The 1008065-nt window shown below is 43.0% G+C and overlaps 4 protein-coding genes and 3 long non-coding RNA genes across 19 annotated transcripts; 2 read left to right on the top strand and 5 right to left on the bottom strand.

Moving 5' to 3' along the window:
• Positions 1-103283: 103283 nt before the first annotated feature.
• Positions 103284-118349, bottom strand: LOC132250903 (uncharacterized). 2 transcript variants are annotated; one of them, XR_009462592.1, is made up of 4 exons: positions 118235-118349; positions 107565-107670; positions 107067-107473; positions 103284-104529 (listed from the first exon to the last, which is right to left on the bottom strand). It is a non-coding gene; the product is annotated as an uncharacterized LOC132250903 (long non-coding RNA). The 2 variants fall into 2 exon arrangements; XR_009462591.1 differs by having other exon boundaries at positions 107555-107670; positions 118235-118348.
• Positions 118350-278549: 160200 nt separating this feature from the next.
• Positions 278550-806826, top strand: RARB (retinoic acid receptor beta). 5 transcript variants are annotated; one of them, XM_059728848.1, is made up of 9 exons: positions 278550-278643; positions 492811-493301; positions 692377-692525; positions 720488-720629; positions 775321-775481; positions 786312-786488; positions 796505-796709; positions 800621-800779; positions 805457-806826. In XM_059728848.1, the coding sequence occupies exons 2-9, from the start codon at positions 493124-493126 to the stop codon at positions 805651-805653; spliced, it is 1368 nt and encodes a 455-aa protein (XP_059584831.1). In that variant the 5' UTR covers positions 278550-278643; positions 492811-493123; the 3' UTR covers positions 805654-806826. The 5 variants fall into 5 exon arrangements, with proteins under 5 accessions (XP_059584831.1, XP_014458596.1, XP_006264344.1 ...); XM_014603110.3 differs by lacking the exon at positions 278550-278643 and adding an exon at positions 434224-434391; XM_006264282.4 differs by lacking the exons at positions 278550-278643; positions 492811-493301 and adding an exon at positions 653628-654232.
• Positions 638108-653546, bottom strand: LOC109285788 (uncharacterized). Its single transcript, XR_002093630.2, has 2 exons — positions 653291-653546; positions 638108-641953 (listed from the first exon to the last, which is right to left on the bottom strand). It is a non-coding gene; the product is annotated as an uncharacterized LOC109285788 (long non-coding RNA).
• LOC132250902 (uncharacterized) lies at positions 800591-805459 on the bottom strand. Its single transcript, XR_009462590.1, has 2 exons — positions 803020-805459; positions 800591-801026 (listed from the first exon to the last, which is right to left on the bottom strand). It is a non-coding gene; the product is annotated as an uncharacterized LOC132250902 (long non-coding RNA).
• A 51-nt stretch (positions 806827-806877) lies between the features above and the next one.
• Positions 806878-895318, bottom strand: TOP2B (DNA topoisomerase II beta). Of its 4 annotated transcripts, XM_059728847.1 has the most exons (37): positions 895000-895318; positions 890807-890880; positions 869033-869206; positions 860661-860751; positions 857960-858023; positions 856486-856631; positions 855597-855694; positions 853437-853649; positions 853179-853352; positions 842531-842632; positions 842300-842437; positions 840203-840341; positions 835871-836028; positions 835312-835437; positions 833013-833123; positions 832826-832931; positions 832130-832239; positions 830723-830815; positions 830502-830616; positions 828418-828539; positions 827394-827542; positions 825765-825996; positions 824608-824742; positions 823912-824112; positions 822253-822448; positions 821970-822061; positions 820597-820752; positions 820394-820477; positions 817185-817382; positions 816673-816811; positions 815172-815330; positions 813724-813934; positions 811508-811590; positions 810726-810836; positions 808869-808991; positions 807584-807681; positions 806878-807362 (listed from the first exon to the last, which is right to left on the bottom strand). In XM_059728847.1, the coding sequence occupies exons 2-37, from the start codon at positions 890810-890812 to the stop codon at positions 807201-807203; spliced, it is 4815 nt and encodes a 1604-aa protein (XP_059584830.1). In that variant the 5' UTR covers positions 890813-890880; positions 895000-895318; the 3' UTR covers positions 806878-807200. The 4 variants fall into 4 exon arrangements, with proteins under 4 accessions (XP_059584830.1, XP_014458594.1, XP_006264342.2 ...); XM_014603108.3 differs by lacking the exon at positions 890807-890880; XM_006264280.4 differs by lacking the exon at positions 890807-890880 and having other exon boundaries at positions 811508-811587.
• Positions 895319-916713: 21395 nt separating this feature from the next.
• Positions 916714-975220, bottom strand: NGLY1 (N-glycanase 1). 2 transcript variants are annotated; one of them, XM_014603241.3, is made up of 12 exons: positions 975078-975220; positions 973667-973781; positions 971100-971342; positions 954999-955155; positions 948766-948985; positions 947552-947673; positions 947005-947150; positions 945865-945975; positions 944011-944175; positions 940248-940436; positions 934459-934636; positions 916714-929068 (listed from the first exon to the last, which is right to left on the bottom strand). In XM_014603241.3, exons 1-12 carry the CDS (start codon positions 975203-975205, stop codon positions 928893-928895), a joined length of 1950 nt encoding a protein of 649 aa, XP_014458727.1. In that variant the 5' UTR covers positions 975206-975220; the 3' UTR covers positions 916714-928892. The 2 variants fall into 2 exon arrangements, 1 of the variants encoding a protein (XP_014458727.1); XR_002093687.2 differs by lacking the exon at positions 916714-929068 and adding an exon at positions 937715-937835 and having other exon boundaries at positions 934548-934636.
• A 9-nt stretch (positions 975221-975229) lies between these two features.
• On the top strand, positions 975230-993954 carry OXSM (3-oxoacyl-ACP synthase, mitochondrial). 4 transcript variants are annotated; one of them, XM_019498018.2, is made up of 4 exons: positions 975230-975319; positions 977117-977249; positions 982803-983821; positions 990241-993954. In XM_019498018.2, exons 3-4 carry the CDS (start codon positions 982836-982838, stop codon positions 990641-990643), a joined length of 1389 nt encoding a protein of 462 aa, XP_019353563.1. In that variant the 5' UTR covers positions 975230-975319; positions 977117-977249; positions 982803-982835; the 3' UTR covers positions 990644-993954. The 4 variants fall into 4 exon arrangements, with proteins under 4 accessions (XP_019353563.1, XP_019353562.1, XP_006264341.2 ...); XM_006264279.4 differs by lacking the exon at positions 977117-977249 and adding an exon at positions 977317-977392 and having other exon boundaries at positions 975234-975319; XM_014603242.3 differs by lacking the exon at positions 977117-977249 and adding an exon at positions 977321-977392 and having other exon boundaries at positions 975246-975319.
• The last annotated feature ends 14111 nt before the right edge of the window (positions 993955-1008065 follow it).

The following is a 1008065-nucleotide window of genomic DNA, read 5'->3' as shown; positions in this document are numbered from 1 at the left end:
GAATTGATTCGGAAAAGATTCAGAGAGCTTCAATGATTCAGGCAGTCCCTGTCCCCGGACTCCATGCTGGTAAGTAAGGGGCAAGGGAGTGGGGCTGGAGCAGAGGGGAGGGGACCATGGGGGGACCCCTGCCAGGTCCCATCCCCTGCCTGCTCCCACAGCCCCCCTGAGCGCCGTACCGCCCCCCTCTCCCCGATGGCTGCCTGCCTGCCCCAGCTCCTAAAAAGCGCCTTGACTCACCAGTTGCTGCAGCAGCCTCAGCGCTTCTCGGGGCTCATAGGAGAGTCCCCCACACAGCATGGGGCAGCAGGAATCACCCCCTGCCTGGCAGGACCTGGTGAGTCTAGGCTTTTTTTTAAGTGTATTTATTTATTTTTTTTAAGGACTGGAAGCTTGGGCAGGCAGGGCAATGATGGGGGGGCTGGGAGAGCAGGCGGGGGTCAGGGGGCTTGTGGCAGAGCCCCCCATACAACATGGGTTAATGGGGGGCAGCAGAGATCACCCCCCCAACCTGGCAGCAGTCAATGAGTGCAGGGCTTTTTTTTTTTTTTTTTTGGAAGAGTCAGGAGCTGGGAGAGTGGGTGGGGCAGCCATTGAGAGTGGGTGGGAGATGAGACCAATTTAGAGATTCGGCCACAGCTGAATCTCCAAATCAGATTCGGCCTAATCAATTTGGGACAGGGATTTGAATCACCGAATCAAATCACTGTCCCCCAAATCAGCTGAATCCGAAGCGAATACTAGCCGCTTTGCATAGGCCTACTGTTCTGCTTCAAAGCAGCCAGGGGCCACGTGTGCCATGGGCTGCACTGTGGGGGCAGCACTAGCAGAGGTCATGGGCACTATCCCATACCATTGCACTGCACTCGCACATTCCCTCAACATAGCACCCCATCTCACCTTCAGCTCCCTGCGGGCTCCCTTGTGGCACCCTGCAACATGCATGCTTCACACTGTCAACTCCCCCTGCATCACAGGCTGTGCCACACTATACTGCCCTGCCCCCTGGAGCACGGCCATGCAGCAAAAGCCAGAGAGGAGCCCCAAACCACCCACTGATGCTGTACTTGGACTGAGAGAGGCAGCAGTGGCTGCATGAGCAACAGCCATGGGAATACACATCAGTCCTTCATGGGCTGCATGTAGGCCCATGGGACAATAGTTGAATAACCCTCAAGGATCTACCAAGCTAAAAAATGGTTCACATTTTTTAAATAGAAACCTATATGAAAATCTACAAAGAATATATTGCTGCCAGCATCAGCTTCCATCCCAAAGAACGTTAAGGTCAATGGCTCACAATAGCAAAGGCATGCTAAAAATCAACCCAATGCAGAACAGATAATAACTTATATACCAATTTTGACAAACAAAATAAGCAAAAAATGGATGCTGTGTTGAAAAAAAAACCATGAAATCAGAACACACTGAATGTATGAATGTGAGTGGTTGCAGAACTGACCTTTCCATTTTCCGTAAACATTGGCCTCAGCTCAGTCCATTTCAACTAAACAGTGCATAGATATCAACATGAAGACTCTGGGCCCAAATCTGATCTTTCTGAAGTGGGAACTTTAGTCACCAGATGTGAGAACAAGATCAGGCTTTTATCTTATTTCCTACGTTGGCATAATATATATTGCAAAACAGAAAAGCCAGATCTGATAAAATCTGGCAGTGTTTATCAGTGTCTGGTGAAAGGTGAGAACAGCACTGAGTAGTATACAAAGTGTTTCAGCCTCTAGCACTTACCAGTGCAGCTCATTAACCATCAATCAGTGTGTTCATAATTTAACATAGAAAGAAAACATAAGGCAAACATTTTTTTCCATCCCTTTCCTCAGGGCTTAATTTAAAGCTTCAATATAATGGGTTGAGAAATATACTCCCAATTAAGAAAGTAGGCTCCATCTTCTTCCTTTTTTTTTTGTTTTTAAAACCATATGATCCTCTAAGGATAGCTGCACTGAATGCATTAAACTAAGGCAAAAAAAAAAAGTGAATATGAAAAACACTTTCTTACAGAGCTTATAACCTGGTTAACTTTTCATGGCCTTCCCTGTTACATGCTAAAGCACAACCAATGTCATCAACTCAGTGATCGAACGCCCGTAAAGGGCCTCCCAATTAGGATTACAACATCAAAGACTTTTTTCAGGGCCAAACTTATCGCAACATGGGACCTACTTTGTCCTCCGTTCGTACGAAACCCAACACCTTTATGTTCTGTCAAGAGAAAAATAGAGGAGATAAAGGCATCGGGTTTCATATCAATAGAGGACAGAGTAGCATAAAACCAGAATGTCCTCTATGATGGCCACCCTAATGAGCAATCACACAGCTTTATCAGAAAGATCAGATAGTCTCTAAGTACCAGATTACTTAGGAACATTCTTTTAATTCATTTATTAGATTTTCACATGCTCAGGGTTTCTTGCAAGTAAAAAAAGATAAATTATGAAATAGGAAATTAAAATAAAATGAAAAAAATGAAACAAATATAATGAAAATTATTGCCCCAAACTTCAAAACTTAATGCCACTTGCTAAACATATGTCCAAACAAAAACATTTTGCATTTCTTCTGGAAGATGTGCAGGCCTGGGCTCCGATACACCTCAATGCAGGGAGAGAGTTGCAAAGCTGAGGAACAACTACCAAGAAAGACCTTCTATGTCTTTTTGTCATACAAACTTGATGCACAGATGGTACTTGTAGGAGGCTGCTCTCAGCTGACATTAGAGAATGTGATGGGAGATAAGGGAGGAGGCAGGCTCAGTGGGAGCCAACCTTTTTGGCAAGAGTACCACATATTACCCCTGCACATTCCCTGAACGCCACTCCAATCCTCTTCCCTTACCTGATCTGCTGTTCTGCTTCCTGCCCTAGGTACTCTGCCCAGTCTGCTGCTCTGCTTTCTGCCCCATCTGCCACTGAACTGGTTGTCCCTGCTTTGCTATGTCACATACAAAAGCTGCCAGTGCCGTTTGTGGCATGCATGCCACCTGTTGGCCACCCCTGTCTTAGGTACAGTATATGGCAATGAGGAGAACTGTACAGGACAGTACTGAAAGATCTCTCTTCGGTCACCAAACCCAATTCCCTGTGATCACAGGCAACCATGTAGTAAACATTTGTCAAAAAAACCCTCACAAGAACAACCAGTCTGGCCACTCCCACACACTACAGACATAAAGCACCCCATATTAAACTTAGGATAGTTAGTGCAAATAAAACACCTACAATGTGTCTGATGGGAAGAAAGCAGGGTGGATAAGGATAACACCGATCCTTTGGGTTCCTGCAACAGCAGGGAATTAGGCAAAATATCCTCAGGTGATCCTAAGTAAACCATGCCCTGTGCTGCAAAGGAAAACAAAAGGCCCCCAAACTCTTAGCCAATTGGACACAAAGGAAAATTCCTTTCTGACCCCAAATGCAATGGTTTGTATAATGCTGAGCATGTGAGCAAGACTCCTCGTCGGGCACCTAAATATTTTCTCAGTTCCATTAGGATGATCACCAAACCTCAATTTCCAGCAATGGTCAAAGTCCAATACTTCAGAGGAAAATGAAACAAACCTTTGAAAGCAAATAATGCATTCAAGGGGGGAAAACTCTTCCTTAACCCAAAGGCAGACACTGGAAGCCCTGAAGCATGGGATTATAATGCATATAATGATGCAACAAGAATTGCAAATATGGTAAAAATTCAAAACTCAGAAGAACAAACGAGGGAAGGAAATCTAACCCAAGGGGGCTATCGCAACTATCTACACTGACCCTGTACAGAGAAAAAAAAAATCAAAGGATTCACAACAATAAAAAAGCACATCTACAAAACACAAAAACTCTCAAATATTGCCAGCCTCCAACCCTGATGCAAAACTACTCCAATGCATGACCTTCTCCTTCTTTCTAGAGGATGCATCACACCCTAAGACCACTTTTTGTAGCTTTAACCTCTACCTCGAAATACTGCCCTCTTCAGTGACGCCAAGAAGCCCTATGTCACTGGACACATACCATGTATGCAAGCAACCTGGATTATCATTAAATTGCCTTTCAACCCTCTAGTGGGATTATATCAAACACTTGAAACTGAATATATGATGTTCTAAATACTATTCCAAGGACACCCCATATCCCACAATTCCAGTTCTTTGCCCACACCACTTTGCTGGAAAGAACTTCATTGCACTAATGGTTAGAAACCTCATCTAATTTCCAGGCTAAGGATTTTTCATGTCCAATATGTACTCATTTGTACTCCTTCAATTTAAACAGCTCTTCTCCTTCCCTTCATATGATCACTCGAACTTTTTTGCCAAGCTAAACAATTCATGATCTTTTAATCTCTTCTCATGAGACAACTTCACCATTCCTTTAATTATCCCAGGTCCCCTTTCTGCACCTCTTCCAGTTAACCAAAAAAAAAAAAAAAAAAAAAAGAATTTAAAGATAAGCAACCAGAAAGGTTCACAATAAAAGTATTAGTGCAATGGCACTAAAACTTCTCTTCCTCTTTTAAATATACCCCTCCTAATACATCCTAAAATTGTATTAGGCTTTTCACGGACACATTAATGACTACTTAAACTCATTTTACCATCAATAGGTCCCTCTCTTTTCCCTTTTGCCTTCTATCTCCACACCCCCAGCATTCAGAAGCAAAACTGAAAGAATTTATGCCCTGGGCTGCAGATTTGTATCTGACATGGTTTGTGAGCAAGGGCGCAAGGGGAAATCAGGGCTCTGGCTACATGCAGCAGAGTGCAGACAGGAGGGTGCTGTGCAGATAGGAGGCTAATGTTCCAAGCTTGTTGGTCATGTTGCTGCCAACAGCCCAGTTAACACTCCCTGAGCCCTGCAGCTGCCACAGCATTTTCTGATAAGCAACAATGCAAAACCTCCAATTCAGCAACAGCTGGAGGATGAAGGGAGGGTTAATCAGGCTGCTGGGGGCAACATCTCCTCTGGCAGCTGGGGCTTCTCTTGGGAAGGAGGGTGAGACTGACAAGGGGACACCTGCCCCCTCTCTGCACATTGTGGCCACAGCCTTGAGCCCCCTCCCGCCCCCACCCCCATCTCCATTCTGGCACCCACTCTTAGTTATGCTACTACCATCTTTTAGCAAAAGTTCTAGGTATTAATCTGTATGCGCATAACTGTGCACTTCGTGCTACTAAATTTCATGGGGATGCTACTTTTGTTATTCCAACCTACAAGACTATCCAGTTCTTCTTGTATAACAATCTAGTCTATCTCAGTATTGGAGATATCTTCTACATTTGTGTCAGCTATGAATCTTATATGCGTACATTTGCTACTTCTGCAAAAGTCAATAATGGAAACATGAAATAGGACTGGTCCAAAGACCAATCCTTGAAGAATACTACTTGCCACTTCTCCCCAACCTGAAAACTCCTCTTTTACCGTAATCCATTGTAGTCTCCCCTTCAGCCTTATCTACTGCACAATTATAGTATTAAAGATCATCTTCTCTACTTTAGCTAATAATTTTCTACGAGGTACAGTATCAAAAGCTTTGCTTAAATCAAGACAGATTAGGTTCACTGCAGTGCTCTTATCTAAGAAGTCAAAATCCCACAATGACAGGATAGATAAATTAAACATGACGCAATCCACCTTGGACAAAAATCACTGGTTCACAATTACCAGACAGGCTTTAGATCCAGGCAACCAGCTACAAACAACTTAAGAAGATTTTTGCATGAGTTAAAAGGATCAAGAGAGAGATATAGTAGTTACTGTATCATTGGATGTTACCTGGGCTTTGACACTATTGATTGGGATTTATTACAGCATGATCCAAATCTTGCACAAAGTTAACATAGAACACAAACTATTTTTTTCTTTGAAGGCAAGAAATGAACTTACTGAATGCAGTGTTTCAACTACAAGTCAGGGAAGGGGAAGAGTCTGTGGAGGAAAGAGGAAGGCAAAGACTTGGATTGAGTTCCACCACCTTCTGCCACAGTTGTCCTTTGAGATGGTAGGGAAGTTACATTATTATCCCTGTATTCAGATGTTTGGAAACCGAAGCAAAGGATAATATATATTCCTTATAGATGTTCCAAGGCTAAACTAAGTCATGTGCATGAAGGACTCCAGATCCCTAACTGGAATTTGTTGCTGCTGTTGTTCAACATCTGTCAGCAACATAAACTAGCTACACTGGAAGCCACAGACACTAAGAATTTAAGATAAGGAACACTAATGTGTGTGGCCAGCCTGGAATACTCTAGACTTATGGCAAGATCAAACACTTTTAAAGCAAAGTCAGCGATAAAAAGGTCACATCCTGAATACACTCACAGGAAAGGGTGTTTAAAAACATAACTTACTCTCTGTACTTCTAAAAGTGGAATTAAAGTTAACTATAACTCCCAGAAAAATCCTAACTCACTGAAACACAAAGTTAAACATATGCTCAGCGAACAGACTGTCACTTTATCTAATCAAGCTATTTATGAAAAGACAGGTTAAATCAAAATTATTGGGAATCACAGGTACATCCCAGTATAGGCTTCCCAGGAATCCATTCCATGTATAGATTGTTGGTCACAAGAAGCCATTCACAGAAGACCCAGCTGCTGATGAAGGAGACCCACAGCCACTCTGTGGCCTGTGTCCCTCTTCAGATGAGCCAGCTACTATCCAGATCTACGTATGAGGAGAGACTGAGGAACCTGGATCTCTTCAGCCTCCACAAGAGAAGGCTGAGAGGTGATCTTGTGGCCACCTACAAATTCATTAGGGGGGGCACAGTAAGGGATCGGAGATGGTCTGTTTACCAGGGCACCTCTTGGGGTGACAAGGAACAAGGGTCACAAACTGACAGAGACCAGATTCAGGCTAGATATCAGAAAAAACTTCTTCACGGTAAGGGCCAAAATTTGCAATGGGCTTCCAAGGGAGGTAGCAATCTCCCCTACCTTGGGGGTCTTTAAGAGAAGGCTGGTTAAGCATCTGGCTGGGGTCATCTGACCCCAGCACTCTTTCCTGCCTAGGCAGGGGGTCAGACTCGATGATCTGTTGAGGTCCCTTCTGACCCTAGCATCTATGAATCTATAGAGGGGGCTCTTCAACCCTTCAGTGCCCAAGGACTGTGGGGGTCACAGACATTTACCAGCATAACCTCTCTCTGCAGCAGGATCTGCATAGTCGTATGAACCCTCCTGTCACATGGTCCAAGGGCTCTGTCTGTGCCAGTGTCCTCACATGCCACTACATATGGTCATTTATCAAAAGCTGCATGTATTATTATGTGACAATATTATTCATGCTCTTATACCTTAATGGTCATGTTCCTTTATATGGAGGTAAAGAACTCTATACCCAGAGATATCAGATTTCCTTACAATACTCAGACAGGTCACATTTCTTTTATCAATTTAGGCTTGCTTTCTTCTAGAAGAATTCTAAGATATGTACTTTACAATCTCACCACAAGGCAGAGTGATCCTACTAAACTTATCTTAAAAGTACATTATGTACAACTGAGACAAATGAAGCCATTGACTACAGCCAGCCCCAACTAACAAAGAACCTTTATAACTTCCAGCAAGGCCTTTGGCATCATCCTTTTAATTTAAATTAGAAACATCATAAATCTTTCTAATAAATTCAGAGTTTTTGTGAATATCCCCTCACAGACCATTTTTATAAACTGTAAAATTAGTCATTAAGAAAACAATACTGAAAATTGTGTCTGTGAGTGCACTTTACTACCAATCATGTATATAAATTTTATTTAGAAAGAGTCCTAAGCTTTGCCAGTGATTCCAATGGGAACAGGAGCATGCCATAATATAATATGATAGCACAGCATTTTTAAACAACTGTTATTTATATGCAGTTGGCAGAGTAAGGATCTTGTCTTGCTGAAAAGTAATAAATCTCCAAAGAACTAGCTCTGCTAAACTGACCACTATGGCTTCTAAAGAAACTGCAGAGCAATACAATTATTTCTTGTACCAGACTTAGGGGGAGAGAAGGGAGGGAGATAACAACACAGATGACAACAACTTAATTTCATAGAGATATAAACATATGCAAGCCATATTCTTGCTCTGTGCTGCATTATTTTATGTTTATTATTCTAATATTTTATGTGGTACGTTCAAGTCTGCAAAGGTGAAGGTACAACAACATAGCCCACTATTAATCACACCATCCCATTTGCTCATATAACAATATATTCAAAGTAGCTAAAAAGAGCTTTACTCCAGTATGTTTCAGCCATGCCTATCAAACTAATGACAGCAGGTTAGTTACAAGACAAAAAGGCATCCTGGAACACTTTGCGCAATATAGCTAGTATTGCTACGTTCCAGGTCTTTGAGTCAAGTATGTGGATCAGGCCAGTATTCCTCCTCTCATCCTTAAACAAATCCCACCAATCCAATTTAAAATTCTTATTTGTTATTGTTCCTGACATGCTCCACTGTTTGTTCTCTTTCTTCTCTTATTGAACCCTCCCCATGACCTTGCCTCAATGATCTGATCAATTCTGACTGCGGGGGGGGGGGGGAGAAATAAACCTCTCAAAGTTACTAAGAGTACTTAAAAAAACAGTTTACTCTTAGTCCTTCTAGACCAGTGGTGTTCAACCTCCAACCCGCAAGCCAAATTTGGTTCATAGGGCTCTCCATGAGTCCAGAAATATGGTGGCAGGGAAGCAGTGGCAGGATGAATTGCCATGGCTTCCAGAGCTAGTACAATTAAAGTTGCCATCATTCCCCTGGTGCCAAATTCCTGGACCTGTGGGGAGTCCTTCAGGGGTGGACCTGGTGTGCAGTCTGCCCAGCAGGCAGGGTTGCTCTATGGCTGAAGCTAGCATGCAGGGCCACAATGGCATGCAAGAGCACTTACAGACTGACCCCACGGATCAACCCACACTAGATCTGGCCTGCAAATTAACCCCACACATGGCATACAGCCTGAGGACCAGCACCATGCCACTCTTTCAGCCCATGGGCCCAGAAGGTTGAGCACCTCTGTTGTAGACAGGTTCACAGTTTACTCTGGCACAAATTCTGGTATAAGACTCTGATGGTAGAAAATACACTAAGAAAGTAGCTAAGCAAAGCTGTAGAGACTCTCTTTGGCCTAAGGGATCACAGAAGCCAACACTGTCCAAAACTGGACCAACACTGGACCGAGGTAACCAACACATTCCCAGTCTGGGGGCTGAGCATGTACTGAGAGCCAAATTCATCCCTCGAGTCACTCCATTAACCCTAGAATGGTGCTGCCCACAGGCATTATGAGTGTAAGTTGAAACTCCTATCAATACCAAATTCCAATTAACTCTCACAATGCATGGGACTTTGGCAGGACACAAGCAATTTCTTTCTTTCTGCCCCTGCTTTACTGAATCATGCTCATTAGATTTCACTGTTGAGGAACAGAAGCATATGAACATACCGCAGTACCTTTACAAGTTGTGCTATGACATTTTGTGAAGTGAACAGTTCTAGGTTTAAAGACCCCAGCATGCCAAAATTCTAGATTGTAACTTGTCTTTCTCTTCTCTGAAATACACACTGCATGCCATGAAATACTCAACTCCACGTGAAAATGACTCATCCTAAATTAGTAATATATTGCTAGGCTTTATCTCTATTTGCTTGTAACAATCAAGAAATATAAGTATGTATGATGGACTGATCCTTTTATATCCTGTAGATGCATACAGTGCTAACTGCACTTTTGTATGCCAATATATGCTATTTCCAAGAAAAAGGCTAGAAGAAATTCCATTTTGGGGCTAAACAACAGTACAAGGCTATGGCTAGAAACAACAATAAATCCAACCACACCGAAAGAAGCTCATCATGGCATAGGTATGGATTAAGAACTAACTGACATTGCCAGAAAGCCAAATATGATAAATCCACCCACCCCACACACACACACACACACACAACTTGCCAAAGGCAAGAACAGCATATGGTACAAATTCTGCTGCCCATGCAGCATGAACAGACAAAGTGCTAATGTTTCAAGTTTTGCCTTTTCCCAACCAAAGATGAATCAGACCTTAAATGCACACACAGGAACAACAACATTATTGTCCTCTTTCTCAGGTCATTATTAAGCTACGTTTTTACTCTTAACAAGCTCTTTCCATTTGTTCCTTTTAGCTGTCTGTCACTGAAGACATAATTTATGTGACTTCAGGACTCCTACATTTTCTTGCTACCTAGCGTCCTGCAGGGGCCTGGGGAAGTCACTGCCCTCTACGTAAGAAGAATGTGCCACCTAGAGTGGAATAAAGATAATCACCAGTTGTGCTGTTGTACACTCCTGTGACCCCTACAGAGAGCTGAAGAACCACTGCTGTAGCTGAGCAGCCCTGTGCATGGGGGAGGAAGAATGCCCAAGACTGACTGAAAATATATTGCCCTCTAGCTTGAGCCCCCTTTAGAAGAAGTGGAGAGCTTATACTCACTAGGGCTGTGTGAAGCTTTGGGTGCTGATTCAATTTGTAGGAGATTCGGACTGATCTGGTGGCCGAAACTCCAAATCCGAATCGAATCAGGGGACCAATAAAAGAGTCCAAATAGATTCTAAGCTCTCCGAATCTTCGGATAAGATTCGGAGAGCTTCGATGATTTGGACAGTCCCCACCCACTGCAGCAGAGAGCTGCAGCTGGACTCAAGAGCTGGTAAGTAGAGGCAGGGGAGGGGGGCAGGGACCATGGGGGGACCCCTGCCAGGCCCCATCCCCTGCCTGCTCCCCCAGCCCCACCATTGCTGCCCTGCCCAGCCCAGCCCCCAGTTATTTAAAAAAAAGCCCTCGACTCACCAGGTGCTACCAGGCAGATGGGCAATCCCTGCTGCCCCCCACTTCCAACCCCAAACTTGCTCCCCCAGACCCCTCAAGGCTGCCCTGGCCACCCCAGCTCCAGCCCTTTGAAAAAAAAAAAATGAGAAAAACCCTAGGACTCAGCACTCCTGCAGCAGCCTTGGGGCCCACATGGCATGAGGCAGCAGGGATTGCCGCCGCCCCCCCCCCCCCCCCCGCCAGGCAGGAATGGTGAGTCCAGGGGTTTGGGAGTGTTTTTTTCCTTAAAGGGCCAGAGCTGGGGCAGGCAGCCATGGGGAGGGGAATGGGGGGGGGGGACAGGGGTCATGCAGAGGCCCCCATGCAGTGTGGGGCAGTGGGGATCACTCCCCACTCAGCAGCACCCAGTGAGTCAGGGCTTTTTTTTTTCAAAGTGCCGGGAGCTGGGGCAGGCAGGAGATGGGCCTGGCCTGGGTGATTCAGAGAGTTGCCAGCAGCCGAAAATCCAAATCAGATTTGGCTGAATCGATTCAGGACAGTGATTCGAATCACTGAATTGAATCACTGTCCCCCGAATCAGCCAAATCCAAATCCAAAGCAAATACTAGCTACTTTACACAAGGCTAATACTCACTGTTGCCTTTCTCATGTTATTGGTTCTTTAATTTGTTGTATGCATTAAATTATGTGATTTGTGATTTATTTTTTTCAGAGCAAAACCATGACACACACATTTTCTCCATGACAAAACAATCATTTTTTCACACTTTGCCATGACAACCAACCAACTGTAGAACAGAATCCCCTTGTCATTTTTTTCTGTCATCCTTATCTGTCCCCTCAAAGACTCTATTCAGTTTTCTCTTTGACCAGCTCCAAATCTTTCTGACACATGCACGAGGACTGTCCATTTGGTCCAATGATTTCTTCTTTCCTGCACTGTGTGGTTTCATCAGTGCATATTTAAGTACTTGCCAACACTTCCATTAGAAACCTCTACTTTTATTTATGGTTTAAAAGATATTTGGGCCACTGCAATGCATACCATACTTCCAAAGTTATTAATGCAGACTTTCTCTGCTTCATGCATTTTAATTTCTGTACAAGACGGTTTTCTTATTGCTTAAAAGAAATTTCAGGCGTAGCCAAATTTGCTTCATTTTAAAACCAAAAAACCCCCCAAACAAATCCTGTACTAAAGTAACTAGAATCTTTTAAATCCACATCAAACTGATTTATCTACTTTTGCTTGTTAATTATCTCCCTCATGGCATTAAAATGAAGTGAAATGCTCTATTCTAATGCTGAATTTTTATCAGAATTGCATGCGTGTAAGGCTTGTTCTAATGTCTTGCTGCAGTCAACTGACTTCAACAGATGTTGAATCAGGCCTTGAAAAAGAGAAGAACTGAAGCTGCTGAATTCAAATCTGAACACAAATCTTAAACTCCATGTTCAGAATTCTTTTGAGCTGGTCATTAACTTAGAAAGATTTAGGGAAATTAGCACACTTCATGTCTCCATACAGGTATGGCTTTTAAGCTCATCATTTGAAGAAATTCACATCTGAGATTCTTATCTTTAGTTAAGCATCATCTATGTGCCAATATTAACACAGCTGTGTTTAGACCTACTTGCAAACTACATTTTAGTCTACTGATGCAGTGTATCTGCTTTTTCACTGATTTCAAATCAGAGGCACAAAACAAAGTTGTCTTTATGTATTTTTAAATCATAGGAAATATATTTGCACATTTGAATATTTTTAAATCATGGTCTAAGCCCATTTGTCAGAGTTTGTGAGTGGTTTGTAAAAAAGGCGGTTTCATAGATATGTTCTATTAAATTCAACCCTGTGTACAAGATTCTCCCAGTCTGTAAGCCTGATTCTCATTTAGACAACAGGACCCTTTTCATAGGTGACACGTACCTGATGACACTTTTACAGTGATGGGCTGTTATGGGTCCCAGACTGTAGCATGGGTCCTTAGCATCTCTGTGATTTTCCTTAAAAAACGTGGGTTCCTCATTATGTTTCTTATAATGTACCCTCATGCCACTGGATCCCTCAGTATAATTGCAGCATTTTAACTCCATCATCATTTATTATATATTTATAGCTAAATACTTTTCCACCAAGTGAGAGGTGCAATATTCCATAAACCAAATAATGAAGTAACATCTATGATGCATTAGGGGCTAAAGGGGAGTCACAACAGGTCAAACCACCATCATCTGACTAAAGATACAGAAATTTCTTCTGTCTTTTTTTTTTTAAAAAAAAAGCATTTTCATTTATGGAACTTCTAAATTGTGAAGTTCACCTTTTTCGATTATGTTCCATTACACTTTGATATAGTTGGATACCATAATTACTGAACAAATATAAAGATATTAAACACATCAATTAAGTTCCCAGCTGAGTTTAGTTCAGTCCTGTGCTTCAGCAGATCTAGAGCTTCCACATAACTAGGCATTTACTCCAAGTAGTAAGGCAAATATAATTTTGGATAGATTTTATCCTATTAGACTACTTTAGTCAAGAACATTTTCCTAGAGGAGTGCAACAAAACAATAGGTAAAATGTAGTCATATTTGGTCATCACCAGCAAATGTCACTCCCATCACTCAGAATGTTACCACCACCTCCTCACAACTGTAGAAAAAAGCTAGACAGCCACAAAGGGCAATTAAACATTAAAAATGGTAATTAGAGTGAACATCATCACATAGTAAAAACTAAGGGCTGAAGGACCTGGCTGTCCTTGGAGGTTGACAGGGTATAGATAAACCTGAGGAAAAGAATTGACAAAGACATTCAGATAAGCACAAAACACACTTTTACTCTTAACTGCTTTCCAAAAAGCTTCTATATGGGTATACATATGCTATGCATTTCTCTAGAAACACCTGCCACTATTTTAGTATCCTTATTAGTCATGAACAGTTTCTCAGCAAAAGCTGCTATTTGAACTACATTTCTCCACAGGAACAACAGGGCAAAGATAATATAACTTTATTTTGGAAAAGAAAAACCTTTGAAAATCTCTACTGATCCATATATTAGAATACATTCTCTTCTCTTACTCTGCGTGTGACTGTCAAATGACAGCTGCATATTTAATTAATACATATTTTTTATATCCCAGAAACTCTCAAAATATGTTGGGCAGTGTATAAAGCTAATGAAGACACATCATCTTCCCTGATTATTCAGTCAACAGACATTTCTGCAAGGTACATAATCATGTGCATTAATCATGTAGTTAAAGCTACATGACAAAAACGAGAAAAAATATAGAAAGAAATGCAAAACACAAGCAAGATGGTGAGGGTACAGATTTCCACCTATATTTCCATATTATTCTTTTTTTATTCTGGTAAATTATGAAACCATTTTTAATTCTTTTCTCTTCTTTGTAACCAGATGAATCAATCAGAATATTTTCTATATCACCAGAGAATTTTCCTTTAATTTTGGACTGCAATCACCACGACAGCTGCATTCCACTGTGTAGGTGTTAGTGGTGTCATCCACCGTTCCAGGGAAAACACAGAAACATGAACTCAATTATTACAAAATGTATTAGAAAAAACAAACCACATGTTGCACTTATCAAAGCTAGTGGAGGCAGCCAGACCTAGAGATTTGGGATCTGACGTTCTAGGGATGACATTTTGGAAATGATAGCATGCCAAAACCTGTCATCTTTTGTTCGAAGGCCCACAAGGAAATAATGATGCTTTCTGGCCAGGGGATATCTTTCAGTGACATTTATTGCATTTTATTTCTTGAAGCTATAGAGCCATATTCATTCCTCCACTGCATAAAGGTACGAGAATATAGGAGACAAATTAAAAATCCTCGATGCATTGGGGCAAAGCTCAAAGCACCGTCTCTTACATGACACAAAGGCCTAGGAAAAAAACAAGCTTCAAGCCTTAAAATCATGAACCACACTAAAGATGGATGATATACTATAGTAATCAGCCAAAGCATGGCAGTTGAAGCCCATCTTGGCAATCAGAATGAGAGCAAAGTCCAATAGGTGGTATCACCAATCTCAATAATATAGCCTGTCAAGCAATTGCATTAAGTCAATGGCAACATATTTGTTGACTAAAGAACAAATAATTCATCAACTTAATCTATCTAGTCATGGACAGAAATGGACAGAGATGGACACTGCACCTTAGACCTTGATGCTAGGGACAGACATTACACATAAATCAGTTTAAGTGATCAGAAACTGGTTTAAACCTGTAACAGAACAGATGTTCAGTGCACATAAACCAGTTTGAAAATAGCTGAAACTGGTCTGAAATAAACCTGCTTGAATGTAGTATCAGACTTAACTGATTTGAGCCAAACTGGTGTATGCAATGTCTGTCCCAGACCCTGGTTTAACTTAAACCAGAGTCCCCCAGCATCCCAGATACTTTGCATCCCTCGGTGGGTGTCTCTGCTCCAGAGCAGGGCTGGCCCCGCCCCACTGCTCCCTGGCTGGAGCTCCGGCAGAGACTTCAGGTACAGCGGTGTCCGCCTGGCTTCCTCCTGCTTCCCCATCCCCCCACCACTGCTCCAGCAGGGATCCCACCCTTCCCCCAACACAGCACAGATTGTGGCCAGCATGTGGTATGCTAGCTAATGCTGAAACGTGTCTGTCTAAGGCAGACAGGTCAAAGACAGACAGGACACTGTCCACTTACGGCTTTTTGGAGTTAATCAATAGGTAGCTGGTAATGTCCCTCTGTTTCTTCTTTGGAAAAAGCTGTTTAAGAAAAGCTTGAACCAATGAGAAAGGCCTTTGTTTTCTGATGGGGTGCTAAATGCTATCAACTTCCTGTGTAACTCCCTACTATGTAACTAAATGCTCTATTATGAACTCCCTGCTGGCTCCCTCCTCGTCAGGAGCAGCAAGGTTGGGGGGGGGGCACAGCAGGGAACCCTCCCTAATCAGAGCGTCCTGCCAAGTTCTGGCCATGCCCCCCCTCAGCTCAGCATTGTCAAAGGGAAAGGAGGGCTACTTTAGCAACTCCTGTCTTCTAGCCTGAGCCACTGCAGGCATGTGCCTGCATTTCTTCAGTCCAGAGGGGATATCTTTATGTTTACAAATGGGTTCAGCCTAGGCAGATTAGACTAACCTGCAAAGATTGATTCAATTCAGGCTCAGGCTTTTTGAATATCTGTCCCTAGCTGGTATCTGTCCAGTCATGGACAGAGATGGCTAGTGAGCCTTAGACCCTGAAGGTGCTGAGTGACAAAACATGTTCCACCAACTAATATCCAAAGCACCAGTAGATCAACAGATGTTCTTTAATAACTGGAGACTAAATTCTTGACTGGCCAATTTGAGCCAAATAAAGGTGGGGGTGAGGGGAAGGGATCTGTGGCTAACGTAGCCAGACATCCTGATCCTGGAAACAGGTTGAGGAGCATGCTGCATTTTAGAAGTCTCCTCAGGCATAAGGTTCCCTAAGGGCCCTGGCAGATATTATGCTTATGACATGATTAATCTGTTACTGTATTTACTTGAATCCAAGACAAGCCCAACATGGGGGGAAAAAGCCCCTTGTCTTGGATTCATGTACAAGGCCAAGAGGCAGGTGGAGCATGGGGCTGCACCACATGGTTTTTGGTGTAAATGAAGAACCCATCAGGTGGTGCAGGGTGCCAGGTCTCACTATGACCTGAAATTTCAACATGCCTTGCCCTGCACATGCAGGCTCAGATTAGGCAAGCAACATGCAGGGTCACAGTGAACTGCATGGCTCACTGCAACACAGCACTTTGACACTCTTTGCCTTGTACCTCCCAAGGGAGCTTGTCTGTGCCTGGCAGGACTGCCAGTAGGGTTGCTAACCCTCCTGGATTGGCCAGGAGTCTACCGGAATCTGCATCCATCTCCTGGTGACTACTGAAAGCAATCCAGGACAGTGATATTGTGAAGGGGTTGAACAGTACAATTAATGACTAGAGGTGCACTGATACATTGGTCCCATATCAGATTGGCATTAATATAAGGAAAATTGACAATCGGCTTTTTTTGGCTGATGTGGCCAATAATGTCACTGATAAATGCCCCATGTATGCGCGCAGCCATAGCGCAGAATGCAGGCAGTCAAAAGCACAGCCTGGCAGCATGGAGAACAGCTGGGTCTGGCTGGTAACTCTGTTGCGAGGGAAGGGGCATGGGGGGGAGCAAATTGAGGCCCCAGCAGTGAGGAAGGGAGTGGGGCTATGACTGGGGCAGGTACTGCCCAGCTGGGGCGAGGCACAGGACAGAGCTGTGAGGGGTGCGGGGAGGGAGTGGCAGCTCCCACCGCTGCATGCACCTTGGGGGAGCCATGGGGGATGTGTGCCCCTGGATCTGCGCATGAGGCAAGGGTGATTGCCAGTGAGGACTGAGGCTGGGGGCAGTGCCAAGCAATTCCGGGGGCGGGGGGGAGGGGGAAATGGGTTGAGCTGAGACGGCACTCATGGTGGGTGGCAGCGGTGCTGGGAGGGGGGCTACAGTGACTTTTGGGGTGGTGCAGCCCCCGCCCCTGTAGCCTCCCTCCCAGCACTGCCATCACCCACCCTAAGTGCAGCTGTCCAGCCCCCCATCAGGAAGAGCTCAATGTTGCCCTGGCCCCAGCCTGCACTGGTAGCCCGCCCTTACCCCACGTATAGATCCGGGGTCACACACACCCCCGTGCCCTCCCAGGGTGCGCAAACCAGCAGAGGCTGCCCAGTCAATCCACTAGCAGCTCCGTCCCGCGCTCCACTGCGGCTGTGCAGTGCCTGCCCTTGCCCCCTGCTCCAGCCCCACCCTCACTTTGGGAACCTCGATCTGCTCCCTCCACACCCCATTGAACATCTGTATCAGCCCCAAAAAATCTTTATTGGTGCACCCCATTAATCACATTACATCGTGTTAGAAAAAAAAAATCTGTCAGAATAGCTTCAGTCAGAGTTGGCAACCGTAGCTGCCAGGCACAAGGGAAGGCTAAACTCCCTAGCAGAGGAAGCCCTTCAGGTCCCCTGGACACAGCCTTTGCTAAACCCAACTGGGTTGCAAGATTCCCATTAAAATAATAGGACTCCCCAATCTCAAGAGTCACATGTCTTGCCATGCATTAAATCACAAAAAGGAAGCTTATAAGAAGTGGAAGTTTAGATAAATAACCAAAGAAGAATATAAGAGCATTGCTTGGGCATGCAGGGATGAAGTCAGTAAAGCCAAAGCGCAATTGGAGTTGCAGCTAGCAAGGGATGTGAAGGGTAACAAGAAGTGTTTCTACAAGTATGTCAGTAGCAAAAGGAGGACCAGGGAAAGTGTGGGTACCTTACTGAATGGGGGAGGCAACCTTGTGATGGAGGATGCAGAAAAGGCTGACGTATTCAATGCCTTTTTTGCCTAAGTCTTCACAGGCAAGGACAGCTCCTAGACTACTGCACCGGGCAGCACAGTTTGGGAAGGACGTGAGCAGCCCTCAGTGGTAAAAGAACAGGTTAGGGACTACTTAGAAAAGCTGGATGTGTACTAGTCCATGGGGCTGGACAGGATGCATGGAAGGGTGCTGATGGAGTTGGCTGATGTGATTGCAGTCACTGGCTATCATCTTTGAAAACTCATGGCGATCAGGAGAGGTCCCGGATGACTGGAAAAGGGCAAACATAGTGCCCATATTTAAGAAAGGGAAAAAAGAGGATCCAGGGAACTACAGAACAGTCAGCCTCACTTCAGTCTTGGAAAAATCATGGAGCAGCTCCTCCAGGAATCTATTTCTAAGCACTTGAAGGAGAAGCAGCTGATTAGGAGCAGTCAGCATGGATTCACCAAGGGCAAGTCATGCTTGACCAACCTGATTGCCTTCTATGATAAGATGACTGGATCTGTGGCTGTGGAGAGACCAGTGGATATGGTATACTTTGATTTTAGCAAGACTTTTGATATTTCATAGATTTCATAGACATTAGGGCTGGAAGGGACCTCGGAAGATCATCGAGTCCAGCCCCCTGCCCAAAAGGCAGGAAGTCAGCTGGGGTCATAGGATCCCAGCAAGATAAGCATCCAGTTTCATCTTGAAGGTGTTCAATGAAGGCACTTGAACCACCTCCGGTGGCAGGCTGTTCCAGACCTTGGGGGCTCGGACAGTAAAGAAATTCTTCCTTATGTCCAGCCTGAAATGATCTTGAAGTAGTTTGTGACCATTCGACCTCGTCATCCCTTGGGGCGCTCTGGTGAACAAACGTTCCCCCAGATACTGGTGGTCACCCCTGATAAACTTGTAGGTGGCCATCAGATCACCCCTGAGCCTGAGCTTTTTCAGGCTAAAGAGCCCCAGGGCTCTCAGCCTGTCATCGTAGGGTCTGCTTCCCTGACCTCTGATCATGCGCGTGGCTCTTCTCTGGACTCTCTCAAGCTTCTCCACATCCTTTTTGAATTGTGGAGCCCAAAACTGGACACATTACTCCAGCTGAGGCCTCACTAAGGCCAAGTACAAGGGGAGAATGATGTCCCGGGATTTGCTTGAGAAGCATCTATGGATGCAAACCAGCGTTTTGGTCGCTTTACTAGCCACAGCATCGCACTGCAGGCTCATGTTCATCTTGTGGTCAATGATGACCCCCAAGTCTCTTTCTTGCATAGTGCTAGCCAACATAGCACTGCCGAGCCTATAAGGATGCTGCGGGTTTTTTTTCCGAAGGTGGAGAACATTGCATTTATCGGCGTTGAACACCATCAGATTCTCGTCCGCCCACTTCCTGAGCCTGTCCAGGTCAGCCTGGATCACCCGCCTGTCTTCTGGTGTGGATGCTTTGCCCCAAAGTTTGGTGTCATCGGCGAAATTGGCCAGTCCGCTTCTGACTCCAGTGTCCACATCATTAATGAAGATGTTGAACAGTATGGGTCCAAGGACAGAGCCTTGGGGGACCCCACTGGTCACAGGACACCACAATGAGTGACTTCCATCAATTACTACCCTCTGGGCCCGACCCCGGAGCCAATTTTCCAGCCAGTGGATCCTGGAGGACCCAAGGCGACAATTGGCCAGTTTCTCCAAGAGGCGATCATGGGACACCAGATCGAAGGCTTTTTTGAAGTCAAGATATATGACATCAATCTCTTCTCCCTTGTCCAGGTGATAGGTCACCTGGTTGTAGAAGAAAATGAGATTGGTCAAGCAAGACCTACCCGCAACAAACCCATGCTGGCTATCCCTTAAGATGTTGACATTGGCCAGTCCATTAAGGATGGCCTCTTTAATAAACTTTTCTAAGATCTTCCCCGGGATAGAAGTCAGGCTGATAAGCCTATAGTTAGCCAGATCCAGTTTCCTCCCTTTCTTGAAGATAGGCACCACATTGGCCTTCTTCCAGTCTTCAGGCTCTACACCAGAGCGCCAAGAGTTTTCAAAGATCCGTGCTAGAGGCTGGGCTATGATGCTCGCCAGCTCCTTGAGTACCCTGGGGTGAAGATTGTCAGGGCCGGCTGACTTGAAGGTATCCAGCTTCTCAAGATGTTCCTTCACAAAGTCAGCATTAATGGAGGGCAGGGGATCACCCTCACTCGGACTTCCCGGCCCTGTAGCGGGCATGGGCGTCCCATGGGGCTGATGAAAGACTGACGCAAAGTACCTATTTAATAGGTTGGCTTTTTCCTGGGCGTCATTTGTCAGTTGCCCCATCTGGTTCAGCAGGGGTCCAATGTTGCCCCTGCTTTTCCTCCAGCTCCCCACATATCTGAAAAAGGACTTTTTATTGTCCTTGATGCTCAAAGCTAGCTGGAGTTCAGTTGCAGCCTTGGCTTTCCTGGTCTGCTCCCTACAGGACCGGACCAGTGCGGAATAATCCTCCTTGGAGGTGACTCCCATCCTCCATCCTTTGTAGGCCTTTCTTTTTAGCCTCAGGAGGTCTGCTAGGTCCCTGGAGAGCCAGGGGGACTGCTGTGTCCTCTTGCTGTCTTTCCTCTGAGATGGAATAGACTTAGTTTTTGCATTGAGGATTGCTCCTTTGAGGAGCAACAACTCTTCTTGAACTCCCCTCTCCCTGTGGTCACGGTCCTTTAGGGCCTCACTGACAAGCCTCCTGAGCTTGTCAAAGTCGGCTTTCCTGAAGTCAAGGACTTGCGTGTTGCTGACCGACTTGCCAGCTTTTCGGCGGATGGTCAAGGTGATCAGCTTGTGGTCGCTGTCACCCAGCTTCCCATCGATCACTAGGTCGCCGACTAGGTCATCCCCAGTAGCCAGTACCAGGTCGAGCAGCGCTTTGCCTCTCGTCGGCCCATAGACTTCTTGAGTCAGGTAGAGGTCATCCACGCACGAGAGGAAGCTCTGCGACCGCTCAGATTTTGCTGAGCGATCCTCCCACGAGATGTCTGGGTAATTGAAGTCACCCATGACAACCATGGTCCTGGAGCAAGCTGCCTCCGCCAGTTCCTGGGCAAACTCCTGGTCAAGCTCAGGACTTTGGGTGGGAGGTCTGTAATAGACTCCCACCATTGTGTCCCCTGTGCCGTGTTCCCCACGGATTTTAACCCAGAGGGTCTCCAGCCGTCCACCCTGGTCACCAATATCGGCTTGCAGGGACGCGTAGCTTTCCTTAACATAGAGAGCTACACCCCCGCCCCTTTTCTCTACACGATCCCTCCTGTACAGGGTATAGCCATCTATACCTGTGGTCCAGTCATGGGTGGAGTCCCACCAGGTCTCCGTTACCCCTATGACATCGTAATTGTTTGCACTGAGCAGGAGGATGAGCTCCTCCTGCTTATTCCCCAAGCTCCTAGCATTAGTGTACAGGCAGGCAAGTGCCCCCTGGGGGGTTCCTTCCTTGCCCACAGATTTTACCAGGGCTGGGGCAGGGGTGGGCTCCCTGAAGCGCCGTGATCCGCTGGCTTTGCAAGGATTGCTCAGCGGGCCAGCAGTGGCGGTAGTCCCCCCATCCCACAACGGGCTTAGTTTAAAGCCCAGTGGAGTAGGTCAGCCAGTCTGGCTGAGAAGAGCCTCCTCCCTAGGGGAGAGAGGTGGAGGCCATCTCTTCCCAGCAGATATGGTCTTCTACAACATTCTCACAGACAAATTAAGGAGTATGGGCTGGATGAATGAAATGTAAGGTAGATAGAAAACTGGCTGGAGCATCAGGCTCAGAGGGTAGTAACCAACGGCTCGTTGGCAACTGGTATCAAGTGGAGTGCCCCAAGGGTCGGTCCTGGGGCCGGTTTTGTTCAGTGTCTTCATCAACAACCTGGAAGCTGGCATAGAGTGCACCCTCAGCACATTTCTGGAGTAGTGTGTTCAGTTTTTGACATCCACTACAGAAAGGATGTGGATAAATTGGAAAGAGGCAGCAGAGGGCATCAAAAATGGTGAGAGGACTAGTGAACTTGACTTACGAAGAAAAACTGAGGGAACTGGACTTATTTAGTCTACAGAAGAGATGACCGAGGGTGCATTTAATAGCAGCCTTCAACTACCTGAAGGGGGGTTCAAAAGGGGATGGAGCTAGACTGTTCTCAGTGGTGGCAGATGACAGAACAAGGAGTAACAGTCTCATGTTGTAACAAGGGAAGTTTAGGCGAGATATTAGGAAGAATTTTCTCACTAGGAGGGTAGTAAAACACAGGAACAGGTTACCCAGAGAGGTGGTGGAAGCTTCATCCTTGGAGGTTTCCAAGACCCAGCTAGACAAAACTTTGGCTGAGGTAATCTAGTTGGGGATGGTGCTGCTTTGAGCAGGGGGTTGGACTAGATGACCTCCTGAGGTCTCTTCCAAATCTAACTTTCTATGATTCTATGATGTTCATCACCCCATTATTTTAACATCTGCCAGGAGTCTAGAGACCAGTGGAAGTCAGTATAAGTTGCAGTGGTGTTGATGTTACTTTGTCAAAGGCAAAACTGGCTCCCGGCTTTTCCCAGGATCAGAAAAAGGCAAAGGCACATATGAACTTTTTAAGTTTCATCCACTCTGAATTTAAAATACATTAACTTTTTTAACCTGCTTACATTTAATATATACTAGTAGAATTTAAGAGATAAATCATCCCATAGCTCCTGACCCCAAAACTTTATTTAATTTAACAAAGCTGGTTATGATTGCTATTCTTGTAGGGACAGAAAGAATTCCACATATCTTCACTGACTGGAAATATTAAATAAAGAAGCACAAGCTAAAGTGGTAAATTTTGTATACTATTACACTGGGGTGTTCCCATGTCACACAGTCTCAGACACTTTCCATTGCTAAACCAACCAACCAACCACTTAAGAATACTAGGGTCTCATTAAGGAAATTAACTATTGGTAGAAAACTGGAATGCATTTCCCCATTTTCTTTAATGATTAATGATGCAAAAGATTAGTCTGTTTACTGTAACCAATTTTTTGCTGCCATACAGGAGCATGCTGGCATTTCAAGGTTGCCCTTGAACATTCAAAAAGAATTATTAATGCTGCATGCAACTTAAAATCCACTGGATTATTGTTTAGTGGTTTAACAAAGTAAGATTCTAAATTCATCTTGATTTTACAGGTTTCTCTCTTTATGTGTGCATTCGCTCTTATACGATGACTCTTTTCATACCAAAAATTCATTATATGCGAAGTAAATTCACTCTATCCAATTGGTGTGGTGGAAGCCCACAGCCAGCTGCTTTGTGTGGTGCATTGTGGGAGAGACATGCACCAAAATATAGTTAGCTGTGTGGATCTGTACTCCTTGCTCGTCTGCAACACGTGTTTCTGTAGTTGCCATTCCCATTATGATAGTGCCCTGTGCTTGTGCGTACTGCCTGCTGTTGGCAAATACCAAAATGACTTGTAAAAGTGGTAGAAATAGGTCTGGGGGTTAGTACAATCAAGGTCTTGAAATGTATTCCTATTTGTTACATTGTAAAGTGGGTTCCCTTTATACGAATACAAGTTATACGCCCTTTTCTAGAAACATGTACAGCATAGAGTGAGGGAAACCTGTATTTCCCTAGCTACAGTGTTGACACCCCTGGATGACTGATCACTTAGGGAAAAAGAAGAGAGAATATTTTAAATTATGACATATGTCCCTCAACAGGAAGAAGTTCCTAGACAAGGAGAAATGGATGGATACCCATAGTCCCTTGTGTGTGCCACAAGCTTGACTTATAGAAACAACACTCTAGATACAAGTCGGCCAAGAAGTAGTAATGAGGTAAGTAGAGGACTGCATGTCTCGTAGCATGGGGGAATAGTGGGACACAGAGTCCTCAAATGGGGCAGAGAAAGAAACAGAAGTGTGGTGAAAGGGACATGAAATGCATATAGAGGCTCTGGCATTGGAAAATGAGCACTTAAGCAACACTGCAATTAGTATTAGATGTTATGTAGCCCTATATGGGTGCTTATGCTTGTCTAACCTTGAGGTACAAATCATTTTGATACGAAATTCAGTGTATTTGTGCCTAAATGAATGATTATCATAATCCACAATCTTTTATAGTTCCTTTCCCAGCTTCCATCTTCAGCAAAGAACACTCTCTGGCTGGCATTTGCTATTCAGCTGTTAGAAAAAAAAATAAATTTATTTCCTGGGAATGTCAGAAGACAGCATGATGCAATTGGTTGAATAATGCGTTTAATTTGATATTTTTTAACCTGTAGTAAGTAATCCTGATACTCTCTGATAATTCAGGTAATCAGATATAGATTATCTGCAGAGCATTAAAGGACCTATTTTCCTAATCTAAGCAGAAAGCATTAATTTCAGCAAGCTCTGACACTTGGATCAGAAGTGTGCCACCTGCTGGGCAGTCAGTCATAGGTAAAATGAAAACTCATTAGGTGATGACTCATAAATCAGCACAATTAGGACAAAATGGCATGAAGAGCATCACTGTAGGTACTGAAATAGTTATGCTATAGTTATGGCTCAGGAGGTATTCTCACTCTGATGCCTAGTTTTCAGAGGCTAGTTCTGGAAAAATTGTTCTTTGAGACATTTCTTAGTTGGTTTAAATTTAATTATGGATAGCCCCTCCCCACCCCTCCACCCTAACACATGGATGTAAATTATCCAAAGGAAAATAACTAATTTCCAAGTGTTGAGGAATTTTCCAGATTTTTTTCTGCTTATATAAACTTAAACAGTTAAACATTAAAAGTGTATGTACTTGAGGCAATTCAACAGCCATTTACTGAGATGCACTTAAGTACGTATGTTGGATGATACCAAGTCACTGGGTGCATCTACACAAGGCGCTTATTGCTCATTAGCCTAATAACACTGTGCAGTAACATGTCACAGCAAAAATCATGCTAATAGCCTACTGCACAGTGGTATGAAGCTAATATGCAGTAAGTGTCACTAAACTGTGAACTGGTGCTACTGCACAGTAACTTTAGGTACTGTGCATTTAGTTTAGTACTTTAAGAAAGTACTAAACAAAATGCACAATATCTAAGGGGCATTACATGTAGACATGCCCAATAAGTATGAAGTTGTTTCACTTGCTAGAAATAAGAAAAATGTATGTGTTCATAGTTTGAATACCTACCAAGTCTTTGAACAAGTATAACTATATTAATAAACGAACATAGTGGTTTTTTAAACTCTTTTTTTTCATTTGCCCTTAGCCTGTGTTACTCTCCAAAAGGTTCTCTTAGGTTTTTGACCTAAGTGATGTCTTGTATTTCTATACTTCATTGTTTATATCTTGTGTGTTGTACTTATGCCTAAATATATTTTCATGTTTGACTCATCCAACAACATTTCGCTGGAAAAATCAGTTGAGTTTGCCTACACTAGGTTATTTTTACTGTCAGAAGTTCTGGTGGAATAAAGCCTGGGAAGGCACCAGCAGCTCAAGGGATCAAAGCAGCTGGGAGAAGGCATGGACACATCTATATATATCTGGTACCGCAAGGTGGCAGAATGCTACTTTTGCTCAGAATGCTGTTTCCTATCCAAATTGTGCATAGACAGTCATAGTTCTGCTGTCAAAACTAAGGACTATAGACCAAGCCCTAGTGTTCTCCTTTGAAAAGTGGTTTTGTAAAATGACACTAAGGAGATTCATGTTTATTGCCTCTCAGAAACTTCCCTACCACATATTTCCAATGTATAAACAAAAAGATCAGGACTTGTGGTAGAGGTGATATCTTTTATTAGGCCAACTAGACTTCTGCAAAAAAAAAATTCTTAAATTTTGCAAAAATCTAGTTGGTCTAATTAAAGATACCACCTCTACCATGAGTCCTAATTGCTTTTGCCTCTAGACCAATATGGCTACAACCTGGATACCTAAGCAAAAAGATGTTTCTTGGCTGCCAACTCTAAAAATTCTATATGGACTGAGATCTATGCTGGGTTCCTTTCCACCTTCACATTATCACCAGCAATAAAAGCTTCTGCAGGCTAAATTAGGCCTTAGGTAACACTTTTGTTAACATCATTGTTAACACCCTAAATGCAAATTATGCCTGCAGTGATAATTGTGCAACCTCATTTGTTTCAGTGCAGCAGAGATCTGGATCTTTAATTGCAAATGTTTTTTTGAACCATCAAGAGAGGGAAGGAGCTCAGAATGATGTTCCAGCTAGTATATCTCAACCTCCCTTTCTCATTTCAAGCTGAACTTACAACCTTGTATTTGGGATGAATCATATGCAAGAGTCCTAGAACTTATTTTTGTTTTCATGTTAGTATTCCTGTTCTTTGTTATTAACTAGACCAAGCCAGATTTTTAAAATATTAAAAAAAAAAAAAAAAAGCATTTTTGGAGTTTGTTTTTACCGTTCCCATCTCACCACATATATGATAGTAAAATGTCAGTTTAGATATGGAGTTCCTAAGAGTTCCATTTAGTGTCACTGGAAAACTGGAACACTAATGATGGGTGCAGAAAGGCTTTCTGATTTTAACTTTTAGTACAGTGCTGCCATTGCTTCTTTCTGTAGAAGGATTATATAATGTAATGAATGCTTCAAAAATTGAGGGGTATCACATCTGGGAACCTTTCAATTTTTTCCATGTTGATTTCATTGTCTAAAATAGTGGCAAAGACTTCTATGTCATTCTTTTTTGACATTCCTGGATGGCATTCCAGCAGCTTGGACACAAAATTCTGTGGTTTTATCCCAGATAAAAACAATCTAAATTCTAAATATGAACATATAAATCTCCAAGAGATTGTAGCCATCATCAAATTACTTCTACTAACTTCTGCTAATTTCAGAGTTGATTATTTTAGTTCTTCCTTAAATTTTCCTTGTTTCTTCACAAGCTGCAGCTGTTAGTGAACTGTCACATGTAAATCTGTCAGAGGAATATATATCTAGGGTGAAAGGTCTTCATTGTTTCTTTAAATTGCTCATTTTGTGTTTCAATGAAAATGTTACTGTCAGTGTAAAAGATGAGTGTGGCTTTCTCAGAAGGTTTACATTTCTTCCCCTCCCCTCCAAAATCTTTGTTTTCTTTGTTGAAAACAGAGGTCCAAATGAACCTAATGTTGAAGAGCTATTGTCTTAGTTCAGACATTCAGGCTATGTACAGATATTTGGGAAGGTTGCATGTAGGCTAGACCATGTTAAAAATAACTATCCAATAAGTTGGGATGGGGGACTGGCGAGCTATGGGGGAGTATTGGGGGCAGCAGGCAGAGTCCATGGGGAGGGATCAGAGGGACTGGGGGGGCAGGGTCTGTAGGGGGGTTGCTGGGGTCTGGGATGGCTTGGTGGGATCAGGGGGAGCTTGTGGAGTCTGTGGCAGGCCTTGGGAGAATGGGGACTCTCTGTTCCACCCCCCAGGACCAGGGGCTGTTTTTAGCCCCTGATCCCTCCATCCCCAGACAAACAACACCCCTGTCCCTACCCCTTCCCCCCACTTCAACTTACTTCCTCAGCTCCTGGCATCAAGGAATGCTGATAAAGCCTGCCAGGAGCAGCTTGCAGAATAGGGGGGTGGGGTGGGGTGGGGTGGGGTGGGGGGAGGGCTGGCTGGTCCATGCAGGGGTGTTGTCTGGCTGGCAGTGGGAGGGAGGAGCTGCAGAGCTAAAAATAACCCAGTGCCAGGGAGGGAGTAGGAAAAGCACAGCCCCAGCCTGGGGCCAGCAGCTGGGCTTTCCCAGCCCTGGGGCTGCACTGGGAACTGCACAGCAGTTCAGGTATATCAGTCAAACTGGACCCAAGCTACATTAGACTACCTCAGAGGTATACATAACTTGGATTGAGTTGGCCATTTTTGGACTGATCTAACTGTCCTGAACTTTTGTACAGTTTGCATGTAGCTCTACCTAAACAGTGTGAGGTCTGCATCTGAGCGGACTAAGTTAGATTGGGTAGCCATTTTTAATACAACCTAACCTCCCCCTAACCTCCTCAAATATCTGTATGCAGCCTCAGATTATCTTCATAACTATTTAGTTATGACATAGATAGCACAAAAAATATCACATTTGCAAGATCAAACTCAATGTCCCATTTTTCCATGTCGACAGATAATTTGCCATTCAATGACATATTTCATGAAACTAAACAAATCACGTTCCTGTACTTCCTAAAAAAACCTTTAAGTTTTCTGTAATTTTTGACAGGTTTTACATTTTACTTTAGAAGAATTACCTGGTTTTATTACTTCCATTCAGTCAACATATTGTTTTCTATCGTTTCCTTCAACTTTAGGCTTGATGACTCATAATAAGTCATGCACTGATATTTGTTAACCACTAAACACTAATCAAAAGCAACAGTACCAGCTTTCACATTTACTAAAGTAAAACTAAAAAACAGCCACTGATTTCAATACTGTGACCACTGAAAAATAAAATAAGCATGTTAGCCTGATATTGTATTTTATTATAAAGTGCTGCTTCCATTTTCCAGAAGCATCTGTATTCTGGCAAACTGACGTCATAACAGTATGCAATTTAACCATCAATCTATACCCACAAACAACTGATTCAACTAAGTAGCTATGTCCCCTATCTCTAGTTACCAATCACTACATATCACTTTCCTCCCTCATGCAATTGGACAATATTACAAAGTCCTACTAGTATTTAATAGGTATTAACACCAAGATTTTTCTCTCAATACTGACTTTTTAACTTTTTAAACCAATTGTGAGTTTTCTGTCACAAACTGATATTAAAGCTTCATGACTTTTAAAAAAGTAACTAGCTATATTGGATGCCCTAACTTTTTTGATGTCCAAAGTGAGACATCTCAAAAGAGATCCAGCTTTCAGGAAATACTGAGCACATGGCATCTGAAAAAAAATCAAGCCCACTTTCATGTGTTTCAGATTGTTATCAGAAACATTGTCTTCATTTAAAAAAATGTGACTGGTAATTTGCTGCGACTCTAGTTTGGGATGCACAAAAACAAATTACAAAAAAAAAAAAATTATAAACAAATGAAAAGTTCTAGTTGGCTTTTTAAAACAAATAAAAATAGCTATTTCTAACAGTACATTTCAAAGAAAGATGGCAAAAATATTAATAATAATTTGTGCTTTTTTCATATTTGACATTTCTAAAGGCCTAAAGGTTAAAAGAAGAAAAAAAGGAATTTGGTTTTCATGTTATCATATGTGAAAGATCATATTTAAATGTATAATATCTTGTACAGAAACTGGGATATACCAGAAACTTAAATTTAGGATTTTCTAAAACTTAAGAATTAAATTCCAAACTATGAAATACTTATACCCACTGCTTTCTATAGATTAAAAGTAACATACTATATGAGATCAGAATTAAGTGCTAAACATATCTTACCTATGGCAAAGAATATGAAGATTAATAACTAAATCCTGAATGTACTTAGGTCAAAACCACAGGCAAAACTGGCTGCAACAGAAGTTTTGGCTCAATAGGGACTAACTGATTTGGTTCTACATTATATTAATACTAGTAAATTATGCTTTGCATCCAGCAGTTTCTGATAGCACAATACATAATTCCATAAATCTTAAAGAAAATAATAAACAGACATTGATGGGAGACCAGAGCACTGACATGCCACACAACTTTTGCATTAGTAATTTCTAGCCAGTTATGCAAACTGACAGAAGTAGCCTTTTTGTCAGGAAAATTCAACCCACATGAAATTGTGCTAGTTTTAAATTACTGTACTGAAGACAGCAGCACAGTGGGGGGAAAAAACAAAATTGCTTTTAATAGATGATCATTTAGTGCAACTAGTACAATCTGCAGTGACATTTTCCTTCTTTCTATTATATATATATAAAACTTTGCCAATGCTTTTATCCACTGAACCACATGCCTTTAACAAAACAGCCATGTTGCCTTCTCATATCTATTTCCATTTTTATCAAATACTTCAGCAGAGGAAGGAGATAAGATTTACAGAGATTCCAGTGTTAGATGGATAGCTATGAGTACTGCACCTTGAATTAGACTGACCCATAATTAAAATACCTTTGAAGAAAGGACAGGTGAAGGCAAGATCCTTGAGGTCTTAGTGGTCATAAATAAAAAGCAGCAGTTAATTAACTAATCTATTTAGGAAGCGGAAGTCTGATCACTATTAGACTTTTATCTAAAATGCTTCCTTCCCTTGGGTCAGCTGTTACTTGTTATTACCCTTTCTAACTATCCAAGAGTCAAATCTCTATAAATATATATTGCCCGGCTATACTTGAAGACAAAAGTATGCAAAAGTAAACAAAGTCATTAAAAATATTTGCTGTGGCTCAAACCCTTCCACTACTGATTCTCAAGGGATTTACTGACCCAATGTCAAATTAAAGATTTTCCGTTGACTACAGTGGGATCAGGATTGAGCAGGAATGTGAATAAGAGTACATATGCCGTCCTCTGTTGTCACATCACAGCTTAGAAAAAACAGCTGAGTACTATGGATATGGACACATGTACATTTGGACCATTTCAAAAGGGTTGGAGAAGGAAGACGCTTGCTCTGAACCCTGCAGCAGCTGTCACAGGCTAACAGTTACATGTGGACAAGACAGCAGTGATATACTAAATGTAGCAAAATGGTTTAATACTGATCACCCGGGGTTAAAATTGGAGCAATTCTGCTACATTTGAATCACTCCCAGCTCCCCTCTTTCCTCCCATTTTAAAACGCACCAAATGTACAAAAATGCCAAACAAACAAAACAAACAAACCACTCCTTTTTGGCCAAGGCAAAAGTGGTTGACTGATTTAGCTGTGGCGTACTCTGGCAATAATACCTTGTTGTTTGTCACTTTACACGTGATTTTTAAGCACTTCTTACCAACATTTAGAATGAAAGCAAGCTTGGTGTGCAGGCACACTTGGCTATTTACTTGTGAAAAGAACATCTATATCTTGTCATGTGCATTAGATCAGGCTAGGTTCTTCAGGATCTGCTTTTTAAAATAGGTAATACTGGGCACTACTTAAATTTAATCTGATGAGCTCTTCATTCCTTTTAAAAAGGTTTCAATTTATCAATACAAAATCAAAATGTAAAGCAAAATTTAAGTCCCAAAAATAAAATATTTGTTTCAGAAACCAACTCAGGCTGCCAGCCACCTACCACTTCTAAACCCTACACCAAGAATAAATGAAGAAATTAATAATTAGAGATATTATACATCTTATATTTTCTATAGTATACATGCAATGGGTGAATTTTTTGAAAGTGCCAAGCTTTCAATATCTTACAATGGAAGTTCAGTGGCTACCTTTCTTAGGTACTTTTGGAAATTCTACCCTTTAATTCTAGGGGTGCTCAACATCTGGCCCGTGGGCCAGATTTTGCCCATGGAGCCATGGTATGCAACGGTATGCAGGGCTCCCCACAGGTCAGGAAGTTTGATGGTGGGAGAACAGTGGCCATTAATACTGCCACTGTCCCGTGGTGCTGAATTCCCAACTCCCCAGCACTGTGAAGTATGTTGGAGCTCCTTTCCCTCTGTGGGAATGAGCCACACCCCCTGCAGCTTGATCAGGCCCAGGCCAAACCCCATCTTCCTGCTGTAGGACCAGGTGGGGGCCGGGCTGCCCCCAACTTTCCCTTCCCCCATATAGCCAGATGGGGTCCTGCCATAACCACTCTAGCTGCCAGATCCAGACCACTGGCTGGAGCCAGCCTGTTGATGGACTGGACGCCACCCATTCAGCCAAAAAGTTTTTATAGCTTATTCATATTAACTATACAGAAACACATAATTTCTAGTTCTTACAATTACAAAGATAACTCTTCAAATATAAGTGGGCAAGCACTGAAGATAAACATTGAGCTTTTCCTGGGAGAGTTGGTGCTCTCCCAGGAAAAACCACTGGTGTACAGATGTTCAGGATTTTTCTCCCTGAGCAAGAATGGCCTCAAGGTAAAAAAGAACCCAGGAACAACCAGGGTTAAATCTCTCCCAGGAGTTTCTCCTGGGACAGCAAACATTTGTACATGTTCTCTTCTGAGAAAAGCCACAACACAATCCCTCCAGCATCTCAGGTTATTTCGCTTCCACCCACCTATTGAGACAGTGCCATTCACTGGACTCTGCCACTTCAGCCAAGCAGGAAACAGAACACAATCCCCTATGCCTGCAGGGAGATGCAGGCCATTTCTGCATAGCCTGGCACTGTACACTGCTGCATATCCCTGTACACAGCTGCCATTCTGTCTCTAGGCAGATTGAAAGAGCCTGCAGAGTACACAGAGATGTTTGCACAGGGAATCCCTGGCTGTGCAGCATCAGCACTGTAAGCTCTTTGCTCTTCAAAGGCTCAACATTTAAATGTCTGTTGAGGCATCTCTGGGTAAGATTTTTCTACCAGGAGAACAAGCCTAGGAGAATTCTCTCAGAATATTTGACTGTGTATATGCAGCCTTAGAGGGCCCGAATCAACACCTTTCAAAGAGGTATGAATAGATCCCAATCATTTCAATGAAGTGTTAATTCAGCAATTCAGTTATCATACTTAAAGAACCAAGTTTTCAAATGATGTGTGCAGAACTGCACAACTTATCTGTAATGTATTCATTAGAATTGCACAAATTGGAAGTTGCACATACAAATGGTCAAAAGGGAAGTCGGCCACGGTTCAAGAACAATTTATGCCCTAACTTCACAGACTTCACATTAAAAATTATATTTAAAATATTATCTATCTAAGTAGTCCTCATTATTGTAATCTTAGAGCACCTAACAGCCATTATCTTCTTTCTTTCTTTCTGGGGGATGGTTCTGGCACCCCATACTAGACCTGAGTGACCAATGCTGGTACACTTATTCTTAGAATGCATTTTGACAGATAGACATACCTCTGAGAAAGTTAACAAATCTACATGTTTGGACTCAATACTCATAGCCCTGAACATATGCTTCCATGGAACAATATAGCGCCATGCACAGATAACCAAGCTAGCCCTCATGATATTATAATAGCTCAGTATCACTGTGATGCAATCTTACTGCTTTCTAAAGCTGAAGTAGCTTGTTCGGAGTCATCTCAGGTATCTCTAAATGATACTAAATTGTGCCATATAGGCATAGCCTGAAGGATTAATGTGGGCAATTTCAGTCACCTCTATAAAGGACTGTGATAGTCAAAGTAAGTCTATAGATGGTATAGATCTGGAACACAGCATTAAAAGACTTAATCAATAGGATGTCTGAATGAGTAGGGAGTAAAGAGGTAAGCATACAGAACTGAAACCTTCAAAAACAGTGTGTTCACTAGCTACTATGATTAGGCAACACTAGAAGAATGAGACATACAGAAAACACTGCACTGTTTATATATAATGATAAACATATTTATATTTGGTTTTAAACACCTGTCTTATAACCATGTGCTCTTCCTGCCTATTGCCTTTAACACTGCTCATCTCATAGGTGGGCACATAGTAGTCCTTTGTTGGAAGCCTGTGTCAGGACAGGGAAGTAGGGCCACCACGGGTAAGTCTGCACCATGCTGCCCCCCCAGCCCACCACACAATCAAGGATGTTAGGGTGAGTAGGGGACCCCTATGGTGGGGACAGCGGGGTAGAAAACAGGGGGTCTCAACTGGGGTGCCATAAGCCCCTTTCAAGAAGGCGCTGCCATGGCCCCAGTTTGAAAGCTCCATGAACCTCCTCTGGGGGCAGATCAGAAAATAGCTGCAACTGGAGTGTGCGCTCTTGTCACAGCTCTTTCTGGTCTGACCCCATAGACTCCTAGCAGAAACAGAGGTGATCCAGGCAGGGGAGACTGTCCAGCACCCACCTGTTTCTGGGAGGAGCATGTAGCATTAAAATAAATTAGGAAGGGCTGTGGGCAAGAGCATGTGCTCTGATCACAGTCCTTTGCACTAGCTGCCAGCAAGGACTAAAAGAAAGATCCCTTCACAAAGCCTTTCCCCCTAGAAGTTTGATAACCTTTTCACAGACAAATTAGGGCTTTTACAACCCCAATCAATGCATAGATCAGTGTCAGCTGTGAGAGGGTTAAAGCAGTAGAAGGTAACAGCCTGAAGCCCCTGGGTGAACCCATGCCACTTCAGGTAAGACTCCATCCAGCTTTCTCCTATGCTCAGCAAAACCCCCTTCCACTCCCTCACTCAACCCCCTTCCCAGCTCAAGCCACAGAAATAACTGACTACATATCTGGGATGCTCAGTTACTCCTTGGTTTGGCATTAGAGATGCTTCCTTTTAAGTTATATCAGCCCTGCCAATAGTTTTTAGTTTCTCCTTCCTTTATTATAACTATATATGTGACAACACATGGACACTAGATAAAGTCCTGAACACATCATATTTTGGTCAAATGTTTGCTATATTAAAGCAGTGGTTCTCCACTAGGGTGCCACAAAATTCAGGAAAGTTAGAGGGGTGCCTTGAGCCTGAACAGGTTGAAAACCACTGTTTTAAAGCTACTGTTGCAGTTATACAGGGTGGAACCCAAAGGCATTTTTTTTGTTACTGGCAGTAAAAATGTTGCTTTATTTGAGAAAGTTTTCAAATCATCAGTAAAATTTTAAAAAATCTTGGGTTGGCAGCCCTGACTCTCGGTGATCCCCCCCCTCACAAGAAAAAATATTTTCATTGAAACTTTAAGAAGGTATTCGTTCCTACCCTATATTACCTGCATGCAGCTGTTATTTGAAACACTTTGTTTTTCATTTAAAAGTTGTATTTATCCAGTGTGAACTCTAGTCGCCAAAACACTGTGCAGAAGTTGAGAGAGAGAGAGAATAATCACGGCCTCTTATTAAGAGACTTGCATTACACAGGATACATCTCCTTCAAAGGAGTGTTGGGAGTTTTGCCCAGTGATGTAGGCCAACATATTATCCTAGGGCAGATGAAATGTATTTCACTTACCCCACATTTTTAAATGCATGCAGGAAAAGAGACATCATCACCTCAGAATTACTAATAAGCACATGACAGTAGCAGCTGAGCACAAGCTTGCCATGGTAATTGAATTACCTATAGAGAGAATGACTAAGTTGATAATTATAAACAAAACAGCATGTTGACATCCTACATGCTTATTTAATGTTGTGCAAAAGAATTTCAAATATAAGATTGTATCCATAGCACACAATTCAACTTTTAATTTCCATGATATATTAATAGGTAATTTCCTACCCCAGTGCTATGCTTACCCCCACTTTTATATATGGATGTACATATAACAGAAACTGTGGATGGAAGTGGACAAATTATACCTGTTTTATTTATACTGGTACAGTTTAATACCTATTACTGTCGGGGTGATTCTACACCAGACTGACTGAAGTTACCTGGTGTAGAAGTTTCTGTCATCTGCTCCTTTTTCATGCATTTAACTCCCAGGCTCACATCTCCTGCCCAATCCTATAATTTATGCTTAAATCATTCAAATTGAAGTTGGGCATTGTTTTCATTTTCAATAATATTTGTGAAGTTGAAAACTATAAGTACTCGATACAAATTAAATAGAAGAAAATAGGTTAATGTTTCAAAACAGGTTTGGGAAGAGAACAAATGGTTGTAGGGTAGGCCATGGAATAGGTTACATTTAACTTGTCCTACAGGTTTCTTAAACAGCCTGCTTACAAATGTCTTATATATTAATTCTCCTATTTAAACTCATGGATATCTAATCCAGAAGGCATAAAACATGCTAGCAACAAGACTGGGAACCCAGAACTCTCACCTCCTACGGGTGTGCCTCCTCACCGCACTATTGTCACGCATCTCCTCTCTTGCTTCCTTTACATTAGACATTTATAGGTTAAAACCCAGAAAGAACCTTGGCAGCGGGGACCAGAACTGTGGATTCCCCAATTCCCTTCTCACCAGTTTACACAGTCATGGTCCTCTTACATGTTTTCCTTCATGCCTTACAGATTTTACATTCTTGACTGTCCAGTTTCAACAGGAGGAGTGGAAGGAGGCCTCCATCTTGCCTACACCATAGCCTGATGGTGAGGACATTCATCTGGGAAGCAGAGACTTCAGTTTCAGTCCCTTTATCCAGGTCTACTACTCTCTGAACTAGTGCTCTATCCAGTAGGCTATTGTGCAAAAGGCAGACACAGCACCTTACTGCTGCTGTGTTCAGGAATGAACATGCTGTGCTTTATACTGAAATTAATGGAGCCATCAGTTACACATTCTGGTTCAAGCAGGTACCTCTCCTCTGAGTAGTCTGGATCCCAAGGTGATGGAAGCACCTCCCTTGATACCACGAGTCAGATGCCTAAGCTCTGAGGAGGAGCCAGAGGTTAGTCATACTTATCTATTGACTATCTACAGACTGAGCAACCAGGGTTTCTGAATCATGTTTGTGGGGCACTTTTGTCTACCTACTTGCTATACAGGAAGTCTAGACACCTAGGGCCTTTGTACACACAACAAAATTGGCCTATAGGGTGGCTTAATTGCCCTTTTGCACCAAGTTAATGGTGTTGCTATTTACACACTCGGAGGCATATTCTGTTTTAAACAACTTTGTAAAATAACAAGGTAAAACCCATCCGAGGTATTTTAGTTTGCTACCTAAGAAAGTGCAGTAGTGCATGGGGCACTGGAAGCTGATGTGCTCAGGGAAGCTCATGCTTGGCGGGTTTCCAGTGCCCCGTGCATCATCCCTGCTGCCTTCTCCTGCCACCAGCACACCCAGCCCCCCTTCTGCCACTTTACCATTCTGCCCCAGGGGCAAACCAGCCATTCCCAGGTGGTCCCAGGCAGCAGGGATGGTGCACAGGGTGCTGGAGCTTATCTGCCTCTCCTGTAGCATGGGGGAGGGGGCAAGCTGCCAGCAGGCCAAGTGGTCCCTGAGCTGCAGGGGACCCTGGTGCTTCCCCCTGCAGTGGCAGCGCCCAGTCCAGGCAGTCCCAAGGGGTGCACCACCAGCTCAGGCAGGCAGGCTCCAGGAGAAAATAAATAAAAATAAAAAAAGAACAGGCTTTTTGGCACTCCCCCCCAACCCCCCACCAGTGGAGCCTGTCTGCACAAGCTGCTGCTAGGTCACACAGCCCCTGATGATCAGGCCCCTCACCATTGTACACATGATGGGGGGGGTTTAGTTCTTAAATTGATCAGTGGGGAAAGGTTCTTAAGCCTTAGGTACTGCAACCCTAAGTGGAGATATCTATAAGGTCAATTTGGATCCAACCCTTAGGCCTCAGTATACCATTTTAAAAGTACTAGCCTTGACCACTCAAAAGTCAAGAGAATGCAAATCAAGCCTGAACAACCCTCCTAAATTTTGCATTGTAATAGAGTTTTTGAATCTGTGATCATCCTCTCTCAGAGATAAATGCATAGCTGATAAAACCTGCAGTTAGACTAGTGCAAGCTTTAAAGGGGCACCAAGCGAACACATACCTCAGCATGAACCTGACTCTAGGACAGGGGTGGGTAATTATTTTGGGCAAAGGTCCACTTACTGAGCTTTGGCAAGCCATCGAGGGCCACATGACAAGCAGCCCAGGGCAGATAAATATTAATTTTCTAAATTTTTTTTAGAGGCCCTGCAGACTGGATAGAATGGCCTGGTTGGCCACATCCAGCCCCCGGGACGCATTTTGCCCACCCCTGCTCTAGGAACTGGAACTCTAGTGTGAAATATTTGTATTATGTAACTAACACCACTTGAACACACAATTAAAAACTGCATTATAAGATATCTATATATCTATAGATATATAGATATCTCTCTCACATATGTATCTAGATACACACACACAGGCAGAAGTAGGCTTGGTCGTTCAAATATTAAAATTTCCCACTACTTGACTTTATGTAATTACCATGCAATCACTGTCCTAATAGAGAGTTCTACTTTTCTGTGGGTTAAATCAATATATTGTTAAAATGGGAAGGAATCTATCTACTGCTGGTGGCTGGATGATATTATCCTTCCATTGAAATTCAGTTTATAACAATGCACTGAATGATCATTTGAAGTTTGAAAGACATTTTATTGTAGCAAGTTCCTTATGTAAATAGAGAAAATACCAGAAATCACCTTTACACTAACAGTCTTTATTGATAAAGGAAACAATGAATAAAGAAATCTTAAAGGTTGCTGTTTACAAACAATAATACAATCCTTATATCTAGTAAAGGCCAAAATAAAATGCAGTTTATTTTAAATAACACTTCTTATATGTAATACAGGGGTGGGCAAAATACAGCCTGCAAGGCCAGTCTGTCTGACCCATGGGGCCCCTAAAAAAATTTTAAAAATTAATTTTATCTGCCCTTGGTTCCTGTAAAAAATGACAGGAACCAAGGGCAGTAGGATCCAGGGGAAGCCCGGCCCACAACAGCAGGACCCACCCAGCCCCGCCGGAAGCCCCAGCAGGGGTTTCTGGCCTGGAAGCACATGGTTGCCGCACACTGGAACCTCAGATAAGGGGGGGGACCCCAGGCAGGGAAGGAGCCTGGGGAAAACCTAAGTGCGGGCAGGCAGCAGCAGCCAACACCGCCCAGAGCAGCAAGTGCGGGGGCTGCAGCTGCTGCCGCCAACGGGCGAGCTTGGAGCCAGCGGGGTGGGTTACAAACTGGTGCTGAGTACAGGAAAAACGGCCCCTTGCTTGCCCCATGGCCGGCGCCCTGCGCTGTAGCCGCTTGCAGCCCATGTGGGGCTGCCTATGCCTGTTCCAGACAGCCTTGCGTGGGCTGCGAACACCTGCAGCAGAAAACACCGGCCATGGGGCAGGCGAGGGGCCACTTTTCCCCATGGTCAGCACCAGCTCCTTTCCTGCTGGCAAGTGTGGGGTCGGGGTTGTGCGATGGCTTGCCTGGCTCTTGCACCAGTGAATCCTTATACAGGAACAGATCCTGCATTGGGTCTGGTAATACTGACTCTTGCAACCATTTGAAGTCCCTTTTAAATCAATTAAATCTCTAAGTGATTCATACGAATGGCTCCAGATGTAGCACTGGACCCATTAAAATAACTCAGGGATTTGAAAAATCCCTAATTCTGAAACAGGTAGTTGATGAAATTACAGATGTGACCACAAAATATTTTTACAGCTCCTGATAGCAAAAATATGCGTTATAAGATAAGCTTTAAACTGAGAAAGGAGGAAAGAAGTTTGGGAAGGGATGTGTAATCTCCATGCTTGGAGATAGTACACTGGGAAGGTCACGTGAACAAGAATGCAGCACTGGATAAAAGAATAAGCAAGTAGAAGGATGAAGAAAGAAGAAAAAAAAAGTATTAATATTGATGAGAAGAGTAGTAAGGTAGCTGTTAAGGCTAAGTACAGACATTCAAGCCTGAATCGATTGAATCTTTGCAGGTTAGTCTAACCTGCACAGATTGAACCAGAAAGCAAATGAATAGACATTTACTTTTGATTCCAGAAATGCAGCAACATGCCTGAAGTGGCTCAGGCTAGAAGTTGGGGATGCTAGAGTGAGCCCTCCCTTCCCTTCCGCAGCAGCTGCAAGGCTGGAGAGAAGCTGATCAGAGGGGAGTGGGCTACTAAGTGTAACTGAGGAGGGGTTTAAAACCCCACCCTGGCCTGCAGGGTCCCTAGCTGGGGTCTGCCTGGCTTTTCCCCACCCTGCTTGCTGCTCAAGTAGCTGAGGTAGGAGAGCCTTGTGTCAGGGCTGCCAGGCATCATATGAAGAGTTGAGAGTATGGGTGTGTACAGGATGGTCTGGACAGGGATGCTTCTGCCTCAGGCAGGGGCTGGGCTAGATGTGAACCCTGCAAGTCCCTGTTCTACTGCAGAAACAAGAGGGAGAAAGGCCCGGGGCCGGTTTCCATGCTGGGACAGTCACCTCAGCATTGGGATATGCATGAGGGGCTACGTGAAGTCAAGGGTCACACATACCCTGCTCCCCCCTCCCCCCCATGAAGTAAAGCCCAATGCTGCACAGCCCCTGCTCTCTGCCTTCCCTTCCCTGTGGGCTTCCTGTAGTCACAAGCAGGAGTTGGGGCCCTTCCCCTCAGACCCTCCCCTCCCCACTGTGTATTTTATTTAAGGGACCAGAGGGAGTGAGGGGCCAGACCTGCACCCTGGACACGCAGGGAGGAAGCAGGAACTCCTTGCCACCAGACCCCCGTTTATTTGAGGGTGCCTGGCACGGGGGCAGTGGCTGCCAGATCTCTGTGATGCAACGATGGGGAGAATGCAGGGCATTTGGAAGCAGGCACCAGGCCTGGGGGCACCGGCAGAGCAGCTTCTTCTCCCACCAGAGCCATGCCCGAGCCCAGGCCCAGCACAGGACAGGTATTCCTGGGGGAGGGGAAGGTGGTGGCACCAATCATGAAACAAGTGGGGATCCCCCTCCTTTAACCCCCACTGCCAACTCTGCCCGAGTCACTCTCACCTACCTCCTGAGGAAGTTGCCAGCACTAACTTGCAGTTACCAGGCACTGTAGTTGCCCAATCACAGCCTCATCTTTCAGACCACCCGACTTGGGCAGCCTGCCCAGCTGCTGCAGGCAGTGGCAGGGCTCGGTGCAGCCAAGAGCAACAGCAGCAGCAGGTCCCCCAGGAGGAGCCAGCTAGCCCCAACAGCTCCTGGGCCAGCCTGCACCTGGCTACCAAGCAGCGATGCCACTGCTGTAGGGCTGCCCCAGCCATGCAGTATGCCCAGGTGCAACACCCAGGGCAACTGCCAAAGCACTGCAAGCAGGGAAGTAGCCCTGGGGACTCCCTGGGCCTGACCTGGCCAGGGCCGCTTCCCTGCTTGCAAAACCCTGGCTGCTGCCCCTGGGACCCATGAAGCTGCTCTGGGCATGCTGCTTGGCTGGGGCGGACACCCGCTCTGTGCCAGACCTGGGCCTGGACATGGCCAGCAGGAGAAGCAGCTACTCCATAGGTGCCCCCAGGTCCAGTGCCCACTTCTGAATGCCCTGCATTCTCTCCACTGTTGCATCACAGAGGGAGGGCTGTGCTGGGATCCCTCCAGGGGCATCTTTCCCCCTGCCCACCTCTTTCTCTGCTTGTGCCTGCATCAACACCGGCCAGGCCCCTCCCTCCCCTGCTTTGCCTCAGGCCCAGGACCAGCATCTGGCCATGGCCCCTGTTCCACCACTTGTCCCACCCCTCCACCCTCTTCTCAGCCAGCCAGAGCAGTGATAGTGTTCTGGCTAGGGAGGAGAGGAATAGGGGCCAACCCTGCTCCCCCAGCCCAGCCCAGGGCTGCAAAGCAGCCTGGGATGCTGGGGGACTTTGTGAGTCATCTTAAACCAGGAAGGGGTCTGGGACAGAAGTTCTATAAACCAGTTTGACCTAAATCAGTTAAGTCTGATACTACTGTAGCAGAAAGCCCCTTTTCCTCTTGCCTGCAGTTGCTCTCCCCTCCTTGGATATGTTTTTCCTCTTCTACCTTTTCTTCCTTCCTCTTTCTTTCACTTTAAGATAAGGAATTATGTTTTAAAGTTTGTATGTGTGCATTTTGTTTCTCCCCTTGTATTTTGGTATTTTTATCTATGTGTGCGCCATGGCATTACTTTTGTAGCTTATATTTGATACTCCTCACCTTTCAACTAAATGTGTTTAGTTTCAGAAGTAAGTTATACGTTGTAACAATGTTAACAAGGGCAGGAGTCAAACTGCTGCTTCCCTGTATCAGGCGGGCCCCTGAAAGAGTGAGTGTATCAGTAACTGAATGCGTAACACAGTAGCAGGTAGCAATTAACACCTAGGAAAACCGCAGATCAACCAATGGAAGAAATCAATAGAAGACAATGTAGCAACTGGGAAATCTCTAAATGTCACTATTAAGGGCTAGAAGCCCTGGTCTGAGTTAATCAACGCTGGGGACCAACTTTTGGGTGGAATATCTCCAGATCGGCCGCTCCCAGAGCCCTATTCAAAATTCATCAACGGACTCCCAAACCTGCACGTACATGCGGATGACCCCTGGGGCTGACAGATGCCATCTAGTAGCCACGGATGGGGAAGTCCCACGAGGGTCAACGACCTCTGGATTGGGCAAACCTGAAAACTGGGGAGTCACCAAAGTCTGCCAAGGACAGATAAAAAAGCAGTGAAACGTGACCCTCAGCGGTGCCCTCTTGATCTCCAACTTGACCAGCACCCAAACTGTCCAGCCAGAAGGACCAGCCGGCGACCCCCTTCTGGAGGATAATACCACACTGAAAGAAGCCTCGACTGGCCCTCGAAAGCAGACTCCAGCGCTTGTAGGATAGGTATACCTGACTCTTGTAGCTTGCTAGTGTGTGTGTGTGAGAGAGAGAGAGAGAAACCCCAAGGTTTATGATTTAACTTCATTACAGTGTTCCAATAATAATTCCGCCTAATAAGTTTCACCTAATAAACCAGAATTTTAAGGATCCCGAGTTGGACATTTGTAGCCAACACTACATCCAACCAGACTTATCTTAAACCGGTTTTGGCCATTTTAAAAGTAGCTTATGTGCACTGAATTTCTGTTCTGTTACAAGTTGAAACCAGTTTCTGATCATTTAAACCGATTTATGTGTAATTTGTGCCCCTAGCCTAAAAGTTAGCATAAGTAAGGTGCCTATTTTAGCAAGAGAATAGAGTGCTGTCAGTAAAGCCACTGACAGACATTTATTTATTTAAAGGTATGATAGGACCTGATCCTCAATCCCAACAATCATTATCTCCTGCCATACCACAGAAGGGGCAGGACTGTTTATTGTTGATGATCTGATAGACATATGAGGGATGGCATAAATAAAAGAGGATTTGTTTGTACTGATTTCCTTTAGGGAAGGATGGTAAGAGGTTCTACTGATATAATGCTGTAAATCTGCTCTATACCTCCAGGGGCAAATTTGGATATGGATAGAGATGTCTGTAATATCATTGAAACAGATCAATACTATGAGAATTTGTATCATGGGAGACTGATTTTCTGGATAAAGACTGGGTAAAAAAAATGTGACTAATTATAGTAAGATACCATATTCAGCACAGAAACCATATTCTGGATGTGACAACTAGCAGATTCCTCCACACAGTAATCATTGAACCAAAATACTATTTTATACTTACCTGTGATAAGCAGTGAGGACATAACAGAAGAGCTGGCTGTAATTAATAAACCAAGACTTGATTCCATTTAAATTAAATAAAAAGATAAACAGCATTTATTTCAAAATTCAAACTTGAGAAATTAAATTGGTAGAAACAACTGGACTGAAGAACTCAGAGACTTAAACATGTTGAAAGCTAAAATGTAAGCTTTCAACAAGGATGATGTAGTTGACCATGAAGACAAATGGATGGATAAGAGGAATGAGGTATGGAAACAAGGTGAAAGTAAAACTTAAAAACCACAATGCATTCAAGGCAGGGGAAAGCAGCTACTTTCTATCCCAGAATTCTGAAAATAACTAGCCCATCAAGTCACAAGTTCAGTAATATGTGTTACAATCAATCATGAAGGTAGGGATGGCATGATATTACTGGAGAAAAGCAAATGCATTAACTCTATTTAAGAGGAGGAAAAAAATGATCCAGAAAGTTGCACTCTCATTAATATGACCACAGTAGTATGCAAGGCTTTAGAACAAAGTTTGAAGGGAAAATCGTAAAAAAAAAAGATATAAAATGTAATTAAAGAGGGTAAAATACAACTAGGGATTATCAGAAGTAGAACCTGTTCTCTTTCTTTGATAAGGCAACAATTTTCTAGATATAGAAAAAGTAGTAGATCTTATCTAGTTAGACTTCATTAAAGTATTTAATGTGGTGTCACATGGGAAATTATGTAAGCTCAAGAACAGGAGGCTTAGTAAAAAAAGTGTAAGGTGGTTGAAGGAGAAATGGCAACAAGTAATATTTAAAAAAGAGAAGATAGAGCCATTTAAAAAGACAGGGCATTTGTACATCTGACAGGGGTTTAGTCCCTAAATTGAAATGGTGGATTTTTAATTGTGATGATTAAAAACCCACTGTTTCAATTTAGGGGCTTCCATCACTGTTACAAGAGGCCTGATCCTTTTCTTTTTTCCCCTTTGGGGAGGCTGCCCATGTCTCCCGTGGCCTGGGGGGAGGGCCGAGCTGCCGGCAGGTAGAACAGCCCCTGAGTTGTGGGGGAACCTACTCCACAGTACCCGCTTGGGCTGTCCAGGCAGGCTGCTAGCAGGTAGGCTTAGGGAAGAGTTGAATCTGGCGAGCACTGCCTCCGAGCTGGGACAGCCCCTGGCTCATTAGCACCCTGCCTGGGCGGCACCAGGGGGCACCACCACCGCAGCTGGATGGGTTCCCCCCACAGCCCAGGGGCTGTGTGGCCTGCAGGCAGCTCACGCGGGCAAGCTCCACAGGGAAAAAACAAAAACACAAAAAAAACCCCCAACAAACCAACAAACAAAAATGGCAAGGGGCCCGATCCTTTTTGGGTTTTGCCCTGCCAGCAGACCCTGAGCTGCAGGGAGCCCAGTCCTTCCCTCCATGGCAACAGCACCCCCCACAGCTGCTCGGGCAGATGAGTAGCAGGTAGGTGCTGCCCCAGCTCGGAAGCAGCACCCAGCCCGATCCAACTCTTCCCCGAGATCAAGCTAGGGCAGCATCCAGCCTGTTAGCTGGGCAGCCCCAGGGGGCGCCACTGCTGCGGAGGGAAGAACCAGGGCTTCCCGCAGTTCAGGGACCACTCAGCCTGCTGGTAGCTTGACTCCTGGCCACAGGAGACATGGTCAGGTTGTGCGGGCAAAAAAAAAAAAAAAAAGGTCAGGACCTTAGCCACTTCTGCTTTCAGTCCACCTCTCCTGAGACAAGAGGGGTGAACTGTCAAAAGAGTGCAATGTTACAAATAGCTAGGTTGCAAACTAAAATACATGCAGATGTGGTATTGTTTGCAAAGTAATAAACTCATTTAAATCGTAAAAAAACTTTACACATGTGCAGTGTAAGGCAATTAAACTGCAAAAATGGGCAATTCCCATCATGTGTACAAGCGCCCACTAAGGCCGATGGTGACCAAAGAATAAAATGTTATAAGCTTGCCATGAACTCCTATAGACTGAAAGTTAGAAGGTTTCTAATTGTGAGAGGAGTGGGATTCTGAAACAGTCTGTAATCACTTTCCAATCAAAACAGTACAGGTAGTCCTTTCAATCCTGTATTGTATGAACGTTTGTAATATATATTCATTGTGGCTATAGTGATATGCAGCATTAAAGGCTTTGTGCTTGTCATTATCAATGCTTTCTTTAAAAATCAGCATAAATGGGTGCAGCAAGAGATCCCAAATCAGCATTGGACCAAAACTAATGTTTGAGTTTGGTCAAACAGCACTTTAAGTATTTAAAGGTAGGCCAAGCTAGGAAAAGCAAGAGTGCAAGGAAAAGCAAAATGAGGAAATAAAATGGGAAAGAAATGGAAAAATGAAAGACCAAGAAAGGAGAAACAAAAAATAAAATAAAATTTATTTATGTGATCTAAGAGTCAGGTTCATGCCAAAATATTTCAACGTACTGCAGTGAGGAAGTTTAGCACGTGCTATATTACCATTATTGGCAGAGATGATAAACAGTCTCCAATTGTGACAAAAAAACTGGCAAAAAAACCCAGTCAAGCTAATGGGAATATTGGCAAATGCAGACATGCTTTCTGCTCCCTTTGTTTTATTGTTTTTCCTTTTTAGCTCTCATAGGAGAATTGTTTTGTTCTGTTTTTTGCTTGTTTTTCTGCAGAATTTCTTTTTTAATGAGAATTTTTTTTTATAAAATAAGAGCTCCTAGTTAAAAAATATTTAATAGTCACACAGTTCAGCTAAGTTAATCAAAACTGGCAACAGAAAGCAACCAAGTAAAATAATGCATTTTTAGTAGAAAATTATTAAATTATTTTTAATTTTACTAGAAAAATTCACCATTTTTTAATAAAAAATTTTTGCAAAAAAAAAAAATCCATTTCTTTATAATAGGTCATATTTCAAAAGGACAAAAGGTATTCAGAAATTTCAGCCACCTCCTATTATAATCTCTACATGCCTCCCCAAAACTGACCTCAAGTCCCTCAATTGCCAGTTAGTTTATAATACAGTGTTTAGTGTCCTTATTGTCTAGATGTTACAAACAGAAGAAGGAAGTGTGCAAAGCAGTCCTGTAGCCCAGTGGTTCTCAAACTTTTTTATACTGTGGACCAGCAAACTCACTCAAAGAACATTGGCGAACTGGGTATAAAAACAATCTAATTTACATAGTTAATTTTAATTTTTACATGGGAGGGGGTTGCAAGGATCGGAGGCAGTGTACGACACAAAACAAACTCAATAGGCAGAAGCACAGTGAAAAACAGAGAGATCTCTGTTGTTTTATTTAGCGATCAGAAACATGATCAATAAAGGAGATGAGACTTGGGGGCGAGGGGCTGAGCTCCCCCATAATTCAAATCCTATAGATTCATAGATTGTAGAGTTGGAATGGACCACAATGGATCATCGTGTCCGACCCCCTGCCCCTGGCAGGAAAGAGGACAGAGGTCAGATGACCCCAGCCAGGTGACTATCTAGCTTCCTCTTGAAGACCTCCAAGCTAGGTGATAGCACCACCTCTCTTGGAAGCCCATTCCAGATCCTGGCCACCCTTACTGTGAAAAATTTCTTCCTAATATCTAACTTAAATCCACTCTCAACTAGTTTACACCCGTTATTCCAAGTCACTCCCTGGGGCGCCCTAGTAAACAGCACTTCCCCTATTCCCCGTTGACTTCCCCTAATAAATTTATAGGTGGCTACAAGATCTCCCCTCAGCCGTCTCTTGTGAAGGCTGAAGAGATTCAGCTCTCTCAACCTCCCCCCATAGGGTCTATCACAAAGGCCATTAATCATGCGAGTGGCCCTCCTCTGGACCCTCTCCAGATTCCCCGCGTCCCTCTTGAAATGTGGTGCCCAAAACTGGACACAGCACTCCAACTGTGGCCTGACCAGTGCCACATAGAGGGAGAGCATCACCTCCTTTGATCTATTAGTCATGCACCTGCTAATGCACAACAAGGTGCGATTGGCATTGTTGATGGCCTCGTTACACTGCCAGCTCATTCATAGATTCATGGGTTCATAGAATGTTCATCTTGGAGTCAATTATGACTCCAAGATCCCTCTCTGCCCCCGAGCTGCTGAGAAGGACACTCCCCAACCTATAGGTGTGCTGGGAGTTCCTCCTTCCCAGGTGGAGTACCTTACATTTATCTTTATTCAATTGCATCCTATTTCTCTCTGCCCATTGATCCAACCTGTCCAGGTCAGCCTGAATCCTACAAGAAGTTGCCTTGCAAATAAAGGTGCAGCTCCAACCAGATTGGGGCACTGCAGCTGCAGGCACTTGTGGACCCTGCAGGGGAGGGGACTGCGCAGGCGGCAGCCTGGGGGACCCAGCTGGGGCTGCTCAGGAAGAAGGGGCTCTGCTGCCTTTCCCAAGAGCAAGCATCAGAGCCGCCTCCCCGCCCTCTGCCCTGGGCATTACCCTGCCCGTATGTGCCTGCTCCCAGCTGCGGGCAGGGCTGGGGGGTCCTGCCCAGCCCAACGTTGGCCCCGGTATTTTCTGTATGGGCAGCACCTCGCTGGGCATGGCCATAGCAGCAGGAACAGGATGGAGTGCACAGAGTTGGCTGCCTCCCTCCTGGGGCTGCCCTGTTGTCCAGCTTTAACCCCGCATGCAACTGCCGGCAACAGAAGCTGCTCACCCAGGTGGACAGACAGGGGTCCAAGCTGGAGCAGGCAGGCAAGAGCCCACAGCCCCCCAACTCCCCCCACAGCCCAGGGACCATTCCACCCACTGGCAGTTTGCCCTCTCCTCCCCACCACTGAAGAGGCAGGTAAGTGTGTGTATGACACAGGGGTTTAAAGGGCCCTAAATTGAAAAAGTGTTTTTAAAAACCTACCGCTTCAATTTAGGGCCCCTGTTTCATCTACACATGCCCTGTTATGCTGTAACTTAGTGTATGTAAGCCTGTAGGGATATAAGTGAAGGAAAATTACTTCAACTTTAACCCTGCTTCATCTAAGGTCAAAGCTGAGGCAGTTTAGTCCAGTCTTATTAGTACAGGCTCCTACACATTTGACAGTTATGAGAAAGTCAGAGGTCCATGGTGTTAGGAAAGCTAAGGAAATAGAACCTAGATCAGTGGTTTTCAACCTTTTTTCATTTGTGGACCCCTAAAAAAATTTCAAAATAGAGGTACAGCTCCCTTTGAATTGTAAATTCATCCTGAAATAAGGACAAATAAAGACAAATAAATTCAACAGGAACATATGCAAAGTATTGCCGTGACAACACACAAATCCAAAAAGAAAAAATAGGGAAAAACTCACTAGACTGCAGAACTACAGAAAACGACCTGGACCACAAGCTAAATATACCACATAACAGCATAATACTATTGCAAAAATGCTCAGAATAGACTGCATTAGCAGAAGTGTCATATACAAGTTACAGAAAGTGATTTTGCCATTCTATTTAGTACTCATGGGGCCTCAACTAGAATACTGATTCTACTTTTGGGCACCAAACTTCAAGAGACATGGACAGAAAGGAAAAAGTCCAGGGGAGAGTAGCAAAAATTATGAAGAGCTGTAGGAAACATGACTTATGAAAAGAGGCTGGAAGAACTGGAAATATTTAGAACTGGAGAAGGAAAGACTTTGAGGGGATTTGATAACAATCTTGAAATAGAAAAAAGGTTGTTATACAGGATAGTGATCAACTATTTCGGCATTTCCACAGGTGACAGGTCAAGCAGTAATGGCCTTAAATTGCAACAAGGGAGATTTAGATTGAATATTAGGAAGAACTTTCTAACTATAAAGATAAATAACTACTGTAACAGATTACTTAGGGAGACTGTGAAATCTCTACCATGGGAAGATTTAAAATAAAAGTTAGACAAACATTTGTCTGAAGTGGTTTAGGCAGGGGATGATTCTGCATTGAGCAAGAGGCTACACTAGGGCTAGGGACAGAAATTACACATAAACCAGTATAAGAGAGATTCAACTGGTTCAAATCTGTAACACAAAGGCTAGGGACAGACATTACACAAACTGGTATAAGTGATCAGAAACTGGTTTAAACCTGTAACAGAATATAAGTTCAGTGCACATAATCCACTGTCAAAATGGTTGAAACTGGTTTAAGATAAACCTGGATGCATGTAGTATCAGACATAACTGATTTAGGTTAAATCAGTTTATTGAATTTCTGTCCCAGATCCCCTCCAAATTCAAGTTAATGCAGTCCCCCAGCATCCCAGGATGCTTTGCACCTCCCCTATAAACATCCCCCCCCTCCCTGCACGGTGGGTAGCTAGCCTTGGCCCAAACTGTCTGCTCCAGCTGAGCAGGGAGGCATGCTCTAGTGCTCCCCTGACTTCTGGCTTGGACCACTGCAGACATGTGGCTGCATTTCCAGAATCAAAAGTGAATGTCTGTTCATTTGCTTCTTGGTTTACACTACACATCTTAGACTAATCTACAAAGATTAAAATGATTCAGCCTCAGGCTTTTTGACTGTTTGTACTTAGCCTAGATGACCCTCCCCCCACTCCCCCTTCCAGCATTATTTTCTATTATTCATTTTTTTTTCCTTTGAGAAGGTGTTAACAGGGGGCCTCCTCAGGGCCGAACTCTGTGGCCCGCCCACCTGTTCTTGGGCCAACCGCCCGCCTTCTCGCCCACCACGCCTTGATGTTAATTGATTCATTAATTGATGTCAATTAAGCGGGAGGCTGCCCATTTGGTGCCCCAATGCCAGGGGGTGCTCTCTGCGGCTCCTTTCCTCCCCAATACCGCAGCCCAAGCCTCGCAGATGGCATCTTGATGTTCACATAATCACCGGCCCCCACGCTGGGTCCCAGAATCCTCCTAACAGGACCCCTCCATGATCCCTCCAGTCAGACAGCCTCTTTGCCTTCATTCAGGCTACCTAGCCCCCCCAAAACTATTTTCCCCTCTCGGGTGTGGTCCCCCCAGGACCCCTGGCTACTAGCCCTGGCCCACCTCCAGGCCAGTCAGGACCCCAGGCCCCCGGCTCTTGGGCGTCCCTCGCGGTAGGCCCCTGGCCCTTTTGACCATCTTGGTCCTGGCCCCAGCATGGGCCAGTCAAGGGTACTCTCTTATTTGGGTCGGGTCTCTAGCCCCTCACTCTCTCCCAGGGTCCGCCCTCTAGGCCTTTCACTCAAACACTGGGGTTACCCACCCAGTGGTGGGGGCTAGGGGTTAAGGCACCCCAACCCGCCTTTCACTGGGATGGTAACTGGCCTGGCATTTCCTGGGGGCTCTCGCGCCACTGAGAGCCCCACCAGGCCACCCACTCCTAGCAGGGTGCAGTTTTAAGTCATGCCCAGGACCAGGAGCCTCCTTACCATCCCCTACAGCTCCTCCCTTACCTCCAGATTATCTCAGCAGCTCTCTGGCCAGGCAATGTTGTTGCCTGGCCTCCAGCAGCCAAACTGCCCTGTTTATATAGACAGCCCTTGACTCCAAAATGGCTGCCCTCATCAGGCACCTGGTGGCTGACAGCTCCAGGCCTTAAAGTGGCAGGTACACACAGTGCCCTGCCACAGAAGGAAATCAGTCCCAGGGAACACACAGAAAGCCCACTCCATTGTTCCCAACAGTCAGTAGAGAAAGACTTTAAATAATCATAGCACTCCACTGTAGATTATGCATAATTGTCTGCGCATCACATGATGTCCACTCCAGCCAGTCTGGGACTCATGTGTGTCATCTCGGTCAACTCTGAGACGCAGATGCAACACTAGGGACTAGATGATGGGGCTCTATGGGCCAGATCTTTGACATCACTGCTTTAGGCCTTGATGCTTACCATGGTTTGAAGCAACCTCCAGCAGTTAGGGGTCAGGAGCAGAGGGAGCAGAGCGCCGCCAGCGGCAGAGGCAGCAGGTAGCAGCAGTGGAGGCAGCAGAAGGGGCAGCAGCAGCTGATCCCCCTAAGGTAAGCGGGGCAGAGGGAGCCGGCACAGCTGAGGTGGCTCCAGGGAGAAGCCCCCCAGATCCCTCTTAACTCAGCTGGCAGGGAGCCGTGGTCCCAAGCCACGCGCAGGCAGCGCGCACAAACAGGTGCGCTCTGTAAGGGTGAGCCAACGTTTGCACCAGCGTTTGTGTAAGGCGGACACACGGCAATGGCCCAGAAGGGAGCCTCCAACAAGCGAGAGAAGTTGACTCACAGCTCCGCAGACATGGTAGGGACACGGAGCTCAGCTGCTAGGGGCTCTGCCCTGGCAGCGCCACCTGCCCTGGGCTCTTCTGTGGCCTCCACCCAGACGGAGCTCATGGTAGGGTCGGCAGCCCCTTGCCCCCTTGTCTGTGGGGGTGGCTCGGTGGGGTCCCAGCAGCTGGTGGGAGAGGATGGGGTCTGGTGGTTCCCTTGTCTGTCCCTCCTGTGCTTGACTTCGGGCTCTGGAGGAGCAGGTGAGGGAGCTCCAGGCTGAGGTAAGCAGGCTGTGGGGGATCAGGGCTGCAGAGGATGAAACTGACTCATATTTCTGTTCACTGCAGGACCAGTCATCCAGTGTACAGACCCCCTGGGAGACACGTTCAACAGAGAAGTGGCAGAAGGTATCCACCAGAACCAGGGCTGCTCAGGCTAGCTTGGTGAAGGTTCCCCAGGTACAACTGGGGAACATAAATGAGGTCCTGGCAGCCCTGGTGGAGAAGGACGAAGGGGATGCCTCCAGCGGGGACGGTGCCAGTCCATGCACGACACAGACGGCGCAGAGGGGGTGCACCACGAGGAAGAAATGCTGGGTCCTTGTCATCAGGGATTCCATCTTAAGGGGAACGGAGGGTCCCTTCTGTCGGCCTGACCCCACGGCACGGGAGGTCTGCTACATGCCGGGGGCTAGGGTACATGATATCACAGAGAGGATCCCAGCCTACATTTGACCCTCAGACCAGTACCCCATGGTTCTTATCCATGTGGGAACAAATGAGGTGGCCAGAGGCAACCCAGATTGCATCATGAAGGACTTCGAGGCCCTGGGGGCCAAGCTCAAGGAGACGGGGGCACCGGTGGTATTCTCCTCTATTCTCCCAGTGAGTAGATGTGGATGGTGACACGAGGCCTGCATTGGCGAGGTCAACCGACGGTTATAGAGTTGGTGCCGCCAGGCAGGCCTCAGGTTCCTGAATAACAACCCATACTTTCACACAGGGGCCTTACTTGCGTGGGATGGGCTACACCACTCCCCTAAAGGCAAGCGTGTCTTCTCATCCAGGTTGGCTGATCTCATGCAGTGTGCTTTAAACTAGTTTGCCCGGGTATGGGGCCACAGGAGGACTTGAGGACACCTCCCAACCAAGACAGGTGAAGTGCACAAGGAGTACCCAGGTAAGTGACAGGGGTTCGAATAATCCTGGGAATCAGGGGGTGGCACATGCACCAATTCATGGCTTTAAATGCCTCTACACCAATGCTCATAGTATGGGGAATAAGCAGGTGGAACTCGCCCTCCAGATAGGTAGTTCAAACCCGGACATAGTAGGGCTCACAGAAATCTGGTGGGATTCATCCCACAACTGCGCGGTTAAAATTAGGGGCTATAAACTATTCAGGCGGGATAGAGTAGGGAGGAAAGGCGGGGGCGTGGCACTCTACGTCAAAGAGCAATACACATCCTCAACTAGCAGGATGGGATCAGAGGAGGGGCAGGCTAAAGTGCTCTGGGTCAGAATATAGTGGGGTCATGGGGAAAGGCACTTAACAGTGGGGGTCTACTACAGACCTCCCAACAAGGGGAAGAGCTGGACCATGAATTCTCAGTCAGCTTACGGAGGCACTTACGGCAAGGGATGTAGTTGTAATGGATGATCTAAATTACCCGGACATCTGCTGGGAGGAGCAGTCAGCCAGGTTGGAACGCTCACAAAGGTTCCTCGCCGAGATACAGGACCTCCACTTAACCCAGGAGGTGCACAGTCCCTCCAGGGAAAATGCCCTGCTGGACCTGGTCCTGGCCACAGGCGACAACCTGGTGAGGGGACTCCAGGTTCTTGACCACCTGGGCGACAGTGATCATCGCCCACTGGAATTCACCATCCAGCGCAGGGTGTCAAGGGCCTGCAGCAAGGCATTAGCCCTTGACTACAAGAGGGACAGCTTCAATGAGTTGAGATTGGTAGGAGAGGCACTACGGTCCTGGAGAGTAGGGGAACTGGGTGTCCAAGATGAGTGGTCGTTCCTTAAGGAGACGATATTCAAAGCCCAAGGGGTGACAATACCAATGAGAATCAAAGGGGGCAAGAGTGCTCAAAAGCCCCCCTGGCTCACCAAGGGCATTTGGGAATGCCTGATTGCCAAAAAAGAGGTGTACACCCAGTGGAAAGGAGGAGCTATCACCAAAGAGGAGTATACCTCCATCGCTCGGGTCCGTAGGGGGGCTGTTAGGAAAGCTAAGGCAGATACAGAACTAGGGCTAGCATCAAGGACAACAAAAATTTCTTTTTTAAATTCACAGGGAGTATGAAGAAGGCACTGGGTAATGTGGGGCCCCTGCAGGATACACTAGGCAATCTGGTGGTTGCACTAGAGAAAAAAAACAGACCTTTTTAACAATTTCTTTGCCTCCATTTTCTTGTGCAAGGACCACAAAATTCGGGACGGACTCACGAGAGACTCCGCCAGGCCTAGGGTCAGGGACGACCGAGTTAGAGAACTTCTAAAGGGGCTGGACGTGTTCAAATCAGCAGGTCCAAATGCTCTCCACCCCAGGGTGCTGAGGGAGTTGGAGGGGTTATCGCGGGGCTCCTGGCATGGCTTTACGAGCACTCATGGTGCTCTGGCCAGGTACCGGGTGACTGGAAGAGGGCCAATGTGGTCCCCATCTTCAAAAAAAGGAGGAGGGAGGACCTGGGCAACTATAGGCCTGTTAGTCTTACTTTGATCCCAGGGAAGCTCTTTGAGAAGATTATCAAGGAGCACATCTGTGAAGGGCCAGCAGTGGGGATAATGCTAAGGGGCAACCAGCATGGTTTCATTAGGGGCAGGTCCTGTCAGACCAACCTGATTGCCTTCTACGATCAGGTCACAAAATCATTGGATGCAGGTGTCACAGTGGATGTAGTCTTTCTGGACTTCAGGAAGGCCTTTGGCACTGTCTCCCACCCCATTCTCATTAAAAAGCTAGGCGACTGTGGCATTGATGCCTACAATCAGATGGATAGCAAATTGACTGAGGGGCCGCACTAAGAGAGAGGTGGTGTATGGGTCATATTCGACCTGGAGGGATGTGAGCAGTGGAGTCCCCCAGGGCTTGGTCCTTGGGGCGGCACTGTTCAATTTCTTTATTAGCAACTTGGACGAGGGGGTGAAAAGCACCCTGTTTAAATTCACGGACAACACCAAGATTTGGGGTGAGGTGGGCATGCTAGAATGGAGGGACAGGATACAGCTGGACCTGGACAGGTTACAGGGGTGGGCGAATGAGAATAGGATGGGATTCAATACTGACAAGTGCAGGGTGCTTCACTTGGGCAGTAAAAGCTAGCAGCATACCTATAGGTTGGGGAACTCCCTTCTCAAAAGCACGGTGGCAGAAAGAAATCTTGGAGTCATTATCGATTCCAAGATGAACATGGGCCGCCAATGCGAGGACATGGTCAGTAAGGCTCACCACACCTTGTCGTGCACCCATAGATGCATCACAAGCAGGGCCAAGGAGGTGATCCTCCCCCCCTACGTGACACTGGTCAGGCCACAGTTGGAGTACTGTGTTCAGTTCTGGGCGCTGCACTTCAGGAGGGATGTGGACAGCATTGAGAGGGTCCAAAGGAGGGCCACTCGTGTGATCCGGGGACAGCAGGGCAGACCCTACGAGAAGAGGCTATGGGACCTTAACCTGTTCAGCCTTCACAAGAGAAGGCTGAGGGGGGACCTGGTGGCCATCTATAAACTTACTAGGGGGGACCAGCGAGGAATGGGAGAGACCTTGTTCCTCCGAGCGTCTCCCGGAGTAACAAGGAATAACGGCCATAAGTTGTTGGAGAGTAGGTAGTGCTAATGAAGGCACTACTTCACAGTCAGGGCAGCTAGGATCTGGAACCAACTTCCAAGGGAAGTGGTGCTGGCTCCTACCTTGGGGGTCTTTAAGAGGAAGCTTGATGATTACCTAGCTGGGGTCATTTGAGCCCAGTTTTCTCTCCTGCCCAGGCAGGGGGTCGGAGTAGAAGATCTGGAGGGTCCCTTCCAACCCTATATCTATGAATCTATAATAAATAGCTATTTAAAATTTTTGAATTATCATGTATCTTCTCACCCTATAAACAAAACAGAAGTACCTCATTAGAAATATGTAATTTTATTTCTAAACTATTCAGGCATTGATGCCCAGATATCACAATGAATTAAAATATAGGTTTTAGTGTCCAACATAACCAGCTGGTTGCAACACCTGCCTCCAGAAAGCTACAAAAGACTTGTTTAATTGTTGTTGTTTGTTTTTAAGCATCTGACCTATGAAAAAGAAGAAAGTATCAGACCGCAAAGGATGTGTTTAAAGTTGGACAAACATCAGGGGAGACCCCTGATAAAAGTAGAGCTAGGTAAATCTGAACTAGCAAAACAGAATCAAAACCGTGATGGCGTCTTTATATTTGGAATTTCAGAAAGTTTGGGAGAGGGACCAAAGCACTGAGCTTGGAGGAGATGGGAAGTGGAGAGAATTCCTATGGAATTTTCATGAATTATCACAAAAAGTTGGAATAATGTACTTCTTAATTTTTGTTGTAGTTGTTACAGTAAATATGTCTATATTAAACACCTTCTGCTGCATGCATCTGATCTTCTATATTCTTCCTAGATATGCATTTGTTCAATTCAATAAATCTTTATTTTCTGCTGAAATTAATTTACAAGTTATTTTTCCACATGTATATTAGATATGTGCATTATTTACTGCCACACTTCCCATTCCTACCTTGTACGATTTGATTAATTTCCTTAAAATATAAAACATAGTCATGTTAAGATATTCTGGCCTCAATTCTCCATTGCAGTGCAGCAGCTTTGTTTTGCTGTTGGCAGAATTTGGCTTCAGCCCTAGTTTAACATGAAGGACAGAACACATATTTGTTCAAAATAAAGATACTAAATTGGAGTGAGAAGCCTGGAAAAGGAAAGCAGAAGGAAATTTAAGAATAATATTAGAAAGCAGATTAGGGAATCCTTTCTAATATAGCATGCTGGCCTTTTTGCTGGTATAATTTATGGCTGCATATAAAGACATTTACATAACTGCTCAGAGAAGTTTTAGTTTCTCCCTTCTCCTTTTTGCCCTTCTTGCCTTCTTTCTATGACCCTAAAGGTTACAAGTCTTAGAGCAGAATATTCCTTTCCAGAAAAAGAAAATGAGAGAGAGTTTAGAGGAAAGATATTAGGGGGCTGAAGAGAATGACACAAAGGGAGACTACTTTAATAAGAGGGGGAGGAGACATCATAATTGTCAGCAAATACTTGAAAGCTGTAAGTGCAAAGAAGAAAGGACTTACTTTGCTGAGTAAAGACAGGAGTAAAAGAACAATGGGATGAAACTGGGAAAGGAAAAAATTAATTTGAACATCAGGAGCATCTTCCTAAAAACCAAAGCTATTAAGCTGTGAAAAGTTTCCAAAAGAAGTGATGGAAAGCATTTAAATCCAGATTTAGAAAAAAGTATCAGTAACCATAGAATATACAACGATATGGCACTGATATGGAGAAGATGTGGATACACTAGCAGGTCTTCCTTCTGTGACATCTGTTACTGTGTAAAGTGTGTTGATCTTTCACACACTGAACTTAAAACATGCCATAAACAGAAATATCTGTGGTATAATGACACTACAGTATACGAGGCATTTATACCAGAAGCCCTTTTCATATATAGAAGTCAGTTATTCGCATACAAAATACCTCTTACAAAGAAAAATAAAAATATTTTTAAAATCAACAAATACCAATAATCTAAGAAGAATATAAAAAACAGAAGAACAGCACAGGTGTTTAGTACAGAGATGTTCACTGTAACAACTCCAAAAAAATTAAAGTATGCTTAATCCCAGTTTTTGCAATAATTTGTGAGAATTTTGTAAAAGTTCCCCCCTTGCTTCACAGGCCCTACTTGATACTTCCTCCCAATTGGACACTGACCCCTTGAGGACTACTTGACCCCTTGAGTACAGTGATCCATACAGTTATGTATCCACCTATCGGGACTTTCATCTAGTCCAGAGGCTCTCAAACTGTGGTCCATGGACCACCAGTGGCCCACGAGCTCAATTCAGGTGGTCTGCAGAAAGGTTGCGGAACCATTGAGAATATCTCTACTTGTAAGGTGAGACTACTGATATTAAAATATGGAGTTGTGTGCTTTGATTTGTAGAAAAAAAAAATTAAGTGGTCTGCCGAGACCCTCAGCAATTTTCAAGTGGTCCATGAAACAAAAGTTTGAGAACCACTGATCTAGTCAATATTTTCTTAGCTTGTTAATGAGAATATCACAAGAGAGTGTGTCAAAAGCTTTGCTAAAGTCAAGGTATATCATATCTATTGCTCTATCCCATCCACAAAGCTTGTCACCTTAAATAGAAGAAAATCAGGTTGGTCAGGTATGCCTTGCTCTTGTTGACTCCATGCTGGCTCTTTCTGCTTGCTGTAAGTGCTTCACAATAGACACCTTAAGGTCCTGCTCCATGATCTTTCCAGGTATCAAGGTTAGGCTGACTGGTCTGTAGTTCCCTAGACCCTCCTTCTTCTCTTTCTTAAAAATGGGCAATCTATTTGCCCTTTTCCAGTCATCTGGGCTGGGACCTTATCCAAACTCCACAAATTCTCAGATTACCTGAAATTACCTCAGCCAATTCCTTCAGTACCCTAGAGTGAATCCCATCCAGCCACACCATCTTTAAAGCATCTAGCTTCCCTAAGAAATCCCTAACCTGTTCTTCTACTACTTTAGCCTGGAACCATAGCTTATTTTAAATATCTTTCTTGCATGAATTAATTTAGTTATAGTGCTGTGTTTGTTTAAAGCAAGCATTTTTTTTCCCCTAGCACTGTTATGCTTCCTCCTTAATAGGGAAATACAAAGGCTATTACTTTCAGGTCTGATTCTCTGGGGCGGGGAGGGAGTGCAGGGGGGAAGCACCTTTTTACATACCTAATTTACAATTCATGACTCATGGGAAAAAAGATATTGCACTTTCATGCAATAAACAATGAGACAAAACCTGATAAACTGCAGCATATTTTTAATACATTTTCTATGTCTGGCATTCAGAACATTTTGATTAAGTAAGCACTACCTCTTTAACTGTCTCCTTTCATTCAATAAAAACTGAAAAACATTTTATTATGCTGTCTAAGTTTCACTCCCTGTTACACTCAGACTAAGCCCAATGACTTCACTGGAATTACGAGAGGCTGGGCTGTTAACGTCTCCTCTGTTACAGGCTGCCCTACAAGTTGTTGACTTAGATGACGCAGGTAGAAAAGGCTGTTGGATAGATGAAACGGGTAGGCTTCACTCACAACAGAGCTTCTGAATCCTCAGCCATTAGCAGCACCGGCTAACTGTATCACTCAAGGCCAAATCACTAGACACCAACTACGTCAAGTCACGAAACACTTCACAATGACATAATTGGCTATACACAGAAAGCAGCCTTTACATTCCCTAATCATGGTTAAGCTGTTTGGTCAGGGACAAGTTGATCCTGACTGGCCACCTTGTAGAAGCATACAGCACCAGGAGGAACCCCATAAAAATGGGACTGAAACTGAATATCTGCCAGGTCTCCAACAGAAATCTGTGGTCCCCCTGTCAAACACTGTTTCCTAGGAAAAAGATACAAAAGCAACTGACAGACCATCCTTGTACATTACATAGAGAATTTCCCAGACCAGATGCAAATAATATGGTCTGGAATATCATAGGTCTGGGCAGAATGGATCACATTTGCCAACAAGAACTTTAGATAGCATAAGATTTTTTTCCATGATGTTTCTAGTGATACTGGGTGCCAATTCTTCATTTCTCAGAGCATCCCCTCTGGCAGCCCAGCCTACCTGTAATAAGGGGAGAGCACCCCTCAAAGACTGGACCTAGATTGTGGTGAGATGTAGGCTGAAAACATGATTGGATGTGTAACAGAACTTCACAGTCACCCCTTCAATGCCCAGACACTTGTTAGAGAGCAGTGGCTGAGCTGATCCTCAGGCCTTCATCCCACACTATCTAGTAAGTCTCAGTATCAGTCAGCCTGGAATACCCATGTTGAGCTGAGGAAAGGATGGTAGTCACCCCCTGACTGAAAGGATGCTGCATCTTTTTTCCTGTAGCCAACTATCTTCAAGAACCAATGCAACTCAACCTATAGCAAAGGGGGAACCAAGAAGTCTGCAAACTCAGCTGGGGCCATGTTCTCTGTTTTCCTTAGTCAGGCACCCAGCTTCAAATCCTGCTTTGCACTGGCCAATGCAGAAGCCCAATACAACACTTCCCAAATTGCACTATCCAACCCACCACATTCATCAGCACAGGCAGTGGAAGCACAGCAGCTCCCAAGGGAAGGAAGAAGAGAATTCGTAAAGAATAATCCCACCTGGATCAACCCCAAATGGGAAATCAAGAGGTTTCTCTAGGAGCAGCACAACAGATAAAATTTCTCTGAGGCGAGAAGAAACACTATCATGGCAGGCTCAATCACAGCAAGGTCACTCCCTTGACCCTAAAACTAGAGAGAAGGGTTCAGTTCAACACTATGTCTAGGAATACTGTGCTGAAGTAATACATGTTTATAAATGTGCATATGTTTATACTTAACATTCTCATTTTACTTTCTTTAACAATATGAAGATGGGGTGGGCCTCAAGAGAAATCATTTTAAACAGATAAAAAACAATCAACTATTTCTATTATAGCTTCCAAAAACCTTGCACAAAAATAAAAACAGACAGTAAAAAGAAAGGAAGAAAAATGTTTTTTTTTAAATCATGTTTATAGCAGCTTCTATACAGATTGCATTTGAATCTTTCCAAACTTGAATAAAAGTGTCAAAATTAAAACAAAGGGAGAGTGAAATGAGTCACTGAAAAAGAGATTATTTCCAGCTGAAAATTAAAACAGATGGTGAGTCAGAGCGTAAGGAAGGACACCAGAAATGGCAAGTCTTTCTTAGGAGAGTGTTCATGGTTTAAAGAGCAATAACATTATGTGGAGGGATAGGTAAATTCATTTAAATGATTAAGATCTCTGCTTAACGAATTGCATTTATTTCTGAACAAAGTCCTAAAATGATTAAAGAACTGAAAGTATTATCTTGAATTTGGAAGTAATACCACATGCCCCTGAAAAAGATACACAAGTAACTGAAGAACTGAATGCATTATCTTTAAGTTGGGAGTAATACCATATTTATTTGTATACCACGTGTCCCTGAAGAAGTTGTACATACACCTTGTTTTATAAAGGCAGAATGAAGACAAAAGATGTTCCCAAGTCTTCCTTGCCATGGCTCAGACTCATCCAGGGCTTGAGCCCTCAAGTTGCATGGAGTGGGGTAGAGTCTCATTGTCAGTGTCACTGCCCCTTACTTCAATGCTCAGCCAACAGCTACTACCAATTTGGCAACAGCTGTGGGGGAATTAAACCAGTAGCTGTTCCCCCTGCAGCAGGGGGAAGGGACAGGGACAAAGGAAGTCATACCATGCTCCATACAGCTGGACGGTGCCATCCTGGGTGAGCCAGTGCTGAGCACAGCTCTTTGCTCCCATTCCAGCATCCCCCAACCCCCATTCTGGTATAGAAATCAGTTTCTTTGCTTAAGTCATAAACCCTAAATTTGGATGCTAATTTTGGGGAAACAAATGCTTGATTTGTGCAACTAAGTACTGTAACTTCTCTATGGCTGAGAAGGTGAGCATCATATGCTCTACAGGTGCTGAAGTCTGGCTGGGATAAATAATAGAATGGATAGACAGAAGTTGCAACAGTTTAGACAAAAGGAGATACTACAGACAGTACAAAGGGTAAGGGAGAGAGGTAAGGGGACAGAACTGGAGATATATGAATTTGCAGGTAGTGAAAATATGAAAAGAAGAATAAATCATAGAATCAGGAATGGGAGACTTGAATCAAGAAGCAGGACAAAGACATTTTTAAACACGTTAAAAGATGCTGTGGCAAAGTTGGAGTGATGTTGTAGCCATGATGGTCCAAGAAATATGCAAGAGGCATAAAGGATGACCTAAAGAAGGATGCACTGTATTCAAAAAGCTTATCTAAGTCTATCCTAACCATGAAATAAGTATATCCCACTATATCCCAACCATGAATTCATGTCCAATGAAAGACAAAAACCCATGCCTCTTGAAAGATGCTGTTCTTCCCTGAAGAAACACTTCTATAAATATCTTTTATTTTTAAAAGTGCATACAGTTTTCTAGTGCATGTAATTATCTAAACTATTTTGCTTGCTTATAGTTCACACTACTGATGAAGCTCTATATCTAGTTAAAAATAATTTCCACTATCCTCAAATTATTACTTTTTCCATAGAGCCAAGACTATGCTTAAAGAATAGTACAAAGTCAAACAGAGATACTGTATACTCCATCACAAAATCTGTGGATCACAGCTCATTTGCAAATCTATTCATTTCTACAAAGTAATCCAGGCGGCACTGTAACAGCTCTAATGTTAAACCAGACACAGATTTTAACAGAACAACATAAACAGGTATTTTTATCCACATTGTTTAATCTACAGGTTTCATTTACACAACTTTATTTTACAAGGACTGTTACACTATTCTTTACTCTTAAAACAGATGGAAGCTGTACATTTTTACTATAACGTTTCCTGAACTGAATTTAATGTTCCGACTTTGTTTTCTAGATACTCACTGCATAGCCTTGACAACTGATCCCTTTATACTTCCCATGAAGAAATAATTTATTGGATTAGGTACACCTGAGGATACAGAACTGTTTTGTGTTCTAAAATAATCGGACTACTTTCATACACATTGCCTAATTATAACCCAAGTATTTGTCCTTTTGTTTTATGAGCGTAATGAATTAAAAATACTCTGGCTGGACATTAAAGGTCACCCAAGGACATACAGTAATTTCTTGAACACAATTTATTCCATTATTCCTTGGCCAATATTTTTTTTTTAAGTATGTAGCAGCCTTTTACTTTAACTTATTGCAAATGATTAGATATACCTATTATTGTAATAAAAATGCCAATCCTAATTTCTGACCATGTTCAGGGTTTCAAATGCTTCTTAGTACTATAACAACAAATTGAAAAGGATAACAAAAACTGATTTTTTCACGCATTTTTCTCTGCTCTTTTTGATCTCTATCATAAAATGTTTCAAGTAGCCCTTATGAGCAATGGAAGCTATCATATTTTTATGTTATCAATTAAATGACAAAAAATGATTTACGCACACTTCATTTATCTTATTTAAGATATCCCCTAGGGAAACTTGCAAATGGTGGCATAACGGAGTCTTGAAAAGGTGCCCAACATTAAACATTTATATAAAGTTTATATATGGTCTGCACCTTGCTCTTAAAACAAAGTTTTTCATGGCATGTTTAGTGCTGAAACAACCCAAAGAGGCCACAGTGGGTGTGTCTACATGTGCTATTACTGCATCTGAAAATTCAGGAGCATTAACCTATGCCCCTGCATACATCTGAACATGCACCTGCCAGGAGCAAATATGCTCCCTGTGGGAGCAATTCAACCTAGGGCTCCTCCTGCCCTGCTCTACCCCCCTTGCCCCCACCCCCCCTGCAGCAGCCAGGAGGAACTTCCAGGCAGCCAGAACAGCTCTCCCTGCCCTGCAGAAATTGGGACAGGTCCTGATCTCCATGTGGCTGGGAGGCAGCATCCCACCAAGCTGGGACAGCTCTCCCTGCCCCCTGTGGCCCCCTGCTCCCTAAGCTGACAGGAAACAAGTTCCTCCAGATCAGCATCCAGACATGCGCTTCAGTGTATACGTTTAATGCACCAATTTCTAGTACCTGTATCTACAGGTATTAGAAAATGGCACATTAGACTAATCTACTGAGCACTAATTGCTGTGCATGTGTAGACAGTGACACTTTACTGCCCACTAGGTTAATCTAATGTGCAATAAAGCATCTCATATAGACACATCTTAATTCAAAATACATGTACAATGATGAGTATATTTATGAAAAGTCTGAGTTTTACTAACATGGGTCCAAATATTTCTAGTAGCACATCTGTTTGTGGGATTAGGGGCTAAATGACTAGGCATACAAAAATGTATTTACTGGACTGGAAAACTGGGATAGGATAGGAAAGGGGAGGGGAGATTGTGGAAATGCACAATCAGCTTTTTTGGTTAGTCCTTAGACAGCTAATGGCAGAACACCCAACAAATAGAGGTTTCTCAAATTTGGGACCTAACTGTATCCTCCAACTCTGAGTGCAGAAGTGATACTCCATATGCAGATTGCCACATCCTGTTCAGAAAGGTAGTTGGGTATTCTAATGTCTACCCAGCTATGAGGAAGTGGCACTTGTCTAAGCAGAACAGCAGAAGCAGACAGAACCCCTCCCCCCAGCGATCCAGGACCAGCTAACAGGCCAGCAAACAGGGGAGTTTGTGTGGAAGTTTGCAAGGAAGGCTCCCCTTCGACTTTTAGTTTAAGGTATACATTTTAAGAATGTGTTTAGTTTGTCAATTAGGACAGAGTTGGATAAATAGAACCCCAGCCTCAAGGCAAGGGTGACTGAATAGGAGGGAGCTGAAGGAGGCAGAGAAGGTCATAGAGAAGGCTGTTGGGGACATTGTTGAGTAGTCCTGGGAGGTATGAAAGTCTCAGGGAAGCCAGGCATTAAGCTAGGAAGGAGGGGAACAATCTCTTAGATGGGACCTACTCTCCAGCTGATGCCATGGTATCCTCTTGCACAAAGCTTACTCCTTCAGTGCAAGGGACCTCATAAAATGGATAAATCAGGTGGTAGTAGCGGGAGATTCAGTCACTAGGCATGTAGATAGCTGAGCGTGTGACATGTGGAAGGACCACATGGTGCCTTTGCCCACCAGATGCAAAGCTAATGTATCTCATGAGATGTATAGATAAGCTGCAAGGGAATGCTAAGGAGGAGCTGGTGGTCGCAGTCTATGTGGGTACCAACAACATGGGAAGTATAGCAGAGAGGTCCTGGAAGCTAAAATTTAGGCTCCTAGGTACAAGGCTGAAGTCCAGGATTTCCACATTAGCATTCCCTAAATGCTTTCAGTGCCATGCACAGGATCAAGTAAGATAGGCAGAGCTCCAGAGTCTCAACATGAGACTGAAACAGTGTAGGGAGGGGTTTAGGTTTATTAGGAACCGGGGGATGTTCTGGGACAGGAGAAGCCTGTATTTGAGAGATGGTCTCCATCTGAATCAAAAGGGTACCAAACTGCTTGCATGCAACATTAAAAAGGTAGTACAGCAGCTATTAAACTAATAACGGGGAAAGCTGACAAGTACAGAACAGCACATGGTTCGGACTAATGCACCCTAAAGGGGTGATGCCATAAGCAATGGAGGTAAGAAACAGGTTGGGAGTACTCATCTGAATCAGAAGACCAGCATGAACAATACCTTTACTGATTAAAAGGTCACACACAAGTAGCCAAAGAGGCAACAATGAGAAGTGTAGGTACTTTTTTATCCTGTCATAAGTCTCAGATCCAAGGGGGAACTTGAGAGTGCTTAACAGTAAATGACAATATTGACATAATAGGTATCTCAGAAACATGGTGGAATGAGGAAAAAAAACAAAGGGATACTTTAAAACCAGGATACAAATTATACAGAAATGATAGAATAGGTCATACTGTTGGGGGAGAAGCACACTACATTAACTGTTACCACACACAAGAGAGATCTGGGAGTCATTGGGGACAGCTCACTAAAAACATTAGCTCAGTGCTTAGCAGCCATCAAAAAGGCCAACAAAAATATTAGGGATTATTAAGACAGGAATTGTAAACAATACAGAAAGTATCTTTATTCCTCTTTATAAATTCATAGTGCTTCCACAGCTTGAATACCATGCCCAGCTCTGGTCTCCATACTTCAAAAAGGATACAAAAGAACTAGAGAAAGTACAGAGAAGGACAACACCGCTGATTAGTGGTATGGAGGGGCTTCCATATGAGGAGACACTAGTTAGGCCTACACACTTTAGAAAGGAGACGTTTGAGGAGGGACATGATATGGGTTCACAATATACTAACTAGCAAAGAGAAAGTAAATAGGGAGTTACGATTTACTATCCCTCACAATGCAAGAACTAGGAGTCATAAAATAAAACTGGTAGGCAGTAAGTTTAAAATTAACAAAAGAAATCAGTTTCTCACACAGCGTGCAATTAAAGTATGGAACTCATTACCACAACATCTTGTGGCAGCTGACAGTTTAACCACATTCAAAAAGGGATTGGACAAATTATTGAAGGAACAATGCATCAGTAGTTATTGAACATGGGAGTTATGGGTACAGCATCGAAATAAGAACTTTAGACCTTAAATGCTGGAGGCTGCAAGTGGGAGAGAAACTGGGGGAAAAAACCCCAGGTTATGCTTTGTTCACTCTCCACCACTATGTGACACAAGATACTGGGCAAGATGGACCTATGATCTGACTCAGTAAATAGCAGTGCATGTCCTTATTTCTTCCTTTCCTCCAGATCCCTGGATAAATCCCATGAGTCCAGCATTCAGGCAAGAGGAAAGAGAGGCCAAGGGAGGAAAAAAATCTATGCATTAAAGCTCTGCCAATCCACTGAAGATCAGAATGAAAACATAGTATTTCTTTCAGTTTCCGTATCTTGGAAATCCTCCTTAAAGAACCAGGCTAGAGACCTAGAGTTAGCACCGCGGCACAGAGACTCTCCAAAGATAGCACAAGCTTGCCCTGTAAAAGAACAAATTGACTTACTACAAGCCACATTCTTCCTTTGGCAAGGAGATTCTGGCTAAAGTCCAACCATAAGTCAGGTGGCTTTCTGAAGCTCTTATGCCCTATTTTATTTCAAATAAAACAATCTTCAAGCCCTCTTGGACTAGATATAAACAACAAGAAACTTTTAAGATCTAGGTTCAAAAACTTTTCTTCTCCCCACTTTTCTTCAGGCTGGGTTTTGTACAGATACTTAAGGGGAAAAATCCTGATCATCATCATCAACAGAAATTGGTACAAAAAGAGAAAAAGTGTGAGTAGCTAACCTAAGAAAAGTATAAAAGAGAAAAAAAATCATATTCCTGACAGAGCCAGGAAGATTTTTGTATCCCAAGACCCATTACTCTTAACTTTTGTGCTGTAGTATATGTCACAACCCAAGTTGTGAGCTTTTGTTGTGTGCTTCGGCACAGCTAAATTGCTCCCCGCTAAATTGTTCCCGCCAAATTGCAGCTTCTTTGCACGGTGGAGATTTCTGCTGCAACAGAGCGCCCCGGGTGCAAAAGAAGTTCCCGCCAATGCGTAGCTTTCTTTGCAGTGTGCATTTCTAAGTTGCAGTACGGTGATGCACGTTGCAAAGAGTTCCCGCCATTTGTATTCTAATTCGAGCCCCATTATACGTTAAATTATTCACACGTGGCAGCTAGCGATTGGCCTGCTAGCCGTATAAAAGGCTTGTGTGGTTTCCGCCCTAGTTGGAGGACTCCACGAACACCAGGAGAAGGAGACTTCGTGCTGTGTGAAGATCTCCAAGCGCTGCGGATCCTCACGGACCCAACGCATTCTAAGCAGGCAACAGAGGTCTGATCAGCCTCTAGCCTCTCCCCGTCGCCATACGATCCTAGACATATCCTTCCCTGCGCGCCAAAGAGACGGATCCACAGAGCCTAGCAAACTTCGTGTGAGTGAGTCTATTCAGAGCTCTTTACCGGACAGACTTTCTCCGGTCGGTCCGACAGGCTTGCGGTTTAGAGCCTCCAACCGGATGGGCTAGAAGAGTGTTCCCGGAGGAACTCTAGTCCGCCTCTCTTCTTTTCTATCCGCAACTGTAACTCAAGCAAGTTTTTCAGCCTGCACCGCGACCATCTCGGTGTAAGTAAACAATCTTAAAATCAACTGTTACGCGTCTGTGCCTAATTCTAGCTCGGCGACCTCCCTCTCCGACCCGGCCTGCCCGGGCTGCCGGCCACAGCCCGCGTGCAGAGCGACGAAAGCGACCCGGGGTCAGACCCAGCGCACACAGTATATATTATCACTAACCAAAACAGCCTCCACTTCTCCCACCTCCTTTTTTAAGGTTTAAAGTAAATACTGGAGTATAAAAAACCCATCAAACACACAGTTCTGTAAAAAAAAGAAAAAGAATAACATCTCCCCCCAGTACATCTATCCTTATAAAACCATCAGAAACACACCTGAAAGAAACCTGTGTTCAAGGTCAATGACAATGTACTGACCTTCAGTGCATGTAGATTCCTTTCTTATTCAAAATACCGAGTTTTTTAAACAAACATACAAATCATCCTCACCTAATCATTAAAAGAGCAGAATGCCGTGTCAAAAAACAAAAACATTAGCATCAGTTACCACTGAATAAAAGAAGATTCCCACATACAAGAACTTTAAAAACAGAATAAAGTTTCGTTTTAAAATATACCTTCCCAATGCAAATAATTTCAAATAACTTAATAATTTAAAATGACTTAAAAACAATGCTGCTATTATGTGCTCAACAGTAATTCATATAGCATTTGATCCAAAGCCAACTGAAACCAAGGGAGTCTTTCTATTGACTTTAATGGGCTTTGGATCAGACCCACAGAGCTTTGAACATCAGCATTTGTTGTAGTTGAAAAGCAAATGTTTGCCCGTATGCCAGAATTACCTCCTTTCTCTTCCAAAAAGCAGCAATGGAATTTTTAAATTTCACTTAAATCATCAGGTAGTTCTTAAGCATGTCAGGGCTGGCTGGATTATTTCTTATTACTCAGCAATAGAAAATTACAGGACCACATCCAAAAGGCGACTAATTAAAATCAATCCAAAATATTAAGGACAAAATATGATCATCTCAAGAGCAATTCAGGGATCAATATGAAAAGAATAATTGACAATCTAGTCACTAGTGAAAGGGAATTCACACCACAATCTTATTGAAGTCTTTTCAATGATTACAACTCTACTGTGAGAATCTGACCTTGACTGTGTTATCTCTGCTTGCCATACATTTTTTACCATAACAAAAGATTTGTGTATGGAAACTGAGCCATCTGCTAGCAAACAGTAATTTATTTAGCTTTGCTTTACAAAAACTGAAGTAAATATTGTAATTGCAATAACACAGAAGTTCTTGAGACTACCTTTGCATCAATTCTTCCTTCCAGGTTACGGCTAACTTATCAAGAAGACATGGGACCTAACTCAAAGCCAAAACTTCAGTCCCAGGTGTAAGAGGACTCATTAACATTCCCATTAAATAGCTCTTTGGTATATAAAAAAGCATGGTGAAATCATTAGCTTTGGACATTGGTGGTGGTTTGGCATTTGGGAATTGAACCCAAGTCTCCTGTGTGGCAGACAAAGATTCTACAACCAAACCACAGGGGACTCCAGCTTTGAACATTATGTTCATTCAAAAAATTTAAAATAAAAAAAAAACACCCTGTATTTGACACATTTTAACATGTTTATTATTTCTGATCTGATTTGCCTATGTGGGAATTGAATCCAAACCTCTAGTTGCAAGAAAATATTGGTACTGACCAATATTAACAATGACAAACTCTCGTGAGAATTGCTCTTTCCCTGCTCCCCTCCATGCCACTGCATATAACAATTAATAAACCTCTTGTGTTCCGTCTTCTCTCAAAATACTTACCTGAATGCATTAGGTGCAGAGAAAGAAAGAGAAACCGTTTGCAGAAGGGCTGAGAACCATGGCAGCCTGGACAACCATGCAAAATCAGCTCAAGAGAGAAATGGTGCTGAACTGGAACAAAAGCAACACTTGCTTCGTAAAAATAAAACCCAGCCCTACTGTTATCATGGGCATGATTTCTTTTATCCCTGGTAAATCAAAGCCAAATGCATTACTGTTCACTAGCAGGTGGCTTAGTGGCCATGCGTGAATCTTTCGTTAGGTTCAAAATATATATATCATGGCAAGCAGAAATGATGCAGAATAGTTTAGCTCTGAATCTTGCGGCTGGCTTCTTTGCGGTACTGCTTCTTCCAAGGGAGTGTCTCCTTGTTGGAGAAGATAGAAACCTGCCAAGGACTTCTAGGGGATCACTGATTTCTGTCCATCATGGGACTGTTCTTGCATTTCTTTGCTCATCTCCACTCAATAATCTTAGGTTAAACATTGCCCTGGCTCCTCTCCTCATCATCCCTCCTGCCACACGTTGTCCTCCCATGACACTTGCTGTCCAGGTATGATTAAAAGCTAGTTCAGGCTGTCGCAGGGCACCTCAGTGCCTGCTCCCGGGGTAGAGACTGCCAAGGGGAGAGAGCCCTGGCAGAACATAACGAGCCCAGCTGAGGGTGGCCAGGGTAATGAGCGCAGCTGCGGGTTGCCGGAGTAACGAAGGGGAGCCAGCTGCTTGTAGGAGGCAGGGCCTGGCCCTTATAAAGCCCAGGGCTGAGGCCAGGCTGGCAGGTCCCTACCAGCAGCTGGAGAGGCAGGAGCTCCCTCAGTCAAGTTATGGATAAAAGCCTGATCGCAAGTATAGCTCACGATAGCTCTGGAGGCTTGAGCCATAATGTTAAGTTATAGCCAGGGGTTTAGGTTGTAGCCGTGTTGGCCTAAGGATATAGGCAGACAAGGTTCCTTGGGTGAATTTGATATCTTTTATTAGACCAACCCAAATGGTTGGAGAATAGTTATTAAGCAAGCTTTCGGGTTCAAAAACCCTTCGTCAGGCTAAGGACGCTGCAGCAGTTGGTGTGTGCTCTTCCTGGATGGAATGAAAAGTAAAGAAGCCAGGGGCTGGGCTGGGCTGGGGAGTCAGTTGCCAGGCAGATTGTAATGTATCAAAAATCCAATGTCTGTGTTTAGTCCCTGATCTCTAGTATTCAGGAGGTTGATGAAATGGAGCTCATAGGCTCATCTCTGGGAAGTGTTGTGTAAATTTCCCTTGAGGATCAGGACTGAGAGATTGGAGAGAGAGTGGCCCTCCTGTGAGAAATGTGCCCCCACCAGTAATTGAGTGTTTCCGTCTTTGATGGATTTCCGGTGTGCGTTCATTCTGGCGCGCAGTTGTTGTCTGGTCTCTCCTACATATCTTCCATCAGGGCATTTGGTGCATTGGATGAGGTATACTACATTCCTGGAGGTGCAGCTGTAAGATCCTGGGATGCTGATGGCTCTGTTGTGGGGTGTAGTAATAGTGGGGGTGGAGTTATAGCCAGGCGGCTTATGTTAAGTTATAGCCTAGGGGCTTGTTTTGCTTTGGTGTTGTGTATTACACCGGTGGTTTGGGAGAGGCTATTAGGGGTTGGAGGAGGCCTCATAGGGACCCCAGAGGAGTGGGGGACCCTAGTGCCTGGGAAGGGCGCAGTAGCCTTAAAGGGGCCTCACGTAGGAGCGTGAGGACCCTGACACCAGTAAGGGCATCACTTGCGGGGTGCATAGACCCCAGCCCCAGGGTGGGGCACTTTTAAGAGCCCAGCGTGGGCATAGAGAACCCCAAAAGGGGGCAGTATTATTAAGGAGCCCAGCGGGGCCCAGAAGGTCCCAGAGAGGGGACCATTGCAAGGCCCAAGTCGGGCAATGATTGAGAAGCCCTGGAGCGGGGCAGTATTGAGAAGCCCAGGATGGGCGTGGTGGACCTGGTGACAGGCCTGCACTGCAGGAGAACCCAGAAGAAGGGAGGTGCTGCGGTGACCCCAGGAAAAAGGGGGTAGTAGTGCAATAAGCCCGAGGGACAGGGTGCTGCGGTGACCCCAGGGAAAAAGGGGATAGCGGCACAGCGTCTAGGAAAGGGGAAGCAGTGCGGTGGGCCTAAAAAACCGGTGACCCGATAAGAAGTCCTAGAGTGGACAAGAGTCCTGAGGAGGGACATATTTTAGGGGAAGCCCGGAGGGGGCATATCGAGAGCCCCAAAGGAAGTAGACTAGAGAGAGAGAACCCAGAAAAGGGGTACACCAGGTGCCCCGAGTGGGGCGACGTTAGGGAAGGCCTGAGAGGGAGAGGGCAAGTATGCAGAGAAGGCCCAAGAGAGCGGGCAAGTGTTTATGTTGACAGTCCAATGTCTGGTACATTTGTGAGGCTTGGGGCGTGGTATTAGGGGTTGGTAGGAGCCACGCATAGCCCATAAGGCTAGGGTGTCTGAGGAGCACCCATCATATCGGGAGACCCCAGGAGGTCCAGAAACACACGGGGACAGAGGTCCCAGCTAACCGTGCCCAGGGAGTCATAGGCAGCCTCCCAACTTTATACTAAACAGCAAAGACGTGGTGGGCGAGAATCTAGGAAGCCTTGGGCCGACTTGGCACGGTAAAGGGGGCCACAAGGAGATCACGGCCCTCCTGAAGCACCCTGCTGCTACACAGGCTTTTAGCTAAGAAGGCCAGAGATAAGGCACGGGGGTGGGGAATGATCATCTCTTCTGCTCCTGCCCCAAATGCACTACAAGAAGGTCCCAGCCACTCAGAACCTTCCCCCTCCCAGGTCCTGAGGGCAGTGAAATCAATGGCCAGGACATTGCCAAAGGCTATAGGAAGCCACCACATTATATTGACCTCACCCTCTGTCCCAAAGCCTGCCCAGAGATGGAGAGAGGGGTTCCCAACTGCACTTATATGGGGGGAGGGGGCAGTTCAGCAGTGGGTTCAGGAGGAAGCCTCCTCACTCCTGCAGGGCTAAATGTAGTCTTGTTTCTTCCTGCTGCTGCCCTGGGAGGGAGGAAAGGAGGCAGAGACAAGCAAGATGTGGGGTACTGTTGCCAGCGGTGGCCTGAGGTGGACAGAGACAGACAGACATGTAACTTTCTTCTAACCTAAAAAGGAGCAAGGGGTCATCTGGGCTGGCTGCTGGGCTATCCAAGATGCCTCTCACCCTGACCATCTCCATAACATAGGTAGCTGGAGTTCCGCTGAGATGCAGCAGCCTGAGGACAGGCCTGCGGCAGGGAAAGAGAAGTCTCTCCTTTCCCCCTGAACTTTGGCACCTGCCTTCTGGGCAGGAAATAAACCCTGGAGAGGACATGCCTGCAGGAAAGGCAAAGCTGTGCCCCCCAGCCCTGCTCACCTCTGCTTATCATCAGTCAGATTGAGGGAAGCAAGCCCTACCAGGAAAACCTGCACCTTGCGTATGAGAAAGTCAGAAACAACTTGGGTTGGCAGACAGGAATTTTACCCCATGATCAGGTTTGTATGGACTCTGGAGGTTTTTGCTTTCCCCTGTAGCAAGGGGCATGGCCTTATACCGGGGATCTCTTGAACATATATTGAGAACATTTCATAGAAGCAGATTCCCCTGCATTACCAGTGGCAGGTTAGGGTGTCAGGCTGGGGTTGACAGTAGTCATATGTAGAGTTTAGATTATGATTTGTATAGGATGGTATGGATAGGGATGATCCTGCCTCATGCAGGGGGTTGGACTAGATGACCTCTGGAGCTCCCTTCCAGCCTTACTTCTCTATGAGAAGGCCATACTCTGGCTCTCAGTTGTGCTCAGAAGGATATGCCATGATGAAAACAACAGTACAGCCCTCATATCATCTTTCTGTACTCAGACAGCAAGGAAAGGGAAGAGTGGGGAAAAAAAGATCTAGTATCCTTTAAAACATGGGTGCTCAATGCCCAGTCCACAGGCCAGATATAGCTCCCAGTGCTCCCCATGACCTTGGGAGCTCCACAGGCTGTGGCCCTGTACACTAGATCCAGCATGCAGGGCAGCATGGGGCTCAAACCTGGTGCATGGGGCTGGGCAGAGGCAGCACAGGGGCCCCAGAGCCTAGCACAGGTGGTGCAGGGTTTCAGTGTCCCAATCCCAGTGCAAAGGCTGGGGGGGAGGAAGGAGTGGCACCAGGCCTCCAGAGCCCAGTCCCCATGCTCAGGACTGGGCTGAGGCAGCAGGGAAACCTAGAGCCCTGAACCCTGCATGTGAGACCAGATGGAGGTAGCACTGGCCCCACACAGCCTGGCAGAGGCAATGTGGGATCCTGGGGCCCCAATCCTAGTGCACAGGATCCAGTCCAGGCCCTGCACCATGTATTTGGCCTGAGTGGCTGAAAGATGAGTGCCACTGCTCTAAACAAAGACCAACTTCAGCAAGTCACATGCCATTTGAAGTAACTAGGAGGAGCTATTTAAAAAAAAAAATTGGATTGGTTTGTTTTTCCTTGAAAAACTATAGAAGTATTAAACTCTACTCGCAGTTATAAATTATTTTTCAGGCTCATGAGGATCTCTCATTTTGCCAAGAATGAGTCATGCACAAATAAAATGAAACCAACAAAGAAAAGAACTCTCATACCATGTGTATGTGGGTGATCCTTTGAAAAACTTGTAATTATTTTTTTAATTCCACAGCAGCCAACAGGATGTGTTTCTGATGAGCAAGCCAGAGCGAACCTGGATGACTGGACTGTAGGCGATAAATGCTTATTCTTTCTAGAAAAGTACATAACCAAAGAGCTCCTTTGCCTATACAGGTGTTGCTAGCTCACTGAGCACCCAGGGTCAGGTTGGAGGTACGGTGAGGGTACACTGAGCACTGTAGACTAGGGTGGCTGGACAAAGTGAAGGTCTTACCTATCTGGGCTACTGCTGCCACTGCTGTTGCTGCAGTGTCAGCTTCAGCAGCAGCCTTGTGGCCAGGCTCCCTAGGAGCAACCATAGGGCCCTTGTCACTCTCCACACCTCCCCCGACTCTGGTATTCAAGTATTAGATGCCTGCTCTGGCAAAGGCTGCCCAGGAAGGGATGGGGAAAAGCACCATTCCACTTACTCCACCCCACTCCAAACATACTGCTTGATGCAGTGCGTCACAGAGTAACCAAAAAAAATTTTTGAGATACCCTGCTCTATAGGCAGTCTGCCCAGCTCTCACTTGCCATGCCATGATGTTAGTTGATGTGCAGAGTCCAGGAGGCTGCCCTGTTCTTATTACAGTGACCACCCACATTGTGGTCCTGGCCTTATGGGTCAATTGCATGGCTCCGTACCTCCCCAACACTGTGCCTTGCAGGTGGCATCCTTACAGATGTTCTACCAATTGCTGATGCAGCCCCTCTTTGGGCCTTTTGACCCCTTGACTTCTCTCAGCCCCACTCCACGCCCTCAGACTGCTCAATCGCTCTGCACAACCCCTTCCCAGGCTGCCAGACCAGTCAGTCTCCCTCTTGGCCCCACTTGGGTTGCCAGACTCCTTGGTCTCTCCCAACCACTCCCAGGGCTACCAGACCCCTCGGTCTCTCTCCTGGCCCCTCTCCAGGCTGCCAGCCCCTTTTGGTCCCTCATCCTGCACCCTTTTAGTTCTCCACTTTCCTGGCCACTCCCCAAGCCCTCAAACCAGTCTGGTCTGATGCTCTATTCCCAGCCCTTTGCTGGGCCACTGGACCCTTCTGGTCCCACTATACTCACTGGGCCACTCTATGCCTCAGGCCCCTCGCTGGGCCTCACTATCCAGGCCCTTGGATCCATCTTGTCCTGCCCTTGTCCTTGCCTCCACAGGCCCCTCACTGGGCTGCTGGAGCGATGTGGTCCCAGTTTTCCCTGACCCCTCATTAGACCTCTGGACTCATGTGATCGTCCTTACCAAGTGCTTTTCTGTCAGGTTGGGCTCCCCTAGCCTTTCCCCTCCATGGAGTAACCCACAAGGCAGTGGGAGCCAAGGATCCCCATCCTCACCTTTCCCTAGAGTGTCCCACGCATGGCATTTCATGGAGGCTGCCCCACCACAGGCAGCCCCACCAGGCTAACCAGCCCCAGTAGGGTGCAGTTTCAGGTCTTACCCAGAACTGGTCTTCAGGCCTATCTGATCTTGCTCGTCCCTCTCTGGACTCCCGTTGGATGTCCTATGCCTCTCCTTGGCTGCTAACCACGGGGCCCCTTAGCCCTGGTTCCCTCTCTCATCCAAGTCTTTCATCTCTGGCCCCCAGCTCTCTCTTGAACCCCTTTCCTTAATCCCTAATCATCAGATGACTTAGCACCTGCCATCATCATCCCAGGCTGCTTGCTCCTTGACCCCTTCCTCTCAGTTGTAGCCACACAAGGACCTTTGACTTCTTCTAGGTCCTGCCCTGCCTAAGGCCAGACAAGAACTCCAGGCTCTCCCAGCTCTAGCAGTCTTTGCCGCGCTCTATTTTATCCATTGGCCCCTCCTGGGCCCCAGCCTTGCACAGGTCAGTTGAGATACCCAGGGTCAGTCCTCTGGCTGTCAGCCCTCTTGTCTGTGTGGGTCCACCCTCTTGGGCCACTCCATACATTGCTCCACGCTCTCTGGGCTCAGAGCCCTCCATAGGTCTTTCTACACAGCCTCTTCCTTCTCTGGGCTCACCTGGACCCTGTATTGTGCCCTGCTTACTGGGTTCACCCAGACTCTCCACCAGGTCTCTCAGCCCCTCTCCCAAGGTTCACCTGGCCTTTCACTAGGCCCTTGTGCACTCAGTCCCCTCTCTCAGGACTCTGGACCCCTACAATGGGTCCCCAGGAACCTTCTCCATCCCCTTAGTTCCTACGCAAACCTCCAGATGTTATTCTCCTTGCTGACATTCAGGAGTGGCAGCCATCCTGCTGGGTAATGTTCCTTCACCAGTTTCTAAGATGTTACTGCCCCACTCCCAGCCCTAGTTAAGCTACTGTTTTCCAAACCAAGAACCATAGCAAGACAGTCATTAATATCAAAATCAAACAAGCTAATAAATTAAAAGGAAAATCCTGTACTGTTATATGAATAAAACAAAGGCAATACAAAACAAAAATGAAACTGTGAAGTGAGTAAAATAAAAGCAACAACAAGTTAATCCATTTACTTCAAGGTTAGCTAAGGACATGAGTTAAACTTCATTCTTAACTCACACTGTCATATTCATGTGGTGCTAAACATAGAACAAAAATGCACTGGTATGATCATTATGCACTCTTCTGAAATCATGGAAACCTAAGCACAGGTGGCTGTGTCACAAAGACTGTAAGCATTACAGTAAAAGTTCCTTGCTTTTGTCAGATTAAATAAAATAAGACTAAACAAAACACTCTTCCATGGCAATCACCTGTAAGAATAGTAACTATAATCATAATCTATTATGATAAATTTTAGTGCCAGGTGTCAGCAAAAGATAAAAACAGTGACTGGCATATATGACATAATTATTGTTAAGAAACAGTCACGTACTGAGCAATCTTAACAGAGCAGCCTTCCCCATTCCTGCACTTGGCCATAATCTCTTTTGCCTCCCTTTGACAGAAGAACAAAGTAGGTCTACCTGGAGTCCTGTATGTATTGCACGTAAACAACTAGGTTCTCACACCCAGTAAAATACAATAATAATAATGGGGAAAAAAGGTCAGGAGAAGCTACAAAATCCATTATCCAATGCGGAGTCTGGTGGCTGTTCTCTTAGCATTTAAAAACTGATCTGAACAGGAAACGGTGGAATAAGAAATCATCCACAGACTGCATTGCATTAAGTATGGTCTAAACAGGGACTATGGATTCTTATCCCATTATGTGCATTAGCTTTTGCAACTCCTTTATTCCTGTTTGCCTCTCCCAAAGCTGCCTCCCCCCACATCCTTTCTGTCTTTTGTATTCAAATTTCTCTTTCCTTATATGCTACTGTGCATGCAATTTTCACAGCATTTGATGAAGTGAGTTTCAGCCCGTGAAAACTTGTGCTATACACCTACTTCGGTTAATCTACAAGGTGGAAAATCTACCCTGCTTTCTACTTGACCTTAGACTAACACTGCTAATTTCTCTCTGACCTTACATGCCCAGGTCCAAGGCTGCAGTTTGGTGACTAGCCAATTCTGATGGACCAAATTAAAGCAACCCAGAGCCTCAGGCATACCATAAAATTGATCCTTTCCAAGGCTCTTTTCTCTCCATTTGGACTGGCAAGGCCAGAGAACTACATCCTCCCCCAGACAGGCAGCAGCAGCGTGGAGTTCTGTTCTCCCTCCACTAGCAAGAACAGGGAATGCCGTTACTCTCCAGTGCAGCAAGAGAGCTCTCAAGTACTTGCATCCAACTGCAGGCATACACTCTTGGATGGTGGTTTAGATCTGCTGTACATTCCCCAAAACACTGCCACAGTCTTCTGCTGGTGAGACAACCCAGAGCAGTGGATTTTGATATTACTCTCTCATTGAGATGCATGGAAAAGTTCACCACTTTCAGAGCTGGTTTCAAGCTGTCTGCAGCCTCAGGTGGACATTGTTACCCTAGTTAACCTTATGTTTTCAAGGTCTTCCTGACAGCTGTGCCAGTCACTTAATTTATTTTTTAAACAAGCAGAGATCAAGAGCTGGGCCAGGAGTGTCTCTGACCCAAAGGAGGATCTGGGATTATTGCAATTCTTTGGGCCTAGATTTTTTCTTATAGGATAGAAACTTCTGATAAATTAACATTTTTCCCCCTGTCCACTCCAGCTCAAGAAAATCCCTTGGTATCTTGTTTCGTTTTTCTCATTCTATCATTAGGAACATCTTGTGCAATAACTCTGCCATTTTTATTTTGTTGTTTTTACAATGGGTTCACACATTCACTGACATTAATCATAGCCTTGCTGCACTTTCTCTTTGTTTATTCTGCATGGTTTCTCCTGTGAGCCCTTGGATCAGATCTGTCTATTCCAGGAGTCAGTGCTGGCACAAATGAATTTGCCTGTTCCTTAGAGATAGCACCCAACTGCTGAGTTTTGGTGTTTACTCATTTGTTTGTACTCAAGTGTGTACCACATGCCAATAAAGCAAGATCCAAGGAAGCAAGTGGGGGTCATCTGACCCAACTTCTTACTGCTTATTTTCTGAAAGGGAATAGGAACATGTAAATTTGCAAGTGCCTGCAGGTCATTGACAACAGAGTGAGTGGACAGAGCAGCTCAGTGGTGCCAAATCTCACTTTTATTTAGAGTTATGTGCACTTACTATTTCTCCCCTCTATCCTCAATGCCTAGACATTTCTGATAATATGCAAATCTTGGTTTTCACTTTTTAAAAAAATTGTTTCCATTCCTCATGCTTATAGAAAAAAAAATGAAAACTTGGACCCTGAAGGCTCAAAACAAGAAATTCCAAAAATATTGTATTTTTAAAACCTCTTGATTGACAGAATGTGGAACTGTTTATTTTTTAATGATGAAGACTGCATCCGTATGAAGGTCAGGTAGGCCATGTTGCACCATATCAAAGCCATGGATAGCCAGTCCTTGTGCAGCACTCAGTAGAGGAACCAGCCAGTACAGAAACAATGTGGATCCCTAATGAAAGTCTTTGTCACATCTGACAAGCAGTATTTACCTCAGATTAAATTCAATTTTTTGTGCTAATGAGGGCTGTGACCAATCTTCTTCTAAAAATGTGTCTGTAATAAAAGCAGACAGGCTAAACAACATGCCAAACTAAAGATATTATGCCTTACTCAAACAAAATCTTTCACTGGATTTTAAAGGACTCATCCTAAATTACAGCCTTTATGTTATTTTACTGTAATTCTTGCTGTCCTCAATTCCCATTAGCCCATACCCTGTAGTACACTGTACTTCACAGGTCTGGGGAATATAAAAATAGTATAATGCAAAAGTATTATTTGATTTTTGCACAAAGATCCAAACCTAGTCTATCATCAAAAAGTGTGCATGGGGCGAGGAGTAGTAAGTGAAACATAAGTTATAACTCTACATAAGAGAAGGGAAGCCAAAGAGAAAGAAACAAGCCTAGAGAGACAGTCTAACCTCCACGTGCATGTTGCATATCACTACACGTCAACAAATATCAATTTTTGATCTTGCATGCAAAAAGCACAGCTAGGGATTTTCAAGTCATGCAAACATACCTGTCATGCAAAGACAGTGTCTAGTCCACCAAATTAAGTGAACAAAAAACTGAAAGAGCTAACAAAATTGCTGTATAAGGACAACTTAAAGACCATCATTATATTAATTTGTGATGAAAATTTAAATCTGGTAGACAGCCTTTGCCTTCCTACTGCACTAAAGAGAGAGAGCCTTTCAAATTAAGCTTGTACAGGTTCTTGGGCTGTTGAATGTCTTTTACTGAAGTAAGAATACCTACAAAGATACTCATTCTGTTTCTGAATAGTGCTACAAGATCACTGTTTTAAATTAGGCAGCCACAAGTGATCTATTTTTGAAAGGCCCTTGACTCAAGGGTCTCATGAGAAGGACAGTGGCCCAGCAGCAAATAGCAGGAGGATCACCATGAAAGTCAATGGAGTAACGCTGGCATAGAATCAATTTAAGTGGCAGAAACACACACAACAGGTTTAAAATGTAGGTATACATTGTCAGTACAAAATATAAGCCTATATAACATACCAAGGGTTTTTTAACTTTCCAGGCTCCAGCACCCCTCACTAGCCTTAAGGTACCCATGTATAGCAATGCATGGTGAATTGTGTGGCACCCATTCACAATTGTGAATTGTGTGGCACCCATTTTCAAAAACGTATTATTACAGTGCTTTACCTCCTAGTAGACAGGTTGGGGCAGTGGGGGTGGGGGATCAGCCAGCTAGAGGCAAACCTGCATCTTCGCTTATCTCCTCACACCTCTAAATATCCTCCAAAGGATCTGATAGCACCCTGGTTGAGCACCACTCACACAGACCCAGGATTAGTTGAGACAGCGGCAAGACAGCTAGAAAACTATGGGCAAGTAACTAAAACTATGGCACCCCAAAAGAAGAAGTACCCTGTTTGAATATTAAAATTCTCTCTCCAGGAGGCTGGCTCAAAATCCATGAAGCTGGACACTGGTCAGAAAAGTCTGCCAAGTACAAAGGAAAAAAGGTTGAACTGGCCTCAAACAGAGTCCATAAGTCAGAGATGATGGCCTGTACAACACCATGGGCTTTCAGCAAACTGCCCTTCTTCCTGACAAACAGAAAAAGGGCATCCCTTAAAAAAATAAAAATAAAAAATAAATAAAATTAAAATAAATCAAAATAAGGATACGGAACAAACAACTTCTGAAAAGACAGAGGAAGAAGATTAATGCAATCCTTTAGGCTAAGTACAAACATTCAAAAATCCCAAGCCTGAACGATTCAATCTTTTCAGGTTAGTCCAACTTGCATAGATTGAACTGATTTGCAAGTGAATAGACATTCACTTTTGATTCTGGAAATTCAGGTACATGCCTGCAGTGGCTCAGGCTAGAAGCCGGGGGCCCTAGAGTGAAGCCTTCCTACCCACTGGCAGCAGCCACAAGGCTGGAGGAAAGCTGACTGGGGGGAGGCATGTGGCCAGGCCCTGGTAGGCCACTAAGTATGATTGAGGAGGGGTTTAAACTCCCACCCTGGCCTGCAGAGAACCCAGCTGGGGTGTGCCTGGAGGGGGAAGGTGAAAGCAGCCATTACCAGGTTTTTCCCCCAAGGGGGGAGGCGTGGCCAGACACCAGCCAGGGCAGTGTATCAGGCAACAGGGAGCAAGGAGGGGGTTTAAACTCCCCTCTCTCCCACAGGGACCGCAGCCGGGGTCTGCCTGGTTTTTCCCCTGCTGGCTGATCGCGCAGCAGGTGACATGGCCAGAGCTGGGCTGGGCAGCAGACTCAGGAAAGGCGGGGCAGGGAGGAGTATTAAACTCCCTTGCCTCCTCTCTCAGGCAAGGGCACAGGGACCCCAGCCGGGGTCTACCTGGATTCCCACCCTGCTGGCTGCTCACGCAGCAGGGGGCATGGCCAGAGCTGGCCAGCATGGCCCCGCCATCCGCCCAGGGCTGGCCTGCACAGCTGAGCTGGATCGGGCTGCGGGCACTGCTATGGGTGGGCACAGAGGGGCTGGCCTGGGGCAGGCTGCAGGGGCAGGGCCATTTGCAGATCGCTGCAGCTCCGTGGCAGCCCAGCCTGGCGCTCACAGGTGGTGACTGGCTGGGTAGTGGTGTGGAGGCAACAATGCTGCAGCTGCAGGTGGGGTGCTTTGGTAGCTAGACTGGCTGAGCGGGATGAATCCTTCGTACCCATGGCTGCCCAAGATGACTTGGAGGCACCGGCAGGCCTGGAGCCTGGCAGCCTCCTGCCATGTGGGCTCATGTGCCCGCAGCTGCCACCGCATCCCCTGCACAGTGCCTGCTCGTCCATCTCATGTGGCAGCTACAGACAGATAAGCAAGCACCATGCAGGGCGCGTGGCAGGGGCAGCTGTGGGCGCACAGGCCCCACGACAGGAAGCTGCTGGGCTCCAGACTTGTTGGTGCCTCCAAACCAGCCCAGGCAGCCACAGGCACAAAAGACTCATCCCATGTGGCCAGTCCAGCTGCCAAGGTGCCTGGCCACAGCTGTAGTGACATCACCTCTGTGCCACTGCCTGACCAGCTGTCACCTGTGCACAGCGGGCCAGGCTGTCACAGAGCCACAGCCAGCTGGGACCTGCAGCCCTGCCAGCCCCGCTATCCACCCAGCTCGCCCAAGGCTGAGCTGGGCCAGCTGTGGATGCTGCTGGGGGTGGGCACAGAGGGGCTGGCCCAGGCCAGGATGGGCCACAGGGGCATGGCCCTTCCCAGCAGGCTGCAGCTCCATGACAGCCTGGTCTGGCCTGGGTGCAGGGAGCCAGGAGCAATCCAGACGCACAGCTCCCACGGCACCAGCTCAAGCCACAGACAACTAGGAAGGGCCCTGCCCCCATGGCCTGGCCCTGCCACACCATCTACCCAACTGGCCCAGGTTCCGTCTGTGCCAAGCTACCCTCCCCCTGAGCCCATCCTCTAGGCATCCAGGGGCCTCTGTTTGGCAGGGGCCCCTGGGTCTGTGCCCAGCTGGCCCATGTATTAATCTGCCCATGAACAGACAGGTTCCCTTCCCTACCCAGTCCCCCCAAGTATTCTCTGCTAGCCCAAGAGCAGATGCAGGGAAGCTCCCCTGAACATTGCTGTTGTCCTCAAACAAATCTGGCTCCCCACAGCCTCCATGCAGCCCTGTCTGGAGAGGGGCAGGAGTGACTGGGACAGAAGCAGCAGGTGGATCTCCCCTTCTTGTGCCCAAAGGCTTAAGGCTGAGAGGGCAAGGGAAGGGAACTGCTGAGCATGAAGGAGAAGGGAGGGGATACAAAATAGATTCTTTCCTGGTTTGGAGACTTAAAAAAAAGTTTCCAGCTGCTGCTCCTGCTGTACGGTCTGTCCACCCTCATACGGGGAAGGCTTGAAGCAGGGAATGCAGCCGCCCATGTAGCACCAGTCCCAGCTCCCGCACCCACCTTTCTGGAAATCCTGGATCCACCTATGCCACTACACCAGTGCAGTCACATAAGCTTTATGAACATCTTCAGTGTCTGCACTAGGAGAATCCTCTTTTAGCCAGAAGTCAGGCTTTGGAGAGCCTCTGCCCAAAATAACATAGTGACTCTCTCCCAATGTGTATAAACATTCATAAAGGGAAGATAAGCTTAATAAAAGTCCTATTATTGTCTTCTAAGAGCAAATACAGAGGGCCATGGGACTGCAACAAAGTGAAGGTAACCAGACAGTGGTTGTTACAGATAACATGAACTGGGGCAGCAGAGAGGTCTGAAACAAATGTTAAATGTAAACATTTTCATTTCCAGAAGACAATTTGAATTGTGACCAGACATAAGTCACTGAAGGCTGCACTGTTTTATAATTATTTGATCATCTATACTCCACTTAAGCAAAAATTAAACCTAAGAGAGCCAACTACAACACCAAAGAGGTCAGCATGAAAACTTAAAGAATCCTGCATTGAGATGTCGAACTTTCCACTCCTTTCCTTTGACAAACGAGAAACCGGACTCGTTACAGTGGCCATCTTTTCAGACACACCTGGAACAGCAAAATGTGATCTAGCAATAATGGATGAGGTAGATAAACAGATAAGTCCAATGTACAGTAATGGTAGATCTGTATATTCCACTACCATCCTTCCAGAGGGAAGCTAACTTCTAAATATATACTTAGGTACTAAGTTAACAGATTCAGAAAAGCATATACATAGGTAAATCGATATACACATTAAATTCTTGATTTTTTTTAAGGTGAGGGGAAAAGTCAGAATAAAATTCAGTTTAAGAATTTTGAAAGTTTGGGCGGGCTCCTGGAACACTGATGGGGTACAACAGTGGTTTTGAACTTTTTAAAGGTTCAAAACCCATTCATATCACTTCTGCTGCAGAACCCCTATCCCTGGCTCCATGGCTTTGCATCAGCTCATGTAGTCCAGGAGACCTAGCTCTGTCTCCCAGCCCATTCCATCAACGTTTTTGTGGAACCCCTATGACTTTTCATGGAACCTCAAGTCTCCACAAAACACAATTTGAAAACCAATGGAGTTAAGTCCGAAAAACGTAGAGCATACAAATAAAACATAGTTTCATTTCTTTGAACTCAAAATATCTTCAAAACACATCAAGGTCAATCATCTGTCCTTGACTTCACAGAAACTTGACACTTAAGTCATTTTTCAGTAGTGTGAAAGGGAAATAAATTCTTAACTGATAAAATTTGTTGGGTTTTTGTTAAATACTCAGATGTATTTTTTTAAACCAACAAGTTTAATTCTATTAAAAATGTCACTGCAAAATAGAATAAAAGTGCTCGCTCAACCCTGACTATGGAATTGCTAGTACAACAAAATAATCATTTGTACTTTGGAAACAAACGTTTCATATCCAGCAATCGTTTAGCTACTATTATTTTAGTCCTAGTCCTATACTTCAGCATTTAACACTAAACATACATTTTATAAAACAGCACTCAAGACTTTCATAATATTTCTGTAACACAATCTTCTTTCCAGAAGTCTAATTGATCCTCCAAATGAGCTTTATTAATCATTGATGAAAAGCTGGCAAAAACTTATTGCATGCTTTGGCGACTTTTCGAAATGTCCAATTAGGTCAAATCAAGAAAGCTCTAGAAACCAATTACAACTTAAGGTCAAAGCCAAGAAACCTCCCTGCACTTTGAAGCAAATGCAACTCCACAGCAAAGAAAAGCAAAACAAACAAAAGTCATGAAAAGTTTTGTGCTTGAACATAAAAAATAGTGCCTGATATCCATTCCTGAAACATGTTAATCTTATTTAACAGAGATTTTTGTCAGTGTCAAAATGTCATTAGCCAATATATTTTGAGAAATGGAACTCACCAGTTTCTTATCTATCTAGAAAGGAAACACTGACTTCCCCACTAACATTTTCTACAGCCTCCCAAATCAATACCAAAGTAATATAAAAAAATGTATGAAGTCTCAATACTGAATTTTCTGAGCTGTTCCTCACCTGCTAATGTTTTTATATTAACAACCTTGTTGAGAACACAGTCCAAGTAATCTTGGCTCAAACATTATTAACCTTTAAATATTTAATGAGGATTTAGATTTTATATAAAATGTTTATGCAACACAACCATATAGTGTGTCATATATGCCAATTCCAATCCCAGTACCCATGGTTAAGAATTAATTAGAAAGGAGAAGAGTCAATTAGAAGCAAGAGAAACAAAAACACAAGTTAATTAATAGTAAACCAGAATTGGACTTCTATGAACTGTTTAGCATCTGTGTATTTCTGGGATTCATTGTAAGAACTCCGAATGTGACGATATCATCCCATTTCAACCCAGGCTGGATAGACCCTTAAACACATCTTCTTCTATCATATTACAGAAGATCACTTGCATGTGAACACCAACAATTAAAAGCTCAGGAAAATGATTTTTTTTAAAGTCTGAAGCCATATACCACGGACAGGAAAAAGGGAAACTAACATCTGCACTTCTCTGAAAAGAGCAGTTGAGTTTTTCCTTCAAGGACAGATGCTTCTGTGCTTTTGGGTAATGAAGGCCCTCATACTTACTTATTCTCATTTCTCTCTTTCTCCTAATCTACCTAGTGTACTAATCTGATTAAGATAACTGAAACTGATATTGGCTATTCCAGAGCTGTCTAACTTTGGTGCAGCCATGAGCTCTCCCCACCTCCTCCAGAAACACCCCCCTCCACTCCTTGGACTGCACAGGCACTCCCCCACTTCCACAGGGCTCCACTGGTGCCCCCCCACGCCAACCCCAACCCTCCCCCACTGAACATGTTAACCATTCATAGATGTGGCCTGCCGGCCACACATTGGCCTCTTGCAGCCTGCAAGGTGGACAGCCAGCCCTGTATTGTTCTCTCTCAAAGTTACTGAAGTTGCTTCAAATATTTCCTGCTTCATTTCCCTTACAGACATCACAATGATAGCTCCGTCCACCTAAAAAGCTTGGGAAGTTCATTTTATAGAACTGTTTTCTTTTTTCATTTTAAAATAATTTTTCTACTTCTTCCATCTCTATTATCTTTACTTTTTCATGACTGCACTATTTTTGTTTTTATTTTCTGCAGAAATATTTTTTTAATCATTTTCCTCTTTTATTAAACTTTTCTCTAGTAAATGGCAATACAAACGTATTGGCTTAAAGTACTGTTTCCCCTTCTGCTTCTATAGTTAGAGGATACCCAGGGGGGCTGGACCCGATGATCTCACCAGCTCCCTTCCAGCCCTAAACTTCTATAAACCTGTGTGTGAATATCCGTTCTTTGCTAATAATTACTTCTTCATCTTAAATGTTCTTGCTTTGGTCTAGAACAGGGACATCAAACATATGGCACATGGGCCAAATCCAGCCTGTGGAACTGTACCGTCTCACCCACAGGGTTCCCAGAAGAACTGAGAATCTGGAGGCAGGGCAAGTGATATCTTGGGTACTGTGCCCCACTGAGGACCTGTGTTAACCTTCGGGGCTGCTGATACTCCTCACCCCACTGCCACCAGGTCTGGATCTGGACCACAAGGAGCCCTGCAGTCTGGACCCAGCCCATGATGGGAGCTGAGTTTGACATGCCCATTCTAGAATAACCAACCCCAACTGAAAGATCGTTGAAAGGGGAAATAGATGTCAAGAGATCCTGTTATGCAACATAGCCCCATATTAGCAGACATCACTGCTGTCAATGAAGATGGAAACCAGAACAATTAGTGCAAAACCAAAAGATCCTACCACTCTGTAAAAAAAAACAAAAAACTGCTCACTTCTCCAGACAATAGTAACCAACATAGTAACTGTAAGCAACTGGTAAAGCAGGGGTTAGTAATTATTTGGGCCCAAGGGCCACATAGGGATTTTTGTGGGCTGTCATGGGCCAGGTCAGCACCCCCCACTGCACACTCCCACACCAAAACTCCCTATGTAGCCTGGGAGCAGGACAGCCAGGTGGAGCTGGGACTGGGATCACAGGGCAGTGACAGCAGAGAGCGGGGGCAGAGCTGCAATCCACTGCCCACACATCCCTGCAACAGGTGCCAGTCCTGTGGGCAAGGATGTGTGCGGAGTGGATCATGGGTCTGCCCCAAGCCCCAGCCCCACACTGTCACCACTCTGCAATCTTGGGGTCTCTATGGATACTGGCTGGGACCCACATGGGTGGGCAGGCAGACAGGATGGGGCTGCAGGTGGGCAGGGAGCTCTGCATCCAGGGGTGGAGTCAGGATCCTGGGTTAGTGACAGCGTGAGGCCAAGACCGGAGCTGAGCCATAATTAGCTCCATACATGCCCCTGCCCATAGAACCTGCATTTGTCAAGACATGTGAGCAGCAGACTGCAGCTCTGCCCTGGCCCTGTGCTGTCACCATCCTGTGATCCTGCCTGTCCTGCTCCCAAACACTGCTCCGCACCAGCCCATGGCCCCATCCCATCCAGCCAGCCATGCACCTATCAGCACAGGTCCCACCGCTGTGAGTGGGTGCAAGGCAGACAAGCTGCGATGCCCAGACAGCAAAGCCAGGTCTGCCAGCTGCAGCTGGAAAGTGAGACCGGCTGCCGTACCACTTCAGCCACGCTGTGAGCCCAGGGGCAGCAGGACCAGCCACAAGCGCCACGGCCTGGGCTGCCCGTGTCTGGGCTGGGTGGGACTGAGGGACCTGCCATGGGCTGGACAAAATCCTCTGATGGGCCAGATTCAACCCACAGGTTGCATTTTGCATACCACTGCACTGGAGCAAGGGTATCAGACTGGCACAGGACCAGTCCACGGGCCCATGGACCCCTTCTCTCTCACCCAGCATACCTAATCCAGCAGCTGCTTCAGGATCCACATCACACAAAGGAAGGAAGGAGGTCCAGGGGCCTGATCCAGTCCATGCACTGGCCTCATACCACAGGCATGCCCCATGTGGGTCTGATCAGACCCAGAGGCAGCACCAGGGGTTGGATGGCAGGGCTCCATGTAGGTTTGACTCTTCTGTACTAGAGGGTAACACAATCACTTGCACGCATGCAAGCACACAGCCTTAGTATATTATTTTAACATTAAGTCTATAGGTTTTTTCCGCAATTAGTACCTGTTTTTTTTTTTTCTCCTCACTTTGTCAGTTTAACCGTGGGTTAATTTTTCAAAAGGTTTGTACACTCCTACAAGCCAGTGTCTACCAGCCTTCACTACAGGTGATTAACCTTGGTTGGCAATACTTTCTAGAGAATCCCTTGCCAATTCTTTTTATGCTCCCTAATACGAGCTACAGCTCCATATCAGAGAGATTCTCCCTCCATCTTTTGCAACTTCTATACCTCCAGATACATTTTGCAGGGAATCAACTCCATAATTCTTTTCTAGCCCTTCTTCTAGTTGTTCTCTATAAGATTCCTCACTCTCTTTCTGTGTTTATCTTCCATTAGGTCCAGACAATGGACCCTTTTTAGGCCCAAAGTATATCTTGCCTCTTAAAGTTTTAAAGGACAGACTACAGTTCTGTATTTTCAACCTCCATCAGCTTTCTGAACATTGTGGGGGGATTGTTTCTTTTTTTGTTTTTGGAGGGGGAGGGAGGTTTGGCTCATCTGATTAGGATCAAGAGATATCAGGTATTTCCTTCTCCAAATGTCTCTCTTTCATGGGGCACGCCTGTTCTTTGGCAGTTGGCTTTTAAGATATCTCCATCATGATGGAAGAATTCTCCTTGAATTTCAGTTTTTGTCCCCAAAATTTCTTCTTCAAAGACCTTTTTATATACTCTTTTTTTTCCATGCAGATGTAACATATATAAACCATTCCTGTACAGGTCCCTTTGTTCCTTTCCACTAGTCAGCTTTCACTTACAAAAGATTTATTTTATAAACTTACAACTGTTCTTTCTATAAAAAGACATTTCTTTAATAATTCAGATCCAACAACGGTTTCTACTTCATCTTGTCCAAAATGCCATGTCAATTGTTGTGAATAATTTCAAAATGGAAATATACTGCTTCCCACTTAAGTTCACTGATATGGTGATCAAAAAAACCCCCAAAACAAAAAAAACTTAACCTTTGGAGCCCAGCATAATTCTCTGCTTTGAATTATAAACTATAGGGACAGTGAGCCTAAGTTTGCTTTTGTAAACTTGGTTCTCCCTTTTAAAGTTTCAGAATATCTTGTCGATGAGGATCATCAACAATGGAGGGTAGAAGTTGAAGGTAAACTGTTTTGCCTTCGGAGTGATTTAGTCTCTCAGTTATTCACTGTATTTTCTTTCAGCCACTGTTTCATTGGAAACAAATTTTCTTTTACTTACAATAGGGTTCTGTCTAAACATTTTACTGACCTATTCCATGTCGCCTTTCCTTTTAATCCAACAAACTTCCCAGAGGCATAATGACATGGCCAGAAACCCAGGGCAGCTGACACACAGGGCAGTTTTCCAGTTACCTCCACCCTGAACAATCACAACTGCAATCATTAGGCTGACACTTTTTTCCGTCCCTTCCACACACCCCTCCGCTTGAAGTCAGCACCTGAGAAGCTACCCCAACCCCCCTGCCCTAGTTACACCACTAACTTCCCACTTTTCACTATCAACCTCTTTATTATATACAGTCTGCTTTTTGCCATTTAACTAAATTTCCTTCTGTTACTCTGGTGCTCTCCCCAAAACACATGGGGATCAGTTGGAACCAGGAAGGCCCCACTCTCCCGGTCAGAACATATTTTTTTTTTTAATGTATTTATGCAATTTATTTTAATCGCATGATTTTTTACAGTAGCATATCATAAATCTCCTCCCCCACAACAAGATGTGTTCCCTTTGTCAACTACACAGATATCCATCTCTCAATTATTCTTAAAGAGCCCTCATAGTGCCAAAGGACTGAAGCTGCCTTTGATGCAGCCAGCATTACTCCCCCCATAACTTCACTAAAGGTCAGACCTGTCCCTAATAGCAAAAGATTAATGTTGTACTCCAAATGGAACAAAAGTCAAGAAATCTGCTCTCTCCCCTCAGATCTGCCACTAACTGTTGTAAGGCTCTGGACAAGTTTCTTCACTTTCCTGTGCCTTGAGTTTCCTTCATTAACATTCTTCTCGATTCTTAGTCTTGCATCCATTACTCAGCATTAGCAGTATACCACCCTGCTCTGACACATCTGGTTCCCCAGAGATACTGCCTTGACCACCCTGCTCACCTGGCAATCACTAGTAGATCCTTTATTTTTGCCCCCCCAATGGCAACGGCTCACCGTTCATGCCCAGAAGCAGCAGTGGCAGGCAGCGTGGTCACAGGGACCTTGTAGCCAGTAAAAGGGAAAATTCACAACTGCTGACTACTTGTGCTATCCCCTGCAGATGGGCCGACCAGGTACCCCCTAGGAGGACATAAAGGGACGTTTCCATTCAAGAGCGCGGCCCCATCACTGAGTTCGGAGCCTGCTGCGCCACGACCAAGTTTCGGGGAACTTAACAGAGCTGGCACAAATCAGTGGAAAAAAGGAACAACACCAGGAGGGCTCTCGGGAAGCAAACCTGGCTGCTCTGCCACAGCCTGCAGGAGCAAGGGCGCACCCCAAAAATAACCAGCTCTCCGCACAACCGGGCCACAAGGCAGCCGGCCTCCAAGTGGGGAGTCCTGCTGGCACGGGGGCATCAAGGAATAAAGGAAAACACTGGCAGCTGGGGAACCGCCACCCAGCCCTAGGCAGCCTGAAGGAAACCTCAAGGCTGAAGCGCTCCTTGGTGTGGGGGGGAAACACACACGGGTGGGTAGCTGCAGAAGGGGTGGCAACCACCGCCTCCCCCCATAAGGCCAGGGCAAGGCAGGGAAAAGGCAGCTTTGTTTTTAGGAGGGGGGGAGGAGAGGAGCATGTTGCTGCTTCCCCTTGCCAGGCAGGCGCTGCAATGGCCACACCAGCCCACTCCTGCCCCCGGGCCAGGCGGGGGGGTGGCGCGGGGCAGGGGCAGGGGCAGGGGCGGGGGGCAAGGTGCGCGGGGCTCTCACCTGCCCGGCGCTCGCCGAGAGCAGCGGCAGCGGCAGACGCCGAGGAGTCTCCAGCGCTTCCTCCAGCCGGGGGCGGGCGCTGTCCTGAGATGACCCGGGGAGGGCGGGGCGGGAGGCGGACGGAGGGAGCCGGCCCAGGGGAGCGAGGCGGAGCGGGGGAGCCGTCAGGCGCAGCCGGGCAGAGGGCGGCCAGCCCGCCTTCTCCCGCCCCCCGCGCCCGCACGAGGCGGGACAGTGCGCCCGCAGGCGCGCGGCTCCTCGCGCCGCCGCCATTGCCCCCCGGCGCTGGGACGCACGCTCAGCCTCCCAGCGGGGCCAGGACAAGCAGAGCAGGGCTGCACCGCTCGCCCCGGAGTGAGTGTGTACGTGCCCGGCTGGTCGCGGGCAGAGGCACAGTCCTCCGCTACCCGCTCCTGGCTGGGACCTCAAGGGGGACCATCAGGTTGCTAGGATGTTATCGGTATACATACACACAGGTTTCCCTCGCTTTGTGCTGTACACGGGTCCCTGGAAAACAGCGCATAACTCGCATTGGCATAAAGGAAACCCACCTTAACACGTAATAAATAGGGATACCTTTTCAAGATCACAACCGTACTGACCCCCAGCCCCATTTCTATCACTTCTACAGGACGCTTTTGGCACTTGCCAACAGCAGGCAGTGCGCACAAGCACAGGGCACTATCGCAGTGGGGATGGCAACTACGGAAACACGTGCCGCAGGCGAGGAGCACAGAGCCACACAGGAGACTGTATTTTGGTGAGCGTTACCCCTACAATGCGCCGCACAAAGCGGCTGACGGCGGGCTGCCACCACACTGATCACGTAAGAGTGAATGTACCTCGCATGTAATGAATTTTTGGTATGAAAAGGGTCATTGCATAAGAGCAGATCCGCACATACAGGACCCACATAAAGCGAGGGAAACCTGCATATATATCAGTGTAGGCTGCAATGTAGATGACTATGCAGTCAGGTGCGTGGCAGATTGGCTTAGGGATGGCACCCAGAGAGTGGTGATGGACAGGTTGGTATCGACCTGGAAGGCTGTGGGCAGTGGGGTCCCACAAGGCTCGGTCCTTGGACCGGTGCTATTCAACGTCTTCATCAGTGACTTGGACAAGAGCGTGGAGAGCACTCTGTCCAAGTTTGCAGATGATGCTAAATTATGGGGCAAAGAACGCACCAGAGGGTAGGGAGCTGATCCAGGCGGATCTGAACAGGTTGGAAAAATGGGCAGAATGAAATTGGATGCGGTTCAACAAAGACAAGTGCAACATGCTGCACCTGGGCAAAAAGAGCCACCAACACGCCTACAGGCTGGGGGATGACCCTCTCAGCAGCACAGCAGCAGAAAGGGATCTTGGAGTCATAGCTGACTCCAAGATGAACATAAGTCATCAATGTGACGAAGTGATCAACAAGGGTATCCAACCCTTATCATGCATTAGCAGATGCGTGACAAACAGGTCCAGGGAGGGGATGCTTCCCCTCTATCCAGCACTGGTCAGGCCACAGTTGGGAGATAATTCTCAGGTTTGGGGAGGGGACACTTGAGACTGGATTAGGCACTAGAGCAGCGGTTCTCATTTTGTGGTACGTGCACCACCAGTGGTACGCAGACAACCTGTCAGTGGTACACTTTAACAGATTTATTATAATTACTTTATATGACAAAAATTTGCTGGTGGCACTTAAGGTCATATCATTTTAAGTTGGTGGTGCGCAGTCTGTGAGAGTTTGGGAACCACTGCACTAGGGAGAAACAAGGATTGGACAGATTCTGGGAGGAGAGGGGCATCGGTAGCTATTGAGCACAGGACTTAGCAATACAGGCTCTGAATTAGAACTTGCTAGACTATCAATACTGGAGGCTGCAAGTGTGAGAGGAACAGTGTGGGGAAAAAACCCTGGTTATACCCAGTTCATTCTCCCTTTCAGAATCTACTTTCTGCCACTGTGTGAAATAAAATACTGGGCAAGTTGGACCTATGGCCTGACCCAGTAAATGGCAATTCTTGCATTCTTATCAAAGGAGGCACCAGGAGGTGCTACTGGAGCAAACAAAAGGCCTGTGACCCTGCCTTCCCTTCTAACATTTTGCCATCTCCAACCTGCCAGCAGGAAGTTTCTGCTGAAGCGATGAGAGAAGCGATCAAGAATGAGGTCATTTAAAGTGCCACCCTTACTCTTCAGAAAAAACATCTCAGTGTGACAAATAGAAGCTGCTCTGATGTTCCACAGCACCCTGTTGATTCACACATGCAATGTAGTCCTCACTGTTGAAACTCCCAGCAAACTGTTTTAAATGAAATTATGTAGAAAGTGCTGGGTTGGCCAGAGCAGTCTGACCTGTATCTTACTTTAAGTCCTGTCTGCAAATACATTTGAATTTAGAGAGGTTAAGTCTGCCTAGTAACAACCTACCTTCTAAGTGGAGGTATGTTTAAAACCCTTAATAGATGCTGATGTTTACTGTTTCTTCCAAACAGCAAAGAACTGCTTTTTTTATTACCACAACTAAAGAGCATTCATGGGAATTTCTGCATGTTCCAGAAGCTCATGTTGATCAATAAAGTATCTTCTATATAACCACTTACATCTGCCTTACAAATTGCAGGTTTTAATTAGCACTGGAGATGAGACAATTTATTTCCATTGTCACATTCATCACCAGTGATGCTATTCACGCACAGAAGAATAGCAAAAAACAAAACACAGCCTAGATCCCACAGTGATGCATGCATTAGAAATATACAAACAAGATAAATACCTACATGCCTCCTACTGGCCGATTCACTTAATTTGACTAGACAGTCTAATAATAGGCTAGTTCAGATACAAATACTGTTCAGAGACAGTCACAGAATTAAAACAACATTGCTGTTTGCATTTAAACTATTAGAACACATCACCTTTATAACATGTCTATCTTAAAAATGACCATACAAGTGCTGTATTGGAGGTTCCATGTTTATTGTGTGTCAATGATTTCTGCATCAAACGTGCTCTATTTACAAGTAAAAAATGTTTCCATTAGCTGAAAATGCACTTAGGATCTGAAAGTCAACTGGGATCTTCTCATGAAGCATCGCAGTAATCCTTTAAAAATACATTACATTGCATTTAAAGTCTGTTAAATCATAATAAAATCTAATAATTAAAAAAATCCACTATTTTTTCTTCTCTTAGGCCCATGTAATTTCTGTCTTTAAGGGACTGTTTGTGTGACCATTTTTTTTCAAAATCAGCAGAAATCATATAAGATCAGAAATATTCTACTTATTTCTGCTTAGTTAGTATTAATAAAATAGCAGATAGAGTAAAATTGTCACTGTTCTACCCCTGTACAATTGACGAATTATTTCAAAGATATGCTATACTCCTTTGCAAAGCTGATGCAATTTTTGCATTCTATTTTTCAAACAATAGTTACAGAGTTTTCCTCCTTTGAATTAAAAAGCTACCTGAAAGCTACACATATACACATTCTAGTGTTACATTGCAATTATACAGAACTATAGATCTTCTATTTATACTAAAAGCCTGCTAAAACAAGATATTTATTGAAAACAAATAGCTTAATTATGTAGGCCCTTAGATTACTACAAAAGTAATCAAATTAATTGTTACATTTTAGGCACAGGATGCATATTCAGTGTTCATTAAAATGAAGGAATAACAACAATAGCCTAAGCAAGAAATACTTTGAGCAGGTATGGTGCAAGCTTCCCTATTAAAGAAGCTTTAATCTTGACTGGCAACATCCTGGTTCTGAGTTTCTTTGAAAAGAAGACTGTGAATCTTGCCAAGTATATCTAATTAGCAACTAATTGCAATAAATAGTTGTCCAGCAAAGCTGGGATTGTTCAAATTAGTAGACAACTGGTGGTACTATGATATCAAATGATTTTATTTTAAAATAAAATATTTTACACAGAAGTAGTTAACCTTAGAGGCCCTAATCCTGATAAGGACATAATTGTGTTATGTGCTCTAAAAAACACAGCTGAAGGCAAAGTCTATGCCCTAAAGAACAAAGGTAGTCCTGTACAAAGGGCTGGGGAACTGAGTAGGGAAAAAGGAATACAATAAAATATTTGCGTTTATCATTTTTAAGTGCCAGTAATGACAAATTCAAACTAAGTGCCAAATAGCCACAGTCAGCATAGCAACAGACTTAGCAGGTAGATCCTTGGTACAAGAAGATATTTCTGTGAGAAGCCTATGAATGAAGAGCCAAGTAGGATTTTTGGTACGGCAGAGAGGAGTGAAAAAGTAAGACACAATAATGGACAAAAATGGAGGGGCAGAGTTTATGGTTCTTGGCAGTGAGGACAACAACTCTGACCTTGATATAGTGAAAAGAAGGAAGAAAATTAACAGATTCTAGTAGTAAGGTCTTATTATATGGATGGGCCAGGAAGATGAATGTAAGGAAAGAGGAGAATGTGTTAATGGCATTGTATGTCATAGGAGCTTTTCTTAACCTAGTTTAGAAAGCTCTTTCTTCCCTGATGTTTCTCCAATTACAAATCAGGTATTAGCGTACACCTCCAGCATCAAGGTGATCTATAATTTGTGCTGCTAGGAACTTACTTTCTCTACATTAAAGGTTTTTAATGGGTATAGCTGCCCAGGCGGCTGGGAACAACTGACTAGTATTTAAGCAATTTCCCAAATGAGGCCTACTGTGACAGAAAAAAAACATAATCTATGAGTGGATTTAAAGCCTGATGTGTATATCACTGAAGGAAGTTTTCATCTGTAACATGGTCCTTAGAAAAGACAAAGACACACTGTAATGTAGTAACAGAAATGGCCAGAAACTCATTATTATTATTTTGTATTTGTATTACTCTGTTACCTCTTGTGCTACAAGTACAACATCAGAAGTGTCCCTGTCTGCCTTAGCAGCTTGCATGTTTTTCATTTGCAATATTTCATAGTTCAATGACTCTGAATATTTGTACTTGTCTTCTAAAATCAAAGGCTTTTTAGAGTTTCAAAGCAGGCCTACTGGAATGAGTAGAGCAGGCTTCACTGTAAACTGCAAATCACAAAAGACGTCATGTTTCCAGGGACTGGAACCCTGAATGGGAGCTGTCTTTGGTCACAGACACTGAACCTGAACCCTTCTGGTGTCATCAGACATCACTCAGGACAGGGGTGAGCAACCTATGGTTCATACTGGGGTAGATCAGCCAGGGACACATAGGGGTTGCGTCCCAATGGCCCCAATCTCCTCATCAGCCTCTCATCCCAAGCCTCCCAACCCTATGAGAGATACTGCTGCTTTAGAGGTACGTGTCACCACCTCCAGCAGCCCAGAAGTTAACACAGTCCCCCTACTGCATCTGCTGCCTTTCTTGCTGTCAAATTTTCTGCTGCCACTGGCAATAGGATTCAGCAGCACTCAGAGATGGGAGTGAGCAGCAGTGGCTGTAATCATCTGAATACTTGGAAGGTCTCTACACCCAGAAGCTGCTACACTAACCCCAGGCCATCCTGACATCTGACCTAGGATACTAGGATGTGACCTCCATACTGCTCTGTTGGTGGCCATTAGGGTAAAAGGGCATGAAGGAAATAGCCTGGTGTGGAGGGATTTGTGGCCAGGTCACAAGCAACCGCCTGGAATTCAAAGGTTTCTGACCCATGACTTAGTACATGAAGAAGGCTTTGCTACTCCTAACTTTTCAGGATTGCTTCTTGTGCATCATCTATTTTGTTAAGTTCCATAAGTTTTCCTGTGTGGCACTTGATGGGATTCATTTGGCCACCACCTTTTAGGCCTTTCTTCATGTCTCCAATGGTATATCAGCCATGGAAGATGGTTTGGCTTAGTTTTTAAACATATATCTGCAATATTCCCATTTATTATTCTAGATAATATTAAAGATAAATTGTTATTAAACTCTATGGCAAATCTCAGCATTTGTTATATATTTATTTCATTAAATAATTTATCTGTTTTTCCAAGTTTAAGGCTTTATCTTTCCCTCTCAGGCATTTAGATTTTTTCTATACCTTTGATAGTTTTCCAGCTTTCATATCCATCTGTTAACATGAAAACAACATTTGAATTGAAGATTCACGATTTAGTCTTTAGCTTGCAGAGTCTCAGAGACCGAGTCTTATTTGAGCTGGTAGGTGCAGTTGCTGCCTTGCCAATTCATGACATTATTTCCTTCTGGATATCCCCATTGGGTTGTATGTAACTGCCAAAGTACGTACACTGACTCACCTCTTGTATTCCATTGCCTTCAAAAGTAAAACTCTTTGAAAGTTCAGAGTTGCTCAAATTCCCATTAGATGTTTATTGTTGTGGACCCCTTGGTTTTGTGATGCTGACAACATGCAAGTCAAAAGCAAAAGATATAACTTAGAAGAAAGGTGTCATCAGCAGTCTCGTGTATTGTTATCAAACTGTGTTGGTGTTGTATATCTATGCTTTTCCGTATAATTTAATTCATGCCAACGTAACCCTGGTAGCATTAATTATTTATGTTGAAACATAAACACGTTCAAACGGTAGAACACGTTGAAACAAGTGTCTACACCAAAGCATTTACCAAAGCCTGCTTTTATTTTAACTCTGCAGGCTACATTTGGACATTAAACCTTGATAAAGTTAGCTAGTTTTGCTGACATAACATAATAGTTCAAGAAGTTACAGAGTGAACTACAGCGGAGGTTGTCAAATGCCGTCTTGAAAGCAATGAATTCTATCTGTACCCTAAAAAGTTACAGTACTAGCTTATCACATGGAGTACAGGAAGAATACACTGCAGTAATTGAATAAGAATGATCCCCTCTGCCTTAACTAAAGTTGGGACAAGTATGTGTATGCTACACTGCAGCCACAGCAAAGACTATGATTTCCAAGACTGAAATCTAATCTGCTCTCCCCTTAGCTTTACACTGTTGCAAAGCAGTTATTTCAGCTATCAGTAGCAATGTTGCTGCAGCAGCACAAAGCTTGCAATAGGCTAGCTGCTGTTACTTCTCGGGCAAAGTCTGCAATATTCCAAACACCATGCTGCTGCGGCTAGACAGCTTTTGAACTGGCTGGTTTAGAGCTAGCTCAGATATGTCTACATTACACTATAATCACAAGAGTAATGACTGAAGTGCAGACTTGTATCAGTAAGTTGCAGTCTCAGCACTGATGGCCAGCACATGATCTTTAGATTTTTCCAATATTTAGATCTGATCCAAAATCCAATGGAGGGACTTTAATTAATGTCAGTGATCTTTGGACGAGACCCTTCTTGTCTTACAAAGATTTAAGTAATAATCTTCTCTCTCACACATACATTTCTTTTGAACACTCCATAGTAAAACTGAAACATTTAAGTTAATTTTAGCAAAAGCATTGGCAATGCATAGGGGGTGCATGCAGGTGCAGGTGCACCCTGTGAGCATGGTGGTGCACCCCCTACAAAAAGGCACCACCGACACTGCTGGCGGTGCCTACAGGCAGGCGCCACTCACCACTCCCCCTTGCTGTCGACACTGCTGGAGGCGTCTGCAGATGGTCCACGATCGCCGCTGGCCGCTGCCACTGCTGCCAGCAGCATCTGTGGGTCAGAGTTCTCCTCGCCACCGCCAGCGCCATGGCTGCCAGAGGGAGCTCCCCGATTGCCACCACCACTCTCCCAACGCCGACGGCACCTCAGCTGCCTGCATGAACTTGCCATGTTCCCCCAGCCTCCAGAGGCACGTGGCATTCATGAGCAAAAGCAAGCTAATTTTCATCTCTGCCATGTTACTGGTATTTGAATTAACTTAGTATGATGGTGGTTATTTATTCTTACATTCAAGGATCCTTTAAAAAATAGAATATTTTGTAATTGGAAATAGAGGGAAAGAAAACATATGATCTTTCTCTTCTGTTCCATTCTGTTCTTTCCCCACATTAAGTGACCCAAAGTGTTCAAGCAGAGAAGTATTTAGACCACATAAAATGCCTGTGAGCAAAATAAAATAATAAAATAAAAACATGCACCCAATATTAGTAAGCTCTGTGATTTGGTCATGAAAAATATCTTTGCTGAAAGTAGCATAAAGGAGGTTAAAAAAAAACACCAAACAAATGCCCTGATAACAGCAGCAAGAAGCTTTCCTAGAACAGGTTACCTCTTGTACATTATGGCTCAGGACAAACATTCAAAAAGCCCAACCCTGAATTGATTCACTCTTTGCAGGTTAGTTTAAGCTGCACACCTTAAACTGATTAATATCTGGACAGACATGCTCTGTTAAACCAGGCAGTGCAGGCACATGCCTGCAGTGGTGCAAGCCAGAAACTGGGGGGCACTAGAGCATGCCTGCCAGCCACTGCCATGGGTGAGGGAAGAGAGATGCCCTCCAAGGCTCTGATCCCTCCCTGCTGGAGCAGAGGGGACATGGCCAGGCACCATCCAAGGCTAGCACACAGGGGATGGGGGAAAAGTCCTTTTTCTGAAGCAAGGTATTGAACGCAGCAATTTGCAAAGCATACAGCAGGGAACTACTAAAAATCTTCACCTAAGCTAAGATACAACCCAGTAAAACACAGCATACACAATTTAGTTTAACTTAAAATGTAAACCAGAAAGAAAAGAGTTAGTCTTACTAATCTTGAGGGTGGAGTGTCTTGTACCATCTATTCTTTGCCCAGAGCCTGAAGAAGGGATTTTGATCCGGAAAGCTTGCAGAAAACGATAGTTTTCTTGCCATTTTCCAGTTGGTCTAATAAAAGATATCATTTTGGAACCAAGAGTTCTAGTTTTTTGTATGTCCTTACAGACAGGCGTTCAGAAAGGCTTTGTTTACATATTCTGCTTTATAGTGTAAATATAGCTCTCTGCATTCTTTGGTACAGCTTCTCTTAACTAAATCTCCAGCATGTGTGATCACTGATGAATGATTGTCAGGTCTTTGCCAACACTCCCCACCTTTCAGTCTGGTCCTGCAAGTCTTAGCTCTGGGCTCAGAGCTGCAGCAGGGCTTGGACCTGCACACAGATCTGCTTGCTTCTCTCCCCTGCTCCCGGACCACTGTGCAAGCCACACAGACTGCAGCCAAAGCCCTGGTGGTTCTGGGAAAAAGAGGGGACAGACAAAGTGATTAACTCCATCCCTGTCTGTTTGTAGGCAAGCCATGGAGGTATGGCTGGGGCTGGCAAACAGCAGTTGCAGTACCCAGGGTTTGCCAGTGGAGGGAGGGGACGGGAGAGGGAACAGAGGGAGAAAATTGCCACAGGGGCCATGGCAAGCCAGCGTCTGGCCACACTCTGCCCCTGCTCTGGCAAGAGAGCAAAGGGAGGGGCCAATTCTACTGTGGAGCAGAGAGCCCTGCCCAGCCCAAAAGCATGCTGTGATGCTGGGGGGAGTCTGATTTACTGCCAAAAGGGGAAGATGTGGGGCTAGGAAGACAAATCAGCAAATGGCTCAGTGAGATAGGCATTGCTGGGAAAAAGAGGGGGAGTCCCTGCATTCTGGTCCTTGCGTGCTATGGAGGCAAAAGGTATCCATCTGTTCCTTATCCAACGTATTTTAAAGAGATACAGGAACCTAGGCAATGGAAGTTCATACATGAAGGCCAGTTCTGGTATTCATAGACACAGTCCATCTGGGGCAGTCCTCACCATATGTAGAGCAAATCAAGTAATTATAACATTTACCCATTTGACTGCTAGACTGCTCCAAGTTCCCCTCTCACAAGCAGTCCTTTAAGGACAGACCGTCAGCCTACAGTCTTGGAGAAGATTATTTGGGATACCTCTTTCCACCACGCCAACTCAAAAGGTCCCCTCAAAGCTGCTGAAGATCCCTTCTGTGGTGTCAGCCTCTTGGAAATTGGGCCCTGCTGGGTCCCCTGGCCATCCTTGAAGTCCAAGAAAGCCTCCATAGAGTTTTCAACCTGTCTGAGGAGATGGCCTCATCCAGGCTGGATACCTGTTGCCAGTAAATGTACTTCTAGGGTCCCACTGGGAGTATGGAGCAAAACTGTTCTAAAGTTATCAGCTCTACTATTTCCAATATTGTACATGGCTTAGGCTTTAAATCAGCAGGTGCATAAGGCCTTCAGTCTTTGGGCAACTGCTCAGGGCTAAGAGTCAGGATCAAATGCCTCTAGCTTCAACCAGTGTCACTATGCTTCCTCTGTTAGGTCCTGGTAATCCAATATAGCAACCTTAAGAGTCTTATGATCCCAGACTAAAGCAGCCTGAGGCTCCAGTAGGCTGCTTGAACTTCCCTGATTAAGAAGGTAGCTATTTTAATAGTCCAGAGTTCCTGTGGTCACCGATAGGCCTCTACCATCCACTTAAAGGTCTCTATGTTGCATCTTCTTTACAAAGCAGTCTTTCCACCCAAGTGAATTAGAGGGGCATGCATTTATATCAAAAAGGATGTTTATATTGTTGCTATCTAGAAATAGAAAGGAACTATTGCCAAAAGATGAGATCTCTTTACTGCATAACAAGATACGATGTCTCAGAGAGCCTTTTAAAATAACGTTACCTGGACAGTGTCCAACACCTCCCCACCTATAACCACTTCAAAAAGTTTCTTTTTATGGCTAGATCTGCAATCTGTGCTCCCCAACCCACTTCATGCCTTGTGTGAAAGTAGCTATGGCTTTTTTGCAAAACAAGATGATCAGTGTATAAGTGTATAGCACGTGCAGTCTTTCAGAATCAAGCTAAGAGCTAGGAGACTTGCATTCTATTACCAGCTTTACCAGTAACTCAATCTGTAGCCCTGAGTAACTTATTTATTTCCTTGATGCCTCAGTTTCCCCCTTGTCAAATAGATGCTTGCCCTTGGAACAAAATGGATGAAAATCATGGAGTCTTTTCCCTGTAATAAATTTAGCTACAACTTCAGTGTGAAGATAAAAGCTAAGATGCTATAAGTAAACTAATCATCAGAACACTTTTTAAGAATGAGCTGCAATTCAAGCATGACCAAAGTACTGGAGTAAAACTGGATTTTCTAAAGTTGAAGTACATGCATAACACAGTTTAAGATGGCTAGGAGCCAGAACGCTCAAGATATGAAGCATAGAGCTGCCTGATAAAATGCCTTAAAGCAAAGCAGAGAGGGTTCTTTGGGTAAACGTGGTATTTTTTATTAGACCAACTAAACAGTTGGAAACATTGTTCTGTGCAAGCTTTTGGGCACAAACACCCTTCTTCAGGCATAGGGAGAGTCTACTGGTGTTTGTGTGCTCTCCTGGGTAGAATATAAGCGTAAGCCAATGTGCAAAATACAGGTCTGTGAAAATGCATTGATCATCTGATAACCTCAGGTAACCTCGCTACATTTTACCAGCTACATTCTATCACCAGGTCAACATTCTCCCCTTTTTCCCCACCTGTCTCACACCTATTATCTCCCATTCCCTCTGATCTTCCCTGCCATGCATTTGCATTTTCACAGACCTGTATTTTGCATATTGGCTTACGCTTATATTCCACCTAGTAGAGCACAGGACTGCTACCAGACTCTCCCTAATGCCAGAAGAAAGGTGTTTGTGTCCAAAAGCTTGCAAAGAACAATTTTTCCAACTATTTAGTTGGTCTAATAAAAGATATCACATTTACTCAAATAACTTTGTCTGCCTATGTCCTTAGACCAACACGGCTATAACCTACAACCCCTTTAAGCAAAGCATACATGAATAGTAATACACAAAACACGTATATGGCATGGAAACAGAAAAAACTCCATTGTGATTTCCAAACACAATCCTTAAAGTAGGTGTGGCTAGTTCACAATTTTAAATATTTTTTTCCTGCAAGAAAATAAAAGTTAGTGTTGGCCCCATCTATTTTCCTAACACAGAGATGACAATTCTATGTAAATTACTATGGCATTCTCTATTTCTGACACATTACACATAATAGGGAGAAGACTGCTACAGAGAAAAGAAAGGAAAGGAAGGAAGGAAAATTATATATTTATTTGTGGGGGTGCCTCTAGTAGTTGTAAACAAACCAGTGGTTTCAGCCATTCACTCCCTGTAAATAAGATTTATTTTTAACAATTTATACTTCAGTGTCTTAGTGTGTTTTCACATCGACTCTGGCCTAAATTCAGTTACAGCTTGACTGACAGCACTGGGACTGGATTTGGCCCTAAGTATCTCCCTTTGTGTCATATCTTTGTTTTCAAAATCTATTACTGCAATGTATCTTCTGATTCCTCAGACTTTACAAACAGAAATATTAATGTGATCAAATCTTGGTCCCACTGATATTTGTGGCAAAACTCCTACTGACTTTGGTAAAACCATAACTTAATCCTAAAGCCCTAAAAAGCAAACCTGTGGCTGAGTTACTTATTGGTGAAAATAAAGAAATAATAGTATTGGCTGGGGCTGGGCTTAAGGCAAGTAGACACTGTCCAAGCTTCTACATGTGATTTTACAGTCACCTTCTCCTAGCATCAAAGTGTAATGTTACCTGTCTGGTGTCACTTGAAACCTACATATTTTGAGCAGCAGGAATATGACAGAAGAGGAGGTGGGCGAGTGGGGAGCTTGCTGGTTGAAAGACAGCAAGGTGGCTAAACAAGGACAGCTGGAGGTTGGGTAATAAATGCATTGAGGGATATTACCAGGTGAGCAAGGTGAGAAGGACAGGAAGAGAACTTCTGCTTTGAACAGAACAGGCTCAGGAAACTGTCAAGAATGATGTAATTCCATTTATTTCATAGTTTCATAGTTGGTAGGTGTCAGCGTGTCCGAGTCGGGTACCCCCTAACCCCAAGATTCTCGCCTGCCATGACTTTTAACCTTTAAACAAAATTGGGGAGGGAGGAGATGTTAACCGCGCAGGTACCCACGGGAAGGACCACACTGGATTGGTGTCTGATACTGGTGCTTTATTATTCTTAGTCTAGTCTTACTCTTTCTAGGAATGCCAGGTGGAGGGGGCAGTTCATCGGACCCGCCACAGAGACCCCTGGTGTATTCGGGCGAATCCCCGCCATCTGACTCGGAAAGTAAGTACTATGAGTTCTCTCAGTAAGCAGCCGCTAATTGCCTTATTAGCGGCTGATTAACACCGACACCAGGATTCCCCGGCCGCATCTCGTGCCGGTGTGTGGAGCGCGAGTCTTTTGCAGTCCTTTTTTCTTTTTCCTCCCCACCCTCTTGTCCTCCAGTGAGGGATCGGGGTCCCGTTTCTTCAGGGCTGAGTCGGGCATTCCTCCGCCCCCTTTTCTCCCAGACAACCCCGCCACGTCTTGGCCCACAGCCGCAGCTTTTCACCGCGCCGCTGCTCCGTTCCCTGTAAATCACTACAGAAGCTGGGTTTTTCAGGTATGTAGCGATAAGAGGGGTGGATCGATCCTGTAATCCCATCGCCGTCTGTGAAGGTGAGCCCCTGCCTCTGGGCCTTCCTCGGAATCTCTTGCCTCAGGGCTCCTCGCCCGCTTCTCTCAATCTGTAGGTGCCCAAAGGCGGCTTCTCCTGGGTCTTCTCCCCTTCTTATCCCTCCTTCGTAAGCCTCATTGGCTCAAGAGGGTGTGGCACACCTTTTCCCTGCCGGGTATCAATTATCCTCAGCTGTTGACCCCTCTTAGTAACAGAGTTGCAGCCGGGACTCTGTTACACACCTCCCCCTCCAGTTACTTGGTCCTCTCCCCCTTTTCAGGCAGGGGTATTTTTTTTTCTCGTGATCCCCTGAACAGGGGGAGTGTTAACAGGGGTGGGTCCCCAAAGAAAACCCACCCCCAAAAAAGAAGGACATTAACTCCATCCAACAGCAGAGTCAAGGATTTCTCCTTAACGATTCTTGCCCCTGTTAGGAGGTCCTAACTTGATACTTGACCTTCCGGTGTCTTGCTTGGTGGGTTTTGGGCCTTTGCTAGGACCGTCTTCTGGGTGGGATAGGAAATCTACATTTCCACTTCTCCGTCCTGCTCAATGCTCCACTGCAAAACAAAAAGGTTGTAAGGCCAAGGACCACATCATAAGCCTAGTTTTGTTCAATTTAGCTGTCCTTAGCTATCGCAGGGGCACATGGTCTGTGATAAGCATGAACTTCCTGCCTAATAGATAATATTGGAATAGTTCTATCCCCCACCGTACTGCTAAACATTCCCTCTCTATGGTAGAATATCGTGTCTCCGCAGGTCTGAGCTTCCTGCTGGCGAAGGCCACTGGCCTCTCAGCTCCCTGTTCTTTCTGGAATAATATCGCGCCCAGAGCTACCACCAATGCATCTGTTTGGAGGAAAAAGGTTTTCCAAAAGTCTAGAAAGTACAGAACTGGATATTGGCCTAAGGCCTCTTTCAGTTGGTCGAAGGTTTGTAGAGCCTCTGGGTTCCAGGAAATCAGGCTGCGGCGTCCCTTTGTCAACTCTGTTAGCGGGGCGGCTTTCGCTGAGAAGTTAGGGATGAACCGCCAGTAATAGTTGGTGAACCCTAGAAAGGATCGGAGTTGTTTCAAGGTTTGTGGTAGGGGTTGCTGTTTTATGGCCGCCACTTTGTCCGTTATGGGCTTGATGGTCCCTTGACCTACCACGAACCCCAGGTATTGGGTTTTCCTCTTCCCCAGCATGCATTTTCTTGGGTTCGCCGTGAGCCCCGCCTGCCGGAGGCTCCCCAGTACCTGCCATAGATGTTCGCAATGGGTCTCCCAATTGGAGAAGATGATAATGTCATTGATGTAGGCTGCAGCATATTCTTGATGTGGCCCAAGTAGGTGTTCCATTAATTGTTGGAAGGAGGCGGCCACCCCGTGTAGCCCGAATGCCATCCTCTTGAATTGGAAGAGCCCTCGTGGGGTCCCAAACACCATTTTTTCCTTGTCTTCTTCTGCCATTGGGATCTGCCAGTACCCTTTCGTGAGGTCTAATGTGGATATAAACCAGGCCTGGCCTATCTTTTCTAGCATGTCATTGATCTGAAGCATCAGGAAGGCATCAAATCTAGCAATCTCATTTAGCTTCCAGTAATCCACACGCAACCGGATAGATCCATCCAGCTTAGGTACCACCACTATGGGGCTTCTGCAGAGACTTCGGGACTCTTCAATATTCCCTCATTCCTTCATTTGATCAATCTCTTGCCATACGGCCGGCCATAAATGGCGTGGTAACCTTCGCCAGTGATCTCTAATTATTCATCCTGGTGGAGTGATAATGCGATGGTAAACCCCCTTGACTTCCCCTGGCATTTCTTTGAATACGTCTTGAAATTCAGCGATCAGGGCTTTTACTTTGGCCTGCCAACTCAGATCTAACTGGCCGTCCACTCGGGGTGCCTCTTGGGCTCCTGTCAAGTTTTGCACTGCGGTCACATCCCCTTCTACCTCCTCCTCTGGCTGTACCAGCCATCCCTCACCCTGGCGCCATTTCCACAGGAGGTTGATATGGTAAATTTGCCTGCGCCAGGTTGGTGCTGTTTGCAACACTTCATAGTTCACAGGTCCTGTACATCAGGTTACCCAGAAGGGCCCTTGCCACTGGGCCATAAGTTTGTGGATACTATCCGGGAGTAATACCACCACCCAGTCTTCCACCTGCAGTTCTCTCTTGACAGCTCGCACGTCATACTGTTGTCTCTGCCTCTCTTGGCTCTGGCTGAGGTGCCTCTGCACTATTTCTTGTACTTTCTGCAATCATTCTTGGAACTCCCCTACCAGCTGGGGTTGAGATGAGTCCGTCTGGGTTTATGCCCATTCTTCGCCTATTAGGTCTAGTAGCCCACGGGGGCTATGCCCATAAACTAACTCAAATGGGGCGAACCCCGTTGAGGCCTGGGGGGCCTTCCTTATAGTGAATAGCAACAGTGGTAGCAGTGCGTCCCACTCCTGAGGATCCCCCCGTATACACGCCCTCAGCATCCCCTTGAGGGTACGGTTAAATCGTTCCACCGGCCCATCTCTCTGGGAGTGGTATACTGAGGTGTGTAATTGTTCTAGCTTCAGTACCTGGCAGACCCCTTTTAAAATTTTAGACATAAAATTTTTTCCCTGGTCAGTCAAGATCTCCTGTGGTATCCCCACCCAGGCTATCCATCGTAGCAATGCGGTTACTATGGCCGGAGCTGTCACGGACCTTAGTGGCACCACCTTGGGGAACCTTGTGGCATAATTGATGATCACCAGGATGAATTGATACCCCGCCTTGCTACGCGGGAAGGGCCCGGCGATGCCCAAGGTGATGCAATTGAATGGACGGGTGATCAGGGGCATGGGTATCAGAGGGACTCTGGCTGGTTTTACCCCCACCCCCCTGTCTTCTGGCATTCGGGGCATTCCGCACAGAATTTTTCTTATATATACTTGGCCAAAAGACCCGGCGTTTGAGTCTGGCCTCCGTCTTGTCGTGCCCCAGGTGTCCCCCCATGGGCAGGGTATGGGCAACCCATAACAAGCCCTCCCAGTATCTCTGGCGCACTAAGATTTGGGATCTCTCGCCTCCCTCCTCCGGATCTTCTACCATGTAGAGTAGACCTCTCCTTACCTCATAACGTAGAGTCCAAGGTGGTTTCGGGGCTGTCCCAGTTGCTCTCTCTGGTCCCTCCATCTGGGTTTTCCATATGTTCTGCAACAAGGGCTCCTGGCATTGTTCCTGGTGGAAGTTTCCTCCTTCTATTATCTGGTCAATGTTCAGACCTTCTTCCTCGTCCCCGAAGCAAAGAGCGTGGGATCTCGTTTCCTCTGCCGCGGGCCCATCTGTCAGCCACTGGTGAACAACCTCTCCTAGGTGTGGCCAATCCAACCCCAGCAGCATCGGGCAGGGTAGAGTCTTGGTTAGCCCCACCAGGATCTCTTCTGTCCGCCCTAGTACCGAGAGCTCCAGCTTCCTTCTTGGGTAGGTGTAGACTGCCCTGTGCATGCAAACCATGGAGACCGGGGTACTGGGGCTACCTAGATGTGGAGGTAACAAATCACTGCGCACCATCGACTGGGAGCATCCCATGTCTATTATTACTGGGATAATGGTATTACCTATACGGACCTCCACTATTGGCTTATTCTTCTGACCTGGGCCTTGGTGTCATCTGAAGCTGCAGTCCATTTTCTCATCATGTCTTTCTGCCATGGGACTGGAGTCACGGGTCAACCTAGGACAAAACCAGGATATATGGCTCTTTTCTCCACATTGGTAACAGACCACATCCCAGTAACCCCCTGCGCGTCCCTCATTTCAGGTAGTCTCTGCCCATCTAGGAGGGGCCAAGGTGTTTGGTTTGTGAGCGGGAGTTGGTCCACTGCCTCGCTCCCTCTTGGGTGCCTCCCCTTCCCCCTCTGCTGCGATATAGTCTTCCGCCAGGTGGAGCGCCTCTTCTACAGTTTTTGGTTGGTGTTGTCGGACCCATCTCTGGGCACTGCCCGTGAGGTTGGTGAGAAATTGTTCCAGAACTGTCATGTCAACCACCTCCTGGGTGGTATGTTCTTCTGGGCATAACCAACGTTCTGCTAGGTCCCAGAGGGTCTGCACTAGTAATCGGGGTTGACCGTATTCGGGCCTGTACCCGCCGGGCCTCGTACATCTTACCTCGGGCTTCCTTGCTCCGAGTGCTTGCTGGTACTCACCTTGCCGTTGCAGGTGGCCTTACGGGAGATCTTCACACGCGTCGCAGGCTGCCACTTCTCGCCTGCCATGACTTTGAATCTTCTAGTGGGTGGGGGTTCGTGCGACACGGTCGCCCTCATCAGTCACCTGCTTCTTTGATGTCTTCTGCGAGGCTCCTCCTCCCCTGCACCTCGCCCTTTACCCAGCCCAGCGGGTCCTGGTCGCTTCCTTGATGGTCCGTATGCATCTTAAATACTTAACAATGAGCCCGCCTCTCACTCCCTCGGTCTACCTCCACACCACCTCAGCCCCTTCTAATATGAGGAAACATAAAACACCTTTCACAACTCAAATGAGAAACCTAATAAGTACCAAGAGAGGCATAACCTTGCCCCTATTGGGCTTCCTCATGGAACACAGCTAGCCCCTCTATACCCCCACTGGTTGACAGAGTCACCTCCACATGGTCCAGCTCTGTGCTCCCACTCCGCCTATCCTGGTTCAACGCCACTCCTTCTTCAGTATCCCACCAGCGTGATCCTCTCTCTGGATCTCTTGAGAGCAGTGGCCCCTTCTCCGGGTCTCCGCAGAACTGTCGCCCTCTCTCTGGGTCTTCAATACGGAGTTGCCCTCTCTCTGGGTCCCCGCCTTGCTGCTGTCCTCTCTCTGGGTCTTCTCCAACCCGCAGCCCTCTCTCTGGATCTTCCCCAAACTGAAACCCTCTCTCGGAGTCTTGCCAGAGCAGCAGTCCTCCCTCCAGGTCCCCAGCTCGTGGCTCCCCTCTCTCTGGACCTTCCCAGCAAGGCTGCCTTCCCTCTAGGTCTTCCCAGGTCCGCTGACCTCCCCATGCCCTGGGATCTCTTACTGCCTCACCTCATGGTTTGCCTGCAGCTGTCGCTCTTACTTCAGGCGCAGGCTCACTGCCGGGCTCCTCCGCTTCACTGCAGCCAGCGCGCGCAGTTGCTCCTGGTGTCTCTTGGCCCTGGCTGACCCTACTGGCCAGACTCTCTCCCAGCACCCATGCGCCCCTGCTCTCTCTCACCGCCGGTCCTTTTATTTCCGCTGGCCGGCGGTTGTGGGTGACGTCATCTGCCAGCCGCAGGTGCCATAAGGCGTGATCAGTGTCCCGCGCAGGCTTTCCCCACCGTCCTTGCTCCTCCTCCCGGCCTGCGGTGAGTAAATTCTCTTTTTTTACATTTTTTTTTTCTGTTCCACCCCTGGCTCCTGGCCCTGGGGTTCCCCTCGTGGACTCAGGAGTCTCCCTGGTTTTTCTCTCTCTGTGACAGGGTCCCTTCTTGGCCCTGAATTTGTGCCGGTACGTTTCTGGTGAGACTTCTAATCAATACAGAATGGCTGTCTTCACCTTCTTATAGTCAAGTGCCTCTGCCCTACTGAGGGCCCGGTAGGCGGCCTAGGTTGGACTGATTAGGAGGGGCCACTACCTAGCAGCCCAACTCCCCAGGTCTCATTTTGCGGACGTCACTACCCGTTCAAATGCATCTAGGTAGGCCTCCATGTCGTCTTCCCCAGTCATCTGGGGCAACCCTGTCCTGCCCCCTTCTCTGCCCGTGGACATTTGGTGTGCCACGATCTTCTCACAGAGGTCCTGTTGCCAGGCCCACAGCTGTATCCTAGCTTCTGCCTCCTGGGTCCTTATCCTCACCATTTCCTCCAGCTGTGTCTGCTGACCCTGGAGAAGTCGCAATGTGATGCTGCGTGCCTGCTGCCAGTCCGTGGGCTCCTGTGTGTCCATGGCACCTGTCTGGTCCTCCATCTTCCTGGCCAATGCACCACTTTTTCAGCGTGTCCGAGTCGGGTACCCCCTAAGCCCGAGATTCTTGCCTGCCACGACTTTTGATCTTTAAACAAAATTGGGGAGGGAGGAGATGTTAACCACGCAGGTACCTGCAGGAAGGACCACATTGGATCAGTGTCTGATACTGGTGCTTTATTATTCTTAGTCTGGCCTTACTCTTTCTAGGAATGCCAGGAGAAGGGGGCAGTTCGTCGGACCTGCCACGGAGACCCCTCGTGTATTCGGGCAGGTCCCCGCCATCTGACTCGGACGGTAAGTACTATGAATTGTCACAGTAAGCACATGCTAATTGCCTCATTAGCAGCTGATTAACGCCAACACCGGGATTCCCCAGCGTGCAGAGCGCGGCTCTTTTGCAGTCTTTTTTTCTTTTTCCTTCCCACCCTCTCATCCTCTGGTGAGGGATCGGGATCCTGTTTCTTCAGGGGTGGGTTGAGCATTCCTCTGCCCCCTTTTCTCCTGGGCAACCATGCCGCATCTTGGCCCGGAGCCGTGGGTTTTCGCCGCGCCGCTGCTCCATTCCATGCGACTCACCACAGAAGCTGTGTTTTTCAGGTATAAGGGCTATTAACATTAATTGAGTTACTAACTGAGCATTGAGAGTGGAAAAGACTTTTAGCTAAATGAGCTATTCAGAACTCCAGCTGGAAAGTTTTCTTAATATTAATTGTTTTAAAATGTTATTGTTATTGAAAAAGATTAATCTTGGGGGGCAAAAAATAGCTATCTAAACAAATGCCAGACTCATTTATTTCCCCCCTCCAAAAAGCCACATATGGGAGAAAAAATAAATGCATAGCTGATAGATTCTGTGAACTTCCACATCGTGGTTAATTTTTCAACAGTTTCTTTTAATGGTTATGAGAGCATAACACAGTGGAATCCACTAGCAGTCAGTTTTCACTGTCAGTTGCTAATGCTATGCTTTATGAGAAATTCCCATCTGCCCTCCAGTGTTTTAATTTTTAGTTATGTTATATTTTGTTCAGCTTTTGAATAAACAGCCATTCACAGCTATTTTTAGGCTATTTATTTATTTATTGCAACAGGCTTCAAGGGTCCCTTAGAGTAGCCAAGAGGGCATTTCCTTCAACTACAATTTGTATTAGGGCTTGAACCCAAATGTGCTGATCATTCTCAATTTTAAATAATTTCAGCAGGAGTCGAAGGTGCTCAATATCTTATAGAATTAATTCCTAGTATACAAAAGACAATGATACAAATGCACCATCATTAGATTATTTCCATAGTTTACTGCATTATTATTCTAGAAAATTCAGAATGTTGGAAGGCAGCTGAAGAAAAAAGACAAGATCTTTTTTCATGAAAAGTCTCCCCAGAGCAATGGAAAGGAAAAATGCAAATTAAATATGTTGGGACATGATGTTGTAGAGAACTGGTGTTCCAAAATCTGCCACGGGCAGGCATTAAAACAATTGTGTGATTGTGATCAGAGAAACTATATTCCCTATCCCAAACATTGCACCTTCTGCCATGCCAGATGTGCATGGTAGGAAGTGTGATGTTTTGAATACACAGGGCATAAAATTCTTTTAATCTAAACTACACTACTGTGGAGCTGCCCCCAGCCCAAACCTGGCAAATTCAAAAAGCTGATTGTCAGCCCCAGTCCCAGACAGCCCGAGTCCATTTCGAGATCTCAGGTCGTCTAGAGCTGAGAACAGGACAGCTCCAGGGTTCAAGAAGCTCCCTGATCCTAGGTTCCCAGTGCCCTCAGAGGTCTAAAAATGGTGTGTGCCACCCAGCTCCCCACGGCTCACTGGAACTGGGTATTTAGAGTGCCTTGTTCTGCAACTCCCACAGGGTCTTCAAGAAAAGGCTAGAAAGGCTACTGGGCATGGAGTTGCTAGATTCCCAGTAGAGGTAGCCCCTTGACTCTTGGACTGGGGAATATTGCACCCCATTCCTCCAGCAGCTCATTTTCAGCATAGAGACTGGGGCTATCCCAGTCCTGATGCCATCCTTCATCCAAAAGCTGATGCTGACATCAGGATGGGGTTGTGCTACTCATTCAACTTATGGTACCATACAAATGACCCATAAAGTTGTTCCACACATTATGTTCCATATCTTTGTGGCTGATTTGCCACTTTATGACACAATAAATTGGCTGAATATGTAGCATTGTTTCTGTGTTATGGTGCAATAAACACCTTAATTGCACCATAACTATAAAACAGAGTAGGGACCTGCAAATAACAGTTGTCAGTATCTGCTGAGCTTTGTAAAGTTAGACCAGAAGTCTTAGTGGCCAGTTGCTTATATCATAAATGTGTCACTATATTTGTTATTAAGTAGCATTCTTTTTGGTATTCTCAAAAGACAGACTAAGGAATGAAAGAGCACAAAGGCTAGGGACAGACATTACACATAAACTGGTATAAGTGATCATAAACTGGTTTAAACCTGTAACAGAATACAAGTTCAGTGCACATAAACCAATTTCAAAATGGCTGAAACTGGTTTAAGAAAAACCTGGTTGAATGTAGTATCAGACTTAACTGATATGGGTCAAACTGGTTTATGCAATGTCTGTCCCAGACTCCTTCCTGGCTGAAGTTAAACCAGAGTCCCCCAGCATCCCAGATGCATCCCTGGGCTGGGCTAGGCTGTGCTCTCTGCTCCAGAGAACAGGCTGGCCCTGCCCCTCTTCTCCCTAGCCAGAGCTCTGAGGGAGACTGCAGGTGCAGCAGGGTCTGCCTGGCTTCCCTTACCACTCATTGCTCAAGCATAGATTCCCCCCTCCCTCCTTATCTCCCACAGCATGGACCCCAGCCCCATGGACCCTAGGCATGTGATATGCTAGCTAATGCTGAAAGGTATCCGTGTGTGTGTCTCCAATTTCACTGGGACAGGACAAAGGCAGACAGAACACTATCTGCTTAGGGCTTTTTGGAGCTAATCAACAAGTCAGCTGGTAATGTCCCTGCATTCTTTCCCTGGAAAAAGCTGTTTAAGAAGAGCTTGAAATAATGAGAGAGGTTTTTGTTTTGCTGATGGGCTGATAAACACTGGTTTTATCATCCCCCTGCTGGTTTGTAGCCCTGTCAGGTTTGCAGACAGTATGAAGAACCAGGGAGAGGGAGATTCAAAAGCTCAGTATCATCAACAGATGAATGCACTTCACCCCCCCCACCCCCTTGCCCTTGCTCTCACAGGGCTAGCAGGGGGCTGAGGGTTGGTAACCCTCCCAGCCCTTGCACAATGAGTGGGGGAAAAGCCTGAGATGGTGCAGGCCAGGGTGGGAGTTTAAACCCCTCCCTAATCAGAGCAACCTGCTGGGGTTTGACCATGCCCCCCCACCCCTACCTCAGCACTGTGGAAGGGCAGGGAAGTCTGCTGTAGTGGCCCCCAGCTTCTAGCCTGAGTCACTGCAGGCATGTGCCAGCATTTCTGGAATAAAAAGGGATTGTCTATCCACCTCCAAATCAGTTCAAGCTTTACAGCCTAGACTAACCTGCAAAGATTGAATCAATACAGGCTCAGGCTTTTTGAATGTCTGTCCCTAGCTAAAGAGGGTGGCCAGGTATGAGAACAATGATCCAAGAAAAACAATTGGATCCAACCTCCTAAATGAAGCAGATGAAAGATCCTGTGCAAGAAGGAGCAACAGGAGGAGCACAAGGAGAGACTATCTGAGTTCTCCAGTGTTCTGTGTAGCAGTGCAGTGCCCCATCAGTCCATACAAAGGCCTATGATACCTGCAGCCCTAGATCAGGGCAGAAGTATTTGGAACCATATATGCTTATTTTGGTAACAGAGATAAGTTTTTATTGCTTTTTTTCTCCTGTCAGTTCTGCATAACTGAGCTGGATTCTATTTTCGCCTTGAACAATATTAGAATTGTATACCAAGTTGCAATCCAAAGCAAATGAAGACAACATTATTACATAGGTATAACTGAGGGCATAATTTGACCTTCTGTTAAGGATGCCTCAGAGGAAATGAATCCAAGTTGGCTTTCAGATTGTAGGCTGAATTTGCAAGACTATAAATAAGGTATGGGTAGGTGGTAATACTCTTCCATTTTATTCATTAACTAAGCTCATTTTATATGAAACTAACTGAATATAATAAAGTTGGAACTCCATTGTGTCACTTTTAGAGATCACTTCTAGCAAGCTGATAGATCTACATTCCAACTCCTCTGGCAATCTAAAGGAGTCATTCCACTGACTTAAATGAAAACTAAATCAAACTGTGGAAAAACCACTCCATGAAAAGCTCAAGTCTACAAGTCCTTATTGAACTGGTAATCATTAAAATGGATTAATTTGGCTTATTCAGACTTTAGGTAAACTGGACTGGAGAACAGCTTTTGTTAGCTGTATAGATAATATAAAATAATGAAGTAACCTCAGTCTCTAAATAGGTACTATGGTGACTGTGAAGGGGGAAGAGACAGTCCACCATGATTCCCCTTATCACTCACCGCTGGAGAGCTGATGGATGCCAGCGGTGGGCTGACCCTGGCACGCCGCTTCTGGAGCGGTGTGAGCGTGCAGATTGGTGGGGGAAAAGGGGCAGGGCCTGCAAGGAGAGCCGGCCCATGAAAAGGTGGGCCGCGGAGAACTTGGTGAGAGAGAAGTCCAGGAGGCAGAGCTGGAGGGTGAACGAGTGCCGTGGGAGAGAAAAAGCAGCGGGGACAATACTCCAAGAACAGGTGGGAAGCAGGTGGCTGGAAAAAGAGGACACCAAGCCCCTCAGGCAGGGCAGAGCCCAGTGGGAGAGCCATCCAGGGAAGAGGCCTCAGGGGTCTACCTGTATAACACATACACAGTGACAGCAACTTTCACCATTTCACATTAATGGAACACTTTGAGAGTTGTTTTAGTCAGCGGTACCCTTCTACCCAAATGAAAACAGATTTTGAAAAGCAGGTGAATAACCTAAACAGTTTTTCCGATATACTGAAGTGGCTTGTTTCTTTTGTATTTTAAGAAGTCTGACCTTTTTTCCCTAAAAATATTTCTACAAGTTAAAGAACACTCCTACCTCCCCCAACACGCACACAATACCAGAATTCCTAATTGCATAAATGTCTTGCGGTTTCACTAGCTATGTTGACAGAATACTTTGCAGGATACTGCCTGCCAACATCTCAGTGTACTGAACAAACTACTTGCCACATTACTCAAAGGACAAATTTAGAAAAGATGAATAAATAGGGTAGCTGAGAAGATCTGGAAATAATTTATTTGGGAAAAATAAAGTTATGAGAATGTAAATTACAGTGTTCAGCTCTCCCAATAGATTTTTTTTTCCAACAGAAGATACCAGAATTTTGTTGGATTGAAGAAAAACATAATCCAGGATAAAACTTCAGAACAGTACATTTCTTCAAACAGAATATTTCTTTTACTTAAATCATTGGATACTTCTTGGGTTTGCTGAATTTAATAGCAAACTTAAATTAACAATAAAATGGTGGCCATTCTTGCTAATGGATTTTAAAATACAACCCTCTGAGAAGTAGACAATGTACTGATAACCATTACAATAGTTAGCATCAGAGAACATTTTGTACTGGATAGAACTGTAGTGCACAGACTAAGCTCCATATACAAAAATCTATAAAAGCAAATCACCTTGAATTGCACAATCTGAATAAAACTAAACAAACAAAACCATGTTCAATGCCTTTCTTCAAAGTTACTGCATTTCAAGTGATGAAATAAAGACAAAAGTATTTTAGTTCAGACTAAATCTGCTCAGTTTCTTTCAGTTTGAAAGATTTTGGATTTTTCACTTTAGGAAAGATTCCAATACCCATGTACAAAATGAGTCTCATTGAATTCAGTAGGGCTATTTATGGAGTTAAGCATTAATCAGGTTCAATAAAGATATTGAAATCCAACCCTTAACAGTCAGATGGCTAAAAAGACCAACACAAGAAAGACAGACAAATATATCCAGCATCTCTTGAAGTAAATGTTGTTGAAATTAAAATAATGTGCTTAAGTACCTTGTTGAATTAGATCCTAAATAGTAGTTAAGTATACTCAGTGCCCTTTGCCGTTGTTCAATTACTGTTGAGACCAAGTACTTATATGTGAGTAAGATTAAGTCAATACTTTGGGCCTAACCCTATTACTGTTCTGTGTGAAAAGTCAGTAGAAGCTCTGCCTGTGGAGAGGCAGGAATGGTTTATGAACAAAGTAAAATGTGATTCTGACTTTCCCTCTAGTGCAGAACTGTTATTAACCTTATAATAACAATCTAGCAATAAGTATTGCATATTTTTTGGTTCTTGTACTACCATTAGTATTCAGCCCAATAGTACCTTTGTATTTATACACAGGAGTGGATAAGAAGAAAGACCAAATTAATTTAACCACCAAGAAACCAAGGGAAGATATTTCAATACATGGTTTTTTCCTTTGTAGATTTAACAGCAAAAAATCCAAACAAGCTCACTATATTCAATTTTTCACAATCTTTTTACATTATTTTATCCTGTCTCCTTCTACAGCAAGAAATCTTTCTGCCACTGCAGCAATCTTGTTTCTGGGGACACAAAGAAAGACTTGGAAACATTTCAAAGAAAAAAAATACTTTTGCAAGACCCAGGTCAGTATTAATTATAAATTACAATTGTCATATAATGGCTTAGTATAGGCTATGGTAGTTATTCTCTATGCTAGTTACTCTCTCTTCTGATTTGCCCTTATTCTCTGTGGAGAATATGTGGGGGGGGGAAAAATCATCCCCCAAAACCTATTAAACAGTAAGGGCTAAATCCTATTTCACTTTACTTGCCTAAATGGCATGCCTGCGGTCACATAATTACAGGTTTTGGCACTTACATATAGGTTTCAGATGATATTTCACTCTGCAGTGAAACAGAATCACCCTGCAGGTGTACCTGCCAGAAGTGGAGGGAAAGGAAAGGGTTTAAACTGGCATCTCTTAGTAAAGGGCTCTATACAGCGAGCCATAGGTTAGGTATTAGTCATATTTCTCTCCAGCCCTCCTCTGGAAGCTGTTCCCTTGGGAAATCAAGAGAGGGAGTGTCACGGTGGGGTCCTTCAGGAGGGCCGTGATCTCCTTAAGGCCCTCTCTCCGTGCCAATTCGGGCCAAGGGCACCCTCGATTCTCGCCCGCCACGTCTTTGCTGTTTAGTATATGTTGGGAGGCTGCCTTACGACTCCCTGGGCATGGATAGCTGGGACCTCTGTCCCTGTGTGTTCCCGGACCCCCCTGGGGGTCTCCCAGTATGATGGGTGCTCCCCAGGCACCCTAGCCTTATGGGCTATGCATGGCTCCTACCAACCCCTAATACCACGCACCAAGCCTCGCAGATGTCCTAGACGTTGGTGTGTCTCTCTATACATATACGGCCCCCCTTCCCTGGGGCCTTCTCTCATAAGGCGCTCCCCTCTTCGGGGCTCGGCGTGCCCACCTTGGGCTTCCTAAAATGCTGCCCCTCTTCTCTGGGGCCTCCTCTAAAAGTTTTGTCCCACTCAGGGACCCTTGTTCACTTTGGGACTCTATATCGAGCCTCCGGTCTTTCAGGCCCACCGCGCTGCTTCCCCTTTTTCCGGGACACTGTGCTGCTATCCCCTTTCCCTGGGGACCACCGCAGCACCCTGTCCTTCTCTTGGGCACACCATGCTGCTAACCCCTTTTCCTGGGGTCCACCGCAGCACCCTGCCCTTCTCTTAGGTTTTCTGCAGCGCTAGCCAGTTACCGGGCTCGTCCTGCCCCTCCTGAGCTCCTCACATATTGCCCCTCTTGGGCTCCTCACATATTGCCCCTCTTGGGCTCCTCACATATTGCCCCTCTTGGGCTCATTGTGCCCGCCTTGGGCTTCTTAATGGTGCTGCCCCCTCTTTGGGGTTCACTGTGCCCACGCTGGGCTCCCTAATAAAATCACCCCTCTCTCTGGGACTTCTTGTGCCCACACTGGGCTTCTCTAGAGTGCGCTCCCCCTTCCTGGGCTCGCCATGCCCACGCTCGGGCTTCCTAGTAGTGCCCCCTCCTGGGGCTCGTTGTGCCCACGCTCGGGCTTCTCAAAACGCCCCTCTCTGGGGCTGGGGTCTACGCACCCCGTAAGTTGCGCCCTTACTGGTGCTGGGGTCCTCACACTCCCTTGTGAGTCCCCGATGAGGCCTCCTCCAACCCCTTATAGCCTCACCCAAACCACCGGTGTAATATCAAAGCCTGAACATAAACTTGAGCCTCCTGGCTATAACTCAAACATAAGGCACTGGGCCATAACAACATAAGCCTCCTGGCTATAACTTAACTTTGCTCAACTCTGATCGAGCAGTACCTGCTGTTAGGCTTCTCTCCTCATCCTAACTCCAGAAGCTCCTGCTCCTGCTCCTGCTCCTGCTCCTGCTCCTGCTCCTGCTCCTGCTCCTGCTCCTGCTCCTGCTCCTGCTCCTGCTCCTGCTCCTCTGGCTGCTGGCAGGGAACTACTAGCCTGGCCTTGACTCTTGGCTTTATAGAAGCCAGGCCCTGCCCCCTACAGGCAGCTGACTCTTATTAGTCGCCCTGGCAACCCACAGCTGAACTCATTATGGCTGCTAAGGCTTTTCCCCAGCAGTTTTCCCCTCTCTAGGAGTGGGGCAGTGAGGTGCGCCGCGACAGGGAGATACATTGGACCAGGAAGAAAACAAACCAGAAGGCTTGTGTCCCTCTCAATGCATCTACACATGCAATTAGCACATAGCAATAAACTCTGGTGCAAATGCTCAGTGATTCATCCGCTGTCAGAGCTGAATTACAAACTGTGCCAAAAAATTTGACTATGGCTAACCAAATCCCAATCATGTCTAATTCCTAGATGCATGAAAAATGCAACAATTGATATAGTCCATTTACAGTGTATGGAAACTTCAGTACCAAACACCAGAAAGAAAACTTCAGTGTATGTAAGATTTTACCATGCATAGAAGTTTTCTTTCTGGTGTTTGGTACTGAAGTTTCCATACACTGTAAATGGACTATATCAATTGTTGCATTTTAATACTTTAATAGCATTAATACAAGTATATCCGAGTACAGGTTTATGTCTTGATCTGGTTAAAAAATATACAGATGGATATCATTGCACAAAAGAGTAGTCCCATTGCTTCATGGGTCAAGATACATGCATAAAGCTATTCACATAAATGTTATCAAAATTAGGCATTTTTAAACATGCAAGGGCTGCAGCACTGGGCACTTTGAAAAGCACCTGGTACTGCATTGCTTGCAGTTGTATAAGCAGCAAAATGCACATCAGTGCACAGAAAATAGCAGCAGTCCACTCTTGAATTAAAATACATAGAAGGTGTTTTAGTTCAAAAGTGCACCGCCACCATTTTCTCCACACTGACACACACTTCACCGCTTATACAACTGCAAGCGATGTAGCACCATGCATGTCAGCTTGCATGCAGAGCAGACTTGATTAATCTAGTCTGCTCCAATGTGCTGGATCTCCAATGCATCTGGGCATGAAAAGGTATGTGTATAAATTCCCAAGATCTTTATTTTTATTTCAACGGAAAGACAGAATATATTTACTTTTTCCTCCATTAAATAGAAATAATAGCCCAAATTCTAACACCTTTGCTCAGTAGGAGTTTTTTTTCAATATAATAAAATAGCATCTAACTTACCAATGAAATCAGAGATTCAATACACTTTTTCTAGCATTATTATGAATCCATCCTTGTCCCAAAGGATTTCATAAAAACTACTTAAAAGGGAACAGGAACAGGACCCCTTTGATTCATAGTAGCAGAAATTTCTACAGAGCTCAGTGAATATTTTTAAGACTCATAACCTCACAAATCTATGCACATTGGGTAACATCTTCATTTTGTAGAAAGGGCTAAATTACCAAGATAACAAATGTGGAAAGGAGGATCACAGATGGATATGTGAGGGGAAAAATAAGTTGCAGTTAATCATTAAACACACTATAGTTCAGCAAAAATTACCTAAGCATGACAGAGTCTATTTGATCAATTGGATTTGGTGATATAATCAGTATTCAAAGAATACTGAAGGAATCACAGTTGCATCTCACTTAGCACCAGAATTTAGAGTCCGTATTCAGGAAAATTTCCAGGGATTTTGCTGATTTTTCCTGCAGTAATGTCAATTTCTGGTGCATCTCATAGCAGAAAATAAAATTTAAAAGCCTTCATTAAAGTCCCAGCAATAACAATGAAAAAGAAAAACTTTTCCCCCAACATGAGTTATTCTTATAAAGCTTTGTCAAATTCAATCGTAACATTAATTCCTTGATATCTGATTTGGAATGCTCTCAGAAGGCATTTGAATGGATGGAGTACTCCATTTCAGAATATTCAAACTATACAATTTTGGCCCACAAATTTTGGTGTCTGCCAAATATTTTGAAATATACAGACATATCTATTCAAAAGTGAATAGATAACGTAAATTAAATCATTTATTAATATAAGTTTATATTGCTTGGTAAGAGACATCACAAATTATTTACAAACTGTTTACAAATCATTTATAACTGTGGCAAAATAGAGTGAAATATACAGTGCCATAGCAAGGGATGGGAGGGGTGAGTAGGGTGACCGCCCTGGCCGCCAAAGCAAAGGGGCGCCAACAGGTACTGCCCAGCTGGGGTGGGGCACAGGACAGAGCTGTGAGCAGCTTGTTTAGAACAAAGACTTATAAAGGGAGGTCTGGACTTGCTAAGCATTTGATATTGTATAGCCTGTGACTTGACCTAGGTAGTTCTATCCATGAACATAGAGGGGTAGTTAACTGTGCGTTAATCTGATATCAGGCGCAAGGCAGGGTAGATATGCATTTTATAGACTAAGTAAATAACTCAAACTCACTTCATCAGATGCTGCATGTTGCATTTCATGAATCGAGGTTATGTTCATGAAAGCTTATACTCTCTCTATATATCTTATTTAGCTAGTTTATAAGGTGCATGTTGTTGGCACTGGATTTATGACCCAAATAAATACCTTGTTCCGGTTGGACCCAAACCCTCAGACTGACCACAACCTCTCCATTTGAAAATACGCAAATTTTATTGATACACAGTGATAGCAAATAAGAATAATGCAAATAATTCTATAGCTACCAGTTCTAGAGCTGCCACAGTCTACACCTAGCCAGTACGCAAGCCTCACCCTGAAGTTCTTTCTTGAATGTCAAATGTTAGCAGCCTGGAGGTCAAAGGCCACCCCCCAACCCCATCCCCTTCCACCCTCCCCCAGTGGGGTGGGTAAGGCAGGCTGGTGGTATGTTTTCTGTCCATGGTGGCCTTGGGTTCCCCTCTCAGGGACCCTTTTCTGCTCTGAAATCCCTCCTTTTGTTTTCTTTCTCCTCCTCTGATGACCCATCATCTCTGGGCATCGTTGATTGGTCTCTAGGGTTGTCATACTATCCACATTCTATCCTGTCAGTATATTCCTTTGTTTCTCAACCCCATCACATGCACACATCTTAATTTGGGCTTTTTCTAATTTGATCCATTTACCAAAACCAGAAATCCCAAGGGCTCTGCAGTGGGCACTGTGACCTGGTGCCAGTGCTGTAGAGTCCCTTAATTCTATTTGGGTACACTGTTCATGTCTTCGGTTACCCAGCCTATGCGTCTCCTTGCCTGTGTCAGACACAGTGGGCCTTGAAGGAATCTTTGTCATGAACCCTTGCCATTCCCCTGGACTATTGTTCTAATGTAGTAAAGCAAACCTCTAAATACCACTTTCTAGCCATCACATGTCTACCCTGCCTTATAGATAGTTCTGTCTGTTAAACCTAAGGTCATTAAACCTCCAAATTGTTACTCTTTCAGATTGATGGAGGTTGTGCCTCTTTTTACTGAGGCAAGCTTGGATGCTCATATAAAACAAAAATATCAAATGTTGAAGTAAAATAGGGAATTGGCATAAAGTCTCAGGGTGATATGATACTAAAACTCTGTTCAATTGCCAGCCTGAAAGCAATTATTTTTATTGACTTGAATGGAGAGGAATTGAAATCAGTCTCTTTGCCCAATAAATTTACTATAGGAGGACAGTCTTATTAAAAATGGTATAAATCAACACTTTCAAGAACTATGCTATAGGATATGGGTACACTAAAAGAGGCACTTTCCTCGTGTGTACAAGGAACCTTTGTCACATGCACAAGGGCCCTGAGTTTCAGCCCTCAACTGCCTAATCCAGCTTTCTTTGCCCTGTCCTGGGAAATATACTTGCTGAGCCTGCTTAGGCTCCTGGACCACCCTGGCCCTTGTCTCTGTTCTTTTCCTGGGCACTGAGCTAGCTCTGGCTTTGTCTGTAGGCCCTGTTCTGGGCCCCTGGCCCTGATTTCACCCTTCGAGGGCTGTCTCTGCCCTCCCTCAGGCACTGACCTCCTGGTGCTTGCCCAAGCTAGGCTTCAGTCTTTCTCTCTGGGCTTTAAAACTCCCCCTCAAGCCTAAGGCTATGGCATGCCCTGAATCAAGGACCTTAGCCAGGCTCTAAATGCTGGCATGCCCCTGGCACCTTACTGTGGGTTAAACCACCAAGCACACCTCAGGCACTCCCCTATGTCCTCTACTCACTCCCCTTTCAGCCACTCTCAAACTGCTGGTTGACACTACAACCAAAGAGTAAGCCTTCTGGCAAACACAACTGAATTTTATTAGTAGATGTTTAGAATTAGGAATCCAAAAAGATGACAAAGCCAGTAAGGAAATACAGATCGCCTGAGTGCGAGACTAACATAAGAGAGATGGGGGTGAGGAGGGGAACGCAACTAGGCTACAGATAATACAATGTTAGCCAACTAAGCCCAGGGGTAGGGGAGGAGGGGTAGGGAAAGGGAAGGGAGGGGATTCAGGATGCTGAGAGAAAAGAAGATAGATACAGACAAACCTGTACAATGGTGCACAATGGTGGAGGAAGTAGGTTGACAAAAGTTTCTCAGTCCATATAGAGTCTCATCGCGTGGGTCCTCTTTGAACTCAAACTCCCTCTGAGTCCAAACATAAGCAATGGCTACCTACCTGAATAGCAAGGCTTCCCTTAGCATTCCCCTGTGGGGCATCAGCACTTTGCTCATCTTCCTTCAAGACGGTCCCCGTGCCAGCTAGGATTGCTCCTGCATTGATCGGGAGTTGCTACCTCCAGGGCTAGACTTACCCTCCTGGCTCAGGGCCTGTGTTTATGTACCTCCCTGGCTCTGCCCCTGCTGGTCACATACCTTGCTGAGCTGCCACAGGTGTTTCCAGATTCAGCCTGCTGGCTCAGCCTCAGGGTGACTTACTGCTGCTGGTCTCTGCTGTGCTCCTGTGCAAGGCTCTACAACATGGTACTACTGCAACACAGCTAGTTCTGTGGTAAATGCCTCCATCAGGTAAGTTCCCCAGTTCCTGTTCCCTGGCAGCTCATAGTAAGCAGCTTTCCCCACCTGAGGCTCTTTGTACTGCTCCTTCACCTTTTAAGTAACAGGAACTTTTGGCTCTCTGTTACACCAACTATTACCAAAACATAGTTCATGACTGCTCATTAGCATTAGATTTCTTTATTACTGATATTGTGGTAGGTTTTTGAGACTCTGCCCCACTATGTTTCTACCCCAAGGAGCTCACCATTTAAATACAAAAAAATCAAAGGAAGGGAAAAACCTGTGCTTACATGTGGTTTTATTAGCTGAGAGTTATATACGTGGCTACAACAGAGAGAGAGCACAGAAATATAGTCATGGTTTACCAGCTGCCTAACAACTGTCAAGTTATTCATCATAGTGAAAGAGATGAATTGTAAAGAACAATTTAAAGGGGATTTCATTCAGTTGGATCATTGATACAAATAACATTAAATACATTTTAAATATGTTTATTATTGTTTTAGTTATGACCAAAAACTAGAAGTATGCCATCAACATGAAATGAATTGAGTCTAACTTTATGCGTCATACTTGCCCCCAAATCTCCCTATTCATGCCGTTTTGAAATTGCATTTTTCTCTGAATTTTTTTCTTTGCTATGGAACATAGACAAAAGAGGGACCTCACTAACTGAGCTGTATAATAGAGACATGGAAACTGACTATGAAATCCTGTCAATGCATGAAGCAAACAAGTTGAAAAAGCTGTAAAGACATTGAAAAAAAAAATTCCAGGTTGTTACAGTATGTAGAAGTGATCAGGACTGCCGTATACAAACATATTATTTACTAAGGTCACATTTTTAGTTGTGTTCACTGAATTAATTACCCCGAAAATTTGGGGACAGAATTAAAATATATAGAGTTAAATACACACAACAAATCCCTGAACAGATTCAGAATATTTGGTCCAAATAATTATAATATTGAACTTTTAAACTTTTTGCAGACAGAAGTAATTTATTCTACTGAAGAAAATACAGCTATATGCAGCAGAGGTATGTGAAATCTATAATTATATTTAGAGTAAGAGTCTGTTTTTATATGTTTGTTTTGTTAGCTGATTGTTGTTTATGTTTTTATTATAGTACTGCTTATTTGTATAATTACAAACTCTTTAAGTAAGGTACTTAAAAGAAAAAAATGAGAGTTTCATGTATTTTAAGAGACAACTTCATTTAGTATTATTCCATAATAATGTGTTCTCTTTTTATAGATAGATAAATCCATAAATGCTATGAAAACCAGCAAGGAGCCAACAGTGGAGGCTATGGACTCAGCAAGGGAGCAGATAAATCAAAGTAAAGAGGACTGCCAAACTTGTACATGACATTGAAATGGTCCTGGATGTCCTTCAGATCTTAAATCTATTTTTGTTTGCAGAAGCTCCTTGATATCAGAATAGTTCCAATACATCTCTCTCTGTGCCAAGCAGTTAATATTATTGAACAATAATAAACCTTCTGTCAGTCTGTAAAATGCTTCAGATACAAGTCTTGTAATTTTTTTCTGATGTAATTTTTCCCCTAGTGCTGAAAAAACATACCGCAAATCATAGAGGTATCATAGTCTAGATTGTCGGTAAAACATTTTCAAACAGAAGCTTGTAACGAAAGAAGAGTTCTGCTGTCTGAAGTTTCCTCGTTTATTCAAGTGTTCAGTTTGTCTTCTGAATATGACCTCAAATGAAACCCAACAGCTGAATTCAATATTCACTGTGTATTTGTACTCATCTTTTAAAAAATATGGTCTCTCTTTAAAGGCAAGATTGTCTGCCAAAGCACGTAGTTAAGTTACCTTACCACAGCGTTCAGCATTCAGTCTCAGGAATGAGGATGTTTGGTCCTCTTAGAAGTAAAGTTTGTTATGAGGCTATTTGGCAAATAGCTCTATATGCTTGCCATTTATGCCTTTCCAATTTAACTCTAGATTTACTATTAGACAGCTGTGTTAAATGAACTTACTGACATTTGGGAGTTCCAAACTTCTCCAAACATGTGAGTGCACCCTACTAAAGAATTTAAGTTTTATATATATACAAAACTTGCAAGGTACTTGCTTCCTCCTCTCAAAAACAAAACTAAAAGCATAAAAATACAAAATGTTCATTAACTGAGTAGTGTGTATTGAATTGTCCTTCTCTGCTCTGATTTACTTGGTATTAACAGAATTCCTCATCTGAATTTCCCTACCTTTTGGGGCCCTGCTCAAAGCTTCAGTATCAGCCCTTCACCCTTTACTAGACAGCGTACTAATAGTTGCCTTAAAATTGACAGCTGCAAGGTGCTTTCATGACTACTAGTGCAACTTGGATCTGTGCTGCAGTTGTACAGTTTTCACTGCCCTGATGCCGTCCCTGTTAACTCTGTAGGTGTACAACCACATACAAAACAAACAACCAGAGAAAACGTGAACAGGCACAGGTTTAAAATCCAGTTCCACCTGCATTGACATTGTTGTTAAGATTTGTGCCCCCACTATTCCGATTAAATATATACACACACACATACACACACACACACATATATAGTAAGCTGTTGATATAGCTAGTAGTAATGAATCTGTTAATGTTTTTCCAGAGAGCTCATCGCCATAACATCCAATTGCTCTTTAGCACTGTGGGTTAGAATAATCTTTGAGCAATAACACGGAGAAAAAACAAATTCACTAAGAAAACAGATCACCATGACACTGTTCTCTATGTGTAAAAAATGATATATGGTAATATTAGCAAAAAGATTTCAAATGATAATTTGTCATTTGCTTATGACAAGATTAATTTTTTATTATATAATGCCCCATTAATCATTGCAACCTTGAGATATTGTCATATCTATTACATTAGAAATAACCTAGCATAATTTTAAACATTACTGTTATTACCATAAAGTTACTGTAACCAAACATTACCATAATGTTAACACATTTTATTGATATAATTATAAAGCATTAAAATTAAAATAATGTTTCAAGTACAGTGGAATTAAGCAAGCTATGTGACCTCTCTGGCCTGTAATTGGTACTATGGTGCTTAAACATTGCCCTGTACTCCAGAGGTTTACTTCTAGCTATTTTTCAAACCACTGCATGTGAGAAAAAGAACAATGGATTTCAGATATGATCAGCCAAGAAAACAAATGCTCCATCATTCAGAATTTCTTTCTATATAATTATGCCTGATTGAATACTTTTTAGTAAATTATTTACCAAATATAAGCAATATTGCTCACTTAGTCTCTGTTAGCATTTCCTTCCCTAGTATTCAATAGGTAAAACATCTGTCTCTACAAAGACAAATGCAGTTGTCATTAAGGTGCAGAAATTAGTAAAAGAATATCATGAAAAACTATTTCATCTGGTAAGAAGATAATTTTCTCATTATCTACAGTATTTTCCAGGTCCCGTAGGCAGGTTGCTAAGCCTGCTCGCTTCTGCAAAAGGGTTCGCTTCCTAAAGAACTCCTCAGCCAGTCCTCCCAAGTAAAGCACAGCCTTGTAAACAAGCAAATAAACACATTTAAAAACCCAAATCCTACCCTGTTTCAGACACTGCCTATATACATGCCCAGGGGTGGGGAAGCGTTTTAATTAGAGCAGTTCCCAGAGAGCTGCTATACTTAAAACACCTCACCATCACATGTATTAAGCTGCCACGGGTTTAAAACTGGCTGTGTGGGTGCTATATCCAACGTCTTTGCATGAGTTGTATATGGATAGGAATCTATGATTAACAGTAAGGAATGGTATTAATCAAACAAAATTTCTATGGGAAATTGATTTAATTTATTAATGTTAACAATTCAAAATATAATGAAATTTCCCCAAAAGCCTTGACATGTAGTCAACCTTCCATTTTTTTCACAAAAATTTCTGGCAGCAGTAGAAACTCTGTACATGTAACAGAGCTAAGAATATTGTCTGTTTATACACACACACACACACACACACACACACACACACACACACAGAGTGTCTCTCTCCACTCTGGTATCTGAGCACTGTAAAGCCCATTTACTATTTCAAGAAACAACTAGAAAAGCATCAAACGGAAAAAAACCAACTTTCAGAAAATGATGTTTTCAACTCTTGTGATCTAATAGGGAATCTTACAGTATTTTGCACTCATATTTTAAAGCCCCAGTTCCTGCAATTATGTGCTTAGGTGAGCATCTCAGCTTTCTTTTTAGAAATGTAAGTTTCAGCCTGGTCACTAATACAGTCTCTAATGGCTATAACAGCAGAAAGCAAAAAAATCACAAGCTATTTTTAGAAGTCTCAGGAGGCAATCTCATGACCCAATTCAAGATTTTTGAACTCTTGGGGTAAACAATACTGTAAGCATGCACAGAGGATGCTGCTTCATGCTGAAAGCCCTTTGTTTGTATGGTAGGAGCCCAGCTTCTGCTAACCTTAATAACCACGGGATAAATCAGTTCTTTACTCTCCCCCTGAAATGCGTGGATATTTTATCCGAGTAAAGATTGATTCCGTCAAAGATTTTTTCTTCCTCCAGAGACAGATGACCAGGGTCCCCTGATGGAATTGTCTCTTTACTATTATGTTGGGCAGCAAGGTATGTGCTCTGCTATCAAACGTATAGGAGGCCTATGCTCAGGATATTGCAATCATCTAAGGAGAGCCAATGGAGACCCGCCCAAAAAACATTCTCAAGAGGGTTCTGCTGCAGGGAAAGCAAAGTAACTAACTCTCTATATTTTGTTTAGTGAAAGGGCATTCTAACTCCACCCATACACCTCTCACATTTGAACACAGGCAAAACAAGCAATTGCAGCAGCAGCAGCTGCCATTCTTCCCCACCCTTTAAATCAGCAGCTGGGTCTGGTGCCTAACTCACCCACCTACCATTACGCTACTGTATGCAGATCTTCAAACCCATAGGGCGCATCCACAAGAAGTGTGCACATGTGTCTCGCAGCACCTCAAAACCCTTTGAGATGCTGAAAGAGTTATGTGCGGGAACAAAAAAATGTTCCCTATGCTGCAGATTTGCAACACAGGGCCAAAATTAGACCCCTAGATAGCCAAAGGAAAAAAAAAACATGGGGGAAAAAAGCGGGGCAGGTCTGGGACTGTGCCCTGAGGAAGCCGGAGGCTTGGTCCTCCACAGAGATGCTCTGATATCCAGGCAGAGCATCTCTATGGCTGGCCCTCACTCCGGTGCTGAAGCATGCTGCCTGCCCATGCAGGGTAGGCAGCGTGCCAGCTGCAGGGAGTGGACCTGGACTCCTGCTGGTAAGTAGGGGGCGGGGGGGTGAAGGAGGGGGAGGGGACCATGGGGGAACTAGTGCTCTGCCTGCTCTCCCAGCCCCCTGGATCACTGTCCTGCCCAACCCCATCCCCCACCTGTCCCCCGATGCCCCCCATGCCTGCCCTACCCGGCCCCTTCCCCCCCCTTCCCCACCATCGCTACCCTGCCCGGTCCCATCCCCTGCCCGCCCTCTGAGCCCCCCACAATTGCTTCCCCACCTAGCCCCAGCATCAGCAATTTAAAAAAAAAACCCAAAACCCACACACACCAGCAGTAGCAGCTGCCATTGGGGTCACAGGGGCCATGTGGCACAGCCCCCTGCTAGTGCAGCTTGGGGCCCAGGTAACAGCTGCAGCGGTGCCAGCTGCCCAGCAGTGTATGGAGCCACACAGTGTCCTGCAGATCCTGGCCACACCCGCAGGATCAGGCAGGGTCAGTGGCAGTACGGGTGCCAGGAGGCTGGGGCCAGGTCCCGCTGCCCCCTGCTATCCTGTGCTGCATGAGGGGGCTCTGCCACGAAGCTCCACAGCCCCCCACAGCAGCTGCTACTGCCGGTAAGTATGGGGCTTTTTTTTTTGTCCTGGACTGCTGGGGCGGGGCTGGGCTGGGCTGGGCTGGGCAGGGGAGGAATCGGGGGCAGGGCTGGGTTGGGGGGGGGCGAGTGACAGAGTGACTTTGGGATTTTTTTATCAGGGATTTTTCAGTTTTCAAACAGGGAACACCAGAATTCCTGCTGGGGAGGCAAGTGGCAGGACCCAGGCAGAGGAGCCTGCTCAGAGCTGGCACTTTGGACCCAGCTGGAGGTGGCTGACCACCTGGCCAATTGGGACCAGGAGAACATGCCTTGACAGTTTAAAGCAGGCCACCACACTGGAAGTATCTTCCAGGAGATAACTGCCCTGATGGCCAGGCAGGGGCACACATGGCAGTAGTGCCACACAAAAGCCAATTCTGCAGCCACAGCCCACTGGGAGCTGGCCCAGAGGGGCAGATGCCTCTGCTGGCTGTGCAGTCCCAATCTGGGTCTGACAGGTGCACAGCAAGTCACAGCCAGGCAGCAGCCCCACTGCCAGACTGCTGCAGTAGGTAAAGGGTGCAGGGAACCCTCAGGGCTACTTCAGCAGTCCAGCTGGCACAAGGGGTAGTGTCCCCAGGTACCAGTTGGCTGGGCACCAGAAGGTTCTGAGAGTAGTCCTGAGCTACTTGCCAGGGCAATTTTTTGCATTGATGGGGACAGCACAGGTGCTGGCCCTGGGCTCTAGCTTCCCCTGGCTGCAGATCTGGGAGGAGACAGGCAGAGTTATTTTGCCCCAAGTGGCACAAATTTTCCCACATTAAAGTGCATATCCAGGCACATGCACTGAGGCAAAAAGCCCCAGCTCAAATTTGCACCGCTTCTATTTGAGCTGCTGCAAGCACACGTGCTTGTATATGTGGATGTAGAGGGCTTCCACACACACCAAGGGAATGAGGAAAATATGGAGGAGAGGTGGAACTGATGGACGTCTAAAGAATTTTCATTCTATTCACATACCAACACACAGAAGGGATGATGCCCACTTAATTAAGGACACAGGGTTTGGCCTTGTCTTGGTGACACAGCGGCAAGGTCAAGTCCCTTTGGATTATTAGGAACAATTAAGAAATGAAGATCTCATTTAAACTTCCTCTCAGGGCAAAAAGAAGAGAACAGTGCTGAGAAATGCCAATACAGAATTATGGATTATTATTATTATTTTAGGCATTCTCATATTTTTTATTTGACAGTTTCAATTAATCTGGTCTTCATAGTATCACATTGTTCTGCTGTGATCTATCTTGAGAAAGCCCTCTCAGGATACCCCTGGAGCCTAAGCCTGAGTTCTGGAGACTCAAAATTCAAGGGCAGCTTCTTTTAGAAAGCTCACTTCTTTTAATTTAACAATTCAAAAAACATGTATGTATGTTAATACTAAATTAAATATGAATATGAATTATGAAAAATCAGTTTTTGGCAAAGTGAGAGGTTTGGGATGAATAAATAACCAAGTATTTCTGACAAAATTCTCAGAAGTTAAATTGTTGGTAAGGGAGGGTTTGATTCCATGGAAAATTCCAAGGCTATAAAAGGCTCCCTTTTGTCTCAGTTATACTTGGATAGCTCCTGGTTTTACTGAAATCAAAGGCAACATTTCTGTTGACTTTAAAGGATCTATGATTTGCCTCACAATGCATATAGAATCACACATTGTTTATTCCTGGTGACTTCTGGATTTAGAATTTTTGCTCTTAATCCATATTTTGGACTTCTACACTCTTAACACTACTAGGACCTTCTTACCACAATTAAATCACTATTTTTAAGTATGCACAATTATGTGGTTCATTGTACACTAGGAAATATGTCCATAGATGTAACTACATATAAATTGCAATTAATTTGTTTCACCATGTAACAGTTGCAGTAAAATTAGTGTTACTGATGAAATGCAGTATAGACCATATTTCTAGTACAGAACATCAGGGAGATATTCAGTACAGTCTAGCTGAGTGAGTCACCCTCTGAAACACCTGGATGTAGATTTCCATTAATAGCACGCACAAAGGCAAGCATTTTTAAAGTTTAATATGCATGATAAAAAAAACAAACCAAACATGTTGACATTTAGGCTCAGGAAGCAGCTCCTAAATCCTAGAGAGGTACAGATCTTATTTCCTAGCAACAGGATCTTGAAGCTTACACACTCTATCAATAGCTTCCTGAGCTTGTTCAGGGAGTCTCAGTAGCCTGCAACCATTGAAAGAACAAAACAGAATTTTTAGCATGTTGTTTGTCCCTGATGGAGAGATTTTCAGACCTTGCCCAGGTTCTTGAAACTCACTAGGATTTTCCTGGAACTCAGCAGGATTTTTCTCCTACTTTCAAATCTGGAGAGGCATGAACAAACTGTGTTCCTGTTAACAAAAAATACTTTGTATTTCCGGCACTTGCGCACGTGAAAGAGAGAGAGAGCGTGCACCAGCCTAATTCATATTTTCTTCTGTAGTCACTCTGCTTTTGCAAATTAACCACCATTTTTCTTTATGGTTAATATGCTATTGTATCTGATGATTATGGAGAAGCAACACAACCTTCAGAGATAAGGTTAAGCAAAACTGTTTTTAAAATGTTCCCACCCAATTTTCAAAATTCTTAACAAGTATCCACAGCACTTAATCCAAGAGGGAGAAAGTCACAACGTTCTTCCTGGAAAACTTAAGACAGGAGCCAGATTGTCATCTAGTATAAAGAAATGTGGAGTTCAATGTACTACAGCAATACAAGCCATCTGAGGGCCTGGCTCCGACCATAGCAACATCCATCATCTATTCTTTTTAAAAATTTCCAAATTATTTTATTGGCTCAACACAACTCTAAAATGGCTTTATCTAGACACACTGAACTTGCTTGAACATAATTTAATTTTTGATCTTTCTGAGGAAAGTGCCTTTGGGATTTTTGGAAGGTGTGGCAGGGCACTGTTGGTGCCTGCCACTTTAAGGGCTGAGCCAAGCAGCCAGCAGATGCTTGATTGTGGTGGCCATTTTAGATCTCTGGCCACCTATATAAACACATCGCCTGGCTGCAAGGCTGAATGCAACATCCTGGAGGTAAGGGCAGGAGCTGTAGGGGATGGCTTGGAGGCTCCTGGTCCTGAGCATGGCCTAAAACTGCACCCTGCCTTGAGTGGGTGGCCTGGTGGGGCTCCCAGTGGTGCGGCAGTCCCCAGGAAATACCAAGCCAGTTACCACCCTGGTGAAAGGCAGGTCACGGTGCCTTAATAACCCCAGCTCCCACAACCAGGTGGGTTACCCCATGGTAGGGCCAAGAAGGTGGACCTAGGTTAGAGAGTGGGCTATAGACTCAGAAGCCCTACTTAGAATACCCTCGACTGCTCAATGCTGGGGCCAGGACCAGAACGGTCAAAAGGGCCAGAGGCCCACCGTGAGGGATGCCCAGAGCTGAGGGCCTGGGGTTTCTGACTGTCCTTGGAGGTAAGGCCAGGGTCTGTGTGGCCAAAGGTCTCAGGGGGGACCACACCTGAGAGAGGAAAGAGTTCAGGGAGCTAGGCAGCTCTGAATGAAGATGGAGTAGGCTGCCTGATTGGAGGGATCCGGTTGGGGTCTGGATTGGAGGATTCTGGGGCCCAGTGTGGGGCCGGTGATGATAAGAACAGTGGATACCATCTGCGAGGCTTGGGCTGCAATGTAGGGGAGGAAAAGAGTCTCAGATAGCACCCCCTGGCACTGGGGCAAGAAATGGGCAGCCTCCTGCCTAATTAATATCATAATTATAGATCATCAAGGCATGGCAGGCGAGAAGGCGGGTGGTTGGCCCAGAAATGGGTGGATGAGCCATTGGTAGACTGGCCCTGAGGAAGCCCCCTGTTACAGGAGGTTGGAGCTAGGCTGCTAAGCATTTACATGACCTTAGGAGTCCTGAAAAGAATTGTGAGGCAGAGTTTTATACCTACTTTGGACTTGTCTCCATTCCAAATAAACAATGCTCAGTACAGAAGTAAAGAGGTTTGGAAAAAATGTAGCTATATACCACTTATTTGAGATCTGCTGAAGACTCTATAGCCCCAGAGTAAGTTAAAGCTGTCACAAGCCTTTAACAGCAGCCCACAACAGACCATTTTGCAGTCAAGAACCACCAGAGCACTTCAGAACTCCAAACTATCCCCCTGCTTTGGGAGCCCTCTCATGCCAAGTTGGTTCCCCATTATCCACACTACTTCCTAGTGCTCTTGGTGTATTGAAAGAAGAAAATATAATAGGTCCAGTTTTCAGGGATTTAAATAACTACACAAAGTCAATGGTAGTGGAGAATTAGGCTTACACCCTTCAAATCATTCGATAAACATTAGTTAACCTCTACCCAATGATCTTATTTGCAAGTTGCAAGTTCAGCTCAGGAAGCTCAAACTAGTATAGCAGGATCTAATGTCAGTGATGAGTTGAAGGAAGTCATATGATGAGTATATGTGCAATTCAGCACAACCCGTCCAGATGATTTAAAAATAGATGGAATCCTATAATAAATTATAAATGTCAGGAACAGTGACTGCATCATGTAAGCTGCTGTCAGTTTCTAAAACCATATGTGCTTAGCATTTGATATATCCAAATTGCTTTTTTAAATTGCATATTCTTGATTGTATATCTTTAACTATAGTGTCTATTCAGATACTTGTGCTCATGCTTGTATTTTGAACTGTTTGTGTGTAGTTGAGAACGCACTGCTTGTTTTTCCATGCTCTGTCCCATTGTTATACTCATTCTTTATATCACCCCCAAACACTAGAGTGCAAGTATTTTGAAATTCAGATCTTATCTTTCCAGTTATGTTGTAAAGCTTGTCAACTATGTTTGCATGACTTTCTATACAAATGAGAACATTAGGTAAATTAAAAACACTCAGATTTTCAAATCTTTTTATTAATAATGCTACGAACAATTAAAGCACATTTTAAAACCAGATACAGAGTACATTTAATGTGGCATTATGCCATTTACAGTAAAGGACACTACCAAGATGTTGATAGGAAAGGGGAATCTGAATTGCTTCCAGATCATCTACTCCAGCTGCTGCTCCTTATGCAAAAGCTCCTGATGCCCAAAAAGATTCTAGTCTATGTGTAGAACCTCTGTGACTATCGCCAATGCAAACTGTCAGGCAATGGAGTAAGGAGAACATTTTGGATGTATACATGCCAAGATGCATATAATTAATTTAAATCTCCCTAGGAAGTGGAATTATGATCAGAAAAGAGCAATGTGCTGCCAGTTATTTTTTGGCACTGAAGTCTTAAAGAATTCCTAAAAAAAGACATGAGACTGGAACAAATTCATGTCCTTCATCTTTACACTGAAGTACAAAATAGGTACAGATACAGACTCAAAGACTATTAGGGGAAGTGGGCACTTGCCTTTAAATGAAAGCTAAATAAGCTTGTATGCTTTCATGGCACACCAAAGAAGTGGTACAAGGACACCCTAAAGATGCCCCTAAAGAGTTTTGGCATTGGCCCGGAGTTGTGGGAGCAAATTGCTCGTGACCGTCCATCCTGGAAGTCATCAGTCCAGAGCGGAGCACTGGCCTTTGAGCAGCAGCACACGGAAGAGGCAGTGAGGAAGCGTGTGGCCAGGAAAACAAGGACCTCTTGTGTCCAGTCCTAGTCGCTCTCCTGCCCCTGCTGCAGCAGATTGTTCAGGGCAAAGATTGGGCTTATAAATCACCTGCGTACCCACGCGACCTAGCCTCCACCTCCTCCTCTCTCTTCTTTCTCCTTTTTCCTCTTTCTCTCCCTTTCTCTTTTCTCCCTCACTTTTTCTTTCCCGCTTCCTTTCTCTCTTCTCTTCCCTCCTCCCCCTGACCCCGGATGCAATCATCTTTGCTTGCAAAGGACAAACAACAAATAATCTTGTTGAATAAAACATGCTGGCATGATTACCTGCTGCTGAAGCAACCCCTGTTCATCCCAGTTCTTGTATCTACCTGTTCTTGTATCGCCTGCTTATATCTGTTATAGTGAAGAATCCATTCAAGAACAGTTTGTTTGTGTGAAAACAGAACCCCCACAATGTACCTTGAGAAATTTGGTGATCTCTTGCCACACAACAACAACAACAGGCTTTGCATTGTGGAATAGAGGATATCAAACCACATTTCAAAAGTTGGGAAGGACAAAGACAAATTATTCTAAGCTTCCACATGGGGGGAAAGCATACAAAGCAACTAAATTCCAGTTGTGTGTTCCACACAAGAACCAATTCCCTGTTGGGCTGATGTACTTCGGAGTGTGCAGGAATGTGAATAAGGCATGGAGGAGGTAGTCCCTGCACCTCCTTCAGAGACCCGCTGTGACGATTGTAGGTGTGACTGCCGGGTCTCGAGTAGCCGGTCCCATGCTGCTTTGGCTCGTGCATGGAATGGTGTTCTACCTGTACCCTCCCCGACAAACGCCGTGCTGATGTTCCCTCCGTGGGTAGCTTTCCCCTATCTCACCTGCCACGACTTGAATGTTCCCTAGTGGCGGGGATGTGGCTATCCTGGGGTTCTCCATGGCACAGGGTCCCGATGGTCGCTAGCGGGGCTCTGCCACCCTTACACCCTGTCCTCATGCCACCTCAGTGAGTTGGTCCAATTTTTGCAGCCCTGTACCTCTTCCTCTATTTCTGTAGAGCCTTGCGATTGGACGCCCCTCTTAGGATCCCGGCTTCTGCGGCCGATGGGTTTACTCCAACTTTTAGTTGTGCTAGTCGGCCTGGCTCCTTGGGCCTATACTATCCTAGGAGAAGCTTTGCCCACACCTTAGCCCGGCAAGCCATCTTATAAATTCCTCACTGCTTCTCTTCCTCCTCTATTCCTTTTCCACCTCTCAACCCCTTCACTGGGGGAAACTCAAAAGAAAAAACCTTTCAACAGAAAGAACAAAAAAACAACTCCCTCCCCAGGTCTCTTATCTCAGAAACCCTGGGCTCCAAGCTCCCTACAACTTGGCTTGTAGTGAACCCCTACTTGGGTTTTCTTTCTCTTTTCTACTCCTTCTCTTAACTCTATAGCCTGGGCTACCTTGTTCCTCAGCCCCTGTCGTGCTCTTGTCTGGAGCCCGCTCTACTCTCCTGTAGGCGGTGGGATCTCCCTCTCACCTGGGATGTCCCCTTTCGTGCTGTGCTGTCTCTCTGGCCACCTTTGTCGTGGCTCGCTCCCCAAGCAAGGCTCCTCCTCTTCCCTCTGCCCTGCGCTACTCCCACCTGTGGAGGTAACTTCTGTGCAGCATCTGCTGTTCCCCCTTCCCTTGGAGCTTCTGTTGGCAGGCAGAGTTGCTTCCCTCTCACCTCTGGCGTTATTATCCTGCTCCCGCCCTTTGAAGATGCGGCGGGCGCCAGAAACCTCCTTCAGCTCCTCGTTCACTGTTTCTTTCTCCTGGAGATAATCCCAGAAGGGACCTGGTGTCCCCGTACTCTCCAGGTCCTTCCTCTCTCCTCCTCTCCCTCGTTCATCAGCTTCCTTTATCTCCGCCGTACAGGGCTTCCTCGTGACGTCACTGGCCGGCCCCAGCTGAATAAAGGTGCGGCTAATGAGCCGCGCGGGCTTTTCCTTTGATTCCTGTTGCATCGCGTCTCCTGTTGAAGGTAGGCAGATTTTCCTTATTTTTTCCTCCCTGTTTGTTTGTTTTTCTCTCCTGGGACAGTAGGTATTATAGGGCTTGCTAGCACTGCCCTGAACTTGTCTGCCTACAGGTGGCGACAGGGTGGACCTTGGCTCTGGATCACCTGGTCTGCCAGGAAGTGGATCTTACATTTTCTCTCCTTCCATTACTTTGATGACATATATATTCCCAGGAGGCACTGCCCATGGTGATCCTGCCTGGTCTTGATCCCTGTTTCTTCTGTGGGGCTCCAAAACCTCCCCTTTACCCCAGCCTAGCCTCTCCAGATGGTGTTCACAATATTCTTCCACAGCTAGGTCACAGTGCTGCCTGTTGCAGCCTTATTTTGGCCCCTTACCTCAGGGTGTCCTTGGGCCTCCTTTGGGTACACTCTTCCAGGGTGCCGGTCTTGGCCTGTGCTTGAGAAACACGAAAGAAACAGCAAAAAAAACCATAGAAAATCCCAGCTGTTTCTCAGCCTTCCTGTCAGGCTCCAGCAATGTCCCTTTTACTTGTGATCAGGTTCTCAACATCCCAATCACCATAATCCATGCAAAAAATCCCTTAGTCCATTCTTTGCTATGTGCTAGCCTGCCCTGCATGCCTATGAACGTTCACAGTCTCTTTGGGGTCTTCCCCATGTGCAGGAAGGCTCTACCTGTGGCTGGAGTTTTCCCTCAGGCACTCCTCCAGATCCTCTGTTGAAAAACTCCACTCCAGAGAGTCTCTCAGGCCTTGTGGACTCCCTCGCTCTGGATCCCCAGCTGCAGCTCCACTCCGGAGATTACCACCAGCCACATGTGTGCAGGCCTCCGCCTGCCTCAGGGTCACTCCCACAGTGTTCTTCAGGCACAGTTCCGCAGTTTCTGCCTGCTGAGACACTCAGCCGCTCCTCTCTCCCTGTGGCCTGCAGGGAACTGACCCCTCTCTGCCTCTCTGTGGGGCCAGAAATACCTTTGGGCAGCCTCCCTCCTCCAGTCCTGAGTAGAGGCTGTTCCAGAAGTTGTGTGGGTATTTTCCTTCCTTTCCGGTCTCCAGCTGCAGCCCTGCCAACTCTCCATGTTGTGAGTTTTGTCTCACTCCTTCACACCTGCCCACAATGGGGGAGCCTGAAGACTGAAATTTGCTGAGTGGAATTCTGGCGTGCTGCATCTTGTTCTGATCACTAGACATAGCTACTCCATAGCCAGATGCTCAGTGTCATAACCAAATGAGTTGAGTGCCCCTGTCACAATAGAACTGCCCTGAATAACCGCAGTTACTTTCAAAATTTGGTACGTTCTGCCTCATTAGCTATTCCCACCTGGCAGTCTGTTATTGGCTACTCTAAATGTATAAAAATCCGTGCAGCTTCCGCCCAAGTCGGAGAGCTCTGAGCACGTGGTAGAGTACGGAGAACTTTGCCACGTGGCAGAGAAAAGCTGGTGGACTGGCCATCCTCCAACATCTCCCCGTCACCGTCTGTTCCCGACGTATCCTTCATCCTGCATGCTCGTTACTGTCTACAAACTCGCCGGTTCGTTTTGGTCGCCAGTTACCTGTAACTACGCAACTCGTTACCTGTAACTACGTAAGCAACCTTACCACCTGCGTCGCGGCCACCAGCGGCGTAAGTAAAGTTAAAGTAAAAGTTATTTTGCAACCAATACGCTGTGTCCCGCCTCTCCATCCACCAGCCCGCCTGACGGCCGAGTAATCAGCAATCCTCCTCAAGTCGGCTCCGGCCGTCTGAGACACTCAGAATCAAGCAGCCAGGACATTGCTTTAACTTATTCCCTAAGTTTTTCCTAACACACTATTTTACTTGTGATCTGCCCATTTTGGTGAGTGCAGCAAATCTCTGACTAGGTGCAGCAATCTTCACTGGCACAGAGCAGCCTGCAACACACTCCTGCCAACACAAAGCATTCCTAAATATTGAGTAAAGCCCTGAAACATCATGTGAGTAATAAAAAATCATGAGATTTTTAAGTATATTAAACACTGAGTTTTGTTGTTTTTTTTTATGAACCTTCCAGTTTTGGAAATTTAGGCTATGTATTTTCAAAATTATTTTCATCATTGCATGAATTAGAAACATTTTGTTGTAAAAAAAAAAAAAAAGCCGATACTTTCATCTGGTTCCATGCCTTCAAGCAGTAGGACTTTAAGGAACATACACAATATAGCACTTGCTACAAAATTATGGGAGCTCATAACACCATGTACATTTTTCAGTACAAGGTGTTGGTCTGGCCCTGGAAATACAAAAAGGACTCAAAGCAGTGTTAACAAACTCAAGATGTGTGTGTAAGTAGTATTTCCTTGCTATTAAACAGTTAAATATTTATCCTAAAATATATATTTGGGCTCCACTTTTTAAAATGTAGCTGACTTGCAGGCCAGTTTCCATATCTTATTATTACAATTTGGTCTAACCTAGAAGAAGGCCTTGATTTTGGCTGCAGCTTCTGGCCCCTACTGCAAATAATACCAATAACAAGAACTATTCATTTACACATACCAGTAGCCAACATTAATTATATATTTGCATGCACAAATGGCCAGACACCCAAGTATCCATCATTTTCATATGTAAATGAATAATTTGTGTACACAGTTGAAGTCACAGAGCATGACAATATAAATATGAGCCTGCACGTGTGTTGGGTCTCTGTGTTTTAAAATCTAAGATCTTTTTATCCAGTGCTATAGTTAACATTGCTATGAGAATCTTAACTTTTGCAGTCTCTGACTGTGAGTTATCTAAGTTTGCACCCACTTCCTTGGGTTTTTATTTCATACAAAATTTTGTAATGCAAACCATAGATTCATTTTAGGGACAAGAATTTCAGTTTTACAATTTCATAATATATTTTTTCAATACATTTTTACGCTTTCCAAAATGTATATCTTCTCAGATGTAGGTTGAGATGCAAATTCTCTGACATTTCTACTGTTTCCAACTCTCCCTTAGTAAAATTCCCAGCAAATAAGATCAATTTAATTGGAACAATCTAATTCAGGATTAGCCTTAATCAAATAGCCTCCTATTATATGTAAGGACCCAAGTTATGGGCATTAGAAATGTAGAATCTTAGCCTACTGAAAGACTCATACATGTACAAGAAATTAATCCTACTTCATTTCAAGTTTTCAATTCCAAATGGGTACATTGTGTTCCTGAATTGGATCGCTTTCACTGTATGGCAGCATTACAGTAGATGCAAACAAAAACAGGAAAAGGTTAAACTGTGTACTGTAATGTACTACATTCCACTTCCAGCAAAGGGCTACTATTCAAAGATTAACTCTGTCACAGAAAACAGACATTTGGAAACAGACTTTCAAATATTTGAAATATTGCAAATTATTTGTACATGGGATTTACATGTGCAAAGGCTTCCTAGGTATGCAGCTATTTGATTTTTTTACACATGGGAAATGTTGGCAGACATATTTGGCATTTACATTTGAAAATTCCCCTGATGTAATCAAGGTAAATATAAGCTTAAGAGTGAAGAGCCATATATCATAGTGGATTAATGTTTTATACTGTGTAAGTCGTTTCCCAGAGTATAGTGGTTTGCTGATAATTTACTCACAGCAGTGTCAAAACTCTGATCTGCTAGTGCTGAAGCAATGGTGGCACTGATATTCGTCAGTGTGTTTTTTAAACCTGTCCCTACGAGAGATGATTTATCAGCTCATAAAGCTACTTCTTAAGAGCAAATGTTGTTGCTTTTGAAATGCAGTGACATCATACACAAAAACAGTTCCTGGCAATGATTAATGAAAAGTCCTCATGATGCCCCAAGATTAGACATTGGACCCTTGACAAAAGTTAGCGAACCTTTGACTTCCAACACAAGATAAATTTGAGTCTAATTTATGTAAAAATGAACTGAGTTATATATTCTACTTCCTTTCTTGCAGTCCACCTAAAACAATTTGGGTAAAATAATCCTCCCAGTTTTCCACTTGAAGCATATCTCAGTTTCTCTGAATTCATTCATTGACTTCCTTTTGCTGACTGCACTGAAATCTCTTGAACTCTTGACATCCAACACTGCAACATTTTCATCTCTAATCTAATTTTTTCCAATAATGCTTTTCCCTCAAGACTGGGAAGACAATCTAGTTTCTTACTCTCTCCACCCCTTCTTTTTTGTATTCTTACTTGTTTCTTGATGCCCCATCGGTTAAAGGAAACTCCACTATATTAAAATGAAGCGTGCGCGTGCGCGCACACACACACACATAAATTCATACACCTACACACACACACACACACACACATTAATGGTGTTTCATCTAAATCATGGAAAAATGTGGATTTGTGATTTTTTTTAAACTGAAAATTGGGGGTATTTTTAAATCAGAGAAAACCAGGATCCCTGCTCATCCCAAACAGGTCTTTTGATAAATGAAGTCTCCATACCATTCCTTCAGTAAAACTGGCTCTGTTTGCTTTTGTCTGACAGTCCTTGGGGCAATGTGTGAATTTTAGTCTATATTTTGTAAAGCACTATTAGTAATTGATAGTACTATTAATTGCCAAATGCAATAAATAATGACATACATATCTTGTTATAACAACAGTATAATTATTATTATTAAAAATTGATTATTATTAATAATCAATAATGAAACTACCTGCTGTGGAAAAACCAGGAAAATTCATCCTCTATGGCTAAGTACAGACATTTGGGGAGGCTAAATTGGGTTTTAAATGGTCATCTGATTTAAACTTAGCTCATCCTGGTGCTGACCTTATACTTACAGACCTGGTCTCAGTCTAAACCTGTAACTGTACAGAAATTCCATGCACACAAACTGGTCTAAAAATGGCAGAACCTGGTTTAAGATGAATTTAGATCTATGTAATTCCAAACTTATTTATGTCAAATGGAACTTCTGTCACTTATGTCATATTTGATTTCTGCATGGGACTTTTGTACACTTTCCCTGCGCAGCCCCAGGGTTGGGAAAACCCAGCCACTGGCCCCAATCCCAGGGCTGCTCTTTTCACCCCTCTTCCCCACAACACTGAGCTATTTTTTGCTCCCCTGGCCCCTTACACTCCCCCCCGCACCCAGCCCTCTCAACCCCCATCCCAGAAGCTGCTCAAAGTGCAGTCACTTTTATCTGGAGCGTTTGCCGCTGCCAGAGCTGAGCAAGTAAGTCCCAATGCCAGGAGGGATGGGGGTGTAGTTTTGCTATGGGGAGGGACCCCACCCCACCCACAGGTCATGCCTGCCCCCCCACTCGTGGATTGTGCAAGCCCTGCCCACCTCACCCACAGGTCATGCCTGCCCCACCCATGGGTCACACCTGCCCCCCACCCCTCATGGGTCATGCCTCCCCCCATGCCCCAGCAGCCCTGAAACTCCCCACTAGCCCCCACCATCCTGACTTACCTAATATCGGGCAGTGATTTTGAATCAATTTAACCTCACCCTAATGCCTCGAATATCTGTACTTAGCCTAAATATCAGAGCTGGATGTAGAAACTGAGCTAAAGACCAAAGATTGTGAGTTAATTAAATCTTCCTTGAGTTTCAATTTGATCATGGATTCATTGGTTGCTATTTGATAGCATAGCTAGTATGGCACTATACAAACCTTCATGTGAAAAACACAGTAAAAATTTAATTTATGCAAAACAATCATAATGGAAAATTTGAACATTTTCGATATCCTTATGTCAAAGGATTTTCCCCATAAAATTAAACTAGCACTATGCTGGCAAAAGGATGCCTGCATAGATGCCACAACTGGCATGGGCAGCCTCTGTGTGTGGTACCAGGCTGATCTGGGAGAAGACAGGCGGCACAGCAGCAGATTGGGCAGGGAGCAGAAGGCAGAGTAACAAATCAGGCAGGGAGCAGAGAGAAGGAAGCAGAAAGCAGAGCAGCAGAGCAGGCAAGGGAAGGAGATTGGAGTGGCACCTGGGGAAGGTGTGGGGCAGATTTGTGGCACTCCTGCCAAAAAGATTGGCTCCCACTGGTTAATGTATAACATTTTAAAACATATCTTGTTTCATGTTGTTCTATGTAAATGATTATGAATAAGTGTTTTAAATTAGCATTTTATTTGACCTTACATTTTCAGGGAAATGATGGCATGAACTACATATGTAACAGTTAATCCACATCTGGTATGCAGGCATCAGTCAGTTCTGACAATGTGCTTAATGCTTCATTTTATACTCAGATACTTGCCAAAGTTTCAAATGATCAACAGAAACAGTGTCTGCAAAGCAAATATATAAGTATATCAGGAAAAATGACAACAGATTACATTAAAGAGACAAGATAAACTTTGTTCTGTTGGGACTTAATTCATCATGAAGCTGAGCACTTCCTATATAGTGGTGAATTCCTTCAAGTCCTCCTGCTTCATTGGGATAGAATACTGTTCAGCACTTCACAAGAGGTATTTGGTATTTTGCAGCACAGAAAGAAGTACCCACAGAGAGAAGTGACAATGATTTTTCAAGTAGCAGGTGGTATTCATTAGAACAGATATGTAGGAAACCTTGATAAATGAAAGGCAAGAAGTTGTGGCATCTGGAAATAGACAGGGCTGTCCCTGGCGATGGGGGGCAAATCGGGGCGACAGCCTCAGGCCCCGTGCTTTGGGGGGCCTCACAAAGCCAGGCCCACTTCATGTCCAGCCTGTCACCACCCCCCACCACCGCCGCCACATCCAGGCCCCGCACAAGTTGATTTGTCCTGGGCCCCACACCCTGCTACGGTCATCTCTAGAAATAGAAAATCAGATCATTGTCCTAATTCACCACTGGCAGAAATTGGTAAAATTGTACTAGGTCTGTGCTAGCTGTAAGTCATCACTGAATTAGTACAAATACTTTGGAATCTTCCATAGAATTAAATTTAACTCTTCTGTTACCTTCAGATACTGATTTTAACCAGCAAAATCAACAGTCAAGAGGGAGAGCAGTAGGAGGGCTTTTTGTTATGAAAGTTCAAGAAAAGTATCACCCTGATATGTATAAAGGAAGGAACAAAACTTAGCCATGGCACACATGGTCTGATTATATAGCTCTTGTTAAAGGTGCCTTATAACTCATCATTATAACAGCCAGTTTTCAGTTGCTTGTAACTTTGTGAAATGTTAACCACTTGGGCTGAAATTTTAAATCTCAGTATCAGCTTTAGCCAAAATAGTTTAACCTTTTCTGAGAGTCAGGCAAGGAAGAGTCCTTTTCCGGTTCACGTTTAAAAATTCTGATTATCTTCTATCGTAGAAGGTCTAGCACCAACGTTCCTTGGAACAAAGACATGGCAAAATCTTGTGACAGGAGTATGTGACTTGCTGTGCCTATAAAAAACAGTTCAAATGTAGCCAAGTTACCAGACTGAAAAATCTGTTTACAAATGCTCGGTACAGACTTGCTAGAAGTTCATAGCTAAATTCCATGAAAAATCTGTACACAACAGGAGTGTTCCAGCCTAGGGCTACATAGGACTTTTTCTACACATACAGCTCTGGGCTGCTGAACCATGGGATGGAATTAGGCTCTTCAACTGGGACTAGGAAATCTTTCTTTTCTAAATTCTCATTTCCCACCACTGCTAGGAGTGGAAAGGAAAGAAGCCTGGTGCAAATGAGCTGAACCAACCTTAGGAAAACTGAGGGAGGGGACAAGGAGCCAGTGGATTAGGTGAGACTAAAATCAGATGGTAGATTTGGACTGGCTAGGCAAGGAGATTTGAACACAGGCCTGGGAGAGACACTGAGAAGGCCCCAGCAGGAGTGGGTGCGTCCTGTAGATCAATGCATGGCTGTGCAGGTGGGTGTCACCAGCAAGGCTTTTCCTTCTTTAACCATGAGATGTTGTTTCAAGAAGAGACAGGATCCACCTGACAAAGACAGAGAAAAGCATCTTCACAGACAGGCTCACTAACATAGTGAGGAGGGCTTTAAATTAGGTTTGCTGGGGGGGATGGACACCAAAGCCCTGAGGTAGGTGGGGAAGTGGGTGACCTGGAGGAAGAGCAAGCAAGAGGAAGCCACAGGGGAGGTGTTCTCATACTTCCTGAGAAATCAGGACAATCGATTAATTACCTAAGTGCCTATACACAAATGCAAGGAGCCTGGGAAACAAGCAGGAAGAATTGTAAGTCCTTGCACAGTCATGAAACTATGATGCGATTGGAATAACAAAGACTTGGTGGGAGCTTGCATGCCTGAAGTATTGTCATGCATGGGTATAAACTGTTCAGGAAGGACAAGCAGGGGAGAAGAGGAAAAGGAACTGCACTTTCTGTACAAGAGCCATACAATTGCTCAGAGCTCCAGTATGAAACAGGAGATAGGCCTGTTGAAAGTCTCTGGGTTAGGGTCAGAGGAGAAAGCAACAAGGATGATGTCATGGTGAGGGTCTGCTATAGACCACCAGACCAGGAGGAAGTGGTGGATGAGGCTTTCTTCAGACAATTAGTGGAAGTTTCCAGATCACAGGCCCTGGTTCTCATGGGGACTTTAATCACACTGGGAGGGCTATATAGCAGTGTGAAGGCAATCCAGGAAGTTTTTGGAGAATGCTGGAGACAACTACCTTGTGCAAATGCTGGAGTGGCCAACTAGTGGCTGTGCTCTTCTTGACCTACTGCTCACAAACAGGGAAGAATTGGTGGGGGTGTAGAAGTGGATGGTAAGTTGGGCAGCAGTGACCACAAGACGACTGAGTTCAGGATTCTGACATAAGGAAGAAAGGAGAGCAATAGAGTATGGGCCCTGGACTTCAGAAAAGCAGACTTTGAATCACTCAGAGAAGTATCAAGTGGAGTACCCCAGGGGTCAGTCCTGGGGCCCATTTTGTTTGATATCTTCATTAATGATCTTGAAGATTAAATGGATTGCACCCTCAGCAAGTTCACGGATGACATCAAGCTGAGGGGTATAGTAGATGCACTGGAGGGTAGGGTTAGGATTCAGAGTGACCTTGGAGGACTGGGCCAAAAGAAAGCTCATGACGTTCAGTAAGGACCAGAGCAAAGTCCTGCACTTAGGACAGAAGAATCCCATGCACCAGTACAAGTCAGGGGTCTGACTGGCTGGGCAGCAGCTCTGCAGAAAAGGACCTGGAGGTTACAGTAAATATAAGCTGAATATGAGCCAACAGTGTTCCTTGTTGCCAAGAAGGCTAATGACATACTGGGACACATTAGTAGGAGTGTTGCCAGTAGATCAAGGGAAGTGATTCTTTCCTTCTATTCAGCACTGGTGAGGCCACATCTGGAGTACTGTGTTCGGTTTTGGGCCCCCATTATAGAAAGGATGTGGACAAATTGGAGAGAGTCCATTGGAGGGCAACAAAAATGGTGAGGGGGCTGGGACACATGACTGATGAGAGGCCAAGGGAACTGGGTTTATTTAATCTAGAGAAGAGGAGACTGAGAGTGGATTTAATAGCAGCCTTCAACTACTTGAAGCAGGGTTTGAAAGAGGATGGAGCTAGACTCTTCTCAGTGGTGACAGATGACAGAACAAGGAGCAACAGCCTCAAGTTGCAGCAAGGGAAATTTAGGTTAGATATTAGGAAGAACTTTTTCACTCAGAGGTTAGTAAAACACTGGAACAGGTTACCCAGAGAAGTTGTGGATTCTCCATCCTCAGAGGTTTTTAAGTCCTGGCTAGACAAAGCCTTGGCTGGGATGATCTAGTTGGGAATGGTCCTGCTTTGAGCAGGGGGTTGGACTAGATGACCTCCTCAGGTCCCTTCCAGTCCTCATTTTCTATGATTTCAGGATTCTGTGAGACCATATTTATATATGCAAAGCTTGACCTCCAAACAAGAAAGTCAGAACTCCTCCCCCTGCCTTACTCTTAAAAATACCCTTTGCCCTGAAGAAAGGTACACTGGGCTGGATTCCAGGAAATCATAAGCTCTAGAGTTACCAGCTATTAGAGTATAATTCCATGAATTGCCCAGCCTTTATTGCTGACTCCTCTACTCAGCTAACTAAACATAATATTGCTAAGAAACAACATTATTTATTTTATTATATAAAAGATATCCTTCAGAAGTGCCTTACGTGATTTTTTAAATTTTCCATTTATTTTTGCTTTGCAGTATCTCTTTAATAACCTGGACTTGATTTAGATCCTGATACTAAAATAGCACTATTGCCACTTAAATACTTTTTCCCAAAAAACAAGCAAACAATAACTTAACACCTTAGTGGAATGGGGTTCTCAGTAAATGGCTCTTCAGACTCATTATTGTTATGTGTAATGTATTTAGACCAGAAACCTGGACTCAGCCATGGCCTCTGGTTTTTGAGTCAGCAATACTTTTTACCTAAATTTATAGTCAAGGCATTTGGCTAAAGAAGGTGGAAGTGGCAGGGCTGCAAATCAAGAATTTGAGTGTCAGTCAGTAGGTGTTCAGTACTGTGCACAAATCGGCCCTAAACATATGGCTCAGAGAACAGCAGAACCCAGGACCTCCTGGCTCCAGATCCTCTGGTCTGATGGCTAAATTTAAATTCCATTACACTGCTAGTAATTGTCCGAATAACATTTTTTCTTGGGTTGGCAAGCCTTCTTGACTGCAGCAATAGCCCTACACCATGGTCCCCTCCCCACTTGCCCCCTGCTCACCTCATGCCCTGATTACATCCCAGGCTACACTGCCATCTCTAGCTACTTCCCAACCTGACAGTGCTCCCCCTGTTTCAGCACAGACCACCACCCACTGCCTCTCTTCCTCCCACCCTGCCCTTCCCCCTGGCTAGCCCCATCATGGCTGTACCACTTCTGCACTTCAATGCTGCATTCATATTGTACATTTGGGCCAACTGAATTTCTGGCTTATGAAAGCAAACTTAACCTCAACTGAGTTTCCACCCAGGTCATACCCCAGTTTTATTTTGTCTCCAGACATCACAATATTGCATAACATTAACTCTGCATTTTCATCATGCTAGCAGATTTGCAAGTAGGCCAGAATTAATCTATGCATCATGTTCAAAATCCTACCAACATAGGTTTCAGGGACAGTAAATGCTTTCTCATTGGTGAAATCACAAACGGCAGTTATGAAAAAACAAAAGCATCAGGGAAATCCCAATTGGGCTTTTTTTTTTTTTTTTGGAACGTTACAGGCTTGCTGCTCCATTGTGCCTGCTACAGCACAACCAGTTACATAACACAACACAAAGAACTGACATATTAATGTAACCAGGCATATTTCCAAAACTACTTGGTGTACTGAACTACAGTTTAAAACTGGAGATCTCAGTGCCTTCACTCCCTGTAAGCTTCATTTTTATAGAGGACCCACTCAGATTTACCCTTGTTAGGAAGGCAATAATACTAATATTAAATTTGCATGAATGCAAGTTTCTTTTTTTCCCCTTCCTTATTCATCTCTGCAAAGAAATAACAACTTCATCAATGTCTATCATTTCAATATTGCTCCTGACTTTCTCTCTCCCCCTTAAGAGAGAATGTATGTAATTGGGAGATTTTATGCTACTGTAATCTATCTTCACTCTTTTTTTTTAAGTTCTTCCTTTTCACATGACCACCTTTGCTCCAGTTACAGACCCTGTTTATTATGTCATGACATGGTCAAGCAAATGACCCCATAATTCTAAAACTGGCACATAAGCCATCTGCTGTCACATGCATGACCATCCAGAAAGACTGAGGCTTTGTGGAAAGAGGCAGGAGCTAAAGAGACCAAAGAAAATGCCAGCAGGAATAGGAGGCTTTCATAGGATGCACATGCCCTGCAAAATTCTGTTCCAGTACAGCAAAGTGCTCTGCCAGAATAGAGGTCCAAATGAAATGGTTGATGAAGCTGAGCAAGTGATCTTTTGTCTGTGGACATGAGCGATACAATTGAAAATATGTCTATCAGTCAGAGTTTCTGGAAATGAGGCAATGTAGCCATCCTAGAGTGGTCTTGCACATGTGCCCCAGTGCTGCTCTTGTCCTGCTGTACTGCCATGTCCACAGACGAGGTAGTTATGTGCCTCATTTCCAGAGTTTTAAATGCACAGAGCAGAAGCAATTACACCTCCCCAGATGCAACCTCCTTTCTGGACTCTCTTATTTTAAAGACCAATGTGCACATCTACATGTGCACTTTAATGTGTTTTAGCCTATTTTAATGCACATTAAAGCACTATAAAAAAACCTGTGCTCGTTAGCTAATGCACATTAATATAGGCTAACGCACATTTTTTCCAGTACCTCATGATGGAGGGCATCTATACACAAGTGGGGAGTCTGCTCCGACACACTGGAATTCCAGCACATTGGAGCAGACTTGATTAATCAAGTCTGCTGGAGCGTGGAAATTGCCACACTCCAGCAGCCTCCTGAGTCAGGATGCTGAAGCACGAGATGTGGTGGTGCTTTAATTAGAGAAGCTCTCAGAGCTCCACAAATTAAAGCACCACCCCCACCACACACACTCTTGGAGCCCATGTAAGAAGCAAGAAAAACACCTGGAGGTACTAGATTTAATGCGCATTACCTACAGCACATTAATTGAATGTGTAGATACGCCCAATGTAAAGAACAACCATTGGAAGCCATTTACAGCACATAGCAACAACCTTTATTAGTTCTGCTAAACTTAGAAACTACATAGATGTTCTTGAATGCCACTTATTCAATTCTTGCTACTTATACATATAGGCTTGGTACAGACATTAAAAAAGCCTGCGGTGGAATTGAATTAAGTTACACAGTTTTCTGTAAGCAGAGTAATTTATATCAGTAGTGAACAGAATGCACATTCACTCTTGGGGGGGGGGGGGAATGTGCAAATCTTAGACCAAGTTCCACTATTTTTAAATCAGTCAATGTGGCTGAACTTCTGTTCTATTATGGGTATAGACCAGTTCCCAATCACTTATACCAGTAAAAGTGCAACGTTTATACTTGATCAAATAGGCATTATATCCACTGAACAGCACCCAAAGGAATTATCCATTTCCATCTGGCTGCTCCTGCTTCATAGCCCACAGAGAGCAAGTATAGCTCTGACAGAGCTAGCTTCCATGGCAACAACCCAGGGAAAGGGTTTGGATCCATTCTATACTTTAAGCTAAGCAAGCCTTCATGTTACTATTTGTTTAATTTAGACAGAGTATCATAGGAATCATAGAAAAGTAAGGCTGGAACGGACCTCATGAGGTCATCTAGTCTAGCACCCTGCTCAAGGTAGGATCATCTCTAACTAAACCATCCTAACCAAGTGTCTATCTAACCTGCTTTTGAAAATTTCCATGGATGGAGATTTAACAATTCCTTTAGGTAGCCTGTTCCGATGCTTGAACATTCTCATTGTCAGAAAGTTCCTCCTAATCTCCAACCTAAATTTCCCATGATGAAGCTTGAAGCCATTGCTCCTAGTCCTGTCCCCTGTGGCCACAGAGAATAGTCTGTCTCCAACCTCACTGTAATTACCTTTCAGGTATTTGAAGACTGTTTTCAGCTATTTGAAGACTGCTATCAAATCCCCCCTCAGTCTTCCACTCTCCACTCTAAACAACCATAGCACTTTCAACCTTTCTTCAAAATCTTGTCTCCCAGGCCACTCATAATTTTTGTTGCTCTGTGCTCTTTCTAAACTATCCATATTGGTCTTGAAGTGCAGGGCCCCAAACTGGACACAGTACTTAAGGTAAGACCTCATCAGTGCTGAATAGAGCAAAAGAAATATATCCCTTAATTTGCAAATGACACTGCTATTAATACAAATTCATATTCTGTTTATGGTCCACTGTACCCTCAGTTCCCTCTCTGCAGTACTGTAGCCTAACCAGTCATTCCTGGTCTGTATTTGCACACATAATTATTTTGCCCCAAGTGCAGGACTTCACACTTGTCCTTGTTAACCTCATCTGATTGATTGCAGGCCTTTTTTCCAGTCTATCCAGGTCATTCTGGATCCTAGCCCTACCTTTCAGAATATTTCCAACTTCACTCAACTTGTTGTCACCTGAAAATTTGCTAAGCATGCACTCAATTTGATCATTCAAATCATTAATGAAGATATTTAGCAATACCAGATCCAGGACTGACCTCTGGGGAACCCCACTTGATACCTCCTCCAAACTAGACATTGAGCCATTGAAGGCTACTCCTTAAGTAGTGATCCAATCCATTTTGTATTCACTTTACAGTATTTTCATCTAGTCTATTTCCTTAGATTGTTTATAAGAATGTTGTGAGTGTTGCTAAAGTAAGGATGTATTGCACCCACTGCTCTCTCCCCCAGCCACAGTGCCTGTCACCTTATCATAGAAGGAAATCAGGTTGGTTAGGCATGATTTCATAGATTTCTAGGGTCAGAAGGGACCTGGTAGATCATTAGGCCCAACCCCCTGCTCCAGACAGGAAAGAGTGCTGGGGTTAAGTAAGCCCAGCCACATGCCTGTGTAATTTCTTCTTGAACACTTCCAAGGAAGGGGAAAGCACCCTTGGAAGCCTATTCCATATTTTGGCAACCCTTGCCATAAAGAATTTCTTCCTTATGTTCAATCTAAATCTATTCTCCTTCAGTTTGTGGCCATTATTTCTGGTAACCCTGAGGGGCGCCCTGGTAAACAGAGTGTCCCCTATTTCCTGCTGACTCCCCTGATGAGTTTGTAGGCAGCCACAAGATCACCTCTCAGCCTTCTCTTGTGTAGGCTGAAGAGATTCAGGTCCCTCAGTCTGTCTTCATACAGTCTTACCTGTAGGACCTCAACCATATGAGTAGCCCTCCTCTGAACCCTCTCAAGGTTATCCACATCCCTCTTGAAGTGTGGCACCCAAAACTGAATGTAGTACTCCATCTGCAGCCTCACCAGTGCCACGTAGAGGAGAATCATCATTTCCCTAGACCTGCTTGAGATGCACCTGCTGATGCAAGAAAGAGCGTGGTTAGCCTTGCTTATTACCTCGTCAAAGTGGCAACTCATGGTCATTTTTGTGTCAACGAGGACTCCAAGATCTCTTTCCACCGTTGTGGTACTCAGAATGGTACCCCCCAGTCTATAGAATCTCCAACACACCTTTCTCCCTGGGTGCAGCACCTTACATTTATCTTTGTTAAATTGTATCCGATTCTGATCCACCCACTTTCCCATTTACTCTTGGTAAATCCATGCTGGCTGTTCCTGATCAACTTGTTGTTCTCTGGGTGCTTTACAATAGATTCCTTGAGGACCTGCTCCATGATCTTTCTAGGTATTGAGATTAGGCTGTCTGGTTTGTAGTTCACCAGATCCTCCTTCTTCCCCATCTTAAAGATGGGCACTAAATTTGCCCTTTTCCAGTCATCCAGGACCTTATCCAACCTCCATGACAGTGGCAACACATAGAGGGTGCACGGGGGTGCATATGCACTCCCTGAGAGCACCAGTGCCCACCCTGCAACCACCAGCCAAGGAGTGGAGCCACGGCCGCAGCAATTGGCTGCCTCATGATCAGCCATGGGGGGACCCTCCCTGGTCAGTGAGATTGGCCAAGGAGGGACCTCCCCAGTTGGTGACTGCTCACTGGGAGGGCATGTGCCCCCCACCGACTAAGGCAGCACCAGTCGCCCATGCTCCATGAGTTGTCTAAGAGGATAGCTTCTTTAGGTAATCCCTAACATGTTCGTCTATCACTCAAAGTTGTTCATCTCCTTTCCCTATCTTTGCTGCCAACTGCTCTTACTGACTGGTAGCTGCTCCCCTGTGGCCTTTAATTTCCCCTGGAAAATACTAGGCAAGTTAAAAGAAAAATGTCAGATAGAGACCATCGCTGATAAGAATTGCTGATAAGAAGATACAGAATGGCTGATAGGATGATACAAACAATGTCTTCACTGTAGAGTTAACTTGAATTATATGCAGTTTGGTTAATTCCTCATGAGTTATGGAAGGTCCAAGGAGAGCAGCCACAAAGCAATTGCATATTATGCTGACTCAAGCTGTAATCTCTGACCCTTATCCCTTAAACAGCCAGAGAGCCAATGGTAAAAGTACTGCCAGTCTTAAGTTAGGGGGGGTTGTGGGTAGAACAGACAAGTTAAGGGTAACATGTTCAAGTTAAAATTGCAGTGAAGAAAACACATACTGTTGGGAAGCTGTTGGGAAGGAGTGAGGAGGGGGGTGGCCAGTTTGGTCTGAACTGGCCAGAGAGGGATTTAATTCTCCTGTCCATGTCCCACCAGCAGGGACCCAAGCCAGGTCTGCCGCCCTCCCCCACCCCCGCATGGCCCCTGACACAGAGGAGGCAGAGGTGCCGGAGGGCCCGAAGCCTGGTAGCCACCACCACAGGGGCTGCCTGCAGCCCCATGAGCCCCCACGGCACCTCTGAGCCAGCTTGCCTGGCAACCGCTAGCCGCTCACTGGGCTCATCATCCCTGCACTCGCTGACAGGGCTCAACATCCCTGTTACTGAGCCACATCTGCCATGGTGGCCCTGACCCCAAAGCTCAGCCCAGCCAGACCTTGCGGCTGCCTCATACGGGGCTGAGCAAGGCCGGTCCGGACCATGGGGGTGGGGCCACCCTCAACAGCTGTGACTCCATTACAGCTGCTCTCCATGCCCCCACTCAGCCAGGCTGGGGTGAGGAGTTCCACACAGAGCACCCCCTCCTTGCCCCATGGGGGTGGGGGAGGAGGAGGGAGAAGAGAACCCACTAGCACTGAACAGAGTGCCTCCTCCCTGCCCCTGATGGTGGGGATGAGGGGGAGAAGAGTCCCTCCCAACACTGAACAGAGCCACCATCCCCACCCCTTGAGGGGTAGAGGGGGGAGGAGCAGGGGGAAGAGTCTCTCCCTGGGGTTGGGCAGCCTTGCAGAGCCCCCCCTCCCTACCCTGCAGTGGCAGGGAGAGGAGGAGTAGGGGAAGAGCTGTCCCACCCCCAAATACTGAATATAACTCCCCTCCCTGCCCTGTGGTGGTGGGGGGAAGTGGGGAAGAGCAGGGGAAGAGTCCCTGGGCAACTTTGCAGAGTCCCCTCTCCCCCACCCCAGGGGGGGGAAGTGGGAGGAGGAGTTGGAGTCCCCCTCCAGCCCCGCACAGAGCTCTCCTCCACCCTGGAGGGAGGAGGAGGAGCACAGAACAGAGCCCTGGCATGGCCCCATTAAGGTCAAGGCAGTAGGGAGAAGGGTTAATTCTTCCCTCCGTCCCTTCTGCCCTGCAGCCGGGGTCTGCCAGCCTCAGGGGCCACCACTGCAGCCCCCACCCATCTGCTCCCCAGCAAGCAGGCAGACCATGGCTGTGGTGGGGGAGGAGTGGAAGGAGGGAAGAAGTAACCCACTCCCTGCCCACTTTGCCTTAACGGGGCCATGTCCACCAGTGTCTCTGCTAGGGCCAGTCCCTGCTTGGCCTAGAGAGCAGGGTCAGCACTGTGGCTGGTGCACAGAGCCCTGCCCAGCCCAGGGCTCTGCCAGGATGGGATGCTGGAGGAGTCTGGTTTACCTTAAACCAGGAAGGGGTCTGGGACAGACAATGCATAAATCAGTTTGAGCCAAATCAGTTAAGTCTGATACTACATTCAACCAGGTTTATCTCATACCAGTTTGGGCCATTTTGAACTGGTTTATGTGCACTGAATGTCTGTTCTGTTACAGGCTTAACCAATTTCTAATAACTTAAACTGGTTTATGTGTACTGTCCATCCCTAGTCCTTTGAGACGCTGCAGGAAGCACATACGGGAACAAAAAAATGTCCCCCACACTGCAAATTTGCAGTGCAGGGGCAAAATTAGAGTATCTCTATGGCTGGCCCTCACCCTGGTGCTGAAGCACACTGCCTGCCCATGTAGGGCAGGCAGTGTGCCAGCCTCAGAGATCTGGACCCGGGCTCTGTGCCGGTAAGTAGGAAGTGGGGGGACAGAGGAGGGGGAAGGGGACCATGGGGAGGGTCCCTCACCCGCTCCCCAAGTCAGCAGGCTCTGCACACTGTCAGGCAGTTGTGGCCACTCAGGCTAAGCAGTGCCAGGCCCTGGGTGACAGATGCAGTGGCTCCAGCTGCTCAACAGCATACAGAGCTGCACTCATGCAATGGGCCAGTGGCAGTGTAGGTGCCAGATGATTGGGGCCAGTCCCTGCTGTCCCCCACTGCCCTGTTCTGTGGGGGGGGGGCTCTGCCAGGAGGCCCTAGTGACCCCTACAGTCACTGCTACTGTTGGTGAGTGTTGGGCATTTTTTTTTTTGCTTTTTTTTTTAAGTCCTGGGAGGCTAGGGTCAGGTGGGTCAGCCATCAGGGGGGATCTATGGGTGCAAGAGGGGGATGGGGCCAGGTAAGGCAGCTATCAGGGGGTCTGGGGGTGGAAGCAGGGGGTGGTGCCAGGTGGGGCAGCCATTGGGGGGCCTGGGGGGTGTAAGCAGGGGATGGGGTCGGGTGGGGCAGCCAACAGGGGGACTGCAGAAACTGGCGGGGGATGGGGCCAGGTATGGCAGCAATCCAGGGGGCTGGAAGAGCAAGCAGGCATGGGACACATGGGCCCTTTGGGGCAGGGGGAGTTGGGGGGCCATGTGACCCCTGTGTGGGGGCTTTAGCCATGTGGAGGCAGTCCATGAGCTGTGCGAGAGAGGACTGTGACCTGTGGGGGGGTGGCAGGGGGCCCACCCCATCTGAGCAGCTCCCAACAATCCACCCACACACACCACATCCTTCCACAGCCACCCACATCCTCCACCCCTCTTCTGCAAACCCCACATCCCCTCAGCACACAGCTGCCAGACAGGATAAGACCTGCTGGACGGGGCTGTGGCTGCAGGGGCAGCTGTCCCCACATCCTGGTTAATGAAGGGGTCAGGGGCAGCTCTAACTGCTCAAAAACCAAAGGCAAACAGCAAAACATATAGGTATTTAGAATTCATTTTATTATGATGATAGAGATACTGGGGGAAAGGGGCCAAGAGGCTTCCTTGGCTGGCCAGAGAAATCCAGAGCAGTCTACGGGCTAAAAGGGGGCCATATAAAAAGTGGAAACGGGGAGAGATTACTAAAGAGGAGTACACCTCCTCTGCTCGCGCTTGTAGGGAGGCAGTTAGACAGGCCAAAGCTACCATGGAGCTGAGGATGGCATCCCAAGTTAAGGATAATAAAAAATTGTTTTTTAGGTATATAGGGAGTAAAAGGAAGGCCCAGGAGGAATAGGACCCCTACTAGATGGGCATAATCAATTGGTGACGGACAGGGGGGACAAGGCTGAACTCCTCAATGAGTTCTTTGCCTCAGTGTTCCTAAGCGAGGGGCAAGACAAGGCTCTCACTGGGATGGTAGAGGCAGCAGCAAGATGCCAGACTACCAAGCGTAGACCCTGAGATGGTGCAGAGGCACTTGGAGGAACTGGATGCGTTCAAGTCGGTAGGCCTGGATGAGCTCCATCCGAGGGTACTGAAGGCACTGGCTGATGTCATTGTGCAGCCACTGGCGGAAATATTTGAACGCTCATGGTGCACGGGCCAGGTCCCAGGGGACTGGAAAAGGGCCAATGTGGTCCCCATTTTCAAGAAGGGGAGGAAGGAGGACCCAGGCAACTATAGGCCAGTCAGTCTCTACGAACCTGTGCTGGTTTCCCCTCAGCATAATTTTCCTGCTGGGCTCTTGCAAATGTGAACCTTGATAATTTTTTCAAAGACTTTGCCTAGGATGGAGGTGAGACTGACTGGCCTATAGTTGCCTGGGTCCTCCTTCCTCCCCTTCTTGAAAATGGGGACCACGTTGGCCCTTTTCAAGTCCTCCGGGACCTGGCCCGTGCGCCATGAGCATCCAAATATTCCTGCCAGTGTCTGCGCAATGACATGAGCCAGTGCCTTCAGTACCCTCGGATGGAGCTCATCCGGGCCTGCCGACTTAAATGCATCCAGTTCTTCCAAGTTCCTCTGCACCATCTCAGGGTCTAAGCTTGCTAGTCTGGCATCTTTCTGCTGACTCTCTACAATCCCAGTGAGAGCCTTGTCTTGGCAAATTGGCTAGAGGGTCATACCCAGAGAGTTGTAGTGGATGGGTCGGTATTGACCTGGAAGGGTGTGGGCAGTGGGGTCCCTCAGGGCTTGGTCCTTGGACCGATACTCTTCAATGTCTTCATCAGCGACTTGGACGAGGGAGTGAAGTGTACTCTGTCCAAGTGTGCAGATGACACAAAACTGTGGGGGGAAGTGGACACACCAGAGGGCAGGGAACAGCTGCAAGCAGACCTGGACAGGTTGGACATATGGGCGGAAAACAACAGAATGCAGTTCAACAAGGAGAAATGCAAAGTGCTGCACCTAGGGAGGAAAAATGTCCAGCACACCTACTGCCTAGGAAATGACCTGCTTGGTGGCATTAAAGTGGAAAGGGATCTTGGAGTCCTAGTGGACTCCAAGATGAACATGAGTCAGCAGTGTGACAAAGTCATCAGAAAAGCTAATGGCACTTTATCATGCATCAGCAGATGCATGATGAACAGAACCAAGGAGGTGATACTTCCCCTCTATCGGGCGCTGGTCAGACCGAAGTTGGAGTACTGCATGCAATTTTGGGCACCGCACTTCAAGAGGGATGCGGATAACCTGGAGAGGGTCCAGAGAAGGGCCACATGTATGGTTAAAGGCTTGCAGGCCAAGCCCTATGAGGAGAGACTAGGGCACCTGGACCTCTTCAGCCTCTGCAAGAGAAGGGTGAGAGGCGACCTTGTGGCTGCCTATAAGTTCATCACGGGGGCACAGAAGGGAATTGGTGAGGTTTTACTCACCAAGGCGCCCCTGGGGGTTACAAGAAATAATGGCCACAAGCTAGCAGAGAGCAAATTTAGATTGGACATTAGGAAGAACTTCTTCACGGTTAGAGTGGCCAAGGTCTGGAACGGGCTCCCAAGGGAGGTGGTGCTCTCCCCTACCCTGGGGGTCTTCAAGAGGAGGTTGGATATGCATCTAGCTGGGATCATCTAAACCCAGCACTCTTTCCTGACTCTGCAGGGGGTCGGACTCGATGGTCTATTGAGGTCCCTTCTGACCCTAACATCTATGAATCTATGAATTGTGGAGGAACATGGATTTCAGGGTATTTTACAGAGTGACTTTAGGATTTTTTTTATCCGGGATTTTTCAGTTTTGAAATAAGGAACACCAGAATTCCTGCTGGGGAGGCAAGTGGCAGGACCCAGGCAGAAGAGCCTGCTCAGAGCTGGCACCTTGGACCCAAATGGAGGTGGCTGAGCTCCTGGCCAATTGGGACCAGGAGAACATGTTTTGACAGTTCAAAGCAGGCCACCACACTGGGAGCATCTTCTGGGCAACAGCTGCCCAGATTGCTGGGCAGGGGCACACATGGCAGTAGAGCCACACAAATGCCAATTCTGCAGCCACAACCCACTGGCAGCTGGCCCAGAGGGGCAGATGCCTCTGCTGGCTGTGCAGTCCCCATCCGGGTCTGGCAGGTACGCAGCAGGTTACAGCCAAGCAGCAGCCCCCACTGCCAGACTGCTGCAGTAGGTAAAGGGTGCAGGGAACCCTCAGGGCTACTTCAACAGTCCAGCTGGCACAAGGGGTAGTGTCCCCAGGTACCAATTTGCTGGGCCCCAGAAACTCCTAAGAGTAGTCCTGAGCTACTTCACAAGGCAGTTTTTTGCACTGATGGGGACAGCACAGGTGCTGGTCATGGGCTCTAGCTCCAGCAGGAGCCAGGCAAGGTTATTTTGCCTCAAGTGGCACAATTTGCCCCACACCAAAATGCATGTCCAGGGATGTGCGCTGAGGCAAAAAGCCCCAGCTCAAATTTGCACTGCTTCTATTTGAACTGCTGCAAGCACACGTGCCTGCATGTGTGGACACGCCCCTGGGTTCTGTACGTGTGTGTGTGTCTGTAAGTGTGTGTGCGCATGCCTTCCCCCCCCAGAACTCAGGGCATCCAGGGCACAACCGGGCCACCAACTTTCACGTGCCCAATGAGCTCGATGCCCGCCTCTTGCGCAACTCTCTCTTCCCCAGGGTGATGGAGAGCACTAGAACACTATTAAATACATTCTTCAGCAGCCAAAAACAACTAACTCAATGCTTTGTATCCATAGCCCTTCAACTGCATTTTTTTTCCTGCACTGCCATCTGGTGGCTTCTTATGTAAATATTTGAATTGCAAACAGCACCTCTGTCCATGGTTTTCATCCTATTACATCAGTATACTTTTGCTTAATTTTTAGTGTTTTGCCAAAGGCAAACCTTTTTCTTCTTTTTAATGGTATATTAGTTTCTTATTTTTGCTGTTGTTGATGGCCCTGAGATCTGAATCTTGTAGGAGTTAGTTATTGCATACATTAAAACGTAAAATTAAATCCATTTTAATAAGGATATTTTAACTGTTTATTTTTCACCTGACAATCATTCAAGGCTATGACTCTTCCACCAAAGAGGGCTGGGGGGAACCACACAGGAGTTTGCCTGCAGTTTACATATAAGGTAAAATTCCTGTCCTGTTTGACATTTATAAGATAAAGCCAAAAGTGTTTCTTCCATAATCAGGATATTGCCCATTTAGTTTTCTTTCAGTAGAGATAGGAGAGAAAAAATTGGTCTCATGGTATAGGGAGAAGCATATCCCCTTCAGAACAATGAATGTCTTGCAAGCTGAATGGCTCTCAAGGTATCTGGCCCGCTGATTTCCACTGCAAATGTGCAGTGGTCACCACCAAGGGCCCCACTTACTAGACTTATAAGGGAAGCAAAATATTGATGCCCCCCCCCCTTTTTTTTAATACTTTACTAAACATTAAAAATACTCCAAGTAGGCCATGGACGAAGGTAGAAATAGATATTTTATCATATTAAGGAGAAAAAGGAGAAGTTTGAGAAAGTCTCCCAGACAACATATCTGTCTGCATGCTGGCACCTTCATTCTTAAATTTATGTCTTGTTTTAAATATAGGAGAAATATTGGGTCAGTGACTCTCAGTACATTTCCTAGGCCATCTGTCTGGAGAAAATTGTAGATGTCGTTTAACCATCCAAACAAGGGTTTACTTGGAAAGGGACAGGCTTCTAGAATATACTTCTTTGTGTATCTGGAAGGTATAAAATCTCATCTTTCATCCAGTAGTTTAGAATTCTTAATTGAGCTAAGGTGTCCACCTTTGTCCATTCAGTTTCAGAGCACATCACACCCCCTGGATTCCACCCCCCTCTCCCCCCCCCCCCGTCAAAAAAAGGAATTAAAAAATCTTTTTTGCTCGAGTGGACCATGAGTAGCACCCCAAAGTTCTGCTCCATACAACAAAATGGACTCTCTCAAAATAGACCTTCAGTGCTGCCAGAACTTACTATAAAGATTATGATAGAGAGGTCTTTTTAACTTGGGCTGTTCATCAGTAATTGAGTTTTTAACCTCATTTTTTAAACATTAGTAATTCCCTACAATAGAAGAATATCCTTACATTAAAGAAATTCAACATCCCTAGCTCTCTCAAAGAGAAAAAAACTGAGAATGATTCTGATACATGGATCAGGAGTTTTCAAGTTCTTCCATAAAGTAACCGAAACAATTATCAACATTCCTACTATTTTATGTAAAAACCTAGAGAGTTAAGTGGATAGATGCATACAAACTTTGCCTGAGGAAAAAGAAAATTAAAATCAACATGTGTATTCATACCTCTCATTTCAGTGCTGTATAAGTATGTATATTTAGATTAAGACTACTATATTTTGATTTATCCCAAATCACTAGTTTTGCCTATTCCACATCATGCTGTCAGTATAAGATTACAACATAGTCTCAGCCCCTCTCACCCTCTTCTGCTTGAGATCACCAAGTTACACAGGGCCTGAATGCCACCAGCCACCATCTGCCTATTATTTTAACTTTCTTTCCATTTGTACTGCTTGCTTTGCAGATCGTATTCTGAATACATTATTGTTCTTTTGCTTATATTCCTAACCTTCCAGGGGCCTACATAGTTTATAAGATAAGATATTTCATACTTCACTAGTCAAGCATAAAAGATTAGGCTAAATTCTGTTATTTTCACAAGTCTAGTAACAAGTGCTTGACAGCACCAAAAACAGAGAAGTAACACATTTACTTCTGCATTCCTGATTTAATCCTTCATGTTTATTTTTGAGGGGGAGGAAATATATGGGTTATCACTAGATATTACATTGGGGAATATGTTTTCTCATTTTAATTCCTAAATTAGGAGAAACAGTTGTTTAATTGCAGAAGAAGATACCTAAACCTTGCTAGTGTGTATACAGCACTTCCAGTTTCTCAGCAGCCCTAACACTTATCTGATCTTAAAACATTGGCCTGAGACCATAGGGGATATTTGTTCAAGCGCCCAGCAGATTTGTTTTACTGAACCTTAATTTCTTCATATGTAATCTCCTTGAGCTATTACATCAGCCTGGGGACTCAGTTGTAATGTGAGACCAATTCTCATCTGCACTGAGGCTACTTTTCATTTCTCTAGCAAGGTAAAGGAAACTTAATGTGAATGTAGTGCCATTTGCACCTATATTCCGCATATTTAACTCCCTTTATCACATAAAATTACTTTAATGCAAATGAGAATCAGGCCTTCTTGCATTTAACTTGGATGGAAGGGGAAGAAATACAAGATACAAAACTTCAAGCAAAGTAATTCTTTCCACTTACAAGAAGGGAAGCAAAACATTTGTGGCTTTTTTATACATATACTTTACTGAACATTAAGAAGCCTTTAAATAGGCTATAAATAAAAGTACAAATAGGTATTTTAGCTTTTCCTTTTTTTTAAACTTCATATAGTATTTTCTGTTTTTAGTTTTGTGTAAACTGGTAGAGTGGATAATCTTATTGTATGCTTTTAGCAAAAGTTACATAAATGTTGCTACTTCATTTTAGATTTTTATTGTTGACTTTATTGTATTGTTTTGGCAAAAGCTGTAAACTACATCTAGGTTTGTCATGTAACCTGCTGCTATATTTCTAACCACTGGTAACAGGAGTAAAAGCAATTCTAATTCCACACTTCTTTGAAAACAGGTTTTCACTTCTTAAGCCAGCTTCTGCACCCCTTCCCCTGCCCTCCCTCTCCCCTGCCTGTTAATTTTCTACTCTGTTATTGGGCATACAGGACTTTTTTATATGCTCATGTCACCGCATGCAAAGTACAGGTCACTGCATTTCCTAGTATCTGAAAAATAGTAAATGGCACCAATTAGAATAATGTCAGTGTAACATGAAACACTATGAATTCACAATTGCACATAAGGTAAGCAAAATGCAGATGATCAGCCAATATCAAAATTTTGCTCCCAGAAATACCACTTTCAGAATCAGCAGTTCCTCTACTGTGATGTCACCCAAAAAAGTGTTTAGTCTTCTCAGAGTAAAATCTGGACACACATTTATGAAATTTAAGTTCTTCTTTTAGAAAAATTCTAGTAGTCTTTTCCATGCTTTGATACATTATGTCAGTAGTTCTCAACCTTTTTATACTCGTCACCCCTAGCAAAATAGCAGCTGTTAATTTTCATTCCTTTTTTGACTATAGAAAAACAGAGCAATTTTCCTTTTGCAGAGAACTCAGAGCACAGCAGGTCAGAATGCTTTTAAACACTATGCATTCCTATTTGAAATCTCTGGGTTTATCTTCTGAATCATGTTTGCAAACCTAACAGGTGCTAACATTGCTTGGCACCTTGCAGTATCTTTGAAAGGATCTCAAGGCACTCCAGTACCCTGGTTGACAATCACCACGTGACGCTGTTCTACAGTTCTCAGAATTCTAAAAGAACAAGATTCATAAAAAACAAACAAAAAACCCCAGTCTCTGCAATTAGACCAAGGCACAGACAATGTAGACAGAACAATTGTTGGGTACCAAGAGATAAATGAGACTTTTTGTACAGCAGGGTGAAAAGATATGGCAAGATAGTGATGTTATGTGTATCCAAGACATTCATAAATAAATTAAATTACTCTGGCTGAAAGTATGGAAAAGATTGCTGCTGGACCAGCAGGCACAGAATATCTTCACAGTCTTCACATATCTTCATAGTCAAGGATGATTCTTTTCCATGATTGTTTTTGTACCTGTAAGGCTTTGTGTAGCCATTCCCGAGCGGCTCATGAGCAGTTACTTTTAGGCTGCTTCAGATTTTTCTCAGGCATCCACACTGATCGAACATCTCCTCTCCAAGGAAACCCCCTGTACTTGCCCACTACATCTAGCTGTTCTGTTTAAGGGTGGGAGGCTTCCTCCAGGATGGGACTTGATGGGAGGAGTCATCAGCAGATGTTCCTGGGGCACCACCTCCCCTACACCCCTTCCATACACCAACCAGCGGGATTCATCTGGACATTAGTCTGACCAAGCGTGTTAAGCACCGGTCTTGTGCTGAGGTTCTGATATGGACTCTATGTGTGTTACTCTGATCACAGCATCGGGCTGTAAGACGCACACTATGTTTTAATCCCTCCTCAAGGTTTGGCCTAAGTGTCCCCACCTGGGGTTCAAGGGCCCCTGTTCCTTCAGCCCTGGTGTACAACTGAAGATCTCTCTCTGGCCTCAGGGGAAAAGGAAAAAACAAAAAAAGGAAAACTCCAATGAAAGCTTCAGGGAGGCAGTGCTTCTCATCACGTATCTTGCATGCCATGTGGAAGTCTGTCTCCCAACAGCCTTCCCAGCTTGAACATCTGGTGCCATCCTGTGGTGGTGCAGATCCTTTTTCGGGACCCTGCCCCGGGTCCCTGTCTTCTTTGGGACTCCGTTTCTGGTCCTGACATGGAGGTGTGCCTGGCTGTGCTGGCTAGAACACACAGCTATCTCCCAGCTGCTGCCGCCCGGCTTCTTTCCCCACAGCCATCTTTTATTGGAGCTGGCCAGCACATCTTGGTGGCATTAATCACACTGCACAGGTTCCAGCTGCACCAATAAGTGACTGGTGAACCATGTGGGTGGTTTCCCCAGCTACTGCCATTTTCTGGCCACAGTGTCTGCAGCAGGTAAGTTTTTTCTAGTATCGAGGCTTTGGGGAGTGTTCCCTTGGGGCCGTGGCATTTTGCCACCACAGTTCCATTCCTAGGGAAGAGATCTCCATGTTTTTCGTTGCCCTGTGACAGTCTTATCTGTGGGTCTGAAGATGACTGATATGACTGATCCAGAATTGACACTCTGTTGCAATTCAGACATGTTTTTCCATATGGGGTGGGTGGCTCTGGATTCTTGACTCAGTCCATGACACACTGTTTCTGCCATTAACACTTTTCCATCTCCTGTTGTTGTTGTAAGATTTCAAAGTAGTGAGATCCTTGCAGCAGACTCTTCCTCCATTTGGGGAAGTCCTGGGCAATAGTCTTCCAGGAATTGATGTCAATATTATATTTTTTCAAGGTGGCCTTCAGGACATCCTCAAAGCACTTTCTCTGCCCTCCTCTTGAGTGTACACTTTGATCTGGGAGAATAAAACTTGCTTCAGGAGTCTGGACATCCAGATGATGTGACCTTCCATCTACTGAAAAGCTCCTCCTGGAACCTCAGTGTGGGTTTTGTCAGCTGCAGGAAAAATGCAAGAAAAACAAACCTCTCTACATGGCCTTCTTCAACCTCATGAAAGCCTTAGACTCTGCCGATCAAGAAACACTGTGGAGGATCCTTTTGAAGTACAGATGCCTACTGAAATTTGCCACCTTTTCCCTGCTCTATGATGGTATGTGAGTGGTGGTTCTCAGTAATAGATCTATCACAGATCCATTTGAGATTAAGACAGGAGTTAAGCAAGGCTGCATCATCTCTCCAATACTCTTCTTGATATTCCTTACTGCAATGCTACAGCTGACTACCAACAAGCTTCCAGTTGGAGCGGAGCTATACAACCAAACGGATGGTAAGCTATTTAATCTCAGTCAACTCCAAGTCAAAACAAAAAACACTCTGGCCTCAATCATCAAAATCCATTACAATGACGACATTGTAGTCTGTGCTCACTCACACAGAATATATTGTAAAAATAAAGTAAAACTATACATGCATTGGCATTTGCAGATTCAACAGAAAGTAACTTTAGATTCGCATGTGCAGGTTCAATATATTCATTTCTCACATAGGTGATATGTATTAACATAAATGACTATATATCATAATTACTCCTGGCACCCATCAATAATTATACCAGTTGTGTGTGCTGACATTTCACTAGTGTTCAATGCTTCCAGCTCATTAAACAGAACGTGAAAATATCCTAATGGAAATTATTTTCTAAGGATTCTGAGTAAACTATTAGAATCTCATGGATAATATGACACTTGTAGCTATGTGTACCCACCAGTAGCAAGTAAAACTGACTGCTTTGTAATCTGATCTGCCAATTCCCTGGAGAGTTGAAGACTTGCAGTTTTGTGCTCGGAAATGTCATGACCCAAAGGGTATGATTTTGCGTGTGCTTCGGCACTGCAGAATTATTTCCCACCACATGGAGCTTTCTTTGCACGGTGCAATTCTCAGTTGCATAGAGAAAACCCCGGTGCAAAGGAGTTCCCACCACCCGTATGTAAATTTGTTTCCCACTATTGGCTGTTTCTAAATTATTCCCACGTGGCGGCTAGCGATTGGCTTGCTAGCCATATAAGAGGCTTGAGCGGTTTCCGCCCAAGTTGGAGGACTTCACATCCATCTCGTGAAGAACTCTAAGCGCGCTGTGGAGCCTAACAAACTCCGCGTGTGCCTTAGAGGAGGATACAGGGTCCTGATCAACCTCTAGCCTCTCCCCGTCGCCGCACGATCCCTCAACGTACCCCACCCTGCGCGCTCATGGAGAGTCACCTTTCGGACTCTCATTTCGGACGGTCCACGGAGCCTAGCAAACTCCGTGAGTGGTATCCAGAGCTCTGTTCGTGTTCGTGTTGTGGAGCCTAGCACACTCCACGTGTGTGTGTTTTTTTTGTAACTGCAACTCAAGAAAGTTTCCTGCCTGCACCGCAACCACCTACGGTGTAAGTAAAATAATCTTTAATCGACCTCTACGCATCAGTGCCTAATTCTAGTTTGCCGTGCCGACCCTTTCCCCGGCCCACGTGCCCAGGCTGCTGGCCACAGCCCCTCGGCCCCGACAAGAAAGTATCACTTTCGGTGGCGCGGACAAAGGGGGAGTATCAAGATAGCTAATAGACCTTAGTACAAGAGTGGACAAAATACAACCAACAGCAGGTCCCTCAGGCCTACCTGACCTAGGAGTGGGAGGCACTCTGGACCATGGCACGTGCGGCCCACTGCCCCCAACCAGCGTTGCTGCTGCTGCCACTGGACCCAACCTGTACACCCTACACTAACTGCTGGGGATGTTGGACAGAGCAGGTGGGCAGGCAGGATCTTCATGGAGACCAGCCAGGATCCCTGCAGGCAGGGTGCACTCACCTGGGCAGATGAGATGGGGTTGTGGGTGGGTGAGGAATGGTGTGTGGGAGCAGGATGGGTGAGCAGGGCCAAGATTGTGGATCAGTGACGGTGAGGGGCTGAGGCCTGAAGCCCAGGTCCTAGCTGCAAGCTGCACAGCAGGGACATATGGGAAGTGGATTATGGCTCTGCCCCAGGCCCTGGCTCCCACCCCCATAATGTTACCACCCCATGATCCTGGCCCCACCCCGCATCCACTCGTCCCACTCCCATATGCTGCTCCCTCTCTTCCCACAGCCCCATCCCATCTGTTCGGCCAAGGGCAACCTGCCTGTGGGGGTCCCAGTCAGTTTCCATGAAAACCCTGCCCATCCACCCACTCCGTCCAGGGTCCCTGGCAGTGGGTGTAGGGTGGAGGGCCAGATAGGATCCAGACCAGATAGGATCAATTGCCTCCTCCCCCCCCAGCCCACAACAGCTCACCAAAATTCCTGAAGTGGGCCCTCCAGCCAAAATAATTGCATACCCCTGTCTTAGTATTACTAAGTTAAAATAACCACTTCACTGTTTAAGCTTGCTTGCTGTGACTAAAATTTAAAATAATACATGCATAAAGTTAGATTCTTAGGGCATTTGTACATGACACAGGGGTTTAATTCTCCCTAAATTGAACCAGTGTTTTTTTAAAAATACTGCTTCAATTTAGGGCGAAGTAAACCCCTGTGTCATGTACACCTGTGTCCACCTGATCCTTACCTGCTTCTCTAGTGGTGGGGAGGCGAGAGTGAGCTGCTGGCAGGCAGAGCAAGCCCTGAGCTGTGGGGTGGGGGCTGGTGCTTGCCACCACAGCAGCAGCAGACCACCCCCCCCAGCCCAACAGCACCCACCCGCAGGCACCTGGCTCAGGCAGTCCTGGGGAGCACTGCAGCTGCGGAGGGATGTACTGGGACCCCATGGAGCTCAAGCAGACAGGCAGGCAGGCTCTGGGAGAGGGGATAGTATCAGGCTTGCTGGGTTTTTTTCTTTTCTTTTCCCTTCTGTGGAGCCTTCCCTCCTGGGCTACCTGCATAGCCCTTGAGCCGCAAGGAGCCCGGCGCTTCCCTCTGCAGCTGTAGGGTAGGAAACTAAAACTCCTCAGAGGTGTTTTAGTTTGCAGCACCCCAAAGTCACATTTAAGGTGCATTATGCTGCCGAATGTGCTACAGTGGCTGGAATTAATGCGAAATACACAGATGAATGTGCAAACAGCAATGCCATTAAAGTGGTGCAAAAGGCCATTTTAAACCCACTTTAAAGTGTCATCTACAATCACCTTTAAGTTCTAATATTTGGCCATTCAGGCTGAAAAAGTTGGGGTGTTCCTTTAAAAGAAATGCAGAACTAGCAAAGATTCACAATATGGTAGTATGCATAGTGCTTGTACGTGAGGGTGGAATATAGCTAGTTAGAGTTTTATGATGCTGGGCAAGGTGTGCTGATGATGACTTGAGTCAGGGGTCAGTAACCTACATCCCATAATATGGATCTGGCCTGTGGAGCCATTTGATATGGTCTATGTACATGAGCTTCAGTGGCAGGCACACTTCTCATGACGTAGCAGGGAGAAAAAACACTGACAGGCACTTCCCCCATACCACTGCAGAGAGAAGAGGTGATGGTGGCCAGGTCCTAGCATCCACCTGTCGGCTCACCTCTGACCCAAGTTGGGCCATTCCAGACTACAACCTAAACAAGTTGCCAACCACTGCCTTAGGTGCTCCCATATGTCTTAGAATGACTCTTATGAAAGCAGTTTCACAATATTTTGAGCTGTTCCTGATGGCACTGCACAGTGTCCCAGAAGGGGAGCAGGACAAAGAGAAAAATGCAACTGAGAATTGGGAAGGAGTGGGGAGAGCAGGGAAAAAGATGAACAGAGCAGTAGCAGAAGCCATAAGGAGGGAACACAGATGCTTTTTCCTTTCCCTTCACTATTTTCACTGGACCTCAACACACAACATATATTGAAATGTTTTTTAGCTCAAGGCCTATGTGTAATTCATTTGCTGGTACGTGAAAGAAAAAGATGTAGAGCATTAATTGCTAGTACTGATAGCTTCTGTCTCTAAAACTGCTAGCAGTTCCTCAAACACATAAAAACTAGCAGTAATAAAACAAACACTCAAACACATTTTAAGAAAACACAGAAATAGCTGAGGGGAATGGGAAACTAAAACAATCAAGATGACTAGGCCACATCTTGATACCACTCTCTTTTTGGATAACGCATTTTTTAAACTGTCCCTAATTGCTTCTTAACTACGCCGATTAGTTATCAACATCTTACATTACCAAGATGCTGTGTTATTTGTTTTACTGATTTAAAGGGACAGTTTAATATAAATCAAAGGTCCACTAGAACTTCCTGTTGGGCATCTGGATATATAGATTATTCAGCTCCAGGTACTATCTTCTTTTCTTCTAAGACTGGAGGCTTGGATAGATATTCTACTTCAAAATGAGTGCCTCAAGAGCAAGAAGAATTTTATGCATAACAGATTACCTCACATCCAGATATCAAACACAATTGCTGCACAATTGGTTGCTTTGGCAAAAAATATTGGCAACTTTTTCTTATGTCACCAATGATTTATACAAGCCTTAATTTAATTGGAATAATTTTGGAGCTTCTACATGACTGACATGGATTCAAACAACAGACCTCTAGGGTTTGCTGTTTAAAATTCAGAGGTACTTGCTTAATTTCCTTGTTGTTATCAAAAAACCTCAATGAGGATTATGATTGTGAATGTGCTTCCAACTTAAATTTTAAGTATACATTTTAGGAAAACTGGCTGATACGATTCAAAGGCAGCCACACCCTGTAGTTCAGGATCGTGTTTCCAAGCAGCATATTAGCATAAGGATATTAAATATGATTATTCTTCTGTTCATGTATAATCTATTAGTCAAAAACTTTAATCCTTTTCAGGAATTCTCACACAGAAATTATCACAATGTAGTATGGAGTTGGACCCACAATACAACCTGGTACCTCAGGAAATGCGATCCATGAGCCAGATCCAGCTGGTGGTCTCGATCCAGCATGGGGTGGTCATGGCAGGACCCCATCCAGCTGCACAGAGGAGGGAAAAGGGGCATCTTGGCTCCAACCTGGTCAGGATGGGGGGGGGAGGGGGAGAGAGAGGGGGAAAGGAATGGGGCATGGCCCAGGACCACAGGGGAAAAGGGCCATAGCCCAGATGAAACACAACCCCATGAGGGGGGATATAGACCCAGCCCTGCAGGGGAGGGTGGAAGAGGGCTTCAGCCATCCCAAACCAGCCTCATGGGGAAAAAGTGGTTTTGGCCTAGCCTCATCCAGCTAGGGGGAAAGATATGGCCTGGCTTTTTCCAGCCATGGGGGGAGGGGGAGGGGGTGTGACCTGGCCCCAGCCTACTCTCTGAGTTTTAGGGTTTGGGAATTTGGCAGCGGGGGAGGGTGGCTGTATTTCTTGCCACTGCTCCTCTGCCACTAAATTTACCCATGTGTGGGGAACTCCACAGGCTGAATACCTATGACACTGTGGGCTGCATTTGTCCTGCAAGCAAGAGGTTAAGCATCCTAGACAAAGGGCCCTGCCCTACATTCAAATTGTGGCTGGTTTCTATCCAGCTTTAGAGTTGTTGCATATTTTCAACCACTAACTTTGTAGTTGGTTGACTATTTTTATAGTTGGATAGTCATTTATGGTGTGATGATTACTTTGCATGTGTGACTAGTCTAAATTTCTTGCACAGTTAACCAGCTAATTGCCTAATATATGTAACATGTAGCCGAGGTTAAGCAGTCCCCATCTGCTTCCTTATTAAAGGAGCCCAGATCTGTTTGAATCTGCCTTGCTCAACAGATCCAGCTTTCCTCTGAGTATGTGGGGAGTGGGAGAGCTCTAAGGTTCCAAGTGACCAACTGCTCAGGAACCACTGGATCTGAGCCACAAAATCTGGTTTAGCCCTACTGATGGACTTTAACCCCAGAATTCCCATGCCACCATCTGACTCAGTGGCTATGGCAGGATGACTGGTACACTAGGAGCACCATTGGTTTGTACATATTTTCTTGTAACAGCAAAGTATTATATGGAAAACCTATAGGATTTTTCTTCATCTTTTGAAAAAAAAAACCAAAAACCTTAGAAAAAGAGTTTGAATTACAACAGAGGATTTTTTGACCTTAGGTTTGTAATGTACTGGATGAAATAATTAGATTACATACTTTACAGTGCAGAAAGCTAGATAAGAGAAACAGTTGGACTCTCAAATAGCAAGGTTACATATTGAAAGGTTTAAGACATGTGTTATGCTATCTAATTAAATAAAAACCATGGGCTGTGACAAATTTTGTTTCACCTCATAGTTTTACATTAGATTCAGGTCTTTTATTTCCTATATTTGGAGCTGGCCTGTGAAGAGAGCCTAGTTAGTACCTTAAACATTTTCCCTTTAAATATACAATTAAAAATTGAATTTGCTTCAGTTGTTTTTGCTTCTCTTGGGCACTTTCCCCCTAAAATTATTTTCATATACAACATTAACTGGGAAAGATGGTCCATTTCAGATTCAAAATATGGTTTCATTTTGACCAGAAGGTTTGATTCTGAGAGTTACATTCAGCCACTCAAAACATATAAATAATAGGGCTGTGCAAAGCTTTGCTCCCTGATTCAATTCAGCAGCCAAATCTCCAAATCCAAATCAAATCAGGAGTCCTTTTAATCTCTCCGAATTGAATCAGAACCCTCTGAATCAATTCAGAGAGATTTGGAAAGATTTGGAGATTCGGCCATAGACCCAGCTTTAAATGTTTTTTCTACATACCTCGAGGTACCAGGCAGCTCGTGAATGCTGTGATGCTAGGGTGGATGGAGTGTCCCCCAGGAGCTCAGGGGGCTCTCCAGCATGCTCGGCAGCAGACTCAGAAGTACTTCCAGACCATTTCTGGGTTCGCCCCCCCACGCTCCTGTGGGATGCTCCATCTGCCCCAGCATCGCAGCATTCATGAGCCACACCTGGTATCTCGAGGTACGTGGAAAAAACATTTAAAGCTGGGTCTATGGCTGAATTGCTGATTCTCCAAATCAGTATCAAATCTTCAGCCTTGGCCCAGCTGTACGAGCATTCATGGTCATCTGGCTAGGTACTGGGGAATTAGAAACTGGCTAATGTGGTCCCAATTTTAAGGAAGGGAGGAAGGAGGACCCAAGTAACTATAGGCCTGTAAACCTCACCTCGGTGCTGGGGATGATCTTGGAGAGAATCATCAAGGAGCACATCTGTGGGGGGCCAGCAGGGGAGATCATGCTCAGGGGCAATCAGCATGGGTTTATCAAAGGCAGGTCCTGCCTGATGAACTTGATTGCCTTTTATGACCAAGTAACTAAATCCTTGGATGATGGTGTCACCGTGGACATAGTCTTTCTAGACTTTAAGAAGGCCTTTGACACTGTCTCTCATCCCATCCTCATCAATAAATTAAGCCACTGTGGCATTGATGCCTACACAGTTGGATGGGTAAAAAATTGGCTGATGGGGCGCACCCAGAGAGTAGTGGTGGACGGATTGTACTCAACCTGGTGAGATGTGAGCAGTGGGGTATCCCAGGGCTCGATCCTCAGGCCCGCACTGTTTAACATCTTCATCAGCGACTTGGTCAAGAGGGTGGAAAGCATGCTGTCCAAGTTTGCTGATGACACTAAGATGTGGGGCAAGGTGGACACACTTGTAGGGAGAGAGAGGCTGCAACTAGATTTAGGCAGACTACAAAAGTGGGCAAATGAGAATAGGATGGGGTTCAACGTAGACAAATGCAGGGTGCTGCACCTTGGGAGAAGGAATCCACAGCATACATACAGGCTGGGGAGTTCCCTTCTTGAAAGCACAGAGGCGGAAAGGGGTCTTGGAGTCATTATTGACTCCAAGATGAACATGAGCTGCCAATGCCAGACTGCAGCCAGCAAGGCCAGCCAGACCTTGTCGTGCATCCAAAGGTGCATCTCAAGCCGGGCCAGAGAGGTGATACTCCCCCTCTATGTGACTTTGGTTGGAGTACTGCGTCCAGTACTGGGCACCGCACTTCAAAAGAGATGTGGCCAGCCTGGAGAGGGTTCAGAGGAGGGCCACCCACTTGGTGAGAGGGCAGCAGGACAGGCCGTACGAGGAGAGACTGAAGGACCTAAACCTGTTCAGCCTCAGCAAGAGGAGGCTGAGGGGGGACCTGGTGGCTGCCTACAAGCTCATCAAGGGGGATCAACAGCAAATAGGCAGAGCTCTTTTCTCCCCAGTACCACCTGGGGTGACGAGAAACAATGGTAATAAGCTGATGGAGAATAGGTTTAGGTTAGAGATCAGAAGGCAATATTTTACAGTTAGGGTGGCCAAAATCTGGAACCAACTTCTCAGGGAAGTGGTCCTCGCCCCTACCTTGGGCAAATTCAAGAGGAGGTTGGACGATCACCTGTCTGGAGTCTTGTGAACCCAGCATTCATTCCTGCCTGTGGCAGGGGGTCAGGCTAGATGATCTGTTCAGATCCCTCCTGACCCTAACTAGTATGAAACTATGAAACTATGAAGATTCGGCTGAATCGAATCAGGGACAGTGATCTGAATCAACTAATTGAATCACTGTCCCAGATTTGGGGCAAATTCAAATCGAATATGGCCCGTTTTGCACACCCCTAATAAGCAATACCATAGGCCATATGTCAATCTACATTAAAAGCATTCCAATTTCAAATCTCAAAAAACTGCAGTCATTTGTACATGAATGATTGAGAGACCAAATATTAAGTCAGAAACTAACTCAGGTTCAGTTCTAAGACCTTCAGTTGTACTTACACATGCATTTGATGTACATGAAGACAACTGGATTATTCAGTGGAATCAAATTAGTAAGAGGTGGTAGAACCAAGCCCTCAGGGAAAATGTGAAATAACCAACACACTCTCAAAAAAAAAAAAAGGAGTCTAAGCTGCAAACAACACATGAACAGAAGATGACGCTAAATTTATTGAATACATCACTCACTCAGGTCTACACTTGCCAGTAAAGTTGCAGAAGGCAGAATTTTTAGTAGTGCTCTTTATACACCTTGGCATAATGCTCGTTTTAGTGTTACCTCATCCTACCCTTCTCCCTAGTGTATGCTCCAGTCATTTACCTATTATGTTCTGTCCCTGGGCTGAATCCCATCAAAATCAATGCATCTCTGTGGAGGAACAGAGGGAAGACTCTGTACGTGCTCAGCAAATTACAAGACTGAAGCCAAAAACTGGGAGTTTTTCCATTCAGGGACTGTGTTTAAATATCTGTAGACTTGGCACAAAGGGGGACCAATTCCCAGTGGAAGTCTGTAGACACTACCCCAGTACAAACACAAAGTAACAATTAGAGCATAAATAGGTATAGACTGTACAGATGTTTCTTGGCCATTTTTTGCTTTTTACTGACTCAGGAGTATTTTTAGGTTGGATTTCCGCTGTCTTTTATAATCTATTTTAACATTCATTATACGCAGTCATTCAAAGGCCTTTTAAGACTCTTAAAAATAAAGATGCATCATTATTACAGAAGTTTCAGGGTTACATGCTCACCTGTGAGTGAGCTTAGGAAATGTGAAATTTGCTCAGAAAAAAATTATGCAGAAATTTACTGAAATTCAACTACAACCCCTCAGAGAACTAAGGGATAAAGGCTTGGTAATCATGCTGTCCAGAAATAGTCTGTATAAATCTGATGGCTCATGCCAAATTGTGAGAGCTGCTTCTAGCTATAAATGGGGAAGTCTGCACATCAGACTGATTGGCACAACACATCCCCAAAGCAGCCAGGCAAAACCAAACCTTGCTGACAAATTTTGTTAAAAAAAGCAAAAAGGTAAAATGCTAATCTCTAGAAAGTATGTTAAATGTAAGCTCCACCTCATGTTACTGTTAACGACTGCCAATCAGATCCTTCCTTCTGAGGGAAGAGTGGTGGAGAAAGCAAACTAGATCCCCTCTAAATTTCTGTACATTTTATGCCTTTTGGAAGATAGCAAAGTAGCGCCTGCAATGCTGAGGACTGTATGCATACATATATATTACATACACATCTACACACAAATACAAAGACGTTCCTTACAAAGACCATGACAACTGATATGCTTCACTTTAACATTTTCTTCAGTGCTAGAAACAATGCATACATTACTTTTATGGGAAAGGGGATACTTCAATGAAGTCTTATAGGTGCGAGAGTGAAATTTGTCTAGTGGAAGACATGCTTCTAGAGTCAGCAAAATCTACAAGTGATTCTGGACCTGAAAAAAAAAGCTATATCCATTTTGACCTAAAACAATGTGATGTGAAAGAAATTAATACAACTAAAATTCCCAAGATGGAGATGGTAATGGAGACTGTGATAACTTTTTGCAGAGTGAGCCTAGTTTGTACTATCTTCATGAAGGTTGCAATGATTACACTTCTATATAATCAAAGAGCCTGCACTGTAGCAAATGTGGTGTACAAGAGTGAAACACATAGGCAAGTTTGATTCACATGCCTCAGTAAGTGCAAAAACATTTGTAACAGGGAGCCTTGCAAACAGGGCAATCACGACTAGAGAAACAGTCTTTAACCATATGAAATGAACAAGATCAAAAACCCAGTGAAAAGAAATGAGCATTCAGCCAAACCTGGATGCTGAAGAAAGCCATGCTTTCAACTCCTGAACGGGCAACAATGGAAAAGAATCAACCACTGACTATAGCTGATGTTTCCTGCAGAGCTGGCATCAGCAAAACATGCCAATAAATGCTTGAGCAGAATTAAACCACAAGAAAAAAAGCTCAAATAAAATGATTCTAAAAACCTGAGAATTTCTCAAACCATTAAATCTACTAACTTCATAGGTTTTATTACAAAAATGTCATACAAGCTGCATTAGCAATGAATATCGAGGGATAGGACTTGGGTGATAGCAGACACACTGTTCTGTGAAGCTGGAGGTACCTGTTTCATGTTGTGTTGCTCATATAGATGTATTTAATTCCATGCAGAGATGGTGGCCAAGCATGACGCATCTTGGAAACCCTCACAGTGCAACTAACATTTGACTTTGTGAAGACAGAGGTCCTCTTGTAGATTACTTGTTTTCTTATCTCAGATCTCCATACTTTCCATCCAACAATTATAGCGATGGCTTGCTTGAAAATAGAGTATAGGGACAACACCAAGGAAGTGACAAAAACAAAACAAAACAACAACTCACATTTATACAGTGGATACAGCTGACAGTTTACATCTTCCCACTTCGTATCCAAGCTGTTTAATTCCTCTCTCTGGGTGCAGTGCTTCAGTGCAACCAATTATTTTCTCATTGCCTTTAGTCTGAACGATCATCTAACCTTCTCAGGTCTTGCAGTGCAGTTTATTTTCTTTGTGTTTTTTTGCCCACCTCCAGTCTTATGTAAATTTAATGGAAGAATTTACAACAAAAAGTTGCCAGGCACAGAGAGATTTGAAACTGCTGTGAAAGAGACTTCTGCTTTTAGTGTCTTATTGTAAGTTCAGGCAGTCATAAAAACTCTTGGGAAATATTTAATTGTGTATTGCACAACTCTTCAGCAGCAGCTATTAAGTTTTCTTCACCTTTGTCACAGAAACAACACTGCTGACTAGAGACACATTGTACAGATAAGTGAATGGTCACTGGCCTAATAGAGCAGATCACTGTATGTCTCTTGAGTCCAAGGAAGAGTTGAGAGTAAGGACCTGCATGTGACTTATTCATATTTGTGACATGCTTTAGGATAAAATGTTGAAACTTTATATGAACACCTACAGATATTTGGATTAATTAAGACTATTCATCCATTTTATTTCTAAACTACTTTATAGATCCCTTAGTAATCAATACCCTTTCTAGTTCCAGCTTCTGTTTGTTTGTAATTTATGGTAATTTGTAGATAGACTGAATTTTTTTAATGATGTAACTTATGCATTAATTTGTTCTGTGTGTTAACCAGGGAGTTCTTAACTACTAGTATCTGCAAATGGAAAAGAATAACATTTGGTTTACTGCATCTTGATTGCCTGATGTTATTAGATTTCAGGGTTATACAATTACTTGGGATTAGGCTCCTCATATAACATTTTACAAAAGCAGCTTCTCCTGGGACATTGTAAGGTGTATGAAATCAGTGTTACGCTGCAAAATTTTCACCACCAGAAGATGGCACCTGTTATATGTTCTATGACTCTCAAACAATGAAGATGCAGAGTTTATTATAGGAACAGTAAAGCTAGGGATGTAAGAGACCTGCTAGATTATTGATTCCATCTCTTCTATAGTAGAGGATTTAGTGCCAGATAGAGGATAGACAAGTTACTCAAAGAGATAATATACTGGCCTCTGATTCACTTCTATAAAAGAGCAGGATTGGCCAAAAAGATTTTTTTTAAAAAGCCAAGAAATATTTCATATATACCAACACTAATTTTGCTCTGAAAACAACTGAGCAAGAAACTAACATAGGTTGAAACTTACCAGTATACTAAAAATAGATCAGCTACAAAATTCCTATTATCATAAATATATAAAATCTGAAAAAATAAGTCCTTTATGGTTGGTTTAATAGAAGCCACAATATATTCTATATTCTTAGATATGATCTCAGAGTATAGACCATTTAACTACCATTTAAAAACCTGAGTGGCAAGGAGACTCATCTTCCCCGCTGGGACTGTCCAGTCTCAAATTCTTAGCAACTGAGCCAGAACAAGAACCAAGGTCCTTGATCCTATGCATGTGTCTCCTTACCTTCCACAACCTCCTTCCCTTGCCATATTTACTGTTAAACCATACTCCTTCTCATACAATTAATGACATTTTGCATTTATACCTTCTCTCCACATTTATAACCACTATCATGATGAGTAAGTAATATTATCTTCATTTTATGGACTTGGAAATTGAAATGAATGCTGATCTGATACCTCATGAGGTCTATTAGGAATCTTGACAAGGGCTTTCGATTGGGTTTCTAATTATTTAGGCAAATCCCTGACAACTGTTTGTATGTGAACATTTGTATACATCTTACTGAACGTTTTTGGAGGCAGACCTCAGTTTCCTCCTCTTTAAGAAAAACCTGCCTCCTGCATTCCCTTGCATGCAACAAGCTCTAGCTTGTTACCACACACAACATTTAACAAGGAGGCGAATCAGAAAATTTACATGTTAATTGATTATTAAAAATGTAATTACATCTTTATTGCTAGTGTAATTGTGGGTTTCATTCTATACTAACCAGACTTACAATCTGCATATTCATAAGTCTCAGTGGGTGCTCTTTTAGAAGTCAACTGAATTTAATAAACATAACAAAAACCTGCCTTATTCAATCCTAATTAAAGCTCAAAACACATCATCTGAAGCACTACTCTGTTTTATGTTTCTGAGTTACTATATCAAGGATTATTTCCTAAAAAAGTTCATGAGAAAGATTCCTAAACAAGAATCTTGTTATATAACCTGTAAAAAGTGACAATGAATATTGCACTAGAGCTGTAATCACTCTGTTGCTTAATAGTTACATTCAGTGAAACCCTTACTTACAGACACAAAGTAGGCCAAATTTTCTTCCCAGACTATTGTGTAACTTATACTGTCATTCAGAGGTATTGTCACATCATGGGAACATCAGATCCTAATCCATCAAGCAGCATAGTAAATATTCATATTTTTTAGCTGCTCAATTAACTTAAGACAATGGAAACCGTGATGCTTTCAGAAAATTTCCATCTAAGGTATCCCATGGAGCCTTAACATTCAGAATTTTAATTTAAGTAGTTACCTCTGAATCATTGGCTAAACGCATAAAGACAATGGTAATAGTAATATACAGTTATGTTCCTTCGTACCTTTGTTTCTTACACCCACTTGTGTTAAACCTTATAACAGGGGTGGCCAGAGTTACTCCGATTCTCCACTGAAGTTCAAGAGCCAGAAAGCAAGGCGGGGGGCAGGGGAAGGAAAGAGGGGGAGCGCATGCTGTGTGACCCGGAGTGGAGGTGACCAACTCCCCTTCCCCCCACTCCCCGCACAGCTGAGCCGCTCCAGCTTTCCCCGCGGGGAGCACACCCTGGGGTAAGCAGCACAGCTACAGCCCCCATCCCTGGCAGCCCAGTGCCAGGCTTTGCGATCACCTGGAGCCACCTCAGGGAGAAGTGGGCAGGCTTCAGCCAATTTCCAGAAGGCTGCAAGTAGGGCGAGCCATGGTTTGGCCACCACGGCCTGATAACAAGATCCCCTGAGCAAGGCACTGCTCTGAGACTTTGGACACTAACAAAAAATCATGATAAGATAAATAAGCCACTGTAGCAGTAAGTTAGCCACTGTAGTGATGCATGGTCTGTTATGAGATAAAACTGCCTTCTGATCAAATAATACTTAAATATTCTACCGCCCATTTATAGCTAGGCATTCCTGCTCTACAGTGGCATACCTTTGTTCTGCTGCATTTAGCATCCTACTTGCATAGGCCACCAGTTTTTCTATGCCCTCTCTCCCTTGGCTTAACACTGCACCTATAGCTGTTTTGGAGGCGTACAGAAAAATGGTTCAGAAAAACCTAGGGTTATCACCAGCACTTCACTACAGAATAAATGGTTCAGAAAAACCTAGGGTTATCACCAGCACTTCACTACATAGAGCCCTTTTGACTGTCTCAAATGCTGAGGACATTTCCTTTGTCCAGCATATTGTACCTTTAACTTGGCCACATATGGCATCTGTCAGGGGGGCTGCTATTTCCACAAAGTGTGTTATTAACCTCCTATAATAATTAGCTAAACCTAAAAACAAGTACATCTTCCTTTTAATCTGTGGTGGCCTATATTTTTCTATCACTTCAGTCTTAGTAGCCAATTGTTGGATCACTCCTTGGCCCACCCTAAAACCTAGGAAATTGGTTTCACTCATTCCTAGGACACACTTATGAGGGTTAGCTGTCATCTCTACATCTTGTAATTCGTCTAGTACTGCTCTTAAATGTCATAAATGTTGGTCCCAAGACTCTGAATAAATGACAATGTCATCTATACAGGCAGCTGCATATGCCATATGTGGAGCTAACAGGTGGTCATGAGGCACTGAAGAGTGGTAGCTGCACCATGTAATCTGAAAAGCATTCGCATAAACTCAAAAAGCCCCCAAGGTGTCCCAAACACTGTCTTCTCCTGATCTTTTCTGGCCATTGGTATTTGCCAATACCCCTTTAACAAATCTATCATTGAAATATATCATGCTTGCCCTATTCATTCTAATAACTCTTCAACATGGGGCATTGGGAAGGCATCAAAACGGGCCGCAGCATTTACTCAATACAATACAATACAATACAATACAATACTCAATATAAAACCAATACAAATTCTTAGAGACCCATCCAATTTTGGCACAATAACCATAGGACTGCACCATGGATTTCTTGAAGGGATTGTGATTCCCTGCTCTGTCATTTTTCTTATCTCCTTAAATACTTCTGGCTGTAGGTGGTGACAATGATGGGTGATCACTCGTGAATGAGTAATATTGTCTTCCTAGGATCTTAATAGAGAGTCCATAGGTAGCTCCATAGTCCAATTCTAGATCCACATGTCTTGTAGTGAGGACAGGTGTTTCCAGGAGGGATGAGCACTGTGTAGCTGCATTGCTTGTTCTGATGTTCTTTTCGTCTATTCATCTTGTCCTCTTCTGCCTGTCGATGAGCTGTTTTAAAGTGTTGAGGTCCCTCCCAAAAAGCCTTCCTCCATTTTGGTCAGTCCTGAGCAAGGGTCTCCCAAGTGTTGATGTCAATGTTACACCTCTTCATGTTTGCCTTCAGGGTGTCTTTGAAGTGCTTTTTTTGCCCTCTGCTACTTCGCCAATCTTCTTTCAGCTGTGAGAAAAAGATTCTCTTCGGAAGGCGGGAGTCAGGCATGTAGACAACATGACCCATCCAGTGAAGTTGGTTTTGGATGATCATGGCCTCAATGCTGTTGGAATTTTCTTCAGCCAAGACGCTGATGTTTGTGTGTCTGTCCTCCCAGGTAATCTGAAGAATCTTGTGAAGGCACCTTTGGTGGTACTTTTCCAAGCTCTTGAGATGTCTTCTGTATGTGATCCAAGTTTCTGAGCCATACAGCAGAGTTTGAATGACAATGGCTCAATAAAACAAGAGCTTCATTTCAGCAAGGATGTCATGATTGAAGAAGACTCTCTTACGCAGACATCCAAAGGCTGCGCTCACACATTTCCAGTGGTGTTGTATTTCTGTGTCCATGTCTGCCTTTGATGAAAGACAGCTTCCAAGATAGGTAAAGTGATCCATGTTTTCCAGCAATTCTCCATTGATTTGAATGGAAGGGGAGTTTGTTTCTCCATTTGGAGCAGGTTAGTAAAGGACTTGCATTTCCCTGGTGTTTAGAGTTAGGCCAATACTCTCACAGACTTCTGAGAATGAATTAAGAATAGTTTAGAGGTCCATTTCAGATTGAGCAATGACAGCATTGTCATCTGCATACTGGAGCTCTATTATGGATGTTGTCATGGTCTTCGTTTTGGTCTAGAGTCTGTTGAGGATCGCCACTGTTCCCTTATAATAGTCCCCTCTGGTGTATGTATTTGGTGTACTACACCTTAGGCTCTCCTGGGCTTGTTGTTAAACACATCTCTGAAATTATTTATTACTGCAGCTAGTTCCTGTGGGGAGACCAACAATGCCTCCCCAAGGAAGCCCCCTTATCTGGGCCATGAGTCTCTCTAAAGTGGTCCGGGTACACTTCAGAGGGAGGTTTTGGACCGCCTGAAGCCAACTTGGGCAGATGGTAATAGGATGGGCTTCAATGTAGATAAGTGCAGGGTGCTACACCTGGGGAGAAGGAATCCACAGCATGCATACAAGCTGGGGAGCTTTCCCCTTGAGAGCACAGAGGCGGAAAGGGATCTTGGAGTCATTATTGACTCCAAGATAAACATGATCCGCCAATGCCAGACCGCAGCCAGCAAGGCCAACCGCACCTTGTCATGCATCCAAAGATGCATCTCAAGCCGATCCAGACAGGTGATACTCCCCCTTCTACGTGACATTGGTCCGGCCTCAATTGGAGTACTGCATTCAGTTCTGGGTACCACACTTTAAGAAGGATGTGGCCTGCCTTGAGAGGGTCCAGAGGAGGGCCACCTGCTTGGCTGGAGGGCAACAGGGCAGGCCCTATGAGGAGAAGCTGAGGGACTTGAACCTGTTCAGCCTCAGCAAACGGAGGCTGAGGGGGGATTTGGTGGCTGCCTACAAATTCGTTAGGGGAGATCAGCAGCAAATAGGAAGGGCCCTATTCCCCCCAGCAGCACCTGGGGTGACGAGGAACAATGACCAGAAGCTGCTGGAGAATAGGTTCAGGTTAGAGAGTAGGAGGCACTATTTCACTGTTAGGGTGCTTAGGATCTGGAACCAACTTCCTAGGGAAGTGGTCCTCGCTCCTACCTTGGGTAAATTCAAAAAGAGGTTGGATGAACACCTGTCTGGGGTCATGTGAATCCAGTGTGTGCTCCAGCCAGTGGCGGGGAGTCAGACTAGATGATCTATTTAAGTCCCTTCTGACCCCTAACTACTCTGAAACTATGAAACTTTACTGACTCACCAGGTGAGCTGGATTGGCTCCCCCCATGCCCCAGGAGCTATTTCCGGTGGCACACTCTGGTGGGAAGGAAAGAGAGGAGAGGAGGAGAAATGGAGCCGGCAGGCAAGATAGATTACCTAACTGCCAGTTTGAACTGAAGTCCCTGGGAATGGGGAAGCAGACCCATCAGGTTTAATGAGCTCAGACAAGCTCAAACATTGCACTTCCTCATTGACTGTCCCCCGCAGGTGGCCTATTAGGCTGGTGGAGTATCAAAAGCGACCGCAGCATTTGTGATCCCGGGCAGATCAAGAAGGGAAGCAGCGGCAGTGACTGGGTTTCCTGGTGTGCTAGGGAATAGAGAGACAGTGGACATCCTGGATCATTCTTTCCTTGTGGTGGGAAGGTATATTTATTGTTTGCTGAGTCCCTGCAATGAGCAGATGATGACCAGCGCTGGGTCTGGGGAGTCATCATCCCTCCCAAGATTAATTCATCAAGTTGTGGCAGGGAAGAACTGAGAGGCGACCTGGCCTGACTGACTGGTCAGTGTGTGTCTTAACTAGAACCGGCAGGTGGATGTCATCAGGACATAGAGGTCCGCATCCATATGCGGTGATATCCTGACAGTTCTTCCTTCTGACTACATGTCAGAACACCACCCCACTGTATCAGTTCTTCCATTTTTTTCCCCTTCATCCCTCTCAACCATCTCCGGCCCCAACTCCTCTTGCACCCCTTCTGGGGTTAGCATCCAGCCCTCTGGCTCCCTCCAAGCCTTTAACATATTAATATGGTATATCTGTTTGTCCCTTACATGTCTGGGTTTATATACCTCATAGTCCACGGGGCTGGCCCTATAAGTCACTTCAAAAGACCCCTGCCATTTCATTAACAGTTTGTTCAAGGACACAGGGAAAAGAACCAATACCTTGTCGCCTACTTTAAACCTCCCTTCTGCTACCTTCTGGTCATCATTTTTTTGGTGGTACTGTGCTATGTCTAAGTTTTCCCTTGCTATTTGCTTTGCCTTATTCAGCCTTTCAGCCAGTATAGTTTGTCTATACTGTTATTCCTCCATGCCCTTATAACCTGTGCTTTCCCAAGATTCTCCAACTACCTGTAACAGCCCTCTGGGCCTGTGTCTGAACACTAACTCAAACGGTGAAAATTGTGTTGATGCTTATGGTGTCTCAATGCAAATAACAGGGGTGTCAATAATAAATCCCACTTCCGGGGTTCTCTTTGAGTGCAATGGTATAACCTATGCTTGATTGTTCCATACTGTCTCTCTACAAGGCTACTTGTCTGGGGGTGATAGATGGATGTATGTGTTTTATCCCTAATATGAGGCACATTGCCTTCATCACCGCTGACATAAAATTGGTGCCCTGATCTATTATAATTTTGCGTGGCACACTCATTCCTGAGACCCACTTCAAAAGTTCCTCTGCTATTTTTGTAGCAGTGGTGGTCCTCAGAGGTACTGCCTCTGAGTACCTTGTAGCATAGTTGATTATTACTAGGATGTACTTATACCCCAAGCTACATTTTGCCAATGGTCCTACAATATCTAAAGCAATGCGGTCAAATGGAGTTTCAACGATAGGCATTACCTGTTGTGGTACCCATGCCAGTGCTTTTCCATCGCTCACTGGCACTACTTATGTGCCTGACATCTACACATGCAATTTCCGTGTGCACCCCCCAGCCAAAAAAACCCACCAACTTACCCCCCTTGCTAACTATATTGTCCCTACAAAGATGATTCCCATTGGCAATGCATAAGCCAATTCCCATACCATCTTTCTGAATAAATGAGGCACCAATAATTGCCACACTTCTTTGCCCTCTGTTCTCCCTTTTTTCACCTGGTACAGCAACCCATGTAGATCTCATAACATGGGTCACTTACTTGTATTTCAGGATGAACCACCTAGTCTTCCATCCTTAATACTTTCTGCTCACGGATCTCTATAAAATTCATCCTCTTTGTCTTGGGTTACTTTGAATTGAGGCCTGGTAGTCCTATCCCCGAGGGTCACTAATGGTTCATCCTCTAAGGAGGATTCTGTATTCTCCTCAGCCAACCACCCCTACACTTTGGGCCAGCCTTTTCTCACTAGCTCTGCCTGCTTTACTTCATTGAACACATCATATAGGGGTGGTCAGTTGCATCCAATTATCATTTCCCCATCTAGTTCAGGTGCCAGTCCTACCTTCATCTCTACCACTCCCTTCTCATATTGGTCAGTCCCCCATGTATGCACCTCATGTACACTGGCTAACTCCATTTAATTACTCCTTTTGGTATCAGATCAGCTCTCACTACTAAAGTTTGTGAGCAACCTGTGTCCAGTGTGGCTTGCAGGGCTTTCCCCTCTACCCAGGCTGTGACCACCAGTTTATCGCAGACCATTCTCTCCCCAACAGCCAAAGCTACAATCCATCACTTCTACATTTTCACTCTCTCTTATGTCTTCTTTGAATTCGTGGTTCACTCTCCCTATTCTCCACTTCTCGCTTCCATTCTGAGGGCGCTCTGGATATGTGCCCTGTATGCCCACATCTATAGCACAACACATCTTTTCCTGGGTTCTTCCCCAGGGCCTTGCTTTGCTCTTCCCCACAGGGTCCATTATACCCTACACCCCCATTTGGGCGTTCATCATGATGCCTAACATGTCCTGTATTTTTAGGTCACCATTCCTTCACCAATTCAATTTCAGAAGTTGCAGAAACTTCTGCTATTCTTAAAGCCTTCTCTGATGTCCTAGGGAGATGTCTATTAACCCATACTTGAGTATCTCCTTCCAAATCTCCTATAAATTGCTCCAATAAAATCTGGTCCACTAAAGCTTCCCTGTTATAAAGGGTTGGTGGTACCCACTTACCAAGGAGATCCCTTAGCAGTTGTACTAGCACCCTGGGTTTTTCTTCCTCTCGACCTTTCTTTGCCCTAAACAACCTTCTGTAGTGGTCAGGCATTATTTCCAATCTATAAAGTATGGCCACCTTAACTTTATCATAATTATAAGTATCTTCTCTTGGAAGTGCTCTATACACTGCTTGTGCTTGTTAATTAAGTAATGACCCCAACTGGCTTTCCCATAGTGCTCTATCTATAGTTGCCTGCTGAGCTATTCTTTCAAAAGATTCAATATACACTTCTGGATCATCATTTTTTTTACATTTTATGCAGTTATGCATTTAACAGCCAACCAGTTATGTCAAATCCACTCTTGTTGTTGGAGTGCCTGTTGTTGTTGCACTGTGTCATGGCGTGGGGTCCCCAGGGATGGCCATGATAACCCTAGGGCTCTGTGACCATGCCTGCTCTTCCCTGTGGCCTTCTAATCTTGCCTGCTACATCTTCTTGGTTGACATCAGTTGGGAGGCTGCCCATGAATTTGTAGTCACGGTCCTGCTGAATCCCACTAGATCCTGCTGATCTTGGATCCCTTGCCAGGTCTCACTCAAAATCAGTGTCTCTTGAGATACCCTAAGCCTTATGGCCTAGATGCATGACTCCAAAACTGCCCCTTTACCACACCCCATGCTTCATAGATTGTATGCTCTGAAAGGGCGCACTGGCATTTGCACTGGCATTCACACAAGGAGGGAGTGCAGCAGGAGCCAGGGAGGAGTATCCAGCAAGAGAGAGAGGAAGACTCACAGCTCCATGGACATGGTAAGAAAAAAGGGAGTAGCTACTAGGGATTGCACCCCGGTGGTAAGGATGCAGAGGGCAGCTGCAGGGGACTCCGCCTTGGTGGTGCCACCTACCCTGGGCTCCTCTGAGGCCTCCACCCAGATGGAGCCCATGGTAGAGTCAGTGGCCCCCTGCCCCCATCTCTGTGGGGGCTGGCTGGTGGGGACCTGGAGGCTGTGGGTGGGGGAGGGGTCTGGAGGCTCCCTTGCCTATCCCTCTTGTGCCTGACTTTGGGCCCTGGAGAAGCAGGTGAGGGAACTTCAGGCTGAGGTGAGCAGGCTACGGGAGATCAGGGCTGTGGAGGATGACACTGACATGTATTTCTATTCTCTGCAGAATCAGTCTTCCAGCAGACAGACCTCCTGGGAAGGATGCCCAGCAGAGGAATGGCAGAAGGTGACCACCAGAACCAGGGCTGCTCAGGCTAGCATGGTGGTGGCTCCCTAGGTACAACTGGGGAACAGATTTGAGGCCTTGGCAGCCTTAGAGGATAAGGTCGAAGTGGATGCCTCTGGGGTGGTGATGCCACTCTACACACGGCATGGTGTGAGCAAGAATGGAACACCATGAAGAAGAAATGCCAAGTCCTTGTGATCGGCATCCTGAGGGGAATGGAGGGTCCCATCTGCTGACCCAACCCCATGGTACATGAGGTCTGCTGCCTGCCTGGGGCTTGGATTCAGGATGTTACAGGCATGATCCCAGACCCAATTCAACCCTCGGACCAGTACCCCATGGTTCTAATCCATGTGGGAACAAATGACGCAGTGGGGAGCAGTCCAGACCACATCATGAAGGACTACGAGGCCCTGGGGGCCAAGCTCGAGGAAACAGGTGTGCAGGTGGTATTCTCCTCTATTCTCCAGTAAGTAGATGTGGATGGCGCCATGAGGCCTTCATCAGAGGGGTCAACCAGCAGCTTCAGAGTTGGTGCTACCAGGCAGGCCTCGGGTTCCTTGACACGACCCGCATTTTCATGCAGGGGACATGCTTGGGTGGGATGGGCTTCACCTCTCCCCTAAAGGCAAGCGTCTCTTCTCTTCCAGGTTGGCTGATCTCATACGGTGTGCTTTACACTAGTTTCACCAGGGGATGAGGCCACAGGGGGACACAAGAATACTTCTCAGCCAAGACAGGTGACAAGCAAAAGAAGTACCCAGGTAAGTGACAGGGGTCTGGATAGTCCTGGGATCAGGGGGAGGTGCATGCACCCATAGGAGGCCTTAAATTCCTCTACACTAATGCTCATAGTATGGGGAACAAGCAGGAGGTACTTGCCCTCCTGCTAGCTAACACAAACCCAGACATAGTGGGGCTCACTGAAACCTGGTTGGATTCAACCCATGGTTGGGTGGTAAACATCAAGGACTACAGACCGTTCAGGCAGGATAGAATGGGGAGGGAAGCTGGGGGTGCGGAGTTCTACGTCAAAGAACAATACATTTCCTCAACAAACAGCATGGGGTCAGAGGATGGGCAGACTGAAGTGGTCTGGGTTAGAATACAAGGGGTTTGGGGGGAAATGGACTTAACTGTGGGTGTCTACTATCAACCACCCAACCAGGGGGAAGAGCTGGACTGGGAATTCTCAGGTCAGCTTGCAGAGGCAGTTAAGTCAAGGGACGTGGTCATCATGGGTGACCTAAACTACCTAGACATCTGCTGGGAGGAGCAGTTGGCCAGGTCTGACTGCTTACATAGGTTCCTAGCCGAGATACAGAACCTCCACCTAACCCAAGAGGTGCACAGTCCCACTAGGGGAAATGCCTTGCTGGACCTGTCCTGGCCACAGGCGATGACCTGGTGAGGGGACTGCAGGTTCTTGACCACCTGGGCAATAGCAATCATCGCCTACTGGAATTCACCATCCAGCACAGGGTGTCAAAGGCCTGCAGCAAGGCAGCAGCCCTTGACTTAAGGGGGTCCAATTTCAATGAGTTAAGGCGATTAGTCGGGGAGGCACTGAGGTCCCAGAGGGTAGGGGAGTTGGGAGTCCAAGACGAGTGGTTGTTCCTTAAGGAAACGATCCTCTAAGCCCAAAGGGTGACAGTTCCAATGTGAATCAAAGGGGGCAAGAGGGCCTGAAAAGCCCCCTTGGCTCACCAAAGGCATTCAGGAATGTCTGAAAGCTAAAAAGGAGGTGTACACCTGATGGAAGGGAGGGACCATAACCAAAGAGGATTATACCTTCATTGCTCGAGACTGTAGTGGGGCTGTTAGGAAGGCTAAGGCGGAGACAGAACCAGGACTTGCAACCAGGATCAAAGATAACAAGAAGTCTTTTTTTAAATACATAGGGAGTAAAAAGAAAGTACCGGGTAATGTGGAGCCCCTGCAGGACACACTTGGCAATCTGGTGGTTGCACCAGACAATAAAGCTGACCTCTTTAACGAATTCTTTGTCTCTATTTTTCTGAGCAGGGACTGGGACATCCCCCTCACCGGGATTCCAGATGGACTCAGGAGAGGTACAGCTAGGCCTAGGGTCAGAGACGACCTAGTTAGGGAACTTCTGGTGGGGCTGGGCGTGCTCAAATCAGCAGGTCCAGATGACTTCCATCCCAGGGTGCTGAGGGAATTGGCAGAGGTCATTGCGGGACCCCTGGCACAGCTTTACGAGCATTCATGGTGCTCTGGCCAGGCGCCAGAGGACTGGAAAAGGGCCAATGTGGTCTCCATTTTCACAAAGAGGAAGAAGGAGGACCCAGGAAACTATAGGCTGATTAGTCTTACCACAGTCCTGGGGAAGCTCTTTGAGAAAATTATCCAGGAGCACATCTGCGAGGGACCAGCAGGGGAGGTTATGCTTATGGGCAACCAACATGGGTTCATTAGGGGCAGGTCCTGTCAGACCAACCTGGTTACCTTCTATGACCAGGTCACAAAATCTTTAGACACAGGTGTCGCGGTGGACATAGTCTTTCTGGAATTTAGGAAGGCCCTCAACACGGTCTCTCACCCCATTCTAATTAAAAAATTAGGTGACTGTGGCGTTGATGCCTACACAGTCAGATGGGTTGCATATTGGCTGGAGGGCCGCACCCAGAGAGTGGTGGTGGATGGGTCATTTTCAACCTGGAGGGACATGGGCAGTGGGGTCCCCCAGGGCTCGATCCTCGGGCCTGCACTGTTCAACATCTTCATCAGTGTTGTGGAAGAGGGGGTGAAAAGCACCTCATCCAAATTCGCGGATGACACTAAAATGTGGGGAGAAGTGGACATGCTAGAGGAGAGGGACAGGCTGCAACTAGATCTGTACAGGTTACAAGGGTGGGCGAATAACAACAGGATAGGATTCAATACTGACAAATGCAAGGTACTGCACCTTGGGAGAAAGAACCAGCAACATACCTATAGTTTGGGGAAGTCCCTTCTCATCAGCACAAAGGCAGAAAAGGATCTTGGAGTCATTATTGATTCCAAGATGAACATGGGCCACCAATGTGAGGACGCGGTCAGTAAGGCTAACTGCACCTTGTCATGCATCTACAGACGCAACACAAGCAGGTCCAAGGAGGTGATCCTCCCCCTCTATGCAACATTGGTCAGGCCACAGTTGGAGTACTGCATCCAGTTCTGGGCGCCGCACTTCAGGAAGGATGTAGACAGCATTGAGAGGCTCCAGAGGAGGGCCACTCGCATGGTAAGGGGACAGCAGGGCAGGCCCTACAAGGAGAGGCTACAGGAACTGAACCTGTTCAGCCTCCACAGGAGAAGGCTGAGAGGGGATCTGGTGGCCACTATAAACTTACCAGGGGGGACCAGCAGGGAACAGGAGAGTCCCTGTTCCCCTCAGCACTACCAGCAGCAACTAGGAATAACGGCCACAAGTTGACCGAGTAGGTTCAGGCTAGACATCAGGAAGCACTACTTCACAGTCAGGGGAGCTAGGATCTGGAACCAACTTCCAAGGGAAGTGGTGCTCGCTCCTAACCTGGGGGTCTTCAAAAGGAGGCTAGATGATCACCTAGCTTGTGTCATTTCATCCCAGCATTCTTTCCTGCCCATGGCAGGGGGTCAGACTTGATGATCTGCTCAGGTCCCTTCCAACCCTACCAACTATGAAACTACTTCAACGTTGTCCCTTTTGATGAGGCTGCAGTCTAGCTCAGCTTCCTGTTCTCACTGGGCCCTTGGCCCCAGTAGCGGTGCCCTCTGGCACTCAGGTCCCTCCACCCTCTATAGTGGTGCCCTCTGGCACTCAGGTCCCTCCACCCCGTCACAGTGCCCTCACTGATGCTGGGCTTGCTGCGGCCCTGTTTTTATGCCCTCACTGACACTAGGCTTGCTTCAAACCTAATGAGGCCTCCTCCTCCCCAAATAGCCTCATCCTGGCCCACCAGATTCAAATAACAACCTAAATACAAGCTCCTAGGCTATAACATAACAACAATAATAACATTGGAGGTCGCACTCTGCCCCTGTAAGAAGGCAAGCTTTTCCCTCAATGTGTGCCTCCTAACCCCCAGATGCTTTAGGAGCTCCTAGAGTCCATTTGTCTTACCAGCAGCAGAACAGGCAACTAAGCATCTCTGCAAGAGCTCATTCCCTCTGGCTGCTGACACAAAACTAACCTCCTGCCAGCCCCAGCCCTGGGACTTGTGTGCGCCCAGGTCCCTGCTTCCTTCCAGTCAGCTGACTGGGTGCAGGTGCCAGCTAATACCCTGATTAGCCTTCTGCCAAGGCAGCCTGCAGCTGTGGAGTCCAGCCTACCTCTCAGGACTCCCTAGCTAAGCTGCCGCTGCTCTTGAAGGAGCAGGTACACCTTAGTGCTCTGTGACACACTTCCAACATTTTTCTAATGGCCTGTAGTATTTGTCCTAATATGTCCATCTGTGCTATCATATTCTCATCTATTTCCTGATCTACCTCCAACATCTGGCCTCCTTTTCTTTCCCAGCCAATGCACCAATGTGGAAGCGCCCATGCCTATCCTGTGAGGTGCATCTCAACATTTCCATGGGATCTCTTACAGTCTCAGTTCTTTTACGAGTGGACAGTGTTGTACAACTGGGACTGGGGTAAGGGCAACCACTCTCACCTGCCACAACTTGTTCTTCTATACAACTTGAGAGGAAGATATTAATCCCAGTGGGTGCTATCCTTGAGCCAGCCCTGGCGCAGTCTTTTGGGGCTCTGCCTCCCCTGCACCCTACCTTACACCAACCTTTAAGATCTTAAGTAGATGTTTCAGGGCATACAGACTATACTTTCATATAGTGCCTTCTGAGGCAGGTAATATAAAGCAAAACAATACACAACACAAAAATCACTCTGGGGCTTAGTTCTCTCTCTCAGTCCTCTAGCCCAGAGTTGGACCACTCAGGTCCTTGTCTTGCAAGACCTTTTTGAACTTTGGTTCGCAGGGGTCATTCTTACTGCGGACCCTAATCTGGCCCACCGTACTCTCAATTTTTCTCTGTCTTCTCTTTCAGGTCCAGCGTCCCTGATCAGGTCCCAATCATCTGTCTGTGACAGCCAGGACCAACCTGTGAGTAAGTCATTCAGCTTCTCTGAGCTGCCTCAGTGGGTTTGCTGCTGTCAGACTCCTTTCCACCATTTGCCCCTCCTAGGGCTCCCAGACCTCACTCCCAGTCCTCCTGTCTCTTTGGGTCAGGCTGTTTTTAACCCGAGCATGGGATTCCTGCCTTTTAAGTGCCGATGGCAAGCACTTATAAAGTGTAACCACGCCAGCGCTTATGTTTCCCCAGTGCTCATCCTTTCGCTCGGTGCCATTTTTCATCACTGATCCGCTGCCTTGTATGAGAAAAACCTTACCTGCAGAGTTGGCACGTCTTCTACACCATCACAAGTACTTATAATTTTGTAAGCAGCTGTAAGATACTTTGAGCATGCAAGATACTACATAAACTTAAAAATGATTATACTCAATTGTTACCTAAGTCATAATCAACAAAAAGGGGAACATTAAGTAAAAAATACCAACAAATGACGAAGTCTTAATTTATCATCATGAATGCCACATTTCAAGTGTTTATCAGAGAAAATTCACATAAGACCCTCAGGAGGGCTGGCTAACATGCCTCTTCATAGTCATTTTCATAGTTTATTCATACAGAATGAAACATACAGCCATGTTAATTCAACATTTAGGATGTGTGTTTAAATACTCAAATGTTAGGAAATACCATTGTTAAAGAACAGAGAGAAAGAGGGAAACAGGATGGGAGATTATATGGGAATTAAGGGTTTAAACAGATAAGACATTTACACTGGGGCAAATCAGAGCAGTGTAAATTAAATCAGGACCCAGAGCTGGCCAATGAGCTGGTAGTCCAGTGTAGCTGCTTGCAGGAGGCACAGTTATAACACCTTGTCATTAGGTGGCAGGTTTTTGGCTCAGTTGTATCAAGTCAGGGCTGTCCAACATGTTGGTCCGAAGCCTGCGCATGGCCTGCAAGAGCTTAATTTGTGGCTTCCAGGCTCTCAACTGGTCACCACTCCTCCCTTTATTCCAACCAGGGCAGGGGGCACAGTTTCAGCTGAGGTCTCTGGGCTCCCCAGTTTTTCCTTCCTGCTGCACCCAAGGGAGTAGGGTGGCACTGCATACTACCACATGGGGGCTCCTAGGCACATGGTGCAGCAGGGTGCTCAAGGCTTATACTGGAGTAGCCCACATGGGATACAGCTCATGGACTGTGCAGCACCACCCAGGCACTTAGTTGAAAAGCCTTGTATTAAGCAAACATAGGAACATAACACAGTAGAACCCAGATCATTTGTAACCTGTTTAATTCACAGTAGGTTGCTGAGCAAAGCAGCAGCTGAACAGCTGGCCTTTAAACTTTTATTTCAAAGAGCATCTCTTCTCCACTCAGCTGGAGCATAGCTGATCGGACAAGCAGCACCTCTTTAAATAAAAGCCACAACAGACATCTGCATCACCTCAGTAGTTGAGTGCAACTGTTTGCTGCACTTCTGTATGCCTGGTTCACAAACTTTCATTTCACAGCAGGTTAGGAACCTAAGCCTGTGAAGTATCTGGGATCTACTGTAGGGGAAGGAAACTCCTGTGTCATCAAGTCCAGGCCCCTGTGCTCATAAGTCACCATTTGCCAATATCTGGCCCCTCTTGTATGCAAGAGACACAAAGGGCACTATGGGAGAGGGGAAAAAAAACCCAAACAAATCTACAACAGGTGCTTCAGGATGGAAGTGGCAAGATCATACTTTACAGCAGCATAACTTACGAGTGCAGTTTTATTCTGGTGGAAGGTTTTTGTGTATGACAATTTTATACCAGGTTCAGCTAAGTTGCATGTGTTGGCTCCTTTTTTTTTTTTTTTTAAACACAGAATTAACCAGCCTTTTAAACCAACATAAGTATGCCATCTGTCCATAGACCCTGACTCCATGAGTGTTTCAGGGCTCAAGCACCCACCAAAAAAAAGAAATACAATAAAATAAAATAAAATTAGTGAGTGCTTAGCATCCACAAGCCATGACCATTCTGGTTTTACATGATACATGTTAGAGTTCTGTTATGTTAAAAAACTTTGCCTTGAAACCAAGCTTTTACAAGCTGGTACCAGTAGGTGGCAGAAGCACGGTATATGGCTGCGCAGGAAGGAAGAATTAGTCCAGTGTTCTGCAATTCACAGTGAGGTAGTGGGTGTGAGTAGGGCCAAAGCACCCACCAGCAAAAACCAAAGTCAGCGCCTATGCATCTGCCTAAGCCAGGGGTGACCAAAAATACAGCCTGCAGCCTGTATCTAGCCCACTATCACCCAGCCTGCAGGGCTCTTCATATGTCCAGACATTTGGTCATAGGAGGAGTGACAGCTGCCATGGCTGTGTAAGATACAGCAATTAACAGTGCCACCACCAAATTCCAGCCCTACAGGCCAAGTGTCAGCTCTGCACTCTGGGATCAGCCTGTGGACCAGCCCCTTACCACTCATCCAGGCAGTGGGGCTAAATGCTTTAGAAACTGATGGCTTAGACCAGCGATGTCTAAGACTTAAAAAAAAATCTCTTTCAACTTCCAAAATACATAATTGTACATGTGATTTCCATAGCTTGGGACTATGTAGCTAAACCAGGAGTGGGCAAAATACAGCGTGCACACCATATCTGGTCCACTGCCTGCTTCTGAGAGCCTGAGGAGGGAGGACTGCACCCAGCGCTGTGTTGTTCTCAAAAGACCAAAGAGTTAAGCTTATAGAACAATAAAGCTTGTTTATTCAGAGAGCAGTACTTTGCCTGCAGTTCTGCTGTTCCCTCCTGCAATCCCCAGGCAAATATAACAACTTATATATAACACTCTTAACGGTACCTACACATCTTCCCCCTTTACATGTAACATACCCCCATATAATACTAACATTGGCAGTTTAGTTCAACCCATAGTTAAAGCACCTTTTAACAGGTCTCTATTAGTCTTTGTGTTGGCTTTTTAGCTCCAAGTGATCTCAGTTTCTCTGCATTCTCAGTCCTTATTGGTTCAGTTCTTGTTTGGTTTCCTTGTTCAGATGTCTCTACTTCTGTATGATTTTCAATTACCTCTGTTTTTTCTTGTTGCTCTGAGGTTAGTTCTGTTTCCTTTGATGAATCTCATAATGCTGCTTTTCTCCCCTTTATGAGCTGCAAGTGTCACCTGTTCCTTCTTAATACCTGTCCTTCCCATGGGTCTACTTTATAGGATATGGGAGCTTCTTGATGGGAAATTAGTGCTTTTTGTTTCCATATTTGTCCATCTGAGATAAGCACCATATTTTTGTTGTGCAGTTCTGGTAACTCCCTGGAACCTCTATCATAGTACCATTCTTGTCAAAACACTAAAAAAAATTCAGTGAACTGGAACATCTTGCTTTTCATTCTAATGAGCATCATCCATATTTGTTTGCAAACTCTTCAAACTCAAGATAGTTGAACTGAGGTCTGTTGCCTGTTCTCACAGTTTGTGGAATTCCATGTCTAGCAAAAATCAATTTGATGTGAATTATGACATGGTTTGCTGTTGTGCATTTGAGCAATACAATTTCAGAATAGTGAGAATAATAATCCAGCACTAATACATAATTTTTCCTGCATGTATGGATAAGTCAATCCCCACTTGATACCATGGAGCCATGGGCTCCTCCATGACCATTATGGGCTTTTTTCTTTGCACTGATCTCTGTACCTTAGGCATGTTGTACAAGTCTTTACAGCATCTTCTATGTCATTATTTATGTTGGGCCACTATAAAGCACCCCTTGATCTCCTTTTGCATTTTTTAATGCCTAGATGCCCCTTAAGTATTCTGTTTAGAATGTTTTTCTTTAGCATTGCTGGAACAAGTCATGACCCTTTGAACAAAATGCCATCCAGTACTGACAGCTCTTTCTTGAACTGAGAGTTGGGACTAGGTATGTGTTTTCCAGGCCAACCAGCACAAATAGCTGTTACCACTTTTTGCAATGTGATGTCCTGAGCAGTAGTGTCTGCAATTAGTGCCCACATTTTATCTGTGACAGGAATCACTCGTTTAATTAGATTAACATGCACTATGTCTGAGGCTGGAATTCTGTCATTTTCCATCGTGTCATATTCTCTGGACAATGTATCTGAAATAATTAGATGTTTTGCTGGCCTATACTAGTTCACACATTTGCAGGTGAAAGAAGTCTCTAATCTGGGTGGCATGTTTGATAACCCTTTCTTTGCTATAATTACCAGAAGTTTATGGTCAATTTCAGCTATTACAGGCTTCCCATAGATGAATATATGACATTTTTTTACAGCCAGAACATTTCTCTCTGGTATATTTCTCAGTTTGTACATATAGACTTAGAGAGTGCCCTAGATGCACATGCTATTGGTCTCCAGCTATCCCCATGTTTTTTAACCAAATCTGCTCCAATGCCTTCTTTAGAAGCATCTGTTGGCAATGTAATAGGTCTTTTAGGGTCATAGTATTTTAGTACTGGAGCTTCATTATCTTTTCCTTCAGGTTTTTAAATTCAGCTTCATCTTCATGTTCCCATATCCACTGAGCATTCTTTTATAGGAGTGATCTAAGGTATTTGATCTGCTCTGCTAAGTTAGGCAGATGCAGGCAGTCCTCAACTTACAACGTTGAATTACAACTTTTATAAACTGACACCATGTCAACTTTCTGATGTCAGTTTCAACTTTATAATGCTTGATCCGATGCCATGCCACACCAGCTAACAAGTTCGCTGCATCGCCCGTCTCCCTGGAGAACATATGTCCAAACTTCCTTGGACACTTTAAGAAAGCAGACAAGACTCCAGAAAAACCTGCAGCCAAGACTCCCAAGAAGACTCCAGCCAGGAACCCTTCAAAAAGCCCAACCAAGAGCCTTTCAAAAAGTCCAGCAGAGTCACCTCAAATAAGTCCTTCCAAATCAATGTGATTGCTATTTACAATATAAATACATTAATGTAGTTATATTACTCGTCTATAATTGATTGAGTACAAAATTCTGGGTTATTTTTGGTGAAAATAGGATATTGGGCCTTGGATCAGGAACCAACCCCTCATTTATAACATTGTTTCCTATGAAAATTGGGAAAAATTGGTTCCTAGTTACAATGTTTCAAGTTTAGATACCATTTTCAGGAATCAATTGTTGCAAGTCCAAGGGCTGCCTGTATTTCCCTACAAAACAGATCAGTCCCAGTAATCTCTGCACTCCTTCCTTATCTGTAGGGGGTGGCATGTTTGTAATGGCTTTAACCCTTGCAGGATCAATTTGAACCCCTCCCAGAGAGCTTTTCTCCCAGATACATTATTTCTTTGACCCTGAATTTGTATTTTTGTTTGTTCAGTTTCAAACCTGCTTTGTGAATTCCTTCTAGTGCCTTTCTTACCCTCAGGTCATATTCTTCCATAGTATTTCCCCAAACTAATACATCATCAATACAAACCATAGTTATGTCAAGACCTTCAAACATTTGTTGCACCTTTCTGTGAAATACTTCAGATGTAGAACACAATCCGAAAGGAAGCCTACAAAAGCAATACCTTCCAAAGGGCATAATTGATATATAACCTAGTGCTATTCTTTTCCAGGGGAACTTGCCAAAACCCAGAAGAGGCACCCAAAGTGGAGAAATATTTAGCTTCTGCCACATTGTCAAAAACCTCTAGCCTGGTAGGAATGGGAAAATGCGTTTTTTAGATGCATCTGTTCATTTGCTTAGGATCTAGACACAATCTAAAGAATCTATCTTTTTTTCATATTGTGACCACTGAGTGAATCAAAGCAGTTGGTTATTCTACTTTTTCTATTATGTTCATGTTAACTAATCTAAGTTCCTTTTTCAGTTTCTCCCTTAGTACAAAGGGAAAATTTCTTGGAGCATGTATGGTGGAAATATTTGGTTCTTAATTATATCTTGTACTCAGTTGACAGTTTCCCTATGCCTTGAAACACATCATAAAACTCTTCTATGTTCTTGCTTTCTAGTCTCTCAATGGCATCCATTCCCCTAATCAAACCTAGAGTTTTACATGTTTGCAATCCAATAATTGGCACTAGCTTTCCTGGGACTGTTACAAACTGAATGTTTACTATATTACCACTGCGTCTAACATGCAGTGCACAAACATCCTTGGTTTTAATCATGTTCTCATTATATGCTGCAAGTCTCACTTTCTTATTGTCATATTACACAGGTTAATTTTCATTTTTTGAACAATGTATTCTGGTATTGCATTGATCTGTGCCCCTGTATCTAATTTAAAAGTTACCATTAGTCCATTGGTGTCCAGGGTGATTATCCAATCCTCAGAAGAATGAACTTCTTCTTGCATTGTGTCGATGAGGAATTCTTCCTTTTCCTTGTTGCATAAAGCATGCACCTGCTGTTTCTTATGTTACACCTTGCTCCTTTCTGCAAATTCTTACAAAATGATTGAGTCTTTTGTATGTGTTACAGCACTTACCAAATGCAGGGTATTGCACGGGTCTGTAGTAACCACCACAGCATCTGCAGCTGACCATTGTTTCTTCAAGCAATTCTCTTTTGCTTGCCTGGTTCATAGTGAGGTCCTCCTTCCTGTATTGTTTGTGTGTGTTTCCTTAGGTTTTTGCAGTCTTGTAATCCTGTCTAGTTCAGCTTGGTCTGTTTGTTCCTCCAACTTCTTCAGGCTGGCATTTGTCATCTCAGCCAGTTGGCACATTCTAACTGCCTTTTCCAAATTAAGCTCAGGATCCTCTAGCAGTCTTTTTCTGATACTTGTATCCATTATACCCAATACCATTTGGTCTCTGATCATGGACTCCTTTAGGTCTCCAAAGTTGCATGTCTGGCTCAGCAGTCTGAGGTCTTTGATAAACTCCTCTATTGTCTCACATTCTTTCTGTTGTCTCATGTAGAAATTATACCATTTCAAGGTTTCATTTTGTTTGGGTACATAATTTCTCAAACTTTTTTTTTATTACTGTGGCATAAAAAACACGAGAATATGATCAAGCAAATGAAGACCATCCCAAAAATACATCTTAGGGCATTACTTTTCTGTAATTTTGAGGGTGATGTACATGAGATCCTGAAAGTTCCCATGCCTCTGCAACAACATCAAAGTGGCAGTCAGTCGCCACAGCTGAATGATTATCTACCATGAAGCTCCTTGGAGAAGCTGCCCAGCCTCAAATAATACAGATAACTATTAGTTCTGAAATGGAACTGTCAATAGAACCTAAAGGGCTGAAGAGATGGCACAATCCCATGTTAACCCCAAAACTTCACATTCAGAGGAATCACACCCACAACACACTATACAGCTGTGTTAGTCTTTAACAACCCTCTTCCCAGTGGAGACTCAGGGGCAGAATTACTGCAGTAACAGTTCTTAGGCCTTAACAGGAAGACATTGTATTGAGTCTTGAACAAGGAAAAGAGCAAGAAAAACATTTATAGGTCCCTTCTACAAAAGGCTTACTATCTGACAAAATAGACAGGAAGAAACACCACACTCTCCATAGTGGATCCAAAGTATACAAAAAGACAACACAATAAGTGATGCAGGTAAAATGTATGTGTTTAAGTTCAAAGTTGCAATTCTAAAAACCCTGCTCCATTGTAGCCTAACCCTATAGGAGCTGAAATGTCATAGGTACTTCAAAGTTGGGACACTGAAATTTGCTGGGCACTTGAAAGTTATTTTTATACACATGCAGAAGTGCTTCAGTTTTGATAAGACCAATCAGCTCAGTGTTTAAGCCTGATCAGGATCCAGAAACAAACCATTCTTCTGCCTATCATTCCCAAGGGGCTCAGGCCAGTAGGCAGAGCATGCTAAAATACCTGGACAGAATCAAGCTTCTCATGAAACAGTGGTAGGCTCCACTTATTTTAAAAAGATGTGGGTGAGTTCCCTGGCAATTTGGTAGGAAAGACTCAGGTCCTCAGTTTCCTCTTGTGTTTCTGGATTTTCACTACTATCCATTTCTCATCTCCACCTCCTGAAGGAGTGCCCATAATGCTATGGGTTATTCTGGAGACATGGGGACTTTCCAGGTCTTTTGGAAGCTATACAATGATGCAGAAAGAGTCACTATGCCGGGGACTCCATTGCTTAACTGTTAACTGCTCTACCCTTGTGCTGTATTTACCGGGGAAGCAATACATATAGCACAAGGAGAGAGCAGATGCCTACCCTAGGACACCTACCACCTCCCTCACCAAGCAACAGATCAGAGCTTTGCACTAGCTCTTACAGAGACCTTAGGTTTTGCCCACAGCCTACAGTTTCTCGGCCTTTCCTACAATTCACACTCCTCTAGGGCTCTTGGGCTTCCCTTTCACAGTCCAAGTTAGCCTCCAGTCCCTGGGCCTGACTATGGCCCCATAGAGTTCAGGCTCCTTTCTCATATAGCTTGTTGTCTTCAGCAGTCTTCTAGACAAATCTACAGTGCCTTCCCCAGGCATGCTCAGTCGCCTACTTCTACCTCTCTAGCTACTCCTAAGCCTCACAGAAGTTAAAGAAGCACCATAAACAACCATGCAATATAAGTCACTTAACTTTAGTATACAACTTTTGGGCAGGGATTCCTTCACTCCAGGGCCTGGCAAAGCTCTTTCTCTGAACCTAGCAAGGGCCCACATCTGAGGCACCATGAGTGGGTCTAGGCTTATAAGACCCTTGGCCCTTCTGCTTCTCTCCCAGTAGGTGGCCAGAGCTCTCTTTCATGGGTCTCATTAGCAGAGTCTCCAAACAAGCTGAAGTCATTATCCAATTAGTGGCCTGTTGATTATTGCCTGGAGTTATGCAGCTTCTTGGCTCAGTAGTCTGGCATCATTCCCAGTACCTGAGGTAGAAGTAGTAGTTCCCTTAAGAGTCTTGGGATTTCTAGTGGCTCCTATAATATCCTGGAGTCTAGCAGCAGTTCTTATAGCGCTCTGACTATAATATTCTTAAAGATGCTGCATCTCTCTTTAGCCCTTCCCTACTGAGTAATGGTGTCACGGCCCTGTTACAAAGTTACCTAATCACTAGGCTACAGAAATAAGGCTACCTTATGTGCTCTCTCTCTTTCTCCCCCTTCTTTGACACAATTAAATCTGGAATTCTTTTCTGCATTGATCCAACAGAAGCAGTGGACATTTTGGATCAAACTCAGTCTAACCTATAGCCTGGTTATTAGAGTACATTCCTGTTACAAGGTGTAGATTTAAATCACCTAACAGATGAAAGCTCCCTCTTTATATGTGAGTGCTCTGAGTAAGTTGTCTTATCTTACAAGGACCACAAACCTTCACTTCCAGCCATGTCTTAAAAGAAAAAGAGTTCTTAACAGTTTTTCATTTATTTCCCAACATCTGTCCTGCCTGTGTGAAAAGGTACATTTGTAATGGACTAAGTTGTGGGCAGTCTAGCCTAACATCTTGGCCACCAGAGGAAGGCCAGAGACAGAAGCAAAGTCCAAAACACAGGCCCACTCCAGGGTCAGGAATCAGATACCAAGTTACCAGATCCAAGGGCAAGGCCTGAACCATCAGTCAAGGCAAACTTCAGAAGTCAGAGGCCAAATTACCAAATCCAAGGGAAAATCCAGAAGCCAGAGTCCAGGAGCAAAGGAAGCAGGTCAGAAAACCAGAAGTACTACATTACAGAGGCTTGCCAGAGCAGACCTTTGTGCGTGCCGGGTCTGACCCCGGGTCGCTTTCGTCGCTCTGCACGCGGGCTGTGGCCAGCAGCCCGGGCAGGCCGGGTCGGAGAGGGCGGGCACCGAGCTAGAATTAGGCACAGACACGTAACGGTTGATTTTAAGATTATTTTACTTACACTGAGATGGTCGTGGTGTAGGCTGAGAACTTGCTTGAGTTGCGGTTACAACAAAAACATGAACACACGTGGAGTTTGCAAGGCTCCACGCAGGCAGAACACGAACAATCACGTGGAGGTTGCTAGGCTCCACGCAGACAAACTCCGGATGTCCAGGACAAGCGCGCATTAAACTCGTCGTTACGTCTTATAGTAGGCTCCGTTCGAAGACGGGAAGAGGTGGGCGGTGGATCAGGCCGCCAAACCCCTCTGAGCGACACACAGGGTTTCTATTACCCTGCCGCGCGCACCCAGAGTCCCCACGAGATGGATGCGGAGTCCTCTTCAGCTTGGGCGGAAACTGCTCAAGCCTCTTATATGGCTAGCAGGCCAATCGCTAGCCGCCACGTGTGAATAATTTAGAACTAGCCAATTGCGGGGCACGAATTTGCATACGACGAGCGGGAAACCTTTGCACCGTGCATTTCTGTGCTGCAAAGGAAATGCACCCTGCAAAGATCGCTGCAAAGTGGCGGGAACACTTCCCTGCACGCGGGTTCTCTGCGCAGCAGAACTCCTCCATGCAACGAAGCTGTATACCCACGGGGATAATTCTTAGTGCCGAAGCACACACAAAAAAAATCAGACCTTTGGGTCATGACAACCTTCAGCAAAAACTGCTGGCTACACTAGAATCTGTTGCTACAGCTGGAGATAAATGAGGAAGCTGCTCTCTCAGCAGCCAATCAGGAGGCCTAAACAGTGGTAGGCTGGAGTTGTATGGGTGAGGGCTGCTCGTCAAAGTCCCAGGCAGGTGTAGCCTACTAGGCAAGTAGCTCAGGCTGGGATATCTGTTAAGGCCCCCAAAAGTTTCACACCTCCTGATAGCTGGCTGGAATTACTGTTTCTTCTACATACACATGTGTGCACATGCACACACATACCCCACCACTGCCACAAATCACTTACTTTTGGGTGTGCTGTATAAAACTGGGCTACATTCTGTATACAGTACATACTGCTGCTCTATTAGTCTTGGAACATTGTAAGAATCAAATGAAGATGCTTATGATGTCACAAAGTACCCTTCATTCTCTCCCCTGAAGAAACTTCTCAACCAACCTGGCAAAGTACCCAAGTCTGCCACATGGCCACCTTCAGGTTGAGCTCTCCAAGCCAGCAGTTTTCAACCCTTTTTCATTTGCGGACCCCTACAAAATTTTTAATGGAAGTGAAGACTCCTTTGGAATTTTCAAATGGAGGTGTGGACCCCTTTGAATTGTAAATGTGGATATTCATATATTTTTGGTTGATCATAGTCATCTTTTGCAGACCCCTTAGACATAATCTATGGATCCCCAGGGGTCTGTTGAGCACAAGTTGAAAACCAATGCTCTAAGCCAGCAGGGTGGTGGGGGTGGGGGTGTTTTTAAAAGTGACAGCATTGAGCAAACTTGGAATGCAACATGCTAACAAAACTATAATTTTTGTAGTGTATCTCCTTACCAATTGTAAATCAATCATTTTAAGGGTGCTTTCCATTTTTGCTTCCCTTCAGGCGCCTCTTATTTCTCTCTGGAAAAAGAAAAGATGTGGTTTATAGCTAACTGCAGGACTGAAATGACATATATAATAGCAACAGCAGGCAACAAATGTGTCCCTAAAGTGGCAATACGGTGCCTTTTGTTTTGTTTTAAGACTTTGGAGTGAAAGGTAATTTTTCTTTTCAAGCCTCTATTTGAATAGTTATAGTGAATTTAGAAAATAATATTAGGTATGTTCAGTAATAAGAACTCCATAGCCTGATCCAGGCTGTTTGGATATATGAGCAAAATAGCAATATATGCAGGCCAAAATACTAGCTGTTTACTACTGTTACTAAATAGCATCTATCTATCTATCCATCTATCTATGGTCAACTGTGCTTTTCTTTATTTCTTTTTTGCTATCCCTTCCCTTTAATTTAAAAAAACAAAAACTAACCATTCTGCTTGACATAGAATTTTACAACAATCCACTTCAAAATGGTTTTGAATAGTTCAAACAGACCATAAACCAAAGCAATATTTGCCCTACTGTTTGCAAAACTAACCAAGTAATGGGAAAGTTTTTGCTGATAAATATAACTTTGTGTGATGTAGATCAGCTTTTCTCAATCTGTGGGTCATGACCCAGAAGTGAGTTGCAACAATATATGAAAGGGCTGCAAACAAACTTTAAAATGGATTCTCCTTTAAAGGTGAAAAATGTGGGAAACAGTGGCTTTTCCCTTGCAGGCTGGCAGACTTCTAGCCTGCGAGGGGCTGCGAGGGGCTGTCAAGAAGTCCCACTGACTTCAGGAGATTTTTCAATTTCTAGGCCAAGAAAGGAATTTACATTGATACTGGTGGGGAAGGGTGTACCAATAAATTCCACAAGCACAGCATGTTCCCCTGCCAGTGCAGAGTAGACTCTGCATCAAGTTTATATACGAAGTCCAGTTACAGAGATGTAATTAGGGGAGGAGTCATTACTGGGGTAATTAATTAGATATACACAGGTCCTATGTAGATTTCAGTAGGTCTTAAGCTTTTCAATGATAAGACAGTATAGAGTTATTTCCATCTTCTTGACCACAGTTTTGCTAAGAGAAGAACAGGCAAAGGAAATGATTGGGCAAGAGAAAGTCACAAGGTGTGAACTGTTTCAGAAAACTCAAGTAAAATGTATGGAACAAAACTTGGGTAATGGTTGCAAGGTCCCCTTCAGTACATGTGGTCTGATGATAGACAATGATAATTTTAGACAAAATAAAGCTTATATAGGGAATAAGAATAGCTCCACAGATATTAATCAGAATAGCACCTATTAGGACTGCTTTTACATTTTTCCACCTTGTTTAGTAAGTCTTTGTATATTTTAGCTAAGTGATAGAGTATCAAACCTGGGTCCACTTTGGGGGTTTTGCTCTTCCATGTGGAACTATGTTTCTTGCTGAATTATCCACTTGGAAGTGTACCTGGTTAGCACTATTTTGCAACTTAGTTTTGAAACCCAGGTAAAAAGGCCCTTTCCCTAATGGACTGGCCACTTGTTAGAGGTTTTTCTTAAGATTTATGACTTAGACATTTTAAGATGAAATTGCTTTCAAATATGAATAAGACTTTATGCCTTGAGATAAATGTGTATTTTATAAATTTTAATCAATTGCTTGATATGCCATATCTGTGCTGTTTCATCATTTATATCTTCTCTGTATTTTGTTATTGAACTTGCTATTAAAAATTAGGTAATCTTATGTTGCAAGTACTTTACTTTGTTGGGACTGGCTCCTTAAACCTTTCTTGGTTCTCAGAACCACTCTGAAGGTCAACACCCCCCCATCCCCCAGGAGGCTAACTGTAGAAATGGGCACCTCCATGTTCACCATATCCTGGTGAGAAACGAAGTGGGTCTCCTTTTCTAAAGTGGAGAATAACAATGCGATAGGAAAAACCATGTTATTTGCCTTCAATCACACAGGATACCTATGGCAGAGCAGAGAGTTGAGCCCCAGCCACAGGTATGGAGCTAGCATGGAGTCGCCAGGACCCCTCAGCACGAGAGGTATACTGCCTCCCTGGAGCAAAGATTCGGGATGTGACGGAGGTAATCCAGGCCAGGATCAAGCCCACCAATTACTACCCCATGGTCCTAGTCCATGTGGGTACTAATGATGCGGCCAGGAGAACCCCCGATCACCTGATGGCGGACTATAGTGCTCTGGGCGGCGTGCTGAAGGAGTTCGGTGCACAGGTGGTATTCTCTTCCATCCTACCAGTGACCGGACGAGGAAGACGGCATGAGAACTGCATCCGAGAAACCAACTGGCGGCTTCGGCAGTGGTGTCTCAAGGCAGGCTTCGGCTTCCTGGACAATGACCCGCACATCACGACGAGGGACATGCTCAGCTGGGATGGGCTTCACCTGTCCCCCAAAGGTAAGCGTGTGTTTTCTTCTAGGTTGGCGGATCTCCTCCGGCGGGCTTTAAACTAGGCTCGTCGGGGGGAGGGGAGTACGAGGGCAGGGGAAGCTGTGGACCACCAAACCATGTGGCACCCACAAGGACAGACCAGCCTGAAGAAAGAGAGCATTGGAAACCTGAAAGCCATGGGGAGACCAGCACTACAGAACAGGTAAGAAACAAGAAGGTAAGAAACAATGGGCCCCTTGGGACTCGGAGCGGGGGGGCAGCAAAGGCACCAGTCGCAGGGCTCAAGTGCCTATATACTAATGCTAGGAGCATGGGGAACAAGCAGGATGAACTAGCGCTCCTGCTTGCACTAAATACCTATGACTTAGTGGGGCTAACAGAAACCTGGTGGGATTCGTCCCACGACTGGGCGGTACATATTGAGGGCTATAGATTGTACAGAAAGGACAGGTCGGGGAAGAAAGGGGGGGGGTTGCACTTTATGTCAGTGAGCAATATACATCAACCCTCATCAAGATAGAATCCAAGGTTGAGGAAGTAGAAGGATTGTGGGTTAGGCTACATGGGGGGCAAGGAGAAAGGGATTTGGTGGTAGGGGTCTGCTACAGACCCCCACACCAAGGGGAAGAAATAGATGCGGGGCTCCTGAGGCAACTGTCCGAGACCATAAAAGCTAAAGAGGCGGTAGTCATGGGGGACCTAAACTACCCGGACATCTGCTGGGAGACGCAGACAGCAAAGTCCCACCGCTCACGCAGGTTTCTAACCTGTGTACAGGACCTCCACCTGACACAGGAGGTACATGGTCCCACTTGGGGGAATGCCATACTGGATCTGGTATTGGCAACAGAGGATGACATGGTAGGGGACCTCCAGATCGGTCGCCATTTGGGAGACAGTGATCACCTAATAATAGAATTCAACATAAGACGTTGAGTGGGTAAGGTAACTAGTAGGGTGAAAGTGCTAGACTTTAGGAAAGCTGATCTCAATGAACTCAGGCAATTAGTCAAGGATGCACTGCAGAGTAGGAGTTTTGAAGGGATGGGAGCCCAAGAAGGGTGGCTGTGCCTTAAGGAAACGATCCTTCAGGCACAAAGCAAGACGATCCCCGAGCAAGGCAAAAGAGGGAAAGGGGCCAGGAGGCTTCCATGGCTGACCAGAGAAATCCAGGGCAGCCTAAGGGCCAAAAGGGGAGCACATAAAAAGTAGAAACAAGGTGAGATCACTAAAGGCAAATATACCTCCTCTGCTCGTGCTTGTAGGGAGGCAGTTAGATGGGCCAAAGCTACCATGGAGCTGAGGATGGCAACCCAAGTAAAAGACAACAAGAAATTGTTTTTTAGATATATAGGGAGTAAAAGGAAGGCCCAGCAAGGAATAGGACCCCTGCTAAATGGGCAGAAACAATTGGTGACGGACAGGGGGGACAAGGCTGAACTCCTCAACGAGTTCTTTGCCGCAGTGTTCCTAAGTGAGGGACATGACAAGTCTCTCACTGGGGTTGTAGAGAGGCAGCAGCAAGGCGCCAGACTTCCATACGTAGATCCTGAGATGGTGCAGAGTCACTTGGAAGAACTGGATGCCTTTAAGTCGGCAGGCCCGGATGAGCTCCATCCGAGGGTGCTGAAGACACTGGCCGACATCATTGCAGAGCCACTGGCGGGAATATTCGAACGCTCGTGGCACATGGGCCAAGTCCCGGAGGACTGGAAAAGGGCTAACGTGGTCCACGTTAGCCGGAGGACCCGGGCAACTATAGGCCAGTCAGTCTCACCTCCATCCTTGGTAAAGTCTTTGAAAAAATTATCAAGGCTCACATTTGTGAGAGCCCAGCAGGACAAATTATGCTGAGGGGAAACCAGCACGGGTTCGTGGCAGGCAGATCGTGCCTGACCAATCTAGTCTCTTTCTATGACCAGGTTACGAAATGCCTGGACACAGGAGGAGGGGTGGATGTCGTATACTTAGACTTCAGGAAGGCCTTCGATATGGTATCCCACCCCATACTGGTGAACAAGTTAAGAGGCTGTGACGTGGATGACTATACAGTCCGGTGGGTGGCGAATTGGCTAGAGGGTTGCACCCAGAGAGTCGTGGTGGATGGGTCGGTCTCGACCTGGAAGGGTGTGGGCAGTGGGGTCCCGCAGGGCTCGGTCCTTGGACCGATACTCTTTAATGTCTTCATCAGTGACTTGGACGAGGGAGTGAAATGTACTCTGTCCAAGGTTGCAGATGACACAAAGCTATGGGGAGATGTGGACACGCCGGAGGGCAGGAAACAGCTGCAGGCAGACCTGGATAGGTTGGACAAGTGGGCAGAAAACAACAGGATGCAGTTCAACAAGGAGAAATGCAAAGTGCTGCACCTAGGGAGGAAAAATGTCCAGCACACCTACAGCCTAGGGAATGACCTGCTGGGTGGCACAGAGGTGGAAAGGGATCTTGGAGTCCTAGTGGACTCCAAGATGAACATGAGCCAGCAGTGTGACGAAGCCATCAAAAAAGCCAATGGCACTTTATCGTGCATCAGCAGATGCATGACGAATAGGTCCAAGGAGTTGATACTTCCCCTCTATCGGGCGCTGGTCAGACCGTAGTTGGAGTACTGCGTGTAATTCTGAGCGCCACACTTCAAGAAGGATGCAGATAACCTGGAGAGGGTCCAGAGAAGGGGAACTCGTATGGTCAAGGGCCTGGAGACCAAGCCCTACAAGGAGAGACTAGAGAAACTGGACCTTTTCAGCCTCCGCAAGAGAAGGTTGAGAGGTGACCTTGTGGCTGCCTTTAAGTTCATCACAGGGGCACAGAAGGGAATTGGTGAGTATTTATTCACCAAGGCGCCCCCGGGGGTTACAAGAAACAATGGCCACAAGCTAGCAGAGAGCAGATTTAGATTGGACATTAGGAAGAACTTCTTCACAGTTCGAGTGGCCGAGGTCTGGAATGGGCTCCCAAGGGAGGTGGTGCTCTCCCCTACCCTGGGGGTCTTCAAGAGGAGGTTAGATGAGTATCTAGCTGGGGTCATCTAGACCCAGCACTCTTTCCTGCTTATGCAGGGGGTCGGACTCGATGATCTATTGAGGTCCCTTCCGACCCTAACATCTATGAATCTATGAATCTTTGATAATCACTATTACAGAAATGTTGTAATCCTTTCAAAACCAAGTGTATTAAACCCAGGATATTCCAGACTAAAGAATATTAAATTTAGGGAAACCCAAACTTGTTAATGGAGTGCAGCTAGGGCATTCAAACCACAATAACTCCACCAAGAAATGACACCAAGCAGTATCATGCCATATGCTTGATTAATGCTTATTAATGGGCCCAGATTGGACTAAACTATTTTTTTTTAAAAAAGGAACAGGATTTTTTCCCCCCTTCAATGTCACTACTAACAAATTGTTACAATAGCATTTGCCTATTTCTGGTCTTTAGCCTTTGCTTTGAGGGGGTAGGGGGAGGTAGAGAGTGGGGAGGCAGCCTAGAAAACAAATTACAGATCAGCTTCTCCATTGATCACACTTCTTTGATCCATCTGGGGAGGATTCCCTTTCTGTCAGTACCTGAGGTAGGGCTGTTGGTACTGTCACTCAGGGAAAGAAGCAATCCAGGCAGTAATACATCAACTTCCTCAAGCAGAGGACAAAGAGGTTGGTCTCTTCTTTTCACCCACTCTTATGGCCTCCAAGGCAATCAGTAATGGTGGCCTACATGCTAGGTTGCCATGCTACCACCAGTTAGAGGGTAGCAGCTTAAAACACTGTCATTGTAGCCTGACATTTGTGTTTTGATAGATCACTATGTATGCTGCCATCTATCCTTTCAGGCCCACTACCCTCTCAGGAAAACCAAAGGTCTAGAACAAGCAAGACAGTAGAATTGACAATGTAACAAGTATTTCTTAAATACCACCAACATTAGCACTGGATTTTCTACAAGGTATTCCTTTACACCGTATTTCAAATTACATAGGGTAAATGCAGAGTTCATACATTCAGTATATTATTTTGAAATAAACCTTTTCATCATATGCACATAATATAAAAGGGTTTGCTAGTTGATTTAGCTTGATTTAGTTAAGATTTTTAATCAAAACTGAGTCACAGGATTTCTCTCACTTTCTCTCACAAGGTTTATCACAGGCTAAGGGTTTTTGTTTTTTTTTGTAAGATTTCTGTTGTACACTTAAATGACAGTACTGGTAGTTTACTATAGGATCATAGGAAAGTAGGGCTGGAAGAGACCTCATGAGGTCATCTAGTCCAGCCCCCACTCAGTGATGAGTGTAAATTCTAGTTATTTCTCATTATGAGTTCAGAATGTGACAAGGATAGGGCATTGTTCCATTTTCTACCTAAATGTAATAATGGGTGACTTGTCCAGTTTTCAGACTACATACGTACTGCCTCTCTTATGAGAAATCACAGAACATTAATGTATAATGTATAACTACTTCTGTACCTATTAGTGTGTTATCATGGCATTATGAAGCTTTCAATAGATGATCTTTACCATGTTCTCAGACAACATTGACCTTCAGTTCCTTGAGAGGTGAATAATATTACATCACATCTAAAGAGAACAGTGTAATCATCTTTCTATTTGGAGCACTAAGACAGTCAACAGCATTTGATACAATCAGCATGTGTCTTGATACTGAAGGCACATGGTGACAAGTCTAACTGAATGTAGTTATTCAGCTGTCATGAAATGCACCTTATGGTGATAAACTTCAGCCATAAAATTGGAAGGCTATCACATAAACATGTTTCATGAAGAAATACACTAACAGAATTCACTGGTAGTTTATTGTTGGAAAACTGCATTCTATTTATTATGCTGCATTTTCTACAGTAAGTCAGTACTCTAAAACTCATTAGATTTTACAATGAAGTAATTACTGGGTGTTGACTCCCTTCCTTCATCCAGAAAGTCTATCCAATTAGTGTACAATAAATTGAAATGCTGAGATTGGGGAAATGTGAAAGGACACACCAGAACAGGCATAAGCATTCACTTGTTACCTATGCTTACTTGAGACAGTGAAAGCATTTTCTCTTCATTACTTGTCAGAACCTTTGTCTTGTATATTGTTTCTTCTCCTTGAATACTGTAAGTGGCTGAAAATAAGACAGTGCTCATGATGCTCACTAATCTAATAAAAAAAAGAAAGCATCCATAATTTTACCTTCCGCGTAAAACAGTTAATGAGAGTTTATTTTGGCTTCTAGCCTGGCACTTTTCTGGTTGAAGGGAAATTTTTCTGAGGCACAAAGGCAGTTAAGTGCTTGCTGCCAAGCCATGGATGTTGGAGGCCTTTCTTATGTCCTTGAAAATTTCCTATAGAGCATCTGATCAGTTGTTTCAAAAGAGACTTTGGGAAGTGAGAACTCTTATCTTTTGGGCTAACTATTCTATCACTAATAGCTGTACTAACACAACAGTAGCAGAATAGCAAGTATCATGTGTGTGAGTACAACTATACAGTATTCCTTGGCAGAAATTGTTTAATTAATGTTAATGGATTAAACTTTTGTTCCCATCTCATCCCTTTAGGAAGAGGAATAAAGGAGCTGAACTGGTCTCCTGGGAATACTTCCAATGCAAGTGATTTCCTGGAACAGCTCTGTTCCAAACTCCTCTATAGCCCCTGCTGCAGTTACCATTCCAGGGTAGTTGGATAATGGGTCTCTCTATCCTCAGCAGCAAAGCAGCCCTAAGTAGTCTGTTGCAATGTAACATAAATTAATGTATGTACATATATCATGCAAGTATCACGTGTGTGAGTGCAACTATACAGTATTCCTTCATAAATTTCCTTCAAAATTCATATCATTCATAAATTTGCCAGAAGTAAGTAATGATTCTATATAAACTAGGAACAATTTGTTAAATTATTTTGGCTTAAAATATTATCCTTTTCTTAAAATTATTTAATCTTCTCAGATCCTCCTCAGGCATTCGCACCATTAAATAGATGTTCATTGATGCTGATGGTAATGACAACATCTAGCTCTTATGAAATGCTTTTCAGGCACAGATCTCAAACGGCTTGAGGTGCTGTTAAGGAAAGGACCAACATACCACATGTTTATTATAATTTTTGTTAACTCAGTGGACAACAAAATTAACTGACTGAAGTCCCAAAGAAACAGAAACATGTTTCAGAAGAGCCATTAAATTCATGCACTCCCAAAATCTAACTAGACTTCCTCAAGCTCAGCATAAATACTTAGTGTCATTAAAATGGGATTTCTCCAGTCTAAGATTTGACATTGCTGTATGATTCATAACTAAAAAGTGAGCCAAATTATCCAAATAGCTCCATCTCCAGGCACCCAGACACTTTAAAGACACTATTAAACAGCTTTCCTTTTAGTATTACATCAGGCATTTTTACAAATATGAGATTTCCCTCAGCTAGCACAGAGTGTTCATGTGGAGAATGTCATCAGGAAATGGTAAATCAACATCAAACCAGACACAATTGAGGATTACAGTCAACTCATAATTGCTGTGATCACTAATCAAAAGCTGTGGACGTTGATGGTAACCTGAGAGGGAAGAGTCCCAAGATCCAGTGCCTGCTTCTAAGACTGTTTTGCATTTTACTCCTGTTTCAGACAAGTGTTGTGCTGTGCTTCTCACAGGAATAAACAAACTGCTTCCCTCTGTCACAGGTCAGGGTCCCCAGGGTGGCCGTGATGCCCCTGGCAGCTCTGTGCCCACACCAGCTCTGCCCCAAGGGCGCCCTCATGTTTCGCCTGCCATGTCTCATGGTGAAATAATAAATTGGGAGGCTGCCCACGGGCTTTTGTGTGGCCCCGGCCCACTGAACCCCACAAGAACTCACTGGTCCCTGGGCCCTTCACCAGACCTCACTCCAGTACTGTGCCACATGAGGCACCTCAAGCCTTATGGGCTATATGCATGGTTCCAAAACCTTCCCTACACCATGCCCCATGCCTTGTGGTTGTTATGAAAATGTTGTTCCCTCTGTTGGAGCCTTGGCCTCCTCAGCCTCTGTCCCTTTAACCTAGCTAGACCTTCTCGCCTAGGCCCACTGTGTTCGACCTGGCTTTGAGGCACTAGCTCCAATCTGTCCCTTCCTGTCCCCAGACCCCTGCCTGCCAGGCTCCTGGTCCCTGTGTAGCTGCACACTCTGGTGCCAGGCCCTCTGGCTCATATGTAGCTGTGCCCCTGTCTGCTTTGTGCCTTGCACTTTCTGCCCACAACAGGCTCACTAACTACTTGAATCTTAAGCCTGCCCCTAGCAGTTTAAACAGCCATGTAAACATAAGTCCCTGGGTTATAACATAACACTAACAATGGAGACAATGCTTTGCCCCTGTAAGAGGGCAAATCTCTACCCTAGCATAGCATGCCTCCCAGCCCTGGGTACCTTTTGAACTCCTGGAGCTGCCTTATTCATGTAGGCAGCAAAACAGGCAACCAAATATCCCTGGGTATTTCCTGTGCAGGAGCTCCTTTCCCTGGCAATGGCCAGAGAGAAAAACCCTGCCAACCCCAGCCTTGGGCTTATATGCTCCCAGGGGCCCTGTTTCCCTCCAGTCACCTGACTGCCTGCAGGTGCTGTCTGATTATCTCATTAGGCTGTTGCTCAGGCAACCAGCAGATGTGGTGCCCTGCCTAGCCTGCAGGGCTCCCTGGCTAGGCTGCTTCTACTTTTACAGGAGCAGGCACATCTTAGTGCCCTGCAAAACCCTCCAACTCCAAAATATCAATGAACAACATGTGTGAAGCAAGGCTGTGATAAGATGCTAAGAAGAGAACCACCCTATGACCCTATGTCCAGTGTCTATCTTTCTAGTGGATAGGGATTGAAATGGGCCAGCTTGAAGTGATTTCGTGAGTGGCATTTTTTTGGCAAGGCTGCCAATTCATGATGTAGAATTTAAGCTATCAATAAAAAGTGTCTTAGCCCTCATAACAGTAAAGATAAATGTGTAATGAACTTACACACTGCAGATATTTTTCACCAAAATGTACCCCTAAAATAACAATGATGAGATCTCAATGTTTTTTGCATTATACAGTCATGGATCTAAGTTTGGCTAAGAGACAGAAAGCAAGCAAGATTATTAAATGGACATGTTTTATCATGGTGGGAGGTTAATAGCTGTGTGCTCCCTGGTTCTGTAGTAGGTTCCACGTTTTGTAATGATTTTATTAATGATCCAAAGAGGGAGGGTGAATAGCAAGATAACATAATTTACAAATTAAGCAAAGTTATTTAGTCTAGTTAGGACTAGAGATTCCTGTAAGGAATTTTAGACACCTAAACAAACAAGTTAAATAGGTTATATGGTAGCAAATTTCATTTAAAAAAATCAATAATGCCAGGTAATACAACTTGGAAAGAAGTTGGGGGGAGGGAGAAGGGAAAGGTAAATACCCAATAGCTCCCACCCTGGGGATTGCAGGTAACAGGTTGTCTGTAAGGACATCTGACTTTCCTTGCAGTGACGAGAAGTTAGAGATTTACAACTGGGAAGGAGAGCAAAGTATGTTGTTGCCCAAAACATGTTGCTTCCTTGTATTGCTGCCTGTGGCCCAGAGAAGACTGGGAATCACTTTTCTGAAGCAGTTTCACCTAAAAAAGGGGACCTGACTATTGGTGTAAATCAAGGGTGCTCAACCTTTTGGACCTATGAGCCAAATGATTGGTGCATGGCTGGTCCATGGCCCAAATCAGTCCCCATGCCCCAGGATTGGGCCCACAAGCCTGGATACAGACCACACTACCCTCTACCTCCAACCCTACATGCTGGGATTGGAGCCACAGGACCCATGTCACCTCCTTTCCACACCACCTTGTGCACTAGATCTAGTGCACAGGCTCATGGCCCATGGGGCTCCCAGTGGACTGTGGGGAAACCTCTGGACCAGATGACAAGGAACCCAGGGCCAGAACTGGCCCATGGGCTGGGGGTAAAGCACCCCTTCTGTAGATCAATGAAAACCTCCACACTATGTGCAACTACACTCAACAAGCAGAAGAAGATACTAGGATGTGCAAGAAATGAGATGGTGAATATGAAGCATGTTATAACTGTATTCTAGAAATCAGTGGTGCAACCTCATCTAGGACAGTGGCTAGCTAGTACTGGCTATCCAGTCTCACAAAGGATACTGCAGAAATAGAGACAGAATTTGAGAAGGTGATGAGAGGCATCACTTTCAAGGACATGGAAAATCCCTGATATAGAAGAAGAGTTGGAAGCCACCTGAAGGCTCATGCATTCCAAACACCAGCACAGAGACAGAATTCACTATACCTGATCCATCCCAGACAGATGTTTGGGTTTTTTTGAAAGCCTTTAATTAAGAAGATTCCACAGCTTCCCTTGGCAGCTTGTTCCATGCTTCTCTTCTTCTGGTCAGAAAAAGTTTCCTGCGATTGTATCTAAATTTGTTTTGCTGAATTTTAAACACATTGCCCTGTGCCATGATCCATATGACAAGGGAGAACATTGTTTGTCCATCTTTTTTTAATGGCAGCTTTTTAAATACTTGAAAACTGATCTCCTATTCTTCAAAATAAATTACTTAGTTTTCAACCTTTCTACTCTTTTATCATTTTAATCTCTTGCCTCCGTTTGAGGTGCATCTACATGTCACCTTACAGTGACATAGCGATCACACAAGTCTACACGTGATCACCAGCTACATTGCTGTAGCAGCATGCTCCCCAAGTATAGTGCACCACTACAGCAGTGTAGCAGCAAAATCTAACCATGTGCTGCATACATGGCACAGTAACCATCCATGCTGCACTGTACTTTAATACATCTAAAAGAGGAAGTACTAAAGCATGGCACCGTAGCAACATCGCCATACAGCAACATGCAGACACACCCATCCCGTAGCATCTTCAGTTCTTTGTTGAAATGCATTTTGTTGTCCGTTACTCAGTTTTCCAATTTTTCTCGCTCCTTTTGAATTGTAACTGTGTCCTCTAAAGTGTTTGCAGCCTTCCCAGTTCTGTGCATTCTGCAAACTCAATCAGCATGCTCTCTATTCCTACATCCAAGCCTTTAATAAAAATGTCATAAAGAAAGAACCCCACACGTGCCCCTGTGGAACCCACTTGAGGCTTCTTGCCAATCTGATATTCATACATTTATAGTTATTCTTTACTTAGGGTTATTCAGTCACTTATGTACTCACATAATTCTGTCTAGCCTGTTGTCTCTAGCTGTTGGAGATCAGGAAAGGACCTAATATGATAATCAGAATATCTCACATCTACCAACTGTAGTAGAGTTTTTAGGCTCTCATCCAGAGCTTCGGGTTCTAGTCACAGTTGTCAGATCTCAGTTCTGCTGTGGACTGGGAATGCTTTGTTTCTACATATTTTAAGGTAATCTCAGTTGACTTGATACTGTATTTTAGCAGCAGGATTACCGCCTACAGTCTCAGCATGATTTGTGAAGCCACATTGCCTTCTGTGTATTTTAAGTAGGGAATTAAAGAGTTTGTATCATAAGGAAAAGTTAATGAGAAAAAATACAGGCTGTGTTTAAGAGGAAAAGCAACTGAACTGTGCTGAATAACAGGACAGAAAGAGAGTGAATATATGAGCCTGAATTATGTTGTTAATGTCATGGCTGTACAAAGCAATAGGATATTTGCAAAAAAATTGTTTGTCAATAAGACTACATCAAGGTAATTTTGATTAAATTGAGAAAAAAATCCTGGAGCTTTTAGGATCTATGAGAGTTTTAGTAAGACACCCTTCTATGAGTAGTCCAATTATTTTTTTTCTAAAAAGAAAAACTCTACTTCCTCGGTTTCATTGGGTTAGTTTCAGTTATTTGAAAGGATCATCACAATTTCACTTGATACTAGGGAATGGGGAGAACAGTCCAGAGAAAAGCATAGGAGATTATAGTTTTTGATGTAAACACTGGAGCTATTTTTTGACCTAACTCAACCCAAAGTTATACAAAAACCCATCATATTTGTAAAACAATTGAACAATTAGCTTAATGTAAAGGAAACCAGAAAATAACCTAAACAGAATATTTAAACCTCTGGTAGGATACAGCTACTAATTTTGCAATTTTATGTAAAACACATATATTGTTATTTCTGGTATATTTTGTTTACTGTTGGAAAGAGAAATAAAGACTATTAAGAAGATAAAATCTATTCTTCCTGCAAAAAAACATATTTCTACTTTATGTTGGGGATAAGGATATGATAACAGCTGGGTATGTGATCCTCTTTTATAGATTTAATATAGCATAATATAATGTAATGTAATTTAATTGCAAAGAAACTCCCACACTTGTGGTGTGTATATCAATATAAACAATGAGGTCACAAATCAACAGAGCATAGGAGTGACCTGTACTCCTAATAAAAGCTATCTTTCAAATGATAATTTCTGTCAAAATTCTGGTCAAACCAATAGTTCTGATGCCAGAGTCTGAAATGTCACAAACCCAAGTTTTTCATGGGCTGCCAAAAGGCCAGATGATAATCTCTTTATTCATATGAAACCGAAAAGCCAGTAGATTCTAATTAAAACTTGAACATACCTGTTCATTGATTGACATACATTTTGGCCCACTACCTGCATGTTCCAATCCCACCTTCTTCCGTGCATCCAGGATGTACACCCAGTTGTCCTACAGTCTACGCCTACCTTCGCTCCATTCTCAATCTTCCCATCTACCCACACACCCTCTGCAGAAACAAGGTGTTCCCATCAGAAATCTGTGTGCACTCATGCATTCACTCTGCTATGTCTACGCAAACCTCACTCCTAGACAGGACAGTTTTGGGGATTTTCTCTACAACCCAGGTGGCCTGTGGGGAAATCCCCACCCAAAGAGCTCCATTTCCCCATTCATTCCTTCCCTCCCACGCAAGGGAAGAGCAATAAGTCAGAGCTGCTCCAAAGGTGAATGGAAAGCTAATCTGTAGCAGGAGCCCTAAGCCCCACCCTCACACACCTGGTAGTAGCAGCTACTGGAATAATTGCTACTGGTTGTAATTGCTTGTGCCTGACTCTTGGGGTCTAGGAGCCAAGAGTCCTGCAATTTTTTTACTTCATTATAGCAGGATATCCTAATTCACGATATTCCCCAGCACAGAACAGTTCTTCCCCAGTGCCCTCACCGTGTGGCACTGCACAGCTGCTGCTAGGTGCTTCTCCTCCTCCACTGTTGGAAGCCACCCAGGCCTCCCAGGGGTAGGCACAGACACGCCAGCCCAGCGACTTCTGCCCAAGATTCTCCTGTGGGCTGGGTTGGGAGTCACCTAGCGTGCCAATGGGTTCAAAGGCCTAGGGCAGAGGGAAGGCAGGATTTTCTGCAGAGAAGCACCATAGTTGGTCCCATTTGGATGATAAACATAAGGGAGTTTCCAGTTACTCAGACAGGCAACTCCTTAAAATCATTTGGGCTCCCCATGTGAGAGAGTGCTCATCAACCCAAACTAGGGGTTACCAGCTGGACTCGGCAGGCACACGTGTCAGCATCACTCTTCCTCCACCAAGGCTTGATGATTAGTAAAGATTATATTTAGGATAGAGAGCAGCAACCTTATCTCTCATCAGAGGCAGAACTAGCAATTTCAGCATCCTGAGCAGGGATGCCGGAGAACAGAGTAGGGCTTGAGGTGCCCAGCGCCACAGAACAGGGGTGTCTTACTTAATCTCGGAGACTTAAAGACTCTGCTGCTGCCACTGCAGGTGCCCCATCTAAATCTGCACCTAGAGCTAGTGGCCCCCTTGATTACCTCTAGTCACTGATTCTCATTACCTGCTACTGCTTCAAGATAATGATCTCCTAGATAATGGCGTGTTTAACATAAAGCAGTAACAGTTCTTATAAGCAGAGTTATTCGATTGTCACAAGTGGCCCTAAAGAATTTTTGGAGTGAATTAGATAGGGCAATTTTGTTCCCCGTTTCTGTTTATGTTGCTGCAGCTTGAGGTCTGAAAAAGGTTTCAAGTGTCACTTGGTTCAAAATAAATGTCATGTAACCACCAGAGAGGGATAAGCAATCAGTGTTTTGGGGGGCAAAGAATGTTTCTTCAATATCATGCTTTGATTTTTTGACACAGCTATCTTCAGCTATACCACTGTGTCAGAAGTGTGAAAACATCTTGTGTTCACCACTCAATAAAAGATGTGTGGCCAAATCAAGGAATGGCTGCGTAAGTAATTTTATTTTTTATGATTTGAGCCTGAAAAGGTCTTGAACTGTCAGATTTATTGTCTATCCAATTTTATGACTTTTAGTTGCATTTATTCTCTGATGTTTACCCTCAGCTGTGTCTATGTGAGCTCTGGCCTGTAGACTTCCATATTGCTAAATCATTTTTAAGCTTTAAATGTAGCTTCTGTTCAGCATCAATCCCCTGAGATGTACCATTAACATGAATCATTTTTGAAAGTACGTGGTACAATATGAACTTCTTGTTGAGTCAATCATTCATTGTGATGGTAAGAAGTGATGACCTTCACAGGAGTACCATATCACAGCTAAATATCCCAGGACAGATCTCTTCACTATTGTCAATGATGTCGACTTTTGGAGCTCATGCGGACTCAATCATACTATAAAAAAGGATAAAGATTATTTCCCTCTGTCTGGTGAAGTCAGCAGAGATTTAAATAAAGGACTGACGAGACACTCCAACTATCACTTCACAAAGTCCACTTTATTTCACATCCAGGTTATTTGTACAACAGACTTACAGGAGAACAGAAACTTCTGAGCTGTCCTTTTAATCTTCCCCTATGTCCCTTATGATGCAATCATTACATGCACAATTTAGGTAATTGGGAGGGCAAAATCATTCTTGCTTTCACTCTCTCCTCACTTCCATCTATGTGGGCAAATGAAATCACCTCATTGTCTTGCTGACCAGCTAAGGTATTCAGAAGGACTTCAAACTATGGATTTACATAGTCTTTTTTTTTTTATTTGACACCCCTGCTCTATGGAGTATTATTTACATCCAAATTTCTCAAGCCTTTTGTATCTGAACATCTCAATGGTGGAATCCAGTCCCCTGTGCCTCTGAAGGACAAAATCCTTGTGATCAGCTAATTTCAGCTGCTTCACAGATGTTGAAGTGAATAAGCAAATCTTATAATGGCTAAGGATTCACAGGCCATGGGGCAATCAAGATTTAGCACTCAACATGGTACTGGGGGAATCATTGCTATTGAAGTCAATACCACGTTGAGTGCTAAACCTTGACTGTTCCATGGCCTGTGAATCCTTAACCATTTTAAGATTTGCTTATCCATTTCAACATCTGTGAAGCAACGGAAATTAGGTGACCACAAGGATTTTAGTTCATTTGCATTAAATGTAGGTTTTTTATGTTTATTTTTTGCTATAGTGCTTGGTCATTACCTTTATACATTTTTTCTTGAGCAAGCTGAATAGGGAAAATGGGACCTTGAACAAACAACCCCACTGGTCTTATGAGACCCACAAGATTTTATAATGAACAAGTGCAGATAGATATGGGAATTTGTGAACCCTCACAGTTATGACATACCTTAAGTGTTAGTAAATATGTGCTGTACTACATACTCTACTAACAGAACACAACTCTGTAACTAAAACTTTCACTAATGGTGAAGACTGTAATTAGGTTTGCAAAAGTTTCCATTACAAACCCTGTTTCTACCTTACAGCTAGACCTAACTAAGAATTTTCCATTGAAGTGTTTCTTCAATAGAAAAAAATACAGCTTCTACAAAATAAAATTTAAAAAAAATCTGAAAGGAAAAATATATATTTCTGCTACTGTTTTTTTCAACTTTCCATTGGGGAAAATCATAATACAGCATTTCATTTCAGGCCAGGTCAACCTGAATCAAATTTTTCCTTTTAGCATTGGGTCAATATTTTCTGTTTAAACTTGAAGAGTAGTAGTAATAATACCTAGCCCTTCTGTAGTATTTTAGAACTAGTTACTCTTCTGATGTATATTTTGTTGGAAAATTGAAACTTTGCAGAGTGTTTTTCTTCACTGTCCAAGTCACCAAGAGGTGGAATAGACTCTCTCCAGAGGTGGTGCAAGTACCTACTCTGGACACCTTCAAGAAACATTTGGGTGCCTATCTTGCTGGGACCCTTTGCCCTACCTGGCTTCCTGCCCCTTGGGCAGGGGGCTGGACCCGATGATCTTACGAGGTCCCTTCAAGCCCTAATGTCTAATATATCAATTGTGATCAAAAGTAAATGGGGAATGTTTTCTCAGGTACAGAATGGAATTTTTATTTTCACAGAGGAAGACAACCACCCCATAGTGTCAACCCCAGAGGTTAGGATGCTCAGCTAGATACCTGTTTCTATACCCACTGGTATACAAGGGTTGCTTTTTGGCTTGTTAGTTCAGATAATGAGATACTCATTTACACCTCAATCAACTGGGAGCAGTCTTTGCCATGAGTCACCAGGAGCCAGGAGGGCCTCCCGCTTGGTGAGAGGGCAGCAGGACAGGCCGTACGAGGAGAGACTGAAGGACCTGAACCTGTTCAGCCTCAGCAAGAGGAGGCTGAGGGGGGGACCTAGTGGCTGCCTACAAACTCATCAGGGGGGATCAACAGCAAATAGGCAGAGCTCTTTTCTCCCCAGCACCACCTGGGGTGACGAGGAATAATGGTAATAAGCTGATGGAGAATAGGTTTAGGTTAGAGATCAGAAGGCAATATTTTACAGTTAGGGTGGCCAAAATCTGGAACCAACTTCCCAGGGAGGTGGTCCTCACCCCTACCTTGGGCAAATTCAAGAGGAGGTTGGGCGATCACCCGTCTGGGGTCTTGTGAACCCAGCATTCATTCCTACCTGTGGCAGGGGGTCAGGCTAGATGATCTGTTCAGGTCCCTCCTGACCCTAGCTACTATGAAACTATGAGTCCAGACCAGAGCTAGTTTGTACCTTCAGGTCTGTAGTGAGGCCCCTTTATATGTCTACTGTTGCACCATCCTCTCCTCCCCCTGCTCTACACAAGATATGAAAATTTGTTTGAAAAAACAAACAAACCCCACTCCAGTTGGCAAAAGAAATACAGACAATCAAACAGTTGAAAACTTAAAATTTGCTATCAAGTGGAGGCCATACACTGAACATTGTCAGGTATAACTAAGGAATTTTCACCCTGTGAACAACAGTGACCAATTGACTATGTGCATTGTGTGGCTTTTTAACTTCTTCTAAAGGCTAAACTACTGGCTACTGTTGAAGGGAGAACATTAGATTATATGGTTTGATAACCTGATCTCTTAGGGCAAATGCTGTGATTTCTGTGAAGTTTGCATTACAGCTGATGCCAACACAACTGAATTGTAGCATGGAAATAGGGGTTGAAAAGTTCACTCTTATTAGTAACTGCAGGATTCTTCAGCCACAGTAGGTTTCTTTCTGGCTTTGTACCTGTGCAAAAAGAATTCCAAATGTGGGTGTCTAGGAATTTGACTTTGATTTGTCTTAAGTCAAGCAGTATTAAGAGGATAGAAACATTGGAAATTGTCTGCTGCACCTGACTAGGGATCCTTCTATTTCAGTAAACTATTTAACTATTTAGTCAGTAGGACTAATGAAGAAGGAAATTATCAATTAACCTCCCCTAAAGAAAGTTTGCACCTAGTTTCTTCAATTGGTTATGCCCTGAAACATGAGGGCTTATATCCCTGCCACACATTTAAAACCCCTTATTAATGTAAAAGCTGGATGATTTTATTATTCATATCATTGTGTGAATTGTCCATCACTTGTGCAAAAATCATACTACTGCTAGCTTGACAAATACTGAAATATATTACAACTATGGAAATATCTTCTTGGTTAGAATACCTGATAAAGGATTGAGAGAAAATTAGAAGAAAAAAAGGTGAATTAGTTATTAAGAAAAATCACTGGTACAATGGTTTATAAAGTAACGAGTGCATATCCAATAGGAAATCTCAAACCCAAAGGTAATGATTTAGAATTCAGCTTTGCTTCTGATTTAGTAGAGCAGATCAAAGCAACTTAAAGATATGTCTTAGTGTCATGCATACTACTTATACCCAAAAGCATTTTGATTTTTTTCATAGCAGATATTAAAATGAGAGATATTCTTTCTGCATGATCACTTAGGATGGTGGCATTTAAAGGTCATCGGAGAAAGCATCTCCCTGACACCTAGTATCAACAGCAACCTCTTGGAATATTGATAGATAACGATTGTGTATTGTTAAAAACATTTTATGTCAAACAGACATGAAAGGGTTTGTCACACAGCTTTCTGTGATTTGAGTATTTATTCTACTGCTCATTTATGTGAACAGCCCTATCAAAGTTTAATCTTTACAGCAATATTTTTTATAGGTATTACAACCTCGAGTTGTGATTTTAACTACCATACAGTAAATTTTAGAGCTCATAGCCAACTACAGGGATAATAACAAAATATCCCTAAGGTTGTGTGGCACCAAAGACAAGTTTAAAAAGTAAAAAAAAAATCATGAACAAGTTATTTAAAACCACTGAAGCTAATAACAAGAATCCTGTGGTTCAAATTGACTGACAGCAGCTACTTTCAGATGAAAAGAGCAACTCTGAAAGCAAATACAGAGTAAAAGAGGAGGAATTTCATATGTTCTATATGGTAGGTCACAAAGGGCAGTCACAAATTCAGTGAAGGTAGCAGCTTTCCATTCAGACTAAATGAGGGAATAGTTAAATCCATCTTTATTTTCTAATAGCTAAACCAAAGCATGCTCTCAAATCACAGACTGACATAACAAGGCTGGAGTAAAAGGTGAGCCATGAGGATGGAGGGGTAAATGCAGAGACTGGATAATTCAGGGGCGGGCAACTATTTCGGATGGAGGGCCACTTACTGAGTTTTGGCAAGCTATCAAGGGCCGCATGACAGGCAGCCAGGGGCAGATAAATATTAATTTTCTAAATTTTGAGGTGGCCCTGTGGGCCTGATAGAATGGCCTGGCAGGCTGCATCCAGCCCATGGGCTGCATTTTGCCCACCCCTGGGATAATTGGTGCTGGTGTATCAATGAGCCAGAGGTTGCCAGAAAAGGACAGAGAAGGTACCACAAAAGTAAATAAGAGCAGCACTAGTCACAGGGCCTGAGAGAAAGTCAAGGGTGAGTTTTTTGAGCAGAGTCCTGGCTGGAACTTCCAGGCATGAAGGGAGCAGTATGAAAAAATGCACATTGGTAGGAGTGGGGAAAGGACACAAAGGGAGAAATTAGCAGAAGTTCTGTACGGGTGCTATTTTAACATCACCAAATTTTTTTTCAGCTAATTTATTTGAGGTTGTTTCTGTAATTAAAATCATTCTCTCTCTGCCTGCTATGCTCTCTTTTATTCACCATCTATCCCTGTTCATTGAATGAACCAGAGAACTAACGAAAAAATAATGTGTGTTTGTATAATTTATAACTGCATTAAGATGAGCAACCTTAATTTGGTTATTTTCTAACTTTTGAGTATATCACTTTGCAATGCCATTGCTTTTAAACCACACGCATTTTACAACTATTTAAAAATAAACCTCTTTGATCTATGAATTGAAAAAAAATAAAATGGATCAGGCATCTTGGAAGAATTTGGTGTAAGGAGCATTATGCCATGGTGCCCCTTGATGTGTTTCCCCTCTTTCTTCCCTGAAGGGGCAGAATGCCTCAAAGCCCTTCTATTCACTAGACTGATCCAGCTCTGTGCCATTACTGACACTGGTAGCTTCCACATGCCCATTTACTCTCAATGTCATCAAATTAAAAATAAATCAAACATAGTTATTGTTTTTCTGAAAGGCCTATCAGTGGAGATAAATTAATACAGAAGGCATCATTCTTTCTGAATTCACACAATGGGGGAATTTCAAGAACTGTAACACTGCCTTTCTTACCTAGGATTTGTAACCCATAATTACATTGATACATGTGCCATGTCAGCAAGAGTAGTGAAATTCACAGTATTTTTTATGTGAAATGTACTGTTTTATTGCATTAATTCACATTTAATGTGTACACAGTAATAACCGTAAAGTATGATAACCAAAGTTATATATTTTCTTCAGAACCTTCATTTAGAGAGCTTTCAAAAGAGTCCAAGGAAATTAAAATATCAGTCAGTTTACCTGCAGGATATAGAACCAAAGCAGAAAGCAGTATAATTTCTTTTACAAGCAGCCCCCTCTTCCTCACATAATGTTGCTACCTCTGACTGATAAAATACAATAGTCATAATATTGTACATATTTTTAAAACTACTGTGCACAGTGCACAAAACAAAGACTGCAGAAATGAGGAAAAATGCATCATAAGATACTGGGCTGTCGGTTTGAGGAGAGGAGAGCCACAGGGAAATTTGGAAACTTCTCTAAAATGTAGAGATAACAAAGTGATAGCTATTTTTGTAGACAACTGATTGTGAGCATGAAATAAACCAGTTTTAGAAAATGGTAAATTTTTAAGATTTTTTTTGTGGTTTATTTTTTTCTTTTCTTTTAATTTTGTGTTTCCTGAAACCTAAAAAACAGTGTCAGCAATTTGAATAGCCATGTAGCAAAAATGAAGATGATTCATATTATAGTGTACCCAAAATGAGGAAGTATTGGAGAGAAAGCCACAGAATAGTGATCACCGAAATAGGATAGATAAGAGAAATCTTGGATGATTTTCTTATGCATGATGCAAATGGATTCACTCTGAATGACAGCAACTGATAACATTTAGTGGCAGAGAGATGAGTTATCTTCAGTTACTTACATAATTAGGGCCGTTTTTTCTTTAACACTTGAGCTTGCCAGAACTTCATGTCTTGGTACAGACATTCAAAAAGCCTGAGGCAGTATCAATCTTAGTTATGCAGTAACTGTAAGTGGCATAGTTCAGATCAGTAATGAACAGAACACACATCCAACCTTGGTTGGGGACAGAGGGGCAAATCTGAGATGAGGTTCCACATTTTTAAACCAGGCTTTGCATGCCTACTTTCTGTTTTGTTACAGGTATAGATGAGTTTCCAATCACTTATACCAGTAAAAGTGTCGTGTCTGTACTTGGCCCATGGCAATGTGTGTCACAGGTCTACAATCATTTGGATTTTTCTCTATTCTACCTAAACTTTTAGTAAGATAATTACCTCCTTGCTTTCTGACTCCTGGACATCAAGACCTAAGGCAAGGCCTAAGCACAACACTAAACTGGATCTATCAAGTTATAGGAATATAGGATTATATATGAATAAAACGGGTCAAACAAGGGCCATTTAGTTCAGTAATCTGACTCAAACAGTGACCAAATCTGGGTCAGGCTATCAAGAATGTTTCTCAAAGAACTTCTATTTGCACTTATATGCAATGTTAGCACTGTTAGGTGTGCAAATATGATTCACAAGCGTGACAAGCTCACTGTTACGGGGTGGCCATGATGCCCCCTACTGGTCTTGCTGCTTCCGCCTGGCTCAAACTCTCCCTAGATTATTTTCCTGCCATGCCTTGTTCTTAATATTATAGGTTGATTCAGGGAGGCTGCCAACAGGCCTTAGAGTGAGCCCTAATCTGATAAATTCCCACTGGGTCTCTCCCGAGGCCCCACTAGCCTTGATCCAGCCCTCAGACCTGATAGGTCTCTCTCAGCCTGATTAGGCCCCTGTAGGGCACCTGTAGCCTGAGGGGCAAATTGCATAGCTCCTTCACCTTCCCTATACCACACACCAAGACTGAAGGATGTTCTCTTTCATTGATGTAACTATTTGTATACTCAGTCTCCTTGGGTCCCCTAGTCCCTTACTCAGTCTCCCCCTGTGCTCCTGGACCCCTCGTCCCACATGTGGCCCCTTGTTTGGGCTCCCGGACCCTCTAGTCTGGCTTGGCTTGCCCTGAGCTTGTGGACCCTCTGGTCCAGCTCCATCTTTCTCTGGGCTCTTGGACCTTTGGGGTTGGGTCTCAGCCTTTTCCAAGGTCCTGGGACCCAGTCTTAGTCCGTTTAACTCCTGGGTCACCAGTTCTCTAAACAGGCTTGGAGCCTGCTTCAGCAGGGCTCAAGGCTAAACAACTGATCTAGCTCAAATAATCAAGAAAATTCCGCACCCCCCTGGCAGACACCTTTCCACTCTAGGGCTTTCACATAAACAAAGGCCACTCACCTGTAAACCCAGTCTTTCTTATCCCAGGGAACTTGCCTCAGTTCCCAGGCCTGCCAGGTTGTCTAGCAATATCCAGTCCCTTCAGAAGCCCTGCAGCCAGGATCTCCTCACTTCTTGGTTGGTGGGGAGAGGCTACCTGACCAGTGAAGGCTCTGGGCTGATATAGCTCCAGCCTGAGCCCTCTTCCAGTCAGGTAAGTCCCTCATTAGCTCCCTTCTGCCACTTGCAAGTAGCATCTCATGCTTCTTGCTCTCTTCAAGGAGCAGGCACATCCCAGTATCCTGCTACAACAAGATACAGTAAATCCAGTGATTTAAAAAAGGAATCCATATTGTTAAAAACTTTTTGACCTATTTGGCCTTTCTGAGTGCTTTGCAACAGAAAAAATGCTCTTTTATTTTGCTGTAATAAAAAAAAAAAAGAGTGAAAACTAAAACTAGCATTTTCCAGAGAGTGCCTTGAGTCTAACTAAAGGTGCCTTGAGACTAAAAAGGTTGAGAATCACTTAAACAAAGGAGATAGATATATCTATAAATGGCTTTCAAATTACACAAGTAACTAAATGGTGGGGTAGCCCCAGGTTTAAATAATCATTTAATCTGGAAGAAACATCCACAGTATGTCATGTGCTTCCTCATGCTTCTATGCCTTGTTTTATCTTTTCATCATTATATACTATATTTTGTTTTAATTTTGCATAAACTGGTACAATGGATTATCTTAGTGTATGTTTTTAGCAAAAAATATAAATTACATAAATTTTATTTTATTATATAGTATTTTTTATTGCTTGCGTTAGTATATGTTTCAGTGAAAGCTGTAAATAAACGACTACTACATGCATCCATGAAATAGAATCCGCTTCTTTTTATTAAAAGTAGTTCTTGGAACTTTACCTGAATTGAAATCTCTGTCACATAATTGTGCATGGTTCAAAACCCCTCTTATACATCAGTCTGTGGCCTTCTGCTGTATATGATTATTGGATACGATATCTGGTACAATACACAAGTAAAGATTCATGTGCATTGGTGCAAAACAGCAGAAGAAGGCACTTAGTACAAGACTGCAGGGCAATGACATGGGTAAACTTCAGAGCCAAGCACTAACATCTCTGCTTCCAGAGCAAACTCTTGCCTCTCATTGGACTTTATTAGTCACCCTTGTGCTCAGCTGAATAAATTTGTTTGTAGATGTCCCATAGATTATATTGACAGATATTTCTGCTTACATGTTAAATGGCAAGAAGTTGAAAAGCATGAGTTGACATGATATGACAAATGGAAAAAATTAAATGCACCACTGTGTAGTGCTCTTACTCATCTTCCCCTCACCTCTTGGCATTTTTGTGAGTTTGTTTGAGACTAGAAGTCAAATGAACAGGATGACATTTGGTTTTACTAAGACAGCTATGTTATCTGTGATGAATAGCTGGATTTTTTCCTAAGTACACACATTAGCAGGGAAGGTGAAAGTTAGCTAGTCAGAAAATTTGTAGAGCTGCTGATTCTCAAGCATTAAGTTTATTAAAAAGTTAATCATGGAAGTCATAAATTTAAAATAACTATAAAGGAGAAAAGCAGCTGAAATAATAGGCTGTTTGAAAATGACCACGGAACACATATAACTGAAACTAGAATGAAATGTAGGATCTGTTTAGACATTTCTTCAGATTTAGGCCTGGATCTTATTTCCACTGTGGTATGAATCAAAAGTAACTGTAAAAAAGTTAAGAGTTACATTGTGTAAATGTGTTCTAAATGAGATCCTAATCAAGTCTGAGGATTCAAATACCACTGCTGACTTAACAGATAGCATAGTTAAAATACTGCATGGCGAAGAATGTTACTTTCATTTATAGTGCATGGCTAGCAAAGTATAAAATCATGGAAGTTTGTTTATTACTACTCCTTTTCTTTTAGAGATAAAAATATGTAGGCATTATACCAATAATAGACGGGCTTTAGCCTGGTTCATGCATTTACTTTCAGGAGCTTTACCACAGCGTATATACTTATTTTGGGGATAAACTAGCGATAACTAGGGACCTACCTAGTTACCACTCAATGAGATTAAGAGATTTTCTGCTCGTGGCACGGGGAGCCAATTTCACAGTCTTTTTGTGGTGAACCCCCCATCACCACTGATTGGCTGAGAGGCCAATCACTCGTCTTCAGACTGCAGCATTGCTACAGCATTACATCTGGCTTCTTAAAAAATTCCATCAAAAGCCTTTCACTTTCCTGACTGGCTCTTTCACTGAGTCTACATCCCTAGCTCAGCCTTTCAGTAGCTCTCTCTCAAGCCAAATGCTCTATGGCTGCAGGGATTGCTGCACTTTCTTTGTATTCTGGTAAACTTTTTTTCTTGTGGATGATTCCATGCAAAATCATGGGAAATGACATTTCTTGTGATTGTCACCAAAAACACCTTTTTTTGTGGTTCCTGGGAAAATTCCAAAACCACAATTTAAGTAGATCCTTGGCAATAACTTACTGTGTATTTTTTTCCTATGGTATTTGTTATGTGCCTTTAATGCTGAGTTGTGTCTCAATATTGTAAATACATATGATGGGAGTCCCTAGTCACAAATCTGCACATAGGTGGGAGTTATGTGATGGTCATGTTGAATTTACCAAGACAGAATTTCAATTCAGCAGCTATGGCCATGACTAAGCAGCTCTCTTTATGGTCCCCTCTGTTCACCCTGAATGAAGAGGGGGCTAGAAAAGGTGCCCTAAACCTAGGCTGTCTCAAACCCCCTGGCTTTATTACCACATTCAGTGGGATCACTCTACTTGCAGCCAAAACCAACAAAATAAAAATACTGAAGTTCGCCACATGGAATGTCCACATGTCATGGACTCCCCCAAATACTGAGTGTCCTGAAAGAATAGCCACCATAATAGCTAGAGAACTTGCAAGATATGACATTGGTATTGCTGCCCTAAGCAAGACCTGCTGTACAGATGAAGGCCAGCTGAAAGAAGAAGGAGACCAGGGCTCGAATTACACTTTGACTTTTGTGGGGGTATGCAAAAAAAATTAAACTGGTTCATTGGAAGGAGCAATCCAAATGGAGATCCCCCCCCAGGTTATGATTTTCAAATCTTACTGTGGGACTCTTATCTTTTGAGGGGGGCGGGGGGACGAACTCATCCCCCTCTCTCCCACAAGCTCCCCTGTAATTCACACCCTGGATATAGCTAAAACTTTTTTTGGAAAGGAAAGTCACCTGAAGAGAGGTGCATTCACCAGGTTGGCTTTGCCATCAATAACAAGATTGTCATCCAGCTTTCAGAACTCCCTGTGGGCATTAACAAACACCTTATGACTCTCCACCTCAAGCTCAGTAACAACCAGTATGCTACAGCCATCAGTGCATATGCCTCGACACTTGATGATGAAGAAATCAACAAGGAACAGTTCTACTATGCTTCTGACACAGTCCTGACTGCCACTGCCAAGGAAGACAAGCTCATCTTTGTGGGTGACTTTAATGCATGCTTTGGGTGATGCTTTGAACTCTTGAGTGGCACCACTGGGAAGGAGGGGCTGGGGAAAGTCAGATCCAATGGTATCCTCCATCTCAGAAAGCAAAGCAAGAGCATGAGTTGCTTATTATGAATACCATCTTCAGAAAGTGACAAATAAGAGCACTTAGAAACATCCATGCTCCAAACACTGGCACTTTCTTGACTATATTATTGTTAGAATCTGTGATGGTACCAATGTCCTGAGAGGGTCACCCAAGTCCTGAGAGGGTCCATGACTGCTGGATGGAACATCTTTCAGTCAGATCAATCATGGACATGCAGCTTGCACCACAGCACTAAAACAACCAAAAGAAATACATAAGAGATTGAATATCAAGACACTCCAAGACCAAGCTAGGTGTGAGGCTCTTCAGGAATACCTTACTGAGAGGCTCTCTGATCTACCCAGTGACATCAAGGACATCCAGGCACCTTGGGAGGACCTTAAAATTGTTATTCATAAGGCATGCATTGAATGAATTGGATACTCCACTTACCATCACCAAGATTGGTTTGACAACAGCAATAAGGAAACCCTACCACTTATCCATCAGAAGACAGCCACACTCTGCAGCTGGCAAAATGAACCCTCCAGCCAGCAAAAATGAGACGCTTACCATCAGCTTGAAGCTGAGGCTACAGGACATCAAGAACCAGTGGTGGCAAGAAAAGGCCATGGAGATTCAGAATTTTGCTGACCAACAAGACAGGAGAAGCTTCTTTCAAGCAATAAAAGGGCAGGTGTCGCAGAGCACTTAGGTACCCTGCTCCTTTAAAGAGGGGAAACTGCTAGGGAAAGAGACCTAGTAGTGAGTGAGGAGCCCCAGCTGCTGGTTACCCGGGCAACCAGAGTGAGCTAGTGGCCCACACCTGCCAGCGGTCAGCTGACCAGGAGGAGCAGGGCCTGGCTCACATATAAACCCCAGGGCTGAGGCCAGGAGGGGAGTTCCCTGCCAGCAGCCAAGGGGGAAGGAGCTCTCCCAGAGCAACCAAAGGGGAGAGGCCTGATTGCAGGTACAGCCCCTGAGACTGGTGAAGGATGGAGCACCCCTGGTGTGGCTTGAATAATGTTATAGGCGGGCGGCTAGAATTTGTTATAGCCCAGGGGCTTGTGTTTTGTTTGCTGTTAAGATTGGTGGCTTGGGTGAGGTTATTAGGGGAAGGAGGAGGCCTCATAGGGGACCCGCGGCAGTGTGGGGACCCCAGTGCCAGAGAGGGCGCAGCATTGGGGTGCACCAACCCCAGTGCCAGAGAGGGCACAGCACTTTGCAGGGCTGTGGAAAGCCCAGGAGCAGTGTGAGACAGGGCTGTGGAGAGACCAAGAGCCAGTGAAGGTGCAGTGTGAGACAGGGCTGCGGAGAGCCCAGGGAGGACCAGGGGGCCAAATTATAACAAGGCCCAAACCAAACAACATCAGTTTCATCTGTGAGGCTTGGGGCATGGTAAAGGGGTGGTTGGAGCCACACATAGCCCATAAGGCTAGGGTGCCCCGAAACACCCATTGCAGAACGGGACCCACAAGGGATCTAGGAGTCCATGGGGTCAGATATTACAGCAAACCATGTCCAAGAGGACATAAAGGCAGCCTCCCATATATATATTCTCCATCAAAGACATGGCGGGAGAGAATCGAGAGTGCCCATTGGGCCAATTTGGCATGGTGAGGGGGCCCTGGGGAAATCACGGCCATCCTGCAGGACCCCACGCCATGACAGCAGGCCATGTTTCAATGGCCCAACCCCCGTGCAATCCCTGGGTGGCTCTACCCTTTTCACAGGCAATGTATCCATCAAGCAATGCTGGAAGGAGCATTTCAAGATTCTACTCAACAGTGAATTTTAGGTCTCAGCTGCCACTATTGAGTCCATCCCTCAACACCCAGTAAAAGAGTCTCTTGCTGATCCCCCATCCTTCAAGGAAGGATGCTGTTTTTCAGACCAAGAACAATAAGGCACCAGGCCCAGAGGTCTTCAAAGCTGGTGGAACAGCACTAGTGCAAAAATGTCACCTTCTCCTCAAAATATGGGTTAACGAGGAAGTTCTACCTGACTTAAAGAATGACAACATTGTGACCATCTTCAAGAAAAGGGACAAGTCAGTGTGTGGGAACTACCAAGGCATTGCCTTCCTCTCTGTTGCTGGGAAGATTCTTACATCCTTCTGAAATTGCCACCTCCCCCTTGCTGAAGATGTCCTTCCAGAATCCCAGTGTGCCTTTAGACCATCTAGGGGTACCACCAACATGATTTTTATTTCACAACAGATCCAAGAGAAGTGTAGAGAGCAAAACCAAGAACTGTTTGGTTTTGCTGTCTACATGAAAGCATTCATTGATCTAACCAAGACCTTCAACTTCATCAATTATGAAGCCTTATGGAAGGTGCTGGTTAGGTTTGGTTGTCCACTGAAGTTCATCAGCATCTTCAAGCTACTTCATGATGGGATGACCACCACAGTCCTTTGCAGAGGATCAGAGACAGATCCATTTACCATCTGTATTGGTGTCAAGCAAGGCTGCGTCATTGCTCCAATGCTTTTTTCCATCTATCTTGCTGTAATTTTGATTCTCATCCATAATCACCTTCCTCCTGGAATTGGGGTTGTGTATCAAATGGGCTGTGCCCTCTCTGGCACTGGGGTTGGTGCACCCCAATGCTGCGCCCTCAAATGTATCAAATGGGCACAATGCCTGTGGCATCTTCACAGCAAAACAAAAGTTACCAAGACTGGCATTACCAACCTTCAGTACACTGTTATCCTTGTGCACATGGAGACTGATCTGCAGTCCACACTTGACCTTTTCTCAGGTGCCTATCATAGCCTGGGACTCTCCCTTAACATTGGAAAAACAAAGCTGCTCCAGCCTGCCCCAGGACAAGCTGCTCCCCTCCCCCCACAAATTACCATTGGTGGAGACCCCCTGGAAAACATTGAGCATTTCCCATACCTTGGCAGTCACCTTGCCCAGTAGGTCAGTCAGTCTTGATGTAGTATTGAACAGAGGATTGAACTGTGCCAGTGTATCCTTCAGAAAGCTGTTTCACCATGTCTTTGCTCAGTAAGATCTGCAGATGGAAACTAACATCCTGGTCTACAATGAAATGTTTATCTCCATGCTCCTCTATGGGTGTGAGACATAGGTGACATACTGAAGCCATCTAAAGCACCCTTCACATTAGATGGGAAGACCACTGCACCAATGCCAGCATCCTCAGTGCAGCTAACATAAAGAGCATTGAGGCAAAGATCATGAAACATTAACTCTGCTGAGCTGGCCACTGTGTGAATGACTGACTCTCATCTCTTGAAGGAAGTTCTCTTCTCTCATGTTAGTCATGGTAAGAGGACCTGCTGGGGACAGAGGAAGCGCTGCAAGGACACCCGGAAAGTATACCTTAAAGAAGGGTGGCATCAACCCTACAAATTGGGAAGTGCTGACTGGTAACAGGTCTCAATGGCACTGCACCATACATCAAGCTACAGCCCACTTGGAAGGGAACCGTCTTGCTCAGGAAGCTAAGAAAACAGAAGAGGAGTATCCCAGGGGAATGATAAGAAAGGGGCAGGAGACCCCTCCCCCAGCATGGGTTATGGTGGAGGTAACCTGCCACAACGCTGAGAAGAAAAGCCCCGAGAACAGGGGAACTTACTACCCGCAGGCACATCCGGGCCAGATGAACCCTGGAGGGGCGGAGCACCTGCGCAGTTCACTTGCTGCTTTTCTCTGAGGCTGGGGCTGGCACATACTGATGACATTATTAGGGAACACCAGCCAGCAGGGATAAAAGCCGGTGGCAGAAAGGCAGCAGGGTAGAATGCAGCAGTGGGGCAGCTTCAGGACTACCCCACTGGGACAGACAGAGATGCTGGACACGGCCAAGGAGGGGCAGAAGAGGGACCCAGCCAGAGGATCCAAGGCCTGATTAAAAGGGCCACATCACCCTGGATGGCAGGGGAGTTGGCCAGGAGGAGGACACCAAGGGACAACGAAGCCGGCAGACACAGGATGCTTGAGTGGGAAGTGTGCAGAGGCCCCTCCCTGAAATTTTGGTTCTTTAGTTATACTTTAATTACCTTGAAACTACCCCTCCCCTAGTGTCAGAGGAGAGACCATAGATTGTGTCGCAGAGCACTTGGGTGCCCTGCTCCTAAAGAGGGGAAACTGCTAGGGAAAGAGCCCTAGCAGTGAGTAATGAGCCCAGCTGTTGGTTACCAGGGCAACTGGAGTTCGCAAGCAACCCACATCTGCCAGCAGTCAGCTGACTGAAAGGGGCAGGGCCTGACTCCCTTATAAACCCTAGGGGCTGTGGCCAGAGGGGAGTTCCCTGCCAGCAGCCAAGGGGGAAGGAGCTGTCTCAGGGAAGAGAGGGGAAGTCTGACTATAGGAGCAGTGTCTGACTCTGCTGAGGGATAGAGTATTCCCCGGTAGGCTTGAATGATGTTTTACCCGGGCAGCTTTAATTTATGTTACAGCCCAGGGGCTTGTGTTTTGTTGCTGGTTAAAGACCGGTGGTTTGGGTGAGGCTATTAGGGGAAGGAGGAGGCCTCATAGGGGACCCACAGCAGTGTGGGGACCCCAGCACCAGTGAGGGTGCAGCGTTCTGGGTGCACTGACCCCAGCCCCAGAAAGGGGGCATTTGAGAAACCCCGGAGAGAGGGCATTGATAAGAAGACCCAGTGCGGGTGTGGTGAGCCCCAGGAGAGTGGGGCAGCCTTTTGAGAAGCCCTAGAGAGAGGGGCAGTATTATTGTGAGAAGCCCTAGAGAGAGAAGGGGCAACATTATTGTGAGAAGGCCCAGAGAGGGGGTAATCTTGGAGAAGCTCCAGGAGAGGGGGCAGTGAGGAGCCCCAGGAGAAGGGCAGCATTGGCGAGCACCAGAGAGGGCGCAGAGCAAGACAGGGCCACACAGGGCTCAGAGAGGACAACGGGGCCAGATTATAACAAGGCCCAAACTGAACAATGTCAATTCCAGCTGCGAGGCTTGGGGCATGGTAAAGGGGTGGTTGGAGCCACGCATAACTCATAAGGCTAGGGTGCCCCTGAAGCGCCCATTGCAGAGCAGGACCCACAAGCGGTCCAGGAGTCCATGGGGTCAGATATTACAACAAACTGTGTCCAAGAGGATGTAAGGCAGTCTCCCATATATCTATTCTCCATCAAAGACGTGGCGGGAGAGAAGTGAGGGTGCTCTTTGGGCCAAATTGACACGGGAAGGGGGCCTTGGGGAGATCACAGCCATCCCATAGAACCCCGCGCTGTGACAGGTAGACACCAAGGGTGAGCAGGCTGGGGCTGCTCAGAAGAGCCCAATGCGGAGAGGCTAGGCCCACCAGTAAGGCTATCACCCCACCCTGGGCAAACCTGGGTGGTGAGAAGAAAGACTATTGTGAGACCCAAGGGGCAGAGGGGGCAGAGAGGTAGGATGAAACCGCATCGAGGCAGGGCCAAATCACTCATCATTGGATGGCATCAATAGGCTGGCACATGGCTGGTGTATAGGGGATGTGGAGCCCCAGGAAAGCCCACTAGTGATGACGCCCAGTGCGTTCCCCATGACTGAAAGAAGCCCTACTACTGAACAGAACACCGAAGATGTGGCAGGAGAGTACCCGGGTATTCCCTGAGGAGAATGCAACACCACACCATGACCACCAGAGCTATTCACACAGCAGACCCCTAGCGCACGCTCCAGGGCCACATGGGAGAGGCTCCATGAAGTCAGGTGGGCACAAGGAGGAAGGAATGTGCACAACATCCTAACAAACAGCTGTGCTCCCCACAAAGCAACACTTGTCGTATCTGTGGAAAAACCTGCAGAGCACAGACTGGATTCCTCAGCCACCTTAAAACTCACCACTAATCCCGACACCCGCCCAGCAGACATCATCCTCGTACTGTATTTACTCAAATATAAGACATCCCTGAATATAAGGCAATCACCCAATAGTTAGATTCTATATATAGAAAATTGATGTTTGTTATAATCTAATTATCAGAGGTTTGCCTCGATTTTGTTCCCCTACCACTGCTACAGCAGGGAAAATCAATCTGGGGGGTCAGATAGTCCCGCTTTCCCTTTGCCCCCCCAACCCTTTTTCCTCTGCAGTCCCTGTCCCCCTTCCCCCCCCCCCCCACTTCATTCTCCACAGGCATGTGAGAATCAAATTTGAAAACACTGACCTTGAAGTAAACATAAATTTACCATATAGGCAAATTGTGAGAGGTATTCAGTGACTTGGTTTATCCAGAATTGATGCACTTTACCCATTTTGAAACTGACACAAGTTTTAGCACAGGTACTCTATAAACACATGTTTAAGCACACTTTTGTACTTACGCACAAACATGTGGGCTTTCTGGAAAATTTTTAATTGGATAATTTTCTGGAAATGTTTCAAATGCCCTAAATATAGCATGATCTGATTTAACATGTTTATTTGACTTATCTATAGTATGCAAAACTAAAAATGTACCCCCATGTTAATTTTATGTCCCAATAGTGGTTCACCAAGCCTTGAAAAAGAGTCAGTGCTGAGGGGGATTGTGTGCAATGGACACTAGCATGTATCTCATTCAGATGAGTTGAATTGAATTGAATTATCTTTGTGGTAAATTCCCATCAGCAGCATAGCTTCTCAGCCACTCCTTAGCTAAGAACCAGTGTAGTGGCCAGGCAAAGGCTCTATTTCACTGCCTCGATTGATGCCAGGAGTAGCAGCAGATAGTGATGGACTGCCGGGATGAAGGAGAAGAATTTTCAGGGCCCAGAGTTTTGGAGAGAAATTTCATATTGGAGTAGAGAAGATCATGAGGCTTTTGAAAGACATATGCAGTAGTAGGTGAGAGAAAGTAACTTAAAGGGATAATGTGTATTGCAGGAGAAAAGACAAGCGAAAGGACATCATTATTCAAATGTATACAGATATGCTTTAGATGGGGGAGATAGAAAAATAGTTGGAGAATTATGTACTAAAAAGTATGTATGTGAAGAGCATATGCAATAATTGTGGAGAACTCAAGTGGGATTGTGGGGAGCTCAAGTGGTAATTAGGGCAGATGAGAAGAGTCTTGGTGGGATAATGAACTTAACATCAGTAAGTCGAGTAGGGCCACACCAAAGATTTATGTATTTTGGACAGCATAAATTCTGTAGCAAGTGTGGGCAGGAAAGACATCACGTACACAATGTACTGCAGATGTGAAGGTAAAGGGCATAGGGTGGCAGAGTGCCAAGAAATACTGAAGTGTGTTATTTGCAGGGAAGAGGGACATCTACACAGTGATGTTGTCCATGGTCCTTCTCAAATAAAGAAAGAGCTACAGAGAAGCAGCAAAGATAGGAAAGGGAAGGTGGGGAAGATGTTGAGTCAGAATGTATGACAGGGGAGGAGACATCACAAGAAGGAAGATCTGGGGAGGAAGAGTGTGAAATTTCAGTAGTCAAAGCAGCACAGCTGGCAACAGAGAGGAAAAGAAGGAAAAAGTGAAAGTGAAAAAAGTGACTTTGAGACAGAGAAGAAAGAAGGGAAAGAGGAGAGAATGCTACAGGAAGGAGGAGTGAAGACAGAACAGGAGAAAGAAAACAGCCAAGTTGGGAAAAGAAAGAAATCGCATGCTATGACGTTTAAAAAGAAGGTGGTGCTGAAGAGAGATGGTGAGGGAGATGGGTTGACAAACTCCTTGGAACTAAGTGGTCTGGGACTAACAGAGAAGGGAAAGGGGGTGAGGAAGTGAAAAGGTGGGGGAGAGGAGAAAGGGGAACCTTCCTTGATTATCAAAGCAATAAAACAACTGGCAAAGATAACACAGATGCAAAGAGGGAGAAGATTAGAGCTGACTGTGTCAAGCAGCAACAGAGATGGCTCATAAAGTGGTAGAGGTGTGTGATTTAAATGGACAAACATGACTTTGTGTAATGCAACTATAAATGTCAGAATATATTATTGAAGAAGAGATGGGATAAGATTATGCCAATATTGAGTGGGGTCAAAGCAGATATAATATGCTTACAGGAGTGTGGAATCCCATGGGAGGGGGACTACAAGTGTTTTGTAAAGAGGTCAGGATGGGGTCTATTATGGTGGGCTCAATCAGATGTAAACAAAATGCCCGGTGTTGTGATTTTGCTCAAGGGTGCAGCAAGTGGAAGTGATTGTAGAAGGGAAAATGCAATGGTGGAGTTTGAAACAAAGGTGTTAGAGATTTTTAATACATATATGCCAGCTGAAAGAGGAGGAAGGAGGTGTTTAAGAAATTAGAGGTGGAGATAGGTGGAGGTAAGCAGCAAATTCAGGTGTGGGATTTCAATTGCACTATCAAGTTGGGAGATAAGAGAAGGGATAGAGGGAAGGGAGAGCTGGTCGGCACTCACCACCTCCTCCCTTGCCCCTCTCCCCGACAGTGCTGTGGCTGCCTGCAGGAGCTCCCCACTTCTGCAGGAGCTCACTGTGCCCCTCCAGCCTTCCTACTGCCAGGGCAGGCTCCACCACAGGAGCCCAGGTGGGGACTATGTACATTCCCAGTACAAAGGGCTTAAACCAGTTTGAGCCAAAGGGAGGGCAGCTAACCCAATGTTCCTTGCAACCTAGTGATTGTCTGCCCGTCCCCCAACAATCTCAGTTTAAAGCTTGACAGGGCTTTAAACTAAGATTGTTGTGGGGACAGGTGGACAATCACTAGCGCAAGCCCTGGAAGTGACAACCACAGAATCAGCAGCTCAGGCAATACAAGGGAACTTACTCCTACCCCAGCTCAGGGATGGGACTCTTCTAAGAGGACAGGGAAGTCCAGAGCTTCTGATGGCAGGCTTAGCTGCCTGTACACAAATGCTAGGAGCATGGGGAACTAACAGGAGAAACTAGCCCTTCTGCTAAGCAAATATGAATGCAATCTCATAGGGATAACAGAGACCTGGTGGGACCCCACCTATGACTGGACCATAGGTATTGATGGCTATACCTTGTACAGGAGGGATCATGTTGCAAGGCTGGGGCGGGGGGGGGGGGAGCGGTGTAGCTGTCTAAGTGAAGGAGCAGTACACTTCACTACAAGCAGAGATTGGCACCCAAGGAGGGCAACTTGAGACCATACGGGTTAGAATACAGGGAGAACATGGTGAAGGGAATATAACTGTAGGAGTCTATTACAGACTTCCTAACCAGGAGGAAGAGCTCAACCACGAATTTTCTAGGGAACTGTCAGAGGCTGCATGCTCTTGGTGCGTGGTCATCATGGGGAACTGGCTCTATGGTCAGATGCAGAGAGTTATAGTTCATGGAACTGAGTCAACATGGCACATGATGACTAGTGGCTTCCCCCAGGGCTCAGTACTCAGACCAGTACTCTTTAATATAATCATAAATTATCTGGATTCAGATGTCAGAAGCAGACTGGCTAAATTCACAGATTACACCAAATTATGGGGAGGTGTGGTCACTTTAGAGGATAGCCTGGCAGTTCAGGTTGACCTGGACAGGCTTGCAAGGTGGGCAGATCAAAACCTGATGATGACATTCAATATGGAGAAATGCAAGGTGCTCCACCTTGGGAGAAAAAACTTACATCATACTTATAAGCTCGGCAGTGCTACACTCACTAGCACCATAACCAAAAGAGACTTGGGGGTCATGATTGACCACAAGATGAACATGAGCCACCAATGTGATGCCACAGCTGGCATAGCAAATAAAACTCTGGCTTGCATCTACTCATGCATCTCAAGCAAGACCCAAGAAGTCATCCTCCCACTTTACTTGGCCTTGGTGAGGCTGCAGCTGGAGTACTGCATCCAGTGCTGGGTTTCACACTTTAGAAAGGATGTGGAAAAGCTCAAGAGAGTCCAGAGGAGAGCCACACACATGATTTGAGGGCAAGAGAACAGGCCTTTTATGAGGAGAGGCTGAGAGGCATGGGATTCTTCAGCCTGGAGAAGCGAAGGCTCAGGGGGTGACTTGGTGGCAACCTTTAAGTATATAAGGGGTGTGCACCAGGAACTGGGAGAATGTCTGTTCACCAGGGCACTCCAAGGAAAGACAAAGTCTAACAGTCACAAACTGCTGGAAGATCGTTTTAGACTGGACATAAGGAAATACTTCTTTATCATCCAAGTCTCCAGAGTCTGGAGTAGACTTCCCCCAGAAGTGGTGCAAGCACCTACTCTGAATACCTTTAAGAAACACTTGGATGCTTATCTTGCTGGGGTGATCTGACCCCAGCTGACTTCCTGCCCTTTGGGGAGGGGGCTTGACCTGATGATCTCGCAAGGTCCCTTTCAGCCCTAATGTCTATGAAATCTATGCAACCTGGCCTCCCCAGTGTTTTGTGGGACATGTGTCATATTGTTATGTGGGAGTTTTGGGGTAATGTACGTAGAAGGTCTTGCTTTTTATCTTGCATTGATCAACTGCGAAAAAATCCCAAGAAATATAGAACAAGGATATGGCTTTATTTCATACTACACACAGCAGCAGTATGGATGTTTCCTGCCTTGAGTTCCTTCACATGCTGTATGCACAAAACAGCTGAGCGCAGGTGATATATATGGACTCTTGTTGCTGAATCCACACTTCCATTTCCACTCCCCGATGAATACACAACTGGATGCAGTGTTGCATCAGAGTCAGAATCAAGAGGCCACAATGAGCAATAGTCTTATAGAGTTTCTAATGGAACTATGTGACATGTTCATCCATGCCACATAGTTCCATGGCATCCAATTGAAGAAAATTCAATTTTGGTTGTTACTGAGGATGATTTGCTCTGAGAGCAGCTGACTGCTGGTTCTGGATATAGGAAGAAAATTTGGGCAGTGGTAGGAAGAGGCTGTGTTATAGTCATGGAATCACGAGTAGAGGCAGGAGAAGTTAATGAGGAAGACTACATTCCTCTCAATCTCTGTCCAGCTAGCCCCAGAACTATAGAGGCAAGTTAATGAGAGTAACCCTTTCACCATGCAGAAGCAATTTCTTATAGTGATCTAGAACAGTGGTTTTCAACCTGTGGACCGCAAACCCTTGGAGGTCCGCAGACTATGTCTAAGGGGTCTGCAAAAGGTGGCTATGATCAATCAGAAGTATGTGGATACCCACCCTTACAATCCAGAGGGATCTGCACTTCCATTTAAAATTTTTTTGAGGTCCGCAAATGAAAACAGGTAGAAAACCAGTGACCTAGAACATGGCAAACTCCCATTTTTACCAGTTGGTAGTGAACTAATTTGGCATGAGAAATCCTGCCACTGAGCAAACACTGCTGCAGCCACTGTGGGTTAAGTGTACAGGGCTGAAAATATGCTGTTTGGGCCATGCTTCTTGAGGTTTATGAAACCCCAGGAGGTCATCAATAGGCTAGCATGCAGGACATTCTGCAGGTGCACAAGGATGATCAGTGGAACACACATTTCAGTAGTTTGTCTTCCCACTAGTCCTTGCAGGACCTTTACAGGAAGGTATTTTTCTCTGTATTGCAGCAGAACCTTGTGGGCCACCACAGGAGATTTATTTTATTTATTGATTTATATGTGGCCCTTCCAGCTAAAGGCTTAGGGTGGCTTACAATAAGAAAGCAGAATAAGTGAAAAACAGGAGAGTGTAGTGGGTCCAGCACTGGTGCAGCAAAGTCGCTTCCTGGCATCCACCTGGACCCTACCTTGCTTGTCCCCTCAGGCCTCTCAGGGTCCCATTCTATTTTCTTGTATGCCATGCTTTGATGTTATGATTAGACAGGGAAGCTGCCTGAGAGAGCTGGGGGTTTTGAATGTTAGGCTCTTGTCTGGGCTGAGGCCCCCTGAACTTGGCCCACTTTACTCTGGCTGGGCCCCTTTGACTGAGGTCTACTGTCTCATGACTGTAGGCTTCTGGGCCCCAGCTTCAGCCTCACCCTCATGGGCTCCGGGCCTCTCAGCCCCTGGTCTTGCCCTTGCAGGTTTTGGGTTTGCACCCTGAGTCTTTGCTGTCCAGTACCATGTTCCTTCTGCTAGCTGCAGTGCTAGATGCTTCAAAGGGTCTAGGACCTGAGGTGTCTTCTTGGTGGTCTTCTCCACCCCTACAGCAACAATCTAGTCCTCTGGTACTTAAACACAAATGAGAGGATATGCGTGGCCTCAAAATACTTACCTTTGGCTGCCTGGTGGTCAGGGGCTTCCTGCAGGTTCCCTGCAGCCTGGAGTCCCTCTTTGTCCGGTCATGCGCCAGTCCTCCCTGGAACTGTGCTTCCTTTAGCCTGGAAGACCAGGCTGCCCACCTTGCTTCAGGTCCTGGTCTTATATGTCTCTCTCTGAGTTACCTGACTCATTACTTCTGCCCCAGGCCTGTCAATCACTGGCTGCACCTGGGGCACGTGGCCATCTTATTCAAACAAGGGCCCTCTGCCCTTGTTTGTCCAGGAGGCTGGAGCCGGGCCTCTGATCCTTTGCTTTGACTGGGCTCCATCAGAGCAAGTAAGTCCAGATTCTCCCAGGATATTCTCATTATGAGGCTCTTCTGTTACTTGCATGCAACTTGTGCAGCCTGAATCAGCAGCTTTAATACTGGAATCTAGAGTCATGTTAGGTTCTTAATAACTCTTAGGATCATGCTATGCTCCTCATAATACAGACTCATATACTGAGCGCCTGACCAGCACTTTTCAGTCCTGACAGCCTTGCACCATCACTTCATGTCCTTTTTCTTCAGTCTGCAATGCTTTCTGTCCTTGTATTGGCCTCAGGCAGGACCTACACAGTGATGGTATTATTGATGTCCTTGTTATGATGGCTTTTGCTCAGGGCATCAGTGAGATATAGGCCACTGGGCTGATGACATGTTGATGAACACTGAAGGTACTAGTGAAGCTGAAGAAATTAAATATGCCCTGGGGAGGGGAGGAAGAGGCAGTTTCCCAGAGACAGTCCTGAACCCAGGCATGACCAGTCAAGTGATAGGTTTTAGCTTCTCCCCAGATTTTAAAATCATCCAGTCTGTGTGAACCTGGAACAGTTGAGTTCAGAGAGGCGACCAGAGCAGCTGTACTGAGGAGGGTGCAAAGCAATGTGGGCTATCATTTGACTAACTGACTGGCTATATTGGGAAAGGGCCACGTATTCTATACCCTATTCTAATACATACCACATCAGTATGGATTTATTGCTGATTCATCCAGGGCTAAATGTGCCACAGATTAGCTGGAACAAAACTGATTTCAGTGTGTCAACTGTCTTTGCCTTTTTTTGAATTGGTACTAAGCTACCTTCCACACCTTTCTAGAGACATTATAGAACGTTCATCCTTGGTAATCTTTAAAAGCAGATTAGATAAATGCATGTCTAAAATGGTTAGGGATGATACTGCCTTGAGCAGGCAATTGCACTGGATGACCTCCTGAGGTCCCCTCCAGTCTGACTTTTCTATGATTCTACGCCTGATGGTTTGTAGCAAGTACAGACTTGTAATAACTCTCTTTGATATCCACCAGAGCTGTGGGAGCCTAACAACCATCTGTAAACTAAAATATACTCTTCCAAATGTCAGGTAAATTGTATCAGAAGAAAAACTCCCACTTATCTCCCTATGGGTTAACTTCTTAGAGGAAAGTGTTAAGCAGGTACAAGGTATGTATCCTAGGTGAGTGAGTTAGTTTCCTGAACTAGTTTATGAACTTAGATTGCTATCATCTGGATAAGGGGGAAGAGACTGACTTGACTTTAAAAAAGCCTTTGATCTGGTATCCCATGATCACATCTTGGCAAAACTGGCAAACTGTGCCCTCGACCTCACCACGATCCACTGGCTGGGGAATTGGCTCTGTGGTAGGACCCAGAGGGTGGTGGTTGATGGAAGTCAATTGTCATGGTGCGCTGTGACTAGTGGGGTCCCTCAAGGCTCTGTCCTAGGGCCTATACTTTTTAACATCTTCATCAATGATGAAGACATTGGTGTCAGAAGTGGACTGGCCAAGTTCGCCAATAACACCAAACTCTGGGGTAAAGCATCCATACCTGAGGACAGGAGGATGATCCAGGCAGATCTTGAAAAGGCTCATGAAATGGGTGGATGAGAACCTGATGGTGTTTAACAATGGAAAATGCAAGATTCTCCACCTTGGGAGGAAAAACCCGTAGCATGCTTATAGGCTTGGCAGTGCTACACTGGTTAGGACTACAGATGAAAGAGACTTGGGGGTCATGATTGACCACAAGATGAACATGAGCCTTCAATGTGATGCTGCAGCTAGTAAAGTGACCAAAACGCTGGCTTGCATCCATAGATGATTCTGAAGCAAATCCCAGGACATCATTCTCCCATTGTACTCGGCCTTGGTGAGGCTGCAGCTGGAGTACTGCGTCCAGTTTTGGGCTCCACAATTCAAAAAGGGTGTGGAGAAGCTTGAGAGAGTGCAGAGGAGAGCCACACGCATGATCAGAGGTCAGGAAAACAGATGATGAGAGGCTGAGAGCCATGGGACTCTTCAGCCTGGAAAAGCGCAGGCTTAGGGGCGATCTGGTGGCCACCTGTAAGTTTATTAGGGGTCTTCGCCATAATCTGGGAGAACATCTGTTCACCAGAGTGCCCCAAGGGATGACAAGTTCAAATGGTCACAAACTCCTCTGTGACCAATTCAGGCTGGACATAAGGAAGAACTTCTTTACTGTCCGAGCCCCCAAGGTCTGGAATAGACTGCTGCCAGAGGCGGTTCAAGCACCCACTTTGAATGCCTTCAAGACACATTTGGATATTTATCTTGCTGGGATCGTATGATCCCTGCTGACTTCCTTCCCCTGGGGCAGGGGGCTGGACTCAATGATCCTCTGGATGAGCCCGGATGAGCTCATCCGGATTGCCTGGATGAGCTCCATCCAAGGTTGCTGAAGGCATTGGCCGACATCATTGCACAGCCACTGGCGAGAATATTTGAACGCTCGTGGTGCACGAGCCAAGTCCCAGAGGACTGGAAAAGGGCCAATGTGGTCCCCATTTTCAAGAAGGGGAGGAAGGAGGACCCGGGCAACTATAGGCCAGTCAGTCTCACCTCCATCCTTGGCAAAGTCTTTGAAAAAATTAGCAAGGCTCACATTTGTGAGAGCCCGGCAGGACAAATTATGCTGAGGGGAAACCAGCACGGGTTCATAGCAGGCAGATCGTGCCTGACTAATCTAGTCTCTTTTTTGACCAGGTTACAAAATGCCTGGACACAGCAGGAGGTGTGGATGTCATATACTTAGACTTCAGTAAGGCCTTCGATACGGTATCCCACCCCATACTGGTGAACAAGTTAAGAGGCTGTGACTTGGATGACTACACAGTCCGGTGGGTGGCGAATTGGCTAGAGGGTCACACCCAGAGAGTTGTGATGGATGGGTCGGTTTCGACCTGGAAGGGTGTGGGCAGTGGGGTCCCGCAGGGCTCGGTCCTTGGACCGATACTCTTTAATGTCTTCATCAGCGACTTGGATGAGGGAGTAAAATGTACTCTGTCCAAGTTTGCAGATGACGCAAAGCTATGGGGAGAAGTGGACACACCGGAGGGCAGGGAACAGCTGCAAGCAGACCTGGACAGGTTGGACAAGTGGGCAGAAAACAACAGAAGGCAATTCAACAAGAAGAAATGCAAAGTGCTGCACCTAGGGAGGAAAAATGTCCAGCACACCTACTGCCTAGGGAATGACCTGCTGGGTGGCACGGAAGTGGAAAGGGATCTTTGAGTCCTAGTGGACTCCAAGATGAACATGAGTCGGCAGTGTGACGAAGCCATCAGAAAAGCTAATGGCACTTTATCGTGCATCAGCAGACGCATGACGAATAGGTCCAAGGAGGTGATACTTCCCCTCTATCAGGCGCTGGTCAGACCGCAGTTGGAGTACTGCGTGCAATTCTGGGCGCCGCACTTCAAGAGGGATGCGGATAACCTGGAGAGGGTCCAGAGAAGGGCCACTCGTATGGAGAAGGGCCACTCGTATGGTTAAGGGCTTGCAGACCAAGCCCTACGAGGAGAGACTAGAGAACCTGGACCTTTTCAGCCTCCGCAAGAGAAGGTTGAGAGGTGACTTTGTGGCTGCCTATAAGTTCATCACAGGAGCACAGAAGGGAATTGGTGAGGTTTTATTCACCAAGGCGCCCCTGGGGGTTACATGAAATAATGGCCACAAGCTAGCAGAGAGCAGATTTAGACTGGACATTAGGAAGAACTTCTTCACAGTTCGAGTGGCCAAGGTCTGGAACGGGCTCCCAAGGGAGGTGGTGCTCTCCCCTACCCTGGGGGTCTTCAAGAGGAGGTTAGATAAGCATCTAGCTGGGGTCATCTAGACCCAGCACTCTTTCCTGCCTATGCAGGGGGTCGGACTCGATGATCTATTGAGGTCCCTTCCGACCCTAACATCTATGAATCTATGAATCTATGAATCCGGGGTCCCTTCCAGCCCAAATGTCTATGAAATCTATGAAATCATAAGAAGCAATTCAGCATGGTAAAATGTAAAAATCTGGTCACACTGATTCTCTTGTAGTCTTTATTTAATCTGGCTGGAGGCTGGTGTTGTGGTAGGCACTGTGATAGTTGGTTTTATAAAAGTGGTGACATGACCCTTCCATTCTATATTCTCCCTTATATTTAGGGAATGGGAAACTAATGTATAATTTAACTGTGACATGGTTTTGGGAATCAGTAGAAATTCAAAAGAACCTGTACATAAGAGCAGACAGGAAAGCTAAAACCTGTATCAGTTGGTATGAGAATAAGCACAGTTCTTCCCACTGTATCCTCAGTAAACCCTCAGGTTTCAGTGCCAGTAAGCTAGGAAGGTTAGTGTAGTCCAATTATAATTAAAAATAAGCAGTATGTAACAGCATAATACCAAAATTTTGATACCAAAATTTGGGGTGAGGTGGGCACGTTAGTAGGGAGGGAAAGACTGTAGAAAGACCTGGATAGGTTGCAGGGGTGGGCTAACAAAAACAGGATGCATTTCAATACTGACAAGTGCAGGGTGCTGCACTTGGGCAGTAGTAACCAGCAGCACACTTATAAGATGGGGAAACTCCCTTCTTGAGAGCATGAAGGCAGAAAGGGATCTTGGAGTCATCACTGACTCCAAGATGAACATGGGCCAACAATGCGAGGTCACGGTCGGCAGGGCTAACCGGATCTTATCGTGCATCCATAGGTGCATCTCAGGTAAGTCCAAGGAGGTGATCCTCCCCCTCTACGCAACACTGGTCAGGCCACAGCTGGAGTACTGTGTCCAGTTCTGGGCACCCCACTTCAAGAGGGATGTGGACAACATTGAGAGGGTCCAGAGGAGGGCCACCCGCATGATCCGGGAACAGCAGGGCAGACCCTACAATGAGAGGCAATGGGACCTGAACCTGTTCAGCCTTCACAAGAGAAGGCTGAGCGGGGACCTGGTGACCATCTATAAACTCACTAGGGGAGACCAGAAGGGTTTGGGGGAGACCTTGTTTCCCTTAGCGCTCCCCAGGATAACAAGGAATAACGGCCACAAGTTGTTGGAGAGTAGGTTTAGATTAGACATCCGTAAAAACCACTTCACAGTAAGGGCAGCTAGGATCTGGAACCAACTTCAAAGGGAAGTGGTACTGGCCTCTACCCTGGGGGTCTTTAAGAAGCGGCTTGATGCCTACCTGACTGGGGTCAATTGAGCCCAGTTTTCCTCCTGCCCAAGCAGGGGGTTGGACTTGAAGATCTACAAGGTTTCTATGATTTATGATTCTATGATAATTCTTTTCTATATATAAAACACGTTCTAAAACCTCTGCTTTAATATTGTATACTTGACAAACTCATTTTAATTCTTGCTACTCATATCAAAATACTTTCAGAAAGTATATTTGGATATTACAAAAGCCCAGCTCCATGGTCCTCCTATTTCCACATGCAAGTACCTAAATAATTATATGCCAGCCACCAGTATTGCACAAATCAAAATTGATTTACTACCAATACATGTGTCTCTTGATGAATATTTCCAATATTATGAGGTTATTGTTTATCAACTATCATTTATAAAGCATTATATGACAGTAAGCTATAAGAATGCATATGCAAACTTGTAAAATGAAACATAATGCTTGGTAATTTAAAATATATATACTCATTGTAGGTTTAATTGTTGTATAGTTATGTTGATTTATACCACAGAAGTGGGTATAAGTATGATTTAAAATGACTTTGGAGACATTGAACTTTAGTGAGTTACTAAAATCAGTTGATGGGCTTGAGTGTGAGTTTTTTTCTTGAAATGCTTTCATAAGACCTAGTCCTGCATTTCTTGCACTGTGGAAACTTGCATTGACTACAATTGTTCAAAGAACCCTCATTACTGGGTAAGACCTCACACAGTCTAGTAAGCTCTTATTGTTAATATGACAGCTCTTCGTTCAGATTCTAATGCATCTGTAAGCAAACTTGCTGTGGAGAATGTAGGTTTTTAGTTGAAAAAAAAATGTTTGTACACAAACAATTTTTCAGCTTCTGGACAAAAATTAGAAATTTTGATTCAAATACAGAGTCACAGTGTTTCAAGGGATTCACAGTTTGGTAATATCATGTTCCTATTCTGCTCTGTAGACTCTCTAGTTCAGCAATTCCCAACACGGTGCCGTGGACGACATGGCGCCCCCCAAGATTTATTCAGGTGTCCACGTGGGATTAATTGGATTGATCTAAATACTTTACTATCTATTGATCTAAATACTTTAATATTCATATTGGCCCTCGCTGATTTTTCTTTTAAATTTGAATGTACCCTTGGACACATAAACATTGGGGACCCCCATTCTAGCTGGACTATAACTGCCATGTTAGATCACAACACAGGACCCCCAAGATTCATGTTTTTCCACATCGACCAGGAAGACTGTGGTGCCTCAATAAGAGGTGTAATATAAACAAGCCCCAGACCATAGCGCATGGGAATATGCGTAACACGACATATAGCTCCTATGCATAACTGCAGCACTAGTTCCAAGGCAAAGTATTTTGTTTCCCAGCTAGGTCAAACTGGCATCCTTGTCAGATAGCCTAGCTAAGGTGCCAAAGACTATGTTCTCCTGAGAATTAACTTCCTTCTATTCCCTTCAGAACTGGGTTGAGCTACATAAGGTGTGGTTTAGAAAAGCTTCCACTATTGTTGCTTATATTGTACTTCATTTTTTTCTTTGCACAGAAAACATTAAGTCTCCAAGGCTGGCACCTTTCCTAAACACTGAATTCCAGTTAAATTAAATAAACATTTTTGCTAAAAAGTTTAAAGAGAGGGACTGTCAAGGCCAAAGTGTGCCATGCCATACTCATTGGAGTTTGAATCCTAGAAGTCTGCATGAATGTATGCTAAACTTTACAGTGTCTTTTTGGTCTCTTCTTGGAGAGATGCAGTAAAAGGAAATTTATCTGAGCTCTGACTCAGTGTGCAGGATTCCTGTAAATTTAATGTAACTGCCTGCATATAGTGTAGAGCAAATATACACGGCAAAGAAAAACATTGGTGCATATGCTTTTATCATGTGTACGCACACCTGTGATTGTAGAGGGAAATAAAAATGCACTGCTGTTTGCTTTTCTAATAAACTCACAATACAAACTTAATTTAAAATTACACCAGAAAACAAGGGAATAGTGATTTTTCAGGATATTTTATACTGAGTTTGATGTTAGCCTATCAATTTTGAGTGTTCCTCTAAGGCATAATGAAACCTTGATTAAAAAAATATATATGTAAAAATATGGCATATATTTTATGAATTGTTTGGTCATATGTCTATTCAGAAAGGTTGGGTATATATTTCTGCTTAGACACTTAAGAAATATTAACACCGTGTGCTGAAATGCAAGACAAATAATAATCAGAATAATTAAACGGATTTTTTCTTTAAGTGCGGTATATGATAGATACTTTGGCCCTGATCTCATAGGAACACTTTGTCTAGAATAATCAGAAGTACACCAGTTCAGTTATGATAATTCAATTAACCTCTATGGAACAGATGTAAAAATTATACATAATTATACATGTAGTTGACTTCAGATATATTAAACATCCCTGTAGCACTATAAAATCTCTTCTAGACCCAATTCTGCACTATGAAATTGATACCCGAAGCATCGCAAAAGAAATTCTCAGCAAAGTTCACTGACAAAAGGAGGTTTTTACCAGGCACTTAACTGTATGAACCTCAAAGCTTGGCCTTCTCTAGTTTTATAGGCTCAGAGATAGGCATGCTCATTTGCACCTCCAGTTTTAGTGTGCTGTTATTTTTAGTGGATGAAGAAGCTTGTGAAATGTACAGGAAATAAATAAAACATATCCTGGAGTGACATTCATCCCCATGTAGAAGGTCAGTGCAAGGTTGTAGTCTGAATGGTTAAGTGGTATACAGTGTTTGTAGTGGTACATTTTGCTACTAACCTAAAGGTAAAAATTGAAGGCAGGGAGCTCAGCAGCATTTATAACAGTACTTTTTTGTTTTAAAAAAGGCTTTATGTTAGGATATCTCACTACAAATGTAAGATACTTGTCAAATAGTTCTGGCAAGAGATCAGCTCCATTATCTAAGCATGACTTTGTATTTGCACTAATTTTAATTTTAGTCAATATGTACAGAAGGTAAAACAAGCATGATTTAAATGTAATTGTTATTTGCCTCAAATATTGTTTACCTTTACGATTCTCTCTTCCACATATTATCATTCACTCATTTATCTTTCCTACATGAATTTTGGTATGTAGGTCTTCTCTCTGATTCTGATGGAGAGGAATAGGTGGGTGGTAAACTCTTGTATCTCAGAATCTTTTATAGGAAGGTATCTAGTTTCCTGACGGTTCTGCTGGATCTCTACCTCTAACCGTCGGATGTTACCCAAAATTACATTTGAAATGAAAATGCTCAGTTTTGTTCTGGCATTATATAGCTTTAATTTATATTTCCATTAAAAAAAATTATTTTAAAAGAGGATTCTTCACTTGTTAATATATTAAGTCACACTGGGTGCATCTATACGAGACCTTAGCCCAATTTACTGCGCACCATAGCCCAATTTACTGCGCAGTATGGGCACGCGTCTACACACCTGTGCCCTTACTGCTCAGTAAAAATGGCTAATCACAATTGAATTTGATACCTGCAAATGCAGGTATCAAATTTAGTCATGATTAGTTAATGGGCAGTAACACACATGTAGACGCAACGCAGTACAAACTTTAGTGCCAGGTCTGCCCTGCCACAAGGGGGCCGGCCTAAGCCAAGCCCCAGGGCTCCTGGCTGAGACCCTCTCCTGGGCCAGGGCTGAGCTGCTCTCTATAAAAGCCTGTGTCCATTTTTTGCCTAGGGACATACCACAGGAGCCTAGTGGCTCCTGCACAATCCCTAGGACCACTGCAGGCCTCCTGTACCCACCTGGGCAGAACACAGGCTACCTTTGCCTGGCCTGTCCCTTCTTCAGAGCTGCTGCTTGGCCACAGATGAGTGGTGCAAAGGGCTGCAGCTTGCTGCACCCCTTGCCCAGCCCTGAGATCTCCCCAGGGCTGCTGCCTGGCTGTCTCTGGCAGCAGGTCTAGCACCTAGTCACTGCTGTTGCTCACCCCCAGCAGTGTCTCCTGTCTTTGCAGGCACTGTGATGAAGTACCTCTGCTGTGTGGATCCCAGTCCCTGGCTGTGCCCCTGAGCTGAATACTGCTAGCAGCTCCTCACTGGGTGGGGCCCTGGCCAGGTGCTGGCCCATCGTGGGCTGTGGACACCAGGTGCAGCCATTCACCTTTGCTGATGGGGAGCCTCACACCAAGTCACCAGCCTCAGCAGCCCCAGACACATGGTAAGTCCTGCACTGGGGGGCGGGCCCTCCCAGTCCCCACCCCTGCCCCTGTTCCCCATCCTGGCCCCTGCCTCTGGCCCTAGCCCCTGCCCCAGCTCTCTTCCTGGCCCACCCGCACTCCCATGGCCCTGGGTTCCCCCTCTATAGCATGCAGAGAGGCAGGACACAGTTCAGAACTTTATTGAGCAACTCATGTCCCTGCAGCTAGGTGGGCATGGGTCTCTCATACCCAGAGGAAGGCGATGATGCTTGTGGTAATGTCTTCCTCAACAGTGGGGGGCAGGGATGTGTAGCGCTGTCACAGGTAGCCCTTCAGGTGGTGGAGGAGGTTGCAGGGCAACCGAGGCTTGCTCCCTGTGCCATCATAGCTCAGGGTCCCAAAACATATGTGCAGGTGTTCCCAGGGAATCAGGAGGATCATCAGCAGCAGGGCACAGTGGCTTGGGCACCCCTCAACCTGCACAAACAGCTCATCACACACTGCCCGGGGCAAACGGAGCAGGGGCATGCTCAGGTCACAGCAGTGGCATGGCAGGAGGGTTGGCTCCAGGGCAACTCCCTGGAGAGGCTCCCAGAAGGGAAGGTGTGGGGGAAGAGGGGAAGCTACTTTCTTAGCTGTCCAGGACTCCCCAAACACCTTGAGCCCAGGTGCCATGGTGGCTAGTAGAGTGGGTGGCTTGCAGGGGAAGAGTGGGGGAGTGGGGTCTGAAATGTTGCAAACTCTCTGAAATGCTGCAGACTCTCACAAAAGGCTTCTGTCTCTTGCCTCTGCAGGGCCAGCATATGGACGTGATGGAGAGCCTACCAGCCCCAGTTGGAATGTGGACTCTGGGTCACCACCACCCAGTGCTGGAGCCATCCAGATGGGCTGGCTGTGCCAGTGGTGCTCCCTTGATAGGACCTGCTCCCATGGCTGGTGGTGGTAGCAGAAGGTGCAGGAGCAAGCCTGGCAGGCAGAGGGTATCACCCAGGAGGAGGTGCGGGACCAGATGCAGTGGGAGCACTGGGCACGGATGGAGGCCCTGGAGCTGGAGAGCATTGAGCTTCTCCAGGCCCAGGCAGTGGAGGCTGAGGACTCTGGCTGCTGGACCCTGGACACCCTCCTGGGCCTGGCAGTTGCATCCATGCCCCCCACTGCCCAGCCTCCACCCATTGCCCCTCAGGGCCCCTGGGGTAGGTCCTCCAGTGCCTCCTGCCTACCATACCCCCTGGCCTGGCCCCCACCCCAGACCTGCTGCCCCCACCTGGATCTGGGCCCACCACTCTCCCCTGCACCACATGCCTAAGGACCCAGACATGCCTCACAGGGACTCTCAGGGAGCACCATCCCAGGTGGCTGAAGCACAAGGCCACTGCCCACTGGGGTCACCATGGCCCCTGGAACCATGGGGGAATGGCCCAAGGGTGGGGTGCCCTGCCCCTGGGCTCTGCCCCCTAGCCCTACCCCCATGGCTCCCCACTCTGGGACAGAAAAACAGAGACATTGTAAACAGTTTTAACATTGTAAGTGGATTTTTTATTGTTGGTGGGTGGAGAAGGAGGGAGAGGGGACTCTATTTGTTGGGGAGGGATGGGGGTGGGTGTTGTGAGGGGAAATAAAGCTTTTTTGTTTCAAACGTGTGCCTGGCCTGAGAATGGTGCTGGGGGTCGGCAGGGGGTAGGGTGTGTATGGGCAGTGGGGCAGGCTGGCTGGAGTGGAGAGTGCAGGAGGACGGGGTCATCCAGGGCCTCCCACACCCAGTCCCCTGGCCCCCACTGACAGTTGTGTGGCTGTTCTGGGGCCTGGGCAGAGGGGGCCAGCAGGACCAGCACCATAGCCATCAGAAGCATTGGACACTGGTCATCACTGCCAAGAGCCAGGCTGAATTCGCAGGGTACTGGACATTGCTGGCAGGAACTGGACAGCCATGGCACAGGGAGGCAGGGTGGGCAAGGAGGGAGCTGCTGTATGCTGCCCTTGAGCTGGGTGCACAGTCCTGGGCAGGGAAGGGTCTGGCCAGGGATCAGAGGGTGGAGCCAAGGTGGCTACCAGGTGCTTGCAGCTTGTCTGGCTTCAACATGGCTGCCAAGTGCTGGCAGACATGTGGCTGGAGGGTGGAGCTCCCCTCATTGGCCACACAAGCACATGGCAGGGCTGGAGAGGCTTGTCACTAGATTTAGTGCCAAATCTCTGCACATGTAGACACCTGCTAAAAAATGCTTACTATGTATTAGCTTAATGCACAGTAAATGTAATTGTGACTAATTGCACATGTAGACGCACCTTATAATTATTAGTCTTTTTATAACTACAATAATGATTTAATGTGGATTTTATTTTGATGAAAGTGTTGACTGGACCCAACTTTTCTTTTATTTGTAATCATATAGGCTTCCTAATCCTCTTTTCACACCAGGTGTACACTTAAAAAAAGCTAGATGGTTGCATATACACAACATTGAGAAAATATTTAAGGTATGCATAATAAAATTTAACAGTTAGAAATATGGAAGATTTGCCATCTCTCCATGGACTAAACCACTGCTCTATTTATTTTCTCTATAATTTATACATTTACAAAATAACATCTTTGCTTTTGGCTGGATAACAGAGTAGGACACAGATACACTTCAGTCCTACTGTTAAGGAGAATAACATTTTAATTTTATGCATTAACTGTAGTTTAGACATAACACACTGTAATTCACATTTATTGTCTTCTGCTATCTGTAAGCACATATATTTACAATAAAAATGTATTTTGCAATCTTAATTCTAGCTCTGAAAGTTTTTTGTTTTTTTTTTCCAATCAGATTTCAGGGGCCAAAATTGCCATTGGAACTTTACTGCTGCCAAGGGTGTGCAAATGGGGAGAGGGTTACATGCTGCTAAATAAAAATCATAATATTTTACATTCTGTTCACACTGTTATAAATAATTACATAAAAATGCAGGACAGTAGAGGGCAACTTGTAACTGGGATTCTGTTTGTGGTATAACTGTGTATTTTATTTCTTTTGCTGAAATGGTGCCAAACCAAAAAAATAGTGACTAGAACTTACCATCTGATGAATCTTTGATAAATTAAGATAAATCCATTAGTAATCTCTGGTTAGGTGCTACTTGCATACTGGCATGGTCAGCCTGAAATGAGGCCCAGCAATGAATAGGCATGGATATGGAGTTACCTTCTCACTCAGAAAAGTCACAGCTGATGCATATTAGGCAGGCAAGCTCCAGGAATCATGTACTGTTGCCTGTCCTGTAATTCTTTATGGATACATTAATAATAGCAAACAGAAAATGTCTTTATGAGGTGCCATGTTGTAATCACAAATCCTCAAAAGACTTATACTATTTCCTAGAATCTCACAGAAATAATATATTATAATATTATAATAATCTATTATTCTGGAAATAAAAAGCAACCAGTACTCTTAGAACCATCATTTATTGGATTTAAGCTTTGCCAAGGCAGACTTTGATAAAACATGATGCCAATGAAACTGTTTTCATCATCTATTTTAAACATCAGTAATAGTAAAAATAAAGTATTTGATGTAATATTGACTAGGGACCTACTGTGCTAGGCACTGCGTTTGTGACTAGTCCCAGCAAACTTTCCTTGTCTAACTGAAAGGTAGAAAAACAAAAAATGTACAAATAATTAAAAGATAATTGGAAGTAATTTCAGATAGTATTTGACATGCCAGCAGGGAGAATTGGTGACAATTGAAATGATAGTTCATGTGAGTTGTAAACACCAATAATTTAACATTTATTATGGGCCAGAAAAAGAAAGTGTATTTGAGCTTTCAACTTAATTTATTTAAATTAAAATTTGATTCATATTTAGCTTTTTAAAATTTTTTTCTAGGATTTAGGGTTTTTTTTCTCCACACAGAAGATGTGTTCAACTATATTCTAGTAGATGGAAACTCCCATGAAAGCCATAGTACAAAACAATAAACATAAATCAATAGGACACAATGAAAAGGTGCTTATTTGGAGGTGCAGTATGAATTAAAGAGGACAATGCAGAATTTCTAATAAGAGACCAAATTAATACTTATACTAAGTAAGAACAAATGTTAAAGTCTAAAACAGAAGAGGGAGCTCTCATTGCAGCAGCCCCTGTGCACTAGGGAGAGGAAAGGAAATTTGCAGCTGTTTTTTGCAGAAGATGTAGATCTGGGGTTCTGACTGCTTTCCTTTATCTGATCCACCAGATATGATATCATAAATATTCATAGCATTCCTCACAGAAAAGTACAATAAAATGCTGGACAGCACCCCTGAGTTAAATGCAAGCAATGGATGAATCCCTGCAACATGTATAAAGTTCTGCTATTGAGGAAAATTGTCCTGGATCAGGACTGTTGAATTTAGTTCTTTAAGGACCAAATGTGTTTCTTTCTATATGTTTCATAAAGCCTAACAAATTTTGGGAGTTACCACAATGCAGATAATAACAGGCAGCAATTGTAATTGTAACAGGAAGTTGGTGAATGAAGGTAAAAACCTAAGGCCTTATCTAAAGCCTACTGAGTTCTATTGAAATACCTCTTGACTTCCTTTTTTTTAGGATTCAACAATGAGGGTTTGATCTGACGAATCTCACAGGAGTAGCTGTTTCCATGTACAGTCTGTTTTATTTTTATAAAGTGTTTCATGTGAGTTAAAACACGACGAAAGGTTAATATAGACCAGTGGCTCTTGACCTTTTTAGACTCAAGGCATCTCTCCATAACTTTTCTGAATGCAGTGGCACCCCAGTTGAGAACCAATGATGTATTGTCTCAGCTTCCTAGTTTATCAGAGTAATCTAATGCAGGCAGGAGCCTGCCCCTGCATCAGATAAACCTACTGTGGAGGCAGCAGCATTAGCCTGGCATTCTGCAGATAAGTCCATAGAACAGTAGTTCACAACCAGCTGTCTCTCTAGGCTGCTGTGCCACTGCTGCTGCTGCCAGGTGGAACTGTCCTGTGTATGAGGGCTGTGTGAAGCTTTGGGTGGTGATTTTATCTGGAGGAGATTCGGCTCAATTCAGTGACCAAATCTCTGAATCTGAATCGAATTGGGACCAATCAAAAGGTCTGAATCGATTTGATGATTAGGGCAGTCCCCAGTGGCTGCAGGAGGGAGCTGCAGCTGGATTTGGAGCTGGTAAGTCGGGGGCTGGAGGAGGGGCCCATGGGGGGACCCCTGCCAGGCCCCATCCCCTCCCTGCTCTCCCAGCCCGAACCCCCAGGCCCCCCCCCATGGCTGCCCCACCCACCCCAGCCCTTTAAGAACCGCCCCCCCAAGAAAAACCCTGGACTCACCACTTCTGCAGCAACCTTGGGGCTTCGGGGGGCTTGTGTAGAGCCCCCCATGTGGCGGGGGGCAGCATGAGACAGCGGAGATCGCCCCCTGCTGGGCAGGAATGGTGAGTCCAGGGCATTTTCTCAGGTTTTTTTCCTCCTTAAAGGGTCAGAGCTGGGGCAGGCGGGGCAGCCATGGGGGGCTGGGACAGCGGGGGAGATCACCCCCCCCGCACACACACACACACACACACACACACACACACACACACACACACACCTGGCAGCACCTGATGAGTTGGGGCTTCTTTTTTTTCAAAGTGCCAGGAGCTGGGGTGGGCAGGGCAGCCATTGCCAGGCTGGGGGAGTGAGTGGGGGATGGGCCTGGGTGATTCAGAGATTCAATAGCAGCTGAGTCGATTCAGGACAGTGATTCAAATCACCAAATCAAATCACTAACCCCCGAATCAGACAAATCCAAAGCAAATACTAGCTACTGCGCATAGGCTTACTATGTACCTCTGCTTGGGAGCAGGAGCTCCTAATGCATTAGGTTTTATCTAATGCAGGCCAGAGTACCCACAGGCAGTTTTCCCCGGTCACAGAAGTGGTGGCAGCAGCACCAGCACTTTGACATCCTTGAAAGGGTCTTGTGGTACCCTGGGGTGTCACACCACCCTGAGAACCACTGATGTAAATAAATAGCACATATTTTATTCATGATAGATAAATATATCTGACCAGATTTGAGGTATATGAAGCCTTGCTAGTTTGGAAAGAAAAGATAATATCTATGTTATGCTCCTTTCAAATAAGCATACAGAAAGAAATATTAAAGGACCAAAAGGACTGCTTGAATCATACAGACATGGCAGGCTGTATGTATAGGAAGATTTTGTACAGCAATGTCTATGAGACCATGTAAACATCCTAGGACAGATACTCAGCTGGAATAATGAAACTATGATAAATAATATCAGTTGAGGATTTGTCCTCCTACCTAGATATTTATATCTCAGTCCAAGGACACATAAAGAGACACAGCCTCTGTAGTTACTGAATTTTGTCTAAATCAGGAACCTGTTGTAAATCTCTATGGGGAAGGAGGATGGGCAAGATCAATGGATCTGTGCAAGCAATCGTCTTGGATAATCACAGATGTAACAACAAGTAACCACTGATCATTGTTTGAAAGCACTCTCTGTGCTGCCTTCAGTGCTTAAAGATCAGTTATAAGAGTTGTAATTAAAAAGTGTTTGCAAGACTGAAACTCAGTCCCAAAGGTTAACTCTGGAATTTAAAGCCATGTAAAAGTGTGGAAGAATTCAAATTAGTAGTCTTTTTGTCAAGGAAACATTTATAAAAATAAAATGATTTATTGGGACATTGTAAATACCAACTCCAACAAACTTCCAACCAAAAACTTAGGTTGAACTTAATGCTTAGTAAAATATAAAGTTTACAGCATTGCCCATTACTGTAGGTGCTTTTTCCATTTATCATTAAAACTTTCCTCCTTTTATTTAATAACAGCTTGAAGTAGTAGCAAGTCTATTGCAGTAGCTTTCAGAAATCCAGGAAGTTTATCATCCACACAGCTTTCTACATTGGTCTGCTTGCTCCAGTCCTATGTTCAGTCAAGGGAATTTTCCTTGTAGTTAGATCTAGATTATTAGTTAGGTCAGAATTGATATTTTTCAGGCCAAGGCCTGTTTGTTGTGGACAGTGTGTCCAAGGTTGTGGTTGTAATATGTAAGTCTCCAGAGGACATATGAGCAGTTTCTATCCTTACGTAGTACGTTCCATTGTGAGCTCTTCTGCATCCATCTGGGATGTTTGTTGCAACTCCACAGTGTTTGCCCTTCCTTTTTTTAACTTAATTTGTGCCCAAATTTTGGGTCACTACAATGGAACCAGCTCTTGATTTTTGTATCAGCAAGGATGAGTTGTTTGGTTTCTTAATTACTGTGTAAATTCACACCCCCCTACACCTCCCCAAGCAAAAAAAAAAAGGTACATTTGGGAGTTTTTCCTGGTAGCCTTTTTCTCTTGTGTAGCCATATCTTTTCACGTTTTTGGATGAGCGTGCCATTCTACTTTTTCCTGGCACTTTCTGCTTGGTAGGTAGAAGATGCCACCAAGTCAGTTTACTGTCTCAACATCACATCAAAGGGAAGTCTTAATCTAAAAAATTCAAACCTAATTTCAGCAGGAGAATAATCAACCTGCAAAAGTCCCATCTATTGTTATAGCAAAGAAAACAACAAATGTCTTCACATCCCAGTTCTGTTGACCTTCACTATCTAATCATGGAACCAATAGTTCAGCTCACTCTTTTTGCTTCCCCCAGGGCAAACGTTGCTCTTCATCTTGGTTATTTGGAGTTGTCAGCCCACCTCATATAACTGTGATTCAAATTCCTTTTCATAATTACTGCAGAAGCAGGTCTAAGCGCAACACTGTATGTCCACACATCCCAAAGTTGAACCCATTTATAGCTTCTAAATTCTTCATTATTTGTGGAAACACAATACTGTAATATAAGAGCAACTGTTTTTAATACTTCCTTTATTTATCTTCTGTGAATGATTCCATCAAGTCAGTAACTATCTCTTTTACTGACGGGGCAGTTTCATAACTCTTGACCTCTGCCTCTACAGAAGACATTGTACCCATGGTGTAAGATTTCACTGCTATATCACCTGGACAGTCAAATTAAGTGCTGTTACTCAAAACTCACCCTGTGGCCCGGCTGTAAACAGAGTTCTGCTAAATAGTCATTTTGACTGGATATTTGTAGCTTCAAATGTTCCTACAGCTTTATTACAACAGTCCATTTTTCTGAAAGGTATTACTGCATAATTGCCCCAGCCATGTGTCCAACAGCATAGTTTTTTGTTAAAAATAATCTGAGTTGTACCCAGACTGCATCAGAACACTTCATTTCCCTGATGCAGCTTCTCTCTACTTGGGCAAGTCTGTCTCCAGGGACCTTGGCCTTCATATTACCTACAAATATCATGTAGCCTGGGATCTACTTGGGAAATTATTTCTCTCATCTGACTCCTGAGACCCTACTAATAGCTTGCACATGGGCCTCTTCCAGGTTTTTAGCTGCTTCACTAGCAATACGTCTCAGAAGTGGTGCATTTGGTATAAAGGAATGCCTCTGAGAATTAAGAAAATGTCAAATTTTGGTTCCATATTTGTAACTTTTCATGTAATCTGATCCTAGATTTATCCAACAGACCTTCACCAACAGACCAGATAATCCTTATTAAACAATTCATAAAATGACTTTTTATAGAGGCTCTTCGGTGAGCATAGGTCCCTCTTCACCTATGCTTTTAACAATGTCATCATTTGCTTACAGTGCCCTTCTGCTGTCTACATTGAACAGGCAGGGTGATCCCTATGTATAAGAATGGATGAATGCCAATCTGACATCAGATCCAGAAAGATACAAAGGCCTGTAGCAGAACCTCCTTGGACATTCCATCATTGACCTCAGGGTGGCTCTTCTTAGCGAACCTTTAAAAACCAACTTGAACAGGGAACTGTGGAACAAGAAATCATCCACAGATTGGATTATGTTAAATACAGTTTAAACAGGGACCATAGATTCTTATCCCACTATCTGAATGAGCTTTTGTGACCCTTTTGTTCCTAAGGGCTTGTTTGCTTGTTTTCCTTTCCCAGCCTTGCCCCTATACCCACCATCTCCTTCCTTCCTTTCTGCCTTTTGTATTCAAATCACTTTATTTTTTAAGCTGCCCTATGCATGTCCTTTCACACCATCTGATTAAGTGAGCTTGAGCTCACAAAACTTATGCTATATATCTCTGATTTAATTATTCTGTAAGCTGCAGCTCTACCCTGACCTCTGCCTTCCTTATATTGCCATTTCCAGATTTGATGCAAGCCACATCCAAGCTATCAGTGATACATCAGTGAAAATCAATCTCTTCAGGGCACAATAATTTATCTAAAATGGGTATCCTTCTTGACCCTACTGGCTTGCCATTCTTTCCAGTGTTTCAAAACTGCCTTCCTAGTACGCAACCCTCCTAGTGGCTGAGTAAGTGAGCAATTGTCAGTAAAATCCATGATCTTTACTAGGAAGCTGCTGATGTCATCATTATCCAAAGACACTGCTGGGTATAGTGCTGCTTTTTTATTAGTCCTCTTTTCAAAGAGAGCAATAGCTCAAAGTCTGTCAAGTATTCATAGATTCACTCATTTCGTAGAGTCATAGAAATCAAAGGACTTGTTGGACAAATGTCAACTCTAGTACATGAAGGCAAGGACTTAACTTTCTTCAAGCCTTACTTCCTCCATCAGAGACAACAGCATAATATAAAACGAGACAATGACTACATAAAGATATGGCAGCATCTGTTATAGGTGCAGTCTGCACTGATATTTAAAAATTGTTTCTGAGACAAGAAATAAAGGCTGCCTTGAATCTAGTGAAATGTGACCTCTGAGCCTTCACTGTAGAGAATTTTCTGTCTCATTGGTAAATGAGACCTGGTCCTCAAAGAGCAGATCTTGAACAGTTTTCTGCACAGGTAAGCCAGAGATTTTCTGCTATTAAGATTTATACATGCCCTCAACAGTTTTTGCCACAATCTTAGAGGCACTGTTGCAGTCCAAAGTGTGTGTATTATATAACCTTTTGGTCCTTGGTCATAATAGATTTGAATTTTTTCTTCGTTTCCTCAAGTAGTGCTTCCCCCCAAAATCAGTTTTATCTCAAGTCAGGATAGAGCACTTTGTATAACCAAGGAATTGGCTATCCATATCTGTAAAGTAGATGATGAACAGGACTTGCTGCCCAGAAATAGTCTTCCTTCCTTCCTTTTTTCCCCCCAGTGCAGCCTGAAGGAATAGTTTGTTGTGATTTCCCATGAACTACATAGAAGACAAGGGCTCAGGGGACAGGATGCTTATAGAAAGATTCAAACCTATTGTGTGGGGACTTGAGGGACACAATAATTCCACTTGGTACAGAGATGTTCCACTGGTTCCAGAATATCTGACATTGGTATTAATGGTATCTGCCCTGTCTGAATGCTTGGTCTGAGGTGGTTTAAAAAGAAAGAATAGTGCCAGGGGTTAATAGCACAGAAAATTTTAGGAGTACAATAACTAGGAAGACTCCAATGTGGAGGTGTGAAAAAAGTCCATAAAGTCATTCACCCAAGAAAGAGAAGTAAATTTTGATGACAAGGGGTACAGGAGTAAACCTCAAATGTCAGTCCCAGTGACAGCAAGATTGAAGCCACTCTAAGCCTAATTTCTTTGAATTGGATAGAAGATAAGTGGAATGGAGAAACAAAATGTGCTCTTTACATGGAGCTGAAGAAGAAAAGGGTGAAATTCACTGGTGCCAAATTAGGTACTTAATTTGTAAGTAAGTGTTCAATTAATTTTTAAAATCAGAATTATTTCTAAAAATAATATGATCTCATCCATTGTTGGGGTGCATGGCACAGGAGAAATCAAGGTCAAGGAATCTGAATTTGGGATGGTATGTAGCAAAATGAAGAGCTAACAAATGTTGAAACACCTGAAGGCCAGTGGCAAAGACATCCTCCTTGGTGCTGCATGATTACTCAAAGTTGCCTTGATCCTGTGAAATCATAGCTTCAGCAGACTTGTACTTTTATTTCTTGTTCTTTTTCCTTACCTCTAAAGGAATTTCACAGTGCTGGGACTCCTTAGACCTAGCATACAGGCTCAGTGTCAAAGCCATATATTGCCTCATGGCAGAAGTGACCCTTTCTCATCTTCAGGAATGCATTTGGATTGCAGGATCTAAAGTAGAAGAACCACTAGTGATGGCTTGGACTGACCTCTCTTGCATACTGAATTTGTAAGAATAGGGCCTTCTTGGGCATCTAACTGACAACCATCACTACAGTCAATGTGCTGGGATCTTGACACTGAGGGTGCATCGATGCATGCAATTAATGCAACGTGATAAACTCCAGAGCAGTTTGTGCCAGAGTACACTGCTCCCAGGAGAAGCATCTACACGTGCCCAGGACAACAGCACTTTTGAGCCAAGGTGGAGCAGTCCCAGGCTGACAGCTGGGTGCGGGGGGATCTACCCTGGGCTCCAGGTGCTGGTGTCTGGTGGTGGAGGGCTGGCTGGAGCACGAGAGTGCTGAAACTGCGGAGCTGTGTGGCTGCCTCCCCTGGCCTGCTGCCAGCGCCAGGGCTGCTCCACCCCAGCTCAAAGTGCTGCTGTTCCAGTCACTGTTCACACGTGTTGTAACACAGTAAATGACTCCGCTGTAAGACAGTATTATCAGACAGAACTGTCCTTACAGCACCTTAATACCAGCACAGTAATATACCGCATCCTAATACCAGCGCTTGTGTAGACGGTCATAGTTTCCTGTGGAGCTAATTAGTCAACTCCGCAGTAAAGTATACATATAGATGCACCCTGAATCTGAGATATTTGGGCTCAGAAGACTAAGGCTCATGTGGATACCTCCAAAAGCTTTCGTGGTTTTTTCAAGCTCCATGCGAATGGTTGGCAAAAGCCCTGCATGTGAAATGCCTAACAGGACTGTGTCCTTATCCAAGGCACAAGGTATGTTTCTTTGGCAAACTTGATGCCACTGCAAGAATGGAGGAATTTTCCCTAAGAGAGGAGATCACTGGTGCAGTGATAGGTTTGTGCTCCAAATGAAATGAGTGACAGGCAAGGCTGGGCTACTTCGTATGTCTGGCTGAGCGAGGATACCAAGTGAGAGACATGGCACATCAAAAGACATTGCAACGTGAACTTTTAGCGTGAGGGCATCCACTCGTGTGAAATGAGAATCCACAAAAGGAAAACCCAGATAAGCAGTGATAGATATTTGAGTTAGTATTTCATTCACATCTTGCTACGTTTAAATAATGACCTGAAATTTAATGAGTTTGTTTTACTGCTAAAAGCCACATTTGTCTTCTGAGAAAAATCAGTTATGAAAACGTGAATGTTCTGGGTTAATAGTGGTTCATTGTATCTCTGGGATTCATACTTCTCAGGCTGATGCAGAGAAAAACTTTAATATTTTTTCTCAATACAAAAATATTAGAAAGGTTAAAGGTGCTAGTATTGGAATGATGCAGCAGAACGCTGAATGTGCTCAGTGGTAACAGTTTGATGATGGTGTATTTTTCTGAAGAACTTTTTCTTGGTCATAGTGCAAACTTCTTGCTGTGTTCAGAAAGATGACTGGCCAAATTCCTTTCAGTATCGAGCTTTCATTAAAGGTACAGTAAAAGGGACATTACAAACAGAATGCTTCTGAGTGAATGATCAAATTTTATTTTATTTATTTATTTTGTTATTACAGCCAGATGTTGCCTCAGGAAGTTGAAACAAGAAGTCAGGAACTGACAGCTTAATAATTAAATTGGGAAAGTTGGCAGGCCTCCTGCTACTTCCTCTAATACATAGCATCTATGAATGAGAGTGTACAGTATCCCAGTGGCTCTCCTTCAGAACTGGCTCATCTATTACTGGGTAATGATTTTCCGTCCAGGCAACAGCAAAGCACAAGGCCTATTACACCAGCTACATAAAGTTAAAAAGACATTATGAATAAAATGCTCACCACAGCTTTTACCAGCATCTCCACACAAGATTGCCTAATACTGACATGTTTATTACACTTAATAATGTTTCCATAATTCTTCCCTGAACTCATTATAGATGTCAAAAAATGGAATGCAGGTTTGTTTGTTTTTTGCTGTGCATGTCTCTAAAGACTTTGTAGTCACGGAGCCAAGATAAATTGCAGTGGAGAGAAGACAGAAGACCTGATGTACAGAGCTGCCAAGACGGAGTGCCAGCCACAGGATTTTACCTGGCGATCTTCAGAACCAAGGTGCTAGCTGAATGGCATTATTCCCATTATCCTTATTTTACAGCCAACCACAAGAAGAGCAAGCTGTGGGCTGGCAGAGGCTGGTCTTCACTGAAGTCCCCATCTACGTTTGGATGGAGCTCTGCAAATATACCCATTGCAATACTGTTGTTCTCCGACACCCTGACAGCAAAAGGAGCGGTGAAGGTGGTGAACCTTCTCATTTGGAAATACATTGTGTAGGAGCTTTGCAAGGTGCTACAGCAGTACCTTTTTTAGGCTGCTTTATAGTATAGGAACATGCAGTGGCACACTGCTCAGACTCTACAGGTTGCTCTTCCTAAATTCAAACATACTCCAGGCTGCTCTGTCTTACACTGAGAACAGGGACCCTGAGCTGAGCCAGAAAGATTGAGTCTTGTGTTTAGAAAACGTCAGGTTATGTACTGTGCTAGCTAATTTGTTTGGGGCCAGAATTTGCATTTTGTTAGGCAGAAGGGTCACAAAGAGTAATGCAGCTATAGCCCCGAGGAGTGATACCTAACCCTAAGTGCTCCACAGCGTGCCCGACACACCAGCAGTCCTGCTGTGGTGGTGACAGGAGAATAGTAGGGTGCTTCTCTGTGTCTGGTGAAATGAGTAGGGAAACATCATGTATCTGGGTCCATGAAGGCAGTTTTCCTTAAGCGCTCCCAGAAATAACTGTTCTTCTGGCGTTAGTACCCACTGAGATGTTGGGGCTTAAAGCCCACTGTATGGAAATGGGAGGCTCCTCCCTAGCTTGCTCCTGTGGCCACATGGCTGAGGGCAGGTACAACTTGGTGGCATCCAAACCCCTAGCCTTGGGCCTGTGCATAGGTTGCCCACCAAAAGACTCTGGAAATGTCTAAAGCTCCTGGTGGGGGTGGAGGATGTTTGCCGGTTGTAGGGCCACTTATGGTTCTGGACGGACTCATGGATTTGGCCTGCAATGTGAAAAATTTCTTTAAAAAAAAAGAAAAAAGATTAGGCTCATGCCCACCAATGGATGTGCCTTCCTAAGCTTCACCTGGCTTTAAACCCAGGGGAGCTGGGTGGATCCAGAGGAGGTGCAGCAGCAGATTGGAGCCTCCCCTCCCCCTCTGGGGGGGCTTTTCTTTAAAGTCCCCAAAGCAGGTAAGACTCCTCCTCCTTCCCCTCCCAGCTCAGATGCAGGTCCCCTCCCTTCTCCTCTCCCACCTCCTGCCACTGCTCCCCCTCCCGGGGACCGGGGACGCTTCAAAGACACCCTCACCTGCTCCGGCTGGGCTGTGCAGCGGGGCTCTGCTGGGAACAGCCACAGGGCAGAGGTGACGGGTTGCCCCTGGGGCAACACCCGTGGCCCATCTCCTGCTACCACTGTCGCTGTCCCAGAGGCCTCCTCCTCGCCCGACTGCAGCGGGAAGGGCGAGGAAAGCGGCCGCAGCAGGTGGGGAATGGGGTAGGCGGCCCGGCGGGGAGGAGGACTCTTACCTGCCTGGGGCACTTACAAAAAAGTCATCGCTGCCCACACCAGCGCGCGGGGAGGGAAGGGGGAGCGGGCTGCCCCCGCCCGGCCAGGTCCTGCGGCTTACAGCCGCGCACACGCGTCCCGGGGGCGCGGGCTTTGCAGCCCACAGGAGCCGGGGCCGCGCTAGCGCCACGTGGGCGGGGCGGGCGCGGCGGGACCCTGCTGCTGCGCTCGCCACTCAGGCGGGCGGCGGCGGCGGAGCAGGCGGCGGCGGCGGCGGCGGCGGCGGCAAGCGCGGAGGTGAGCGGGGCGCGCTGCCACCTGGCCCCGGGCCGCGCGGGGGGTGGGCGGGCCCCGTGGGGGACTCTGCCCTGCCCTGCCCTGCCCTGCCCTGCCCTGCCCGGGTGAGGCGCGCGGCTGGGGGGCAGCTGCAAAGTTGGCGGGGGGGCGCCTCTGACCGGGGCTGCCCCTCGCTCGGCCCGGGAGGGCAAACGGGTGGCACTGAAGCGCGGCGTGTGAGGGGGAGTTGCAGCTGCGTGTGTGTGTGTGTATTTATGCGTGTGCCTGTGTGCGTGTGTTCACGTGTGTGTGATTGTCTATAGGTGTGTGCCTGTGTGTGTGTGTGTGTCAGTGTTTGTGTCTGTCTGTGCGCGCGCGTGTCTCCGAGCGCACACGTGTGTGTGTAGCCGGGGCGGCCCCTCTCCCGAGGTGAGGGACGTGCGAGGCTGTCGGGGGGACGAGCCCGCCGTCCCTTGCTTTGCGGGGCCGCGGGCCGGGTGCTGAGCAGCGGCTCCCCGCGCCCGCAGCCCCGTGTCCATCCCGAGAAGCAGCGCTCCGGCCAAGTTGCTGGCGGGGGAGCCCGACATGGGATGCAGTGGGTTGCGGAGCTGCTGGGGAGCTCGTCAGGGCTATAAAATAGCTAGGGGGGGGGGGGAAAAAAAGACACCCCTCCCCCCTACTAATGGTTACAAGGAAATGAAGGAACTTAAGTAATGAACACATAACAATTGCTGGGATGATGCAGTAATTATTTTCGTATTTACACCATTAGCGATGGTAATTTAACGTTAATGCCTGGGTGTTTTATCCCTCCTCATTTGCAGACAAAAGCACATCTGAGGCATCATCCGGGAGTAATTTGATCCTATAAAGTCATGAATAGGAAACACTAAACTATGCTCACAACTCCTGACAACATAAAAAAGCGTGGGGCAAAATAACCTCATTTGCTGTTTATGACCCGGCTTTTATAATTCTGTTTACCATTGTTTGCATAAATGAATAGCGAAATGGTATACTGCCTCCCTTTTTTGGTGGGGGAAAAAAGGCTCAATGCTCCTAGATTTGTTCAAAACCTAATAGGTATTAGTGAGCTTGGCTATAAAATGCGAGGCAACGTAGGAGTGAATAATCTTGAACATACACTTTTAGAATGAAATTTCTGCGCAAATAAAGCCACAATGCAAAATTAAGTTTCCTTCAGCCATTTATTTTATCCTTCTTGGAGTTTGAGCAGTTTCTTATTTAAATACAATTAGTAAATGGCCAGGAAAACATACCAGAATGGGTTTAAGAATAATATTTTCCTACTAATTTTGCTATTACCCTAGATTGCCATTTACTTAGTTTTCTCCCTTTTGGATATTGCTCATGCTTTTATCACAGTAAATTCCCTGAATTCTCTTTCAATGGGATTGATCACTCATGTGAAGAACAACTATTCACATAAGGATCTCTAGGATTAAGCCCACTAGTTGTAACTGTATATGTAGTAAGTGATCTGTCTATCTGTCTGTCTGTCTGTTACTTAGCCTCATTTATATATACATATAAATATACATACATACATATACACTTACATATATCTATATCACTTAACCTCTTTTATATATACATATATATGTGTGTATGTATATATATATATATATATATATATAGGTATGTATATTTATATGTATATATGAGAGGCTAAGTGATATTCTTATTTTGATATTCTGTATGAGGATATAAGCATTTACATTATTAAATAGCTCAAATTGTCATTTTCTTGCAGCATGGGGACAGAAATGAAAAAAAAAATGTATATCAAATATGGTCAAAACTCCAGTTCACTTCAGTGGAATTGGGAATTCATCTATGCTTTGCCATGGTTGAAGTGCCACATGGTAGTGTGTATCTGATACAGATTGTGTTAAAAATGTATGTAATACTGAGTGTATTAAATGTGTGACGATTTAGTTTTGCCCAGTTTAGAACGTGTGAATGAATGTCACTGATTCTGAAATGAAGATATTTTTAATCAAGATTGGACAGTCCTGCTTAAGACCAGCTCAGAAGTAAACTTAATAAGCTGAAAGGAGTATGTTGGTAGGGAGTGTATCATGATAGAATAAAAACAATACTCCAAAATGAGTATAAGTTAGTAAGGTTACTGGAGTCTTAATCACATGAGGCTTTAACTGGTTGTAATTTATTCAAATACATTTGCCAATGGGACTGTTTGTGTGGGTAAAGACTACTGTGTATGGGTTTGGCTATGTGGCATAGTTTTGCTACTCTAAATTATGCTGTAAATTTAATCTGATTTAGTTTTACTGGCATAACCCACTGTGTGAATGCTCTTATTCACTTTAAAAGCATCTTTTTGGTTTATATTATTTCACTTTGAAAGGAATAAATTGAAAAAGTTGTCCTTATACTGAAATAAGAGTCTGCACATGGGGATTTACACTATTCAACTACATGGGTTTAACTACAGTGGCATGATTGTTCCAAGATAACGGATATATTTTGCCTGCTTAATGATATTAGTATCATTTGAGTAAACATGCAGTGCTGACTCTGGGGTTTATGTTAACAAGAGTCCAGCTAACAGTATATAAACTGTTGCAAATTCTAGTACAAGCCTAATCAAGTAAGGCTAGTGCCTTTTGGCATATGAACATCCAATCCTGATGTTTTTATAACAGTATGTATTGGTACCATTCATTAGGCATGACAGTCATGTTTGCAGCAGGTTACTGTTACCCAGATTCTTGTTTGAGTTTACTTTACACCACTGTGACAGTGTAAAGTGGCCAGTTACACTTCCATCCATTTCTAGGCCTATTTAGAATGTTAGTGGTATAAGGCTGCATTAATGTAAATGAGAACCAGGTCCTATATATTAAGATAAACCAGAGAAAATACCATGATTCTAGTTAGCACTGTATTACCCCTGGGTTCTGTTGGTATAATATTGACCAAGTCTACCTAGGAGGAATTCAGTGCTATGACATAGCCTTACAGCAGTGTTCCTAGTGTGGGCACAGTTAAGTTGGCAAAACTGTTTTGTATCTGAGTAATAGACCCCCTCAGACAGTTCCAGATGAAATAAATCAATAAAAGGTGGTATAACTATAGTAAGGAGCTTCAGATGGCACAGTTCTGTAATTCAGGGCTCACACCTTCACATCTCTGAGCAACATGGCTACTTTGATAGAAATCCATAATGGAATCTCTGTTGATTTCAGTGCATTTACTCAGGTGTAAAACTGGAGTAGTACAGAAGTGAATTAGGCCCAGAGTAATATTTAAATTGTTTACAGCACATACTGGTATTGCCTAGGTTAAAAGTGTTTGATTTTCCATTGTGTTGTTCCCTGGTTGACACTTAAATAATCCTCCCCCTCAAAGATGAAATGTTGCTGTTCACAAATAGGGTTTAGGAGCATTGGAAATGTGGTATCGAAGCAGACACTAGTTCATTTAGTTTGGTGTCTTAGCTCTAACAGAGCAGGGAACAGGAAACCCTATAGTGGACTATTATGGAAGATCTAGATCATAAGAAAAGTTTGTTTTAGTTAAGTTGCTGGCTAGTTTATGTCTGAAGCATAAAAGAATATGTGAATTTTCAGTCCTCTTTTGAATCCTAGTAAACTCTTATTTTCCTGCTTTACATTTTTTGCTTTAACTTTCAGTTACTGTCCCACTGCTCTTTTATTAAGAGACAGCGTAAAGAAGGAGTGTTGTATTAAGTGTGCTATTACTGTATGATTTATACATTATGTGTCTGATTTACCTAATAACAACTTCATTGTTTTAAAACTGCAATTGAAATTGGGAAAATGTTTCAATTTTTTTCAAAATGTTAAAGAGTTCTAATGAAATATTCTTTACTAACTAGAAGGCAATGCTTCAGAGTCCTAAAGGGGGGTAGCAAGATGTCAGTTAAGTTAGATCACCTTCTTTTAAAGCAGTGTTCCGTGTTCCTGTTGCATCTGTCTTGGAATCTTTAGAAACTGAAAACCCCTTTAAAGTTTTATTCATTACATTCACCACTTTAATATTCAAAATATATGGACATATTGGAGTAAAAAGCATTGGACAAGAAGAAAGGGGAGGCACATAAAAGCAAAGAGAGAATAAGGCGTATTGCACAGAATCTAACAGGTTGTGAAATGCAAGAAAGAGGAGAGAATTGGTGGATAGATAAAACATACAACTTATGTGAAAGTTACAAGTATTAATGAAAGCAAAGATAACCCTGGTTCTGAGGAATACATTTACTTTGGTAAGTGAAGTATTAGTTTTGTTTGAGTTAGATGTTTGTTGAGTTAGATGTTTTCGAAACCAAGTTAAACTCTGTACTGCTGACATAGATTCCTACTATTGGATCGTGGTGTACTGAGTTTAATATGGGTCTCTTTATAGCTATACATTTATGTATTTTTTATTATTCTTGTTTTAATGGATATGGTAATAGAATACAACTTTTATACTCCATTTCAGTGTCTTGATCAAACATTTTATTTTCCAAACTAGACACGCACGGATGCGCACACACACTTAAACAGTTATTTCTGCTCTGACTAAACCAACCCCTGGGTGCAGAAAGTCAGATTGACTGGTTCCACTGGGTCTTGAAACCCGGACTTTCTGCATGTAAGGCAAACACGATCACCTTTACACTATCAAACCAAGCCTGAATCAGAAAGTCTACAAAGATGTATGTGCATGTTTGATATTATGCAACCCATTCATACCAAGAGGTCTACCCATGGTAGTAAAATGAAACATACATGTAGTTGCTGCCGGACTGGGACCCAAGTATGTTCTTTGGCCTGTTGGGTTTATTTCATTCAGTGACTCTTAGATACCTGGGCTAGGGATGGCAAGCTACTCAATTGACCAGTCAAGTTATGTCAATTTACAGATCAGTTGGCTGCCTATTTGACCACAGTCAAAACTTATCATATATTCCACAAAGCCACAAATGGCCTTGTGTAGGACTCTTTTATTGCATCATAGTCTTGCGCAGGAAGCTGGACATGTGTGCACACACATATGTGTGTGAGCTCACTCGCATGCTTTCTCTCTCTCCCCCCTCTTCTCCCCTCACTACTTGCCCTTGCTTTAGGAATAGGAACCCCCTGCCTTGCTCTTCCCTCTCCAGTTCTTCCAGCCTTCTTTCCCTCTTCCCTCCCATTAAACCAAGGCAGGCTGCAAGAGCTACTCTGTGCTGAGAGAGGAACCAAAACCATCAGCATAGGAAAGCTTCTACTGGCCATCTATTGTGACTGGACATTTTGGAATGGAAACAACAAAATACTTGAAAAGTTGGCTTGCTTAGCTTTACTGCATTTTAAAAACTTCTATCTTTTATAGTTGCTATGTATGTTTTGTTTCTGCTTAATTTATTTTATTATTTTACAACTATTCGAGATGCCTCAAATGTTTCAGGATACAAGCCAAGAAAAAGAAGAACTGTTCAGTCTTGAATACTAGTGTTGAAGTGATGGTTCAGGAAATGTGTGAGAGGCAAGAGTTTTTGTGGGTGATATATTTTATTGGACCAGGTGTGTGGTTGGGATAGATTTAGAAAAACTTTTGGGTATCACAATACCCTTCTTCGCATCTCTGGGAGAGAAGCAGGCACAGCGGAGCTAAATAGCAGATGGAATAAAGGCTCATGTAAAACCATATATGTTTGCTGGCTACCTGATAATTTCTCTTACCTGTTTTTTTATTTACATATGCGGTTTTAAAAGAGCCCTTTTTCCATTTGCTATTTAGCTCTGTTGTCCCCACTCCTTTCCAAGAGACCTAAAGAACGGTACTGTGATACTGATAAGCTTGTCTAAATGTATCCCAACAATGAAGTTGGTCCAATAAAAGATACCATCCAGAAATACTTTTGCTTCAGTCCTGAATATCAGTAACACTTACCTAACATGGCTAGATCTAAAAATTCATTGCAGTTTTTTAGAATTTAAAGTAATTGTTTAACTGTAGCATTTAACAAACGTGTTTTTGTAATTAGTATAACTATGTATCCTAACGAAGGTTATAGTCTCTCTCTTCACAGGTCTAATAAATTAATGCTTAAAATATTGACCGTCAAAAGTGGTCACATTGACCAAGTGTTTTTTGATTGGGCAAATACCAGTCTAATCTGAGGTTGAGCTCCAGCTGGTTTATCAACCTGCAACCTGTGGCCTTTTACAGAACGTATGTTATCAGAGTTGTGAAGGTTTTTGATTTACTGAATTGCATTGGTTATATCTTTTCTACAATTGTGAATCATAAACGTATGTACCATTTTTCTCTGTTAACTGTAGGACAAGTACTGCTGGGTCTTTTTTCTTTTGAACTGGAGTGTCTTAAGTCGCCTAGATGTGTTCATGTTCTTGTGGCTCTTTAGACACTTGCTCATGTAACTCCTGAGCCAGTCAGTACTGGGTGTCTCTGATTTACTTATAAATATATTTTACAAGTAGATGGAGAGGACCTTTATGAATTTGATGTTTACATGGACATGAAAAATAGTTATAAATTAGATTAATCAGAACTAATCAAGATTGGATATTTTAAAAATATTTTAGATAGCATTAAATAAATGTCAGTATTGTTAAGTTAATGTACAGTTAAGTTAGCATCTCTCTTTACTAGCTGCTTTATGGCTGTTTCAGTGTTATATGCAATATACTTATAAAATGCTTACTGTTGCTAACTAAATTGGCCTTTGCACTGGAAGCTGTCTTTGCTGATTAGTGGGTAAAAAAGGGGAAGAAAGGAAAATCTTTGGAGAAGTAAAAAATGTCGGGCTGGAGTAGGGGTGCTTTGGTGACATTTTAAGAACTATGCTTAAAGTAAGTTCCATCTCTCATATGTGCAAAATATAACTGGCAGTTAAAAATAATTTTAACATAAACCGCTAAATATTTCTATGTTGAAGTGTGTGTGTCTGGGATATGCAAAGATTTTACCTCTATTTCACATTACTGCATACACGTGTGTTATATAGATGTAGTCTTACAGTAACTTTTCCAGTATTAGGTGAAAAACCTGTATCTGTCAGGGAAAGGGGAGTTGAACCTAAAACACATAATCCTCAGACCTGGCCAAAATACTTGTGTGCAAATGCCATGTAGTCAGAATTGTGTGTTTGAGCCATTGACTGGGTGAACATGAAAGAACTAGTCCTTGCAGCAGCAGTTCTTATTAAAGGAGTAAAAATGGCTACAGATGGAGTTAATCCTGATCATTATTCACACAAGGAGAGTGTGCTGTGAAGCCGTCTTCCTTAGCAGCTGTGTACCTGGCATTGCTAGATCACAGAAAACTGCTATTTGCTGACCCAAAATTCTCACACCAGTCCCTGTCTCTTTTCCTATTTCTCATACTCTCCTTGCTCTCCAAAAGATGCAGATGTTTGCCTTGTATTTGAGCTCCTTATAAAAGTTTTGAGTTGTTACCTTCTGTTTAGTGCTGTGTAGAGGTCACTGCCCACTGCATCAGAATAAAATTCAGCCCATCCAAGGACATACAAAACCTTAGAAATCATGGTGGATTATTTTTCTTTATGCTGGAGGGTATAATTCAACCCATAATATCTCTATGTGTAGCTATTACAATGTTAGAGACTATGGAATTTAATTAATCAAACAACAATCTTAGAAGCAGGTAATAAAAAAAGTGCTTTTCAAGTTTTCCACCCCAAGTTTAGAGAATAGTCAGAGGAAGTTACAGCTCATATATCTTTTATTTTTGTTGGAATCAAATGCAGGAAGTAGTATGATTGCATTCCAAAAACATAGAGTCATAGATTTCTAGCGTCAGAAGGGACCTGGTAGATCATCGAATCCAACCTCCTGCTCCAGACAGGAAAGAGCGCTGGGGTTAAGTAACCCCAGCCAGATGCCTGTCTAATCTACTCTTGAACACCTCCAGGGTAGGGGATAGCACCACCTCCCTTGGAAGCCCATTCCATATTTTGGCAACCCTTACTGTAAATAATTTCTTCCTTATGTCCAATCTAAATCTATTCTCCTTCAGTTTGTGGCCATTATTTCTGGTAACCCTGAGAGGTGCCCTGGTAAACAGAGTGTCTGTCCCCTATTCCCTGCTGGCCCCCCTGATGACTTTGTAGGCAGCCAGAAGATCGTCTCTTAGCTGTCTCTTGCGGAGGCTGAAGAGATTCAGATCCCTCAGTCTGTCTTCATAGGGTCTTACCTGCAGGCCCTCAACCATATGAGTAGCCCTTCTCTGAACCCTCTCAAGGTTATCCACATCCCTTGAGATGTTTATTTTCTTCAAATTCTAGATGTTTCTTCTTCCTTTCAATCATTTAAAAAGATATTTTCAATCATTTAAAAAGTGTTGTTCTAGTATGGTCAGTGTTTGGGAAGTCAGTAATACCACTTCTATGGCACTATGGTCCTTCATTGAGCCCACTGTGTTGCCCCTCCATTGGTTTTGTATGGGATCTACCCTGCAGATTTTGGGAGGAGAAATGAGTGCACCTGATGCTGCTTTCTGTAGTACTACAGGTGGTCTTAAAAGCATGATTATATGTTTGAGATGAAAAGCTTAACTTTAAAGTTTCATAAATAAGAGCAGCTACCTCCCGGCTGTCAATCTTAACTATTTCTCTTTGAAATACTTTGGAAGAAAAAATGGTTTAATGTGCACAAATTTCTTTGCAACTTAGCTTAAGATCTGCTTATGCAAAATTTATATTGATGCTGGTGGATGTTATGTGTGTTAGAGATTAAGGGATCATGGCTTTATTTATTTCTTTGTCTCGTCACAGTGAATAATATACAAGAAAATACCAACATTATTATTACATTTTATATGGTAGTGCTTAGACACCATCTAGTGCACACAAGAGTCAGTCTATCTTCGTATCTTTTCCTAGTGGGAAAGGTAGAATCTCTGCTAGCTCCCCGTCACCCTGCAGTGAAGGGAAGGGATAGTCTGAGGTACCAGCATGTGAGCACTCATGCCCTGAAAAGTGGAGAGTTGCAGTGCTGGCACTGTGTGGGGTGTGTGCGTGCGGGGGAGGAGTTACACATGTCAGCATGTTCTGCAGATCCCCTTAGTTTGTCTGGTAACAGATGGCAGCAGTGTATAGGGCACCCTGGTTGGCTGACCCAGATTGGCAATGGTCATCCTGTGTTTCCCTGCAGGACAGAGTGAAGATTGTGAAGGGAGGGCTGGACTCTGGAGTAGCAGAGTCCAGTGGGTGACACACTGTCTCCCTGGGAGGGAAGGATAAAGAGGTGGATCTTGGAGGACCATGTTCTCTTCCGAGGGAAGCCACAGCATTTACAAACATTTGCTTTCCCAGTAGAAACTCTCCAGGGAGTGATTTAACCCTGGTTGTTCCCAGATTACTTTTCTCCTGGAGTGGCCATTTTTACTTTAGAAGAAAATGCCTGAAAACCTGTACATTCACCGTTTCTCCTGAGATTCATAGATTCATAGATTGTAGAGTCAGAAGGGACCACAATGGATCATCGTGTCCAACCCCTTGCCCCTGGCAGGAAAGAGGACTGAGGTCAGGTGACCCCAGCCAGGTGACTATCTAGCCTCCTCTTGAAGACCTCCAAGCTAGGTGATAGCACCACTTCTCTTGGAAGCCCATTCCAGATCCTGGCCACCCTTACTGTGAAAAATTTCTTCCTAATATCTAACCTAAATCCACTCTCAACTAGTTTACACCCTTTATTCTTAGTCACTCCCTGGGGTGCCCTAGTAAACAGTGCATCACCCATTCCCCATTGACCTTCCCTAATAAATTTATAGGTGGCCACAAGATCTCCCCTCAGCCGTCTCTTGTGAAGGCTGAAGAGAGTCAGCTCTCTCAACCTTCTCCCGTAGGGTCTTTCCCAAAGGCCACTAATCATGTGAGTGGCCCTCCTCTGGACCCTCTCCAGATTCTCTGCATCCCTCTTGAAGTGCGGCACCCAAAACTGGACACAGTAGTCCAACTGCAGCCTGACCAGTACTGCATAGAGGGTGAGCATCATCTACTTTGATCTATTAGTCTTGCACCTGCTAATGCACGACAAGGTGCGATTGGCATTGTTGATGTCTTCGTTACACTGCTGACTCATGTTCATCTTGGAGTCGATTATGATTCCGAGCTGCTGAGAAGGACACTCCCCAACCTATCGGTGTGCTGGGGATTCCTCCTTCGCAGGTGGGGTACCTTACATTTATCTTTATTCAGTTGCATCCTATTTCTCTCTGCCCATTGATCCAACCTGTCCAGGTCGGCCTGAATCTGCTCCCTGCCCTTCGATGTACTAACTTTGCCCCATAACTTGGTATCATCTGCGAAGTTGAAGAGGGTGTTCTCCACGTCCTCGTCCAAATCGCTGATGAAGATATTAAATAATACAGGTCCGAGGACCGAACCCTGCGAGACCCCACTGCCCACCCTGCGGGACCCCACCGAGAAGGAAGCATCCACCACCACTCTCTGGGTGCGGTCCCTAAGCCAGTTGGCCACCCACCTGACCGTGTAGGTGTCCACCCCACAGTCTGCTAGCTTCCCAATGAGGATAGGGTGTGATACTGTGTGGAAGGCCTTCTCAGAGTCCAGGAAGATGACATCAGCCTCAGCTCCCGCATCCAGGCACTGTGTGACCTGGTCATAGAAGGCTACAAGTTTTGTCAGGCAGGATCTACCTGAGACAAATCTGTGCTGGTTTCCCCTCAGCATCGTTTCCCCTGCTGGGCCTGCACAAATGTGTTCTTTGATTATTTTCTCTAGCATTTTCCCAGGGATAGAGGTAAGACTGACTGGCCTGAAGTTACCCGGCTCTTCCCTTCTCCCTTTCTTGAAAATGGGCACCACATTGGCCCTTCTCCAGTCCTCAGGGACCTGGCCAGAGCACCACGAGTGTTCAAACAGCTGTGCCAGCAGCTCATTTATGACACTGGCCAATTCTTTCAGCAGCTGTGGATGGAGGTCATCTGGGCCTGCTGACTTGTACCCGTCCAGCTCCTCCAGGAGCTCCTTAACTATTTCAGAACTAACCGTAGGGGGACTGCTGCCATGTGGATATCCGTCAATGATTGAGGTGGGGGAATTGGCTTGGTTGGTACTTAGAAATACTGAAGTGAAGAAATCATTGAAGAGCTCTACTTTTTTCCTCGCGTCAACCACCAACTGTCCTGATTTGTCCTGCAGGGGCCCTATGTTGCTCTGAGCTTTCCTTTTGCCCGCTATATACCTGAAGAAGGACTTTTTATTGTCCTTGATTGTTGAAGCCAGCCTGAGCTCAAGCCCTGCCTTGGCCTGTCTAACTGATTCCCTGCAATAGCGTGCCAGGGAGATATATTCCTCCTTGGTGGCTGTCCCCTGCTTCCATTGTCTATACATCTCTTTCTTTGCCCCCAGACTCTCCTGGAGTTTCCTGTTCAGCCAAGGGGTCTTTTTTGCCCCCTTACGTCCCTTCCTACGTAATGGGATAGACTCCTTTTGAGCCCCAAGGATCACTCCCTTGAGATAGTTCCAACCCTCATGGACCCCCATTTGCTCTATATTCTTGAGTTGCATCCCCTCACTAACTAGCCTTCTCAGCTTGCTAAAGTTGGCTCTTCTAGAGAGACTGAACATCTGTACAAGGCCATAGTTTCCTACCACATTCCTGAATCCAAAGCTTAGCCAGGGTGGATTGCCAGTGTAAATGATAACTTCCTTTCAACCGCTGGAAAAATAATTCAGTTTCCAGTCTGAATTTGAAATAGCTGTGGTTTAGGAGAGAGTGTTGATTAAGGAGGCTTAAAAGAGTGATGTCTTTCAGAACCTGAGGAAGGGCACTTGATGCCTAAAAGCAAGTTCGACAGCTCTCCCAATTAAAAAATTGGTTCAGTAAAGGATAACCCCCAAATCCTAATTTTTTGGACATTTCCTGGATCATATGGCTACAGCAACATTCTAACCCTGCTACAATGAGGGGACTTTTTTTTACCATACATGACCTGTCTGTTTCACAAGACAGTAAAACAGCAGTGAATCAGATGAAATTCTGGCAATTTCTCAATTCTCTTGGCAAGTAATTTGAGACTCCTTTTTAGAGGCCTTTTCAAGTAGTTATGGTGGGCCCAGCAGCGATTAATGTTAGCTTGATTACAGTTAACTTTCCTGAAGGTGGCTTACCAGGATGCTGCCATACGCAGGACACTTACAAGGATGCTGTCACCCTGTCCTGCTCTCTCAAGAGCTGGGCAGGCATGGTTGTATGTGGCACTTGTAGAGGGCATTCTTCTGTGATGAGGAAGAAGAGGAGCCTGCCATACATTTGAGTAGTCTCTTCAGTGACCTACTTAGAACAAACTGGTTAGATTCTGTTCCTGGAACCTGGGAGTAGCACTGAACTGTATGTTTATGTGTACTCGAGATGCAGTGGAGACCATTAGAAGCACTATCACATTATAATGAAATTCTGTTCTTTAACTATTCCTTTCTAACATCTTAATTCCAGGATGTTACATTCTCCTAAGTACAAGGAGTCTGTCCTAGTAGCAAGCTATCTGTGACTTGCTTCCAGTTTCTGAATCTGAAGATCCAGTGAACAGGTAAGCTAAGATTTATTTTAAAAATTTTCTGAAAAAAAATTAGAAGTTTAATTAGTGGTCTTGCCTGCTCCTGTAGAGCCATTCTGTCCATGGCAGCAGGCTGCCAGCCAGAGACAAATGGAAAGCCAAGGACTGGGTCCACTTTGAGAATGCAGTAAAAAGTGAATGAATAGAGAGCACAGTGCAGGGAAAACACCAATACAAACGACATCATGTATGCTGCCTAAAAGCAAAAAATGATCCCCTGCTGGTTTGCAGCCCTTTTAAACATTTGCTTTTCAAAATCTAACAGGAAACACAGTTGCACTGTATATTGACAGTAGAGTGTTTTTTTGCAGATAAAAGTAAAGTTAAAATAATCCATGTTTAGCCATTGGCAGTATCACTGAAAATGAGATGTTTCTAAATGTAGGAAATAAAACACCTATTTCCTGTTACATCCTAATGACATATTTCATCTCTTGTGCCAAATGTAGAGGTCCCTACATGATGGGTAAGAGAAAAAAGTCTTGTCTCACCCACAAACCAGGTCTAGCATACAGAGGAGTCAGCTGTTCTGTCGTAGGTCAATGGTTTTGCCTCATGGTCTGCTCAGTAGAACATTTGTGGATTACCATCTTGGCCAAGCTTATCTGCAGGGATCCAGGTTTTCCATTTCCCATGGGAAAAACGGAAAAACGCAGATTTTTCTTTTTAACCTAGAAAAATGCAGATTTTTCATTTTAACAGAGAAATGCATGGATTTTCCTCCCTCCCTCCATCCCTCCTGGTGTGGCAGGACAGAGCAGGTCAGGTGGTGAAGCTCCTTGCCTCTACAGGCCTTGTGCCACCCTTGTGAAGCACCCTCTATGTACCTGGCCAAAAAAATGTTGTCAATTTTCCTTTTATCAATGCTGATCTGATATGGACTGATAGATCATTACACCTCTATAAAAAAAACCCCCAAATCAAATACCAAAATTTGTAGGTACTTAGAATTTATTTTATTATAGTGAATGAGGCACTGGTAGGCTTCCAAACTGCTTAAAAATTGTAAATATATCAATAAAACATTGTCTTCAATTGATACCTATATATATAGTGGTGTTTCATTTTAATCATGGATTTGGCTTTTTTTAAATCAGAGAATGTGTGGGTTTTATCAGAGAATTTGTGATTTTTAAACAGAGAAAACCAGAATCCCTGCTTATCTGTCATTTGCTGTGGAGTCCACTTTGTGTAGAGTATGCCCATGCACTGTAAATTATGGCAGTTTGTTTGCATTTCAAGACCCATCAGACTGGGAAGTGGGCGTAGAGGGGGACCATGATTTACCCCAATCGTTTCTCTGTGCGTCCTGATGCGTAGTGAAAAGGTAGCAGAGAACCTCTTGTTTCTTAAACAGGAAGAAGTATAGGGTTTTTCAAGAGGGAGCTAGGCATGAGGCTTGACCTGTGTGTTAACTCAAGCAACATATTATTGGAGTTTGGTTTGAGGTTAGGAGGTATGCCATGTCCTTCAGGCAGCTTAGTGAATATTCTATGTATAGCAGTTGGTAGCCAGCTGGCAGTGGATAAGGAGTGTGTGCTGATACTGCTTGTGATAGCCAAAACATGCTCCCTTGCTGTGTGCTTTCTGGCAGTCTTGTGTTGGCTATGTATTTTAAGTGCCAGTTGCACATCCTCTTTTTCTGCATTAGTGTCCCATAAGGGCATGATTGAGCTTAAATAAAATATGCATCTTTGTTTTTTGGAGGTTTTATTTCATTATTATATACAGTAACACGTGGAAAAAAACCCCTAGACCTCTTGCTTGCACTGAAAATGTTTTTAAAACATCTGTGATATGTTATTTCCCCAGTGGAAAAAAAAAATTGCTTGATAAGGATGTCTCTAAACAAAGCCATATAGTCTATGGCAAACTGGACCTAAATTCTGAAAGAACTCTGTATCTTAAGGCATGTTGGTAACCTAACCAGCTTCAGAGAGATTTTAAAAATTGAATTTTTATTGAAATAATTATGCAACTTAACATTGTAGTCAGTAAACTTTTCCCTGCATTGTCCTTCTCATATTAACTTCATTTTCATTTCCACTGTCTCCAAAATGTCAGTTTTCAGTGTGCTACAGAATTTTCTAGTTAAATAATTTGCTACAAGGTAGAAATTGTTGGGAGGAGGTGGGGGAAGTTGAAGGGGTTTGTCAGCTGGTAAGGTATATTATCCAGATACTTTCACTAAAACCATCTACAGTGAAATGGTTAAGTACAAGTATATATACTTTAATTACCATTATTAGGTTTCAGAGTTGTTTTCAGGGAGGAAATTGCCCTTCTATAATTTCTTGTTTTAGACATTCTGCAAACTCAGGAAGCCAAGACTGAAGTGTTTTACAGTATTTACAAAACTCTTTTCATAATCACAACATCTAGAAATATAATTTTCAGAATAAAGAATGATTGCTTATGTTTCCTGTCAAGGAGAATTAATTCCACCACCCATTCTACAGCTATAGAATTGTGGAAAGTCAGGGGGCCTGTTTAGAAACTGTATTTTTATTTTTAATTTTCTGTTCTTAAGAAGTTAAAATAAATTAACAAAAGAACCCCTGTGTTTAAAGTATGGAGGCCCATTTAAAGTCCAAACAAGATTTTCAAAAAGTATTTGTGCTTCTGCACAAACTTTATTTGAAGTGTGATAATGGTACTGAATTTTTGTTGATTCTAGTCCTAGAGTATCAGCATAAATCAATTTTAATGGCAGTGTAATTGTAATTACATATTAATCCACTAGAATTTAAAATTCTGAGTCTGAAGATGAAGACAGTCATTCTCTTGCAGTTTTCTGTTTTTCAGAAACTGTTGGACTGTCTGGCAGTTAACAAAAGGCTGAAATAAAATCAGTGCTGTATTTTGGATAGGTGTACTGTGTGTTTATGATCAGCCTGCCATATACTACTGAAAAAAATACAATTAAGCATGTTTTTAATAACAGATGTGACCACTGAACTTGAATACTGTAGGTACAAATTCTCAAGTATCCTCAGAAACTCAGTCTACACTGATTTATCTTCTTTTACAGTTGACAACAGTGAAATAATAAATAACAATGATCAGTGCTCATCAGTAACAGAGTCACACGCATTCATGTACAGTGTATTAAAAATTATAGGAAAGGCTTGTAATGATCCCTTTACTTCAGTTGCATAACACGGTCAAGGAGGAGTCCTATGACCACTTTTTTAGAGACAGTTTAGCACCTTCATTGTTTGTAACAAGTTTTGACATTTAATTTGGGCAATTCTCTCAGGCTAGAAGTCTTTTTTATTTTTCTTATGATAAACTCATTTACATTTGTCTAAAGAAAAGTGTTAAAAGTGCCATTGTATCCTTATGTTCCTTAGAATTTTTTTGGCAGACATTGATAATTTGACTATTCCAAAATTAGGTTCATACAGGTATGAAGGCAAAGCAACACTGAACTGAGTGGTATCAGGTGTAGATTGTTTCACCTTACCTCCCTTTCCTCAGTGCCTGAACCAGGCTTATGGCCTTGGTACTTTATTTACCTACCTCCCCTCCGGGGAATCAGAAGGGTCAGGAGCTCCACTAGTTTTAAAGGTTAGGGGAAGAAAGTGAAGTCTTTGGAACTTACCTTGAGTAGAGGTGCACCGATATATCGGTTCCATATCGGATTGGCACCGATATGAGGAAAATTGAGAGGATCAGTAATTGGCATTTTTGTCTGATGTGGCCGATAATGTGACTGATAAATGCCCCATGCATGTGCACAGTCACAGCGCAGCACACAGGCAACCAGGAGCACAGTCTGGCAGCATGGACAGCAGCCAGGTTCAGCTGGTAAGTCTGTTGTGGGGGAAGGGGCGTGGGGGGGGGAGCAGATCGAGGCCCCTGCAGTGAGAGTGGGAGTGGGGCTGAGGTTGGGGCTGGGGTAGGGGCAGTTGCTGCCCAGTCAGGGCAGGGCACCCATGGCTCATCTGGGGGCGCAGAGAGGGGAGGTGGCTCCCGTGAGCCTGGCCCAGCCCCTGCACTGAGAAGAGCCCTGTACTGCCCCGGGGGGGGGGGGGTGGCGAACAAGGCCCCTGCAGTGGGAGTGAGAGTGGGGCTGGGGCAGGAGCAGTTGCTGGCTGGCCAGGGCAGGGCAGCCAGGGCTCATCTGGGGGTGCGGAGAGGGGGTGTGGCTCCCGTGAGCCTGGCCCAGCCCCTGAGCTGAGAAGAGCCCTGTACTGCCCTGGCCCCAGCCTGCAGGGGCACATGCCCTCCCAGGTTGCGTGTAGCGTTGGGAGCTGTCCTTCCCTTCCCAATGTCCTCTGGACGAGCCGCAGCTCTGTCCTATGTCCCACCCTGGCTGGGCAGTGCCTGCCCCTACCCCAGCCCCACTCCTTCTCTCACTGTGGGGGCCTCAATCTGTACCCCCATACCCCTACCCTCTCCCCACCCCTTCTTCCACAGCAGACTTCCCAGCCGGACCTGGCTGCTCTCCATATTGTGGGGCTGCATATTGGAATTGGATCGGTATTGGCTGATATGACTTGTTAAAAATCGGCCCTCAGTATTGGCCCCAAAAATCTCTTTTGGTGCAGCCCTAACCTTGACCTTTTCCCCAGCCCAGCATTTGAAGCCAACAACTGATTATTCATTCTAGTAAGATGGTTCTTGTTCATTTTCCTGCAGATAGCTGCCCTTGTTAACTCAGTAGCTCATATAGTCTCTGCATGTGCTGTTATGTTTGATATTGAAAGCTCAAACGCTGCTGCTGTTGTATGATTACAGGGGAAAATTGTTACATTTATTTTTACATCTTTTTTGAGAAAATATAGGAAGTAATAGACACAAACTATTATAATAATGTTACTTAGGCTGTAGAGCCAAACACTAAAATTCACGTTTCAGATTTATGGTTCTCTGAACAACCTCTTCCTTATGCTTAAGTATTGTGACACAACCATTAATTACATAATCATAGTACTGTACTTCCTACAGGACTCCTGACTCTTTCATTGCACTGCATGGACGGAAAAAGGGACCAAATAAAGTTATAGAGGCAGCTGTTAATTATTTTCTAGCTTCCGAATTCTTGACTTCTGTCAATATGATTTCCTTCATCCTTAGAAGCCAACAACGTTTATTATACATGCTTAACATATATCTTTTTTATTTTTACTTTCTCATAACATTAGTATTATAGATATTTTGAGGCAATTCTTCCCTGGGACTGAGTAGGTGTGTCATATCACTGATTTCAGTAGAGTTGTGTCCATGTACCTTGGTGTTGAACGTAGCTTTTTATTTCTTCCATTTGATCTAAAAACAAATTCCTTAAGAGTTCTGTCAGAACTTTGTCTCAAAACTGCCTTCCACTTATGTCTAATAGTATTAATTCTGCTGTGTTGTAGAAACAACATTTAATTGTATATACAAGCAACGTGGATTATTTTTCCAGTTGAAAAATAAATAAAAACATACAAAAGAAAATCTCCTTGAGGGAGATCATGAGCTGTTTACTCCTATTGGTTCATGTTACTCATGCAGATAGTCACATTAGAATATACAAGTGGACTCATCTTACAATGAAAGGCAACCTTCTACTAATAAAGTGTTCATAATCTGACCTTTTGGATATTGCTAAATTTGTTTTTTAAAGAACATTACTGGGCTAGTTCATCAACATGTAAACCTTCTAACATGACCTTTTAATGCCACTAGCAATTAATGGATTAAATTCTGTGGATCTTAATAATGATACATCAAATATTAATGTTGTCCACTGTCTTTCTCCCATGGAACTCTCTGCCAATTGTGTCTGGTATAGTATACAATAGAGTTAAATTTTCCAGCATCTCCTGTCAAGCTTGCTGAAGGAGGTACTTGTCTCACTGATTTCATATTGAACACAGAATTATGCTGCTGGTGCTATTACCACACACACTTCTGTGACATTTGAACACCCATGCAAGGCATGGAACTGGAGTGATTTTAATAAGAGAAACAAATATGACATTCCTTCGTTGCCTGCAGTTAAGTTGGAGTTAAGTTAGATGGGAAGAATCAGCAGAGAGATAGGAAAGTGTCTCTTGATAGTTTCTGGAAGTGATCAAGTTCATGCTTAGATTTCTGTGGGCTCGTCTACATGAGACGCTATGATGCAGTAGCTTGTTCCTACTGTGCAGTAGTGTCATGAACAAACCATGTGGCGATGGTACTGTGCAGTAACTCCAGTTATTGAATAGTCATTTAGCACTTGCTTATACAAGTACTAAATGACTGCACAGTAACAGCTGCGTAGCCTGCTGCACATGTAGACGTGGCCTGTAACATGTAGATTCCAGAGGCAAAGGACCATTAATACAAATGCATTCTATTGGCTTGAGCTTTGAAACCTTGAACTCTGTTTTTTTGTGTGAGATCAGATTATATGGTGGGGGAAATGCTGATGTGGTCCTTGGAAAATCTGTGTCTTTTCCTGTTACGGCTATATAAAAGATAATTTCATATAGCAGTTAGCTGGTATGCTGTGCAGAAAGTAGAGCACACAATCAAGCGTGAACAAGTTGAGTTGTCCATGTGGTACAAAAGGCTGGCGTCTTCATTGAGAATGTAAGCTAGGGCTATGCAGCTGGTGGCCTGCAGGTTGCATGAGGTCGCTGAAGGGTTAACCTGGGTTAAGGTTCCCCCAAGCTCCCAGTTTGGGTGCCACTTCCCCCACTGCTCCTGCTGCTGCCAGCCTTGTCCTCCAACACCCACTTCTTGCTCCTGCTCCTGGGAATGGCGCAGGGTGGCCTGTGGGGCTGAGGACCACATATGATGTATGAACACTAGTACAGTGCAGCAGGGGAGAGAGGAGCATGTGGTGTGGTGGTGAGGGTCCCATGTGGCATGGTGCAATACAGTATATGGCTTGAGGGGCTTGCAGCCCCTGACCATTTTGAAGTTAGACATCTCAGACAGTTGGCATTTTGGAGACATGAAGCCTGTAAAGGTAGAGTGGTACTTGGTAGTAAAAGAGATGCAGACTGTTTTTTATGATAGTTGAACATAGGTATTATTTGAACATTATAAAGTTAAATAGCTTTTTCCAGTGCTGAGAAGCATGAACATATTTACAGTCTCTTCCAACAACTGCTAAATCAGTATCCCTGAATCTGGTGTTTGGAGAACAGCCACAGCAGAGGCAGAAGTAGGGCAAGCATTAAGCTGGCCTGGTTGACCACTGTTAGGGATTAGGTCTTTCTTGATATCTTAGCAGTACTGTACCTGGCTTCTCTGTGGCAGGGCTACACAGAAGAAACAGTACTGAATGGTCCTACCTGTATCAATAACGGCATGTGTTAATTTGAAAAATTAGCATGATTATTTTGTTTTCTGAGCAGGCATTGTCATGGCACTAATGGCAGTTTTTATTGTAGGTTTTTATGAGTTTTTGTAGCACCATTTTTAGTAATATTTTTTATCTCATGTTTTCTAATAATATGTGGAATTGTTCAATAGCAGCAATGCCTTCATTGCACTGATAAAAGAAGTTAAGAATTAGCCATCTTTGTGCCCTTTTGCATTGAAATCTTCAACTTTAGGAATATACTACTACTTAATAGAAGTAACAATGTCCCTATAAATGGACAGCTTTTCTAAGCCAGAAGTACTTTGTCTCATTGAATTTTTGTGTGTAAAGGGGAAAATTATTGCAGGCAGTTAGGCACCAGATCCCATTGACTTCAGTGGCTGTTTGGCATATAGTTCCCATTTGTGCCTTTGAAATATCTCTAATTTTCAGTTATTGGAAACTGTTATTCTCTGAGGAAAATAGCAAAGAAGTTAGTTTAACTTGTTTTGGTTCTGTAATTATAAATACACTGGCTTTAGTGTGAGAAACATCAAACAATAAGTCTTGATGATAGTTAATTCACTTTTAGAAGTTCAATAATTCATCTAAGAAGTGTCAGCAGCTTTCTCTTGTTAATGGTAAGCCTTTCATTTCTGTTAAATCAATTGTGAATAATAGAACCTTTCAGAGGAAAAATGATGTAGTAAGCATTGATTTCCAAATTGGGTGTCTGATCTACAGCATTAATAAAGCACAGAGCAAGCAGGCAACAAGTCCCTAATACTCTCTGATCACCTAAGTAGTAATCACAGAAAATCAATTATTTTTGTGTATGGTACTAGATCTTTTAACATTTCACCTGTCTCCATTCATCATTGTGTCTATAATTTTATTTTTATAATTGTTTTGATTTTTTGTTTTACAGTTTTCATTGAAGCAAGCAATTTACCATCAAGTTTTTGTGATACAGACATGCCTTGGCCACACTGCTGTTCAAGTTTGCTATGTATGGGTTTTACGTTTTTCTGTAGCAACCCTGAACATAATATCTATATACTTACAAATTAAATTAAATCTCTTTAGGGAGGTTCCTACTGGATTAAAGGAGAAATCTTGTTTGCATAGCTACAGGAAACTTTTAAAACTTTGAACATACATTGATATAGCACAAATATATAAATCTTTCTAGTTACGGTGGGATAGCACTGTCACAACAGGAGTCTAGTAGAGTGCCCTTAAAGGAATTAGACTGTTAATTGGTGTAATCTCCTTGGTAAACTCGTTCCATGGCTAAAGTTCCTTTACTGGGAATGTTTTCATATGCTTTGTTCTAGAATGCTGACCTGCATTGTTGCAGTGGAGCATAGCAGTCTTGCTGAGTTTCAGATCAGAGTTCTGGTAGTGCTGGATCCTGACCTACTGATGTCTGCAATTGAGGATGTCTAAAATTGAGTTGAAAACAAAAGCATCTGTGAGCCAAAGAAAGCTTGAAGCACACAAGTAATGCCCTCATGGTGGTGCGGCCCATTGAGGATATTATTTGTTGTTTTCTCCACAAGCTTGAATCCTTTACATTAGTTCTACTTTTGGCACCAAGGTCAGTGAGTCTCACTAAGTTAGTCTGAAGATGACAAATGCTTGTTACCACATCCCAGTCCAGGAGGAAAAAGGTGAAGTTTCTTATCTAGTTGAAACAGGAAATAAGAAGGCATTTTCACATCTTGCTCATCTTCACTTAATAATGAGTTGAACTTCACACCATTTTGATGACTAGGAGTATGGGTTTTTTTGATGGCCCCATGTCTTGGCTAATTCTTTGAAGTATTTGCCTTTTCTGGACAATCACTACCCGTGATTTTTGTGGTGTTTAAAACAAATCAACACTTGTAGTAGGGCCTATAGAACCAAATCTGGTTCTTATTGTAGTCTGTGAGGGTTTAGACTAAAAGAAGACTGGGATTTGGCCCATAAAGCATAGCAAGAAAATTTAACAGTTGTAATAAAACTTTTAAGGCAAATAAAGTGTTCCAGCAGGTGTTCATAAATGTGCTTTATGTTCATAGACTCTGTAAAATGTTAATACTGAAGTCCTGCAGAAACCCCATACGGTCTATCTGAAGGAAGAAAATGCCTGTTAAATGTGCTGTGCAATATTGAAGCAAAGGTGGGTGGCAGTGCAATGCCACGATACCTATTAGACTGAAATATGAAAGCTATTAGAGATTCTGCTGAATTTTCATTTTGTAAAGGAACAGTTTTCAAGAGAGAACATATCAAATAAAAAAGCCATATGTTGGGCAAAAGTAGAAGCATTGTGATCATTCGTGTATGCAGTTTTCATGGATGTATACAAAGCACATTAGAGACATCTGCTAACATACCATACTAACAATAAATTTAAAATAAGGCAATATTTTTGAAGGAGAATAATAGATGGAAAGCAAGCAGTATTTTCCATATATTTCAGTTTTCCTGGACTAATTTTCCATGCCTTAGATTAAACCTGCAGGCAAAAATTCCAAACCAGTTTTAAACAAGTTTCTGATGATAATAGCTATTTGTAGATTTTTGATTTAGCTCTGTTTTCTGCTAAATATTAATTGTCTACACCATTACACCTCTAGAATATTGAAGCACTGCATGCATAAATTAGATCAGCACAGTGAGGTCAGTAATGGTTTTCGTTGAATGTTAGTGCTTCTCTCTCTTCCCAGATTCTAGGAAGCATTTTTTAAGACTTTTAATTAAGAATTGGAGTTTTGTAGCACATCCTAAAAGCAGAAAGATTTTGTGTTAGCTTGCTTTTTTGTCATAGTTCATTTGGTAAGGATCACTCAAGCCCCCATGACTAAAACATTCAAATGCTGTATGTATTTGACCAGCTTCCTAATGATACCGTCAGTACAGTAGCAGCTGGTCTACATTCTGATCTGTGATGTTGTGATCAGTAACTCTACATCAGTTGCTATTTTGTTAATTTAATGGTCCATTTTTTGTATGGCACTCATCAGTCTTGCTTTGAGTATGAGGGCAGAATTTGGCTCAGTGTCTTTATAGTATGAGCTTGTTTTCTCTTCCTCTTGATTACTCAGTTTTTTCTGATAAAGAGAGTGTTTAAAATTTGGTAGGATATTAATCCAAATTATAAATACCAAAGTCTTAAATTAAAACTGTCCTTATATTGTAGATGTCCACAGTTTATCAGGAGGACTCTTCAACTTTGGCCACGACTTCACACTCATCCTCAAGAACATTTGTTAGATTTTGGTGTAGTTTTTACTCTGTAATGGGATCCAATAGAAATTAATCCCTTTCCCTTGTCCAGTCTCTTATATCCTCAGATCGGTTTTTAAACACAGTAGCATTGCAGTAGCAGTAATGTGCTTAAGAATTTCCAGAGATATGTAAACTTCAGAATTAACTATCAAATACATTTCATAAGGAAGTGAAAATTAATAATGCCTTTACGACTGTAGGGCCTGGCAAAAAAAGAGAGTACAGAAATTTCTTCAAATCAGGTGGAAAATATGGGGTATTTTCATTTGGTAAGTTACTGCATTTCTAAAATAGTGACATTCGGGCACTACAGCATCATTCAGGCGAACATTTAATACTTGCAATACACTCTGAATTCATTGTGTGAGAATTAAATGTTAATTGAGGCCATTTCTTAATGAATGGACTGTTTATTTAGTAAAGTTATTTGAAGAAATGGTCCATGAATACATTTAGTTTAACTTTGCAACTGCCAATTCCCCTAATCTTCTATGTTTTTTATGATGTTTATAAAAATAAATAAAGGCATGCATGTATCTTTCATTTAAACGAAAGGAGTAACAACAAAACTGGGTATTAGAATATTGAGCTGTTGTTTGAGTTTTCATCAGAGTAGTGAAACACTAGTCAAATAGCAAAAGAGAAGACTTTTCTTTGCTTAAAAATTGTTGTATCGATTTATGTACTTAAATAATCCCCAGTTCACAGATGGAAACTGAGGTAGAGGTGGTAAATTTCCTTGCTCAAGGTCATTCAGGAAATCCCTAGGAATCCAGTTCAGATCTCTTAAAAAGTTGCAGGCCAAGCCCTTCACTGTCTTTCCTCTCCTGTTATGTTTAGTGTCAGAGACACTACAGTAAAGTTTATATCATGTAAGGTTTCCATTGAACTGCCTTGCAGCCCATGGGTGTGAATTCCCGCAATTTGTACAAATTCATCCTTCTTTGAAGTTGATAGTACTGTATTTGTTATTAAATTTGGAAAATAGGCCCTGTCAAGCCAACATTCTCTTAATAATGTTGTGGATTTCCTTCTCTAATTGTTTAATGGAATTAGTGTTGAACATTCAAGCTATAAAGTTGGCCAGCTGCAGCAGGATATGATTTAACTGGCTCATCTGCTTCTTTCAACACATTCTGGCAAACATTGCAATGTGTAATGTTTTATCAGAATCCTATTTAACTGTCATGTCGTTTTCTTATACTTCCTTTTTTCTCAGTTATTTATCCATTGTTTTTTAAACAGTCAAATCCAATGCCTTCTCTCTCTTTGGCTCAGATCAAATGTTGTAAAAGGCCAAACGGTAGCTTTCCTTATTCATTAAAACTCTCATCAAAGACGGTGAAACTTTTTGCCTGTGTAAAGGCAGCTGGATCAAGCTTCATGTGATAAACTTCAGAACTACATGCAACACCCCATCATTTCTGTGAAAAATGCATCAAAACTACTAACTGGCTACTCTCCATCTCTGCATTCCGGATACTATGATGCAGTTTCAGTCAGAATTTTGCCTGAGTAAGGGACAACTTTAGTTTGTGCTTGTACATCCAGATTGAACCGCTCTCTTTTCTACTGAGCCTGATTTTCTTGTTGGATACATTCTTACAGCAACATATAGGCAGTTAATTTCATGATAATGAATTATGGTGCATTTAAACTCTGGATATTCTAGCATAACTGAATGAATCAAGCATAAGGGCCAACTTATTATAGAGGTCAAAGCTTTTATTTATACAATAATAGTATGGTAATAAGCAGTGATGTGGAAGGAAATACAGAAAGAACATGTGACAGTTTAATGGAGTTCAAGTATTGTAGGTTTGACCTGGATTTTATAGAGTTTCTTGACACTTGCCAGATCAAGGCCATTATCACGAGTCCATTATCTTGTGTAATCCTGAATGCAGTAGTTAATGAAGAAACTAGCACAATGACCTTCCTATGTATTCAGTTGTTGCATGTGGCAGCTGGGGTGTGCTGAAGTGTAGACTCTGCCTATGGAAATAGGAAAGGGTTGGGTGCTCAACAATAATGAAATTAACATTTTGCAGTTGCATATGAGGTAGAAGTTCCCCTTTGCACTAGCTTGTAGTACATGTGGGTTGTTTAGCTAAGGAGGCCTGCAGTGTTTATGTAGGCCAGCAGCTGGCAGAGTCTAGGGATGGTTGGCCTTATTGAGCAAAGAGCTGTGATAAATGATCATCTTTAAAAAACGATGCACGTGAGTCTTGAATGAAATAAAGATTAAAGTAATTTATTGTGAATGAATCAGAAATATTGTGTTAAAAGAAGAAAACCTAATAAACTTGCCTTATAAGGATATTACCTATCAATCATGAAACGGTGATATTACACCACCCCAGCTACTACATAGTGTCTTAATACGCTCATGTTTTTTGTTCTTGTATTTAATTAAAAAACTAGAGGTTTAACAATAGATATTTTTAATGAAAATCAGAATTTTCCCCCCAAATGTGTGATTACATCATTTATACATTTATATTGTAAGACACTTTAACGATATAAGCATTTTTTCATTTAGACAGCAACCATAATAAATTGAAATAAAATTCAGCCTTGATTGATGTTTGGTGTGTCATGAACGGGGCAAGACCCATCTATTAAATGTTCTTTGCCAAGGCAGCAATATTAGTAGCATTTGAATGTTTTTCTTATTAAGGAGAAAAATGGTCAGTAACTTCAATATGGTCTGCTCCAAAGACCATGGTAAATGGAAACTGCCTGCAGCACATTTGAATTCTTCACTGTATTTGGGATGAAGGTACTATATAGGCAGAGGTATTTTTTTTCTTTCTTTCTTTCTTTCTAAAAATTAGGATAGACCATTACCGTTGTTAGGATGAAAGAGAGGCTGATTACAAGATAATGGAGTATACCATATTCATCTCTCTGAAATATGACCTCACTCGGCCTTTTCCATTTTACAATCAATTCTCTCATTCTCTTAATGAACCTATGTGTTCATGAGTCTTCCTTGGAAGTATGCACATGAAGTATTACAGTAGCAAAGAGTAATTGTCTGCCAAGTGAGTGCAAGCAGTATCTTTCTTACGGTTTTGCTCAATAACATTATGAACTGTTAATGCATTATATTGGGCACCATATTGTTTTGTGTAAAATTGTGTTATTCCTTCAGACTTGTTTATGACTTAAAATGGTAACTTTTGAAATTTGACATAGCATGTTTCCATGCTTCTACATAGATATGCCTGTGTGTGTGCAAAAGATGCTTCTTTATTTAATATAATTGGGGAAAAAGCCTGGAAAATTAATAATTTCATTATTCTTGAATACTTACACTCAGAACTAGCTATAGTACTGTCATAAAGAGTTGGAAAGTTTGTGAGAGAAAAATAAAAGATATGTACAGTTGCATGGAGAATTGCTGGATGTTCCATTTATTGAAAGAAAAATTGTTGTTTTTGAAATGGTAAACTAAATATCAGTTAATAGCTACTAGTACATGGTGACTCTTTGTTTCTGTTGACCTCAGGCAGCCATAGGTTGGATCAAGTATTAGATCATACATTTTGTTTATCATTATAATATTTGCTGTTTATTTTTATTGTTGTTTCATTTATTAGTGATAATCTGATCATTATCAGCAACATGCTGTCCTGCTAGACTAGATACATAAATACAGAATAGCCTGGGTTGTCTGGTCAAGGTAAAACCGATCCAGAAAAGCTGGTGTGTGTTTGCTTGGTAATATCATTATCCAGGAAGGTCTTGAAGAAAAATATCAAAACTAAACTGAAGGCAAACTAGACCAAAGACAATGTAGACAGAATTTGCAAAAGTTCGGAATTGCAGGCAGTTATAAATGACATTGAAATTCTAAGCTTTTGACCTATCACCATCAAGGCCGGTTTTATAAAACTGGCTGTTGTGTACAGAATGGGCCCAAAGAGAAGCACAAACCTATATTCTGTGGCAAAATAACTCGTGATCTTTTCCTTACATCAGGAGCCAAACCCACGGTCAGTGGGATCAGTGCCAAAGCTATTGTCTCGAAGAGTGAAAATTACGTTGGAAATAGCTGTCTTAGAAACTACATGAGAAGTTGATAAAGGTCTAGTAATAAAAAATAACTAATAAAGTTTGCCTTGGAAATTTTTCTTTCGCTAACTTAAAAAAATGCTAAAAATATCACAAATATTTTTAGTGAAAGTTAATTTTAGCTTACTTAGGGTTCTGTTTCACTTAGTGGATGACCAAAGTGCAGCTTGCAACCAGCTGTGTAGGAGTGATTGAATTAGCCCCCCTGGGCATGTAAGCTCTACCATTATAGAAATAGGATTGCCCTCCAGAGATATGCAGATGTTTCTTGCTCCAATAATGGGAGTGCTTTCATGCCAGATGGGTACTAGAATTGATCCAACACTCTAGTCAGGTAACTCAAAATGGGTTGGTAACTGAGCTTTGGTCATCCTTAGGTGAATTAGGATTCTGCCCTTCTCTTCATTTCTCTCTACTTTTTTATGACATAAGTAGTAAAACATGGTATTTCATTTTAGCATGGAAATTGTGTGTATGAATTGTTAATTGAAAGTCATATGGTTCATTCCTATTTACTTCTAATTTTTAACTGTGTTCATGTTGGCTGCAGTAAAATGACTCCTCTTTCTAACAATGAGTTCAGACACATTTGAACTGACACTTCCAATACATTCTGCTTTAGTAGCAAAACTTTATGCAGTTGGCACATGCTCCTGCTTCAGCTCAGATATTATTCTTCTAGATTAGCCTTCCTTCATCTGCCTCAACATGAATATTAACTACTCATTTACAAAGTACAGTATGTCCTCTGGTCTTCAGAGCTGCATTCTTTTCTACTTACATCCTGTACACGTCTTGTGCAGAATAACCACTGAGCTGCCACTATGGAAAAGTTACCTATTTAGAAAGATTTTAGGGTCTTTTTTTTTGTCTAAAAGCTTTTGACTACATAGTTGGCCTAGTGAAAGTTATCCAACCAACCAACCCCGCCCCCCTGCAAATTTGACTTATTACATGTTTCCTGACCCATTGTGGCTATAACAACACTTGAGCCCTACTGTGGGGAAAAGAAATTTATGCATGTACATAATTTTGATGTACATGCTAAGCTGCTTACAAATCATAGGATTTAGCAGGCATGTAAACTTTTAAGCATTTTGTTAAGCACTTCCATGAGTTGGGAATAGGTTTCAGCACAAGAAATTGTCTGATCAGGCTGCCTTGTCAGTATTCTCTTCACAAGGCTTAAATTATTTTTGAAAATCTTCTAGTGATAAAGAAGGTTGATTCTGCTGCTTACATCATGAACATATGATCAGAATTATGATGATTATATGATTACACTGTATTCTCTCAAAAATACAAATGGCATAGAATTGCACATTTGTAAAGGACCTCACAGGGTATCTAGTCTAAACCCCATGCACAAACCAGGACTTGCTGTTCCTAACCCATCCCAAATAAACACTCTAGCCTCTTCTTGAAAACCTCCAATGAAGAAGATTCCATAACTTCCCTAGGTAACTTGTTCTGTTATCCTACTGCTTTTATAGTTTTTCTTGAATGTTTTTCTAAATCTGCTTATGCTGTAGTTAAAATGTATTGCTACATGTCCTCCTCTCTGTGGCAAGGGGAAACAACATTTCTCCATCTATTTTATGGCAGCCTTTCAAATATTTGAAAGCTCATATTGCTGCTTAATCCTTTTTCTCCAAACTAAACATATTTAGTTTTTTCAACCTTTCCTCATGAGGCTTAATTTCAAGCCTCCTTATCATCTTTGTCACTTGCCCTCTGGACCTTCTTTAGTTTCTCTGCATCCTTCTTTGTTGTGAACAATTCCTGAAGGGACTGTCCAGCTTACTCAGAAGGAAAGTGGTGATGGGGCCTGCTCCAAAGCTCACTGAGTTAAAATGTTATTTCTAAATTACTTCTGTGGACTTTTGGACCAGGTCCATGGTTCACCAGGGTAACTTGCACTTTGCTAATCACAGAGAAAACATGGCAGCTTGTTTCTCTTGAATGATTTGATGACCAAGTGCTCTGAATGATGAAGTGCTTTTAAGACTTAATATTTTACAAAATATACTTAGATTTCCAACCCCAGCCATTAAAAAATGAGTCTGACTCCAAAAATATTAAGCCAACGTTAAGACTATATTTTGAGTCTGAGTTCTGTCTAATTTGTGTTCTTAGTTTTTAGCTATGAAGTTGAGAAGCATATATGTATATTTTCAATTAAAAGCCAAGAATCTTATGTAATGGCATACAAGGATATGTGCTTTTTAGGAACAGGACCCTTCTCAAAAGCTGGTCTGTAGACTGTTTATCCCTCTGACTAAGTTTGTTTCTGATTCCAGAAGATAGCAGTCGGAAAGTCAGAGACTTGCTGAGCTGTGTTAGTGTGGCATGTGGGCATGTTCCAAATGTACTTTAGAAAAGAGCAGGTTGGGACATGAGTAGCAGGAAGGTAATTTATAGTATGAAATCTAGCAGAGTGTCTATGGTCAGGTGGGATTCTGCAGGTCACATTAAAGGGTTCACCTGTAAATGTCAGTGGCTATGGGCTGGAGGACAGCTCTCAGAGTCAACACGAGTATAGACATCACTTCGATGGAGAAACTTCCATTTTTTCAGCAGGCGTTAGAATAAACTTTTGGTTTGTTTTAATGGATGTGATTCTTCATGGTCCACAATATTCAAGCTACTTAAAGGTAGACTAATTATTTTTTTGATTTATATGTTGCCCTTCCCAACAGAGGCTCAGGGTGGCTTATGGTAAGAGAACAGAGTAACAGAAAGAGTGGGAGAACAACAAGAGAACAAGCAACTTAAAAGGGAACTGGAATATCAACATAAAACAGAGACCAGGCAATATCTCAGCCTGGCTTTGTTTGCTAAACACCTGCCCAGATGGGAAGGCCTTACAGCACTTCAGAAAGATATCCAGGCTATGGCTCTAGTAGGCTTCAGTGGGGCATTCAGGATCTGAAGAGCAACTGCAGAGAGTTGGCTGGGGAATGGGTGTCATTAGTTTTTTGAGTATGGGCCAGACAGTTGCAGACTTAAGAACATCTGGCACTCTGCGGTCCTGAAGGGAGGCATTGACAACCCCCGGCAGGAGTGGCCCCAGTCTTTTCCAGCTGATTTTTGTAGGTCAGGACAGGCACAGGTCCAGTTCACAGCTGGTACCTCTCATACCCCCAACCACACTCTCTGCATGAGTGGGTGATAGCAATTAAAATTATCCCTATAAACAGGATACAGATCTTAAAGGATTTGAACATCCAAGTCCTGTTAAAATTAAATGGAATTGTGCTTCTGAATTTTTTGAGTGGCTTTAAAAGATCTTAGCTTTTTGGGCTATGTTACTAGTTTTGATCTTTGTTTTCTAAATTCCTCTTCTATTCTTAGAGTAATCAACTAACCACAAAAAATAGCAGGTTTATGGGAATCCTGAAGTTTAAGTATCCATAATATTTTTTTTAATGCTTAGAGCAAATGCAAATAAAACTCTCTACCCTAAATAAGATTAAATAATATGTGGTTGTAAAACACTGCAATAATTCAGCGAGTTACCAAAAGCCAATATAGTATAGTCCACCTTAGGTTTACAAGTAGAATTTACTAAACTGATATATTTTAGGAAGAAGTCACTCAACAGGTGTCTCATTATAGTACTTTGATTCAAAACTAATATTTTTGACGACTTCATAATGAAATGTTCTATGTCCTCAGCTACTCAAATACCAATTTGCTCATCCAAATTTAAAAGTAGGTATGGCTTATTACCTTTTGTATCTTTAAAGTTTAGGCTGTTGGTGAAGATACAGGGAAGAAAAATATTTTTCTTTCTCTTTGATGGACTTGGATATTGTGTTTATAACTATGTAGATCAATGCTATTTTGCTGTGGAAAGTTGTGTCTTAAGCTAGAAATAGCCATTTGATATTGTGCACTTAGAAAAGGCATCCCAAAGGAGGTATTTCCGAACCATTGAGTCTGATGATGAGAGACACTGCAGCTGAAGTAAACAAGGACAAACTGTCATAAAAAAATGGAAGGAGTTCTAAAAAAAAGCACTGAGAAAAGAGAATGGAGTCTAAATTGCTATAAAATCATGTTTGATCCACTGGAGTAATTTCTTCCTGGAAGATGAATGCAACTCAATGTACAAAGAACTTTTAAAAATCCTAGAAATGGAAGTGCTTTTTTATACATCTTTGGTACCTTTTGTCACCTGGAATTTGAAAGGATACAGGTATTCTATGGGATACATATAAGCTGTTAAAAGCTTGCAGTTTGAAGGCTTTTGGGCTATATGACTGCGTTTTTGGATATAATGTTGTTTACATGGAAGCAGTGAATCTTGCCTGATATATAATATTTAAGGTGATCTGCTGTCTCATTTTTTCCTGTAAGATTTCAGAAAAAAGAAAATATATCAGGTAATGGTTGCAATGACTAAGCAGGTTTAGTGAAATATTTTACGTCTGTCTATCTTTTTGTCTTTAGGGAGGTTATTTTGTTACCACTAGAGTGTAAAACCCATAAATGATAATGAGCGTCTTTCCTGGTCCTTTTTAGAGTGAAGATGCTATTCAAATAGTGACTGGATGCCACTTATTGATCTCCCAGTCTGAATAACAAACAGTGATGTAATTGCAAAGATGCTAAAACATCATAGCAACAATGCTCTGACCTTCTAGAAAACTCATGTTTCTGCAGGAAATTCACCATGTTTTAAAACAGGGCTGTCCGGCTGGCCACTTGCATCCAGCACCCGAGGTGTTGACATGTGTCCCCCTGGCTCCCACCTTGCTGTTGTTTCCTGTATTGTTCCTGCTACTTCTTCAGATTCCCCCTCCCTTTTCTGGCTTCCGCTTCCTGCCTGTGCTTCTGGGGATCGGGTGGGGTGGGGTGGAGCCAGGCAGCAGGAGGGTGCTGTGCATACTGCAGTGCAAGAGCTGGCCCACTCATGCGGAAAGACAGGATGCACATGCGTGGCTGAAAGGGCGGTTGTACTGCCTGTGTGGTGGGGGCAAGCCAGGGTGCTTGTATGGCAGGGGGACTGACGGGGTCTATGGTCTTCATGGTGTGTAGCTGCTTGCTGTCCAGAAGTTGGAGAACCCTTGCTTAAAATATAGCTTTGTAAGTCGGAGCCTTGCAAAATATAGTAGTGGTACCTACGTATGGCTAGAGTTATAGAATATTACTAAACTCATATTAGGAGTGGCTGATCACTTTATGATTGGTATTGAAGTAGGTGACTTGACAACATAATGTGACTAATCCATTGTGGCCTTCATCTTTACTGTCATCACTTTCAGCTGTGTATCTCAGAGACTGTAGTCATCAGATCCATTGGAGTTACTCATTAAATGATTAAGAGAATTAACAAATGGTTGCTCAGATGTTAATGCAAAATCTGTATTTAATGTTCAACTCGAAAGAAGAATGGGATTTTCCACTCTCTCTCCTGGAGAAAGGATTATGTTCTGGATTTAGGGCTTAGGCAGACAAGGTTCCTTGGGTGAATTTGATATCTTTTATTAGACCAACCCAAATGGACTTAGGGCTTGTATTCACAGACTTAAATGGTCACCAGTTTCCTGCATCAAGAACAGATTTGGACATTGCCTGATAGCCAAAACAGGCTGGTTGTAATCCATTTTGGTGTTTAAGTGCCTGTTAAAATAAGGACATCAACACTGGGCTGGAATCTTTTGTGAGCAAACTAGGCTGCATTTATGACAGCTGTTGAGGAAAGGACAGGCTGTTTATGTGCAACATCTGGTAATTTTGAGTGGTCTACTAATCTTCTGAAAAAAAAGTGAAAAAGAATGTTCCTTATGGCTTTAGGATAGTAGAGGATGACCTTTTCAGCAGGGATGCCACAAATTATCTCCACAGTGTCTGTGAGTACCATTCCAATCCCTTTCCCTTGCTCAACTGGCTGCTCTGCTTTCTGTTCCCTGTAGACACTGACCAGTGAAATTCTGCTTGGAGACATGAATGGAGGAGTGACAGGAAGACAGCTCCACAGTCACCTGGGTTCTCCCCCTGGCCAGAACCTCCTTCCTGGTCTTATAGATGGCCAGAGTCAGGAGGAGGTGCTTGGCCTTAGTGGGGCCAAAGAAACACAAAAAAGGTGCAGGAGAAGTTCAGCAGGAGGTTCTAATGGAGGTGGAAGAGGGGCTGCAACCTGGCAAGCTCCAGGTAACCATGTGCCAGGGTCTCTCTCTGTTGGCAAAAGGGGCAGATGTTGTGCATGTTCATAAAGTGTGCCAGATACATGATCAGCAGAACTCCCAGAAGGAAGCCACAAAGCCCACCTCCTCTAGCAGGCAGTTGTTGAAGTGCCAGTAGGCCAGCCCTGAACTCAGTCTGCAGCATGAACCAAGCATACACTAGATGGTGGTTACTGAAGGGAGCCACCTTAGTGCCAGAGGCATTGACTCAGGTGGCGTTTAGCATGGACTTGTAGATTTGGCTCAACTGGAAGTGGGGTGCTCACTGCTCCTTCGCCCTGACAAAGGGAAAGTTGGTGGTGTCATCAGGGTGGCGGGCATGCCAGACGTCTATGAAAGAGTGGTCAGTTCTTTTGATGACATAGCCTGTAGCCCCTCCTGAACCAAATTCGCTGTGACTTCAGAGACTTACTTTTCCTGTTCTGGAGAGCTTATTGCCATGGTCCACCAGACTGGCTGGCCAGGAACTAAAGCTGGGCGAGGAACTGGGGACTGCAGGGGTGGGGGTTGGAAGCCACAAGTCAGGAGCCAAATGCAAAGCCAGGGTCAGGAGCTGGAAATTAGAAGCCTATAATAGTTGCCAAATCTGAAGGATAATCCACAGGGTGAAATCCAAGAGCAAGCCAGACCAGGGTCAGGAGCCAGGAATCAGGTCTGCAGAGAGAATCCAAAGCTGAAATCTAGTAAGCCAAAAGCAGGGTCAGGAACCAGGGAAGCCAGAAATGTTGCTAGGATTGAAGCTACTCTGAGACTGAAGACAACTGTGTTGTACAGTAAGGCTTAGGTGCTGGAGGAGTTCCTTAAAAGCAACTCCAGGACTAATCAAAGGGAAGGGGGCTGAGAGTCAGCAGGCCTTGATTATTGTAAGTAGATCAGCTGCACTTAACAAGGGCTTCAGGGCAGGAGTCTACCTGAGCTTTACTAAGCTGACCCAGGCTGCAGCACAGGAGCCCTGCAACACCAGCTAGCAGACAGCTCCAGAAGTATAAGATGGGGGTACCTTACAGATGCATTTTAGTATTCTTATGGGTTAAGGATGGCCAACCTGCAGCATATGTGCCACAAGGATACAGGCAGCCTATGTGTATGGCATATGGCAGACTGAGGTGGGGACAGGCAGCACAGTGGCAGATAGAGCAGGAAATAGCAGAGCAGCAGACTGGGCAGGGGAAGGGAATTCAAGTGGCACTTGTATACATAATGATGTTACCATGTACATACGATGAAAATGTCCCTTTGTGTAGCTTAATGGCATCATACTTTACACATATGCAAGTTTTGGGAATTTTAAATGAGTTTGCATCATAATAAACTAAACCACATCTTGATGTAGTTAGTTTGCAGTGTTGCAACTTGTAACGTTGTCAGCTTGCCCCCCCAGCCATAGGAGAGGCAGGCAGGCTCTGCCAAAAAAAGGATCAGGCCCCTTGCTGCTTCTGCTTTTAGCAGGTGCCTGTGGCGGCCAGGACACTTGGGGCCACTTGGGAATGGGCTGGCTTGCCCATGGGGCAGTGTGGGGAGGTGGCAGGAGGTGGGGAAGCGGGTGGGTGTGCTGGCGCTCAGAGAAAGTGGCAGGGACGGTGCACAGGGCACTGGGAGCCCAATCCGGCTTGGGGAAGAGTTGGATCAGGCACCTCTGAGTTGGGGAGGCACCTGGCCTGCTAGCAGCTCACCTGGCTGACCCTGGGGGCACCACAACCACAGAGGAAAGGACCAGGCACCCCCCGCAGCTCAGGGGCCAGTTGGCTCACCAACAGCTTATCCCCTGGTTATGGAAGAGGTGGGCAGGCTTTGCTGAAAAAGAAAAGAAGGATTGGGCCTTTGCCACTTCAGCAGGTGCCTGTGACCACCAGGACAATGACGTGTCCTGGAGTGATGGCGAAATAAAACCCACCGTTCCAATTAAGGGGAAGAACTAAACCCCCTGAAAGACTAAACCCCTGTCACATGTACAAGTGCTTGGGGAGGCCAGTTTGTGGCACATCTACCAAATGTTGGCCCCCACTGGGTTAGAAATTGTCTAGGAAACATAAAGGGAAGGTAAGACTGCAGTGTGACTTCTAGAAGGTTGCAAAAAGATTAGAAAGGGGGTGCTTAAAGTCAGTACAGCTAAGTAAATATGTATATAAAGGATGTGGAAAAGGTAGTGAACAACAGTGGAAAATTTTGCAGATGATACACCTTTATTTAGGGAGATCTGGGCTAGAAGAGATTGAGAGGAATTGTAGACGGACCTGACAAAATGAGCAGCCTTGTGCTAGAAGAAATTTTGTTATGATACATGTCTGGCAAAGAACTGTGGAAGGAATCATTTGACTTGTACATTTCTGAATTTTAAATTAACTAGGGCCACTTCAGGGTATAAGTCAACCTCTACATGAGTGAAGTAGGAAAACATTTTACTGTTGCAGTTTATCCCAACACTGCACCATCTTTTGGAGCATGAGGTGCTAGTCATAATTAAGGACAAAGCACTGAACTAGATTTCATACTGATTGAATTATCTAGGGTAGTTCATTCTGTGGTTGTTGAAGTTTTTTCTTTTTGTTTGTTTGGGTTTTTTTGGTTTTTTTAAAGGCCTTGACTTTTTAGTGCATATTCAACTAGGACTATTTGTATTCTTACTATAAATATACACCTCAACTATACACCATCATTTACACTTTGTTATAAAAATGAAAAAGGCAACTCATTGCTTTTCTAGAGTTTATTTGCAGAAAAGGAATTATCTTATAGTAAATGCCTTTTTAGTAGGTATCTACTGATCTATTTTTATTTCAGTGCTCTACAAGGAAAAGGTACAAAAGGCATTGAGTTATATTAAGTGAGCATTAAATTTGACCAAGGATTCTGTATACAAATGTTTAAAATATCCTATGATGCAATAAAGTGTGAACTTGTATGTATTAAGGGACCAGCTAGACATAGATTTTTCCTACCCACTGAAATCAAATACTGATTTAGAGATACCACAAGCCCTGTTCACTGTTGTGTCCTGTGCATTCTCTTGAAACAAGGTAAATAAGTAGAACTTAATTGGACTTTATTCCAAACAATGACTGCTTCTTCATATATGCTCACATTCTACAGGGCTCAAAGGATAATCACCCTTTTTGATGGGTTTTGCACTTGCTATGAGAACGTAGCTTACAGTTGCATTTTATTAACTTTGATTTTGCTGGCTTTTTAAAATAAGAATTTCAGCTGCATTAGAAAATGGATATGTAACACAAAGGATTTTTGTTTGATTTTCAGTCAGAAAAAGAAAGGATTTTCAAACAAATACTTCCCTGAACATTTTTAATGAAAAATGTGTAAGGCTAATAATGAACCACATGTAGTACCCGCCCCTCATCATTCTATAAATTTATTTAACGTCATGAATGATAATACATATTAGGAGCTGTTGTTTTGTATTTATTGACCACTGTACAGACGGCAAGCATGAGGCCTAGCTCCCAGGTTAGTCTTGGAAATAGGGCATAAGTAACATTTTTTGGGATATATCAGTCTTACTGGTTCAGTGCAAGAGGTGAATTTTCCCTCATGTATGTAAAATCAAAGTTAGACTCTTGTTGTAAATTTACATTTCCTGTGCATTTGTTTGTAATTATGTACAGAATGTGACATAAACTGGCAAGGTTGTTTGAATAGGCATGGACCAGGCAGTTGATTACCTAGAGCAGCATGCCTCATGCATCTTCTTCCTTTACATGCATTGGATTAATTTTTAGCTTTTAACTCTCTAAAAGGAATTTTTCCCTATTGCAAATCAAGAGCTTCTGGTAGGAAGCTGTGTTTCAATTGGAAGATTCTATTACTGAGCTTAGGGGGCAAATTCTCCCCTTCATGTGCATGTAGAACTTCTTTCTGCATTAATGGAAACTGTGCGCACACTGAGGATAGAATAGACTCCTTTGTTAATATCAAAGAGCCAATCAAGGGACAATTTTTTTTTTTTAAAGAAAGCCTCCTGCAGCTTTCAATGAAGTTCCCCTTTGCAAAGCACAATGACAAATAATCACACTTTTTCAGTCGTTTCATTACCAAAGGGTATTGTTTGAACTGTCGCATCCATTGTGACTTGTGAAACTCAGCTGTGTTATATTATATAGGCCAGTAAAAGTGAAAAAGATTGTGCTGTGCTGTCTCTTTCCAGAGTAAAAACTCAGATGGTTTAGTCTGATAGTTTTCTAATGTTTGGTGGTGCTGACCACCCTTTCCAGCTGTGCAACGAGAGATAGAAAAGGATGTTCTATAGAGACACAGTGTGTGTGTGTGTGTGTATATAGAGTGGATATAAATTTTAAAAATCTTCTCTCCTTTGCTGGTTGTGCATTTTTACTGAAGGAACCAAATGACTTAACTACTTGTTATTTTTATTAACTTGTATTCTGACTTTCATTTTTACAAAGCTCTATGGATAACATTTTCAACTGTGCCAAAGTCAGTTAATGATTTTTAAAATGTTACCTTCCTTGAGTAGGTATGAAATCTACATTGGTAAAAGCAGCTGCTCTTTAATTGACTTCTGTAATTTTTTTCAGTTTTTCCATATAAAATTGGCTGTATGAATTTACTTTATATTTATACTGGAGCTCTGAGCAATCATACAGCTCTTTTACATACAATGGAACTCCTCCTCCTCTTCTCCCCTACCTATCCTTCCTGAACAGTTTGTACCCATCTATAACAGTGCCCCAGTTATGCAAGGTATCCCACCAAGTCTCTGTTATTACAATCCCATCATAGTTCCTTGATTGTGCAAGGCCTTCCAATTCTTCCTGCTTGTTTCCTAGGCTCCATGCATTTGTGTACAGATATCTGAGATGACTAGCCGATTGCCCTACTTTCTCAGGAAGACTATGGCCTCCCCTGTTGTCCCTTCCTGCTTCCGCTTCCTTCAGGTCCCCAGCTTCCCTACTTACCTCAGGGCTTTGTTCTCCATCCCCCTGCAAACCAAGTTTAAAGCCCTTCTTAGTAGTGACCCTGTTTGCAAAGATGCTCGTCCCTCTCTTCATCAGGTGGATCTTGTCTTTTCCCAGCAATCCTTCTTGGAACAACATCCCATGGGTGAAGAATTCGAATCCCCGCTGGTGACAACACCTGCACAACCACGCATTGTTCTGCAGGATGTGTGCGCTCCTGCCAGGGCCCTTCCCCTTGACCAGAAGGATTGAGGAAAATACAACCTGTGCCCCTGTTCCCTTTACCCTTGTACCCAGAACCCTGTAGTCACTCTTGATCTGCTCAGGATCACCCCTGGTAGTATCATTGGTGCCCCCATGGATGAGCAGCATGGAGTAGTAGTCAGAGGGTTAGGTGAGTCTCGGCAATCCTTCTGTGACATATCAGGTCGGGGCTCCAGGCAAGCAGCAGACCTCCTGGGACAACAGGTCAGGTCAGCAGATATGGATCCCTCTGACCACTGCAGAAGAGAGTCTCCAACCACCAATTGTTTCTTCCTCTTTGTGGCAACAGTCTCGATCCTCCTCACCTGGGGGATTCCTGGCCTGGCCTCTTCCACCAGTGGAATGCATTCCTCCTCCTCCTCTGTTGCTAGTGCTCCATATCTGTTCACCAGGCAAACCACTGCACGTGGGGATGATGACTTCTTCTTGCTGCCAGAAGATACAAGCTTCCAGCTTCCACCTTCCTGGGAGTCCGTGCCCTCTTCCTTTTCTAGCATCACCTCTGGCAGTCCTTCCTTCACAGTCCTAGAGGTTTCCTTCAGCTTGCAGTTGATGAAGTCCTCATGGCAGAGGATGCTTCAGAGCCTTGCTACCTCCTCCTGTAGCTCTCTTGCCTTCTCCCTGAGGGACACCATCAGAAGGCAGTGCTCACATCGCAGGCATTCCCCCACCTGGCTGTCACTAGAAGGAACCTGCAAGCTGCAGTCTGCACAGCACCATACCAGGACCTGGCTTGAAGCCTCAATGGTGTGTGGTTCTGCTTGGACAAACACCTCACAGGTGGAAGCAGAAGAAGAGCTGGAAGAGGCAGTGGGATTGTGACATTCTCCAGCCAAGTCTCTGGGTCTTCTAATCTGCTGCCTCTCACTTCTTGCCTCTCTTTCCAAGTAGAGCTTCCCTAGCAAACTCCTCTGTAGCTGTCCTGTTTGCTGTTCCTTTATCTGAAGGGTTCTCTTTTCCCTGCAAACTCTTTCCTCTCAGCAAGCTTACAGTGAAGGAATGTGAGTGAGTTTCCAAGCAAACTCCCTAGCAAACTGTCCCTCTACCTCAGGGGTGTCCAACCTTTTTGAATGTGGGGCCGGATCACAAACTTTTTATCACCCAGTGGGCTGGCAAGCCATATTCAGAGACGTCGCAGGAAATGGTATCATATCAGGAAGTGATGTCACGTGACCTTTGACACCAATGAAGTTGCAGGGGTTGACATGGTGCTGGTTGACTTGGCATGCATGCCCAGGTTGACATGGTGCTGCAGGAGCCAATTGGCTACAACTGGGTTGACCTGGTGCTGGACAAGCTGTGGGACCTGGCCGGGGTTAACCTGGGACCCACCCGGTCTGCCGGTGCCATGCCCAGGTTGACATGGTGCTGCAGGACCCGCCTGGGCAGAACCGGGTCAGCACCGGCCATGAAAAGCAGCATGCAGCTGAAGCCAGCTTCCCATGAGCTGCTGGGGACGGGAGGAGCCTGGCTGTGTCTGCATCGGCCAGCAGAAGTGGCGGCTTGTCCCGTCCCGAGAGGCACACAGCTCCGCTGCCGCTTCTGCTGGCCGGTGCAGACCCAGCCAGGCTCCTCCCATCCCCAGCAGCTCGTGGGAAGCGGCCCTCTCGGGGCCTCACGCACAGGTGGCTGGGCCCAGAGAGCCACAGTGCCCGGGGGGAGACTGGCCGGGGGAGCAGGTGCCGCCTTGCTGTGGGGCAGGGCAGGGCAGGGCAGCCGGGCTGGCTTGAAGCGGGAGGGGTGGGGGGGAGGCAGGTGTGGGCCAGCACTGCCAGCGGCCGCTGCTTGGCCTCCCATGTGGGGCTGCTCCCCTGGGCCCCGCGAGGGTAAGAAGCTCCCCTCCCCTCACTGCCGGCTGGGGCCCACGGGCCGGCCCTGCCCACCTCCGCAGCGGCTCCACGTTCCACAGTGTTCCCTGCCCGCCTCGCCGCGTTCCCTCTGTGCTTTCTGCCCACCCCGCTGCCTTGCTGCGCTCCCTGCCTGCCTCGCGGCCGCGGCTCTGCGTTCTACAGCGCTCCCTGCCTGCCTTGCCTTCGCCGCCAGCTCCGTGCTCCGTGGTGCCGCCGCCGTGGGCCAGATAAAATGGCTTGGCAGGCCGCAGGGCCGTATTTTGGACAAGCCTGCTCTATCTACACCCTAGTTAAAGAAGGGGCTTATGTCTTGGTTTAGCTGCTGAGTTTTAGCTGCTAAAATAAAACTATATAAGTTTGTCAGTTCTAATTACATATAAAAAAAGAGAATTTTACCTTTCAGGATCCCCTTCAAAGAGAGAGGTGGCAAAGTGGTCTGCAAATTGACTTCTGAACTGCTTGTAAACCAGGGGTGGGCAAAATGTGGCCTGTGGGCCAGATGCAGCCCACCAGGCTATTCTATCCAGCCTGCGGGGCCCCTAAAAATTTTAGAAAATCAATATTTTGATTTTCTGCCTGTCATGCAGCCCTCGATGGCTTGCCAAAACTTAGTAAATGGCCCTCCACCCAAAATAATTGCCCGCCCCTGTAAACTGTTCTGTTTGTTCCTCCCCTGGCTGCTTGGACTGTCTCCTTATATATCTCTCCTGGGCCTGGACTGACTAGGCCCCTTTGTTAGGGCCCTTTGTCATACCCAGACAGCAGTCAATCAGCAACCAGTCCACCCGGCTGCTGTGAGCACACACCCAAGCACAAAAACCTACCAAATAGCCCATAGCAAGCCAAGAACACAGGCAACCCAGGTTCAGTAACCTTCCCAGAGAAGGATCTGGTGCCTGGTTCCTCTTCCCTTCCTCCTGCTCCCAGCAAACTGGTTGCAAACTTTCCTGTTTGCTGATCACAGGTGTAGGAGTTGCCTACACCTGCTCTGCACATAGCATTCACATGTGCAAATGTGAATATATGTGCAGAGCAGGTATAGGCAACCCCTAGCATGTGTGCCAGAGCATGGCATGCAAAGACATTTTGCTCGGTACGTGCTCAGAGAAGGGGCCAGGGCTGCGCTGCCACAGAAAGGACTGGGTCCTTCCCAGCTCCCCCTCTGTCTGCCCCTGGCATGCCAACATCTTACAACTCGACGTTGTGGGTGTTTTTGGCACTCTGCTCAAAAATGTTGTTGATCCCTAGTGTAAAGTGTAGATGCTTTTACATATATATAAAAATCCATTAAAATGTGTGTATACACACACACACACACACACACACATATATATACATTTTGAATCCTGTTAAAAGACATCTTGTTTATACCCACAATGCTTTATACTACTGGCCCTATGGACTCTTTACATTGCCAGAGCTCTGTAAAGGAGCCTCATAACTTTAAGTAAGAATCTGGTCTGGTGTTTCGTGTTACTGTCTTCTGTGTGGTTAAAAGTCCTTCACACTTTCTCATGATTGATTGTTTGACTATGTGAAGTATGCACATCCTTCACTCTTCCTCTGAGGCTGATGTCATCATTCCCCTGTGAAGATGTCAGTTGTGTTACTATATGTGGCCATAAATAATGTTTAATTCTGTGACCTCAGTTCAACATGCCTTTCCGATTGTTCATTTGCTTTCTTCATCTTGTTTACTGCATGCAAGCTAGAGCAAATGCAGAGTGGAGCTGCAGTTAAAATGTTTTCGGTTTAAAAAATATGGAATCCTTGTGTCTACTGTTCTTTTTATGCCTTTTGCTCCTTATAATAATACGAATTGGTGCCATGAAATGGAATAAGTTGAGAAATGAAAAAAGAGAAGGAAAAAGAGATGAGGAAGAGGGAAGGATAAAACCCTTCCATATATATACTCTAGGAACAAGGATCATAGTGAATAGTGGGTCAAATTCTAATATTATAGTTCCCAGTTAGGCAATGGGAATAGTTGTGTAGTAAATTTTAAATGTAAAGATGAACATACAAATCTGTCTTATTCGAAACATCTGAATCACATTCTGATTTATATCACACTCAGATCTGTGCTCAGTTGTACAGTGCTTTATTAAAATAGTTCTAAGAAGTTTAGAAAAATCATTCCTCCTTCCATCTTAGACATTTGTAAAAGAGAGTTTATCAAGCTCATCATACACTGCTTAGTAGCTTCTTGAGAGAATTTAGATTAAGGAAGCATATCATTTGCTTATGGTTAGAAAGCATAAGGAAAGCTGGTCACATTTTATTTTAAACATTGTAAATAAAAACATGTTTTGTATCACAAAGATTACTTTTTCCATTCACGGAAGGCTGTTCACCTAGTCTTGAGGACTCCCCAACTTCAGTGCTCAATGTGAAACTCACTGATGATGAAAATACTAATATTTTATCTCTAGCTCACAGCTCAGTCCAAATCATTCGTTCCTCTGTGTTCTTTCTCCCCTCATGCCTGAGGCTTCAGTGATTCTTGACATACCCAAGGTGTAATGGGTTAATGTTGTTTTTCAATACCTGTTAACACACTTAATCCCTTTTCACAACTGTCAGATTTCCCAGTATTGTACAATACTTACTGTAGGCAAACGTTGCACATTTGGGGCTTATTCTAAGATTCAAATTAAGCTGTATGTCACCACACTGCTGTTCACACACTTGAAACACATTGTACTCTGCTGTGTTTTTCAGTGATAAATGCAGCAAACTATAAAAGATGCCAAGCATTAGCCAGGGCCAAATTTAGAGATGATATGAATGCTTGTTGAAGTCAGGGAAGTTTCACTTGCTTCTGCTGTGTCTGTATTTGGTCCATATCTTAGTATTTGTTTCACTTCTTTTTTTGTAATTTTTTTTTTTTTTTTTTTGCTGCTAAGAGTATTAGTAGTCCTTCTAGCACTTGCCTGTAAACTGGTTGTGTTGAACAGCAGCTTGCTTGGCAAAAATATTTGGCCTGCTAGATAGATTCATAATCTGCAGAATACAAGCTTTAATTTTAGGTAAAAATATTAAGTTACTAACCTTTTGTAGTGGTGAAGTGGCCTTTTCAATGAAACCCTTTCTTAGGGTGCAGAAATAATACATTTACTTTGTAGTAAATTGACTTTACTATGTAGTAAAAGTGGGGCAGACAAATGATGCATGGCTCTACTATGTAGTAAATCACTCGAATCCAGGGTAAAGCTGTTTCTTGACAAGTGTGTAGTAGTTGCAGTGTATTCAATTTTTTAGGAAGAATGTGTTCCTTTTTCAGTTGGTTTCAGCCTGGGGTAGCCATTAGCTCAATGCCACCTAGTGGTCAGGTGCTGGAATAGCATGTACTGAAGGCCTCTACACTGGGGAAGCTTGCCCTTAAAACAGAATAAATTACCATTATTCTTTAGTAATTGTTTTGTGTTTGCATCCTACCTTTAAACAACAGCTTTGCAACCTGATTCATTTGTCTTAATGGAGTGAGCATTCTGAGATTTTACACTGACATTTGCAATATCAGTTTTCAAATAACTGCACAAAATTGCACATAACTTGCATTTGCAGTTTTTTGTGCAAATAAGATAATTTTACATATTGATAAATTTGATATCTAGTTTTTGTGTTCAGTTGCAACATTTTATTTGATGTACCAAACAAAAGGTAATGGCCAATTTTGAGTTCACATTTTTGTTACTGCATAATAACAATTCTGTTGTAGCCTATCTTTGATCTTTGTGCAGGCCTCACACAGTGCTTAAGAGATGCAGCACACCTGCAACTGCCGAACCTCTCAGGGTCTGATCTGTTGCTACTACTAGTGTAGCAGAAAGCCCCCTTTTCCTCTTACCTGCATTTGCTCTCCCCTCCTTGGATATGTTTTTCCTCTTCTACCTTTTCTTCCTTCCTCTTCATTTTAAGATAAGGAATTGTATTTTAAAGTTTGTATGTGTGCATTTTGTATCTCTCCTTGTATTTTGGTATTTTTATCTATTTGTGTGCCATGGCATTACTCTTGTACCTTATATTTTATACTCCTCACCTTTTAACTAAATGTGTTTAGTTTCAGAAGTAAGTTATACACTGTAACAATGTTAACAAGGGCAGGAATCAAACTGCCGCTTCCCTGTATCAGGCGGGCCCCTGAAAGAGCGAGTGAATTAGTGATTGAATGCGCAACACAGTAGCAAGCAGCAATTAACACCTAGGAAAACCGCAGATCAAGCAAGGGAAGAAATAAATAGGAGACAATGTAGCAACCAGGAATTCTCTAAACTTCACTGTTCAAGGGCGAGAAGCCCTGGTCTGAGTTAATCAATGCCGGGGACCAACTTTTGGGCTGAATATCTCCAGATCGACTGCTCCCAGAGCCCTATCTAAAATTCATCAACGGACTCCCAAACCTGCACGTACATGCAGACGACCCCTGGGGCTGACAGATGCCATCCAGTAGCCACCGAGGGGGAAGTCCCACGAGGGTCAACGACCTCTGGATTGGGCAAACCTGAAAACTGGGGAGTCACCAAAGTCTGCCAAGGACAGATAAAAAGCAGTGAAAAGTGACCCTCAGTGGCACCCTCTTGATCTCCAAGTTGACCAGCACCCGAACTGTCCAGCCAGAAGGACCAGCAGGCGACCCCCTTCTGGAGGATAACACGCTGAAAGAAGCCTCGACTGGCCATCGACGGCAGACTCCAGCGCCTGTGGGATAGGTAGACCTGACTCTTGTAGCTCGCTACTGTGTGTGTGCATGTGTGTGTGTGTGGGGACCAGCCCCAAGGTTTATGATTTAACTTCATTACAGTGTTTCAATCTGCCTAATAAACCAGAATTTTAAGGATCCCGAGTGGGACATTTGTAGCCAACACTAGAACATCTTCTGTGCATTCAGGGCTGTGCATCATCTGAAATTTGTATATTCAGTTTTTCATAAAGAAAACTACAGTATAACTTTCTTCTTCTTGGAATAAATGTATTATAACTGTTGCTCCAGCAGGTTTATTTTGGGGAAGTGGCTAATAATTTATCAATGCTGTAATATAAGCTATGACTGAGTCTCTACTCATTTACTTTGGAACTTATGCTGGAGCAACTGAGTCAGTTGCAGTGGAATTATAGCACTGTATATTTGTTGGACCTGTCAGGCCAGGCTTCTCCATTTGTTATCTGGTACCATGTAAACCAGTATAGCCTGTTCCATGGTCAGGCTGTCGGCAACTAAACCGGCACCCCCACCTGGGCTACCCTGGGTGAGGAGGGTGTGTGGACACCCAGCAAGTCTAAAAACAAGACCTGTCGAAGGGCAGATGAGCTCCCTGTGAGCCAACAACCATCCATACCTGGAAAGGAGATGGGCACAACCAGGTCACTTTTCCTGAAGAATCACCAATGATGCAGAACATCTAAGGTGCTCCAGTGGTCTTGAACTGACTTGACTTGACATTTGTAGGAATGCTGGAGAAACAAAGCAATTTTTTTTAAGGGTACCCTCCCCAGTGAAAACAGTTATCATGAACCTTTTCCTTTATTCTGGAATGGGCAAACATTCAAGCACTCACTGTGTAATGTGTGCTGTATTCAACCCTTCGGTGCCGATATTAAACTGGACATCAGTCTCTGATGTCAGTCTTTGCTTAGGAGGAAGCTAAATCTTCAGAGTTTCAAACAAGAACATGGAGGAATAGTCTGTCATGAGTCTATATCTGCACCTGTGCATGAATTATTGCTTGCTCTAGTGATAGAGTTTTGGGGCCTTAACTATTGTGAATGTTTCTGCTGCAGTACCAGGATCCAACTCATTTTGTTGTAGAGCACTTCGATGTACCTCTCATTATAAAAGGCACAATATAAAATCTGTTTTGTTTTATTTTGTTCTGTATAAGCTAGGACCAGTGTAATTCTTTCTACATTTGATGCAATAAGCAGCTACACCTTTTGTGATAAATTTCCATTCCTTTGCACCTGTTATTGTAAATGGGATTTGCATGCTTAATTCCCTTCTTTCTTTATTGAAATTATACCCCTTTAGGTCTGACAGCTTGCTAAAATTGTTCTAAATTTCCTATATTGATTGTGGGCCATATGTTAGTACTAATTATATAAATGAGACATAGTAGAAATGTGACATGCTTAAACATTCAGCATATTAAAAAATTATACAAATGAACACTAGCTTGAATAAGTGCTGGAAGAAGAATAAGAGAAATGCAGGTTTTGAGCAGATGTTAATAGCTTTGCATGGCTATCCATTGTCTTTATTTGTCTAACTATAAGAAGCGCTGACACTTTGAACATTTTGTCAGACAATTTTAAGCTGCCATATTGCAGGAAAATAAGAATTGTTATTTGTACCTACGGATATACTAGGGATTCATTATATAAATGGCCTATGTTGAATCATACTAAATGAAGTGTTGAACCCAGTTAGCCTATTGTACCACTGGAAGTAAACATTAAGCTTGCGGCTGCAGTCGTGTGTATTTCTACAGTTTTATCTGTGCTGTGGATATTGCTGTGAAGTAGTGTGGGCATTATATTTCACTTTGACTCATGTACATTTTAATCTCTGCAGTTTAGTAAAGTATTTAATATGATTTGAAACAGAAAAGAGGAAAAAAATGAAAGGGTAGAAGTTTGAAGTTGAGATATTAAAGCCATTTAAAGGAATTTAGGCATTTCCCTTTCATTAACTTTAGTAGAAATGTGTCTAAATCCCTTGTAACAATTAGATGACATTACCTGAAGCCTTTAGAAAATTGGGTAATGTCAACAAAGACTATCTACACCTTTGTAACAAGATTTTGGTAAAAATTATAGGTGTAATTAAATATATTAAACAAATATATTAATGTTTATTGTTCTTACAAAATACTGCTTGATAAAGGTAGACCCATTACAGAGTATAGTGCACAAAGATTTTGTCTTTGTAAATAAAAATGAAGTATAGATGTGGAATATGCTACTTGGAGCCAAAATGTGCATTTAAGCAAGCCTTTCAAATGGGTAGCATGGAAGATGGTGGGGGTCTGAACTTCTGATCCATTTTCCCAGCTCAGTCATCATTTTACCAGGTGACTGACCATTGGCAAATTGCAGGATCTTGGTGCCTCACTTTACTCACCAGTAATTCCTCAGTAAAAAATGTATGATAATACTTAGGCTGTATGTTTTATTTTTTAGAGGGAAGGGGTAGATTAATGAATGTTTGTAAAGCTGCTACATTGTACAGATATAGTCTGATAATTTTTTGTGAATAAAGAGTGGTTCTGATTTGTGTTTTCCACAGAAACTGACTGAAAAGATTTAAGATTACAAGAAGGAATGACGCCTATTTGAATTTGTCAATAAAAAAGAAAGCAAGATCTCTGCTTCACTTCCCCCATGTTTCTGTTCTTTGTCTTAGCTTGATCAGTCAGCTGTAATAGCACTAGAGGGTACAGACTAAGGTATATTTGTAGTCACTTTAAAAGGGGGGGGGACTCTTGCTCAAGAGTGCACAAGAGCTGTTTACACTGAAACTGTTGAATCTGCATGATCCTGTAGCAAAGCAAGTAAACTAAATTGGGGTGGTCCACTTGCAGCCTGTGGCATGGGCAGCCTCTGTATGAGGTACCCAGCAGATTAGGGAGGAAGCGAGGAGCTGCAAATAGGGCAGGGAACAGAGAGTAGAGCAGCAGATTTGGCAGGGAGCACCATTTATACCAGTGTAAGGGTGTGTTTGCTTTGCTTATCTTGATTTTGAAAGTGTTATAAAATATGTTGGGAAAGTGTTGTACAATATGTCAGAAAGCTTGAGCCTGAATTGATTCAATCTTTGCAGGTTAGTCTAACCTGCAAAGCTTGAACTGATTTGGAGTTGGATAGATATTCCCTTTTCATTCTAGAAATGCAGGCATGTGCCTGCAGTGGCTCAGGCTCAAGCCGGGGGGGGGGGGGGGCACTAGAGCAGCCCTCCCTTCACTTCATAGTGCTGAGCTGCAAGGGGTGTGACCAGGCCCTGGCAGGACTCTCTGATTATTTCCCCCCAACCCCCCAGCAGAGAATGTTTATCACCCCTAACTCAGTGTTTATCAACCCATTCGGAAAACACAGCTTCTCTCCAAGCTCGTCTTAAACAGCTTTTCCAAGGAAGAACATTAAGCTACCTGTTGATTAGCTCCAAAAGCCTGTCTGCCTTTGTTGTCTCCCACAGCAGGGACCATAGCCAGTATGTGGTCTGCTAGCTAATGCTGAGATGTATGTACAAAGCAGAGGGATGGCAGGAATAATCCCTGCTTAGCAGGGAGAGGCGAGGCAGACAGTCTGTGCCTGCAAATTTCTGCTGGAGCTCTGGCCAGGGAGCAGAGGGTAGAGGCCAGCCCTGCTGTGGAGCAGAGAGCCCCATGCAGCCAAGAGAGCATGCTGGGAAACTGGGGATGTCTGGTTTAACTTAAACCAGCAAAGGGGTATGAGACAGCCATTGCATAAATCAGTTTGACCCAAATCAGTTAAGCTGATGATGGTTTTAATCCATTCAACCAGGTTTATTTTAAACTGGTTTAATCTATTTTCAAACTGGTTTATGTGCACTGAACATCTGGTCTGTTACAGGTTTAAACTAGGTTCTGATCACTTAACCTGGTTTATGTGTAATGTCTATCCCTAGCCTATAGGACGGTCTGCTCTACTAGCAGCCCCTTTTAATGTAGGCTTGGCTTTAATTTGGGTACTATTTAGAGTGCATAAACAAAATCGGATGCAAGACTGGGATGCTACTCACTTACAGTTAGCTTTTATGAACTAATTTAATGTTGAGATATATTTAATTACTTAGGGCCCTTGCTTCCCACAGCAGGATATGAGCAAGTTCCACTGAAGTCACTTGTTATTTTCCAGTGAGAGAACTGGGCTCTTAGAATTGTAACTTACACTTAGCTTGTGAAGCTTAGGCTCTGTTGCCACTACCAGGTGTAACAGTAATTAGTCTAAGGAAAATAAAAAATCTAGTTTCCTTCTTCCGTCTCAGAAAGTCTACTGAGATGACACTATATGGGATTGCAAATGGATGAATTTACAATTGATTGGTTAGAGCTTCAGTTCTTTATTCCTGCTGAGTGCAGGGAGATACTATATATTGTGTTTCTCTTTTGCTAAGAGAAGATGACACTTTGCTAAATAAATTGTTTTTATGTTGCTTATCTGCTTAAACAAGCATGGAGAGATAGTTATTTAAAGTATTGAATAATTTTCTAATTAATTAAAGCTGTGCTTTCTGCTTCCAGAACTGAGACCAGAACTACAATGGTTTTCTTTTTTTCTTATCAAACATTTAGAGAATGGAATTATGAAATGATTAGTAATAATATTACCTAAATATTTCTCTGCATGGTTGACTCTAAGATGCATCATCTATGAAAGATGAGTACTGTTTAATTACTTATGGGAAAGTAGCTGTAGCTTATGAGTCCAGTTCAAGTAATTATTTTATAGGAAATCCTTTCTCAGTTTACCAAACTTAATTTCAAGTATTCATTTGCTAGTACCAGCAACACGGGGTAGGGAGCAGTAGAAAATAGCTAGGAGCAGTTGTGCCAGTATGAAGATGTATATGACAGTGATCTGTTCTGTCATAATACCAATCACCATAACTAGCATTTCACAGTCAAACTAAACAATTTTTTAAACTTTACAGTGGTGTGTAAGTATGTTTTACACTTTTACGTCCTATCACAGTATGTTGTACGATTTTTGCAAGAGAAACAGCCTATTTTTGTCAATAAATAATGGATTTTTTTCATTTTAAATGAAACCTCTTCAAATTACAAAATCTGTACAGCTGTAGATTTAAGACACTCAATAGTAAGGTATATTACAAGAAGATAATTTTTCCCTCTGTTTCAGTCATGCTTATTACCTTTATTTTATTATATACTTTGAGCTTGTGAAATGATTTTTTAACTGCACTTAGAGGTGGTTTGTGTAGACAGCAAAATTACTGTTTCCGCCCTCAGGATCAATTTGTAATATACTGTCATCATATAAATATTATGTGCTGCACTTTAATATTGTTGATGGTCCAAAAGATTACTACAGAGATGTCTTCTTTAAAAAACATGATGAAAATTAAATCCATAGAGAATTTCAAGGAAAAAAGGTTCTTAATTACTTGTGATCTGATGCTATAGACCTTACTTTGGCAAAACTCCCAGTGCCTACAAGTCATCTGCACACACAGAAATTTTGTTTTTGGTGTCGTTATTTATTAACAACATAGCTTTTTTTTCAGTTTAGGTGACAATTTCATAAAATGCATTTTTTGTCACCTGGAAGTATTAGGGTAGGGGTGGGGAAATGGGAAGACAGTAAAGTGAGATGGCAGAGAAAATTGAGTTCATAAGAGAGATAAAAATGGGTTTGAAAGACCTATATAGGAAAGGAAAGGAAATCAAGTCTACCTCTGCTGCAGTTAGACTATGTGGAACAGGGAAGACGAGAAGAAAAATACAGGAAAGGGGAAAATGGTCAGATTAGAGAACAGTATGGGTTCTTAGACAAACAGCTGAACAAACTATGAAGAGAAAATTATTATCCTTTGGATGTGCTGCATTTCTAAAGGTTAGGTAATTTGACAACTACCGGTATAGTGTAACATCCTTGGCACTAAGTAGTGTAAAGGAGCCTCAAAATATGTGTAAATGCAATTTAAGCCAAAGTGGTATAAAGAGGCTTGGATGTAAATTGAATCGTGGATGTATGTATGTATATGCATGATTGTAAAAAAACCCCTGGTCATGAAAGAATGTAAACTCCATTATTTTAGGAATATCTCTGAATTGCACTGGATTTTGAAGTCAATTCTTTGAGGTTCGGTTTTCTTGCTTCGCACTTCTTTTTGGGGAATGACAAAACTTTCCCAGTCCTTTTTGCCCACATGCTTCAAGGGGGAACAAGGTATTTGCTGTACATGTAAGTTGTGAGCTGGGGGAGTCTTTATGCCTCTGTGAGGATACCTATTTTCAATAACTGCATATATTCATCCTTCTAGTTGGTTTGGAGAGGGAGACTGTTTAGTCTGTCAATTGCTGGATAAATTTAGGATGCTGATTGTACTATTAAATAATATCCATTTTTATTAATATGTATTTACATTTTTGCATAGTGTTTTGATAGATGACTTTCTATAGTATAGAACATAACTTGCTCTACCTATATTGCTTTTTTATTTTTTTATTTTATTTCATGTTAAATCTTTCTTTCTTTCTTTTTTTTACCTTTTTTATCTCATGTCTCTCTTCTCACCTTATCCCTGGTGCCTGTTGTGAAACTTATTGAGGTTGATATCAGGCCCTGCGGTTAATGGTTTGACTGTGTAGCCACCAGGTCACCACAAATTATTCCTTTTCTGTGTGTTCTCTCTCTCCTATGCCTGAGGCTAACATACACTTTTTGACATCTGCTGCTTAAACCTAGTTAAATGTTAATACAGTAACAATTTAATACTGTTAATACATCATGTGTTCTCTTACAGCCTAAGATCTTTGGATGATAGTGCACTTCACTGGGTCAGATGCTGTTATCCTTACTGACTTTGGGAAATATGCTGTTCCTCAAGGATTCTTATTGAAGTGAATGGGAACTATGTGAGGATTAAGGTTATAGATCAAGGTTCTATCTTCATGAATAAAAGCCCATGGTTAATGGTGTGTATTTGAAAATTGTTCCAAATTTTGTAGTAAGTTTGATTTTGTAGTACTGCTAGCCATATTATGATAGATGTACAACTAGGCAGGGTGACTACAACTTATCATTAAAAATATCATTCATCCTTGGTTATTGCCAGAGTAAAGCATCTTATTTCTCACTTAAAAGGACCTAGATGGGGAATCAGTGACATTTCAGTGAACTTTTTGGGCCCTTTTACACCACCAGAGTGATAGTAAAATGACCTTTTCACCTTACATCTCCAAAGCTCAGTATTCTATTAACTGTACATCTTTAAAGAGATAATATTTTTAATCATCCCATTTTTTGTAAATAAGGACAAGACATCTGTGGTATTGTATTACAGAAATACTGTGACAGAACCATCAAGTGATAAACTGAATTGAACATGGAACTTCACTATGCCTTAGTTAAGTATCAAGGCCACTTCCTTTATAGTTGGGAGAGATCTTGTGGAAGGAGTATGACCCAATCTAACCTCCAGTGAATGTGGTATGTCATATGATTGATTTTAAAAAAATAAGTGGATTACAATATTCATAGTATGAAAGTCTGTGTAACAAATTTCAATAGGATTCATTTAGTTTAGCACTGTAAAGTGAAATGATTTCAAGTGGCTAAGTACCCTTTTATACAAAATGGCTTGGGATCCAGTTCTTCTGCATATTCCTAAGTGTCCTCAACTCACATTGCCTTCTGCAGGAAGTGAAAAAGCTGATTACTAAAGAGCACTGATGATAAAAGAAAGTATTTAGTAAAGTGAATGCCATGTAGTTTGTATGATAGTATCTAGTTATAAAAATTCTGGCCCATCTTATCTGTGAAAGTGGGTGTGAGTAGGGCCGGATTAATGCATAGGCAATCTAGGCACATTCCTAGGACCTTGAGCTGCAGGGGAGGCCTGGTCCTTCCCTATGCAGTGATAGCCCCTTCCTCTTACTTCCCCTTTTCTCTGCTGGCCTATCTGTGGTGGCGGTGGCCGGCTCTGAGCTGTGCTCCCCACAGGAAGCAGCGTCAGGGTGTGTGTGTGTGTGTGGGGGGGGGGGGTCTTGACCAGCCCGGGGCCCAGGAGTTTGGTTGTCTAGGGCCCACTAAAGGGTTAATCTGGTCCTGAGTGTTTGGAGACCTTTTAAAAGACATCATTGATTTGTATTATTAGTTCTGGATTTACTAGGGAAAATGTAAGCCCATCTAAGTGTAGTATCTTTGTGGAACTGGCTGTAGTTGCACATCAGAAAGGTTATAGGAAACAGTGGTATTAGGAGTCATATGGATTAAATTAAAAGGGGCTGTCTGAAGGCCAGAGGTTGGGAAAGGGGTGAGAGGATGAGCTGGGACTGGTAGGGTAAGGAGCTGGGTTCTCTGGGAGTAAGACTGTAGTTTAGACTATGAGTAGGAGTATGGGTAGAAGACTTGGACTAACTGACAGGTTTCAGAAGACAGAGAAGAGGGGAGGAAGCATGGAAGGAATTGGCAGAAGAGTTTGTTCCTTTAGAGTACTATCTCCTCAAAGGCTGACAGTGTAACCAAGCTTCTTCTATCTCACCATTTCTCTGCTATCAGGAAGTGTCTGTAAAAGCCATTGATAAAGTCTCTTGTTACCTCTTCTTCTTTGCTATTAAGCTTTCCCTTAGCTGAAGTAGTAGAAGTTTCTGCAGTGAATCTCAACAATCCCACTCTCCTGGGCTAAGTACAGACTGACAAAAAGCCTGAGGCTGAATTGATTCAGTCTTTGCAGGTCAGTCTAAGCTGCACAGATTAATTTGAAACAGAAGTGAACAGACCATTACCTTTGATTCAGCAAATGCAACCACATCCCTGCAGTGGCTCAGGCCAGAAGGCAGGGGGTGCTAGAGTACAGCTCTCTGGCATGTAGCCAGCATGGGTTGTGTTCACTTCCTCTTCCTGCTACCCCCAAGGTCTCTGGGATTTGCAGTCCAAAATCATAGTGCCAGGACTCTGCAGTGTTGCTCATCACTTCTTCTTCCTGTTTCTAGGTGCCTCTGGGATTTGTAGCCCACAGTTGCAGCCAGCAGTAAGTTTGAGTGGGGGAAGGGTGTTTAACCCCCCTTCCCCGCTCCCTGACCCCAACTCCAAGCCCCCATCCAAGGTTTGCCTGGGAGGGCATCCCCCTCCCCCATCCTCACAGACTGAGCTGCATCCCCATCTGGGCTTGCTCTTCCCACCTCCTTGTCAGCCAGCCCTCACTGTTCCATCTAGGGAGCAGAGGGGTGGGGCCATGCTCTCTGGAGCAGACAACACAGCTTAGCTCAGGGCTGCAAAGCAAGCTGGGATGCTGGGGGACTGTGATTTAACTTGAACTAGGAAGGGGTCTGGGACAGTAGTTTCATAAACCGGTTTGACCCAAATAAGTTTCATCCATTTTGAAACTGGTTTATGTGCACTGATTTTCTGTTCTGTTATAGGTTTAAACCAGTTTCTGATCACTTAAACTGGTTTATGTGTAATGTCTGTCCCTAGCCTTGATGCCCCATGTGACTGTTAATATGATTCCATACAGTGGAATTTATATTTAATCAGTTTTCTTTAAAAAAAACTGTAGGGAATTATTACATACACCCACACAACCATATTCAGAGAACACTATAAGGTTGCAAAGGTCACTCTATGATTGACAGTATTAAAGTTGTCTGTGCAACCTTATTATTCCATTGTCTGCTGTGTGTATGTTATATTCTGGTCTCTTATTACATGAGCAATTGCTGTTTTTTTTCCACAAGATCTTTGTCTTGTTCTGTGGAAATGATTAATCTCCTTGGGAGATGGATCATAGATATGTAATGAGGGTGAATCTTATCTGTAGGACCCTGCCTTTATTTACTGAAGAAATTGGAAAAGGAATGTTTAAATGAGGCAGGAGATTGCAGGCAGAGGGAGGATAGACTAAAAGTTGAGGCAGTTGAATGCTGCCCTGAAGCATTGGTTCCTATCTTTGTCTTTGCTATTGAGTCCGTATGTGTTGCTATGCAAATGACTTAAACCATTACTTTTCATAGATACATTTTCTAGGTGCCTGCCTTGAGACCATGGGGTTTGATCTGCAGAAATGCTGAGCACTTACACTTGGAAGTCAGTGGGAGCTCTGCTGTCATCATATACATACAGTGCTATACAATGCCAAGTATTCTTCCTAAGCATCTCAAACGGGGTACTTTCTATTAGTGGGTACTTTTGACCTTAGTCTCTCAGTGACCCAGTTCCTGGTCTGTAAAACGGGGATAGTAGCAAATCCTCACCTCACAGGAATTTTGGAGATTAAATATGTTTGCGAAGAATTTGGATGATCTAGTGAGGAAGCCATAGAACAGCCTGTGAAAGGACTAATTTTGTCTTCTAGGCGGTGTCTTGAGCAGCGTGCTGTAAAGAATGCTTAGGGCTGTAGATTGACTTGTGCGGAGAAAATAAAATATTGAAAAGCTGTCCATTATGTAAGCATTGTCCACACAGTGTACTGAGTGAGGGATGGAGTCTAGTGGAAAAAATAGCATGCGTTTATGCAGCTAGACTGTAACATTAATTCAGATACACAAAGAAGCCAGTGAAAGCTGCACAGGTAATATTAACTTAACATTTCCTAAGTTTTGAGTATGTACCTTTGCAACCTTAATGTTCCTTTAAAATAGTTTCTGAGTGAGCATGTGGATGTGTATGTGAAGTAAGATATGGACCTTTTCACATTCTAGTTGTTGTCTATCTTGCACTATTTTGTCTATTCTTTGGGACATAGATTGTGCTTATGTGTTTGTAAGGCACTTACAAATAGTAAGGTACTTATCTTGATGGGAGGTGCTGGTTGATATTGAAATATGAATGTTAATATTGATTGCTTATTAAAGATTTGTGTAAGAGTAGATGGATTAGAAATTTTTCCCCAGAGTTGCAAATTTCAAGGCAGAGATATTTTCTTTTTTAGTGCTTCTTCAGGTGGAGCACAACTTGTATTAATAGATTTAGTTTAATAATTATTACTGATGGAAACATCATATGATGCAAACTACAGTTAGGTACTTCAGGAAGTGCTGACAGTCTGGAGCCCTGTAATACATTCCTTTTGTTTTGATGTTTTATAGAGGTAGCTTCCAGATGGTTGTGTAAAGTATACACAGGGCCATGATCCAATGATTATTTTGATGCAACTGATTATGTGCTTAACTGCTTTGCTCTGTCGTGTCTTGGTCCTCTTTTGCTGGTGTGGGTTATTTTAGATTAATGAATTATTTCGGTTGAAAGTAACTTGCCACCTTTCAATGTCAATGGTGAAGTTCTTTATTTCAGTGTAGGTTTTTTCTTTGTATACTTACTGCATAATCCATTGAGTTACTATTCCATTGTTAGTGTGGATTTAGAAATATTCTGGGTCTACCATAAGACAGAATACCTGTATGAAAAATTGTGCTTTATACTGTATTGGATATTTTTTATTTATATATTTAGATTTATTTATTTTCATCAGATACAAAGATGCCAAACGCTACTTAGCTGCAGAGCTCTGGGCCAAACTGTATAAAGAAGATAAAAATATTTCTGAATCTTCTTATAACCTAGACCCTGATTTTGAAATGAAAATTATATGGGCTCTGCCACCTGCATTCTTCTCAAAACAGTACTGGAACATTTGATTGTGGACCCTGATTCTCTTGATTGTTGTCCGCAGGCACTATCTTAGCTGTGCCTTAGCCATGGGTCCTGTCCAGTCAATGCCTTTTCATTTTTCACAATTTTCTCTTCTGGATAAGGCTCACAAATAATGACCGGATTTGACCCTTGGTTGAACAGAGATTGTGAGTTAAGATTTATATTTTAATGTTGTTGTTATAAAATATTCCTATTTTAAACAGGTGTTTTGCTTTTATTTGAATAGCATCTTGGGGTGCTACATATGATCTTAATCCTGCAGTCGGTCCCTGAGCATGGCTGCTAGAGTAGCCAAAGAACAACATAGTTTGCTATTCTGGAACTAGATGCCCAAGCTGCTTTGGAAATAAGATAATTTATTACAGTGTTGTTCCTAAAAATAATGTTGGCAAGTCAAATACATTTTAAATCGGAAATAATAAATTAATAAAATGTAAATATTAGAGCAATGAACCTGAAAACCTCAGTAAGATGATTTTTTTAAATCGTTCTTGCCATTCCTGCAAGAAAAGAGGCAGAAGTGTTCATTAACTATGTATTTGTTCAGTATTGTTCAGAGCTATGGTATTTTTCAAAAGCAAATTGCAGGTAAGTTTTGCCAAGGGGTGAATACTATGCTTGTGGGGAAGAAAGCAAAATATAGTTAGTAATCAGAAACAAAACTCACTTATTTCCTTTTTCTTATTTTAGTGAGTTAAGTTGTCTGTAATTGATTTATTTATTTTTCTCATTAAACAAAATCAATGTATGATCCTTTTGTGGCTTGCTTCAAAATAAGGAAAACACAGTTACAGTAATTTAATTGTTTTACATCACTTTGTAAAATAAAATCTTGACCAGCAGAGGGCTTCTGTCTCTGGGAAATGCTCTTTTATATAGCTCAATACATGAGCAAGAAGCAGATAAACGTATGTTCACAACTGTTTTCCTCTGTTTTTGATTTCCATGCATCTTTGGTTAACAATGATGTTTCTCATGTTTGTGGAACTGGCAGAACTGTGTACTTCTGTTTATTTTCAGGAACCTTTGCTTATCTTCAGACCATTTATGATGCAGTGAGCCCTTTTTAATATGCGGGGTAGGGGGAAGGGACAATACATTTGAGTTTTAATAGACAGTTTTTTATTAGGAACTTAGCTATAGTATACAGATGTTGTTTAATTTGTTTTTTGAGATGGATGCATGCTAGAGGAAAAATACAGTGTAGTGGAACCCATATATGGAAGCCTAGCTCTTCTTGACTTAGTTCTCACTGACAGGGAGGAATTGGTTGAGAATGTGAAGGTGGAAACTTGTATGATAGGGACCATGAAATGATAGAGTTCAAGGGGAGGGAGGAAGGAAAACAGCCGAATAAGGACACTGGGATTTTTAAAAAGGCAGATGTCAACCAACTCAGGGAACTGGTGGGCAGGTTCCTCTGGGGCACAGGTCTGAGGGGTAAAGGAGTTCAGAAGAGCTGGCTATACTTTAAGGAGGCCCTCTTAAGGGCTCAGGAGTAAGCTATTTTGATGCAACAGAAGAATGGGGAGTGCAACAGGAGACCAGCCTGGCTAGACAGAAGTCTTTTTAATGAGTTGAAACACAAAAATGAATCCTATAAAAAGTGAAAACTTGGTCTTAGTACTAGGGAGGACACTGAGCATATTGCACAGGCATTCAGGGACAAAATTATGAAGGTCAAGACAAGATTTGAGATGCAGGTGGCAAGGAACATAAAAAGTAATAAGGGTTTCTACAAGTATGTTAAAAGTAAGAGGAAAACCAGAGAACAGAATGCGGAAGGCAGTTTAGTTACAGGTGATGCAGAGAAGGCTGAAGTATTTAAGGTCCTTTTTACTTCAGTCTTCACAAATAGGGGCAATGACCAGATGATGAATACATTTGGCAGCAAAATAGGGAAGGAGACAAACTTCTAGAGTAATAGAAGAACAGGTTAGGGATTACTTAGAGAAGCTAGATGCTTTCAAGTTGTCAGTGCTGGATGGGATGCACCCTAGGGTACTAAACAAATTGTCTGAAATAATTTCAGAGCCATTGGCGAGCTTCTTTGAGAACTTATGGAGGTTGTGTGAGTCCCAGGTGACTGGAAAAGGGCAAATACAATGCCCATTAGGGATGCACCGATATATTGGTTGGCTATTGGATTGGCAGCAATAAAACGAGAAATGATGTTATAGGCTATTGGCTTTTCTTGGGCATTGTAGCCAATAATTACGGCCATGTACCTGGTGCACCTTGGTGAACGTAGTCTGGTCTGGTCTGTCTGTCACACAAGGATTTGCCTCATCTGCCTAGGATAGCAACACAGGCTGCACAGGGAGCAGGGCATTTGGTAGGAGCCGTGAATGAGGGGGCGACATGCATGAGAATAAGGCAGTCATCACCTTCCTCATTGAGTACTGGAGCAGGCAGGAGGTGTATATGTGTGTTATAAAGGTAAAACAAAAAGGGTTTATGTCAGTAGTTTAAAATGCCTTGTACTATTACTAAATATTGCTTATCAGATCAGCATCAGCTGATATGGTTGGTAAATCATCGACTGTCAGTATCACCCAAGAAAATCTTTATCGGTGCAACACTAGTGCCTATCATTAAGAAAGGGAAGAAGGAGGATCCAGGGAACTACAGATGAGTCAGCTTGACTTCAATACCTAGATTGGGGAGCAGGTCCTCAAGGAATCTACTGTGAAGTACCTAGAGAAGAATAAGGTGATCGGGAACAGCCAGCATGGATTCACCAAGAGCAAGTCATGCCCAACCAACCTGATTTCCTTCTATGATAAGGTGGCAGGCTCTGTAGATGGGGGAGAGCAGTGGATGTGATGAACCTTGAATTTAGCAAGGCTTTTTACACTTTCTCACGACATGGTTCTTAACCAGCCAAGGAAATACAGACTAGTTAAAAGTATTGTTAAGGTGAAATCATAATTGGTTGGATCATTGTACTCAATGAGTAGCCCTCAATGCCTCAATGTCTACTTGGGAGAAGGTATGAAGTGAGGTTCACCAGGCATCAGTCCTGGGCCCAGAATTGTTTAATATTAATGATTTGGGTGATAGGAACGAGTACACACTTAGCAAATTTTAGACAACACAAGTTGGGTGGAGTTTCATATATTCTGGAAGGTAGGGCTAGCATACAGAACAACTTGTATGGAGTGGAGAATTGATCCACAATCCATCAGATGAGATTCAACAAGAACAAGTACAAAGTCACGGAGTAATTTCTTACTTAAATACAGACTTGGGAGTGACTGGCTAGGCTGCAGAGAAGGACCTGATGGTTACAGTAGACCAGTGCAGAGCAACAAAATAAATGGAGGCCTGGGAAGCATGACTTACGAGGAAAGGCTGAAAGAGCTAGAGTTATTTAGTCTGGAGAAGAGATGGGGGATTTGAGAACAGTCTTCAAGTACCTGACAGACATTTATAGAGAGGATGGAGATGGGCTTTTCTCTGTGACTGTGAGGGACAGGACTAGGAGCACTGGTCTCAAGCTTCAGCAGAAATTTAGGCTTGAGATAAGGAGGAACTTTCTGACTGTGAGGATAATCAAACATTGAAACAGGCTACCTTGAAAAGTTGTGATATCTTTGGATGCTTACAAGAGCAGGTTAGACAGGCACTTGGGTGGAATGGTTTAGTCAGGTATGATCCTGCCTTGAGAAAGAAGCTGGACTAGAGGATCATGTGCAGTCCCTTTTAGCCCTACTTTCCTATGATCCTATATGAAAAACATTTAAGTGGCAATAGCATCACAACATTGATGTAATGTTAGTGCTTTACTGTAGTTTACTTCCCTGATACAAAGCAACTTTTCTGTAAATTACTGGAGTAAGCTACATTATTGTAAGCTCCATATTGGTGTAGCTAAGCTAGATGAAAGGTTTACATAATTCATAGATTCATAGATTCATAGATGTTAGGGTCAGAAGGGACCTCAATAGATCATTGAGTCCGACCCCCTGCATAGGCAGGAAAGAGTGCTGGGTTTAGATGACCCCCAGCTAGATGCATATCCAACCTCCTCTTGAAGACCCCCAGGGTAGGGGAGAGCACCACCTCCCTTGGGAGCCCATTCCAGACCTTGGCCACTCTAACCGTGAAGAAGTTCTTCCTAATGTCCAGTCTAAAACTGCTCTCTGCTAGCTTGTGGCCATTATTTCTTGTAACCCCCGGGGGCGCCTTGGTGAATAAAACCTCACCAATTCCCTTCTGTGCCCCCGTGATGAACTTATAGGCAGCCAAAGGTCACCTCTCAACCTTCTCTTGCGGAGGCTGAAAAGGTCCAGGTTCTCTAGTCTCTCCTCGTAGGGCTTGGTCTGCAAGCCCTTAACCATACGAGTGGCCCTTCTCTGGATCCTCTCCAGGTTATCCGCATCCCTCTTGAAGTGCGGTGCCCAGAATTGCACGCAGTACTCCAACTGCGGTCTGACCAGCTGGAGTACTGCATGCAATTCTGGGCACCGCACTTCAAGAGGGATGCAGATAACCTGGAGAGGGTCCAGAGAAGGGCTATGTAACTATATTAATAGTTATATTATAATATATATTATATATATTATATTATTATATATTATATATTATATTATAATATTATAATAGAAGGGCTAATGTAACTATATTAATGTTAGGGGTGCACCCATGGGTGTGCACAGTGGTGGGAACCACCCCTTCCCTCCCTGTCCCCCCCAAATGAACCACCAGCTCCATCTCATGCCCTGCCCCTGCTGGGCAGTGCCTGCTCCTGCCCCTGTCCTTGCCTTAGCCCCACTCCCTCCCCTCAGGGGCCTCGATTTTCCCCCCTCCCTCCACACACTCCTTCCCTTCCCCATACCCCTTCTCCTGCCATAGAGTTACCAGCCAGACGCTGCTCTCTAAGCTGCTGGGCTACACTCCTGGCTGAGTGCATGCTGTGGCTGCGGGCATGCATGTGACATTTATCAACAACATTATCAGCCAGATCAGCCAAAAGAGGCCGATTGCCGATAATGTCAACTTTCCTTTTATTGGTGCTGATACGGTAGGGACTGATGTATCGGTGCACCTCTAATTAATTCTATATATATGAAAGCCTTAGTCTGCCTGCCCATAATGCTTTATTCACATTCTGATTGTTTGTCTCAACAGCCAATCACAGTACGAATAAAGTAGTAGGGACAGCAGGTGGCAGAGCACTGCCATGACAGCGGGGAGAGAGGCCCTCCCCGCTTAGTGGAGGAGGTGGCGGCGGCACGAGGGGACAAGGAATGGTGTCGGGGCCACCACAGTGGAGGGGGACGGGGGTGAGCAGCCCCAGGTTTGAACTGCCGGGGGGACAGGGTCAGGCCCGAATGCGGGGGGGGCACAGCTGGATGAGGGGAGTGGGGCACAGGGCCAGATGCTGGGCTCTGTCCCCACTGGCCCCTCGGGGGTGGCATGGGGGGAGTACCTTTGGTCCCAAAGTGGTGGGGGCAACAGTGGGGGGAGTGAGCCCAACCCCTCCCATCCCTCTGGCAGGCGGCGGTGGCAGTAGTGGAGTGGATGGTGGGGGGGGACTCTGGCCACGTACCCTCTGCTTCTTGCAAGTCACGAAAATGGGCTGGACGTGGGGAGGAGGGGCAAGGCCAGCACCCTGGTTGCGAAGCAGCGGGTGGGGGGGCAGAGAGGGGGAACGGGCCCTGCTCTGAAGATGGGGGGTGGGGTATATGCAGGCCTCTGTTCCCAGCTGCCCCTCCCCCCGCCCATCATTCCTGATGGGCAATTGGCTGGTATGGTTATACTGGTGCTAACTTCTCCAATAAAATTTAAAAATAAAAACTATCTTGATACCCCCTGCATAGTATTCTTCTTGTCATCTTGTTTTACCTAGCTTGTTTTTGGTTGGCTTTTTTGCTTTTTCTGGATAGTTTTTTGCAGTCCTTTTTTTCTCTGTTCTTGTCTTCAACTCTTCTCCGGTTTCTCTGTTTGTAGCATACTGTAGCTATTTGTCTAATATTGCCACTTGCCACTGCTTTGTTTGGCAATATGAGTCACACATTTAGAATACACAGAAGCTAATTCTTTCAAATGACTTGAAACCTATGGAAAGACTAGCAGAGAATATTCTTTAATTTTAGATGACTGATTTCCTCTGCCTAATGCATTATACTTAGACCTGTAGGCAAACATTTTCCCTTTTCATCCTTCTTTTCCCCTCTTTTCCTATATTTGGGACTGAATGGTTCCAGCACCCAGAGGCCATTATTCTGTCAAATTACTGAGACATCAAATTATTATTATTATGTCCCTATTATTACCATCAAATTTACTAGGGAGTGTTCTTGAGATGAGTGGAATTTCATTGATTTTTAGTATGGCTTCTCCTGGGCTAAGAGGGCCAACCATATATTACCTCTTGGCAGATCACAGACTAAAAGTTTATTCTCAGTCACATATTTACCAGTTTACCAGAGATTTAAAAACTGATTTCATTAAACTGGTACAGAAGCTTTATCTATGCAAACCTTTTTAACAAGAGGGAGACATGATGCTATGCAGATCTTCTTAAGAAGAGGGAGAAACTGAAGAAATGGGTTTAAATTGCAGCAGTGCAGATTCAGCTTCAATCTCAGAAAAGACATCCTTTTTGTCTGAACAGTAGACCAAAGTTTCTTATTTTTCTGGTTTGGTTTTTCATCGATAGACAGTTATCAAAAAAATTACATTTGGAGTAATTTTAGAGTATGTGATCTGAAATCCTATTCTCAGGTCCCTTTTTTTTTTTAGTTATGAATTTTAAGATCAAAACACGTGCCCTTTGCATGTAGATTTCATTTATTTATGCTAAATACTGTGCAAATATACCACAGGAGTTCTGAAGCCATTCAGAATAAATAAAAACATCTCACAACTAATAGTCTCAATGTTTTGGCAGACAAGAACGAAAAAGCGCAGTACTGCAAGAATATATGCTAATGATAAAATCTTGTTTGATGTGCATCTCCTACATTAATGAGCTAGTTGCTTGGTGTAAAAGGTCAAATAAATTAAAAGACAAATTAATGTTAGCATGTTGGTGAACTGCTTACCAACTTTAATTGTATCTGTAAAAACAGATACCCTGAGGGAGACTTAAGCAGAAACAGCTAACATTGTTATGATAGCTTCAGGAAACAAGTGTAACAGACAGGATGTTTTGTAATAAAACTGTAAAACAATTAAAATAGCTTCACAAAGCACGCTGCTTTTTAAGCTGTGCAAAGGAAAGGGCCAAGAAGGGAGTGTCAGGCAGTCACACTGTCATAGTTATTATAAATTACCATCTACTTTTGGGAAGGAGTAAGGATGGATAACAAAGTCGACAAGTAAATACATGCTACATAAATATGCATAAATCCATTACCATCTGCCACATTGTCCAATTTGACTGGCTTGTCTTTCGATGTCTACCGCATAAATCAGTTTAAAATAGTTTCCCTTGAGCAGTATTTTCTGTAATGAATGGGTGAAAGATCTGCATTCTTGGTCTGTGACTGAAGTTCTGCTACATAATAAAAAACATACTGTATTTACCATTCTTTAAATAAATGTTGCAGTCATGGAATTTATTTTTTTCTACAGCTGCTAAACATTTTATTAGCCCTTGGAAGCCAGACCATGAAGTAAATTCACCATACACTTTGCTTGGCTAGTAAGGTTTGGCATACAGTTTTGTAAAATTGGTATTGGATATAGTAAATACGGATCAGAAATGTCAGATACTTAAAATGGCTGTTCTAGCTCTAGTAACTTTTAAAATAATTATTTTTTAAAAAATTCATCTTTGCTTTTGATGGTAGGCAGACAGTGTTTATAGCTTTTCTCTGTGCCATCACAATAATGCGTCTCAGCCCCACTCTTCAGTGTTTCCCATGTATTACTTTTTTCTATCCCTCATTTCATTGCTACATACAAATCTGAAATCCTTCTGGGTCCACCATCTCTCCAAGTTCAGTTCCTGCGTTAATCCAACATCCTTTCTTGGATTTCTCTGGATCCCTACCATGGAAGTGTCATTTGCCGTGGTGTATACTCATCTGAGCCTAATTATCTTTTATGTAGAGGTTGCTATCTACTTCTCTGGCAATCAAAAGTGGCTGAAGTATAAATCAAAATCAAGCTGGATCTGTCCTTTTATTCACAGTACAATTTTCCAAATTTGTCATACTAACATGAGTAAAATGATTTTTTTAAACAAATGAAAACACTGAGAAAAAACTTAGAATAAGTTTGGGGGGGGTTAGTTTTAAATATTTTTGAAAGTATGCATTACTTCTACTTTATTCTCTTCTAGATACATATTCAGTAGCACAACTATGGCAGGGCCACTGAGGCAATAGCTCTGGGTGCTGACTTACGGTGCTGGGATGGAAAAATAACAGCTGTCACTGCACGCAGGCAATCAAGTGTGCTAGCGGCATGGAGACATCTAATAGTTGGTAAGGCCCCCATGTGTCCTGCTGCACTGCAGCCCAGCTCTGTTGTTAAGCTTTCATGTAAAGTACTCATATGAGTATTGAGTAGTTCCCTAACTAGTGATAGATTTTCAGATTTTACATGAAAATTGATCTTGTTAGGAAGTTTCACAGTTAGGATGCTAATCTATGCTAGAGACAAGTCTAGGGCTGCAGAACATATTGTGAGAACAACACAACAACACGGTAGCAGGTAGTTTGTTTTTTATTTATAAACACCACTACTTTCTGATATGTCAAACATCCGCAGATCAAGAAAGTTGAGGTGCTTCAAGAAGACTATACTCCTCTGTTAGGGTGCATAGTTTGAATGGCACTTAACATGTTTGTAAAAATCTCATATTTAGGTTTGTAATAATTGGCTGAGAAGCCTAATTTAAAGCCTGCTATTTTAATTTTTTAGATATTTTAATATGAATTAGACATTTTTTTCATAGAGGATGCTATCTACTTACTCTGTTAAGGTAATAACTTTAAAATATATATAAATAGCACAGATTTCTGGTCAGTTTTACAGGGGTTTAATTTGATATTAAAACTGTCATTCTATTTTTTTTAAATAATGATTTTTTTAATTGCTGTATTCTATCACAGTAGTACCACATTTTAAAGGACTCTTTTCTCATCCATTGATTTGAGGGGTTGCCTTGGCAGCTTCTGACAGATACCTAACCTTGTACTAGAACAGGACACTGAGGGTTATGCAAAAGGAGTGAAGGCCCCATCAAGAGGAAAATCTCCATCTATGAGTATAGAAAGCAAAGCAAAGGAAGCCAGCCATTTGTCTTCAGCCTGGCCAAGAGAAATGAACTCTAGAGGCCTGGTGCTGTATGGCTCACTGTAGAAATCCAGAAGTCAGGGAGACAAAAAGTTGGAGCAGTGAGCAATGAATTACTGAGACACTGGTGAAATTAGCAGAGTAGAGAAGAAGATTTAAATCTAGCACGTTGCAGAAGCAAAAAAAGAGATGCCTCTGGGCAGAGTCATATATGAAGGTAGCCCAAGGGGATAACTGCTGAGCTACAGCTGAGAGCTGTAAGATGTAACTGCACAACTGTCTGAGGCCTGGTGGAATAGCATAAGTCTGGGTTCCCCATACCTTCTCCTTTGTCTGAAGACCAGTAAAAGAGAGCATGTTCAAGTATGTGTCCTTTTATGATACTTGGTGAAATCTGAGAACATTATGGTTACAGTTTAGGGGGACCTACCTGAATTGTGATTTGGCTCCACAAAAAATGCGGGTTTTCTACTGGCAAGGAGAAAAGCACTTGGGAAGCCCTATACTCTTGGAGCATGAGAAGGGGACAAAGGGAACACAGTTGGGAGGGAGGGGGGAGGATGGAGTAGAGAGGGTAAAGAAGGAGGGAGGTGGGGCAGGGCTGTCTCTACAGGGGGTGGGGTTATGTAAATAATGGAATGAGGAGGGAGGGGGGCAGCGTGATTCCTAAAGGAGGGGGTGGAATGTGGATGGAGTTAAGCAAATGATGGAATAAGTGGTGGGGAAAGAGCGGAAGGGTGGCATTAGAGATGGGGTCATGCAAATGAAGGATTGGGGCTATGGAAGGGAGGCAGGATAATGCAAAATGACAGAACGGAATGGAGTTGCGGGGCAGGGCAGGGCTACCTCCACCCTCCCCTCACCCCCCACCCTTCATCCTCCACCTTCTCCCCCACCTCGTGCTCCAAGACAGTAGGGCTTCTCATGCACTTTTCTCTTTGACAGTACGTTCATTTATTTATTTACTTTTGCAGCAAGCCCACCAAAAGTGCACAGTTTGCTGCTTGAAGATGGCCTGAGACCGTGGCTTAATAACTCTGATTAAGCCCGGGGAAGCCATTAATCCACACTTAATAACATGTGGGTTAATGACTTCCCTGGGCTTAATCAGGGTAATTGAGCTGCAGTTTTGGGTCATATGGCAACTGCAGGAAGAGGCAGGACAGCCAGGGCCCCTTGGCCAATTAGAGGCATGGGGGCGGACCCCGCTGCACTCAGCCTGTGAATATGGTGACTGGCTGTGTGATCTGCCCATGAAATCAGCCAGCTGCCTCCTCGAGTTTGGTAGACCGCTGTTTACAGTGTGAGAAAAGTTATAAAAGGAGTACTAAGTCTGCAAGGAACACAAGGGCTGAAATCATGAAGTAGGCTTATAACATCCTGGAAAGAGCTAGGAGTAGGCATTTGCTACATTGGAGAGTTGAGGTTTTTAAAGCTCTTGGTACCTTGTCTGAGAAAAGGTTAGAATTGTGATACACAGAATGTAAGGTACCTTTTGTAGATTTGTAAATGGAAGTGGCATGCCAGACATCCTGGAACTACACTCCTGACTAGAAACTATTCCAAAGGAACACCAAAGAAATGGCCGACAAGACTTAAATGAGGGCATCTGGTCCCTTTTTCTCATAGCAATATAAGATAATAGGCCGTATCATACTGGCTTGATTAAGAGAGTCTTTATGAAAATCAGCATCCCCTTTTCTCATAAGGGAGCTCCAACTTCAGGATTATTACGTATTCATTAGCTAGCTTTCTTTGAGTGTTGTATGTTCCACATGAAGGAGAAAAATCCTTTTGTATGTAGTTAGTCTTTAGTTTTTTCATTTATAAAAATAATGTTTACCTATCTGACAGGTATGTTAGGACAGTACATTAATTAATATCTGTAAATCACATTGCATGTAAGATGCTATAGAAGTGCAGAAAATATACATTTATATGTTGCAGACCTAACATAACCAAACTCAAGGGTATATGTCTAGGGCAGGACAGCTTCCTTGTGAAACTGCATTGTTCCCAACCTTTTATAATGCAGTTACAAAAAAGACCTAAGTTCAAAATTAGGTCATTTGTTATTATTTTAAACGCTAGCATACACACACAAAAAAACCAGTTGCACTGAAACCAATTTGAATGTTGTTCCAGCAAATAAAAGACTGAGGCAGTTGTTGACCTCTCCTGACAAACAGCTTGAGTCAAAAATGGTCACTGAGTTGTCGCTTAAGGACTTAATGGAGGAGAGCTTTCAAATCAAAGAAACAGTAAGCAAGGTAGATGGAGCTTTTACACAGGTTAAAATTGAGATGGCTCAAATGAAAGCCAGCCAAAATGAAATTAAAGAAAAGGTGAATGAACAGCTCTGATGTGTGTGAGGATGAATTGCTTATGTTAAAAGAGGCTCCTAATTGAATCAAGTTTATGGAATGATCTTTGGATAATCAAGAAAATAAGAACAGCAAAATCAAATTTGAGACTATCTAGGCACCCAGAAAAAGCTTGAAGGAGATCATCCAGGGGGAGGTATTGAAAATATGGGACTGGAACTGATTAAATTGAATATTGCCAAGCCTTTGAAATAGGAAAGATATACAGGATTGCCTCAGCTTCCCAAAATACATGCAGTATTTATGTCAGTCCTTCATATTCTAAATGTTGACATTTCAGCATATATACAGCAGATTCTGCAGTAAAGTGACAAAACAGTAGTAACAGGATTAAGCAAACTCATATTACTGCAGGAACATGAGAGGTGAGTTTCCTTTGCACTGAGCAAAGTATGTACTTTACCAAAATGTTCTGTCCTATTAGAATATTTAATATCTTATTTAGGAATAATTTTAAAAGACTATGGATTCTTTGGTCTACCTGGTTCACTTTACATCACTTTATGGAACATAGTGACCCTAAAATGGATTAATGGAGTTTTCTACTGCAAACTGCTGCACCCTGTAAGAGGGCAGAAGGGATTTGGTGGGGACAGGAAGGGAGTGTGATGGAGCAACTCTCCACTGCATAGGAACTTGTGTCCATGATAAGTTAAACATGCCCTTGGCAGATTTAGCGTGCTGGGACCAGAATATTGGGTGGCTCTTAACTGCGACTGAGCAGAGTGGGCAGCTTGAAGAATCAAGTCCAAAATGCCTGGTCTGCAGTCCAGTAGGACAAGCCTTAAAGAAACAGGAGGGAAACAGAAATGGATTTTCCTACCCCTTAAAATATTTTTCCGCTATAAAGAAATATTTTTTCTTTCTTTTTTTCCTAAGGTCCAAGGGAAATGCATTTTGTTACTAAATAATGGATAAGACTCTGCAAATCAGGTGAAATTAATTCAATTATAGTTATAGTTCCGAGAGAGAGAAACTTGATCTATTTTGTAACATAACTGTTCATTTCCACTAAGAATGTATGCAATATTTTTATTATTGTTCCACTATTTAACTTCCTTTTACATATATTTCAGGACTTCAGTGGGATAATAAAGTGATCCTAGTTTTTTAAGTAAGTAAGAAATGACTCATCTTTGTGTCATTGTTACCAGGATTTTGAAAGTTTGGATAACTTTTTTTGTCTCTGCACTTCTAATTCCATCTGAAATTACAGTAATGCCATAGGAAATAATGCCCTTGAGAAGTTTCCTCCTTGAAAAGAACCAGAATCTCTTTGTGACAGAATTTTGGGTTGGAAAGATATTTTTTTCCCTCAGGAACTTATTAGATGCACACATTATACAGACACAGATATTTGGTACAGTTTAAAGAAGATTTTAGGTTTGAGTGCTTATTTGAACTGCATATGCCAAGCTTTTGAGGTTAACTACTCCATAGAAATCACGTACTCCAGGAGTAAGGTGTGGAGTAAAGTAATTTATGTGTGGTGCTTTTGTAGTAGAGAAGAGAAAGTGCTCAGTTATAAATGACACGAAGGGAAGATAATACAGTTAATTGAATACAGGCAGACTGAGATCTTGCTGGTATGTCTGGTACTATAGCTCTATAAACAAATATAGTCTGTGCTGTTTAGTGATACGACTTTGAGTCTCATTGGCCACATCTACACATCTGCTTAGCTGCTGAATAGATTAATTAGCTGCAGAGTAAAGCGTCACCATTTCCACATGTGTTAGTATTAGGCCATAGTAAACTAAATAAGGCCCCAGTCGGGCAGCATTAATTAACACCACACTCGGAGACTGTACTATTGTATGCTGGGATAATTTATTGAGATTAAATGCACATGTAGATGCTGACTGGCCATAAATTGCGTCTGGTCAGCCCAGCCAGCTGGGGCCAGATTCTTGCCTACTGCCTAGCCACACAGCTCAGCATTTTCAGCACCCTCATGTCGCAGCCAGCCCCTTTGTCACCTGACGCTGCCACTTGGAGGCCAGGGCTGACCTCCTGTACCCCCTGCCAGCCTGGGCCTGCTCCGCCTGAGCTCATATTGTGGCTGTCCTGGTTGCATATGTAGACACTGCGCCCAGCAGTAGTTTACTTAGGCTCAAACTGCTTTGGAGTTTATTGCTTTACATTAATTGCATGTGTAGACACACCCATTATGTCCTAGTCTAGACCAAGTAGTTATGGAAGAGACTCCTAACTATTCTAGCTGAAGCAGGAGTGGGCAATTATTTTAGTTGGAGGGCTGCTTAATGAGTTTTGGTGCACTGCTGAGGACCACGTGGGTAGCCCTGCCCCTTGAAACTTGCCCCACCTCCTTGTCACCATCTTGGGATTGGAACTCCCATCCCTAACCCCTGACCTTTGCCACCGTAAGTCCCTCCCCTTGCTTGCCAGAAAATACCCTTTTGGGAGGGGAGCATTGCCATCTTGGAACCAGAAAAAAACCAACAGATTATACACTAAAAGTTAAACACCTGCTATAATGTATTTTACTTTTATTACAGAAAATAGTTGTCATAATTTGTGTTTGTGTACTGCATATAGAGGTGATTGCATAATAACTAAAACACAAAGTCTTGTATATTGTGTGTAGGAGGTTTGGGGTGTGGTTGTGTGTGTGTGTGTGGGGGTGCATGGTGGGGTGTGGGGGTGTGTATGGTGGGGGTGGGGAGTGTGATGTGTGAGGGGCAATAGGGTATGTTGGGGGTGTAGATGTGGGGGGTTGTGGGGACAGGGTGTGGTGGGTGAGGTTTGTGGAGTGTGAGGGACGGTGTGGTGAATCCCCACACGCTCCCCCACCCCTTGGCATGCAGCCCTTGCTGCCAGCAGCAGCAGGCAGGGGAGCTGGGGTTCTTGTGCCTGGCGCACATGCAGCTCCTTGCTGCACAGGTCCTGGGACTCCCTGGGGAAGCAGGGGGCGAGGAAGGCAGGCAGCCTTCCACTTCCCTTCCACTCCCTTCCACTTCTGCTGGAGTCCCAGGACCTTCATGGGCAGGGGGCAAGGAAGGCAGGCAGCTCCCACTCAGCGCTCCCCTCGGTGGTGAGTGTGTGTGGAAGCTGCACGTGCACGCAGGGAATCCCTGTGATAGAGGCTGCCCGGCTGGGCTGTGCTCCTTGCCCCCATATGCAACGCTTGCTGGAGCTGTATGCTGCCGGGCGCCAGTGCCTGCAGAGCCCCAGCTGCTGCTGCTGGCAGTGGGGGTTGTGTGCCATGGGGGGAGTGTGTGAGGGGTCCTCACACCCCCACCACACCTACACCCTGCCCACCCAAGCTTCATGCTCCTGCTGCCCCCCTGGGTGCAGGCTCCGTTCTGCTGCCAGCAGCAGCTCTACACTCCCTGTCCCCACCTCCACTACCAGGAACGAGCAGGATGCTGGGGAAACTGAGCAGGTCCCCTGGTGTCTGCAGAAGCCCTACCCAGAAGCTGCATGCTGGCGGGGCTGTGCCCTTCTGCACAAAAGGGTGGGAGCAAGGCACAAGTGGGTACGTTGGGGGGGTGTATGTGGGCACCTCACTCCTACCCTCATGGGTGGAAGGGCTGGGCAGAGTACAATTAATTGGTGGATACTGTGGGCCAGTTGAAAGTGCCTGGCAGGCTGGATATGCCGTTTTGCCTGCCCCTGATCTTAAGTATTTCTGTAGTTCCCATCACTACAATATCAACCTTCTACCAAATTTGTCAGCATCATAATATTAGATACTACCATTGTCAGAAGACCTCAGAAATGACATTTCTAGGCATATCAGCATGTGTAACCACACTGGACCTGATTAAATGTACTGCATGGAAATTTAAAATTTGAAAAGTTTATTGTGCCTGACTGAGTCAAATGTGAACTGGTCTTCAATTAAGAGGTTCCATATTCATTATACAGTCCCTTAAATTAATCAGGTTGATGACAGAACTAAATGTCAGTCTAACTAACAGTCATGTTATTGTCTTTCACATTTTTTGGTGTAAAGCTTCATGAACCATGAATAGAAAACAATACTAATTATTAGTTTTCATTATTTGCTCAGTGTCCAATAGTAACCTGTAGCTCCAAAAATACTCAGCTTTTAAAAGCGACTATTTGGAACAAAAATATTAAATTTGTATTGGCAGTCACAAAAAAAACCCTCTTCAATATTCTTATTTCTCTCAGCATTGATACCCTGACATTGTTGTAGCTTGGATGTTCACTACAACTGTGGTTAAAGCTTTGGGAAAATTTCCATTCTGAACCTCTCTTTCTTAGCTTCTTAGTCAGTGTTCAGAATTAACCCTAATCTTTTCTTAAAATTCTTCCTATCCAACTGTGTTGTAGAATACAGATATGTGAATAATAACCAACTTGGCCAAGCAGTCCCTCTATTGGAGACACTTTGTCTAACATCTCTCCCAGTTGGTCTGATAAAAGAGATTACACTCCCCTTTCTCCTCCTACCAAAAACCCCTTGCTGATAGGAGCATGGCATTACCTATACAAGAGTTCTGCCTTTCAGCCTGTGCATGGCCCCCCTAGGTATTCACAGAGTTCCTCACTGTGGTGGCAGTGCATCTAACAAGACAAGGGATCATCTACATCTGGATAACTGGCTAATATAGAATTAATTTTTGCAGCACAACAGATGCATGCACAAGGCATTAGATTCAGTGTCAGTAATTGATTCCAAATCCAAAAGGTCTTACCTACCTCAGAGCTACCAGGCAGTGATAGAGTATACAAGCAGTTTCAGCTGCATCCCATGACATACTGGAGAGCTGGATAATTTTGGGATGTGATATGGTGTGCACATATACCACACAACATGCCAAACTTCATCTTTGTCCATTGCAGGAATATATGAGATCAGGGTATCTGCCCAATAGGCACAGCATGGACCAGAGGACTTTTCTCATTCATCTAATTTTGATGGCCTAGCATGATAATACTCTATTTCCTTTGTAAAATTTCACTCTGATTTTCAGTAGGTCTTGCCTCTCTACATTTTAGAACAAGTATGTGAGTGCTTGATATACAGCTCATTTTATCTCTTGTTTTACTCTATAGAGCTATTTTCCAGCCCTGAAACATATCCCAAAAAATCTCTGTGGTGCCAATTAAGTTGCAGTTTTATGTACTATGGTTTCCATTCTTTCTCTTTATTTTTTATATTCCAAGCAACAGCAAATAAACATCCAAGTTGTTTGGTTGATTGCTACACTAGTTTTCTCTCTCTCTCTTATGGCCCTATTGCAAATGCAGTATTTTCTGTTACTACACCAATGCCCCTAATTTAGCTCATTGATTAAGGAATCTGTTTCTTTTTAATCACCTGTGAGCTTTTGTCATTTACCACCTTTCAAACCTAGTTTAAATTTCTCCTCACTAAGTTGGTGAGTTGGTTTAGTAGGAAGTTTTTCCTCTTGGTTAGGTGTATCCCATCTCTGCTCAGCAGCCCTCCTTCACAGAACTCCATCCTGTGGTCAAGTAAGCCAGAACCTTCCTATCAACACAGTCTACACTAGCAGGCATTCACCTCTAGGATGTCAGCCCCTTCCCTTCCCCTCAGCTGAACTAACAAAAATACCACTTGTGCCCCTCACTTATTCACCCTTACTTCCAGAAACTTGTAGTCATTTTTCTCTGCTCAGAGTGATACCTGACAGTATCCATATAGATAAGCAGCATGCGGTAGTGTTTAAAGGGCCAGAAAAGCAATAGAGCCATATTCAGAATGTCTTGGATTTGGGGTTCTGGCAAACCTGTCTTGGGATATTGTTAGCTAAGCAGCTGCGTACCTCTGTTATAAGGGAGTATCCTGCCACAACTGCCTTTCATGTCCTCCTGCTGGAAGAAACAACTGGGAGCCTCTCAGCTTTTGGAACATGTGGCTTAGGGCTGTGCAAAGCTTTGGTCGCTGATTTGATTCGGTGGAGATTCGGCCCGATTCAATGGCTGAATCTCTGAATCCAAATTGAATCAGGAGACCCTTTAATCTCTCTGAATTGAATTGGAACCCTCTTGAGTCAATTCAGAGAGATTTGATGATTCAGACATAGATACAACTCTGAGTGTTTTTTCTACATATCTCAAGGTACTAGGTGGCTTGTGAATGCTGAGATGGTGGGGCAGATGGTGCATCCCACAGGAGCATGGGGGGGGGAGGGGTCCCCAGTGCGCTTGGCAGCAGACCCAGAAGCGGATTAGAAGCACTTCCAGTCCACTTCTGGGTCCTTTGGGGAGAGTGCTGGGGGGCCCTCTCAAATCCCCCTGGCTTGGCAACTGGTGCCTCCTGGGTCTGGGGGGGGACACCCAGGGTCCCCCTGTGGCCGATTGCTGAGCCAGGAGGTACAGGGGTGGGGGGCCCCCACATGCTTGGTGGCGGACTTGGAAGTGGACCAGGAGTACTTTCAGTTCACTTCCGGTTAAGCTGCTGAGCATGCAGGAGGCCCCCCCCCCTTGCTCCTGTGGGACGCTCCATCTGCCCCACAATCACGGCATTCGCAAGCTGCTGGTACCTCAAGGTATGTAGAAAAAACATTTAAAGCTGTGACTATGGCCGAATCACTGATTCTCCAAATCAGCATCAAATCTTAAGATTCGGATTTGGCTGAATTGAATCAGGACAGTGATATGAATCAACGAATTTAATCACTGTCCCTGATTCGGGCTGAATCCAAATCGAATATGGCCCATTTCACACCCCCCTAATGTGGCTCTTTTTTGTAGCCATTGGTGTCTGTTTCCCTTTTCTTTTTTCCAAGACTTGGGTAGCAGTTCTGAACCTCAGTCAACTGGAGATCCAGCTGGGGAGGTGGAACAGCATCTGCCCCCTAAGGTGGCAAGCAGCCAGTCTTCTCCCTAGGAGCAGCCAGTTCTTCTACCACTGTCTGTGCTACCAAAGTCTATTTTAACTGGCAAGCTTCCTCAAGCTAGATGTCTTTATGTGTGTCCTATTGATTAGAATAGAGGTGGACAAAATATGGCCTGCGGGCTGGATCTGTCCCTCCAAGGGATTCTATCTAGATTGTGGTGAGTCCCTTAGTCTTGCCTGGCCCAGGCACAGAAGGCAGCCCAGTACATGGTGTGTGCAGCCAGTCCTACTATGCATTGACATGTATCAGTGGAGGGGGGAGCAGCGTGGCAGCTGGACTCAGCTTCCTGGCAGTCCTTGCTGCAGTGGCTCACTTTCCCGAGTTGCCACTGCCAGTGTCTCCACCGCTGGGCCTGGACCTGCTGCAACTGCGGCCCGACTACCCCGCACCTACTGCCGGGGCACCAGACAGTGGGCGAGCCTGCTGGTTCTCCATGGAGGCCAGCCTGGGACCCCCATGGACAAGGCATGCTCAGCTGGGCAGATGGGATGGGGCTGTGGTGGGCAGGTAGGTAGAGGCCAGGGGCCAGGGTTGGGATTGGCAGGGTGATGACAGTGCAGGGCTGGGGTCAGTGCAAAGCTGTGATCTGCTCTCCACATGTCCCTGCCCCTGGGACTGGCATCTGTTGCTGTGATGTGGGGAGTGGATTGTGGCTCTGCCCCAGGTCCTGGTTCCATGCTGTCACTGCTCCACGATCCAGGCCCTACCCACCTACCCTGGTCCTGGATGCCACTCCCCACCCAACCATGGTCCCATCCTATCTGCTTGGCCAAGTATGCCCTGTCTACAGGGGTCCTGGGCCTGCCTGCCTAGCTGCCCACTCCATCCAGTACCCCCAGTGGTGGGTGCAGGGTGGATGGGCCTGGGCCCAAAAGAATCAGTATCTCTGTTCCACTCCACCTCCCCCCCCACCCTCGCCCCCTCCCCCAATCAGGCCAAGTCTTCACTCCCCACCTACCCAGAGCTCTCCATGGTCTGCAACAGCTCACCAAAAGTCCTTAAGTGGTCCTCCAGCTCAAGTAATTGCCCACTTCTGGACTAGATTCTTTTGTTCCAGGTGCTTTTCAACTAAGTGACCACCTCCTGCTGCTTACTTTCCTTAATGTTCTTTGGTGGTTTGTTTTCTTTAAAAAAATTTTTTTTAATTGGTGTGTTTTCCTCATAGACTTTGTGACTGTTTTTCATCACGCAGTGTGACTGTATGGATTTTTTTATTGGTGAAGGATGTGCATGGTAGGTGTGACTGCCCTGACCCCTTCTCTCTGGCAGTTATGAAGGTTCCTGAAGTGTAGGTGTGACCCCAGTGAACTCGACTACTAGAAAAAATATATTTTGTAATCATGCACACCACATACAGAGTCTGTGTGGATGACATATCAAAGAACCGCAGTTAATATAAGGAAAGTAGCGGTTGCTTTTCATGAGCTGTGCACTGACACAACGGACTCATGGTGCTCTAATTCACCTGTTTCTCTGGAAGCCCGTTTTCTGGTTATATTAACTTTTTCTATCATCCATGTGTAATGATCCTGCACATTTCAGTTTATTAAAGCCTTTTGTTCTGATACTGTAAAACAATTGCTTGAAAAATGAACCAAGGTTCAGAATATACAGGAGACAAGAGTTACACCTATTACATTTTTATTAAAGAAAACCTTTAACAAAATGGTGATCAAGACATTAACACCTGCTCTTTGTAGGCCCTTTGTAGCGCTCAGTATTTTGTCTAATATTGCAGATATTTGAAGGCACTCTTCAAATGATTGCTAGCAAGGTAAATGGATTCTTAAGAAATACTAGTAAATATATAATAATGAGTAATTAGGATCGTTGTTGAATTTCCTGACGTCAGGTGTTCAATTGACGAGCTTGTCTTCTGATTGAAGATGAGAGAAGTAGATTTAGAATATACTCACTTTCCTCTGTTTTGCAATATTATAAGGCGCTTGACTGTATTGAGAGGTATTGTCAAAACATGTAAGAATGCATTTCTACATTTCTAAAGCAAACTTTATTGGTATTTCATTTTAAGTTGCCCTGAACATTTTTCTTTGAATCATGATTTCCAGTATTGCTCCATTATGTGATGGCAGCTACAACAGCTGCGTTAATTAAAGAGATCTGTCACAGCACTAAAGCTAGTGCCTCCTGCTGCTGTACGTAGGCAGCCAAGAGTTACAGCAAATAGGGGTTTGCAGCAGCTTTAGCAGCATAACACCCAAAGATGATGTAAAAGAAAACATTGCAAAAAATAGATGTTGCTTCTCAAAACTCATATATATTAATAGCAAGTACAAATTCAAACTTATATACATTCTTTTTAAATTACAAATTATAATTTATAAGAAACCATGTAGGAATTAGGAGCTTTAGTCTATGAATGTCAAGTCAAATAATATTCACCAGGATGCAGCATTTTCTTTGTAGCTTTACTAATTTCACAGTGATTGTTTTTAGATCTCCAAACTTAAGCCAAAAAAACCCTGGATCTTTGTTTAGATAGAGGTCTCAAAGAAACATCTTGGTACTATAGAAAGTGTTTTTATATTTGTGTAGATGGCTTTTCCCTTTGAATTTTCAGTTATGGACAAGTGCCTCAGCACAATATTAATCATCTTGGCATGGGAATTAACATAGAAATGTCTTTCCCTTGTGCATCTTGTTAAGGTTTTCCATATGAGAAGATGTCTGGGACATGGTTGTTAAAGATCCAGTAGAACTTTTTTCAGTGGAGGCACATTAACATTAGCATCTTAACCAAATTTGAATGAATCAAACTTAAATCCTTCCTGCCTGTTTGTGGTATGTTGTGAATTTATATGCTATAGCAGTCACTTCTTGTCCTAAACTGTTGGTGAATGTTTCAGTGTGCTTCTAGACACACGTTCTGCTCTGCCCCACAATATACACACTATATTTTATTATAAATGTTTTACCTTATAAATTATATTACTATAAGGTAGTATAAAATAAAATACAGAATGTAATTGTGTGTGTGTACGTAGTTATATATGTATAATTTTTGTGTATGTACACACAAACATATACATTGTGTGTCTATATACATGTGTGTACATATATATGCATGATGATAATGATACACAAAGCCTTCCATTTACATCCATTATTTTCTTTTACAAAAGGGCAAGCTGGTTTAATATGTCAGGGCTCATGTTCATGACTGGCTCAGAAGTGTGGACAGGGGGAATAAAGATGTGTTTAGGATACTCTTCAAGCAGTTTTTTTCCCCTCCCTTATGGAAGATGAGTGGATCTCAGAAGCTCTGCCATGTTAGACTCTCTACAGCTGCTGGGAGGGCTGCAGAGGACAGCAGTAGAAGCTGAACCTCCAAAAGAGGATGGAGTCCTAGTACATGTTCCTCTAGTTCTATTGCGATTGTCAAGTTTCTGTATAGCAGTTGGTGTCAGCAGAATTTTCAGTGTTGTAAGCAGCTTACACATTGGAAGAAAGTGGAATGTCAAAATGAGAGTAGTTATGACTGTCGTACAAAAAGTGCAAAAGGAATCATCATAGTTGAGAACAAAGAGATAATCATGAGTTTTATGAATTAATATAAGCATCTTTATCATGGGAAAGAGTGATCCAGCCAAATAAATACTATTAGTTCTACAAGTAATTGTTTAAAATCATTTAATAATATGTAGATAATATTTTAGAAATCATTTAAGCCATACCTGGTGGGTTTGGCATGGGATCCTGAAAGTACTTGGCACTAGTAAATGGTAAATCTATGAGACTTTTGATAATTGTACAGTAGATGCATATGGATCCAACTTTATAAATGTCAATGTTGCTTACAGGCTGCCTGGACTGACAACAAAAATCACATTTTATTTTTTAAAAATCCCCCAAATAATTTTTTTTTATTAAAATATATTACCCTGGGCTTCAACTCTGCAAATATTTGCATATGTGAGTAACTTTATGGATATCATTAGTTCCTTGGAACTTGATATTAGCCATAAAAGTTTGGATGCTTTATCTGTTATTTTTGTTGTGTGTTTGTTAACTTAGTATAATATGCTCATCTGTCCAGACCCTTACATTCATATCAAAGAAAACAGGGAGGTGCAAACTCAGCTCAGCTCAACTCCATGGGGCTCCTTGAGGGCTAGATGTGGACCAGCGTAAGGTTTAATACAGCTGTTGCTTAATTCTCCTGTCACTGACATGTGCCCCCAGCAGGACCTCATGCCCCTCCAGCATCTCTGCTGGCCAGATCTTTGACACCCCTGCACTAACAGAACAGCCTGCTAATTAAGCCAAGTACCTATATTTCCCTTGTTTTAAAATGCCTTCTGAAAAACCCATTACAATGTCCATACATCACTTGACATTTGTATCACATTTTCTTGTGCCTTTTAGGATGGCTGATCTTTAATGCAGAGATTTTTTTCTGTTGTACATGCTTAGACTAATTTAGTGTCCAATGCTCCTCCAGTACTGTTTATACATATACTCATTTTCAATGTACCTAAGATTTTGAGGAACTTAGAGGCTTCAGTAATGGAGAGGGGGCATGTAAGTATCTTGGATGGATGTATTTCCTCATTAGGAAACTGCTGCCATGAGGAAATTTTGACCCAGGTAGACATTTGGAGAAATCAACATGTTTTAATCTGATTAGCTGTGACTGGACACCTAATTCAGTAGTTAGTCATCTTTTGAAAATGCCAGAGCCCATCAATACACATGCCCTGCATGGTTTCTCTGACAATCGTTGCAAGGTGATTAGGTACCATGGAGAAGGAAGTAATATAAGTATCTCAGGATGGGAGCAGTAAACTAACCTCCTGCTTGCTCTGTGATGCTGTGAATTATCCTCTTTCAGCTTTAATGATATAATTAGTAGAAAAATGAGCTGAACTCATGCCTTTTCATGGTATTCATAACACATCTATATAGGATTTGGAGCAGAGGCTGTGTTTGAGTTTCAGCATATAACGTTTGCTTGTTTAAAGTTTTATATAACTTATGGAACCATCTCAGATATAAGGTTCATTTGGTAATCTCTTTTATTATTATTATTAATACTTTTATTCCCAGGTCCATCTCATGAAGATATTTATGTTGGTTTTCCTTGAGTACAAGGACTATGAAGTTAGAGATGGAGTTATTCTGTAAAAAGTGTTCTCCTACTCCTAATAAGGTGTTTTCACTCTTTAACATTTTCCCAAGCATTCATTCTGGAGCATAGTGGTGGTTTAGTTTCATTACATAGTTTCCATAAATACATTTAGTATATCATACTTTGTGATAGGCACATGTCGGATTTATGGCCTCTGATGAACCTGCTTTGGGGTAGATTTGTCATTGGGATGCGGGAGATGAGTTGGCAGGTTTTTTATTTACATATTGTCTTGTTCTGTTTTATGACTGATCAGTACATAGTTTCCTTCTGTGAGTTTGAGATCGGGGAAGCTTTAAGACAGGGTAGGTGTTGCGGTTGGAAATAGTTCTTTTAAGATGTATTCCTTTTCAAATACAGGTTGTACTTGTTTAGTGATCTCTTAGAAGTTCCAGTGTGGAATGGCATGTGATAACAGGGGTTGTGCAGCCAGTGGGCTTTTCTTTTTTGTATTAAAGTAGGTTTGTAGGGGGTGTTGAGGTGGCTTATTCAAAGATATGGAATATCTTTATTAGGTAAAGGCAGTTTTTAGACAAAGGTAGATGGTATGGATATTCTCCTTAGAACAGATGCAGTGGTATGCAAATGCCTGGCTCATTCCTGAGCTGATCCACTGCTTTATCTCCTTTCCTTTGTAGATCTCTTTCACTGCCTCTATACTCATTCACGTTTCTCCCCTATTCAGACTTCATCATTTGTTTTAAACATAACAGTGTTCCAGATAGAGAAAGATCCATTTATTTATACAATCACACTATTATATGTCTATCCATTCTAACATTAAGTTGCTTGAATTGTGTTGCTTTATATAGTGTGCAATTAGGAGAATTGTAGTGCTTTTTTGTTTGTTTGTTTTTTTACTAGAGTGGATGCCTGTCCATTGTAACTTCAGTTACCAAAGCTGATTTCAAGTAGGGATATACGAACTGCCATACCAAATCAGATCATTGGTCTCTTACTCAGAATCCTGTCTCCCATCCCTGTTTTCTCTTTTGTTATTGCCTAGAATCAGTTTTTGTGCATTCAGCCTCCTGATTGAGGGAGGCTTATTGTTTTGTTTTGTTTTTTTCTGTTAGGTCTTTCAGGCTTATCTCTGAAAGTAGCTAGAACCAGGTTTTTCAGGAAAATGTACAAAAATCCTACAATGAACAATTCCATTACAGAATAACTTCTCTATGTTGGAATTTACTTTGTAACTCCTGTCTACTAGAGTTTATTCTGTGCCGTGTAACAAGAGAACTTGGATCTCTGCTGTTTTTTAAATTCTCCCTGATGTAACTATTGATGTTCTTGTATTAATGTCTAAATGTTATTTAAATCTTGCTAAGCTCCTAATGTCAATGGTATTTGATAGCAGTAAGTTCCACAAGTTCACACTTTGTTTAAAATGTATTTCTTCATGTGTATTTACATTCACTGTCTTTAAGTTCAGTTGACTACCTTTTGCCTTGAATTACAAGTGAGGTTAAATAGAGGCATCTAATGTACTGAGTCTACACCATTCATTGTTTTTTTCTTCCTTAAGCATGTCCCATTATATCCTCTCTAGACTAAATAGTGCCAGAGTTTTGAGTATCTCTTCTTTGTAGATCTCTTTCAGTACCTCTACAGTCATTCACACTTCTCCCCTTTTCAGGCTTCATCATTTGTTTTAAACATAACAGTGTTCCAGATAGAGAACGATCCATTTATTTTTACAATCACACTATTACATTTCTAGCCATTCTAACATTTTGTTGCTTGAATTGTGTTGCTTTATATAGTGTTCAATTGCCCTATGCAAACAAAGGGGAATTTACCTAAGAGATACCTAAACAAAAAGTACAAAAAGAAGGGAATGATGATTTGAGGAAAAATAGTTATATTCACAATTCATGCAATGTATAATACCATATTCACTCGAATATAAGATGAATTTTTTTTCCCCCAGTCAGCATGAGGAAAAAAAGCTGCTTGTCTTATAGTCCCAGACAAGAAAACCTCATTAAACATACTGTCTATCATTAAACTGCTGCCAACAGCAGCATATTCTCAGTAATGGAAAATAACTATGAATTTGACTAAATGCAGCCAACACTGAGCATAACTATAAAACACGTGGCCTGTACTGGGCAAACATGCTGGTGGGAGCCTTTCTTTTTTGCCTGGCCCTTAAAGAAAATGTTAAAGCTCAAGATGACAAAGTTCAAGGCATGAGGAAATACAGAAGACCTATGCAAGGGGCTACATAGTAGAGGATGAGGGCAGGGGTGTGAACGCAACCTAGTTACATATAAAACATTGTGGCAATGTGCCTGCCACTTTAAGAACTTCAGGCAGGCTGTGGAAAAGCCTCAGCCCCCACTGCCTTGCGGGTCACCCCATAGAAAGGGAAGGCTAGGGACCAAGGTCCACGTAGATGGACGTGAGTCCTAAGGGGCAAAAGGCCCAGAGAATGTGTGTCTCAGTAAGGGGATGGAGTGAGTGTATGGCCCAGAAAGGGTGTGGAGTGAGTGTGTGGCCCAGAGATGGGTCAGAGTGCAGTCCAGTAAGGGGCCAAGGGGCCAAGGTCCACCTAGAGGGACCTGAGGCCTGTGTGGGCCAAAGGCTGAGTGCGGCCCAGTAAGGGGCCAGGGGAGTAGTAGTAGATTTGGATGCCTTCTGCGAGGCATGGGACATGGTGTAGGGATAGTTTGGAGCCATGCAATGCATCCAGAACACCAGGGCTGCAAATGGGCAGCCTCCCACATTTTACATCAATTCATTTGACACCAAAGGCATGGCAGGAGAGAGCAGGGCAAACTGCCATAAATGCAGTGGGTGGGTCATTGATCTCTTTGGGTGCTCAGGGGGACCCCCCCCCCCCATTACAAACATGCAGAAAACTAAGCCCAGGGTTGAAGGGGTGGGAAGGGAAAGAATATACAGGAAACCTCATACAACAATACTGCATTTGAGTGGGGAGATAGCTCATAAAGTGCACACACAGTTACAAATAATGACTGCGGGATACAATTGTGGGGGTAGGAAAGAGTCCAGGATTCAAAAAGTCTTTAAAGTCCATTAGATGTAGCAGCAGGGGGCAGTCAGGCAGTCCTTTTTTTAAAAAAAAATTTCTGTATTCCAAACCAAATTTGCCAAATGAAAGTCCAAATCCATGAGTCAGTCCAGAACCATAAGTGGCCTTATTACTGGCAATCATCTACCGCCCCCATCTGCGGTTTCAGATTTTTCCAAATCCTTTGGTGGGCATCCTACTTGCAGGCCCAAGCTCAGAGGCCAGGGGTTCGGATGCTCCTGAGTTTTGCTTGCCCTCAGCCATATGGCTGCAGGAGCAAGCCAGGGAGGAGTCTTGTCTTTCCATAAAGTGGGCATAAAGCCAAGACCTTCCCACTCCAGCAGCTAAGTGGGAGGTTTCCTATACATTACCTTGGCAGGTACTATCTCCGCGCCAGGAGAGCAGTCTTCCCTGGGTGCAATTAGGAAGACCACCTCAGTGGTCACGGTGTTTCGCTTGCTAGATAAGCATAGGCACTATGCTTGATCTGAGCCCGCAAGAAGCTGAGTAGTCCTCTTTTTCTTTTTTCTTTTTTTTGTAAAAATATATTTCTCTCTATACATAAGATTATGCATATCTTCTCTCTAACATGTTACATCGCAAAAGGGTTAAAACCAATCCCGTTACAGAAAAACTGCACCCGTGTACCTGTACAAAGGCCCACTGGCCAACCGTACCCATTACAATGTCCACAACCGCGCGCAACATGCACACACTACAAACTCAGTCCTTTCTGGTCTCTCTGACCAGTCCTCCCTTCATGTCCACCTATGCCCTGCTTCCGGGGTCAGGTACTAAGTTCACAGGGTCTCTTCGCCATTGTTGCTCCAGCTTCCACTGGAGGACCAGCTGCTGCTGTCACTGTTGCTATCCTCCGTTTCACTCGTCTGTTCCTCCTTCTCCGCTGCCGTCGCTCTCTTCTTCCCTCGGTGGGGGTTGTATGGTTCTGTACCACGTATCCCTGTGCCAGGTGGCATTCGCTGCGTCTTCTCCATCCTCTGCTACCGATTTCTGGTGGTAGGTTCAGAGTTCGCTCAGTGCCATCTTCACGCAGCCCACTACCTCTACATCTGTTTTTCTGTACAGGAGCAGGTTCCTGGCCTTTCACAAGGCGCTCTGACACAGGATGCAAACTGGTCGAACTGGAGCGATGGGCTCCCCTGGTTTTTGGTGAGGTGCCTGTACCATGTGGCCTCGCTGGTTAGCTGGCTGACGCTGGTCACCGCTTCGCAGAGCTGCTGTACCCTCTTCCATACCTCCTTGGTACAAATGCACAGCCACAGGAGGTGCTCTATTGTTTCAGTGGCCGAATAGTCCATTTGATCTTAGCCAAAAAGGCCAAGATGCTGATCTGAATGAGATATATGCTAGTGCCATTGCATGCAATGTCCCTCAGTGCTGACTCTTTTCAAAGTCATAGTAAGCCACTACATTGCCTACACTTCGATTTCTTCTTCCCTCCCACAGCTGAGCTGTGGCTTTCTTACCCATTTCCAATGATTCCTGGTTCTCCACCAGCCTTAAATGTCTGGCAAACATCACTAAATGGTGCCCCAGACAGTTCACCTAGAATCCCTCTGTTGTGCTTTCTCTCAGCTTGTAGCAAATGATTAGTGTGGCCCTGCTATCCATGAGGTGGAGCCAGACCAGATTGTCCTGCATCTCATCTGCATATACATTTTTGGAGGATCCCAGGTTTTGTGGAAAAAACACCTGGTTCCAGTCATGAGTGGGAGGCTAACTAGCAAATAGATCCTTTTTGGGGGGTTGGGGGTGTATCTGAAGTACACACAGGGGGTTGGAGGTATATCTGAAGTATACACACACACACACACATATATATATATACTGAACAGTGCTGAACTGTAGGGTCACCATGGCTTGAAATGCTTTTCAGTCTGCTGGGGCCCAGCTCAGTGACCTATATGGTAGATCTGGAGCCTTTTGGCTTTAGACTAATATCATGCATAGTTTATATTATATATAAATAAGTATGAAAGTGATGTTTGAAAGGTGTGTTAATGGTTTACCTTTGCTAAAACTTTCGTCAGTTTCAAGAATTGTAAACTGCATCAATTCTGGATGAACTAAGTCTGTGGATACCTGTAGTAATTTGCCTATTTGCAAATTACTGTAGCTCTGTTTATTTCAAAGTCAGTGATTTCAGATTTGTTCCTCACTTTCATGTGCTCTGGGAGACTAGAGTGTGACGGTGGGGGACAGGGAAAGGGCTGCAGGGGGGAAAAGTTTGGGGGGGGAGTGTCAGGTAGCCCCCTTGCCCTCTGCCCCTCTGATTTTATTTTCCCTATTTTAGCAGTAGGAGGGAGACAAATTCAAGGCAGACCTCCAATAATTAGTTTCTATACCTGGAAAATTATAACAAATTTATAAATTTTTCATATTTAGAATCTAATTATTGAGGGTAATGTAATTGGCATTGTCTTGTATTCAAGTAAATACAGTATCAAGATCAGATGCAACTGATGAGCAATCTTAATGAAATATTTTTTTCTATTAGTAATTTTATAGTTTAGAAACTTGGGTCCTCTGTTATAGCTTAGGAACTCCATCTTTTGTTCTTCATTCTTGGAGTTGACTTAAAGGGGTTTTTACTGAGTTTCAGAATTATTCTTACTGGAGGACCCTAAACTTTGCAATTTGCGTCTTCTATTAACTCTACAAATGCACTGCACAGTCCATCCTTGTGCCTGAGGGGATGAGGGCCCTTATTTGATACTGCAGCCATCTTGCAGGGTGACTTTGTGTCCTTTTTTTCTTTTTTTCCTATATACATGGTTTTGGTGGTTGCATAAGTACATTTTATAAAGCAGACCAATCAAGGTGGCATTCTGTTGCATGTTCTTTTGAAATGTCTTTTTTCTCTGTTATATGGAGATTTCAGTTAAATTTAATCTTAAGATTCCAGTCTTGAATAGTGCCAAGGAATTAATTCTGTTGCATCTGTGTGGAGCACCATTAGTTTCATTTAACTCATTTTTGCATGTAGGATAGGGGCCTAAATTTGTCAGAATGCATAGTAATCATATGCATGCTTTTAAGAACATGTTTAATTTATGATGAACCCCAGTCACTTCAGTCATTTTTTCCTTTTGTTGTATAACTTTGTAAAAAATTTGCAGTGGACACTGTCCATTTTCATGTGCCTTAAAATAAACAATTAGTTTGATATTGATTCTTATGTGTGTGTGCGTATAAGTATCTGATGGCTTTGGAAATCAGTATCCTTTACTGTGTCATATGCACATGTATGCTGCTGCTATAAAAATAAATAACTGAAGCTCTCTCTGAGGTTGGTTTTGTGAAAAGATGAAACATTTATTGGCCACTATTTTTGAACATTGTATTTTGGAAGCTATAGCTGATGCTTTACATCCCATAAAATAAAAATGATGAGAATGAAGTCAGTAATCCAAAGGAAAATATTCTATATGTCACTTTGTTGCAAGAATACATACTTCTGTTTAAACTAAGCTTTTTCTAACATGTTTTTAGTAATTTTTTATGATAAAAATTAATAAAAATTGGTAGGTCTTGAAGATTGATTATTCATTGGACTCTTCCTTTTGGCCCTTAATTTAGGTGCATAGATGATATTCTAGAGATATGTGGCTAGAATCTAACCCCTATATGTGTATTAATATTAACAATCTATTCTCTGAATTCTTTGTTTTGTAGTGTGTATCTTGTGAACACTAGAATAATGTCCAGAGATACAAATTTTGTATTTTTCTTATCAATATATTATATAGGAGGCAGAGAGCAGGGATTATAATTTTTGTTTTATTTTGAATATCATAGGGTTTCTGTGAAAGCAAGGCACTTTCAGTTATGGGTCATCATGTTTGCCACATCACATTTTTCAGCCCCAACCAATCCCACCAGGTGCCGCTATAATGCAGTGATGTTTAAAAGACATAGGAGGAAATGGAAAGATACACAGTCTAAAACTACTGATTAATACAAATAAAAAGGCAAAGAAAATTGCAGCATGTGCCCTGTGACCTGACCAAGTCAATGTGCGTCACCAAGGGAACCTTGATTAATCAGAAGCAATCTTTTAAATATGAGAGGCAATACTGCACTATAGAATATTGTACCTCCTGAGATACAGATTTGTGCAGTATGGCCATATTATAGCAGCAATACAATGTGAAGGAAAAAGAAACTGAAGAATCTAAGCCACAGAAATAGTTGCAGCCAGCTGTGAGATGAGAGTTATGCATTTCTATGCATGAAAGCCATATTTGAACTCTAGACTACACCCAAACATGGTGCAAGGCAGTGACATATAAACTTATCCCCCTCAACCCCCACTCATTAGTTATGTACTGCACTCCTTGAGGATGATGGTGAGGAAGAGGAATCGACAGTCTTCATTACTCAATATAGCACCTATTGACACATCAGAAATAACATCTTGGCAGGAGGGAGTTTCCATAAGGAGAAATTATGACATAAATTAAATGAGAGTTAAATCAGACAAAGTATTGATTTTGTGTCAACTCCTGATTTCATGATGCAGCCAGGTTGGTTCTGTCTAGGAATGCCCTATCCTCTATCACTATGACAAGTGAAGTAGTTGTACCATATGATTGAGAAAGATAGCGTGTACTGCACCTGATCTTAGAGATACTTTGGCTAGGGACAGAAGTTACACATAAATCAGTTTAAGTGATCAGAAACTGGTTTAAACCTGTAACAGAATAGAAGTTCAGTGCACATAAACCGTTTTCAAAATGGCTGAAACTGTTTTAAGGTAAACCTGGTTGAATGTAGAATCAGACTTAACTGATTTAGGTCAAACCATTTGATGAAACTTCTGTCCCAGACCCCTTCCTAGTTCAACTTAAATCACAGTCCCCCAGGATCCCAGTGTGCTTTTTAGTGTGCTGTCTGCCCCAGAGAGCAGCCTGGCCCTGCCCCTCTGCTCCCTGGCTGGAGCAGTGAGTCCTGGTTCACTGGCCTCACTGGCTGCCTCATTGCCCTCTGCCTCCCCAGGCAAACCCCGACTGGTGTCTGGGGTCAAGGAGGAGAGGTGAACTCCCCTTCTCCCTGAGTACAGAGCAGCCCTACCCTGCTGGCTTACTTAGTGCTGGCTGAGACTCTGGACTACAAATCCCTATTCATTTGCTTATTGGTTCAATCTTTGCAGCTTAGACTAACCTGCAAAGACTGAATCAATTCAGCCTTGGGTGTATCAGACTTAACTGATTTGTGTCAAACCGGTTTATGAAACTTCTGTCCCAGACACTTTCCTGGTTCAAGTTAAACCAGAGTCCCCCAGCATGCTTTCAAGCCCTGGGCTGGGCTGGGCTGGGCTGGGCTGGGCTGGTGGGGCAAGCCTGGCTGGGGATGCAGCCCAATCTGCGGGGAGAAGGGCAACAGCCCTCCCCCCCCCCCAGGTAAACCCTGGCTGTGGTCTGTCCCCAGGGAGGGGGGCCAAACACCTCTTCCCCTGCTCAAACCTACTGCTGGCTGCGACTGTGAACTACAAATCCCAGAGGCACCTCGAAGCAGGAAAAGGAAGTGATGAGTAACCCTGCAGAGTCCTGGTGCTATAATTCTGAACTGCAAATCCCGGAGACCTCGGCAGTAGGAAGAGGAAGTGAACACAGTCAGAGAGCCGTGCTCTAGTGCCCCCTGGCTTCTGGCCTGAGCCACTGCAGACATGTGGCTGCGTTTCCTGAATCAAAGGTAAATGATCACTTCTGTTTCAATTTAATCTGTGTAGCTTAGACTGACCTGCAAAGACTGAATTGATTCAGCCCTGGGCTTTTTGACTGATTGTACTTAGCCTTAGAATGCTTATTATTACCCAAGTAAGAACTAGCTGCAATTATCCTGTTTGTGGGTGAGAACTATGACCAGATTCTAATCCACCTATTAAGTCCACTAAGTGTGTTAGTAGACTTAGGTGCCTAAGTATCATTCTGTTCCAGCCAGCCTTCCTCCTTACTTTTTGTGACTCAGTCTTCAGGATAAATTGAAGGTGTATTATAAAAGGTGATACATGAATGCAATTTCAGGGTCTTGACCAGAATGGAATAGAATTGCACTTAAGTGCCAAATTTCACTTGGACACCTAATACATGGAATAGAATCTGACCCCCCATCTTTACATGTAGTCAGTATTGTCTATCAAAATCTGTTGTGAATTAGCAAATTTTAAAACACAAGTTACACATGGACTGACCTGGAGCTAACCAATTTGTACCTTGTTAATTTACTTGGATAGTCACAACTTAAAAATGCCCAGTGCACTGGTTATTACATTAACCTTCAGTAGGCTTACTATCTCACATTGCCTTGCCTGCTTCAATAAAATTGCACATTTTATACCCTCCAAACCTTATATACCAGACATTTGCTCTTGAGGCTACAAGTCTAAATGTAACATCTCTTCTGGCAATTATATTTGAAGTACAATACTTTTGATAAAATTATCCATGATATGTAGCTCCATCAGTGAATTTTAACTGAAGATGTGACCTTTTTAAAATTTAGACATGGAACAGCTAGCTTAATTTAAGTTATTTTATTTAAGTAAGCTTGAAAATAGTTTGTTCTGACTGGAATTCCTGAGGCTACGGGTTTTAAATACTTCTTGTAATACAGTATATAGATTGAATTCTCATAAGCACCTAGTGGCCAGGATTCAAATTGATTCAGTATGCTTTCACTTAGGCATTGCCTGTTTAGCTTCTGATAACCTACACCTGGACTCTCAAAAAAAAAAGAAAGATGATTCAAAATAACATAGTGAGGTACCTAGAATTCCTATATAGTCAATTTAGTGACTTCAGAGGTCCCTAAGAGCAATTCTAGTTTAGGCAGATAATGATCTACACAGAAAATAAGAGCATTACATGTTAAAGGCAGCTAATAGGAACTGCTGAAGCCAGGAGTGTGTCTCAGCTCCTGCCATTCTCAGGTACTTAGACTTCTGATTCTAGTAATTTATTAAGGTTCTCCATTCTCTTACAATTTCATAATATCTAGTGCATGATGGCTGTCTGGAGGTGGTAAAACCCAAAGCTTTACAAATTACAGAACTTGCCCCAAGAAGTGGAGATTCATGTTCTCTGCTCATCTTGCCTTGAAGTATTTTGAACTCACATTTCCCACTTCCTAAGAAAGTGCTGTTGTGACCAGGCTAATAAATTGGCTAGGTAAGGGCACTTTCTACCTCTCCTGTGGAAGCTAGGCTTCTAGGCAGCCAAGAGTGAAAGTCTTCTAGGGTCCAAGAAAGGGAAAGTAAGAGGGAGCCTGCATATGTATATTAATGGTTTTAGCATTCCCGTAGGATAAGAGTGCTGGGTTAAGTCTATGCTGCTAAGGCTATTTCCCTTTTTTCCACAAATGATTGTGTAATGTAAAAATTCATAACCAGTGTTGGGAACTGGCAAGAAGTCTGCTTCTGTGGTGTACTGCTGCACTATCTATAACGTTTTCATTACACAGTCATTGATTGAATTGTTTCTGAACATAAGTAGAATCTCTAAACTCCACCTGGACTCCTGGGCTAAGTACAGATGGTCAAAAAACTCAAGGCTGAATCGATTAAGTCTTTGCAGGTTAGTCTAAGCTGCAGAAATTAAACTAAGAAACAACCGGACAGACATTCACTTTTGATTCAGGAAATGCCTGCAGTGGCTCAGGCCAGAAGCTGAGGGGCACTAGAGCACAGCTTTCTGTCATGTAGCTAGCATGGGCTGTGTGTTTGCTTCTTCTTCCTGCTTCCTCTGTGATCTCTGGGATTTGCAGTCCACAGTCACAGAACTAGGACACTGGAGGGTTGCTCATCACTTCCTCCTCCTGCTTCCAGGCACTTCTGGGATTTGTGGTCTGCAGTCTCAGCCAGCAGAAAGTTTTTTAGCAGGTCAGGGCAGCTCTGTACTTGGGGGAACGGAAGTTTAATGCCCTGTCTGGCCCCAGACCCTGGGGTTTGCCTGGGGGGGGAGCAGTCCCTGCTTCCTCCTGCCCCCACACTTCTTTGCTGGAACAGGCTGCACAACCCAGCCCAGCCCAGGGCTGGAAAGCATGCTGGGATGGTGGGGGACTCTGATTTAACTTGAACCAGGAAGGGATCTGGGAAGTTTCATAAACCAGTTCAATCCAAATCAGTTAAGTCTGATACTATATTCACCCAGGTTTATCTTACACCAGTTTTGGCCATTTTGAAACTGGTTTATGTGCACTGAACTTCTGTTCTGTTACAGGTTTCAACCAGTTTCTGATCACTTAAACCGGTTTATGTGTAACTTCTGTCCCTAGACCCAGAGAACCAATCTGAATCTGACCCTATATTTAAAAATATTAAAAAAAATATTTAAAACTCTTAAAAGCATGCTTTAACTTTTAAGAGTTATGGTTAAACTTTATACAAGGAATTTAAAAATGGGTACTGGTAGAATTTAGGAGTGGACTTCAGAGTCCCAAGCAAAATTGAACATGCTCACCAGCATATGCATTTTAAAGTAAAAAAACCTTAACTTTTAAGGAAGATAAGTGTTAGCTTTTCTGAAAGATTGCTAGTCTTCCAGGTTTGCTAAGATACCTCAGGAATATTACTGTATGCAGACACCTGGAGCCAGACAGTAAGCTGGTGTGAATCAACATAGCTGTTGGAAACCAGTGGAGCTATTTTGATTTATATTAGCTGAGAAACTAGTCTATGAGATCTGTGACTTTCTAGAACGATGTATTCTGGGTCACATCTAATGAACCTGTAAGAGCCAGAGGACTTCACAGAGGGTATATTTTTAAAGGTTGATTGGACCTTATTCTATCTATGCTGAGTGCTCCCCACAGATTTGTTAGTGGGGGGCATTCATTACATATCCCTAGGACTAAGTCAGTTTTGCTTTCACTTAGATTTGTCTTTTGGCTTTGGTGTCATTTCCTACCACCCTTCAACTTTCTATGGCTCTTATTTATCTTTTCTGTTTCTCTTCCTTTTTGAGAAGTGCTACACAAACAGAGTAATATTTGCAGCAGCTGAGCCTATATATTTACTCCATTATGTTATCGTGTGTACCATTGTAATACATTTTTATTTGGAAAAATATATTTTTGCAGCAGACTCATTCCAGTTAACTAAAATATTCTGTGCTAAGGAGTTATAGTCCTTGGCTTCAAGCTATAGCAAACATCTTTTAAACAGTAGGCTTAATGTAAAATTAGCTCCTTGCATCTTAGTTTTGCATCTTTACCACACATCAGCTTGGCCATTTCCATGGCGCATGGTTTCACCCGGGTCTCTGCGATGGCATGTGGCTTTTTTACTTTGGTGATCCTTAATGCCACGCAATAACTTGCCTCCAGTGTTGGCTTCTTCTGGGGAGTAAATCCATGATTGGAGAGTGTGCCCCTTGTTTCAAATCATGTTCACTTGATTTTTAATAAGCCGTCTGGGTCTCTAGCTAGTTAACATGCACAGAAGCCTTGCAGAGGAGAATCTCTGAGCTAAATAAATTTTGGGGTTTTGACTTTCTACTTGTTGAACTTTTAAATGGAAGAAAGTGTTATCTCCTAGATCAGCGGTTCTGAACCAGGGGTACATGTACCTCCAGGGGGTACGTGAAGCCTCATCAGGGGGTATGTGAGATATATTTCATACATTGTCTAACACAGGTTGAAGAGCCTAAAAAAAGTCTTGACAATTTTAAATTGCTGGGGTTTTACTGCCATAAAATGCACATGCACGTGGAAACCAGATATCCTACTCCTGCTCCATGCCTCAACCTTGCACTGGAAATGTCGCTCCGAACACCCAAGAGAGTAGAGACTGTGTAGAGTCAGTCTTTGAACATAGTTGTGTGTTCAAAGTTGTTGCATTTGCATTTGAGTTTTTTACGTTGTTTTTTTTACAAGTGGTGGTTCCACACAAGTAACAGTATACATCTGCTTTTTCCTTTCATTTTGGTAAATACCTATGTTCAATTTTACATTACCAACCTATGACGTATATTTTAATTTTTTTTTTTTTGGTACTATATTTCAAGGATTTAATTCTTGCTTTGCTCATCGATTTATCATGTCAAAGAAGCCAGGATTACCAGGATTCATACGTGCCGTATGGCTTTATGTTCATGCTTGATACAGATGGTTTGCAAAAGCCACAATGCTTCCTTTGCTCAAAGGTACTTTGCAATGGATATATGAAGCCATCTAAAGTTAAAGAGCACCTTTAGACTGTTCACCCTGAGAATGCTAAAGACCCAGAAGTAAAAATTAAGTGAGCACGATTTGAAACAAGGGACATACTCTCGGATCATGGATTTGCTCCCCAGAAGAAGCCAGTGCTGGAGGCAAGTTATCGCGTGGCATTAAGGATCATCAAAGTAAAAAAGCTGCATACCATCGCAGAGACCCTGGTGAAAACATGTGCCATGGAAATGGCCGAGCTGATGTGTGGTAAAGATGCAAAACTAAAAACAGCACAGATCCCATTGTCAAACGATACCATTCACAACTGAATCAAGGACATGTGAGAAGACATATGCAAACAAGTAGTGGAGCAAATCAAGAAAAGTCCGGCAAAAATTGTCATACAGTTGGATGAATTAACTGATGTCTCAAATTGCACACAGCTTCTCATTTTTGCTCGATAGGTGCATGGGAATGATGTCAAAGAAGAATTTCTCTTCTGTGAACCCGCTGAAAGAAACAATGAAGGTAGTAAACATTATGGCTATGATGAATGAATTGTTCAATTCTAACAGCTTTTCCTGGGACCTTGTATGAGCTATTTGTACTGATGGTGCTCCTGCTATGTTGGGGAACAATTCAGGCTTCACTGCTCTCGTCAAAAAGGTGAATCCAGATGTGATCTCTAGTCATTCCAGTCTTCATTGACACGCTGTGGCACTGAAGACTCTTCCCTCTTATTTGAAAGATGTGTCGGATGTTGTCGTCCAGGCCATCAACTTGATCCAAGCAAGGGCATTGAATCGCCGCGTGTTCAAAGGGCTATGCAAAGAGGTTGGGTCTGAACACACTGTACTTCTGCTTCACACAGAAGCACGCTGGTTATCCAGAGGAGAAGTTCTGACTAGGGTTTTTGAACTTCGAGATTTAATTGAAATGTTTCTGTGTGAAAAGGGATCAATTCTGCTTCAGCTTTTCATAGATCCGAACTTTGTGGTTTCTTTGGCATACCTTGCCGATGTGTTTGGAATTCTAAACTAATTGAACATTTCACTCCAAGGTAGAGAAGTGACTATCTTGGAGGCTGAAGAAAAGGTCAAATTCTTTCAAGAGAAGTTGGCTCTTTGGGGAAAAAGAGTGAATTCCAGTAACTTTGCCAATTTTCCTTTCTTTGATGAAATCACTTTAGATCCAGCACATCCAGTGGAACCAAGAGTTTGTGAGAGTATTATGATGCATCTTGAAAATCTGAAGGTCACCATTGAAGGAATTATCCCGACTATTCAGGTAGCTGACATTTGGGTAAGGAGCCCCTTTACTGTTTCTCTTGAACAAAACAGTGATGCCAACCTGGATTGATTCTGGTGCAGACTTGGGGAGGCATATCCCATTCTGACCAAGCAAGCTTACCAAGTTCTAGTGCTCTTTGTCACAACCTATCTCTGCGAGTCGGGTTTTTCAGTGCTTTTTACAATAAAAACCAAAGCGAGGAACAAACTGAAAGCTGAACATGACATGCATATGGCTCTCTTGAAAACGTCGCTTAGAATTAAAATGTTGGTTGATAGTAAGCAGCAGCAGTGTTCGTACTAATAAGTTTTGGTATGTTTTGGCATTTGACATAAGTGGGTTGTTTGTTTTTTTTTGCACAACTTTTTCTGTGCATGGAATAAACAAAATGTTTTTAAAAAGAAAAAGTCTTTGTATGAGTATCTTGCTGTTTTTATAATACATGATTACACATAGTTTGACATAAAAATTAATTTCCCATTGAAAGGGAGTACATGAAGTCTCACTCTGAGACGAAGGGATACGTTGACTGAAAAAGGTTCAGAACTGCTGTCCTAGATTATTATTATTAAAGGTACTGGGTCAGTTCATTCACCAAGTTTAATTTGATTCATTTGAATTTATGTATACCAGAATGACCATCGTGTCTTTGACTGACAAATCAAAAACATGTCTGGTTTTATAGTTGTTAGGGTCGGAAGGGACCTCAATAGATCATCAAATCCGACTCCCTGCCCTGGGCAGGAAAGAGCGCTGGGGTCATATGACTCCAGCCAGCTGCTTGTCCAGTCTCCCCTTAAAGACCACCTCCCTTGGAAACCCATTCCAGATTCTGGCAACCCTTACCATAAAGAAGTTCTTTCTGATGTCCAACATCAATCTGGTCTCTGTCAGTTTGTGGCCATTGTTCCTGGTTATTCCAAGGGGTGCCCTGATAAACAGAGCATCTCCAATTTCTTGCTGCTCCCCCTCTACCCACCCTGATTAAATTTGTAAATGGCCACAAGATCCCCTCTCAGCCTTCTCTTGCAGTGGCTGAAGAGATCCAGGTCTGTCAGTCTCTTCTTGTAGGGCCTTACCTACCGGCCCCTAACCATACAAGTGGCCCTCCTCTGAATCCTCTTAAGGTTATCCACATCCCTCTTGAAGTGTGGTGCCCAGAACTGGGTGCAGTACTTCAACTGTGGCCTGACCAGTGCCACGTAGAGGGGAAATATTACCTCTCTGGATCTGTTTGTGATGCACCTGCTAATGCATGATAGAGTGCGGTTAGCTTTTCTGATTACTTTGTCACATTGACGGTTCATATTTCATCTTGGAGTCAGCTATGACTCTGAGATCCCTTTCTGCCGCTGTGATGCTGAGAAGGTCATCCTGTAGCCTATAGGTGTGTTGGTGATTCCTTTTCCCTAGATGCAGCACTTTGTACTTGTCTTTGTTGAACTGCATCTTATTCTTTTCTGCCCACTTTTCCAACCTGTCTAGGTCCACCTGGATTTGATCCCTTCCCAATGGTTTGTTAACTTTACCCCATAATTTTGTGTCATCCGCAAATTTGGGCAGAGTGCTCTCCACGTCCTCATCCAAGTGGCTGATAAAGACATTGAATGGCCTTGGGGGACCCCACTGCCCCCATCTTTCCAGGTCGATACTGACCCGTGGTTAGATTGGCACAGGAGAACGTTCACACACTGGTAGTACCATGGCTTACAAGCCTGCAGAAGCTTTATAGTACCCCTTGATAAAGTTAGGGAGTCTTCACATTATTTGTATGCAACTCTTATAATTTGCATTTTTGGTGCGGTGCACAATGTTTATGTAGTCTGTGGGCTGAAGATGATCATGGTAGGGAACAGATAGATTGTGTAACTGAAAGCAGAGTTGAAACATGTCATACGTATGATCTCTGGCTTTAATGTTTTGTGCAAGAGGACTAGTACCATGCATCTCAGTGTGGTATTAAGATAATGTCTTATCCACAATTTCTCGTACAGAAATATAATTTCTTGATCAAAAAGATGTGAAAGGACATAGCAGTTTCCATTCACTTGGATTTGGCTAACGCAGTTGTCCTTGTTTCAGAGTGAGGTGTGCAGTCCTTGTCAAATACAGACTACTATTCCTTTTGCAGGGAGACTTTGCTTCTGGGAAATGCTGTAAACTGCAAAACAAACTTAATCCTGTTTTTCCTTTAGTTTACTGTGAACTAGATTGTGGCTCCACTTTCGAGTAGTGTTGCAGAGTCAGGGCAAGCTGTAAGCAGAGTCTTTGCCTTTCCTGTGCAGACAGGGCAAAGACCAGCCAGAATAGAAATTCTGTTCTTGGAGCTGCTAACAAGCTTTCCCTCCTGGGTAGCGATATACCACTGAGGAGATGAAGAACAGGTAGTAGGTGGAGCTGTAGATTAAGCCCCTGTACTATGCCACAGTCTAGACCCGTAAGACCCACTACCAGCATATTTCAGTAGGATTCTTCAAAGCAGGGAGTGATTGCATGCTTGATTTTATTTGCAGCATTTTGTTTTGAAATAACTTGCAAAGCCCATCTTGTGTACAGTTTTGATCCTGGTCACCAGTCATGTCAGTGCACAACCCAACCCTTAACACAAATCCAAAACTACTTGGTAAATTGATGGCTGCAGTAGTTCCATGATTGTCTGATTTAAGTAGTTTTATTTTTGTTCAGTATGATGAATGCATTGGAGAAACTGATTTAGTTACTGTAAAGAATAATTTTCCTAATAATTCCATTTTAATTTTTTTCTTCCTTCAAGAGACATTGAGTATAAAATGTCTTCCCCAGAAAGGAAGCTATTTTCCATAGCGTAGTAAAGAGAACGAATCCAAACTCTGTCTCTCCCTGCAACCCATGCCAGAAGTGAGACAAATTAATTTACGTATATACACATTTACACACAAATAAATGGATGAATAGATAGAACGAAAGAACCCTGCTATTTTAGATTGAAGTGCCTGTCACAGGCATTAATTTAGATGTAGTATTAGGAAGGCTTTTAAAGGTCAGGTTTACCCTGGAGCGTTAGTTTACCCTAGACGTTTTTACAGATGATGTGCTAAAGATGTAATGCATCTAATAACTACATCTTGGCTTCATCTACTTGATTTATCAAATACCTTTCTGTTCAAAACTGTATTCTGTGACATGTTATATGTGAGATGCAGGAAGACAGCCAGTTAATGCTGTGTCAACTACAGCTAGATATTTTGTTAGAGATATGTAAAATATGGTGGGAAAAAAAAGATACAGGTCACTTGCTGGATACTAGGGAACAACTGCTTCTGATGATAGGGTCAGTGTGTTGCTTCATGAAGGGAAGAAGGTTATGAATGACAGCTATCTGTGATGATTGTGGCAGTCTCAGGGTGCCTGGTGCTTCATGCATTTACTGGGTAAACAGCATGATTACTTCTGGCACCGATGGGTTGAAAACTGATTGTATTGTGCACAAAGCATAATGTAGACAGCCAAATTATATTTTCTGGATTTGTGCAAAGTCATATGTGGTTAAATGTGTTATTACAAAGAGCAAGCATGATTCCTACAATTATCCTCTGGTCTCCTGCTAACAAGCATCCTTAATACATTTCATTGCCTTTTTCAAAAGCCTAAATTTGAGTTCAGCATTTAATAAGAAACAAGAATGGACAAATACTAAAGTTAGTAGGATTGATTCCCTAGTAAGAAAGGTTTGTTGTCATCCTTTGACATGGACCTTGTTATAAAGCAACATTATACTGAGCTCCAAGTCATTCCTGTTGGAGCATGTTTTATCTTTGCTGACAGAAATTTTACATCAAGATTGAAATATAACCCATTTTCACAAACATTTTCAGGAACAAATCAGGCTGTGAAGTTACAGTAGTGCACGGGCCCATGGGAAGAGTACTGCATGGAAAGACAGGAGTCTGAATTATGTCATTTGTGTTTTTTAATCAGTTTAACACCTCTCTGTTATCTCAGTTTCCCAAACTAAAACAGGCTTAATGGGCACCTATACACGTGACGGACCTCTGCTCTGACGCGTGGTAATTAGCACGCATCAGAGCAGACTTAGTCAAGGATGCCGGAGCATGCTAATTAGTGTGCCCCAGCAGCCTCCACGTCATGTATTCAGCATCCCTGCATTTCGAAATGGTGGCAGAGATACTTTAACTAAAGCTTGTCAAACAGACTTTAGTTAAAGCACCCCTGCCTCCATTTTGAAGTGTGGGACACTGAATATACGTGACGCTGTGGGCGCTTTAATTAGAGCGGCTCTCAGAACTGCCCTAATTAAAGCCTCCTCTCCCCCACCCCACCTTAGAACATGTGTGTAGATGCCCAATGATACTTACCATCTTTTTTGTATGGCCTTGTATGAAAAGCACTATGCAAGTGCTAAGTATTTGTTATTGGTGTAATGACACAGATTATTTTGTGCTTGTTGATGGGCAAATGCAACTAATCCCCCTCAACCTCTGCTGGAACTCATGGCTGGAAAGGCAGTAGAGTGAATGGTTAAGGGAACAGTTTATAGATAGCTGAGGATCTGCCTCCTCTTAGTCTGTGGACTTGTGCTTTACTAAGCTGGATTTGCTTTCTCTGTCTACACTGATCCTACTAGCCAATTCCCTTTCCTTCCTGTCTTGTATGGAGACATAGGCTCATATGCTACAGAGTATTTTAAGTGAAACTGGAGCAACTGTGAGGTTATGGTTTAGTGTTCTGAAAAGCAGCTCTGCATCAAGCCCCAGGACTAAGATTTGGCATTGGAAAGAGGATTTGGCTGTGTGTCCCTTGTCTAAGCTTTGTTCTTAGAACTCTGAGGCAAAATACAACCTTGCCTTTGTGTTTGTTCTTAGAATTGCCTCTTGTGTGTGTTGGCAATAAAACAACATCTCTCTTAAAGATCATTAGGCAGTTCTGCTTCTGCAGCCTTGGAGCCGCTGTTATAAAAACCCATTTAAATATTGAAACAGTTTCAAAACTAAAGAGGTTTGAATTTATGATTGATTTAAAAGTGATCCATGTTTAAACACTGAATGTGAATAAAATAGTGTCTTGTTCAAATATTGAACTAGTTTTAAAGTTAAATGACTTGAACATAGAACTGTCTCATGGGAAATTGTATTCTCATTTCAGCCTCTGAGTTCTCCTGCATATTGTGCTATACCTCATTTGAGCATTGTGCTGCAGTATTTTCTTGGACTGCACTATGAGGAGGGATTCTATACTGATAGTCTATCATTTCTGTTAGTTGATTAAAAAACAACCAAAATGCATTGAAAATTTTGAATCAAATCTAACATGTTTTTTTTCCTGGTAATGGAAATGCAGCAGAAGGTTATAATAAAGAAGTAAATGGTGTAGCTGCTTTAATGTAGAAGAGCCAGGGAAGATAAAAGAATTAAAAAAAACACATAGATATAGAGATGTGGTCAGTGAAGTATGGCACAATGAGAGAGAACTAAGTAATTGGAAGAGATTGGCCTGTGAGGCTTGGCTGATAAACATATGAACTAATATCTAGAATTGCTCACCAAACTCCCTTAAATTTTTTGTGGTTATCTTTGTTAGGTTGTGTGCCTCAAAAATGTCCCATGTTTTGTTTCTTATGGAAGACGCATGCTGTCATGCTCTATAGTATATGTTTCTAGCCTTCTAAATGTGGCTGTGGGCTTTATTTGCCTTGGTTCTGTGGTTCAGTCTTCCCTTCTGACTATGTTAGAAGGGCTAGACTTGGAAGGCTATGTATGATGTATACAATGGGTAACTTATGTGCTACCATCTTACTGACCTTAACATTAATATTTTTATATAATTTTTGGTCAAGCTGTTTTTTTCAGTTTCCTAACTCTTGAGGGCATACTTACTTTACTTAACTAACTGCCACTTTTGCATATTCTTAGCGTGCATTTTTCATTAGCATGGGTCTGGAATAATGGATCAGCAAGTTATTACTATTACTGTAAGCTTGACCCAGTCCACTTAGAATTTTGCTTAGTTTAAGGCACTGGAGAAACTCCATTTGAGGTGCCAGTACTGCTGTTTCTATTCCAAGAATGCCTATGAAGCTAGAGCTTTCAACAAACTGAGACTAATTTATAATGGATGGGGTTTCCTGTAGTGAGACATTTTTTATGATGAAGACACTATTATTACTAGTATGTATCATTATGACTACAAGTGAGAGAATTGAAGGTAAAGTGTATGAACAATATTAGATAGTTGTCTGAAATAATTCATCTCTATTATTTATGTAGGTTTCTTAAACACATAATGGAGTGGGTTTTCAGTTAAACTAGAGGCAAAACTGCAAATTTAAATTTTGACTAGTCACTTAAAATGAATTAGATTTCTCTTAAGAAAAGGGCCGTGACTTTTTGGGACCTTCTGACAATTTTTCAAAGTCATTGGTTTGAAATATTTGTTTCAAGGACCATGAATTACTGGTTTGATTAATCAAAAAAAAAAAAAAAAAGACTACCTTTAGTACATTTTGAATGCTCTCCTCTTATGCACACTGCTAGAGAAGTGGTAGGGCTTTCTCTGGAGCTTGATAATTAATTCAGAAAGGATGGGATATATAGAAATGTGAGTCAGAGGCATTTTCTAAAAGAGTAATTTAATTGGTTAAAATCAGCTGCAATTATGTATCTATTTGGTAAAAAGACTGGGTCGTACTGGCCAGTTATTCCAAAATGAAAATGAAAATGGAAATAGAATGAGCATAGAAATAAAAGGGACTTTCTTGATCATAGGGTTCTGTCCCCTGCTATTTCAGGAAGCAACAAATTCATAGACTTACCAACCTCCATTAAAAAAAAAAAAAAAAAAATTATACCCCCGCATTTTGTAGGGGTGTTCCAAAACTTCATTGCTCTGATGGTTTGAAGCTGTCTTCTAACTTCAAGTCTAAATATATTCATGGTGAGTTTATACACATTTGTTCTTGAGCCAACAAGAACAAATCATTGTATAAAAGCAGTAACTTTGGAAAGCTCTTGGGGCTGGCTGGCCCAACTGTTTCTGTGACTATAGGCATACTGCAAATGGCTATCAAGTTGCACTCAGCAGTGAACTATTCCATATGTTCCTCTCTGGCCAAATCATGTTCCTTGTGCAGAATCAGTAAGTGGGCTTTTTTTTTAGGAGGGTCAGCTCTTTGGCTGCCTAAATTGGCACAGTTCTTTTGGCTCATGAACATATGACTAGATGGGACCTCTTGAGCCATTGAATCTGGTCCTCTGCATTCTCAGGCAGCTAGTTATCCAAGGATTGTCCAAAGTCACCACTCCAGATCTTCACACACTAAATGGCACAAAACCAGAAACACCAACAAGATTTGAAACATACCATAGGTAAAAACTGGGAGGAAAAAGGGCAGTGCTTGTTTATACTAGCTGAAGATTTGGTCCAAATGTGTTACTTTTTCAAGTGAGAATGTTTGAGGAATGTAAAAGGTAGCAAAAGAGATGTCATTCTGAGAAAGCTTATATCATTGGGTGCTTATAGATGTGCTGGGAGGCTGCTCAGATGTGATGTAATTGTAGTGCATCAGAGCAGAATCACTTAATTGAGTCTGCCGGAGTGTGCTAATTAGCATGCTCCAGCCAGCCTTCGTGTCTCCTGTATCAGCATTCCTGGCAGAGGTGACCTGAGCAGGGTGTGGGGCCTGGGGCAAATCAGCCTGTGCGGGGCCCTATCCCTGGATGCAAGGAAACGTGTGGCAGATTCAGTGGCGGGGAGGGGGGTGTGCTGAGTGGCTGGAGGCACTGGATTCAGTGGGGGGATGAGAATGCTGCGTGGCCAGACGTGAAACCAGCAACAGTGCAGAGTCGCCGTGGCCTCTCTGCCCGACTCCGTGGGGCCCCCCAAAGCACGGGGCCCAGGGTGGTCACTATGATTCACCCCCCGCCCCCCCCAGGATGGCCCTGATCCCTGCACTTCAAAATAGCAGCGGGGGCACTTTAACTAAAGCTCGATCAAACAAACTTTACTTAAAGCACCCCCCGCCACCATTTTGAAGCATGGGGATGCTAATACACAAGACATTGTGGGCATTTTAATTAGAGCGGCTCTTGGGGCTGCTCTGATTAAAGCACCTCCTCCACCCCCGGAGCACATGTAAAAAAGCTCATTAAGTACATTTTAAGTTACATGTAACCACATTGCATGTGTCATTGAGACTTTGTGGAAGCTGAGTTCTGGCCCAGAATAATTTGGAATGATGGATCAATAAGAAGGAGAGTGGGAAATTGTTTCTAATTAAGTCTCAGAAAATAAAAAAAAGGAAACCAGATATGACAAGTGTGACATATAGGTTTTGCAACCTTAATTTCACCCTAGTGATGCTTTTTTGGAGGGAGGGAGGAGAGGATATATACAGAATTGAATGGATGAATGTAATCCATTGAATGGTTTATGGACACACTCCTCTGGGGAGTACTATAAGTTCACTGCTGAGTGCTAGAGTTTGCATTTGGATCTCTGATTTAACTGCAAGAGGTGTAAAAGCTGAAGTATCCAGCCAACTCCCTACTGGTGACACGTCAGAGGCTCAGGATCTTAATTTGTTACTTTTAAAGCTATATTAAATATTTTAGATATTATGGGTGTATTTGTTTAAAAAAAGTAGAAAGAGCTTAGTGTTTCAAATAAGTAAGTGCAACTCTAAAGAAGATAAAACTTTCAAGATTCTAAATTCTGATTAAAATATGATTATTTTAATCTCTCCAGAACTGCCTGTTTGAGGCAGTAGCCTATGAGGGACTTGCATGTATTGCCAAATCCACTGACTTTGTTTTCAATATACTTCTTTTTGGGGACCAGCCACCACAAATGTAGATGCTATGCAGATCTGGAGATATGGTGCTTTTTGTTGGATGAAGGAATGGGCTGACTTATTAGTTTAATTTGGAAGCTGCTGGCAGCCCCTTTTGTATTCTAAGAGATTTGCAACACAGCTGTGAAGGCAGAAGAAATCAGTGGTATTTATTAGGGCTGTGCAAAGCTTCGGTAGCCGATTCAAATTGGAGGAGATTCGGCCCGATTCGGGGACCAATTCTCCGAATCCGAATCAAATTGGGAGACCAATTTAAAGGTCTGAATCAATTTGTAGCATCCAAATCGATTCGGAAAAGCTTTGGAAAAGATTCAGCCACTTCAGAGATTTGGCCATAGACTATGTGCCGACTGTGCCTGCCTCTCCCTGGCCAATCCGAATCTCTGAATCAGCGCTGAAATATCCAATTCTGATTCAGCTGAATCGAATGGGGACAGTGATTGGAATCACTGAATCAAATCACTGTCCTCCAAATCGGCCGACTCCGAATCAGAATTGAATACCTCCCCATTTGCACAGGCCTAGTGTTTATGCTAGTGCTCGTGGTGATTATTAATAATTATTACTGTCACAATTATTTGTTTTTATGGTGCCCCAAAGAGTGTTGATGAATCACAAAAAAACTATAAAAGATGGTTCCTGATTCAAAATTTATGATGCAAAAGATCATATTGCAGCTATATAACATTACACCAGGAAAAAAAGGGTCCAGGAAAAGTTATGAATACAGGGTAAAGTGGTTACTCACTTCTGGTATGCTTACATTTTGAGTGCTGAAAATGTGCATGTGTGTGTGTGAAATGCATTAGTTTTTTTGTCAGCAAGGAAGCGGGTCTTGAGGACTCATTGAAATGTGGGGGTGAGCTCCTGTACAGAGTTTGGCAGTCCAGGAATAAAATATTGTATAGAATGAGACACTAAGTTATTTGTAAAAGAAGGAGATCACAGGAATACCAAGTTTGGTGTCACTGTTTGAAGGGAAAAGGCCAGGAAAATGCAAAAGTAGACAAGTTCAGGAACATATACAAGGTTTACATGAATACATACATGCATAGTGTTTATACTCAACACGTAAAGTGGCATTTGCTTACCCACCCTAAGCTTTTCCTGGAAGATTTAATTATTACTCCATTGCATAAATGTCATGTACCTTAAAAAACCTTGTCTTCTTTCAAGAACTTGGAATAGGGACATATGATATAGGATTAAAAGGAATTCTTGGATTATTGAAACCAGTCCCTTTCTATCACAGACAACTATCTCATATAATCCTTTCATAAATTTATCAAGAACAATGTTAAAACTTTAAAAATAAATCTTAAAAATCTTAATCAATTGTAAGGTCTTTGCTCCACATTTGAAATAAAACCCAGAGCCTCACTCCTCTCATCTGTTCCTGTACCAGCCTTGCCCTTAGATCTTCTCCTTTTGTTGTGCTCATAACCCTGATGTGTATTTGTAGAGTAATTTTACTATTTCAGAATTTAATGTAAAGCCTTGCATGCAGTTGAGATTAGAGAGAGAGGTCTGTAGCTGTGCCCATATCATCTTCTCCCCTTAAACACAGATTCTGTTCTCTAGTCATATAATACTGACCCCAACTTGACAGCTTTATTAAAAATCCTTGCTTCTGTGCTAGTTTGTTTAGATGGGATGGAGGTCATCTAGATCTTCTGATTTGAGCTTCTTAAGCTCATCAAGGTTTTTCTTTCACTTTTGCTTTGGTAATTTCCAGTCATTATTCCCATTAGCCATCCTGCCTTTGTCCCATGTTCAGGTTTCTCTTCACTGAAAACTGAAACACAATACAGTAGAAGCTGCATTATTTGGCACCTTACAAGCTGGCATGCTCTATTAACTGGCATGCCAGCTTGTAAGGTAAAAGTGAAACTGGAAGTGCCCACCATGGCACTTCTGGTTTTGCAGAACACCCACGGCCCGGGGCAAAGCATCCTGCACTGCCGAGCCACACAAACCGGGGTATAGCAACCTGCATGGGGCCTTCCTCCCTGTCCCTTGGGGCCCCCCTGGGGGGTGGGGGGGTGGTGACGCACCGGATGTAGCGGGAGAGGCAGCGGCCCGAACAGGCAAAGATGCCTGTTTGGGCCTCTCAGGTAACTGGCTTATTTGGTTATCCGTCACCCCCCATTCCCCACGGGTGCTGGGTAACAAAGCTTTTGCTGTATAAAATTTTAAATAAAGCAAGTGAAAATGGGAGCATTCTTTACTCCATATACTCATGATTTGTACCTAAAACAGAATGCTACTCTAACATCTTTTCATTTTTAAATATTAAATTAAAATAAGGACAGAGAAAGAGGGGAATAGTTTGAAAGTGTCAGAAACACCTTGAGTTCATGAATTGTTGAGACAAAAGGCAGTAGTAGCTGATTAAGATCTGTTACAGTTAGGGTGACTAGATGTCACAGTTTCACTGGGATGGTCCCGGATTTTGGAGGCCAGCCAGGGCTGGCTGGTTGATGAAAATTAAAATGAGCATCAAGCCTCCCGGGCATGGGGCTCGGTCTGGTGGGGACGCAGAGCAGCACAAGCTGTGAAATCAGAAGCCCTAGCAGACAGCAAATTTGCCTTAAACTAGGTCAGCTTGATTAATGGAATTATCATTAAAAAGGGGAGAGGATTGCTAACACCTGTGAAGTAAAGAACACTGAGTCATTAACAGGCCATTGACTCCCTTAGCTGAATAGTAATACCAGAGTAATACCGGAGCTGTACCATGCTGCCTGGACCCCACCTCTGCCTGCAGCAGTGCCACTGACTTGGGTGAGAGGGAGGGGAGCAGTGTCCTGGATTTTACACAGTTCCATATGGTCACCCTAGTTATAGTTGATCATATCCACATTTTTATTGGGGGTCCTTCATACGTGCATCATTGACAGTGTAGACCACGATGGCTATTACCTGCACGCGCGCACGCATGCACGCACGCACGCACGCACACGCACACACACACACACACAGAGTGTGTGTGTGTGTGTGTAATGCTTGTTCATTAAAAGTATTAGACCATGTATGGATAATGACTCTTAAGAATAGTAACGGCATTTTGAATCTTCACATTCTGGATGTAGCATTTGTTTTCTCTCTGAAGATACAGCAAGTAACCTAGGCCAAGATAAAATCATAGAAAAGTTGGGCTGGAAGAGACCTCAAGATGTCCTCTAATCTGATGCTACTCAAGGCAAGATCATCACCCCTTTCTGAAACATCCTAGACAAGCGTTTGTCTAATGTGCTCGTAAAAGCTTCCAAGGATGGAGATTCCACAACCTCTCTGGGTACCTTAACTGCCCTCATGGTGAGAAAGTTCTTCCTGATTATCCAACCTAAGTTTCCTTTCTTGTAATTTGAGACCACCGCCCCTTGTCCCTACCCCTTTGGCCGTAGTGACTAGTCTGTCACCACGTTCCATATAACCACCCTTCAGGTATTTCAAAACGGTTATCAAATCCCCCTGCAGTCTGCTCTTCTCCAGACTAAATAATCCCGGTTCTTTCAGCCTTCTTCATAAATCATGTTTCCCAGACCGCTAATCATGTCTGTTTCTCCTTGCTGGGCTCTTCCTAATTTGTCCACATCTTTTCTTGAACTGTAGTGCTCAAAAATGAACATAGTACTCCAGGTGAGGCCTCACCAGTGCTGAATAGAATGGAGATGATCAAGTTTAGGTACTTAAATATTTATTTCTTGCGATATGAGTCAGTCTAATCAGTAACAAATAACATTCAGTGTCATGGCTGCTCCTAGTAGGAAGGAGACTTTTTCAGCTGCTCTGGGCCTTGCAAAAAGAGTCATTCTGATCTTAGGGAAGGTAAATAAGTGGAGAAAGGATAGGAAAGCTTTGGAGTCATGGAAGATAAAGTAGAAAAAGAGGAAAACTGCAAAGGAAATAGAAGATAGGAAAGAGGAGTAACATTATGAAATTGTCATTATTTATAATCACTTTTCTAAACATTTTCAAACTCCTAAAGCCACAAATGAAGATGAAGGATTCCCTGTCTTCTACTAACAGAAAGCCAAAATTAAAACTCTGAATATTTATAAACAAATGAAACATTTAGATTCCCAGAAAAAAGAAATCTCAACAAAGTCTGTAACAGTGGGAACCAATAATTTTGGCAGATGTGCCACAAATAAAACCTGAACCCTTTTAGAGTGCCACTCCAATACCCTTCCCCTGCCCAATCTGCTGCTCTGCTTTCTGCTTCTGCTTTTTCTGTAGCCGTGCTCCCTGATCCCTCTTTCATACATTGCAAGCCACATACAGAGGCTCCCTGTGCTTCTTGTGCCATGTGGACTGCAGGTTGGCCACTCCTTGATTTATAACATCAACAGAAAAATTATGTTCAGAGTATTAAAAAATGATGTATTTTCTTGTAGTTGTGTGGAAAATACAATAGTTGATCTTTTCTTCTGTATATTATTAATTTTCTCAAGTGTGGAACCCTTTGTTTTTGACCCTTGACTCTGCAAAACAGTTGATTGGTATTTAGTTTCCTAACTACTTTTTCTACAGCTTGATACTTTTTCCCATACCCTGGAAGATCCTTGAATAGAGATATTATTACAGTGAGTGTGTGTCGCTTTACTGTACTGCAGCTCATTTAGTCCCAGGTGTACTACGTGTGTGTTCGGTCTAAGGGAGGGCATGGGAGACTTGCCAAGTGCTTTGGTTTTTCTTGGCTCCTTGCCTAAGTGCTACATTTTTCCAACTTATGAAATTAATTTCAACTTATAACCTGTAGTACTTTCAAGGTCATGATTGGAAGGTGTCAGGTGTGCTTTAAGAATTGTTCAGCAAGGACAGGATCTGTTAAAAAAAAAGTTGTTTTTTTTTAAAGATGGCTGGCTAACAAAGAGCCTAGAAAGCAAGCTAGCATGAACTCTTCAACACCTCTCCAAATTCAACAAAACTGACATTTATAGCTTTATTGTAGCAGAGACATGGCATTTAGATTCAGATTGTTTGGACTGCAGAGTGTCAGTATAAATAGCTATGATTGACTTTTGTATGAAGCACATCTGGAAACAATTTATGGCATTCCAGCTAGATTAAAGCATGTTTTAAAGGAATTTTACCAGCCTTTTTTTTCTGGCTATGGTGAATAAAGTTTCAAAGACAGTTTAGCTGCTGTTCCTGTTCATGTGGACCATAGTGAAGTCAAATTAAGGGCAAATGGGGGGAAAAAACCCTTTCTTTCTTTCCAAAATAGCAAAACATTGAAATGAATACTTTTGGAGCATTTTCTTCACACTGGAAGGTAAGATAAAGGATTCAAAACCAGGAAATGGTTATACATTGAAAACTGGTGAACTAAACCATGATTTATAGCCAGAGGGATTGACTTGTGAAGAAAGATTTTTAAAAACTTAAATATTGGATAATTGCATTTAAATGGTGGGACATGATAACTACATACCCTTTTTTGAAGGATGTAAAGAGCAAAAAGGGATAAGAATTGTAATTGTTAAGCATAGTCCCAAAGGGCATAATTAGTTTAACATGAAGAAATTAAACAAAAAAAAATGGAGGCAGGATATGAAGAAAAGTTTCCGGATAAAATCTAATGCATCGTGGCATGCAAGGAAGCTATAGGAAGCTGTCTCTGCAAATGAGTTTAGTGCTGAGGAACATAGTAGATTGTCAGGAATGTTTTAACTGTCAGCAAGATAGAGCAGTTCACCTAGAAATCTTTCTCAGTACTGATTCTTGTATAAATCCGATGAAACTTAAAGATAGAATTGCACATGGTTAAAATATTGCTGTTCCATAACTGATAGGTTTTTTAGATGAGTTGCTGGGAAAAGTCTACCTAGTGATGACAAGAGTAGTTGAAAATCGCACCGCTGAAAATTGTACCATTGGTAAATAGGAATCTGTTGAGGAAAATTAGCTTTTCCTGTCCTTTCACTTTACAGGGATTTTTCTTCCTAATTCACCTGTATGCACTACTCATTTTTGTTTGCTTTTATTAACAGTTACTCTGACAGTATGGCAGTTTGCTGTGTTGCATTTGATACAGAGCAATATTATGTCAAATGAGAAGTCTTGGGGTTTGTGTGCACTGAAATCTGAGGTGTGATGGAGTAGATCTACCTGAACTAGCTTTAATGTAGCTAGGTCTGATTCTGAGATCAGTGAGACTGTCAGCCTTGGCTGGCTGGCTGCCCAAGTATGTTCCCAGGGTCCCAGATGGGCCTTGTAGCCTGCACTAAAGCCCACACTCCTTCTACTGGTACCTGAGCTACTTAGATTAAATTGAGGTCAAGTATGTCTGCCTGTGCTACAGTCACAACGCAGACAGCAGTATAGTTACGTTATAAGAATTATATGAACCCCAGCTCTTTAAACTCTGAGGCAAGGAAGAGAGTATGCTGTCACATTATAACACCAGTGGCCAGTGAGAGCAGAAGATGAAGGATTGTAAAGGCGAATGGAAAATACCCCTTTCTTTATCTTTATCATCAAAGGAGTTTTTAAGGTGATAATCTATGAAGGTGGAGTAACAAAGCAGGAATAGAATCAATTTAGCTAGATTGAAGACAGTTCTAAATGAATTTTGGGACAGCTTCTGTGGGAAGACTACTTACTTCATGGTTAGAGAATAGTTTAATATGAGAACAAGATAAGCATATAAAAGGAACTTGACAAATTTAATAGCAAATTAAGGTGGAATGTAGTTCTGACAAACTGGATCATATGGAGGACAAGGCAAAAGTGTTTTTTGGATAATTCTGAGGGGTTTTTGTTTTCTTTTTAATTTGCTTTAACTGTAATTTTATGTGCACTGTACCTGTCTGGCTGAGCTGAGGCCAAATATAAGGCTGCATATGTTATTACATTTTTTTGTGTGTATGTATTAATCTGGTTTTTTACTTAGTCTTAGTCAATCCTGTTTTTAATTAAGCCACTTGTGTCTTAAAGCACTATTTGGGAATTTCAGAAAGAATGTTGAGGAAGGTAAAATGACCTTCAACCTCTAAGAGGCAGTGAAAGAATAGTGCCTGGAGCTTGTAACACATTTGGGTTTTTCTATTTAAAGGGCAGGTATAAAATAAGAATTCCTGTAATTTTAAAAGTGGGCAGTTGTCTGACAGATACGTAAGTAATGTCTAATTACCTTTTGCAAGAACCTCGTTTAAGACTCCAGTTAGATTTTTCAGTTTGGGAAGTATGTGTGCATATGTTTCTGCATATAAAATACACATAGTATATGGATATTAGCAAAACCGTCATAGAAGTAGTAATATTTTCCAGAAAAGAGCTTACTAGCATCTTCTGGACTTGCTTTCAATATCTTTAAAAACACAGAAAACTTTAATTATTTGAATATGGAATCACTACAACATTTTGAGATTGGATGCTACCTGACTCACTTCTAATGTGACTGGTCAATAATGTCTATTGAAGTTGGGGCATTGGGTACAAAAGAATTCAAGTCTTTGGAGCAGAAGAATGGCATGCAAGATGGAGCCTGACTAGCCAGTGAGGAGGACGCTTCCTTTGGAGAAAGGGAGGCCTGTGTGTTCAGGGCACTTGTTCAGGGCACCAAAATGATTTTTTTTGCATCTTGCATCAAATAGTTGCTGGATAATATGCACATAAACATTTGATAAAATGCATAAACCATACCAGAGCCCTTTAAGGGGAATGCCAATTTCTCTATGCTACAGAATCACACTCCCTCTTACCTGCTTTCCTTCTGGTCCTATGAGCCTGACATTCTCTTTTTTGTACAGTGGTTTGGCTTCAACAGAAGGAATGGAGGTATATACCTTCAGCCTCTCTAGCCCAAAAGCTGGGGCACTTGCCTGGGAAGTGGCAGCTGTAGGTTCAAATTCCCTCAGATTGAGTGAGGCCTAGAACACAATTCTCCTTGGTGAGAGCCTTAACCACTAGTGGGTTCTTATCTTCCTCTCCCCACCTGCCTTTTGAGTGCATCTACATCAGAGGCTTAACTGCACAGTAACATAGTTTACTACACAGTCAGCATGAGCATCTACATGTGCACATGCTTACTGCACAGTAAACCTCACTAATTGAGAGTAAATTTGCTACCTGCAAAGGCAATCTTATTTCCCAGCACCAGCTCTGTGACAACTGTGGGGCTGGTTTTGGGAGCTCCCTGCAGGAGACCACTGTCTCCTGGTGCAGTGCTTCCTGTTAGGCCCTAGGCTAGGACCCAGGGTTAGCCTAGAGCTCCCCCTTGTGGCAGCAGGGGCTCTTTGCAGGGGGAGCCTATAGCTCCCCCTGGTAGTGGCAGGGGCCCATTGCAGGGCCCCAGGAAGTGGGAGCAGCTTGCTGTCGCTGGCAGCAAATCTGCTTCTGCTTCCCTGCATGTGTAGATGTCTGCCTGGGACTGTTTACTCGTGAGTAATTTACTCACAGGTAAACTGGTCCCATATCAAATGCATGTGTAAATGCGCTCTTTGTAACTAGATGCTGAAGACTAAGATGAAGATACCATACAAAAGTAGATTTATTGATTGTTTTTCAAGGTGTTTAACGGAGTGGAATAAGATCATATTAAAAGGCTTAGATGTGTAAAAGCTGCCTAAAAGCCACTTATATGTCTAACATGCAGAACAGGGTCTGTCCCTGAATGTAAACCCAAGCAGTATTGCCTGCCTAAATTTTCAGGCAGCCTGAAACAATAGCTATGAAAGATTTGAAATACCCTATTCATATCAGTGATATGACAAGTCATACAGCCATTTTTAAACTTATTTCATTACTGTTAATGTTAGTTAAATTATGCCCTCAGTTCACCTCTGTATATCTGTTGTAGTTGCTAGGTTTGCACAGCTGTCTAATTGGCACTTGTTAAAACAGTTCTGCTGATGGTACATAAGAATGAAGTTGAATACAGCTCACTGTATCCAAGTTGTGATAGCTGTGCCATGGTAACAGGAGTAACAGCAATAAAGTTTTTTTTTCATTACATTGATCTGAAGATCTTGTCCTTGAGATTAGCCCCTTGTCTCTGAAACACTGCCAAATTCACAACAAAGACTTAAATAGGTACTTTTTGCTTTTTAGTTTCTAAAGTTCAAAATTTAAGTCCTCAAAACCATCTGAGGTCTCCATTTTCCCAAAGTACCTTTTTGCTGATAAAGTCCTCATGGCAACTCAATTTCTGCCATTGGCCATGGAAAGAATAGCTTACTACACCACAATGAATTATGCACAGAAAAGATCAAAATTATGTGCAAGAAAACTCAAAATTATGCAAAATTACTTACTTTTTTTTTTTTTTTTTTTACAAATTAAACTAAACATAACACTATTTGACCTTCTTTAGAAGTATATGCAGGTACTTTGTATGGTTGGAGGTGGGTTAGGGGTGTCTGGGGGGATTTGTGAAGGTGTGGGTGGGTGTGGAGTTTGTGGGGGAGGCTGTGAAGGGGAATAGTGGTTGTGAGTGTATGTGTGGGGTTTGTGGACAGGTGTGAGGGGTGTGGGGTTTGCGGGGAGGTGTGGGGTGTGGGTATGTGTCTGGGATGTGGGGGGATCATGAAGGGGTGTGGGTGAGTGTGTATGTGAGGTTTGTAGGTCGGTGTGGGCCCCCCTACACATCCCTCCATATGGTACACAGCCCCTGCCGCCACTGGCTCAGCAGCAGCAGGCCCTTGGGGTGCTCACGGCCGCAGCAGGCAGAGCGCCCGGCAGTGTGCGCCTCTGGCTGAATCCCAGGGCCTGCATGTGCTGGCACGGAGCCGGCACGGCCCACTGGCACATGCCTTAGAACCAGACCAGGCTAGTTCTATGCCAGCACGTGGAACTGCAGGGGAAGCCACACACCATCGAGCTGGGTGGGCTCCGTGCCTCCATGTGCAGCTTCCCACTGGAGTGCTGAGTGCTGGAAGCCCCATATGGAGGCATGGAGCCAGCCGGCTCAGCCTGATGGCATGTGGACTGGGAGCTATGCGCCTTTGGGCTGGATGGACTCCTTGCCTTCGTGTCGGGCTTCCAGCACTCCAGTAGGAAGCCGCTTGCAGAGGCAAGGAGGAGCCCATCCAGCCTAATAGTGCATGACTCAATGCCTCCATGTGTGGCTTCCCACCTGGCCCAATGACATGTGGATCCTGGTCTACACGCTATCAGGTCATGCCAGCCCTCCACGTGGGTCTTCCAGCACTCTAGTGGGAAGCCACATGTGGAGGTATGGAGTTGCAAGCTATCAGGTCGGGTGGGCTTCTTGCCTCCAAATGCAGTTTCCCACTGAAGTACTGGAAGCCTCCGCATGTGAAGACACAGAGCCGGCCAGCCTGGCCTGATACCCACCCATAAACCCTGCTCCCACCCACACTCCCCTGCCCCCACGCCCACCCCCCTCCTGCAGGCAGGGACTCCCTTCCCCACTTACCCAGCTGTCCAGTTGCATGGCTCTGTGCCTCCACATCCTGGAGGTGGAGTTACAGAGAGCGCTGTGGTTAAATCATGCAGAATTATGCAAATCTGTGCGGTCATGCCTTTATGTGCAACTTCGGGCATCTAAATACTTTTGAAAATCTATAACCCAATCTACCTATGTCACCCTTATCATTACTTTTTCACTAACAGAATAAGATATGAAGTTCCATTTTCAAATACAGTTAAGGCACTTGATAGCTTAAGTACCAATGAAAGCCAGTGAGACAGAAAGATTCCTGTATCATTTAGGCACATTTCAAAATGGCTGCAGCGGTGCTTTAACTAAAGCTTGTTTGATGAGTGTGAGTTAAAGTGCCCCCGCCACCATTTTGAAAGCTGGGACACTGAATACACATGACGCTGCAGCACGCTGGAGTATTTTAATTAGTGTGCGTTCCAGCACGCTCAGTTAATCAAGTCTGCACCACTGCGTTCTAATTAGAACATTACGGCACATGTATAGGAACGTGTCTATTGTTCTCTAGGACTGAGACTGAATGTCCATCATCCTGCATACCATGATGACAAGACTGGACCAATATACATCCTATGGCAGCCCATCATATTAACCGCCCATAAAACACAGGAAGAAGAGGAAGTTTCCTTTTATCCAGGAACCTAAGAATTTACAGCACTCACCTAGAACGTTAGAGACCTGGCTGCAGAGTCATCCTGTGACCTGATTTGGAGCAAGGATTTGGATTCAAGTATCCAGTCTCTGAGACGTGAACTCACTGCAGTGCTGTTTGGTAATACAAAGTCTATGTGATATGTATTTTTCTGGAGTCTCAATGACTGCTACTACCTGTAGAATAAGGTAGGCTATATCATCCTGAAGATCTGGGCAGGACACGTGCTCACCAAAAACCTTAATAGCACAAGGCATTTACATCTTGAATGGCATTCTAGCAACTGCAATAGGCAAACAGAGGGCCTTCCCCACTGGCCACTTATGGTGAAATCCTGACTCTGTTGAAGTCCATGGTAAAACTTATATGGATTTCACTGTAGCTGGGATAGCACCTACTGTCACCACTTTAAACTACCAAAATAGTAAGCTCTACAGCTAGTACTGTTTTCAGATCTAGCAAAAAAAAAAGCACACAAAAAGCTCCCGTAATTAGTTTATGTTGCCTGATTAATTTATTACTGGTTTCCTGACAAGTTCATTGAAATGTAATTTTCTGAGCAGTGATAATATCCACAGAATAAAATATGGAGGATTGAACAAGTTCAGAATACTAAATCTTGAGCTGTATTGTTACAATGAGATTTTGTTAAGCTTTTCATTAGAGACTGCATTCTGTCATTATATGGCATCATTAGTTACACCGATTGAGGCAGGGGAAACTTTAATGACTGCAACAGTAGGCATTGGAAACATATTTTAACTTACTGAGGTAAAATGCAGAAATAATTGCTAGTACTGTATTAACAAGATTAATAGATGGACTCTCAAATATTTTTTTTTAGTCTTGTATGAAGCTCAGGAATTACTTTGTTAAGGTTGGTACTAGACATCTTTCTCTGTTTTTGTTTTTAAACATTTTGACAAGATACTCCTTTTGCACGTTATTTGTGACCTTTTTATTCTTTAATGCTAAATTCAAAAGCTGTCTGTCTTTAATATAATTATTTAGTAATCCCATAAAATACACAAGCAGTCTTTGTGTAATATAATTATTTAACAGCCCCATAAACTGCATATCTGGTCATCTCTTGTCTGGCTCATTTAGACAAGGATACATTAAATTGGCATTCTAACACAAGTGTCTAATTTACAAATACCAATAAATATGCCAGGCATTGTGCCAGGTGTACTTCAGAGGCTTGTAATCTGAAAAAATGTTTCAGTAGACAAAGGCTGAAAATTCCATGTTCTTTGATAATTAAAGAATTGAGCTGTTTTTTAAACTTGATCCAAAGCCAGTTGGGAGTGAGTGGGAGAGTCTTTTAACTCACTTTGATAGGTTTTGGATCAGACCCTTCATGCCCACAGGGCCAAGTTTATTTCTAGTAGTACTTCACTGACGTTCTTTAATTAGTCCTTTTTGTATAGTTTTATTTTTTTTTAATGGCCAGAATCCTGGGGGTTAAATTCGGCCTTCCACATGTGTGTTTTATAAATAAGTTAACAGAAAGGGTGATTTTAGTATGTTTTACAGAGCTATTAACATATGCAAATGTAAATTGTGTTTCCTGAAATAAAATATAATATAAGGTGATAGGAACCATTTTCTAAGGGAATAGTTGAGGGAGGATGTGGGAGTATGTTTAATAACAGCCAGACTTTTTTTTTAATATTTCAGAGAGGTTATTTATAATGACAGTTGAGAAGCTATATAAATAAATGAGACATCAGGCTTATAACAGAACAGTATAAATTATAATGATGATGATGATTACCGATTCTACTGACGGGCATATGTGATGTTTTATTTGTGTTTTGAAGTAAAGGACTTTGATAATGTATTTTAGAAATGGGTAGTAAAGAATTAATTGTTTTTTTATTAACATTAGTGAAGTGTAATGTTAATATATCCTTTAGCTCTAAGAATGGATGTGTGGGTGACGTTGTTCAGAAGTACTTTTCAATTATTTTAACAGAAACCATATGTACAAAGGGTAGTTGAAGTGAAAGATATCAAGTCTAGGTAATTGATGCTATGCAGACTTTATAGACTTTCTCATTTCTTTTTTAATTAAAGTTTCAGTGCAGTGGAATCCTTTAAAGTAAATTAAAATTAATCATCAGAAGGTAAAGCTGTTCTGTGGAGAGCATAAGGCAGCTAAAACTGTTTTTCATATTGTGCATATATTGATCCTTCAGTCAATATTAATTGATTTGTTTGTAAATGTATCACGTGAACTATTTGTGAAACTTAAAAAATGTTAGATGTGAATCTTATTAGGGCAACAGTTATTTTGTCATGGATTTGAATCGATAGTTGCTTAAGTAAATTACAGATATGTTATTGTATTGGTTCAGCTATGCTATTACATTTTAAAACCTTTATCTTGTTTCATCTAAAAGGGAAATTCAAATTTCATTTCCCTGTTTTGTTAGTTTCTGTATGATTTTTCATTATGATGACTTCCCTGATTAGAAAATATTAGATATAAATATATCTAGGTACTAACAAAATACTTGGGCTTGGCTTTTTATACATGTTCCTACATTTTTGATGACTGAAAGAAATGCCAATTGTAGTGCACAGCCATAAAATCCCTTTAATTATTTCTTTTTCAGTAAAACTCCATAAATTTCCATGAATTACTTTTTGCCTAAATTTGAGAGTGGAACAAGTCATCTCTTAAATTACTTAGTGATGTAGCACAAATATTGTAGTTTATCACAAATACAAGATCCTACCCATACTCAGTTAATCTCCCATTGAAGTCAAGGTGAAATCCTGACTCTACTCCAACAGAGATCAGGAGAAAAACTCCTATTGATTTTGCATTGGGGTCACAATTTCACCCAAAGGTGGCATGTCTACACGTGCCATTAATGTGACTGAATATACTCCAGCTCAAACTAACCCCAGTGTCACCTTTGACATGAGCATTTAAGCACAGTAATTTATTGCATTGCCAGATACCACTTGTATCTAACAGGGTATCCGGCAGCACAATAAATTAATTTACTGTGCCCTAATTGCCACATATATGTAGACAATGATGTTTTACTGTGCAGCAAATTAGTCTGCTGTTCAGTAAAGTGTCTTGTGTAGATGCCCCCAGAGTTATGTCTAAACTAGGTGTGAGGAAAAGGCAATGGGAGCAAGACTAGGTAGGGTATCTGGGCCCTAGGTAAGGGTATCTCCCTTAGACCCTTTTGCAAATCCCAGACATAATCTCCCTGTGCTTCAGCTCCCCATATGAAAAATGGTGGTAATATTTTCATATCTCATCGGTGTGCTGTGAGATTGTGGGGGGCGGGGGAGAGGGAGAAGTGTGTCAGATTCTATAGCGGTGGCAGCCATATTAGTATCTAGCTGGGTTTGGCTTGCAGTTTTTACTTCAACACATGCATGTCACTTACAGAAGACTCTAGAAACCATTTGTGTCTTTTGGATAACTGAAAAAATCTAGCAAAAATATAGAAATAATTTTTTGCCTAGGAAATTGGCATAGCTCTCACTTGCTGATATAATTTCACAAGGTGCAGTCATGACTTAGTTTAGGAGAAACACTTCATGCAGTCTCTGGAAGAGGCTTCTTTGGAAATGTTCCAAACTCCCTGGGACCTGCAAACAATCTAATTGGGTCATGGTCACTGCTGATATTTACATCATTAGGACATTTTTATATTTTAAAAACGATTGCAAAAGATGACCCTTTTGTATTTATTTCTTTCTGATATTTTCACAGGAAGCTTAATCATGAGGCTAAAGCAGGTGCCTGTCACGGTAAAAAGCTTGTAAGGAAAAGAGTCACTGCAGTTCCTTTGCGGTGCTGAGGAGGTTATTCTTGGATTTTGAGGAGAAATGAGCATCATGTCTGGCCTCCATGTTATCACTGAGAGGAAAGTGAGACAGGGGAATGATTGGATGCAGGGTGAGGAGAAACATGAACATGATATTACACTGGATCATGGGTGGCCAGGCCTGGGAGCAAACCGGGATTGAGGTGCTGACCAGGGTTAAGAAGACTGAACAGAATTCAAGGATAAACTAGGAGATTGGGCAGAGACCAAAGTTGGAGAGCAAGCTGGGTCTACAAGCCACGAGATCTAACAGAGCAAGCTGGGTTGAGAAGCTAAAGGATCAAGCAGAGAGGGGAGTTGGAGCGCAAGCTGGAGGGAACAGCACAGTGGTCTGGGATCAAGTTGAGCCCCATTGCCTGGACACTTCCTGTTCCTGCTCAAGACCATATGTAAGTAGGGTGACCATGTGTTCCAGTTTGGCCAGGATTCTGTAGCCCGGTCCTGGCCAGTTGGTCAAAAGTCCCAGGCTGGAGTCTGGTGGAGAAATGGAGTGGCATGGTGTGCCAGGCAGGCAGCCAGGCAGGCAGTGTTGCCCTTGTGTGGGAGCAAGAATATGCCATGTGTGGGCAGGGTGGTACCTGCTCCAGTCTGCCCACCTTTTTCTCGCACGGAAGCAGTGGTGCCTCCCTGGTGCACCATGCCTCTCTGCCTCCCCACCAGACTCTGGCCTGGGACTTTTGCCCAGCCGGCTGGGACCAGGCTGTGGAATCCTGGAGCGTTCTAGCCAAACGGGGCATACGGACACCCGAGATATAGGGAAAGTGCAAGTCCAGTTGACTCTGACCAGCCACTCTGGTGACAGGGAGTGGATGCAGGCCTAGAACCTGATGAAGGCTTCAGGCCAGCCTTGCCCAGTCTGGGTGGTCAGCTGTAGGATGCCAGGCCAGGATGAGCAGCTGTGCTGGTCAGGCTGAGGCCTCAGGTTTAGGCTGTGGCCTGACACACAATGGGTGAGATCTAGACTCCACTGATGGGATTGGGAATTGACTTGGGAGGCCAGTATTTACCCAATAATGAAAAAAGTGTGATCCTTTCCTGATCACCTTTCCCAGTGAATGAGAAGGTAAATAGCTCTGTGTTCCAGCAAGGCATGTAAGCACTTGTTGAATTTAAGCATGTAGTTAAGTCCCATTAACTTCCAGAGTATTTGAGCCTATATTTAAAGTCAAAGTTAAACATGTATCCAGAAGACAGGGATTAGAGAGATTCAATCCATAATGAGACAAGGCTCAGTGGACAAGCCTTTCGTAGAGGAGAAAAATTGTCAAGTAAGACAAAATTATTCTCTGTGAGCCTATAGATTTTCCTTTGTCATATATATAAGTTCTCTTTTAGAATGGTAAATTCTTGCCTTTTTGTTCCATACACCTGTGAGGGGTTTAGTTCAGGTTAGAGAGCTTAAATACTGCAGGGGTTTCAGGTTTTGTGGTAATGAAAAACAGATAATCTTCTCAGTTTTTTGAAAACATGAAGGGCATACAGAGGGCGTGTGAATGAACGAGTTAGACTGAAAGTGTTTTTAATGATATAAAATGAATAAAATAATCTTTTACTTTCTCCAGGCGACCATTTGTCGGGCAGTAAGAACAATTAAATATAGGAAATAAAATCGAATGGCCTTTTAAGCAATCAATGTGAACTTCTGTTCTAAATTACTGAAGAGTAGAAATACACTGTGTCATCAGTCTTTAAATACTTTGCTCATTAAAAGGTTGTGCACTAACCTCTGATCCCTAATCCTCTGGATTATTAGTATTTAAAAAAAAAATTTTTTTAAGGACAATGGAAATCAGTTTACACATCCATCAAATTAGACCACAGCTTTCAGAAAATAGTTACAGATCTCATGCTATTAAATGAGAAAAGGCTCTCTTTATAGTAAAGAAAAAAACCCTTTTTTTTGGAGACGTATGAGTGCATTTAAATATTTTAGGGTTTTTGGTTACATCTATGTTGGTCTAAGGACGTAGGCAGGCAGGGTTCTTTGGGTAGATGTGATATCTTTTATTAAACCAACTGAGCAGCTGTAATTTACAGCCAAGCTCTCCAATACCACCGAATCTGCACTGAGGAGAATACCTGTGATTGCTACTCTCAAATATCAAAAGGGCCTTCACCCAACAAGGACACTCCTTGAGAGAGATCATACTTTTGGAAGAGCCACCCAGATACCATGTGGAGTTTTGCTCCACTACAAAAAGAAAATCTCCACAAATCGCACACCATTAGTTAGGACATGCCACCCTTCCCTGGAACCTACATGGAAAATCCTCAAACAATTGCAATCCATATTAGAAGAAGACCCAATTCTTACAGAGATCTTTCCAGAACTACCTATCCTAGCCTTTAACAAAGCACTGAACCTCACTAACCTCATCACAACCAGCAAACTTCTTATGACCCAAACCATACCAAATGGATTCAGACCATGCCAGGACAAGAAATGCAAAACCTGCCAACATATCTCCACCACTCCCACAATAACCACACCCCACAACAGAACCAGCAACATTCCTGGATCTTATACCTGCATCTCTAGAAGTGTTATATATCTCGTCCAGTGCACCAAATGCCCTCATGGAAAATATAAAGGAGAAACCAAACAATAACTATGTACCAGAATGAAGGCATACCGAAAATCCACCAAAGACAAAAATATCCAGTTACTTGTGGGTGCACCCTTCTCACAAAACAGTCACTCCCTCTCTGATGACCTCTCAGTTCTAATCCTCAAAGGGAATTTACAAAACACCTTTGTAGACGAGCCTGTGAACTTCACTTCATAAGTCTACTGGATACAAAAAAACATGGACTCAATATACACAGTGGATTTATGACACATTCCAACCTGCCTGACATCTGATTCAGGCATTACAACCTGCCTGAATTTACCGTTTACATCCTTGGCTGCAGAATTTTCAAGCTGTGGAACACCTGTATAGTTTACTGGTCAATCCCAGGTATAATAGCAGTAGACTCAGCTAAACGATTCATTATCTATGTACTTCCGCCCAGCACCTGATCCCACAGCTTGGTCCATTAGTGAGCTATGGGATGAGGGGCACTGGGAGTAGTATAATTCAAATCCTAACCAGATATGAGCAACTTCCTCATATAAAACTGTAGATTGATTGAATTCCTGTTTGTCTTTAAGGCTGTATATAGCTATGTGGTTCTTTCTGATTCCAGGTGCTCTTTCTCTCTTAGCCATGGCCATGTAATACTGTTCAGTTATGACATAGCTGCTGCTCTTACCATTAGTCAACTGTAGGGTTCATTGGAACAAATGTACTGCTCTGGCATGGGACTGAGTAATTTTGTGGCTGAATTGTACAGGGATCACAGTTCCCTGAAGACATCACTTCTCTGTGTCTGACAACTGAATTCTGCTGCTCAGTTAAGAAGAAAAAGAGGGGTCCACTGGGTTAAAGGGAGCAGTTTTCTTCATAACAAGAAGATCAGATGAATGGAAACCCCTTTGTGCTGCAGTGGCAAAGGTAACACTACCCCTTACTTCCAGATAGCTTCTGTTTTATAACTACCCCTTACTTTCAGATAGCTTCTGTTTTATAATGAGTTATATGGCATCCAGGATAAGTCTATTCGTCCTTGTTGAGCTGTATACAGGAGGCAAGAGCTGTGGGAATTACATGGCTCCATGATAGAGTTACCTTAAGTTCAGACAGCTTGGGGCTTATCATACATATCCTTTCATAGTCCTCTTGGTTCAGAAATGTGGAATACACAAATTTGGCTAGCAACCTTAATGTTTAAAGAGTTTTTGTTATCAGTTCTTCTGTTTTCACATTTTACCTACTAAATACAAGTAAAAGTAGATGTTCCTTACAACAAATATTAACACTACCTACAAATATTAATTCTGTCCCTGCAAGAAAATATGGTAGAAACTCATAAGTTTTTATTTTTCTTGGATTCAGTAGTCTTTGAATCAGGCTCGGGCTGTATACTTTATTATAATGAAAACTTTATAATAATTTACTAATATGGATTAATTCTTTAGGTGTTTATTGGAATGCCATTAATTCACTGACCTCATTTGATATTAATGAGAATGTCCATGAGCACTTTTATGGAATTTGGACTGTAATGTATCATTCATTAATTGGAATATTACCTTAAAGCCATTTAGCTCAGAGGGAAACCTGGAATGATCTCACCACTGTTTTAAGCATCACAAGTGTGCCTGTCAAGAAAATTCTCCCGCTGAAATACTAAATTTGATGTGAGAAGCAGATGTCATAACTGGAGACCAGACCTTAAAATAAAAATTTAGACTCTGTGTGCAGCTATGAAATAGTATATAATGAACTATTTAAGGTTGGTTTCTAAGTAACACAGTAACACTAGTTATACAGTCAAGCAAAATGTTTTACTTCTAAGAGGGGTGCTGCTATATATGGAATTGCAGATTTTCCGAATATAAATTTTAGTTTTTCTTTAACCTTTTTGCACTTCTTTTTCTTTTCTCCTTTTAAAATATTTTCCACAGATAGGATTTCAGGGTAATAACTCTGAAATATAGAATTATCAAAAATTAGGGTTGGAAGGGACCTTAGGAGGTCATCTTGTTTAACTCCCTGCTCAAGGCAGGACCATCCCCAACTAGCTCATCCCAGCCAAAGCTTTGTCTAGCTGGGCCTTAAAAACCTCCAAGGATAGAGATTCCACCATCTCTCTGGGTAACCTGTTCCAGTGTTTTACTACCCTCCTAGTAAGAAAATTCTTCATAATATCTAACCCATACTTCCTTCGCTGCAACTTGAGACTGTTGCTCCTTGTTTTGTCATCTGCCACCACTGAGAAAAGTCTAGCTCCATCCTTTTTCGAACACCACTTCAGGTAGTTAAAGGCTGCTATTAAACCCCCTCTCAGTCTCCTCTTCTGTAGTCTAAATAAGCCTAGTTCCCTCACTGCTGCCCACGTTAACATCCACTACTCCATTCCCCACCAATTCTTCCCTGTTTGTGAGCAGCAGGTCAAGAAGAGCACAGACCCTAGTTGGCCGCTCTAGCACTTACACCAGGAATTTGTTCCCAACACTCTTGACAAACTTCCTGGATTGCCTGCGCACTCCTGTATTGCCCTCCCAGTAAATGTCAGGGTGATTGAAGTCCCCTTTGCGGCTCCCCCACCATCTGTCCTGGCACGCCAACATTTTACAAGTCAATGTTGTGGATGCTTTTGCCACTCTGCTCAAAAACATTGCCAACCCCTGCCCTACAGGCATGTCTGCACTGTCAAAAGACTGCAGTAGGGTGCACCACTGTACACTGGGTGCATTTACATGTGCACTTAACTGCACAGTAGACTAATTTGCTTTGGTGTAAAGCATCAGTCTACACATACAACACTTAGACCCCAGCAAACTAATTTTTACTGATGTAAGTACTGTCCCAGTACTGTCTTACAGCAGCAAAAATAAATGCACCTAAATGCACATGTAAACAATGACCCAGTTGTACATTGCACCTGGTCAGTCCAGGCAGCAGGGGGCTAGACCCCTGCCTGCTGCCTAGCCACATGTGCTGGGCACTCTTGTGCCCCAGCCAGCCCCTCCACCTCTCTTTGCTGCTTCCCAGGAGCCCAGGGCTGACCCCTGGAAGCCCCTGCCAGCCTGGAACTGCTCTGCCCCCTCTCAAACTACTCAGTCCTGGGCATAATATCTGCACGTGTGCCCTGAACCACACATGTAAATGCTCAAACTGCTGCGTTTCAAGGTGCACGTGCAGATGCTGTTCCCAGGACTGAGCAGGTTGAGCCAGGGCAGAGCAGCCCCAGGCTGGCAGGGGTTTCCAGGGGTCAGCATTTAGGCACATTAATTTGCTGTGTATCCCCAAGAAAGAGCTTATTGTCAGGTGCCTTACACTGCACTAAGGCATTGCATCCATTTTGGGGTCTAGAGCATATGGAATGAGTGTGATGTGCTTTGCTGCTGTGTTCCCTAGTGTGGTCTAGACACTTCTGAAGCATTTATGAGTAAGGATGATTTACTCAATGAGGCCTTAAATGGGGGGAGGGGGGAGGTTAAATAGTGTAGAAAACTTTTTACAAATTCTTTGTACTGAGATAAAATTACCTCTAAATAAATACATTAAAAATATAGGCACACAAATTCTATATATGTCTAGAATCAATGCAATGTACTACAAATCAGTGGGTGAGGTTGAAAACTTCTATAAGTGCATTTTGTAAATTCAACAGCGTATGGTCTCCTGCTGAATTCTGCAGGGTTTCTAACTTCTTGCAGCCATGTATCACACAAAGTTCATACTCCCTTAGTGGAATTACTTGTACATGTCTGCAGAAGTGCATATATTTCTTATATTTATTGATTGATATGTGACATATTTAAATAGTACATGCAAAGTTGTGTAACCTAGATTTAGATCTTAAATGTTTCATATCTCATCATATTTGCTTTTTCATATGTTTTACTTTCTCCCAGAGCCAAAGAACTTGTATTTAGCTTTCTGTATTTGGAGGGATACAAACCTCTCCAGTTACCTGTATTCAGTGCAAAGGGCTGAAGATAAATATTTTGATTAAATACTTTTAAAAAGGAATATTTTAAAAAGTGCCCACCATTGGCTGAGCTGCTGTCATGGGAAGACTTTAGTGAGAGCAGAGACAGACCAGTGCTGAGCACTTTTGACAATTGCACCCTCACTGTACAAATTCTAGGATACTAACAACTGTGCTGTTTTAAATCTGCACGTTTAATTCAATAGGGCCCCAATACTGTACAGTGAACCATGTAGTTAGATCCATTGTGGCTCCATATAGATTCAGGGACCTGTCTGCATGCTTCATTTTGTACCAGTTGCGTCCTCAGCCTTGCCCATGAACAAGTTTTACAGATTTAACAACATTAAGTTTGATTTTAAATTTAAATCCAATTTAGAAATTGGTTTAGCTAAGTTGTCTAAATAAATGCTCTTAAAGTCAAGGTAAAAAAAAACAAACCTAAAAACAATCTTACATTGGTTCATTTTATGTAAGTTCCTTACTGTAAATGCAGCATAACTTTTGAATGAGGACAAACCCTAAGTATACATAATGCTTTTGGATCAGGCTTTGTTGTGAGTAGAGATACACAACGTAGGGGAAGGAGTTTGGAGAGAGAATTTTTTATTTCTGTCAAATGTGAGTTTAGCAGTTATCGCATTTATTTTAAAATTGCAATGCCATTTACAATTACAGGGATTTCTGATTCTATCATCAGTCCTTTTATTATATATCTGGACATTTTTTCCCACAGTGCCTCTCTGGTTTTGTCAGGAGCCTTTGGGTGCGTCCATACATGCAGGCACATGTGCTTGCACCAGCTCAAATGGCAGTGGCACAAATTTGTGCCGGAGATTTGTGCCTAAGCATATGTGTCTGAACATGCACTTTGATGTGGGGCAAATTGTGCCACTTGGGGCAAACTGGCCCTGCCCTGCTTCTCCTGAATCTTCAGCACTATAAAAAGCTGCCCTGGCAAGCAGTTCAAGGCTACTTGGCCTTAGGACCTTCTGAGGTCCAGCCAGTTGGTATCTGGGGACATAGCTTCTTGTGCCAGCTGGAGTGCTGAAGCAGCTCTAACCTAGAGTGGCCCCTGTACCCAGTAATCTGGCAGTGGGGGCTGCTGCCTGACTGACCTGCTGCCACCTGCAGCAGCATGTGACCCTATGGCTGCATGCCTGCCAGACCCAAATGGAGACTGCATGGTCTCCTGGCTGTGGTACAGGCACAGCAGCAGAGCCACCTGCACCTCTGGGCTAGCTGCCAGTGGGCAGTGGCTGCACAGTTGGCCTTCAGGTGGCACTGCTGTTGTGCCTTCTGGTGTTCCTGCTCTGCCATCTGGGCAGCTATCGCTCAGATGTGCTCCTTGTGGTGGCCCACTTTAAACTGTCAAAGCCTGTCTTCCTGGCCCCAAATGGCCAGGTCAGTCACCTCATCTGCCCTCCAGTTGGGTCCACAGTGCTGGCCCTGGGTGGGTTTTCTGCCTGTCTCTCCCCACTTGCCTCACTAGCAGAGATCCTGGTGTTTCCTGTTTAAAACTTGGAAATTCTCTGATAAAAAAGCCCAAATTCTGTCATTAAAATACCCCAAATCTGTGTTCTTCTGCAATTAAAATTAAACACCACTATATATAGAGAGAGATCAGTTGGGCAATGTGTTTTATTGATAAATTTACAATTTTAAAGTAATTTGGAAGCCTGCCAGTACCTTTATCATCATAATAAAATTAATTCTAAATATCTATACACTTTGGCATTTGCTTTTGGTTTTTTTATCATAGAAAACTCAGTTGCCCCTGCCCCCTTCACTCACCAGGATATGGGGCACTGAGCAGCATGGATATGCTGGTTCCCTGCCCTTGCCCCTCACTCCCAACTGACAGCCCCAGACCCCTCACTCCTAACCCACAGGCCCTGTCTGCCCCCACTAGTTCCCTCCCGGCAGCAGCTCCTACCCGCTGCTTTGTGGCTCTGAGCAGCACCAGCCCTTGCTGTTCTGCTCCCTGCACCTGTGCCCAGGCCCCAGAAATCCCCATGCCATTCCTGGGAAGCCCTTGACTGAGGCTCAAGGACTGGGCTGGGCAAGCCCCTTCCCTTCCAAACCAGCATCCCTCTGCACAGGCTGCTCTAGCGGGCAGGAGGGCTCTAAGCCCAGCTTTGGCAGCCTCTCCTACCCAGAGCTCTCCCCCATCCTTGGTCCCCATTTCTTTTTCAAACACACCCCTGCTACCACCTCCCTCCCTCCCCCCAGCCCATTACACACCCCAAGTGGTTCCTGGGACCAGGAGCACCCCCGCCCCCCCAGGCTGGGGCCATATGTCCCAGCACCAGTGTGGGCATGGGGCAGGGCTGCAGTGTGGCAGGTGCCCCTGCAGCTGTGGCTGCCGCACGCAGGGCATGAGATTTGTGAAGGGATGTGGGGTCTGGGGGGAAGGAGTGGGGGAGTTGGGGGTTTGTGGGTGGGTGTAGGGTCTGTGGGGAGTGAGGTTTGTGGGGGTGGTGTGGGGGTTTGGGGTGGCGTGGATTTTGTGGGTGGGTGGCTTGGGGTGGTTTGGGATGTGGGGTTTGTGGGTAGATTGTGGGGAAGTTTGTGGGGGTGAGGGGACTGCTCAGGAGGATGGGCCCACCACCTGCGCCCCCACAGGGCACACAGCTCCCCATGCAGCAGTAGCCATTGGGGTGCTCATGCTCACTCCTGGCAGAGACCCTCAGTGGCATGGCATTGCCTCAGACCCAGGGCCTGTACATGGCACACAATATGTAATTCCTTCCCACCCCAACACAGTCCCTCCACCCACAGTCCCCCACCCCCACACATAATCCTTCAACCCCCACATCCCTACTTACCGGGAACAGAGCCTGGGTTCAATCCACCGCTGCAAGCCTTGCCCCACTTCTATTTGCTTTAGCTTGTGAAGGCAGTGTGCTGGAGGAGCAGGGGCACATGGCAGCCATAGAGATGCTCTGGCTGCACACTAGAATGTCTCTCTGTGGGACCTAGCCTATGGATGCTTCAGTGCACACTCCAGGAGCACACCCTGTGCTGCTTTTACCCAGCATGTTATTTTTTGATACCGGGATTTCCCAGTATCAAAGTTAGAGTCTGTGCTGCAAATATGCAGCACGGGGAACATTTTTTCATTCTTAACGTGCCTCTTGTGGCATTTCAAACTGCTTTGAGGTGCTGCAACAGGCACGTGCTTGTTTGTCTGGACTTTGAGTGTTAAACTCAGTATAAATATCTTCATAGAAGTGGAAGAGATATAAAAACCTCATTTTCAAATTCTAGTAATAAGGCAAGATTTGTTTTTTTTTGTTGGCTTTAGTTTTGATTGACTATTCTTATATTGTGTGTTTCCTTGTGGTAACATAAAGCTGATAACCGAGCACACTTGTTAATATTTAATTGCCTGTTTTACTCTGAAAGCGTTCTTTCGTTACACAACTTTTGAAGGTGCTTGTATGTATCAAATAAATTAACTAAAATGATAAATAGTTTATCTACAATAGATTAATACCCTTAAGAAAAATAAAGCTCTGCCCAGTTCATATACAAAAATCTGAAGTCCTCTGAGTCATGCAAGCATCTGAAAATATTTCATGCCTGGGTATGAGTTGGATTTTGAAGGACATACATAGTGTCTTTTCCTGGTTCAGGAAAGGTTCATGTTTGGACAAAACCAAGCAAGCATTAGCCCTTTATCCCTCCAAATTTTAGCCTCATCAGTTCTACTTGTAGAGATGATAAAGAAATAGGAAGCTCATGCAAATCTATCTCCTAACTTCCAGTTGCTCTAATGTTCTCAATTATCAGAGCGGTATATTTCATCTGTAAGTAACTGTGGTTAATGAAACTCTAGGGATAAATTGAATGTCCTGCCCTTGTGGATAGATGCGATTGACTGGCCAGGGTCTGTTTTTGCTCTCAGCTAGGCTTAAAAATCTCTGGTGAGAGGAACCCTTTTGCTCACCCTATCATTGGTTACTGCACGTCACTAGTTGCCTGCCTCCCTATTGCTTTTTGCTGCTTCATGGAAACTCTTTCATCAATCAGCAGTCTTCTATGGGAGGCTCTCCAATCTATTATTAATTTGCTGTTAGCTGCCCATGAGATTTAGAATTATGTATGGGCACATTACACTATTTTCAGGGTTTTTTTAATGGTAGAGAGGAGGTGAGGTGGAATTGTAGTAGTATTTAATTTCTAAGTGTTATGATGTCTTGGTTTCATGGCACTTTTTTTCCTTTTCTGTCTGACTTCTGGAACAAAGGAATCCAACAGCGAGAACATAATAATAACTATGGACTGCAGGTTCTTTAAAATTCTTCTCAAATTGAATGTTGCTGAGGAGAGAAACTGCCAGCATTCTCATTTTGTCTCAGAAAATGACCATCCCATATTCTGAAACATAGAAGCCTGTGAATGTTTGCTTTCTGAGTTTTGAACTAGTGAGAGGGAAGTTGTCCATCACCACAGAGTACATGAACATTTCAGATGCAAAACTAGATTTCATAGGTAAATACTAGTTTGTGATGTTCCTGTTTGCCCTACAGGGGTGATTTCTCTTTCCTGATCTCTAAGGTTGGGTACTAAAGGCACATAGGGCAGGTACAGAAGCTACACTTATTGCATGGTAAACATGCAGAAAGCACTCTACAGCCATAGCCAAACAAATGGTCGGGGACACAGAGCACTGTAAAAATGGCAGATCCTGCTCTAAGATAACCTTGGAGAGATGTGGTATCAGACTTCAGTGCTGTAGGTTACAGTGCCATAACGAACATCTATACCTCAACTCACATGAGGTTGCATGAGGTTGCATTCCACTGGCAACCCATGGGGCTTTGTGGCACCCCGCTTCCAGGGCAGCACTCTAACCTTGGCCAGAGCTCATGTAGTTTGCCCAAGTGCTGGGTCATCCCCATCCCCGAGCTGTGACTGACAAGACTCTGTCCCTCGGCCAGCCTGCCATCCTCCCTCCAGTTAGCATAGATCCATCCACACAAAGAAAACTGCTTATTGGTGACTTTCTCTTATTGCATATTGTCATGGGTGCAGTTGAGCAAGTGTTGAATGTGGGTCAGCTGCTATTTTGCCTCTGCTCACAGTTAACCTGTCTTAAGAATTGATTCATCTGCACTGATTTCTGGCAATGGACCCAAGTTCCCTAATGGACATGGGGTTTTGACATAAAATCATGCTTAACTCTTGGCTATTTAACATGGTTCAGAATGGCATCAAAGTACATTTGACAATGAAATGCCCTGTAAATCCAGCCTATACCAAGTACTTAGTAAATTCTGTAACATTGTCAAATTGTATTGTGCTTTTCAAATGACGTTACAGAGTCCCTGGCAGGAACCTCAACTCCTATTACTAGAAAAAATATACTTGAACATGCCCAAAATGTACAGCAGCACACCTATACATACTAATATGTAGCATCATTATTTTCCAACTTGTCTGGAGAAACTAAATGTATGTGTAAAATATAGAAAGTGAGAAGCACTCACACTGCCAGTGCACTGTACGGGGTGCAAGACTGGAAACCCAGAAGCCCAGCTCACAGACCCAAAGTTCCAGAAACTTTGGATGCATTCAGTAGTCCATAAAGAAGCAGAGAATGTCTCTATTTTCATGTCTTAAAACTAATTTCTAATAACTCTGGTCCCTCAAGTAATGATTTGGAACCATGTGCACTGGATAGAAAGCTGTTTCAGACAGTCTGTTACAGAGTTTGAGGTATGTTGTTGGGAGTCCCACAGATACATACGTAGAGTAGCTAGCTCCAGAAACTCTGGTTTTGTCAAGCTCCCACACTGTTTGCTTTATTAGTTACCATGTTATAGTTGTTGCTTTTTCTAGCTATATGAATAATAGTATCCAGTAGTCTTGATAGTCTTAATGTAGTGTTTCTTTCTTAGAGGCACTCACCATTTGAAAAAAACCCAACTATCTGGGACACAGTGCCTATGGTGTTCCCCTTAGGAAACACCTCACGTTTTTCAATAGGAGGAGAGGAAACTCTTTTCCTGCCTTCCCAATCTGCTGCAGAAGAATTAGTGATTTTATTTTCCCTTCTGACCCCAGTAGAGTCCTTAAAATCTGTGCAGAATTTGGGAAACCGAGTGACAAGTAGGGCCTCCCTGCTGAAGCCATAGCGAATGGAAAGAGTCAGGTTGTCTCATTTGCCAGCTCATGCCCCAGAAAGGATGACTTAGAATCACCAGCTTTTTGGTATTGTGTCAATACTCCATCAGTTCTTTTCTGCATAAGTAGCCAGTACCCTAACATTAGCAGCCAGTTGGATGCATTGTGTGTGTAAAGGAATACTGGAGACTGTGCTTGGAGCACCTGCACAATATGTCATTTACCAAGAAATTGTTTGAAGGTTTTCACAGGCATTGTTCATTTGCAGTCAGGGCAGTAACACTCCCATTGTGTTTTCTGAAGTGGTCTAATAGTGAAATGAACCTTGTTGGGGGTGGAGAGGGGTTGGGGTTTTATTTTTTTTAAAGTCTTCCCGGTCCTTCAGTCACGTGCAAATTGTTGAAATGTAGTAATATTTAACTCTGAAATTGGGCTGGTCATTTTTCAAGGATTTATGGCCTGATCCTACACTTGCTGAAGGGTAATTTTCCCTTGATTTCAACTGGAGCAGGATGGGGTCTTTCTCCTGTACCTTTTAGTCTATATAGTACATCTCTAGCTTGCCTTTGCTTTGTCTCCTAGCAATGAATTAGAGAAATAGACTGAGCTGGGGAAAATCCCATCCCAAGCTGGGTGATCATTAAGGGTGCAGGCAGCCGTGACAGTTTTCACCCAATCTGGCTACAGAAAGCAGACTATAGCCCTGACCAAACATAAGTGCAGGGCTGCAGACAGCTTCAAAAATGGCTCATCAGGTGAAAATCTGAACCCTCATTCCATGAGGGGTCAGATGAAAGCATTGTAAACCAAGGCATCTTCTGTAACTTCTGTCTGCCTGCCAGCCTGCCTGTCACTGTTTTCAGAATGGGAGGAGGGAAAGGGGACAGAGGGAGTTTGGTCTGAGGGTTTTTTAGCCCCTGCTGGAGGGTGGAGTGGGTGTATTGGAGCCTCCCCTGAGGTTGCGGGGATCCAATTCACCCACACTGCCCTCCATTGCCAGCTGGGGAACCCCTAGAACAAGCAACCTCTGTTCTCTTTCCCCCACTCCCATTCTGAAAACTTTGCAGCCCCACAGGGAAGAGGGAAACCAGCTAGGAAACCATTGCTAGGGGAAACCAGCTGCAGCCAGCAACCAGATTCCCCTCCTCTGAAACCAACAGTGAACTTCTGTTTGTCCAGGGGATTATTATAACTCAGAATGCTTCTTGCAAAACATTCTCAGTTACAGTGGGGAGCTGCACTTCTGCCTATACTCTATGAACAGTTACAGATGCTCAAGAATTCTACGGTTTGGGGGGAAGAGGAGAGAGGACACCAAATTCAGAAGTGAATGAAGCCAACTTAGACTTACGAGGTGAAGCTGCTGAGCTCTATATGCCTGTAAAAAATAAGAATATGAGTCAGTTATGCGTGCAAATTAGAAAGCAAAATCTAATCTAAACTATTTTAATAGTACTCCATTGACTGGGAGTGGAGTACTCCATCTGAAGGCTTTTGTAAGGGATAACAAAAAAGCAAACAAACTGTATATCTTCTTTTGGGTATCTACAATCCATAATATCTACTCTCTCCATCTCTCTCCACTGCAAACAGTGTCTTGTTCAAACCAAGTTTTTGTTTGCCTGAGATTTAGGTTAGATCTGAATGTTGAACCAAAATTTCTCTTGTTTTGCCTAGTGCATTTAAAAATCACTTTCCCTTAGAGAAGGGATAAAACCTTAAATATGACATTTCAATCCAGGTGAGTAGGGGAGTATCTGTATTACAGTCTTAGATCTGAACCTGGCATATGGTTTTGGTTCCAACACTAGAATAGTGCTAGAATCTGCTTGCATGATCTCACCTTACCTCTTTTTCATAACTCGTTCATAAGCTCCTTCCCTTTAAAATCTCATGCCTTTCCAGATCACATCTGCCACATGATTCATTCCAACTTTCTACCTTGCTTGGGTGTATAAACTACAAATCCGATGTATTTCTTTATTTTTTAAATATCGACATGAATTTGTAATAACACAAAACAGTGACTTGATAGCGTGTTGTCTTGTGTCTTCACTTGTGACATCTATTACTCCGTGTGGAATTATGCAGTTATGCACTCACACAATTTTACACATAAAATGTATGACAGTGCATAATTGCATAATTTTGCATAATTTAACCCGGGCGGGCTCTGTGCTTTTACCTCCATGGAGCTCCTGGCACTCCAGGGCCTGAGCCCCAAGTGGAGGCACTGAATGTGATGGCGTTCAACTGGACAGCTGTGTACATGGGGAGGGGAACTCCTGACAGCAGGAGTAGGGGGTGGACTTGAGGCTTGTGGGGGGTGGTGCAGGGTTTGTGGGTGGGTGTGGGCCTCCCTGCCACATGCCCCCCTCCATGGTGCACAGCCCCTACTGCTAGTGGCAGCAGCAGGCAGTGGGTTCTTGGGACACTCATGGCCACAGCAGGCAGAGCCCTGTGGCAGTGCATGGCTCCGACAGTGTCCTGGGGGTTGCACATGGTGGCACAGAGCCAGCCTGGCCAGCCTGCTGGCACACACCTTCAACCCAGACGAGGTTGGCTCCATGCCAGCACATGGGGCTCGTGGCACTGAAGGCAGGAGCCACATGCCATCTGCCTGAGCCAACTGAGCATGGGGCTGTGCCAGTACCCTGTGTGTGTGTGTGTGTGTGTAGGGAGGGGCAGAGTATATGTGTGTTTGTGGGTTGAACCCCACATGCACACCCCACCATACATATGCACCCACATCCCCCCTCGCATTGCCATACATGCGGGCCCCCACACTCCCTCACATACCTCAGCCACCCTCTCCCCCCATAAACAGCACCCCACAAAGCTCATATTTACTCACACCCCACATATCCACACATGCTCCCTCATCCCACACCCGCACATCGCTTTTTAGAATATAATTTCTGGTTCCAAGATGGCAAAACCCTTTGCTTCTGGGAGGATAGGGAGGGACTTGTGGTGGCAAAGGTCAAGGGCTAGGGGTGGGACTTCTGGTCCCAAGATGGTAATCAGCGGTGTGGCACCTATCAAGGGGCGGGGCTACCCATGCGGCCCTCGACAGCTTGCCAAAACTCAGTAAGTGGCCCTCTGCCTAAAATAATTGCCCACCCCCTAGTAGATGATCAACTAGCTAGTTGAGTGTGTGTGTGGGGGATATTTTTTGGGGGTGGGACACTGAGCCTTCAAGCTGGGGCGAGCAAGAAAACACCCTGGAACTTTCTGGGCCATATGGGGTGTGACCAGCCACCTCCTTGATTGGAGGTCAAGAACACTTGAATTTTATAGCCTAGGTGGGGCATATAGCATTGCCAGAATCATGGGGCATCTGCTAAAAGCCCCATGACATTTCAGGATTCTGGAGGTGACCTGACCAGTGGAGCCCAGGTGATGCGGGAGCAGGGGCCACAAGCCTCTGAAGTGAGAGCAAGAACTATGTACCTAGAACTTCACCTTCACATTTCTTCTGCTGCTTCCATCCATTCACCCACCCTTCCAGCCTTCCCCTCACCCCTTTGGGGCTAGACCCTCACCCACCCATGAACTCCGAGACCCCACAGCCACTGCTGCAGACCATGGACATTGCGCTCCATCTGTCACCACCACCCAAACCCAGGCATGCAACTGGCAGTTCGGGGAAAAAATGGATTTTATCACCATCTGGGGTGAGGAGCATATCCAGTGCAAGCTCCAAAAAGGCATCAAATCAGAGATGTCTTCAAATGCATTGCCTAGCAGATGCACGTGCAGGGGTGCAACAGACACTGGTCATACTATCTCACCAAGACCAAGGTGAAAAAGAGGCAGTATTTCCTTGTGCTTGGTACTAGAAAGCAGTCTGTGGGCTGGAGGAAGAATATGCTGTTCTACAAGGACCTGTGCTGTTTCCTTGTTATGAAGAGGGCAGTTGACAATCCTCCCCCCATCACCCATTGTACCAGGGGTGTTCTGGAGGAGTCGCCTGCATGGACGGTGCTGGGGGGGGAGGAGGAGGTGCAGAGAGGCCTTGAGACACTATTTCCCACACAGGGGCCACAGCTGTTTTGCGATGGTAAGGTTTGGCCCAGCTCCACACAACTGTGATGGATACCCAGGCCCTGGGGGGAATGCTGAGCCCCTGGTGAGGAAATGGGGGGGGGGGGGGGGGGGGAGGAAGTAAGGGGCAGTGGGAATGCCAAAGCCCCCACAGGCCATCCCCTGTAGTCATAGCCCCCTCTCAGGCCATTATGGCCAAGAAGCCCACAAAGGGGTTGCAGCTGGGGGCGGGGAGGAAGGGGGACAGAAATGCAGGGGCATCGGAGGAAGATGAATTACCCACTTTCCCCCCACCCTGCCCTCACCAGCTGAAGTCTGGGGGCCAGCCTCTCCACTTCCCCCCCATCCCTGGTCTTGGGCACTTAAGAGAGTATTTCCCATTCAATAGGATCATAAATCTGCATAATTGACACGTCCTTGCCATTTCTCTCAGGGCCATGATGCATCCCATGGGATATTGGAGTGTAAACACAGATACCTTAAGCACTTGTGCATAAACTTCTCTCCCTCCCCACAAGGCACTTATGGAAGGGCATTGTAGCATTTATTGAGCTCAGCATGCAAATGGTAAACAGCAGTTTTGACAGAGACCACCCCCAGGTCAGGGACAGGACATAGCACTCAGCTATGTCTGATAATCACTGCAGTTGCAGTGCAGCAGGAATGAGAAAAAAGTGTTCCCTTGTCAAAAAAACCCAGATCTCCCTCCCTCCCAGTTCAGGAAAGAGACATATGTGCTGGAAGGAGTCGTGTGTCAGAATTATTATCTCAGCCACTCAGCTCTCCCTGCCAGGGTGACTTGTAGGTTCTACACCTGGACAGGCTGGCAAATGGCCCAACAGCACTTTATCCCCTCCCCTCTGATCCGATCCATGCATGCAGTCCAATGGACATTGGCTGATTCCTATTCTCATGGCACAGGCACTCACTGTATTGACCCCTCAGGGCAACCTGCAACCCCTTTCCTGCAATTGCAGCCCCATCCTGGCCTCAAACCTGCCCCCCCCCAACTCCTGAAAGCTAAGCAACCCGTTGTCTGCAGGCTCTGCGTCTGCTTGCAGAAGGCCAGTTCACAGCAGCCAGCATGGTGTGTCTAGAGTAGGCAGCTGAACACCTACAGAATACATAAAAGATGTGTGTACAAAGTGGCAGTGAAATAAAGAGATTTTACAAGCTCTAGTCACAGCCTCTGAGTTCTGACCATACACTGTGGACTACTGGAGCCAGTGGCTGTGAGACCAGGACAAAGAATGAAGCAGGACATATATGGGGGGAATGGACAGGCCAGGGGTGCTTATACCCATGCTGGCAAGTTGCATGACCTGGGGCTCCAGGTACCCACCTGCTGCTTGGAAGATGCACCTTGCAGTGCAGTGGAGCTGAGAGAGTGGTAGCGCTAGGATAGGGAGTTTATGCACAGGGTCACAGACCACTTGGGGTCCACTTATAACACTCCTAGTTGGTGTCAGCACTGACTTCCGCAGAGAGCCTGCAACCATCCTGGGCACGAATGGTGGGAGAAGCTGCTGCCCAGATGACCATGGCATAGTGACCCCACTCCGGGGGCTCTTCCTGGGGGGACAAGAACAGGGGGTGGCTGAGGGCGAATGCTCCCCACCACTCTGTAACTGGGAGATGTTTGGGGGCAAGGGTGAACTAGGACAGATGTGGCATGTTGTCTGAGGACCACTGACCCATGGTCCAAGGAGGCAGAAAGGCATTCAGTGGGGCCTGCTCAAGGGAGCAGCATTGGGTGAGTGGAGTGGCTCCAGGCTGCCCGAGATCTGCTGTTGGGGCTATCAGGTACACCACCTCTCTTTCAGGCCCAACTTGCTACCCCTGAGTGCTAGCAGTCGCCCTATATGTCCTGTCTTCCCAAGAGGTTCTAGGCCAGTCCCAAAGCGGTGTAGGAGCACTCAGAAAAGCAGGGGAGAGCATGACCCACTGGCCTGCCAGGCCAGGCAGCCACTGGTGCAGCCTCTGGCAGCAGAGCCAGCTGCCTGACATGAGCCCCAGGCAGTGGTGAGGGCCACATGTGCATGGTCCTCAAAAGGGAAGACATGGCCCTGGGGGGCAAGGAGCTGGGGATTGCATGTGGGAGAGCCAGGAGTTCTCGGCACCTGCTGCAGCTATGTCTCCCAACCAGGATCTTCAAAAGATGACTGTACAAATTCCTTGCTGTGGTCATCTGAATTTAGCAGTCTTTCCTGCCTTGAGGAGTGGGGGTGGACCTGATAATCTCTGAGGTCCTTTCTAGGCCCTAACTTCTATGAATCTAGAGCCCAGTTAAAGTTTGGCAGCTACAACATTTTAAACCAAGGCACATCTCTCCTTCATGCTGCATTCCCCCACACCTCAGTATATGCCCCTGGGGTGAGGGTGGGTTGCTGCCCAGTTAACTTGGGCTGTGGGCAGCACTGTCTGGGATGCAGGGTCAGAGGGTCAGAGGAGCCTGGGGATGGAGACCCATGGCTCAGTGCCAGGGCGGGGGCACTTGAAGCCTTCTAGCCCTCCTCATCCAGGGGGTGCTCCCGGTCCATGCAAGGAAAAGTTAGTTTCCCAGGGCTTCATGGATCTGTACAGCCTGCCAGTGTTCAGGGCCTGTGGGAGGGGGGCTACAGGCATCTGGGGCATGCATGCGCATGCACACACATGGAACACAGGCATCCGGAGCGGGTATACACACACATACACAACCTTGGCATCTGGGACACGCACACACGCACAGAATCCTGGTGTCACGATGGTAGTGGCTTATGGCATGGTGGCACATGCCCAGTAGCCAAACAGTGGTTGGATGGGTGTTTTGGCTCCACTTGGGACTCTTCAGCAGCCTGGGGAGTCCAGGGGGCACCCTGGGAGGTTTGTGAGAGACCCCGCTACCTTCTGGGCTCAGCCCATGTAGGCAAACTCCGAGCCCCTCAACAAGGGCCAATGTGTTCTGCTTCTTCTTGACCTAAATGGGGGTGTTTAGAGTAACGCTTGAAAATTAGAGTGCTTCTGCTTCAGCCTTCTTGAACACCTGTACGTAAGCCATACCTTCCCGTGGCCTAAATAGCTGTGTTGAAGTCAGCGGAGCAAGACTGGTTTTTGTGTTTTCCAATTGAAGATTGGTCCTGAAGATTTTGTACTAAGGAGTTTTCAGATTTGGGGAATTTCTTTCAGGGTGTGACCTTGCAAATACTAGTGTGAATAATTTGACTGCAGTTCCATAATCCTTGTGACTAGGGGTTGCCTGCGTGCTTTGTTGCAGGTTCAGGCTGTGAATGAATTATAACACAATGCAGGAAAATTGACATGTGGGGAGGCTTATACAAAATAAGGCTCTGGGATTGAAATGTGTTACAGGGTTGTGTGGGTTGCTTTTGCTTTTTAGGTTAGATGTTACTAGGATGGTTCAGGAGTCAGGGTCATTGTTATAAGAATATGTGGGTTTTCAAGAAAACATTGAAGTAGAGGGAGTGAGGTTGTTCTAGGTTTTAAATTGGGGGGGACATTCCAGGCAAAGGTGGAATCGAGCGCAGAAAAAATATGGTGAGGCATAAAATGCATTACTGTCTTGAATGATATGGATGGGTGATATAGGTGGAATAAGGGCATTGAAAGTCTAGCTACTTTACTAATTGATGGATAAAACAGACACATAAAAAAACGCTTCCTTTTTCCTGGCTCTTGGAAGTATTTTTAGAGCTCTTATAGTTAGCAGTATTTTTGTGTTTGAAAGTTTCAGAAACCACAATCTACTCTGGTTATAAGTAACCCTAATGAAGATATATAGCCTTATTCTGATTAAAACACTGGCTGTATATTTTAATAATGCCTGGGACATTCCAACTCAAACCTCTCAGTGACATTACTGGGTATTTAAGATCCTCCTGTGCATGCAGTTGGACTGTGAAAGACCTTTCCCAAAAGCCTGACAAAGATTTATAGTCACCACTTATGGTATTAGAATTGACAAATATTAAATATTAAATGTTTTTAATTTGTCAGAATGTGTGTGAGATGGTGAGAAATTATGCAGATATGTTAACACTTTATTCAAAGCCTAATAAAAACCTGATACTAGTTGTAAACTGACATGCACGTATCCAGTTGCAGGGAAGGGCTGTTCTCTGCATTAATGATCTTTACACAACTCCCGTGGCTCTTTTTGGAGTAGTAAGTCATTGCTATGATGATGTGCCTCAGTGATTTTACTGTCTCTGAAATAGAGACCATCTTCATATGAACCTCTAGGGGTTCTTTATAATAATATTGTATTTTTTAAAACTGGCAGTACCACTCTACATAATCTCCACTAATCGTTACATAAACCCTATTTGGCAATTTAAACTGTATCCACAAAATACAAGATTTGGCTCTGCCTATGCCACTGGTTTAAAGGTTTACTCTAGTGTGAACTACTAATTTTGTTGTTCATTTTGGAATATGCAGACATACTAGATGCATTATTTTTTTATTTTGTAATATCTCTGAAAAAATTAAATCTTTGATAAATTACAGGATTACTGTTTTGAAAAACAAAGCCTTGCTTTGTAGAGTTTGCATAACCTCTAAATTTGTTTTGAGCTGATCAAAAAAAAATTCTGTATCCATTATTCTGTCACTTTCATCAAGTAATTTTGTGTCTGGAGCCAGTTTTCATCTATTATTAATAAATATTCAATTGATGGATAGGTTTATTTTTCTATCTTTTCTGGCAAAAGTGTGCTCTGTTTAAGCAATTACCCCGTTACTTTTTCCCCATAAAAAGCAGCACCTTGGGAATCTTGAAGTGAGTTTTCCTGTGAACAAAAAATAATAGGTAAGGGGTGCATTAGATAACTTGCTGGAAACCCCTCTTTATTCCTAGATAGTATAAGAGAGAAGGAGTGTTAGTTTTGCATATCCAAGTCTTTATACTGTTGAAAAATACAAAAAACCACGTACAGACTTGCGGAAGGAAGTTACTGGTGTTTCTTTGACCATTTTTGCCTCAGTATTGCCGTTTGCATTACTTTTTGAAGCAGAACTCGCTGTCCCTGTTCTTCATAGCAAAGCTTTCTTTTATGGTATACTCTCACTGACCCTCCTTCTCCCACCAAGAAATGTTTTTCTCAAGGTCCATATAATCACTGAAGCCTACATCCAGCAGGTCTAAAATGGCCACAATTTACAGAGCCTCTGGTAATTTTGCATCCTTGAGGTATTGGAAGTAAGCCAATACGGTATTAAATACCAGAGGTCAACTGGCCATAGCAAGCCTAGAAAGGGTTTAATAGGCATTTGAGAGACGTTCCCCCCAATTCCGTGAAAGTGCTGGATTTCAGACCCAAATGAAGGGCATCTTGTGGGTTCTATGGTTATCGTTAATTCCATGTTAAAGCACTATAAGGAAAAACAGAAAAGAGATGTGATGGAAGCCTTTGACTTGGACTGGCCAATTTCGTCAGGCCTGGAAGAGACCTTAATCCAGCCACTTAGAGTAGGGGTCTTCTTAACTCATGGAGAGACAAAGCAATTTTTGTGGCTTGGTCGCGGCACAAAGCCAACTTCATGGGCATTTCCCAGTGGCCTCGCCCCTTGCCACTGATTAGTAGAGAAGCATATACTGTATAATTTAATAGCAAAATCCACAGAAATAATCCATAAATTATATAATATAGTTTATTATTATATATTCTTAAGATATTATTCAAATCTAAATGCTAAATTTAAATCTCAATTTAAATATATTATAAATACAGATGTATATACAATATGAATTGTAACATATCATCATTTATTATTATATGTAGCATTCTACAAACAGTTTAGAAATAGTAACTAATGCTAACCTTAATAGAAATATTTTCACTTCACTGACTGCCATCTTCAGTTAGTCTACATCGCCAGCAAATAGTAACTTTAAACCACATGATCTGTGGCTGCAGTGATTTCCGTGTTGTCTTTGTATTGTGGTAAGCATTGGGACAGTCTAAAACAGTGTATTATATGAATAATACACTGAGGGTGGGGGGTTTGTAGTTTGATTTCACAGGAAATCATGGCCAGTTCAATATTTCCTGGCAATTGTGGACAGCACTGTTTTTCATGGTTTCTGCGAAAACCACAAAACCGCAAATTAAGTAGACTTCTACTTATGGGAAGTAGAAACATTCCCAAGAGAAAGGAGTTGCTATAAATATGAGGTAGAACTATAGTAACTACATAGTGGGTTTTGTATCTAGCATTCAGGTGCTTAGCTGTCCTGAAATGAAAATTATGCTGCCCACAACTGGGGAATATGACAGGGCCTTGTTTTTAGTAAAATTGCATCATCTGCATGACAGCACGTAGCAGAAGTACATTGTCATCTCCAGGAGAGCCCTTCATTTTTTTTGTCTCCAGGCCAGCTAGAACAGTTTGCTTTTTCCCAGGCACAGTGTACAATTCACACCTTGGTTCATGGTTTGTTGCAAAGCTGAAAAGATACAGATGTTTACAAAATATATTTTTCTGTTAATTTTTGGACAGATTTCAGAATCACATTTCTATTTTTATTTAAGAGGCTTTGTGATGGGGTAGCTTTATAAGCAAATAGAAAATTATTAAAATAAAGTAAGTTTTTTCTGAAGAAGCCACAGTTCATTGGAATAATATGAGAGAGATGCTGCACATCTGCTGAGTTCCCAATATCTTTACTAAACTCCATCAGATATTGGTCATAGCCGATATAAAGGGTTCAAGATAGGAGGTTATTGGGGGGAATAATTCATTAATTATTTGTCATCTTGTTCTTTTTGTGAGTGATGACTGTGCAGATAAGAACAAAACTATAGTTACTTTGTTGCCGTACCAGTTGGGATGACATATGTCTCAGGATGGTTCTCATTGGGAAAGCCAGCATGATATCTCAGTTTATATGAAGTGTAGTCACAGTAGGTTGGGATTATATACAGGATAAAAAATATTCTGCTTATTTTTTATTTATTTAGATTTATAAAAGCCATTAAATGAACCTAAGCTATGCCCTTACCATAAATTAATACTGTCTTGCTGTTTGTAGCATATATAAAAGACTGCTCATTTCAATGTGATGGGTACATTAATATTCTTCAGTAAATGTAATAAACATATAACATAAACCCAAACATTTTCAGCCCTCAGTCTGGGGAATAAGATGGGCCTTGTAACATGCCTGAAGAAATAAAAAATCCAGGCTTTGGTGGACCAAGGCAGAGAGCAAGCTGGAAATAGAGCACCCCAATTGGAAAATGCCTCCATGTGATCTACAGGAGAAGAGTTCCAATGGGAGTATCTTCACTGGTCACAGCTATAATAGTGAATAGTACCTAGGATTCATACCCCTTAGGACTAAACAAGTTAAAATCCATCCTGTAATTCTTCCTGGAAACATATTGTCAGCCAGTGCAGATTCCAGAGCGATGTTGTAATATATAATATGCACAAGACATATAGGACCACCAATTAAATGGCAGCATAGCACAATTGTGGTCTTCTGCTGTAGCCCCATGTAGATTGAGTTACAGCAATCCAATGCTTAGCTGACAGAGGTTACAATAATTGTGGGAAGGTCTCCATTGGAGAGGAAAAGTCATACTCTTCTCTGGGCACAGAAGGGGAAAAACTGTTCTTGGCTACAGTCCTTTCTTCAACATCCTGGAGCAGCACAATCTCTAAACCCACTTGAACTGTGCAGCAGCGTAAGTGAATAGAGGTTACACTGCTCAGTGGTATTCAAGGGAGGCTTCTCTCAAACCACCAGTGTTTTCTTTCTTTTGTTTGGACTGAGTCTGTTCATTTAGTTGCCAACCAATCCTTAAGCTTATAGAAGAGACTGTATTAGAAGTATTACTTCTAGTTAATGGATCGCCAATTAACTGGAGGCAGTTTAAGATGTTTGTAAAGAGATTTTGGCTAGACCATCCTCTGTTGTTTATTTCAGGCAGGGAATTTTCCAAGGGTACTGGCTGAGTTTCGGTTCTTTTCTGGCAGTACTGCTCTGACCCTAGAAACATCAGTGGAGAATTCTACATTCTGGAGATAGCCCTTTCTTTCTGATATGACATTGATTAAACAGAAAGAGGGAATATAAGTTATGCGGTTGCTTCTTCCTACTATCCCAGGAATGGCCAACTTGCAGCTCCAGAGCCACACATGGCTCTTCAGAAGTTAATATGCTTCCATTTGGTCACTGTGTGCTTGTGCAAAGATTCAAGGAGATGCATATTAACTTCTGAAGAGCCACATGTGGCTCTTCAGCCAAAGGTTGGCCACCCCTGTACTATCCCTTTGACCAGTACCGGGAATAAAACCATCATTCAGTTAGATAAGTACTCTAAGGGGTAAAAGGTTCAAATTCTGTGTAGCGGGATAATGGAGGCAACACAGGCAGTAGATGACTTGAAACATATGTGTCAGAGTAAAGAATATTTGTATTAAGTTTACCAAGATGTTTTATAGACTGAAGCTGAGCAAAAGGTTCCAGATCTTGAGTCACAGATCCTTCCACAAGTGAGAACAAGGAGATGTGCTGTTATTGATCACCTGAATCTTCCCTTCCTTGAATTTCTCCATTCTCTTTTAGGTTGACATACCTCTTGTTTCATTTTTTTCCTTGAGAATTCACTTTACTGTATTAGACAAATTGCCTTAGGTCATAATGGTTATATGCTTGAATACAAAATGTATTCTTTTTTATGTGAAATCATACTTAGCCTGGTAGTAGCTAAGATTCGACTGGGAATGGGTCTCAGTGTACAAAGAGTAGCAGATCGTTGCTGTCCCCAGAAAGTGTAAGTCTAAATAGCCAAGAATGACCCAGGGTGGGAGAAAGAGTGTAGTGCACTGGCAGAATGAGCATTTATGACAAGGACCGCCATGTTAGTGCTGTGATTTGAGAGAGGAGGTCTTAGTTAGCAGAGAACCAGTAAAATGGGAAGGGAAGGGAAGGGAAGAGAAGGGAGAAAGTGGTGAAGGGCATGCAGGGTTGGAGTGAAGCAGAAGTAAAGAGACTGTGAGGAGAATTGGAATAAACAGCCAATCAGCATTGGACAGGAAGCACTGCAGAGTACTTTGAATGCCCAATACCCTCTGCTTTGGCTGTTTTTACAGCCACTCCTCCTGGCTGGAGTCTCTTTAATGTTATTGCGCATGGTCACTTGGCAAGGTGAATCAGTCGTAGGGGAGGGGGAGTTTCCTCATTCTTATTGCTCCAGAGTGAGGAGCCTATCCTACACATTCTGGCTCTGGGGTGCTGCTTACAGAAAGGGTGGCTTTTCTGGGGCCTTATTTTACTTCCTGCCCTTCACAGGCTAATCCCTGTATTGGTTGCTTTTGTGGTTGCCTCTACCTGGTATCTCCAGTTTAGGAGTTAACATTGACAGAGCCTGGGGCTGCATGTTTTGTCAGTGATAATTTGTTCATATTTAACAATTCTAGAGCAAGATGGGGATCACTGTAGCATGGTTAATGTATACACTCTTTTATTTCTATTTTGATAATAATATGCCAATTAAAACTCTAGGTGCCTTAACACACAATAATACATAATTAATGCTATCTTTTATACAATCGTTTGCTGATTCCAGACTCAGTGTGGCAGTCTTTTAAATTTAAATAACAATTCCTTCATCACTGAAGTCATTGCTTTAACAAAACTTGTCCAAGTAAGTGAAATCCATTATCATACAGAGTTCATCTCCATTAATTGTCATGCTTGGTCTTTATTCTATCCCAGGTGTAGGATGGTATATTATCTCACCTCTCTTCAGACTGATGGTTAATCTATAGCTTTTGGCTGTCTCAGCAAACTTACTGGTGATAAACTTGAGGTAGTTAGTAAGGTGCAAATCAAAAATCTGGTCATTTGCATGGAGAAGGTTACATTGACTAATTTTGCAGATATTTTAATATGTTTTTTAAGGTAAGGAGCTTGCCACATGTTCAAAATTGAATATAAATGTTCCAGGCATCATAAGTGTAGCGAAGAGTCCAAAGAGAATAAGCACCAGAACACAATAACTTGTTGTGTGCAATAGGTCTGTCTGGAATGACAGAATGATCGCGCTTGGTTTTTACATCCAAGAATGTCCTTGTTTGAGTCAGACTGCTCCCATGATGGCCCAGTGCAACACAAAATGGTCCATGTTCTAGTACAGTGTTAAGTGTTTGAACTTAAAGGAGACATCCGCCCAGACCTGGAACTGGAAGAGGCAGAGGAGGCGCATTTACAAATGTGTTTTAATGCACATTAACCTATTTTAATTCGCATTAAAGCGTCATGAAAAAAACTGCTCATTTGCTAATGTGCATTAAAATAAGCTAATTAACCTTTTTCTAGTACCTCACAATGGAAGGCATGTATACATGTGCTCCGAGGTTGGGGTGGGGGGTTAATTAGAATGGCCCTGAGAGCTACTCTAATTAAAGCGCCTGTAGTGTTATGTGTATTCAGCATCCCACACTTCAGAATGGCGGCAGGGGCACTTTAACTAAAGCTTGTTCAATCAGCTTTAGTTAAAGCACCCTTGCCGCCATTTTGAAACATGGGGATGCTGAATACACATGGCATGGAGGCTGCAGGAGCTCACTAATTAGCATGTTCCAGCAGACTCACAGCAATCACTAATTAGCGTGCATTGAAGCAGAGGTCTGTCACATGTATAGGTGCCCGGAGGTACTAGATTTAATGCTCAGTACATAAGCCACATTAATTAACATATAGACATGCCCAGGGTGTTGTCAGAGCCGGCTCCAGGGAGCCAGTCCCTGTGCCTCTTCAGGGTCATTGTCTTGGCTTGGCTCAGCCCAGCAGGGAATTGGCCAGGAACACTGAGCTCCCCTCTTCTGCTCAGTACAGGACAGAACTAGCTAGAATGATAGCCAGAAAGACAGAAGTGTGAACACACTTGGGACAAGAGACTAACCTGGTATAAATTATTGTAGCTGTATGGAAGTATTCCAGTGTACACCATAATTTGTCTGGTTTGGTTTAAAAAATGTCTTGTATTCAGCTGTCAAAGAGCTTAAGGAACTGAAATATATTTTCCCTCCAATCCTAATAAAATCAAATTCATACATAACATATTTTCTCAAGGGACAGTTTGCTGAAATTACTTTCTTTTCAGGAAAGTACATTGGGCCTTATCATAATAACCCTGCCCTTCTAAAAATGTGTTGAGTAAATTTAAATTTGAAGTTAAAGAGTTAGATTGCAAAACTGAAAAAATGGCTATACCTTCCTGTTTTTGATTTTTGCATATTTTCCATCCTCAGAAAATGAGGTTATGCTTCATTTAATAAAAAGGCAAATCAGGAAGACATTAGATGCCAGTATGTACAATATGTTTGAATAGCATTTTAACCTCCTGGAACCCAGTAATCTAATGTAAGATGTGAAGATACTTGCTTTCTTCTGTGTTTCTCCCACATATACATTAGGCCATTTCAGGATCTTGCTCGCACTCTTGACTATGTAGTGACTGCTTACTCTTAGATCAATATGAAATAGCATTAAACCACTTATAAGCATACAAGCACACACATACAATTTAATATTGGCAATTAAATAAGATAATTTTGAGAAATGTTAGTTATAACTAGAAGAAAAATCCCTCTATTACTTTAAGCCTGATACAGAGTGAACATTGGCAACATGGAATTCAAAATAAACATGATAGTCCAGAATTGCCTACTTTGTGGATACTGTTGTAAGGCCATTTTGCCATTGAAAACAGAGCTATTGTCTTCAGTACTAAAGGATATGTTTTAACTTGATAGGTGGTGATTTAACTTTGTGGCTCCCCTGAGTTATGCTTCTAGTCCTCTTTTTAATGTTTTCATATTTTTGTTGGTAAGCCACAGATCAATGTTCTGTAATGTAGGAATTAAAAACAATTGCACAATCATATACCACCTAAAATACCATTATCAAGTCACATATTTGCTTAAAACTTGCATATGCTCACTGCCTTTGTCTCCTGAGATAATTGTCCGCTGAAGAAAGCAAATGTAAACAGGAGGCTGCTACTTCAGAAAATTACTCCTTCAGCTTCCTGTCTACCACAAAAGGTCAACGCCTTTATTTATAACACCAAAAATAAATGCTTAAACAGTGCTGACAATGAAAAATGACAGCATTATGACCTATGGTATGAAGAAAAAGGTAGGGTTAAAAGTTCTAATAGAAACATCCTTTCAAACATTGTTCTTCAAACCTTAATAAATAGAAAGAAACAGAGAGAAAAACAAAATAGTATCTTCACAAATTTTTCAAGTAAAGACATGTGCAAGAGGTAATTTTTATCTTTTGTGCCTATTGCAGTAATTTTTTTTTCTTTAGGAGTGGGTTCTCCTTCCAGAAGGGTGCTAGTTTGCATCACTGTTTACCACATATTTAAGGAAACTCCTTTGCCTTGGTATCTGAAATCTGCTCAAACTTTAATATGCCTTATCCTCATGACTTCCCCTATCCCTTGGTAGAAAAATACTGTCCCCATTTTAGAAATGAATAACTTGGGCATAGAGGGCCCACCTTTCTTGCTTGGGGTCACATGTAGTCAGATACAGAGTGGAGAACTGCATCCAGCTCATAGTGCCAGATGAGGACCCAAATCATTGAATCATCCTTTTTTGTCCACTGCTGCTGGATAATCATAAAGTGCTTCTGTATTTCACAATTATGAATCAGTTCTGATTTCCTGTGGAGATGCTAGATTAATATCTGCTAATTAAGAGATTAAGCCTGAGCCTGGGTGCCTGGGCAGATACAGAAGCGTTAAGGAAAAAAGAATCCGCATCTGGCAAATGCTGGCAGTAGCTTGGATGTGATGCTTCTCTCAACCTAGTGGCTTGGAGGGGCCACTGTGGCATCATTACGTATGGGGGACGACAAAAACCAGAAAATTTCCAGGGACAAATCTCCCATTAGAAGCTCTACCAAAGCTCCTATGGCATATTATCCCCAGTGTTCAGAGATATTTGCTCCTGACACAGTGTAGTCCTTCTCCCCCATCCATATTTTTGTTTCTACTTCAATTTTCCTCCTAAGGAATCTTTCACAGCCTTGGAGAAGGGGACAGGAATTTTCCTAAAGTGCATGAATTTTCAGGGAATTACAGCAAAAGTTGGTGGGTTTATACTGGATGTGTTATAATTGTTCAGGAATAAAGAGAGAACTGTTCATTGAACTGTTTTCTTGTAAACAGCTTCGTTTAATTCACTCTTGATGTCTCTCTCCCCACCCCCATTTTTTTCATGGAGTCCCAGTAATCTTTATAAATTAAATCTCTTATTCTGGAGGCCAAATCTGTCAGCCTACGCTAGAGGCGGGCAATTATTGCAGGTGGAGGGCCGCTTAACGAATTTTGGTGAGCTCAAGGGCGGCATGGGTAGTCCCGCACCTTGACAGTTGCCCCGCCCCTTATTTTTTATCAAATCCAAAACAAGGTACTTTCTTGTTTTTATATATTTAATCTAGAGATATTCAGCATATGGTTCTTCATCTGATGACCTACGGCTCTTCACAGAACATGTTACTGGAAGAGTATTTCGTACTCTATGTATTGGGTATGTCTTTACTGTAGTTAGAATGCTGCAGTACAACTGTGCGCATATTAGCTAAACTATTGTAGGTTTTTCTCTTGAACAGGAAGATATTGGCCACAATTTACCCGGAGTGCATATGTTGTTGCAGCTTTTTGCTTAACACCAATTTTTCATGTGGTTTTGAATCTGATCAGGAGAGTGTAATTGATTTAATCAGCATATATATATATATATATATATATATATATATATATATATATATATAAATAATATAAAAAGCAGGACCTGTCTTCAATAAATTAACTTGTATGTTTTAGAAAACAGCACTGACCTGATTTACAAGTCTAAGGAATAAGCATGATTTTTGAAGGAGGGGAATGACAATAGGTGGAGAATGTAGTTTAGGATTGCAGTAAGTTTCTAGTCTAGTTTTACCACAGGAAATGAGAATTTGTGATTATCAATATGAAGTAAAGAAAATCTATTGGAGTATTTGATGGCAGTAGAGAAAAATGGTTCCTAATCAGACTCACTGATTGAGAATGTTGAATGTTCTTGGTAGTAAAGGTATGTTACTGATAGCTGTCAAAGGCATCAGAGTGGGTGTCTTTTAAGACCTTTGAAGAACATACTTTATAAGAAAGAGTGTGGAGGCTCAGTTTATGAACACACTGTATTGCAGATGGAGAGAATGAATTAGGTTTGACAAAGCAGGCAGAGTAACAATATGAGAGGAGTATCAATTGGCATGAATACTCCCTCTTCCCTGCCAAATAAAATGGCAAATGCAGAAATGCGTCTCGCTTCTCTTATTTTTATTTAGATATTTCTCTTATTTAGGCATTCTGTCTCTAAAGGGTAAACAGTCAAAGGATCTATGTTCCTTGTGGCAGAGAGCCTAAAACCGATGTATATGTAAGGATGTCATTACATATCAACTTAAATACATGTTAAAGACCCTTAAAACAGGAGTGTCTGCACATTAGGGCAAGGACATGCATGCTAAGGGCCCTCTGAATGTCTTAGAGATTATCTCTAACTGGTTTTGGACAGCTTGTGTTTCAATTGTGTGTAACTGCTCCACCAGCCCAAAGCCAGTTGGGAGAAGTCCTGCAGCATCCCAGGAGGCACTGCTCCTAGCCATGCTCTATCTTCTCTCCCACCCATACCCATGGTACTACAGCGTCTTCTACTTCGGGGGGAATTTTCCCTTCCTCCCCCTCCTGCAATAGGAGACACACCTAAGCTTTCCAGGCTTCCTCAGTTGGTATCTTCATAGTAATTTTGCCCTCCGAAAAGATCAACTGGGCCTGCAATTTGCACAGCAAATCCCTCCCAAACAAAGGTACGGGGCACTCAGGCATATACAGGAACTGATGAGACACTTTCTTTCCTCCTAATTTGCATTCCATGGGTGGCACAAAAGGACGATACGTCCGCTGGCCGGTGGCTCCGATTATGGGAATCTTGGTTTTTGATAAGGGTCCTTTAAAATTGCCAATGCCCTTCCTGCTTGCAAATAGCACACTGATTAGGTCTCAGCCTGGGACCCTGGCCATAGCCTCCCGGAGCATAGCTCACGCCTCCTCTATGCCCGCTACTTCCCCTGCCCCGTCCCTGACTCCTCTGATCTACAATTGCCGCTGCCAACAACGATGCTTGTAATGACGCCTGTGCCTTCATTCTCTTATCTTCTTTTTTTTCTCCTTAACCTGATCTCGGTTGGAGTATACTTTATAAGCAATCTCAATCATTTGGCTGATGCTCATTCCAGCTGCTCCTTCAGCCTTCTGTAGTTTTTTTCTAATATCTGGGGCTGACTGTCCTATAAACAGCGTGTTAAACATCTTGGCATTTTCTGGCAGCTTCGGATCTAAATCCGTCCACTGTCTGGCTGCCTCGCACAACCTCCCATAAAAACTGGATGGATCCTCCTCCGGACCCTGCCACACTTCGTACAATTTAGACAAATTTTTCTGCTTGGGGATAGTCTCCCGGAGAGCAGCCAGCACAAACTCCTGATACAGATCTAACTCCTTCTGGAGTCAGAAGAGCGGCCAGTAAGGCCTGAATATCTATCCAGTTTGGTTGGTGGGTGAGGAAAATAGTAGAGAACAACTGGGCCATTGCCTCCGGATTCTGGCGATATTGGCCCACGGACTGTTTCCAATTTATCAAGTCTGCCGTGCTGAATGGCACATGCACAAAAACTGGTCCACCCTCAGGACCCACTGCTTGTCGTAAAGGGGCCTGAACTACTGGTTGGGCCCCTGATCGTAAGCAACTTGCCACAGGGCTAAACACCCCATCTCCTACAGTCCCTTCTACCGCCAGATTGCTACCACCCGCATCCGCTGGACCTGGGGACAGCACCCCAGGGCTGTCAGGGGAGGTGGGGGACGACGGACTGGACGAGCCAGCCGGGAGTCCCTGACGAGCCGTTACAGGTGCAGTGGAAGTCCCCTGTGGTGACACAGGGCTCACAGGATGAGACAGGGGAGCCGGGGGAGCAATTAGCAACTGCACGTCTTCCTCCTCCGGCTCCTCCAGACATACTGTGATGACCCCCTGTAAAGCCATTACCCCGCTTTCCCTAAATATCCCACACGACTTCTGCGTGGCCCCATCCCCATACAAAGTCATATACACCTCTACATAAAGCATCTCATCCCAGTTCCCTTGGCGCCTACAAAACAATTGTAACTGCAAGATTGTGTTATAATCCAAAGACCCATTCTCCGGCCAGGCTGCACCATCTGCAAGTTGGTACTGTGGCCAACATGTATTGCAATACCGAATCATCTGTTGTTTTGTCATAGGGTCACTTCCAAACTTTGGCCAATTTTTCAAAATGCATCCTAAGGGACTGCAGGGTGGAATCTTAGACTGGTTACTTCCCATTATCCAACTACCGGACGGCGACCGCCACTCAGCCTCAGAACCAAACTGATTAAAGGGAGTTCACGGGGCTGCCACCCGATCTCACTCGCCTAGGGCGTCTACACGGTCGGAACTTTTAAAGCCGTCTCTTCCCCAACCCGCTCAAAATATGGAAAGAAGTACTCACCAGTCCGTTGAAACCTCCCTCGCCCCACCTGATTAAGTTGGTCCTTCGAGTGTTGCGCCATTGTGCCCCTCCATGACTCAGGCAACCAGGAGATGGTCAGACCTCCGACAAATAAGGTTGGTGGTGCCTGGCCCTCGCGCCGTCCACAGTTGTTGCTGGAGCCGAAGAGGTGGACCAGGCAAGGCAGTCAGCTAGGGTCCCATCTGGGTCGCCAGAAATTGTTGTCCCGAAAGGACAGTAAGTTCGTGCCCAGTGTGCTTGTGCCAATAAACACACAGGGGTGAAGGATCCAACTTAATCTTTATTTCTGCGCAGAAAGTGGTGCTTGGCAATCGTTTGCAAAGCAAGCACACCCCACCCCAGTGGGCATCAGCCTTATATAGCTACGTAACAGGTTAAACTTGCTGATGTGATGAAATGTGTAGCAAGCCCAGCAAGTAACCCCCCTTTTCCAACTCCACCTCCAAGTAACCCCCCTTCCAACCTTCCCCGGGACTTTGTTGATACAGCTTTTCCTTCTAGCGAGGCCAGCAATTAGCAACTAAGCAACAAGCGATCTCCCCCAGCCTAAACAACCTACTCTATGCCCTTGGTTAGATAAAATACTTTTTCAAAACATACAAAGCTGTTCCTAGGAAAAAACTAGTGAAAAGTTTAGAGGTACTCATCACTACTGTGACAGCACCTAAAGGTAATAATTCCTCCTTCCCTCCCATTCTGGGCTCTTCCCAACCCCTGGGTCTCCCCCTGCTCCCCCTCCCAATCTGCTCCTTGGGACTCCCCCTTGCCCCTGGGGCTCAACTTTTGCCCCTTGGGATTCCCCCTCTGCCCCTCCTGCCCTTAGGATGCTTTCCCTCCACCCCCTCTGGCCCTCACAGTTTACCTATAGCTGCCAGCACTATCGTGGGGGAGCAAGCAGGGAAGGGGAACCCTCCCACCACTGCTGCTATTCTCTGGGGTGGGCTCAGCCTGGACAGCAGCAGTGGCTCAGCAGTGGTGGCAGAAGAGTTGGTGAATATGGGGGTGGCAGTGAGCTATGTGGGCTGGGGGGGAAGAGGGGAGTCCCGGGGGTGGGGGGGATGGGAAGGAGACAGTGATGGCCTGATCTGGACTTCAGGGGGCAGCAGGGACCCAAATTGTAGGATGGGATTCTTCCAGCCCCCGGCTGCCCACAATCTGGGGCACCTACTATGCCCCTGATAGCAGGTGAGCCAGGAAGGCACAGAGCCAACTTGGCTCCTAACCAGGCCCCTGTTCACCAGTCCTCTAAGGGCAGGTCAGAGCAATGCACATTACAGGGCATGTTAACCCTTAATGTGTGACAGCTCAAAGTGGTGCTAATTTTAATACCATATAAAATTACCATGTGCTAAGTGTAATGTGTAACAAGACACTAAGAGTTAACAATGAAAATAATTTTCTACGTTAAGTGTACCAGGTAGTTGACAAAGTTGGTTGAATATGTGTTCTGATAAGATAGAATTCAGCTAATTCTACAAAGAGAATAGTAGTGGCAGTTAAAAACAGTGCCAGTTAAAACATATTTTATCATGATTACTAAAGAACTCATTATTATGATTAAAGATGTACTAGCCATGACATACCAGCTACATGCTGGTAGCAGAAAATACCTGCTGTTTGTGGGTTATTATCAACCTTCTTTGAAGAAAATCAGTCTTTCTTTACATTTGCAATGCAATGAAACCCCAGGCATTGCTTTGCATCTTTAATTTAAACAGTGTCTTCAAAGGCATATACCCAGCTGCAATAAACAACAAAATACCCATCTCTCCAGCATGTAAGTGGACAGGCACTTTATGTTTGTTGCCATACAAATTAATATCTGGTAATTTTACAGATTTCCATGTTAAGGTTTTAGTATCTTTGTATTACCACTTGGAATTCCAAGATGATATGGAACAATAAAACAAAAGAAAAATTCCTAATGCTGCATTATACAGTATTATGAGATATTTTGGACCATAATTGTGAATATTATTGCTAATGTGATACAGTGTAATAAATAATATTATGGAAAATTGCCAGCATGAAAAAGTCACTAATAGGTACAACATACTTCAGAAGACGCTGATTTCAAAATACAGCTTACCTACTACAGAGCATGATGACAAGTAGTAACAATGCAAACAGAAATCAAGTTCATATGTAACCAAAGCCATTCCAAAAAAACAGGTTTTCCTGAAAGCTTGCTGCTCTTTTGGTGGCAAGTTTTGTTACATGTCAGCTCTGCAAGTTCAAGTTGCTCAGTCAGGCAGATGCTGTGCAAATACTGAACTGACTTCTTTGTGAAACATCAGATATATCGTTCCTCCTCATATATTTATTTTTTTAAATAATTCAGCATGTCTGCTGTAGTGGCACTATAATATGAAGAGTCCTATGCTGAGAATTTTATTTTGCCCAAGAATAAATGGATTTTTATTGCCCAAGAATAAATGGAGTAGTGTGATGTGAAAGGTTCTTGATACCTTATCTTATGCTCTGATATTTTTACTGCTTTAGAAAAGAAAATATCTCATTGCATAAGGTGTCCATGTGAATGCTGCATGTACAGAAAGTTATTCTGTTTGCAAGTGTATATATACAAAGTCAGTGGCCTTGCCAGCAATAATAGAAACTCAAGGTGCACTTTCCTTTTATTTTAAGGGTTCAGTTTTTGTCTGCTGCCAGACAAAACGATTAAGCCACAGTTCACTTACCCATGTGGCTTTCTCTCTCATCTGATTTTTCTGCTTTTTACTTTCATCCATGTACCCCTTCACCAGTCAGCTGACATAAATGCAGCTTTCCATCTCCAGTTGTTCCTATGCCCCTCACTGTTACAACCTACCTTGGATGGCAGATTATTGGTTACTGCCTACGGGAGCCTTTTCCATGAGCTAATTTAGCTGTCAGTCTGAAATTGGTAAAGGATGAAAGATGAATCATAGGCCTGGGGCATGCCTAGACCAATATCTAGCATATCCCTATTTGGAAGTATTCTTATTAAAGCAGATTTGAAAAATATTTTTCCCAAACTTGCTCTGCCATCACTTCATCTGGCTAAGAAAAACATTTTTACAGTGACACTGCTGATTCTTTGGCAGCTCTCTTTTTCCAAGAGGGAGAAAACAGTATTTAGATACAAGATCAATAGAAAAACAAATAGACTGTTACATTCCCTGGAGAAGCCCCTAAAGTAAAGACGGATGCACAGAAATTTAATATTCTTGTAGGCAAAGATCACAAACATGGGGGCTCTATTGAGCTGAAATGAACTCTGGTGGATATTTATTTTGTACAAATAACAACAAAAAATATTAAAACCTTTTAGAAGGTTGATTAGCTTGAGTTTCTTCCTGAATAAGGTGTGGTTTCTGAATTTGTAACCCCTTCAAAGGATTATTGTATGTTGCTATTATGCCTGATTCATTTAAATTTAACTTTGTGGGGGAAAGAAAGGTTCCCCCTTCATGATTTTTTTTTTTGTAGAATTCTGGCACCACATGCTAAGTTCCCAAAAATGAAGAAATGTGTATTATCCAATATACCTTTCTTAGGTAGATCATTTTGTGTATCCCAGAACCTAGCTCCTACTATTGTTAGGACTGGAGATGGCATACCTGGAGATGGGTTATTTTACATGAAAAAATATAGAAAAAAGAAACTTTATTATTACTTTCAGTGCAAGGTTAAAAATGATTGGCTGGGTTCTGTCCCTATGGACTTAAGTGGATGCTGTGAAAGGTATTATATGATTTGATTCCTGAGACGACATGAGATTTTACTTGATTGCATAGGAAGTCCTTTCCAGTCCTGTGCTCCAATTTCCAGAACAGAATTTTTCACACAGTTATTAGAAGGGCAGCAGATTCCATACTGGGTAGAGACTGTAATGACAGAAACGTTTTCTGGTTTTCTGATACCAGAAGCCAGTAAAGTAAAACAAAACAAAAACTACATAGTTTAAAAACCTCAGGCAAGAGTTATTGATGCAGTGTGAATGTTTAGAAATCAAGCAATCGAGTCAGGATGGGTGGCTTTTTTTGTTGAAGTAGGGGTATCTATTTAGTTCTCCATGGAAAAAACAGCTGCTGTGTCAGTTTTTCCTTTCAACTATATTAATTTAATGCTTCAGCTCAAAAATCCACTATGAGGCCAGACCTACTGCAATTTCCATCAGGCAGGGTCATAGTTTTTTCCTGAAGCTCTTCACTAAGTTTCTATGGACACACAGGGTGAGGATGAAGAATGTGAGAAGTTCCTACTTGTTCCCTCCTAGTTTCAAGCCCTCAAAGGCAATCCTTTTTCATGTCAGACTGTTTCCTTCACCTGTTTCCAAGTTCTTCTGGGGACATCCCATTTTTTACCTCCTTCTACATTTCTCACTGTTTCTGTCTGATCTCAATTTCTCTTCATGCATTGCTCATAACACTATTTTTCTGTGTTCTTCCCACAAACTGCAACACCCAACCTGCTTTGGTTCTAGGCAAAAAAATTATCCAGACCATGCTGGACCTTGATCTTGTCCTCAAATGACCAGTATGTCTTAATTCAGCTGAAAACTAACTTATGTCTGCATCATTTGTTGTGTGTGCCTTAAAATATTGTTATATGTTATTATAAATTGTGGCTATATATATGATACAAATTAGGATTTCTCAGACCAGAGTCCATAGACAAAGTTCTGCTATATATGGTCTTGAGGCTTAGTTTGATTTAAATCTTAATGGGCGCATCTACACGTGCATTAATGCACCTTTTCTAATTCGCATTAAATTTAGTACCTCCAATCTGAGGTACTAAATTAATGTGCATTAGGCTGCGCTAACACGCAGTAGCACATTTGCATGCTTTTTAGTGATACTTAATGCACAGTAGACTATTTTACTGCACATTAGTGTAATGTCATGGTTTTTAACTTGACATTAATGCTCAGTAAAACAGTCTACTGTGTATTAAAGTGCATGTGTAGACATATCCAGTGAAACATAAAATGAGCCCAGTTTGAAGAAAACAAATAAAATAATTCTAAAATTATGAATCTCCAGAGCTGTTAAGCCCCAGAGACTGAAACAGAAAAGACTGTCAGTCCTGGCAGATTTGTACTGATGGCATACAGCCTCAAGCAGCAGCAGCAGCAATGTCTGGTGAGAGAGTTGCAAAAGTTGTCATTGGATGGTTAGGATAGCTCAGTTTTCTGGGCTTTTCATTTCTCTCTGTGCAATCAATCGGTGTTTGAAATCATCATGTAAGCTAATGCTATTTTCTGTTGTGCACATGCCATTTATTTAGATATTTATAACTTTTATTTTACAGCCTGACACATTTTTTTCAAAATGTCCAAAGCATGAACTATTCATTTTATATATACATATAGTTCTGCTCCCTGCCTCTCCCCCCCCACACCCCCAGATCAGGCCCATCATCCTCTGCCCCCACCATACACCCGAGATCCCCAATCACTGCTCCGCCTGCCCCCAGTCTTACTTTTGGCTGCTGGACTGTACCAGGGGAGCAGACAAGAAAAGAGGAAGCCCCCACCATCAATGTTGCCAGCACTGCTCTCAGTCCTCAAGGCCTCTGCTGGCTTGAATGTGTGACTGCTCCAGATTCAAGCTAGCACCAACCCCAATCAGCATTTGAGCAGCTCAGAGTGAAACATGTAACAAAGCCCTTAGCTGTCACTGGGCACTTCTGTACAAAACGTTTACTGCAGAGCTGACTAATTAGCTCTTCAGTAAAGCATCACTATCTACACATGCGGTATATTTGGCTGGAGTAAATGAATTAACTCTGCCATAGGATAGTACTGCCCCAACACAAGTACTATCCTATGGTGGAGTTATACCATAACTGCAATGTATGTATAGATGCTGACTTGAGCTGGCTGGGGCATGAGTGTGCTACAGTACAGGGCTGCCTGCTGGTTAGCCTCTCACTGTAGCACTCTTGTGCCCCAGCCAGCCCCTCCACAGGGATGTGGAGGGGGTTCCCACTGCTGTATGCACCCCGGTGGAGGCCCAGGGGGCATGTGCCCCCCCCCGATCTGTGTGTGGGGTGGGTGTGGCTGCAGCTACACACAGCTGCCTTTGCCCCCCGGAGGCATGTGATGTCATGTGTGTCCCGCCACTGAGTGGGCAGGGGCACAGTGCTGCGCAGTGCAGCGGCGGTAGGTGCGTGGCATTGCACCATTTACAGGGCAGCTGCAGCTAGGTGCAAAGTGCAGACGGCAGCAACAGCCACCTTCGCCCCGAGCACAGATGCGGGGGGGGGCATGCTCCCCCCGGGCCTCCGCTGGGGCACGCATAATGGCGGGAGTTCCCCCGCACCCCTGGATGCTGGGATAAGCTGCCCAGGCTCCAATTGTCCCACCACCTGGCCCGTCTGGGGCCCCATTCACCCCAGCCCCTGCCCCTGCCCCTGCCCCTGCCCCTGCCTGTGCCCCACTCCCTCACAGCAGGGGCCTCAATATGCCCTCCCCCCCCAGCCCCTTCCCCTTCACAGAATAGATTAATACTTGCCTGGGCAGTCAGTGATCCACACGCTGGGCTGCGATCCTGGTTGTGTGCGTGCCCCTCCCTACCACTGCTGCAGCCACCCGGAGTCCTCAACCAGGCTGCCTTGCAACTCTTCCCACTGCCCCACATTTGGGAGGGCTGAGCCCCCTTAGTCCTGACCTTCTGCTGCCTATGGTAGTGACTCCATAGTTCATAAACTCTGTCTTATAGAACATTATTGATATACAATGCTTTTAAGAAAGTAGGACCAGTTTCCTCAGCTGATGTAACTGATCATTGCAGATAATGCATGAATTTACACTGGTTTAGGAACTGCTCTGTTTGCTCTTTAGAACTTACCATATTTTCTCACGTACAATATGCCCCTGAATAAAATACAAACCTTGTTTTTGAAAGGCAGAATAAGAAGAAAAACAACTTTCTTTGAAAATACTGGTAAATAGCAGTAAGTAATTGAGTAGCTGTTTCTGCAGCAGAGGTCTCTGCCAGGTAAGAAAGAAAAAGTATCTACAGCTAGCAACCAGGGACCCCCATGTACAGCATGTGCAGTATTACTTTTGTTTTCCCCAACAGACAGAAACTGCTGTTACCATATTTCCTCACTTACGTGCACCACAGTTTTCAGTGCTGAGTTTTGAGAAAAGTTTAGTTTGTATGCAAGAAAATGAAGTATTTTTTACTCTGATTAGTACAGTAAAATCTCTGTTATCTGGTACTTCACAACTGGAATACCTTATTAACCAGAATTTTGGCACCATGCCACACTGCACTGCTTTGCCTCCTGCTGTGCCACTGAAAGCAGTGGGATGCATATGGTGGTGTGCCATGCCACTTTGCCTCCTGCTGCACCTCTGAAAGCAGCGGGATGCACACAATCGTGCTGCACTGCTTTGCCTCCTGCTGCATGGGGGCAGGGGGTGGGAAGCTTGCACACAGTGGTATGACCTGCTGGTGCAGGAGCAGGTACAGGTGGAGTGGGCAGGGCAGGTGTGACTCACTGGTTGGGGGGCAGGCTCAACCCACAAGGGTGACATGCAGGTGTAATGTGCAGGTGGAGTGGGTGAGCAGGCACAACCTGCAGGTGGTGTGGGGTCACCTCCCAGCAAACCTACACCCCCATCTCTCCTGCCTCTCCCCACTTTGAGATTTACTTGCTCAGCTCCAGTAGTGGCAAATGCTTGTGGGATGGGGGTTGAGAGGGATGGCTGGTTGGGGCAAGGGGCTGGGGAGGCAAAAAATAGCAAGGGGCTGAGGGGGGGGGGAGGGGAGTGGCAAAAAAATAGCCCAGTGCTGGATGTGGGGAAGTGAAAAGAGCCACCCCGGAGCTGAGGCCAGTGGCTGGGTTTTCCCAGCTCTGGGGCTGCACAGGGAAAGTGTACAGAAGTTCCATGCACTAGTTTGACCTAAACCAAATAAGTTTCATACTACATGGACCTGGGTTTATCTTAAACCGGGTTCTGCAATTTTTAAACTGATTTGTGTGCATGGAACTTATATAAAGTTGCAGGTTTAGACTGACTGCCAGTCACTGAGACTAGGTCTGTAAATCTAAAGTTGGCAAACTAGGTTTAAATCAGGTGGCCATTTTGAACCTGATTTAACCTCCCCAAATGTCTGTACTTAGCCTTAAAGTACAGAATTTAGCCCAGAAGCATTTGTAATGCTGGTACCACACTGTGAAAATACACATTTTCATATGGTTATATCTTTTTTTTTTCTTTTTTTTGTGAATGTTAAAAGAAATGGGACACAATCAGCTAAAAACAGAGGTTCTGCCAGTAGCATATAGTTTAATCCTACAAGGCACTGGGTTTCATCTCCCAGTGAAGTCAACAGAAATTCAGGGTGTCCAGCATCTGCCAAGACTAAGAACATAGTGAAGTGCCACTGCATACTGTATTTTTGCATTTAAAAATATTTTGTCATACGTAAGATAAAGTTAGAAAAAATTGAAAAATTTAAAGTGACTTTCCAAAGACTAAACTTTGTTTCTGATATCTTATATACTTCTTCTGATAATTGTTCTTTACTACCTATCACATATTGTTCTCCTTGGCTAGGTACAGACAATCAAAAAGCCCAAGGCTGAACTGATTCAATCTTTGCAAGTTAGTTTAAGCTACATAGATTGAACCAATAAGCAAGTGAACAGACATTCACTTTTGATTCCAGAAATGCAGCCACATGGCTGCAGTGGTTCAGGCCAGAAGCCATGGGGTGCTTGAGCATGCTTCCCTGCTCAGCTGCAGCAGACAGCTTGGGCCAAGGCACTCTGGGAGGAGAGTTTGCAAGGGAGGTGCAAAGGATGCTGTGATGCTGGGGGACTGTAATTTAACATGAAACTGGAGGGAATCTGGGACAGAAGTTCAGTAAACTGATTTAACCTAAATCAGTTAGGTCTGAAACTACATCCATCCAAGTTTGTCTTAAACTGGTTTCAGCTGTTTTGAAAGTGGTTTATATGCACTGAACTTTTTGACTAGGGACAGATATTACATATACACCAGTTTGAGTGATCAGAAACTGGTTCGAATCTGTAACACAACAGAAGTTCAGTGCACATAAACCCCCTTCAAAATGTCTGAAACCAGTTCAAGATAAACCTGGATGGATATAGTATTTTAACTTAATGGAACTGGCAGGTGTTCATCCACTCCAAGAACCACGCTAATCATTAAAATACCAAAATGAGTCTTCCCATCTTATGGTACCAAAATGTAATCACTTTGGACAAGCCTTTTGGAGTTTCATTTTTTACATATAATGATAATTTACCAATCAAAGGGATTGATGGTTATTTACCTAGTGTTAGGTAACAAAAGAGTAGACATTATTTTTTTGATCACTTTTTTCTTTCAGGCACCAATGCATGTCAGAAACTGAGCCAAGATTACTACAGTACAGTTCCTGAAACATACCTTCCGAGTTTTATACAATGAAATTAACTCTCCATCAAGTTACATTATTAGTCTTTCAAATTAAACAATCAAATAAGACCATCTACATTTGGTATTAGCAATGTCCGTTGTACTTTTGCAAAAATGGGCTTCCCTCTCTATGTTTTCACACCAATAAAAACAGCAGTTGTAAAAATGTATAAAGACCCACAGGAAAGGTGCATTGTTCCTTCTGAGTTTCCATTGTCCACACTGAAGTCATTTCTTTTATCTATTACTAGTGCATATTTAAACACACACATAATTCCTGCATAATTCCTGTTACTTATAACAGATAACACTGTCTCTTACCAGACAAGTGCATTGCAATTTCATATCCATTGTGGTCTGTACGATATCAAATCACACATCCAATATGCCATTGTTTCTACTCTCCATTTTGCGCAGTGCTTTGGGAATGATGCATGTTTTACAGTCCTCAAAATAATAGAATTCATTAATCTGTAAGTCTCACACTTGAAAGAGTTCCAACTGTCCTGCTATATTATTCCACACTGAGAGGTAAACATAAAGCTGTTGTCATTTTTGTCATAGTTTTTTGGTAAAATTTTACCGCAATAAAATGTTCAGTGTACAATATATGAATATTCTAGTACATTAACAGTGTCTCTATAATTTAGTCAAAACTACTAGGTCCAAAATTTCATCCACAGTACATTATTTGTCTGTTCCCCAATGACATATATAAGACTCAGCCCTTACTCTACCTAAGACCACAATCTAGGGAACACTCACACATGTGTGCAACTTTAAGCATATCAATAATTCCACTGAATTTAAAGGAACTAATCACATCCACACACTTATTCACATATGAAAATATTTGCAGAGGTAGATTTCTTTCAATCCTATTTTTCTATTAAAGAAAACCTAAAAACAAGAGTCCAAAGCTTGCAAGCAACTTTACAATAACAAATCAGAGTGGCATGTGCACCTTTAATACAAGTAAAAATAGCCAGTGGGGGTGCAGGTGAGTTAATAGTGCTGGTTACCTCAGGCACAGGGTTTCTGGTTGGATGCGGAGCGGGTGGGAGAGAGAAGGAGTGGCAATGGCCACATGTAGAGTGGCGGCAGCACAGGGTGGTGGGTAGCAGGTCAGGGTGGTGCCCTTCCCACCCCTCACGCGTCACTCCTGCATCCCCCCCATGCCTCCTGGGTCATGCCTTCCCCCCATCCCCAAGCAGATCCTCAGCCCCTGCCTGCTAGCCCCATCATCCTGACTTACCTGATATTGGGCAAACATTTTGAATCGATTTAACCTCCCCCTAACACCCTCAAATGTCTGTACTTAGCCTAAGTGAATGGCCATTTCTGCCACAATCTCATGCTACTTGCCAGTAAATATAGGAGTCTCAGAGGAGAGTTTCTATCATGGAACTTACCTTTGCATTTGGCCAGGGCTAGCTAAACTGAGTTCTTGTTTGTCTGCCCTGGTGTAGGTAGGGGCATGGGTAGGGGCGTTTATATCCCTAATAGAAGACTCCACTGAAAGTATGCTACTTTGCACACCTTGGTACCCTCTGAACTGGATGAAATGTAGGAGGCTGTGCAAGAGTTAATGCAACTTTAGGTACGTTTTTAGTTCATATCCCTTGTCCAGGCTGTCTGCAGTGCATGGAGGAAGCTGCAGACTTCCCCGCACATAGCATTGCACAGTATTTCCTCAATGCTTTTACTACTGGGAAACAATAACATTCCCTGTAGTCACCTTTGACCCAGTAGTTCTTCAACCATCCTGTAACTCCTTCAAAAAGGAATAGTTTGTTAAACATAGTTGCATACCACAACACATGGTCCAGCAGGCTGGGAGACTGAGTGGCTAGCCACAAATGTTAGCCACAGATCATAACTGGTTGGTAGCAGCACAGAAATCAGATCCTTTGTTTGACTCTTCCCTAGATGTTTCGTAGCAATTGTGTCTTCCTTCTGCAAGTTGAGGAATCTCATTGCTCAGTGCAGGAATTATGAAGCAGAAGAGAAGAGTAATGCCTGGGCTCCTCAGACAGTGGCTGTACATGAATGCCCAGATGTTGAGAGAGAGTTTTCAACAAATATTGCAGGAAAATGAATTTTTTGGTGAATACAACCGAATGCTTTCCACATCATAAAACAGTTACTGATTGTCAGTGGCTGCTTGAAAGCACAGCAGTGGTGGAATGGATTGTGCATTGTGGTCAAGGCAGGGTGCCTCAGTAGAACTCCATGTAGTCCTTTGGACAATGAATGCTTTCATTGAGACTGATCTTGCACTCTCTGAGTACCCCAGAATTGTTAGAAACTGAAATTAGGGTTTAGAGTTCTGCCCCAGGAAAGTAGGATCTGGCCTGTCATATGTGATTCAGGTGGCCTTGAAAGAGAAGAAGGTCATTAGGAAAGCCCCTGAAACTGGTCTTTTCTCCATTTTCTCTGGAGTTCTCTCTGATGTATCTGAAATATAGATTTTGTGTGAGGGGTACGTACAGTCTATCCAGAACAATCTATAGTATACAGGGAAGAAGAGCAAAGGAACCAAACAGGCAAAAAGATGAAATATGAATGACATGCATATACTATATTACAGGGGTTTAGGTTGTAGCCGTGTTGGTCTAAGGACATAGGCAGACAAGATTCCTTGGGTGAATTTGATATCTTTTGTTGGTCTAATAAAAGATATCAAATTCGCCCAAGGAATCTTGTCTGCCTATACTATATTAGTGTTTTGTGAAAGAGAAAAAGGAAAGTGAAGAAATCCAAATATGCATTGGTAAAATACAGATAGATCCTTTATGATTCACATTACTATATTCAGTTAACTCCGATATAGAATTTGCTTTATTTTTCTTTTTAAAAAAAGGAGAAAAAGAGAGAAAAACCTGTCTCAGTGCTTATTTCTTTTTCCTCTTGCAGCTTTCTGTTTAAGTTAATTCAGCAGTAATTGGATACACTGTGTCTAATTCTTAATAAATCAACAGAACTTTATAGTGATATTGACAGTGGCTTTGCGAGCCCCATTGTTTCTATCAAGAGTTTTATTCTGCTTCAAAACAATTTGCTGTGAACGCCCTTGTTTGTTTGCCACACTAGTCTTTGTTCTTCCTGAAAACTTTGATTTATAACTGTATATAATTGATGGCTCTGGGGTAGGTGGACTATAGCTATTGCTCCTCCTCTTTTAATCTAGCTTTCCCTAGAAATCCATGTAGTGGAGCATTCTCAAGGGAACCAGGCTGGGAAATTTTCTGTATACCCAATGGGAGGCCATTAATCATAGTGAAGAGTCTCTTACTGGCTGCAAGCATGTTTGTGAAAGTAAGGAAAACAAAAGTGGACCACCTCAAAATGACTTATCAAGAGAATAGATGTTAAAGCTAATGTATTCATTGTGATACATCAAAAAAGAATAGTTTATGCATTGCTAATTGTATTGAAGCATATTTATTCAAAAAGATGTGGCACTCTGAAGTTATTTGAGCCCAGCAGCCAGTTGAATTTTAGAAATCTGTGATTAGAGCCATAGAAGAAAAGAATTATTGATTTGATTACTTTTCTAATTTTAAAAGAGGAACTTTTAAAGCAGTGGATAAAAATTAAGCAAGTATTTGTTGAACATGGATGCCAAGATTTTGTAAAGATATACGCTAAAAATAAGTTGCTAAGATTTGGAGTATCATGTTTGGAATATCACATTAAAACCATAGAAAAGTCCTGTGGATGCCTTCAGGTTCACAAAACATTTCTAGATTGATAGTTTGATTCCAAAATTAATTGAAATCAACTTCAGCAAATGGGGGGGGGGAGGGGGATAGCTTCAGTTCTTTATTATGGACCTATGCATCAAAGGTACTGAGCACCTTGCCCCTGATCCAGCAAAGAGCTGAAGCATCTTCTTAAGTTAATGTGAGACAATTTGCATGCTTCCATGTTATATCCAGGCAAAAGTGCTTGCAAGACCTAAATTGTTCTGCTGGCAATTTTCACTCTCCCTCCCTCCCTCTCTTTCTGTATTCTTAATAAGAATTAGCTTGTCAGCTGCAAACCTATTATACGTGATTCTACCTGTGACTGCTTAAAAGTATTTTTACAACAGAGCAACTAGGCCAGAATCTGAGCATAACTAAATTGGACTTACAAGAGGCATTTTTGTGATTAGAAATTTCTGCCCAGCCAGGAGAAATGAAGAAAGTGAAGAGGCAGTCAAATAGTTTTTAAGCACTGATAATCTGGCCCTTATCCCACATAAATAACCATAAAGCATGGGAAGAAAAGATACTATAATACCGCATAACAACATTAATTTTATTTACTAAACAAAGTTTTACTTTCGAAGCTGAATTTAACGAAGTCAGAGGTAAAAATGCCAGTTTATTTTTCTCATTGACCTCTGATTCAGCAGTGTATCAAAGTTGTTTTGTTTTGCATTCAGTTGTGTCATTGTGCAAAAATTCTTTAACTGAAGCTGTCTACTTAGCAGATGAGCCAATAAAATTTCAGGCTGTTACATACTTTAAATAAGCTACTAGAATTGACAGTCCAATGAATAATGCTTAAAACCAGAATACAAATAGTATTTTAGGGCTGGCTTGTTAAGGGACACAGATTCAGTTGGGTTTAGCTGGTGTATATGACAAAAATACAAGCTATCAAAGGTATTCCATACAGTAACTACGTTCCATAAAGTTATCCTGATTGAAAGCACACAATATGAACACGTGTATACTAGGGATATGCAAAATTTCGCTGGCCGTTTCGTTCTGACACTGTTTCGACCGATTTTGAGGTCGAAACAGCAAATTTGGAATGAAACAAAGGCCGTTGAAATAGCCTCGAAACAAAATGAGGCTGATCAAAATGTTTTGAAAGTTGAAATGTTTCAACCATAGGCTGGGGATGGGAAGTCAGTCCAGCTGGCCTGACTTCCCATCCCCAGCACAAGATCCAGCAGGGGGCGGGAGGGAGCCCAGCGGGGCTGCCTCCCGACCCCTGTGCTTCATCATGTCGATGAAGCACGGGGGTCAGGGAAGCAGCCCAGCTGGGCAATCTAGCTCTGGGGATGGGAAGTCAGCCCAGCTGGTCTGACTTCCCATCCCCAGTGAAACTTGAAACAGTGGTGAAACAGCCTTTCTGTTTCGATGGAACAAAACATTTCAACTTGAAATGAAATTCAAGATAAAACGCTGTTCCGTCGAATCGTCAAAACTCAAGGCAAAATGGAACGGTGCCATTTCACATAGCCCTAATGTATACCAGTAGAAGAATGAATGCATGCTCCAGCTTATTAGAAAGTCCATACTGATTTACAGAAATCAGAGCAGAAAAGAAACACATTTTTTGAGAGGCACTTTGACATTTTCACAGATAGGTCAAAAAAAGTTTTGCAATGGTAAGGGATATGGTTTGGTTTGTCTTTTTCACTGTTTATAGACAGAGATGTATTTTAGTCTTGTGTACACTGTAATTCATAGTATTTTTATTCTGTTACAACTGTTATTTTATTAGCTCATGATCCAGGAAATATAATGTCATTATTTATATTAAGTGGGAGTCTTAGCCATGGAGAAGGATCTCCTGATGTCATATACTGTCCAGACAGGATACAAAATGACAGTCTCTTTTCCAAAGAAGCCATACTTAAAATTTGAAACATATTTATTACTAACTTAAAATTAAGCATAAGTTAAAGTGTTGTCCTTAAAGGCCCTTTCCTCATGAAAGCCCCATTTGATTGTCCAGATAATGGCCTTTGTCAACACATAACAGTTATTTCTTTGATTTTTTTCCTGATAAATTTGTTCCTTGCATGCACTGTCTTCATGACATTCCATTACATATGGATGTGATGCTGCATTTCATTTTCAGCCCCTTTTTAACTATGGCCCTTCTGATCATGTTCTTGTTTCTAGACTTAATTGAAGTCCAAAATTAAGTATTCATTTTAACTAGAATAAATGGTGTAGAGCACTTTTCCCCTCTTTCATTATTGTTACATTTATCTGGAGTTTTGTTGGACTCATGGGATCAAAATACATTCCTTTATTTCTACAGAAAATGAATAGTCTTTGTGTTGCCCTTCACATTTAAAGAAAACATCATATGTTTTGAAAATGTTTTTCAACAACTAAGAAATGCAGCCATATGTTCTAAATATAAATCATTGCTTTATTATCAATAGAAAGAGGTCAAAAGCAATATATGTGGTTGAATGATATGAGTGATGTTTTGGGTGCCAAATACATTCCCCTGCCCAAGTAAATAATCTATAATAATGTAAGTGGAAAAGGTGTATTTAACAGAATAAATGTTTAAAACCTAAATGATATGGAATGTACTTTTTGTAAAATACGAAGCTTGTTGGCAATGATCCAGAACAGCTGAACTATGTTAAAAGGCATAATAAATGCTCATATCTTTGTGTGCAATTATTTAATAGGCAAATAGATTTTTCTATCACTGTCACTGGCAATAGCAGCCATTTGATGCCAGGACTTGGATTAAATGTTTCATCAGTAGTGCCTATTTAAGGATCTTTATGGAACAACAAGTTAGTCCCCTGGGCAAGCCCATGTCAACTGCAATAAAGAGATCCGCACAAGTGAACGAGATGTATTTTTGCAGGAATTACCGGGAGACTAAGATTCTCTGTGTTTTCTGGATGCTTTCTAAGGCTGCTTCACATTTTGTTTAAGAGCAGTGTCTGCTGGTAGCAAATGTTGAATGCTGAGCTTTGCATGTCAAAGGGATCTTTATAATTGCCATATCAAAATGGATTTACAAGCCTCTCTCCTTTTTCTGAAAACAGGTGAGTCTCTGCTAAAAACAGAAGCTGAAGGAATTGTATAGTTTGTATTTTCCAGTAAATACTCTGCATCCTAACTGAACTGGTAGTCAAGTAGCACTGACTTGTTTTTCTGCCTGTTTCAAAATACAGTCTCTAAGCTAGGGAAAATGTAGTATCTGTGGATTCAAGATTGGTTTACTTTTAGTTCGGTGCATGTAGTTAATTTTTGCTGCAGTGTTTCATAATTGTTGCATATAGTACATGCATTTGCCATATTATAGCATACTGACTGACTTAAAAGCAGTTTACATTTGCATTTTGTATATATGTTCATTTCTGTCTTAGAAAAGGAATATGTCATTCTTATCTTTACTGAACTGGCAATTAATTTAAATTTTCTGTGCTTTAATTTAACTTCAGGATTTGGTTTAACTATGAATGCTATACATTTGTTAAAATCAGACATATATAATACAGACTAAATTCATTACACGTAAAGATTTTTTTATATCTATGCAGACACTATACTCACAAATTTAAAAAATTTAAGTAACATCCAACATTTTTGGCACACCATCTTTGTTAACTGATGATACTGTGCCTCACCTCCTTAGCTAGATTACTTTTTTCTAAGGTTGAAAAGTGGAAAGCAAGTGCATCTGAGGTTGAACTAAATGAGCCACTGGCAACAGTCAGACTCAGAACAAGCATCTTTTAGCCTCAGTTGAAATAGTTCAAACTCTTGTTCACTCGCTGGTCTTGGATGAAAAACCAGCCTTAAACACTGTCTTGATTTAATCAGTTGACTCGCATGCTGTAGCTGAGACCAGTGAAGGGCCATACACTTTTAAATAGATTTTTACTTTATTAGACCAGACAGCATCAAGGTACATGCATATTTCTCTTGGTGTGATCTTTGTAACTTTAATACATCTGTCTCTTTTATATATTTTCTTTGCAAAAAACACTCTATGACACTAGAGTTAAAAGGCCAGTTCTCATTTGTACAAGGCACCTTTACACCATTCTAGTAGAATAGAAGTGCAAAGTAAGCTACATTTGTAGCCACTTTGATGCCTTTACACTACCAGAAGAGCGTAAAGAGGCCTTAGTGTAAAAGAAAATTGGGCCCCAAATTGTTAGCTTCCATGTTCCACCAATGGAAATGTAAAAAGAAAGGAAATTAACAGGCAAGTCTCTCAGCCAGCCCATTTATACAACATTAGCAATTCCCCATTAAACTTTATCTCTCTTTCACTACTCTTAGCCTGCATATTTCATCCTGAATAACTGGTATCAGTCTTAGTTCAGATCATACAAGTGTATGGCTGCAGTGATAAATAATGACTCTGTGTGGCTTTCATAAATTGCGCCAAAGGTTGTTGGTATATGATTCTATTGGTATGAGTAGCCAAGGTATGTTTCTAGGTTGCAATGACAGCTGAGAGACATGTTTTAGAGTTGTGAAGACTGGTGATCTGCACAGTTTATCAAAATGTGTTTATAAAATTGTTCCAAATGTGGCATTAATTTTTATATTGAGATTACAGAATTGAAATCTTCATATGTGCTGGCATATTATATTTACGATTGCCACTAAGGTAGCACATTGGTCACGGTGGAGATATGTCGCTGCTGCTGAAAAAAAGCAGATAATTCAAAAGAAGTGAAGGAGTGAACCTTTCTAAGTCAACACTTCCTTCCCTTTAACAACATCAGACTTGAATGCCTGTTTTGCTGTTTTTCCTACATACATAGCTATGCTTTTTCCTATGTGACTGTTCAGAGGTGGATCTTTGAGCAACTCTGAAAGACTCCTGTCCTCTCCTTGAAATTGCTGCTCAAGAGCCAGATCTGCAAATCCTGAAAGAAATTGAGCAACTCATCATACATCTCAGGAGAAGTAACAATCAGGGATTGCTTATTTTATTTGGAAATAAAAAGCACTGAATAGGTTAGGAATGACCAAGTCAGGCACAAAGCTTACCAGCTTTTTCCCTTTCCTTCTCTACTGCTACTTGACACTTGCTTGTTTCAAATTTGACTAAGTTTTTACAGTGACAGCAAATCTGCTACCATGTTCTTACCATGTCAATAGGGCTTCAGCCCTGATTGGGGACTTTGGGTGTTCCTACCTTACTACTACTTCTGCTGCTGCTAAGTAAATCTCTCCTATTCTATTTCATAGCTCTTACCAGTGCTGCTCCTTGCCAAGTGTGCATGGATATTAAGGTGTCTAATTTTACCCTCTTTGTGTTGCTTCCACCTTCTAGAATTCCTATGCAAAAGGATGAAATGCATATCAATTTACAAGGTAGTTCAACCTAGTAATTTGAAGTGTAGTAGCTTTTCTTGTGTTTATGAGGTTGGTTTTTCTACTTTTGCAGATTGCTCTTCATGCCTCACTCCTGCTGATTCCAGTGGCTGCAGAGTAACTACAGAGCAGATGAAGAGTCTGTCCTGTCTTTACTCACTCAAGGCCTTATGCTGTCCCCCTGCCAGAAGTTCAGATTTATAATTGGGCTGTGCACAATGGATCTAAGGTTTGGGAAGAAGGAGTTCTCCCCACCAGCCTTATGGCAGGGAATTTCCCTGTCTGCTGGATGGCATACCACACCAGTGTTTTAGATAGCAGATTGGTGTTATTTTAGAGACACAGATGCCCCTCCCCACAACAGAGACTGAGAACTGCTGTTTGGCCCAGTACCATAGGTCTCTACCACTTGCATGAAGAAGGTATGTCTTTGACCTTAGCTTCATAGATTTGTTGGATCCCCATTTTGAATGAAGAAGCATGGCTGCTGTGCAGATTTTTTGTTTCATATCAAAATGATGTTCATTATAAAACAGCATTTACTAATGCAAGCACCATTCAAAGGGTGCTAGAACTGGGGTTCCCAAACTGTGGTACACATATCCCTGGGGGCACACAAGACATCTCTGGGGGATATGCAGGGGAAATTATGCAGGGGATTTAATTTTCATGATAATAATAATTGGCATTTAAGGGGTTAAAATAGAAAATGTATGCTGGGAAGCTGGTAAATCTGGAAGTGGGTATGCAATAAGAAAAAGTTTGGGGACCTCTGTGGTAGAGCATAGGGTATGTTTTTTACACATACCCTTGCGGGGGACAGAGATAATAGAAAATGGATGCATGGCTATGACATGAACAAACAGCATGGTTCTGTCTTTGGTAATGTTTGCAGTTTGGCTATATGGGCATTTAAGATCTTTCCCAGCTATCCTGATTAAAATCAAAGAAAGAGTCTGTTTGTTGCCTGTTTATTTGCATCTTGCTCCTCCTATGCAGCAGGGAGGTAAGAGAAGACTTGCATGTCTGCACAGTCAACCCTGCCATAACACAAGACATAACATTGGAACCTGCTACAGGCAAAGTGGAGAGACCAAGACATCCCAATACCTGCATCCTTGTATGCATAGTCGCGCAATTGGGATCTGATGAAATTGCATCCCAGATTCCCAAAATAGTACACTTACATGTCTACTTACATGTCTACTTTTCTTTCCATGGAGACTCTTGTGAGGATGGACTAGCCAGAGTTGAGGCTCAATTAGCTGCATGTGGTACTTTGATCAGCCCCCTAGCATATGTTAATTTTGTTGTGCAATTACGATCCGATTAATTTTATCCCAGATCCCCAAAACTGTACATCGTCCCATGCCACTCATGATTTGTGTGCTATATTGGAGATTTGGGATACAATTTTGTCAGATCCCAGTTGCATAACTATGCATACAAGGATGCAGGTATTGAGCTGCCATGGCCCCCCTGCTTTGCCTGTGGCAGGTTCTACTGTTATGTCTTGTGTTATGGCAGGGTTGACTGTTGGAAATCTGGTTGTCGCACCAAACGACAAGGCTAACCTATTTAATGATTTCTTTGCCTCTATTTTCCTGAGCAGAGACTGGACAAGCCCATCCCCTGGGACTCCCTCAGGCCCCAGGAGAGGCGCACCCAGGCCTAGGGTCAGTGAGGACCTAGTCAGGGAACTTCTGGAGGGACTGGACGTATTTAAATCAGCTGGTCCTGACAATCTCCACCCCAGAGTGCTGAGGGAATTAGCAGAGGTCATTGCGGGACCCCTGGCACGGCTTTACGAGCACTTGTGGTACTCTGGTGTAGTGCCAGAGGACTGGAAAAGGGCCGATGTGGTTCCCATTTTCAAAAAAGGGAGGAAGGAGGACCCAGGAAACTATAGGCCAGTTAGTCTTACCTCGGTCCTGGGTAAGCTTTTTGAGAAAATTCTCCTGGCACATGTCCATGAGAGGCCAGCAGGGGAGGTTATGCTTAGGAGCAACCAACACGGGTTCATTAGAGGCAGGTCTTGTCAGACCAACCTGGTGGCCTTCTATGACCAGGTCACAAAATCCTTAGATGCAGGGGTAGCACTGGACATAGTCTTTCTGGACTTCAGGAAGGCCTTCAACACTCTCTCACCGCATTCTCATTAAAATACTAGGGATTGTGGCATCGACACCTACACAGTCAAATGGGTCGCTAACTGGCTGGAGGGCCACACCCAGAGAGTGGTGGTGGATGGGTCTTTTTCAACCTGGAGGGATGTGGGCAGTGGGGTCCCCCAATACTCGGTCCTCGGACCCACGCTGTTCAACATCATCAGTGACTTGGATGAGGGGGTAAAAAGCACCCTATTCAAATTTGCTGATGACACTAAGATGTGGGGGGATGTGGGTGTGCTAGAAGGGAGGAATAGGCTGCAATTGGACCTTGACAGGTTACAGGGGTGGGCAGATGAGAACAGGATGGGTTTCAACACTGACAAGTGCAAGGTGCTGCACCTGGGGAGGAAGAACCAGCAGCATACCTACAGGCTGGGGAACTCCCTTCTTGTCAGTGCAGAGGCAGAAAAGGATCTTGGAATCATTATTGATGCCAAAATGGACATGGGCCGACAGTGTGGGGACGCGATCAGGAAGGCCTACCACACCTTGTCCTGCATCCACAGATACATATCAAGCAGGTCCAAGGAGGTGATCCTCCCCCTCTATGCAACACTGGTCAGGCCGCAGTCGGAGTACTGCATCCAGTTCTGGGCGCCGCACTTCAGGAGGGATGTGGACAGCATTGAGAGGGTTCAGAGGAGGGCCGCCCGCATGATCAGGGGGCAGCAGGGCAGGCCCTATGAGGAGAGGCTACGGGACCTGAACGTGTTCAGCCTCCACAAGAGAAGGCTGAGGGGGGATCTAGTGGACTGTTACAAACTTGTCAGAGGGGACCAGCAGGCATTGGGGGAGTCCCTGTTCCCCCGAGCACTACCGGGAGTGACTAGAAATAACAGTCACAAGCTGGCAGAGGGTAGATTCAGACTAGACATCAGGAGGTGCTACTTCACCATCAGGATGGCTGGGACCTGGAACCAACTTCCAAGTGAAGTGGTGCTGGCTCCTACCCTGCGGGTCTTTAAGAGGAGGTTAGATGAACACCTCGCTGGGGTCGTTTGACCCCAGTACTTTTTTCTGTCATGGCAGAGGGTCGGACTTGATGATCTGCTCAGGTCCCTTCCGAACCTACCAACTATGAAACTATGAAACTGTGGTTTCATAGGTTAAACAGTGAGTTTTTATGGGATAGTTCGTATAGGGATGATCTTGCCTCAGGCAGGAGGTTGGACTAGGTAACTTGTGCCTCTCTGATTCTCTGGTTCTAATTGGGCCTTCAGTGCTGTGGACTTCTGTGGAAACACTAGGGCTATATTATGCACCCTTGGCCCCCACCCTTTTCTGCACTAGCACTCAATGTCCACCCATAGGTATGAAAGTCAAACTTCCTCTGAGAATTAACATATGCTCGTGCTTAGAAACAAACAGCTGTATTCTAATTGCTAATAGTTTAAAGAGCCCAGTTTTAATCACGTTGAATTGCAAGATACAAGAACTTAAATCTGTCCTGGCTTTTGACCAGCATACTTTTTTGAAATATTTTTTTCTTTTGTGAAGGAAGAAGGAAAAAAAATAATTGGTCATATAAACAAAAGGGGGTTGTTTGGAGATTTGTACAGATCTCCATAGAGATTTGTAATGTTAGGAGTAGTCAAGGTGAAGCTGGATTAGTGGGCAAAATGCAGGTGCATGTTAAATGCAATTTATCACATGGATACCATCACCACATGTGAATGAATAGGTGGATAGAGATATGCCTACATATACCATTAGTTTGCTCAGTCAACACCTAGTTCAAGTAGATTTCCACAGTACTTACTGCACGAACTGCATGACTGGGGTCATAGCTTCACACAGATTAGCTATTCATGAACAGTTTTTCCATTGTGTTAGGAGCAAGTGTGTTTCTCTTCAGCATTACTCAGGCATACCGGCATTTTCTTTCCATCAGTTTTTTGCAACAGATCTATTTATTGGGATTATTAGAAAGTGATCTCACTGTTGGCATTTAGATTTCCCCTGCGTCCCTCCTGTGGGATCTCAGGAAAATGTTGGAATTCAGGTTTTGTTTCACTCCTTTATGGAGAAATTTTCAGGAAGCCTCTGGGGTACAGGAAATCTTACTCTCTCTTTTCTCACCAGTATTTAAGGATCTGGTTCTGATGTCATTTTACACTGATTTTTATATCGTAACTCTATTAGTTTCTAATGAATGTTGTTAAAAGTGAAATTATAAGCAATGCTGATAGACTGATTATGCTTTGTGTGAATGGCAAGCTGCTTTGTGCTGTCTTGCGACTGCACAATCAAAGAGTTCAGTTAGCACCTTTCAGACATGAGAAGTTACAGCAAACAGTTTTTGTGAGAAAAGTCTTTTGCGCATTTTCTAGGCTACTGACAATTGTACATTTGAAGTGGCCCCAGAAGTGGAGGAGGAACTTCTGTTTGTGAGCATGCAGCAGCTCTTATGCTGTGGCTGTTATATGTGCATGATCCAGTAGTGATACAGGCTAACTAAAGCACCCTGACTTTGACTTTGGAGTGGTTTTGCTACACTTGGATTGCTGTCGACTCACGAAGAGTTAACAGTAAAATCGTAATGGCTGCTACCCCACCCCTTTTGAAGGTACTGCAAATACACATTTTTCCATACCTCCAGAAAGTTCATGCCTCTTAGCCACTGATGGAAGTTCTCTTAGTGCTACAAAATTTGTGAGAGTTATGCGAAAAGGGATTGTAAATTCATTTTCTTGAACCTGTTTGACTAATTATGTTGGAAATTTTAAAACAATTGCTTATGTTTTGGGGGAAAAAAATCAGTGGTTCTCAGCCTTTTTAGATTTTTAGATTCAAGGCACCTCTTGGTAGACTCAAGGCATCCCTTGGAAAATGCCTTCTCTTAGCTTCTTTTTATACTAAAGAAAAAAAATAAGAACTCAGAAAGACTACAAGTCAGAATGCTTTTAACACTATGAAATCCTATTGAAAAATCTTCAGTTTAATTTTGTGAATCATGTTTGCACATGTGACAACTAACATTGCATGGCACTCTTGAAAGGATCTCAAGGCAACCCAGAGTGCTATAACACCCTGGCTGAGAAACATAGGAATAATCAAATGAAGTTTTCAACCCAAGCAAAAAGTGAGAAAGTTTTAAAAAGTGACTATATGAGTTTGGAATTCTGTTATATACCTCTTACCTGACAGTGAGTGAAATTCTGGGTTTACAAAAAAAAAAAAAAAAACCAACCCAGGAAAACTCCCACTGATTTCAACAGGGCCAGGAATTTCTGTATGTTCACGAGGGGTGCAATTTTCTCTTTGATACTTGAAATAACAAAGAACTTGTGGATTTTTGTTTTTATTATCAATAGAAAGTTATTCTTAGGTTTTTTGTTTGATTTGTTTTGGTTGACTTGGGGTTTTTTTTTTTTGAAAGCCTCTTGCAAATACCCCAGGTAAAGACTGAACCAAAATACTGAACAGATCCAGTTTCCTCACACTTCCAGCTTCCTCCTCCTTCTAAAAGAACTGAAGCTTATTTTGAACCATACTGTGCGGGCCGGGAGCGGTCTGAGGCCCTCGGGGGCGCGCGGCGGGCTGTGGCCAGCAGCCCTGGCACGCGGGTCGGGGAATGCAGGCCGGCAGACTAGAATTAGGCACGGACGCATAGCGGTTGATTAAAGATTCTTTTACTTACACTGTAGATGGTCGCGGTGCAGGCAGGAAAAACTTGCTTGCGTTGCGGTTACAGACAGACACGTGGAGTTTGCTAGGCTCCACAACACAAACTCGAACAAGACCCGCAGAAAACTCGAGCCTCTTGAAATAACTCAGAGAGAGCTCTGGATACACACACACATGAAGCTTGCTAGGCTCCGTGGAACAAGCGCGCAGGGAAGGGGTTCATCGAGGGATCGTGCTTGGTGACGGGGAGAGGCCAGAGGTTGATCAGACCCCTATAGCCTTCTTAAGGCACACGCTGGGTCCGTTAGGCTCCGCAGCGCTTAGAGTTCTTCACGAGACGTGAAGTCGTCCTCCTCCACGAGATGGTTGTGGAGTCCTCCAACTTGGGCGGAAACCGCTCAAGCCTCTTATACGGCTAGCAAGCCAATTGCTAGCCGCCACGTGGGAATAATTTAGAACTGGCCAATAGTGGGACGCAAATTTGCATGCGGGTGGCGGGAACTCCTTTGCACTGGGGTTTTCTCTTTGCAACTGAGAAATGCACCCTGCAAAGAAAGCTCCTCGTGGTGGGAAATAATTTAGCAGTGCCAAAGCACACACGCACAAAATCACACCCTTGGGTTGTGACACATACCTTGCCTGATTACTGATATCATATTTAGACAATATAGAACTCAAGAGTTGTGAATGAGTTCTGTGTGAGACCAAAGGAAACTTGGTGTTTAAAGTGAACTTTTGTTTTGAATATCATGGTTCATGTGAATCCCACTATTCAGTGATCAATAAGGCTAAGTACAGATAGTCAAAAAGCCTGAGGCTGAATCAATTCAGTCTTTGCAGGTTAGCTTAAGCTGCTGAGACTAAGCTGAGAAACAACAGGACAAATCACTTTTGATTCAAGAAATGTAGCCACATGCCTGCAGTGGCTCAGGCCAGAAGCCCAGGGGTTCTAGGGCACAGCTCTCTGGCATGTAGCCAGCATGGACTGTGTTCACTTCCTCTTCCTGCTGCCCCCAGGGTCTCTGGGATTTGTAGTTGAGAATCACAGCAGCAGGACTCTGCAGGGTTTCTCATCACTTCATCTTCCTACTTCCAGGTGCTTCTGGGATTTGTAGTCTACAGTCACAGCCAGCAGTAAGTTTTTGGCAGGGCAGGGCAGGGCAGGGAAGCTCTGTACGTGGGGGAAGGGAAGTTCCCCTCCCTGGCCCCAAACTGTAGCCAGGGTTTGACTAGGAGGGGCAGTCCCTGCTGCCCACCCCCTGCCTGCTGGAACAGACAGCCCAGCCCAAGGCTGGAAAGCATGCTAGGATGGTGGGGGACTGTGATTTAACTTGAACTTGGAAGGGGTCTGGGACAGAAGTTCCATAAACTGGTTTGACCCAAATCAATTAAGTCTAATGCTACATTCACCCAGGTTTATCTTAAACCAGTTTCTGATCACTTAAACTGGTTTATATGCAACTCCTGTCCCTAGCCTTACAGATAAACTAAAATAAAAATTTGCACAAAATTCTGTGCTCAGAAACTATCCTGTCTTGCACAGCTTTTCTGGTATTGTTGCTCCCTGACAAAGAGGATTGGAAATCTGGATTCAGATTCTTCAGGCTTATACGGAGTGAACACTTATTGTTATTGTTGTTAATACACTACTAATAAAACATTAACAGTGCCCAAAAACAGGTATCTTTTTCTCTGAACAAAATAACTTTCAATTGGGAAAGAAGCTAAAATAAAACTCTAGTATTTTATAAATCATGTTGTCTGTACCATCAAGTTGCAGATGTAGCATTTCTCCTTCAATGGTTAATAGCCTTCACATAAAGCTTGTTTACAGCCAGTACAAATCCTGGACACACGGTAGAATTTCAGTTCTTAAGTCTGTGCTGAACTTTAATAGCTTTCATGAAACAAAATATAGTTATTATTATTGTTGCTGTTTTTACTTATTAGCTGTCATGTGGCCAATAGCTAGGTGTCTCTCAGAATGAATAGCTGGTTACTTGTATATTCCACAAAGTTTAAATTAGTCCTGGACCAAATTAAGTCAAATAGAGCTTTGCTGTTGACTTCAGTGAAACCTAAGATTTTACTCTTTAAATTCAAAGTTGATACAGAGGGAGGTGAGAACAAACTGGAAGAGGAGAGGAATGGAGAGTGACATGATGAGGTAAATAAAATGGTGGGAAATAAGCATACCTCAGTAACAGTGGTGTGGGTTTTCCAGAAAATTTGAATTGGAAAATTTTCCACTGCCCTAAATAGAGCATGATCTGATTTAGCATGTTTATTTGACTTATATTCAGTAAACAAAACTAAAAAAGTACCCCCATGTTAGTCTTATATCCCAATAGCCACAAGTATTTGAACGGAAATATTTTATGAGGAAAAAAATTAAATACAGCACACTTAATGTGGTTTAAATGTTATATTCAAATAAATTCAAAGCTTTATGTGGAAAGAAATTATTTTTTTGGACTACTTGTAAAAATATAAAGACAATACACAATAGCATGTACTTCCCTTACATTGTTTGTTTAAATTTAAGAAAAAAACTGAAAGCACTGAAAACTATTGACAAACTAATTTTAGCATACGCAAAGAACTATGCATGATATGCCGTGCTTTGGTTTTGATTTGACCTGCACAGCCAATTGGCTGAATTCATAACTTGATTTTTGGTTTGGATTATTACAGGAAACCCTCTCTATTTGCGGGTTCGGTATTTGTGGTTTCAATTATTCGTGAATGCCGAACCCGTATTTTAAATACGCCCGCCAGGGCGCTGCAGGTAGGGGTGGATTGTTCACTGATTTTGCCGTTCATAGGGGATCTGAGAACGTATCCCCTGTGAATGGTGAGGGTTGCCTGTATGTGAGTGTATTTGCCCTCCTGTTTACAAATCAATAAAACATATATGTATTCTCTCACACACTTCCTAGGGAAAATCACCTGAAAAACAATTACAACTTTGAAGCTGCCAAGCTTGCCTAATATTGTATGGGCATCCATTCATTGTTACTAATGAATTTTATGAAACAATTAATTTTTGGAAATGGAAAATTTCCCAGGGAAAAATAAAGCACTGGAAATTTTTTCTGGAAAAGTTTCTGCCCCAAATCTCTGCTCAGCAAACAGGGAACATTGGAGTTTTATGATCTTTCAGTAGTTGGTTTACATAAGAATAGTTAATATAGTTAAACGCAATGACCTAACTTGCACAGCACAATCTTCAGTTGAGATGGAAGGTTGTTTTCTATAACTTTGTTTCTTCAAATCTCTGTAACTCATCAATTCATTGAGCTTGACCATATTTTGTATTTATTCAGGAATTATTGCAGGGTAATAAAAGGTGAAATTTTACTGATGATGTGTAATCAGTTCATTTGGTGGCCAGTTGATCAAATTATGGAGAGAAGCAGTTAAGCCATCACTTTGCTCTTAGCTATTTGCATTAGTTTTATATCCAGCTGCTTTGCTTCAACTAGTGCCCTGTTCTGCTATGCCTGATTCAGTAAATCACAGTTAATAAACAGCAATTAGTTAATGTGAAGTCATACCAAAAAAAAAAAAGACCTCAAAAAAGAAAACCAAATTGAAATAATGTGTATTAGGCTATGGTTTTTCCATGAAAATGAGCTCTGCACTCAGTTTCTTATTGTATAATTCCACTTAGGTGCCCTTGCTAAAAGTACTCTGTTTACAGTTTCTGCTATGTAGACTGTCCCCATGGAGATTGTATGCTGTGTGTTGTCTTGGTTTGTGCAGTTAATAAGATCCTAGATGTTCATTGAGGCTTCTCTGAGACATATTGTAAAAAGGGGTCACTAAAATGGGTGCTTTGCTAGATTAACAAGTATAAAAATAGCAACAGACGAATTTTATTTTGGAGGGGGGCACAGAATTATGGTACCATAAACTTTAACACCCAACATTCAAAGAAATATTTTTGCTTGGTGAGGAAGTTCTGTTCTGGTCCTATTTACATTCCATTTTTCATGGCATTTGTTAAAGAAGGCTGTGTTGTACATGCTTTATTGACTGAGGTATAAAAGTGCTAAGTTTACAGTTTTTTTAAAGCTCTTTGGGCCTGATTGTATCTAATTCAATTTGTTCCTTTCCTGTAGTTTGGTCTCCTTTTCTATTTACTGCTTTACCCCTGTATTTATAAATATCTTTTTGTTCTCTCTTTGTATGTCTGCATCATAAAAACACAGCCAGAAGTACAGGCATTATCACTATAAAATAAACCGTGTCTACCTTATAGTCGGTATCATCTGCTGTGATGTTGCATTCTATGTATTATCAGTTTTCCCGTAAGAGGAAAATTAGAGCATGTATTTTCCACATGAAGAAATCAAATGTAATCTAAATGCAAACCACAGGTTTTATTGCACAGTAATATTTGATAGCACTGCTATTACTAATCCTAGTATGTCAAGAAACACAGTATAGTTATGAAGTTCAGAACAATGTCAGGGCCTTTTATGCTTTTTTTTGGTTGGAACAACCACAAAGTCAAAAACCAGTTAGTGAAAGATAATTTGCCAATCTGTGTTCTGAGACCTACAGATTATTATAGTTTGCACAAATTTATTTAGAGCCAATATAAGTAAATATATGTTTTTCATAATTTCAGTGAAGATGGTGCTGAATAGTACATTTAACCTGGGAAAATTAGCTACAAAGAGTGAATGTCTGAGTGTTGATGTATTTGTCTTTGAAACATGCTTCTTTTGGGCTTCTGACTTTTGTTTGTATTTGGGGTTTTAACTTTCACAGGCAATGAAACAACAAGGCAAAATGATTGCATTACAATAGACAGCATGCATGTCCCAGAAGGAAACTGCTCTTGGTCTCATAGATAATACCAAGCAATTAAGATGACAGTGGATGAACTTTTTTAGTGTGCTGCTAAACACGTTACGGTGATATAACAATTAATTTTCAGTGTAGTCCAGTAAAATGATATAGAGATGCCTTTATAATATGGTGAGAAGTTAGGCATATTAGGTAATACTACCAATTGGGCACATTATATATATTTCATAGATTTCATAGACATTAGGGCTGGAAGGGACCTCGGAAGATCATCGAGTCCAGCCCCCTGCCCAAAGGGCAGGAAGTCAGCTGGGGTCATAGGATCCCAGCAAGATGAGCATCCAGTTTGCTCTTGAAGGTCTTCAGTGTAGGCGCTTGAACCACCTCCGGTGGCAGGCTGTTCCAGACCTTGGGGGCTCGGACAGTAAAGAAATTCTTCCTTATGTCCAGCCTGAAACGGTCTTGTAGTAGTTTATGACTGTTCGACCTAGTCGTCATCCCTTGGGGCTCTCTGGTGAACAAACGTTCCCCCAGATACTGGTGGTCACCCCTGATAAACTTATAGGTGGCCATCAGATCACCCCTCAGCCTGCACTTTTCCAGGCTAAAGAGCCCCAGGGCTCTCAGCCTGTCTCATCCGCCCACTTGCTGAGCCTGTCCAGGTCAGCCTGGATCACCCACCTGTCTTCTAGTGTGGATGCTTTGCCCCAAAGTTTGGTGTCATCGGCGAACTTGGCCAGTCCACTTCTGACTCCAGTGTCCACATCATTAATGAAGATGTTGAACAGTGTGGGTCCAAGGACAGAGCCTTGGGGGACCCCACTGGTCCCAGGACACCATGATGAGTGACTTCCATCAATTACTACCCTCTGGGTCTGACCCCGGAGCCAATTTTCCAGCCAGTGGATCGTGGAGGACCCAAGGCGACAATTGGCCAGTTTCTCCAAGAGGCGATCATGGGAAACCAGATCAAAGGCTTTTTTGAAGTCAAGATATGTGACATCAATCTCTTCTCCCTTGTCCAGGTGATAGGTCACCTGGTCATAGAAGGAAATGAGATTGGTCAAGCAAGACCTACCCGCAACAAACCCGTGCTGGCTATCCCTTAAGATGTTGGCGTCAGCCAGTCCATTAAGGATGGCCTCTTTAATAAACTTTTCTAAGATCTTCCCTGGGATAGAAGTCAGGCTAATGGGCCTATAGTTAGCCGGATCCACTTTCCTCCCTTTCTTGAAGATAGGCACCACATTGGCCTTCTTCCAGTCTTCGGGCACTACACCAGAGCGCCAAGAGTTTTCAAAGATCCATGCTAGAGGCTGGGCTATGATGCTCGCCAGCTCCTTGAGTACCCTGGGGTGAAGATTGTCAGGGCCGGCTGACTTGAAGGTATCCAGCTTCTCAAGATGTTCCTTCACGAAGTCAGCATTAATGGAGGGCAGGGGATCACCCTCACCCGGACTTCCCTGTCCTGTAGCGGGCCTGGGCATCCCATGGGACTGATGAAAGACCGACGCAAAGTACCTATTTAATAGGTTGGCTTTTTCCTAGGCGTCAGTTGTCAGTTGCCCCATCTGGTTCAGCAGGGGTCCAATGTTGCCCCTGATTTTCTTCCGGCTCCCCACATATCTGAAAAAGGACTTTTTATTGTCCTTGATTACTTAAAAAAGACCTGCCATAACTAATACAAACTCCGTCTTGCTATATTTTGTCTATTTTGATATCTATTTCCATGATTTTCATAGATTTCATAGACATTAGGGCTGGAAGGGACCTCGGAAGATCATCGAGTCCAGCCCCCTGCCCAAAGGGCAGGAAGTCAGCTGGGGTCATAGGATCCCAGCAAGATGAGCATCCAGTTTGCTCTTGAAGGTGTTCAATGTAGGCGCTTGAACCACCTCCGGTGGCAGGCTGTTCCAGACCTTGGGGGCTCGGACAGTAAAGAAATTCTTCCTTATGTCCAGCCTGAAATGGTCTTGTAGTAGTTTATGACCATTCGACCTAGTCATCATCCCTTGGGGCGCTCTGGTGAACAAACGTTCCCCCAGATACTGGTGGTCACCCCTGATAAACTTGTAGGTGGCCATCAGATCACCCCTGAGCCTGCACTTTTCCAGGCTAGAGAGCCCCAGGGCTCTCAGCCTGTCATCGTAGGGTCTGCTTCCCTGACCTCTGATCATGCGCATGGCTCGTCTCTGGACTCTCTCAAGCTTCTCCACATCCTTTTTGAATTGTGGAGCCCAAAACTGGACGCAGTACTCCAGCTGCGGCCTCACCAAGGCCAAGTACAAGGGGAGAATGACGTCCCGGGATTTGCTTGAGAAGCATCTATTGATGCAAGCCAGCGTTTTGGTCGCTTTACTAGCCACAGCATCGCACTGCAGGCTCATGTTCATCTTGTGGTCAATGATGACCCCCAAGTCTCTTTCTTGCATAGTGCTAGCCAACATAGCACTGCCGAGCCTATAAGGATGCTGCAGGTTTTTCTTCCCAAGGTGGAGAACCTTGCATTTATCGGCGTTGAACACCATCAGAGTCTCGTCCTCCCACTTGCTGAGCCTGTTCAGGTCAGCCTGGATCATCCGCCTGTCTTCTGGTGTGGATGCTTTGCCCCAAAGTTTGGTGTCATCGGCGAACTTGGCCAGTCGGCTTCTGACTCCAGTGTCCACATCATTAATGAAGATGTTGAACAGTGTGGGTCCAAGGACAGAGCCTTGGGGGACCCCACTCGTCACAGGACACCACAATGAGTGACTTCCATCAATTACTACCCTCTGGGTCCGACCCCGGAGCCAATTTTCCAGCCAGTGGATCGGGGAGGACCCAAGGCGACAATTAGCCAGTTTCTCCAAGAGGCAATCATGGGAAACCAGATTGAAGGCTTTTTTGAAGTCAAGATATATGATATCAATCTCTTCTCCCTTGTCCAGGTGATAGGTCACCTGGTCATAGAAGGAATGATGCCTCTATCCAAGATTTTATTGAATGCTTATTAACTGTAGGTAAAGTACATAATGGCTGAGTCAGCCCGCTGCTGTGATAGTATCAGTTACCATTAAAAAGAAGGTTATGCTTGCATTTGATTTCTACTCTCAAGTCCAATTGAGCAGTTGCAACATAATTTCTTTATAATTTATTATTTCTGTGTTATGTTCATAAAAGGAGCTTATAGTAATAAACACATTTTTAATTTTTAAAAAAGTGCTATCACCTAAGGATCTCAAGGCACTAGATAAATTTCAAATGTATTTAGCTGCACAAAATCATTTTGAGAGACTTGGGTTTTCCTTACCCATTAGGCATCTGTAGTTGGGTAGGGTACAACCACTGTTTAAGAACACATTGTTTCACAATACAGTTGATTGGAACAAAAAGTGAAGAAAAATATGACATACTCTGGAAACTACAAGGGGATTTTAAGCAGGAGGAGACGAAATACAGCCCATCATCTGATTGGATCTGGCCTGCAGGTAGGCACCCACCAATTAATTGTGTAAGGCCCTGCTAGCGGCTGCCCCTGCTGCGCTCTGCATGGGGCCAAGTCCTACCCACTCATGCCTAGGGCAACACATGCTGCACTTCCAGCCTCCCCTGCTGGAGGATGTCAGCCCCAGTCAGCAGGCACAGATTCCGACCACCCAGGTAACTGCTGGGCTCCCCTGGCCTCCAGCGACTCTTCGTTTTGTCCCTACAGCAGTGCTCCGGGCAGCAGGTACAGAAGGGAAGCTGCATTGTTGAAGGGAGTGGGGTGGATTCTGGCTGCAGCTCACTTTGGTCCTGCTCATGCATGGCTGGGCAGCAGAGCATGTGGATAGAGGGGGAGCATGAAAGAGCTTGGCTGCTCACAAAGCCCTTCTGGGCAGGGAGGTGGGGTCAGAGCAGCATCAGCAAGAGCCAGAGTGGGTTTTGTTCAGCCCTACCGGGCAGACGCAAGACAAGCAGGTGGGGCAGGAGCAGCATCAGGAGCCACCATGAGCTTGATGCAGCCCTGCCCTGCGCGAACATGGGATGGAAGCAGCAGCAGGAGCCACCACAGGCTCGGCTGCAGCCCTGCTGGGCAGGTGTGGGATGTAGACCAAGAGAGCCGGTGGTGCCAGGCTCGGCTCCCTATCCCCCTTCCCCTCTCCTAGGGGCTTCTCTTGCTGCCTGCTGGTGGCAGCTGCCTTCCCACCCCTTTGCAGCATGGTGCAAGCCAGGTAGGCAGTGCGAATCCCCATCATCCTACCCCCGCCTGTGGAGGGGCTGGCCTCAGCCACATCATAAAGAGCAAGGCAGGGAGGAAGCCAGGTATAGGGAGGAAGCCCTCCACCGTGCACATCCAGCCCACCTACACCCCAACCACACATCCTACACAGGCACCCACATCCCTTCACACCCCCTACTCCCCACAATACTCACACACCCAACAGTGTCCCATGCACCCCACACCCTGCTGTCCCACACACTGCCTACACCCCACACATACACCCACACATCCCACCACCACCATCCCCACACTCCATCATACCTACACACACACAATCCACTTCCGCCACAGCCCCATCCCTCACCATACCCACACCCCACACCCCCACACACATCCCACATGTAAACACATCCACACATATACCCACATCCCCCACGTGCACCCACACACTCATCCAACACTGTCCCACAAACCCTTCACCGTAGCCACACATCCCGCACCCCCACACACATCCACACATGCACCCCACCCCCACCATACCCACACGCACACCCAACAGTTCCACACACCTCACACCTCAACCACATCCACACACATCCCATACCCACACCCCACACACACTTGCCTCTCTCACACTCTCAAACACCCCAGCTGCACCATACCCACACCCCACATAGAACCACAGACCCCTTAACCACATACTCCTGAACACCCCTCACATATCCCCCCCCCCAGCCCTCCAGACACAATATACAAGGAACTCCCCCCCCTCCACTGGAGTACTTTCTGGGCAAGGGGAGAGATTTCTGGTTGTAAAGGTCAGGGCTTAGGAGTCGGGACTTTCAGTCCCAAGATGGTGACCAGAAAGTGGGGCACCTGTTGTGGGATGAAGCTACCCTTGCAGCCCTCAACAGCTCACCAAAACTCATTAAGCTCCCTCCAGCTGAAATAGTTGCCTGCCCCTAAGGTAGAATGTAATCAGCAGAGTAATAATTTGGCCAGGGCACTGGGGTTAATAGCCATACTAAAGTAAAAAAATACCGTTAAATTGAATGGACAAAAGTACTTAGGATCTTAATATTACATTTTATCCAGAAGATAGTATCCTTGCTACCGCAGTGTCTTCTAATATTCTTCTGGGGCACAAGATCAATAATAATTTAGATTGAAGTGTGCTTCTTAACAGATCACCAGGGGTCTGGGTTTTCCATTTCTGCCCATGCTGTCCCCTACCCTGCCTCCCCTCTGGGGTAGAACTGCAGCCTGAGGGGAGTGGTGGTTGTGGAGTAGAGCTGTTGCCCAGCATGATGGTGGGAGGAGGTGAGGGCAGTGTGGTCTGCTGTCTGCCCCCCAGTCTGTTACTCCTCGCACTGCTGGCAGTGCAGCTGACACAGGGGTCCCAGCAGTGGCAGCAACAAGTCTCACCTCCCTGTTCTGCCCTCCTGTGCTAGGTCCCACCTGCTGGGTCACAGGCAGCTCCTGCCCATGCCATTCTGGCGAGGCAGCAGCCCCATGCCCCACTGTGGTCACAGAAATCTGGTGGGGGCATATGCCCCCCCCCGATGCTCCTCCATGCATCACCTATGGTTAGGCATCCCCCCCCACTCCACACACACACCCTGCCCCATACATCCCACCCCCCTCCCCACACGCTGGGGAGCTGGGGGTGGGGGGCAGGAGTGAGGGGCACCAGCAGGGTTAGTGGGATGGGAGGCTATGGGTTGGGAGTGAGGTGTACTGGTGGGGATGGAGGGCTGTGGGTCAAGAGTGGGGCTCCGGCAGGGCTGAGTAGCTGTGGCTTGGGAGCGAGGGGCACCAGTATATCAGGACTGCTCTGCACCACAGTGCAGCAGTGGGGGTTAGCTCCAGCTGGACCCATGTCCTGGGGAGTGAAATGGGCAGGGGGAGCCCTAATTATTCTATGACAAAAAAATCAAAAGCCAAAATACATACATATTTAGAATTTATTTTATCATAATGATTGAGGCACTATTAGGCTTCTAAATTGCTTTAACATTGTAAATATATCAATAAAACATTCTATTCAGCTGATCTCTATATATAGAGTGATGTTTCATTTTAATTGTAGAAAAATATGGATTTGGGAGTTTTTAAGCAAAGATTATTTTTTAAACCAGAGAAATTTAGATTTTTAAACAGAGAAAGCCAGGATCTCTGCAAAACACCAACATTCCTTTGTCTAAGAACTGAAATTTCTGTGGAAGCCTTCCATTGAAGATTTTGATCCAATCCTGTAATTTGCCATCTCTGATTGAAGCATAGCTATGGCTGAAAGTTTTTACTATGTGTCTTCTGTCATACAGACTTTAAAGGGCTAAATCCTATTAACCTTTTGTGCATTTAAATGGCAAATACATAGATGCATACTTGCTGTGTTTGACACATACGTACAGTTTAGGATTATGTTTTCACCTGCAGTTCACCCTGTGCCTATACTTGCCAGAAGTGAGAGGGGGATGAAGAGGGTCTGCTCAGCTTTTAGACCAGGGGTGGACAATTATTTCAGGTGGAGGGCCACTTAACGAGTTTTGGTGAGTTGTCAAGGGCCGCATGGGTAGCCCTGCCCTTTGATGGTTGCCCCACCCCCTTGATGCCATTTTTGGACCAGAAGTCACACCCCCTAACCTCTGACTTTTGCTACTAGAACTCCCTCCCCTTCCCCCCCCCAAAATGCTCCTTTTGGGGGTGGGTTGCCAATCTTAGAACTAGGAATAAACCAAATCATACACTAAGTCAAACACCAACTATAACATGTTTTTATTTTATTATGAAAAATATTTTTGTCATGATTTGTGTTTACGTAGTGCATATAGAGGTGATTGCATAATAACTCAAAAATAATTTTTTAGTCTCGTATATTATGGGGGGGTGTATGTATGGTGGGTGTATGTATGGTGTGTGTGGGTGTGTGTGTATGGTGCGGGTGGGGGGTGTATGATAGGGTGTGGGGGGTGGAGAGGGTTTGTGAGGGGGTGTGGCAGTGTGTGTGGGGGGCCATGTTGGGGGACATTGTATATGTGGGGGGTTGTGGGGCATGGCAGTGGGCAGTGTGGGGTTTGTGAGGTGTGAGAGAGGATGCGGGGTGTGGGGACCCCCCTGCAGTAGCAGGTGGGGTACTCAGGGCACGGGCACCAGGTGGAGTGTGGCTCCAGCCAGTGCTGCACATCACAGCGAGGGGTGCAGTCTCCACTGGGCCATCTGTATTGCTGGTGCTTCCTGCCACTCACACACAGTCCCCACACTCGCTGGGCATGGGAGGGAAGCCCCACGTGCTGGAGCCCACTGCCTTCCCCAACATGGGGACAAATTTTTTTTGTTTTTGATCTTGAAGAGAAAAGACCTACTGAGATCTAATGGCAGGACACTGAAGATAAACATTCAGCTTTAATGTGGGACACAGTTTCTCAGCAGTGATGGTGTTTAAACGCTGGAACAGTTTATCAAGGGAAGCAGCACCCTTACCATTGCATGCCATCTTTAAAATGAAATAAGATAGCCAAAGGCTTACTTTTTGTCCAGTTGTTTTGGAAAAATTCTGTGGCCTGTATGTACAAGAAGACACTGTAGGTTCATAGTGGTTACTTCTGACCTGAAAGTCTATGCTAGTCATCTTGTGAATGTGTAGCTTTTAGCAAGGTCAGATACTAGTTGTGTTTAGTGCTGACCAGTAGTTTTGGTTGTCTTTTCATTTGCGATTTACTTTCTACTGTCTGGCATCCAGTTTTCTTCTTTTTGCAGAGATATTAGCAAGATATGTTGAAGAGTCAAGATTTGTTTTTAGGTTTGACATATGTTGTAACTTAAGATAAAATAAGTCAAATTCAGAAATGGTATCTCTGGTAATTGTATGCATCCTACCTATTTTTTATCGTATCTATTGTGTCTAGCACTCTTTATCCATCACTGATAATATTGTGTTTCCTTTCTGTCTCTTCCTGGTAGTTTTGCCTCTATATTCAATTGTCTCAATTAGTGATGCTTTCAGTTCCCCTGTTTTAGTTTCCAGCTGTCTGTACTTGAGAAGGCCTACTTATTTGTGCAGTTTTTCTAAACCTTTGCAGTTGTTCCTTCTTTTTGCTTCTTACAGATAAGGAAATTAAATTACTCCTAACCAGAGCATCTGATCAGGGGACTGAAGAGGGTTTTAAGAAAGTTGCATTCCAAGTGTTCTATTATAGCTTTTTTCCATTTCCAGAGGAGAGATATTCTTTTTTAAGCAGACCTTGGGTATATCTTCATCATTAATGTTGTCACTGTGCCCAGCTGTCTTATCACACTGATAGAGTTATGATGTTTTCCACTATATTTGCACATGTAACTTGGTATTTGAAAAAAAGAGATGAGGAAATATGTGCGCATGTGCATACATGCATGATTGCCTGCATGCAGTCTTTCTCCCTGTATATGTCACAGAGACAATTCTTCAGTCATAGGACTTTCATAGGTTGTAGTTCAGTTTCTTTGCTGAAAATTCAGAACTCTCAAAAGATGCTACTGGGTCTAGCCAGATCCTCCTTCCCTGCCTCTCATCTAAGACACACTCAAAGGTTCTCAGTTTCTCAATTCTAGATGCATGTTGGGAACTCTGTGGACCTTGGGCTGGATACTCATTTATCTGTCACACATTATAGAATGCATGCCCCTCTTCTGTTGGTCTTTTCCATAGGAGCCAAAAGGGAGAAAAATGCTGCAGGATGTCTAGCCCTTTCCAAGTCTGCTCCTTCCCCTTCCCACCCCTTCCTGCATCATCTTAGATTTCTGCGTAAACCAGGTTTTTTCCAGTTTCCTGAGTTTGGAAGACAAGAGTGAGTGAGTGTAGTTGTAGCTTGTGTTTCATGTATTTTGGAATTGCTTTTTTCAGTGGCTGCTGATTATAATCAACTGAAAATGTCCAGAGCAGAACAGAAGCAGTTGTTGATGATAAACAAATTTATTGTTTTACAGTTTAAAAAACTGGGGACCCCCCCGCCCCGAAATGGGCCCTGTGGGAAACAAAATAATGGAAGAGAAGTTATTAAAAATTCAAACTATAATGTACCCTAGTTATTGCATATTACTTCAGGTAGCATATCAGGTAGATAAGAATGAGCTTCTGAAAATGATACCTTGTCTTTTTCACAAAGCGTTTCCTTTTTATACATTGAATTGAACTGAAATGTGTCATTCACTTAGGAGAATGTAAATGGCCCCATTTTTGCACCATGACTCAAGACAGATTGTCTCTCATAGTGAGCTGTAAGTAATTTTCCCAGAGGCAAAAGTGATTTGAAAGAATAATCACTTTTTAAAAGTGCCCATGTGGGCCTTCTCAGGTATATGAAAATGCTTTGCTAAAACTGTTGGATAACTTTGGTATCTCCCAGAGGACTGGAAAAGGGCCACTGTGGTCCCCATTTTCAAGAAGGGGAGGAAGGAGGACCCGGGCAACTGTAGGCCAGTCAGTCTCACCTCCATCCTTGGCAAAGTCTTTGAAAAAATTAGCAAGGCTCATATTTGCGAGAGCCCAGCAGGACAAATTATGCTGAGGGGAAACCAGCACGGGTTCGTAGCAGGCAGATCATGCCTGACTAATCTAGTCTCTTTTTATGACCAGGTTACAAAACGCCTGGACAAGGGAGTAGGGGTGGATGTCGTATACTTAGACTTCAGGAAGGCCTTTGATACGGTATCCCACCCCATACTGGTGAACAAGTTAAGAGGCTGTGACTTGGATGACTACACAGTCCGGTGGGTGGCGAATTGGCTAGAGGGTCGCACCCAGAGAGTTGTGATGGATGGGTCGGTTTCGACCTGGAAGGGTGTGGGCAGTGGGGTCCCACAGGGCTCGGTCCTTGGACCGATACTCTTTAATGTCTTCATCAGCGACTTGGACGAGGGAGTGAAATGTACTCTGTCCAAGTTTGCGGATGACACAAAACTGTGGGGAGAAGTGGACACTCCGGAGGGCAGGGAACAGCTGCAAGCAGACCTGGATAGGTTGGACAAGTGGGCAGAAAACAACAGAATGCAATTCAACAAGGAGAAATGCAAGGTGCTGCACCTAGGGAGGAAAAATGTCCAGCATACCTACTGCCTAGGAAATGACCTGCTTGGTGGCACGGAAGCAGAAAGGGATCTTGGAGTCCTAGTGGACTCCAAGATGAACATGAGTCGGCAGTGTGATGAAGCCATCAGAAAAGCTAATGGCACTTTATCGTGCATCAGCAGATGCATAACGAATAGATCTAAAGAGGTGATACTTCCTCTCTATCGGGTGCTGGTCAGACCGCAGTTGGAGTACTGCGTGCAATTCTGGGCACTGCACTTCAAGAGGGATGCGGGTAACCTGGAGAGGGTCCAGAGAAGGGCCACTCGTATGGTTAAGGGCTTGCAGACCAAGCCCTATGAGGAGAGACTAGAGAACCTGGACCTTTTTAGCCTCCGCAAGAGAAGGTTGAGAGGCGACCTTGTGGCTGCGTATAAGTTCATCACGGGGGCACAGAAGGGAATTGGTGAGTATTTATTCACCAAGGCGCCCCCGGGGGTTACAAGAAATAATGGCCACAAGCTAGCAGAGAGCAGATTTAGACTGGACATTAGGAAGAACTTCCTCACAGTTAGAGTGGCCAAGGTCTGGAATGGGCTCCCAAGGGAGGTGGTGCTCTCCCCTACCTTGGGGGTCTTCAAGAGGAGGTTGGATATGCATCTAGCTGGAGTCATCTAAACCCAGCACTCTTTCCTGCCTATGCAGGGGGTCGGACTCGATGATCTATTGAGGTCCCTTCCGACCCTAACATCTATGAATCTATGAATCTCCCTTCTACAGTTGATAAAACTGAGTCAGAGGATGTTAAGTGACTTGTCTAACTTTGCCCGGTTGGTTACACATCCAAAAATATGTTTTAGCCACTTTAAAAGGGGAGGGAAGCAGTTGCTTAGAAGTATACAGCAGTTGCTGTGCTCTAACTGTTAAGTCTGCATCATCCTGTAGTGATACAAGTGAATTAAATCTCCCTAACCTTGGTTCAGAATGAAGCAGGGTTAAAATTGGAGTGGTTTTGCTACACGTGTTGCTGCAGTGTCATGCTCACATAACAGTTGTATGGTATCAGCTTATGTTACTTTTATATTATAGGCACTCCTCAGACTTATGACACAATTGATTCCTGAAAACCACATCTTAAGTCAAAATGCTGTAACTCAGAACTGAATTTCCCATAGGAAACAATGTTATAAATGGGGGATTGATTCCTGAACCAAGGCCTGATACCCTATTTTCACCAAAAATAACCCAGAATTTTGTACTCAGTCAATTATAGATGAGCAATATAGCTACATTAATATATTTATATTGTAAATAGCAATCATATTGATTTGGAAGGACTTCTTTGAGGAGACTTTGCTAGATGTTTTGAAGGACTCTTGGTTGGACATTTTGAAGGGTTCTTGGCTGGAGTCTTCTCAGGAGTGTTGGCTGTAGGTTTTTCTGTAGTCTTGCCTGCTTTCTTAAAGAAAGTGTCCAAGGAAGTTTGGACAGATGTTGTCCAGGGAGATGGGTGATGCAGCAAACTTGTTCACTGGTGTGGCTTGGGGCCAGATCAGGTGTTGTAAAGTCAAAACTGACATCAGAAAGTTGAAACAGGGTGTCAATTTATAAACCTTGTAAGTGTGAAACGTTGTAACTCGAAACGTTGTAAGTTGAGGACTGCTTCTACTACTATTATTACATCTGCCTATACCTGTATTCTTCACTGCACTGTGTCTTACATAATTCTTTGTATCTCTGCAATATGGCAGTAAAATGCTCTGATTTTGCCTTACTAATGATTTACCCCAGGGTGCTCTATCTCTTCCCTGTGGGGCAGATCTGGCCCATGGAGCCTTGGCATCTGGCCCACAGGGCTCACCATGGGTGGGAAAATTTGATAGTGGGGAAATGGTGGCAGTTAAAACTGCCACCCCTCCCTGCTGACAAATTCCCAAGTCCCACACAGCAGATTGGAGTGTGGCTTTTCTCCCTTCCCCCAGGGGCAGATTGGAGCCAAGCTATGCCCCGTTCTGCACAGTTGGATTGCAGTCAAGCCATGCTCCCCCTGTGCACCTGGATTGGGGCTGGGTCACATCCCCTTTCCCCTGCAGGGCTGGATCAGGGCTGAGGCCAAGCCCCCTTCTTCCCACAGCCAGATCAGGGCCTAGCCAAGTCCATTTTTCCATGTGTGGCCAGATTCGAGCCTGCCACACCTCCTCTCCCCATGCACCTGGATCAGGGCCAGGCCATGACTCCTTCCTGCTGTAGGACGGGGCCATGTCCTCTTTTCCCCACATGTTTGGGACTGGGTTGGGGCCAAGCCAAGCCCCCTTTCACTGCATGGCTGGATCAGGCCCAGGCTGCCTGTCCACCCCTCTCTGTATGGCTGGATGGGCCCTTCTGTGCTCCTCCCAGGCATCAGATTGGGACCATCAACTGGATCTGGCCCACAGACAGACCAGGCACTGCTCATGTGGCTCAGCAGGCAAAAAGGCTGGGCACCTACCCACTAATTTACACTAATTTTGTAATGTTCTAAGCTAGGGGTGTCAAAGATATGGATGTGGCCCATGGAACCGTATGGTCCGGCCTATGAGTCTCAGTCTGACTTCATGTGCCGTGTTCTATAAATGCCAGCCCTGGCCTGGATGGACCTGGCACACTACATGTGGCCCTGGCTGGCCCTGCATACTGGCTGGGGGGCTGGTCCAGATTGGGCCCACAGATCAACCCCATGCACCAAGGCCAGCATACCAGGCTGGCTGGTTTAGTGCATTCAGCATGTGCCTCAGCATTCACCTCATTCAGCATGTGCCCCTTGCTGGCTCTGTGCATGAGCCCCAGACCAGGGCCAGCACACACTGCATGCAGGACTGGTCTGGGATGTGCACTGCATAGAAAGCCCACACCAGATGGACCCTGTGCACTGGCTCCTGTGTATGCTACTGGTCTGTGGGCCAGATCTGGCCCACAGACTGGCCCTGCATACCTTATCTGGCTCACAAGGCCAAATTAATTTGATACTCTTGTTAGGGATTACACAGTCTACAAGGTAGGAGATTGTAGAAGTCTGAGGCTCTTGTAGAAAAATATGTTGAAGCCAATCCGCCCAGGACTTGCTAATCCTCCTAGCTACTCACCTGCCACTCCTTTGATGTTAAAGAAAATCCAGAAAAGGAGAAAGTAAATATTGGGAGGTAGATCTGTTGGTTCTCACTGCAACGTAGTTAGCCATCCAGCCTGTTCATGGAGCTCCTCCATCCCCATCCCCTGCCCTTGCCATACCAGATGCTCTGAGGTGCAGTTCTTCAGTTATAATCTTTACTTAGTGCACCAATACAGCTCTTGCAGATCATCTAATGCCTATGTCACTGATTGTTCTCAATAATTGAGCTTACAACCTCACAGGTCCCTAATTCGGTTCAGTCCTTAACTTTACTCGCCTCTTGTGATCTCTGGGTAAACTTCTTCTCCAATCACACTCGTGATTATCCCACATGGCCAGTATTCAAATAAGCAAGAGTTCTAGCACTGCTCCACATTAAACTACAGGATACCAACTGTGAACCATAACTGGCCTAACACAGTCCCCAGGCTTAGTCCCCATGTTGTGTCCCCATTGGAGGGGAAAACCCCGTCTTCTTGGAGCAGATCCCCTTAGCTGGCCCTCTGCTTCTTCTTCCCCTTTCAGATAATGGTCAAGAAATGCTACACTCACCAGACTGGCTCCTTATCAGTCTCCCATGTGACACTCTCACTTTGGATTTCACCTCAGGTAAGTCTTGCAGCTTTTGGTTCTCCTCTGCAAGACCTGTTGACCCCAACTGAGGTTGGGTAATTGCTGTACCTTCATGCAGCAGCATGAGCTCTTGCTCCTGCTGGTCTCCCCTCCCTAGGGAGGCAGCTTGCCTAACCCCCAGGCCTTTTACTTCTGGGTAAGCTGCTGGAGCCTATTAAGGCAGCTACCCCTGTCAACCCACTCTCCTGTTAGGGCCCCAGCAGGAATCAGTGAAGTCAATTTTCTCTCATTAAACTTGCTTTATTGGCTTCCTTCTCCATGCAGCTAAGACACTCTTTTACATAGTTAATCTGCCTTCTGACCAGTTGTGGCAGGGCACAATGCTGCCCTGTCACAGCGATAACCAGACCCCAGCTCTTCATGCTCTTAACCAGTGCCCAGTCTATTCATGGTGGAACTACTTATTTGCATAAGGGCAAGACATGGTGAATTAAGGGCTCTAAGGTTCCAGTCCTTTCCTTTGCTGTTATGAATGGAAAATGTTGGGACCTGCATGGGCTGGGTCCTGCAAAAAGGCAGATGGGCTCGCCAGATCCATTGAATCATTACTCATCTTCTCTTTTTCTAAGCTTGCACAAGACTTTTGTTGTATATAACCTAAAATGTATACTCTGGACTGAAAGGAGTGGGGCATTTAGTTTAAGGGGACAACTGCTCCAAGCCAATAACCTCCCACAGATCTACTGGGACTCCAAGAGTAAGGTAATAGTGACAGAATGTTCCATTAAATGTTTTCTACAAATTTATACAAGAAAATAATGAGGGGTCTAAATGAGAGGCCAGAGTGAAACCAAGTTTTTTTCTAGAGGGAAGGTCTGGGAAAAATAAGGAGTATATCTGAAATTAATCTAAAAGAGGAATTGAACAAATACTATCATTTGAAGGATTCAAAACAAATAACTATTCAAAGGAGCCAACAGCAGCAGGCCAACAATAGCCATTCATCACAGCAAAGATGATGCAGAGAGCTTTGAATAAATTGGACATTAACAAATCACCCACAAAGGATGGGATACACTCTAGGAGTCGATGAAAGTTGAATAAAAAAAAAGTGGTAGGGCCAGTGTGTTTTTTGACATACTATACTATAGTGAGGAGAATCTCCTTGCTTAGGAGAGTACGGCGGTATAAGGAATATAGCTCAGAGATGTACTAATTTTTAAGGAGAAAAGCAGGTGAAGCAGGATGGTACGGACCTGCTAGTCTAACTTGTGTACCAGAATATGTTATTGTAAAATGTCAGGGGAAATCTGGGTTATAGGAGAGTCTAGGTCAGAGCAGCTAGCAAGAGACTTCGCTAGAAACATCGTTTGAGAGGTTTGAGACTTTTTATTATTATTTCTAAGTGATGATTTCACTAGAACACAGGATAGGAGCCTAAGTCTCAAACAGCATTCTTGCTTTGTAGGTTTACAAAAATTAGCTGCAAACACACAACGGAACAAATTAAATGAGGTATCTCTTCTTCTCCCTGCCCTTTATATCTTTGTCTTTGAGCAATGCAGATTCTTGTCTCTTTCTGCCGTGAGAAAAGTCCAGGCCTCAGGTGAAAGTCAGCTTTTCTGCATGGCTCCCATCTAGCAATGTTTCACCCAGATACTCCTGAATCTTTGCTAGGAATAACCCTCAAACCCTGGTAGCTCTTCCCAGCTTTTATAGGCTTCCTTTCCAGGGTCATGCTAGGACGCACACAGTTGGGCTGTAGAATCCTTCCAGGGCTATAGGCCCCTTCCCTCCCCTAAGTGCTGAACCTAATATGAGCAGCTAGAACTGTTGGCTGATTTGTTTCACTTTAGTACCCAGAGGATGTATCTACACGAGAACTTTACTACTGAGTAGGCTAAATAGCTTTGCAGTAAACATTGCATGTCTACACGTGCACTCCTGTTAGGCTGGAGTAAACTAATTAACTCCACAGCAGGATAGTACTAGTCCTATCCTTGTAAATACTAATCCTGATGTTGGGTGAGGCAAGAAAGAATGCTTCCACCTCCTGCTGTTGTCATCAATAGAGGTGCACAGATATATCAGTGTCATATCGGATTCGCGCTGATAACAGGAAAATTAACATTATCGGCAATTGCCTTTTTTTGGCTGATAATATCACTGATAAATGCTGTGTGTATGCATGCAGCCGCAGCATGCACGTGGCCAGGAATGCAGTCAGACAGCTTGGAGACCAACGTCTGTCTGGTAAGTCTGTGGTGGGGAAGGAGCATAGGGGAGAGAAGAGGCATGGGGGCAGATCGAGAGCCCCATAGTGGGGGAGGGAGGGGGCAGGGGCAGGGGCAGGTGCTGCCCAGATAGGGCGATGAATGCAACCCCGGGGCTGGGAGTGGGACAGAGCCACGGGCAGCTCATCCAAGGAGCACAGGTAGGTGGGGAGGGAGTGCTTCCTGCCACTGCGTGCACCCTGAGGGGAGGCATGGGGGACATGCGCTCCCCTGGAATTGTATGTGGGGTGAAGGTGGGCTGCAGGCTTAAGACCAGGGCCTGTGCCAACCTCTTTCCAGCAGGGAGCTGGGCCAGGGCTGCGCATGGGGCAGGCGGGGGACAGGGCTGGGCCAGGGCCATGCATGGGGCAGGCACAGGCAGGGTGGGCTCAGCTGCATGTAAGAGAGGGCCATGGCTTCAGTGGCATTGGGAGGGGGGCTGCGGGGAATTTTGGGGTGTCTATAGCCCCCCAAATCTCCCCTAGAATTGTCTGTGCTCAGAGCACTGTGCTCTGCTGCCTTTCTCTCAGGAGCCCTGTGCTGGCCATGCATCCCCTGCCCGCCCCACAGCAGGGGGCTCCAAAGCAGGAGTGGTTCTGGGGGGGCTATAGCCACCCCAAAATTCCCTATAGCTGCCCCTTCCAGCATCGCCACCACTGCTGGCCACCCTACACAGCTGGGGCCATCTCATGTGCCCTAAGCACAGCTTCCCAGGCAAGCCCCACACCAGGAAGAGGCTGGCACAGCCCCTGGCCACAAACCTGCAACAGGCAGTCTGCCTCCACCCTGCACACAAATCTTGGGGGTCACATGCCCCCCATGCCTCCACTGGGGGTGTGTGCAGTGGCGGGGAGCTGTCCCCTCTCCCCACCCTGCCTGCACCCCCTGGATGAGCCACCTGAAGCTCTGTCCTGCTCCTGGCTCCAGGGTCACATCCACTGCCTTGGCTGGGCAGACCCTGCCTTTGCTCCTCTCCCTCCCTCACCATGGGGGCCCTGATCTGCACCCCCCCACATCTCTTCCCTCCCCCACTCCCTTTCCCCTCACATACTTACCACCAGGATGCTGCTTTCCAAGCTGCTGGGCTGCATCCCTGTAAATAGGCTGTTGGACCAGTATTAGCTGATATGGTTAATAATCAGCTATTGATATTAGCCAAGAAAATCTTTATTGGTGCACCCCTAGTCATCAAGAATATGTGCCTCAGTTCTGTTGGTCCTCCAGGCTGCAATGGTAGGGGAAGAATTGTTTGTGAAAACATATGGGATATAGCGTGGGTTTCAGGTCCTCATGGCTGCTGCATTCAAGTGGAAAAGGGTCATCTGTAGATATTTAATATTACAGAAAGCTTCTGGTGGTATATTTGGTCCCATTCTTCCACAAATGTTAGGGTGCTTGGTGTCTTTTATAATATGAACCAGAAGGGTAAGAGTTTGCATTCCTTTTTATTTGTAAAGTCCTGGTACCTTTGGGTCATACCAGAATGCAAATAGAATTAATCATGCCATTCTGTGTGTATTCTGCGAATAAACAGTGAGGTTCGTTTCCCAGTCATCTCACCTGGGCACATACCTGAGCACTAAGTTCATTGTGAACATTTTTATTTTTAAAAAATGAGAATGGGGATACTATCTAACTAAGGTACATTCCCAGATTATAAATCATTGCATAATGAATAGATTAAAATATTTTGTTAATAGATTCTTGATAAGTTGAAAATAGAATAATGTTTTTAACCTTCTCCAGATAGTTTGTCATAGTGAAATGCTGAGTCCTTTTTTAATCCTGTAAAGCTAATCATAAAATATTTAGGTCCTTTGCAATTTGTGGTGACCTCTGGTTTTAATAGAAGAAACCTATAGTTCTTTTAAAGTATAACTAGGAAATTATTCTTGACCATGCAACATTGAAAACAGCTAACTAGATTTGTGGAGGAACTCGTTCTCATGTGTACAATTAATTAAAAATTGGTGAAACTAAGGCTAGCCTGCAAGGAAACACATGGGACAGCTTTGAGGAAATAACTGTGATTTAAAGAGAGTCTAAAATGGCTGGGTCACGGTGTCAGAGAAAAAACCCTCTCTTGCAAAATAACAGCTATTGAGGATGGGTGTACATGTACTTTCATATATTTATAGGAAACTTGGATGCTATTTCTTGGTATCAAACTGCTGTACGGTTACTTGAGTGGTTTCATAGGCTATTAGTAATTTTCCACATTGGTAGGTAGAAGGCTTGGATTTGAGTTTTGGTTTTAGTGGTTCCAAAGCCAGGCTGATGGAGCTTGGACCAGTGGCAGAAGGGGAACATGCTGAGCTGACCAGGCCAGGAGAAATGAAGCCTGATATCTAGTATAGTGAGTGCAGGCCATCAACCACTATTCATTGATACAATATTTTGAAGGTTTAGTAAGGGCCTGGTCCAGTTCGCACTGAAATCCTATTGGAGTCTTCAGCGAGAGCTGGATCAAGTCGCAAAGCCCTCTGAAGCCATGATGGACCTTTTCAAGAACTATGGGTGTAAGCAGTAAACAGATACTTCACAGCTATTACTTCCCCATCTAGCATAGGTGGGTAAGGAATAGATGGAGCCATAGCTTTACGTCTTACTCCAGGGGTAGGCAATTATATTGGCCGAAGGGCCATTTATTGAGTTTTGGGGAGCTGTCAAGGACCGCAAGGGTAGTCCTGCCCCTTGACAGGTGGTCACCATTTGGAACCAGAAGTCCTGCCCCTAACCCATGAACTCTGCCATTGGAAGTCCTTCCCCTTGCCCCTAGAAGTATTCCTTTTGAGAGAGGTGGGGTGCCATCTTGGAATCAGAAAAAAGCCAAAACATATAAAGTCAAACACCTACTATAGCATATTTTAATTTTATTACAAAAAATGTTTTTGTCATGATTTGTGTTTGAGCACCGTATGTAGAGATGATTGTATAATAACTCAATAATAGTCTTACTCTTGTATATTGTGTGTATATATGTGTGTATATTGTGTGTATATATGTGTATATATTGTGTGTATATATGTTCTGTGCATGTGAGGGATGTGGTTGGGGATCAGTGTGTGTATGGTGGGGTGTAGGGGTTGTGTGTGGTTTGTGAGTGGGTGTGGCTGTATGTGTGCAGGGGTGTAGGGTATGTTGGGGGTGTATATGTGGGGGAGTTGTGGGGGAGGGTGTGGGAGGGTAGAGGGGTGTGTGGGTACCCCCTCCCAAACTCCCCCTATGGCACACAGCCCCCTTCCATTGGCAGCAGCAGCAGGCAGTGGGCACTTGTGGCCCACACAGGTAGGTACTGCTGCCCAGTGGTGCGGCTCCAGCCAGTGCTGCACATGATGGCAAGGAACACAGCCAGGTTGGCTCACCTCTATTGTGTGGGGCTCCCTATGGTGCATGTGTAGCTCCTGGCACTCGTGTGCCACCAGGGGAAGCCCTGCACGATGGAGCAGGCTGTCTTTCCACCCCTGCCAGGCAGGTCCCAGAACTCCACTGGGAAACAGCGGACGGGGCTCCCTCCACTTGATTGTGTCTAGCTGGAGGCTGCCCCTGCAGTGCTCTGCATGGGCTGAGTAGTCCCATCTGCTTCCACCCAAAGCAGCTTGTGTCATGCTTCAGCCATGACCTGCTGACAAAACCACCCCAGCCCCGGCTGTGCACACAGCTTCCCAGCAGAGCTGCTTCTGCTCCTGCTGCTGCAGCTGCCCAACTACTGCTGGGCTCCCCGTGTCCAACAGCTTCTCCTTCTCCTCCCCTTGTTACACTGCTACAGGCAGTAGATAGTACAGGGAAGAGGTGGCAGCCATGGGGACATGTGCTGGGTACCACATGCCCAGCCAGGCAGGGGGAAGCTGCAGCTGGGTGGTTTCTGTTCCAGTGCGTGGGGCTCCATCTTTCAGCTGCCTTCCACACACTTGGCCACCCAGCATGATGAGCAGCCACCTGCAGGCAGCCAAGTGGGTGGAAGGAGGCCAGGAGCTGGAACTATTCTTTTGGAAAGCCCAAAGGGAAAGGCTTAGAACAGCATTATGCAAGAGGGTTGGACTCGAAGACCTCTGGAGGTCCCTTCTGCCACTTCTCTTTGATTTTATAATTGTATGATTCTTTTCCCCATGTTCTGAAAAACGGCTCGTGTTCTTTCTTTAACATCTTCCCACTATTTCACTCTTCTTGTATACATTCCTTTCATTGCTTCCCATTCTTCATAGTAGCCTCTATACCATCTGCATACTTGTTCATCTTCCAATAGTCTTGTATTTAAACTTATACTTCCCTCTAGCTTGTGTTCCTTACTCTCCTACTTCCAACAGTGTCCTCAGTAGCAGGTGGTCAGAGAAGACCAGTGTTCTCTCTGTTGTTCTAACTTTCCAGTCTACAGACCCAAGCATGAGTTGCCACCCACATCCACTCTAGTAAACCTACTTTCAGCTCCAGCCATGGCCTTTTCAGCGTCCTATAATTTATGCTTTGCCACTATTTTTACCAGTATCCACGAGGACCTCCTGAAGTGTCTCTCCCCTTTCCTCCAATATATAATTAAAATATTCAGCCAGTATTAGGGGCAGTGCTCCTGGTAGGAGGATTGTCAGTTCTTCAAAGAGGGTGCAACATGCCTCCTGTTCTGCCAGTGCATAAACTTTCAATATTCTAAACCTTTCCCTTCCCTTCTCCCTGATCACCTGTAACACATTCTTCCCCCAATTATCTTCTGATAGCTTATTAGTCGCATCTGTGGAACTTTAATTAATACTACCACATTTACCACCTTGTTCTCGTTACTGACCAACCACATAAATGGGTCATGCTTCCATCTTCCTATATGGTCTTTATGCTGCCTGTGTCCTGGGATCCCACGTCTTCCTCCATTTGGTCCAAATACTGGCCCAGCCCCATCCATTTTTCATGGCTCTGAATGCTTCCTGCATTAACCAGTATTAGCATGGTAATCATATTTATCCAAGATATTACTCACTACCCTTCAAGTCTAATCTGTGCACTGAGATATTTAGGTCCTGGCATGACTCCACTTCTGATTCCAAACTCAAGACCAATACTTTTTTCGTCTCTTCTGTTCTTCCTCCTCCACCTTCTCCTTTCAGCATGTCCATTGCACTCAACAAACTGTATTTTGCTTTTCTCTAAAATTTCTATTCTGGAGGGGCTTTGGATTCCCTCTGAGGGTCTTGATAAATCTGAGAGCTGCAGGGCTGAGTGGATTGGGGGAGGACTTGAATGGAGACTCCTGTTGTCTGTTCATCTCCTTTTCTTTCCTTCTGCATCTCTGCCTCCTCTCAAGTACCTCCCTCCCGCGTGTCCACTGCACACATTCTCCGGACCACTCCATATTGTCATCATCTTCCTCCTTCTCCTCCTCTCTATTCTTCCACCACTCCCTACCCTTTCCCTTATCCCTCCTACCCTTTCTCTCCTTTTATCTTAACTACTCCACTCATCCCTGCCTCTTCTTCCCCTCTCCCTATTCTCTCTCTATATCCCCCTTCTCATCCCCCTGTTCCTCCTGTCCTCCCTTCTTATCCATTCCCTGTCCCTTTCTAATCTCTTTCTTCTCCCTCCCTCCTGACTTGTCCTCCTCCATGGGCCCCATCTCTCCCTCCGCCTTTGGCCTGTTTTCCCCTGCCTCATCTGCTTTGTCTTCTCTCATCTTTCCCCCTGTGGTCTGTCCCTGCCCCTCCCTTCCCCCAGGCTGGTTTCCCCTGCTCTACTCTCTCCACTTGGTCTTCTTCTGACTATATTTGCAAATGATCTGGGGCAGGTGTGCAGCACATGACCCAATTCTCCACACAAATTACACTTCCATTCCTTCTTATACCCTTGCATTCTGTGACACTTCTCTGCATGCTTTGCAAATCTTGTGTGGGCAGGCCATTGACAAATGCCCCTCCTCCTTGAACCTCATGCATAACTTTGGCTGTCCATAGTACATCACCAGTTCTTGGTAGGGCCCTAAGGCACTTTCCAGAGGCAGGTGTCATACCACACCTGCCCCTATTGAATCTGTTCACAGTAATACCCAGGCTATCCAGACCCAAGTCCATACCCCATTCAAGTCTTGGACCTTTTCCACATTCCCCACTCTCTCGTAGTGCTTTGATAACCAAAATTGTTATAGCCTTCTCTTCAATAAAGTCCATATACATCTTAGTTGTAATTACTTATTCTCGGGCATCCTCAAAAGCCCCCAAATCAAAATACACCAGGATGGAGTCTTCCTGACATTTCTTGCAAGTCTCTCAAAACTTTTGGTATGCTGTCTCGTACCTAAATGTTACCTCCCAGTCCAAGTTGCTCCACATCTGGATTAGGCAATCCATATCAAATGCCCAAATCTTTAGCATCCCCTACTGAAATATAGCTGAGTAATCTCTAGCTTCGAAATGCCCAAGCGAAAACCTTATCTTGTGGAAATCCTTACACAGGACTGCTTCCTTTTCCTGGCTCTCATGCATTGTCCTCCACCAGGTGCAGTCTGTCCCATCTCTTTCCTTGCCATTTCAAGCATTGCTGCTGCCATCGCTGCCACTGCTGATCCCTCCTAAGCCTCCTAGCCAGACCAGACCATCATCCTGATCTTGGCACACAGGCCAAGGAACATTCTATTGATGGGAACCTTCCCCAAGGCTAGATTAGGGCAGCCCATCTGAATAAGGGGGCTGCCCTTGGATAATGCCCAATGTTGTTGACTCTGCTGGGACCCAGCCCAATGAACTATCTGGTAAATTATGAGTCTTTTAGCTTTGGGCTAATATCATGCATAGCTTGTGCTATATATAAGTAGATACAAAAATGCTACTTAAAAGTGTTTATGGCAGTGCTTCCCAAACTTTCCCTGAGCATGACCCCATTTATGGCCTCATTTCCTCAGCTTGGCCCCTCACTTCCAACCCACAGCCCCCTACTCCTGCAACCCTACCTGCTGATGTTGCAACCCCATTTGGGGTCATGACCCAGAGTTTGGGAACTGCTGGTTTATGGAGTAGCTGTGCTAAAACTGTCAGAAGTTTAAAAAAGTTAAACTGCATCAATTCTGCATGAATGAAATCTATGGTTACTTGTAATAATTTGCCTATATGCAAGTTACTATATGTTTTATTATAAGCTAAATTACTATATGGGCCTGTCTATGCGTGTATTTATATGTGCCTAAACTCAAATCCCCTTAAGCAAAAGCACATTAAGTGCCTGTCTACACAAAGATGTGCTAATGCTCATTAAGGTGCATTAAATTAGGCGTGAATAGTTAAATTGCATTAGCGCATGTGCAGACATGCTAATGTGCATTAAGACGGTATCTATCCATTGATGCACACTGCGTTAATGTGGATTAGTACATCTACACTAATGTGCATTAGTGCATCTATCACTAATGTGACTTAGCTATTCATGCATAAATTTGATACCTGCTTTATGCAGGTATCAAATTTAGGCTCAAATAGCCTAAAATCACCATTTTTAGGGCACATTAAATGTAGATGTGCACTTTTAATGCACCTTAAATTGGGCTAATGTGCATTACATGCACATGTGTAGACAGGTCCTATGTTACTAAATTACTATGTGTTTTACTATAGGCGACGATTTGCCTATATGCAAATTACTATGTTTAATTCAAGGTCAGTGTTTTGAAATTTGCTCCTCGCCGCCATGTGCTCAGGGAGAGTAGGGTCTGATAGTGGGGGGAGGAGAGGGGAGCTGTAGGGGGAAGAAGTTGGGGGCCAGAGGGCAAAGGGGCTGCCTGACCCCCCAGATTTATTTTCCTTCCTGTAGCGGTGGGAGGGGGACACGTTCAAGGCAAGTCTCCAATAATTAGATTCTGTATCTGGAAAATTATAACAAATTTATACATTTTTCATGTATAGAATCTAATTATTGGGGGGTCATTTTATATTCAGGGTCATTTTATATTTGAGTAAATCAGTATACAACTTATTTTTCTTTGCCTTGTGTCTCATGCTTTCTCCTTTCTTATTTAAAAAACTGTCAAGCAGAAAATTCTAATTTCTTCCCCATCAATTTCTCTGATGGTATTCTTCAGTGGGGCCCTACACTTCCAGCTTGTGCATGGAAATCCTTGAGATGCTCAGCAACACTTATTGGGCCATCCATTCCTAATGGCAGTTGGGGTCTTGATGCTGCTTTGCCAATATCTGTTTTGGAAGTAGTGCTTTGAGGTTTTACCTATCCTGCTAATTCTATTTTCCATTGGTTGAAGAACTATGAAATGCACACTTTCCCTTTTGCATATGAGTCACTGCAATTTCAGTAGAACGTATGATTACATGTATTGGGATTAGTCACATGAGTAAAGTTTTAAAGGATTAACCACTTACTTGTCTATCTGAATGTTATTTGTATTTATTTTTAAATGTGCTGCTTATTTTCCTGAACTGAAATTGTTTAGATTTTGCCAAGCTGGTATACATAGCAGAACTCAATAGTTGAAAATAGTATAGGGAAATGAGTGTAATAAATACAATGTGTCCTCCTCTGTTGTAATTGAACTGATTTTCAAATCAAGATATGTCAGCATAAAACATGAAGCAAATATGAAGAACTGCAAATGCATGTCCATCTCCAAAATCATGAAGCCAGATCATCAGCTAGCCAACAATATTGAGCCAATCTTGATGGAACAGAACTTTAACAAAAGCCAACTATATGATAGACAATAGGAAAAACTACCTACATTTCTGAATTGGTATGTTTGTATAGAGATTCTTATTCAATCTGCTGCCCTTCCCTCCATAAAGACCAGTTGAGAAAATTCATGGCACAATTCATTATATTTACATTTATGTGCAAGTATAAACATACTCTTTTGTGTGACCTACTTAAGTGCTTGGCATTTCTCCTCTCAGCTCATCTTCCATTGTATTTACTTTGGCGTCAACCATTTATCATCTTTGTATCATATTTCTGTTTACTGTGACTATTAGTTGATTTTGTTGTTTCTTTAGTAATATTTATCTAACGTCTGGTATGATAGTCACTATATAGATAAATCTAATGTAACTCTAGAAAAAAGTCAATCCCCTAATTGGAGAAATGACTCACTGCCCTTGATTGACTTGTTGTTCAAAAATTGATTTTGCTGCCATCAAAAGTACTCTACTGAAATCTAAGGAGGCTGTTAATGAGAAGGGTAGTGTTCAGAAGACTGCATGAGGAATTAGTTGCTTTTCCAAACATCTTAACTTAAGCATTTGGCCATCTCTTAAGCAAATTATAACCCTTTAAGCATTATAACCATTATAATAATTATTATTATAATTATAACCATTTAAGCATTATGCTTACCCGTGCCCATATTATGAGAATGAGAATATTTCATAAAACTGAAAGGCATACATTTTAAAACATGTGAGAAGATTTCTTCTTGCAAAATACATTAGTAAAATTTGGCACTTATTGTCACTAGATGTCATTGAGGGAAAGAGGTTTGTAGGACTGAAAAATCATTATTACATATGGAGAATAGATCCAGTTCAGTTGATCGAGACTACAAAAAAAACCCAACCCAAACAAACAAAAAAATCAAAACAGAAAATGCAAAAGAAAACCCCCCATGCTTCAGGGTATAAACTAGCCACTTACTGATGTAGTTAGGAAGAAATTTTCCCTGTGGGCAGCTTATTTTGTAGATCATGTATTAGAGATTTCTTTCTTCTTCCTCTGAAGTGTCTGGTTTTGGTCATTGTCAGTGACAGGACACTGAGCTAAAATGAGTTAGCCTGATCTAATATGGCAATGTCTGTAATGCTTCCCTGTTCACAAGTAAACTTTTGTTCATTGGGCAGTGTTCTAGTGTTCTTGCTGGAAGAAATCCTATAACCAAGGACAGGAAAGAGGAATTTGGCTGGAAGAATTTTATATCAATGCTATGTTTTGTAGATTCCTTTGAAAAAGTGTATTATTCTTAATATTCTTCTTGAAAGTCCAAGTTCCTTTATTTAAAAATGTATATATATCTTTGAGATTTGTGGGGGAGAGGGGGGTTAAGGTAAAAATCCATATTCCACAATTCTGAAGTAATATCCTTGCTTAGAACTTTGTGCTTCTGCAAATTGTAGGGGCAACATTAAGGTTGGGTGGGGAGTGAAAGAGTGACTCATGAAAGGTTTTATGGCAGCAGAGAATTGAAGGCATTTCTTAACTGTTTATAACCAAACTTTCTAATGTGTGTCTGTTCTTTAAAGGTGTAGACTTTTTAAAAAAAGAAAAAAACACAGTATTCTCTTTTGGGGGTTCACTGAACTCCCTTGAAACAGAGTTTCCCTTTTAACTCTGTGTTAGCAAAAAGTTTTGTTTAGGAAAGTATTTAGTTAGGCTGAAAGAGGTATAGTGACTAATCTACCTTGGCAGTGAGGAATGTCAAGTGGAGGTGTAATGCCAAGTAACTGCCGTGCCTTGGATTTGCTGTGTAAATCCCAAATTGGATATACTTGTTTTTCTAAGGCTTAAGAGTAGATGAGAGAGTCAAGCTGTTAAGTTGGGCCTTTTTTAGCACCTTAGATAAGACTGCACTATAAAGATGGCTCTCAGTTTTTTTACTTCTTAAAGGATGCCTTAGAGGCATGGAATGGGAGTGTACTTTTACATACAGAAAAATGTGAACCTCATATAGATTGAATGCATTTCATTTCCTCACCATATGTCAACAGCAGATTTCTGGACTAGTGTTTATCAGATGCAGAGCTGCTCTTGGAGGATTATCCTTAAATCAAACATCTTGGAAATGCTGGACTGGAGCTCAGGATCTCACAAGAGCACCTCTTTTATTTTGCTGTTTCCCTGCCCTCTGACCATTTATTCTGCCTCTCTGCTCTGACATTTAGATTTACTGTGTTTTTTGAGCTCAATACCATGAAGCAGAGTAAATATTTGTGCTTGTTGCAGACAAGCAATACCTTCATAATAAAAAAGACAGTCCTGATTTCCTCTTACCTGGTGGTAAAGGGATCTCAAAGGCCAAGCCTACAGGAAAGAAAAGGATTGTTTTTAGTTCATATATATTAAGATCTTAAGATACAGGAACTGAATAGTTTAAAATGTGGTACTAGGAATGGTGATGGGTGGGGGAAAATGGTTCAGCTTGACCTGATAATCCCTTAAAAGTGAAATTAAAATACATTGGGTAGTAAGTGTTGTAATACAGATTCCTGAAGACAAGACCAAAGTGGGTATATGCAAGTGCCAATATTACAAATGAGACCCGTAGCGGGGGCTGGGATGCAGCCCCTTCTAGCCCTTCATGGTACTGGCATTGCCGGGGGTGGGGGAAACTCACCCTGCAGCGTCCAGGTGTTCCTTGCTTCCGTGCTTCCTTGGTGTGCAGGAGAAGAGCTCTGGGGGAAAACGTGCCCAGTGGGGTTCAAGCGGACCACTCTTCACAGCACATAAGAGAAGAGCTCCAGGGAGAAAAGCACCCAGTGGGATTTGGGTGAGTTGTGCTTCCCTGGCATGCTGGTGAAGGAGACCCTGGCACACTGGCTCCAGGGTCAAGGGAACATGTGCCCCTGGGAGCCAGCACTGACTGGCTGAGGAGGAAGCCTGGGCTGTTTAAAAAGAGATGCTGAGAGAGGCACGGCGTCCAGCATCTTCAGGAGCACAGGCGGTGCAGCAGGACCAGGAAGAAGATCCGCAGCACTGCAGACCCAGCCAGCCAAAGTCTTGTGGGATGCCAGGATCCGGCAACCACGTGTGACCAACCCACCCAACACATCCAGCAACATAAGTAGTGCCAGACAGCAGAGTAGTGATGGATGGACCTGCAAGCCACGAGCTAAAGGACACGCAGATGGAGTTCCCCAGGAGAGGGACAGCCAGGCCCAGTAGGGAAGAGGGCGAGAGAAGACTGCAGAGTCAGGGTTAGCGTCGAAGGATTCATGAATTAACTCAGTCAAAGGAGGGATTTGTCTGGTTGGACTGAGTAAATAGTCACCAGGTTCGAGCCAACTGCAGGGAGCTGAGTTGAACCTTCAAATCCAAACGCCCAGGGTTCTCCTCATAGTCTTTTGGAGTACTTACCATGGGCCGGATGGGTGAGGCCCTGTTTCTTTTTATTTTTATTTAGTGCTCCCAAGTGAGGTAGAGACTGCAGGGGATAGGAGGATCTCCTGTGCATCTGAGTTACAACTTATTGAGTCTTAATCTGTACCCCTGCACCCTATAAGCTGTTTAGTTAAGAGTCCTGGGGACCAGCGGGGAGAGATTTCATTCTGCAAGACCTGTCCTTCCAGGGAGAAGCACCAAATGCAGAGCCTCCCAATAGAGAAGTCAGAGGCTGTTATGAGGGGAGTGTGTGAAAGGGGAAAAGAAAGACAATCACAGACTAGAACAGAACATCTACACCTGAAAAGAGACCTATCTCCCAGGGGAGGGACGCCTACCAGTTGTGGGGCAAGTAACCAAATCTAGTTGGGGAGGAATCGAAATCCAATGATCCCACGTACCATTACCAAAACATTATGACTTGTCATCTAAGAGGAAAGGGGCAGGGTGTAGGGATGGAGGAGACCTGCAGTAGACTGGCCTCTTGTCAGGTGGACCAACTTGCATGATACCACCATCTTCCCAGAGATTATCATAACAACAAGTTGTGGCAGGCGAGAGGGAGAGAAGATGACGCAATGATCCTGGTGACTATAACTGGACACAGAGGCGAGGGTATGCACATGCCCACGTCCACAAGACCATTTAAGAAAAATAATGTTTCATAATGTTAGGGTCCTGCCTCAGTCCTCTTGGAGTTCTGTTCCTGTGCTACAGCCTGGATCACCTTGCTTGTGACCACACCTTCCATGTAACACTCACTTCAAAGATATCACATATAACAGTTCCTGAGAAGCCTAATATACAACACAACTGTGGTGTGCTCTCATTTTTAGTTATATAAATTATTTAATCAGAAGGGTGGGGGAAAGGTCTTTGAACTGTGATTCTCTCTTATGGTGCATGTGTCTTATGTGTGTGAGATTGGGCAGAGCAATCATCAAAGCTATTGGTGCCATGTCTGCACTTACCTCATCCTTTCTTTCCTCGACATGAGGATATGCACTGTTGAGTAGCCCCAATTCCTTCTCCAGTTCAGTCCTAGCAGAGATAATCTTCAAGGTAGAGAGGCTGCAGATCAGGTCTTATGATCCGTCTGAACAGAATTCTCAAAGAACTACAGGTACAGTATGATAAATGACCACTCTTTTAATTGAAAAGGTTACTTGCACCAAAGAAACATCTCCTACAGTATTTTGGGGTCGTGCCTGCTTAAATTTTTGGTGTTCTTCCTTTTGAGTCTCTTTCACACTCTATGGTTGGAAGATTGCAAAATGTTCATGAACTGGCATATTTTTTCCAGCCATACATGATGAGTTTTCATCTCCTTGGTCCATTTTTAAACTGTTTTTGATCACAGAGATGAATGATTGAATGAATGGCTTCCTGTGTGTTTACAGTTCAGAAATTTCTTTTTAGTCAAGGACAAGCTGATTAACTTGTTTGGTTTGCATATTCATTGCCAGTTTGAAGAAACGTCACTTGATAGTAAAAAGGTAATCCCATAACATTCCATTTAAATATAAATTCTCCCTGGCCACTGATGTCCACTACATTGCCACATGAACCCTTACTGCAAAATAAGCTTTGTTTTCCTCATGCTTCAGTTTCATCAACTCTTCCATACACCTAAAATTACACTGAGCCACATTCAGCCAGGTAATGCAGAGCTCTGATCATGGTAACCCAGCCAGGGCACAAGGTTGTGTCATGAAAGAGCAGCTGAAGCCAGGGGCATCTTTGATGAACCAACAGTACCTGGTTCTGACAGGACAGAGCCCAATTCAAGAAGGTGCAAACTGTTTTTTTTGTTCATCAGGTGTCCCTGCCACTCCTATAATAAACCTTGCAGGCAATTTGCCTTTGCTCAGGGCAAATATTGTTTGGGATGGAATTTACATATCTTCCCACCCATTGGCTGTCAGGTTGTACGATGGACCTGTTAGGCAGGTATTTGTTGCTGTGCAAAAATAATCTGTTGTAGGAGGTACATATAACCAGGCTGAAGTGCTTAATGGTGTTTGTGTAGTCTGTACTATGTTTGATGCATTGACAAGGGTTAAGTCTTCTTCTGGTGATTGTTTAAGCAGTACAGCCTCATATAATTTGATTCCCATCAAAACTGTAACGTGAATTCTTTCATTTGGAATACAAGGACTGGGTGAGCCAGACTTTGCTGTCTCACTTGATGGATTAAAGTGAAAACCTGAATCTCTAGTAGAAACCTTTTATCTTCTAGTGATATCCTACTATTAGGCAACTCCCCTCAGTTTTCTCAGGAGCCCATTGCTTGCTTTTATTCAGACCTCCTCCTGCACCAGAAGTGGGCAGTTATTTAGGCTGGAGAGCCACATAGAGAGTTTTGGTGAGCTGTTGTGGGCTGGGTCAGCAACCTGTCCTCCTTTCCCTCCACCGCCTGCAGCAGCTCAGCAAAACTCCCTCTATGGCTCTGCCCCATGGGACTCAGCCCTGTGCTGTCATCACCTATTGATCCTGGCCCCAGCCCCAGGGTCTCCATGAAGACCAGCCTGGGATCCCCACAGGCAGGGCGTTCTTGGCCGAGTGGAGGGAACAGTGTCTGGCAGCAGGACTGGAGGTTCTAGTACAACAATAATAAATAGTCCTTAGCATATGCATGCCAGGGAATGCTAAGACTTTTTTCACCAAACTGACTAGTAGGAGGCATGCTCCCCTTTTGCTGAGTTCTGCAAATAAGTTTTTCCTCCTCCATCAAAAACTTTTTCCTAGCTGTCAGGGCAGTGAATCCCATCTAGGGAAGAAATGGATTTGGTAAGGGTGAATTTGCTGAGGGTAAGGAAACTGACTAAGGCCTTGTACAGATATCCCATTTCTCTTAGGAGAGTCACTGCTCTCCCAGGAGAAACTACAAGCCTACAGATGGTCAGGTTTTTTCCCCAAAGGTAAAAATGGCCACTCCAGGAATAAAATAACCTGGGAATAACCAGGGTTAAATCAGTCCTAAGAGAGTTTGTCCAAGGAGAATGAATGTACCTGCCATGGCTTCTCTCAGAAGAAAACATAGTCCTCCAGCATCCTGCTTTCCTACCTGGGGAGGCAGTGTGTCACTTGCTGGACTCTGCTGCTCCAGTGGGAAGCAGAATATGCCCCCTTCACAATTCCCACATTGTGCTGCAGAGAAACATGCTGACCATGAGTAGTCTGGATCAGCTAATCAGGGATGTCCTGTGTACCACTGCCATTTGTTGCCAGGGCAACTAAGGAGGCCTGTATTGCATGTGGAGATGTGTACTCGGGTCTCCCCCCCACTGGCTGCACGGTGTCAGTACTGCAAACCCTCTACTCTTCAGGGCCTCAGCATTCAAATGTCTGTACATATGTTCCGGGTAAGTTTCTCTACCAGGAGAACAAACCTGGGAGAGTTCTCCCAGGTTATTTGAATGCATATACACAGCCTAAGTAGGGATTAAGGGAGCCAAATTGCAAAGTGTGGGGTTTATGAGCTAGTTGAGAGTTTCAGACCTTGAATCCACATTATGTTCTCTGCTAGATAAGAAATTCACATTTTATACACCTCTAAACCTTGCTTCAATGACAGCTTCTCATGTCACAGCTATGCAAATGGATCCAGTTATTCCAATTTATTTTGTGCCTACCCTATTAGTATTAAGGTTAGTCAGTAAAGATTAGAGATCCAGATGTATCCAAAGGCTAAGTCCTGCCCTGTTGAATTCTCAGTTTAATTTGGTTAGGGTAGACTGCATGTAGAATATCCAAGAGTGTCTGTCTCTCATTTTCAAGAGTGACTTAGGGACTTTGGATCTTAAGTCTCATTGATTTTTAGTGGCCTTTTGGCTCCTATTGGCTCCTTGTGAAAGTGGAACTTATGGTCCTGAGTTGCCTTAGGACTTTTGGAGGTGCTCATTTTTGTCAAACATCTACCTTAAAATTAGCCCCAGGATGCAGAATTCCTTAATACATCATGCTGGGGTAAAGATGTTGCTGATTTTGTTGCTTACATGATTGATTATTGCTACTCTGTCCTTATGACCTAACTGATAAGGTTTTGCAATATTTGCAGATGATTCAGAATGCTGCTCCCAAGGTGATTACACATGCTATGTTATCTCAGTGTATTATATGCATTTTGCAGTTGCTTTATTGGCTCCCTGTTAAGCAAAATATTGACAATAAAATTGCTATTTTTGTCCTACAAGTCATTGCATGGCTTTGTCCCCTCCTAGTTAATGGCTATGCTTACTTCTAATGTTGCTAGCTTATTGTTCTGTTGACAAGAAGCCACAGAGTGTAGGATTTGAAATAAGTGTTCATAATCCCCGCTAGCCCACTGACACATCCTGCTGACCCTATGGGATTCTTACTAAGAATACACTAGAACTTACAACTTGTAATAAATGAAGGTTTGGGATTCTAAAATAGGCAGCAGAAATGTCATCTGAATACAGTAAAGCTAAGTATTCTTTAATGACTCAGAAGAATTAAAGTACCTTTCAGCAGAGTAATAATGTGTATGATATATATTTAGGGAAAGAAGATAAGCCAAAGCAGCTGCTAGCTCTGTATTACATGGTAGCATATGCTCCATGTTTCCAAAGTATGAGGATCATAGCACTACTTCTGTTCATGTGTTTTAGCAGGTGTCTCTCTCTGAGGTTACGATTCGAAGTGCGAACTGTAGCATATGAATATAGCTGACTCTGGAATAGACTCTTGAATCAGTTCCTTCAGCCATCTCCTCCCTTTCTCACTTAACCACACTCCTTGCCTACAACATCCATTACACAGATCTACGCCTTTCCAAACTTTCAGGAAGTTGAAAACAAAGCCTTGCAACTAGCTAGCCTCTTTCTTTCAGGGGCCAAACCAGAATCATGTATCCATCACTTTTACCCCCCCCCCCCCCTTTCAACTGTAGGAAAGGCAATTCTGGATCTGAATCTGAACTTCACATCTTAAGAGCTCATCCCTATTGATATACTTGCAGACAGGTGTCTCAGATACACTGGGCGCCACACTTCAAGAAGGATGCGGATAACCTGGAGAGGGTCCAGAGAAGGGCAACTCGTATGGTCAAGGGCCTGCAGACCAGGCCCTATGAGGAGAGACTAGAGAAACTGGACCTTTTCAGCCTCCGCAAGAGAAGGTTGAGGGGCGACCTTGTGGCTGCCTATAAGTTCATCACAGGGGCACAGAAGGGAATTGGTGAGGATTTATTCACCAAGGCGCCCCCGGGGGTTACAAGAAACAATGGCCACAAGCTGGCAGAGAGCAGATTTAGACTGGACATTAGGAAGAACTTCTTCACAGTTCGAGTGGCCAAGGTCTGGAACGGGCTCCCAAGGGAGGTGGTGCTCTCCCCTATCCTGGGGGTCTTCAAGAGGAGGTTAGACGAGTATCTAGCTGGGGTCATTTAGACCCAGCACTCTTTCCTGCTTATGCAGGGGGTCGGACTTGATGATCTATTGAGGTCCCTTCCGACCCTAACATCTATGAATCTATGAATCTATGATAAACATTATTATCAGAGCTTTGCCACAAAAATTATGCTGAACTCTTAAGGACAAATGCCAGGAAATGTAAAGATAGCCTGAATCCAAAGAAGGATAACATACAAGTACAAGGAACTGTGACCTTGTTTAAACAATGCTCTGAGCAGGTACCAAGTAAGCACCCGGCAGGGGGAAACAGAGCTTATTGTGAAATTCAGATGCCTGTTTACCAGCTACACTTCCAGCATTAAAAAAAACAAACAAAAAAAATTAAAAGGAAAAAAAGTAATTACAGGTAGGAGTAGTTAGATCAAACATAAATAACTTGATCTGATGCTTGAGGAAATTTAGAAATCTGTAAGTGATCTGTAGACCACAAAAAGGTCCTAGTATAAATTGAGGCCATTTAAGGCATGTAGAATCAAGACAAAACCATAGCATCTGGTTTGACATCAGTGTATTTTGCAGTACAATTATATATGGCACCCTACTTTGGGAAAGACCTTTAGACTGGAGCTCCGGGTTAGGTGTGACCAGTTCAGGATATTTTTGTCCTGCAGGCAGTCCTTCTTGAAGGATTGGTTATGGTAGAAAGTCTGCCACTCCATTATGGAGGCCTTTACTTGATAGATTGTGTTCAGTTGCAGTTGAAAAGAGATGATGTTGACCTGAGGGACAGGAATTAACATATGGACAAAGTTGGAGTTTACATTTGGTATGAGAAAAATCGTGGCTCTGAATAACAGGGTTTTTTAGATCTATACAATCCATTAACTTTTGTGGTGCTTGAGAATGAGCCAAGAAGCACACCCAAGAAAGAGCAGCATTGCATGTACTCATGACTGCTATAAGTGGGTTACATTGCTTAATTTCTATGCTTGGTGGGAGGGAGTAGGCAGGTGTCTCTCTTAGCAGAATTACAGAACGTACAGGAAGGTAATGCAGACAAAATCTCTGTTACCTAGAACCTTATTAGAAAATTGCTCCAAGAAAATCGTATCTTGAAGGCTAACAGACTCAGTGCAAGTACATACATTCTAATCCTGGTGAAAAAGTATGTTCTGATATTTTGAGAGAGGGGAATGAATTTAGTGGAAGCTAAGTTCCGGATATAAGATCCCCTTTTCACCAAAATGTTGACTCCTGCATGTGTTTCAAAATTCTTCATAGGGGAATGGGGATTTTGGTTGTAGTAGGATGATGTAAAATATATGTAGAGGAGAAGCAGAGTATCTTATGTACTAAGCGCATTTACATGAGATGTTACTGTATAGTGGTTACTGTGCATTTATTTAGTACTTGTATAAGCAAGTTATAACTGGAGTTACTGTGCAGTAGTGGCAGTGATGCCTTTTAAGTGACACTACTGCACAGGAGCCTAATACTACTGCACAGTAGTGTCTTGGCATGGTTTTTGCCATGCAACACTACTACACAGTAGTATCAAGCTATTACACAGTCATCATCTTGTGTAGATGCGCCCACTGAATCAGTCCAAAGCCCCGTGTTGTAGAGAATCCTTCCTGCATGATTGGAAAGTGGCTGCACAGGAAATCAACTTCTTTTCCTATACATAAACATGAGCCAATACTACTATATCTGGCTTTTCAGGGCAGTACACAGTAAATTGTTAACCCCATCATCTGACCTAACCATTTATCTTTTCTTTTCAGTATAGATTTGGCAACCACTGAATAATGCAAGAAACATTGAATGTAAATAGCTTAAAAAAAAAACAAAATAAAAAAACCAAGCTACCCACTAAAGGAAGGAGAGCTGGGGAAAGTGAAAGAGACATGAATTGTGTAATGCAGTAAAAACTTATTAAATATAGTTGATTTAGAATGAAAAATATTTTTGTAGCATCTCTTTAGAACAACAGCAACAGAGCCACCTGTGTCTTATTTTTTAATTTTGTATCGCTTTATTAATTTACACAAATGATACTATTTCAAATATATTAACTTTTCTGAGTCATGACAAAGCAGTCAAAGCACCTTTCAAAGTTTTGCAAGGTTGCAAGGTGTGTGCATTTTTTAATATTATGTGTAACAAATAAAGGCTGGGTAAAATGCAGGTTACCCCTGGAAGTAATTTATGTTGATTGAGGTGGTGGTTCTCATATGAAGAGTCAGGCTATGTACTCACAGCTGCTGCTTTCCAGCATAGAGTCTCAGTTCCATGAAAATCAATAGTTGGCACAGCAGGGTACTGTTCTATAGTGTGTAAATAAATGGGTGCCATTGTGTCTCTTGCTGCTGCTTTTCCTTTCAGATTTAGATTTGGAATTTTTCTGGGGTATATCAGTGTGTCTGAGATGCAAGCAATATAATGCATGGATACAAAGAAAAAATGGAAAGGTTTTATTTTATTTTGTATGCATTCCTCAACAGTACCATATATTAATATTAAATTGTGTTAATAATCTCAGGGAAAAGAAAAGAAAAGACCACTTAGCAGATGTCAGCATCTTGACAAAAAAAGAAATTGCCAACTGCTTCATAAATTGACTGTCATACAAACTCAGAGGTAGGGAAAAGTCAAAGGACCCTATTGATTTTTAATTTTGCAGTACATTCTGCACCAAAATTGCAAGTATTTGATCATTATGGTTATATGGACTTGCAGACTGCAGACTTTATTTCAATAAATTAGCCTTGCTCTTTCTTTTGTATTAATGCATCTGGTGATATAGAATGGTTTACTTTTTTTGGCTGCAGACTTGGCGGATACAAAATGCAGATGTTGGTCTTCTGACTTAAGCTGCTATATTAAGATTTCTGGCCATCAGTTGAAAATTTTAGGACTCAGTTGTTTATTTGCTTATCATCAAAGTGTTTTCTGTCATAAAAAAATCATATACAATATTAGCTTCCCATGTTTACTTTTATAGTTTGAGATTAACAGTGTGGTCCTTTTTTGCTTTTACCAACATACTTTTTTGATTACTAATAAAGTAAAAGAAGTTATGCCTAAGAGAGGAAAAATACACTGCTGTAGTACTTTCCCTTTAAGAAAACCCTATCTTTTTCCAGATGCCTGCATCTCTTTGATATAGAAGAGTACACTAAGTTCCATCTATAAACAGAATCCACTAATTAAGAGTAATTGCTTAGGAGATTGGTACAGACTATTCAGAATCAGATGCATGTTCCTCTCAGATATCCATTAGCCCTAATAAGATAATGCAGATGTGCCAGGCTGTTTCCTGTTTCCTTCCATTGTACCTTTATTGCCATATATGGACCAATGGGATGGGCTGAACAATAAGTGGATGTCCTTTTGCTCCCTGAACAGTTCTCAAAGGAATGTTTGTTATTAGATTGTTTTTTTCTGTTTAGTTTCACATCGCTATGCTAATAAAGGAAACATAACACTCTGAAGGATTTTTTACTTCTGCCACTGTAACTAGTTTATTGTTTAATTAAATCTCTTTGTATAACCAAGAAAACAAAAATGCAACATCTCACAGTCAAAGATGATCTGTAGAATACTAACATGCTTCTTTTTTTAAATAAAGTTTCCATCTAAATTTTTTAAATAGTTCTAAAGGCAGCATGAATATCATGTTACTATATCTCTCTGATTTACACTTGACTCTTGCTAAATCTGTTGAATTATTCAATACTATTCAATGTGATACCATCAGCAAGCATAATAGAAAGCATATGCATAATCAGGGATTTCAATATAAACTACAAACTGTTTATACATTAGATACAGTAGTTTATTTGGACAAGCAGAGCTTGACTTATTTTGAAAACAGAGTTAAAATATGTCTTAAAGCTGTCTAATAATTAAGAGCTTGATCAGCCCACTCCTTTGGGAAAAAGTAAAATCTTTCCTTGTGCAATTTCTCTTGAATTGTTCTGTTTAGCTGGGAGGAAGGGGAGGAGAGGCATGTCCCTGTGGAACATAGCAGGCTGCACCATATTCCTACGATTAAAGAGCTAGCTGCAGACTTGGGAGAATGGGAATACTGGCATGAGTATGGGAAATGCATTTAGGTGGCCTCAGGCATATTGAACATGTCTACACTAAGGGTGTCAAACATGGCCCAGGGGCTGAATTGAGCCCATGGAGCTGTTCAGTCCGCCCCACAGGCCTCCTGATGAACCAGGGAATTTTGGGGTGGGCTTAGCAGGGGATGGATCCTCCTAGAGAATCCAGAGGTTGAAGGGCTATACAGACATGGTACTTCTTGCCCCATGACCACTTTCCCTGCTGCCTCCGCCACTCCTCTGAACCCTACTGCCACTGGCCCTGCCATCGCAAGGTCCAGATCTGTCCCACAGGGAACTGTCCTGATTCACCTGGGGACCGTGGCAGGTTTGACACCCTTGGTCTCGCTGCGGACTGCTCAGGTTGGCAGAGTAAATTATCCCTTGCTGAACTTCACGGTAATGTACTGTACTGCTTCTGGTACCCAAGATAGCTTGTTTCTGGCAGTGCCTCTCAGTAATGGGGGAAACGCTAACTTTCCCTACTTACTAAGATATGCCCTGGAGATAGCAAGGGTGCATCTCTGTAAGCAAGAAAGACAAGCAGGTGCTCCTAGGGCTAGAATGGTGCAATCCTGCTGAGGAATTCTTGGGGTGTGCATGATCAGGCCCCTCAAGCCCCTGGACCATCTACCTTTGCCATGAAGTAAAAACACCACTAAATAGTACAAATTGTTTCCACCTTCATCACAGCCATTATTTGTGGTGCGATAAGGGGATGAACATCTGTTTGCTTGGCTTTTGTGCTGCCATAAAAATGTTATAGTGGCACAAAGGTGATGAAAGGTAATGTCTGTTTCTACCCTTAAGACGTTTTGATGTAGGTTTCCCTGAGGGGAAGAATCTTTCAGCATTGCTATCATTGCCTCTCAGAATCTCCTCTACCTCCGCATCTGAAACATTGGCTGTGTCTACACGTGCTTCTACAGCACCATTGTTACTGCACCGTCATTTAGTACTTCTTTTAGGTTGCAGGAAGCCTAAAGAAAGTACTAAATGATGGCGCAGTAACATCCATTACTGCACCAGGTCAGTGGCACACAGTTACTTTTAGCTAATATGTCACTGTAACAACGCACTATTGCGAGGGAGAGCATTGCTACGGCAACATAGCTGCGGCATCATGATTTTTGCCTGCCTATGCTATGTCACCCTAGCTCATTGCTATGGCGATGTAGCATCTCGTGTAAATGGTCCCACTAGAACCTAAAGTACCATCCTGCTAAGGTTTAGATACAAGTCCAGTGGTATTTGATAGCTTTTTTAGAGTTTCCTGACAAGTCTGCAGCATCATGAGACTGGTGCTAGTAGGGATAATAGTTTTTTGTGTTGCCCATGCTACCACACTTGCTGCTTGATTTTCTTTTCCACTGTACACAGGTCTGAGAGATTCCCTTCCACCACAGGCAGTTTACACACAATGTCTGTAACCTATGTGAATATTTCTCTCTGGTCTTGATGCTGTTGCTGGGACTAAGGTACCCAGCCATTTTGCAGATATTTCTGATAACCCAGCTTAAGCACAAGGAACAAATCAGACTTGTTCCTGGATGAAGCGGTAATACTAGATCACAAACTCAAACCTATGATTTCCACTTTGGATATCTTTTATAAGGGCTGAGCTACTTCATACTAGTACCCATAGAATTTGAAGAACATGTGGGGACCCAGAACTGGATTTTCCAACACCTTTCCTATTAGCCTGTGTTGCATCTTGGACATGTTTGCTTTCTCTTTGTGCACTTATGAATAAAATACTACCAGTCCTGAGGATTTCTTGCCCCAAAGAATTAATTTTATTCAATGACTAGCCAATTGCCCATCAAGAATGACGGGGGGTGGGAGGTGGAGGGGGCTGGGATGGAGTGCCGCCACCTAAGCCCCCATGCTGCTGCTGTTCTGCCTCTTACAGGGAGTGGGGTGGGGGAGCCAAGGCCAGTGCTGCTGGCCTCGGCTCCCCCACCCTCTGTCCAGTCCTTGGTGCAGTTTCAGAATCATGGTGGCACACCCCCGTGCTTGGAGCACTGTGATTGTTTTTTTCCGTCAGCCAATCAGAGAGCAAATAAAGTGTTACAGACAGACAGACAGACAGACTTAGGCTTTTATAATATTAGAATTGTAAATTTTTGTACAACAGTAGAGGCTGTAATGTTCTAGAAGTGTGGCATTTATATATATTAGGGCATGTCTACACCATGTTGGATAGTGATAGGGAGTACCACTATGAAAAAACACCCTCTCACAGGCCCCCACTCTGCATGTGCCAAAAAATGTTACATAGCTGCTGTTATAGCAGTGCTGAATATGGTCAGCACTGCTCTTGGGGGTGCGCTCAGACCTGAACAGTAGGGCTGTGTGAAATTTTGCCAGATGTTTCATTTCAAAGTTGTTTCAATGCATTTCAACTTTGAAACAGCGAAACTGAAACAAAACAAAAGGTTTTGAAACAGCTTTGAAACGAAATGAGGGAACTCGAAATGTTTACAACATTTCAAAACTTTTCAAGTCTCGAAGCTGGGCTTACTTGACTTCAGCACCAGTCCCAGGCAGTGGTGGCAGCCTCCTCTCATCCGGCAAGCAGATCTGGGGGCCCACACCCCTGGAGGGCTGTGGGGCTGTGCCAAACTCCTCTCAGGGGTGCGAGCCCCCGGATCTGCATGCCAGATGAAAGGAGGCTGCTGCTGCTGGCAAGTGTCAGGAGTTGCATTTTGAACAGTTTGAGGTGCAGTTTCCCAGAAACCTCTGCACCTATCTCCTTGAAACCTGGCAGGCTTTGTGCCCTCAGAAGGGACTACCACCCCTGCAATTTTCATCCAAATCAGGCAAGAGATGACAAAGTTTTAGGCATTTTCATGATTCCCCATTATAGCCTATGGGCGAATGGAAGACATCGAAGACAGTGCCTATTGGAAGACATCGAAACAGTGAAATAGTTTCAACGAAACAAAACGGGACAGTACTTCAAAATGAAACAACGAAACAAAACACTGTCCGTTTGAAATGGTGAAATGGATGTCGAAACTAAATGATGGAGTTTCGCACAGCCCTAAACAGTGCTAGGCATGCCCTGGCACACACCAGAAAGCAAGTACATGACATTGTCAGCATTCATTACACATGGACCAGTGGGTGTGGGGTGTGCTTCATAGTGGCATTCTCTACCACTGTCACTGCAGTGGAGACATGCCTTCAGCATCTGTGTTCATGTAATAATTCTTAATTTGGAGGTATTACAATATTAATGTGGGCATCTATATAAAATATTATGAAAACATAACTACATTGGCTAAGCACTAGAATTACCACTGTTGTTGAAGACATGACTAGATAGCTTAATTTATTTTTATTGATAATTTTTTGTTTAGTCACAAATGGCATTTCTGGAAACAAGTTTCTTGGTATAAAATTTAGGTTTATAATCCTAGAAAGATCTGGGGTTTAAAAAGGCTCATGATTTTAGATTCAGCATTAGTTCCATTGACTTCTGCCTGGAGCTGGCTACCTTGAGACTATAGGTATGAATAAGTGTTGGAAAAGCTGACCCTACTAACTTCTAAAAAAATGGAAATCAAAGGACCTATTCCATGTTATGGGCTAATAGGCTGCAAATTTTCACCTTAAATGCTAAGACTAAAAGATGCAAAAAAAAATCTGAAATTGTAAATTTTTCTCTCGTGCATTTCTACATTCTAAGTTTAAGAATATGCTAGTGGGCACTTCATAACAAATGAGTTGAAGATAAAAGAAAAGCAGTAAAAATCAAATGTATAAGATGTTGCCTGCTTAGCTCATCATATAGTCGTATTTCTTTTCTATCTGAAATAGCAGCAAAGACCACTGGCTGTGCACATTCTGATAATTTGTGCTGAGCTCTGCATATTTGTAGCTAACAGAAATATAGTTTAAAGTGTTTGATAGTTTTATAAGCTGTATTTTATTTCCAGAGGACCATATCATTTAAAAAATAGGTGACCTTGATCTAAGATTCATTGAATGAGTGAATAAATAAATAAAACAGATCTTATTCATTTCCAGCATAATTCCATTGGTTTTAGGGATGAATTTGATCTTTTTACCAACCCATCTTTTAAGTTTATGAGTTTTACAAAATTGTTCTCAATTTTTTGCTTAGTTACTCCAGGGAGATTTTATTTTTGTTCATGCTTTGATACCTAATTTATCCCGTCTCTTTCAGTTTTATGTAGGTAAAACTCTGTGAAGCAATGCCACTGTGATTTGCTAGATTTTCTTATAGTAGGAATCCAGTACATTTTGGGTTTGAGTGGCTTCCTCTGAAGATCAGTGATTGGGTGGTAGATGGTCCTCAAGACATGACCGACACTTTTTCCCCTTCCTCCAAAGAGGATTAGCTCAGTGTACTAAATATTGCTAGCTCAGTGTATCAAATATTATAATCTCTGCCACCTGCATGTCATTCTCCATAAATGTTAAAAGGTGTTTGTTCATAATTTACAAGGTTATAAAATACTTGCAACTCCCTTTCTGGTCTCCCCAACCATACTGCCTTCAGCAGAAATTGCTGTTGCTGTCTCAAAATGTGCACAACTAGTATCTTTTCCTGCTATCTTTTCCTTCATAAAGAAGAAATAATTCATTGCTATATGACAAGAAAACTTGTCAACTGTTTTTCCCATTTCATTTTAGTTCTTAATGCTAATTAATGGACCACCAGCAGTAATTACATTAAAAATTGTGTTGCCACCATTTCCCACCCTTGACACTAACCTGCTGTGTTACCTTCAACATGTCACTTAATCTATGTGTCCTAATCTCATAGACTTCATAGACATTAAGGGCTGGAAGGGACCTCATGAGATCATTGAGTCCAGCGCCCTTGCCATAGGCAAGAAGTCTGCTGCGGTCAAACGATCCCATCAAGATAAACATCCAAACACCTTTTGAATTAATCCAGAGTAGGTGCTTGCACCACCTCTGCGGGGACTCTATTCCAGACCCTGGACACTTGGACTGTAAGGAAATTTTTCCTTATGTCCAGTGTAAACCGGCCTTCCAGGAGTTTGTGGCCATTAGACCTTGTTATTGCTTGGGGGGCCCTAGTAAACAACTGTTCTCCCAGGTCTTGATGTACCCCCCTTATATCCTTATAGGCTGCCACCAAGCCACCCCTGAGCCTTCTCTTCTCCAGGCTGAAGAATCCCATGTCCCTCAGCCTCTCCTCATAAAGCTTGCTCTCTTCGCCTTTGATCCTTTGGACTCTCGCAAGCTTATCCACATCCCTCCTAAAGTGGGGGGCCCAAAACTGGATGCAGTACTCTAGCTGCGGCCTCAATAAGGCCGAGTACAGCGGGAGGATGATGTCCCTGGTTTTGCTTGAGATGCATTGATGGATGCATGCCAGTGTTTGGTTTGTTTTGCTGGCCACGGCATTGCACTGGTGGCTCACGTTCATCTAAATAATTAGCAGATATGTAACAGGAAAACTCAGTATTTATCTTTGGCATACATTATTTTGAGATTTAAGGATAAAAACATAATATAAGCACCAAGTTTTATTATCATTATTCACTGTCTGCATCAGAGAAAGCCTTCAGTACTGATGTCCTTCTAATGAAGCCTTCCCATGCTTCAGAATTTCACTGCATAAAACCAGTTTTTGGTTTTCCTACAATGTCTGCTGATAAAAGAATCTAACAGGGTCATATCTTCTTCCTTTTACCCCATTAAGAAGGGGAGCCAACTTGCTTCTCTTGCAGGAGAGTTCTGAGGAACCAGGCATGATGGTTGCTCATGTGTTTGCTCTCTTAAGAAACCAATAATGAAATTAATGATATTTGAGGGCTGGCAAATGTAAAAGAACTCTACCCATTATGGTTTGTACCACTCTTCACTTAAGAGCCATCATACATTCCATAAAATTACCACACACACATAATCATGATTTCTGGGTCTATTGTAACAGTTAAAAACAAGCATCAATCAGGAACATTTATGTTAGAAAATCAATAGCAGCATCTTGTCATCTCACCATATTTTAAAACTAGTAGTTCTTATAGGCACTGGTCAAGCAAATGATTACTTGTAAAGATCAGCTCTGCACTGCAGTCTGAAGTATAACCAACATTAGGAAACATCCAGGGAGGAACATATTACACTATTTAGGATACCACCAAAAATATTCTGCCTTCATTTCAAGACTTTAAAGCCTGACACAAAGGCTGATCTCAGCTGTCTTGATGAGCAAAGAGGAGGATATTTAGATCCCAGCCAGCACAGGGTTTTAAAGACAATAATCATAGATGCTAAAGAGTAGCCAAAGCAGAGTCACAGATACAAGTACACTGTTGTACTCACACCAGCTTTCTGCTATTCTTCATGAACTAGCTCATGCTACTGAGTTTCTTTAAGGCTAGGGACAGACATTCAAAAAGCCTGAACCTGAACTGATTCAATCTTTGCAGGTTAGTGTAACCTGGCTAGGCCAAACCAGTTTGTAATCTTACAGACATCCTGTATGGGCTGAAGAAATGCTGGCACATGCCTGCAGTGGCTCAGGATAGAAGCCAGGGGGTACTAGAGCAGCCCTCCTTTCCTTTCCATAGTGCTGAGCTGAGAGGGGGCATGGCCAGGCCATGGCAGGATGTTCCCACCTCCTTCCCAGCTGCTTCTGACCAGCGAGGGAGCCAGCAGGGAGTTGCACAGAATTTAGTTACACAACAGGGAGTTACACAGGGAGTAACACAGCATTTAGCACCCCATCAAGAAAACAAAAGCGTCTCTCATTAGTTCAAGCTCTTCTTAAACAACTTTTTCCAAGGAAGGAATGGAGGGACCTTACCAGCTGACCTGTTGATTAGCTTCAAAAAGCCTTAAGTGGGCATTGTCCCATCTGTCTTTATCCTGTCTGCCTTAGACAGACACCTCTCAGCATTAGCTAGCATACCACATGCTGGCTATGGTCGGTACTGTGGAAGAGGGGAGGGGGCTCCCTGCTTGAGAAGGGAGTGGTGGGGCAGGGTGGAGCAGGGGGAAGCCAGGCAGAGGAGCAGGGCCAGCTCTGTTTTGGAGCAGAGCCCCGCCCAGGGCTGCAAAGCATCTGGGATGCTGGGGGACTCTGGTTTAAGTGAAACCAGGAAGGGGTCTGGGACAGACATTGCATAAACCGGTTTGACCTAAATCAGTTAAGTTTGATGGTACTTTCAACCAAGTTTATCTCAAACTGGTTTCAGCCATTTTCAGACTGGTTTTGTGCACTGAATGTCTGTTCTGTTACAGGTTTAAACCAGTTTCTGATCACTTAAACTGGTTTATGTGTAATGTGAGTCCCTAGCCTAAGGGTAGAGAGTATTAGAAATAAACCGTTTCTGGAGCATTCTGTATACATTTGTTGGCAGTCCTAGGATTTAAATATAGTCTTTATGTTCACTGTTTTCAAATAGGGTAGGGTACCTTTTCCCAACTGGGCTTGGGTGAGAGGCCAGGGATTTAGTGGAGTCTAGCCAAACCACAGGAGTGTTCTTTCAGACCAGAACTGAAATGTGCCAGTGAAGCTACTTTAAGAGCTTGTGGCCTAGCCACTCAATATGTATGTGTTTTGGAAATAAGTTTCAGAATTTCACTACCAAGAAATAATGAAGCTACTGTTATGGGAAACAAATACATCTCTCACTTTACAAAAGAAGCACAGAAAAGGTGGATTCTCACACATTTTTGCATCAATATGCCAATATATTGTGTTTTCTTTTCCTCTAGAATATATCAGCACACACCTGTAGAGTGAAGCTGGCCTTCTGGAAAGAAATTCTATGAATTAGCAGCTAACCTGCAGAACAGGAAAAGAAGATTTTTCTCTTCTCAGTATGCACAACAAGAATGCACTGGGAAAATGAACAGTAGAAAGCAGCAGTGAAATAAAGGACAACTATCTAATGAACTGTCGTCTTGCATTCATGCAGTCCAGCTCAAGCAGCATCTGCAAGCTTGACAAGTTATTTCATTCAGAAGTCTAGATACCCATTTGCTGGCCTCAAGTAATGCAACATATTTATATATTTTGAGAATTAACATGACAACCAGCAGCCGCACATGTCCAGTACCAACAGTGAATGGACATATGAATCACTATCCAACAGCCCCATATCCACTACTTTTTCCTCCAGTCATTGGTGGACTGTCACTTCCTTCCCTTCATGGACTTCAGAGTCACCCACCAACAAGTGGATGCAGCACTCCATCCCCTGCAAGTAAGTGCCCAGTTATCCAGTCTTCAAGGTGTTTTTTTTTTCTTTCTAGTTTTCTTTATTAAGAAATTAGCACATTATTAATAAAATTATGGTAGGGATAATAACAGTTGTTCACTTGTGATGTCGTATGTGCAGTGATAGCTGTGAAATACTACCTTTATAGAAACCGTTAGAGGCAGGGCTGCTGTTGAAATGTGAGGAAGTCTTGCATTGTCAGTTCTTAGTATCTGCGTTCATATCTTATCATGCCATCAAAAGTAAATGCCTCCATGGGAATTATCAACAAACCACAAAAAAAAGTCAACTTCATTAACAATTGGCCACTACTCAATGCAGAGTTTTCTAATGTGTCTGCATAATTAATGGTGCTTTTATGTTTTGTTTTAAATAGCTGCTACTTCTATGATGTCTGTCCTGCTAAGGTCCCACTTCTGTGGTTCCCTGTACATAAGCTTGTTACTAGGACTCCATGACTGCGGACATGGGAGTAGGTATTTGAAGCTCACATACATTGCAAGCACATTTATCTGATATTCCTGGAAAGGCTACAGGAGTTCGACACTGTAGAGTGTGCTGGCCAGGGTGATTTGTTTTTAGCATTTTTAAATGAGTATTTATTATCTGCTAGAACTTACTTTCCTATAATTTTAAGAGAGAGGCCAAGTTATGGTCTTAATAGCATGGGTGTTAATTCTAAGTGACACCATTTAAGGAACATGAATTGGTCAACATTTTCATTGGTATAACTCAGTATAGAGCTATGCCTCATGGGAAGAAAAGCAGTACACAGTAGTGTAGTGGGATTTTGCAAGTGTCATCTGCTTCCCAACTTAACATTTTGTTGTATAAAATTGTTCTTCTCCACAAAGGACATTCCCGTGAATGCTCCATAGGAAGAGGTGTTCTGATTACCAAAATACTCCATAATTGCAAAGGGCTTATGCAGCAGTGATGTTGATTAGAGATACAGAAGAAAAGTTGTCTTGGCAGCTACTAAAATATGTGCTTGAGTGGAAAAACTTTGACAATTTGAGTTTCAGACATGGAAAGAGAAGCATATCATGAAGGAAAGCAGCATTTCATAAACGCTGACCTTGTTTATGCTAGCACCAATTTCATATACATATACCCACAGTATACATAAATTCCAGGTCTCCCAGAAATAAATGAGATTTTTGTTGTTGTCATTAGTGTAGCCTGTGTGTAGGCTTATCTTTGACCACCTGTGAGAGTAAGTGTTTTTAAGTTGAGGCCTTTTATTGAACTTCATAATTTCTTTTATTGGGTATTAAAAAGAAATGCCTTGAAGTTGAAAAAATATATCTTAAATTTTTGGCTCTCCAGCCATTTAAAAACAACCTTGGTTTATTACCAGAAGGCTGCATTGAATTTTTACCCTCATAGTGCAAGTATGTTCTTTTGTCACAGGAGCCAGACAGATTGGTAATCAACAGCAGCTTTCTGGAGACATCCAAAATGTATATTACTGAATTTGCAAAATTATTCTTTTCCACAAGTGTGCTGTAATTAAATTAATATCATATGGAAATCATATCAGTGGCAACGCTGATAAATGCAAGGTTCTCCACCTTGGGAAAAAAAAACCTGCAGCATCCTTATAGGCTCGGCAGTGCTATGTTGGCTAGCACTATGGAAGAAAGAGACTTGGGGGTCATCATTGACCACAAGATGAACATGAGCCTGCAATGTGATGCTGCGGCTAGTAAAGCGACCAAAACTCTGGCTTGCATCCATAGATGCTTCTCAAGCAAATCCCGGGACGTCATTCTCCCCCTGTACTCAGTCTTAGTGAGGCCACAGCTGGAGTACTGCGTCCAGTTTTGGGCTCCACAATTCAAAAAGGATGTGGAGAAGCTTGAGAGAGTCCAGAGAAGAGCCACGCGCATGATCAGAGGTCAGGGAAGCAGACCCTACGATGACAGGCTGAGAGCCCTGGGGCTCTTTAGCCTGGAAAAGCGCAGGCTCAGGGGTGATCTGATGGCCACCTACAAGTTTATCAGGGGTGACCACCAGTATCTGGGGGAACGTTTGTTCACCAGAGCGCCCCAAGGGATGACGAGGTCGAATGGTCACAAACTACTACAAGATCATTTCAGGCTGGACATAAGGAAGAATTTCTTTACTGTCCGAGCCCCCAAGGTCTGGAACAGCCTGCCACCGGAGGTTGTTCAAGTGCCTTCATTGAACACCTTCAAGATGAAACTGGATGCTTATCTTGCTGGGATCCTATGACCCCAGCTGACTTCCTGCCCTTTGGGCAGGGGGCTGGACTCGATGATCTTCCGAGGTCCCTTCCAGCCCTAATGTCTATGAAATCTAGGAATTATGGGTGCTTGATTTCTTAAAAACGTCACGTCTAATGTGTATTGTAGACACTCAGAACAAGTAGCTGTTTTTGAACATTTGTGTGTCTGCCTCTGCTATCAGAGCTGGGTATCCTGGCTTTCAGGACAGTATTTTCAAAGGAGGATGTCTTAAATTAGAAACCCTTTATTTCTAAATATGCCTCATTTTAGGGCTGCTCTTAGTACCTCCTGCTCACTCTGATCATGAAAATCTGGGTATCTAACATCGTAGGGACTCATGAGGTCAAAATTTTATGATGTTATTATTTCTAGAATAGAAATTCTTGAAAGGAGTCAGAATGACCATCTCATTACTTGTTCTTCTGCTTCCCAAAACTACTAAGCAGTTTGGCATAGTCAGCTCACTAAAAACATGAAACTCCTGACTGGGCACTGGGGGAACACAGGTCTGGAAGGTGAAACTGCACGGGGAAACTTGCCCATCATCTGCCTGAAGCTCTGCACTACGTACGACTCTATCCTGAGTGCTATTTATCTTCCAGCCTCTTTCAGGAGCTCAAAATTCAACAGGAAATATTTCATGTAATAGGAATTCTGTAAAGAATAAAGATTTCTGGTCCCTGTAGCCCTTTTAAAAGAATGCAATTTATCAGCTTTTGTTCAAAGCTATCAACATTGCTACAGTTACGCTGAAAAACTTTGTATTGTTTTGCTGTATTATTTTGTTCTGCCTTGACTTCAGCATCTTTCTATTATAGCAGGTACCTATAAATTCAGTCATCTGGTTTCTACAGTTGGGACTGATACAGAAATGAGAGAGGCCATATCACCAGCCTCTTTCTCCTATTAAAGAGACAAAATGCTTTTAGACAGATTAATTTTATGAGCATAAGTGGCCTCTAATAAGAGAACTGTGCTATAGTGATTTAATTTCATTGATGTTGATAATGGTGTTGACTCCTTGACCTCTGTGACCTGACTTCTATTTTTATACTGAGATACACAGTGCAAAATACTTAATAATTAGAAGGTTGGTCACAATGCTAAAAAGGTCAGTAGAAGGAAAAATATTACCTTTACTCATAGGTGAACTATATATTAATGTTGAAGGAATAAAAGAGTTACCATGGGCAATAAGATCATTATTTTTATAAGCCTGATTGATTTAGTCCAGGCAGCACAAAGCAGACATTTTCAGTAGTCACCGTTGGTATTAGTCAACAGTATTTATGCTTATGCAGTATTTGTGAGGGGGGAACCATCAACCTTTTCACTATTTAAATTAATAAAAATATTTGAGTTGGTTTCAGGACATTACTACAAAACTGATTTAGCAATGGCATTTCCTGCTCCAGTAAGCAGGGAACTGGGTTTCCTGCAGCTTTGAACCCATGAAAACCATATTGCATGGATATTACTCTTTCTGGATGAGAATTCAGGTTTGGTATCAAGTAAGAAGCCAAGTAAACAAGGAAGAAAATTACTCTGAGCTCTTCATCATCTTTGATAATATCGAAGTCATGCACCAGCCTTTCACAAGCAGTAAGACTATCTTTTGTAATTGCATCTTTGTTTTATTCTAAGTAAAAGCTCTAATAAAGCAACACTACCAATCAATCCTACAACACGGTAACTAAAACAAAGTTGGTAAATAAGAATGGGGAAAGAGGATTACTTGTATAAATTGTGAAAATAAAAGCTTCTTAAAACCAGTTTAAACTGGTGGGCTTAGTGTAAAGGCACATTTTCAAGTCAGGTATTCTGGTGGTATGCTGTCTGTCACCGATCCTGTTCCACCATTGTCGTTTATCATTCATTGGAAAAGTGCTTCATGTCAAAACAAAACCCAATCTCTTCAAAATATTTCCTTTCCCCCACAAGTCTGTGTTCCTCCTAAATGAGGCAGTCCACAAAGCAGCAAGCCATTCGCAGGTATGTGATGGTCCACCTTTTACTTTCTGACTCATTGCTCCATCTTGAACCTCAGGCACTTAATCATGAACTTGTATCTTTAGGATCCCAAGGAAGAAAGGCTGGTGAGGGAACATGACCCTGATATTAGAAGAGTGTCCTGGACTTCTGCATAAATTTACTAATGTACCTGGTCTGTATAGTAGCCAATTCTGATATGCCCCAAACCATCTGTATAAGAACAAAGTCAAATCTTTCTGATATATATAATCTAGGTTAACTAAGCACATCCATACTTTCCAGTGTTTGGTGTTTTACAAATGCAATCTTAAAGTAGCATGTCCTATCTATTTTATTCTGCATAGGTCCTTCAGACACATGGAGATGCCTAGAAAATAAAATCATCCAAGAATCTGGAAGAGCAGGGAATAGAATTCATTCTTACATTCCTTTTTGACAGTGTTATGTGAATCCTAAATACTATATTTAGCAGTTGATACTGTGCGCCAAACTTTTAGAAATTCTTAGGCTTGGCAAACTGTTGTTTCTAAAACTGTATGCTTGCTTAGGATTGACTTTGCATACATTGTTGCTGGATATTTACAACCTGAACTTTATCTCAGTGGTAGGTGTTCTTTTTTTCTGGGAATGAATACTGACTGAAATGATTAAACTAGTACAGTAGAATGTAGTATTCCTCATATATTACAGCATGATATTTTTGCCAACCCCACCTCTTGTAGGAATTCATTTACTTTTCCAGTTCACTTGTTAATCATTATATTGACACAGAAAGTCTTCCCAAAAGCACTGTTTGGCAGATTGCATTAAATATGAATAGCAGATATTCATTACGATATGTTGCCCCTGAGAGAGCTCTAAACTACCCACACTGTTTGGGAACAGGCAATACACTCATTCTCTAGCTATTCAAATTATTTTGAAATAGTTCAAAGTCTCTCTGTCTCTCTAATAAAAACAAGACTACATCTCTGTTTTTCTTAATTACTTAGAAGGTCAAGGACTCCCAGATCCCACTTTACCTAGCAGTATTATGAGAGGGCAATGTTTCTATTGGAGGATGGAGCACAGTTAATACATGATGGATTTTTCTTTGCTTATACAATTCTTGGTGCAAGGATTGTCTTCATATTTTTTAGTGGACTGACAACAAAAAGAACTTTTTCCACAACTGCACATTAATTTAATAATGAAATCTCTGTAGTGAATTAGAAAAAGAAAAACAGTGTGAGTTAAAACTTTAAAAAACTTCCTCTGTTTATGTTGTTCAGTAGTTACAGGTTTCATACCATTCTCTTTGTCCATTTGCCTTTCCTTCCATTAAATTTCAGTTCGTTTGAAAACTTTCCATGTATTTTGCCATTTGCACATCTCTTCAGTTACCAGCAGTCTTTAGACTTCTCTAGGTTGTGTGCATTCCTTTTTATGAAAAACATAGGGCCACTGTTTGTAGTCAGAAGGGGAAGAGGAAAAAAATTCAATATTAAATCCTTAATGTATATGTCAGTGTAGTGTGATGCTGGCAACTTTGATGAAAGATTCCCAGTCCCCCTAGGCTCTATGCCCTGACCTTAGAAGACCTATTTCTTTTCATAGATTTCATAGACATTAGGGCTGGAAGGGACCTCGGAAGATCATCGAGTCCAGCCCCCTGCCCAAAGGGCAGGAAGTTAGCCGGGTTCATAGGATCCCAGCAAGATAAGCATCCAGTTTGCTCTTGAAGGTGTTCAATGTGGGTGCTTGAACCACCTCCGGTGGCAGGCTGTTCCAGACCTTGGGGGCTCGGACAGTAAAGAAATTCTTCCTTATGTCCAGCCTGAAACGGTCTTGTAGTAGTTTATGACCATTCGACCTAGTCGTTTTGGAAGTTTCTACCTTCAACCTTTCCCAAGTTTAGTTTTAGTCTACTAAAGCCTTCAGGATGTTGATTTCACAAAATTAGGCAATATATGTTGCGTGATGGTTTTTTAACGAGCTGTTCAAAACTATGAACCATTTTAAATTCTGTGAGAAGTTTGGGGCCATTCCTACTGTAGTGTCATGTCCAAACATCTTTTTGCAAAATCATGACCTTTTCTTCCCCTTACCATTGTGACTTCTGTCATACCCACCCCACTTCTTACTAGTGGAAACCCTGGACATCAGACGGAAATAACCTAACTAGTCAACCCTTTTGCTAGCCTTAAGGAAATCATATTTAGGTTTGCAGGGACAGGGAGCTGCCTTCAGGTAAGAACTAATTTTTAGAGGTACCTAAATATGTTAAGAAGTGAATGACTGATCTGCTTCTGATGCTTCCTCATCCCAACTTCTCCATTTTCCATGGACTTTATTAAAGTCTGCAAAAGAGAGCTCAATATTTGTAGGGAATTCTTTGGGATTCAAAGAAACTAAGATCCCAGATACCTTGTTAAAGGGGAGCTAAGGTTAAAATATGTTTGAGTCCAGCTAACAACCTTCTACCTCCACAAGTAAAAGTAAAATCAGCAATTCCAAAGGTTAGAAAGCCTGGAAATGAGCAGCCAAGGGATCTACCTAGTCATCTGATGCAGAATATTTCTTTATCACTCACTCACTTATCTGTCACTGTGACAGATTTACAGCATCTTTCCAACCGTAAATATGCCACATTGTTTTGTTCTTTAAAGGAAATACTTGGTTGGATAGCCAGAGTTGTAGAAGTTTTCTGACAATTATGTTCTGTTGTCAGAATAGACTGTTTTTCTAAACCAAATCAAAATGATTGAGCCATGTATTGACATGAAGGGTGTTATCATGTGTGCTAATCCCATTTGAAAGTGAAAAGGTTGCCAGTTTGTATTTTTAGCTGTGTGTATAGCAGTATACATAAGAAGGGGGGTTTTATGTAATAAATATGGAAAAGATCCACTCAGGTTTTCTCCTGAGACCATGTAGATTGCCACTGTGAATTCTTTTTTGTGTGTAAAGAAATTTTGTGAAGCTGAAGTGTTGAAGGGGTTTTTGTTTTTTCATTTTTTGAGGTGGAAAGAACATTAGCCGAACTCCCTGGATACAGATGTTCCTTCTTTACTCTTTTTTTAATTATGTTTTTGACTTGGGAATTTGTGTTCATTACATTCTAAACAGCCTGTGACATTTAATCAGAAAGATTTATTTAAGATTAGGATATACCCCATTTTTATTAGGAGAGCTTTAACTTTTTCCTCAACTAGGGATTTTCTCTACCTTTTGCCTATTTAGGAAATATTAGGAATAATAATTTTGAGTTGTGTATGTTTTATTCTTAATTCTTTTCAGCAATATTAAAGGCAGCAGGTTTCTAATTTAAAATGATAAATTCTTACCAAATCTGTTGAGTCCTAAAAGAATAGGGAACTCTTTTTTTTGTCCCTGAGTCCCGTGTTCCCTTTTCTTACTGCTCAGAATAGGCCTACATCAGTAATATTCATAACTGATTTACAGAAGTAATTCCTGTGTAATAGCTTGGGACTTCAAGATTTTATGATGTTGCCAGATGTGCTATCAAACAAAATTATCTGGTTCAAAAAACTTACAATAAATCTAGTCAAAGTAAATTCCCTAAGGCAAACTCTCACTCCTGCCTTCCCTTTGGAAAAAAGTATCTATATCTCATAAAATTGTTAGGTTCTCTTTTGCCACATGTTTGAAATAATTGATGTTAGTCACACAGAAAGTTAAGCTTGGGGAGAAAAAAATAAACAGTATGGCCTTGCCTTAATTAATAAAGTATTACTTTCCCTTCCCAATATTACATTGGTTCAGAGTAAATTTCAGAAATAGTGAAAGTTCATCCATAAGATAGCCTAATGTTTAATTTAGATATTATACTCTTAGTGTATTCTGTTGTTCCAAAACATTGTGTAATATTCCAGAAGGTCAATTCTGTTCTGTCTTACTCTAAACGTCTCATTAAGGAATGTGACTAAAATTTGCCGTACGTTGCTCATTTGTTCTCTTGCCTTTTCCTGTGGGGAGGCACAATGGTGCGTGGTCGTTTGGTAATTTGTGGGGTTTACTTTTGTTTGTTCTATTTTCAATCTACATGTATAGCTGTACATTTATTTTGGAGATGGCAAGGTCAAAGAAATGCACCTTGCACATGAGTGGAAGGTTTGTGATGATCCTTATTTTTTGGGAAGTGGATTTATTCCACATTTTTGGGCATGGCTCTGAGAAAGCCCTATCTCCTGCATAGGCAAGCTTTGCCTTTGTTGCAGTTTTATTATGCCAGAGAAGCAGAGTTGTTGACCATGGTCTTTATTCCAGATCTTTAGGTCTTTGTTTGTTTTGCAATCCTGGGTGTGGACCAGGGAACAAGATCCTTGAAAAATAAGAGTTGAGACTTTGAACTCGATTCAGTATTTATGAGAAAGCAATATAGAAATTAGAAGATATGTTTGATGTATTTGCTGTGGTGTGTTTTTGAGGAAATATATACTGCAGAATTTTGAACTAAATGAAACTTTGTGAGCCTAGCATATTAGTTATTCTTCAACAGAAATTTGGCTTATAGTTAATGCTTAAATGGGAGTCAGTGAGAGATGCGTGCAAACAATACATGTATGTCCAAAGATACCATTTGTTTTTTGTTGTTGTTGTTTTGCAAAGCAGTACAATAAGAGCATCCTCCCTTGCAATTTCCAGAATTTCAAATACATAATTGGACTTGAGACTTAATTTTAGCAAAGGTTTATATTTCTTTGTGTTCTTTAAATATTTTCTTACTTCAAGAAGAAAGAAGATCATCTCTCTTCAGGAGAATGAGAAATGACATTGGACATTTGTAAAAGCTTCTTCCTGCATACTGCCATAGTGAGGAGGTTATTCTGACATGAGATTCCCACTCTAAACACCCATGGAAACCATGGAGGCAGTGTATACACTGTAAACAGTTTTTCATATACATGTCATTGACTCAAGAGTCTTAAGTTGCTTTTTACAAAGTAAAGCCATGATTTTACATCTGCACACATGTGGGTTCTGAAAAGAATATACAGTTTATGCTGCAAATCTAACACTGAACTCTATCTTAAAAATTATTTTTACCTGATATGTATTTTGTCATGGACAGTAAAAGAGCATCTAAATTATGCAGTGTTTGTGAAGAAATGTTTTGAACCATAACTTCTTTTCTAATTTAAAGATTTCTTATATTTTTCAATTTCATAATATAAAAAAATTGTTAGAATCATCATGGAATAGTTGTCTTCTAGATTTCATTTTATGGGTATAACCATTTTGATTTTGTTCACTTTAAGTAGCAGTTTACATGTATATGATTTTAACATCCATGTGCACAAATGCATGGGGACCTTTACAACATTTTTAGAAATATTCATTCTCAAGCAAGCTGATACTCCATGGCCACAGTGGAGTTTGGAGTATGCTTTTTTATAGTAGATTAACAAATCCCTAAAAATCAAGTGATATAAAGGAAATGCTGACAAGCTTCATAAACGCAGCTGTACTAGTATAACTTTTCTTTATGATTATTACAAAGGAAAGGCTATTATTTTTCTGTCTATACAGAGCACATATTTTAGAAAAGAGAATAAAAGCATTAGTAGCAGGCAGCCTGATGTTGAGAGACCAGATCCTAAATACTCTCTCTCTGCTGCCTGCTTAACAGAATCTACTTACATTGTGAGTGATGGCCACAAGCGTTATAATGGGCCTGTTGTGATATGAACCTCTTTGCAGTTATTGGGGGGGGGGGCAGGAATTTAGCACGAGGACTTTTTCCTAGGTTCCAGGGTGTCCATATCACAGGGTGAAATCCTAATATTAGTGATGTATTTACTGCGCACAGGCCCCTGATCCCATGGATTTCAGTGGGTGGGCAACTAGTATGGGCTTCTGCTTATTTCAGCTGGGCCTTGTGTCAAAAGGAAAGGTATCCCTGCACAGAACAGTTTCACACATCAGGGACATCATTTGTGGTTGAAAAAGATTCCATGAACATTTCATAAACATGTTTGTTCTCATTCCTCCTTATCATTTTTCTGAGTACCATACAAGGCTCCTTGAAACACAACAATCATAGAGAGAAATGCTTAGATATTTAGTCGAGTTTGCTGCAGCTAAGCACAAGGTAAAACAGTCTTTGAAAGAACCCACCTGCATACCCGCACTACTTAAAAGCTATCGATAACGATATTTGGTAGAAAATAGAAGTATGCGTTGCAAACAAATCTGTTTTTTTCTATATTGCTTTGGCATAGAGCTCCAAGATTGAGATTTCTGTTATTTGAGAAATTAAATCCTGTGTGAATCATTAAAAGTATAGAAATAGTGGTGTCATTACAGAATTAACTAGCTATAAACCCATGGGGTGACATATCAATTCATAAAGAGAATAGCAAACCATAATGCAGGGTACATCTGCTGCTCCCATTTATGTAGAATTGTAAGCCTATTGGTATCTGCAGACCACTTGAAATTGAACATCTGTTAGAAGCACTTGAAAAAAACAGCATGAGAAGCTGTACACCTTGCAGAACATTTTGCTGTGGTAACATCATTGTCTAAGTGGTAGATTCTTAAAAAAATGAGTATAAATTCTTTTGAAGTCCTAGATCTTATTGGTATTGTGTGTTAAGTAGTTTCCATGTAAGTACTTATTAAAAGAATGTAGATTTTTCATCATGAGATGCCTGACAATGTTTTCAGTACTCTTTATTTATATTATAGCAGTGGCGAGACTGCTGTGTACTTCCAGAAATGCAGATAAAGATACAATATCTGCTTCAAAGAGCTTACAGTAAAAAGAAAAAGACAGACGAAGGGGTGGGAAAAAAGGATGTAATATGTACAAATCAAATGATCGTGGTGATGAAAGCCCATGTTTTAAAAAGTAGATTGTAGTTAGTCTTAAGAGGACCATATTTTTTAAAATAAGATGACCTCTGAATAGTGACACTGTTATTTTAAATAACAGCAAAATGCTGTAGCTAATATATTTCACAAAACCTGCAGTGCAGTCAGTGATCGATTAAATATTGTAATTGAACTGCAATTGAACTGCATCTTCATAACTCTAACTAAACCAGTCACTTTGACAGCAGTTTTCCCTCTAACTGCACGGTTCAGTAGAGTCCAACTAATTGGCAATTTTCTTCTGTTTAACAAAACAGAAATATAGTTAAACCACAAAGAAAGAAGTTTTCACTGTGGATTAACTGGGGCATTTTTGCTAAGAAGTTTGATAGACATTTCGAACGCAGCAGTAGATTAATACCTTTGGAGACATATATCTTGGAGCAAGATTTGTCTGTGTTTATCACTTGCAGAAAGAACTGATGGCTAGGATGCAATTAGAAAGGGTGCTTGTCCTTTTAATATTTAGTTATCTAGATGAACACATTGCCATAGCTTTTATTTTTAAGAAAGATCATTCTATTTGTTTCTAGGGAATAATGTGAGGCACTTTGATAAATTCTTTAGTTAAGTAAATGAAAATGTGGTTTGTATTTTGAGGGTAAATCACAAAACAGAAATAGGGCTTTAACTGTGTTCCCTGACTGCATAGACATCAGAGTAGTCTACTGGAAGCTTCCCCAACTTGACATTCATTGCATGTAAAAGCGATTAACTTCACGCAGTCACCTCAGGGAAGAATGAAGCAGAAGGATGTAACTGAGGAATGAAGGCTAAAGGGAGTGAAGGAAGTTTGATAGTTTTAAAGAAGGCATTTCAGGACATAACAAGGCAAAAGTCTTACTAAGGCAGTTCACCAACAGTGCAAATACTTTAAAAGCGATTAACAAGAGTCACTATATCTTAAAATTACATTGAAATCATTGTGCCTTACATAACATTTACATGTGACTTGATGGGTACCACCAGAAATGTTTTACCCTGGGTATACAATGTCTTTAGCATAAAACAGTTGAGCAGAGGGCAGGCATAATTTTTTCATGCAAACCTGTTTCAGTTCTGTATCAATTTTCCAGAGCTGTAGATCACTGGAGGAAAGAAATTGGAAGGTAGCTGTGGTAAGAGTAAGTACTTGGCATTTGGAGTTGCTAGTTGCTTTGGTCCATGTTAGTGGATCATTGCTAATGTTTATCAAAGTTGTATTACAAGACAAGTTGGCTAAAGAATAATTTCTTAGAAAGTCATGTGAGATATCTGTTAGCAATTTACTGCAAGTTTGAAAGTTTTTGGATGTGGTCATTCAGAATAACACAAGGGCAATGCAGTGATAAAGAATATACCTCTTTACCAGCTGAATTTCTTGGGTGGGAAGAAGTCTTATATGAAAGTGAAATGGTAATTGATGAAAGTATCATCACGACCCTTTATAAATCCCCAGTGTGTGCACACCTTGAATACTGTGCCCAGTTCTGGTCCCCCCACCTGAAAAAGGATACAGAAGAACTAGAGAATGTACAGAGAAGGGCAGCAAGGATGATTAGTTGTATGGAGGGACTTCCATTTGAAGAGACACTAAAGAGGCTAGGCCTAAATCAGTTTAGAAAATAAATGCTTGAGGAGAGACAGCGGGGCGGATTAACACAGGGGCTTGTGGGGTCTGGGCCTAGGGGCCTCTGCTAATCAGGGGACCCCTGAGGTGCCAGCAGCAGCATGGCCCAGGCAGGCATCCTGGCCGCAGGCATCTGGGGCAGGCAGTGTATGCGCCCTCCCCTCCAGCTGGGCCAGGGCCAGAGGCTAGGGGGTGGGCACGGGGCTCCATGCAGGTGGCGGTGGCTTCCTGGGGCCATCTGTTGCCATGGGCGGCCCTGCTCCCACTCCCTCTGTCTACCATCTGCGGGTGGCCACTGGCACCAGTGCTACTGGGACAGGATGGGATGGGACAGCCTTGCCCCGCCCCGCCACGCCAAGGTTGACAGAGGGGCAGGTAGGCAGCCAGGGGCAATGCGGAGCCCAGGCCTCGGCCCTGGCCTGTCCTGCTGACTACAGCTTGGCTGTGTGACACCCACTGGGTAGAGAGGTTGGGCCAGGTTGGGGCCAGGGCCACCTTCATCTCAGCAATGCTTGCACCCCCTGGCTTGCCTGGGACACGCCAAAGAGGCCAGGTGGCTCCAGCCACAGTCCCCTGGCAAGTGCAGAGAAAACTTGCCTTTGCCTGGTGGGGGCCTCCAATTTTCTGTTTGCCCAGGGCCCCAGTAAATCTTAATCCACCACTGAGGGACATGATAAGGGTTTACAAAATACTAAGCAACTAAGACAAAGCAAATAGGGAGTTAATATTTACTATTTCTCTCGAGACAAGAGCTAGCAGTTACAAAATGAAACTAGTAGGTAGTAAGTTTCAAACTAAGAAAAGGATGTTCTTTCTCACATAGCGTGTGATTAAAGTATGGAACTCCCTGGCACCAGATGTTGTGGAAGCTGACGGTTTAGGCACGCCACAAGGGCTTCTCTGGAGATGTCTGGGCTTCTTTATCCCTCTGTGTGATTCTGTGCCTACTATCAGTGCCTCAGCTCCTATGTTTTTTGGATCAATCTTCAAAGGAACTAATTGTCCCACAAGGTTCAACTTCTGTTCAAGTTTGCCATGTTCCTTTCTTTTGGGTGATGGCTCCTATTGTTCCAGCGCTTCATTTCCATAATATAGTATGATTGTTTTACATGTATCCTGAATGAAGAGCAGCAACCCTGGATAGCAGCTTCAGTAAGGTTTCATCTAAGCCCTCATTCCAGTATAAAAATAACATGTAATGATCAGTCACTGGAGCAAGTGTTGGTACTGTTGATTGCTAGCCTTCCCTTAGAAAGGTAAAAAAACAAAAACAAATCCCTGTTATTCAATAATGGAGAAGCTCTCTGGGTGGCAAAAAGTATTTGAGTGTCCTGTTACTTGACCTAAAAAACAAACACAAATGTAAACAAATGGGAGATGGAAAACAAATTTAGTTTTTTAATTTCCCAGTTGTGAAATTGCATGAAGGAGTATCTCTAAGGTCTCGGAGGTTTATTCCTAGATCAGACATTAGGCAGGAATCTTATTCAATCAAGAAGTACCTATTGTGATATTTGCTTCTAGAATATTTTATCCTTTCTGAATTGATTTCCCTTCATTTGTGCTGTCTGACATGGTAAAGAATCCTTTGATAAAGAATACTTCCCCATTAAATCCTAGTACAAGTATTCCAGAATAAAAGGTATTCCAGTTAGCTTCAAGTACAACTGAGGGAGATATATCTGACTGAACCTATATATTGCTTCCAAACTGTTAAAAGGCATCCAAACCTCGTTCTCTGCTGTCTTGCATCTAATATTGTCTGATACATCTATGCAAACAAAGTGTAAAATGCTACTGTTATACTTTAGTAACTCTTTCCACGTTCTTTATATGGGTCTAAATAACTGCACATTTGGAAGAGAATGGTGAATTAGGCCCACTAGATGACTTTTTCTTAGAGAGTAGCTATTGGAAAGAGTGGGGATACTGCAGCCAAAGTCATTAATAGCCTTGCTAATTTTTCTGAGACTGAGGTTGACAGCTTCACCTCTGGCACACACGTTAGTTGTAGTGCCCCTTTAAGATCAGGAAATTAGAAGGTCAGTTCTTTATTATAAACTGTGAACTGAAAATCTCTGGAGTAGGAGAGAGGGCTAAAATCGATCTGTCCACTTACAGAAGGAACTCCGTGACTTAACAGGTGTATAGTGGTTGTAATATGCTACTTAGGATCTCTTCAGGCTCTGTTGCAAACAAAATATTATCCATGTATAATAACATTGTGAACCCAAAGACCTTAACTGGTTTCATTATCAAGCGAATGCCTTAGGGGAAATGTGCAGATGGAAAGACATTGCTTTCAGCTGGTATAATGCTCCTGTGTGAGAGAATTTATAACTAGAATGCAGTTGACCCTTATATGGGTGTTGTCACGGGTGTAGCCTGGATGTGGGAGGCTGGGGGCATGGTGCTACAGTAGTCACAAACTGGGAGTCCAGAACAAAGGCTGATAAGCTGGGAGTCCAAAGCCAAGGATTCAAGGCAGAGGGAACAGGCAGGAAGAAGGCAGAGGCTGCCGTCTGGGAAAAGGTAGAGTCAGAGAAAACAGGGAACAAAGGATTGTGGAATAGACCAAGAATTAGGAAGGACTGGAGTTAGATGCAAGCCCACCAACAGTTTAATGGGACTAGCTGACAACACTGAGGCAGCCGGCAGCTAGTCCCGTCCAGGCTATCAGGACCAGCTGGGGCCTGTTCCATCAACATCGACTCTTTAGAGAAGGTGCTTACTTGTCTTGGAGATATCTCTTCTGAGCATGTGTGAAATGTGATTATTCACAGGGTTGTGTAACTTGGCCAAATTCAAGTGGATATTCAAAGGGATGGCAGAAAGAACATCCCTGATGCAAAAGCTGTTCCTGGCAAATTTCAAGTCCCCGTTCCAAAGTATGGGAACGGTTTGCAGGAATAACTGAAAGGAACTGGACTGGACTGATTTTTAGATCAGGTGCTGCACTAAAAATTAAAAAAAATAAAGGACCTGGACACCTGGCAGGGAAGATTTCAGGCTGTGCATTTTAAAGTCATGATCAACTGACTGCAGGGTCTTACGGTGGGTAGTGTTAGGCAGCCACAGGACTTTGCTAGTCCTGCCCATACCTCCTCTTACATAGTGCTGAGGTGTAAATTTGCATTTCACAGGTGTGAAAAATTTGATGCTGAAGTACCTCTTAACATTAACATACTGTAAATTGTATCCTGTAGTTAAACTGCAGCTACTTGTAGGTTGCAACTTCTGACTGTACCATTCTTTAAACCATGTGTACCAGGAGATCAAATCCATCTAAGCACTGGGTGCTCTGAACTGCCAGTGAGCTGCCAACACTCAGCACCTGGCAGGATTATACACCAAATGAGCTATTGCTCTCATTATGTTTCATAGTAATACATCATCAGTGTGAAACATCATCCTAATGATACATTAGTGTAATACATCATCAGGAGAGTCCCACCAGTAATGTATTACTCAGGATATGAAGGAAGCATTTCACATTAATGTGCTACAGTTACAGAATAACAACAGGCAGGGAAGAACATAGAAAGCAGCAATTTTGCAGATGTTTTTCAGTGGGTGCTTGGGTGTCTCCTACACCTACAGACTGCACTTACATTGCCAGTCCATCCTGATTTACACTGCTGTTTTAGAGGTAGCAGAACTGATTCTTTAATTTGATAGCTAGGAGCTTGAATAGGTAGATGTAAGAACTGTCTACCAGGATTCCTGTTAAATCATTTTTGATGTTTGGAAGTTCTTTTAGAGTAAAACTCAGACCAAAACTTAAACTGCTTGGTACTTTTCTACTGGCATTGTAAAGCACCTCCAGTTTTCTGACAGGACTCCCTGTATGCACTAACATAAATAAATGAAAAATTAGGAGTTGTATCATGTTAAGTAAACCTCTGGTCCCTGTATCAAACTGTTGATTTTCTTTAATCTACAAGATCCTGTAATAAAATGATCCCCCTTCCCACAGGAGCTGTCTAAAATGTTTGATTTACTTTTGTGTGCAGAAGAATCAGATTACTTTGCTTACACTTTTGAATAACAGGAATCGTTTTAATGAGGTGTTCCACACGGGATTATAGCAGTTCTGGGGATCAGGATATGGAGAAATAGGTTTGAAAAATGGTTTAGCAGTAGGCCAGTTCTCCTTCAGCACCAGGCATGTACTAAAAGTATAGTGGGATTAGAGGGTATTGGTTGTAGCCATATTGGTCTAAGGACATATGCAGACAAGGTTTTTGGGTAAATGTGATATATTAGACGAACTAAACAGTTGGAAAAATTGTTCTTTGCAACCTTTTGGGCATAAACACCTTTCTTCAGGCATAGAGAGAGCCTGTTGGTGTTTGTGTGCTCTCTTGGGTGGAATATAAACATAAACCAATATGCAAAATGCAGGTCTGTGAAAATACTAATGTGTAGCAGGGAAGAGCAGAGGGGATGGGGAGACAATAGGTGTGAGACAGGTAGGTGGGGGGGAGTGGAAGGGAGAATGGTGACCTGGTGAGAGAAAATGTAGACAGGTTACCTGGGATTATTGGATGGCAGATGCTGTCTAGTCTCTGCCTTTTCCACCCCCCATCCTCTTACTGTTAGACGCTGCTGTATCCCAGAACACAGCACTTAGAATCTCAACCCTAGCCTGGATATGCAGAAGTGTTAGCACAGCTGATTTGCCAGGCAAGGGAAAGTTTCTAAGTGCTCTGTGCCTGGGAGAGACTCCAGGCCAAGACAAAGCCAAGCTGCACCTGACAGTAAGGGAAAGGGAAGGAGGAGGTGGGGCAGGGGCAGAAACTGAAGAGGGAAAGCGGGGCGGTGGGGGCAGGAGGCTGCTGTGGGTCTGACCCTGGCCTCATCTGGACACAATAATCCAGATGTGGCCTTACCAGTGCCGAATAGAAGGAAAGAACCACTTCACTCGATCGTCTGGTAACACTCCTACTAATGCAGCCCAGTATGCCATTAGCCTTCTTGGCAACAAGTGCACACTGTTGGCTTATATTCAGCTTATTGTCCACTGTAACCCCCAGGTGCTTTTCTGCAGAGCTGCTGCTTAGCCACTCATCCCCCAGCCTGTACTGGATTGTTCTGCTCTAAGTGCAGGACTTTGCACCTGTCCTCATTGAACCTCATGAGTCTTCCTTTTGGTCCAGTCCTCCAATTTGTCTAGGTCTCTCTGAATTCTAGCCCTGTCCCTCAGCATATCTATTAGTCCCCCAGCTTGGTGTCATCTGCAGATTTGCCAAGGGTGCCATCATATTTTCCAGGTTGTTGATGAAGATATTGAACAAAAATGGTCCCAAGACTGGCTTGTGGAGCACTTCCCTTGATACTGCTGCCAATTTGATATCAAGCCCTTGTTTACTACCCTTTGAGCCTGACAATCCAGCGAGTTTTCTATCCACCTTACAGTCAATTCAATCAACCCGTACTTCCTCGGCGTGCTTGTGAGAATGTTTCATAGTTGTTGTTAGGGGCTGGAAGGGACCTTACAGGTCATCAGGTCCATCCCCCTGCACTTGGGCAGGAAAGACTGCTGGGTCAGATGACCCCAGCAAGATGGGCATCAAGACTTTTTTGAAGATCGACAGGGTAGGTGACTGTACAACCTCTGGGGGAGCCTGGTCCAAACCTTAGGCACTCGACTTGTAAAGAAGTTTTTCCTTAGGCTAGCCTGAAGCGATCTTCAATCAGTTTGTGCCCATTATTTCTTGTCCTCCCTTGCGGGGCCTTGATGAATAGGTGTTCCCGCAAGCCCTGATGTACTTGTAGGCTGCCACCAAATCCCCTTTGAGTCTAATCTTCTTCAGGCCGTTTCCTTTAAAATACAGCCAGCTCTCCTGGACTCTCTTTCCCCTTTGACTCAGCTCCTAGGGGACCCTTCCCATCAGTTTCTTGAGTGAGTCAAAGTCTGCTTTTATGAAGGCCTGGGTCCTTATACCTGGTGCTGTCCTTCCTTCCTTTCATAATATTGAACTCCATCATATTGAACTCCATCATCTCATAGTCACTGCTGCCCAAGTTGCCATCCACTACTACATTCCCCACCAATTCTTTCCTGTTTGTGAGCAGTAGGTCAAGAAGAGTATGGCTCCTAGTTGGCCTCTCTAACACTTGCACAAGGAAGTTGTCCCTAACACTCTCCAAAAATGTCCTGGATTGCCTGTGCACTATTTTATTTCCCTCCCAGCAGATGCCAGGGTGATTGAAGTCCCCCATGAAAACCAGGGCCTGTGTTCCACTAGCTGATTGAAGAAAGCCTCAGACACCTTGTTTTCCTGGTCTGGTGGTCTGTAGCATACACCCATCATGACATCGTCCTTGTTGCTCTCCCCTCTGACCGTAACCCAAAAACTGTCAACAGGCATATTTCCAGTTTCATACTGGAGCTTTGAGCAATCATACAGTTCTTTTACTTAAAAAGCAACTCCTCCTCCTCCTCTTCTCCCCTGCCTGTCCTTCCTAAACAGTTTGTACCCATCCATAACAGTGCCCCATTTATGCGAGCTATCCCACCAAGTCTCTGTTATTCTAATCACATTTTTGTTCCTGAATTGTGCAAGGACTTCCAATTCTTCCTGCTTGTTTGCCAGGCTCCATGCATTAATGTACAGGCACCTGAAATAACTAGCCAATTGCCTAACTTTCTCAGGAAGGATGAGAACACCTCCCTGGTTGCCCCCTCCTGTACTTCCTCCAGGTCACCCACTTCCCCACTTACCTCAGTGCTTGGTCTTCATCCCCTGGGGAGCCTAGTTTAAAGCCATCCTCACATGGTTAGCAAGCCTGTCTTTGAAGATGCTTTTTTCTCTCTTTGTCAGGGGGATATCATCTCTTCCTAGCAATCCTTTTCCTTGAATCCCATGTTCAAAGAAGTCAAAATCCTGCTGGTGACACAATCTGCATAGCCATGCATTGATTTGCAGGACGTTTCTGCTCCTGCCTGTGCCCCTACCCTTGACTGGAAGGATTGAGGAGAACACCACCTGAGCCATGCCCCCTTCACCCTTGCACCCAGAGCCCTATAGTCACTTTTAATCTATTCAGGTTCACCCCTGGCAGTATCATTGGTGCCCATATGGATGAGCAGCATGGGGTAGTAGAGGACCAGATAACTCTGAGTAATCCCTCCATGGCATCTTGCATCTGGGCTCTGGGCAAACAGCAGAGCACCCAAGACAACAGGTCAGGCCAGCAGATGGATAGCCTTAACTGATTTGGGTCAAACCGATTTATGAAACTTCTGTCCTAGACCCCTTCCTGGTTCAAGTTAAATCACAGTGCCCCAGCACGTTTTCCAGCCCTGGGCTGTGCTGTCTGCTTCCCCCAGGGACTGCCCCATTTCCCCCAGGCAAACCCCAGCTGGGGTCTGGGCCCAGGGGGGAGGGTGGGGGTGTTGAACTTCCCTTCGCCCAAGTACAGAGATGCCCTGCCCTGCTAAAAACTTACTGCTGGCTGTGACTGTAGACTACAAATCCCAGAGGCACCTGGAAGCAGGAAGAGGAAGTGATGAGCAACCCTGCAGAATTTTGCTGCTGGGAGTCTGGACTGCAAATCCCATAGACCTTGGGGGCAGCAGGAAGAGGAAGTAAATACACAGCCCATGCTGACTATGTGCCAGAGAGCTGTGGCTGCATTTCCTGAATTAAAAATGAATGTCTGTCCAGTTGTTTCTCAGCTTAATCTCTGCAGTTTAGACTAACCTGCAAAGACTGAGTCGATTCAACTTCGGGCTTTTTGACTGTCTTTATTTAGCCCGGAAGGCACTGCTCATATCTCAGGCACTCCTCCACCTGGCTGTCACTGGAAGGAACCTGCAAGCTACAGTCCTCACAGCACAAAACCAGAACCTGGGTGGAAGCCTCAACAGTGAGGGGTCCTGCCTAGACAGACACCTTACAGGTGCAAGCAGAAGAGCTAGCAGTGGCAGTGGCTCTGACAGTGTGATGTCCTCCAGCCATTTCTCTGGGTCTCTTAATCTGCTGCATCTCTCATTCTGTTCCTCTTTCCAAGCAAGCCTTCCCTAGCAGACTCCCCTGTAAGCTGGCCTATTCACTGCTCCGCAGTCCCAAGACATGAACAACATGGCGGTGGTGAGAGCGCATTGGCGGTAAGCAGGAGCTCCCACAGACGCTGCTGTCAGTGGCAGCGGGTGGGGGGGTGGGGGGGACAGAGCGGTGGCGAGCGTTGACCAGGGGCTGATGACCACCTGCAGACACAGCCAGTGGTGGCAGCCAGTGGCTATTGCAGACTGCCTGCAGATGCCGATGGCAGTGGTGACATGGCGAGCGGTTACTGCGTCGCCACCCCCTACGTGTTTCCCCTATCCAAAAATGTTCTTTTTTCCCTGCTAATCTGCTTTCTCTCACCAAGTTTACAGTAAAGGAAGGTGAGAGAGTTTCCAGGGAAACTCCCTAGCAAACTCCTCCTTGCTTTGGACTCTAGTTAAACAAAGGCCTTAAGTATTGATCTAACTGCTGAGTTTTAGCCACTTACGCTAAATATATGTAGGTTAGTTACTCGTAATTAAAGAAAGAGCTTATCTTAAAGGTTCCCTTTCATAGAGGAGGGCGGCAAACTGACGTGTGAACGGCTTGCAAACTGCCTTGTTTGCTCACTCCCTGGTTGCTCAGGGAGTCTCCTTTTATAACCTCCTGGGCCTGGACTGGCTTCACCCGCTTGTTAGGGCTTTTGTCAGACACAGGCACCAATCACCCAGCAAGCAGCACTCCCAGCAGCTCAAAGCATGCACCCAAGCACACAGCCACCAACCAAACACTCAGCAAGCCAAACTCAGGCAGCCCTGGCTCACTTGCCTTTCTGCGGCAGAATCTAGTGCCCAGCTCCTCTTCCTCCCAGTGACTTGCTTGCAAACTGCCTTGTTTGCTACCCCTGTTCGCTCGCTCCCTGGTTGCTTGGGGAAGTCTCCCTTCATGTTTGACTGAATTTTAAAGCCTAACTGTAGCTGAAGACTGGCCTCCATAGGTGAATCTGTGGTTCAGAAAAGAGCTACAAAGTCCACAAGACTGGAATAGGAAGAGAGAGACCAGAAGCAAGTAGCAGACAGCAAAATTTCTGTAAGAAAGTTTAGCAGATTATCAAGACCATTAGAAAGGAGGGATGGTTGTCAGCACTTCTGGAATGAAGAACAATGTGCTATTAAGTCACCTCCCTTAGGTGCCTGAATAGTAATGCAACAGTTGCTGTACTATGAGAAGGAGTCAAAGCAGAGTGCTTCTATGTAAGTCAGAAAAAATCAGGAAAGGTGCATGTTGTATGTGAGAAGATATGGTATGTTGTGTTGGAGCCTGATAAATTTGAATCACTGAAAATTACAATTTATTTTGAAAATCTCATCAAAATGTAGATATTTAGATCAGATTTATATTTAAAAAAAACCCCAAGAATCCTTAATGCCATAAAAATTATTAAAAGGCAAAGCAGGAAGTGGTTTATGTGAAATGAATCAGGATTTGTTGATTTTGCTGAAAACCATAAATAGAAACAAGAGGCAAGTAAAAAATTATAGCCTGTTATGTGGCACAGCTGAAGGTTTTGAATGCAATGAAATCTATCATAAGTTGAACACCTTGTTTCAGCAGTGTAGTTAAGATACTATTTGAATTTCCCAAGTGAGGCTCTACACATCTGTGAGAGCGTCCCAGACTGAAATAGTATTTTTGAGGGAAACAAGATAAACATCTATTGTATGAATAATAATTGTAGTAAAAATAGCTAAATCTGTGTTCCAGTAGTAATAAAGAAACTGAGGAAGGGCAGAACTCGGGAGTGGAAGAATAGCGAGAGACTTCAAGTATACTACTGAGCCTCATGAAGCTCTTTTTCTGCATGCCATGCAATAAATCCTTCTCTAGTCATTCATGCAGCTGTCCCACCAAGGCAATAGGAGATACTCATGAGAAAGGCACGTAGGTTTTAGCCCCATTCTTACATTTTGTGTTCTCTTGGAGTAACGTGCGATCACTTGCATTGGCAGAACAATTCCAGGCCTCTAGAGCTTTGGCACTTTTGTATTTTTTTTCTTTTGCCAGCATAGCTTTTCAGCAAGGTTCATAAAGACCTCTGACATAGCTGTAGCAGAAGCTCTTAGCATCAATGCAGTTATACTAGCAAAACTGCCCTGTTATTGGTATGGCTTGTTCTGCTCAGGGGTAAGGATTTTGTTGTACTGATAGAAAGCACAGGTTTGATAATATAACTGCATTCATGTTTGGATAACAGTTGTATTGTGCTCTTGATATGGTGTGCTGTTATTTATGTAACAGTAAAATGTAGACATGGTCTGCTATAGGTAGTAGAAGTGGTACTCTAAAGGAAAATCAAATCACTGTTGCTATACTGCTGTTAAAGCTGTCTGGGTAAACGATGAACTGCCCTAAAAGGTCACAAGTCCAAGAATTTTAAATGATGTGTGTTAATTTCTTCCTCACTGTAAGTTGCATTTTCTTTAATATCAGTTTCTTCTTTCTTTAAACATACACTGTCAATTAATAGGTCTGGTGGTACTGCTCATTTTGACATACCTGTATGAGATTTGCTTGGAGTACCCACTGTTCTCTGTCACTATCTAGGATTAGCATCAGCACAACAACTAGGTTCCCCTGGAGTAATAGGATAAGATTAAGGGTAAGAGTTAAGGGTATGGCAGGCCATACAGTGAAAAACATTATAATTTTCTGTCCTCCTCCTCCTCCTCCTCCTCAGGGAAGCTTTAGGGTTTCCCTCACTTAAATCTCCTTGCTTTTTAGATCAAAATGTAAGTTCCTTTCTTTGGTCCTGTCTTGCACACTCTGCAAGAAAGTTCTCAGAAACCCCAAAGTGTGTTGGCGGAAGCAATGCTAGGGGCTGGGAGGCCAGATAATCTGATGTGTTTATATTTAGAATTTCTGAAGTTTAAATCCGTGAAGATTGCAGCTGCTGAACATTAATGCTATAATTAAATCTATGCTGGGAGTCAGCACCTTTGCCAACAGGTTCAGAACTAAATCCCTTCCAATAGCTTGGCTTTATTAACAAAAATTAACAGCAAGATACATTTCTGCTCAGATTCATTGGCCTTGCTGCTCCTAATCCTCTCATTTTAGATGTGTTCCCTTAGATCGTCTTCCTAAAGAACTGCCCCCTTGCTCTCTGTGGCGGTTGGGGCTGCACACAAAAGCCTGGGACTCTGGGGGCCCCACCTGACACCAAGGGGTGTGGGCAGGGGGCTCTGGGAGAGAGGGAGAACTTACCTGGGATGTAGGGCGAGCCAAACCCGGAGCGACATGTGCCAATGCCATGTCGCCTTTTTAAGTTCTCTGTCAATCAAGCTCAGTGGCACCCAGCTAATGATGTCAGCCTCAAGCACCACTGTGGGAAATTTAAAATGCCCGGCTAATGCTGAAGCATTAGGGTCATGCAGCTGTCCTGGGCAGACACAGCCTGGGTGTGGGGAAGCCTCGGGACACCGAGTCTGGGAGGGAACTCCAGCAATGCTGGGTCCCCATTGCAGCTAAAGCAGGGCAGATGATGGGAGACTTGGTGCTCCCCACTGCAGAGCTGCTTCAGTCTGTGCCTTCCTAGGGAGGGGAGGCAGCATAGAGGTAGCTAGAGGGAGCTGGCTGAGGCTTTTATAGCCAGCCCTGCTATAGTTTGTTTTCCAGTTTTTGCTTTGGTTGCTCTTGTGTTGTTTTTTTTTAATCTTTGTATGCTGGATCTGGATGTAGTGACCAGTGAGCTAAATAGTAAGACCACTTTCCAGGGAAGGCAAGGACCAGGAATGGGACCCGCAGGGTAGTTAGTCTAGGCAGGTGAAGAGAAGGATGCTGGATACATCAGAGGACCCAGAAAGCCACCCACTAGAATCTGGGTGTCGAACTCCAGTCAGTGGCAAATGAGCAGGCTCGGGGGCGGGAAGCAGCTATAAATATCAACACACAGTTGGCAAGTGGACGGGGTGTAGGGGAGGTAGAGCCCCAAATTGACTGCATCTGAACCATGAGTAACCCCAGCCCGGGTGTGCATGATCACACCACTGGACCTCCTTTAATTAATATTATTCCATCAAGACGTAGCAGACGAGTTGGGGAAAGCTCCAGCTGTGGGGGGACTCATGAGACCAGATGTTAGCTAAGTGGAGATACAACACTCTATCCCGGTGTGATGGGGGCAAGCTCGGAGCCGAATCTTGAGTCAGCCTGCCCACCTGTCTTTGGGGCAATCCGCCCGGTCTTCCCTGTCATGACTTTGCTGTTCCCATAACTGGTGGAAAATGCAGGAAGCTACCCATTACATACCTCAATGCCAGAGGGCACTATCCAGTGCTCCGAACCTTCCCTACACGGTGGCCCATGCCTCGCAGATGACATCCAGGATGACATTATTCTCCCAGCCTAAGGCCAGGCCAACTTAATCCTTAGTCAGGCCTCTTTCACATTCACATTCACTGCCCTCCTCTCACAGGGCCTCTCGCACTCCACCCCCTCTCACAGGGTCTCTTTCTCACATCAACAACTTGTTCCACCCTGCTCCCTCTTGGAGCAGCTCCTCTAGGCCTTGGGGCTTTATCTGGATCACACCTTGGGTGGTAATATGCAGTCTGTTGGGCCTCTCCCGTGACCCTCACCTGGTTAGTGGTGAGCCATTTCACCACACAGAGGGCTAACTCCACCCCAGCCCCTCACCGGGCTTCTCATAGCCAACAACTTGTTCCTCAGAGGGTGGCCTATGTGCTGCCCTTCATGCTGTCCCACAGCCCTACTCAGCACACCCCCTTGGGCTGCCCTTCAGACTAACCCTCAGCCCTACTCAACCCTCATCAGGGCCCCCACTACTGCCCCATCTCTGGGGCTACATATCTATCCCCTCCCTGAGACCTCATTCCCCTGTGGGGGCTCAGGTGGCTGTTGCTGTGCCTAGCCTCCTTATACCCACAGTGTAGTCAGGGCTAGGGGTTATTGAGGCACCCCAACCCACCTTTCACCAGGGAGGTGAGCAGTCTGGTATTTAAGTGGGGCTGCCACTCCCTATCCCAGCAGGGTGCAGTTTTAGGTCATGCCTAGGACAAAGAGTCCACTGCTCTTGCTTGCCAGATGTTTCATACAGGATTTCAGCCAAGCAGTGTCTCTGCCTGGCTGCCAGCAGCAAACTGCTGTGTTTATATAGCTGGCCTGTGTTTTAAAATGGCTACAGCAATCAGGCACCTGCTGGCTGCCTGACCCAGCCCTTAAAGTGGCAGGCACCACAAGTGCACTGCCACACCCAGGTTTCTGGATAGAGCAATGGGGCACCATCACAAACTTTTCCAACAGAATTAACAGTGCTCACAAAATGAAGCATTTCAGAACACTGCTGGCCTATCTCATAGTCTGATCATCATATGAGTAGATACTTGAATGCTATTTGAATGCAATTATATCTTCAGCTTTCCTTGATCCTGTGGTTTAGAAGGTATTAGCAGCTACCTGAATTATGAGCAAATAATCAAAAACAGGGTGTCTGTATCCACCTCTAGCATGTCCTGTTGCCATGTGTTGTGCTTTGTCCTTTTACATCATGTTGCACTGTGACTTAGACACAACATGACATGTTAGAAATGTAATGGGATGTGACATGTCCAATAACAATACCACTAAAAGCAGATAGTGTAGAGTTCTGTGGATAGTTTCAGTTCATGGATTATTCACTCTCCATTCATGTGTTGATAAAAGGTGCAGTAGCTTTCAATATACTGAATGTGAAATGTAGTGGGGGAGGGAAGCAATGAATCTATAGTTGCCATCCTCTTTGCTGTCTCATCTTCACTGCATTTTACTATCAGGGCTGAATTCTTTGATTCCAGCTGGTGGTATCTGGGACCCACAAGTTAATTAGAAGGACTATTTTTTTACAGTTAGCAATGTAAATGTTCTGGGGAAAAAAAAACATTTCCCCTGGGAGGGGATGGTATTTGAACAGATTTATGGTGTCCTAAGTGCGCATATGAATTAGATGATGGTCATCAGTGTGGCACACTGCTGTGGGGAAGTATGTCAGCTTTGCTCTGCTATGAGGAGGTTCATGTGGTGAAGTAAGTGATATCAAGAGGGAAAAAAATGACAAAAAATAAATTGCTTTATAAAAGTGGAATTAAACAGTGCCAAAGCCTATGAAAAGAAGCATTTTTCAGCAGGGGGGATACTTGTGTCATTAAACTGCACAGAGTCCAGTCTCAGGTTTGGGGGAAATTGTCCTCTTTGTGTAAACAGCTTGCACACTGCCTTCCATACAGGAGCCCTGCTGAAACCCACATACCTTTTACATTGGTTTTGCTAGCACATTTAAACTTGTCACAGACTAAAGTACTAACAGAAAGGTGTTGGGAGACCAGAATTTAGTGAATCCTAATCCCACATCTGCCTCTGACTGTGCGTGGCCTCAGGCAATGCACCTCTGTTTCTTTACCTATCTGTTAAGCGAGGATAACAACACTTGTTTACTTCCCTCGCAGGAGTGATACGACGGTTATTTAACTGCAAAGCATTCACTAATTGCCTTTGTTTGACAGAAAGATTAAATTTTCTTCATATAACCCAATAGAACTCCAGTGTAATATGGCTTCATTTTCAAAATGTGCTTTTGAATCCATGCCTTTTTCTTGATTTTTTTTTTCTTTGAGGAACTACCCAGGCCACATTAATTGCTCCATATTTTATGTAGTGCTTGAGTGGCTGGCAACACATGTTATTAGGAAGGTATTTCTATAACGTTTGATGAATTTGTTGGGGAGGGAGTTTTGTGCTGCTCATCTCTATTGTTCGAAGATTTTTCTATTTTAAATATTTGTTGATGCAACCTGCTGTCATTTACAGAGAGGCTTTGTTCAGATCATTAAATGGAAAGTTTAAGATTAATTCCCTCGCAGGTCAAGAGGAGAAGGATAAATAACGAGTCCTGCTCGGTGTTCATTCTTAATGGCTTCAGCACAGTGTGAAAGAGTAAACAGTTTTGACAAAAGATGTAATTGATTGTTTAGGTTTGACTGATCACCCAAAAATGTAGCTTATCCTCCCTCAGAAGATGTTCTATGATGTAGCGAGCTGTGGCACTGTGTGAGAATAGGGACTGTAACTAGGGCTGGTGGTTAATAAGAGTTCTAGAAAGAGATTATTAGTGAACAAACCAAAGCAATGCCTTTTATCAAATCCAGCACAATAAATTAATAGCAGTAAAATTAAAATGACCATGTTACTGTGGTTACAAGTAGGCTTTCTGGGTTCTCCAGATGCCAGGGCCACTTTGCCAGGAATGAAGGAGAGAATCCTGTTCATCTTCCTACCCTTGTAACTGAAATTTGCCAAACAGTGAGGCTCAGAGGGTGGTTAATAGATTCTTTTGCTCATTGTCTATTTGTGAGAAGAGTTAGAACTAAACTTCTGGCAAACTATTCTTCTTAATGACCTATAAAAACAACCATCCTCCTTTTCCTCCTGAAATACAAGCAAGATATTCTAGGGATGCTGAAGCCTTTTTTTCTACTAGGGAGACCATGGATGCAGACACGTGACAGCTACTGTGGAGTAAATCGACTTTAGCCTGTAGTAAAAATAGAGCAGGCACATGATGTGCAAGCTTACATCTGTGTAAATCACTCGGGAGTAAAGTTACTGCTCAGCAAGCGAGCAAAAAGTCATACCTATATTCCAGTCATATGTCCCCTCCTCTAGTTGTTTCAGCCCCTGGTAGTTCTTTGGTCAATGGAAAGCCCCCTTCTTCCTCCCAATATAGTATGTTGGTGCTGTACTAATGCTGTACTACAGGCAACCAGCTCAGAAGAGTTGGTTGCAGGTCCATTCCTTACCAGGGAGTAACCTTGGAGTAACCATGGTGAATGACTCTGTAGTAATTGTGTTGTGGATCTCCACGATAACCTTTTGTCCTTTCTCTCCATGGTCACTCTCTACCATATCTATACAGTAAAGTTTCAGCAGCAAAAATTCTGCTGCCATACTACTGTTGACTTTTCTGTTCGCTTGAGTGCATTCACATTTGCCAGTGCAGTGTGCCCTGCACAGTGTCATGTTATGTTATATAGATAAAAGGGAAGCACCCCACTGTCTGTATACTCCCTACACTTCAGAGGAGCACCCACTGTCCACTCTGCCACCTCTGCTTGCTGCCTTCTGGGAAATGTTTGCAATGCATTTTTTGCATACTGTAGTGGTGTCAAGTTCCCACAGTTGCCTCTGTTCCATGTTGTAATCATTTATTTTTTGAAATAAGTGAAAATGAAGGAGGAACATATGAGCTGGCCAGAGAATGATTATCATGAGGTACTCTGGACATTCACTGACTAGATTCACATGCTGGTGACAGGATTCTTGGCCTGTGAAGCAAGCAGAAGTGCACGATACTCATGTTTTTAAGGGTACTTTCCCACCCTGGCACATTCATATTGGTGGTCCTGCAGTGCCAGTTGCAAATCTAGCGCTTGCTTCCCTGGTCCTTGAGTCCATTCACTCAGCAGCTAACTGCATCAAGCGAAAATGTTTGAGTAGGTGCAGGGCAGTCAAGGAGCATGCACTTGGCAAACTGAAATGGTGTCAGAGATGCATTATGAGTAGGATGAATCTCAGTGGGACAGGTATTTCTGTACATCTGGTATGTGTTGTATTTTACCTAAAATTTGTGAGGGACCAAGAGGGGACTGTTATTGATAGGGTGGAGGAGGGAAGAAAATAGTGTGCTGCTTTTGGACAACCTGATACAGTGGCAGTTTCAATCAAGGCAGCAATACATGGCCAAAGGGGGCCTTAAGAACACAGGTTTGGGCAGTTATTTGGGCTGGAGGGCCACTTAGGAAGTTTTGATAAGCTGTTGCAGGCCAGATTAGCACCCACCCCCCAGCCTGCAACAGCTCATCAAAACTCCAAAAGTGATAGATTACTAGACTGGTGTGGGGGTGCCCGATGGAGGGGACAGGTGAAGTCTCCATAGAGACTGGCCTGGTACCCCTGTGGGCAGGCAGATGGGATGGGGCCATGGGCAGGCAGGGAGTGGCATCCAGGAACAGGGTGAGTGGCCAGGACTGAGGCCAGGATTGCTGGGCGATGACAACACAGGGCCAGGGAAGAGTTACAGTCCACTCCCTGCATGTCCCTGCAACAAGCACTGGTTCCATGGGCAGCAGCTGTGCCTGGTCCCTGCCCGTGGAACTGGTGCCCATTGCTGGGAGTGGGTCGCAACTCTGCCGCAGGCCCCAGCCCCCACTGCCCACACTGCACCTGATTCATGCCATGGCTGCTCATGGCCCAGCAGAGCAGGGTGGTTCCTGTGGTTTGTAACAGGATTAGGCTGCCCTGTGTTGTTGGGCCACTCTGCTCTACAGCTGTGCTGCACTGGGGATGCGCTCATGTGCCTGTGCTAGGACAGAGGCAGCAGGGCCTGGGTCATGGGCGTGTACTCTGCCCCCCTCCCAGATTGGGCTGGTCATGATCTATTGTGTGGGGAGAAGATCACAGCTCTGGCCCAGCCCAGCCCCAGCCCCCCTCACCCATCCTGTTCCTGCATGATGTTATCCGCCTGCCTGCAGGCCCCATCTCATCTGCCCAGCCGAGTGCACCTTGCCTGTGGGGGTCCAGGACCAGCCTCCATGGAGACTCCCGCATCCTCTTCATCTGGTTCCCCTGTTGGTGGGTGCAGGGTAGATGGACTGGGGTGCCCAGGCATCTGGGCCCAGTTGTGGTAGTGGCGGTAACACTGGCAGTGGCAGCCAGAAAGAGCTGCTGCCACCAGTGTGCTGGGAAGTGGAGTTGGGCCTCTGCAGGTCCAGCCCCACTCTGTAGCCAGGGTCAGTGGCCCAGGCTGCACATGCCATGGCCAAGGCTGCCTCCCAAGCCTGGGATGAGTGGGGCTGAGGGACCCATTGTGGGCTGGATAAAATCCCTTGGAGGACCAGATCTGGTCTGCAGACCATATTTTGCCTGCCCCTGTGTTAACAGCTTACCATAGCCAGACAACATGGTACTTTGTGTTGCTTTGTGACTAAACAGTGTATGGTTGGACTATTCTGTTGTGAACTTTTTACGAATCTCTATAAATCTTAGAGATTAGGGATGTTTACATTTCTGTATTGTAAGATTTAAAAAAACCCATAATTGTGGTTTTCATAAAATAGAATATTGTGCAGTAGGATTACAGACACTACTGGACCTGGAAGTGCAAGGTGCTGGTGGAGCTGGGCTGCCTTGCAAGGTAATGTACATGTGCTTGTATCCATTTTCCTTGTTGTCCACTAGGGTTTCAGGGCATGCTGTTGCCTTGGGGAGGAAATCCTAAGAAGAAAAAATTGTGCAGTGTACAGGGTTCTGGAGTGCAGGCCCTTGGATTATTTGCTCCATAATTCTTTGAAGCAGCTGAGTTTTTCTGACGGATACAGAAAAGCATGAAGCCTATAGATGCTGCATGATGTCCTGGTACACATCTGTATGCACCTCTAAGTCCTTCAGTCCTGCCCCTAGCATGCAGTCCCTCCATTCTCTGGTTTTAGGAGCCATGAAAAAAAAAGTAGTTTTGAAAAAGACTTGCATTTAAAGGGCAGGAAGTTACAGGAAGTTGCCTGCATCCTTTTCCCGTCCTCAGTGGGTTCTCTCTCTCTGTTCTGCTGTGTCTCAGATACAGCTCTCTGGGATCCACATATACCATGCCTCTCAAACAAGCTCTTCATCCCTGTTCAGTTTTGGGGTACCCTCCTTCAGGGGTTATGTCACTCTTCCTTTTGTATTGAGTGTCCTTGTTTTATCAGTGTGAAGCAGATTTTCCAGACTTCTAACGTTTCCAGAATATGAGCACCAGAACTAGATGCTATAGTTAGCAATATGTCTCATGTCTCAACCACATGTATTCTGGAAATACCACCTTCCTAATTTAGTTATTTTTTCTGTGGTAATGTATCCAAAGATTACATTCTGTCTCTTAGCCATTGGATCACACTGGGACCTTACCTTTAACTGATTTTCCATGAAGACCCTTTAAACCTCTTGAGATACTGCTTTCCACAGTGACCCCAAATTCCTTTTGAGTCACTACTTTCCAGAATACATTTCACATCCTGTAAGTGTGACCTACACCCTTTGTTTCAAGATGCATGATCTAGGTTTGGGTTGGTGGTAAAATGCTTGTTTCAAGTGAACTTAACTTATCATTGATTCAGTTCACTTTGTGGAAGTGATCTGTCATTATTTAAAAGATTACCAGTTATTTAATCTGTAACCTTCAAGAGCAATGATTTATATATTTTTCTAGATCATTGCTTAACATTTTAAATTGTGCTACATCAAGAACAGAAACTTGCATGGCCCTACTAGAAACACCTTCACAGGTTACATTACTTCCTGATATGTATCAGCTAGTTTTTAATTCATTTGATGTATAATACATTGATTTTGTCCAGTGCTGTTTCTTAATTAAAATGCCATGAGCAACTAAGTCACTTGTCCTAGAAAAATCAGAGATTATTGTTCAACAGGTACCCTTACTGGCTCAACTGAATAATATGAAGTTTGATTGACAAAACCTGTCTATAAAATCATGGTGATTTCCATTCATTATGCTACTATCCTTTAATTATTTACTGATTTTATCTGTAGGACTTTCCAAGATTTTGCCTGGAACTGATATCAAATTAGCTGATCTATAAATACCCTGTTCATCCTGTTTACCCTCTTTAAATATTGGCAGAACATTAGCTTTTCCCACTTCTTTGGAATTTTCCTAGAAGCCTAGGAAACAGGATAAAGTTGTAGACAAACTCTTACTACTTTCTGCCACACCCTTCTAAGAACACTTTACCTTCCAATGAGATATGCCTCAGTCTGGTTAAGTAGCATAAGCTGCTCAGTGATATATTGTGCTGTTAGTAAGTAAGCACGTTAGTGAGTGCTGAACAACAAGTGAAACATGAGGGCCATCAAGTGCCTGTATTTGCAGAGTTTGTGCATGCGAGTGCCTGCATGTCTCAGTATTCCTCATCACTTTACCTGTGGAATTTCTTGCCATAATCTTTGTTTGTATGTCCCTCAGTGGAAGATCTACCAGAGCAACCTGCAGGAAAGAGTCAGAAAAGTCTCTGAAAGTCATTTTGTGTAGTTTCAGGGTAGTCATTGTCTCAGGTAGGAAAGCGTTTGGTGAAGTAAAGTGTATGGGGAAGTAGATGCAACTTCCCATAGACCATGAAGCTATCTGGGGAAAGAAGTCCTAGTATTGAAGATGCAGAGGTGTACACTAAAGATCCCTTAGGACTGCTCTGCTGATCCTTTCTCACTTGGATTCATGGCTCCTCCAAAAGCTGTGCTGCAGTTGTTGGAGGTCCCATGGTGTGATTGTTGGTGAGCTGTAGTGGTGGATTCTGATGTATCCGAAAAAGAAGTAGGGATATTTAAACATACATATCTGTCACCAAATTCTTACATTTACAACAGAAACCAACCCTGGACTATAGTAAATGTTTCAAGCTAAAGTAATAGGAACTACTTGTTTTATCTACAAAAGATTTCTCTTGGCTTTTTTTCTGTGTGTATGTGTGTAAGTATGACTTCTAAAATGTCAGTGATTGCTATGGAGAGAAAATAACTATGTAAATAGAAACATCTTGTTCAGCCTACAGTAGTGTCATCTGTAAAAATAAAAAAAAAAAGCCACATAAAAGGTTTCAAAAGTATTCATGAACATCATTCTTTCAAAGTTACAAGCCCATTGCTCTCTCACAAAATACATGCACAACTGTGAAAAAATATAGAACAGAGGAAAGGCCAGAGAAGAGTAATGGCAAGACATCTAGCCCCTGCTGGTTTCCTGCTAGTTTGTACCGTAAGGAACAAGTACATAACTAATATGGTGGTGAATGCATTTACAGGTAGATACAGATAGAAAAATATTCCCCTTTCCCATGCAGAGTGGGAATGTGCTGAGAATAGAGGAAGATAAAAGTGTAAAATTTAATAGTAACATATATCTGTATTTGGCTGGAGGAGGAATTCTTCAGAATATTGGCAGAATCTTTTAAGTTTCTTTCCTGTCACTTTCCTTGTTTCCAGATCAATAATCGACTGACAAAAAAACTGCTGAAGTTAAAGGATAGAGAGTGGAGTACCTACTATTTTTACTTAATGAAAAGAAATAAAATAAGTTCTAGTAAAGTTATCATTTGCATTTTATTCTGTAATACATCAAGAGTTAACTAGTTCAAGGATATGCCTATTAAGGCTCTGAGCTGCCAAGAAAAATGCTTCTGTCTTCCAGGTATCAGAAATATGTCAACAGAGTTGCACACACCTGCACATGGTTGGATGTTTTTATACTGACAGTCATCACCATAATAACTGTTCATTTCCTATATAAAGTTGTAGCAATAGCAAGATCTCTAGTAAACATAATGGCATCCTCTTCTCTTTTGATTCTCTAGAATAAAAGCTCTGATTGGTTCAGAGTTTGGCTTTCGTATTTAATTTCTAGGGTGTTCTAGAAAATAAATTGGAAGTGGAGGCCATGATGCTTGTGAATCCTCTCTACTCCATTGGTGACATACCATTCAACCTTTTCAGCAAATGAAGGAGGGGGTCATGTGAACAGCAACCTTCTTCTCTTCAGGGTTCTGGTTCATCCCCAGAGCAAATCTATTTATAATTCTTATAAATACTATTCACGTGGTTTGAAATGTGTGCAGGAAAAAAGACCTAGGGGCCGCATGTTGACTAGTGAGAAGAAAATAAAGTACTGAATAGCTTCTCATCAATGAGCGGTGTGTGACAGAACAGACTCTGCCTGCCCTAAAGGTGTTTCTGTTGGCATTGTGTCCAGTCCCAGGGACAGGATGCGTAGGCTGAATCAGGTCCATCAGTAGTACCCAGATACCAGCTACTGGCTGGGGATATCTGCTTCTTACCACTATGGTGGCATGCTTTTTCTTTGCCTCAAGCTGGGAACCCCACTCTCTGAGGTGTGTAAACTATGCTTCCAGCCCCATAAGGATACCTCTTCCTATTAAGGAAAGACTACTACAGTCAGAGAGTGGTTAGCTGTGTTAGTCTGCACCTGGTGAAGTGAGCTGTTACTTATGGAAGCTTATGCATCTCTGATTCAGTTAGTCTATAAGTACACCTTTGCCTTCTACTACAACCAGTAAAAATCAAATGGCAGATCCTAGCCCCTTTATCACCAATTATAAAAAAGTCAAGAAAAAGTAGTAATTTTCCTGTTAGGTGAGAGTACTTTTTCACTCTCACGGACCTGGGCTTATAAGTTATTTCAACAACACAAGACAATTTGAAGTAAAATAAAAGAATTTTCTCTGGCCAGATACAGACATTATACTTTTACTGGTATAAGCAATCAGAAATCAGTTTATGCCTGCAACAGAACAGAAGTCTGGTGCACACAGATTGGTTTTAAAATGGCAGAACCCTGTCTGATTCCCCCCATCCCCCAACAAAGGGCGAATATGTATTTTGTCTGCTACTGATCTCAACTAAAACCGCATCATTTAGATCAATTCCGCCTCATGCTTTTTGAATGTCTATACCTAGCCTCAGAGATAGATGTGCCAAATGTCTTGACCTGTTTAGGAGAAAGTCAGACTCCACCATTTTGTTACAGCTGTGTGTGACTAAGAGCTTACTCTTTGAGGGGTTGGTGCTATTTGTTTTCTGAGGAGTTGCATCCTCCTTCCTACTGCTATACCCAGCTGTGCCATAGCTAGCCTCATCCTCAGGATACACCATTGTGCTACCTGAGGCAGAGATAATAACAGTTCCCTGAGATGTTGTGGCCAAAGTGGATCTTATAACCCACATCCGATTTCTACTTCATCTCAGCAATATGGTTTTTGGATTAGGGGACATGTTTGTAGCTGCACTGCCTCCTTTTGTGTCCTTGTATTTGAATACAAGGAAGCATGGGTTATATGGGCATCCCTGGTTGGCATGGATAGTTAAGAAAAAGCCAGTCTTATATGAGTCAGTGGGATCCAGGCTGCCTACACCATCATAAAGAGCTGCAGTTACTGTAGTGTAAGTAACCATTTTGTGTGCGGGCACCTTTAACCCTGGCTTTTCTTAACTTCTTGCATGCTTGAATTTGTAATTTTATTAATTTTTTTGTGTGTGTGTAGTATCATGTCTAATATATAAAGTAACCTAAGTGATGTGAGGCTGGTCACAAGGCTTCTATATTGTGCTTTTAAATCAACTGTTTGATTGTACCACAGGAAAAGCACTAAACAGGAACATAGTTTTCTCTCTGTCAGGTCCACCATTGAGCACAAACTCTTTTAACAACAGGGCAGAGGATAGAGATTGTGCTTGGAAAAGGAAGTCTGAACCTTGACTACAGTACTGTTGTGTTTTGGGAAACTGAGGTCTGGAATAGGCTGATGGTTTTGCTACTGGTGTCCTCAGCTTATGATTTTAAAAATTATTTATGTGCATTCAGAGAGGATGAAAATATTTTCCCCTAATGAAAAATAATCTTTTTACAATATTTGCCTATATCCCAGTGTTTTACCAAAGTTGAAATTAAGGAAGGGGCAGGAAAGAGGAAAAAGGGATGGAAAAAAGAATGTTTTATGAGAACATCCCTCACTCATGGGAACCAGTACTGCTGGACCTACTAAAGTTTGGGGATTATCGTGTCACCTTTTGCATTTCTCTGACCCATGTGCAAGAGAGAGCAAGGCAAATTGCAGAAGCTGGGTAGTCTTGTGAAGTGCTTGTGCTTTTGAATCTTGGCAAACTTGATTGTAGGAGTTTTAGTTCACTCCTGTACTTGTATTTACTATAGTCACAGCACACCTCTCTGTCCTATAAATAGAGGTCTACTGAACTTGAGGAGGCAGCCGGCCAATCTCATGGGCAGCACGGGTTCGTAGCAGGCAGATCATGCCTGACTAATCTAGTCTCTTTTTATGACCAGGTTACAAAACGCCTGGACACAGGAGTAGGGGTGGATGTCGTATACTTAGACTTCAGGAAGGCCTTCGATACGGTATTCCACCCCATACTGGTGAAAAAGTTAAGAGGTTGTGACTTGGATGACTACACAGTCCGGTGGGTGGCGAATTTGCTGGAGGGTCGCACCCAGAGAGTCATGGTGGATGGGTCGGTTTCGACCTGGAAGGGTGTGGGCAGTGGGGTCCCTCAGGGCTTGGTCCTTGGACCGATACTCTTTAATGTCTTCATCAGCGACTTGGACGAGGGAGTGAAGTGTACTCTGTCCAGGTTTGCGGATGACACAAAGCTATGGGGAGAAGTGGACACGCCGGAGGGCAGGGAACAGCTGCAAGCAGACCTGGATAGGTTGGACAAGTGGGCAGAAAACAACAGAATGCAATTCAACAAGGAGAAATGCAAGGTGCTGCACCTAGGGAGGAAAAATGTCCAGCACACCTACTGCCTAGGAAATGACCTGCTTGGTGGCACGGAAGCGGAAAGGGATCTTGGAGTCCTAGTGGACTCCAAGATGAACATGAGTTATCAGTGTGACAAAGCCATCAGAAAAGCTAATGGCACTTTATCGTGCATCAGCAGATGCATGACGAATAGATCCAAAGAGGTGATACTTCCCCTCTATCGGGCGCTGGTCAGACCGCAGTTGGAGTACTGCATGCAATTCTGGGCACCGCACTTCAAGAGGGATGCGGATAACCTGGAGAGGGTCCAGAGAAGGGCCACTCATATGGTTAAGGGCTTGCAGGCCAAGCCCTATGAGGAGAGACTAGAGAACCTGGACCTTTTTAGCCTCCGCAAGAGAAGGTTAAGAGGCGACCTTGTGGCTACCTATAAGTTCATCACGGGGGCACAGAAGGGAATTGGTGAGGTTTTATTCACCAAGGCACCCCCGGGGGTTACAAGAAATAATGGCCACAAGCTAGCAGAGAGCAGATTTAGACTGGACATTAGGAAGAACTTCTTCACAGTTCGAGTGGCCAAGGTCTGGAATGGGCTCCCAAGGGAGGTGGTGCTCTCCCCTACCCTGGGGGTCTTCAAGAGGAGGTTGGATATGCATCTAGCTGGGGTCATCTAGACCCAGCACTCTTTCCTGCCTATGCAGGGGGTCGGACTCGATGATCTATTGAGGTCCCTTCCGACCCTAACATCTATGAATCCCAGGGCCGGCTGCCATTTTCACGGGTTGAGTGTGGCAGCCCTTCCTCCCCATGCCTCTGATTGTCCGAGGGGCCCCAGCTACCCCACCCCTCCCTGCACATTGCCAGATGGCCCAAAACCATGGCTTCATTACCCTGATTAAGCCTACCTGCCAAAGCCATTAATCCACGTATTATTAAGTGTGGATTAATGGCTTCCCTGGCCTTAATCAGGGTAATTAAGCCACAGTTCTGAGTCATCCTCAAGTAGCTGTAGCAGGCAGTCAGGAGGCTGCACCCACTGCTGGCAGTGGGTGTGCATGTGCAGTGAGCCAGGCCAGGGCTCCGTGGACCCTGGTACAGCCTCTCAGCTGCCTGCCACAGCTGGCCTCGGGGGTCTGGTGTAGCTGCCTAAAGCCTCCCACCTCTTAGTGTGAGCAGCCCTTGCTCCCCCCCCATCCTCCACTCTCCTTCGCCCTCCCCCTCCTCTGCCCTCCCCTCTCTCCCCTACCCCCATCCTCTGTCTTCTGCCTTCCCTCCATGCTCCAAGACTGCAGGGCTTCCCTTTCTTTTTTCTGCTTGTTGGTAAGTTTTTTGTTTTGTTTTGTTTCTTTTGCAGCAAGCCCAGTGAAATTGTGGAACTCGCCATTTTTTGCGGAGCCTGCCCAATTTTGCATTTTCTGCAAAAATCACACAATCACAAATTCAGTAGGTCCCTACCTATAAATATGGCCTCTGCTATATAAATGCAATGAGCCATAAAGTGGCCATAGATTGACACGATAAAAGGAGGAGATGGTGCTCCTTTTGGCAATGATGCACTCTGAAGCTAGACAGGAAACAGGTATAGTGTGCCCTTGGGAGGAGCAGAATAGTTGTGGAATATTAACTAGGGGTGCCAAGACTGGTTAGGGTGGCTGTGTTTAAAATGTTTATTCTGTTATGAAACTTTCTATTGGCTTGAACAACTTTCCATAGGCTTAACATGTGGGAGTACAAGAAATTATTAGACTTTCGAATATACTAACTGTTTCAGTCCAAAGGGAACAAGGATGAGCAGAACTAGGACATGGGGCAGCAGTGATGAAGGGAGGGTGCAAACATTGTAGTTAACACCAGGGTTGGGAGGCAGAGTTGAGAATCACAGGCTCAGCAGTTAATCCAGAATATCCAGCACTGGTATGTCTGCACTGTTAAAAAATGGTGTAAAGTGTGCATTACATTGCAGTTTCAGGAGTTTTGTAGGGGCAGGGAATGGGACTATTTTAGAATATTACCATATATATATATATATATATATATATATATATATATATATATATATATATATTTACTTCTATAGGGTAAGGTCATCCATCACTTGTGAACAGATTTCCAACACTCTCCACATCTTTATGTATGTTATATGGTTTTATCACATATTTTATATACTTTTTAATATATTTTTGTGTGCTTTTGCTATTTCATTTTTATAGAGGCAAAATGTAAAAATAAAAATTACACAACTTCAAGATTCAAGACAATATGGTTTGCCTTTTGGAGGGAAAAACATTGTGTAACATGTAAACGTGGAAAAGGAAAGCTAACATTTTATCTCATTGAGTAAGTAGCAGCAGGTGTGGCTTAGAATTAGGACAGTGTTGGTAGTACAAAAGAAAAAGAAAATTTTAGGAAGTTGGGGCAATGTAGTTTTATAGCAGGTAAAAACAGTTTATGGCCTGAAATGAACATTTTTTTCTTGGCAAAATCATTAAGTGTTGATAATACCCTAAAACATCTTATTTTGAAGATAAAAACACTAGTTTTGTGCTAGTCGTCTGAAAGGGCAGATGCAGACTACATTTCAGAAGCAGAGACTTTCTTCCAAGTGTCAGCGGGAGCCTGTACTCTTAGGCCCTGTTGACACGGTACACTTAAGGCATGATTAATCAGTTAATCATGCCTTAAGTTTTGACCCAGCTACACATTCAGTTGATTAATGGCGTAATGAAACAAGCAATAAGCCACAAAGTTACTCCACAAATATTGTGTAATAACTTTCTGGTTTGTTTTTATCACACCATTAATTAAGCTGAGGGGCTCTCAGCCACAGGGGTACACCATCCACTACCAGCCCGACAGCTGACAAAGCTCCTAGCTGGGGCAATGCATGGAGCATTGGTCGCCTTGTCAGCTGATAGGGCTCACAGCAGGACTAGCATCCCATGCGCTGCCCTGGCTGAGAGCCCCGTCAGCTCACAAGACTCCCAGGGGAACATTGGTCCCACTTGAAAACCTGGTCTTGCTGCAAGCCCCATCAGCTAATGGGACTTGCCATGGGGGCAGCACGTGGAACACTGCCCCCTCTGTGAGCCTTCTCAGCTGTGGGAGCTGGTGCAGGAGGAGCCTGAGATCGTGATAGGATCTGATGTGGTGGAATAGGATCTGATGTGCGATCCCACAGTTGCACCTCCTTGCGATGATTGTGTGGATCAGATCCTATCATGCCTTTACCTGAATGACTAGAGAGGCCTTTACTAGAGACAAACACTCTATTAAAATGTGATCCACTTCCTGAAGATGCTTGGGAGTTGGTGCTCTAAACTTTTGATAGCTCCTTTTCATTTTGGACATTTCCCTTCTTGCACCAAATTTTTTGCTAAACTCTTTTGGATTTGCCTCGTATAATCCAATCAGTCTCTAATCTGAGACTTTGCAAGTATTAATTTGCAAGTTTTTTATATCATTCCTGCTGCTATTATTTTATATATTTTAACTGGAGAAAATAAGGAGAGGTTTAAGTGTAAATATTAACAGCTTTTTGTTGGCTGCTGTTCTGAATTATGCTTTTGTGGAGCAGGGGTATTAGACTCATCAGGGCTGCTGAATGAGAATGGCCGGGTAGGTTCAGCATTCAGTACATTCCTTGTTTCAAATGCAGCTATATATTTATCTCTTGAAAACACCCTGGTCTTTTGTGAAATCATGTAAGCTTAATTTCAAGTCCATTGGTGATCATTCTCTCTGTTTGATGTGAGATAGTCCCTTGAGACAGCTGGCATCCTGAAATGAAGAGATGGAAGTGAGAGATCTGTTAAATCTGCTTTTGTTTACAGTCTCTGTCTTTGATACTGTCTCAAGAGACTGCACTGATCTCTACTTTTCAGTCAACAGTCTACATCCTTTCTGTGGTTTTGATGGGAGATTCCTTTAAGGCATTTTCTACTGACAAGGTTATTTTTTATGTGTATGCCATAGAATTTAATAGAAACTATTAAAGGAAGCAGTTATTACAAGGTTATTTTTCACATTTGAGCTGAAATCATGCTTGTTTAGGTTCCCTTGTAAATTACCCAGAAATAAATTCTATCAGCCGTTTAATTAGGAGCAAAGATAAGATGAAAATATATATAGTGAATTTTCAGTGGTCCCTTTATTAAAGCCCAAGTCTATATACAAAGGAAAAATATAATAGCAAGGAAAGCTGAATACAGCTCTTAGTAAGCAGTAAGATCAAGTGTGTGAGTACAGTACTATGTTACAATGGAAGAAAACTGGTAAATTTTAAAGTAATTCTTCTTGCCCTTTTTTAAGCCTGCTTTGTAGATTTCTGCCATTGCTTGTGTTCCTCTGAGATCATGGGTGTTGAAAATAAACAAAAGTATTTTATTCAGAAACATTTCACTTCACATTGTTGCCAAGCCTGGGAAACTATTGGGGGGAGAGTGATTTTTTGTTGTTGTTGTTGTTTTTTTTTTAACAAATGTCAGGAAGGTTTGCTTCCTTTCAAAAAAAATAAAATAAAAACCTCAAACCAAAGATGTAAGACACTCGTATTTGGTATTTTATTGTAGGTATGCTAATGCAATGTTTGCAAATTCTTGAGGCATGTGCAAATACTACTTTGTGACTCTTGTTTTTACATTTTAAATACCCTGTGTAAAGGCTGTAGACTCTTGAATTATAATTGTTTTTTTTTAAAAGGTGATAAACCTGAAGATTGTCTTAAACCTGGCTATCAAGAAGAATACAGAGAAAATACCCCTTCAAGTCATGTGCATTGTTTGTACACTGGTTTTGTTCAGGCCAAGAATTAGCCTTTCCTCCACAGAGCCAGTTTGCTGATTTGAGAACGCATCAAAACAAGGGGCACATAAACCAGTGATAGAATTGGACAAAGTTTAATTAATTAATGCTGTTCTTGTATTTCCTGCTATATTGATAGCTGAAAGTTCAGAAAAAAGAAAGTACAAGTAGTCTGAATTTGTAACACTTCAGGGACTGAAAGTTTGGAAACACTCTAGTATGTGAGTAGAAAGTGTCAGGGGTCAAATTAAGTCCATGAGAAGCCAGTGCAACAGCAGTGATATAATTGGCTAAGTACTAGTTATGTTCAGGCTGGATGGATTGATTTAAGTCACTAATTCTAAGTCAATTTTGATCACAATTTCAGTAACCAAGAAAGAAAACCTTGGTTCAAATAACTTGTTTTAAACTAATGTTTCATTTTACTCTGTAATTGGTCTCTTTTCTTTTACTGATATATTTTGATCTTTGCCCTACACTGGCACACATTTATTTAAGGATTTACATTGATTAATATACAAATTTTCAGAATCTTAATTTGTAATTTTAAAAATGTTGTTAGAAAATAGTAAATAATGTATTATTACTGCATTATTTTTATTTATAGTGCATGTTGACATTAACATAGCGTGTAAGAATTTAAAATGCAGTTTTAAATAAGTTTATTTTTAAAATATTGGAATTAAGGAAAAACAATCTGAATTTAAATAGAAGACATTTAATTTTTTTCTTGCACAACTAATTGTTGCATGCCCTTAGGTCTGTACTTAATTTGACTCAAGGAATATGGGGAGGTCAGACAGAGACATAGGATTAAGAAAGAAAGGGGTGGAATAAAAGCTGAAAGAGAAACAGGAAGTTTCTAAAAATTGTTTTAAGCCTTTCAGTTTTTCCTCATAAACTCTGTTGCTAGAGGAGACCCGTCGAAGACAGTAGGAATGTAAACAAATGTAACTGGAATCCTGTTTTGGAATTCAAATGTGAGACATTTAGGTCCTAAAGTATTGTATATCATTTCCCTGAGCATTCATTCTCCAAATGAATGTTGTGCTTTAAGCATCATTTAGGAGCCTCTTACCAAATCCTACAACCAATCTGGCATGTGGGTGGGGATGATGTCTCTGCCTGTGAAAATTACCCCAAGTTGAATGCTACTAATCATTGTTACCAAGGAGGGTATTGCAGGGGCTCATAGAAATACTCTTTCCTCTTGACAACACTAGTTTTTAATTGAGTTATTATAAAGCCCTCCCCCTACAGCCTTTTTTCAGACTTCACAAAATGAACTATGTGCTGTGCTATCCATGTATTCACTATATTGTTCTAGAAAAAAATCAATATTTCCAACAAAGTGTATCTTCATATAAGTTTGCTTCTTTCCATGGTTATAGGTACATGAAATGGAGGGAAAATGAGTAAGTTCCTTGCCCTGTCCCTTGCATTCACATGCTCTTTGCAAATACTTGCCCCCTTTGTACACATGGTCTAGTAAAAATCTCATTCCAACCTCCTTTTTAAAATATTGGCAGCACATCACTGAGAAATGCCACAGGAGCAAGCTACAGTATAAAACAGCTGCACACCTTCCCTGGTCCTGTTACAGAAATTATCACTGAAGTAACACCGTGTTGCACAGATTTCCAATGGCTGTGATTATAAAGCTTTCAAAAACAGGGAAAAGGGTTATCATGGAAATACAGACAGATCCTCTTAATGATAGAATTGCTGTCGGGTGCCATGCTAATGTGCTCCCAAGAGAGACAGCGGTTGAAAAGGAATGCAAGTTAGGCTATTTAGACCTGTAAAATAGGCTTATATTAACTCTTTTATAAAGACCCATGTTAATTGACTGGATTTCCTTTGAAGCAGTTTAGATTCCTTCTGTTGAATATAGGATCTGATGGTGGCCATTCAAAAAATGTGCTAATTGAATATATTTATTGTTATCTACTTTATTTAGAAAATAAAATCCAAATAGGAAGCTGCAGGGTATGTTGTAGAAGCATATGGCAGAACATGCCCATGGTTTGATATATAAACAATAAAGAATAAGCTACTCTGCATGAAGTTTAATTTCAGAATAGCTCAGAATAGTAATGCAGATGAGTGCATTAATCTCCTTAACTATTCAGAAATGAAAGATCATGTATAATAACTTATTACTTATTACTCTTCTAATGTGTGTCTTCCATAAGATTCGTCATTAAAATTAAAATATAGACACTTTAACAGCTAGTTTAAAAGAGTCTATGACTTTGCTGTTAGGTTCTAGAACATTTTTCATTGTAAATTTCAGCAAATTTACTGCCATTCCAATGTCTGGTGTTTGGCCAGCAGGGTGTTTACACAGTAATGGTACCAAGGAGTATTTAAAAGACATTGTGAAAGCAGGGGTCAGAAGCAGGCAGCGAGGTAAGGAACACTGTTAAACCAGTCAATCACTGAAACCTACAAAAAGGGAACCTACAAAAAGGGAACATTCATACGTTCTGTACAGTAGTCCCATTGAAGCCAATATGTGGCAGTTGCCTGCTGTGTCATTTCTTAGTGTACTCATTAATTTGTATGTTTCTCATCTCTTTCCTCAGGATATGCTCTTATATTTTTTCTGTCTTGCAGAGGAATCATGGGATTCCCAAGTCCACTGCTTTTCACAGACACAAAATTAGAATTGGGTATGTAGGCATTTTAATAGCTAGTTAGTATGAACACAACTTCTTTGTTTTCCATTTTTATTGTTACTAGGATAAGCACTATTAGTCATTGTTTAAAATGGTTACATGCAAATGTGGGTGATACCTTTTATTGGATCAACTCAGTGGTTGGTATACATGCAGGCAAGCTTTTAGGTAATACAGTACCTTTCTTCCGGAGATACCCAAAAGCTTGCCTATGGCTGTGCCAGCCATATAGTTGGTCCAATAAAAGTTATCACCCACAAGAATACTTACTTCTCACAATGAGGTAGTTGTAAGTTTTCCTAAGCAGTAAATACAGAATTGGGCTCTTAAGAGACAGAAATATACTGTTATAGTTACCTATAACAATATATGTCTCTAAAAATATACATATGTATATATTTCTGATTATTGATCTTATATTTTAGTGGTGCCTAGAAGTGCCACCTGATACCAAATGGCATAGTACTTGTCACTATACTAATGCAGAGCAAGAGAATTCATGCATTTATAAGCTCTTAATCCTAAACAGAGAAGAAGAGCAAATACAAGAGAAATAGTACTATTAGTCCCCCTTACATAAATGGGATAGAGAAGCACAGAGATAAAGTGACTTGCTCAGAGGAATTCAGGGAATTTATATATAAGGAAACTGAACTTAGATAGGCATGCTTTCTTGAACTTTAGCCAGGGATCTCCTAGATGTGCCACACAATAAATGGCTCTAGTCTCTAGTGTAGTGAGTGACCTCCTTGAGTGCCACTACAATCCTCTTCTCCTACCTAATCTGTTGCTCTGCCTTCTGCTGCCTGCCCCCTCCCCAGTTGGCTGTGTGCCAGACAGAGGCTGCCCATACCCCTTGGGACACTCATGCATACCGCAGGGTGACCACTCCTGACCTAGTGTGAGTGTGTGACCAGGGCATTATTCCTCTGTGCTCGCAGAAGTCTGAAAGTATCGTTTCTGAAAATGTGGAAACTCAGTCAAGTTTGGGTGATTCTGTATTCAACTATAAGTTGAATGTGCTCAAACAGTGTGCTGGCATGAAACAGGTTACCTGTGAAAATAAATGATGTGTTCATGAGCCTGTTTGGAGTTCCTGAGATGAGTAGGCAAAAAGATTTGGGTGAATGTTGTGCGGGCCGGGCACGAACCCGGGCCCTTTGTCGCGCTGCACGCGGGCTGTGGCTGGCAGCCCGGGCACGCTGGGTCGGAGAGGGCGGGCGCCGAGCTAGAATTAGGCACAGACACTTAACGGTTGATTTTAAGATTGTTTACTTACACCGAGATGGTCGCGGTGCAGGCTGAAAAACTTGCTTGAGTTGCGGTTACAAACAGAAAACACGAACAATCACGTGGAGTTTGCTAGGCTCCACGCAGACAGAACTCCGGATGTCCAGGACAAGCGTGCCTCAAAATAGAAAACTCGTCGATACGTCTTATAGAAAGTTACCGCTTGAAGACGGGAAGAGGTGGGCGGTGGATCAGGCCACCAAACTCCTCTGAGTAACACACAGGGCTTCTATGACCCTGCCGCGCACCCAGAGTCCCCACAAGATAGGTGTGGAGTCCTCTTCGGCTTGGGCAGAAACTGCTCAAGCCTCTTATACGGCTAGCAGGCCAATCGCTAGCCGCCACGTGTGAATAATTTAGCACTAGCCAATAACGGGACACAAATTTGCATACGAAGAGCAGCAACTCTTTGCACCGTGCATTTCTGTGTTGCAAAGAAAATGCACCCTGCAAAGACAGCTGCAAAGTGGCGGGAACTCTCTCCTTTGCACGCGGGTTCTCTGTGCAGCAGAACTCCACCGTGCAATGAAGGTGTAAACCCACGGGGATAATTCTAGTGCCGAAGCACACACAAAAAATCAGACCTTTGGGTCATGACAAATGTGATGGTGATGTAATTGTTCCTCTCAGTAGAGCAACATTTTTTTCCAAGATGTGGATTAGCTGCTGCCATTTTAACCCTTGAATATTGAATTCTGTGAGTACTTATGGAAGTCTGCACCTGATGCCTCCTCATCAGTCATACTATGCTGAAGTTACCAGTATGTCACCATTCAAGGTGGGGCCAGCAGGGGAGATTATGCTTAGGGGCAACCAACATGGGTTCATTAGAGGCAGGTCCTGTCAGACCAACCTGGTGGCCTTCTATGACCAGGTCACAAAATCCTTAGACGCAGGTGTAGCAGTGGACATAGCCTTTCTGGACTTTAGGAAGGCCTTTGACACTGTCTCTTACCCCATTCTCATTAAAAAACTAGGGGATTGCGGTGTTGACACCTACACAGTCAAATAGGTCACTGACTGGCTGGAGGGCCGCACCCAGAGAGTGGTGGTGGATGGGTCTTATTCGACCTGGAGAGATGTGGGCAGTGGGGTTCCGCAGGGCTCGGTCCTCAGGCCTGCACTGTTCAATATCTTCACTGTTCAAATTCACAGAAGACACTATGATGTGGGGGGAAGTAGGCATGCTAGAAGGGAGGAATAGGCTGCAGTCGGACCTAGACAGGTTACAGGGGTGGGCAGATGAGAACAGGATGGGTTTCAACACTGACAAGTGCAAGGTACTGCACCTGGGGAGGAAGAACCAGCAGCATACCTACAGGCTGGGGAACTCCCTTCTCGTCAGTGCAGAGGCAGAAAAGGATCTTGGAGCCATTACTGATGCCAAAATGAACATGGGCTGACAGAGTGGGGACGTGGTCAGGAGGGCCAACCGCACCTTGTCATGCATCCACAGATGCATCTCAAGCAGGTCCAAGGAGGTGATCCTCCCCCTCTATGCGGCACTGGTTAGGCTGCAGTTGCAGTACTGCATCCAGTTCTGGGCGCTGCACTTCAGGAGGGATGTGGACAGCATGGAGAGGGTCCAGAGGAGGGCCGCCCGCATGATCAGGGGTCATTGGGGCAGGCCCTACAAGGAGAGGCTAAGCGACCTGAACCTGTTCAGCCTCCACAAGAGAAAGCTGAGGGGGGATCTAGTGGCCGGTTACAAAGTAGTCAGAGGGGACCAGCAGGCATTGGGGGAGTCCCTGTTCCCCCGAGCACTCCCAGGAGTGACTAGAAATAACGGTCACAAGCTGGCAGAGGGTAGATTCAGACTAGATATCAGGAGGCGCTACTTCACTGTCAGGATGGCTAGGATCTGGGACCAACTTCCAAGTGAAGTGGTGCTGGCTCCTACCCTGGAGGTCTTTAAGAGGAGGCTAGATGAACACCTTGCTGGGTTCGTTTGACCCTAGTACTCTTTCCTGCCATGGCAGGGGGTCAGACTTGATGATGTACTCAGGTCCGTTCCAACCCTACCAACTATGAACTATGAAGGTGACAGAATTGAGAACAGGGGAGGCATAGGCAAGATAGTGAGATACCAGAGTAGGATATGGTATTGTATATTATCTGTGTTTCATCAGTAAAATTGCTTACGATTTAGAACCACTCGTGGATCAGCTAGCAACAGTAGCTGGAGAGAGGAAAGAAGGTGATGACAATCTCCCCACTACCTGAAACCAGATATTTCACCTTTGTAGCACACTCTTCCTGCAATCTGTGGGCCCAAAAGTGCTAATCCCTGGTCCCATTTTGATACCTGAGTTTAGAGATGTGAAACCTTACTCTGGACTTGTGTTAAAGGCTGCTCACAGTAGACCCAGCTAGGTAGATTGGGTGTCTGGTCATTTGGGCTGGAGGGTGAAAGGGGGTGACTGTGGTGGTAGCCACATCACTTACTTGTGTGCTGAACCTACAGAAAATAGAGGGCCTTAACCACAATGAGCCACTTGGCTTGCATAGTTCTTTGACTTTAACGTCTGGGAATGCAGAACCTGATACGAAGCCCATGGATGTCCATCTTCCCACTGACTTTATTGAGCACTGGAGCACTATAGTAGTTTCAGTTTTTCTGTTAAGATTGACTGACTCTCCTTTTTCCATGTACATTATCTGTGGGTTCTTTGTGCCTGTAAAAGTGAGTAGCCACAAGTCTTGCATATTTCTTTGGCCATGCTATGCTGCAGACTTCTGCCAGCATTTCTATGAGTATAGACAGACATAACAATTGTAGCACTATCAGAGGATACCAGTATAAGCTAATAATATGTAACTGTTACTTGATTTCATAGCAGTATATGTGCAGCAAAAGTGCTCCAACTTTAACCCTGCTTCATTAAGGATCAAAGGTAGGGTGATTTAACCATCTTGTATTGCTACAGGAGCATGCAAACATGACAGTCCCAGCAGGCAGGGCAGATGGTACCTTAGAGCATCTTTACATGTGCTTGGGGGGGCGCTTTAATTAAAGCAGCTCTGAGAGTTGTTCTAATTAAAGTGCCCTCAGCATCTCATGTATTCAGTGTCCCGCACTTCAAAATTGTGGTGGGGGTGCTTTAACTAAAGCTCATTTGACAGAGGGTGGGGGGAAGCTGAATACACGAGATGCAGAGGATGCTGGAGTGTGCTAATTAACATGCTCCAGCAGACTCAATTAATCGAGTTTGCTCCAACATGCTATAATTACATCATGCTGGAGCAGCATCCCCACACATCTATAGGCACCCATAGAAGCTAACTGGTTAATACAGGGGTGCCCTACCTTTTTGCCCTGCAAGCCAGATTGGCAATGCCTGGTTCATCTGGATGCTCCTGTTTTGGCATAGGCATGGCAGGCATCATCTGGCTGTGCGGAGGTAAGGGGAGGGATGGGGAGGCAGGCCAGCCCCAATGTAGCTGCACAGGGGAAAGGAGTTTGACTCAGCTCTGGAGGGGGAAGGAGCATGGCCAGGTGCCAATTGGGCCCATGGAAGAAGGAAACATGGCCAGGCCTCAAACTGGCCTGCAGGGAGACAAGGGGGCATTGGCCTGGCCCCAAGCCAGAAGCAGCAGGAGGCATGGCCTGGCCCAGCCCAGCCCCAGCCCATGAAGGGAAAAGGATATAGCTTGGCTCCAACTGGCCATTCAGGGAATGGGGTTTGGGGATTTAGCAGGGGGGAGTGCAGCCATATTAATGGCCACTGTTACCTCACTGCCATATTTCTCTAGTGCCTGGTCCATCTGGGAGCCCCAAGGGCAGAGGCTGAGTACCCCAGGGTTAGTAGACTGGTTGCAGTCCATTTCATTCAGCTGAGCATGTTGCTGTTCATGAGCAGAGAGAGGTAGTTATCCATGTTAGTCTGAAGTCAGGCAGAAGGCAGGGCAGGATGGTACCTTGGAGACCAGTTAGTCTCTAAGTACTGTTACCCAGTTAGGTTCTGAAGTAACATCCTGGCCTGCCTACTGCCTGATTCCAGAATAACACAGACAACTACATCTCTCTACCCATGGCAGTTACAATGATAGAGCTGCTGTTTGGTCTCAGGCAGCAGTTGCCCAACTCCTTGTAAAGTGGCTGAATTATATATTTGTCCATCTCTTATGTTGGGCAGAGGTGTAATCAGTGACTGACAGCTGGGCCAGCAGAAACCTGTAGTATGAAAGCAGGTAAGCAGATAAAACCATAGGAAAGTCAGGCTGGAAGGGACTCAGGTCATCTAGTCCAGCCCCTTTCTCAAAGCAGAGTCATCTCTGATTATACCATTCTAGCCAAGTGTTTGTCCACTCTGCTCTTGAAAATTTCCAAGGATGGAGAGTCCACATCTTCGCTACGTGTAACCTGTTCCAATGCTTGGCCACCCTCCTAGCCAGAACGTTCCTCCTAATCTCCAGTCTAAATTTTGTCTGCTGCAGCTTGAATCCACTGCTCCTAGTCCTGTTCTACAGTTTCACTGGTTAAACCTCCATGTAGGTCCAAATCTTTCTCAGCCTGATGAACAGACATCCAGATGTCTCCTCCAAACTCAGGTCTGCTGTGTGTGCCAGTGGTATTTTCCTTTCTGATTAGGAACATGTTGACTACAGTTAAGTGTGTTGGGTTTAACATTTTTGCAGCCAGCTTGCCATTTATTGACGCAGCATTGGCAAGATGAACAGCTGTGGGTTAGATTTGCTAATGTACTCCCCTAAGTCTGCAGCTGCTAAAAATAAACATTTTGCACAGGTGGAAACTTTGGCCGGGATTGCAGTTTGGCTTCAATTGCAAAGTTTGGGATCTTTTCTGATGTACATAAATCAAGTCAGAAATATTTGGCAAAGTTGGTTAGTGCCTGAACACACACACAAAAATCCATTTGGAAGTTGTGAGGAATATTTTGGCATGGGGTTACTCCTTTAATCTCAATGTCATCTGCCATAGTGTGCTATTTTTAGAGATTCGAGTCATCCTTACAAAGTGCTGTCCTAGGCTCCCTCCAAGAAATTCTTGCAAGAATTATATCAGGCCATTCTAAATTATTGATCAGTCTTTCAAGGCATTTATAGTGCACTAATCAACATGGTATTTGAGTGTTTGGGTGTTGCTGACATTAGTTTCAGAAGAGCTGTCTTAACGAAGCTGGCACATCAGAGGATCAGAGAAACCTAGAATTTAGAGATAAAAGAGATGATCTAATTCTTCTCCTGTCAGATTTTATCCTACAGTCTTTCGGTGTGTATAACTTCCCTCATATCGTTACCCACCTCTACAAGAGTGGCATGACACTTGTCACTGACCTGAGATAGCGATTTGTCAGAGACCTAAACTGAAAAGCTACACAAGGGCACGAAAGCTGAGGGCCAAGACAGACAGAAAGTGACAGTGTAAACCAGAGAAAAATAGCCAGATGAAATGGAAAATACATTGGGAGGTGATCAATGAACCACTAATACTCCGGTATAGACAGTATTTTTTTTTTTTAAGCAAACATGTCTTCTAAGTTCTTGTCCCTGCTGCTCTGCTACCCTGAGCAAACACATGCCATTCTCCAAACACCCTTAGATATTGGGTTTTTGCTTCCTGAGAGAGTTGGTTCAGTCCAGTGTTCTTTATGCAGCGCTCTTCTGTGTTGTAGAGAGCATCAGAGCAGATTCACACCATTTCAATAAAAGCATGCAGGAGAATTCAGTGGGTCAATATCCAAGATAAGCCTCTCACTTACAGTGACAGCAACCAATATAGATAAGAGGTGATTGAAAAAGTTCATGAGATTTCTTTTATATGCTTGAAAATGAATGGGGGCATACAGAGACTTTTCTTCCTTCCAGCACTGGGAATTCAACATATTCAATTACATTTTAAGAAAATCTTTCTCAAAGAAACCCCATTTTGTTTTGCCACTGTAAAATGAAATTAAGAAGCTATTCAGTGTAAGAGGCAGGCTAGGAGAAACTGGCTTCTGGGCAGCAGGATTTAATTTGGTCGTATTTGTGAAATGGCTCATTCACTGTGAGATCTAATAGCCAGTTAAGAGGCAGAAAAAAATTTATCATTATAAATACTTTTTACTATAACTCCTAAAGATGTAGTTTTGTTTGGGGAGCTTTCTCACTTTACTACCTGACAACACATTGGATTTCATTGTTCAGTAATCCAGTCCAGCTGTGCCAGCTGTTAAATATTCAAGCATACACTGTGTGTTTTTCTTAACAATTCATTAGTATTTAGTTACCTTCCTCCACTACAGATTAGCTACTGAATAACCAGGAGGTGGAATAAGAGCTGGTAATTTTATATGCTTCCATATGTACTTGGCTGAGCAAGATTCTTCTTCCTCAAAGGTTGTTCTCAGAGGTATTTTGACCATAAACATCTTTCTAATTCCTAACAAAACTAAAACAGATCCTTTTTTAATTTAAATATTCATCAGCACTTTTCACGACTAGCTCGTTACTCAAGACCCCCTTTGTTATCTGTCTCGGGCTTTATTCTTCTTTTCTTTTCTTTCTTTGCAAATATTGTCTTGATTATTAATCTGGGAAACCACTGCAGAATTGGTAGATTTTAATTTACCATTGAAAATCAGCTATTGATTTTAAAAGCCTGAAAATCCATAGTTCAGTTATATTACATAGTCTTCTAATGTTGAAAAGGTTGTTTTCAACAGCACAGTGGTAGTGCAACATATTTTACAGACCAATTCTGTTTTTCCTTCCACAGTTCTACAGCAAGATCATTTTCTATAATGAAATCATGGGCTGGCTTTACTCTTGTGTCCTATCATGTGTTCATTGCTGTTTTGGTGGCCCTGAGTGATAGTGTCATTCTTTGCTTGCTTTTAAGAGAGCTTAGAGAGAGTTTCTTCATTTAAAACAAAGTCAAGGCAGCCTCATCTAGAAGCTTCTTGGGATTGAGTTGCAGTTTGGTTACCATTGCTCAGAACTGTTTTCTGCAACTTCTAAATCTATTGATTTGGGACAGCATTTGACAGCCCTGTTGTAGTTAATATCATCTATTGTCAAACCTAGCATATTTTATAAGAAAAAATGCTTTGAAATGTCATGATGACATGAGTAGGACTGGGCAGACACTGTATTTTTCTCTCATGCAACATGCCCTAGAATAAGATACACACCCTGATTTTTGCAAGGCAGAATGAAAAAACAAAGGTCTTTCCTTGTAGTAAGTATTTGAATAGCAGCTGCTAGGGAGTTGAGCCTGTTCATTGTTCATATTCCCGTGGATCACCTGTAGACTTTGCCTGGCCAAAACTTAAGTGTCAGAAACTTCTGTTACCATAGTTTCCCATACATACCCAACACTCCAATTTCCAGCAGCTGTTTTTTGAAAAATATGTGTGTTATATGTGAGAAAATGTGGTGTTTTCCAGTGAAATGTGTATTTGCTGAAAAACACAGTTTCCATTGTCTCAAAACTATGTGGGAATTTGGATTTCCATTGTATCAAAATTCTATGGAAAAATACTGTGAATTCACAAAACATGAGAGTGGAGAAAGTCCTCCTTTGCCCCCAGGCTCCCCTGCCTTACAGCTGAGTGGTTAGGATACCCATCTGGGCTTTAGAAGGCCCAAGTTCAAGTTCCTTCTCTGCCTTATTCACACTGAATCAGAGCAAGAATTTTATATCAAGAAGAGTATCCTAACCACCAAGCTGTAGTGTATTCTGATTTTGGTCTTTCCTCAGTGAAGTTGTTTTGCTTTAAATAAAATACAGAAATGCTCATGGGGCCAGAAAGATTGAGAATTGCATTATAGCCCAGTAGTTAGGCCTTCACCTGGCAGGACACTTGACTTCTAAATACTAGTCTGATGAATATTTAGTTACTTATACAAAGTGGGATAGCAGTGTCCCCCAGTACCATAATACACCTGTTGTTGGGGCACTCTCTTGACAAGTAGGAGAATTCACTGCGGATCCCTTTTCTGAATCAGCCAAAGAGGGGACTTCAACCCAGGTGTTCATATTCTGGATGAGTGTTCTGACTTCTGGGTTATAGCATATACAGGGAAAGAAGGGCACCAACATATTGTTAAATGTTTTGTACAACCAACAGAGTAAAAGAAAACATGATTTACTTAGCTGTAGACAATAGTTTTATTGTTTGAGTGATTCCAAAAATATACTTTCTGGCTTTAAATTTAAAGAAATGGAATCCCTCTCTAGTGATGAGGCTGTGCACCCTCCTCCTTAAATGTCTGGTATCACTATCATCCTCTGCTCCTGGGTCCCAAAAATAATGTCTACCCTTGCGCTGGTAGGCAGATAAGAGAGGGTTATTCATATTCTTATTTTCCTTTTTCCCACACTTGATTACTTGCTCAGGTACCTGCCACCATAATCTGGTTCAATATGTGCTCTAATATCCTGCCTCTCACTACACTCCTTTGTGCACACAAGGACTTACTCCTGGGTATTGTGTTTCCTCCTGCCACATAGATTAGAGTTGCTTGGTGGTGTGAATGGAGGGACTGATTTTAAGAAACATGCTCAGCTACATGTTTTCACTAGCCAATACATCCTAAACATTGGGGCAGTAGCAATTAAATTTATGTGAACATACATAACAGTGCTTTTCCATTCAGAAGCAGAGGGCAGAACCTCAGAGCAATGATTAAGAGTATAATCTAATCCTCATTAAATAAGAAAAACTTTTTACAACAATTTTGTCTAGCAATGGGGTTTTTAAGAGGAGGTATCCAAAATGTCATTCATAGAAATGTATTTCACTTTTAAACTAAGACTACATTTCTCACCAAGTTAGCCATAGGAGGAGGAATTTACTAAGGATGGTGCATTCATAGAAGACTTCATCAGTCCTTTTATATATTGTTCTTGATGGAGTGGAGTGGGTAACCCATGTTGCAATCTTCAAAGGAAGTATCAGATTCTTATTGCATGTCAGCAATTGAAAGGAAATATCAGATTCTTATTACACATCACCTGGAGAAATATAATTTAAAATAGTAATAAATGTGCAACAAAAATTCAGCTGCTTTCTCCTGCTATTTAGAAAGAGCAAACAAATCTGAATGGGCTTTGTGTATACATTCTAGAACCACTAACTCCAATGGCTAGGCCTTTTCTTTGCTAAGAATTTGTCACCAAAATTTCACATAGGTGCTTAACAACAGTTCACTGAACCATTGTTAATGACTGTATAAACCTTAGTATGAGCAACTCTGTGCCTTCAGAGTCCATTTTATTTACCATGTTTAGATTTGCTATGAGCAGGTTTAATTAACTGGATGCTGAAAACAGATATTGGAGGCAGAGAATTTGGTATTCTCTGGTTTCCACATCTGCATCAGTGCTGCTGAATTAAAATGTGCTGGCATGGCCACATTTATAATTTTGTTCATTGTTATGGTGCCGTAAACAAGACTTTCCAAGAAGTACGTTACTAATATGATACCTGGGCTCAGAATTTCAGTGGAATGGAACTACGCAGCTGTCCTCTCAGTCTGTCATGGGTTGGATCAGAATGCCATGTCCCAATGCTTCTGGATAGTGAAAAATTTCAGATCAAATACTGAATGATGGTCAAGAGTAAAACCCACATTCCTACTTGTTGATTTGATGGGTTTAATTTTTATTAAATAAATGGATATAAAATTATTTTAAATTCTAAAAGTTTATATTTAGGGCTGTGCGAAGCTTCACTAGCTGATTCGATTTGGAGGAGATTCGGCTCAATTCGGGGACCAAAACTCCGAATCCTAATCAAATTGGGGAACCAAGTAAAAGCTCCGAATAAGATCAAAGCATCTGAATCAATATGGAAAAGCTTCAGGAAAGATTTGTCCGATTTGGAGATTCGGCCATAGACTAAACAGGCAGCTGCCTGTTCAGGTTGGGGAAGGGGGAGGGGAAGAAGCACAGGGGAGGGAGAGATTGGGGCTGTGGCTGGGGCTGGGACAAGCTACCCAGCTGGGGCAGGGGGGTACATTACTTGTGGGGAGGGGGCAAGGGGGCACAGGATGCAGGTGCAGCAGCACTGGGAGTGGGACCTCTGCTCTGCTGCTGCTTGCCCAGCCGGGATGAGGGGGTTGGGATGCAGGTGTGGCTCACTCCAGGCAGAAGGGGGCAAGTAGCAGCAGGGCATAGTCCCCGCTCCCAGTGCTGTCACACCCACATCCTGTACCCTTCATGCCGGCTGGCAAGTGGCATCAGCCCCTGCTCCCAGCACTGATGCAGCGTGGCAGCGCTGGGAGTGGGGGCTATGCCCTGCTGCTGCCTGGAGCGAGCCGTGCCTGCCTTGCACCCCATCCCTGGCACTGAGTGGGCAAGCAGCAGTGGGGTAGAGCCCCCATGGCTCCCCCTGCTGGGGCAGAAGTAGGCACAGCTGGAGGAGCCATGGGAGAAGCCCCCATGGCTGCACTGCCCCAACTCAGCCCCAGTCTCCAGCATTTAAAAAAAAAAAAGCCCCACACTCACCGGCTCTGGCAGCAGTGATTGGGGGCTTGTGGCAGAGCCCCTGCGTGCAGTGCATGGCAGTTGGGGGCAGCAGGAATCACCCTCCCCCCTGCCTGGGTGCAGTGTGGCTCGGCAGGGTGTAATGCGCTGCCTGGGATCTGGGGCAGCTCCACATGTCAGCCAGAGCTCGGCAGTGCTCAGCTCCAGTGGCCCCAGCTTCCAGGCAGCACGCAGTGCCCTGCCAAGCTGCATTGAACCTATGCCATGGGGCAGCTGCCATGTGGATGCCAGGTGGGGGGGGATCCCCACTGCCCCCCACTGCCCTGCACTGCACTGGGGAGCTCTGCCACAAGTGCCTGGAGGCCCCAATCACCACTGCCAGAACTGGTGAGTACAGGGCTGGGACTTTTTTTTTTTTTTAAATTGCTGGGATGCTGGGGCCAGGCGGGGCATCTATTGGGGGCAGAGCTAGAAGCGGGGGGAGGAGAGGGGAGATCAGGGAGTGGGGGCTGTGTGGGAAGGCTCTGCCACGTGGCCCCAGAGCCCCCACAGTCCCTGTTATAGCCGATGGGTGCAGGCTTTTTTTTTTTTTAAGTGCTGGGAGGCTGGGCCAGGCAACGGATGGGGCCAGGCAGGGCAGAGCAGCCATAGGGGCTTCTCCCATGGCTCCCCCAACCCGGGGAGAGGCAAGCACAGCTGGAGGAGCCGCAGGAGAACCTGTAGCTGCCCAGCTGTGCCTGCCTCTTCCCAGCCGATCCGAATCACCAAATCTCTGAATCAGTACTGAATCTTCCAAAGCTGATTCAGCCAAATCAATTTGGGACAGTGATCCAAATCTCTGAATCAAATCACTGTCCTCAGAATTGGCTAAATCCAAATTGAATACTTCCCTATTTGCACAGGCCTATTTGTATTGTGTTGCCTTTTACAAACAAAATATTTTTTCCCCTGTGTAAAACTCAGTGGATCATATTTATCCATGGTGTTTGCTCCACAGAATTTACTGGAGTGACAGCAGGGGTGAATTTAGCCCTGTGTACACTCCCAAATATAAGTTTTTACCAACAACTGGAAATCAAACGTTAGGTTTTCTCCATGTAGAAAGGTGTAACTCAGCGATTCTCAATCAGGGTATTGTGCTGTGACATCCTTTTAAGAAAGCCATGTGATATTAGTACTGTTACATGTGGAAACACCTACACTTCATAATGAGATAAGTCCAGAGATTTCACATAGGAATCCAATAGTGCCAAAAACTTCCTGACCTGCTATGGGCTTTCTGAGTTCTTTGCAACAGAAAAATTACTCTTTTATTTTTCTGTTGTCAAGAGACAACTGAAAACTCTAAGAACTGGCATTTTCAAAGGGTGCCTTTAGTCTAAAAAGGTTTAGAAATGTGGGTGGAAATAAATAAGTCAAATTTATATATGCAAATACAGTAGAAGAAGTTGTCAGAAAACATGTCTCAGAGTATATTGAAAGCAAAAATAGTAAAAAAATTCCCTGGGTCAGTTTGAATATTCAGTATTATTGAAGAAGAAGCAGGGGAGCATACTGGATTACTTGTCATTTACAGGGATAAGGGCCTGCTATACTTACTTGTCTTGAGTTGGATTTTCCTTATGCAAGAAGTCTCATAGGAATAATTACATCCACTTCAACAAGACTGGTGGCAGGATGAGTCTCCAGTGATATTTGAAATTCTACAGTAAAGCCAGAGTAGAACAGTACTGGCAATACAATTAGCTGTTGGAACGATTTTGCTGAGCATAATGTTGTACATATATCCACTGATTCATAAATACACATAAGTATGTACATGACTTTAAGCACATGTATTTGGAACATAAAATAATTCCTAGTTACTGTCAAATTACTATAGAAAACAATAAATAAGTTAAATAAAGCCTGACATCTTATTGGATCACATGTAGGCTATGTTTGCAGCCTTATGGAACTTTGGATAATCACCTGAATACACTTCCTTCCTGGACTCAACTTGTGTTAACACAAGAATGAAAATGTCCTGAAACTGTGAACACCACAAAAGTGGTCAGTAGAAAAGGGTAAGAAGCAGTAACCCACTGCAAAATGTTTGGTGTGCAAGTAGGTTAAACCTCTGAAATTTGGTTGGGGCTGGGATTTGTTTTTCATGATATTATAATGTAAAATGTTCAGACCAATATTAGAAGAGAAAGCTGGTGTTAAGGTTAAGAGACAGACTGAAAATTAAAAAGTTATATTCTGTTCCTGTTTAACAGTCTTATTGCAGGCCTTTAAACATGTTGTTTAATGTGCTCAGTATTGAGCTGTGGTAATTTATATCAGGTGAGGTTGTTGCCCCCTGTGTATCTGTGCCTCCTTTTCCCCATCTGTAGAATGGACATCATACTGTACTTATCTAACTCAAATGGGTTTTCTTTGAGGCTAAGGTAATTTTGTCCTATAACAGAAGTGTGAAGCAACACCTTTGTCTATTACTGCCTTATGCAGGTTTCCCTTGCCAACTGCTGGGGTTAGGTTCCTGAAAGATCCTGTGGTTGGCAAAACCATGGTGGGCAAGACAAAAGGCTTATGGGAAAAATGGCAGGTGGCAGGCTGATGCGTGGCCACAGAAAATCGTGGTTACTCAAAACTGTATACCATGGTAGCCAAAATGGTATATAGAATATTAAGCGTGGATACTCAAAACCGTGGTTGGCAAGGGAAACATGTAATCCCTGATGCATGTTGAGTTCTGCCAGCTGCAATGTATTTAGATGCGGCAACAACCTCTGTTTTGCCACTAATTAAGATATCTTAGTCTTAAAAGGCAGAGTGGCCAGATTACTTATAAAAGTTCCAGTCTTTTGGATAAACTGAGTTTTACTCACTGTGAAAATTTTACTGTCTCTTCCTCCTACCTTATTTCCTTACAGTACCCTTGATCTTCTTGTCATTGTACAGAAATGACCCTCTATCTTATGCAGCTCACATTCTTAAATTCACTGCCTGACTGATTAGCCAAGGACATACTCAGCCAAACTGGTCATGTAGCTTCTTTGGCAGACAGCTCACTCAAAATGCTTTAGAAGAAGGGGGAGAGGGAAAAAAAAGAACCCACTTAAGGTTTAAGGACAAAGCTTGTTTACTATTAAAACTTTTACAGAGTCAGCAAAAGCAAAGGCAATAGTGACTATGGAACTGAATTTGCATTTATAGTACAAATATGAAAAATGAAGTCTACCATGAGCATGTCCTTAAAGAGATTGTAAATCCACTTGCCTGCTTTGAATGCAGTGCTGTGTTTTGATTGTTATATCTAGATGTGTGTTGCACTTGAAAGGAAGGTACATGGTGTATTTGGGAAGGTGCCAAAGTAGATGTTTTACAGGGGATATAATTTTGTAATGGAGAGCACTGTAATGAGAACATCCTTGCTAGTATCTGTGTCATTCCATTTTATTATATATCTATAAAGTTTGGCGTGTGGTGGGTTAATAATTAGATACTCTTTGTGTATAGTTCAAGTGAAGGCCACCAGCTATGACTTCACTTTGGCTGGGGTTTCCCTGTAATCCATTTAGCAAATTAAAGAGATTACTTTGATTGGTGCCATTATCTCCTATTCTCTTGCGGTTGAACCACTTAACCTGTGCTTAATTGAAAGAGATAGAGAGGGTACAGTAACAAATACAATCAAATGAAAGGGGCAATAGGATCTGTAGGCCAAACAAATGATCAGCACTAGGCTAACAATAGCAGATTAGAGGTGAGATCAATTAATTAGAAGCTATTGTAGGCGTTGGATGGCTGCCAAGTTTTCTAACAGCCTAAGCCATCATGCCGCTCTGTTTAGGAGGATTTTAATGACTGGGAGTTGATGTGGTTATTTCAATAATTGCTTATTTTAATAATTACTTTATTAGAATACAAATGTATTATTCTGTAGGCTCTTTGGTGGGAAAGATATTTTTACACACTGTATACCTGGAGCAGCCAATGGCTTGTGCTTTTACAAGACATCTCCTGTTACAGAATAGGACATAGTTTCCAGTATAAAGGTCATGTGCTTCCTAGGGGATCTGTGGGCCCAGTGCTGATAGACTTTTTCCAGGTAGCCAAACATGTTCTTAAAAGAGCTACAATTGGCTGAGAAAAAAATGTTCTGTTCAGGACTTAATGGAAGTAGATTGAGCACTGTCTATATGTAAAGGTCCCTCAGCATAGCATAGTAAATTTCCATCTGAGTTCAGGCATTCTTTTTCCAGTTCCTGAAACCCATCTAGTTCTAACGTGGAGAAATTAAAGGTTTCTGTGACTTCTAATGCTTACCATGTCTTCTTCCTGACAAAAGTGACTGAGGCTCTGTAGGTCATGATACCCATCTGTTGCCAAGTGCCTGCTCTACTTGGTGTTGGCCCTTTATAGCAAGCCTTAGTTCAGCGCAGCAGGGGGAGATGGCAGAGTAGTTACATTGTTGACTGCGTCTGCCAGTACTTTGGCAGAAGTAGAAGCAGTAGCTTATACAAACCAGCAGTTTAACATGCAAAAAATCAATATCTTCAATTTAGTGAGATGTCAGGAATGGCCTTGAAAAACTGGGCATGTCTCACGACTTAGATCTTTGGTACCTTGTACATACTTGAAAAGATGGGAAGTACTGGTCTAGCTTGTATCATGCCTTTCTAGTAATCTAGTACCCTGTAGATTATGTGTCAGCAAACAGATTCTGAAAGCATTGTCATATAAATTTTCAGACATTTGTGGCCATGATGTTGGTGATTATTTATTCATTTATTTAGCACTAAGAAGTACCTTAGCTGGTGTAGAACATGCTGCAGTACATTAGATCTGCTGTAAGTCTCAGGAGTTTTGGGACTTGACTTCAGTAGGAAAAGAGTAACAGAGGAAAAGTTTAATGATATAGTCGGATCAGATAATTGTATACCTATTGCGGAATCCTTTGACAGGTTGCGATACTAGAAAACGTTACTACTATGTGTGATAAATAATACAAATTACAGATTTCTGCACTCTCACGTGTGCTGTTAAATTAACTTTTACCATGACAGGAAGCAGAGAACTAAATTTTGCTATAGGAGGCATGGAATTGCTCTCACTGACTTCTGAAGAGCTTCATCTACCATTACAGAGCAGATTTTGGTCAAGATATTAAGTGTAAAACAGATCAATTTTTATAAAACTGTATTTTCTACTTAGTCTTGTTAAACTGACAGAAGGTAAAATTTTTTCCAGTGCTGACATGATTTAAGAGATTAATTCCAATTTTCAGGAGTCCCTGAACATTGAAAGTCTGTGGGATCTGTGTTCCTAAGAGTCTAAGTCATTTTGGCTGGAAATTTTACCCAAGTAACTAAGACCTTACCGATGTTACGAATTCCACCCCACATTCTATGTTAGGTCATGTCTAGGTCTTTGAACTCTAATAACAAATGTGGTAGTGCCACAGTCTTCAGAAACATCCAATTCAGTTGCTAGTAATATAAGAATTACACTGAAATCTAGAGAAAGTTATATATCTGCAGTTTCATTGCATCTTTAATTTTGCAGTATGATGGCATACATCATTATAACACAGTAAAGTGGTTTTTAGTTATGCTTGTGTATACACAGGGTTTGACACTAATTAGGATGCTAGACACCTTAGTATTGAGCACATAAAGAGGGACTACTGTAGCAAAACCCCCAGTTTTTCCTTTTTTTTTTGTTGTATTTATTTTAAAATGCATTCCTTCCCCTTCCCCAACCATTTCTGACCTTTTCTCTCCCTCTCTTTTCCCTATAGATAAGTATAAGTAAACTAAGATGTAGGATAAGCTTTAAACATTTTTATTTTGGTAGCAAGTTTTTGGTTTTGGATATCCACTGTTGTATATTGTATTATTATTAGGTTTGTATTGATTTTTACTGTTGTATATTGTATTATTATCATTTTTGTATTGATTTTTATTGTTTCATATGAATATTGTATGGTTTAGGCCTGTATTTATAAGTGAACCAAAGTCAGGTCAAGTTTTCATTTTATATGTCAAGCCTCCATCTTCTGTTCTCTGCCTGGGCATCCCATGTTGCAGCTGTATGAGTCACGTACCCCTACCACGTAAATTGGTTCCCCGATGAATGAGTGTGATTGGAAATGATTGAAATACAATGGTAGCAGGCCTCTACTGAATGGCCTGTAATGACTGGGCCAACACCTCACATTGATTCACCCAGGAACCATGGACCTCACCCAGGAACAGAGACAAGACCAGCATTTGAAAGACAAAGAACCCTGCAAAACCAGCAACCTTCACCATTACAGACACCAGAAACTGCACATTCCTGCATGGAGCACATGCTCAGTACACCAGGGGCTGACCCTTGCCTGGGTCACACAAGGTCCTGTCACTAGGGTCACACAAGGTCTGCCCCTATAAAAAGGGGCAGTGAAGACAGACCCAGTGGGAACACCATTTCCATCTGGACCAGCACCATGCCACACCACCTATCCACCCAGAGGCCCTGCTGGTGACCCACCTCTGGACAACACCTGCTGGACAAGGACCCCTTCCAGCCTGGATAGGTAGATATTACCTGCACACCTCCTCCTACAATTTGGACTCTCTCTCTGTCTCTCTCTCCTCCTGGACTTCAGTGTACTTCAGCCCCTGCACCAAGACTCTTTAACCCCTGCTGCCATTGTGTGTGTGGGTGTGTGGGTGCAAGGAAACCAATTTGGCATTGTCACCATCTCCCCTGTTCAATAAAAGCACTGTCATTTGCAACCCTGAGTTGGGTCATGTTTTACTGAATCCCAGTCCCTTCCCTATCTTAAATTCCAGCCTCATTCTCTCTCTCTCTCAATTCCAGCCCCCACCCCTCTCCACTTGTTTCCTGATCTCCTCTCAATTCCTACTGCCTTTTCCCTGTGACTTTCTGCTGCCTTTCTCTGCTTTCCTGCTGCCCCTGCTGCCTCTCAGTCTCTTCTGCCGCTTTTCCTGTGGTTTTTTGCTGTCCCCCTGCTTCCCACGCTCCTACTGCCTTTTCCCTGTGACTTTCTGCTGCCTTTCTCTGCTTTCCTGCTGCCTTTAAGTCTGTCCTGCTGCTTTTTCTGTGATTTTCTGCTGTCCATCTCTCTGTTTTCAGGCTCCCCCTCCCCCCCGGCAGCTTCCCAGACTTCTCTAGCTGCCCCAGAGCCATCCTCTGGCTCCCCCAAACCCAGAGCCCCTCTTTAACACCCACACTTTCCCTTAGTCCCACTTTCGCTCTCCAGCACCTACCTTTTCAGTTCCCCCATAGCTCTGGCTCCAGTCCCAGACTCTGCTTCCCCGGCATGCTTCCCTGTTCTGCAGGCTTTGGGCATTGTCTCTTAATCAATTAAGATCAATTAACCTAAAGTTACCCCCGAGTCTGAGTTCTTCAGCCCAGGCCCCTGCAGTCTACTGGTTCTAATCTCGGTCCTGGTAATTTTAACTCCTTACACTTCTACTTTCTTACCTTAACCTTTCCCCAGGTATCCCAAGTACACCAAGCACATGCATACGTACACATCACAACACCCAACTTAGGAACTCACCTGTGTGTATGTGTAGGTGGGTGGTATGTGTGTGAATTAGTGAATACACATATATAGATATCATTGTGTATGTGTGTGGTATATGAATTAGTAATCCATGTATGTGTATTGGATGTGCAGGTGTTGGTAACTGGTAACTGATTCTGTCTAAATGTGGTGTGTGTAGTGTGTATGGGCTTAAATTGGTGATAGGTGTGCATGAACCTAGACTAGTTATTTTGAACATGTGTGTATCTGAGTTGCTAGTGTGAGTGTATGTGTATGTGTGTGTGTGTGTGTGTATGTGTGTGTGTGTGTATGTATATGGCATTGTGTGCATGATATACGAATTAGTGATCTGTGTCTAACTTTTGGGGTGTATAGTGTATGTGCTTGAATTGGTGATAAGTATGCATGTGCCCAGGCTGGTCTGGATGTGTATGTGCCTGAGCTGGTAGTGTGTGTGTGTATGCACCTAATTGATTTGTGTGTGTTTTGTATATGTGCAATAGTGTCACACCCTCCTGTCTAACAGCACAATATTGAGATCCTGAGAGTTGGCCTGACCCCCAAGGGCAACACTACAATATGCTGATAAAATGCACCCTAGGCCTAGGGGACTTGGGCAGCATCCTATGGCAGATATATGGGAAAACAAACAAGGGTACAGAAGTACTGATTACACTATTACTATATGGCCATGGTGCAGACAGTAAACTGCTGGTGATGGGGACAACTCAAAAAGGTTTTGAGTTTGAATAAACACTGATATTTGGATCTTTTCCAAACTATCCAACCCCTTTGGCAGGAATATTTTTCATTTGGGCCACAAACTGCAATGCAGATATCCTTGCTGTGTTAAATTCTGGCCTGATCAGAACTAGGAAAGCTGTCCATGTTTGTGGTAAAGGAAAAAAAAACACTTTTAAATGCTAACTGGCATTAACAAAAGTGAAAAGCAAGGGCTAATATGTTAAATTATTCCAGCGGCTGTGATAACCCTTAGCAAGTTTTCAGATGATACCAAGCTGGGGGGAGTAATAGATATGCTGGAGGGTAAGACTAGGATTCAGAGAGACCTCAACCAGTTGGAAGATTGGACCAAAAGAAATCTCATGAGGTTCAATAAGTTTCATAGTTTCATAGTAGTTTGGGGTCAGAAGGGACCTAAATAGATCATCTAGTCTAACCCCCTGCCACTGGCCAGAGCACACGCTGGGCTCACATGACCTCAGACAGGTATACATCCAACCTCTTTTTGAATTTACCCAAGGTAGGAGTGAGGACCACTTCCCTAGGAAGTTGGTTCCAGATCCTAGCCACCCTAACAGTGAAATAGTGCCTTCTAAGCCTCCTAAGCACCTGAACCTGTTCTCCAGCAGCTTCTGGCCATTGTTCCTCATCACCCCAGGTGCTGCTGGGGGGAATAGGACCCTTCCTATTTCCTGCAGATCTCCCCTAACAAATTTGTAGGCAGCCACCAAATCCCCCCTCAGCTGAGGCTGAACAGGTTCAGGTCCCTCAGTCTCTCCTCATGGGGCCTGTCCTGTTGCCCTCCAACCAAGTGGGTGGCCCTCCTCTGGACCCTCTCAAGGCAGACCACATCCTTCTTAAAGTGCAGTGCCCAGAACTGGATGCAGTGCTCCAATTGAGGCTGGAGTGAAGTCATGTAGAGGGGGAGTATCACCTCTGTGGACTGGCTTGAGATGCATCTTTGGATGCATGAAAAGGTGAGGTTGGCTTTGCTGGCTGTGGTCTGGCATTGGTGGATCATGTTCATCTTGGAGTCAATAAAGACTCCAAGATCCCTTTCCACCTCTGTGCTCTCAAGGGGAAAGCTCCCCAGCTTGTATGTATACTGTGGATTCCTGCTCCCCAGGTGCAGCACCCTGCATTTATCTACATTGAAGCCCATCCTATTACCATTTGCTCACTTCTGTGGTCTGTCTAAATCTAATTGTAGCCTCTCCCTCCCTTCGAGCATGCCTACCTCTCCCCACATCTTGGTGTCATCAGCAAACTTGGATGTGTTTTCCACCCCCTCATCCAAGTCGCTGATGAAGATGTTGAACAGTGTGTGCCCCAGGACGGAGCCCTGGGGGACCCCACTATTCACATCCCGCCAGGTCGTGTACGACCCGTCCACCACCACTCTCTGGGTGCGCCCCATCGGCCGATTTTTGACCCATCCAACTGTGTAGACATCAATGCCACAGTTGCTCAGTTTATTAATGAAAATGGCATGAGAGATGGTGTCAAAGGCCTTCTTAAAGTCCAGAAGGACTATGTGTAAAGTCCAGAAAGACTAAGGACAAGTGTAAAGTCCTGCACATAGGATGGAACAATCCCATGCACCAGTACAGGCTGGGAGCTGACTGGCTAAGCAGCAGCTCTGCAGAAAAGGAGCTGGGGGTTACAGTGTACAGTAAGCTGAATCTGATCCAACAGTGTGCTGTCATTGTGAAGAAGGCTAACAGGCATACTGGGCTACCTTAGTAGGAATGTTGCCAGCAGATTGAGGGGAGTGATTGTTTCCTTCTATTCAGGACTGGTAAGGCCACATCTGGAGTACTGTGTCCAGTTTTGGGTCCTCCACTGGAGAGCAGATGTGGACAGATTGAAGAGAGTCAGGCAGAGGGCAATGGAAATGGTTAGGGGGCTGGGGCACATAACTTCTGAGGAGCGGCTGAGGGAACCGGGCTTATTTAGTTTGGAGAACAGAAGACCGAGGGGGGATTTAATAGCAGCCTTCAACTGTCTGAAGGGTGGTTCCAAAAAGGAAGGAGATAGACTATTCTCAGTGGTGGCAGATGACAGAACAAGGAACAATGATCTCAAGTTGTAACAAGGGAAGTTTAGGTTAGATAGTAGGAGAAACTTTCTCACTAGGAGGGTAGTAAAACACTAAAACAGGCTACCCAGAGGGGTCATGGAGTCTCTGCCCATGAAGGTTTTTAAGACTTGGCTAGACAAAGCCTTGGCTGGGATGATCTAGTTGGCAATGGTCCTGCTTTGAGCAGGGGGTTGGACTTGATGACCTCCTGAGGTCCCTTTTAACCCTAATTTTCTGTGCTTGTATCATCATCATAGGACCGTGTCACATCATGTGCTAAATGTATGCATATCATAGCAAACTTAGAACTTTTTGGGCAAGGAGTATCTCCAGATCATATTAAGTAACACAGATTCAGCTACCATCAGTCTGCTCCACAGAGGTAATATGAGCAACTTGTGGTCCTGTAGCATCCCAGGATGCAGCACTCTCAGCTCCTTCACCACTTCCCCTTCCAAGGGTCAGTCTATGCACCCACCTGAATGTTATTGTCCAGTGGGGTGGAACTACCCGCAAGGCAAGAGACCCACCCACCGCTGGGTTGGGGGTGGTCCCAGCTTGGACCACAGCAGTTATACACGGGCCAATCGCTTAGTTAAGGCTTGATGAGCCAGTTGAGATATGCAGTGACTGGGCTAGTTAGTTAACTCCACTTAAGGGTTAATTCATGCACGCAGAACGGTCAGTGGAAACCTGATCTACCCACCCTGCCCCAACCCCAGACTGCCCTGTCTAGCAATGTCAGCTCACATTGGGAGAGCAAGGCACTTAGGCTTTCTCTCAAAATATCTAGGAGTTTGAAACAATTTCAAAGGCTGCTGTCAATTCACTGTTGTCTGTGCAGCTGTGGATAATGTGTTGGAATCCAGAACTGACACACATTATCAGCTAACTATGTAAACACACTTGAGGTTGCTTCTACTAAGTTTTTGCCTCAGAATCCGGTCCAGCCTATGAGGGCTCCTATACATGTTCAGGGAGGCTGCTCTGATGCATTGTAATTACAGAGCGTTGGAGCAGCCTAGTAGTCGAGTCTGCTGGCGTGTGGTAATTACTGTGTTCCAGCAGACTACAGCGTCACATGTTTCAGTGTTCCTGTGCTGAAAAATGGTGGCAGGGTGCTTTAAATTAAAACTTGTTCAATGAGCTTTAGTTCAAAGTGCCCTGTTGCCATTTTTCCCCTGGGGGATGCTGATACATGTGATGCTCCAGGCACTTTAATTAGCGTGGCTCTCAGAGCTGTGCTAATTAAAGCATTTGTTTCCTCCTGCCCCTGTCTGCCACAGCATGTCTATAAACACCCTGAGAGCTTGGGACAGTCTCGTGCTGATGCTTCCCCAAGAACATGAAAGGACACTTCTGTTCAGAGGATGTGTTGTGCCAAAAACATTGTCAGTACCAGTGAGATCAGATTTCGGAAGACCCCGTGGAGTCCTCCACAGACAGAGGCAACACTGCTGAGATCTGGCTTGCTGCCTATGAGTGCTGGCAGGGCTGGTTGGAAGACCTGCTGAGAGTTCTCTGGGAGACTTTTGTGACCCAGGACCTCTAGTTCCTCGAACTGGTGGAGGGCCCAGTGGAGGGCTCAGAGAGGGTCCAGAAATCAGCCCTCCATACCTCTGGGTCTCTCCAGTCCTTTGCATAATTGTGCAAGTCCTTTCTGGACAGGCTACCACTGCATAGGAGTATGCACCACAACAGCAAGGCAGCAGGCACCTCTAACTGCCTAGCTTCCCCTACCTGATCTGAGGCAATGGCACCAGCCTCACTCCAGCTCAGGCTATCGTGGAGACTAGCAGCCTCTTACCTATCTTCCCTGGCCAGCACCTGCGTCCAGATGGTCAATTGAAGCAAACAGAGGCTGGCTGGGTGCATTGTGTGCATGTCTCCCCACATTCCAGCCACTCTGACTGGTTGGAACCTTGAACCCCACAGCATGGCTGCATATCAAGCAGGAAATGGAGGTGTGAGCAGCAGGTCCACCAAATGCCATGACAGAGGTTGTCTTTGGGGAACACCACCATCCTCCCAGGTGCCTGCACCCCAACAGCAGGGAGACAGTGCCACACAAAGGTACCTGAACTTCAGTGATGAGATGGGAGGAGGGTCCCTGGTGCTATTTGCCCCCACCCAGCTCCCCAGGAGTATAGAGTCAGATCCACCTATGGAGATGTGCCTGTCAAGCTCTGTAGAGCCGTATGGCTTAGACTAGGGGGCTTGCTTACATGCTATAATACCCTGAAGGACCCTCTCAGCCAGAAGGGAGACCTTTAAATAAGGGATTTGGATGGGTCCAAAACCACTCCACAGTACATTTAGCAGAATAGCACACACATTTAGTGCAGTTTGCACAGTTTTTTTGAAGAAATCAAGCTTGCAGTTATGAAATCTGGCCCTTGTGTGCTTCTTGTCCAGGCCGCAACTTGTCCAGGCTCACAACCCTGACCCACCCAACAGCCTATGCCTCAGTTTCCCCCTCCTATCCAGCACTTGCAAATTCCCAACACAGGACCCCAATGCCCCACATTGTGAAAGCTGTTTAGTGATGTTTTGGGAAAGCACATTAAAGGTACAGTAGGGCTAATGAAGGGTTCACAGTTGCTCAGAGGTCACTTGTACACCCTCCCACATGGCAGAACATTATCCCAGAAAGTAATCAGCCAAAGCTTCCCTGACCAGATCGGTCTGATGGTGGTTCGATCTGAGATGCTCTGCTGGGACCACCACTTTGGCTTAGACACCATCCAGAGTTCAATGGTTTTCCTCTGTGGGTCTGTCCGAAGCCAGCCCAGTTTGCCCAAATGCTCTTGCATGTATGTTGTGGAGGATGCAGGAGACAGCCATGAAGCTGGGAGTGTTCCTCAGGCTGAGTTCAAGGTGGACCCACAGGAACCTCCAGGTGCTGTTAGGCACCCAAAGGCAAATTGCATTACCATCTGACAGCTGCTCAACCAAAAATTGAAGAACTCCATCCCTGAATGTAGCTGGCAGGTATATGGTTTCATGAGCCAGGGGAACAGTAGGTATGATCAATGGGAAATGTTCAGCCCACCCAAATCCATGGTGGGAGTACCAAGAGCAAACTCTCCCTGCTCCATCATCCCTGGGAAATTGACTTTCTTGAGTACACGAGCAGCATGAACCTGATCTGACTACCCAACATTGTTGTTCATAGATTCATAGATGTTTGGGTCAGAAGGGACCTCAGTAGGTCATCAAGTTAGTGAAGCATCAGGCGTGGTCCACAATTTCCTGGAGTACAACCAAAAAACAATTTATGTAATCTAAGACATGGTGAGGGGAGCACAGAATGGGTATATGGTTCCCATTGACGGCCCTCACATCATTCAGGAAGCCCATCTTTCTGAACCCAACAATGACCCTTCTGCAGGTCCCCAAGTTTGGTGAACCAAGGCCCCAGCTCCTCAAGTATGGTGTCGCACAAAATGGTCATCATTATCATTGTCCACCCCACCCTGAACTGGTTGGTGATGGAGTAGAGGCTATGGGTGTTTGTCAACTTCCAAATCACTAGGGACATGCATCTTTCAAAGCACGTGGGCACTAAAACCCAATGTCTTGGCACTGGAGCAGGGGAGGCAGCTCAGTGCAGCTGTCTATGAATGTGCCATGGGACATCCTAAAGATTTGCCACCACTGCTTGTCATCCCAGGTTGCAAACACAAGCTGCTACCACCAGTCTGAGCTCACCAGTAGTGTCCAGCAGCAATAAAGGGGAATTCAATAGTGGTCCGTTGGCATCCTGGCCCATGTGACCTTGTATTGTGCTTCCTGCAAATGGAACAGCATGATGCCCATGGCAGCATCATGATTCTCAAAGTAGCACCTCACCAGGGCCAGGAACTCGCTCCCTCCAAACATGGCATTCTTATGCATTAGAGCAGTCAGGGCATGGATTAGCTCAGTTCTGCCACTTGTCATCTCCAGGAAGCCATATTAAGTGTCCTGTGCAACAAGACCCATAAATAGTATTGAGAGGTAGTTAGCCATGTTATTCTGAAGTTAGGTAGAAGGCAGAGCAGGGGGGGCACCTTAAAGATTAATTTGTTCAGAAAGGCATAGGTAGTACTGGCATTTAATAAGCATGTCTAGGTGGTACAGAACTAAGTATAGTACTTAGACCTCAATTCTGAGAAGACTTACCAATTTATTTTACCTTATACACTGTGAGTAGACTCATTGACATTAATGAGACCATTCACACTTCATAAAATAAAGCAAGTTCTTAAATCTTCCTGGGGTTGAGGCATAATGTACAACAGTTGGCATTGGTCACTCTACTTGCCCTATGAATATTATAGTTTTGTAGTTTCATAGTAGGTAGGGTCGGAAGGGACCCGAGCAGATCATCAAGTCCGATCCCCTGCCACGGGCAGGAAAGAATGCTGGGGTCAAATGACCCCAGCTAGGTGATTATCTAGCCTCCTTTTGAAGACCCCCCAGGGTAGGAGTGATCACCACTTCCCTTGGAAGTTGGTTCCAGATCCTAGCCACCCTGACTGTGAAGTAGTGCCTCCTGCTATCTAGCCTGAATCTACTCTTGGTCAACTTATGGCCATTATTCCTCGTTACTCCCGGTAGTGCTTGGGAGAACAGGGACTCTCCCATAGCCTGCTGGTCCCCCTTGGCCAGTTTGTAGATGGCCACCAGATCCCCTCTCAGCCTTCTTTTGTGGAGGCTGAACAGGTTCAGGTCCTGTAGCCTCCGCTCATAGGGCCTGCCCTGCTGGCCCCTGGTCATGTGAGTGGCCTGCCTCTGGACCCTCTCAATGTTGTCCACATCCCTCCTGAAGTACAGCGCCCAGAACTGGATGCAGTACTCCAACTGTGGCCTGACCAGTGTTGTCTAGAGGGGGAGGATCACCTCCTCGGACCTGCTCGTGATGCATCTGTGGATGCATGACAAGGTGCAGTTAGCCTTCCTGACCATGTCCCCACATTGGTGGCCCATGTTCATTTTGGAATCAATAATGATGCCAAGATTCTTTTCTGCCTCTGCACTGATGAGAATGGAGTTCCCCAGCCTGTAGGTATGCTGCTGATTCTTCCTCCCCAGGTGCAGTACCTTGCACTTGTCAGTGTTGAATCCCATCCTGTTCTCATCTGCCCACCCCTGTAACCTGTCTAGACCTGTCTAGTTGCAGCCTGTCCCTCTCCTCCAGTGTGCCCACTTCTCCCCACATCTTAGTGTCATCCGCGAATTTGAACAAGGTGCTTTTCACCCCCTCGTCCAAGTCGCTGATGAAGATGTTGAACAGTGCAGACCTGAGGACTGAGCCCTAGGGGACCCCACTGCCCACATGCCTCCAGGTCAAAAAAGACCCATCCACTACCTCCAGCCAATTTGCAGCCCATCTAACTGTATAGGCATCAACACCACAGTTGCCTAATTTCTTAATGAGAATGGGGTGAGAGAGACAGTGTTGAAGGCCTTCCTAAAGTCCAGAAAGACTACGTCCACTGCGACACCTGTGTCCAAGGATTTTGTGACCTGGTCATAGAAGTCTACCATGTAGGTCTGACAGGACCTGCCTCGAATGAACCCATGTTGGTTGCCCCTAAGCATGAACTCCCCTGCTGGTCCCTCACAGATGTGCTCCTGAATAATTTTCTCAAAGAGCTTCCCCAGGACTGAGGTGAGACTAATGGGCCTGTAGTTTCCTGGGTCCTCCTTCCTCCCTTTTTTGAAAATGGGGACCACATTGGCCCTTTTCCAGTCCTCTGGCATAACACCAGAGCACCATGAGTGCTTGTAAAGCTGTGCCAGGGGTCCCACAATGACCTCTGCTAAGTCCCTCAGCACTCTGGGGTGGGGATTGTCAGGACCTGCTGACTTGAACATGCCTAGACCCACCAGAAGTTCCCTGACTAGGTCCTCACTCACCCTGGCCCTGGCAGTGCCTCCCCTGGGTTTGTCGGGGATCACAAGAGGGGGGATGCTCTGGTCCCTGCTCAAAAAGATGGAGGCAAAGAAATTGTTAAAGAGGTTAGCTTTGTCGTCTGATGTGACCACAAGATTTCCTAGCATATCCTGCAGAGGCCCTATGTTACCCTGTACCTTGTTTTTACCCCCTATCTATTTAAAAAAGGACTTCTTATTATCCTTGATGTGGGTCGCTAGTCCCAGTTCCATCTCTGGCTTAGCCTTCCTAACAGCCCCCCTACAATCTCGGGCAATGGAGGTATAATCCTTCTTGGTGATGGCCCCTCCTTTCCATTGGGTGTGTGCCTCCTTTTTAGCTTTGAGATGTTCATGGATGCTTTTGGTGAGCCATGGGGGCTTTTGAGCACTCCTGCCCCCTTTGAGATGCGTGGGATCAAAAACCACTCAGGTTAAAAACCACCCAGTTTTTAAAAACAAGTACTTTTCATTTTCACACTTCCCATTTATGCTTTGAGCAAGTAAGTCTTCTAGAAAATGTGTGTAAATGTTTATTTTTGGAGAGTAGGAGGTAGTCTCCTTAATCTGGATGTGGCAATTTCTTCTAAGTGACTTCCAGGGTTGAGCTAGCATCAGAGTTAAATATCCTCTCACTCCAAGGGATACAAGCCCCTCTAGGCCAGGATTGAGGTCATTAGCAGGTCAGTTTTGGAAAGCATGTACTGTTGCTGCCTCTATCGGTCCTGGCCTGAAGACAAACATAAGACTTCAGTTTCCATTGTTACCAGACCAGTAACAGTCACAGGCAGTAACAACAGCAATAACAAATATAAAAAGTGTTGTATACTTTTACCAGATTAAAGGCTTCCATATTTTATCAGTGATGGGAATTTTACTAGCACTTGAATGAATGTTAGTAGGTTTGCAGAAACAAACACAAAGAAATGAGTAAATAAAATTCTTTGTGGATAATCATGATAATTGTGCATGCATGTTATTATATACGCATATAAATATGTATGAGAATGCAATGCATGATGGCATGATATGTTTTAAGGGTTTATCAGCAAGCATTCAGGATGGCTACAGGTTGATACTACTCATGTAAGGTGTGAGTAATGTGGCCATCCCAAATTAGTACCAATATAACTATTATACAGCATATTCATTTATATGCCACATGGATTGTAGAAAAACTAGTTGAGAACATACTAGAATATTTTGTTGGAACTGCTTATAATGTCTGTTTTTCAGCAGACTGAGGTTATCTTAGTTATTCTGAATCTAGCTATGCCAAGACTCACAAAGAGATGAATATAAAAATACTCAATGTAAAACACTTCAGTGCAAGTGATTTATGAACTTTTCTGCTTTAAGGACTGACACCTAAGAAGAAATTAAAACAGCTGGGTCACAGTGAAAACCTCAGAATTTCCCCTTTCCTGTGGAGTGAAGGTCCACACTTTTTATGTTGCAAAGCTTGGGGACACTAAATTGTAAAGCTTTGTGTTTTTATGTATGATAAAGCTGCCACTGCTTGAGAACTAGATCTTCCCTCATCCTCATTCTCTTAGCAGAAGATTCATGATAAAATATGGCAGCTGTCTAAAGGTTCTTAGAGGGTTGGGATAGTAGAGTGAGGTCTGGGGAGATGGATGAATTGGCAGAAGGTAGCTCAGTGAGGTAAACCCATTTGTTTCATAACTCAGCATATCACAGTTTCTTCAGGAATATTGCTAGGACAGTGAGCATATATCTATATATTCACATGCACACATTAAAAGATCAAAATGTACCTTTAAGACCATGTAAAGGAACAGGGATGAATTATGCCTCAAATGTAAGGGATGTACATAACCTGCATTATTTTTTAGGACAGTGTAATCTATTTCTCCTCTTGCATATGACTTTAGGACAGGGTTTGGCAAAATATGACCTACAGTGGGTTGTTGTCTGGCCCACAGCAGGTCCCTCCGTCCTGCCTGGCCCAGGCACCATCCAGCTATGGTGTGCCCTGCTGCCCCTTTGGCATACAGTGGGGCTGGGGTGGCTCTGCAGCTGAACAGCCTTTCTAGGCAGCCCAGGTGGTGGTGGCTCATTCTGGCGGCTGCTGTTGCTGGCCCCAGCTGTGTGATACCAGTGGGGACTCACATTGCACAGCCCCAATCCTGCGTGCCCTGTGCCTGCTCTGGGCTCACCCGCTCAGGCTCAGCAGTGGCACAGCAGGACAGAAGCTGTTGCTCAGTGCAGGGGAAAAGTGGGCTCTCCCCCTCACCGCTGCTACCCATTCCAGCTACAGCCTCCTGGAGCCCACGCTGCACTGCCCTGCATCTGTGCTGCCATCACTGCCAGCTCTAAGCTACCCTGTGGGGCAGTGGTGGTAGCGCAGAGCAGATGCAAGGCAGCTCAGTGCAGGCTGTGGGCAGCCATAGCAGGAACAGCTGGCGGTGGCAAGGGGGAGGGGTCACTTTTCCATTGCATTGAGCAACAGCTTCTGTCATGCACCACTGCTGCTGAGCACCAGAGCAGGCGCAGAGTCAGGGCTATGCAGCATGGGTCCTCACTGGTACCGTGTGGTGGGGCCAGCAGGGGCGGCAGCCAGAAGGAACCGCTACCACCTGGGCTGCCTAGAAAGGTAGCCCAGCTGTGAAGCCACCCCAGCTCCACTGTGTGCCCACGGGCAGGTGGTCCAGAGCAGGTGCAGGGCGGGCCAGGTCGGGCCTGTGCCTGGGTTCCGGCTGATCTGCTTTGGAGGGGGTGAGTCTGAAGTGGGTACAGGACACGCTGGGGCTGCACGCTGTTGGCAGTGGCAGAGAGGTGCTGCAGGGTGCATAGGCTTTGGGCTGTTGTGGGGTGGAGGTGAGTGCTGACCAGCTTACTGAGGTGCGCACAGGAGGCTCCCATGCACACCTACAAACCCTCCCCTGCAAACCCCACAACCACACCCTCCCCCACACACGGTCACACTACCTACAAACACCGGAGCCACCCACACCCTCTCCCACACCCCTCGTCACACACACACACATGTGCCTCTGGGGGGAGCCCCACTCAATGCTACATACATACACCCCATCAGACATGCACACCCACCGCATACCCACCCCCAAACACCCCCCCAGCCACCGTCCCCCTTCACACACCCCCACACCCCTCCACAAACCCCACACTCCTCCCCCCACACACACCCATGTGTCTCTGGGGGGAGCCCCGCTCACTGCTACACACACACACCCTATCACACATGCACACCCACTGCATACCCACCACCACAAACACACACTCCCAGCCACCCTCCCCCTTCACACACCCCACAAACCCCATACCCACCCATACACACACCCACACATCCCTACATACCCCCACACCCCACATACATACACAACCACAACCCCCACAAACCCCACCCATATCCCGCCGCTCCTCCATACCCCGCGGAATATACAAAAGTAAAATTTCATTTTGAACTATTATGCAATCACCTCTGTATACACCACATAAACACAAATCAGGACAAAAATATTCTTTTAAATAAATTTAAAATATGTTATTTTAAGTGTTTGATTTTTAGTATATAATGTGTTTTTTTTCCATTTCCAAGGTGGAAAACTTCCTTCCCAAAAGAAGTACTTCTGGGAGCAAAGGGAGGGACTTTCACTGGCAAAAGTATGGGATTAGGGGACAGGATTTCTAGTCCAAAGATGGTGACCAGGGTGTGGGGCACCTGTCAAGAGGTGGGGCTATCCTTGTGGTCTTCAACAGCTCACCAAAACTTGAACAATTTGATGCTTTTAAAATACTGGGATTCAAACTGTTGAGTGTCTTACTGGGAAATTGTTTCTGTTCCATACTGCTTTAGTTCTAGAAGGCTGTGTTCATTCCTAGAATCAGTAGAATTCCATGAAGGAAGTACTCAAAAAACTCTCCCCCCAAAAAACAGTTTTTCAGACATATGTCAATACATCTAGTATGTTGGGTTTGGAGAGAGAGAGACTTTTGGGGGGATTATCACAAGCATTCACAATTTTTAAATGTGCTGAAAATCTGGGGTGAATTGCTGGCTTCATTATAGTCAATGGCAAAACTCCTGTTGACTTCAAAATTTCTCTTCTCATTTTTTTTAATGTTATTTATAAACTAATAAAAAGCCAAGTTCAAGATTGAAAGCACATGCAAGGTATAAAAACAAAATGTAGACCTACCACCTGCCAATAAAATAAAGAGTTCAGTAGGCTTTTGTCCAATCTGTGTGTACAGGTACTATTTTGGAGGTCAGCTTTGCCTTCAGTCAGAAGCGGACTGGCCAAGTTCGCCGATGATACCAAACTTTGGGGCAAAGCATCCACACCAGAAGACAGGCGGGTGATCCAGGCTGACCTGGACAAACTCAGCAAGTGGGCAGACGAGAATCTGATGGTGTTCAACGCCGATAAATGCAAGGTTCCCCACCTTGGGAAGAAAAACCCGCAGCATCCTTATAGGCTCGGCAGTGCTATGTTGGCTAGCACTATGGAAGAAAGAGACTTGGGGGTCATCATTGACCGCAAGATGAACATGAGCCTGCAGTGCGATGCTGCAGCTAGTAAAGCGACCAAAACGCTGGCTTGCATCCATAGATGCTTCTCAAGCAAATCCCAGGACGTCATTCTCCCCTTGTACTCGGCCTTGGTGAGGCCGCAGCTGGAGTACTGCATCCAGTTTTGGGCTCCACAATTCAAAAAGGATGTGGAGAAGCTTGAGAGAGTCCAGAGAAGAGCCACGCACATGATCAGAGGTCAGGGAAGCAAACCCTACGATGACAGACTGAGAGTCATGGGGCTCTTTAGCCTGGAAAAGTGCAGGCTCAGGGGTGATCTGATGGCCACCTATAAGTTTATCAGGGGTGACCACCAGTATCTGGGGGAACGTTTGTTCACCAGAGCGCCCCAAGGGATGACGACTAGGTTGAACGGTCATAAACTACTACAAGACCGTTTCAGGCTGCACATAAGGAAGAATTTCTTTACTGTCCGAGCCCCTAAGGTCTGGAACAGCCTGCCACCGGAGGTGGTTCAAGCTCCTACATTGAACACCTTCAAGAGCAAACTGGATGCTTATCTTGCTGGGATCCTATGACCCCAGCTGACTTCCTGCCCTTTGGGCAGGGGGCTGGACTCGATGATCTTCCGAGGTCCCTTCCAGCCCTAATGTCTATGAAATCTATGAAATTCATTGTTATCCTAATTTAAGGATAAAGGAAGGAGCCCAGTGATTTAAATGTAAAAAATAAATAACAGGAAGTAAAAAGAAATATGCCTAGAACAGCTCCAAGATAAAGTCCAACAGCACAGCATACTGGATTTGATTGCTTCTGCCTTTCTTAGTAGGAATCATTGCATTTAGTATGAATTACTGTAAGGTATTTTGAGATAATATGAGTAGAAGGGCCACAGCGAAAGTCATATATTTCCTTTTTCAAGTCTGTGATGGAGAACATTTGTAGTTTTCTTGATGCCACTTGAATTCAAAGCCTGGTTTTGTTACTCCAAATAACATATAAATCCAGGAAATAGTTCTACGCTATTTGCATGTGCTGGTTGATGTACAACAGGTGGAACCCATTTGTTGAATAATTACTGGGATGCAAACAGTTGGCAGTATTACAGGAAACTCTCTCTTCATCACCACTCTGGTGTTAAGGCTATGTTTGTTCCTCATAATCAGCAAAATTCCAAAAGAGAAGTACTGAAATAACTCAGGCCCCTCTCCTGAAAAGCCATATGTTCAAACAATAAGAGATTTGCTGTCCTTTCAGCACAAATTAGAGCAAATCCTTTGAAGATTAGTGCAATTCTCCTCCTCCTCCTCTTCCTTTTTAACTGAGCAAGTTTTTCACCTCTCCCTCCCAGTGGAGTGGGAGGGGGGAGATAGAGTGATCATTACAGGATTCTGAATCTGAATCTTTGTTGGAGGCTTGATCCTGTACTGTTGGAAGCCAGAGGCAAACCTCCTATTAAATTCAGTGATGCAGATTCAGACCTCAAAAGAATAAAATGTTCACTTTAATCAAAACCCAAGCCAAAACCCTTTTATCTTTTAACAAAAGCCTTCCTCTTTTCTCCCCTTTTTAATTCCCTATATCACTTCCACCTCCCTCAGCTAACAAAAGCTGGTTGAGGAATATCCCTTGACTATGAGCTTTCAAATAAAGTCAGCTCTGTGGGATGGGTCACAACTATGCTTCCCCAAGAACACCTGAGAATGCTCCATCCTGATAAATTCTCTTAGCCCAGTAAGTGGTAGAGATGCCCTTAGAAGTGAATTTTGGACTTCTGGTGACAGTCTGAAGTAGAAACCAGAGTGCTGATGGGCCAGTCTTTCTGCTTTTCCATGAAGTGAAATATAATTTTATTTTAATTTTAATTTTGATGAGATAAGTAATTGCTTGAGTAATTGCTTCCTGCTTAACTGAAAATTCCCCGCGTAGCTTTGTTAGATAAGATTCTCTTCTTTATTCCTTATTCCTAACTGTTGCATAGTATTTTTATATGTAGACATCAGTTGCTAAGCTTCAATGTAGTAGTGGCTGCATTTTGGAAGGGTAAGTGGAGTGATCTTGATGTGTACCTTGAGTGGCATGGGGTCTCCATTTCTCTGGTTATGCCATTGACAGTAACTGTCAATACAGACATCCGCCTCAGCCACTCACTTCATTTGATCATGTTCAGCTGACTGAGCATGTTTTTCCCTGCAGATTTTTACTAACGCCTGCTTCGAAGCCCTCACCCTTGAGTTAAGTGATGCTTTTAACCTAGGCCATCTGGTATCCTGAAGATAGAACCTGGATTCTGCTTAAGCTTATGTTCAGTACCCTGCAATGAGGACACAGGCTAAATCACCAGTATGCTCATAATCCTCCAGGCTAAGTACACCTTCAAAAAGCCCAAGCCTGAATTGATTCAACCTTTGCAGGTTAGTCTAACCTACATAGATTGAACCAATTTCCACGTGAATAAACATTCACTTTTGATTCCAGAAATGCAGGCAACATGCCTGCAGTGGCTCAAGTTAGAAGCTGGGGGGTGCTAGACCAAGCCCTCTTCTGCAGGGAAGCTGTGCTGTGGGGGTGTGACCAGGCCTGGGCAGACTGAGTATGATTGGGGAGGGGATTAAACCCCAACCCTGGCCTGCAGGGACCTCAGTCGGGGTGTGCCTGGAGGGGAGAAAGGAGGAGTGGCCCTTGCCAGGCATTTTCCACCCCTGTCCTCACTGTATGAGTGGTGAGGAGTGTGGCTAGCCCTGTCAGCGGTGTGAAGCGAACGGAGACGGACAGGGGTTTAATTCCATGTCAGGGTCCCCCCACCCCACCCTTGAAGCTACAGTGGCAGGGGTGGGGGCATGGCCCAGGGGACCACAGCTGAAGTCTGCCAGCTCCGCCACCACGTCTGCCATTCACACCTGGCCACTTGCACCTGGCCAGGCAGATTTTGGAGGAGAGGGTAAAGAGGGGGGATTAAACCCCTTTCCTGCCCCCTTTGTCTCAGGGGACCATGCCAGCTGGTGTCTAGCCACAACCCCACCCCTGCCACTGGAGCAGCAAGGTGGGGAGCAACCCTGACACAGGCTGCTGTGCCCCAGCCAGGCAGACCCCAGCTTGGGTCTGTGCTGGGGGGACAGGGCAGGGAGGGGGAATTAAACCCTCTCCCTCCCCTGTTTGCTGGAGACTATTGTTGGGGCTGGCCATGTTCCCCGCCGCTCCAGCAGTGAGTGGGAGTGGTAGAAATGCCTTACAGGAGTTGCTCTGCCCCAGGCAGACTCTGGCTGGAGTCCTAGGGGGGACAGGGAAGGGAGGGGGGAATAAAACCCCTCCCTGCCCCTTTCCCTCAGGGCCTGGCCATGCCCACACCCCGGCTGTTGCAGCAGTGATGGGGGGCGGACCCTGACACAGGCTGCTCTGCCCGGCCTAGGCACACCCCAGCTCGGGTCCTTACAGTGGGACAGGCCACAGAGCAGGGAATTAAACCCCCTTCCATCTACATTCACTTCACACTGCTGCTGAGACTGGCCACGCCCCCTGCTGCTCAAGTGGTGAGTGGGGCAAAATGCCTGACACGGGCTGCTGCACCCCTGCCTGGCAGACCCCTGTAGGGTGGGGAATAAACCTCTTCCCAGACCCTAAGCTTTAGGGGGGCTGGTGTCTGCCCATGTCTCTGACCCTGCTCCAGCTAGGGAGCAGAGGGGTGGGGCCAGTCCTGCTCTGCCAGAGCAGACAGCACAGCCCAGCCAAAGGATGCAGAGCATGCTGAGATGCTAGGGGACTCTGATTTAACTTAAAACAGGAAGGGGTCTGGGACAGAATTTCCATAAACCAGTTTGACCTCAATCAGTTAAGTCTGATACTACATTCAGCCAGGTTTATCTCAAACCACTTTTACACATTTTGAAGCTGGTTTATGTGCACTGAACTTCTGCTGTGTTACAGGTTTAAACCAGTTGCTGATTACTTAAACCAGTTTATATGTAATGTCGTCCCTAGCCCCAGTGCCTTCTTACAGTTCTGCACCTCCACTTCACCGTGTGCCCAAGAAGACAGAGTTTCTCCCACAGTTCTCTGGGAAAGAATCATAGAGCCACCTGGTTTACCAATGGATTTTTAAAAGTCCTGGCAACACAGAGGTGAGACCAGAACTGGTGGGGATAGAATAACTCGGATATGGTCTTGCATGTGAACGACATTTGCCCTCGGTGGCTGGTGGGGCACGATGGCGCTGGTGGTGGTGGAAGCATGGTGGTGGCAAGTGGGGAGCTCCCGCAGATGCCACCGACACTGTTGATGGTAGGGGAAGAGGGGTGGCAAGCACTAACCAGGGGTTGGCGACCACCTGCAGATGCTGCTGGCAGCATCAGCAGCGGCCAGCAGCAATTGCTGACTGCCCATAGACGCCGCTGGTGGTGTCAGTGGCGATGGGGGTGGCGAGTGGCGACCACCTGCAGGCACTGCTGACAGTTTCAGAGGTGCCTTTTCGTAGGGGGTGCACTGCGACGCTAGGAGTGCACGTGCACCTACATGCACCCCCTATGTGTCGCCAATGGTCTTGCAGTGTGGCTGCTGGCACCCAGTCTAAGCTAACTCTGATATGGATCACTAATGTTCACTGTGTGCTCTTTGGCTGGCCTAATTTGGTAGTGTGTACCATGTGAGTTAAAGGTATACCATGTGATTCTTTCTGCTTTACCTCCCCTTCTATACAATGGGGATAATACTTGCCCACTCAGATATGAAAGGCTCAGAATAAATTAAAAGTAATTTTGATTTATTGTCATTTTATTTTATCCTTATTATCTAATTACACTTTTAACAAGTATTCACTGGTAATGAAGATGTAGAGCCCTTTTCTTCCAAATTGATCTAAAGTTTTCCCAAACATTTATGACACCTTAATAATAAAATCAATTCATCCGCAACTGAAATGCAGGCTCCTTTGTGATTAAACATGAGATAAAATTTAAAATTAATGAGGTCCCATGTGTGTGATGGAACAGAATTTGTCTCCTTTTAAAAACATACTGACTGTCAACCTTCCCACTCTGGTACCTTCCTAATGGTAAAGAAACAGCCAATCGGAGTGCTCCAAGTGTCGGGGAGCGCTGCCATGTTTCTGAAGCCGTGCCGGGGACCAGATAGAGGGTGGGGGAGCTGGTCTCGGCTTCCCCACTCCGCTCCCTGCAAGAGGCAGAACAGCGGCAGCATGGGGTGATAGATGGCGGCACTCCATCCCAGGCCCCCCCACCCCCTGTCATTCTTGATGGGCAACTGGCTCTATCTATTTAAAATACATATTTTGCTTACAGCATACAGTACTTAGTAATTTTGACGTTCCACCTGAATTGATTCTGGGTCTGTTGTATATGCTGTTAACAGACTGCCTGTGTTTTCCTGACTTTTCAGGACACCAATTTCCATGTAACTACCTTTGGCACAGAACTATACACTAAAGGGATAGTCTCACCTAATAAACATTTCTCCATATAATCGTTTGTGTGGGGGTCTGTGTGTGACCCACTGACATATATAAAGTTTTCTTCCTGACTCAAATATTTAATTTTTTTTTCACAGTTTCAAACTCTTTCTCTATGGTATTTTGTAGCTCAGCGCAGCAGAGCGATGTTCTTAAATAAAAGCACTAACACTCTGGCATTGTTGTTAAATACCTCACATCACAGGCTTGTGAATATACCGTGCACCCAGAAAAAAAATGGTGCTATGATGCACTGGAATTCTACTAACCAATAATTACCTGCAAAATACAAAGTATATCAGTGACAAAATACAGTAGAGCTGAAATAGTCCCCCCGATAAGATTCTTATAGGGGGAAATGTTCATGAACAAAGACTGTGTAATCATTTCTACTGTATTCACAATAAATTCTTGAAAAGCCCTAAATCTGATCTTTGAGCCTGACAGACATGGTATGTTTGTGCGGTGAATTTTACCTACTGTAGTTGCATGTCCTCTGAGTACAGCTAAGAAAAACCTCTAAGATTGTTAAATGGAAGCTTCACCTGCCAGTCTATACTGCAAGATCTCTATAGCAACCAAACATAAATCAAGAAAATGGCCCCTTTTGTAAGTTGGTTAATAGGCACAACATGCTTCTTTAGAAAATCCAACTATTCTTTCAATAGACTTTGATTGAAAGTCAGCCTTTTCTACAGACACATTCACATTCACATCTAGTAGCAGCTTGTATGGCTGTCCAAGGTCTAATTTATTACCCTTTAAAGATCGGGCAAAGAAAAAATGGTTCTCGGAACAATGTTTACATTCAGAGGCATAAGCACAGTGACACAAAAGAGCATCCTTTTGTTCTGAATCCCGAATATTAATCTTTAACCTACTACTTATTTCAACTCCCCCTGCTCTTATTTGGTTAGCTACATTCTTTCCTTGTAATTGAAATCTTAACGATTTAATACCTTATTTATTAGTGGTGGTGGGAGAGCAGATCTCTCAGCTATTGTTTTTTCTAAATCTTGATATGTACTTATACATTTCTCAAGCCCTTCTGCCAATTCTGTAAGCTGTTTTCCTCTAGGGATTTCTGATGAAGGATGGTTATTCTTGTTGCTAGCTCTTCTGACAAAATTTGGTTTATTAACAAGAAATTCCAGTGAACCTCTTCCTCCTTTTTACCACTCAAGTTGGGGCAATTAAGAGCTTCAGTTTTTTGACTGATAGATACACATACAAACCTTTTGAAAATTCAAATGGAGAACCCTAAAAACAAAAATATTTTTTTCAAGTCTTTAAAAAAGCAATATAATAGAACAAGGAATGAAATGGTATTAGCCCACATCCTTTCATGTGAGGGCCTAAGTTTTATGTCGATAACTGAATGCTAGGATTTTCCTCAAAGGAGATGGAAAATATATGCCCTTTTCAGTAGGGAACAAAAGTAAAATGTATCTGTTTGCAGTATACTGCAGCAGGAAATAATCTTTGTTCCTTAAATAATAGGGTAAATATGGGAGATGTCTTGTGAAACTGTTCTTCTAAAGGGAAAATGGAATAAAAGCCTTCTGCTTGGCGTGTATGTGCTCAGCAGAGTGCCACAATGAGGCATTCTTGCAAAGAAATACCTTCATCAATGCTCAACATTTATCAGAGGCTCCCTCTTGCTATTGGCATGGTCCCCTCCTATAAATTAAGGGAAACTACTGCAAGGATTGAGGTGTGCAGGAGGATAAATGATTCAGGCACTTTCTGGCCACAGCACAGGTATTGAAGTAACTTTTTCCCTGCTTCTGCAAATAAGAGGAGAGTGGAGTTTTGAGAGAGAGGAGAAGCAGCATTTTGTGGAATCCAGAACAGACTGACAACTTTCTTTAGCACGATTCTAAAAATCTGCTGGCAAATGATTTTAAAAGCCTCCCCCCCAACCCCCCCCACATTCCCACACTCACATCTTCTTTCCCTCATGCACAAATACAGTTGCCTCCAGTAATTCCCTGGAAAGTTCACACAGTTCCACAAATGGGAGCCAACAGATCTGCTAGTACATATGTGAACATCCAAAACAAGTTTACTGATGCCTGTTTTAATTCTTTGCTCCTCTCTGGAGGGAATGAGGGAACGGAGGGGTGGAAGGCAGGTTTAAATGAGCTGTGGCTGTAGCTGAAGCACTGGATTGAGGCCCAATACAGAATTTGAATTCTTAGTTTATTTTTCCTTGACCTTCTGAAGATCTCCCTGCAGTCCAGATTTGTGCATAAGGTTATTAGTCTACAGATGCTTTGTTCCAAGGGATTCCCCTTTGGGAGTAACCCTTAATGTTAGCTTAGGTTTTATGTGGGAGGTGATGCAGCAGGAGCTCTGTAGACACAAAGTCAAGAAGTGCCAGATTATTTTCCCCTCATGTAGATTTTATATGTGAAAAGGGATGGTGTTTATTTAGTTTGTTGTACAGATTATAAGGGTGCCCATCCTGGGCCCCAGCTGGCTGTACATGATGCATTTTAAGAATAATATCAAAAAGGGCATCTCAGCCCACCAACAAATGTAATGAAATCAGATACCTTCTCACTAGATACATCCATGCCACTGACCTGCCTTCAGTCCATTTTCTCCCTAGATGCCTGGCAAAATACATGAGTATCACTGCATACAGAAATGTTGACCTATATAGGCCTTTTCTTATGATGGGGTGGGTTGAGGATCCCTAATGGGGTATGCCCTGTTAGCAGCAGCTTCTCTCACTCAGAGAGGTTGCAGCTCCATTTAACTCTTCCGTCTCAGCTGTGCAATCACTGGAATGACGTGGTCTCTTGACCAACATTTGAATCAACTGGTTGCAAAAATGGCCAAGTGCTCAGACATGTGTCAGTTGTGTATCCAGAATCAGTGGCCACCTTTCAAAAAGACAGGGTAGGTTTGCACCTGAGGCTGTACCTATGCATTACACTTAAGGCATTATTGACCAGTTAATCACATCTTAAATTGTAATGCAGCTACATGTTCAATCAGTTAATGGCATGAGAAAACAAGGAATAAGCCACAAAGTTATATCACCAAAAATATATGACTTTGTGGCTCATTCTTATCACGCCATTAATTAAATGTGTGGCCAGGTGCTCCCCGGTGGCTGGGAGTCCCATTAGCTAATGGGGACTCCCAGCCACAGGGATGTACCACCTGCTGACTTGGCGTTCCTTGCACTGCCTCCTGTCCCAGCTAACATTCTCAGCTGATGAGGCCCGTAGGGGGGATAGCACCCTTGCCAGTGCAGGGGAAGCCTGGGATTCCCATGCCTCGGCAAAAAGGCATGATTGGTTCTGATACTGGATCCCACAGTAGTGCTTCTTGCCATCAGATTGTGCATCAGATCCTATCATGCTTTTACCTGAATGTCTAGAGGGGCCCTTATAGACTCATTAAATCAGAGATGCATGTGCTTTCGTAAACAGCAGCTTACTTAATCAGATGCTATGAAAGGATTGAGCTGCTGCTCACAAAACCTTATGCATCTCTGATTTAGTGAATCTATAAAATGCAAACTTACCCTGCCTTGTGCTTGGCTTTAGACTAACACAGCTAACTACCTCTCTCCGCCTTTGAAAAAAACAGTGCAATGGTTTTAAAGGTCAAAACCAGCCCTTGATTTCTACCTAGAAAATGGTAGGAAGCTATTGTAGATCCCTGGCTGTGCACTCATTGCATGGAGTTCCATTGAATTAGCAGGTGACACATCTTGCATTAGTTTCTGTGTTATGTTTTGCCTTATGTAGAAAATGTTCAACAGCCTAATTTTTAATTGACAGAAATATGTATAGTCTATGACATAGTTTGCCTGAAAGGGAGTTGGGTTATCTTCTTTTCAGCAGGCTCAGGTGGAAGAAAGTGCTCTTGATCGCAACCACTATGTGGTCTTCCAGAAGTAGCCCATGATCTATTATCCAGATAGTTAGTCTGGTAAAAACTGACATATTCTCTTATTAGAAGTAATGATGTAATCTTCACCAGTTATTCCAATTGCTTTCTTTCCAACCAACCAACATTATCTTTCCCTCATCTAAACAGAGGGATGTAGTCTTAATTTAAGAGGATGATTATATGTGAAAGCTAGGTTTGAAAAAAAAAGCCCACATAGCATTTCTGGCCCTTTTATACCTCTAATGTTTCCAAGTGAAAGTAATATTTTGTACTTAATTTTTTCTAATGTTCCAGTCTAGTCCCACATGTGGGATTAATTAGACAAGACAAATGGTTACAAGAAAACTCATCTCTTTCTGGGAGGCTGTTTTCTGATGTTGTCATCCCATTATTTCCACTTTTCAGTTGCTTGTTTGAATGACTGATGGATTCAATCGCTTCTAATGTTTGATAGGCAAATACTGCACTCCATTTTGCTTGTGTGTGTGTGTGTGTGTGAGTATTGTATGATAAACATTCATTTTTAATTTACTCTGTTTACCTTGAGAAACTGCCAAGAAGTGATTCAAATATTCCAGTGCAAAGGGTTGTTCTATTGTGATGTGGGACAAAGGACTGTTGAGCATATGCTTTTTCTTCAAAGAAAGGAGAATATTATTTATTTGTGCAGATACAAAAGCACTGTTTTTACTATGTATACACTTGTTTTATTTTGTCCTTTTAAGCATAGTATTCCAAATCTTTTCTTCTTATGTTTGAAAAGAGTAAGTTTTGCTGCATTATGACAAAGGATTATATTCACTGTTGTCTTCTTGTTTTCCTTTGCATACTGTTGTGCAGCAAATAATACGATTTTCATCCATCTGCTCCTGGCATTTTGCTTTTAGGTAAAGAATTTCCTAAGGGACTAATTCATGAAAAAGCCCTTTGCAGCAGCCTTTAATCCCATGAACACTTATGTGGTAGTTGCATGGTGTATGTACCCTGCTTCAAAACGTAACAATGATGCATTTGGACAAAAGTTTAAGGAGGTGAATTCTACCCAAAAGACTATATTTATTTAGGTGCTCATCTGAAGCTCATCTGTAGTATCTGAGCTTCTAGACAAGACAAATAAAAGCAAGAGCATAAGTCCCATGCTGTACAGAAGTGGAGGCTGGGAGGAATGTACAGGCACAAAACACTTGCAGTAAAACAGTAACAAACCATCAGTTTTCCTTATCCAGTGTGCACCAACCCTTCTAGGCTCTCTATTCTCTACAGATCTTTTTTAACCTTGATTTGCCTTGTAATTAGTTTTAAGTGGAGTTTCTCTAGCTATCCAACTGAAACACAAGAAAATCCCTCAGTCATGTTAGCCGAGTATGAACCTCAGAATGATTAAAGTGATTTTTTCCCCCCCTGAGGCATCCAAAATAAATTTAATTTAGCACTTAACATTATACTGGTCCTATAGGTTACTTCCTGCATTGCAGGGTAAATTCTATTGAGTTGAGTGTCTACAAAAGATACGTTTTTATAAAATGGGCTTTTAACCTCCAGGGGCTCTAGGCTGCCATCCAGTGGCTGGTGTGATGGACGTTCTCTTATCTGAAAGATTCACTAGCAGTTTCAGAGGTGCTGTAAAATAAGTTATTTTCTGGTCACTTTTGACTACAGAAGAATCAAAAGTAGATTTGTTTGACAACAGAGATGTCCTAAAGAATTACAACATTTCTTAAACAAGTAGCAAGTGGTGTGACTGACATATCCATATTGGTTGTATACGCCAGAGAACAGCATATGGCACAGCAGGTATATGCCACATTAGGCCACATTAGGTGAGAGCACTGCAGAGATACAAGGAAGAAAAAAGACTTCTTTAACAACAAATCTCCTGAGTATAAAGACTGACTCTCTTCCATATACAGTAATCTGAAATACACAACACCCCTCAAACATTGACGCACGTATTTTACAAATTTATAACAAACCTGCAGATTTCTGTGTGGTTTGGGATTGAGCTATCATAGAAACTGTCTCTTTTTTTTTTAACGCTATCCTAGTTGTGTAGATACATTTCAACCAGTGGTGAGGTCCATAGATATGAATGGTTCAGATCTTCTCATTGCAGTTTATGGCTTTTCTGGACTTGTTGCAATTTTTTCCTCAGGAGCTGAGTTACTCCTAGAACTCAGAGGAAGGTTTAGAATTCTCTTCAATTTGACATAATCACCTTTGTTGCTTCATGTATATGGTTTTTTTGTGATACACATGCCTCAAGGCTGCAATAAGCATAATTTATAAATTGGAACAATAATTTAATTTGGGGACCAGGCCTGCCAATGCCCTGTGCTTTGAGCCTTCATTACTCTTAATAGGAAGTTTAAGTGTGAGCTGATGGTAGTTTATGTTCAAGTCAGATGCGCTTCTTTCTTTTATGTTTGACTCTTCCTTTCATAAACTTTATCCACTTATCTGCACATCAGATAACATGACAGTTTAGTTATCTTTAGTCAGACTTGAGAGATGAATTTCTGAATGGCAAGCATATAGACAGCAGATTTCCCAAAAAAGAAAAAGATTAATTTCACCTTTACCTAGTTAAGTTCCTAAAGTGCCATTTGAATGGTGGTGCATGGAGTTTTTATTAATTCCCCCTGAGTGTCTATAAAAAATGTCATTATAATTTGTTCAACACAATTAAGGAGGAAGCCTCCACAGAAAATTTAAAAAAATGTACGGCTCAATAATTGTAAAGCCAAAGTGGTTACATTTTAACATTGCTTTAGTAAGCAAATAAAGTGGGAGTCATTTGTTTTCATTTAAATTTACTAAGGAAAATGATTATCAAAACTCTTCTTTATGGCAGAAGCTGAAACAGTAGCTGTTGTAAAACTGAAGACTGCAAGTAATTCTGAAGGGAGTTGCTTAAAGATAAGTATGCATTAAATATATGAAAGCCATGCAGTAGTCAAAAATGAGACTGAACTGAAGAAATCAGGCCTTTTTTGTCATAGGCTGAGATGTTGTTATGCTACTATACACTGCTGTGATTTTGTTTTCAGAACAAGCCAAAATACAAACTCATGTTTACTAAATTTTCCATGGAGTATGTTGCTCAATAGCAATTACAATTAAGCTAGTGTGATATCTGACAAATAAGAGAAGACTCAATTTTGATTTATTTTCTGCAGCTAGCGTAAGAGTAACTAAAATAAAAATCTATGCCTAAATTAACACTGGAGTGAAGACTTATGTGCTCATTGCATTCTGCTGTGGAGCTCTAGGCTTCCTATTGGTTGTTCAGTCAGCCAGATACCAGTAAATCCATAACACAGATCTCCAAGCTTATTCTATACTGTACTGGATATTAATCCATTCTCATTGTTATTATATCATTTAATAGTTCAGTTATTCAGGTTTCTCTTACCTTAATAACAAATGACTTTATTTACAGGTAAAATCAAACCTTATCTCTGTAGAAGAGTTCCCCAAGTTGTCATGCATATTTGATGATTACTTCTTTTTTTTTTAAGTTTACATTAAAAACATCTTTCTGTTAAGTTTTCTTCATTAGTTTAAATCAGGGGTAGGCAACTTTGTCCAGCTGCAGGCTGGAATGACACACCCTGCGTCAGAGGCCGGCAGGCACTAAGACCTTGCCACTACTGCCACTTGCCTTCCCAGACTCATGGAGAAAGTTCCCACAGCCAGCACTTCTCCCCATGGCAGCATGGGGAGAGCACCTGCTGAAGGTGCCGCTGAATGCTGCCAAAGCCCCACATCCGTGGGCCGGATCCAAAGTTTCTGCAGTCGAATACGGCCTGCAGGGTTGTAGGTTGCCAACCTCTGCTTTAAATGTGTGAGTTTCGGGGAGACCACTTTTCCCAGACTTATTTAATATTCATTTTGTATGATGTGTACATATTTTTAAAGATTTTAAATGCCAGTTCATTATAGTATTTACTTGTTAGTGGATGCTATGGCTGTGGTTGGTGAACTGTTTCAAGAAAGTCTGCTTCCACATGTTGTGTCTTTGGCAAAGCGCCTTGTTCTATGCTGAAGTTTACCAGGATTGCTTCTCTAGCCAATTATGATTTATTTGTTTAGTTAGCTAGTTATTTTTAAAGTCTAAGTAGAAAATTGCTTCAGCCATGTCATACTTTTGGATGGTGCAAAAAAAAAAGTTTTGCTCATCTTAGAAGAAAATAGCCATGTTCCTTTCACACCAATAATTCAAAACAGCTGCACTTTTCAATTGGATACATGGCGTGTAAACTGTCTGTGGCAAGGAACACATCTACAGTTATGTTGGGGAAAAAAGAAATTGGACATGAATAAAGTTACGAATGGTTGAAAACTGAATACTGTGAATGTATTGTAGGAGAATTCCCAAAGTCTCACTTGCAAGCTTCTGTATGCATGTATGTGTTCCTTTCTGTCCTCCCATCAGTATAAGTTTGCATTTGAAACATTATTCATATACTAATTGATTTAGCCACTGATTATGAAAAAGGGGGGGATTTGTGTGGCCCTAAGGGCTACTAGGGCTCTCTGTAAAGTAAGGCCCTGCTCATGGAGCCCACCTATTAGGACTTACACATGCCTCCTGTCTGCTTGAAACCTGTGACCCTCCTCCCAATCTCATCCCCCAGCCATCTGACTAGAGAGGACCTTATTTATATGTGCAGATACATTCCCCAACATCCTTAATGCTGTTTCCTTGTCACCATCTCCTCTCCACATGATCTCTTCAAGGGTGTGTGCTAGGAGAAGGAAGAGATTTGATTAGCTAAATAGGAACAGAGAAGGGAGCATATGAACTTCTGCCTGGTCCCACAGGCTAAGTACAAAAGTCAAAAAGCCCATGGCTGAATCTATTCAATCTTTGTAGGTTAGTCTAAGCCGTGTAGATTGAACCAATAAACAAGTGGGCAGACATTCACTTTTGATTCCAGAAATGCTGCCATATGCCTGCAGTGGTCCGGACCAGGAGCCTGGGGGATGCTAGAGCATGCCTCCCTGATCAGCTGGAGCAGACAACTTGGGCCAAGGCTAACCCACCCGTTCTGCTCGGGTGGGTTTGTGGGGGAGGTGCAAAGCATCTTGGGATGCTGGGGGGACTGTGAGTTAACTTGAATCTGGAGGGGATCTGGGACAGAAGTTCCATAATCGATTTAACCTAAATCAGTTAAGTCTGATACTACATCCATTCAAGTTCTTTTTAAACTGGCTTCAGCCATTTTGGAAGTAGTTTACGTGCACTGAACTTCTGTTGTGTTAAAAATTTGAACTGGTTTCCAGTCACTTATGCCGGTATATATATAATTTCTGGCTACAGGGTTTAGGCAGAAAAGATACTGTAGCCTATTTTGAAGCTACTAGTTCTGTGGTGCTCAAGCTTTTTAGACTCAAGGCACCTCTTGGAAAATGCCAGCTCTTAGTTTTCACTCTTTTTTCTGACTAATGAAAAAAAAGAGCAGTTTTTCTTTTGCAAAGAATGCAGAAAGATCACAACTAGGGATTCATATCTGAAATCTCCGGGTTTATTTTGTCAATCGTGTTTGTAAACCACACATTTGTGTGGCACTCTGTGACACCCTTTGGAAGGACCTTAGGGTACCCCAGGGTGCTCTAGTTGCACAAGAGTCTGCTCAGTCTCTCAGAATCCTTGGCTTGGAGTGCTGCTGGCAGCAAAAACTGGGATGTGCCCAGTTCTCTATTTCAGCAGGAGTATTAGTATATGTCCGCCAAAGGCATGTAACAGTCTAATTATGGTTTGACTTAAAAAAAAATATACAGATAGTTCCTGTCACTACACATTAATTAGAGAAGTGTATATAATGTTAGATCCACAGCTTTGTGTGTTAAATGACACTAAAACAGATGTTTCCATGAGGCCGCTCATAGGAGATTAAAAACTGATTAGGTGAAGAGAAATAATGGAATAATGGTAAGCTTAATATAGGTTGCTACCAAAAATCATTTTGTATCAAACATGTATTTTGCTTGATTGCCTTTGATACCTGCACACTTGTTGGTACAAGAATGAATTATCTGTAAGTAATTAAGAAGGTTACATGGAATTAGTCTCTGTTGTATTCTTAGTCATAATGACTCTCCTCCCCTCTGTGGAATCTCCACCACACATCTGGCCTCCGAGCTGGACTGCTGGTTTTCATTAGTACTCCAGCCTAAGTTGTTAAAGAGTGCATAATGCATCCTCTGCCCCAAATCAGATTGAAGCAGATTTTAATCTAAACAAGAAAAACACTTCAGACTGACTGAAACTGCACATTTTGGAGGTAATTTATGTTTTGAGAGGAGTGGAGAAAAGGGGCAAACAAAAGGTCCAAATATTCTGAGAGTTCGTGCAGGAGAAGACGTCAGGTTTAAGATCCTGGATTCATTTCCTCCTGTTTTTGTATTGCCTGGTCTGGCCCTGGGTGTGAAGCAGTTTTGTTGACTCTGCAGCATGGGAAAGAACCGACAACAGATTTACTATGGAGATGGCTTGGCCATCCCCCTTAAGTGTTCTGAAATAAGTTTAAAATGTTTAGATTGGCCCCTCTGATGCACAGTAAATTGTTATCTGAAACAATTGAGAATAAAGAAGGAAAAGTCGTAATTACATATCAGGAAATGCAAAGCCCATTTTGGTGTTCAGAAACGAGAGGGCATTGGGTTTCATTGACTCTGTCTCTGTGGAAAGCAGTCTGCCCCACAGGAAAGCCCTGCATTCCTGTCCTTTCGGTGAACCTGCCTGAAAGGAATACAGGAGTTATTGGGTAATCAAGGCTTGTCAGCACCTTGGTTATGCAGCATGGTTCAATCCGATAATGTGAATGGAACCTGTAATAGCACTGATGAAAAGCACACCAGTTTCAAAAGGGCCTTGAATGATTTTTTTGTTCATTTTCTGTTTACATGTAATGTGTTATTGATGTCATTACCTTATAATACTGCTGCTTGTTTCATAGAAAAACTGGGAATTATTCATTATTTTAAAAAGAGAGAGAGAGAGAGAGAGAATGAAAAAAATGAAAGAAAGAACCCTGTTACGTGAAGAAAATTGCATTCGAATGCTGCAACTGAAACATATTGATTTTCTGGCACAGACTTTTTAGATTAAAAATGCCAATACTAAATCCTTTCATGACCTATAGTTCATATGAAGTTCACGTGTCATTTACTATTATTCTGGAAAAAGCAGAATCTTTAATGAAAACATAGTTTGAAGGAATGTCCTGCATTTCTGTCATTTGCATGCAATTGTAATAATGCTTGACTAAGAGCTCAGCATGCTAACACTGTTGTAGCTTACATTTTTTTTTGTTTTAAACTGCAGCCCATTTATCTTTTTTAATTGCATGCTTTTCTTTATTTTATTCTCATCTTGAGCTTTAGATCTGCCTTTTTTCTCTTTCTGACTTCATTCATTCAGTTGTGTGTGTATTACGATCGACGATCACAGAAACTCATTCCCTCCCCCCCACCCTCCCTCCCACGAAGCACAAGGATCTTGCTCAGGTTTTATGGTGTTCAGGGGATCAATGAGTCAAAATGTTATTTTGATCTGCAGTACAGCCGACATTTCTAATATAAATTCCCACAGATGCCCCTAACTTCACAAAATGTTTTTACCCATTCTTAACGGAGACTTTAAAGGTGCTGATATTGTGCTAGTGGATTCTCGATTGGCAGACTGGGAAATTTAAGGCCAAATTCAGCCCTGGCTCAAGTGCATTAAAGTCAATAGGTTATTTCCGGTTTCCAATGTGACTAAATTTCTCTCTAGTTTTCTAAACAAGGGCTTTCTTATTGAGTCAAATTAAGAAACAGGAATGGAAAGCTAGTGCATACCAATTGATTTCAGTATAATTGCACCCGAGATAAATTTGTCCCAGTATTGCTATCCCAGTAATTTTATTTCACCACTAACATTTTGTATTTTCTTGTCATTGTGCCAAATATTTGCATTTGATTTGGAGCTCTGTTTCACACCAGCTGTTTCTTTTGTGCTTTATCCCGGAGCAAAATCATGTAATCCTGTATTTCTGTCTGTAGTCTTTGAAATAAATATGATATTACATATTCAGCATGTAACTTCAACTATGTAATACTCTAATTATAGGGGAAGGACTGCAGCGGGGCACACCTTTGTTTAAAAAGGGCAGGGCAAATTTATGTGATAAATCTATTTACTTTTCACAGGTTTCTATGTCACATAGATTTACAAGTTTTTCCCACTGTGGAAACCTCCTTTAAATGAAAAGATAAAATACTACTTTTTTAATATAAACTAAATGGCTGCAGTATTTATTTTGGATTCCAGTGGACAGTGAAACTGAATGCTCAGTCTGGCTCAGTCTCTCTCTTTTGTCCATAGACTCAAGCAATTATGAAAAAATCACTTCATATACTTTAATACAAACTGAAATGCTGGTTTGAGGCATTTCACAGGGAATTCAAGGTGTCTCTACTTATTTCTAAAAAGTCAATGCACATTTTTAAAATTTCACTGCACATTTTTAAGGCTCTGCTTCACCAAGTCCTAAAACAACATTCGTTTTCCTCTTAAGGTCCTGACATTCCTCAAAGCCTTTTGGAACATCCTGCACAAATCTCACTTTATTTTGAAGAAGTTGCTTTCATGTTCAAATCCTAGGCCACTGTTGCACTGTGTGAAAGCATCAGCATTCCCCTCTTTACTAAAAGGCTTGCTTGGTAGATAAGAGGACTCAGGTTTCACACTTTCTAATTATGGCTTTGCAGGAGACCAGCAGAATAATGGCTTTTGTGTTTGTGGTACAGTTTTAAAATTATGTAATATTTCATGTGCAAGGGTGGCCCCAGCATGTTTATAGTTGGGGTTGCATTGAGATTTGCACTTACAGCAAATCTTTCTCACGTAAATGTATGTCTCCCTTCCCTCACCCCATAAAAGTAGGATTATCGGGGGGGTTTCATAATATGGACCCTGTCAAATTGTCTTGTAGATTATGTATTTCCCATACAATGTCATGGATATTTTCCTCTCCAGTTGTAGTTGTTCACCTTTCTTATAAGCAGGCATTGCTACCTTTACATAGAAAAGTAACATTAGGAAAGTGTCTAAGTGTTTTCAGTTTGTAGTACAATGAGCACTTTGTCATCCTTTGATCAAAGTGAGATGCACTAACCTATTTCTGGTACCGTCACTTTCATCTCCTGTCTGTTCTGTTTCTCTCAGAGTAGAACCAGGAGGAGGGCCAATATCACACGACGAGTTAGCTCTCTGTGAATACACCTGTTATGCAGAATGCCTGCAGGAGCCATATAAAGTATTTATGGGAAAGAGTTTGGGATGCCTGTATCAACTCATGAGCAATGAATCAATCAAAGAACTATGCATATCAACCAAAGTGACTGTTAATAAAACCTAAATACTCACCATTGTCTGTTTGGATGCCATACTTTTAGAGAAAACATTACTTCAGAAATGTCTGGTAGCATAAAAAAATTGGTATTTTTTTATTTCTCTAATAGTAAAACCATGTTGTTTTATGCAACTGCCTAGAGTTTGGGGAGGGGAAATATTAGAAGGAATAAATGTTAGCATTTTAAAAAATGATATAAAATAGCTTTTCTGTAAATCCTTATGTCATGAGATTGCCCAATACCTCAGGACTCATCAAGGCTACAAAAAGTGCCACGCTGCAGAGGAAGGGGGGATTCCTGCCTTTCCAGCTAAATGAAACAAATATTTTTAGGCCTGGTTGTTCATGATGTATAATTGTAAACCTATCACTGCAATTGACTGAATGTGGCCAGTCTTGGACAGGAATAATTTTTAGGGGAAATTCCATATTTGAAGAAAATAGAACATTTGAAGCAGCCCTCTTGCACCGATTATTTTTGAAAATGCTGGCCACTCAGAGGTGTGCATATCTATGAATAGTCCTGACAGAGATGGATGAGTGGGCAGAGTGCAGATGAGGCGGTCAAAGGTGCACAATAACTGAAATTTATCACATGGTTCTACAGTTTGCAACACAGGGCCAAATCCTTCACTCTTACCTCGGGCAAATTTCCACCATCTCCCTTAGATATTGCCATCTGATAAATTGCTCTTTTTTATGCAGATAATATATGTACAGGCTCCTTTTGACATGCTCAAAGCTGGGTCAGTTTTAGTGGGAGAATATCTAATTTCTCCACGCACTAAAAGCTCTTGTTACACGACTTGGTTGGACTCAAGACCGCCTGGGGGGTTTGGATTCTTCTGATAGTACATACAGAATCTCACTGTTTGTTTATTTGGAAAAAATTATTTGTTCAACAATAACTGTTATGCAAAATATTTACTCTTTGTTCCAAACCAAACAGAGCTCTGCAAGTTGTTCTTGTCTTGGTGGCACCGTCACAGCTACATTTAGGCGGAAATTTCTAAATGAAAATAAACAGGTCATTTTGGGGATTCTCTAGTTTATGGGTAACTCAGAGAAGGATATAATGGCGACAAGGATTATGGAAAGTGTGCACCTTGGCTTGCCTGGGTGTGATGCTGCCATTTGAAATGGTATTGTCGTTTCAGGTGTCTTTCTCAGACTGATTTGGCTTCACGGGTTTTACTAGACACAGAATTTCTGGGTTTTAAGGAAAAGTTTGATTATCTCCAAATTTGTTTACGTAATTTGTAATTGATATCTTGATATTTTCTCTTGCTTATATTAGCTCTCATGAAAGTTACCTGGCTGACAGCACTGGAGACTGAAGTCTGTTTATCTGTTACAAGCAGCAGCAATCCACCTTACTCTCCACTGCCCTGCCAGCAGGCCTTAAGTTTGACCTGGAGCGATCACACTTGGGAATTAAGCAAGTAGTTCCATCTTCAATCCCAGAGGAGTGCTCTAACTTTTAGATTAGTGGGTAAAGAACAGAAGAGTACCCTAGCATACTATATCATGTGAGAAAGGGCTAAGTCCAGGTGCCTAAGTCCATGAGTAGGGAGGTTAAGCCCCCACAGCTATGCTGTGTTTAGGATCTCTACTGTGAAGCTTTCCCAGCCTACTTGCTCTTGTACTGTGTGCACCTAGTCCAGGACATGAGGCAATGCAGCTGCTTTAGAGTTGCACTGAACATGCATCAATAAACACACCTGAGAGCTTAAAAGCAGTTTTTAGCTTCACAGTGGTAGTGTGTGACCTCATTTTCTCCCTGTAGTGTATTTAGAAGCTAGCCATATGAGGATCCCAATACAAGACAGTTGCTGTATCTAAACCTTGATCTTCATCCTCAGCCTGCTCTGTAGGTCACTGGTGATCTATAGACTGTCACAACCCAAAGTTGTGATTTTTGTTTTGTGTGTGCTTTGGCACTGCTAAATTATTTTCCTGCCAAATTTGTAGCTTTCTTTGCAGTGTGCATTTCTTTTTGCATCTGAGAAATGCTCGTTGCAAAGAGTTCCCGCCATTTGTATGATAATTTGAGCCCCACCATTGGCTAATTCTAAATTATTCACACGTGGCGGCTAGTGATTGGCTTGCTAGCCGTATAAAAAGCTTCAGTGGTTTCCGCCCAAGTTGGAGGACTCCACGAACACCAGGAGGAGGAGACTTCACACTGTGTGAAGATCTCTAAGCACTGTGGAGCCTATCAGACCCAGTGCATTTCAAGCAGGCAACAGGGGTCTGATCAGCCTCTAGCCTCTCCCCATCACCGAGCGCAATCCTCGACGTATCCCTTTCCCTGCGTGCAAAAGGATCCACGGAGCCTAGCAAACTTCGTGTGAGTCTATTCAGAGCTCTTCACTTCGAGTACTTTCTTCGGTTGGCGCGACGGGCTCGCGGTTTAGAGCCTCCAACTGGATGGGCTAGAAGAGTGTTCACAGGAAGGAACTCTAGTCTGCCTCTCTTCTTTTCTATCTGTAACCGCAACTCAAGCAAGTTTTCCAGCCTACACCGCAACCATCTTCGGTGTAAGTAAACAATCTTTAAATCAACCATTACGAGTCCGTGACTAATTCTAGCGTGCCGCCTGTTTTCTCCGACCCCGCGTGCCCGGGCTGCTGGCCACAGCCCGCGTGCACAAAAGGGCCCCGGATTGCTCCCGGCCCGCACATAGACTACAGAGGAGAAACCCTTCATGTCATTTGGCAATCATTAGGATGACTAGTGTCTTCCATTGACTTTGGACCTATGTCCTCTGTGTTTATTTGACCTATTTATTTAATTAAATCTATATGTATGTACGTATGTATGTATCTATATATAGAAACCCTAACTCCAAAAGAGATTAAAGGTATGTCTGCAATGTTGTTGAATGTGCCACTTAGAAGTATCGTCCACACCTACATTGCACACATCAAATCTGGAAATGAGGCTATGAAGCCACCCTGTTGGCATTTCCCACCACTGCTCTCCAGCTCTATCTCTGCACTGTTTACGAGCTGTGCTAGAGCTTTCAGGGCAGCTTCCTGCCTTATTTCTAGGCTTGGTTTGTGGAAAGTGGGTGGGCAGAGCATGCTTCCTAGCAAAATGCTCAGCAGCATCATAAAGGCAGTGTTGACATATGCTAAAAGAAACAGAAGACCTAAGATGAGATTGTGTAATGCTTTGATGCTTGAGAAAATTCCAGTAAACTTTTGGGCTGTGTGAAGAAACAACAAGTCAGAAAAAATCAAGGCAAATATGCCTTTCTGTATTGTATGGATGAGGCCAGTTCTAAAATGTTTTTGTACAGTTTCAGGCACCTCAGTACCAGCATGATAGTGACAAATTGAAGAGAATTTCAAGAAGACGAACAGAAACTGATAAAGACATTAGTGGGATTGCGAAGAACATTTAAGAGAACTAAATGTGTCAACCAAATTAGTAGTAAAAGAGAGAACTATTTAAAAGCAAAGGCAGGATGTAAATACCAGAAATTGTTTAATGTGCTCTAAAGGGGTATTGCTAATATTAATAGGATAATAATACTTAGCATTTACAATGTACCTTTTATCGAAATATGTCTAAACACTTAATGGACATCAGTTAATTAAACCTCACAGGCAACTAGTAAGTAAAAAATGTTGAGCAGTCTGAACAAAGTATGTAGAGAAGACTGGTTTTCTTTGTTGCTTGTTTATTCCAGGCCAGTTATCATCCCCCTAAATTTTATTTAAAGTTCACAGCAGTCTATGTAGCTAGTGCAGTTTTAGGTTAAGCATTTTTTATCTATAATTGCTATATTTGGTTCTCAAGTTATTATTGCAGTTCCTTGGGGTACATTTAAATCCACCTTATTGTAATAGATTATGGAATATAGTGGCTAATGTGTCTAATGTAAAATAAATGACTATAATGATTTATGATGCAGCACTTCAGTTTTATTGAACATAAGGATCATTGTACTAAAATGGATGGTGTATTGCTGGTTTAGCATAAAATACTGAATAACATATTCAGGGAAATGAATGGATTGGCCAGTTCATAATATTCTGCCCCTTCAGCTGAGAGGTCTTTAATAAGCAAGAGTGTCATTACACTTGAAAATGTATGTGTAGGTAATCCATTATCTAGAACAATGACAGTGATCAGATGAAGCTCTTATTAAAGAAGGGCTCTCTTTAAAAGAAAATGCATAGCACTTTGAACTCTGTGAAAGGATGATTTTTGCTACAATGGCAATAGCAGTATTTAATGTGCTTGAATTTGAAAATATCTACATATTTGAAGATATCTGTTGGGGATTGATTGTCATTTTAAAATGGAAAAAAATTCACTGAGATATGATTAGCATAGGATCATACTGAAGTGCATCTGTGCTGGTACTTATTACCATAAGCTACATGTACCCTTGAGGTAAATTTCTCAGCCCTCATTTTTAACTCATTTAAAGCCCAGTATAAATTAGATCGTAACATGAACCTTGCTGCTGTTAACATCCAGACTTAGCAGTATAGTGTCCTACTAAATGTCATGGAGATTGCCGGATGAGGTGAGGTTGACATTACTGAAAGTCTGGTCTTGACTGGAAGTTTTGCTTGCCTTTATGTCCCAGATGCAGTGCCTTAGCCAGAAGTTACAGTATCACCAGAAAAGATGCTGTGACCTAAATCAGTGCTTCTCAACCTTTTTTAGACTTCAGGCATCTCTTGATTGATTTGAGGCACCCCTCAGAAACTGCCAGCTCCTAGTTTTCAATTGTTTTTTGACTACAGAAAAATACTAGAGCAGTTCTGTTGCAGAGAGCTCAGAAGGACCACAGCAGGGTAGAATATTTTTGACATTGTAGATTCCTATATTAAGTTTCTGGGTTTATCTTGTAAATCATGTTTGCACACCAACAGTGCTAACATTGTGTGGCACCCTGCAGCGTGCTTGGAAGGATCTCAAGGCACCCCGAGGTGCCATGGGACTCTGGTTGAGAATCACTGCCCTGAATCTTTGCTTTTCTGTGGCACGGCCTAACCTCATTGCCCTTTGACCCACTAAATGAAGGCCAACCTTTCTTGAAGAGGAAAACCAATTAGACTTAGCTTATGGAGAGAACCCCAAATCATTAACTGATCAGTACCAATTCCTGCCTCTGACCCTCCCCCCCACCAGACAGGAAATAATTAAGGATCACAGCTTAAAACTGGAAAAAAAGCTAAAATGTAGAAAGAGAGTGAGGACTTTAAAAAATTGTGTCACAAAATGGGATGTTTGTATATCAAAATGTTAACTAGAAACACAGCAACATGGTTTTCTGCAGGCACAAGCGGACAAAACAATTGTAAAAGACTGAGATATTTATAGAACTCATTATAATCGTGTTTTCCTTATGATAATGTTTTTATTATACGTTTATGTTACAGAAAACATTACATTTTTATTTAAAGATAACTTGATTAGTATTTGGAATGGAAGCAAACACAAAAAATAAGGATTATAGCAAAGATGAGATGTTACAGCTTATGAGAACCATCATGGTGAATTCCTAAAAATTCTAGAAACAGTTTCCTTAAGCAGTTTTAATTGTTTGTCTAACAGCAATAAATCATTTACTTTATTTTAATTTTTATGTAGATTATGCACAGCAGAGTGATTCTATCTTTGAATATATATTTGCAAAGTGATTATATTTTTGTGCACACAGTAATTGTAAATCTAATTCTAATCAAGTGGTTGTATTTAATTTCAGATACATGAGGGTATGTTGCTAACTCCATGACTGCAAGCACTTAGGCAATGTGGACACAGAAAAACTTTAATGTTTCTTGCTTAAGTTATGCTTCACTTTAAAATGATAAAAAAATGTTATTTAGGATAGGCCTTTGTAATCACAAGTAAAGAAAGCACTTGTTGCTATATTTACAACTTAAATTATTAAAATAAAAACATACCAGCAGTGCTATAAATTATTAAAATAAAAACATACTGACAGGACTGTTTTGTTAAAATAGGTCTGAAGAAAATATTATTAAATGGATACTAGTTTTCACCCTGGTCTTCAGTGCTTTCCATGGTGCTCTCTTACTTCTAATGCTCAAGAACACTTGCAGGCAGACATTTAAATAATTGGATTACAAATTCTTTTAACAAAACTTGTGCAAGCACATACATATGCACACGCAGAAAGCATTAAATCTTATCCCAACCCAAAACATTCAAGCACATATTCCAGCCAAGTTTTTTACTGTTGTAACTGACTTTCAGTAGCCATACATCTCCATCAGTATGTCTTATAATTTTATAGATATGACACGCACAATAAATCTGAAAACATTCAAGCAGTTTAGATACTTTCAATAGATGAGCCATGTTAAGCAGTTGTATATTCAAGCAGTCTGTTTATTATTTCACAGATAAATCACTCTTACGCGCATATACTGAAAATGCAATATCAGTAGTGGGTGTATTTCACATAAAAAATACAAATGATTCATTATAAAGACAATTAAAAGTTTAGTATCTGCTACTTTAATGTAGTTCAGCTTGAAGGAGTTTGGTATTATACTTGGGTTTTTATATTGCCTTTTGGTTTTAGTGATGATGGGGATGGGAGTTTATGTGCCATCTTATACACAACTCTGCCCCATCAGAATTTCCCTGGTGTTCTCACAGTCATTATACTTAAGGTTAAATGGTTAAAACAAAATAAAAAAGTAGAGGACATGTTAGGCAAAATGCCTTCTTGTTTGTTTAATGGTGCAAGATTTTCTCAGTTTGACAGCCGTATAATGATGTGCATGGGTTTGTTTTAAATAGCTGGAAGGGACTGAGGATTGAATTTAAGTATCCAGGAGCATCTGAGAGCTAATCTTGGACTTGTCCCATCATTCTGTGTTCTTGCATAATTACAACATGCCTCAGTTTTACAACTGGAACATGGGGAATGCTACATATTGGTCTCACAGGTATGTTATAGCCATTATTAACACTTGTACCATCCTTTGAGGTTACAAAGTGCTACATAAACTCTAGTTTGTATTCCCTGTAGTTTCTTAAAGTCCTTCTAATTCATTCTGCAGTGGACATATTTTTCCTAGATTGCAGTTTATAAACACATACAAAAAATATTAATATAATGTGAGTAGTAACTTTAAAGGGGGGAATGGGCAGGAGGGGTGTTGATCACAAGTAATTAAATAATTTATGACTGGAAATTTTTGTTTTCTTTAACTTTGAGACAACTATAGAAATTGTGGTGATAAACTTTTCTCGCTGGTTGTAGGGAACAGAACTAAGAGCAATGGTCGGATTGAGGGCTAGCTAGCTAGCTAGATTTGTCTGTCTGTTTCCTTTATAGTGTAATATATAAGCTACCTTATCGAAAGGATATCTTATAGCTCGGTAATGATACCTTAGGGCATTTTTACATGTGCTCTGGGATGTGGCGCTGGGTGCTTTAATTAGTGAGCCACAGTAATTAAAAGCACCAGCATGCCACGTGTATCAGCATCCCCACGTGTTCCCGCATTGAAAAAATGGTGGCAGTGCACTTTGAACTAAAGCTTATCAAATGTGTTTTATTTCAAAGCACCCCACTACTTTTTTTTCAGCGCAGGGATGCACAGGGACGCTGATACATGTGATGCAGAAGGCTGCCGGAGCGCGTCAGTTTATGTGCTCCAGCAGACTCAATTTATCTGGCTGCTTTAACGCCAGATTTCTAGTGTGTTGGAGCAGGCTCCCTGCATGTCTGTAGGAGCCGTTAAAGGTCTTGGCAAGTGTGATAATGCCCTTTCTGTCAATAAAATCTGTCTGCTTTAACTTTTCCACAAACGGCAGTTTTCCTTATTGCTGGGAGACCTTAATCCTATCAGTGCTGGGAATAAGGTGGGAAGTGGGAAAAGGGGATCTGCATACATATTTTGCCCACAGATTGTGGGCCAAATCTTTGTCTGCCTCATTGTAGGAAAAACACATTATATGCAGTTAGATCCCCTGGCACCTGAAGGACTTAAAAAGCAACCAGGCCAGCTCCACAACAAGAGGCAGCTTGTAAGCATGTTGTCCTTCTAAGGCATGTCCAGATGAGAGCAGTCATGTAGTATGTGGATGCTGCTCAAAATGAGACCTCCCATGTGTGTGCTGCTCAAAACTGGAGCACTGCAGCTGCCAGTCAGGCTCTGAGTGGCAGGATCTCTGCTGCTGCTGCCCCTGGAGTTCCCCAGGACCCAGGTAAGGCTGTAGGGCCAGCCCAGTGCTGGCCCCAGCCTCCCCTACCCCACTCAGGGTAATCTGCTGCATGCCAGAGCATGTGTGGCACGGGTGTTCCCTGGGGACAACTAGCAGTGGCACAAGGTGCACTGCTGCTAGTTGCCCCATGGGAACCAAGTGTCCATGGTTGGCAGCCCTGGTGTTGACTTATTTTTTTACTGTTACTTATCAACATAATGTATGTTTAGCGTGCAGCATGTTTGTGTCATTACACTAGGTGGTTGTGTCTAAGCAGTTTGCCTGTTTTTTTCCTTGGCTTTTTGTAGTTTGTTAATTGAGTAAAAATGTTGCTGCTAAAGCATTCAAAATATGCTGAAATCTTTTGTTTGTGTTTTCTGCCTCCCAAGAACTAAATGAAACATTCTTAAGTATTTCCAGTTTGCTTTCTATTAATTCCCTAGTTCATAAAAATTGCATTCCATTATTCATAAGTACAGTCGGCTATCTGTTTATACCTTGCATTCTGAAATAACTCCAGTTAAAAATAAAAATATTTAGTTGCAATAGACCTACAAACAGCTGTCTTTCCTGTCTTGAAAGGTCAATGCTTGCCAGTAGATACCAAGCATTTACCTTAGGTATTTCCTGTTGAAAATACAGGGATAAACTGTGCTATTTCAGATCACATACAAACTCTGCATGTGTGGCAAGCAGCAACTGCTGAACACTCCATGAAGACAACATGTGGAATATGCTACATTTTATTTCAGGAGTTGCATAGATGCATGTGACTCCTTTTCCACTGCAACTAGGCCTTAAGGTAGAATAATTCTTGCCTCAGCTGTTTGGTGGCCATTCTCTTGATCAATGTAGCTTTTGGAGCATATGCAAATGTATTTACTTTAGAGATGACTAAGACAAAAGATAAAGAACACACCAACATCTGAACCCTACCTGCGGGAAAAGCCTCACCTGTACTTCTGCCTAAATTTCATTGTCCCTGGGTTTCTCCGCATACTGAAACCCTTTGTTTACTGAGGTCTTTGAAACCTTTTTTCCACCAAAAATTTGTATGAGATTGGATGAAAAGCACAATGGAAAGCTAAGTATTCATATTTATTTTATTATTTATCTATGGGGTTACTATGGTGATGAGTGCCAGGGAACCTGAGCAAGTTGCAGCACTTCATCATGCATCATTAGCCCCATATCAGGTGGCTGTGCACTGAAGTGGTATTAATATTTTTTCATAGAGATATTCTGGTAGGAGAAAATTCTGCCCTCAGATATGTTCTTCTGGCTCCCCATTGATTTCAGTGGGAGGTTTATGTGCTCATCCAAGGATGGAATTCAGTTTATAGTTTCTGTTGATGTATCATTGGTCTGTATACTTGAAACCAGTATAAATTGGTTGATTTCAGTGGGATGGGTAATCATTTATAGTAGGCCTCAGATCCATTATTGACAGCAGTAAAATCTGTAACATGGCACAAGTCAAACCCCAGTATGACTTCATGACCCCTGCTTGATGACAGCAAGGGCTATAATCAAAAGACGTCCACTTGCATGACAAGGAAATAATACAGATTATTAGATGAGTGTAAATTTGCTCTTCCTGTAGCCCTTACCATCTCTTTTTCAGGTGCTCTGGTAAGAGCTGGTGCATAAAGAAGCCCTCTGCCAAGATGGAGTGATTTTGGTGGTCTTCCTTCTCAAGCAGTGGAACATTGAAACAGAAGTAGCCCAACCGACCATTGAAACAATAAGCAAGGAAATAGGCATAGCTGCAAACATGAACCAGACATTCCCCTTCTCTAATCCTCTGAGTGGCAGCCCCTTTGTGATGTACCTAAAGATGAGTAAATTTTAGTAGGCCAAAAAGTGGGGGAGCCACACTGGAAGGGAATCAGCAGTTAAGATTATCTCCGTCAACCACCTGATGACAAGACTAGAGCTTTCATTTATTGCTGGTGTGCAGAAAGATGTGGAGTGGACTGGATCTTACAACGTACATACTTCAGACAGAGTACTGGTGTCGAGTGCATGTTTGCTTGCATTTGCATATGCTCAGGACATGTGCCATTTGGGGCTTCTTCCATTGCTGGGCTGGGGTTGTGTGTAATGGTTTCCTGGTTCCTATGTCCGACAGCAGGGCTGTCCAATTTATGAGCAGCTAGGGGCTGCACGCCCCAGAGTGACAGGGGCAGGAAGTAAAAGCTAGAGGAGGGAGCAGGAGTCTGGAGATCTTGGCTGCAGCTGCAGCAGCAGCAGTGATGGGGACACAGTGCCCAAGCAGGAGGCCACGAAGTGCATGAAGTCTGTGGACCACCAATTGGACAGCCCTGTCCTACAGCCTGGGAACAGGCCTGTTATGCATGGTACTTAAACTGAGGGGGAAAGTCATGCATAAACTATATCCACATTTTAGTGTTACAATAGCGAGAAATGGTGATGTAACCATTTATAATGTTCTTCAGCTTTGTGCACTAGAGCTGTGAAAGAGTTGTCTAGATATGCATTGAAGAAAACTGATATCCTGAAGAGGAATGTCTTTGACTTGTTTCTGATGCATAGTGTAACCATACTTAAAAAACAACATTTTGCCTTTTTGGTCTCTGGCAGTGTGCTATGAGAGTCGTATCTCAGGGGCTTTAGTAAATTTGGTGTCTGAGAAGTGCTATCAGGTGCCAGACAATGGAGTGCTCTGAATGTTAACATGGTTTACAAAAGGCTAAAGAAGAAAACTTCCAATTTTCAGTTAGAGGCTTTTATATACTGTATCTTTGCTGATTTAAACTATATGTTATTTTATATTTATAATCTGGTAGCAAATTGTTTATAAACACTTTTTCAAAAGTGAGGAGATGTGAACATTCAGCATTTTTTAAAGGAAGATCCATAATCTAAACTGTATACCACAGAACATTTAAAAAGAATTGTGAAGTGGTAAGTGTAATGTTATATAGCCATATGCATCCAGAGAGGAGAGGAGACAAAGTCTAGCTAAATGAATGCTTAGGAGGTACATTACTGTTTCTTGTAAATGCACAGGGGAGTGGAAAGTGAAGGCAGAGGTGTAGCTAGGCAGAACTGCACTCCAGAGCAGTCTCCCTTTATCTACTCTGGCCCTCCTCCTCCTTCCTTAGTCAATGCTTGGGGTGCCTGCCTCATTCACCCGCCAATTCTTACACTACTGGGTGGAGGATAAACACCAGGGAAGGAAAAGAACTAAGCTGTAAGGCAATCTTGGCACAGGAACAAATGGGTATAAACTGGTCAGGAATAAATTCAAGCAGTTTAGATACTAGAAATTAGAAGATTTTAAAGTATCAGGCATGAGGTTCTGGAAGAGCCTTACAAAGTGGAAGTAAAAACCTCTCACTTCTTATAAAATGGAGCTTGAAAGCTTATGAAAGCTTCTCTGGCATGCTGTGTGAGATAACAGGAGATTGGACTCAGTAACCCTATATTTTTGTCTGCACAAACTTATTCAGGTTATTCTCTTCCTTATTCGAAATGAATTACTAGAGTGAGGGAGTCTGACACAACAGATATTATTAGCGGTCTTCTAATATGTTGAACGGACCTGACAAGATCTGCAGAAAAAGGGAAAATTGGACACATTAGTTACCTTCAAAGAAAAATCCTATCCTTCATGAGCATTTTTAACCTGTTGTGAGTGGAGAAGTGTTAATGGAAAACGGGGAATCTCTTCTTATTTAAAAAACAGGAAAGAGAAAGAGAAACTCCCTACAGTCAGCACAGTTTTGCTAAGATACTGTGATGCGTGATTGTTTTGAACAACTGTTCTTATATTAGTTGTTTCATGCAGGAACATCAGCATACCTGGGAAAGAACAGCTACCACAGTCCTATAGCATGTTATACAGCCCAAGGTTGGGCCATAGAAAAGTGACCAACCCACACAGAATTTTAGATGTCAGTTAAGTGTTCTTCATATAATTGCATTTAACTGTTCCTAATTATAGTGCCAGTTTCTTAAAATTTAACATAGGGACTATGAAGATGAGGGTACTGGGGGCTCTGTTACAGAAAAGAAGTACATCATGGTGTGTTTAACAAGAGAAAGGAGGAGTTCCTCTAGCATTATAAAATTACTCATCTGCATATTAGCATGTGTACCTACAACCTCATCTTGTGAAAGCTGTGAGGCAAAAAGCATTCCAGATTAAAGACAGTGATTTTGCTCAACCCAACTGTAGATGTGATGATACGTTACAAAGAAAGATATTGACAAAAAAAATCCTTCAATGTTCTCAACTTCTCTTTTATAAATTTCTATTAAGAAAAAGCTTCCCTGATAATACTATGAAGCAGTTTAGATACATAGACAGATAAGTATATGACAGTATAGTAGTCTATTGGATCCAGCAGTCACTAATGTAATGACAGAAAAATATAGGGGATCTCATGTTAGGTTCCATTCATAGTACACGTTCTTCTTGTTAGCAGAAGTGCTGCAGATGCAGTGGGTCTTGCCACCATGGGAAGGAAGCATCTTGCTGCATAGTAAATTGGTCCTCCTCTAACACTGAATTTCAGAGGGCATTGCAGCCCTCTGCACCTTTTGGTATGGGGATGCTTCAGCTGCTTACTGAATAGGTGAAGAAGGGAATGGAAAAATGTGAGGGATCCTAGAGGAACAAAAGAAGGATGCAACTAATATTGCTGCTGGGTTTTTGGTTGTAGCCATGTTGGTCTAAGGACATATGCAGGCAAAGTTCTTTGAGTAGATGTGACATCTTTTATTAGACCAACCGAGTAATTGGGAAATAAAGTTCTGGCAAGCTTTCAGGCACAGTCACCCTTCTTCAGGCATGGGGAGTTTCTGCTGTACTAATATAGCTGAGCTTGCATGGGGGTCTGTGTTCAACATACATATATCAGAATGAAGGAATGGGAGTTGGGGGGACACAGACTATCTCATTTAAAAAGTTTTTGAATCGTGGCATTTCTACCAAATTTGTTTCTCATCTTTCGGGTATTTGTATTATTTCCCAAAAGGCATAACCAAGAAATGAATGCTTCTTAGAAATCTTCAGTGCCCTCTGAATTCTCAGATGCAAAGTAATATCCAAGCAGTATGGGAGACCAAAAAACACAATTACAGAGCCATGTGCACAGACAAAGCACTAATCATATTTGTTCTTAGCCAGAGCTGTGGAAATTATGTGGCAATTTTTAGTGCAAGCAGAGAGCCACCAATGTTTTTCTTCAAAAGGGCAGAATCTGACACTTTACCCTTTCAGAGGGCACCGGGTCTGTCTGGAACACATTTTTTTTGGAGTCAGAAGGGGCACTGTACCAAATAGAGTTGATGTCATCTCTCAATTGAAGCCTGTTTTACATTTTCAAGAGCAAAGCCTACAAAAGGATATCATGGTCCAGTTAAAAATCTGGGCTTCCATTTATTTTCAAACTTCAGATTATGTATTTTTTACATCATAGACCTTTTTTGATCTCTTTTTTAATAAATATTTTTTATACACTGAAATTAATGCAATCTCTGGAAATCGGGCATTTCTTTTTACATTAAGCCCGGGTCTCTAGGCTGTATGGAGCCAAATTTAGCCTTAGTGCAAACCAAGTGAAACTTAATTGAGTATTCCCCAAATCATTATAAACTAAATTCCTTGAAAAATTGTACATCTTGAAAAGAGAAAAAGCTTCTACCTGTCTTTGCTGGATATTCAGAGGAATATTGGATATAGTTTTCTAATCAACCTGGAGTGTCTAGTCAGAGTCGCGGTTGGTTAGCATGAGATGCCAGTGTTGTGTAATGTGGGTAAACTTTACAATGACAAATGATTTAGAGCCATTTTCAAGGTGACATTTTGAGCAGGGAGCTCGTGCCAAGTGTTTTGTATTAAGCATTTCATTTCATTGCATGGTTAATCAGTAAAAGATTCTTCCAAAAATCCATTATGTCATATGCAATATGTCAGCACTGCTTCTCTTTGCTTATAATGAAGGAGGTCCTGTTTGCGCTTAGAAAATGACGTCTTATTTCTGCTGTTTTAAAAGTGAAAAAAAATATATAGGTTTTCTTTTGACCTCATTTGAGAGCTGTCTAGATGAGAAACCAATAAATATTGGTTTACGTAGCTTGACATGTTACTCAATATGTAAATACTTAAAAAACCCCAGTAATTCTAGCCTGGTATTATGTTATTCGATAAAATCAGTATTAACTGTGTGTGTCTTTTGAAGCTCAAATAAGCCTGGGTCATTTTATATGATTGCAAAGAACTTTTGGAATATAGTTCAAATCCTAGCATGCTTTTCTTTGTCATTCAAACCTTTTCTCTACATTGAGAGGGCTCAAGCACTAAGAAGTTTCTCTAAGTTAAATCAAAATTGGCCTGTCTTTTTTTTCTCCTTTACACACTCTGTAGTAAAATAGATTTGGGCTTTTGTGTGTTTTGATCAAAAAGCTGTATTTTTCCAAGTATGTGTCAGTACAGAACCCACACATATACCCCGTCTCTTTGTTTTCCCTTCCAAGGGCCTAATGGGGAAGGGGTGCAGCCACAACCCTTTTTCTTATCACCAATGTGTAGCTCATATCGGGCCTACTAGTTCTTAGCTCAAGCTGCGCTCCTTAGAAATCTTCAAGAATCTAACCACACTTGTCAGAACTACTTATGGTCTTCTGTTATGAATGCCATTAACCCTTCAAGTAACTGTTCATCTGAACATCACTGGCCAAACTCTTCCATTCTCATGCCGTACAAGGTCTCTATAATGGGGGAACTTCTCGAAAAGTCTGTGAAGGTCTCACTAGAACCAGAGGAAATGAACTTTGAAATCCTTGTAATATCTCCACTAGAAAACCTTGCATTAAATAGTCCTGCATTAAATCCTGTCAGGCAGATAAATGACTCCTGAGACTACTTTGAAGAAGTTGGGCCATGAAGAAAAGACCCCCTGTCAACACTGGCCTCAGTGTCCACATGTGTAGCAGCAGTAGGACTAAAGCCAACATCAGCCCTGACATTGAAGCCATCCTTCGTACATCAAAGTCCAACACTAAAAGAGGCTACCACAAGCACTGAGACAGGAGCTCAGGAAGAATCTCGGGGTCTTCTCCCAAAGACAGGCACAGCAAGACATTTAGGGGATAAGCCCTCTAAGCTCTACATGGTATCAAGAGCTGAGTGGAGACAAGAAGTAGACTGGGGTACAGCAGATCCCATGGGCAGACTTTGGTACCAAAGATACTCCCATTGACATTTGACCCTGGATTTGGAGCAGAAACTGAACCAAACCAGGTCTTTAAGGGGGCAGTTGCCATGCATAGAGCATTGTTCCAGGTATTCAACATTCTTTAAGAAGTGGAAACTCTGAGCAAGGGCTTGCCTTTTTGGGGACTATTTAGCTGGAGTTTGAAGAGGTTTCAACCTCTTCAGTCGGTAGTGTTGAAAGTACACATGGGAACAAAAACAATGGTATGCATTTGTCTTGGAATTTTTGGCCAGTATGTTGATGTATAAGCTCTCGCAACTGGATTCCTGGACACATTTCCACTATCACAAGGTAAGGAAGACACCTTCTCCTTAAGTTTATTCCTAGTGTGATCACAGAATTTCACCTGACCCAATGCAAAGCTCCATACTTTGGATATCTCCAGAGCATTGTGCTACTTCATCAACACTACTGAATCATTTGGGTTCTCTCCACACCTTTTTTTTAACCATATCCACCACATGAAAATGCCAGTCTTTCTCATCGCAAATAATTGCCAAGTCATTCTCATACTTTATGCCTGTATGCTATCTGCTGGCTAGTGAACATCTCCCTCCAAATGTGAAAGCAATACAGCACCAGGGTTCAGGTAGCACCTTTCTCTTGCTATTGAAAAATGCCAATTTGAAATCATAACTGACATTGTGTTAAATATTATGCACTTCAAGTGATGGCCATATCACTGCCAGATTCAGGACAGCAGTACTTCAGTTTCAGTTTAAGATAGCAGGTACTAACTCCCATCAATTGGGGAGGATATCACTTTCCAGTTGCCTGCAGTGGGATCTATATTGATAATATATTTGAAGAAAAAAGAACTGTTACTTCTCATACAGCAACTGTGGTTCCTTGAGATATGATAGCCAAAATGGCTCCTGTGACCTAGTCTCAGTCTCCACTTCTCTGATTTGTTATCAGCATGGACAGGGGGAACCAGGCTGAGGAAGGCCTCCCCAAGCTCAGCTCCCGGTCATGCCAGCTTTTAAATCGCTGTCCCTCACCGCTCAGCTGAGCAGCAGGGGAGGCAAGGGGAAGGTGGCTAGCAGGGAACTGGGCTCCGGGGGACTGTCCCTGGGGTAGTGGGGCAAAGTCCCAATGCACTTCTCACGCTAGAGTCCTAGGTGTGAGCGGGGGGGTTGCCCCAATGCTACAGCCCCTTGACTCCCCACACTGGGAGCATTGCTACGACCCCCTTGCCTGCTTCTTACTACCTGAGTCCCAAGAAACAGGCAGGGTTTGCCCTGCTGCTCCCTCTGTCCTGGACCCATTGGGGCGTCGGGGGGAAGCAAATGGCAGTGTACACCCCTAGCCCTTCACCAAGCCACGAAATGTCTTACCTCTTAGACCAGTCCAGGAGGGGAAAAGAGCTGCCGTCACTGCTCCCTGCCTCTTCCCCAAGCTAGACACTGCCCAGCTTGGGGTAGGGCCTGAGGGCTTTGCCCCACTGCTCCCTCTGCTCCAGTCCTAGAGATTGGGAGCAGAGTAGAGGATGCTGCTCCCTAACCCTGTTCCCCAGAGCCTGGTCTGGGGCAGGGCAGGGAGTCTTTCCCTGCTACTCCACTCCCCCCTGAGACTAGGAGGAGTGAAGCAGGCACTGCTTCCCTTGCCTTCCCCAGACTGGTATGACCCTGGTCTCAGGAAGGCACAGACAGCAGGGAAGGGGGTGGCTGCAGACTGAACTGCTTCCTTTCTCAGAAGGATTTCTACCAAGGGAAATTCCTCAGACATTTCTCAGAAATATCCCCTCGTAAAAATGAATGTCTGTATGCAGCCTTTTGACACCTCTGCTATAAAACATTAAAAAGCTTCAGCAAATTAGAAGCTGCTTGAATCATCCAGAATTAATTTTCATCACGCCATCTGTTTTCTTAGTACTGTGTAAATAAGTAACATCAGGGAAAGCCTGACAGCAGCCTACAGTGTACTTGTTTTTGTTTGTTTGTTTTTGGAATTGTGCAAAATATCCAATTTTTTTGGCAGCAAAGTTGTTTGGGAGACAGTTTCAGAATCAGTTACTTCAGGCTCACCTGTTCTCTTGGGCAGAGAATAACTGATTTAGACCTGTTGTGCCAGAGTATTTAAAGAGCACGGAAGGAAGGACTGTCACCATCGTCACTCATTAAAACCCAGTGAGTAGAAAGGCCAAGGACAGCCTCAGGGAATGGAACTGTCTGCATCCACCGAGGTCGTCTCTCGTGAGCAGGTTTTTTGAGGTTCATTATTATGGCAATAGGCGGACGTTTGCATTTACTGCCTCCTGTGTAGTATGCGTTCTTCATGCAGATAGCCAGATTTTTTGCAGTACCACGCTTGATTGGCTAAAGCAGAGATGCAGTTTTGAGATTTGGCTGATCAGATGATACTCTGTCTGACTAGTGTAGAGGATGGGGGAGAGCAGGCTGAAGGCTGCTGTTACCTTCCCCAGCTGACTAAATGTGCACCAGTATTGCTGGAGCACATTGTAAGCTGGCTATGCCCTCTGTGGGTGTGTCTACATAAGACTTTTTATTACACAGCTGGGGGCTCATGGGGAGCTGCCCCAGAAGCAGGACAGCTCCCAGCCAGCTCCCCACTGCTTGGGGGCAATCCCCACCCAGCTGGGGGGTGGCTGGGAGCTGCCCTAGAAGCGAGACAGCTCCTGACCAGCCTCTGACTGCACAGGGCAGCCCCACTGGAACAGGGCTTGTCTCTATGTGCACGGGGCTGAGAGAGCTCTGCAGCAACAGCTGTTTCCTGACCCTGTACACATCAGGATCTCTCCCCATGTGCACGGGGCCAGGAGACAGCTGCCACTGCAGCCAACGGAGCTCTCCTGGCCCCATGAGCACCAGGACCAGCCCCCATGCCTCCTGCCAGCCCCTGGGCTAGAACCCTGGGGGAGCCTGGAGCTCCCCCTGGCTGCTGCAGGGGGCTAGAGCAGGGTAGGAGCAGCCCTGTACTGAGCTGCTCCCATTGGGAGCAGATTTGCTTCCAACAGGGAGCACGCGTAGACGTGCTCCTAGAGAAGATTTATTGTGCAGTAAAATATTGTGTGATGGGCTAGCTGGCAGTGACCTAGCCCAGGGGTTTTGAAAGGGCAAAAGACAATTGGAGGACTTGGGATTCCCTTTCCTCACCAATCAGGCCCAGAGATTCACCCCTCATGTCCCCTGATTGGCCCCTTGGGTCACCTGGAGGGGGATAAAAGGGGCAGCACGGCTGACTCAAGAGGAGACCACCGAGGGACTATGAGGAAGGAGCTTTGAAGAGCTGGCAAGAGCTGAGCCAGCGGGGCGGAAGCAGTTGCCCCAGAAGATCCCAAAGGAGAAGGACCTGAAGGCAGCAGTGGGACCCTCAGCAGCACGGTGTGTGGCCGGCAAGAGAGGCATCCTGCTGGGCTCCAGGATCCCCTATAAGAGGCTGTGGCCAGCAGGAGGATCTGAGCAGCGACCTGAGGGGTCCCAGCTTGGCTTCCAGCTCCTCCAATCAGAGGCCAGGCAGCTTGACGTGAGGCCAGGACTCCAGGAAGGTCAAGACCCTTAGGAGCTTGAAGCAGTACCAACAGTGGTGGCTGTGTGGCAGTGTTCTTGTCTACCATATAGGAGATCTGAGTTCAAGTCCTAGATTTGGTGACTTGGGGTAGGTGAGCTAACAAGGAAAAATTCCTCTTGCAGTAGACAGGAGCCATTGTGTTTTCCCCCCTCCAGTGACCCAGGCCCTATATTTCTTTGTCCTTTGACATTTTGTATTTTGTTCCTTTTTTATATTTCCCCAACCAGTATTGTTTGCTCTGTGGTTTGTGTTTTGTGTTTTATATTTTGTTAACCCTGTCCAGATTTTTGCCTGTGCCCAGAGTGTCCATACTTAGAAATTATTGACCAATTTTTACTCCTTTTTCTGTTACCTAATTAAACAAAGGAAGAACACCACAACACTGGATCTGCTTCAGAGTCTCAAAAACTATCAATCCAAAGCTATAATAGAGTTTGCTGGTCAGAGGGGGAAGTCTTAAGTCAAACTATCCTTTTCCAATAGTTTGGGGCAAAAGAACACAGGGAAAATACAGAGATAGGTACAAAGAGAGGAAGTGGCCTTGAGGATAACATTTGGTGTCTGGAAAAACTCCAGGCAACTGCAAAAACAAGGCTCCTCTCTCAAATTATCAGACAAGTTCTGGGAAGAAGAACAGCATGCAATCTATCTCATCCATTGTAACATGGGAAATACCATAAGAAGGGGATGTTGCTGGTCAACTTCTCTTAGGCTATGGAGAATGATTCTGCCTCCAAAAGTAGGTGAAGGGTTGGGAAACTTCACTCCAGCAGTGATATCCATGGGGTAAAAAGAAGGCCTTACTGTGAAAATTTTATTGCAATTGTATTTATCTGAAAGCTTTTCCAACTAGTCTAGGTGGAGTTGGGTTTATTTATAAAAGACCAGCTGGGAGAAGAATGCTACAAGGACCTTTCACAATCACTAAACATTCACAGGAATGGTAACCAGAATCTAGTTTTAGGAAGAATGAAAAAATAAACTTTCATAATGAACTGAAAATACAAAAAAGGAAGGAGAGAGGATGGTAGCCAAGGAGGGAAAGAAATTTATTACAGTATTTTCCCCCTGTGATAGCAATATAACTCTTCAATTACTAAGTGTTCAACTGTTAAAAAGCTCAATTCCTTCTAGACACAGATATTTATATATATAGTCACCAGGCTAGATTTAGAGAGAGAGAGAGAGAGTGTGTGTGTGTGTGTGTGTGTGTGTGTGTGTGTGTCTGAATTCATTTCCTCCTGGTACCTTCTTTTCTCATAAGTTGGGGCAGGCTTATATAGTTCAAGCTCTTTACAAATATGGCCAGTATTATTAGTATTATCAAAGATCTTCAGCATAGAGTTGAAGGTTTGCAGTCTATAGCTGTACATCCTTGGCAAAATCTTTGAAAAGATTATTAAGGCTCATATATGTGAGAGCCCAGCAGGAAAAATTATGCCGAGGGGAAACCAGCACGGGTTCATAGCAGGTAGATAATGCCCGACTAATCTGGTCTCTTTTTATGACCAAGTTACAAAACACCTGGACACAAGAGTAGGGGTAGATATAGTTTTCTTAGACTTCAGGAAGGCCTTTGATATGGTATCCCACCCCATACTGGTGAACAAATTAAGAGGCTGTGACTTGGATGATTACACAGTCTGGTGGGTGACAAATTGGCTAGAGGGTCGCACCCAGAGAGTGATGGTGGATGGGTCGGTATTGACCTGGAAGGGCGTGAGCAGTGGGGTCCTGCAGGGCTCAGTCCTTGGATCAATACTCTTCAATGTCTTCATCAGTGACTTGGACGAGGGAGTGAAGTGTACCTGTCCAAGTTTGTGGATGACACAAAACTGTGGGGAGAAGTGGACACGCCGGAGGGCAGGGAACAACTACAGGCAGACCTGGACAGGTTGGACAAGTGGGCAGAAAACAACAGAATGCAATTCAAGAAGGAGAAATGCAAAGTGCTGCACCTAGGGAGGAAAAATGTCCAGCACACCTACTGCCTAGGGAATGACCTGCTTGGTAGCACAGAAGCGGAAAGGGATCTCAGAGTCCTAGTGGACTCCAAGATAAACATGAGTTATTAGTGTGATGAAGTTATCAGCAAAGCTAACTGCGCTTTATCATGCATCAGCAGATGCGTGACAAACAGAATCAAGGAGGTGATACTTCCCCTCAATCGGGCGCTGGTCAGACCGCAGTTGGAGTACTGCATGCAGTTTTGGGAGCCACACTTCAAGAGGGATGTGGATAACCTGGAGAGGGTCCAGAGAAGGGCCACATGTATGGTTAAGGGCTTGCAGGCCAAGCCCTATGAGGAGAGACTGGGGCACCTGGACCTCTTCAGCCTCCGCAAGAGAAGGTTAAGAGGCGACCTTGTGGCTGCCTATAAATTCATCGTGGGTGCGCAGAAGGGAATTGGTGAGGCTCTACTCACCAAGGCACCCCTGGGGGTCACAAGAAATGGCCATAAGCTAGCAGAGAGCAGATTTAGATTGGACATTAGGAAGAACTTCTTCACAGTTAGAGTGGCCAAAATCTGGAATGGGCTCCCAAGGGAGGTAGTGCTCTCCCCTACCCCGGGGGTCTTCAAGAGGAAGTTAGATAGGCATCTGGCTGGGGTCATCTGAACCCAGCACTCTTTCCTGCCTATGCAGGGGGTTGGACTTAATGATCTATGGAGGTCTCTTCCGACCCTAACATCTATGAATCTATGAATCTTTGGCCATTATGAGCAGCAAGTAAGATATGCACACAGAGCTACCAAAATGTATCCTTGTTTCCCTAATAGCTACATTCCAGGTGTCGCAGTCAGGATTTATTTATTCCTGGTTTTTTCCTATAGTAATAAAAGTCATGCTAGAACAGTATTAAATGATTTATCTCACAGGAGCAGAATGAAAATATTTGGAAGAGTTGTGTCCATCAAATGAACACAGGAGCCTGGCTCTAGTAGGTTGTGCACTTAGAACTTCCACTGGACTCAGTAGGTGCTGTGATTATGTTGTCACAGTGTAAGTAGTCATATTTTGAAGCTTAGAGCACCATTTCTTTGAGAGGAATTGGGAAGGGAGGTGTGGTTGAGAGGAGAAGTAATGGGTTATAAGTAGCTACTAAAATTGCAAGGCCAAAGAATATAGGGAATTAGGAAGCTGCTGTCTATGCACGTAGGATTGTGGCTCTTTATCATGTACGTAAAATGAGTCGCTAATTATGAACAGGTTTATGCTTCCTGTGGCTGCACAGGAAGGTGAGGAGGAGCAAGACACCAAGATAGGGTATCTCCTGTCATCTCAAGAAGCTTTTGATACTTCAGCTCCTGTGCTAATAGGCAGGTAAAGGCTGTGACTGCACTTTTAGTTTGTCCAGAAATGAAATTTCAAAGGCACAAAGGAAAAAATAATCTGCTGCGGGTGTAGATCTGTAACAGATTGCTTCACCACGAAGCAAGTAGGGTGCCAGGGAGAACTTGGGATACCTAAAATCAGTTCCTTTCCTGACCTTCCCCTTGGGTGATACTGCTGCTGTGAGTTTAGGGTAATCTGTAAATATAACATGCTGGTCCTGTGCTGGATAACATGTTCACTAGCTGCATCAGGTAAGGGCAGTATAATCAAATAGAGTAGCTAGATTTATATCTGGGGGTTTTTTTACTACTTCAGTTATAAACCAGCTGATGCTTTTATATTTATGTGCTTATACTTTTGAATGGGCCAGCCAGTGCTTCCTGCAAATAGTATAAGAGGAAGCTCTTTAAACAGTTACAGCAGGATCAGGATCTCTAAATAGATTTAAACTGATCAGATGCGTTTAGCTGCAGTAATGCTCTGCCTTCAGGGAAAATGGTGCACTTATTGAAATGTTCTATTTTTATTTCTCAATTACTGTCTTCTCAGTATTAAGGGTGGTTCCAATTACTGACCATTCATAATACAGTGGACTTGCTGTGCTTTCAGGATTCTGTGTAGCAGGTGGTATATTTGATACAGCTTTAACTTTGAAAAATAGTTTTGAAAATTCAATTTCTCATTGCTGGGCGCTCACTTGAAATGGCCATGGGTGGGTGTGAACACACAAACAAATTACACTGAGTTAAAGGAGGTTAAGAGAACTTATCACGCACCAGCTGCTCTGCAATAACCATTTAACATGTCTGCTCTTGTCCTCCAGTAAGTGGAAGCGAAACCAGAGCAGCATGCCCCTGAGTGAAACAGGGGTAAGTTCACAGGATCCTAGGAAAATAGGGCTGGAAGGGACTTCTTGAGGTCATCTGGTCCAGCTCCCTGCTCAAGGCAGGATCATCCCTGACTAAACCACCCCAGCCAAGTGCCTGTCTAACCTGCTTTTAAAATGTCTACGAATAGAGAGTCCACAGTTTCTCAGTTGCCACAGTTTTGCAAAAATAGTTACTGTGGATCAGTAATCTTTCCTCCCTGCTGCCTTCCCCTACCCCCCACCATTTAATTCTGTCCATGCTTGTGCCAATACATTGGATTAGCCCTCAGGTTTGTCAGGAGGTGATGTGACTCCACCAGATTGTTGTTTGAGACGTTGAGTGACAGGCTACCTGTGAGTGACATTCGGTGACGTAGTAGCGGAGGAATGTGATCTTAATATGCACCATCATGCGGACAGCGCGTGATCGCTGATGGCCTAACCAGTCAGGAGTTAACCCTAAAGCGTGACTGCCCGGACCAGCATGCTGAGGCCTCCAGAATGTTCCATCAGAGGGGACCCTGATTGGCTAGGGAGTCTATAAAGGGGACTGCGCGCCTCGGCGCGAGGTCCCCAGACGCTCCCAGACTCCGGTCCTTGGGATCAGATCAAAAAGACAGTCTGATCACCTGTCTTGTTGTCTGGACAGACCCCTAGGCTTCTAGCTAGATTACTAGCATAGGCTGCTACAGTTTATAGCTAGACCACACGCAATCCGGGACACCCTGTGTGTTGCCCAACTAGGCATCATACTTGTACTGATAATATTTTCGGCTGAAGTCGACCTTCACGATTACACCTTGCTTGTCACTCGCCGCTACCCATCATCTGTTTGTTCTCCGCACCACGTCGTCTGTGTCCACCTGCTACTGTAAATAGTCCTTGTAATTAGTTCCTGTATTCATCAAGTTGATTCAACTCGTTAATCATCTTGTTGGCTTGTAAGTAAACTTATGAATTTTCTTCACCTACTAGTTGTCGCGCTTTTTTTCCTCTCTCACACTTGGCATCCCCGAGCGTGTCTGGGTTGGGGTCACTACTCAGTGCCCCACTCAACACGCAACTGAGGCCATTTTCCAAACACCATCCTTGAATTATGGTCCACAAGGTTGTTTAACAAAATAATGATAATTCTTGTTCATGCTTCTGATTTTGTTTTTATACTCCATCATTTAGGCTATACACATAGAAAATTAAAACTGTTACTCTTTTTTCCCCCAAAATGTATTTTCCAAAATTGATTTTTGTCTTTGATGTTCCTAGTAAAGTTGTTTATTTCCTGGCTTGTGTACCAGTATCACTATATGATCATAAAATCCAGTACTTTTGTAACACTTTGCAAACTTATTGCAAAAAGTTAACTGTGTTTAGGGTTAGCATTTCTACCCCCAGCTGGCTGTTAACTCAGAGCCTGATCCTGGGATTTACTGAAGGAAGTGTACCCTGGCAGCATTCAACCTTTTGTAAGACTGGAGGGTCCTCTCATAGGCAGCATCATCTCCATTAACATTACCTTCAATATGTCTGGTCCCCAACTCCTTTATGCACATGCTCCACATCCCAGCTTCTTCCTCAGTGGCATTCTAGAAAAAGGTGGGGTGGGGTTGTCTCTGTTACATCCTGCAAACATACCTCTTTAGTGACATGCAGCTTAAAAATAAATCAATATTTTAAAATAGCACTACTGTAATGTATTTTATGAGCTGAAAGTTTTCCACCACATGGAACGTGAAGCAGTGCTTGCCAAGGAACTATTGTACACTCCATCCCCTGGCACCAGTGCTCTGGCCAGAAGGCTGCTTTCCACAGGTTGGAGTTGCGTACCAGTCGCACAGCAGCGCTGCTGTGAGAACTGTAGCAGTTGCCAGAGTGCTGGATCATTCTTGTAAAAAGCTAGTCACAGTGTTTCTCCCTGCTTTGTCATCTACTCTTATCCTTCTCTCGCTTTTGTCTTCCTGCCCTCTTCCTCCACAGACTTTACTTTCTGGTCTCTTCCTCAACCACTTATATACATTGCTTGGTTCCTTGATTGCCTTATTCACCACATAAAATACCTCCTGACCTTTTCCCGTGGATTGTCTTCCTTTCTCACTGCATTTAGATCTTGGCCAGGAAAAGCCTTTAGAAACACCCAGAATTAAGAAGGAGAAACAATGCTGTGAAACCTTCTGGCTTTTCATGGACTACTTTTAAGGGCTCCATGGATCATGATCTGAGAGCTGTTATTTTAACATAGTATCACTCATGAATAAATTCCTGGTGAAATCAGATATTATTACCATTTAAAACCTGATTAAAACTCTTACCCTAAAACCTGGCTGCAGGCATCTGATATTTCCAAAATAAGGTGTATCTAGCCACCTCTTTGCTTCCCTTGAGGGCTGGACAGGGGCACAATGTCCATTAATCTTCTCCATTAATCTGTTAGGCATGCTTCCTTGTAGTGTGCCTATTGCGTGTCCTTTTCCTGTCCATCCTTGTGTTTGGTTACACTTTAGGCTGTTTATTAATGGCAGAAAAGTCAATCAGATTTTCTTAATGAATTTTGTTCACTTGCATCTGATTTGGTAGTGAATCATCCATCTTCCTCAGTTTTGGTGTATTTAATGCTAATGCTCAGGCTGTTGCTTTACACTTGTAAATTTGTTATTAAGCATTTTAATTGTTTTGGTTAAACTCACATTATGTTAGAGTTCACACATACTTTAAGCTTCCTTTTCAAATGTTGTTCTTTCCCCAGGCAATTTTTTGACCACCATTTTTCTCTTGCCTCAACTCATTTTGTGTAATTGTTCACATATTTAACTCGTTTTGTGTAATTGTTCACATATTTTTACTTTCTTGCTTCATATTATTGCCCACTGGTTGTCCTGTCCCATTTTATAAAGCCTCACTAGTGGCTTTTTTGGACTCACTAGTGAACAACTTTACTCCCTTGCACAGTCACATAAAGTCATATGGCATTTTCTTACCTCCATCCATGGGCTAGATATGCTGTAAGGGAGAAACAGTGTCTGTGGAGTTTTCTTCTGCCTTTTGTATGCAGGGTGGAGAGTGAGTGGGGCATTGGCTCTGTCCATCACTGTGCATGCCTCAACATCTGAAGTAGAGGGGGTCTGGTTGGGATACGAGGCATGCACTTTCTCTGTACCCTATTCAGAGAAACAGGGGAAATGCATTTTAATTCTTAACCTGGCTCCTAGTCCGCTGCTGTGATAGAAAAACCACCACAATAACCTTGCTCAGAGGCTCATGGCCCCTCCATGCTTGAGCCCTTGTAAAAGATCATGTGGCATATTAATAAAGATAAGAACTGCGAACAACACCATCCTGGATTATCCCATCCCAGTATTCTGAAGAGCCCATGGAAACAAAGATTGTAGATGTGGCTGAAGCATCCCCTTAAGATAATTGCATAAAATGCATATGCACACTCAGTTATGCTTCAATTAACCTCTTATCCTGGATTGTTCATATTCCTCAGTCTGTATATATTCTAAGGTTTCTTTAATGGACTTTTTTTTTCAGCAAACACTTTTGAAGGCTGGTGGCTCAAGGAGTGTTTGGACTGTTTGAGTAATGCTGTTATGAACACTCCTGAATTCTGCCATCATAAAAGTTGCCTTCTGGAATGTTTAAAGATGGCATCAGAAGGCTGGGGCCTGCTGAAGATCATCTTATTTATTAATTAATGGCCTCTCTTCAGCTTCCTTAGAAGATACGAGAAGGTAATTAGCTGGTCGTGGAGAGGAGGCTGGAGGTAAATTTTAAAATCCCTCTATATAAAATAACGTATTTGACAAATCTGTTTGACAAATTATAGCCAGACGTCCATGGCTTATTCTTTAACACTTTGTAGAGGGCAGCTAACAGACCAGTGTTGTTAATCGCTGCAGCTGCTGTTAGTAGAGCAGGGACTGCTAGATGTTTTCACCACCTTTTTTGTTGCCATAGGTAAGTGTTTGTTTTTGCCTTTTAGTGGAACACTTACTTGGAGTATAGCTTAACGCTTGGGCTGCTTTCAGGGTTGTCCAAACTGCTTGTGGTTTCTTGCAGAAATCAATATTAGGGCCTTTATTGTTTTTATACTTTCAATCAGCAGTATTTTTTATATTGTTGTCTTCGGTGTTATTTGCACAGTATGTTGAGGACACCCCAGTGACATCAATAACGGCTCTATTTCTGTTACAGGTTTATTTTCCTTTGTTTCTTTTTCTTTTCTTTTTTTTTTTTAATTGTAAATTTGCTATGAATGACAATAAGAAAAAACAGTTACTGTCAAGACCCTTCCAAACTTTTCCATTCCTTTTTATCTTCCCTGACAGTTTTCTTTGACAGTAATTCTATTTTTCCAGTTTCCAAAGCTCATAATCTCAAAGTCTTCTTTGAGCCTGAGCTTCCTTTGGAAGCTCATGTTAATCAGATTATTTATGAAATGGTTTTAGTATCATCTCCATAATCTTTCTACGTTCTAAGTGACCTAAACTTCTTGAGCGAAGTAAAGAGAGCTGTGTACCTCTCTTTATCACATCCATTCTGATACGTCAGGCTATTTTCTGCAATTATTTGCAATTTATATAGGACCCCTTTGCCTCCCTGCTTATCAGAGCTAAAACTTTTGAGTGTCTTTTTGTTTTGCTGAGGGAAACAAAGAAGTTTGAAGTTAAAAGATTCTTCCACATTTGCAACCCATTGCTGTCAGCTTTTGCCCTTTATTAGAAGGAGGGCTGCACAGTATGTTTAAAAACAAAAGAAATGCCTCCCCCAAAATTAGACCAGAGACCAAAAAGAGTCTGTTTTGGGGTTGCAAAGGTTCATATTTGCAGGCACAGCTTCTATAGAAAGCCTGAGGGATTTACAGTAAATATCTGGTTTAGCATCCAGAGCTGCTGACAAACAGGCCTCCTCTTGATAGATGGATTCATTATCACCTCCTAATTACAAGCAGATTTCCAGGTGTGTTCACTACATTATAAATGAAACCTGTCCATTGTTATACACTGCTGGCCTAAGGGTCAGCCAAAAGGGATCTATTGCTACTCTTCTGTCATTGGGCCATATTAATCAGGTGTAGTTTTAACAGATAACCTTTAAGAAAAAGACTGATTAATCACCTGGTACTTCTGACTGCTATCAAGTTCAGCATCACCAAATAAAGGAAGGAACTCAACAAGTCCACAATATGTCAAGCACATCAGTCTCAGTGTGTTAAAACACTTAAGGCCAGATGCTACTGTTTAAAAGAAAAGAAAGTGTGCTGCATCAAGTATGTGGGTGTTTTTCCACATCTGTGGGTCACAGTCTGCTCAGATATGCTCACATGGAGTTTCTGTTGAACTGAATTCAAAGGGAGCCACATATGTTATGTCCAGCAACAGAATGGGACCATTATAAAGTAACACAAATTTCTACTAGATTTTGCCTTTTGATTTTGCAGACCTAGTTATACAGCAGGGGTTTCAAGCCCCATGCATCATTAAAATGCAGGCAGTCTTCATCTAATCCTCTAAGGACTGATTTAAGTGGGCTTTTCTGTGTTCCAGTTACTTCTTTTGAAGCTGGAATAGACTCCAGTGGTTTCCTACTTAAAAATACCCTCAACATTTTTCATATCAAGACTTAGCTGTTGCATATTCATATTAATGTTAGAAAAATGAAATAAATTCTCAGATTGTCAAAAGATTAAGCCATGGTACTTTTGCAGGGTAATATTTGCCACACCAGACTTATCATACATCACAATTATGGACCAAAGGTCTGTCATAGGGAGTGTACCTTTTGGCAGTGTTAATAATTGAGGCAGGGCAATGTTGGTCCCTAGGGCTATTACTCTTACACAGCCATTTTCCATTCTGCAGTTTAATGTCCTTTCACTATTCCCATCATCTTCTGTGGACTTTTAACTGTTGACCTAATAATGCCATATGCCACATGTGATTTTATTATGCATTACAATATTATCTGGTAGGGGTTGTGACACCTGGGGGTTTGCTACATGAATATTAATAACAATAATGCTGGTGAAGTGTGAGCCTTGTTTTGATTGTGGTATATGATTGACACTTGTAGGTTGGTATGTTTTAAGCAAGGCTACACATTTTTAAACACACGTGGCACATAGTAACATAATGTATGGGCATGTCTGCTCTGGTGATGTTTTGCAGCACAATCCAGCTCCCTTGCAAGTTCATAGGAGTTCAGCCATTGAATTCAGTGGCAGCAGGAATGAGCTTTTAATGTCCAATAAATGTAAAGGAAGAGCCCAGCAGTGTCAGGAATTTTCTGACAGGAATTTCCCAAGATGAACTGTCTACTGGAGCTAACGAGTACACAAATCTCCTGTTCTGTGTAAGTAGCAAGCTTTGTTGTATTTTGGTTGATTGCTTAAAACAGTGATGCTCAACCTTTTGAATTGGTGAACTGGATGAGTGGTGTAGGGCCAGACTAAACTGGATCCCGTGCAGGATCGACTCGCAGGGTTGGGCCCTGTGCTTCCCTGTACGCCTAACTAGGCCCTGTACTGCCCTCGCCACACATGCCTGGATCAGGCCCCATGCCACCTTGCCTTGGCCCCATGCACCCAATCTAGATCACAGGGCCATGCTATCCCACCCACTGGGCTCTCCATAGATCTGTAAATTTGCCAGCAGGAGAGCAGCAATTAACATGCCCTCACTCTCCCGCTGCCAATTTTTCAGACCTACTATGGGGAGCTCAGTGGGTCAGATGGCATGGCTCTGTGGACCAGGTGTGGCCTGCAGGCTGGGGGTTGAGCACCCCTGGTTTAAATGTAATATTAGAGAATATGTACAGAAAGCATTCTCTCTCTTGTTTATCTGCAAAGATGATGCAGAATATCGTCTTACTCAAAGATTGGTATATTCATTGTCACAGGTGCTGCATAGCCCTTGATATTTCAGAGCAGTGGTCTAAAGGAAAGGGGTCTAATTTGTCATTGCATGAGAGAGCTGATGATAGAGCAAAATTATATCTGTCATAAGTAAAAAATATGTGTGTGTGAGATCAGAACTCACCCCATCATACTTATTTGATTCCTCCTGCCAGTTCATTGGTTTATAGACCCCAAATTCCCAAGGGAGGGTAGCAAATTGACATAATGTTTCTGAGTGCTCGGATCTCTATTTAGAACTGACAGATGTGTAAAATCACATGTAGTAAAAGTCCTTAGGGAGGACACAGCTGGCTATATTGATGAGTCGAGTTATTCCATTTAAGGTTGGCATTAATTTATAAGTGACAAACTCCCTCCAGATTTACATTTCTGATTGTGTCAGTTGAGTACATTGGCATTCATTCTATCCACTTTGGATCAAACTACTCACCTTTTGGACCTGAACAAAGACTAGTAAATCTGGATAGCTGCTCTTGGGGGTTGGGCATACCTTCATTTAAATGTGGGGACTCTTGTCAGATACTCAATCTTATAAATAAACTCAAATTTCCATGGACTAGATGTGACTATTGCATGGGCCCCTACAATGTATTAAATGTGCTGTGTATTTTTTCTGTTTTTCGGGAATCTCCCTTTATAATCTACAATGCTGCTTGATTATTTCCTCTATGTTGTACAGGAAACAGTGAGTAGGTGATTAATAACCTGCCTCAGTTTTACTTTCCCTTCTTGCTGCTGCCTGTTAAGAAATAATATGACCTGCAGATGTTTGAACAAAGCAATTAATTGTATTGATGACAGATGCTTTTTAATGAAAGTTGGCTTATCAGAGTGGTAGAACCTTTAGATAGCTCTGTGATTTTGATCATCTTTCCTTTTGTGTAAGTTTTGAGTGTGCTGAAAACTCTTTAGAGATGACTAAGGATCGGTCCCCCAAATCCAGAAGAAAGCTGAGAAACAGATTTGCTGAAGTAAGAGTCAGAGTAAACACTAAAAATTAACATTCACAGATGGTAGCAGTGACACTGCGCATGTAAAATGCACTATATAATACCTTCTTTCTTTTCTGTTAAAAAAGGGGATAATGGAAAATAAAGCCTTTGCGCTTAAGGAAATGAAAACTATCAGTTGTGGTTTATTATACCACCCGTGTCAACCTTCACAATGCTTGACATTGTTTGGAGTGGGTGAGTGATGGAAATTAAAGTCTTGAGCCAGCTTCATTAGGATTTAATAAGGAGGCTGGTGAAGAAGGGTAGATGACAAGAGACTCTTTCCAGCTGTAATACTCACTAGATGCAAAACATTCAAACTGATGGTTGTTTCCACAAATCAGAAGGTCTGGGTGAATAAAGTGACGAACTGATTGCATTTTTTAAAAGAATTATAAAACCTTTCATTTGTCAGCACTGAACTTCACCCTGTTAGCTCCAACCCAGCTTTCCAATCTGTCAAGATCCTTCTGAATTGCACTCCTGTCCTCTAGCATGTTTGTAGTTCCCAGTTTCGTGTCATCTAAAATCTACATTGCAGAAAATTTGTGCAAAGTCAGTCTGCCCTATGATGTTCAAACATCAACTGCACTCAAATTGCATATGCTTTACTTTTAAAGTAGTCATTCAAGAAGTATGGCATTGAATGCCTATTTGTTTCACAGTGGTTATTTGGGGATGCCATCTATGTACAGCTGTGGCTTTTTGTTCCTTTAGATAGTTTTTACAGAGCTGGATAACGTTTGAATTGTGTACAAAACATGAGTGAGGTAGCAGCATTTCTGATAGAAAAAGCAGAAAAAAGTGAAAGCAGACATGCTAGATAGTAAGAGCTAGCAGATATCCAACTTACTGTAAAGTTCAGCTTGCAAACACAACCCATGCAGGCAAATTATGCATACCACTGGTATAACTCGAGTTCTAGAATACGAAAATAGCTTGTGCTCCTAGACTGGGGCATTAATATGGACATAGGTATTGGATAGACAAATTACCTAAACAAGGAGAAGGAGCTGAAGGCTCCATAGTTTATTCAGTGAAACAGCATTAGCTCAGCTATGGAATCTCCACTCATGCCTACTTTTTTACATACATATAAGCCTTCCAGCATTGATATGTCCCAGACACTGGTTTCCATTCTCAACACATTGGTTTGTAGTCTAGTTTCTCTGTTTGCACTTCCTCTGATTCTAATCAACATTTAAAAATACTTTGTTTTGAGAGGAAGATATGGGAATTGTTTAGAGAAGACATATGACTCAGGGTTACCTTAGCAGGAAGAAACATCTCATCCATATAGCAAGAGGACAGTAGATACTCTCTACTTACAGTCCCACAGGGGTCTGTCTGTCCTCAGCCCAGTGCTGTTCAGTGTTATTAACAATTTAGATCCAGGAACAGAGAGCGTCTTGAGCAAATTTGCAGATGATATGAAACTGGGAAGGATTGCAACACACAGGAGGACAGGAGTGTGCCTCAGGAAGAATAATCAAAAACAAATACAAAATGTGTGATACCTGGCTAGATGGCAGAACTACGGAGAAGGATCTAGGAGGTTTGGTGGACCCACAACATGGTGGACCTCTAGGAGGTTTGTGGATCCACAACATGAGTCTGTAGTGGGTTGCAACTGTACAAAAGGTGAATGCAGTTTTGGTCTGCATCAATAGAAGCAGTAGGTGTGAGACATAGGAGGTGATAGTGCCTCTTTACTCAGCACTAGTTAGGCCTCATGTACAGTTGTGTACAGTTTTGGGTTCCACATTTAAAAGGGACATGGAGAAGGTAGAGAAGGTCCAGAAGTGGTTGACAAAAATGATAAAAAGACAAAAGGGCTTTGAAGGCAAGTTATACAAGGAGAAGATAAAGGAAGTAGGCATGTTCTGCTTGTGGAGAAGCCAGTTTTCCACAAAAGACATGATAGCAGTCTTCAAATATCTAAAGATATATCTGTCATTGCAGATGTTCAAGAAGAGGTTGAATAAGCATTGGTCAAGGATGATCTAGGAGTAGCTTTTTCTGTGATATGCTATAGGTATTTCCCATGCTTCTGGGCTTTGCTGGTTGGTGCGTGGGGCTGGGATGGTATCTTTTCCCTTACTCTTCCTACATATGTTAAAGTTTTTTTTCACCTGCCTTGGAAACATTGGGTGTTGGTTGCAGCCAGAGCTGAGGATTTTGACTGGGGTGAGCCAGTGTTCCTGTTAGGATTAACACTGGATGTTCCTTGCTAGAGGGTCTTGCCCATCTACCATAGGCAACTGGTAGGGAGGGCATGGGGGGGCACGTCCCACCTCTGAGATTGGCTGCTGCCTCCGCTGCTGGCTTCTGCAGTCGGTCGCTGCTCACCACCCCACCGGCAATGCCACCGCCTTCTGCGGGTGGTCACCACTCACCACCCTGCCATTGGCTTCTGTGGGCAGTCACCGCTTCCCCCCGCCCCCAATGGCTTCTGCGGCAGTCACCACTCGCCACCCTGCAGCCGACGCCGTGGATGCTGCCATCTGCAAACAGTGCGCCCCCCGCCCCCTCAGTCTCAGGTGGCACCAGTCACCCATGCCCTCTACTCAGGGTCAGATTGGTTGCCACATTTGGGGTCGGGAAGGAATTTTCCCCGTTGTCAGATTGATACAGACTGGGTGTTTTTCCCTTCTTCAGCAGGGGATGTGGCCCTCTTCACTGGATCCCTTAAGCATACTGTAACAATCCTTGCAAGAGCAGGACACTGACTGGTGTTGTCCCCCTGCTTTACCTGTGGCAGGTTAGAGTGTTATGCAGGGGGTTGGGCAAAATATGGCCCATGGGCTAAATTCTATACAGTCAATGGTGGCTCCCTTGGCTCCCCAACCTAGCTCAGGTACAGGGGGCAGCCTGGGTCATGGCATGTGTAGCTAGTCCCACCACCCCAGGGCACACAGGGGGGCAGGGGTGACATGGCAGCCAAACTTAACTTCCTGGCAGCCTCTGCAGTGGCGGCTCACTCTGCTCAGCTGCTGCTGCCAGTCTACCACACATTCAGTACCAGGGGCACCAGATGGGGTGCGCGGGTGGATAGGGTCTCCATGGAGACCCCACCTGCAAGCAGGGCATACAGGCAGATTGGATGGGGCTGTGAGTGGGCAGAGAATGGCATCTGGGAGCAGGATGGGCGGGCAGGGGCCAAGGCCAGGATCATGCAGCAGTGACAGTGCATGGCCAGGGTTCGGGGCAGAGCTGTGATCCACTCATTGAGCATCCCTGCCCATATGTACCCATCGCAGGGACATATGGGGAGCAGACTGCGGCTCCGCCTCAGGCCCTGGTGCCATGCTGTTACTGCTCCATCATCCCAGCCCTGCCCATGCAGCCCACTCCCAGATGTTGCTCCTCACCCACCCGTGGCTCTACCCATCCACCTGGCTGAGTGTACCCTACCTGTGAGGGTCCGGGGTCCCTCTCCATGGAGACCCCACCTGCCTGCCTGCTCCATCTGGCAGCCCCGGTGGTAGGTGCAGAAAGCACGGGCCCAGGGCCAGATAGGATCAGATGCGAACCCCCGCACCCCCGTACCTCCTGTTGATGCCCAGCCATATCAGCTCCCCTGCTCTGGCCTGCAACAACTCACTGAAACTCCTTAAGTGGCTCTCCAGCCCAAATAATTGCCCACCCCTGCTATTATGTCTTGCAGTTGTGTGACCATCAGAAAAGCCAATGGCACTTTATCATGCATCAGCAGATGCATGATGAATAGGTCCAAGGAGGTGGTACTTCCCCTCTATTGGGCGCTGGTCAGACCGCAGTTGGACTATTGCGTGCAATTCTGGGCGCCACAATTCAAGAGGGATGCGGATAACCTGGAGAGGGCCCAGAGAAGGGCCACTCGTATGGTTAAGGGCCTGCAGACCAAGCCCTACGAGGAGAGACTAGAGAAACTGGACCTTTTCAGCCTCCGCAAGAGAAGGTTGAGAGGCAACCTTGTGGCTGCCTATAAGTTCATCACGGGGGCACAGAAGGGAATTGGTGAGTATTTATTCACCACGGCGCCCCCGGGGGTTACAAGAAATAATGGCCACAAGCTAGCAGAGAGCAGATTTAGATTGGACATTAGGAGGAACTTCTTCACGGTTCGAGTGGCCAAGGTCTGGAATGGGCTCCCAAGGGAGGTGGTGCTCTCCCCTACCCTGGGGGTCTTCAAGAGGAGGTTAGATAAGCATCTAGCTGGGGTCATCTAGACCCAGCACTCTTTCCTGCCTATGCAGGGGGTCGGACTCGATGATCTATTGAGGTCCCTTCCGACCCTAACATCTATGAATCTATGAATCTATGACAGGGTTGCTTGTGTAGGTATAGTGATAGGTTAGACAAGGATTTGTATGGGATGGCTTGGGTAGGGATGATCTTGCCTCAGGCAGGGGATTGGAGTAGATGACCTCCAGTGTCATGATTGTATGATTCTATGTTTAGTTTGGCCTTGATAAAATAATCACAGTGATTCTTATGCCATAATGGCAGTTTTGCAAATTGCCATCATAATTCTTACATGGGTAAATGCTCATTAAGAAGTTTCTTTCAGTTTCCTAGGTGAAACACAAAGATAAATTGGTACCTTGTGAGAGACTTATAGATTCACACCTGCATTTTGTTCATTTTGGTACAGTTACTGCCATTACTGTAATTACCCTATGCTTGATCCATGTTTGACTCGCACTGAGGGAAAAGAGAGTTCTGCAATGAACCAAAACCTGTGCAGTTATCTTTGTCTATCCCACAGCATTCTCATGCACTTTGTGTTCTTTGTCTCTGAACATAAAGAGATGAACTCTTCTTCTCTTTACTTTTGCCACCAAAATACTGAGCTGATGTGCTAAGCTGATTTAGGAGATGTTCCTCTCCTTCTGCTGACATGAAGGGATGCCATTTTCTCATAGTAATGGTAAGAAATCTGAGAACAATAGGCAAACACTTCTCGAACAAAAAGTGATTTAAGCAATGACAATTAAAAAAAAAAACCTCCAGTGGTCTCCATTTGAAATTGCAAATGTGCCACATTGTATTTTCACAAGAATTTGCTTGCAAAAACAGTTTGCAAATGGTTTGCATTGGCATACTTTATGTAGATGCTTTAGGGAACAGATGGCATCATGGATTGGCAAATGTGAATTTATAGTACCTACAACATTCGAGAGTATGTTGCCTGTAGCGAAAAAAGCAACAAACATGATAGGGAAGCTCTGCACTGTAAATCAGCGTGCGCACTGCACTTCAGCTCTAGTAAGATCTCATTTGTGAGTTGGGGCTCTTGAGTACCACATTGTCTGCCAACCATTTACACACGATTCTGTGTGCATGTGCGTACACATCCTTCATAATTAATAGATGGCATGACACATGAGGGTCAGAAGGTTAAGAGATCAACTGACATTTAATCTAAACCTTTCTAACTTGTGACCTAAAATTGAATATGGATAATTTCAATTTTCTGTGCATATGTATAGATTCATCAGTGCCAATGGGTTGATATGGTATAGTTGGCTTGCCTAATATTTTTAGAAAGGATAAAAATGGCATATGTTCAAAACATGAATTATTGACTTTTTGTACCGTTTTGGCCATGTGCACTCTGTTGAATGTACATCAGTCCATATTAATTAGTATCAAAAACAGTACCTGCTTCTTATTTGGACACAAGTCTGAGTTTTGACAGTTCCCATAGAGACAAGGAGTTATTTAGAAAGCTAGAACTTTGAAAAAAGACAAAAGCAAATAAATAAGAAAGGGATTTGTTACAGTACTATGGAACTAGCATATTGAATTCAGAATATAATTATTATTGCGGTATATTCCTTAATTATTTAGGTGCTTGTAAAAATTGATTTTATGTAAACACAGCTTGTTCTAAAACAGTCAGGTCTTTGCAGTGAACATAAGTTGTTTAGAATTTATTGACCTGTCGTTCACATGTGTTACTTTACTAGCACTTAATGGTCTGTTTAGATAGTCTTGGTGTGTATGAACTCCCAGTGCGCTACTCCAAGCACCACACGTTGACAGGTAGCTGCCATGTAGATAAAATAAGGGGCCCTACTCCAAAGCATAAAGGGACACACAATCATTAGTTATTTTCTAATCTAAAGCAGGGATTTCCTCAGTAGCCAGAGGAAAAGAAAAGTGTTCTGTCTTTGCATTGTCTTTGTATCTTACTGAGCTCGACCCTAGGTACTGCACCAACACACAGGAAGGCCAAAAGCAAATAAACAGGAAATTCAAACATTGTGCCAAATGGAATTGATTTGAGGGGTTTGCTCTTTGAACACATGATGTTGTTGGTATCCAAGGTCAGAATGTTTTTAGACTCAGCCACCAAAAGCCCTAAAAATATTGCTGAAAAACAGTGTAGGAGGTACTTCTGTGCTAAAGAGAAAATCCAGTAGTGTTTCACCTTACTGCATTCCTAAATGTTAAATATAGGTAATATTGCAAATACTGTCACATAGGTAAATGTAATGATGCATTGACCCCACTACTGTTGCTCAGTTTCTAGATTAACTTTGTTTTTTAACTATTCAGACTGTGTTTTGTTGGCATAAGAAAGGGGGTTTATGGTACACCCAACTAAGTGCTATTGACAGTCTTGTCTTTATATTGCTCTATCTTTACGTTTATGAAAGACTTCTCTCAAGTCTTATGTGGTTTTCAGTTTTTTTCTTGACGTGGCCTAAAGCGAAAATTGTGTAACTTGGGGGAAAAAGAATTAAAAAGCTAAATCCATGTTTGTGTTCCTAAATAAATGAATGGTGCAAGTTTCAGCAGTACAGCATGCCTGTACCTCTCATTGAAGTATGTGGGGACAGTGAATGCTTGGCACCTCTGAAAATGGTACCTAAAATATGGACTTATGTCCCTACCTGTTGCTGCCAAGTTTGGAAATGTTGGTTTAAATCCATATGACTATTTGATTGTGTCATTTCTCCAAGACATTATTGAAATGTTGTTGATTCTGGGAACGTAGTACTATACTAGACAAAAAAAAATGACTCCAGCAATCTATGTCTAATATATACATCTATATCAAAATTTTTCCATAGGGTTTTGAGATTAAAACCTGGGTAATACTATTTTTTTTACATAGTTATCCAGTTAGGTATCTTGTTTTCCTAAGCCAGGGGTGGGCAAAATATAGCCCACGGGCCAGATCTAGCCTGCAGAGTGACTTCGGTTGGCCCATGGTGGGTTCCTCGGTCCACTGTCTGGCTCCTGGCATGTCCCACTACCCTCTGGGCATGCAGAGGGACTGCGGCTGGACTACATTTCTAGGCAACCTAGGTGGTGGTGGCTCCTTCCAGCTGTCGCTGCCGCTGGCCCCAGCCACGTAGTACTGGCAGGCACCTGCACTCAGAGCCCAGACCCCAGCCTGCCTCATGCCTGCTCTGGACTTGTTTGCCCACACTGAACAGCAGCAGTGGCCAGACAGAAGATGCTGCTCAGTGCAGGAGAAGAGAGGCCTCTCCCTCTCGCCACTGCTGGGGCCTTCTTGCTACAGCTGCCTGGAACCCATGCCTGGGCTGCCCTGCAGCTCTTTTTTGCTGCCACCGCTGCCCTGCTAGGTGGCCCAGAGGTGGCGGTAGAGAGGAGCTGCAGGGCAGCCCTGGGCAGCTGCAGCAAGGAGGGTCTGGCAGCAGTGATGGGGAGGGGCTGCTTTTCCCCCATGCCAAGCAGCAGCTTCTGCCTGACCACTGTTCAGCATGGGCGGGTAGTCCAGAGCAGATGCAGGGTGGGCCAGGTTTGGGGCGATGCGCATGGGTTCCAGCTGGTCCGCTCTGGCTGGAGCAAGTCCAGAGCAGGCACAGGGTGGACCGGGCTCAGGGCTGGGACTGTGCTATTTTGGTGGTGATGCGTGGGCTCTGGGCTGTTGCATGCACGGTTGGGGGGGGCGGGGGGGAGGGTGCTGACTGGCCTGCAGCAGCTTCTCAGAACTGCCGATGTAGCCTGCAGACCCAAATAACTGCCCACCCCTGTCCTAAGCTCCGAACAAATGAACAACACATAATAACATATACCTATTAGAATTGTATAAACACATGGTTTATCTCTCAAGTTTAAAATGAAATGATCACCTAGCTGTATCGCTAAAGATTTTCTAATATATTAATATTCTATAGGTTTACCTTGGATCTGTGTGTCAGGAAGAGAATGAACCAAAATCCACGCTGTCACCCTGGTGGTATTTCAGAGCAACTCCATGGTGTCCAGTGGATATACATACACCTGTGTAATATGGCCTGATGTCTGTAGTATGGGTAGGAAAAATCAGCATCAAGTGTCAGTTACCACAGCAATAAAAATGTTTATTCATCTACTTCTCAGGCTGCACTGAATTCCCTATAGACTACAAAATCTCAAGATCCCTGCCTCTTTTAGAAAAATCCATGGCTATTCAATCATCCAGTTCCCTGGAATTCACTTGGCTTTGTGGTGCATAGGGAGAGAAGACATAAGTGAATGAATGAATACATAAATAAATTAACGCCCAAACAAGAACATTTTAGTCCACATAATTTAAAAATGCTCTATTTTTTTCTATTGGAATGGGGTCAAAATATTCCTGCTAAGTACATATGAAATTTTAAAAACTGGTATCTTAACCAAGCAGCTGCTCTTTCATCCACTGGTGATTTAATTGTGTATAGTTTTTTAGCAGCATCATAAATGTCACACAGAACCTGACTGATTGCAGGCCACAATAGCCAGTCAGTATCAAATTCATGGTGCCAGTGTAGAAAGCAGTAGACTGCATCATGCCCCTCTTTGCAAAATGATTTACACATGGACTTCAAGTGGTTGGTGGCAGAGTATTTGAAGTTTCTCACTATAAGTCCAGAGGTGGTAGTGCAAGCCTCACCCAAAGGCAGCCTCAGTTGACCCATTGAAAATGAGTACCTGGTCATATTAGTTGGACAAAAGGAGTTGGATATGATATTAGCCATAACTAGACAGTCCTCTAATTTACAACACAATTGGTTCCTGAAAACTGCGTCTTAAGTCGAAACCTCATAATTTGGAATCAATTTTCCCATAAGAACAATGTTATAAATGGGGGATTGGTTCCTGAACCAAGGCCTGATACCCTATTTTCATCGTAAATAACCCAGAATTTTGTACTCAATCAATTATAGATGAGTAAAATAGCTACATTGATGTATTTGTATTATAAATAGCAATCATATTGATTTGGAAGGACTTCTTTGAGGTAACTTTGCTTGACTTTTTGAAGGGCTCTTGGTTGGACTCTTTGAAGGGTTCTTGGCTGGAGTCTTTTCAGAAGTCTTGGCAACAGGTTTTTCTGGAGTCTTGTCTGCTTTCTTAAAGTCCAAGGAAGTTTGGAGAGATGTTCTCCTCTGTTGCTTGTAAATTTCTCTATAGCAGCTGTACATGTTGGATATGCCCCTATTCAGTGATGCACTGTGTTCAATGTTAGGGTCATGTTCCTCAAACAGGGACATGGCAGCTTCCAAATATCGAAATGCCTCACCCAACACTTTTGGTGTCAAGACTTTATGAGGAGGAGTCTCTTCAACAGTGGGTGCTGTCCCAGCCGCCAGCGGAGGGTTCAGGATTGAGTGTGTGGTCAGAAGTAAAAGGCAAGAAAGGTTTATTGACTTAACAAAAAAAACATGAGTATATGTAGTAACAAAGCAGCAATGACAGACAATAACAATTCAAGTTGGCAACTTATTGGCAATCCCCTCTGATGCGTGATGTACAGCAAGTTCCTCTTCTATAAAGCTCAGCGAAGTCAGGCATCCCCAATCTGCGCTGTCCGAGGGGTACTGGGAAGGACCATGGTATTCAGTCCTCATGCTCTTTGAGATCCACGGGCCCACTGAATCTACATCAGCAGCTGATTTTAAATCAGTAGCTTCTCTCACAGCGCTGCATCTTCCTTCTAATGATTTCTGGATGTGCTAACCAATTTATAACTTCTGAGCTATGCTGATAATTTACAGCCATTCAGATTCTCCCACTACAAACTTTCCTTAGGACTGACCAATAGCAGTACAAGGCTTTGCATTCTTCTGATAAGGTTAATTTTGATTATGCCATAAGGCCTACTACTACTTCTACAAGGCCTTGCTGAATTTACTAGGCCTCACTACATACAAGGCCTCATTAATCTTTGACTTTAATTAGGCTCTTGGCAGCAACATACAGCTTATAATATCTAAACAAACAACAAAAACACCTGGTCTAATCCTCACAGAGCACTCAGCAAGCACCTTTATCACACAGACATAATTTTCAGCTGTCAGGGTTGCATCTTCTTCTTCCTCTGCCACTTTTTGCTGTTCCAATTCAATGAGGTCCTCAGTAGTTAATTCTTCAGAATGTGATGCCAAAAACTCATCAATATCCTCTGGTGCAATGTCTAAGTTGAGTTCGTTGCCCATTTTAATACCATTTTTGGTCACCTCTTCAACAGTGTCTGTAAAGCCTTGGAAGTCAGACACAAACTCAGGACACAATTTTCTCCAAACATCATTCAAATGTGATTGTTTGACTTCATTTCATGCCTCACCACTGTTCTTAACTGCATGGTAAATGTTGAAGCCCTTCCAGAATTCCTTCAGAGTTGGTCTACCTTCCTTCTCAGTTTCTCTGATGGCCTGGGCAAATGTGCGCCTAAGATAGTAGGCCTTGAAGGATGCAATTAGCCCCTGGTCCATGGGTTGCAACAATGAGGTGGTGTTGGGGGGCAGAAACGCCACTTTGATGTCAGGATGCATGTCATCAAGGATGGTTAGATGACCAGGAGCATTGTTGAGGATTAACAATGCTTTAAATGCAAGATTGTTTTTGCTGCAATAATCCCTGACACTTGGCACAAAATGATGATTAAACCAATCCTCACAAATGTTCTTATTGACCCATGCCTTAGAATTTGGTGTCCATATCGCTGGGAGAAATGCCTTGGGCTGGAGTGAGCTGGGAGTGAGCCTATCTTTAGCAGCTTTGTACCCTGGCATGGATTCCTCCTCTTGGCAATGCAGGTTCTTGACAGCATTTTTTCCAAAAGAGCCCAGTTTTTTCAACATTACAAAATTGCTGAGCATAATACCCACCCTCTTCAATGATTTCATCCAGTGATTTCAGGAAAATCATGAGATGCCTCTTCATCAGCACTGGTAGTTTCACCTGATACCTTGATGTTATGCAAATTGGCCCTGACTTTAAAACACATAAACCACCCCCTACTTGCATTAAAAGGCTCAGCATTAGAACTGTCCCTCTGTTGTTTCTTTAGAGCATCATAGAGACTCCTAGCCTCTTCCTAAATTATATTTAAACTCGCAGGAGCATGGTGCTGATTTTGATCCTCCAGCCAAACGATTAACAGTTTTTCAATATGAGCAATAAGTCCAACACGCTGCTTAGTTATCACAGTTGATTGCATAGGAGCCGAGCTCTTAACATGTTCCTGAATTCTTACCTTATCTTTGGATATCCCCACAAGTCATTGGGGGGATATCCAAAGCTCTATCGATTTCAGTTGGCGTCTCACTTTTTTTCAGACTTCTTAATTATTTCCATTTTTGTTTCCATAGTAATTGCTGTATGGTTCTTAGAAACATCTCTTGCACCAGATTTATGCTTTTCTGCCATTATTATGGGCAAAGAAATACTACATTTTAAGAAAAAGTATGGAAACACAAAGATTTACCGTGTAAAAATGGCATCAGAACAGCAACTGAGCATCTTGAGTCAGAGACGGGCAGCGCAGCAAACTTGTTTGCTGGCATTGCATCTGATCCGGCGTCATAAAGTCAAAACCAACATCAGAAAGTTGAAACAGGGTGTCAGTTTATAACCATCGTAAGTGATGTTCGTTGTAACTCGAACATGGAAAAGTTGAGGACTACCTGTAATCTTGTGTGCCATTGGCTGCATAAACTGGGGTACCTTACCAGTGCTATGCTAGCAGACAAGTAAGCTTGGGAAGATCCTCTCTTCTTTCTTCTGGCCTCACTGCTTATACCTAGTAACAGCAAGGTGAGTTAAGGAGGTTAAGAGCAGAGAGAAGTTAGCTGTGTTAGTCTGAAGTTAACTAGAAGGCAGGGTACATTTGCACCTACTTTGTTTAGTCTATAAAGTGCAAATCTACTCTGCCTTCTACTTAACGAGGATATTCCAGCCTAGGTTTTCAGCCTTCAGAACTGCTTAAACATAGTTATGCTTGAATGTATTTATGTTACTGTTCCTTTTTGCTAACAGTTAGCCTGATTTTAGGGGTGTTGAGCATTTGCAGCTCCTGCTGAAGTTATCTGCAGCTATGAACTTACCACAGGAACAGCAAGATTTCAGCACCTTTGAAAATAGGACTTAAGTGTGCAGATCTTGCTGATAGAAGTCCCTACTTATCAACAATTCAAGGGCTGATATCTGTGCTTACTTCAGCGTTTCTTTATACTGAATAGGAGGTAGCTGGGCAACAAATCCTTCTACAAAAGGATCAGATAGTGATAATGGAATAATGTATTTAAGTTATTCAAAACATCAGCCCATCAGAGCAAGTCATTGAGTCTTCTTGTGCCTTGTATGGTATGAAAAACTTCATTGATGATTAGCAAATAATAATACTTTGCAGAACTGTTCTTGTTAGACAATTTTCTTCCTAGCTATGTCTGCTTTCCCATCTTAACAGATAGCTCTAAAATTACTGTCTGCTGGTTTAAAATGCATAGGGAACCCATAAATTTGAACAGAATTCAGTTCTAAGAGTCAGAGTTACAAGCAGAAGTGGTATAGTTTATATTTTTAAAGGGTTTTCTCTTTCTCAATACATACCAAGTTGTACAGGCTACAGATGTATTTGTGATTGGAAATATTCGGTCCGATTCCATTCTTTTCCACTAAGTGGCACACCAGAGAACTAGCAGCCCAAGGAATGAATGCACTTTAAGCCATACTTTGTATCCTCTTGTGCCCTTCTCTGTAGCCCCTGGCCTAATTTGGGCAGTCTTTGGGGCCTCTGTGAGCTGTAAGTGCTGCCACAAATCTCAGATCTCTGTGTAGTAAGGCCGTATTTTCTACCCATCCCTCCCAGTCTCGCCTAGTACACCCTTCTTATATCATAGCTGGTGGTAGGGTCCTCAGAAGACAACTCCACAGCCTCCTTTAAACTATCCCTGTCCCATGGAAGCTTTCTACTGAATAGATGTTGTGTTTTTTGGCCTTCTAGTCTGTTTTATTGAGTATAAATACTGGAGTGGGCATGAGGTTCACATCCTTAGTAACTAGCACAATCATCTTTACAGGTGCAGAAACCATTATACACATGCGTTTCCTCTAGGTCTATAGTGCTGTGAGAGGTATAACTGCCAGGTAGTGAAAACATGCCTAAGCTAGCTTGAAACTAGGCAGTTCAGGTACCAAATGCTGTGTAGCTGTCGCAGTGTGGAGCTTAGTAAGGGCTAACTGGTAGCGCCTTTACCCTGTGTGGAAGGAGCATTTTGCTGCTGTGACTACAGTGCTACTAGCTACTTTGCAGCTAGCTTGGGGATGTCTGCATTAGCTGCACTTGCACTCCTGGCTGCAGTTTAGACAGAACCTGTGAACACAGAAAGGTGGAGTTTTTTATGCTTTCCATATCTTCTTCCGTGTATTGAGAGCCATTTGTGGCTATTCTTAGACTCAGAGCACAACCATTTAAGATGTATTTGTAGATAAAATTTTCTCTCGTCCACAAAGCCTTTCCATGAAGGAAATTCCTAATTCCACTGGCATGGTTCTGTTGTATTAAGTCTTAAGTCTCCTAACAAGAAGGTGCCAGCTTCTGAAGCTGTTTCCCATGTGCCCATTGTTTTCTGGTTGCAGATCGATAACATGTTTCTCCACAATGCTGTTTTTAGGATTACAGAGAGTAATTGAGAGTAGTACACGATTAAGAGTAGTAATTGAGGATGAATTGCGGGACTTCCATTGTCACCCACACTTACAATCATCACCATATTACCCTGTGATATTAGGCACTTGAGCTGGGTTAAAGTAACAAAGAAGGACTGAGTTTCTTTTTTCATTTTTTTGAAGGGGCGGCAAAGAATATTATTTTCCATGAAGTTTCCTGATAAACTGAAGTGTATACTACTGCATAGTTTGGAGGATTATTAACAGTGAATACAGAGCTTTTCATCTGAAAGTCACCAGTTTGAAATTAGCTCAGAGCAGTAGTTACCAAAGTCATTACTATCTGTTGGCTGTTTGATCTGTGTAAAATGAATTGGTCATTTTAGTCTGTTTTAGTCTGTTTTAGCAAACAGATGTTGTCACCGTAAACCTGCATACATTCAAAGTGGTAACCTTTGTTAGAAGTCTCTGCAGAATATCTGAGGACAGAATCAATATGAAATCTCATCTCTGAAGGTGGTACCTTTGGGTTGCTCTGTGCTGGCTTGGGACATGGGAAAACCTGTACTGCCACTTCATGTGTTTGTTCTGTCTTTTCTATGGATGCACTAAGCTTTTCCATTTTCAGTCCTTTCAGTCATGGACACTGAATTCACGTTGTCATTGAAAGTGTATAATAGCATTTCTGGCTTACTTGGTATGATCTATCTCTAATGTCCCAAAATCATAATATTGGCACAAATAGTGAGATTTAATTAAACAAAAAATATTTGGGGGTTCTTTCTATTTGTCCCTTTGTTCTTCAGCCTTTAGGGTGCCACCAGTCTGATTATGATAACAAATTTTTCTGCTCAATCATGAGAGCCGGAAACTTGTTTTTAAAGTGAAAACTGAGATCCTTATAGAATCACCTGAGTACCAGAGATGGGACTGGAAGAAGAGTAAGCATTGTTATTCTCCAGACAAATTGGAGAAGGTTGGTTACATTAAGAATCTTCCCCCAGTATAATGTAATCGTTTATGCAAAAATAATGTTAACAAAATACCTCTTAAAACAATAGCTACCCCAATTTGATTTCCCCACGGTACTGCCAATGTCTTCCCAGAACCAACAGTCAGCGCCCCAGTGTCCTGGGACAAAAAAATCATGTGAAATTGGATGCCATTTCATGAGAAGGCAGAGCCTGCCTTTCACTGCTGGACAGTGCTAATGCAGAGTACAAAAGCTGTCTCTGTATAATCGACAGTGCTAAAACACTTCAGAGGTTCAGCCATCAAGAATATTTGTGTAATGAGGGGGGAGTGCATCAGCTCGTAGTTCACATTTCTCTGCACCCTTGTTGTCATGTAATAATAGAGCTGTAAGTGGCCACATTCTTTCTTCTTTGAGAACGTGGTTTGCTTTGTAAGGATTGGCACCATAACAGTGGGTGGGTTGATATACTGTACATTCGACACTGCAGACGCACAGTTGTTGCAGTCATGTAGACACCACTTAGCAAGGAGTAATTGTTGGAAATGGGTTGTCTCTTAAAACAAAATGTAGACTCTGCAAAGCACTACACAAGTGGCTACTGTGTTAGCACAAAATGGCAGGTATGTATAAGACTGTAGAGAGGGGAGATTTGGGTCCTACAAGCTTAAAAAAAACAAAAGAAAACAAACAAAAAAACCACCTAATCTCACCCCCCTCAAAAAAAGAAGAGGGAGAATATGACTTTATAGCTATTGGTGTTAATTTGGAAACTGATACAAGTTTATGAGATAGCCTTATAAAACTTCAGTGCCCAGAATGTGATTTAGCAAAATAAAAACTAGAGAGCAGGGCAGTGCTGTTTTCACTAGAATCTAAAAGCAGAGCATATATACAGAGGTTTTAACAAAGTTTTCCAAGACAGGCTTGTGAATAAGTGCACCCAATCCACAAATTCCACATAAGACTTCATACCTGCCTAAGCTTAGAGACTTTGGGACCCATGGTTTTTGATTCAGTAACCAATATAGAATATCTTGGAAAAATATAATATGGGTGTGGATTTATATCTTGACTTTTCCTTTCAAGCTCTATTAAGTGCAGAGTTAGGGCTGCGGAGAAGATCTTGCCTTTTTCTATTAACAGTGCCTCACATTAATTGAAATTCCAGGCTAGGTTTAGGTTTCTATGAAGGACACTGTACAATAATTTGCTCAGGATCCTAAGTGATCCCCTAATAAAGCCGTGTCCTCTCAATGTCTAATGTACAAGAGGCTTATTAATTGCATAAAATGCTCTGCTTTATCCATTTACTCTCTATGGTTCTGTTGTCACTCTACCTGCTGTTTTCTGACTTGTCATCTTTTTTTCTCTTTCAGTTGGGTAGATGTTTGAAGTGGGTTTTGTAGGAATAAAATTACTCTCATTTGTTTGCATAGCGGCTGTCAAAGCATGATATTTTAGTCTGTAGAAGTAAGCAAAAAAAAAAAAATGTTCTGCCCATCACTTGCTATCTGTAGACTGCAGAGACTGGGAGGTTTTGCAGGCCCTCCCTCTCTTCATGAGCAATGATTAAAAGGAAAAATTCTGCCAAGAGCATAAGTACCTCTCAGTTATCGTCACCCTCAAGTCACTCACTAAAGCCATGTAATAGGTTTGCAAGAATGAACTTCAGAAGAAAGAAATAACTTGGTATCTTTCAATACGACCTCAAAAGGAGGAAGATGTGGCTTAATTCCTTTTGGTGTTTACTACAAGCTCTCTCCCCATCTTTTCTTCTGGCTAGGAGAAAATGCGTCCAAAAAAAGAAAAAAAATCTTAACTGTTTTTCTTGTGGTATTGAAAACATAGTAAGACTGCTTAAGACAAAGAAGCCTTAGACCAATATTATATGTAAGACTGGATCACCTCTCGTTTCTTAAACAGCTACATAATGTGTGCACTTGATAGGCCATTTGGATCATAGCAGGGGAGAAACCACACTAGTTTATTTGGTTTGTATATGAAATAAAATTTTTCTTGCCTTGGAATACTTAATTGTCGTCACTCCCCCTTTGTGTTTTTGTTCTGCTTGGAAATAGTCTCTGTACTGTATATGCAGTTGCCAAGATGTGCACATAAACAATGTTCCATTATGGCCTGTTCTGTGTACCCCTTATTTCCACCATATACATTCAGCAGTAAACTTGTTTGAGAATGACAGACTCTTTTAGGCCCCTTTTTCAGTTAGTCCAGACTTTCTGCCATATGCTTACTGAGGTCCCACTTCTATTCATGTTTTTATTAGGTAGGAAAAAAAGTGTCCAGACTAACAAAGCAGCTTTTGTATTCTCTGTCAAAAAAATCTTCTCCTATGAAATGTTGATAGAAGTACCCAGAGCTGTTGTGGGGGTGAAGAAGCTGAATAGTTTTGTCGTTAAAGCAGAGGAGAGGAAATCAGGAGACCCAATGTGTTTTTTCATCTTTGTCACAAACTCCTTGTCTGATCTCAGGGCAAATCACACAACATTCTTGTGCCTTAATTTCCTGTGATCAAGAAAGGGTGCAAAATATCTAACTCTAATGGTTGTTCTGAAAGCTCCATTTATTAATATCTGTAAAAATGCTTTGAGACCTTTGGCTAGAAGACACTAGAGAAATGCAAAATACTGTTATTTAGTGTGCCATAAAATGAAAGTATGACTCTGAATATAAGCTGTTTAGTAAAACTACAGAACCACAGCAAAAGTTTTACAGTAGTATAAATCATGTTTAGTGACTGTGCACTTGAAAATGGTCAGATTAGATCTTTTTCACATTGATTTTGTATTTGGTTAATGATTCTAGTCCTGAGATCATAAAGCTATGTAAGATGTAAAAGATACGGGAAGATATCTTTAACCTCTAAATTTAAGCTATGTGTTGCTTTTGACATTGAAATAGTGCAAAGACCTGGTAATGTTTTCCAATATTTTAATTTTTGCTGATGTACAAAAATATTACAGAACAGCTGATTCGTAATTATTACACACAGTATTGCATACATTTCTTCCTAATTAAAAAGCTTCTAAATTCTGAATAATCAATTTGTGAAGGCATATGGTCTTGACAAATTATACATTTAATTTCTAAAGATTTATTAGTAATTTGACCTGAAGCTAGTTAATTATGGTTATAGTACTAATGTAGTAATACTGGAGATTGATATAATGATATGGTTGCAAATTTATTTTGATATCTCTACTTTAATACAAGAACATTACAATACACTTACATTTTGTAGCCTTTTCTTCATTATGTTAGGAAGCATTAGTTTAATGAAGAATGTAAAGATTTGATAGGTACATGCTGACATTTATGTGAAATGATATTTTTAACATGCTATAAATAATACTCAGTCCTATAGTCCTTACCATTTTACAGGCCAACTTCCTAGTGAATTCAGTGATGACTTTATCCAACTAAGAATGGTTTGAACCAAATTCTGTACCCATAGTAAAAACTGAAATTTGTTCTTGGTAATGAATATGCAGAGGAAAACCTTCCTGAAATATTGCTGTCTTTTTTAATACACTGAACTTCTATCAGCTAAGCAGATACTTCTAATTTGTTTCTGAGATTAAGAAAGCAGTTAATCTGTCCAGGGAGAGCCTTCTAGTTTTAAGGCATGGAACTAAACATTAGTTTATTATAAATATAATTAGAAAATGCCTTGTTTTTCCAGTGCTTTATGGATCCTCAGGTGAACTGTGAGAAGTCTGTAGAGGAAAACAAAGGCACTTTTTAAAGTGTAGAAAAGATAGTTTATACAAACATGTATCCAAGTAATTCATTTTGTTTGAAGAATAAAAATTGAGTTTGCTTTTGACTGAAAAACAAGGAATAACACAAAATAAAATAGGGACAGGAAGGTGCAAGCTGACATAAATCCTGACATCAGTGAAATTATGCTAATATTTATGCCAATTGAGAATCTGGTCCATGTGCCACATAGTGTCTCCCTTCTGTATGGAAACAATACATTCCACATTGTATATGGCCAGATTCATCCCCAGTTTCTGCTGGCATAAAGAAGGAGAAAGGGTCATCACCATGCTATCAGAGTCTTTCATAATGAGAAACTATCAGCACAAAGAAGCTACATCTAAAAATCATCAGCAATAGCATTTCTATATATATGATGACAGTTTGATTTCTGAGTACTGTTTTTTCTCCATTGGAAGGCTTGGTAACTCCCCTTTGTAATGATAGCTTTTTTTAAACCTTAATGTCAACACAAGACATGTAACCGTAATCTGCTGTTGGGTTAGGACTGAATGAGTCCTGTTCTGCCTCTCCGGCCTGTAGTATTGCTCTCCCCAAGTATACAAAACTAATGTGAATGACTAAAAAATCATGAGGTTTTAAAAATAATGAATGCTTGGTTCATTATGTGTGCTTTATGGTTTCTCATTTGCAAGGGCATATGGTTTCAAACTTTTCTCTGTAAGCTTGAGGGCTAGAAAGTCTTTTTATGGAATCTGAGATTTTTTTGCCTCATCACTTAATGTTGGCAGTTGGTGGGGGGGATTAACAATGTCATGAGAGCTGGCAGCATTGAACCTGTGTGATTTTAGAAGGAAATCCCATCTTTTGAGGAAAGGGAAGATATGTTTATAGATAGTTTTTAAGTGCTATTGACTTCAGTCAGCTCAGGGATTTAGAATCATAGATATTAAGGGCTGGAAAGGACCTTGAAAGATTAATTCAACCCCCCAGCTCTGGGCAGGAGTACTGCTGAGATCAAATGATCCCAGCAAGGTGTCTGTCCAGTCTCCTCTTGAAGGCTTTCAAGGTTGGGGACTGCACCACCTCCTTGGGAAGTCTATTCCAGATACTGGCAGTAATCCTGTTGGCGAGTGGGTGGAGTGGGAAGAGTACAGATGAAGTAGCCAAAGGTGCATTAAAATATAGTTCATGACATGGTTATGACCATGACAAATATATGGAGACAATATTTTATGAAAAAATACATTTTATATTTAACAGATGGCTAGCATTTGACCAGAGTCACTGAAGGTGGTTCCATTTTTTTATGCTCTAAAAGGGCTGATTAACCTGTTGTAAAACAGATGGTTCTATCACTCTCTAAGGACACAATTTTGTTGTTTTAGACAAGTACTGCACATTTTCATAATTGTTCTGTATTAGGAGAAGAAAAGGGCATTGTGGGTCTTGCGGCCAATAAGACAACTAGGAAAGGGTTAGTCAGCTGTCAGAGGTTGCTGCACGCCAGTATCCTGCTGTGAGCATCAGTGACTTCACCAGTAAGAGTTGTTCTGACAGTACACTACCTTTTATGCCTTTGGCCATGTGTTGTCAGTTAGAGTTTTTCTGAACTGGAATAATACTTGAACTCTACTGCAGAGACTTAAATAATTTTATTTCAAATAAAAGAAAAAAAGCCTAGTTTATATTTCCTCTTTAAAAAGTGTTACATTTGATAATGGTGAGTGGCAAATAACAAATATGAGTGTTGGGTTTTTTCCAGCAGTGATACATATTTCTTACACTAAAAGCTAGAAAACTATTTTTTTTAAATCTGAGACCTCAGAAACAACTTCTGTTGACATGGAATAAGAATAAAATAGGGCCTGATTCTATGTGGATCCTTATGCCATCTTTCACAGCTGTGTGCACATTTTCCTAACACTGTCACCTACATGTGCAGGTTTTGGTGCTTGCAAATTTGCTTGTGCATAAACATGGTCCGAGGGTTTGAAAATCTGAACCATAAGTTCTTTTCCCCTCTCCTCTCAGATGTTGCAGTTCAAGCAACCACTATTCCTGTTTCCTGTGTCCCAATCAGTGTCTCAGTTTAAATATTTTTCATCAAGTCTACTCTTAAGCTTGTGGGTTGGAGTATGTAGAGAACAGTTTTGAGAGTCAGGTGTGTTTTTCCAAAGCCTCTCAAGCTATAACAAAGCCTCCATGATAGAGCCAATGTATTTATATAAAATAAGTGGGGATTTTTTTCTGGAGGAGATCCATCTGGAGGCCTTTGAAGGCTGCTGATAAGATGAGAGAGAGGCTAAGCCTGGCCTGTAAAAACACCACTTTAGAAATCTCTTCTTCTGCTGTTAGGTTCTGATAGGGGGGGAAAAAAGTGGAGTGGTATTTGTCAACGTGTCATTGAATTCTCAGTTTGTTTTACACTTCACTTAGATCTCCTCGCCTCATTCTTTCCAATGAAGTTTACTGTCTGCCTGTGCAACCAGCCATCTGGGCTTAGGGGATTTTGGCCATGGTCCTGCCTCTTTAGCCTTCTCCAGTTCCCGTTGGATGCTCTGCGCTCTAGCATTGTACGGAAGGCCCTGCATTTTCATGCCCATGAATGCAAGTGCTGAAATTCTGTTTGGCTTCTTGTACTGTTTGAGCAAGAGGGAAAGGCTCCTTTTGCCCTCTATGTAAGGGGTAAGGCTGAATCTGGTTCTAAATTAACCTGTAGCAATTTTAAAAGAACTTGGGAGTTTTATATCCTAGTCACTTGAAGATGTCTTGTGGATGTTCAGCCACATCTCTGATTAGGAATTCTTTTTCTGGGGGTGACACCAAAGGCTGTGCAGAAGAGTTGAGCCAGAACCTCTGCAGATCAAAAGCTCCAACTTAAACCTCTGTGAAATCAAGAGGAAATGGCTTCTGCTGAACAGGGCTGATGTTTCTGACTTCTTTGGACAAGCTCAGTCTGGGGTAATATCATGCAACGTTTGTCATTATTTCCTCTCCTGATTTCCTCTCCTCTGCAGCTGTCCAAAGGAAGCAGCTAGAAGTTGACAGACATAATGAAGAATAAAAATTGTCGTTATCCAGCTGGAGTAAAACCAGTTTGAAAAAACTTTTACACACAGTTTAGATTGAAAATGAAATACTAGGAACATAATCCATGCTAACTAGTAGTTTATGGATTAAATTGGAACTCCAACCTTACTTATTTAAAATGTATTAAAGCCTGGTTTACACCTAAACCTTGTATTGATGCAACTATTTTGTTCAAGGTTATAATTTTTTTCTTACCCTAATAGTGAAACCATCATTTGCCCAAATGTAGATATAGTTAGCTCAGTGTAAAGGAATGGATACTAGTATAGTTATTGCCCTTCCCATATGGTGATAGCTTGTATGAAGCAACTTGAATTACACCACCATAGTTAAAAGTGATGCAGCTTTTTAGTGAGGTTAAGGCCTATTAATTTAGCTGAAATAGCCCCACTACACTGGATACTGTGTTTTATGGTGTGTATGTTATAGATATTTGCCAGGAGGTAGTGTGGGGTTGCCAGGTAACACTGCTGTACTTGCAGTTAAAAATCTTCCACATTGTTCCTTCATAAATACCTATTGAAAACACAGGGTGTGTCTACAAAGCAAAACAGAGGAATGTTTGTGGAATGTGTTAGCTTACCTGTGTTAATTTTGATGTAGCTGGCATAGATACCAGTAGCAGTAGAAATACAATGGCAAAAGCTTTAGCAAGAGCCAGCCACCAAAGTATGTACACAAGGTCCATCGTATCTTCTGGTTGTTAGAAAGCAAAGCAGCAGGATGGGGATTGGGGATTGAAATGACTGTTGTTACCTGGTAGCTTCATTTTGCATATTAATTTAGCTGTGTAGATATCCCTACAGATGTAGCACTTTGTAGGGAAGTCTACGCAGCTGTCTACACAGCTGCTGTTCATGTGCTTGTCATAGGTTTCTTGAATGGTGTAGCAGGGATGATTCTGTCTTGGGCAGGGGGTCGGTCTACATCAGTGGGGACCAACCTTTTTGGCGGGTGTGCTACATGTTAACCCTGCACCTCTTCTGAGTGCCATTTCAATCCCCATCCTGCTGCTTTGCTTTCTGCTTCCTACTTTGTGCTCCTTGCCCAGTCTCCTGCTCTGCTTTCTGCTCCCTTCCTGATCTGCTGCTCTGCTGCCTGCCCGCTTGCTTCCTGATCTGCTGCATACCACACACGCAGAGTCTGCCTGTGCCACTTTTGGCATTCATGGCACAGGTTGGCCATTCCTGATCTAAACGATCCTGAGGACCCTTCCAGCCTTGCTTGTCTATGTTTCTCTGTGAACTAAGCAAGAACTTAATTGTCATAAATTAGCATATAAATCAGCATAGCTCTGCTTGTAGTTACTGCCTTAGTCTAGACTGACTGGTAATTTGGCCTATTACAATAGACTTTCACTTGTCAGGCCTTCACAAATTTTTCCTAGTATTTAGCCCACACAGGGTGTATCTACATGTGATATTAGTGCAATGCAGTAAAGTCTGGTACAGTTCGTGCCAGAGTTTATTGCTTCTGGGCACCCCATTTACACATGCCCCTGGGACTGCAGCACATTGAGCCAGGTTGGAGCAGCCTCAGCTGGCTGGAGGTGCAGGGGGTCAGCCTGCCAGCCAGGGCTGCTCCCCATTGGTTCAACATGCTGCAGAGGAGCTGAGGTATGAGGGTGCTCCAGTGCAGGGCTAACCGGCAGACAGCTCTCACACTAAAGCACCCTTGTGCCCCAGCCAGCCCCGTCAGTGTTTATATGTGTGTTGCAGCACATAAAATAATGCTGCTGTAGAATAGTGCTTGTTTTTACAAGTACTATTCCACAGCAGTACTGTTAGTTTCTTATGGCCTAATAGGGCCGAACGTGTAGATGCTGAGACTTTACTTCGGAGCTAAGAAGAGTGACTTGAAACCCTCTGGGATAGAATACAGGGAGAACATGGTGAAGAGGATATAACTGTAGGAGTCTATTACAGACCTCCTAACCAGGAGGAAAAGCTCAACCACAAATTCTCTAGGGAACAGAAGCTGCACGCTCTCGATGCATGGCTGTCATGGGTGATTTCATTTGCCCTGACATCTCATGGGAGGAGCATTCAGCCAAATCTGATTAGTCGCGCAGCTTCCTCACCTGCACTGATGAACTCTATCTGACTCAAGAAGTCCACGGGCTGACACGAGGTGAGGCACTGCTAGATCTGGTTCTGGTCAAAGGGGATGATCTAGTGAGCAACTTGAGGATTGAAGGGAAGGTCAGTGATAGTAATCACGAATTGATCACCTTCCTTATTCATTGCAAAGCTGGCAAATCAGTCAGCAATGCAGAAATCCTCAACTTTAGGAAAGCTGACTTTTACAAGCTTAGGAGGTTGGTTGTCGAGGCCCTGATGGATCTTGATCTGACAGGAAAGGGTGTCCAAGAAGAGTGGTCACTCCTTAAGGACGCAATCCTAAAAGCATAAGGGAAGTCCATTCCAGCCTGCAGAAAAGCTAGTAAAAGGGTTGAGAACCCCCCTTGGCTAAATAGGGAACTCATGGACCTTCTCAATCTTAAAAGAAAAGCCTATAAGGGATGGAAGATGGGAAATACCTCTAAGGAGGATTATGCATCACTGGCCTACACCTGTATGGAGCAAACCAGAAAAGCTAGGGCCGATATTGAGCTCAGGCTGGGTACAGGAATCAAGGACAATGAAAAATCCTCCTTCAGATACATAGGAAGTCAAAATAAAAATAAGGGCAACTTTGGACCCCTCCTAAATCAAATGGGGCAACTGACAACCGACACCCAGAAAAAAGCTAATCTCTTCAGTGATTACTTTGCATCAGTTTTCCACCAGCCCAAGGGGGTCATCCTGCCTGAAAGGACACAGAATTATGCAGGTATGGGTGACCATATGCCTACATTTAGTGAAGACCTTGTGGGAGAACACCTTGAGAGACTGGATATCCATAGGTCAGCAGGCCCTGATGGAATGCACCCAGGAGTGCTAAAAGAGTTGGCTGACATCATAGCTCAACCATTGGTGCAGCTATTTGAGAACTCATGGCATTCAGGAGAGGTTCCTGAAGACTGGAAGAGGGCCAATGTGGTGCCTATCTTTAAGAAGGGAAGGAAGGAAGAACCCAGGAGCTACAGGCCAATCAGTTTGACCTCAACACCTGGTAAGATCTTGGAAAAAAATATCAAAGAATTAATCAACAACAGACTGACAAAGGCACCATTCAGAGAGACAGCCAACACGGTTTTGTTTCAGGTAGGTCATGCCTGACAACCTTATCTTCTTCTATGACCAGGTGACACATCACCTGAACTGGGGGGCAGGGGGAGGTTAATGTAATTTACTTGGATTTCAAAAAAGCCTTTGACTTGGTCTCTCATGATGTCCTCATGGAAAAACTGGGGAACTGCGGCCTTGACAACCTTACAGTCTGATGGCTCAGGAACTGGCTCTGTGGTCAGACCCAGAGAGTGATTGTTGATGGAACTGAGTCAGCATGGCATACGGTGACCAGTGGCATCCCTCAGGGTTCAGTACTCAGACTGGTACTCTTTAATATATTCATTAACAACCTGGATTTGGGTGTCAGAAACAAACCGGTTAAATTTGTGGATGACACTGGAGGATAGGCTGGGGATCCAGGCTGACCGGGATAGGATCACAAGGTAAGCAGATACAAACCTGATGACCTTCAACATAGGTGCTCCGCCTCAAGAAGAAAAACTCACATCATACCTATAGGCTTGGCAGTGCTGCACTCACTAGCACTACAACTGAAAGAGACTTGGGGGTCATGATTGACCACAAGATGAATATGAGTTACCTATGAGATGCTGTAGTCAGCAAAGCAAATAAAACTCTGGCTTGCATCTACCAATGCATCTCAAACAAGACCCATGATGTCATTCTCCCACTTTATTTGGCCTTGGTGAGGCTGCAGCTGGAGTACTGCATCCAACTCTGGGCTCCACACTTTAAAAAGGACGTGGAGACTCTCAAGAGAGTCCAGAGAAGAGCCACATGCATGATAAAAGGTCAAGAGAGTAGGCCATATGAGGGGAGGCAAGGGACTCTTCAGCTTGGAAAAGCATAGGCTGACTTGCCACTTGGTGGCAGCCTATCAGGGGTGTACGTCAGGACCTGGGAGAATGTCTTTTCACCAGGGCTCCCCTAGGGAAAACAAGGTCTAATGGTCACAAACTGTTGGAAGACCATTTTAGACTGGACATAAGGAAGAATTTCTTTACCATTTGAGTCTTCAGAGTCTGGAATAGACTCCCCCCTGAAGTGGTGCAAGCACCTAACTCTGGACACATTCAAGATGCATTTGGATGATTATCTTGCTGGGGTCCTCTGACCCCAGCTGACTTCCTACCCTTAAGCAGGGGACTGGACCAGATGATCTCGTGAGGTCCCTTCCACCCCTAATGTCTATGAAATCTAATTAGTCAGCTCTGCAGTAAACATCTTATGTAGCCATGCCCAATGCCTTCTAAGATAACTTCTGAGTAAAAGGTGCAGGGCACCAGCACACAGGCTTATGCATCGCTTAAACATTCAAAATGAACTTTATGCTCAGGGTATAGCCCAAGCACACTTCATAGAGAAGTAAGGCTGGAAGGGACCTCAAGAGATCACATAGTCCAACCTGCTTCTTCTTACATTTTATAGATCCCCTAATCCACATTCTCACTGGATTATATAATTCAGTATGTCAGAGCCATTGCCAGCCATGTCAGACCAGAGTTAAGGTTGCCTCTGCCTTTCCATTACAACTGTTTGTGTGGAATTTATAATCTAGCTGTAAAAATGTATTTATACAAATAATCTTGAAACATTAGTTTTTAGTTCATTTTTAATAAGTGATTTTCAATTTTTTTTTACAGGAAAATATTTAATAAATGCTGCATCTTGGATTCTTCAAATAACAAGTTTGGATCAAGGTAATCAGTGGGTGCATCTACATGTGCACTTTACTGCAGGATAGACTAATTAGCTCTGCAGTAAAGTGACACAGTCTACATGTGTGCTGGTATTAGGGCCCAGTAAACTAATTAACCCCGCCATAGGATAGTATTGTCAGCAGAGTACTTTACTGCGCTGAAACACACGTGTAGATGGTGACCAAGGGTGTAAATTATGCCCAGTCAGCCCAGCCGGTTGGGGACCTGCTCTACCCTGGCTCAAATTGCTGCTGTACCAGACACACGTGTAGATGCTGTGTCCAGGAGCAATTTACTCCAGCACTAACTGCTCCAGACTTTATTGCTTTTCATTAATTTCACATGTAGATGCACCCTACATGTAGCTGTTAGTAGTTGACTTGGAATAGATCTTTTTCTTTTAGAGCCCTAAAAAATTCAGATTGCCTGTTTCATCTCCTTGCTCTGTCCTGATGATACTGCAACCAATTCTAAACCTTGCCGGAGCCTAATATTTTTAAACTTTTGAGCATTCCTTGTCTAAAGCCAGAAAATCCCTTTCTGTCACTGAAGACAAGAATTAATCAAGATTCAAGAAGGGATTGATATTTTTATAGATATCAGGAATATCTAGAGTTACAACGAGCTAAATTTTGGAAGGGATAGCAAGCCTGCTTCAGTGCTAAGCCAATCTCCATTAGAGATCAGAATAAGAACTAACGTGCACTGTGGGGTCTTTCTAGCTAAGTCTCAAACATCTGGCATTGGCCACCATCAGAGGCCGGATGCCAGACTAGATGGCCCTGGGGTCTCATCCAATATGGCAATACCTGTGTTTCTAATGCTTAAGGCAGCAGGAAAGGGAAAATCAAATACCCAATTTAAGCAGTGTACACTGTAACCAGCCATTATGGTGTTAGATGCCTTTAACTGCGAATAGTAGAAGTGGTAGTAATATCCTCTAGGCTATACAATAATAGTTTTTCAAAGATATCTTTACAAATACATGCCTAATGGTAAAACAAGCAAACAAAAAGCCACGTGCATGTGCAGTAACTGACCCCTCATAGGCTGGCTGCTGCTTCAAGAGCATTCTGTGGGGGTGACCCCCTCTCAAATGAAATTCTGTTATGTGCTGATAACCCCTTTGCCCACTGTTGTTGATGTATCTAGTGCATAACCCTAATGTTAGGATCTGATCCTTCAGACATTTCTCATGTTATGTGGAAACCCACATTAAAGTCTGCAAACTGGAACATAGCAACCCAAAATTGCCCCTTTGACTACTTCTTTTTCACATCTGTCCAAACTGTCTCTCTTGTGCCAGTCAGAATATTTATACTGTGTGTTCCTGTTGGTGGGTTCAGTACGGTATCATTCTAGTTTCATTCCTGTTATGTGCTGAATATCCCTTCTTTCAAGAGCTGTGCTCCAAATTCTCTGCCATTCTCCTGATCCAATTATTTCCCCAACTCATCAATATCATTCTTATCTTTGAAATCTACAAAACATCTCATACTTTTAACAAGTAGGTACAATAAATTATATTGGGATTTAGGTAACCTGATTTTAAATCCCATATCACAGTTTTTTTAAGGAAGGAAAAGAAGGCAAGTAATATATCATACTAGCGTCCATTCTAAATAAAGAGGTAAAAATCAAAGCCTCTGCCTGTGAATGATGGGCAGTGATTTAACTGCCAGTGATTCTCCCAGCAACTGACACAAAGGAATCTCTGAGTCTCACAGTTGAGGCAGCAAGCTCAGTGTCAGCACTTGCCTAGGGAATAGAAGAAAACATCACTTTGTCTCTGCTTTCGCTGCTTAAACACACACATCACTCGCTAGTAACCATTTACTGTGCTGTCAAAATTGTTTCAAGAAAGATTTATTTGTGATTAATGGTAAAATGTATATTAAAAGGTGAACTTCCACCAACTTATTTTCTTTTAAAGATGTTTTGAGTGCAGTCTTCATTTCCATGCTATAGATGTGCCTGTTGATCCTAGTAAAATAATAGCTTGCAGTGCATTCAACTTACTTTTGGAGCACTTTCTCTGAATAGTGCATAAGGTAGCATTGGACTCTTTTCCTTTACCAGAAGTGACCGCACAAACATGCACAGAACATGATTCATGACATTTCTTTCGGAATTGTCCAGTGGGTAATTGCATTACAGAAACCAGAGAAACAGATGTAGACCCTAAACCCTGGCTGTAAATTTTTGTTTTATGATTATAGGTTTCAAATGTGCTATGTCACACTGACAAATATACAGTAACACTGAAGGAAATAGATTTTTTACTTGAACTTTTGCTTTTTATTTCACTTGTGACTAAGAATATGTTTATTGTAAAGTTTCTGCTACCACAGGCTGAGAAAAAACAGATCAAAGTTGGGGTATGAAATCAGAAGTTTTTTTTGATGGTCTAATGAGAAGACTTTGCAGAGCTCTTTTCCACTTGAATGTGTAGAAGAATGTGATAAGAGTTTTAAAATATGTGTCAATAACTGACGCTTCATTACATTTGAATTAACTGAGTTAGAAATATACATTGATGGGATAATACATTATTATAGTTAGGACCAGTCCTATAGAGTGTGTATGTCTGTGGGTGTTAATACTAATTTCTTGCAAAAATACGTTTTTGAATGTAGCTTTTTTGGTCTTATGTTTAAAAGAAAGAGAGCATACAATTTACAGAGAAGCAAGACCTTGGAAGAGATAACTAAACTAATTAACTCATTATAGAAATTAGAAGAAGTAGAATAGAAGTGAACTGTTAGATTATTTGAAGAATTTGTTAATTACATGTGGATTCAGTAATAACTGTAAGCATTATCACAACTATAATTCATAATAAAACATAATGAACAAGCTGGCTCATTTAGCTATAGTATGAAAAAGCTATCTTATTCAATTCATATGCAGTTAAGCATGATTTACTGACACACATTTTCAGAAGTTGCCAATGACTTATCTGCATTTAAAAGTACTGCAAATAGGCTTTAAATTAAATTGATTTGATAAAAACTGTTATAAAATAAACATAACAATATTTTTTGTGAACACTATTTTATCCCCTGTAATTCCTCAAGGTAATTTATATTTTTTCTTGGTTTAATGTTCCATGTACCCTAGAGCCCTGGACTGTAGAGTCCTGTTCCGTCCCAATTTGGGAACTGGCAGAAGATGCATTTTGTATAAATCTTTCTAGACACCTTAATCATGATGCATTTGACATCCCTAACATTTCTTGTAGGCTCATCTTAAGAACGTACATTTTATTTCACTGGAAAATAGCATCTTTTAAAGAGTCTTTGTTGTCCAAGTCAAAAAAAAGAGAAAAGAGTAAAAGAATCCTTAGCAACACGATAAAATCAGGTTTCAGTCAAAGGTGTACCATTTCTTTTACTCCCACCTTTTAATAGTGAGACAAGTGCTTGATCTGCTGAAATTTGTTTTAATGTACCTAAACAAACAGATCTCTTACTTGAGTAACCATGACTCGTATATACTTTTCACATGGCAATATAAGTGCCACTTAGAAACTTGGTTGGAGCAGTTTCAACATAGGGTAGGAGTGACAGACTAAAAGCCCTTGGATGCCAGTGTTAAATTCCAGCTCTATAGTTCTTCTACCAAGATGGGAGATGGAAGGAGATTGTGCCTACTGTGGAGGCAGATAAGTCTCTTCTTTCTGAGAGGCAAAAAACCTAAACCATTAAGAAAAGCTTTTGTTTTTATCTCTTCAAAAGGATTTTGCTTCCAGATTACAATAGGCCTTTTTATTGGGTTGTTTGTTTTCAAGTATGGATATATCAGTTTCAGGGGACAAAGGTTTTTTTTTTCTTAACTTCTTGAATCTTTGCAGAAAGTTTTGTTAATACAGTCTACAGGCATTGTCACCAAGCTTTTAATGCATCAAAGGATTTTCTGCAGAGAAAGAACATCACATCCATTAGGCAAGTTGGGCAGGTCCCAGAGTGAATCTCTTGTCAGTATTTCTTTCAGTTTTCCCATAAGAGCCTTTTCCATACACAGGATTCCCAGCTGCACCAGACTGACAATGACATTTACAAAAGTATCTGCTGTTTTGGGGTGCTTAACAAGCAGGGTCCAGTTTTCAGAAATGTTGACTCACCAACAAAATCTACTTAAAGAGGAAAAGAGTTTCTAAGACACGAAAGGAAGTAAAGTGCCCATCTCAATGGAAGTTAAACTCCTAGCTTCCTTTTGTGCCTGTGAAAATTTAACCCAGGAGCAAGACAAGCTGTAAATGCTCAGACAAAGTTGCTCAAGTCAGGGTTTAAAACTGAAGCTACTTTTGAAATAATTTTAATGGGAGGTAGCGGGTAGGGTGGGCAGGAATGATTCAGAACATGGTAATGTATTTTATTTTCCCATTATTCACATACCTATAGGAATCCATGCAAGTAAAAATCAGATGGAATTCATACCCATAAGCAAGATTGTATAGAGAGCAGGTTATTTATATAAAACAGTGAGAGTAGCACCAAAATATCAATGAGATGGCTGTGCCTAGCACTTTTGTTAATGATGATCTAATCAGGTAAAGTGAGCTGAGGGGACCAGAGGTTTCTGGCCAGAGAGCTGGCAAGGCGCTGTGCCCAATGTATAACTTTAGGCTGTAAGAAAATGTTCTGTTTGCTTGAGAATTTAGGAGTAGGGGCTGTTTATCAGTGGCTGGCTGATCCTCATGATGCCTGAAGGAGAAACCGAGGATCCAAAAATAACAACAGAATAGAGAGGGACACATCCTGTCCTCCTCTGTCATCCCGAGATGGTCCCACAGCAGCAATACTGAGGCAGAAGAAACTTATTTCCACATTGGACCTTCTTTTCACAATGTGCAAGGAGCAGGTGCGCGAAAGGATCTGCTACTTCCTGGACTTACTTTTGGTGCCCCATTAGATTGGTCTCCTCTGGGGGAGCAGGGGTCCTTGGATCTGTCAAAGCTGTGGTGGCCCCATAGTAGCCTGGTGGGGGGTGGACTCCTGTCACTCCCCAGTGAGCAGAGCAGCACACAACTCAGAACCTAGGTTGTGCTTACTTGCCTGGGATTTGCATCATACTGAATATTCACCCTTCTGTATTTAAGTAGGGTTACCATACGTCTGGGTTTTCCCAGACATGTCTTCTTTTTGGGTCCTTCCATCTCTGTCCAGGTGGTTTTTTAAAATATCAGCAAATGTCTGGGATTTTGCTTTGCCTCTGTTTTCCTTGTACTTCCTGGCTTGCCCCAGCAAGAAGCTGCTTGGGGCTGGAGGGAGCAGGGGAGGGGCATCATGTGTGTCTGCTTACAAGCCCCAGCAGGGGAAGGGCTAGGGGGTCCTTCAGGGGTCAAGTCAGGAGCGAGGGGCACCGGAAGGGCTGGTGGCGGGAGGGGAGGAGAAAGGGGATGTGGGTCAGGAGTGACCGGAAGGGCATCAGCAGAGGTGGGGGCAGGCTGAAGGTTGGGAGTAAGGGGTACCAACATGGTCGGGGGGGTGGGGTACTGTGGGTTGGGAGTGAGAGACAGCAGCGGGGCTAGGGGGCTGTGGTTTGGGGATGAGGAGCAGGGGCAGGGCATGGGCATATCACTGGCCCTCACAATCATATTACCCCTCCCACCAGGTATCCTCTTTTTTTAAACTAGAAATATGGTAACCTTAGTTTAAGCATCTCTGCCCCTCCCACATCCTGCCTCCACTCCTCTCAAGTCACCAGGGTGCATTTCAGTGCAGATGTTGAGATTTGCTGAGACCTATATGTATCCGCAGTCCTGGGTCATATTCTGCATCTCACAGAATCAGTCCCCCCATGTGGAAGCTTCTCTGTTCTGGTGAAGACCCCCCTCCCCCCGCATCTCTGCATGTCTTTTAGTAGCACATAGCACCCTGCAGAATTGAACTCATGGTGAATTAGGTGCAAAGTTTCTTTACACTGAAGTTTGGAGAGGTGGTGGAGGTTGTGGGGGAGGGTGTTGTTCAGTGTACAAAGCACTCTTTCCTCACCTAGCTATGGGCCCATGAGGATTCTTAATGTAACACTTGTTTGGGTTGGTTTAGAGATGCGTGTTCCTGCTCTGAGCATGGGGTGGGACTAGATGACCTCCTGAGATCCCTCCCAGCCTTATTTTTCTATGATGGATGTTCTATCTCCAGCCTGGCAGGGATTCCCTATTACTTATACCAGCCAAACAATTAACCTGGGATTAAACAGAGCTGCATTTTTTGTGTGTGATGGTTCTCAGTACTTATCATCTGCCCAAACTGAGAAGTTGCAGGGAAGTTGCTATCTATCAGCAGCTGTGTCATGGTGCTGTAGTGAATAGGATCCCCAGGGGGAGAGAGGGGGGCAGAAAATTTTGGAAATCAAATAGAAAATTTAAAATAATCCACATACCTATAAAAAGCTGATGCACACGAAAAAGGGGTGCTGTGCACACATCACCCAGAAGCAGCCTTTGTGCCATGTCATCTCTACCTTTGCTTTTATTTAATCTTACTTATTTAAAGGTAAATAAAAAAAATCCAAAGACTACAGCTAGTAGTTGCCTGCTTCTCTGCCTGTCTGCTTTTGCAGGGCTGCTGGGAGTTTTTAAGCTGTGTGAGAATCCTGGGAGTTGGTGATGTCAGACTGGTTGGGTCATTTGAAGGTTAGCAGCCTGGGAAGGGTTCATAGAAAGTTCACTCGCATATATTAGGCAATTCAATCTTTCATTCTGTGTGACACAAGTAGTAGGAAGTGAGCTGTTCAGAGGCAGAAGGATCTATTCATTCCTGAGGGGGATCCTGAGTTCCTATCAAAGCAGTTTCATTCCTGGGACTTGGGTGAAATGTGTGAGGTGCAAAAGATTGTATATTCGGCAGAAGCCTAAGATGCAGGACTGATTCTGAAGGATTTCTGCAAAAAAATGACTGGAACTGAAACTTGGAGGGCAGCTTGGTTCCCCCTGTCTTGCTGGATTGGCTGAGCAGCCTGGAAAATGGTAAATGATCATTTGGATCAATTACAGGCTTTTAGCTGTGTTGTCTGTCATAATTCATGATTCTGGTCTGGGAAAAAGACCAACAGCCTACGTGCCAAAAAAGGGGCAGAGTTTGATGGAGTTGGGTATACTTTTATATGCCATTTTCCTCCACACCTAGAGAAAAACACTTTTGCAGGCATTCTGTAGAGGGGGAATCATGTTTGACTGTATGGATGTGCTAGCAGTGAGTCCTGGTCAAATGCTGGATTTCTACACTGCGAGTCCGTCTTCCTGCATGCTCCAGGAGAAGGCTCTGAAAGCATGCTTCAGTGGATTGGCACAAACAGAGTGGCAACACCGGCACAGTGCTCAATGTAGGTCCCATTCTTATTTTTTCTAGTTCAAAAATATCTATATAGATATCTATATTTGCATGCATTACAATCCTTTTGATTAGGTTCAGTGGGAAAAGGGGGGCTTTTGGTATGTGAAATGTGGCTGTGCAAGCATTTTTGGTGGGGAAGAAGGTTGTGCTTTTCCCTTTTTACGCAGTGTATCAGCGCTTAAAACAGTTTTGCAGTTAAGCAGAAACACTCATAATTATAAGAGAGTAAAGCACTTTTTAAACTCTAACCACTGAAGAAGAAATTTGCATAATATCTCTGCTGTAGTTTTTTTTTCCTGTGCCTCCCTTAATTGAATTTCCCATCACATCCGATAATCCAGTTGCATATTTTTCTCATGTGCATTTCAGCCGTGCAGCCATGCAATTAAAATGCCATTTCGTACAGTTCTTATAAAGATTTTAAACTGTATGATGTTGGTGCTGATCTCAGAATCAGGCAGTAGTTTTAGGCTTCTCTTAATGTTTCCCTCCCAAAGAAAAGGCAATATTTCTTTGTACTGACCTTTCTGCCACCTGTCTTCTTTACTTTGTTTCTATAAGAAGTTGCTGTTTTGCTAGAAAACTACTAACTGTGAACACCCCTTGTGTTTAACCATCAATTATTTCCATACCTTCAGGTTTAGTCAAAGTCTCAGACTAGCAGGAGAGGAAGCAGAGTTACTGGTAATGTAGTTTAAAAAATGTGCTATTCTGTTATCTGATCTTGACATGGTTCTTAGCAACGTAGACGGTAAACAGTGGCAGTGTTTTAACACCATAGTTTCAAGTTTGAGAAATGACAAGAAGTACCAGAAAGCATCACCTTATACTCTGCATAAAAGAGCTAGCAGGATGCTCCACTGCTCTGATGTTGATTTAGATAAATTACTTAGCTATCTATCAAAATGTTTTTAGCACACTCTTTGACACTTCAGTGCAGCATTAGCTGTACAATGATTGAAATTTCTGTTTTTCAAAGAGGTCAGAGTTGCATAAGAATAAATGTAGCTTTCCTATCGGTATGGTTTATCCAAAGTGAAAAAAAAACCTGCCCCTGTATCTGGTGAATTATTTTCTTTATCACTCTCACTGAAACTTTTTCATCAGACTACTGCATCAGGATGAGTAAACCAATAAGAATAGCATTGTAAAAGCCAGTGACTACTGCCTTACAACATTATAAATATTTAATATCTTTGCATTTAAGAGAATTTGACTGGAAAAAAAATCAGCATTGTAGATTTTTCCCTGGTCATTTTCAAAACATTTCTATATTTGAGATGCTAAGATGTGAAAGAAAACCTGTCCCTTTTAGGCAATACTGTTTATTATGAAAATAGTTTAGCAACGAAACTTGAGATGTTACAATGAAAATATGTTTTCTTTTTACTGTGATTAAAACTTTAACATGAGTTTAACTATATGGTACTTAAAAGGGGCTTTTCATCTAAGCAACTTTCCTTCATTAGTATACAAATTCCATAATATAATAACTTGCACAGGAAAAATACAGTTTAGTCAGTTTCTGATCCTTTTTAAATATAGGATTTTTTAGGTGAAACTTTGCTTGTATGCACTTTCCCATGCTTTGTTGCTAACTAGAAACATGCTTCTTAAAAAATGAAAAATGTTGTGCTTGTTCTTGGACAAGTTAAACATAGGATTACCCTTATCAGAATGGAACTAGTGGTAAATATGTTATTTGCCTAGGGCCTGAGATAAGAGACAAGTGTTGATAACAGTAAAGTTGAACTAATCGAAAAAACTCATATTAACAAGAGTAAATAAAGAAATACGGAAAAGTGCCTTCAGGAATTGAGTCTCGTAATTTTGTAGGTAATACAATTAAACTTTACTGCAGGGCAACTTAAAATCAGGCTGAACCTGAATTATAATTTGATTGGCTGTAATTCAAACTGTGAATATTAACAACATATAGAGCAAAGCCGTTTACTTTTTCACTTTCTAAATAGTTTTCAGTTTAATTTATGTAGCTAACTCATTTTTTTCAATTTTGAAAAAATGAGTAAGCACTGTAACCGTGTGTCTGTGTAAATGAACACAGTTTAAAATAATGAAATTTTGTTGGCATATTAATCACTTTATCTCATACCTCATGTAGGTGGTGACAAAGAACAGATTTTTGTTACACAGGGCAGAATAACTTAAAATTTGCTCCAATGCCATAAATAACAGTGTTTAATTTTAACCACAGGTATTTCCCAGTTCACTTTCCTATTTAGACCTCTGTGGTTTAGTGTACAGTAATCATAGCTAAGATTCAAAAGTCTTAGGCACTTGGTAGGTAGTGGGTCTCGGGGTGAGGGGGCTGTGTGTGGGTTTGTTTTGTTTAAATTTGTTTTAGCTCAGCCACATAAATGATACACCTGCAGCAATTGATTTAGGCTTTGCACATTCTTCTCTGATAGAGATGGGGAGTCTGGAATAACAATTAAATTGATGTTAAGGGAATACTGCATGCATACTGGAGACTCAGAGCAGCCCAGTAACAATCCTGAACAGCATTAATGCTTCTACTAAGATTCTGGTATAATGGATCATTGCTGCAGTGAATTCAGAATACTGTCTCCAACTTCAGCCCATCAATCCCATTCCAGTTCATTGTGCAAAATGCAATCCTGTGATTTTATGAATTTTCCTAGACTATGGAGACTGCAAGCTGAAATGGAAGGTAGGATACAGTTCAAATGTAACTGCACTTTATGCATTTCTGATTCAGTTAGTCTATAAGGTGCATCTCTACCCTGCCTTCTGCCTGAATTCAGACTAACATGGCTAACTACATCTCTTTTATTTTTCCCTTTGGTCTCTCACAACTGGGCGGATTTGTAGCCCAGTCTTGAACTTTACATTATGTGATATAAACTGTGTGTGTGCATACATGTATATGTATTTCATGTGGAATTAATTACTGTTATGGATGTTAATACTGCTATTAAAGAGAAGAAATAGTTCACTTACGAAAGAAGTAATGGACTCAAAGAACAGGACTAAAACGGACTGACGTTTTAAATGCAACTTGTAAACACTATTAACTCTTGCGTAATTTGGTTCAGTAGATTTGAAAAAAAGGAGGCTGAAGTTAAGATAACAAGGATACCTGATTTATATTTTTAAACAGGATATAATTTCTTCTTCCTTGTTGCATAGCTGCTACCTCCTAAAAATGAATAGGGATTGAGTAATGTCCATTGCAATGTAAGTCAGGATACAAGAGAAAGCCAGATGTGAGGAATAATAGATTTACTTCTGTCCTAGAAATTCCTTTATAAATGTGTGCGTATAATTTCTTTAACAGGAATCCTAAATAAGGTGGCCCACAAACTGGAATAATCTGAATATTCATGTAAGGCAGGGTTTCAGGAAGTAACATCCCTTTGAAAAATATAGCATATTTTTCACCATTTACAAAAATAAATTTGATATAGCTCAAAGGTATGAGTGTCCTTGAAATCAGTATATACAGTTGGTGTAAGCCAAGTAGTATATAGTCCTTAATCAAGAAAAAGTCCAAATGGGCTTTGGTGGGAGATTGGCTGGATAAGACCTGGTGAATGACAGCCTTTGGAAATCTTATTAAAAACAAAACCCAGAAGGCTGAATTTTGCTTCTAAATTCTAGGTTTCTTTTAACGTGTAGACTGAGGAGGTTCTTGTTCTCTGGAGGCTCTGGGAGTCCTAGAAAACATCTGTGTCCAACCAAAAACTGCGCTCTATTTTCTTTCATTTTTCTGAATTGATAAACAAACATTTTGAAGTGCAGGACTTGAAATCTGCATTCCAGAGTATCAAATGGCTGCAGGTGTGTTTGGTAAGTCACATGTTCGTGTCACGGAAGGTAAGATCTATTCAAAACAAGTTATTTTCTTTCAAGTTTGTTATAAATTGTACTGCTAGATGATTAGGAAGGAGTTGTTGAAAGTTGCATACTTTACTTAAAATATCTGTGCTTGATCTCCTGAAGTGTAGCCAATAAAAAAAACAGCCAGTGAAAACACAGTAAAATGTACTGAAATCTGTCATGGCTTTCTGCGACTATCACTATTTGGGTCAAAATAAATTTCTTCTGAGGCTCTGCATTATGCTGCCTTCTTTGCCTTCTCTTTAAAAGGCATGACATGAGTATTTTTTTAACAAATGAATTGAAACTAGAGAGCTAATTCTGTATTTTAGTGTCTGATGCATTCAGTCCGGGGCCTGCAAACCATAATGGAAGCACACCACTGTTAGACCCTCTTGCAGGTGCAAAGTATCAGAGGCACCAAATGCTAGTGCTAATGTAAAACCGGTTTGCAATTGAAGTGATGGCCATTACGCAGAAAGGACTGTGTGGCAGAGCTGAATCTCTACCTAGAAGACTATATTTATATTGAAGTTAGGAGGACAGGGGGAAATTCCCTTTTAGACATTAAAGTTAGTCATCCTTACGTTTACTGACATCCCCACTTACCTCTTTGTGAGTACACTTTACAGAAGCCATGTTCCTTACCCATGTATGTCTTTTTCCTGCACTCCTACCCTCCAGCCAACCACAGCTAAGGGGCTTTACACTTGGTTACGCCAGTAATGAAATGCACCAGGCTGCAAATTACACTTCCATCTCACTTACATGCCCCAAGTGCCTATTTTGTTCACCTAAATTATACACCACCCTTTCACAGATGATGAATTGAGCCTACATTATACAGTAGGATTTTAGATCTTCTAAAAGGAATGCTTGCAGGATAATGATGGGTAGGCCTGGCTCAGTGTCTGTGTATTCTGAAACACTGTGCTGTATAATGTTTCTCTGCCTTGTGCTCTCATTGCTGTTAGACTCAGTCCTCTTGAAAACTCAAAGAATAGAACTGTGATGAGTTTCTGAATCCATTTCCTTGACCTCAGACATCTCTTTCTCTTTCCCAATTCCTGTCTGGAAAAAGGAAATCAGGAATTGGCCTCAGCAACAGAACTCTAAATTCAGGCTGCAATGATAAGGGTGACAATTAATTGTGATTTCAAAGGGTTTTCCAATTCTCCACTAGCTGTTGTGTAGAGCCCAATGAGAACAGATATCAGTTTATGCATAAAATGGCTAAGAAACTTTAGGAAATAGGTTTTGCCCTTTAGAAACCGAAGGCCCTGGCAGCAGTTGAAAAGGAGGGTGGAGCTGTACTTTTCCCCTTCCTGTACTTGGATATTTTTAATTATCCAAACTTTCTGGGACAGAGCAGGGCTGCCTTGTAACAAAGCCTACATAATACAGATGTCTGAACAGGCCTGCTGTCCCATGAAGGCCCCTGTACTGTGAAATCTTCATGCTGAAATTTTAATTCTGTAGAAAGATAGGTAAATCCCTAATATATATTTTAAAACAAAAGCCCAGAAAATCCCCCACTACTCCCAGTTTTATATCACTGTGTAACTGAGAAATCAGTTGCCTTCCTACCCTGTATTGAAGTCCATCCCTTCTGGGAAACAAATGGTACAGCCCGTCCTGCCAGGATATACTACCAAAGGTGTAAGCCTGGGAACCACAACACTATGACTGAGTTTTGCCCTGTGCTCATGCACATAGGCTAGGGACAGACATTCAAAAAGCCTGAGTCTGAATTGATTCAATATTTGCACGTTAGTCTAACCTGCCTGGATTGAACTGATTTGCAAGTGAATAGACATTCACTGTCGATTCTCGAAACTCAGGCAGACGCCTGTAGTGGTTCAGGCTAGAAGCTGGGGGGCGCTAGAGCAGCCCTCTCTTCTCTTCTGCAGTGGCCAAGAAAAGCTGAGCTGAGGTGGGGAGAGTGTGGCTAAGCTCTTCCCTAGACAGACAGTTCTGCCTCTGGGCAGCGCTCCCTGCCAGCTGAGGCTGGAGCTGCTGCCCAGCGCCTGGACATGAGCTGATCACACAGGAGCCAGCCCTCAGCCTCCTCCTAATGGCCCCTGAAGCTCAGCCTCTGGCTGACCACCGTGCTACATGCTCCTGCAGCCCAGCCTGGCTAGGCCCCGCATGGCCGAGAGCCAAGCTGCCGCAGCCTGCGGGGACGTGTCCTGGAAGCGCTGAGCCCCACCTGCCGCCAGAGCCAGCCCAGCCCAGCACTGCTGGCAGCAGGGAAGTGGCCTGCCTGGCTTCTGCCGCAGCCTGCCAAGCTCTGATCCTGCAGTGATGCCCAGGGAGCTCCAGGGGAAGGAGGCGGGAGGCAGATCTGGTTACAGCCACAGGAATGTGCTCGTCTTTGGCTCCCGGCTCAGGCAGGGTGGGGTGGGCGGTCATCTCCCAGCCCAGCACCACTCCTCCCTGGGCCTGGCCCTAGACCCCACTTGCTGTCTTCTCCCAGCCCCAGCTCAGCTCCAGCCTCAGCATCATAGGAGATGGGGGCTGAAACGGATGTCAGGGGCGGCTAGTGCAATCCCAGCTCCAAGCAGAGCCGCCCCCAGCTCCAGTGTCCTGGGCAAGGCTCTGTGTGGGTGGGCCCCGGAGCTCTGCAAGGATACAGCTCCCAGCTTGGCACATAGCTGCCTTCCCAGGGAATATAAGTCTCTTCATGTCAGGCCGCAGCCTTCCCAGTCGCAGCCTGATGCACTTGTCTTGTGGCTCCCTGCCAGGGTAGGGCTCTCTCCCACTTTCAGGGCTTGACTGCAAGACCAAGCAGCAAAAGGGACATTCCCCAGCTGGGGCTGCACGGGGGACAGGGCTCACCTATGCCCTGGCACCAGAGGCTCAGCTAGCCTTGGGGCCACAGCTCCCAGTAACCCCCAAGGTCTTCCAGTAGCCCTGGCCCCTAACCCACTGCCTTCTCCTGCCACCAGCATGCCCCGCTCTCCACACCCGCCAGTAGCCAAGCCTCCCCTCCCCCCCGCCTCCTGGACCCAGCTGCCCAGAGTGTCAGGCAGCCACCAGCCGCTCTCTGGGACTCAGTGGTCCTGTCTTGGCCCTTGCAGCCACCTGCCCCAAGCTGCCCGGGCACACGGTTGCCTCCCACCATTCACTGGAGCTCCCGTCCCATCCCACCCCTTCCTTCACAGCTTCGTTGTCATCTCTTTTCTGTCCCATGCCAGGGGGAGGGGGAATTAAGCCCCCTGCCCCGTTTCCCTCAGACTACTGCATCTGACCACGTCCCCTGCTCCTGGAGCAGCGAGGGAGGGTGGGAAGCCTGGCAAAGGCTGCTGTGCCTCTTGGCAGGCAGACCCGGCTGCACTCCTGAGCAGGGTTTCCCACCCCACCCCCTTCTCAGCTAGTGGGAACAGTGATAGCGCTCTGGCTAGGGAGAAGAGGGGTGGAGCCAATCTTGTTGCACTGGAGTGGACAGCCCAGCCCAAGGTTGCAAAGCATGCTGGGATGCTGGGGGACTGTGATTTAACTTAAATCAGGAATGGGCCTGGGACAGAAGTTCCATAAACTGGTTTGACCCAAATCAGTTAAGTCTGATACTACATTCAGCCAGGTTTATCTTGAACCAGTTTGGGCCATTTTGAAACTGGTTTATGTGCACTGAACTTATATTCATTCTGTTATAGCTTTAAACCAGTTTCTGATCACTTAAACCGATTTATATATAACTTCTGTCCCTAGCCATAATGTCCACATCTATGCAATGTGACCCATACTGCTACTTGCCAGTGTCCAGATCCTCATAAACTAAATGGAGCAATGAAAATGCAAGGTAAAAAATGCTTAGAACTATTCCAAAATAGCAGAATAATCACTCCTGCTGTAGGCACCAATGTAGGTGGGCACAATCGAATGACTGATAGGCAAAGACAGACAAGGGACTTTCCTTTGGTGGCTGCCCTGTCAGGACAAAAGTAGTTAGCCATGTTAGCCTGAAGTCCGGTAGAAGTCAGGGCACACTTGCACTTTATAGACTTACTAAATTTGTACCTTATAGACTTGTATAGCATGAGCTTTCAGGAGCCTGAGCTCACTTCATGAGATGCTGGGAGGAAGTGACAGGACAGGTGCTCTGTTAGAAGCATTGTTCCCAACAGCCAGTCATATAACCTAGAAAGGAACCATAACTGGGTACATTTGAATAAGGGCAGTTCAGTGTTGTCTGGGGGTGTTGTGACACCATCTTGAGGTCTGGGACTGCTAATCTGACCCTTTTCCTGAAATTCAGCACAGGCTGTGATGCCTAATGTCACTTGCAAAGAAGCAATTTAGAATGCAAGAGGAGGAATGTTCCTAGGGGGAAAAAATTCCCATGTTGGAGGCATTAAAAATGTTATTTAGTACAAGAAGAAAGAGCAAAGAAGTACAGTGAGGCCATCTAAAAACAGAAAACTGAAAGTAACTTTACATTCTGCCCCTGGCAGTTTTTTGTGGATTTACAGTCACATTTTTCTGTCTCTTTAAATCATTTTCCTCTCACACTTGAAGCAGAAAAAACCCAGGCCAAGAGTAAAGGATGCTACTTGCCAAGTTTCATAGTCTGCCCCTTCAAGACTTCAAGGAGTATCCCTTATATCAGGAGCAGTTCTTTTAAAATCTTCAGATGAAGTGGCAGTTGGAAGGCAAATCCTGCAGCTGACTATAGATAGAGAGAAGGCATTATCAAATGCATTAAATAGCCTAGTAAAGAAGTTACTAATTATTTTTCTGTGCATTCTTGCAGTCATAGCAATCTTTGCTTTCACTTGCCACTGTAGTTAGTAAAACATTTTTAGCTGGAACTGAGAGTTTTATAGTGTCTCTTCAAAAACAGCTTAAGTACTGTTTATGCTTTTATTTTACCTGGCTTGACATTAAGGCTTTTAAAAGTGGTAGCCTAACGTTAGTCCTCTGAGTCTGTATTTTGCACCTTCAGTGGCCTGGTTTTCAAAATTGGAGAGCATCCAGTTATTCCCTTAGTACTTCTGAAACAAGACACTTTATTAGATGCCTAAATATGGATTTAGAAACTTAATTTTAACATTAGGATCCATTTTTTTTTAAATCTTGGGTAATCTTTCTAAAGCACACTAAAAAACAAGCCAACCACATGATTCATCTACCCAAGAAATGCAGCCATCTGGGGCAAAGTAGAGTATCCATTTAACAACTCACAGCAACAATACACAGTCCTTAAAAAAAACTAAGACTTGCTTGTTCAAAAAAGTACAAATCTTAATATCCAAATGGTGCACCTATGAAGTTTCTCTAATTGATTAATTTCTCACTTCCTTGCATTTATCCTCTCATCGGTGACTACATCTGAGGGGATTGCAAGTGTTCCATTATGGCCCACAGTTTAATACAGAACGTATTATCGGAACACATTCTTCCCTGCTGTTCACACCTGGAACTTATCACATCTATAGTCATCTTTATGATGGCTGCAGCCATTGCTTAATTTGAAAAAGTAGTTTTTAGGAAAGTATGTAATGCGTGTTGAGCTTCCTCTATTGTATTTCAGCTATTAGAAATAAGAGTGAAAAGGTATCATGTGAGCAACCAGCTCAGCACAGATCACCAGCATGGGTTCCATGGACTCCCAGGGTGTAAACCTCTGCTTCGCATGACAATTGGGCAAGGGTATCATGTGGTTTAAGAACACATGCCCACAAAGTTAATTTCTTTGCCTTTTTAGTCAGGAGTTAGGGAAAAGATCCATTATTACTAACTCTACTTTATCTTAACAGTCTGATTTAAGTTTTATAGCATCTGAAAATATTTTTGTCAAAAGAGAGAAATACCAGTTAGCAAGTCAGTATGAAGAATCCTAAGGGTGTAGAGTATTTTTCTCTTCCTGTTGAACAGAATGAGTTTTCTTTCTATGGCATATGTACATTTAATATGATAAAACTGTAGGGAATGAAAATGTATACATACAAATGGAACTTTTATAGGTTTAACTAGGTTAACGCTTAAAGCTGAATGAGTATTAATAAATATTGAGAGTGTTTTGGATCTTTACCAGGAAGGATTGTTAAAGTCCATTCCTAGTTTGGAGGGGTTTCTGTTTTATGCACTTCAATGATTTAAATTTTACCCTTTTGGTGCATCCCCTGAGAGAAGAACAGGTAAATGTCTAATGTCAAAGGATTTGTTTTAGTACTGATTAGTTTCACTTAGCGATTTGGAAGCTGTTTCCATGGGACCATATTATTCTTCCTTAGATGTGCATTTCATGTTTAGAGGGAATCTTTATGTGATAAAAATTCACTGCAACATTTAGATAGAAGTTTTTTTCCTTGCAGAGCCTGGTCCTATGAAGTTCTCTTTGCACACTATTCCCATTGACTGTGCACAGACTGCTTGAACAACTGAGCCCTTTGCACGCTTACTCTTCTTATGTGCATGAAGTGCTATTAAGAGCCAAGATCAGCCTCTCTTTGCCCTGGATTTTGTACAAACACTCAGTTTAAAAAGAGAACTTGCCCTGAAGGGATTCCATTATAGATGCATGGCATAGACACAGGTGGGAGGAAAGAAAGAAGTATTCCACATTCCAAATTGATGAAACCAAGGCATGGAGAGATTAAATGACTTGCCCAATGCTTTGCAAAAAAAAGTCAGTGGCAGAGTCAGGAAGTAATTTTAGGTAGCTGTCCTTAGTTCTGTGCTTTATCCACTGCTAAACCATCTATTATGTTCTTAATATGCATCATATGAGGAAAGTTCAGAGACTATATAGGCAAATAAACAACTAAACTGAAAGTCTCTTGAACCTTCTCATTCTACATCAAATTCTAACTAGTCTGTAGTTCCCAAAAGTTCCTGAAGCAGTCTTTCATATTACATCCGTATCTGCACCCCTTCTCGTCACGCTCTCTTCCCCAAAGAAAACAAATTATTTTATTTTTTCTCACTATGCATTGCTGGTAGTTTAACAAAGAGTAGATTAGGTTGTCTGTCCACTTTCCATGGTTGGCCTTTCTTCTAGTACAAGTAACCCATTCTGACAATAGTCATCCCTATGCCAAGTGGTAGCAAATTATCTGACACCTTGAAGGTCAGCCTATTTGTTGAGTTATAGTCTATATTTAGCTTGTTTTATTTTCGTGTACACACCAGTCCTAGAAGAGAAGTGTTGAAATAGGGTGCAGGGCAATCCTGTCTTTTCAGGAATCTCGGTCTAACCATAATGCCTGGTTTCCAAGGAACCACACTGCTTCAAGGATGTACTCTATCAGAGACCACGGCAGAAAGCAAACTCTTCTACTGTTCACAGAGTTCCTTCTCCAAAGCCAGGGTTTGAGTTACGGGGGAGCTTGGGAGGGGGGAGGGGTTGAGCCCCCCCATAAGAAACGAGAGCCCTCCTTGTAAGATTTGAAAATAATAACCTGGGGAGGTCTCCAATTTTATTAATGCATTGTGATGGGCAGCCCCATTTTTTTGGCAGACCTCCCCAAGAGTCAAAGTGTAATTCGAACCCTGTCCAAAGCCCACTGTCTCCACACGCAACCTTGAATAATAAAAACTAAGAATACCCCAACATGCCTTCCCAAGACTGAACATTTGCTCACACGCTGAGAAAAAGAACTTGGAAGACTGTGTAACAGTGCCACCTGGTGATGCCTGCCATGTCCGTACTACTTTTAGGTACCACTGAGATAGGCATCTCATAAAAAAAGAGGGATGCTTTCCCAAGGGAGACCAGTATCCATAGCCCTTTAGCTTGTACCACAAGGCAAAGGACTGTCTATAAAAGTCTTGTATGTGTCTCTCTCTTTCCATCATATCCTTAGATTTTCTAGCAGTTGCTCTTATTTTTTCTTCTCACACAGCCCTGAGTTTCAGCGTATTTTTTTTTTCAATTTTTTAATTCAGTAGTCTCTTTCAGGAATTTAGTCTGGTGGGTCATCCTTAGTGTCCAGTTTGAAAACCTTTCAGACCTAGTTTTCTATTATGGCTTAAAGGTCTGTCTTTCCCTTATACACCCACATTTTGAGCACAAAGATGTTGAACAGTGAGACATTGAATTATGGCAAAAAATTGTCTCCAGTTTTTGTGCTCAAAATATTATTTTTTATTCATTTTGTTAGATAAAATATTTATTTTCAAGCCCCCTCCTCCATGTGTTTCAGGAGTACCTTTGACCTGCATTGTTCTGGCTGAATATGTTCATGTGTTCTCCAGACTAGTTATGTGAGCTGCCACTATACTTTTTCATGCATTATCACACTCACTTTTCTGAGACTGTGCAGAGTGGTATTTATTATCTCTCTAAAGTTTTACTGTGCAGAAACACTTTTTGCTCCATTGCATGAAGTCTGAGCTGACTCATATCCTTTCCTTATCCACTTCTTTTGTTTTCTGCATATTTGGGACCAGATTCTGCAAGTCTTCTGGGTATACAAATGGCAGTGACTGAAGTGAGAGCTGTACTTGTGGAAGGCTTGCAGATTGAGCCTTGAAGGAAAAGCCTCTTCTCTATGTGATGGACTCTACTGTGTGGTTGTTAACATTTTGAGGTGGCTGTTTATGGAAAGACGGAACTGAGTCACAGCATTGTTTTACCTGCTTTTCTCTACAGCTCTGCCTTGCCATACTTTTTAACTAATATGCATGTTTTTTCTGTTAAAAAGTGAAAAAAGACGTGAGGTGGAAACAATACAACTAATACATATTTAAATTAAATCAGAATATCAGCTTGCATGAAACGCACATATTTGCTTCTTAGTCACCGCATTTTGCACATTTTTCATGAGAAATGCAGATTGCACATGATAACTCACCCTGAAATATTAAAGCTTCCAGGGCTGCATTACCTTTGTTTCTTCATCAGAGTCCATTATTATAAAAGGCTGCTGTTCCTTAGGCCATTTCAGCTTCAAAAGATTTTTAGGGCCTGATCTATTGAAAAGCTTGGGGGTATAATTAGCTAAAATGGAAATAGATGCAAGTGAAATTTAGTTCCTGATGTTTTAATTTAGTGCAGTGCTGCCATGTGTTATTGAAGAGAATTCTTAAAGGCAAACATAATTATTTCATTATGGTCTTCAAAATGCTTTCATTGGCCTTAATGACAAGAAGCTGCATAAGGAGTCATACATTTTAATTAGCCCTTCTTATATTTACATCAGATAAATAACAAATAATTGATGAAAAACAAGTCTCCTGAATGGATGATTTCACACAGAGCTCTGGTTACAGTTTAATGATAAAACATTTCTCTTATTGCTTTGCATTTTAATTATCTAGAATTATTGCTCTAGCAGAGAGGCTGAAAGACTGTTGTTTTCATGCTTTTCATTAGATTCACAACTAATTTCTATGAATACAAGGCCAAAAAGGTGTCTTTATATGTGCATCACATACAACAAATTGTCAGCTTTATTAAGTTTTCATTTAGATACATTTAGATATCATTCTATGATAGATTCTGCTTAAATTAAAACCAGCAAGAGCAGGATTGTGACCTTTTTGTTTTCTTTCAATTTTGGTATAGTATAAAAGTCTGCTATTCTTACAACCGTAAAACTCAAGTTAGTGAATAAGTATGAAGGGCAGAATTGGGGTGGTATTTTCAAAATATCCATGGGTAAATTAGGAACACAATTTCCACTGACTTCATTGAATGTTAGTAGGATGTAAGACCTTAAATCTCTTTAAGGGACTTCTGAAAATTCCATTTTTCGCCCTTAAAACCACATGTGTTTGTCCGTGTGTTTGTGCGTGCGTGCGTGTACAAGTATACATATAAACAATTGCTTTTACTGACAAATGTTTTTCTTTTTTAACTCCTTTCACAGCCCATTTTGCAGTGCCACCAGAAGATTACTTTAGAGTTTTCCTGCATCTAAGCATCTCTTAGGTTTATAAACTCCATGTTTCATTTTTGTAATGAAACATATTTCACATGATTCATTCCTCAGAGTGTACAGAACACTAATTGCTGTTATTGATTTTGAATTTCACAACCATTACAAGTAACCCAGATGAGTGGCAGATAAAGAGTAATAATCCATGGAGTTCTGGAAGTGTTTCATGTTTGTCTGTAGTACTTTGCATGATCAATATTAACTGCCCCATTGAAACTAACTGCTGTATCAAATAACAGTAAATCAAATGAATGTGCTTACAGATTATTTATTGAAAGCTCTAATTGTTCACTGGGGTCTTGCTTATCTGAGGAAACAATAGAAGCCAGTGATCAGGCAGACTGTCTTGGAAATGTTGGGGGCACCATCAGCTGTCCAGTGCATTTCTAAGCAGAGTACGAGTTTTATGAATTGTAAGCTCATCCTTAGAATGATTGTCCATCTCTGCCATTCCTGGAAGAGGGGAGAGATGTTTCCAAAGAGATGGTCTTTGTTTCACAGGCCACTGTTTGCTCACCGGCAGCCACTTTAGTTTTGGTGACAGGCTGAGTAGGCAGGTTATTGTTTGGAAAAAGAGAAGCAACAATTTTCTAAAATGTTCAGCAAGTTGTCTTGAGAGACAAACCCTGAAGTAAGAGGCCCATTGGAAGATCTGGGTTGGAGGAGCAGACCCCAGAAGGGAAAGTTTAGGCTTATATTAGAAAAATTCTGTCTAGGTAAATCATAATACTTGACAATTATATACTGCTTTACGTGTGCAATATTTCTGCAAATGTTAACTACAAGGGCATTCTCTTCTGACAGTTGACTCTAAAAATGGTGTAAGTGTCACATAATAACTTTAGTTTTACTGATTCCACGTTAAAATGGCTCATATTACAAGTAAAAAGCCTTTTTTGCCTCTCAAGCAGTCACTCCAGAAAATGCAGCTTGGGCCCTGAAGCGCCAGCATTTTGAAGATTCTGAATCATTACAGTAGGGACAGACATTACACATAAACCAGTTTAAGCGATCAGAAACTAGTTTAAACCTCTAACAGAACAGATGCTCAGTGCACACAAACCGGTTTGAAAATGGCTGAAACTGGTTTGAGATAAATCTGGTTGAATGTAATATCAGACTTGACTGATTTGGGTCATACTAGTTTGTGCAATGTCTGTCCCAGGCCCCTCCCTGGTTTAAGTTAAATCAGAATCCCCCAGCATCCCAGTTGCTTGACAACGATGGACGGGGCTCTGCTCTCTGCTCCAGCCCATCAGGACTGGCCCCACCCCTCTGCTCCCTGACTACAGCTCTAGCAGAAACTGCAGGTACAGGGCATCTGCCTAGCTTCCTCCTGCTCCCCGCCCCCCACCACTCCCGATTGAAGCAGGGATTCCCCCCTCCCCTCTGCCTTACACAGACATTTCTCAGCATCAGCTAGCATACCACATGCTGGCTACAGTCCACACTGTGGGAGACAAAGCAGACAGGACAGTGCCACTTAGGGCTCTTTGGAGCTAATCAACAGGTAGCTGGTAATGTTCCTTCTTTGGAACAAGTTGTTTAAGAAGAGCTTGAACTTATGAGAGATCCTTTTGTTTTGCTGATTGGGTGATAAATGCTCCCTGCTGTGTAACTAAATACCTGTTGTCTGCCTCGCTGACCAGGGAGACCCTTCCCTAATCAGAGCATCTTGCTGGGGCCTGGCCACGTGCCCCTCCCCTTAGTTCAGGACTGTAGAAAGGAAGGGAGGGCTGTTGTAGTGCTGCCCAGCTTCTAGCCTGAGCCACTACAGGCATGTGCCTGCATTTTTTCAGTCTAGAGGGGATGTCTGTATGGTTACAAATGGATATTATGGGAAGATGGTCTGTGCTTCTTTCCCCTTTCTCTAGGCTACATTTTAAAGCACTTCTTTACTATAACTCCTATAAATACCTCTAAGATTGGTTTTGTTAGCAGCCAGCTGAAATCGCCAGGGTTATTGATAAGATTCACCGCTTACTAGAGTTTTCTGAATAGCATTGGTGTTGTCATTAATACTTTGCTTTTGTTGGGAATGCTTTCAGCATCAGCTAAGACACTAGAGCTATCCTCCTGCAAAATCAGGAAAACAGTGCTGAATTGATTTACATTTAACAAGCTGTTTTTCCAATCAAGGAAGCTAAAAAAGTACCTGTAAAAATAAGCACACTTTCTACAGAAAGTGGTTGCTTTGTTTCCTCATGTGCTGGGAAAGTTTTCCTGTGAAAGATGTGCAATTTATGTGTCTGTGCTGATTTTTTTAAATATAAAAATAGAGATGATAAAGCATTTAGAGACATCAACAAAATGACTTGAAGAGAATTTTTCATATCTTAATGTCTTAGTAACATTACAGTTAAAATCAGTATTAGGATTTTTTAAGGACTAGCATCAAGGCCTGTGTATTGAATTTTGAAAATAGGGACCCTCCTCGCCTTTCCAATGACACAGATAACTGTTAAATTTAAAAAGACACTGGACTGTAGATTTGTCACTAATTCGGGACATGAAAGAAAATGTCTCTCTTCTCATGTGTTCTTTGAAGCTAGTCAAAGATTTGAAATATTGCAGTGATTTTTCTGAGCTAATGAATTAACGGGCAGAGAAAGCAAGGCAGTTTCAAAGCTGAATGATAAATAATAAGTGCTGGTGAACTTATGGGCATTGTCATCACACACATGGTGCAACAAATGTGTGTGCACGCATGCATGCGTGTGCTTGTGTGCAAGGTACAGTATATGCTTGTAATTGCTGAACTCCTTTCTCTTGCTAAACAAGACTGTTACCGGCTGGTTGGAAAAGTATTGAGAGATAATATGCCAGACAGACCTGTATGATTGCCACTTCCAGTGGTCTGCTAAAAAACAGCCCTTTGACTCAGAATGAGTTAAAAGGAAAATCCATTGCAGGGATAAAGCAAGAGAACAGGACAGTTCAAAGACCTTTCCTATCCCATCTCAGGTACTAGCTCTGTCTCCAGGGCCTCTTGTATCATCTGTCTGCTTTTCTTATCCTTACCCTTGAGATGTGGCTAGGGGCTGATGTTCTAACAGAGTTCTTGGACTCTGGATAGATCATCACTTACACCCCTCCAAGCCTCCACTGCACCATCTGTAAAATGTGGACAATAATAGCTATCAAACAGGGGTGTTGTGAGGAATATATCTGTGAGGTACCAAAACATGTGAAGTAACATGTAGAGGCAGTGGGGAAGAATTATGATGAGGGGAAATTTGGTGGTCCTTTATAGTTATTTTTCAGGTGTCTTCCCCAGTATTTTATTTGTTTCTGTGTAACAGGAATGGTATAGGAAAAAATATCAGTGCTTACACTATGTGCCTACTTGAGTTTGGATGAACTGAGTGCAACATTTGATCCATCTGTGGTAGAGGTGGTAAATATTTGTCCATCACAGTCGCTCCTGTCAGCAACAGAAAGCTTGGCATGCATATTTCTAGCTAAGGCTCTTCTAATTCTTGGCCTGGTGGTTGACCAGGAATACCTCTTCTTTGGACAAAGCATATGAAAGGAAAATACCAGCTTGTCCTTCATCACACTAGGAGCAGAGGGTTAAAGATCTGGTAAATATCTTCCTTCATCTCACCACTTAAGTGGCTATGAAGAAAATGGTGTCTTATAGAGCTGTGCGAAATGGCTATGTTTAGTTTCTGTTTTGGATTTGGCTGTTTCAGAGGACAGTGATTCATTTCAGTGTTTCAGATCACTATTCCATTTCGATTTGGCCAAATCTGTTTCAGAGTTTCAGTGCTGATTCAGAGATTTGGATCGGCTAGGGAGAGGCAGGCATACCTGGGCAGCTGCAGGTTCTCCTGTGGCTCCTCCAGCTGTGCCTACCTCTCCCGGGGTGAGGGGAGCCGCAGGAGAAGCCCCCATGGCTCCATCCCTTGCCCAGCCCCAGCTTCCCATCATTTAAAAAAAAAGAAAAAAGAAAAAAAAAAAGAAAGCCCCATCTCACTGGCTGCAGCAGCAGCAATCAGGGCCTCTGATGACTTGTGGCAGAGCACCCACGCACAGCATGGAGCAGTGAGGGGCAATGGGAATCTCCCTCCTTCCCCCCGCCTGGCACCCATGTGGCAACTGCCCCATGGTGAGGGTACAGCCTCAGCTCGGGAGGGCGCTGCGCACTCTCTGGGAGCTGGGGCCACTGGGGCTGAGCGGTGCTGGGCTCCAGCTCCCAGACAGCATGGAGTGCCCTACCAAGGCACACTGCACCTGTGCGATGCAACAGCTGCTTCAAGGGTATCAAGTGAGGGGGGCTGCCCTGCACTGCATGTGGGGGTTCTGCCACGAGCCCGCTGGGTCCCTGATCTTTGCAGCTGCAGCTGGTGAGTTCGGGGCTTTTTTAAGTGCCAGGAGGCTGGGGCCAAGTGGGGGATGGGGATGAGTAGGGCAGCCATGGGGACTTCTGTGGCTCCTCTGGCTGTGCCTGCCTCTGCCCTGGTGGGGGGAGCCACGGGAGAAGCCCCTGGGGCTGCCCTGCCCAGCCCTGGCCTCCCGGCACTTTAAAAGGAGGGCTGCGGGGCTGTGCTGGACTCTTCTGGCAGGGCACAGGCCCCTGGATCTGTGCGTGGGATGACAGCAGGCTGCCACTGCTGGCTGGGACCGGTGCTTGGCAGAGCCCGTGCCAAATACCAGCAAGACTGGTGCTGCCGCTGCCCCCAGCCAACAGTGGCAGCCTGCTGTCACCCCACTTGCAGATCTGGGTGCCCATGCCCCCCAGGAGGGTTGCACGGCTGTGCTAGACTCTTCCCGGAGGGGACATGGGCCCCCGGATCTGTGTGTGGGATGACAGCAGGCTGCCGTCCCTCCCCCAGAGCACTGGGATTGGAAGGGACCTCAGGGACAGATCACAGACACTGTCCAGCTACAGATATCAATATCAGAGCAGTTCTCCCCACTCTCCCTCCCTCTGCTGAGTTTGTTTCCCTGCAAGCATGCCTCAAAAACATTCCAAAACATCCGAAACATTTCAAAACATTTTGTTTAGTTTCATAGATGTTTCAGAGCCTTCTGTTTTCTTTTTTGATTTGGTGTTTTGAGTGCCAAAATGGTCTGAAATACCCACAAAATGAAACGGCTGCCAAAGTTTCGCATAGCTCTAGTGTCTTTTCTGTGTTGTGGACGTATCAATAGAGGCATCTTCTCCCCACTGTACTCAGAGCTCAAAATCAGGGCAGCTACAGTGGTTTCTGGCTGCCATTGGCTCAAATGAAGCTATCCCATTGTTGGTAAGCCCAATTGGTTAAGCAGTAGCTTTGCTTCATAAAGGTACTCTCTACATACAAAGGTTGTTGTGGTTTAATTATACTAGCACAATTAAAGTGGCACATCCTTGCTGGTGCAAATGTTTATAAACCAATATAACTTATTCCAGTATCAGAAGAGGAATAAGCTATAACAGAAAAGGTATCCATACATGTGACATACTGGTATAATTGTCTCAGTAACCAATTAAACCCCCAGTCAGCATAGAAATATAGGTCCAAAATTGCATGTTAACCAGGCCTGCCACATAGATCGGGATCAATGAGCTACACTAAACAATAGGCTGTTGCCTGGTAAACAGTCCTTTCCTTTGCAAATTACTGGATGATAATGGGCTGTCACAGAAAGAACAGTCGGCGGAGTGAAGGTCTCCTTTTCTGAGAGAAGTAAGGAAATCAAAACTTAGAAATAGTAGAACAATAAAAGACTTCCCAAGTAAAAGCTGGAAACAACACACTTTTAATAAAATGGGCAGTTACTCTAATTGCCGCACCCCTACTGTTCAATTTATTTTAATGCCTTTATTCATTAAATTCAGCATACTTACACTTATTATTTACAGATGTTTGCACTTTTTAACTTGTTCATAAAAGCGATTCTCTGCAAAAAGCAGCAAGTGAAATAATACCAGTTTTTGTAAGAAGTCATTGCTGCCTATGATATACAACTTTTAAAACAATTAAAAAATAGCAAATGAGTTCATCATTGGAATTAAGCCCCAAATTGCCCATGAAAGGTGAAATATTGGTACTGTATTGTGACTTAAAAGTTGATTGGCCGTTTGCAGTGGATTGATGTCATGCACGCTAATGAAGAATTTACCTGTTCTTAAACATTTTAATCTAAGGATTTAAAGTAAGGCAATTTAGCTTCTTGATTTAATTCTACTATAACCCATTTAAACATCTGGGATGAAGTGTCTAATTGCCTTGGTAAGTGGATATGGAAAAGAAAGTACATAAATCAACAGTATGACTCTTAATACAATTTAATTGAGATGATCAGCATTTTTAGATACTTCTTTATCTGCCTGAAATAGTTTTGATCACTGAATTGGCACTGATTAAGTCAGTATAATAATTTCAGGATTCAGCAATACCCCAGTGTTTAAAACTTCCTAAATTAAACAGTCATAACATTTGCAAAATAAAATAATATATAAATTATTACCTAACAACTCACTTCTACTGCATTTATGATTAGAACACTGTAGTTTTATTTTGTCTGCATGATACTGGACAACTATGTAATGGATTAAAGGTATTAAAACTCCTATATTCTCTCTGGCTCCAAGCCACAGGGAGAAGCATTATGAAGAATGTCATAAGAAGAATATGTAAGAAGGAATTTAAAAATATATTATGGCAGACATGTTAACACCCAAAACTAATAAAAACTTACACGGGGGTTAGTTTTGCAGAAGAATATCAGTCCTTCAAAGTAAAACCCCAGATTATTCTGTCTGCATGCTTAAAATGGTGTGGATTTCTTGTGAAGGACTAATTCAAAGCCAGAGCCTTTGAAGATAAAAGTAAAAAGCTCCAAACATTATAAAACATTTATGGTTAATATAGAGAGAGTCTCTCTCATTCAGGGAAAGAAATATATATAGCTCTGATCGCCAAGCTTTTTTTTCTCTCTTTTAACTTGTCTTTATTATAAAAGATCCTGGATTGCATTTTCTTCTCACTTTGTGATTGCAAATTAGAGTAACTTTGTAGAACTAAAAGGAGCTACACTGCTAAGACACGTCTGAGAAGAGAATCAGGCCCATTTTATCCTTAAATATCTTGTCCCTCGCAACCCATCTTCTTGTAGTTGATCCTGCAGGGAAACCATGGTGAATTTGGACACCACAATCACATCTGTGTACTGCAGCAATAAACTGTGATGTCATAAAACATAAAGAGGCCAAATCCTCAGCTACTGTAAATCAATGCAGCTCTTTTTTATTTTATTGGAGTTATATGACACTTTACTCTGGTTGTAGATCTGGCCCCGGGAGTTCACCTTCAAGACAGGCGAGAAGAGAAACTAGGCTGGAAAGGAAAAGGAAAGGAATGTCTTACTAAAGCATAGTTAAATCAGAAAAGCAGTGTCCTGAGTTTTCTGTTAAAATGATCTCATTTTTTTCAATGTTGTACCAGTCCAAAAATCCCGTGTCAAAATTATGTGCCTTTTCGTGATTGAGGCCGGGGAAAATCACAGGCTGGAAAAAAGTGCAGACCCAGCATCTTTTAGAATGTTTTCCCACTGTTTTTATAGAATCTGAGCTTTCTCTGGCCTTCCCTGCCTCTCAGGTACTTCCATTAAATCCACCAGGATTTAGCAAAGGTATAAATAAATACAGTTGGTTGTCTCTACTGGGGCTAATTGTGACAAGTTAACACCCTAAGTTGGAGGAATATGTCGGAGGAGTAGTTTCATAGTGCTTAGGGTCAGAAGGGACCTAAATCAGGTCTGACCCCCTGAACCAGGCAGGAACAAGTGCTCGGGTCATAACACCTCAACCAAATATCTGTCCAGCCTCCTCTTGAAGACCCCCAAGGTAGGAGAAAGCACCACCTCCCTTGGGAGTCCATTTCAGAGCCTGGCAGCCCTAACTGTAAAGTAATGTCTCCTGATGTCCAGCCTGAACCTTCTCTCTAACAACTTGTGTCCATTATTCCTAGTAACCCCTGGTGGTGCCTGAGGGAACAGAGCCTCACCCAATTCCCACTGGTCCCCCCCGGTGAGTTTGTAAATGGCCACCAGATCCCCTCTCATCCTTCTCTTGTGGATGCATTTCATAGATGTTAGGGTCGGAAGGGACCTCAATAGATCATTGAGTCCGACCCCCTGCATAAGCAGGAAAGAGTGCTGGGTCTAGATGACCCCAGCTAGATACTCATCTAACCTCCTCTTGAAGACCCCCAGGGTAGGGGAGAGCACTACCTCCCTTGGGAGCCCGTTCCAGACCTTGGCCACTCGAACTGTGAAGAAGTTCTTCCTAATGTCCAATCTAAATCTGCTCTCTGCTAGCTTGTGGCCATTGTTTCTTGTAACCCCCGGGGGCGCCTTGGTGAATAAATACTCACCAATTCCCTTCTGTGCCCCCGTGATGAACTTATAGGCAGCCACAAGGTCGCTTCTCAACCTTCTCTTGCGGAGGCTGAAAAGGTCCAGGTTCTCTAGTCTCTCCTCGTAGGGCTTGGTCTGCAGGCCCTTAACCATACGAGTGGCCCTTCTCTGGGCCCTCTCCAGGTTATCCGCGTCCTTCTTGAAGTGTGGCGCCCAGAATTGCACGCAGTACTCCAACTGCGGTCTGACCAGCGCCTGATAGAGGGGAAGTATCACCTCCTTGGACCTATTCGTCATGCATCTGCTGATGCACAATAAAGTGCCATTGGCTTTTTTGATGGCTTCGTCACACTGCCGACTCATGTTCATCTTGGAGTCCACTAGGACTCCAAGATCCCTTTCCACCTCCGTGCCACCCAGCAGGTCATTTCCTAGGCTGTAGGTGTGCTGGACATTTTTCCTCCCTAGGTGCAGCACTTTGCATTTCTCCTTGTTGAACTGCATCCTGTTGTTTTCTGCCCACTTGTCCAACCTGTCCAGGTCTGCCTGCAGCTGTTCCCTGCCCTCCGGTGTGTCCACTTCTCCCCATAGCTTTGTGTCATCTGCAAACTTGGACAGAGTACATTTCACTCCCTCGTCCAAGTCACTGATGAAGACATTAAAGAGTATCGGTCCAAGGACCGAGCCCTGTGGGACCCCACTGCCCACACCCTTCCAGGTCGAAACCGACCCATCTACCACGACTCTCTGGGTGCAACCCTCCAGCCAATTCGCCACCCACCGGACTATGTAGTCATCCAAGTCACAGCCTCTTAACTTGTTCACCAGTATGGGGTGGGATACCGTATTGAAGGCCTTCCTGCAGTCTAAGTATATGACATCCACCCCTCCTCCTGTGTCCAGGCATTTCATAACCTGGTCATAAAAAGAGACTAGATTGGTCAGGCACGATCTGCCCGCCACGAACCCGTGCTGGTTTCCCCTCAGCATAATTTGTCCTGCCGGGCTCTCACAAATGTGAGCCTTGATAATTTTTTCAAAGACTTTGCCAAGGATGGAGGTGAGACTGACTGGCCTATAGTTGCCCAGGTCCTCCTTCCTCCCCTTTTTGAAAATGGGGACCACATTGGCCCTTTTCCAGTCCTCCGGGACTTGGCCCGTGCTCCACGAGCACTTGAATATTCCCGCCAGTGGCTCGGCAATGATGTCGGCCAGTGCCTTCAGCACCCTCGGATGGAGCTCATCCGGGCCTGCCGACTTAAAGGCATCCAGTTCTTCCGAGTGACTCTGCACCATCTCAGGAGGCTGAATAGATTCAGGCCCTTTAGCCTCTCTTCATAGGGCCTGCCACGCTCGCTGCCCCCTGACCATGCGAGTGGCCCTCTTCTGTGCCCTCTCAATGCTGTCCACATCCCTCCTGAAGTGCAGTGCCCAGAACTGGATGCATTACTCCAACTGTGGCCTGACCAATGCTGCATAGAGGCGAAGGATCACCTCTCTGGACCTGTTCGTGATGCATCTGTAGATGCACGACAAGGTGTGGTTAGCCTTACTGACCACTTCCTCACATTGGCGGGTCATGTTAATCCTGGAGTCAGCAGTTACTCCAAGATCCCTTTCTGCCACTGTGTTGACAAGAAGGGTGTTCCGCAGCCTATAGGTGTGTTGCTGGTTCCTTCTCCCTAGATGCAGCACCTTGCACGTGTCTGCGTTGACCTCCATCCTATTCTCATCCGTCCACCTTTGCAACCTGTCTAGATCTAGCTGGATTCTGTCCCTCCCCTCCAGTGTGCCCACCTCGCCCCACATTTTGGTATCATCAGTGAATCTGGACAGCATGCTTTCCACACCCACATCCAGCTCACTGACAAATATGTTGAACAGTACAGGATCAAGACCTAGGGGACTTCATTGCCCATCTCACTCCAGGTCGAAAACGACCCATCCACCATCACTCTCTGGGTGCGACCATCTAGCCAATTTGCCACCCATCTGACTGTGTAGGCACCAATGCCACAGTCACCTCATTTTTTTAAGAGAATGTGGTGAGAGACAGTGTCAAAGGCCTTCTTAAAGTCCAGGACTTTAGTTAGTTGTATCAATGTACTGCACAAACGTATAACCAAAATGTGCATCTGCTATACTACTCCTATTGTGAAAAAGAAACTGGCGCAGTTTCCTTCAGCAGAGTTGCATTACGGATCTAAGCTAGCTCATGTAGGAGGAATATAGACATACTAGCACATACCTTGTCTGCCTATATCCTTAGACCAACACGGCTACAACCTAAACCCCTGCGACATACTAGCACAGCACTCTGTCCGAACTACTATACACTGTTTCTCACATGGCTGAATAGTTTGTGGTGAGTGCTGTAGTAACACAGCTCTACTACTTCCAGTACTTGAGTTAGCTCAGGTACCTCTACAAAGCACTGTGCTGTACTGTATACCTTTAGTTACTTAAGTGCAAATTTTATCTCTACTATAGACAGAGCTGTAGAAAAAACATTGTAAACTTTTGGCATCTTGAATCAACAGCCAGATTTTGCCTCCGCTTGGAAATACTCATCCAGACTGGTATGCAGTTTTGCTTCAAAACATGAACATGCCCTTGGAATGTGTGTGTAAGCAGTCTCTTACTAAGTCCCTTACATTGGCACCTCACATCAGTGTATTTTTAATGGCACTAAATATATCACTTGGTTGTGTAGTTACCAAAGCCCTTTGGTTTTCCACTAGATGCACCAGATGCTCCTGCAATAATGGCCATTTTCAGAAAGGCACAAAAACACAATTATGTTTAAAATGGTTTTGAGTGCAGAGCACTTCCATTCTCAAAATTAACTGTAACAAGTAGGCTTTTGGTATACATGTTCATTGTCAATGTGCCTAATTTGCAAGTAAAACAGTGCCTTCCTCTTCACCCCCTCCAATTGCCAACCCTGCAATCTGAACCATCAGTCTCAAAAGTAACTTAAGCTTTTGTGGCTTTTGCATCCCAAACAAGTATGAAGATTCTACAGCACAGTCTGCTATCAGTTACACCTGTGTCAACTCCACTGACCTCTGTAGGGTTTGCACAGGTGTTACCAAGTTGCCTTTGTAACCGGCATCAGTGGAGCCTTACCTCTATCATGTGATAGGGCATTCTTATATAACCTTACCTAATGGGGAAATCTTATATAGGGCTGACTCATGGTAGGCTGTTGGGGCCAGGAAATAACATTTAGTATTAGCATGTCTTTTGAAATCAGTGTTCAAGGTGAGCTGTTTTTTTAGCAGAAAAAAGGAGTAAATGAAGTATCCTGTATCTCTACAAGCACCTGGCAGAGAAGTGGTGAAGATGACTGCAGTATATTGAAACTGTTCCTGTAAGCAAATGATATTTTGGGTGGGAAGGAAGAATGATTAGGGGCATGGAGAGGCTTTCATATCAGGAGAGATTAAATAGGCTAGGATTTTTCAGCTTAGAAAAAAGATGACTGAGAGTAGGCAAGGCAGAGGTTTAAAAAATAATAAATGGTGCAGAAAAAGTAAATAGGGATATATAACTTACTGTTTCACACAACAGTAAAAGAGCTAGAGAACATAAAATGTTTAAAATTAACAAAACAAAGTTATTTTTTGTACAGTGTATATAATTAACCTTGGAAACTTACTTCCACAAGGTATTGTGGAGGCTGCTAATTTAACCCAGATCAAAAGGGATTGGATGAATTCATGAAGGAAATGTCTAGCAGTAAGTAATGAAAGTGTCAGATAGGGGTGCAGCCTCTGAATTAGAACATCCTAAATCTCTAAATGCTGGAAACTGCAGTAGAAGAGCAGGGGTTGGAAAACTCAGTACATACTCTCCTTACCCTCTGTGTCAACATCCACTCTGCCACTGTGTGAGACCGGATACTGGGTTAGACAGATCTGTGTCCCAGCACAGTAACTGGCAGTTCTTATGTTCAAGTCTTTTCTGTATTTAAGCATGTTACAGGGCCTAAAGATATGCAGTTGGTAACTTGGTACTTTGAAAATCACACTTGGTTACTGGTGACCTAAAATCAAGTGTGATTCTTAGGAATGTAAATACCTTTAAAAATCTGCTCCTTAGCCTGTTTGTGCCTCAGTTTCTCATCTGCAAAATAGGTGTAATAGCATTTCCCTTCACAGAGGTGTTGTAAGGATAAACTTGTGAAAGATTGTGTGGAGCTTTGATACGGTGGCACTGAGAACCATATAAGTAGCTTGGATAGAAAGAATGCTAAACTGTAGTAGGTGTAGACCTGCTGAAGATGTATATTGCAGTGAGAGCATGGAGGGGACTGCAGAATCTGAGAGCCATTCAAAATGTGAAGAGCATGATGATCCATGGAAGAGTGGCGCTTGGGAAGACCAGGTGTGAGATGAGACCATTGACTACCCCAAAGACTTGAACGGCAAAGTCGGGTGACTGAATTCAAGTGGGAAACGGACTAATAAGGAACAAAACTATTTGTGATTCAACTGATAACCAGGGTAAAGTAAAGGATATTGTGAGAAATTGACTCCACTGGGCAAAGAATGGCTTATCTTTTCACAGGTGGTAAAATTGCATTTCAAATGAATGACCTGATGAAGAATGTCTTGCATTCAGAAGCTTGTCTAACTCTATCTCTTCTATGCAGTTGGTCCAATAAAAGATATCACCCTAAGAAATCTATCCCAAATGAACACATTACCAAGAAGTGAAGGAACTGAAATACACGAAAGAACAGACAAATAGCAAAGACTTGCTTGCAATAAATCACAACACAGTATATAACACTGCTATGCCAGTACTGAGACACTGAACTTTATTTGTTGGCCCTAGTCACCTGATAGGAGTCAGGGCTTCAAAATGTTATACTCCTGTCACATAGTCAGGGTCAGTGTCTGCTGACACCACTGGCTACTGTTATATGACTCCCCTGGTTAATGTTACAGCTTTGCCATTGGAACTTGGCAATTTTGTTGATGAAAGGCGTGAAGGAATAGGATCCAGATCACTCTTGTAACTGTATTAGATTGACTAGGCTAAATGAAATAAACAGGAATAAACACTTTTTTTTTTTTTTTTTTTGCCACAAAATGTGCAGACCTGAATTGGAATGCCTGCAGGTAGTTAATGTGTTGAGTAAAAAGCAGCCATTTCCCCAGATTAGCTCATCAGGGTCAAGCTGCGTGTTAACACTACTTAAGTATTGTAATCATTGACATTAAAGCACTTTACTAGTCTGTTTTTTACAAAGCCCATCCCCTAGCTTTTGAGCAGAGGCTTCAGGGTTTGCAAAACTTGTAAAGTAGTACCTGCTGTATTAACTGCTTTTAATATAACTACTGTGACCCTTTAATAGAGCAGTGAAATGAGCTTGTATGGAAGGAGCCTTACAGCAGATGTGCAAGGCTGAGGCCAGAGTTTTAGCAATCAGATGCTACTTTCCTGACAGGTAACTACACAGAAACCTTCTGTCCACATACTGCTACACTGATCTAGTTTTTTCTTGAGTGTACTGCATATGACAATGTCAGACAGTAGGCAATTCATTTCCAACAAAAAAGCTCCTTTGGCTAGGTGAACTCATACTTGAACTACCTCCGTACAACTTGTAAATCAAGCTACCTAATTGTTTGGTTGTCTGAGATATTGGTACACAAGTTTAATGAGTAACATGACTCGTCACCATAACAGCCAGTGACCGTTTAAGTGTCTTTTTCATGACCAATTATTAAAATCAACAAGCTACATGCTTTTTTTTTTAATTTCTCTTTTTCACATTGAATTGTAAAATGGGCCCCACCATTTGTTTTGAGTTTCCATGGTTACAATTAGTACAAATTGGGAAAAAAAATGCATGGGGAATTTTCTGATTTCTTCAGGCATTTTTATAACACATTTTTATGGTGTATTGAGGTGGTATTTGGTACCTGTTGGAGCCTCTGATTACTGTCATTGCCACTAAAGCTTCATCAGCCTCAGTAGATCCAGAAATGTATCCTTACTCAGAGGACAAGCCTGTGATCCAGAATATGTTCACTTGAGAAAAAGGCAACTGGTAAAAACTGGGAAGATAACTTGTGTTGTCATTTTTTGTGTGTGTGGTCTTGTATTCCCTCTGAACCCCAAGCTGTCATCTAAATCAGTTTTTTAAGGGTAAAAGATCAGGTCCTTTGTATTTACTTAGCAGGAGCAGAATTGTTGTGGTTGTTGTTTCTGTTATGATATCATTTAGGGGCCCCAGACAACATCAGGACGTGCCAGGACTATGTATTGTACAAACAGAGTGGAATATGTGGTCCTTCCCAAGATTGCTTGCAATCTAAATGAAAAAGATACACAAAAGAAGGAGGAAATGTTACTCCGTTTTACATATGGTTCTGTGAGTCGAACACCAAGCTAGGCACACTGGTATATTACTAGACCACTGAAAGTGTTATTGTGATCACCGTCTGCACTACATTGTGTCCCTTTATAAAATGGTAGAAATAATTTCTGCGGAGAAACCCTTATACACTTGCAAGACTGAGGATACAGTTTAGCTTTGGGGTGCCATGTTTGAACCACATGTAATGAAACAGGTTCCCTGCTGCTTTATTTGGTAAAAGTTATGCTGATGAAGTGCAATTTTTCCACTTGGTTTCAATGGTAGGGCTTTCTGATGGCGCTGCTACTCCCGTTAGTGAATTAATACACCTTATTTGAGACAGTTCTACCAATAGAAATCTTCAGTGTAGATGCTGCATCAGATGGATCAAAGATTTTCCCAGGGAAACCTGTGTCAGGTGCAAATAGAAACCACTTCTCCTGTGTCACAGTTTATCTGGCCATCCCGTCCTTCCCCAAGGTCACTACTTTCGAGACTTGGTTTTATATCTTCATGTTAGGAAGGGATGGGATATTTGACTGTGTTCCTTACTTGGACTGTGTTGATTATTAGTGGGCTTATTATTAAGCAGTTAGTGATGTCCATACATTAAGTGATTTTGACAGCTGTATTTTTTTTTAGCATACTGTAGGAATTTTGCATGGTGTTCAATACATGTCTAAACAGTCATGGTTAGTTTTTAAACTAACAGAAAAAGATAATTTTGGATTAGGCTCGAAAAGTAGAAAGCTGCATTATAAAAATTAAATGTAAGCTTTTAATCTTCCAATGTCCCTTATGAAAATGTAATGTCATTCCAATAGATTCATAGATGTTAGGGTCGGAAGGGACCTCAATAAATCATCGAGTCCGACCCCCTGCATAAGCAGGAAAGAGTGCTGGGTCTAGATGACCCCAGCTAGATGCTCATCTAACCTCCTCTTGAAGACCCCCAGGGTAGGGGAGAGCACCACCTCCCTTGGGAGCCCGTTCCAGACCCTGGCCAGTAAAAAGTCAGCCTGAGGACTAATTTTTTTTGGCCTTCAGCCAAAATCATGTAGCTCCAGTGTATAGTGATTAGTTGATTTTGAGCCTTTTTGGAGACCTCAGCTGTCTTATAGAGAGTGGAAGTATGTCTTGATTAAAATCAATGCTTGAAAAATTATGACCAGGAATTAAAAATAAAGAAATTATGTAACATCATAGTTTAAAGGCAGATGTGTGCAGCTGACAAGACTGGAACTCATTATAACAAAAATTCTAAGTATACAAATAAAAGAAATACAAGCTGTTATACACTTCTAAAAAAGTAGAAGTCTTGTCTCATTATGGCAGCTTCTATTTAAATCCAAGTTTTAAATCTCCTAAACTATTCAGAAGGGTTGATGATGATGGTGTTCCAGTTTAGCAAGTGACAGATCACACTTAATAATATTTATACAAAGGGTTTTTTTTTCTTTTCATAGTTTCAGTCAATTCTGCTTCCCTGTTAACAGAATACATTTTGTTTCATAGGCTTCTGCACATTTGAAATCATCAACAGTACAATGGTCAAGCAGAGACAACTTCAGTGACTGAAAGAAAAATGAAATTTCAAGAAGGCTTTTTTTTAATAACAAAGCATCTTCAGGGGGGGTTTAAAGTTAGAAAATCAAAGTCTTTACCTGTTATATCCTTTTGTTTTCATCCCACTGTTGTTTGGGATCCGCACCTGTTATATATATGGTAAGAATAGCAGGGATTCATAACCCAGCAACAGTACTCAGCCAGAATCCTCTGTGACCGGGTCAAACATACACACACTGAAGGTTCACGGCCAGGTTACTAAGTCAAGGCTGGCAAGTCTCCATGATAATGTTTTCTTTCTCTCTCACTTTTTTTTTTTTTTTGGTCCGTCTTCCAAACAATAGGTTTTTTCTTTAAAAAAATAATCACCTAACAATGAAAACTATTTAAGTATGACCAAATCAAAAGCAGTTTTTATTAAAAAGTTGGGTCAGGGCAGGATTCTTATATTTTGGATTTAATTTTATAATATAGTTTTAGGTGGCACATGAAAGAAATAAATTTGTATTGAAACAATTGAAATCCACTTTTCCAGTTCCTGGCTTTTTCCTGGAAGAAGATTAAACACAGACTTTTTTTCCCCCCAGACTAGACATAAAAATTAAGTGATCTACAATATATAGTTATTTTTTCAATGTTTGGAGGCTTATAAATAACTTCTACAGTGAAATGCACACATACAAGCTGCAGAGAATCTGGTTCTAATTACTTGTACTTTAGTTGAACTTTGGCGTTTCCTTTGACTTTCTGTCTAATGTATGTGAGCTGTGTGCCTTGCACTCCAGCAGTGAATTCACAAAAAAAGAAGAAAAAAGTCCAGACTGACTCTTCTTGGTGCCAACAAAAATGAGGGTTAACAGAATGTTTTGACCAAATGCAACACTTTACTATTCACCCTAATTAGCTGAAATTGCTCCTTCCCACCGGGGACCCTGAGCTCAGTATTCAGAATTCCCTTGGGGCTATGCAGGAAATGCCATTTGCTTTACAACTTCTTATTCTTTTAAGACTCAGTGTGCATTAACATGCAGGCCTAATAATCTGAATTCCTAGTAAAACGAAAGGGATTTCATAATGCTTGCCTGCTTCTAATCAGTCACAACATAAAATACTTCAATCTGTCAACATGGTTTAGCTAACAGTAAATTAGGTCTCACGAAGCACACTGTTGCTTAAAGATTTTATCTGCTACTTTATCTAACCTTTAGAAAAAATTTCAAACATGTTAGGAATCGTGAAGTGACCTATTGTTTGAGAATCCCTGTATTTATTAGTGGCACTCGGGTGTTTCAAAACTGCATGAGGCTGTATTTTCTCAGGTGAATTGAAATTCCAAAGTGTCACATCTTTCAGAAATATTAGGGGGAAAAAAAACTGTTTCTGTTTTCCCCTTTGGGGAAATCAATCCCTAAAATTGATTATTAAAAAAAATGTCTTAGCTGGGACTCCACCCTCCTGGCTATAAAGAAGAAATACACAGTTACTGTACACTTTGTTCTCCTGCTGTTGTTACGTAACCCTCCCCTGTGAAGTAGTTAATCGGACTTTGTACTGATACATTTGCACCTCTTGTCCAGTGACTTGAATTGATTTAAACCTCTTGCACCATCCCTTGGAGCTGCCAACATAGTACTGTTCAGATACCTGAACTGAGAGAAGGAAGCTAAGTTCTCTTCAGCAGCATAGAGCTCATGTGATCTGAGTTTAGCTGTCTGAGGAAAACTATTGAATCTTGCCTGTAACTGAAAATAAACATGTGCCTGTCCCATAATTGTATTTTCTTGTGACAAATAGGCTTGGGACAGCTATTACACGTATAAGTATAAGTGCTCAGAATAGGTGATCAGATTATACTGATCAGTGATAATAATACTTGTACTACAAATAATATTTACACTATAATTATACTGATCAGTATCAGTGATCAGAAACCAATTCAAATCTGTAACACAATAAAAGTTTACAGCGCATGAGCTGCTTTCAAAGTGTCCGAAACCGGTTTAAGATGAACCTAGATGGATTTAGTATCAGACTTAACAGATTTAGGTTAAAGCAGATTAGTCCCAGGTCCCTTGCAGATTCAAGTTAACTCAGTCTCCAAGCATCCCAGGATGCTTTGCACCTCCCCCACAAACCCACCCTCACAGGATGGGTGGCCTAGCTTTGGCCCAAGCTGTTTGCTCCAGCCCAGCAGGAAGGCTTGCTTTAGCACCCCCTGGCTTCTAGCCTGGGCCACTGCAGGCATGTGGCTGCATTTCTGGAATCAAAAGTGAATGTCCGTTCACTTGCTTATTGGTTCAATCTACACAGTTTGGACTAGCCTGCAAAGATTGGACTGATTCAGCCTCAGGCTTTTTGATTGTCTGTACTTGGCCATAAAGCAGAATAGGTGTTTGTTCCTCTGACATGCTCATTCCAGTATATGGGTTAAGCTAGTTCAATAGCTGAATATATCTCAGTTGGTTTGGGAGCGTCTTCTGTTTGTTGTTTTTTTGTTTGTCATAGCCATTTTTAAACTGTCCAGCTGGACAGTTCTGTAGCAGCTTCCCCAGCATCTTCAGTTGCTGACTTTGCTTAGTGCATTTATGAACAGAGCTGGGTGTCTAATCTCTTTCTAAGTAACACAAGTTCCTGTGGTTTAGCTGAGTCTGACATATGGTTAGCAATTTGAACACTACTATTGGATGCTGTTGCCTCTTTGGAAGGAACCCATCAAAAGTAAACAGAAGCAGATCAGAATTATTCCTAAAAGTCTACTTTCTCCTAACTGAAATCACATAAGAATAGGAAGAATTCAATTCTTTCACTGAATGACATAACCCTCTTTACCCATGGAAAGTCTAAAAACTGCTTTTTAGACTGACTGAGAGCTGAATGAGCTAATATAGAATGTGTTGTTGTCTGCTAAGATTGCAGAGTTTTAGAGCTAAATTTTTACCATTCCACAAACTGATTGGGAGCCACTAAGATGCATGAAATATAAGGTGCAGAATGTTTAAGGCCTCTCAAGGGCATTTGATTAATCTAACTTTAATTTAAAAGGACTAATAGATTATTGATTTAAGCAGAATGACTGTGCACAAATCAATAACAGAGTATTCTGTGTCTATCTTAAATACTAAAAATGACTATTGAAAAAAGGAATATGGTGGTTTTCATCTCTTTTTTCTTTTATTAACTTTCATTAAGGGAAAATACTTTAATAAACTGTATTTAGTAGAGCAGGCAACTTACTTGTAACTGGTTTAGCAAATTTTAGAGTGTGTAGTGATGAAATGTAGCACAGTATAAGTGTGGCCATTGCTTGAATCTTGTATTTGGCCATGTGTAGTTCTCTATTACTCTGTTTTTCATCCAGTTATATCTCATTATAGTTATAAGCAAGAACTATATCCATACTAATAATCATGTCTTTGCTTGCAGTGAACTGCTGGATCCTAGTTTGCAGTCTTTTAACAGGTCTGACAGGGGGCAAATGGCCAGGCCCAGTCACAGCACCAGCCTGCCCACCTGTCTTTGGGCACACTGCCCACCTTACTCGCCTGCCTTGTTGTTAAATTAAGATGGTACTAGGTGGGAGGCCGCCCTTCAAGTGCCCTGATGTCAAAGGGCAGTATTCACAGAACTCCGACCTCCCCTTTATCATGTCCCATGCCTTGCAGATGTTTCTGTGAGTTGTGCTACGCTCTGGCCTGAGGCCAGACCCAACTCAGCACAGTGTTAGGCCTCTCTCACGCTGCCCTTTTTAGAGCTTCGTGCATATTGACCCCACCCCCCCCATGATGGTCTACCACTCCACCTGATCTCACCAAGCCTCTTTCATTCATGCCCCTTACCAGGTCACATTCACCCCACCCTGCTCCTTTCCGCAACCACGTAGGTCATCAGGCTTTGCTTTCCTTGGCTGTCCTTGGCCAGGGCTGGCACAGCCTTTCGGCGACCCTCATCTGCACGATGGCTGAGCAATTAGCCAAATAGTGGATTAACTCCTCCCCTGGTGCCTCACGAGGTAACCCCCGGATCTCATATTGGGGTCAGTAACTCGCCCCTTTCACTCATGACTTTCCCTATGACGCCTCACTCAGCCTCAGGCCTACTTGCCTCCTCAGGCACCTGAATGCTTACTTGGGTCTCTTTGCCCCTTTCCTCACAGGGCCTCAACACACTCACCCCCTTCTCTTGGGCTCAACACACTCGCCCCCTCTGCTGAGGCTCTGGGATCTTACACCTCCACAGGCCCATGGGCATACCTGGCCCCACTAGCCTCCAGGATCTTACACCCATATGGGCTTAGATGCCTCCTGATAGGTGTGCCTGGCCCCACTACCTTCTCTGGGCTCGGGTGCCCCTCCCTGGGTGTGCCTGGCCCTACTCCCCTCCACTGTTGTTAACCCAGTAAATGGTGGAGGCTGCGGTTTTAAGGCACCCCTTATTGCCTTTCCCCAGGGAGGTAACTGGCCTGGCATTTCTTGGGGACTATCCCCCCACAGCCAGTTCCACCAGGCCTCCCTTCCCCAGCAGTCATACCAAGGGCAGAAGTCTCCTGCCATCCCCATAGCTCCTGCCCTCACCTCCAAGATGTTCCATGAGTATCAGCGCAGCTGGGTAATGTTGCTCCTTCAGCTGCTAGCAGCAAACTGCTGCTCTAGCACAGAGAGCCAGGATCTTAAAATGGCTGCCTCATCTGGGCTGGCCTGCACATGTCTTCTACCTGGTCTCCTCCTTAAAGTGGCAGAAACCAAAGGTGCTCTGCCACCCACCTTCACCCTTACAATGGTTCCTGGGGGATGCTTTCCCTCATAAATGACTGGTGCCTCCTGAGACTGGGGAGGCGCGCCATTTGTAGGCAGCATTGGGGACTGCCTGGAGATGCCGGTGGCAGTCAGAGGCAAGCGGGGAATGCCTGCAGACACTGGCGCTGGTGGCAGTGGGGGGGGGAGGGGTGGTAGTTGGCAAGTGGGAACCGCCCACAGATGCCAGAGCAGGGGGTGGTGGTCAGTGAGTAGGGACTGCCTACAGATACCAGCAGCTGCATTGGTGGAAAGGGGAGGGTGGGTGGTGAGCAGCAACTGCCCGCCGAAGCTGGCGGCGGCTTTGGCAGCAGCCAATCTCAGAGGGGCCACGTGCCCCCCCATGCCCTTCCTACACGTCACCCATGCTTTCCCTGCTGCTCACAAAGCAGGCTCCCTCACAGCCTGTAATAGCCCTTAAGTGGTGAGCACCTCATTGGTGCTCCACCACACAGGGAATATACTTCCTTGGAGTGACAGTAACTTTACTTGAGCAGAAATACTAGAAATGATCCTATTATCTGATCCCACTTGCCTGACACTTGAGGCTTCTGTTAGTGAGTTTGAAGAGCTCTAGTTGATGACAAATTGTGGATTTAATACAAACATAATATTTTAGTAAAGTGAGAAATATCATGGGCACTAAATCTTGATTAGAATTTTCTATTAAGTAATATTCTTGGGGTTTTGTGTTAAGGCCCTTGAGATTTAGTTCTGCCTTTGTATCTGTTTAGATCCAAGTTCACAAGTTAATGACATTTGTATGTATGTGTTGAAAAGTTAGAGGAATTTGTCTAGGCAGCAGCAGAACAGCTAAGTAAAGTAAGAAAATGTATTGCATGTCTACCATAAATATGAAGAATGATGGCAGTGAACCACAGAGAACTAAAGCCGATGTTTTGTAAAGATATAGTTTGCATCTCTTATCTTGCTTTCTGGGGCTTTCATGTCTTTTTCTGGTAAGGAGTAACTAATACCTCAACAAATTCAAAATAAATGGCCATCCAGAAGTGTCAGGGGAAGAGAGAGACTGTCAGAATACTTGAATATCCCCTTTTTGGAATGGTTTTCCAACATCAGCCTCCTATACAGGATAGCAAAGAAAAATTATTGAATTAGGCCAGTTTCAGAGTTGAAAGACCTATTTTAGGATTACTCAGTCCTTCTTGATCCCAGTCTTACGCATTTATGCATAAATCATTTGTCTCTTAAAGTTCTTTGAGGAGGTTTCATATTCTTCTGTGACATCATAGGATTCTGAAAATGATCTTTCTGTGGAAACAGTCAAGACATATTAGTGCACGTGCAGTTAGAAAACATAGAAGAATGGTTTCACAAGCTGATCCCTTGCATAAACTGGATTTGGTGCTTCAATATACATGTGTTTCAAGGGACCGAATCTGGAACATGAGTCAGCGTCTGCCCTCGTAGTGTAGTCTATAGATTTTATGCATGGGTATCCAAGGCGAAACTTGTCTCAGTATGTAAATCTAAAGCCACTTGCCTTTTGAAAATTAAGTGACAAGATTATGGAAGAGACTGAGTATAAACAACTCATGCTTAGATATGGGAGGTGTAGTTGATGTCATATACTTGGATTTTAAAAAGACCTTGGATATGGTCTCCTACAATGCTCTTATGAAAAAACTGGGGGATTGTGGACTGGCGGAGTCCACAGTTAGGTGGGTTAGGAGGTAGCTTAGGGGTCGAATCCAGAGAGTGTTAGCGGATGAGAATATATTGTCTTGGCAGGAGGTGGCCAGTGGTGTCCCGCAGGGTTCGGTTCCTGGCCCTGTGCTGTTTAATATCTTTATCAATGATTGAGATGGAGTTGTGGAAAGCACTCTGGCCAAGTTTGCGGATGATACTAAGTTATGGGGAAAAGAGGTCACACTAGGGGACAGGATGTGGATTCAAGCAAACCTGAACAAGCTGGAAAGGTGGGGAAAGCGGAACTGGATGCAGTTCAATAAGGATAAATGCACTGTTCATCTGGGGAGAAATAACCAGCGACATGAACATAGGTTAGGAGGAGATGGTCTGGCCAGCACAATAGCTGAAAGGGACATCAGGGTTATGGTTGATCACAGGATTCACATGAGCTGCCAGTGGAATGCTGTAATCAACAGTACTAATAGCATACTGGGATGCATTAGCTGATGCATCACAAGCAGGGCTAAGGAAGTAATACTTCCTCTCTACTCAGTGCTGGTGAGACCCCAGCTGGAGTACTGTGTCCAGTTCTGGGCACTGCACTTCAAAAAAGATGTGGAGAATCATCAAAGGGTCCAGAGAAGGCCACAAGAATGATGGGGCTTGGAGGCCAAAACTTACAAGGAAAGACAAAGGGATCTGGGACTGTTCAATCTGTGGAAGAGAAGACTTAAGGGGGGACTTGGTGACTGTCTGTAAGTATATAAGGAGTACATATTGGGAGCTCGGAGAAAAACTGTTCACTAGGGGGCCCCAGCGGAGGGCAAGGAGCAGTGACCATAAACTGTTAGCAGATGGTTTCAGGTTGTATGTAAGGAAGAACTTCTTTCCGGTAAGGGTGACCAGAATCTAGAATAGACTTCCCAAGGAAGTGGTGCAGTCCCCAACCTTGGAAGTCTTCAAGAGGAGACTTGTGCAGTATTTGTCTAAAACAACAAAATTATGACCTTAGAGAGTGATAGAACCATCTGTTTTACAACAGTTTAATCATCCCTTTTAGAGCATAAAAAATGGAACTACTTTCAGTAACTCTGGTCAAATGTTGACCATCTGTTAAATTTTTTCATAAAATATTGTCTGCATATATTGTCATGGTCATAACTATGTCTTGAACTATATTTGAATGTACCTTTGGCTACTTCATTTGTATTCTTCTCACTCCACCTGCTCACCTAACAGGATTCCTGCTAGGATCTGGAATAGACCTCCCAAGGAAGTGGTGCAGTCCCCAACCTTGGAAGTTTTCAAGAGGAGGCTGGACAAACACCTTGCTGGGATCATTTGGTCTCAGCAGTATTCCTGCCAGAGCAGGGGGGTTGCTCTTGATGATCTTTCAAGGTCCCTTCCAGCCCTTAATTTCTATGATTCTATGATTCATGCATTTAAACATTACATATTTTTTGGAGGATAGAGGATGTACGTGTGATGGCAGAATTTGGTCCTGTCATGACTTTCTTTACTACTTCATCTTAAATTTTGCTAGGCCACAGTGCTTGAGTCCTTGTGGGGCCTGAATTTTTATAGCTGTGTTTAGTGGAAGATATAACAGCCAATGATTAATGTACTAACATTTTTTTCATATTTTTTTGTTTTGTAGCAGTTGAAACTCAGAGCACCAGTTCTGAGGAACTTGTTCCAAGCCCACCGTCTCCACTTCCTCCCCCACGTGTTTACAAGCCGTGTTTTGTCTGTCAAGACAAGTCATCTGGATATCACTATGGCGTCAGTGCTTGTGAGGGATGTAAGGTGAGTAGTTAAACCTCACTCACCCATTTTGTTTGAAAGCACTGCATTTCCTTTTTTAGAGATGAGCTGAGCAGATCAGGCTGAGATGGGAATGGATGGATCCAAAGACGGGGCACGCTGCCTACTTGAAACATATCTGACCTGTGGAAAAAAGCCATGCAAGTGGCTTTTGTTCCTGGAACAGCCTCTCCTTATAATTCCTATAACAGTATTTCTGGCAGAGATGTCAGCAAGGATTGGCTGACAAGAGGGAGAGAATCAAAAGTACATCTTTTTTAGAGTGGTACTTCAGGAATAATGTAAAAACACATGATGACTCCTCTTAATTCACTGTGTCCTTCGGTATGCACTGAAGGATTCATCTGTTGTTCTTTTGCCTTTTATGTAGTATACTGCCTCCAGTGTGTTTAAAAGTGTGCAGTTTGGATAATGATCTGATCATTCCATTAATACAGCAAGTTTGAGCTCTTGGGTGATGGCTGTACCCTCAAATTCATCCATGATCAGGTGGGCTTTGGGTGTGGATCACAAGCAAAGCAGAATGGCAGCTACAAAATAAATTTGACACTGTGTGTAAGGTAAAAGACAGGATATATTTGATAGGTGTTTTTTGGCACAGTGATTGTCAAAATTTTAATTGACTATCCATAACATCACGCCGATAAATTTGTAGTATCTGGATTTGGAATTCTAAAGTATATACTCACAGAGACTGAGCATATATCGGAGGAGCTGTGTCAGCCAAGTCCCATCTGTACATTTCTTTGTATGGGAATACATAGAACAGTTAGAGGAGGATATTGTATAACATGAAAAAGTGGGTAAATTAAATGGGTATCATTCAGAAATACGTCGTGGAAAATTGTGAAGAAGAGACGACTAAGCTGTGGATTTACAGTTTTGGTTTTATTGCTGTTCAGCGTATATTATACAATTGCTATTTTTTACACAGTGGGAAGGAATGTAGAGCAGAAGTCTTGTCAATTTTAATAATGTACTTCAAAATCTTGCTTGGTAGTCTACATGATTATGCATGCACCAACCCATACAAACACACACAACAAAGCTAATTTTAGTATGTTTTTAAAATCAATATTCTATTCACATCCTGCCAGATTATTAATAGACAGTAGGGAAACAACAATAAATTGGTTGTATGGATTGTGGTACGTGCTGCCATGCAAAATATTTTGCGTTCCCAGTGGATGGTTGTTACACAGAGCTGTTTCACTCATTCCTGTCTGTTTATAGTGTCCCCTATACAAATTCACTAGGAAGACAGAAGGTGAAATTGCTCAACTTCCTACAGGCTCATGCAGTATCTCACAGTATGAGGTTTTAGCGCAGAAGAAGAGACATTGGTGTGGGATAACACACTTTGGTTACTATTCTGTTTTCTGTTAACACAGAGTTGTTATGTTACAGCATTAAGTTACAGTATGTTGGTGTAACGAATGTTATAAAAATGATGAACTATCCCTATCCTATTAAAACATCTTTATTTATACAGCACCTAGCATTGTGGAGTCCTGGTCCCTACTTATTGCCTGTTTAGTGATACCAAAGAATAAGAATGATGATTTAGTAACTTAAAAGTGGATATCTTAGATTAATTGAGATGAAATATTGGACCTGTTTCTATTGTGTTAGCCACTTGTACTTTACATGTCAGTTTTGGAATTTCTCATGTGCAAGCAGACTCCTGTTCCTCTATAGATCCCCTTTGATTTGTACTATTGTACATAGTAACATAAGAAATACCATACTGGGTTAGACCAATGGTCCATCTAGCTCAGTATCTTGTCTCTAACAGTGGCAAGGGTGGATGCTTAAGAGGGAGAATATATGAATATTCCTGTTCCTGTCATATCCTCCCTGGTATTCATCAGCATTGGTTTTGAGGTGCCAGAGGACACAAGCCTGATCTGTTTATTATCTATTAATGGATCTGTCATTCCTGAATTTGTCTAGTCTGTTTTTGAACCTGGCTATACTGTCTGTCTCTACAATGCCCTGCATTAATGAGTTCCACAAGTTTAACTATGGACTGCATGAAAAAGTACTTTCTCTTTTTTAGTTTTAAGCCTCTTTCCTGCTGATTTCAGTGAGTGCCTCCTTAGTTCTAGTATTTTGGGACTTGATAAATTACAGAAGAATCCTAATGGTTTTTAGTCCTTCTTAGTATGGTTATACTCCATACCCCTGATCAACTTATTTGTCATTTTCTGTACCTTTTCTAATTCTACTACATCCTTCCTGAGATGCAAAGATAGTGATTTTAGTGTCTGCCCACATGCAGGAAGTTACGGATCTAAGCCTTATTTCCCCCCCCCTCTCCCCCTTCTCCCCAGTATTAAAAAAATGTCAAGGCATTTGAAAGATATTATTTAAATTCAGTAGTATTTTAGGGTCTTTTTCCAGTTCTGAGATTATGCAGGATACCATCACTGTGTCCTCAAGTAGCATAAGATTTTAGTAGCCACTGGGCTACTGAAATGTCAATGGCTCTTAGAAAAAAAAAAAAATCTAATATACTGTATATATCTAATTTCACTAAATTGCAGATCTAATCATTGTCATCTTCCTTGCTCATGAAAGTATAATTGTGAGTGTAGTAGAGCACTCAGATGATCCTAAGATTTCATTGTTTTTTTGCCCAGCATATTATAGGACGTTTTATTGGTACACTGCAAAGCATTATCACACATAATTGAAATAAATTCACTCTTGTCAAAATAAATGGGTGCCCATTTTGTAATGCAGTAATCATTGTTTTAAAAAAATCAAGTCTGCTTTTCTAACTACTTTGCAAAATTTGGTCATTCAGCACTTAAATGCCAGAGTGATAGGTGAAAAAATGTAATAGAAGTATATATAGATGTGTGTGTTATTCAATGAAGGTTAAAACTTGTCTGATGAGAAAGTTATACTCAGACTACTAGTAGGCTATTGGTAACAGTCATAGGTAACTATGACTCTTCTAGACTGATGACAATGATCTTATTAAATAATTTTACCCCATCCTCAACAATGTTCTAGGCTCCTTCGACACCAGTTGATCCATTCTGTTCCTAAACCTTTGCTCTCCCGCTTTTATATCTTCATGTTGTGCTCTTATATCATTGAATATGTCCAGGGAAAATCAGCCAACTTGGTAGTCCATCTTTTTAATCACCCTTCTCATTGTAACTCACTCCTAGGATGCTAGTTTCACCAACATATCCTCCAACCTCCTTCATAAATCCTTTTTCTAGCTTTCTTCTTCACAGCAGCTTCCTACCCAGCTGTTGCATGGAGTAAAACAGGGGTGACCATCCTTCAGCATGAATGCCTCTGTGTGTAGTACATGCCAGATTGGAGAGGGGGCAGGGAGCACAGTGGCAGATACGGAAGGAAGTAGAGAGAAAAGCAGCAGATCAGGCAAGGAGCAGAAAGCAGAGCAGCAGAGTAGACAGGTGAGGAAATCAGAGTGACTCTTGGGAAGGGTGTAGGGTTAATTTGTGGCATGCCTACCAACACAGTTGGCCCACAGTGAAGTAAAACAGTCATTCTATACCAATATAACCTCTCCTTTTCCTTTCCCCTCCTTAATTTACGCGTATTTCTAGCTCCCCTCTCTTCACTCCTGTTCCTTGTCTATTCCCTAGTCTCTCTGCTGTTAACTTTTTCATTTTATCTCATGCTTCTTCATCATCTGCTATCTTTAGTTCCTCCTCCCTTTTCTTTGTCTATTTTTTTGCTGACTGGCTCATTTTCCACTGCAGTCTTTTCTCCCAGTCTTGTAAAAAAAATAAATAAATAAATAAATAAAAATCCATCCTTGAGTCCAGTTCCCCTCTCTAAAGAGGGGTCTGTCCTTTTCTTTCCTTTGTTTCTTTGTCTCCAGAATGCTGGTAGTGCTGGGTGCTCATTCTCTGTTGGCTTCCTTTCCTTTCCTTTCCTTTCCTTTCCTTTCCTTTCCTTTCCTTTGTCCTCATTTATCTGGCTTCCTGCTTTCTATTCTACCAGCGCAGAATAGTCAGTTACTAATAAACTCCTACCAGCTCAGTCAGAAGAGCAGTTCTCAGCCCTAGATCTGTTAACTTCCTTAGATCTGGTGAATACTGTCCTTTACTACCTTCCCAGTCTTGGCTGGCATAACTGCAATTCCGGTTCTCCATCTGCCTTCCTAATTGCTTGCTCAGTGCCTCTTTAAATGGCTCCTCTTTTCTTTTCTGCTGTGGTCTCTTGGGCTAAGTAGAGGCAGTCAAAAAGTCTGAGGCTGAATTGATTCAATCTTCGCAGGCTAGTTTAACATGCATAGACTGAACTGATAAGCAAGTGAACAGACATTCACTTTCGATTCCAGAAATGCAGCCACATGCCTGCAGTGGCCCAGGCCACAAGCTGGGAGGTGCTAGAGCATGCCTCCTTGCTGGGCTGGAGCAGACAACTTGGATCAAGGCTAGCCCCCACCCTGTGAGAGTGGGTTTGTGGGGGAGGTGCAAAGCATCCTGGGATGCTGGGGGACTGTGTGTTAACTTGGATTTGGAGAGGATCTGAGAAATAAGATCAATAAACCAACTTACCATGAATCAATTAAGTCTGATACTACATTCATCCCAGTTTATCTTAAACTGGTTTTGGCCATTTTGAAAGTGATTTATATGCACTGAACTTCTGTTGTGTTACACATTTGAACCAGTTTCCGATCACTTATACTGGCTTATGTGTAATGTCTGTCCCTAGCCTTGGAGTTCTGTTCTTGTTCCTCTTTTCTTGCCTGTAGATGGTTTTATTTCTTCCCATGGTTTCAGCTACCTCTTCTCCATGAATGTTTCCCAACTTCTACCCTCCTTATATTTGACCTTGCCCGTGTCATCATTCCATTTGTTTCTCCCGTATCTTCTTGGTATACCTCAGTATTTTGAAAACAACTATACTACTTTTCCATTTTCAGACTCTAGTTTTTCAGATAACTCTTTTTCAGAGAGTGCTATCCTTTCAGCATTTTCTGAAGATAAGAACCCTTTTAAGTCACTCAGTTTGGACACTCAAAATTACCAGTGATTTTGTTATTTAAGTCTTGACTTTGTAAGTGGCTGCAAGAGACAGAACTATGGGATCTGCATTACATCCTGTCTATCCTTTTTCTGTTATAGCCTCATAACAAATCGATGAGGAATATTCCAGAGTAGCTGATTTTTTTTAAATGTATGAAATAGTATATACACTAAAGCAGATGTATATACAGATTTCATGTTCATCATGTAAGTTCTCCTAATTAAGTAAACTGCATGGAATTTCAGAGGCGGCTTTTGGAATTTACTGGGGTGTTTCATGACCTTTAATTAACAGAATCTTTTAAAAATCTTTTTTGCCCTCATCTCTAGATGTTGCTAGATAACATGCTAAGAAATTCCTTACAAAATGAGCAACTCTGATCTGTCCAGCTGGTGCACGTGGGGATAAGGCTCAGAAAAAGCTCAGCTCTTTGGTACTGACTTTCCTCTTCATTGTAGCAAAGTCTGCAGAAAGGAGGACTGAATGTAGTGGGCTGCTTTCCCAAACAATGTCAGCATTGTGTTCATGAAGAGGAGAAACTGGTGCTCTGGCAGATTCTGCAGTCTGCTAAAGCCTTTTCCCTTGTTCTGAGTATTTAAAAGACAGCATTCCTTTGCTGGCAATACTGCCTGGATTTTGGCACAAATTTGGCAGGCAGAAAAGTTGCCTAAAGCAGTTTAAGGGGTTGGGGGCAGGGGGTGGAAGAGTAGCTTGTAAAACGTATAAAAGAGATTTCCCCCCCTCCTTTTTTTTTTTTGTAGTATGGTGTCAACAATTTGTTTGTGTAGTCAAGGTACCTCTCTGCCTCTTGTTGAAGTTAATGGAGAAATTATAAATATGTCTAATTCAGTGCTGAGTGTTTCCCAAGCCGTTTTGTATCTTAAGAGCATCTTCCCTCCTTTAGAGTTTTCATACGAAGCTTCATTCAATACAGAGGCCATCGCATTAGAAAGGTAGCGTCATCAATTTCTAGTGAACTCTAGCCATGGAAATATTACGCCTGCTTCTTTGGCTCTATCCCAAGACCCAAACGAGTATTTTTATTGCAGAGGTCAGACTTTAAGCACTACAGAGAAGAGGCATTAATATATACAGTGTAGTAGGACTGTAATTTTGCAGGACCAACTTTTATGAAGACAAGATAAGGAACACCTGAGGGACAAGGAAGAAAGAAATATAGAGAAAATTAAACAGGTCTTGCTTTGTCCCCGTTTGTTGATTCATGTTGAGTTCCAGCTGACTAGAAAAATTGTTGCTCTGTAACCCTCCTGGGGTTGAGTACAGATTCATAACAGCCTCCATGAACATGTCATTGTGGACCCAAGAATCTAACAGAGTGTTTCTTTTTACAGAATGATGTCCTGCAAGACAGATGCCATTTTCTTTTGATAAACGTTCCTTTTGCCTTTTAAATCACATCGGGCCTAAGTCTCTTTTACACTAAATCCCCATTAAACAGTCCTGGCAGTTTGAAATGTTCTTAAAGTGGTGGATGTATGTGATACATAACTACCACCTCCAGCTGTAATTTAACTACATAGAAACTCATGTAAAGGCCTTTTTTTCCACACGAGGTTGGTGTAAGAAGGGGGAGAATGTGGATGGGAATCTGGACTATTACATTCTCTCAAACCAGGTAACTTGTGGTTGTTATAACTAACATGCCCAAAAAAGAAGGAAAAGTGAAAAGAAAAAGTGATGCTAGAAAATGTATAAACTTAATATCTCATATGTTTGTTTGGGTTTAGAAGATGCCAGAAAAAATAACCTTCAAAAATAACATTAAAGTTTAAAATGTTTCTTGTGAACTTTAAAACAATCAGGTCAGGAAGCTGATCTGAAGTATACCGAATTAAGGCAGAACACTGTGGGTGTGTGCGCACTTCTAAAGGCTTCTACCTGCTTAAAACAAAATACAGAGAAGGTTGAATGACCAAGCTCTATTTTTCTCCATTTAAATTAAATTAGTAAGTGACAGTGGCAGCAGTACAAATGCATGGTGTCATTCAGGCACAGCAATAGAAAAAAAAATCCTTCAAATCATTGAAATTTCTCTTAGTTAAATCAAGCAATGTTTCTCTAAACTTTTGAGGAAAATAGAGAATTATGTTTTGGGTTATATTTCTGATTACTAGTGTAATCTAAGGATGTGGCTACATGAACAGTTTCCAGCAAGGTAAGCCAGGGTATGAATTTACAGCAAGTTAGCCACTCCGTAACTGCTGATACACATACTCTTACCCCATGGGTTGAATGAAGTATCTTACCCTTCAAAGGTGTATCTACCTTGCCTTTGCTGCTGGGTAAGAGTTTTTAGTCAGGAGCTATCCTGATATAGCTGATGTTGTAATTTCACACCTAATAGCAGTTTACCCTAGTTCATACCTTGCTTACCTGCTCTTAGTTTATTCCCTTGTCATAACCTTGAACTGGGGATTTTTCACAATGTAGAAATACTTTCTGCAAACAAGTGGCTTAGAAAAATGCTACAAGCAGAGAGATGTTAAATACATTGTGATTCAAATGCAGTACTGAGGTGTATGCAAACTGGAGGCATAAGCTGTTTTTTGAATAGTTTGAATAGTCCTGGTGTGATTCCCATGTCTTTCTTCATACTGGCTGCCAAGGGAGATCTGATTTTGTGTTCTGGTTCCTTGAGATACCAGACTTTAAAGTCACAGAAAATGGAAGTCAGTAATCTCATTAAAATTTAGTACATTGACTTCAACAAGTCTCAGGGTACATATTCCCTTATTTTTATCTTTGTTTGCAAGAGAAAATTTTTCTCAAATGTTGAATTTCTTCAGTATAATTTTTTGAGCAATAGAAGACATATTTCAAATAAAATGTTTCTAATGAGAGCAAACAGATAAAAATATAGCATATCAGAAATAAAAAGCCAGTCTGATTGTGCTGCATGACTTTTTTTATTTAAAAATATCTTGCCAGTTTGCATCATGAAAATTTCATTTCTGACGACAAACACTAGTAAAATAAAAATGTTCAACATTCACCTGAATGCCAAATGTGCTTTTCAAAGCTATGGGGTACTATTGTAAGATACTGTAGGGCAAACAGCATTAGAATAAGCTATAGATTATACCTGTGCAGCCTAGCTACAGTGAGGTTTTACAGTGGTATAAATATGCCAATACAAATATCTTGTAAGAGGTACATCCCTGAAGAATGCTGCTGTCTTTGTCGACAAAGCAGGTGCAGCACGGGCATATGCAGGAAAAATTTCCCACCCTGCCTTGCTACTGTGTTTTATGCCTAGCTGAAGGGGTTGTTTCTTCCTCTCTACCTATAAGCGTGTCGGTTGTTATCATTACCAATCAATTATTTCTGGTTCTGCCCACAGTGCTACACAAAATGTGTGAATGATCTCAATGATCATAACTCCTTGTGAGTGTGAAACATCCTCTAGGCCACTTTCCCCTCTCCTTCACCTGCCACTAACTGTTGTGCTTTGTTTAGTGATGAATTAGAGCAGAGGTTCCCAAACTTTTTCTTGTTGTGTACCCCCTTCCAGATTTATCAGATGCCCATGTACCTCTACCAGCACACACTTTATATTCTAGCCCCCTCAATGCCAATTATTATTATAATGAAAATTAAATCTGCCATTACACAACTTCTCCTGCATAACCCCCAAAGATGTCTTGCGTATCCCCAGAGTTACACATACCAGTTTTTGAACCGTTAAATTAGAGAACTGTGGTTCAATCTGGATCACTAAAGAATGCATGGTTTACATCAATTAAAATACAGAAAGATACTTAGATTATATGCACACATGCAAATCTGCAACAGCATACTAGCACATGCAATCAGAAGCAAGTGAACTTAGTTTAAAACTCCTGAAACTTCTTATATGATTTTTATGTAATTGATTCTGGACCATTGAGGGCCTTTATATTTTTACTAAATACATGTTCTAAGTACATCATTCAGATTAGTATTGTGTTACTTCTGCACTCTTCCTCCTTTGGGGGCATAATGCTACTCTTTTCCCAAGCGCTCAGTTCCCGTTGAAATCGGTGGGGGATGATGTCATTGTTTAATAGCAGTATATGGCCTTTAATTATTGCTTTTAGTTCAAAGATCTGTATGAGCATAAATTTCTGAGTGTAATTCCGAAGCTGCCACACTGGAAAGAAAATTATAGTTTTTAGTTGTATTTAGTGTTTTGCAATATGAGCTTGAAAAGCTTACAGCAATTTGTCAATGAATGAGGAAACTTGAGTGCTTAAACATGGCTTTCAGAAATCCTAATGATATTCATTATGGTTTGTAGATGGTATACTAAGAATGACAATGTAGTTGCAAGCATGCTGTACAGTTAACTTCATTTTTCTCTCATATTCTACTATGAATTGATGCCTATACCTCTCTTGTACTCTTACTATATCGGCCATATATAGAATTAAATTCTAAGTAGAAAATAATTAATAAAAAAGCTATTCAGACCATCAGTGTATTAGAATTAGATTTGATGGCCAGCTGGGTACATGGTAAAGTGCCTCTGGTTTATTCCAGGGTCTTTCCTGGGGGGAGTGCTGACTAAGTTGCTGAGTTCACTTCAGAATGAGTATTGACATGGATGTTAATGAGATGGTTGAGGAAACTGTTCTGTTGGCACTGAGCCATTATTGTTTTCCTCATAGTGGTTTCAGATTTTAGAAAATGTGCTTAGAGCTGTTATGATTAGCACATTTTAGGAATTAATTACATGACTGAAAATTTTATAAATGCACAACAATTATTTGTTGCCTAGACCTGCTTGCCTACACATTAAGTGTATCCAGATGCTTTTTACTTTTCATTTGACTAGATCCATTCTGAAAAATATACCTCTCCCTTGTTTTGGTGCCTCTGGTTATCTGTCAGTCATTAGGTCCTTGCCGGCCACTGAGCAGTCAGCTTCCCAGGGTGCATAAATTTTCTGACTTGCCTAAGAATGTGACCTTATGCTGCTCTCTGTGCTCATTGACTGACCTACTAATAGAAACAGAAGCTCTTTTTAATCCCAAATGAAATGTTCCTTTGAGGGCATCTCCTCAAGTGGCATTTTCTTGTTTCTTATGGAATAGGAGTGCCATTTCATATGTGGGTCCTATAACTGCTCAACTCCACTGTACTGCACTTAAACAGCTGATGAAACTTCAGTTTCAGAAGACAACGCAAGGTGCAGACAGAAGTGCAGTTCCTCAGTCTAACTCATGACACTTTGCAGAAAGTGCCATGAGTTAGACTGATCCTCCTGACCCAACAGACATTAGCTGTTGGTTCAGGAGGGTGGGGGATCAAGCTCCCTGCAGCCTCTTCCCCTAGCTCCACCCCGATCTTCTGGCCCTGGTGCTGTCTCAGAATGGGAAGGGGAGAAGGCAGGGGAAGGAAATCCGTTCTGGGGTTTCCCCAGCCTGTGCTGGGGGGTGTGGATTAGAGCCCCCCACCTTGGGGGAGAGGAGTGGGGATCCAATCCACCTGCCCCACTCTTCAGTATTAGCTGGGCAACCCCCAGAACCAGCTCCCTCCATTCCCTTCCCCCCCTCCTATTCTGAAAACAGTGCCAGGCGCAGGGCTGGGCACCACCAGCCCAGCCCTACTCCTAGCACACACTGACACAAGTTAATGAAAGTACTCTGTTTTAGAATGCCTTCATCTGAAACCTCATGTAATGAGGGTTCAGATTGTCATGGGATCAGGCCCTTTTAAAGTACTCTGCAGGTGTGCATTTGTGTTAAGTCATGGCTGTAGAGCACTTTCAGGGGCCAGATTGGGTGAAAATTGTCACTTTTCTCTATGCCTGCAGTGGCATTAATTTCCTGGTATATTCTTTTCCTGGGTATTCCCCTGTTTATTCTGTAAAACACCTTCTGTGAAACCCCATTAAAAGAATAGCTAATCATTCAAAAGTCACAAATGTGGAAATTGAGATAACTCCCACCAGCTTCTCTCCTCTCATTTGTTTTTGGATGGTTATTAACTGAATTATTATTTACTGTTTCTCAAAAAAAAAAATACAGCCTTCAATGCACATGGACAGCATGCTGTCATGGCACAGTCTTCCAGTGTCATGCAGAATCCATTGTCAATCACTTATGCACATGAGGTGTATTCACTCTACAGCAAAACATACTGTACAGTCTCTGGATCTTCAGCCCTGTAACTTCTCCCTAATTATTATTTTACACACAGAACCTCAAGGGAAAAGTTGAAACAGGGCATCAGACTTTGCCTATGCTGAGTACGTGTGTCTTGTCTAGTTTCCAGTCCTTCACTTATCTAAGCCCCTAATGAACTTCCACTTCCTCACAGGGAGCTCCCAGCCAAGCCTAACTACCACAAGGAGTGAACAATATCTGGATTATATAACAAAGGCTGTTTAGATAATGGTGAAATCCTTTCCTGCTCAGCATATAAGGGTTCAAGTCCTTTTCAGTAAGGAAGTTGAATTGGAGGTGCTGGGGGCCTGGCTCTTACTTCCAATAATATAAACATGTGGGTGTAGTATTCCTAGTGTCCTACAGCCCTTGTGCATCAAAGCTGGTCGACCCAGCTCCTCTGCTCTGCTCATTATTCCTCCTCTGACCCTTTTGGCTGAAACAGCTCCTCTTCATATGCATTGTAGGTTCTTTCTCACTACTAGCTTGGGTGCCTTATTCTCTTTGAAGTGCAGATTACAGCAGATGGCCAGCTCTGCTGTCAGTAAGGTTTAGAATCCCTTTGGCTGTGTCCAGATGAGTGTGGCCATGCGTTATGTGGTGCCACAGACACATCTGCTGCACCACGTACCACACATTCAGCTGTTCTCCACACTGCAAGGAAGCTCTACCACCTAGATATCCAGGGGTAAAAAAAAACATGCAAAAAAAAAAGGTGGAATGACGTATGCAGGGATAGCACATGCCGCTCAAAACCGGAGCCTGGTCAGCCAGAGCCACACACCAGGTGCCAACCAGGCTCCGAGCATTGCCACTGCTGCAATCCCAGGAAGCCCCCAGGACCCCAGGTAAGGCTGCTGGGGCCCTTTGGGTGGCCCTGCAGTCAGTGCTGTATAGGCCCCACCGCAGCTACCATGCACCACCACTGCCGAGAGCTGCAGGCTCGCCACCCTCCCCACCCTGCTCCACTGGCTCTGGCTGCTCGCCACCTATCCCCCCTGGGCCCCACACACCCCTAGGGATGGCTCTGCACAGAACCCATCATCCCTTTGAGAACAAGCACAGAGAAGTACATTCAAGAAAGAGGTTAGGATAGGTGCCAGCCAAATACTTAGGAACAGAGTAGATTGCACTATGTATGTGTAGATGAAGTAGCCAGAAAGATAGAGTGGATTGTTCTCAGTGGTAGCATATGACAGAACAAGGAGCAATGGTCTCAAGTTGTAGCAACGGAGGTTTAAGTTGGATATTAGGAAAAACTTTCTCATTAGGAGGGTGCCAAAGCACTGGAACAGGTTACCTAGAAAGGTGGTGGGATCTCCATCCTTGGTGGTTTTTAAGGCCTGGCTCCACAAAGCCCTGGCTGATAGTTGGGGATGGTCCTGCTTTGAGCAGGAGTTTGGACTAGAAGACCTACTCAGATCCCTTCCAACCCTAAATATCTATGATTCTATAATATCTAGCTTTACCTACACCCTGCCATTGTCTTGTGAGTCTGAAGACCAGATCTTGCTAGAAACAAGCCTTTGTCAAAGGCTGTGGGGGACTTGTGTTGGGAGGGGCATGATTTTCACTGCTGGTTTTTGTTTGATTTTGTTTTGGAGTGAGATCAGGCTGTAATCTGAGGACAGCAGAAAACATAGAAGGGTCTCAATGTACTTTCAGAAGAGAGTAAATTATACATGCAAATATTTTCAGGGAGAGGGAGGGGATGTAGAACATGGACTGCAAAGAGAGGGATGAACAGGAATGACGGGGAATGGGAAGACGGGGAATTTGATGGCCTTTTGTCAGAGAAAGGGAGTGGGGATGAGAGGGGTGGAATAGATGATGTGAGCAGACTGCCAGCCACACACTTTCTTCTCCCCCATGTGCACTGGGAGCTGGCAGGTGGCCTGTCCTATGAAAAGCAGAAAGTACTGAAAGTGGACCTCACCCTGATCTGTAATGGCGGAACTGGTCAGAGGTAAGGGGGGAAGGACTCTGTTTTGTGGTGGTTGGGAGGCTGGGGTAGAGAAGGATTATTATTTTTATATGCTTAGTAGTAGGCAACTGTTGATCCTCTGGATCATGGTGTTTGCATAAGAGGTCTAGTCAGGTGCCTGATAAATCTTCTGGGAACCCTGCTATCATCACACCAAGACCTTCAATGCATATGCCTAGGCAAGAGCATGGAGGAGTGAAGGCTGCCCAAGACCCACCATCTCTTCTTCAGATAGCTGAGACGGAATTTAAAGACCAGACCGAGTCCAGATGTTCAAGTTATTTACACATGAATGCGCCACAGCTCCGGGTGCTTTTAAAAGTGCCCAGCGCTGCAGCACCTGCAGTGTTATAAATGGCAAAATGTGCGTTAGCACTATGAAAATGTTGGCAGTGCACTTTTGAGCTAAAACACATCAAAGATATTTTAGTTCAAAAGCACACCACTGCTGTTTTCTACATGCTGATGCACATTTTGCTGTTTATACAAATGCATGCAACACAGTGCCCGGCGTATCAGCTTGTATGCTCCGGAGACTCGTTTAATTGAGTCGCTCCAACATGCTGGATTTCTGGTGCAAAGGTACATGTATAAATGCCCTCAGTGCCTCGACGGTTGTCTTATATGCTTAAATGATTATAATCACCCAGTAATAACCACTGTCAGTGTTATGGGATGTAGAACGTGTCTGTGGTTTCTCTTTGTCCACATTAGCAACAATACACCACAAACATCCCAGTGCACACCAATACAGTCCAGGAAGTAGGAGGAGTACTCAGAAATCACATCGTATCCTTGCTGCAGTAGCTTGCCAACTGCAAGCCTGTGTGATAACTACAACTGTGTAAATCATCACTCACTCCTACCAGAAACATTTATCTTCCATTTAAAAGAAGAAATGCTGTGTTTCAGTGTATTGGGGAGGGGATGATTGCCATTGAGCAACATTTACTCTGCATTAATGAAGCTTTTGGTCACTGAGTATGGTAGAATGTATGCATTAGAGCCACTGAGAATATGCAGAAGTGGCAGGCAGTGTTGTATGGTGGTGTCCTGACTCAGGGAGTTTAGATCAATATCACACATTTGGTTGGAGACCAGTCATCATCGGAACTGCTAGAAAAAAATGAAAAGGGATTGTGAAAGTATGTTGAAGAATTAATGGAACAAACATCAAGAGCTGTAATATGAAAAAAGGCATTTGGTTTGATTTTTTTGGTGTGTTGGGTATTTGGTTGGTTTTGGGGAGGCTTTCTTATTATAATTACTTTGTCACCTTACCTAAAAAACACTTTTTGTGCCTGAAAACTTGTCTGACATCTTTCCCAATTATGCAGTTGGGTCAAAAAGATATAACCAGTACCACCCACCCCCCAAGACCCCCCAAAACTGCCTTGCCTCTGTGTCTGCATAGTTGCTTGAAATTGGATGCTATTTAAAATGCTACGATGATTAGCCTAACTAGTCGCTGAATGGAAAGGGTGGTTATGAAATGCTATTTTGGAACATGCACCAGGCAGTGAGACAGGGTGACCAGATTCTGTTGTTGCATGGTCCTGTTAGTGGGTGGTGAAACTCAGAGGAATCTCAGCTGATTCACTGGGGCAGATGCAACTCATTCAACTGCCCTTCCACCCCCCTACTTTCCCCATCCCCCAACTAAAAGAGTAACATGGCTGTCCACTAGAGAGGAAGATGGAATCTGGCGAGAAGTGTTTTAAGGTAAGAACTACAAGTGTGCTCTATCTCTCTCTAGCCAGGACTAGAGAGAGTTTAGGCCAGAGGTACTCCACTTAGTTTCAACAGGTATTAAAACTGAATCCCTGGTGTGGAGCCTGTGCCTAGCTCCGCCTGGCCTATCGGGGTGTTGCCCCTCCCCTCAACTCGCCTGCCATGACTTGGATGTAATCAATTACCTTCAGAGGGGTCTACAGTGGAGATCTTTATCCTGGGTGGGGCCTCCCGATAGATGGTGTTACTCACAGTTGTCTGACACAGTGGTCCACGGGGCTCTGCCTCCCCTACACCCCGTCCACACGCCAACCGCTGGGTGATGCGTTCCAGATGTTTCCAGGCCCTGTATGACGGCCTCAGACCGGTTCCCCGGTTCCCGGTCGTTCTCCCTCCTTCTGGGAGTGATTCCTCCTTTCTCCTCTCTTACAGAAAATACTCCTCTGAATCAGGAGGAGCTGTTGGGTGCTCCCCCTGGTTCCAGCTCCCTCCTGGAGCCTCCGCTGTCTCCCCTCTCCTACTGGCAGCAGAGCGCTCCCCTGCCTCCTGAGCGTCAGCCGCTTCAGAATACTGAGAGAGTGCCTCGGCTTGCACTCTCTGACTGCCTTCTACTCTGCTGCTCGCGAAAGGCTTACAGCTCTCTGCTAAGCTGCCTGCTTGAGACCCGCAGGCTGGGTCCTTTCCGCTCCGTGCGTGAGCCCGCAGCATGGGCAGCCCACCCGTACTCTCTCTCCCTGGCTCTCTCGCTCTCCCTGTCCTGCCGGAGTTTTTAAACCTTCCCGCAGCGGCCACTACGGTCGCTGGGATTGGCTCAGCTGTTCGCCGCGCCGGGAACAGCTGTTGCCAGAACCGGCGTAATGGCGGTTCGCGCGGCTGCAGCCGCAGATGCGGCTCCTCCTCCCGCTGCTTTTCAGCCGGTACGTATGCCCCTCTGGGGGCTTGCTCTCGGGGTCTGGGGTCTGTAGGTCCTCCCTTCTCTCCCTCACGAACCTGTGGGGGCACTTCGCCGTCACACCTGGGAATGGGTAATAGTTGCTCTTACATTAGCCAAAGGTTTCATACAGTTTAAGCAAAGTTGACTGGCAGCTTACAGGCATGCATCAATATCCGCAGTGCTATTTGCTGTTTTTCAACTGAATTATAAATACAATATCGCAATTGAGTGTTAGCAATTTGCGAAGCTATAAAAGTCTTAGGAATCTAGCGTAAAGGATAGGCAAGCATCACACATCCTTGACACACATTAGTGTCAAGTAGTGAAAACTACTGATTCCCCCATGAATCGTTGGAAAAGAGGACACAAAGTCTCCTTTCTTGTGGATAAGGAAATGCTTTTTTTTCCTCATTGTGCAGCACCTCATTGCAGCTTTTTCCTCACTCTTTTCCTTTCTCTGTCTTTGCCAATACCAAAATTGAGAGGTTATTCCAAAAGCTGTAGCAGTAATCTAGGAGTCGCAGTTTTTTTATAGTTAACGTAGGAGTATTAGATGTTACTTCAACTTTATTTGTATTCTCTGCCCTAGGCATGTTGGGGGTTTACAGATGTTATGTAGTTATAGCTTGTCCGTTCTCTTGGGTGGAGAGCTGTTTGTTCTGGAAGCTCCAGTTTAGGTTCTACAGATAAATTTTGCATTTGTAGTAAACTTGTGATAATGTGCATGAAATGCATTATATAGCATGAGAGAGAGAAAGACCAAAGACAAAATTTAAAGCTAAATTGGTTATATTTTGGGTTTAACAGTTGTGGTTCTTTCTTAACATTGTGCTTCCATGCAAGAGAGCAACTACACAAATGGTTTGGGAAAGTGTCATTTTTTACTAAGAAATACTGTGCTTAATTAATTCTTGTTCTTGGGAGGTTAACCTGGGGCACTTATTATTGTCTTAATTGGTGGTATAAATCCTGAGGCACTGGAGAGGGAAAAAAAACAACCCATGAGTAGTTAACAGTGTATGGCCTTTTGGATAAGTGTTAGCCAGTTGTACTACCGTCTTGGATAGTGACAGTTTATGGTTTTAGTGGTGTATAGGTCTGGTCCTACCCAAATAAGGTTAGAGGGCACTGAATTGCAAAAAAACCAAAAACCAAAAAAGCAATAAATAATCCCTGTTTTCTGCATTAAACTGTGAAGTAATCCAGTGCTTTCCAACTCAGAGAAATGTGTTTCTGTGATCTCCTGTTATTCATATTAAATTATGTTCATTACCTTTCCCATCTGGAGTTTTCTACCAAGCTGAAAATCATCTTATAGACATTACTGAAAGGAAGTTAATGGTAGGTATTTTTTTAATTGTACATTTTTCATTTCCAACTTTTAAATTGAAGAAACCAGGTGGAAATGCACCTAAAATCTTTCATCTCTGGTTATAGTATTGAATTATAAAAGCAGAAAACTCCAGCCATGTTCTTTTTTCACACAATGGTTCAAGATAATGACTGCTTTATCTGGAGACCTTGACTTGTTTGCTAAAAAAGGCAGGAGTTCAGTGTATATCTCTAGCTAGTTGAAAAAATTAAGAGTAGCCTTACAGATAACATGTGGCAGAAAGCAGGGCAGTGTGACACCTTATAGATTAACTCATTCTGAGAGGCATGAACTTTCGTAGGCTGCAACCTACTTCTTCAGATACTACTTCATCATAGCATCTGACAAAGTAGCCTGCAAACCTGTGAAAGCTCATACATCTCTGAACAAGTTAGTCTATAAGGTGCTACACTGCCTTACTTCAAGCTAACATGGCTAACTGCCTCTCTTTACTCATTTTGCTTTTACTGGTGTTGGTTTTCACAAACCATATTTGACAATGCAAGAATAAAACCTCCAGACTAACAAATGAGAATATGCATTTTAATTTTTTCCTGTTGAGGAGGTTTTTCTGCTAGTAGTTGTTCCACTAGCTGACCAGAAGGAAAGTCTCTATCTAGTGCATTACAACAATTATGTAGTTTTAATTACTGTGAAGCATTTATGTCAGGTCAGAAAAGAGAATCCCCCTTGTAGAGCTGTTATCACACCCAGGAATACATTAGCATACCGTGGTGGGCCCCTGGGTACGTAATGGAGTGTGAGTTGGGAAAGCCACTTAAAAAAGCCTGAGACTGAATTGATTTGCTCTTTGCAGGTTTTTTAAACTGCGTAGATTGAACCAATAAACAAATGAACTGACATTCACATTTCAAACAGGAAAAGTAGCCAGACCCCTGCAGTGGCTCCTACTAATAGCCAGGGGTACTAGAGCAGTTTCCAGCCTTCTGGCTCTTGCAGCGGGGAATCCTCTTGGAGAATCCTCCCAAGCCACTCCCCCTCCCTTCCCCAGGCTGGCAGCACCTAGCTGGGGGTCTGGTTCCCTCCTCTCCCTCCTGCCACTCCAAGCAGCTGCACCCAGCTGGGAGGGCAGATTCCCCCCGCCCCCTTCTCCTCAGTCACCCAGAATGGTAGTGCTCCAGGTAGGGAGCAGAGGGGCGGGACAGACCCTGCTCATTGGAGCAGACATCACAGCCCAGGGCTGCAAAGCATCATGGGATGCTGGGGGACTGTGAGTTGACTTGAATTGGGAGGGGGTCTGGAACAGAAGTTCCATAAACATTTTAACATTTTAATCACTTTATGCTTATGGCAGCTGTGATGACTCTCTAGTCAGTTGGCATAACTTAACTTGCATAAACTGTCACTGCTGATCAACTTGGCTTTATTGCTGTAAGATTTACCTTGGAACCTTTCCAGGTGGACCTTTCTGTTCGTTGTGTGTGTTTTAAGGCTATTCATTTTTTTTTTTTTAACCAAAATGTTTCTGGGCTTTGCATGTGGTATAGAAGTAGTAAAACATATTATCTCAGTGTTTTTTTTCCTTTCCTAATCACTTTCAGAGTTCCCATTTTTCCCAACTTTAAGATTGGCGATAATGTTTCTTTATTTTTCTAAAGTACTCGGAGCTCTATGATTACAAGTTCTGGTTTAAGTACTAAATATTCTTGCAGCATGGTAGGTGGGGAGAAACAGTTTCCTTAACCTCAGAATCAGTGGCAATATATACAGGCTGATCCAGTGAAATAAAATGAAGGTGGAGAGTTGTACTGAAAAGTGCTATGGAAAATGGGAAAGTCTTCCTCTCATACTTCAGTTTTGAAACTAATCATGCAGCTGTGTTCCACAAGACTTTAGTGCCACAACTAAATCACAATGCAAACCATCTTTGAGAATGGTTATATTTGTACATGCATAACTATAATGTGACTTCTCTGTCAATATTCCAGCTCCTGATCTGTTGATATAGCAGGTTCCATTTTGTGTGTACTCATTAGTCACAGAAAACGTTGTTTTATGCTTTGCTCTTCTGCCACAAACCTTGAGCAGCGTATCTTCCATTCTGGCTCGCTGAGGCTGGAGTATCCTAAACTGCAATATGTTTGTCAAGTTTACAATTTGCAAATAGTGGTAAGCAATGCAAGCATCCAGGAAAGCACATTTTGGCTTTTTGTAGCTAAAAGAGCCTTCATTTTAGCCTTCTGTGAAAGTACTGCCTTTTGGAGGTCTAAATGATGCCACACCACAAGGTAGTATGCCTGTGTTCTGTGTTCCACAGCCGTTTTTCATGGGATCTTACGATTTACATCTCACCCAGTTGTACGTCTTACGTGGCAGCAGGTATGGTCTAATATTGAAGTTCTTGTTTACTTTGAGAAGCCACACATTAAAATTGCTACTATGAGGTTCCATGCCTTCCTATGATTTTCAAATTCGATAAGCCTGGCTTAGAACAAAAATCCAGGAGTTGTCTTTTTGCACCACCATCAGCACTCACCAACTCTCAACGCTGGAAACCCAGCCTTGAAAGCTAAGCACCAAGCTGTGGTTGCTACTTCTTCACCAGTACTAAGTAAAGAATTTGTAGGTCAGAATCTGTGCTGCTTCCTTCCTGTGGTGGCAGAACAGGTCTGTACAGGTATAACTAACTGAAACAAACAATTCTACTGAGGCACCAGAGAGAAAAGAATCCAGATTTTTTTTACTTAATCATAGCTGTGTTAATTCATGAAGTTAAATAAGAGTAACCTGTAAATTTTAGTCTTTAAAGTAACGACTGATGCGATGCTCCAGGAGTAGATTTGGAAAAAATTTGACTTGGAAAATTGTGCTGTGGCCTGCCAAGGTTCATCTTTGTTTCTTTTGCTAATATCTTAGCAACTCCTTTGATTTGGAAGCTACATTTAGAGTCTGTCTTTAAATCCAGATGTGACTGTGTAGGGGGATAATCAAAGTTAATTGACTTGAGGTAAACAGGCTGTTTAAATGGTTTCGAGTCAAAACCAGATCTCTCAGTTGTTCACTTTAGTGGGCCAGATGCAGACTAATTGGTCAACTCAAATGCTCACTGGTTTTGTAAGTAAGATATGCTATAGTAAGTTAGCAAAAAGTTTAAAAAAAAATTCAGAATCACATGATCCTTGTCTTACTGTGTGTGTGTAACTATGTCTTTACATAATGTGCCTTGCTGAATTGGTTAAGGGGAGAGAAAGCTCTCTTGCATCCTAAGGTCTCAAACACTTCAGTCGTGGTGTTTCAGCATAACCATGCCATAAGACTTTATTGGCTTATAATACCTCTAAGAATTGAGTAAGAGCATGTTCAGCTTAGCATTATCAAGGGCTTCATACACATAATGCCTTCCTTTGTATCCAGATGGTGTTGTTCTGAATTCCTTTATGTCACTGGTTATTAAATCAGTTCAGATCTTCTTTAAGCAATCTAGCTGTATACTAAACTCTTTCATGTTTGACATAGTAATTCACAAGCACTACAGAAGTAAATAGCAGCTAGAGTTAGGGTGGGGTTTTTAGACATTGTGTTAAAGTTACAATGACTAAATGGGTTATTTTTGGCTTTAAATAATAGGCCTAGTAACTTGCTTTATTTGCTTTTTGGTACCGGTAGTTTCATATATCATGCTTCACTTTCAACACAGCAGATAAGGTATCAACACAATTAAAAGTGAAAAATAATCTGTCCACTTTGCTAGTGGTGAATGCTCATAGAACACACACTGATACAATAGATTTTTAAATAATTTATGCCCAGCACTTCTTTTTTCCCTTGCACTCTGTAAATGAGGATGCCTAGTGCGGCATGGCCAGGGCGATACACTATCCATCACCCATTAAGATAACAAGGTGTGGGGGGATGGGAGGGCGAGTCAGGCTAGCGTAATTTTTGGAGCACAAAAAAGGATAAAAATTAGCAGATGTTTCTCCAAAATATTCTTTGCATAAGGAAGCTGCTAAAAGTTACCTGGAAAACCAGAATCCATTCAGGGGCTTCATGGCTTTTGTTAAACCATAGGCTTTGCGATCTTTTCACAAGCTGTGTGACAGTCTAAATAAGACATGTTAGAACAAAATACCTGTATCTTGATGTCAGGGATACGGGTTGTCGTAGATGACTGGTAGGGGGTAACACGGGGGGAGGGCATGTGTCCCCCCGTCAGGGCTGTCTCTCACCACTGAAGCCAGCAGCAGCTTCTCCAGGTGCTCGCCAGCCCCATCACTGCCATTGACGCCAGCTTCTGTAGATGCCCCCCCAAACTCAGGAGCACCAGTTGCCCATGCAGGTTGTAGGCGTATTGGTCTACAGGCAAAAGGAATTAGAATTTTTTTTGCCTTATAAAAATCTCACCTCTACCCAGAGTTCTGATTCCTTGTACCTTAATGTGTCTTTAGTACCTTTCCTTTGATTCAAGTTCAGTACAGGTACTATTGAAAATAAGAACGAAAGTTATGTGCTCTTCCACAAGCACAGTGCATCTTTAAATTAAAAAAAAATCCACTTGCTTTTTAACAGTGAGGGGTCTTGTCTCTCATTACAGGGAATTTATGCAGATACTTTAACACCAATTAAGAATAATGGGAAGTTTTTATGTAAATGCCCAGTGCCTCGCAGGCACATATTCCTAGTAAAGTAAATGATGTGAGATTGGATGCTAACACAGTTTTTTATCTTCTAGGAAGTGATTGGTGGCCTGGCTGCTTGTTTTTAATTCATAAACAACAGGGGGGTGAAAATGCCCACATTTACTTTTCTGAAATATTTGGCAAAATTGAATGTCTGTAGTTTGAAGAGTATTTGTTTTATTGGAGGAAACTGCTGACATTGCAAGGGGAAGTAAAAGCCTGATAAGTCCTTCTAAAGCATAATAATTGTGGGGAGGGTGAGGGGAAAAAAAACCCTAACAAGTCTGAAGCTGCCTTCAGTTTGTGCTACTGCAAAAGGTAAAAGCAGTCCCAAAATTCCAAGTGAGAGATGTTGAGCACTGTCAACTTCCACCCGGATCATCTCCCCAGTGGACAAGAGAAATCAAAAAGGTACATGACTTACAGGTGCACCATGGCACTACCAGACAGTGTGTTCAAAAATGTCAAGAAAGCCTCTGATTTTTTTTTAAAATATCATCAGTGAAATGGGTGTTTTCAGCAGTGGGGTGAGATCATTGACCCCCCCCCCCCCCCCCCCCACATATCATAGCTTGATAATCACAGAAAGTCCAAGTTGCTGGAAAATCGCATCAAACTCTGTTCACAAAGAACAGAGCGTATGTGTAGGGCTTGCCAAAACTACTCCCCAAAGGAATGTTCCTAAGCAGTGAAACAATTACAGATAGTACATGGGCTAACAAACAGCAGAGAGAACTCTTTTATGTTTATGGCAATAAGGCCATCAGAGCAAAATACGTCCAGAACAAAGGAGGAAGTGTTATGAATGAAAGAGAAGTAACTGTTTTGGAAAGAGGTTTCCCTCTCAACACTGGTGTCCAACTATAGCTCTTATTTTCTCTTCAAATCTAAAAACAACTGTAGGCATACTTCTACATATCCTTCCTCTCAAAAGCTTATGAGTGCAAAATGCAAGGTGTAGTTGAGGCACCTTTCAAAACATGGCCCCAGGCTATTTAAGCAGTAAGAGCTATTTGTCAGCTTATTTCTGAGAAAACACCTCATGTTAAACTAGTGAGATGGGTGTGGATTTTTCCATGGAAGAATGCAAAATAGCAAATTATATTCTGGGCACTCTCCTTAATGCTTGTCCAAAAGTAATTCTGAAGACCAAATAATTTCAGTTGCTTTTAAAATGAGTCTGTCACAAACACCAGTAAAAGGGGTATAGCTTTTAAGAATAGTATTCAGCATGTAGATGTTATTTCTCAACATTATTTCCATGATTTAGTGTTGCTCAGGACCAGTGTTGTACATTTAAGAATCTTCAGTCTGTGAAAGGCAACAGATCTGGGATTTTAGCTAAATCAAGAGAGAAAATGAAACAAAACTGTTAAAATACTTTATAAGTTATATTCCTAGTGTCTAGTTGTTATTCTATTTGTACAAATTATCCTGTGGAACAAGTCAAGGTGACAAAGCCTGCATACCTATTTGGTCTTTAAGCTGCCTTCTACATTGGTAATGAATACAAGTACTATGTATACATTGCAGAGAGTTACTGTCTTTTGGAGTTGGATCTCCTTTTTCTGTTTGGCTGCATATCCTAACTCTGTGTACAGTATTAAGGAGTGAGTCAGTCTTCTTCTTTTTCTTCTTGATGGATTGTAATTAAACCCCAGGTTAAAGGGTCATTTAGATCTGGTGGGCCAACAGAACCTGTATCAGAATAAGTCACCTGTTAATAGGTGTCAAATGGCTATAATGTCCGTTTTGCATACCACTGATATATTTTGGTTTTTGTTTCCCTTATTATCTGGATTGGGTGACTTTCTTATATTTGCTGGTTGGTTTTCATTTTAGGTCTGTTCGTGTACAGACATAAATCATCACCTTGCCCAAAGGACTTACAGTCTATATTGTATCCCTATGGTGTGGATGGTGTTATTGTTCTAGTAGCTCACTTATTTTGAAGTGAGGAGAAAGACAGCTGCAGCATTCAATATTGCTTTTGTTTTCTTCAGAGCAGTTGGCTCCTTGATTTGTATAATCTAGATAACCCAAAGGTATCAAACTATGGCCTGTGGGCCTGATCCAGCCCTGCACATCCCACCTGCCAGACTACTGGTAAGCCAGGGAATTTGGGAGTGGGGGTTGGTCTGCCACAGAATCCAAGGCCAGAGAGCCCTGTTTGACCCAGCAGTCAGTGGCAGGGGGCTAACGGGCATGTTCCCACTGCTTTTGCCATGTTCACAACCACTGCCAGTCCCACCACCATCACTGCTGGCCCTGTAGATCTGGAATATGAGGAGCCACTTGGTCCAGATCTGGCATGGGACACTGGGCACAGGGTGAGTCGGACACCACTAGTGTAAATAATATCATTCTTTGAATGGCAGAGATGTGATTTCACCAGTTTGAGCTTCAATTAGCAATACCCTCAATTTAGGGGGAAATACTGGCTGCCACTGAAATATAGCAATATAGTATGAAATAAAAAAGCAGAAAATACCAAATATATGCTTTGAGGGGAAAATAGGACATGTAACTCCACTACTACACATGCCAGCGCTGAACTAGTCTGTAGTGAGAGTCCATTGTTAACTGACTGCATTTTGAGGTTGTTAAGTAACTATACAAGTCACTTCATCTGCCTTTGTGACATCAGTAAATTGGGGATAACAGTTCATTCCTCAGAGGGTAGAGGTTGGTGAAATTTTTAGTCCAATATTTTATTCACCAAAAAATTCAGCAGTAGGTCAACTGAAATTCTTTGCACTTCGTACTATTTCAGACAGAAAATCCTGTTGAGGTCAAAATTCAATTTAAAGTGCTTTCTAAAATATAGAAATATTTTGTTATAGGTTAAAACTAATATATACTTTACCTCAGTTCAGCTAATAAACCAAAACCAAAATATCATTTTTTTGCACAGCTCTAATTAGAAGAATTGATTCTATATAATAATTGAATGGGACCCAGATAAAAGGGCATCATTATTGTGATATCTCCCCTCAGTGGTTAACATATAAATATTGTGTTAAACCAAGAAACACACAATTCCTCTGCAACTGGGATAGAAAATGTTTGCCCTGTTTTCTCTTGCAAGCTTTCAAATAGGATATTTAACTAACTGCATAAACACAGTGCATGGCCACAACATGCGTACATTGGTATACATTTTAAATATCTATTTGTGCAAATTGCTTTTATGATTGAGAAGATGATGGATGGCTTAAAGGAAAAAACAAGCTTTTCACCTCTGCCAATAGTATCAAATGCTTTCTAAAAGCAGTCAGAAGAACTAACCTCAAAAGGAGGCCTTCCCATTCAAGTCCCAAAAGATTACATGTTTAAGGAACCATTTTTCAGTTCCTCTTTCAGAATTGGAGATATTTTCATAATGTGAGCATCATTAGTACTCTGGGTGTACAAGAAATACATAAGCAGCCCTCACTATGTAGATCTGCCTCTCCATTTCTTGATCATACTCCTTACTGGTCATAGCAAACTGTTAACGTTATGATTTCTTAGCATCGGGCTGCTTATCTGTCTCTAAAATTATTATTAAGAGACCCTTTCACATGGTCCAAAATGAACGAATCTTGGGACAAAGGCATTATAAATGCAGAACTACCACTGTACCCCTTGGCTAAGTACAGACCGTCAAAAAGCCCGAAGTTGAATCAAATCAATCTTCACAGATTAGTCTAAACTGCATAGATTGAACCAAGAAATAAGTGAACAGACATTCACTTTTGATTCCAGAAATGCAGACACAAGCCTGCAGTGGCCCAGACCAGAAGCCGGGGAGCACTAGAGCATGCCTCCCTGCTTGACTGGAGCAGGAAGCTTGGGCCAATACTAGCCCAGCCACCCTGCAAGTGGGGGGAGGAGGGGAATTGTGAGGGAGGTGCAAAGCATTCTGGGATGCTGGGGGACTGAGTTAACTTGAATCTTAAGGGGATCTGGGACAGAAGTTCAATAAACCGATTTAACCTAAATCAGTTAAGTCTGATACTATCTGGGTTTTGGCCGTTTTGAAAGTGGTTTTTGTGCACTGAACTTCTGGTCTAAGTACAGACGGTCAAAAAGCTCGAGGCTGAATTGCTTCAGTCTTTGCAGGTTAGTCTAAGCTGCAGAGATTAAACTGAGAAACAACTGGAGAGATGTTCACTTTTCATTCAGGAAATGCTGCCACAACCTTCAGTGGCTCAGGCCAGAAGGGCACTGAAGTATGGCTGTCTGGCATGTAGCCAGTATGGGCTGTGTGTTTGCTTCCTCTTCATGCTGCCCACAAGGTCGCTGGGATTTGCAGTCCAGAATTACAGCAGCAGGACTTTGCAGGGTTGCCCATCACTACTTCTTCCTGCTTCCAGGTGCCTCTGGGATTTGTAGTCCATAGTTGCAGCCAGCAGTAAGTTTTCAGCAGGGCAGGGCAGCTCCGTACTCAGGGTAAGGGAAGTTTAACCCCTCACCCTGGCCCCAGACCACAGCCAGGTTTGCAAGGGTCGGGGGGGAGTGCCATCTCAGCCTCATCCCTACACCCCAACCCTTCTCTGCTGGAGCAGACAGCTCATCCCAGCCCAGGGCTGGAAAGCATGCTGGGGGACTGTGATTTAACTTGAACCAGGAAGGGGTCTGGGACTGAAGTTTCATAAACTGGTTTGACTTAAATCAATTAAGTCTGACACTACATTCAACCAGGTTTATCTTAAACCAGTTTCACCCATTTTGAAACTGGTTTATGTGCACTCAACTTCTGTTCTGTTACAGGTTTGAACCAATTTCTGACGACTTAAAATGGTTTATATGTAAATTCTGTCCCTAGCCCTGTTGTGTTACAGATTTGAACTGGTTTCTGATTATTTATACCAGTTTATGTATAATTTCTGCCCTTAGTCCTTGTGATTATATTTCACTTTGCTCTATCAGCTGTAAACCTATGGCTTGTTGAACATGAATTCCCCAAACCCTCCAGCAAATGCTGCATATGTAGCAATATGTTCCTTTATATTGCCATGGTGTTGACTGAAAATTAGCCCTGCAGTAAAACACTCTTGAAAATTTGAGAAGGAAGGTTAATTAGTACTCTGACATTTTTCTGATGCATCCTTTATCAGGATATCTGAACTGTAAAGTCCTGTTTCTACATATTCAGATTATGTAGAACTGTCTACAGTATGGAAATATTTACTTCACCTGTTGCAGATAGAGAAGTCCCATTAACCTTTATTAATGTGTATCAGTAAATAACAGAGTCTTTGATTCTTGAATTTCCTAGCTTTTTCCTGCCCCTTTCATACATAGACACATGCATAGTCTGGTTTTCAGGAAAATATAAAGAATGTAGAGCTTTTTGCCTTTGTTTTCAAACTACTGGTAATATGCTCAGAGGAGAGCAGAGGTTACACTAATTCCCCCCTGGCTTTTGTTTACAATAGGAATCCATCTGAAAGATGCAGTTAGTATGAACCAGACCTTCAGTTTTGTTTCCTTGATTTCTGTTTGGTAACATTTCAAATGCGTGGTTTTTAGATATTATTGTTTGTATAATGTAGCTTCAAAATAGCATATTTGAGAAGGTTTCTAGACTCAGAGTACTAGTGAGCCTGATTCTGGAAATCCTCCATGTGTAGATGTATGGCAGTAGAAGTTCTGGGCAGTAGCAAGTCCTTTCACCTTTTATATGTCAAGTAAGAACTTGAATATGGTCAATAATACACAGAATTCAGATTTCTTGGCCTGGAATAAACTGTGCTATACTAGATTAGGAAGTTTATTTTTAGTGAGTTGGTCAGGAGGGCCATTGCTTAGACTTAATAACTAAATCCATAACCCAAACCTAACCAGCAAGTTACCTGCTCTCCCCATTTCTGAGAGCTTCTATTAAGTTTTAGTTGTTTTTGCCTTGCAAGTGAGCAGATTCTCTTTTTTTGGTATAAAAGATGCTCCTTTTGCTTCAAACAAATAATATTAGATTTAATATGTTAAATCATATGGTAATAATAATGCAGGTATAATTTAGTTATTGTGTCTTCAGTTTAAGAGGATGTGGTAGTACATAAAAGAAAGGGGTTAATTTCAGTATTTTTTTTCTGTTTGCTTGCAGGGTTTTTTCCGAAGAAGTATTCAGAAGAACATGGTTTACACATGTCATAGAGATAAAAACTGTGTTATTAATAAAGTCACTAGAAATCGCTGCCAGTACTGCAGACTACAAAAGTGCTTTGAAGTGGGAATGTCCAAAGAATGTAAGTTGTTTCTAGAAACATTTTGTCATTAATATTACATTATATTGATGTCTATATAAATATATGCTGATCAGTTGGGGGATGGTAGTAAATATCATTCACACAAAAGGTCTGATTTTCTTTTTTCAGGCAAACTGACTTTGAAACCTAAATAGTATTTTTTTTCATTATCTACTACTTGTGTGAGTTAGCATGAAAACATTAAAGCCACACTTTCAACTTTTAAGAAATTACAGAAACATTTAATAGAACTCTTGATAGAGGCGATATCTTTTATTAGACCAACTAAATAGTTGCAAAATTTTTTCTTAATTTTAAGTATTAGCGTGTCCTAATTTTTTTTTGGATACCCTTATAAATTGATTTTTTAAAGTTTTACAACAAGCCTTTTCTTACTTTTTCTATGTTCTAGAAATGCTGTTTAGTGGGCCTAAGAGCACCAATGCCAACACACCTAAGGCCTTTAATTTCCTTCCTCTTTTTCTTTCTGCACATACCTATCTGGTGCTTTGTTTTCTCCCTTCTTTGTCAGCTTCACCTCTATGGCTGTTACCAGGTAGCCCCCTACTGAAGGAACAAACAGAGAACCCCGGTGATTCCGACTATGCACAAAGTGCTGCCAGGTGAACGAAGTGAATATGCAAAGAAGAAACACTGATTTGTTTCTGTTAATTTTCTTTGTTCTAGTAAATTCTGCTGTTACTAGTACCTTAGCTAGTACCTGTTCAGTTAGACCAGTGATTCTCTACCAAGATGCTGTGAGAATCTCTTAACAGAGCCATATAGTGCTGCTCAATATTAGCACTGTTAGGTGTGCAAACACCTACATGTGTTTCTCAAGATAAACCAAGAGATTTCAAATAGGAATCCATAATGTCAAAAACATTTTGACCTGTTGTGGTCTTTCTGAGTGTTTTGTCACAGAAGAACTGCTCTATTTTTTTTCTTTGTAGTCAAAAACTGAGTGAAAACTAAGAGCTGGCATTTTCCAAGGGGAACCTTGAGTTTCAAAAAGGTTGAGAATCACAGAGTTAAACTTATGATTCAATTTTTCACTTTTGAATTGCTGATCTCCCTTTAGCTATATTAATTGATAGGTATGCTTGTTGTCAAATCTTCAAGAGGGACTTCTTTATTCAATTTGTCCATTTTATTTTGATGTGATAGCAAAAAATAATCCCTTTTTTGAAAAAAATTAGGGTTTTTTTGTACATGAGCTATCCAAAAATGGCCGAGGTTTAGAAGTTTGAACTTTCCAGTTGCCATATGTGTAATGGATGGCTTATCTCCCAGCCAATCTGTGTGAAAAATAAACAATATAATTTTAAGTGTTTGCAAGCCAACACTTGTACATACATACATAATGATGCAGCTAATGTATTGATTAGCCCGAACGTGCACATAATGTATATAGTGGGTTCATTCTGTATGTCCTTCCTCAGTTACAACTCATGCTGATTTCGATAGATCAAGTCCCAAAATAAATTCATAATAACCGTCATAGAAACTTTTTACAGTATGTGCGTGGCTGTTAGAAAATAAAAGATGACATTTCCATTCTTAGATTCACTCACAAGAATCCTCCAGGGGAAACCTAATGAAAAAATGATAACACTGATGAGAGAATTATAACCAAACTGTAGCATAAACGAGGGAACTAATTTAAGCAACTCTTTCTAAAATTACCTGGAACTTGAAGGATAGAGTTTGCTGCTCTGTATATGACGTGAGAGCATAACAGATCTCAAAATCTCCAATTGATTCCAGTCCAGTATAAAGAATCTGAAAAATAGGATGTTCTACATGCAATGAGATCTCGGGCATCCATGTTATGAAACATAGCATGCCTATACCGCTAGAGTCAAAGAAGGTGAGTGAACATTTCTAATATGAACTACAGTCTTCCCAAATGTGTAACTCTAGCTGCAAATTTCCATCAGAGTAAACATTTAGCTTGCAGCAAAGTCTGCAGAGAGCCAAACTTTTGACTAATTGTTCAGTTACAAAGGTTGGTAGAGGTAGGGAATAGAGATTTCTAATATGTGTATCTTAGGAGCCGGTGAAACTAAAATGATGTCAGGCTTCAGGAACACAAATGTGAACTCATGCCTCTAAATGTTCTGCCAATCTCTTTTTCCCTGCCTGGGACCTTTATAAATTGAAAGCATCCAGTTTTTTTGTTTTTTTTCTTTTTCCATCTGAAACATTGTTAGTAGTTACTTTAGAATTGAATTAATAGCATGGAGGCTTTGGGGGAGAAGAAGAAAAGGGATGGTAAGCAATGTGGCTGGAACTATGAAGTAGATGATCTGTAAGGTCCCTTCCAGCCCCTAACAACTATGAAACCATGAACTTAAACAGTGCTTCAGTAATACAGGTGCCTAAAGATCTCATGCTTCCCTGCCTGGCTTATGGGGTCCCCAGTTACACTACTGCAAAATGTATAAAGTCCTAAGTGTATGGACAGACATAATAATGATGGTGATATCAAAACATACTGATATCAGGGGGGCAATTATTTCGGGCGGAGGGCCGCTTACTGAGTTTTGGCAAGCCATTGAGGGCCACATGACAGACAGCCCAGGGCAGATAAATATTAATTTTCTATATTTTTAGGGGCCCCATGGGCCGGATAGAATGGCCTAGCGGGCTGCATCCGGCCCCCGGGCCGCATTTTGTCCACCCCTGTGATAGATGCTGCTATAATTCTTATGTCATGATACCACTTCAGCATTAACCCTGCCTTCAACAATCAAAATTAGAGTTATTTAGCTCACATGTATGTGACAGGATGATGCAGACATAACAGTTGACTCATAACAGCTGATACAAGCTCCCATACAGCAACTCCCCTTCCTCTTTTGAAGGGTCAGAAAGGTACGTTTATCCACACACTCGCTTTGCACAATACTGACCTAGGGATCTACCTTCTCTGCCTGCCCTAGGGTCACTACCATAAGAAGTGTGAAATAGGATCTTTTAGGTTTGGTAACATTTTACACCCTTTTTGCAGTAGTGTCCTTCCCCACATATTAGACTATGAGAAATAAAGCTAGTAAGTGTTGTCCGTTTAAAATATAGTAGTATTTTATCTCTTTCTGAGCTGTAATATGCCTATTTAATCTAGTCTTATTCCATAAATGCCTCTAGTTTTCAGACAGGCGGGGATTTCTTAGAGTGAAATCTTTTATTAGACCAACTGCATAGTGGGGATAGAGTTAGATAAACTTTCTGTTAGTTCTGGTTAGTTTTCAGCTGACTTCTTCAGATGTTTATATGAATAGAGGCACATTTATTGGGGTCTTTTTAAGGATATCACTTTTTTAAAGTACCTTTTACCATTTTATTATGTTCTGGCTGAAGCTAAATTGCTTTGTAGCATAATTGCCAGTAAAGGAAGCTGAAAGGTATTTCAGAGGCTGGGTAGAAAAACAAGCCTACAATACTTAACCAGCCCTGAACAGGGAAGTTAGTCATGGCGGACATCTGAAAATAAGAAGCCAAATGCGTTCTCCCAAAGACAAAGGAGGAATGAATACAAATTCTGGAGGAATTTAGTCACCAGATTCTTTTTTATCTTTCTTTCTTTCTTTCCTACTTCCTAACACTGTTCAGATCCTCCCTGTTGGCCTGGGTTGCTCTGTCCCACTCTGTGTTATTGTTCTGTTTTCGAGAAGGATTAAGGTGAGCTTCCCCCTCCCCTAACTACATATGGGACCTACAAACATGCCTGAGCACATGACTTATGAGGAGAAGCTGAGGGAAATGGGCTTATTTAGTCTGCAGAAGAGAAGACTGAGGGGAGATTTGATAGAAGCCTTTAACTACCAAAAGGGTGGTTACTAGGGATGCATCTATACATCACCTTATGGCGACATAGTGACACACTACATGGTGGTAACAGTGATCATCTATGTCTACACATGATTGCCAGCTACATTGCCATAGCAGCATGCTTCAAAATTACCTGTGTGTCATGCACACAGTGCAGCAACTGCCCATATTGCGTCATGCTTTAGTATTTTCAAAAATAAGTACTAAAGCACAGCACTGTAGCAAAGTTGCCATACAGTGATGTTTAGGTGTGCCCAAAGAGGATGGAGGAACTCTTTTCAGTGGTGACAGATGCCAGAACAAGGAGTAGTGGTCTCAAGTTGCAGCAAGGGAGGTTTAGGTTGGATTTTAGGAAAAACTTTCTCACTAGGAGGGTGGGGAAGCACTGGAACAAGTTACTTAGAGAGGTGGTGGAATCTCCATCCTTGGAGATTTTTAAGACCTGGCTTGACAAAGCCCTGGTTGGAATGATCTAGTTGGAGATGATCCTGGTTTGAACAGGGGGTTGAACTAGATGACTTCCTGAGGTCTCTTCCAACCCTAATTTTCTGTGGCTGTATGACTTCCTCTATGCAAAATACACTCAAGCTTCTTGGTTGTGTATTTACTAATTCTGTCCCTGCTTTAAAGTAGGTGTAGAAATACTTGTCTTCACATGTAATTTTCAGTGCTTTCAATGGGAGTGACATGAAACGTGTGAGCTTTAGGGGCAGTCCTGCCCCTACTACAGTAACTTTTTTTTATGTATGAGATGGTGATGCTTAGAGGCCTCTGCTGAGACTGGGCGCCACCTAAGCACAATTTGCAGTTCAGCTCTGGGTATGGCACTTAGCTGTCAACTGAGCATACTCAGTAGGGTTATGCTTTTTCTGGCACCTTGGCAGCAAAATTGGATGGCCCAGGTAAGTCCCAACATTTTGGTCAGGTAATAGCCCTAAAATGGGGAGGACAAGGGGGCAGGCCCTCTCATGCTTTAGTCTAGTAGCCTAGTGGCTAGAGTACTTGCCCAAGGGTATCTGAGTTTTAGGCCCCCATCCCCCACAAGGGATTTGAATGTGCATATACCACATCCCAGCAAAGTGCCCTAACCACCAGCCAAGGGTTGGATATTAATTAGATCCTTCTCCTACCTTTCCCTTGAAGTTAGCCTCCTGGACTGCAATGAGAGGGAGACATGTTGGGTCAGGAGGAAGACACCATACTAGAGGGTATATGGTTCAGTAAAATGGATGCTGCTTGTCATGGGAGGGGGCTTAGGGTTCCAGCCTGAGACCTTGCTCTCAGTGAAGCCAAAGTTTCCTCACTGCTACACAGTAACACTCAGGAAAGTTAATCTGACTTAGTTTTAGAGATCTCCATTTTAGCCCATGTATCTAATGCAAGGTGCAATTCAACTTCAAGAGAAGGCTTTCATTATGCCAAACATGTGACTTGATGGTTAGACCACTAAGAAACAGGAGATTGCAGCAGATTGCTAAGAAACAGGAGATTGCAAGTTCAACCCCCTCTAGGTGAAGGGTGCCTAGAAACTGGGTGTGCCTTGGCAAATGCCCTAGCCACTAGGCCATTGGGTGACCTTTCCCTTCCTTTCCCTCCCTCTCTTCTAGCAAGTATGCACATAGGGCAATTCTGTTTTGCCTCAAGACATAATAGGATCCCAAACTTTATGTAAGTGCTGAAAACCACAGTTACATGCATGGTCATGTGCATTATAAGAACATAAAGTAAAATAGGATTTAGACCTAATTCTGACTACCTGGAATTTCAGGCTGCTGCTGACTGCAGAGGTCTGCTAAAGCTGAGACGATATCTCACTATGTGGCAAAGCTTCAGGAAACTGACCTCTGCCCTTCTATTACATGACAGTTGCTAATACTGAGGCATCATCCTGGTTTGACCTCAGGTGTTGGGGAAAAAAGCACACTAATGTTTTCATTCATGGAATGCAGCTCTGTAGCAAACATGCATATAAGCACACATACCTTCACACAATGAGGTCTTGAACAATGTTAGAATATACAGGAAGCTGGGCTAAACTGCTTTAACCACAGTAGGCTCTTTCTAGCAACGTACTGCAGAAACCGCTTTATAACAAGAAGTTTACCCTTCTTAGACCCCCTCTCCTAGATTTTTTTTGGGAATTAAGCTAAAGAAAGGCTTTGTACAGCAGATGCTGCCTTTCTCAGGCCTCTTTGTGAAGGCTTTAGGCCATGGGATGTCATATTATAGATGCTGATCTCATAGGTCCCTCCTGAGCCTGGCAAAATGCCCCCTTAGTAGTATACATATGGCGCAGAGGCCCTGGCACTAACCCCACAGTAGTGGGGTATGTACATCCAGCCCTCTGACTACCACTCCATGCTGCTCATCCATGTGGGCACCACTGATACTGCCAGGGGAGACCCTGAGCATATCAAAAGTGACTACAGGGCTCTGGGTGCAACAGTGAGGAGGTCTGGGGCTCAGATCATGTTCTCTTTGATCCTTCCAGGAAAGGGAAAGGGCCTGGGCAGGAATGGGTACATCTTGCAGATAAAAACCTGGCTGCACAAGTGGTGTTGCCAGCAGGGCTTTGACTTCTTTGACCATAGGATGCTGTTCTAAGAAAGATTACTGGGAAGAGATGGGATCCACCTGACAATGAGAGGGAAGAGCACCTTCGTAGACAGGCTTGCTAACCTAGTGAGGAGGGCTTTAAACTAGGTTCACTGGGGGATAGAAACCAAAGCCCAAGTGGGGAAGCAGAAGACCTGGAGGAGAAGCAAGCAGGACTGGGTAATAAGGGAGGTGTTTTCATACTTCCTGAGAAATTGGGGCAAACTACTAACCTTAGGTACCTGTACATAAATGCACAGAGCCTGGGAAACAAGCAGGAAGAATTGAAAGTCCTCACACAATCATGAAACTATGATGTGTTTGGAATAACAGAGACTTGGTTGGATAGCTTGCATGACTGGAGCACTGGCATGGATGGGTACAAACCGTTCAGGAAGGATAGGCAGGGGAGAAGAGGAGGAGTTGCACTTTATGTAAAAGAGCCATATGATTGCACAGAGCTTCAGTATGAAACTGGATATAGGCCTGTTGAAAATCTCTGGGTTGAGGTTAAAGGGGAGAATAACAAGGGTGATGTTGTGGTGGGTGTCTGCTGTAGGCCACCAGACCAGGAGGAAGTGGTGGATGAAGCTTTCTTCAAACATGTAGAAGAAGTTTCCTGATCATAGGCCCTGGTTCTCATGGGGGACTTGAATTGCCCTGACATCTGCTGGAGGTGTAATACAGCAGTGCAAGGCAATCCAGGATGTTTTTTGAGAGTTTTGGGGACAACTTCCTGGTGCAAGTGCTGGAGCAGCCAACTAGGGCCATGCTCTTCTTGACCTGCTGTTCACAAACATGGATGAATTGGTGGGAAATGTACTAGTGGATGACAACTTGGGCAGCAGTGACCATGAGATGATTGAGTTCAGGATCCTGTGCAAAGGAAGGATGGAAAGCAGCAGAGTAAGGACCTTGGACTTCAGAAAAGCAGACTTTTACTTGCTCAGGGAACTCATGGGCAGGATCCCCTGGGAAGCCAGTGTGAGGGGGAGAGGAGTCCAGGAGAGCTGGCTATATTTTAAAGAAACCTTACTGAGAGTGTAAGAACAAATCATCCCAATGTGCAAGAAGACTAGCAAGTATGGCAGAAGATTGGCTTGGCTAAGCCAGGAACTCTTCAGTAAACTAAATCACAAAAAGGAAGCTTATAAGCAGTGGAAACTTGGACAACTAACTAGGGAGGAGTATAAGAGCATTGCTTGGGCATGCAGGGATAAAGTTAGGAAGGCCAAAGCGCAATTGGAGTTGCAGCTAGCAGTGAATGTAAAGGGTAAGAAGAACAGTTTCTACAGGTATGTCAGTAGCAAGAGGAGTATCAGGGAAAGTGTGGATCTTACTGAATGGGGGAGGCGACCTTGTGACAGAGCATGCAGAAACGACTGAAGTGCTCAATGCCTTTTTCACATCAGTCTTCGCAGGCAAGGTCAGCTCCCTGACGACTGCACCGGGCAGTACAGTTTGGGGAGAAGGTGAGCAGCCAACAGTGGCAAAAGAACAGGTTCAGGGCTACTTAGAAAAGCTAGACATATACAGGTCCATGGGGCTGGATGGTATGCACCTGAGGGTGCTGAGGGAATTGGGTGCTGAGATTGGATAGTCACTGGCCATCATCTTTGAAAACTCATGGCAATCAGGAGAGGTCCCAGATGATTGGAAAAGGGCAAACATAGTACCCATATTTAAGAAAGGGAAAAAGGGGGACCCAGGGAACTACAGACCATAGATTCATAGATGTTAGGGTCGGAAGGGACCTCAATAGATCAAGTCCGACCCCCGGCATAGGCAGGAAAGAGTGCTGGGTCTAGATGACCCCAGCTAGATGCTTATCTAACCTCCTCTTGAAGACCCCCAGGGTAGGGGAGAGCACTACCTCCCTTGGGAGCCCGTTCCAGACCTTGGCCACTCTAACCGTGAAGAAGTTCTTCCTAATGTCCAGTCTAAATCTGCTCTCTGCTAGCTTGTGGCCATTATTTCTTGTAACCACCGGGGGCGCCTTGGTGAATAAAAACTCACCAATTCCCTTCTGTGCCCCCGTGATGAACTTATAGGCAGCCACAAGGTCGCCTCTCAACCTTCTCTTGCGGAGGCTGAAAAGGTCCAGGTTCTCTAGTCTCTCCTCGTAGGGCTTGGTCTGCAGGCCCTTAACCATACGAGTGGCCCTTCTCTGGACCCTCTCCAGGTTATCCGCATCCCTCTTGAAGTGCGGCGCCCAGAATTGTACGCAGTACTCCAACTGCGGTCTGACCAGCGCCCGATAGAGGGGAAGTATCACCTCCTTGGACCTATTCGTCATGCATCTGCTGATGCACAATAAAGTGCCATTGGCTTTTCTGATGGCTTCGTCACACTGCCGACTCATGTTCATCTTGGAGTCCACTAGGACTCCAAGATCCCTTTCCACTACCGTGCCACCCAGCAGGTCATTCCCTAGGCAGTAGGTGTGCTGGACATTTTTCCTCCCTAGGTGCAGCACTTTGCATTTCTCCTTGTTGAACTGCATTCTGTTGTTTTCTGCCCACTTGTCCAACCTGTCCAGGTCTGCTTGCAGCTGTTCCCTGCCCTCCGGTGCGTCCACTTCTCCCCATAGCTTTGTGTCATCTGCAAACTTGGACAGAGTACATTTCACTCCCTCGTCCAAGTCGCTGATGAAGACATTAAAGAGTATTGCTCCAAGGACCGAACCCTGCGGGACCCCACTGCCCACACCCTTCCAGGTCAAAACCGACCCATCCACCACGACTCTCTGGGTGCAACCCTCCAGCCAATTCACCACCCACCGGACTGTGTAGTCATCCAAGTCACAGCCTCTTAACTTGTTCACCAGTATGGGGTGGGATACCGTATTGAAGGCCTTCCTGAAGTCTAAGTATACGACATCCACCCCTCCTCCTGTATCCAGGCGTTTCGTAACCTGGTCATAAAAAGAGACTAGATTAGTCAGGCACGATCTGCCTGCTATGAACTCGTGCTGCTTTCCCCTCAGCATAATTTGTCGTGCCAGGCTCTCGCAAATGTGAGCCTTGATAATTTTTTCAAAGATTTTGCCAAGGATGGAGGTGAGACTGACTGGCCTATAGTTGCCCAGGTCCTCCTTCCTCCCCTTCTTGAAGATGGGGACCACATTGACCCTTTTCCAGTCCTCCGGGACTTTGCCTGTGCGCCACAACCGTTCAAATATTCCCGCCAGTGGCTGTGCAATGACGTCGGCCAGTGCCTTCAGCACCCTCGAATGGAGCTCATCCGGGCCTGCCGACTTAAAGGCATCCAGTTCTTCCAAGTGACTGTGCACCATCTCAGGGTCTACGCATGGTAGTCTGGCACCTTGCTGCTGCCTCTCTACAACCCCAGTGAGAGACTTGTCGTGCCCCTCCCTTAGGAACACTGAGGCAAAGAACTCGTTGAGGAGTTCAGCCTTGTCCCCCCTGTCTGTCACCAATTGCTTCTGCCCATTTAGCAGGGATCCTATTCCTCCCTGGGCCTTCCTTTTACTCCCAATATATCTAAAAAACAATTTCTTGTTGTCCTTTACTTGGGATGCCATCCTCAGCCCCATGGTAGCTTTGGCCCGTCTAACTGCCTCCCTACAAGTGCGAGCAGAGGAGGTATATTCATCTTTGGTGATCTCTCCCTGTTTCCACTTTTTGTGCGCTCCCCTTTTGGCCCTTAGGCTGCCCTGGATTTCTCTGGTCAGCCAAGAAAGCCTCCTGGCCCCTTTCCCTCTTTTTCCTCACATCGGGATCGTCTTGCTTTGTGCCCAAAGGATCGTTTCCTTAAGGCACAGCCACCCTTCTTGGGCTCCCATCACTTCAAAACTACTCTGCAGTGTGTCCTTGACTAATCGCCTGAGTTCATTGAAATCAGCTTTCCTAAACTCTAGCACTTTCACCCTACTAGTTACCTTACCCACTCGACGTCTTATGGTGAATTCTATTGTTAGGTGATCACTGTCCCCCAGATGGCTACCGATCTGTAGGTCCCTTACCATGTCATCCCCCGTTGCCAATACCAGATCCAGTATGGCATTCCCCCTAGTGGGACCGTGTACCTCCTGTGTCAGGTGGAGGTCATGTACACAGGTTAGAAACCTGCGTGAACGGTGGGACTTTGCTGTCTGCGTCTCCCAGCAGATGTCCGGGTAGTTTAGGTCCCCCATAACTACTGCCTCTTTAGCTTTTATGGTCTCCGAGAGCTGCCTCAGGAGCCCTGAATCTATTTCTTCCCCTTGGTGTGGGGGTCTGTAGCAGACCCCTACCACCAAATCCCTTTCTCTTTGCCCTCCATGTAGCCTAACTCACAATCCTTCTACTTTCTCATCCTTTGATTCCATCTTGATGAGGGTCGATGTATATTGCTCACTGACATAGAGCGCAACCCCTCCCCCTTTTTTCCCCACCCTGTCCTTTCTGTACAATCTATAACCCTCAATATGTACCGCCCAGTCGTGGGACGAATCCCACCAGGTTTCCGTTAGCCCTACTAAGTCGTAGGTGTTTTGTGCAAGCAGGAGCACTAGTTCATCCTGCTTGTTCCCCATGCTCCTGTGCGGGCTGACCAGGGGCGAGCCGGGGCCCGTCTTTGCGCACACGGGCTGTGGCCAGCAGCCCGGGCACGCGGGGCCGGAGAAGACCGCGGCGAGCTAGAATTGATTACGGACGCGTAGTGGTTGATTAAAAGATTGTTTACTTACACCAAAAGATGGTAGTGCTGTAGGCTGGATAGCTTTCGAGGCACAGCTCCGCTTGAATCCCCGTTGGAGGATTATGACAAGTCAGCTCTTTTCCGCGGAGTTGTCGAGGCTCCATGGATTCAGTTCCCCCGGAGTTGTTGAGACTCCGTGGGTTCGGTTCCCTCCGGAGTGGCTGAATCTCCGTGGGTTTGTACGGCACTAATCTTCCCCGGAGTTATTAAAGCTCCGCGGGCTTGGTTTGGTTCCCTCTACCACGGAGTTGTTAAGGCTCCGAGGATCCGGCTTGGGTTTATAGGACAGGGATACGTCTAGGATTGCGCTCGGCGACGGGGAGAAGCCAAAGGCTATTTAGACCTCTGTTGCCTGCTTAAGAGAGGTGCGTTGGGTCCGTAAAGGTCCACATCGCTTAGAGATCTTCACACAGCGCGAAGTCTCCTCCTCCTCCTGGCGAGTTTTCTCTCTCTCCAGGTTTCCTCTCTCTCTCCGGCTTGGGCGGAAACCACCCAAGCCTTTTGTACGGCTAGCAAGCCAATAGCTAGCCGCCACGTGTGCCTTTATTCAGAGTTGGCCAATAATGTGGCGCGAACTCCCATATAAATGGCGGGAACTCCTTTGCACCGTGCATCTCTGAGATGCAAAAGAAATGCACCATGCAAAGAAGCTGCAAATTTGGCGGGAAATTCCCCGTTGCACCGGAGTTCTCTCCCACAGCAGAGAACTCCGCCATGCAAGGAAGCTGTAATTTTAGCGGGAACATAATTTAGCGCTGCCGAAGCGCACACAAACAAAAACTCACAACTTTGGGTTGTGACAGCTCCTAGCATTAGTATATAGGCACTTGAGCCCTGCGACTGGTGCCTTTGCTGCCCCCCCGCTCCGAGTCCCAAAGGGCCCCTTATTTCTTACCTTCTCGTTGCTTACCTGTGCTGTGGTGCTGGCCGCCCCATGGCTTGCAGGTTCCCAATGTTCTCCTTCTTCAGGCTGGGCTGTCCTTGTGGGTGCCACATGGTTTGGTGGTCCACAGCTTCCGCTGCCCTCATCTTCCCCTCCCCCCGACGAGCCTAGTTTAAAGCCCGCCGGAGGAGATCCGCCAACCTAGAAGAAAACACACGCTTACCTTTGGGGGACAGGTGAAGCCCATCCCAACTGAGCATGTCCCTCATCGTAATGTGCGGGTCGTTGTCCAGGAAGCTGAAGCCTGCCTCGAGACACCACTGCCGAAGCCGCCAGTTGGTCTCTCTGATGCAGTTCTCATGCCGTCTTCCGCGTCCGTTCACTGGTAGGATGGAAGAGAATACCACCTGTGCACCGAACTCCCTCAGCACACCGCTCAGAGCACTGTAGTCCGCCATCAGGTGATTGGGGGTTCTCCTGGCCGCATCATTAGTACCCACATGGACTAGGACCATGGGGTAGTAATCGGTGGGCTTGATCCTGGCCTGGATTACTTCCGTCACATCCCGAATCTTTGCTCCGGGCAGGCAGTATACCTCTCGTGTTGAGGGGTCCTGGCGACAGATGGGCCCTTCTGTACCTCTCAGGATGGAGTCGCCTATGACGAGCACTCGTCGCTTCCTCCCCTGGGTCCACTTGGATCTCTTGACCTGTTCGGAGCGTGGAGAATGTGGTGTTGCTTCCTGCCCAAGGGTGTCCTCCTCCCCTTCCATCTCCTGCAGGGTCGCCAGGGCCTCATACCTGTTCTCCAGTCAGACTGGAGGAACTGGTACCTATTCGCTGCGAGCAGCTCCGGTCCTGGATGTGACCGTCTGCCACTCTGCTGTGGAGGGCATTCCCCAGGCTGCTTTTTCCTTAGGTGCCTGGTCCTGCAGGGAAAAGAAATAGCCGTAAATTTCATCCTCCGCCTCCCTGATCCCCCTCAGCCTGCTAACCTCCTCCCGGAGCTCCCTCACCTGCGCCTCCAGAGCCCTAAGATAGGCACCTGCTGGAGAGGTGTGGGGGCCCCCAATCTCTGCCCCCCCGGCCCTGTTGGGGATCCCCTGCAGGCCAGGAGGTAGGGGGACATCAGCTCCCCCATGGGCTCGGTCTGGGTGGAGGCCTCAGACCAGCCCAGGGTAGGCTTGGCCCCCTGGGCAGAGGCCCTAGCAGCTCTCCTTGTCGACACCATTTTAAGCTGCTGTTTGTAGATCTGTCTGGTGTCTACACCCTACCCGTACAGGAGTCTCTCTCCTGACCCTTCCTACCCGCCCGCCGGCGCGAACGCCTGCACAAACGCCGGCGCGCTCTGTAAGAGCTGTGCGGCTCTTACAGCGCCTGTTTGCGCTCTCTGTTCATGCTGTGCGGCTCAGGAGCACGGCTCCCTACCGGCTCAGCTATATGGGATCCGGGGGGCTTCCCCTCCGGCTCCAGCTCAGCTGTGCCGGGTCCCTCCGCCCCACTTACCTTCGGGGGATCAGCTGTTGCTGCCCCTGCTGCTGTTTCCTCTGCTGCTGCTGCTGCTGCTTCCTCCTCCGCCTCGGGTCAGTAAGTTAGTTAGTTAAGGGGGCACACGTGCGTGCGGGACACACGTGTGCCTGGATCCTCTCCTTCCCGCTGTTGGTTCCCGAGTGCCAGTCATCTTCACCTCAGTCCCTAGAAAAAACATGGAGAAGATAGTCAAGGAGTCCATTTCTAAGCACTTGGAAAAGAAGGAAGTGATTAGGAACAGGCAGCATGGATTCACCAGTGGCATGTCGTGCCTGACCAGCCTGATTGTCTTCTATGACAAAGTGACTGGCTCTTTGGATGTGGGAAGACCAGTGGATGTGGTATACCTTGATTTTAGCAAGGCTTTTGATATGACCTCCCACAACATTCTTGCAGGCAAGCTAAGGAACTATGGACTGGATGAATAGATTGTAAGGTGGATAGAAAACTGGCTGGAGCATTGGGTTCAGAGGGTACTAATCAATTGCTCGATCTCTAGTTGGCTGCTGGTATCAAGTGGAATGCCCCAGGCATCTTTCCTTGGGCCAGTTTGTTCAGTGTCTTCATCAGTGACCTGGAAGATGCCATAGAGTACACCCTCAGCAAGTTTGCAGGCAACACCAAACTCAGGGGAGTAGTAGATACGCTGGAGGGTAGGGCTAGGATTAAATGTGACCTAGACAAATTGGAGGATTGGGCCAAAAGAAGTCTCATGAGGTTCAACAAGGACAATTGCAAAGTTCTGCACTTAGGATGGAAGAATCCTATACACTGGTACAGGCTGGGGGCTCTGCAGAAAAGGACCTGGGGGTTACAGTGGACAATCAGCTGAATATGAGCCAACAGTGTGCCCTTGTTGCAAAGCAGGCTAATAGCATACTGGACTGCATTGGTACCTATGTTGCCAGCAGGTCAAGGGAAGCGATTATTCTCCTGTATTCAGAACTGGTGAGGCCATATCTGGAGTATTATGTCCAGTTTTGGGCCCCCCACTACAGAAAGGATGTGGATAAATTGGAGAGAGTCCAGCAGAGGGCAGCAAAAGTGGTTTGGGGGCTGGGGCACATGACTTCTGAGGAGAGGCTAAGGGAACTGGGCGTATTTAGTTAGGAGAAGAGAAGACTAAGAGAGGGTATAATAGCAGCCTTCGACTACCTAAAGGGAAGTTTTAAAGAGGATGTAGCTAGACCAGGGCAGGCAAAATACGGGCCACATCCAGCTCGCCAGGCCATTCTACCCAGCCTGCGGGACCCCTAAAAATTTTAGAAAATTAATTTTTATCTGCCCCTGACTGCCTGTCAAAAATGACAAGTGCCAGCGGCAGCAGGACCCAGGGAAAGCTGGTGGCGGGACCCAGCAGTGGAGCAGCAAGGCCTGCCTGGCTCCACCCTACCCCCAGCCTCCCATTCCCCACCCCCCAAGCCCCCAACCAGAAGCCTCTGTGGTTTCTGGTCTGGTGAGCCTTTGGCTGTTCCCTACCCTCCCTCAGTCAGAGTGGAAAGTCAGATAAGATCAGGCAGAGGGATGGGACGGTTCTCACCCACTCCCCAACCACACCCTGCACATACACCCCCTTACCACCTACACACAATATAAAGTAGGACTGTATTTTGAACTATTATGCAATCACCTCTAGATACACTTAGCAAACACATAATCAGTACAAACATATTTTAAATAAAATTAAAATAAGTTATAGTAGATGTTTTATTTTTTTGTATATGATTTGGGGTTTTTTTCCAGTTTCAAGATTGCAGCACCCTTCCTCCCAAAAGAATTAATTCCAGGTCAAGGGAGGGATTTCCAGTGGCAAAGGTCAGAAGTTATAGGGTGGGACTTCCATTCCTAATATGGCAACTGGGGGACAGGACAACTGTCAATGGCTGGGGCTACCCATGTGGCCCTTGACAGCTCACCAAAACTTGGTAAGAGGCCCTCCCCTCAAAATAATTGCCTGCCCCTGAGCTAGACTGTTCTCAGTGGTGGCAGATGACAGAACAAGGAGCAATGGTCCCAAGTTGTAGCAAGGGAAGCTTAGGTTAGATATTAGAATTTTCTCACTAGAAGGATAGTAAAACACTGGAAAAGGTTACCCGGAGAGGTGGTGGAAGCTCCATCCTTGGAGGTTTTCAAAACCTGGCTTTGGCTAGGATGATCTAGTTGGGGCTGGTGCTGCTTTTAGTAGAGGGTTGAACTAGATGACCTTCTGAGTTCAATTCCCGTCCTAATTTTGTATGATTCTATGATCCTCAGAGAGCTCTGAGGCAGTTCAATTCAATGTAGAGTTCCACTTAAATGGTGTTCAGGTATGTAATAGTGCTTTGTATTAACATCTTTAGAATTAAAGTGTCTTACTTTAAATAAATTCTTGTGTGGACGTAGTGTAAGTCAGGACTGATCAATTATTTCAGCTGGAGGGCCACCCAATGAGTTTTGGTGAGCTGTCAAAAACTCATTTTTGACAGCCTCCCCCCCCGAGCTCCCTGCTAGTCCAGAGCTGCTCCCAGAGCCCTCTGCCACAGTGGGGTTGACAGGACAGGAGCAGCCCTGGACTAGGCTACTTCTCTGGGCTCAATTTGTTCTTGATCCGGGTGCCCATGTACATATATGCTCCTGGGTGCAGTTTAGTGCTCCTGAATTTACTACGCAATAAATTTAGTCACATTAATTCCATGTGTAGATGCACCCAGTGTTCATAAGTTAAAGTGTATTAAACTCTCATGTTACTCTTGCTAAAGTATCCTTACTCTTGCTAAAGTTCACTGTAGATTAATCCTTAAAGGACTAAAGAAAACCCACTTTAAAGAAAGTAGGTATGGTCCAAGTGCTGAAGTGGGAGTCGGAAAGCTTTGAATTCAAATTTCAGAATCTGACTACAAGCACATCTTCTGCCCTCTTTGGCAGGCTGATTTACCCTCCTTCCCCCACATTTATAAAATAAGGTTATTAAGCTAATTAACAGGAGTGTCAAGAGAATTAATGTTTGTAAAGTGCTTTCAAGATGGGGAATCCCTACTGGGATAATTCCCCTGAAATGAAGAATAGAGCTCAAAGACAGTGGACTACCTCTGGGACCAATTCACTAAGGTCAAGTTTTTTAAATCTGTGCAATAGCAAAGGCTCAGAAACTAAAACGCAAAACACTTTTGTGTCTGCGATGCAGAGGTCTTTGTAGAAGAACAAAGCAGATATAAAAGTGCCTTGTGTTTGAGTGTTATAAAAATGCGGAGTCAGTCAAAGTCAGTCTCTCACTATAGATAACGTGTCCTTTATTGCCTTGATGCTGATATTGAATAGTGCCGTGGTTTAGGTTTAAAAAATTAAAACTTAGTGTTAGAAACCAGAATTCCTCTGATCCTGCATTGTTTCCCATAGTTAAATAAACATCTTTACTATTGAGGTGGTATCTGATCTCCTAAGAAGCAGATCCCTTTATTTTCTCTTTTGAGGTCTGCCTTTTAGCCTTCCCTTCTGATTTTTGCACTGCTTTCACGTGCCAGTTTTAATGTTTAAAGGAGCAACTTAGAGTAAATTATGAATAATAACATTCAATCTATGTTCTGTGAGGATGGTTATGTAATAGCAGTAATTGCATCAACTCATCTAATGAGCTTTCCCTCCAGTGCCATGTACAGCAGATTAATAGCCCATGAATTCATTTGCAGCTCATTGTGTTTCAGAAAAGAATTTCAAGCGACAATTAATACACTGCTAAAGAAAATAACATAAAAAATGATTTTTTTATTGTGTTAACTTTCCACTTGAACCATTTATTGGCACCTTTCATTATGCAGTCTAAGTAAATTCACTTCTGACTTCTCACCCACAACATGATTTGTGAACCTTACTCAAGTCAAGACAGCCTGTTAATTAGTCTGATCTTTATTTTTCAAGTGTTTGGGGGGGAAAGAAAGTAGATTGAGCTCTAACTTTCTGTGGTTTCTTTAATTTCCATTCAGGTGTTATTTAGAAAATTGTAACATTAAGCCATTATATAATCCTGTTGCACCCTTTACTGCTTTCATGAGTAGAGAAAACATATTTTTTCAAGTCAATGAACACTCTTTTGGGGGGTTTTCAGCAGCTGCCTGGTTGAGCTTTTGGTAGCTGCTTTGCCCCTGCTTCCATCTTCCAAGATGCATCTTAGCCCAGGGCAGACAACAGTATGTCAAGGGAAGGGTGAGGAGGTACTGGTGATAAACATAAAAATAAACTGACATTTGTGCATCTACAGGGAACAAACTCCTATAGTGTTGGGGAGCAAAATGCAGGGGGAGAAGAGAGGGTCTCCTGTGATGACTGCAGCACAGGTCAGAACTCAGGAGGAAATGGGAGAAAAGTGAGATTCCTGTCCTGCAGGCCAGACCTCTGGAGTACAGTCCTAGAGAAAGATGGGAAAGAAGGGGACACTGCAAGGCACACTGGCCATACTGCTGTCCTTTCTATTGCTCCCCCTTTAAAATTTAATTTATTGAATTTTTTGGTTTCATTTTTCTTTAGGAATCTACGTAATTTCTTGTCCAAGTGAAATAGTAAGAACCATTTATTTTAAAATATAGAAACATACTAAAACTTGGCTTCTTTTTAGCAATATAGTTTTCAAACAGTAGTTTTCAAGAACACTGTTTCCCTCTTGAGTTCTTGCTTCCTTTGAGAACTCTGTAAGTATAAGGGATTGACTCTGATAAGTTATACAAAGATTGATTACATGTCCTCAGCTGGAAGTTGCAGAGGCTTATTCACTAAAGTATAGCTACTGGTGAACCTTTCATTACTCTCTGCTGTAGTATCCACGTTGTCATAGAGACAAAAGTTACTAGATCTTGTACACTGTGTCTGCAGCCTTTGTCTGCATCCATGAATCCTAGTTCTTGCCAACTATAGATGTGCACTTTTCCCTTACTTTGTTAAAAAGGCTCTTATTAAAATTAGAATGAGCAATATAGTAACCTTTTTCACTACAGTACTCAATTGATACATACCTACTTAATTTGCAATTTTGCGGATTTTGTGGAAACTTCAAAATCTGCAGCTGTCTGCAAAATCACCTTAAGAAAAAAAAGCTTAATAAAAATAAAATGCTGGCTCCCCTGTGGGAGTCTTTGCTGCTTCGCAGCCCACCCAGGACGGGAAGGTGCTGGGTGGTGGGGCGGTATGAAGGGTAGCCATCTTCCAAGATGGTGGCTGCTAGCACTGTGCAAAACAGCTGTTTGGATTTGGCCATTTTGGAGGCACAGTGATTCATTTTGGTGTTTCAGATCACTGTTCTGTTTCGATTCAGCCAAATCTGTTTCAGAGTTTCGACACTTTCGGTGATTCAGCCATAGGCTATAATTTCCTAATTCAGATGAACATTGCAGAGATGGTAGCCCCTTCTGAGGGCATGAAGCCTCCCAAGTTTCAAAGAGATAGGTGCAGAGGTTTTTGTGAAACTGCACCTCAAACTGTTCAAAACTAAACTCGTATCACTTGCTGGCAGCGGCAGCCTGCTGTCATCCCGCACGCAGATCCAGGGGCTCACACCCCCTGGGAGGGCTGCAGGACTGTGCCAGACTCCTGCTGCGGGGCATGGGCCCCCAGATCTGTGCACAGGGTGGCAGCAGGCAGCTGTCCCTCCCTCAGAGCACTGGGATTGGAAGGGACTTCAGGGACAAATCACAGACACTGTCCAGCTACAGATGTCAATATCAGAGGAATCCTTCCCCCTTTCATCCCCCTCCCTCTTCTTAGCTTCTGTTTCCCTGCAAGCCCAGCTCTGAAACTCCGAAATTTTCTGAAATGTTTCAGATGGCTTCGTTTAGCTTTGGAGATGTTTCAGAGCCTTCCTTTTCGTTTTGGATTCAGTGTTTCGGGCACCGAAATAGTCTGAAACATGTCCAAAATGAAATGGCTGCCAGTGTTTCGCACAGCCCTAGTGGCTGCCCCATCATTCCTCCTCCTCCTTGGGGCCTCTCCGCCAATGAGCGGTGAGGGATGGAGCCACACAAAGGGCAGCCGGCAGCCAGCAGCCAAGATGGCAGCCGCCCCTTCATCCCTCCTCCCTCCCCAGGACCTCTCCACCAATCAGCAGCAAGATGCAGGGCTGCTGGGTAATGCCCATGAAATTGGCTCTTCATACCACGACCAAGTGGCGAAACCTCCTTTGTCTGACTGAATTAAGTAGGTCCCTATCAACTGACCTCTGAAATTAGCACTCATAAACAGAATAATGTTTTTATTTACTCATTTTTTTAATTCCAGGACCTCAAAATGTATCTTGCCTTTGCATATATTTTTCAATCCTGTAGGGTAAATTGACAGAATTACTGTTGAAAAAAACCCCAAAAAACCCCACACAACTTTCAGAACAGGTGAAAGTCTGAGATCATTAAATAGATTCTACAGGAAATTCACAGCATATACATTCTTGAAGTAAATATTAACGTTAACACTTCAGGAATGGAAGTATTGCTATTCATGCTTTTCTCAGGAACTGGTATGGCATGGGCGCACGGTGTTGGTAAAACCTTGAGATTCTTCTTTTTACTGGCAAAGGGTCCTTTGCATGGGATAGACCTCCCATCTAGAAGGCAAAGGATACAAAGGCCACATTTCCCATCCCTGAGGCCAGTACTTCCCACACTAATAGTAAAGAGTGGAAAGGTAGCTGCTTGGAATCTGACATCCTTGTAGACTCCCCAAATATGTAGAAAAAAGGCCAGTGATGGTTTTTCCCTTTCACCTCCTCACCCATCCTGCCACACATGTACTGTTAGACCTACATACTGTATTTTACTGACTAGCTGAATGGTTTCAGAAGGCCATCATCATAATGATGGATCCGCTGACTGTAGCTGCACCAAAGTTCTTCCACGTCAGGATACTGTTAACTTTATGGTTGTGCGCTAAAAATAACATTGTTTGTGTTTTTTTTGACTTCTTATCTGCCTGTCTTGAAGCCCATTGGAATAATTGACCTTCGGTCTTCAGCTTTCATGTGAAGAGTTCAGGGGATTTTTTTAAGTTAAAGTAAATAACACAGGAGCACAAGAAGTAATGCATTTATGGTACACTGTGTTACTAAAACCAACTCAAAGATAGGAAAGATCATAAGACAATAGGATTGTTTTTTTCACCTTGATAAACCTAAAATTAACTTAAAGAGATCTGGTCTATCTTGCCCTTTTTTCCCAAACTATTTGTTAGCATGTTTGCATATTTATGAAAACTATCAACTTTTAACACTAGGTGTAATGAAAAGCCTATTGCTTTCACACAAAGAAGTTTCTGAAGCTGACTTGAAAAAGTTATAGCGTTAAGTCCTACGGGCAGTGCCTGAGGCTGATAAGCATTTCATTATCTATGGGATTCTAGCTCAGTGTCTTGAATACATAACAGGTTGCTCGTTGCAGATATAAATGGATTTTTAAAAATAACTATGAGGAAATTCTTTGAGTTTTCAAGGCGCACACCTAAATTTCAGAGTTAAATGGAATTCCGCCTTTCTCCTGGCAGAAAGTGCAACTGAATGCAAACATGCTTTTACTGTGGATTATAAGCTTGGTTAGTCATCTGACAGACACCTTAAATGTAGTCAGAAAGACATGCAAACAAAACATGCTGACCTACTTTTCTTCCCTCACTCTCTCTCTTTTTTTTACTGCTGCAAGCAAATGAAATGTTAATTTAAAACTTCCTCAGAAAAAGTAGATTTAATTTACAGGGACTTATTATTTTTACCATTCTTTTGGGGGTTGAAGGTTGTATTTAGAGACAACTTCGTCAGGACGTTCTGTTATCACTGAAGGGAGAAACTGAGTTATTTGAGAAACTCACCCTAACATTCAGCACCTTCACCTGCCTTTCCTTGCATCGTAGAAGGAAATTGGCTTGAAGATTACAGAATGACTTACTGTAAATCCTTTATGGGAAGCTTTAGAAACTATTTAAAACGACAACGAGATTCTGTAACACTTAGATTTTTAAGCTCATGTTTTTTGTTTTTTAATTTAATTTTTGGCCTTCAAACTCTTTCAAATAAAGATAACAAGCAACTAGTGAGATGCATTTTGTGTTTGCGATTCTTTTATTAAAATATTAAATAACTCAGAGTGTCTTTAAATATTTTGTTGAAATCGGAACTTAAAGTGCTTTCTTGAGAATCGTTAGAAAACCTCAGCATAAAGTTTGAGAGCCTGGAGGCGAGATAATTAAAACAAATGGGGAAATTTAAAAGTGGGAAGAAATGAGACATAAAAATAGAAACTCCTAAATGAGGAGAAATAAGTGGAGGGCAATGAGAAGAAAAAGCATTTTTAATGGTACTGAAGGAATTACTGTTAGTGATAAGCAGGGATCCTGGTTTTCTCTGTTTAAAAATCCAAAATTCTCTAATTTAAAAAACATTGAAAATTTTCTGAATAAAAGCCCCCAAATCTTCATTTTTCTGAGACTAAAATGAAACACCACTGTATATGTAGATATCAGTTGAACACAATGTTTTATTGATATATTTACAATTTGAAAGCAATTTGGAAGCCTACCAGTGCCTCAGTCATAGTTTCATAGTATCATAGTAGCTAGAGTCAGGAGGGACCTGAACAGATCATCTAGCCTGACTCCCTGCCACAGGCAGGAACGAATGCTGGGTTCACAAGACCTCAGACAGGTGATCGTCCAACCTCCTCTTGAATTTGCCCAAAGTAGGGGCGAGGACCACTTTCCTGGGAAGCTGGTTCCAGATTTTGGCCACCCTAACTGTAAAATATTGCCTCCTGATCTCTAACCTAAACCTATTCTCCATCAGCTTATGACCATTGTTCCTTGTCGCCCCAGGTGGTGCTGGGGAGAAAAGAGCTCTACCTATTTGCTGTTGATCTCACCTGATGAGCTTGTAGGCAGCCACCAGGTCCCCCCTCAGCCTCCTCTTGCTGAGGCTGAACAGGTTCAGGTCCCTCAGTCTCGCCTCGTAGGGCCTGTCCTGCTGCCCTCTCACCAAGCGGGTGGTCCTCTTCTGAACCCTCTCCAGGCTGGCCACATCCCTTTTGAAGTGAGGCGCCCAGTACTGGACCCAGTACTCCAACTGTGGCCTGACCAAAGTCGCAGAGAGGGGGAGTATCACTTCTCTGGACCAGCTTGAGATGCACCTTTGGATGCATGACAAGGTATGGCTGGCCTTACTAGCTGCAGTCTGGCATTGGCGGCTCATGTTCATCTTGGAGTCAATAATGACTCCAAGATCCCTTTCCAACTCTGTGCTATCAAGAAGGGAACTCCCCAGCCTGTATGTATGATGTGGATTCCTTCTCCCAAGGTGCAGCACCCTGCATTTGTCTACGTTGGACCCCATCCTATTCTCGTCTGCCCACTTTTGTAGTCTAAATCTAGTTGCAGCCTCTCTCTGCCTTCAAGAGTGTCCACCTCGCCCCACATCTTAGTGTCATCAGCAAAATTGGACAGCGTGCTTTCCACCCCCTCGTCCAAGTTGCAGATGAAGATGTTAAACAGTGCAGGCCCGAGGACCGAGCCCTGGGGTACCCCACTGCTCACATCTCGCCAGGTTGAGTATAACCTGTCCACCACTACTCTCTGGGTGCGCCCCATCAGCCAATTTTTTCCCCATCCAACTGTGCAGGCAGTCATTATAATACAATGAATTGTAAATACCTATATACTTTGGCATTTGTTTTTAATGCCATAGCTGATGCAGTAAAAGGGAGTGGGGGTCACATAGCCCCCCAGATTTGTGCACCCACAGCAGGCATGAGGTTGCAGCCTGGCCAGATTGACACAGGCAGGAGCTGCCTCCATGGCCCAGTAGCTGGGATCCAGTGTGGGAGAGTGGAGCAGGGCAGTGAGACTTGCTGCTGCCACTGGGACCCCCACACCATCCACACCACCAGCAGCATGAGGAGTAACAGACTGGGGGGGCCACACTGCCCTCACCTCTTCCCACCACCAGATACTTGCATGCTGAGCCGTGGCTTTACCCCACTGCCATGGCTTGGCCACCACTGTCACTCCCCTCAGGCCACCTGCACTGCCTCCCACCCCACCTCCCCTCTGGGGTACAGCTGCTGCTTGTGATCAGTGATCACCTCTTCCCGCTCTCCCCCTCCTGCCCCCCAGCCCCAGGCAGCCCATTGAAGGCTGGAACTCTGCCAGCCTACAAGGGGAAACCCATGGTTTTCTGAGTTTTTCCCCTTTAAAGGAGAAGAGCCACATTTTCCCATGTTTTTCCACAGAAAACAGAAAACCTGGATCCCTGGTGATGAGACTAGAGTATTATCCCACCTCTTACAAAACAACCAGCACACGGCACATCCTTCAAATGGATCAGACAGGTCACAGACAGAGGTGTCTTTTTATGTGCTAGCTAGCAGCAAATAGATTTTGAGAGGAGAACCAATGGAAAGAGAGCTAATAGTCCCCTGGTGGCATCTTGCTAGATCTAGCAGTGCTATTCTCATCTCTTCCTTTTCAGCTTCTCTGGGTGAACAGATTCTTCTGCCTTGCATTAAGGTTCAGGAGATGAGTGAGCATTCAGCCCTTATAACAATAAATACTGCTGCAAATTCTTTGTGGCCTGTCCCTCACAAAGGCTTTTTATCTGAGCACCTCTCTGTTCATTGAAGTTTTCAAAGCACTTTGGATGCATCAGGTGCTATGGAATTTGTGACATGGGTAATAAAAGTTACAAACAAATGGTGGGATTGGGTCTTGTCCCCTTTGTGATTGTGATAGAGCTACATGTCTTTATTTATGGATTCTGTGTGTCATTGAGAGCATGGTACTTGTACACACTTTCAACTGTTAGATTGGTTCAATAAACAAGTGTTTCAGTGGTTTCATATAATATGGGGAGAATATTGAAAATACTGAATATAAGGTAGGGAGATAAGAATGCTTATGTAGATGTCACACCCATTTTGGCTAGGACAGGGGTTGTCAGCCAGGGTTACATGTACCCTTGGGGGTACTTTGAAGGTCCCAGGGGGCACGTGGGGGTGGGCGGGGACAGAGCGCTGCCACCCCATGCCACTGCCTCACAGGAGCAGGGCCAGGGGTGGGGCAAGAGCAGGGCTGCAGACGCCACACTGCCACTACTTAACAGGCCCCCGCTCCATGTCTGGCCACTCACCATCCCCTTCCCCTAGGGGTACACTTACTAAAAGGGCCCCTATCAAAAAAAAGGTTGGAAACCCCTGGGCTAGGAGATCATCTTGGGGTCATCAGAGTAGAGTCTAGGAAATCCTTGTGATAAATCAGCCCAGAATGGGTAATGATTCAGTAGACATGCCACATCCTCAAGCATGCAGCAGCTATAGTAGCACACACCTCACCACCTCACATCTGAAACAGTGGGGGTTACATCAGAGAGATGGTTTGGCAATTCAAAGTCCAGGCAGTCTTGCATTGAGGTGTATGGTGCAGAAGGAGTTGATTGTAGTAATTTGTTCCCATTCAGCTTGCCACCATGCAAGAGATGGTATCCACCTCATGGGCAGAGGGAAGAAACTCTTCTCCATGAGAATTGCAGACTGCTGAAGAGGGCTTTAAACTAGACGAGCCTGGGGGAGTGAGGGAAGATTCCATTGCTGAGCACAAATCCACTGCTGGGCATAAATCCTTTGACCAAGAGGACCCAGAGGAGGGCATTTATGTAGGGGACTTCCAGATAACTACCCATACCCAGAGACACTTGCAGAGGGACAGAAAACCTGAGATGACTAAGGGTAAGCTCAGCTGTCTTCATGGAAATTCCAGAAGCATGGACAACAAACAGGATGAACTGGCACTCCTTCTGGCCGACAAGGAATTTGGCCTCATTGGATTGATGGAGACTTGGTGAGACGATACATATGACTGGGCAGTGGATATTGAGGGCTATAGGCTCTGTAGGAAGGACAGGGTTGGGAAGAAGGATGGAGGGGTTGCCCTGTATGTGAAAGAGCAGTACCCCTCCCTTCAGGTTACATTTGATGTCAGGAGAAAGTCCCATGAGACCCCCTGGGTCAAGATAAAGGGGGCTCGGGAAAGGGGGACCTGATGGTGGGAGTCTAATATAGGCCTCCCCACCAAGAAGAGGAGAACAACCAGGAATTCTACAGGGAACTGACCAAAGCACCCAGTACTAAAGACTTGATTGTCACGGGTGATTTCAACTGCTCTGACATCTGTTGGGAAGACCATTCAGCCAGCTCCAGCAGATCAACCAACTTCTTGGCAACTATAGATGACTTGTTCTTGACACAGGCTGTGGAGGGGCTGACTAAATGTAAAGCCACTCTGGACTTGGTGCTGACCAAAGGGGAAGACATAGTAGGTGACCTGAGGATCAGAGGTGCTCTGGATGACAGTGATCATGATTTGATTACATTCGCCATCCACTGAAAGGCTGGACATTCTACCAGCAGAACAGAAGTCCTAGACTTCAGATGGGCAGACTTTGGTAAGCTCAGGAGTCCAGTTGGTAAGACCCTTCACAACCAGCGATTGCACGACCTGGGAGCTCATGAAGCATGGCCCTTCCTCAAAGATACTATTCTCACTGCTCAAAAAGAGACCATCCACATGTGGTCAAAAAGAGGAAAGGGGGCCAAGAGGCCTGCCTGGCTTAATAGACACATTAGGGAACTTCTCAAAAAGAAAAACAGTTCAGTATCCAAAAAAGAGTATGCTCATACAACCAGGGTCTGCAGACATGAGATAAGGAAAGCCAAGGCATTCATGGAAATCAAGCTGGCAACCAATGTTAAAGACAACAAAAAATCCTTGTATAGGTACATAGGGAGCAAGAAAAAATCAAGCTGTACTGTGGCACCCCTACTGAACATGGAAGGGAAGCCCACAATTGACCCCAGTGAAAAGGCAGAGCTCCTTAATACTTACTTCGCATCAGTATTCCTGAAACCAGACAAGAATTCATCACCTGTCCAGAGGCTCAGAGAATACAGCAGTGACACATAAAATCACATAAAATCAGTCCCGAACAGATGAAGATACTTTTAGATCATATGGACGTTTTCAACTGGGGTAGAAGACCTGCATCTGAGAGTGCTGCAGGAACTGGCCAAGCTCATAGTGTGCCTCCAGTGAGGCTGTTCAAAGAACCATGGAACTCAGGAGTGGTCCCAAATGACTAGAAGAGGGCTAACATGGTGCCCATCTTGAAGAAAGGAAAGAGGGATGACCCTGATAACTATAGACTGATCAATCTGACACTGGTTCTGGGGAAAATCTTTGAAAGAATTGTCAAGGAGGCCATCAACTACAAGCTCACAACCGGTGGAGTACTGAGAAACAACCAGCATGGCCTTGTCGTGGGGAGGTCATGCCTAACAAAACTGGTGTCCTTTTATGACCAGGTAACGGAGCAGCTGGACATGGGACAGGAGGCCCCTCCTGGATGAGGCCACCCCATGAATTACCACTCGCTGGGATCAACCCCTGAGCTAGTTGCCAGTTGCCAACCCACCTCACTGTAGCCTGATCTAGGCCAGTACGCTCCAACTTAATTGAGAGGATTTCATGGGAAACAGTATCAAAGACCTTGCTGAAATCTAGGTATATGACGTCCACCTCCTGTCCCATGTCCAGCTGCTTCATTACTGAAGATGGTGTCCCCCAGGGATCAGTGCTCGGGCCCATGCTCTTTAACATCTTTACCAATGACCTGGATGAGGGAGTGAAAAGTGCAATGATTAAGTTCGTGGACAACACCAAGCTGTGGGGACAAGCAGGCATGTCTGAGGACAGGACAAAGATCCAGGATGATCTTGACAGGTTGGTCCTATGGGCTGAATGCAATCAGATGAGGTTCAACAGGAGCAAGTGCTGGGTCCTTCTTCTGAGAAGGATGAACCCTCACCATACCTATATGATGGATGGTGGTCCACTGGCTGGCACGGCATCCAAAAGGGACGTGGGGGTGACAATCTGCCATCCCTGGTGGTGTTCAATAGGAACATCTCATTGAGCTTGTTTTAGCCCGTTATCTCCTGCCCATAGCAGGGGACCAGACTTGATGATCTCACAGGTCCCTCCTAGTCCTTCTTTCTGTGATTCTATGTGACAGCATCCACTGTGGAAATGGTTGCTGCATAATCCAAATTGGTCTTTTGCTGATGAGAAAGTGGGCAGGTACCTCCCAGGTACCTTTGAAAAATAGTAGTTGTGGTATTTCCTGGATTTTTTCAAAAAGATTCTTTGCTGCACTGTCATACCTGAATTTAGGAGATAGTATTAAGAGGACTGGTAGCTGGTCAGGTTGTGTTGGCCTCATGGGCTGCCTGTACACAAGCTGGTTCACATCCTTATTAAAATGTGTCAGAGCAGATTTGATTAATTGTGTTCTAATTGGAATGCTCCAGCATTGCCTCATTATCACGTGTATAAACATTTTTACAATGGCCTCAGGGGAATTTATCTAAACCTTGTCGAATGAAGTTTAAATAAAGCATCCCACAGCTATTTTTAAATACACTGGGGCTTAATACAAGTGATGGTGAGGCATTTTAATTAGAGTGGCTCTCTGGGAACCACTTTAATTAAAATGCCCCACCTCCCACCCCCAAGCACATGTATAGGTAGCTATAGTTTCTGCTGTTCCCTCTGTAGATCTCTGATGTTAGATTGAGCCTTATTTATTAATAGTACTTTGCTTCTTGTTCTTTGTTCATGATCACTGTAGCCTCATTCCCTTAAGAAGGTGACTAACGGTCCTGGCTGATTCAGGACCACATGATCAGGCATTGTTAAGCAAGGAGCCAAACAATCTTTATGTATTTAGCCGAGTTGTGATAAACATGCACCAGATCAAAAGAAAAATCTACAGCACATGAGTTTGCATGTGTACAGAATGTGTTGAATTATTCATGATTTCTGGAAAGACCTACCCAAGGCATCCAGTTCAAATTAAAAAACAAATTAAAAATTGTGAAAACTTTAATGTTTTCTGCAAGAAGTCACATCTGACAGCTGAGGAGCTATTTTTGGATTGGAAACTGCAGTCTCAGTGTCACTGAGTCACTGGAAAATAGCTTCTTACCTCGAGTTATACAATAATAGTGCTTGTCCAATACAAAAAGTGGATACAATATAAGCATGTGAATCTCAATACCAGGACAATATAGCAAATTATATGAGGGATATGAGGTTTGGCAGTTTGGGTACCTCCAGCTCTCATCTTCAGAGTTAACCTAGACCAGGGGTAGGGAACCCCCAGTACATGCGCCAGACTGTGACACAAAGGCTCATGTGACTCAGGGTAGACTGTGGGGGAGCTGCGAGGGGCCCTGATCCTTGTTATGACAGTGCAGCCCTATCCCCTTCCCTGCTGTCTACCTTGAGGCATGTGTGCACCCACCAGCACCAGCGAGCCAGGCTGGGGCTCCGCGGACCCTGGTGCAGCTGCTGCAGCCTCTTTGTCATAGTTTCATAGTTTCATAGGTGTTAGGGGCTGGAAGAAAACTTATAGATCATCAGGTCTAGCCCCCCTGCACTTGAGCAGGAAGGACTGGTGGGGTCAGATGACCCCAGCAAGGTGGGCAGCAAGATGCTTTTTGAAGATCACCAAGGTGGGTGACTGTACCACCTCTGGGGGAAGCCTGTTCCAGTCCTTTGGCACTCAACTTGTAACGAGTTTTTTCTTATGTCCGGTCTGAAGCGATCTTCAATCAGTTTGTGCCCATTGTTTCTTGTCCTCTTTTAGGGGCCTTGGTGAACAGATGCTCCTGCAGGTCCTGATGTATACCCCTGATATACTTGTAGGCTGCCACCAAATTCCCTCTGAGTCTTCTCTTCTCCAGGCTGAACAGTCCCAAGTCTTTCAGCCTCTCTTTGTATGACCTGGTCTCTAGGCAAGCAGCTCATTGCTGGCAGTGGGTGCACACGTGCCACAGGGCAGACAGTGGGGAAGGTGTCAGGGCTGTGCTGCCACAACAAGGATCAGGCCCCTCATGGCTCCCCCATCATCCTCCCCTGGCACACTAACATCTTACAGGTCGAGCTTGCAAGTGTTTTTGGCACTCTGCCCAGAAAACATTGCCAACCCCTGACCTAAATAAATACTCTAAGCCAAAGCTTGTACATGTGTTTGTCCCTACCAGTATCCTTTCCTATAACTGCCTTACTTTCACTTTTGTGTGGAGTTCATTCAGTAAATAACTAGTCTTCCATTTTTTGATTCTCCTCAAACACACAGACCCTCTGATAAGCCTCTCAGCAGCCAGAGATAATGTTTAAACTAAAAGGCCATGCATGCACAGGGAGAAAAAAAGATGGCAAATGCTCCTAGAGAGCATGTGCCCTAGGTTCACGGTGTCTAGATTAAAAGGGTGGTAGGGAAAGAGGAGAATAATCTGAGGTGCTTTCACCTCTTGAATTATCCATGGCATGGCATTTAAGACCTTCTTGTCTCAGAAAGAGTAGAGCTATCGTGAATTACATTTGCACAAACTGATTCCATTGGCAAAAAGAAAAGCTATGTTGTGTATTAGTGTCAAATTTTGTACATGAGGATTGGACAGGATATAAGTTCTTTATAATGAAGAGTGTATATTTTTGTGCTTTCTACTACATTCTAATGGAATATTTAGCATTGATATCAACTCTTAAGCATCCAGTGTCTGTTTAATGTGGTTTTCTCAAAGGACTCAAAATTTTGGCAGTTTCCTGAAAATAATCTAGGAAATGCTGTTGACAGGATTTTAGGTACAATTTACATGTAGAGTGTGAACACATTCCATAATTACAATGTGGTTGACATCAGTGTATTCTTGACTATTCAAGCTGTTTATTAAAGCTTCTCACTTGAAATATGTTTTCCATAAATATTTATTTTACAAAGCTTACACATGGCAAGCCATAAAGACACACAAAGCATTTCCTTTCTGCTTAGCTATAAAGGGATAAAGAGGTTTAGGGGTTGTTTTCAGTTCAAACAATGGGGTTTTTTTCCCCTGCAAGCAGATGTCCATTCTTTCCTTGCATGCAGATCATAGGGCAGTGACAGCGTGGGGCTGGAGCCTGAGAGAGAGCTCCAATCCATTCTCTGCACACCCTTGCTTGCAGAACCAGCACCCATCGTAGGGGAAGGATCACAGCTCTGCCCTGGCTCCAGCCTCACACTGTCACAGCCCCATGATCCCAGCCCAGGCCTCACCCACCCAACCCATTGCCATTCCCCTCCTGCCAGTGGTCCCATCTCAGCCATCTGTCCCAGTGTGGCACAGAGCCACTTAGGGAGTTTTGGTGAGATGTTGGTGGGCAGAGAGTGAGGGAAGGATGCTGACCCAGCCTGCAACAGCTCACTAAAACTCTGTAAGTGGCTCTCTGGCCCAAGTAATTGCCCACCCCTGCTTTATCCTGACAAACTAACATATAAAATACTAGTATATTTGAGATTTTCTTGTAACATTCCATTTGGAGAAACAGTAGCCAAGTAACCTCCATCTAAATTGTGTAAAATGTTGTCAAAATGGTAACAGCTGTTCTGAGAGCTTCCAAAGCCAGTTGTGAGACTGGTACTTCAGTAGAGCCAGACTTTGATTCCAAGTCAGTGAAAGTTTTCTTAGCAATTTCAGGGGCTCTTAGAGACTTTTGCTAATTATTTAAATAAAGGCTTGTCTGTCACTTCTCCCAGAAACAATGATGAGAGAGGCCCAAAGTGTACAGTGTTCTTGGACATGAGTATAGAAGAAATGTGTTGCAGTGCTAGTCATAGCTTCTATAAGACCTGGGCTACTACATTCAAGTACCAGTGTTTTACGAGTTACAGAACCAAATAATTGAATGCAAGAAAAGATATTTTGCTTCTCATTGGGCGCATTTACATGTGTGTTTCCCCTCCCCCCCCCCAAACGGTGCAGTTGTTACTACACTGTCATTTAGTACTTGCTTTAGGAAATACTAAATAAGAACACAGTAACAGCCGTTACTGCGCCGTCCCAACAGCACGTGGTTATTTTTAACAGCTACATCACCATAGCACTGCACTACAGCAAGGTAACTCATTGCTATGGCAACATAGCATCGGTGTCACATTTTGTGCCCACCAGTGCCACATCCCCATATCAACCATCTATGTTGCCATAACGCTTTCCTATAGTGACAGAGTATCACATGTAGACATGCCCATTGAGAAGTTTGCTTTTGGTGTGAAGGTTGAAATCAAAAGTGTGAGCATCAGATTTAACAGCAAGCTTGTATCCATCTTGCAGTAGTTCTTCCTTCAATGGATCTTTGAAGAGCTTAAAAACTATGAAGCAAGAACCACTTAAAGTAAATGGAATACAAAGTAGGACATTTAATACATAGTAACAAGAGTATACAGCCTCAGCCATTCTGCTTAAGTAAAACAAACATGTCATTACTACTTTCTCTTATCTGGTGAAAATAAATCTTGTTTCAGATACTTCACAGCTTGCTGTTTGTGTTGCAGTAATAATAGTCAGGGATCAGGGCCCCACTGGTATATGTTCCTCCCCGTATAGTTTGTTGTATAGGACCGAGTGTTTTTGTTCAGGCCTGAAGGCCCCAATTGAAAAAAGGTCCTTTCCTTCTTTGCATTGAACAATTATATATATTGAGAGAGATCTGCTACCCTCAATGTATGCAAGTAGGTCCATAACAGAAGCAGGAATAAAACCCAGCTGTCCTGGCTCCTCGTCCAGTGCCTGTTCACTAGATTGCACTGCCTTCTACAGGACCTGCATTTATCAATCTAAGTATTAAACATGTTTAACATACAAGGGAGCAAACAAACAAAGAAAAACAACTTATGTTTTGGGGCTTTACAAAAATATTTATTCCCAAGAAATAGGTAATTAGAGGATCACTAATATAATGGGTCTAACAGATCTGCCTATTTAAAAAATGCATGCATGCCTACCGAATCTAATGTTCCCTAGTGGTTGGAATTAGTGACTTGAGAGTCTCAGTGTTGGCCTTGATTGCTTGCCTGCCATTGGCAAGCCACTTCACTAAAGCTGGTAGCAAATTTTATCATGAAACAAAGTTTTGTGGAAAAATACCAGTTCATCAACCCAAAAATGTTTAATTGTAAACTGGCTGAGTTTGGTGAACTTTAGCCATGTCTTGGGCAGGGTTCTGAGAGAATGCTGCTTTCTATCATGAAATCTGCTTTGCTGAAAGTGATAGGGACCTAGGAACAAGTGTGCTTCAAGCCGTGGTGAGAGAGTCCCAGATCTCAGGGCTCTCAGGTTCCCCTGCAGCCGCATAGTGAAAATTGTCAATCTTGAGAAACTAGCAAGAGAACCAGAGTTCATTTTTTCAGGCAATGTGTAGACCTCTTTTATAAAAGCAGTTCTGTAAGTTCATCGTGTTTTTTTATCTGCCAGTTGCCAGACAATTAGAGGAGACTGTCTGGACTTGAAGAAAAAAGGTAAATTGTGCCCAAATGAATTTGGGACCTGATTCCACATCAGTGAAGACAATAAAAGTCTTCCATTGACCTAAATGGGAGCAGAGTGAGACCCTCATCCTGCATTTAACCCTTTGTAACATACATTTCTATCAGCTGGGGAATTATTGTGGCCCACCTTTCATTAAGGACTTCATGTTGAATTCAGACACTGACCCAGAGGTGAAAAATGGCCAGAATGCCCAGCCCTTTCCTTCCATCTCAGAACATCATCCAGTGTCTAAGTCACATCCTTTGTTTCCAACACGAGTCTAGGAAAACTGGGTCAGTGTATCCAGGTAGAAAGTATTATTTTATTTAGTTAACTCTGTGATGAACTCGTGCCTGTTTGCCTTATCGAAATGAACTCCCTGGTGTGCAATAAGTCTTGCAATTAAAGTTTCGGGAGCCTCCAGTAATCACTTTGATTTCAAATCAACAGCAAAAGGGCTTCTTTTTTTAGCATCTGATGTTTCCTGGAAACAAGTGTCTGTCTGCTTTGCTCCTTGTTTGATCACTAAATCAGATTGGCCTTTGCTTACTTCATTCAAAAAGTGTATGTGCTAGTGCAACTGCAGAGCGTTAAAAAAATGTATCAAGAAGAGCAGCAGGTCTGTTCAGGATTTGGAGCTCTTGGACCCTACAGAATGAAATCCTTTAAACTCACTTCATAATGTCAGTCTCTCCTGCTTATTGAGTAGTTTGACCCTTTCTGACCCATCTGTTATAGCAGAATTGAGTCACAAAAGAGGAAGATGGATTTTATTTTTTTTTATCAAGTGGTAGGTTAAATTGAACTCATTTTAGAGAACTTGCTTGTGAGGACCCTGCATATGAAAGAGAGAATATTGAACTACATTATTCGAGGGCAGGTTTATGGCGGGATTATAAATAGCAATTTTTCATAAAATTAAGGGGAATTATTTTAGATTTCTGCAGGCACTGAAAAGATTTCAACTCTCTGTATACTGTAATATCTCTGTCACTATGCAAGGCAGAACTAAGTCTTTCCAAGCAGCTGGAAGCTGCCTAGTGCTTGCAAAGTAATACTGCATTTAGATATGCAGATATGCAGTCAGAGAATGGATTAACATATATATATTGGGACCAACAACAGTCTCCATATGAATGGTTTCTCCAGACTGCTTGTCTCCCTTAAAAGGCAGATTAATTCTCATGTGCTTCTCCAATTCACAAATCGCAAACACGAGGTGCTGTTTGACTCAAAGTAATAGAAACAAGTCTTTGCATGGCTGGGGCAGTGTGGGGTGGGGTGGAGCTACAAATGGTGTTATTGCTGCTTCTCATCTTCCCAGTCATAACTAACTTCTGTCCATCATGGTCACACCATTTAGGATGGGACGGGAGTTCCAGCAAAGCTCAGTGTGATGACTACAAGGAAAGCCTTGAATTTAGTGTGCCTTAAGTATTAAGTGGGCACATCTACAGGTGACACTACATTGCTGTAGCAGTGCACTATAGCAACATAGCATCAGTGGTAGCGATGAGCTACCTCACTATATCATGTCACTACGGAGACATAGCTTTTAAAAATAACTGAGCTGCCAGGACAGCGTAGTAATGGCTGTTACTGCACCATCATTTAGTATTTCCCAAATCAAGTACTGATTGACAGTAACAACTGTGCCATGAGGGGTGTGTGTAGATGTGCCCAGTGACTCTTAAATTTAGCATGTGCAAGTTTTTTGATAGGAGTAGTTAGGTGTCATGTTCTACTGCAAAAATGGTGCCCCCACCAGTTGCAAAGCACAGAATAATTAATTATCAATAGTTTATATGAAGATTTTGTAAATCCTCATAAGAGTTGGCATCTAAGAGTGCTGACCAAGTGATGGTCCTTGGAGGGATGGTATGCCTTTACCAGAGGTTTAGGATTTATTATTTAATATTATGGCAGCACCCTGTGGTCTCAGTTAGACTTGAAACTCTATAGAAGCAGTTACAAAGTAAGAGACTTCTTGGCTGCATCTACACAAAATGTTGACTGTGCAGTCGTTACTGCACAGTCATTTAGTACTTGTTTTTAAGTACTAAATGACTGTGCAGTAACTGGAGTTACTGCACAGTGGTGTCACTGAATGGCTTTTGCATGCCACGTGATGCTATTGTGCAGTAGTAACGAGCTACTGCACAGTCAGTGTCTCGTGTAGACGCAGCCCTTGCCTCCTGAGCGACAACATCTAAGAAGCATCTAAGAATCTTTTCAGTAAGCATATGAAATACTTTACTTAATGACATAATAATCCAATTTTTGCTTGCCTGGTAAAATAAAGAGATGTTATTCCCAGGGTATAAATAAGGGAAGCCAAGTACTTGATTAACACCATGGAGAGTGGTTCTTGAAGCTGAGGGTAGAAAGCAGGGAGGCTCTTTCCCTCAAGACTATGTTTACTCATCATTGTATCCCACTTTCTTCCTCATATTTTTGGTGACAAGAGGATACTCATCAGGCAGAGACCAGGCAGCTGTAGTCAGCTTGGGAGGAGGGGGACGTAGTTGTGGTGGCTGAAGTGTCCTCAACATTTACCCTGTAGACCACTGTGTTCTTTCCACTAAGGGTAGCATGTGGTCCTCCCAGACACTGTTTTCTGTTGCCAGGCCCACATGGTTGAAAAGGAAACTGGGCACATCTACATGTGTGGTTAATGTGAAGTAATAAACTCTACAGCATATTGCTCCGGAGTTTATTGCTCCTGGGTGCGATGTTTGAATGTGCACCCGGGACCACAGCATGTTGAGCTGGGTCAGAGCAGCCCTGGCCGTCAGTGGACCCCATGCTGCGGAGGGACTGACTGGGACATGAGGGAGCTTCAGTGAGGGGCTAGCCAGCAGGCAGCCCCCACAGTGTAGCAGCCTCATGCCCCAGCCAGCTGGGACAGGGTCTACACATGTGCTGCTGCAGAGTAGAAAGGTAGTATTTACAAGTACTATCTTGACGCAGAGTCAATTAGTTTACTCCAGCCTAATAGGGGCACACGTGTAGATGGGCAGCATTTGCCGCAGAACTAATTAGTCTACTCTGCAGTAAAGTGTAGAGGCGCCCACTGCGAATACCTTGCTGTCTTGAAGGAACATCACTGACAAGTGTTTGTGCTTAGTAACAAGTTTGTTTTGTTCACAGTCAGTTATCTTCACAAGGGGCAGGTAAATAATAGCAAAGCATTTCCTTTGTGTTTATTAATCCTGACTCAGAGGGAGGCCACAGCCGCAAGCTTTGTGAGTTCAAAGGCTGTCAGCAAAGCAAGAGGCTGTGGATCTCATTTATAAAGGCTTGCCTGTCCCTCTCCATAACAGCTCCCACCAACTGCACGATGCTAGCGCTCTGTTTGAGCCTTGAAATGCACAACATGTACCAGCTGCCTTAGTTGTGCAGTCAAATGGGAGCTCTCTGGGTAGATGCAATTTTCTACAGTTGCTCAGGTAACCTGAAAGTAGAAAGGCAATATCTAGCACTTGGGCATCATCCATACCTATTTTCCCCATTTATTAGGCTGGGCTAAAGTTTAGGGAGTATGTGGTTTATGTTGATATTCTTCCCTTTTAAGCTGTTTTGTTGTCTTGTCATTCTCTTGTTTTGTAACTTATTCTGTTCTCTTATTCTAAGCCACCCCAAGCCTTTGTTGGCTAGGGCAGCACATAAATAGAATAAACAAGCAAATCTATATGTGCTGTTTTCCCCACTATGGATAATGATATTGAACCTGATTTGCTACTCTGTTACTACAGATTTATCCTGGTGTGATACCACTAAAATTGATGCAAAGCTGGAGTAACACAATAGTGAATCAGCCCTATAATTATAGTATAATATGATATAAAATAGTAATTAAGGAGTGGATTGTGACTAATGATGTAGGAGAACAAAAAGAAGGTACAAAAGGAATTGCCTCCCACATTGTCTCATTGCGTGAGACCAGTCTAACAGAGGGTGCGTCTATATGTCACCCCACGATGAAGTAGAAACGTGCTATGTTCCCGTACAGTGTGCTATGGCGAAGTAGTGATCACGTGTCTTCGGATATAGTACACCACCGGTAGGGCGACATAGCAGCAATATCTGACTGTGCACTGAGTGCATGACGCACCAACCACCCAAATTGCGCTGTGCTTTAGCACTTCCAAAAGGAAATATTAAAGCATGACATCATAGCAATGTTGCCATATGGCAACGTGTAGACGCGCCCAGAGAGAAGTACAAGTATTGCTTTAGTTCACTGTCACTCCAGGTTCCATCCACAATACCCACTTCCCTTCACTGAGTGTATGCAGGGGATGGATGACAGAGCTCTGTCCTCTAGCATGTGCTGTCCTAGAGAGACTCCTCACTTCATGCAAAATGCATATGGGCTCTGATTTAGCCCATATGTCAGGAGACTTCTTCCTTTTTATTTCTTGTGTGTGAAAAGATGCAAGGCTTAACCATCCTCTGGAAAGGGGAGGTGACTTCTCATGACATGTAACTCCAGTGATATAAAAGGCAAGTCATGCTTTTTTTTTTCTTTTGGTGTAAAACAGCAGAAGCACACTAAACACCACACAGAGCTACCGCTGACCTGATATGCAAACATCGAGCAGGTACACAGGCCAGTATTTAGTTTTAGCTTAGAGCAGTGCACTGACATCAGTTTTCTTCCAGCAGATTGAACTGCTGACCTCAATTTCTCCCTGCTGGGAGGAACGATACTAACACACCTCCCCCATAGAAGACATTAATGTAATATTTGTAAATTGCTAGATTGATTGACCTTTCGTGACCTATGATAGAAAGGTTAGATTTGGGATATTTTTAACCTTAATCAGCTATCCATAAAGAATTAGTGTGCCAAGGTTCAAGACTGTAGCTCAAAAGGGCATTTGCTTCACGAAGGTAGCTCAAAAGGGCATTTGAACAACTGAAATCAAATGACAAATCTAATGGCCTTTTAATGACTTATGACTGAAAGTTCAAAGTTGAAATTTGGGAGTTTTCCTGCACCCTATCCATGAAAAAAACATGTGCCAGGTTTCAAGATTCGGACTTAGCAGGACCACGGACATTTAAATGTTTGTCATTCGGCTGGAAATGTCTGTTGATTTACTGTGCATGAAATTGGTGACTTCAGATGCAGAATGCAACATATACGTTATCTTTCCATTCATGCATATAGATCCTTCCAAGGCTGCTTCATTGTTTCCACAGTGTTAATCTGATAGTTATTACTGTCTTCTGTTTTACCTAGTAAAAAAAGGCCAAAAAGAATTCATTAAGATTCAGATAACATGTTGTAGGCATAAAAATGCATAAATGGACTCTCATAGTGTTATCTGTTGATTGTGATTACATTTGTGAGGCTTGCAGATCTCAGAAACTAACCCTGCGAGGCCTGGGTCATGACAGAGTGAAGTTAATACAGATTAATAAGTATTGGAGAGTTTTTAAAATTCAGAATCAAGTGACTAATCTTGTGCAAGCATTGTGGTAGAAGTGGATCTGAAGACAGGACTTGAATGAGGAAAGGGTAGCTTTGCAGGTTAATTTGGGAATTCAATGCCCAGGGGTCTGTGGGGAGTCTCCTCTATAGCTAGCTATGTAAGTGCCATTGCATAGTAGAGAAACTCAGGTTATATTATGCTATCTGAATCTATACTTAAGTGAGACAGAGATGGAGATAATTCTATGAATAAGATTTGTTTGTGCATGTATGCTGTTAGGTTCTTTAAATCTTTGTCTTGTGGAGTTTGGATAAGAAATGTTATGAGCTTACTCCATAGATGACTGGTAGGGGGGACATGGGGAGGCCTGCACCCCCCCCCAACAGGGCTATCCCTGCCACAAGGCCGCCAGCGGCTTCTGTGGGTGCTTGCCATCCCTGCCTCCAAGGCCACCTGCAGCTTCTGTGAGTGCTCGCCAGGTACACAGATGCCGCTGGCGGCTTCTGCAGGTGCTTGCCATCCCCGTTCCCGCCACCACCACTGACTTCTGCGGGTGCTCGCCAGCCCCATCCCCCCCACTGCTGGTGGCTTCTGTGGGTGTTTGCCAGCTCCGCCCCTGTCACCAGTGGCTTCTGCAAGTACTCGCCACCAGTGTCCCCGCCGGTGGCGGTTTCTGTGGGTGCTCACCAGCTTTGTACCTGCTGCCAGCACCACCAGTGGCTTCTGCGGGTGCCCCCCCAGACTCAGGAGGCACTAGTCATCCATGGCTTACTCTGCCTTCAAACTAACTCAGACTTCTTTTGGACTCCAAATGCCAGCCTCTCTTATAAGCCTTTCATAATATGCAGATTACCGTACTTCACAAAGACAATTAATTCTTGTTGGCAAAGCACTTTGAAGATGGAAATCTCAATGCAAGCGCTATTTAATTATCATTTGCTGTTAAATACTTTCCTGTTTCAATTTCAGTATAAATTGAATTTCTTTTAAATCAGTGCTTCAGTATTTTGGTGATAACTAACTAGATCCATCAGTAGCCTGAGATGGCCTGAAATTTCTTATTGGTTTAGTCAGAGTTGCAGACTGTCTTGTGGGTAAACCTGTGTGGCAGCCTAACAGGGCTGTGCGAAATTTCAGCAGCCATTTCATTTCAGAAGTGTTTCAGGCCATTTCGGTGCCCGAAACACTGAATCCGAATTGAAACAGAAGGCTCTGAAACAGCTCAGAAACAAAATGAAAGGCTCTGAAACATTTTGGAAATGTTTTGGAGAATTTTGGAGTTTCAGAGCTGGGCTTGTGGGGAAACAAAAACTAAGAAGAGGGAGGGGGAAGAGGGTGGGAAGGACTGCTCTGATATTGATTTAGCTCCGGGTTCGATTCCCCAGCTCCCAGTTTAATTCCCTAGCTCTCTGATGATTTCCCCAGCTCTTCCTATGGGGCACAGGAAGATCCTCTGGATCTGCACACTAGGCTTCAGCAGGCTGCCGCTGCAGGCTAGGGCCAGCAGCAGCTGCTTGGCGCAGCCTGCACCAAGTGCCGGGAAGACTGTAGTGCTGCTGCTGGCTCTAGTCTGCAGCGGCAGCCTGCTGAAACCCAGCGCGCAGATCTGGGAGCCCGTGCCCCCCCCCCGGAAGAGCTGTGAGAAAGATCAGGGAACTGGGGAATCAAACTGGGAGCTAGGGGAATGTTCTGATCCCTGAACATTCCCCCAGTTCCTGGTTCAATTCCCCAGTTCCCTGATCTTTCCCACAGCTCTCTGATCGCTTCCTCCAGCTCTTCTAGCGGGGTGTAGGATGACAGCAGGCTGCCGCTGCCAGTTGAGGATGGCAGTGGCTCTGGGCTATTTCCCCAGCTGGCAGCAGCAGCCTGGTGAAACCCTGAGTACAGATCCAGGGGACCATGCCCCCCAGGAACAGCAGAGGGAAGCAATCAAAGAGCTGGGGGAAGTGATCAGAGAGCTGGGGAATTGAACCAAGAGCTCCGGCTGACAGGTGGGACTGCCCCAGCTCCCAGACAGTGCACAGTGCCCTGCCTATCCATGCCACACCCGCACCATGGGGCAGCTGCCATGGAGGTGCCAGGTGGGGGGGAGTGATCCCCGCTGCCCCATGCTGCTTGGGGGGGCTCTGCCACAAGCCCCCAGAGGCCCCAATCACCACTGCTGCAGCTAGTGAGTACGGGGCTTTTTTTTTTTGCTTTTTTTTTAAGCTCCACACTCACCAGCTGCAGAGCATGCACAAGGGATTTATATGGGGCCAGCACCAGCACCCGAGTCTGCCCAGTGCAGCCCATGCTGAGTGCTGGGAAGAAAGTGCTGGTGCTGGCTCTGGCCCCAGCTGCCAGTGGCAGCCTGCTGTCATCCTGCACACAGATCTGGGGCCCATGCCCCCTGGGAGGGCTGCGGGGCTGTGCCAGATTCCTCCCGGGGGGCCGGGCCCCTGGATCTGCGTGCAGGATGACAGCAGGCTGCTGGCAAGTGATACGAGTTTTGCTTTGAACAGTTTGAGGTGCAGTTTCACAAAAACCTCTGCACCTATCCTATCTCCTTGAAATTTGGCAGGCTTCATGCCCTCAGAAGGGGCTATAATCCCTGCAGTTTTCATCTGAATCAGGCATGAAATTACAAAGTTATAGGCATTTTAGTAATTCCTCATTATAGCCTATGGCTGAAACACTGAAACAGTGTCGAAACTCCGAAACAGATTCGGCTGAATTGAAACAGGACAGTGATCCAAAACACCAAAACGAATCACTGTCCCTCTGAAACCAAAATGAAACATAGCCGCTTCTCACAGCCCTACAGCCTACTAGCTCTGCTGGAGGCTATGTCATGCTGTCATGTCATGCTGTCATGTCGAGCTGTTATGTCATGTAGTTTTTTCCATGCTTTTTCTCTTTATGTTTTGTTTTACCCATCTGCTGCTTTTCTGTCCCTCTGATTTCATGGTGTCTGACTTGCAGGTAGGGGTTAACGTTTCTGTCTCATTTCTAGAGTGCTCTGTGAGTGAGCTGGCTTTGTACTCGTTAGAAACATCCCCCATTTCCCCCTGAACTGGTGAGGTCAGCGTACAACCAGGCTTTGCATCTTTCCTTGCCTGCAGTCAGCCCTGGCGTGATTACTGTGTGTGTGGTGGGGGGGGGTTGTTTGTTTTTCTAAAATCATTCAGATTGGCTTTACTCTTTGAAGTCTCTCTGTTGGCACATCGCCTTCTGATAGTGTCACAGCTCGGCAAGTGGGGGGCGGCAGGCCTCAGGGATTTTCTGTATGTTCAATAGCCAGCCCAAACAGCTTTCTAGACCAGGATTTTCTTTCTGGCATTGGATTCAAGTCCTAGTCCAGGGGTCAGCAATTTGAGAAAACCGAAGTATAATAAGTATTGTTTTCACTTGATAGGAATTAAAAGGAGAGTGCCCTGAAATGCAAGAAAACAAAAATAGGATTTGTTTACCCTCTCACTGTATCCTTTTCAATTTTCTGGGCCCCTTTTCATTTACTTTAAAATTACAGAAAAGATCAAATAAAGCGTTGTCTTTCAGTTTTCTTCAAACCTGTGCCTCTTTCATTCTGAGCATAACTTTGAGATTGGCTTCCAGCTCTAGTCCTGCTTGTTATTTATGAGCCCAGAAAAATGAAAAAGATGTAGTCTTTTGTTTGCTCTTTTTTTTTGTTGTTGCTAAGTTTCTCTGCAAAATCTGTTAAGGATTGTTGTGACAACAGCAGCTACAACATTTTCTAACAGAAATATGATTTTTCAGATTAACAGAATCCCTTATACTTCAAATTGGGTCTCAGCCAGTTGCATAAAGCTGTGCTGCATCTATTTATATCAGTTGTTCATACAACTAAACTCACAATTTTAACTCAGTTCCTGGTATATTAACCATATGGTTACCCTGCTGCACAAAGGGGTATAGATGTGTGGCTCTCATTAGTTATAATGGGAGATACCATATAAATCCCTTGTGCATGAATGGAAAAATGGAACCCCCTAGGCTATAGGTATCAAAAGTCTCTCCTATGCTTGCAATGACCTAATAAAGTTGGTTTGGAGGAATGGGTGATTATTCATAGCAGCCTATGGCTGGTGATTCATTATTCTTTATTTGAAAGCTTATAAAGGAGTTTAATTTTAAACAAGCAAATTATTGTCCTTTGGTTTAACATGAAATGTAATGGCACAGGGTTTTTGTCCCTTTTTGAGGTGCTAAAATATGCCATCAACTGCTAGTGAAAATGCATGTAGTGTGCTGCAGACTGACTCAGATGTAAGAATCCTGGTTCTTCCTGTTTGATGACATGGATTTATCGCTCTCCAACAACTTCCACGTATTGATGAAAATATATTGTTATTGCTATGATTAATTTGATATTTAGAAAAAAAAACGTGGACTAAGATTTTCTGTGCGATGGATGAAACAGTTGGAGTGACTGTCCCTGGGGACAGCATCAATCACTGTTGTCAAAGACAGTGACATTTAAAAAAAGAAACTTGGAGGAAAATGTCATGCTTAAAAAATTAGATTTAAACGCACTAGCTCCTGATTGATTTTTATAGCACTCAGATGGATACACTGATCGATTATCAGTCTTACAAATGTTTAGTACCTTTCTCACTTTTCTAATAATCAGAAAAATCTAGTTTTCAATGTCATTTAATGTACTATATTCAAGGTTATAATAGATCATATTTCTAATAAAACACAGAAATTACGTAATGAATAATATAAAGTGTTGAGGCAAAGTTCAGATTCACCTGATTCTTGCCTCTGATCATTAGAACAGCTCATTTACAGGGATACCAGATGTTGTTTCTTGAATGCTGCATGATGTTTTTCATTGCTCTTGAAGTAATGTCACAGGATTCTGGAGACTGATCGGGGCTAGAACAGAGCACTGTTTCTCAACAGAAAACCATATGTAGGTTTGAACCCTCTGCACCTGAAGGACAATGAAAGCTTGCCAAGTTCTTTATTATATTTGTGTGTCTGCCTAATACTTTGGTTTTGATACATATCCACAGAGAGATACCATCTAGCCTAATTCTAGGTACTTTCTTGTCTCTGAAGTGGACAGCAGACAGTTTTTATTTCTCTCATCAAACCACAGGGCATCCGGTCTTATACTTACATACTTATACTTGTATACCTGTGGCTGATACTCCACTTATTATGTTTACTTTGATATTTTCTAGGTAGCGTTGTCCATTAGTAACTGTACAGGTGACATTTTTATTTCCTCAGATCACTCCAAATACCCAAATTTGGGGCATAAATTTGTTATTAAAATCATATATTTGAGACTTTTTGTTTGCCTTTTCATTTCTGATCCATTTAGGGTACACTTACTTCACATTTCAGCTTTTTTTTGCAGACGTTTACTTCCTTTGTATTTCATGTAATCTCTGAATTGCAACAGATGGAGATTTAAGGGGGAAAAAAGACTTTGAATGAGACTCTCAATAAAACCCTGAGAAGTAGTGACACTGCAGCTTTACTATGTTGGCTGGCAAAACTATGGTATGAACAAAGTGACTGTAGCTATGCCTAGCCGTGTTTTTGTTAGACTTGATTGAAATCTCCTTGCAGATTAGACTTTAGAGACCTGATGGAGCTACTTGGGAAGCCCAGTTCTAAGAAAGGAATTGTGTCTAACGCTATCTAGGGAAACTGTTATATGGACCTTGAAGGGGAAAAGTTTGCCATGGCTGCACTTTTAGAATAGGAGTAAACCTAGGGTAACCATACGCCCTGGTTTGGCTGGGACAGTCCCACATTTCATAGGCCATCCCGAAGTCCTGGCTGGGTGGTGATAATTGAAGTGAAAGTCCCAGATTGGCAACACCCTGCCCTCACGTGCCCGACATGGCTCCTCCAGAGCAGCATGGAGGTGGGATGCCTCTTACACTGTCTCTGCGGCCACTGCCAACGCACGGGCTGCATGTGGTGCCCCTGGGCAGTTGCCAGCATCAGGGAGGAGGTGCCATGTGGCCACATAGTACAGGCTGGCAGAGCCTGGGGGGGGCACCGCACAGGGGCTGCTCCCAGCTGGATCCAGTCTCCGTGCATGGGGGATAGATCCCAGCTGCAGGCCTCCACGCTGCCCTGCCCAGCCTCACTCTGCCATCAGGGCTCCTGGGAGCCACGGGGTTGCGGCTGTGTGTGCGCATGTATACATCTGCTCAGGGAGGGGCTGGGTCATGTACCTCTCCCCCACAGCTTCCATGTAGAGCTGGGCTCAGGTTGGGCTGCCCCTGCCCCCCTCCATATGGCCACACTAGCCCTGGCCCTGGGTGCTGGATCCGAACCACCATCCAGCCCACAGTTGGAGCAGGCACTGCCCATTCAACATGCTGGGCAAAAGCTTGAGCACCACTGTTATAATGCAGCGAAGCAATGCTGAGCATCTGTTCCACATGACTATAAGCAGTATTACACTGTCCTACATTTGACTGTTTCCTGTACCCAGCAATAATTTGGAAACAAAAAATTTCCTTACACTAAGCTATGTGTATTTTTGACTTGCTTTATATAAAACCTAAATCTTCAAGGCAGACTGAAAGGGGGACAGTTTACACTAGAAATCTGTGAATTTAAGAAATCTAGTATCATTTCAGAACTGTTTAAGGACTAGAGAAATATGGTTTTAAAGAAATGAGAACTAACTGGAACCAGTAGGTGTAGGCATAAGAGAGTGTACAGAGATATAAAAAGGCTGTAGACCTGTCAGGTGGGTAAAAATGCAGTAATAACATGTTTCAGATTATGAGTTTGTAGATGGTTAGCCATTATACAGTAATGTAGCCCTCTCAGGCTATGCTGTAGGCATCCAGGGAGGCAAGTAATCAGAAGAATTGTATTTTCTGAGTTACATAGTCCCTTCCCCTTTGCTCTCTGTGCAGATTCATTTTTTTATCCAAGAGTGTTAATATAAAAATAGGGATGTTCCCCAAATGTACCTGATTTGTGGGAAACTGCCTCTCTCTACAGGGCTAGATCCTAATCTTCAAATAGAGACCAAACTGCCACTGAAATTAGTGAACCCAATGAAGGTCTGTGTTGAAAACTAGCTGGTTTCCAAAGTTGTGAGGTTACTGTATGTGCAGGGAGGGTCTTGTTGGGGTTCCTGGGAGAAACCAGTTCTTTCTTGCTTATCCCCTGCCAAGAACCTCTTCTATGCTGAAGCCTGCCATTTCTATGTACCCAGCCTCTCATCAGGATCAGATCCTGCTCTTCCCTCAAGCTAGGAAGAAGGATTTTGTACAGCAGCACTAAGGAACAAACAGGGCAGGGCAGTGGAAGATCACAGAAGACAGCATGGGAGTAGGAGGCCAGGGAAGTTGTTCAGCCACTTGGGAAAGGCTACTTGCATGTAGTATGGGATGGGCAAGCAGGGAGGAACTGCTGCTTGGAGTTAAGTAGGATAGGAGGGAGAAAAAGGGGAAAGAGTGAATACATAAATGTATTTGGCTCTTGTCCCTGCTCTTGGAACTGTCCAGATGACCTTTTGAGTTGACTAGTTATTGCGTGCTTGTGTGTGTGTATGTGTTTACTTCCTTTAAAAATAAAGGTGTGTTGCCCCTTCTTATTTTTCAGTGAGCTGTGGAGGTAGTTGAACTTGTGGAGTACTTCTATTTTATTGGAAGCTTTTCCCATATCTGAGATCAGATGTTGTACCATCTTATATGCAATGCAGAATCAGCACTGCATTGGTTGCGACTTGCTTAGCCCTAGTTCGGACAAATAGTTAAGTGCTGTTTAGAGGTAAAATACCTGAATTAAAGCCTGGTGGGCTATTTTTTATTATTCTTTTTAAAGCCAACATAATCAAGTAAAATGGATTGGCATGAGTAAAAGCTATTTTAGTTGTCAGAACAATTTAGTTTTCCCCCTAGTTCCAGCCATAATTCACAAGTAGCCATGAACAAAATGAGATAGAACAGGATCTATTTGGTGCGGCCATGTTGGCCAGCCAGTGTCCTGCTCAAAGGTTCATGGATGCTGGAGAACATCATGTAAAACTGAAAAAGCTAGCACCGCAAGAACTGCACAGTAGTAGCAAAGGCGTAGTAAAGTGATTCCCGTGTGAATTATCTCCTTGTAGCTGGGAGTTTTTGGCAACAGTCCATAAGACTGGCCTAAATAATATGTTTGTGTTCCGCAAGCATTTCAAAGCCTTTGAGCTAAGTAGCTGCTGAGGCCTCATGTTTAGCAAATTTGTCAATCAGGTCTTGGAGCTATAAGTAAATCAGGCTTTATTACAAAAGGTTTATTGGTCTTTGCAATTGTGTGGGAGTTTACATAATTTTCTAAGGAGCTCTTTTATCTTTAAGTAATGTAATGATTACAGTTTGCTTCTGGAGTGCAGTAATAGTTTGAAAATTATCATGATGTAAATGGAGGCCATTGGACACTAATTAAGTGGGGAAAAAAAGTTCTTGAAGTCAGCTCTAAGCTCCATTAAACAAATCATGCTTTTTTGGCTTTCTGTGCACCCGGTGCTCACTAGGGTCAGATCCTACCCATTCCTCAAGCTAGGAGGCAGGATTTTGTATAGCAGAGGCCAAGGAATAAACAGGACAGGGCAGCTGGAAGAGCATAGCCAGCAGCACTGAAGAGGGAAGACAAGGGAGGCTCTCCAGCTACTTGGAACAACCACTGTCCTGGAGGATGGGTATGGAGGAGGCAGTCAAGGAGGAACTGTTGCTTGGGCGTTAAGTAGTGTAGGAGGGAGAATATGAAAGAGAGGGTATCTGAGTTTACTTGGCTCCTGTCCCTGCACTTAGCGCTCTCCAGACTATTTGTAATTTGTAATCTGTAATCTCTCTGTTATTGGTAACGCATAGCCTACAAGAAACTAAATGGACAAATATTATCCCTTGAGTATCCTGCCTTTCCTGCCTTTATTCCTAGCTTTTCTTTCTTGCTTGCTTTGAGTTTAGTATTGGCATGTGTAGAATGGGAACAGATAGACAGGGTTTATTCCTTCAGCAGTATGACTGAGCCCCTTGTCACACCCTTGGAGTGGCAACAGCCTAGGTTTTAGCTCAGTCGTACAAGGGACTGAATGGTCCTGATCCAACAGTGGCCTAAAGCAGGTGCCACAAGTGACACAGGCAGCCCTTGTGTGTATGGTATGTAACAGATCCTGGAGGGGGTAGATAGGTCAGGAAGAAGCAGAGCAGTAGGAAGCACAGGACTGGGGGTAGAGAGAAGATGGGTTGATTAGACAGGGGAAGGGCACTGAAGCGGAATATGGGGACACTATGCCTGCCAAGATGGTTGGCCCTCACTGACATAAAGCTTGCACTCGACTTTGGTGGGACTGTTTGTACGCTTAAAATTGAGTACATGGGAAGGTCTTTGCAGAATAAGGACCAAAGTTGACTCTTCGGGGTGCTATACAGCCACTAGTGAGGAAAAATAGCGCTTTTCTAGCTACAGTGCAAAACACATGGTGAATATGCAACTCATTTACCATTATGAGCCTCTGTTTTGTTTTGGTTGTTCTTAGAGGGCTTTTTTGTCTTCCATTTCTGATTGTTTTAATTTCGCACCCCCTCCCATCCCCTTAGCCCCAACTACCCTTAGTTTTGCTGTGGTAATGATATCTTGAGAGAAATCAAATTACTGTATTCATTCATGATGGTCCTGCTTTGAGCAGGGGCTTGGACTAGATGACCTCCTGAGGTCCCTTCCATCCCTCATTTTCTACAATTCTATGATTTTTCAAAAAAGACCACTGATGAGAAGGATTACAAAAACTAGCACTAGTTTTCTTAAATATGCAATATCCTTTCCTTCTTTGGGATCATAGAATCATAGAAGTAGGGTCGGAAGGGACCTTATAGATCTTCAAGTCCAACCCCCTGCCTGGGCAGGAGGAAAACTGGGCTCAAATGACCCCAGCCAGGTAGGCATTGAGCTGCTTCTTAAAGACCCCCAGGGTAGGAGCCAGCACCACTTCCCTTGGAAGTTGGTTCCAGATCCTAGCCACCCTAACTATGAAGTAGTTCCTACGGATGTCTAATCTAAACCTACTCTCCAACAACTTGTGGTCGTTATTCCTTGTTATCCCGGGGGGCTCTAGGGGAAACAAGGTCTCCCCCAAACCCTTCTGGTCCCCCCTAGTGAGTTTATAGACGGTCACAAGGTCCCCCCTCAGCCTTCTCTTGTGAAGGCTGAACAGGTTCAGGTCCCGTAGCCTCTCACTGTAGGGTCTGCCCTGCTGTCCCCGGATCATGCTGGTGGCCCTCCTCTGGACCCTCTCAATGTTGTTCACATCCCTCTTGAAGTGGGGTGCCCAGAACTGGACACAGTACTCCAGCTGTGGCCTGACTAGTATCACGTAGAGGGGGATGATCACCTCCTTGGCCCTACTTGTGATACATCTGTGGATGCACAATAGGGTCCGGTTGGCCCTGCCGACCGTGACTTCACATTGTCAGCCCATGTTCATCTTGGAGTCAGTGATAACTCCAAGATCCCTTTCTGCCTCCGTGCTCTCAAGAAGGGAGTTTCCCATCTTGTAAGTGTGCTGCCGGTTACTCCTGCCCAAGTGCAGCACCCTGCACTTTTCTGTATTGAAACGCATCCTATTTTTGTTAGCCCACCCTTGCAACCTATCCAGGTCTTTCTGCAGTCTTTCCCTCCCTACTAGCGTGCCCACCTCACCCCAGATTTTGGTATTGTCAGCAAATTTGAACAGGTTGCTTTTCACCCCGTCGTCCAAATCGCTGATAAAGAAATTGAATAGTGTGGGCCCAAGGACCGAGCCCTGGGGGACTCCGCTGCCCACTTCCCCCCAGGTCGAATATGACCTGTCCACCACCACCCTCTGAGTACGACCCTTCAGCCAATTTGCAATACATCTGACTGTGTAGGCATCGATGCCACAGTTGCCTAGTTTTTTAATGAGGATGGGGTGGTCGACAGTCTCAAAGGCCTTGCTGAAGTCCAGAAAGACTACATCCACGGCGACACCTGCATCCAATGCTTTTGTGACCTGATCGTAAAAGGCAATTAGGTTGGTCTGACATGACCTGCCCCTAATGAAACCATGCTGGTTGCCCTTGAGCATCATCCCCGATGCTGGCCCATCACAGATGTGCTCCTTGATGATCTTCTCAAAGACTTACCCAGGATTGAGGTAAGACTGATGGATCATACGTAGTCCACATGAAAAATGGTATCCAGAAGACCGATCATTTTTTTTACATGCCACTATGGATATTGGGTAGGGGAAACGTACCAGAGATAAGAACCAGAGTACAAATGTGAAGTCTTCCGCAGGTTTTCCATGCTTCATTATCTATAGCAGGAATGAATTGTGCCTCTGGAATGGGATCATATGGCCCAGAGTTATTAATATAATATTGTCATCTTCAAGCATTCCAAAATGTGGGGTGGAATGCACGCTCCGAAGGGTAGGGAACGATTGCAGGCAGACCTGGACAGGTTAGAAAAGTGGGTAGTACTACAATAGGATGCAGTACAATAAGGACAAGTGCAGAGTGCTGCACCTAGGGTGCAAAAATATCCAGCACACCTACTGGTTGGGAAGTGACCCTCTCAGCAGCACAGAAGCGAAAAGGGATGTCAGAGTCATAGTGGACTCGAAGATGAACGTGAGTCATCAATGTGATGAAAGCATCAGCAAAGCTAACCACACTTTATCATGCATCAGCAGCATTGGTCAGACCACAGTTGGAGTACTGGGTCCAGTTTTGGGGGCCGTACTTCAAGAAGGATGTTGATAGACTTGAGAGGGTCCAAAGGAGGGCCACTTGTATGGTTAGGGGCTTATAGGAGAAGCCCTATGAGGAGACACTGAGGGACCTGGACACTTCAGCCTCCGTAAGAGAAGGCTGAGAGATGATTTTGTGGCTGCCTACAAATTCATTAGGGGGATGCAGCAAGGGATCGGAGATGCTCTGTTCACCAGGGCACCTCTTGGGGAAACAAGGAACCATGGTCACAAACTGACAGAGAGCAGATTTCGGCTAGATATCAGGAAAACTTCATGGTAAGGGCGGCCAAAATTTGGAATGGGCTTCCAAGGGAGGTGGTGCTCTCCCCTACCTTGGGGGTCTTTAAGAGAAGGCTGGATAGGCATCTGGCTGGGGTCATCTGACCCCAGCATTCTTTCCTGCCTAGGCAGGGAGTCCGACTCGATGATCCATTGAGGTCCCTTCTGACCCTAGCATCTATGAATGTTTGAAAATCAGGAGTCAGGCCACAAGGAATTCATACTGGTTTGGAAATCGCAAAGTTTTAAAAATAGTAAATGTTGGGTTCTTTGTGACTTATTTTATGGTGTTCACTGTGTGTCTTACAGTATTTAAGAATGTATGGGGGGAAGGGTTAAGTTTATATGGCAGCCCCTGCAGTCACGTGGTTACATTTATGAAAATTTTAGGTATATTAGATAATTTTGTAGGGTAGATGGTTATGGTGAAAAAAATCTCTTTAAACAAATCTCATGTTTTTGGGGGCCTCAATCATAAGTTTTGAGTGCTAGAGGTTGGTAATACTGTACCCACAAGAGCTATGACTTTAAAAAAATTAAAACTGAGGATCTTTATTGACCACATGATACCAGAAATTGAAGCTTCTGAATTGTGTCACAATGAAATCATGAGACTTGGCAAGACTGGTTGCATATATCAGTTTCCTTGGCCCCTTTTATGAAATTCCCCCAGTTCTTTTAATGCAAGAAGTATAGAGCAGGGGTGAACAAAATGCAGCCCGTGGGCTGGATGCGGCCCACCAGGCCATTCTATCCGGCCCGCAGAGCCTCTAAAAAATGTAGAAAATGAATATTTAGCTGCCTCTGGCTGCCTGTTATGCGGCCTTCGATGGCTTGCCAAAACTCAGTAAGCATTCCCCTGCCCGAAATAATTGCCCGCCCCGGTATAGAGCATCCATCACATTATTATGAGACACTTACATAGGAAACCAGTATTCAGAGGTGCCCTACTCTCCTTTACAGACAAGGAGAGTTGGAAGGTTGATATCAATTCAAGGGCAGAAGTTAAGGTATTTTAGGTACAGTCCCTCTGAGTTTTCATACTTTGAAATGTTTATGTTGCTTTAAAGCTCAGCCTTAGCTCCAAATTTGCTGTTTCTTGACTGCTTTTGAATGATTGCTTTCAAATTTCAAGTAAGTGTTTTTGGTTTGGGGATTTTACATTAATGTGTGCTTTGCTATCCTTCCCTATCAATGCAACTTAGAAAGACACAAGATTATTCTGTTCTTTTTTCTGTGAGATTTAAAAACAATGACATATAAAACACAACATTAAAAGGAATTGCTCCATTACTCTTCCTATGGCTTAGTTATAAATGGAGACTTACTGAAAACAAAACCCTTAAAAATTAAAACTTGATGGTCCTGACAATGAGCAGTAAGAAACAGTGTTTTGTTTTCAACACATTCCCATTTCAAATATTCTCTGTATGAGTGTATTGCTTGTTACAATAACAAACATTCTAACATGCAGAAGTTTGGAATAATCTAAGAATATATAAACTTTTTGATTAAATTGTGGATTAAATTAAGTTGCTGAACTGAATTGGAATGTACAACAAAACCCACGACAACCCAGTGAGAGCATGGGGGGAAATTTGGATGCCCTTGTTTTTACCTTTGTTTTTTTTTGGAAGTGCCTAGCCCTAGCCTCTCCATGATAAAAGGCACTGGAGGGGCATTATGGGGTTTATGAGGTTTGAATGTGTATACACGTATCATCTCACTTAATTTACTGTCTTTACTTGAATGTATATGTAATATAAGATGACTCCAAATATAAGATGATCCCCCCCAATAATTAGATTCTGTATATGGAAAATGTATACATTTTCAGAATTTTCCAGGTATAGAGCCTAAGTAGTTGGAGGGTTGTCTTGATTGCCTCCCTGCCACACACATACTGCTACAGCAGGGAAAGCAGTGGCTGGGAGAAGTGATCGGGTGGCTCCCTTGCCCCCTGTACCACCCACTTCTGCCACCTGCACCCTCCACCCCCCAGGTCCTAACTCCCCAGTCTCTCCCCTCCCCCCACCCTTACTGTCAAATGCTATATGGGCCACTCTATCCTGGAGCCCAGCACGTGGAAGCTCAGCTCATGTCTGACCATTCACTGGTGCTAGTGCTGCTGATTGGCTGGGCAGGGGAAGGACTTTCCATATGCAACTTGCCTTGGAGAGAACCCAGCCTGAGCTGGAGCTGAGCTGCACCTGGCAGTAAGAGGTGAGGGGGAGGGCTCGAAGCTGTGGAGGGGAGGCAGGAGGCTGTTGTGGGTCTGACTCAGGGCCAGAAGCAGAGTCTCAGCAGCCACTTGCTCCCCACACTGCTTCATATACCAATATAATGATTGGATGGAAAACCTCATCTTATATTTGAGTAAATACGGTATAATCCCAAAAGGCATGAACTGTGCAAGCTGAAGAAGGGTGTATTTTCTCTTTGCTGTTTAGTCTGTATGTATGTGTCCATTTTGGAGGGTGTTATTTTGAATTCCTAAAGGCATGTGTTCCTTTAGAATTCTCCAATCGCTGGAGAACCAGTTGACCAGTGGACTCGTAACTCAGTTTCAAAACTTAATTAGTAGGAAGAAGTAAATTGGGATTTCCACTAGGGCAGTCCCAAAGGGTGTTCTGTGGCCGTAAGAGTGATGGACGTGTGCTACAAAAATCCCCATTCTGTGTGAGGAAGTAAATGTTCTTCCCTGCCTGGCATCCTGTCCCTGCCCCAGCTACTCCAGCAGCATCTGGAGCTGCTACACTGGGGACTGCCACCACTGCTGCTGCCTTCCCTCACCCTTTCCTACTCCCCAGGCAGCCCCTGTGCCAGTCTTCCCTCTCCTCTGCAGTGAACTCTGCTGCAAGTGGGCAGGCAGGCTTTGCAGCCTGGCTTGTCCCTTCTGGTCTGCTTGTGTTTCTGGAGCTGCTGGGGTGGTCACTGTTGTGTGTGACCAGGAGCAGCCTTAGCAGCAGGGCCTGCTCTTGCCCCATCCATATCTTTGGTGAATTTAGGTCTAGTTCAGTGATTTTTCAACTAGGGTGCTGCAAAATTTGGAGAAGTTATGGAGGGGTCCGTGAACCTAAAAAGGGTGAAAACCATTGGTATAGAGACTAATCCTTTTCATAAAGAAAGATGCCTTTGGTGTAATTTTTTTCACAGGACATCTTGGCTCTGGTATGATTTTCTGACAGGGGTATGGAGTATGTTATAGGTTTTGGGGAGGTGGGGGGGAAATATATCCCTTTTTGGGTGTAAGAGTCAAGTGTACCACCAATTTTAATCCAGAGAAAAAGTGCACCAGGTATCAAAAGTTTGAAACACACTGCACTAGGGATCCCAAATGATTTACCCAAGTTTGCCCGTTGTCTATGTACTCCAGCTCCTACTCCTAGTAGAATTATATCTGTACCGGCTTAGAAAAAGTAGATTCATAATAGGTATATAGTTCGTCATAGATGTTTTCATAGAGAAAGAGTTGGCCTTGTGGTTAACTGCAGGAAATACCTTCAGGAATTCTGGGTTCTGTTCCTGTGCCTACCATAGTCTTTGGGGACTTATACAAGTTACATTTTTCATGCGATACAGCTCCTGAAACTGCTTTACAGCCATGACATAACACACATGCATGGCTGCAGAGCAATTTTAAAGTAGCCAGTCACACAGAAAATTAACCCTTGATAAATCAGGTATTAGCTGAAGGTGCTATAGAGCAGAGTGCCTTAAGGAACTTGTATTCCCTGGAGGGTTAATTTCTTGTGCCTTTGAGGGGCTGTGCTGGTGCTTGTGCGAATGTCTGTTGGGTATGGGGGAGATACTTTAACTCATGGTGCTTTGTGTAAAGTGCCATGAGTTAGAGTACAGCTCCTGAACATCTATATCTCACAAAGTTGTTGCCATGAAAGGGTGCAAAGCTGTGCTACAGTTCTTCAGAGGGTAGGCACTTAGGGAAGTATAAAAATGTAATAGTGTACTTACATTTATAAATATGGCATACCTCCAAAAGGTATATTAACACTGCCAACAAAAAGTTGGCTTTTATCTTCTATATACATATACGAGAATAAATTGCTCTATTAGCCCATGTGTATTTAATATTACTGATAGTATTTTAGCAAATAAAATTGCTTTTCTTCTCCAGTTCTGTAACATTTTTGCACCCATTTAAAGTACTTAATGTATAAAGAAAGAAATATGTAGCAGTACTTTGAAGCAAAGCTCTGAAAGCAGCGTGGGGCTCTCTGATTAACTGAACCTGAACTGTTTCCTCCCCTCCCCCCACCCTTGTCTCTAGCTGTCAGAAATGACAGGAACAAAAAGAAGAAGGAGCCTTCAAAGCAGGAGTCCACAGAACACTATGAAATGACAGCAGAGTTGGATGATCTCACTGAGAAAATCCGGAAAGCGCACCAGGAAACCTTCCCTTCACTGTGCCAGCTGGGAAAATACACTACGGTGAGTGCTGTTCATAAGGAACATGCTTGGTAAGAGGAAAGTCTGACCTCAGGGTGGGAATTATGTACCTTACACTCTCACAGAAATACTGCAGTAGATAATTACTAGACTCTTGTTGCCTTTGTGAAGTACACATGTGAACAGAAATATGGAATGTGGAAAATCCCATCACTTAAAATGGAGATAGTACAGGGGGGAGAAAATAACAGCCTATGGGCCAGGTCTGGCCCACCAGGTGATTCTGTCTGGCCTCCAGCATTCTCCACACTCCTCTCTCCCTCCTGTGGGAGCCGCCAGCTGCTGCAGCAGCAGCAGCTCCAGCTCCGACTCCCAGGACTGCAACCCACTATGGAGCATGGCTGGGGCTGAGGTGCATAGCAGGGTGAGTGCCTGCAGGGCCACAATTGGACTCAGCCCCTAAATATCCCCCCACCCTCCTCTCCTTCTGCCCCAGCTCCTGCTGCAGGCACTGGTCCACACTGGACTCCGGACGCCTTCCCCTCCTGCCACCCCATGGCACGAGTTTACATGTGGTGGCAGTAGTGAAGCAGCACAGGAATCAGGAGCCCCCCAGTCCCCCCACCCCACCCCACAGCTGTGAGAGTTGGTGCCGTGGAATTGCTGGACAAGTGGGGGCCGCTCCAGAGGTCCTGGGGTGCAGACGCCACTGCTGCTTTGCTCCCCCTGGACTGCCTCCACCCTGAGGCCTCTGCAGAGGCCTCCGCTCAGCCAGCAATGCCATAGTACTGACCCTCACAGTTGCAGGGACTTCCTGCTTCCCACACTGCTTCTCCACCACCACCATATGTAAACTCATGCAGCAGCCCCTGCCCCTGCACCATGCTGCCCCTGTGGCTGCCTGCTTCCCACTGCCTGTTGCCCATGAACCCCCAACGAGCCTCCTGCTCCCACCCCCACACTTGGCTTGCTGCACTGTCACCCTGCACCTGCCCCGCCGCTGTAGCTGCAGGGAAGGTAGAAGAGGGGGGAATAATGCTTTGTGCAGCAGCAGGAGGGAGGAAGAGGAGGGAGAAGCAAGTTAGTCTCTCCCCCCAAGCTCCGATACAAAGGAATGGGAGAAGACTGGGGGAGGGGGTTGGCAAGGCAGACCCAGGAGCAACAGCGTCATACAGGAAAGGGAGGGAAGAAATGACTTAGATCACTCCAAATGGGAGTTCCCTCCCACCCCAAGCACCTAGACAAGGAGCTGGGCTGGCCCAGGCCAAAGCGCAGGGCCCCTGGGTGGGAGGGACAGACACGTTTGTGGCCCTGCCTACAGCAGGGGTGGGGGTGGCATTGGAGTCACTAGGAGAGAGCATTCCACCCCAGACCTGAAGTGGGGACCTGGCATTTTCCCAGTGCTACCAAGAACCCTAAGCCCTTCACCTGCTGGCGCAGAAGGGACTGTGTTGCCCCAGGGACAGGGCCATGAGGCTGTCCTGCTGTAGCTGTACAGGGGCATCAGCACCTGCATCCTCCTGGCTTGGAGGGACTGGCTGCAGGAGCTCCTGTGGCCTCCTAGCTGAAGCCAGGAACCCCTGAGATCATGGGTTGGTTTAGATCCTTGATCCATGAAGTCCAGGCTCCTGTCAGGCAGAAGGTCCAGCCAGGGTGTCTATCCACCACGTTCCTCTCCCACTTGCAGCCTCCAGCCTGGAGGGGCCAGGAAGCTCTGCTTGCCCTGCATGCCCAGGCTCAATATACAAGAGTAAGCCTTTATTCTGAGCTATTATGCAATTGTCTCTATATACACTACTCAAAAAAACATAAATCAGGACAAAAGCCATTTTTAAAAATTAAAATATTTTATAGTAGATGTTTGATTTTTAGTATGTGAGTTTTTATCTATAATTTGTTAAAATGATATCTTTTGGAAAATGTTATGTGTATGGACCTCCAATTGGTTCAGCGCCATTCTTGGGGAGGTCCAATGCCCCTGAAATCCCCACTGATTGGTTGAGGGCAATGGGACAGATTGTTAGAGGGGTCACAAGCCCTTACTACCTGAGAGGTCATGCCTATGCCTTCTGGCCTAGGGGGCAGGCCATGGACCATGAAGGCAGGCCTTCCAGAGGAGCAGTTTTTCCCAGTCAAGGGGTGGACTTTCTGATGTCAAGGACCATGTGATGGAGGCAGGTAATTTTGGGACCAACATAATGGCCAACAGGGCAGCCCACATGGTGGCAAAGGGGGTGGGGTTTGGAGTTGGGTGGGCTTATATCATGGATTGTGTGACGATGGGACTTCTGGTTCCAAGACTACAAACTCTCCTCCCAAAAGGGGAGGGGACTCTCCTCTCCTTCAGGGCAAGGGGACTTCTGGTCCCAAGATGGCAGCCAGGGAGCAGGACACCTGTCAAAGGGTGGGACTTAACAATTTGACAAGAAGTGTACCCTTGTGGCCCTTGAGAGCTGACAAAAATTCATTAAGTGGTCCTCAACCCAAAATAATTATCCCCTGCCCCCGAGATAGCATTTCACCTAGCAAATGGATGGGCTCAGAATCCCTGGGGTTATTCGCATGTGTAAAGTTCAGCATGTGCCTACATTTTTTTGTAAGCAATATGCTAGTTGGTATGGATCTAACCTGGGGACCTAATGTAGTTTTGTAGCTTTACGAGTGTTACTGGATAATGGCTAACAATTGCTCCTGAGAATGCAGGTGAACTACTTAGGCTAAGGGGAATGTGGAGGTTATCTGCTCCATCTTACATAGCAAATAAACTGTCTTGCAAAATGCCACTTTGCAAATGAGGCTAAAAATATTTACAAAATAATTTCTATGGAGAAAGTTTTCATCTCCTGAAGTCTGTCTTTGTGCCTATGTGGTTTGTGTTAGTCAATGCATAAAATGAGCAGCATTTATTCACCAAGTGTGCAAAAGCAGCAGTTAAAGGTATGCTAAATATACACAAGGTCATATTTAAAGACATTAGAACATAGGAATCATTCTGTGGGATCTCTAGAATGGACTAGTACTAGCTATACCGGGGCCAATACTAGGCATTCTGAGGAAGGTGGAGAATATCCTGTAGTAGGCTTGCTAAGAAGAATTTTTCCAACTATTTGAGTTGGTCTAATAAAAGATTTACCCAAAGGACCTTGTCTGCCTATGTCTTTAGATCAACACGGCTACAACCTATACCCCTGTAGTAGGCAAGCACAGGTTCTCCTTTGTTAGTTCATGAGATCAGGGAAGGGAATGCTTTTCAGGGAAGGACAAAGTGGCTGGATGGATTTTAATGCTTGTGCTATGAGGTCCCCATCAGCTTATGAGGCCACGATCTTAGAGATTTACCATAAACCTGTCTGTAGATAAGGTGCTCTGCCCCATGCCATAGTTCTTAGTCTTCCTTAAACACTGAAGCCTTAATTGAGGAAAACACTAACACTGGTGTGCAGTCATGGTTGCCTTCACTGAGTAGTATTTTACTGAATACCACATGTGCAAGGTTTTCAGCTACACCAACATTGTAATAAAAACTTTTGCCATTTGATTTTGAGAACAGTTTAAAATAATTAGCCCTGGAAAAAAAACCAAAAAAATTCTCCACAGCTACATGCTTCTCTGGCAGTATCTCTTTACTCCTGCTTGTGTTAGACTTAGTCAAAACAATCAATGCAGGCATGCCGTTAAATAACAGGAATTACTGAAGTGGCCAAGCACGTTCAGCTCTCCTGGGACATGTACAGTACGCTCGGCTGTAAGCTTGAAAACAGCCAGCTGGTGACATAACAAAAAGTTCTTGTTAGGCTCCAAGACTGTGGGGTTTGCAGAGTGGCTTTTCAAGGGATCTCCTGTTTTAATTCCCTATGCAAAAATGCATCCTGTCTCAATTCATCTCTAGCTCTCTAGCATCTAACAGACTCTGAGTTCTCTAAACATCAAACTGTTTCTGGAAGATAAGTGTTGAAAAACCTTCCTGTGTTTAGGGAAATTTGCTTTTTTCCATACAAGAACTAATCACATGTCCACAGCTGGAATGCATGCCCTCAGACTGGAATGCATTCCAGAGTTTTATGCTTAGAGGCTGTGTCGTAAACTGGCTAGCCGGGAATGGCATATCTGTATCCATCCAATATAAGCAAGTTATAATGCTTTGTGTTCACCCTGCATTACAACTGGACAGTGTCTCTATGCTCCCAGAATTTAGTGTAGCTAATGAACTCTCAAAAGGTAAACAGGGGCTCTGCTATATTTTCACATTATAAATTGAATGCTAAAGTATAATTTTGTCCTTGAAACTATATGAATATGGGTGCAATTCATCCTGTGTTTCATTACTGCATAAGTAGGTGAATTGTAGCCTAGTTTGGCTTTGGGGCCTTAAAGCACCTGGTCTGGTCATCTGTCATGTGAGGCTGAGTTGAGCGGGGTTGCTTCAGAACATAATTCCAAACAGAGGACTTGGGAGGCATGTGATCTTGCCTGTTTGGGTGGTTGTATAATGTTTTTCTGGAGTTTATTAACTTTTTAAGTGAACTTGCAGAATGTGGCTACAGACTCTGCTGCTTTATGGCGGTCTGGATGAATGAGTCTTGGTTAAACAATGAAACCCAGAGAGGGTTATTCTCTCTCTCCCTGGATCTTTTCTATACTACCATAGGTACCTAACCCTCCTCCCTCCCAATTGATGTGCTTTGATATTGGTACTATTTTCACTTGGCCTTCTTGTTTGCAGACAGCTTCCCCAATTATTACAGTGCTAGTTATTTAAATATCAATTATGTAATTTGGCTCTGGCTATTCTAGCATTTTAGATGGGAATCTAAAATTATCAGATAATAGTCATTAGTATCATACCCCTTACCTGTATCAGAAAGGGTTAATTAAAGTGATACAATGTGAGGTTTCCCCAGCTGTTGGCTCACTCCAGCAGTAAAGTTTGAAGATAGAGTGAACCTCAGTAAAACTTGAGGATAGAGTGAATCCAAACCTCAGCATGTGCAGGACAAAATACAAGGCCATTTCTTTAGCTGAGTTTTCTTTCTTGAGCTTAGTTTTCTAAAACAAAGCTGGAAAAGGCCTCCCTGTACAAGAGAAACAGAAAGTCCTTATAATATTTTAATTAGTAGGATGCTTGTGCTCTGTTGAAAAAATCTGGTTAAATATTTAGGTGATAATGCATGCTGTTGTTTGGTATGATTGCATGCTTTTTAGTGTCCTTTGAGAAATTTGATACAGAGACCAAAAGAATCCTTAAAAATTAGGAATTAACCATCATTTAGAAAAGTTACAAGACCAAGGAAAGCTAGGAGTGTCAGCTAAGAGTTAGCATTTTCTTATCTTTATTAGTAGTAACCAAGTATCACAGCCAGAAGATTGCCTAGCCTTGCTCTTAACGAGACCACTGAATCTAAACATTTTATGAAAGACCGCTTTCTCACCACTTGTACTATGTGGATTGGTTCTTTAAACCACTTCATGGTTTTTTTAACTAGAGATGAGAATTAAACATTGGAATCAAACAGATCAGATCAGAGTTGATGAGTTGCAGATTCCTTTCCTCTGTGGAGTTGTGGAAGGAAGGAGGGTGGATCAAGAGGGGGCGCAGTGACGTGGACTCCTCTTGCCCCACACACACACTACAGTCAACAGTGCTGAGGGAGCATCAGCCAGAGACTTTTTTTCAGTTCCCGGATTAAGTAAAAATCCCCCTGCCTCTTCCCCTCCATGCTCAGCAGCACCTCACCGTTCCTTCTCTATCCCCTCCTCTGCCCCCTGCGGTCTCTATCCCCAGCAGTAGGAGTTGGGGGGAGGCTTCAGAGCCACTCCAACCCCCTCCAGCTGGGCTCTATGGGCAACCAAGCTCAGCTAGGAACAGCAGCAGCGATGGGCAAGTTTATCCTCCTGCCTGATCCTCTGTGTTCCCTGCCAGGCTGGGAGCTGGCGCTGAGGAAAGAGACCCACCTGTTGCCCCTGCCACCACTGTCTGGCTGAACCTGGCTCCATGTGCAGCTCTGCTGCAGTGGGACAGAAGCAGCTCTGGAGCCTGGGTCAACTGGAGACAGTAGCAGGCTGGGGTGGGGGACTGGGTGGGGAGGGGACATACCACTGAGCATGGAGGGAAAGGGACGGGGAAGGGAAGATTCTTATCTGACTGAGGGACCCAGCTGCTGCTCCTGGGGCATGGTCTGCCTGCATGGGGGGAGAGTTGGGAGTAGGGGTTTGCAGCCACCCCTGCAACATTGGTCACTGCTCCTGCACCCTTTACATAATGCTGGTGGAGAAAGCCACCTTCCAGCAGTAGGATTCCTTGACGGTTCTGGCAGCCCTGCGTGCGTTTCATTGATTAGGATTTTCTTCCTTTCTTTTGTATAAAGAGCCCTGGGCCCTGAGCGCCCAAACAGCAAGGCAGAAAGAGCTACAAAGCACTGCAGAGGGAGGCAACCCTAGGAAATCTATGGGAGGCCTCAGCCCACAAGTATCCGAATGTTTTACCTGTCAAGCATTGCAAGGGGGTGGAGATTTTTTTCATGTCATGCATCTTGGAGGAAATATATTTTTTTTTCTTCATTTAAAATTGGCTATGTCTTGGGAGAGGAATGAGAGAATTTGTGCATCAATCTCTCTCTTAGAGTCCCCTAATAATAAAAAAGACTGCTTAAAATGACTGGGAAATTTATTATCATAGGAATTTATTCTCAGAGTAAATTCCCTAAATCATTTGAATTAACAGGTGCATTTGCTGGGCAATGGCAAATGCAGCTCTGTCAATGATGAGAGCCAGCAAGCTGTTTAAACATAATGGATTTCAAAAGTCCATTATAAATAGATCTGTTTTATTACTGTCATCCAGCTAAGAGAAAGTGCCTTTGTAATTTCTCTAGAGATGTCATACTTTATAGTATAATTGAGTGTAACTATGCTGCTTGTCCCCTGAGACTGATATTATTTGTAAGTCTACAGCTGTGTTACATCCAGCCTCGTGATAGAGGGAGGATAAACCAGAAAATAATTTTTACTCTGTGGACCTTTGCTTCAGGTTGTCCCAGATTGCTCTTTGCTAGCAGGGAGCAGACAGATTTGCTTCCCTGTGGTGTTTTGTTCTTTGTAGCTGTTTCACTTTAGAGTTGCAAGACTTCTCTGCTGTACTGTTAGAGAGATAATGTGATGTACCTTGACCCTGGGACTCAACAAAGGAACACACTGAATTCCTCGATCCCAGTTGCATTAGACTGAGCGCATTGCTGCTTTTGCTAAAGAGGACTATCAGGCGTCACTGATTAAACCATTGTGGGACCTATGAGCCTTGTTCCATTTGTAAAGTGGATTTTAAAGACAGTAGGGATTCCACTACAGCGTGTGTTTCCACGAGTACCTTGTCCTGTATTGTTATGTGGAGGGAGAGCAGATTGAAGTGGAGAGCAAAAATGATTGAAAAAATGGGATCAATTTATGTGGCAAAAATGGCCATTTAATTGGATTTCATAGCATGGTTGGGCTTTTCCACTGATAAAGATGTCACTGGGGTGCATTACAGTATTGTTCCACCATATGTGCACCAGTACAGGATTATGGGAAGCACAGTCCTTAAACATATGCACGGCTGCTTGTGGAAAAGGCACCCGAAATACTGCCTCAATAAAACGCCAAGCAAAACTCATCATGTTTGAAGCTTTTTCACAGCATGCAGAGAAGAGATCCCTAGGCACATCTAATCAGAGGTTCTATTTCTATCATGCATTTTATTAACCCCATGTTTTATTGCTCAGCCTATACATTGATGTAGAATCAATTTTATTTTTTCATATCTGGGAATGCTGCTAAAATCATAGCTGTTTTCCGTGACACTTATAGCCACCTTCGTTACCAAATAAAATGTTAAAAAGCTTTCTATTTGCAGCATTCGTGGGATAATGCATAAGCAATTTCAGACCCGGTGCCTCTGAATCTGGCAACTGCTACAATAAAACACCAAGTTACTCTGTATTTTATTAACTGTCTTTTCTCTTCAGTTTGCTTAATAGTGAGTTAGATTTACATTTTGTTAAGATTGCTGTGCATTACTTTTAATAGCAGACATGTCAAACTTCCCTGTGCCAGTAGTGTAGCATGATAAAGTAACCCTATGTGATACTGATGAAGATTTCGTTCACACTTGCTGGTTTCATGCCCTGTCTTTTTTTCCAGATGGATACCCTATTGTAAAATGATTTCCTGCTTTAGGCTCTGCTTTGTGTAGCTCTGTGCTATGCCATCTTTCTATGAACTGGATAAACTGCCTATTAAATTTAATTACAGCCTGAATGACTGCACATCTTGATCTTATTTTTCCCCCAATGTACTGTATTTCACCAAGGTCCTTGAGGATGAAATAAAATAAATCTGAGGGATGCATACTCAGTAACTGAAAGAAATGTTTCAAAGGGCATTACGATGACTGTTAACCCATTACTTTTGGGCCATCTTGAAGGCAATCCTTTAGTTTTAGGGTTATATAGACATTTCCTCTTGTCTTCTCTCCTGTCATTAAAAAAAAATGAAGCTGATTTTAAGAACTCCTCAGGATAGAGTTATAAATAGAAACACCACTCCATCATTTCTACCTCTCTGAAAGGAGAACAAAAGGCACAGATGATGATTAAAGCTACACACTTATGTTATAGGCTTCAGTCTCTCCTCCATCACAGAGGGGAGGATTGTGGGACAAACTGGGATCAGGGGAGTCAGTTGTGGCCTGTAGGGCTTGTCCCAGTGCAAGTGAGGGATACATGAGGGTGGCAGAAGGGCACTCCCACCAGTGGAGGGTCCTATGTAGCAGAGCAGTTAAGGAGCTAAGATAAGAGTGCCCACCATAACTTCCCCTTCATCCCCTGCCTCTCCATTGCTCCAAACATCCCTACCACGAATCTTCTTTCATCTTACAGCAGAGGTTGAAAGGCAGTCATACTCAATCTTTCTGGCATTCAGGCTGGATGACTGGGGCACAGCCGGTCTGTGGCTGCATCTAGTGTGCGGGGCCAGGTCTGACTGTTCCCAGAGCTGCAGCAATTAACACTGCCACCGGTCCCCCACCACCAAATTTCTGGGCCTACAGGGAACCCCACGGGCCAGATCACTGGGCTCCATGAGCAATGGAAGAAACAACTACCTCTGTGAGGTTTTTGTCAGTTCACTTGTAATTCTTCCCTAGCTGCTTGAAGATCATTTTGCACCAAATATTCAGAACGAAGTGGTCTTAGTCAGCTGGAGAGTCCAGTCCTATATCAGGTAGGAGACTGAATGGTTGAGGGAAATTAATAATGGAATACAGGCTATTTCAAATATAACTGATGTAACATGAACCCGGGGGGAATAACCAAAGGCAGTTGTTTTGTGATGGTGCTGGCAATCTCCAACCATTTTCTAAGAAAGAGGTGCCTATCACTGATAGCAAAAGTGGAGTGGGAGTGTTGTCAGAGAGACAAAAAAATCCTAGTGGCTTCACAATAGTGAACTAACTTTGTCTGCATAAGAAATTATCTGAGCAAGTTTAAGGCCTTGTTGGAAGGCGTTTTGCATCAGTTAGTTTCCCTCTGTCTGCTAGAGGCAGGACTTTAGTTTCTCAGTGGTGTCAGCCTTGGCACCTTTCATAAGTGACAGCTTTTTACAGAGTCATGTTTGTCTTGTACTGAGATAGGTTTCTTGCTGTGGCAGAGAAGATGAAACAGCTGAAGGGGGACAGTACAGAAACCCACTGAGGATGAGGAACTTCTGTGGGGAGTATAGAAAGTAACTTGGAAAAAATTTGAGACATTTAAAAGATTGCTGAATAAAAAACAAAGCAGTTGAGAATAGTATTATGTGGCCGCAAGGTAAATTAATAGCTTGTTAGATCAGTTGGTTATCTCTAAAGTCTTATTCATTTTTATGCATTTTTGAGTGTTCTTAAAATACATGATCCGGCACCTTCTGCATCTGATCCAGCTGCAAGTCCCTATGGATAGAAAAGTCCTTCTTTCCAGAACAGAGTGCCTTAGTAGATAAAGCTCACTTCCAGATCCTGGAAATTGGCCAGTTCTCAGATGACATCCACGTTAGCGTTAACTCACGTTTTTTAAGGGTAAAGTGACACTCTTCTCTATTTAAAATCCTGAAATCACATGTCCACACTGAAGGGATAAATGTCCTACTATATATGACCTGCAAAGAGAGAGATTAGTCTGAATCCTGTGTTTGTGGCTGTAGAAGTTCACAATTAGTGAAGGGATATTTCCTTTTAGAGTATTTTCTAAGAAATTCTGAACTTCATACTCTTAATGAAGATATGGCTTTAAACATTGCATAGTGCTTCCCACAGTGAGGGAGAGTTGTAGTGTTCTGTAAAGAAATGCTTTTCTCTAATCCATGAGGGACTTTCTCTTGAGAAAATGAAAACCTTTGCAGAGAGACAGAGAAGATAAATTAAGTAGAACTAATTTGCTAAGACCCTAAGTATGTGAAACTATGTTCCAAATATTTGGCTGCTTTTTCCAGATGAGGAACCAATATTCATGTTCCACTGTTCATTTTATTTTCTGGGGTGCAACTGCAGATTGTCTCTCTCTCTCAATGCACTTATTATACAATGGCAGGGAAGAATGATAGCATTGGCATTTGGAAATGTTTAAGTTAATTTGTATTCTGTATACAGATGGCCTCTGTAATCTTAAGTAACATAGAACTATCCAAGGAATTTTTAACAGACTAATCCAAATTTAAAAACAGCAGCATCCCAACAGCAAACTTTGCAGAAAATGCCTGGAATGTTAATAGAAAGCACTTCAAGCAAGAATAGTGTTTGTGGTGTTGTGTTTAACTTTACTCAAGAGATGACTATTGATTAATGATGCCCTCCCGTCTCTCCAGAACTCTAGCGCAGAACATCGGGTTCGACTGGACCTTGGGCTTTGGGACAAATTCAGCGAACTGGCTACAAAGTGCATTATTAAAATAGTGGAATTTGCAAAACGACTGCCTGGCTTTACAAGCTTGACCATTGCAGACCAAATAACTCTCCTTAAAGCAGCCTGCCTGGACATATTGGTATGTATCTTTCCTTTATAATTTGCTGTTGCTTTCAGAGATGTATTTTATGCTGCACTAAGTCAGATTCTCTGCCCAGTTGTCCTGCTACAAGTGAACCTGATAGAATAGTCTGGCAGAACTGAGAGTAGACTTTTAACCCATCCCGTGAGGGAATGCAGTAATGTGGGAGAAGCACAAGGAAATGAAAGCCTGCCTCTTTCAGAGTACGGGCTCTGTTCTGGGTTCTGTTGATTTGAGTGCGGCTGCATGAGGGGCAGAACTTCAGCTAGTGTATCTGTGGGATAGTGAGAATGATTGATTTCTTTCCCCATGTCACTGTTTTGTATGTGGGATCTGATTTTCAAAACTACAGCTGCGGCTCTGTGTTGGAAGACGGTTCAGTTCCCTGAGAGCGGCCCGTGCCTCTCAAGCCCCAGATGTAACGAAGAGGGCAAAATGATAAATCTTCAGACCTAGATTTTCCCATGTTGCGTTGACAGAATCAGCTGAACCGAGAGGTGGAGGTTAGGTATTGAGGCCCCCTTGCCTTTTGGTAGGGCTGAAGTTCACAGTGGTGAAATACTATTGAATTAACATAATGCACAATTTTTGCAAAAATGCTGAGCTTAGTTGAAATATGGAATCGGAGGGAGCGTGTTCTACGGCAGAGAATGGGGTAGGAGAACTTCAAAGTATTATTCCTGATGAACACAGTGAACTCTGGTAGTTTAGGCAAGTTGCTTCATCTCCCAACATCTTAACTGTTGCCACCTGGGGATAAAAACACTGATCCATTTTTCATCCAGAGAGTGCCATAACAGTTGCTTGTTTGGAAAGTGCTACGCGATCCTCAGTGCAAAGGGGCCTTTGAAATGTCAGTGACCCGCTTGTTATTAAACACAGTTACAGTAAAACTGAATGGAAAGCACAAAGTGTGTTTGGAAAACCCCCCAACCCCCTTCCCTGATTTCCCGCTGTGTTCCTTCTGGAAACCTGGAGTGAACACAGCTCCGTCCTCAGCCAGAGAAGCCCCCTGTTGGATGGCTACTGGATGTATTTGGCTTGGCATCAGCCAGCAGTTTATTCTAGAGAATTTGCAGTTACAGTAATTAATCACAGGAATCTCTGCACATGCACCACTTCAAACAAAATCATATTGAGGCGAATATTAACTGCACTGACCTTTTCTTCTTGTTTTGTCAAAAGCTGTTTTGAAAGATCTCTTATGGGTGACATTGATATATAGGAGAAACAGAGACAGAGGGGGAGAGAGATTATTCTCTGGCCCATAAAAAAGGTAAAGTGGAGGTTGCCCTGTAGTTCCCAAGATTCACCTCTCATTGTCCCCTTGCTTACAGGCTTTCATTCATACTGGAGTGTCTCATTATTATTGTGTGTGGTCTTTCCACAAGACAGCGCCATTTATTACCAATTGCATGCCTGTCGTTGTTAACACTGTTATGATAAGACAAAGTTAAGTTCCTCTTACACCAGGAGGCATACAGTAATTTATAAAGCATGACATTGTCTCAAGCATATTCTGCCTGAGATAGGGGAAGAGAATTGATTTACAGCTGTGAGCTCTAAGTAACAAACAGGTTGCTGGAAAAGAAGGTACAGAGAGAGTTTCTGTAACTTAACTATACACCCCACAACCAGAGCTTTTCAGAAACCTCTCATTTTCTAGGAATCCTCAGTAGCTGTCAGACAAAATGGTTTTGTAATTCTGAGTGTTTAAGATAAAAATGTAACCCTTCCTCGCCACTGAGGAGCAGAGGCTTGTACCTCTATGTCATATGGGTTCCTAATGACTTGGCTAGTTACACATGTTCTGTAAGTTAACAGCCTACCAAACTTTAAAGAAAGTCTTAGGGTCTAAAAGTCTCAGAACCCCACCTAAATAAGGAATTCTAGCCCTTATTTTATCTTATGCTTTCATATGACCCCTGCCTTGAATCAAATGGCTGGGTAAAATATTCCTGGCTAGACAGTACAAAGTCATACGTGTTTTTAACTTGGAAATAGTGAAATAAATTACTTTTAACTATGTAAGTACATAGAAAGTTTCAGCACTTGAAGCAGTGATGTACCACACAAGGAAGCTTTCCATTCACAAGCTTCAGGACATATGGAGCCTTCAGGCCATGCTTGGAAAGGTTATCTCGAACCATGTCCTTTGGAGCAATCTGCTCACCTCTCCTTCCCTCTCTTCTTCACTAAAAGGCAAACTGAGCATGGAGAAGCTGTTACAAGTAGTAGTCCCAGCTGTTTCATGTAACGTTTTTTCCCTGTTTATGTAACTGTTTTTGCACTGTTTCAAAAGAAAGGATAACACTGTTACCAGCCACAGTGTGCACAACATGCAGGCTGTATCTACATGAGCAGCAGACTGCACAGTTGTTACTGCACAGTATGACTGCACAGTAACTGTGCAGTAGTGTCCCCACACGGTGTTTTTTCTGACACTACTATGCAGTAGCTCGTTACTACTGCACAGTCGCATTGTGTCACAGTTTGTGCCCAACACCACTGTACAGTAGTGTCTTGTGTAGATGCGGCCTCAGTGTCTGCAAAATGCCCAACATATTAAACCTGCATACATGTGGAAGTAAAATAGAAATGTGTTGATAATCTATGGTTGTTTTCCTCCTATTTTTAAGTGTTCATTTCAGATGCCTTATTTTCTTTTGCAGTTGCACACAGAATGAATTTTATTAGTAGATGTTTAGGATTGTGAATCCAAAAAGATAACAAAGCCAGTAGGGAAATACAAATCGCCAGAGTGAGAGACTAACATTAGAGGGATGGGGGCGAGGAGGGGAACACAACTAGGTTACAGAAAATACAATGTTAGCCAACTAAGCCCAGGGGTGGGGGGAGGGGGAGGGGAGGGAGGGGGTTTGCGACACAGAGAGAGAAAGAAGATAGATGCACACAAACCCGTACAATGGTCCACAATGGTGGAGGAAGTAGGTTGAAGAAAGTGTCTCAGTCCATATAGAGTCTCATCGCGGGGGTCCTCTTCAGGTGGAGCAGGGTGGTCCATTGCTGAAGAATCTTCTCTAAGTGAAGTCCATCTGGTGCAGAGCAGGGTTCAGGTGGTCCCCTCTGGGTCCAGTCTGGTGGTGATCCGTCTGATGGGGTCAGAGTACTGGCAGTGGCCTGTGATGTGCTCCACGTAGATGTCATGGGACCAGCAGATGGTGTTGGACACCATGAGGCAGTGCATCAGCTTGGCGTAGCGGTGGGAGAAGCAGCAGGTACGCAGGACACTCTTGTTACTGGGGTCCCAAGCTCCAAGCATTCCCACAATGAGTGCATCGACCGTCACATCATAGCTGCGGCCCCTCAGGATGTCGGCCAGCGGGGCATACTTCGTCCCCCTTGCGAGCCCAGGCATTGGTGAAGGCTTGGTGCCGGTTCTCAAAGGGGATGGTCACACCCATGGTCACGGCCTTCTTGGCCTTTTTGTTGGTGATCACGATGTCGGGTTGCATCTGGCTCTTACAACCCGGGACGATGCAGTTCATGGAGATCTCCCCCACTGCGGCTGGGATGGCCCTCACCAGGCGGTCCTGGATAGCGTTGTCTGCAGCTGCACAACACGTGAGGGAGGATCTCTACCGTGTACTGCACCGTTGGCACCTCTTGTCCCAGTGGCCGAAGCAGACAGCCGCGTTCAGAGGTAGGCAGTTGTGGCGGGTGCAGTGGAGGAAGCACTGATCTGTGAAGCATGTAAAGCTCCCGCTGGGCATGAAGTGGTTGCTGGAGTCCCACTTCAAGGTGACATCAAAGACCTTACCTTGGTCGGGTTTGGCCCTCAGGTCGCTGGCGTACTTGTTTTGGATGGTGTCCTTCAGGAACCAGGAAGGTCCTCATGCAGGGCATCACGGTGACACGGTTGGCATGCGGGGCTGGTTGCAGGGAGACTTCCAGCTCCCGGCACTCCTTGGTCCAGGTCCAGGCACAGCCAATGTGCTTCCCGAGGCGGTGCATGGCGTTGCGGGTTTGGCTCCACACTACTGTGGGTCGTATCCCCTTTCAAAGCAACCTGCACTAAGCTCTCTGGTTCTTCCGTTCTTCCAAGTAGCAGGGTATGATGGGACCAGTCCTTTCCAAATGGTGCAGAGGGGAAAGCAGAGAGACAGAGCCTGCTTTGTGGAGTGTGGAGTCGAGCGGGCTTGGCTCAGCTCCACTACTGTATATACACAACCTGTGCAAATGCCCAGACTATGCATACACCACACCACGTGATCCGTAATAATAGGCATATTGGGTTTGCTGTACACTTGTGCGTATACACTGCATTTATACAAGCTCTTCTGCAGCACTCGGAAGGCAGACAGCCTTCTGCGTGTGCTATATGCACATCACATGCAAATATATGTGCTGTATGCCTATTGAGCACGTTTGCTACCTGTGCATTGCACCACATTGTTCCCATATATACTGCTCATTCACTCCAGGCACTGTCACCCCTATTTATTTTGTTGTTTCCTTTTCATATTAAAAATGGCTGTAGTTATTGTGGAGGGAGGAAGGAGGAGGAGCTGCATTGCTTGTCTGAGGGAGCAGTGTAGTGCATGCAGAGGGCAGCTCAAGGGCATGCCTGACGTGTCAGTTCCTTTCTCTGTCTCTACTTTTGTTCCTGCTCTGGGAATGCAGCAAACGGCGTCTGCTGTTACTTGTCTAATACGGACATGGAGTGGGATCATATTTTTTCACAGCTGGCGTTTACCTTCATTTTAGTAAGGAAAACTCGAGTTTTGAAAGAAAACTAACCTAGTCACCAAACAAGCAAAGGCTGCTTAAACCCAGGCTGTTTTGCATGAACCATTTCAGGTTCCATAAATCTGCTGACAAAACTCTGGTCCACAGGAAAGTTTCCTGCTAGGTGTACTCCTGGGTTTCTGCTGGAAGCGTCCCCACTCTGGGAGTGATTGGCTAGTTTTTTCTCCTCTCTGCACTGGCAGCTGGACTGACTCGGGATCATCCCCTTTCAAAACAACCTGCCCTAAGCTCTCTGGTTCTTCCTTTCTTCCAAGTAGCAGGGTATGATGGGACCAGTCTTGCCCAAATGGTGCAGAGAGGAAAGCAGAGAGACAGAGCCTGCTTTGTGGCACTTATTGAGTGACCAACCAGACGGAGATGATTAGAAGGGATGGGCTGTGCTGTCGTGCTGCTGTCTTCCTTTGTATGTGTTGGGACTCTCAGACAGCCTAGCCTAGGACGTTCTTCCTTTCCAGTCTCCTGCCACTACCCCACTTCTCCCATTTTGGGGTATGGCAGAGAAAAGGGGTTCCCCAATCCATTGTGGATGCTACTTCTGTCTTGAGTGGACCAAGAAGGACAGGAGCTCCAGCGTTGCTTTGATGTTCTTCTTTGCTGCATCCATTCAAGGTCCTCCTACCTCCAAGGACCTCCTCCCACTTCTTGAGCACCACCTTACAGCCTGGTTGTAGTCGTAGCAGAGAGGGTCCAAATACTTTTAGATGAAAATAGTCTTAGTAGATTGCGTTAAGTCCAATTCTGCTAACATGATTACACCCTGGGATCCTTCAGACTGTGTGTGTTGTGTCTGTAATTTAGCTACCACACGCCAGGTGGACTACGGTAAGGAACTTCATAAACTCCATTAGGTAGGGTGAGGAATTATTATTTACTGCAGTCTCTCTTTTCCAAACAGTAGGCTTTACGAGAATTAAAGGCACCAGTTCTCATTGAGGTTGATGTAAATAGTGCCAAACCAAAACCAATAATTTTAATCATAAAATGTTACTAAAATAAATCTTTGTAGAAGTGACTGGGCCTGATTTTTATCATTTCTATCTGAATGGTTCAACTGCTCATCCATAAACAAACAGGGTCACGCACACACAAATCCAGGCAAATTGGTTTAATTCTGGCAGCGTTCATGGAGGGAAGTTTGGTTGGTTAGTCAGCTCTTTTGCTCACAAATTTAACCGTGGTGAGACTGCGGCTATTCCGTAGTTCTGTCTATTGTTGTCCATGGGTGTGAAGCAATGCTAACTCCATTTTCATTTCTATGGTACAAGGAGTAATAATTTCCCAGCGCTGATCCCCAAAATCATCATTCTTCTTTTTGGGGTTGTCAAACCCCATGCAGTAACCATAGAAAGGCATGTGCAAAATAATAAATACAAACCAGCAGTTGGGTGAACATGCATTTTTAGGAAAAGCACCTGCTGTGGCTTCTGTTTTCGGGAAACTTGCATACCTACCAAACTAGTTGAACAGTGGGAACTGTTTCTGAAAGTTGAGGCTGCCTTTAAACCTCTGTTTGAAAGTGGAAACAATTTTGCTGCAGCGATATGTTGTAGATGGAGCTTTCTGGATGTTTTTTCCTTTTGTGTAGCACATGTTTTCTGCTATCTGTAATTGTCTCATGAGGCTTCCAGATATTTGAAGATAAAAAATATTCTTTAAAACAAAGGATGCTTTAATCATGGATAAAACCCTTATTTTTGCCTGCTGGTGGCATTTTACTGCAGTGTGACAACTAAAATACTTGGCTGTCTTCCAAAATCTAAACAATATTAAAGATGTGAAGAGGATGTTTTCTAGACAGTGGTTCAGCTCAAAATAAGAAATCTATCTTTCTCCGTTTAAAAGGACTGACATTCCCCACATGTTCTGCAGTGAACATGAAGTTGATATGGACTTCACTGGGGCACTGGGAGTTAGCCTGAAAAAGAGCTTAGCAATGATTAATTAATGTGCAATGTTTTACATGTCTGTGTGAAGGACACAAGCAGCATACTGTTAAAAAAATGTTTGAAATGGCCTGTCTCCTAGCTCAGTAGCAAGCTATTGTGGGATTACATAGGGGAATTTGGAAGACAGAAGAACTGGTTGCTCCATCAGATTCCAGCATATTGCAGAAGAGAGAAAGCCAAGCTTCAGGGGTCCTAGAGCAGGCTGATGGCATTGGGCTCCCTACAAAATACAGTGGCAGCCCCTGCTTTCCTTGTAAGCACCAAGGAAGAGGGAAGGACAGCCCTGGGGAAACCGCTGGATGCTATTTCTGCAGGTCATTTTATAATCTTTTTTAAAATGTCATTTCAAGATGATTTAAGAAAAGGAATCCTTTAATGTTGCCAGGTTCCTTGCAGCACATGGTATAAGTTTGGCAAAGCTTGTTTTATTCTTGTATTTTATCTATAGACAATATAATGTTGTAGTCTGTTAATGTCTGCTCCTAACTCTGAAATATAGAATGGAGTAAGTTCACGGTTAACAATATCTTAACAATGCTGATAGATTAGCAGATGCATAAGCGGGGTGGCCTATGGCCAGAGGAGTGCTTGGAGTGGCATGAATGAATCAGACTTACTTCTGTTCTTCCACATAGTTGTATTTACTTCCCCTCTCTTGGTCATTAAATAAAAGGGAATGTTAAGATTACGTTTTAATGCAAAGAAAAATTTCTCTGACCCATTTAAGTCTTTGTACTTGGACATATTAACCCCATGCATGGGATGAGACCATTATTAACCTGGAATATAGAGGGAAGGGCCTTATGTGGAAAGACAGTGGCATAAGTCTTTTAGTAGGTGATTTAAAAACAGAGGACAATTTCTCTATAGGCCCCTTAAATGTAATTTCTTCCTGAGTCTCCTCCTCACTCATTTGGAACCTTGTTGCCAGGCTGGGATGAAAGTAAAAGTACCAGCTGCAGATTGGTCAGCTGCCAAGTATGTGAGAGCCTCTGAGTAAGAGCCTCTGTAGCTATAGAAATAATTAAGACTCTCTCTGTGCTGAGTTATATTTGTGTAAATCTTTTCTGTTGAGGCTTTAAAACAAAGCAAGCTGGCTGTACAGGAAATAAACAGCGTCAAGCCCTAATAAGGTAGCATTATGAAGACAAAGTATATGGCTGATCTTAGCCAACTAAACAACTGCCTTTGTCTGATTTCTTTTCAGTTTTAAAGGGGGTGGGATTGTGAAATTGTCGAAAATATGTTTCAGGACATGTCACCTGAATAATAATGGGTAGTACCACTTTTACACTGAACCGTACAACTTTGTTCAGTAGCAGCTCAGCAGCCGCATAGCCGTATGCATGGCTGAAGGAATCTCTGTATAGGTGGTTTTGTCTTGCAAAGTATGAGCTCTGTCTCATGAAATACCTGGCACCCACACCTCGACTGTGAGTACAGTGTAATACCGGTGTGTTCCCCTGGCAGCATTTACCAGTCAAATGCAGAGCATTCCAGATGTTTTACAGATGCATTCATTTTTTTCCCCCCATGTCTTCATTTTTAAAGACATGAAGCCCCATCCTCCAGCAGACTGGTCTACTTTCCAAGGGTCAGTCATGGTTGGCTTTAGTCATCACTGAAACCATACTGCCTCATTTTGTAAAGAACAATACTACCAAGAGCAGGAAAATGCCCCTCTTCACCAACCAATCAGGATTGCTAGCATTCTGATTGTTAGACAGGGCAAAGTAAGAAAACTTCCAAACCTTGATGAGTTCTGAATGGTGATTGGCTGGTGAGGCGGTTATGACACTCAGATAACATAAGGGAAGAAAAAGTTGGGCCAGTGCTACAGACTGTTGGCAGTGCTGCATGCTGCCACGTGGGGGATCAAAGTCAGTAACAAGCACAGAGGCAAACTTCTGGCAAAGGAAAAGCACCAAAGTTCAGAGATAGCAAATACAACCAGTTGGAAAGAGATCCATAAATCAACTCCAGAACAGCACCAGCTGAGGTGCTCTCAAAATCAGGAAGAGTCAAGGCAGACTGAAGACACAGGGGGAAGAAGAGGAATGACTTCAGGCACTAAGCGGGTGTCTGATTACATCATGAGAGGAAAATGAGAGGTAGCAATGGGTCCAGATCCTTGCCTCTCTCTAACCCCAATGGCAAGAATCCTAGTGATGTGAAAGGGGAGCAGGGACAGGTTTGAATTGTTGAATGTATCTGTAGTCAAGCATCATCACATAATTAATTTTAAACTAACAGAATACAAAAACCCCTTGATCAAAAGAGAGCATGTTTTTCATTTAAATGAATTAAACAACTGCCCTAACCCAGGTTGTTTTGTGATGACAGCCCAACATCCCATTGGAGAAGACAGTACTTGTTAGATGTGAAAACTGCTTTTACACTTCACCAGAACTAGCATTTCTGCACTGCATGACCCCTCACCAGCCACCAGGCCCAACAGTCTCTCAGGAAGAGCAGCAATCTAAGGCAACTAGTCAGGACTGTGACAGTGGATGAAGGCCTCTTATTGGTGTATTTGGTTGTGATGGAAGTAGTCTGTGTTTATTCTAAAAATAGCAATTGGGCTCTTGCCTTTGTTGTTTTACTTACCCCATCAACCCCATCGCAACCTTCGACATATTGGATCTGCTGGTTCCTGAATAGCCAACTGTGGGCAGGTGGTAAAAGTAGCCCTGCTGCTCTCAAGTCTGCCTGTTCCCCGCAGTTCCACGAGGGTCTGTTACCTTTTCTCCTTTCCCTCCTTGCCTTCCCAGCTTCCTCCTAAATCCTCAACTCTCAGATGCCCATATGAGACAGGCCAAGAAGAGATGGGTTTTTTTATTCTTCATATTTTGTAGAGATTTTTGAGGAGTAGCACCATTCTTCACAATGGACACAAAAAGTCAATAAAAGGCAGAAACCAAAGGTTTGGGTATGGCTTTGCTGGTAGTAGGCCCATGATAGTCTGGTAAGGGCCAAAGCGACAGTGTAAGGGCACTTATATAGGCTGGTATCAGCCACTATTTAAAACATACAGTTGAGACATGCACAAATACTGCATTTCTTAAATAGGAACTAGCCAGAGGGAAAATTGGGAATTTTGACCGTGTATCTGTATTGTTTGTCATAATGAAAGTTACTGATAATGCAAAACACTTAAGCTTATGAAATAAGTATTTTGGAACAAAGGATGTATACTATAGCTTCGTCAGCAGTTTGTTATGTCACAAAAGTTATTACTCTTCTTGACAAACCTTTTATAGACTGAATACTTCAAATGTTGTTCTTTTTCCTCCACAGATCCTTAGAATTTGCACAAGATACACCCCAGAGCAGGACACGATGACATTTTCTGATGGCCTTACCCTAAACCGAACTCAGATGCACAATGCTGGATTTGGTCCATTAACTGACCTTGTGTTCACATTTGCCAATCAGCTCCTGCCTTTGGAAATGGATGACACAGAAACAGGCCTACTTAGTGCCATCTGCTTAATCTGTGGAGGTATTGTACAGCATGAATTTTGACATGTTTTAAAAGAATAAATATTAAGATATCTACTTAATATTCCTACATTGCTTTGCTTCCCCCTGCTGTATTATAGAGGAATTATTAAAGCAGTTTTTATTTTGGGCTTGTTTAAATTGGACTAAGTTTTATAGTCCTTCCTCAAGATAACTGCCTCTCAAATCAGTCAGAAGTCTGGGTTTTTGCCAGATAAAAGGACAGAAAGACCTATCCCGCTGGGTTTTTTTTGGTTTTCGTAAAAGTTGTGTGTGGTGGGACGGGTCCAGAAAAGGTTAACCATTTCTTTTGTACACTGGCTTCTTTAAAACCACTTTTATATCCAGTTGTTGTCTGTGAATAAAAGACACAGACATATAAACATTCACACAGAGAGCACAAGAAATATCCTCTTTTACAAAAACTCTAATCATTACTGAATAATTTTATTCTGAAATATGTACAGTACTAAAGACAATATCATTTCTTGGGTGTGGCTTTGACAAGTGGAAAGGGACACTGAGAATTTAAGAACTAGAGAATTTCAAATAGTTTTTGGATTCAATGCCTGCCCCCAAATCCCACTGCCAATTTTTACTGTTTTCTTATCTTTTTTTTTTCTTTCCTTTCCCCTTTTGCTTTACAAACTCTGACAGAGGCCAGAGAAACTGAATGACTAAATAAAAACTATTAAATGAAACATATATACTAAGTGCCTCAACCGTAGAGAATAAACACACTAACTAGCATTTTTCCTCTGTCTCTTTCAGGTATAATAATTTTAAGTGTTACCTGTAGCAATAGATGGTAAAAGTTTCTGAGACTGAAGTGCAATTGTATAGCATGAATTTGGACAGAATACTTTTAGGTGCAACATGTAGCAACAGACAGTAAAAATTGTTGAGACCGGAGGCCTTATTATTAATCTGAGGTGTTAGTGGCACATCTATAATATTCTATGGATGACACCTGCTGTAGTTCAGGCTAGTGCTGCCACCTTCTGATATGTGGAAGAATTTGCTTTTGGACCACGTGAAGAAAACCAAATAGGGCTTTTTTTAACTTAGCTGAGTAACCTTTATTATTATAAAAATAAACATCCAAAATTAATTTTGAAATGCTGATTTAGCATAACACTTTTCCTTTGGGGGGAAAGGGGCAGAAAGCAAGGATGTAGTCATTTGTTTTGTTCTGCATTGCCCAATTTGCAATCTTTCCAAGTAACTGGGCACATCTATATTAGACGCTTACTTACTAAGCACATCACAGCACAAACTGTGCTAATAACCTGCTGCACAGTGTTATTAGGCTAATGTGCAGTAAGCATCACTAAATAACTGTGCGCCGGCACTAATGCATAGTAACTCTAGGTACTGAGCATTTAGTTAGTACTTTAAGTGAGTACTAAGCTAAATGCGCAGTATCTAAGGTGCATGAATGAGCGTGTAGATGCACCCACTGAGCAGCAGGGTAAACATTGAGAAACACATCACTTAGAGAGTGTATGAAGAAGCATAACAGGTGAGGTTCCAGGAGTTGCCGTAATGCCCCTAGTGGTCACCTCAACCCTGCCTGGCTCTTGTCATTGCCTCCCAAGATGCCATCCTGATTTCTTACCTGCCATGTCTTATTGTAAAACCTGATGAAGACAGGCTGCCCAGAGGCTGGTGAGCCTAAGGTGCTCTCTCTTCCTGTCTCCATGCCAGTTCCTTTTGTCCTACTCTCCTTAAGGGCTAAGTTTGTGGCCTCCTTCCACCCCTAAAGCTACACCCATGTTTCATACCTCTGTATACCATTCCATCCCTTGCAGAGGCCTCAGTCCTCCTGGCTTTAGCCTCCATTTTTTCTGGCTGCTGGCCTCCACCCCTGGCCCACCAATTCGGGCCCAGCTTTTGTGGCCTCAGCCTTGCCTGTTCTCTGGGCCTCTGGCCCATGCCGTCCCTTGCCCTGGGGCAAGGCTGCTTGCCACTGAAGCCCTTAGCCTTCTGGTCCATGACCCCAGCTAGGCTGCCTAATGTCGAGTGCCCTACCAGGCATCCCTCCATAGCCTGTAGACCTCCCCCCCTGCACCCTCCCCATAGCCACAACTTAGTCTTCCGGTCTAAAGCTTAATTCACAACATAAACAAAAGCTCCTGCTTCATAAAGGAATATACCTAGCTCTCAGTCATTACCTCACTACTGGGCCGTCAGTTTCCCTTAGTTCTCTCTGTGCAACTCCAGGGAACAGCCGAAGTGCCTGCTAGTTTAGGGGTTGGCAACATTTTTGGGCCAAGTGCCAAAAAATCCAGCAACGTGGACTTTGAAGATGTTAGCGTGCCAGCAGCGGACAGTAGGGGAGCTGTGAGGGGCCCAATCCTTGTCTTGGTGGCGCACCCCTGGCCCCTTCCCCACCGTCTGCCCTGAGGTGCACGTGCAGTCACTGACAGCAATGAATGGGGTTGGAGCTATGGCCCCTAGCGCAGCATTTGCAGGCTTATGGCTGCCTGCTGCAAGCAGCCACAAGTCTGCAAGCCACTGCACTGGGGTCTGGAGCCCCAACCCCACTTGTGGCAGGCAGCGGCTGCAGGCATACCTCCAGAAGCATGGCAGGGGAGGGGCCAGGGCATGGAGCACAGGGCATGGGGAGAGGAGCCTGGCCCCTTCCCACTGCAGACTGGGCACTGGCCACATGTGCAATTTGCACAGGGATAGCACAAACACCTGCTGGACCTAGCCAGGCTGTGATGGGGATAAGTGACATGGTGGAGGTCCATGCTATCCTGTGGCAACAGCCCAGCTCCAGGGGCAGGGTCTGGGGACTGGCCTGCTGGGGGGAATTGGCTCACTGGTGCTAGAGTGTAGGAAGAGGAGCCACCTTGGGACTGCTTAGGGCAGCTGGCCCTGTGACACTGCCCTTGCCCACAAGCACCTTTCCTGGCCCCGTGGAAAGGCCTGAGGGCTGCCCTGTCTCATCCCCAGAAGACACAGATTGGGGGCAGTGGGGGTCAGAGCCCTCTTGCATGAGTCAAGAGCACACACACAGCTCCCCATCCTTTGCATCTGGGCCTGGCAGGACAGGGATGGGGACATACCCCACCTTCCCCCTCCCCCCCCCCAAAACCTCTGCCCTACATGGGGATTCCAGGCTTCATGGGTATGCAGCCCCTGGCGGTGGAGCACGACCATGGCCCCTTCCATGCAGTAGTCCGCAAGGTACTTGTGGGAATGAACTAGGGCAGGACTGCAGACCCCATTGCAGCCGCTTCCAGGCTTGTGGCTGCCTGCCAACATCTGGCCCAGGCTCTGGTCAACTGGCGCCTGGTACAGAGCCCAGGCTGCTTACAGTAGGGCTTGCAGTGTCCCTGTCACCTGCTGCAAGCAGCCCAGGCTCTATGGCTGGTGGCAGCTGCCCAGAGCCTGAGCCAGATATAGCGTGCTGAGCAAAATGGCTTTGTGTGCCATGCTTTGGTACGTGTCCAGGTTGCCAACCCGTGCTAATTCATTCGCAAGCATCTCCCTCAGGAGCTCCTCACCCTTCAGCATGCAGAGCCAGACTGCGTGCTGTGGCCCAGGCCCTGGGTTTATATGCTTGGAAGCCACACCCCCTCTTGGTCACCTGCCTTCTCCAGCTGTGCACAGGGTTTTCCCTGTCAATCAAGGGCCAGCCTGTGCTCATGCAGCTGTGGCCCCACAGCCAGCTAAGCCTGCAGTAGCTTCTTAAAGGGGCAAGAGCCTTCTGGCTCCCTGCCACAGTTCCCTCCCCTCCCCTTCCCTTCCAGACACATTACACAGAGGAATGAAGAAAAACAGGGAAGTTCACAGAGTTACGTCACAGCTTTGTTTTTGAGAACACAGAGCAACTTGTTTGACTGGCAGTTTGAGAAAAATGCTACACTTACATCAATGGAAAATTTTTATTTACCTCTGCAGACCGCCAGGACCTTGAAGAACCAGCAAAAGTAGATAAACTACAAGAACCGTTGCTGGAAGCATTGAAAATTTACATCCGAAAGAGACGACCCAACAAGCCTCACATGTTTCCAAAGATCCTAATGAAAATCACAGATCTTCGCAGTATCAGTGCAAAAGGTAAGCTATGTCCTTGATACACTGTCAGGTTCGTAGGAAAGAGGAAATATCTGGTTTGTAGGCTTTGATTACAGCATGTTTAAGAACAACAAACAAACAAACAAACAAACACTTTGCTTTTCTTTGTTCGGAAATCTTGGTTTAATCCTCCTGATGTTTTATGACACTCTTATACATAAGCACTTACATTCTTCATATTCTTCATTTAATATCGTCACACCATTGATACTGAAATCTGGTTTTGTTCCTAGATGGGTTAGAAATGAAACTGACTATCAGTAATTTAAAGAGCAGAAAAACCCTCAACTAATTTTCATTAATCATTTTTTTCTAGTAAAATATGGCCTAATTGTATGTAGTACCACAGATCACTTTCAAGTAGAAATATCTAGTTTTTGGTGCTGTATTAAAAAACACATGCAAAATTCCCAACATCCTGGATCTAAACACTCCTGAAATTTTAGTCCATATAATTCAAACTAACCTGTTTTTTACATCTTTGAAAAACACATCTCAACAGTGTCTGAGAGCTAAGCTTTTAATGGGTTGAGCATGCTGATTTAATATATTTTCAAGCAGAAATGAAACAGATGCTCTTCTTGCCAGTACTTAATGGTAGCTGAACTCTTCTTCCATCCGTGCCTTTAGTGCTAAGGAGAGGGTGGGCTTCTGTAGCAGGTGCACTTAGGTAGCAGGAGGATCTGCCAGCCGGTTGTAAATATGTATTGTACAATCAGCAGCACATTCTTGCATCCTGAAACATCTTGCTCTGTATGATAGCTCTAGGGGTGAACACGCTGCTTTGGTTTTCACATGGCACCTCTTAAATATATCAGGCTTTGAATGTGTAGACCTGAAATTGATACTCCTGTTTGATATAGCTTTATCAGCAGTTTGATATAGGTGTAACTGCTCTGCCTTTAATGAGTTGCACCAATTATGCAGCAGTATAGAAATAGGTGTACACTCTAAGTTCACAAAGATAAAATGAATTCAGCGAGCTATGCCACTGTACCACTGACCCATGCCTTTTTAATGGTTAATATTAGTTCTACCTACTTCATAGTCTTTGGCTTCTATTGTTTTCCTGGGTAAAAAGTAAAAGCACCTGGGATACATGACTGAAGGTACTTCTCTCTCTCCCCCTCTTTCTCAATTTCTATTTGACAACATCTCTTAAAACATTTCATAGTCAAAGTAAAAGAAATAAAACTAACACCTTACAATATTTGTTTTCAAATGTTGTAAATTAAAGAAAACATGGACCTATTTTGGTGGGAGTTCATCCTATCAATTAATTCAGAGATGATTGTTAAGGAAGGAATATACCAGAACTGGAGGTGAAAACAAGTGTGTCCTCAAAACTGCTTAAAATAATAAACTAAAGCTTGTGATTTGGCCATAGAGATAAAATAAAGTAATCCAATTATATTTCCACCAACCTAAACCTACAAAAGCAACTCATAGCAATGTAAGGCTATAAAGGTACCACTCAGAACCTCAGAAGCAGGCATGGCAGGCTGTCTTAATTCCACAATCCCGGTTCCTTGTTATACCCGTTATGTCTCCCTTGGGAATATGTCAGTGTCTTGAGAGTTAAATGAGCATGTTAAGATGGAAAGAAGAACTTGTTCTTAGGCATTACATGTAATTGCATTAATGCTTTGTACCAGAACTAAATCATACTAAAGAACTGGTGGTACCTTTTGGGGTACTGCTATAAAAGTCATTCATTTGAAGAAATGAATATTAATCATCTTTCCATATCCATTTCATATTTAAAACAAAATAAAGATCATCCACTCATGGATGAACTTTTGAATATTAGTTACTTCCAAAGTAGTCTTTTAGGTGATTCTGTATCAAGATTCATGACTACTGTGCTCACCTCTTTGTCCCTGACTGCTCGTTAGGACACCTTCCTTTATTTACACTCACTTGGAAAGTTGGTCACTAAAGAAGATGAAGCAGAAAATAGACTTCACGAGATCTGAAAAATGATGACCTTTTAAACAAAGGCCATTAATGTGGGTGACTGTTCTCTCTTGTCAGAAGATGCATTAGATTAATTACATAAATCTAATCTACTCTATGGTGTTGAAAAAGCATCAGGAAATAGGTCCAGAGGTCCTCTCCTTTACCAGGACCATAATTTTTTCTTCTTTCATCTTGTTTGCCATTTTTATGTAGTCCCCCCCACCCCTACACACACTTTTACTGAATAGAAGTTATTCAGTTACCTTTTTGAAATCCAGATTCTTGAACAGCAAGATCAGGGTGAATGTAGTGGGATATCTTACAGCACTACCTGTTTATCCAAATAGCTGTATGGCCATGAAAGATCAGAAGTTGGTCTTGATGGGTAATGTCTTTTTCAAAAATAGAAACAAATGTTTTTAGTTCTAACACACTGCTGTGTGAGTAAAATTATCTTTCTATGTAGATAATACAAAGATGGCTCTTACCACCTTGTGACTGAATGTTTAGTGTCTGTCTGTCTTTATTAGAAGGCTGAAATTATGTCCCGCTCTGAACACTGAAAATTAGTTTTGCTGATGACTGATTGCTGCAAGTCAGTGGACATCTGACAGCCTCCCTTGCTAAGAGTAATTTATATTCTGCCATCCACTAGTAGTTTTATTTTGAGGTCCAATATGGAGCGGAAGCTGGGAACAAATGGCTTTAGAGTGTTTGCATTCATTCTTTCCTGAGACACTCTTGGATAAAAAATGGTACTTTTCCTCTTTGAGCATGCTAAGCTTTGAAGTTCTGCATGGTATAGTCTTGCCATATACACCTGTTGGTTAGTGGAGCCAATTCAGGAAATTTGAGGCTATGCTTTCTTCAGATTCTGAAGTTTACCTACTCTCCCAGAATTTGATGGAGACAAAATTGAATGACCTGAATTAAAGCCAACAGTTCATTGCAAGTTAGGTAGAAGTAAAATTGATTCACAATGCAGCAGGTTCTTTCAAATGAGCTTCTGATCCACCTTGATGATAAATCTCAGCAATCCCACCAGTTTTATTTCTGCACCTGAAAAGTCCTAAGACCAGCAACGATGAAAATTACTGCCTGTGGTTTTGGCTGATCAAGAAAGAATGCCCTCGAGACCCAATTACTTTAACTGATTCTATTTGAGGCTACCCTTATGAATACTCAGAACAGGAGGTAGTGCAGAACGTGGATGCTGTGAGATCATTTTAAGTGTGCTGCAGGAAATATCCTTATCAGTTGTGGCCTTTCCAAGACCTTTGCCACAGAAGAATGCAGCTACTTTTCCATAGTCCAAAAAATGAGTGGAACCTAAGAGCTGGAATCTTCTGAGGAATGCCTTGAGTTTAAAAAAGTTGACAACCAGTGTACTGGGATAAACAATGATTTTTAAGTGTGTGAAAAAATAGGCGATAAGGACTATTACTCTGATTGAGAAACTCCTAAAACAGGCAAAATTACTGCTACAATAATTTTCAAGAGAGGCCTTAACTCTCTTAGGCTTATTTTAAAATCCCAACCAAGGGTGCTGCTCTAAGCCTACCATTTCATGGTATATTAAGATTTTAAGTTGGCATGTTCCTTGTGCTGCGCTTGGTAGTATTTCATACATTCAAAAACATCAGATAGCTTATGGCTGGCTGGTCCTTACACAGAAGTTGAATTAGTGTTGTAGGGTTTATAAAACCCTGGAGTAAACAACCGATACAAGACAAAAATTATGATTAGTAGGTATAAACATCATTAGGAGCAAAGTAGTGAAAATGTTTGAAAATGTCATTTGTAAAAGGCGACTCCAACAAAATATCAGACTGATTATACCTTAGCTTTGAACAAATAAGTTTTTGTGGAAGTCAGAATTAGACTCCTAATTTCTAATTGCTTTTACATGGGCTGACTTAGACCAGTGTAAATTAAACAGTTGAACCACACTTGATTGTTAAAGCAGAATTCTGTCCTTAGTGTTCCACATGAAGGGTCAGCAAAGTTTTCTGGTGGTGGGCCAGAATGACCCACCTCTGACCCAAGGCAGACCAGTGCTAGGACCTGGCTATGCAGCCGTTTCTCTGCTGCCTAGCTGCGGTGCAGTTCAGGTAAAGTCCCTTGCCACCAAAGCCCCAGTCTACAGGCCAGATTTAATGGCTCTGTGGACCAGATCTGGCCCATATGCCATAGGTGTTGCCCCCTGTTTTGTGGTCTCCTATGTAATCAGTGGATTAAGTAGAGTACAAACCAGAATATTTATTTTCTTTTCCTTGAATTAAATCCAGCTTCTTTGTAAAATTAAAAAATAAGTTCTGAAAAGGTGTTGAAAGTAGTTTTCTGTTCTTTCTGTAAAAAATAAATTGCTTCTAGTTGATCCGTTTACCTGTAACTTAATTTACTGCTGTTGTCTTAAGTGCTTTCCAAACTTAAGTGAATTGATCTACTGCTTTTGTTAGGGACAAATAATTTTGGCTGCTATATTTTTATGATAGAAAAATTCCTCTTTTGTGTACTATTATTTATGAAAGCTTGTTTATATAATTTTTTATGCAAAAGGTTAGCAGAAGACTCTTATTTCTTAGTATCCAGTTTTAATGCTCTTGTACATAGTGATGACAATGCCAAGTTAAGAACAAATCATGCAAGCTGTGCTAACCAAAAGGGGCTTCCATCTTTTTGTTTGTTTGTTTTTTAAAGGGGCAGAACGTGTGATTACACTGAAAATGGAAATCCCTGGATCAATGCCTCCTCTCATTCAGGAAATGTTGGAGAACTCTGAGGGACATGAACCACTGACACCAAGCTCAAGTGGAAACACAGCAGAGCACAGTCCTAGCATCTCACCTAGCTCAGTGGATAACAGCAATGTCAGTCAATCTCCAATGGTGCAATAAGACAATTTCCAGCTACTTCAGACATTTCTAATACCTTATGTACAGGGATGAAAAGCAAGAAAAACATTTTTACTGCTGCTTAGTTTCCAGACTTATATATAACACTCAACAAGGACCAAGAAGTTTTCATATGTATCGATATATACTCCTTGCTGTTTAAACTCTTAACTAGAAAAACACAAACTTTTGAAACTCTAAATCAGCCATCTCATGCAACAAGAAACTAGTTAAGCTTCTGTTTGCTTCTAAACATTCAAGATTGCATGGTGACAAGACAGTTCTCAAACTTTAAATTCTGGTTACATTTCTGATGACTTTGTACATACAAATATATGGCTCTACTTTCTATACTGGATGTTTGGTGCTTTCCTTTTGTCTTGCATACATAAAATGATCAAGACATCAAGCTTATAAAATGGACTGCTGTACATGTCCAGATAAAGTTTAAAAAGACATTCTGATTTAGTTAGTATGAAAACTTATCATTGAACTTTCTGATGCCCTCAGTTTGCATCTCCTTTCTTGCTAAAAAAAATGTATACAAAAATTCACTGCACTAACAGAAGGGACTTCTGTATCAGTGTAACTGCCAGCTCAGTTATTCAGATGTCATTTGTTCCACTGTTATGTCACTTTAAATTTCAAGGTTTATTACCTGGTTGACATATCTACACATTTTTAAAAAGCCCTACGCTTTTACAGTAAAGATAGCCTCCAAGGCAGAAACACTTTTCAGTGTTACCATGTTTTTGTTTACTTGTTCACAAGCCATTAGGGAAACTTCATGGGATTACCTGCAGACTCATTCACTACTTCTGAACTGGTGAGTGCAGTGTATTTCCTTAAGACTCTGATACCAGGAGTAGGGTGCCTGGTACCACAACTAGGACTTCCAGAAACACAGGAAAAGAATCTGCCTTTTTGACCTTGTTAAATCACCATGAAGCAGAGTGAAAACTGTGGTAGAATGGTTAACATTAAAAGTGTCAGTTTCTTAGGTTTCATTTAAAGCACTAGTGGATTTTTTTTATATATTCTAGCAAATCTGTGATGTACTTTCACTGGCTCTGTTTGTACATTGAGATTGTTTAACAATGCTTTCTATGTTCATATACTGTTTACCTTTTTTCCATGGAGTCTCCTGGCAAAGAATAAAATATATTTATTTTAAAACTGTGTAGAAAGCAATTGTTCTAATCCAAGTTTTCCAGCACACAAAAGTGATAGATTTTCATTTTTAATGTTTAAACTTCATTTCAAAAAGCAGGTTTGCAGTTTGCAACCATGACAATTAAAATGTGCTTTAGCACAGCTGTCTAGAACATCTCTACAAGCCAGTCAGACAAATACATGACATTTCAATGAGTAAAAAAGAGCATAAAACTGTAGGTGTAAGAACAAAATGTTAAAATGCCTACACACAATAATAAAAACCATCAATTACATCATCACATAAAATAAGTCAAATGTACAAAAGTTTGCGACAGAAGGGACAAAAGGACAACACAAGATATTTGTTGGAAAATGTGTGTGTGCTCTTTGGGCACTTAATTAAACATATCAAAATCATCATCTTCATCAGACTCTGCAAAGTATTTCACCTCTTTCCTAGCCCGACCTGTCCGTGGCTTAGGGGTAGAGTCAGAGGCAAATTCAGACTGGAAGATGTCCGCATCAGAATCCGGATCAAAGGAGGCCTTCTTGGATTTCTTTAAAAGAAATGGAGAATGCCATAACAATTCTGCAGTGCGCTTAAGAACGTTTCTCTAACATCTACATCCCAGACTTGCCTAAATGCCACTTCCCATAGAAACAAACTAGGTTGCATCAACATGCTCCTTTAAGGAAAACGATAAAAAAGCTACAGCCATCCCAAGCAGCCAAATCTGCTCCTCCTTTATGCAGCAGTAATAATCTATTTGAAACTGACCTTGCTTGGTGTCAACTTGGGTGTTTTCTTGCCAGGGGTGTAGTCACCTTCATTTTCTGAACCAGATGCTTTCCTTTTCTTTGCCCCTCTACCTTTCCCTGGTTGAGAGAAAAATGTACTGATTAATTACAATATATGTTTATGTTCAATGTTAGCACAGCAGTGCTTAGCAGCCTCATGAGCTGAACGAGTGACAGGGGGCTGGTCTGCAGGCCAGATCTGTTTTCAGGGTCAGCACCTGGATTGGCCCCTGCACTGTGCCACCCTGCCCTAGCTCCAGCCATACTCTGCAACACCCATGGGACAATGGTATCCGGCCTGCTAGGCTCCCCGCAAGTCCAGAGATTTGGCATCAGCGAAGCAGCAATTAACACTACCGCTGATTCCTTGCAGCCAAATTTTCCGACCAGCGGGGAACCTTGCAGGCCAACAGACACAACTCTGCCACAAATTGAGAGTTGAGCAACCCTGCATTAGCACATCTATTGCTAAGAGGTCTTTTAAAGTTTGACTAAAAGGTTAAAACCTACACCACGGTTATATATCTACCTGTAGAAATTGGATATAAAACACTAAGATTCTGTTATTCCAGAGTTTCTAAGGTTTTAAATTTTTTGGTTAAGATTCTCAAAAACTATTGCCTCACTCTTGCATTTCATGGTCTCAGGGCATGCACAGCTCAACTAGATAAAAAGCTTCTGGATCTCCGAGGCAATACAAGACCTCACCACTAGTACTAGTTACACACAACCACGTTCTATTTCAAGGACTTAGCCTGGTCTGTCATTACTGAAGCACTCTCTTCATCTTGAGGACCAGTGAGTATTCAACTTGATTTTCTGTATTGCATCCACTTATTTTGGGGCCCTCAGTGATGAAGGAGCAGATATACTGCAAAATCCTACTGCAACTATAGTGAAGAATAAAAGCTGGATTTCTTGTTGACCAAAAAACCTCTATACTGATGACACTGTGCTCTGCCTCTCTCTAAAGTGGAAAAAAATGTCCTGTTTCATAAAGCCAAACTTAATACAGGCTTAGCGTATTGTCTGTCACTAGAAGCAGTAAACCAAAGATTTTAAATTGTATCACAGAGAAATGTGACTGATGATTTGCTAGTGAAACAACAGCTTTCAGCTCTAATTTTAGGACAGTGCTTTTCTGCTAATTCATAAAAAAGGAACTCAGTACCATATGATGTAGAAGCCAAATTCAAAAACTACAAGCTTTGAAGCTTGAGCTTTTGTGTTGTGTGATTAAATTTGCAATCTGTTGAAATCCTCACCTTTGGGTGCTGTAGTCTTCTTTGGAATGCCAAATTCTGAATCCGAGTCAGAATTTATGATCTCCATCTTCTTCCCCTTGGGAGATCTTTTAGGTTTAGGGGGTCCATCTGAAGATGGCTTTGCTGTTTAAGTTAAGGACAGTAATGCTGACTTTGCATACTACATACATAAGACTTAAATAATTACAGTATTTATTCAAATCAAAACAAGGTTTTTTTTCCCCATGCAACATGTGGGGGGGAGCTCATGGGTCTTGTCTTTAGATTTGAGTACTGGGCCATGATGGAGATGGAGCTGCCACTTCCACTGCTGCTTGGCTGAGGCCAGGCTGGTTTGTGCAGCAGAGAAGCATGGAGGTAGGGGCAGGAGAGACCATGAACTGCTGAATCTCTAACTCTGGCTCCAACTTTGATTTGGGCCAGAGCTGCTGCTGTTTTCAGGCCCAGATCCACTGTGCGCTCCATACCTTGGGCCAGAGATGGAGCCAGAGCCTCTGCATACAGTAAGCAGCAGCTTTCCCTGCTGCTCATCTCCCTACTGCTTCCTTCTTTGTTGCAGCATTTTGTGGGGAGACAGACAAATTTAAGACAACCCTCGAATAATTAGTTTTGATACAAACAAAATTTTAAATAATTTAAAATTTGTTGAGGGGGTGATCTTGGATTCAGGTAATACAAGAGGTACTCTAATACAGTTAACAAGTTGTTACAGGAGTAGATTAGAACAGTTTCTATACTAGGGTAAACACTCAGAGAACTTTATTTTTGGCAGCTATTTCTTTCAGTGATCCTTTTCTATTATTTTAGACATACATGGTAAAAATTATTCTTTAGCATAAAACTCAAATGATTTTGAGATATTTTCCAAACCTTTTCTACTTTTAAGGAAACAAAGTAATATGTAAACTGGTTGCTTTGGTATAGATCTTCTGGAGATTTTTTTTCTGAGAAAGGTATTAATGAGGAAAGCACAGTGCCTTGAAAATCAAGTTAGCTTGGGGAGGCATTCTATGGATAGGGCAGGGTGTCAAAGATATAGTTCTGCCAAATAAAACCCACAAATGTCGCTTGTGGACCCTATGCTTCAACTCAACTGCATGGCCTCACCAGTACTCTGGTCTATTGAGAGTCTGTGGCTGACCTCTCAGTACAGACCTTCTAGAAACTAAAAGAGGGAGGCGCATTTGGGCTCTATATGAGCCTCTTCCATATTCTTACATGACTGGGAGGTCTTGATGCTTGTCCTTTTGATGACCCCCACGCCCATCTTTTCCAGGGGTTGCATTCCCAGGTCAGCATAACTGACGACAATGAATCACAGAAAATTAGGGTTGGAAGGGGCCTCAGGAGGTCATCTAGTCCAAGCCCCTGCTCAGCTATATCATCCCAGTCAAGGCTTTGCCTAGCCAGGTATTAAAAACATCCAAGGATGGAGATTTCATAACCTCTGGGTAACCTGTGCCAGTGCTTTAGTGAGAAACTTTTTCCTAATATCTAGCCTAAACTTTACTTGCTGCAACTTAAGGCCATTGCTCCTTGTTCTGTTATTTGCCACCAGTGAGAAGACTCTAGATCCATCCTCTTTGTTACCACTCTTCAGGTAATTGAAGGCTGCTATTAAATCCCTGCTGCCCAGCCAGTCAGTCCCCAACATGTACTGGTCTATTGCACTGCTGACATACGACTTGGTGCCTGGGTTTGAGGACAATTTGAGGAACCTGATTAGCAGGAATACATGTAGTTTCATTCTGAAGTCCTTTCCTGGGCTTGAGCAACCAGCAAATGTTTCATCCTTGAGTCAATATAACTCACAGGAAGTCTGAGGTAGGATTTAGCCTCTCACAGCCAGTGACATACCCTTTTTAGCAGCTGCTGTTTTACTGGGAAATTTCTCCATTTGTTTTGGGGTAAAAGATGATGTGAAGACTGGGGCAGAATCCTCTTCATCGCTGTCTAATTTTGTTGTATCTAAAAGAACAAAAAAGTTTAGGAGATAGCATATGCATATATACATCTACTGTACATTTTAGTCTTTGACATATGCTGCATGTCTCTAAGGTTCAGAGCAGGGGTACGAAACTGTTCTTGTGTCTTGGGCCAATTCTGGACCATGGGGCTTCCTGAGGGCTGGATCTAACCTAGCACATGAAGAAGTGACAGCAGTGGAATCTTCAGGTCTGATACAGGGCACACAGCAGCCCCTACTGCATGCCCTGTCCCATAGCCAGACCTGCCACATGTCCTTTTCCACAGTGGCAGCAGCAGCACTGGGCATGTGGCAGGGGCTGGAGAGGCAGTGCCACAGCACTGGTGAGAGTCAAAGCAGCTGGAGGGCAAATGGGGTTCTGTCAGCTCTTGCTCACCGTAACTGAGCACAATGTCACCTGGGCCCCAAGGGGGGCCACACCCCCAACTTCTGGTGGCCCACTGGTAGTCCAGCAGGTGGCCGCTCTGCATGTCATATCAACCCTTAGGCTGTATGTTTAACACTCCCAGCTTAGAGCATCTCTTCCCCCTACAAATCTGAGCAGTTTAATGTTTTTGCCATAATAGAAAGTTGGTATTCACTACACATATCTGATCTAGTGCATCTTGGTTATTGCAGTATTAAATGAACTGATGTAAAAAGCAAAACACACCATCATCAGTCTTCTGAGAATAAGATGGAAATGAGAAAAGATTCCCAAAATCTTGATTCTTCTTCTCTTGAGGTGTTTTTCTACTTTAAAAAAAGAAAACAAAATAGTATATACACATTATATTCTACATGTACTGTTTGAAACATTATTACTGCAAGGTATATAGCACTTCTGCATGCTAGATAACTACTTCTCAGCCAAACATTTTGACCACCTTGTAAATAATCTCATTTTTGCCACATAAGTCAACCAATTTTGCAGATTAAAAATAGACCAAGGTAAAAAATAGGATCATAGGAAAAATGTAGCTGGAGGGGACCTCAGAGTTATCTAATCCAGGCCCCTGTTCAAGGCAGGATCATTCCTGACTAAAACATCCCAGTCCAACTTGAAAACTTCCAGCAACGAGAGATTCCACAATTCCTCTAGGTAGTTTGTTCCAATTCTTGACCACTCTCCTAGTCAGAACATTCCTCCTGATTTCCAACCTAAATTTCTTCTGCTGATGCTTAAGGCCATTACTACTAGTGCTATCCCCTTTGGGCACAGAGAAAAACTTATCCGCCTCCTCTCTATAACCACCTTTCAGGTATTTGAAGACTGTTATCAAATCCCTGTTCACTTCTCTTCTCCAGATTAAACAATTCTAGCTTTTTCAGCCTTTCCTCATAAATCTTGTCTCCCAGACCCTTAATCATTTTGGTTGCTTCCTGCTGGACTCTCTCAAAACTGTACCCCTCCTTTTTGAAGTTTGGGGCCCAAAAATGGACACAGTGCTCTAGGTGAGGTGTTGAATATAGCGGAAGAATCACTTCCCTTGATTTCCAAGTGGCACTCCTGTCAATTCAATACAATATAATACAATACAATGCAATACAGTATATTGTTGACTTTTTTGCAACAAGGACACACTGTTGGCTTGTATTCAGGTTATAGCCCTACTGTAAACTTCATGTCATTCTCTGCAGGACTGCAGCCTAGCCAATCATTCCCCAGCCTGTGCTTGTGTATGCAGTTATTTCATCCCAAATGCAGAACTTTGCACTTGTCCTTGTTGAACTTCATTTGGTTGATTGCAGACTGGTTTTTCCAATCTATCCAAATTATTCTGGATTACAGCCCTACCCTTCAAAGTGTTTGCAATTCCACCCAATTTAGGATCATCTGCAAATCTGCTAAGCATGCACTCAATCTTATGTCCATATCTTTAATGAAGATATTAAAGAATACTGGACCCCTGGGAACCCCATTAGATACGGCCTCCCAACTAGACATTGACCCATTGATGACTATTCCTTGAGCATGATGATCCAAAAAGTTGTGTATTCACCTTATTTTACTTTCACCTAGTCAGCCTGTCCTTAACATGTCAAAAATCTTGCTAAAGTCAAGGTATATCATATCCACTGCTCTCTCTCCTTCCACAAAGCCTGTCAACCTTATCATAGAAGGAAATCTAGTTGGTCAGGCATGATTTACTCTTGGTGAAGCTATGTTGGCTGTTACTGATCGCTTTGTACTCCTTTAGGTGTCTCACAATAGATTCTTTGAGAACCTGCTCCATGATCTTTTCAGGAATCGAGATCAGACTGACTGGTTTGTAATTCCCCAGATCCTCCTTCTTCCCTGTCTTAAAGATGTGCACTATATTTGCCCCTTTTCCGATAACCCAGGACCTTACCCAACATCTACAAGTTGTCAAGCAAGATAGGTAATAGCTCTGAAATTACCTCAGTCAATTCTTTCAGACAACTTTGTGAAGCAGTACTTGAAGCACTATATTATTACTTGGCCCAAGCCATGCTTGTCTCTGCATGAGTGCAAAGTAAGAGGAGGCCAAGAGTTCTTTTTCTGCTTCAAAGTCATCCATACAGAAAGCACTCAGACAGCTGTAGGTGCTAGTTATTAGTAAGTTCTAAGCACCAAAGCAGGCATGTCTACATGAATCTGGTTTCCCAAACACTTCCAGATGACAATCATAAAACACTGGAATGAGAAAAATCTTCCTGGGGTTATGGTTAAGTGCTACAATCAGAAAAATGTAATTTAGCTTTCAAAAACCAAGTGTTTATGCATATTAACAACATTGGATTAATATTAATCCATTTCCCAACATGTTCCTTCTGTTTCTGGTTAGACACAGACCAAAACCCAACACTGCATTTTTTTCCAGATAAAAATCAGTATTAAAAAGAATATTCAGTTACTGTACTTACTCTGGAGAAGGCTTTGATTTGACAGGGGAGAAGTCATATTCATCTTTATCTAAACTATCTGAAGGAACAAACTCATCTTCTCTGTCATTTATGACTGGAGATGCTTTTACTTTCAATTCATCTAAATCATTATTATTGTTGGCATCATCGTCATCATCATCAGGATCATCTTCCTCTTCTGAGAAATCAAAAGTATACTTGGGCCTTTCAGCTACAAAGAAAGTATTCATTATTTGCATTATTCACATTGAAGTCACACTAACAGCCATTGTACAAACAAATATAAAAACCCCAAAAAAGCCCCCAAAATGTCACGATTTAAGTAACTGAAAAGAGTTCACAGAAGACAAATAGTAACTTCATGTTTGGGAGGATAGGGCAACAAAACTAACATACTTTCATGATGAACAGATATCACTGCTCACCATTTGATCAGGCACTTTCAGATATTAGTGTTGTCAAGACCAGAGATTCTCAGACAGGGTACCATGGCACCCTAGGGTGCCTTCAGATCCTTTCAAGGGTGCCACATGGTGTCACACAATCATAGATAGCACTGTTAGGTGTGCAAATGTGGTTTACAAGATAAACCCAGAAATTTCAAATAGGAATCCATATTATTAAAAACATTCCAACTTTCTGTTCCCTTTCTGAGTTCTCTGCAACAGAAGAACTGCAGTATTATTTTTCTATAGTTAACAATGATCAAGTGAAAAACTAGGAGCTGGCATTTTCCAAGGGGTGCCTTGAGCCAAAAAAATGTTGAAAACCACCACTCTAGATGGTAATTAATCAATCAATCTTTTCTTAAAGGAAAATGTGAAACTGATTTATAAATAATGGACCACATAACCTTCTTTAAAGTACAATTTGAGCAAATTAATCTTAATCACTGACTTGAAAAAATTATCCGAGATTTTCAGGATAAATCTCTCAGATGCTGTCTTCATCAGGCTATCCTATGCTAATAAGACTTAAGGGGCTAAATGTTTCATACTGCAATATAATCTGAGTGGTCTGTAGTTTTCTTTTTGGTAGTTTCTTAGTAGCCTGATTGTGTCACTAAACACCTAGCCTAATAGTACATAAAAATATTCTAAAGTAACTGGTTTGTAATGGCTAACTATTGTTTTCATTACCGGTTTCATAAGTAATTTTTTACCATAAATAAAAATACAGGATTGCCAATCCACACTGAAAACCCATGAGCATAAACGTAATTCTAAAAAAAAAAAAAATCAAGATGTTTGTATTTTCAGTTAATGTTCCAAAGCAGAATTTACAACATGAGTTAGATAAGAAATGTAAAGTCCTGTCTTTATAATAGAGAGTTCCCAGCTATTGATAATCCGAGAGGAAAATTCCAGACTTAAAGCATGCAATTTCATTTATACAGAATGAGCAGCAATAAAACATTGTGCTTATTTGCAACAAAGAAACTAGAATACCTGCAGCTCTCCTAAGCAGAGAGTCCCTTGGAATAATCACAGGTTCACTTTCTTCTAAATCACTTTCTGATTTTGATTCATCATCTGACCATGGGTTTCGTTTCTTCACTTTTTTTGCGCTAGATTTCGTGGATGATGGCATTCTTCTCACTCTGGTACCTGCCACAAATTGAAATGCTAAGTACAACTGGGAAAAATACTAATTTCTAGTCTTTTTCAGTTTTTTTCACATGGAAAATTGGCTTCATATGTTTATTTAAAAGCAAATGAACAAGGCTTTCAGCAAGGACCATCAAGTCTTATTTTTTAATTCTTCCTGGGGGAATATGTAGCAATTTTTTTTAGAGGTTGGGTAACATGACTTAAGATCATGACTGCAGCAAGGTCTGCACTGCAGCCCTCCTATTCTTGAAATTAAAATCACTCCTTTTGGGGCAGAGATGAACCTCCAGTCTGAAGTTTCAGAAGAGAAAGTAATAGGGATTTATTATTTACCGTCTTTCACAATACAAGAACTACCGGTCACAAAATGAATCTAGTAGGTAGTAAGTTTAAAACTAACAAAAGGATGTTCTTTTTCACAAACTGGGTAAATTGAAATCTGCAACTCATTGCCACCAGATGTTGTGAAAACTTGACAATTTAGGCAGATTCAACAAGGAGGAAAAATTCTTGGAGGAAAGGGGCATCAGTAGCTATTGAGCATGGGAGTTAGGGAGATAGCTTCTGAATAAGAACTTCCTAGACCAGTTCACTGTCCTTTTCAGTATCCACTCAGGAACTGTGTGGCACATGATACTGGGCAAGATGGACCTATGGTCTGACACAAGAATGGCAATTCTTATGTTTTTAATCACATTTCCAGCTCCACCTTGGAGCTGGCATTCCTATATTTGGAACAGCTACTTTTTATTCCCATTCTTTTTACACATACTTTTTCAGTCTCTTACCCTCTCAGTTTACATCTTTCTGCCATTAATTTTTCTTTTTCATTTTGCCCCTTCAACAATTCCTGTATTACTGGAAGGTTACACGCAACCCAGGGCAGAGATACGTATTGTTTTTTCTGTGAACATATGTTACGGCAACTAAGTTACATTGATTGCTCTTAAGAACCAGAGGATGTATGTAGTCTGGGAAATTATTGCCAGTCTTGACAAGCCCCAAATTGACCAAAGGTTGATCAAGGTTGACAGAGAACTTATTTTTTCATAATTAAATTGATTTACATTTCTCTGATTAGATACCAAATCATTTTGGCTCTTGTCACCTTCTAAGTCATTTTTTAATAGAGACAGGGCCCAGGAAATTAATGTTTATCAGCAAGACAGTTAATAATACCTACAAAACAAAATCTGTGCATCTCAGATTCCTTCAACCTCAATCTAAAAGTACAAAGCAACTTTAATATGCTAATAATGCATACATATAAATAAGCTGATCTACGTAGACTTTAAATTATTATTCAATAGTCTTAATTACTATTATGCAAGTAAGTTACCTGGTTCCTTTTTCTCTCTTTTGGGTTTAGCTTTAGTTGGGGTAACTGAAGTATTCACAGAATCTTCTCCACCGCCTTCTGCTGGTGCACCACCAAATTCCTCAAATTCAAGTTTTATTGCTAGAGAATCAATATCACCCTAAAAAAAAAGATGGTGGTCAATAAAGCTGCAGTGAAAAGAAATCACAATACCACATGCTTCAGACAGGACTGGAATACATTTATTAGTCTTTGCCCAAGAATAAAAACAGGCTAATAATGAGACTCAGTGAGAAATGTTGGTGAAAATAATTCAACATTAAACAATTAAATATACTAGCACTAGATAGCCAGTGCTGTTCCTTTTGTACATTTATGAGGACAGAGTAGAGAAAGGTGTCTTCATAATTCCAGGGACTGAATTATAAGAATTCTTTCTTTGCAAATGCTGGCATAAAAGTAGTAGCACTTAGTAGCTGGATTTAAAGAATTAACGAATTAGCAGTTACGGTATCTAAAATATTTCAACTTACCTTCTTCTTCTTTAGCAATTTCTTACTGGCATCAGCTTTCATAGCAGATGTAATCTGTGGAACTATTCTTCTACCAAATGGTGAGGGCATCGTCTCTTCTAACTGAAGTTTCTTAATCTTGGGTTTGCCAACTTTTCCCTTTATTGATTTGCCAGTCATGCCTGCCAAAACATCTTCTCTTTCTTGTGCTTCTACTTTCTAATAAGCAATAAGGGAGAAGTAGGATATAAATATCTTACTAAACACAAAGCATATATTTTAAAGCCAGAAGGGACCATATAATGATCATCTAGCCTCACCTCCTGCATAAAAGCGACCTCAAGAACTTATTAGTCCCATTTGAACTAGAGCATATCTTTAAGAAAAACTGAATCTCAATTTAAAATTTCTAAGAATGGAAAATCCACCACAAATCTTGAGGTGTTTTTCCCAACAGCTAACAATCCTGTTAAAATTATTCAGACTGTTTCCAGTCTGAATAGACTTGTCAATCTCCAACTTCCAGCCATTTTGATTTCATTATACCTTTGTCTGCCAAGCTGAAAGGTTATTTAGTATCACATTTCTGTTTCCCATATAGAAACTTACAGACCAATCAAGTCATCTCTTAAACTTCTCTTAAATTAAACAGATTATACTTCCTATGTTTTACCATAAAACCCGCTTTCCAATCCTTAATCATTCTCCTAATCCGTCCTGAACCTTTTCCTTATCAACATCTCTCCTGAATTATATTCACTAAACCTGGACACTATTCTAATTAAAGTTCTATCCCTAGACAAGTAACAAAGTGAAATAATCCTCCTTTCTTCTATCTGATATTCCCGTTAGTCCTTTAAGGTTAACTGGGAACTCATTTTCATCTCATCATTCACCAAAATGTCCACATTTTTTCAAAAATAGAGTTCCTCATTCAATATGCATGTATCAGGTCTTTGTTCTTACATGTATGACTTTATATCTGGCTGCATTAAAACATGAACTGTTTACACACACAGTTTATTCAGCAGTCCAAATCACTCCAGTATTGATGACCTATTCTCTTCCTTATTTACCATCCCCCTAATCTGTGTGTCATCTGTACATGATTAGTAATGACTTTGCTCCTTTCAAGTCACTGATTAAAATGTTAAATTGTGCGAAGTCAAGAACCCAATCCTGAGGAACCTCCCTAGAAATACTCAGTGATAATTTCCCATTTACAATTATAGTTTGAGACCTATCAGTTACCCAGTTTTTAATCCAAGACATGCCATACTGATTTTGTATCATTGTGGGATCATGCAGTATCCTGTCAAATACTCATGAAGCCAAAGTCATAAGCTACTGACTTAGACACTATTACCTCTATAATCTCTTTGAAAGTTATTTAATTAGTTTCTATATACCCACGTTGACTGGCATTACTTGTATACAATGTATTACATCACGGGTGTCAAAGATACAGCCCATAGGCTGTATAGCCTGCAGGATTCCCATGAAGACAGAAATTTGGCAGACTGTCGCACCACCGAATTCCCAGTTCTACTGGGAACCCCACAGACTGGATCTGGAGTGAGGAGCCCTGTCATCTGACACAAAGGAGCCACAGCAATTAACATTGCCAATCTCAGGTTTCTGGCCCTGTAGGCAACCCCACAAGCCACATGACATGGCCCAGCACCCTGAATCCAGCCCACAGACACTACAGCAATTAATGCTGCCATAGTCAAATTTCCAGCACTGCTGGTCCAGATTAGTTTGACACTCTTGTATTAAACTATTTTCAAACCAAACATATTCTGTAGACATTTAAACTACAGCTCTAATGATTCTATAAAGTGCAATTCAATTTAAGTCAGTTTTCAAGTTTTAGAATTAGCGTTTCAGCTGCTTCAGAACTGACTCGTTCAAGTACAATCACTTAATTTGACTCAGTGCTCCAATAAGGGATTGCACTACAGCTATTCCGAAATTGCTTTTGCCAGAGGAATATGAGGAGGAGAGGAACTAAGTATATGGCATGTTTTGCATGAAAAAGGAAACCTGGGGAAAAAATCTGTAATTAAAACACGTGTCCCTCACTTTATGTGGTACACACATTCCCAGAAAACTGCACATAAATCAAATTCACATAAAGGGAACCCAGTTTATAAGGTAACAAATAGGGATACGTTCCCACGGCAGTGAGCCAGGGAGAGTGTGAGGCTGGGGCTAGGGAACGGGTGGGGGGGAGGGGTGCACTGCAGTCCAAGGGCTAAAGGCAAGTGGCGCTGGCCACTCCCAGGGCTGCAGCAGGGAACAAAGTGGAGGGAACTGTAAGCGTGCACGGGGCATGGGACAGGGGAGGCACGGCTCTTGCTGCTACGTGCACGCTGGGAGGGCTCTTCGTGGGGGCACATGCCCCTGGATCTGCACACGGAAGGAGAGCAGGCTGCTACTGCAGGCTGCAGACAATGGTGGCAGTGGGTTTTTCCCAGTGCTCGATGCAGGCGGCAGCCTGCTCTTGTCCAGAGTGCAGATCTGGGGGCACGCGCCCCCTGGGAAGAGCCCAGCACAGCTCCCCAGCTTGCAGCCCTCCCAGGGTGTGCGTAGCAGCAAGACCCATGTCCTTCCACCCCCCCACCCACTGAGTTCCCTCTGCAGCTGGTGCTGGCTGTTCTCGGGGCCGCTGTACCAGGGGCTGGGGTGAGTGGGGACAAGCAGAGGCCCGGGGGACATGGGGTGCAGTGCAACTTGTCCCCACTCACCCCAGCCCCTGCTGCAGCGGCCCTGGGAATGGCCAACGCCACTTGCCTGCACCGCATCATGGCACAGCCCAGGGGTTAGGGTGTGAGTGGGGACAAGCGGAGCCCTGAAGGGTTCAGGGCACAGTGCAGCCCAGCAGCTGCAGGCAGCTGGCATCAGCCGCTCCCAGAGCCACTGCAGCAGGAGAAGCACACCTATGCCGATCGCATAAGAGTGAATTTACCTCACATATAATGAATTTTGGGTATAAAAAGGGTCATCGCATAAGAGCAAATTTGCATATACAGAACCTGCATAAATCAAGGGAAACGTGTAAAGAGTTATATAATGCCATCTTAATGAAAAATAGCTGTTTTGGTATGTTATCAGAAATTATTCTGTTCCCTGTTTGTTGTACATTAAGTGAACATGTTTCAAAAAGAACTTTAAAAATAAGTATTAATGCTTAATACTTTTATATTCAGAAAGATGTTCAAACATACCTCAAGCTCTTCAACGAAAGCTGCTAAATCTTCTTTCCAGAGGTCTGAAGAAGATTTCCTCTTGAGGTCACCGAGTTCCCTTTCCTAAAACATTAAGGTAGTATACAGTTGTTCCTATATAATATAAGGAATATTCATAATATAAATGATTTATATAAGATATACTGACAATGAGGGAGACCTTTTTTCTATAATATACAAACCTTTGAATCTCTCTGTTTAATTAGCTCTTCTACTTTCTCTTTAGTAAGAGACCACAGAGACATGTTTAGGATGTAGTTAAAATCAGGACCTGAGGTAGAGCCTGAAGAGGAGGAAGCATCATCATTTAGGTTCTGTGAATCTTCTTCTTCTGCTGCCTACAATGAAAGTATATTAAAACTGTCATTCCAGATTACTGATTTTGAAAAGCTGTTTTAAAACAAGTGACCAAACTATATGGTGATGCATTTTAAATCTTTGGGTGCACTGACAGAAAAGCTAAGGCATCTTGCTATATATCCAGATGTATGCGTGCTAGCCTCGTTCCAGACTCGCCATACAAATCACTGAAAGCACAGTCAATACAGCTCTAAGCAGATACCTGGGTTACTTGGGCTGTAGAATCAAAGGAAGCCAGGTATGATACTGGCCCTATTACCATCTACGTGCTATTGACTATATACACCTGCCGTAACCATTTAGCTATCTAGGATTCAGCTAACCTTTGATCTGTGTATTCCAGACACTTTACACAACTTTTTTTTTCAGGGCAAGGAAAAGACAGAGTACTAACATTTTAGATAGAGGAAGTGCTGTATTACTGAGTATTATAAACTTTTATTTGGTACAGTCATTATTCCACCTTCTTTTCACAAAAATTCTATTAGAAAAGACTATATATTTTACAATTACCCCACTTTAACTTTATAAATAAACACACACAAAATAAAGCAGCAATTCCACTGAAAAAGGGTACTAGGTTCAAGTTAAGGCCACTTTCAAAAATGATTTCCAACATGTATTCTTCCTGTGCTTTACTAAAAATAGTAATTTAAGGAGGTGAAAGGGGTTATTATGACCTTTCTCCTCAAATAAGTTCAACATTTTTTTTTTAAATTTAACACTAGTAAATTTTACCTTGACCTGCACAAAACTGAAAAGAACAAAAGATGATATCAATTTTCTATTCCAAAGGTCAGATATTAGATTTTCTTTCTGCATACAAATACATACATTGTACACTCATATAAACAAAGATGGTGTTAGCAATTGATCAAACTTGACTATCATAGCATTTCAACTGATGTAATATGCTGTATACAATGCTTGAGGATGTCAAATAACTAGGAACAGTATAGTGAGCTTCCTAATGTTTGCTGCATTTAAACTTTCATCTTATATTAACTGGTGTGTTTTTATCTGTATACACAAGGAGTACATTATTTAGCAATGCGCTTTACTTTGATGCCCTTATTAATATAGCAAGAAGAAAAAAAGTGGTAGACTTTTAAAATGAAGGAAGAGAATAATTTATTTTACACAGTTTCTTAACATTAACATAACAATACAATATCAAGAGGCCTCCGACCTTTACCTTTTCTTGTGCTTCCTTCCAGGCTTTTACTGGGTCAGATTCATAACCTCTCTGGACTAACATTTGAATCAAATCTTTCTTTGACCTATTCTCTGTGTGAGAAATACAAAGAAAAAATATGGTGAAGAAAAATATGCTTTATTTTATTAATTTCACATATTTATTAAAATACATATGAATAGGTATACATACATGTGTATATATATTTATTTTCTACTGATTTACAGAAATGTTTTCTGCTTTTATCAGTTCTAAGTTTTAGTTTTATTGTTCGTCTTCTTACCTATCGTAACTTTCCCCTGTATCTTCTCTAGGATGAAGCGAGCTTGATTGTTAAGTTTGGTAGATTCTGCCCCTAACATTCCTACAAGCCAGTCCTTGCGCAAACTATAATAATGTAATCGTAAATCAAAGAACTCTTTCAGGATATCTTGCACGGTTTCATATTTTTTCAGGCATCCCATATGATCAAAAAGCACCTGTAGGAAAAGTCACTGAGTAAATTAAATGTTGTTAAATCAACATACATACAAAAGAGTCACTGTATATTACATTATTTGTGGATATATGGCAGGTAGAGATATTTTCTAAGTTCCTTGAAGTCAAATTATGATCTCACACTAGCAAGAGATCGATCACTTCAGTTGTAAGCCTTAATGTACAATCATAAAGTAAATGAACTTACCTACAGACAGAAATAAATCCCCATCCAATTAATGCATTAGATATACAACAATATTTTCAAACAGTATTCAAAACATCTATGGATGTCCCTTAATTTAGCTTGGGCATTTAGGATCCATTTTTGTATAAGTATTAAATCAGCAGTATAATAAAACTAGTCATTTGTAATAATTTACAGGTAATATTTGAAGAGCACCTGTAATACTCAACCGGTATTTAAAATAAGTAAGCATTCCTTCTCATGTCAGCTGTGAAAATCAAAATTTCACAAATCCTCAAAAATACTTCAGGTATAAAATACACACACCAGGGGTTTAATTCTACATTATCTGTGGACTTAAAGCTACCTTAAGTATCTATTTAAGTTTGCAGGAAATATAGGATTAAGCTCTAAAATTTAACAGGCCTATTACCAATTTTAACCCTGATTCTCCACTTAAAGTATTGTATGTAGACATATAAATCCACACAAAGTATAAGATACCATCATTTTTATATGGAACGTTTGCTTTCTGTAGGATACAGTGCAAAGCAGTAGGGCATTGGGCCCTTTACTTTTTTAATAAGGTATTTCAAATGACATCTATATATATATATATATATATATATATATATATATATATATATATATAGTATGTCTCTATTTGTATTAGAATAATAGCAATATTTTGTATACAACAGTATCTAGAAGCTGCCTGAAGGAGTGCAATTCTGTCTGTATAGAAACAACAGTTGAAGAGGCACCCAAGGAACCTTGTCAGTCTTTACCCAAAGCTTTTACAAATCACATTCCCTATTTATAAACAGTTATGCATGTGTGTAAAAATTACTGATATGAATATTTGCCTCTGGGTACAAAACTGACAATGCACTTGAGTAATGTGTGCATAACAGTGCAGTAACTTAAATAAATACTGTGCCCTTGATCATAAAATGAGATGTGACAGTGGGCCCTTGTGATCACTCATAACCAATTGTAGTATATAAAATAAGAATTTAAAAATGTTTCTGACTAAAGTGTGATGCTCAGATTTATCTGCAATATGGCAGAAAATAACATAGTGTTATGTTTAAACGCTGTCTAGTTGCTGAATAGTTCAGACATTTGTTCTATGAAAAAGTACACAACATAATCAGCAATTACTTTTGTCAGTAATAAAACATGAAATATTTCAGTTATCAATCATATGGATTTAGAGCCAAAACCAAGTCAACAAGTTACTGTAACAATTCAGGTAATTAAACATAGAAAAGTTACCATAGAATTACAAGTAAGACTTGTTTGAAGCTTAAAGACTTTGTGTAGCCCAGCAGCCTCTGCTTGTGCAAGTTTTTCTTCTGTCATTTTCACTACAAATTTCACAGTTGTATCAGTGTGGTACTCTTTGTAGTCAGAAATTAATGCTGGAGTTTTTTCAGTCCCATTCAACATAGGTTCTAGCACCTGTTCTTTGTATACCTATAATAAGAATAGAAAAAAACCGAACATGTAATCCTTACAGTTCTTGTTTTAAATCCTCAAAATGCAAGAGCAATGCAAACAGATACGCTAAAAAGCTACATGTAGCATAGCTACCAGACTTTGTGTCACAAACATGCACTTGCAATTCAACCTTTCACAAAGCAATCTGCACAACTCACACGAGAACTAGCACAAGTGTCAAAAGGCATCTCACATGCCTAGCCAAAGGATACATATTTAAAGCCATCCAGAGGAGAACAGATATTAAACATTAACCCAAGAGGAAAAGCTAGCATTCCTTAAAAGAAGATAGTACATGACACAAGAGTAAACACATCTTCTATGGAAGCCAAGGAAAAGGCAATGCATGAGTAGCTTCATGCAATGCATACTACCACCAAAATAAAAATCTAATGATTGAAATTTGAGTATGTGATTAAATATTTTAGGAAAGTTTATTTTAAAATCTAAATTTGTTTCAGCATTACTAACCTGGGTCCATGTTCTTACTGGAAGCTCTGTAATCTCTACTGTGTTCCTGTCCACCACAAATATTTCACCGCTAACAACATACTGGTTTTGACCAAGTTCGTGGATAGTTCCTTTAAAGTTTTTGTAGTTGGGAAGCTGCAAATGCAAAGAATATACAGGAATATTCTTTAAAACAAAACACTGAGAAGAAATATTTGTTTTATACTAAAGCTGTCAAGTTTGCTGGCACTGTTATTTACACAAGTTTCCTAAGTATCTTACAAACTTAAGTTATAGTGAGTATACTACATTAGAAACCAAAACATACACATACAAATTATAGCAATATATCACAGAGTAGATTAAATCTTATTTGAAAGATGGCAGTGGGATTCTGAGAGAGAGTCAAAATATAGACAAGACCCCCCAAAATAGGACACACTGTAGATTAAAGTAGATTAAGTGCACTAAACTGCCAGGATATCTCAAAAGGAAGTCCAACAAATACAGCTAGAACAAAAAAAAAAAATTATTTGCAGTAGTTTGTGAGAAGAAATTCTGTGCATGGTAAAAGCTGAAATCTGTAGCCAACAGTTATGCCATGAGAAAGGTGGCTTTGAAGGCACCAATGCAAACCATACAAATTATAAATTTGCCTGAAGAGAGACTGTAACCCATAGAAGATGGGCAGGATAGTGCCAACATCTGACAAAGTGAGCTGCTGCTCGCAAAAGCTTATGCATTCCTGATTCAGTTAGTCTACAAGGTAAAACTGTAGCCTACCTTCTGCCCAACAACTTCAGACTAACATGGCTAACTACCTATCTCTACTGTAATTTAAAAGAATGATGGATACAGTTTGTTATCAATCAGATCACAATGTCATAGCCTTCTTAGAACCATAAATTTTATTTGCATCCTAACAACATATTACTTGCTGTAATAGCAAAAGTGCCTTTAAACAAATCAGAATTATAAAAGTTGCTAGTTTCTATAAAAACTAAAAATCTTCATTTCTCCAGGCTCACTGAAGATACCTTTAATAAGATTAGTGACGCACTCCAAGTCCAAGGAGATAATAATTTGGCTGTGAAATGTTTCTAGAGTGATATAAAATGCTATTTATAAACACAAAACTGAAGTTGGTTGAAGGAACATACAAGTTTTCATTACTTTACCATAGGATGGGGATCTAAGCCTTCTAGCATTCGCCTGACGTTGTTCACAATCTCTCTGGTATCATAGTTTGGAAGTTTACAGGCCCACCCAGTGCCAATTCCCTCGGCTCCATTTATTAAAACCATAGGAATGATGGGAATGTACCACTCAGGCTCTACACGCTGGTTATCATCATAAAGGAACTTAAGCAGGTTGTCATCCACTGCAGGAAAAAGCAGCCTTGCCAAAGGGCTTTAAAAAAAAAAAAAAGAAAGAAAAGAAAAGAAAAAAAATTTGAATAATTTAACAAAAATCAAGTAAGTTATAAGCTGCTATTCTATTAATACTCATAGCTTAAATTTTATTTTTGGCTCAATTTTATATGTTTCAAAAAGCTATATTTCTCTCTTAAATTGTCATTAGGATGCTGAAGATTCTTGAAGTAGGGACTGAAATACTACTGAATCTTCTCAGTGAAACAATCTCTTCCTCAAAAAAACTCAGACTGCTTGTTCATTTGTAAGCCATGCATATTGTATATTTTATATTAACTGACGTATTTAATATATACAAAACCCCTGTTATCTCAGGTACTCGGGGCTCATCTATCTCTGTATAGTACTTGCTCAAAATACCAGACATAGGTCACCAGCCACAAAATAGTATCAGTGCAGTATTTATTCAGTTGCCAACCAAGCCAAAAAAGCTAGACTTAACTGCAGACTTGACAGCTCATTAAATATTTTCCAAACATAGATTTTATCAGTGGACCTTTGTTAGTTTAGCACAGTGCACTAGGCAAATCAGACTTCCAATACAGATGGATCATAACTGGAGAAAATATTAACTACTATGCCACAGAAAAAGCTTTTTAGGAAGAGAACCAAAAGCTAAAATTAACATATAAAAGTAGACATAACTAAGTAAGAGAATAAAATTAAGAAAGGAAAATTTAGGCTGAATACCAGACTATGAAATAGGAAACTATTATAGCAGCACTGCTTGTAATGTCTAAAACTATACTGAACAAATGTACTGTAGACAATACATTCTGTAGGCCAAATTACACACAAATTTATTTAATGAAAGAACACTTTTAAATTATGTTTCAATTATATATATATGTATGTGTATATGTATATGTATGCAATTCCATTAGTTTATATTGAGGCTGTACAGGTAAAATTGAGGTCATTATTTGGTCTGCAAACTGTAACACTGAAAGGAAAGAATCTACTGACTCTCACACCTATGTCGAGTTAAGGGACTGCCAAATTGAAAAACAATCTCTTTATCTATAAATTTAGCAAATAGAGTGTGGACTAAGAGACAATGAACATAAATCTGAAAAATGAAGTGTAGGATTTTAACTTCTATGAAAAATCATAATAAGATTGGAAACCGAACTGGGCAACCTAACTTTTCAATGTCTCTAGCCTTATGATTCAAAACATTTAGCTAACTTAAAAATCCTTAAGGTAGTGTTCCCACAAAATCAGTGGGATAACAGATGTATTCAAAACACTCAATCTGCACATCTAAATAAGAGATCTAATTGCACATAGCTACATAATTTCTCTCAATACACACACAAACATCTACAAATTCTGTGATGCCATAATAAAGGCAATTTGAAAATCTGCTTTTACCTTAACATTGTGAAAATATAACGGGGGCTAGCAGCATCCTTGCCACCATGAAGCCTGGTACCAAACTGGCCAATGGGTTGCAGAAGATTAACATTGTTACTTCCAACAAAGTTCTGGGCCAAGTTAACAATTGTCATCATTAAAGCTTGCTGGAAAAATAAATACACCCACATTTTATCATTCAGTGTAAGAATTTGTATTTATCAGTAGCATAGAATGTGTGTCTTCATTCCTAGGTAATATGCGACTAACCCTACACTGGTTTCAAAACATGCCATCTCTGAAAACAGAAGGCTACGCTTTATTACAGAAATAGTTGTTAAAAGGTTGTGCTTCTGTGCTTCCTCCCACCACCACATTTAGCCAGATCTTTTCCTGTACAAAAGTATTTATGTGCATGACTCATCTCTATGCTTTGTTTGTTTTAAAAAATCCACATCTGTACAGGAAGGAAATGACAGTAGTGCTTCCCTTGTCCCCCACAATGTTTTTGTATTTATAGTCTGACACTGCTGGTCATTGGTAGTTTTCACTAGTATATGGGAAATAGCCCTGGCTTTGAAATATCTTCACCTAACAGAGTGAGAAACTGCATCAGGTAATTGCAAAATTTTCTGTCTGTGTGTGTGTGGGGGGGGGCAGCAGAAGGGGCACACACACAGGGTCTATTTTTAATTAAAACATCTCTTTCCTGTTCAAAGTTTAAACATTTGATCTGGCCTACAGCTAGTATAATAGAGGACCTGCTGCAAGTTTACAAAATAGTTACCCTTCTGTTTCCCTGCAGCCCACAAACTCTTATTTTGAACATTACTGGACCTGAAGTAGACATAAAAAATGGAACCAAGGTGTCTTATCAAACTATAGCCTTTCTGATTTACTTTTAAAGATACTTTCCCCCTGACCTAGGACTATTGTTCAATTGACAAGTGCTTTTAACTAAGTACATCCTTATGCTCCAATACAAGGGGGTAGGGAAGTAGGGGATGATGACACACACATCTTTCCCTGTCTTCACACTCACCTCTCCATGGTGATAGGCTGACATTTCAGCAACAGAACCAGCCAGCTGAGCAACTTTGACTTCACGTTTATCATTTCTCTTAAAACAAGTATACAAAACTTTGCGCTGTCCTGGTTTTAAACCTGTTTAGAAAAATAATATTTTTAAACATCCTAACGCACACACTTTAAAAAATTTTAATCATTATAGATGTCTCCAAATCTCTTTGGATATGTTGAAATGAAGAAAACTTTCAAATTAAATTAAAACAAACAAAAAAAATAATACTTGGCAAATTAATAAATATAAAAAGTATGTTTCTAAGTGCAAGTGAATACTGTGCTTGTAAAAAGAGACAGAGCTGTAAATTTCTAACCAATTAGTTCAATATTATCATGCAGCATTCGGCAGTTATACACACCATGCTGCTAGTATCTAAATACTATCCTAGAGGCACCCTTTCAAGCTTAGTTTCCAAGTTCATTCAGCAATGTCTTTGCTCAGAACTTCAACAAGAGGTGTCAGCATTTGAGAGACATACCTGTATTCTAATTTGAAACAAACCCTTTCTATTATATTCTAAAACACTAAAATACTTCAACAGAAACTGCTGTCACCTTTCTACTATCAAAAAAGTTAAAAATCCTGAAATGAAGCCTTTACTTCGGGTCTCCCCGTGTATTTTGAATTGTCTGGGTATGCTCTAAGTCCTATGTGGAAAGGATGTTGCCACATTTGAAGACCTGGTAATTTAATTTTCGAAGGGCATGTCTACATGTGCACTTTACTGTGCATTAAATTAATATAATGCGCTGTAAAGCATCACCATCTACACATGAGCAGAAATTACTGAGCAGTAGATTAAAATTGAAGTGCTATTTGTCAGTACTGACAGATACAGATATTAGAAAACAGTGCTTTAAACTAGTGCGCCTAAGCACACGTGCAGACACCACCTGGGAGCAAATTTTTCCCAGTCAGCACAGGCAGCAGGGGGCAACAATGGCTACTTGGCTTAGCTGAGCTCTGGTACCAGGGAACGAGCTGTCCCCAGCTCCCAAGGCAGCTCTGAACCATGTGGAGTTTGGGGAAGAGCTCTCTCTGGCTCTGGGGACAGCTCCAAGCCACAACCGCATGGCTCGGAGCTGCCCTGAAGCCAAAAATAGCTCCCACCCCCCAGATCCCAGGCCTGAGCCCCCAGGCCCCTGCCAGAATGGGGGTGCCCCCAGAGCCCCATGCCAGCCCAGGGCTGGCACACAGGGAAGCAGGGCAGGAGCAGCCCTGGACTACGCTGCTCTCATCGGGCTCAATTTGCTCCCGACCCAGGTGCACCTGGGTGCAGTTTAATATGGCTGAATTTACTGCGCCATTAAATTCAGGTGTATTCATTACATGTGTAGACATGCCCTAAAACTGCTCCAAGATCAACAAAGCCACTTAATTTCACTGAAGAATAACTATTTCCTATTGTTGCTAACCTCAGTCAAGTCTAAAGCAAAAATTCCAAGGAAAGGCTTTGTGTCCCCCCTCACTAGTCCCTTCAAGCACCTAGTTAATAATTTAATATAATGCTAGACGAGACCCTACCGTACTTCGCCAGTACAAAGATATTCCTATGGTTAACTGGGTGTTGGAGGATTTTCAATGAACCAGACAACCACACATTGGTGTACTGGAAACAGAAGCAAGAGACTTAGCCCGTACATTTCTTCCCATAAATTTGTTCTGGTTTCACCATAGGACCACTTTGACACAGGGCACCATACAAACATGGAATGCAGAACTCAAGAACAAAATACACTCAGTTCTGTTCTCTTGCTGCCTATAGTGAGCATCTAGAAATATGACCTCAAACCACCTATATCATACAGAGAAGTGCTTTGGTCCAAGTAAATAAATTCCAAAGCATCCACTTGAGCTTCCTCACAGAAGAGGAGGGCACTCAGTGCATAGCAGTGGCAATAAAATAAAGCAGACATACAGGTTCTCAAGTTCTCTCCCCGATCCCATCTCTTCATTCACAATGTGCTATCTTCTTTTTCAAATAAAATTGCATCCTTCAAAAACAAAAGAAGATAAATAAGTGCATTCTTACATCTACTTACCGTCAACAAGGGATGGAATGGATCTCTCATTGTCTGAATTTGAGAAGAGGATCAACTCTTTATTAATGAAGTCGTTGTAAGTCAAATGCTTTGTTGCTGTACCATATAAAAATTGCTAAAAGAAAATACATTATTATATATATTATATATTATTAATCTTTCAATATCAAAACTACATTAAGTCTAGTTCCCATCCTCCAGATCTCTTAGTTAGAGCTCACCTCTGGAAGACCATGTAACCGACGCTGTCGTCTGTCTTCCATAAAGTTTGTTAACCATTCTTTTCGGTCATCAATTTTCTTTTTACTGAAGGCCTGACAAGATTTCAGGTAAGTTAAATCATTATCATATTACAGATGTATAATTTAAAAATAAAAAAAATCACTGTAGAACAGTTTCACCGTGATTTTAGGAATACAATACTATTTATTTAGGAAAAATAAAAAAGTTAGCCATGAAAAAAATCTATATAAATTGCTGCTCTAATGCAGATATTAAATATATTTTGTACGTGTTCTGGCTAGAAGGCCCTGCTCCTCTACTCAATCAAACTACCACATACAGGACCAGGAAGGAATTTTACCTCATAGTCAGATTGGCACAGATGATGGGTTTTTTTCCTTCCTGTGTTGTGTGACATATGCTGCTTTAGCACAACAGAAAGTGGGTGTCCACACAATTCATACTATTAAAAAAAATCCCCAAAATGGAACATCTGCTACTAAAAGTTGCTGTTTCAAACTTTTCAGCAACAACTTTATCATCTGTACAGGTCTCTAACCCCCAGTATCCCACAGTGCTCTGTTCTCCTTCCCCTTCCCAAAAGGGTGGGAGAACAGTGTGCTTCCTGATAGCCCATCTAACCAATAAACTCTCAAGGAGCCCTTCAGGCACCCCAGTCAGCCATTGCCACTGGTTAGCAATGATTAATAGGGTTCTAGTAGATGTAGAGGCTGAACAGGTAGTGGAGGTAGCCTAAGGGCAATCCCATCATAGTTGCTACCAGGAGCTACAATGATGTCAGGGGCTGACTGGGTAGTATCTGAAACTTGTGGGCAGCCACAGCTGATCAGGCAAGTCTGTCCCAATCCCCCACAGCCTGTGTAAGGACTGAGTTACAATCTGAATAGCCAGGATTTGGTCTCATTTGTCCTGGAATGAGCAATTCTGGGTTACAACGTAGGGAACCATTTTTACTTGGGCAGTACCCACTTATCTTGAGAAGATGAATATACCTTTCCATGTTTCTCATGCTTTTTCAGCATAGAGTAAAAAAAAATTCAGAAGACAGGATATGACAGTTATTATTTGTAAGTTGTTCAGCTTTGTAAAGCATTCAGTAAACTCCCCTAAGAATTACTTCAGCTTTAAAACTTTGTTCCAGCTGAATGAAGACAAGCATTCAAATCATTCAAGACCAGAAAACTAATTCCCAATTCCCCCACCCCCTGCCAAAAAAACTGCAGCAGAGTAAAATTGAGTCTTCAGAGCAGCAGCTAGAAGAGAGCCTAAATTCTTCTCACTGTCTGCAAATCAGACATTGGGGCCCTGTGTCCAAGAAACAAATAAAACAAAGGATTTCTTGATGCTGACAGCTGGAAAAAGAGAGGAGCTTAACATGTTCTTACCAGCGTGATGGCAGCATCATCTTCAGGACCAGCATATCTGAATAAGATGCGATGTCTCTCCATGTCAGCAAAATACTCCTTCGCTTCCTTAGCAGTGCTGGTACCCAAACCTGTATAATGAGAAGTAAAATGCATCTATATACTTATGGAGGTGTTGGTTGTAGCCGTGTTGGTCTAAGGACATAGGCAAAGAAGGTTCTTTGGGTAGATGTGATATCTTTTATTAGGCCAGCTAAACAGTTGGTAAATTTGTTCTTTGCAAGCTTTCAGGCACAAACACCCCTCCTTCAGACATAGGGAGTCTGCTGGTGTTTTGTGTTCACCTGAATGGAATAGAAGTTAATATGGAGACTCTCCCTGTTCCTGAAGAAGGGTGTTTGTGCTTGAAAGCTTGCAAACAACAAATTTTCCAACTGTTTAGCTGGCCTGATAAAAGAGATCACATCTGCCCAAAGAATCTTGTCTGTCTACCTACTCCGAGAACTTTCATCACAGTCTTATGCTGCCTTTTTCAGGGGCTAACTAGGAAGTCACCTCAGAAACAACTACAAAAGTTCCTAGTAGTACAACTGTACAAAACCCATTTGTTTCCAAGGTTCATGAGGTTTGTTTGTTTAAAGTGAAAAAAACAAAAACCACAACAAACAAACAAACAAAAACCAACCCAACCTCCTCCCGGCACATATACACACAAACCTTTGTAGTATTTTATCTTCCAGGCTTTGTGATTTTCCATATGTTTCTTCCACTCATCAAATTCAGGAATACTATAGAAGGAAAGTTCCTGCTTATTTTTGCTTGCCTTAAACAAGAAAATACATAATCAGCTTTTTGGCTTATTGTAGAGAATGTAATAAAAACTGTACATCAGTATAAGTTGTACCTTTACAATGGGAGTGATGAATTCTTCAAGAAACCCATGTTTCAAAAGAGATGGCCAATTGTGATGAATAAAATTGATCAACAAGCCTTTTATATGAGATCCATCCTGATCCTAAATAAGAAACAAGAGTGACCATTCAGTGAATATAGTGCATCAGCTCTTGTGCAACTGAACTGATATAAGAGTGTATGAGTGGCATATCATTAAATATGACTGGGTAAGATTTTCATATTTTCACAAATTGATACTGGTTCAAAGGACCATGCACTTTTACATTGCACAACAGTAATTTGGCAGAAGTCCTGAGATTTGCTGCAAAAGCAAGAAGTACCCAACAACCTGGCCTTCATCTGCAACCAACTAGCACAGAAGCAGAAGTCTTGACATGAGTACAGTATGGAATGCGTAGATCTCCTGAAAAAGCTCTATTGATAAGGCCCCTTATCAGTTGCAGCTGCAATTTATATTTATCTTTCCAAGTGAACTGCCATACTCTTTCTTGAAGCTATACGAGAGAAAGTTTCATATACACCCTGTAGCACATTTGTCCTAATGACTCTGCAAAGCACGTCTAAAGAATGTGATGCAACAGACAGCCACGTTTCTTACCCTGAACTACCATACTTTTCTTAGTACTACTATTGAAGCGCACACAGGAGTGATAACTACCCATAACTTGAGTGGGATGAGCCACTATAACAGCCGAGGTGATCCGCAGTTATCTATTTACTAGGAGTATGGACAAACATACACTTGGAACACCTCCAAAAGGAGAGAGGGTAGACCTACAGCTGTTGGGTTTCTCTGTAACTGTTATTTATGCATGATCCTCCAGCAATACACATGTAGGTAAACCACTTCACCTTTAATCCTAATTCATCCAGGGTCAAAGTTGGGGCAATTTAGCTCTTGTATAGCTACCAGATCACACAAACACAACAATTACAATATTACAGCTGCTACACAATCCTGAGTAGCTGCTTCAAGTGTATGTTTGTTTATACCCTAATTCAATATTCATTAATTAGTGCAGTTATAAATTTAGAACCCAGACATGTCCAAGACCCAATTTAGGCACCAGTTCTCTATTCCTCATTGTGACAGTTAACATTTTAGGGATGATTTTGCTGTCAGTTCCAGAGTTAAGACATTTGTGGTCAGAATCTCAAACATACTCAAGCACCTAAAAATATCATTTGGGTTTCTAATGGAATTTTAAAAGCACTTATGTGCCCAAATACCATTAAAATCAAGCCAAGGAACTCTCTCAGGGAATTTATTCCCTATGGCCATCACGATTATTTCCTAATAAGATAGCATGATGTAGGTAATATCGAACAAGTCAAGGAATCAAATACTAGTGAGTTCCAATACCTGTTTTACCAGTGATTTACTAGGCAACCTTGGGCAAATCAGAAAACCTTGAACATTCATAAGTGATATCATACTCGCAGTCTCTCTTTTATAATGTCCAATGTTCAAATTCAATTGATGACACCCCACAAATCCAACTGATTTTAATTAAAATTATGCTAGTTCAATATCTTGCGGGGGGGGGGGGGAGGGAGGGGAGACAGGATGAGGGGAAGAGGGGGAACAAATAGACATATATAAACTAGGTTACAAAAAAAAAGTATTCTTAGCTTCCAGCTCAGTTTTACATATGTAAAAATGGGGATAAATGTATACCAATTTCCCAGAGATATTTTAATATTACTTGGAAAGTGTTTTAAAAAAACCCAATGAAGTGAAGCATAAGTGCTAAGTCTCATTAGTGAATTTCAAAAACAGAACATGGCTTGGTTTAAATGTGTAGGCTTTTGTTTGTATTATTGCTAATAAAAAAGGCACTCATCTTTTTTATAACTATTTCCTTTTACAACCATTTCAAGTACGTTTTATATAGCTGAATTTTTCTCCAACATTTCTCTTCTTTTTACTAATCCTCAGGCCTTTAGGAGTCATTCTCCTCAAAACTTGGGTTTTGTACTATGCTATGGTCAGAGGTGTTCTCAAATATACTTGACTAATCCCTCCAAAAGTAATGATATTTCTTTCATATGAGGGCAGTATTTAAACATCTGCTTGATATTTAAGAAAACCTGTATATTGTTGTATGGGAATCTGGCACAGGAGTCTTGTGCAGTAAAGACCTTCTCTGCATAGGTCTGTGTTGTCTTCTTATAGAGACAGAATAGGACTAGGTTATAAGTGGCTATAAAGCTGTAGATAAATGGACTTTAAAATATCATACTTTATAACAAATTACATTATTAAAATTTGTAAATTTCAAACTAACCTGATCAGTCATGATCATAATTTTTCCATATCTCAAGGATTTTAGAGATTCTGGATCTTCATAGCTCTTCTTGTACTGCAAACCAACTATTTTGATAATGTTGTTGATTTCTGCATTTTCCATAATCTATACAAAAAGCAAAGATTCAGCAAAGGATGGGCAAGAGCATCAGGTTTTATTTTTTCCCTCAGCTACATAAATACAGCATTATATTTAAAAATATATATTTAAAGTTTAGATAATATACTTCCTTACACAAACTTGTCAGCTTTTTTTTTAACCACAAGGTTAGCAATATATGGTGTGTTTTGGAAACTCCAACTCCAGAAGTTACTTTAGGTGAGACTCTCAAGGTTCACTAAAAAAAAAGTTTGTAGCCCTCATATTTACAAGAGAGGGGGGGAAATGCAGAAAATGTGAACCTTCAAAACTCTAAAACAAATAAAAACTCACCCCCAAAAATTTAGTCTCATGATTTTTAAGCTGTTCTCCTAATTTTGAGCCTGAGTAGAGGGAGGATAGCAGAGGTGGGGAGGGGAAGGAATACAGTATTGCTTACCTGCTTGTGAGAAGCTTCACGAACATTGAGAATTTTACCCCTGAGCGGGAATACCCCGTATCTGTCTCGTCCAATTACACCTAAGCCAGAGACAGCTAAAGATTTGGCAGAGTCTCCCTCTGTTAAAATCAATGTGCAGTCCAAGGAATGTTTACCACCTGGGATGGGGGTAGGAAATACAAGAAAACCAAAATAGAAAGATTTTTAAAACACATATAGGAAATGTGACGTTACTGCATTGTGAGCATCTTCTCCTAACCAAGATTATAAATTAATTTTAGGGTAAATTTTGCCCAGCTAGGAAAAGCTCTCCTTATCACTTAAACTACATGGTGGGAATGAAGCAGCCTACCCACCCTGCGTACATCATAAAGGAATCCTTATCTCAGTTCCAAATGGGCTGGTGAGGAGTAGGGAGAATGATGCAATGGAAGTGGCCCAAATAGTAGTAGTACAGTGGGTGCTATAAGGTCTTTACAGCCTAACAGCTCCACAGCCTGTCTGCAAATTACACCTATACATATATCTATATTTATATGAGGTTATTTGCTCTTCCACATATTTGCATACATAATTTCATTCTCCACAAAGCCTAATTGTTTCTGCCCTCCTATACAATCCAGACTGAAACACATCACCACACAAACAGCAGTACACTGGATCAAAGTTTGGTGTTCCACTTACATTCTCAGGGATTTCTCTGACAACTACTGTTCATATGAGTAACAGTTTCTTCTGTTATTTACAAGATATTCTGTAGATGTAGATATTCCACTATCCACTATTAATGTGTGCTCAGTGCACTCAAGCTGCACTTAGTACTTCATGGGGCAAGGAATGCAGCTCCCTCATGCATCCAATGAAGAGCATGAAGGGCGGGGTCAGTCAGAACTTTCTGAATTTCTTCACTACCAAAATCTGGGTCATATTAGAAGCCAGTGTAGTAGGAATGGATGGTGGGTTGTAAAATATGCATGTATGAATATATCTCAAGAGTATGGTAAATGCAGTTCAAGTAAGGAACTGTTTCTTCTTTGATTGTTTGTCCACATTTAAACTCCACTGTGAGTGATTCCCAGGCAGTACTTCTTTAGTAGCTGAAATTCAATCTCCTTAAACAGCAACCTTCCGAAGTTCTGGATTTTTCAATGATGAAAATGAATGGTGAATATGAATACTTAAGACCAAATTATGGCTTTATAGGTGTCTATGAGCAGATCATTAAAGAAAATCCACTGAAGTAACTGGAGACCTTGTGAAATGTGCAATAAATCTCTGCTAGTGGTGTTACACTTGCTACTGTAGGCCAAGATCCAATTGGAATTCTTTGGTCAAACTTAGCCTGGCTTCTCATTCCTTGTACGTAAGCTACAAAGGTCTACAATGCTTTTTCCTCTTATATAAAGAAGACAGTCTGAAAACATTCAACCTGTGAAGACCTCCCTCATGCCTACATGTATCTTATACATAAATAAGATAAAGATGGAATTCCCAAGTTGAATTTCAATAAAAACCCCAAACAAAGCCTCAATAAGACCTTATTCTTACAAAAAGATTACATACAGAGGTTTTGGCATTAAAACTTGTAGCTGTCTACTAGATCATGTTGCTATCAAACTTATTATCCCCCATGGCAACATTGCTCCAGGTGGGTTGCCACCTAAAGTAGAAGCAATGTAGCGAGCCACCTGTGGGTTGGCTAGTTAGCCCTGTGACAGCAGTGTTTATTAACACAGCCACTGCACCACTTAGAGGTGGCTATGCTGTTTTCAGTTTAGGAGGCATCCTACCTAGGGCAGCACATCAAGTCTGATGGTATCACCACCACGAATGGGTAAGTTCACCACAGATTCTCCTTACCAATATTTATTCCTACTAGAAAAAACTAAGATGTGGGTGCTTCAGGCTAATGGCTCTAAAGGTTACTCTTGATATACTGCCAATAATAAATTAACATCCCAGGAAGAAAAAGATTTCCTTTTGGGTCAGTAAGCCCTCATTAGACCTTTTAGAAATCTTCCTACCACAATGGGAGAAACAGGATGTCCTGAGACAGGAGGACAACTGGCATCAGTGGCTGCAAGATGTACCTTTACTGACCTTATAGAAAAGATACAAATGTATAAGTCTACCAATATTCAAAATATATCTGTACACTGAATAGAAACAGCAGGCAGAAAGCCCCAATCGAAAGCACTTTCCATTTAACTAGATATGTGGTTCTAGCCAAGTCTTGCCATTAATAACAATCCTGGGGACACTACATAAGCTCAAATTCTCAGCCACTCATGCTGTGTCAGGCAGGCAGAGTGGGTGGAAGACAGCCAGGAGCTGAAGCTGGAGCCCCGTGAGCTGTGACAGGAGCTGCCCGGCTGTAGTTCCTTCCCTGCTTGGCTGGGCATGTGGTGCCTGGCACACGTCCCCACAGCCACCATCACTTCCCTGTGCTACCTGCTGCCCGGAGCAGCACAGCAGGGGCAGGAGAAGGAGGAGAAGCCACTGGAGGCAGGAGGAGCTGAGCAGTACCTGGACAACTGCAGCCATACCAGAAGCAGACCTATCAGAAACCTGCGCACACTGGCCAGGGCTGGGGACACTGTCGGGCATGGGTGAGAGTGTAATGCAGCCTGCTCCGTGTGGGAACCCATGCAGAGTGATGCGGGGGCAGCCGCAGGCCAGATGCAATGAATTAGTGGGCACCCACACACAGGCCAAACCCAAGCATTTGGTGGGCCAGATCTGGTCCACGGGCCATATTTTGCCGACCCCTGCTGTGATGCATCTATTGACTTACAGGAGTCCACAGGATGTCGATTTAGAGGGGGCACAAACCACCCCCAAGAAGCACATGCCACAGCAGCAGCCCCACATCACTGTAGCAGCAGCAATTAGGCAGCAAGGATGGGACACCATGCCACTGCTACAGCAGCAACAGAAACAAACAGGGTGAGCAAACTGAGTGGCAGCAACAGGAGCCAGGGACTGAGTCCCTGGGGCAGGTAAGACTGACCAACCCCACATCCCACCTCTCCTGCTCTCCAGCAGGGTTTAGCTCAGAACACAAAACTTGCTTTTTACACCTCTGCAAAAAAAGTGAAAAGGAGTCAGTAGACCCTGTAACTCATAGCCATTCTGTCAAGAAGAGACAAAGGGAGTCAAGGCACCCCAAGCTTTATGTCTCAGTTGTAGGTATGAGTACCCAACAGGTATAGAACCCAACAGGTATAGCCATCCAGTTTGAATACACTGGGAACAAGTGCACCAGTGGATTACATATGTGTACAAGCACTCAAAGAAATCACAGTATTTATTTGCTCAGGGAAGAGCTGCTGACTTAGACAATACAAAATGGTTTTGGTCAAAATCATCTTATGTAAAGATGGAAGAGAAGCTGTCCTGAAAAGTGCTACAAAACCCTTGGTCATATCTGCAGGGCTTGTTTCCCAATTCAGTATTTACAAATGAAAAAACAAGTCCCACATGCTTATTCTCACTTGGATGTATCAGAAACTGTCAGGTAAGCACAGCAGATGGCTCAGGAGCAGGTCTGGATTTCTCCTAAAACAATGAGTGTAAAAACAGCCTTACAGTGCACATAATACACACCCACACCCTCCAAGCCATCTACTTCGCTTAACTGGCAAACTCCTGCACACCCAAGAGTCAGCTGGTGGATGTCATTTAATTGTCAATAGAACCACCGTTAATTTTTTGGAAGATCCAAAAATCTATGCACAAACAGTGCCTGGTTTATATTACTGCTCTCTCCCTCTAATCTCATCCCTGCTTAAAAAGACACTAATTCCAATTGAAGGAATAATTTCTTACTAAAGTCTTTGTAGATAATGACCAGAACATTTTCAGAAAAGAGATTACAAACCCTTCTCATCAGCCTTAAATGTCATTACCTATTTACAATGGATCATTATTATATCTATTGAGTGATGTATTAAAAAAAAAATCACTTACACAGAATATTGAAGATATTACACATTGTTATGTACTTCTAAACAGAAAGCACCATATCTCTTTAAATAAAAAATAGAGCTTTGATCAGATATATCAACTCCTTAACCTAAAGAGCATGCCTAGCTAACACTTACAACTTCGGTTCCACTGACCACTAAGAATTCCCATATGGAAGATAGAAATATGCAGGTCTGTTTAAAGGTAATGAAGCTTTTTGAATAATAATTCAACATAATGATAAATTCTCTATATGAACTTGTGGACAACAGATTTAGCCATCTAGTAATAGTATTAATAACAGTAATAAGAGATTTATAAAGTAATAATGTCCTTGGAGGAAATAAACATATATTTAGCTCTTACCAGCATCATTAGCATCATCCAGCTTTGGAATGCCTTTGATTTTACTGTGTTTCACAGATGAACATTTTTTGTTCAGCTGTGTCTGTGCCTTGAATTTGACCCAGTTCAGAATACTTTCTATGATACCACAATTAGAAGCCTATAAAAAATGACACATTAAAATTATACATGAGAACAGAAGTACATCCGCAAACACTGATACCAAAATAATGAAGTAAAATGTGAAGAGTAATCTTAAAATGGCTTTTAAATTCTTTCACCAATTTAAAAAAGCATAATTCAAGACAACTTCAATACTACCCAAACAACCTTGTAGCTACCTATACTCCTTTCTTTTCCTTTGCATCACAGTTGCTATCCATTGGTTCCATTTCCACTTCACTTCTTTGCCTGCACTTTATTTGGCAGTTGTCTATGGTAAAACTTCTAAAATAAGGAAGTATTTTATTATGTCCTGAGCACACTTTGGGTACTTGATTCCATTCACACTACAGCCACATTACACTCCTCTGGCAGTGTAAAGCGGTGCTATAATGGAATCAAATTATATTTACAATCATCTTAGAGGCCCATTTATATGGAAATAGTCAGAATGAGGTAAAAAGGCCCAAATATAAATGCGAATCAGGCCTTATAACCAATAAACCACCACTACGGTCTAGGAAGTCTATAGCAATAAGATGTATTTCTTCACACATTAAGTAGTACCAATATTTTGCGCACGCACACACACACACTCTTATCACCCGCCCCCCACCCATCCCCAATGGAGCAAGACAGCATGTGCTTTTGGCATTTTACAATTCCCTAATCATAAAGAATTCAATGGCTAGAGATTTCATTGCACATTTAATACACTTGATATACAGACTATAAACACTATAAATCAAAAGCTTTGCCAGAAATGGAAGATATATAATGAAGGGCAATTCTGGAGGTTGTACAAAGTCTATCATTATTTTGGTATACTGCCTTCCCCCAAGTACTAAAAGGTAAGAAGAATGCCATTAGTTTCATTGGAAGAAAGCATTTTAAGCCAAGGAGCTTGCTTCCTTTTTTAGTCTAAACCTGTTGTTTGTTGGTAAGAGTACAGGCTATAACTCTGCCATCACATGCTGCTTCATTTCTATTTAAGTTACTGGCGCTAAACATGACTCAGCTTAATGAACTCAGGCTGACATTTAAGTCAATTCTATTTTCCTTCCCATGTATAGAGGCATAGATAAATGAAGTTTGCATTTTCACTAATGCAGTTGCTTAAAATGGTGATTCCCAAACCATCCATATTGAAACACAAATCCATATTTTCAAAGTAAGATGTGGACAAAAATACATTTTAGCTGCTTTAAAAGCTGAGAGGGAGTTGCTGCTCAGGAGCACACATCAGCTGTTACACTGTAACTGTCAGTCTGCATGAGCTTGCTGAAATTGCAAGGCTTATGTAGCATGAGTTTTGACCCTGAATGAACCATGGTTATAGCTGAAATGGTTTTGCTGCACACAGAATCATGCACCCATAACAGTTGTGTTGTATCAGCTTACATGGGTATCCTTCGATATTTATACAATTGTTATGTCTGTGCGTATGCTATTTTTTGAGAAGCAACATACATTAGTAAGTTGCCAAGATTCACAGAAACAAGAAAAGTTCTTCTACAAGTTTTTTCCATAAACATCTCACAGAGACTAAAACACAGGTGCCAAAGGACAAAGTAGAAGAAAGAATATGCTTTATCTCACAAAATTATTTTACTATTAATAGTTGTAAATGCCTGTCTTTATTCTAGAACAATGAGATCCACCTTACCAGCATAAGTACTATTAAATCTGCAAAATGTTGGCCATGGAAATGATGAAACCCAGAAACCCAGAACAAAGGCTGCAATGCTGCCCAATAACCCCAATAATTGGACTAGAAAAATGTCAGAAGACCTCTGTAATGTTTATCAAGTTTTTAATTTGTAATGTTTGCCACAAAAGTCACATAATTCAGACTGCATATCCCAGTTTATCTAGTACTCTGTGGGAACACATGTAAGCTCACCAAGTACACTAATTTCTATGCTCCTATAATAAAAAGAAATGTGCAATACTTACTGCTTTAAAAAATTTCTCTGATAGCTGACATTTGGACCCAAAACTTTTAGGCTGAAGTGTCATGTTTTCTTTTGTTTGGGAATCAAATGATGGATTTTCAATTAGGCAATTAACAAAAACCCATATATGATTCTTCACCTGTTGAAAACAAATAGACCAATTCACTTATTAAAACTGCTGACCACAACTTTTTTCCACATGTTGGCATGTAATATGTATAAAACAACTTGCCTGAAATGGTTTCACTGAAACTCCAGCTTTATTCTTTTTCTTTACCACTTCTATCAATTTCCCAACAATCTGATCCACCACGTAATCAACATGCCTACCACCCTTAATGAGAAAAAAAGAAAAATATCTTTATGAAATTATTCTATTTTGGTTACTCAACTTGAATATAAATATAGAGTACGTCCATACACTTCCACTCATTCAACAATGTTTATTACAGTATTATAACAATGTTAGGAAAATTAGCTTTTCTTAGTATGCTAGATATTTTAGTCACCACCTATCAAATGCACAGGTGAGATATGAGCCATAAGAAATATCTTCCATTGTAATCACTGTGTAGGGACACACCATAAAAGTAAACTAGTGCTCATGGAAGACAGTAGCATATGTACCATCCCTAGTATACCTGGAAGATTTAGAAGCCCAGATCTCAAGCTCTGGAATAAAACGTGAAATGCAATATATTTTCCAATATGGATCTGTGCCTGACTGGGACAACTAAGCTCATTGCCATATCACAAAAAACTACACACATGGGTCCCTCCCCCTATTCCCTGCTCCTACAAATTTCCTTCCTTCCCCCCCCATTGTAGGAATTTGGTTCATACAAGATGGCCTGATCATGTCCTCAGATTTATATCAGCCATCAAATATTCATTCCTCCACCTATGCAAGACCTCTCTGTTTTCAGAGGTATACTTACAAAACACTTCTGAGGGAATGGCGAGTACTATTAGTATGCTGCTAATTTGGAACAAAGTCTTTTCCTTCTGCTTTATATGAATGTACAAGAGGAGTGTAGCAGCAGCAGAGGACCCAAAACACATTTTGACAACATAATACAGGATGGACTGGAGAAGATTACCAATTCTCCCTACCACTGCTCAAGAGCTACACCTGCCCTTAAGCAATACCTGTCACAATTAACAGTACACATATAGAAGCCCTTTGAAACATTCTAAAAGTGACAGAAACATTCCAACATAGTGCCTCTTTAATGAAGTACTATTTTTCAGTGTTTCATTTTTGTTACATCTAGATGGGGAGAGGGTACCCATAAATCCTCAATAACCCTGCAGTGCTCTGGTCTCCCATGGCCCCATGGGGGAGGGAGGCAGAGAGCTCGGTGGAGCTGGTAGGCTAAAGAATATCTTACTAGCTGTCCAGCCACCTGCTCTCAGTGCCAGGCACTCCAACCCAAATTGCCTCTACTTCTCCACTGGAGGAAAAAGGAAAGGAGAATTCTTGGGGATGGAATCCCTGTAGCGGATGCCCAGCACTCCTGACACAGACCCTGACAGGGCTCCCAGTGTGCACAGCACTCAGCAGTACTGGAAGCACTCCCAGCACTGTAATGTACTCCCTGTATGCTGCTGCTCTGGCCCCCACTAGATCCCACACCCACACTTATAAAAGTTTTCCTGAAGATTCATTTATCTTCTCCAGCTCAAACTGGTAAAATACTTAAAGCTACAAGTGTAAAATGAGAGATGTTCACTAGGAATTAAGTCAAGGACAAAGGCATTTCACATGAGATGTAAGGCTGGGAAGGAAAAAACAAAACAACAGAACTATCATCCTAAGAAAGACTGTCTGGGGTGGAGCAGATAAGGTACATAAAGCAAAGCCTAACAAGTATCCAATATATCCAAAGTACACAACAAGAATTAAAAAAAAAAACTGCCACCAAAAGTAAGGCAGTATAAATTGATCTTCTCTATTAGAAAAATACCACAGGTAAGAAAAAACTATTATCTAAGCAAATAGTCAGGGCAAAATGCTATTTCACTTTATGTTCCCAAATTATATTTACCCAACCACGTAACTACTATTTTTGACACTTACAAAGTTTCTTATCCTATTACATGCATAGCATGAACAAGCAAGTGTCCACATAGGTAGCGAGTATGCTCAGTAGGCTGTCCTCTGGGCAGGCACATATATGGCTCCATACTGTACTCAGCACTAGAACTAATTAGTAGAGAAGTTGTAGAATCTCCACTCCTGACATCTTTAAGAGCAGTTAGACAAACACGGGGATGATCCTGCCTTGAGCTGATCAAGATGACTAGGTGATCCCCTGAAGTCTTTCAGTCCTATTGTTCTATAACTGATGTACAGATATCTGACCATAAGTAAAGAAATTGTAGGGAAGAGAGGCCCTCCTCATGACACTGAGCTCTTGCCTCTTGCATTTAATATTAATTCAATAAAATGGATGATGAGGAATAGGGAAGTTTCTGCCCCAGTGGAAACAAGGACGCAGGCTAGAACCTAGGCCCTACTCCCTTTTAAAGCAGCACCCCTCTCACTGAGCCATGCAGGCTTTTTGGCCTGCTATCTTCCTCCTAGCCTCTTATTGTCTCCTCCTTTGCTTGATTACTTAAGGAACCAACTTTAACGAGCACTGGAGAAAGACACAAATAATGCCTAATCTTTGGTGCTCGAAAACTGAAGAGATACTAGTTCAAACCTTCTTTGGGGAAGCCTAGAACCCAGGTCTCCTGTTTCCTGGAAAAATGACTTATATACTGGGCTAACATATGGGAAACGCTTCCCTGTCCACCATCTAACACCTGCTAGCCATGGGTTTTTGCCTTACTACAATTCCAGGACTTATACCAGTGTACACAGCGTTGCAAATACTCAACAAGCAAGTGGATCCTTATGCATTCAGACTGCATGTGGAATAGGATCATGAGCCAAAAACACGGAGTTTCATAATTGTCAAGTGCCATTTGGATGCATAATGTAAAAGTCGGTAGTTTGATAGGATCTCTATATCATTCCCTAAACGCAGCAGATCAGAATAATCCATTTATTTTATAATGCCATGTAAGACTTTATGAGTGCATACAGAGAGGAATAGACATAAGATTTTCAGATCTCTTATAAAAATTATTGCCTCTCAGCCCAGATGACACTGCTTCACATGAAGTCAGCTATAATCCCAAAAGCTTGCTTACATTATTTAAAACTAGAAATATTGCTAATAGCATGTACTGATTATTTTTTATAAGTATGCGTAATGCATTTGGGGAGAAATAACCTCAACTATACATATACAATGCTGGGTTAAACTAGCTGTCACAACTCAGAGATGCTGGAGTTACGGGAGACAGTTCTTTAAAAAAAATGTCCACTCAGGGTGCAGTGGCAACCAAAAAGCCAATAAAATGTGTCAGGCATCATTAAGAAGGGAACTGAAAACTAAACAGAGACTATCATGTGCCATTATAAAATTCCAATGGTGAGCCCACATCTTGAATATTGTGTGCAGCTCTAGTCCCCACATCTTAAAAAGAACACAGCAGAATTAGAAAGGCAATCAAAATGGTCAGGGGCCTCATACCAGGAAAGACTAAAATGGCTAAGATTCTTCAGTTTGGCAGGAAAAGGCTAAAGGTAGGATATGATGCTGGTCTGTAAAATCATGAAGGGTATGGACCAAATGAACAGGGAACTGTTATCCATCAACTGTTATTCATCAAGTCCCAAAATACTGGAATTAGGGGATATCTGCTGAGATTAGGAGACAGGTTTAAAACTAACAAGAGAAAGTATTATGTTACACAAGGTGTAGTTAACTTATAGAATTCATTGCAACAGAAGGTGGAGGAGGCAGTCCCTTCAAAAAGGGATGCATAAATTCACGGATGATTGATCTACTAATGCCTACTAAAGAAAATGGTTGGAGATGTTTCCTTTAGCATCTCTAACCCAATAAATGGTAAATGCCAGAGAGGTATTGCATAGGAGATGAATCACTCTAGAGACATTCAGTTTAATGCTCTCCCTGTATAGCATCCACTTCTGGCAATTTCAGAGACAAGATACTGTGCTAGATGGACCATTGGTTTCATCTGGTTGTTCTAAACCATTTTTAAAGAGCTACATGTACCTTATTTACTAGAGGTGCACTGATACATTGGTCTGATATTGGATTGGCACCGCTATAAAGAAAACTGATTGTATCGGATATCAGTCTGATGTGGCCGATAATTTGGCCAATAAATGCCCATGCATGTGCATAGCTGCAGCATAGCACGCAGGCAGTGAGAAGCACAGTCTGGCACTGTGTGCAGCTGGTAAGTCTGGTGTGGTGCAAGGGGACAGGGGGAGGGCAGGGATTTGCTGGTGGGGGGTGCAGATCAAGGCCCCTGCAGTGAGGGAGGCAGTTGGGCTGGGTCTGGGGCAGGCGCTGCCCAGCCAGGGAAGTGCAGGCACAGGATGGAGCTGTGGCTCATCTGGCAGATGGGGAGGGGGAACAGCTCCTGATGCTGTGCACACGCCGGGACGGCATGGGGGACCTTCTGCCCCCGGATCGGCACGGGGTGGGCCGGGGCTGCTTCGGGCTTTTCACAGTGCATGGAGGTTGTGGGGCAGGCAGCCATGGCACTGGGAGGGCCCACACAGCCCCACAGCCTCCATGCACCGGGAAGAGCTCAACACAGCCCTGGCTCCAGCCCACAGCTGCAGCCTGCCGATGCCCCCCTCACACAGATTCAGGGGCATGTTCTCCCCACATACCGTGACCTCTGAGGGTGTACGCAGCAGCGGGAGCCCCTCCCACTCCCCCCGGATGAGCTGTGGCACCGTACCATGCCTGCCCTGGCTGGGCAGCACCTGCCCCAGACCCAGCCTGACTCCCTCCCTCACTGCGGAGGCCTTGATCTGTCCCCCCACACCCCTTTCCTTTCCCCTCCCCATCCACCACCACAGACTTACCAGCTCCACGCAGCTGTATCGGAAACCAGTTCGGTATCAGCCAATATGATTCCTTAAAATCAGCTATCTGTATTGTCCCCAAAAATCTCTATTGGTGCACCCCTATTATTTACATATATACCGCATGCGCCTTTCCCACCCCTAAAAAAAAAAAATCAGCCCTCCAAAACTGAGATGTATAACTTAAAGGAAGAATTGAAACATGGAGGAAGAGAAGCCTGGAGAAACTGTACTTCAAAAATGACAGCTGCTTCTCTCCCAGCCAGCAAAGTACAAGGCCACAGTCCAGTCTTAACCCCTTCACAGCTACCACTGGATTGGCAGTAGCTTTGGGATAAGCAGCCCAAAAAATGCTGCCAATTTGAATTCTGTCCTTGTTGCTTGCAGGATGAGACAGAAGCAGAGTGCAAACTGGCAGCATTTTTTTCTGGCTGCTCAGCCCAAAGCTACTGCCAATGCAGTAGTAGCTGTGAAAGTGTAACAATGGACTCTGCCCTAGCAGCTTGTTGGCAGCAGTAATTTTGAAGCGCAGTCTCACCATGAAAGAGCCAAGTTTAGGCCATGACTCTAGGGGGAAAATAAATCTTCCCTCCCCCCATGATTCTGTCTTCTAAAAACAAGGAGCACGCCTTATTAGGGGGCATGTGAGATAAGGGAGGAAACAGGTTATTTTGGAGGGGAACTTTGAGGAGGCCAAGGCATAACAATTTCATAAAAAAGTGGAAAGTAACTAACTGGAGCAACCAATCTTATTCAGTAGTCAAATGTGGTGATCTTCCTTAGTAATGAAAATGGAGCAGGGAGCCCAGTATGCATAAAATGACAAAATTTACATAAGAACATGTATGCAACCTGTAGCTTTGCAAGATAATCCTCTACATCCTGTAAATATTACAAGCCTCTTTTCTCCACTGTTTTCAAAAGAGGATGAATGCCTAAACTTTAGTTTCAGATAAAAATAAGCATTCAAGTAGAGGCCTCCCTCCATTCAGTCTTCTATGGAGGTTGGAGATTTTTTTCTGGGCTTGGAGCCCACCACACTCATCTACTGTCATAAGGGAGCTGAATAATTTTCCTCCAGATCAGAATTTTGTGCACAGCATTTTAGGCTACTCATGCACAGCAACTAATCTAGTGGGTCCAAGCAGATTCATAGGAGCCATCATACAAAATGTTCTCATACCTTTGTCCAAAAGTGTCAAACACACAGCCCACAGGCCAGAGCCCATGGAAGCAAGTTATTCAGCCCATAGGGCTTTTGTGAACTGGAAGACCCAATCTCTGCAACTCATGCAGCCAGACTTTTAGTTGGCATGGTCAACACCTGGGAAGTTAATGCTGATGTCACTCACCCTGCTGTAGAATTTTTGGGTTAAGCAGCAGCAATGGTGTTAACCCCTGGATGCTAGTTGCCCTACTGTCAAATTTCTAAGTCAAGATCTCCTCTGGGACTGTTGACAGTGGTTGAGAGAGCGGTGGCAGTGTTAACCCTTGCACCAACATAGCAACTCGGGTAGTTGAGGTAAGTTAACGCCCAAGCCATAGTGTCAGCACAGTCAGCATGCAGGGGTTAATGCCGCTGCCACCAGTGGCAGTCACCTGGGTCACAAGAAGCCCTGGATCTGGCCTGACAACCCAAATGAGTTTATATAGCCTTGCCTTAATCTAACCTCTTTTCTGGAGATTCACTTCAATTGTGGACCTATGCAACATAAACACAAGGCTTTAAGAAATGCAGAATAAATCATAGTTGCTACTCTGAAGTTTACAGTCTGACAGACATTGAACAATTAAAAAACCCAGTAAAAAACCCTCAGTAAACCTGTGAAAACATAACTGGTAAGATTACACCTACGAAAAACACTTTATGTAAGAAACTGTTTTTAACAGATAAACTGAGTAGATAGTGAGTATTTGAAGGACAAGAAGGAAAGGATTGTTTAAATCAAGTAATAAGACATGCATAAGGCAGAAAACACAGTGAAAACATAAGAAAAGAAACAGTGAAAAGAACATGAGAGCATAAAGAGTATGAGGTGAAAATTAAAGCAGGAAGTCTATATAGAACACTGTATGACTCAGGACATTAAGAAGATTATACCCTGGAATGGTAAGAAGACTCTATTTACCCAAATCCAATACAACTTTGAATTTAATACCCATCAATAATTAGGTTGTAATTTTCCATATATAGAATGCAATTATTGGAGGGTTATCTTTTGCTCCTCCCATGTGGTGGGGGAAAGCACTGGCCACAGGGCCAGCAGCCTTCCCCCCTTACCTGGCAACTTGCCTTTCTAGCCCCTACAACTCCTTGCTGCCTGTATTCCCCCCCCCAGCACCTGGCCCCCAGTACTTACCCTCCTTTCATTATATATAATTCCTTTTTTCTGTTTGTAACAAAAAGACTATTTTTTTTAAAGTCTGTTGATTGCTATATTAAAATATTCATAAAAACAATCAGAAGAGCAATTAAAATACGTAAACAAACTGTTATAGCTTTATTCATCACACCACTAACATTAAGACTGTATCAAAATACTTATTAAAAATTATTAAATTATTTCAAGTGTTTACATCTGGATTTAAAGTCTATTTTTACCACTTTTATTAGTTAGCAAATTTATTAATTTTTGATATAACACTATTATAACTACTTACCTGTAATTATTGATCTCAGAAGATAGTAATTTACCACAGTTCCCCACTCCTGGGTCCATTCCTAGTGTGCACATTTAAGTGAGGGATGTTCCAAGCTCAAAGTAAGGAGCCTTTAAACCATCTCACCAGTAGGTGGCATACTTACCTACTATAGAGGCATAACAGCCTGTTAACTGCCCCAACTGTGATACATACATTTTAATCAAAGTTGGTAAGACAGAATTAAAATGATCTGTCGGTTTTGAAGGGTTGTGGATGGGTAACTTATAACAGCTACCACCTTGTGAAAAAAATTGCAACAGAAAATTGCAATACATAATTTTCTTTCCTAGAAAGGTGAATGTTCTAATTTAACCCTCCCCCCACCCCCACACACACTGGGAGCCTCAGGGCTCCAAGAATGCCCTTACTAAAAGTGAAAACAACAAAAAGCTTCACTAGGAACTTTTGTTGGTTCCTACATGGCGTGCTAATAGTAACATTAACAATCAACTGTCCCCAGAGTTGTGTGGCAAGCTGGAACTAAATTAAAGGGAAAGACCCATAATGTGCAGCAAATTGAAATGATATAGCTTGTTAACATGAATTGTAAAGAGGAAGTTTTAACTGAAGTAGATATGTAAACACATTTTTTATAACATACCTGTTTTGTTTTTCCTATTAAATGTATTTTAATCTGATCCTACATTTCCAGTCTTCAGTGTGCTAGATCTGGGCAACTGGTTGGATAACAATTAGGACTTCTGGTATTTAGAAAGCTGTAATACATCTTCTCTCTTCCTCTCCATTGTGGGTGGGGTTGTAGAGGAATTTTATATTTTGGGAGAATTCTGTATTCCTCATTATCAACTTACAGCTGACCCCTTGGACCAAACATCATCTGCCACTACATCCACATTAGCTGAATGTTTCTGCTACAATGATTACCAGTGATATTGTTAACAATATTGATATATTCAGTCATTAAACTTTGCAGTTAATAATTGAGATGAAGGAGACAATTCATCTCTTTATTACAGGTATTGTTTGAAGCTATTTGAGAAATCAGGATGAAAACGTTCAATTTACATGCGACTACCATTAGAACAGCTGCAAACACAACCATAATAGCTAGAAACATTCTTTTAAATGAAATCTTAGATTCTGAAACAATTCTGTTGCAGAAGGTAGATTCTTCTGCTGCAGATCAGGGGGACCATAAATAGTTAAAGCAACAAATTTAAAAACTATACATCTATATGTGGCTCAGGGCACTACCTAAACAATATTTGTTTGGATCCAACAGCGAGTTTTTAAAGTCACCATTGGGTAAAAAATTTCTAAAAAATGAATAATAAAAAAATGAAAGTATTTTGGCAAACCAAGAGACATATGACCAAAAACAGATGAAATTAACTCCTCACCTGTTAGCAGATAAAAGGGAACAGGCAGTTGACGCAGTTAGTTACTAGCCATTATGTCTCATCAGTGGGTAGTTGCACATCAATTGCTGGTGAGGTGATTCACCGGCTCCGAACATTCCACATCCAGTCACACACATAAGGCATGGATCGGGAGAGTGGGAAAAACTAGAAATTACAACACTTACCTGTGAAGAATGCACAGTACTTTTTTTTTTTTTTTGAATTGTCAAAGAATTTCTGATAACAGACACTTGTAGCACAAAAAGAGGTGAAAACTGATCCAAAGAAATCATTCTTAGACCCTTCTGAGGCAATGCATGTAGTATATTAACTTAGCTATTACTGTCTATATTTTCCAGATCTGTATTTCAAATTTTGTATTAGACATTTTATCTATACAGTATGTGAAATCAGTTTTAGATAGGAGTTTCTCTACATTGACTTTTTTATAATGTTAATATTAAAATATAACTATAAAGTACTTTTTAAAGTAAGAGCTGCAAACTCTTCTTTATGTTGCATAAAAAGGCTTTATGTTGCATTAAAAAATCAAAGGTTCTACTTATTTTACTTTAAAAAATGATAAAAATACTAGGTCTGCTTTTCTATGCCTCTGACAAATGTTAGTTAGGCATTGATATCAGAGTTGTACAAAAAATACACACAAGCTGATCTATACTAGGTTATCTAAAAAAATTATGACTACTGTTCAGATCACTGGTTCAACTAAACTGACAGTAGTAGTGTTGCACACCATGGCTAAGTACAGACAGTCAAAGAGCCTAAGGCTGAATTGATTCAACCTTCACAGGTTAGTCTAAACTACACAGATTGAATCAATAAGCAAATGAACAGACATTCACTTTTGATTCTGGAAATGCAGCCACATGCCCACAGTGGCTCAGACCAGAAGCTGGGGGGGGGGGGGGGGGGGCGCGCGGGGGGGCGCTACAGCATGCCTCCCTGGTCAGTTGGAGCTGACAGCTTAGGCCAAGTCTAGCCCACCCATCCTGCGAGATGCAGGATTTGTGGGGGAGGTACAAAGCATCCCAGGATGCTGGGGGACTGTGTGTTAACTTGAATCTGAAAAGGACCTGGAACAGAAGTTCAATAAACTGATTTAACCTTAATCAGTTAAGTCTGATGCTACATCCAGGTTTACCTCCATCCTCCATCCAGGTTTACCTTAAACTGATTTCAGCCATTTTGAAAGTGTTTTATGTGCACTGAACTTCTGCTGTGTTACAGATTTCAATCATTTTCTGATCACTTAAACGGGTTTGTGTGTAATTTCTGTCCCTTGCCCACATGGTAAAAAGTGAACAACACCAACAGAGGCTTGTCTAGAGGGGGAGCCCATTATTCCTATCACATCAGTAAGGAACACTGGCGAGATCTCTTGTTGAATTATCCACTATAAATATGACCAAAGAGTTTTTTAAACTGTAAGATTAAAATCCCTTTCCCTTAGTCTTTCAGGAAAAGTCTTAATTAAATCACTTGGGGAAACTAAGAACGGCTTAACCAGTATGTTGTTTTAAAAAGGGGGATATGAAGATAGTTTGGCTAAATAATAGTTTCCATTCATTTTATATCCTTGTGCATTTGTATTTGTATCACAGCTAATGACTACAAATATTATTTTAAAATAAGTTTTTAAATGCATTAAAAATATAGTACTACCACAAAGGTATTCAAATTGAATTCAGTGACCCTGCAGACTATTTCAAGTGATAGAATTAGCTCACCTTTTTAATGTTCACAAGGTATCTTTTTATTAACATAAAGTTAAGTATAGCTAGCATATGATTTTATCCCTCTTTCAATCATTTAAAACAGATAAAATTGCTCACCTTTGTGGTTGCTATGCTATTTACAAAGCTGATTTGCTGAAACCCTTTCTCACTTAAAGTGAGGCACACGTCCCATCGTTCATTTGCAACTTCATGAATAACTTTGAGTGCAACTCCAGTTTCATCCAACTTGTCCTTTACGTAAAGATCTACATAACTGCGGAATCCATTCACCTAGAGGTTTTTAAAAAAGCAGCAATTATTGTCTTTCCAGCTATGTATGCTATTTATTTAAAATACCTTAAATAAAATTCTTACAGGTAATTTCTTCCCATTAAGTAAAACTTTAACTCCTTTGCATGACCCAGCCAAATCATAAGCTCTTCTTGTCATGAGAGCCACAGTATCCTTGTCAAGCTTTTCCATCTTGAATTTAGACAGATCTGGTTGGAATGTAATGCATGTGTAATCATCTCCATCGAAGTGCTTAATTTTGGGATCAGAGGTTTTCATCATATTGTTCATCCAAGTCTTAGAAAAAAGAAGTTTTAGATGTTAACTACAGGTTACTCAATTTTAGAATAAAAATTACAAACATGACATCCTTTGTTTGTTTCCAGATATGCTAAAATTGCATTACCTACAGAATGAAAAGCCATGTACTTCACCTCAGACTTCTCCACAACCCACCCCAAAATTCAGAATAAACCACTTTCCAAAAAGCCCACAGAGAAGGAAATGAAATTATGCAGAAAGTCATGATTTCTAAGAACTATCTAAACTGCATAATACTTCATGTTCTCATCTTACAGGAGTCAACAGAAAAAGAAGTTAATTTGGGCAGTTCTCTCACAAAGTTTTTCTTGAAAACACCCAAACATGAAGCTGACTACAGTATGCAAATAATAAAGCATACTCTTTAGAAATGTACACTTATACGAGCACTAATTTGTATTATTAGTTCACCAGACAATATAAAATACTAAAAGCCTGATAAAACATGCTTTAGAAAGCATTTATTGTTTATATCAATATAGCACTATCATAACTGAAAACAGAAGCATCATTGTTAATGCAGAGAGACAGAGAGAAGTAAAAGCACAATTACTGAAAAATACCACACAGTACTCTACCAAAGTGCCTCAACCTAAATCAATGTGACCACCTCTAAGAGTGAGATAGTAGATTAATTTTACATGCTTATTCAGTCCTTGGCTGGTATGCTGGGATGTAACAGGCAATCTGGTTTGCTGTTTTTGGTAAAATGGTCACCTGTCCATGCTGAAGTTAAGAAAATTAATAAGAAACATACCCCCAAAAACTGTTTCATGTGATTGTTCAAGATTTTATTTAGATTTATGCATAAGGAATAAGACAATAATTAAGATACTAAGGCCCCAATGCATGTTACATTTAAAATGTAATTAACAGGCTAATCACATCTTAAGTTGTAAACACACAATATGCTGAAGTCAACTTAAGGTGTGATAATACAATACAATGAGCCACAAAGTTGTTCCATGTGTAATGTGCAACAACTTTGTGGTTTGTTTGTATAATACCTTAAAATGAAGGTGTGGCCAGCTGGGGCTGGCCCATGACAGATCCTGATGCTTAGCTAAGTGTCAGGATCCAGCATGGGGCAGCCCTAGGGTCCAGGACACAGCTGTCCCATACCTAATCGGGCTAGGGAAAGACACAGCCCCTGGATCCCGGAACTTGTAATCCCAGGTTCCCTGTGCCTGGGGATGAGCAAAAGCCCGGTATGCTGCCTAGCTAGGCAGAACAAGCAGTGTTTACAGGTCCTATTGCATGGGGACCCTGGCTGGGCGATTTTACAAGTTCCAGTGCATGGGGTCCCACACAGGGACCTGGCTGCAGCCTGATCCCGGGGTCCCCATGAACCAGAACCTATAAAAATCTTTTGTTATCAGCTGGTTGTGGGTACCCAGATTTCAACTGGTGTAGGGGGAAGGCCGGATTCCCCTGCACTGGCAAGTAAGGTATGATTGAGATCTAATCTCCAATCCCAAAATCACGTGTCTTGTCATATGTGTGTGACATGGCAGGAGGCACAATTTTGAGATTGTGGATTAGATCCCATCATGCCTTAAAATGAACATCTGCCACGGGCCTAAGACACACAGATATATTATACTGTAGCTACAAAACTTTTACACTTGATATCCACTATATTTTTATGATTACATTAATTCTATGACTAAAACCAATCTTAATTCTAATCTCTGGACTCTTTTTCTTTTTTCAGGGGTGGGGGGGAGGGGGGTTGATATGTTTTTCTCAAATTAGTCATTTAAGACTAGCAAGAAGAAAATGTGCATTAGTTATTTGAGAAAATTCTCAATATTCCAAAATGTACTAGTAGTATTTTTCTAAAATCAAACTTACATAATTCCTATTGCTAATGTTTAATAATTATGCAGCACAGAAAAAAAAATTAAGAGGCCACTTCAATACCTGTTTAAAGCTGTGCTTGTATTCTTTGCAAGCAGTTTCAACTGTAAACTTTGTACTGAATATATTACAAAGTTTTGCACCATAACCATTACGACCACCTGGAACAAGAATAAAATATGCAAAGCTTTTTTAAACAGAAATAGTTTTTATTATTATATTTACAAATGATGTAGCTCTTTACAGACCTCTCTTGGTGAAAACTCTTGCTTCTGATACAGGAACATTTTACTTCAACAAAGGCCCAACTTAACTCTTTTGTTTTAGGATTTGACTGCAAGAGGAACACCCCCTCCTATGTATGTTACATCATAGTGATTAGAGCACTCACTCAAATTGCGAGACCAAGGGTATATCCCCTCCTAGACTTGCAGGAGAGTGTCATAACCATGCAACTAAAGACTGTTCTGGAGTTGAATCAAACTCCACTCCATTCTGCCTGTTGAAGCTGGACCACTTCGGACCTCTAGTTCAGTGAATTTTTAGTTGTAGATGTATACAAAACTAAAATTTCAGATTAAATGTATGCAATATATTAAATGTGACATTTTTGTTTGTAGTAAATAATACTGAAATTAAGAGAAAATATAATAAATAATCCTAAATTCAGGATATTACTTGCCAAGGTAATACTAAAGGGACAGCCACAGGTATCTTTAGTTCCTTTCAATAATAAGATTGTTTAAATTGGATTTGTACTATGGTAAAAAACCCGCAGAGCTCAAAGTTTGTTCTCACTAAATTTTACACCAACATAGAAAAATCTGCAAACAGCAACTAGAAAATCCCTAAATGGTCATTTCTGATGATAGATCATGAAAGGGAAAAAAGACTACTTATAAAATTATTAATGTGCTTTGGTTCTGTCCATTAAAGTAGATATGGTTCTTGCCTGTGACTTTTTTTTCTTCATCATCATAGTTGCTAGATGTTAACAGCTGCCCAAAGATTAAAGCAGGAACATACACCTTTTCCACTTTGTGCTCGACAACTGGAATACCTTTCCCATTATTCCAGATGCTGATAATGTTTGATTCACTGCAAATAAGCAGAGATATCCCTTCAAATAATAATTACAGCAAGAAAATCCTACATAAGTTTTTACACAGATTTAAATAATAATGTAGAACAGGAGTGTCCAACATACGGCCCATGGAGACTCTCTATCTAGCCCGCTGGGTTACTGCTCAGCCAAGAGAAGTTGGGGGGCATAGTCTGCTACAGAACGCAGAGCCATTTGGTCCCAGTGGCTACGGCCATTGGTGGCAAGCTTGGTTCACTGCTATGGCTGTGCTCAAACCCTCACTGTACCTCCAGATTCCTGGGCCCACTATTGCACCCAAACCTGCCCCAGTGGCCATGACAGCCACCTCAATGCCCTGGTCTGGATCCTATACATAAGAAGACCCGTTGTTTTTATCTAGCCCTGGTGCCTCAGACGAGTTTGACACCCCTGGTCTGGAATATACAATTTCAAGCCATTTTTTTGCATTTATTGGCCTGCTTCTATCAATTTTGCATGGAAACATTTCTTTAATGGGCTCAACAAAATGTTACAGCTGTCTAGAACTCTTTGTTATTTAACAGAAAACAAAAAAGAAAGAAAAAGGGGAAAAAAAATCTTGTGACTTGCATTTTGTGCTAGATGAAAAATTGTATCATCCTGATCCTTGTCCTCTCACCCCAAATCAAAACAAATTCTGGCCCAATTAAACATGTACTGCAGTAGGAACTGAAAAACCATGAGTTTTGAACTTACTTATCAAAATAACTTAATAATTTTGTGCCTTCCAAAATCTTTTATTATTAATTAAAACCTCATACCCTCTTTTCTTCTTTGGCTATGCTACCTACAAAATCGTTGATTCACTCCTGCATATGTGTAACGCCCTACACTAGTGACAGCTTAATATAGGATCCTGCATTACTTTACTGCCTCCTAAAGTATTTATTCCCATAGTTGTAGAGGCAGAAGACTGTTACAGAGTTCAAGTTCAGCATTTAAATCCTATTCACGACCTCTACTGATGGCTTGTTGCAGTTTTATTTTGCCAAGCTCATCAAGTTTTCAGTGTTTAGATCCTTTATAGTTTTATTGAAATCTTCATACACAAAGCTCTTAAAGGGCAGATCAGGAAAGGAAGCTCCTTACAATTTAAAGTGGTGATAACTACTGTTCATCATTTCAGAATAATCTTTCTTCTTTCAGCATAAAGCTAAAATGCTTTCAAACAAAGGATGGGGGGAGGAGAAACAGAGGGTGGAAGAAGAGATTATAGTCAGTTTCATTGAATACCCTCTTTTACAAAAAGTTTAAACTCCCATTTGCTGGGTAGAAAATGCTGGCTAAAGGTTCTTTTACTTACGGATCAATGGATATTTTAATACAGGTCATATTCTTGTCCCTCTGTTTATTGTCAGCAGCATTTACTATAAAACAAATTAATACTTTTTAGGTGCAAAAAATAAACATGTATTTTGTTTGCAAATTAAATATCACACATCTTCGGTCTCTCATACTTTGTATAACAAGTTACAATGTATAAAATGTTTCATTCATTGAGATTTCCCCTTTTAATATTTTATCTCTTTATAAAAACAGTAAGCAAACATATCAGAAGGCTCTCTAAAAATCTGAGGAATATCATTTTATTCCTTCAGTCTTTTTAGATTTAGTTCTTATAGCTACAAAATAAATCAGATTGTAAACACCAATTTTTAAACAATAAACACACTTCAGGAGTCCATTTCATAATGAATTCTAACATAATGCACACTTTAACCTTCCTTATTGCCTTTCTCCATCTCTATAGAACCATCCACAAATTTTATTACACCTTTTCATCCTTTAACTATTGCTTTTAGAACCCATTTCTTACATAACATCTTCAGATTCCTAAAGCTAAATACAAGTTAAAATTCATCAGATGTTATTGGCTGCTATCATTACTATTGTTATTTAGTATTTGTATTATGGTAGCACCTAAACAGGAACCAAGCCCCACTGTGATAGGTAGGCACTGTACAAACGCACATAAAAAGAGATGATCCCAATCCCAAAGAGCTTAAGTGGCAACAACTAGTTAGTATTGTATACACAGCAGACACATTCATGTCAATGTGTTATGCATTTTAAATTTTGTTCTACAATAAATCTTCATGGAACAAAGATAAAATTACATCATTTATATTAAATTACTGCTTCCCTATTTGAATACAATGGAGGGAAACCCAGTTTTTTATGTTCTGAAGTTCCTTTCAGCCAATAATAATAAAAATATGAGTCAAAAAAAGCTTAGTATACAGTGTGCATCACCAAATTCACTCGCCTCTCAGAACCCCTCATAGAATGCTCATAGGGCTCACTGTTAGTCTCCATTTTATGTCACACCTAAGAACTTCAGCACAGGCAATGCTTATCTAAAAAGGGCTGGCATGATTGATTTCAAATTGTATAAATTCACAATAACTATAAAATCCAGGCTACAAAGAACTTAGTTAGGCCAAGAAATTAAAGAATATTTCAATTTATATTAGGTACAAAGCAACAGAAAAATCAGAAACTCTTGGGTGTCCATTAAGCATGAAAACGCATTACAGTAATTTTCAAAGTAATTTTCATCAGACAAGATATGGATTACAGTACATACCCCAAGAGCAGAAAGATCAAAAAAATCTGAGAAAATAAGACGCATTTAAAAGATATAAAATTAATACTGCACATAATGCAACGTAAAAAAAAATTAAAATCGGACGCGTCTTAAAATGTTCTTATTAAAGATGGTCAAGTAAGGAGGAGTTTAATTAAAAAGCACGCACAGTTAGAAGAACTGCAGTGTTCACTGTATTACCATATAGGCCAGTAGTTCTCAAAACCATGGACTATGAAGCACTTGCTACTGATCTATAGGGAGGTCACAGGTGGTTAGGTGGTACTAACTCCTCCCCCTCTTATGAATACGAGTTAGGCAGTCCCCTTCTAAAAGGGGTAAACTGGAAGTCAATCACTCCTAGAACCTATAAATTCCATCCCCGAGTCAATGAAAGGAATATATAATAAAGTGATACTAACTGCTTATTCTGGCACTGCTCATTTAGAAATTGGAAAGTAAAATCTCTTCCCTTCCCCAAGTGTATTCTTTTCTAGTCAAAACTGAACTTGTTATCCTTTTCTTTAATTCTTTATATTTTACCAATGCTGTCAGCACAGCTTTAAAAAATGAAATGAAATTCTGGCTCCACTGAAGTTAATAACAAAATCTCAGGTGATTCCAATGGTGCCAAAATTTTAGATGTAGCAAACAGAAATAACACTGCCAACCCTCAAAATCTTAAAATCTTCCAGGAATCTATTCACCAAAAAGATTAACACCACTAAGCCAATGCCTCAGCAGAGTCCACAGTACCCTGGTATAGGGAAACCATGCAGTTCTGCTGCTCAAAGCCTGCAATTTCTGTGCCTGTTACCAAACCAGACTTCAAAGGCTGAATAAGGTTACACTGCATCCAGTACTTGGAAAGGAAAGTTTCTCCAACTTTAAAATGGGGTGATAAGATACTTACCTCCTTTGTACAGTATTTTAAGATCTACAAATGAACAGTGCTAGCTATTATCATCACCATCTTTTATGTTGTAGGAGATGGTGTTGCTTATTCAGCAGATGGTACTCTTTTAGAGTCAATGTCAAACCAATTTTCCACAATCACATTAGCTATGCAAGGCTGCTACAGATTTCTTCTTTCAAGAGATGCAAAGCAGAAGTCCGTACGCTTTTGTCAGTTACAGAATCCCATAGTAAGAGATTCTAGTGTCCAGCAACAAAAATCTCACTTGGTTATTTATGTTCTGCCTTCTTAAAATGCAATTTTAGCTGGACATCATTTCTTTTCTTCACAACTGTTCTGCATTGCTGATGTGCAGTCAACTTCCTACACCTCAATTTAGTATTGTATCAAATGATCTCTATATGCAGATTCCATATCAATTTGATTTGCGAAGTGCCTTGAAAAGTTTCAGGATGAAGTGTGCTGCATAGCTCTAAGAAGTTTATTGTTAAAAATACTTACCAAGAATTTCATCAAAGATCTTGTATAAGCCTGGGACAAAGGTAACGTCTCTGCAATTCATTCCTACATCTTCATCATAAACCCACATTAACTATACATAAACAAAATAAAATAAAAATATTTATTGTCTTTGTTTCAATAGGAAATGTTCATTTTTTTATAATTTGGATTACTTCACATTTCAAGAATATTAAAATTATATTTTCAGCTCTTTGCCATACATCTGATTTGATATTTAACCGATCAGCCAGCCCTTCCAAGTAAAAGGGAAAAAGAAGGGCAGGGAGCAGTAATTCAACGTATGAATATACATTCAATGCTAGTAATTGTTCCTCACCATATTCTCTAGATAAATCTAGTCCTGACAAAAGTGTCATTAATGTAGATTCTTCCTACCTGCTTTACATTACAGTTATAGGGACACTGCTCTGTCCCCTGTATGCTACCTGGCAGTATATGACTGGCAACTGCCTAAATGAAAATTCCCTCATTACAGAGGCATCATAAGTTACCCCTTCTGCTAGTCCAACACAGCAAGCAAACTGGGGATGACTGAAAAAGAGGGAATGGACTGAAGCCAGACCTAAAGCACACGATGCACAAGAGATTATGTATAATAGTGTCTAAAAATCTAATTTAGAGTACTTTATAAGTGTCTACAAATTGTAATATGTATATAAAGCTTCACTGTAAATGAAATTTACACCCCCCCACACATCTACATACACAAATGTGTTTGCGTGCATGTGTGCGAGAGTGTGGGACTGATTATATAATCATATACATACACATGCACACTATCTTCTTACTATGTATCTCTGCTCTTTGTGTGTATTCAGAGGTATTATTTGCCAACCAATAAAACTTTAATATTTTCTACTTTTATTACTATTTGCAGAGTCAATACAACCATAGGATAATGAATTTGGCTCATACATCATCAATGGAAGTAACAACTTCAGAAACTTTATTGTAAAAGAGTGAGAGAACCAAAAAAACCCCAACCAGCCTGATCTTCAGATTCCATTTTATTTAACCACCAGTCAAAAACAAAAGACTTTGACTTGGAAACTAGGCAACTTTAATGAGGAAATCAATGAGGCAGAATAAATAGGAAACCCTAGAGTCACATTTCAGTAACAGTATTAAAAAATGCCCACACACACTGAGAAGCTAGTAGTCTCTCACAGAAACACAACGTTTTTATCTTTTCTTTCTATTACTATATTTACTCAAACCTATAATAGGTCCCGCCCCCGCCCCTCCCTGCAAAATCAACATGGGGGCGGGGGAGCCTTTTGCCTTGGATTTGAGTATTAGTGGGGAGGTCAGGCAGCTGCTGTGCTGCCAGCCCAGACCTGGGCTGGGAGCCACAGTCGTACTACCTCCCCATCCACCTACCAGCTGCCCGCTGCAGCCTCAGCGCCCCCTGCCTGCCTCCCTGACTCACTACTGCCTCCCCTCTTGTCATGGCTCTGGTCTTCTAGCTACCAACTGGTCAGGCAGCAGTGGCAGCAGCCCCAGCACCAGCCCTGGCCCTGCCTCAAATGCCTGAAGCAAGGCTGGAGCTGATATGGAGGGTAAGGGTGTGAAGGGCAGGCAGTAAAATGGGAGGGGCAGGCCATTCGACTCCCCCACTGCCAGCCCCACTGCAAGCAGTAGAGGATACAAATTTAAGATGACCCAGCATTAACTAGGTTCTAGACATGGAAAATGATAACAAACTTATAAACTTTCCAGGTACAGAATCTAATTATTGGGGGTTGTCTTAAAATCTGAAGTCATCTTGGATGTAATAAATACAGTAATACTGTACTTTTTCTAGTTAGCAACACAATTGCTTTTTTATAACAAATCCTAAAGTTCCCTTGGGTACTAAACACTGCTTTCTCCACTGATGTATGTACTAGCCTAGTGTCATTTTCCTATAAGACATCCACAAATTATATAAATCTCAATTTAAGAAAAAACCCAAAATAATTAAGACAATTCTCTATGGTGCATAAAAGTTTTTATTTATTTTCAGTCAAAAGAGTTGGTTTATAAATGTGTCTTATATTCCAAGAAATCTGGTACAGAATCAACCATAAAGAGGAGGTAGACTTAGGACAAATTTCGTTCTCATTTACTGAATATTCAATTCATTTCAATTTACCCAGTAAATTTCATTTCAAGTTCCCTTTTTTGGTCATAATTGGAAACCAAGAGATACTCTGAGTTACATTTTCCAAAAAAACCCAACTAAACAACCCCGTAAAAAACAACCATGTTATACTAAAACTGGGAAGACTGCTAGTTTTGAGTTCAAAGAATCATAGAATTTAAGAGTAAAAGAAAATCTTGTGTTGCTTAATTTCTTTTCCAGTTTTCATGTTCAATAATATTACTAGCATCTTCCCCTTTTCTGTTCAGCTCATAGGTAGAACTACGCTAGTTACTGAGGCCCCCTCTACACATTACACTTAAGGTGAGATTAGGCAGTTAATCATGACCCAATTACACATTTGATCAATGAATGCCATGATAAAACAAGCAATAAGACACAAAATTATTCCACAAAAAATGTATAACAACTTTGTGACTCGTTCTTATCAAGCCATTAATTCAATGTGTGTCCAGGTACTCCAGCTCAGGATTAAGCCTTATCCATTCTATGAAGCTTCAGGTGGTATAATTCCCAAAGCGGTACCAATATTAACAGGCAATTTAAACACCAAATTAATTAATTCACTTGTATCTGCAAAGACCAAAATGCACTATACACAAACACGTATACTTAATGTATAAGGAAAGATATATAAATAGACACAAATACCTGCAGAAAAAAGGGGAAAAGAAAGACAGAGCTACCCATCTATATATATTATACATAATATTTGGACAACAGTAAGAGGGAATGTCAGATTCAGAGTAGACAGAACAAGTAAGATCTTTCTCTTTCTCCCCTCCCAGTCCTGTTTCCAAGCTTGATAGCCCTATTTGGAATATTGTATTTGGATACCAGAGAGAAGAAAACAACTTGGATATGACAATATTATTATTAACAACAACTTTGAAAGAAGAATTAAGCTGCTCATGCACTACTGACAGGACTCTCTTTCCCAAGGACCTATTTGTAGGGCATGATCCAATTATATAGTACGTGACAAAAGGATCAATTCAGAATGAATGTTACTCTATCTTTCACCTACTCTCACAATCGTTCTCCCAAAGATTACGCCTACTATCCACCTCTACAACTTCCCTCACCACTCAACATTCCTTTTTCCTTTACTCTATTTTGCCCAATCCCTTGGTCCCAGTAATTCCTCTTTTCCATATTAATTACTCATGTTGGTTTTTAATACAAGCCTTACTATCATAACTCTGTTTGTACATGCTATTCTCTTCCCACCGTTTGTCTCTCTTTTATTAAGATTTTCAGAAGCAAGCCATTGCATGCAAGTTTCAATAGTATCTACTGCCACAGAACCTAGATCAGAGTGGAATCTCCAAGCTTTAATGTACTACAAACAACAATCTCTCTGCTCACAAAATTGATACTAGTCGAGTTAAGTGAACTGTAATTCTGTTAAGGAAATGTTCACAAATTTAGTTTTATGTCTGTGAAGAGGCAGTCTTAAAGGAACTGTAGGGTAAGAAATGGTTATAGTTTTCATTTTTGTGAGTCTTTTATTCACACCAACACTTGAAGCATGCTGTTGTAGCTACATCTCTTCCACACCCAATAAGAGACTACTTGTCACTTAGATCAAGTATGTCTCAGTTCAATGTTTCTCACCCCCCCCCCCCCCCAAGTTGCATGCAGCCCAATCAACACACTGCTACGGCCCATGTGACATCCTGTTAAATGGTTCCCATGCAGTAAGTTGTGTGGGTGCAGCCCACATAACACATTGAGAGCTGCAAGTGGGGTCCACTATGGCAAATAGGTTAAGAACCACTGCCTTAGTCAATTTATTTCATTCCTTTTCCAAAAATCTCCATGTAGTTTTCTAGGTGGTCATAAAAACATACCCCTGGAACAGGTCTAATATGGAAGATAGGAACATCTAATGTCATACATATAGTAACCATTTTTGAACCTCAATTACCTCAAAAATAACAGGGACAGTTTGAGTGTTAAGGCTGGTTTTAAAAATTGTTTTCAGAATCAGCATTAATAGCAGAGGAAAACAAGTCCTTTTTGGTCTTTCCTAGGATAAGCTCAAGCCCTTTATTGTTTTGTCTGATGAAGTATCTCCTAGTTCCCTTTGGAAGTAAACAAGTCCACAGTCAGATGGGCTTTGCCTGAGATAGTAAGAAGTTATTTCATTGCAAATTCAACTCTTACTTAGCATAAAGTACCCAATACAAACCATCCACTTGTGTATTAGATGTCCCTGTGACGCATATTGCCCCAGCTGAAGAGATTTTTCTATCCATGAAAGAGCAAAATAAAGCTTTCTGTGAAACAAAGCCATAAGTGCACATTTCTGTCAGTTTACATATAATACTGCTATGGTAGTAGTATTTGCATTCATAAGTAAGACTTCGCAAATATGAAAAGAGGGCTACATAACTCAGCTCAAGATGACTCTTCATTTTCCTTATTGAGTTTAAAGGTCCTGAGTAATATGAAACCTTGAAAATACTTCTCATCTATAAACGCTTGCACTGATAGTCATCATTCTCCCCAACTGAATTATCAAAAGCATGCAAGAAAACTTGCCTTAGTACTTCTTCCAGAACTGCATTAGAAAAGGCATTGATCTTTATGTTGGTTAAATAGAGAATGCTTAAAGAATTAAAAGCAAGACCTTTGAAATGGCCTTATATTTTGTCACATACAAGTTAAAAGTACTGGCACAAAACAAACATATCTGGCAGCTTCATGGAAAATCCAAAGGTACAGCTGATAATGGAGACCACCCATTCTATAGCAGTTAAGATCCATAAGTATGCCTCCTGGTAAGTCTTTGTAGATCTGAGCATTAAATTTGTTTAAACTATGTCCACTAGAAACAGATGGCTTATATACTGGTTTACAATAAAGCTGTGTGAATTAAATATACCAACCAGTCCAGAACAAAAATAAAATTTTAACCTTCCTCTAAGGCAATGGGGGCCAACATTTCTGGCAGGTGTGCTACACATTAGTCCCGCAACTTTCAAGTACCACTCCAATCCCTTTCCCCTACCCAATCTGCTGCTCAGCTTTATGCTTACTCTTCTGTGCTCTCTGCCTGATCCAGTGCTCTGCTTGCCATTGCCCTGCCTGACCTCTCCCCAGTCTGCTGCGTGCCACACACAGAAGCGGCCTGTGCCACTTTGTGGCACCTGCGCTACAAGTTGGACACCCCATGCTCTAAGGAAAACAGGCTCCTGAATCATCAAGATTCCACTGATGAGCTAAGTTCCTTATGGAATTGTTTTAAAAATTGGTGTTTGGTAAAGCTATTTCCTGTGGAATAGAAGTCTTAGGAGATTGTAGTTGTGGCTCATGATTTCTTCTGACATTCCTTGAAACTGGATGGACAGAGATATGTTAAGACTGACAGACTATTTTAGGGATTTTTCCAGAAACAGAACTTAAAAAAGGCCTCCAAGTGGAGATTCCCTAAAAAAGGGTAAATTCTTCATATATTCCCTAGGCTGTTTCTCTTTTGGATGCAAAAACAAAATGAAAAAAAGGCTACACTGAAAACTAAGGGCAGCTGTATCAAGAGTGCAGATGTCCTAGAATCCTACAGGTTTACTGAAAAAGCTCTAAATCCATATTTGAGAGAATTTTATGTGTTTCTTTCCACAAAGTTCTTATGAATTCCCACTCTTACGAATTCTTGCTATTAAAATTTTCTTATGAATTCCTGCCATTAAAATTTTTCAGTATTGGGAATAATTTTGGTTACGTAGAGAAGAGAGAAACAAGTCCAGTGGTTGAACATGGGACTGAGACTTAAGAAACTAAACTGCATTCCTGGCTTTGTCACTGACCTCCTGTATATGGGATGCATCATTAAGCCCTCTGAGCTTTTTTCCCCCACTTCTGACCCTCTGATTGTCTTGTACGCTTTCTTTGTAAACTATCTGGGGCACTGACCATCTCAAACAGGTTTGTACAGTCCCTTAATACAGTAGAGTCCCCAGATCATCCAGGGTTTAAAAGGGCTACCACAGTACAAATAAATAGGAACACAAATTAAATTATATATAAGAGATATCAAAGAAAACTTGAATGATCTGCCCTGTTATATTTGGTATAGCTTAATGGCAGCCATAACAATGCTATTTTTTCTGAACATCATCATCATGTTCACAGTTTTCTCTACAGTAGGAGTCAGCAAACTACAGCTGGCAGAACCATTGAAGCTTGCCTGTGGATATGAGGCTTCAGCAATGTTCAACCACAGGCACAAGCACTGACTGCAGGTGCTCTACCCATGCTTCTGCCAGGACAAGCCCCAGCTGCAGTGGGGTTCTAGAGCCCATCCATCTGGCCTTTAAGCAACCTTTTTTGGCTGTGGGCTGCATACTCTTGCATTAGAGCAGTGGTTCTCAACCTCTTGGACTAAAGACACCACTTAGAAAATGCCAGCCCTAACCTTTCCCTCCTATTATGGAAAAGAATAAAGCAATTCTATTGCAAAGAACTCAGAAAGACAACAGGTCAGAACGTTTAGGACACTATGGATTCCTATCTTGCAAATTACATGTAGGTATTTGCACGCCTAATGGTACTAATATTATTAAAAGTTTAACCTTATTAAAAGGTTCTTATGGCACCCCAGAGTCCCATGGCACCTTAGTTGGCAATCACTGCTCTACAGTTTATGGTATGAGACAAATTTTCCCAGTTCTAGGGACTGAGATCAATATTCAGCATAACTGAATGAGATTTACCAACTCTTATGATTTCCCATGAATGAACAAGCAGCTGGAGCTGCCCAAGTCAGCATGGCTACAGAAGAAGCTGGTTAAGAATCCTCTAGGGAGGAAAGGGGCTGCTTCTCTCATCTTTACAAAATTTCATATGCTTCTTAATATTGAACTGAATATGAACAAAGTTATTATTGTTGGTTTTTTTTAAAGGAAATCTCCAGGACAACTGATTAATTTGAAACCCTATGTAACTATAGAATTTAACACTTTTACAAACCTTTTCAATGGATTATCATAGACTGCGAGAGAAGAGAGGTGTTTCTCAGGGGAAAAAGTTGAGGGCTGACCCTTCTACAAGTTAGAAAGAATATTTACATAGCAAATTCATTCATATTTGAGAGTTGATGGAGGGAACTCTGTTTTGCTCCTGACTCTACCTTTTTTTTTTCCTGTTTCCTCCACAGAAAGCATGGCTTGCAAAAGTGGTAGTAGCGGACATAATTTTTAAGGCCCTTCCTGGGGCACTTATGTCAGAAGGAATCTACCACCACCATCACATGAAGAGTTCCAAAAAATAGGTACATTTTCTTCTCTACGAAATAACCTCAGCGCCAGTGTTAACCTGCTTGCTATTTCTGGAGATGCACAGTAGGCAGAGCTTGGCTCTGTATTCATGTTAGGAGATGACAAAAAAACTGAAATTCTCCTTCTTGCACCCAACAATCAGGTCGAAAAGAGCTGCTAGCTCTACTACTCAAGTCATGAGTGCAGAATGATAGCTCTTATTGCCAGCTCAGGCTGATCCAATCCACAGTAATGGGTAAAGCCACTGCTACTGCTATAGTCTTTCCCAGATTTACTCCTTACTCAAGAGAAGTCCTTCTCCCAAGCAAAATGCTGCTACTATGCAACGAAGCATGGAGAAACAGAAACATGATGAAAAATCATATTTCTTTTTAAAAAGGTTAAATTACAGCTAAGCTTAGAGAAGCTCCATGATGAAACTCCACAGCTTCCTGACTGCAAGAACTCTGGGCACATAACGGGTTTTTTTTAAACCAGCAGGCTTTTCTTTCTAATACCTTGAACTCTTTAAACTGCGGGCTGGGATCTTTTTTTCTATTCCCCACCTGAAGACAAGTTCACCCATTACTTAATACGGAGCAGCTAGCACTTAAAGACAATTTTTTTTTAAACTTCAGTATGTGGACCTCAGCTTTACAATTTTCTTGTTATATACTATTTCCAAGGCAACCAACTACTGCTTTATTTGAAAAAACAAGCAAAAAGTCTTCTTCTGATCATTTCCCTCCACACACACACACACACACACACACACACACACACACACACACACACACACACACACACACACACACACACACTTCAAGAGCTGCTAGTATATTCTAGAATAAAAAAAGGAAGCTTAGATTTCTGGATTTATTAGTCAATGTGTTCATTTTTTTCCTGAAAGAAAACTGAAGTAAACCGTGAATTTAAGAGACGCTTACCTGAGTTAAAGGTTCCACTGAACCAATGTATGTATCAGGACGGAGAAGGATATGCTCAAGTTGAGTCTTTTTCTGGTAAACTCTCTCAACAGACATCTTCTTTGAAGTATCATTTTTATTAATACTCTCTGATTCTTCTTTTTTCGAAGCATTGTTCTGATTATCAAATAGAGTCTTAAAAAAAAGCAAAGTGAGGCAAGTTACTAATAACCAACTTCATTCAATCCACCCTTATAACTCTCCAAAGCTTTAAGCAAATGTTGACTGTGGTTAATTTAAACTCAAGACACTCCATGTGATTTAAATATTCATTTGCAAATTCATTTCTTGAGTTCAAAACACTCTGCTTCCAGAAATAGTTCAGCATGCTACTAGAAGGCTTGCATACAAATTACCACAGATTCTAAACCTGTTGCAACAAATTCTGTGAGATATATAACACCAATAAGTTACAAAAAGAATATTTTAAATTAACCTTGTTTCTCCTTAGCTGAGAAACACATAGAAAATATCTCTTCTGCATTTAAAATGTGCTAACTCTGAAATCATTCAACTAATATTGCTCTGAAAGTGAAAACAGAAATATTTCTTCAAACTTTAGTTTGGACCTTGATTAGGTCTTGATTCAATGAGGTTTAAGAATATATTTAAGTGCGGCCTTCTAGAATCTGGGTCATAAGATACACAAAGCATAGCAAACAGATCCCATTTAGCTCAAAGTAATTAAGACTGAATCCAACACTATTTACAAGGTGCCTTCAGCAGCAGAAAGAGTGGGTAGAGCAATGGACAGCACATAAAAGCTACCACCTACTTGGACTAGTGAATTATAATGCAGCCTAGGCAGGTAGTGGTAGAAGAGAGATGTGGTCCACTTTTCTGGGGATTTTTGGGTGTTCTATTTAAGTACCTCCCAACAGATCATATGCTTGCAAAAGTTAAAAACTTCCTCCCACAAGAAACTCCAAAGACAAGGCTAGATCTTTACCCAGCAGTAAACGTTACTAAAGCACTGATCTGAGCCAGCAAGAGAAAATTCAGTAAATTACTAGACATAGAAATTGTATGACATTCATCCTTGTTAAAAGAAGTTAAGAATTCTTTTACTGGAACCACTCAAAAAGATACCCAAGCTCACATTATATCCTTAACTGAGAAATCAGAAAGAATTTTAGCACCACTCTGCTGGGTCTCTTAAACAGTCCTGCTCTTAAAAGTTGATATAAACATTAAAACACACCAATGAGCTAACAGGATGTACAAATATGATTTTCAAAAAGAAAAAAGGGGACTACATGGGGAATTTCAGGGGGAAAATAATAATGTAATTATAAAAAACAAACTTATTTTTCCCTATAATCAGTTTACCAATACTTATATCAATACAGCAGAGCCATGAAAGGAATGCCAAGTGCTTGCATACCACCTTTGGACACTTCTTTTTCCTTTGATCCTGTGGTAAATATGGCAAGTTAGAACGGTCCAAGGGTTACTCTACTGTATGTCCTAGCACCAGCACAAGTGGTCAAAACATAATAATATTCTAATCCTTCACCCTCTCCCTTCTGCCCAAGTCAGAAACTTGATATACAAATGGCCTTTTGCATTAATTTGCATCCTCCTCCAAGTAGACACAAATTAAAACAAAAACACTACTCTTATGCCAAATTACGACTATTTTGCCACAGGTGTTAGATCAGTATAAATACATTGATCTAAATGCATATCTTAACTAACAAACAACTCTTCCATTTAGACAAGCTGTAAGTTAATATAGGATCCTTCATTGAAGAGCAAGAGGAGCAGAGGACATTTCATTTGCATCCCTTTTTTGAGCAGGATCATGGTACAAAGACACAGAGGCTGCTTGCAGATGTTAAAAAAAAAAAAAAAAAGATTAAAAGATGTGTTTTACCAGAAGCTGCAGTACATTACTTCGACCCAGCTCTGCAGCATCTGTATAGATCAAGCACTTCAGCAGTGCTTTTTGGCACTTATCTAAAGCTGATTCAATCAGCTATTAGATAAAAGTGCCAAAAAAGCACCACTAAAGTGCCAGATCTATACAGGTGTCAGGTAAGGCAGATCCAACTAAGGCTCTGGCTCTTCTAGGCATGCATGGGGCTCAGCGCAGGAACGTGCTGAGTTTAAAGCAAAGTGCTGTTTCTTGGGTTTTCTTGGTTTTATTTGTTTTTTTGTAACATCCGCAAGCAGCCAGAATTACCAAAGGGCTGTAAGGTGGCATTTACACACATTTAACGTAAAAAGGCTATGATTTAACCCCAGCCATTACTTCTGGAAAATAAACTGTTATCATAATTTCTAGAAAATCTATATTCTGTCTGCACTTCTCTACATGCCTCCCTTGTAATTTTAAGAAGAGTTATAGAAAAGTTATGTCACAGTAAAATTTTTCTTTATCCATTCGAAAGACCTGTTTACATTTTTCAGTGCTGCATCCAGATGTTTCCAGAAAGCCAACGGCCACTCTCCAGTAACAATATTTTTACAGGAAATGTGGCTTCTCTGCTATGAGCCTATCAGAGCTCGTACCAGCTGAATTTTGATATTCAACAGAAAGAATAAGATTCCTTGAATTTATTTGGGGAATGAATGCCATAACAGCCAGGAAGACTGCATCTTGGTTAGAAGTACAATACTAAAAAAAGAGAGAGAAAGGAAACCTCACAACTTCAGTATATTATTGGACACCACATTTATAAGTGGTCTACTTAGTGAACAGAAAACAAGGCTCTTGCCACAAAGATTCAATGGGATAAGTCCTGTAACATATCAGAAAAAGATTCCAAGGTTGTGTTCTACTCTTTCTTACAGATCTAGGTTTAAGGTAGCTTCCCTAGAAGAAGTATTTAATGTGAGGTTTGGAAAAAAACTTCCTTTTCAGGAACCCACTGAGATCATCATAGTATAAAGACTTGATATTTTGTTTGGACACTTTAAAATCTTCTCCTAGAAAAATTCAACACAATTTTAGTTGTTCAATTTAGCATTATATTATGAACTGCTTCACTCAAGTACGTGTTTTGAACTTGTTGGGTCCTGAAGCACTGGAGCTTTTTTCCATTTTAAAGGTGGACTGCTAAGTAGACATATGGGGAAGTCCAAAATTAAGTGAATAATACCTGAGAACCAGTATAACACAGCATTTCTGGTCCCTCTCCTTGCTATCTTTGACAGGGCCCTTGATAACAGTGAAAGAGGTGGAAAGGCATGGTTACTGCCATTGTTGAAGGGGGAAAGGGCAGTCCTTGGAGTCGTATAAACCTGGCTCTTGGGCAAAGCAAGTCAGTCTGACACAGGCAGGCGTGGAGTAAAGAGCTTTCTGAAGGAATACAAGACTGATGATTAAAGAGAGCACCTGTGAGAGAGCTGTTCCAGTTATGTTTACTTTGGAAATGATTTTCTTGGAAGAAGCAGCCACAAGACATGAGATGACTATTAGGGTGGGGAAGGAAGGTCATTGTTAGCACTCACCAGGAACATGTTTTGTCTTTTGGATTTGTTGGTTTATGTTGATGTGTAGAGTTGAGTTTGTTGGTTTGAGTTGAGTCCCAGCCCCATGGACATGGTGGGATTCTTACGAAGCCAAGAAGGAAAGCATTAGCAACAGAATAAGGCTGGGTGGTTACCTAGGCCTGATATAGGCTGTTTATTTTTCTGGCCTACTGTGATTTGGAATGCCAGTCTAGTGGAAGGCAAATTGAGGGCAAGAAGCCCTGAAAAAACTGGATTAGGAGGCAAGGAGCCTTAGAGAGACTGGCTGGGCCAGAAAGAAGAGCCCTGTGATGAGCAGTTGTCCTGCGATCTGAGGGCTGCTTCTCAAATTGATAGATAAAATCAAGGTGTGGCAAGTGCCATAGGGAGATCACTAGTATACTGGGATGTGAATCAGGCTGGATTGGGACACCAGGAAGCAGCAGACCAACTGTGAGACCACCAGGTCTTCTACAGCATGCATTACAGACTGCCCCAAATTGCAAAAGTTTGTGCCTTATATCACATCTCAAATCCTTCCATAAAAGGGTTATTGGACATTTTATTGTTTTCCAAATGCAAAGAGATTAATCACTAGCCAATAAAATAGACTTGAGTGAGAATACTTTGGGGAATGGGTTCCTCTTTTACTCCTACTCCAACTTACCCATAGAAATACTTTACTCCCTTTCAAGGAAGGGGAAGAACAAGAAAAGTTTATTCTCTCTCTCGGTTTGATCTGATCGTATTTTTCCTAGTTTATTTATGGAAGACCCTCACGCACAAGAGACTTGCTCTGGCAGGCAATGAAAGGAAAAATGGACCCAGTCCTCATAAATCACTACACTCCATCAAATGGATGCCTTCTTCTTCTTTCATTGCTCCCATTCCCTGGAAAGAATGAAATCGAAATAATTCCTCACCACCTATTATTTTGACATGAATATTCCTGTGACTGCCTAAGGCAGTGGTTCTCAACCATTTTTGTACCAGGAACCATTTGTAAACATTGATAGCTAGTCTTGCCCCAATGCCCCTCATAGTTTCATAGTTGGTAGGGTCTGAAGGGACCTGAGGAGATCATTTAGTCTGACCCCCTGCCATAGCAGGAAAGAGTACTGGGGTCAAACGACCCCGGCCAGATGTTTGTCCAGCCTTTTTTTAAAAAACCCCAGGGTAGGAGCCAGCACCACTTCTTTTGGAAGTTGGTTCCAGGTCCTAGCCGCCCTGACAGTGACATAGCACCTCCTAATTTCTAGCCTGAAACTACCCTCTGCTAGCTTGCATCTGTTGTTTCTTGTAACTCCCGGGAGTGCTCGGGAGAACAGGGACTCTCTCAATGCCTGCTGGTCCCCCTTGACTAGTTTGTAGAATGCCACTAGATCCCCTCTCAGCCTTCTCTTTTGGAGGCTGAACAGGTTCAGGTCCCTCAGCCTCTCCTCGTAGGGCCTACCCTGCTGACCCCTGATCATGCAGGTGGCCTTCCTTTGGACCCTCTCCATATTGGCCACATCCCTCCTGAAGTGTGGCACCCAGAACTGGACGCAGTACTCCAGCTGCAGCCTGACCAGTGTCCCATAGAGGGGGAGGATCCACCTCCTTGGACCCGCTTGAGATGCATCTGTGGACGCACAACAAGGTATGGTTGGCCTGCCTGACCACGTCCCCACTTTGTCGGCCCATGTTCATTGTGGCATCAATGATGACTCCAAGATCCTTTTCTCTCTCGACACTGGCGAGAAGGGAGTTCCCCAGCCTGTAGGCATGCTGCTGGTTCTTCCTCCCCAGGTGCAGTACCCTGCAGTTGTCAGTGTTGAACCCCATCCTGTTCTCATTGGCCCACCCCTGTAACCTGTCTAGATCCGCTTGCAGCCTGTTCCTTCCTACTAGCGTACCCACTTCACCCACATCTTAGTGTCATCTGCAAATTTGAACAGGGTGCTTTCTACCCCCTCACCCAAATCACTGATGATGTTGAATAGTGCGGGCCTGAGAACCGAGCCCTGGGAAACCCTACTGCCCACGTCTCTCCAGGTCGAATAAGACCTATCCATCACCACTCTCTGGGTGCGGCCCTCCAGCCAGTTAGTGACTCATCTGACTGTGTAGGCATCAACACCACTGTCTCCTAGTTTCTTACTGAGAATGGGGTGAGAGACCATGTTGAAGGCCTTCCTGAAGTCCAGAAAGACTATATCCACTGCGACACCTGCATCCAAGGACTTGGTGACCTGGTCATAGAAGGCCATCAGGTTGGTTTGACCAGACCTGTCCCTAATGAACCCATGCTGGTTGCCCCTGAGCATAACCTCCCCTGCTGGCCCTTCCTGGATATGTTCCAGGATAATTCTTTTGAAAAGCTTCCCGAGGACCGAGGTAAGACTCACGGGCCTATAGTTTCCTAGGTCCTCCTTCCTCCCTTTTTTGAAGATGGGGACCACATTGGCCCTGGCCCTTTTCCAGTCCTCTGGCACATTGCCTGAGCGCCATGAGTGCTTGTAGAGCTGTGCCAGAGGTCCCACAATGACCCCTGCTAGTTCCTTCAGCACTGAGGTGGAGATCATCAGAACCTGTGGATTTAAATACATCTAGTCCCTCCAGAAGTTCCCTGACAAGGTCCTCATTAACCCTAGGCCTGGGTGTGCCACCCACAGGGCCCTCAGGGGTGCCAGTGGGGGAGATATCCAGGTCCCTCCTCAGAAATATGTCAGCTTTACCGTCAGGTGAGATGACCAGATTTCCTAGAGTGTCCTGCAGAGGCCCCACGTTACCTGGCACCTTCTTTTGCCCCCCTATGTATTTGAAAAAGGACTTCTTCTTGTCCTTGATCTGGGTCGCTAGTCCCAGCTCCATTTCCGCCTTGGCCTTCCTGACCGCCCCCCTACATTCCCGAGCTACCGAGGTATAGCCCTCTCTTGTGATGGCCCCTCCCTTCCAACAGGTGTACACCTCCTTTTTTGTTTGGAGATGTTCCTGGATGCTTTTGGTGAGCCATGGGGGCCTTTGCACCCTCTTGCCCCCTTTGACTTATGTAGGGATTACTTCCTTTTGAGCTTGGAGGATCGCTGCTTAAGAAACGACCGCTCCTCCTGGACGCTCAACTCCGTCCTGCTCTTGAACCTCAGTGCTTCCCCCACTAGTTTTCTCACCTCGTTGAAGTCCGCCCTCCTGAAGTCGTGGGCTGCTGCCTTGCTGGAGGCTTTCGCCACCTTGTGCTGGATGGTGAATTCCAGCAGACGATGATCACTATCGCTAAGGTGGTCGAGCACCCACAGACCCCGTACCCCCACTCCCGTTCTACTGTCCTCTGCCCCCAGACCCCAGCGCCCCCCCACCGCCTCCCCTCCATGTGTGCAGAGCCCCAAACAGCCTCTTGCAGGTGGGAACACTACCAGCCTGCAAGGGAAAAGCCACAGTTTCCCACATTTTTCTCCTTTAAAAGGAAAATCCATTTTTAAAGCTCATTGATTCATTTTTAAAGTTTGCTTGCAATTCTTCCATATATTCTTGCAACCTACTTTTGGTTCACGACCAACAGGTTGAGAAACACTGGTCTAAGGGATACCTCCCTTCAAAAAAAAAATCCAGTGAATCATTTACTGACTAAGCAGACAATGGACAAGAATTTCTGTGAACACATGCAACAGGGCAAAATGAAAGGGAAACCAACAGCTGGAACAGGATAATACTAAGTAAGGGTCATATATATATTCATAGATGTTAGGGTCGGAAGGGACCTCAATAGATCATCGAGTCCGACCCCCTGCATAGGCAGGAAAGAGTGCTGGGTCTAGATGACCCCAGCTAGATGCATATCCAACCTCCTCTTGAAGGCCCCCAGGGCAGGGGAGAGCACCACCTCCCTTGGGAGCCCGTTCTAGACCTTGGCCACTCTAACTGTGAAGTTCTTCCTAATGTCCAGTCTAAATCTGCTCTCTGCTAGCTTGTGGCCATTATTTCTTGTAACCACCGGGGGCGACTTGGTGAATAAAACCTCACCAATTCCCTTCTGGGCCCCCTTGATGAACTTATAGGCAGCCACAAGGTCGCCTCTCAACCTTCTCTTGCGGAGGCTAAAAAGGTCCAGGTTCTCTAGTCTCTCCTCGTAGGACTTGGTCTGCAAGCCCTTAACCATACGAGTGGCTCTTCTCTGGACCCTCTCCAGGTTATCCGCATCCCTCTTGAAGTGCGGCGCCCAGAATTGCACGCAGTACTCCAACTGCGGTCTGACCAGCACCCGATAGAGGGGAAGTATCACCTCTTTGGATCTATTCGTCATGCATCTGCCAATACATGATAAAGTGCCATTAGCTTTTCTGATGGCTTCGTCACACTGCCGACTCATGTTCATCTTGGAGTCCCCGCTAGGACTCCAAGATCCCTTTCCACTTCTGTGCCACCCAGCAGGTCATTTCCTAGGCAGTAGGTGTGCTGGACATTTTTCCTCCCTAGGTGCAGCACTTTGCATTTCTCCTTGTTGAACTGCATTCTGTTGTTTTCTGCCCACTTGTCCAACCTGTCCAGGTCTGCTTGCAGCTGTTCCCTGCCCTCCGGCGTGTCCACTTCTCCCCACAGCTTTGTCTCATCCGCAAACTTGGACAGAGTACATTTCACTCCCTCGTCCAAGTCGCTGATGAAGATATTAAAGAGTATCGGTCCAAGGACCGAGCCCTGAGGGACCCCACTGCCCACACCCTTCCAGGTCGAAACTGACCCATCCACCGCAACTCTCTGGGTGCGACCCTCTAGCCAATTCGCCACCCACCGGACTGTGTAGTCATCCAAGTCACAGCCTCTTAACTTGTTCACCAGTATGGGGTGGGATACCGTATCGAAGGCCTTCCTGAAGTCTAACTATACGACATCCACCCCTACTCCTGTGTCCAGGCGTTTCGTAACCTGGTCATAAAAAGAGACTAGATTAGTCAGGCATGATCTGCCTGCTACGAACCCGTGCTTCTTTCCCCTCAGCATAATTTGTCGTGCCAGGCTCTCGCAAATGTGAGCCTTGATAATTTTTTCAAAAACTGTCATGGGGAAGGAATCCTCATGTCAGCAAGTGGTATAGTAGGGTAGGCACCCACAGAGGCACCACGAGGTGTGTGACCCATGGGCCTGTGGCTCGCCCAGGTGCAGTGTGCAGACTTTATTGATACAGCTCATGAGGCATGCAGCTCCCAGCTGCGGGAAGTTGGCCAGCCCTTATTTAAGACACTGGGGCTCAACCTTTTTAAAGTAGCAGTCCAGGCATTTGTTGCACAGTGAACCTTACTCCACTCTGGCAGGGAAAGGAGAGGGTGGGGAAGGAGGTAGCTGCCAATGTCAGATGGAAGAAGAAAGATTATCTCTGCTAAACTGCACTTGTCTAGGGAAGGAAACAGGGAACGCTTCAGATTAGCAGGCTGGGCTGCTTGCTATTGATTTCCTGTGCTGTGGGCTGGATCCAGTCACTTTAGGAGCCAGATCTGACCCATGGACTGAAAGTTGAGCATCACTGATTTAAGGCAATTCAAGACAGGCACTGATCTCTTATCAACATCTGATTTTTTTTTCTAGCTGCAATTTACAAAGCAATATTATCAACAGGTGGTAGCTGGCAGCTCATTGGGCACTGAAGCCTTAGCCTGATCAGATCCAGATTCTGATAGGTGTTCCAGAGAGACACAATAAAAAGATAATCCCCCACACTAAAAAGCTGATGGTCCTTTTGTACTATCTCCAACATCACTATTTCAAGCTGTCTTTCTATTTTTCTTTTTGTTATATCTGGTAGGAGCCAGGATTGTAAATCTACTTTTCCAATGACAAAGAATTGCCTTAGCTTTCCATTTAAGTTTGTCATTGTACCAATAAGAGAATTGGTACACCAAATTCAAGGCAAAGACATTAAACAGATTTGTGCCATATTGTCTTTTTCCCCCCAAGAAGATGCCCCATAGGTTGTGTACGTGTGTGTGTTGGGGGGGGGGGGGGTTATTTCGGAGGGGAAGAGTGATTAATGATGTTGGGGACCACATTTCCAACTCCTACGTGTGTATTGTTTGTGAAAGGTGTCAAACATCTTTGCTAAAGAGCTGATGCTGTCTTTTAGGCACAGACATTCCCATGGAAGGCAGAGCTAAGATCTGATTAAACCTAGCTTCCCGAAAAAGGCCTGTATTTAAAAGGGTGGCACCCTTGCCAAAAAAAAAACCCAAAAAACTTCTGTTAGAAATACTGAGACTGTAACCACAACAGAAGAAAATCTTTTAACAGTAAGTCTAAATTGCATTTGGACAGGTAGACAAAAAACATCTCTCTCAAATTGAGGCTAGCGAGTTAGAAAACAGGAAATGGTGGACCACCGACTTTTTGGCCTGCTTGTTCTTCTTGATCTGGACTGCCCTTCATGTCATTCCTTGACAAACTGTTACAGGGAGGTAGTGGAAGTGGTGACAAGGCACAGCAGCCACTTACAGCAGCTAGAGAAAGACTTGAAAAGTACTGGACTTCTAAGATATTGCACAAAATCACCTTTTCTATATCCTCCTAGGGAAGATGAAAAGGAATAGATGGTTAGAAGTAGGGCTGTCAATTAAACACAGTTAACATGTGCAATTAACACATTAATCAATTCTTGGTGGCAGCAGAGGGAACTGCAAGGCAGCCCAGATAAAGACTCCAGGCAGCTGCAACTAGTGAAGGGGGGGTGTGCACACAGACACACAAGCAACTACAGCATACATATGGCCAGGAACGCAGCCCGGCTGCATGTAAAGCAGCGCTGTGCCAGTAAGTCTGTGGAGGGGGTGGGGAGACCAGATAGAGGTCCCCAAGATGAGAGATGTTTGCCCATACACAGGTCCTCCTTTACTGCCAATTCTCACCACCCAACACTGCGCATCACTTAGATTCCTCTACGCTCCTGCCAGCCTCTTGCCTTCCACATTCATCTTTACCATATGATACAGACCTCATGATACACTGGGGGGGGGGGGGGGGGGAATATATATTCCACTTCCTGGAGTAATTTATCTCACTATAATTGATCCCTTTAATTTTTGCCTGTTCTTGCTACTTAACTTGCACTTTCAGGATAGTGAATCTGTATCATCATTTTCATGATCTTCACTTTTTATGTATCTTTGACACTAAAACTCACACAGCTTTGTATTACTAATACCAGTTTATGTGAAGTAAGTCGATCTCTGAAACACTAATTATATTGATGGCAATACGGATATAAACTCTGAAAATGAAGTGCTCTAAACCATTTCTTTTAGGAAAGTAAGAAGCCACTGGAAGTCCACAATTTCCAAGGGGTGGAGAAAAATGAACTGGGAGGTGCCATGGAATTAGATGAGTCACCATGTGACTTCCATGGCTACAGTAATTCCACAGTATGCTACTGGGAACTGGGATCAACGATCCATGAAGGAGGAATGAAATTGACTGCTATGCTAAGAGCTCTTGGGTACCTCAGAAAATTTATGGTTTCACTGATTAAAGTGCCCGGCAACATAGAAGTGAGCCAGTCCACTGTTTGTTGGATTTGTAAGGCCTCCTCAAATTATGAGACCATGATATGTATGGGGTCAAACAAGATGTTGACAAGGAAGACTACTGTGACAGGTACCTAAAGACAAAAGCAATAACATTTGGAATCTTTTCTATAAAGTTGTAATGGAGTAAACAGAGTAAACAAAAGCTTCTCCTTACACTGAAAAGGCCATCTCCATTCAGATAAATCCTTTACTTGACTAGATCTTTCATCAGATTTTCAGAAGAATGAAGCCATACATACTGCCTTGGAGATAGTGCTACAGACTTTAATTTACAACACTAAATGAGGTACTTGCATACTGTGTAAACATACAGTATAGTTCCTTGCAAAGATACCTGAAGCTCTGAGCAGAGGGCTTATCCACTGGCACTCCGCATGGGCTATGGATAAACTGCTTCCAATGTCCCAGACAACTTGCTCAGTTGTCTGCAAGACAAGGAAGATAATAGGCCATGTAGGTACCCTTAGTCCTAATCTACATTACAGTAGCGTGAGAATAACACTGGCTAAGTGTTTGCAGGGAAGGGAAGAAATGGCATCCTGCAGCCAATACAGCTAGCTATGCCAGCAAAATGGCCAGTGTGGGACACAGCTCTGCCAGTACAAGACAGCTTCTGCTAGCAAAAATTCTGCTCTTTAGGGAAGACAGTGCAACTTCAGTGGCAATAAATCCCCTGCAGTACCTACCAAAATTAAGGGGTAGTGGCACAGTGTTGACTAAGCTCTAGTAGATGGTTGTAGGTCTTTTTTTTTTTTTTTCCCCCCAGAAGTGACAGCTTGGGTCCATTTCCTCTGCTTCCCCAGCAGTTAAACTCATTGAACACATTCCCAAAAGCAAATTGGTATCTTCCTGATAACTTGGGATTAAAATTCTTTACAATGAATTTTTACCAGAAAAAAAAATGTTTTATTTATTCCTTTTATCAGCTATAATCCACTTGCTCTCTTCACATATATGAGATCAAAAAACTTGACAAGAAATATAAAAGACAGTATACAAAAATCTGCCCAGGAACTTGGTAAAGCTCATCAGAAAACTAGATAAGCGTCATCTAGATATTTACAATTAGCTCAAGAAAGCTTTCATTATCTAGGAAGTAAGATTTGTCTGGCAATATCATCTATGGGACCAATTTTAAGAGTTGAGAGAGGTGTTAGACAAGTTTCCAGCCACAAAATCCCTTTCTTCATATTAAATACCATTTAGAACAATTATGTTTTATTAAAAGAATAGCATTAAACAAAGTGGTCACTTTAAGCAGGGCTGTCCAACTTCCAGGCAACTGAAGACCACATGCCACACAGGCTGCAGTCATGGTGGCCACTTACCACAGGCAAGAAACCTGGGTGCCACCTGCACTGTGTGGGCAACCCTCTGAGGCTCAGCTTGCCATAACTACTGCATGTACAGCAACCCCTTACCCTCCCTGCCACGCATACTGCCTAACTGCAATGCAAGTGGCCTGGCTCCTTTGACAAACATAGCTCAGGTACCCAGACCCCTCCTGCTGATACACTCCATCTCCAGAATCAGTGGTAGGAAGAAGATGGACAATGAAGGAGGAAGCTGGATGCTTCAGCAGGAACAAGGACATGGGGGAGTGGCAACCAAAGAGATGCCCACAGGCCATATGCCAGGGGCGGGCAATTATTTTGGGTGGAGGGCCGTTTACCCAGTTTTGGCAAGCTGTCGAGGGCCACATGGGTAGCCCCACCCCTTGACAGGTGCCCCACCCCCTGGTCACCATCTTGGGACCAAGGTCTCAGGGCCAGCACCGGTGGGGCCCAAAGTGGGGCGCAGGCTGGCAGGGGTCTGTGGAGCTGGTTTGGACTGCACCAGCAGGGAGAAGGGGGAGCTGGCTCAGCTCCATAGAGCCCATGCCAGCTGGGACCCTGTACTCCTGCCACCTTGCTCTGGGCCCTGCCGGCGCTAGCTACGAGACACTGGTATGGGTCTCATGCACCCACTTACTCCCAGTGCCCCTCCAGCCCCTTAGTACAGGCAGTACAGTACAGCATGCAGCCCCAACACCCCCCTCCATGGCAGGAAATGAGCTGGTGCCGAGCGCAGGGAAAAGTGGCCCCTCCCCTGCTCTGTGGCTGGCGCTACCTGGTACAGCTGCTCACAGCCCACATGGGGCTGTCCTGAGCAGGCACAAGTGGGAGCTGGGGCAGAGAGGCAGCAGGTGTTTGTAGCTGGCCCAGGTTCTGCTGACAGCTACAGAGCCTGGGCTGGGGGGCAGGAGCATGGGGCACAAGCAGGGCATCCTGCCATGTACCCCCTGCCCTCATTTTGTTTTGAGCAGGCGCCAGCAGCCCCACGCAGGCTGCAAGTGGCTGTATGGGACGCCGGGCACGGGGCGGGACAGGGGCCGCTTTTCCCCACACACAGCACCAGCTTGTAACCCACCCCCACTATCAGCCCAGGCCCCGCTCTGGGCTCACCCGTCGGGGCTGCGCAAGGCAGCAGCAGCTGCAGCCCCTCCGTTTGCCAGGCAGTGTTGGCCACCACCGCCTCCGTGCTGCCCAGTGCGTGAGCTCTGAGCGGGGAGCAGCGGGAAACACTGCCCGGTGCAGCAAGCGAGGAGTCTGCAGCTGCTGCAGCCCCAATGGCAAGCCCAGCATCAATGCAGAGCCCAGGCTGGCATTGGGGGTAGGTTACAGGCTTCCCCCTGGGTCCTACTGCCCCTGCTTCCTGTCATTTTTGACAGGAACCACAGACAGAGAAATATTACTTTTCTAAATTTTGTAGGGGCCCCACGGGCTGGACAGAATGACCTCACAGCCCGAATCCAGCCCGCGGGCCATATTTTGCCCACCCCTGCCATATGCTAACCCTCTGTGGGCCACATGTGGCCTATGGACCACCAGTTGGATAACCGTGACTTAAAAAGGGAAGTCAGAAATAAACTTGCAAAAGGAAAAAAAAAAAAAGATGTTAAATCAGAAGTAGTTACAGATCAAGTAAGAAGAACAGGCCTTACAGACATTCAGGCACAATTATGTAAAAGACCATTCCCAAGATCAGAGATAGTATCACCTGTGGAGCCAAGGCCAGGCAAGTTATGAAGCCCCTGAAAAAATAAACAAATAAAATCACTGTGGCAAGTTTGATTGTTGATATTCTATAGTTTTTGTTTCCAGACTTATTTTAACATACGCATAAGTGGAGGAGGTATTGTTTAAAACCCAGGGAGGGGAAATGGTGTTTTGCAACTATGTCCTTCAACATTTGAACCTCTTCACACATAAATTGTAATAGCTTATTTTAATACAAGTTCCAGTGTGAAGTGGCATGTGACATCCAAAAGCACACAGTCAGTGGGGACTTTTGTATTGTAGGAGTGTTTCAGAGTATTCAGGTGTCACATTTAACATAAAATCAATTTTTCCTAGTACAGCATCCTTGCTGGACAAAGCCAATTTTGAGACTGCCATGGTAAAAGCCAGGAGCAACTCCTCAGAGACCATATGATAGCATCTGAGGATTTAGCTATAGATAACAGCTTTCTTGATATGCTAGAAGGTAAAGTTATCCTGTTTTTATTTTTTGTATATGACATGAGAAAGAGAGTCTTCCAACCTAACATGGTTGCTCCTAGTTTTGACCACTTGCACCATTAGGGGGAGTGTGTAAAGAAAGCCTCTCCTCTCACCTGAAGAGGTAATGGCTGACTATGCAGATCTGCACTGTATCAGCTCCACCCTTACACATGCTGTTACATTTTGCTTTCAGATATCACAAAAGAACCCTTGTGTATCTTTTATTGGATCACCTATGGGAAAAAAGTTATCTGGTAGAAACTTTCTTCAGACCTAAGAAGGAAACAGATACTGCTCAAGCTAAATTGCAAGCAGTAGCATGTAATACTCTATAAGTAAAAAAGGCCTACTTGAAGGAATGGAGAAGGGCTGTGAACTAGGAACAAAGAAATGTTAAGCAGGAAAGACTGCCTATTATGTATTTTTGTCTTGTAACCTAATTAATGGAAGAGTAGGACCATTCAAGAAGAAAGAAGGCTATTACCTGTGAAGTGTAGGGAGATTAGCAGAAAGTAGTTGGGAAACTATATTGATCCATAAGTGTTGTTTGTGTTTAGTCTATATTTTTAGTGCGCATTAGGGTTGTAAATTTCTGTTGCCAGGTCCATAATTCAAAGGTATTTTGTAGCCTCCTTTGAGCACAATGATTGTACGGTCAGAAAAGGAGCAACTGTTCCATGAAAAAGTGGTTTCCTATCATTGTTCATATCTGTCCTTCACACTTTTTTTCTGTCTTATTTTTTCCTGAGAGAGTTTATTGTGGTGTCTGGTTTTACCCACATAGTTTCCATGAGGGCATTTGATGCATTATAGTAGTAGATGTTTAGGATTATGAATCCAAAAAAAAGATGAGAAAGCCGGTAGGGAAATACAGATCACTCAAGCGAAGGACTAACATGTGATCTGAGCCCGCAAGAGGCGGAGAAGCAATTCTGTGATACACATGTGCAGGGTATGTGGATTCTGTAACATCCCACAATACACGACAAGAATTTTCTTGTAGGGTTCAAGTTAAAGCACAGAGCAGAAACAGGCAGCGAAGATGCCCACCTATAGTGTCACATCTTTTGTTGATACAATGTGATCATGAATAGCCATAATTAGCTAATATAGCAAAACTTGCCGGTAGAATTTAACATAGATAAAGGCCCCGGATCACAGGATTTGGTTTCAAGGCTTTCTGGATTAAAATCAGTTGCAAGCTCAAACACTTCTTGGGGAAAATAAAATCACACTATGCACATGAATACTTTGCTTCTCATTACTAAGGGCTAGATTTTCAAAACCATCAGTTTATTGGCTACAATTAATATGGATAATCAGTTTGAAATGCAAAATATGTTTTAATAAACTCACATTCCTATACTTCCACCATAGTTAAGGTAGTTCTCTTTTGGCTACTGAAGTCAAAATTAAAGTGCCATTACTGGATGGGAATAATGCTTTTTTAATCAAATTCCAAATGTAGCTTCTAACATTTTAATTATAAAAAAAAAAAAGTGTCACTAGCATATAATTTTTCTAACGAACATGTAAAATAAGTTGAGTGGCAGAGTTAAGAATCTAACTAAATGTATGTAAAAATCAAATATTAAGCAAAAGTCTGATAAAGTAAGTCCTACTAGCTAGCAGGATATCAAATATAGCATAACTATTTATTTACAAGAAAAAAGTGACTAAGAACCATTAACAGTGAGAACGAATGTTTCTCAAGAAATAATTAAAAAGTACAAGGCAAAACAAAATAAAAATGGGTCATACAAATCAATGTTTCAAGCTTGTCAACTTAAATTTAAAATCAAAACTTGCAAATGTAAATAAAAAAGAAAAACATCCTGTCTCTTTTCCTCCTGCTGTTCAGAGCCTTTTGTAGAGGACATCTCATCCCCTAATACTCTATACTAGCCAACTGTCCCTCAAGAATGCCGGGTGCAGGGGGTTGGGATGGAGTGCCGCCACAGAATGCCCTACACTGCCGCTCTTCTGCCTCTTGCAGGGACTGGGGTTGGGGGGGGGGGGGGGGGGTCGGCTCCTCCACCCCCTGTCCGGTCCTCAGTGCAGCTTTGGAATCATGGCAGTGCTCCCTCACACCTGAAGCACTGATTGGCTGTTTCTAATCAGGCAATCAGAGTGCTAATAAAGCGTGACAGACAGACAGACAGACACTATTACAATATTAAAATACTCTGGGCCCACATTCTAAAGCATCTTCAGATCAAACAGTTTTATTTAAAATCAGTATGAAAATAAGCTCTACCTTCAGGACAGTACCCCCACATTACCACTACATTTTTCATTGTTTCCCTTTTCCTTTAAAAACAAAAAAAACAAAAACAAAAACAAAAGACATCAGAAACACCTTGGAAAGACCCAGATGGGGCACTCCAGGCTAAGATAAAGCTGTTCTTATGAAAATGACCAAACCAATTATCCATTTAGGCACAGACATTGCAACTGACTTCCAAAACATTAGGTGCCACTAATGGGGACATTTACATCTCTCCAAATTTGTTTCAGAACATATGCACACAGGATGTTTATGCTTAGTTTTCACTTTCAAGATTTCCTCTACAGTATGACATCTTTTTTATGGGGGTGGGGGAAGGAGGAAAAAAATCTCTTCTGACTTAGGAGAATCTGTGCAAAAATTTTCAAGTTTTCTGTCTTGAAACTCCAGAAAAAAGTAACAAAAACACAACAAAATTTGGATTTAAGGCTGTTCTCACTCTATCCTTATATGAAATTGCTACTAGTATCTTGGACTGGTAGGGTGGAGCTGGAACCCCAGAAGGGGCTGCTGCCAAGGCAGGGCCAATACCTGGAACTTGAGATCTTAATGAACCAAGGCTGAGAGGTTGGCCAGAGAAAAAGGGGGCCAGGGCTACAACAGCTGAATCCCTGACAGGTGCACAGAAGCCTGTAAGAATACTCCAGGTGTGGGGCTGGCCTAGCCAGGCAGGCAAGATGACTAACAAAGTTACCTCCTGCCCCAGGGACCGCTTCCCTCAACAAGAAGGAAGACAACATCCAAATCATGGCAGGAGAGAGACTAGAGGTGAGTTAATGCCAGGAAAGAACAGGCAGGTGGGTCAAACCACAGGAAGGCACCACGTGCCAGGATGGCAGACCCCCCCTCCCCCCCAAGGTACCACAGACTACCCTATAAAACCAAAAATAACCTAATTAATTATGACAGATTGCCCTGCAGAAATCTTAGAAAGAAACTGTAACAGCATGCTCACTTAAAACAGAGACAACCGCCACACACACACACTACTGAGGCACTACCCCATTTGTCCTTTTTTCTCCCACAAGCAGAACAGCGAATTCTCATGACAGTACTATTAGAGTAACAAAAGTGTTCCCAGGACATCTGTTCTGTACTTTAGTATGTTATACCAAAAGAATCATTTAAAAAAAATGCAAACAAACTGGTATTTGATGTCTACAGAAATGTAGTCCAACCTTCAGATTAAAAGTAAAAATGAATCTAGTGTTCTAAAAGTTTAAAGTGTTCTCAGTTTAAAATGTGAAATTCATATGTAGTATCTCCACAGACTTAACAAATCTAACTCTGGTCCCAATCCTGGTACACGTGCCATGAGACAGGATCCCAGATTGTTTTGAATGTACGAGTTTGAAACAATCCAGAGACATAAGAATGAGGGTAAACATTAGTAAGAAGAGAAAAAAATTGCATGTGGAACACAAACACTCCACAATTAAAATAAAATGCATTTTATTTCACGGTCTCAGGCAGTTGGAAGTTTAGTTGGGCTCTACTGATTAAATATATTCCTTCAAAGCCTGACCCTATTTATACACATGGAAGTTGGTGAGAAATTGACTTCTACCAGTTCTAGCTTTTACTGTCTTTTAAATTTGTTTACAGAAAAACACATACCATTTGCCTGTTAGTTTGTTACAAAATGTATCGACCAAGCAGAACACCCACTTAATAGGCTTTCAGTTTGTAAGCGACTAATACATATCCACGTGAGCTAACTCCATAAAGTGGGCTAGCATAAGACAAGTTTAGAAGACTCCAAATTAATAGGTTTCTACAAATGTCAAGTCTTACTTCAAGATTCTTCTTTTTACACTCTGAAGATATGCAAAATAAATCTTAAAGTTGTAAAGCAGATGACAGTGATGTTACTGCATGCCTACCAGAGGCTATGACAAAACTACACCACATTTAAACTACAATACCATTAAAAAAAACCAAAAAACCTTTTTTTTTTTTTTTTTACAAATAATCTTTCCCAATTTAAGCAAAATGGGGCTCATCTATTTTATAAGTAACAGAACACCACTGTTGCTGCTATCACTGCAAAACCAGTAAGTCCCCATATTGATTTCAAGATCTTGGGATACCATTTCCAGAACTTCTGTGCACAGTTGGTGCCGCTATGCAACTTAAGGACATAAAAGTTACAAACTCATGGGGGGGGGGGGGGGGGGAAGCAGCAGGAAATAGGGGATATGAAGTTTACAAGGGTGCCTATTGGGATAATTAGAAACAATGGCCACAAACTGAAGGAGAGCCAATTTAGATTGTACATCAGGAAAATATTCTTTACAGTAAGGGTTGCCAAAATATGGAACACACTTCTAAGGGAGGTGGTGCTGTCCCCTTCCCTGGAGGTACTTAGGACAAAACACTGGACAAACACTTTCCTGCCCAGGGCAGGGGGTCAGACTCAACGATCTAATTAGGTCCCTTCCGACCCTCATATCTATGAAAACAAATATTTCAAACAGTTTCAAGCACAGACGTTTAAGGCAGTTTGTATATACTGGAAAAAGAGAGAAAGTAGTTTTGTTGCAACTTAAGGCTGACCATGCATGTAAGACATGTATTTAATTACTGGCACAACACTTGACTGCTTGTTAAACAACTCAGAAAAGCACAGCAAAAAAAAAAAACAAACTGCAAGAGACTACCAGCCAAGATGAAGTTTGCTCCACCCACCACACTGATGTGAGCAAATACAACTCCTCCACATTTGTGTGTTGACGATTGTGTGCCAGCATTATCACATGTGGGTGGGGACACTAGGATAAGTATCCACATCCACAATACTTATACTAATTTCCCTTATATTTCATGACAGTTTTCCTATGTATACTACACATGCATAGTCTCTAAAGTTCAATTGTAACTTGCCTAGTTAGTAACCCCACCACCACACATTCATTCAAACTGGAAGTCTTCTTGTCAAGTTCAGACTTCTTCCATCTATTATGAAATATGTAGTCTTTCAGGCCCAAACCAACAACTCAGAGCTGCAATGGTTGAATTCACACCTCCCTCTTCATAAAGCAAACACCTAGACTTTCTCCTAACAATAGATGCTTTGCATCTCCTGGGTATTTCTAACGGGGACCCCCAATCTTGTTAACTACATGAGGAGGAGGAACAGGAGGCAAGAGTGGTGTCCCCAGGGCAACAAGACCTGTGGCCCAAAGGAGAATACTGCAGCAGCCAGCACCAGCAGGAATCCAAACCTTGAGGCCTGGGACTGCTAAGCAGCAATGGAGGGCTGCAGGGCAAGAGATTCCAAAAACGTCCTTAGGCCAAACAGAAACCCTGAGCCCATCTTTAAAGGCAGCATTTAGGTGACTGGAAGGGATAGGACATAGCTGTATACAAGCCCAGTCTCCGAGCTGGGGCTGGCAGTCTATGACTGGAGGCTGCAGGGGAAGGAGCTGGGAACACAGCTAGCGGCCAGGGAAAGAGGTATCCTGGGTGACTGTTGCAACTCTTATAGCCCTGAGGGGATTTGGAGGAGTTGCAACCAGAGGGTTAAAGTTCTGTACTACTTATCTTTTCTGTATGTAACACTGGAGGACCAAGTGCTCTGGAGGCCGCAGAGCAGGGTACCAGGGGCGCTCCTTTGAGACAGGGATGTATGGAGCTGGGGCTCAGAGTCTGAGGCAGTGGATGTGGGCAGAGGTGGCTCAGCCAGAGAAAGAGGGCCAAAGCCCGGAAGGCCAAAGCCCAGAAGAGGGTTTGGGGGCCCAAAGCACCCAGTGTTGGCTTAGCATGGGCATGGCTATGGGAGTAGCTGTAGGCAATAATTATAACCCAAAGGCACAGCTAGCGCAGTCTTAGAGGGGAATTATACCAAATAGAGTCTGAAGCAAAAGAGCCCCAAGGATTGGGGCTTTTAAAAAAGGGACCTTTTACTTAAACAAAAGTTGGTGTTACAGGTCACACTTGTCCCGCTGTGTTCCTATTTGCTTCAAGAAAGAATTCTACCAACATGGATTTAAGAACTTCATGTCTAGTGAATGCAATACAGCAGAACTTGGAGAACTCCAACAGATTAAGACCTTCTTGTTCTATGCACGTGCAGGGAGCATTCCAGTGCACTGGAGCGAGTCTTCTGAAGCGTGGAAATTAACATGCTTCAGCAGCCTCTAGCGTCATGTGCATCAGCATCCCTGCACTGAAAAGTGGTGGCGGGGCACTTTGAACTAAAGCTTGTTCAACAAGCTTTAGTTCAAAGTGCCCCGCCGCCATTTTTCAACACGGCGACACTTTGAATAAGAGCATCACCTGCCCCCGCCATGCCTCCCAGAGCATGTGTAAGTGCCCTATGGGGCAAAAAGAAGAACATACTGTCCCAAAGAACTGGAAGCAAGATAAAACACAGAAGTGGTGGGAAAAGGAGAATGAATGACAGCAGGCAAATGTATGTTTAAAAAAATATGCAAATTAAAAAAAATGCAATACTAAAGATAAAGAAAAGCAGTTAGTGGAAAGTCCTCAGCAAGTTAGTTCCAGAAAGATATAACTGTAGAGATTACTGGACATCACTCAAACGTGTTCGTTTTCCTTCCTTTAATGCAGACAGCTAATTTATATGGTCAAAACTTAGAGAGCTCCTCATTTTCAGCACAAGACCAATCAGTTGATTATTCAGTCTGTTAATTTGTCCTAACTGGTCTATTTAAAAACAAGTTCTCTCCAATAGAGATTCTGAAGCCTGCTATCTAAAGAAAGGTCAGTCTAACTTAATTCACAAGAACAGCTACCTGCTTTTACAGAGAGATTTAGATTTCAGTTTCAAGCCCATGTCTTAAAATTACTGAGAAACATTAATGGCATAAAATCAAATTTAAACAACAGTCTGTTATCTTTCAGCTGTTGACACATTGATAGATAGACTATTAACAGAACTCACATCCATTTAAGCCTTAAATCAGCATGTATGCTTCCCATTCATCTGTCTGTATTTCATTCAGGTAGTCCTCAGATCTAGGGTTAAAGGATTTTTAATACTTGTGAACATCAGCTTAAACTACAAGTAACACCACTGATACTGAGCACATAGTATTTAAAAAAATGAAGTATTTCTTAAAGTGTATGGCAAAACCCTTTATGGAGAAGCAAGAGAATGAAGGAAACAGAGGATCAGTTATTTTCTAGTCTCAGCTTTCATTTAAGGTTAACACTCACAGTTGAGAAGAAAACTTTGAAGGAACTACAAATTGTAGACAATATAGCATGGTCTTCCACAGCTTGTGAGAAGCCCGATGGACATATTGTGCGTGTGTTGACTTGGGTACAAGCTTACTTCAAATATAAATTCTAATTCTAACTGTACACAGTATATAAGGACAAAATAGGACTGTCTAGACAAACTGAGTAACAGCTCATTATGCATACAAATGGGAAGGGTGAAGGTATGATTCATTTCATGTTTTTGAAGAAGGGGCTCAACTTGCAAAAGTTTAGGAAATGCTCCGTATTCCCAACAGAAACTTCTCCCAGTTTAGAAATTGCCATGCTAAAAATTAAGACACGTTTAGTTTTATTTATTCAATTTACATGCCACCCATCCTAACAAAGTTTACAAACTGATGCTTTAACATTAACTCCCAATACCTCCAACAAGAGAAGCTGCATATGATCCTTTCAAGTCTGTATAAAATTAAGATTTGACCAAAATGTGCTATTTTGTCTGTTTGTTTTTAACATACAGTCAACCACTTAACTCAAACTTTTCCTCTACTGGAGTGTTTTTTGAAAAAATGGTTTGTCTTGGAAATCAGATATGAACACTGAATTAACCACTAGCACTGAATTTTGTTTAGCATGTACAAATCAAGCAACATTTAATATTATATAAACAAGCTTCAAAATACATGTGATCCATAAGGACACTGAACTATAGAAAGATACTGAACCTTGATTTTTTTTCTCCTCATAAGAAGTTCTAATATGGCTCTCTCACACTTCCCTACCAATCAATTTATTTTTAAGTGTCTTTTAATCAAGTAATCTTTGTAGGTAAACTTCTCCCCCAAGAGAAATACCTGGCCTATTACAGCCCCACAGAGGATAACTGGAAATCAGAAGCTGAAAATCGTTACTAGTCAAACTATAGGAACCCTGGTTTACTAGAACTTAGATGTCAGAAATATAGCTTTGTTTTGTCCTAGGAGTGACCAAAAGTTGATAAAGTATTACATGATGTTCTTTAATTTGGTGCAAAATATACCCGTCTTGTCCAATTCTGCAGCGCTTTGTCCCTGGTGGTAAAGACTGCCAATTGTTCAGTTAACAGTTACCTCTGGTAGCGTCTCAATGTAAGCAACGTTTATTTAGGAAATGGTTTTCTGACTTTTCTACATGCAGAGTTGCTCTATTTTTATTTAGATTGCTAGTTTGAATGAGCTGGTGTTAAAACTGGGGGAGGAGACACATTTGTTTAAATAAACTTATTTCTGTTATTACCACATTAATTGAAGGAGGGAAAAGCCACTCAACCTAAATGACTGTAAGACTATACATTTTCAACAAACTATCAAATAATCGATTAGTAACCAGACGGTTACTATTGACCTGGGTTGAACCACTGCCATAGAAAGTTAGCAGTGATGTCAGTGCAAACCACTAGTGATTCTCCGAAGCACTGTCTGCATGGTCTGTAAAGTACTTGTCAATTTTAAAGCAATGATGCTATTTGCTTGTGACATCGTTCAAGATTTCGATTTTCTATTACAAGAGCAGTCTCCGAGCCTACAGGGCAACGATTCTCAACCAGAGCACTATAAAATCCTTTTAAGGGTGTTACAGAGTGTTGTTCAATAATACCACTGTTAGGTGTGTAGACACCTACATGATTCACAAGTTAAATCCAGATTTTTGGATGATGTGGATTTCTATTTGAAATATTTTGACTTATCGTGGTCTTTGAGTTCTTTGTAACAGAATTGCTCTAATTTTTATTAGAAAAACAAAACAAAAAAACAAACAAACAAACAAACAAACAAAAAAACAAGCAAAAGCTAAGAGCTGGTATTTTCCAAGGGCTGTCTTAAATCCAAAAAGCTTGAGGAATACTGCGCTAGGGTTTTCACTTATTTTGATCAACTGAAAAAGTGCTACAACACCAGAAATAGATTAAGCATGTTTGCCATGTGTAATTTTAGCTTTTCTTCCTTCCTAAATAGAGACCCCAATTGTAGAAAAAAGCATACATGCAGGGCTGAACCAAGCTGAAAAGTTATCTAGACAATCAGCCCAAGTGGCAAGGTCTGGTTAGTTCCTCATATATCACCGCTAAACGCATGGAGCTACACCAAGAAAGCCCTAAAGAAGCCCTAGCATTATGCTCCCATTTCTCCATCCACTACAGGTGCCTCTGGTAGCTTGTCCACTGACAGCTGTATTTTCAATGTTTGAAGCATCAAAGAGGGAAAACCGAAGTCCTGAGTCCAGTTAAACCTTTACAATAGCTCCCTAGATCTGTATGCTGAGCTGAGAAACTAAACCTGTAAGGGGAGGCAGTATAATAAGCGGTGTCTGAAACTGGTAACATCATCCTTTTTAGAACTGAAAAGAATTAACAGAAAGACTGTTCAGTTACAATGTTGTAAATTTCACTACCTACCATGCATGGTAGATTTATAATTGAGATGTATGTGTCCATTCCTCATTTTCAGGTTTAATTTTAGGAAGGGAGAAAAAAAAAATCGACACACACCTCTTTCCCTGAAGCAAAGTCAATGACTACGAATTGGACTGATCCCACTTAAAAAAAAAAAACACCCACAGAAGATATGGCCAAGCAGAAGACCAAAAAAGGGTTAAATACACAAAAATACAATACTTAAAAAAACCCCCAAAAATAAACCCAACAACTGAAAACTATTTCTGACTTCCTTATAGGAGTCAAGCCTGTAGGGTTGGCCCTATATAAAAGTGTGATTTTTATGGTTATTTTAGAAGAAAAACAAGTAGACAATCAAAATAATATAGTCCCTTCTCTTGTTTCTGTGCCAAGGCATTTTCTTGCCGTACACACACACACACATCGCATCACTACTGCTTACTCGAGTCTAAATCTTTCTCCAACATGTCAACATTGAAGATTAGATTGGACAATTAAAAAAAAAAACAAAAAAACCCCCATGTAATTAGATAATGACATTATTTTAAATGAAATAGCCACTAGCATTTACAGTTTTCAACATGAAAAGTTTGCTGTTAACATGAGAAACTTCATGCAAGTGTTCCTCACGTAAAGCGGAGCAGAAGTTAGAAAGCAACTCTTATCATCCAGCACCCAGACAGGATCTCCAGTGCCCCCCATTTTCTCCCCTTCTCTGATGAAAACAGGGCTGGAAGGTGTGAAGTGGTAGATGGGCAAAGGATGAAGGGAAAGGTGAGCAATTATAACAACAAGCATCTTACTAGAAGGACAAGGGTCTGAACTCAATACACAGTAAAGCAGAGGCAGTGCCCAAGTACCCCTTTCATAAAGTTGTTTGTTTCCTTTTTGTTTCTTAAACCACTGTGGGGCTAGGCAGCTTCTTCTTGTTGGCTACATTAAGGAAGTGACCCGACTCTGAACTCCAGGCCGAGCAACAGCCCTGCTGGTGAATTATTGATCAGCCGTGGGAACCGGGTCCCCACAGGTCTCCTCCCCCTTGGGGGCTTTCCAGACCCAGAAGCCGAGCTATTGTTGAACAGGCCTGGACAGCACCCCTCCTCCGCCCCCTCCTGCTGCTGCTGCGGCTGCCAAAGGCCTTTCAGCTCCTCGAAAGCAGCCGCTGGGCCCCGGCCGGCCCATCCCGAGTCCTTGCAGCCGGTGCCCCGTAACTTTCCGCCGCCCCCGAGCCCGCGAGGCGACAGCCGCCAGGCGCCCTCCCGGGGGTGAAGCTGGGCTCTCCTCCTCCCCCAGCCGCAAGGAACAATACCGCCCCCACCACCACCACCACCCGCAAGGCCCCGCTCCTCGTCCCGCGCGCAGCCATTTGCCGCTCTCCCCGGCCCCGCAGCCGCCACCCCTCCCCCAATGCGGGCGCCGCGGCCTCCACCGTGGACGGGGGTAAACGGGGGAAGAACGAGAGGCGGCCCCACACTCACCACCCACGTCAGTCCCCCGCTGCCTCCGCCTCCGCCGCCGGACTTGGCCATTTTCCGCCCGTCGCCTCAGCCCCGAGCGTGGCTGCAAAGGCCGAAGCCAGACGCCGCCGCCGCGGCCCCTCCCCCCGCGCTCGCCCTCACAGCGGCGCGCGCGCAATGGCCGCCGCGCGCCCGCCTTCCCTCCCTCCCTAGCACACGCACGGCCCGGCCCGGCCCGCGGCTCCTAGCGCATGCTGCGGGCGCGGCGCGGGCAGCGTGAGGGGCCGGACAGCCCGGGCCGGGCGCGGGGCCGCACAAAGCAGCAGCAGCGCCGCCGCCGCCACCTCCCTTCGCGCGAGGCCTCCCGGGCCCGCCCCGCCCCGCCCCCGCCAGGCGCCGGCTCGCCAACCCCCTGCGCCCGAGCGGCCCCGCGCCGCGCTCAGACAATAAGTGCGCGGCTCCCGTCCGGCATCGCCGGCGGCCCCCCCTCCCGCCGGCCGCCCAATGGCGACCGAGAGCAGAGCGTTACCAGCCAATCGGGCTGGGTGGAAAGTGAAAGGGCCGAGGGAGGCCCGGTGACGTTACTGTGGGTGGCAACAGGGAAGAAGACGCGGCCCGAGCGGGGACGCTGCGGGTAGGTGGGAGGGTCTGTGGTGCTGAAGGGGCAGCAGCTGTGTCTGTAGCGGTCGTGGCGGGGAGAGGGGGGCAGAGACGGAGCAGGGGAGATGTGACCGGTCTTAAGGAGCCCACAGAGCGTGGCCGCTGCTTGGGGCCGAGGAGAGGTCACCTGCGCAGCGCCGAGCAGGCTGGATGCCCCCCAGGCACTGGTGGGGTTTTCCACTGGCTGCCTTGGGGGTGTAGTTGGGAGGGCTTCTTCAAGCAGGAGCCCCTGCGGGGAGATTGCCTGGCCTGGTGGAGCCCAGAAGACCTCAGCAATGCTCCCGTTGTTGATGCTGTCCACCCTGGGGCCCTCAGGTTCCTAATATTTGCATGGATAGAGAGTCATTCCGTATCCTCCTGAGGTGGGGAGAGGACAGGCTGTACAGGCAGGCCTCAACTTAAGATGTTTCGAGTTGCAACGAACGGCACTTAAAATGTTTATAAATTGAACCCCGTTTCAACTTTCTGACGTCAATTTCGACTTTACGACACTTGATCCAACAGGATGCCACTCGAGCGAACAAGTTCACTTTGTCGCCCATCTCCCTGGAGAACATCTGTCCAAACTTCCTTGGACACTTTCTTTAAGAAAGCAGACAAGACTCCAGAAAAACCTGCATCCAAGACTCCTGAGAAGACTCCAGCCAAGAACCCTTCAAAAAATCCAACCAAGAGCCCTTCAAAAAGTTCAGCAAAGTCACCTCAAAATAAGTCCTTCCAAATCAATGCGATTGCTATTTATAATATACATACATTAATGTAGCTATATTACTCATCTATAATTGATTGAGTACAAGAATCTGGGCCATTTCTGGTGAAAATAGGGCATCGGGCCTTGGTTCAGGAACCAATCCCCTATTTATAACATTGTATCTATGGGAAAATTGGTTCTGAGTTAGGTTTCAACTTAAGACCCGGTTTTCAGGAACCAATTGTGTTGTAAGTCCGAGGACTCCCTGTATTAGATTAACAGTGAGCATGTCTACACGTGCATTAATGCATTTTAGTTAATGTGCATTTAATACAGTGCCTCCAGGCATTTATACACGTACCTTTGTCTGCTCCAACAAGATGGAAATCCAGCAGGTCCGAGCAGACTCGATTAATCAAGTCTGTGGAGCATGTGAGCTGACATGCCTGACGGCACTGCATTGCATGCATTTGTAATAAAGAATGAAATGCGCACCAGCCTGGAGAAAATGGCAGCAGCGCACTTTAAAACATCTTCCATGTGTTTTAGCTCAGAAGCGCACCGCCACCATTTTCTCAGCACTGATGTGCATTTTGCCATTTATAAAAATGCATGTGCTGCAGCACTGGACACTTTTAAAAGTGCCCGGCACTGCAACACATGCACATGTACAAATGCCCTCCATGGAGGGAGCATTAGCATGGCTTAATGCATATTCACTAAAGCAAACAGTTTTTAAGTGATATTTAATGCACATTAGCCTATTTTAACATGCATTAAGTAAAAAGCACAGGGCATTTTTACACATGTAAGTGCCGCAGCGCTAGATGCTTTAAAAGCACCCAGTGCTGTAATGCTTGCCATGAGTGAATGGTGCCACCTTAGCAAGGGGGAGCACTTGTCCCCCTCCCCCATGGGCAATCCTGCGGTCCAAGGGAGGGTCCCCTGCAGGTGATCCTGGGGCCATGGGGGTCCCCCATGGGCAATCCTGTGGTCCAGAGGAGGGAGTCCCTTGGACGATCCCATGATGGGCAATCACTGCAGCCAATTGCTGAGCTTGCTGCAGCCGCTTCTGGGAGCAAGCACCGGCCGATCACTGCAGCCGCTCCCAGAAGCAGTCGCAGCCACTCCCGAAAGCGGTTGCAGCAATTGGCAGGAACTTGCAGGGAGGGCACTGGCGTTCCCACCTGCCCCACATCGCCTTAGTGGCAAGCGCAGCCATTAGGGGGTGCATCGATGCTCTCAGTGTGCACATGCACCCCCTGTACCCCCTACACGTCACCACTGATGGTTGCAGTTGTATAAGTGACAAAATGTGCATCAGCGCTGAGAAAATGGCAGCAACACGCTTTTGAACTAAAACGCATAGAAGGTGCTTTAGTTCAAAAGTGCACCACTGCCATTTTCTGCATGGTGATGCACATTTCACTGCTTATTCAACTGCATGCAGTGCAGCACAGTGTGCATCAGATCACATGCGGATCAGACTCAATTAATCGAGTGGTGTGAAGTGGTGGATCTCTGACTCATTGCAGGACCAAAAAGTATGTGTACTGTATAAATGCCTACAGTTTTTTATGTGACACTTTAATGCACATTAAAATAGGCTAATGTGCATTAAAGTACACATGTAGACATGCCCAATGACTATAAAAATGCACTGGATGGAGTACAGAAGCAAAGCTCCCTGCTCCTTTCACCCATGTATAACTGCCCTCTGCATCTGCAACCTCTTCCAGGACCAAATCTGCTGAGAAACAAATGATTCTGTGGCATTTCAAGAAGGTCTCAGTCATTGCTATTTCTTGCATAAGAGCCGAGAGAGCAATTAGTGTGTACGCAAAGTACTGCCTTCCATTGGCCTTCTCAAGGGTGATACTTAGAAAGGACTGACTATCACTTAGCCCAGGAGAGGCAGAGTTCTTTGGCTGTCACATAAATGCCATATGCATCATCCTAAATGCTATATGGATTTGCACAGTGAGTTGTTTTTTGGCTAGCAATGCGTTCCATTATTATAGATGCGCGGAATAAAGCACCTTCTTGCTGGGCACCATTTGCAGGTATTTGTCATTTTGAAATACTGCTTATGATGTAACTTAGCAACCATTTTTCTAAGCCCAAATGGTGCATGAATGAAGTTTAAAATTCAGTGTAGTTATTTTAAGTACGGGCACAGCAAATATTTACAGTACAAGAAATCTTATTACACTTTGGCCCAAGTGTAAAATTAAACATAAATGTTCCAATTACAAACCTTTCACCAACTGAACAAAATAGTGTTTACATGGCATGCAACTTATTAATTAGCAACAGTTACTACTTCTCAGCTTGTTTACCAGATACAGATATCTGGCTACAAAAGTAGCCAGCCCCTTCCCCTTGAGTGATCCCCAATGTAAGCACAAACAAAGGAGGGATTACTAGCAGGAGTGCATCCCAGTTGGTAAACAAATTGGTACTTAAAGAGAATAAATTCAACTGAACAGCGGTAACTTCAGGGTTTTCCTTTTCTTTAATGCTTTCCCTTGGAAGTAAAGGGATTGAGAACTGAGCAGCTGCTTGTAAGGAATCAGTTCAATTATCCCTCAAGGGAAGGATCAGAAGAATTTCTAGTAAATATTGCTTATTTAGCATAATTTTGCTATGTCAGTTTCTAAAGAGCCTATTACCCAAATATTTAAGTGCTGCATAGGGATTCCAGGAAATAATAGAATCTATCTAGAAGGGACAGTAAGTTATATATCCCACTCTAGTTTAGTTGCAGCTTTATATATCCTTTCAGCATAGCAATGAGTTTTTGTAAGGGTCTTCTTTCTCCTGCTTTGGTTGTTTGGGAATGCTATGAGAAGAAGGGCATTTTACAGTGGCAGGATACTTCATAATTCTGATGTTCCAGAATAAGTGAACATGCAGGATCAGAAATTATTGTACTGTCTTCAGGACATGCTGGGATATCTTAAAAATTGGAGAAGAGATGGTAGTTCCTGGGGGTATATTTCCTTTCTTCCATTGACATTACTTCAGTGTTTCCTGAGATTATTTTATGCTCATCAGTCAGATTCCCATTCCCTTTGGGTGCGTCTACATGTGTGCATTTAATGTGCATTAACCCAATTTAAGCCACATTAAGGACGTGTGTCTACACATGTGTGCCCTTAATGCACCTTAAAAATGGCATTTTAAGGCCATTCACACCTAAATTTTATACCTGCATAAAGCATAAAGCAGGTATCAAATTTAGATGTGAATACCTAAATTGCATTAACAAACGTGCTAATGCACATTAACGCAGCATGTGTCCATTAACTTGGGACTAACTTTAGTCCCAACTTGGTCTGCACATCCGCATTAATGCACATTAGTGTGTGCATGTGTAAATGTACACCTAAATTGCCTTAATGTGCATTAGGCAAATGCACATTAAGTTTAGGTGCATGTAAAAGCATGTGTAGACATTCCTTTTGTGAACTCAGTTGGGAGACTACACTGTCTGTCTATGCTTTATGAAGAAAGATATATAGATCTGCATGTCATTGGTTTATTGTTGGCAATACCACTGCTTTGCATTCATACTACCCACAATGATTGCAAGTATGTGTTGAGTGGTGACATTACTGGGCCCTGTAGAAACAACTTTTTGGAAGAAGAAACTGATCTCCGTAAAGGTTCTTTGGAATTTGTTATAAGGAAATTAGACTAGACTGCTTATCATGACTTAATTACTGCTGAAAAAGATAGATAGCTTTGATGGAAGTAGCATCCCTTTTAAGAGAGTAGTCCCAACATCAAATTCTGTTTTATGCGAAACTTTATCCTGTGAAATGTTTTAGTGCTTAATCCTGTGAGATGATAAGCACCAGGGCAGAATTCTGTTTCCCTTTGTGTGTCTAAATGGAAGTTTCCTAGCAAGAATAATCTGTCATCAACCTGGCCAAGTTTGGTCCTCGCTTTGGATATATGAGCCTGTCCATGAAGACTGACCATGAATGCTGCTATACACTCACATACCTGGAAAATAAGAATAGGGTGGGGAGAACCTTCCTGTATTTCAGTCTAATAGCTGAGTTGTTAGGGCACTTGCTTAGGAAGCTATATACCTAGGTTCTAGGCATCCCTTTCACTTGCAGCTCTGATTTTCCAACACAGAGCTTTAACCACTTTCAAGTTAGACATTATCCAGATCACTTTTGAAACTGAGCCACTAGCCCTTGCATTTAACAGTTGTTGACTAAAATGGATGGAAAGCAGTGAAGTGGGGATGTTTCTATCCCACTGAGAAATGATGCCCAGGCTAGAACTCAGAGCCCCTGTAGGTCATCTCACTAAGCAGCAATCTCATTGGGTGGAAAAAGATATTGCTTTTCATCGCCTTTGTGCCACCATAAAAAAAAAATATGGTGGCACAAAGGCCAAGAAAACAGGTGTCTATACCCCTTGTTGCACCAGCAATTGTGGCTTTGGTTAAGGTGGTATCAATCTGTGCCACTATTTAGCAGCAGACATCCACTGCTTAGTAGCAGACATCTATTTAGCAGCAAAGTAGTACTCTCTACTTAATGGCATGAGAGCATGGATAGCCTGGAACTGCCCTCACTCTCCCACTGCCCTGGGCAGGTGCTCCAGGGCCTGATCATGTGCACCCTGGGATTTTCTGCACAGGATCAGGCCCCTCAAGCCTAGGAGTCCCAGCCTGGCTTTCCTCTCTTACAGAGATGAACCTCTGGGGCATGTCTCCTATAAGTAAGGAAAGTCAGAGTTCACTCACTTATGAAGATGCGCCCTAGAGATCCTGGGGAAAACCAGACAGGTGTTCCCAGGGTTGGAGGGGACTAATCCTGCATGGGAATTCCTGGGATGTCCAGGACTGGGCCCTTCAAACTCCAGGAGAACACACTCTCCATTTTCCTACAGCACAAGCAGGTGATATGTGTTTCACCTAGTGAAGTGGATCAGCTGTGTTAGGACACATCCCAGCACAGATGCTCCACTTCATTTAGTGATGTCTACTTCTAGCCATTGAAGTACACCCTCTGGATTGTTCACTGCTTCCTGACCCTAGATATTTACCTCTCTTGGCTGCCCAGGAGGCCAGCTTCAAAAGCTTTGGAGAAGCATCTGGATAATTGTGCACGCATAGACTATTGCACACACATGTACATGCCTGCCCTGCAGGGTTAATAGAATCACCACTTGCATACATGGCATTTTTTGGCATGGCGAAAACACTCTCATTTAGACACAACACAAAATAGAATTTCATCTCCAATTCCTATTTAAGTCAATGGAAGTTATGAATGTTCAGCATCTCTCAGGGTCAAGCCCTAAATTTGACTATAATATACACAGAAAGCCCTTACTGATTTCTGAATCACCTGTGTGCTCATACTGATAACAGAATTTGGTTGGGTTTAGCCACTAAGTGAAACATTTAGCATAATTCTATCTGATATAGTAATTTTAGTGATAACTTGAAAATGATAGCAATAACTTTTAAATTAGTAGCACTGGCCAGTAATATTTATACTATTTAAGAGTTTTATTATGCTTTGTTATGCAGACTTTATCTATTACAATCATTTAAGTCTGCTTCTGTTCCAGGTTATTTGCTTTTTAATACAAATTCATATTTCTCTATGGCATTTTTGGCACCGTATCTGAAGGGTAGGAAAGCTTGTTCTGAATGTGGTGAGCTTCCCTGTATCTAAAACTATGCACATTCAAACATTCTAAGAAGAAATATTTAAATGCAGACATTTATCTGAATACACAATCATAGTTCTTGCTTTCAGCAAATTGGATATTCAGTGTTATTTGAGGTTTTAATCTAAAAAAAAAATCATGAGGTTATAAGACCCAAAACAATCTGGCACCCTGTCCATAGCTATAATAACTAAGGTGTAAGTGAATACCATACATAGTAATTCAAAATATTTGCATTAGAGCGGAGTTATTTCCTGACTCTTGTTCATTTAAAATCTAAGTCATAATATATTAACGTAATTGCCAAAGACTAGCTCTAACCATCTAATTTGTATTAGAGCACAGTGGAATGATGGTTGTTCAAGGTATCATTATTAAATTAATTCTAAAATAAATGCGGAAAGCATACCTCTATCATGCAATTCAGATAATCAGAAAACAAAGCTGTTTATGTGGAAGTTTACACAAGAATGTTGCTTTTGTGAATATTTCACTGAAGTCATTTAATTCTTCTTGGAAAGACAACCTTCCAGCAATATGGTTATTAAATATTCCATTTGCTAAAATTTATAGCATTGGATCACCTAAATAGGTAGAGAATGCCAAGGATTTAGATAATATATTTTCTGTGGTGTTTCATTTTGATCATGGAAAATGTGGATTTTGCGTTACTTTTTTAAATGCAAAAATTGGGGACTTTTTTTAATCAGAGAAAACCTGGATCCCTGCTGCTCAGGCCAATTTGTGTTTTGAACTGTCTATGGCGCACTGAACAAGAGATGCTGCTTTGGGTTGCTTGATCAACAGTGGACATGCTGCTGTTGTGAGATTTACACTGTTTGCACTTCTGCTCTATCTCAGCAGTTCTCTGATGAGGCTTTGCCAGGTGAAATGATCATGAGCAAGATATTCCCAAGATTTCAGGTCAATGTTGAAATGTTTCAAGGATGAGTTGAGGGAGTTCTTGAAGCATTTCTTCTGACCTTCCTGAGAGTACTTTCCCTTCTTTAGCTCACTGTAAAAGAACTTTGGCAGTTGCTCATCTGACATCCTGGTGACATGGCCTGCCCATCTCATCTGTGATTTCATCAACAGAGTGTGGATGCTTGGAATGCCTGCACAACTAGAACCTCAGTGTCTGGGACCTTCTCATGCTGTCTTGTCCTCATCAGTTTCCTCCGACAGCCCATGTGAAAGTGGTTCCACTTCATACCATGGCGTCTGTACACCGTCCAGGTTTCACATGTGTACATCAGGATTGGCAGCACAATAGCTTTATAGGCCTTCAGTTTTGTTTGTTGACTGATGCTTCTGCACTCCCAAACATTTGTATGTAGTCTGCCGAAGGCAACACTTGCTTTAGCAATTCTGGCATTGGTTTCATCATTGATGTGAACTGCACATAACAGTGTACTGCCAAGATAGCTGAACTTGTCCACTGCTTGGAGGGTTTGGCCATTCACTGTGATGGTAGGATCTATGTAAGGCTTTACTGGTGCAGGCTGGTGCATCACTTCTGTCTTCTTAGTGTTGTTTGTAAGACCAAAGTTGTCACAAGCTGGAGAGAAATGGTTCATATTCCATTGCATACCAAACTCAGATATGGCATTCAGGGAACAGTCATCAGCAAACGGATCACGGACAGTCACTTTCTGTAATTTCATCTTCACCTGTAGTCTCCTCAAATTGAAGAGTTTGCCATCAGTCCGGTAACTGATGTCAATGCCAGTGTCACGGTCACCAAAAGCATCTGTAAGCATGGCAGGGAACATCATACTGAAAAGGGTTGGGGCCAACACACAATGCTGCTTGACTCCATTGGTGACTGGGAATGGTTCAGATGACTCACTATCATTCACAACATGAGCAAGCATGCCATCATGGAACTGCCAAACCATTGCGATGAATTTCTCCAAGCGACTGAATTTTGTCATGATCTTCCAAACACTCTTCTAACTGACTCTATCAAATGCTTATGTCAGGTCAATGAAAGTCATATACAGGTTGGAGTTCTGCTCTTGGCATTTCTCCTGAAGTTGACAAGCTGCAAACACCATATCTATGGTTCCATATCGTTTCCTGAAACCACACTAACTCTCAGGCAAGAGCCCTTGTTCAATGTGTTGCACAAGGTGATTCAGTAGAATTCTGGTGAGGATTTTACCGGCAATTGGCAGCAAAGAGATGCCCTGATGCTTGTCGCAGAATTGTCTGTTGCCTTTCTGCTTGTACAAGTGGATGATGGATGCAGCCTTGTACTCCTGGGGCATAATGCCTTGAGTCCACATTGACTGGAAGAGTTCAGTCAGTTTCAAAGCCATTGCAAGCCTCCAGCCTAGTAGACCTCTGCTGATATAGCATCTGCTTCAAATGCTTTACCATTTGACAGCAGGTTAATTGCTTTCACAGTCTCAGTCAGTGTTGGAGGATCAGCAAGAAATATGTTAATGTCTACCTGGGGCAGTCGATCAGTTGCCTCCTCACTAATAGATGATTGCTGATTGAGGATGTTGTTGAAGTGTTCTGCCCATCTCTACAGTATCTTTCCTTTATCAAAGAGCAGTGTGGTGCCATCAGCACTCAGTATTGAAGATATTCTTGATGACCATGGCAGGTAGATTGTCCTCAGGGCATCATAGAAGTTTTTCATATCGTTCTTGTCTATGTAGGACTGACTCTCATTTGCCTTGTTGCTCAGCCATGAATTTTGTATCTCTCTGAGTTTGTATTGGACAATCCTTTTGACATTATTGAAGGCAACTGTAACAGGTTGCCATCCCCAGCAGCATTCTAGCAGCCTGTGAGGGGAGCCCTTAAAGTCCTTTAATACTTCACTCCTGCATTTTGTCCTGTAGCCCGCCTTTACTCTCCTGCCACGTCTTGATGTAGATATTGTTTAGTTGTTCTTACAAGCGGGAAACAGCCTACTGTACTCCCTGATGACTAGGGCTGTCCTGGCATGTTCCGATCATCCGTATACATGCCCCATGCCTCACAGATGTTATATTTGTACTTTTATGTTGGAGTTCTCAGCCACCACAGGCTTTTCACCCCCATCTTTCTCTAGCTAGGCCTACCAGCCTAAACCCACCAGGTAGAGTTTGATTCTGAGGCTCTAGTTCCTTAATACTCTCTGGGCCCATGGCCCTCCTTTTGTACTCACTATAGCACCAGGCCTTCTGGCCCCCTTTCACACTGCGCCCCTGGGCACCAAGTTGTTGGGTCTTCTGCCTCCCTAGGCTTTGTCCCTTTCTTATAGCTTGGGCTACTAGCCTAGATCCACCCCCTAGGAACTGGCTTCAAAGCCCTATTTTCCTGCAGCCAGCTCTGGGCTCCTGGCCCTGTACAGCTGCACCCACTAGTGCATTGGGCCCCTTTTAGCCTTTTGTGACTGCGCCCCATGGTGCTAATGAGGTCTTCTCCTCCCCTACAGCTTCAACCACAAACCACTGGATTACCAATCAAACCAAAATAAAGTCAAGGAAGGCAGTCTGCCAGCTCACATTTTCCATTGCTCTATGCTTCTGCTTCCCACCATTTGTTGCGTTCCTTCTTGTGGGGCTGCTGCAGCTTCTCTGGGAGTCATCAGGAGTTCACCCTCTATGCAGCTAAGCCCCCTTAGCCAGCTCAGCCCAAGGTTTTTATAGTTCTGGCCTGCCTGCTTCCGGTCACCTGACCAGCCGGCAGGGCTCAGCTTTTAATCCCTACCCTGCCAGCACGTTGTGCCTGGACAGTTCTGGTCTTAAAGGGGCTGGCCTGCTTTCTGGTAACAGGGCTAGGGTTTCCTCTTACAGCTACCTTCTTAGATGTTGAAGTGGTGTCTTCTAAGCAGGCCTCATGGAGCAGATGTTTCTCGTTCAGTAGTCTCCCTATGTCAGTATCATTTTCATCAAACCAATCTTGATGTTTACATGTGGTGGGACTGACAGTATTGGATGCAGCCAAGATGACAGAGTCTCTGAAGGATGCCCAGTTTTCCTTGATGTTATTGGAGTTTACACCAATTGTTACTAGTTGTCTGCATAGTTCTTCAACAAATACCTGTTTCACATTCTCCTGTTTCAATTTGGAGACATAGAGTTTTTTAGGTGATTTTTTGTCTTGTGGTCATCTAATAGGATGTATCTGGATATTCAGCTTGAAGACTATGAGCCTGTGGTCACTCCAGCATTCTGTACTTCTCATGGCCTTTTCACTCTGACATCCTGTTTGTCTTGTTTCCTGAAGACAACATCAATCACTAAGATGCCAATGCTTGGAGCACTGGTGCATCCAAGATGTCTTGTTGCAGTTTGGCAGGTGGAAGACTGTGTTGGTGATGAGGAGGTCATGTTCAGCACATTTCCTCAGTAGGAGGACCCTGTTGCTGTTGTATTTCCCAAGGCCTTTTTTTTACCAATGATTCTTGGCCATGCCTGGTGATCTGTGCCAACTTTAGCATTAAAGTCACCAAGGATGATGAACATGTTTGCCTTTGCACTTCTGTGATAAGAGACTCCAGATCTTTGTAAAACTTGTCCTTAATCACATCTGGGTTAGTCATAGTGGGTGCATAGGCACTGATGATAGTTGCACATCTTTGCTCAGACAGTGGAAGTCTCATTAGCATGACCCTTTCAGAGATTTTTAAGCTTGCTGACTAGCTGTGTTTTGATGGCAAACCCAATACCAGCTACACAATGCTCTTCTTTACCATGGCCACTCCAGAAGGAAGTGTAGCCTGATCCTTTTTCAGTTAGTTGTCCTTCTTCAGCTAGGCAAGCTTTACTCAAGGCTACTATCTGAATGTTGAATCTGGCCAGTTCTTTACCAATAAGAGCTGTCCTTGTCTGTGGTCTGTCTGCTATTGTACAGTCCATTAGCATGCGCAAATTCAAAGAACCAATGGTGAGTGGTGTCACTATTGTCTTTTTTGTCTTTTTGTGTGGTTTTCAACAGCTAAAGTGGGATCCCCATCAGCCATGGTGTGCTGACCAGGGTTAAGTGAAGGAGATAATGTTTAGGGTACCTTTTGTAGACCCTTCCTCATGCTACAGAGGTAAGTGGTGTGATCCTAAATAGGGCTGCTCAGTCACCCAGTGGGCTGCCAAATTCCACTGCTCCTTCGGTCCAGTGAAAGTGACCCTATGCTGAGCTGCCTGTGTGCAGGTCTGAAGCGACAGCTCCCAGTGTATCCACACCTGCTGCTTTGCTGCTTATCCATCACCACAGGACTTGAGTGTCTCTATGGGGGGAAATAGCCATATCATGACTTGTGCATGAGTTGAATTTAAGTGAGGGAAAGTTGTACAGTCATCCAGGCCTAACTGAATCCAGTGGCACAATAGAGTTGAGATGTCTGGAGACAAGTCTGGATGTAGTGGATGGCTATCAAGTCCTGCAGCACCTGAACTGATGCCCTGGACCAGGGGTGAGCAAAATATGGCCCACAGGCTGGATCCGGCCCACCAGCCCATTCTGTCTGGCCCACAGGGCCTCTAAAAATGTTAGAAAATTAATATTTATCTGCCCCTCACTGCCTGTCAAAGATGACAGGCAGCCAGAGGCAGCAGAACCCAGCAGGAGTCAGTGGCTGAGCAGCAAGGCAAGCCAGGCTCCACCCCGCCCCCTCCCCGCCCCCTCCCCCTATTCTCCTTCTCCCCACTCCTTCCTCCTTCCCCTCCTCCCTCCCACCTTCAGCCCCAAACCAGAAGCCTCTGTGGCTTCTGGCCTCATGACCCAGGAGTGCCCCCGCCCCCATCTGAGTGGAAAGTAAGGCAAGATTGGATGGGGGGGGGAGGAACTGCTGGAATAACCCAGTGGCTGGGAGCCCTGTGGTGCTTCCCAGGCAAGCTGGAAGCAGGGCAAGGGGCAGAGGGAAGCTGCTGCCACCAGGGGGGTGCAGGGAGCAGCATGGGGAGGGGCAGGGGGCATGGGAAGCAGCAGGGGCTGCGGGGAATGGCAGGAACACGTGCTATTCAGCTGATTTTCCTCGCTGGTGCCGACCCAGCCAGGCCTATCTCGTTCCAAGCAGCACATGGCAAAGCAGCGGCTGGGCCGGCTTTGCTGCATGCCACTCAGGATGGGACAGGCCTGGCTGGGTTGGCACCGGTGAGGAGAAGCGGTGGCTGAGCCACGTGCCGCTTGGGACCTGCTCAGCCATGGTTGCCCCTCCCTGGTGGTGGCTTGGCCATGCCTGAGAGGCACGTAGCAAAGCTGGCCTCCCAAGTGGAGGCCGGTCCCCAGTGGCACATGGCCCAGCTGCCACTTCTCACCGGTGCTGACTTGGCCAGGCCTGTCACATCACGAATGGCACGCAGGGAAGCAGCGACTGGGATGGCTTTCCTGTGTGCCACTCAGGATTGGATGGGATGGGATGGGATGGGCCTGGCTGGGTCAGCACCAACAAGGAGAAGCCGTGGCTGAGCCACGTGCTGCTTCCCTGCACCGCTTGGGATGGATTGACACCAAAGAGGCAAAGCTGTGGCTCAGCCTGTGCCAAGCAGCATGCAAGGAAGTGACATACGGCTCAGCTGGCTCAGCCGCCTGTTCTCCTCGCTGGTGCTGACCTGTCCAGGCCCGTCCTATCCTGAGCAGCATGCAGCAAAGCCAAACCAGTCACTGCTTCCTTGTGTGCTGCTTGGGATGCGACAGCCCGGCCAAGTCAGCACCGGTGAGAAGCAGTGGTTGAGCCATGTGCTGCTTGGGACTGGATGGGTCAGGCCAGCAGAGGTAAGTGCACAGCTTTGTGCAACTATTCCCAGAGCCCTGGGGGCTCCTGCCACGGCCCAGGGGACTCCACCCAACACATGCTGTGCCCAGTGTGCACGGAGGCTGAGCTGGGAGCCTCCCAAGCCCAGCATCCTGCCCCTGCCAGGCAGCATCCTCTTGTGGGCAGGGCAGTTGTGCCCCATCCCATAGAGCTGTGTGGGCCAGGCCAGGCTCCACTTTGGGTGCCACTGGGGGCCCAGCTGTGGCACAAGTCTGTGGAGCTCTGAGGCAGCCCCCACTCCCTTCCTCGCCCCCCTTCTCCTCCAGCTGCCACCTTCCCAAGGGCCTGGCCAGGCCAGCCTACCTGTGGTGCCTCCCCTGTGCCTGCTTCTCCCTGTGCCTCTCTGCCCCAGTCTTTCCCTCACCCTCCTTCCTTCCCTCTCTCTTCTCTCTTCTCTCTTCCCTCCCTCTCCCCTCTTCCCTCTATGAAGTTTTATTTATTGTCACCAGGTTTAGAATTTTTAGAAAACCTAGTATTTACCATAAAAAGAAATATTTATTATTATTAATTATATTAATATGCAGTGCTTCCTGCCATATATCCCCTGCCCCTGTTTTGGTTTTTCGGCATGCTGGCACTCGAGTGCCTTACAAGGTAGACATTGTGGTTTTTTCAGCACTCTGGCCAAAAAACATTGCCTACCCCTGACATAGACCACGTGACAGTGTAACTTCCAGTTTCAAGGCCATAGTACCCCCTCCCAAAAGGAGTACTTCCGGGGGCAAAGGGAGGGACTTCCAGTGGCAAAGGGTAATGGTTAGGGGGTGGGACCTTTGGACACAAGATGGCGACCAGGGGGTGAGGCATCTGTCAAGGGGCGGGGCTACTGGTCACCAAAATTCATGAAGTGGTCCTCCAGCCTAAATAATTGCCCGACCCTGCCCTAGACTGTCCACATTCTCTTGCCATCTGCCTTCACAGTTGGAGAGATGAGGATATCTGCTTGGCCACTTGATCCACCAGAGAGAACTGGTGTAGCCTAGTCAACAGTCCAGCCCTGCCCTTACTTTATTTTGGGGTCAGCTCCCCTAGCCTTTCCCCACCAAGAGGTAACTCACAAGGCAGTGGGCGCTGGGGTTTTAGGGCACCCCAGACTGGCCCTTCCTTGGGGTTTGGCACTTTCTAGGGGCTGCTCTGCCATGAGCAGTCCCATCACAGTGACCCCCAAACCCCAATAGGGTGCAATTTTCAGTCATACCCAGGACCAATAAACATTTATCATACTCACAACTCCAAACACCTCTTTGTTCCTACCCAGTCTCTTCATTAATGTACAAGCTCCTAAATAAGTGTCCTAATTTTCAGAGGGGCTCAGCACCAGCAGCTGTGAAGATGGGGCTACTTATGTTTAAAAATTGTAGCCATTAGCTGTTTCATACAATTCTCTCATTGCACTAGAAACTTTTGTTAAGCAAAACCATCTGGAATTGGCAGCTATTATTAGACATTAAACAGCTGCCATCATATCTTTTAAAACTGTTTAACACACCAAGCCTCCTCAGTTTTGTTTGTTTCAGTCCTAGGTTTTGTACCACTCTCCTGATAGTTATATGTCAATTTTGATGTTGGTTTGTATGTCTACTGGATATTCAGCTTCTATCTTATTTATCTGGGTGGAAGTGATAAGGGACACATATCTTAAGCAAGGCTTTTTTTTTTTGCTTTTTCCAGAAGTGTTTGTTTTTATGTTCATTTTTATGAATGAACTGTGATTCTCCTGTTATATTTTTTCTAAATGGAACATTTCTATCTTCTCTTTGAATTCATTGCTTTATACTTCATCTCAATAAACACTTCCTGTTTTCTTAATATCTTCTTTTTGTCACAAGCAAAAGTTCCTTAATCAGTTGCCGAATCAAAAACATATAGATCATCCTCAATTCAGATTAGCTGCCAGAAAATCCCTCCCTTTTCCATTCAAAAAGCTAATTACTCATTGACTCCTCCTATTTGGAACACTTTTCAACTATGAAATGCAGAGAAACAACTATTTTCCTCTTACGCTATGCAGTATAATGCTTTGCTGAATTTGGGTTTACATTATTTTAACCCCCAGCAGTTATCATCATGCCAATGTATTTACTTCAGACTGTTTTGTATTAAGAATTCCATAGCTATTTTCTTCAAAAAGAACCCCATCTTCAAAATAGTCCTAGAATATTTCCTTCCATTCAGAAGCTCTGTTTTGGTCAGATCTGATGGAATTGAGCCAGTCTAAATATAACACCTAATGGGAAATCTGAAATTCCATTTGTATTTAATATTCTAGAAGTTAGTAATTAATATCTTCTCCCCATTGTGCATATTTGAAATAACACTACCTACCTCCAAGTGGAAGAATATTGCATGCTAATATAAATAAAAGTCCAGATTAAAAACAAAATATTAGAACTATTCAGATTTGATTTTGCTTATTCAATGGCTTTATTTATAGTTCAAATAGATTAACATTGTTAAATAAAGCCACTGAATAAGCAAGATGAGAAGTGTTCCAATTGGCAGATGGAAAGTGTTCCAAATAGAAGCAGCCAATACAGTAATAAGGAATTAGCTTTCTGAGTGGCAAAAGGAGATAGTCTTTTGGCAGCCAATCTGAACTGAGAATGATCTACATGTTTTTGATTCAGCAACCGATTAAGCTATTTCCGTTTGTAATAACGATGTCATTACAATCATTAATGTGGACAAATGAGAAGAATTCTTCCTAGAGTTACTTATATAGTTAAATTTAACTGAACCTTGGAACATTTGAGTATACCTATATACTCAGTAGGTGCATCTATATGTGCAATTACCACATAGCAATAAACTCCAGGACAATGTGTGCTGGAGTTTATTGCTCCCAGGCACAGCGTTTATACATGTGCCCAGGCCTGCAGCATGTTGAGCTGGGGCAGAGCAGACCCAGCTGGCACGGGGCTCTGGGGGATCAGCTTGCCAGTCTAGTGCTGCTCTGCTCTGGCTCAATATGCTGCAGAGGGGCTGGCTGGGGCATGACAGTGCTACAGTGCAGGGCTAGCCAGCAGACAGCCCTAGCACTGTAGCCTCCTCATGCCCTAGCAAGCACCATCACCATCTACACGTGTGTTTTGCTGCATGTAACTATCCTGTTGTAGGATAGTACTTATCCCAGACAGTACTGTCCTCCAGCAGAGTTAATTAATTTACTGTGTTAACACAAGGGGTCATGTAAACGGTGACGCTTTATAGCAGAATTAGGCAGTTCCTCAGTAAAGCGTATGTGTAGATGCAACCAGTATTACCTTCTTTTAGGAAAGCGTCCCTCTGGATCTATGCCATATCCTAAATGAGCACCTTCATTCTATGTATGAATACCACTGATTCACACAAGGGTTCTATAGCACCCTGGGATGCTGTAAGATCATTTTAAAGGTACCACACAGAATTAGCACTATTAGGTGTGCAAATACATGCACATGCTTCATAAGATAAACCCAGAGTTTTCAAATAGGAATCCAGAGGGTCTCTGGAAAAACATTCTAACCTACTGTGGTCTTTTTGAATTCTTTACAATAGAAGAATCTCTCTCTTATTTTTCCTTAATCAAAAAATGAGTGAAAGCTAAGAGCTGACATTTTTTGATGGGCATCTTGAGTCTAACAAGGGTTGTCTTGAGTCCAAAAAGGTTGAGAACTACTCATGCCAATAAATATTCAGAGAGGAGCATATTGTTATTGGGTAGTAGTCACTATTTTATATAGTTCTACTGGAATATATATAAATACAAACACACACAATTATTTCATTGACCTTTCTATGTTCTTCCTAATTGTGTTCAAAACACGGCACATAAAAATGAACTGCATGTTTTATTGTAATGCTTGTAACCAGTCACACATGTATAAAAACTGAAAATGCATATTTCTATTCAATTACCAAATTTAATAAATGTATTACAATATTAATATCCAACTTTTTTTCTAATTCATGTCTACTAGAAATTTTCCGCTATAACAGCAAATTATAAATAAATTACCTTGAATTTTATGTTAATTATTCAACACCCTATAGCTTTAATTTATCAAATGCTATACACAAATGCCAACAATGACTTCTTATTTTATAAACACTTGGTCTTTACTGAGACTATCTACCATATTGCTGGAATTCTTTTCTAAGAGTGCAGCTGAGGAGTAGGCATGCCTCTAAATTTAGCTGTTGCTGCTCTAAAGTGACCCTCTTTGCAACTGGCTGTTGAATTTCTTGTCTCTGTTATCCAGTCTGTAGATATTAAGCCTTGCTCTGTTTTCTTGAGGAGGTGTACACTTTTATCAAAATTATTCAACAGTATACCAATTTATATCTGTGAAGCATTTATATGTTTTTTTCTTGTACATCTCGTCAGAGATTAGAAGATGCAAGTTTATTCTGCAGTAAGTCAGAATGGACCATTAGAATCCCATTGATCTTGTATGGCAAACAAAATGGTAAGAAGCTATCTTCTATGGAGACAGACAGACAGACTTTTTATGGGCTTTTCCATATTCAGATAGCCTCTGAGGCAGCTAAATACATACTCTACTAAACATAATTTCTCTGTTTAATTTCTTTCTCCTTTGGGTGTAGATGAAGGTTTTCTTGTATCCTTAGAACACACACATTTCTGAGAAAGCACAGGTCCCAAATAATGTAAACATAATTGGTCAGTATCTTTCCTGAGTTGTTCTGTATTTTAATGGTTTTTCTCCAGGTATTTCTTGGAGGAAGAATAGAAGTGTGAATAAAATTGATCAATATGGGATAAAGCTGCCCGAAAAAGCAATTTATTAATTAAAATTATAAAGCCCTCAAATTTGAAAAGTAAACCAATGCAGTTTCCATTCTGCTCTGATTTTTAAGGACTCAAGTATATCTTTAGCTGTTTTGCGTCACATCTCTCTGATCAGAACTGAGGACTATTCTTCAATTATTACTTACCTGTGGAATGTGAAAAAAAATATGAACAATATGAAAGAAACCAAAATGAAATACATCTTATCCAATAGTTTTTGTTAAAAGTTCAGTAAGCCTGTGTAAAGTGCCTAGGGATAGTAAAATCAGAGTGTTTTTGTAATAGCGATAGTCCAGGACATGCACAAAAAGTATGTAAGTTGCTTTACTCCTGGGCATCAAGAAAGGCACTTTGTGCCAGAAAGTTTGTCCAACATCTGTCCCAACTATGCAGTTGGTTCAATCAAATATCTCACCAAAAAGACCTTTCTTTTCACTTAATTATGGTAAAGGCAGAGACATTAATTACAGAGAATATGCTGGGACCCATGAGAAGACAGCTTGAACTGCAGCAATCTAATTCAAGGCACATACTGAGACATGTAATCTGGTTCCAGGTTACTTCACCAAACCAGCATTACAGGTTTCAGCTTCATAAAGGAAACTGCTCTAGTGCTGCACAGGGTACAATTCCATGTGCCAAGCCTCTGTGTAGCTTCCTTTAGATGCTTGAATCTTCCTTGCTATCTAACAATATCCTATCAATTAGCAGTAGGAAGGACTTCTGTTTGCCAGACTGCCCTTAGTCTCTGTTACTCCCAGTAAACATCTTTGTTTTTCATGTCGTTCATGATCAATGTGAGGCATGAGGCTTTCCCCCTAGGGAAGTAACTATGCCAGAGAGATGGGGTTGTTCAACAGGTTCTGTAAGTATTCTAGGGAATAACATGAAGATACAGCTACAAACCTGAGATTGCATCTTGCATGCATGGACTGGTGTGTACGCACGTGTGTGTGTGTGTGTGTGTGTTGTACTCTTGTTCTTGATTCCACACAATTTTGTTTTAAAATTCTGAAAGAATTAAACCTTAATCCATACTTAAAATAAACTAATATGGAATAAAATAAAAGGAAACCTTTATGAAAAAAATTTATGGAAGTGAATATAGTATAGTCAACTCTGATTTTTATCATCCTATGGAACGGAACAGAAAAATACATCCCTGTGGTATAACTCTATAGGATGATATAAAAATACAATAGGCATGATGTAATTCTTTTAAATGTATAGAGCTTTAGTGTAGTTTATAAGGCAACCTACTGTTTTCATAAATTATGAAAAATCTGGGATTTTTTTCCAGAAAATACTCAGGTTGGTTTATTGGATTCTATCATATTTTGCCATTGTTTAACTCTGCACCCTTGAACAGTGTACCTTTATCATAATACAATTTTGAAAATATTTGATATTAGAAACATTAGGTTCTAATTTCGATTTGTGAATTGAAATTTTAGCACTTTTAATTTTAGCACTTTTAGAAATGACTAAATCATCCAGGCTCCTATTATGATTATTAGGAATGAATAGGAATGTTAGAACTGTCTTGAAGGAGAACTAGTGGACTCATTGGTGAAAAGAATGAGCTGGCAAAAGGGTGGTCTCAGACTGAGACTCTCAGTTGTCATTAGTGTGCATGACAGCACACATGGTCTTCACTGTAGATAGAAGTGAGTGAAGTTGTTGAATAGGGGAGGCCTTTGCAGAATCTGAAATTATTTGGAAGTTTGGTAGAGCATTTGATGATAAAGTTCCATATAAAGCTAGCTAGTTCATCTTCCTTTTTAGCTGTTACAGTGTTGGGGCCATTAGATTTTCTCATTCTATCTATAGGAAATGTGAAATCTCCTGATTAGTAGCACAAATGGGTGATGATTCATTAATGGCTCCCAAACAGCAGTGAATAAATTAGAATTCCCCGTAATGAGACTTCCATTTAAATAGCTATATAAAAACTGTTCCAGTTGTGATTTAATCTTCAGTGTTTAGAATGTGCTAGTTCTAGTTAATCTTTTTACAAATGCTCATCTTCTTGTCATGTTTTATACTTTGCATCAGCAAATCTACACATTTCCATAACTTAATTATACATGATTTCCCATTCTTTGCTTTTCTTTCCACATGATGTATCTATTAGTCCCTCAAGTTCATTACTTGGTATATTGCTTCCATGTCCTGTCTGAAGCTGAACTTTGTTTTCTTTATGGAATGTTCACAAATGGCTATGTTATGTATCCTTTCCTGTATTTCCTTATGTGATCTGAAGTGAACACAATAAAATATAATGTTTCAGAAAGTAGGCAAACTGTCTTGGGCCAGTGCTTGCTTCTGTTTAGTTTTTTTCCTGTTTTCAATCATGTTTTTTGGCTCAAATGACAAAAATATGCACAAGACCTGTTGTAATCTCTGAATCATTGAATCATAGAAATTACGAGCTGGAAGGGACCTCGAAAGATCATGGAGTCCAACCCCCCTGCTCTGGGCAGGAATACTGCTGAGGTCAAATGATCCCAGCAAGGTGTCTGTCCAGTTCCCTCTTGAAGACTTCCAAGGTTGGAGACTGCACCACCTCTTTGGGAAGCCTATTTCAGATTCTGGTCACCCTTACCATAAATAATTTCTTCCTTCTTCTGAAGGTTATTTATATATCAGGACAAGCTGAATGCCTCAGTCCTCACTTCATTGCGTCATTCAGTAATTCCTTATTCAGGAATAAAGGATTATTTCATAATATTAAAGGCTGTGCAATACAAAGATTTCAAAGAAGTGTCCTGGCAACCAAATGTTTTCCCAAGTAGGCTGTTATATTTTGGTAGGGAGGGTTCTCAGGGAGGTCAGGTACCCACAAGTAACTACATGTGGGGAAACAAATTTCTATGCAGTTTGTCATTTTCTCAGCCCATGCTACAAATAAATACTCCATGTGTCACTATAAAAGAATAGTGCTGTGAACAAGATAGGGTTTGGATTAGATGACAAGCAACAAAATTAAACAAAAAATGAGGTGTGAAATTGAGGAATAAAATATGGTTAGTTATAGCAAGTAAGTAGTAAAACCAAATCCTGAAGTCCTCGGTCAGAGATACTCCCTTTGTAATATGCATTTTAGGTTTTAATCCATGATGAATAATCAACCATTCGTACATTAAAATATTTTAATTAACATATACTGATGTTTAAAATAAACTGAATTACAGATTTAATTAACAATATTTGGAAAGTGAAGTTTACAACAGAAGTTTGTAAAAATTATTGAACCACAAATATTTCCTTGATAGCTTCACTTTTTGGGGGGTACAAGATGCACATTCCCTTTCCTTCTGGAGGGAGTTGATCCGTAACCTAATAGATTTACCTGTTATCTTAGTTTATTGGGGAAAAAAAACCCCAAATCATATAAATTAACAAATGATTTTTAAAACAATTTAAAATTAATCACTTATAGGCACCTAATTTTATGTTCTGCTGCGCTTGAATAGTAAAACAAAAAGCAAACAAACAAAAAACAATCCTAACATCTATATTCTTTAGTTCATACTAACAGCTTTGGTGTTCCTTTTTGAAATTCCAGTCTGTCATTGTATGTTTTATTTTTGTTCACTCTACAAAAATATCATTATTTTTCCTGTGGGAGTTCTTCTACAAGGAACCCAACCAACAGAACAAAACAAAAAACCCAAACCAAAAACACTTTGGAACATGTTTCTTACTAATTAAAAACAGATTAGCTTGATAATAATTATCATAATTATCATAATTCACAATGGTTCAATTCACTGATATAACTTGCTCACTTCCATCAGAGGAGATTTAGTTCTGAATATGCCCATAAAGGGCTTATGGTCTGTCAAAAACAAAAGTTATTACAGTGTAATTACATCATTTGTAAAATTTACTTAGGCTATGTATAGGCATTACATTTTTCCTGGGAACTGCTGCTCTTCTCATAGAAATTAAAAGGGTACACATGTTCATTCAATTTCTCCCAGGTAAAAAATGTCCTGCTAGGGGAAAGATCTTCCAGGTCTTCAAAGCCCCACCTTGCATGACATCTTCAAAACTGGACTCCTTGTGGGGTCCCTGGTTTGGGCTGTGGGCTTTTTCTCACTATTCCAGTCTCCTGGGACCAGTCTGGGGAAGGTGTGGAGAACAGGGGAGAGGGGGCAGCTGCAGGCTGGGCACCTGTATTGTTCTCTTTCTCCAAACAGTTTCTAGCCGTGGAAACTTCTCAAAAAATTTTACTGCTAGAAATGAATGCCTGTCAGGGCCTTAATTAAATTTGTTCAAACCCCTCTATTAAGTTTTGTTGCATCTTTTCTATACTAATAATTGTGCACAACACAGAAACTTCCATTCCTTTCTGTTATTTGTTGTGGATTCCATCCTATCTATGACACTCTGCTTACTTAGCAAGGATTTTTTTGAAGTTCCTCCAGACAAGCCGATTAGGGATTTCTCAGTTATCTTCTTAGGTGCTCAAGTCTTTCTACATATGGGCAGGCTTAAATCAATGTATACCTGATTTTTTCCAGGTGCCTATGAATTTAGTTTAATTTGGTAATTTATCAAATCAAGATATTATTTAAATCAAAGCAGCTTGTTTATGCAGTCAAAGATTTATTGACTATATCTTGCTAAAAGCTAAATATAGTCAGCATGGTCTTGTCTAAACATGCAAGTTACAACACCATAACTAAAACTTAAATAGGTAATTTTTCAAACTATGTATAGTAATATAAATTAGTAAATGACACTTAAATGTAACTTAATTTAAGTGTATTCACTATATTTCCATGTGTGGCACCAGATTTACTGAACTAATTTAAAATAAAAGCTTAAATTGGCAAAAACTGTGTTTAGATAGGTATGGAGGACAATATCTTCAGGGCAAATTTGTACATTTAATTTACCCATTGGTCTTCTTTAGAATAAACTAGATTCTAAATTGTTGCAATATCATTAATCAAAACAAGCTGAATCCTAATCTAGTTTACAAAACAGAAAAATTCTTCCTCTGCAAAATCTGTTTATCTTGAAATGAAGTGAAATGAATTTATCTATCGTGTAATCTGAGAGGTGTAGGTTGTATGATAAATATGGAAAGGAGCATTTGGAGACCCAAAAGGGAAAGCAGACAAAATTATCACTTCAAAGCAAGCTTGTAAACCTAGGAACTTTTTTAGATATGCTAACTCCTACTGTGAACAGCTGTTTGAATAGCAGATCTGCTGGTACCTTTGAAATTAGCTGAGGGCACAGTGCATGCCCAGTTGCTAATAAGCAAGTACTTGTCATGAAAACTACTGTTCCAACTGGAACCTTGGTGATTGTCCCAGAAAAGCCAAGGAAAAATAGGTATGGGAGCTAAACTTGACCTTTCACATTTACGAGGGGTTCCTGTAGGTCAAGTTCATGTCATATTAGTGCGACACTATTGGGAGTTGGGATCTGCATTAGCATTTCTATAGAACAGTTCTGATTCATAGATACCAATCTAATCATTCACATTGATTAAATATACACAATGCATTTAAAATGTATTTTCAGCAATTCCTCTTCCTTTCCATAAATGTATACCATAAACTACTTATATGTTGGTATTTTTGTCATTTCCTTAGATCATACTACTTATGCAGTGTTATAGTTTTTTAGTAAAAGTTATTTCCCTTTTCTAAAGACCTTATCCTGAAATTGTTTTTTAGATATATAGGGAGTAAAAGGAAGGCCCAGGGAGGAATAGGACCCCTGCTAAATGGGCAGAAACAATTGGTGACGGACAGGGGGGACAAGGCTGAACTCCTCAATGAGTTCTTTGCCTCAGTGTTCCTAAGCGAGGGGTACGACAAGTCACTCACTGGGGTTGTAGAGAGGCAGCAGCAAGGCATCAGACTTCCATGCGTAGACCCTGAGATGGTGCAGAGTCACTTGGAAGAACTGGATGCCTTTAAGTCGGCAGGCCCGGATGAGCTCCATCCAAGGGTGCTGAAGGCACTGGCCGACATCATTGCAGAGCCACTGGCGGGAATATTTGAACGCTCGTGGCGCACGGGCCAAGTCCCGGAGGACTGGAAAAGGGCCAATGTGGTCCCCATTTTCAAGAAGGGGAGGAAGGAGGACCCGGGCAACTATAGGCCAGTCAGTCTCATCTCCATCCTTGGCAAAGTCTTTGAAAAAATTATCAAGGCTCACATATGCGAAAGCCAGTTAGGACAAATTATGCTGAGGGGAAACCAGCATGGCTTCGTGGCAGGCAGATTGTGCCTGACCAATCTAGTCTCTTTTTATGACCAGGTTACGAAACGCCTGGATACAGGAGGAGGGGTGGATGTTGTATACTTAGACTTCAGGAAGGCCTTTGATACGGTATCCCACCCCATACTGGTGAACAAGTTAAGAGGCTGTGACTTGGATGACTACACAGTCCGGTAAGTGGCGAATTGGCTGGAGGGTCGCACCCAGAGAGTCGTGGTGGATGGGTCGGCTTCGACCTGGAAGGGCATGGGCAGTGGGGTCCCGCAGGGCTCGGTCCTTGGACCGATACTCTTTAATGTCTTCATCAGCGACTTGGACGAGGGAGTGAAATGTACTCTGTCCAAGTTTGCAGATGACACAAAGCTATGGGGAGAAGTGGACACGCCGGAGCACAGGGAACAGCTGCAAGCAGACCTGGACAGGTTAGACAAGTGGGCAGAAAACAACAGAATGCAGTTCAACAAGGAGAAATGCAAAGTGCTGCACCTAGGGAGGAAAAATGTCCAGCACACCTACAGCCTAGGGAATGACCTGCTGGGTGGCACGGAAGTGGAAAGGGATCTTGGAGTCCTAGTGGACTCTAAGATGAACATGAGTCAGCAGTGTGACGAAGCCATCAGAAAAGCTAATGGCACTTTATAATGCATCAGCAGATGCATGATGAATAGGTCCAAGGAGGTGATACTTTCCATCTATCGGGCGCTGGTCAGACCGCAGTTGGAGTACTGCGTACAATTCTGGGCGCCGCAATTCAAGAGGGATGCGGATAACCTGGAGAGGGTCCAGAGAAGGGCCACTCGTATGGTTAAGGGCCTGCAGACCAAGCCCTACGAGGAGAGACTAGAGAAACTGGACCTTTTCAGCCTCCGCAAAAGAAGGTTGAGAGGCGACCTTGTGGCTACCTATAAGTTGATCACGGGGGCACAGAAGGGAATTGGTGAGTATTTATTCACCAAGGCGTCCCCGGGGGTTACAAGAAATAATGGCCACAAGCTAGCAGAGAGCAGATTTAGACTGGACATTAGGAAGAACTTCTTCACAGTTTGAGTGGCCAAGGTCTGGAACGGGCTCCCAAGGGAGGTGGTGCTCTCCCCTACCCTGGGGGTCTTCAAGAGGAGGTTAGATAACCATCTAGTTGGGGTCATCTGGACCCAGCACTCTTTCCTGCCTATACAGGGGGTCGGACTCGATGATCCATTGAGGTCCCTTCCGACCCTAACATCTATGAATCTATGAAAGATTGCGGAAAGTTCAGGGTACTCAGGACTTGTACAAAGTTTGTCTTTTTCTGGAATTATTTTACTTTTTAATGCCACTTAATTGCTTTTGTTTTTTGAGTTCCCCATTTCTTTGTTGTTTTTTCCCCCTCTCTTTCTTTCTCCTCTTCCATGTAATTATCAAATGTACTTCTTTTTGTTGGCCACCACAGTTCAATTCAAGTTTCAGCAATGACATGCAACTTGGTAGTTGGATAAAATTTTGTTCTGAATACTTGACTTCACTTGTATAATGTAGATGAAATCCGCATGGCAAACAGCCTAATAAGTAATGGTGCGATCTCAGGAACTTCTGACTCATGAGGTAAGTACTAACAGTCAAAAAGCTCAAAACTGTATCAGCTCAGTCTTCACAGGTTAGTTTAATTTGCGTAGACTGAAACAATAAGCAAGTGAACAAACATTCACTTTTGATTCTGGACTTTTGACTCTCATTACTTTCAATGAGATTTCTGCCAAGGTCAAAGGAAGAGTATATCAGGACTGAAAGGCAGGGGAGGTGGCTAAACATGCTTCTTTATAAATGCTCTTGGAATTTTCCTACAGATTTCAGGATTTCATAATAAAAGCCTATAGGGACAATTTCTATTACCCTTTATGTGCCCAAATGGTAGTTTTCCAGCCACACAGTTTGCGATTTTATTACCTGTGCAGTGCGGATGCATAAATGTCCACACAAATTTGAGCATGTTCAAATACGGACATATGCAACAGGCTATATACTGGGCAGACTGGTATGCAGTTACATACTTGTGTACCTGAGCATAAGAAACAGGAGAAGGACCTTCCTCTCCTCTGCTCCACATTGTTTTAGATCCAATAGCTGAGTGATTTGGCCACTTGCTCAAGAAGCAGAGAACCCAGGCTGTAAGCAAGCCTTCCCCAGAGGGAATTTGAATGGGCATCTGTCTTCCCAGTAGTGTGATTAAATCATAACACCACAAGTCAGGCATTATCAAAGGGAGTTTTGGAAAAGTGTCTAGAAGCTGACCCCTGCCACTTGCATTTACTGTTCATTGGCAAAAATTAATAGAGTACCAAAGAAGTTTCTGCATCAGTGGGGACCTCTTTGAATTAGTCAAATCAAGTTCTCTGAGAGGTGCTAGCCATTCTTCTACTGGACTTTAGGACAATGGGAGAAGACTCTGAAGTAAATAAGATTTATAACTGAATATCTTGGCTAACACATAGGACTGATAATTCAAAGCTTTATGCAGTAAGATTATCACTGCTTAAAAATAATTGATGTATTTTCTTAGAAACCGTCAGGACAAATTGAGAAATTATATTCCTAACAACCAGTGCAATTCCTTGATCAGAGACTCATTATTAGCAAATGCATAGTCAGATCACATAGCTAACATGTACAAAACATTCTAAATATATAATTGTTTTTACAAGAGACAAGCCCGTTACATTCAATCCTCAAAGTTTTTGTGCTAGCACTATACCAACCACTGCAAGATATAACTAAACACAATTTCTAAAATCGAGGATCTAAATGATAACTAATCTACATCATGAAATAACCTGCTTTCTGCATGATGTCATTTAAAAATATTTATAGCTTAAATAGGTAAAAAAATTACCCTCCAGAACAAAACCTTATATATGAGACACCTTACTGTCTTACAGTTAAAACGTGTCTATCGATTCTGAAAATTTATCTTGTTTAAACTGAAAACATCTAGTATGTCCTGAATACAAGGTAAAAAATCTCTGAAAAAAAACCAGGGTGCATAGTGGAAGCTACTGCTGCCAAGACTGACCTGTGAATAACCTCTTAAGTCTTGAAATTCTATTAAGTCCTGTCACTTTAAGTCGTTGATAGGCATCATCAGAAGTCCAATTACTAATGCTTTTTACTGAATTACAGCATCTCTAATCTAGCAATTTTGTTCATTTTAACAAAAAATAAAAAATATAGCTTGCTTTTCTTGCCATAATATGTCTGCTTTATGGTTTCAATCATCTATGTGCATTAAAAGAAAATTGAGATGTATTTTAGATTAGATGGGAATTATGGAATGTGTAGAAAAAGATACAGCTGAAGAAAATGAAGCAAGCTGACCATAAACTGAATTAACACCTTCATTATAAAGCTCACTAAGAGAAATGAAGCTTGGAAGCATTACATATCCAAACAAAGGAACCAACCATATTTTCCTTTGAAAAGGCAGGATTCTTATGAGAATCAGTGCTTGAGTCTGTAGTTTTGCTGTCTGACCTTGACTTGCCACTTTGCCATCCATAACTCCTCATCACAAGGTAGAAGTTTTCAGAATTCTGTTTCTCTAACTCCCAGTTGCCATTCCTGCCTAAGCTCCACTGATTGCCACCATATCTGTTTTTTTCTGGCTATCGAGGTACCAATAACCTTGCAATATTTAACTTCACTTCTTACTATGTCTCAGGGGACTAAGCTTACCCCTTTTTTTTATTACAGAAAAATAATAGAGTAATTCTTGTGTTGTAAAGAGCCCAGAAAGACCATAGCAGGTCAGAATGCTTTTCACATTATGGATTCCTATGTGAAAATTCTAGGTTTATATTGTGAATCATGTTTCCACATCTAACAGAGCTAACAATGTGTGGCACCCTGGGACAGATCTCAAGGCACTGCAGGGTGCCAGAGCACCCTGGTTGAGAAACACTGGTCTAGATGGTGGAGTTTTCTGTGCAAGTTGGCTGTGTATGCCTAGTGGTAGTAACAGCATTTAAAGTTATTTTTCAGGTATTATTTTGGTAATATAGTTATTTATCAGAAATCACTTAGTTGAAAAGATTATACTGTTGTCACATCAGGGAAACTTTGGTGGACAGCATATGGACAGCACTGGTATGATGGCTTTGCATCAGACTGTTTTTAAATATCCTGCATAGCTATTAATTCTTTAAATGTACCCAGTTAGACTGAATTCTATAATTAGTTGAGGTTTTACACAGACTAACTTCAGGCCGTGTATTTTTGGAATCTTTTTTTTTTTTAGGTGTATATATTCCCAACTCCCTCAAGCTCCTAAAAAGCTGGGGAAATGATGACTTCCATCTGCATGCGGCCTGACTAGTATCCCTGTATAATTTAATCAGTAACATGCCTCACAACACCACAGCTTGATTCCCATACTTTTGATTTGCTTCACTGCACAGAGCCTCTCTAACTTATGTTTTAAGTCCACTAAAACATAAGGTTTGTGTTCAGCAATTGATGAACTAGAACAAGTCAAATGAAGAATATAGCATTTTAGAAAAAAAAACAAAAACCTGTTTCATAGAAGTTGAGCTATTCTGAAAAGGAGATCATTTAAAAAGTTGAATTGCTGAGTTCAAGCTCTCCTGGTTTACAAAGAGTGTTCTAGGGACAAAGGAGGAAGTTCAACACAATTTTTACAGATTCAATCTAGTCAGTGTTCAGTTTCCCTTATCAAGCCTTTCCTAAAGTAAGTATTTTTATTCACTGCTGCTGCTATAATCAAAACAAATATAATATTTCGGTCACAGATTTCCTGTTGATTAATTAGGGCATTACAATGGTTTCCACCTTTTGAATTAATTCTGATTATTAGAGTGCATATTAACTGCTGCATTGTTTTACGTCCTCCACTTTACTGAGCTTTCAACAGCAACCACATTTTTCTCCTAAGTTGCTGCATTTTCTTGCATATCACACATCCATAAATATGACACACACTTTGTTTTGGAAAGGCAAAACATAGGAAAAAGGACTTTTCTTGAGTAATGGCCTAGAACTGGCTTTCTCATGAAGAGGTTGCACTGCAAAATAGATGCTGCTTGTTTCTAAACAAGCAAGCAACAGGGGAAGACTCCTGTGTTAGCCTTTTCATAGCCAAAGCCAAATTAACAGCACTTTTGGCTGTGTAGCTAAAACAGTGGTTCTTAATCAGGGTACCATGGCACTTTGGGATGCTGCGAGATACTTTCAAGGGTGTCTCAGGATGCTGCACTATGTTTGCACTGTTAGCTGTACAAACTTGATTCGCAAGATAAACCCAGAGATTTCAAATACGAATCTACGGTGTTAAAAACATTCTGACCTTTTGTGAGCTTTTCTGAGTTCTTTGCAACAGATGAATTGCTCTATTATTTTTCCTTAGTCAGAAAACAAGTGAAAATGAAGAACTGGGATTTTCCCAGGGGTGCTTTGGGTCTACAAAGTTTTCGACCCACGGAGCTAAAAGTTACTTCCAATTCAGTAAGAGCTGTGCAAGGGTTAACAGTAGAGCCTACCCTCACTACTTGCTGGCTTGAGAGAAGCAGCAGTCATTTTGCAGCACAGCCTTTCCAGGCTTCTACTCCTCCATGCTTCTGTACTGGTAAAGAAAATCAGCCCCCTGCTTAAGAGAGGCATCAGTTTTGGAGAGCTGACTTTTGGGGAAAGTGTGAAAGAGTGACTGTGGTGTTTAAGTAATTACAGAGTTCTGACAAAAAGTATTTTAAAAAAAATTGACAAATAGAAAAAAACCCTCTGCTTCATAGCCTTACTGAAGCAGTTGTAATGGTGAGTTTTGTTGACCACTACCACAGTAGAGTTGTACTGAAATCATGATTTTGCGATATTTGCAGAAAATGCAAAATCAGGCATTTTCCATGAAAGTTAGAAAAATCCATGAAAAAAGGATGGGGAAAGCAGGGCTCCATGTACAAATAAAAATTTTTTCTTTTTTTCCCCTCCTGGGCAGCAGCCACAATGGCTGCTGTCTCTGCCCCTGGCTGCTGATTGGGTGAGATGGCTGCCCTCATGCAGCCTCTCAGCCCTGCAGCCCAGGCAGACCTAGCCCTGATTTTTTTCCTTTGGTAAGTGGGTGGAGGCTGGGGCTGGGGGAAGCAGAGCCTGGCCAGGATGGGTGCAGGGGGAGCAACTGAGTGGCAGCAGTGGGGGGGGGGGTCATGGCCCATCCCCACATCCATGTGCTACTAGGACTGGGGGGCAGTGTGGCCGGGCCGTGGCAAGCGGAGTAGGGCTTGAGCAGGTTGAGAGGAGCAGAGCCAGGCTGGGTTGAGGATCGTGGGGAGTGTAGCCTGGCCAAGGCAGGGGAGGGCAGCAGGACCTGGCTGGGGGACAGTGGGGCTACAGCATCATATTGCCATGGGGCTGGGGAGGGGCTAGGGGGACAGTGTGGCTCAGCTGGGAGGGCAGCGGGGTGGTGACAGCCTCTCTCTGCGTCTGCACAGGGCCAAGGGGGATTATTTCTTCCACCCCGTGCAGAGAAGTACTAACATGGCCATTTATTGCTAAGTCTCACAAATACAAAGCTTGTAACTTTTCTCGGGAGAATATTTCTCTTATCACTGCCACTCAGAAAAAAGCTATATTAAATGTGGATCAAGTGCAGGGCTAAAAGCCAGCAAATTCCCAGACCAGTCCCCAGCTCATATGATATTGTTACAAGTCTCAGGAATTTAGTTTGTTTAAAACAAAATAAAAAAGCTGTTAAAAAAATGAAAATTTTCTTATAAGTCAGAACACCCAGTACTTTACAGTAGGCCCCTCCAGGATGCCAACAGACTGCTTTTCTTTACTAGAGAAGACTTGCAAGGTACTATGAAGCTTTCTGTAGTATCTGCCTCCATGGATTAAGGTGATTAAAAGGCCTTTGCTCTTTCCTCACAATTTTTGCTCTTCCAAGCTCATTTTGTTATGGGGCTATTTTACAGGAAACTGTGGCTCACCTTGCTGAGACTTTCTTGCTGGTACATCATTCTGTGGCTTTTTCTACAGAAAGGGAATGATCATGGTTACTGATACTGGGTCACTCTAGTCATTCTTTCTATTAAATGAAAAGGATCATCTCCTTTCAGTCCTTCTTATAAGTCCTGAAAGGCACAATTAAGAAACATGAGCTTTACCATTAACTTAGCTGAGTGTAGGAACAAGTCAGTAATATGTAAATGACCTTACACCCACCTGCAAGTTTAAATAAATTAATTTCTTCTACTATTTCTCATTTTGAGATCCTCATTGCAGCATTTGTAAAATACTTTTCTGATTTTTTGCTTCTGTTTCTGATCAAGCGGAATAGCTCAGCCTCTCATTTTCTGTGCCTTGAAATTGACATGTCAGAAGTTTATTTTAAAGCTTCCTGTATTTTGTACAAACTACATAGACTATTTCCTTGCCTTTCAACTCAATCGCTTCCTATATTCTTATATACCAAAACTATGATTTTCTTTAAAGCTTCACATCAATCACATTGGCCTTTGTTTATGGGTGTTTATGTATTATATATGGTTCTGTTCATTTTCTTTCTGATGAACTGTACATATTGTCTGTGAATGACAAAAAGGAGTTTTCCTTCCAATCCTTCACAAGGGCTCATCTTAACACCCTGAAACATGATAGCTAATAAGTCTCTTCTTAGTTTGCATTACTATAGGTAATGAAATATCCAAACCTTTTATAAATCTCTCCAGGGTATGACGAATGTGTTAAGGTGACCTTGTATATAGTTTCTGAATATTTTTCTGCTTGCATAACTCGATAGTATATCTGCTTGTATTTATTAAGAAGTGACCAAATTAGCTTATTCCACATGTAAATTATCTTTAGTATAATTAAATCACTTCAGATTGTGTGTACATTGGAAGGTTCAAGGAGAAATAGAAGAGAAAGAGGGAAGTTTTAAATGTAATAACCCTGACAACTTCCCAAGTTTTCCTTCTACCATCACCCTTACCCTGTAATCCTTATGCTGTAGTCACCATCCTTACAGTGAAGAACTCTCTTTACAATCAACCAGTATTCCACCTCAATTCTCAGCTGTGGACTACTGAGTCCAAGCACTCACTCCACAGTGAGTCAATACAATGCACCTGACTGTATTCTCAACCACTGAAAACAAGACTAGAAATCTTAGTTTGGTCTCCTGGCTGAAAGCTTTTCTTAAAAATCTACCAACTCTATATACTGCCTAATAAAAAAATGTGGTAAATATGGATTGATGTGGTACAAAAATATGTATAACAAACTAGGTATCTTCCAGGATAAAAATTCATTTATATCTTTACCAGGTGTAAGTCTCTAATTTTACATGATAGGCCATGCCAGAACTTCTAAGTATATGTTAAATGTTATTTTGCAAGTAAAAGTATTTCCCTGTATACTAACATACTCCAATATACACTTAATACTTAGCTCAATATACACATATAAAGAATCTTATTATAATTTCTTTAAAATGTTTATCGAAAACAGCTGTTATGGTATATAAAAAAAATAACATTTTTGCTTTTCCATGTTGAAAACTTTTTAAACAAAGGAAATGAGAGAGACTAGTATAACCCTTTATATAATTAATTAAAATATTTTGAAATGAACAATGACATAAGACATACCAGAAAATAGCAACTCCGAACAGCAGTAGAGAATGTGAAGTAAATCAGTCCTAAAATGCATACTTAAAATTTCTTTTACATTCACAACTTAGTTTTGCTTTCCAAAAAAATATTTTACCCCTTCCACTTGGAGGAAGTGGATAATGGGAACATCAATTTTGAATACCTTAAAATCTGCATTTTTTCTCAGGATGAATATGTTTTTACTTTGATCGCTACCTATAAAGTACAAGTTTACATAGGAATTGCATTTAGAAAATTCTGATATTTCTTCAGGACTCAGAGTCTAAAATTTATTATTTTCAGGATGGCCAAATGAAAACTGGCAAATGGGAAATAGGTTGCCATCATTATGAACCATGGTAATTTTCAATCAAGTCCTTGTATTGTATTCACAGCATACAAGAAATCCATGTAATTTCTCCTCTGCTTAGGTTCTCAGAGGTCAATGAGTTTTATAATTATCTCCAAACAAATTTCTCCACAGTCATTTAAGCTCTCTCTAAATAGCTGGGTGTGTTGCCATGCAATATCACCATCCCCTCCACTTAGTTCAGCTTCCAAAATAATTTCTGTTGTACCAGAGAAATCTGAATATGTACGAAGACTTTTATCTGTTGAAAAAAATACAAGTAAAGTTCTGCTGCATACAACTTGCACAAACATTCAAAAGGCTTTCTCTTATGAACATTTAAGAGCCTAACTAACAGCTTATCAAATATACTTAGTAATTCAAAGGATGGATGGAGTCCACTGCAAATTATTATTTGTATTTTGACAGTGTCCTCTAGAGCAGAGCTTTCCAAACTTTTCATGTTGGTGACACACTTTTTAGACATGCATCATTTCGCGGCACAGTAATTCAGTTTTACTAGCAAGCCGGAGGTTAAACTAACCCGTTATAAGAGATACGGACACATACATAAATTGTAATAACGAAATGTATGGGGACACAACATATCTCATGAAAACCTTTCATTTATATTTTTAAAAATATATGATTTGTAAGATAATAACATACATTGTTGTCATTTATGAGTAACAGTATGTAAGTATGTGCAAGAATTTAAAAAAGTTGAATAACACCAATAACTACTTACCATTTTAATGGGATGTATGAGGTTGATGGGATGAACACAGTTTCTGAATATTTGGTGGAATATTAGATAAAGACACTCGCATTTCTTCATCAAGCATTTTTAAGCTTCCACGTTTCAGTGTCTTTAAGTTTGCCATCGTTGCAAAGGATACTTCACAAATGTATGTAGTAGAAAACCGCAGAAGAATTTTTAATGCTTTTTTAGCTATGTTTGGATGCATTTTTGAAATGCGAATCCAAAAGCTGTCTAAGTCACCCTCTTCATACAGCATTAACAGATTTCAATCATTTTTTATGTCAGCTAATTCTTCTTCTTCAATAAGTGAAAAGTTCCTCGTTGCAGTTGAAAGAAATGGATTTTTGATCCAATCGTAGTCTTGGATTTCAACATTTGGGAAGTAATGCTGAACTTTCTCTCCAAGCAATGTTAAATGGTCAACAATTAGCGAGCTGATATCACATTTTAGCTCGCACTCAGCAGTTTTGGAAAACATTTCAAAATTTCCTTCTTTCACTTTCCTTTTCCAAATTGCTATTTTGTCTCTCATAGCACAAATTTTATCTACCACTGTTAAGATATTTTCTCCTTTTCCTTGCATACTGGTGTTTATTTTATTCAAATGTTCAAATATGTCAGCAAGATATGCCAATTTTGTGCACCAAAGTTTGTTTTGAATTAGATTGCAGAATTCATTTTGCTGATTTTCCACAAAAAGTTTAAGCATCATTTCCCTCAATTCGTATACATGACAAAGCACTAGACCTCTTGAGAGCCAACAAACTTCTGTGTGTAGTAGAAGCTTTTTAAACCTTGCCCCCATTTCTTCACAAATATGAGCAAATAATCTTGATTGAAGAGGTCTACTTTTAATGTAATTGACCATTTGAACCACTTTGTCCAAAACTTTTCTTAATTCATTTCCAATGGTTTGCGCGACTAGTGCTTCGCGATGTAAAAAGCAATGAGTAATTATAATATTTTCATTCTCTTTCTTTGCTAAAGCTATAAAACCTTTTGTTGAACCAACCATTGAGGGTGCGCCATCTGTGCATATTCCTACACAATTTAACCATTGCAAATTATTTTCCTTCATGAAGCAATCTAAAGTTTTAAATATATCTTCACTTCTAGTTCTCATTGGAAGTTCTAGACAATACAAGAATTGCTCAATAATTCTGTCAGTATGAATGAAACGTATAAAAACCAATAATTGTGCTAACCCACTGACATCCGTTGCTTCGTCTAACTGCAATGTAAAGATCATATTATCGTCTTGAAAAATATCTTTCATTTGCTGCTTAATGTCATCAGACATGTCTTGAATACGTCTTCCAATCGTGTTATCTGCCAAAGGGATTTTATTAACTTCTATCTCAAATTCGGGCCCAAACATTGTTTGAACAATAGCACAGCAAGATTCCTTTATGGTGGTTTCGGCAATAGTGTGTGGGTCCTTGTTTTTGGCAATTATTTGAGCAACCAAGTAACTTGCCTTTTGAGCTTTCTCTGATGTCTTCATTCTCTTTGTGAATGATGCAGACTGCTTCTTTATAGATTTTGAAAGCTCAATAAAGTATTCTACTGGTTTTTCTGACAAATGACTGTGTTTTGAGGTAGAACGACGCTTTAATTTATTTGGTACCATACTTTCATTTGCAAGTATATCCCAACAAACTAAACACTGAGGACAAGGATTGTTTTCATTACCAGAAAATGTGAACCCCAGTTTCACATAATCTTTACTGTATAAACGAGGCTTGGAAATTTTTCCTTTACACTTCTTACGTACTAATACAGACCATTCAACAGTTGATTCTTGCATAGTTTCCTCTATAGCGGCTACATTTTGTTCATCGCAAATGTCATTTTCACCAGCTTTTCTTTTCTTAATTAGAAACTTATCCATTTTACGGGTAATTCAACTGCAATTTAATGAATAAATCTATGCGAATTTATTTTTAGGTTTTAGCATTAACTAAATATGAAAATAACAGGACTGCTTATCTTTCTCTGTTTTTTCTTATGAAAATAACAGCACCTGCGCTCCACTCCCACAGTGATAAAGTGAGATAAAGATAGGAATCAGGACCAGGAGAAAATGTGAAAAATAAACAAAATTAACTAAAGTATTTACAATACGTATTAGGACACATAGGTCCAGGTAGGAGCTCAGCTGCAAAAACACATGAAGTAGAGAAGCAAAAGTCCAACAAAAATGGTGTAAATATATATGTCTCACTACAAGGCTATATTGCTGCAAATATTTGCAATGCCTATGTCCAGAGTCCAGTTCCAGCACTCTCCGGTGGTACACTGCCGGTGGGTGGTCAATCCACAATTACAGCAGAGTAAAAATAAAAATAAATGGCAGGAATCAAATTATAAGTGCCACGTGGTGAGTGGCTTGCTGTTTGCCACATTGGGTTTGGGAGGGTGGCCTACCTTCAGCCAGCAGCAGGTGGGTTGACTGGGTGACAGCCTGCAGCTGCGCTCGCCCGGGTGATTGGGAGCACGCTGATTCCGAGGCTTCTGGCCTCCACTGAGCTCCGTTCCGATTGGCCAAGATGGCGGACGGCCCGCTTGGTGCAGTCCCAGTCCAGGACCTCCGGGGGACTCCTCCGCTCAGCACAGCCGAGAGTTGGGGGTGGTGTAACTCACAACTAATTGCTCCGTTAATTGCTCTGTTAAAGGAGTCTCCAACGAGAATTTCGAATTCTCCACACTCCTCGCCGTACCGCTCCGACACCGCCAATCACGTGCGTCCTACATCAAGACGCCACACGATCCTAAAGCAGCTAATGTTAAAGCAGCTAAGCCTTAGCTGCTTTAACATTAGCTGCTTTAGGAAGTTCTGGGGGAGGGGCCAAGGGAAGCAAACGCGAGTAAGGGAGCTCCGCGGTGCCCTTCTGCAAAATTTTCTGCATTTCGCGCGACACACCTACACACTGCCACCGACACACTAATGTGTCGCAGCACACAGTTTGGAAAGCTCTGCTCTAGAGGATGCAGTCAGGACTGGGACTGCATACAAACACATTGGAGAGTCCCTGTCACAAATAGGACATACACCTTGTGAATTCTTTGAGTTTTGATGAGTCCTAATTTTAGAACTTCCTTGTCCACCACCAAAACTAGACAGAAGAAATCACAATTTATTTAGTCATTGATTTATTTAGCCATTTATATAGTAGTAATCCTTTGTACATAATTTTTCATCAACAGATCAAAAAGTCTAATTTATGATATATTGTATTTACCTGAATCCAAGATGGCTTTGAATTTAGGATGACCCTCCCCAATTAAATTCTATACACAGAAAATGTATATATTCAAATATTATAAAAACCTTAGTCTGTTCGTAACGCTTTATTTGCACTGATTGGCTGTCTCAGCAGCCGATCGGCATGCTCCAAGAGTGTTCCAGACAGCAGGTGGTGGAGCGCCGCCACGATAGTGGGGACAGAGGAGACAGGGGGGCCATTATGTACAAAGGTGGGGCAGATGCAGGCCTCTGTCCCTGTCTCCTGGCAGGCGGCAGCAACGGACTGGAGGGGGGCTGGGGCCAGCACTGCTAGCCCTGCCCCCCCACTCCCGGCAGGCTGCGAATATGAAACAGATGGGGGAGTGGGGGAAACTGGCCACACCCCCCCTCCTGTCCCTGCAGGCGGCAGTGATGGAGCAGACAGAGAGGGGTGCGGGACCAGTGGACAGAGGGGTGGGGGCTGGCCCAGCCCTAGCCCCGAAATGGCAGGAGGGGGAGAGGGGGAGTGGGCCCGGCCGGTGGGCGGTTGGGGCCATACAGGCCTCTGTCCCTGGCCACCCCTCAGGCCCTGCCTGTTGTTCTTGACAGGCAATTGGCTAATTTTGTTATAATGTTCCATGTATAGAATCTAATTATTGGAGGATTGTCTTAAACTTGTTCTGCCCACACCACTGTAGCAGGAAGGCAGGTGGGAGGGGAGGGTGGGGGTGGAAAAGTCAAGTGGACTCCACACCACTAAACCCACCTGCAGTGCCTGAACCCTTCAGTTCCTACTGCTTCTCTCCTGGAGTGCCTGTGCTCCCCTCCATTGTACCTTGCCTTGCCACTTCCCCACTACTGCCTGGACTCCCTCTACCCCAGAACATATGGTGACTTTGGTCCCTATCCAGCTAGGCAGCAGTGGTTGGGGCAGTGATGGCCCTGGGCCCAGCCAGAGCTGAAGACAGAGCTGCCACCACTACTGCTTGGGTGGGTGGGGGGCTGGAGCCACTATGGCTGCTTGCAGACATTAAAAAGAAAACAAAATGGTGCTTTATTTAAAACCCAGTGTGCACCTGCACCCAGCACATGCCCAGAAAAGGCAATGTGAGTTGGATCCGACTCACCCAACATCTGTATAGATTGGGCACTTTAGTGGGGCTTTTTTGGGTGCTTTTTATTTAGTAGCCAATCAACTCAGTTTTAGAAAAAAAGTGCCAAAGAGCCCTGCTAAAGCACCCGATTTATACAGACACTGTGGAGCTGAGTCAAAGCAACATGCTGCTTCTTCTGATAAAGTACTTTTTTTAAAGTCTGCAGGCAGCATATATACTCTGTGCCTTGGGACACAGTAGGGCCAGAGCCAGAGCTGTGAAAGAGGGTATGCAGCAGTGGGGGAGAATGCTCCAACCCTGAGCCCTGGTTGGGGCTGGAGCTGCAGCAGCCACCTGCCCCTGCTCCAACCATGAACTGGACTTTTGTCCCATGTTGAAAAAAACCTAATCTTGGATTACAGTATTACCCTGTTTTTTGTAATCCATTGTAGAAAGATCATTGGAAAAACTTCAAGTGCACTGGCATTTTAATCTTCTTTAATGTTCACATTTTAGAGCACGTATAGCACACAGTTAAAAAAAAAAAGAATAAAAAAGGTCACACTTACCTCCAATAAGATCAATTTCTGCTGTGGGAGAGTGCAATTTCCACCTTATTCTTCCACTCTGAAATGTCTTACTGCTTGTCCTAACTGAAATATTGTCTATTTTTAGACCAACTGACCCACACTCAAACTTCCAGCAGATATAAGCAGAAGATGACCCTTCTTTTCGGGCTAAATAAACCTAAATGGAAAGAGAACATGGTTAAGATACTGAAATGTGGATGCACAGCCTTCATCAAATTAAGGGCCATCCACTGTAGAAGCACACCAAATTTCAAGTACTGTAAAATAATAGACACTAAAAATAATTCTCTACATAGTAAAACTTTGTATAGAGCATCACTGTAATTCTTAACTGATGTCTATACAGTGGTATTGGGTCCATTTTTAATAAATTTTACTTTATCCTGTACTGTTTCATGTGATATGTAGACTTTTAGCCATAAGTACCTTGGGCTCAGACTATTAAATTCTCCTACTCTTAGGATACTACAGTGATCCTCAGTGATACTGATTTTCAGTGCCATGTTAAATGCATAAGATGGGGGGACAGTGAGTGAAGGGGGACAGACCTCATCTTAGAACTAAGTAAATATAGTACTTGGAGAAAGGGATAAGGCTGCAAGACTGAGGATGTGAATATTGTTCTTTTTGACTCCCTCATCCAGTTTGCTCAGCATTTATTCAGTACACCTGAAAACTAGAGTCTATATATTGATCATGGATCTGGGTTTTCTATTTCCCATGGGAAAAAACCCACAGATCTCTACTTTTAACTGAGAAAAATGCAGGGTTTTCATTTTAACAGAGAAACATGTGGATTTTCCACTTTTGCAAAGAGCTCTCTGCAGGCTGGCAGAGTTCTAGCCTGCAAGGGACTGGCGGGAGTGAAAGAAGGGCAGTCAGGCAGAGGGGCGCCATGTGCATATGTGCTCATACATGCACATGGCCACCAGGCAACCTGGGAAGCAGCTCCCGCAGATAAGTCTAGTCGGGGGTGGGCAGGGGGGATTGAGGCTCTCATAGGGAGAGAGGGAGGAAGGGAGGGATGGAGGGAGTTGGGCAGAGCTGGGGCTACTGCCCAGGTGGGGAGGTATATGGGGCTTGGGGCCTGGTGCTGGAATGTGGGGCCACAGGGCCCCAGTGACGGTCAGGATGGAGGGGGGTGGGGCTGGCTCCCCACTGCTATGCACACTCCCAGGGAAGCCAGGGGGGACACGTGCCCCCCAGATGTGTGTGCAGGGTGGGGGTGGGCTACCTGCTGCCAGCTTGGGCTTCCCGCCCTGCTGCCTTCCCCCCAGGGTCTCTGCAGCCCAGCGGGTGGGACCTCGTGCAGCAGGGCAGAGTGGGGCCAGGCAGGGAAGCTCCTTGCTGCTGCAAGCCCTGCGCTACCCTAGCAAAGTGCCCTGTGCCCCATGCCTACCCGACAGCAGGGGCAGTGGCACGGAGTTGTGGTCTGGCTGTGCTGCCCATGGGGGAGGGGGAGCCAGGCTCCACGCTTGATACCACTGCAGCAGCTGTTGCGTCCCAGATGTGGCAGCCAGGGCTCCGGTGTTGCTGCAGGGGGCAGGGGGATGCAGACCTGGGTCCCTGGCCCCACAGCCCTGGCAGCTAGGGACCCCCTCTGGCAGGACTGGGGGGGCCAGGGTAGGCTGTAGGTGGGGAAAGTGAGGCACCAGCAGGGCTGTGGGTGGGGAGTGAGAGGCCTGGACCTGAATCCTGGTGAGCAAAGCAGGCAGGAGGAGCTGTGATTTTCCATAATAAAAAAGTCATAATTAAATGCCAAAATGTATAGGTATTTAGAATTTACTTTATTACAGTGATTGAGGCACTGTTAGGCTTTCAAATTGCTTTAACATTGTAAATATATCACTAAAGCATTGTTCAGTTGATACTTACATATATAGTGGCATTTTATTTTAATCATGGATTTGGGGTTTTTTTTAAATAAGAGAATTTGCGATTTTTAAATGGAGAAAACCAGGATCCCTAATGCTGACATTACAAGGGTTCTTTACTGTATCTAGGGTATGAGGTCTTTAAAACAAAAGCACTGTCAAACTCTTAACTCCAGCAGCTGTAACCAACAAGTCAATATTATAAACATTATAGATTTAAGGGGCAAAATTTTTATCCCCTATCAAGAATATTCATTTAGGAAAATCCCTAATGGAATTACTAGCAAATTCCTGCTGATGAATGAGAGAGAATCAAGATCAGGCAACTGGATTAAGATCTGGTTAAATGGTCAATGATAACCTTTTTATTTTTAAATTTGGAAAGAAGAATTCTGAATAAAATGATAAAAACAATAATATATTTTACCAAAGAGCATATCGTCATATGGAGACTGTATCCAAGGACTATAAGATACCATATGAATACTTCTTATTCACTTAAAAAGGTTAGTTTTGATTCTGAAGTTAGATAAGCAAATAGAATTGAAAAACTACAAAGGTACTGAAATAGGATTGTGAAGAATATTCTGATGAAAAAATGTATTCATTTAATTAACTTTTTATAAATATGTGACTTCAATGTTGTGACAGTGACCCTCATATTCTGCATATTTTCAAAGCACCACAGTTAATTCCAGCAAGGGATTTCTCCTGACCGGAAGTTACTGAATTGTCCTTTATGAGAACCAAATTGAGCTCATTAAACGTAAGCATTTAAGAATAAAATGCTCCATCCAGAAATTTAAAAAAATCTTAATACTGACATACACTATATACCTTTCATATTTATAGGTCAGTCTAGTTTTACAAAGGTAAGATCTAGATCTTTTCTCAGAAGTCTTGGACAAAGTCAACTGTTCAGTTTTGGGCTCAGTGCAAACAGTCTAAAACTAAATAATATAGCACGAATTTACACACTGGAACAAAGCATGGAGTCTTGAAATCACTTCTACCATATAAAGCTCTCTCAGAATAAGTGCAGAAGTATCCTCTTGGTACCTTTTTGACTTGGATTTCAGATTTGACTAGTAAGGCACTGGCTTCAAGCATATATTTTATATGTATTTAGTTATGCCCGTCTTTTCTTAAGTGATGTGTGTTACTGAAGAGACTGCAAGCAGTCTGATTGAAGAAATGGCAAGCAGTTTGATTCTAGAAGATAAAATCCAACTTAAGTATCTCATGAGACTCCTTTGAAATAAAAAAGGCTACAAGGTTGTAAAAATCTGAACCACTACCCTAAAGGTAACTAACATTGTAAGCTCATAATAGAAGAACCCAGGATGGGTTCTTATACTGACCTTTACATTCTGCTTCTGTTGCAGACAATTTCTGGGGAATCTGTCATATTAAATCCTTGGTTTTAGCAATTGCCAAGGTCTGGTTCCACAAAGTCTTATTTCAACACGTTTGTTTAGAGCGCTGAAGCACATAAATAAGGTAAAGATTACTGCTCAGAGGGGAATTAGTAAATCCATGTTACTTGCATCAGGTTGTGCTGCAATTTTATTTCTTCTTTACAGTTTATGAGCTTACAGTGATACTTACCTTTAGGGTAGTAGTTTACAGTATCTTTTCCTTCCTGCTAAAGGATAAACTGATTCTTTTTTCATGAATGCTTTTTTCAACTAAAATGTTTCTTGGAGAGCTGTTCAGTTTGAACTCACCTTGTTCAGTTGTACACCTACCTGCTAAAGTTAAAAAAACTGTCTTCCTTTTAGAAATAAGCAAGAGTGCATTTGTGGACAACTAACACATCTTGGCTACAAGTTTGAGAGAGACATGGATTTGTTTAGCCTTCTAGTCCTGATGTTGATTTCTTTTGTCCTCAGCCCTAATCCTCCAACACCACAAAAGACCTGTTTTACTGCATGTGAACTGCACGTTTTCCTGCTTGGTGCAGGGGGCTGGACCTGATGATCTTCCAAGGCCCCTTCTAGCTTTACAATGTATGAATCTATGAACTCTTTGTGATAAGTCACTTGGATTACTTGTCCATCTTCCATCTGATCTACACAGCTGGAGTAGTAAGCTGCACAGAAGAGTAGGTATAAGGCCTCACACAGCACACTCCTCCAATCAGCAGTTGGATTCTTCAATATGGCCATATATTTCAGGTCATACATTTCTGATCTGAAGATATTAAGTACCGCTACATTGTTAGACGGACCTGGAGAGCTATCACTTTGTTCAATTACTTCTGTTTCTCTACTCCTCTTTCCCATTGCTCCACTTTGTTGTATATTTTTACCTCAGCCTCTAATATGGAATACCCCTCTTCAGACTTGACAGCCCGTACTATTAATGTTGTTTGTATACAGATGTCCACCTTCTCTAGCTCCAATTCCTCACTCCTGAGATTTAGAGTATACGATCATCATGGATCTGGGTTTTCCATTTGCTACAGACAAACGTGATAAAACCTAGACTTTCTCACTTCTCATCCAGAAAAACCTAGATTTTCTTTTTTAAAGGAGAAAAATGTGGGAAATGGTAGGCCTCCCCTTACAGGCTGGCAGAGTTCCAGCCTGCAAGGGGCTGGGGGGCAGAAGAAAGGCGATCAACAGGAGATGCCATTTGCATGTGCGCACATACACATGCACATGGCTGTCCCACAGCCTGGAGAGCAGCTACTACAGGCAAGTCTGGCAGTGGTGGTGGGGGGCAGGGGGCAATTGAGGACCCCATACTGAGGGATTTGGGCAGGGCTGAGGCTGCTGCCTAGCTAGGGTGGTGCGTGAGGCTTGGGGCCCTGGGCCAGAATGTGTGGCTGCAGCGCCTGCGTGGGGAGTGACACGGAGCCATGGGCAGCTCGTTCAAGAGGTGATGGGGGGGCTGCTTCCCTGCCGCTGCATGCACTCCGGGGGGGGGGGGGGGGGGGTATGTGTCCCCCAGACTTGTGCACGGGGTGGCAGCACCAGCAGGGGTGGGGGGGCTGTGGGTTGGGAGTCAGGGGCAATAGCATGGGCAGGGGACTGGTATATGAGGGCTGCTCAGTGCCACAAAGCAGTGTAGGGGGACAGCTAGAGCTGGACCTGCATCCTGGTGAGCGACGGGGATGGGGGAACTATGACTTTCCATGATAAAAATCCCAAAATCAAATGCCAAAAATGTATAGGTATTTAGAATTTATTTTATTATAGTGATTGAGGCACTGCTAGGCTTCCAAATTGCTTTAAATTAGTAAATACATCAATAAAATATTGTGTTCAGCTGATACCTAGAGAGTGATGTTCCATTTTAATCATGGAAAAAACATGGATTTGGGGGTTTTTAATCAGAGAATTTGCAATTTTTAAACAGAGAAAACCAGGATCCCTGATGATCATCCTGCTGTCCAGAGTCTTGACAGACAGGAAGGGGTTGGCAGAGTCTTCAATAATCTGGATAACTGACCATTTTTTGCCTTCTTGCAAGTACCACTGTAATGCTTAGGATTTTTTCCTTTGGCCATGCAACAAAGTGATATGATATGCTACAAAGCTATTTCTACACAGCAAAAGAAATAATTTAAACCATTTTAATATACATAGTATTTGATGCGTCTAGACATATGTGGGGAAAGTAGGTCTTTAAATAGTGTTCTAGCAGGGGTTCTGGTTATTTGCAGAGGAATCAGTCATCCCATTCTGAAAGGCAAGCTGACTTGTATCCAGTTTCTCATTAGTTAATCTTATTTGAAGCTAGATAGTAACACTTAGCAACTTCAACTGAATCCTTAAGCATCCACAGAGGTTTTGATGCAAAATACAATCAGTGATTTTAGACTTTACTGGGACTATTATGTTAATAAAAGAAATTATTGTGAATTTTTTAAATAATTGTTGTAGTTACCATTTTCCAGTCTGTTTCAACCTTCCTCCATAAAGACTCCACCTTCCACACACCTTTCTCCCAACCATTGATTTTTTCATTGTTATTGGAAACTCGTGTATAGTTGTCTTCCACTACATTGTAGCAGAGATGAAAGAGCTTAGAAGTCTTCTCATTTCCAGAGGGAATAAAAACAGCGTCTCCTCCCTTCTGAAAAGACACAAACACTATAGATTAGACTTTTCTTTTCCAAATAATTAAAGAAGATCATGTAAATTTTAGTTTGGCTTTTTGTGAAAATATAAATACTTGGAAAATTATATCAGATAACATAGGCCACTACGGTCTTATCTAATTATCATCAGTATATCAAGAAACCTCATAGTTCTTCATTAAAAACTGCACTGTCACTGAATAAAGAGTGAATTGTTTTGAAAGATGCCAGTGAAAAAAAATTGTCCTCAGTTTAGGGTTTTTTTTATTATTTTGCTAGAATGAACGCACACTTTCCTTACGGAGAGGGGCAATAATTTATTTAAAAATATTTAGTACCATTAGTCTTTCCAAAATTAATTATTTCACAGAAGACCAGAAAGAAGCACATTTAACAGACTAATGCAAAGCAAATTAGTGAGATTGGGGAAATAAAAAAGATGGCCTTTCAAAATGAGTAAGAATTAATGAGGAAGAATTCAGTAACTGTACAGTATTCAAGGATAAATGTATCTCACTATATATTAGGGCCCCTCTACACATGCAGGTAAAGGCAAAATTGAATCTAATGACTGAATGATCCAACTGTATCTCCTGCCATGCCATATGTGCATGATCCCCTGGGCTCCCTCTATATCAGCAAGAAACAGGTTCCGAAGGCTGGGGAGCCCCTTTGCTGAGGGAGTTCCCAGCTGTGAGGGACACTCGCAGCTGGGTCCAAAAGTCCCTGTAACTGACAGGGTTCCCAGTCCTGGCTGCACACTGGGGGGCTCTGTGTTGGCCCAGGCGTTTCATGTACCCCCAAGCCTTGGGGAATCACAGCAGCTGCAATCCCTGGGGTTTGGGGGTTTCACGCTGGACATGGAGCACCTCTGCACCTGGGAGCCCTGTCACCTGATGGGGCTCCCTGCCACAGGGAGACCCTGCTACATGTGCAAATTAAAGTTTTATAGCAACCGCCTATAAAGTTAGTACATACTTTCAGGTCTAATTGTATAGTTGGTTAGAGCTTATTATTGTGTGATAGCTACTTTGCACACGTAGTTTGTCTTAAGGTAACTGCGCAATTAACCAGTTAATTGTACAATACCTGTAATGTGTAGAGGGGGGTTTTAGAAAACAAGAATAAATAGTATATTCAACTCTAAGAATAGATTTTTAATCATTGCTCATATCCTAAGATTCAGTAACATGGAAATAAAATCCACCAAATTGCAGAGAATTGAAATAAGCTCTACTATCTCAAAACTGAACACAGCTGTGAAATCCATTAGTTCCTCTTCACCAGTTTTATTAGTTCATCAATCTTTTGATGTCATATGACAGAATCACTCAGAAAATGAAGTGCAAAATGACAGGAATAAAATCATACTTGTGTGTGCCACTCTAGGTTACCTCTGGTTAGGAAATTCTACCTCTCGGTATAAAGGACTTAAGAAAACTAACCAAAATGTGGTTTTTGGAAATAGCTGAAAAACTTGATGGGAGGAGAAATTATGTAAATGCAGTAAAATCTGATTAAATTTCATCACTCCAAAAGGTTTGGTAATGATGGCTAATTATCAGTAGCTCAATCTCTTAACCCTTTGTGAGAAATATTTTTCTGTCATACTGATACATAGTAAAGAATGATCTGGGGGCATTTATAATGAAAACAATATGTATATAACAAAAATATGTAGTCTGCCTCAGAGAACTGTATAATTATAGATATAAATGCTTAATCTACAATTTCTTACTACAAAATTTCAAAGTGCTTGCTTTGTAAGAATCACAGTCATAAGTACCAATAGTCAGCTGAAGATATTACTTTATACTGTTACGTGAGCTCATTGCAAAAACTGAAGTTAATTCTGGAGAAATGGAAAGACTGATTATTTGTTTTGTTGAGCCAAGAAAACTGGAAGTGTATGAATGCTAGGGAGTAGGGCTATGCAAAATTTCACCATTTCATTTTGGAGCTGTTTCAATGCATTTTGAGCTAGAAACAGCGAAATCGAAACGAAACAAAAAGCATCAAATCAGCTTAGAAATTAAATGAGGGCACTCAAAATGTTTCAAAACTTTTGAAACATTTCAAGTTTCAAAGCAGCTCAGGGGTGGGAGACAGGGGAAAGCCAGGGCTGGACTCTGAGCAGCTCTGCAGCCCCATGTAGCTCAGCCCGGAAGGGAGCGCAACCCTGGCTCCCTGCCTCCCACTGCCGGGCTGCGTTCCGTGGGGCTGGCAGAGCCAATCGGAGGGCAGCACCAACTCTTTCTGCCTCCCACCGCTGGGCTGCACTCCAGTTGGTTCTGCCAGCCCCATGGAGCTCAGGCTGGTGGTAGGAGGCAGACTGCAACGCTGGCACTGTCCACCTCCTGTCGCTAGGCTGCGCTGCATTGGGCTGCCGGAGCTGATTGGAGCGCAGCACAGCGTGGCAGCGAGATGTGGGCAGAGCCAGGGCTGCGCTCTGCCTTCCGCTGCCGGGCTGAGCTCCATGGAGCCTGGCACTGGGCATGGGTTGTGTCCAGTGCCGGTCCCAGGTAGCAGTGACTGCCTCCTGGCATCTAGTGCAGATCTGGGGGCACACACCCCTGGGAGGAGTTTGACACAGCCCTGCAGCCCTCCTGGGGGTGCGAGCCCCAGATGAGAGGAGGCTGCCGCTGCCAGCAAATTTTGCTTTAAAGATTTTGAGATGCAGTTTCTCTGCACCTATCTTGGCACTGAAGTTGGCAGGCTTCATGCCCTCAGAAGGGGCTACCACCCCTGCAATTTGCATCTGAATCAGGCAAAAAATGACAATGTTTTAGCCATTTTCATGATTCCCCATTATAGCCTATGGGCGAAACGTTGAAAGGAGTCAAAACAGTGAAACAGTTTCGACGAAATGAAATGGGACAGTGCTTCAAAAATAAATGAAACACCGAAACAAAACAATGACCCTTCGAAATGGTGAAACGGACATTGAAATGAAACAATGGTGTTTCACACAGCCCTACTAGGGAGCATCAACAGGTTGACAGGTGATGTGGATGGCTTCAGTCAGCATCTTCTAAGTTAACTAATTATTAAGAGCAAATTCCACTGTGATGTAGTATTTATGTACATTTGGAAAGGACTAATTAGACCTTAAGTGATGACACATTAACCAAAGTGTTTTGTCCACAAATCAGTAAGACTCTAGTGGAGATTCAGTGCAGTGACTAATAAGACTGTAGAAAGAAGTTATCCCAGTGTCTAATTAACCAGATTTCATCGTATATATTAATTTCTCCTGAGGAGCAGAGGTTGCACTTACACTGTCCAGTGACTCCTGAACTATATCCAATTAACAAAAGAAATAAATGGTAGGAAGTAAATGGTAGGAATGGCTACCCCTTGGCTTCATTATTTACACCACTAAGAATTCCTGAAGCAATTATTAATATTTTTTCTTTATTGCCCAAGTAACTTGCAGGGTTTTTTAAAATTTCTTGCTTTTACTATATTGTAGCTTTCATAAAAACAAAAATATTGCTCATTAAACTATATTTAGTGAAGAAAATACTTTAGACACCTCTAAGATGATCACCAGTTTACAAATTAAAATACCTCTGAATCAATTTCACCTCTGGCTATTCTCCAAGCCACTGAACCAGATGTCCTTCCACTAAATTCACCAGGTTTAGGAGTTTTGGGAGAAATGAACTCAACAAGCTCCACAATTATCCTGTGCTGGAGCTCTTTCCTTTTGCTTTCTGACAAAGATCGCTGTCTCTGTAATAATAATAAAAGCACAACAAAAAATCTCAGAGTAGTTTCAACTGCAATGTTGCCCTGGAATGACATCAGGCAAGGAAAACCCCATGACAATTCTAGATTAAACTCATTTAAAAAATGTTAATCTAGGACCATGTGTGCTGTAGTACATCAATCCTAATGATAAGGCTACTGCATAGTGTTATTACAAGGGAAAAATTAAAGTTGCTTTAGTGTCCTACAAGTGTATTCCTATACCTTAGCATTTTTAAGATCAATTTTAGCTCCAAAATCCAGGATTTAAAATGCAAGCTTCTGGACTGTTATACCATCCCTGTAATGTATCTATTCTCGGTTAATATGTATTTTTCTCCATTAACTCTATCTCAATATATATTTTTTACCTGTGAATAGAAAACAGGAAAGTTTACTGGGTCAACCTGTTGTTTTACATGATAAAATGTTCTCATTAGCAACAACCTTGGTTCAATAATTAAGCCCTACCATAAAAAAATCATTTGGTTCCTGAAATGGTTAATTCACAGTGGAATGAACACCACTAAAAATGCAGCAGAAAGTCCATCTTTTTAAGAAGTAAAACCATGCCAGTTGCACCTTATAGTAAATTATGTCAAGAGTATGCTATGTAGAAAAAGAATCACATTACATATTTTCTTTTATTACATGGTAAAAAGTGCAGTTCTTTTTTAGAAAGATACTTTAAAAAGGGGCCAGAAATTGGGAGGTTTCAGATTTCATTTCAAAGATATAAAGTCAAATGTGCAAAGTTGCCATGAAAAACTTCCACTTTCTTAAATGAGAATCCTATGAATAGTTTGAAAGCTCAGAATCACATTGGGGTTTTCTCTTATAAGTAATAAGAATTTCTGCAGGGCAAATCAGGTCCTGCTTTCTGATACCCATAAACCTTATGGTCTTCAATTATGCCCTTAGTGACGTTGCGCAGCTTAACTGCCTTCAGTGAGTTCATACAGGTATAACCAATTGGATTTTTTCAACATTTCTGTTGACGCACATTACAGAACAGAATCTCTCTTGCTTTCTCTGCAGAGACTTCAGGCACAAAAAGCAGAAATGTATTTTTCTCCTTCACTCTGCAGACAATAGATTGGTGCAGATTACACATAGCTGCTTTACAGATAAGAACCACACCCTCTCTCATCTGAAAAAATACTATAATTGTAACTTAATTCTATGTTAAAGAGCAAAGTTCCACCAGAGCCTAGTATTCCATCAGGTTAGCACGGTTAAGGAATGCCAATGTCTTCAGCCCGTGACAGGTGTATCTAGTACCACGTCCAATCTTTGACTTCCCAGACCTACTGACTCATTTACAGCTGAGGTCATCCTTCAGTATGAATCCAGACTGAGGCTCAAATTCACATTTCTGAATCTGTAATCTCTATATTAACTAGAAGATGCATAATGTTCTGTTAAAAATAAGTCTTATAATCAGGAGTAATGTGAGAGAGAGGCAAGGATTTTTTAGGGTGATATCTTTATTGGACCAACTATGTAGTTGAGATAAAGTAAGACAAACTTTCTAATACAAGATATTCTTGTAGAGAACATTTTTATCAAAATACTGACACACACAATGAATTATGGTCCCTTTCCCTGAATCTTAACATAGTCTGTTTCCAATACATGTCAATTTAACAATTCAGTTTGAATAAACCCACATACCAGTTTAGTAAGTTTGTTAATTGTTTCACGCAGTGCTGTTTCATCAACATGTATCCTTCTAGCAAGTACTTCCTCATGCTTACAAGAGTATCTCCAGGTGACATCAACAACCTGACATAAATTGCAGAGAAAAAGCGATAAAAACACAGGTAATACTTTGTCCAATTAAAGCTACCAGGAGGGAGTTGCCTTCATCTTGGCCATAAGTAATTATGGGGATTTTGAACTGGGTGCTTCCTCACTAAAGGGGTCATATGGGTCACCAAATTTGGGGTAAGGAATAAATGTTAGATTGGCATGGATTGTGGTGGTTTTGCCTCTTTCTCTAATGTGGGACATGGCTATTTTCCTAGGGTCTTTTGAGCATATCGTAATATATTGTAATGTGAACTACAACTCCCAGAAGACCCCAGAAGACCAGAGGAAGAGGAAGCAGGAAGCGACTGGAAGAGGAGGAGGACATGACAAAGAGACCCAGACAGATGGCAGGGGGAATGGCAGAACTGTGAACCACACTGGATGAGTCAGCCACATGATGGACTGAAGCAGTGGGACTCAGCTCCGATTCATTCTGCATGTTAATTCAAGTCTATCTCAGAACTAAATGCTGGTTTTAGGGACACCTCTGGATGTGTGTGGGGGGTGTACTTAAGGTGATGAAAGCATTTATTACAGTGTTAATGCCTATTACCTGGTACATATTCCCTGAGTGTATTTTACCATAATGTTAATGTCTATTTACCTGTACCTGTTCCTTCTCTTTAGCTCCTTGGGCAGAATTTTTACCTGCTTTGGGGACTTACAAAAATCCCTGGCTGCTGCTCTTGAGGTGTGGACTACCCACCCTGGTATGGAGGGAGGCAAGACAGAAGGAAAACTGGGAGCATGGAGTGCTAGGTACTGTTCTTGGACCCCACTTTGCAAAATCCTAGATCTGCTTCTGAATACAGGGAAATGGACTCAATGGCCCAGAAAGCTCCTTCCAGTCCTGTGTTCCACTTTACATATTGAGTATTTTACACAATCTGATCCAGACACTTTCTTCCTTTACAATAATCCAAGAGATCACATTAAAATTGCATACTTTACATACTTCTCTTCTTACAACAAATTCCTTTTCATTACTGCACTTACTCCTACCTCATCCTTGGAGAACGCAATTATGTAGGAGAGCTGCTTTCCCCAGCCAATCTCATATAGAAGAGGCTTATCACAGACATTTTCACAAGGGTCACAGTGAAGCCATCTCTGCTGAGATGAAGAATATACTTCAGTCCACACATGATCTGCATGAAAGAGGAGCCAAGGGAAAACACAGAACGTTGCAGCTGGGTCTTGTGCTCTTACAGTTTGAGATGTTTACATTTTTCAAATCTATAAAATGGGAAGCACATGATAGAACGTCCTTGGGGAATGATTACATTTTCAGTTCATATACATTCAGAAAATCTTTCTTAAATATCAAAATGCAACCAGTAAATTCTCCTATATTTGCTGATGACAGAAAATTTTATATACCAAGTGCAATTACTTAAACCAGATAGAAATCTGATTTAGATTTTATCATTGGATAAACACAAACTTTTACGTGTTACAAGCTGACTAACAGGAACCTTCACATCTAATGATTATGTCACATTTTCATGTATGCTTAAATTAGCACTGAAATGTTCTAAAGTACGGATACCTGTTGAATCCCAGACATATCTAGCCTCAAACCCAACAGCTCTGCAGTACAGTGTAAAACAGTTAGCCCACTCTCCACATCGCCCACGTCTTGTTTCCAAAAGTTTCTCAGGATTATTATATCTAGGAAAAATCAAACATTTCAGTCATCATAAATTTTGAACTTCACACAAGTTAATAGTCTTTAACAAGAATGTATATTCCTCCCTGTATTAAACCCTTCAGCTATGTCTGTACAAGTTAATTGGTCCCATGGGCTGGATCCTGCCCACTGGGCTTCTTTTCTTGCAGGCCAAATTACTCATCTCCAACAACAGGGTGGTAGCTTGTTAGCATAGCTGCTGGAACTGCTGTGTTGATGTGGCTCTGGAACTCAGGGGGCGAACACTGACACCACTGGTCCTTGCTTCTCCCTTGCTGCCCATCTGGGTCGCTGGTAGAGACTGAAGACCCTAATATTTGGTGGTAGGCAAAGGGATGGTGGCTGAGCAGCAGTGGTGTTCAGTCCCTGGGTTCCAAAGCCATGACATGCAGTGACTCTGGCACCCACACAGACCACAATTTAACCCATAATTTAACATAAGCATTCAAACTTAAGATAAATGGGGATAGGAGTTTACAGCTACATTCTAGCATCTGTCTTTATGCATGTTCTCAGTCCATGATAATGAAAGCTAGCTTGCCATTCCTTACCTAAGGCCAACTTTTGTTTATCCCAGGGTAAAAGCATGCATAAGGGCAGACCAATGTGACTGTTGTATTTTGAAAACCTGTTTATAAATTGGGAGTTTATTATATCCAAGTCCAGTTTACAGAAGTGGTACAATTCTAGGATTATCTGCTGTTATACAGTCATCAGAAGTAGGATGTGCTATTTTGCAGTCTCCCTAAAAAGTTCTTTTTTAAACACCCTTTGGTAATGCCATATTTCAAAATTAAACTAGTGTATTCACAAACTGTAGTTGATCAAACAATTATGATCAGTCAAACATTCAGTATAAAATAGGTTCCCTCTTTAAACGCAGTAAAACAATCTTATTTTTTTCAAAGCAATTCAATACTTTAGGCTGACTAGCAAAAAATATAAAGTAGAGCTAAGAACAACTTCTGAGTATTGCTTAAAGTGATCACTAGTCATGCAATCAACAATTTCTCAATAATTTATAGAACATGAAAAAACAAATAAGTGTTCAAGAAAACCTAGGTTATGCTCACCTTGGGAATCTGTTACTGAACTGGCAATGAGTACAGTAATGATTCTCAACTCTATTTGCACTCCACCTCAGATCATCATCGCTGGGTGGTAAATTTTCTTTAGTCATTGTCTGTCCACCACATTTGCTGCAAGGAAGTGTATTTACCCATTGAAAAAAATCACTCTTAAACCAATTCAAGAGCTCCAACAACAAAAAATCCTCTTCATTCAGATTAGCACCTGTGCAATGAAAAAAACCCAACAAAATTCACCCAGTTACAGGAAAGTTTAACTGGATCTTATCGGCATAATTGCTACAACTGGGCTTTTAGAGTTTGTCTGAATAATAAATATACTATTATAGTGATGCACTTAAAAAAAAATCAAGCAAGGCTCTAAAGATTGAACAATACTAATATTTATGTTTAAGAAAGGACAAACATCTAAAATGGAATTAGGAAAAGGAATTGCACAAGAAAACAATGGACAAACAAAGAGAAATTTAACATGGAATCTAATAACTCTTATATGCTCCCAGAGCTAGGAAATAGCTTTTGAGAATAATCACTTCAGTTTCAAAATCCCCAAGGCTCTATTTTTTTTTAAATCAGAAGCTATGGTAGCCTAGGAAAACAGGGATAGTATGTTACTGTCATAAACTGACTAACATATGCACTATGCATATTTTTCAATAAGTAAGGTTGAGTTCATTAATGCTGTTCAGGGAATATACCCTTTCAATCCAATTTACTTTGCCTAGACATAGAGCAGGGGTGGGCAAAAAAAGATAGCCCACAGGCCAGATCCGGCCCACAGCAGGTCCCTCGGTCCCCTGGCCCATGAACTGTCCAGTTGTGGCATGTCCTGTTGCCCCCTGGACATGTAGCAGGGCTGGGGCTGAGGCGGCTCCACAGCTAAACTGCCTTTCTAGGCAGCTCAGGCTCCTTTCGGCTGCTGCCATCTCTGGCCCCACGCCCAGTGGTACCAGCAGGGACCTGTGTGCACAGCCCTGACCCCGCGCACCCAGGCTCACCCATCCAGGCTCAGCAACGGTGGTGCAGGACAAAAGCTGTTGTTCAGCACAGGTGGAAAGCGGCCTCTCCCCCCTCCCACCAGTTCCCTGCTGCAGCTGCCTGGAGCCTGCATGGGGATGCCACCATCGCCACCTCCAGGTTGCCACGCAGGGCAGCAGTGGCAGCACAGAGGAGACAGAGCAGCCCAGAGCAGCATGGGCTCTGGGTGGCTGCAGGAGGGAACTGCCAGCAGTGGGAAAGGAAGGGGCTTCTTTCCCCTGTGCTGAGCAACAGTCCAGCTGTGGAGCCGTCTCAGCCCTGCTGCATGCCCAGGGGGCAACAGGATGCACCACGGGTGGGTGGTGCGGGGCTGGCAGGTTAGGGCTGTGCACAGGTTCTTGCTTATCTGCTCTGGCAGGGGTGAGTCCAGACTGAGCGCGGGGCACACTGGGGCTGCATACTGTTGGCAGTGGCAGGGAGGCACTGGAGGGCGTGTGGGTTCTGGGCTGTTGCAGGGTGGGGGCGGGTGCTGACTGGCTTGGGGGGGTGTGTGCATGCAGGGGGCTCCCATGCACACCCCAGCATACCGACAAACCCTCCCCCATAAATCTCACAACTACAACCTCCCCCACACACAATCACACACTCCACGAATACCACCCTCTCCCACCCCAACCACAAACCCCACACAGACACCTGTGTGCCTCTGGGAGGAGCCCCACTCACTGCTATGTGCACATACCCCCCACACACCTCACACCCATCCCCCTCACACACCCTCAGTCACCCTCCCCTTCCACACACCCCACAAACCCCCCATAGCCACCCACCCACATCCACACACAGCCCCACACCCTCCCCTACACACACATCCCCCCACAAACTCCATATCCACCCCCTGACACTCCTCTACACTATACAAGAGTAAGACCTCATTTTGACCTATTTGCCATCACTTCTATATAAACCACACAAATGCACACAAATCAGGACAAAAATATTCGTTAAAATAGAATTAAAATATGTTACAGTCAATGTTTGATTTTTAGTATACAATTCGCTTTTTTTCCAGTTCCAAGATGGCAAAACCCCTTCCCAAAAGGAGTACTTCTGGGTCAAGAAGAGGGACTGCCAGTGGCAAAGGTCAGGGGTTAGGGGGTGGGACCAGGGCAACTGGAGGTAGGCCACCTGTCAAAGGATGGGGCTACCCTTGTGGCCCTCAACAGCTCACCAAAACTCATTATGTGGCCCTGCACCCAAAATAATTGTCCGCCCCGACACAGAGGCTAGGGACAGAAATTACATATAAACTGGAATAAGCGATAAGAAACCAGTTCAAATCTGTAACACAACAGAAGTTAAGTGCACATAAACTGCTTTCAAAATGGCCTAAACCAGTTTAAGATAAACCTGGATGGATATAGTATCACACTTAACTGATTTAAGTTAAATTGGTTTATTGAACTTCTAGTCCAGATCCCCACAAGATTCATCTTAACTCTCAGTTCCCCAACATCCCAGGATGCTTTGCACCTCCCCTGCAAATCCCCCCCTCACAGGGTGGGTGGGCTAGCCTTGGTCCAGCAGAGCAGGGAGGCATGCTCTAGCACTTCCCAGCTTCTGGCCTGGGCTATAGCAGACATATGGCTGCATTTCCGGAATCAAAAGTGAGTGTCTGTTTACCTTTTTGTCAGTTCAATCTCTGCAGCTTAGACTAACCTGTGAAGATTGAATCGATTCAGCCTTGGGCTTTTTGACTGTCTGTACTTAGCTAGAATTTCTGGTGCCATATCTTTATCATTCTCTTTTCCAGACACCTCCCCTATGTTTGAGTAGCAGACTCTTCTGTTCCATTTTCATGTGTATACATAGCAGGTGGAAGTGGTTTTCTTATATGATCACTATTACACCATCTGAAAACAGTTTCACTTTACCTTATTTGCTTTGATTTTTAAAATCCAATCTTGAGTCCCATCCCTTCTCTGACCTGTCTCCTTAGCAGTGGTGTAATTAGAGTGAGATGACTGGAGCAGTCACCCTGGGCACCAACTTGGGTGAATGGGGGAGTGGGAAAAAAGGCTGCCGCTCCTATGTATGGCAGTTGCCCCAGACATCTGACCATGTTGTTATGCCTGTACTCCTTGGAGCCTTCAGATTAAATCTAGACAGTCTAAAGTCACATAGAGTGAGCTCATTTGAAAATCAGAAAGTTGTCCCAGGACTAGAACCTGGTAAAGTGGCCTGCACAGTAGCTGAATGCTTTTTCCTAAATAAGTCTTCTTCTCCAATTCATAAATGTTCTATGTAAAAATGACTATTGCTCTTTTTGTCAACAGGACCATGTAGCAGTTGCACACATTAAAGTAGGGGTGGTTAACCTGAAGCACAGGTGTCATAAGTGGCATACAGCAGATCAGGGAGGAGACAGGCAACACAGCAGCACATACAGTAGAAAGCAGAAATCAGAGCAGGAGATCAGAGAAGGATCACAGGACAGGAAGAATACAGCAGATGAAGAGATTTGGCAGGGAGCACAGAGTAGAAAGTAGAAAGCAGAGCAGCAGATTGAGCAGAGAAAGGGGATCAGAGTTGTACTGGGCAGGGTGCCGGGCACATCTGTGCCATGCCTGTCAAAAAGGTTGGCTTCCACTCCATCAAGGCATGATATTTTGCTTTTGCTTGTAATTGCATTTACAGATTGGCCTAATGGTAATGTGGTATTTTTATAATAAAAATCCTGTATTAAAAACAAAGTTGTGCTGATTACTCAACATTGTGATTTAAAAGAAAAACACCTAAGTTGCAGATATGGACATGCTTATCCAGTTCTCTGCTATACCATCTAAACCTTGTTTTAATTGTTCTTGGACTCAACACTGGCATGTTTCAGTGATGCTCAGCATCCATCCTGCAGGGCTGTGTAATTGCATAGCCTCCAGGGCTACTCAGGAGTCTGGACATTTGGTGGCATGAGAGTGGTGGCAGCATTAATTGCAGTGGCTTCTGGTCCCATGACAATTAATGCTGCCTTTGTTCCAGACCCATGGGGTGCCCCACAGGGTGGATGATAGTTTCACATGCAGGGTAGCACAGTGCATATGCGCTGATCACATGCTGGATCAGGCCCATGGACTGACCCTGTCCGCAAAATCTGGCTTGCAGACTGGCCCTGTGCCACTCATGGCCTCAAGCTACATCAGGTGAAATTTAGGGTGGATATTAGGAGGAACTTTCTGACTCTGAAAGCGGTCAAGCATTAAAACAGGCTACCTACAGAAAGTATAGAACCTCCATCCTTGGAAGTTTCCAAGAGCAGGTTAGATAGAAACTTGGTTGGGCTTAGTCAGAGATGATTCTGCTTTGAGCAGGGGGCTGGCCTTGTTAGATCCCTTCCAATCCTACTTTCCTACGATCCAGCCTGTGGGGCTGGAAAAGTTGAGCACTACTGGCCTAGCTCATAATATTTCGTGTATCACTACATCCCATCAAAGGCAGGGTGCCAGAATTATGAAGAGCATTCTAAAGGATATCTGTTAAGCAAACCAAGGCTGGTATTTGAGACTGTCTTTTGATTTGAGCACTGTACAAATGAAAAATTTACATTCATATTTGTACATAAATAAAACCTACTGCTTAGTGCTGGATAGTTTGTGTCTATTTTACCATTCCTTTTCTCTCTAGCTTTCTGCCAAAGCTGAATGAGGTTATTACACTAAGAGGACACTTTTTCTTTCTGTTGGAGAACAGCAAATATAACAATGTTCATTTCTGAAAACTGTTACTATTATGTGAATATTCTACTTCTGGTTCATAAAACAAATTTTCCATGAAAGGCACAGAATGCAAACAATGACAAATATGATCTAACCAAACAAGAAATTATTGTTTGGAAAGACCCAAATACCACAAAAGTTAGAAGCACACACAATTATGGACAGTTTAAATTGCTCATTTAAACAGGACGTGGCCATAGGGAATGAAGTCAAACATTGCATTCTTGTTCAAAAGACTGTAACTCTATCAGCATCATTTCCAAGGTAGTTCTACCTCTAACACCTCTGAAAGGAAACAGCTGCCGAAGTTTCGCATATCCCTAGTCACTAGTACATTCCTTATTAATTTTTCTAATTGGCTAAAGAGGATGTTTTATAGCTTTTTTCCACTGGTCTCCTAATTGTTAGCAAAATTTTAGATTCTTTGTCTTGATTTTTCTCTAACTAGAGTCATACTTAAAATGCTCGTGTATGCTAAAAGCAACAAATTCAGGACCTCCTTCACTCTCACTATAACACTACCACAAAGGTAAGCACAAAACTGATAAGCAAAAAGCTCATCACATATTTACAACCAAGTTGCTTTCTTCCAAATGTACCAAAATTTCAAAAATCAAGAGGGCTCCAAAAGCTTTGACCATGCCCTACACCTTCATCAGGTTGTGCAGGGGGAAGTCAATGGAAGTCATACTCTCTTAAGCAACATAGATACTTTGAAAATCCCAGACTTAAGTGCCCAAACATGACCAGAAAATCCTAATTTAATGTTCTTATATATTTTTAAAATTTCTTGGCCTATGCATATACATTAAAAAATCGCTTTCTTAATGTAGAGAAATGAAAATCCTATTTATTCCAGTGCTGTTGGAAGGTTTCGCGCAGTGGAATCAAAGGACAGATGGAGATCAATTAAATAAAAAAAAGCATGAAAAATAACAGAAATGAGAGAGAAAACATTCAAAATAGAGAAATGAATTAACAAGAGACAGAGAAAGTAAAACAAGGCAGAGGGTTAATAAATTCAAGAAATGCTCACGTGAACTGAACTTACGAAATCCCTCCAATCCCTATCTCATTGTATTTAATATATTACTTTGTCTCAGCACTGTTAACACATGGATTTTGAATGCATATGATACGCTGGTAACTCAAGAGGTTAACCTGAGGGACAGAAGAAATATGATGCTCAAAACTTCATCTGTTATGATCCCAGACAAAGAAAACTAAGCAAACGGAAATTAGAACTTACTGTCAGTTTCAAAGCAATTATCTTTTTTGACAAAGGTGGTAAACTCACTGGATCATATGGATTACTAAATAAATTCTGAATACCATCCTAATGTAAACCAAGTACTAACCATTTGCAGAAACATGCCTTAATGCTACCTTAAACAGAATGCACAGTATTCCCAAGATATCTGACCCAATATTTCTAGTTTTACATAAATTGACAGTTCAAACTCTTACCTTTGTCAATTTTCCTGGCTTGCACTAGTTTTTCTTGGGCCTTCTCTTTCAACTCTTGCAAGGGAATAGAAGCCAATGCTTTCTTTTGGAGAGAGGGGTTCTCATACACTAGTACATGCTGAGAATTTGATTGAAGTATTTGAAAGATCAGTGTACCCTGTGAAACGCAAAAGTAGTTCCACATAAACTGGTTGATTTCAAATCTCTGATCTAGCTACATGTAAATATAGTTGTACTAGCCAATTGCCCATCAAGAATGATGGGGGGTGGGCAGGGACAGAGGCCTGAGTCCCTTCCCCCCAGCCTCAGGCCAGAGCTGTTCCTCCTCTCCCCACTCCTGCTGCTTTGGGCTGTAACCCCCCCTCCCCTTCCTGCTCCCCTCCCTGCCAGCTGTTGTTTGGGGGGGGAGGTACTGGCCCCTGGCTCCAAGGAGCAAACCCAGTGGGGTGAGGCCAGCACTGCTGGCCTCCCCCCGCTCCCCCCATCACCTCCATTATGGCGGCACTCCAGTTCCCGTTATCCCCCTCTGCCTCCAAGGAGCAGGGGAGTGGGGGCGAGGCCAGCTCCTCTCTGGCCCCTCAGTCCCCACTATCATGGAGGCGCTCCACTGTCTGTCCCTGTCTATGTAGGGCACTCCGATTGGCTGCCAAGACAGCCAATCAGAGTGCGAATAAAGCATTTCGGGCAGACAGACAGACTTAGGCTTTTATAATATTAGAATATTAGGGTTGCTGGTCATGACTCCATACTGAACAGGTTTTGTTACTGTGGGTGCCTGCCACTTTAAGGCCCTGAGCAGGCTGTGAGGCAGCCTGCAGGAGACTGCAGAGCCAATCAGGAGGTCACATGACATTGGAGCTGGCCTGTGGGGCTTCAGCATAAGAGGAGGCCCTGAGAGGCAGAGCTGGCAGTTGTTGCTGCTGGAGTAACATCTCACCGCCCTGAGATGTGCTGTTCCCAGGTACATCTGGAGGCTCAGGGTAGGAACTATAGGGAAGAAGCATATTCCTAGGGACCCAAGCCCTGGGGAGAAGGCATTGGGCCTAGGGAAGAGCGAGGCCAGCCTTGCAAAAGTCATGGGCCTACACAGGGGCTAGGCAAGCCCCTGATTAGAACTGGCAGGGGTGAGGCCAGGGGCTCAGGTGAGCCCAGCGGAGCAAATGGCTGCCTCATGTAAGATACCTGGGGCACCAGGCTAGCCCAGGAAAGGAGGGCTCTATGGTGGCACCTGCTGAGCAGGGAGGTCAGCTGCTGCTACACTACTGCTAGGGAATCTCGACTGGTCAAAGCCAGGGGCCAGAGCCGAAAGGCTGAAGGGCAATTAAGTGCACCATGAGGGGCAGGTCAGGGCTGTGGAGAACCATCTGGCACCCTAACTGGCACGGAAGCAGGGCCAGAGCCTAAAGAGACTGAAGGTTCCTTTGATGGGGGGAACATCACTGTCTAAAAGAGGCTAGGCAGTCAGCTGGCCAGCAAGCTGTAATGACAGAGGTGAAAGCACACCCTTCTGATGGGAGGTGTCTGATAAGGGGTCTGAGAAAGTTGGGGCCAGTGAGAGGGAGCCTTGAGATAGAGACTGCAACAGTGAGTTGGGGCTAGGAGAGAGAGCAGCCCCGGTACAACATCAGGAGCCCATAGGGGTGAGGAAAGACCAGGGCAGGTAGGCCTGCATTGGTCCTGGGAAATGATTTAAAACTACACCCTGCTGGGGAGGATGGTGTGGTAGGGCTGCTTGTGGCAGGGCGGTCCTCAGGAAATGCCACACCAGGGCCTCGCTAGTGAACACCAAGTATGGGATGCTGCAAAGCCTCAGTGGGGTGACCCTGTGGAGAGGAAAGGCAAGGAGAGCACACCTTGAGTAAAAAGCAACAGGCTTGGGCAACAACATGGATGCCAGGAGGGTCTGACGCCCAAAGCCTGAGTAAGGCTGGGGCAAGACCACAGAGGCCAGGAAGGCCTGATGACCAAGGCCTAAACCAGAGAGAGGCCTAGGGACAGGTCAAGAGTGAGGTCCAGGTATGCCTATAGGCACCTGAGGCCTGAGTGGGCTGTAGGCCGAGTGGGTCCGGGCACATCTACAAACCCCTGAGGCTCGCAGAGCGTAAGGGCCCATAGCCCCAGTGAGGGGGTAGAATAGTGACCCTAGTGAGGGGTATAGGGGGCTAGAAGCCTGATGAGAGGAATAGAGCCCAGAGTACATGTGTGAGTAGAGGCCCCAGTGAGGGGGCTTGTGACCAAGGTAAGTCTCCGGACGCCTGAGGCCAAGTTTGGGCCCGAGGCTGAATGTGGCCCAGCAATAGGGCCAGGGGAGTAACAGTGGATAGTTTGGGCCAGTGGCCTAGTGCAGCCCAGCAATGGGGCTGGGGGAGTTAGGAGTGATTTGGATGCCATCTGCAAGGCATGGGACATGATAAAGGGAAGGTTGGAGCCATGTACAACACCCTAGGCACTGGGGCATTAAATGGGCAGCCTCCTGTATTTTACACCTAGTATTATTATATCAAAGTGCGGAGGGTGAATTAGGGCAAACTGCCCTAGACAGGTGGGCGGGCTGGTACTGTGACTGGCACCGAGACAGGCCCCTGTCACAGTTACAGATTTCAGTTAAGAGGAATTTTAAACTTATTTTTGTAAAGATCTCCATTAAACCCCAATATAACATTGTACCATATGAGCATTATTTTCATGATGCTTCAGTTGAAACATTAATTGATTCAGAAATCACCTCTGTAGGGCAAATCTTTCCTGGATTGTGTCTCATTTTTGTTTTGCTCCATTAGTAAGAAACTGAACATAAGCAGACACAGGGATCTGCCTATGCGTACATTATGGCTTCTTTTGTGCCAATTCCTAGATTACCGGCTAAACGTAAGTAGGGTTTGCTTGTAGAGCACTTTACAACTTTTCAGCTACAATGGCAAATTTCTGTGCCAAGTAAATCTGCTGACATATCTGCTATTTCACAAACAATAGTGGGGGAGTGAAAGAAAGAAACAGAAATACAAGGCATTTTGTACCCAGGAGACCATTCCCAGAGCTTGGAGGAAAAAGACAAGTACAAATTTCACTGCTGTTTATATTCCCATGCAATATACTACTTTTATTACTGAACGCAACTCCAGAAGGCAGCCAGGGAACTGCCAATGAATACTCCTTCCTTATAAGTGCTGAAGTCTGTAGTTAAGGTTTGCTGACCCTTCCCAATATAAGACCCTAAACACCAGACTGCCAACTTGAGAGACTGGTTCTATTTCCAGCTCTGCAGGGTGACGTGGAGAAAATCCCTAGGGCTATAAGCAAATGTTGCTTTTGTCCCAGGATCTTATCCCAGGACAAAGTACAATCATCCAGATTGTCATGACCCAATGATTGTGTGCGCGCTTCGGCACTGCAGAATTATTTCCCACCACATGGAGCTTTCTTTGCACAGTGCAATTCTGAGCTGCAGAGAGAAAACCCCGGTGCAAAGGCGTTCCCGCCACCCGTATGTAAATTCGTACCTCATTATTGGCTGTTTCTAAATTATTCCCACGTGGTGGCTAGTGATTGGCTTGCTAGCCGTATAAAAGGTTTGAGCAGTTTCTGCCCAAACGGTAGAGGACTCCACAACCATCTTGTGGGGACTCTGAGCACGCGGCAGAGTAATAGAAACTTTATGTGCGTCTCAGAGAAGTTCGGCGGCCTGATCAACCACCAACCTCTTCCTGTCTCGTTCGTTAAATTCTTCTTAAGACGTATCTACGGTTTTTGCGCACTCGTCAAGGGTATCCAGAGCTCTGTCGTGTTTGTTTTTGCGGAGCCTAGCAAACTCTGCTCGTGTGTCTTCGGTGGAGCCTAGCAAACTCCGCTTGTGTTTGTCTGTAACTGCAACTCAAGAAAGTTTTTCCTGCCTGCACCGCGACCACCTACAGTGTAAGTAAAACAATCTTTAATTAACCGCTACGAGTCCATGCCTAATTCTAGTCCGTCGTGCAAAAGTACCAGCCCTACCGTTGCGGGCTCCCGGCCACAGCCCGCCGCGCGCCCCCGAAAGCCTTGGACCGCTCCTGGCCCGCACACAGATGTTCATGTCTGTTGTCCTAGGATAAATCCTAAAAAGGTTCACAGGATAAGAAATATTAACAGTTTAACCCAGGACTGCATTATTAAATCAGTGGCCAAAAAGCAGCCGTGCATTCAACCGCTCTAATCACCCTGAGTAAAAGGGTGATGTACGTACACACCAGTCCTGGAATATTTCTGTTCCAGGACGAACATGGGTGCAATTTGTCCAGGGACAAATGCAACGTCTGTCCTTCACCTAAATCTGTATTTGGTTTTCCTGTCACTAAAATGGGGATAGTAAAGTGCTCTGCACTGACAAATGAACTATAGAAAAGCTAGGTCATTATCACGATTATCATTATTATCATCCATTTATCATTTATGGAGTGGAAGTTTACCAAGGCAAGTATATACCTCAGGTGAATGTTTTATGAAAGTTTCATGAATAAAATCGTTCTACTGTTTCCAAGGAAAATCACACTGTTTTGATCATCTTGAAGGAACTGGGTTAAAAATCTTATTTGAGATGTTCTATTACCTCCTGTGCTGTGAAGTTGGGATTTGTAATTTAGAAAGGAGGTTGCCTTGATATCATGACTGACTTTGCACAGTAAAACATGCCTGATTTGGCCCAGATGTTTGCATACTTGATAGACATTTGTTACAGCCTGGTTGCCAAATGCTCTAAGGCTGTTAGAGTCTGGTTGCTAAATAGCCAGAAGGGCATTAATAATTCTACATTTGGCGCATGCATAGAAGTGGCATGCACTGTGGAATAAAAGATTTAGGACTACACACCAAATGAAGGATAAAAGGAAATACTGAATAACTCCTTGTTCACTGAATGAGCTGGGGGATCTGTAGTACACAGTCCTTAATTAAATATGAATCAAGGCACATACATGAGGTAGATAAAATAAGGTTTCAAGGGCAACCCCAAGCCCAGGTTTTCCTAACTCTGGAACATTACAGTTGCAGTATCAATCAGTTTTTTAACACATGTAATCTAAATATAAAACTAAGTTAGCAAACAGCTTGCATAACAATTCCAGGCACAGATCCTATATCCCTAACATAACTCCCACCCACCACCTAGCACACGGCTGCTTTTTAGCTAAGATAACCAAACCTTGTTTAGTTTAGTTTACTTCGCAATTGCTATGAATTTCAATCCCCTCTCAAAGCCAGAAATAATCCAGGATTCCTGGTTTCCAATAATCTACTGCTGAACTGGATATATTTGCATAAGTCACTGGAAAAATGTGCATCTAGTGGCTAATCTATACAGCAGATAGAACTTGCTATCATGGTTGAAGTAGAAAGGGATGGAGAGTCTCTTTCTAAAAGGTAAAGGTGCAAAATCCTACACCTGATCTATGCAGGAGGATGGTATTTGCTGCAACTCTGTCACAGCTCTGAAATTAAGAGCCTTGCCAATGATTAGGGGTTCCTCTAGATAAATGCTCCAGTTCAGTTCCTGCAGTTAACCCAAACTATAACCTTTGCAGACACTGCATATATTAGCAGGTCTAAACGTTGAAAAGCACATTTCATGCTGGCAGGTTGGGAGACTTAGAGTGTAACAAGAGGATCTGTCTGTGGAACACAGCTATTCTTGACTGTATCCAGTTTCTACTAGTCATAAGAGACTCCTACATGAAATTACGTAGAATAGGTGATGGCAGACTCCTTCACAGAGATTCCCTTTACATGATGGTTTATGTTGTTATAGGTAAACATGGGGGTTAATTTTCAATAGGTTTTTTGGACACTTTTAAAGAACAATAAAACATTATAAGCACAAAGCATTTACTGAGGCATATCATGGCCTCTCACACATTTTGGGAGGCTCATCCTTCAGGGGCAGCTCCACAGCTGGATAGGGCTGTGCGAAATGGGTATGTCTTGTTTCAATTTCGGATTTGTCTGTTTTGGAGGACAGTGATTTGTTTCAGTATTTTGGATCACTGTTCTGTTTTGATTCGGCTGAATCTGTTTCAAGGTTTCAACGCTGTTTTGGAGATTCAGCCATAGGCTATAATGGGGAATCACTAAAATGCCTATAAATTTGTCATTTCGTGCCTGATTTGGATGAAAATTGCAGGGATGGTAGCCCCTTCTGAGGCTACGAGCCTGCCAGATTTCAAGGAGATAGGTGCAGCAGTTTCTGGGAAACCGCACCTCAAACTGTTCAAAGCAAAACTCATGACACTTGTGTGACTGTGTGTGTTAAGGTGAAGTGGGATGAGACCAGCAGGGATGGTAGCCTGTAACAGGGGGCCTTTCCAGTGCTGGCTAGATCTCCACCTGCTCACCTGTTTCTGGGCCAACTGCCCACCAATCTTTCCTGCCATGCCTTGATGGAAAACTGATTCAGATGTTTCCCAGGTGGGAGGCTGCCCATTTAGGTGTCTTGGGGTTGACATCCATTCTGTAGCTCCGTACCTCCCCTTACGCTGTGGTCCATGCCTCGCATACTGTATCCTTCACCCCCTCCAGCCGTGGTCCCCTCTCTGGGACCTTTGGTTCCCCCTTAGGCTCTGGCCCTGCCTTCAGGACAGTCAGATTCTCAAGCTTCTTGCTCTGGGCATCCCTTGTGGTGGGCCCCTGGCCCTTTGACCCCCCTTTGGGTCCTGCGCCCAGCACGGACCAGTCGAGGGTACCTCTGATATCTTTTATTAGACCAACTGAATAGTTGGAGAAATATATGTTAGCAAGCTTTTGGGTTTAAAAACCCTTTGTCAGGCTGAAGAAGCATCTAGTTGGTGCGTGTGTGTGTTCTTCCTGGATGGAAGGTATAGTAAAGAAGCCAGAGGCTGGTATGCAATGCAGGCAAGAAAGCCAGTCAATGAAAATGTAAACTGAGGTGTCAGGGGGTGAGGGGGATGTAGCAGGTAAAAGTGGAGAGGTACCTGGGGAGTCAGATGTCAGGCAGGTTGTAGTGTGTCATAAATCCAATGTCTATATTGAGTCCATGAATTTCTGTATGTAGGAGGCTGATGAAGTGCAGTTCATAGGCTCATCTGTGAAAAGTGGCTTGTAAATTCAAACAAGCACCGAAACTTGCACTGCATTCCAGCCTCTGGTTTCTTCACTATTTATTCCATCCAGGAGGAACAGAGGACCTTCCCAGTGTTGGGGAGATCTCAGCCCACCCACCTGTTTCTGGGCCAATCGCCTGCCCCTCTTTCACCTGCCATGCCTTGATGGAAAACCAATTCAGATATTTCCCAGGCAGGAGACTGCCCATTTAGGCCCCTGATATCTAAGGGTGACATGCATCTGTTCTGCAGCTTCATACCTCCCCTAACACTGCAGCCCACGTCTCACAGATGGCATCCCAGGCAGCTAAGCTCACCTGGAGCCTCACCATTCCACTGCAACCAGCAAGCCTCAGGCCTCTCAAAGATTTTACAGGTCTGGGCTTTCCCTAGCCAGGATTGTGTGTGCATGTGCTGGCTGGAAGTTATAAGGTGCCTCCCTACCCGCCTTTCACTAGGGAGGTTTGCGGTCCTGGCATTTCTTGGGGGCTGCAGCACCATCGGCAATCCTACCAGGCCTCCCAACCCTGGCTTGGTGCAGTTTTAGATCATGTCCAGGACCTGGGGCCTCCTCCTTCCCCATAGCCCCAGCCCATACCTCCAAGCTCGTCCTGGCACGGGAGCTTAGCTGAGAGATGTTCTTCCCCTGCTGGCTCGTGATACAGTGAGTGCCACCTCCAGCTCTGAGAGCAGGGCATTAAATGGTTTTAAAAAAATAAATGAAAAAAGGAAATGGGTGCGGACAGAGTGAGGAGGGTGGCACTTACTCCACCTGCATGTGGAACTTGTGAAACCCCAGCAGCAGGAGGTTCACCTTCAGGAATACCAGCTGCTCCACCAAACCAGGATCCAAGCAGGTGCGGTGGGGTGTCACAACATCCCCAGCAATGCCGAACACCCTCTCACTCGGAACACTGGTTGGGGGACAGGACAGGTGTTCCCGGGCATCCATGGCCAGATCCTGCCACATCTGGCTGTGGCTTGTCCAGTAGGCCAAGGGGTTGCATAGCAGTGGCTCCATGTCCTCGGTGAGATAGGTAGCCACCGAGGCCTCGGTGTTACCTGCCTGATGCTGGGGCCTGGTGCCTCTGGACCCCAACATGGAAGCCATGCCCTTGGCCCACATTGGCAGAGCCTGTGGTAGGAGAAAATGGCTGGTGGATGGAGTGCTGGCATGGGAAAGTGGATCTCCCTCTGCCATGTCCCCAAGCCTCTGCCCTTCTGCCTCCCTGGCCCTGTTCACCAGCACCTCCATCTAGTGATCCAAGGTTTTGCTGCCACAGTGCTCCCCTTCACCCTCGGGTCACAAATGCCTGCCAGCACATGGGTTGTACCGGATCGCAATGGATCCAGCCGTTTCTTGATGCCTTCCTTCAGCTGCTTCACCAGTGCCTGCACCTGTGGCGACAGTAGCTTGCCCCAGCCAGTAACATCGATCCCTTGGAACTTCTCCATTTGGTTCTGAAGTTCCCTCACTATGAGGATCACCTGGCTAAGGAGAGCATCACTAGTGCTGAGGCTCTCAGTGGCCTCAAGGAATGGCTTGAGGACCACCAAGATCTGGGAGATGTTATCCCACTCTGTTTTCTTAAGTGGGGCGCTGATCCCAATCTCCCCGAGCAAGGCCATCTCACGGATAGCCTTCTGTTGCTCCACCAGCCTTTCAAGCATCATCTATGTGGAATTCCATCAAGTCTCCATATCCAGCATGATTTTGTGCTGTGGGATGCTTAGCTCTGCCTGTTTGTCCTACAGCATCTTGCCCCACTTGATGCTCCAGCGGAAGTAGCCCACCACCTTCCTGCATTTTGAAATGAGCTGGCTGGTCGTGGTAGTGACAGCACTGTCACCAGCAGCCCTGTCCCCTCCAAGGCGTCCCTGACTATGAAGTGGAACATCATCAGACTTGCATTTCTAAGGATGTGTATGATACGATACAGGCACTAGTAACAGCTCTAAAAGCAGGTGGAGTCTACAGTAAGACCAGGTAGCCCTATAGCTGAAGTACAAAGAGTTTGTTGGTCGTGGTCCTTTACAGTCCTAATGGCCAGGTCTTGCATACTTTTATCTTTCTGAGAGAGCGTTTAAAATAAAGATCCATTTTTTCCCTTACACCTGAAGTAAACCAGAGTGTTAGGAGCATCATGACTTAGCTCATTTCTGCTGGGGACTCTGACCTGGCTATCATGCCCCTTGGCAGGAGTCGACAACCTATAGCCTGCAGGTCAGATCTAGCCCATTAATTTAATGGATCTGGCCCAAAGAGGCTCAGAAAATCAGAAGCTGGCTCCAGCCACAGCAATGGAGGAGTCCTATCACCTGCCGCATTCACTATATTCTCTGCTGCAGCAGGAGTAGCATCCTTAGGGTCCTAATGCCTGCCTTTTGCTAGCTAATTTATCTGCAGCATTTGCGGATTGCTGTGGGCTGGAGGGGTGTGGCTCGCAGTGGGGGCTGGTGGTAGAAAAAGGCTGCTTGTTCTACAATTTATAGAATACTCTTAAATTTTGGGGAGCTACGGCTTGTTCATGACCATTAACTGATAGAGGAGGATTCATGCTAGATACTGGACACAGAGATACTCCCACCGTTCTGTTTTACCACTCTGCTGTATGTAAGTTTTAGAGCAAGGGCACTGAGCTCAAAAAACTCATAGGCCAGATGCAGATGTGCAGGCACGTGTGGTCTGTGGTGCTGGAGCCCTCTTTGCAATGCCACAAACTGCATGCGTTTCATTAAACCGTGTGTGGCATGCAGCACTGGGGCAAAATTTGCTACAGGATTTCCTAGTAGCAAAAAACCCAAACAAACAAACAAAAAACCCTGAAGAAAAAGTGGTGCAAATCATGCTGAACTGGCATGTACCAGGACAAATAAGGAGATGGGGGAGCAAGCAGCTCAGGGTGCCTGGGTGGCAGGGTCAATGGTTCACTAGAGCGCAGTGTGCCTTGAGATGGGGGAGCAGGCCGTTAACTGAAGCACATGGAGCCCCCATGCTGAGGCACACTGTTCCCCAGCCTGCAGGTGAGTGGCTGGCTGGGACATGGGGTGCCTCAGTGCAGGGGCTCTGCGGCATGCAGAGATAGGGAAGCAGGAAGCCCTGGGTTGCCTGCTCCCCCATCTTCACTCCCTGGCTGGCTGGAGCACAGAGTGCCTCAGTGTGGGAGATGCCTGCCAGCTAGCCCCACACTGAAGCATCCTGTGCCCCCAGCCAGCCCCCTCCCCTACCCCCACAGCACACGGAGCAGCAGGATAATGTGTCTCACTGCAAAGTGCATGGGCAAGGGTGTGCATTCTGGCACAAAACTGCACTGCTATTATTTGTGGTGCAAATGCCTGTCCCCGGTCATGTGGACATGGCCCTAGAGTTTTTTCAATAGCCTCTTTTTGCTTTTTGGTAAGAAGGATACAAAAAGGCCTAGGGCTGGGTGGCAAAGGCTAGAATCCATCCACAAGACATGATATTTCATTCCTTGTTCTCCACAGAAAAGGATCAATGCTGAGCTGACTTGCCTAAAAATGGCCATATTACTTTATCCACATTAGCTTTGCTTTCTAAGCAGCAACCTTGATGCAGGACATTTACAGCCCCCCCCATGGCCACAAAAAAAATATAACATAGCAACCACCCATAATAAATTCAATTTACAATGTACATATTAATATTGAACAAAAAATAAATACATTTTGGTGGCAGATATATTTAGAAGATTAATTATATGACAAAATAAGGTCTTCTGTGCTTAGGCTCAACATCTATGGAATCTTTATTTGGAGGTTCCCCTCATTCACTGTTGCACTATTGTATATCTATTGCTTCCTCTGGACGCTTGTACATGTGATGGTTGTCATAGTGTACACATAACAAAAAAGTAATTTGTGTGGCTTAATGGCATCACACATTATATGTGCGCAAGTTTTGGGGGGTTTAAATGATTTTGCATCATTTCAAACTAAACTACATCTGGGTGGAGTTTACTTTGCAATGTTGCAAAGTGCTATGATGCCCGTGGAGACCACCTTCCGCCTCTCTTATGGAGACCATCTGTGGCCAGAGGGAGAGCTGCCAGCAGGCCAAGTAGGCCCTGCGCTTCGAGGAGCCCAGGTCCTTCCCTCTGCAGCAGCAGCGCCCCCCAGGGACACCCAGGTGGGCTGCTAGCAGGCTGGTGCTGCCCCAGCTCAGAGGCAGCACCTGGCTGGATCCAACTGTTCCCTGAGCCCACTGGAGCATCCAGTGCCCTGTGCACTGTCCTCACCATCTTCCTACTCCCTGGGACTGCCCAGAAACAGGCTGGCTTGCCTGCCCCTGGGGCAGTGCAGGGAGGCAGCAGGAGGACATCTGGGTGTACTGGCAGCCAAAAGCAGCAGGGATGGTGCACAGGGCCCTGGAAGCCTGGGCAGGCTTGTGGAAATGCAGGTTTGGCAGTCTTCCAGAGCCCCTTGCATCATCCCTGCTGCTGTCTCTGGCCTCCAGCACACCCAGCTGCCTACCTGCCACCTCCCCATGCTGCCCCAGAAGCAAGCCAGACCATTCCTGGGCAGTCCCAGGTGGTGGGGACAGTGCACAATGTGCTGGAAGCCCTGGCTGGCTCGGGGAACAAATGGATCTGCCAGGTGCTGTCTCCGAGCTGGGCCAGCACCTGCCCGCTAGTAGCCCACCTGGGTGGTCCTGAGGGGGTGCCACCACAGTGGAGAGAAGGACCAGGGCCCCATGCAGCTCAGGGGCTGCTTGACCCGCCAGCAGCTTGCCCCCGGCCCTGGAAGAGGTTGGCAAAAAAGGATCGGGTCCCTTGCCTCTTCTGCCCACCAGCAGCTTGCCCCCCAGCCATAAGCAGGCTACCGCTCTGACAAAAAAAACAACCTCACCCCTCCCCCAAAACAAACAAAAAAGTATCAGGCTCCTTGCTGTAATGCGATGGGAAAATTGAGGTAGCAGGTTTCAATAAAACCCACTGTTTCAATTTAGGGGCATAAAATAAAACCTTGGGGATTAAACCCCTGTCATGGGTACAAGCACTCTCTCTCTGCTTATTTCTTTTGTGGCTCTGTAGGAAAGAAGAATGGTTTGAAGCAGGCTCCCCTTTCAATAAGGAATAGGGGCACAGTGTGTTCCAGTGGGCTTCCAAGCAGGTAGTACTGTGGACATCAAAGAGTAGCCATCGGGTAATGGCCATCCACAGATCTAAAAGTTCCAGCGTTGGCTCCTGCTCATAAGCATTCAACCTGATCATCTCCTGGTTTACAAGCATCAATGTAATGGTGAACAAAGACATTAACCAAAATAGATCTACACACCACAAAGATGGAGGCAGTTCTGTCATCAGTGCTGTTCCATTAGACGATCTGCCATTGTACAGTTTGGTGAAGTACCCACACTGATAGCTGACTACTCAGAGATGACAATCAGCTAACAAGTGTTTCGTGCCTACTCAGCCAGTGGCTGCAGATGCTTATGCAAGTGAACATCTTTCCAACCTGCTGATTCCAGAGAAAGCACAGCTCTTACATTCTAGGAGTTATTTACACATCGACATGGGCTACTTAAGGGTTGATCTTTTCAGCTTTTATGTGCAGCTGAAATATATCTTTTTATGGGTAGATATGAAATTAGATTCCTAGTCCTATTTTTCCTAAATCTTCCTTAATAAATTGTTCACTACAGGCTCTCTACTAAAAAGATTATTTCAGAGATTCTGCAATGGACAGTTACATTGTGTCCCCTGTTTCTGGACCAGCAAGGCAAAAAAATCAAGGCACTAAGACTCGTTAATAAACAGGATACAATTCATACTGCTCATGTCTGGCCTGTATTAATATTCATACAGCATTTACTCACTAGAACTTCCCAAAAAGTTGTCACAGCATGTTCGGGGCACATGGCAGTCTTTTCTTTGACTGTTCCAAAATCCTAGTAAGTAAATTAGAAGGGATATTCCCCATATGGTACAGAAAGGACCAGTTTCCCCCAAGAATGGAATTTAGGTTTTTCCTCAAGCAAAGCAATGAACCACTCATTCAGATTTAGTACGCTGTAAACTTCTAGCAAAAAAGTTAAACTGATTTGACATAATGCTGAAATGGATTTGTTCTGCATTGAAAACAGGAGCATTTAAATATGTTATTTGGATGTGGGGCACTAAATATTCTATTTACGCTGAGTAAGTTGAAGCTAGTTGCTGAGCAAGTCAACAGCTGCTGGAAGTGTCCCCAGCAGTGCTATTATTTCTCTTTGCCATATTGAAGGAAGCCCTGGCTGCTTGTAAAAGAGTTTTCATTGCATGTTTTGATTTCTTGAGAAGTGCTCTATTACCTTAACAACAACAAAGTTTCCAGACTGTCAAGTACATCCTTGAGCAGATAGTTATCTCCATGAGATATGGAGGATTCCTTGCCTCTTGCAGTCAGAAGAGCTCAAGCTATATTTCAGTAACTCAGTATAATGAACTTGAGCACCTCTGACTGGAGATGCTTGCACTTAAAAGGTGTTAAAACCATGTAGCACATGTTATTTTCAAGAGATTCTGAAGCCTCCTTGGTATTTTAGTATCCTGTGTGGCTTTTGCTTTTTAGTTGGAACATCACAAGATGGTACTTTCATTATTTCTCATGCTTCCTTTTTAAAAAAACAAAAACAAAAAAACCCCAAACAAAAAACTAAAATAATATTAGCATTCCTCTCTCTCCAAAATATGTTGTAAAAGCAAGTCTGAGCATCTTAATCAGCGAGCAATAGGTCAGACTTTCTTTACAATGCAACTATTACAAGAGCTCTACATTACAGGTAATAAAGTATTGCAGACCGGATGGCTCATTTGGGATTGACAAGAACAATACTGTTTCCTCTTGACACAATGACATGCACCATTAACTGTGTACATCATAGTTCTCGTAATTCATGGGTTGTTGAACCAAATCATTGACTTTTAGTTGGAATTGAGTGCCTTGCTAGTATGCCTATCAGGAAGATGCTGTGCTTTACAAATACGTGGGCATCTCTTCATTTTATTACACCAGTTCAACACATTCAGTAAGAACCATCTGTCTTTTCCAGCAGAGGTCCAAGCTGTTCAGATATCTTGTGGGAAACTGGGAGCGACACCACAGCAGAATATTTGGGATTGGTAAAAGGAGGTCTTGACAGATGGACAATTCTTTCAGAAAAATCAGTTCTCCTTGAAGGTAAAATTACAGGACATCAATACTATAGGAGCATTCCATCCTCAAAAGTTATTAACTACAAGGGTATTTATGTCTTTGCTGAACAGAAAAGCTGTATCAGTCAAGCTTTAGCATAGTGGCTGGCAACCTTTTCAGGTTGCAGACTGGAACCTAGCTTAGGTCAGTGGTGGATGCTAAGACTCAGCAGCTGCCCCCACTTGTTCCTGTGGCAGCACAAGGAGAGCAAATGCTGCAGCTGAAGTCCCGTATCTGTGGTCCAGGTCAAATGGTTCCATAGGCAACCCTGGGTTGCTGGCTCCTATTCTAGGCCACTGAAACCACAAAAATATAGCATTCTTACAGACTGAGACAACAGTAACAGGTAATGATTTTGTCTTTAGCTACAGGAAGACTTAGGTGAAATGCTTAGAAGTTCAGACAACAGGTACAAGTTAGACAAACAACAAAAAATATAATTAAATAAAATCCAACAGCACAGAGAATCCTCAAATCCTGTTGACTTTCTAGAGGAAGTTACAGAGCCCAACTACAGTGAACCTAGTATTTGGCACAGGACTCAATATTTAAAACAATGCAAATGTAGTACCATTGAAAATGGGTAACTTGATAGCATTGGCTTATAACAATATTTCTTTCAGCTCTAGCTTGCCAGGATTCTTCATCTCTTCTCCCCCTCAAGTTAAGCACCCACTCAATATATTTATTTGATGTTTTCAGGTGACTGCAAATTACTGCATCTCCAACCACTGAATAAGGGAATAATGCAAAAGTTATAGACTACCATCTTCTCCACAGCTCAGATTTCTGTAACCATCTCTGGCCTCTGCTAAGATCCTTCTGCTAGCCGTTTTATTCTTCCCATGCCATTTTAATACCTTGACCCTAGTTTTCAGAGCAATTAATCTATCAAATCCCAGCTGCAAAGACTGATAGCTGTGTTTCTCAGGGACAATGAAAATCATAAAGCATAGGAGGAATGGGAACAAGACACCTTCTGTTGCAGAGCTTCAGATACAAGCAAATGTCCGCAGAAGACCAGGTACATCTGAAGTCTCACCATCTTTATTAAATATAGTCAAAAGGTTCTCTGAAAGAAGTAGTCAATTTTCTGAAGGCACTTTTCAGTATAAATGAATCACAATTCAAATCACCTTTGTCCCTCAAAATCTTAAACTCTGCTACTCCATTTACTCCTAAATAAAAAAAAGTTACTCCAACAAGAGTTTTGACCCCATAAATGCCTAACACTCCCTCAATCCACTATGGACTCTGGTATGGCTATTGATTAAAATCAGGATGTTAGCATTTTTTCCTGCCTGTGCCACTGCCTGAATGGAAGTGAATCCCTTAATCATCATGAATTGATCTATTTGCAAATGGCTATAGGGTTTTACGTTCTGGCATATCACAAGGTACAATCAAGAAGTTAATTATGACTGTGAATGCAAGAGAAACAGGCATGAATACACTGAGAATTCCCACTTTATCATAAATTTTTTTTAAGTTAAATTTTTCTTTGAACCATTCAGCATGGCAGTTTTTGACAACAAAATATTAAGTTGGAAAAACAATTTGTGGCAATTTCTGCATTCCTTTGGAAAAGTTTTTCCACCTTGAAGAAAGAACGCCCCACCCTGCCAGAAAGAGTCCATATTCACTAAAACCTGAATTCAGGAACCTTATTAAGGTTAGATGATTAATAGCAAAATCCAAATTTTGACCGTCCCAACTATTTTCGTTCTTGTTTTTGCCTTAACTCTCATTCAGATTGTTCCAATTGCACAGTAACTCCTTTTTCATCACAGTTATTACAAGAGGTTTTTAAAAGATGGCTTACCTTTTCAGCAGACTGTTCAATGGATGTCTCTACTTGCTTACTGGAAGGGCCTGGAGTAGAGTTAGCAGTTCTTGAAGGTTGAAGAGCAACAGTCTGAGTGTTGGTTATAGATTGAGAGGATCCAGACCTTTCATTTTGATTTGACTCATTCAATCTGCTATCTCTTTCCCCAGCAATTAAATTTCTGATTTTACGCAGTTGCTCAATTGAAGCTTCCTTAGGGAAAATGAGATGAGTTTCTCCCTGAAATGCAAAAGCTTAGAAAAGTTAATTATATATTTAATATATGCAAATTAAACTATTCAGTTTAACCTCTTCTCCACTGGCCTTGCTGCAGATAGAGGTTTTAAAAGCATATTTCAGTTTCCTTTTTGTTCTAAGAAGGGCAAGGGCCACATGGTTTTATTTTTAATTTAGTTGTTCCAGGAGTAACTATAGTTGGCATCACCTCCAAACACGGTCCTGTGATATTCATATTTACTCAAATCCAAGATGAGGTTTTTTTCTCTCAATCACCATGGGGAAAAAGCAGCCTCAGATTCAAGCACTGACAGGGCAAATGGTAGCTCAGCTGTGGCTTTGACCCTGAACTTGAGGTTGAAGCCAAAACTGAGCCACTGTCTGTCCTGGGCTGGGTGGCTCATGCACTGTGGGATGGGACTCCCAATAAGGGAAGACCGTACAGGGGATGGCAGGCATGGGGGACACTTGCAGAGTATGGCTTGGGGAGTGGGGAAAAACTACAATGCCTTCCCCTGCTCCTGTTCACCCCCTTTTATCTTCAGCTCCAGCTGGACTCCTACCCCAACCTGGCTCTCAGGCTGGGGCTGCTACTGAGTGCCCTGAAGACAAAGCAGAGAAGGTAAGCAGCAGCGTGGGAAAGGCAAAGCACAGGGGTCTGGCCCCTCACCTCCTGCCACTGTTTTCCCCTCCATAGGGGATGAATTTAAGATGACCCCCCAATAATTATATTCTATACATAGAAAATGATAATGATTGTATAATTTTCCATGTTTAGAATCTAAATTATTGGGGGATTGCCTTCAGTTCAAATTGGATTTGGGTAAACACGGAAGTTGCATAATGGAGTGGATGGTAGGGAAACTGCCGAACTTGGAAGAAAATTCTGCAGTACATTAATTACTATGATACTACAGGGAGCGTGCACAGTCAGGAAAAGAAGCATCTTCACTTTTGGGTGGGAAGTGGGAATGTAACTCAGGAATTATTCCCTCCTACCTGAGAGATAGTCAGTCTAACAAACAGCACAAAAATAAACCAGACATTTCAGATTGCTGCGAAGGAGATACCCATGACCTGCCTTCATTTCTAGCAGAATAATCTCAAAACTCCAACCTGTACTAAACAAACAGGTGGTTTATTTTGTAACACAAGTCCCTCCTAACAATGGTGCTTATTTATCTACACCAGGGGTGCCAAAATCTGGCCTGGTCCATGGGGCCAGATTGGGCCCATGGACCCTTCTGTTCCCTACCCCATTTCCTTCTAGATCCAGTGCACATGGGGGCCTCCCTCATCCCTGTCCAGGACTATGCTGCATATAGTGTCCATCCTGGATTGATGTGAGGTGCCCCTGTGTGTAGCATAGATCTCAGACTGGTTGGAAAGGGTGCAGTGTGCAGCGTGGGTCCCAGGACCCACAATGGCCACTCTGGACCAGGCAGGGAGGGGGTGGGCACATATATGGTGGAGATCCCAGAGCAGAACCAGATACAATGTGCATCCCAGGCCCTGTGTGCAGTGCTGGTTTGGTGGCTTGTGGGTCAGCTCAGTCCTAGGGGCAGCACCAGGGCCCAGATGAGGGGGCTCCATGGGCCGCATCCAGCCCACAGGCCACCCTGAACCTCCCTGTGGAATTAGCTCTAGCAACCTGAAAGACCACTTTATTTCTGCAATCATAATCTTTTTCCCAGATTCCCTGATCATTTCCACCAGAACAGTTGTACTGGCTGGCTAAGAGGGGGAGGGCCTCATGACAACAGGAAGCAGAACAGTTGCACCTGAACAAGAGAATGAGCTGAATCTCAAAAGGGAGAAGCCTGACAAAGAACTAAGCAAATTCAACATGAAAAACAAAATGTGTATTTTTCAGATGACCTTTCCATCAACTGTTGCACATAAAAATTAATAAAGCCATTTCTAATGCAAGAAACTGGGACGAACAGACACTATGGGGAGAGAGGCCATATTAATAGACAATGGGCAAAAAACTGGTTCTTTGACTGCAACAGGGCTAGGATTTCACTCAAGAGTTTTCAACAACACAAGGACAACAGTTTCTGATAAAGCCTCACCTATTAACTTGCATCATTTATCTGCTATTGGGCAGTAGATATTTGTGGAAAGGATAAGAAAGTGAAAACATTAAGTGAAAAAAGAGCTACCTAAACTAGCCAAAAAGTGGAATCTAAGGTCTTGTAACTACAAAGAAAGTCTGGACCTAAAGTGGCACTAGAAGAACACACATTTATTATACAGTGAATGAAAACTGCTGCAATTACAAAATACTGAATGAAACAGAAGGCAAACTGTCAGCATTCACTCACCTCTTCAAATCCCATTTCAAACAAACATTCTACTGCTCCTCTGACAGGTAACAATCTAGTAGAAAATGCTGGATTTCCAATCCGAATTGACCTATATTTTTCTTCATTTGGGTGGCTGATAGGATTTGAGAGAGAGAGAGATTTTATAATTACATTAACACAAGTAAGCCTCCAGCCAGAGTGGGGAACCCTTTAGTAACCTTTCACTGTTATTAAAAGGTAAGAGTAATTTTAAGAAACTTTGGCCTATTTAAGTGGTGCAACACATTTACCGTTACACTATTAATTCATATATTTATATGTATAACTTTCAACCCGGAACAGTGGCATGCTCATTTAGTACCAACTTAAAATTCATGCATATACTTGAAGTCTATGAAGTTCAGATCTGTGTCAGTTTAAATCAAGATCAAGACCTGGCCAAGTTTACACACAAACACTGCATGTATGGCATGTGTCCTACATAAACACATAATATACATGATCAGAATTGATTGTAAAAGTTTTCTTAGGTAGAAATGAAAATTCATTTTTCACAGGAGAGCTGAAGGTGAGGTAAAATCTCCTGTTTGGAATAGTTCGCTTTGTCCAGGTTAGGCACAGAAGGGGGGGGGGGGGGGGGGGGGGAAAGACTCTCAGCCTTTCTCTGCGCCCAACCTGGACAAAACGAACTATTCCAAACAGGAGATTTTACCTCACCTTCAGCTCTCCTGTGAAATATAAATTTTCATGTCTACCTAGGAAAACTTACAAGCTCTGCTCTCTCCTATGCCTGATGCAAGCGTGCACAAAAGCTTGCAAATAAATAAACTGATTTGTTTGCAAATATCCAGTTGGTCTAATAAAAGATATCACTTCTTCCACGAGTTTTCATTCCTTTTGGCAGATGTGAGAAACTTGACAGTAGAAGTCATTTGCCCGTTTTTCTTAGAGCTGAGCAGAGAAAGAGGCAAAAGGGAAGAGATAAACTGGACCTTTTTAGATGTTCTTTTTAAACAACAATTCAAGGAGTTAAACATGAAAACAAGGTGACAAGAAGTACCTACCCCGAGTGAGTGGCCAATGCAAAGGGACTGTGGTGTACGAAATGCACAGGCTACCCTAAGGAGGGTAGCAAGGTACCGCTGTGCATGATGTATCCAGATGCGGGGGTGATGGGCAAGGTACCAGGGGCTGAACACCTGGAAGGGGGCCCGGGGCCCGGCCGGGGCTGGCAGCGCCCTAGGCACAGCGCCCAGGCAGCGATGGCCCTCGAGGTGGGACCCGGCACGGAGACAGCCCTGCGCGCTGCCGCCAGCGCTTTCTTAGAGCTGATCAGATCCCGCCCGCCCGCCCCCAGCCCCGCTAGCTGCGAGTCACAAACTTCCTGCCCGGCACCACTCTGTTTGGCGGGCCCGCCCGCGCCGCTGACCTGATGATGTTATCCGCGTAGGTGAGCAGCAGCCGCGAGGCCTCCAGGAAGGCTTCTCGGGCGTTCTGGCAGAGCTCGCTCACGGCTTGGGAGGATGGTGGCGAGGATTGGCCCACTACGGCCGCCATCGTTCTTCAGTCGGGTGCTTGGTGCTTTCCTCCCCTCACCCGCGAGCAGACGCTTTTTAACACGCGCCCGCCCCAAATCTGGAAGGCTCTGAAGCAGCCGCTGGCACAGCGAAGGTGATGCGGGCGGACGCGTTTTGTCTCAGGAACTTTATTGACCTGATGCAGGCGGACTCCGGGGCTGCCGCTTCTCCCTTCCTGGTCTGTGCCAGCGGGGGGGGAGGAGAAGGAGCTGCTGCTGAGGACACAGGGGACGGTTCTGCCATACGGCACGGGCCGAGTTTAGCTCGGTCGATACTATTGAGCATGCGCAGTAGTAACCGCGAAGCCGCTGCCCTCAGCCCTTGTTCCCGGAACCGGGGTTGAGGATTAAAGGGCCAGGTTCCATTTTTTTTCGCCCAGCCTGGCGCTGCAGCTGGTGTCAGTGCACACTCTTCCCTACTGCGTTGGTGGGGAGGAGGCCTGGGGAAATGACAGGTCCAGAATTGCTTGGATGAGGCAAGTGGGTGAATGATTTCAGGTGTATGAATTTTCATTTCTACCTAGGAGAATTTTTACGATCTTTGCAGTCTCTCCTATGCCTGATGAAGGGTGCCCAAAAGCTTGCAAATAAAGATTTTTTTTTTTTCCAAACATCTAGTTGGTCCAATAAAAGATATCACCTCTGCCACAAATTTTGCTTGCTAGTATTAGGCTACACCAGGAAGCTGAGGACTGGGCCTCTTCCCAGCCATTCTGCATTCTCATCCTGCCCCAGGCTGCACGTCCGGGGCCTTTACAAACCAGGGGCAACAGCACTGCAATAGCATGGGTATTGTTAAACGTAAGGAGTGGGATGTCATAGGTTGGCCTGTGTTGCTCTAGCCAAATTACCGAGAGCTTTAGTCGGGCCTCCGTTGCCTTCAGTGACATCAGACTGACCATCCCTAGTTATGTCAGGGAGGTGACCTGCAGTAGGGAAATCTGTTGTTAACACAAGGTATGTGTCTGATCATGTGTTCGAGAAAAGGCATTCAAGAAATATACACGGGTATAGGTTGTAGTCATGTTGGTCAAAGGACATAGGAAGGCAAGGTTCTTTGGGTGAATCTGATATCGTTTATTAGACCAACTAATAAAAGATTCACCCAAAGAACCTTGTCTTCAAGAAATATAAGCATTCAAGAAAAGGCTAACAGCAAAATAACTTTTTTTCCCCTCAATAATAAGGTGACAACATGGCTACTTGCAGAGGGTAGGCTGGCCAACTAGGCCACTAATTAGCTAGCACAGAAAATGGATCTCAAAAAAAAAAAAATTACGTCGGTGCCTGTGGATTTAAGTGCCTAGCTGTTGGCTTGGGCAACTTGCTTAAAGCGACACAGTGAATTAATGGTAGATACAAGTGAAACTTGTTCTGTGCCCTATGTAAACAAAATCTTCTCAGGGCGTATGAAAAATAGGAAACAATTCTATTCTCCACTTATGTTTATGTGTATTGATAATCATAGAAGCACCTTCAAAGCTAACTGTTGAGCTATAGGGTGAAAAAAACCCAGTTGAGTAGAAGCAGTTTAATGGCCAAATTTAATGACAATTGTATGCGAGAGGCAAGGATTTATTAGGGTGATGCTGTCTTTTATTGGACCAACTACGTGATTGGGATATAGTTAGAAAAGCTTTTGAATGCAAGGCATTCTTCCCTGGATCTGACAAATGTAGTCATTTTTTTCTTTCAGTGCTCTCATAAGGATACAGAAGATATTTAAGGGCACAAAAGATATTTCTCTTCTTATCCAGATTAGAAATACATAAGCTGTAATATAATTCAAACGTATGCTCCAGTTGCACCATAGCATATGATGGTATCACAACCAGCATCTCCATAGTTGCATTTTTTTCACATAAAACAAGGATTCAATCTTTGTTTTGTAGGAAGAATATAGTGCCTTTTCCCCGAAGTTTGCAGCAATTTTTTGTGAGAAAACGGAATTTTCTGAGAATTTTCAATGTAACCCATTGATTTTAATTAAATCATTGATTAGAAACTCCTAATACACTTACCTTGGTGAGTCTCATCCCTATTTTTTACTGTTTTTATACCTATAAATGTGCTTTATGCTCCTGATATTCAGGTAGGCTGAGCACCTGTGGCTTCACTTGACTTCACGTGGAGTCAGAGACACTCAGCACTGAAAATTAGACACTCGGGTATGTAATATGTAAGATGAAGGTGTTTCTGTTCTGTTGTACCTACTTGGTATGGTCTTGCTTTCTTTCTTTTTACAGCAAGGTTGAAGCTGTACTTGCTTTTCTGATACATTACCATCCTATAAAGCCTTGCACTTCTCTTACAAACTGAAAATATATATTTTTTTGCATTTTACCTAAAACGAATCTTAGCAATTTTTACCATGCTAGGACAGATTTTTCCTGTTTTATAACCATTATATAAACTATGCAAACATACTAACTCCTCCCCAGTAATTCTCATTGTTGCTTCCCACTAAGAAATATGGCTAATACCAGTGCTTCATCTAATGTTTACTTCTATTTGTGCTTTCATACAACACCTTAGGTAGTTTATGACTTCATCTATGTTAATCTTTAATGATATTTTTACTTTTGTGCATGAGAATTCAATTGACTACTTGAGCTGTGGTTTTAGATCCTCTTGTGGTCAAGATGACCATAAAATATGGTCACTTTGCAAACAGTTACTGAAAAGTCTCCACACACAGCATGCCTGACAATTAAATGTATTCACTTCTATGGAAGGCAGCTTGGATTGATTTAAATTAAATTTAAAGTAATTAATATTCCTAAGTTTAATCAACAAGCAGGGACCTTTGTTTTAAATAATCAAAGTTAATTTGATTTAGTATTTGTAACTTCTAATTGTTTTCTTAAGAAGGACCGATTGCTATTGCTTGGTAATAGAAGTGCACTGATACATTGGTCCGATATCGGATTGGTACTGACATAAAGAAAATTGGCTGTTCTGTATTGAAAATTGGCCTGATGGGGCCGATAATTTGGCCAATAAGTTCCCGTGCTCCATGCAGCCTCAGTACAGCACTCAGGCAGCAAGGAGCGGAGCCTAGCAGCGTGGAGAACTGCCTCCAGCTGGTAAGTCCGTTGTGGTGGAAGGGGAATGAGGGGGCAGATCAATGCCCCCCACAGTGAGGGACGGGGCAGGGGCAGGCGCTGCCCAACCGAGGTGGGGTGGGCATGGGATGGAGCCATGTCTCATGGAGGAGGGTGGCTCCTGCCACTGCTTGCACCCTGGGAGGGCACAGGGGAGGTGTATACCCCCAGATCTGAGGGCTGCAGCTGGAGCTGCATGGGGTTCTTCTTGTTGGGGGCTGGGCTTGGAGCGGGCACTGGGAGGTGGCTTTTATTTAATTGCAGCTGCACTCCCAGCGCCACAGCCACAACCGACCCAGTGCAGCCCCAGCTCTTCCCGGCATGTGGATGGAGGCTGAAATTTGAGGTGGCTGCACCTGCCTCCCAGTGCTGCCGGGGCCTGCTCCAAGCCCAGCTCCCACTGAGAAGAGCCCTGCGCGGCTCTGGCTCCAGTCTGCAGCTGCAGCCCGCCCCACCTCACCCCGTGCAGATCTGGGGGCACATGCCCCTCGTGCCCTCCTGGGGTGCAAGCAGTGGTGGGAGCCATCCCCCCACAAGCTGCAGCTTTATCCCATGCCTTCCCTGCCCCAGCCCCTGCCCCCTCCCTCACTGCAGGGGGGCATTGATTTACCCCCTCCCCTTCCACCACAACGGTCTTACAGACTGGAGGCAGCTGTATCGGAAATCAGGTCAGTATTAGCCAATATGCCTCCTTAAACATCAGGTATCGACACTGGCCCCCAAAATCTCTATCGGTACACTCCTACTTGATAACCATTACAAGTTGTTGCTTTAAAAATGAAAATACCATTAACGCCTACATACTAAACCAACAATTTTTTTTATGCTGGTGTGGAAAAAAAAAAAAGAGACAGATAATACATATCTCTAAGCTAGGTGACTTCACTCAGTCTTGTGGAGAACTGCCTTTAAAAGAACTGGAGGGGAAACTAATGTTACAAGTTACACTAGTTTGGGTTTCATTTGTTTCTTCCATCTTGGTGTTGCTGTTTTGTTAAAAGCAAATGAGCCATCCACTCTTCCCAGCCCTGAGGATAATAGCTACCTACTGTATGCAGTAGCCCTGGAGATAGCTGATGTAAATTACACTGCAGTATGTGCTGCCGGTCCAGGACCTAAACTTTGTACTTTTTGCTAACCAGAAGGATGTTATAGTAATACATGTTTATTTAAGCAGTTATATAGCTTGAAACATGCTTATTCTGAATCACATTTTGTTGCATTTTTTGACTATTTTTATTAGATTATTTGCTGTTTAGGTGGCAATTGAGAATAAATTCAAAAGCAGAGTTGAAGCATTTAAAATATATATTTTAATGGATTATAAGTTCCTAAAATGTGTTGGATACATAAACTTACTTTAAATATGTTTTTCCAAGTAATTTACTAAATAGAGACAGTATTACCTATGATTAGGGAATTGAACCAAGAGTTACTTTTTACCATGGCTTTCAGGGTTTTAGAACTAATAGTTCTCATTCTGAGATGTGCCACTTTTATTAACCATATATGGTAGAAGAAGGAAATATGCTTTTCTGCTCATTCAAATCATAATCAGCTTCTCTGTTTTGAATGACTTTGTCACGGCAGGGTCCTCCAGGAGGGCCGTGATCTCCTCGAGGTCCCTCGCTCCGTGTCAAGGTCGGCCCAAGGCACCGTCTTATTCTCACCCGCCACGTCTTTGATGTTTGTCTATAGTTGGGAGGCTGCCTTACTCTTCCTTGGGCACGGCTACTCGGGACCTCTGTCCCCGTGTGTTCCTGGACCCCCTGGGGTCTCCTAGTGTAATAGGTGCTCCCCAGGCACCCTAGCCTTATGGGCTATGCGTGGCTCCAACCACCCTTAATACCACGCCCCAAGCCTCATTGATGGGAAAGACATTGTCCTGTCACAATGCACCTACGCCCACTCTTGGGCCTTCTCTACAATACGCTAGTCCCCTCTGGGATGTCCCCTCGAGCCGCCGGTCTTTTAGGCCCACCGCACCACTACTCGCTCTAGTACAGGCTCACCGCGCTGCTTCTCCCCGTCCTCTCGGGGGAGACCGCAGCACCTTGCCCTTTTCTGGGGTACAGTACTGCTAACCCTTTCTGTCTGGGTCCACCGCAGCACCCTTCCCCTGTCCTGGGTTTTCCGCGGTGCTAGCCTGTTACCTGACTCCTCAATATTGCCTCTCTTGGACTCCTCAATAATCGCCCCGCTCTAGGGCTCCTCAGTAATCACCCCTCCCTGGGGCTGGGGTCTATGCACCCCGCAAGTGATGCCCTTGCTGGCATCTGCTGCGCCCATCCTGGGCTTTCTAATATGGCACTCCCCCTCTTTGGGGCTCGCCGTGCCCACCTCGGGCTCCCTGATAAAATTGCCCCTCTCTCTGGGGCTGGGGTCTACATACCCCGCACACAACCCGGGGTCTGTGTTCCCCGTCCGCAACCTACTGGTTGCGCTCCTCACTGCCAGTTGCACCTGCACTGGCACGTAAGCTGCGCCTTCACTGGCGCTGTGAGAATAATGCACCCTCCTGGCACTAGACTGCGCCCTCACTGGCGCTAGGGCACCCCACACTCTCTGGGGTCCCTATGAGGACACTGCACCCTCCTTGGGCGCTGGGGCCCCCACACTCCCATGGGGCCCTTTATGAGGCCTCCTCCAACCCCTACAGCCTCACCCAAGCCTCCAGTTGTAATACACACACTAACCAAACAAAACACAAGCCTCCTGGCTGTAACTTAACTCAAGGCTGCCTGGCTGCAACAACATAGCTCCTGCACCACAGAGCCACCATCCTTCAACCTGCTCAAGCAGTCCTCACATCTTAGCCCCAAGCTCCTGCCTCTCTGGGTGCTGGCAGAGAACTGCTAGCCTGGCCTCAGCCCTGGGCTTTATAAAGGCCAGGCCCTGTCCCCTTCTGGTCAGCTGATTCTTATCAGTTGCCCTGGCAACCTGCAGCTGTGCTCATTATCTCCGCTGGGGCTCCTTATGTACTGTCAGAGCTTCTCCTCTGGCAGCTTTCCCCTCTCTAGGAGCAGGAGCACCGAGGTGCCCTTCGACAGACTTAGACATGGAATTTAATGTAATTCCATTAACTGAAATGAAGAGCTGTATCTGTAGAAGAGGCTGCTGCCCCCTCCAGAAGTGGTTCAGTGCTATTGAAAAAAAAATTTGGTTCTATTTTCTTAGCCAGAGACTTCTGTTAGTTTTGTGGTTTAATTTTCTGCTTTGTGTTTTTCATTCAACTTAAAAATAATGAAGTATAGCAAGTTTATATCTTAACATTGGTTATTACAATTTCTGTAAGTATGTTTACTTACAGAGAGAAATAATTTAAGTCAAATCCATTTTTTTTAAATTACTTTTTAAATTGTATAACCTGATAAAATAATGTGTGTCCCATCAGTTGCTATACTGAATCGGAACATAATTCTGTAATGGGATTAATAACTCTCACTTTGAAAAGAACTGTATCTAACTTTATGTAATATTGGATTTTTGTACTTTTTCAGTATACCTTTATTAGAAGAATCTGGTATTGACATTGGTAGAGAATTATCTCTTAGACTGCTGGTCTGATCTAATTTAGCAGTTCATATTTTTTCTATGTTCCTGCCATTGCAGAGATATTTCTTTATACTGGGAAGTTCTTTAAGGTTTTATATATATATATATATATATATATATATATATATATATATATAAAAACCCCCATATATGATTTTTAAAAATCGAGGAAGAGTTTGCAAATTTACCAGTTAGATTTTTTTTTCCCCTTATTTGAGCAAATTTCATAAGATATTCCTGAGAATGATAAAAATGGGTCTCTGCTCTACTGTTTTCTTTACAGAATTATTTTTCTAAGTTAGTAGATTCCAACCTTTGGCCCATGGCCTATGGGCAACTTGCACTCCATTCAAGTTGTTTGTGTTCTACAAAAAGAAAAACAAATATTATTAACTGATCCATTGATTGTCTTACTATTAAGGTCATATTTTTACTGCCCATGAGAGTATACATTTCTGAGTACAACATGAGGAAAATTTGAGTGAAGGCACTTGTTTATTGATATTGCACTACAGCATTAAGACTTCATTGTACTAGACACAGTTCAAACACATTATGAGAGATATTGCCTGCCCTTGAAGAGCTTACACACAGACAGAGGGTAAGAGGAGAAATACAGTGGGACAGCAAAGTGTAATGACTTGCCCAGAATGTCACACCAGGTCAAGAGCAAAGCCAGGAACTGAATCCAATTCTTGTGACTTTATCAAGGACCCTATTCAGTAGAAACTACTGTTTCCTATACAGGTTGCGATGAAGGCCTATAACCATATAGCTGCAGTAGGATGTTTCTTGTCAGGCAGAGTTCATCCTTCTCTGCAGTTTAGAAAGCAAACAGGTATTTAAAAGGTAAATCTGAATTGTAATCTGCTTTAGACCTTTCACATTAGATACTTTATTGGTGCCTTTTTTGTTGCAGGAATGAACTGCAGGTAATCCTGGCCTCTCCACCATGTTTTTGCAGCGTTCACAAGGTTTACTGAAACTTGCAAGTCTTCATCTTCGGACCCCCCAACTAAATCAGTGTTTAACATATAATAGAAAGAGTATTAGCACCAAATCGCTTTCTAAATGTCGAAGGCGAGTAGTTATCACAGGTATTGGCTTAGTATCTCCTCTTGGTGTTGGGACACAATTCGTATGGAACCGCCTTCTCCAAGGAGACAGTGGAATTGTTTCTCTAAATGGAGAAGAATATACAAATGTTCCATGTAAAGTGGCAGCATGTGTGCCAAGGGGAAATGGTGAGGGTCAGTTTAATGAAGAATTATTTTTGTCAAAATCAGAGATCAAATCCATGTCTTCTGCCACTATCATGGCCATTAGTGCTGCAGAGCTAGCAATAAAAGACTCCGGTTGGCATCCACAGTCTGAACTGGACCGCTTCACTGCTGGTGTGGCTGTTGGAATGGGAATGGTTCCACTAGAAGAGATTTTCAATACAGCCTTGACATTTAAGACAAAGGGATATAGCAAAGTCAGCCCATTCTTTGTCCCTAAGATCCTGGTCAATATGGCAGCAGGTCAGATCAGTATTAGACACCAACTAAAAGGGCCCAATCATGCTGTATCAACTGCTTGCACTACAGGAGCACATGCTGTTGGAGATTCCTTTAGATTTATAACTTATGGTGATGCTGATGTGATGCTGGCTGGAGGAACAGAGGCTTGTATAAGTTCATTGTCTTTGGCTGGATTTGCCAGAGCCCGGGCCCTCAGCACTAATTTTAACTCAAGCCCTATGCTGGCATGCCGACCATTTGATTCACAGAGAGAAGGATTTGTAATGGGAGAAGGTGCAGCTGTGTTGGTGTTGGAAGAATATGACCATGCTGTACAAAGAGGAGCAAGGGTCTATGCAGAAATTTTAGGCTACGGACTCTCTGGTGATGCTTGCCACATAACAGCCCCTGATCCAAATGGAGATGGTGCTTTCAGGTAAGAACCTGTAGATTTACAGATAAATTATTAAGATGTTATTTTCTGTTAATCAGCATTTTACAACAGTATCTAGAGAAACATTGTGCACCTCTCATATATAGCATTCATATTAGGGCTGTGCGAAGCTTCGGTAGCCAGTTTGATTAGGAGGAGATTTGGCCTGATTCAACGGCCGAATCTCTGAATCTGAATCAAATTGGGAGACCAATTAAAAGGTACAAATCGAATCAGAAGCTTCTGAATCAATTTGGAAAAGATTTGGCACTGCTTCAGAGATTCGGCCGTAGATTAAACAGCGCCCGCATCCCATGCCCCCTGCCCTGATTAGGCAAGTGGCAGGCTATGAATTAGGTGGCAGTGCTGGAAGCGGGAGCTATACCCTGCTGCCATTTGCCCCCTTCCGCCCTGCATCGCGCCCTGCCCCCGGCCTTGGCTGGGCAAGCGGCAGCAGGGCATAGCCCCCGCGCCCAGCACTGTTGTGCCCCCCATCCCCCTCCCTGAGTCCCGTGGCCCCCCTCCCCAGCTGGGCAGCACATCCCAGCCCCAATCCCTTCCCCCCTCCCCCATGCCCCTTCCCTTCTCCCTCCGCCCACCACAACAGACTTACCAGCTGGAGGCAGCTATGTCCAGCGTGGTGAGGACTGCTGCCTGTTTAGTCTATGGCTGAATCTCCAAAGCGGTGCCGAATCTTTGGATGCAATTCGGCCAAATCGAATCAGGATAGTGATTCGAATCTCCTAATCAAATCACTGTCCTTCCAAATCAGTTGAATCTGAATTCAAAGCGAATACTTGCCGCTTCGCACATGCCTAATTCATGTGTATTTTATCTGATGTGTAAGTGATAAACAAGCCTACAGGTTTCCAAAAGTTTGAGAAATCAACCTGAATGATGAAAGATTTTTTTTTAAGGCTGTATCCTCTTTTTCTTTCTTTATGGTGTAATAGGTAAGTAGATGCTCTTTAGAATTAGCCTCTCAATAAAGGGTAATGAAAGGGCTATTCCATATTAGAATATTTCACATGTACTTTTGATATATACATATTCACACAAATAACTCTCAGCAGCTTGTTAAAGGTTATCATATTACAGTTTTTTTAACCTCATTCACCCTGTGCCTATAGACAGGAGCTACAGTAAAGTACAAAAGCAGTTTTGTATCAAAATACAAAAGCTGTAAGTTGTCATATAGAAATACCTCTTAGTACACAGACAACTCTTACACAGAATGCAGGGATTGTATAGCAGTTGGAGGATCTCAAGTTCCCAAAATATTTTCTTTAGATATTGTCAGCAGGAAGAGTAAGAACTCCATGTAAAAGATCTAAGACCTTGATTGAGAAAGATATCTAGACACATGCCTGCAGTAAAGCACGTGCTTCAAGTAGATATGTCCAATACCCTACTCAGCTGTGATCTGAATACACACTCAGGCTTTGGATGTTGGATAAGAAACAAACATTGCATTTAGACAGCAGGAAAGTGCTTTTAATTTGCACTGATATACTGAAAAATCAATTTTATATACAGCTGTAATATTCACATTATAGACTGACTAGATAACTTTTTAAAAATAATGGGATAGTTACATTTTCAGCAGGCCAACCTCAGCATTTTCCTTGTCACAAAAGGCTAAACAACATGCTGATTTTTTGGTCCCATTCTTTTATATTTATATCTATGGATATGAAAGTGCTCTATTTTCTCACCTATGACATGTATCTTCTCTTTCCCATTCCTCCCAAAAAACAGCCCTCCAAATTGGGGTGCATGTTTTAAGTGAGGAAGCTGTTTTCTTTGTAAAAAGAGCACTCCTGGAGACAACATCCATGACATGCAGCTGTCAGGATGGCTGCTGTTGTATACACTCAATAAGCTAAAGGGGCAGTGTCATGTGTTAACCTTCTCACGGCTGTACTTACTGGCTGAGCTTTTGCCTGAAGCAACAAGTGATCTTTTGAAGAGGCTTGTGATATGGAAACAGCACTTTATTTACCGAACCTTTTTTTGAAGAAGTACTTCCAGTAAAGAAACTAACAGTCTTACAATTGCCCTTTGCAAAGGCCTAGGACATAACCTGGTGTGGCTTAGAGTTAAGTCCTGGAAACAGTTTCCAGGAAGCCTGGTATTGCAGGTGACAGTCTGTCACACCAGAAAGTTCCTGATGCCATGCTTCTGTGTTGCCAGGAGGACTCAATCTATAGCATATGGTCAGCCATGATTTTGAAAAAAAAAAATTCTTATGTTTTGCCTTTCAAAAACATTGTGTGTTTTCTTTGGGGGTGTGTTGTATCTGAAAAAAATGTGGTACTCTACCTATTACTTAGAAAATTTTCATCTGTATTAATCTGCAGAAAACTGATTTTCACACAATTTGAAAACCTGTTACCCCCATTTACACTGTTTTAATGCTTTAGGTTTATAAAATGAACATTGTGTAAATGCTGCATAATTGATTTGATCTCATTTAAACCTGTTATCTGTTTAAGCATATAAGCCATCTGAGAGCTTTGCATGGATTAACTAAATAGCATTGCTGAAGAACACAGGGAGAATTTTCTAGCTTTCATAGCTTTACTATAGTAAGTTAAAGGTTCAGCATGTGTAAAAGTCAAGAAGTTTAAAGTATTGGTTTTCAAAACAACCCCTTTTGTGTGTATATATAACATAGATACAACCATACCAGGCAGTCCAAAAAATAAAGCAAGTAGAACACCACAAGAAGGCGGGCTGAATGAGAAGTGATATGGATGAGAGAGACTCCTAATCATAGCTAAACCTAAATGTCCATTATCTGTACCTTCTTAGAAAGTGCTAGTGTGAGTCAGTCCACTGTGCTGACTTTGGTGGAATGATACTATAGGTATAATCTATGGTTAATTAATTTCTCCTCTTTTTATATGATGTGCCTTCCTTTGTAAATGATTTTTGCCCTGGCAGGGGAATGTACTAAATGATTTAATTTTTGAGTTGTTCTCCATGTGTGCATTCAATAACAAATGTCAGTATATTAAGTATACAGCTGCTGCATAGTTTTGTAAGGCTCAGTCCACATTTCAGCTTGATTATGTATTTAATGTAGAAGAATAATTTACCAGATTTCTTCTTATAACACTTAGTTTGTAATTAATTGCTTTGCTAATCTGGGAAATGTATTGTTCTATATTTCATTGTTAATCTCAGTTTCTCCCTAGCTGCAGATTTTTTTTTCCATCCTTGTTAGTTCTTTGCAACACAGTTTTCATATGTACATCTTAACATTGTAGAAATGTAGTAATTCAATTTGCAGTGAGAAATGGTTAACAATTAATCTCAGTGTCTCCCAAACTACAAATATTTTTACTTCTGGGATAACTGTTTACAAATGTATTATCAATTTTTCATACATATAATTGTAACAAGAAATTCAGTGGGAAATAGATCATTTTGTATTAAATGTTATTTAATTGTTTATTGTGATACATTTTTATTAACTTTACAAATGAAAAGGGACCTCCATGGATCAGTAATATCTATAGTTTGTGGGTCCGTTCATTGTATCTCCCTTTTCTCACCTGTGAAATATTTTTTTGCAGTGTTAGTGAGCAACCACACTAGGCTTCCCAGGACTGTCATTAATTTTAGAGCTATATTATGGAGTTCCTCCGGAGTCCCTCAAGTATAAATTTATCCCAAACTTGGAAAATTGGTCCTGAGTGGTCAGTCCTTTAAACATTCCTGTGGTGCCAGGTAGACTCCTTCTGGTTCCAGAGTTCTGTACTCAGTCTCGGAACTGTGAAGGGCCTGGGATTGTGTTCTAGATTTTGGTACCCCACAGCTGATCACTTTATCTACTATAAACTATAATTCAATCAATATATTCTACACGGTATAACAATAAAGGAGGATAGCATTAGATTACTAATAGAGGACAGGATTAGGTTTCAAAATGACGTTGATAAACTAGAAAAAATGGTTTGAATTTAATTAAATTTAAGAAGAAGTGCAAAGTCAACTGCCTGAATACAAATTGGAAGATGACTGACTCTGCTACAGCACTGTGGAAAAAGACTTGGGGGTTATAGTGGACTACGAGGTGAATATGAATCAACAAAGTGTCCTCATAAAAAAAACAAATAGTATACTGAGTTGTGGTAACCAGAGCACTGCCTGCAAATCAAGGGAAGTGATTCTTTTGCTCTGTTCAGCACTGGTGAGGTCTCAACTGAAATACAGGTTACCCTCGCTTTATGCTGTACTTGCATTCCTGGGAAAGGGTGCATAACTCGAATTCACATAAAGGGAACCCACTTTACAATGTAACAAATAGGGATATGTTTCCAAGAACTTGACTGTACTGACCCCCAGACCCATTTGTACCACTTTTACAAGACAATTTTGCTACCTACCAAAAGCAGACAGTACACACAAGTAGGGGTGTACCGATCAAGATTTTTGGGACTGATACCGATAGCCGATATTTAAGGAGGTATATTGGCCGATACTAATCTGATTTCTAGTACAGCTGCCTCCAGCTGGTAGGTCTGTTGTGGTGGAAGGAGCATAGGAGAGGAATGATCAATGCCCCCCATGTTGAGAGGCAGTGGGAGGCGCTACCCAGGCGGGGCTGGGTGGAGCCACGGTTTGTGGTTGGTGGCAACTCCCACCTCTGCTTGCACCCTTGGAGGGTGGAGGGAGGGGCCATGTGTCCCCCAGATCTGCGCTGGGTGGGGCAGGGTGGGCTGCAGCCAGGGCTGCACGGGGCTTCTCTTGGCAGTGCCTGGGCTCATAGCAGGCACCAGTGGCTCTGGGAGGATGCTGCATACACCTCAAATTTTGCCACAGCTCCACTCCCAGTGCCACCACCACCAGCCACTCAGCACAGGCTCGGATCAACGCCTTGCTTCCACCCACATGCCGGGAAGAGCCGGGGTTGCTCTTGGAAGCTGGCGGTGGCAGTGCTGGGAGCAGAGCTGTGGTGAAATTTGGGGTAGATGCAGCATCCTCCCAGTGCCACCAGCACCCGGTCTGAGCCCTGCCCCTGCCAAGAGGAACCCAGCACAGCCCTGGCTGCAGCCCACCTGCTCGCCCTGTGCAGATCCGGGGGGGCACATGCTCCCTACCCCCACCCTCCCATGGTGCAAGCAGTGGCAGGAGCTGTTGTCCCCCACCCAGCTGGGCAGCAGCTGCCCCTGCCCCTTCCCTCATTGTAGGTGGCATTGATCTGCTCCCCCTGCCACGCCCCTTACCTCCCCCCTCCCCTTCCACCACAGTGGACTTACCAACTGGAGGCAGCTCTCCATGCTGCTGGCTCTGCTCCTCACTGCCTGAGTGGTGCGCTGCAGCTGCATGCAGCACGGGCATTTATTGGCCAAATTATCAGCCCTTTTGGGCCAATATCTGATACAGCCACTTTGCTTTATATCAGTACCAATCTAATATCGGACTGATGTATTGGTGCACTTCTACACACAAGCACAGGGCACTATCATAATGGGGATGGCAACTACAGAAACATGTGTTGCAGACAACAAGCGAGGAGCACAGATCTGCACAGGAGACTATATGTTGGTGTGTGTCACTCCCACAATGCACCGCATAAAGCAGCTGACTGGGCTTCCACCATACCAATCGCATAAGAGTTCACTTACCTTGCATATAACGAATTTTTGATATAAAAAGGGTCATCCTATAAGAGCAAATTCACACGTACAGAGCCTGCATAGAGCGAGGGGAACCTGTACTGTATTTTGGACACTGAATTCCAAGAAAGGCATATTGGAAAGAGTCCAGCAAACAGCAACCAGAATGATTACATGGCTTGGAAACATAATTTATGAAACAAGGTTGGAAGAACTAGAGTTATTTAGTCTGGAGAGAAGAAGACTGAGGAGGAATTTGATAGCAGTCTTGAAATATCTGAAGGAAAGAAGTTGGTGATAGATTATTTTCTGTGGTCCTAGAGAACAAAACAAGTAATAATAATCTTAAATTGTTGCAAGGGAAATTTTTGATCATATATTAGAAAGAACTTCCTTGTGATGGTGGCTAGGCATAATATCAGTTTACCTAGAGCGATTGTAGACTCCAGCTCCTTAAAAGTTTGTAAGACCAGGTCGGATGGAATGGTGTAGACAGGAATGATCCCACCTTAGGCAGGGAGTTGGACTAGTTGACCTTCATGAGGTTCCTTCCAGCTCTAGTTTCCTATGATTCCATGAAAGATGACCAAGGTCTAAATAAATATAATGTTCTTGCATTTCTGATGATAAAGTATATGGGCCTGTTTCTCCTTTGCCTTTCACCGTGTATGATTATAGTTGTACAAAGTTTGTGCCTTTATTCTGCATCCTGATTTCAGGTCATCCTGTACAGATGTTTGTGAACAACTCCAAAGGCAGTGGGAAATCAGGCTCTCTCTCTCTCTCTTTCCTTAGATGTATGTCTGCAGCAATAAAAGATTCTGGAATAAGTCCTGAAGAAGTAACGTATGTCAATGCGCATGCCACTTCTACGCCACTAGGAGATGCTGCTGAGAATCAAGCTATCAAGAGACTTTTTAAAGAGCATGCATATAATCTTGCAGTTTCCTCAACAAAGGGAGCGACAGGACATCTCTTAGGGGCTGCAGGAGCAATAGAAGCAGGTTTTACTGCACTATCCTGTTACCATGGAATTTTACCACCAACTCTAAACCTGCATAACACAGAGCCAGAATTTGACCTCAATTATGTTCCACTAACAGCCCAAGAGTGGAAAAGTGCAAAACGACGCATTGCTCTCACTAACTCATTTGGCTTTGGTGGTACTAATGCAACCTTGTGCTTTAGTAATATTTAGTTTAAAATGTGTATAATTACTATTCATTTAGATTGGTGCATCACCTGAAAAATTATTTGCAATGATGCATAACTTGTTGTCCCACAGCATTTTTACACAAACCAGAACACTTTTTATTTGCTCACATTTGAGACTCCTTCCTTCACCCCTCATTCCCTCTGATACTTACCAGGTTATATTACAGAGTGCAGGAGAAAGCATAAAATCATATTTTCAATAAGCAATACTTAATGTTGTGTGGTTCCTGGACTGTGCTATGTGTCTGCAGTTCATACTCACTTTGCTGGGAATTCAGGATGCTCAGCACTTGAGAGGATTCAGCACTCATTGTTTAATTGGTCTGTTCTTTCCCTTACAGTATTATTAGTCTTATTTCAGTTTAAATGTAACCTTTGAAATAACAAATTCATCACTTCAGCAATGCTCTCTCTAAAAATAGTTTTAAATTCTCTAAAATACTTTATTACAAATAAGTCTACAAAAGTATATGCCAAAATTTAAAAAAGCTTCCATTTTTCCCCCAGTAAGCTCAGAAATATAAAATGTTTTTTTAAATGGAATTGTTCTCCAAATCATTTTCAAAGTTTGTCCCAATTAGATGGGGAAAAAAAACAGTTTTCAGGTAGTGAGAGACAGCTACAGGGTGTTGAGGCTTAGGCTTTTGTTTGCATCAAAGCTAAATCTTTTTACAACATGAAAATAGTAACTCAGTTGAAATGACTTTTCCCCTAAAGGCTATTAGTGTACAGAGATATATTTTAATTTAAAGGGTGGGTTATTCTGTCACTTGCTTGTTTCTTCCTTGAATATGTTGGTAACCATGATTTTATTTCACACTGCGATAGATAGTATTTAAATAAATATATACAAATTCCCCTGCTGTGTGTACAATGAAAGCATTCCAGTCTTTTGCAGTGTGTGACAGCCTAGAAGTAAAGCTTAGCCATGTTTTAAATTTTCCAGAATAAATGAAATTCAAAGAATAATTAGCATACAATATAAAAACAAATTTATGTTAAAAGATTACATTTAATAATCTCTCTTATTGCATGATCTCATCCTGCAATGTGCCTTTGTCTTTGAAATCCATGAATGTTGAATGTGTACGGTATGATAACTGTTATAGAATCATGGGGCATGCAGGGACTATTAACTTGATGTTTTTGTTAGTGATTATATTTCTGGTTTAGTAATCTAAAATAATATTTCCTACTGGGTTTAGAGACAGTGAAGGTCATTAATACAAATCTCCAGCAGTGAAATAAGCGGGGAAAATGTCTCCTGAATTTTCATTCTATACCTCTCCCAGGAAATTTTTTTACATGATTCTAAGGCTAAGTACAGACAGTCAAAAATCCTGAGGCTGATTCAATTCAATCTTTGCAGATTAGTCTAAACTGTAGACTAAATCAATAAGCAAGTGAACAGTTATTCTCTTTTGATTCTGGAAATGCAGCCACATGCCCACAGTGGCCCAGGCCAGAAGCCGGGGGGTGCTAGAGCATGCTTCCCTGTTCAGCTGGAGCATACAGCTTGGGCCAAGGCTAGCTCACCCATCCTATGAGTGGGGCGGGGGGCGTTGCTGGGTTCTAGGAGACTGAGAGTTAACTTGAATCTGGAGGGGATCTGGGACAGAAGTTTAATAAACCAGTTTAAACTAAATCAATTAAGTCTGATACTACATCCATCCAGGTTTATCTTGAACTGGTTTGGGCCTTTTTGAGAGTGGTTTATGTGCACTGAACTTCTGTTGTGTTACAGACAGCTTTGAAAGGTTTCCAGTCACTTATACCAGTTTGTGTGTCACTTCTGTTCCTAGCCTAGATTACTATAATGACAAATAACACAAACTAAGTAAAATGACAGTCCTGGCTTGGGGTGAGTCTCAGTCTATGGCAAGTATAAGATTGTTACCAACCTGCTGGGGTTGCCATGTGGATGATGGGTGACTGCCTTGTGGGTTAAATATATTTGTAAGTTCTTCAGTGTGTTTGAGGAATACACTTTTTATCTGAATTTTTTTGTTCTCAATGTAGAGTACTTTGCTTTATAAAAACGGATGTACCCTGTCCTTGTGTCTGAGAGCTGTGCTGCAGATTTGAACTGGAGTTAGATTTGCTGAGGTGTTTATAATGCATGGCGGGGGGCTGCAGCCTCAAGACCTCAATGGAGAGGATAACTGGTATCCCATCATATGAAAGGTGACAGCAGAAGAACAGAATCCTTATGTGGGTTGCCATGAAGGGGACCATGAAGGTGTCAGTAGCTACTGTCAGCTTGGAAAACTGAGGCACTCAGTACCTTGTGATTTAGGGTGTATGGAAAAGTTTTTATTTTCTAATAATAATTCAGATGTCTTGACAGTGTTGCATTAACTTCATAAGATGAGATACTTGATTCTTCAGAGGGAATCCATGGCAGGAAGCACCTGGTCTAGTCTCTGAGTGCTGCTATGCTAAGCAACCCTTCAAAGACAGACATCAGATGAAAATTTTCCATAATTACATAGAAGTGCATATGTGGGAGTAGTAACATGATGCAGCTCAATCAAATATGCATCTGTCTTGTGCAGATTTTTAAGCAGTCCAACATTGTACAAGTTGACTGTTGCCCATATTCATGTCATCTGTTTCATAAGAAGACATAAATAAAGATTCTTGAATCTGTTCCCATAATAGGTTACACATTTATTTTAATTTATGACATTTTACAGAAACTTAGCTGACATTTGGCAAATTATATAACTAATATATGAAAAGAGACAGAGCAACAGTTTAAAGAGGAATGCCTAGGTGGCAAATGAGCTGAAGCACAGAGTAGAAGTGACATTTTTAATAGGCCATCAATGCACAACACATGATGATGTGCCCAGACATGCTGTGAAGAAGACAACCTATCTGACATATGCCAACCTTACCTTAACATCTGTCCCAATCTAGCATACTGACAGAATTTATTTTGTTGTACTTAAACAGTAATAAAAATCCCATTACTTTTGTAGTTTTGTAGTCCCATTCCTTTTTGCCTAAACCAAGATTAGAAGCATGACATCGTAAGATGAAAAGCTATTTTTTTTTTTAAGAGGAAATGCATCAAAATGAAAATATCGTATTGAAATAATATGCTGAGGTTATAGCTACTCGGTTATCTCTTACTTGGTTATATCATTCTGAGCTTATGGCTTCTGTGAACAGCTTTGTTCTGTTAAAATGAAATGCATGTATATGGTTTCAAGAAAATGTTTTCCTTTTTACCCTCACCTCTCATGTTATTATTAAAATACTTGAGCACCAAGACCTTTCAGAAAGCAAGATGGAATTGCACCTGACTTCATATATGGATATTACTTAATGAGTTAAGATATGATGTTAAATATTCTTACCTGGAGACAGAAAGGAACAGGTGGGCATTTCAGTGCTCTATAATACCATAGGAATTGCCTTGTTGTATGACATATGCCAACTGTCATACAGATATGCTATCTGTCTGGTAAAACAACTATCCAGAGCAATGTCCTGTAGCAGTGATTTTGGAAGGAGGTACAAGAAATCTTGCAGTTACCAGTTAAGGATAATAATTCCACAGAAGAAGTTTATTTCTACCTCACTGAATATTCGAGATTGACTAATGATCTAGAGTGTTAGGGTTAATATATTTCCCAAATCTCTCTTTTTGATGTATCATTACTGCAGTTCTGCATGGGCAATTTTTTATAAATGTCCAATCCTTTTTTTGAACCACAATGGATTTTTTGGCCTCTGGGATATAAGGGCTTTTAAGTGCACTGGAATAGTAACAACAGGCACTGAAAAAGAGAACTAGAAGTCGGGGTTTCCTGCTCCCAGCTCAGTACATTTGCCTGCCAATCTACAAGATATTTTTATTTTAGCACTTGCATAGTATTTTTCACATAGCAATCTCATGCATGCAGACACACACTGAAATGTTTCCAAACATAACAGGCCTGGAAACAGATAAAAAAATTATAGGGTTTCACTCCAAGACATACAGCTCCTGTCACACCTTTTGGCTGGAGCACATCAGTATCACCACAGCTGCATACAGAAATACTCTTCAGCCAGCAGGGCCGGCCCACAATTTTTTGGGGCCCCCTGGTCCATTAAAAAATCAAAATTGTGGTTAATTGCAGTATAAACTCACTGAAATAAAATAGTTGGGACCAGGCTGCATGCATGTGGGCTCTGCAGGGTTGGGGCAGCACATGATGGGGACACCTGGGTTCCCTCCCCAAGGCCAGGGCAGGAGTGGAGCTGGGAACTCCTCCTGCTCACCTGGAAAGGGGCTCCCTGCTACATCGAGCCCTTTAAACATGGCGCAGGCGGGGGGAGAGGGGGGCAAGCAGGGCGCATCCCCTTGGGTGTGGGGCTTCCTGCAGCTGCAGGTTCTGCAGGATAGGACAGGCCGGCCCTGTCAGCCAGGGGCTGCAACACTGGCCTGTGATGGTGTGTGGCTCCATTTCCCTCTCCCATCACAAAGTAGAGTGGTACTACTCTGCAGCCCACCAATCTCCCAGGGCTGTGGTTCTGCTTCTTTCCTCCCCTCTGATTTTATGGGGAGCAGAAAAGATGTCAGTGGATGTCAGAGTGCCATTGCCCTCTCTAAGCGCTAGAATGGAAGTCTGTAGCTCCTATGCTGTGGAACCAGAGAGGTATGCGAGGAGTAGGGGCTGCAGAGCTCCGGTGGTAGGGAGGGCATGGAGTCTCCTGGTTCCACTTATGGTCTGTCTTGCTCTCTCTTCCTCTTCTTCCATGGTGGGGGGAAGCAGAGAATTGTGGGATTCTGGAGGGTCCAGAGGTCTGTCATACTCCATAAGCATATACGCATCAAGAAACAAAATGCTTCTAAGGAGTTCTTCATTCAAACAGTTACTAGGCTGGAGAGCTTCAAAGGACACACCATTTATACAGCTTACCATTTGAAGCACTTCAAAGGTATTTAAAATGCTTCAAATGTGACTGCTGCCTGGACCTGGACAAAGGTCAAATAGTGGAACATGTTAAAGAGCTAGGAACAGAAGCTAGCTTCTGACTTCAGTTCCTCTGACCAGAGAAAAAGTAGTTAGCCATGTCATTGTGTCGTGTCCAGCTTTCTAGTCAGGGAAATACAGATCCTAATGAAAGTTGGATCAATTCTCACATCTAGTTATGCACAATGTCAACTTCAGATAAGTTCATTTATGGAAAGCTAATGCTGTACGAGTGAGGGACAATATTTCAACAGACAGATCCCACCTTAATTAATGTGCATTTAGAAAAAACATACTGAAAAATACGATGGACTGCTGAAGAAATGAAAATGCATCATAGGAATGTAATAAGCTGATGGGCAGAAATCCAAAGTTATATTTTAATTCAAATATTGTAAATATAATACAAGGTATCTACCTATGTAATGACAACATTCATAAAACATTAATCTCTCTGCCTTTTTATTTAACTAGAGTTGCTTTTTCTTATATACATGGTGCTAAAGGTATCAGAAATGATTATACAGCTAAAGTAGGCACTTTAAAAGTCAGCATTCAACCGTAGTTGAAAACTGATGATTCACTGGAGATGATAGCATAAGGCTTATAACTAAACTGGCTCTGTTGGCACCTGCTCCAATTACGACTGTCTTTTTTCCCTGTCATCATTTTTCCAAACATAGAAAACTTGTAGACTTAATCTTCCACATAGGTGATGTTCAGAAGACAACAGTATAGGGCACATAGATCTCTACTTTATTATTCTCTTCTTTTTATCTTTGCTGTAGAATTTATTACTTCTCATACATTGTTTCTGTGTTAAATCAAAGCAGTGAGACACAACAGCGAGGAGGTTTTTTATTCATAACTGCACAGCAAGACTATTCACGCAACAGTGACTACATTTCCAGCATGCACTGGGTTCATTTGAAAACTGGGCTGGACTCTTCAGGGGTAGGTCTGTTTTATTGTTCCAAAATATTGGTTGTGATTCAGATGGTTGATATCACAATGTGGCATTTTAGTACTGAATAAACTAGAGAGAAAGGAAAAGGGAATGGTGATGCTGGGTTGCTCTTGTCATCAAAACAATGGAAAAATAAAACCATGTAAAACTTTTGGAATTTACAGAATCTTTTAAATGGCATTTAAAACAGGCTAAAGAGAAACAACCTGGGGTAGGGGCTAAGAGCTTAGAAAGGATCAATGTTTTACACAAAAAATGAAGTTTAATACTGGTATATAGGATCCAGTAGGAAATACTTTGCAAAGGAACAACTGACGTCAAGAACATAGCATTTTTCTTTTTAGCATCAGCAAATGTCCTAGTTAGCTAACTCTTGGACAGTGCTTGACATAAGAAAGATTTTGGGGGTAGAGCCGGTTATCAGAGGGATAACTGATTAGACCTTTCACAAGATTTCATATTAAAAACTCAAGTCTAGGCTTTAGATCTGTGTAGTGGAGGAAGGCTGGCATACTGAATTTAAAATGCAGAAAATGTGGTAGTTGTACTGTAAATAAATATTTTTAATGATGGAAAGATTCCTAGTGGGATATAGCAAGGATTAACAGTACCCTAAATTCTCATATTTTTACACAAATGACTTGAATTATAGGACTGAACAGTATAATTTTTGCATTTGCTACTGTTACTAAACAGAAAAGTGGAGAGAATGATGAGAAAAATGCAGTCTGATATAGAAGGATTTAGATTATTTCAGCAGCTGATTTAGTATGAAGCAATGCAGTCCAACAGGGATTAATGAATAATAAGTCTGAAGTAAAATCCAAGAAGTGATAGAAAAGTGCATCAGCATATTAATGCAAAGAGAGTTTGGGGAGTCATTGTTGGAAAAAAATCTGCAAACCTGTTAGCTTGTAATATCTAATGTAAGCAAGAAGTCAAATAAGGATTTGGGTTGCATACTAGAAAAGCAGAAATATATGAATAAAATATGACATTAGGCTGGTGTACTGCAAGAGACACTCCAGAGGTAATCTGTAAAATGTAACCCCTAAAAGCTGCTAGAACTAGGATCATGAACGCTGAGTAAATCAGAAAATGGTGTAGTAGGATTGGAGAATTATTGCAGCTATAACGATACAGGAAATATGTGAGAATAAGAGATTTTTGGTGATATATTTTATTGGACCAACTTTATAGTTAGTAACCTGAAGACGGGCACTTTGTGCCTGATAGCTTTTCTAACATCTCTTAAGTATACAAGAGGTCCAGTAAGAATATTACCAAAATCTTTTGCTTTTATAAATCAGCCAAGAAATTTCTTCTTGCAATATGCTTCTCACCTAGTGGGCGCATCTACATGTGCATTTTAATGTACAGTATCTTATTTTACTGCACATTAAAGTGTCACATCAAAAACTGCTAATACATTAATGAGCAGTAAAAATAGGCTACTGTGCATTAAGCATCACTAAAAAAGCATGGGCTTTTGCTACTATGCATTAGGGCAGCCTAATATGCTTTCATTTAGTACCTCACATTGGAAGTACTAAATTTAATGCACAGTAGCAAAAGTGCATTAATGAACATGTAGATATGCCCAGTGTTTCTTTAGATATTTGTATTTAGAGATGTAATTTTACGGAAGATTAATTTTTTGCTTATCTATCATGGACCTGAAGTGGGCTCTTGGCTGAATTTTCTCATTTACTCAAAACCTATAATTATTACTGAAAAACATGTAAATCTCTCTGGAAGAAAGCAACCTACATCAAAAGATTATTGCCTTGGTAGTATAGAATTCAGATTGTCACATACAAAAGTTGGAAGTCTGGTCCATGTTGCCATCTGAGGGAAGCTTTTAGTATGAAAAGTAATATTCACAAATAGCAAAAGTACAACACTGATCGTAACCTACTTGGTCTTAAAAAGAAATCTGCTACAGATAACTTTTAAGACCTGAAGCAGTCAGCTACTTCCTGACAATGGTTGCACGTAAACTTTATCCATCTCAGTTGTGCAGGTAACAAACAATAGAAAATCCTGGAGTGTAAATGATTCAATTTAAAAAAAAAATGGTGGGGCTGGCCCAGAATTTTGGAATATTTTAACCTATGTTCATTCTCTTTTTGTTAATAAAAGTTTCATCTTATATACTTTTAAACAAACTTGTTTTCAGTCATCTCTTTTCATCTCCTGCCCAAAAGACCTACTGGTGATTAATGCTAGTGCTCATTATTATTTTATGCTTGTAAAGAGAAAAGGGAAAACAGATCCCTTTGTTATTGGACAAAGAGGTGAATAAATTGATTGACCTTTGTATAAAAGAATGATTTCCCCTACAATAAATGCCCTGCTTATGAATAATGTAGTGTCTAAATAATGCAGACAAAGAATTTTGTAGTGGGGGTTGGGTACACCCGGGCAATCTGGAGGTGACAGTTTACACTGAAACGAGATTTACTCTCCCAGATGGCAACTGGATTTTCACAACTTCTTTCAGGGAAGAAGATCCATTGCCTGATTTGTAAAAAAGCTGAAATTCTACATTTTACTGATCTAGGTTTGAGTTTAATGTTTATTTTCTGCATTTTTGTGAATAAAGGAAAGGGTGATATCATGTAACTGTCACTATTGTATTTACTGTTACTCACAGGGTGCATCTACACATACTGTTAACATGCACCAAAAAACTCCAAGGTATATTGCACTAGAATGCATTGCTCCCGGGCACACTGTTTGAATGTGTGCCCAGGACCACAGCATGTTGAGTTGGGGCGGAGCCGCATCCTCTGGGCAGAGCTGGGGGGGATGGACCAGGGGTGTTGGGCAGGGCTGGGTGTCATGTACCCGCTATTCATAAAGTGGCAGCCCAGTAGTTTCATGATGGGGTTCTCAGAACCCCGCTAGTCACTTTTGCGGCCAGAGATTTACAAGTACTATCCTATGGTGGAGTTTATTAGTTTACTGTGGCCTAATAGGACCACACAAGTAGATGCTGAGATGTCTACTGCTGAGCTAATTAGGCAGCTCTTCAGTAAACATCTTGTATAGACATGCCCACAGCCAACATAACCACATACCAAGGGCTGTTTTCATAAGTTAGTGACTTCTAAACAGTAGGGTTGTTTATTTTATTTAAGTAATTTGGAGAAAGAAGGATCCTACTAGTGCAGGGGTTGTCAACCGGGGGTACACATAGCCCCAAGGGTACTTGAGAAGACCCTAGGGGGGATGCGCAGGTGGGGATGGAGCACTGCTACTCACCAACCCGCACTGCCGCGCAGGCTCTGCCTGCTCAGGAAGCTTGCACACAGCGACTGCCGCTGCTCTATGTTGGGCTGCACCCCTCCTTCCCCCGCCCTCTCCCCTTGCTCCACATCCGGTCACTAGGGTTACACTGCTCAGTGTCCGGGTGCTGGCGGTACACTGATTCAAAAAGGTTGAAAACCCCTATACTAGTGAATTTAAGCTACTTGTTGTTTGAATAGTTATATATCCTGGCCTTGTAAATCTTAATTATGATAATGATACTGTGGATATCAGTAGGAATCTGTGGCTGTGTACATACTACTCATACAAGTAAAATTTGCAGACTTGTATCTATAGTTTGTAATTATGCAAACGATTACCCATGTGCTTAATAGTGGGTTGGCATCTCTTTGCTTAATGTTATTTTTAGTTCCTGTATACAATAAAAACAATCATGTAAAGTGAATTTGTTAAAAAAAATCAGGCAAAAAATTGTTTGTTAGTAATGGTAGACCAGCACAAGTAGGGCAATGTCATTTTAGAAAACTATATTCTAGTCTTTAATTACTTACTTTTTGACCTGGTGCAAAAAGTGATAAAAATGATTATTTTAAAATAGATAAAAACTGATTTTTATTTAAATCAATACATTTAAATTAATGCATTTTCTTTTTAAATATAATCCCTTTGAAAATTTAATTTGAAATTATGAAAACCTAGGTTGAAACCTGAAATTATTACAACCTATAATAATTAAAATGAAAAAAAGGGGAAAAAATCAAGTGTTATGGGCCAGTTAAAGAGTCAAAACAATGAAGCGAATTAAAGTCACAGGCTAACCATCTGCAAATAGAATTTGTTGAAATGATAAGATAGAGGGTTTTTTTTACATGATTTACATATTGATGGTGCAGAGAAAAGACTTTTTTTTTCATTTCAGTGTGTTCAGTTTAATTCAGTTTAATGAAGAGTTGAAAGACGTATTGGGAACTGAAAAAAGCAGAAAGGCTGGTTTTCCTATCCCACTCTATTAATAAAAACTACATATGAGATGAAATCTACTAGTTCTAAAACTCTGAACCATGACCAGACATGTTGTGACTGGTAAAAAGAGAAAATACTTTGTGTAATAGATTGATTAAATATTAATGCACAATGCTGATAAATACTTTTTATACATACACCACATTTGGTAATATAGTTATAGCTAACTAATCAGAACAATTTCACATGGAAATTCTTAATTGAATTCCAATTTCCATCCAAATTGATTTGACACAAATCATGGGTAAAACAACCTCATCATCATGTAAATAAGAGATGACATTTGCAATGTTCTAATATAAAGAGTAAAAATTAAGATTCTGAACAAGCAAATGCTAAGCTATATAATACCTTGGGTATTTGTATAGTACATCCTCCTGCCTAGCAAAAAGAAATACTAAATTTAGAGTTTGGTTATATTTGGTTGCAAGTCCACATGTCTTGCTGGTTACTGACCAATGAGAAATTAATCTTTCTTTAGCATAAGAATAAAAAAGTACAAATATAATATGAGATTAAAAATATTCTGTTAAAATTCTTACTTCCTTGCATAAGTGGTGGGAGAAAATATTATTTGGGGGTGGGGGGTTGGGCGGTGTAGAGTGCACCCACTTGGCCCCCACCTTTCCCTCCCATGGGGCTATTGCAGATGCCAGAATATGCTGATGCTGCATGTGTGGCAGTGGCAGAGCGCACGGCAGGGGCACTGTGCTGCCATGGCATGGCGTGGCAGTGGTGCTGTCACTGACTGTTGTGAAATTAGTTTGGGGGTGCTAAGCCCTCTTAGTCCTGGCCTTCCACTGCCTATGCTTCCTTGCTCACCTAACAATTAGAACTAAAAATTTAAATGGATTCAATTTGGCCTCATGTGCCTTGGCTTTTAAGACAGGTCCAATGAATATGGATTTTTTTTGTAGGATAGATTAAAGTAATTTTACTATAGTTCATTTATTTGTTCTTGAAGAGACTTAAAGATGCTCTTTAGGTACCTCAACCAGTGAAACATTTAATTTGCAACACAATGAAATCCATTTAACAGGCAATTTACTGACAGATTTAGATTTACTACCATTTTGTGGGAAGGATAAAAAAACCACGTCATATTATATTAGTGTTTCACTCATAGGAAATAAAGCTGCTTGGTGCAGATAGTAGAAATAAAAACTGTTTTTAGGTCTCTATGTATTAGCCTGATTGGTTTTTTTTAGGTTGGTCTCCATTTTAATTAAGTCAGAAGTGACTTTGAAAGTATCTATGCATGCAATGCATTTGTTGAAATGTATTTTTAGGAAATGGACCATCATATATTGAAATTAACCTCTAAAAGAAAATCTACATGATAAACGATATAAGAAATTATGCTGGCTCTTTAATGTATGATAAAAAACAGGGGATGGGGGCGGTGTGCTGCACTCAGGGCTCTCACCCTCGGGGCTCACACTTGGGGCTTAGCCCCATGTTCCACCCCACCCTGGCTATGCAGCTCCTGCCCCTCCCTCTCCCCCAGTCCCAGCCCCACTCTTTCCCTCACTGCTGTGCGTGTGTCCCTCTCCACCCTTGCTGCAGCTGCCAGAAGCCTACGGCTGGGCTGCCCTGTGGGCCTACTGCTGCTCCACATTTTTTTTTTTTTGGGGGGGGGAGGCTAAGCCCTGTTAGCCCTTTCTTTCCACCACCTATGCTTGGGTGCCTAAAGGGGGGACCCCCAAATGTTTTCATTTGCCCTACAGAGCAAATGCTGCCAACCCATTCACAGGAATCCCCAGGTCCAAACAGGCTAGGTCCCAAAGACTCCTCTGGTCCAAAGTGAGAGGCAGAATATTAAATTAAATATTATGTTAAATATTACATTTTAAATATTAAATTTATTAAAAGCTTTAAAAAATTCAGTCAGTGTGTAGGCATTCCCTGCCCCCCCCCCCCCGAAACCAACCTGCATTTTATTAGCAGATTTTACCAGTTCTACTATTTTTCCCACCCCGCAGTGGGTCTCTCAGCATCTACACATGCGTTGCTGCACAAGAAAAAACTCCACTGCAGGATAGTACTTGATTTACCAGTTCTACCAGTTACCCACCACCCCCCCCCCGCCCACTTCAAGACTCTTTGCCAGCTGCTGTGTTAATTTGCTGGTAATTGCACATAGTGTGCCTTCAGCAGGCTCCTTTGGCCAGCTGCCTCATCCCCTGGGAAGCACTGGAGGGGAGGAAACTAGAGGTGTTGGGTAGGGTCAGGTGTCTTGTACCCACTATTCATAAAGTGGCAGCCCTGTAGTTTCATGATGGGGTTCTCAGAACTCTACTAGTCACTTTTGTGGCCAGAGATTTAATGGGATTGTGGGGGAGGCATTCAAGCTGCAGCCGGCTGAACGGTTCTTGGAGTGACCCAGCCTGGGGAAGTTCCCCTCACTCCTGACCAATCCAATAGGTGCTTGCAAACATTAGCACAGCAAACAGACAGGGTCCTGAACTCTTGCAAGTTTTGTAGCCAGACACTGTGGTTCACCTGGGTTGAGGTGGGGGCACAAAGCTGTGCCTGAACCCGTTGACAATCTGTTCTTTCTTGTAGTGCCTGCAGGTGAAGGTTGCAGTTTTTTGGGCTTGTTTTTTTTGGAGGTTGCTTAGTTGGGCTTTTTTTTGTAATAAAAAAGCCCCAAATAAGTGAGGGGTAGACAAAATGGCACATCTGGCCAACAGCCAGCCTCCATTTCCCAGCAGCCCCTGCCCAAGTGGCTGGGGCTGGTTTCCATGGAGACCCCAGCAGCAGCTGCACTGTGATAGTGTGGGTTCAGGGTTTCTGTGGAGACCAGCCCAGGTGTACTGGCAGGGTGCATGGCAGGGTATGGAGCTGCTCTGCAGCTGGGCTGGCATCTTGAGACGGTGGCAGCATGGTCTGTAGCTGGGGCAGAGTCATGATCTGCAGCCTGCATGTTCCAGCCCACACTGTCACTGCCACAAGATCTCAGCCTGGTTGTAAAGCAGCTCTGTGCTCTGCCAGCAGAGGTGGCACTAAGGTGAGGCTGGGGGGGGGGGATATGGCAACCCCAAAATTCCCTGTAGCCCCTCCACTCCCTGTGGCCACTGGTGGCTCCAGCTGCTCCCAGGGCTCCAGCACAGTTGCACCTCCCCATCCATTAACTGGCAGCCACGGGCCCAGCTGCCAATTTCATCCACATCAAGCCAGGGTTCCCTGGCTGTTAGTGGCAGAACTAATTATCCAAAACAAACTAATCACACCTACAGGTATACCACTAGAACCAATGGGGGGCCTATTCTAAACGCCGGCCATAAGTCTACTGCCCGACTCTAACTGATCAAGTATTTAATTAGTGCTCAGAAACACTGACTTGGCACATATATATGAAACACAAAACTATTCTCATATTATAAAATCCTTAATCTGTCTGTCTGTTTGTCCATAATGGTTTATTCGCCCTCTGATTGGCTGACTGAAACTACCAATCAGAGTGTGAATACAGCATTGGGACAGGAGGTGGTGGTGTGGTGGAGCACTGTCATGATGGCAGGGACATGGGATGGAGGGGGACTGGCTGTGCCGCCCCCCCCTTGCAGGTGCTGATGATGGAGTGGGGTGGGGGCGAGGCCACTGGAGCTGGCCTCGCCCCCCACCTTGCTCCTTGGAGGTGGCAGCAGTGGTGCAGGGGGGAGTGGGTTTGGGATGCTGCATGATGGTGAGGCCACCAGCATTGGCCTTGGCCTGCCCCTCTTCCCTTCTGTCATCGCTACAAACACAGCTGACATGGCAGCTGGTGGGGGGAAGAGAGGACCTGCCGCAGGTGAGGAGGAGCAGGCACACCATGACGGCTGGGGGGGAGAGGAGGAGAGGGCCCAGGCCTGACGTGGGAGAGAGAAGCTAGCCCAAGGGTGGGGAGAAGCTGGCTTGCCACGGTGGTGGTGGGGGGAACAGTGGGCCTGGCCCAATGCAGCGGTAACCCACTCCCTCTTGCCCGGGCCCACTTCTCCCTCAACCCCCCTCCCCTGTGTTGGCCCTGAGCCTGCTCCTCCCATCCCTCTGCTGCTGCTATGTTGGCCTGGGCCCACTGCTCCCCCCCACCTCCACGGCAGGCTGGCTTCTCCCCACCCTTGGGCCTGGTCCTCCCCCACATCAGGCCTGGGCCCACTCCTCCCCTCCCACTACCACTGTGGCAGGGAAGGGGGGAGCAGGCCTGGACCCCAAGCAGCAGAAGGGAAGGGGATGCAGGCCCAGATGGGGGTGGGGGGACACAGGGCTCTGTCTCCACCCTCTCCCCCCCGTCATTCTTGTCAAGCAGTTAGCTAGTATTAACAACAATAGCAAACAGGTATGTAGAACAAACACAGTACAAATATAAATGAAGAGCGGTAGAATTATATACACCAGGTTGAATCACAGACAAAAATACAGATCAAAAGTTGGCTTCTCTCCCAAGTGCAATGATGTTACAAGTATGCTACCCAGACAGTGACAGCCAGCTACCACCCTACAGTGACACCACAATACTTCAGAGAATATTGCCTGACCCAGCTTTCCCAAGCTGTTTCTCTCCCGGGCCCTGAGGTAAAATTATTTTTATATTACTACTTCACATGGCACCACACATTCTAGCAGTTACTTCTGCACTCAGCACACTGTTTGTCCACATGGCACACTCCTTATGGTGATGTTCCCGCATAGAGGACCCATCCTGGTACTTTGCCACCCCCAGGCCTCAGGGGTACACAATGGTCAGATGACATCATACCCCTACTTGATACCAACTATGGTTCTGCAATTCCTCAGAACCATAACAGATCTCCCCCTTGATGGGGTAGGCAGAGCCATAACCTCCATCACAACTTCACCGAAATTGAGAACCCAGGGTCAGTTGCCTAGTTAAAACCCAACACAGAAGGGACCCCAATGACAATTGCAACTCAACCAATTACAATGTATCAATTTCACTGACTATCTCCAGTGGATACAGTTTATTCTGGTCATGCTCAGGACCATACATCTTTTTTGCTGTTCATGGGTACAGTTTTTCATCATGCCTAGGACGGTTACAGCTATACTAAAACATATAACCAATAACTATTACAATAACTACACCATACAAGTAACAGGGTACAATTATTAACATACGTACATTTTAAAAACAAGACTCAAATATCCATTTTCCCTTTGAGCCGGACAAAACAAACGTTCCTCTCTCATTTTGGAATAATGGCTCTCCAACTGGTCACCAGGCCTCGGGTCCCAACAATGCACTTCAATCCTTGGGGATTCTTTGTTCAGTGGCACTAGAGAGAAAGCCTTTCCATCTCTAACTCAACTCACCACATGGATTCCGTGTCCAACCTCTGAAGAGTAGACTCTTGCTCCGATTCTGCTGTATCCCAGCTTGAACATACATCATTCTCATCTGACAATGAGACCGATCCTGCCTCCGACCCTGGTGGCAGTGATTCTGCACTGAGCTCCTGCAAAACTGATCCTGACTCTGACTCCAGTGGCAGCAATTCTGCATCACTCAAGATCTCCACTTTAGCTGTCAGACCCACGCAAGATACAACCTCGTTTCCCACTGCACAAGATGCGGCCTCACTTAAAACATTCTTTTCCTGAAGAACACTATTTAACTCAGTTGCTACTCCAAAGGAGGAGTGTGCTTGCAACTCCCTTGGTTTTACAGCCGTGGCAAATATATTCTTTGTGGGGGATTCTATGAGGATACCCAGTGGTAATTCATTTATTACCTCTATTTCTTTAAGGATAACAGGTTTTTTATGTTGATCCCAATTGGTTTAGACCTTTCTTTGAAACATGCTAACACCATGTCTGTCCCCTTAGGCTGGAACTCATGCCACTCTGACCAATTTATGCCCCTTAAATCTCACTGTCATTCTTTTTCTCATGTTGCCTGTGAGTCAGGTAAGCTATCTTTACAATCAAGCGTCACTATGCCTGCTGTCTCCCTCTCAGGTCTATACAATGCCTCTGAGCTCTCTTGGTTTTCAACACTGGAGTCAGTTAACATCACTGTATGTGCATCAGTGTCAGGCTCATTCTCACAAACACCTGAATCTATAACTTCCACCTTCTCCAACTTCTTTGGTGGCAAAGGACCTCTTTTTGCTATTGCCTTGTTCAGAGATTCACACTCCACAACTGTCTGCTGACATGCGACAGCCCTCTTTCTCAATTGCAGCCACTGTTTCATGGCCTCGGGGGGATTCTGAAACGGATATCTACCCTCCTCAATCAATTGCCTGCTTAGTTCCAGAAACTCTGTCTCACTTAGCAAAGCTTTCAAAAATCTCTTGTTCCCAACCGCTAATCATGGCTGCTCTAGGATTTCCTTTACTAAGGAATTCTGAGTCTCCTCCACCTGCTTCCCTTGGGCTGCTTGCTGTAACCAAGTCAAGACTTGTTCCACTTCAATGGGGAGCTGGTCTGTGCTTCCATCACAAAGTTTGACAATATTAATAACAAATAGCCAAGAACAAATATTTTGAAATGTGGCAACCCCCCAAGCCTGGCTGGCACGTTTGTTAATCTGCCTGTGAAAAAAAATCACATCACATCTGGAATTTTATAAAATGCAACCTTTATTTATTTAAAAAACAAACCAAAACCCCCAACAAACATAAATAATCTGAACAGCAACAACAATAGGGCAGGATGGTGGCATCATCTTCTATGTCTAATTGTCCTGCAGAGAAAGAAAGAAGATGGGTTTTGCCCCATACTTCCAAAACCATGTTCTTTGCCTCCCACTGCAGGCTACAACATCTCCTGTGGAAGATATCTCTGAGCATTGTCTGTCAATACCTATATATCTCCTTGCAGCAGTGTATCCCAGGGGAGGGATCTGGGAGGCTGCCTCTGTTGTGTGTGGGTTTTCTAGAAGGCAATTAAAAGAAAAACGGAAGGTACCCCGAAATATTAACATGTTAACCTGTGCCAAGGCACACCCCCTCCATGGCAAACTTACCACCTGCTGCACCTCGTGCAGCATGGGTGGGTGCTGGAGAGGATGCATTTGAGGGGTGTGGGGGTAAGGTTGGGGAAGCATTATCCACATGATTGGTGGCAGTGGTGGTACAAAAACCACCACCATTGCAAGGGTCATCATTTGGGGTGGGAAGCCAGGGATGTGGCCCTCCATGTTTCCTTGCTGTGAATATGTGGTACAA

Source organism: Alligator mississippiensis, chromosome 5, assembly GCF_030867095.1.
Source record: "Alligator mississippiensis isolate rAllMis1 chromosome 5, rAllMis1, whole genome shotgun sequence".
Taxonomy (NCBI): Eukaryota; Metazoa; Chordata; order Crocodylia; family Alligatoridae; genus Alligator; species Alligator mississippiensis.
Note: the sequence above shows the minus strand (reverse complement) of the source record. Positions and strands in the feature narration are given on the sequence as shown.

Bases quoted from the DNA above. Each gene is read 5' to 3' on its own strand.
- TOP2B (XM_014603108.3), bottom strand. From the start codon at position 895,050: ATGGCCAAGTCCGGCGGCGGAGGCGGAGGCAGCGGGGGACTGACGTGG. The intron at 835,438-835,870 runs GTAAGCAATACT...CTTTTTGTATAG, and splicing joins GTGAAGCTTCTCACAAGCAG to ATTATGGAAAATGCAGAAAT. The intron at 833,124-835,311 runs GTTAGTTTGAAA...TTTCTTATTTAG, and splicing joins TTATGATCATGACTGATCAG to GATCAGGATGGATCTCATAT.
- RARB (XM_059728848.1), top strand. From the start codon at position 493,124: ATGACAACCAGCAGCCGCACATGTCCAGTACCAACAGTGAATGGACAT. The intron at 786,489-796,504 runs GTATGTATCTTT...TTTCCTCCACAG, and splicing joins CAGCCTGCCTGGACATATTG to ATCCTTAGAATTTGCACAAG. The intron at 796,710-800,620 runs GTATTGTACAGC...TTACCTCTGCAG, and splicing joins CATCTGCTTAATCTGTGGAG to ACCGCCAGGACCTTGAAGAA.
- OXSM (XM_019498018.2), top strand. From the start codon at position 982,836: ATGTTTTTGCAGCGTTCACAAGGTTTACTGAAACTTGCAAGTCTTCAT. The intron at 983,822-990,240 runs GTAAGAACCTGT...CTCTTTCCTTAG, and splicing joins AATGGAGATGGTGCTTTCAG to ATGTATGTCTGCAGCAATAA.
- NGLY1 (XM_014603241.3), bottom strand. From the start codon at position 975,205: ATGGCGGCCGTAGTGGGCCAATCCTCGCCACCATCCTCCCAAGCCGTG. The intron at 945,976-947,004 runs GTAGGAGTAAGT...AATTTATGTCAG, and splicing joins TTGCGTTCTCCAAGGATGAG to GTTGTTGATGTCACCTGGAG. The intron at 934,637-940,247 runs GTAACTACAACA...CTTTCCATTTAG, and splicing joins TTGAAACAGACTGGAAAATG to GTTTATTTAGCCCGAAAAGA.